This window comes from Stenella coeruleoalba, assembly GCF_951394435.1.
Source record: "Stenella coeruleoalba genome assembly, chromosome: 4".
Taxonomy (NCBI): domain Eukaryota; kingdom Metazoa; phylum Chordata; class Mammalia; order Artiodactyla; family Delphinidae; genus Stenella; species Stenella coeruleoalba.
In genome coordinates, this window is record NC_137149.1 from 134195337 (window position 1) to 135234153 (window position 1038817).

The window sequence follows — 1038817 nt, forward strand, 5'->3', positions numbered from 1 at the left end:
TACTTTTTCATTTTGTGCTACATTTGTCATAGAAGATGTACCCACTAGTATTCTTAGTATTTAAAGATGCTATTGCTTTTTCTTTCACTAAGATTTTATGATTTATATTTATACTTCCTCAGTCATTTATTGTGGAATATTATTTTCCGTGTCAGAAAAAAAAATTATGGATTTAATAATGAGGTTTAGTTACGGTAATGCCTAAAATATCAAACTAATATATCCGTATATTATATAATAGAAACGGAATTCTGCAGTAGAAGTTTAATTTTCTGTTGAGGACTGTCTGTAATTTTTTGTCTTTCCAACACCACTTGTTTCTGTTAATTTTTTGAACAAATAATTTTCTTTCATAATTTTTCTTCTTGAAAGGAAAAGTTACTTCTTTTTTTTTAACATCTTTATTGGAGGATAATTGCTTTACAGTGCGGTGTTTGTTTCTGCTTTATAACAAAGTGAATCAGCTATACATATATGTATATCCCCATATCTCCTCCCTCTTCTGTCACCCTACCACCCTTCCTATCCATGCCTCTAGGTGGACACAAAGCACCAAGCTGATCTCCCTGTGCTATGCGGCTGCTTCCCACTAGCTATCTGTTTTACATTTGGTAGTATATATAAGTCCATAACACTCTGTCACTTCATCCTAGCTTACCCTTGCCCCTCCCTGTGTCCTCAAGTCCATTCTCTACATCTGTGTCTTTATTCCTGTCCTGCCCCTAGGTTCTTAAGAACCGTTGTTGTTGTTTTTTTTTAGGTTCCATATATATGTGTTAGCATACGGTATTTATTTTTCTCTTTCTGACTTACTTCACTCTGTATGACAGTCTCCAGATCCATCCACCTCACTACAAATAATTCAATTCCGTTTCTTTTTATGGCTGAGTAATACTCCATTGTATATATGTGCCACATCTTCTTTATCCATTCATCTATCAGTGGATACTTAGGTTGCTTCCATGTCCTGGCTATTGTAAATACAGCTGCAATGAAGAGTGTGGTACATGACTCTTTTAAATTACGGTTTTCTCAGGATATATGCCCAGTAGTGGGATTCCTAGGTCGTATGGTAGTTCTATTTTTAGTTTTTTAAGGAGCCTCCATACTGTGCTCCATAGTGGCTGTATCAATTTACATTCCCACTGACAGTGCAGGAGGGTTCAATTTTCTCTACACCCTCTCCAGCATTTATTGTTTGTAGATTTTTTGATGATGGCCATTCTGACTGGTGTGAGATGATACCTCATTACAGTTTTGATTTGCATTTCTCTAATGATTAGTGATGTTGAGCATCCTTTCATGTGTTTGTTGGCAATCTGTATATCTTCTTTAGAGAAATGTCTATTTAGGTCTTCTGCCCATTTTTGGATTGGGCTGTTTGTTTTTTTGATATTGAGCTGCACGAGCTGCTTGTATATTTTAGAGATTAATCCTTTGTCCGTTGATTCATTTGCAAATATTTTCTCCCATTCTGAGGGTTGTCTTTTCGTCTTGTTTATGGGTTCCTTTGCTGTGCACAAGTGTTTAAGTTTCATTAGGTCCAATTTATTTATTTTTGTTTTTATTTTCGTTTCTCTAGTGGGTGGGTCAAAAAGGGTTTTGCTGTGATTTATGTCATAGAGTGTTCAGACTATGTTTTCCACTGAGAGTTTTACAGTGCCTGGCCTTACATTTAGGTCTGTAATCCATTTGGAGTTTATTTTTGTTTATGGTTTTAGGAAGTGTTCTAATTTCATTCTTTTACATATAGCTGTCCAGTATTCCCAGCACCACTTACTGAAGAGGCTATCTTTTCTCCACTATATATTCTTGCCTCCTTTGTCAAAGATGACCATATGTGTGTGGATTTAGCTCTGGGCTTTCTATCCTGTTCCATTTTTATATATTTGTTTTTCTGCCAGTACCATACAGTCTTGATTACTGTAGCTTTGTAGTATAGTCTGAAGTCAGGGAGCCTGATTCCTCCAGCTCTGTTTTTCTTTCTCAAGATTGCTTTGGCTATTCGAGGTCTTCTGTGTTTCCATACAGATTGTGAAAATTTTTGTTCCACTTTTGTAAAAAATGCCATTGGTCGTTTGATAGGGATTGCATTGAATATGTAGATTGCTTTGGGTTGTATAGTCATTTTCACAATGTTGATTCTTCCAATCCAAGAATAGAGTATATCTCTCCATCTGTTTGTATCATCTTTAATTTCTTTCATTGATATCTTATATTTTTCTGCATACAGGTCTTTTGTCTACTTAAGTAGTTTTATTCCTAGGTATTTTATTCTTTTTGTTGCAGTGGTAAATGGAAGTGTTTCCTTAATTTCTCTTTCAGATTTTTCATCATTAGTGTATAAGAATGCAAGAGATTTCTGGGTATTAATTTTTTATCCTGCTACTTCACCAAATTCATTGTTTAGCTCTAGTAGTTTTCTGGTAGCATCTTTAGGATTCTCTGTGTATAGTGTCATGTCATCTGCAAACAGTGACAGTTTTACTTTTCTTTTTTGATCTGGATTCCCTTTCTTTCTTTTTCTTCTCTGATTGCTGTGGCTAAAACCACCAAAATTATGTGGAATAATAGTGGTGAGAGTGGGCCACCTTGTCTTTTTCCTGATCTTAGTGGAAATGGTTTCACTTTTTCACCATTGAGAACGATGTTTGCTGTGGGTTTGTCATATGTGGCCTTTATTATGTTGAGATAAGTTCCCTGTATGGCTACTTTCTGTAGAATTTTTATCATAAATGGGTGTTGAATTTTGTTGAAAGCTTTTTCTGCAACTACTGAGATGATCATATCGTTTTTATCCTTCAATTTGTTTTATGGTGCATCACTTTGATTGATTTGCGTATATTGAAAAAATCCTTGCATTCCTGAGATAAACCCCACTTGATCATGGTGTATGATCCTTTTAATGTGCTGTTGGATTCTGTTTGCTAGTATTTTGTTGAGGATTTTTGCATCCATTTTCATCAGTGATATTGGTCTGTAGTTTCTTTTTGTAACATCTTTGTCTGGTTTTGGTATCAGGGTGATTTGGGCCTTATAGAGTGAGTTTGGGAGTGTTCCTCCCTCTACTATATTTTGGAAGAGTTTGAGAAGGATAGGTGTTAGCTCTTCTCTAAATGTTTGGTAGAATTCACCTGTGAAGCCATCTGGTGCTGGGCTTTTGTTTGTTGGAAGATTTTTAATCACAGTCTTAATTTCAGTGCTTGTCATTGGTCTGTTTATATTTTCTGTTTCTTCCTGGTTCAGTCTTGGAAGGGTGTGCTTTTCTAAGAATTTGTCCATTTCTTTCAGGTTGTCCAATTTATTGGCACATAGTTGCTTGTAGTAATCTCTCACGATCATTTGTATTTCTGCAGTATCAGTTGTTATTTGTCCTTTTTCATTTCTAATTCTGTTGATTTGAGTTTTCTCCCTTTTTTTCCTTGATGAATTTGGATAATGGTTTATCATTTTGTTTATCTTCTCAAAAAAACAGCTTTTAATTTTATTGATCTTTGCTATTTTTTTCCTTCATTTCTTTTTCATTGATATCTAATCTAATCTTTATGATTTCTTTCCTTCTGATAATTTTGGAGTCTTTTTTGTTATTCTTTCTTTAATTGCTTTAAGTGTAAGGTTAGGTGGTTTATTTGAGATTTTTCTTGTTTCTTGAGGTTGGATTGTATTGCTATAATCTTCCCTCTTAGAACTGCTTTTGCTCCATTCCATAGGTTTTGGCTGTCATGTTTTCATCATCATTTGTTTCTAGGTATTTTTTGATATCCTCTTTGATTTCTTCAGTGATCACTTGTGTATTTAGTAGCATATTGTTTAGCCTCCATGTATTTGTACTTTTTACAGATTTTTTTCCTGTAATCGATATCTATTCTCATAGCATTGTGGTCAGATAAGATACTTGATATGATTTCAGTTTTCTTAAATTTACCAAGGATTGATTTGTGACCCAGGATATGATCTATCCTGGAGAATTTTCCATAAGTACTTGAGAAGAAAGTGTATTCTGTTGTTTTTGGATGGAATGTCCTATAAATGTCTATTGTTCCATCTTGTTTAATGTATCATTTAAAGCTTGTGTTTCCTTATTTATTTTCATTTTCATTGATCTGTCCATAGGTGAAAGTGGGGTGTTAAAGTGCCCTACTTTTTTTTTTGTTAATTGAAAATTCTCTAGAAGTAATCAGTAGCAGAATAACTGAGGCAGAAGAACGGGTAAGTGACCTGGAAGATAAAATCGTGGAAATAACTTCCACAGAACAGAATAAAGAATGAAAATAATTGAGGACAGTGTTGGAGACCTCTTGGAGAACATTAAAAGCACCAACATTCAAATTATAGGGGTCACATAAGAAAAAGAGAAAAAGGGACTGAAAAAATATTTGAAGAGATTATAATTGAAAACTTTCCTAATATGGGAAAGGAAATAGTCAATCAAGTCCAGGAAGTGCAGAGTCCCATACTCCATAAATCCAAGGAGAAACATGCCAAACACATATTAATCAAGCTATCAAAAATTAAATACAACAGAAAAATATTAAAAGAAGCAAGGGAAAAGGAACAAATAACATACAAGGGAATCCTGACAAGGTTAACAGCTGATCTTTCAGCAGAAACTCTGCAAGCCAGAAGGGAGTGGAAGGACATATTTAAAGTGATGAAAGGGAAAAACTTACTACCAAGATTACTCTACCCATCAAGGATCTCATTCAGTTTCAACCGAGAAATTAAAACATTTACAGACAAGCGAAAACTAAGAGAATTAAGCACCAGCAAACCAGCTTTACAACAAATGCTAAAGGAACTTCTGTAGGCAGGAAACACAAGAGAAGGAAAAGACCTACAATAACAAATCCAAAACAATTAAGAAAATGGTAATAGGAACATAACATATCGATAACTACCTTAAATGTAAATGGATTAAATGCTCCAACCAAAAGACATGGACTAGCTGAATGGATACAAAAACAAGATCTGTATATATGCTGTCTACAAGAGACCCACTTCAGACCTAGGGACACATACAGACTGAAAGTGATTAGTTTTTGTAAAAAGTATAAATTCTCTGTCTAGATTACATTGTTTTGAATATGGATGTCTATTTGTTCCAGAATCATTTGTTGAAAGGAGTGTCCTCTCTCCACTGAATTACCTTTGCTACTTTGCCAAAGATCATTAGGTTGTATTTGCGTGGGAGCATTTTTGGGCTATTTTTTGTGTTCCGTTGATCTATTTATTCTTTCACCGATACCACATTGTCTTGATAACTAGCATTATAGTTAGTTTTAAAGTCTGGTAGTGTTAGTACTCCAACTTTGTTCTTCTTCAGTATTGTCTAGGTTATTATAGGTCTTTTTGCTTTTCCATATAAACCTTAGGATCAGTTTTTCTATATCCACAAAATAGATTTCCAGGATTTTGATTGGGAATGCGTTGAATCTATAGCCCTTTTTGGAAGAATTGACATCTTAATAATATTGTCTTACTATCAATTAACTTGGAATATTTCTTCATTTATTTATATCAGCTTTAATTTCTTTCATCAGAATTTTGTAGTTTTCCTTGTATAGCTCTTGTATATATTTGTTAGAATTATACCTAAGTATTTCATTTTTCTGAGTGCTAATGCAAATAGCATTGTGTTTTTAATTTCTAATTCCAGTAGTTCATTCCTTGGGTATAGGTAAGCAACTGACTTTTGTATATAAATTTTGTATCTTGTAGCCTTGCTATTAGTTGATTCTTTGGGATTTTCTACATAGATGTTTTATGTTCCAAAAAAGGCCATTTTGTTTCTTCTTTTTCAATCAGTATACCTTTACTTAGTTTTCTTTTTTTTTATTGCATTAACTAGCACTTCCAGTACACTATTGAATAAGAATGGTGAGCAGGAACATCCATCTCTTGTTCCTGATCACAAGAAAGAAGCATATAGTTTCCCACCATTAAGTACAATGTTAGCTATAGGGGATTTTGTAAATGTTTATGAAGTTCGGCAATTTCTTGTTTATTCCTAGTCTGCTGTGAGTTTTTATCATGAATAGGTGTTGCATTTTCTCAAATGCTTTTTCTGCATCTGTTAATGTGATCATATGATTTTTCTTCTGGTCAAATCTCCTTATAAACATGTTAAAAGCAGACATCCTTGCAATCACATTAGTGGTATTTACCAGACGGGGTCCTTACCTGTGAAATGCTTTTATAGCAGTATGTACCTGGTCTGTCAAGTCTGCTAATTCTAAATAAGTCTGAAATTTATTGATTTATAAGTCACAACTCTGGAAAATGTCACTTAATCTGTGTAATTATGGGAGTATAGAATAGGGCTCTTTAATGATAGAATAGCTTCCTTTTGTATGCGTGCATCATTTTGAAACCGCTCGTGTTTGTCTGGGCCAGGACCCATCACATGACAAGGAAAGGGAACTGACAGAAATATGCTGATGATAGGGCTGTTTGCCATGCCTTGAGTTACAAAGTTCTTTGTCTCTGACCCAGGAATCTTATTGTTCTTGCCAGCCTCATGAAATAGTAACTGGCTAACTAATTAGTTTGTAAGTGAGTAAAATAAAATCCCAACCCAATACATTTCTACTGGCTACAGTTGGCTGGAGCTACTTAGCAGCTGCCGCTTTCAGTGAATCATATTTTCTCCAGTTTTCATGGTCCCCACTACTGTGGCTGTCAGTTGCCTCTTTTTATAACTGAGTTTTTATTTGCTTATTGTAAAATTAAGAGGCATAGTAGAATAGTGATTAGCACTGAAAACTCAAACTATGATCCCCCTATTCAAATTTAAATTTCACTAAGTAAACCTGTATGCCTTTAGGCAAGCTATTTAAATTTTCTGTGTCTCTGTTTCCCCATCTGATAATGATGATGTAGAAAATAATAATACTTTCTTTGTGTTTATTGTGAAGATTCACTGACTTAGTTACTAACTAAATTCTGCTAACTTAGTTCACTGAGTTAATATGCTTAAAGTACTTAGAATTGTGCTGACCAGCTAGTAAATGTTAGTTATTACTATTAAAAACCATGTCCCTATTAAAAGTGAGAAAGTAAAGGAGGAAAATTTAGTTCAAAAATTGAGAATATTATTTGTGAATTTTTCTGTGTGTTTATGCAAAGTGTATTTGTATTGGAGTATTAATTTAGTAATATTTAGTAATTATAGCAAGCTGGAAACGTTACGTGGTTATCTTTATGATATAATTTTTGTAATTATTTTTAGGTTTTATGGCAGTTTGCATTAGAAATTTAAATTTCGGCAGAAACTTAAAGTAACAGAAAGTTAGGTATAATCTCAACAATGATAGAGGAGCATCTTATAGAACATTCTAAGCTTTCACAGCATAAAAGAGTACCTACAAATATTATCAGAACATCAATAGTTAAATGATAGTAGGAATAGTACCAATTCTCAATTTATTCAACTCAGATTTTAAAAACAGAAAAGCTAAATATGATTTGATGTTTCTTCATGAATAAAAGATGCTCAAGATATTTTCCATCTGTCAGTTTATGATGATGATGATAAATATAGATTAATCATTCAGTTTTTGAGGTTGTAATCTTGACTGTCTTGGCCACATTCTTTTATAAAATGATGTATTTTTTGAAGTTACAGCTCTTTTGAATGCCTGGTAGAGAGCTTACTATGACCTATATATGACTATAATTTGTGAAATGTGGTAAAATGAACTTTCTGCATTTAACAATAACCAGTAGGAGAAAATCAGTAAAGTAGACAAATATCTACATTATAAAGATATTGGGAATTTGATCCTGAATGTTTACTGTAATATTGTTATGAACAAGTGTTTTATTATTAGTGGTCATTTAGAAAAATAGCATTTTACTCAAATGGTTCTTAATTCAGTTGTTGCTAAATTTAAGTTAGAACATTGATGTTATCAGTACAACCAACACTGTCTACAAATGCTAAATTGGTAATGGTGCTGCAGGTCACTCTGATTCTATTATATCACAGAAGATATTAAACAGGGGTGTAAACAGAACAAATACATTAAACAATATTAGAGTAACTGTCACACCTAGAAATCTCTTTTAATTAATTTTCATATAAGGCTGTTTCAACACATAGGTTGAGGTTTTTGTTTTGTTTTGTTTTTAACATCTTTATTGGGGTATAATTCCTTTACAATGGTATGTTAGTTTCTGCTTTATAACAAAGTGAATCAGTTATACATATACATATGTTCCCATATCTCTTCCCTCTTGCGTCTCCCTCCCTCCCACCCTCCCTATCCCACCCCTCCAGGCGGTCACAAACCACCGAGCTGATATCCCTGTGCTATGCGGCTGCTTCCCACTAGCTATCTACCTTACGTTTGGTAGTGTATATATGTCCATACCTCTCTCTCACTTTGTTACAGCTCACCCTTCCCCCTCCCCATATCCTCAAGTCCATTCTCTAGTAGGTCTGTGTCTTTATTCCTGTCTTACCCCTAGGTTCTTCATGACATTTTTTTTTCTTAAATTCCATATATATGTGTTAGCATACGGTATTTGTCTTTCTCTTTCTGACTTACTTCACTCAGTATGACAGACTTTAGGTCTATCCACCTCATTACAAATAGCTCAATTTCGTTTCTTTTTATGGCTGAGTCATAGGTTGAGTTTTTAATATGAAGATGATAACTAGTAAAGATCTGGCTTCTGATTTTGATTTGATTTTTTTTTTTTAAGTCATGCCTTTTGTAAATTGCTGAATTGCTCAGTCAGTTCCAATTCACTAGAAACTTAGTTAAGAGATGTGTGCTATCATATTCCATAAAAATAGTGACTTTAAAAATTAAATCATAAACTTAGAATACCAGTTAATGAATATCTTAACCTAGTGATATCAGTCACACTTAAAGTTTAAGAAAACAAAATTTACTATATTCTGGGCACCTAAAATGGTATAAAATCAAGCTTCACTGATCCCTACCATAACATCTAATTTCTCCTATAAATGTTATGTTTTTGCACTGGCTAGAACATGTCCTGAAACATTTTAATAAATTTCCTTTTCCTGTTTCTATGTAGAATATAAAATGAGCCTATTCACATCAGAGGTCAGAACCCCTGCTCAATTCAACATTCTCCACATTATCTAAATCTTATATTTTCTAGTTAAAAATGATCATTTTCTTAGACCTTTTACTTTTTACTTCCATCTACACTAATGGGCTTCTCTTTGGGTTTACATTTGTTCAGGAAATACAGTTGTAATAGTTACTGTGTTACTGCATATGAGAGGCAAATAGAAAGTAACCAGTTTGAATTGAAATGCAGATACCAATGTCTTAACAATGGGTAATGCAATATATGCTTGAGGAAAATCACAAATCATAGATTTTTAGAATTTCTTAAAATAACTGAAACTTTTTGTGGTTTCAATTCAGTTTAAATTCATTAAAGGCACATTTCTATATAGTTGTGATTATAGTTACTATCTATGTATTAGCCAAGTGCAAGATGATCTTGGAGGTGGGGAAAACTATATATATATTGAGTTTTGTTATTATTGAGGCCCTTATAGGTAGCATAGTCTAATCATTAAGAGTTAACCTTTTTTGATAAGACAGACATAGGCGCTCCACTAGCTTTTCCACTCTCTCCCACTTCACTCGTATCCAGAGAATTTGAGAAGTGAGCCCCAGAGTCCTCATATTTTAAAATGGGGCTGTTAATAGAATCTATTTGATAGGACATTTTAAGTGTTACAAAAAATGTGGGTATGCTGGCTGGTCCATAGTAAGTGCTGATTACATTATTTATATTGTACTTGGGTTTTAATTTTTTATCATTAATAAGCACCATTGTAAAAATAAGAAATTTTTATATGTATAATCTAATCTATTAGTAAATACTTAATTTGAATTCTATTGTATTTGCATATAAGTTATCTCAAAATGTGTGTTGATTTTATTCCTCTTAAGTGGATCTTTCTTTAGTTTCTTTTCTATGTGTTAGCAGAGAAATTGTTACTGAAAATTTGGTCCGTGTCCTCGATGCTGAATGAGAATAACAAGGGCAAGGGTTTGAGAATAAAGGAAAGAGAAATTTTATTGATTTGTCAGAAAATGAGGAGGGTAGCTGACTAACATCTTAAGCACTACCATCCTGCCTTCTAAGAGAAAGCAGGGATATTTAAAGAAAAGTTTTGGGGTTTCAGTGTGACCATTGTCACATATAGTTGATTGTTTTGTTGAGGGTAGTTCTTTCCATGACATTATCTCTGACTGTTTCGGTCCTCTGGTTTTCTCAGCCCTCTGGTCCCAGTTAGAATGTTCCTTCTTTTGATAATTCTTGCTTTGTGACTTCATGGCCTTGGGTTTCTGTGGTTAAGACAAGAGGAACAAGCAGAAACAGTGAGAATGCCTGCGCACATTAATCAGTAACAAAGAATTTAAGTTTCAGTCCCCAGCAACGGAGGGAGAAGATGGAAAAACAAAATCATTCATCAAACAGTTTTAGTTTTGGGGTTTTAGTTTTAGTTTTAATTTAGTGTACAGTTATTAATTAGTTCTATATGTTCATTGCTGGTGTATTTTCATAGTGGTTCCAATTAGAAAACTGAAAAAAAATTCACTCTAAGTATTATTTCTAAATTATGTGCTAAATATGTAGGATTAAAATGAACTTTGGATATTTTTATTGAGGCATACACTTCCTACAATATCTAGCACTTCCATTTAAGATTTTTTTCTCCCAGCATATTCACACATAAATCATAACATCTACAAAAATTTTTTTTTAAGGTATATAGTTTTTTCCCTAAGAGCATTATCTAATGGTGTATATATTGATTTTTCATGATTCTTTAAGATATTATTTTTTATGTACAATTTTAATGAGAACTAAAACAACCTCCTAATCTTAGAAATGCCTCTGTTGATTAAGAGTAGGTTCAGCTGCCTATAAAAGAAAACTCAAAATAGATACAGAAATTTCTTCCTCTCTCATGTAAAAGAGATAGGCAGTCTAGGGCTCTTACAGAGGACCCATGAAGTCACCAGGAACATGGGCTTCAACCAGCTTAGCATTTAGCAATCCTGGTCATGTGGTCCTTACCCCCCCAGTTCAAGAGGGCTATTCCAGACATCACATACATTTCCATGTACCCGATCGCAGGGGTGAGGGTGGAGAGGAAAGGGTATCCCCTTTTCTTCTGAAGGATATACCCCAAAATTTGCTATAGAAAGTTGCTTTTGTAATCAGATAACAATTCTCTTTATTAAGCCAGTGCTTATAGATACATGGCTATATTCAGCTATGAGGGGCCCAGCTAAAAATTAGGATCTTAAAACCAATTAGCGGTCTCCACCACACTATCTTTTGAAGAATATAGCTATGCCCTCAAAAGTGTTAAAAAAAAAACACAACTATTAAATCTTGCTTTGTAAACTGTAGACAATTGGTCAGGCTATATTACAACTTAGTCATCATTTTTTTCATGATTAAATTGTTATAATAGCTATGATTGGTTCTGCATCATCCGCTAAGAAGATGTTATTAAAAGTTATTAAAAAACAGTAAATGCCATGTCATACTGCTCAACTTTTCAATACATCAAACCATTTTAGAGTTCCTTTAAAGCATTTTTACTGGGTATGTAACAATCTTCGCTTGCAAAGAGCCTTTGATGGTTTATGAACTGACAGTAACTATCCATTAGGAGTATTGCTTTAGGGCAATATTCATATTTATTAAAATGCTTCAGTAATTGACTTTCAAGAAAAAAATTTTTACCTCATACTTTTAATTTTGAAAAAAGAAATCATGGAAAACTACCAATCTAAATTTGTTAAAGATTGAAATCAAAATAGCTGTCTAATTCAGAAAGTTGTTCATATGAGTAATTCTCTTTATTCAGAGTAGCACTGCTTATTCTTGTCTTCTGATGAAACTACTTAGATATGAGAAAATTTTTAAATGCAGGTTTTTGTCTGTTCTGGTTATAAGGGAAACAAGTCATTTGCCTTAGGATGTAAGAATCTTGTGGCAGTACAGCTAATGATTTAACTTTGATTAATTTAGCAAGGCATAGAATTTTAAAATTTGTCGAAACCTTTGAGAATTCATCCTCCAATCCCATCATTTTATGTTGAGGCACTATGGTCTGGAAAGTTTAAGTGACTTGGCAAGGTCACATTAATGAGTTAGTGGCAATGCTGAAACCAGGACTAAAGTTTTACTGCCTTTTAATCTAGTGCATTATATCTCCCATTCCCTCCCTTTACCCTCCTTCCTTCCTCTGCTCCCTATATTATATTAGAATTAAAATATTTGTGTATCATACCAGGTTCATATGTGAAAAGGAAATCAGGTCATAGTGGTTAGTTAGTGGCAGTACTGAGGGTAAAACTAAAGATTTCTTTGCTCTAATCTAATGTACCCTGTTTCCACTAATGTATTATCATCACTATTATTTCGAGAATTTTGTTTTATGTAACATTTGAATTTCAGTGTTTAGATAAAAATTATTGGAAATGTATTGTTAATAAATGTTTCACATATGAGAATGAATAAATAACTGCTTTGGTTAATCTCTTTAAAACTGGCAATAATGACATCAATAGTAATACAGTGCTTTGCTGTTTAAGGCAGACTGTGTTAAAAAGGACAGAATTGACCATTTGAAGTTAGGGAAAGTTGAGTGTTCACTCATTCTACAGCTCAGGACCTGTTTAAAGGATTGATTGCAGAGTATTCAGTACCATCCCTTTCATTATGTTATTCTGTTTTGATTGTGAAAAACTCAGTCTGGGGTCCAGAAAATTATATGTGAAATAAACACAGCCAAGTAAACTATGACTATTGCTTTAGCAGTTTGAGCTATTTTGACCAATTTGCTGCTATATTTTTTCAGCTTCCCCAAATAATCAACTAGAGTCTTACTTTCCTATGTTCTGAATTTTACGAATTGCACTTTTACTTTTCAATATCCTTATAATAATACAGTTCCTAAATTTATGCTTCTGCCCTTTCCTTTCTTCTCTTTCTCCTCTGCTCGTTTTTCATTATCATCAATTTGTAAAAAAAATTCATGAACCTTTGTTACATGAATGACCTATTACTATCTACAAATGGGGATATGAAAAAGTAAGGCACTCTTGCCCTCAGAGAACTTCCAGTCTGGTGAGAGAGACAGAACCCGTCCTAGAAAAGACTGGTTAACATTTAAAAACTGGTATGAATGATAAGCATTAGAGAAGATCAGAGAAGGGCGAGATCACTAGTGAGTGTTTAAGTCTATTGATAGAAACTTCAGAGATAAATACCTATTAGAGACTAGACTTGAAGGATTTAATCAGAGTATATTATAATATGCATAAATTGTGGTAAACCCTTTGGGTCAGTGTTAGATATCCTGAAGGACACTTTGAGTACATTTGTGATCAACTACTTGACATTCTTAATTTATGATGAACTAAATCACCCTTTCAAGCAAATTTAAATTTAAAACACAAAATGAGAAAGTTCATTCAGATGATATAAACTGATTACAAAAATATACACTTAAAATATGTGTTTATATATATTACAAAATACCAGAAATGTTTTATACTCTATAGTAAAGAGATAGAATGTGATAGAAGAATCCCGTCTGTTTCTGCACTTTAATTCTTTTCATACTTAGTAATGGGACCCTGCCAACATGGAAAGTAAAACAATATAAAGCTTCATATTCTTTAATTTAATCCTGGTAGAAAATATAGCTGAAGCCAGAGGCTGCAAGCATCAGCTGACAGTTTAATGAAGACTCTTGAAAGAATGGGAGAGTCTAGGTACTTTAAGACAAGCCCTGAGCAAGTCATTACATCTGTTTAGACAGAAAAAAAAAAAAAAAAAAGATTAGTGAATATTTATGTATCAGTTACCAAAATATTTAAGTTAAATATATGTTTATTTTTATCTAATTATCATAAATTTGAATTTTTCTTTAAATCTGTTGGCTACAAAGGCCAAAGATCTTTCCTGTAATATTGAATCATTTATTTTTAAAGTCCCAAGGGCTGTTGACTTGTGACTGTGAAGTTATTAAATATTCATTATAGAAGACTACATGTTAAAATGTTTGTGTGAAATACCTGCCTCTTCATTTAAAATTGTAAATTCATTTGTTCACTGGAAGCTGATTTTACCTACCATACTTGTAATATCAACTATGAAAGAGCTGCTATCTTTTCCTATAACTTTCCTATATAAGTGGCTTCAGTTTGCTTGTTAGATAGAATGCATCAGGGGTTTTTTTCCCCTACAGGCTTGCTTACAATAAACCTAGTGACTCTAATTCACTCATTTCTGAAAAGCATCACATGTACAAGTTTTTTTCAGACATTAAGATGTATTGTACACAGTACAGATTTTGGCTTGGGTTCAGGTTCAGAAACTGCTGCAAATACAGAGGTAACTGGGAAAGTTAAGAAAGATGTTGATTTCCTGGATTTAAACACTGTTATAGAGAACCCAGTAACAAGATGCGTCTCTCACCCCCACCAGTGGATTTTAACATGAATTTTATAGTCTTCTAGTGTCTTACACACACCATTATCACATAACTTCCTATAACTAGAAAAGGTAACTCTTCTTGCTCCAGGCAGTTCAAATGCATACTGACCTCTTTCAGATAAACCCAGCTATGTTCTCCTGAGATCCACCCCTAAAATTCCTTTCCTTTGACTCTGTATATCTTGAAAGTGTCTTACAGTGCCTGGTATGTAGCTATAGCAGCAACAGCAGCAGCAGAAGGAGTAACAATGATGATAGTAGTAGTAGTAGTAGTAGTAGTAGTAGTAGTGGCATTACCCAACTCAGGTCTGGGTGCTTGCTGCCCAAAAATCAATACTTGACAGGCAAGTGCTAGTAGGAATGGAAAAGTTGCTTTAATCAGAAGGCCAGCAATCTGGGCAGAAGGTGGCTTCTTGTCCCAAAACCAGCTCTAAAGATTTTTCTCTGCCATGAAAGTTTTTCAAGGGCTAAAGGGGAAATAATTAATCCCTGAGGTAGGGAATCCGATTCCTCGTGATGTCCCATTGCGTGCAGATTTGTGGACTCCCTGTGATCCTTCTTTAGATGCTATCTTGTTCACACAGTCTGTTCACGAGATTACTGAAAGGGAAGCTGGGGAAAAGATCTAGTCGTCCGTTAAATACTTATCCTTCATTTCTATTTCTTTGATCTATGCAAAGAATCAACAGGTTAGGCAAGGTACTGTGTGATCAAAAGATTTGAAAGATGTTCTTGGGCCAAGACAAAAGGGGTCTCCTGCTGAGGGTGGTTTTCTGCAAAGAGCTGTTTTACAGTAGTAGTACCAGCAGTGGCAATAGCTGCTGGATAGAGTTTATCTTTTTTAATATTATAAAAAGATCTCTCACATTTTTTTTGTTTAAAAACATTCTTGCTTTCATGTTGGGGTGTGCTGGTAACATGCAGTTCAAAATAAAATTGTAATTGATAAATATCTCCAAGGCTTGTGTATCTAAGTTTATAAGTATGTAGAATGTATACTTACCATCCATTGCTGTCTTTGTATGATCCACACAAGAAATTCAGTCCCATTACTTTTTGGTTACACTTCCTATCTGAATATGATGTGAACTAGAGGAGCAAATTAAGTGAGCTGTTATAAAATACTTGCCTTTCTAGTGCAATCCTTCGATCCTTTTTTTGTCTCAATTGAGCCCATTTTCAGAGAGGCTGAATATAAGAACTCGGGGTATGTTATCTATTGTTTGGTCTTATTACAGTCATTAACCACAGTCAAGGTGCCTTTCAGGAAGAAAGGATGATAGATAGATCGCATTCTCAGGATCACATTCCCTGTCATGGAGAACAAAAATCAGGGAGGTGGGAGGTAGCAGAAGACAGAGTGCAGTGGGATACAGGTGCACCTTTTCCAGAGAAGAGCAAGATGAATGTTCTCATTGTCACTGCAGCCTGCATTTCATTAGTCATTAGTGTGACAGGTCTGTAATTGATGACATGATGTGGGACCTGTTGTGAGGCTTCTGTCCCCTCCTTTGAAACTACTCCTGTGTCCCTTAAATAGTGTATGGTTATTTAATGTGTCAGTGCATCTGCCTTCATATCTCAGTCAAAGCTATCTTGGTAATGACAGAAAATCACACCACTTGTAACAAGGGAAGATGATATTAAAGTTTCATTGCTGTATTGACTGCAGTTCTCAGCAGTAGTTTCTTACGTAATAATAGGCAAGCTCAAGAACAAATTTATCAGAATAAGAGAAAAGAGCATAATGTGAGCTCTCCATCTGCTGCAGAAGAATGCTTTGTAGTCTACAGCTCATTGTTTTACTTATATTCTTTCTCTAGTTGCACTATTTAGATTGAGTTTCAAAGTTCTGTTTCAAGAAATACTACATTATATAGATCAGTGTGGTGCTCGAAGGACAATGGTGCTTCAAGGACAGAAGACAGTGCTGCCTGAAAAACTTGCAGCATTACATTTTTTTTTTTTACACCCCCTACCAGACTCTTAATCGCCCTCACCACCGTGTTGCCATGGTTACGAAATTCCTGAGCCCACCTGGGCGAGGAGACCTGTCCCAAATAAGGAAAGGCATCTGCCCTGTCCCATTCCCACCCTATAGAAGGAAGGTACATGTGCCTCAACCAATCAGTAAACGAAATTTTTACCTCAGACCATTCCTTTGTTTTCTGGCTATAAAAACTGACCAATAGCACATGTTCTGGCTCGACTCTCCCAGACTACTAGGAAGCCTGCCCGCTGTTCTGGCAGCGACCCTTCCCTCTAAGAAACTCTATCTTTGCATTCTGCCTGTGTCTGGAAATTCTTTTCCAACCCGCCTTTGGACCACAACAATCATCTGAACAATTATTTAAATACTTGAGCAAAATAACTGAATGAGCAAATCATGACTGAACACTTTGATTCCTTTTTAATAATTGTTTGAAAATTATTGAATCTTTCAGGAACTGCTGGAAAATTTGTTTTACTTTAATTCTATATTTAGGCTTATTTTATAATTACTTATCCATTAATTAATATTGTCCATATGGGAATTTTTTGAGAAAATTACTCTAAGAAACCACAGGGGTGAAACGTATGTAACATTATAATAAAAACATGTTAAATTTTTTAAAATTAATTCTTAAGATCAGAACTTTATTACTCATCAAAAATGTTGTCAACAATTTAATGAAGTTTGTTTTCTTGGATAGGGTTTGTTTTTTTTTTAATGTTATAAAGGATATCTATTTCCCTTTAAGTTTTTAGTAATATAGTGGTAATAAAAAGTATACTTTTTTATAGCAGTTATCTATAATGAGAAGGCTTCCACAAGTTGGGAATAAATTGAATTTTTGTATATTAAATTTGGCTACTCACATGTAGAGTTGCTTTACTGTAACTATTTTAATATGTATAACCTTATTAGCATTATAATGACAAGCTTCCAAAGGAAAAATTACAATGACAATTAAATAGAGCATCCATGATAATACAAGTCAAAACTACATTCTATCAGTATATTTCTGATTTCCTTGCTGTTCTTCAAACTATACTCCCATATCTGATTTTACAAGATTATGTCTTTAATTGAAGCATTATTAGTCACCTCCTTCAGACCTATACCTAACTTTGAATGTACTATACATGAGACCATAACGTATGTATCCTGGTGACCTTTAAGTGTTCATGAACCAGTGTACATGAGAATATATATATTTTTGTTGACTAGTTAGGTCAGAGTTTGTGAAGTATTTTCTTAACTAAAAATCCATTAGATAGCCATCAAAATGCCTGGAAAGATCCTTAAAATACATTTATCTACTCTCTTCTTTATTTACTAAATACACATTTTCTTCCTCTTGTTTCTGAAACAATACTTCCTCCTTGTTTTCTTTCACCTCTTTGATCATGCTTTCTGTCTTCCATGATGTTTCCTTCTTTGCCTGCTGCTTTAATGTCAGTCTACAGATGTTTGCCAGAGTTCTGTCTTATCCTATTTTCTTCTCAGATATCATAACTTTATTCTCATTTTTATACCACTTAATCTAACTTTTTATAATCCCCCTTTTCTTATGAGGATTGGGTATATGTTCCTAGTCTTCTACTGAGATCTGCTCCTGAAATACCTGCTGATAATGCAAACTGTTCTCAGAGTCAGTTATTGTCTTTTACCTGGATTATTTTAACAGGTTTCTAATTCTGTTACCGACCTCTCCATCTGATAGTCACAATTATCTTCCTAAGGCATAGATCTGCTCATTTCATCCTCCTATTAAATAATTTTTCTGTCTCTCCATTTCCAGTATAGTAAAGTCCAAATTCCTTAGCACAGCCATCAGAATGTTTCACAGTCTGGCCACCGTCTCTCTCTAGCATCTTTTCCTGACAATTTCATATGGAGGACTGCGGCCTATTCCCAGAATATGGCATATAAATACTCTGTGTATTTCTTCCTTTACCTTGATTAGGACTGCTGCCTTGAATGCCTTACCCACTTTTTCCTCCTGATACCCTTTTCCTTATTCTTAATTTTTTACATAAATTGACTCATACTACATGTAGACTTTTGAAGCTGGATCTTTTGACTTAATATTTTGAGATATGTCCATGTCAAAATATGTAGATTTTGTTTATTACTTATAGTTGTTGATAATATTCTGTTATATGAATAATTAACTGTTTTTCATTCTTTTAGTGAGGACAAATAGGTTGTGTTTATTTTTTTCCGCTTTGCATAAAAATGCTACAGAGAACAATCTTGCCATGGTGTCTTTGAACATATGTGCACAATTCATTAAGTAATTAATGAATTAGTTTCAAATGGCTAGTCTGGGGACCTATGGAGAGTAATGAGAGGATGGTGAAACATAGACACCTGTCATCATTTTCCAAATTTTCTTTACTTGAAATGTCCTTGTATAAAGTATGATAGCGTCAAAATGCCCATGTTATGCTTTGTTTGCCATGTAGTTATATGATGCAAGTAAATGTGAGGAATGGAAAGTTTGAAAAAAATCTATTAATCTAAGTTTTTCTGTGCCATTGCAAAGTGTGATACCATTTTACCTAATAAGGCTCTCTCATTAACATGCCTTAAATGCAAGTGCAAATACAAAATTTTGAAAGTTAATCTATATTGCATTGCTTTCTTTGTCTTAAATTTTGGAAACAGATTAGTGCTTGAGGAGTCATTTATTCCTAATAAACCTATTGTGTTTTATACTAAATTCTTACTGTATACTTGCTTGCTAATTGCATTAGGTCATACAGTTTCAAATGCCACAAAACACAAAAGAGTAAGCAACTGCATCTATACTTAAAATATTGTCCCATTTACCTTTCTATTTATATTTTTGTAGCCTTAAAAATGTTTCTTGAAATATTTTAATAATTGAAATACTTCCATATAAATTGAAGCACTATTGCATATTATAGTGGTCCTTTCATTTTACTTTGTGTAAGAATTGCCTGGGGAGTGTGGTAAAGTATGTACTTCTGGTTTCTACTATGGAAGATTCTGTCTCAGGTGTATATTTTGAATATTAACTTCATGTCCTTACCACACACAACTACCACCACCTCATTTTGCTCTGGAACCTGACTTCTTCAGAAACATCGGTTGAGGCAAAAGATGGGGTGCTGGTGGTCATGGTGATGGCTGTGGCGATGGTGGCAGTGATGTCAGAGGTGGTTGTGGTGGTGGTGATGGGATGGAGCTGGCATAATTCAGGCCTTTGGAATCACATTGTCTTGAATTTGAATCCCAGGTGTAATACTTACTATCTTTAATATCTTGGTCAGATTAGTTAACCTGTCTAATCCTCAGGTTCCTCATGTATAAAACGATGATAATGATTTCCCTAATTCATAATGTTTAGCACAATACCTGGCCTGTAGTAAACACATAATAAATGCCAACTATTATATATGCCTGAAGTGGCTTTTTCTTTTCTGATTTTGTAAACAAACTTTTGTGGGTAGATTTTCTATGGAAGAACAGAAATATATTTAAAACTCTAGATCCTTGAGTTGCATAAATCAAAGCCAAAGAGTATTCAGGTATCCCATTTTCCTCATTTCTGTAAATATTACTTAGTGATACTTTAACATCAGAAAACTTAAAAGGCACTTCTGAAGGAAGTATTATCTAAGTATCTATTTTTGTCCTGAATGGGAATCAATAAAAGGGTTTCATGTTAACAGTCCATGTTCTGGAGACTAAATTTCACTGTTTTGTTTTGTTTTTTTTTTTTTGCCACTCTATGAATATCTCATTCTCTCAAAGGAGATACTGAAGTAAAAAACTAGGAAGCTTCTCATCAGAAACACGTGCATGCATACTCTTGAGAACTCCAGAGTACCTCGCAGGGGGAATACTGTATGTTTTCACTTATATGTGGAGTCTAAAAAATAAAACAATTGAAAAAATACAATAAAACGTAAACAGACTCACAGATTCAGAGAACAGACTGTTGGTTGTCAGAGGGAAGAGGAAAAGGGGCAAAATGGGTGAGGGGGATTAAGTGGTACAGCCACTATGTATAAAATAGATAAGATACAAGGATCTTATCCTTGTACAACACAGGGAATATATTATATAATAGCTTTATATAAAAAATGACCATGTGAAGAGTTAGTAAACTATTATAGGTTCACTTTCCCGAGGATTTGCACATTAGTTCTTCTAGTATTTTAAAATCTAAATTCCATTCCACTAAAAACAAAGTAGCAATTCACAATTTGAAAGTTACAACATTTTTGAACTTATAAAAATATTTTACTTGTAACTTTATCAGGGATTCTTAATCAGTGATCTATGAATTTTTAAAAGTCCATGAAATTAAATGTGAAATATTATATGTTTGAATTTGTATTTAGCTTTCATCAGGCTTTAAAACCCAAACCTATGAGCTCAAAATTGTTAAATGACATTAATCAGTAAAAGTATGTTCCCCAGAGTAGATATTTTGTAAAATTAAAATGAAGAAAATCTATCATGTTCAATATTATTATTTTGTCAGTTTGTTCTTATTATTCCTTGTCCTATAAGTCGATTTTCATTCACTTTCAATGTTGTGATAATTTAAAATCTGTTTTTTTCTATTATTCTTCATTATTTAATTTACTTTCTCCTCTGATATATTGATTTCTCAGTTTATATTTAAAACTTGGAATGTGGGATAGCTATTTCTTTAATCTTGGTGAATTATTTCCTTCATTTTTTTTTTTTTTTTTTGACAAGAGAGTAGGATTTATCGGTGGGCATGAGTAAGGAGGGGACAGCGCCAAGGCTCTCGCGAGTGCAGGGCCCGCCATGTTTCCAGGGACCATGACTAGGGATGTGTTTGATCCCACAGCCATCTGGGATGAGCCACTTTCCTGCCACCATGTTTTCAAATCTATGGGCATTAAACTTAGTAAATCCCCACTTCTTGGAGATGTGGATCTTCTGGTGACCAGGGAACTTGAACTTGGCCCTGCAGAGGGCCTCAATCACATGCTCCTTGTTCTGCAGCTTGGTACAGATGGACATTATGACTTGACCAATGTGGACCCTGGCCACTTGGCTCTGGGGCTTTCTAAAGGCACTGCACATACTTGTCTGGAGCCTAGACTGGGGACAGCATGCCAGTCTTTAATGTCCACTGGAAAGGGCAGTCTCCAAGGTCCCTTAGGGCAACCCATACAGGCAACAGGCTGCATACACTACCGAGGAGGCTGCTGTTTGCATCCATTGCGCACCGGGCCCTCATGGGGAAAAGAGCACAGTCGGCTTAATTGACTGCAAATCCATCATTTTTAAAATGGTTATTTTCTAATAAAACTGGGGTGTGGAAGTCTGGAAACCAAGTGTTAAGACCTACTTGCTAAGGAATGCTCAACAGTTAGAGAAGTCCTTAGAGCAGGGCTGTGGAGAACACTGCTCTTCAAAGCGTGATGTGAGGATCCACACTGGTAGGTGAACTCTTTATTACAAGTCCATGACTAGATGGGGACGAAATTGAGAGCAATTATTTAGAAACTTTAATAGCAATTTGACATTACTTTGAAATCCAAGGGCATGATTATTTTTCTTTTAATTCACTTTACGGTTATTATGTAAGAATTCTGGTATGCAGCATGAACTGTAAATTTTAAAACATGGCTCTTCAACCACAGAAAATTTGAGAAACAGTGGTATAGACTTCTTGGCTCAAGCTCACAGCTTCATTTGTCCTATTACAGTAATTAACAGAATACTAGAAGAGAAATCGTACTTTTCTTCCAGAATTTTAAGTTTTCAACTTTATGAAACTGGGAATGATGTTTTATATTTTCCCACATATAAGAGGTATTTTGAATTAGTGCAGTGCTTTGCTGGGCAAATTTAGGATACTGCTAAAATACAAGTATTTTGATGGGGAAAAGATTTATTCTCTTTTCTTATTACATACATACATATATATATATATATATATAAGCATTAACTGCTATGAAGCATTTTATGAGAAGTAGAGAGACTTGTGACATGGAAGAGGTAGTTGGTGCTCTGAGAATGAATGGGAACATGAGAGAAGGAAAGGAGAGCTGAGAGTTCAGTCTTAGCATGCAAGTCTTATCAGGTCCATTAGAATATAGATGGGGGAAATTAGAAGGTCAGCTGGGAAACTTAGGAATTTAATAGAATTATTAAAGCGTTATTTAAATATTATTTATTAATTATAACTAAGGTATTAATTAAATATCATTACATTAATATGTATTAATGGAATGCTGAGAAGTAATTTCTAACATGATGGGATAGTGATCGAAGTAATCAATTTAGGTCCCTAGGTGAGAATGTAGTAGAAATTACAAGAGGCACTATGGCCAATCAAGATAGAGAATATACAAAGATGACAGAAAAATGGGGTTGAGAATGCTTCAGGAGAAATAATAATTTCCTGAGAAGGAGTAGACTTAACCAGCACATCTGGAAGTAGAGGCTACTATTTTCATGATTATAGTAGTGCTTTAGATGTTATAGAAATGAAGAATTCTACACATTCTTTCACACTTCCTTCAGTTTGTAGGTGGCATCTATATACTCTTTCAAATTTAAGTGGGCTTCCAAATTGTTTATGGCCAACAGAATATAGCAGAAACAACAGTGCATGAGTTCAGAGGTCAAGTCCTCAAAGGTGATGTAGCTTTTACTTTATTCTCTGGAATATTTGTGTTTGGAGTCCAAAGATTCCATATAAGAAGTCTGACTACCTTGAAGTCAACATTTTGGGAGGAAGCAAAGCCACGTGGAGGGGTCACATATAGGAACTCCAGTCAGCAGTCCTAGTCTTTGAGTTATTTCCTCCCAGGCACCACATATGTGAGTGAAGTAGGCTTTGGCTGATTCCAGCCCCCAGCTGACAAATGAGCCCCAGTTTCAAATTTTCCTACTTGAGATACAATAGGGACAAATCACCTCCTGCCTGTGCTTTAGATCCATAGAACCCAGGGCTTATTATTATTAAATGTCTTTAAGTCACTAAGTTTTGGGTTAATTTGTTATGTAGTATTAGAAACTGGAACAGATGTTAATTTACATTGTGTCTAATTTTTGAGCTAAAGTTATAGGAAGTTTTAGAGACACTACTTGTTTTATATATATATATATATATATATATATATATATATATATGCGTGCACGTGTGTGTATATAAAACGTATAATTTAAAACTATTAGCTAATGGGTACTATGGAATAAATTTGTATGGTTGTTTAGAGAGCATTTTAGTATAATTCTTTTACATGAGCACTTAAGGCCTTAGAGTTTGGTTTTATTTATGTATTTTTAGTTTAAGATTCATTCACAGCTCATATTTATCTTGAGAAATATCTTAGATGGATAAGACTGTCTTAGAATGACAAGAAACCCATACCTTCTATTTCAAATCCTTAAAAATTTCCTGCTTCAAGTCCTGCACATCTTGAATCTTCTTCTCTATACTTTTTAATAGACTTTATTTTTTGCAGCGCTCGTAGGGTCACAGCAAAATTTGAGCAGAAAGTTTAGGTATTTTCCATAGAGTTCTTGCCCCAACACATGCACAGCCTCCCCTATTATCAATATCTGCCCAGCAGGGTGGTACATTTTTTGTAAATGATGTGCTTACATTGACATCACTATCACCCAGAGTCCATAATCTATAATAGAGTTTACTCTTGGTGTTGTACACCTATATGGGTTTGGACAAATTTATAATCACATATACCCATCATTATAGTATTATACAGAGTACTTTCACTGTCCTAAAAATCCTCTGTGCTCTGCCTATTCATCCTTCCCTCTCCTAACTCCTGTCCAACACTGATCTTTTCACTGTCTCTAGAATTTTGCCTTTTCCAGAATGTCAGATAGTTGGAATCCTACAGTAGTATGTAGCCTTTTCAGATTCCCTCTACTTTTATTTTTTGCAACTTCTCATTCATAGTTGTCGACCTAAATATGAAGTCCTTTCCTCAAAAAAGTCTTCCTAAATCCACAGTCTATATCATACTCTATGTTAATTTTTCACATTGCAGTTTTAATTCTTCCTTTGCAGTACTTATCATAGTTTATGTGATTAGCATCTGTCCCCATTAAAATGTGAAATATTTCATCACTGGTATCATTCTTGTAGCTAGCACAGGGCCCAGCATATTTAGGTACTCAGCAAATATTTGTAGGATTTTTGAAATAAATTAATGAAACCAGTTTTCCTATACCAAAATACATTAAGCATATGAACATAAACTGACAAAGCTGATTCCACAAGCTATAACATAAATTCAAATTCCGATTTCATTGGTTTACCACACCTTATACTTGCATAGGTGCTCCAACAATACATATTTTGTCTTATATTTTTAATCTAGTACAGTTTATTGTATTTTATTTTGAAACTACCTAAAAATTGTTATGTACAAATTTGATTTTTCTGTGTCAAATAATGTACTTATTTATGGGGCATATTTTGGAATCTCCTTCAAATGTTTCTTTTTGTTTTGTTTTTTTGTTTTTTGCGGTACGCGGGCCTCTCACTGTTGTGGCCTCCCCCATTGCGGAGCACAGGCTCCGGACACGCAGGCTCAGCGGCCATGGCTCACGGGCCCAGCCACTCCGTGGCATGTGGGATCTTCCCAGACCGGGGCACAAACCCATGTCCCCTGCATCGGCAGGCGGACTCTCAACCACTGCACCACCAGGGAAGCACCTCCTTCAAATGTTTTAATAGCCACCTTTCACTTATCTCCTGCTGAAATCTGTTTGCTGACAGTTACTAAAATTAGAAGTATATAGTTATTGGATCTCATAGCTGGTAGAGATGAGTGCAACTAGTCCAAACATTCAGTTTACAGAGGAATCATCTCAGAATCCATGACTTGTCTAGGGTTACAGAGCTACTCAGAGGCGAAACCTCCTTGAATTCAAGCTTTCTTAGTTCAGTACTCTGGGCCACTGCTTCCACAACTCTTTCTTGGTATATCAGACCTAGAAAAAGTAGTGGCGGATTGGGAAAAGTAATGTCTGCAGCGTAGCCTAGAATTGAGAGCTTCCTTTTTTTCCTTTCTTATTCATGGTATTTTGTTCCCCGTTAATATAACTTCTTTTCACTAAAAGTACATATTGTGAATAGCATTCCTCTTTTAGGTATTAAAATTGCAAGAAGTACAGAGAACTTAGACTTTACTCCTTTCATCTTTATTTTAAAGAACATTTGATAGCAGATACCCTGTGTCTTCTAATTCAGTGTTCCCAAATTTATTAAAATTCTGGCTTTTTCTTTTCCTGGCATACAAAATCTCAGCCTCAGACAGTAGAAGGTATTATTTCGATATAATTCACTCTAGAGAATGATATGATGGATAAAGATTGTGGAAGACACACCATGTCACAATGGCCTTAGTACCACTAATCCTAACAACAGCCATGCCACTCAGGAACTGGGATCCTCATTTTACTGATGAGGAAACTGGCTCAGAAGGGTTAAATAACTTGCCCAAATTTGCTGCTCATAAGCAGCAAAGCCAGGTATATCTAGCCTAAAGCCTACATTTGTTTGTTTTGTTTTGCTTTCACTACAGTAAACTCCCTATATTATTATTAATTGTTTTCCTAAACTGTCAAGAATGACAGCCAAGGAATTATTGCTGTATTTATGCTAGTTATGAATAGATTACATCTAGGATTTTTTTGTCATTTTAACAGTAGATTGGGATTTAAGTCATTTTTGGCTTCATAGAAAAAATTCATGAAATCAGTTTCAGAAAATAATCTTTCCATTCAAATGTGCATTTTGTTATTTTAAGTAGCTTGGCCAGGTGTGCTTTGTGGTTTTTACCTGGAACATGAATCCCTAGTCCAAACAAATCTCACTTGTCGGAATATAGCTAATGAATTTAATAAGTACATTGGTTAATCTATGAAATAGTTGTAATTCAAAAAATTATCATCCTGGCTTCTTCCATTTACTAACTTCGTGATTTAGGGCAATTTATTTAACCTTTTTGAACCTCCATTTCCTCACCTATAAAGTTGGGATGATGGCAGTAAACCCCTTATAAAGTTTTTCTGGGGATCACGTGAGAAAATGGATATAAAATACTTGGCACCATGCCTGAGACCCAGAAAGTGCTCAATAAATCTTTTAAGCAGATCTTAACTTGTCCTGTCTGTGGATTGAACAATTATAGTGATATGCCCTGATCTGGGAATGTTGCCATTTTTTAGTAGATGTATTTCATGAAAGAATATGAATAAAGGACACCCTTTTTCATCCATGCTGGGAGGTGTTTAAGAAGTCCCTAATACCCTGTGTCACATTCCTCTTTAGTTCCAATAGGATTGTTACAGGCAGTATTCTAGTTCTGGTGATTGTATGTGATGAAGTACATAAAAGCCCTTGTCAAGGGGGGTGAGGAGGTGGAATTTTAGTAGGTTAATTGCTCAATAGCTACTAGGAAAACTCTAATTTAACAGATCCATCAATATAATATGAAGCCTCATCTATAAATGCTCTGTTCCCTTAGGAGGATCATGTCCAAATTACTGGTCAAATGTTGAAAGAAACTATATTACAATGAATTGTTGTTGGGATATTATAGATGTGTTCTATCTCAAGTTAACAGAACATGCACTAGTGTGCCATAGCTTTACTCTTCCAATTCTTTTAAATGTGTGTCCACTAGGTCAGTTAAGCCTGGGCAACATTTCCTCCCTGTTTACTATTTATCATGTAATATGAAGGGGGTCATGTCCAGTACTGTAGGTAAACTGCTCAGAAGCCAAAAATAATCATTATTATATCACTGAACTGGCTTTGATACTTATAGGATATTTGCAGTGGGCCAAAACACTTTTCTTTTTCTCTCCTTATTGTGTAAATAAAGCTTTAGCTGAACTAGCTACCTCAAAAGTAAAAAGGTAATGCATTCTGAGGCTTTCCAACAAGCTTCATGAGCCGACATGAAATCTGAGAGTATATAAGAACAGAGTGCCATGTAAGAGACATCCTAAAAAGCTAAGTTTACTTCTTTTTATGAAGTAGATCCCTCTCCAGTTCTGTAGAGATCTAAAGTCAACTTTTGTAAATGAAATAAGAAGACCCTTGGATTAAACTATAATTCTGTCTTCAAATGAAGACAGAATTTTTCTGCTGGGTTTTTCTGCTGTATTACTCCTCCCCCAAGGTACATAGAACGTCTAGTCAAATGAGTAGAGGGAGAGTGTGTGGATATTAGGGACAGAAAACTCTAGGATTCATATTATTTACATGTTGTTTCTGAAGCATATGTATTTATTTGAGAATGTTTGTGTATATTTCCTTAATACATCCACTGGCTACAACAGTCTCTGCTATTTTAAAGTTTAAATCTAGTAAGTACATATTTATATACATATTTATGTGTATGCAATAATAACTGGTCTAGTGATTTTTTTAAAGAAAATTTAATTTCTTAGAAAAAGCAATTCTCTACATAGTCTACTGGTCAAGTAATCCTTGCAATACAAAGTGTCCCATTAATGTTCGTATTTTCTTAGTTAAGCCTAGTACTCTGTCCCCAGTAGCATCTTCCTCCTCATCCAGGAAATACAAGTACTGCTGAGATGCCCTTTACTATTTCATATTCTATGAAAAGGCTAGACTTTCTTCCAGTAAAACAGCTGGTACAATTACTCTACAACTTACTCTGCCATGAAGGAGGTTCAGGGGGTCTATTCCCTGGTACTTGTCCTTCCTCCTATGCCTCATTTCCCTGCAGTTTACCGGACCATGCTGTTTTTCACTAACATATGACATAATATTTTCTGTATATTGGCACAAGCATGGTTGATTCTGCTTGATCTTGCTTCTCTCAGTAGTTTTCAATTCAACTTAATATATTTGGAGATAGTGTTGTAAAGTTATTAATGAGTCATATACTTGAAGACAATGGGTGAAGTTTATTGTACCTTAAAAACAAAATTCCAAAATTAAATATTGCAGGCATATAACATATTTAGTGTTGACCCAACCATCAGAGCACATTATAGAGATATCTTCTGTTATTATTTCAAAATACTGACATCCTAATGATTGGAAACCTTATCCATAAAATGTGATACAATCTGGACGTTTTTAGAATAATCCATCATCATGAAGCTATCCATCTTGGAAAGAAAAAAAAATAAACAGATCATGTATGTTCTTGCTGTAGAATCTCATTTTGTGCAAGTCACATCTTTTGAAGAAGCAGTTTTGACCACATTTCTCCCACAATATGGAGCAGTTTACATGGTGCCTCCTTGCTCTGCTGTGCAAATACAAACCGAAAAGTAATAGATGTTCATAGGCATGTTCATAGTTGGGTTTTTGTTTTAGTTAGTTTGCTTTTGAATTTGTTCCTTTAAATAACAATACCCTTACAAGTGACCTAGTTGACAAATTTTAGGTACAATTCAGCTTTCATGGAATACCATGAAAATAAGTGACTGTAAACTGGATTAGCTGAAGTTCACATCAAAAATGTGGTGAAGCTGAATATTTTAACAATTAATTCTTCTAACCCATGAACATAGGATGTCTTTCCATTTATCTGTTTTTCTTAATTACCTTCATCCATGTTTTGTACTTTTCAGTGTATAAGTATTTCACCTCTTTGGTTAAGTTTATTCCTAAGTGTTTGTATTCATTATTGTGAATGGGATTGTTTTCTCAGTTTCCTTTCCAGATAGTTTGTTGTTAGCATATAGAAATGCCACTGATTTTTGTATGTTGATTTGTATCCTGCAACTTTACTGAGTTCTTTCATTAGTTCTAACAGCTTTTTGTTATTTCTTTAGGCTTTTCTATATCATGTCATCTGCAAACAGAGATAATTCTTCTTTCTTTCTGATTTGGATGCTTTTATTTCTCTTTCTTGGCTAAATGCTCTAGTTAGGACTTCCAGTACTATGTTGAAAAGAGTGCTGAGAGTGAGTGTCCTTGCCTTGTAGCAAATCTTCATGAAAAGCTTTCAGTTTTTCCTCACTGAGTATGATATTAACTGTGGAATTTTCTTATGTGGCCTTTATTGTTTTGAGGAAGTTTCTTGTATACCTACATTGTTGAGAGTTTTTATCGTAAGTGGATGTTGAATTATCAAAGTCTTTTTCTACATTATTGAGATGATCATGTGGTTTTTATCTTTCATTCTGTTAATGTGGTATATTGAATCATCCTCGCATCCCAGGGGTAAATAATCCCACCTGGTCATTGTCTATAATCCTTTTAATGTGCTGTTGAATTCAGTTTACTTGTATTTTGTTGACTATTTTTGCATCTGTGTTCATCAGGAATATTGGCCAGTAGTTTTAGTTTCTTATGGTGTCTTTGACAATGAGGAAATGATAGTCTCTTTAGTAAACAGTGTTGGGAAAACTGGACAGCCACATGCTGAAGAATGAAGTTGGACTCTTATCTCTCACCATATACAAAAATCAACTAAAAATGGATTAAAGATGTAAACATAAAACTAATAGAAGAAAATACAGAGGAAATGCTTCTTAATATTGGTCTTGGCAATAAGTTTTTGGATATGACACCAAAAGCATAGGCAACAAAAATAAAAACAAACAAGTGGATCTACATCAAACTAAAAGCTTCTGCACAACAAAGGGACAATTAACAGAGTGAACAGACAACCTACAGAATGGGAAAAAAATATTTGCAAACCATGTATATGATGAGAGGTTAATATCCAAAATATGTAAACAATTCCTACAACTCAATAGCAAAAAATGAAAAAACCTGAATAAAAAATGAACAAAGACCTGAATAGATAATTCTCAAAAGAAGACATACAAATGGGCAACAGGTACATGAAAAGGTGCTCAATGTCACTAATCATTAGGAAACGCAAATCAAAACCACAATGAGCTATCACCTCACAACTGTTAGAATGGCTCTTATTTAAAAGACAAGAGAAAACAAATGCTGGTGAAGATGTGGAGAAAAGGGAGCCCTTGTACACTGTTTATGGGAATATAAATTGGTACAGCCATTGTGGAAAACAGTATGTAAATTCCTCAAAAAATTAAAAATAGAAATACAATATCCAGCAATCCAACTTCTGGGTGTATATATCCAAAAAAATGAAGTCAGTATCTCAAAGATAATGGACCCCCTTGTTCACTGCAGCAATATTCACAATAGCTAAGATATGGAAACAACCTAAACGGTCATAAAAAGATGAATGGATAAAGAAAATGTGATACACACACACAATGGAATATTATTTAGCCTTAAAGAAGAAAAAAATTCTGCCATTTGTGACAATGTGGATCAACCTGAGGGACATTATACCAAGTGAAATAAGCCTGGCACAAAAAAACAAATACTGCATGATCTCACTTATGGGTAGAATCTAAAATAGTCAAACTCAGAGAAGAAGGGAATAGAATAATAGCTGTCATGGGTTGGGAGGTAGGGGAAATGGGGAAATCTTGGTAAAGTGTACACAGTATCAGTTATGCAAGATGAATATATTCTGTAGATCTAATGTGCAGCTTGGTGGCTGTTAGTAACAGTACTGTATTTTATACTTGAAATTTGCTAGGAGGGTAAATCCTAAGCATTCTGACCACACACACACACATACACACACACACACACACAGAGAAAGTGTTAACCATGTGAGATAATGGATATGCTAATTAGTTTGTTGTGTTCATTTCACAATGTATATATATATCAGAACATCACTTTTATATCCTAAATATAAAAATTGCATTTGTCAATTATATGTCAATAAAACAGAAAAATAAAAGGCTATTGCATTTGTCCTGAGAGGAAGGATCTGACAGTTACTTTGTCTCCTCTCTTACTTAAGTACTTCCACTACTCAAATCATCTCCTTTCTTTGAAATATGTCTGTGTCCAGTGTTGACAGGCACACATACCAGAAACCTTCATGGCGTCTAGATGGAGTCACCTTTTATTTTTGAGGACACAGGGAAAAAATGTGAAATGTTCCCATGGTGTAAACAGTGTTAGTCATAGCAGTGGATTTATAATGTTATGGGTTATGCTGTGCCAGTACTGAGCACTGCATCCCATTGACCAGGGCCTTCATGCATCCTTTAACACATTTATCTCTGTGAGTTTGTTATGTGCAGGGTCTCTAAGCACAGGGCATCAGGCAGAGGCCCGTCTTCCTGGTTCTGTGAGCAGTCCTGAGGATTGTAGTATGTGGTTACTGCAACTACCACCGACATACAACTGATCTTATATTTTAAGATATACATCTACATAGCTCTTGCGATGGCCTCTAAATGAGTCATCTTAAAAATATGAAATAATGACAAATGTTACTTAATAACTAGAGAAAAATGTGCACCCTAAATTATTCTAGCTTTGCATCAACTACTTGATCTTAAAGTGTATTTCTTTTGGCTTATTCTATTAAAATATGACAAGGGATTATGAGACTATATTGACATGAAGAATAGCATAATTTCTGCTCTTATGAAAACTAGTATGCGAAACTGTAGCAACATCAGTGATGGATATGCTGTTAAAACTGAAGTAAGAAATAAAACAAATAATTCTGCCAGTTGTTTCAAGTGAATACCTAAAGTCTATTATTTGGTGCTCTAGGCATTATTAAAGTATAGTTATAGTGAGTTTTATACATTTTTGATCATGATAAACAAAAAAATGGAAATGTCTTCTTCTCTTAGGATTTTATTGCCTCCAGCATTAATCTAAGAAATTGATATTGGTCTGAGTAAGAACTAACCGAAGTGAAAAGTTATGCTTTGGTTTAATAGTACTATCAGATCCCAGAAATGGTAAAAGAACAAGTTTAATTTTAGTGGTATTTTTCCTCCAAAATACACATAAATATATACCATTAATGAGCTCGTTTAGTAAAACTAGTTTAGTCCTCATGCCATCAGTAATGCAACTCTAATGTAAAGTCTAGGTTACATAAACAATTTACAAGTTAGTATCATAATAAATACAAATATTTTGGTTGTTTTCAAGTGTTTATCTGTTTGATGTTTGGTCAATTCCCTACATTGTAAAAATTAAAGATGTAGCCTTTTAGCCACTCTAGACTTTCTATATTAGATTCAACATGTTTTCACAATAAAAATAGACTTATAATTCATTATGGTTATAAGGCACATACTATATAAAATTTAGAGTAGAAAAAATTAAAAATTACCTGTGAGTAGTGAATTAACCAGAGTTAATATTTCTCTTTATACTGTCCTAGATTTAGATTTATACTAAAAATATATATTTATCCAAAACTGAGTCATACTGGATGTGCCGTTTGGTAAACTGCATTGTTGACTTAATGATATATCATACCCAGTTTTCCATGTCAAAAGCATATATGCAGATTATCATTTTTAATGTGTGTAATATATGTGTATATTATGCAAACAGCACATTTTTTTGGTCATTATGTTTTTTCTGATTTTTACTGTTATAAACAACATCAAGATAAACTTTATTTAAATATATTTGTGATCAGTTTTTCTATTGTCTAATGATGGATTCATGGAAAAATCATCCATTCAACAAATTTTCTTGACTATCTATTATGTGTGAGCTAGTCTTCTCAAGTCTAGGTGCCAAGGAATAAGGCAGACAAAAATCCTTAACCTCATGTGGCGTATAGTTTAGTGAAGGTAACAAACTATAGAAATAAATAATGATATTTAATAAATAAATGGTGATATATACTATGGAGAAAAAGAAAGTGTGGAAGGGTGATCGAAGTGTCACAAATGGAGTTGCAATTGTAAATAGGATGGTCTGAAAGTAAAACTGTTGGGTCAATGTATATCAAACACTGTAAACATTTGGGCTTCTTATTTTCCATAAACCTTTTATCAGTATATTCCTACCAATGTATGAGAGAATATTTTTCTCACATTATAAAAAAATCAAATTTTAAAAAATATTATTTTATTATACTTTTCTAGTTTTATTAAGATATGATTGACATAGAGCACTGTATAAGTTTTAGATATATGGCATAATGAATTGACTTACATAAACAATTTTCATATGCAAAATTTGAATATTTGAATTTTGCATCACATGGTTATTAATGAAGTTTATTTTTCATGACTGTGGAACATTTGTGTATTTTTAATTTAAGCTACCAGTTCATTTTACCAGTAGAATTATTATCATTTGCTCCTTATATCAGAGACTATAGAAACTCTGCCCTTTCTCTTGAGATTAACCATTCCAGTGAGTGCCAGCCAACTTCCAGCTGCCAGTAACTGCATCTATTTTCTTTAAGAGAGTTCTCTAACAGAGCAGACCACAGTGCTAGAGAATTAACACTCTTTAGGGCAGCTTTGCACCAAAGGCCAGCAGAAGGTGGTGGTAAATACCCCCTCCCTCACCCCTGTGTTTATGTGTCTTGAGGCCTGTGTTCTACACCATTTCCTCAAGTTTCCCTGTAGGATTAAGCTATTGTCGCCCACAGTGGTAGCTGCTGTAATAATGCTCCCTTTATTAGGTGTCTTTGCTTCTCTTGTCTTGCTTTCCCCCTCTCCTGACTTTGCTTCTAGCACCTCCCACATAAATTATTCACATGTGAATTTTTAGGATCAGCTTGGGGACATTTCACACAACAAGAGTTGTTCTACTTCTTAACTGCTACAAGCTGTTAAATTATCAATAACAGAAACATTTGTCAGTTACATAGTTCACAGATATATTTTTCTAGTTTGTGTTTTTTATGGTATTTTCTCAGAGAGAAATTTTGCATTTCTGTTAGGTGACATGTATCCAATTGTTTAACACTGTAAAATGTTGAAAAACAAAGAAACAAAGCGAAAAAACTCTCAATGTTTTGTTAGTACTCAGGGTTTTTTTTCTTCTTTTTTACTTTCCATTTGAAATTTTGGTGGAAGATGAGAAAGGTGGAGATTCAACATTCCTTTTTTTTTTTCATATCGGTAAATATTTTTCCCAATACTGTTCATTGAGACATTGTGTAAATATTTTTCCCAATACTGTTCATTGAGACATTGTTATCTGAAATCAAAACTTACCTTTGGCCATGTTGTTAAATAACAAAATTAGACCAACAAATCACTTTCCTTCCTTTCCCCATTCTGTGCTGCTATGTGATTCCCTAATACCTGAGTCAAAATGGGCATTGAGGAGTGAATCTGGTACTAAACATATATATACCACATTGTGAATTTAAGTTACCATATTATCAAGGTCACCACCTTTGTTTTACATATTTAAATTTAACTCTACTGTGAAAAAGTTTTGGTTGTCTACTAAGGGCATGTGAAGCATCATTGGACAAAAAGTCCAGGGACAAAACATTACATTTGGACAAAAAGTCCTCTCAGCACCAATAAATCATGGCAAATGATGATCATTTTAGTACATCTTGGTTTAAAGAGAACCTTAGTAACATCAGTAAAATGAATTGTTGAATAGTCTACTTAGTTTATCTCATCTTTAATAATTTTCTTGGCTTTTAAGGTTTGCATGCTCTTACGAAACTTCATTTATTGTCTAGATCATTCATTAAAGTTTTAATGATAGAATAATTTCTACTGTTATATGTTATTGTTTTATACATATATGCATTATCTCTTCCTGCATATCCTTTATGGCATAGATTTAACTTTATTTCTGATTATTTCCCCACTGTACAGAGCTGAGAATGAGGTAGGGAAATTATAATTTTTGGATAAAATACATAAATTTAAAAGATTTAAAAGCATATGTTTCACCTAACAAAATATCATGCATTCTAATATATTTAACTTATGGATAACTGTGAAATGGTAGCATTTTTTTCCCTATAAGAACATGGACTATTAATTTACAGTACTTTTGTCTTTATTTTTTTAATCCTGGGTCAGAGACAAAGAAGGTTGATGCCAAAGGTTCCCTCTATACAGAAAAATATGTGCTTGGTTCTGTTTATAGTTTCATCAAATTTTGATTTTTCTCCTTACAAGTTAGAGAATAGTTATAAAATGGAATGATAAGAAAACTCTACTTCTTGGTGTTTTTTTTTTTTCTGCCATTTAATTGTAATTGTATAAGTAAAAGACAGATAAATCAGTGTGTTTGTAGGGCACAGTAGACATGCTAGCAATTTAACAGTCCCTTATATGCTTCACTTTCTTCATTACAATGTGTAAATGGAAATATTTGTTATAAACCCCATAAAACTTTTATCATAAATGATATCTCAAGGCCTTTTAGATAAAAACTCATTTGAACTTGTGCAAATTTGTGATAGTAATATTACCATCAGAGTATCCATTTATCTGTTCAAGATTGTATACTTGTTTTTATTATATGTCAGGCAATGCAATTCATATTAATAAGCATTTCCAAAAATTTCACTTGAGATATTTTTAGCATAACTATAATCATAAAGTGTGAGTCCTTTCATATGGCAAAAGTAATTTCTTGTGGATTTACTAAGAGTCAGTAAAGAAATGTCAAATGTATTTCACATTATGTAATATTCAATGTTTTTAAAAAAATGTGGAAAATACTTTTAAATAATGTGAACCCATTTTTCATTTCTTCTTTATTTACTTTTCAGATTCACACTACTTTTTTCTAGTTCATACAGACTTCATCAGTTTTCCTCTAATTATCAATCATCTTTCAGTGTTCTATCACCTATCTTCTTTGCTTTCAAGCATTACCTATAAAATAATAAAAGAGAGAATAAGGTGCTTATTTTGCTAGTTAGAAAATAAAGAACTTACAACAAAGTCTAAAATATAAGTTTATCTGACCAAAGTGTATTATCATTCCGATATTTAAATTTTCTTTTTCAAATGTTTATCTACATCATTTAGGAATGTATATTCAGTTCAGATTCTACCTTGATGATTTTAATTTTAAATGTCCCAGTTAGCCTAAAGGCATAAATTATAGCAATATATATTTTATGAAAGATTTTCCTCATGATACTGTTTGGACCTATTTTGTACCTTAGATTGATTTTCATACTAGTGATTTAACCTGTTAATACTCTGATGCTGAGCGTTTATGAAAATGCATTCTCTTTCATTGATGAGTTCTCTCCATATTTTTAGATTTAGGAATCTTTTATAAATAAGGAGATATAAACAATAAGTTCTGCTCTGTATTGGGAAACTATACTTACCCAACAGGAATCACATGTATACAAGAAAGTTATTGACATATGCAGGATTTAAAAATTTGGGATGGTTTTAAGGGTTCTGTGACATTACTTTTATTATTAGGAAGAAATAACGGGAGGGAGCATCTTGTGCTTTTCTTGTGTCTTCTACATACATACACCACACATGGTTTATTTTATAAGCCATGGTTGTCTAGTAGGAACAAATGACACTGAAATACAACTGACCTGGGATGTTAAAACCATTTTTATTTCAAATGGCTATCTTGGTTAAGTTACTATCTCATAATAAAGATCTGAATGTCTGCTCCAAATTATGTATTGAAAAGTCGCATTAAGGTTTTTCACCCCACATTGGTGGCCCATCCGTCTGCAGGCAAAGTGCTGTGACCCCCTCTGCTAATTTCAGCTCCTACTGGCTAGAGACTAATCTTCCAACTTTGATAATTTGTCCTTTTTACATACATTTTACATTAAGTAGCCTGTGATAGTTAAGACCATTTCAAATTAAAACCAGTTCAAGATCTAGAGATAGAGAAATGCTCTACAAAGCAGAGGGTTAGAATACCTGTTTTTCCCAGTGTGTTAATACGATTATGGGAACCAAATAACCTTTACCTGAAGCTTTTAACTTGGGTTCTGGGTTCACAAGTCCACAGAGTGAAATAATTATCTGACTTCTAGAGAAGTGTTACACATAATTAAGATAATAAGTGTTAATACTCAGTAGTCGTAAGAATCAGGATGCTTGGCAGATTGTTAGGGTATACATCAGAAAGTGTATTTTTCCTGTGTTTCTATTCTCTCCTCAAAGTGTTTTCTGATGATTAGTGGAGAATTTGTTAATTACATATAGATTTTAGTGAAAAAAGATGTCAAGGACTGTGTTCTGAATTATTGTTAGACAAAGAGGCCTAGGTTTTAAGTGTGCAGCAAACTTATAACCTGGGTATGTAGGATGGAAAAGAAACCAGAATTTAGCTAATTGAAGCCATGGGAGATTGACCTTAATATTAAGACTTTTCTTCCCAGTCAAGGGAAGGCTGATAGTCTAATGCAGTGTGTTGATAACAATACCAATATACAATAATAACAGGTACTACTTATTATTAATTTTTTCCAGGCACTAGGTACATACATTTTATATATGTTTCCTTACTTTCCTAAAGCATTTGTAAAGAAAACATTTTTATCTTTAATAATGAGAAAATGAGTGTTATTGTATCATAGTCTCAGAGAGCAGAAATGATTTGTTTGTGATCACAAAAGATGGTAGGAACAAAACTGGGATTTGAATTATGATGTATCTGACTTCAAAGCCTCTGCTCATTTCAGTAGTCCTCTATTTCACTGGTGTTAAGAGAGTTTTCGGCACACCTCAAGCGTAAGATCTATTTAAATAATCAGTGCTAGTAAGTGGTCCAAACTTTTTGACAATATAAGACAGGAAAAAATACTTTCTATTGGTACATTCATTCATCCAGTCACTCATTCAGTAAATACCTGTTGAGTACCTTTTGTTCACCTACCTGAAGACAGATAGATACCCTTGAGGTTCCCATATTGCAGCAGAATACTAGTCCATGCCTGAGGGATGGGAGAATATGGAGGTTCCAGTGTTAGTATGGATAGAACTGATATTTAGTCAACACACATTGGGATGGCTTTACCTGTTGTTGAACTGTGTCTATATCTGTTGATAAATAGCCTCAACCCTCTCCAGGGACCACTTTATACCTCCCTAGCACCTAAAGGATTAATGTCTGTTTTAATGAGGGCTTTTAGAATTTTGCGTCTTTTCTGAAGTTGGCAGCTATTATCTTGTGTAGTGCCATCACTGACCAAATTAACAGATCAGCCTAGGCAACAACATGGGCTCCTCGCCTGGTAATGCCCGGGGGTCTTCCCTTATTTCATGTCCATCCTTTGTCTCATGCTACAGAGACATCAGAGTAGTCATGATTTAGAGCCACACTGGCCCTAGTGAGTCTGCTCAACTGCCAGATGGCTCACTGCACTCACTGCAGCTCTTGAACTGCTCCATCCACTCCTGTTTCCCTCTGCCCAAAGCCAGGCCCACGTACCAGAAGGAAAGATGGGAAGGTGGCATCCCTAGAGGCAGTGTTAGCATCTTGGAAGACAAATGTTTACTATTCATCTCCCTCCATAAGATTGTAGCCCCACCAATGGTCCTACCTCAGCTACTGTCAAATAGTTCACGGGTAGACTGTAGCCTCCATAGGACTTTGCGAAAGCGGACAGAGATGGTGACAGCTACTAGATAGAGGGTAATTGGGACACCTCAGGCAAAGACCAGGGATTGCTGATTCTTCTAGCAGAGTGGGAATTTTTGCAAAGGGGGAAGAAGATGGAAGGAGCCTGTGAAAATAACATGGGGCTAGGAGATGCCTGGAGTGCAAATCCCTGTTTTCAAACTTCTCAGTTATATATTACCTCTATTTAATTCAGTGCATGACAGCTAGTCACAGGCATTAATGGCATCAATATTAACAATAAATCAAGGTCCAGACACCATTCCAACACATCTAAGTCTTCCTCATTCAATAGGCAAGGAAACTGAGGCATTTATAGATTATTTCAAACTTAAACAGCAGAAACAGGATTCTAAATCAGACAGCCTGGCAACATGCCCATGTTCTTAACCATGACTTTGTGCCACCTCTCACATGACCTGAAGGATTACTTTAATTCTGTTAAATATGAGATTCAGGTTTATTGTCATGTTTTAGTTATAAAAGAAAATTGAACCTATAAGGATCTCAGACATGGGCTAGAAAATACTTAAATGCATTTGCTATTAATTTAACAGAAGCTGAAGGAGAAGTTAGGACTATAAACAATGTTGATCTAAAGAAAAATTCTCTGCTTATTGAGACGTTTAATTACTATCAATTAAATGGGAGAAATTTTTAGAAAGCTTTGATGTAGTTCTCTGTGTCAAATCATGGATTGTACTGAGGCAATACTTAGTGATATGCATACCAAACAAAAGATTACACCAAGCATTTCTAAAAGTCAAGAATTGATTTTGAAATTATTAGGGTAATTTGCACCATAATTTATATCACTTATTAAGGTTTTATCATATATACATATATAATTATGCTAATTTAGAGAATAAACATGAATGTCTTTTAAACAGTATATACATATATTGATTTACAAAAAGCATCAAAGCTTTTGGAATCTGTGAATATTTAAGATGGAGAAGTTAGATGATTCTGATATGAATTGAAAGTATGGAGGCATGTGAGACTTTTCCATGGGTCCTTATGCTTCTAGTTTCCATTCTACATCTATGTTTAGTTAATTTTGATGTATAATTCAATTTTTATATAAAAGACTAATTTTTAAAGTAATAGAATATATTACATTATAAGCTTCCACCATAAAGTGAAACAAGACATACCAAAATAAAAAAAAAAGAAAAAAAGAAGCAATCCCTTTGGAATCTACTGATAACAAGAAGATAACATAAGACTTCAACACTGAGATACAAATGGTGGGTGGAGGGCTGGATTTTGTTATAATAAATATGACTCCTGCATATAGTCTTGCACTGTGTGCAAATAAAATTTGTTCCTCAGCGAAATTAGAAATTGCTACCTGTCATGGAACTTCAAGGATTCTCACAAGTCTTCAAAACCACACATTTTAATTTGTGAAAGCCAAGCAAGGGTCTACTTCAAGCAGCATAAAGTTTGTGATTGATTACACTTAGGAAGACCCACAGGATCATGGATTTTTCCAGTGAGAAGAGATCAGATCATTTAGCGCAATGCCTCATCACAAAGATGAAGCAACTGAGACCTGGAAAGAGTCTGTTTCTGGCAAGGCTTGGACTGGAATTTATGTATAGTGAAAACACTTTTTTCCAGTATCTCACATTGCCTCCTCTCTAAGCCAAATAGATGAGAAAAATATCAAATTATTGTTACATCAATAAAGTTTTAGAGGGAATCCAGAAACAATCTATGTACCTATAGCAAGTTTAGTAAAACTGTAACTAACTGAACTTATGCAGGAGTCAATGAAATTGGCCAAAAAGGATTCGAAAGTGTCCAAAAAGGATGTCTTCCACATTGCAGTTTGTAGTAGGACATACCATCTGGCACCTTTCTCAAAGCCTAGAATGAAAGCAACAAAGGGCTGCCAACTCCCTCTTGATCAAAAATAGTCTCTGACAATGTCTATTAATTATGTCATAAAACTAACTAAACAAGCCACATTCACATGCCACATGGCAGAGGTTAAAATGCAGCTAGTGAAGCCTAAGGATGCTAGAGTATTTGAAACTCTGATAGCTGCAGCTTACTTGGAAATGAATAGCAAAATAAAAAGCCTTCTTAATATTATTTTATGAACTATATCTTTAAAACCAAAGTTTCAATTCCTTCATCTTAAGAAGACTGTACATCTGAAGAGAAACCAGAGGGTTTGCCCCAGCCACTGGAGCCCAGAAAGCCTGCTGGGCTCCCAGGTGAGGTCCCCTGCCCTCTGAGACCAGGGGTGGGGGGCACACCTGGGCCCCTTCTGTTCCTTGAGCCTAAGCCCCACCCCACCACATCCCCCAGGACCTTTTCCAGCCCTGTGGGTCCTAAGCATAGGCCCTGCCCACCACCCAAACCTCGCCCTTGCTTAGGGCCCACCCTCCACAGCCAAGGCCTTCCCCCCCTCTTTTTTTCTTTTCCCTCCTCCTCTTTTTTACTACTGTGGTACTGATGTACCTTCCAGTTGTTGATTCATCTATATTTTTATTTTTATATTCTTTCTAACATATCTATTAGTTTCCTAGTCTAATTTTACTTTTTACTTTGTTATTCTCTCTTTTTATTTTTTTGCTGCCGCATGCAGCTTGCAGGGTCTTGGTTCATGAGCCTGGGTTGGACTGAAACTCCTGAGGTGGGAGCTCCAAGTCTGAACCACTGGATAAAAAGAGAACCTTAGACTCCAGGGAATATTCATCGGAGTGAGATCAAACAGAGTTCCTCATCTCAGCACCAACACCCAGCTCTACCCAATAGCATACACACTCCAGTGTTGGAAACCTCAGGCCAAGTAACCAGTAAGACAGGAACACAAACCCACTCATTAAAAAAAAAAAAAGAGATGGGAAAAAAAAATATGTCACAGATGAAGGTGCAAGGTAAAAACCTACAAGACCAAATAAATGAAGAGGAAATAGGCAATCTACCTGTAAAAGAATTCAGAGTAATGATAGTAAAGATGATCCAGAATCTCAGAATTAGAATGGAGGCACAGATTGAGAAAATACAAGAAATGTTTAAAAAAGATCTAGAAAAAGTAAAGAGGAAACAAACAGAGATGAACAACACAATAACCAAAATGAAAAATACACTAGAAAGAATCAATAACAGAATAACTGAGGCAGAAGAATGAATAAGTGAGCTGGAAGACAAAGTGGTGGAAATAACCACCGAGGAGCAGAATAAAGAAAAAAGAATGAAAAGAATTGAAGACAATCTCAGAGACCTCTGGGAAACAGAGGTAAAGCACCAACATTCAAATTATAGGGGTCCCAGAAGAAGAAAAAAAGAAAGGGTCTGAGAAAATATTTGAAGAGATTATAGTCGAAAACTTCCCTAACATGAGAAAGGAAATAGTGACCCAAGTCCAGGAAACACAGAGAGTCCCATACAGGATACAGGATAAACCCTAGGAAAAACACACCAAGGCACATATTAATCAAACTAACAAAACTTAAATTCAAAGAAAAACTATTAAAAGCAGCAAGGGAAAAACAAAAAATAAAAAGTAATGGGCATAGAGGGAACCTACCTCAACATAATAAAGGCCATATATGACAAACCCACAACAAGCATCATACTCAATGGTGAAAAACTAAAAGCATTCCACAAGGATCAGGAACAGAATAAGGATGTCCACTCTTGCCACTCTTATCCAACATAGTTTTGGAAGTCCTAGTCACAGCAATCAGAGAAGAAAAAGAAATAAAAGGAATACAAATTGGAAAAGAAGAAGTAAAACTGTCACTGCTGATAACATGATACTATACACAGGAAATACTAAAGATGCCAGAGAAAACTACTAGAACTCATCAATGAATTTGGTAAGGTTTCAGGATACAAAATTAATGCACAGAAATCTCTGGCATTCCTATACACCAACAATGAAAAATCAGAAAGAGAAATTAAGGAAACACTCTCATTTACCATTGCAACCAAAAGAATAAAACACCTATGAATAAACTTGCCTAAGGAGGTGAAAAACTTGTACTCAGAAAACTATAAAACACTGATGAAAGAAATCAAAGATGACATAAACAGATGGAGAAAAATACCGTGTTCTTGGATTGGAAGAATCAATATTGTGAAAATGACTATACTACCCAAAGCAATCTACAGATTCAATGCAATCCCTATCAAACTCCCAATGGCATTCTTCACAGAATTAGAATAAAAAATTTTACAATTCATATGGAAATGCAAATGACCCCAAATAGCCAAATCAATCTTGAGAAAGAAAAACAGAGTTGGAGGAATGAGGTTCCTTGACTTCAAACTATACCACAAAGCTACAGTAATCAAGACAGTGTGGTACTGGCACAAAACCAGAAATATATATCAATGGTACAGGATAGAATGCCCAGAGATAAACCCACGAACATATGGCCACCTAATTTATGACAAAGGAGGCAAGAACATACAATAGAGAAAAGACAGCCTCTTCAATAAGTGGTGCTGGGAAAACTGGACAGCTACATGTAAAAGAATGAAATTAGAACACTTCCTAACACTATACACAAAAATAAGCACCAAATGGATTAAAGACTTAAATGTAAGACCAGACACTATAAAACTCTTAGAGGGAAACATAGGAAAAACACTCTTTGACATAAACCACTGAAAGATCTTTTTTGACCCACCTCCTAGAGTAACAGAAAGTAAAACAAAAATAAACAAATGGGAGTTAATTAAACTTAAAAGGTTTTGCACAGCAAGTGAAACCGTAAACAAGACAAAAAGACAATCCTCAGAATGGGAGAAAATATTTGCAAATGTAACAACAGACAAAGGATTAATCTCCAAAATATACAAGCCGCTCATGAAGCTCAATATCAAAAAAACAAACAATCCATTTAAAAATGGAATGGAAGATCTAAATAGACATTTCACCAAGGAAGACATACAGATGGCCAAGAAACACATGAAAAGATGCTCAACATCACTAATTATTAGGGAAATGCAAATCAAAAGTATCAATGAGGTATCACCTCACACTGGTCAGAATGGCCATTATCAAAAATCTAGAAAGAATAAGTGCTGGAAAGGTTGTGGTGAAAAGGGAACCCTTCTGCACTGTTGGTGGGAATGTAAATTGGTACAACCACAATGGAAAACAGTATGGAGGTTCCCTAAAAAACTAAAAATAGAACTATCATATGACCCAGAAATCCCACTACTGGGCATATACCCTGAGAAAACCATAAATCAAAAGAGACATGTACTGCAATGTTCATTGCAGCACTATTTACAATAAAGAAGAATAAAGAAGATGTGACACACATATACAATGGAATATTATTTAGCCATAAAGGAAACAAAATTGAGTTATTTGTAGTGGGGTGGATGAACCTAGAATCTGTCATACACAGTGAAGTAAGTCAGAAAGAGAAAAACAAATACCGTATGCTAACACATATATATGGAATCTAAAAAAAAAAAAAAAATGGTACTGATGAACCTAGTTGCAGGGCAGGAATAAAGAGTTAGACATAGAGAATGACTTGAAGACATGGGGTGGGGTGGGAGGGCGAAGCTGGGGCAAAGTGAGAGTAGCATCGACATATATACACCACCAAATGTGAAATAGTTGGCTGGTGGGAAGCAGCAGCATAGCACAGGGAGATTGGCTTGGTGCTTTGTGATGACCTAGAGGGGTGGGATAGGGAGGGTAGGAGGGAGGCTCAAGAGGGAGGGTATATGGGGACATATGTATGCATATGGTGATTCACTTTGTTGTGCAACAGAAACTAACACAGTATTGTGGAGCAATTTTACTCCAAAAAAGATCTATTAAAAAACAAAAAAAGAAGACTGTAGTACTGAGCTCACATTGTTGTGCTGCTGGTTTCACTGTTTTTCTAGCAAGATGCTTTCAGCCCACTCTATTCAACAGCTGCCAGGTAGCAAAGGCTTTTCTTGTGAATGGGGATTTTTAAAAAAATGATAGCTATATAAAACAATAGGCCACATTCAGTTCTCCATCTGTCTTTTATGTCCCTCTGGATTGCTTAAAGAGGCAACAGTTTATTTATAACCCTCACATTATACTCTAAATAATATTTGATGAAGGCTAATTTTTAAGGTTATCAGAGAAATTACATAATTGTACCTTTAGGCTATGAGGAAAGTACACTGCAGTTGCCTGTAACTTTCTTGACCCTGCTATGCCATGCAGTTTGCTTGTACACTTTACCCAGTTTTGAACATGACATTGTGGGGAACAAAAGATGACAGCATTTCATCCCAAATCTAGTGTTGTCACTGACAAAAAGCTTTAAGACATCTAAACCTGCTCTTGAAGGGAGGGAAGCAAAGTAAATGTACCTATCTTGACCAGAGTTTCAAAATAAAGAGTCTTCAGAAGACTAGAATACAAAAAAATATATTAATGATTTATTCATTGTGCCTTTCAAGTGAGAGTATTGAACATTGCCCTCCTCCCAAGTGAGATCTGCTTAAATGAAAAATAGGTTATATTATGTGCAGGGTTTCCAGCCTCTTAAGTGTCAAATTTAACCCAGACAGTCTCACGAGTGATTAGAGCCATGTGATATTTGCTTCCCTCTGAATCTTTCAATTTGGTGTTAAAAGGTAGGACATTGCAACAATTTGTGGGTCAAATAACACACATTTCTCTGGCACAACATCCAGTTTGTCAGAGAAGATAATTCATTTGTGGAATGTTTATTTGTTTCTTTTAAGGTGCTTATTTGATTGGCTGGGGACTAGTGAAAAATAATTCTTTCGTCTAAAACAGTGACACAAGACAGATAGAATGCTTTTTTTCTTCATGAGTTCTTGTGACAATCTGTCTTTTATTTTCTTTGAAAGGGAAAGGAACTAATGTATTCTGATGCCTTATTTGTTCTAGATGCTTTAAAAATTTTTTCTAATTTTATTGTCAAAACAAATATGTGAGGCAGGTACTTCTCTCAAATAATGTATACGCATGCCATATTAAGATGAAAGATTTTACTAAAGTTGTATTTCAAAGGTTTCTGAAAAATCAGATCAAAAGTCACATCAAATAAACATCACATTCTCTTTAAATTTCATTCTCTTAAATCACAGTATAGAAGGACATGAATTTTGGTATGTCAGTTCAAGTCTAGATTTTCAGATTTTAAAATCCTTGAGATTGGAAATACTGAAAGACTTTTTAAAGATATTCATCTACAACATTTGAGGTAATTTCAATATATCTCACTTTCTGGTGATGCCATTTTGTGTGGCCCAGTCTTCAGCCTACAAGTTTTGTTAGAATAGTTAATACGGGTGAAAATAATGTGAATTTTACCAAAATTATCTTTGGGATAGAGGGAGTCATCTCAAATTCTCTTATATCAGACCCTCTTGAAACAATGTCCCATTTGGAAAAGACACATTAATCTAATACAACTTTAATCACTGCTAGATAGATACGCTTATAGAAGTCAAGTAAATGAGTCCATAAAGAAAGAGGCAAAGAAATTTCACATTAACTTAATAAATATATCTATCTGTGTGTATGGCCTCACAACTGTATGTTTAATGTTGTTGCAAAGAAGCCATTTAAAGTAACTTAACTAAACAGTTAAATGGTTAGATGTTGTGATTACATACTTACATATAAGTGCAGAATTAATGAAAAAGCAGTACTATGGTACTGTGATATACACATAAAGCACATGTAGCCTAGAATGTAATTTGCTTGATAGTATCAAAATTTGCATCAAAAATTGTTGATTATGTGGATGTAGGTGAGAATAATGTGCACCAGGAAACTCTTAGGTGACTAAATATATGGCTATACATTGAGAAGTCTCTTAATGTCTAAAATACATGTAAAGAGTTTTAACAAAACTGTTTTATGAAACATGAGAGCAGAACCAAAGAAATTCTCCATTAATAATTTAAATAGCCTGAGTAGAGAATTGAAATAATTTCAGCAATGTCTTTAAAAGCTTATGTATTCAAACCAAACAACTTTCTCTTTTAAAATTATGTCATTAAAATTTTTACTAGACTCTAAGTTCCATGAGATTGCATTCTAGTATCTCTGGTACATAACAGGCATTCAGTAAGTGTCTGTTGAACAATGAATGAAGAGTGATTTTTATCAGTTCTAATGAAAAAATGCGATTGCATGATTTGATTGATTCATTCATCAAATAATCATTACTAAACTGGTCCAAGCACTTTTCAAAGTGAATATAAATATTGCCCTTATTCTGGAAAGTTCTGCTTTTGTTCAGCCCTTTTGAATTTATTTGGCAATTATTCTCTGAGGTTTAATTTTCTCTTGTTTTGATTATTTTGTTATTTTCTAAAATATCAATTGGTATATTCCAGTGTGACCTAAGATATAAATATATACCATAAGAAGAAAGACACATACATAACATGAATTTTCTTACACTTTAATTATCGTGTGATATTTTCAAGTTCGACAGTAGAGAAATAGAGAATTAAGATTATATCTAATTCCTTGTTAATAACTGACCCCAAGTAAAATGATTTTGTTACATTGAGTAGACCACTTTAACTTTTACAGTGATTTCCATGAAAATCAGTCATATATTGCTTTGATTTTTCTAAAAAAATGTTTTAGCAATAAAATGGGCATAAAATATTTTCACTTCTTTGATTCTGAGAAATTGATATAATAATTTAACATTTCTATGCATTTTGTTATATTACTGTCTATAGATAAAAAGTATCATAAGTATATCAAAATATCAAAATAATATCAAAAGTATATTTTTGCCAAATGCTATTTTTTATAAATGCTATTAATGATTTTCCTAAACATACTTATCACATGTGATATTAAAGATATTAATATACTCCATTTTTATAAGCATTTTTGATGGTATATCCCAGATTTAAATATATGAATATCAGGAATTATTATTACATTACAGCATCGTATTCTTATTTTTATACTGAAGTGCAGTTTATTGCCCTAAAAATACTGTACAAGTAGGTACCAATTAAGTATCTGTAGATCTATTTATGTTGAGCAGTAAAAGTCGTAGGCAAGCCACTTTAATTTGTTATTATTGACAATAAAATAATTTGGAGAGAAAACAGTGTTTTGGTTTATTGTTTAGAGCACAAGTAAGTTAAACACCAAATAAAATCAAGGAGAAAGAAGAATAGGTGTTATTTTATGAACATAATCACACTTTGTTCAAAATGACTATGCCTATAACTTTCCTATGTTATATTAACTCCTACATACTGATGAAAGTGAATTATAAATAAAGATTTATAATTTAGGGAAAGATGTTTAGCAGGAATCATTTCATCTTTTAACAAACATTGCTTAGTTAGGAGAAAAATAAGAAATAAAGCATTATAGAAAACTTGAATGAATTTTCTTTGTTATTGTAGTACTATATAATATTTGTATGGGTGTTCAAAGATTTTTTCATTTTGCTCATTTGGATATAAAGGTAAAAAGTGAATTTTAGATTTAAAAAAAAAAGTCTCTTCATATAACTGCTCTGCTGTCATGGTCTATGATAAGGTGAAATGAATAATAGTAAAAGTTATAATGAACTAGAAAATTAGCTAAAATTATTTCCCCATGTCTTTCCTTTACATTATTTCCAAAACGTTCTGTTCTAGATGTAAAACAAATACTAAAATAGAACTGACAGATAATCAACACACATAAATATGCATATATATTTGTGTATGTGTGTGTGTATACAAACACTGTGTACTATGATGCATCATGATTTCTGAAAGATTGATGCATATAATTAATATCAATTATAAGTTGAGTAATTTTATTTTTCATTCTGTTCTGATAATATATGTTTATTTTGAGTCTTAAAATCTTATTAAGTTAACTTATTAGTTCTAGCAATTGCCTTGTATAATCCTTAGATTTTTATACATTGGTAGTAATGTTGTTTGCTAAAAAGGATTACTTCTTGCTTTGAATACATTATTTAATTTCTTTTTTCTTCCTTCATTGCACTATCACCTCCAGTACAATATTAAACAGAAATGGTGAGAGCTAACATCCTTGACTTTTCCCTAATTTTAGAGGGAAAGATGCCAGGATTTCACTTTATTTATGATGTTGGTTTTCATAGATATAGGTTCCACATATAGGTTACATATTCATTATAAGATTCCCTCTTTTACAAAACTGAGCTCCTTCATCCCTCATAATGCTTATTGGATTGCATGCTACTTAGTCTGATATTTACCCTTAACTTTGTTTTTAAACTATTTTTTGACTACATTTTTGCCCAACTGCTACTATTTAGTCTCCCTGTTATTTGATTTACATATGATTATCCCAAAGGATTCAGAAAAAGCATTTGACAAAATTCAACAAACTTTCATCATAAAAACTCAACAAATTAGATATAAAAGGAATATACCTTGACATAATAAAGGCCATATATGACAAGCCCACAGCTAACATCATGCTCAATGGTGAAAAATTAAATATTTTTTCTTTATGTCTCTGTTTGAAGAGAACATGCTTTTAGATAGATAGATAGATAGATGGATAACCTGAAAGACTACACAAAAAACTTAGAACTAATACATGAATTCAGTAAAGTTTCAGGATACAAAATCAACATACAAAAATCAGTTGTGTTTCTATACACTACCAATGAACTCTCTGATGCCATTTACAATAGCAGCAAAAATATATAAATAAATAAAACACTTTGGAATAAATTTAACCAAGGAGGTGACAGATCTATATGGAGAAAACTGTAAGACATTGATGATAGAAACTGAAGAAGACACAAATATTGGAAAGACATCCTGTGTTCATGTATCAGAAAAATTAATATTTGTTAGAATGCACCCAAAGTGATCTACAGTTTCAATGCAACCCCTATCAAAATTCCAGTGGCATTTTTTTTATGTAAATAGAGAAAACAATCCTAAAATCCTTCTGGAGCCACAAAAGACCCCAAATAGCCAAAGCCATCTTGAGAAAGAGGAAAATATCTGCAGATATCACACTACCTGAATTCAAAATATACTACAAATCTATAGTAATCAAAACAATGTGGTACTGGCATAAAAACAGATACATAAACCAATGAAACAGAATTTATAGCCCAGAAATAAACCCCTGCATAGGTCAACTAATCTTTGACTAGGTGGCCAAGAATACATAATAGGGAAAGGATAGTCTGTTGAATAAATGATGTTGGGAAAATTCAAAATTCACTTGCAAAAAAATGAAATTGGACTCGTTACACTACAAATAATAATGAACTCAAAATGGATTAAAGATTTAAATGTAAGACCTGAAACTGTAAAACTCCTAGAAGAAAATATAGGGGAAAATCTCCTTGACATTGGTCTTAGCAATGAATTTTTGGATGTGACACCCAAAGCACAGGCAACAATAGTAAAAAATAAATGAGTGGGACTACAGCAAACTAAAAAGTATCTGCACAGCAAAGGAAATAATCAACAAAAAGAAAAGGCAACTTATGGAATGGAAGAAATATTTGCAAACCATATATCTAATAAGGGGTTAATATGCAAAATATATGAGAAACTCCTACAATTCAACAGCAAAAAACCAAACACCCGATTTAAAAATGGGCAAAAGATCTGAGTAGACATTTTTCCAAAGAAGACATACAAATAGCCAGCAGATATATGAAAAGATGCTCAACATCACTAATCATCAGGGAAATGCAAATCAAAACCATAATGAGATATCACCTCACACCCTGTTAAAATGGCATTTATCGAAAGGCAAGAGATAACAAGTGCTGGTGAGAATGTGGAGAAAAGGAAACCCTTGTACACTGTTGGTGGGAATGTAGATTGGTGTAGCCACTGTGTAATAATAAAATAGAACTACCATATGATCCAGCAATCCCACCTTTGGGGGTATATTCAAAGGAAATGAAATCAGGATCTTGAAAAGATATCTGCGCCCCTATGTTCACTGCAGCATCATTTACAGTATCCAATATATGACAACAATCTAAATAACTGTCAACAAAAGAATGGATAAAGAAAATATGAAAATGTAAAAACACAAAATAGAATATTTTCAATAAATTCTAATAAATTTTAATAAATATTCTAATAAATAGAATATTTATTAAAATAAATCCTGCTATTTGCGACAACATGGGTGAGCCTGGAAGACATTACACAAAATAAGTCAGACACAAAATGACACACACTGTATGATCTCACTTATGTGTGGAATATAAAAAAGTCAAGTTCACAGAAAAAGAGAGCATACTGTTTTGAATACTTGAGATTTACTGAGAGTAGATTTTATGTTCTCACCACACTCACAGAGTTGAACTATGTGAGGTAATGGATGTGTTAATTAACACATTGTGGTCATCATTTCACAGTGTACGGGTGTATCCAATCATTGCATTGCACCGTTTTTTTTTTTTTTTTTTTTTGGCTTGTGGGATGTCAGTTCTCTGACCAGGAGCTGAACCCGGGCCACAGCAGTGAACGCCTGGAATCCTAACCACTAGGCCACCAGGAAACTCCCTGCACACTTTAAATATGTACAATTTTTATTTGTCAGTTATACCTCAGTAAAGCTGTGTGAGGCTGGGGCCGGGGGGATGAAAAAGAAAGTTTTAAGAGATAACCGTCATTATGTGTTGTTAGGGACCTATAGGGAATAAGCAGCATTGTTTTCCTGAGATATAAAACAGAAAGATAAATAGCTGTGTTGGAGTGTAAACAGTCTCTATATTTTAATATTGATGATTGTTCTTAAAATTATGCATTGATTTTCCATAATTAAAATTCTCAATGTGATGACCAGGTAAATCTTGAAAAGTAATAGTAGCACCAACCTTGAAGTATAAAAGGTTGAGATAATTGAATAGTTCATAACATAGGAAGACTAAGGAGGTAAATTTGCCACTTCAGATTCTAAATGAAATTTCAAAGTTGCAATTAAAAAATGTAACATTTGATCAAGAATTGAGAGATCACAGATATTACTTAATGCTGGATAGGAGTACTATTAAATCTGTACTAATTTTAAAAAAATCATCACTTCACATGACAAATCCATATGTGTACAACATGATTTGAAGGTTGTGATATATATGTATATATATTATATATATAATACAACATTATTAATAATATTTTTTTAAATATTTGGGAGAAATATCCATATCTATGTACCTGTGTGCCTATCTACCTACCTACCTGTTTAATTATATGTCTCTCCGTTCCCTTTTAAATACAATTAGAACAGTATTTGGCATATAGTAATAATCCAATAAATTGTTGTAGAATGAATAATTGATAACTCGTTCTGAGCACTGTTGCATTTCAGCACCGTATTATTGATATAGGCATTGACCCTATTTCTGCATTCCTTTTTTAGTCTTGGGCACATTGAGTACAAGCTCTATATCTCTCTGCATCTTCTTGTTGTCCTTCTTCAGCACAGTGACCAGTACAGAATTTTTTGTTGGCCTATATTAGTTATGTGATTTTATAAAAGATATTTGTTCCTACGAGTCAGTAAATGTGTAACATTCTTGTCCTTTAAAACTGAATTTTTGGTATATGCATTGCAAGGACGCAGGATCATAAAAAGTCATTTTGTTGACACATATAAGTAAGTCATAGAGTCATATTAGAGAATTAGATTTTATCATCAAATCATAAGTAAATATCAGTACTAATTCATGATTTTATTAGATTTTTTACTCTTATTATGAACATTAACTGATATTTAGTCTTTGTGTTATATTGTTAGTTCATCTTTCCAAAAATACCGCCATCATCTATCTATTTTACTTTTTCCATGTCAGTGGGAAACTCAGTAATAAAAAAAAACTATAAGCATATTAAAGTTTCTATGTAATTTTAGTAAGCCTAAAAACAAAGTGCTATTACTGCTTCTGCATTTTAAACTTAATAGTGATTTTAAGAATGGTATGAGATTTATTGTCATAAAAATGACTTAGTTTTAATTAATCTTTTTTGATGGAAGTACAAGTCAAGGTGTCAATAAGGAAAAGCAGCTTTTGTTGTTCTTAAATGGCTAGATAAAAGTAAGGACTATTTTAATGTTTATCTCCTTTAAATATAGAAAAAAATTATGTGATATATTTATTAATATATTCTGATTTGGGAATATGCTTTTACATATAATGGAAAGCATCTATTATTCAAGATAGACCTCTGATCTGTTTCTGTCTTGCATTAAAACATTTCATCTATCTTTTCTTATTCCTATTATAAATTGAGGAATAGCAAAGAAAAAAATAGTCTGCTTTTCTCATAGCCATAGCCTTGCACTGTCAGAAATGTCACAGGTTAATGGTACAGCTCAGTTCCATTTATCTTATTCTGACAACTCAACCAACCTAGCACAATCTAGCAAAAACATTCTTCCTAGACCAGGTGACATTTTCGGCCTTTGTTCCTTTAATATGGTGGCTGTGAGAGCATTTAGTGTGCAATAACTTTGTACAGAAACTTTGTGCTTTAAGTTTCTTCAGTATTCAATCAAGGACAAGAGGTTTTTAGAATTAAAAAAATGTTTATCAAATATAAATATACAGAGTACTCTTCTACTTTCAACTAACCTGAAGGTTATCTAAAAACCATAGAGATCTTTAACATTTTTATCATTCAAAAGCTGTAAAAATTTACAGAATATATTTTTAATTTCCTAAGTTTTTGATTGCATAAACTTAGTTATTTTTTAATGCTGAAAAACTAAATTTAACATCAAGATTGATATGAGGTCTCGGAAGCATTGCCCAGGTCACTTGGTAAATGAGGCTGAGTATCTTTGAGGAATATTTCTCACTGTGTTGATGGAAATTTAAACAAGTTATGACACCTGAATATTTCTAAAGCCATTTCTTTGTTCTGAATTTGATATTGAATAATATCTTGCCTTCTCTGTCTAGGAAATAATCATATTAAAAGAGTGACTGTAATACTTTCCTTCTCTATTTTTGATTGCTCAGATTTAATAAGATATATTTTCTCACTGTAATAGAAAATCAATTAAAAAAGGCAAGCAATGTTTTGGTTTTAGGAACAATATATACATAAATATATGTGTGTATATTGCTGTCATTTTTTCAGAGTAGTTCTTATATTTTTTAAAATAAATTAAGAATGTAGTCTAAAAAGTCTTTGCCTCTTGCCTGGTAATAATAAAGCCATAAACCTTCTATATTATGCATTCTTTATTTTTATATAGTCAATTTTATGAACATTTCATATTTAATTTTTCATACTGGCCATATAGTCTGTTAACTCTGGAGACACTGAATTTTTAAAATCAATTTTATAATATTACTTTTTCTTGTATTTTGTAAGATTTTTTAGGATTAATAAAACAAAAATGATTAGCCACCTTCGAGTTTGAATAAGATATCCTCTAATAGAGCACTCTTTCATAACTGTAATATTTTACAGTATACTTAATTATTTTGATATTTATGCTTTCAATCCAATAGTTTTATACAGAAAGTTAATATTTATTTTTGCTGAAGAACAACTATGTTTTATTTATATCTAATCTGAATTTCAGATTAATTTCTGATGAAATGCATGAGCAAGATGTAGTTGTAATTTAAATGTATACATAAATAATAAGAGATACTAGATAAATTCTTTCCTATAACTAACAAGGAAGAATCAGAAGAATATAACATCGGGCCAAGAGATAGAGTCAGTTTTCAACATATTTTATGGTAATTTATGTTGTTAAAAAAAATTGAGCTGCTTTTGTCTTAACTGAATTGTAGCTAACAGTACTTGAACATAATGGACATTGTATAACAGTAGCTAAATTTGCTTCAAATAGTCTCTTGAGTTTGATTGTTGTATAGTAAAACAACCACAATTATTTTATTTGAAGATTTCTAGTAACACTAAGAGGTAAGTAAGTCAATTCAAATAGATTCCTTGGCTTTTTCTACTTTTGGTGAATCTAGGCATTATTTTGTAGTTTTGCAGCAAAATTTGCATATCTACTGCATCATCATGTTGTGCTTTTGGAATTAGCCAATGATTTCTGTTATTACTTTGCATTGATAAGTTGAATTAGTTTTGTCTGGAAACTGTTCACATATTTATATGGATTATAGACCAACAGCTGGTGCTTAATATGTAGATAATTATTAATTTATTTCACCAACTCAATTAATGTCAGGGAAGATTGATTCATTGTCTGATTAACCATTTGATATTGTCTGCGGATTAATGGGCAAATCAACTTCACACAGATCTTTCCAAAGTTTGTGTGCTTTCACAAATTATATTTCACTTACAAAATATCCTTTTGTTTTGGTCATGTTAATGATTATTCCCATCTTGTTTATTTGGCTATCATAATTTAATTCCATTACTCCTGTCATATTTCGAATGTTGTTGCTACTCTCAGATCTTACAGGTGAAATTATTTTGTAGCCAAATGTATTTGTATTCTTTTCAAGACTACTGTTCCTTGTATCCCTTCCACTGTTACAGATATTCATTCAACCTATATTCACCGAACACCTACTTCAGGCAAATTAATGTGCTTATGAATTCACTGTATTGGCTTAAATCACTTTTGAATTTTTTCATTGACATTCTTGAAATGTATGTTCAATATGCACAACTAAATAAGTATTGGAACCAAGCCTATTGGTTCCTGTTATCTTTATCTTATTTTGCTTCCCAAGGATTCCACGCCGCTCCGTTGAATTTTCTATAGCATTTTTTAAATCTAGTTTTTTATCTCAACATTTACCAGTGATATGTTCAAGTAGCAAAAATGGTAAAAACAACAAAAAAATTTCTTTTTTGCATTATTAATGAGAGTCATGGATTGTATGGGCTATTTGCTCAGATTTATTACTAACACTACCTTTATAAAGTAGTTTGCTTTCTTATATAAAATTTACAGTTTAAAATAATTATTTTGCTCTCTCAATAGCACTGTTTTTGATGGCTTTTCAAGTTTATTATTATTACCATTAGGACCTTCTGACTCTAAATTTATTTTTCTAATCCCTTTGCATCCTATCCTATACATATTAAGATGGTTAGTGTACTGAATTAAAGTTTACATGTAAATGTGGGAGATCAAAGTCAGATAACATTGGACATTTAAAGATATAAATGTCTAGTCAGAGACAAAATATTTCTAGTCTTTGCTTTGGAAAGCTTGGTATGAGACTTTTCCCTTAAGAAATGATGAACAATTGGGGTTGTTGCCCATCAAAATGCAATACAATTTCTATTTTTCAGCAAAAAAAAAATTAATCTAGAGGCAATTTGACCATGAGTAAAAATATTGTAAAATGCACCGTTATTTAACAAACAAATATACTACCAGCTTAACTATGGTCCTTAAATGATTTGTTGACTGAGGGACTTCAATTATCTAGTCATGATCCTAGGGATAACAGCCAAGTTCATATATGTACACACAATAACAACTGAATTCTGATATCTGTCTAAGAGTTATTTTAAGATAAATCCATATTTCAGAGATACTAAAATGTGAAAAATAAGTTTCTTAGAAGTGATAAAATATAGTAATGCATGTGAAGTACTAAGCACAGTGCCTGACACAATCATTTAATAAAATGCTGGAGTATTATTATTGAAAAATAAAAAACATGAGTTGGATGTATATTTGATTTCCCTCACTGTAAACTTCAAATTTAGTTGGGTAATATTTGCTAAGAATGTGTGTGAAAATCTAGGCTTGTCAACAAGAACTGTGTAGTTTAAGTTATTCACTCTGGCACAGCTTTACTTTTGAGTAGCTAAAATGGGTTGGTGGAAAATAAACCCATGCATGCTATTTGTCATCCAGCTTAAAAAGTAGATTTTAAAATGTCTTATTAAACCTCATCAGGTTCAATATCTTACTGATAATCCTGCCAAAGTCAGGGGCAATATCTCGTAATACCAAGTAGTCAAAGAATAGTGTTTCTCTGGGTATACTATAGACGGTGTAGAAAATGAAATTGATGTATGTGTAAACAATTCTGTCCTTTAAACATTTTACTATGAGACATAAAAAAGGGAGGAAACCCATATTTTAAAATATTTGGCTAATTACAGAATGCCTGTCAGTATATATGTGCAAGAAAAACCTTCAAGATACTTTGTATTATGTTCTATCCTCTATCCTACATAAGAGTTTCAAAAATGCACAACTCTCCTCAGATCAATACTTTTCTTTCTAATTTAGCTAAAGTAGGTTAACGTGCTAGTTTAAATAAATGTGTTAGCATAGAAAAAATACCTTCTAATTCCATATTTTATAACAATTTTGGTATACTAGATGCCTTAGTAAAATAAATATTTTCCATGTTTTTAGAATTCCATATTGAACAGGCCTGTGCAATGAATCTCTAGGGGATAAAACTTTAACCCCTACAATATTGACATATTGTGTGCATGTGGAGATAAAGGGAGTGATCTCTCTCTCTCTCTATCTCTCTCTCTCTCTCCTTTTTCTTATAAAGACACCAGTCCTATGTTATCTATGGCCCTGCCCTTATGACTTCATTTAATCTTAACTAACTCCTAATGACTCTATCTCCAAATATAATCATATTAGGGATTAGGGCTTTAAAATATGAATTTGAGGAGGACACAATTCAGTCCATAGAACCTATATTTTATTGTCTTTATCCATCTGGAATGGACTTCTTCCCTTCTTTCCCCATAATTACTCTAATAACGATATTTTAAGTTACATCTTTTTTTTTTCTTGGCCACACCACGCTGGTATGCAGGATCCTAGTTCCCCAGCCAGGGATCGAACCCACACCCCCTGCTGTGGAAGCACAGAGTCTTAACCACTGGACCACCAGGGAAGTCCCTAAATTCCATCTTTAGTGGGAAAACAATCTTCCCTTAAATTAGCCACTATAAAAAAAAATAGCCAGTATAAGAAATTCTTGAGACTAGAAAGGCCATCTTTCAAGTCTTGCAGTGAGCCAACTAAATAGGGAAAAACTTTCTGGAAATAGAATGAGAAACTAAAATATTGGGCCCTTGTCTTTTCTCACTCATTAAGTTTTCATGGCACTCCATAATCATAGATTAGTGCCCCAAAATAATTTCTTTGAAAATTCAGCCAAACATATCACAAAGAAGGGAATTTCCTGCAACTTCTACAACTCTTCTTTCAACAACTATTTATCAAGACTTTTTTAATATGCCAACTATCATCCTAAGCATTGAGAATACGACTTTAAACTTGTCTTTACAGATCTCAAAGTTTAGTGGGTGAAATGGTGTATGAACAGAAATTACAGTAATGTGATGCAGACTCTTAAAAGTACAAGACATTTTAGGAGTACTTAGAAAAAACAAAAGAGCAGAACTGGAAGGGGCCAGGGAAGTCTTCTTGGAATGAGTGACAGTTCATACAGAAGTACTTAGCCTGGAAATTATGTATGCATGTGTGTGGGGGGGTGCATTTTGTGTACTAAGAAGTGAATCAGTATATAGGAAGGTCCTGGAGGTGAGAAAGAGCATGAGAATCATGTCAAAATCTCATCTTCTTCCTGTCAACCTTCAAGTCAAAACATGTAGTAGTCCTCTAGTGACTATCACATGTATAAATTCTTCAAAATTACAAAACCCTCTATAGTCTTAAGAACTGTGTAGAGTTTGGTATTTTATTCTATCTGCAAGCTAACAGGTTAGCTTGCCACAGTTCATAGATGCTGGCAGAAGGTATGAGACACCTGGAACAGAGACATAGACCTTTTATTACTTGATGCAATAGCAGCAGCAAGAGTATTAGCATTTGCATCATTTCCCTAAGACCCAGTTTGTTTAGGGTAGTAAGAAGGCCAGGTGATGCCTAAACATACAGTGTGCTGTGTTACATGAGAGGAATATCAAATTTAGGACATTTGAATATTTGAAAGGTGTTGTAAGCCTGCCTGAACTTTGCACAAGGAGACATTATCTTTATTACACTGAACAGTAGACAAACTTACCCTTAGCTCTGGAAGGATATACTGTCTTTCAAGGCTGTTCACTGTATAAACATATTTGAAAAGTTAGTTAAGACAAAAACAATCAGTGCTTCTGCTTATAAGAAATGCAAGGGACCCATAGAGAATTGTTTCTCAACAATTTTAAGGCTCTCTATAACTTTGTTTTTTCTGAATATGCAGTTTTACTTTCTTTTTATTCTCCAAAGAGTGTTCCATTTTGGCTCAGTTTCCCCGTCTAGAAAACCCCCAGCCTTTCTTCTGCTTAGCTATAAACTACTAAAATGGGACAGGTCCAAACAAACTCCCCTTCTCTGTATCAGGAACTCTGCAGAATCTGAGATTTTTCCATACTTGCAGGGTAACATATTAGCCTGTTACTGTATCATGACTGCTGGGAAGACATGAGACTCATGGGTCAGCGACAAAGGACTTCATTACTCACAGCAAAAGCAAAAGCAGTAGGCAGAGCTTCATGTTTGCTTTTGTTGGTTCCCGTGCTTACCATGTACCATGGAGATAGGCTTGTTGAATTTATCAGGCAAAAAAATACATAGTTAAATTTGAATTTTAATTAACTATTTTATCATTTTACATATGTACCATCAATATTTGAGACACAAATGAAAAAAGTCCATTGTTTATCCAAAATTCAGATTTAACTAGACATCCTGTATTTTGCCTGACAGCTATACATGTGGGCTATTAGAGGACCCATGATGGGTGCCTGCACATACTGTGGGCTGTTTCAGGTTAGAGGAGAGTGAACCACCACTTGGGAGATTCACTGCTTTTGTAGTGAGTGGAAATAAAGCTGTTCTTTGGGAAGAGGTGTTACTTCATCCCTCCATGATGCTCACTGGGAAAAAAAACAACAACAAAACAAGCCTGGAAAATGGAATGAATCAGGTAAAGAGCGATCAGGACTTCCATTCTTTGCCACACAGAAAGAATGTGCAGGGATCCTCAGGGCCCATGGCAGACTGTCTGCAGCATTCTGAATCCTATAACTTAAACCAGCCTTAATTGCCATCTGAAATACTGTACTTAGATATGACACTGTAACTTTTGTATCTTTAGTATTGTTTAGTTCAACCTAATTTTGTCTTTTTGATTTGCTCTGTAATGTTAGTGAGGCCAGAGAACATGTCCTACTTTTTCTTTACTTTTTCTTTCTTTTTTTTTTTTAATATTTCACAGTATATTTTATAATGTCATACATAGATGCTACTTAACAAAAACTTTTCAGATAATTAGTGCCTTTGGGATTAATAGCTTTTAGCTATTACATTTTTAGGGATAATGGTAAGCAAAGAATAAATTCTTTGGGAAAATATTTATCTGAAGCTATTTAGAAGAAGCTTTTTTTAAGCCTGGAGCAAAAATGTCTTGATCTATGTATGCTCTACAATAACTAACATATTTCCCTTTCATACTTTTCTGTTCCTAATTACCTAATATCTTCTGTGTTATCCTTTTATATATACTGGCATGTGCAAATGAGTAAGCCTTCTTGTGTTTAAGGTTGAATAGCTTTATGAAGTTTGGCAGGTTATCATAATGTTAAAGCCTCTAGATAGAATTTAAACATGGTGTCCAGGGTCTGCTTCTCTGTATTTCCTCATGAGCAAAATGAGAGGGTTTTGTATCTGAGTTCTGAGATAACCAGATGCTATAAATATCAAATACACCTGTAAACACACACACACACACACACACTTTCAGTTTTTTCCTTCTCCCATCCATTGACCACTATTTGAACAGATACAGCAGTGAGGTGTTGCTGTTCTTTATGCAAAAATGGATTTTTAGCCAGTCTTCAGTACTTACTTTTTCATCCCCAATAGAAGAGATGTGTGCACTTTTAGGGCAGGTAAGAAGGAACATCTATGACCAGGGGAAGAAATAAGAAAATGAAAACAGATGGCTCCTTAGTTAGGTCCTGTGTCAAGTAAATGTCACTTTTGAACTGATTATTGTAAATAACTTAGGAATGGATCGTTAAGCTATATGTTCTATACCTCTTGTATGCATGAAGATAGAAATTTAGACACCACTTACATCTGACACCACTCTGCTGATGGATGTGAAGTAACAACTCATAATGATAAAAGGCTTACTAGTAATGAGTACCATTGCTGCCATTCTACTTACCTAACAACGAGAATATAAAATACAAGTAAAGCAGCCACTACAGCATGAGTCCTCAAATTGATTCTAGCAAGATATTTCCTTATTTTGAAGGCAAACCACTTGATTAACAAGAAAACAGCATTTTGTTGAAAAACAGTGCATCCTGTGATCATGTGCTTGTACTCAGGTCACCCATTTGGATGATATTAACATTTTATGCCTGAGCTGTTCTCTGAATGAACTGGTACCCTGAAAGAACTCATTTAACCAAGGTTTCTCCTACCCTGAAATAATTTACGTTCTTAATGAGTTAAAAAAGCTTTGTTCCTATTTGTATTACCCTTTACTATGTATCAAAATACCCAAATGTTTAATGGCTTAAAAGAAAATTCTTTTGTCTCTCATGATTCTGTGGGTTGACTGGGTTCAGCTGGGCAGTTCTCCATTGGAGTCTCCCATTTGCTGCAATAAGATGTGAGCTGGAGCTGGCATCATCTAAAGGCTTGAGTGAGCTGGATGTCCAGGAAGGATCACTCTCATGACTGGAAGCTGATGCTGGCTTCTCACAGCATAGCAATTGAATTCCCAGAGGGAGTTTCCCAAAAAGAAGCATAAGAGACCCAGGCAGAGGGCTGCAGCCTTCTTATGACCTAGCTTTGGAAGTCCCAAATTATCCCTCTGCCACAGTCTATCTATAAGGCAAGTCACAAAAGGCAGCTGAGGTTCAAGAGCAGGGGAAATAGACTCCAACTCTTGATGGAGGAACAGCAAGGTCACATTGCAGAAGAGCAAGTTCAATGTTCTTTGGAAAATATATTCTGCTACAGTTCCCTTGGGCTACTTACTTACCTTAGTAAGCAAGTCTGGATTTTTACACTAAAGATTACTTGCTAGCAATACTAATTAGACAAAACTGAATGACAATGGAGACTTATCTAACCACCATTCTTATAAACTATGATGTAGTATCAGCATAATTTAATATAGAGTTCCACAATTTCTAGCTTGCATGTCTCCCTCTATTACCCTGGTACTCTTTCTTTTTATTTATTTATTTTTATTTTTATTTTTGGCTGCGTTGGGTCTTCGTTGCTGCATGCGGGCTTTCTGTAGTTGCGGTGAGCGGGAGCTACTCTTCTTTGCGGTGCACGGGCTTCTCATCGCGGTGGCTTCTCTTGTTGAGGAGCACGGGCTCTAGGCACACAGGCTTCAGTAGTTGTGGCTCGCAGGCTCTAGAGCTCAGGCTGAGTAGTTGTGGTGCACGGGCTTAGTTGCTCCGTGGCATGTGGGATCTTCCCAGACCAGGGCTTGAACCCGTGTCCCCTGCATTGGCAGGCAGATTCTTAACCACTGTGCCACCCTGGTACTCTTTCTTAATACTACCTTGACTATAGCCACTGCTGGTATCAAACTCACATTTCTCCTTTCCTAGGCTGACTTGCTAGTATATCACTTTCTGTAACACTTAAATGGGTTTACATGGCTGAGATAATGGAAGGGAATAGTATGTGTATCTTGTTATTACTACTGATATGGCATATACTTACTCTGGTTCTCCAGTTAGTGACAGAAAAAGAGAATGAGTGAAAAAGAGATTTTGGTGGGGGGAGTTATCTCTGCTTTACCCCTAAATAATCTCTGTCAAGCCTACTAAAGCCATATAATTTAAGTAAAACAAGAAGTTTGCAATGCAAATGAATCTTCCAGAAAAGTACCCTTGCAATTCCTGAGAAATACTAGTCCCTTTTATGTATTATAGAGATATCACTGATTCTAATTCCTAAACTTAAATTGGCCACAGGAACAAATCATTGCCAGACAGAGATCTAGGGTTTTTCAAATGAGATCAGAAGTCAGAAAATTAAATCAGAATTATAAATCAATTAATAAACATGTACTTTGTTTTTCTTATCCCTGAAATGGGGATAATGATACTTTTTCCTGCATTTTACTTATTCATTTGTGCACCTAATTAATGCCAGGTATTGGCGATACAGCTTTGAACAAAATAGACAGAAATTCTTGCCTTCGTGAGCCTTACATTCTAAAAGAAGGATTAAACTTAAGTTAATATATATATTTAAGTGTATATACATATTTAAGTTAAATATAAATATTTAAGTTGATAGTGTGTACATTTTATCTAAATAGACCTGCCCTTCGCTTTCTGTTACAATGTGAACATGAGATAATTTGTCTAGTAAGTTCTATAAACCAATATGTTAAAACAATATAGTATTAAAATTTTTTTTAATCTGAGGAAATTTGATAGAATTTATTAATTGTATTTATAATGTTTTCAAGCTTCAGACCTTTAAAGTAGTATGCCCCTTCTTTTCCTGCAAACAAGATCACTCTTATCTTTTGCTCTTTTTATAATTTAATAAGTCTTCAGAGGATGCACATTTGAATTGGCATAAGCTGGTCAGGCTTTTGCTAAGAAATAATTCTCTAAAAAGTAACTTCTGTTATTATACAAACTTAAAGTCTTTTTTTTTTTTTTTTTGAGAGAGAGAGAGAATTTAGTTGTAACACATAGTTAAGCCTAGGTTAGCAAATTCTATTCCCCAAGCTGTACTTGTATCACGACTCGTGATGTTTTTGACAAACAACAAATTAATCAGTCCTCATGCAGTCTGTGCTCAGGAATAAATGGAGTAGAAACAAATCAATAATGCCAAATAGAAAAAGACAATAGCAATAATAAAATAAAAATGATTTCCTAGTCTCCAATAGAATGTTACAAGTAATGGAAAGGGAACCTCAAAGTATGGCTCTAAAGCCTTTTTTTTTTTTTTTTTTTTTGCTAGATAGGTGGAAAATCATGTTGTTTCTAAAATTTGTTATGGATAGTTAGTATTCTAGTGCTACTTTACCTGTGAAAATAGGGCTACAAAAATCAGAACCTTAGTAAAAGAGAAAATAAAAAGTTAGGAAAGTATTAACCTCATTCCTTTCCTTGCTAAGTAAGTTACATTACTTAATATTTCTTTTTCTTTCTGACCTCACTAAAAGAATATAGGAAATAGTATTCATTTCTACCAGAAACAAAACATTGAATGGGTATTTTAATCATCGTGACTTTTTAAGGCACCTTCATATTTCTCTATGATTTTCCAAAAGCTCTCATCTTTATTTTATCCTCTGTTAAACCTTAACATAAGACGGGTTGATTTTATCTTACTATTGAAGGATATTAAATATCTTATTTTTTGCCAGCTTAATAATACAAAGAATGTTATTATATAACTCACTAGCTATTCCATTTCCTTAATACCTAGCCATAAACAATTGAGGTATCTATAAAAACATATATTTTATTTACCACATGGTGTACATGGTAAGGTTAGGGATTTTAAAGATATTATGATTAAAATAGTGAACAAGAAAGAGTAGTAAATGAGACAATTTTTTACACCCAAATAATTTACTAATATACTGTCAAATAAGGATCAGTTATGTATATATAAATACACACAACACACACACACAACACACATTCATTTCACACTAATTCACAATCCTTGATGTTTCATTTTATGTCACCATAATCATCAGCAACAAGCATTTATTAATTGCAGCTGTAAATACAGCCAGGCCAGGACCCAGATCTTGTTTTCTAAATACCATTTTTCAATAAAATAACCAGAGCTCCTTGGAAAAATGATTGATTCTAGTACTGGGGCAAAGAAAATACAACATGAGTCTAGAACATCTTATAATGCCAGAAAGTAAAAAGTAAGAAAGCGCTAAAAAAAATCAAAAGGGTAGAGGTATCCTAATTGCCAAAGCTGGAGCAGTTTGATCTATAAAATAAAATAAGTATTGGATTATAACCCAACGTATAAAATTAATATGAATGAGTCCAGACTGACACAAATTAGTGATTAAATAAATGAGGAAGAAGGGACAAATCTTTCTTAGAGAAAAATTTTAAATAATTTATGTAGGTACTTCCCACTCCGAGAGGTGAAGTGTAATCTAATCCTTTTCTCCTCCACCCCCAATGCTTATTTGTGTTGGCTGGACTTACTGACGCACTTCCGTAGAATAAAGTATAGAAAGGGAAGAAATAGTAACTTTATAGTGCAGAAATCTGGCAAATACTACCTTAACCAAGTGATCAAGTTAGTGTCCCCAGTGGTATATCATATTAATATCATGTGCTTTCTGATATGGTGTGATAAGAAGGGCATTCAGAGTTTTTATTCCCTCCTCCCATTATTTTTTGTTTCCTTGTCTATTTGGATCTATTTGCATCTATTCTTTTTTAAATTTAAATATGTTGATGTACAATATTGTTAGTTTCAGGTATACTACGTAATGATTTGACATTTGCATACATTATGAAATGATCACCACAATAAGTCTAGTAATCCTCTATCCCCATACAAAGTTATTACAGTATTATTGACCATATTCCTTATGCTGTATATTGAGTCCCCCATGACTTTTTTATGTAACTGGGGGTGTTGTACCTCTTGATCCCTTTCATCTGTTTCGCCCACCTACTCCCTTAAACCTATGTGCCTCTCTTCTTGACTAGTCCTATTTGGGAAAGATGGTGTGGCAGATTTTTATTTGCGTTAATTAAAATTTGTAATATTTTTGTTCTGCGCACACCCAGGTCATATTCCCCAGCCTCCCTTGTAGTTAGTGGTGGCCACATTTCCTGATTTCTGGCCAGTGCAGTGTGGTAGGAGGTGATGGAACGCTACTTTTGGACCAAGACCATAAAAACTTCCCCACATGGTCATCACTCCCCGTAAACTGTCTGAAGAGAGAGGTCGCCAAAGATTCAGAACTGTTTGCTTCCTTAGTACAGCTTAATTTGAGAATTATAGTGCCAATGGCCTGGGTATTTATGAAGGAATTTGTGCCTATTGACAAATTATTTTCTAGAATGGTTACATCAGTTAAATATCAGTTAAACTCTGGTCAGCAGTAAATGAATTGTTCTGTTTCACAAAATCTTCATTGTTGCTGAAAATTCTGTTTTCCTTTTTGTTTTTTCTTTGTCATTTTGAGAGGCAAAGAAAATGTGTCTTGTTTTAGTCTATCTAATTTGATAAATAATGATGCTGTTCTTAACCATTTTACTTTTTTGCGTGTGAAGTGTCTAGTCATGCATTAATGCCATTTTTCAATTGGTATCTTATGGTTATTCTTTTCTTGATTTTAAAGACCTTCAGATATATTAAGCATGCTACACCATTTCCTGTCATATATTTTGAAAATATTTGATCATGACTTGTTATTTGCATATTACATTGATTTGTAGTATGCGATGGACATAATTTCAGAGATTCACTCTTATTTTGTAAAATTCTTCAGCTCAGAGTCCTTTAAAGGTGGAAATTCTATGACAGTTTTTAAAAATTCTGTCCTGGGTTTCTAATTTTTATCTAATAATTTGATTATTTTCCCCAAAAATATTCTATTTAATTCAGGTTTTTAAATGTATTAGTATAGATTTGTAAATAGTATTATCTTATAAATGTAGAAATATTTCACCTATTTGATTTCTAAAATTTACCTCTTTTTTTTTTACTATAGTTCATATTATTCAAGAAGAATATATTTATTTGTACCACAGAGATTCATTGTCATCTTCTTTTGTACCATGATTGACATGTTATTGTTTTTGTGTTCATAATTTAATGAAAAGGTCATACTTGCCAGTCATCAAATACATTGATTCTTCTTGTTCTACTTCAGTAATACCTGGTTGCTATTAGAATCTTTCTGCCAGCTCTGAAATTAAAAGGTTCTTTGCCATTTAGTCATTAATCTAATGGACTGGCACTTTTGCTTTCACTGCCTACTCAGCTATGTCAGTGTGTAGATAAGAATTAATCTTAGGATAATTTGAAACAGTTGTGAAAACTGTAGCCCAGAGAGTATACACTCTTCTCATGGTTATTCTTGCCGTCATCTCCCTTTGCTACTAACTTCTTTCTGGGGAGTAATTTGTTAATTCCAGTCCAATTCTGTCATGGAATTTGTTGATTATTGGATTTGTAGTCCCAGCTGTAGTAATGGAGGGCAACAGAGAATGGCTTTGAGTTACTTAGAAGACTGTTCCTACTCTTTAAAACGATGACTTATTTTGCTTTATCCAGTGATGGTACCATGTCTCTAAGGTAAGAATATGCATTAAGTTTTAATGGACGTAATTTATTACCTTCTCCTAAATGATTCTGCTTAATGGCTTCATCTAACCTTTAGTTATTAGAAATCCCCTCTGGAGTCAAGCAGATGCCTGACCATTTATCCTGATTTTCATTGCTTTGGTGGCTTTGTTTTCTTTCTTAGTTTTTAATATCTTTCTGTGGAAAAATTGAAGAAGAAAAATTAGGACTTCCTAGTTTGCCAATATTTTAACTAACTCTCATCAGGAAATTATTTCGTTTCAATTGCAGGAGATTTTCTTGGTGATCTGTAAGTAATCCTATTATATATGTATATACTTATATGACATCAATAATAAATATATATGTTTTGCATGTACATTTTTAGTGATAATAAATCAAGTGGGAAAAATTATTTATGATCTTTAGTACAAATCCACTTAGGCACACAGGACAAACATTGATTATGAAATGAATTCAAGATATACATAAAGTTAATTCAAATGTAAATTCAAACATGATATAATCTGAATTATACTTCTGATCTCCTAAATTTGTAGAGGTCCCTTGATAGAAGAGAAAATTTAATTTTACTTTAGGAAAATAATGAAATTATAAGTAATTCTATTAAATTCACTTTGTCTAAGTCATCACAAACATTTGACTAGATAGCTGCCATGTAGAGAAGAAAGACCATAGGAACAGGGTATAATAATGTTCTTTCTTTCACATGCTAACTTAGTTACTTACCGATACACTTAGGATATTGATACTTATCCTAGTGGACATTTGCTGTTTTTGTCTGTCTTCTTCAACCTTTCTCGTGGTAACAGAGTCCCTTTTCCTGAATAAATGGGAAATTGATGCATGCCTAGTCAGAGAACTACTGTCCCTTGCACAGAGCTGTTGGTTCGAGGATGACCAAATGACTCAGAAGGGCCTATCAGACACTACCCTGGGAATTTCCCAAGATATTAAGGAATATTGCCTATTTTCACTGGCTAGTAGGTAAACTTTATAAAATATACATGTAACTAACATGCTTACGGAGCACATTGTATGGATTTTTGTCTTTTAGGATTTTCCTTTAAACTTTAAGCAGGGGTAACTTCCTTGCCTCTGGTTTAAAAACTCAAGCAAGCTCATGATTTTTCTGCCTACCTTTAAAAAATAGACACAGTGCTCTACTATAGACACTTTATCCTGAAAGAAGTCTCAAATAAGAAATTAAAATATCCCAGTCTCGTTTATTTTCCCCAAGCTGTGAAATTCAGTCAGCTGCAATTGTTTTTCCCTCCTTTCTCCAGCTTGAACCTGCAGTGTAAATGAGGGTATAGCTTGGTTAACATCTTTTTTCCTTTGATTTAAGCCTTCTTTTTCCTTCTCCTGCCCCCACGTTTTAGCTGTGGTTTTGGACTTCACAGGGATGGGGAATATGCAGAAGGAGAAGACATTGAATTGAACAGTTCTTGTCTGAACTGGATAATAAGCTGACTTCAAGCCCTCTGGGATGACAGATGTATAAAGCTGAACCTCATGTATACTTTTGTGGGATCCAGGAGTTCTCTCTTGGACCTCTCTATTTTCTTCATCCAGGCAGACACTTACCTATTTTGGGTGGTCCACTGATTCTCCTTCTGTAGTAACTGGGTAACCTCTAAACTTTCTGCCCGATGTCCTCTTGCCATTCTAGGTGACTCTGTTACACAGGACCCAACACAACTGCAATCTAGCGTTCTCTCTCTTCTAACACACACCCAATTTTGATAAAAGCTAGCATTTCTAGGCCCTTCAAAGTCTGGCAGTATAAGCCAATCCCATTATCCTAGGCAGGAGTCTAATTAATACAGTGAATGCATTTCAAAAATCTCTGAGTGGTTTTTTTAAAATGCCCCCTTTCTAGACCTGTTAAAAGGATGCACCCTTCTCATCCTCCACAGATGAGAAGGGTGGGATTCACAGCATAGTGACAGCTCTTTCCACTAATTTTCTTTCTCCCCTCTGTGATGCCTTCTAGTATCCTTGATTTAGATTCAGCACAAGATTTAGATTCTTGTGCTGAATCCAAGAGTTATGGGAAAAATTCTTCATCATTGCTTTTGCAAATTCTTCATATCTACATACAGTGGCAGGAAGAGCCCCCTTCCCCTATATAATGTGGGCTGCTCTCTCTCCCTCTCCCTCTCCCTCTCCCTCTCTCTCTCTCTCTCTCTCTCTCTCTCTCTCTCTCTCCCTCTCCCTCTCTCTCTCCCTCTCCCTCTCTCTCTCTCTCTCTATATATATATGGAGAGAGAGAGAGAGAGGGAGAGAGAGACAGAGACAGAGACAGAGAGACAGAGACAGAGAGAGAGAGAAAACGTATCTTTGTAAACTATGCTTCTGGAATTATAGGCATAACAGAAAGGATGAAACATCTAATAGAATGCAAGTACTTGAAACATTTTCAAAGGTGAAAGATAATAAAATATAAAGACTTTTAAAGATAAATTGTCACAATATTTATTTAATCATTCATTTGGATGCAGTATTGTATTATAAATAATACAGTAGTAAATTGTAATTTAAAAAAATAATTTTTCAAAAATTGTGATGCTAGAAATAAAATTAGTCAGTGGATGAATCAAACATGTAGTATATTTAATCAGTCTTCTTGTTGAAGTGCATCTATAAAAGAAAATAACCACAGAGTTTGTATGTATCTCTGAACTTGACCTATATGTTATGTTTTGTTGCCTTCTCCCAATAAATTATTTTTATACTGTCTCTATTTTAGGCACAGTAAAGCCCCCTGACAGAGAGTTCCACTTAGGAGATTTATAGAAAATGTGCAGCCCTATAGAGCCAGGCTCTTAAGTGCTCAGTGGTTATATTCATATTCAGTAAGCATATCAGTTAAGAAGTAAAATAAAAAAAACAAAACTTGCTCAAAAAGAAGGAGATTTAACAGTCTTCTTTTAGAGACTAGTGTCCATCTTGAAAACATTGCTACTCTTAAGAACACATACCATGGTGCAGTCACAAGTCATGCACTAAAATCACAAACTCGGAATACTATAAGGCCTCATATGATGAGAAGAACAAACATTTAAAAATAGACATCAACAACATCCTGTATTCTGGAAGGTCCCAGACCATTTCAAATAATTCTGAACAAGGTGAATAGAGCTGAGCTGCTGCTTAATAGTAATTTTCCTTTCAGTTCTTATCTAGGACAATGAAATTTCCATGGCTTTGAATTAGTTTTTCAAATGATTTTTGTGGAATGTCTTAAGATGAGATTGAGGAACTTGTGCTGGTTCCTTTCTTTCTTTCTTTCTTTCTATGTAGAATTCAGGGTTTTTTTTTCTTTTTTGGTAATAATACAAATAAAATTGAAATCCCTGATTTGCCTCTGATAAGTGTCTGAATTAGCTGATAGGTACTGAAGCTCTCTAAGTTTATAAATACAATACCTGATTACAGTGTAGGGATCATGATGATTCTATTAAATTTACATATATTGTGTTTATTTAATTTTCATATTATCAGTAATTTACTGTGAAAAAATATTTCTACACAACATGTCTGAATCGTTGCTCATTTCCAAAATATTAATTTAAGTGTTAACAATAAGTGGCAACATATTTCATTCAAACAAAAAGGTGCAGGTCTTGGAATCATGAACTGAGTCTTCGTCCAGGTCTACCTATTAATATTTTTGCAACTTTGAACAAACTAGCATAACATAAGCTCTTTAGGTCTCTGACATATACTTCTTTAAGATATATACTTCTTAAAATAATTCATGGAGGTATTTAAATTTAATGAGGTAGTGTATATAGTAAATGCATGCAAGCATATTCTAAGTTCCAATCTAAACACTTTCAGCACTACCAGATATTTGCGTATCGAAGTATTGTATGTAGATTTTTCACTGCGTTAGAAATTTTTTATGCTTTTGGAAATTCTTTATTTTGAAAAAAATTCATCTGATATAGAAGTTCACATCCCTGTGCCTCTATTAGTAGTAAAACCTAAAAAGGTAATGAAATAATACAGTTCAGAGCTGGATGATTTATATCTTTGTGTATCAAGAAAGAGAGGAAGCAAATGGGTGTAATTGTTGAACTAAGTAAACTGCAAATGAATACATCATAGTATTGAGAATACTGAAGATATAGCTCTAGAGTAGGTTATTTTCAGTTAAAACTCTAGGCAGTTAAAATGTTAATATAGGGTCTTAGGTCAACTGGAGCAGCTTTGGTTTATTTTTTGAAAAGTCGCAACATACTCTAAACATATTTTGTTTATCTTTCTTTAAGAAGAGAAGGGAAAAGAACAGGATATTTGCTGCCTGGGGTAGTTCTTAAAGAATATTATACTGATTATCTTGCCTTTGAAATGGAAAAGGGAAAGGCATATTAAATATGGTTATGCTCAGATATTTAGTATGTTTGGGTATAGAATATAATATAAATCAGAAGTAATCTTTACTTGGCAGCCAGAACTGGCTGTTAAAATATTTTAGTTCTCAAGTATTAATAAATTTGTCTCCTTTAGAATGCCAAAGGCTTATTCTTTTGAATGGGTCTTAGGCCAACTACGCATGAGCATCTACCTTTGGAAAGAACTGCTGAAGACTGGGCTTTTTTCTTGGGGTAGCAGAAGGGAAGGAGCCTCATTCAGGTGATACTTTGGCTCTCAGTTGAGTCATGCTTCAAGAGGGACATCATTCAGTACACTCATCCTCAGAGAGAATGCTCAGGCTATGCCTTAGATCTAGGGGTTGGAAACTAGGAAACTAAATTTTCATTGCTGCCATATCTTTTTTCTTCTTTGCCTTTCATATCATATTTAAATGTCTATTTAGACATATGTTCTGTAAGTCCTCAATTCAGTCCACTGTGGCTATGTTATAAAAGATTTTTATGTCATTTTCTTCTGGCCAAATTTCTCCCACAGACTCAGAGGACTTGCAAGATATGGGGCTATCCTTTCAGAATATGGATTATTACATTACCATTTAGAATGGAACTACCCTCAAGTAAAATTGAGACCAAAGATCAATATAAGAACATACTTGGATTCTCGGCTTTAGGACTGAATTTTCTCTACTATGACAAAGATTTTCCCATGTAAAGTATTCAGAAATGGCTAGTATCTTTTAAGATTAATTTAAAAAATTTTTAAATTGTGGATATATGCATAACCTAAAATTTATCATCTTAACTATTTTTGTGTACAGTTTTATAGTGTTAAATACATTCACATTGTGCAATATTAAAAACTCTTTTCATCTTTCAAAACTGAAATTCTATACCCATTAAACAACAACTCACTATTTCACCTCTCTGCAATGCCTGGCAGTCACCAATATACTTTCTGTCTCAATGAATTTGACCACTCAAGGTACCTCATATAAGTGGAATCGCACAGTTCCTGTCTTTTTGTGACTGGCATATTCACTTAACGTAGTATTCTCAAGGTTCATCCATATTGTAGCATGTGTCACAATTTCCTTCCTTTTTAAGGCTGAATAATATGCCATTGTATACGTATAACACATTTTGTTTATCCATTCATCTATCAGTGACCCTTGGGTTGCTTCCACCTTTTGGCTATTGTGAATAATGCTGTGAATATGAGTTTCTTCAAGACTCTGCTTTGGGGTGTATACCCAGTAGTAGAATTGCTGGATCATGTAGTAATTCTATTGTTGATTTTTTTAGGAACCTCCATACTGTTTTCCATAGTGATTATACCATTCTATATTCCTACCAACAGTGGTATTCCAATTTCTCCACATCTTTGTCAACACTTGTTATTTTTTGATTTTTAATAATAACCATCCTCTTGGGTGTGGGACAGTATCTCACTGTGGTTTTGATGTGCATTTCCCCAGTGATTAGTGATGTTGAACATCATTTCATGTGCTTGATGGTCTTTTGAATATCTTCTTTGGAGAAATGTCTATTCAAGTTCTTTGCCTATGTTTTAATAGGATTGTTTGTTGTTGAGTTATAGGAGTTCTTTATATATTCTGAGTGCTAATCTCTTATCAGATATGTGATTTGCAAATATTTTCTCCCATTCCATAGGTTGCTTATATTTTGAAAAATTTATTTTTTAGATCACTTTTAGGTTCACAGCAATATTGAGCAGAAGATACAAAGATTTCCCACACATCCCCTGCCCCCACCCTTGCATAGCCTCTCCCATTATCAGCATCCCTGACCAGAGCAGTACGTTTATTACCAAGGATGAGCCTCTGTTGACATATCAAGATCATAGTCATTCAAAGCCCATACTTAACCTTAGGGTTCCCCCTTGGTGTTGTATATTCTATGGGTTTGGACAAATGAATAATGGCATATTTCTATCGTTTTAATATCATACAGAGAGTATTTTCAGTGCCCTATGAATCCTTTGCTCTGCCTATTCATCCTTCCCTCTCCCATCACCCCTTGTGATTACTGATTGTCTCATAGTTTTGCATTTTGCAAAATATCACACAGTATATAGCCTTTTCAGATTGGCTTCTTTCACTTGGTAATATGAATTTGATTCCTCATGCCTTTTCATGATTTTATAGCTCATTTCTTTTTAATACTGTGTAATTTCCATTGTCTGTATACCACTGTTTTTTGTGTGTGTTTTTTGTTTTTGGGGTTTTTTTTGGTTGCGTTGGGTCTTCATTGCTGCGCATGGGCTTTCTCTAGTTGCGGCTACTCTTTGTTGCGGTGCACGGGTTTCTCATTGGGGTGGCTTCTCTTGTTGCGGAGCATGGGCTCTAGGTGCGCAGGATTTAGTAGTTGTGGTGCGCAGGCTTAGTTGTTCCACGGCATGTGGGATCTTCCTGGACCAGGGATCGAACCCATGTCCCCTGCACTGGCAGGCGGATTCTTATCCACTGCGCCACCAGGGAGTTTCCTACCACTGTTTTTTTATCCATTCATCTACTCACAGATATCTTGGTTGCTTCCAAGTTTGGGCAATTATGAAGAAAACTGCTATAAACATCTGTGTGGTTTAAAAAAAAAACAACAGGTTTTTGTGTGGACAAGTTTTCAACTCCTTTGGGTAAATATCAAGGAGTGTGATTGCTAGATCATATGGTAAGAACGTGTATTATTGGACACTTCCAAACTGTCTTTCAATGTAACTGTACCATTTTACATTCCCACCAGGAATGAATAAAAGTTCTTGTGGCTCTACATCCTTGCCAGTATTTGGTGTTGTCAGTTTTGGGCCATTCTAATGGTTGTGTAGTGGCAACTCGTTGTTTTAATTTGAACTTCCCTGATGATATGTGATGTGGAACATCTTTTCCATATCATTATTTGCTATCTGTATATCTTCTTCAGTGAGGTATCTGTTAAATATTGGGCCCATTTTTTAACTGAGTTGTTTATTTTCTTATTGTCGAGCATTATAAGTTCCTTGAGTATTTTGGAAAACAGTCCATTATCATAGGAGTCTTTTATTTCCTCCCAGTCTATGGCTTGTCTTCTATTTCTCTTGATTGATGTTGTCTTTCACAGAGCAGTTGTTTTTAATCTTAATGAAGTTCAGCTAATCAGTTCTTTCTTTCATGGATGTGTCTTTGGTGGTGTACCTAAAAAGGCTTCACCACATCAAAAGTCATCAAGGTTTTCTCCTACGTTATCTTCTAGGAGTTTTATAGTTTTGAGTTTTACTTTAGATCTGTGATCCATTTTAAATTAATTTTTGTGAAGGATATAATGTCTGTGTCTAAATTAATTTTTTTTTGCATGTGGATATCCAGTTGTTACAGCACCATTTGTTGAAGAGACTGTCTTTACTCCATAATATTGTCTTTGCTTGCCAAAGTTCCATTGACTGTATATACAGAGGTCTAATTCTGGGCTGTCTATTCTGTTCCACATAGGTTGCTTTTTCACTCTGTTGACTGTGTACTTTGATGCATCCTTTAAGATTGATTTAGGCAAACTTTTGGACTTGACAGAAAGACTAATTAGAAATATAACAAAATATAATATTGGTTATGTCTGGATGAGGCTATGTATTTCTATTTTCTTTTCTTCCTTTTTCTATGGTTTACATTTTCTAAAATGTCAAAACCACTTGCATTTTTTCACTTAACAATATATCATAAACATTTTCCCATAACATTAATAACTTATTTTAAAATAATTATATACTATATATATATGCATTCATAGAATAGACGTTACAGATTCATTCAGTCATTTCCTTATTTTGGATCTTTCAGATTGTCTCCATATGTTTGATATTAATAAAGTTAACAAAAACTTTGGCTGTTCAAAGAACATCCAGCTTACATGCTGGAGTTTAATCTTAATGGATTAACTTCTTAAAGTGGGGCTACTGAGTCAAAGTTAATGCACATTTTAGATTTCAATAGAAATGGCTATATTACTTTTCACATAAGTGGTGTGAATTACATATCCACCAAAAATGTATGAAAGTACCCATTTCCCCACAATGAGAGCAGCATTAGATACTATCAATTTAAAAATTTTATCCAGTCAAGTAAAAAGAGCAAACTTATTTTTAATTTACATTTTTCTGAAGTTTTATATCTTTTTTAATATGTCACCTATTTGTATGCCTTCTTCTACATGAGTAGGAATATGTTTGCCCATTTTTTAATTTCTTTAATTGCTTTTGACTACAAAAATTATAGAGGTCATCATATAGTAGAGATATAACATTCTTATGACTGCATTTTGACTGACACTTTTTTGTTTGTGTATGGTATCTTTGGATTCAGAAATATTTAAATTATATATATTTAAATGTAGATATCTGTTACTTCATAGTTTCTGGGTTTTCTTTCTTTAAGAGGACCTCTTTCATTCCCAAGGTATAAACATATTTTCCTAATTCTTAAATAGTGAATTGATAGTTGTTATTCCTTTGCTTTATAAGAGGATCATTTTTTTGTGTCTAGCTTGAGGTAACAATAGTTTTTCTTTGGTATATATAGGCAGTTATGCCAAGAACATTATTAAACAGTCATTTTCCCCACATGTTTTTCATATTATATGATTATTATATTTTAATTCATTTCTGGAACCTGTCTTTTGTCACTGAGTTATTTTCTATTTCTATGTCAAAGTATACTCAGTCTACTCCTCTACTTACTCAAGTTTTTTTTTTTTTTTTCCTAAGAATGTGCTATGGAGAAACAATATAATTAAAGACTTCTCTTATCCAAATTGTTAAAATGAAAGAGGGAGGGAAGGAGGAATGAGGGGAGAAAGAGAGAGAGAAAAGAGGAATATTTCAGCTTATCTTCCCTACCTTATCCCTTGGTTTTACAGATTTTGTAGTATATTCAAGTAATAAGAGGAGTGGACATATGTCATTTATTATTTTTTAATAGATCTTTATTGGAGTATAACTGCTTCACAATACTGCGCTAGCTTCTGTTGCACAAAAAAGTGAATCAGCCACATGCACACATACATCCCCATATCCCCTCCCTCTTGAGCCTCCCTTCCATCCTCCCTATCCCACCCCTCTAGGTCGTTGCAAAGCACCGAGCTGATCTCATTGTGCTATGCAGCTGCTTCCCACTGGCTATCTATTTTACATTTGGTGGTATATATATGTCCATGCTACTCTCACTTTGCCCTAGATACCCCCTCCCCCACCATGTTGTCAAGTCCATTCTCTATGTCTACGTCTTTATTCCTGCCCTGCCACTAGGTTTATCAGTACCTTTTTTTTTTTTTGATTCCATATATATGCATTAGCATACAGTATTTGTATTTCTCTTTCTGTCTTACTTCACTCTGTATGACAGACTCTAGGGCCATCAACCTCACTACAAATAACTCAATTTCGTTTCTTTTTATGGCTGAGTAATATTCCATTGTATATATGTGCCACATCTTCTTTATCCATTCATCTGTCGGTGGACATTTAGGTTGGTTCCATGTCCTGACTATTGTAAGTAGTGCTGCAATGAACACTGTGATACATGTCTCTTTTGATTTATGGTTTTCTCAGGGTATATGCCCTGGGTCATATGATAGTTCAGTTTTTAGTTTTTTAAGGAACCTCCATACTGTTCTCCATAGTAGTTGTATCAATTTACATTCCCACCAACAGTGTAGGAGGGTTCCCTTTTCACCACACCCTTTCCAGCATTTATTATTTCTAGATTTTTTGATAATGGCCATTCTAACTGGTGTGAGGTGATACCTCATTGTAGTTTTGATTTGCATTTCTCTAATAATTAGTGATGTTGAGCATCTTTTCATGTGCCTCTTGGCCATCTGTATGTCTTCTTTGGTGAAATGTGTATTTAGGTCTTCCCCCCATTTTTTAATTGGATTTTTTTTTTGGTATTGAGCTCCATGAGCTGTTTGTATATTTTGGAGATTAATCCTTCGTCTGTTGTTTCATTTGCAAATATTTTCTCTCATTCTGAGGGTTGTTTTTTCATCTTGTTTATGGTTTCCTTTAATGTGCAAAAGCTTTTAAGTTTCATTAGGTCCCATTTGTTTATTTTTGTTTTCATTTCCATTTCTCTAGGAGATAGGTCAAAAAAGATCTTGCTGTGGTTTATGTCAAAGAGTGTTTTTCCTATGTTTTCCTCTAAGAGTTTTATAGTATCTGGTCTTACCTTTAGGTCTTTAATCCATTTGGAGTTTATTTTTGTGTATGGTGTTAGGTGATGTTCTAATTTCATTCTTTCACGTGTAGATGTCCAGTTTTCCCAGCACCACTTATTGAAGAGACTGTCTTTTCTCCATTGTATGTTCTTGCCTCCTTTATCATAAAATAGGTGGCCATATGTGCATGGGTTTATCTCTGGGCTTTCTGTCCTGTACCATTGATCTATATTTCTGTTTTTCTGCCAGTACCATACTGTCTTGATTACTGTAGCTTTGTAGTATTGTTTGAAGTCGGGGAGCCTGATTCCTCCAACTCTGTTTTTCTTTCTCAACATTGCTTTGGCTATTCAGGGTATTTTGTGTTTCCATATGAATTGCAAAATTTTTTGTTCTAATTCTGTGAGGAATGCCATTGGTAATTTGTTAGGGATTGCACTGAATCTGTAGATTGCTTTGTGTAGTATAGTCATTTTCACAATATTAATTCTTCCAGTCCCAGAACATAGTATATTTCTCCATCTGTTTATGTCTTCTTTGCTTTCTTTCATCAGTGTTTTATAGCTTTCTGAGTATAAGTCTTTCACCTCCTTAGGTAGGTTTATTCCTAGGTATTGTATTGTTTTTGTTGTGATGGCAAATGGGATTGTTTCCTTAGTTTCTCTTTCTGATTTTTCATTGTTATTGTATAGGAAGGCCAGAGGTTTCTGTGCATTAATGTTGTATCCTGCTACCTTACCAAATTCATTGATTAGTTCTAGTAGTTTTCTGGTGGCATCTTTATGATTTTGTATGCATAGTATCATGTCATCTGCAAACGGTGACAGTTTTACTCCTTCTTTTCCAATTTGTGTTCCTTTTATTTCTTTTTCTTCTCTGCTTTCCATGGCTAGGATTTCCAAAACTATGCTGAATAAGAGTGGCAAGACTGGACATCCTGGTCTTGTTCCTGATCTTAGTGGAAATGCTTTCAGTATTTCACCATTGAGTATGATGTTTGCTGTGGGTTTTTCAGATGTGGCCTTTATTCTGTTGAGATAGGTTCCCTCTATGCCCATTTTCTGGAGAGTTTTTATCATAAATGGGTGTTGAATTTTGTCGAAAGCTTTTTCTACATCTATTGAGATGATCATACGGTTTTTCTCCTTCAGTTTCTTAATATGGTGTATCATATTGATTGATTTCACTATATTGAAGAATCCTTGCATCCCTGGTATAAATCCCACTTGATCATGGTGTATGATCCTTTTAATATGTTGTTGGATTCTGTTTGCTAGTATTTTGTTCAGGATTTTTGCATCTTTGTTCATCAATGATATTGGTCTATAATTTTCTTTTTTTGTGACATCTTTTTCTGGTTTTGGTATCAGGGTGATGGTGGTTTTGTAGAATGAATTTGGGAATGTTTCTCCCTCTGCAGTTTTTTGGAAGAGTTTGAGAAGGATCGGTGTTAGCTCTTCTCTCAATGTTTAGTAGAATTCACCTGTGAAGCTGTCTGGTCCTGGACTTCTGTTTGTTGGAAGATTTTTAATTATGGTTTCAATTTCCTTACTGTGATAGGTCTGTTTATATTTTCTAATTCTTCCTGGTTTAGTCTTGGAATATTGTACCTTTCCAAGAATTTGTCCATTTCTTTGTGATTGTCCATTTTATTGGCATATAGTTGTTTGTAGTAATCTCTTATAATCGTTTGTATTTCTGCAGTGTCAGTTGTGATTTCTCCTTTTTCATTTCTAATTTTACTGACTTGCATCCTTTCCCTTTTTTTCTTGATGAGTCTGGCTAAGGGTTTATAAATTTTATCTGCTCAAGGAACCAGCTTTCAGTTTTACTGATCTTCGCTATTGTTTTCTTTGTTTCTATTTCATTTATTTCTGCTCTGATCTTTATGATTTCTTTCCTTCTACTGACTTTGGGTTTTCTTTGTTTTTCTTTCTCTAGTTGCTTTAGGTGTAAGGTTAGGTTGTTTATTTGAGATTTTTCTTGTTACTTGAGGTGAGATTGAATTGCTATAAACTTCCCTGTTTGTACTGCTTTTGCTGCGTCCCATAGGTTTTTGGTCATCATGTTTTTTTGTCATTTTTTTCTATGTATTTTTTTATTTCTTCTTTGATTTCTTCAGTGATCTCTTGGTTATTCAGTAGAACACTATTTAACCTCCATGACATACAAGTGAAACCTCACAAGGTTATCAGCTGACTTTTCAGTAGAAACTCTGCAGGCCTGAAGGGAGTGGCAGGATACACTTAAAGTTAAGAAAGGGAAAAACCTACAACCAGGATTACTCTACCCAGCAAGGGTCTCATTCAGATTCGACAGAAAAATCAAAAGCTTTTCAGATAAGCAAAAGCCAAGAGAATTCAGCACCACTAAACCAGCTTTACAACAATGCTAAAGAAACTTCTCTAAGTGGGAAACACAAGGGAAGAAAAAGACCTGCAAAAACAAACTGAAAACAATTAAGAAAATGATAATAGGAACATACATAGTGATAATAACCTTGAATGTAAATTGATTAAATGCCCCAACCAAAAGACACAGACTGGCTGAATGGATACAAAAACAAGACCCATATACATGCTGTCTACAAGAGACCCACTTCAGACCTAGGGACACCTACAGACTGAAAGTGAAGGGATGGAAAAAGATATTCCATGTAAATGGAAATTAAAAGGAAGCTGGAGTAGCAATACTCATGTCAGATGAAACAGTCTTTAAAATAAAGACTGTTACAAGAGATAAGGAAGGACACTACATAATGATCAAGGGATCAATCCAAGAAGAAGATGTAACAATTATAAATGTTTGTGCACCCAACATAGGAGCACCTCGATACATAAGGCAAATGCTAACAACCGTGAAAGGGGAAATCGACAGTAACACAATAATAGTAGGGGACTTTAACACCCCACTTACAGCAATGGCCAGATCATCCAAACAGAAAATAAATAAGGAAACAAAAGTTTTAAATGACACAATAGACCAGATAGATTTAATTGGTATTTATAGAACATTCCACCAAAAGTGGCAGAATACACTTTCTTCTCAAGTGCAGATGGAACCTTCTCCAGGATAGATCACATCTTGGGTCACAAATCAAGCCTCGGAAAATTTAAGAAAATTGAAATTATATCAAGCATCTTTTCTGACCACAATGCTATGAGATTGGAAATCACTTACAGGAAAATAACTGTAAAAAACATAAATACATGTAATTCTATTTTGATATACCTCAGTGAACATGAAGCAACAGTTTTTTTGGAAATTCAAAAAACAAACAAACAAACTATATGTAACAGAAGAAATATTTGCCGTTTCAGAGTCAAAAGTTGACTCATTTTGAAAAGATGGTAAGTTTGATAGGTTATAGATAACCCAGTGTAAAATTGTAATTCCATTCTATCTAGTGGTGCTATAATAACATATCAGTCATCATTAATCGTTGGTTAGGATGAAATGAGTCACTATTCTTATTCAACCCAAGGTGGGGTTCATTGGAACTTCTAATCTGTAGCCAGTCAGTCAGAAGCATAGGTGACAACCTAGACTTGTAATTGGCCTCTGAAGTATGTGGGGGAGGCAGTCTTGTAGGACTGAATGCTTAACCTGTGCGGTCTGATGCTATTTCTAGGTAGATAGTGTCAGAATTGGGTAGAATTGTAGGATACATAGCTGGTGCCAGAAAACTGCTTGAATATGTGGAGGAAATACCCACACGTTAGAATTGGGTGCAGAGTCTTACCCCTGTTCAAAAAAAGATCCTCTTAGGAAACTAATAATAGATGGAAACTTTATTCTAATTGAATATTTACCCAAAACATAGGACAAAGATTGTGTTCAATGTTATAATCTTTTTCTTTTTTTAACATCGTTATTGGAGTATAATTGCTTTACAATTATACTAAAGCAGTTTCTGCGTTATAACAAAGTGAATCAGTACACATATACATATGTCCCCATATCTCCTCCCTCTTGCATCTCCCTCCCACCCTCCCTATCCCACCCCTCTAGGTGGACACAAAACACTGAGATGATCTCCCTGTGCTATTGGGCTGCTTCCCACTAGCTATCTGTTTTACATTTGGTAGTGTATATATGTCCATGCCACTCTCTCACTTCGTCCCAGCTTACCCTAAAAACATTTTTTTCACGTTCAAGGAAAGGACAAGGATGTCTTATGATTTCCACTCCTATTTGAGAGAATAATGGAGGCACTATCTTTTTGTTTCTTTCTTTAAGTTGGAGGAAGTATCTTGAATAATAAGAAAAGGGAAAAAATGTGGATAAAGATTGGCATGGAATGGATTCATAAAGATTGGAGGAGAATGGATGGAGTTTTAAAGAGGAAAAACTTTGACAGATAAGGCTATCAGATGCATTTTAGAATTTGAAAAATTAAATCAGTAGGCATTGGATTTGATGGAGCATGTGGGAAATATTAGTGATAGATACATAGATAATAAAATGAGAAAGTGTCAAAAACTGGCATTACTTGAAGATTATATTAACAGAAAAATAAAAGAATCTATAGATAAATAATAAGATTCATAAGAGATTTTGAGAATCTCTGTACAAAAAGTGATTGCATATCTATATACCAGCAGTGATTAGAAAATGTAAAATTATATAAAAGTTCATATGTAAATAGCAATAAAATGTGAGGTACAGAGAAATAAATCCAACAAAAGAAGTATAAATAAAACTATATGGAAAGACATTACAATTACCTAAATAAATGGAGAAATGTACCATATTCATGAACAGAAAGTTTCTAAAGTTTGAATTTTCCCAACTTGATCTGTAAATTTAGTGGCTTTATAAAAAAGATTTCTCAAGAAACTTGACAAGATTATTTAAAGTTTATTTGAAATAGTAAAGAGTATATAAAACACTCCTAAGGAAGAACATTGCAGGGGAATTCCTATACCACATAAGATTGCATGGTACAATAGTAATTAAATCAGTGTGATATTGGTATAGGGATCAACAACAATAGAGCAGAACAGATTACCTCAAAATAAACTTATATATATAAGAAAGCTTGATATATGTGAGAGGTGGCCTTGAAGATCGCTGGGGGATAGATGGACTTTTTGAGACCTGTTGCATAAAAATATTAATAATCCATATTGGAAATAAAGGAATTGGATCATTGCAACATGCCATATGCAAAATTCAATTCCGTGTAGATTAAATATTTTGAAAAGCATAATTTAAATCTTTTAGAAGAATATATAGAAACTATTTATATAAGAGTTTTAACTTTTTAAACAATTCACAAGAAGCACATAAGGAAATCTGGGAGAAAAATAACTAACAGGAGTTCCAGAAAGAGAAAACAGAACAAATTAAGGTAAGAAATTTGTCAAGGAATTAATATGAAAATTTCTCCTTGGATTTAAAGACATGATCTTAAGATGGAAAAGGGCTACCAATGTCCTGGTAAAATGAAAGGAAAAGCAAGTAAAACCAAATGCACAAAGAAACAGAGGCATCTTATTTTGAAGTTCCCAGAACTTCAAATAATTATATATATTATATGGTATATTATAATTATACCAACAAGAATCTTAAGGTCAGTTTTGGCTTCCTCTCATCCATTCCATGCCCATCCCTAATCAATTCAACTGCTAAGTGCTCTAGATTCTATTTGTGCCATATTTCTCACATTATTCCTTCCCTTCCATTCCTTTCTTTGCCATGTGGTTTAGGTCGTTATCTGCACTTTTCTAGGTTATTTCAGTAACCTCCAAATTAATCTTTTCTGCATTCTAGTCTATCAGTTATATTCTGAATCTCTCTGCATTCTAGTCTATCAGTTATATGCTAACTGTGCCCAAAATTACTTGCTGTTTTCTGTTGCTTCTTAAATTAAGTCCAGATTTCTTATCTTGGGTTTTAAGTGTTTGTGTAGAAATACTCCAAGCCTAATTTTTGCATTTTCCCACAATGCATATGCATACCTGTGGTTTAGCTGTTTTATGGGGGAGGTGTACATGTGACTATATCTTCTAGTCACTGCCTCATTATCACTTCTAGTTTTCTCTGGATGCTGTGCCATCCGTGTAGAGTGTCTCTCTGTGCACCTTCTTCTGTAGAAATCCCATCTAGCCTTCATAACCCAATCAAAGTTTTCTCCTTTATGAGTCCTTTTTTGAGCTCTCCACAAATGTGAAATAGGCATTTATCTCGTTAGAGACCCATATTTACTTGAACACTTTCAAAATATTTGCCCTTTTTTTACTTTATAACTATTTGTATGCTGGTCTTACAGTATTTGATTTTAAGCCCTTTGAAGAAAGGGCTTTATTTTACAAATGTTTATATTCTAGCACCTAGCCTGTTCCTTGCACATAGGGTGCATTTGATAAATATTTGCTGTATTAAATTAAATTCTTAACTTTGTTCAGTTAGCATATACTTTTAATATTAAAAGGAGAAAAAGGTTTGATTAAAAATTCCAAATTATGTCCACAGTAAAAGTAAACTTTTTACGTGTGAATTAATTATTTGAGCTTGATGAATTGAAACCTCATAAAATATATTGGCATGGACCTATGTATAAAAAAGACATGTGTACAATAATTTCTTAATCCTACTAAGTAATTAGCTCTAATGAAGCAAACCCTCTAAATAAACATTCTAACATTTTGTTTTGTATTTCTTAGATTTTTAAAGTGGATAAATATGTTCTCTAATTTAATAAATATCAAAAAGAACTGCTGACACTAATTTGGGTTCTCAAGTCTCAATATGGTAACTTAAAAATTTTATTATTTTTTATGTTATCATTTAAAGGTTAATTATACTTAGAATGATTACTGCTTTTCTACTGCTCTTTCTAATTATTATTTCTTCTGAAGTTTTATTCAATGTAATTTACTCATTAGAGGAATATATTTTAATATGTTTCTTTTTTATACAATTCACATTTGAATTTAATCACAAAATTTAAAACATTTTATTTAATCACAAAAAATGTTTTAAAGACACTCAGGTATTTCTCTATATTTTTCATCAAAAGAATAGTATGCTTAGGGAATTATTAAAAAGTACAGGTGTATATCACCTAGCTAAAGGCATGTTTTAAAGCTTTTCTTATTACTTGCAACAAATAATATTCTGGAAATCTCAAGGTACATCCTACAAAAAAGCAACATGGATTAGCTACCAACGTCCTGACTGATGACATTCACAGGAATAATGGGAAAGTTAGTTTATGCCTTCTGAGAGAACCATGATTTGTATATTGATACAAGAAGAGAAAACCAATTTGGTTGCAGTGAACCATGGCAGACTAGGGTACAACATGTGCTTGAAAGAAATAAAAGGTACGTTGTTCAGAATTTTATCTCCCTTATCTCTATTCCACATCATTTTTCATCTTCAAGTGTGATGATCTGTGGAAGAATCGGGTTATCCAAAAGTGTACCATTTATTTAGAACTACAATATTTTCCCAGCTGCTAAAACTTTCTAACCTTATGTTTCAAAAATTGAGCAAGTCAAGTTATGGGCTGACTCCCATAGGGATGATGTTATGTAACTTGGGTCTTCATTATTATATAAACTGATTAATGTTAGAGAACATGGAGCAGCAAAAATTCATCTTTTGCGCCCACAGTTATACCCCCTCTCTTAATGCATTCAACTATTTTTTTCTGGTCTAATTCCAAATTCCAGGGTTTGTTAGTGGAAGTTAATTTATAAAATATAAATGTTACAATCTCATTTAAATTATTTTAAAATATTTTGATAAATGGACCTGCTGTCTCTCTACTTCTAAGTTTCTTTATTGTCATATAATTATTCCTTAGTTGCGTATTTATCATTTCATCAACTAAAATCACTTTCTTCTGTCTGAACTATTTTTAATGCTGTTTCTTGAACAGCTTGCAGGTTATTCTGTGTGTTTCTGGTACTGAGATATGCAACTAAAATGAGTATTCCAGATGCAGACACAGTATTAGCTCTTGTTTTTGTCTTTGCTATTATTGTTGGACACTTTGAACTGAAGTTTATTTTATTGCATATGAGTATCCAGTTGTTCCAGCATCATGTGTTGAAAGACTGTCCTTTCTCTACTGAACTGCCTTTTCACTTTTGATAAAATCAGTTATGAATCTATTTCTGCATTCACTGTAGCTATTCTTTCCATTCCATTCTTTTGATCTATTTGACTACATGTAACCAGTGCTACACTGTTCTAATCAATGTAGCTTTATAGTAAGTTGTGAAATTAGGCATCCTTCAAATTTTTTCTTTCACAAGTTGTTTTAGCTATATCAAATCCTTTGCATCCCATGTAAATTTTAAAATCAGTTTCTCAATTGATTTTTAAAAACCTGCTTTTTTTAAAAATTGCGATTGTGTTGAATCTGTAGTTCTATTTGAGAAGAATTGCCACCTTAACAATATTGTTAATATTGTTAACAGTCTTTTAATCAGTGAACATGATATGCCTCCATACTATTTAGGTTTTTGTTCATTTCTCTCAATAATGTTTTACAACACATTTATGTCTACAGGTATTTCACATCTTCTGTCATAGGTCTCCCTGTATTTCATATTTTTGATGCTATTGTAAATGGTATTTTTAAAACTTTAATTTTTGATTGTTTATTACTCATAATTAGAAAAGCAATTGATTTTTTGTATATTGATCTTGTATCCTGCAATTCTACAAAACTCACTTATTAGTTCCAGTAGCTTTTCTTATAAATATCACCAGATTTTCTATATACATGATAATGCCTTCTGTGCATTAAGAAAGTTTTACTTCTTCCTTTCCATTATGGAGACTGTTTATTCCTTTCTCTGACCTTATTGCACTAAGTAGAACTTCCAGTAAAATGTTAAATAGAAGAGGTGAGAGCAGATTTTTTTTTTAAACCTAGAGTAAGGAGTTTGGGTTTGATTCTGAGGGTTGGGGGGAGCCAGTGGAGGGTTTTCAGCATGATCTCCTTTTTTATTTTTCTTTTAAAATATTTATTTATTTATTTGGCTGCATTAGGTCTTTGTTGCAGCATTCAGGATCTTCGTTGCGGCATGTGGGATCTTTCATTGTGGTGTGCAGGCTTCTCTCTAGTTGCGGCGCACCAGCTTAGTTGTCCTGTGGCATGTGGGATCTTAGTTCACTGACCAGGGATCGAACCCATGTCCCCTGCACTGGAAGGCGGATTCTTAACCGCTGGACCACCAGGGAAGTCCCAAGAGCAGATTTTTTTTCGTGATATTAAGAGACTGTGTTTTGGGTTTTCTCTAATCCCTCTGGCTAGAATACATCATTTTGTTTCTTCTCCCCCAACCAAATAGTCCTAAATGGCTTATGGCACTGGGGATAATTCTTTTTTGTTGTTGTTGTTAGTTTATGCTTTATAACAATTTTTTTTTTAACTGGGGATAATTCTTCCCACACTCTAAAGTTGGTTATAAGAGCCAGTGATTCTCCTAGAATGGTTCCCTATCAGTTAGTTCACATGAAAACAGCAGGAACTCTTAGTTAAGCAAAAATATTTCTTAAGCAAAAATTTTGCCCATTTTTTTGAATTGGCTTGTTTGTTTTGCTTAAGTAAAACATTCCGCAAATTTGTAAAATGAAGGCTCAATGTTTTTATTTTTATTTTTTTAAAAATATATTTATTTATTTATTTATTTTGGCTGCACCGGGTCTTAGTTGCGGCATGTGAGATCTTCATGGCAGCATGCAGGATCTTTAGTTGCGTCATGCGAACTCTTAGTTGTGGCATGCAAACTCTTAGTTGCAACATGCATGTGGGATCTAGCTCCCTGACCAGGGATCAAACCCCAGTCCCCTGCATTGGGAGCATGGAGTCTTAGCCACTGGACCACCAGGTAAGTCCCTCAATGTTGTTGTTTTTAAAAAGAGGTTCTGGCAACTTAATCTCTGTTAATACCTGCATTATGACTAGAGTAGTTCTGTACTTTACTCAGCATTGTAAAGGACCTGCCAAGTGACCAGTAGTACACAGTTACTATTCCTTCAGCTTGCTCTGAGTGACCCTAGATAGACCTCTTTCTATTGCTGTTTTTTTTGTTTTTGTTTTTGCGGTACGCGGGCCTCTCACTGTTGTGGCCTCTCCTGTTGCGGAGCACAGGCTCCGGATGCGCAGGCATGGCTCACGGGCCCAGCCGCTCCGCACATGTGGGATCTTCCCGGACCGGGGCACGAACCCGTGTCCCCTGCATCGGCAGGCGGACTCTCAACCACTGCACCACCAGGGAAGCCCTTATTGCTGTTTTAAAAGTTTTTGTAGCTAATAATACGGTAATAGGGCTGGTAGCTGGCCACTGTGAAACTGGCATTCAGGACATTGAATCTCTTCTTCTAGTGGGAGAAATTCCATGTAAGTCTGTTTGTAGCCTTGGCAAGAAACCATGACAGCCTAGATCATCAAATCTATATTTGTTTATAAGTTGGCCAATAGTGAAGACTTAAAAAGTAACATTACAGTAATAATGTAAGGGAATTTTCATCACTACTGTCAAGAATTGTATATTTATGCCAAAAATATATGCCCAGGGCTGTTTCATTGATAAGCATACTATAGTGTCTCAAAAACATCAGGAGATTGTCACATTCTTGTTATTTGTCACTTTGTGGACCTTCTTTTCTCTAAGTTTATGACAGCAGTTCACATAGCACCGTCCTCATTTATCTCCATGCTGCAGTATAAATAATACAGAGCTTGCTAGTGATCCAGGTAACCTAAAATTTATATTCATATAACTTTTAGGATTATTACTGGCATTTGTATGCATTCAGTAAATACAACAGTTAAAGGCATTTGTATACATTCAGTAAATACAACAGTTAAAGGAATTATTGTACCACCAATCAATTTATCATTCTAGAATGTATCTTTTACTCAGTTACAAATACTATGTTTTGATTTGGGCTTTTTTTCCTTGTAATATATCAAAAACATTATTTTCTGAGAAATCATAAGAAATTTAAATTTTGTTAGAGGTCAATTTAATTTTGGCCTGTTGTTTTGGAAGGACCCATCTGGAGACTGGCTAAAAAAGCCTTCAGCCTGGCTCCTCTGGGACCAAGCTGTCTCCTTAGTACCGTTGGGGTTAGTTTGCAAGTTGTTTGAATTGAGCCTTTTGTGCTATAAAATGTTTGAGCTATTTGTAAATTGTTTACATTAGAGGAAAAACCTCTGACAAATGAGATCCTGGGTTTTGAAGTGTTTTGAAGCTACCCCCCTCCCCCTTACAGGTATTTCAGCTGATTTTATGTTTAAAAAACATGGTCCTTCCTCATGTGCATTTCTAACTAAATGGACTAACCTGACCAAAGGCAATTTAGAACATCAGTGGCCATTATGGGGAACTTTTGAATTTCCCAAACTTAATTTCCTTAAAACAGAATTGGACTACAATAGCTCAAAAATTTCAGAACTGAGTGGAGTGCTTATTTTGATAGGTATTTTGAGGTTACCCAATGTTATCAGGAGTCTAAAATTGACTCTCTGCAAAATAAGATTTTAAGATTAACTGAGACAAACAAAGGATTAAAGAAAGATAAGATGGATCCAGAGGCCTCAGGCTGCTTCTTCTCTTCCTTGGTCAGACTCCACCTCTAGCACCATCTTCCTCCTTTTCTTCTGAACCACTTTATGCCTCCTCTATATCCTCAGTTTCCCCACAATAATCTCTCACCAATCTTTCCCTTTTCTCTGAAACTCTCCCCACTTCCTTGTCCTCTCAACTTGTCAGTCAGAACCCATCCATTTAAAATTAAGCTTTCTGAGGATCCAGGAGCTAAGCCCTTAATTTCTCATACTCTCTGAACTAAAGCTGAATTGCAAGCCATAGTCAAAGATTTTCCCAAAGTAATTAAAGATCCTCACAGATTTACTAAGGAATTTAGTATAGTCATTTAAACTTATCAATCTCATCTCTCAGACTTATATCAGCTAATTCATATGTCTTTTGGCAAAGACCAGGCCAAGCAGTGGATGAAAACTGCTAATTGGGAAAATCCTGAAAGGTCTCTAGAATTACAACCAGGAGACTAGCCCACTAACTTATATGATCAGGCTAGATCAATCATTAGGCAAACTTCATTGAGCAATTCCTAAGGCTTTTCAAAGCCGTTGATTAGAACAAAATTCGGGCTTGCACACAAAAATTTGATGAACCTGTTCCTGATTATTATAATCAACTCAGATTATTTTTAAAGAAAATTTTAGTCTTCCTTCAGATATTCGTTTCACTCAGGTAGCTTTTACCCCTATGTTTATTAATGGGCTGAATCAGGACCTTTCCCTTCTAGTGAAAAGAACCAGGGTGGAATGGGAAACTATGTCCACTCCAGATTTTGCTAATCTGGCACACCAGCTCTCTTGCACTGTAAAAGCAAGAGCACCAACATTCTTAATCTTCACCTCCAATGAATGAAGGTTCCAAAACGAAAACAAAACCTTTCTAGTTTCTGCTATTATTGAAAAGAGGTAGGATATTGGAAAAGAGATTGTTACAAATTTAAGCACTTTGGGTGCCTTTGGACCTCTAACCAGCCTTTCCACCTTCCTCCCAATTCTCAATGATGGGGCTGTGAGGAACTACAGGCACTCTTCCCAATCCTCCCTCTTAATCAGCTTGGTAAAACTTTTCTCCGGATTAGGGATGAATCTCTTCCAGTTCTAGTTGACACTTGAGCCAAACTTTCAGTGCTCAACCTTACTACTATAAAACAGCCACTGCCTTTTAGTATTAAAACAGCTAGAATAGTGGGGGGATCGCTAATGAACCTCAAGAGGTTCCTGTCTCTGAACCTGTTCCCTTTTGTTTAGGCCCTTTGGGAGATACTTACTCTGTTCTCTTTAGTTCATCCACCCCTACCCATTTATTATGCTGAGACTTCTTAGACAAGTATGCTAGAATTTCTTTCTCCCAAAAGGGGGAAATAATTCTAGAATTTGACAGTAGTCATCAAAGTAACACACTAGGTGAATTAAATGACCCTTTATTTGTTCGGTCTCTGATGGTACTAGAGCAGATTCTGGAAACACTGATCATTTGTTCCTATTGAATCAGCTACCATTTCCTTATGGGCAAAATCTCCAAATGATGTTAGCAAAATTCACAGCACACCTCGCATCAGCATTCAAATAGATCCCTCAAAACCTCCTTCCCCAATTAATCAATACTCTATAAGTAATGAAGTATTTCAAGGCATAAGGCCTATCATAGAAGATTACAAGGCTCAAGCTCTCATCCTCCCTTGTACTAACCTCTATAACAGTCCTATTTTATCAGTGATAAAACACAAGGGCCAAGGATAGAGATTTGTGCAGGACCTCTGAGCAATAAACCACATTGTTATCCCTCAACACCGTGTTGTTCCTAACCCTCATACGTTACTAACATCCACTCCCACAGATGCCGAAAGCTCAGCCTCTGTACACCGGTGCCGGAGACAGGGTTTTGGGTGAAGTAGAAAAGAATAGCTTCATTGCTTTGCGAGGCAAAGGGGGACACAGAGGAATCCTACCCTTGAAAACTATGTGTCCCAACCCAGAAGGATTTGATGAGGAGTTTTATAACAATGGTTGAAGGGTGGGGTTGCTGATAAGATTAAGGTGTATGCAGGGCCTTCATTCCTCTAATCTGGTCTCAGGTAATGTCTTGATGAGCTTCTCTGGTTCCTTTAATGTAGCCTTAGGTTGTCTTTCTCTGGTATGAAGAATGCCTATATCAAAGAGCTTGAGGGTGTCCCTTCAGGTGGAACCAGGACCCTGCCCCAAGGCTACACTATTGTTTCCTGGCTGCCTCTCCCTTGTCTTTGCATCCCTTCCCTTCCTTGATAGCAACAGTTAGAATCTGCCCTTTGGAACTCAGGGAAGGTCATGGAGTCAAGAAACAGGAGACAGAAAGGCTTTTGTGCCCAGAAGGTCCACAGGGTCCTGCTTGGTTTCACCACTGGAAGTAAATTCTTTACTATAATTGATTTATGCAGTGAATTCATTATTCTAATTGATGAAACCAGCCAATACCTTTTTGCCTTCACTTGGGAAGAAAAACAATTCGCCTGGACAATAATGCCTCAGGGTTTTACTGAGTCTTTCTAATTTCTCACAAATCCTTAAGGCTGATCTGGATGATATAAAGTTCCCTAGAGGTCCTACTTTGTTGCAATATGTAGATGAGTTGCTTCTTTACTTTCCTTCTCAAGTCTCACAGGAAGATAGCATCCACTTGCTAAAGATTTTAGCTTCAAAGGGAATAAGGTTGCCAAAGAAAAATTGCAGTTTTCCCAAACCCGGGTTTGATATTTAGGGCATCTGATATCAGAACAAAGGCTACACCTAGATTCAGATAGACTTCATGGTGTCCCAAGTTTCCCAAAGCTAAGTACCAACTTGCAAGGTTTTATGATTATTGCCAAAATTGGATTCCAAATTTCTTATACCATATCTCTATATGTTTTACTGAAAAATAAGAACTCCAACCTAATTTTATGGGAAAAACCAGACAACATAGCCTTTGAGGCCTTAAAGGAATGTTTGATGAACCCACCTGCCCCTGGGCATCCCAATTATCAGATTCCCTTTTCCTTTTTTGTATATGAAAAGGAAGGGAATGCCCTTGGGCTACTAACTCAAAAACAAGAGACCACCATCCACCCATAGACTATTGTAACCAGCAACTGGACACTGTGGCATGGGTCCAGTTGGTGGCTACACCTCTTTCCTTAGAGCCATTACGGCCACTGCCCTTATAGTTAAAGCCACCAAAAAAAATCATTGTGGGATGCCCTTTAACAATTTTGTACCTCATAGAGTAGAAGCTCTCCTGAATTCTCATCACATCAACATTTCTCAGACAGCTGCCTTACCTCTTATAAGTCCTTTTGTTAACTGCTCCTCACATAACTCTTACATTATAATAGCCTTAACCCAGCTACTCTTCTCCCATCGATCATCAATGAAGTCCCTCACTGCTGCTTAACACTGACAGACCACCTCCTGACTCCCCACGATGATCTACAGGAAATTCTACTGGTTAACATTAACTTTTCATAGTTCATTGATGGTTCTTATTTAAAAGGTGACAATGGCAAATATTGTGCTGGGTATGCTATTATAACTCCTTTTGATGTCACTGAGGCAGCATCTTTACTTATGGCTACTTCGGCCCAACAGGCTGAATTTTACTCTCTAACATGGGTCTGTACTTTAGCCAAGGACAAAACTGCCATTATTTATACTGACAGTAGATATGATTTCAAAGTGGTTCATGATTTTGGGATGTTGTGGGAGCAACATGGCTTCCTCACATCCAGTGGAAATAAAAATTTTAAATGACCCCTATGTGCAAGAATTATTGGATGCAGTACTTTTTTGCCTGATCTTTTGCTATTATTAAGATTCTGGGGCATTCTAAATTTGACTCTCCGGAAGCTAGGGGAAATCATCTTGCTGATATTTCAATAAAGAATGCTGTAAAGGGACCAACAGCAGCCAAACCTCTGTCATGATACTAAAGGATATTTCTCCCAAATGATAATTTAGAAAAGCTGACTAGAGAAGCCCAACAGTTGACCTCAGAAAAGGAAATCTCAGACCAATCCTTTTTGGAACCCATAAACTCTCACTCTTTGAAATAGTCACAGGACGTTCAATGTACTTAGCTTCTGCTTCTTCTGACCTACAGCTGAAACAAAAAAGGAGAGATATTCCAATACTGCAAAGGCCCAATGACTTCTATTAAAAATAACCATGCTTTGGTAAAGCAATCTTTTCATAGTGCACCCTTGGGAGACAAAGCATCACACATTACAATCTGGAGATTTTTGTCTATTGGAAAAGACACCTCCAGAACTGTTTTCAACCTCATTGGAAAGGGCCTTATCAGGTACCACTAACCATCCCTTTGGCTGCCAAACTTCAAGAAATAGACTCTTGGATTTATATGACCCACCTATAGAAAGCACCAAACTCTGACTGGAACTGGCCATCATGTGGTGATGTGAAAGTAAAGATTTCCCAGAACTGAAGCAGATGACATCTAATGAGACAGATTTCCCAAGATATCTGGACCTGTCCTGTTGGCAGTTTGTCACCAATCCTTGGATGATGACATAATGCTTCAGATGATCTCTAATGACTATGATCTTGATAATATATGGACCTTATATAAAAAGTGCCTGATTGCAAATGAAGCAACTGACAAAGGATTAATCTCCAAAATATACAAGCAGCTCATGCAGCTCAATATCAAAAAAACAAAAAACCCAATCCAAAAATGGGTAGAAGACCTAAATAGACATTTCTCCAAAGAAGGTATACAGATTGCCAACAAATACATGAAAGGATGCTCAACATTACTTATCATTAGAGAAATGCCAGTTAAAACTACAATGAGGTATCACCTCACACCAGTCAAAATGGCCATCATCAAAAAATCTACAAACAATAAATGCTGGAGAGGGTGTGGAGAAAAGGGAACCCTCTTGCACTTTGGTGGGAAAGTAAATTGATGCAGCCACTATGGAGAACAGTATGGAAGTTCCTTATAAAACTAAAAATAGAACTACCATATGACCCAGCAATCCCACTACTGCATATACCCTGAGAAAACCAGAATTCAAAAAGAGTCATGTACCACAATGTTCATTGCAGCACTATTTACCATAGCCAGGACATGGAAGCAACCTAAATGTCCATCAACAGATGAATGGGTAAAGAAGATGTGGCACATATATACAATGGAATATTACTCAGCCATAAAAAGAAACAAAATTGTGTTATTTGTAGTGAGGTGATGGACCTAGAGTCAGTCATACAGAGTGAAGTAAGTCAGAAAGAGAACAACAAATACTGTATGCTAACACATATATATATGCAATCTAAAAAAAAAAGAAAAATGATTCTGACCAACTCTGTGGCAGGACAGGAATAAAGATGCAGACATAGAGAATGGCCTTGAGGACACTGGGAGGGGGAAGGATAAGCTTGGGCAAAGAGAGAGCATAGCACTGACATATATACACTACCAAATGTAAAATAGATAGCTAGTAAGAAGCAACTGCATTGCACAGGGAGATCAGTTTGGTGCTTTGTGACCACCTAGAGGGTTTGGATAAGGAGGGTGGGAGGGAGACGCAAGAGGGAGGGTATATGCGGATATATGTATACATATAGCTGATTCTCTTTTTAATTTAGTTTCACAGCAGAAACTCAGAAACCATTGTAAAGCAATTATACCAATAAAGATGTTAAAAATGAAAAAAATCTTTTCTAAGGGGTGAGGACTTAAACTTTTTTTTAACCCCAATTATAACATTTTACTTTGAAATTTCAAGAGCCATATATTACTACCTAAAAGGAAAAATGTATTAGTTGATTTTTTAAATTCTGTTTTCCTGATTAGGATAGTTAGCAAAAATAATTAATATTTTAACTCCCATAGGCAATGTTTTGTATTTTCCGAGTGTGTATGTGTGTGTGTGTGTTTATGCTAATATGAAACTCTTGAGTATATATGATATATACGTCTCTATTAATAAGAAATCAATGTTGGACACATTCAAATATCATTTAATAGCCATAAGTAATGATTTTTACTATCAATTAATTAAAAATGCATGGAAGTTCTTTGCAGAAGTAGATAATTATTTTTCTTTGCCTAGAAGACAGATGTGGTTTAATGATTACATAGTGATTATTTATTGTAAATATTCTCTTTCTCACTTAGTCCTGAGCTCTTGGCTAAAACAGATGGGTGTTTTATTTCCTTGATTACACAGATACTGTATATTTGATGATAAATGAATAGGAAAACTTCTAAATTCTAAATCTTAACAACTTCTGTCTACCCAGGTGTTTAGTTTTTAGTTTCTAGCCAGTGAAGGCTATGGCTATGCGTTAGTTAGGAACAGAAGTACCTAAGTAGTTACTGCTTAATATAGATATGTTCAATTTTGTATTGCTATTGGAAGAAGGGCTATTTTCATTATTAGAGTTTCTGATTAAGTAAATATTTACCAGAAACTCTTTTTTGCTTTAACCTTTGTTGAAAATTGCAGAGAAATTGGCTTTCTTTGATTATAGGAAGACTGAAGATTGAGATATGGGTGCACAGATGAGGAGGATATGGCTTTTCTGATGATGTGTTTGATTCACATCCCAGACGAGTTTGAGGTTTTGCTTGTAGAAAAGGTTTTTGAGGGAGTGGGATTTAGGCTAGTCTCTTGCCTTTCAGGTTCCTATCTTACTAGACAAACTTACTAAGGCAACTTGAGCTTATTGAGAGAATAGAAACTAAGGAAATGCTTTACCAAGGTACATGGGATCTACTTCCCCTATATAGTCAGATTACATTGCTTGCTTTAAATTCCCTTTTTTTGACAAACTACTTGAGGGGTTAATCTAGTTAATCCATGGTCTTTCTTGCCAATCTGTAATTCTAATGAATTCTTGTATAATGGGCACATACCTGTCATTGTACACGTTATGCCCTTTATTTTGTTTTTGAGGACTTTTAACATCCTTCAGATCGTGATTTTGAATATTCATGATTATTATTAAGTTAATATATATAGACTATTTTTGCTGAAATAAACAAGATATTTTATTTATGTACTTTACAATTAATGTTTAGAGAAAATCTTCCCAGGTAATAGGTGTGAAAATATATAAAATAATTATTAAACAAAAATTTTTAAATACTTTGTAGACTTTTAGAGTCCATAAAGTAGTAATATATACTTTGACCCTCCAAAAGTAACAACTTTAATAGAGGATTTCACAGTCTTATTTGACCACATAATTTTTTGTTCTCAGAGATCAATAATCATGGTCCTAAACTGCAGTCACATGAAATACTATGTGGTGGGCCGAACAGTTGCCCCCTCATAAATGTCCATTTCCTAATCCCCAGAAATTGTAAGTATTTTACCTTATATGGCAACATAATTAAGGTTAAAGGCCTTGAGGTGGGGTGATTATTCTGTATTATCTGGGTGTATCCAGAATAATCATATGACTGAAAAAAGCAGAAAGCCTTTCCCACTGATGGCTTTGAAGGTGAAGGAAGGGGGCCATAAGCCAAGGGATACAGGCAGCTTCCAGAAGCTGGAAGACACAAGGAATGCTGACATGTGTCTACTGACACCTTGAATTTTGCCCAGTGAGATCTATGTTGGACTTTGGACCTATAGAACTGTGAGATAAATTGTGTTGTCAGCCTCTATATTTGTAGTAATTTGGGAAACGCTGGTTTAATTCTAACTTCTTTTATTGATAAGAAAAATGAGGCCTAGTGATGTTAAAGATGTTTGACAAGCTCAAAAAATTTACTTTTGTAAGGGAGGCAAAACTTTTCCTTTATCCTCTTAACTTCTCCAGCTAGGCCTAAGGATTAAGTTGACATATGGCAGATTAACAGGTGGCAAGCATACAAATTGTACTTAATATCTTTACATGTACATGGTAATCCTCACAGGAAAATGAAGACTCCAAAACAGTTAGGCCTAAGTGCTTATATACTATGTTGCACAAAGGGTAGTAATTGTGGAAAAGTAACTGTAATATATAGGGAAGACTAAAGAAGGGTTATTTTAACAAAACTTGTTTGTACATATTTCTCTTGGTCTTAACTCCCCATCTAAGGTGATAAGAATGTTCTTTTCCTCCTGGTTTAGGGAGGGCATCTTTACCATGGGAGTTTTATCTCTGCTTTTAGGAAGAATAGAGGCGATCAGGGTGTCCTTCTTGCGTCTGTTGTTTTCCAAGTCACTTTTGCCCAAACTAATCCTTATGCCAAAGTGGCATATTTTGGGGTGGCATATTCTGCAACCCTTCACTTGTTAGTGTTAAAACTAAAACAATTGACTTGGCTTATAATGCCATACAATTTCTACTTAAGCCGTGCTTCTGGTAGATGAAGAAAACAATGAATACGAATGGACACAGGAGATATTTAGGACACTTTTAAAGAAATTATTTATATATTTATCTAAATTTTGAGAATTAATGTTTTCAATTGCCTTTTCTCCTCGTATTAGAATATAGAAAATTTTCAATTAATTGAAAGTTCAGAACTTTTAGTTTTATCTTTAAATCTTTTTCTTTAAATTATAATATAAAAATAATTATGATTGTATTAATAAATACATGGTAAAGCCTGGTTTCTGCCATGTAGTTTTCACAACCAGCACTCTGACCTTTTCCTCCTTTCCTCTTCAGATTCCCCATATCCTTATTTAAAGCTACCTCATGTTTTATTTGACTTCAGGTATCTGATGCAATTACCAATATTGGTCTGATGATTACTTGGGTGAATTTGGGTGAGTGAATATGCTATTGAGTTCTAGAGCATCTTTAAAAAATTATATTAGCTACTGTTTTTATTTCAAAATATTTAGAATACTTTGTATTTCATCAAAATATTTTTATATAATATGTGTAGATTTGTTCCAATTATAAAAGCAATTTGCTATAGAAATTAGGAAGAATTACAGAAATATAAAGAATTCAGAAACTCACATTAAAAAGAAAATTTTTTAAATTATCCACATTCATGACTGAGATTTCACATTGTATTGATTTCACATTGTATTTAGGCTTAGCAAGTGTCTGAGGCATTTTTATTAAATCACTGTAGAGGGGAAATAACAAACTAGACTTCTGTCTTAACAGCTACAAATTACCCTGAGGATTTTTATAATGTTAAAGATCAAATACCTAACTCTAATAAGGATAAAACTTGTTAAAATCCCATTGAATTTATTTAAAATTTATTTACATATGAATTTGATTAATAGTAGTTAAAATTTATAAACAATTACTGTCTTTAACACTAACCATGTATTCTCATTTCCCACATTTATTCAAAGTGAGTTTCTCAAAGCTTTTGTATAAACATTCATATAAACTAGAAATGAATAGAAGCTTGGATTCTGTTTTATTATTTAGCCAAAATATGCAATTCAGCTTTAACTTCAGGTCTCAAACTTTGGAAGACAGAATGGGATAATAAATGCTCACCTCAAAATAATTTCTGACATCCTTGAACTTACCAGTGACTAGTAGTCATAGGATCATGCAGTTTTATAAGGCATACTATTACTAGCACAAACGAGGCATGACATTTGCCTTTATGTTAATATACAAAGATTTATTTCAAAATAGAGATAACATATAAAATTTAATTTATAATATGCTTCATATTTTGAAATTCTGTTATGACTTAAAAGATTTGGAAACTGTTTTTATATGAGGTGTTCAACCAAGATATAGTAACAGCTATTTCATGTAAGAAAAAAAATAACATTTTCAAGATATTGCTTGGGAAAAAAAAATCTTATAAAATCCAGGATAACAGTAATGACTAACAAGCAATGGTTACTAGCAGAGAAAATAGTTTGATGGAAACCACGGAAGAAGTAACAAAATGGCTGTGCCCTGGAAATGCAGGTATTTGTTACGTGATAAACCCTCTAGAAACCCTTCTGCCATTAGACTCCAGGGCCATACTGAAAATGTGTATTCAATGAAAAGTAAAATGATGACAAGTGATTGTGTAAAAAATAAAGCACATGAAAAAGGATTAGAAATAAAATATATAATTAAGGGCAACAGTCTGACGATAGCCTTGAAACTGTTTAGGAAACATTTTATTCAAGCAATGCACAGACTTCAGTTTGAGGCATTATTTCTCTTAATTTGTCTCACTATTGTGGAGCAAATGGTCAAGTCCAGGAATGGAAAAGAACATAGGTATATACATTGGTCAGTTAAAATCAAGTAGTAACTTGGGGACAACATCATACATACACTTGCAGAAGGAGCCAAAATATACTTTCTCTTCCACCAGCTTCAGTTCAGAGCTACCATTTATTAAATTTCACATATGTACAGAAACAAAACTAACTCACAGCTAGTATTAGTAAGAAATTATGGCCCCTGCACTATTATGTCAAATTTTCAATATATTATACTAATATTTTTGGTAACGAAATTATAGAAATGAAAGTATTTTAATTACATTTCAAACATATTCTGTCATCCCAGAACTTCATTTTATGTTGTTTATATGTGATTCTGGCCTCAGCTTTAAGTTCAACTTCAATGTTTTATTGAATTTTTTTAACCTCTTGCTTTGAAATATGTTTATTCTTAGACTAAAATTGCAACAATAGTACAAAGTTTTCCGAACCATTTGAGAATAGGTGCATACATTGTGCCACCATTTAGGCCTTAAAATTTTAATGTGCATTTCCAAAGAATAAGGATATTATTTATAGAACCCAGGAGAGCTATCAAGTTTAGAAAATTTAACATTGATATAATAACTTTAGTAATGCACATCTTATATTTGTCCGTTATCTCACTAATGTCCTTTATATCATTTTTGGGAGATACAGAATCCAATGCAGGATCATGTTTGGCACTTAGCTGTCATGTGTCTTTAGTTTTCTTTAAACTGGCATAGGCTTTGTCTTTCATGACGGTGATTTTTTTAAGAACTTGAGGAATTTTCCTCAATTTTGGCTTTTCTGGTGTTTCCTCATGATTAGGATCAGAATATGTATTTATGGCTGAAATGCTACATATGTCATATGTGTATTTTTCAGGGTATCACATTTAAAGGCACAGAGTGACTATTTGTCCTTTATTAGTAAGGTCATTTGGTTAAGATTTTGTCTATTTTACCTACCTTATAAATATTATATTTCTTTTTTGTAAGTAATAGGTAATTTATAGGGAGATACTTTGAGATTATGTAAATACTGTTTCTCCTCATCCTTCCTCTACCTCTGTTTAGCATTATTTGATGATTCTTGCCCAAACCAATTTTTACTAAATATAATGGTGACCATACAGGGATTTTTCTAACTCTGCCTCTCAGTCCAGATTTATCAGTTAGCTATTTATTATAAAGAAGAACCCCCCATTCACCTTTATTTGTTAACATATATACCTATATATTTATGATCAGTGTTACTAATAGATCTCTATTATATTCAGTTGATTCTAACACATTACTGCAAAAAATATTTCTGATGCTTATACAGATTTGGCCAATGCTAGCCCCTTCGAACTCTTCCTAGGACATTTTGGCGTGCCTCTCCCCATCATTTATTTTAGCACTTTGGGGGCACTTCCTTTCAGTAATAAGAAAATATTACAGAACCATCTAGTACCTTCCCAGATCAAGTCCTGGACTCACCCATTTTTCCAACGAGCCAGTTTCCTTTACTAGGTAATGAATAGTATTTAGAAAACAAGATCTGGGTACTAGGTGTTCTCATTGCTACTAGGGTGTGGTTGTTTCTTGCTCTTTCAGGAGAGAGACAGACAGACAGAGAGAGAGAGAGAGAGAGAGACATGGAGACAGAGAGGTAATTAGTTATATAAGTTCATACTTGCCTCTATTCAATCATCTGCCACAGAATTTTTCCTTGCTTTTCTTCATTCCACATTCATCACTTACTTCTTCCATTCTGAGAGGCAACATCTGCACGTTTACTCATTTGCTCAATTGTACCATGCATATAAAGAGTTTCAGAATTGCTATACTCACACCTACTAAACAAACTGACTAAAAAAATGTTCAAGATTTGTTTGTAGTTTTCTTCTTCTTTGTACTAAGTTTTCTTTGTACTGGGTTTAAACACTGTGGATTAGCTATGTTTTCCTCTTTTAGTGTGACTATGTTATTCATTTTAGAGTTAGGTTCATTTGTTTCTGTTTGCAAACAATATTTTTTGATATATAGAACATTAATATGCCTCTAAAAGTCAAAACTATGCAACAATATATATCCAGAGAATTATCACTACTCTCTAATCTTTTTCACACCATTTAGCAGCATCCACCCTTTGTAGGCAAATAATTTCATTGATTTTACTCACTCAGATTGTCATCTTCTATGAGTCCCAGTCTTGGATAAGCGTCTCTGATCTTCTTTCCTATCTGATGGGGGCTGGTTTAAAACGGGTGTTCCAGGCTACCAGATGTTATTTCTTTGCATTCATGATTTCTCATTTTGTTTAGTTTTGCTTTGTTTTTGGCCTGTGGCAGTTGACCTTTTCTCTTATAGATGGACAAAAGGGGAATTTAGAGCTATGGCTCCAGCAATATACACTCATCCAGTGCTACATTAAAGGGGGACATACTTTCCATGACTCTGGTGTCTTTGAGACCTTCCTCTCTTAAATATTCCCTTACATCTCTAAAGTGCACTTAATTCTTTCCCTCTCTCTCAAAGGGCATGGAGTCTCACTCCTCAACAAATCATATCCTTTGTCACAAAAGATTTACTTTTCTTGTCTAAACACTTTTGTACTCCAAGAAGGAAAGGAGAGATGTCTTTCTGACTATACACAAAGTTTTACAGTGTGGTTGATAAGTCAGCACATTAGACTTTGTATTTAGACCCATTTTTCTTACTAATATCTCAGCAGAGAGAGATTTTCTGTCATAATTTAGGAAGCTGAGTAACTTTCCCAAGATCTTACATTTCCAAGTGTTGGAGTTAGAATTTTAACTTGGGCTCATTTGCCTCTAAGACCAAACAATTTCCACTGTATTATACTGCTTTGCAGAATATGTTACCTAAGGGTCAGCACTGGACTCTATAGTCTGGGAGGATGTCAGATGTTAAGGCCTAGTCAATGGAAGCTGACACTGTTTAAATATTATCGTCCACTTTGTTATAAAGCAGAAACTAACACACCATTGTAAAGCAATTATACCCCAATAAAGATGTTAAAAAATAAAAAAATAAAATAAATAAATTTAAAAAAGAAGTCAGGTAGAATAGAGCTAGAAAATTATTCCTAAACTCAATCAGAAATTGTTCAGCTAAAAACTGTACCACCACTTGGGACCATGAAGTGCAAAAAGAAACATAACTCCCATGTCAACTTTTACTGTGAGGAGGGTCTGTAGCACAGGGTTCTGAGATAAGGAAGGATGTGTTGACTTCTACAAACCAAGGCAAGAAGGGCATTATGCAACTAGTATGTTGATTCAACTCTTGGAGGTATAAAAATGAAAGTTTTTTCCAATTTCTGATTTAAAAAGAGAAAAAATTATCGTCCTATCATTCAGATTTGTCTGGTGAGTAGGAAGGACTGAGAAATCCAGATCACTTGGATCAATCAAAGGTTATTGCAGAAGGAAGAGGCAAGGACATTAGAATAGGAATTGAAAATCCTTTGCATAAGGGAGGCCCTTACTATATACTTATTAAATGTTTGTTGTTGAGCAATGAAATGCTAATTAAAATATTTGCTCTTTTTATCAAAAGAGCAATAGGTACTGCAGGTGGCATAGGATACGAACAAGTAAGGTAACTCAGACTGGAGCTGAAACTGAATCCGTCAAAACTCCAGACTAGAAACAGAGCATTGCAGGTTAAATACTCTACAGTAATCAGCACAGGAAGACTAAAGTTCTGGAAGTCAAAGGTTAGGGTGGAGGTCATTGAGGTCACATTTGAGAGTAGGCAAACTCTAAAGCCAGTAGAGAAGTCCCTTGAAGCTGAATAGCTCTTGCAGATTTCAGAGGCCAAATAAAGAACAAGGATAGAAGGGCAGGGGCTCTTGAAACAGTTTCATCACTGAATAGAAACACCAAATAAACCTTATTTTACTAGGCTAGGAATGCCTGACCTCCATGCATTTTATGCTTTCTGCTACATGTGTGGGCCTATGCAATAAGTTATTGCAAGTAAATAAGTGTACAAGACTCCTCCTGAAGTAAAAATTAAAGTACTGGATTTAGATGTAAAATATATTTTTGATATTTATTATATTCTCCAACATTTAATTAAATTTTGAAGAAACAGGCTTTATTGTTTTAAACATATTATTTCATTTTATAAATTTAACTTCTAACTTTTATAAGAATTGTTATTCTTTGGTAATACTGAAATAATAGTCAGGTATTAATTTCCCTTTCTAGATTACTTTTTCTTTAACGTAGATAATTTTTTCTCTTTTCTCATTCTTATTAAGTAGATATCTTGAGAGAAAAAAATTAAGATTTGGTAAAATGACTACAGATAATGTGACACAAATTTATAGCAAAACAAAAAGATAGCCTTTAATGGAGGTCAGTTATTTCAAATTTAGATGTAATAAAGATATTTTGTATTTGTTCAGGCATTTGTGTAAACTTTAGTAACTATGTGACAAAACCACAAAGATATAAATCTTGTTAAGGAAAATTTCTTTAAAGAGTGATATTGTATCTGTTATCTATTGTTTCTTAACAGATTACTCCAACATTTAATGGCTTAGAGCAATATTTATCATCTCACAGTTTCTTTGGTTCAGGCATCTGAGTGAGGCTTGACTGGGTCCCCTGGCTCAGGGTCTTTGGCAAGGCTTCATCCGGGTATCTTGACTGGGAAAAGATCCTGCTGGTACAATTCACTTTCTCAGAGGCTGTTGGACTGAGGCCTCAGTTTCTCCTTGGCTGTTGGCTGGAGGCTGGCCTCAGTTCCTTGCCAAGTGGGTCTCTCTATAGAGCAGTGCACACAAAGGCAGCTGGCTTCCCTCCAGGGAAGTGAGCATGAAGAGCCAGAAATAACAGTATGAGCAAGATGGAAGTCACAGAATCTTGTAACGTATCTTTACTAGTGATATTCCTTTTCCACGTCCAGCCAACACTCAGGTAAAGGGAACCACAAAAGATTGTGAATACAGGTAAGTGGGGATCATTAGGGCCATTTTAGAAGGCTACCTACTGTTCTGTCACCACATTCTGGGATTTTAACTAATTATTAGGTAGAATTTACATAACCCACAAATCTGTAAGTTACATTTTCCAGATTGGCATGTTAGTTCTCAACTTCATTAATAAACCATATATATATATATATATATATATATAATATGTGTATATAATAGAACCCATACCAGGGAATGACAGTGTATATGACACTGTATGGATTTTATCATATAGCTACCTCTGGCACAGATATATGCAGCCACTCCAAAAGTAGGCTATAGGGTTCTAATGTACAGTGACAATTACTTATTGCTAAGAAAATGTAACAGAGGCTTAGTTTAGCTTAGGAAGTAGTCTCCATTCCCCTTTAATCTAGATTCCTCTTTTGTGTATGTCATTTTGCTCTTGTTTCTGTGCCTTTCTTCCCCGGTGTTGATATCTCTTATTTTAGGATCCTTATTCTCAGTTCCTGCTAATGCAATTGCTCAAAGGTCACTTTAAGTACAGTCTTTATAAATTGATTTCTACAGAGTCTTTGCTTCCTTTGCTTGAACATGTCCTGCAAAATGCTTGCCGCCTTTATTAGTTGTTAACCTCAGGAATGACTTTGTCTATTTGCTTGGCCCTGCAGCTCCTTCTCTTGCCTGAGAAATCTGTGTCTGTCCTTGTGTCTTTTCTGCCATCTCATTTCTCTTTCTGATGATGAGGTTAAGGTGATGTTTTATATTCTATTGCTTTTGGCAAGATGAGTCAGTTTTTGGGTGTCTAAGTTGAAATGTGACCCTGCCATGTTTGCAGTGCCAAGACTACAGAAGAATCTCAAGAATAATTCTCTTTACAGCATTTTATTGTCACTATTTTATGTGCCACATGACTATGATGATAAGATAGAAATGATAGCTACTCTGTTGAACTCATTTACCAAATTCTGAAAAACTTGTATTGTTTATCATAATTCCAAATATAAAATGCTTCATTTATTTTGACTCCCTCTCTCTCTGATAGCTGACTAGGGAATTTCAAATCAGAAGGCCTTCCTTACAAGTTATTCTAAATGAATAACTCAATCTAGTTTATATAATTAATTTTATACAGACATAACGCTTCTAATAAAGTATATTTTTTAAAGGGAAATTAATGTACTCTATTAACATATATGTCTTATCTCTTTGGTCCTTTTATTCAGTAACCTTTTATTCAATAGAGTATAAACATTAAAAAAGCATATACACATATTTTTTAGTACCCCTTTTAATTTTTTTATTCCTTCTGTCTTACAAAAAAATAACTATAGAGATAAGAAGAGACTCGTAATTTTGTTCCAAAAGAGGGAGAGAAATGATTATAGTGCTTTTATAGTTACTGTTGGATTCTCAAATAGAGCTAGATGTCTTATCTTTCTGTTTTAATTTAATACAGTAAAATCTTCAGGTTAGTGTTCTGGCTTATTAAAGTTTGGGTTTTTTGTTGAGGAAACTGCATAAAAATATGTAGATTGTGTGAATTCAGGTGTGTGATGTTTTTAACAGCCTACAAATCATAAAATGCAATTTTCTCCTTTTAGTGCCAATTTCATGATACTAAATGGCTTAGAAAATTGTATTAGGTAATTTTCTCTAGTGCATTTGATGCAAATTGCACTAATATTGTGAAGTGCCTTTGTTTAACATATTTTCTTATAAGTTAGATAAATTAAAATTTCTGAAGGGTGGAATTGGATCAAGATGATTATGATTAGGGAAATGGCTTATTCCTCTCTAATAACATTAAATATGGTTAATTCCATGCATTACTGATGTAAACCTAAGTAACTTCACCATTTACTCTAATGACCACTTTCTTTAGTAGATGAAGAGTGCTTTGTCCCAGAGTTCTGCAATAAAATCTCTTTATTTCTGCAAATGCATGTAGGAGATGTTACCAGTTTCCATAAAGATATTTTTATCACTCAAAGTAGCTATTTTTGAGACACCTAATCATGACTTTTCATTTTAGAGGTTTAAAAAATCATGCTGGAATCTGAAGCAACATAAGGCTCTCTCATGCCTTATAATGCTCAGGAAAAGGATGTGTGTTATGTTAAGAAATATATACGGAATGATAATGACCTTTGTGGAATGATAAATAGATGTAACTGATGAAGTGATACAGGCAGGTAAGAATGATTTACCCAGAGCGAGAGTTTGTTGTCTCCCATCTTTAATGTTAGGTTTTTATCGTAACCCCCTATTTCTAGCAGACTGTTTTTTCATGCTGCTCCCAGTCTGTCCTGTACCACCTGCTTTGGGGCTTCTACTTGTTCAGAATCTGGTATCTATTGAGTCCTTGGCATATAGTGAACATTAGATTAATAAATGTTGATTTTACAGATTAATTGATCTCTGGAGCTATCATTTCTCCTTACTCTTACGATAGCATGCATAACCATAAATAATTGTTCTGAGTTACTTTTTAGGTTTAAAAAAATAGCACTAATGTATTAATGGCAGATAGTATGTTATCTATTTCCCTTTCACCATCATTCTTTCCACAGTACTTTTACAGGGAAGAAAACCTAACAGCGTAATCAATCTTATAGGAATTTCAGCCCCGTAAGGCAAACTGAGGTTCAGGGAGATTCTATCTATTGCATCATATTACCTAGCCAATGTCTTCTATTGAGACAAAATGAGATGAAAAACAGTTTGCAACCAAGCCAATTTAAAGAAAACTGATACATCTTTAAAAATAGATGCTCTTTGAGTGCTCAAGTTGGGATAGCATACCTAGCATAATCATATAAGCATATCTTATAGTATTTTCACAGGAGTCTAAAACTCTTCCTGTTTCCATTCCTGAAATTCTAGGACACATAGGTTTACATCTGAATATTGTCCTCACCTCAAAAATTTCTGTACTCATTCCATTTTGTTGAGACATAATTAGAAATTAAGACAGAGAAAAAGTTTAGATTTAGGGATAGAAAAATGAAACTAAAGCAGTTGGAAACATAGAAGTTATTTGTAATGACATTTTAGGAGAGATAAAAAATAATGATAAGAAATTAAGTACAGACCTTAGAAATTTTAGGAAGTGGGGAGTTGAGGCTGAACTTGTGTGTGGGAACTGTCTTCTATTACAAGGTTTTCAATAACCTAAGCCTTAAAGTTGAGATAATGAGATAATGAGATAATTGAGCCAGCACTGATAAAAACGGCATATTATTGTCATTCTCATGAAGTATGGTTTACAAATGCTCTTGAACTGACTATCCCAAAGATAAAATAGGCCAGACCCAAGAGAAGGAGGCTATACCCATAGTTGATCAGAGCTGCCTGCTACTGAGCAAGAAGACTTGGGGCTGAGACAAAATGGTCCTATAGAATTGAGAGATTTAAGAGAGATGGAGGGACTTTCCAGACATATCATAGATCTTGTGTAGCAGAGTAAATTTGAAACCAATTATCTGACACCCAGTCCAACATTCTTTCAAATATACTCAGAATCCTTTATTCCAAACAACGTACGTAAATACTGAGGATTTTTAATGGAAAAGGAAACTTAGTAATGATTCTTAAATAAAAGAGGTCCTAGAACATTGACAGTTTGAATAGTTTAGAGCCTATATTCATAAAACCATATAGCCTGTATCTCAATGTCACATGAAGAAATTTAGCAATATTTGAAAATGATGAAAAAGAGATGGCTTGTCCTCACTGCATCTGCCTTAGTCCGGTGGATGTTTTCCTAAGCATGTGCGGCAGTATGTTATTCTGTAACAAAAATGAAATGGCCATGACACACCAATGATAGAAATTAGAAAAAAACAAAAACAATTTTATTTTCTGCCATGATTTGAAATGTTTCCAACAAATCCTTTCATCTAGGATTTAGTCACTTATCTCGCAGACCCTTGCTATTAACATTCATGTCATAAAGAAAGAGAAGATAAGCCATTAACTGCTTCCACAATGGAGAAAATTAGAGATGTACTTGAGAACTGTGAAAAGGAACATTGCCATCTACTTCTATAATGGAGGTAGATTATTCAGAAAAAGGATCCATGGAAAAGAGCCTTATGATTGCAAGTTATTACTCTAATGGAAGTGATTAAGAGTTAAGAGTATCAGTCTGGTTTGATTTGCTTTAAAACATAACTCATAGATAGCTTGACCTTTCTCAAGACTCAGGGTCTAGCTATTAGTAGCAGTGAATAAAATCATAGTGAAAATCATGAAAAGCAACTGCTAGCATACTTTTGAGAACTTGAAAAAGTATGTTCTCATATTTGCTCCAATATTAGTATTAGTATCTGAAAACTCAATATATTTCATTTTTCTTCTTTACGTTGGAGTTTGTCTCCAAAAGTATAGTGTTTCTCTATATTCTTTTCATGGATTTTAAAAATCTAAATTCTAAAAATATTCCAAATATTACAGACATGTTTTGTTTCCTCTAGTCTATATCTTAAGTTCATTGTATAGGATTCCTTCTAAAAAAAAACTCAGTAGCAGAAAAATCATATTTTGAAACTTTAAAACCGATCTTTCCTTTAATATAGTATCAAGTCACAGAAAGGCAGGATTAATTGGAAATCAGAATCAGAGCTGTCCAAAATGTAACAAGGCAGAGACAGAAGTGAGCACTGATTGGCTAGGAAAATTACTCACTATCCCATCAATTTCTAGACCCATCATGACTTTAATTGCTATTATATTTCTTTATCTTATAAATACTTTTTTAGTGCTTATTCTATATAAGAACTATTCTATGTGTCTCTCATATATTTGTCTACTTATCATAACAACTATATTGGTAACTGCTTTTATTACACCTATTTTACATATTTAACTAAGAACAAATGAGGTGAAGTCCTTGCCCAAATTCACCCTGATATGTTCTGAGTGATACAAATAGAATGGAATACATATCAGTCGTGATTTGAATACTGGCTATATAATACATTTCTCCTATTTATGTGGACTAAGATTAGATTCCCTTTCTTGCCAGCCCCATTACATTCTTGGCACTAGTAGGGCTCGTAGACAATCCCCAAATCTTTTCGACAAAAACTAATCTAGATATTTATTATGTTCTATTTGTATTCTTTAAAAATACATGTTTTTAGTTAGTTATCTGCATTGAATTTCACATTGTTTGTATTCTAGTTTACTTAGGTATTAAGAATCTAGATAATATGCAACATTGATTAGATTTTAAGATTTTAGTTACTCTTTAATAGTCATAATAAGAGGTACCTCAGTCTCTAACTAGTAGTGAAAGTGCCCATAAGCAAGTAACTGTGATATAAGGAACCTACCAAGCCTAGGTACCAGCTTGAATACTTCCCTGAATCTATTATCTGCATACTTGGCAACTGTCAAAGACAGCTCGAAAAAGAAATTTTCTAGTAATAATAAGTGTTATTTTGTCCAGGAACACGAGTAGGAGCTCCTCATTTTAAAATGATAATTTACATAACAATAACTAGTCACACAGCTATTAATGAGAGAGCAGAGACTGGAACTCAGGTCCCCTGTGGAGTTGTTCAGTAGAGATTAAAATTTGTTTTGTTCTAATGCAAACTGAAAAAATCAACAGCAGATGTTGATCAAAAGTGATTTAAAGTCACATTCTAAGACAAAATTATAAGTGAAAAACTCTCAGAAATGGTAGTGTTGTATTTAGTTGTGTGGACATTCTAAGCAAATTAAAAGCTCTATTACACAAAGATAGAACTTAGCACAAGTGATTCTGTTTAAAAATAGCTTCATTTACTACTTTGATTCTGTAATCATAGAACATTTGGAGTTTTATTAATCTAAAGTGAACTGACTTACCTTTTAGAAATCAAAAGGGATACATTATTCTTCTATATATTTGTTGTAATGGGTAGCATTAGCAACATAGGTAATTATAACTATTAGCGTTATAACATCCCATACATGGTGGTAAATAAATATAGAACTAGCCTAAATTCTCCTAAACTAGGCTGCTGCATAGTATAAGCCACTCCCCTCTCTTCTCTATAACCATTTCCCCCCCTTTTAATTTTTTTTGTAATTATTTCATTAGCTTTTTTGTTGTGTTTTTCATACATTTTATTTTTTAAAGCAGTTTCAGGTTCACAGCAATATTGAGCAGAAGATACAGATTTCTCATGTGCTCTCCTGCTCCCACAGATGCACAGCCTTTCGAATTACCAACATCCCACACTAGGGTGGTACATTTGATACCAAGGATGAACCTCCATTGATACATCATTATCTCCCAAAGTCTATAGTTTACATTAGAATTTGCTCTTGGTGTTATATGTTCTACATGTCTGGATAAATGTATAATGACATTTTTGGGGATAGGGGCACAATTCAACCAATGATATCTACATATATTAATAAGAAGCATGCTAGGACTTGAACCTATGTATTCACACTCCAGATCCAATGCTATGTCTTTATTTCCAGGCTTCAAAATCTATTTATCGTAAGATAAATCAGGATATTTTAAAATGACTTTCATTCACTTTAATTATAGTGAAATTATATTTGGGCCGCTCAGAGAAAACTGAACATTGCCATTCTCATTCTCATTTAGTTTTTACTACATCTAAGCATGTGCTAGTGAACTGAATTTATATAATAAATATAGTATTTTATTTAATTCTCACAACAGAAAAACCCAAACTAACTTTTTGGCCAACCCAATATGTACCTTATCCTACCTTTATAGATAGAGACGTTACTTAGCTAGGCCAACTAATATGCCAAGGCCACAAGTTGGTAAACAGAGTGATGAAATTGGTACCCTGATCTGTTCACTACATAAATCATTCATAATACCATAGCTGAACTCATTTATTGCACTTCATATGTCAGATGTCTCATTAGCTCTCAGAGTCAATTTGTCCAGAGTAACAATTCTCTTTAAAGCAACTCAATGTCTTCTAATGGTTCCTAGCTTACCTTCCCTCCATCCACACAAGCTCCCTTTCAGTTTCTTTAAACATATCATGTTCCCTCTTCCCATAGGCCCTTTTCACATCCTTATTTATCAAACTGACTCTCTTTTGTGTGCTATTTCTAATAAAAGCAGAGTTTTCTCAGAAACTGATGAGAAGTGGGGTATCATACTTGTACCTCATTCAACATTGCAGCGGTGGTTACAGTACAGCTATAATAAAATCTCTAAATCAAAGAAACAAGTTTTAAATTGAAATACTTTTTATACTCTGGAATAGTAGGGAATTTTTAATATATGATTATTTCTCAATAAAATTGTCAACACTGAAGTACAACACAATCTTAAATATTATAAATTTTAAACATTTATGAAATTATATCCAACATATCTTTCTTTTAATATAATCAGATTTTTGAAGATTTTTTTTCTCTTTAGAAACAAAAAGTGTCTTCAAATTCTATACAAACATATACACATTTTTCTTTGTAAAATTTTCACTACTATCATAGTAAGGATTCAAGGCATAAATCAATAATGTAAAATAAATTATGGACTCCAAATGAGTTAAAGACCATTAAACAATGATGAAGAGTTTATTCTTTAATCATAAGTAAATGCTTATTCTTGTTGTCTCAGTTTTAGGCATTGGGGATGTAGTGATGGACAAAACAGAATAGATAAGTGCCCAATGGAGCTGGCATTCTAGTCGAAAGACTTAAATTATCTCTCTGTAACTCTGGCAGTGTTGATGTTCCCTCCTCCCTCTTTTTTCGTCCCTGTCTGAATGACATCAACATCATGCTTTGCTAATTTTCTTTCTGTCTGCCTATTCTTTATCAGTCTTCTTTTTCTCCACATATTTCTCAGAGCTCTTTTTTACCTTCTTTTCTCCTTCCACACATTTTCCCATGGATAGTCTTTTCAGACTCACTAATAGGGGAGGAAAAAGTATTTTTCTCTCTACCCTTCTAAGTTTTCAGCTGGAATTTCTATAACAGAAGACCAGTTAACAAGAGAAAAACAAATAGAAATTTATTAACATGTGTACCTCATGTATGCATGGGAGATAACCAGGGAAGAATGAGTAACTCAAAGAGTGGCTTAATAACTGAGATATAACTTCATCAACAAATAATGATAAATTTGTGGAGAAATGGCAGGACAAAGGAAAGCAGTTTTAAGCTTCCAAGGGCCGCAAGATGTGGGAAAATATATGGGAGGAAATGAATATCTACTGTAGTAGATAAAGGCTAGTTAGTAAATTTGTCATGTAAATTCCTCTGGTGCTATCTTCAGGTTGGTGGGATCTAAAGTTGTCTCTGGTGATTGATTTTGTCCTTTTTGGTACAGAGGGGAGGAGAGACACTTTTGGAAATTTATGTCCTGCTTTTAGGTAAATAGGGAAAAGACAGGTAGCTTTTTTTTTTATCTGCTTCTTCTCAATTGCCTTCAGCTCAAAATAATCCTTATACCAAAGTGGTACATTTTGAGATGGCATATGCTGCCACCCTTCATTAGACAGCTGAATATTCATATTCAAGGAGCTCTCTGCCTTGACTCCTAATACAACGTATTGAACTGCCTACTGACATCCCACTTGACGTACTTGTAGGTGACCCCAACTTAATATATATCTGTACCTTCTCCTACCCCAAATTTGTCCTCTGCGTTGGCTTTGCTATTTGAGCAAATAGTACCAGACTTGAACCTGGGAGTTGTTTGTTGGTTTTCCCCACTGTGGACCCCGCATTTAGTCCATTAGAAACTTGTTGTTTTTACATATTAAACATTTCTCTCATTTGTCTGCTTCTACTCATTCTCGGTATCAGTACCTTCCCCATAATATCTATTCCATAGAAACTGCATAAACTCCCAGTCTTTCTCCTTATCCTCCACTCCCAGTCTGTGCTTCACAGAGCAGACAGATCACTTTCTAAAGTGAAATTTTAATTATATATTTCTATCACTCAAGAGTTTCTCATATCTTTCAGGATAAATTCAAACCCTTACCGTGGCATGCATGACCAAATCTTAGTTTATCTCCCTAGCCTCTTTTCGATTCTCATTTTTAGTTTGAATATACTGAACTTTCATTTGCAAGAATATACCATGTAATTGATTCTGTTGAACAAGCTGGCCCTGCTGCTTTTCACTTGAATATTTTTTAGTTCCCCATATTAGGAATCAGGTATTCCAGAAAACTTTACCTGATATCCTAAATTTGGATTATATGTCTCTTTTGTATGTTCGTGTATTATCATATACGCATGTACTTCCTCTGTCTTGGTATTTCTCACACTAGAGTATCATGGCCTGTGGGGTTGACTTGATGAAGTCAGGGACAGTGTCTTTCCTGTTCGTCAGTCTGTGTCCAGCATCTTGCACAGTGACTGGCACGTACTAGGTATTATTTAATGAATGAGTGGTTATAATCTCTTGATTTAGACTTTTTAATGGCATATACTTAATTTTATCTCTATTTCTTTACAAGAATTGATAAGTGAATTTTTAAAGTTGTGTTTTTCAGAAACAGTAGATGGAAATGATTAGACCTACCTTGCTTGCCAGGGTGAAATAGCAACCTTTTTTTCTTTCCATTTTCTTTTCTTTCTCTATACTGCACAGTACAGGAACAAAGAAAAAATTACCTAATTCTAACTGATCATATTATTTAATATACTGCGTATCATCTTCAGATAAACTACAAGCCATTATTTTTAAACCACACCTGCTAATATTGTTGTCATTTTATTTACCTAGATAATACAATACACTTTACAATGAATTTTTCATAGAAAGACATTGTTAAGAACCAATATACTCTTTACTTGTAATATTCATCTACCTCCTGATATAATTGGATTATATTTTTTCTATTACTAGCAAATGGTCTTTAGATATATAGGTAAACTAGAGCGCCCAATTGATTTTGCCCTTAGTATTCATTATTTTGTATACTATTACATATCCTTTTAATTTTCCCTCTCTCAACTAAATGTATCCTTTAATCTTTTATCATAGAGTACTTCATTTTCCTTATAAGTGCAATAGTCCTCATTGCTTTCTGGTTCTCTGTTTTTTTCGCATAACCTCCTAAAGATGATATGACTAAGATGACTACTAGGGTACTATAGTTAAGATAAAGAGATATTATTGATTTGTAAATTGAGGTGTTATAATATGTGTGTCCTATTTCTGGCCTCTTTTAATATGGTTTAATACCTCATTCCATTTTTATTGCCTCTGGGTAGTGAACAAATGTCTTCGTTGAATTGCACAAAGAGACACATAAATCTTATTCCTGAGAAAATTGCATTTAGTTCAGAGCTCATCGATGTGTATGAGTAATTTGAATTTATTTTTCAACTGTGCTTTGCCTTTACATATTTTAACTGGATTTTATCAACCTTTGTGCTTCTTAATTACCTTATATTGTTAGGTCTTTTGGAATTCAACCAATTTCCCTAATCTCAAGAAAATTAAAATTAGTTTTTTCTGCAAATTTTAAAACTTCACCTTCTTTTCCAGATCATTAACAAAAGTGTTGAATAGGAGACACAATTATGGATCCTAGACTAACCCTGCTAATTAACCTCTTTGCTTCCTGAGGATTTGGAATTTATTTCCACTCAATTTCTACCACTTAACTTGTTTTTAATGGCTTAAGGCCATCCCCAGGGTGGGGTAGAGGGCCCTGAGCAGATCATTTTGCAGTCTCACTGCTTAACATTTTTATTCATATGAAATCCTGTGAAAGTTAACATCAAGGACATTTTTACAAGTGTGAAGCCCCTGGGAGCTGTGTATAAAGAAGACTATTGTTTTTAGGTTAGCAAACCCATTCCCAAATCCTCTTCCAGCTTTCTTTATGAGTCAGTGCTTCTCAAAGTTTAGATTTCATAGAGGATAACCTGGGAGAGGATGTTAAAATTATGGATTCCTTTGTCTTCTCTTGAATCTGCTGAATCAGAATCTGGCATGGATTGGTTGATTCGTTTTACCCTTTTAAGAAACAACCTAGATGAATACTAGTTGCCTATGCTTTTCTTCTCAAAGTCTTGTCCAAGGATTAGAAGAATCAGCATCATCAGATTATTAGAAATGCAGAATCTCAGACCTCTTCCTAGGCACTGAATCAGAATTTAAATTCCTAACAGTATTCTTAGATGTTGTTTGCCCATTAAAATTTGAGAAGCACTCTGTAGACCATACTTGGAGAAACACGTAAGCAGTGTAAGAAAACAATCACATGTCATTTTTAGTACCAGCTCTAGATTTCATTTCCTCCTTAACCCCCTTCTCTCCTCTAGCTTTTACCTGTTTACCTAGATCTTGGCCTTGCCATATCTATGGTTTGTCTGTTTTTTTTTTACTGGGTACTAAACTATATGCTGTACGAAAATGACTCTTGCCTGATAGAACTTGCTGTCTAGAACATTATGTTTAACTTCCCATTATAATTTTTAGAAAGATGTAAGTATAGTTAGGCATTATGTCTCCTTTATCCTGGTGTGTTAAAGAAAAAACTGGTCATTACTCTTGTTAGAGATGAAAGAAGACTATTCAAGAGGGAAGAATACAGTGGGGTTTTTACAGTAGGGGAGAGAGATTGGGCTCAGTTCCAAATATAACAAGGATATGTGGAGATTTATAGCCAAGGAACTGGATAGGGGTCAGTGGATGGAAAATTACTAGAAGGAAACATCAAGGCTAGGGAGATTTTTCCTAAATCAACTCAACAGAATTCCTGCAGAAGGTAGGCTAGGGGCGTGAGATATTGAGGGTGGTGGATGAGGAATTTGATGAGGTATCCAATGTGATAATATATCTAGACTGAGAGATCTAACGAAAACTGATTCAGTAGACTTCTTGCTAAAACTGAACTAAGTGGGCCAAAGACAGAGCCCAAGTTTGAGACCTTGTCAAAAAGAAGATTCAGATGAGCTGACTCAAGTTTGGTCAAGGAAAGAGTCTTTTCAGGTGTTACATATGTGTTTTATTGTCTTCCGTATGTTGGGGAATTTAAAAAGCTATGTTAATTTCCTTTCATACTATTCTGGCTTCTTGGAAATTGCCTGGTCTTTATTTTTTTTACAAATATTTTTTAGAACAGCTGAGTTTTACCCTGTATTATAAAAGAAAAAACAACTCAGATAAAAAAGTATTATCTTTATAATTAACAATTCTTAAGTTGAGATTGTGATTCCACAATATGTAACACTTTGCCCCTGTGTAAAGCAAGCATGTGTTTTTAATCATATACTAAGCATTTTAGGTAGTAAATTTTAGGTAGTAAACTGTTCCCACTTATATTTTAAAGTTTATTGTCTATCTCAAAAGTACCAATCCAAATGAATATGTGGATCTTGACTTAAAACCAAAAGGTTAAGTGGAAGCCTATACATTTAATAGAATTATACTGATATGAAAATTGAGTTATTTGTGAAACACTTAAATATTTTTAAAAAGCGAACTTACATTTAATACATACCATAATTATGCTTGTCAATAAAATAAAAAGGATAAAGCGAAGCAGGAGAAGGTATTTGTTATTTACAAGTCACCCTGAGGATTTCTGAGAGTACAGAGTCATTCAATGGCCTTTCATACACATCAGAATGGTTCTAAACAGTAATGTGGAGGATGCAACATCGAGGGAATTGGAATTTACCTAAATAGTTTAGCACTGAAAGCCAAAAACTTAGAGAGGTATAAGTAGGTGGACGGAGAGACTCAAGCCTGAGAAATTTTTAGAAGCTATTGGGAAGGGTGGAAAGAAGGAGGCATGGAAGCTGGGAGTAAAGAGGGAATTTTTTTTTGGATAAAAGAGAAGTATCATTAGTTATCATTGAATTGTTTACTCTGTACTAGGTGATATACCTTCTCTCGTAACTTTACCAAAATAGTCATTGAAAACTATATTGCTGCCTCTTGATGCTTTGTAGAGAAGATTTGTATTCTGGAGATATGAGGAAGTGTTGAGTTCAGTTTCAAGATATGTATTTGTGTGGATATAGGCCTTCCTTAGATATTCTTCCTTCCATAAGCTTATGTGAGTTTGTGCTCATGTCAGGTTTTTAAAATATGGCTATAAAATTCAATTCTCCTTTAAAGGGTGTGCCTATTATTTTTGTATTGCTACTTTGCAAAGTATACTACTCTGTTTTTGCTATATCTATTCTTTTATTTTGTTCACTGAAAATCATCATGAAATCAGAGATTTGAAAGGGAAAATGAGGATCATCAAGTATAACATCTTGCCAAGGTCAGGAACCCCTCTCCAGACAGCTTGTACTCCACCCTTCATTTAATTTCTGATATTTCACTGAATAGCTCTAACCGCTGCAGGCTGTTTATATTTATTACACAATTCCCTTCTCACAACTTTCTTCACTTTTTCTAGTTCTCTACAACAGCTATGTGGCTGCTGTGTTTCCTTTTTGAATGTCATTTGAATATTTAAAGACAGCTCTACTATTCCCATTGTTCTTTTTAAAAATACTTAATCCATTTATGCTGACTTTCCACATGTGAATCCTTATAGTAAAGCACAGTAGTTTATAGCTATCATCTGAAAAGCTCTACTACTGAGTGGTACTGTTATCCAAAGCTGAACTGTATGCTTTTATGGATATCTCTGTAGATTCCATGAACTATGAGATCACACATTCTGAAATACTGACTTATAATGTAATTAACTGGAATTGTATCTTTATAATTTTGTATGCATAGAGCTCTGTTTTTTAACTTATTTTTTGATGAAGTATATTTGCTTAGTTAAATTTTTTAGGAAGCTATTTAATAAATACATTTAATTTTAAGTTAAACTTTCCATGACCTCTTTGCAGAGTTTCCTTTTAGATAAATCAAATTATGTTATGATTGGGAAAAAAAAGCCTTTTCAGTTTTTCTCTTTTGGATTTGCTTTTCATTGTAGTATACTAATGTGTGGACAGTAGATCTCATGTATCAAGGGTACTGCTAATTATGCAAATATTTGCGTCCTACCAGGACCTATTGATATCAGCCATCTGTGTGTTTAATAAATTTCCCAAGTGATATTTACTAAAATTTGATAACATTTAAAAGATTTTACTTATGATCTCAACAAGATTGAATCAAGAATATGAGTCATATACTCAGTTTATTGTTACAAAATAAAATTATATAAATTTTGTGTATTTGGAACCATAAAATAAATGGTGGCTTTAGAAAATAATGTATAATTTTGATTATCACCTAAATCTAAGCAGGACATTTTCTTTCATTGGAATTTTGCCACCTAATATAGTAACCTAAATAAAAACGACAAAACTGTAAGGCAAAATGAAGGCCTGTATAATTATCTGGCATTAATAAATTATACATTTATTAATAATTAAGTTTATATGATTTCTAAAAATCCTTTAAGCTTTACATTTTTTACTACATTAAAACTGTATTTTCAGAGTTGGCACAGAAGCTACCTTAGGTAAGAAAATTGACTACATAGACTTACATGCCTTTTTCTTTACACAAGTGCATTTCTAAGCTATAAGCAATTAATTAGTCCTTCTCTTTATAAAGTCAGAAAAATTGATTTATTTCCACATATTTCTCCCAAAAGGAGTTTCTTCTTTACACACTAAATTTCTTTTCCAGACAACTGTGCCCCAAGCAGTGAAGTGTAAGAAGGTCCTAGACCATTGATGTGGGGTTTTTAATTATTGTCTATTAATGAAGAGTCTTAACCTGATAACTTGTTTTCCACAGTGAACTTCGAGGAAATATACTTACATGAGAATTCAATGGGCTTCCTAGGAAAAGCAAGGAAAGGAACTTATGACTATGTATGAAACACTAGAACTCATGCCCTCAGAAGAGAAGGTGAAAAAGGACACTCTCTATTCTTTTCAGGGGTGTTATGAGTGAACACATAATTTCTATTAAGCTTGGAGACATTTAAGATATTTGGGTGCCATGATGGGAAGAGTCTTGGATTTTCAGCAGGGAGAGAGGCTGTTGGGTGTGTCTTTTGGTTTAGCCACAGGGCTATGCCCTCCCATGTTCTCCGTGTTCCTCCAAAAATGGGAAGCTATAAATTAGAATAATATTCAGTCTTCTCAACATGTCTTTCCAGACTCTACAAAATCTGGTTCCTACCTAGTTTTGAACTATTCTCTTCCTCACTTACTATGTTTCAGCCACAGTCAATTTTGGATGATTTTCTTTTAGCTGTTATTGCTTACCATAGGCTCATCCCAGAAGCTTTGCAGGCTGGTTCCTTCATGTCTTTTTTTTTTTTTTTAACTTCCACCCTTTTCTCCCCCTCCCCCAGTTATGGAGCTATAATTGACATAAAATACTGTGTAAGTATCAGGTGTACAACGTGTTGACTTGATACCTTTATATACTGCAAACTTATTACCACCAGAATATAAGCTAACACCTCCATCACACCACATAATTACCATTTCTTTTTGTGGTGAGAACATTTAAGATCTACTTTCTTAGCAACTTTCAAGTATATAATACATAATTATTAACTATAATCACCCTACTCTATATTACAGCAGTCCACAACCTCTTTGGCACCCGGGACCGGTTTCGCGGAAGACAGTTTTTCCACGGGGGTGGGGGTTCAGGCAGTAATGCGAGCGATAGGGAGCGGCAGGTGAAGCTTCGCTTGCTCTCCTGCTGCTCACCTCCTGCTGTGCGGCCCGGTTCGTAACAGGCTGCAGACAGGTACTGGTCTGCAGGCCCGGGTTGGGGACCCCTGGTATATTAGATCACTAGAACCTATTCAGCTTATAACTGGAAGACTGTACTCTTCCAATATCTCCCCATTGTTCCCACCCCACCCCACCCCACCCCAGTCCCATTCTAGTCTCTGTTTCTATGAGTTCAGCTTCTTTAGATTCCACATATAATTGTTATTGTTACCAAGTCCAGGCTCATACTGCTTGCCACACAACAGGCCAATAAATCAAGAGACAGGTTGTTGGGGCAAGGAATAGTGACTTTATTCAGAAAACCAGCAGACCAAGAAGATGGTGATCAAGTGTCCCAAAGAACCATCTTGTCCGGGTTTGGATGCGAGTTTCTTTTATAGAACAAAGACGGGGAAGTGAGAAGGTAAACTAAAAAAGGCAGTAAGTTGTTGCAAATATTTTCTGGTTCTGGCCAGACTCTGGAGGGGATGTGTTAATTTCTTCTTTCCTGGAGCTGACAAGGTGGGCCTGGTCAAGGTGTTTCCTATGAGCTAAAGAAAGGTATTTTAGCTTAATGCTCAGGTATGGGAGGCAGGGTTCCTAGAGATAGGGCATTATGTATACTTTAAGCTCTAGGAAGCATCCCTTTAGTGGTTAGCTTGTAACAAAAGCAATAGAATACAAAGGTTAAAGTAAAAGAAACAGATCCAATATGGAGTCAGATTTGTTCTTCCCTGTTACAATATCATGTTTCTCTATCTGACTTATTTCACTTAGTAGAAGGCCCTCAAGGCCCATCCATATCACAAACAGCAAGATGTCCTTCTTTCTCGTGGCTAAATAATATTCCATCATTGTTATATAAGTACAACATTATACACACACCACCCATACATATATACCAAATTTTCTTTATCCATTTATGCATTGACAGACACACTTAGGTTTTTTCCATATCTTGATATTATGAATAATGTTACAATGAACATAGAGTACAGATATCTCTTCAAGAAAATAATTGTCTTTACTTTGTATATTTACCCAAAAGTCAGATTGTTGAATCATATGGTAGTTCTATTTTTAATTTTTTTAGGAACTTCTATACTGTTTTTCATAGTGGCTGCACCAGTTTACATTCCCACCTACAGTACACAATGGTTCCCTTTACTTGCCAACGCTGTAATCTCTTGTTTATTTGATGATAGCCATTCTAACTTGTCTGAGGCAATATCTCATTTGGGTTTTGATTTGCAGTTTCCTGATGATTAGCAATATTCAGCACCTTTTCATGTACCGGTTGCCTGTTTGTATGCCTTCTTTGGAAAAATATCTATTCAGTTCCTCTACCCATTTTTTTCCAGCTTTATTTTTTTTTTTGAGGTATAGTTGACATACAGAACTATATAAATTTAACATGTACAGTATAATGACTTGACATATATATCTGTATATATATAGTGAAATGGTTATCACAGTAAGTTTAACATCCATCATCTCATATATATACCAAAAAAAGAAAAAGTTTTTTGTTTTTCTTGTGATGAGAACTCAGGATTTACTTGCTAAACAATTTTCAAATATACCATACAGCAATGTTAACTATGCTCATCATGTTTTATATTATATCCCCAGTACTTACTTATCTTATAACTGGAAGTTTGTATCTTTTGAACAACTTCATTCAATTCCCCTACCCCTGTCTGCTGCCTCTGGTAATCATAAATCTGATGTCCTTTTCTATGAATATTTTAAGATCCACATATAAATGAGATCATACAGTATATGCTTTCTCTGTATGACTTATTTTACTTAGCATAATGCCCTCAAGGTCTATCCATGGTGTCACAAATGGCAGATTGTCTCTTTTTTTTGGCTAAATAATGCTCCATTTTATATATATATATATATGTGTGTGTGTGTTTGTGTGTGTGTGTGTGTGTGTGTGTGTGTAAATATAAATACACACACACACACACACACACCACCTCTTTTTTTTCAACTCACCCATCAGTGGGCACTTAGATTGTTTCCATGTCTTGGCTGTTGTAAAAAATGCTACTATGAACATGGGGGTGCAGATATCTCTTCAACATAGTATTTTCATTTCCTTTGGATATATTTCCAGAAGTGGAATGGATAGATCATATGAGGATCCTCCATAGAGTTTCCCATAGTGGCCATGCCAATTTACACTCCACCAACAGTGCACAAGCATTCCCTTTTCTCCCCATCCTCACAGTACTTGCTGTCTCTTGTCTTTTGATGATAGCCATTCTAACAGGTACAGGGTGATATCTCATTGTGGTTTTGATTTGCATTTCCCTAATGCTTTGTGGTGTTGAGCACCTTTTCATGTACTTGTTGGCTATTTTTTTAAATTAATGAATTTATTTATTTTTGGCTGCATTGGGTCTTCGTTGCTGTGCACGGGCTTTCTCTAGTTGTGGCGAGCGGAGGCTACTCTTCGTTGCAGTGCGTGGGCTTCTCATTGCAGTGGCTTCTCTTGTTGCGGAACACGGGCTCTAGGTGTGCGGGCTTCAGTAGTTGTGGCACACAGGCTCAGTAGTTACAGCACGTGGGCTCTAGAGTGCAGGCTCAGTAGTTGTGGCGCACAGGATTAGTTGTTCTGCGGCATGTGGGATCTTCCTGGACCAGGGCTCGAACCTGTGTCCCCTGCATTGGCAGGTGGATTCTTAACCACTGAACCACCAGGGAAGTCCCCTGGCTATTTGTTTATCTTCTCTGGAAAAATATCTATTCAGCTCCTTTGCTAATTTTTAAATGGGATTAGCTTTTGTTTTTTCTCTTTTGTTATATGAGTTTTTTAATAAGATATATGATTTGCAAATATTTTCTCCCATTCTGTACATTGTCTTTTCATTTTGTTGATGGTTTCCTTTGCTGTGGAGAAGCTTTTTAGTTTGATGTAGTCCCACTTGTTTATTTTTGCTTTCCTTGCCTTTGCTTTTGGTGTCAAATTCAAAAACTCATCACCAAGACCAATGTCAAGGAGCTTACCTTCTATGTTTTCTTCTAGGAGTTTTAGGGTTTCAGGTCTTAACATTCAAATGTTCAAGTCTTTAATCCATCTTGGGTTGAATTTTGTGTATGGTGTAAGATAAGGATCTAGTTTCTGTCTTTTGCATGTGACTGTCCAGTTTTCCCAGCAACATTTATTGAAGAAACTATCCTTTCTCCATTGTGTATTCTTGGCTCCTTTGTCATACATTAATTGACCATATATGCATGGATTTATTTCTGGGCTCTCCATTGTGTTTCATTGGTCTATATGTCTTTTATGCCAATATCATACTGTTATGATTACAATAGCTTTGTAATATGGTTTGAAATCAAAAAAGGGTGATGCATCCAGCTTTGTTCTTTTTCAACATTGTTTTGGCTATTCGGGGTCTTTTGTTGTTCCATACAAAAAAAGGATCTGGATATTTATTTCTTCAGGTTAAGGAAGTTTTCTGTCATTATTTTTTTTAGTCTTCTGTCCCCTTTTCTCTCTTTCCTTTTCTTGAACCCCTATAGTGAATGTAATGATGGTGTTCCATAAATCCTGTTAAGCTATCATCAATTTTTTCATTCTTTTTTTTTTCATTCCTTTGATTGAATTAATTCCACTTCTCTGTCCTTGAGTTTGCTGATCTTCTGCTTCATCTAGTCGGCTGTTCAGTCTCTCTATGGAATTTGTAAGTTCAGTTTTTATACTCTTCAGCACTGTGATTTCTGTTTAGTACTTTTTTAATATTTTCCCTTTGTTAAAATTCTCCCTTCGTTCATGCATGTTCTTCTGACCTCAGTGAGCATCTTTATGACCATTATTTTGACTCTTCTGTGAGTCTCCATTTCATTTTGCTCTATTTCTGTAGTTTTATCTTGTTCTTTTGTTTGGAACATATTCCTCTGTTTCTTCATTTTCCTTGACACTTTGTGTTGGTTTATGTGCGTTAGGTAAAACAGCCACCTCTCCCGGTCCTGACAGAGTGGTCTCATGTAGGAGATGAACCTCATCAACTAGCCCAGCCCGTGCTCCTGATTGTCTCTCAAACCTTTATGATTGTCCAGACCTCCTTCTTTGTTCTTAGTGGCTTCCAGTAGTTTGAGGGTGTGCCAAGCTCCATCAATGTCCCAAAAGGATGGATCACAGTCTGCACCTATATGCAGGTTGATTAGAAGCTGGATCCCTGGCAACAGCTAGGAAAGTATATAGTTAAGGCACTCCTGGGGTAAACTAAAAGATGAGTATTTTTGCCATCTCACACTGTACTGGGACCAGGTGTATGACTGTGTGGCGGGGATGGGGGGGGGGGTACTCCTGAGCCCATTAAGGACTTCTTTGTTTGCTACAGTCCTGTGGGAATCCATTTAGAGTCAGATGATCTGGCAACCTGTCCCTTGGGTAGCAGGTGCTAAAGCTGGGGTGCAGAACTGTGTACAAGCTCTTTCCAAGGGAGGTGCTGGTGAATTGGAGCAGGCAGGAGAGAGAGGGTGAGGGAGGTGTCCACTGGCTTCCCTGTTCTCAGGTGAGGATCACAGCCAGCCTAGTAATATGTGCTAAATTAGAAGCCTGAATGTATACAAATAGACCCCATTCAGGTAAAGACTGGGAGATGGGCAATTTTTGCTACTCTCTCTGCACTGAGCCTTGGGATGATAGCTGCAGAGAATGCTTGCTCCTGTTAACTACTTCTTTATTTGCTATGATCTTGTGGGTCTCATGAGATCAAACCCCATTGGCTTTCCCAGGTAAATGTTTTGGGGGCCTGTCCCTCAGTTGGGAGTCTTTAAAGTTGGGCTGCTATATGTAGGGTACAAACTCTTCACTTTTCAGGAAGAAGCTGGGACTTGGGAGTTTTTCTCCTTATTTTACGGTGCTGTGCTGGGGATAAGGTTTATAATGAGAGAGCATCTCAGCCTTTCCTACCCGTTTCATTGTGGATATTTTCTAATTCTCCCAATGTGTAGGAGTTGCTCAGCTAATTTCTGGATTTCTTTAAGAGGGAATTGCTCCGTATGTAGCTATTCATTTGGTGTGTCCATGGGACGAGGGGAGTTCAGGAGCCTCCTGTCGTACCATCTTTAAAGACGGCCTTCTTTCATGTCTTTAGTGTCTCTGCTCAACTATGAATTCCTCAGAGAAACTTTTCCTTTGAATTCAATTTACGGTAGCTTCTATTGTGTCACCCTATGATACTTTATTCATGGTATTGATTACTCTCTGTAATAATTAATGTTTATTTTTTTTTAATTTTTTCTTTTGCCCTCCACTAGTACTAAGATTTATGAGAACAGGTGTATATAATATATATATGTATTATATATTATACATATATATGTATTATGTATTATTATAATTTATAATATATAGTTCAATGAGCTCACTTTCTCCATCCATCAGTTTGGATTTTGCATATAAAATATTCTATATGTTTAAATATAGAAAGATCTCTGATGAAATGTAGCTTGTTCTTAATTGTTAAATAATTTTTATATAATGTATATATTCTATATAAAGACAAGTCTTTAATTTGAAAGTCAACTTGCTGCTTCACTCAGTTTTTGACCTACTGAAGTTGAATTGTTGGAAAGGAAAAATGTGAATACAGGCCTTTATTGAAGAAGACCAAAAAAAATTACGAGTGTGAAGAATCAGTCTGTGATTCTGGAATGTTAGCGTGCTTCATCTTAGAAATCCAGTGATTAGTTGTACAAAATTTGTCCAGAATGAAACTCAGAGATGGAAACAAGATGATCCTTACTAGAAAGATCTCAGAAGATAATGCTCCAAAAGACAGAGTTGCTATAGGATGAAAGTCATGTTAGTCCTTCCATTAAAAAATAATATAATAGCTTCTTTGAATCCCATTAGAATAAGATGCTTAGGAAAAGAGCATTGCTGATCTTTTGAGTTTCAACAAAACAGTGAGACTCAAGGCATCATTAATATGAACAGAAGGCAATAATAAATTAAAGAAGATAAAACAGGGAGCTTCCTGTAAGTTGAGAAGAAGAATCATACCAATATAACACCAAATGGGTCTTGCTCATAAAAGAAACTTTGAAATTTTGACTCAAGAAAATCAGAATAGCACTACAAATATCTGTAGATTTGTTTACCCTGTGCTATAAAGTTGAGAGCACCAACCAAAAATAAACAATTGTAGTGGCAAATTTAGGGATTTGTTGAAGTGATTTTACTAGAGAAAAGATAATGGTATAATTGGCATATTAAATAGTGTAATTGGCATATTAAATCATAGTTGAACCATGCTGTGCTGTTTATCTGGAGTCTACACTGTCTACTCCTGTCATCAAAACTGTATTACTGTATTATTGTATCATTACTGCTGTACCTAATCAGCAAAGGCCTCTTCATTCAGGAAGTCTTCTCAGTCCCCTGAACCCAAGTATGATTCCTCCTTTAGAGACCAAGATGTCTTATGTAAGTTTTAATTATGTACTCAGTATTGTAATTATTGTAATCTTATGTGTCTCCCTCACTTTACTGTAAGTCTTATGCTCTCTGGATCTGTATCTCTGTTTATAATTGAATTGCCAATATCTAGTTCAGTGACTAGATGCTGAATGAATGACCATAACTTGCTGTTGGGTGATATAGGAGAATTACCTCAGCCTAGAGAAGATATACTTACTGACCAATAATTTTTTTTCCGTGATGTTAGACAATATTTTCCCAACCTCTCCAATTTTACAGTGGAATCTGGTAGAAAGACAAATAATTACATAGTAACTATATTGTTACCTAATAATACACATTTTTTCTGATAAATAATCATACCTTTGAAGATTGTCAACACTCAAACAATTTTTTTAACATCTTTATTGGAGTATAATTGCTTTACAATGGTGTGTTAGTTTCTGCTGTATAACAAAGTGAATCAGCTATACATAAACATATATCCCCACATCTCCTCACTCTTGCATCTCCCTCCCATCCTCTCTATCTCACCCTTCTAGGTGGACACAAAGCACCGAGCTGATCTCCCTGTGCTATGCGGCTGCTTCCCACTAGCTATTTTACCTTTGGTAGTGTATATATGTGCATACCACTCTCTCACTTTGTCCCAACTTACCCTTCCCCCTCCCTGTGTCCTCAAGTCCATTCTCAATGTCTGTGTCTTTATTCCTGTCCTGCCCCTAGTTTCTTCAGAACCACTTTTTTTCCCCATATATATGTGTTAGCATACGGTATTTGTTTTTCTCTTTCTGACTTACTTCGCTCTGTATGACAGACTCTAGGTCCATCCACCTCACTATAAATAACTCAAATAACTCAATTAACAGTCTGCGGTCTTCTGCCAGCATTCAGTAGGTGTTTGCTAGGAGCTGTTCTACATGTGTATGTATTTTTGATGTGTTTTAGGGGAGGAAGGTGATCTCCACATCTTACTCCTCCGCCATCTTGAAACTATCCTAATAAACAATTTTTGACTGTCCATTCACCCTTTACTATTATGAATTTGCTTATAAACGCAAATTATAACTTATATATACCCATCTTGAAGTGATTTGGGAGGTATGTATTAAAATAAGAGAACTCATAACTCGTATTTATTGACCATCTATCATGTGCTTTCTAGGCCTTTATGTATTAATTATTTTACTTAATCTTTATAACTACCCTAGGAAGTGTAGTTATGGCCTCTCTTTTCATAGGTGTTGAAAATGAGACTGTGTTTAAAACCCGTATCCAGCCAGTATGTAACAGAGGTTATATTACAATCCAAATCTACCTTTTACCAAAACTTCTGTGTACTCTTTCCACTTTTCTAAGAATAGTGAACCAAATTTTTTTCTGAAAATTTCACGTTACATATCTAAAGCCATAAAATAGTAGGAAAATGTCAAATACCATGTGCTATTTATACAGTGGATAAAAATGCTTTGCATTACATTAAACTTGTAACTTTAAAGCAGTGTGACATTTTAAATTGTTTGACTAGCTGGCTTCTTTAAGGAGCTACTCACTGTAGTGGAGGAAACTCTTCCATTCACATGTGACAAACATCTAGGTGGTACAACAGTATATGGTATTTCAAGAAATTAAAATTGTAATGTCATAGCTGAAAGGACTTATAAATGATTATTCCACACATCTGTCTTGAGTCATAAGATTGTTTAAATTATTCAGTATAGATAGTCAACAGTTGTTTTTAAACTTAAAACCCCTTCAGGCCATACCAGTATTTTATTTATTCTTCAACTGTCCAACCAAAACTTCTGGCAGTCTAATTTAAAGCTTTCCATTGTCCATCTGTAGGACAACTCACTAGAATCTGTGTGTGTGTGTGTGTGTGTGTGTGTGTGTGTGTGTGTGTGTGTGTGTTTGTTTAAATCATCTCTTTTCTCTAAGAATATTACTTAAGATTATACAAAGACTGAACATCACCTACAGGATGTTTGTCAAGTTTCTCTAATTTGTGTCATTATAAATGATTTAAGTCTCACTAGTGACCCCTAAATTAAGTATATATTAATAGCTTTTATGGTAACATATTGAATTTAAATAGCTAAATGTATATTGTACAGTGGAAAAATTAAGTCCAACAAAATTTACTATACAATTGTTTGATTTTCCACCAGATTCCATTGTAAAACTGAGAATTGGGAAATTTTTAACTACTTGAAATTATAAAAGCTTAAAAACCTATTAAAAATCTCCTAAATTATATACTATAAGAAGCCTAGTAAAGTTTATGCAAAAGTAGCAGCTTTTATTTTTATTCCTCAATAGAAGAAAAAACTTGAAAAATATATAGTACTAGCAATTCTATAAGTATGTGTTTTAATACTAATACTCTTTTCCTATTTTAGTTGTAGCATCAGATTATTAAAAAGCAGTCTAATGTATCAAACTAAACATTTGTGTGAACATTATTCAATTAATTAGATATCTGTGGTTATTAGGTTTTTACTATTTTTCCCCTCATGGATGTAGGTTTAAAAAAAATTATATCCTCTGATTATAGGAGACAGCAAAGTTCAGACTTTAGATTGAAAAGGTAACTAACTCTGGTGTTTACTAGTACTGGTAGATATTCCATTACAACAAATATTTTTAATAAAATATACTTGGACTAGATAGTTTTTGACATTTTTAATGACAAATTAAATTTGACTATGTAAAATACTTTTCTTTAAAGTTACTTTCAATTCATCCTGTTTAACTTCAGGATTCTATTCTAGCCCACTTATGCATGCATGCTAATATTAGTTCAAATTTTAAATATAATCTTTGTTGTAAATTCTTTCTGAACAAATTAGAGCATATGTGTGTTGAAGATGAACTTCTAGTTTAATTTTTCAAAACCCTTCCAAAGATAATTAAATAATGTAAAATAATGGGTCTTTGATTTTGTTGTTAATTCCAGTTTCACTGTCATGTTTATTTCATGGTGTCCAAACTGTACTTCTGAATGCTGACTTACAGATTTGTCAGTTCTGGATAATGATCCTGAGTGGTGTAACAGAGGAGCATTGGCATTATGGCATGTCCAGGAAACAAGTAAAAGACAGCTGGCATTTTTAATGTCTTTCTTTTCTTTTTAATCTATGGAAGTCACAGTATTTGGGGATTATGATTTTCATAGCATTATCATTTTGTTATATTTTTTTCTGATTTAGATTTCTAATAAATTCCACTTGATTTTCACTGTCACTATCCATGTCAATGTTCTTAGTGTATTATTATGAAAATATGTTTATCTTCTGTCATATTTGCTTATTTCTAGTTCATCTCTTATTCTCAATCTAACTTTGCAAGATTGCTCTTCTAAAATCTAGTGCTTTATACATATATCCTCCAATTTAAAGGCCTTCATTGACTCCCCACTGTCCATTTTTTCATACGTCAATCACATACCTACTTATACTAGACGCTGTGCATGTAGAACACAAGAGCTAGGCCCAAGTCCTTGTCCTGCCTTTTTATACTTAGTTCATATCTAGTGCTCCATACTCAGCTCCTTTTTCCTCTGTACAGTTATTCCACTTTAGCCAACTGTCTTTTACTTGTTCCCTGGACATGCCATAATTATTCTATTGCTTTTTATCAGAATATCCTCTCCACTTGTTTAAAAGCTTTACTTTTATTCTTTTTAAGCTCTGCATATGTATTGATTCATTTCATTTTATAGCATCTCTGTGAGTTAGGTACTACTGATATCCGAGTTTTGCAGATAAGGACACTGAGGCACAGAAAGATGAGGTAACTTGCTCAAGGTTACACAGCAAATGAGGTAGAAGTGGGAATTAAACTCTGACATTCTGACTCAAAAATCTGATCTCTCAACTAGTTTATTTTGAGATCTACCCATCCCTCCTCCTTTCTCCACTTCTTTTTCTCTTTCCTTCTCTCCACTTCTCCCTTTTTCTCTTCTCTCATTCTTTCAGGAATAATATAAATTCCTAGCTGTGTAGCGTCCTGGCTAGAGATGCAAGGCGATATTTGCTTTAATGTCATCTTCTTTTCTGAGTGATAATCTCCTTCCTGAGTTAGTACATTCCTGCCTGGGATCTTCCCTCTGTGCTGGCATTTGCAGAGGTGGCTGCATCTACATTTGATCCCACTTTTCTCTGCAACATCCTGCGTTATGACAACAAATGCTCCTCAGTGTCTGCTGGCTCTATGTTTCTTTCTTTTCTTCTTTTTTTTTTTTAATCCTTTCACAATATGGGAAATTTGGCTGCCCTTCTATACCTCGGTGGCATTATGAGAGTGTCCGTGGGCTTTTCTACACCAATCTCCTTTCATAGTTACCTCAATTCTGTTTTCTTTCGGCATGGAATTCTGGGGAACTTTCCAGACCTTGATACCTCCCAGGGAAAGCAAGGGAAGAGAGCAACTACATCCTGTATTTTAGTCCTGGTTCTAAGCCTCTCACTTCTCCAACTCTGTCACCTTTTAATTTCTTATCTCTGTACTAATAACTCTGCAGTTCTTATTATTTTTAATTCTCCTGTCTTAAGGCTAAACCACCACTTTTATTTGTTTGCTGCTTTTAGTGTTTTGAAATCAGGGATTTGATGTCTCTGTTTTTGGTTCCACTGTCCCTTAGGGCACCAAGTTTCTACAAATAGCTGGGCCATTCAGGACAAGAAAAAGGGGAGGATGAAAAGCAATTCTGTTAAAAGATTTTGATGTCATTCCCTCACATTGGCATCAGATTGGAGGTAAAAAATAAGGTTGATGAGAATGAGCTTGTAGGGAGCCAGGATGATGAAAATTTTGTTTTAACGTGATAAGATAAATAATAGGAAGGCGTTTAATATTTTTGACAAAAGTAACTAACAGGGAGGTTATATGAAGGAATTTTGTTATTTTAGCCTGTGATATGATAAAATGAAAGAGGGAGACAACAGAAGGCAGATTATTAAGTACTTTATCGTCAATGTTTTTCCTCCTATGTTTTATTTACTAGTTTATATTAATGCTTTTGTTTTTTCATGGAAGAATGGTGTCCACCTTCCCATGAAATGTGAAATAATTTTTGACAGTTCCATTTTTACTATATTATGTGCTCCTTAGTGTATATTCATTTAATTAAACTACCAATAACTCATAGGGTTTTAATATGTGATTTGTGTTATCATGTCATAACTTTTAACCTTATTTTATAAAATGAAAATGAATACTTAAGTGTACCTGCCATCATTTCTAAGTGACTGTCTCTTTTATTCATGGTTTGTTTCCTCTGACAAGGTTCTCAGCCGACAGTTCTTATCTCTGTGTTTTTATAGTTTCTTAATTATTCACTGTCATTTTAAAATGAATGCTCCAGAAATACTTGAGTATTTACATACTCTTTGTCACCTTGCTTAACTTTGCATGTCTCATAGAAGAGTCTTGATAATTATTGTAATAGAACTTGAGAGAAGTTATGTCAGCCTGCACATACCATTAGTGCATTAATGTGTCAAAATAGCAGTGAATGACACAGCTCTAGGCAGTCTTAAAAGCTGCTAATGGCAGGCCAACTCTAAGGAATTGATTTGTAAGCAATACTAAGGCTATAAAACTTTCTCCTTGATATATAGTTCAGAAAGCCTTGTTCTGTTATTCACCTTATTTTTAGTAAATGAGTAATAGCTCTTTGAATAAGAGAACAATCTATAAAGACAATATAGTTGATGTGCTTTATGTTAAAGTAGCAATAGAAAACTTCAAAGAGCAAAACTAACAAGGTAGCAGCGTGTTAAAATTAATTCAGTTGTTAACATTTAAACTGCAATTTAATCACAGGTCAAATCTCATAAGTTATTGTTTTGTGGTTAATAAAAATGGATGTGGTAAAGTGGTTTGTCAAGCTAATAGCTTTTTGACACCTAGAAGAGATTGAAGAGAAAAATATTTGAAATGTGAAACAAACTTCATAAATATAAATTTATGAGGAATAATGTAATCAATATAAATATAGTTATGTGTTGGTTTTTAAAACTGAAAAAGTATATTTTAAAACTAAGAGTATACAAAATTCCAAGCCTAATGTACTTTATGACTTAATACACTTTACGTTGCATTTTAGATTAAAATGTACTTGTATTGTTTTTCTATACATGAGTCAGAGATACTTACAACACTATATTGTTGTTTGGGCTGAGTCTGTCTCTCTTTTAGGGGGCTCCCTTAGAACAGGGGCCATCCCCATCATGCTTATCATTCTGGCTTCCAGGACTAAGCCCAATATATAGCACAAACTGGGAGCCCAGTTAGAGTTTTATATAAAAGGATGTGTGCTCCCTCAAGGGCCAAACCATATCATCTTAATATAAGGCAGTTTTTTTTATAAGTGTCACAAGAATGGCACAAAGGATAATTCAAGTAAGATGAACATATGTCTCAGATTTCCCAAAACTTGCTCCATATGGATAGTTGTTGAAAGGAAAAACAGTGTACTATAGTACATTTCACTGGAATTGACATTCAGATTTGCACATAAAACAAATGAGTTCCGTTAGAGTATTTGAAAGTTTCTGTTTAACCCTAAAATTTGTAACTCTGATTGAGATTCATGGCTAAACCATACGAAAGTGACTGCAAATAAATTGCTATTTTGAATGAATCTAGAAGTACTTTTTCAGTGGAGAATGAGCTGAGCTAAGTAACAAGCAGCATCATAGCTCATGGGTTTTATTCCATTGCAAGTGACAAGGAAGGAGGAATTTCAGGAAGACTCTAAAGAGCTTTGAAATTTCCCAGGGTGTGTTTGAGAACAGTTTTGGGAAAAAGAGATGACTTCATTTATTTTTTATTTCTTTCCTCCACTCTTCATTCCATCTTCATGCTTTTTCCTGGTTTGCATTAAGTAGTTGAAAATATAGTGACTTTTTGATACAATTTCTTTAATCAGACTGGAAATACAGTATTGCAATATCAGAACAAAATATAAGAAATATTCAACATAAAATTTTAAAGTTAGATTTCAATAAAAATATGTGCATATATATATATATAAAGTTTTCATTTATAAAGGAAATAAGAATATTTTTCTAACATATAATTACAGGCTGAATTCATAGGGAATTTTATACTCAGTATTACAGTACTTTTTTTAGAAGTGAAGAAAAACAATATGGCATAGTTCCCAAACTTTTCCATACATTAAAATTACTTTAAAATTCCTTACTTCAACTTTACAATATTTTAACTTTACAAACTGTGCATTCTTTCCTAACTTCCTGTTTCAAATTGCTCCCTCAACTTATAATTTACTACTCTGGAGACAGTGGTTGACTTTTTATGGGGTGATTATTTTCCAGTTGTTTCTTCTTTCAATTCCCTTTTCTGCTTTTCCCCTCTAAGCACCCACAAACACATGTACATGTCTTTTCTCATTTACTTGATATGTGGCCTTTACAATGAGGCCATCTTTCTGTGAAAATGAAATTTTATATCTTGTTAAAAATTCCAGAACGCTGTGTCCCAAATGGGTATACATTTCTGAATACAAGACCCTAAATCTGAAAAGCCAGAAGGGAAAATGGCTTGCTTGTAATATCCATAACTACTTATAATAATGCAAACTCATAGATTTACTAAGGTAATGATTTACAGTCGTGTAAATTCCCATAAGTAAGGTTTTCATCTCCGAAAGCATTCCATAGCACAACAAAACAGATTTGTCATTCACTTAATTATGACTGTATATCTTCATAGCACTTATTAGTCATGCCTCACACTCGCCTTAAGCAGATCATGTTCCACATTCATTTTTGGTTCTGTCCAAAGGTCTGATTATTTTGCACTTAGGTTGATTTCACTGAGACCTTGATCTTAAAGATCCATGAATGTTTTAAAAAACAATGTTACAGTGTTCCTATTCATAACATTTTATAAACTTTCAGGTAAGACGTTCCAGTTAGTGACTGTTTTCCCCAGCCTTGCTCCATCCTCAGTCATCCTAATAAAAGAGAACACATTGATTAAGATGAATATGTGTAATATACATACACACACACACATATGTATACACGTACATAATATCTCTTAAACAAGACTTTGCAGAGTAATATGTTTGGGAGAGAGAAGCTATAACTTCTCTGCAAAGAAATGCAGACTTGACTGTGTATATAATTTTTGGTAGTAATAAAGATGATAAAAAGTACAAGGTAATTGAGGGATGGGAAAAAAAATTGAGCCAACTGGCATGAAGAACTGGAACTTTAACCTCTATTTAAATATCTACAGATAGTATCTTCAAGTATATAAAAGCCTGTATTCTTGAAGCTAAGAAATTATAAGGATAAATATAAGTGATTCCGTTTTGTTTACTATTAGTTTAAGTAATACTAAATCACATACTGTATGAAAAGTATTTTTATTGCCAATAAAATGCAACTCACTTTTTTCTCCTCCATAAGAAAATAGAAGTCTCAGGAGGAATTTCTTCAATGCCTGTTTTTATAGACACTGTGGGAATCCACTTTCACAGTGAAAAGAAAATCTTTCCTTGAATTTGAGGACAGCTTTCATGTCTCCCATGGCTCTCACACTTACATCAATCTCCTCTGTCCTGTTTCTTCAGAACAGTCCCTCATACAGTCATCATCTTCCTCCTATTTCTTTAACCTTTGCAGCTGCTTACACTCCCTTCAGCATCCAGTATATTCATGACTCTAGGATATTTGGACCAAAAACAAGACCTCCTTCCATGACACATTAACTACTCTCAGTCTCCCTTTCTTCATGGCCAGGCTGTAGAGAAGGGTCCAAATGTATTGCCTTCATCTGCTTACCTTTTACGATGCTCCACTTATTGTAGTCTATCTTCTACCACACAGTGGCAAATGTTTTTGTCAGGAGCAGCAGTGAACTGTTGAATGCAGAATCCAAAGAACACGTTTTGAAGTATATAGTTTCTTACTTTAGATTTGTTTGATTGATTTTGTTTTTCCAGTATTGGCCACTGTGACCACTTCTTCTGTGTTGGTACTTTTTCTATTTTGACTTAACTTTGTGACATAGACTGGGTAGGCACTGTAGCGTAGTGTTTGATTTCATGAAACTCGTCAGAAATACCTGGATTTATTGTCCCTATTTTGCTATTTAATGTCGATTACTTTGGGCATGTTACTTAATCTCTCTAAACTCAGTTTTGTTTTCTTTGAAGTAAAGATGGTAATCATATCTACCTCATAGGGTTGTAAGGATCAATTATTTTTTAAATTATTAAAGAGCCTATTATGATGTCTGGTGCATGCTGAATCCTCAATAAGTGACAGGTATTATCAATATTTTTAAACCATGAGGACACTCTTCCCTCTCCCTTCCTTACTCTTCCCCCTCTATATCTACTCCTCTATCCTTCCTCTTTTTCTTTCCCTCTCTTCCTTTTCCTCTTTTTTCTTCCTCTGTCCTCCCATCCTCCTCCCTTCCTCTGAGTCTCTTTCTTTAGTCCTCTCAGATGCTCCAGTCACTGCCATGGCTGTTGCTACCGATAAATCCCAATCTGTTTATCCATTTCACATTTTTCTCAAGTGCTTCAGCTTCATATTGAATTTCACACTAAACAGTTCCAGCTGGGGATTTCCTTGGCACCTCAAAGGCAGCATGTTCCAAGGTCAAGTGAACCTATCGCACCACTAACCTTACATCTGCTTCATTCCTATCTTAGTTATTGATGCCAGTCACTTAGTCCTGGAAGTTCTTTAATTTCACTGTCTCCTAAATCTGTATCATCTTTTCCATGCCTGCTCTTCCTTTCCCAGTTCATAATCTTCTTATTATCCATCTAGATTACTACAGTCGTCTGCTATATGGGCTCACTATCTTTGGTCTTGCATATTGCTCATCCAATATTCAAACCATTGCCAGTTTAAACCTTGCAAAGTGCAAATCTGATTTTCTTATATGACTTTAATTTTTAAGTTGTTAATTTTTAAGTTGTTCCTCATACAATCTCAGGTTAAAAAAAAACTTCTTAACAAGGTATGCACATTAATAGCATAACTGCTTTGTTTTCTTTGTATTTTGACGATTGCTCTCTATGGCAAATGATCCTTTAATGACACGTTTTTGTCAATGTTCTATGTGCAGTTGAAAATAATTTCTCTTCTGCAGATACTGTGCGTAATGTTCTATATATGCCAATTAGGTCAAACTGATTAATCATGTAGTTCAAATTTTCAGTTGTGTTACTGGGTTTATTTGGGTTTTTTTGTCTGTTTATTCTACTAGTTATTGAGAGAGGTGCGTTAAAATCTCCTACTATGATTGTAGATATATGTATTTTTCCTTATTCCTCTGTTAAAATTTCCTTCATATACTTTGTATCTCGTTATCATTAAACAGAAACTAATGACTGTATTATTTTCTTGTTGAAGTTATTTTATCATTATGAATTATCCCTTTTTAAATATCTAGTGATTATTTTTACCTTCAAGTCTTCTTAGTCAGATATTAATATAGCCACACCTATTTCTTTTAATAAGTATTTTGTGGCATTTTTTTCCCATTCTTTTATGGTGCATTTTTCTGTGTTCTCATATTTTAAACATATTTGTTGTAAACCGCATGTGTTTTATCTTAGTTTTTAAACCTATTCTGAGCATCTCTGTCTTTTAATTGTAGTTTCAGTACTTTTAGATTTTATGCAGTTACTAATATATTTGCATTTAAACCTACCATCTTGCTATATATTTTCTATTTCTTTCATGTACTTTTGCTGTTATTACTCTCTTCCCTCTTTCTTATAAAAAACTTTAATTATATTTATATCCATTGTATTTAATTATATTACCTAATTAATTTATTTGATTGTTTCTCTGGTTCTTTTTGTGTTCATTTTTAGTGCTTATGCTCTAGATTTTAATATACATCCATGACTTATTAGTCTCCCTAAGCTAGTGCTATTTAGCACTTCCTAAATGTGCTGAAACCACACCTTATTTTAGCTTCATTTAGTGTCTTCTTACCTTTTGTACTATTGTTGTCAGACATGTTTCTTTCTATGATGTACATCCAGAAGACACAAATAATATTGTTCTTCTAAGAAGTCAGTATTTTTTCTATACATCAACAAAATCACCTTTTCTAGGGCTCTTCATTCCTTCCTTCAGTTTCATCTTTCCATCTGGGGTCATTTTTCTTTCAGCCTGAGAAAATTCCTGTGTATTTTTTTTTTTGCGGTACGTGGGCCTCTCACTGTTGTGGCCTCTCCCGTTGCGGAGCACAGGCTCCGGACGCACAGGCCCAGCGGCCATGGCTCACGGGCCCAGCCGCTCCGCGGCATGTGGGATCTTCCCGGACCGGGGCACGAACCTGTGTTCCCTGCATTGGCAGGCGGACTCTCAACCACTGCACCACCAGGGAAGCCCTCCTGTGTATTTTTTATATTGCAACCGATTATCTCAGCTGGTGACTAATTCTCTTATCTTTTCTTTGTCTGAAAATATTTTGATTGCACCCTTATCTTTAAAGGGTATTTTCACTGGGTTAAAATCTGGGTTGGAAACTTTTTTCAGTCTTTCAGAATTCAGCACATTGTCTACTGACTTCCATATTTCGATTGATAAGCTGGCTATCGGTCTTATTGTTACTCCTTTTAGAATTTATTTTAATCCTTGGATTTCATCAGCTTGACCTTGATGTGGTTACTTATGGTCTTCATGCTATTTACCCTGCTTATGGTTCCATGATCTTCTTAAATATGTGGGTTGATACCGTTGATCAGTTTTAGAAAATCTTCATCATTATCTGTTCAAAGATTGCTTTTGCCACAACTTCCCTGTCATTTCCTGTGGGTAGCCTAATTACAAGTGTGTTAGACCTTTGTATGTTGTCCCTTATGTCTCTTGCACTCTATTTTGTTCCTTCCATGCTTTTCTCCTTCTATGTTACAGTTTACAAATTTTTTTATTGACCTGTTTTTTAGCTCACTAATTCTGTCTTCTCCTTCCAATCTACTATTAACCTCATTCAGTGAACTTTAAATTTCAGATATTGTGGTTGTACAATTTTTAAATGCCTACTTGATGCTTATTTTATAGATTCCAATTCCCTAGAGAAATTTTTTATCTTTCTATGAAATTTTTCAATCTTTTCCTTAATGATTAATAACATACTGATATTTTAATATTCTTCTTTGATCACTCCAGTATCTGAATCAAGTATTCATATACTTCTGTTGTTTACTTTTTGTCCTGACTGATGGTCACGATCTCCTGCCTCTTTGCACAGCAAGTAATTTTTTATTGTATGTCAGGCCTTGTATATAAAACAACTGTAAAATCTTTTTTTTCTTTGGTACGCGGGCCTCTCGCTGTTGTGGCCTCTCCCGTTGCAGAGCGCAGGCTCCGGACGCGCAGGCTCAGCAGCCATGGCTCACGGGCTCAACTGCTCTGTGGCATGTGGGATCTTCCCAGACCGGGGCACGAACCCGTGTCCCCTGCATCGGCAGGCGGACTCTCAGCCACTGCGCCACCAGGGAAGCCCCACAACTGTAAAATCTTTAGCTCTATAATTTATTTGCCAACAGGGAGGGTTTACCCATGAGATTAATCACTTCAATCCCATCCAGGACAGAGCAGGATCAGGCTTGGGTTGTAATTTGAGTTAACACTCGGTTTACCATTGGTTCATCCCCTCTCCTTGAACATGGCCCTGATGAGCTTTTGACTGAAAGCCTGGTATATGTGATGGGACTGTCACTTCTTAGTATTTGCCTCACAAACACAGCCAGATGGAAAAGATTTCACTCTTCCCTTCAGGCCCAGCCCCATCCTTGTCCATTTACCCCTGATGTGGAAAACTGGGCACTTACCTGTGACTTCTCTGGTTTCTAAACAATCACACTGACTCCACATGACCATCGAATTGTCTACTGGTTTCTCCTTACTCCAGTAAAGTCACTTTGTGTGGTCCTACTTGGATCCTCAGACCACACCCAGAATCAGATGCCCCTAGAGAGGAAAACAGACGGTGATTATCTGTTGAGAAAAGACTCATCACTTAGGTATTTTAGTTTATCTACTCTTTACTGTTTCCTCAGCACTCTAATATTGTAAAAAATATGTGGCTTTTTCAAATTATCTGTTTTACTCATTTTACTAGTTGTTGCAGCGTGAGCATTGGTAACTGCAACTTATTAGATCCTGTGCAGAAATGGAGGTTCTCCACCCTTATCTGAAGCTGTTTGTTCTTTCCTAGGGTTCTTATAACACTGTAATGCTCTGTGCTTATCTTTGTCGTAATACTTTTCTCATTTGATAATAATGATCCTCTCTGTGTCTGTATGTATGTGTGTATGCAGGGGATAGGGAATATAGGTTGTGTTTGCTGGTTGTGTTTATCTGTCTCTGCCTCTAGACTGTAGGGTTTCTAGAGTCATTGTCCCCAGCATTGTGTCTGATGGATGGAAGGTGAATACACATGGAACAAATCAATGAGAGGCAGTTATCCTCATCCTAGGACACAGATTATTAGAAGTTTGAAATCTATTGTTGCCTGAAATATTTAAAATAGCTTGTTGTAAATGTTTCCAGTGTCCACACTATCTCCATACTGATGTATAATCTAGTGCCAAAGATGTAATTTTGACCCTGACAAGAGTTTATCAGTTTACCCTGGTTAACTATAGCACTTCCTCTTCTTTGTATCTTTCACAGGGTTCAGCAGAGTGCTCTGCTCTTAGTAGACACTTAATGTTTATATATAAAGCTATTGCTAAGGTTTCAATGTTCTTAAATTCTCAAGGCTTAATTCTAAGGACCAATTGTATAACATTATTACCTGGAGTACACTATTATGATGTCATTTGTAATTCTGTAGCACAAACTCCTGTTTTCCCTCTTCAGAGTGATGCCTTTTTTCATCTCTTTACCATGTGGCAAAAGTGGAGAAAATGACAGCAGTGTTTTATATATTTTTTGCCCTTATATTACATAATGCTAAAAGTACAGATTTTTCTTGACTTAAAATCAAATACTCTGAGTAACTTTCTAATGTTAACACCTAAATAAGGCCTTTGTTTTCAGTTTTTTTTCATATTGTAATGACACAAATCCTAACTAAGTTTTCTTTTTCACACTTTCTTTCTCATTTGGAAATTCTCTATGATTCCCTGAACAATGTGCTAATGAAACTTCACTGTTCTTTATGGTTTATTTTAAGACAAAACACTATTACAATTTCTTGTAAGATTTTTCTGAAGCTTATTAAAATTTAGTGCATCAATTCTAATTTTATAGATTGGAGGTCTAAGCTCATAAGGAGGAATAAAGTTTCATCTTAAAAACTTAAATGGAAACTTTTTCTATATTATGTAACTCTGCATCTGAGGCTTCTTAAAATTTTCTCATGAATTGAATTATTTGATGAATACTTTTTAAGCTTCATATCCCTCATGTAGTCAAATTATACTTACTTAACTTTTTTCTACTAAAACCCTTGTGTTAATTTAAATAACAACCTTTCTCACTAGTTATTTAGGAAAGAAAACAAATCATAAGGGGTTAGTGAGTGAGTGATAATGTGATAATATAAATATGTCAGAAGTCAGGTTTGAAGGACTTTCTATAAATCTTCCTACTTTCTTTTTATTCCAATATTATCTCCCTTTGAAGTAAATGATTTGTTAATAGCCTATAACATATGGTTTTAAATTTCTAAATATATAGAATATAAATGCTCGTCAAATGAAAAACTAGTTAATGAAATGGAAAACAGCAAACTATTTTGAGTAGCACAATACTGAGTTGATTTTTTGTTGATATGTTGCATTTTCATTATCATCCAATTCAAAATGTTATCTAATTTGCATTCTGATTTTCTTTGACCCATGAATTATTTGAAAATATGTTGCTTATTTTTATAGTTTCTACTTCTCTGGATTACAGGTAGTAGTGTAAGGAGAAGCAGTCAGCTAAATATGCTCTTAGTAGATAGTTATTCGAAAGAAATATATAAATATTTAAGAGAAAAAAGTCAAGTTGTTTAGAACTATAATTTTATATGCATAAATTGTTAATTGGTTCAGAAACCTTAATATTTAAGCTAATATTTTAACTTGTTTACTATCAAATATGTAATTGGTTCAACTAATCTAAAGGAAGAGGTGGGTTAATTAGGGAAGCTTAGGTGGGTTATTTCCAAGAAGTCTTTAAATGTGGCAGTACCCTAGTAAATTTACCATCACCCAGGGCCTGAGTCTCAGCTATTCTCTTTAAGAAATTTTATTTTCTAGTACACCAAAAACACGTTAAATTCATAGGCAAACTTACGTTAACCAAGCTTAGGAAAATGACATATAAAACCCAAATATCAACTTACAATAAGAACTGTAATTTCTAAAGGTACCAAATAAGGAAAGCTACCTGCAAAGCCTAATTATAATCAAGGTGCCAGTCTATAAATTCACGGTAAGAAATACAACTATCCAGGGAACCAGACACTTCAGTCTTCTAGCAAGCACATTTTCTCCCTAGGTGCCATGTGAGCAACTATTATAATTGAAAGGTAGTTTGGTGAGTATCTAATCAGAAAAAGGCAAATTAGTTATGTGATTTGAAGCTCAAGTTAAGATGCTTCTCGAGGACCATGAGAGTGTCTTATTCATTTTTTGTATCCTGATTGTGTGGAACATGTTAGAGATTTTTTTAAAAGTCTGCTGAATGAATGAACACTCTATACAGAAGAACATATATATTCCAGATGCTAGGAAATATTTTATTTGCTGCACTGAACACATTGCCTTTAAAAAATACATAATTGCCAACAATGATAACAAGGAGAAAATATCTGTAAAAATAGTAGCTAGTCAATTTAATATAAAAGCCTCCTCAAAATGAACGTGAATATCTAAGGTAGGATTTGCTTATTGCACAACTCCAGGGTCGCCTTTAGTTAGAATGCAATGTGCTACCTGGAGGTACACAACACAGTAGTACTGACCTATGGTTAGCTGATTTTTGCATTTTGAGATGAGGAACAAGAAATGCAAAGTGGATTATTCAAAATATGTGCAATTATTATAGACAAGGTGCTGAAATTACATATTCACAATAGATCATTAATCTTTAGAACAAAATCAGTGCACAGTTTCAGTGCACACTGGTTGAAACAATGCCATCAAGAACTCAGGACTTTTGCATTTGCCAGCATGTAACCAATTAAATCTGCCTTTCTCACCCTAACCCCTCTGTACCTGAGTCACTCTTTGCTTTTTTGTTGTAGTTTTCCTTTCTTTTCAACTATTATCCTTTCAGTAACCATTATGCCCAGAAATCTTATGTCAAGGACTGTCAACTTCTATTTTCATCTTCTGGGTTAGATAAGTTAAGTGTCTTGAACATTACATATTTGCTGATGCTGTTCATTGTAGGGGTGATAGTGAGCAAAGAGCACTGGAAGGTAATCATTGTGAAAATGGGAGGAATGTTGCTTGGGGAGAGGGGGCCATTTGCATATTTTGGGTTCATCCTGAGAAAATGCTTTGACCTCTGGTTGGATGAGTACTTGAGGGCAGACTTGTTTTATTAGCAGCTTGTTGGCTAAAGATCCAACTCAAATTATCTAAATGAAGAAACACCTCTGGAAAATATCACCATTTGTGACTATCCTTTTGTGTATGGGCTTCAGACCTCCATTTTTTGGCTTTGCTACTTTGAGCAAGCCTAATTCCTATGAATGTTGGCCTTGCTTTATCTTTAACATGGTGACAACAATAACTTCCTTACAGGATTGTAAAATGAAAAAACATATTATATTACAATTGCTATTGAATAGTTCCTGGGACATAACAGGTTTTTCTTTTGGCATGCAACTATTAGTTGAAAGCAAAATGATTTGTCTTTAACTAAAACCTCAAGCACATTTTTGTTTGTTTGTTTTATTTTGTATACATTTTAACAATCCCAGAGGAAATTCCATATAAGCACTTTCATTACTAATCTGCTGCATTATATTTGATTTTGACTTTTGTTTTCCTATTTTTCAAACGACAATATAGATTGATAAAAGAGAACATTCAGACTTTAAGATCCTAGAGAATAGAAAGTTTAATAAAAAATTATTTTTTTCTATTGAATATAATAACTGGTTATGTGGAACATAGCTTAAAATTTTAAAACTTTCAGAGATAATTATTTTTTCACATTATTTCACATGGGTACTCTTTCAATTTTTCTATGATGTTCTTTGTTTCCCCACTCCCCCCGCCACAAGATCTATAAAGCTTATTTAAACGCGGAAGTGTAATTTTGATATCAAACCCAGAATCTGTTGAATATAAGCTATAGACCAGTTTTAGCTGTATGTAGTAATCCTAAAGAAGTTAATATCCTTTTCCTATATAATTCAATTCTAGGATACATTTTATGGAAATAACCAGAAAATAGGAGGAAAAAAGTACACAAAAATATTCTTCAGATAATTTTGTATAATTGTAAATATTTAAATACCCAACAAATTCAGAACAATTGCACATAATATTATTTCCATTTAGCGTATTAGTTTATTCATATGTTGCTTATTGGATACTTAAAAGTATGAAAATCAAAATTATAAGCTGCATTTTAATTTTAAAAACATACATACTGAAAACATAAGGAAATAACACAAGTATATTGTGTATTTTAGAAAGCAGGGACCATGCTTAAATATCCATGAACTCATGGATACTCTTATGTGTTGTCTCACGTATGTGAATGTTTGTCATTTGCCTTTATGTCCAAAAAACAACTCGTTGGGGAATAATAATATTCACTCATACATTTTTTTCATCATCAGAAATTTGAAGACAATGTTTGACTGAATTCTGGAATTAAATGTTGTGGTGATGAAATTTGAGGCCAGCTTGAATTCATTTCTCCTTGAAGTTGACTTGTGTTTTCTGCCTGTTTGCCTAAGGAACTCTTTTTCATGGGCACAAAGTAGTTTAACCAGAGTTTGTGGCATTTCTGAATGTTCTGTTAAAGTTCTTTCTGGTATATATTGTAACATGTTTAGATTCAGTTCTTCCTTCATTTCTTCAGAGAAATGTTATTGCATTACATGTCTTCAATTTTTTTATTCCAGTTACAAGATTTCTAATAAGTAATTACCCATATATTTGATCATCTTAGTGTGTCTGCTTATCAACATCTCTCAATGAGAATCTTTTTTTTTTTTTTTTTTTTGCGATACGCAAGCCTCTCACTGGAATCTTTAATATGTTTCTATTTTCTCTTGATTTTCTATAACTGCCTCAAATATTCTCTTATGTTATTGATTTGACTTTTATTGTATTTATTCTGATTCTTACTGTTTCTAATCTGTACATTCAAGTTGAATATTTTGGCTCTCAATTAATTTCCTTAGCTGTAAAATCTTATGTTTCAACTCATTTTGTTGTCTTTCATCTTATCTCTGTGACCCACCTCATTGACTCCTAATTTCTTCCAGTCTTTGCCCTATATCTCAAATTGTTCTTAAGAATATGCTTTTAGTCCTTGGATTATGTTTCGAACTATTTGTTTTTATTTTGCATGTGATGTTTCATTCTTTTTTTTTAATTTTGTTTCTCTCCCACCTCTAACCTTTTCTTTCTTTTTTTTCCTATTATAGTATGTTTGTACAGTTTACATATGCTCTTCTTTTCATTTTTTAGAAATCTTAAAATGGGCAGCATTGTTCAGATCTTGTATTTGCTTTGGCTTCATGTGATTGAATTATACTTGGCACTTTTCTACATTTTAAAGAGTATTTTCTCTATTTTACTATATCTAAAGGCTAAATACTCTCATCTACACACTGTCTCTATTTGCATATTTGGTGGTATTTATGAACCTTTCCTGCACCTAAATCCTCCTCTCTCCACCAGGTACTAGATCAGGTCCTCCTTCACTCAAAGACATCTCTTCAGCAATTCTCCTCTCCCTCTTCATCACCAGAGTTTTTCTCTTCTAGATCATCTCAACATCAAACAGATTCTTGTATATCACATTTTTTAAGTGCTTGGTTGATCCCTCTTCCCCTCCAGTCATTGCTGCATGTTTCTGTTTCCATTTACTGTAAAATTCCTTAAAATATTTTCTGGGCTCACTTTCTCCAACTCTTTTCCTTTTATTCTTCTTTGCACCTAGTAGGTTTTCACCCTCTGCACTGCACAGAAACCACTCTTATGTCCAGCAGTAACTGCCATGTGGTTAAATCCAGTGTGGATTCTCAGTCTTCATCTTACCTATTAGCAGCATATGACATGGCACTTGATACTCCTTCCTCCTTGAAACTTGTATGCTTGACATCCAGAACAACATCCTATCTCACTGACTACCCATTTTCAATTTTCTTTTCCAGTTCCTTTTGATCTCCCTAATTTTTTTAAAGTTGGATTGCTCTTAGGCTCTGCTTTTTGATTTCCTTTTTTATCTCACAACCTTGGTGACGACTTTAAATGCTATCTTCATGGTTCATGGAGGTAAAGGTCCATTGTCCATGGAGGTCCCATGTTTTACCTCCAGTCAGGATCTCTTCTCTAAACTTCAAATGTCAAACCTCCACTTGGATGTCTAGTGGGCATTTCAAAATTTACATATCCAAAGCCAAACTTCTGGCTTGATTCATCTCTTCTGGCTTGATTCACCCTCATCCAATTGGTCAGAAAATCCTACTGGCCCTACTTTCAAAATATATACAAATTTTCACCTGTTTCTATAACCTCTGCTGCTACCACTGTCATCAACTTTTCTCTGAATTATAGATGTAACTTCCTAATGGGTCTCCTTCCTTTTATGCTTGCTCCTCTTAGCATCTATTCTCAAGACCAAGACCATATTCAGGATATGCTAATTAAAATATAAATTAGATTAAATCTCCCCTCTGTTCAAAACACTCCATGGCTTTACTTCTCATTCTACGTAAAAGCGATAATGCTTACAATGGTATAAGGCCGTATGCAATACACCTGCCTCAAGCTCCAACTCAGTTACTCTTTTATGTCATCCCCTACTAACCTCCACCCAGCTCACTCCATGTAAGTGGCACTGTTTAGCTGGCTGTCCCTCACACCTACCTTTGTACCTGCTGTTTCTGATGCCTAGGATCTCACCTTCACCTGTCCACATGGTTCACTGTCTCACTTCCTTCCAGTCTTTGCTCACTTGTCACCTTCTCACAGAGGACTTCCCTGACCACTCTATTAACAATTGGCACCATTCTCCCCCAAGAACTTCTCTATCTCTCTTCTTTAATGTTTAATCACATTTTAATAAGCTGTTGATGTATTTGTTTTGTTTTTAATAACTGTTTCTAAATATTATAATGTAAACTTCATAAAACTAGATATTTTTGCCTGATTCGTTTACTGCCATTTCTTCAGTACTTGGAACAGTGCCATATGCATAATAGATTCTCAATAAAGAGTAGTTAAATGAATGAATAAAAGAATGAACAAATGAACTGTGGAAGGGCTAGGTCTTAGCTGCAGCTCACAGTAATTCATGCTGTGTAACCTGGTTCTTTTTCTTAATGTTTATTAATTGCCATGTCAGGGCCCACTCATCCCAGCTAAAGGTGTGGAACTCCCATAGTTTTTAGATCTTTTACTTAACTCAGTATAATATGCTGGAATATGGAAATTCCTGTTGATACTTTCTTACTCTGCTACTGTTTTCCTGCATCATAGCAGTTATTTGTACTTTCTTGGATTTATCCTCATTTTCCCAGGACTGATGAATCACTCCAATCAGCTCTGCTCAAAATTAGGAAGTATAAATGAAAATTCACAGGATTTTCTTGATTCCTCGTTTCCTAAGTATGACTTTCTTGGAGAGAGATGGGGCAAGAAATGATACTTTTTTTTTTTTTTAACTGAGACCATCTGTATTCTTTTGTTGGCTACTACTTTTTTAGGTTGGGCATCTCATTCTTCCCTTTCATAGTTTAGGTCTTGCTGGTGAATTTCATTGTAAGTTTTTACTACTTTTCTTGATGTTGTTAAATACCGAAGGAGTAAGATTATTTTCAGTACTGTTTCAATTGTCTGTCTTTACAGGAAGTCTGTGTATTTTGTTTTATTTTTAAAAATGAAGCAATATTTAAAAATAAATCAGCAGTCTGTGCTATTGGCATGTTTTTGTTCCATTGTTTCTTATTTTAGTCAAAATGTGCAGTTATTTGTTGTAAGTTCCAAGACCATTATATTTTTGTTCAGCCTGCTTTTTTATTTTTCCAGCTGTAGATTTTACTGTGAGAATTTCTAAGTAACATTTTCCTAAACTATATGGTTATGCATTTTTCTTTATACATGAAAGCACTTGGTTTGTGATTTATAAGAAGTCTTTATAATTAAATAACGGCAACATTCAGCAGTATTACTTATAATCAGAACAAAACAGTCTTCTCAAATGCTAAATCAGATCTTTATGAGATTTTTCTTAATCTTAAGCTGCATAACATAAAAATTGAAGCAAATGGACCTTTTTTTAATTTTTTTTATTTTTGGCCACACCACATGGCATGCGGGATCTTAGTTCCCCAACCAGGGATTGAATCCATGTCCCCTGCAGTTGGAAGCACAGAGTCTTAACCACTGGACCGCCAGGGAAGTCCTGCAAATGGACTTTTTGTTAAAAACCTTTTAATACCTTACATGGAAATTATTCATACCTTCAAAAATACTTCACCCACTTAGGCAACATTACTCCTCATGAACACATTCTCTGCAAATTAAAAAGTCCACCACTTAAAGGTGGACAACATGGTTTGCTTCAGAAATGAAAACGAAGTCATTGTTTGAGAGTGCCTAACCCACGAAGGACCCACAAAGACTAAACTGAGTATTTCTTTGTTAAAATTCCTTTATTTAATAAACACATGCCCTAATTCTATACCCACGTTTTCAGGAAAGAGAAAAGGTCTGTAGGATTCTGATTTTTCTCCAGGGTACATTTAGTAAGCGCTGTCTGTAACTGCTTCTTCCTGTTCCCCTTCCTGCACATGGTCAGGAGAACTGTTTCCCAGGCTGTTCACCATTAAAATTTATTAAACCTCAGCATCGATAAATTACACTGGGGCAACAAGAGAAATGGAATAAATAACAGAAAACATAGGGATAATGAAAAATATAGGAATCAGAAAAATATGTACATGAATATGATAAGAATGGAAAAATTTATAGTGATAGCTTACTAATTTGTGTTTTCCTTATCAATATTTTGAAATCATGCACTTCCCTGACAGACATACTGTACATTAACTCTCTAAGAGTGTTGCAAAAAGAAGACAAAGTAATGTGCCATGGATTCTTGGAGTACTGTTTATACTGCTAAAATTTTTTAAAGTTTTAACTCAGCATGACAATCTTTTAATTTAGTTTCTAAGTAATGAGTGTAACATAATTCAAATTAATTTAGTTAGCTAACAAAGATTAGCAGAAATGTGTGTTTGTTTAAATTGAAGACTTTAGATAGAAGTATGCCTTTATTAATTAGATGACGTTTTTGCTAAATGATTACTCAAAATTTGAAAAATGATTTGGAAAACATATGGTAGGGTAGGAAAGTATTGCTTTTTCCTGTTATATTAGCACTTAACTGGAGCATTTATATCAATGTTACATATTTTGTTTATGTAACCTGATCAATAATGCTAAATAATTCACATTTATTAAATTACTAGCTAGGTACTGTAGTGAAATGATTGTAATTGGACGTGTAGTTTAAAGGCTGTGTTTATCAACAATTTTGTATAATTAGTTTCTATCTTTATTTAGGTCAAATTGGCAAGTAGTCAGAATTGTATACGCTGCCTGCATATACTGTTTTCCGTTTGGATTATCCATAATTCTTGGGAAGTAATGGAAATAAGTCAGCGGTCCTGAACCTCTTTGGCACCAGGGACCAGTTTCATGGAAGACAGTTTTTCCACGGATAGAGGTGGGGGATGGTTCAGGCGGTAATACAAGCCACGGTTCAGGTGGTGATGTGAGCGATGGTTCAGGTGGTAACGCGAGCGTGGGGAGCGATGGGGAGCAGCAGATGAAGCTTCGCTCGCTTGCCCCCGCTCACCTCCTGCTGTGCGTCCCCGTTTCTAACAGGCTGCGGACTGGTACTAGTCCACGGCCTGGGGGCTGGGGACCCCTGAAATAAGTAATACTTCAATGCTAATCATTTTTATTTTAAATAATACTTATTTTTCCTGTATAACTCATCCTAAATAATGCTTCCTTTATCCTATGTAAAACACTCACAAGCTTTTTTTAAAAAGATGGACTTAAACATGAGAAATTTAGTTTTCTTAGTATTTTAACATAAATGTTGCTTTCTTTGCTCTCATGGAGTCATGAACTTCTAGCTAAAGTATAGCAGCAGAAAAACAAACAACTTCTAAGAAAATATTTGGCAGACAAAATGAATGCCCCATGGTGAGTCTCACCTTTGAGGAAAGTCAAAGAACAACCAAAGGTACATTTGTAAAAGGTTATTAGATAAAAGAAATGATTTGCATACTGCTGGGATACACATACTGCTCTGTGGGAACTTCCTTCAGAGTTAGGATGTTTCTAAGGGAATGCATTAAACTGTATAGATATCTATACAAGCATAGAGGGCATGTGTATGACTTTTCAGCAGAAAGATCATTTTATTTTCCAAACCTAATGTTTTCTTGGTCCCTTCTAGATTATGCAATATATTTTACTGGGTAACCATGGCAGTGCAGTAATTCTCCAGTTAAAGCTTCTTTATGAAACAAAGCTTACATTTTTTTTTTCTAGCAGCAGGAAACAGTTGACTGAAAAGCAAATCACAGTCTTTTGAGACTAGATGCACACTGTGTGATTCTGAGTTCAGCATGTGTCTTGGGGGGCATGTTTAATTTTTTTTTTTTTCCTGAGACTATTCTATTTTGTCTGCCTGGAGGTACAAAAGACATTCTGTTCAACTGTTAAAACTCTATATTTGTGTAGGTAAGAACTTACAATTGTTAAAATCAAGTGAAAAATTGCAAATTATTTTTTGCTTTCCCTTTACAATATATTCTGGTTGAAACACTTTCTTCATTTTTGGGCGTATAAATTGGTTCTTTGAAGATGTTTTCATGTTTAGGGTAATAAAAGTAGAAAATGACAGAACTGAAGAAATTTGCCTTTACTAATATTAGTCATGTATAATTTATAAAACACATTTGATCTCTCTCTGATTTTTCATCATATATATGTGTGTATGTGTATATGTAAATCATTTTTGAGTATTTATTTAATGTGTCCATGCAATCTACAGAGAGCATACAAAATAGTTTTCTCCCTTTATAAGGGTGAAACTTAAGTAAAAAAGAGCCTGCAAGTATTTAGGTTCATGTGGACAATAGCTACTTGTTGATATATACAGATATATACAGATGTTAAGCTAAAGAAAGTAAATTACTTCATCTGTTTTTTCAACCAAACTCCTTAGGTAATTCAATGGAAATTTGAAATTTTGCTTACCATATGGTTCCCTTGGTTATTTTTTTGTCCAAAACACCTTTTTCTCAAACATTTAATGTATAATATTTGGCAAAGTAAGTTGCTTTACTACTGAGAGGCTGAGTTCCTTTTGAACATTGTAAATATAAAAAATTAATATAGTTTTACCTGCATTTACATAGTTTTTGAAATCTAAATTATCTTCTTGAAACTGACTGCATTTCTGTCACTCCCAAAGAATGAGATAGGATTTTGCTTCATGGAATTTAAACATGAACTACAACACTAGAAAGAAGCCCCAGAAAGCATAGCTTGTCCAATATCAGAGAATAATTAACAAAAAAAATTTTTATAGATTGTTTTAAGGATAATATTTCATTCCTGATTTTTTAATGTAATTTGAAATGTTAGCATTAGAAACTCATGTTTTGTGTTTGTGTATCAGATTTTATGCCATATTTTAGCATAGTAATAAGCATAGTGGAAAACACGGAGATAAGAAGCTAGGAAAAATAAAAATGCATAAATAAAATTTGGTGATTTTAGAAAGGAAACAGGAATAAACAACTAGAAATAATAAGAAATAAAAAGGAGAAATTAAAACAGAATAAGAAATATTCTTATGTACAAAATAAAAAGTACTCAACTAGAAACAGTATGTAGTTTGTCACAATTTCTTTGCCTTTTAAAATGTTTACCATATATCCATTATTATATATCTATGGGTATCCAACTATTCTCAGAAAGAAACACTAAAAATACGAGTGCTAAATATTTATGTTGTAGAGATTAACTGAAATACTGTCAATCATTAACTATATCAAAAACATTTATTTTGATATCTTCTTTTTTTCTCATTTATATTATCAACAATGGAAATAGTTTAATTTAGGATTTAGGATACCAGTGTAAGTATGTGGCATATATATTTTCTTAATTTTGCATCAATCTATACATTTAATTATTATGATGGAAAAATGTTAATATCACATTGCAGAAAATCTTGTGGAATGAGAGATATTGTTGTAGCTATCTTTGAAATCGTAGTTTAGCACTCTCTGCTCTCTTGGCCATAATATTTAAATCCTTCCCATGCGAAAAATTCTCACTTCTCCCCCAAAAGTCTCATCCCATCACAGCATTGGCTTGAATTCTGTCATCTCATCATCTAATCATGTCAATTTATGGATGATGCTTCTCAGGGCTGGTACCTAAGGTGTAGCTCCCTGGATGTAGCTTCTTTTAATCCAAAGACTTACAGACTAAAAAAACAATTTGCCCTTCCTTCATCCAACATATAATGGGGGAGAACAAAACAGGATGATCTCAAAAAACAAACATAAGGGGAAGAGAGAGACAGAGTCACATAAAAATCATTGGTCCATGGCAATTCTAAAATCCAGCTTGGCAAATTTTGTGGGTTTCTTGATTAGAGGGGTTCTATTCCCCGCGAATCCTTCTTTATTACTTTTAACTCTGTCCACTTCCGTTTATGTAAGAAAGGCTTTCACGTGTTTCAAAATGCCTATATCTTTCAGCCCATAAATATATAAGTTCTTTTAAAACTTTGTGGATTTCGTATGTATAAAATTACAAATTCACTCCATTTGGCAAACCCATACCTACAAATCTCTTTGAGATAATCTCTCTGCTTTGATTCAGGGTGTTATGGGACAATTTTCTTAAAACGTTTTTGCCTAGGTGAGCAATTGAGATATTCCACTAGGACTCTTAGAAGCCCATTTGCCTAGCAAAAGGGTTCTACAAGGCACCTCCTTAAATCTTTTTGGCATCTTAACAAAGGATCTTGAAGACCTTTGGTTTGATCATTACCCTTGGAGCACTATGGATTTAATCTTTGCACTGGAAACTTTTTTCACTTTGGTAGTTGCTTGTTAGAGGAGACTGCAGATGAGAACAATTTCATGTTTATTTCCAGAAAACACTGGCTCTTTTATGTTTTTCACTAAATTCTACTTGAAAATGGAACAGTTCCTCCTTTAGTGCATTTTGCTTTTCATGCAGTTTGTTATGGGCAGCTAAAATAAGACAATTGACACTCTGAACATTTTGTATGAAAATCTTCTTAGCAGGAAAAAATTAGGAATAGGAAATTTTATTATGGCCATCTTGGAAATACACCTTTAAAAATATGTTGTATAATATTATACATTAGCATAGATCTTTTGAACTTTGAGGTATCAGATATTATAACTGAATGGTGTCTCATAAGCTATCTAATATATTGTTCTATACAAGAAGGATTCTTTTCTTTTTGGGAGAATATAATTAAAATAATAAAATCTACCAAACCAAAGATTCCTCACCACAAAATATAGGAAACAAAGAAAACAGTTCTATCATTGAATAAACTTTAATGTATGACACACGTCACAGGCAATCCCTAAAGAAATTACAAAGAAAAAATAACGAACCTTTTTATAGAGCTAAGCAGATACAAGGAGACAAAGAAAGCATTCAAAATTTTCCCTTTGGCAACAGGGAAATTTTTTAATGTAATTAAAAAAATTTTTTATTTACCTCTACATTCTACATTATTCTTACCAGATGACCATCTAGGCATGCAATGAATATAAATAAAGAAAAGATTGCTATGGCATTGTAAATTGTACCACTATTGGATACTGTATTGTACTGGTCAAGGTTCTCCAGAGAACCAATAGAATTATATACATATGTACACACACACATACACACAATAATGAAGAGAGTTATTATAAGGAGTTGGCTCATGTTATACAGAGGCTGGCAAGTCCCAAGATCGGCAGTTGGCAGGCTGGAGCCCCAGGAGAGTGAATGGTATAGTTCCAATCCAAGTCCAAAGGCCTGAGAACCAAAAAGGCCTGCTGTAGGTTCCAGTCTGAATACGAAGGCAGCAGAAGACTGATGTTCCAGCTCAAAAGACAGTTAAACAGAGAGAGTGAATTCTCTTTTACATCTCTAGTTGCCATTCAGAGACCCTCTTCTATGCTCTTTACTATGTCTTCTACACCTCTGTAACTCTGACACTGAGCACAAAGCCTTTGGTGCACAGATTTTACCAAATAAATGTTTGATAATTTAAGAAATGAGTTATTGGAGCTAGGTTCTCTGATGCTGTTAGAGACTAAGGTATGAAGAAGCTGGAAATTTATTTAAGAACTTATTTAAGAGCATTCAGTTTTTACAGAGAGAAATGAAAAGACTGAGAATGTTTTTGGTTTTTTTTTCTCATGGGCAGGGGTGGAGTGGGGACAAAAACCCAAGATTGCTGATATGAAGGATTTTCTGTAGGAAGGATATATGAAGGAAGTAAGTTTAGAGTGACTTGTGAAAGATAATTTTCTGCCAAAGCTTGAGATAGTGGATTTAGGGCTCAGCCAAGATGAGGTTAACATCCCACCATAGATTTAGAATGAGTTAACAAAGACAACAATTTCAACGGTCAAAATTAGGAAAAAGAAAATACAAAAAATTTAAGTTAGTGAATCAGAAAGAGAATCCAAAATGCATTTGCCAAGCCGACTGAGGTTATATTAACTAATTTTTCTATTCTCTAAGTGGGATTTAGTTAAATATATTACTTGCCTTTTAGTGCATTTATTTGTGTGCTTTTTGCCAGTGACTAGTGTTCAGGAAATGGGATAGTTAACATCAGAAAAGAGAAAAAAAAGAGAAAACTGAGAGGTTAAAAATCAGAGCTCTTCAAAGGAGTTTTCATATAGGTACTTTGGCCACATGACTGAACTCTAGTCATTGGGATGTGGGTGGAAATGATGCCTGCCACTCCTAGGCCTGGCTCTTATACCCTGTGTTGTCCTCTGTGCTCTTTCTCTTTCTGTTCAACTGTGATTGCCAGAGCCATCTTGGAAGCCAGTTTTTGAAGATGGCTGATTTGCCATAAGTCTAAGTTCCTGAAACACTGAATACCTACCTACTCCCCTCACCTCATTCACCAGGCTAAACTGAAACATTAGTTCTTCACTCTTATCCATATAAGATACAATTTCTATTGTATCCATTTGTCTATTTGTTATAGCAGTTTAGGTCAAAACTATATTTACACATAATAGAGTGGGTAAGAGCTCAGAATTTGGGGACAGACAGAGTGTGTATAACTAAATCACTAGCTCTTTGATCTTCAGTAAAACACTTCATCTCTCTATGCCTCACCTTCCTCATATGTAAACCAGGCTGTTCTTGGGATTAAATGAGTTAATATACATAAAGTGCTTAGAACAGTGCCTAGTAGATAGGAAAAAGCCTAAAATACATTGGAATTGTTATTATTATACATTCATTACTTGATTTTTCTTCTAATTTAAGTTCTAAAGATGATCTCTTGAAAAATGTAGATTTAGTTAATTTATTTCGACTGTTTAATAGTAGTCTCTTGTGTTAAGACCTGTAACTTGGTTATTTCTTACTATGAATACTAAGTGTAAGAATATAGGTGTGAAGAACATGTAACAACTTCAGGATTATAGTTATTTCTCTAGAAATAGAAGGAAAGAAAGTAGGGATGGAATTATATGCTTTTTCTTTTTTTTTTTTTTTTTGCGGTACACGGGCCTCTCACTGTTGTGGCCTCTCCCGTTGCGGAGCACAGCTTCCGGACGTGCAGGCTCAGTGGCCATGGCTCACGGGCCCAGCCGCTTCACGGCATGTGGGATCTTCCTGGACAGGGGCGCGAACCCGTGTCCCCTGCATCGGCAGGCGGACTCTCAACCACTGCGCCACCAGGGAAGCCCGGAATAGTGCAGTTTTGAATATTCCTCAGGGTATGCAATTGCCCTGAAATACGTAGTAACCCTGTTCACTCTTCTGCTTTCTATGATTATATTTTTTTTCTTTTTTAGAAATTCATATAACTGGAATCATACCATATGTAGTCTTTTGTATCTGGTTTCTTCCACTTATTATAATAGTTTTTGGACCCATCTACATTGTTCAATGAGTTAACAGTTTGTTCTCTGTGTGTTCAGTTGTTTCATTATAAACCTATACAATATTTTGTTTATCTATTTAACAGTTGATGAGGAATTATAGTTGCTTTCAGTTTTTGACTATTATGCCTGAAGCAGTTATGAAATTTTGAGTACAATTCATTACATGAACATATGTTTTCATTTCTCTTGAGTAAATAAATAGGAGTGAGATTGGTTAGTGTATATCTAATTTCACAAAAGACTGCCCAAGAATTTTCCACAGTAGTTGAAAAAAATCATACATCCCACTAAGACTTATGAGGGTATCAACTGCTACTTGTTTTTTTTTAATAATTAATTTATTGGATTGGCAAAAAATTTCGTTCTTTTTCCATACAATGTTACGGAAAACCCAAATGAAATTTTTGGCCAACCCAATATTTGGTAGTACCAAATTCCCAGTATTGAAAGCTTATTCAAATAACTTGCATTATTCTTCTTAAAAATGCTATAGTAAAAAAATGCTAAGGAGTTTCCATCACTATCTCTTTTTAATTTTATATGGGAGTATGGTTGGTTTAAAATTATGTTAGTTTCAGGTGTACAACAAAGTGATTCAATTATACATACATGTATATTTATTCTTTTTCAGATTCTTTCCCAATATAGGTTATTACAGAATTGAGTAGATTTCCCTGTGCTATGCAGTAGGTCCATGTTGACTATCTATTTTATATATAGTAGTGTGTATATGTTCTTCCAAAACTCCTAATTTATCCCTCCCACCACCTTTCCCCTTTGGTAACCATAAGTTTGTTTATTAAGTCTGTGAGTCTGTTTCTGTTTTTTAAATAAGTTCATTGGTATCACTTTTTTTTAGATTCCACAAATGAGAGATATTGTTAGATATTTGTCTTTCTCTGTCTGACTTACTTCACTTATATGATAGTCACTATGTCCATCCATGTTGCTGGAAATGGCATTATTTCATTCTTTTATGGCTGAGTAATATTCCAACTGTATAAGTATGTGTGTGTATGTGTGTGTGTGTGTGTGTATGTGTGTATATATATATATATATATATATATATATATATATACACATACACACACACACACATACATCTTTATCTATTCATCTGAGGATGGACATTTAGCTTGCTTCCCTGTCTTGGCTATTGTAAATAGTGGGGCAGTGAACATTGGGGTGCATGTATCCTTTTCAACCATGTTTTTCTCTGGTTATATGCCCAGTAGCGTGATTGCTGGATCATATGGGAACTCTATGTTTAGTGTTTTAAAGAACCTCTATACTGTTCTCCATAGTAGCTGTACCAATTTAGTAGCTGTACCAATTTACATTCCCACCAATAGTATAGGAGGGTTCCCTTTTCTCCACACCCACTGCAGCATTTTTTGTTTGTAGACTTTTTGGTGATGGCCATTCTAACTGGTGTGAGGTAATACCTCATTGAAATTTTGATTTGCATTTCTGTAATAATTAGCGGTATTGAACATCTTTTCATATGCTTTTTGGCCATCTGTGTGTCTGCTTTAGAGAAATGTCTATTTAGGTCTCCTGCCCATTTTTTGATTGGATTGTTTTATTTTTATGATATTGAGCCATGTGAGCTGTTTGTATATTTTGGAGATTAATCCCTTGTTGGCTGCAACGTTTACAAATATTTTCTCCCATTCTGTGGGTTGTCTTTTCATTTTGTTTATGTCTTCCTTTACTGTGCAAAAGCTTTAAGTTTAATTAGGTCGCATTTGTTTATTTTTGTATTTATTTTCATTACTCTAGGAGGTGGATCGGAAAAGATCTTGCTGTGATTTATGTCAAACAGTGTTCTGCATAGGTTTTCCTCTAAGAGTTTTATAGTATCCAGTCTTACATTTAGGTCTTTATTCCATTTTTAGTGTGTTTTTGTGTATGGTGTTAGAGAATGTTCTACTTTCATTCTTTTACGGTGTTAGAGAATGTTCTACTTTCATTCTTTTACATGTGGCTGTCCAGTTTTCCAAGCACCACTTATTGAAGAGACTGTCTTTTCTCCATTGTATATTCTTGCCTCCTTTGTCATAGATTAGTTGACCATATGTGAGTGGATTTAGTTCTGGGTTTTCTAGCCTGTAACATTGATCTATATGTCTGTCTTTGTGCCAGTACCATACTGTCTTGGTTACTGTAGCTTTGTCGTATAGTCAGAAGTCAGGGAGCCTGATTCCTCGAGCTCCGTTTTTCTTTCTCAAGATTGCTTTGTCTATTTGCTATCTTCTCTGTTTCCATATAAATTTTAAGATTTTTGTTCTAGATCTGCAAAAAAATGCCATTGGTAATTTGGTAGAGATTACACTGAATCTGTAGATTGCCTTGGGTAGTATATTTTGACAATATTCATTCTTCCATTCCAAGAACATGGTATATCTTTCCATTAGTTTGTGTCATCTTCAATTTCTTTCATCAGGGTCTTATGATTTTCTGAGTACAGGCTTTTTGCCTCCTTAGGTAGATTTATTCCTAGGTATTTTATTCTTTTTGATGTGATGGTAAATTGGATTGTTTCCTTAATTTCTCTTTCTGATCATTCCTTTTTAGTGTATAGAAAAGCAATAGATTTCTATGTATTAATTTTGTATCCTGCACCTTTACTGAATTCATTGATGAGCTCCAGTAGTTCTCTGGTAGTGTCTTTAGGATTTTCTATGTATAATATCATGTCATCTGCAAACAGTGACCGTTTTACTACTTCTTTTCCAATTTGGATTCTTTTTATTTCTTCTTCTTCTCTTATTGCTTGTGGCTAGGACTTCCAAAACTATGTTGAATAAAAGAGGTGAGAGTGGACACCCTTGCCTTGTTCCTGATCTTAAAGGAAATGTTTTCAGCTTTTCACTGTTGAGTATGATGTTAGCTGTGGGTTTTTCTTATTTGGCCTTAATTATGTTGAGGTATCCCTCCATGCCCACTTTCTGGAGAGTTTTTATCATAAATGGATGTTTAATTTTGTCAAAATCTTTTTCTGCATCTATTGAGATATCATATGGTTTTTATTCTTAAGTTTGTTAATGTGGTGTATCACACTGATTGATTTGCATATATTGAACAATACTTGCATTCATTCCTGGGATAAATCCCATGTGATCATGGTGTATGACCTTTTAATGTATTGTTGTTGGATTTGGTTTGCTAGTATTTTGTTGAAGATTTTTGCATCTGTGTTCATCAATGATATTGGCCTATAATTTTCTTTGTGGTGTCTTTGTATGATTTTGGTATCAGGGTGATGGTGGCCACATAGAATGAGTTGGGGAATGTTCCTTCCTCTGCAATTTTTTGAAATAGTTTCAGAAGGATAGGTGTTAACTCTTCTCTAAATATTTGATACAATTTGCCTTTGAAGCTCTCTGGTCCTGGACTTTTGTTTGTTGGAAGTTTTAAAATCACAGTTTCAATTTCAGTACTTGTGACTGGCCTGTTCATATTTTCTGTTTCTTCCTCGTTCCATCTTGGAGATTGTACCTTTCTACAAAATGGACAAATTCTTCTAGGTAACCCATTTTATTGGCATATAGTTGTCTGTAGTAGTCTCATGATCCCTTGTATTTCTGTGGTGTCTGTTGTAACTTCACCTTTTTTATTTCTAATTTTATTGATTTGCACCCTCTCCTCTTTTTTCTTGATGAGTCTGGTTAAAGGCTTATCAATTTTGTTTATCTTTTCAAAGAATAAGCTTTTAGTTTCATTGACCTTTTCTACTGTTTTCTTCATCTCTATTTCATTTATTTCTGTTCTGAACTTTATGATTTCTCTTCTTCTACTAATTGTGGGTTTTGTTTGTTCTTTCTCTCATTGCTTTAGGTGCAAGCTTAGGTTGTTTGAGATTTTTCTTGTTTCCTGTGGTTAGATTGTATTTCTATAAATATCCATCTTAGAACTGCTTTTGCTGCATCCCATAGGTTTTGGATCATCGTGTTTTCATTTTCATTTGTCTCTAGGTATTTTTTGATTTCCTCTTTGATTGCTTCAGTGATCCATTTGTTGTTTAGTAGCATATTGTTTAGCCTCCACATGTTTGTGTTTTTTACTTTTATTTTTCTTGTAGTTGATTTCTAATCTCATAGCCTTTTGGTCAGAAAAGATGCTGGATATTATTTCAGTTTTCTTAAACTTACCAAGGCTTGGTTTATGGCCCAGCATGTGATCTACCCTGGAGAATGTTCCATGTGCACTTGAAAAGAATGTGTATTCTGCTGCTTTGGGATGGAATGCTCTACAAATATCAATTAAGTCTATCTGGTCTAATGCATCATTTAAGGCCTGTGTTTCCTTCTTGATTCTCTATCTGGGTGATCTTTCCATTGATATAAGTGGGGTGTTAAATAAAGTCCCCCACTATTATTGTGTTACTGTCAATTTCTCCTTCTATGTCTGTTAACATTTGTGTTATATACTGAGGTGTTCCTATGTTGGTTTCATATATATTTCAATTGTTATATCTTCTTCTTGGATAGATCCCTTGATCATTATGTAGTGTCCTTTGTCTCTTTTAACAGTCTTTATTTTAAAATCTATTTTGTCTGTTGTGAGTATTGCTACTCCAGCTTTCTTTTGATTTCCATTTGCATGGAGTATCTTTTTCCATCCCCTCACTTTCAGTCTGTATGTGTCCCTAGGTCTGAAGTGGGTCTCTTATAGACAGCATATATATGGGTCTTGTTTTTGTATCCATTCAGCCAGTCTATGTCTTTTGGTTGGAGCTGTCTCATTTTGTCTAACTTTCTGTGTTTGCGATCTCTTTTTGCAGGCTACAGGATTGTACTTCCTCTTGCTTCTGGTTTCTGCCCCCTGGTGGGTGAGGCTGGTCTAAGAGGCTTCTGCAGGCTTCCTGGTGGGAAGGGCTGGTTTCTGCCTACTTGTGGGTGGAGCTGGGTCTTGGCCCTCTAGTGAGAAGGACCATATCAATGGGTGCATTTAGAGGCTGTTATGGGCTCAGGAAGACTTTTGGCAGCCTGTCTGCTGATGGGTGGAGCTGTGTTCCTGCCCTGTTAGTTGTTTGGCCTGAGGCGTCCCAGTACTGGAGCTTACAGGCTCTTTGGTGGGGGCAGGTCTTTGTGTCAAAATGGCAGCCTCTGGGAGAGCTCACACCAATGACTATTCCCTGGTACCTCCACCACCGGTGTCCCTATCCCCACAGTGAACCATACCCAACCCTGTCTCCCCAGGAGACCCTCCAAGACCAGTAGGTAGGTCTGGCACAGGGCTCTATGAAGTCACTGCTTTTTCCCTGGGTCCTGGTGCACATGAGACTTTGTGTGCACCCTCCAAGAGTGGAGTTCCTGCAATCAAGCCTGCTGGCCTCCGAAGTCAAATGTTCTGGGGGATCCTCCTCCTCATGCCAGTCTCCCAGTCTGGGAAGCCTGACATGGGGCTCAGAACTCTCTCTCCTTATGGGAGAACCTCTATGATATAATTATTTTCCAGTTTCTGAGTCACTCACCCAGTGGGTATGGAACTTGATTGTATCACAGATGCTCCCCTCCCACTGTCATTTTGTGGCTTCTTCTTTGTCTTTGGAAGAAGAATATCTTTTTTGGTAGGTTCCAGTCTTTTTTGTCCATGGTTGTTCAGCAGTTAGCTGTGTTTTTCATGTTGTCATGAGAGGAGGTGAGCTCAAGTCCTTCTACTCTGCTCTCTTGTCTCCAACCTCAACTGCTACTTGTTATCATCAGCATTTGATATTGTTTAATTTTAGCCATTGTATTTGGTTTATAATTTAAATTGCACTTCCCTTGTGACTAATAATATTGAGCAACTTTCCATATGCTTATTTGTTGTTTATAATCTTCTGTGAAATGCTTATTCAAATATTTTGCCTACTGTCAAAGATAAACAAAGCCAGACACTAGTCAAAGTGGTAAGGACAGATTTTAATCAGTAATATACTATAACAATAGAGGAACGAGTCCAGTCTGAACTGAACTCAACTTCTATTTGTACAGGGGTAATTAGGTGTTCTGAAGGGACCATGAGGGAATAGGGAAGGAGGTGAGCAGGGGCTCAGTAGAGCCAGGGAAGTGAAAATTACAAAAATAAGAAGGGGGTTGGTCCATGTGAAACCCATATTGGTTTGTTAACTGGTACTTATGGAAGTTAGACTTTTACCCTCCCACAGAGGCTGGGAGACAGGGACTCTACCTTGCAGGTGTTGACTGGAACAAACAGAAAATTCTTTTGGCAGCCTAGCCCTCAAACCAGCAAACTTTTATCAGTTTTCTCAACAGGCACTTTAAGGGGGTCTATGGTCATGTTAAGGATGTGGCCTTGACCTGTTAGAAACCATGTTAGTGTTTTGTTCAAGTCTTTTTTTTTTTTTTTTTTGGCCACGCTACATGGCATGTAGGATCTCAGTTCCCCAACCAGGGATCAAACCATGCCCCATGCAGCAGAAGCCTGGAGTCTTAACTGCTGGACTGCCAGGGAAGTCCCTGTTCAATTCTTTATAGGCCAAGGCTGAGGCCTAGTAGAGAAAGGGTTCAAACAGCCTGGATAGAGTTTGGTCAAGGAGAGAAACTTTGTCACTACTTTGTTTTTTGTCTTCTCATTATTTAGCTGTAGGTATTTTTTCATATTTTGCTTACAACTCCTAATGAGATATATGTTTTTCAAATATTTTTTCCCAGGCTGTGACTTGACTTAATTTTCTTTGTAACTTATTTTGAAAAGCATATTTTTTAAAAATTGATGGATTCCAAATTATCAGCTTTTTATTGTATGTTACATAATTTTGCATGCTAAGAAATTTTTGCTTCACTTAAGGACACAAGTATTTTCTACTAGGTTTTTTATTCCAATAATTTTTGTAGCTTTATTAATTACATTTATATGTAAGAGCCATTTTGAGTTTAATTTTTGGATATGTCATGACAAAGAGAAAAAAGATTTTTTTGGCATTGAATGTAAAATAGTTGTGGCAATTGACTGTTGTGGTAAATCAACAGTTGATTTACAATATTGTGTTAGTTTCAGGTATACAGCAAAGTGATTCAGTAATACACATATATATGTGTGTGTGTATATATATATATATATATATATATACACACACACACATACACCTTTTTCTTCAATTCTTTTCCATTATAGTTTATTACAAGATATTGAATATAGTTCACTCTGCTACACAGTAAAATCTTGTTGTTTATCTATTTTATATATGGTAGCATGCATCTGTCAGTTCCATACTCCCAATTTATCCTTCCCCCCACATGCCCCTTTGGTGACCATAAGTTTGTTTTCTATGTCTGTAAGTCTGTTTCTGTTTTGTAACTAAGCTAATTTATACTATTTTTTAGATTCCACATATAAGTAGTATCATATAATAGTTGTCTTTCTCTGTCTGACTTACTTCACTTAGTATGATAATCTCTAGGTCCATCCATATTGCTGCAAATGGCATTATTTCATTCTTTTTTATGGCTGAGTAATATTCCAGTGTAGATATACACCACATTTTCTTTATCCATTTGTCTGTTGTTGGACACTTAGGTTGCTTCCATGACTTGGTTATTGTAAATAGTGCCACAGTGAACATCAGGGTACATGTATGTTTTCGAATTAGAACTTTTGTCTTTTCTGGATATATGCCCAGGAGTAGGATTGCTGGATCCTGTGGTAACTCTATTTTTGTTTTCTTAAGGAACCTCCATACTGTTCTCCATAGAGGCTGCACAAATTTACATTCCCACCAACAGGGTAGGAGGGTCCCTTTTCTCCATACCCTCTCCAGCATTCATTACTTGTAGACATTTTGATGATGGCCATTTGACTGGTGTGAGCTGATACCTCATTGTAGTTTTGATATGCATTTCTCTAATAATTAATGATGTTGAGCATCTTTTCATGTACCTCTTGGCCATCTGAATGTCTTCTTTGGAGAAATGTCTAGTTAGGTGTTCTGCCCGTTTTTTGATTGGGTTCTATGTTTTTTTGTTAGTGAGTGGTATGAGCTGTCTGTATACTTTTGGAGATTAAGCTCTTGTCGGTCGCATCATTTGCAAATATCTTCTCTCATTCCATAAGTTGTCTTTTCGTTTTGTTTATGGTTTCCTTTGCTATGCAAAAGCTTATAAGTTTGATTAGGTCCCATTTTTTTAACCTTTCATTATTTTTAATTTTTTTTTTAATTGAAGTTTAGTTGATTTACAATGTTGTGCCAATCTCTGCTGTACAGTAAAGTGACTCAGTTATACACAGAGACATTCTTTTTTTAATATTCTTTTCCATTATGGTTTATCCCAGGAGATTGGGTATAGTTCCCTGGGTCCTTGTTGTTTATCCATTCTAAATGTAATTGTTTTCATCTACCAACTCCCAAGTCCCAGTCCATCCCTCTCCCTCCTCCCATCCCCGTTGGCAACCACAAGTCTGATCTCTGTGTCTCTGAGTCTGTTTGTTTTGTAGATAGGTTCATATGCCATATTTTAGATTCCACATATGAGTGATATCATAAGGCATTTGTCTTTCTGTTTCTGACTTACTCTACTTAGTATGATAATCTCATGTTGCATCCATGTTGCTGCAAATGACATTTTATTATTTTTTTTTATTTTGCGGTACGTGGGCCTCTCACTGTTGTGGCCTCTCCCGTTGCGGAGCACAGGCTCTGGACGCACAGGCTCAGTGACCATGGCTCACGGGCCCAGCCGCTCCGTGGCATGTGGAATCTTCCCGGACCGGGGCACAAACCTGCATCCCCCGCATTGGCAGGCAGACTCTCAACCACTGCGCCACCAGGGAAGCCCCAAATGACATTATTTTATTCTGTTTTATGGCTGAGTAGTATTCCATTATATATATGTACCACATCTTCTTTATCCATTCATCTGTTGATGGACATTTAGGTTGTTTCCATGTTTTGGCTATTGTGAATAGTGCTGCTATGAACATAGGGATGCATGTATCTTTCTGAATTGTAGTTTTGTTCAGGTATATACCCAGGAGTGGGATTGCTGGATCCTATGGTAATTCTATTTTTAGTTTTCTGAAGAAGTTCCATACTGTTTTCCATAATGGCTTCACCAACTTACATTCCGACCAACAGTGAAGGAGGGTTCCCTTTTCTCCATACTCTTGCCACATTTGTTATTTGTAGACTTTTTAATGATGGCCATTCTGACAGGTGTGTGGTGGTAACTCATTATAGTTTTGATTTGCATTTCTCTAATAATTAGTGATGTTGAGCATCTTTTCACATGCCTACTGGCCATCTGTATATCTTCTTTGGAGAAATGTCTATTAAGGTCTTCTGCCCATTTTTCAGTTGGGTTGTTTGTTTTTTGTTGTAGAGTTGTATGAGCTATTTGAATATTTTGGAGATTAAGCCCTTGTTGGTAGCACCACTTGCAAGTATTTTCTCCCATTCTGTAGGTTGTCTTTTCATTTTATTTTTTTTATGATTTCCTATGCTGTGTAAAAGCTTGTAACTTTGATTAGGTCCCATTTCTTTATTTTTGTTTTTATTTCTATTGCATTGGGACACTGACCTAAGAAAACACTGGTACAATTTATGTCATAGAATATTTTGCCTATGCTTTCTTCTAGAAGTTTTATGTGTCACGTCTAATGTTTAAGTCTTTAAGCCATTTTGAGTTTATTTTTGTGTATGGTGTAAGGGTGTGTTCTAACATCATTGATTTACATGTGGCTTTCCAGGTTTCCCACACCACCTGCTGAAGAGACTGTTGTTTCTCCATTGTATGTTCTTCTTCCTTTGTCAAGGATTAATTGGTCATAGGTGTGTGAGCTTATTTCTGAGCGCTCTATTCTGTTCTATTGATCTATATGTCTGTTTTTGTGCCAATACCATGCTGTTTTTATTACTGTAGCTTTGTAGTGTTGTCTGAAATATAGAAGGGTTATGGTTCTAGCTTCTTGTCCTCAGGATTGCTTTAGCAATTCTGGGTCTTTTGTGATTCCATGCAAATTTTAGGATTATTTGTTCTAGTTCTGTGAAAATTGTCATTGGTAATCTGATAGAAATTGCATTAAATCTGTAGATTGCTTTGGGTAGTATGTCCATTTTAACTATATTAATTCTTGGTCTCCAAGACCATGGGATAGTTTTCCATTTCCTTGAATCATCATCAATTTCATTTATCAAAGTTTTTTAGTTCTCAGCATATAATTCTTTCACCTCCTTGGTTATGTTTATTCCTAAGTATTTTATTTTTTTGACGCAATTTTAAATAGAATTTTTTTTTACTTCCCCTTTCTGATATTTCGTTAGTGTAAAGAAATACAACAGATTTCTGTATGTTAATCTTGTATTCTGCTACCTTGCTGAATTTGTTTATCAGTTCTAGTAGTTTTTGTGTGGAGTCTTTTGGATTTTCTATATATAGTAGCATGTCCTCTGCATATAGTGACAATTTTACCTCTTCCCTTCAGATCTGGATACGTTTTATATCTTTTTCTTGTCTGATTGCTGTGGTGAGGACTTCCAATAGTACTTTGAATACAAGTGCTGAGAGTGGGCATCCTTGTCTTGTTCCAGATTTTCATGGGAAGGCTTCAGCTTTTCATCATTTAGTATTATGTTGGCTGTGGGTTTGCCATAAATGGCTTTTATTATTTTGAGATATGTTCCCTCTATACCCACTTTGTCAAGAGTTTTTATCATGAATCGATGTTGAATTTTATCAAAAGCTTCTTCTATATCTATTGAGATGACCATGTGGTTTTTGTCTTTTCTTTTGCTGATGTATATCACATTGATTTGCGTATGTTGAACCGGACTGTGACCCTGGAATGAATATAACTTGATCATGGTGTATGATCCTTTTCATATGTTTTGGATTTGGTAAAATTTTATTGGGGATTTTTGCATCTATATTCTCAAAGATATTGGTCTGTAATTTTCGTTTTAGGTAGTGTCTTTGTCTAGTTTTGGTATCAGGGTGATGGTGGCTTCATAGAATGACTTTGGGAGTGTTCCTACCTCTTCAGTCTTGTGGAAGAGTTTGAGAAGGACAGTTATAAGTTCTTTGTATGTTTTGTAGAATTCCCTAGTGAAGGCATCTGGTCCTGGATTTTTGTTTTGAATTACAGATTCTGTTTCACTTCTAGTAATCAGTCTGTTCAAATTATCTATTTCTTCTTGATCCAGGTTTGCTGCGCTGTATGTTTCTAGAGACGTGCCTATTTCTTCTAGGTTGTCTAATTTGTTGGCATATAACTGTTCATAGAATTGTCCTATGGGTTTTCTTCTAAATTTCTGTGGTATCAGTTGTTATTTTTCCTCTTTCATTTCGTTTATTTGGGTCCTCTCTTTTCTTCTTGGTGTTCCTGGCCAGAGGTTTGTGGATTTTGTTTATCCTTTCAAAAATCCAGCTCTTAGTCTTAATGATTTTTTTCTGTTGTTTTTTATCTCAATTTTATTTATATCCTCTCTGATCTTTATTATTTCCTTCCTTCTGCTGATTTAAGTTTTGTTTGCTCTTTTTCCTATTCTTTTGGGTGGTAGGTTTGGTTGTTTTTTGGGGATTTTTCTTGTTTTCTTTGAGGAAGGCCTGTATCGCTATGAACTTCCTTCTTAGAACTGCCCTTGCTGCATCCCATAGATTTCGTATGGTTGTTTTCATTGTCATTTGTCTCGAGGTATGCCTTTATTTCCTCTTTGAATTCATCATTGACCCACTGGTTTTTTTTAATAGCATGTTGTTTAGTCTCCATGTAATCATTTTTTCTCTTTCTGTGATTGGTTTCTAGTTTCATGCCATGGTGATCAGAAAAGATGCTTGAAATAATTTTCTATCCTATTAAATTTGTTGAGGCTTGCTTGTGTCCTAGTATGTGGCCTAGCCTGGAGAATGTTCCATGTGCACTTGAAAAGAATATGTATTCTGGCGTTTTTGGATGTTGTGTCCTGTAGATATGACTTACTATTCTAATTATTCTATTCTATTGTGTGATTCATGATCTCTTTTGCCTTATTGATTTTCTGTCTGCAATATCCGTCCATTGATGTCAGTGGGTGTTACCATCCATTGATGTCAGTGGGTGTTAAAGTCTCCTACTGTTATTGTATTCCCATCAATTTTTCTCTTTATGTCTATTAATATTTGCTTTATATATTTAGGTGCTCTTATTTTAGGTGCAGGTATGTTAACAAGTGTGATATCCTCTTCTTGTACTGGTCCCCCTTTCATAATGATTATAATGTCCCCCTTTGTCTTTCTTTATGGCCTTTGTTTTGAAGTCTATTTTGTCTGATATGAGTATTGCTATCCCTGCTTTCCTGTCATTTCCTGTTTCAAGAAATATCTTTTTCATACCCTCACTTTCAATCTATAATTATCTGTCACCCTACAGTATGTCTCCTATAGGCAGCATACTGTAGGTGCTTGTTTTATTATCCAATCTGCCACTCAGTGTCTTTCAACTGGAACATTTAATCCATTGCCATTTAGAGTAATTATTGTTAAGTATGTATTTATTGCCATTTTAAACCTTATTTTCCAGTTGATTTTGTATTTATTCTTTGTTCCTTTCTGCTTCTTTTTGTTTTTCCTTTTGTGGTTTGATGGTTTTCTTGTACATTATACTCGAGTTACTTTCTTTTTGTGAATCTATTATATGTTTTTGATTTGTGGTTACCCTGGTTTTCAAGTATTTTAACCTGTAACTATAGCTACTTGCTTTAGACTGGTAGTCATATAAGCTCAAACACATTCTAAAAGAGCTACATTTTCTTACTCTCCTCGCCCACATTTTGTGATTTTTATGGCCTACTTTACATCTTCATGTTTATCCTTTTGCTGTTCATTGTAGTTATAATTGCTTTCACAGAAATTTTTTGATTATTTTTTAATCTAGGTACTGGTTTATTTACATGAACTTCAGCCCTTTTATGTATTTATTTTTTTCCTATTGATTTCCCCTTTCCTATAGATTTTTGCTTCTTTTCTATTTAGAGAAGACCTTTGAATATTTCTTTTAGGTTAGGTTTAGAATTGCTGTATTCTTTTAGTTTTTTTCTTGTTTGAGAAATTCTCTTACTCTCCTTCTATTCTAAATGATAATATTGCTGGGTAGAGTATCCTAGGTTACAGGTTTTTCCCTTTAGGACTTTGAATATACCTTGCCACTCCCTTCTGGTCTGCAATTTTCTGTAGAGGAATCAGCTGATAGCTTCATGGGGACTCCCTTGGAACTGACTTTTTTTCTCTTGCTACCTTTAGAATCCTTTCTTTTTTTTTTTTTTTTTTTTTTTGCCATTTTAATTATGATATGTCTTGGAGTAAGTCTGTTTGGGTTCATTTCGTTTGGATTCCTTGTGATTCCTGTACCTGGATATCTTTTTCCTTCCTTAGGTTTGGGAATTTTTTAGCTATAATTTCTTCAAAAACATTTTTGATTCCCTTTTCTCTTTCTGGAGTTTCTATTATGAGTAGATTGGCACACTTTATATTATCCCATAGATCTAGATTTCTGTCTGTTGTTCTGATTGGGTGGTTTCCATTATTCTTTCAGATCACTTATTCATTCTTCTACATTATTTAGTTTGCTATTTATTGCCTTTAGCTTGGTTTTCATCCCAATTGAGTTGTCTAATTTTGATTGGCTACTCTTTATAATTTCTAATTCCTTGTTACAGTGATCTGCATTTCTATTGATAGCCTTTCTTAATTCTTTTGGCATTTTTATTACCTCCTTTTTTAACTCAGGGTCTAGTAGTCTGAAGAGGTCTATTTCCTTGTTTGTTCTGTCAGATTTCTCTTGTTCTTTCAGTTGGGAGTAATTCCTCTGCTTCTTCATTTTTCTTATATTTATGACTATGAATTTAGGAGAAACAGTTACGTACTGTGATTTTGAAGGGTTGTTTTTATGTGGGAGTATACCTGTATAGCCTGCTTGAGTCCAATATTTTTGGTGCAAGGGCTGTTTTTGCTCTGAATTCTTACCACATCTTTCCTTAGGGTGTTCTGGCACTTGATCCCTTCATAGTGGGTTGTGTTTGGTGTTGTGGTGACCAGAGCCTACACTGGATGTTGAACAAGTCCTCCTGTTTGCTCTGGTTGCCCTGTTGCAAGCAGGGTCTGTTCCCCAGTTGTTGGAGTTGAAGCCCCCTGAGGTTCTAATCTGCAGTGGGAAGTAGGCAGGACTGGAACACTCCCTCTGGGAAAGGAGCTGCTGCATGTTCTTCCCAGGAGCTGTCCTCTAGGACATGTGATTCTGTGACTCCACTTGCCACCTGGTGTGTGTACCCACAAAGATCACTGTTGCTGGCACTGCACTTGGTGGTTGCCTCTGCTTGTGGGCTCTAGTAATCAGCTTGGAGGTCCCTTAGGCATGTGTACACACTCACAAGACTGCTGGTGCATAAACCCATGTGAGCTGCACCCACTGAGCCCACAGATAATCAGCTCAGATGGCCCTTGATTAAACAATTTTTGAATGGGGTTTTGCATCTATGTTAATAAAAGTTATTGGTCTGTAGTTTCCATTTATTGTAATGTTTTTATCTGATTTTTGTATTGAGGTACTGCTGGCTTCAAAAACTGAGTTGAGAAGAGTTCCATCTCTTTCACTTTTCTGGAAGAAATTGAGTAGAATTTACATTAATTTCTCATATCATGACTGATAGAATTCATCACTGAAGCCATCTGTACCTACAGTTTTCTTTATGGGAAAGAATAAACAGATACTTAATTTCTTTCATAGATATAAGGTCCTTAGCATTGTCTGTGTCATCTTGTGTAAGTTTTAATGGTTTGTATCTTCCATGGAATTCATCTGTATTATATAAATTGTGAAATATATTAGCTATTTGTAACATTCCCTTATTACTCACTTACTAACTATAGGATTTCTATTGCTGTTCTTTTATTTTTCACATTATTTTTTCTTTATTTTATTTTTGATCAGATTGGATTGAAGTTTATCACTTTTATCTTTTCAAAGAGGCAGCTCTTAGTTTCATTGATATTTTCTATTGATTGCTTAGTCTCTATTTCATTTATTTCTGCTGTGATCTTTATGCTTTCTTTCCTTCTACTAACTTGGTTTTGTTTGTTCTTCGTTTTCTAGTTCCTTCAGGTGCAAGGTTAGACTGTTTGAGATTTTTCTTGTTTCCTGAGGTATGCCTATATTGCTGTAAACTTTCTTCTTAGTACTGAGTTTTCTGCAACCCATGAAATTTGGATCATTGTGTTTCCATTTTCATTTGTCTCCAGGTATATTTTTTAGTTTCTTCTTTGATTTCTTCAGTGACCCATTGGTTATTATTAGCATATTGTAAAGCCTCCATGTGTTTGTGTTTTTGCAGTTTTTTTTAAATTGTAATTGATTTCTAGTCTCATGCCTTTGTGGTTGGAACACATGCTCAATATTATTTCTTTTTAATTTCTTGGTTTTTTAATTTTTTAATACAATTTTTAAAGGTTACAATCCATATACAGTTATCAAAAATACTGGTTATATTCCCTGTATTGTATAATATATCCTTGTAGCCTCTCTTACACCCAGTAGTTTATATCTCCCACTCCTGTATTGCCCCTACCCCCTGCCCACTTAACCACTATAGAGTTTGTTCTCTATATACGTGAGGCTGCTTCTTTTTTGTTTTATTCACTAGTTTGTTGTATTTTTTTAGATTCCACATATAAGTGATATCATACAGTATTTTTATTTCTCTGACTGATTTCACTAACTTAGCATAATGCCCTCCAAGTCCAAACATGTTGCTGCAAAAGGCAAATTTTCACATCTTTTCCCATTAGTGGTTTATATACATATAAACCAGGAATGGAATTGCTGGCTCACATGGTAGTTCTATTTTTAGTGTTTTGGAAACCTCCCTACTGTTTTCCACAGTGGCTTCACCAATTTACATTCCCACCAACAGTGTACAAGTGTTCCTTTTTCTCTACACCCTCTCCAGCATTTGTTATTTGTGTTCTTTTTGATGATAGTCATCTGATTGGTGTGAGGTGGTATCTCACTGTGGTTTTGATTAGCATTTATCTGATGATTAGTGATGTTGAGCATCTTTTCATGTGCCTGTTGACCATCTGCATTTCCTCTTTGGAAAAATGTCTTTTAAAGCCTGTTTAGTGGTGCTGAACACTTTTAGCTTTTGCTTGTCTGTAAAACTCTTTATCTCTCCTTCATATCAGAATGATAGCCTTAGCTGGTAGATTATTTTCCTGGTAGATTATTTTCCTGGTATAAAACCCGGTAGGTTTTTTTCCTTTCATCATTTTAATTATATTGTGGCACTCCATTCTGGCCTGCAATGTTTCTGCTGAAGAAGTCAGCTATTAGTCTTATGAGAGTTCCCTTGCACATAACTAGTTGCTTTTTTCTTCCTGCTTTTAAGATTCTTTATTTTTAATTTTTGCCATTTTAATTACAATGTGTCTTGGTGTGATCCTCTTTGGGATGATCCTGTTTGGAATTTTCTTTGCTTACTGGACCTAGATGTCTGTTTCCTTTCCTGGGTTATAGCAGTTTTTAGCTATTATGACTCAAAGGTGTCCTCTGCCCCTTTCTCTTTTCTCCTTCTCAGACCCCTATAATGCAAATATTAGTATGCTTGATGTTATCTCATAGGTCTCTTAAACTATTCTCATTTTTTAAAATTCTTTATTCTTTTTTCTTTTCAACTTGGGTGTTTTCCACTGCTCTGTCTTCCAGATTGTGGATCCATTCCTTTGCATTATCTAATATCCTGTTGTTCCTTTTAGTGTATTTTTAAACTTCATTTATATGCTTCAACTGTTTGGTTCTTCTTTACATTTTCTAACTCTTTTTGAAATTCTCACTGTGCTCATCCATTCTTCCCCTGAGTTTGGTGAGCATCTTTATGGTCATTACCTCAAACACTTTATTGGGTAGATTGTTTATGTCTATGTCACTTAGTTCTTTTTCTGAGGTTATGTCTTGGTCCTTTGTTTAAACATATTCCCGTGACTCCTCATTTTGCTCAAATCTCTGTGTTTATTTCTATGTATTAGGTATGTTTCCTGATCTTGGAGAAATGGCATTATGTAGGAGATGCCCCATGGGGGGCTAGCAGCACACTCCTCTCTCTGTTCACCAGAGCTATACACTGTGGGGGTATCCCCTATGTGGGCTATATTTGCCCTTCTGTTGTTGCAAGGCCCACTACTGTGGGTACACTGACAGATGGGCCTGGCCCGTGTCCCAGTTGGCTGTGACGCTGTGTTGTGTGCAGTAGCTGTGTGCCTGCTAGAGGGCAGGGCAGGATTCCTGTGTGTTTGGCTGCAGAGCCTGAAGGGTGCATGAGGTTGCTGGTGGCCCATTCTTGGTTGGGGCTGGGCTCCCATGTGCCTGTCTGTGTGTACCTGGGGAAGCATATAGTGCCAGCCTGTTGGAGGAAAGGGCTGTGTTCCTATTTATTGGGTGGGCCAAAATGTTCATTTGGTTTTTTCCATAAGATGGCTCTAGTAGCACTTAGTTGTCTCTAACTTCATTTGAAACTATTTTGTTAGATTGTATGTGACAGCTGTCATATCAACATGCATTTAAAAAAAGACTTATCAAAATTGGTGAATTTTTGTATAGCTATTTTACTATTGAAGATGGAAGAAAAAAGCAACATTTTCAGCGTATTATGCTTTATTATTTCAATAAAGGTAAAAACATAACTGAAACATGAAAAGATTTGTGCAGTGTATGGAGAAGGTGCTGTGACTGATTGAATGTGTCAAAAAGTGGTTTGTGAAGTTTTGTGCTGGAAAGTTCTCGCTGGACAATGCTCCATGGTCGGGTAGACAAGCTGAAGATGATAGTGATCAAATCGAAATTATAACAGAACAATCAACGTTGTACCACCCAGGAGATAGCTGACATATTCAAAATGTCCAAATCAAGCATTGAAAATCATTTGTACCAGCTTGGTTATGTTCATTACTTTGATGTTTGGGTTCCACATAAGTTAAGCAAAAAAAATCTTGAACATATTTCCACATGTGATTCTGTACTGAAATGTAATAAAAAAAAAAGTTCTGTTTTTAAAACAAATTGTGATGGGCGATGAAAACTGGATGCTGTACAACAATGTGGACTGGAAGAGATCGTGGGGCAAGTGAAATGAACCACCAACAACCACACCAAAGGCCAGTCTTCATCCAAAGATGGTTATGTTGTATATATGGTGGAATTGGAAGGGAGCCCTCTATTATGAGTTCCTTCTGGAAAACCAAATGATTAATTCCAACAAGTACTGCTCCCAATTAGACCAACTGAAAGTGGCACTCAAGGAAAAGCATCCAGAAATAGTCAACAGAAAACGCATAATCTTCCATCAGGATAACGCAAGACTGCATGTTCTTTGATGACCAGCAAAAACTGTTACAGCTTGGCTGGGAAGTTCTGATTCATCCACCATATTCACCAGACATTGCACCTTTGGATTTCCATTTATTTTGGTCTTTACCAAATTCTCTTAATGGAAAAAAATTTCAATTCCCTGGAAAACTGTAAAAGGCACCTGGAACAGTTCTTTGCTCAAAAAGATGAAAAGTTTTGGGAAGATGGAATTATGAAATTGCCTGAAAAATGGCAGAAGATAGTGGAACAAAAGGGTGAATACATTGTTCAGTAAAGTTCTTGGTGAAAATGAAAAATGTGTCTTTTATTTTTTCTTAAAAAACCGAAGGCACTTTTTGGCCCACCCAATAGATGTCTGCAAGGCCCAGGAGATCCTATATTCGTTTTAATTGCAATATTCCCTAACCTTTTTGTGTTTTTTTGGTGTTTATTTATGTCTTCTGGGACTACAAAAACTTGAAGTGTAGGAGCCCAGTGTGTGACTTGGACTCCTTGCTCCTTGGAAAGAACCTCTGCAATTGTGATTATTCTCTCATTTGTGGGTCACCCGTCCAGGGGTATTGGTTTTGACTATACCCCATTCTGTACCTCTCCTACTTTATGATTCTTTATATCTTTAGTTACATAGATCTTTTCTGCTACTCTTCAGGTCTTTCTCATAGATCCTTGCTCTGTAAATACTTGTAATTTTGGTGTGCCCATGGGTAGAGGTCAGCTCAGAGTCTTCCTACTCGACCATCTTTACCACACCCATAATGGATATCTTGGTCTGTTTATATTAACCATGGATATCCAATTCTAATTGATATGATATTAGATAAATTTATATGATAAATGATATGATAAATTGATGGGATATTTTTAGGACTTCAACTGAGAAATGTTGATGCTACTCAGTTCTGTAGCTATTTCTATTATTTAATTGCAATGTAGATCTAGCACTTAATATCAGAGTACCAGAATGCCAGATTTTAAAGAACATTCACAGTCCACTAAATTATTTGTCTTTATGTAGTACCTTATATAGGTTATTTTTTAAAAAAATTTATTTTATATTGGAGTATAGTTGATTTACACTGTTGTATTAGTTTTAGGTGTACAGTAAAGTGATTCAGTTATACATATACATATTCTTTTTAAAATTATTTTCTCATTTAGGTTATTACACAATAATGAGTAGTTGCTCCCTGTGCTGTACACTAGGTCCTTTTTGATTATCTATTTTTAATATTGTAATGTGTATATGTTGATCCTATACTCCCAATTTATCCCTCCCCACTACCTTTCTCCTTTGTTAACCATAAGTTCATTCTCTAAGTCTGTGAGTCTGTTTCTATTTTGTAAACAAGTTCATTTGTATCTTTCGTTTTTAGATTCTGCCTATAACCAATATCATATGATATTAGTCTTTGTCTGACTGACTATGGTAAACTCCAGGTCCAACCATGTTGCTGCAAATGGCATTATTTCATTCTTTTCTATGGCTGAGTAATATTCCATTGTATATATGTACCACATCTTTTTATCCATTCCTCTGTAGAACATTTAGGTTGCTTCCATGTCTTGGCTCTTGTAAATAGTGGGGCAATGAACATTCATTTTAGATTTATGGTTTTCTATGCCCAGGAGTGAGATTGTTGGATCATATCCAACTGAAAAAGGTAGCTCCTTTTTTCAGTTTTTAAAGAAATTTCCATACTGTTCTCCACAGCAGCTGTACCAATTTACATTCCCACCAACAGTGTAGGAGGGTTCCCTTTTCTCCACACCCACTACAGCATTTATTGTTTGTAGATATTTTGATGGTGGCCATTCTGACTGGTGTGAGGCGATATATCACTGTAGTTTGGATTTGCATTTCTCTAATAATTAGCAGTGTTGAGCATTCATTCAGGTGCCTCTTGACAATCTGTATGTCTTCTTTGGAGAAATGTCTATATAGGTCTTCTGCCCATTTTTTGATTGGGTTGGGTTTTTTTTTTTTTTTTAATGTTGATTCACATGAGCTGTTTGTAAATTTTGGAGATTAATCCCTTGTCGGTCGCATCACTTGAAATATTTTCACCAATTCTGTGGGTTGTCTTTTCGTTTTGTTTATGATTTCTTTTGCTGTGCAAAAGCTTTTGAGTTTAATTAGGTCCCATTTGTTTATTTTTGTTTTTAGTTCCATTAGTCTAGGAGATGGATCAAAGAATATGCTGCTGCGATTTACGTCAAAGTGTGTTCTGCATGTGTTTTCCTCTTAGAGTTTTACAGTATCCAGTATTACATTTAGGTCTTTAATCCATTTTGAGTTTATTTTTGTGTATGGTGTTAAAGAATGATTTCAGTCTTTTACATGTGGCTGTCCAGTTTTCCCAGCACCATTTATTGAAGAGACTGTCTTTTCTCCATTGTCTATTCTTGCCTCCTTGGTCATAGATTAATTGACCATAGGTGCATGGGTTTAATTCTGGGCTTTCTATCCTGTTCCATTGATCTATATCTCTATTTTTGTGCCAGTACCATACTGTTTTGATCACTGTAGCTTTGTAGTATTATCTGAAGTCAGGGAACCTGATTCCTCCAGCTCCACTTTACTTTCTTAAGATTGCTTTAGCTATTTGAGGTCTTTTGTGTCTCCATACAAATTTAAAATGTTTTAGTTGTAAGGAAAACACCATTGGTAATTTGATAGTGATTGCATTGAATCTGTTGATTGCCTTGGGTAGTATAGTCATTTTGACAATATTGATTCTTACAATCCAAGAACATGGTATATCTTTCCATCAATTTCTGCCATCTTTGATTTCTTTCATCAGCATCTTATAATTTTTGGAGTACAGGTCTTTTGCCTCCATAGGTAGGTTTATACCTAGGTATTTTATTCTTTTTGATGTGATGGTAAATTGGGTTGTTTCCTTAATTTTTCTTTCTGATTATTCCTTGTTAGTGTATAGAAATACAACCGATTTCTGTGTGTTAATTTTGTATCCTGCACCTTTACTGAATTCATTGATGAGCTGTTGTTTTCTAGTAGCATCTTTAGGATTTTCTATGTATAGTATATATCATGTCATCTGCAAACAATGATAGGTTTACTTCTTCTTTCCCAATTTGGATTCCTTTTATTCCTTCTTCTTCCTTTATTGCTGGTGGCTAGGACTTCCAAAACTATGTTGAAAAAAGTGGTGAAAGTGGACACTCTTGCCTTATTCCAGATCTTAGAGGAAATGTTTACAGCTTTTTACTGTTGAGGATGATGTTAGCTGTGGGTTTTTGATATATGCCTTAATTATGTTGAGGTACGTTTCCTCCATGCTGACTTTCTGGAGAGTTTTTATCATAAATGTCTGTTGAATTTTTTCAGAAGCTTTTTCTGCATCTATTGAAATGATCACATGGTTTTTGTCACTTTTTAAATGTAGTGTATAACAGTGACTGATTTGCTGATACTGAAAAATCCTTGCATTCCAGGGATAAATCCCACTTGATCATGGTGTATGATCCTTTTAACGTATTGCTGGATTTGGTTTGCTAGTATTTTTTTGACAATTTTTGCATCTGTATTCATCAGTGATATTAGCCTATAATTTTCTTTGTACTATTTTTGTCTGCTTTTGGTATCAGGGTAGTGGTAGCTTCATAGAATGAGTTGGGAGTGTTCTTTCCTCTGCAATTTTTTGAAATAGTTTCAGTGTTAACTCTTCTCTAAATATTTGATAGAATTTGCCTGTGAAGCCACCTGGTCCTGGATTTTTGTTTATTGGGAGTTTTAAAATCACAGTTTCAATTTCAGTACTTGTGATTGGTCTGTTCGTATTTTCTATTTCTTCCCGTTTCCATCTTGGGAGATAGTATGTTTCTAAGAATTTGTCCATTTCTTCTAGGTTGTCCACTTTATTGGCATATAGTTGCTCCGACTAGTCTCTTATGGTTCTTTGTGTTTATGTGGTGTCCCTTGTAACTTCCCCTCTTTCACTTCTCATTTTATTGATTTGAGCCCTCTCCCTTTTTTTCTTTATCAGCCTGGCTAAAGGGTTATCAGTTTTGTTTATCTTTTCAAAGAAGAAGCTTTTAGTTTCATTGATTGTTGCTATTGTTTTCTTCATCTCTATTTCATTTAATTCTGTTCTGATCTTTCTGATATCTTCCCTTCTACTGCCTTTGAGTTGTGTTTGTTCTTCTTTTTCCAGTTTCTTTATGTGCATGATTAAGTTGTTTATTTGAGATTTTTCTTGTTTCCTGAGGAAAGATTGTATTACTATAGTCTTCCTTCTTAGAACTGCTTTTGCTGTGTCCCATAGGTTTTGGATCATGTGCTTTTCTTTTCAATTGTCTTTAGGTATTTTTTAATTTCCTCTTTGACTTCTTCAGTGATCCATTGGTTGTTTAGTAGCATATTGTTTAGACCCCATATGTTTGAGTTTTTTTCTTTTTTTTTTTTACAGTTATTTTTTCTTAAAGTTGATTTCTAATCCCATAGCACTGTGGTCGGAAAATATGCTTGATATGATTTCAATTTTTTTTTAATTTAATTTAAAAAATGTTTATTGGAGTATAGATGATTTACAATATTGTGTTAGTTTATACTGTACAGAAAAGTGAATCAGCTGTACGTATACATATATCCCCTCTTTTGGGGATTTCCTTCTCATTTAGGTCACCACAGAGCATTGAGTAGAGTTCCCTGTGCTATACAGTAGGTTTTCATTAGTTATCTATTTTATACATAGTATCACAGTGTATATATGTCAGTCAATCCCAATCCCCAATTCATCCCACCCATGCCTTCTGCCTTGGTATCCATACACTTGTTCTCTACTTCTGTCTCTCTATTTCTGCTTTGTTAACTAAGGTCATCTATACCAATTTTTTCAGATACCACATATATGCGTTAATATACGATATTTGTTTTTCTCTTTCTGACTTACTTCACTCTGTATGACACTCTCTAGGTCCATCCAAGTCTCTACAAATGACCCAACTTCATTCCTTTTTATGGCTGGGTAATATTCCATTGTATATAGGTACCACATCTTCTTTATCCATTCCTCTGTTAACAGACATTTAGGTTGCTTTCATGTTCTGGCTATTGTAAATAGTGCTGTAGTGAACACTGGGGTGCATGTGTCTTTTTGAATTACGGTTTTCTCTGGGTATATGCCCAGTAGTGGGATTGCTGGGGCATATTGTAGTTCTACTTGTAGTTTATTAAGGAGTCTCCATACTGTTCTTTTTTTTTTTTTTTGGTGGTACGCAGGCCTCTCACTGTTGTGGCCTCTCCCATTGTGGAGCACAGGCTTCGGATGTGCAGGGTCAGCAGCCATGGATCACGGGCCCAGCCGCTCCGTGGCACGTGGGATCTTCCTGGACCAGGGCACGAACCTGTGTCCCCTGGATCGGCAGGCGGACTCTCAACCACTGCACCACCAGGGAAGCCCTCCATACTGTTCTTCATAGTGGCTGTATCATTTACGTTCCCGCCAACAATGCATGAGGGTTCTCTTTTCTTCACACCCCCTCCAGCATTTATTGTTTGTAGATTTTGTTGTGATGGCCATTCTGACCAGTGTGAGGTGATACCTCATTGTAGTTTTGATTTGCATTCCTCTAATAATTAGTGATGTTGAGCATCTTTTAATGTCTTTGTTAGCCATCGGTATGTCTTCTTTGGAGAAATGTCTATTTCGGTCTTCTGCCCATTTTTGGATTGGGTTGTTTGGTTTTTTGATATTGAGCTGCATGAGCTGCTTGTATATTTTGGAGATTAATCCTTTGTCAGTTGCTTCATTTTCAATTATTTTCTCCCATTCTGAGGGTTGTCTTTTCATCTTGTTTATGGTTTCCTTTTCTGTGCAAAGCTTTTAAGTTCCATTAGGTCCCATTTGTTTATTTTTGTTTTTATTATCATTATTTTAGGAGGTGGGTCAAAAAATATCTTGCTGTGATTTATGTCAAAGAGTGTTCTGCCTATGTTCTCTAAGAGTTTGATAGTGTCTGGCCTTACATTTAGGTCTTTAATCCATTTTGAGTTTATATTTGTGTATGGTGTTAGGGAGTGTTCTAATTTCTTACTTTTACATGCAGCTATCTAGTTTTCCCAGTACCAATTATTGAAGAAGCTATGTTTTATCCACTGTATATTCTGGCCTCCTTTGTCATAGATTAGGTGACCATAGTTGCATGGGTTTATCTCTGGGATTTCTATCCTGTTCCATTGATCTATATTTCTCTTTTGGTACCAGTGCCATACTTTCTTGATTACTGTAGCTTTGTAGTATAGTCTGAAGTCATGGACCTGATTCCTCCAGGTCTATTTTTGTTTCTCCAGATTGATTTGGCTATTCGAGCTCTTTTGTGTTTCCATACAAATTGTTAATTTTTTTGTTCTAGTTCTGTGAAAAATGCCATTGGTAATTTCATAGGGATTGCATTGAATCTGTAGATTGCTTTGGGTGGATTGCTTTTCACTATATTGATTCTTCCAATCCAAGAACATGGTATGTCTCTCTACCTATTTGTGTCATCTTTGATTTCTTTTATCAGTATCTTATAGTTTTCTGTGTACAAGTATTGTGCCTCCTTAGGTAGGCTTATTCCAAGGTATTTTATTCTTTTTGTTGCAGTGGTAAATGGGATTGTTTCTTTAATATCTCTTTCTGATCTTTCAGTGTTAGTGTATAGAAATGCAAGTGATTTCTGTGTATTAATTGTGTATCCTGTGACTTTACTAAATTCATTGATTAGCTCTAGTAGTTTTAGGGTGGCATCTTAAGTTTTTCTATGTATCATGTCATCTGCAAACAGTGACAGTTTTACTTCTTGTTTGTCAGTTTAGATTCCCTTTATTATTTGTTCTTCTCTGATTGCTGTGGGCAGGACTTCCAAAATTATGTTGAATAATAGTGGCAAGAGTGGGCACCCTTGTCTTGTTCCTGATTTTAGAGGAAATGCTTTCAGTTTTTCACCACTGGAAATACTGTTTGCTGTCATATATGGCCTTTATTATGTTGAGGTAGGTTGCCTCTATGCCCATAAATGTGTTTTCAATTTTGTCAAAAGCTTTTTCTGCATCTATTGAGAGGATCATACGGTTTTTATCCTTCAATTTGTTAATATGGTTTATCACATTGATTGATTTGCATATATTGAAGAATCCTTGCATTCCTGGAATAAACCCCACTTGATCATGGTGTATTATCTTTTTAATGTGTTGTTGGATTTGGTTAGCTAGTATTTTGTTGAGGATTTTTGCAACTACATTCATCAGTGATATTGGCCTGTAATTTTCTTTTTTTGTTACATCTTTGCCTGGTTTTGGTATCAGGGTGCTGGTGGTCTCGTAGAATGAGTTTGGGAGTGTTCCTCACTCTGTAATTTTTTGGAAGACTTTGAGAAGGATAGGTGTTAGCTCTTCTCTAAATGTTTGATAGAATTCACCTGTGAAGCCATCTGGCCCTGGACTTTTGTTTGTTGGAAGATTTTTAATGACAGTTTTAATTTCATTACTTGTTATAGGTCTGTATTTTCTAATTCTTCCTGGTTCAGTCTTGGAAGGTGGTACTTTAAGAATTTGTCCATTTCTTCCAGGTTGTCCATTTTATTGGCATATTAGCTACTTGCACTAATTTCTTATGATCCTTTTTTATTTGTAACTTCTTTTTCATTTCTAATTTTATTGACTTCAGTCTCCTCCCTTTTATTCTTGATGAGTCTGGCTAAAGGTTTATCAATTTTGTCTTCTCAAAGAACCAGTTTTAGTTTTGTTGATCTTTGCTATTTTTTCTTTCAGTTCTATTTCATTTATTTCTTCTCTGATCTCCATGATTTATTTCCTTCTACTAACTCTGGATTTTGTTTGTTCTTCTTTCTCTAGTTGCTTTAGGTGTAAAGTTAGGTTATTTGAGATTTTTCTTTTTTCTTAAGGTAGGAATGTATTGCTATAAACTTCCCTGTCAGAACTGCTTTTGTTGCATTCCATACGTTTTGGGTCATTGTGTATTCATTGTCATTTGTTTCTAGGTATTTTTTGATTTCCTCTTTGATTTCTTCAGTGATCACTTGTTTATTTAGTAGCATATTGTTTAGCCTCCATGTGTTTGTGTTTTTTACAATTTTTTTTCCTGTAATTGATTTCTAATCTCATAGTGTTGTGTTTGGAAAAGATGCTTGATATGATTTCAATTTTCTTAAATTTAGCAAAGCTTGATTTGTGACCCAAGATGTGATCTATCCTGTAGAATGTTCCATGAGCACTTGAGAAGAAGGTGTACTCTGTTGTTTTTGGATGGACTGTCCTATAAATATCAATAAAGTCTATCTGGTCTAATGTGTCATTTAAGGCTTGTGTTTCCCTTTAATTAATTTTTTGTCTGGATGACCTCTCCCTTGGTGTATATGGAATGTTAAAGTCTCCCACTATTGTGTTACTGTCAATTTCCCCTTTTATGGCTGTTAGCATTTGCCTATGTATTGTATTGCTCCTATGTTGGGTGCATAAGTATTTACAACTGTTATATCTTCTTGGCTTGATCCCTTTATCATTATATAGTGGCCTTCCTTGTCTCTTGTGACAGTCTTTATTTTAAAGTCTATTTTGTCATATGAGTATTGCTACTCCAGCTTTCTTTTGATTTCCATTTGCATGGAATATCTTTTTCCATCCCCTCACTTTCATTCTGTATGTGTCCCTGGGTCTGAAGTGTGTCACTTGTAAATAACGTATATACGGGTCTTGTTTTTGTATCCATTCAGCCAGTCTGTTTCTTTTGGTTGGAGCATTTAATCCATTTACATTTAAGTTAATTATTGATATGTATGTTCCTATTACCATTTTCTTAATTGTTTTGGGTTTGTTTTTGTAGGTCTTTTTCTTCTCTTGTGTTTCCTGCCTAGAGAAGTTCTTCTAGCATTTCTTGTAAAGCTGGTCTGGTGGTGCTGAATTCTCATAGTTTTTAGTTGTCTCTAAAGCTTTTGATTTCTCCATCATATCTGAATGAGAGCCGTGCTGGGTAGAGTAATCTTGGTTGTAGGTTTTTCCCATTTCATCACTTTAAGTATATCCTGCTGGCCTGCAGAGTTTCTACTGAAAGATCAGCTGATAACCTTATGGGGATTCCCTTGTATGTCATTTGTTGCTTTTCCCTTGCTGCTTTTACTATTTTTTCTTTGTATTTAATTTTTGATAGTTTGATTAATATGTGTCTTGATGTGTTTTTCCTTGGGTTTATCTTGTATGGGACTCTGCACTTTCTGGCCTTGACTATTTCCTTTCCAGTATTTGACTATAACCTCTTCAAATATTTTCTCAGACCTTTTCTCTTTATCTTCTTCTGGGACCCCTGTAATTCGAATGTTGGTGCGTTTAATGTTGTCCCAGAGGTCTCTGAGACTCTCCTCAATTCTTTTCATTCCTTTTTCTTTATTCTGCTCAGCAGCAGTTATTTCCACCATTCTATATTCCAGGTCACTTATCCGTTCTTCTGCCTCAGTTATTCTGCTATTGATTCCTTCTAGCATATTTTAAATTTCAGTTATTGTGTTGTTCATCATTGTTTGTTTGCTCTTTAGTTCTTCTAGTTCCTTGTTAAACATTTCTTGTATTTTCTCCATTCTTTTTCCAAGATTTTGGATCATCTTTACTATCATTACTCTGATTTCCTTTTCAGGTAGACTGCCTATTTCATTTTCATTTGTTTGGTCTTGTGGAATTTTACCTTGCTCCTACATCTGCAACATATTTCTCTGTCAGTATTTTTAGATTTATCAAGGCTCATTTTATGGCACAGCATGTGATCAGTCCTGGAGAATGTTCCATGTGGACTTGAAAAGAATGTATATTCTGCTGCTTTCACATGAAATACTGTATAAATATCACTTAGGTCAAGTGGTATAATTTTGTCTTCTTCTTGGATTGAGCTCTTGATTTATGTAGTGTCCTTCCTTGTCTCTTGTAACAGTCTTCATTTTAAAATCTATTTTATCTCTTTTGTCTGATGTCAGTTTTGGTACTCCAGCATTTTTTTTTTAAATTTCATTTGCATGGAATATTTTTTCCATCCCTTCACTTTCATTCTGCATATGCCCCTAGATCTGAAGCAAGTCTCCTGTAGATAGCATATATACAGATGTTGTTTTTGTATCCATTCAGCCAGTCTATGTCTTTTGGTTGGAGTATTTAATCCATTTATATTTAAAGTAATTATCAATATGTACATTCTTATTGCAGTTTTGTTAATTGTTTTAGATTTGTTTTTGTAGGTCTTTTTTTTCCCCTTCCTCTTTCGTTCTCTTGTGATTGTTGACTAACTTTAATTTTGTGCTTGGATTTCTTTTGTTTGTGTGTGTGTGTGTGTGTATCCACTGCAGATTTTTGGTTTGTGGTTATGATGAGGCTTTGATATAGCAGTCTATATATAAACAAGATTGTTTTTAGTTGCTGTTGTTTTAATTTCAAATGCATTTCCAATATCCTGCATCTCTACTTTCCTTTTCTCATGATTTCTGGTTTTGATATCATATTTGTGTGCAGATGATCTCCTACCTTTACTTTATGTTTGTCATTATGGGTGAGCTTTTCCATTTGTAATTTTCTTGTTTCTAATTGTGGCATTTTTTTCTGCCTAGAAGAAGTTACTTTAGCATTTGTTGCAAAGCTGGTGTGGTGGTGCTGAATTCTTTTAACTTTTGCTTGTCTGTAAAGTTTTTGGTTTCTCTGTCAAAGGATCCTCTGTCAAGGATCTCTGAATGAGATCCTTGCTGGGTAGAGTATTCTTGGTTGTAGGTTTATCTCTTTCATCACTGCAAATATATCATGCCATTCCTTTCTTGTCTGCAGCGTTTCTGCTGAGAAATCAGTTGATAACTTTATGGCAGTTCCTATGTATGTCATCTGTTACTTTTAATAATTTGTTTGTCTTTAATTTTTGTCAATTTAATTACTATGTGACTTGGTGTGTTCCTCCTTGGGTTTATTCTGCCTGGGACTCTGTACTTCCTGGACGTGGGTGACTGTTTCCTTTCCTGTGTTAGGTTAGTTTTCAGCTATTATCTCTTCAAATATTTTCTCAGGTGCTTTCTCTCTTCTTCTCCTTCTGGGACCCATATAATGTTAATGCTGGTGCATTTAATGCTGTCCTAGAAGTCTCTTAGACTGTACTCATTTCTTTTTATTAGTTTTTCTTTATTCTGTTCTGTGGCAGTGATTTCGACCATTCTGTCTTCTAGCTCACTTATTCGTTTTTCTTCTTCATTTACTCTATTTATTCCTTCTAGTGTATTTTTCATTTATTATATTGTTCATCTGTTTGTTCTTTAGATTTTCTAGCTATTTATTAAACATTTCTTGTATCTCTCGGTCTGTGCCTCCATTTTTTTCCATGATCTTGGATTGTCTTTACTATCACTGCTCTGAATTCTTTTTCTGGTAGATTGCCTACCTGTCTGAACTTAACTTCACTTAGTGTTCTGGGGTTTTATCTTGTTCTTTAGTCTGGGAAATATTCCTCTGCCATTTCATTTTGTCTAACTTTCTGTCATTGCAGTTTGTGTTCTGCAGGCCACAGGGTTTAGTTCTTTTTGCTTCTGCTGTCTCCCCCCTGTTGGATGAGGCCATTCTAAGAGGCTTGTGCACGCTTCCCGGCAGGAGGAGCTGTGTCTTGACCCACTGGGGGGCAGGGCCTTCTAGTCCACCATGTTTTCTCCACCTCCTGAGCTTGTAGCATTCCCTGTAACACTCATATCATACCTGTTCATAATCCACAAGATGCAATATGGCTTCGACCTTGTGCCGGTTCCCTAAATAGTATTTTAATCATGGAGTGTGGGGTAGACTTTGAGAACTTCTTATGGCATTTCTATAGTACGTAACATTTTGCAATTTGTACCATTTATAGTCTGCTGTATTTTGATGATGGTAAGGGGGTCATGCTAAGTGTACTCTGATGTATATTCAGAATAATAGTTTTGTCTGATAATCATATGGTTGATAATATCTCTGAACCTACAATGCATACCATCAGGACTTTAGCAAATCAGCATTATTTTTATTCATTTTCCTTTTTGATTCTTTTTTTAAAAAAACACCTTCACTGGAGTGTAATTGCTTTACAATGGTGTGTTGGTTTCTGCTTTATAACAAAGTGAATCATTTATACATATACGTATGTCCTCATATCTCTTCCCTCTTGCATCTTCCTCCCTCGCACCCTCCCTATCCCACCACTCTAGGTGGTCACAAAGCAACGAGCTGATCGCTCTGTGCTATGCAGCTACTTCCCACTAGCTATCTATTTTATGTTTGGTAGTGTATATATGTCCATGCCACTCTCACTTTGTCCCAGCTTACCTTCCCCCACCCCATATCCTCAAGTCCATTCTCTACTAGGTCTACATCTTTACTCCTGTCTTGCCCCTAAGTTCTTCTGACCATTTACTTTTTTTTTTTTAGATTCCATATATATGTGTTAGCATACAGTATTTGTTTTTCTCTTTCTGACTTACTTCACTCTGTATGACAGTCTCTAGGTCCATCAACCTCACTACAAATAAATCAGTTCCTTACTTTTTATGGCTGAGTAATATTCCATTGTATATAGGTGCCACATCTTTTTTATCCATTCATCTGTCAATGGACACTTAGGTTGCTTCCCTATCCTGGCTATTGTAAATAGAGCTGCAATGAACATTTTGGTACATGGCTCTTTTTGAATTATGGTTTTCTCAGGGTATATGTCCAGTAGTGGGATTGCTGGGTCATATGGTAATTCTATTTTTAGTTTTTTAAGGAACCTCCATACTGTTCTCCATAGAGGCTGTGTCCAATTTACATTCCCACCAACAGTGCAAGAGAGTTCCCTTTTCTCCACACCCTCTCCATCATTTACTATTTGTAGATTTTTTGATGATGGCCATTCTGATCAGTGTGAGATGATATCTCATAGTTTTGATTTGCATTTCTCTAATGATTAATGATGTTGAGCATTCTTTCATGTCTTTGCTGGCAATCTGGATATCTTATTTAGAGAAATGTCTATTTAGGTCTTCTGCCCATTTTTGGATTCGGTTGTTTTTTTGATATTGAGCTGCATGAGTTGCTTGTATGGTTTGGAGATTAATCCTTTATCAGTTGCTTCATTTGCAAATATTTTCTCCCATTCTGAGGGTTGTCTTTTCATCTTGCTTATGGTTTCCTTTACTGTGCAAAAGCTTTTAAGTTTCATTAGGTCCCATTTATTTTTCTTTTTATTTCCATTTCTCTAGGAGGTGGGTCAAAAAGGATCTTGCTGTGATTTATGTGACAGAGTGTTCTGCCTATGTTTTCCTCTAAGAGTTTGATGGTGTCTGGCCACACAGTTAGATCTTTAATCCATTTTGAGTTTATTTTTGTGTATGGTGTTAGGGAGTGTTCTATTCTCACTCTTTTACATGTAGCTGTCCAGTTTTCCCAGCACCACTTATTGAAGAGGCTGTCTTTTCTCCACTGTATATACTTGACTCCTTTGTCAAAGACGAGGTGACCATATGTGCGTGGGTTTATCTCTGGGTTTTCTATCCTGTTGCATTGACCTATATTTCTGTTTTTGTGCCAGTACCATATTGTCTTGATTACTGTAGCTTTTTTTTTTTTCTTCTTTGCGGCACATGGGCCTCTCACTGTTGTGGCCTCTCCCATTGTGGAGCACAGGCTCCGGATGCGCAGGCTCAGCGGCCATGGCTCACAGGCCCAGCAGCTCCGCGGCATGCGGGATCCTCCTGAACCTGGGCACGAACCCACGTCCCCTGCATCAGCAGGTGGACTCTCAACCACTGCGCCACCAGGGAAGCCCAATTACTATAGCTTTGTAGTATAGTCTGAAGTCAGGGAGCCTGATTCCTCCAGCTCCATTTTTCTTTCTCAAGATTGCTTTGGCTATTCAGAGTCTTTTGTGTTTCCATACAAATTGTGAAATTTTTTCTTCTAGTTCTGTGAAAAATGCCAGTGGTAGTTTGATAGGGATTGCATTGAATCTGTAGATTGCTTTGGGTAGTATAGTCATTTTCACAATGTTGATTTTCCAATCCAAGAACATGGTATATCTCTCCATCTATTTGTATCATGTTTAATTTCTTTCAGCAGTGTCTTATAATTTTCTGCATACAGGTGTTTTGTCTCCTTAGGTAGGTTTATTCCAACATATTTTATTCTTTTTGTTGCAATTGTAAATGGGAGTGCTTTCTTAATTTCACTTTCAGACTTTTCATCATTAGTGTCTAGGAATGCAAGAGATTTCTGTGCATTAATTTTGTATACTGCTACTTTACCAAATTCATTGATTAGCTCTAGTAGTTTTCTGGCAGTATCATTAGGATTCTCTTTCTATACTATCATGTCATCTGCAAACAGTGAAAGCTTTACTTCTTCTTTTCCAATTTGGATTCCTTTTATTTCTTTTTCTTTGATTGCTGGGGCTAAAACTTCCAAAACTATGTTGAATAATAGTGGTGAGAGTGGGCAACCTTGTATTGTTTCTGATCTTACTGGAAATGGTTTCAGTTTTTCACCATTGAGGACGATGTTGGCTGAGGATTTGTCATGTATGGCCTTTATTATGTTGAGGAAAGTTCCCTCTATGCCTACTTTCTGGAGGGTTTTTATCATAAATGGGTGTTTAATTTTGTTGAAAGCTTTCTCTTCATCTATTGAGATGATCATGTGGTTTTTCTCCTCCAATTTGTTAATATGGTGTATCACATTGATTGATTTGTGTATACTGAAGAATCCTTGCATTCCTGGGATAAACCCCACTTTATCATAACGTATGATCCTTTTAATGTGCTGTTGGATTCTGTTTGCTAGTATTTTGTTGAGGATTTTTGCATCTATGTTCATCAGTGATATTGGCTTGTAGTTTGCTTTCTTTGTTACGTCTTTGTCTGGTTTTGGTGTGAGAGTGATGGTGGCCTCGTAGAATGAGTTTGGGAATGTTCCTCCCTCTGCTATATTTTGGAAGAGTTTGAGAAGGATAGGTGTTAGCTCTTCTCTAAATGTTTGATAGAATTCACCTGTGAAGCCATCTGGTCCTGGAATTTTGTTTGTTGGAAGATTTTTCATCACAGTTTCAATTTCAGTGCTTGTGATTGGTCTGTTCATATTTTCTATTTCTTCTTGGTTCAGTCTCGGAAGGTTGTGCATTTTCAAGAATTTGTCCATTTCTTCCAGGTTGTCCATTTTATTGGCATAGAGTTGCTTGTAGTAATGTCTCATGATCCTTTGTATTTCTGCAGTGTCAGTTGCTACTTCTCCTTTTTCATTTCTAATTCTATTGATTTGAGTCTTCTGCCTTTTTTTCTTGATAAGTTTGGCTAATGGATTATTCATTTTGTTTATCTTCTCAAAGAACCAGCTTTTAGGTTTATTGATCTTAGCTATCGTTTCCTTCATTTCTTTTTCACTTATTTCTGATCTGATCTTTATGATTTCTTTCCCTCTGCTAACTTTGGAGTTTTTTTGTTCTTTCTCAAATTGTTTTAGGTGTAAGGTTAGGTTGTTTATTTGAGATGTTTCTTGTTTCTTAAGGTAGGCTTGTATAGCTATAAACTTCCCTCTTTGAACTGCTTTTGCTGCATCCCATAGGTTTTGGGTCGTTGTGTTTTCAATGTCATTGTCTCTAGGTATTTACTTTTCTTTTTTTGGGGGTACACGGGCCTCTCACTGTTGTGGCCTCTCCCGTTGTGGAGCACAGGCTCCGGACGCACAGGCTCAGCAGCCATGGCTCACGGGCCCAGCCGCTCCGTGGCATGTGGGATCTTCCCGGACCGGGGCACAAACCCGTGTCCCCTGCATCGGCAGGCGGACTCTCAACCACTGCACCACCAGGGAAGCCCTCTAGGTATTTATTGATTTCCTGTTTCATTTCTTCAGTGATCTCTTGGTTATTAAGTAGTGTGTTGTTGAGCCTCCATGTGTTTATATTGCTTACAGATTTTTTCCTGTAACTGATATCTAGTCTCATAGTGTTATGGTCGGAAAAGATACTTTATAAGATTTCCATTTTCTGAAATTTAACAAGGCTTGATTTGTGACCCAAGATATGATCTGTCCTAGCGAATGTTCCATGAGCACTTGAGAAGAATGTGTACTCTGTTGTTTTTGTATGGAATGTCCTATAAATATCCATTAAGTCCATCTTTTTCATGTATCATTTAAAGCTTGTTTTTCCTTATTTATTTTCATTTTGGATGATCTGTCCATTGGTGAAAATAGGGTGTTAAATTCCCCTACTATGATTGTGTTACTGTCGATTTCTCCTTTTATGGCTCTTAGTGTTTGCCTTATGTATTGAGGTTCTCCTATGTTGGATGCATAGATATTTACAATTGTTATATCTTCTTCTTGGATTGGTCTGTTTATCATTATGTAGTGTCCTTCTTTGTGTCTTGTTATAGTCTTTGTTTTAAAGTCTATTTTTTCTGATATGAGAATTGCTACTCCAGTTCTCTTTTGATTTCCATTTGAATGGAATATCTTTTTCCATCCCCTCACTTTCAGTCTGTGTGTGTCCCTAGTTCTGAAGTGGGTCACTTGTAGATAGCATATGTACGGGTCTTGTTTTTGTATCCATTCAGCCAGTCTGTGTCTTTTGGTGGGAGCATTTAATCCATTTACATTTAAGGTAACTATCAATATGTATCTTCCTATTACCCTTTTATAATTGTTTTGGGTTTGTTATTGTAGGTCTTTTTCTTCTCTTGTGTTTCCTGCCTAGAGAAGTTCCTTTAGCATTTGTTGTAAAGCTGGTTTGGTGGGGCTGAAGTCTCTTAGCTTTTGCTTGTCTGTAAAGTTTTTAATTTCTCCATCAAATCTGAATGAGATCCTTGCTGGGTAGAGTTATCTTGGTTGTATGTTTTTCTCCATCATCTTATTAAATATGTCCTGCAACTCCCTTCTGGCTTGCAGAGTTTCTGATGAAAGATCAGCTGCTACTCTTATGGGGATTCCCTTGTGTGTTATTTGTTGTTTTTCCCTTGCTGCTTTTAATATTTTTTCTCTGTATTTAATTTTTGATAGTTGATTAATATGTGTCTTGGTGTGTTTCTCCTTGGATTTATCCTGTATGGACTTTCTGTTCTTCCTGGACTTGATTAACTATTTCCTTTCCCATATTAGGGAAGTTTTCAACTATAATCTCTTCAAATATTTTCTCAGTCCCTTTTTCTCTTCTTCTTCTGGGACCCCTAAAATTCAAATGTTGGTGCATTTAATGTTGTTCCAGAGACTGTTCTTAATTCTTTTCATTCTTTTTTCTTTATTCTGCTCTTCAGTAGTTATTTCCACTCTTTTATCTTCCAGGTCACTTATCCGTTCTTCTGCCTCAGTTATTCTGCTATTGATCCCTTCTAGAGAATTTTTAATTTCATTTATTGTGTTGTTCATCTCTGTTTGCTCTTTAGTTCTTCTAGGTCCTTTTTAAACGTTTCTTATATATTCTTCATTCTATTTCCAAGATTTTGAATCATCTTTACTATAATTATTCTGAATTCTTCTTAAGGTAGACTGCCTATTTCCTCTTCATTTGTTAGGTCTGGTGGGGTTTTGCCTTGCTCCTTCATCTGCTCTGTATTTTTCTGTCTTCTCATTTTGCTTAACTTACTGTGTTTGGGGTCTCTTTTTAGCAGCCTGCAGGTTCGTAGTTCCCGTTGTTTTTGGTGTCTGTCCCCAGTGGCTAAGGTTGGTTCAGTGGCTTGTGTAGGCTTCCTGATGGAGGGGATTAGTGCCTGTGTTCTGGTGGATGAGGCTGGATCTTGTCTTTCTGGTGGGCAGGTCCACGTCTGGTGGTGTGTTTTGGGGTGTCTGTGACCTTATGATTTTAGGCAGCCTCTGTGCTAACACATGGGGTTGTGTTCCTGTCTTGCTAGTTGTTTGGCATAGGGTGTCCAGCACTGGAGCTTGCTGCTCTTTGAGTGGAGCTGGGTCTTGGTGTTGAGATGGAGATCTGTGGGAGATTTTCACCGTTTGACATTAAGTGGAGCTGGGAAATCTCTTGTGGACCAGTGTCTTGAACTTGGCTCTCCCACCTCAGTGGCACAGCCCTGACACCTGGCTGGAGCACAAAGAGCCTGTCCTCCACATGGCTCAGAATAAAAGGGTGAGAAAAATGAAAGAAAGAAAGAAGAAGATAAAATAAAATCAAATAAAGTTATTAAAATAAAAAATAAATATTAACAAAAAAAATTTTTTTAAGTAATTAATTAAAAACAAACAAAAAAAACCCAGACAGACAGAACCCTAGGACAAATGGTAAAAGCCAAGCTATACAGACAAAATCACACAGAGAAGCATACACACACACACTAACAAAAAGAGAAAAAGGGGAAAAAAACATATATCATTGTTCTCAAAGTCCACCTCCTCAATTTGGGATGATTCGTTGTCTATTCATGTGTTCCACAGTTGCAGGGTACATCAAGTTGATTGTGGAGATTTAATCTGCTGCTCCTGAGGCTGCTGGGAGAAATTTCCCTTTGTCTTCTTTTTTTGCACAGCTCCTGGGGGTTCAGTTTTGAATTTGGAGCTGCCTCTGCAGGTAGGTTGCCTGAGGGCATCTGTTCTTCACTCAGACAGGACGGGTATAAAATAGCAGCTGAGTAGGGGTCTCTGGCTCACTCAGGCCGGGGAGAGGGAGGGGTACAGATGCAGGGCGAGCCTGCGGCCGCAGAAGCTGACATGATGTTGCACCAGCCTGAGGTGTGCCGTGCGTTCTCCCTGGGAAGTTGTCCCTGAATCACGGGACCTTGGCAGTGGCGGGCTGCACAGGCTCCCAGGAGGCAGGTGTGGATAGTGGCCTGTGCTTGTACACAGGCTTCTTGGTGGCACAGCAGAAGCCTTAGTGTCTCATGCCCGTCTCTGTGGGTTCTGTGCTGATGGCTGCGGCTCATGCCCATCTCTGGAGCTCCTTTAAGCGGCACTCTTAATACCCTCTCCTCATGCACCAGGAAACAAAGAGGCAAGAAAAAGTCTCTTGCCTCTTAGGCATGTCCAGACCTTTTCCTGGACTCCCTCCCTGCTAGCTGTGGCGCACTAGCCCCCGTCAGGCTGTGTTCACGCAGCCCACCCCAGTCCTCTTCCTGGGATCTGACCTGGGAAGCCCGAGCCTCAGCTCGCAGCCCCCGCCTGCCCCAGCAGGTGAGCAGAGAAGCCTCTTGGGCTGGTGAATGCTGGTCGGCACCGATCCTCTGTGCGGGAATCTCTCCGCTTTGCCCTCCACAACCCTGTTGCTGTGCTCTCCTCCATGGCTTCAAAGCTTCCCCCACCACCACCAGCAGTCTCTGCCCGTGAAGGGGCTTCGTAGTGTGTGGAAACCTTTCCTCCTTCACAGCTCCCTCCCAGAGGTGCAGGTCCCGTCCCTATTCTTTCATCGCTGTTTTTTCTTTTTTCTTTTACCCTACCCAGGTATGTGGGGAGTTTCTTGCCTTTTGGGAGGTCTGAGGTCTTCTGGCAGCATTCAGTAGGTGTTCTGTAGGAGTTGTTCCACATGTAGATATATTTCTGATGTGTTTGTGGGGAGGAAGGTGCTCTCCACGTCTTACTCTTCTGCCATCTTTAAGCTCCCCCTTCTTTTTGATTCTTGTTTAAACTAACCCACACAGAACACATTGTACTATATATATCGTATTAATAGTTTCAAAGTATTTGCTTTTATATTTAGTTATTTAAGAAATCTAATATTTGGTGAGTATATTTTTATGTTGTTGCAGGAATTTAAATACTTTTAATGTGATGAATAATTTTTTATTATTCATCCTCCAATTGTTTATAGTGTCTTGTCTTTCATATACCAAGTTTCCATACATTTCTGACTTGGTTTCTGGGCTCCATTTTGTGCTTACCATTAGTATCCTTGTCATTCAATCCAATAAATTAGTGAATTTAATTAGTATAGAGATCTAGTATGGTAAATTATACCTTACTCATTTTGTTGCAGTTATCTTTGTTGTTATCATATCTGTGAGTTATTAGGTAATAATAACATACTTAAATTGAATATCTTATTAGAAGAGTAAACCTAAAGTTATTAAATTTTACTAAAACTGTACAAAATAAGTACAAAAATAATGAAAACTGACATTTTTTACAAACATTAGTTTGTTAATTTGGAGGCTATGTTAAAATACTTTAGTAGGACTCAGGCCAAAGTGGGATGCAAGATAGAAACAAATCCTCTGTTGCTAATTGACAGTGAGATTATCATGAGAAAATTATAGTAGTCTTCTAGTATACATTTTCCAATTCATGTTTCATGTTCATGCCTTTTTAATCTACCTGTAGCAAAACTAAAGTAGATCACTGTAAAAAGTAAATTTTTCACCTACTCCAAAGTTCCATTTCATGATCCTAATATACTTTTTTTCAAATATTATTTCCTATTAGCTCATTTCATATTCATAAATTTTACCTTAAGGAAACCTCTTGCTACATTCACCATACTACTTGATCCAATATCCTACTGTGTTTATTTATTATGTTTACTCTTCTTTGAGTGTAACTTATTCATCTCTACATTTATAGAATCAATTTATGTTTCAATGTCCAGATTAAATGTTGACTTACCTGTCACTCCAAAGCACAGTGACCTCTTCCTTTGAATATGTGTTTATCTTTACCCCTATAACATAAAAAAATTAATTTCTATCTCATTATTATTAGTTATGTGATAGCTCCATCTCTTTTAATAGACTGTCTATTCTTATAAGAATACATTGTGTGTCTGGTTCACCTTTATTTACTCAAAGTGTCTGTTCTTATCATATAGTACATGATTTACATTCTGTTGGATTAATGTAAACTACAGATTTGTTAAAAGGATACAGAGAAAGAATAATAAATAATGACAAGGAGGAGGAGGTTTGAACACTAAAAAAGAGAAGACAAACAGAACCATAAAGAGCATTTGATGTTTCAGGATAGATTAAAATACTACAAAAATTTTGTTACAGATTTTTCTAGGAAGATAATGGTAGGTAAGTCCCTAGAACTGATGGTATCTACCCAAGCAATTATTAATTCAGAGTTGTATGTGGGAAACTGTTGTACAAAATAAGTTGTCAGTATAAATGACCCATGTGTCAGAGAACAAATATGACTCATATAAGTAAATGGAAAATAGACAATTTATATAAAAAATAATAACAAAGACAAAACAACAATGGTTAATAATTATTGAGGGCAAACACACACATGCAGACTTACAGTCACATTCAGAGATACAGCCAGTGAACAACTATGGAAGACTCTAGTTACTGTTCATAGCCCAGGAACAGGGATCTTATAAATTGTTTCCTTATGATATAGGCTTATGTGCTGCTTTAAGAAAGCAATCAGTCATAGACATCACTATGACATATACTGAAAATAAAACAAAATAAACTGGTTAACTGTCATAGTGGTATTGAGCCTTCATTTTACCTAACTTTCTAGTCAAATTTAACAGACTAGATCATGACTACTGGGGTATCATACTTTCTTTGGTTTATTCCTATCTTACTGGCTGCTTCTTTTAGATCTCCTATACTAATTCCTCTCATCAACGTGATTTCATATATTGGAGTGCCAGTGATACATTTGCTGGATCTTTTCCCTTTTCTCACTAAACTACACTACAAATCTATACCACCTATCTGCTGATATTTCCCAAATTATATCTCTAACCTGGCTCTAGTTCTCTTCCCAAAACTCCACAATATTTACCCAACTGCCTATTTGATATCTTCATTTGGAGATGTCACTTGAAATAGTGCCAGGTGACTACGAGGTGACCAATAAATATTTACCAAATCAAGAAATTAAAAGAATGATACTTACAACCAAGTAGAGTTTACTCCTGGAATGAAACAGTGGCTCAACATTAGAAAATATTTTAATGTAATTAAATGCATCAACAAATTAAAGAATAAAAGCAATGTAACTATTCTAAAATATGCTGCAAATTTTTTTTCAAAATTCAGGAAGCTTTTCCAATAAAAAAGCTGAATTAAAATAGGATTTGATACATTAATTTTAAAACTATGTAGAAAATCCTGATAGTAAGAATATTATATGTTAAAATATTAGTCTTATTCCCATTAAAACTGGGATGAAGACAGTGATACCAACCATCATTCAACTTTGTTCCAGAAGCTCTAAATAATGCAATATAAAAAAAAGAAATAAAATCAAATATTAAAAAGAGATGCAGATGACATGAATGTATGGTAAAATGAAAACAACAGTATTAAAAATATTTGGAGACTATTGCAAAGTGACTAGAACAAGTGTATATTGAAAAAAATTCTTTAAAGTTAAAATAACAAATTAAGAAATTTTTATTATACACACACACAAAGACACTATAATATCTGAAATAAAAAGCAGCATATCAGGGAATAAAACTAAAATTTTGCTGCATGATACAAACCAAAACTGCACATATATGAGAAAACATGCTACAGACCTGTATAGGAAAACTGAACATCATGAAAACATTTAAAAGATTATATAGTTAATGCAATATATTTAATTATATATTCATTGATTCAACAAATGTTTATTGAATTTAATACCCACTATGTCCCTGACACTAGGAATACAGGGATGAGCAAGATGGCTATGATTCAGCCTCCTACAGCTTACATTCAAATGGTACAAATAGACATATAAACAAAAACATTTTTTAAGGTAATTATAAATGGTACAAACAAAAATAAAGTAAGGGCATAGGCATGAGCCTGATGGTGGTGGTGGCATTGGTCTTTAAAAGATAGGTGGTCAGGGACAGTTTCTGTGAAGGGGACATTTCAGGAGAGACATCTGAACAGTGAGGGGTCATTACAGGAACAATATGAGAGAAACATCTTCTACTTAGAGGCATCAACAAGTGCAAAAGCCCTGAGGCCAGAGTGATTTTGGTATATTTGGTAAGAGCAAAACAATTAACAGTGTCTGGAGCAGAAGGGGAATGTGGTAGAAGATGAATTTGGATGTGTAGTTAAAAACAGAAAAGAATACTGTAGGACCCATACACACATACCCATGTATATTATATCTGCATTGTATTATATTTAAGCATTTCAATATATTTTTTAATACATTGTATTTAAAAGGTGAATACTCTTAGTAGGCAAAAAAAAAAGTTCTTAAAAAACAATGTACCAGAGCAGCAAAGATGGTGGAATAGAAAGACCCTGTGCTCACCTCCTCTCATGAGCAGACCAAAATCACAGCTATCTGCAGAACAACCATTGATGAAAAAGACTGGAACCTACCAGAAAAGATTTTCTACAACTAAACACATAAAGAATGAACCACAACATGGGTAGGAGGGATATACTCCCAATATAATCAAATCCCATATACCCCAGGTGGGTGAGCCACAAACTGGAGAATAAGTATATTGCATGTAATATAATTACATGAGTGAAAGTTCTGAGCCCCTCATCAGGCTCCCCAGCCTAGCAGTCAGGCACCAGGAAGAAAAACATCCAGAGCATTTGGCTTTGAAGGCCAGCAGGGCTTGACTGCAGGGGACTCACAGGACTGTAGGAAATAGAGACTTCACTCTTAAAGGGAGCACACAGAATCTCATGCACACTGGGACCCAGGGCAAAAGCAGTAATGTAATAGCAACCTGGGCCAGACCTACCTGCAGGTCTTGGAGTATCTCCTAGGGAGGTGGGAGGGGTGGCTGTGGCTCACCCTGGGGACACAGACAATAGTGTCAGACATATTTGCAAACATTTAACCATGTGAACTCTGCTGCTGGAGGCTGCCATCTTGGCCCATTAGTGCCAAGACCTGGCCCCGCCCTACAGACTCTAGACAGCAGTGCTGGAATGCCTCAGGCCAAAAGACTAACTGGGCAGGGACACACCCAACCCATCAGCAGACAGGCTGCCTAAAGACTTCCTGAGCCCACAGTGACCTCTAGACATGTCTCTAGACACAGCCCTGCCCACCAGAGGGTGAAGATCCAGCTTTACCAGTCAGTCGGCAGGCACTGGTCCTTTCTGCCAGGAAGCCTGCACTAGCCTCTAGACCAACCTCACCTATGATGGGGTAGACACCAGAAGTAAGAAAACTACAATCCCATGGCCTGCAGACAGAGTCTGCCAACAGCTGGCCAGACCCTATTCAGGGAGTAGCTGGGCCCTGGCCATGCCCACTAGCAGGTCAACAGAACCTTTGGAACACCCCAGACCCCATACCCAACTGTCAGGAACTCCCCCCTCCCAAGGATCTGAAACTAGCTCTGGGATCCCTGGGCCCTGCAGCCAGACTCGAGGAAACGGATCTGCCTGCCAGTGGTCTGGCACTAACCCCAGGATCTGGTTTCATCTGCCAGTGGGTGGGCAACAGCTCCAGAGCCTCTGAAACCCTGACTGTACCCATCAGTGAGCCAGCTCTAGTCATGGGGTTCCCTAGGGTTCTGCAACCAGCCACCTGGTGACCAGGCTAAACAGTAGTCAGCAACATACACACAAAGCAGGTCCCTGGCAACCAACCAGACTAGGGGCCAAATAAGCCTACCAGACCACCCTATGTAGTCAGTCCACCACAACAGAAGAACCCATACAGCCTTCTTAGAGGGAACCCCTAGAGCATATAGCTTGGGTGATGAGAGGGGAGTGTACTGCTGGGATGCATAGGACATCTCCTACAGAAGGCCACTTCTCCAAGGTTGAGAAATGTAAATAACCTACCACATACATAAAAATACCAATAGCAACTTAGACAAAATGAGGTGGCAGAGGAATATGTTCCAGATGAAGGAACAACATAAAACCCCTTAAGAAGAACTAAATTAAGTGGAGATAGGCAATCTATCTGATAAAGAATTCAGAGTAGTGATCATAAAGATGATCAAAGAACTTGGGAAGAGAATGGTTGCACAGAGGAAAAAGTTAGAATTTTTTTTTAACAAAGAGTTAGAAAACATAAAGAACAAGTTAACAGATGAAGAATACAATAACTAAAGTGAAAAATCAATATTGAAGGAATCAACATTAGAGTAAGTGATACTTTAGAACCTATCAGTGAGCTGGAAGACAGAGAAGTGGAAACCACTGTTCCTGAAAAGAAAAAAAAAAGAAATGAGGACAGTTTAAGAGACTTCTGGGACAACCACAAGCACACTAATATTTGCTTATAGAGGTCCCAGAAAGAGAAGAGAGAAAGAAAGGGCCTCAGAAAATATTTGAAGAGATAATAGCTGAAAAACTCCCTAACTTGGTAAAGGAAACAGTCACCCAAGTCCAGGAAGTGCAGAGAATCCCAACAGGATTAACCCAAATAGGAATATACCAAGATACATCATGATCAAAATAACAAAAATTAAAGATAAAGAGAGAATATTAAAAGCAGCAAGGGAAAAGCAACAAATAACATATGAGGGAACTTCCATAAGGCTATCCTCTGGTATTTGTCAGCAGAAACTCTGCAGGCAAGAATAGAGTGACACAATATATTTATACTGATGAAAGGGAAAAACCTACAACCAAGAATACTCTACCCAACAAGGCTCTCATTCAGATTAGACAGAGAAATCAAAAGCTTTACAGACAAGCAAAAGCTAAAAGAATTCAGCACCACCAAACCAGCTTTACAACAAATGTTAAAGGAACTTCTCTAGGTGAAAAAGAAAAGGCCACAATAAGAAATAAGAAAATTATGAAATGAAAAAGCTTACCAGTCAAGGCAAACATATAGTAAAGGTAGGGAATCATCTACACAGAAAGCTAGTAGGGAGGTTAAAAGACAAAATTATTAAAAATCATCTGTATCCACAAGGAGTTAAGGGATATACAAAACAGTTAGATGTAAAATATGACATCAAAAACAGTAATCCTGAGGGGAGGAGAGCACAAATGCAGGGTAGTTAAAACACATTTGAAATTAAGAGATCAGCAACTTAGAACAATCACATATACATAGAGAATGCTATACAAAAATGTCATAGTATCCACAAATGAAAAATCTATAATAGATACACACACAAAAAAGGAAAAGAAATCCAAACAACACTAAAAACAGTCATCAAATCACAAGAGAGTAGAACAAAGGGGGAAAAAAGACTTACAAAACTATCCAAAACAATAAACAAAATGGCAATAAGAACCTACATATCAATAATTACCTTAAGTGTATGTATATGGACTAAATGCTCCAAACAAAAGAAACAGAGGCTGAATGGATACAAAAACAAGACCCATATATATGCTGCCTACAAGCAACTCACTTCAGATCTAGACACATATACAGACATAAAGTGAGGGAACAGAAAACAAGGTATTCCATGCAAATGAAAATCAAAAGAAAGCCAGAGTAGCAAAACTTGTATCAGATAAAATAGACTTTAAAATGAAAACTGTTGCAAGGAACAAAGAAGGACACAACATAATAGTCAAGTGATCAATCCAAGAAGAAGATACAACAATTGTAAATATATATGCAACCAACAAAGGAGTACCTCAATATATAAGGCAAATATTAGCAGACATAAGAGGAGAAATCAACAGTAACACAGTAATAGTAGGGGACTTTAACACCCCACTTACATCAATGGACAGATCATCCAGACAGAAAATCAATAAGGAAACACAGGCCTTAAATAACACATTAGACCAAATGGACTTAATTGATATATATAAAGCATTCCATCTGAAAGACACAGAATACACATTCTTTTCAAGTGCACATGGAGCATTCTCCAGGATAGATTACATGCTAGGCCACAAAACAAGCCTCAGCATGCTTTAGAAGACTGAAATCATATCAAGCACCTTTTCTGACCATGATGCTATGAGACTAGAAGTTAACTACAAGGAAAAAAAAACTGAAAAAACACAAACACATGTAGGCTAAGTAATATGCTATTAAATGAACAATGGACCACTGAAGAAATCAAATAGGAACTCAAAAAATATCTAGAGACAAATGAAAATGAAAACATGATGATCCAAAACCTATGGGACACAGAAAAAAAAACAGTTCTAAGAGAGAAGTTTATAGCAATACAAGCTTACCTTGGGAAACAAGAAAAATCTCAAATAAACAACCTAACCTTTCACCTAACACATTGATAGAAAGAACAAACAAAACCCACAGTTAGTAGAAGAAATTAGAAAGATCAGAGCAGAAATAAATGAAACAGAAACTAAAAAAATAGAGATGATCAATGAAACTAAAAGCTGGTTCTTTGAAACCATAAAATTGATAAACCTTTAGCCAGACTGATCAAGAAAAAAAGGAGAGGGTCCAAATAAAATCAGAAATGAAAAAGAACTTACAACTGACACCACAGAAATACAAAGGATCATAAGACGCTACTACAAGGAACTATATGCCAATAAAATGGACAATCTGGAAGAAATGGACAAATTCTTAGAAAGGTAAAATCTCCCAAGACTGAACCAGGAAAATATAGAAAATATGAAAAAAACAATTACAAGTATTGAAATTGAATCTGTGATTTAAAAAAACTCCCAACAAACAAAAGTCCAGGACCAGATGGCTTCACAGGTGAATACTATCAAACATTTAGTGAAGAGTTAACATCTATACTCCTGAAAATATTCCAAAAATTTGCATAGGAAGGAGCACTTCCCAAGTCATTCTATGAGGCCACCATCACCCTGATACCAAAAGCAGACAAAGATACCAAAACCAAAGAATATTACAGGTCAGTATCACTGATGAACATAGATATAAAAATCCTCAACAAAATACTAGCAAACCGAATCCAACAATACATTAAAAGTATCATACATCATGATCAAGTGGGATGTATCTCAGGGATGCTAGGATTTTTAATATCTGCAAATAAATCAGTGTGATACACCACATTAACAAATTGAAGAATAAAAAATATATGTTCATCTCAATAGATTCAGAAAAATCTTTTGATAAAATTCAACATCCATTCCAGATAAAAACTCTCCAGAAAGTGGGCATAGAAGGACCATACCTCAACATAAAATAAAGGCCACATATGACAAACCCACAGCTAACATCACACTCAACAGTGAAAAGCTGAAAGCATTCCCTCTAAAATCAAGAACCAAGACAAGGTTGCCTACTCTTGCCACTTCTTTCAACATATTTTTGGAAGTCCAAGTCACAGCAATAAGAGAGGAAAGAGAAATAAAAGGAATCCAAATCGGAAAAGAAGTAGTAAAACTGTCAATTTTTCAGATGACATGGTATTATACATAGAAAATACTAAAGACACTACCAGAAAACTACTAAAGCTCATCAATGAATTGGTAAAGTTGCAGGATACTAAATTAATATACAGAAATCTCTTGCATTTCTATACACTAACTACAAAAGATGAGAAAGAGAAATTAAGGAAACAATCCCATTTACCATTGAATCAAAAAGAATAAAATACCTAGGAATAAACCTACCGAAGGAAGCAAAAGTCCTTCACTCTGAAAACTGTAAGATGCTGATGAAAGAAAGTGAACATGACACAAACAGATGGAAAGATATACTGTGTTCTTGGATTGGAAGAATCAATATTGTCAAAATTACCATACTACCCAAGGCAATCTATAGATTCAATACAATTCCTATGAACTTACCAATGGCATTGTTCACAGAACTAGAACAAAAAAAAATTTAATTTGTGTGAAAACATAAAAGACTCTGAATAGCCAAAACAATTTTGTGAAAGAACAGAGCTGAAGGAATCAGGCTCCCTGACTCTATACTACACTACAAAGCTACACTGATACAAATAGTATGGTACTGGCATAAAAACAGACACACAGATCAATGGAACAGGATAGAAAGCCCAGCAATAAACCCACACACTTATGGTCAATTAATCTATGTCAAAGGAGGCAAGAATATACAATGGGGAAAAGACAGTTTCTTTAATACATGGTGCTCGGAGAACTGGACAGCCACATGTAAAAGAATGAAATTAGAACATTCTCTAACAGCATATACAAAAATAAATTCAAAATGGATTAAAGACCTAAATGTAAGACCAGATACTATAAAACTCCTAAATGAAAACGTAGGCAGAACACTCTGCAGTCTAATATAAATCACAGCAATATTTTGCGGGAATCCATCTCCTAAAGTAATGGAAATAAAAGCAAAAATAAACAAATGGGGCCTAATTAAAGTGAAAAGCTTTTGCACAGCAAAGGAAACGATCAACAAAATGAAAAGACAATGTACAGAATGGTAGAAAACATTTGCAAACAATGCAACTGACAAGGGCTTAATTTCCAAAATATGCAAACATCTCATATAGCTCAATACCAAAAAACCAAACAACCCAATCAAAAAATGGGCAGAAAACCTAAATAGACATTTCTCCAAAGAAGACATACAGATGACCAAAAGGCCTATGAAAAGATGCTCCACATTGCTAATTATTAGAGAATGGTAAATAAAAACTGCAATGAGGTAGCACCTCATACCTGTCGAATGGCCATCATCAAAAAGTCTACAAATAGTAAATGCTGCAGAGGATGTAGAGAAAAGGGAAATCTTCTACAGTGTTGGTGGGAATAGAAATTGGTGAAGCCATTATGTAGAACAGTATGGAAGTTACTTTAAAAACTAAAAATAGAGTTACCATATGATCCAGCAATCCCACTCCTGGGCATGTATCCAGAAAAGAAGAAAACTCTAATTCGAAAAGATACATGCACCCCAGTACTCACAGCAGCACTATTTACAATAGCCAAGACATGGAAGCAAGCTAAGTGTCCATTGACAGATGAATGGATAAAGAATAAGTGGTGCATATACAATGGAATATTACTCAGCCATAAAAAAGGAATGAAATAATTCCATTTGCACCTACATGGATGGGCCTAGACATTATTATACTAAGTGAAGTGAGACAGAGGAAGACAAAACCATATGATATCACTTCTATGCGCAATCTAAAAAAATAAATGATACAAAATAACTTATTTAAAAAAGAGAAATAGACTCACTAATATAGAAAATCAACTTATGGTTACCAATGGGGGAAGGGAGAAGAGGGGTAAATTAGAAGTTTGGGATTAACAGATACACACTGCTATATATAAAACAGGTAAACAAGGGCCTCCTGTATGGCACAGGGAACTATATTCAATATCTTGTTATAACCTATAATGGAAAAGAATCTGAAAAAGAATATATTTAAATATCTGAATCACTTTGCTGTATACGTGAAACTAACACATTATAAATCAACAATACTTCAATAAAAAACCATAATATAAAAGGAAAAAATATATAAGTATGAGATTTACTGTGGAGGAAGGGCAAATGACCAATAAACATAATAAGATATTCAAATTCTTTAACAGAGAAATATGAATCAAAACAATGGGCTAGTATTTTCACAAAATATTTGGCATAAGTAAGAAACAATAAAAACATTTAGTGTTACAACATTTTTGGAAAAACAGTATTTATTTGCCCCACCAAAATCAAGATTTAGAAAATATCCTAAAAAAATATTATATATAAGGATTTATTTCTAAAGATGGTTATTCAATATTTTTGTAGGCAGCACACTCAAAACAATCCTCATGCCTATCTACAGCAATATTTGAATAAATGATAGTAGTGTATCTATATTAAGAATATGCTAAAAGAGAAAATGAATAGATTGAGAGTGAATTAATGCTGTATTAATTGACTTGTAGAGATATCCATAATACATTAAGTAAATAAGCAATTAAAGAATTGTTATATAATGCCATATATTTATATGAGATAAATCTATGTATGCATAATTTGTTTCAGCAAAGAGAAAAGTATGCATGGATCCATATGAAAAGGTTATTACCTGTTGGTTGAGGGTTAGTTGTTTATTACCTTTAAAAAATACAACTTATTCAAAGAATTCAGTAAAATAAAAAGGAACATAATGATATTAATTGAGGCTTTTCTTTGAAAGTGTACCAAACTTTCTGGTGTACCAAAGGGTGAGGTAGTAGGAAAAGTTTGTCCTACATGCAATCAATATGAAACTATATTGAAGAAAATTTTAAAACAGTAAGCAAACCCACTAAAAGTCAGTTAGATTTTTATTATCATTATGAGCTGGCAATTCTAAACAATATCAGTGATATTGCCTCTCCCTGCCAGAGGGTCCACTATCACCCCTATCACCAGCAACCACTTTTCCATGTTCCACCTTTAGTTAAGAAACTAAACTAATATAATGTTACATGGCAGTAATATCTCAATAGAAAAAGAAATGTTAGTCTGGGTAACTAATTTACTAATCTGTAGCTTCTATCGTATCTCAATTTTAGAAAACTTTTCTCTACTTAATCCTTTGCTATTAACAAAGAATGTGTGTGTGTGTGTGTGTGTGTGTGTGTGTGTGTGTATGCGCCTGTGTGTGTGTTTTTGAATGTACATATTGAATGGTTTTTGTGTATGTGTGCGTGTGTGTGTGTGTGTGTATATATATATATATGTATTTTTGTGTGTATATACATATTCTGGGGGTGGCATTTAGTAACTATTATGAACATTTTTCTTTAGTTAAATCTACTTTCGTCACAATAGAAATATATATTCACAAAAAAGGAAATATCCTCAAGAGGGTTAATAGAATCTCCAATTCTATCTCAAAAGGATAACCAATGTCAACCTCTTGGGGTGTATCATACCATAAGCAGATATTTCTTCCTTCTGATCTTTTTAGACTAAACATAAACAAATTCAACCATTTCAAAATTCAGTTACATGGTTTTCTAAATGTTCTTAAATGTGCATTATCCTGTGTTGTGCTATTTATCAAATTAGTAACTTGACTTCATATGTATTCCAAATAGCTTGAGTTTTATAAAGTACTATATGCACTCAATATAAACATAAGTATTCTCAAATATGCCATTTTGAAATTTTGTATGATGTATATTTTATGCATATCTAATTTAAGAATTCAAAGGAAGAAAGAAATCTTTTTATTTACCATTTAGATATGCTTTCCTTATAAATGTTGGTTTTGCATTATATGTGAAACTGAAGAACTAATAGTGCTTAGATAAATCAATAAACACTCAGAAAATGTTTTCTTCAAATTTGAGTGGTATTCTCTTTACAATATTAAACCTTAACAGTTATGAACCTCTTCTTGGAATACTAGTTTTCATTTTTTCCCCAACAGTGAAACACTGTCTTAAAATGGCTTTTTAAATAAGAAGCCAAATAGGATAAACAGATACAATTGCAGTTGTTATGGGGAATGGTTGGGTGGCTACCCTGACCTGCTACTCCTTTTCTCCCTAAAGCCCACATCCAAGAGAGTTCCTGAGGCACTTTCTCAAAATCTCTATGGGTCTCCTGGGCAGTATTTTAGTATTTTACTATGGATGAAATATATGCCATATGAAGGAATCACTTCAATTACTTCTATAATTCTGAAGAATATTTGAGAAACATTGAAATAATAGGAATAGCATATTATTTTAATAATATGAATATTACTGTTTTCTTTTATTGTTCCAACTGGAGACTGGTCAGGAGACACTTGTGGTCAGGAAACACTCAGATAAAGGAGACTAAAGTTTAAACTATGTGATAATCAATATATTCTACATGATACAATAGTGTATAAAATTCTATAAAGATGCACTTTGTATCATAAATCATGTATTTTAAGAATTACATTTCATAATATACACTGAAAAATACTATCTCATATATATATATATCAAATTCTCCTTTGCAAAATAATGAAATTTTTCCACCTTATAAATCACAGAATATTTAGTGAAAAACTAGCAGCACATATCAGCAAAGCAAATGTGCCTCAGATCTCAATCAGCTGTTTTAGAATCACGTAGCTCCCATTAAGAGAGTTCATCCACAATATTTCCCTAATCTCATTGCCTCCATATTTTATTTTATTGTTAATTGTCTATTTCTGAGGGAGAAGACTTGAATCCAAATCACAAAATAATTGTCTCAATTACTTTCATTTTATTTTATTTTATAAAATGAAAACATATATTTTATAAGCTGAAAGCTGCCATAATCATAGCTTATTAAATATAGTGGTTCTAATAGAATCCAGTATTATAGTAGGGTAGGTTTGACTACATGTTAATTTCTGTTTCTTTATATACTCATAGCTCCTAGAAAGGAGAATATTTTGAGCATGCCTCATTAATTGTCTGTTGGTTTGGTTACTGGTCTTTTAAATTCTGTCTGATCATTCCCTCACAATGCCCTGACCAGCACATAAAAAGTAAGCAAGGAATAACAAAACCTTTTCTGGGCACTTGCACTCCTTCTTGCCTTCCTGACTTCCTGACAAAGAGATTTCTGTCTCAATATTTTAGCTTGTGTACTTCTGTATCTGTGTCTTTATGTGGCATTTCTTCAGTCTTCCTTTTTGACTCTTTAAGCTTGGTCTTTCTATTTGGTTTTGCCTGTGTCTTTCTCTTTTCTTTTTTTGTCTTTGTAGTCATGGGTCAAAAACAACTAATTTTATCCCTCCCATACTGAGTGCTAGACTCAAATGTGCAGCTGCCTACTACCTTCATTGTCTCAGCTCTCCCTCAGACATATCAGACTCCAGATGTCCAGAACTAAACCTAATATCTTTCTGCCTGATTCTGCTCTCCCACTGTACCGTCTTTAATGGTGAGTTATAGCAACATCCTACCAATTATTTTTGACTCTTTCCTCTATATCACTGCTGTATCTAATTGGACAACCTATCCGCTGTTTCCAATGAATCCCCAACTTTGTCTTCTAGATGTTATTATAGAACAGCTTTATTCAATAATACATCATTTCAGGTTTTATTTCATTTTTATTCAAAAAGAAGACAAAAATGACCATAGTAATTCCAAATCCAAATTCAGAATGAACTCAGTTTTTACTATAACATATTAACATGTATTTAAAAAATTATAAACATTATTGGGTTATTATAGAAAACTGAGCACTCTGTGAAGCCAGTAAACAGGTGGATTTTTAATAGTACTACCTGAATATCATGATTATGTATTTTTGCCTGATTTTTAAAAAATGCTTCTTGCCATGTGGGAGTATTTCCAATCTTTGTTTTTCTGACCCATGTTTTCTAGAAAAGTGGCAGCTCATTTAATGGTCTGACTAAAATACCACAAAGTTTTGAATGTACTAAACTGGTTGTATGTGTTTTTTGTTTGAGTTCTGCTGTAGATTTTGTTTTTGAGTGGAAAGAGAAGTTAGATGGTATAGAGAAGGGAGTTTACAATTTTTTAGTTATGTGAGAAATCTGAAAGCAGCTTGACTAAATAAAATACATTTCTCAAATATCTTTTTCTTCATTTTCCAGTTCCACTGCATAGGCCAAACTACCACAAGCCTATTTGACACATGAAAGAACTTTCTCTGCCTAAGGGGAAGGAAATGGGATTCAAGTGAACCATGAGGGAGTTGATTTACTACTCTACAGTGTTTATAGGGCAGAGGAAGAAATTTAGTAGTTTAGAGATCAGGTTTTCCAGAGAAACTTTGAACTATTTTTCTTAATTTATTACCACTTTTAAGTATCTCTTTTTCTAAAAAGCTCAAAGCCTCCAGACAGAACTTTATGTATAAGCGCACATTATATATTTAGGAATTTGAGAAAGAAAATGGTGTAAAGCATGGAAGGAGAGAAGACTGATGAGGGACTCCGATTCTAGATGACATCAATGATAGCAACCTATCCAATTAAGTTCTCATTTCCAGAGAGCACAGAGGTCACTGGAGGTTTTCTTTTTTCCTGATGGTCCATCAGAAAAGAAAAGATAGTGCTAACCCTTCATTAATTAAAGCAAAACAAAACAAACTTAGTTGGACATGAATATGAATTTTAAAATCCAAAGAAATCACTTATTATTGCTTTCAAATTTTAATCCAACTGCACACACAAGTTTGTCACTATCACAGATTTTTAAAGAAATCATTAAATGAGGAAAAAAGTTCAACAGAAATATTTTATGCACTAATTTATTAGAATCATAAGCATTTATTTCTTTTAGCTTTCATTGTTTATACAAGACATTGATGATAAGCTGTTAAAGTATAACTTAATCACAGGATTTAGCTTTAAGAGGATATATAGTAAAATCATTTAAATATGCTAGTGTGTCTTTTCCCTATCACCTTACTTTCTTCTTTTAGAGGTAATATAATGCTTATACTCTACAGTCTACAGTTTTCCAGATAGATGCCTTACCAAGTAAAGAATCCATTCTTACTGTAGCGTACAGAGTTCTGTCTTTAAAAATAAATGGCAAAGCAGTTTTAATAACTCCATCAGCCACATTCTTATTTAAATCATAGGATGACTTTTATTTAGTGTCCAGTTCCTGGCAGTGTTCCTTGATCACAATCTAATTATTTTGCATTTGTCTTCTCTGAGTTTGCATTTATCTCCTGAACCCAGTCACCAAAACGGTCTAAATTTTTTAACCTATTTACCAGCTTTCACTTTTTTTCTCTCCATTTTTAGTATAATTTGTTAACAGACTAGTCTCCTTTCAGTAGGTTTTAAAAATTATTATTAATATGCTTTGTGACTCATATTGCCTAAATACTGTATGACTGTAAAATGAATTCTTGAACGTGTTATACATGTAATTTATTTTAAAGTTGAAAATTTCTTTTGCTGAATCATTATCTGGTGATTCTGTTCTACTTTTGTCATTAGTAAATTAACAGTGATACTTTTGGAATCTTTCTTTATAAATAAAAGAAGTAGACTAATTATAGTAATATATAATTAAGAATTTGCTTTTATCCAATTTAAAATATTTAGTGTTCTTTTAATCCTATACTTTTTAACATTTTAATTAAAAAAATTCTTTTTAGAGGTGCCATGAAAACCAAAAACGGGTATTTTGGAAGATTTTGAATATATTCAGGGAATCTGGCTTCTAACTTCCATCTGTAATAATGTCAAAGCACTGTCTGGTTAAAACTCCCCCATAAGATGGGGTTAAATTCAGTGGCTATGCAATTCTCATGACCTTTTTCAGATACTGGAGATAACTTAGTCATTTTCCATTTCTCAGCTATAATATTTCTTTTGAATATTGTGAACTTTTAAAAAATGTCACTAAAATGTTAACTATTTTTTTTCTTCACACATTTGTGGATTTTGACTATACGAACATGGGTGTGAAAACGTCTATTGCAAATATCTTTAACAAACTCTGTATTTCTCAACTTATAGATAATTCTGTTTCACACTTCAATGAATGATTTATGGCATTGAATAATCTATGATCTAGTCTTCTGAAAGGACATGGAAAAACATCTCCGGTTTCCTTTTTTATTAGTTTTTATTTGTTTAAAGTAACTCACTTTTTACTCTTAACATTTTTACTATGTTGTTCATATACTTTTTGGATGATTTTGTTAAACTCTAGGAGGCTGTTAATGTAACCATAAAATGGAAGAACCCCACAAAAGACAAATATCCATCAAAAAGTAAAAACTTTTGTATGAAAAATAAACACATTTAAAATCTTCAGAAAGAAATAAAAAATATTATTATTATCAAATATTACAGATAGCTAACAGATGTGGGTCATTTACTATGTGCCCACTTCTCTTCTAAGAACGACTCATTCCTCTCAGTGGAAAATGAAACCAATCACCTATTCCCACTCACAAAACTATTAAGAGGCAGTGGTTGGTTCTAAATCTAGAAAAGTATAGCTTGAGAGAACATGCCCTTAACCTCTCCACTAAGAGTTACAAAAAATATAAAATTATTTCCATTATGAGTGAAGGAATTCAGAACATGCCACCCTAAAATAAGCCACTCCAGGGGCTTCCCTGGTGGCGCAGTGGTTGAGAGTCCGCCTGCCAATGCAGGGGATGCGGGTTCCTGCCCCGGTCCAGGAGGATCCCACATGCCGTGGAGCGGCTAGGCCCGTGAGCCATGGCCACTGAGCCTGCGCGTCCAGAGCCTGTTCTCCGCAACGGGAGAGGCCACAGCAGTAAGAGGCCCACGTACCGCAAAAAAAAGAAAAAAAAAGTCACTCTGGTGTACTGACTATTCTGAGTTAAAGGCACTTGAAAAATGGCAATTACAAAATAAATAAATAAATAACACTCCAACTTTCCAAGCAGGAGGTGAAATTTCCATGTGAAAGATATCCTCCCTATATCAGAAGAAAAATAACGTTCTTATCGTTAAGGATGAGAAGCTGGGACTAAGAGAATTCTGTACAAGTAGACCTTGTTAAAATAATTCTTATCTCCCTTTAGCCTCTCCACATAGGTTAGTTACTTTTCCACAATTGCCTATCTTTTTTCAACCTAATGTAAAAGCCTGTAGATTTTGCCATTTTCTTTCTTCACTCCTTATGAAGGCTCCCGTGTCATGTAAAACTTGTATAAAATAAATTTGTATGATTCTTTCCTGTTGATCTGTCTTAAGCCCACTTAATTCTAAGGCCCAGTTTAAAAGAACTCTAGTTCTTAAAGGTAAAGGTAGAATTTAGACTCCCCTGTACTAGTAACCAAAGAAAAATGATTAAAAGAACAAGATGACATTACATATCAATCAAGTTATCAAAAACTTTTTCTTCAAAAAAGATACACAATGACAATAAAAATCTGATGAAAAAGATGACAGTATGAATCAGGCCTCTTAAAAAATTCAAAATATGACTTTCTCTGGCTAAGTAATTCTATGTCTAATCATTTATCTTAAAAGTGAAAAACTGAGAACAGTACAAATTATATATATTAAGTAAGTGTAGAAGTAAAATAGGACATAACAACACAGTGGCATATTATGCAGCCCTAAAATATGTTTTTGAAAAGTTTGAAGAGCCTAGGGGAAATCCTGATATTGTATAAATAGTGTAACCACTGCTACTTAACACAAAAACAAGCAAGTAGCAAGGGGCAACAGTAATGAATCCCATAAAGGAATACGTAGAACAATGATTAGGAAACATCTAGATATTTTAAAACTAAACTGATGTAGAAGATGAATCCCAACTTCTGTCAATTACCTTTCAGAATGGTTGTATAAACTCCTGAAAGTTTACAGGCTCTCCGACCTTGGTGCTGGATGTTGGGTGTGGCTGGGTATTGAGTAGGAGAAATCTAAGCCATAGGTCTCCCATTAATCATAGGTGTGGGTCTACTTTTTATTACCTTTTGGTATGATAATAAATAGATATAAAGAATTATTTTAAAACTCCAGCATCTTGTAAAAGCAAATACGACACTTCTTTGTAGGATTATTTTCAGTACTGAACAGATTTTTCTTTCCTAACTCCTAAAAATGAGCTAACAATGAAACATTACAAACCACTATCAGGAAGAATAAGCACATGTAAATAAAAGAATTAGCACACTCAAAAACAATATATAATAAAACAATGTGATGAGACTTTAAAAATACATATGATGAGACTATAAAATACATATGATTAAACAAAAGATTTAATAGAAACCAGAATGAAAAATCTGGGAAACAGAAACACAAAGATTTTAAAGATTTCTAAAATACTCATAGACTTCTGATTTCAGCTCTAACATATGTAGAGTATGGAAATCATCACTCTTGTCTTCACAACAAGAAAAAGCTGGAAAAAGTGAAAATCAATGACTTTTCTTAGACCCGTCTGAAAACTGAAGTTGCTGGGACAACTACTGCTCTGAAATCTGAAGAGACAGGCACATCCTGAGAGATAGAGACAGATCTACTGATCTGGAGCAGAAGCTGCTTGAGCCATAAACTGGTAGGGATACACAAGAAAAATTGAACAAACTGCTAGAGGCTGAGTGTGGACTAGTCTAAAAATGAGAAAATCATGGGGGCTGCAAGCTTAAGGGGGTCCCCTATCCAATTACTTCACCACTAGGTTCTTCTGGTGAGGACTAGAAAGGTCCCCTTATAAACCCAGCAAGGAGCATAACCACTGTGAAACAAGCCCAGAGCCTTCTCCAAAATAAAAGGTCTACTCTCCAGGGGGAAGGATTTTTCCTGATGTAATTCTGAAAGTTTATACCAGCTGAAGAAAATGGAGGCACAGAAAAAATAGGTGACTTCTTTTTTTAAAGAGTGCATATTTTAAGAGGGCTATAATTATTGGAGTGGACATAAATGTGACCTTTTTGGCCACTGATATATGCCTACATGATAATGCATTTACATTCCTTGCAAATATTCTGTGAAATAATTCAGTTGACCCACTATTTATCATTACTATTATATAGTGACACATACCAGGCACAGTGACAGGGCAAATAAGCATATAAAAAAATATGCTCAACATTATTTATCATTAGGAAATGCAAGCTAAAAGAGCCATAAGATCCTACCACAAACCTATTAAAATGCTAAAATCCAAACAACGGACAATACAAATTGCTGGTGAGGATGTGTAACTATAGGGACAGGAACAAAATTCATTCTTGGTGGGAATGCAAAATAGTACTGCTACTTTGGAAAATAATTTGACAGTTCCTTACAAAGCTATGCAGTCTTACCATACGATCCAGCAATCATGTTTCTAGGTGTTTACCCAACTGATTTGAAACTAATGCCACACAAAAACCTGGACATAAATGTTTATAGAAGCTTTATACATAATTCCAAAGACTAAGAGAAACCAAGATGTCGTTCAATAGGTGAATGGAAAAACAAACTGTGATACATCTATACAGTGAAATAAAATTTAGTGAAAAAAGGAATGAGCTATGAAGTCACACAAAGACATGACTACTAAAACTGAAAGTACAGATACTTTATGACCCAACAGTTACTCTTTTAGGTATATAACCAACAGAAGTGTGTACATATGTGCACCAAAAGTCATGCATAATGATGGATAGCAGCACTATTTATAGTAGCTAAAATCTGGAAACAATCTATAAATGGTCTTTTGAAGTAGAATGGATTAAATACATTGTTTATATAATAGAATGCAAAAGAATGGAGAATGTTATACACAACTACTTGAATCCATATCACAAGCATATTGTCGAATGAATGAAGCCAGATACAAAAGTAGATTCCCTGTGTGATTCCATTTATGTAAAATTCGAATTCAGGCAAAACTGATCTAATAATGTTCTTAGAAGTCAGGATACTTGTGACTTTTGCAGGCTCTGAAGTGGATCTGGGGAGTTGTGACTGCCTGGGGGCACATAGGAACCTTCTGGAGGACTGGTAATATTTTATTTCTTGACCTGTTTTTACACAACATGTTCACTTTTTGAAGATTCATTATATTTATTTCTACATTTTTCTCTATGTATGTTATGCTTTAGTAAACACTTACTTAAATAAATACATGGAGAATGTTTAAGAAGATTAAACAATGTCTAATAGCAGTTCCAGAAAGAGGAAATAAAGGAAATGGAGAAGAGATACACACATACTCTTAGTTGAGAATTTTCCAGAAATGAATGAAGACCTGAAGTCCTCAGAATTTTAAAACAAACAAACACACATAAAACCTCTCAGGTCTCTGTTAACAGAACAAAAGACAAAAACTACTTCTAGTAAGCTAGATAAGAAATAAAGCAAGATGCAAAATAAAATCTATAATATGTAACTTAGTAGTAAGTAGAAAACATAAAGCAGAGAAAGAGTCTATGAAATATTGGGTTTGGGAAGCAATGTGGAAATCCTAAGTGGAGCTTCTAGGGAGAGCCTTACTGAATGTAGAGAGATATAAAGTACACAAATATAGGCAGGTGGGTAGATGTGGTTGTGGGGGTTGATAGAAGAGGGTGAAGTAAGATATCCTTCTACAAATACTGTAGTTAATTCTCTGTAGTGAAATCATAATTCAGTTACCTATTACCTGATTGTGAGGGATATTCCACAGTGTTATCTAATGACCCTGTGGAATGATTTTATATGTCAATCGTTAACCTACTGTATCATTTGCATCTCCCTCTCCCTCTCTGTGCCACTTCTACCCCATACACTTAGTAAATGAAGCATAATGTTGCTTTCAGTATCATTCTCTAAATACCTGAAAGAGGAAAAGGTCAAAGGATCATACTATTTAAGAAGAATGACAGAAAGACAATAGGAAAAACACACTTCTCTTCAGTACTTGTAAGGGTGTTGGATGGTGTTCATGCAAATAGACTTGATGATTAGGAGGAGCCAACCAGCTCAATAATACAGATTTTACAAATTTCTAGCAGAAAACTCTGAGACTGTCTAACATCAAAACTGATATTGTTTAAAAGAGGCATCCTTTGAACTGCATGGTATGATACTGAGTAGCAGGCAGAGGATTTCTGATTCCAGGGAAAGAGGAATTGGAACCCGAATATTAGCTAAAGAGCAATTGAATAGTTGAAGTCCTGAAGACAGCATGTTTTGAGTTTAAATTTTGTTTCAATATTTATTTTGAAAAATTCAAACTTCAATACACCAGTTGTTAGCATTTTGTATCATTTGCACTTGCTCTGATCTGTCTTTTTATCTTTCCGTCTCTCTTACACACTCTCACACAGGTATACACATATATTTCACTTTATTATTATTACTGTGAAACTATATATTGTATAACCATTTGAATATACCAAATATCACAGTCTTTCACCTTTAAATAGTTCAGCCTGTGTCTTCTGACAATGAAGATGTTCTCTTACATGACAACAGAACGATGATGAAATTCTGGAAATTTTACATTGTTACAGTCCTTATTCTAATTTTTCTAATTGACCTAACAATATTCTATATCCAGGATCACCTAATGCCTTTAATCATCATGCTCCTTTACTTTCTTTTAATCTATAACTGTTCCTCAGTCTTTCTTATCTTTCAGGACATTGACCTTTTTGATGCTGTTTAGTAAAATTAGTTTCAATATTTGTTTATTGTCTCTTCTAAATGCATACTTCTAATCAGTAGTACAAAAGTTATCAGGTAATTGTCCTTTCATCCTTCTCTGATAGGGAACAATGTAATGCTTTTTTTTTTTTAATATCCCACAGTGACATGAAAAGACATTCATCATGCCAGGAAAAATATAATCGTTGTTATCCTACCAAACAAAAATACCCTAATGATTCATTGTGACTAAAATATCTTAGGCAATGTGCTTTATTTCACATAACAAATAGATACCATATCATTTATAATTTCAGTGAAAACTATAAACATAGCAAATTAGAATATAGTCATTTTAGCTTTTATTTCATTATGAGTTTGAGAAAGAAAACATATAGCTTTGAACATTGTATTGATTTTACTTCAATTGTAATTCAAATTTCAAAGCACTTATCATAATTTCAATGGAATGGCATATATAAATTGTTCTTTAGTTCAGATTAATCTTAAATCAGTTTTGCAAACCATAGAGCACAGAATATAAAAAGTCTAAATGGACATTAGGCAACTCTTTGCTGCAGACAGATAGTTTCAGATATTTTTGTATTCTGAAAGCTACAATCTGAACATGGTTTCAATGAAGATCAAATATACTTAAAAGCCATCTCATATTCATTCTAACTCCAGGTGGAAAACGCTTGGAATACAAAATAAATGTTTTTATCTCCATATAGCAAGGATAGCAGTCTTTTTACTTTTCCTACTTGCATATGCTTGAAGAAAAAGCAAATTGTTAAGTAGATGATGTTTTTGCATAGTTAAAAACTCATAATTATGTGCTATCATACATATAACTTCATTTTTTTGCCTAACAGTATAATAAGTGTTAAAGTTTAGTTCTTTGGATATTGTCACCTCTCATCATGTAATTTAGTCTTTTCCAAACCTAAGCTGTCTCTTCATATACTTGTTTATTGTTGTTCTGCAATTTATTTGCAGTATTAATGACTTTTAACCCTTTATTTTATGTTGCATATCATCCTCAGCTTCTAAGTTTGTATTTTCAATGATAATAAATAGATGTATTCTTGAACAATTTACTATGTCTTATTTAACTTATATTAAAGAATAAGATATGAAGTTACATTAAAAATAGCCCAAGAGGATGAATTAATGTTGTCTGGCAAGTAAGAGGTTAGGATGGGAAATGTAGGACATGGTAACATTTGAGTTTGATAAAAGTTTCCACACAAAAATGTGTCAATAGCAAACCAGTACATTTCTATTTTAATCATTATGGCTATTTAAATCATTTAATTTATAACAGGGCATGCTCACTTTGGCAGCATATATACTAAAATTTATAACAGGGCAAGTTTTTTCTCCCTAGTATTCTTTATAAAAAATTACCAATCTATTCTTTCTTGTCTATTCTTTCAGATGAATGTCAGAATTACTCCACGTTTTTAACAGACTATTTTTAGGGCAGTTTTATGTTCATGGTAAAATTGAGTGACAAATACAGAAAGTTCCCATATACTCCTTTCCCCACCCAGCCTCCCTCACTATCAACATCCCACACCACAATGGTACATTTATTACAATTGGTGAAACAACAGCAACACATCATTGTCACTTGAAGTCCATGGTTTACATTAGTGTTCATTCTTGGTGTTATACATTCTGTTTGTTTGGACAGATGTGTAATAACATGTATCCAGAGGGGAATGATCAAGATAGTGGAGTAGCAGGATGCAGCGCTCACCTCCTCCCACAAATACATCAAAAATACATCTATACCTAAAAATACATCTGTGGAACAATTCTCACGGAATACCTACTGAACACCGGAAGAAGACCTTGGACTTCTGAAAGGGCAAGAAGAATCCCCACGTAAACGGGTAGGATAAAAGAAAAAATAAAAAGAGAGAATCAGGATGGGACCTGTGCCCCTTCAAGGGAAATGTGAAAGAGGAGAGGAGCTTTGTGCCCTGCGGAGCCCCACAACCAGCAGAGAGATCAGCTAGGATGGAGGGGGAGCTTCGAAGCCTCAGAGGGTAGTGCAGCAGCCAGTTTGCAGAATGGAGAGAGACATGCACAGACAATCCCTGCCACCATCCTGCATTCCCCAGACTGAGACACGTGTCCACTGGTACAGGCAGGAGCTGGGTGCTAAAGCTCAGGCTTCAGAGATCAGGCCCAGGGAAAGGTTTGGGGTTAGCTACACAGAGACAGTTTGAAAGGGCTGAAGTGTGTTGCAGGCACAACCAAGGGTATATGTGGAGGGAGCCTGGGACTGCCATAGATGTGGGCACCAGCCGCTGCATCTGCACACCCCCTATTTAGAGGATAACAGCCAGCACATGCCGAGGAAAGAGGCAGCACGCATCCATACTAAAAACAACTCTTACACCAAAAATGTTAAACCCACACAAGCTATACAGGGACACTCTCACATAAAAATAGCCCTCCAAGACCACAATAGGTAATTGTTTCTCTTAAACTCACAGAGTAAGAGAAATATAAGTAAAATGAAGAAGCAGAGGAAACACTCCTAGTTAAAAGACCAAGAGAATTCCCCTGAAAGAAGAATGAAACAGACCTCTTCAGTCTAACAGATATTAAGTTCAAAAAGGAGAAAATGAAAATACTGAAAGAATTAAGAAAGGCTATCAACAGAAATGCATATTTCTGTAAGAAGGAACTAGAAACTATAAGGAGGAGCCAAGAAAAATTAGAAAATTCATTTGCTGAGATGAAAGCTGAGCTAAAGGCAATGAATAGCAGAATGAATAATGCAGAAGAATGAACAAGTGACTTGGAAGATAGAATAATGGAAATCACCCAATTAGAACAGCAGACAGAAAGCCCCATTTTAAAAAAAAGCACTATAAGAGGCCTATGGGATAACACAAAGCATGCCAATCTATGCATAACAGGGGTTCCAGAAGGAGAATAAAGAGAAAAGAAGATCAAAAATGTATTTGAAGAAATTATGGATAAAAACTCCCCAAGCCTAAAGAAGGAAACAGATGTCCAGGTACAGGAAGCACAGAGGGTTCCAAACAAAATGAACCCAAATACCTACATCAAGACATATCATAATTAAAATGGAAAATGTTAAAGATAAAGAGAGGATCTTAAAGGCAGCAAGAGAAAAACAAAGGGTTAATTACAATGGAACCCCCCCTAAGACTATCAGCTGATTTCTCTAAAGAAGTGCTGAAGACCAGAAGGGAGTGACAAAATATATTCAAAATCATGAAAGAGAAAAATCTGTAACCTAGAATACTCTACCCAGGAAAATTATCATTTAGAATAGGAAAGAGAAAGAATTTCTCAGACAAGCAAAAACTAAAAGAATACAGCAATACTAAACCTATCCTAAAACATTGAAAGGTCTTCTCTAAATAGGAAAGAAGTGAGAATCTTATAGGAAAGAGAAAATCACAATTGGAAAGTAAATCACTTAAATAATCCGGTATACAGATAAAATATTTTTTAATTAAAAAAATTTTGTGAAAGTGATGATAACCAGAATGAACAGCAAAAGGATAACCATGAAGATGTAAAAAAGGACATCAAAATCATAAAACGTAGGGGTAGGAGAGTAAGAAAATGAGAAGATTCTTTTTTTAAGAATGTGTGTGAGCCTATATGACTATCAGTCTAAAGCAAGTAGATATAGGTGGGGGTTACATACTTGAAAAACAGAGTAACCACAAGTGAAAAACATACAATAGATTCACAGAAACCAAAAAGAGAACACAAGCATAAAATAAAAAATCATCGAACCACAAAAAGAAAAAGAAAAAGAAAGGTACAAAGAAGAAACAAAGAATCAATTACAAAACAAGGTTTAAAATGGCAATAAATACTTACCTATCAATAATTACATTAAATATCAATGGACTAAATGCTCCAATCAAAAGATATAGAGTGGCAAGTTGGGTAAAAACAAAGCAAGAGCCTACAGTATGCTGCCTTTAAGAGACCACTTATGGCAAAGGACACACATAGATAGAAAGTAAGGGGATGGAAAAAGATATTTCATGCAAATGGAAATGACAAGAAAGAGGGGGGTTGCAGTACTCATACTGGACAAAATCAACTTTAAAACAAAGTCCATAAAGAAAGATAAAGAAGGACACAATATAATGATAAAACTATCAATACAAGAAGAGGATATTACTCTCATCAACATACATGTACCTAATATAGGAGCACCCAAATGCATTTAAAAAATACTAACAAACATAAAGGGAGAAATTGACAGGAATACAGTAATAGTAGGAGACTTTAACACCCCACTCACATCAATGGACAGATCTTCTAGATAGAAAATCAGTAAGGAAACAGACATCCCAAATAATACAATAGAACAGTTAGACTTAATATTTTTAGGACATTACATCCCAAAAAACTGAATACACATTCTTTTCAAGTGCACATGGAACATTCTCTAGGACTGACCATACACTAGGGCACAAAACAAGCCTCAACAAATTTATGAGTATAGAAATTATTTCAAGCATCTTTTCTGACCACAGTGACATGAAACTAGAAATTGACACAGAAAAAGAAATGAAAAAAATAATGATTACATGGAGACTAAACAACATGCTACTAAAAAACCAATGGGTCAATGATGAAATCCAAGAGGAAATTTTAAAATGCCTTGAGACAAATGACAATGAAAACACAACCATGCAAAATCTATGAGTTATATACAGCAAAAAGTAGTTCTTAGAGGGAAGTTCATGGCAATACAGGCCTTCCTCAGAAAAAACCAAGAAAAGTCTCAAATAAACAACCTAACCTACAACCTAAAAGAATTAGAAAAAGAAGAACAAACTAAATCAGCAGAAGGAAATAATAAAGATCAGAGAGGAAACAAATAAAATAGGGATTTAAAAAGCAATAGAAAAAATCAATAAAACCAAGAACTGGTTTTTTGAAAGGGTAAGCAAAATTGACAAGCCTCTGGCCAGGCTCACTGAGAAGAAAAGAGAGAGAACTCAAATAAAATAAGAAAGGAAAAAGGAGAAATAATAACCAATAATGCAGAAACACACACACAGAAGAATTTTATGCCAAAAAATTCAGCAATCTAGAAGAAATGGACAAGTTTCTAGAAATATACAGCCCACCAAAACTGAATCAAGAAGAAATAGATAATTTGAAAAGACCAATCACTAGAAGTGAAATAGAATCTGTTTTATATATATATATATATATATATATATATATATATATATATATATATATATATATATATAAAGAAAAAACACAAAAACCTCCCTAAAACCCTACAAACAAAAGTCTAGGACCAGAGGGCTTCACAGGTGAATTCTACTAAACAGAAGAACTCATACTGATCCTTCTCAAATTCTTCCAAAATACTGAAGAGGAGGGAACACTCACAAAGACATTGTATGATACCAAAACCAGACAAAGATACAACGAAAAAGAAAATTACAGGCTAATATCTTTGATGGTTATAGATGCAAAAATTCTCAGTAAAATATTAGTAAACTGAATCCAACAGCACATAAAAAAGGTCAAACACCACAACCAAGTTGAATTCATCCACAATTCACAAGGATGGTTCAACATACATAAATCAATGTGGTACAACATATCAACAAAAAAAAGGAGAAAACCCACATGACCATCTCAATAGATGCAGAGGAAGTATATGACAAATTTCAACATTCATTCATGATAAACAAAATCTGAACAAAGTGGGTATAGACAGAACATATCTCAACATAATAAAAGCTATTTATGACAAACCCACAGCCTATGTAATAATGGTGAAAAGCTGAAAGCCTTCCCACTAAAATATGGAACAAGATAAGGATGCCCATTCTCACCACTTCAATTCAACATAGTATTGGAAGTCCTAGCCACAGCAAGAAAAAGAAATAAAAGTTATCCAGTTTGGAAGGGGAGAGGTAAAATTGTCATTATATGCAGATTACATGATACTATATTTAGAAAACCATCCTAAAGACTCCACATAAAAACTGCTAGGACTGATAACTGAATTCAGCAGGATAGTAGGATACAAGATTAACATACAGAAATTGGTTGTATTTCTTTACACTAAAAATGAAATATCAGAAAGAGAATGTTAAAAAAAAAAACCTTTTAAAATTGTGCCAAAAAAATAAAATACTTATGAATAAGCCTGACCAAAGAGGTGAAACACTTATATGGAGAGAACTATAAACTATAAACCATTAATAAAGGAAAATGACGATGATTCAAAGAAATGGACAGATATCTCATGCTCTTGGATGGGAAGAATTAATATTGTTATAGTGGCTATACTACCCAAAGCAATCTACAGATTTAATGCAATCCCTGTCAAATCACCAAGGGCAATTTTCACAGAACTAGAGCAAATAATCTTAAAATTTATATGGAACTATAAAAAGACCCAGAAGTGTCAAAGCACTCCTGGAGAAAAAGAACAAAGCAGGAGACATAACCCTCCCAGACTTCAGACAATACAACAAAGCTACAGTCATCAAAATGGCATGGTATTGGTACAGTGGAACAGAATAGAGGGCCCAGAAGTAAATCCATACCCCTACAATCAATTACTCTTTGACAAAGGAGGCAAGAACATACAATGGGAAAGAGACAGTCACTTCACCAAGGGGTGTTGGGAAAGTTGGATAGCCACATGTAAATCAATGGAGTTAGAAAACAGCCTCATACTATACACAAAAATAAACTCAAAATGGCTTAAAGACTTAAACATTAGACATGATACCATAAAACTCCTAGAAGAGAACATAGGCAGAACATTCTCTGACATAAATCATACGAGTGTTTTCTTAGTCTCCCAAGGCAATAGAAATAAAAGTAAAAATAAACAAATGGAACCTAATCAAACTTACAAGCTTTTGTACAGCAAAAGAAACCATAAACAAAGTGAAAAGACAGCCTATGGAATGGGAGAAAATATTTGCAAATGATGTGACTGACAAGGGCTTAATTTTCAAAATATATAAACAGCTCATACAACTCAACATCAAAAAAATAAAAAGCCCATTCAAAAAATGGGCAGAATACCTAAATAGACATTTCTCCAAAGAAGACATACAGATGGCCAACAGGCACATGAAAAGATGCTCAACATCACTAATTATTGGAGAAATGCAAATCCAAACTACAATGAGCTACCACCTCAAACTGGTCAGAATGGCCATTATTAAAAAGTCTAAAAATAACAAATGCTAGACAGGGTGTGGAGAAAAGGGAACCCTGCTACACTGCTGGTGGGGATATAAGTTGGTGCAGCCACTATGGAAAAGAGTATGGAGGTTCCACACAAAACTAAAAACACAGCTGCCATATGGTCCAGCAATCCCACTCCTGAGCATATATCCCAACAAAACTATAACTCAAAAATATACATGCACCCCTATGTTCATAGCAGCACTCTTCACAATAGCCAAGATGTGGAAGCAACATAAATGTCCATCGACAGACGAATGGATAAAGAAGCTGTGGTACATATATACATGGAATATTATTCAGCCATAAAAAAGAATGAAACAAAGCCATTTGCAGCAACATGGATAGAACTCATCACACTAAGTGAAGTAAGCCAGAGAGAGAAAGACAAATACCATATGATATCACTTATATGTTGAATCTAAAGTATGATACAAATGAAACAGAAACAGACTCACAGACATAGAGAACAGACTTGTGGTTTGCAAGGTGGGGGTAGGGGAGGGATGGAGTCAGAGTTTGGGGTTAGCAGATGCAAACTATTATACATAGAATGGATAAACAGCAAGGTCCTACTGCATAGCACAGCAAAGTATATTCAACATCCTGTGATAAACCATAATGGAAAAGTATATATATATATACACATATATGTGTATATATATATATGAATCACTTTGCTATACAGCAGAAATTAACAAAACATTGTATATCAACTCTACTTCAATTTAAAAAAAACATGTATCCAGCATTCTAGTATCATACAGAATAGTTTTCCTATTCTAAAAATCCTTTGTGTTTCAACTATTCATCCTTCACATACCACTAACCCTGGGTAACCTCTCATCTTTTGACTGTTTCCATAGTTTCGCCTTTTCAGAATGTCATCGTTGGAACCATACAGTATGAAGTCTTTTGTCTTCTTTCACTTAGTAATATGCATTTAAGTTTCCTCGATAGGTTTTATGGCTTGATAACCCATTTTTTTTAGACCTGAATCAAATCACGTTGTCTGGGTGTACCACAGTGTATTTATCCATTCATCTACTGAAGCTTATCTTTGTTGCTTCCACGTTTTGACAATTATGAATAAAACTGCTATAAACATCTGTGTGGAGGTGTTTTGTAGACAAAAGTTTTTAACTCATTTGGGTAAATACAATTCACGTTGACTGTATAGTAAGAATAAGTTTAGTTTCGTAAGAAGCCACCAAACTATTCCAAAGTAGGTGTACCATATTACATTCTGATCTGCAATGAATGAGTTCTTGTTCTAAATCCTCACCAGTATTTGGTGTTGTCAGTGTTTGGGATTTTGGCCATTCTAATAGATGTGTAGTGGTATCTTGTTGGTTTAATTTGTAATTCTCTAGTGACATATGATGCTGAGCATCTTTTCATATGCTTATTTGCTATGTGTATATCTTCTTTGCTGAGATGTCTGTTTAGATCTTTTGCCCATTTTAAAATCAGATTTTTCAGTTTTAAGAGTTCTTTGTATGTTTTAGATAATGGTTCTTTATCAGATATGTCTTTTGCAAATATTTTCTCCCAGTCTGTGGTTTGCCTTTTCATTTTCTTGACAGTATTGTTGGCAGAAGTTTTCAATTTTAATGAAGGCCAATTAATCAGTTATTTCTTTTATGGGTTATGCCTTTGATGGTGTACCTAAAAAGTCATCGCCAAACACAAGTTCTTCTCATTTTTCTACTATGTTATCCTCTAGGAGCTTTATAGTTTTGCATTTTACATTTAGGTCAATTTGGATAATTTTTGTGAAGGATGTAAGGTCTGTGTTTAGATCCTTTTTGTGTGCTTATGGATGTCAAGTTGTTCCAGCGCTGTTTGTTGAAAAGACAGTCTTTGCTCTGTTGTATTGGCTTTGTTCCTCTGTCAAAGATCAGTTGACTATACTTGTGTGGATCTTTTTCTGGGCTTTTTATTCTGTTCCATTTATTTTTGTCTGTTCTTTCACCAGGACCACAATATCTTGATTACTGTGTCAAATGTAAGGTATAGTAAGTCTTGAAGTTGGATATTTTTAAAATAAAGAACAGTAGCCATTTTAGAATCATATAACTAATTTTATAAAATGACCATTCTATTTTTGCTATATTGGGACTAATTTATAAAACATTATCAGAAGTTCTTTCTAGAAAATGTAAAAGACTATCAGCATACTTATTATATAAAACAATACAATAAATATCATCTCATATTACCAGTTTGTGAAGAATCAGGATGATTTCCTAAAATAAAATCCTAGACCTGATATACATTTGTGTTTTCTTCTATTTATTCTAATGTTCCATTTAAAAAAAAAATTAAACATTTATATTTACATGAGCCCACAATGTGAAGATACTATTTATAGTCATTTACAAATCTCATTATTCCAGTACCTATGACCATTGAGTGCATCCTTTTCCTGTTGACTTGAAATGCCAATTTTACCATATGCTACAGGAATGTGTTTATTTTAAGCCTAGCAGGTTACTTTTCCACTGAATTTACCACCTGTCTTGGGGCTTGAGCCATACTGTTTTAAGTATTATAGATTTATATTATTTTATAATGTCTGGTACTATCTCCCATGCCTCTTCAAATCTTTCTCAGATGGACCTTCAATTTCAGACTCTTTCAGTTCCAGAAGCCTTTGGGGAAAGGTATAGAGAGAGAACTGGTGCAATGAACTGGTGAACTGGTGCAATGAATAGCCAATAGTTTCATTTCTTTCCTCTGCTCTAGATAAAGCCTGACATAACCTCCACTCCACTTACATATCTCCACTGCCCAAATTCAGACATGCTAGTGTCTCAGCTTTGTCTGGCTCCTATTGTCAGAAACAAAGTTGACCATGATAATGTCTAAGTTCATTTCATGTGCTGTGCCATGATTGAAACTAGGGTCCTCACAAAACTATACTGACTCCACAGGAGAGAAGACCAGATGGCAGAGTAGAAGACCTTGAGCTCACCTCCTCCCATGAGAACACCAAAATCACAACTAACTGCTGAATAACAATAAAAATGACTGGAAACTACCAAAAATGATATTCTACATCCAAAGACAAAGAAGAAATCAGAACAAGATGGTAGGAGGGGTATACTCATGATATAATCAAATCCCATAATCACTGGGTGGGCAACCCACAAACTGGAGAATAATCATGTTGCAGAAGTTCTCCCATACGAGTGAGGATTCTGAGCTCCACGTCAGGCTCTCCAGCCTGGGGGTCTGGCATCAGGAGGATAGCCCCAAGAGCATTTCGCTTTGAAGGCCAGTGGGTCCTGATCACAGCAGCTCCAGGACGGGGGAAAAAAGAGACACCACTCTTGGAGGACACACACAAGATCTCCATGTGCACTGGCACTGGGACCCAGGGCAAAAGCAGTGACTTCATAGGAGGCTGGGCCAGACCTACCTGCTGGTCTTGGAGGGTCTCATGGGGAGGTGGGGGGCAGCTGTGACCCTCTCTTGGGATATAAAAGATGGTGGTAAATATATTGGGGAGTATCATCTGAAGGCTGACATCTTCCTTGGGACATTAACACCAAGGCCTGGCCCAACCAACAGCCTTAGGTTCCAGTGCTGGGTTGCCTCAAGCCAAACAACCAGCAGGGCAGGAAAACAGTCCCACCCAGACAGAGAGGCTGCCTAAAGACTTTGGGAGGCCACAGCAACCTCTAGACATGCCCCTTCACATGGCCCTGCCCACCTTAGGGCCAAGACTCAACTCCACCCATCAGTGGCAGGGACCAGAGGCAAGAAGTATAAAGTCCCACATCCTGTGGAACTGAGTCCACAAACATAGGTCAGAACCTACCCTTGGACCAGCTGGTCCCTGGCCACTGGGTGACAAGAGGGGAGTGTACTGCTGTGACACATAGGACATCCCCTATAGAGGGCAACTTCTCCAAGGTAAAGAAACATAACTAAACCTTCCACATACATAAAAATACAAACAGAAGTTTAGACAAAATGAGATGGCAGAGGAACATGTTCCAGATGAAGAGACAGGGTAAAACCCCAGAAGAATAACTAAGTGGCATGGAGATAGGCTATCTACCCAAGAAAGAGTTCAGAGTAATGATTGTAAAGATGATCCAACAACTCAGGAAAATAATGGATGCACAGAGTGAGAAGTTACAAGAAGTTTTTAACAAAGAATTAGAAAAAATAAAGAACAACCAAACAGTTGAAGAACATAATAATTGAAATGAAAAATGCACTAGAAGGAATAAGTAGCGGAATAAGTAGCAGAATAAGTGAGGCAGAAGAACAAATAAGTGAGCTGCAAGACAGAGTGGTGGAAATCACTATGGAACAGAGTAAAGAAAAAAGAATGAAAAGAAACAAGGACAGTTTAAGAGACCTCTCAGACAATGTCAAATGCACCAACATTCACATTATAGGGGTCTCAGAAGGACAAGATAGAAAGAGCCTGAGGAAATGTTTGAAGACATAATAGCTGAAAACCTCCCTAACATGGGAAAGGAAGCAGTCACCCAAGTCCAGGAAGGAGAGAGATTAGCATACAGGATAAACCCAAGAAGGAACACACCAAGACACAGTAATCAGATTGACAAAAATTATAGACAAAGAGAGAATATTAAAAGCAATGAGCAACAAATAATACACAAAGGAACCCCCATAAGGTTATCAGCTGATTTTTCAGCAGAAGATCTGCAGTAAGAAAGTAGTTGCAGGATATATTTAAAGTGATGAAAGGGAAAAATGTACAACAGAGAATACTCTACCCAGCAAGCTCTCATTCAGATTTGATGGAGAAATCAAAAGCTTTACAGATAAGCAAAAGCTCAGAGAATTTAGAACCAGCAAATCAGCTTTACAACGAATGCTAAAGGAACTTCTCTATGCAGAAAAGGAAAGGGCACAATTAGAAACAAGAAAATTATGAATGGGAAAGCTCACCAGTCAGTAAAGGCAAACATACAGTAAAGGTAGGAAATCATCCACATGCAAATATGATATCTAAACCAATAATTGTGAGAGGAGAAGAGTACAAATGAAGGATATTTGAAATGCATTTGAAATAAAGCAGTCAGCAACTTAAAACAATCATGCATATATATATATATATATATATATATAGACTGCTATAACAAAACCTCATGGTAACCACAAACCAGAAATCTACAGTAGATATACACAAAAATAAAAAATGAAATCCAAACACAACACTAAAGAAAGTCATTAAATCATGAGAGAAGAGAACAAAAGGGAAAGTAGGGAAAAAGACCTACAAAAACAAATCCAAAACAATTAACAAAATGGATATAAGAACATACATACTGATAATTACCTTAAATGTAAACAGATTAAATACTCCAACCAAAGACATAGACTGGCTTAATGGATACAAAAACAAGACACGTATATATGCTCTCTACAAGAGACCCACTTCAGATCTAGAGACACATACAGACATAAAGTGAGGGGATGGAAAAATCAGACAAAATAGACTTTAAAATAAAGACTGTTATAAGAGATAAAGAAGGATACTACATAATAACCAAGGGATCAACCCAAGAATATATAACAATCATAAATATCTATGCACCTAACATAGGAGCACCTTGATATACAAGATAAATGTTAAGAGACATAAAAGGAGAAGTTGACAGTAACACAATAATAGTGGGGGACATTAACACCCCACTTTCACCAATGGACAGATCATCCAGACAGAAAATCAAGAAGGAAACACAGGCCTTAAATAACACATTAGACCAGATAGACTTAATTGCTATTTAATTGATGTTTAAAGAGCATTCCATCTGAAAGCAGCAGAATACACATTCTTTTCAGGTTCCCATGGAACATTCTCCAAGATAGATCACATGCTGGCCCACAAAGCAAGCCTCAGTAAATCTAAGAAAATTGAAATCATATAGAGCATCTTTTCTGATCACAATGAGATTAGAAATCAATTACAAGAAAAAACTGCAAAAAGCACAAACACGTGGAGGCTAAATAATATGCTGCTAAGCAACCAATGGATCACTGAAGAAATCAAAGAGGAAATCAAAAATACCCAGAGACCAATGAAAATGAAGACACAATGATCCAAAACCTATGGGATGGAACAAAAGCAGTCCTAAGAGGGAAGTTTATAGCAATATAAACTTACCTTCAGAAACAAGGAACATCTCATATAAACAACTTAACATTACACTTAAAGCAACTAGAGAAAGAGGAACAAACAAAACCCAAAGTTAGAAGGAAAGGAATCATAAAGATCAGAGCAGAAATAAATGAAATAGAGACTAAAAAAACAATAGAAAAAAAATCAATGAAACTAAAACCTGGTTCTTTGAAAAGATAAACAAAATTGATAAACCTTTAGCTAGACTAATCAAGAAAAAAGGGGAGAGGGTCCAAATCATTACAATTAGAAATGAAAAAGAAGTTACAAGAGACACCACAGAAATACAAAGGATCATATAAGACTACTACAAGCAACTATATGACAAATAAAATGGACAAACTAGAAGAATTTGTCCATTTCTTAGAAAGATATAATCTCCAAGATGGAACCAAGAAGAAATAGAAAATATGAACAGGCCAATCACAAGTACTGAAATTGAAACTGTGATTAAAAAACTTCCAACAAACAAAAGTCCAGGACCAGATGGTTTCACAGGTGAATTCTATCATTCTATCAAACATTTAGAGAAGAGCTAACATCTACACTTCTGAAACTATTCCAAAACATTGCAAGGGAAAGAATACTTCCAAACTCATTCTATGAGGCCACCATCACTGTGATACAAAAACCAAACAAAGATACCACAAAAAAGGAAATTACAGGCCAATATCACTGATGAACATAGATGAAAAAATCTTCAACAAAATAGTAGCAAACCAAATCCAACAATACATTCAAAGGATTATACACCATGATCAAGTGAGATTTATCCTAGGGATGCAAATATTTTTCAATATCTGCAAATCAATCATTATGATACACCACATTAACAAATTGAAGAATAAAAACCATATGAATAAAAACCATCTCAATGGATGCATAAAAAGCTTTGGATAAAATTCAACATCCATTTATGATAAAAACTCTCCAGAAAGTGGGCATAGAGGGAATTTACCTCAACATAATAAAGGCCATTTTTGACAGACACACAGCTAACATCATACTTAACAATGAAAAGCTGAAGGCATTTCCTCTGAGATCGAGAAGAAGACAAGGATATATGCTCTCGCCAGTTTTATTCAACATAGTTTTGCAAGTCCTAACCACAGCAATCAGAGAAGAAAAAGAAAGTAAAGGAATCCAAATTGGAAAAGAAGAAGTAAAACTGTCACTGTTTGTAGATGGCATGATATTATACACAGAAAATCCTAAAGATGCTACCAGAAAACTACTAGAGCTCATCAATGAATTCAGTAAAGTTGCAGGATACAAAATTAATACACAGAATCTGTTGCATTTCCATACAGTAACAACGGAAGATCAGAAAGAGAAATTAAGGAAACAATCACATTTACCATTGCATGAAAATAATAAAATACCTAGGAATATACCTACTTAAGGAGGCAAAAGACATGTACTTCAAAAACTGTAAGATGCTGATGAAAGAAATTGAAGATGACACAAATAAATGGAAAGATATACCACGTTCTTGGATTGGAAGACTCAATACTGTTAAAAATGACCATACTACCCATGATAATCTACAGATTCAGTGCAATTCCTATCAAATTACCAATGGTATTGTTCACAGATCTAGAACAAACAATTTTTAAATTTGTATGGAAACACAAAAGACCCTGAATAGGCAATAGCAAACTTAAGAAAAATAAAGATGGAGGAATCAGGCTGCCTGACTGCAGACTATACTACAAAGCTGCAGTAATCAGAACAGTTTGGTGCTGGCACAAAAACAAAAATATTGATCCATGGAACAGGATAGAAAGCCCAGAATTAAACCCATGCACATATGGTCAATTAATCTGCAGCAAAGGAGGCAAAAATATACAATGGAGAAAAGATAGTCTCTTCCATAAATGTTGCTGGGCCAACTGGGCAGATACATGTAAAAGAATGGAATTAGAACATTCTAATACCATACACAAAAATAAAATGAAAATGGATTAAAGACCTAAATATAAGACCAGATACTGTAAAACTCCTAGAGGAAAACACAGGCTGAACACTCCTTGACATTAATTGCAGCAATATCTTTTTGGATCTACCTCCTAGAGTAATGAAAATAAAAACAAAAATAAACAAATGGGACCTAATTAAACTTAAGAGCTTTTGCACAGCAGAGGAAACCATAAACAGAAAAAAAGACAACCTATATCATGGAAGAAAATATTTGCAAACGATGCAACTGACCAGGAATTAATCTCCAAAATATATACATAGCTCATATAGCTCAATATTAAAAAATCAAACAACCTAATCAAAAACTGGCAGAAGATCTAAAAAGTCATTTCTCCAAAGAAGACATATAGATGGGCAACAGGCACATGAAAGGATGCTCAACATTGTTATTTATTAGAGAAATGCAAATCAAAATTACAATGAGTTATCACCTCACAGGAATCAGAAGGACCAACATCAAAAAATCTACAAATAATAAATGCTGGAGAGGGTGTGGAGAAAAAGGAACTGTTGGTGGGAATGTACATTGGTACAGCCACTATAAAGAACAATATGAAGGTTCCTTAATAAACCAAAAATAGAGCTTCCATATGATCCTACAATCCCACTCCTGGGCATATATCTAGAAAAAAACCATAATTCGAAAAGATACATGCACCCAATGTTCATTGCAGCACTATTTACAATAGCCGAGACATGGAAGCAACCTAAATGTCCATCAACATATGAATGGATAAAGAAGATGTGGTATGTGTGTGTGTATATATACACACACATATATATATGACTATTATATATAAAATGGAATATTAGCCTTATAAAAGAATGAAATAGTGCCATTTACAGCAACATGGATAGACCTAGAGATTATCCTACTAAGCTAAGTAAGCCAGACAGAGAAAGACAAATATCATATGATATCACTTACATGTGGAATCTAAAAAAAGTGATACAAATGAACTTATTTACAAAACAGAAATAGACTCACAGATGTGAAAAACAAACTCATGGTTACCAAAGGGGAGGGGGAGGGATAAATTAGGAGTTTGGAATTAAAATAAACACACTACTCTATATAATACAGATAACCAACAAGGACCTACTGTATAGCACAGGGAGCTATATTTAATAGTTAACTATATTTAATATTTTATAATAACCTATAATGGAAGAGAATCTATAAAATATATATATATATGAATCACTTTGCTGTACATCTGAAACACATTGTAAATCAACTATATTTCAATAAAAATTCAAAAAAATTTGAATTTGAATACTGGATTCAGTAGACTCCAGTATTTTAATCTCAATGATATTACACTACTTAATTATCTCTAGATTGAGAATGACAAAATTTCAGCTTCCTGACGTGAATATTTCTACTTGGAAGTAGGTTGAGGATGGGGGATAGGAAGCCTGAATCAGCCCTCTAAATCTTCAGTCCATTCCCATCACTATTACATCTACCTGTAATTGTTTGAAAATTTCAGCAGATAGATGTTCCATCCCTGTTTTTCATTAACAGAGTTTTCCCTAATCATATGTTTCCTTGACCATATCTGTGGGAATTTGAGTAGGAGGAACACTTGATGCCAGCTATAGAGAAAAACAAACCAACAAAAAGACATCAGATGGAAAGTCGCTCATTTACATTTTATTTAATTCATAAATTTATATACATCCGGCTTTATCTCAGAATCCTTCCAACTGCTACAATAGAAACTCACTCATTTTTTCTAATACTAGTAACTCTAAATATCTTATGCTATGGATTTTATCCTCTTTCTATATTTTCTGGGACATTTTACTATCAGTTATGCCCTCTTATTCTCATCAACAGGGTACTTTCTCATCTTTAGTTTTAAATCTCCTCTGTTAAAAAAAAAAAAAAAAACTAAAATTATAAACCAGTATTTCCAGATGCTTCGTTTACCTCTGGTTATTTCTTTCTCTTTTCTATCTTTGAAGCTAAGTTCTTGAAAAAAGTTTGTCAGTAATGCTGTACTTTCCTTCTCCTCTTCTCAATTTCCTCCAGTCTGGCTTATATTCACTTTAGCTTACCTCAACTAAGTTAATTAGTGTACTCCTTTTGTTTCAAAATGAAGAATGTTTTTCAGTCCACTTATTATTAGACTTTTCAGCAGTGTTGAAATCTTGGTACACTCTCTTCTCTTGGCTTCGCTGACATACTACTCTCTGCTATTCCTCCTGCCTCTCTACCTGCTCCGTTTTTGTCTTTTATAGCCTCCTTTCCCATATATGGCCATGAATTTGGTTTCATAAATTTGACCCTGGGTCCTTCTCTTGTACTGTGATCTCTCCATAGTCTATTTGCAGACAACCTGCAAATTTTCATCTTTAACCCATTCTTCTCCTCTGAGCTTCAGACTATAGTCTTCCCTGCTTCTAGAAGATAATTGTAACCTGAAAAACCTCTTGCTGAGTAATTCTCATTGAACAAAATAAACAAAAATAAATAATTCCCATTGAAATTGGTGATACACAATTATTTCAGTAATTAGATAATATACACATGCTATTCAATGTTTTCATAATAAAAACATTAATGCAAAATATAGTAATGAATGATCTTTCTAAAAAGTAAATCAGAAAATCATCTCTCACCCTGTTTTTAATAAACCTCAATGGTCTCTAATCACGTTCATCATAAAGACTCCTTAACTTAGCTTATTTACCTCCAAAGCATCATCCCTCGTGATGCCTCTGTTTCTTTATTCCACTCCAGGCCCACTGGTCTTCTTTCAGTTACTAGAACACGCTACAGAGTCTTTGCTTATATTGATCTCTGAGGCTGGAGTACCTCCCTCAATCCCCCCATCACCATTGCCTAGCTAAGCTCTATCCTTCCTTCAGACTTCAGTTCAAACATCACTTCCTTAATGAAGCCAATGATTGCCCTTCCTTGGTCAAATCTTCCAATTTGTACCTCTTCTTAAGAGTTCTTATAACTGTTTGATTTTATGTTTATTTTATGATTATCTGATTATTGGTAGTGGATTTCACAAGGCCTGAAATTTTATCTTATTTCTTGACAATTTTATCACTAGACCCTAGTACAGTGCCTGGTATGTTGTAAGCACTTGATATCACTTGTGGGATAAATGAGAGGAAGGCAGAATAAATGGAATTTACCCAGTTTTCCTTTTTTAAACCATGAAAATTTTGGATTATGACTATATTTTTTGGAGTAATTCTATGAACATTGGTTCATTGTTCTGTTTTGTAAATAAGTTCATTTGTATCTTTTTTTTAGATTCCACATATAAGTGATATCATATATTTGTCTTTGTCTGACTTATTCCACTTAGTATTATAATCTCTAGGTCCATCCATGTTGCTGCAAATGGCATTATTTCATTCTTTTTTTATGGCTGAGTAGTATTACATTGTATATATATACCATATCTTCTTTATCCGTTCATCTGTTGATGGACACTTAGGCTGCTTCCATATCTTGGATATTGTAAATAATGTTGCTATGAACACTGGGGTGCATGCATCTTTTCAAATTAGTGTTTTCATTTTCTTTGGATATATACCCAGGAGTGGAATTGCTGGATCATACAGTAGTTCTAATTTTAGTTTTTTGAGGAAACTTCATACTGTTTTCCTTAGTGGCTGCTCCAATTTACATTCCCACCTATTTTCTAGGGTTCCCCTTTCTCCACATCCTGGCCAACATTTGTTATTTGTAGACTTTTTGATAACCATTCGGACAAGCATGAGGTGATATCTCATTGTTGTTTTGATTTGCATTTCTCTAATAATTAGCAATATTGAGCACATTTTCATGTTTCTGTTAGCCATATGTGTATCTTCTTTGGAGGAATGTTTGCTCAGATCTTCTGTCCATTTTTTGATTTTTTTTTTTTTTTTTTTGATATTGAGTTGTGTGAGCTGTTTTTATATTTGGGATATTAACCCCTTGTTGGTCACATTATTTGCAAATATTTTCTCCCATTCCATAGGTTGTCTTTTCATTTTGTTGATGGTTTCCTTTGTTGTGCAAAAGCTTTTAAGTTTCATATTTTCCCATTTCTTTTAAGGTTCATTAAGGTCCCATTTGTTCCTTTTTTCTTTTGTTTCCTTTGCCTTACGAGACAGATCCAAAAAAATATTGCTATGATATATGTCACAGTCTTCTGCCTATGTTTACTTCTAGTAGTTTTATACTATCCCATTTTACATTTAGGCCTTTAATCCATTTTGAGTTTATTTTTGTACATGGTGTTAGAGAGTGTTCTAATTTCATTCTTCTATATGTAGCTGTCCTGTTTTCCCAGCACCACTTATCGAAGAGACTGACTTTTCCCCATTGTCTATTCCTTCCTCCTTTGTCATAGATAGACCATAGTGTGTGGGTTTATTTTTTGGGCTCTCTATTCTGTTCCATTGATCTATGTGTCTCTTTTTGTGCCAGTACCATACTGTTTTGATTACTGTAGCTTTGTAGTATAGTCTGAAGTCAGGGAGTGTGATAACTCCAGCTTTGTTCTTTTTTCTCAAAATTGCTTTGGCTATTCAGTGTCTTTTGTGGTTCTATATCAATTTTTGGATTATTTTTTCTAGTTCTGTGAAAAATGTCATGGGTATTTTGATAGAGATTGCATTAAATATGTAGATTGCTTTAGGTTGTATGGATATTTTAACAATAGTAATTCTTCCAAGCCACTTACACAGGATATCTTTCTGTCTCTTTGCATCAGAAATTTATTTTTAAGGAACTTGATGCAAATATTTACTTTTTGGGAGGATACTATACAAGTAATAATAATGACAATACTTGATACTTAAATAATGGTGTTGATATGCCAGGCTTGATATGCTTTAAACATATTAATTTATTTGGTCCTCAATACAATACTACAAAATAGGTATCATTTTATCATCCTCATTTTCCAAATGTGAAAAAGCACAGAGAGTAAGTAAGTTGCTTAAGGACACAAAGAAAGCACATAGCAAGGGTGTGGTCATAGAAAGTCCATGCTTTTAATCACTAAGCTATATTGCTTCTCAAGAACAAAGACTACTTTCTATATTTAATTCAATTAATATACCAAGAAAGTTTGTGTAAGGTGGATAACGTTGTCTCTATTTGAAAAATTAGGGAACTGAGGTTCATAAAGGGGAGATAACCCTCCAAACATCACAGATATTATAAGTGTACAAGTCTAAAATTTCACTGAGATTAAGTATCCTTTTTCATGAAACTGGTTCTAAATCTGTAATTCTCATCCTATCACATGTAGACAATGAAACAATATACATCTATGAATGCAGTATTCTCAAAAAAATGTACTTATAGGCTATGCATCTCAATACCCAACTTCTTTGTATATCCTGTTACACAGTGTTCTTGGTGGGGGCATGAAAAAACAGGATATGTGTTGATAGGGCTATGTTAGGACTGATACCAGTCATGTAGGAGGCACTCAATCCATATTGATTGAATGAAATTCCATAATTTTGTCCATCAGTCATCTCCTTTTAGCAAGAGATTCAGTGGACATTCCTCACAGCAGTTGAAAATTAGGCACTGGGGTTTTGTTTGTTTGTTTTTGTTTGTTTTCTAGTTTTCAGAGTAGTTTCAAATTTTGTCTTTCTCAATATTTTCATTGGTATGTGAATGCGGAATGCAAATGAACTTTTGTTACTGCATGTTCACAGTACTAAAGATAGTTTTGGACAGATGATAAGCATTTAATCAATATTTGTTGAAAGGATAAATGGTGAGAGAAGACACATCTGGTAAACAAATATCTACTTTCATTAGAAGCAAAATTTGTTTTGAGGATAAAATTATTTGATATTAATATATGCAAAAAACTATGTGTTTCTTTTTGAAAAATGGTTAAGGTTTCACCAAAGATTTTGGTGTCTCTCAAATATATTTGGGAAAACTATTAAACATACTTTAATTAACCTCATGACTAATAACTTTTTTACAGTTTAAAGTAAATTTATATATATTAACCCTAAGAATCTAAGTGTATAAGATATTAATGAATAGTATTAGTATGTTACAGAAGTTATTTACATTAATGAATCCATTACTGATTTATATAAAATAATTTTTCAAAGTTTATGAATGATATAATTAAGATGTTATACTTTTGTTTGAATATCCATAGCTCGGTCAGTTTTTAAGACATTCTGTTCTGAAAAGAACATTTAATGTCACTCTATCAAATCTTTTCCCAATTAAAAGAGAAAATGCTTCAATTATAGAACAAAAGAACAAACAAAAACACCCGGGAAGCAAAGTAGAATCTTCTAAATGGTAAGTGTGCTTGCTTGTCCTCACTGAATCACATGGCTGCTACATTTTTACAGTCCATAATTTAACTGTCATACAGAATCTCTGGGTGACATAAACTTTTTCTGTTTTCAAAGCAGTATATTTGCATCCCTCTTCTAAAGATTGGTTATATTTATGGCCCCAAGGAGTAATTAAGGGATTATAGTAGAGGACAATCTGCATGCTTCTAGAAATGAGTACTAATCTGGTCAAGAAGAGCTATTTCATTTTTATAAAGCCTGCTTTTCATTTACCTTTGTTGCCAAGATAGAAGAGTTACCTTAATGAGGTAAAGGTGACAGACTTTCTTTTAATTAACATGTTTTTCAATACAAAGTAATTGAAAATGAAGGCAATGCTTAAGTCAGTTATTGTGAAATTACATTTCATTGATATTTAGGCTTTTTTGACCAAATTGTACAAGCAAGCAAGATTGCACTAAGATAGATAAATAGCTACTATTGAATTATGGGTTAAACACTGACTATATAATAATGACTGTGACAGTGGTTTCGACTTTGATTTGGGGGGCGGGAATGGGGCTGGATTTAAACAATTTGATGTTATTGTATTCCAGACAAAAATTCCTTTTCACTTCGGTATCCATACCACCAAGTGGCATTATATTTCAGGAACTAACTGAGATTATATTAATTGCTAGGGAACTAGACTCTAAACAGAAAATTATTTAAGTATTACAATAAAATATAAACTTTAATATCTGATATGTCATTAGACTACTTACTGGTCAGTAGATCAAATTCATATAGATGTCATCTGAGTTTATTCCTGCTTACAGTCTAGACCTCTGCTGTCCATTATGGTAGCCACTAACCACATGACTATTGAGCACCTGAAATGTGGCTATTTCAGTTTGAAATGAGCTGTAAATCTGAAATGCACACCAGATTTTGAAAACTTAATTTGACAAAAAGAGTATAAAATATCTAATTAATAATATTTTATATGTTGAAATGATGATATTTAAGATATATTGTGTTAAAATATACCATTATGCTTATTTTCATCTGTTTATTTTTACTTGTTTAATATGGTCATAGGCTCATATTATATTTCTATTGAACAGTGAGGATCTAGAACATCCATGTTTAGGAACAGTGAATTCATCAATAAATTATGCTGAAAAAGAAGGTCTACAATAATGTCTCATTTTCAATTCCATTTCACACACTATCCTTTTTTTCTTTCACGGTACGTGGGCCTCTCACTATTGTGGCCTTTCCTGTTGTGGAGCACAGGCTCCAGACACGCAGGCTCAGCGGCCATGGCTCATGGGCCCAGCCGCTCCACGGCATGTGGGATCTTCCCGGACCAGGGCACGAACCCGCGTCCCCTGCATCGGCAGCATCAGCAGGCGGACTCTCAACCACTGAGCCACCAGGGAAGCCCCACACATTATAATTTTGCTTCTGTTATATGTTTTTTTATGACAGGGAGCAATAGCCCATTAACTTTACTCATAATCATTATTAATATGCAGTATTTCCTTTAAAATACAAATATTTAAAAGCTATTTCATTTAATTTAAAACCACTGCCTTATCATTTATGGTATAATTGTCATAATTTTCAATTCTATATCTATTTTTGACCCCAAAGGGGTTATTATCATTTCTTGAGTTATATTTGTTTAGATTCACCCATGTGTTTTATCTGTTCCACTGCTCTTCATTCTGTCTTTCATTTCTATGCTTCTATTTGAGATCATTATTCTTCTATCTAATGAACTCCTTTTAATGTGTAGGTTCATGTAGATTTGCTGTTGAGGAGTCCTCTCAGTTTTTGTTTGGAAACATTTTTATTTCATTTTCATTTTTGAGGAATATTTTTCCTGGATAAAGAATTCCTGGTTCACACATATTTTCTTTAAGCATTTTAAAGATGTCACTTCATTACCTTCTGCATGTTTCTTTTATGAAATATTTTTTCTTTGAATATAATGTCTTATCTGGCTGCTTTTTCAAATGTTCTTTATGCATTTTAAAAAGTTAATTTTACTCTAATATGCCTAGGTTTTCTTTCTCTCCACCACAGTCCTCCTTGGTATTTGCTGAAGTTCTGGATTGTGTGGATTGCTGTCCTTTTATCAACTGTGGAAAATTTTCACACATTATCTATTAAAATATTGCTTTTATAACATTTTATAACATTCTCTCTCTTCTTACTTTGAAAATATAATTACAGATATTAAATCTTTTTATTGTATGTCATATATCCTGGATTTCTTTCCTATATTACAGACTCTCTTTTCTCTCTGTATTTCAGTCTGTATATTTGCAAACAATCTCTCTTCTAGATCACTAATCCTCACTTCAATAGTCTAATCTGCAGTTAAACACATCTGTTGCATTCTTAATGTCAATTATATTTTTAATTCTATAATTTCCATTTGATTATTGTTTATAAATTCCAGTTACATGGTGACATTCTCCATCTCATCAACAATTTTGTTAAGCATCTCTCTTCATTATTTTAAAGGCTATAATACATAACTCCAACTCTATAATACATAACTCCAACTCTCATTCACCTTTGGATCTGCTCATACTGTTTTCTTAGTTTCTGTCTTTTAATTCTATCATATTCTATTATGAAAAATTATAGAGATAATTTGATGTTTTGTCTCATACTATCTTCCTCCAGACAGAATATTCTTCTGCTTTCTCTCAGGTACTTTAGATATGGAGCAAACCAATTTTTTCCACTGTGGGATTTTGCTTGTTTAGGGCTGAGCTTCCCATTTTTGTGAGAATTGATCTAATTCTCATCATCCATGTTCCTAAGGTATATTTCTATGATCCTAACAGGAAGTCAGTGGCAATCACTAGAGTTCCTCCCCTAACATTTTTTCCTCCATCCTGTGAAACTGCCAGACACTCTGTGCAGATGCCCAGACCTTACCTTCCACTTCTGACTCTACTTCTTAGACTCTTGACCCAACATCAAATAAAATTTAGCAATGGCTTGAGGGGCAAAAAAACCCGACACAATGCTAGACTTTCATCAGTGTTCTCTTTTCTTTGGAACTTTTGTCCCCTCAGGTCCTGCTATCTTGGGACTGAACTCTAAGGTTTGCTTCTATAGACCCTAAGAAGGCCAGAACCTCAGCTTAGATTCCTATCTACTTCATGGCTGTCTTCTTAGCCTTAGGAACTACAACAGTCCTCCAAGGCAATGTTACACTCAAAGTTGTGCCCTCCCCATCCTTCCCACCAGGTTCCTGGCCCTTACAAGACACGGTTGTCTGTGTAGCTCTCCATTCTCTTGACTCATTTTTCTAAAGAAAAATGAGTGAGCTAACATGTTCAAGTGGCTGCTATCAGCTCCATGCATGTTTGGGTGAAGGGGGAGCAAGCTAAATAACAGAGGAGTGTTGGATGATTGAACATTGGGAAAGAATTACTAACTGAATGTCAAATAGCAAGGATAATGTCACCAAAACAAATTCTCTGGACTTCACAGGTTTAGCCTGGATCAAATAACCACATTTTGCTCAACTGTTCCTGGTCATAATGGAAATAAACATAAAATATTTTTGGCATGTATAGTCTCACATACATGAAACTTCGTGAAAAAACTGATTTCTCCTAAGATGAAACCTAGTACAGCCTTTTATGCGCTACAAGTACATTTTAAAACCAATTATATTATAAAGTATCTTCATTCCCCAAATATTCATCAATGAATAAATCAGTATATCAAATTATATTTTGAAAGTTTTATCATTTATTTAGTTGTGACTTCTGTCAGTTGATACTTCATCTTATTAAATTCACTATTATTACGATGTAACATCCAAACACTTGCAGTTATAATATGTATTTTAATATATACTTTCAAGTACCCTGAATCTCTAGAAGAGTCATTAGGACAATCCAAAAGCTAGGATTTGGGCATAATATGAACTACTTGATATCAGTGATACTTAGTCAATTTGGTTAGGGGCAAAAAGGTATTTTGTGAAATTTTTGTATATTTTTAAATTTGAGGTAATGTAACTAGAGGAGCAATCTGAGAGAATATTTTGGCTTAGGTTGAGTAGTACAATAAAGTCACCACTTACTGAAACAGGCTTTCTTTCCCCACAGATATATTCCAAAGTTATTATCTATTAATATAAAGGTAAGCTGACAGTTCTCTCACAAAGAAGTAATTCCATTTTGATGATGTCCTCCATCAGCTGCTCAAAGAAACATAATTGCTCTTCTAACCTCAAGAGATAGAAAAATCTGCTCTTGCAAGACATTTAATTATTTTTTCCTCAAAAATGTTCCTATTACAAAAACAGTATGTGTATTTGTTGCATTCTTTCTCAATGTATATTACTAGTGCTTTCATACAAAATATAATGCTGAATAAAGACACCTGATGAAAAGTCTTTTTCACTTTAGACTCTCATTCTGTGACCAGAGAATGCAATTACTTTCCAAATACCAGGCATGCTGAAACAAAGCAAATGATGTTATTATGTGTATGTGTTATCCGCTTGACTTATTTTCTTATTCTTTATTTCTCTGAAATTATAAAAGTGGAGAATAAAAATCATAAAAGGAATGTTCAGTATGTTTTACCTTTTGTGAGTTTTATGTGCAAATAAGAGAGCAAGGAAAAAGTGATTGAATTGTGGTAACACAATTTAATTCCAGTAGCCAATATATTTGGGGAAGATAGATAAATATGAAATTGCAAGACTTGGGGTTAATGTTCTACTTCTAACATGGTCTTGAAAAGGAAATCAGTTAGGGATAAGGATTTGGATCAATGGGTCTTAATTTTGGGGGGGAACATAATTATTTCCCCTTTGAAATTTTGATAAAACTTATGGAAATTTAATTAATAAAAATGGACTTATGCTATTTTTAGAATGGCATAAATTTTAGAACCTAAATTTTTTCTAAATTTTAGAACCTAAAATTTAGCATAATTTCAAAGGATTCAAGTCCTGAACTCTTTCAATATATTCTGGTTTAAGAAAACTTTATCTAAAATATCTCCACTAGGGCTTCGCTACTGGCACAGTGGTTGAGAGTCCGCCTGCTGATGCAGGGGACACGGGTTCGTGTCCCAGTCTGGGAAGATCCCACATGCCACGGAGCGGCTGGGCCCGTGAGCCATGGCCGCTGAGCCTGCGCGTCCAGAGCCTGTGCTCCGCAACAGGAGAGGCCACTACAGTGAGAGGCCCGCGTACCGCAAAAATAAATAAATAAATAAATAAATAAAAATAAAATATCTCCACTAGTGTACCTAGAATTACTCATCTAAGATTGGAACAATAAAACCCAGAATAAATGGTCAATGAATACTTGCTCTTCCATTGGATTCATGAATTAAGTTGAATTGAATTGGAAAAACAGCACAGAACTGATGGTTGATAGAAACCTTGAGCTCATGTCCTGGCTAGGAAACGCTAAGTGAATTACTTAATCACCTTGTTCTTTGTTCTATGGCTGTAAAATAAACAGTTGGTGTGATAGGTTAGTAGCTTTCAAACACAGACACTGCTTCACAATTACCAAATGAGTTGATAATACAATACAACTTCCTCATCTAACAATTCCCCAACTACTGTGGTCTGTATCCTTGCATGGAGCCCTGGAACCTGTATTGTCCTCTAGGTGTTAATGTGATGAAGTTAAACTGTAGCTACATAGTCCCCAAGGTTTCTACTAGCCATATGGTATTTTTTTCAGCAGTTACTTTTTTATGTCATGTGAACATGTAAAATATAATTCTGGTCACAGAAAATTTAGATGACCAGGAACATTTGAATTGTATTACATATGTTGCAACACGCTTGCATGTATTCTTTTATGATAAAACTTTATAGAATAATTTTTATTGTCTTTGTCTTAATTCTATTCTTCTATAATATATTACATGATATGAAAATCTGTTCATGAAAGAAAAATGAAAATTTAGAATGCAGGAGACAGTTGCCAGTCACAGCTCTTAAGACAACACAGTTCTTACATCTGTAATCTTGAATTGTTTAAAAATTTTCTAGACCAGAATTAGTTGGAAAAACATAGGTTGGAAAAGCTTCCTCCCTACCCACTAATTAATCCTTTCCAGCAATTTCATCCAGTAAGTCTCTTATTTGCTTTTAGTTAGTTTTCATCCCTTTCAACTGAACTATCACTATCACTTAAAACATTAGGTTTTCTTGAGGAAACTTATTCTTATTTGATGATTATAGAGCTCATTTCGAGGAGGCAGTTTTTTTTAGGAATATTTTTTAATCATCTTCTCTCCTTTAGTGTTACTGACCAATTTAACCTTTGCTTAATATGTTAATGTTTGAGATATTAAATGCTATTACAAAAGGGATTTCACAAGCAGGACAATCGATCATGTGGGTGCTTTCAAAATTTATACTGTTACTCTTGCACTGTCACTTTTTTCCTATGTTGCCCAGGGTTGTCATTAGCCTTGGTAACATAAACAAATTCCTGCTCTTACTCACAGCAGGGTATGTTGCCTAAAGTTCCCCATGTGGGAAGCAGCTAAATTATGCTATGACTTGAATGATCTTCCCTTGTGACTTCTAATTCTACATCCAATTTTAAAGACATTTGTTTTCTTGCTCTCTGGCATTTTAAGTAATATAGCTTATTTCTCCCAATCAGTAGCTATTTAAAAACTAAGGTTGTGCCTCAGTTTTAGCAGTTCTGGAAAATTATCTACCTCTTTACCACCAAGGTTGCTGAAAATGTATTTTATGTGCCTTAAGTTTTCCATTATTTTAAATCAGACCTCCCGAACGATTATTCCCAATAATTACTATGGTACTAAAGGAGATCTGCAGTTGGTTAAATCAACAGATGCAGAACCACAGGTTTGGAAGGCCTACGGAAAAGTTATATGCAGATTTTCCAGTGCACACGCATTGAGGGCCCTAACCCCTGCATCGTTCAAAGCACTATATATATATATATATATATATATATATTTTAAGCTGAGTTTTAGCTATAAAACACAAGATAAAAAAGGTTCTTTGATTTGTAATCTTGTGCTCATAAATACTATATATTTATTTATGTAGGTTAACTGGTATTCTTAATATTACTTATACCTAGAATTCTAATAAATGTCAAGCACTAAGAAAATCTTAGAGTCTTGTCTACAGAATTATCTCTTATATGTATTTATTGAATTTATAGTAAACTACCTCTCTAAATTTTTTACCTAATTCTTAAAAAGATATGGCGTATGTTTTCTTTATGCTCTTTTGAAAGTAAGATACTTACTATAGAAGAAAGGATACAAAGATTTTGGGGACGGTTTTTGAGCCAATGATATTCAGTTGGAGATAAAACTTTTGAGTGATGGGGATTAACATAATGAAGAATATAATTTTCTGAACAATAAGAAATCCACATAAAAGAAGGTAACATCAAATCATGAGGTACCAATTAATTTTTCACAAGGCAGTTTCTCATAAAGATGCAACAGATAATTAAAAAGCAAACTGACATCAAGAAAGAAAATTCAGGGCCCATGTCTTGGTCAGGGCCCCCTCAGGACTAAATCTCATTATACATCTGTGTCTAAAATCATATTTTGCTATATTAAGTAACAAATATTAAATAATGGCTAAGGTGTCAAGAAAGTTTCATTACACATCTTCTACTTAACATGACAGTGAAGTGCAGAGTAGGTTGAAGAAATGTGGCCATTAAAAATAATTAAAATTTTTAATTGCTAGTATTTAAAATGTTATAGCTCAGCTATCAAGGTAATTCAGATATCCAGAATGATATATATCTGTGCATTATGATTTTATCTTTATAGGAGGTAGATCTTATTGATGAATTGTCTTCAGTTTACCTTGGTGCCTATGCATATAATTTTCTTTACAATCAAAGATCTGAAGTTGGATTTAACACTATTCTTAGCAGATGATATCATAGGGGAGGCATAAATTCTTTACTGAAGATTATCTTCTCTTCCCATGGCTAAATATGTCTTAAATCTTGTAAGATGATTTGTAAAAAGACACATTATTCCAAAAATACAAATTATCTCATTTTGAATTTAATCTTGTAAACTGCTTCGAGGGTGAATAGAGATCTATGTAATCTATAGGATTATATGGAACATGACACTTAAACCCATCTTCTTAGAGAGTGGTTCTTACTTGCCTAGATTTTTGTTCTTTTTTAAACAATAGTGAAACAGGGCAATTGAATATAGCATTAATTAGAATTTTATGTAAAAATAATAATATATTGTATGCTGTTTGCTAAGGGGTCACAGAGCAAATTTTTAAGCAAAGGAAGGGTTACTGTCCCAGATCCTGTGCCTAAAGCTGTTCACTCTCAACTAAAGTCATGCAATTAATCCCCAAGGATAATTTTTCATGAATGTCAAATAAATGTAAAGTGCTGATCCTATAACAAGAAGTTAACTACCAGTTGATCTTTTGTGCAATAGATCATTGTTTTATTCAGCAATAAAAATGCTTTAAGTTTCCTTTATCAATTGAAAAGGTCTTGTTATATTATAGTCATTCTCAATGAAACTGGTGGTATAAATTCATAGAATTACATCATTCAAGGACTTTTCACAACTTCCAGCTCTCAGAGTATAAACCAAATTCTGCAATGAAGAAATGTATACAAAACTGAAGAACTCTATAACATTTTTCTTAAGTTGCAGGGAGTAGATCTAAATGTCTTTGTACCCTTGATATTTTTATAAATACAATATTACAAACTCTTAAAAAGCAAAGTCCTCAACTTGTATATCTTCGTATCAGCCAAAGTGCATAGCAAAATGTTTTGCATGTAACAGTCAGTCAATACATGTTAATTTACTGAGATCAATCTGGCATGAGCAGAATTTATGATAAAATAAGAGATACAGCCAAAGAAAGTAAGGTTTTTCTTTTTCTTTTGCTCAGGCTAAATGTTATCGAAAGTATTAGGCCACCTTCAATGTACATATCTTACTAGAACTTGTTGTAACTTACTTGTGCGTGTGAAAAAAATTTCATGTGTATATGGTTGAATTGTGTCCTCCAAAAAGATGTTGATGTCCTGATTCCCAGTACCGGTAAATGTGATCTTATTTGGAAATAGGATGTTTGCAGAACTTTATGTTAAGATCAGGGTAGACCCTAATCCAATATGACTCTGCCCTTATAACAGGGAGAATTTTCTCTCTTTGTGAATGCACATAGAGAGAACTCCATGTGAAGAAGAAATCAGGGTGATGCAGCAGAAGCTAAGGAATTCTGAAGATCGCCAGAAAACTACCAGAAGCTAGGAGAGAGGCATGGAACAGAATCTCCCTCATAGCCCACAGAAACAGCCAACCCTGCCAACACCTTGATCTCAAAGTTTCAGCTGCCAGAACTGTGAGACAATAAATTTCTATTGCTTAGGCCACCTAGTTTGTGGTGCTTTGTTCTGACTGCCCTAGCAAACTAACAGAATATGCGTGAATCACAAACGACTTAAAATTTAGATTTAAATACTTAGGTTATATAAGAATGAACTTTGTGTTTAACCTTTCTGTTACTAGTTAAAATGTGCTTTTGGAGGCAAAAACAAATGTTTGTGATGCAAAGTCAACAGAAATCTATATACAATATCAGATTTTGATTTAAGGAAATTAAAAAAAAGTCTGTGTACAAACCAGTGTTGGAAGTGGAAATAGAAAAGAGAACCATAGATGAACTAATACTGTAAAACTATTATAGAAATTTTCCTTTCCCTTTTCCAACTTTCTATTCTTTTTGCCCTTTTTCAATTTTATTAATAATCCTCATTTTGTCCACCAACAGTAAAGTGTAGGTGAATTCTATTTCCTTATGGACGGGAGGAGAAGAACAACACCACCTGTTTTTTAATTCTGGTAATATTCATTTGAAAAAAAAAGGAAAGGCATATCCTTGAGAGTATACTCACACACACTCCCTTTGACCACTATGTCTGTATTAGCTCAAACTTTCATTCTCTACTTGATATTATTTAAGTTCTTCCATTTTTTTATAATTTTCTTTCAATCCTCTATTATCTCTGAAAATATGTATATAATTCAATAATCTGGATAAATTTTTCTTTACATATTTTCTGTAATCTGTACATTTTTACAATCTGGATATGTTTTCTTTACATACTTAGAAGTTGGGCTCCTTGGAAAACAGTCTCTGGTATGCAGTTTAATGTGCAGAATGTCGTTTTTTTTTTTATTTAACATCTTTATTGGAGTATAATTGCTTTACAATGGTCTGTTAATTTCTGCTTTACAACAAAATGAATCAGTTATATATATACATATGTTCCCATATCTCTTCCCTCTTGTGTCTCCCTCCCTCCCACCCTCCCTATCGCACCCCTCCAGGCGGTCACAAAGCACCGAGCTGATCTCCCTGTGCTATGCGGCTGCTTCCCACTAGCTATCTACCTTACGTTTGGTAGTGTATATATGTCCATGCCTCTCTCTTGCTTTGTCACAGCTTACCCTTCCCCCTACCCATATCCTCAAGTCCATTCTCTAGTAGGTCTGTGTCTTTATTCCTGTTTTACCCCTAGGTTCTTCATGACATTTTTTTTTTCTTAAATTCCATATATATGTGTTAGCATACGGTATTTGTCTTTCTCTTTCTGACTTACTTCACTCTGTATGACAGACTCTAGGTCTATCCACCTCATTACAAATAGCTCAATTTCGTTTCTTTTTATGGCTGAGTAATATTCCATTGTATATATGTGCCACATCTCCTTTATCCATTCATCCAATGATGGAAACTTAGGTTGTTTCCATCTCCGGGCTATTGTAAATAGAGCTGCAATGAACATTTTGGTACATGACTCTTTTAGAATTATGGTTTTCTCAGGGTATATGCCCAGTAGTGGGATTGTTGGATCATATGGTAGTTCTATTTGTAGTTTTTTAAGGAACCTCCATACTGTTCTACACAGTGGCTGTATCAATATACATTCCCACCAACAGTGCAAGAGGGTTCCCTTTTCTCCACACCCTCTCCAGCATTTATTGTTTTTAGATTTTTTGATGATGGCCATTCTGACTGGTGTGAGATGATATCTCATTGTAGTTTTGATTTGCATTTCTCTAATGATTAGTGATGTTGAGCATTCTTTCATGTGTTAGTTGGCAGTCTGTATATTTTCTTTGGAGAAATGCCTATTTAGGTCTTCTGCCCATTTTTGTTATTAAGCTGCATAAGCAGCTTGTTTTTTTGTTTGTTTTTTTGTTATTTTTTGTTTTTGTTTTTTGTTATTAAGCTGCATGAGCTGCTTATAAATTTTGGAGATTAATCCTTTGTCAATTGCTTCCTTGGGATCAACACTTACGGAAGGGAGGGTGTGGAAGCAGGACTGAGCAGAAGGAGAAGTTGAGCTGCAATCCTAGCTCAACAGCAGCCCTAGTCAACCCAGCAGGGTGCTCTGGAGGGAGAATGGGCTTTCAGAATTGTTCTAACTTGGGCTAAAACAGCTGGCCTTTGTACTCCTGCATAGATCAGTCATTGGAGTGGGCCACCCCACGAAGAGTGTGACCTTGTGCAAGGTGGCTCTCTGCAGCTGAGTGAATCCCTTGAAGGTGCTGACAGTTCAAAGCTGTCTGTCACCAGCGCTTCCCATAGCTGAGGCAGCAAGTCCTTCACTGAAAGGATTCTGGGTACCATGTTACAGTGCCCATTACATGGGAGAATGAATATCACCACAAGTTTACCTTGTAAAAGATACTCTCCTAATACTATACAGGGCTTGATTTTTTTAAAAACTGGAAGCATTTTAATTATGAGACAAGAGATGTCATATTTAAAACTTTTGTAAATGAAGGATGCTTTAATTCATAAAGGAAAAACATCATCCACTAGTTTAGATTTTTAGCTTTAAGATAACTGATACATTCACATGTTGACCTTGCTGGAGGTAGGGTTCACCTCTATGAACACGCTGTGAAATTCTGAATGCTAAATGATTTCTAACACTAATGGATGCTGACCTGAACTTTCAAACACTATTAGATCAGCATGATAAAGCAGACTTAGAGCAAACTCTAAAGAGCAAATCCCTTTTTTGTCACTGATCACCTCTTCCTGCTACCACTCAAGGGAATTTAAGCTGGGACTTTAAAACAAAATTATTTAAAATGTCATGTCCTTGATGCCATAAAATTTATCCTTTGTACTTGCTTTAAAATATTTTCAGCCAGTTACTTCACACCTCTGCCTAGAGAGCTCGGGTTCTACGAGTACTGCAGATAGGGTTGTTATGGGTTGATAATTCTGCTGCTTAAGCTCTCTGCACGTTGCTTACTTTGTTCATTAAGCTCTTAATGTGAAATCTGATTCTTCCCCAGGTTTTTGTCCCCTGGCCATGTATCATCTAGTTCCTTCAATTTTCCTTTGTGATCAATCTCATTCCTGAGCCAACCTATTTCTGCTTCAGCTCTTTTTCTTTATTGCTAGAGAATTAAGTTCTTATTCCCACCCTTTTAATCATGGAATTATCTCTGAGCTAGATTTTTTCAGTGGCACTTAGTCTCTTCTCCCTAATCATTGTTAAGCTTTTAAATTTTTTATGAACCCTTTCTGCTCTAAATTCGCTCAATGCTTTATGACATAAGTTTTGTGTGTTTATTTTCTTTGTAGTGGCAGACTTTCTGGTGCTTTGGTTTAAACTTGTCTGCAAATACTGTGAAGTTTTTACCAATAGATAGACAGGTCCTATGTGCTATTTAAGATAAACTTGCACAAGAAATATATCTGAGTCTAAAGTGTTAAAATACATTTTTATATCTCCTGACCATTTCTTTAAAAATCGATTTTGCTTAGCTCCTAATTCTTCTTTGCTTTCTTCAGTGGTTCATAGGTCTTGGGCTGACAGGTTTATTATTTACCCACCAGACAAACAATGTTTTGTTAACAAAAATAATAGTCTTTCTGAAAGCAAGAGTACATTGCAATTGTTCTGGTCATATGCAGAAAGGTTTATTTTAAATTCACCATTATTTTGTGGAAGAGGTATATAATAATAGCCATAATATCAATTAAAATAGAAATGTGATAAGAAAACTGTCTTTTTGTTTTTAATGTAATGGTTTTACTGAAGTAACTCATTGTACCAAGTTATTCAGGCACTCTCTAGTGTGTTTTTGACTAGTAACTATAACATAGAACATAGTTTTATGAAATGAATTCATCAAAGTTGGAGGATACATGACCAATATGCAAAAATCAGTTGTATTTATATATACTAGCAATGAACAATCCCAAAAGGAAATTAAGAAAACAATTCCATTTATAATAGCATAAAAAAGAGTGAAATATTTAGGAGTAAATTTCACCGAGGTACAAGACTAGTGCATTGAAAACTATAAAACATTGCTAAAATATATTAAAGAAGACTTAAATAAATAGAAAGACATTGCATATTCATGGGTTAGAAGACATAATATTGTTAAAATGGAATTATTCCCCATTAGATTAATGCAATATCTATCAAAATCTAAATGACCATTTATTTTTAAGAAGTGGAAGAGCTGATCCTAAAATTCATACAGAATTGCAAGAGACCACAAATACCCAAACCAATCTTAGAAAAGAACAAAGAGTTGGAACACTCAGACTTCTTTAATTCCAAAACTTACTACAAAGCTACAATAATCAAAAAAGTGTGATCCTAACATAAGGGTAGACATATAGATTAATGGAATAGAATTGAGAATCTAGAAATAAACCAATACATCTATGACCAATTTATTTTGATGAAGGTACAAAAACCATTCAGTGGGAAAGAATAGTGTTTTTAATAAATGATGCTAGGACAATTGAATATCTACATGCAAAAGAATAAAATTAGATCCTTACCTCATACAGTATATAAAAATTAAGTCAAAATGGAGCAAAGAACTAAGTGCCAGAGCTAAAACTAAAAACTCTTAGAAGAAAACATAAGTAAATCTTCATGACCTTGGATTTGGCAATGGTTTCTTAGATATGATACCCAAAACACAAGAAACAAATTAAAACAAAACAGATGAATTAGACTTCATCAAAATTAAAACATTTGTGCAAAGGGCACTATGAAGAAAGTGAAAAGGCAACCCACATAATAGGAGAAAATATTTGTAAATCATATATATATAGAGAGAGTACAGTATCCAGAATATATAAAGAAACCTTACTAGCCAACAACAAAAGCCAACCCAATTAAAATTTGGGTGAAGTACTTAAACAGAGATTTGTCCAAAGAAGATACACAAATGGTCAACAAGCACATGAAAGATACTCAACATCATTTTTCATTTGAGAGATGCAAATTGAAACATAATAAGATACCACTTAATATCCAGTAAGATGACTATAATAATAAAAGTAGTCAATAACAAATATTGCACAGACATGGAGAAATTGGAACACCCATATATTGCTGGTGGGTATGTAAAATAGTACTGTGACTGTGGAAAACAGTTTGGCAGTCCTCCAGTAAGTTAAACATAGAATTACCATGTGACTTAACTATTCCATTCCTAGGTAAACACTCCAAAGAATTAAAAACAGATGTTCAAACAAAAACTTATACATGAATGTTTGTAACAGTACTATTCAGAATAGTCAAAAAGAAATAAACAACCCAGAAGTTGATCAACTGATGAATGGATAAACAAAGTGTGGTATATCTAGACAATAGAATATTACCCAGCCATAAAAAGGAATGAAGCACTGATATACGCAATAACATGGATATCCTTAGAAACATTATGCTAAGTGAAAATTTAAGCCGACACAAAAGACCATATACAGTATAATTCTGTTTATATGAAATATTCAGAATAGATAAATTGGTAGAGACAAAAAACAGATTAGTGGTCCGCCAGGGAGTGTGGGCAGGGAGGAATGGGTAATGACTCATTAATGGATATGGAGTTTCCGTTTGGGGTAATGAAAGTGCTCTGGAACAAGACAGTGATGATGGTTTCACAATATTGTGAATAGTATACTTATTTATTTGTTGCACATGTTCATTAGTATAAATGCCATTGAACTGTCTAACTTAAAGTAGTTAAAATGGTGAATTTTATGCTATATGAATTTTAACACAATAAAAAACAATTTATAAAAAAAATTCCCCACCAATGGATCGTGTATATTCTTTTGAAGTTTAATTTCTCATTAAAGGATAAACTTTCTTCCAAATATATGTAATGGGTGGAATTTTACCTTGAAATCCAGGTGAAAGAGTATCTGAGAACTTTCCCTTATTTATTAAGTGTGAGAGCATATAATGGTAATTAATTTGCTTGGTCTGTTAGAAAGTAATTTAGCTCAGTAGATACTACGACCTTACCACCAAAGAAGAAATCCTATAATTGTATTAAAGAGTGCGATTTGGATCATAAAATTAAGTCTAATTATGTGTTCATTTTATTGAATTGTAAAAACACTGAAATAAGTTTTAGTATACTGTGTCATAGATTTGTGGCAGCTGTTTCCACACGTGTCACCCCCAATTTGTAATTTCCATCTGTAAGTCTTTGTGCCAGAAGAGCTCTAGACCTGAGTGACATCAATATAAATAGATCATCACACTGATTCTTAACTCTTCTGCCTCATTGTGGTAAAAATTGATCAAACTCAGAAGGGGCATCTTTACCCAGCAGCTTGATTTCAAAGAGCAATCATGCTCTCTAAGTACTGGTAGCACAGCCATTGATTTTAGAATCAATGGGACATTAGGGCAACACTGGATCTCTGACTGGCAGCAGGAAAATGGGTTAGAACATTTCAAACTTTATAAAATAAAGGCAAAATAAACATTAAATTTCACGAAATCACATCTGCTCTGGCTGCTTGCATTTTAGGATTTAGCTTGAAGCAGACATGAAATGTCCAACATTCAACTTCACAAAATTTGAAAATCAGCCAGCCACCCCAACTTTGTATCCCATTGCCCAACATTCCAGTTGAGACTCAAATGTGGACTTACTCTTAAGAGCTCTTTATGATATCTCATTTTGAAATTTTTATCACTTTTCAAGAACTGGGATCCTAGGTTGGTAGGCTGGTAGAATCTGAGCATTCCCAGAAGACTCACAACACAAAGCCCAGCATTGTTTTACAGGTGATAATTTGACAAACGCTAAGTGTATAGCTGCAAGAGTCCGTAAAACATGCTTGTTTGAATAAATGCCAAGTCGTGGCTTGACCTCATAATAAAATGACAACGTAGAAACAGTGATTTTGTTCAAATTAATGTAAACATTTAGATGAAATTATAGTAAGTAATGGAATGTATGTTCTTTGTACTTTTTTCTAAGCTTTGTCTCTCCTGGCCCCCTTTCCATGCCTCCACTGACAGTTTTAACTGGATTCACCTGTCAAACTAGTGGCACATAGTAGAGTGTCCTTAGTTTCGTGGATGCTGTTTTGGGGAGTTGACTTTAAGTTACAGTGTGTTTCATTTTGATTTTGCAGCTTAGATTGTAACACACTGTACATAATTTGTACTTAACTTTCTTTGTACCTTTTGTTTCTTTGACAGATGGCTGCTGCCAAGAATCAGCTTGGGTGGGGAGCTAAAGTTCCAAGAAATATAAGAATTGCATGCATAGCTAATATTCCTTAGGTTTTTTCGTGCACTCTACATGATAAACAGAGACCCAAGCCACAGTTCCTGCCTTCTGGGATGGTCCTTACCAATGACGGCTTTGTCTCTTGCCCGAGTCCCAGTTCCCTAGTCTGTAAATCAGACATAATTTTTTTGTCATCCCCTTTACTTCACCAAGGGATTTTAAGGATTGAGAAACCTTGTAGCACTTGACAATATAAAATGCTATGGTGATGGTTAAAATGAAGAATGACCTTGTCCTGCCAATGAGTAATTTACTCCCAGGGAGTAAGTTAGGTATCTGGGATGTGAATTAACTCTCTCATATCCATCAAGGCACCATTTTCAGCTGAGTGCTATAGGGCATTAAAGAATACACTATTTCCATGAGAAGCCAAAGTACTTCTGCCCTTCCCACTATGTCTACATTTTTAAAGCAACTAAAAATTTACAAGGAGATATTAGGCACTTTTGGGAAATACCAAAAATTAAATCTGGAAAATCATCCCAGTCTTATACACAATTATTGAAGTAACCTCGAATGTTTATCCCTTTGATATAATAAACTAAAAACTTTTCAAGCTTTATGTTAGGTTCTCCCTCTAAGTCAGCCTCAGACTAGAAGCACGAATGTATCACAGTTGTCCTTCACAGCTCCTTTTAGCTTTATGAATTTATACAAACTTTGTTTTATCCTATTGATAAGCTGATTATCACTTTGTAGTGGTGTGTATTAAGTTTACAACTTATTTTCTAAGTTAATAATAATCAATTTCTAATAGTTTTCTAGGGCTGCTGTAACAAAGTACCACAAACTGGGTGGCTTAAACAATAAAGTGCCTCAAAGTGGGCGGCTTTGTCTCTTGGTTCTGGAGGCTAGAAAATGGAGATCAAGTTGTCAGCCAGATCAGTTCCTTCTGAGGGCTGGGAGAGAGAAATCTGTTCATTCCTCTCTCCTAGCCTCTGGTGGTTTGGTAGCAATCTTTATCCTTCATTAGCTTCTGCTGCATCACCTTGATCTCTGCCTTCATCTTCATGTGGCAGAGTCTCTGTGTGCATGACTGTGTCCAAATATCCCCTTTTCATAAAGATGCCTGTCATAGTGAATTAGGAGCCCATCTTACTCCAATATGACCTCATCTTAATTTAACTAATTACATCTGCAACAACTATTTCCAAATAAGGTCACATTCTGAGATACTAGGGGTTAGAACTTTAATATACGAATTTGGCAGCTGGGGGCACATAATTCAACCCATAACACAATTTTATTTAATCTAAGTTAAATTTGTTCAAGCAACATGAAATAATAACTCATTATAGTCTAAAATTTATATTTGAAGCCATATTCTTTTTTTTTTTTTTTAACACTCTTCATGGCTTTTAGATTTGTCACCTACTCTTCCAGCTTTTATTTTCATTGTCTATGGTGTTCCAATTGCTTTCACGCAGGTGTCTTACAGTGTTCTTTCTTACTCTTTCTAGGGTAATTTCTACATTCTTAGGGTCTGCAATTCCGTTACCATTGTTTGGATTATCACTGCATACATGTGTTACGTATCACTTGATCAGTCCAAAATTCATAAATGCTTCAAAGCCTGGCACCTAAGCTGGAATTTTTATTTGAGTCTGCCTGGTAGTAGATCTATGACCTTAGGTGAGTCATAGTCTATGACCTATGAGTGAGTTTCCTTACTGGTAAAGGGATTCATGATATTTGTAATAGGGATTCAGAGAAGACTGAACAGGATACTGAAAATAAAGTTGGTAAAGCTGTTAGCATAAAGCTTGAGATTTAACAAATGTTCAGGTAATTTACTTGTTTTCATTTTATTATTCAAAATGGCTTAGTGTTATCTACAAATTGAAGGGAAAGCAATGCAGGCCTTTCTCCAGGTCACTCAACAAAATTTATACAAGGCTGTGTCAATTTTCTTCTAGGTTAGTTTGCTGTAACAAATGACCCTCCCTCAAATCTCAAGTAGTTTATAAGAACAAATTTTTTTGTAGTTTTGTTTTTCTTGTTTCTGTTTTATCTACTTGTCACACTAGTTCTGCTCCTGCCCCACATTTCTCCCTCATTCCAGAATGCAGGCTAAAAATAGAGCCTGAAGACCCTATCTAGAACATACTATTCTTATAACAGAGGAAAGGAGTCCAAACCAAAGTACTCAATGGCTCTTAAAGCTCTGCTCACAGCTGGCATATTCTCACTTCTACTCAAATGCAGATCATTTGGGCCAGCATGGTACCATGAGGTTGGGAAGTATACTTCTTCAATAGAAAGGCAGTGCAAGTCACATAATAAAAGGTAGAAATGTAATCTAAAAAGTAAGGAGGAAGAAAATAATTTGGAACAGAATACAATCTATTACAAAGACCAATCACAGTTCTGATACCTAAAAAACACCAGTATTTGTATTTTTCTCTTCATGGATGTACCCCTTTATAGTCACCTCTGATCTTTCTGTTGTTGTTATTGTTTCTCATCTGGAAAAACATAATTCTAATCTTGAAATGACTAATATTGATCGCCCTCATAAAAGGACTTTCGAAAAACACTTAATCAGATTACTTTTATCCACATGCATGATTAATCTCTTCAAACTCCCCAAATCAACATAAGGTTTCTTTATATGCAGGTTCATATTACTTTTCCCAAAATTTATACCCAAATATTTACTGGCCTGTTAGACATCTTTTGTTTCTGCCTGCTTTAGATAATATTCCAGCCTTTTCTGGTAATAATACTCCAATTAAAAAAAAAAATTACCCTTTAACCATTTTCAAACCCCTGTCTCAGTTGGATATTCTGTGCTTTAAAGTGTGTGAAAATTAATAAAAGAAAACCTCAACTAAAATTGGAGTCAGGAAGGACTGTAGAGGGAACTCAAACATGGTACCAATCTTGGTCAACTGCAGATCCCAACTGAAAGAGACTACATTGTACTCTCAAACAGGAAGTGTAACTACTTTCCTAGCCAGCAGGGGGAAGGAAGATCTCCTTGCCCAGCAACAAGCCCGGTCAGTGGATTTGCCACAGCTCAGTCAATAAGAAGCTATCATCACCTGAGCTCTTATTTTCCTTCAATGAACTTTCATTTCTCTCTTGCTGATGACTTCCTTATCCCACTTTCTTTAAAAGCCTTCTATTTTGTATAACCCCTCAGAATATATCTCTGCTTGCCAGATGAGGTGCTGCCCGATTCATGAATCATTTAAAGCTTCTGCAAACTTAGGTCTTTAAATTTACTCAGTTGAATTTTGGTTGTTAACAAGTGTCACTTGAGTGGATATATGAATCAGGCTGAGCTAAACAGAGCCAATAGGTGTGAGCCAGACTATGGGGAAAGACCATCTATCTTTTGTATGGGGTTTATGAGGTACTACCTGGAACCATACCTGGAACTACTGGTAACTCTCTGGCCACCACGAGAGTATAGCTTCTCTGAATTATCCAGACCAGAGAAAAGAACTTGACAATTGAAGAGAAAAAGAAAATATTAGTAGTATTGTTTAAACACCTAGATAACAACCTTAACTGAAGCTTTACTCCCTGGATTTGTGAATCAATACATTTCCTTTTTTTGCTTAAAGTGGTTTGAGTTGGGTTTCTGTCATTTGCAACTAAAGTAGTCTTGACTCATATGCAATTTTCTAGAATCTTCTGAAATGTGAATGAATATATGCTTCTGAGCTCCAAGATTGCAAGGAATGAAAACTACTATAACAAATAATTTACTATAAATTATTTTCAAGTTTCAAGAGAAGGGAGTGGCATTATGATGTCAAGGGAAAGAAAAGAATTATAAATTAATGGACCTGAATTAGAAATCTTGTTCTGCTACTTACTACCATTGTGACCAGGGAGAATCATTTAAACTTCACAATATCCTTTCTTAATTTTTAAAATGGTGTAATACTAGAATTCTAAGAGAGCTATTATGGGGATCAAATAAAATAGTACTTGTGAAAAGAATTTTTTAAAGTGGGGATATATGTACACATATAGCTGATTCACTTTGCTGTACAGTAGAAACTAACACAACATTGTAAAGCAACTATACTCCAATAAAAATTAATTAAAAATAATTTTTAAAAGATTTTATAGAAATGACCATTATTCTTACCACAAGGCTGACATATAGTTCCAAGACTAGCAGCATTTGCATCACCTGGGAGCTTGTTAAAAATTCAGATTCTCAGATCCCAGCTCTACTGAATAAGAATTTTTGAGGATGGGGCTCAGGGATCCATGTTTTAAGAAACTCTCTAGGAAATCCTTGTGAGAGTTATAGCTTGAAAATCATCACCTTAAAATTATTATTCAAATAAAAGAAGCAAGTCACCAGGATATCTATACTGCTGAGGAGGATTCAGTGAACTATAAGAGGAAGCACATTTACTAAAAACTTTCTGATTTAGCCATAAAGAATTTAAAGTCACTATATAAGATAATGGTGAGATATAAGGCATTATGTTTAATAATCAAAGCAATGATATATAATAAGTGATATGAAATTTAAAAGAAAGGATAATTAAGCACTACAGTTTTCTCAGAGCAATAGATTGGAATAAATTCACCAAAGTATGGGTAGAATTGGGCTAAGTTAAGTGAGTGGAAAGAATTCCAGATAAAAGAATTAGGGTGAAAAACAAGATGGAAGGGCAAGGCCAGGAGTAATTTCAGCATGACTAGAGCATAGAATGCTTTGGGGGGGAAAAAAAGGAGAAACAAGAAAGGAACTTGGGATAAGCTAAAAATGGCTTTTGGTGATAATCAAATGTATTTGGCCTTCATCTTGTCAGCAGTGATGAATTTATAAAGAGAGAATTAAAACAGTGCACGCACATCACGCCATAGTGGTTTAAAACAATGTCTCAGTGTTGTCTGGATTTAAATCCTAAATCATTACTTACTATCTGTATAAATTTAAAATACTTTTAACTACTCTCTCTCAAATAGACAGTGGGAATATAATTTACCTACAGAGTTTAGTGCTTATTTGTAGTTACTATAATCTACTCTGCCTGGTTTAAGCATGGAGAGAGTTACTATAGAATAGCAAATGGCCTTTGGAAGCATTTGCTGAGTTTTAAAAAATGATGCCCAAAGCCAATGAAGAACTGGACCAACACGGATATACTGCTGCTCCTGCCATAATCAGGAAGCCACTGCTGTATCAAGAAGTCACCATGACATCTCTCAAGTCCAGAGTCACGACGTCTTTGCTATAGTTTGTAATAGAAAACATACACCTCCAGTTCTGCATCTCTCTAGACTTCACTCAGTTCTGATTCAAGTTTTGCATGAATGCATATGAATGATGCACTTGGTTGGAAATGAGTCTGGGGAATGTGGCATTTAGCTTTCCCACTTTCCAGCCCAGGAAGGTACACTGGGAAAAAGTTAAGATTAAATGTTGAAGGAGCCAATCCACATTATCACCTCCTAACTCTCAGGGTGACTGTGAGGATTAGATGAGCTTGTTTGTGAAGCCTTCACCAGGATGGCTTACATTTAGTAAGTGCTCAGCAAATGGTAGCTTACAAAAGATTTTAGGATAAAATATTTGAATAAAAACAGAAGCTATAGAGTCATTTATGAGATAATTGCTTCAGTTTAGAACAGAAGAAATACTGGCACAGAATGAAAATTGTAAATATGACGAATAGAATGGATATATGTGCTATTTCAAAGACATTAGGGACAGGATTTGATGATAGAATGTAACAGCTAGTTTCTAAGTTTATTGTTCAGATTGCTAGTGATTATCAGCATAAGGCTACTTTTTTTTATTTCAACATGCATATTAGAAAGGGAATCAAATAAATTTCAGATAGGAGAATTGGTTGCTTGGCCTTCTTGTGTTTTCAGATCCAAACATTGTGAGTGTAGACATCTGAAGAGTTTGTGGCAACTCAGTATTCTCCCTGAAAGAGTAAATTTCAATAAATATGTTCTGGATGGCTCTTATGCAATGTCTCAGAAATTAAACAGGTATTTACCTAGAGCCAGAAATAAAATTAATTTTTCTTTCACAAGTCAAAATATCTTCATTTAAAGGTAGAAGTCATTAATGGAGAGAAACTTAGGCCATTTTCTGCAAGACATTTATTTCTCTGAAAAATGACTACTAGAAAGACCAAAGAATGTGTTGATTCCAAATACTCAGTAGGACATCCAGCTTAACTAGTTATACACTCTTCCAGGAGATCAGTAATAGAGTTCTCAGTGTTTTTGCACAGTTGTTCTAGAAGGGGGAAACAATTATCATTGACTCAGCACCTTGTTCATGTACTTAGTATATCAATAATGGCCGGGTTGGGAAGAAGGTATTCCATGATAATGGGAATCAAAAGAAAGCTGGAGTAGCAATATTCATATCAGGCAAAACAGACATTAAAGATTTATAAGAGACAAAGGAAGACAATATATAATGATCAAGGGATCAATCCAATTAGAAGATATAACAATTGTAAATACATATGCACCCAACATAGGAGCACCGCAATATACAAGGCAAATACTAACAGCCATAAAGGGAGAAATCAACAGTAACACAATAATAGTGGGAGATTTTAACACCCCACTTTCATCAATGGACAGATCATCCAGACAGAAAATGAATAAGGAAAAACAGGCCTTAACTGACACATTACACCAGATGGACTTAATTGCTATTTATAGAGTATTCCATCCAAAACCAGAATACATTCTTCTCAAGTGCACACGGAACATTCTCCAGAACTGACCACATGCTGGGCCACAAGGATAGTCTCAGTAAACTTAAGAAAACTGAAATCATATCAAGCATCTTTTCCGATCCCAATGCTATGAGATTAGAAATGAACTACAAGAAAAAAATATATAAAAAACACAAACACGTGGAGGTTGAACAGTATGCTTCTAAACAACCAATGGATCACTGAAAAAATCAAAGAGGAAATCAAAAAGATACCTAGAGACAAATGAAAATGAAAGCACAATGATCCAAAACCTATAGGATGCAGTAAAAAGTGTTCTAAGAGGGAAGTTTATAGCAATACAATCTTACCTCAAGAAACAAGAAAAATCTCAAATAAACAACTTAACACTACTCCTAAAGCAACTAGAGAAAGAGGAACAAACAAAACCTGAAGTTAGTAGAAGGAAAGAAATCATTAAGATCAGAGCAGAAATAAATTAAATAGGGACAAAGAAAACATCAGATGCCAATGAAACTAAAAGCTGGTTCTTTGAAAAGAAAAACAAAATTGATAAACCTTTAGCCAGACTCATCAAGAAAAAAACGAGAGGACTCAAATCAATAAAATTAGAAATGAAAAAAAGTTACAACTGACACCCCAGAAATACAAAGGACCGTAAGAGACTACCACAAACAACTACATGCCAATAAAATGGACAACCTGAAAGAAATGGACAAATTCTTAGAAAGGTACAGTCTCCCAAGACTGAACCAGGAAGAAATAGAAAATATGAACAGACCAATCACAAGTACTGAAATTGAAACTGTGATTTAAAAAAACTCCCAACAAACAAAAGTTCAGGACCAGATGGCTTCTCAGGCGAATTCTATCAAACATTTAGAGAAGAGCTAACACCTATCCTTCTGAAACTGTTCCAAAAAATTGCAGAGGAAGGAAAACTCCCAAATTCATTCTATGAGGCCACCATCACCCTGATACCAAAACCAGACAAAGATACCACACAAAAAAAAAAGAAAGAAAATTACAGGCCAATATCACTGATGAACATAGACGCAAACTTCAACAAAACACTAGCAATCTGAATCCAACAATACATTAAAAGGATCATACACCATGATCAAGTGGGATTTATCCCAGGGATGCAAGGACTTTTCAATATCTGCAAATCAGTGTGATACACCACATCAACAAATTGAAGAATAAAAACCATATGCACATCTCAATAGATGCAGAAAAAGCTTCTGACAACATTTAACATTGATTTATGATAAAAAATGTCCAAAAAGTGGGCATAGAGGGAATGTACCTCAACATAATAAAGGCCACATATGACAAACCTACAGCTAACATCATACTCAAAGGTGAAAAGCTGAAAGCATTTCCTCTAAGATCAGGAACAAGACAAGGATGTCCACTCTTGCCACTTTGATTCAACACAGTTTTGGAAGTCCTAGCTATGGCACCTGAGAAGAAATAAAAGGAATCCAAATTGGAAAAGGAGAAGTTAAACTGTCACTGTTTGCAGATGGCATGATACTATACACAGAAAATCTTAAAACACACTAACAGAAAACTACTAGAGCTCAATGAATTTGGTAACCAAATTTGGAATTTGGTTGCAGGATACAAAATTAATACACAGAAATCTGTTTCATTTCTATACACTAACAATGAAAGATCAGAAAGAGAAATTCAAGAAGTGACCCATTTACCACTGCACCAAAAAGAAAAAAATACCTAGGAATAAACCTACCTAAGGAGGCAAAAGACCTGTACTCAGAAAACTATAAGACACTGATGAAAGAAATCGAAGACGACACAAAGAGATGGAAAGGTATACTATGTTCTTGAACTGGAAGAATCAATATTGTCAAAATGACTATACTACCCAAGGCAATCTACAGATTCAATGAAATCCCTATCAAATAACCAATGACAGTTTTCACAGAACTAGAACAAAAAATCTTAAAATTTGTATGGAGACACAAAGGACCCCGAATAACCAAAGCAACCTTGAGAAAGGAAAATGGAGCTGGGGGAATCAGGCTCCCAGGCTTCAGTCTATATTACAAAGCTGTAGTCATCAAATCAGTATGGTACTGGCACAAAAATAGAAATATAGATCAATGGAACAGGATAGAGAATGAAGAAATAAACCCAGGCACCTATGGTCATTAATCTGGAACAAAATAGGCAAGACTACACAATGGTGGAAAGGCAGTCTCTTCAACAAATGGTGCCGGGAAAACTGGACAGCTACATGTTAACAAAAATAGAGCATTATTTAATACCATACACAAAATAAGTTCAAAATGGATTAAAGACCTAAAGGTGAGACCAGACACTGTAAAAGTCCTAGAGGAAAATATAGGCTGAACACTCTCTGACAAAAATCTCAGCAATATCTTTTTCAATCTGTCTCCCAGAATAATGCTAGTAAAAAAATAAACAAATGGGACCTAATTAAACTGAAAAGCTTTTGCACAGCAAAGTAAACCATGAACAAAACAAAAACACAGCCCACAGATTAGGAGAAAATATTTGCAAATGATGTGACCAAAAAGGGATTAGTCTCCAAAATTTACAACCAGCTCATGAGGCTTAATATCATCAAAGCAAACAACCCAATCAAAAAATGGGCAGAAGACCTAAATAGGTCTTCCTCCAAAGAAGGAAGAAGATTCCTCCAAAGAAGATATACAGATTGCCAAGAAACACATGAAAGGATGCTCAACATCACTAATCATTAGGGAAATGCAAATCAAAACTACAATGAGGTATCACCTCAGTCAGAACGGCCATCATCAAAATGTCTATAAATAATAAATGCTGGAGAAGGTGTGGAGAAAAGGGAAACTTCCTACACTGTTGGTGGGAATGTAAATTGCTATAAGCCCTATGGAGAACAGTATGGAGGTTAAAACTATAAATAGAGCTACCATATGATCCAGCAATCCCACTCCTGGGCATGTATCTGGAGAAAAACAGTCTGAAAGGATACAGGCACCCCAATGTTCATTGCAGCACTGTTTACAATAGCCAAGACATGGAGGCAACCTAAAACTCCACTGACAGAGAAATGGATGAAGGAGATGTGGTATATATATTCAATGGAATATTAGCTATTAAAAAGAATGAAATAATGCCATTTGCAGCAACATGCATGGACCTAGAGATTGTCATACTGAATGAAGTAAGTCAGACAGAGAAATAGAAAGATTGTATGATATCCCTCATATGCAGAATCTAAAAAGAAATGATAAAAATGAACTTATTTACAAAACAGAAACAGACTCACAGACTTGGAGAACAAACTTATGGTTACCAAGTGGGAAGAATGGGGGGAAGGAAGAGTTAGGGAGTTTGGGATGGACATGTACACACTGCTATATTTTAAACGGATAACCAACAAGGACCTACTCTATAGCACAGGGAACACTGTTCAATGTCATGTGGCAGCCTGGACGGGAAGAGAGTTTGGGGGAGAATGGATACATGTATATGTATGGCTGAGTTTCTTTGCTTGTGCACCTGAAACTACTACAACATTGTTAATTGGTTATACTCCAATATAAAATAAAAAGTTAAAAACAAATTTTAAATTAAAAATTAAAAAAGTATTTTCGGGCTTCCCTGGTGGTGCAGTGGTTGAGAGTCTGCCTGCTGACGCAGGGGACATGGGTTCGTGCCCCAGTCCGGGAGGATCCCACATGCTGCGGAGCAGCTAGGCTCACGGCTAGGCTCATGGCTAGGCCGCTGAGCCTGTGCGTCTGGAGCCTGTGCTCTGCAATGGGAGAGGCCACGCAGTGAGAGGCCCACGTACCACAAAAGAAAAAAAGTATTTTCTAAAAAAAGATAAAAATCACCACCCTGAAAAAAAATAATGGCTATTTTTTTGTTTGTTTGTTTTGTTTTCCCCCCAATCTCTAGTCAGGGTCTTTGACTCCCAATCTTCAGCTGGCTTCTATTCATGGCTCTTCCCCTTCTTTCTTTTATTCATATATAAACAGTGCAGGCTGTTTAGTTTAACTGATATGGTTTACTGATCACTGATTTCTGTCTGCCTAAAACCACTGTTTAGCTAATACAAAGTGACACTTACTGCATTTGGTTACCCAGAATGATCCCTTGAAGGTTGCTGATTCCTCAGGCAGTATATTCATGACTTATTTGAGATTACTCTAACCTCTGAACTTCTGAGTATGTGGGCCAGATTAGAAGAGTGTTGCATCTTTTCTCTCAAGAACATTCACTAGACCTGAAAGACTCCACACAAAATCTACTAGAACTGATATATGAATTTAGCAAAGTAGCAGGATACAAGATTCACATACAGGAATCTGTTGGATTTGTTTACACTAACAATGAAATATCAGAAAGAGAAAGTAAAATCACTTTTAAAATCATATCAATAAAACAATAAAATACTTAGGAACCAAGGAGGATAAGACTTATATGCTAAGAACTATAAAACATTGAAAAAGGAAACAGAAGATGAGTCAAGAAATGGAAAGATATCCCATGCTGTTGGATTAGAAGAATTAATATTGTTAAAATGGCCATACTACCCAAAGCAATCTACAGATTTAATGTGATCGCTATCAAGTTACCCATGACATTTCTACCAAAACTAGAACAAGTAATCATAACAGTTATATGGAACCACAAAATACCCAGAATTGCCAAAGCAATCCTGAGGAATAGAACAAACCTGGTGGTATAAGCTTCCCAGACTTCAGACAATACTACAAACCTCAGTAATCAAAACAGCATGGTAATGGCACAAAAACAGACATATGGATCAATGGAAAATAATAAGAGCCCAGAAATAAACCCACACACCTACGGTCAATTAATCTTCAACAAAGGAAACAAGAACATACAATGGAGAAAAGTCTCGGAGAGGGACCAAGATGGCAGAGTAGAAGGACGTGCTCTCACTCTTTCTTGCGAGAACACCAGAATCACAACTAGCTGCTGGACAATCATTGACCGGAAGACACTGGAACTCACCAAAAAAGATACCCCACATCCAAAGACAAAGGAGAAGCCACAATGAGATGGTAGGAGGGGTGCAATCACAGTAAAATCAAATCCCATAACTGCTGGGTGGGTGACTCATAGACAGGAGAACACTTAGGCCACAGAAGTCCACCCACTGGAGTGAAGGTTCTGAGCCCCACGTCAGGCTTCCCAATCTGGGGGTCCAGCAACAGGAGGAGGAATTCCTAGAGAATCAGACTTTGAAGCCCAGTGGGAATTGATTGCAGGACTTGACAGGACTGGGGAAAACACAGACTCCACTCTTGGAGGGTACACACAAAGTAGTGTGCGCATCGGGACCCAGGGGAAGCAGTGACCCCAGGGGAGACTGAACCAGACATACCTGCTAGTGTTGGAGGGTCTCCTGCAGAGGCAGGGGGTGGTTGTGGCTCACCTTGGGGACAAGGACACTGGCAGAAGTTCTGGGAAGTACTCCTTGGTGTGAGCCATCCCAGAGTCTGTCATTAGCCCCACCAAAGAGCTCAGGTAGGCTCCACTGGTGGGTTGTCTCAGGCCAAACAACCAACAGGGAGGGAACCCAGCTCCACCCCTCAACAGTCAGGTGGATTAAAGTTTTACTGAGCTCTGCCAACCAGAGCAACAGTCAGCTCTACCTATCACCAGTCCCTCCCATCAGGAAACTTACACAAGCCTCTTAGATAGCCTCATCCATCAGAGGGCAGACAGCAGAAGCAAGAAGAGCTACAATCCTGCAGCCTGTGGAACAAAAACCACATTCACAGAAAGAGAGACAAGATGAAAAGGCAGAGGGCTATGTACCAGATGAAGGAACAAGATAAAACCCAAGAAAAACAACTAAATGAAGTGGAGATGGGCAACTTTCCAGAAAAAGAATTCAGAATAATGATAGTGAAGATGATCCAGGACCTCAGAAAAAGAACGGAGGCAAAGATCGAGAAGATGCAAGAAATGTTTAACAAAGACCTAGAAGAATTAAAGAACAAACAGACATGAACAATAAAATAACTGAAATGAAAACTACACTAGAAGGAATCAATAGCAGAATAACTGAGGCAGAAGAATGGATAAGAGACCTGGAAGACAGAATGGTGTAATTCACTCCTGTGGAAAAGAATAAAGAAAAAAGAATGAAAAGAAATTAAGACAGCCTAAGAGACCTCTGGGACAACATTAAATGCAACAACATTCACATTATAGGGGTCCCAGAAGGAGAAGAGAGAGAGAAAGGACCAGAGAAAATATTTGAAGAGATTATAGTCAAAAACTTCCCTAACATGGGAAAGGAAATAGCCACCCAAGTCCAGGAAGCACAGCGAGTCCCATACAGGATAAACCCAAGGAGAAACACACCAAGACACATAGTAATCAAATTGGCAAAAATTAAAGACAAAGAAAAATTATTGAAAGCAGCAAGGGAAAAATGAAAAATAACATATAAGGGAACTCCCATAAGGTTAACAGCTGATTTCTCAGCAGAAACTCTACAAGCCTGAAGGGAGTGGCATGATATACTTAAAGTGATGAAAGGGAAGAACCTATAACCCAGATTACTCTACCAGACAAGGATCTCATTCAGATTGGAAGGAGAAATCAAAAGCTTTACAGACAGGCAAAAGCTAAAAGAATGCAGCATCACCAAACCAGCTCTACAACAAATGCTAAAGGAACTTCTCTAAGTGGGAAACATAAGAGAAGAAAAAGACCTACAAAAACAAGCCCAAAACGATTAAGAAAATGGTAATAGGAACATACAACTCGATAATTACCTTAAACATGAATGGATTAAATGATCCAACCAAAAGACACAGGCTTGCTGAATAGATACAAAAATAAGATCCATATATATGCTGTCTACAAGAGACCCACTTCAGACCTAGGGACACATACACACTGAAAGTGAGGGGATGGTAAAGATATTCCATGCAAATGGAAATCAAAAGAGCTGGAGTAGCTATACTCATATCAGATAAAATGCACTTTAAAATACAAAATGTTACAAGAGACAAGGAAGACACTACATAATGATCAAGGGATCAATCCAAGAAGAAGAGATAACAATTATAAATATATATGCACCCAACATAGGAGTACCTCAATACATAAGACAACTGCTAACAGCTATAAACAAGAAAATCGACAGTAACAGAACCATAGTGGGGGACTTTAACACCTCACTTATACCAATGGACAGATCATCCAAAAAGAAAATAAATAAGGAAACAGAGCTTTAAATGACACAATAGACCAGATAGATTTAACTGATATTTATAGGACATTCCATCCAAAAACAGCACATTACACTTTCTTCTCAAGTGCGCATGGAACATTCTCCAGGTTAGATGACATCTTGGGTCACAAATCAAGCCTCAGTAAATTTAAGAAAATTGAAATCATATCAAGCATCTTTTCTGACCACAACACTATGAGATTAGAAATGAACTACAGGGAAAAACCGTAAGAAACACAAACACATGGAGACAAAACAATACGTTACTAAATAACCAAGAGAACACTGAAGAAATCAAAGAGGAAATCAAAAAATACCTAGAGACAAATGACAATGAAAACACGATGATCCAAAACCTATGGGATGCAGCAAAAGCTGTTCTAAGTGGGAAGTTTATAGCTATACAAGCCTACCTCAAGAAACAAGAAAAATCTCACATAAACAATCTAACCTTACACCTAAAGGAACTAGAGAAAGAAGAACAAACAAAACCCAAAGTTAGCAGAAGGAAAGAAATCATAAAGATCAGAGCAAAAATAAATAAAATAGAAACAAAGAAAACAATAGCAAAGATCAATAAAACTAAAAGCTGGTTCTTTGAGAAGATAAACAAAATTGATAAACCATTAGCCAGACTCATCAAGAAAAAGAGGGAGAGGACTCAAATCAATAAAAATAGAAATGAAAAAGGAGAAGTTACAACAGACACCGCAGAAATACAAAGCATGCTAACAGACTACTACAAGCAACTCTATGCCAACAAAATAGACAACGTGGAAGAAATGGACAAATTATTAAAATGGTATAAACTTCCAAGACTGAACCAAAAAGAAATAGAAAATATGAACAGACCAATTAAAAGTAATCAAACTGAAACTGTGATTAAAAATCTTCCAACAAACAAAAGTCCAGGAACAGATGGCTTCACAGGTGAATTCTATCAAACATTTAGAGAAGAGCTAACACCCTTCCTTCTCAAACTCTTCCATAAAATTGCAGAGGAAGGAACACTCCCAAACTCATTCTATCGGCCACCATCACCCTTATACCAAAACCAGACAAAGATACTACAAAAAAAGAAAATTACAGGCCAATATCACTGATGAATATAGATGCAAAAATCCTCAGCAAAATACTAGAAAACAGAATCCAACAACACATTAAATGGATCATACACCATGATCAAGTGCGATTTATCCCAGGGATGCAAGGATTCTTCAATATATGCAAATCAATCAATGTGATACACCATATTAACCAATTGAAGAATAAAAACCATATGATCATCTCAATAGATGCAGAACTAGCTTTTGACAAAATTCAACACCCATTTATGATTAAAAACTCTCCAGAAAGTATGCATAGAGGGAACCTACCTCAACATAATAAAGGCCATATATGACAAACCCACAGCCAACATCATTCTTAATGGTGAAAAACTGAAAGCATTTCCTCTAAGATCAGGAACGAGACAAGGATGTCCACTCTCACCACTTTTATTCAACATAGTTTTGGAAGTCCTAGCCACGGCAATCAGAGAATAAAAAGAAAGAATAGGAATACAAATTGGAAAAGAAGACATAAAACTGTCACTGTTTGCAGATGACATGATGCTATACATAGAGAATCCTAAAAATGCCACCAGAAAACTACTAGAGCTAATCAATGAATTTGGTAAATTTGCAGGATACAAAATTAATGCACATAGATCTCTTGCATTCTTATACACTAATGACGAAAAATCTGAAAGAGAAATTATGGAAACACTCTCATTTACCATTGCAACAAAAAGAATAAAATACCTAGGAATAAACCTACCTAGGGAGACAAAAGACTTGTATGCAGAAAACTATAAGACACTGATGAAAGACAATAAAGATGATACACACAGATGGAGAGATATACCGTGTTCTTGGATTGGAAGAATCAATATTGTGAAAATGACTATACTACACAAAGCAATCTACAGATTCAATGCAATCCGTATCAAATTACCAATGGCATTTTTTACGGAACTAGAACAAATCATCTTAAAATTTGTATGGAGGGCTTCCCTGGTGGTGCAGTGGTTGAGAGTCTGCCTGCCGATGCAGGGGACGCAGATTTGTGCCTCGGCCCAGGGAAGATCCCATATGCTGCGGAGCAGCTGGACCCGTGAGCCCTGGCCACTGAGCCTGCACATCTGGAGCCTGTGCTCCACAGCGGGAGAGGCCACAACAGTGAGATGCCCGCGTACTGCAAAAAAAAAAAAAGAAAAAGAAAAAAAAAATTTGTATGGAGACACAAAAGACCCTGAATAGCCAAAGCAGTCTTGAGGGAAAGAAACGGAGCTGGAGGAATCAGACTCCCTGACTTCAGACTATACTGCAAAGCTATAGTAATCAAGACAACATGGTACTGGCACAAAAACAGAAACATAGGTCAATGGAACAAGATAGAAAGCCCAGAGATAAACCCACACACCTATGGTCAACTAAGCTATGACAAAGGAGGCAAGGATATACAATGGAGGAAAGACAGTCTCTTCAATAAGTGGTGCTGGGAAAACTGGACAGCTACATGTAAAAGAATGAAATTAGAACACTGCCTAACACCATACACAAAAATAAACACAAAATGGATTAGAGACCTAAATGGAAGACTGGACACTATAAAACTCTTAGAGGAAAACATAGGAAGAACACTCTTTGACATAAATCACAGCAAGATCTTTTTTGATCCACCTTCTAGAGTAATGGAAATAAAATGAAAAATAAACAAATGGGACCTAATGAACCTTAAAAGCTTTTGCACAGCAAAGGAAACCATAAACAAGACGAAAAGACAACCCTCAGATGGGAGAAAATATTTGCAAACGAATAAACGGACAAAGGATTCATCTCCAAAATATATAAACAGCTCACACAGCTCAATATGAAAGAAACAAACAACCCAATCCAAAAATGGGCAGAAAACCTAAATAGACATTTCTCCAAAGAAGACATACAGAAACTACTTGCCAAGCCGCCTTGGGTTCTCACCCTGCTACGCCTTCTTCTTCCGAATACATATTAGAATAAACCATAATGGTATGATACTGACAAGATTTTAAGACTTGTTGAAGGAGACTTCCGGGAAGATGGTGGAAGAGTAAGACGCGGAGATCACCTTCCTCCCCACAGATACACCAGAAATACATCTACACGTGGAACAACTCCTACAGAGCATCTACTGAACGCTGGCAGAAGACCTCAGACCTCCCAAAAGGCAAGAAACCCCCCACGTACCTGGTTAGGGCAAATGAAAAAAATAAACAGAGACAAAAGGATAGGGACGGGTCCTGCACCAGCGGGAGGGAGCTGTGAAGGAGGAAAAGTGTCCACACACTAGGAAGCCCCTTTGCTGGCAGAGACTGCGGGTGGCAGAGTGGGAGAGCTTTGGAGCCGCGGAGGAGAGCACAGCAACAGGGGTGCAGAGGGCAAAGCGGAGAGACTCCAGCGCAGAGGATCAGGGCCGACCGGCACTCACCAGCCGAGAGGCTTGTCTGCTCACCCTCCGGGGCAGGCAGGGCTGGGAGCTGAGACTCCGGCTTCAGTTGGAGCGCCGGGAGTGGACTGAGGTTGGCACTGTGAAGACAGCCTGCAGTGCACCGCGGCTAGCCGGGAGGGAGTCCGGGTAAAAGTCTGCACCTGCCGAAGAGGCAAGAGACTTTTTCTTCCCTCTTTATTGCCTGGTGTGCGAGGAGAGGGGATTAAGAAAGCTGCTTAAAGGAGCTCCAGAGACGGGCGTGAGCCGTGGCTAAAAGTGCCGACCCCAGAGACAGACATGAGACGCTAAGGCCGCTGCTGCCACCGCCAAGAAGCCTGTGTGCGAACACAGGTCACTATCCACACCTCCCTTCCGGGGAACCTGTGCAGCCCGCCACTGCCAGGGTCCCGGGATCCAGGGACAACTCCCCCGGGAGAACGCATGGCGCGCCTCAGGCTGCTGCAACATCATGCCGGCCTCTGCCATGCAGGCCCGCCCCGCACTCCGTGCCCCTCCCTCCCCCCCCACTCCGTGCCCCTCCCTCCCCCCCCACACCCCCACCCCCGGCCTGAGTGAGCCAGAGCCTCCGAATCAGTGGCTCCTTTAACCCCGTCCTGTCTGAGCAAAGAACAGATGCCCTCCGGCGACCTACACGCACAGGCGGGGCCAAATCCAAAGCTGAGCCCCTGGGAGCTGTGAGAACAAAGAAGAGAAAGGGAAATCTCTCCCAGCAGCCTCAGAAGCAGCGGATTAAAGCTCCACAATCAACTTGACGTACCCTGCATCTGTGGAATACATGAATAGACAACGAATCATCCCAAATTAAGAAACCGTGTGGATGAAAGGCTCTTGGTGCTGCAGCCAGGAGTTAGTGCTGTGCCTCTGAGGTGGGAGAGCCAACTTCAGGACACTGGTCCACAAGAGGCCTCCCAGCTGCACATAATATCAAATGGTGAAAATCTCCCAGAGATCTCCATCTCAACGCCAGCACCCAGCTTCACTCAACGACCAGCAAGCTACAGTGCTGGACATCCTATGCCAAACAACTAGCAAGACAGGAACACAACCCCACCCATTAGCAGAGAGGCTGCCCAAAATCATAATAAGTCTACAGACACCCCAAAACACACCACCAGACGTGGACTTGCCCACCAGAAAGACAAGATCCAGCCTCATCCACCAGAACACAGGCACTAGTACCCTCCACCAGGAAGCCTACACAACCCACAGAACCAACCTTAGCCACTGGGGACAGACACTAAAAACAACAGGAACTACGAACCTTCAGCCTGCAAAAAGGAGACCCCAAACACAGTAAGATAAGCAAAATGAGAAGACAGAAAAACACACAGCAGATGAAGGAGCAAGATAAAAATGCACCAGACCTAACAAATGAAGAGGAAATAGGCAGCCTACCTGAAAAAGAATTCAGAATAATGAGAGTAAAGATGATCCAAAATCTTGGAAATAGAATAGACAAAATGCAAGAAACAGTTAACAAGGACCTAGAAGAACTAAAGATGAAACAAACAATGATGAACAACACAATAAATGAAATGAAAAATACTCTAGATGGGATCAATAGCAGAATAACTGAGGCAGAAGAACGGATACGTGACCTGGAAGTTAAAATAGTGGAAATAACTAATGCAGAGCAGAATAAAGAAAAACGAATGAAAAGAACTGAGGACAGGCTCAGAGACCTCTGGGACAACATTAAATGCACCAACATTCGAATTATAGGGGTTCCAGAAGAAGAAGAGAAAAAGAAAGGGACTGAGAAAATATTTGAAGAGATTATAGTTGAAAACTTCCCTAATATGGGAAAGGAAATAGTTAATCAAGTCCAGGAAGCACAGAGAGTCCCATACAGGATAAATCCAAGGAGAAATACGCCAAGACACATATTAATCAAACTGTCAAAAATTAAATACAAAGAAAGCATATTAAAAGCAGCAAGGGAAAAACAACAAATAACACACAAGGGAATCCCCATAAGGTTAACAGCTGATCTTTCAGCAGAAACTCTGCAAGCCAGAAGGGAGTGGCAGGACATATTGAAAGTGTTGAAGGAGAAAAACCTGCAACCAAGATTACTCTACCCAGCAAGGATCTCATTCAGATTTGATGGAGAAATTAAAACCTTTACAGACAAGCAAAAGCTGAGAGAGTTCAGCACCACCAAACCAGCTCTACAACAACTGCTAAAGGAACTTCTCTAGGCAAGAAACACAAGAGAAGGAAAAGACCTACAAAAACGAACCCAAAACAATTAAGAAAATGGGAATGGGTACATACATATCGATAATTACCTTAAATGTAAATGGACTAAATGCTCCCACTGAAAGACAAAGATTGGCTGAATGGATACAAAAACAAGACGCATATATTTGCTGTCTACAAGAGACCCACTTCAGACCTAGAGACACACAGACTGAAAGTAAGGGGATGGAAAAAGGTATTTCATGCAAATGGAAACCAAAAGAAAGCTGAAGTAGCAATTCTCATATCAGACAAAATAGACTTCAAAATAAAGACTATTAGAAGAGACAAAGAAGGACACTACATAATGATCAAGGGATCGATCCAAGAAGAAGATATAACAATTGAAAATATTTATGCACCCAACATAGGAGCACCTCAATACATAAGGCAAATACTAACAGCCATAAAAGGGGAAATCGACAGTAACACATTCATAGTAGGGGACTTTAACACCCCACTTTCACCAATGGACAGATCATCCAAAATGAAAATAAATAAGGAAACACAAGCTTTAAATGATACATTAAACAAGATGGACTTAATTGATATTTATAGCACATTCCATCCAAAAACAACAGAATACACATTTTTCTCAAGTGCTCATGGAACATTCTCCAGGATAGATCATATCTTGGGTCACAAATCAAGCCTTGGTAAATTTAAGAAAATTGAAATCGTATCAAGTATCTTTTCTGACCACAACGCTATGAGACTAGAGATCAATTACAGGAAAAGATCTGTAAAAAATACAAACACATGGAGGGTAAACAATACACTACTTAATAACGAAGTGATCACTGAAGAAATCAAAGAGGAAATCAAAAAATACTTAGAAACAAATGACAATGGAGATACGACGACTCAAAATCTATGGGATGCAGCAAAAGCAGTTCTAAGAGGGAAGTTCATAGCAATACAATCCTACCTTAAGAAACAGGAAACATCTCGAATAAACAACCTAACCTTGCACCTGAAGCAATTAGAGAAAGAAGAACAAAGAAGACATACAGATGGCCAAGAAGCACATGAAAGGCTGCTCCACTTTATTAACTATTAGAGAAATGCAAATCAAAACTTCAATGAGGTATCCCCTCACACCAGTTAGAATGGGCTTCATCAGAAAATCTACAAACAACAAATGCTGGAGAGGGTGTGGAGAAAAGGGAACCCTCTTGCACTGTTGGTGGGTATGTAAATTGATACAGCCACTATGGAGAACAGTATGGAGGTTCCTTAAAAAACTAAAAATAGAATTACCATACGATCCAGCAATCCCACTACTGGGCATATACCCAGAGAAAACCATAGTTCAAAAAGACACATGCACCCCAGTGTTCATTGCAGCTCTATTTACAATAGCCAGGTCATGGAGGCAACCTAAATGCCCATTGACAGACAAATGGATAAAGTAGAAGTGGTACATATATACAATGGAATATTACTTAGCCGTAAAAAGGAACAAAATTGAGTCATTTGTTGAGACGTGGATGGATCTAGAGACTGTCATGCAGAGTGAAGTAAGTCAGAAAGAGAAACACAAATATCATATATTAACGCACGTATGTGGAACCTAGAAAAATGCTACAGATGAATCGGTTTGCAGGGCAGAAGTTGAGACACAGATGTAGAGAACAAACGTATGGACACCAAGGGGGGGAAACCGCGGTGTGGTGGGGATGGTGGTGTGCTGAATTGGGCGATTGCGATTGACATGTATACTCTGATGTGTATAAAACTGATGACTAATAAGTACCTGCTGTATAAAAAAACAAAAAAACAACTAATACTCAACTTTCTTTGGGTTATTTGTATGGAAATATGTTAATATAAATGTTTCAGACATTACATGAAATTCCTAAAAATCTTATATGTTCTGGTATAACGTTATAAGTCATAATTCTAGTTATTACTTTAAAATGTATATCTCAGAAATAACTAAATTTCCTTGTCAATTGCATTATTATGAACTTTCATCAAATCTTTAACCATGGTTATTTTTAAGTCTTTGTTTATTTACAGACAGTTCTGGGTGAACTCTGATGCTTTTGCAAAAATGTTCCTATAAAAGGGTTTCGTCTTCAAGCAATTCATGGAAAAGTCTGTGACAAATACAGGTTTCTGGTAACTGACTATACTGCTGAACTGAATGAATAAGCATTTTCAGAACTGGAATAGAAAACTGATGAATTCATAATAGTGCTAACAAAAGATCAAGATTAAAAAGAAATTAATTACATGGGACTGAGTGAACTGATGAGGATGATTATAATTTTTCTGACTTTCTGTTTGAATAAAAAAAAAATCAGGGACAGTGGGTACCTTTGAGGGAGTTGTGTCTGGAAAAGAAACATGAGAGGAACTTTTGTGTTCCTGGCAATGTTTTGTTTCTTGATCTAGAAGTGAAATACACTGTTCATTTTTTGAATTTGAAAAAAAAATAAATAAGAAAGCTGACCTGTATTTAGCCATCACTTATAAGAGCTACTCATGCCAAATGCTTCATTCACCATTAAAAAAAAAAGAACAAAAAGCCAAGGTTGACAATATACTAACGTTTTGAGCCTCTATGTTTTTTTTTGTTTTGTTTTGTTTCGTTTTGCGGTACACGGGCCTCTCACCACTGTGGCCTCTCCCGCTGCGGAGTACAGGCTCCGGACGTGCAGGCCCAGCGGCCATGGCTCACGGGCCCAGCCCCTCCGCGGCACGTGGGATCCTCCCGGACCGGGGCACGAACCCGCGTCCCCTGCATCGGCAGGCGGACTCCCAACCACTGCGCCACCAGGGAAGCCCGAACCTCTATGTTTTTAATTGAATAATGGGTAATGTGGAAAAATATAAGGTCATTACAGGAGTAATATTATTTCAAAAGAATATAAGAATCATGAATCATGTCTACTCTCTTTTAAAAAATAATAACAAAACTTTTACATTTTGATAAGTGGACTTAGTGGAGGTAGGAAAGAAGAAGCAGTGATGTCACGAGTCTTCCTTAAGTTCTATTCAGTATTAATATATGAAAAGTGACAGAGGGATATTTTCTTTTCTTCCCTTACATACATCAATCATATAATTAACTGGCTGGTAGTTAGAAGGAAATGTATGTGTACATATTGAACTCCATCTGTGTTTAGAGTTTTTGAAGCAACTTCAAAAATGTCCAGCTATTTCTTAATAAACAATATTTTATGTTTCTTCTAGTTTAAAAAAAAAAGTCTCTTTAGCAAGTGGTGTTGGGAAAGCTGGACAGCTGCATGTACATCAGTTAAGTTAGAATACTTTCTCACACCATACACAGAAAAAACCCCTCAAAATACCTTAAAGACTTAAATATAAGACACGACACCATAGAACTCCTAGAAGAAAACATAGACAAAACGTTCTCTGACAAATCATAGCAATGTTTTCTTAGGTCAGTCTCCTAAGGCAAAAGAAATAAAAGGAAAACAAACAGATGGGACCTAATCAAGCTTATAAGCTTTTGCACAGCAAAGGAAACTATAAACAAAACATGAAGACAACCTACAGAATGGGAGAAAATATTTGCAAATGAGGTGACCAACAAGGGCTTAATTTCCAAAATATATGTACAGTTTGTACAACTGAACAAAAAAAGAAACAATCCAATCAAAAAATGGACAAAAAGGCTTAATAGACATTTCTCCAAAGAAGACTTACAGATAGCCCAGAGGCACGTGAAAAGATGTTCAACATCACTAATTATTAGAGAAATTCAAATTAAAATTACAATGAGGTATCACCTCACACTGGTCAAAATGGCCATCATCAAGATGTCTACAAATAATAAATGCTGGAGAGGGTGTGGAGAAAAGGGAACCCTCCTACACTGTTGGTGGGAATGTAAATTGGTATAGCCAGTAGGGAGAACAGTATGGAGGTTCCTTTACAAAGTAAAAATAGAGCTTACCATGGATTCCAGCAATCCCACTCCTGGGCATATATCTGGAGAAAACCGTAATTTGAAAAGATACATGCACCCCAATATTCATAGCAGCACTATTTACAATAGCTAAGACGTGGAAGCAAGCTAAGTGTCCATCAACAGATGACTGAATAAAGAAGATGTGGTATATATATATATATATATATATATATATACACACACACGCACACACATACATACAATGGAATATAACTCAGCCATAAAAATGAACGAAATAATGCCATTTGCAGCAACATGGATGGACCTAGAGATTATCATACTAAGTGAAGTAAGTCAGAGAAAGACAAATATCATATATTATCACTTATATGTGGAATCTAAAAAATGATACAAAAGACCTTATTTATAAAACAGAAACAGACTCAGACAAAGAAAACAAACTTACGCTTACTAAAGGGGAAAGGGGGCTATAAATTAGGAGCTTGGGATTAGCAGATACAAAGTACTATATATAAAATAAACAACAAGTTCCTACTGTGTTTGTAATAACCTATAATGGAAAAGAATCTGAATAAGAATATATATATATATATTCAGTTTATATATATATCTATATAAACTCAACCACTTTACTGTACACCGGAAACACAATATAGCAAACCAACGGTACTTCAATTAAAACAAAACAAAACTCGTCCAATGGCACACACATGCAGCAAGGAAAAGCAGTTCAGGTATGCAAAAAAGGCAGCTGGATTCCAGAATCAAGGGAAATATAAGTGTATGCTATCATGTGAACTAAGATTTTAATTTTTTAACGCTAATATGAAATTGATTCACTAAGCAGTTTCTTAGGAAAATTAATACTAAATGTCACAACAGATGGAATTTTAGTTTGTTGTCTTATTCTATCCTCTGCTGCTTCTGGCTTCAAAATTTCAGTTAGGAAAGTCAAAGTTAGAAAAACTGACAAAGAATAGAACCACAAGGGGGCAAATTTATCAGAAAGACAAATTCAGTGTATTTTTCAGTAAGGAAATAAAAAAGGGATACTGCTTATTTCTAAACTACTTTTTAAAGAGCAAGAGTTTTAAGGGGAAAAACCATCTCATTCTTTAAGCAAAATTTTGGTAATATATATCACGATATCTACGTGTAGCATGCATTAGTATTGCTTGCATCTGCAGAATCCAGAAACTCAGCTATCATTTCTTTGCTTTTGTTTCCCTCTTTTCATATTTAATCACCTGTAGTGAGAAATCGATAGTTTGTGGCCAATGAAATGCCCACTCCAAGACCTGCAGCAAAGTGGAGGGCATTTCCAGCACTCCTGGAAGTCGCATGGATATTTCAAGACAAAGAGACACATGAGCTACCTGCGTCTTAGAGCTTCATCCCACCAAAGTATTGTAATAAATTCAAGTGGTCACTATTACAGAGGTGTCTCTGTAACTTCCCTTTGATTTCTTGCCATTTCCAGGTTTTACAATAGCTTATGGTGGCAGCTCAGTGAGCCAAAGGCTTTGTCTGAACAAATCCTCCGCTTCTTTTTGTCTTTCTTTGGTCCAGCTTTTGACAGTGAAACCTGCCTGAAGGGCCCAGTCTGGCAAGGTAAATTCCCAATGATTTATGCAATGTCACTTTCTTGATGATTAACCTGAATAAATCATGCTGGTCTTTTCAGCAGTGACCTTTATATTCTTATCAATTTTCAGAGCAAGAAGAAATTAGCCCAGGCCTCTCATTGATCTTGTGAGGGAAACTGTACCTCATAGCAGGGGTTCTACTGATAGACAATGAACACTACAAAGTTATCAGTTTACTTTTAATAAAGTGTCTCACAATGCATTATTCTAACAACGGGTCTAAATCACTGTAACTATAACTGTTGTTTTCAAAACCTTTTAATCTAATTGGAAAATCTTCCTTCGTACTAGTAATAAACACTCACTAAACTGTCTGCACCTAATTGAGCTATAATAATTTATCGATACTCCCTACTGTTTTTCCCCTTTTTAATCAGACAGACCGCTTTATGTCTTTAACTAATGAAATCTAAGAATCCACCCAGTAGATCTGGTCAAATGTCACTAGTGAATAAATCTTCATTAACACTGGCAGGTTCCAAACCTAGTCTCCATCTTGATTTAATTATTGTCTCACAACTGTACTCTTGTCAGATTGCAAACACTTTTTCTCCATTTCTTCAAATAACATGCCTTCATCACCAGATCTACTTGTGGAGCACAGCCCTCTGACAGCACAGCCCCCTGTAGCCCTTGGAATGAAAGCAGAGCTGACTTGCTAGTCTAAGCAAGACCATGTGTCCCAGTCACAGGCACTGCTTCTGTTTCAGCTTCCTCTGCAACTTTTTCTACTTCTTACCTTTGTCAGTGTAAAAGCACACTTCTATCAGTTCGCTCAAGGTGTCCAAACCCTGGTAAATTAAAGGACACCACCCCAAATCAGAAAAGAACAAAAGATAAACTAAAATAATTTTAAGAGGAATAGAATAGTTCCCACAATAGCTACTTATCCCAGTAGGAAAGTTTTCTTGTGAAATTCACTAAGGTCAGAGCAAAAGGAGTTAGATGATACTAAGTTTGGAGCAGTGTCACAAAGCTGGCCCCTACCAATGACCAATGAAATCCTCTGGAAAGTCCTCATTAACTATATTTGCAATAAACTGACATAGCATTTATTTCCCTGAACTGTTCTTAGAAACACTGGCTAATCAGGTTTATTTTGAAAGCTTGTTTTTTTTAATTCCATCTGCTTCATTTTGAAACATGCCATTATATGATTTATATAATTCCAAAAAGTATGCCACCCACAAGTGACTTAGGTACCTTAAAATTAATAAGAGTAATAGATGCTGACAAGCGGGAGCTGGAAGCAACAATATTACCATGAGAAAGCTAGTTTAGTTGCTAGTTAACAAATGCTTAGGTAGTTTTAATCGTATGCCAGTTACTCTTCTAAGTCTTTTGCAAATTTTAACCTTTACAAAAAGGCCAAAGAGGTTACTCTTATTAAAAAAAATAATAAGATTTTCCAGCTGAGGGAACTGAGACACAGGAAGTTTATGTACTTGTTAAGAGTCACACAACCAAGGAGCGGTAGAACTGGAATTTGAATCCTGGTAGACAGGCTTTGGAGTTAATGCTTTTTCTCTACATTATGCTATCACTTTGCACAACTGAACATCTGACTTGACTAAGTTGCCGAATGTAGGGCAAAAATGGAGCGTAATGATACCTTAGGGAAGACATTCCTCTTGGTATTTAATTATAAAAAGGTATCTTTGCACTTATTCCAGAGAACTGTCGTCTCTCAGAATAATCATCCAAAAAAGGATTCCATGGCTTAATGAATTGGGGAACTTTACCCATGTGATAACTTCTTTGGAAATTCACAAAGCACGTCAGTATGCTGAAGGCTCTGGGATGTACAACGAAGACCTACGTATAAGGAGGTGTAATCTAGAATTTGTAGACCTGCTCAACAGCGGAACAATGTTTTCTGGAAGACTCACTAAAGTCTTGCAGAACTAATGACTCACCATGAATCATCTTTATGGAAAAGTCATAAAAGTCTTGTTTAATGTGGGTCCTTAGAGGGGCACTGAATAATATACTCAACATATCCTTGACACAAATCCAAAAAAACAAATACTGAATTGGTTTTTACATACTTTCATGAACTTTTTTTATTTAAATGATTAACACTGAAATACAATGTGTTAAAGATTGTCCTGAATGAAGCTAAACTACATATAACCTTCCTATGGTTATTAGCTGGAATGAAAATGGAGTATCTGTCACAATTTCCAAAACTATAACTTATTTAGCTTTCAGATTAGTTGCTTCCCAATTGAAATTTTGGAAAACACTTATTAACATAACCTTAAATCATGCATTAAATGGGGGTAAAGTGATTGTATTCCACAATACAGGAGTTTTTATGTCCATAAGAGAGGTCATTTTTTTCTCACCATTGGGTCAATTACTGATCCCCAGATCCTTGTTTTTCTGAAAAGTTTTATGTAGCCTCTTCTATTTGGGGCCTACAGTTGACTTTTCTGTTGTGCCTGCAGTGCATCTTGGCACAGCACTGGAGAAGTCCCTGTCTGTCCCATTTCTGCTAGGATATTCTTCAGTGGTTCAGAGTATGAGCTTTAGACTGGTCAGAATGTGCTTAGAAATCTATCTCCCACTTGTTAGTTCCATAACCTTGGTCAAGTTACTTTACATTGATAAGCCTTGGCTTCCTGACCTATACAACGTGAGTAATGATAAAACTTGATTCACATGGTTATTGTGATGACTGACAAAATGCTTACAATTAAATGATTAACACTGAATCTAGTGTGGTATGCCGGTATCACCCAGTAACTGGTGTCTATTCCTATCACAGCTTCAAACTTTAGTTTCCATCAGACACACTGGAGGCTTTTCAACACAGATCTGAGCTTTACCCCCAGAGTTTCTAATTCAGTGGATCTGGGACGAGCCTGAGTATCTGCATTATTAATAACTTCCCAAGTGATGCTGATGTTATTGGTTTGAGGACCACACTGAGAATCACTGCCATAGAGTACCGGACAAATGTTCTATACAAAGAGAAGCTGTCAAAGTGGTCATGTTGTATCAGGTGCATGTATCAGAGGCATTTAACAGATATGCCTATCAGAGATGTTGAAGAAAAGGGCCTTTAGGCAGAATTATTGTCTTAACCTGGAGTCTGCCAAGAATAGCATTTTTGAAGAGGTATACAAATGTCTTCAGCTGATAGGCATTGGCCTTGTATTGGCCTGGGATGGTTTCTTCTTCCAAAACAGTATTGCATTCAAGCTTGGTGCTAGGTAGCAATGTTTTGTTTCATTGTTGTTTTGTATCAAATTCCCATGCTGTCACATAATGGTGGTCTATCAGAGCCCATTTTACACTCTCCCAGATATCAATGATGCCGTTAAGACGGCTCTCCCCTAAAAGTTATCCTCTAAAAGTTATCCAATGAGAAGTAACACTCATGAGTCATTGGGGGCCCTGAGCATGCAACCTGGACTAGAATCATTGGAAAGTTCACCTTTTCACCTTAAAACAGATGGAAGCAGCTAGAGAAATGATAGACAGAAGGGGAACAGAATTCATTATACCTTCTGAGTTAATATTGACCTGGGAAAAATACAATGATTTCAAAGTTTGTTCTGATAACTGAGAAAGCCTTCTTAATTAGAAGTAATGTCAAAAAGGTGGCTATTCCCCCAAATTCCTGCTCACTTACCATCTGCTGCTGATAAGGGTTGGCAATTAAGAAATATTAAGAGTAAGTTCTAATTACCTTCCTACCTCTGTATTTTGTTCCCTTGTTGCTCTTTGACAGCCTTAATTGAAGCCCACATGTGAATCACATCTTCTGCATCATGCTGGCTCCTTCTGCCTGAATATGCAGAAATCATCACAAATCCAAAGTTGCCCTCTGGTAAGTATCTGTTGTTAGAAACACTGTTGTACATTTCAGCGTTTCTGTGGTGCCCGTCTTATTTTACCATCAGTACTCTGAGTGTGGCAGTGATAGCAGGTCCTCAATTCAATTTCCCAAGAACGGCACTTGCCATTGGCTTAACCCTCCTCTTTGGTAAGTTTGATGATGCAGTGGAAGTGGCAGCCTTCCTCACCAAGCCCTCACCAAGTGTATTGAAATCTGTGTGGTCCTATTCGTGTCACCTCTTCTTTTATAAGTCACAGAAACACATTTTAGAATCTCTATTTTTAGTAGGGAAATTTTGCTTCCCATGCTTTGGTACTGCCAGTAGAGAACAGAAAAAGAAGAGCAGTATTATGCTGGAAGTAACTTATGACTGCTGGGGCTTTGGCTGTATAGGAATCAGAGCTTGTTTACCCTCCTACTGTCAGATAAAAACTATGACATTCTGGCTCCATGCTGCCGTGGTGTTTTTTGGAAGAGAGATTCACCTCACTGCACTGACCTGGAAAAGTACAAAATAACTGTTTCATTGAGGCCATCATAAATATATCTCTACAAGTGGTGCCCAGAATTCATAGATCTCTAAATATCTGAGTTTATTAAATTTATTTATATCCAGCATCTGTTCCATTTTTTCACTAATTATTTTAGCAAACACTGAAGAGCCAGATCCTGATAATTTTCCACTTTATCACACAAATCAAAAAAGCAGCACCACACAGGCAGTTATTCTTTGTGGAGCACTTACAGGAGCAAACCCATATGCTGTTCTTGTTTGGGATAATTATAAATTTTTAAACATTTAAATGTAGTTATCTTTAAAACTGGTATTAACTCCCAAGCAATTTAACGTCAACAACCCAATACCTAGAATGTCTATCATACAAAACAGTTAATTAGGTTTATATGTGTATCCCTGCAAACAATTGCAAATGGCTTTCATGTGTTTGCATGAATAATCAAAGCAGGTTATACATGAATACATTACCTTTTTCCTTTTAGAATAGTTCACTAGGACTTGAAGTCACTGAATTTTAAAGTTAGGACTTCAAAATCATCGAGTCCAGTGACTTGCAAGCTTGAATATGCATTATAATAAGCTTTGGCGCTAAAGCATATATACTTGAGCGCCAGGTATGTACGAGTAAGAATTTGAGATGCTTACTCACTGGATGAGTAAGAATGAGAACATGGCGTGTACATTTTTAGATGTGTAACAGATCATTCTGATGGGCACTTGTATTAGTTTCCTGGAGTTGCCATAAAAAATTATCATAAACTGGGCTGCTTAACGCAACTTAAATGTATTCTATCACAGTTCAGGAGGCTGGAAGTCTAAAATCAAGGTGTCAGCAGAGCCATACTCTCTCTGAAAGCCCTGAAGAGGAAGAATCCTGCCTTGCCTCTTCCTAGCTTCTGGGGGTTGCTGGCAGTTTATCATCCTTTGGCTTGCAGGTGCATTGCTCCATTCTCTGATTCTGTTGTCACGCGGTCTTCTTCCCTTTGTGTCTGTGTCTCTATATCTCTCCTTATAAGGATACCAATCACTGGATTTAGGGCCCAACCTATCCAGAATGATCTCATCTTAACTTGATTACATCTGCAAACATCCTATTTCCAAATAAGGTAACATTCAAGGTATCCAGGGTTAGGAATTAAATATATGGTTGTAGGTAGGGAGGTGACACAATTTACTCCACTAAAGCACCCAAAGTAAAAAGTTCTGCTCTAGTGTCACTAAAATCTACTGACATCACTATGTTTAAAATAGAGGAGTTAAGCAACTTATATTAGTTTTCTGTTGCTCCATAAGAAATTACTCCAATTAAAATAATAAACCTTTATTATTTAACAGTTTCTGAGGGTCAGGAATCCAGAAGAAGTTTAGTTGGGGTGTTCTAGCTCAGGGTCTCTTATGAGGTTTTAGTCAAACTGGTGTCTGAGGTTGTAGTCATCTGATGGCTTAAATAGGGTTGGAGGATCCACTTGGAATCTCACTTAGTTCTGCAGTGTTAGTTGGCTTTAGGCCCAAGTTCCTCACCAGGCCAGCCTCCCCAGAGGGATGTTTGTGATATGACAGTTAGCATCCACCAAAGTGAGGGATATGAGATAGAAAAAGAGAAACCAAGACAGAAGCCACAGTGCCTTTGGTAACCTAATCTCAGAAGTGAGATAGCGTCTATTCTGTCATATTTAATTGGTCACACAGACAGAGGAGGGGACTTACAGTGTTTAATACCAGGAGGCATAGATCACTGAAGGCCATGTTGGAAGCCAGCTACCATAAGTGGGGAGTCAGGCATTTTGACTTCGGGACCAGAGACACAACCTTTGCCACTCAAGGTGTGATCCAAGAGTTGGCATCGCTTGGGAGCTGAGTAGAAATGATGAATCTCAGGCTTTATGTCAGATCTAGTGAATTAGAACCTATATTTTAATAAGATCTCCAGGTGATTTGTATGCACACTACATTCCGAGAAGCACTAGGTTAGAGTTACTGACTCAGACACATTGCCCTTTTGAAAGTAGTGCCTTGAGTAGTACATCTAGTCCAAAGAGACTGTCATTGCTTGAAATCTGCTATGAACTTTGCTTTGGGACAGAGCATAAGACACCCCAAGAAATCAGCATCTTCCCCTTGTGGCCACATAATAATATTTTACCCTTTGGTCACACAAAGTTTATTTAACCAGATTGATTCAAAGATGTTTAATTCATTTTAAAATACCAAAAGTCCACTTAAAGAATAAAAACCTATTCTACAGTAAAGATATTAAAAATGTATTGCATCCTCCAAAGATCTTATGATCCCAAATCATAATGCTGTTTCCAGAAACAGTGCCATGCGCTTCTAGCCTCTCAGCTTCTAAAGGGAAGATTACGATCTTGCCCTCAAATAATTGAAACCAGTGGTGAACTGAATCTAACTAGAAGTACAACAAAACTCAGACCAAAATAAAATACAGATTACATTAACTCAGGCCCCTATACCAACAGCTTCAGAGAATAAGAGGCATAACATCAGGAAGAACACTGTATACTGGTTCCCATTTCCAAGGGAAGCCTCCTCAACTACATGCAGAGGAGCAAAGATCATCACTGTGCCAAGCACCAGAAATAGGAGTCCAGACACCTCTGCCCATTGAATCTTGGTATTGGAGTTTCCAAGGAAAACAATGCATCAAGCAGTGGATGAAACAATGCTTTACTTACATAGAGAAGGGACAGAGTGAGATCAGCTTCTGTAGTGGGTGTCAGTTCCCCATGGCCTGCAGGTCTCTCTCTCAGCAGCCAATGCAGGGTAGTTCTCCTATGTGCAGCCCTCCCGTGCTGCAGTGGAAACACCCCGTGCCATCCCTGTGAAGGACAGACGTAACGGTAGGGTTGATCAAGTGCTCTATAGCACACACATTTAAGGAGAATCACAGAGAACCCACTGAACAAGAAACAGGGAAAGGTATTGCCACACAAGCTGATAAGTGTGGCATAGGCTGTGTGAGCTTTTTTAAAGTATTTTTTTAAAACTTAAAAAAAAATCGAATGAAAGATTCCTTAAGTTCTATAGTGCTTTACAGTTTTCAAAAGTTTCACACACATGATTTCATATAATTCCCATAATAATCCTTTTTAAAATCCTCTACCCCTATATTGCCCCTTCCCTCTCCCGACTGGTAACCACTAGTTTGTTCTCTATAACTGTGAGTCTGCTTTTTTGTTTTATTCACTAGTTTATTATATGTGGAATCTAAAAAATACAAGTCATCACATACAGTATTTGTCTTTCTCTGTCTGACTTATTTCACTTAGCATAATGCCCTCCAAGTCCATCCATGTTGCTGCAAATGGCAAAATTTTGTTCTTTTATGGCTGAGTAGCATGCCATTGTGCATATATACCACGTCTTCTTTATCCATTCGTCTGTTGATGGACACTTAGGTTGCTTCCAAATCTTGGCTATTGTAAATAACGCTGCTATGAAAACTGGGGTGCATGTATGTTTTCGAATTAGTGTTTGCATTTTTTTCAGACATATACCCAGGAGTGGAATTGCTGGATCATATGGTAGTTTTTTTTTTTAGTTTGAAAAATCTCCATACTGTTTCCCACAGTACATTCCCACCAACAGTATAGGAGGTTCCCTTTCTTTTGGTAAGGAAGTGCTCCAGGCCCAAGGTCCATTCTTATGAGGCTGAGTGGGAGTCAAAAGCCTGTAAACATGAGACTGCCCTTCCCAACACACAAACTTTTCTAAGTGGCAAAAAATATTTAATGTCATACTTTTTTTGTTGTTTTTTATACAGTTACTGTCACGTGATAAAACACATCATGTGTTTTTATTATAAGATAAAGTTAAAAAAATATATATATATAGTCAAAAGAGAAAAGCATCAATAAAATCAGACTCAGAGATGGCCTAGATGTTGGAATTTTCAGACAGAGACTTAAAAATAACTATGAGAAATAATGTTAAGTGTTCCAGAGGAAAGGTTAGCAACTTAAGGGAACAACGGGAGAGAGATAGAAACTATAGAAAGAACCAAAAGGGATTCCTAGGGATAAAAATATATGATATGAATCATAAAGAATTTATCTGTAAAAAAAAAAAAGAATTTATCTGATGAGCTAATGTAGTCTGGGCACAGATGGAGAAAGATTTAGTGAACTCGAATCAATGTCAATAAAACTTATCAAATCTGAAACTTATGAACATAGACACAAAAATCCATAACAGGATATAGTGCATCAAATCATATAATACATAAAAAGGATAAGCCATCATGATCAAGAAAAGTTTCTCAGAAATGCTAAGTTTGTTCAGCACTCACATTTTTACCAAGTCAATTACCATATTATGAAGAAAGTATCATAAATTAACCTCAACAGAATCAGTATGGGCATTTGATTAAAATGTAGCCCTCATTTTAATAAGAACTTGCTGCAAGTGAGAAATAAAGGGAAACTTCCTCAGCCTGATTTAGGGCATCTCTGAAAAACCTACAGCCAACGTCATGCTTAGTGATGAAATAGTCATCATTTTTCCTTTGAGACTTGGATGAATGCAAGAATGTAGGCTCTGACCACTATGCTAGAACATAATGCTGTTTTATTTTAGAACCACAGGTTCTCACCAAGTAAGCTAAGACATCTTATCCAGGGAAGTCTTGTCCTCTACCTCTTTTCTTCCACCCTAGAATTTGAAGGTAAATATACAGTAGTGATAGTCTCAGACTTTGGTGTCCCTCAAAGTCACAGGACATCACTCGCTTTATTAATTCAGAGTCTACTATGTCTCGGGCACAGTGCTAGGTGATGGGGAATTATTTATAGTTCTTTTCTTTAAAGAACATACAGAGAGGTGGAGGAAGTAAAACAACACATTGTTTTTTACAAAGCACAAATGACAGTGTGCTTCTACAGAGATAAGCACAGGCTGTCACAGGCACATCAGAGGGCATTAATCTAGCCTGGGAAGGAAAGGCCAGGGGAAGTGAGGAAAGTCTTCCAGGAGCAGGCAAATATTAATCCTAAGATTTGACTGCGATCCAGTAGTTCTTGCTATGAGGTCCCAAGTCACAAGCACCAAATCCAATGTAGCCAGAAGAATTTCCTATTGGCCCCAAGGACAGCTGGCCTTCTTTATTAGCAATAAGCCAGAGACAACACATTCATTTGTTCCCACTGGAGAGCAAGGGGTGTGTATCCAGCCTCAGCCTAGCCAAGGCTCATGTCCATTGCAATATACTGTTGGACCTTCTTTTAAACTGGGTACGGTGTGCGCCCACTTGTGCTGATCAGTCCTTCCTGGTCTTGGTCCTACTTTGCCTGGAAGCATCTGAATTATAATTTTCTGTATCCACTACTCCTAATTCACGTATATAGAGAGGACTAGATAATGGGCAGGTGCTAACACTTTTACATGTTCCCAAAGGAAAGAAAGGAGAGTGAAGATGTGTTTTGACAGAAAGAATAACAAATGCAAAGGCTTGAAGGTAAGAAAAGCACGACTCTTTCAGGGAACTGATAGTGCTTCAGAAGGAGTAGATTTTGAGTGGCTACTGTGGGAGGAGCAAAGCCATAAAAGGGCCTACATGTCACACTGAAGAGTTTACATTTTCCTTTCCCTTAGGCCAACAGAGAGCTACTGAAGGGTTTTAAGAAAGAAACTGTGTCATTACATAATTCAGGTTTAAGAAATATTACCCTGGTGACAATGTGAAAAGTGAACTTAAGGGGGCAAGATAGGAGTCATGGAAACCATTTAGGAAATTGTTACCATAGCGGACTGCGAAATGATGATGCGATAATTCAAGGTGCTGGTGCCCTGGTGGAGAGAAAAGGACAGATTCGAGAGGTTGAACAGATAGCAGTTGGCGGTTAATTGGACATGAGGAATGACATAGGGTAATTATGCTTTAGCCCTTCATCAAAGGATGTTTTTGTAACACTGTGTTACTCTATGTTTTATATCGATACTTCTTCACCAAGCATGTATTTCTCACTTGTTAAAAGCCTGAAAATGTTCATCCATTTGTAATGTTTTTTATTGTCAGTTCCTAAGATAGCAAAGATAAAATGTGTCTTTGAACAAACTCTCACATCACTTTCCAGCAAAAAACACCTTGAATACTCAGGTATAAATAAGATAAACACAAGATACAATTTTCATCTATTATGATACAGCATTACATATTTCAGTGGAAACTTGAACTAAAAGAGATCTAAGAAAAGAAGTATTTTAAATCATTTTCTGGTTAACCCTAAATCAACCAGAATTTTCTCATTTCAATATTCATAATTGAAAATCTTATTAAAATTAAACTGTTAATCCTTTGCTTTACTATCTACATCATACCAAACGTAATTTTTTGATGAGTCAAGGTTATTTTTGTACTCTTTAAGTCATTCTTATAAATATCAATTATTAATCACCCTTCAACCCACTCTATGTTCAGTAATGACTTTGCTCATTAAGCATACCAAAGGAAGAGTAAGATGAAGCTCCTTTAAGAAATAAATATCCTAGTATAAAAAATAGCATAGTTTCAAAGGGGATATTTTAGAGAAAGCTTTCAGGAACATTATGGAGTGTAGACAATCTGTGTGTGGTCATGGCAGGAGGTGGGGGGAAGGGGGTGCAGTAGTGCAAAGGCCTCAAGGAAGGGGACTGGATGGTGTGTTTAAGGACCAGAAGGGAGTGAGTATGGTTAGAATTAAGTGAGCAAAGAGAAGAGGTACAAGGATAAGCTCTGAGAGGTAGCCAACTATAGTGGTTTCGAAACCTAATTCCCAGATTCTTTGACACTTTCCTAATTGACAGGTGGAGCTTATAGGTCTCTCCCCCTTGAATGGAGGTGGGTGACTGACTGGCAATGTGGTTGAAGTTATGCTGTGCCAGTTTCTAGGTCCAGACCTTATGAAACTGGTAACTTCTGCTTACGGTTCCCTGGATTGCTTGCTCTTAGAACTGTGAGATGTGCAGGCCACGTGGAGGGGCTACATGTAGATCCCAGCTAACAGGGCACGACCACCTACAGCCAGGATTAGTTGTCAGTCTTGTAACTGGTAAAGCCTGTCAGATGATTCCAGCCCCTACCACCATGAAAGGACCTGAGAAAGAACCACCTAGCTGAGCTCAATCAACCCCAGAACCATGAGAGAGAATCATAAAATGATCACTGTGGGGTGACTCATTACACAGCAATAGGTCATCAGAACACCAAGTTCTATGTCCAGTAAGGCTTTTTAGGCCATTATAAGGCTTAGACCCTGAATGATGGGACTGCCAATTTGAAGATGGATAAGATTTGACTTCTCTTTTAAAAGGGTCACTATAAGTGCTGGTTTGGTAAAAACACTATAAAGGGTAAGGGGTAGAAGCAAGGAAATTAGGCCACTGATGTAACTGAGCTGTGAGTTCACGGTATTTCCATTTAAGGTGGTAGCAGTGAAGTGGGTAATAATGGGTCACGGGCAGGATATATCTTAAGGGAGACTGAAGATATACCCTGACTTGATTTCCTGGAAACAATGTGGGTATGGTCCATTTTTATAAGCATATTTTCCCAGGATGATCCTGATTTATAAACACTTCCCTTCAGTACAGAGAAGGGTATGTATGTATTATTTTTGCCTTGCTTCAGTCTATTTATTTACACATTTGAAGGGAATATTGGAACAGCAGGCACTCGCTGTTTCTGTACATTGTACTTCATCCTATGGAGCATATCTCACTTGTCACTGGTGGTCACTTTCACAGCTTTCTTTAAACTTCCCCAAATAAGTGCTCCCTCTTCCTTCTTTGTTTAAAGTAAGATAAATGAAAATTAGAGGAAGAGTGGACTAGATGTTATCTGGAGCCCACCTCCATGTTTTCACCTGATATCTGTCACCTAGGGAAAGATTTAATTAGATGGCTACTGTTCTCACTGTTATGCTGTGAAAATTTTTACTTCAGTGGCTTATCTTGTCTTATAAAAAGAAACATATAATTAAGCCCTATGGGAAACCATGCACTCTGTGGCAGCTTCCACGTTTGTTACACTCTTGTAAAACTACAGTATGCCAAGTCAACTATGCATAAAACAAAGTTCACTTTATGTGAATAATCTGTTCAAAAATGAAAATAATGAGTTTAGAGCAAGGGTTCAGGAGATAAAAGAAATGGCAAAAGAAACAATGCAAAGACAATACAAATAACAGAAAAAGGAAGGATTCGGGGATTCTGGTTATGAATGTGTTTAGGAAGAAGAGCTGATGAAATTATTAATTGTCATAAAAAATATAACTGAGCTCCCTGAGACCAACTGCTCACAGCTGCCCTCTAACACTGCAGTGTGAGCATGTGTCACATCAATCTGAGCCCAGTTTGTCTCATGTGGCCTGAAGGTCTGAACCATTTCACTAATAATTCACACAACTTTAAGGCACAATTTCCCAATGAAGAGAACCACCAGTCTACCAGGTAATGCTAATTTTGCTGATGAGATCTCAAAATTCAACCCAGAAGACACCAAATGCTAGCCAAACAGAAAGTACCCTTCACCCACAGCTTGGCTCTGAAAGCATTAAATGTGGAAGATGGGAAAGTGATGTTTTTACTTTGACTTTACATTTAAAGATAAGAGTGACTCTATCAGAATTTCTACAAAATTATAAGTAGAAGGAAGTAGAAGGAAAATGCAATGCCTGGTTATAACAGCTGCTGGACCATTTGCAACACCATTTCGGTGGGGGTGGGGTAAGAAACGAAGCATGAAAATATAGTAGAGGCACCATCAGAGAGTCACATGAATCTTTTGAAATTATAACCTAATTAGGCCTATGGGAAGAGAATGCCTTGCCAGATACAGGTATTCATCTATCATGTTCTGAAATATCATTTCTTCTCATTATTCTTCAAATATATTCATTGAAAATAAGCTTTGTAATACTCATGGTCAAGAAAAAAAGCCCTTGCTTCGTCTTGTTTGTAGGTTGGCTCAGCCTAGACTATGGTGGGGAAATGTAGATGCTGGTCCTTGGTTGCTTTTGATTTGCACATGTCCCAGCATCTCTGGGATCCCCTACTCACAGTAACACTGACCACCTTCTAGAACTCCTCCTCTCTTGGGTACAGCCTGCTGAGCATGGGAGTTGGTGGAGAGGTGGAGGTTGTCCTCCTTGGTCATCTAGGTCCTTCAAATAAAACCAAGACCATAACACCAAGACAGCAGGGCTAAAGGACTGTATTACTGAAGGACTAGGTTACAGTACAAGGGCAGTTATGATAGAGGAGGGCAAAAATCAGCAGCATGCACTAAATATCTTCTCCGGAGTAAGTGCTGCAAGGAAAAAGTACCATTCTGGAGTGTATCTCCCTTCTTAGACAAGCTTCCCCACCCTCAGGTTCTACAGGATAGTGGAGGTAAGAACCAGGAAGAGGCTTTGTATTTCAGGCTTCTTTGAGGCCCTGTCACTTGTGCAATAGTGTAAACTGCAATAATGTCCGTCTCTAGAGCTTTTACTTCTAAATGTTTAATGGTTACATACGTTGAATTATAATATATGCTCACATCTCCCCCCAAAATTTTCATTCATTTACTCATTCATTTTAAGTATTAAATGAGAGCCTACTCTCTGCCAAGTTAATAGTAAAAAAGTCATTTAAGCGAGAAAATCTTGGATTGTGATTAGTGCTCTTAAGATATTAAACAGGGAGATGAGTGAAAGTTGCATAAAGGGGGTGCTACTTTAGGTAGGATAATCAAGAAGGTCTCTGAGGAAATAACATTTGAGATGAGATTTTGTCTATGAGGTTAAGATAACAATTGTATCTACATTGAAGTTTTTTGTTGAGGGTTAAATGAGATAATGTATGCAAAGTGACTACTACTGCATGGCTCATAGTTAGGACTCAGTAAATATTAGCAGCCATTATCCATGTTATTTTTATCATTAATCATAACAGCCTGGCAAGATGGGCAAAGAGACTATTGATATTATTTTATAGATAAGGAAACTGTAACTCAGAGAAGTTAAATGACTTTTCTGTGGCCACACAACTTATAAACGGTAGAACCAAAACTCAAACCCCAGTCTTTTGACGATTATTCCAATGCACTTTCAATGCACACTGTCATATCACTTGGGAGCAACACCTCTATCTATCTGGCTATCTGGCCATCTCTCCCTTTCTCCATCCATATCCATTCACCTATTTAATTAGTCAGGGTTCCCCAGAGAAAAAGAACCAAATGGATAAACATAGATTTACCTCCTATCCTATGTTCTTTCTTTCTCTCTCTCTCTCTCTCTCTCTCTCTCTCTATATATATATATATATATACACACATACACACATATATATAAAATGAAAAGAACACATAGGATTAATATATAGAGATATAGATATATACCTATATCCCAGCAAGATTGGATGTTGCAGACTTGAGCCTGAAGAACATCTAGAGGGAGAAAGCCTTCCTTTTCAAGGATCCCAGTCTTTTCTCTTAACGTCTTCAATTGACTGGATGAGACCCATCCACATTAAGGAGGGTAATCTGCTTTACTCAAAGTGTACTGATTTAAATATTAATCACACCTAAAAAATATCTTCACAGCAGCATCTAGACTGATATTGCCTAAAAACTGGGCACCTTTGTCTAGTCAAGGGGAAAATTATATACGTACTTTCCTACCCATCTAGGAGTGCATACTACATTTTGTCATAGGATTTACATTGAATAAAAGGAAGCTCTTTCTTAGTTTCAGCTGTGGGCTTGGGAGGTACAGGCAGACTCAGATTCCTGGCAAGCGTTCTTCCATGGATGCTCCTTGGTAGAATGTGCTTGTTCTAAATGCTGTTATAAATCGTATTTTATTTTAGTTACATGGTTATAGTGGATGTACATCACTGTTCCGGGTATGTGGTATAACTATTTCTTTTCCTTTAGCTCAGCTGAACAAACAAAATGCTTTCACAAAATAATTTCCCACAAGCTCATTCTTCCAAAACAGTATCAAAGAGACCCCAAGAGGAGAAAAGTAGTCTTCTCTTGGTGTATATGAGGGTATTGGCTTGATTCTTGGTTATTCATTAAATTGTATAAAACAAATATTTTGCAAGTTTGATAAAGAAGCTGGTTGTCAAAATAAGGTATCTCAGTCCTACCCACTGTATCCGTAATATAATGCCTAGATATTTAAGGTAATAATCTACAATGTATATGATTTATGTACATAAATATTTGGAATTGTGAAAATGAACACAAATGAAATATTTAAAAGGCAAATGGCTAACTATATTAGAGTATGTTTTTCAGTCCTTCAAAATTTTTTTTATAAAGACATGGAAAACTGCTTATGAATTTATACAATTAAAGTAGAATTCTTTGTCTCTATTTATAATATTCCAATTATGTAAAAAAATGCATAGACCAAAAGGATATCTATGTAAAAAAATATAAAGTTATCTATAATGACTATTATCTCTAGATGGTAGTATGGATGATCTTATTTTGCTTCTTTATATTATCTTTATTAAAATTAGCTTTTATGCCATACATGTACTTTTTTTTTTTTTTGTGGTATGTGGGCCTCTCACTGCTGTGGCCTCTCCCGTTGCGGAGCACAGGCTCTGGACGCGCAGGCTCAGCGGCCATGGCTCACGGGCCCAGCCGCTCCGCGGCATGTGGGATCTTCCCAGACTGGGGCACGAACCTGTGTCCCCTGCATCGGCAGGCGGACTCTCAACCACTGTGCCACCAGGGAAGCCCACGCATACATTTTTATAATAAGTAAAAAAAATTAGCTTAAAATTTAAAATAAAAACCCCCTAAGTATCCTAGTGCCATGTGGTGAGCTTAAGTGGCATACTTGTGGCATATGATCTTTTAATGCTCAGTCTTGTATATACTAATAAAATAAGAAAAACACAGCATATGCCTAGTCCATTCTATTGGCTATCAGACTTTTATCACTTAATTTAGGAGAGAAATTCTAGGAAAAAAGTAAAACCATTTCTCAGTTTCAATTTGTACCTCTAGATCTTCACACCATGAAGTTTCTCTTAAAATTGATGAGCAGTTTGTGTGCCTGTGCTCACATTGTTTCCCTGCCTGGAAAACTCACTTCTTCTCTCTCATTCACTTTGCTCTAACTTCAAGGTCCTGAACAAGACTTGACACCTCCAAGAAGTTCTCTCAGATACCTCAAGCCCAGAGTAACCTTTCTTTCTCATATTCAGCACATGATGAATTACAATTGATGTAAACTGAACCCTTGACTTCATCTCCTCTCTTCCATTAATTGTCCTTTATTTCCATTAACCTTCCTTCAGATTTATCATCGAGTCTTTTTTTTTTCAGTAAACTTACTAAAAGCCCCAGTCTTAGAATTAGTTTTATTACAACAACAGTATACAAACTAGAACGAGCCAAAAGGAGAGATACACAGGGCAAAGTCGGGGAGAGTTCCAAATGCAAACTTTCCAGGGATGTGTCACCTTCTCAGAACCAAAGTGTGATAATACTCAAAGAGTATTGCCAACCAGGGTACTTCAGCTAAGCTGCAGTGTCCAAAGTTTTCATTTAGTCTTCATTCTGTGGGCATGACTGATTAAAAGATTTGTCTTGGGCTTCCCTGGTGGCGCAGTGGTTGGGAGTCCGCCTGCTGGTGCGGGGGACGGGGGTTCGTGCCCCGGTCCGGGAGGATCCCGCATGCCGCCGAGCGGCTGGGCCCGTGAGCCATGGCCGCTGGGCCTGCGTGTCCGGAGCCTGTGCTCCGCAATGGGAGGGGCTGCAACAGTGAGAGGCCTGCGTACCGCAAAAAAAAAAAAAAAAGATTTGGCTACGTGATTGAACTCAATCTCCATCCTCCTTACCCTTCTCAGAGGTAGGACAGATATCACCTGGGTCAAAGCCCAAACCCTCTAATTACACGATTGGTCTTTCTGGCATGGCCAGCCCCCATTTTGAGTCATTTCATTAGTATAAACTATATAGGGGCCCACCACGATTCACCTTGTTAGCATAACCTATCAAACGTGGTCCAGGGGCCCACCCTGGATAATAAAGACAGTCATCACTTGGGAAATTCGAAGGGTTAGGAGGTTATTTCCTCAGAACTGGGGTAACAGCCAGCCAAGTCCTTTATCACACAAAATAAGTACACAAATTTAACAACTTTCTTACCAAGCAGAAGAAAATTTGGCTCCTTAGATTTTCATGCATGCATTTTTAAACATAATGAGAAAAAGGTCAGTGGCCGTAGTTTATAAAGTATCTATATCTTGATTCTCTATTACATTTATTAAAATGAATAAAACACAATATCAAGCAATTAAATACTGTTCATATCCTAGATTTTCATTTGAAACAGAAGGGGAAATATTTTTTGCTGCCAAGCCATGAAAAAAAGTGAACAATACTTTTTGCTATCCGAACTGAAATCTTGAAAAATGAAAGAGTAAACGATAAGCTTAAAAGTAAGTGAATTTAAAATGGATCAAAGACCTAAATTTAAGAGCTCATACTATAAAACTCTTTGGCAAAAAAAAAAAAAAAAAGGAAAATCTTCATGACCTTGAATTTGGCAATGATTTTTCAAATATGACACCAAAATGACAGGCAACAAAAGAAAAAATATATAAATTGGACTTCATTAAAATTAAAAACTTTCGTGTATTAAAGGAGACTATAAAAGGAGTGAAAAGACAACCCACAGAATGGGAGAAAAATTTTGCAAATCATATATCTAATATAGATTTAATATTGAGACTAAAGAACACCTATATCTTACCAACAGAAGAAAACAACTCAATTATAAAATGGACAAAGGACTTGGATAGACATTTCTCCAAAGAAGATATACAAATGGTCAATAAACAAATGAAAAGATACTCATCACTAATAATTAGAGAAACACACATTAAAACCACATTAAGATAGTACCTCACACTCAGTAGGATGGCTAGTATGAAAAAACACAAAACGACAACAACAAAAACCCAGAAAATAAGCACTGGCAAGGATGTGGAAGAATTGGAATCCTTGTGCACTGTTGCTAGGAATGTAGAATGGTGCATCTGCTATGGAAAATAATATGGTGGGTCCTCAAAAAATTAAAAAGAGTTTTAATAATTAATAATCTGACAATTACACTTCTAGTTATATACCTGAAAGAATTAAAAGTAGGGACTCAAAGATATATTTGTACATTCATGTTCATAGTACCATTATTCACAAAACCCAAAAGATAGAAGCAACCCAAGTATCCATCAACAGATGACTGGATAAACAAAATGTGATACGTACATACAATGGAATGTTATTCAGCAATCAAAGGGAATGACGTTTTGATGCATGCTACAACATGGATGGACCTTGAAAACATTATGCTAACTGAAATAAGCCAGTTACAGAAGAAAAATTATTGTATGATTCCACTTATATGAGGTATATAGAATAAGGCAAATTCTTAGGGACAGAAATTGCTACCAGGAGCTGGGAGGAGGGGGCAATAGGGAGTTGTTGCTTAATGGGTAGAGAGTTTCTATTTGAGATGATGATAAATTTCTGAAAATAGATAGTAGTGATGGATACACAACATTGTGTATGTACTTTATACCACTGAATTGTACACTAAAAAATGGTTAATTTAATATGTTATCTAAATTTTATCACAATTTTAAAGAGTCAGTGAAGTAAAGAAAAAACAGAAGAATGTATCATTAGATAGCTAGATACTAAAAACAAAAAGTTATGACAGTTGATAACTAGAGAGGCTTTCAAATGGGCCTCTATACAGAGAGGAAAAGAAAGTGATGGAATCAATTCCAAACAGAGATCACAAAAATTACACAACAGAAAACTCTTTTGAGATACCATTTCTCCCAATTTAAAGATGTTTATGGCTCTATGCAGCTGTCTATTATTAAATTATAATTTAACTTACTTGAAGAATAGTGTGGTAGGCAGAATAATGGCCCTCCCAATGTGCCCACTCTCTGATCCCCAAAACCTGTGAATATGTTATGGTTACATAGCATAAGGGACTTTGCAGATATGATTAAGATTACAGTACTTGAGGTAGGGAGATCATCCTGGATTATGTGGATGTGCTCAATCCAGTCATATGAACCCTTAAAAGCAGAGAAATTTCTCTGGCTGTTGTCAGAGAGATGCAACAGAAGAGAAGGGCAGCAGATAGGTGAGGCAGAGAAATTTAAAATGTGAGAAGAGCTTGAGCCCCTTTGAAGATGGAAGGAAAGTGGTCATAAGCCAAGAAATGAACTCACCTCTAGTGTTACGGAGTCCAAGCTTATACTGCTCGCCACAAAACGGGCCAATCACTGGAGAAACAAGGTTTTGGGCCGAGGAACAGCAAGTTTATTCAGAGAGCCAGCAGATCGAGAAGATGGCAGACCAGCGCTCTCAAAAGACTATCTCCCCCGCGATGGCGTTCAGCCTTCTTTTGTACTAAAAGGGGAGGGGTTAAAGTCCTGCTTCTGGCTGCACTCCCGGAAGGGATACGTTAATTGATTCTTTTCCCCAGCCATGCACAGGTGGGCCTGGTTGAGGTGCTCCTGAGTTAACCAAAGGTATTTTAGCTTAACCTTCATTACCTGGGAGGCAAGGTTCCCAGAGATGGATCATTATGTAAAATTTAAGCTTATAGGCAACATCCATTTGGTGATTAACTTATAATAGAATACAAAGTTTCTTCCCTATTACACTTGGAGCCAACAGCCAGCAAGGAAATGGGGACCTCAGTAGCACAAAGCCATGGAATTGAATTCTGCCAGTGGGTGGATTCGAAAAGGATTTGGAAATGGATTCTCCCCAAGAGGCTCCAGAAAAAAGCAGAGCCCTGATGACACTTTTTGGTTTTGGCCTTGTGGGACCCTATGTAAAGAAACCAGCCAAACCCACTAGATTTCTGACCCGTAGAACTATGAGAAAACACATTTATGTTGTTTAAATGGCTAAGACTGTGGTGATTCTTTATGGTAGCGATAGAAACCATACAAACAATAAATCAGGAAACGCTTTGTAAATACATCTAAATTTCTTCCAAACACTATTTAGAATTTAACATCAACATCACTTTTCCCTTCAGATAATTTCCTGACATTTAATAGTCATTGAAATTAAGCAACATAACTCCAAAGTTTCTGAGAATCAGTTATTTTTCCCTGGGTATGTTTTGACTTTTATAAAGGGCACCCAAGAAAATCAAGGGGCAGCAAGAAAAATAAAAGAATAGTGTTATTTTTTTTCCTTGTGTGTTAGCAAAATCTCAACTCAAATATTACATATTTGATGTTGAATAATAATGACTCAGGAGATGATTTCTCACTTGCACAATAAAAATACTTTAACTTGAGAGAAAGCAAAACTTCTCTCCACTTGACATGAGGTAACTCTGAGCACTATGCATTTTGGGATTTTCTCTAGGCCTCAAGGTCGAGATCACTGAGGTAACTGCAGAAGTCTAGCGTCGGTATCTCAAGGATGGGTAGTGCACACAGATATGGTTCAGATGCAAGTGAATTAAAATAGAGATATTTTACTTTCTGAAATATTCCCGCCAATCCTGCTTCTCATCCTGCATTAGTTTTATATTCTCCATAAGAAATTACCATAAAAGTGGGTAACACAACACATATTTATTACCTCTTATTCTCTATAGGTCAGGCATCCTGGCACAGGACTGGTTTCTCTGCTCAAGATGAAGCAGGGCTTCAAGCAAGGTGTTGTCTGAACTGCGTTTTCATCTGGCTCAGCTGGGAATGTATCTTCTTTTAAGCACATCCAGGCAGAATTTATTTCCTTGTGGCTGTAAGCCTGAAGGCCCTGACTTTTTACTGGCTATCAGCTCTCATCTGAGGCTCCCCTCAGGTCCTAAAACACACCAGTGATTTCTTGCCAGGTGGGCTTTTTACTTCATCAAGCTAGCAAGGAGAAGCTGTGAAGCAATTTGGCTAGCAAGACTTATACAGTGGGATATAATCACAGAAGGTTCCATCCCTTTCTCATATTCTAGCGGTTACAAACAAGTCACAGGTCCCACTCACACTCAAGGGGTAGGGATCTTGAAGGGCATGAATGCCAGATAGCAGAGATCACTGGGGTCACTTCAGGGTCTGTCTGTCACACCCAGTTAAAGATTTCATGATTTTATGTTGTTTTTCTAAGCTTAGAAAATGAAAAGATAACCCGACTTGGGTTGATTTTTTTTTTTTTTTAATTCCTGTACTCATTTAGAGGCAAATATGGTAAGCATTGGTTAAAAGCATTGGTTTTGGAATATTTACATAGGCCTGGGATCAACGACCAGTTCTAATGTGCAATTTGGGGCTAGCTGCTTAATTGCTATAAACCTTGACTTGCTCTTAATAGGAAATGCAGATAAAATTACTTATCTAATAGTTATTCTGTGAGAATTAAATGACAGAATGCATATTTAGTAAATATGCATTTACAATCCAAATTATTTATTTTATATATTTTTCATTTTTATTGGAAAAAAAATCCTCCCGATCCACAGGCAAGAGTCAAAGTTAGTATCTGGGCAAAAATAATATCTGTTACACATGGTATCTGTAGCATAAACCAATCTGTCAAACAGATGCAATATACGCCATGTAAAGAGATTTTACTGAATGCACATTTCATCTTAAGTCATTCTTTAGTAATCCCCAACACCAGTTCTGGAAACTTCAGTTTCACAAATTTCTATTATAAGAAATACCAAACGTAAAGCTCACATTTTAAATAATTCCTCCTCTAAAATTGGATGGAACTGGATTGACTTATTTATTTATTTGAAGACATTACAAAATAATTGAACTCCTCAACAATTTTGTTCTTTTTGTTTCTTCAGTGATCCCCCTTTAAATAATGACTTTGCATGAAGTGTGAAACCATGGGAGTACTTAAATATACAGATCAAGTGGAGGTAGAGGAGGCCATTTTTCTAACAACCGTTTTATTGTTATGCCATGTGGGCCCCATTCAGTTTCACATAAACTGTTGGAATATAAAGGTTCATGGTATGAGTTCACTTACCAGCTGAATTTATTTTTGTCAATTAACAGCTGCATATGCTGTTGAGATCCTTTGGCTAATACTGCATAGTTCATATTACAGCATCCAATACAGATCACACCAGGCCATGGCTGTCTTGCAGAGAACAATTTTATTGTAATCATTATTGTGGTCAGGAAATATTTCCTTTTAGCTTTTTATTTTTGTACTTCACTAATCGTAGACATAAAAATAACTAGATAAGTAGGTAGGTAGATAGAAGATAGATAGATAGATAGATGGATAGGTACTTCTTGTGGGTGATTCATACTAGATCATTTTGGCAAATGAGCCATAGTAAAAGTGCTGTACTAAGAAATTTATTAAATAGAATTTCTACAAATCAGAGAAAGTATATATTAGAATTGAGGGAGAAAGTTAACTTCTGATTTGATGGGTTTGTCTACTCTTGTCTATGTTTTTACTACTTTTTACTTTATACTTTTTTGTCCTTCACCATTATTATTAAAATGAGCATGACATTCAGGAAAAGATGCAGACTTGTAGTTTAAAGACCTGGGACCATGTCTCAAAACAATAATTATTCATTTTGGCAAATCATGGAATTCTTTTTAGCCTCAGCTTCCCTTTCTGTAACATGGGATTGTTAAACTTCTGCCCTACCTACCACACACAGTTGTCACAACGATTAAAAACATATAAATAATATATTTGGTGTGTCTCGCCGTTTTTATCTATGTAAGTCTTAAGATCCTGGGTTATGGATATATAACCCTGGGACTCTGGGGCTAAGTCTGAACCAGCTGTACAAACACAAAATTTCTTTGATTTACTAGTTTTTTTTTTTTAATAAAAAATGTATATGACTTTTAAATTCTATTCCTTAATATATTACATTAACTGTAATAAAATTCTGTTTTGTAGTCACCTCTGAGTAACATTAATGCCATGCAAAGATATACTTTGGCTTTAAAAATTTCCTGCCTTGTGGCTGCTTTGTAAATACAACTGCTTTGTATATTGTAGACATTTTACACATCTGAATTATTTTTGTAGATAAAGAAGGAAAAAACTTTCTCTGTGAAATAAGCTAATAGTAATTTTTATGTCTCTAATAAAAGAATATGCTTGAATGAGATTAAGGGAGGCCAAAAACATGTAATAGAGTGAGAAATATAAATATTCTGTAATGTTTACTTCAAAGTACACTTAAAGTAGTTATTAGCAACAGACAGAAGAATATCTGAAAAATTATATATAAGAACTGTATGAAATAGGTGTCTTTTAAGAAGGTAATACTAAATGCTTCATACAGCTCATCATGAACAATAGGTCTAGACACCACCTTACATAATGTAGTGAGCCTTTTACTGATCATGGCAAAGTAATTGAAGGGGGCAATTCAGTGGCGATTTAAATAATCCAGTGTTATCAACAGCTATGAAGCTATTTCTAAGACCAATTTGACACTCAAGATGAAGAATTGGTTCAAGGTACAGCATGATTTGCTTTTGTGTGGGGGTTCATCTGATCATTCCTGGCCCATTCTGGCTATTTTACAGGCCTGTGTGGCAGAGGCTGGGACTCCACTGTTTTCCAAATGTGCACATTTATCCATATGCCTTCTTCACCCAAGAAGATCTTAGGTTAGTGAACATTTAAATGTCACCATTTGACTGATGTCCATAGAGCTCCTTTGCATTTTATAACGATTGAAGAAATCATACAAGGCCATCTGGAGTATATAGGTTGCCATGTATCCTTAAATTCCTACTCCAGACTTACCATGGCTGTATCACTGGGGCTATTCTTATAAAAACGGGTTTCCAAGGAAGCTGAGTCATTTGATATATGATACAATAAATAGAGGAGAGAGAGCATAAAGATGAAATGGAGAAAATTTACAGGGTGACCATACTCTTTCGATTTTTATGTTTCTACATTATATCATTACAGTTCCATTCAGCTGTTCATTCTTTTAAAAGTTGGTTAAACTGCTCCATTTAAGGATTTATGTACTAGATTCCTTAAAAATATGGAACATAATTATCTGTGAATTATATTCTGAATGTGGCACTTCTGCATCATTGTCACTTGAGCCTCAGAGACATAAATAGGTCATATTTATGTTTGCTTGACCTTACTGCATCTAACAATTGATTTTTATAAAACAAAGTAAAAAAATCCTCTCAAGTGTCCTTGTTGAAATATAAAACAAAGTGTAACTTCTAATATCTAATTTTCTAATTATTTGTTTCCATCTTTAGCCAATTACTGAAAAAGTTAGATCCCTCAACACTGAATATACTGTATCTTTCTCAAATCATTTCTAGCTCAAAGTCCTGCAAATGTAGATGATTCCAATAATTGTGTTTCTCTTCTTCAGCAATTTAACTCTCTATTATGTAAATTCAAAGACATTGAAAAATGTAGCCCCATGTCCAGATATTGAAGAGCCCACTCTCTCATTCATGCATCAGCTGGAAGCAGGAGCTGGGAGAGCAATTCAGCTGTGGCAAGACTGCCAGAAAGTGACCAATCCAAAGCAATTTGGTCTCTAAAGATAGGAGCCAGTTTTTCAATGAGGCTGGTTGGTAGAGAATGTGAAACAACACAAATTGGCCAATATTAATTTATTTTCACCATCTATTAATTTTTTGATGGGAGAAATAACTCAGTTACATTCCCCAGTTCTTAAACAAGCATGCTTCTTTCTTTAGTCCCTCTTTCGCCTCTACTCAGCTTTCTACCTGTGTTACCACCATCATCCCATGGGTCGTTCATTCATTAATTTAAGAAATATTTGTTGTATATCAGCTATGTGCCAAGCATCTCTGTTAGGCACTGGAGACGTGGCACTGAACAAAATAGACAAAAATATCTGCCCTTATGAAGCTTATATTGGGAGGGGAGTGTATAAGATATTAAAATAATTAAAGTGCTGTTTAGAAAAACAAAGTAGGGAGGGGGGTTAGGGAATTTCCGTGTGGGAGGCAGGGCTTGCAATGCTGGCCAGAGGAGGTCTCACTGAGAAGAGGGCACTTGAAGGGAGATCAAAAGGAAGAGTTGGGATGAGCCTTGTGGCTATTAAGAAAAGAACCCAGGCACAGCACAAATGCCCTCAAGTGAGGACGTGTTGTTTAAGAAATCACAATGAGAGTAGTGTGGTAGAGCAGAGGCAACTAGCATGAGGTGAACAGAAAGTGAAGTCAAAGAGGCCATGGGAGAGAAGCAGATCACAGGGAGCCTTGGAGGGCCTTTTGAGGACTCTGGCTTTTACACTGAGTAAGTGGGAAACCCCGTGGAGAGTTTTGAACAGTGATGAGGCATTTGACTTAGATTTTGACATGATCACTCTGGTGTCTCTTTTGAGAAGAAAATGAGGAGAAACTAAGAACAGAAATGGGGGGATCATGATTCTGGTGAGAGATGGATGGCAGCAGTGGAGGTAGAGAGAATTGGCCAGATTCTGGAACTATTTTGAAAGTACAATCAACAGGATGTGCTGACAGATCATACGTGAGTGTGAAAGAAAAAAAAAAGAGAAGATAAGGGAGACCATAAGATTTTGGCCTAAGCCTCTGGGAAAATAGAACTAAAGGCTGTAAGAGGAACAGTGGAAACTCTCAGGAGGCCAGTTTTGAACATTAGGTCTGAGGTGTTGATTAGATATCCAAGTGAAGAGAATGAAGAGCTAGTTGGATAGCTGCCTGAAATTCAAGGGTGTGATCTAGACCAGATATATAAGGTTTGGAGGCACGAACCTAAAGATGGTATTTAATCTGCTGAACTGGATGAAATCACCTAAGGAGTGAGTATAGATAGTAAAAGAAGTTCATAGATGGATTAAACTCCAAGGTTGATTTTAGTTTGTTATCTTACTGTTTCTTAAATTCTTTTTGTCTTTTAGTGTGATTCTTTTCTTGGGGTGAAAGGGTAGTATAAGCATGCTTTTTATTACAGTAACTCCCCTACATATGAATGAGTTTTGTTCCAAGACTGCATTCATAACTCCAATTTGTTCCTAAGTCCAACAAAGTTAGCCTAGGTACTCAACTAAACAATCGGCTATACAGTACTGTACTGTAATAGGTTTATGATACTTTTCACACAAATAATACATAAAAAACACAAAAAACAAAGAAAACATTTTTAATCTTACAGTACAGTACCTTGAAAAGTACAGTAGTACAGTACCACAGCTGGCATACAGGAGCATGTTCGCATCTTTGAAAGTTCACAACTTGAAGGTTTGTATGTAGGGGACTTACTGTACTTACTTTTAGGCTGGCTTACTTCTAAAATATCTTTTGGAACTTAATTGTAGCTAATATATTTTATTGATTTTTATATATATTTTTAATACCCAACATATACAAAAAGGTAGTACAATACATTTTAATAATTCCCATAGTAAAAATTCCTATAATATATATGATTATCTTGTTAATAATAGTTTTCATTATTTCAAAAAGTAACATAGGAGAGATGACTAATTCAAAGCCTGGCACTTTGTGCCCCCAGCATCTAACACACTGTCTCATATATAGAATGTGCTCAATATACATTGATTGAATGAGTAGTTATGCATGCTAATTTGGCACATGAGAAATTTGAAAAAGAAATTTTATTAATAGAATTGAAAAAATTAGTGATCTAATTATTCCTTAATAAGATTTTTAAAGTTATTTTTAATTTTAAAAGTTATACAATTATAGAAATACAGTTAATACAGAAATGCAAAAAGAAAGAAAAAATAATCTAAAGAACACTAAAAAAACACTGTTAACATTCAACTGCATTACTTTCTAATCATTTTCTATCTATACTTTAAAGTTAGTTATGATTGCTTCATATAGATGTATATTAGTTTAATCTTACCTTTCTCAGCAACATCACAACAAAATATTTTTTAGCTATTTTGTTTTAAAACTATACTAATTTAACTAAACTGTTAATCTCTTTTTAGGATATTTTTGGATATTTCCAATTTTTCATTATCAAAAAACAATGCTCAATGAATGTATTTGTACATACATTTATTTACTGAATTAAAAATCATTGACATATACACACTGCTATATTTAAAACAGATAACCAACAAGGACCTACTGTATAGCACAGGGAACTCTGCTCAATATTCTGTAATAACCTAAATGGGAAAAGAACTTGTAAAAGAATAGATACATGTATGTGTATAACTGAATCACTTTGCTGTACACCTGAAACTAATACACCATTGTTAGTCAACTATACTCCAATATAAAATGAAAATTTTAAAAAAAGAGAGAGAGACTGTGGAAGAAAAAAAGAAAAAAAATATTTTCTTAGGTGATATTCTAGACTTAGAATGTAATAAAACTTAAAAGTTATTTTTAAATGTTTTAGAACCTCAACATTAGAATATGTACATTATATCTTCGTTCAAACGGTCGCTGCCAAACAGTATAACTTCAGAGGTAGGAGATACGTTTTCTCAAGCACAAAATCATCACACTTTTGTAATATTTCTTAAGAATAAAGTCTAATATTCTGACTATACCTTCAATATATGTACCTTTAAGATATATGCTAAATATATCTATGCCTCTCTCTCTATATATATTTATACATTGATATATATATATATTTAAGGTAACACAAATATATTAAATCTTTCAAGAGAAAGTTATTAAAATATTGTATTGAATAATAAAAGGTTTGCATTTGGAAATGTCAATGTAGCATCCCCAGGACATATTGAAGTAATCACACAATTGTTCAACCATGGCCAGAAATCAGCTATGAATAAAAGAGAATTGCCTCTAAGAAGTTTAAAATTTAGAGAGGGAGAAATAGAGATAAACTGAATATTATATTAAGACCCACCAAACCTGGGGCACGGGGGTTCCGCATCTGCACAGACACACTTAGAGAAGCACTGGACAATAACTCATGTAAGTAAAAAGAACTTCATTCTTTACTCTTGTCTCCTTAACAGCCCAGGGTGACACATCTCAAACAGCCCATTCACTCAGAACTCATTTGGAATCTCTCACACCTCACACCCACCATTCTTTCCATTTCAAGTTTTCTTTTACCTAATTTCTCCCTCTACTCGCAGGTTTTATTGCATTGATAGATTTAGCCTCTGAAATCAAGTCCTTCACTCTTGCCTCCACCCTTTCCTACTATCCTGTTTATTCATTTACAAAATATCCAATAAATTGTATCATTCCCTTGGGGAAAGGGAAGGGATTAAGTTAGATAAGGAGGCAGAAACATTCCCATGATAATGAATCTAGTCCCTGCTGCGTTTCCCCCATCTATATTTTAAAATGTATGCAAAGAGATGCCTGACATTTAATTGTGCCACTAAAAAGCACAAACCCCTTTCTTCTGGAGTAAATGTAACTTCACGTGGTCACTCCTGGAAGTGCCGTCAAGCTCAGCCTATTTGTGCCAGTCAAAATCCTATTTTGAAGACTTTGACAAGGGGTGTGGGGTGGGAGGGTAAGGGGTGTTTGAGTACCAGGGTTTCAGTATTGGAGGTCGCAGAAGGGTGCCCTATTATCATAGGCCCTTCTTAGTGAAAACCAAACATATACAGCTTTTGTTGGTGTGGATTTGGGATTTGCCATATGCCAAGCCCTGAAAGCAGAACTGTTATCTAAACCAAATGGCTTCATGGGAAGCAAATGAGTGGGCAAGGCTGTCAATGGCTGTCTCTGAGAACCCGCTATTGGAATTACTTTTCTTGCTTTTCACCACCCATGGGTACCTCCTTTAACACAAGTACAACCCTATGTCCCAGATCTGAACTATCCAAGCATCCGATGTCAGTAGTTTCCTTCAACAGTGACTAGAATTCAGATAAACCATTGGTGTGACAAAACGACATAAGATAAAAATCCTGGATTCCTGTTTTTCATGCTTCTGCTACTATAAGCGTTTATCTCTTAAGACTACACACTGGTTAAATTCTAGATGCTTAGACTTTGTTCATATTAGAAAAAAAAACTACAGGAGAATTTTAAGAGTAGATTTAAGAGGATACTGAAGAGAGGCACAAGGCTGTGAAATATTTTAGAATAATCTGTGAGAAGTGCTAAAGAAATTCAATTATAAAAAAATAGAAATTGGCAGCTAAATGGTAAGCTTAGTGAGTTTTGACCGTATGAGGAGATATTAAGTGGCTTGCCATAGAATTCGATAAATATCACTTTAGAGAATAAATGAATCTCCTGTCACAGCTTTGAAAAAAAAGAAAAACTCCTTTTTGGAGGTTTGCATGAATAAAATAGCCAAATCTTCTGTGAATGATTTGATATAGTTTTCTGGGGAAGACAAAAAATAAAGATACATCCTGAAGTCCCATTTAGCCTCATGGTTTTATGAGCCTCATCTTTCTTTCTTTATTAGCATGTCTGAGTAACTTTCTAGGAGCAGATGTTGATTTGTCAAGATTTTTGTAAAGTTTCAAAATAATTTGCAAACTGATTTCCATTTGCATTTGTTATCAACTACGAGTTTTCCATATTTGTTTTTAAGGCACAATTTTCTGACAAATAGGTTGTTGAAAAGAAATGATAGTTATGTGTGGAGAGAATAACATTTGTTTATCTTTCTGTATCATTCCTCCAGGAATTTATAAGATTTTAATACATTAAATACCTCAGAACCCCACTCAACCACACATACATCAAAGAAATATTGCAAACTCTGTTAACTGAAAACCATCCAAACCATTATGAATCGATTACTCCAGCACCAAGATTTGACACTCAGTGGGTGTTCAATAAACATTTGCTGAATCTAAATAAATTGACTCAACAAACCTGAACTGAGTCTCCTGTGATTGTTCATTTCTCTTCACAATCTGCATTGTACAAAGAAATTGACAAATTTACTAAGAAAAGTCATTGTCTCTGAGTTTACAAATTCTAGCTCAGACAGTCACGATTAGGTAAGATGGCTTTTCTTGTATGTTGAAATTATACATAACGACCCTTAGAAAGGGATTCCAATATATGTAAAGTATTTCATCTAGGATTCACCGAATACTATGACAGTTTCATCCTTTTCCTGTTTTCTTTCTCTCCACTCTGTATGTGAGTAATGGAAATGCTATTATTGTAATCTTTTTCATAATATTCAAATCAGATCTAGTAGTCAAAAGTTTGTAAGTTGGAAATAAAGGCCAACATAGCAAAAGAAAAATAAATTACCATTAAATAAGCTTAGAGAAATGTCAATCACTGGATACAAATTTTATTTATTTATTTCTTGAGTTACTTTCTCTATATTAGTGAGTGGGGGAAAAAGTAATGCAATTATTTCTTTCTTTCATGACCAGGTTCTTTTAATAATTAGTATCACTCTTAGAATCAATGGATACATCCAGACATTGTTTACACTCAGGCTTTGACTCCGGGCACACAGTAGGTGTTCCATAAATATATTTTTTTAGATTTATTATTTATTTATTTATTTTTTGTCTGCGTTGGGTCTCAGTTGTGGCCTGCGGGATCTTCGCTGAGGCACGCGGGATCTCTCGTTGCAGTGTGTGGGCTCTGCATTGCAGCGCGCATAGTTGTGGCGCATCGGCTTAGTTGCCCCGTGACATGTGGGATCTTAGTTCCCTGACCACGGATTGAACCCGTGTCCCCTGCATTGGAAGGCGGATTCTTTACCACTGGACCACCAGGGAAGTCCCTCCATAAACATTTATTGGGTCAATAAATGCAAGAGTGACCTAGCATCAATTTCTATGCTTTTGAATACAGAATGAGTTAGGAAACCTTAGTAAAATTATAGAGATAAATTTCTACTCTTTGCAACCTGACCAATGTGTTTTGCAACATTTTTAAAATATGAGAAATGTTTAGATTTTTTTCATAAGGGGAAAAAAAAGAGAGGAGTTCATATTTTTAAAAAATTTCCTCCATCTTTGTAATTAGCTCACCCTAGTAAGGGCTAGGCAAATAGAACTTGAGAACTTAAGAAATAGCAGTTCAATAGGTTTAATTTGACTGCTAATGTCAGAGAATTATATCAGCCGTGTAAATAAGCATGATTATGTACCATGTCCTGCTTTACATGGCAAAGGGTGTTGTTACTGTGTTAGAATTATTTTTTGCTACTATAAAGAAAATTTTAGGAAACAACCTTGCACATATACTTTTTATTATTTTTCGATTTATTTATTATGGATTCTACAAATGGAGTTGCTCCCTGTGTTGATTCAGATTGCCGACTCTCCTTCCAATATGATCCAGTTTGAACTTCTGCATATAATGTGCTATGTTCATTTCTCAAAATCATGCCAACATAGAATAGCATCGTTTAATTCTTTGACTAAGTAATGAATGAAAAATCTCTCATTAGCTACCGATGCATTCATTAAAAAAAAAAAATTCTCACAGAACACCATGAGGTAAGAATAATGTCTTTCTTTTATAAGTAAAGACGCTGAGACTCACTGAGACTCAGAACACCATGTAAGTATCTTACCATAGGTCACAAAGCTGGAACCCATGTCCTTCTCACTTATGAGCTAGTGCTCTCAACAATGTACCATTCAACATTTCCTACTGAAAAGGAACATTTCAAAATTTCATGTCCTGGATACTGGTATTTTATAAAATCTATTCACGACTTGTATTTTTTTACTCACGATATTTTCCTTTGGACCACCATTGTTTGTTTTTAAGAAGCTTTTTAAGAAGCTCTGTTATACTACATTTTGATTTGCATTTGGATCTTATTCAACTTTGTGCAGTAACTCAGTATATTCATAAAATTACGCAAAGTTTCCATAGGTTGGAAATCAGTAGTTTATTCAAAATTAGTGACTTTCAAATAAGTAATATGCTGCTTGAGCTGACACGGTTTACCACATGAAATCTCTAAAGGATTTCTTCCAACTATGTCCTGCTTCTCAGGATATTCCAAATCATAATCCATACATTTAAAAACTTGCTTAATTTCTCTTCCACAATTTTCCTTCTGTGAATAATAGAGTTCCTTACTGGCTTCCTAAATCTTTCCACATAAACTGTATGTTATTCTTTGTTTAAAGTGCTTTCACACACACACACACACATTAGATAAGAGTAATATTTCATTTTGAAAAATTCATTTCAAGGCATTCATTTTTAGATCTAAGAAAAATGACCTTTAAACACTTTGGCATAAGACTGAAAAATAAGTAATTGATAGATATTTGGAACGAGTAAAGAGATCTGCATCATTACCAGATTAGAAGTTGGTTTGATGAAATGGTCCAAATACAGGGAAAATGAAGGCTATTAAGGGACTTAAAAGCAATTTCTAAGTAGAATTGTTTTCATTTATTGAGTACCACCTTAAATTTATTGGAAAGCTTCCTGAAGTTGTTCAGCAGGAGTTCTATAAAATGTATCTTTAACCCCATTTTCCCTTCTTTTCTCTCATCTAAAAACAGCTTGAGGATACTTGCCCAGTTGGTTGTCAGCTTGAGAGGGCCTTTTAGTAAACATGTTCTGAGTAGGAACTCCCTGGCACTATGAGAGACAGCTGGCTCTTATTAACAAACTTTGCATTACAAATAGAGGCAGGAGCATCACACATGGGGGCTTGTGCATCTATTTTCCTGCATTCCAGACAAGTGTTCTTCCCACAGAGGTCAACTCTCAGGCACTTTTATTTTAACTATAGATAAATTATAGGGAACATGTGCTTTCCTTCTGAGAGCACTGCGTAGCCTAGAAGCAGTTACCCGACTGCAACCACAAATGTGAAACAATAGTCTCCCAGAGTAGAAGTAAACACAGAATCAAATATTCTTGGGAAAGAAAGAATAAATAGCTAATAAACTTTACGAAAAGATACATAATATTACTAATAGTAAAAGAAACACAATTTTGTGGGTTTCTTGCAAAGATTATTGGCAAAGGTATGTATGGATAAAAATACACTTTGATGCACAATTTCATGTTTGTATATACCTACATAAATATATATGCAATATGCACATGATACATACACAATACTTACATGATATATGTGTGCGTATAAAACCTATTTGTAAGAATATATATACGCACATGTATAACATATCTATATGCATATAGAAAATTCATCATCAAAGTTTATATCAAAATTCATCATCAAAGTTTCTCCATTTGTACCCTTATCAATAATCTTTCAAGAAACAAAAACTGTTTTTCTTCTATTTGTTTTACTATGTACAGTTGACCTTTGAACAACACAGGTTTAAACTACATGGGTCCACTTATACGTGGATCATTTTTAATAAATACTATAGTACTGCACTATCCACTGCTGGTTGAATCCTCGGATGTGGAACCATGGATACAGAGGAACCTCGAATATGGAGGGCAGACTATAATGTTATACATGGATTCACCTGCTTGGGGTTGGTGCCCGTGAGCCTCACCATGTAATCAAGGTGCAACTGTACATGCATATATGTACACACATATGTGTATCTCCCCCCCGCCCCCCCAGTCTCCTGGAACCCAGCTAGTCTATTTATCCTACAAAATTATCCTTTGAAAATGATTGGACAAATATAAATATATATATGTATAGGATTGCTTATTGCAACATCTGTTTTAATAGTAGAAGTAGCTTACACGTTCATCCATATGGGATTAATTAAATAAACCATGGTGCATTTATACGTTGGGCTGCCAGGCAACTATAAAAGAGGATGAAGTCCTCTGTTATTCCACATCTTAGTGATGTAATCAGGGCCAATTTACTTGACCTCTTTGTACTTCATTTTTCTCAGCTGTAAATGATAATAATTGTATCTAACACACTGATTATTATGAAGATAAAATGAGTTAATTTATGTCAAATGCTGAGAAAAATACCTGGCATATAGCCATTATATATGTTGGATTTTTATTACCTATAGTACATTTTGAAATATAACTGCTTTGCATAATTATGTGAATAAATTGGATTACAGGATAATAGGTGTATATATGTATTTATAATTATATGCACATTTAATGAATGTTTTATACACACACACACACACACACACATATATATATATATATACATGTCTCCAAATTTTGTTTATGTACATAAGCAAGTCTGAATGGATATTTACTGACTATTGAACAGTGATGATCTATCTCTAGGGTGATTTAAGGTGCAACTTCATTTTCTCCTTTATACATTTCTTCAGTTTAGACATTTCTATATATGATATATTTAATAGTATCCATGCATTACTTTTATAAAATAGAACAAGGTTACTTTGATTATAAAAATAATCTGAAGAGCAAAAACAACTTCCAAATAAAGGAGAAAATTTAGTTACATATGCAAAATTGGCCCAATACTTACTAGTAATTTAACAGAAAAGAATTGTGATCAGATATTATTCTATAGATGCAGGTATTATAATCAGATGTAAAATCTTTTGATTTTTGTATACTTTTCCAATTTCCGTCAAGTCTTCTTAAGAAAGATCAAAGTAAAATATTTTTATGCACGTTAGTTTTATGCAGCTGCACTTATTGAACAATCATGGGTTTTATGTTCCATTTTTGCATAATATCTCATTCTTTACATTTGTTTGCCTTGCTTTATTGTAAGATTTTTAATACTAGAGAACTTAGTTTTTAACTATACCAACATTCTATTATTTAAATTACAACTGTGATCATGAGTTGATTACATTAATAACATTCATTCCTGACACCTAACCTTCCCTTACAAACTTTCTGTTGTTAAAATGATAACTATAGCACTGTGGACTCCTGGGGGAACTAAATGTATTTACCAGCTACTGCCCATACTATTCTGGTATCGCTATAAACTATTTTACTGGGGATGAAGAATAAAATGGCAGCAGTGGGGAGAAATTGTAAAAAAGAATATCCCAGATATTTCAGACAGAAATGAATGACATAGTTGATCAAGACTCCAAAAAGTAGGAATTAACTGTCAGTGATCATGAAACATATAAGAAGATTTCTGTTTCACATTAGAAGAAATAATCATTTCCTTGTGCTTTTAAAGCTTTTAAAGCTATAGCTCTATAGCTATATATCCACAGACTTGTTTCCTGATGGCATCTGAAAGTTTGCCAGACTGATCCAGTTCTGTATCTTGATCATGGGCCATTTAAGTGTTTTTATTTCCAAATATTTTGTGATGTTTTTGATATGTTATTGTTACTAATTTCTAGTTAACATTATCAGGGTCAGAAACACTATTCTGTATTGTTATATCAATCTTTTGAAGTTTATTGAGACTTGTTTTTTGCACCCAGCTTATTATCTTTCTTGGTGAATATTCTATGTATGCTTACCAAAAATGTGTGTATCTATAGCTGTTGGGTATAGCGTTCTACAAATATCAATTGGTGAAACTAAGTTGATACTCTTGTTCAAGTCTTCCACCATGATAACTATATTTTTGTCTACTTGTCCTTTCAACCACTGAGATAAGGTTCTTAAAATATCCAACTGTGTGTAAATTTTGTCTATTTCTTCTTTTAGTGTTTAAGTTGTACTTCATATACTTGAAAGTTTTGTTTTTATGTAGTTATAAAGTTAAACTTGCTACGTCTTCTTAATGAATTTCCTCTTTTATCATTATGTCTTTAGTTCTAGTGAAAATCACCGTCTTGTTAATATAGCCATGGCAGTTTCCTTGTGCTTAGCATTTGCATGGTGTATCTTTTCATGCTTTTATTTTCAATATCTTTATTAATACATAAACTGTGTTTCTTGGAATAGCATATAATCGAATCCATTTTTTAAAATCCAGTTTAACAATATCTTCCTTTTATGTGGAGTGATTAGCTCATTTTAATTTAGTATATTGTGGTTGAGTTTGTCTATCATCTTCATATTTATTCCTATCTATACTACTTCATTAACAATGTTAAAAAGTACAATGGTATAATTCCATGCTCTTATTGTAATATATTTTATTTCTGTATATGTTACAAACATATTGCTTTAATAAGTCAGTATTCTGCTTTAAACATTTAAAAATAAATTTGTATGTAAATAAAGTAAAAAGCTGTTTTATAATTACCCATACTTTTACTCTATCTGGTCCCCTTAATGGTTTCTGCATATCTGACTTCTCTATGGTATCAATTCCTGAAGAATATCTCTTAACATTTCACCCAGTACAGGTCTGCCAGCAATCAATTCGCTTGGCTTCTGTTTGTCTGAAAATGTCTTTCTTTTGCCCTCATATTTGAAGCATATTTTCACTCAATATGGAATTTCATTTGATGGTTCTTTTTTTTCTTTCAGCACTTTAAAGATGTTGCTCAATTGTATTTGGTTCTCATTGTTTCTGATGGGAAGTCAGCTACCAATATATCTTTATGTAATGATTCTTTTTCCTTTAGCTGTTTCTTTATATTTGGTTCTCATCAGTTTGTGTTTGATGAAACCAGTTATGGTTTTCTTTGCATTTACTATGCCTGAGGTTTGTTGAGCTTTCTCAGTCTATAGGTTGATATGGTTTATCAATTTGGAAAAAATCCCAGCAAATAATCTCTTCAAATAGTTCTTCTGGCCCACTTTCTATTTTCTCTTCTTCTGGGACCTCAATTACACATATATTGCCTTACCATGTGATATTGTTCCACAGACCTCAGGTGTTCTGCACCTTTTTTTTTCCTCTTTGGGTTACACTTTGTATAATTTCTGTTGACAGGTCTTCAAATTCATTGATTCTTCCTTCTGTTGTGTCCTGTCTTCTGTTAATCCCATAGGAAAAAAAAGATTTCTGATATTGTATTTTTCATTTTCTTCATTTTTATAGTGTCTACCTTTCTGCTAAAATCCATCATCTGTACATGCATGTTGTCTACCTTTTTCAGTAGGCATATTTTTCCCAGTTATTTAAAAGTCACTGTCTGATAGATAATTCCAGCATTGTGGCTAATTCTAGTTCTGTTTCCATTATTTCCTCTCTCCATCAAAGGTCATATACCTTATTTCTTTTTGTTTATTATTATTATTGCTTTTTATGACAGAATTTGTACATAAGCGACCAGAGAAAATAATATTTATCTCCATAAAGGTGTGCCCTTCTTATATCAGCCATTAGTGACAAGGACTAAATGAGCCTAAGATATATTTGACCTCCGTCTGAGTTTTCTTGAAGCTTTAGTTAAATTCAGTTACTCACTGATTTAAAATACTTTGAAGAACTGACTTAAAATGTTTCCCTTTAGCAAGGCTTGGGATCTGGGCACTGGCCAGAGTCTGCTAACCTCTTTTTCATTAACATCCAACTTCCAGCTTTCTGGGCCATTTGGGAGTTCTCTTTGCTCTCCAGTTCTGGTACTTGGGAGGTCTCTCTCTGTCCAGCAGCCCAGTCCATAGGCTTCTGTACTGCTGCAGTACACCTGGTGAAGTGCCGGAGTTTCCCAGAGGGATTGCTCTCTGTTCTCCTGCTCTGCCCCAGCCTTTGGCATGCTGCTGCAGTACATGGCAAAAGCCCAGAAAATTTTTAAGAATTTCTCTTATTACTCCCTCCCTAGACCCAGCTTTCAGTGTATAGCTGCTTTTCCTTTGGAAGGCCCAGGTACCTTGAGGGGTATCTCTCTCAACTTTGCTGCTCTGTCTCTGGGCTGCAGTGTACCTTATTATGTGAATACCTGGGGAAAGATTGGGCAGGTGGGTACAGGCTTACTCTGTGGCTGAGGCGCCCTATGATTCTCACCCATCATACTGATCTACATTCTGCTGTGAAAGTTCATTAAAGGTTGGTCAGATTTCTACATGTCTTGCCCTTATCTCTGGAAGATTTCTCCATTTCTCCCCTTGTTAGCAGTGAAAGCAGGTGGCCAAATGCTCATAACTTTCAGAATTTTAGTTCATTTTGGTTTCTTTGCATAGTCAATTCTCTGATTTCTCAAAACCCTTCATTTGTAGCTTACCGGATGGAGTGACACTCAGTTGTGACTTTCTAGATACTAACTCCACTTGGTGATGAAAAATTAGTAATACTAATTTGAACTCTGGTGCCCTGGGACACAATGATATTCACATCCAACCTCAGGAAACTGTAAGGAAAAAATCAAGCAAGTACATTTATTTGTTCCCAAGCGCCTCCTTTGTTCACACCTGTTCCTTTTTCATACTAGGTGTTTGCCTTTGAACATTCCAATTCATTTCTTTAGTATTCTTTTTTTGTGCTGACTTCCTCAATTGATTTGAATGTATTATTTCTTTCTTTAGGTCAGTTTTTCTTCATATTGTTTGGCCAAAAAGTTCGTTTGGGTTTTTCTGTAACGTCATACAGAAAAACATGAACTTCATGGCCAACCCATTATAAGGACATGTGACTCTTCCTGAACTTAAATCTGAGTTATTACGGTAATTCTCTTCTCTTTGAAAACCCTTCCTGTCTCTTGGAGAGGATGAGTGAAAGAGCTGAGGGAGATGAAGAGGAATAAACTTCAAAATGCAAAATAAATGAGTCACAGGGATGAAATGTTCAGTGAAGGGAATATAGCTAATAATAATGTAATATTATTAACAAATAATAAAACAAATGGCAACTAGACTAATTGTGGTGATCATTTTGTAATGTATAGAAATATCAAATCACTATGTTGTGTACCAGGAACTACCATAGTGTTATAGGTCAATTATACTTCAAAAACAAACAAACAAGCAAACATACAAACTCATAGAAAAAGAGATCAGATTTGTGGTTACCAGAGGTAAGAGGTAGGTGGAGGGGGAACTGGATGAAGGCAGTCAAAAGGCACAAACTTCCAGTTATAAGATAAATAAGTACTAGGGATGTAACGTTCAATATAATAAATATAATTAACACAGTTGTATGTTACATATGAAAGTTGTTATGAGAGTAGATTCTGAGTTCTTTTCACAAAGAAAAAATATTTTTTTTCTTTTATTTTTTTTTGGTGGTACGCAGGCCTCTCACTGCTGTGGCCTCTCCCGTTGCGGAGCACAGGCTCCGGACGCACAGGCTCAGCGGCCATGGCTCACGGGCCTAGCCGCTCCGCGGCATGTGGGATCTTCCTGGACCGGGGCACGAACCCGTATCCCCTGCATCGGCAGGAGGACTCTCAACCACTGCGCCACCAGGGAAGCCCGTTTTCTTTTATTTTTTAACTATATGCGATGATGGATGTTCACTAAACGTATTATGGCAATCATGTTATGCTGTACATAAAACAAATCATTATGCTGTGCACCTTAAACTTATACAGTGCTGTATAACAATTACATCTCAATAAAACTGGAAGAAGAAATAAAAATAAATCCCTTTGCATCTTTTGGCAACTTCATGCAGTTAGATACTCAACACTATTTCTACCGAGAATTTTTGTAAATTATGTTTCAAATGATGCATGGCCCCATGGATCTAACACATAATATATTGCTATGATTAATCAACACATATTTTATCAATTTGCTTTACTTGATTGCGCTACTTTGAATCTATTACTGAGCATAACAAGAAAAGCTGATCTGCTCTAGGGAGTTTCTATGTATCTTATTGTTATATTTTTATATTTCTCTAAATGTCATAAACATATAGTTGAGCACTGATTATTTGATGATATATAGATTACGACATTTTTATTTTCAGTGTTATTGAGGTGATTAAATATTTGATGCAACACTACAAGCAGAGACACTCATTTCAATCATTATATATAGTTGAAGTATGGAATTGTCAGGATGAATATGAGATGATGAAATCATCTTTTCATTAAAGTTAAAATATAGCTATGCTGGAGAGTTCACCCCACCCTATGGAAAGTCTAGATTATAAAATATAGTAGTGGGATTTAGAGATTAAACTGCATGTAGTCAGTAGTGCTGCCCAAACATGTAATGTACTTATAGACATTTTGGAATTTAAAAAAAATGGATTTTGATTAGGACAAAAATACCATATAATTTCATTCAATAAAACATTACTTAGCTAATTCTTAATCTAATTAAATACCGAAATTTCAAGACTCAGTGCTCCCATATAGCACATTATTTTCCATTTGCAAGAAGCAAATCATCCAGAAATAGTTAAGATTTGAAAAATATGTGATAAAAATGTGAAATTTGTTTGAACTCCATGTCTGAGCCTCACTGATTATTATTCAAACGAGTGATTGAATGTGTGTGTGTTTTAATCACATAAGAGTTCTGAGTTAATCAGAAAATGGATGTCTAGTATAACACCTTTTAATTCTTCAGTTTTCAGGAGGGGAGAAAAATCCCATCCCACTATGTCACACAGAATATTTTGAGATGAACAGGTCCTTCATGAAGAGTAGAATGAGAGTTGTGAAAGACTATTATCTGGGGAAATGTCCTAGCAAGGAAAATAGAAGTTGTAGGAACATCTGGGTTGGATTTTTGGCATAAGCAACCAAATGTACTCAGGAGGAGCAAACCTTCCCAAAGAAAACACGACTGAAGCTGTCTGCTTTTATTAATGCACCTCACTGGTGAATCTCCAGTGGTGATGGATCACCCTCATTTAAGGAATGATGTGCTGGAAAAATGCATTATTTTCAAGAGTAATAGAGTGGATTAATGCAAGTGTGTACTGGAAAAAAAATCAAAACTCTCATGATATATGCTGATTTTGGGGTGTTCCCCATTTTGCATGGCTGTTTAAGCAAGCACTCTAAATGGAAATGCACTTGACATTTTTGCAACTGGATGTGATCAAACAACATTAGAATTTAGCTGATTTCTCAGAAAAATGATTAAACCAATTTCTTTCTCATTTCCACTTCTTGCATGGAAACAAGGAATAAAAGACATTTAATAAAATAGATGCCCTAAATGAAAGGCTGCCTGGGAACAATAGAAGGGGGTTGATATCTTTTTTCTTCTTTCCTCCCTTCCTTCATCTGTCACAGTAGGTCTGAGCTGCATACATCATCAGAGGGGAATTTTGATTACCTGTTTCCAGGCCTTGGTAAAGCCATTCATGATAAATATTCCATAAGGTACCTTGAGACTGAGTTATGCTTTCCATTAATGTTTATGTCACAAGGACTTGTTAATACAGAAACATTCTTAAGCATTCTATAATAAATGATTTTGGCCTCGCAGTGCCTGGTAGCGGACAACTGAGCATTAAATTCTGCCAGGGCGGTAAGAGATAACACAATAAGATGACTATGCCTGCTGCACAAGATCATCAGGTACAAGTACATATTCTATTACCTGGTACAAGTTAGGGTAGCATATAAAAGAGGGTGATGACAGCAAACAGAATCGTTAGGTGTGTTTGTAGCTTTTTACCTACGGGAGCATTCTTGTTCTATTGAAAATAAAATGGATCAATTACTACTTTAGTTACTAGTGCTGCATAATAAATTATCACAAAGTTAGCAGCTTAAAATAACACATATTTATTTCCTAATGGTTTCTGTAGTCAGGAATCAGGGCATGGATTTGCTGAGGCCTCTGTTTTAGGGTCTCTCGAAGCTGCAGTCAAGGTGTCCCCCAGGAATGGGGTTTCACCTGAGGCTGGACTGAGGAAGGATCTACTTCTAAGTTCACATAGTTGTTGACAAGATTCAATTCTTTGTCAGCTGTTGGCTGGAGGTTTCCCTCAGCTCCTTGCTATGTAGGCCTTTTCACAAGGCAGTATGTTTCATCAAAGCCAGCAAGAGACAAAGCCAGTAGTGAGAGTCTGCTAGAAGATGGAAACTATAGCCCTATGTAATATAATAATGATAGTGACATCCATCACTTTTGCCATATTCTGTTGGCTAAAGGCATGTTACAGGTGCTATCCACATTCATAAGGGAGATGATTATACAAAGGTGTGAATACCAGGAGGCAGGGATCAATGGGGGCCATCTTAAAATCTTCCCATCCCAATTACTAAGCCCTAAACTATTTCTCTACTTTTGAATCCAGTTATGTCTAAATAACTTTGTATTCCTGCAAAATTCTGTACAAATATTTCTGTGGTGGAGAATTTGTAGTCTTGAGAAATCCTAAGTGTGTATTACTAAATCTGTCTAGAAATTAGAGAAAATATATATTTTAAAATTCTTTCCCATTCCTTGCCAGCTATACAACCTAGGTTAATTTCATAACCTGCTGTGCCTCAGTTTTGTACGTGCGAAATAGGGAAACTGGTTATCTTGTCTACCTCACAGACATAGTCTTATAATTAAATGACATAAACCAAAAGAGTCATTTGAAAAAATAAGTTGCTTATAACAACTTATTTGATATATGCAAAGGTAACCTAAATTTCCCCAAGTTTCACTAGTCTGAGATCCCAAATATAATAATGGCTTGAATGTTTTGATCCCACATCTCGCAATTTCACCACACCTCCTCCTGAATTTTCTCTGAGTTTTTCTATGAGCCTCCAAGGAATGTCTCTCACGTTCTCATAAACACTTTCAATGAGCTGCCAAATGCCATCCACAATCTCTTACCTTTTCTCCTGCCGTGGCCTCCCTGTGTGAGGTCCTGGGATCCCGCCGGGTCCATTGCCTTCTCTAGGGACACTGCCCTGGAGCTTTGGAGGTGGCAGACCTGTGAGTTGGGGGTTTAACTAGGGCCAGCGTAGTACACGCTCCCCCTCCCCCTCAAGTGTAGAGTCAGTTGAAAAACAGATACAGGAGCTTGATAAATACAGACTAAAATGTCAGCTTCATCATCAGTGGAGGTGGGTTAGAAACACAGCTTGGGTGTGTGACTGTGCACAGACTTCCTAATAGCTGTTGCCTGAGTTCTGATCTTAGAAAACTCCTTTCAGCAATGCAGGGTATGCAGGCTGTTTACACAGATAAGCTGCAATGGAAAACCACAGTCTCATACCCACTGCCCCCTGAGAGCAGGGGCAGAGAGTGAGGCCCAGGGCCTGGGCCACTAAGCAATGAAGGAACATGGACCAGTGGAACAATGGGCACAAGAGCCTCTTCATCTCACCAGTCGAATCAGTCAATCCTTTTTCTGTGGAGGGAGGAACTAAGAGAAGGAGAGAGAAGCTGGAGGGAGAAACTCACATAAACATGGGGAAACGGAATAGCATATCCCCTAGCATTGTGTAGTGTTCTTAGGCAAAGCTGGGGACTAACTGGTCTCTCATCTTGAAACGTTGCTCTAGGATAGAGGGTATAAAGAAGGTACTACTTTTGTCCTGGTGAAGAGTCTGAGAAAATAGGCCAGCCAGAGCATAGCTCTGCTACCTATATGTAATCGAGAGGAAACACCACTGTTATATTATGATGTTTACTCCCTGTGAAATGGACTAGAGCATTGGCTGGAATTTGACAAAAATAAACCAAACGGCATCACAATACAACAGCAGCAACTCCCTGCTAACACAGGTCTATTTCTGTTTATTCGTTTTGCAAGGTTACATACCTTGGCTAGTTGAAAGCCAGTGGTCACAGTTAACTGAAAACCTAAAAATACTAATACATGACATGGTGCTGTTTACTGAGACTAATTTTCTGCTTTTATTATCTAAGTCATAAATGGCTTAATGTGCCTCCCAAGAAGCTTTGAAAAATCACAAGAGGCTAAAGAAGAACAAGTACAAAAGAAAAAGGAGGTGGTTTGTAAACTATTTCCACAATGCCAGGTCTGATTCAGACCATGGAAATGAAATGATAGGTGAACCTGGTTTTTAAACAATATTAAAGAGTAAATCAATTTCTCTCTGCCCCTATTAACTGTACACTGAATGCAAAACTGTTTTAAACCTGTCTGAGGTAGTAACACATAAAATCAGTCCAGGGAATTCTTATGTCCCATGCTGGTCTGTCTGTGCCTAACTGAGTTCTTAGCAAAGCACAAGTTTTGGTTTTCATTTATGAGATACTCCACTTAGCTACATATCCATGGGGGCCATCTTTAATGACTGACTGTCTTTGCTCTTGCCCTCCAAAGAAAAGGGATTTGTTAGTGTCTCTCAGCCTGAGTCATTTCCCTGGAAATTTTTAGTCTCATAAAATTAGGCTTCTCTTCAAGTTTCCAAATTTGCCCAAGAATACCAGCAGCCTAGGCTCAAGCCAGGACTTCTCCTGTACTCCCATTCTCTTCCCCACTTCTTTTCAATAATAACTTGGAGGGGCTTCCCTGGTGGCACAGTGGTTGAGAGTCCGCCTGCCGATGCAGGGGACGCGGGTTCGTGCCCCGGTCTGGGAAGACCCCACATGCAGTGGAGCGGCTGGGCCCGTGAGCCATGGCCGCTGAGCCTGTGCGTCCGGAGCCTGTGCTCCGCAACGGGAGAGGCCACAGCAGTGAGAGGCCCGCGTACCGCAAAAATAATAATAATAATAACTTGGAAATGTGATGGTGGATACGAAACTGAAATTAGGATTTAGGAATAAAATGTGCCCACTGAGCATTCTTTCTGTGTTTGTGGTTGAGGGAGAAGTAAGATTCTGTCGTTTGGATTAGATCATTTCATATCTACATGTAAACAGGCTGGGATTTTACCAGATGCTACGAATTTGTCATAATTTGGCTATTTTCTTCTTGTGGTGCCCAGCCCCATATTTTGTTAAGTGGTCACACAATCACAAGGGCTGCACTAAGCTGAAGACAAATCTGAGAGAACCTCTTTTCTTGAGCAGGGTGAGCTTCCATTTGAGATTTAAAATGCACTGTATTGCAGGTGTTGACCCAACCCTTGCTAATGCAGAGGAAAGTGCACTCCCATGACAGGAAAGGGAGCTAAAAACGTTTCCTGCTGTGCTTACAGCTCTGTCATCACTGTCAATTACTCTTTGTAGATAGTTTTACTGGCTGCTTTGCTTCACAACTCTTCCACTAAGCAGTCCTTATCTCAAAAACAGCTCAGTCATCCACCATCACCAATCATGAGTCCTGTTGTGTCACAACTAGATGGCTGAATAAAATACCTCACTTTTAATATAGAACCAAAACAAGACAATAAAGACGGTGTTTTGATCTTTCTTTAAAACTAATAGCGCTGATTCTAACCAGCCTCTACAATAGATGTTGCAGCAGCTACGGGTATTTATACTAAGAGTACAACTCTTTGGATTGTAGTCCTAACTTGCACCTCTTCCCCAAATGCTGGGAGCAGTTATGACTAGAGGAAGCTCATACGCAAAGCGAATAAAATGTTTTTGCTTGGGTTTCAGAGTTTTCACTTATTTCTTGTTATCTAAAATCATACCTTCAAAACACTGACATGGGCCAGGATAACATAAGGGACTGGATGAAGGATCATTTTTATAAAGTCACTCATGCTGTGTCTTCTTTGATTGGATAAATGTAAATTGAACATTTAAAGGAAATTGCTAAGAAAGGTAGAAGTGTATTACCAATAATGCCAAAAAGTTTTACTTGTAAAAACAAAACGAAACAAAAAACCTCCCATTCTTTTCATTTTTAATCCAGATGACAAATGAAAATGACAAATGAAAGAATTATATATATGTGTGTTATACACTCTCTTTTTGCAGAAAATTATTTTCTGGAAGGAATTCATATGAAGACTGCAATCATCAGGGTTTTAGAATTTGTGATGACAGCCAGGATATCCATGTTTACCCTCAGTAATTCTTATGTTAACTTTTATCACTGCTTTGCTATTTCAATGATAGTACACAAAAACTTGATGGATATGCTGGATAATACAATCAGAGCATAACTCTTATTAGTCATAGACTCTATAAAGTTATTTGTTCAAAATAGAGATAATATTTTAATTGAAATAGGTTCATAAATCTTTGGCCACTGTGAATCTTATAACTGATCATAGCTTCTTTGTTGCCATTAGAAATCTAAAAGTCCGTATCTAGCGTGTGAAAAAGTCCTTATAATATATGTTTTTAGACTCACCTTAACATGACTTTATTGTGTATGTGTGTGTTTGTGTTTGCTGCACTTTACAGTGTGTAGACGTATACTCACACACTCATATACATAGGTTCGCACATGCACGTGCATTTTGAATGTTTTGTATACAAGAAATGAATTTTGAGTTTGAACGGAACAATAATTAATGAATTAATTAAATTAATGAACAAATGAAAGACTGTGAGGCATACCAACAATTCTACTCAAATCATCTTTCCGTTTGGATGAAGTCTTTGTGCTATTGTCATTGTCTGAAATCTCCTGATAGATGGTGCTGGTGGTTTATTTTAGCATGCTAAAAATGGGTCAGATATTTCTTTGTTATTTTTTTTTTCTCCCAAATCTCATGCGTTTTGTTTTCTTTAATAGATTCCTTCAAAAAGGTGGGATCTTGCCCTTGGTTTCTAACGAAGCCTTTTGTTAAGTTCAAGCCCAGTAATCACAAACAATGTAAAAGCTAATGGTTGAATGAGAGACATAGGTTGCTCTTCTAAGGATTTCAGTTACACTTCAGTTTTTATATTCAGCAAATGAGAATGCCTTTAAAACCTCTCATCTGTACATAAAAGTGAGTAAAAATAGAAAAGAAGAGAAGTGAAAAGAAGCTACAATTACAGAATTTACGATAGGAATATAGAGAGCAAGATAGCATTGGTCCATTTAAGAAAGAGAAATGCATTTTTAATATTTTTATAGAAAAATCCCTTCAGGTTGATTTGCATTGCCTATATTTAGCACAGATAATTGAAAAGAATGTTTGATGGTAGTGGTATCAAAATCAGTCTGTGAGGAGGAGAGGTAATGATTGGATTGCGCTGGCACCGTCACCCTCCCCACTCCCCCAAGCTGTGGACCACCGTGTCTGAAGCCTCCTCCCCCTCCTGCCCAGAAGTGCTGGCAGCTCTCTCCAGGTATTCTGTCACTCTCCCTGACCTCGTAGACCCGGCTCACTGTGGACATCCTGGGTGCTCCTGGGTATCCTCAGTTTTTAATCACACACAGTGCTATATTGTGTTTTGATTCCAGAGTCCTGATTAAAATTCCTTAACTGGCAGGAGTAGATTTTTTTTTAACTGCAAAGGTAGTTAGAAAATAACTCAGCAAAGAGGATTTTGGCTAATTTAAGCTGTTTATCATTCTTTCCCATAAAAAGCAAAGAGAAATAAAGAGGGAGAGGGGCAAGGACAAAACTTGGAGATGAAATCTATCTATCCTTAAACACTCCACTGGATGTGGTAGCCACCCAGTTACAAAGTGAGGACACAGAAAGATTATTCTTTTTAGCCTTAGTGTGCTCAGCACAGAGAGAATCCTATTATCTCTACTATTCCGTTGAGAACCTGTACTCACCTTTCCCTTATCTGGTTGAAGAATATGCTACTGTGGCATAATAATTTTTGTGAGTTGAAGGCATTAGAGTTCCTGAAATCCCTTATTTGCCTAAAAGTAGAGCCTCCCAAAAGAACTCAACTGTTAAAAATTCCCTCCAGGGAGCCACAAGGGACAGTTGATTCTTATCACCTGAGACAAACAATAAGTCAGCAGCACACCTAAAAGACACTGTCAAAAAGCTATCATAACTCCTGTCTGTTCTCCGAAGGACTCATTTGTCTTACCGAAAACTCATTTGTTTTCCCATAAGTGCCTTTCTCTATGCCCCACCTCCCCTTCTAAGAATTTACTTGTTTTCCCATGTGTTCTTCTCCCCATTCCCTTCACCTATATGTTCTAAATTCTAACCACCACTTTGAGTCACATTTTTTGGTGAACTCTCTTATGTACATAGGTGGTTAAAATCTGTCATTTTTCTTGCGAATCTGTCTTCTGTCAATTTAATTTGCAGGCCTCCCCAAACTCAACATAAGAGGGTAGAAGAAAAGTTTTTCCTTGAAGACAGGGTTTTATGCTTATGCTTAACAATTTTAGCAAAATTCTCTCTGCCTTTTGTTAAGGGTGGCTTCCAGACATCAATGTATTATAGAATTTCATTTGTATGTATTTAAAAAGATAAAGTTATAACATGTATACTCATATGTATACATAAATTTATTCCATATAGTTTTCACATATGGCCATTTATGTAAAACTATTATTTCTGAGATCCCCTTAAAACAAAAGGAATCATGAGAAAACGTTGTCTTTAGAAAAAACTGAACTCTGGTAAATGAGGAGTTTTCCCAAATCCTCTCTTACTACAGAATCCAGTGATTTAAAAGATTACATTTTGTATAATGCATAGAAAAACTTTAAATTCAAGTTTATATTACCAAAGAATTTTTGATTTTTCCCTTTCCATTTTGTTTTTTTTTTTTAATAGCTTGATGCTGAAGAGAAAGATAGAAACTTGGCCCTGTTTTTTATTCCTTTCTTATCATGTTTGTTTTAGACCCTGGGTGGCTAATTTATGGATAGGGATAAAAAACACAACATCCAAGCAACATCTAGCAAAGAGCATATGGATACAGATATATAAAAATCTGGACTTGAAAACAAGATAGATACTGAACTGTCTGAAGTATTCTTCATTCGGCAATAAAATGCTCTTAGGAGTCTTTTTTCTTTTTAGCAAAATGTCTAATCATATCACTCCCCTGTATAAATAGTCTGCATGATATTGCCAAGGCATTTTACATGGTATTCAAGCGTAATTATTTATCTTCGTCTATTCCTTTATAGCTCCATCATAGTACCTATCACACTCTATTATGGTTATTTGTTTACTTTTCTGTATTCACGACTAAATTAATATTCCATAAAGCAGGAACATTTAATGTCTCTATCTCCAAAAACTAACACAAATTATATCTGTATGCCAGCACCTAACTCTTATGTTTAGTGCACAGCAGGTGCTCAATATATGTGTGTTGAATAAACTCATATTTGGAATGCCTCCTCTGATCTTTCTGCCTGCTTAGCTCCTTTTTTTTTTGCGGTACACGGGCCTCTCACTGTTGTGGCCTCTCCCGTTGCGGAGCACAGGCTCCGGACACGCAGGCTCAGTGGCCATGGCTCACGGGCCCAGCCGCTCCGCGCCATGTGGGATCTTCGTGGACCGGGGCACGAACGCGTGTCCCCTGCATCGGCAGGCGGACTCTCAACCACTGCGCCACCAGGGAAGCCCTGCCTGCTTAGCTCTTATACTCCAATTAATATTAAATCCAGAAAATCTTCTTTGTAATGGCTAGCCTGGTCTCACAGGCTGAATTAATCACACACTAATCTATGCCCCCAGGGCACTCTGGTCATAGCACTAGTATCACATCGAAATATAGTATTTTAAGTGTTTGTTTCTATATGTCCTTTCAGGTAAGAACTAGATCTAATTCATTTTTATAGCTCAGAATCTAGCATTGTGTCTATTAAAAAAGAACTGCTGAATAAATGTGTGTGAAATGAATAGAGGAGCAGCCTCAATTGTGGGAAATATACAAGGTTTTATTTCCTGGGTGGAATTGTATCCCCCAAAATAATATGTTGATATCCTGAATCCCAGTACCTCAAAATGTGACCTTATTTGGAAATAGGATTGTTGCAGATGTAACTAGTTAAAGAGAGATCATGCTGGAGTAGGGTGGGCCCTTAATACAATATGACTGGTGTCCTTATAAGAAGAGGAAAAACAGACACAGGGAAGATGGCCATGAAGACAGGGCTAAAGATTGGAGTTATGCTGCTATAACCTGAGGAACACCTGGGGTTACCAGAGGCTGGAAGAGACAAGGAAGATTCTCCTCTAGTGGTTTTGGAGGAAGCATGATACTGTCAACATCTTGATTTCAGACTCTTAGTGTCCAGAACTGAGACAGAATAAATTTATGTTGATTTAAGCCACCCAGTTTGTGGTGCTTTGTTAGGGAAATGCTAGGTAACCAAAACACCTAGTATGTTTAAACTGTCTTATTTATGTTACTTGGGGTTATCTTTAAAATGGAATTGGTGTAGGCAAGAAAATAAAAGCATATGTGATACCTAAGGATTGCCTCTGCTCTGTAAGGTGTTAATGGTCTCCCAACATGGCATCCACCTGAAATGTGAGCTCTTCGAAGTGAACAAACAAATGAATTAACATATACTTATAAGTTACTGGGTAACAGTAATGTATGGAAAGTGATACCCTTTGTTTCCAAATGTCCCAAATTGGGAGCAAACTGTCTTTAGAATCATAAAAAAGTGATAATAAATTTTTACTTAGAATCTATAATGAGAGGAGGACACAAAATGAAAGATAGTAGATTCACCTATTCATTATCCCCTGTTTTGGGGATACAGCAGTGGGCAATAAAATGAAGGTTGCTTCTCCTGGAGATTATATTTTATTGGGGTAGAGCAGAAAAAACAAAATATAGGATACATGGGATGATGCTATGAAAAAAAAAGAAGTAGGATAAGAAGATGAGGAATATTGAAGGGAGGTTACTTTTTCAGTTGGGGTTGTCAGACGAAGTGTTTTTCATCAGATAGCATTTGGGTGGAATGGGGGAATGAGCCATATATATGGATCTATATAGATATATACGTATATATATACATCAGATATGTGTATGTGTATGTGTGTATATGGATCTATATAGATATATATGTATATATATACATCAGATATGTGTATGTGTGTTTATGGATCTATATAGATATATATGTGTATATATATACATCAGATATGTGTATGTGTATGCGTGTATATGGATCTATATAGATATATATGTGTGTGTATATATATATACACACACATCAGATATGTGTATGTGTGTGTATATATATGTGTGTGTGTGTGTGTGTGTGTGTGTATATATATATATATATATATATATATATATATATATATACACACACACAGACACACACACACACAGACAGAGAGCGAGAGGGCAAAGGAAACATGTCCTAAGATAGAAGAGTATTGTTGGAATAGCAAAGGAGCCACTATTGCCTGTGAAGGGGAGAAACATGTGACAGGAGATAGAGAGGTAAATGAAGACCAGCTCATGTAGGCTATGAAGGCCATTTGAGAATTTTTCCTTCTCCTCTGAGTGAGTCTGCTTATGGGTTAGTTGTAAGCAAAGGAATAATATGATCTAACATAGGATTTCAAGTGTCCCTCTCGTGGCTGTGTAGAGGAATTCAGCATGGGGTGAACAATGGCAGAAGTTGACAGACTAGTTAGATGGAGACTGCAGGAATCTATTGGAAATGTCATGGTGACTTGAACTAGTATGAGAAGTGGTTGGAGTTGTTACGTTCTGAAAATGGAATCTGAGATTTGCAGATGGGGTATATGAGTAGACCTGAAATGAGTTTTGTCAGACAAGTAAACATCATGGTGAAGAGGGGAGTAGTGAAGGTGGGAGTGGAAGGGACAGCACTCCACACCTATCAGAAGGCATGGAGGCGTAAGGAAAGAGTACATGCCTGAGGAACTGGAAAGCCCTTGGAGGAAGAGGAGAAGAAAAGCAAATGACAAGGGTGATTTCAAAGCTCAAGTGGACCTAGCTTATATAGGATCTGCTGCTGTGTTCTGGAGGTTGGAGTTTATCCTGAATGTGGAAAGGAGTCCTTGAAGGTTTTCTGAGAAGGACTGAGGCAGTTTTATATTTACAGTGTAGAATGCTAATGCTGACGGTAGATTGGAAAATGGATGGAGAGAGGGCAAGGATTGAGGGTGGAGACCAGGCTGGAGATTTTGCAGTATCTCATTTAAGAGATGATGGTGGCAATAGCACTATAAATAAGGAGAAATAGACAGACAAAAGACATTTATGAATAAAATGGCTAGACTTAATCATTAGTTGAATACAGGAGGTGAGGGAGAGGGAGACAGCAAGGGTAACTCCAAATTTTCTGACTTGGGTAACTGGGTTGTGATGGGCCATGACCAGCCTTGTCCACAGATACCTTCTAAAAGGACATAAACAGAAAACTCCTAGGGTCTGAGAGCAGAGGCACGGATCAATGAAGATTGCGCACAGTGCAGGCACATCAAGAATGCCAAGGCCTGAAGGCAGAGCCTTGTATGACAATTTGCTTCAAAGTGCTGATGTAGCAACAGGTAAAGAGCCAGTATGCCCAAAGTTCTGTATTTCCTCTGACCTGGCGGGCATCTCTTTCTCTGTGATTGGTCAAGAATACCAAATCTTGGAGCTTCCCTGGCGATCCAGTGGTTAAGACTCCATGTTTCCACTGCAGGGGGCATGGGTTAGATCCCTGGTCAGGGAACTAAGATCCCACATGCTGTGTGGTGTGGCCAAAAAAAAAGAATACCAGATTTTGAGCACTCCTTCTCATGAAAACAAGGAATGAATTGGGAGCCATGCCTATCACTTGTATCCTTTGCACTTCCTACTGTGGCTTCATGAATAAACCATAGAGAAGGGCAAGCCAAGCCAAGTCATCACCATCTCTAAGCTTTCAGCCATTACCAGACTAGCTCATGGGTGGACGATGGTGCCATGAATTAGGTTTGTGAATAATAAAGATGAAATATATTTGGGGGAGGTGGGGGAGGGTAGGAAAGACAAGAAATCCAAGAAGAGATTTCCTGGGTCTGTAATTCAAGTTTAAAACCTGTGTCTAGAGACCCCAGATGAGGTCTGGCTTCAACCATAGATTATGGATGCCATTAGGGAACTTAGAAGATCCCAGAATGAGGTCAAAATAAGGAGACAAAAGAGTCAGGGATTGATTTTAGGAAATGTCAGAATGCAGGTTATTAATATAGGAAGAACATCATTCTGGAAGAGGAGACCAAGAAGGAACTTCCAGCAAGCTAGTAGAACAAGGAGAAAGTGGATCTCAGAACCCAAGGGAGAAGGGATATTTATAGGTTGCAGAGAGACCTACTGAGGTACAGAATTAAAACTCCCCACTGGATTTAGCAACTAGGAGGTCATAGATGATGTTAGGTGTAATCACTGTGATAGTGAGGTACAGAAATCAGATTTCACTGGGCAAATCAAATGGCAGGTGAAGCACTGGAGACAGCGCGGGTTTAGCACTCTTTCTGATGTGCAGGCTTTTAGGTGAAGGAGAGATCAGATGATGGCTGGAGGAGAATGTGAAATCAAAGAAGATTTATTATGTTAAACTGAAGCATATTAAAATTTTTAAGAGTTTACTTGAGCAAAAATCAATTTGAATATGGCAGCATCCAATCTAGTGGATAGAAAGGAGCTCTGAGAAGCTGTACAAAATGAAAGACTTTTATAGGCAGAAGGGAGCAGGAACAAGGAAGTTATACTAGTCAAAAAAGCAGACTGGTTACTGCAAGGTTACTTTCCTTTAGGGGATGGCAGGTAATCAGACAGATTACCTAACTAGTGCTGATCAGGTGATTCCTGATGGACTGGTTTAAGATTTCGTTTCTGGGAGAGCCAAAACGGTAATTAAGTCTCAGTTTGGGTGACCTTGGGCTCAGCATAAGTGGCTCAGTTTTGGGCCCTGTTTTCTTCTTTTTTAACAATTTTATGTGGCACAGCCGTAGAACACTTGCATGTTGAGAAGAGAAGCAAGTCTTAAGCAAGTTTTTAGAGGCATCATTTGAACCACAGCTAGAATAAGCTACCGAGTGAGGCATTGGAGAAAGCAGATGGTTCCATTACTCTAAGGTTTAGATTTTACCTAGTGAGTTTGCTGGAAGAATATTTGCACTGGGTGTTAAAGTCATTGTTGGGAGATTTAATGGTTTAAGTAAATCAAGTCTAGGCTACTAGGAGTTGAAAGCAGGAGGGGACTAACTCATTAAGACTATCCCTTCATCCTCACAAAAGCTGGGAGGTTAAAGTGAGAAAATGGTAATGTGGCACACAGTGAGTATTCCATCAGTGCTGGCTCTCTTTTGAATAATCTGAAAAAAATATATATAAGAATGTGAGACCCCCAAAATGTGTCAAAATTAGAGAGCTCATTATTAGCTCTAAGAAAACTTGTCTCCAGTAGGACACTGCAGAAACTGGGCAGAAAAGTCTTAACAAAGGCAAATCCCTGATTCAGAGTCTCTTTGTGTGCCTTAATAAAGGAAGGGGCTTGAGGAAATCCATGGCACAATGGCACCTGATTCAGACAGCTTATCAAGAGTCCAAGAAATGCTGCACTTCTGAGTTCTTGTCGAATAGATTCTATAAATGCTAGACTCTTAGGAGACAAAGAAGTGCTAGAAATATATCTAGTGATCTCTGAGACAAATGCAGCAGACCAGCTCTGTGTCTGGTCTCACCCTTATTCCTATTTCAAGGCAAATTCTTCTAAATATTGGCCCATTCACACTCAACAAAGAATTCCTATGATCACGTGTGTATTTTAAAATATGCTTTAAATTTTTTCACTTTACTTTTTATACTTTCTTTTTTTTTTTCCTTTGCACTTTCCGCAATGCTTTGAAGAATGAGCCTTTGTTGAAAGAATCTAGATTTCAAATAATCCCTCTCTATCCTCCTTCAGTTCAGTATTACTTTCCTCTCTTAGGCTGTCCTCTCCCAGCCTTCTAGATGACTGACCTTGCAGGCAGAGAACCTTGCCCTTTGTACCTTTCAGGCCATCATTAGTCATTTCAAAAATTTTACAGAGTAATGATAAAGAAAACTGTTATTTGAAGGACTTGGGCTGTGCATTATTTTTTTTGGCCTTGACAAATACCCATTGGTAAAATGAAGACTTCAAAGGGCCTTCCTTAGGGCCTAAGAAAGGAACAGTGGGAAAGTTAATTACCTGGAGCCAAAAATCCTATTTTCCCTTTAACAGCCCAGGGCTGCACTTTACAAGCAATCAAATGGAGTGATGTCTGGCCAACAGTCAGCCTTTCTTGAAATGCTGAGTGCAATTAGATGCTCTCCTGTCTGTCATTAAAGACAAATTGTTTATAAATGGTTAACATTTGAGTACTACGCTATGTTTTCAACCTTTATCACAATTATATTTCCAATATTGACTGAAATATTCTAAACTGAGAAATGGGAGCCTATTGCAAGGTTAATTGCTTGATAATAAATTACTGTTGATCTTAACAACACTCGCACTGTTTATTTATTTTGCCTTCATTTTCTTCAGGGGTTTTGACATTTGCATTTCAAATATATTCAGAAGAAGTCTTCTGTGAAAAGAATCATCCATCCCCTGATAGTGGCTAATTTTCTTCCTAATTGGGACTGTGAACCATTCAAAGAAAACAAACTCTCAACCCTGTCCAAAACCCACTGGCTCAAAAGAAACCCAGATGTCATTAGGGTTGTCAATGCTCCCTGATGAGAGAGAAGGGTGAATAAAGTATTTTTGACTTGTAGAGGATGTTTCAAGATTGTGATATTATATGCTTCTCCCATGCTTGATAGCAATTTACTTCATTATATTGTATTTTAACTATTCAATGCACTATTCTAATCTGTTTATTCAACTGCACTATTCTTATTCAATCACTAGTCACCCTACATAAAACTAGGAAGTTCATACAAAAGGACACAAGGGTCAGGCTCCTGAAATTGTGGTGATCCCAATCTAGACTCTTCCACATCTTTCAAACGATAAGGTTTCAAACTGGCACTTGGGTCTACTTCATCAGTACTATTTCAGCACTTTCATCTTAAGAACTGAATCTAAGAGGGTTGAGGAGAAGTTTTTTGTTCAGAATTCTGAACAAAATAATACGGATATCTTCCTAGTTATAAAATTCAGAGCATGGTGTTTCTAAGTGGTAATTATCATCATTAAAACTGAATGTTTCAAGGTGTAGATATCAAGTCTATTCTAGGGACATCAGTAGAACCCAAATGCTCATTTCTCCATTGCCTGTCCAATAAAACCTCTATTTAATAATAAATGATAAACTATGAAAGAGTAACTTAGCCATTAGTTATTTAGAAGTTACTATATGCTAAGGGAGTGTGCTAACTCCTTTTATGTATTTTATATTTAATTTTCATAATTACCCTAAGAAATAGATTTTATCCTTTCCCTTTTATAAATGAATAAACTGAGTTTTGGAGACATTATTTTCCCACAACTAGTAAATGGCAGAGCTAAAAATCTGAGGAATATTTGTCTGTTTCCAAAGCCATATTCTTTCAAGTAGACAATTACCTAATAATCTGAACATTATATGCTATTATTACCCACTTTTTCAAAAACAGCATTATAAATACTATATAAATAATGAAGGCTCTTGACAAACTAAGTACAGGAAATTAAGTAAAAATCTTTGTTAACAAGTTGAATCTTAACTGCATTATCTATATTTAATGTGTGTGTCCTGAACTTAGTAAAAGTCTAGAGTAGGATCTGCAAACCACAAACCCCTAGCCAATGACTCTTTTTGTAAAGAAAGATTGATTGGAACATGGCCATCCCCATTCATTTACATACTATCTATGACTGCTTTCATTATAAAACTATGAAGGGTCCTAGAATATACCATTGTGGCATAAGGATTATTTTGAGCTAAAGACAGTTGAGAATCAATAGATGAAGGCTTTTTCTGAACTCCATTTATCTGCTTAAAAACAGAGTCTTCCAAAAGAATTCAACTGTCATAAAACCCCTCCCTGGAGTTTCACAACCAGGGAAGATTAACTCCTATCACTGGAAAGAAGTCAGCAATGGGGATAAGAAATAAACAGAAATTGTCACAAAACTATCATATCTCCCATCTGTTCTGCTAAGGGCCCACATATCTTTCCTAAAAGTCATTTGTTTTCCCACAAGTGCCCTTTCTCCTCAACCTCTTCCCCTATTGATATGGTATATAAACCTCAAATTCTAACTGCCTCTTTGAGACACGTTTTGTTTTGTTTTGTTTTGTTTTTGTGAGCTCTCCTGTGAACATATGAGTAAACTTTATCTTTTCTCTTGCTAATTTGTCTTTTGTCAGTTTAATCCACAGGGCCCCAAGTAATAAACCTAAGAGGGTTGAAGAGAAGTTTTTCCTCCCTGATGACTGCTTTGTCAAGAAGTTGCAACAGAGACCCTATGGCCTGTAAGTGTAGAATGTTTGCTATCTGGCATTTAATAGAAAGTTTGCTGAACCTGGTGAGGCTGAATGAATATTCAGAAATAGAACAGAGAACTTCACTACATTTAAGCCAACTTCATAGTGAATCTGAAGTTTATAAGAAAAGGTACAGCCATATTATCTACTTGCAAATAATCATGTAGATAATGAAGGAAATATATAAGCTTCTTTGCTGCCATGTTGCTTATGTGGTCACCAGCAATGAGAACCTAGGAAACTTTCTTGTCCTAAAGGTTACTGTATAACTGTAAAAATTTTATCAAACGACTCTAGTTTAAATTCCAGTGAGATATACAGTGTGTGGTATGTACGTAACACAATAACATTCAAATAAAAATAATCTGGAAAATCATTGTTTAATTTTTACTTTAAAATTTTTACAGAGTTTGATTACCTAATAATATAGCTATGCATGCTTCTTCTTCTGTTAATTTTTTTTAACGTCTTTCTTGGAGTTTAATTGCTTTACAATGGTGTGTTAGTTTTTGCTTTATAACAATGTGGATCAGCTACACATATACATATATCCCCACAACTCCTCCCTCTTGTGTCTCCTTCCCACCCTCCCTATCCCACCCCTCTAGGTGGTCACAAAGCACAGAGTTGATCTCTCTGTGCTATGTGGCTGCTTCCCACTAGCTATTTAACATTTGGTAGTGTATATATGTCAGTGCCACTCTCTCATTTTGTCTCAGCTTACCCTTCCCCCTCCCCGTGTCCTCAAGTCCATTCTCTACATCTGCATCTTTATTCCTGTCCTGGCCCTAGGTTCTTCATGACCATTTTTTTTTTCTTAGATTCCATATATATGTGTTAGCATACGGTATTTGTTTTTCTCTTTCTGACTTACTGCACTCTGTATGACAGACTCTAGGTCCATCCACCTCACTACAAATAACTCGGTTTCATTTCTTTATATGGCAGAGTAACATTGCATTGTATATATGTGCCACATCTTTATCCGTTCATCTGTCAATGGACATTTAGGTTGCTTCTGTGTCCTGGCTATTGTAAATACAGCTGCAATGAACATTGTGGTACATGGCTGTTTTTGAATTATGGTTTTCTTAGGGTATATGTCCAGTAGTGGGATTGCTGGGTCATATGGTAGTTCTATTCTTAGTTTTTTAAGGAACCTCCACACTGTTCTACATAGTGGCTGTATCAGTTTACATTCCCACCAACAGTGCGAGAGGGTTCCCTTTTCTCCACACCCTCTCCAGCATTTATTGTTTGTAGACTTTTTCATGATGGCCACTGTGACTGGTGTGAGGTGATACCTAATTGTAGTTTTTTTTTTTTGAGTGTCCCCCATTGTTTTCTTTCTTCTCACTGTAGTTTTGGTTTGCATTTCTCTAATGATTAGTGATATTGAGCACCCTTTCATGTATTTGTTGGAAATCTGTATATCTTCTTTGGAGAAATGTCTATTTAGGTCTTCTGCTCATTTTTGGATTGGGGTGTTTTTTTTTGACATTGAGCTGCTTGTATATTTTGGAGATTAATCCCTTGTCGGTTGCTTAATTTGCAAATATTTTCTCTCATTCTGAGGGTTGTCTTTTTACCTTGTTTATGGTTCCCTTTGCTGTGCAAAAGCTTTTAAGTTTCATTAGGTCCAATTTGTTTATTTTTGTTTTTATTTCCATTTCTCTAGGAGGTGGGTCAAAAAGGATCTTGCTGTGATTTATGTCATAGAGTGTTCTGCCTAGGTTTTCCTCTAAGAGTTTTAGAGTGTCTGGCCTTACATTTAGGTCTTTAATCCATTTTGAGTTTATTTTTGTGCATGGTGTTAGGGAGCATTCTAATTTCATTCTTTTACATGTAGCCGTCCAGTTTTCCCAGCATCACTTATTGAAGAGGCTGTCTTTTCTCCAATATATATTCTTGCCTCCTTTATCAAAGATAAGGTGACCATATATGCATGGGTTTATCTCTGGGCTTTCTATCCTGTTCCATTGATCTATATTTCTGTTTTTGTGCCAGTACCATACTGTCTTGATTACTGTAGCTTTGTAGTATAGTCTGAAGTCAGGGAGCCTGATAACTCCAGCTCTGTTTTTCTTTCTCAAGATGGCTTTAGCTATTCGGGGTCTTTTGTGTTTTCACAAAAATTGTGAAATTTTTTGTTCTAGTTCTGTGAAAAATGCCATTGGTAGTTTGATAGGTATTGCACTGAATCTGTAGATTGCTTTGGGTAGTAGAGTCATTTTCACAATGCTGATTTTTCCAATCCAATAACATGGTATATCTCTCCATCTGTTTGTATCATCTTTAATTTCTTTCATCTGTGTCTTATAGTTTTCTGCATACAGGTCTTTTGTCTCCTTAGGTAGGTTTATTCCTAGGTATTTTATTCTTCTTGTTGAAGTGGTAAATGGGACTGTTTCCTTAATTTCTCTTTCAGATTTTTCATCATTAGTGTACAGGAATGCAAGAGATTTCTGTGCATTAATTTTGTATCCTGCTGCTTTACCAAATTCATTCATTAGCTCTAGTAGTTTTCTGGTAGCATCTTTGGGATTCTCTATGTATAGTATCAAGTCATCTGCAAATAGAATTCGCCTGTGAAGCCATCTGGTCCTGGGCTTTTGTCCGTTGGAAGATTTTTAATCACAGTTTCAATTTCAGTGCTTGTGATTGATCTGTTCATATTTTCTAATTCTTCCTGGTTCAGTGTTGGAAGCTTGTGCTTTTCTAAGAATTTGTCCATTTCTTCCAGATTGTCAATTTTATTGGCATATAGTTGCTTGTAGTAATCTCTCATGATTCTTTGTATTTCTGCAGTGTCAGTTGTTACTTCTACTTTTGCATTTCTAATTCTATTGATTTGAGTCTTCTCCCTTTTTTTCTTGATGAGTCTGGCTAATGGTTTATCAATTTTGTTTATCTTCTCAAAGAAACAGCTTTCAGTTTTATTGATCTTTGCTATCATTCCCTTCATTTCTTTTTCACTAATTTCTGATCTGATCTTTATGATTTCTTTCCTTCTGCTTACGTTGGGGTTCTTTCGTTCTTCTTCCTCTAATTGCCTTAGGTGTAATGTTAAGTTGTTTATGTGAGATGTTTCTTGTTTCTTGAGGTAGGATTTTATTGCTATAAACTTCCCTCTTAGAACTGCTTTTGCTGCATCCCAAAGGTTGTGGGTCATGGTGTTTTCACTGTTATTTGTTTCCAGGAATTTTTTGACTTCCTCTTTTATTTATTCAGTGATGTCTTGGTCATTAAGTAGCGTATTGTTTAGCCTCCATGTGTTTGTATTTTTTACTGATTTTTTCCTGTAATTGATATCTAGTCTGAAAGCATTGTGGTCAGAAAAGATACTTGATACTATTTCAATTTTCTTAAATTTACCAAGGCTTGATTTGTGACCCAAGGTATGATATATCCTGGGAAATGTTCCGTGATCACTTGAGAAGAAAGTGTATTCTGTTGTTTTTGGATAGAATGTCCTATAAATATCAATTAAGTCCATCTTGGTTAATGTATCATTTAAAGCTTGTGTTTCCTTATTTATTTTCATTTTGGATGATCTGTCCATTGGTGAAAGTGCAGTGTTAAAATCTCTTACTATGATTGTTTTACTGTCGATTTCCCCTTTTATGGCTGTTAGTGTTTACCTTATGTATTGAGGTGCTCCTATGTTGGGTGCATAAATATTTACAATTGTTATATCTTCTTCTTGGATTGATCCCTTGATCACTATGTAGTGTCCTTCTTTGTCTCTTGTCATAATCTTTATTTTAAAGTCTATTTTGTCTGAGATGAGAATTGCTACTCCAGCTTTCTTTTGATTTCCATTTGCATGGAATATCTTTTTCCATCCCCTCACTTTCAGTGTGTATGTGTCCCTAGGTCTGAAGTGGGTCTCTTGTAGATAGCATATATATGGGTCTTGTTTTTGTATCCATTCAACCAGTCTGTTTCTTTTGGTTGGAGCATTAATCCCTTTACATTTAAGGTAATTATCAATATGTATGTTCCTATTACCATTTTCTTAATTGTTTTGGGTTTGTTATCGTAGGTGTTTTCCTTCACTTGTGTTTCCTGCTTAGAGAAGTTTCTTTAGCATTTGTTGTCAAGCTGCTTTGGTGGTGCTGAATTATCTTAGCTTATGCTTGTCTGTAAATGTTTTAATTTCTCCATCAAATCTGAATGAGGTCCTTGCTGGGTAGAGTAATCTTGGTTGTAGGTTTTTCCCTTTCATGACTTTAAATATGTCTTGCCACTCCTTTCTGGCTTGCAGAGTTTCTGATGAAAGATCAGCTGTTAGCCCTATGGGGATTCCCTTGTATGTTATTTTTCCCTTGCTGCTTTTAATATTTTTTCTTTGTATTAATTTTTGATAGTTTGATTAATATGTGTATTGGTGTGTTTCTCCTTGGATTTATCCCATATGGGACTCTCTGTGCTTCCTGGACTTGATTGACTATTTCCATTCCCATATTAGGGAAATGTTCAACTATAATCTCTTCAAATATTTTCTCAGTCCCTTTCTTTTTCTCTTCTTCTTTTGGGACCCCTATAAATCGAATGTTGGTGCATTTAATGTTGTCCCAGAGGACTCTGAGACTGTCCTCAATTCTTTTCATTCTTTTTTCTTTATTCTGCTCTGCAGTAGTTATTTCCACTATTTTAACTTCCAGGTCACTTATCCATTCTTATGCCTCAGTTATTCTTCTATTAATTCCTTCTAGAGAATTTTTAATTTCATTTATTGTGTTGTTCATCATTTTTTGCTCTTTAGTTCTTCTAGGTCTTGTTAAATGTTTCTTGTATTTTCTCCATTCTATTTCCAAGATTTTGGATCATCTTTACTGTCATTACTCTGAATTCTTTTTCAGGTAAACTGCCTATTTCCTCTTCATTTGTTTGGTTTGGTGGGTTTTTATATTGCTCCTTCATCTTCTGTGTGTTTCTCTGTCTTCTCATTTTGCTTAACTTACTGTGTTTGGGATATCCTTTTTGCAGGTTGCAGGTTCATAGTTCCCATTGTTTTTGGTGTCCGCCCCCAGTGGCTAAGGTTGGTTCAGTGGGTTCTGTAGGCTTCCTGGTGGACGGGAGTAGTGCCTGTCTTCTGGTGGTTGAGGCTGGATCTTGTCTTTCTGGAGGGCAGGACTGTGTCTGGTGGTGTGTTTTAGGGTGTCTGTGACCTTATTATGATTTTAGGCATCCTCTCTGCTAATGGGTGGGGTTGTTCCTGTCTTGCTAGTTGTTTGGCATAAGGTGTTCAGCATTGTAGCTTGCTGGTTGTTGACTGGAGCTGGGTCTTAGCGTTGAGATGGGGATCTCTAGGAGAGTTTTCACCATTTGATATTACGTGGAGCTGGGATGTCTCTGGTTGACCAATGTCCTGATCTTGGCTCTCCCACCTCAGAGGTACAGGCCTGACACCTGGCCGGAGCACCAAGACCCTTTTGGTAAGTCTGAGGTCTTCTGCCATCATTAAGTGAGTGTTCTGTATGAGTTGTTCCACATGTAGATGTATTTTTGATGTATTTTTGGGTTGGAAGGTGATCTTCATGTCTTACTCCTCTGCCATCTTGAAGGTCTCCCTCTTCTGTTAATTTTCTGTTCAAATTTTACTGATCTCCTCATAAATATTTATAAACATTATATATACATGAGTATTTGCTTTTAATACTACATGAATAAAAGTAGTGAGAGTGGGCATCTTTGTTTTGTTCCCAATCTTTTTTTTTTTTTTTTTTTTTTTTTTTTTTTAGCGGTACGCGGGCCTCTCACTGTTGCGGCCTCTCCCGTTGCGGAGCACAGGCTCCGGACGCGCAGGCCCAGCGGCCATGGCCCACGGGCCCAGCCGCTCCGCGGCACGTGGGATCCTCCCGGACCGGGGCACGAACCCACGTCCCCTGCACCGGCAGGCAGACTCTCAACCACTGCGCCACCAGGGAAGCCCCTGTTCCCAATCTTTGAGAAAATGCTTTCAGCTATTCACAATTGAGTATGAGGTTGGCTGTAGGTTTGTCACATATGGTCTTTATTATTTTGAGGTATGTTCCCTCTATTCCCACTTTGTTGAGAGTTTTTATTATAAATGAATGTTGAATTTTGTCAAAAGCTGTTTCTGCATCTTTTGAGAAGATCATATGATTTTTATTCTTCAGTTTGTTAATGCAGTGTATCACATGGATTGATTTGCAGATGTTGAAACTTCCTTGCTTCCCTGGTATAAATCCAAGTTGATCATGGCATGTTATCCTTTTAATGCCTTCGTGAATACAGTTTGCTAATATTTTGCTTAGGATTATGGCATCTATGTTTATCAATTTTATTGGCCTGTAACTTTCTTTTTTTGTGCTGTCTTTGTCTGGTTTTGGTATCAGGGTGATGCCGGCCTCAGAGAATGAGTTTGTAAGCATTCCTTCCTCTTCAATTCTTTGGAATAGTTTGAGAAAGATAGGTGTTAACTCTTCTTTAAATATTTGGTACTATTCACCTCTGAAGCCATCTGGTCTTGTACTTTTGTTTGTTGGGAGTTTTTTTTCTTTTAATTGCTGATTCAATTTCATTACTGGTAATCAGTCTATTCATATTTTCTAATTCTTCCTGATTCAGTCTTGAGTGATTGTAAATTTCTAGGAATTTATCCATTTCTTGAATGTTGTCCATTTTATTGACATACAATTGTTTGTGGTACTCTCTAATGATCCTTTGTATTTTTGTGGTGTATGTTGTAACCTCTTCTTTTTCATTTCTGATTTTATTGACTTGGGCCATCTCTCTTTTGTTCTTGATGAGGCTGGGTAAAAGTCTATTAATTTTTTTATCTTTTGAAACAACCAGCTCTTAGTTTCATTGGTCTTTTCTATTGTTGTTTAGTCTTTATTTCATTTATTTCCCCTCCGATCTTTATTATTTCTTTTCTTCCACTAACTTTGGGTTTTGTTTGTTGTTCTTTTTCTGTCTCCTTCAGGTGTAAAGGTTAGATTATTTGAAAATTTTCTTGTTTCCTAAGGTAGGCTTGTATTGCTATAAACTTTACTCTTAGAACTGCTTTTGCTGCATCCCATATGTTTTGGATTATTGTGTTTCCATTTTCATTTACCTCCATGTTTTTTTGTGGGTTTTTTTTGCGGTACGTGGGCCTCTCACTGTCGTGGCCTCTCCCGTTGTGGAGCACAGGCTCCGGACGTGCAGGCTCAGCGGCCATGGCTCACGGGCCTAGCCGCTCCGTGGCACGTGGGATCTTCCTGGACTGGGGCACAAACCCATGTCCCCTGCATCGGCAGGTGGACTCTTAACCACTGTGCCACCAGGGAAGCCGTACCTCCATGTTTTAAAATTTCTTCTTTGATTTCTTCAGTGACCCATGAGTTGTTTAGTAACATATTGTTTAGCCTACACCTATGTGTGTTTTCCTTCTCCCAATCTCATTTAGGTTCCTTCTTTGTCTTTAGTTGTGGAAAACCTTTTTTTGGTAATCTTCAGGTTGTTCTCATAGATAGTTCCTCTGTAAATAGATGTAATTTTTGTGTGTCCAATGGAGGAGATGAGTTCAGGGTCTTTCTACACTGCCATCTTGGCCACTTCTTGTTCATTGATTTTATTTTTCCAAAAATGTATTAAGTAATTTGGAATTTAATTTAGATAAATAGGTAAGCATTAAATCATATCAGAGACCCCAATTTTCCAAACCTTCCTGTTAGCATAACAATGGTCACTAAAAGTTGCCAAATCTAGGAATACTCAAGGTGTCGCCTGCCCATTCTTAGACATGTTTCATTTTTGGTGTACTTTTTAACACTTTTAATTGGACACTTCTAATGCAAACAACAAAATTGCAGGTGATGTGCATTACTTTAGTGTTTTCGCTTTCAAGAAAGTGAATTTACAGCAGGAAGCTTATATAAAACTGGTAATAAAAATATGTACTTTTTCACCACCCACAGCCTAATAATCACAACTAGTACCTGATATTTATTAGTGGGAACCAAGAGCTTAATTTTAGAAATAAGAATTAGAAATACTCATATGTGAGAATATTAATTTTTTTTCTGGTATATACCAAGCATGCTGATGTATAAGTGCCCAGTAAATGTGTGTTGAATGAATGGAAAATTGATAATATTTTCCATAGAGTCGATCAAATCCTTGATATTTAAGGTGAACTGCAGGTTTATCCTCTCTACTCCTTCCTACCAGTCCTGGCCGAATCCTCTTGATCTTTATTCTCCCTTCTAAGACAATACATAATAAGTATAACCCCTCTTCTATATGTAGTCTTTCATATAGTTTATGACAGTTTTAATTTCCTATGGAAGATACTCCTGATTTTTTAATATGTAAACTCTATGTGAATAGTATTGAATTTATTAAGGGTGACAGCCAAAATGTCTGATACAGAGTAGATACTGAATAGTTTGGAGGATAAATTTTAGATACATACATTGTTTCCAATATACTATATCCTATATTTTTAATATTTTATATACTATATTTTAAATCTTAAATACTAAATTTAAGTATTAAATACTAAATTAAATACTAAATTTTAAATTTATATTTTAAATCTCTCTGTAAGTAATATTTTTTCCTGTATGTTCACATTCCTCTTCAAGCGTAGTACACAGAATTTAAGGAATTGTTATTTTGATGAATGTACTTCAGTCAATGCAGACTAGGATCATATTAGCCCTTCAACAAACATTATATTTTTAGATTAATTATACCTCCCTATTCACAAGTTAGCTACTGAATATCTAGCATATGCACAAACAGAACGTTAAAAAGATATAAAACTGTGTTATTCTGCCATATTTATACATCTGGATCTTTAAGCCAAGTGCACATTTGAGTGCCTTTAAATTTCTTGAATTTTCTGAGAAAAATAAAAGAAGATTAAAAAAAAAAAAGGTGGGTGATGTTTTGGCTGGTGATAGACACCAAACATTAAAATGCCAGAAGAAATATTTATTTTTGTTCACATCCCCTATTTGACCTGTGTCCTCTAACATTTATGCTTTTTGGTTTCCAAGGGTTGTTGAGTGTTTTAATCATAAAGATAATTAAGTAATGTCATTTACCTTTTATTGCACCTGGGATCTGATAGAAATTGCAAATACATACATATATATACACACACACACACATATATATATATATATATATATATATATATATATACACACACACACACACACACACACACACATAAGGCTTTAAAAAATATATCCCAATGCTTTCTCCCAAAAAGCAGGGTTTAAAAGTGCTTGAAAATTGAAACAAAATGCTCCTTTGGCACATTTGTGTTGGACAAATATTCTACTTTTTAACTATTGGGGCTCCATGTCCAGTCCTGGGGCATCTGTTGTGTTGATATTTTCAATATTTTCTATATTTTCAAACTGGCTTCAGATTATGCAAGACTTTTCCTTGTGTAGACTGCAGAATACTGGGATAAAACCCATGGATGAGCACACATGAAGGAACATGGTAAAAGACTAATCAATCACTCTTATTTGCATCGTTCTACTTCCCAAGTACATTGTAAAGACTAAGAAAAAGTGATAATTAAAGAAACCTAATAATAGGAGGCATTTAAATTATTTTTGCATTTAGTTTTATTTTCCTTTTTTTGCAGCTTTAGAGTAGATAGCTAGATAATTAACAGAGGAGAGTATAAGGATCGTAAGAGGAGATGGTAAATTAAATGGATGGTTCTGAATTCAAAGAATTTTCCTAAAATGGTAGATTCTAATGAATGAAAGTAGTTTTCTGAGTTTACAGCACAATAAAATTAACATTCAAAGTTTCCTATATTGTCCTATAAATAGCTACAATTATCTCAGATTTATAATCAGATTGATCACATCATTTCTTCTTGAAACCAGAACATTTTAAGAGTGAATGGGTGAGCTATGGGTAATTATGCCTGGGCAATAGGCATAAACACAGATTGTTCCAGCCAAACAATGTATATACGGTCATGCCCACACAATGTTCTGTAACTAAGAGATTATCACTGATTTCTATCAAGTTTTGAGTTTTTGTTTGTTTGCTTTCTTTGATTCCTTCTCTTTTGTTCTTGCCTTTCCTCTTTCTTGCAGTGTTTTTCCTCAGATTTTCACATAGCTGACAACTTCTTATTCAAATTTTAGCTGTAATATCTCATTTTTAGAGAGCCCTTTTCTAGAGCACCCTATGAAATGCCACCCACTCCACAGCCCACCCACTGCCACCCATCCCACTGCCCATTCACATTAATATATCATTTTATTGTTTTCTTCTCTTCATAATTATAATCATGATCTGAAATTATCTCATTTATTTATCAATACTTGCTAATTGTCTGTCTCTCCCACCAAAATGTAAGCTCCATGAGAAAGGGACTTTCTGTGTTGTATACTGCCAAATCTTTAGACCTTTGAAGAATCTCTGGCTCAATAAAAATGTGTTGAGTTCCTGAACAAATAACTAACCAACCACCATTACCAGCTTATATTGGTGTTTAGAGCTGGAACTAGAAACAATGGGAAATAACTTGAATTTAATGTGTAGATTACTTGAAACTTCTATGATTTCATGGCTTTGGAAAATGCAGATTTTGTTCTATGTTAATTATATTTAAGAAGTTTGGGTCATTTGAACAAAAGAAATGGATTATGGTTTAGGGTATAACATCCTTTATCTCAGATTCTTAGTTCACTTTATGGCAGATGTACATAAACACAGATATACCATATGAAGGATTCCAAAGATTAATGCCTTCCACATGAAGTTGTTTTTTTTTTTTTTTTTTTTTTTTATACAACGAATGAAAATCATTCTGCCTTGTTAGGGAGGTATAGAAATAGCCAAGTACACTATGTACCAAGGGGGAGATTTAACTCTATGTAAATCTCAGGATGTTTCTAAGTCAGTTTTATCGATATGCAATTACAACCTTGAAACTCATCTATCATTAGCTGTAGTGGGAGATAACCTGAAATTCTAGCTGGCAGATTCCCCATCTCTCTTCTTGAACACAGCACATAAATAATCCTACAGAAGTGTCCCTGTTATCTCAATATTAATTGCAACAAAATTCCTTGACCAGCACATTATATGCCACTGAAAGAAAAGGGAAAAAACCTCTCAGATGGGTTGAATTTTCTGGAGATTTTGCCTCTTTTTCAAATTAAAAAAATCTATTAGGAAGAATAAACTCATAAAATTCTACTTACACTTGAATGAGGAAATGGTTGTTCTTCAACTGAAACATTTTTTAATGGGTTGTAGGATTCTTCAAACAGCTACAAGAGAAAAATTATTAGAAATAAGATTAATTTTTCATGTGATATAACTATTCAGCTTGGTCTAAATGTAGTAACAGAACTAGAATTCTGCATAGACAGTGTGGGCAACATTCAACATTTGAAGGACATTGAAAGAGCAACCTATCTAAAAATCTCTTACGCTCTATTGTCCTTACTTCCCTCCATTTTTTTGTCCTAAAAGTATTACCTTAAAATTTTATCCACAAGATGTCTTTGATAAAAGATTGTTCATTCTCTTCACACTTGTCTCCTAAGCTTTTCTTTTCCATGCTTACTATCTTTTTCCGTTATTAATAAAAGTATTTTAAGTGCAAACCTTTAGTGAATTCCTGGTGACATCTTTACAAACAGTATTTTAAAGATTATTTCTAAATCTTAGTTAAATGTTATTAAGCCTTTAGGGAAAGTGGCAAGTATAGTCAGTGATACCAAGTTAGAATCTTTTTTAAGTATGAGGAAATTTCCAGTCACAAAGAGTTGACTGAAAAAAAAATGCTTCTGATTCCTGACTAGAAGATCTAGCATGGCTGCTAGCTTATCCCTTAAACCTAAAACCAGAAATAGAAAGAAGAATGACACTGATGGATTCAATAACCTGACAAATGGTAAGAAAATCCTGGGGAGAGAGAAGACATTTGGGATCACATCTGTAATGGGGACCCTGGGAGTTGAGGTCAGAGGAGAATTAGATGTTTTAAAGTGGGCAAAAGCTTTATAGTTGTGTCTTTCTCTCTCCCCTACTTAAGCATGGGGGGATAATTGCCTGTATTTGCACTATTCTGGGACAGAAAAACCAGTGACGTCACAGTGAAGCCAACCAGAGGTGACAGGGTAACATCAGTACAGAAAGAGGTCCAGCTGAGGTGGAGAGCACATAGTATCTAGAGCTAATGGGGGTAGCTCCTGAGAATTTTCCTCTCACCACTCTTTGTCTAAGTGATTTTACCTGAAAGAAACAGTTCAGGGCAAAGAACAAAGCCAAGGATCAAACAAGATATACCAGGAAAATATCAATTCAAAGAAAAGCTGTGATACTGATTTTAAACTTAGTTAAAATATAATATACAGGTTTGGAGATCCTGGCTAAAATATAAATGCACTAAAAAAATATTTCTTATTTTCAGATGACATGATTATCTACAAAGAAAGCCCAACAGAATCAAGAAGTTATTAAAGTGAAAAAGAGAGCTTGCTGAATATAAAAAAATCTTGCAAATATCATTAGCATTTTTCTGACCTAGTAGTAAGAAACTAGAAACTATAACTGAGAACACAGAAACTGTCCCATGTAAGCTTCATAACTTAGAAATTTGGTCTCTTGTTCTTGCTATGGTTATTAAGAGAGAGCTAATATGTTATTTAATAAAAATTTATTGATAAACAAATACAGCAAAGCACTATCCCTGGTGATTAGCACAGAAAATTGTCAGAAAGACAAAATATCAGCTTTGCTTCAAGGGAACAGCCTAGTGAAATGGAGGATGATCTCTACCAATGAAGGTAAGTTTGTATGTTTATATCTACTACAATAATAAAGTACATTTTTCTTAACACTATTGCTTTTGAAACTAAATTTTCGACTGAAGATGCACAAAACAGTATTAAATGTATTTGCCTCTTGAGAATACTAGTAACTGTTTTTTAAAAATAGGTACCCAATTATCTGACATAAATTAAGCATTCATTGTAATCTTACAACTAGTAGTGCACACAGGTCTTTTAGACAGGAATATGAAATAGAAAATATAGTTCCTGAGTATAAGGCCCTTACAAGCTAGTTGAGGAAATAAAACATAGGCACAGGAAACAACATGATAGCAATTACAAAACAACTATCAACCTGTGTAGTAAAACCTCTGTAATGAGAACTAACTAGAAATAAGCTAATTTAAACTAGTTAAATATGTACTTACTTCTTCCAGGTATATAAAATAGCTCACACTAGGCTAAATAATGCTCCATAAATTAGTATGTGCTAAATAATTTTGCATAAATAATTTCTGTGGTGGAAATACCTCCACTGTGGACAATTTCAAGCTACCAATAAGAACTCCTTAATATTTACAGAATTACCTTAATACTCATGAACCAGTATGAGCTGGCTCCAGCACACCACAGTCTATATTTTAAAAGCATATTCTCTTTCATTATCTCTGAGAGTTACTACTTCCCTTCCCACTCTGACTGTTGGAGAGAGATGTGGAGATGTTTTCTTTATAGTCAATTTGTTTCAAAATGTCTTATTTCTCACATGTTTTGTTAGAAAAATATCTACAAATGTCATCTGAAATATTTGAATCTTTAGTCTATGAAACCATACACTTAACCACTGTGTGGTTTAAAACAAACTTTGTGGCAAGATATATGTATAGGTATTATATTTGTTAATGATATGTTCTTTGCATTTCATTGAGACTATTTGCTTCAGAGAGTATCCTCATCTGAGAGAAGACTTTATCTTTTCAGTATCCTCCAGCCAAATTAATTTTTCTCAATTTTTTTCATGTTACTGTTTCCTAAAAACTTAGCACTTACTTGTAAAACATCTTGGACTTGGTTTATCTGAGATGCTGCAATGTGGATTATTTGTGATAGGAATATTAGAGAGTTAAGCTGGATACTGTTCTTTGACAGTTTTTCTGTTGATGTTTTTTCATCAGATGTTGGAAAAGCTGCTGTACCCTGGAGCCCTTTGGCATAATAATGTTAGTGCCACAAGCCGGTAGCAGTAGGTTTTGAGCTTGGGGAGTCTTGGAAGCAGGGGTAAATATAGACAGCTAGTCTGAAATTCCAGCTGTCTGTCCCTTTTGTACATGAAGAGGTAAGGATGACGTCCAGATTATTTTATTTTCCAGGAAAGACTGTGGGGGAATATACGCTTAAATTGCAAAGGCAGTTTCACATCAAATCGTTTATTAAAGTCATTACCATTTAGCCTCCATAAATCCCCACAGGTCACTTAGATGGAGAAAATAAGGATATGACATGCAGTAATATAATGTGGGCGGGGGTAAGGTGAGGATTTAGTCAGAGAAAAAGGAGGAAGGAAAATGTTTTGAAAATGTATTGAAAATGCATTTATATCGAAAAGACTCATTTAAACTATATGGTTTCGATAAGGAAAGGAAAAATAACTCATTTATATCCAGGGCCATGAATAAGTGCATGTAACATATATTGAAATCTCACTTAATGACTGACATAATAACTGATTCAAGTAAATTGAATCAGTTCCCTGGAGGAAGTTTCTTCATCTGATACATCATAGTATAAAATAAGAAAAGTAATGAGGTAAAGGTATGATCTTACTACGTATGGCTTTTAGAGTATATGTAAAGATGTTTGACATTCTTATACCTTTAAAAGCATGAATTGACAGAAATGAAATAGGTAATGATGAGATGGTGCTTTCAACTGAAATTGAACAATGATTTATTGATAATGTAAATATGAAAATTATTCTGTAGGTACTATGGTGACCACAGTTATGAATAAACTGCATGCACTTAACCATTAAGAGCATATAATTTAGCAGAGGAAATAAAAATCATATATAATTAGATTTAAAATGCAGCAGGCCATAATAAGATCTTTATACAGTGGTGCAAATAGGCCATAAGAATTTAGGGAAGAAAGAACTTTTAGTTCTGAGTGGAGGGTACCTGGGAAAATTTTGGTAAATATATAGCTTTGAAGCAGAATATTAAAAGGCACCTAGAAGTTATACAGGAGATATCTGAGGAGTAGGGGCATTCAAAATGCAAACCTTTGCTTTTTAATTGTTACTGTATTACTCAAAATTTATTGATTGTTCTATTATATGTCAGACCTTGTGTCTGATGCTGGGAGGAAGGATGAATAAGGTGTGGTCTCTGCCCTCAGAGAAATAATAGTGATGGTTCATGTTATGAAAGCAATTTATCTTTTTTTCCTTTTTCCTCCTGTAGTATAAATACATTGATACAAACTTTTTAAAAATTGTGTTTAACCAGTCAGTTAGGGTTATAAGTGGAGAAGATGATACAGAGAGAAAAGAAGTTGAAAAGTAATAAATCAGAGCAGGAAGCATATAAATATGATAAAACGTGTAAAAGCCAACCTAATTCTTGAACTTTAGCATCAGCGTTGTTTAGCACCTAGCCTAGTTGATATATTTTTTAACATCTCTCTGTTCTCTGTGACAAAAATTGTTTTGAGTAATAATTAAGTAGTATTTAATAATAATTATGTTTATTTGTTCTTTATTAATAAAACTTAATAATTTAAGAGAATTACTTTCAATTTTAAAGCTATTAAAATTTATTAAAATATTTCATGTGTGAGCTAAAATGGCACTTAACCAATTGTAGTATTTCCTATAGCTGCTATAGCTAATTGCCACAAACTTAGTGACTTAACACAAATTTATTGTCTTACATTTCTGGAGGTCAGAAGTACTAAATGGGTTTCATGGGACTAAAATCAAACTGTTGGCAGAGCTATGTTCCTTCTGCAGGCTCTGGGGGAGACTTTCTTTATCTTTTCTTGTTTCTAGAGGTTGCCCCTCTTCTTTCTTCAAATCCAGCTATCACATCACTCCAACCTCTTGGACCCTTGTGATTACACTGAGCCCACTCCATCTCAAGATCCTTAATTCAATCACATGTGCAAAGTCCTTTTGGTTGAGTAAGGTAACATTCACAGATTCAGGGATTCTGACGTGGACATCTTAGGGAAGCGGTCATTATTTTGCCTATCATACAAATCAAAAATATTGTGTCTTACAGTTTGCCCTTTCTTTCACTGTTTTATATTTTAAACACAAATAAAAACTCCAAATGCTCACATTGAAACTGAGCAAGACCCTGCGGGGCCTTCCCAAGACCGCCCCCCTGCCCCGCAACCGTGTCCTCTTCCTCTTGTTGGTTGAAAAGTGTTAGCCTCCTAGGCCTTCCTAGAGTTCCAAAGAGCAAATTTAATCAGAGAAATGCAGAAATGAAAGAAAACAGTCGAGCAAGACAAAATAATAATAGTTTAAAAATAAACTACTCCTTTAGTTCCTTCTTAAGGAGTATATCCTTGAGTTATTCCCTTGAGGTTTTTTTGCAGCTACTAAAGCCCCCACCAGGTGGAAGAAATTAACTGCTGACCACCAGCATGTAGACACCAGACTGGTTGGAACCAGAAGGTTGAAGATGTTGACTCCCAAAATGCCACCCTGTTACCTCACCATCAACCAATCAGAGAATTGTGCACAAGCTGAGCACACACCCTGTGACCCTCTCCCTCACATTGTCTTTAAAAATCCTTCCCTGAAAGCCAATAAACACTGTACTTTCCTTCGCCACAAACCTGTGTCAGTAGACTGGCTTTACTGTGCGTTGGGTGAGTGGACCCAAGTTTGTTTCATGAGCATCATGCATGGATTGACAGAACTGAAGGAACTCAAGTACTGGGTATTTTGTCTTTATTTTTACAATCACTGTGCTCAATTCATTTATTTCTATCTAACAAGCTAAACACAAAAATATGTTTATTTCTAATCTATTAAATAGGGTTTTTCATAGGCATTAGATAAATGAACTGCACCCAAAGTGAAAAATTTTGAATTGCTATGAAATTTTCTTGAAATAAACTTGCATAGTTGAGACTATATGTATCAGGGCCAGTTGTATAACTAGATTTTGCCTGAAATAACTTTAATGAAAGAAACAATATTTATTAAAGGATAAGCAATGAAAATGTGCTAATGTTAAACTTCCTTGTACATTAGTGAAACTCAAGAGTAACTGTAGCACTTGTTTAAAAGTTAGACCATCAAAAGATCCTTTTCATGGAGAGGTAATTTACCACCAGTATTGTTTAGGATCATGATAAGAAAAAGAAGATCAACAGACATCCTTTCACCATCTCTACATAGGAGGGGACTGTTCCTGCGGCTCCACCTTTGGTTTGCCATTGAATCAGTTACATTCTTTCCAGATGCATTTTTAAAAATTTCTGTTTATCAAAGTCTAATCTGGCTATTTCAGGTACAGTAAGTGCTGCTATAATGAGACATCTGTGTGCCTAAAAATCACTATACAAATTCTCAACATTGGGACTTTGTTAAATTAACAATTGCTACGTAAAGGCCTGGGTACCTGAGGTGAGCTGTGGTTCAACAAAAGACCTCAAGAGAACTGAAAAAGAGAAGTTTATTACTCACAGATCTTGGGGGAGGTAAAGGCATTCCTCAGAGACTACATGGAGAGATTAAGGCAGGGTGTAGGCAGAGAGAGTGGCAGGGCATGGGGCACATGCCTTCACTAGGGTCCGTGGGCAGAGGGCTTTTCCAGGGCTAAAACCAAATTGGCTTTGAGGAGGTCTTATATAAGTAGTGCACAAGGAGAGGGCCCTGGGAGGTGGGAGAGACTGCTTATCATGAGGGCAGCTGCCGAGAGTCATATCAGGAACTTACATTTACTTGTGACTCTGCAGGCTATCTAGGGTGTGTAATCGAGGGTGTGCCTAGTGTCAGTTCAAGGTACCTGTAGGCTGTTTGCCACGTAAAACAGCTGCTGGATGCCAAGGCAGTAATATAGTTAATAGTTTAGCTAAACTCTTAACACAAAAAAAAGTCAAGATCACAGGACTTATGGGAACAATGGGGTTAGAGTTACAACACTCAAAAACTTCAGTGACACATTAAAAAAAGATAGGAATCTAATAAAAATGTTAGCATAGTTTTACACATTTTAAATTGTTAAGAAATAGATAAATAATTCAATATGACACTTTATCTTGACAGAGACCTGAAGTTTACATGGAAGGGGGTTTTGGAAGGGTTGTAGCCTGAGAGTTATTGTGAAATAGTAAAGGCAGGGTTACCTGAAATCAGTCCAAAAGTTGTGACGGCAGCTGTGGATAGGTGTGGTTCATAACACACTGGATGAACTGAGATAACTAGTGGATATCTGAGGTGTGTGCCTGTATGTATTATGTATATTCATATACGTCTTGGTTCAGCAGGGTCAGTTTTTTGCCATCACGTAGCTTTTCTCACTGATGAAATTATACATAAGCAAGTGTGAAATTGGCATGATGCTCAAAATGTTCCTTAATAGATAAATTAATAAATCAACTGGGACAAATTTGTGTTTTCTAAGCAAGCATAATAGCAGGGCCCACCATAATGTCACTTCAACTCTGAGTGGCAACATGGCGACATACAAAAGCATGTTTTCCAACTTGCAGATCAGAGAACATGCCTAGTACGGAGAGACCAGAAGGTTTCATGTCAAGTACACAGCACCTGTGACAAATACTGCCCCCATTTTTCCAGGCAATACCAACATATCCCAGCACTTTTCCCTCTTGAGTCTTAACTCTACCTCAGAATCTTTCTGAAGACAAATTTCAGGAGAACCACTGCTAATCGGCTGGAGTTGGCATCAAGAGATGGAAAACCGCTTTGCCATTATCAAGGGTGGAAAAAAGCATGGGTTATGAAGTCTTTTAGACTCGGGTTCAAATCTTGGTTTTTGGCTCTTACTTATAAGTTGTGAGTCTTGAAGAATTACCTAGACTCTCTTGGCCTCTGTTCTCTGAACTATAAAACTGAGCTAACAATGCCTACTACAAATAGCTGTTGTGAGAATGAAATAAGGCCATATAGACAAAGTACCTAATGCAGTGTCTGCATCAGTCTGCCCTCAGTAGTTTTCTTAACTTCCCCTTGGGCAAACAAAGAAGCAGAGAAATATCTCGATTGCGGGTAGAGGATAAGATGGAGGTATATCATGAAACTCACAAACCAAAATAATCACCTTACTTTTAAGTGTGCACGCTTTCTGTGCCCTCTGCATGAAGACACATTTGAATGAAATGTTACCAAACCACAGATACATGGCACATTTATCCTGGGTAAAATACAGATCCTCTGAAATATTGCTTATCACTTCTCGTCATCTGTCCTAGTCACCAGGCAATGCTTTACAGAACTGAACTTTGAACAAAATGTTTTGGTTGCTTCTCGTGGTAGGCAGGCGTATGGGGGATGGATTTCAAAACTAAATGCAAAGATAAAGGTGCCAGTGGAGAATGCTTGGCTCTCCTCTCTCTAAAAATGTTGATGATGACTTATGATATGACCTCAGGCACACTTGACTGAAGGAAAAAAGCTCCAATTCATAATCATTTCTTAATGATATCACAAAAAATTAAGCACAAAAAGCATGGAAATTCTTGCTTATATTATTCAAAAAATAAGGAAATAGTTGGGCATTAAAATAATTTTAAAAGATGTTGTTGAAAAGCAATCAGTGTATTTCTCTTAGTTGGTAAAATAGAGACCCTCTTGCACTGTTGGTGGGAATGTAAATTGATACAGCCACTATGGAGAACAGTATGGAGGTTCCTTAAGAAACTAAAAATAAACTACCATATGACCCAGCAATCCCACTACTGGGCATATACCCTAAGAAAACCATGATTCAAAAAGAGTCATGTACCACAATGTTCATTGCAGCACTATTTACAATAGCCAGGACATGGAAGCAACCTAAGTGTCCAGCGACAGATGAATGGATAAAGTAGATGTGGCACATATATACAATGGAATATTACTCAGCCATAAAAAGAAATTAAATTGAGTTATTTGCAGTGAGGTGAGTGGACGTAGAGTCTGTCATACAGAGTGAAGTAAGTCAGAAAGAGAAAAACAAATACTGTATGCTAACACATATATATGGAATCTAAAAATAATAATAATAATTCTGAAGAACCTAGGGGCAGGACAGGAATAAAGACACAGACGTAGAGAATGGACTTGAGGACACGGGAGGGGGGAAGGGTAAGCCGGGACGAAGTGAGAGAGTGGTATGGGCATATATACACTATCAAATGTAAAATAGATAGCTAGTGGGAAGTAGAGGGGTGGGATAGGGAGGGTGGGAGGGAGATGCAAGAGGGAGGAGATATGGGGATATATGTATATGTATAGCTGATTTGCTTTGTTATAAAACAGAAACTAACACACCATGGTAAAGCAATTATACTCCAATAAAGATGTGAAAAAAAACATACTGTTTGCAATCTGCCAAAAATGTGGATACTATTTCTTGAGGAGGTAAATTGCCCAGCTATAATATTTGCTATCAAAGGCACTACATTATAAAGCTTTAGTCCTCATTTCAGAGGCAGAGACCTGTTTCTTTGGTATTGTAATCTTTAGACAAGAAGATTCATGCCCATAAACATGGACAACAATAAAGCTACCCAGGACAGATGAGACTTGGACACTGGCAGAGCACATTGTCGTTTCTGCCATGGTTGTGCCAATTACACGGTCCCTACTGGAAGCTGCTCATTGGCTGAGACATCATTTCAATTCAGAAGAATTGAGTACCAGTGAGGTTTTGTGTTCTGGTATAAAAATGGAAGTGCTGAGCTAAAGTTAAATAAAAGTCAGAGCTCCAGGAAAGTAGAAGAGGAAATTATTTCTGCTCCAAGCTAATGCTAAGGATGCACAACAGATTCATGCCAAAATTAACCTGCGTTTAGACTGAATACGGTGTCAGATATGTTTTCTTTGAGTAAGAATCCTGATGAGGAATTTTATATGTTATTAGTATTTCTATTATTTTACTGTGAAAGTGATGATTTTCCACTATTCTAGCCAACTGTATTTCAGGAGGTAAAGGGAATATAGTATCACTGTTTCTTCAGCCTGACAAAAAGATGTGGATGGTGTGTCTGATACCATAGAGAAGATGCATTCTGATCTGTTAAACCAATAGTTATTTCACAATGTGGACTAGAACCACATGCCCTTCTCTGTTTGAACACTTAAAGGACTGGGATTCACCTGGAAGCTGGGGTGTTTTTGAAATAAACCTTCAGAAGTACACTGTCTGAATATCCCAATCATTGCCCAACATTCTCTATTTTCATTGTCAGTGGCAACAGGTCTGATGGAAAGCAGTAGATAGCCTTGTGGTGTATCAAGGTGGTACCAGTGTCCAATGAAATTGACTTCCTGCTGGAAGATGTCACTTAATATGGCATTATCTAGCCTGCCCACCTAAACCCAGTTGACTTGCCATCTGCTCCACAGTGAAACTGGCACAGTGTCCAAGAGGAAACATCCTGCCATCCTATATAATGGCCTTTGGGATGGAAAGCCAATTGACCATGGTAAGTTAAGTTGATTAATTGTTGATGTTAAAATTAAGATTGCAAGCCAAAAAAAGAAAAAAATTGTAAGAGTCTAGTTCATCCTGGTTTTTTTTTTTCAGTCTGAATTTTTATGCTGAAAATGATTCAGGTTGTTTGCTAAGGTGCTATATTTTTAGAATTCATATTTACAGTAAAATATCTATATCTATAGATATTTGAGACTAATAAATAAGGCTTGTGAAATTATTAATTATGTACCACCAGATTTTGAGATAGAATGCTAATTTTGTAGTTTTCTACAAACTACAATCAGACTCAAGACACGGACACATGCGTACATCTTTGTGCTTGTACTTAGCATACTATGTTATCCGAACATCCTAAGATATTGTCCTGATAGGCAATTTTTCCTCTGCTAAGAGAAAATGACCTCAAAGTTACATTATATGACCATTAACTCACATCAGTGTACTCCCCTCAAAATAGTTCCCTTTGAAAGGGATTACCTTGCCTGATCTAGCATAGCACCAAGAACACAGAATGAGCTTAGTGATTATCATTTTTATTTGATATTACATAAAATTTATCTTCATGAACTTCTAAGGTTGTAATTCAATGACATTTGGATTCTGCAGCCACCAGAGCTGTAGTTTTTCTCAGTGTGTGTTCTTTACCCGTGATGCGCTGTTGCATCAAAGTCTATGTCTCTCATAGTTTATCAGTAGTTTGCGGTTTTTCCCATCTTACAGCTTAAGCCTTTCCCCAGTTTATAGTTTAAGTCTATGCCCATTTTATAGTTCATATATATGTAAGATCAGTTTTTAATTTGCCTATATTATGTTTAAAATTAGTCATATTGGTTTCTTTATGAATTTGTTTTCACATTTTTTGGGGTTTCCTCATGAATTCATATTTCATCTAAATGATTGTTGAACTCATGTTCAGGGTAGGAGACAGCTCTACTCCGCAAGGGCAGCAGAGAGACTAAATAAATAAATCTAGATGGCCCTTGGTCTCACATGGGCAGATACACCAATCAACCCCACGGTGAGAAAGCTATAATGATGAGATATGTTATGGACTTGTTGGCTTCAACTCCATCAGTCGTGGAAAACACTGAGAGCAATTAGATTTGACACTGATACACCCTCATACTCAAAACTCTGGGGGAAGGAATTTCCCCCTGCCACAGTCAACTGCTTTCCAAACGGGATCTTTAACTGTTTGTATAAAATGTCTGGCTCCTTAAAGAGTGAAAGTATCCAAATTAAACCTAAGCAAGGGGCTCTGATAAATCTGAATTGAAGATTTCTTCTAGGCAAGAAGGCAGATGGCATTTGGAAAAGGATTGTAAGATGATCCTTGAAAATCCTTTGGACTTTCTCTTTCCAAATATGCATGAAGACATTTATAAAACTTAAGGGAGGGCAAACCATGGGAAATTTGATAAATTTATAAATATTAATAAATGTACAATTGTTTTGTATTTCTTTTCATTACAGAAGGTTCTGAAAATACATATTTGGAGTATTTACATATGTGTAATATAGATATATTGTGGAATGAAGATCAAACAAAGCAGGAAAACATCTTTGGTAATTGCTGAAGTTATGCACAGTATTTAGGTTTAAGCATTGCTGTGAAGATAATGTAAAATATTTGACATACTGTATATATTTTGGTAATTCTGGCCCAAACATTTAAGGAACAACTATTCCAAAAAGCAAATTAAAAAAAAAAATCCTAAGAATTACTCTGTTTTATTGTTTGCTTAAGATTCCTTACCTGGGCTTCCCTGGTGATGCAGTGGTTAAGAATCTGCCTGCCAATGCAGGGCACACGGGCTGGAGCCCTGCTCCAGGAAGATCCCACATGCCACAGAGCAACTAAGCCTGTGCACTACAACTACTGAGCCTATACTCTAGAGCCCATGAGCCACAACTACTGAGCCTCTCTGCTACAACTACTGAAGCCCACATGCCTAGAGCCTGTGCTCCACAACAAAAGAAGCCACCAAAACGAGAAGCACGCACACCACAACGAAGAGTAGCCCTCGCTCACCACAATTAGAGAAAGCCTGCGCGTAGCAACGAAGACCCAACGCAGCCAAAAATAAAAAAAATAATTAAATAAATTTTTTAAAAAGAATGAAATTAAAAAAAAAAAGATTCCTTACCTAAGATAAATCGTATTGTATAAATGGTTGAAAGATGATTCTAATTGTTTTTTAAATATGCTTTTTCTTTATTAGCCTTTTTAAAAAAAACTGCTTTGTCATTTCTATTGGTCAAAGTCTATGAATACGTGAATTTTTCCCTAAATGGTCCTATGTTATTAAATAAAATTCGATTCAAAGGTATTTGTTAACTTGTTTTGAACAGGCTTGGGACAAAGCATATAAAAGCATATAACGATGGAAATCGTTAAGACCGCCTGATCTCTGCTTCACAGCAAAACTGACATATGTGAAATTGGACTCTAGCTTATCATCTAAAAAAAAAACAAACCCTAAATCAATTCAAGTTATTGCACCTTCAAGATAATTTTAGGAAAAAGATATTAAGACAAGAAGCCTTACTCTTAGCCAGCATATTTCTCTTCTCAGGGTAGAACCCCTGAGAGCAGGTATATGGTCTCTTTCACATGCTCATCACAGCAGTCAATACAAAGAAGACTTCTCGTTTGTGCCCCAGGCACCGACACCTACCTTCCCTATCTCCACCTGTCTTTTTTATTTGTTGGCTTCAGTTTGGTTAGATATTTTATTAAATGGCAGTAATATAAGCAAGATAGGAGTTTGTTACTTTCTTATACAAAAGAAGCCTTCTTTGATTCTAACTTTCTTCTCCTAGGATAATGTCATCAAGTAATGACATCATGTCACTACATTTGAATTTCAGGCCTAAAGAGGGGGACAACTAAAGGTGAAAAGGGAGTCTCTTCCAGAAAAATTCAGAGAATAGTTCACTGAGAATAAATTTTGTCTAAAGATATGTTGTATACTATATTAACTCCTTTCACTAGAATATTTATGAAAATGTTCATTGATTTGTAGTAAGGTGATTTTCTAGAACTTGGCAGGATCTGTTTATTCTTTTCCTTGTCTAGATTTACTAAAATTATGTGGAGACTATGGATATATATAGTTGTAGTTTTCTGTATATAATTATGCTTTTGTGACATAAGATAAAAATCAGTTAATTCCAAAATGACATCAGTCTTTCCTAAGTTTTTTTTCATTCCTCATGCAATAGTAAGTTGAGAGAATCCCTTCATGTAAGAAGAATCCCTTCATGTAAGAGAATCTCTTCATGTAAGAAGAGACAATGTGGGCACGGGCTCACTACCCCAGTGATGTGATTGGACTGAGAAAGTAAGCACCACTTCTCAGTGATACCTGGAAAAGTAAATTCCTTTGAATTAGGTGCCCTCACAAATAAAAGCATTTCCTCTTTATTTTTCTTTCCTGCTTAATTCTGAAGCTTGATACAGAGACAGAGTCAGAATATGTCTATTTGTAACTTCAAAGACTAGGGAGGATTAGACGCTCTGAGAGCATATCCAAATCTAGGGGTTTGCTGTGACATAGTTTCCTTGAGAAATCTGTTGAGAATCTAAACTTACATGAAGAAACTCCAGAGGAGGGGGTCAAAGCTAATATTTGTTTCTTTCTTCCTACATCAGTTATAAAATCCATGATATGCTGATCTAGCTAGAATCTCAGTTGTCTTTGACCACAGTACTCCTTCATTTGATCCAAATACACAAGTGGAAAAGATGGCAACTATTTATATCAACAATCAAATTTCTCAGTGAAAGAATTTAGAGCTATTACATTGCACAAATAATTAATCTAACCACCCACACAAGCAACCATGCAAATTTTGTAAAAAGAACTATTTTTATGCACATCTATCAACCCAATTACACGCTCAGGAATCAGTATCATTAAAGGATGTCCTTATGTGTACAGTACACTAGAATACTGAGGTCCATTGCTTAGACTTCTGGTGTCCTATGCACGCCTCACTCCTGAGATTTTAATGTGCAGCTGCACAGTGAATACACTGTACATAATTTACCACTTGCCCATTGTATTAATTTTGTAAAGTCAGAAAATCTGTCCTTTGTGGATAGAGACAAGTGGACACAAGCTTATAATCTTTGCAGAAGCATTAGTTTTATCATATGCAGCTGTGAAAGAAGGCTGGGTGCATTTAATTAGGTTATTTGCCTCACGATGAACCAAGTGGATGCTCATTCCAACATTCCGCTTTATTGTTTTTGTAGATCTGTATGGATGTCTGGGCTGAATTAAATGTGAGGCAGACAGAGCAAATCTGTATACTTTAAAATGTAAATTTTTATTGCTTATCCAGAACGAGTCTGTTAATCTAGGAAGACATGAAGTTTATATTTATCATTTAGACTGGAGTAAAATTTATGTGCATTCCCTTAATATATGAATTATGAAAAGTCAAAATGTGTATAAGGGATTCATTACTGTGCTTGATTAGAGGTATTTTACCATGTTTTGCTTGCTTTTGTGTTTCTTTTTTTTTTCTTTTAACATTCTAATGTGTGCCAATAAACACTCTGTGGAGTGTTACTAGACAAAATTTGGATGAAATTAGGGGGTAAAATTACATGAAAATAAAGTGGAAAGAGTTTTCAGGCAGAAGAACTTTAAGTATAAAGGCCCTGATTGGGTACAGGTGTGTTGGGTCTTAGACTTAGCTAGAAAAGAAAGAGATGAAGAGTGGTTAAGAGAGGAAATCAAGGAGATAATCTGGGATCCGAGCATGTAAAACCTTTTAAGGACATGGTTAGGACTTTGAAATTTATTCTAAATGTGTAGCAAGTCCATTGGCGAATTTTGAGCAAAGAAGTGATGTGATAAGCTTTATGTTTTTGTTTTTTTTTGCTGTACACGGGCTTCTCACTGTTGTGGCCTCTCCCATTGTGGAGCACAGGCTCCGGACGCGCAGGGTCAGCGGCCATGGCTCACGGGCCCAGCCGCTCCGCGGCAAGTGGGATCTTCCCGGACCAGGGCATGAACCCGCGTCCCCTGCATCGGCAGGCAGACTCTCAACCACTGCGCCACCAGGGAAGCCCCAAGCTTTATGTTTTAAAAGGATATGTCTGGTTGCTGTGCGGAGCAGGAATTCACTATTCATAGGAGCTGTCTATGAATATTACTTTTTCTTTCTTTAACATAATGATATAATTAATTGCACTGATATATTTCCTGATATTAAACTATCTGTGCATTCCTGAGGTAAACTACACTTTATGTAGGGTGTCACATGCAGTTGACTTTAAGTTATTATTTTCTCTGAGATATTTACCTTAATGAATGAGGTTTCTTTTCTAAGCTTTATCAGGAAGTTAGGAGAAACGGAAGCAGGTACTGTTAAATCAAAACACAATTTAAACTGGGTATCTTAGTGATATATTTGAAACATACCTAAGAAAGTAATCAGAAAAGAGCTGGCAAATGTAAAATTATATTTGGATTAGCAAAGTAGATTTTAAAATGAATAGGTTGGGATCAGTATTATTCACCCTTTGCTGTTAGATAGGAAGTGAGAAGTCAATCTAGCATCTGAAACAATACAGTGGTTTGATAAAACAGCATTTTACTGATTTTTGTGCTTTCATTCCTTAGTGGAACAAAGGAGTGAATGAATAAGTGAATGGATGGATGGATGAATAAATCACCAATATTTTCATAGTACTTTTCAGAATACAAAGCTCCTTTCCCCAACATCACTCATAATAGTTTTTGCAATAAAAACTCTAAGAAGTGAGCTATTCCAAGGTTTTAGGAGAAGCAATATATTAAAGTGGTTAAGAACACCCAGAATGCTGGCATTCAAGTCCTGTCTGTGCCTCCTATCACATGTGTAGTATCTGGTAAACAACTTCTTTGCCTCCAGTTACCTCATCTGTAAGATGGAAATAATATTTTATGGTTTTATTGTGAACATTAAATGACTAAGGCATTTAGAACAATACCTGCAGAATAGTATGTGTTTAATAAATATTTGCTTAAAAAGATAGTGAAGGTAGTATTAATTGTATGGAATAGAACTGGCCACAAACAGAAGTTGTTTCAAAGTAGCACTCTTTCCATTAATAAGGCTAATAAAAATACAATCACGAAGGGCATGCTAAATAATGTGATCTATCAGCTCAGTATTCTCATAAAAGAGAGAGAATGAATATTCAGTGTTTTGCACATTAACTGGCACATAAGTGTCATGGTTATTATAAGTTCATTTAGCCAAGTTAAGGACCTAATTATTGTAAGGTTAAAGCATTTATATAAATATAGCATGTTGTTATGAAGACAGTAGCAAGCTATATACTGGCCAGAGATTTGCTGTTTGTCTCTACTGGCTATAGACAGCTCTTTTCAAAGCACAGCTTGTTATATCGTCCTAAATGCCATTCAACCCAATTTTCCTCTAGGTGTCCATGTGGACAATGGTATTTTGCAATGTTACTCATCTATTAGGAAACAATGTCATTTTCAGAGATTAGAGATGACTATGTTATCTGGCCAGGGCTGTTTGTCACTCCCCTACACTCATTGGTAAGCACGGCAACAGAAGATTCTGCATACAGTGCCACCTGCGTGTTCAAAAGCTTTTACTCCCATTTACTCTGAGTTTGCTCAGTTTGGAAGCATGACCAAAACTCTAAAAGTCATTCACCAGCTGGGTGGGAGGAGAGATAAAAACAGGGCCAGAAAAATTCTTCCCAGACCACCTGAAGAGGTATTTCTAAACATATCACCAGACCTGAAAACGTTCTATCTGAAATGAATGTATGTACTGCCTAACATGAATGAATGTATAATACTGACAATTTTTTTCATAGTGAAATTAAATTAAATACATGAATGTGAATAGTCCTGTTTATGCTATCATCTCAAATATTTGGCAGTGATAATTAAGAACCTGGCATTTGGCAAGTTTTTCTTATAATAGTCATAGTGTCTTTATGTGTCTGTGGTCAAATAATAGATGGCCATTTCAGCTGAACATGTAGCAGTCTCCAGGAGTTGGCTTCTCTCTCTTTTTGGGTAAGCATTTCAAGTTGAATCTTTTTTTTTCTTGGTGTTGAGGTATTCTGTCTTTTATGGTAAGTGCTTTACAACGTAATCTTGGAGAAAACACATTAGCCTTATTACTATATAACCCTATTAATAGTGAATGAATGCATTTTATTTAAATTAATAAAATGGAAGCTCAAATAGAGAAAGATTGAAGGATTGGGATTTTGGGGGGAAATATAGAAGCTAGCATTTCTTGTAATTCATATCCTCATGAAATACTTCAGTAATATCTTCCCATTACCCTTCTCTGTGGAATTATAATTTATCCGATAAACCCTTCTGCAAATATAAAGTCTGCCTCAACTACTTAGTGAGTTTGTTTTTAAAATTAGTTACTCCTCATGCACTTTTTTTTTTTTTTTTTTTTTTTTTTTTTTTTGCGGTACGCGGGCCTCTCACTGTTGTGGCCTCTCCCGTTGTGGAGCACAGGCTCCGGACGCACAGGCTCAGCAGCCATGGCTCACGGGACCAGCCGCTCCGCGGCATGTGGGATCTTCCCAGACCGGGGCACGAACCCGTGTCCCCTGCATCGGCAGGCAGACTCTCAACCACTGCGCCACCAGGGAAGCCCCGTCATGCACTTTTAAATGTCTTTTGTTAAAACAGTTTTTTGTTGTTGTTTTTCCTATTTATTTATTTAGGTAGGTAGTTAGTTTTGGCTGCGTTGGGTCTTCGTTGCTGTGCGTGGGCTTTCTCTAGTTGCGGCGAGCGGGGGCGACTCTTCGTTGCGGTGTAAAACAGTTTTAATCATGAGGAAACTGGGTGAACTCATAACTAAAATTCTTGAGAGAATAATCTTAAATGTCTGGGATCATATTTCCCAAGCAGTCTTTCTGCCTCAGAAAATGATTTATTAACCAGAGTTCAGCTGCTTTTTGCTTTTGTTGTTGATGACAAAAGGCATGTTAAAGCATGTTAAATTGGCTTAACGTAGTGGACAGAAATGTTGGTTTACCATAGGAGAATTCGCTGCCAATGCATATTTCTTCTTTGTGTTACATATAAGGAATAGTTAATCTGACCTCAAAGAAAAGAAACATATGCCTCCCTAGATAAGGTTCTAGAGATGAATGAGTCTGTCTGCTATATAGCATTTGTTGGTCAGAGAGAAGGGAGAAAAAAGGAGGGTGGAAAATAAGCAGAAAATGAGACTCACCAAAGGCCTGATTCTAAAGGGAAAAAGTGAAATAAAACAGAAATGACACATAAAATGGAAGGAAAGTGGGGTGAATAGATGTGGAATAAAAAATAAGCACAGGTATATTGGCAGTATACTGCTGAGTCTCTCTGGGGTCACATTTGTTATTTGTCCCTTAGCAAATGATTCTGGAATGTTAAACAGTCAATGTGCCTGTTTCTAATAAATTAGGCTGTCAAAAATAAATAAATAAACTCAATTTGGGGACTGTGGTCCATCAATTATATAATTCTAACAGGCACAACTATTATCCAAATTCTATTTTGGGCAATGTCTCTATGTACTCAACGAATTAAGACTGCAGTCTTAATTGGCCCAGTTTGGTGTGGTTCAGGTAGCTGGAAGCTGAAAGAGGTGGTCTCACCTAATTCATTTCACTGGGACAATTCAGGATGGCTGTATTCAAGTTCCACAACTGCTTTGCCATCTATTACACTGTCCCATTTTATGCCTGCTTGTCTTACTCATTACCCTTTCCTTACTCTCTTTTCCACTCTACTCCATTTTCTAAGTTGGTTATACTTTATTTTGTTAAGAATACTTATGCCAGGCAACTCCTCCTTGATCTTCCGACATTACTCGATTTACTGAACACTACTTTATTCTTAAAATTGATCCTTCTATTTTCAAGATGCTTCACTTACCTGGTTCTCCTTCTACCTTTCTGATCACTTCTTGTTTCCTTTCTTTCTCTCTCTCTCAAAATGTTTATAAACAAATAATAGTCAGTGAGAAAAGTGCTCTTTTGTCAAATAAATTTGGAAAATACTACAAATAACACCCTCTTCTTGGTAACGTACCAAAGCATATTAGATTCTTTTACACGTCCTAGGAATAAAGAATCTTGTTTGTGTTTAACTCAACATCTAGCACTATTTCAAACACTCTTTTTGGTTTCTTGTTTACTGCTATATTTTAAAGGATCATGTATCTGCAAATAACTGCATATAATGGGCCTCAGTTGCTATGTCAAGCATTAATCCAACATTTCCACTTACCTGTTGAATATCTTGGTCTGAATATTATGCCAGAACTTTGAAACGATATTAAAAGACATGTCATTTTTCCCCTTAATAAAAATATTTACCAGTTGGCTTCAGTGAGCCAGGCACTGCTGGGTGCTAAGGATAGAATGATAAACAGGATGTAGTTTCTGTGATGGAGATAAGTAAACATAAAGTGGGGTGGGGTTTGGGAGAGATGAGTACAAGAAGGGCGACAGATCTAAACAGAGATCAAATTGTGAAAAGCGTGGAATGCCATGCTATGGAGTTTGAAGTTTTCCTTGACAACAAAAGGCAGCCCTTGAAGGATTTTAAGGCCAGCGATGATCAGATTTTTTTAAAGACCAGTATGACTCCAGGATGAGGTATACATTAAAGCAAGGCATAGATTCTTCATGGAGTCTATGAAATCAGTTTTCTTAAGACAGTAAGACAATTACGAAATTAATCAGAATCTGCCTCATGTTATTCTTGGGTGTGAGCACTTTTCTATTTTCTAAATGTGAGGTCCTTAAGGACAATAGTATCTTGTTTATCCTTGTATACTTGCCCATCCTTAGCATATTTCTTTGTACAGACTAGTTGCTTTCTTAATGATTGCTTGGTGAGTAAATAAATATGAACTTGTTACTGTTTAAAACATTTTGTAGAGCACATTTCCTCAATGGACTGATAAGCCAAAAAAAAAAAACAACAAATGAAAGCAGTTAATGAGAACCAAGAGAAATAGGGAATTAGCGATGGGTGAAATACAATCATAAAGAAAGAAAATAAAATTTAATGATAGAAATTGCCTATTTAGGAGACATATGAGTTCAGAGGCCTGGTAATTTAGTACAAAGACTTTCACTTCTAAGTCACAGAACTTCAGTCTTCCCATCACCATTAAAAAAAATAAGTAAATTGTTGGGTAAGCAGCCACTGCTCAACCTGCCACCCCTCTCTCTGGGATTGCCCAATCAGTGCCCTGCACCTGGAACATTCCCTTATACGGAAGACAGGTGCCGAAGTGTCAGTTGACTCCAGATTTTTCTTTCTTATTAGCAGGAAACTTTCCCATGTTCTGGGTACACAGTGTATTTCCTTGTATTGCTTACATGTGTGTCATATGGACAGGTCCACCAGTAAATCTGCCCTCCCCAACCCAAGGTAAAGGGGTCTTCGCCCACAGCATGAGAGAGGTGCTGAAGCCACTGCCTTGTGTTGGCTATCAGAAGGGACCTGGTGGCCATGGATGACAGCACACACTATAGACACTGATCTCGCTGCACCTCTTCTCCTTTCTGTGAGTAAGGCTTCTTCCAACCAGCATATTATGTGTTGAGTCCTCTTTAGCAACTCTGCACCCAGAGGAGATGCAGTGGGCCGAGGGCTGTGGGCTCCTACTTCTGGAGGTTGGCATTGTTATGATCTCTGCCATCTTTCATACAGTGGAAATCCTCACTTGGCATTGGCAGCTGGTTCTGCCTGCCCAACATAAACCCATAGTTTGTCAGGACTAAAACATGGAGTAAAGTCAAGGGGCAGACAGTTTCAATTTGGTCACTATTTGGTAACCACACCTGAAGTAAAGCTCAGTCCAGGGTGCAGAAAATGAGTAAAAGGAAGCCTTAAAATGCTGATGGTTCCCTCTCATGCCTGTCAAGAGTATGAAGTTGAAGGAGTGTTTTGCATATCCATTGGTTATTATGTTTTTGAATGATAAGCTTTAAGCTAAGAGTCTAGAACTACTATCTGGTTTCAGTGAACTTGGAGGAACTCTTCTACATTCTCAGCAAATGTTAAAAAAATATAATGTGGTATCAATAGTTTCTTGAATATTTATTATGTGCCAGGATCTATGCTATCTCATACAAATCATCTCTACCTACCCATTATTATCCCCACTGTAGAGACAGGAAAATTGAGGATCATGGGGATTCAATAACAGCTAATAACTGGCAAAATATAGCTAACTTCAAAGTTTATGATCTTCACCTCTATATTTCATGCTTCATCACTTCATTGAAAGAAGAGACAGTAATTAGCTTTCTCATGAGCTCAGCAGTGCCTAGGAATTCTTTTGGCCTCAGTTTGGATTAAAACTGCTAAAAAGCCATTTATTTTAACTGCGTTTATTAAAAATTCTGCCATGCTAGTCAAAATATTAATAAAAATGGAAACTATAAGCCACCATTAAAAATACTTTTCCCTTGGTTAGATGTTCACCTGTATCAAATATGTTGTCTTCCTGACACCAGGAAAAATGGCTCAGATTTGCCCAGCAAAAGCTTGGGTGCCCCGAAAATTCGTATTCTAGTAGCAGAGATTCACACATTTTGATGTGATCATACAAAAATGTAGGAATATTTCTATTAGCCGTATCACCAAAATAAAAATCAAAGTGTGAAAAGCTCCAATGATTGATGATAATAGCAAGTAGCCAATATTGTTCCCTATGTTTGATGAGTATCCCAGGCAAAGCCAGAGTTAATGTTTTATTCTTCCTAATAGATATTTAAAAATTTTTTTCTGTTTTTAGCTTTTGAAATTGTTTTGGCTTTTGAGTTGTCTTGGCTTCTGGGTGGATGAAGCTGCTACTAAACTTGGTTTTGTGTACTATGCTTAAAAGGAAACAAACAGACCATTTTAAAGTGTCAGCAGAGATATATGTAAAGACAGAAGTGAATTACTCCTGCAAAGAGTAGAGGAGTCCAGCAGCCTGAAATAGACTCATTAAAATTAGCTTCATCTAGTATCATAACCAGGGCCTTAGGAAAATCTATAATATCTACTCTGTGGGCAAGAAATAGCTATGTCATATTTTAAAGGGAATCATTGATTTTGTATTTTTCTCAACCTTGAAACAAATAATAAAGTGCAGAAAGGAAAAAAAGAAGCTGTTCTGATTATTTTCCCTGAGACAACGGGTAGAAAGGCTTGGACCTAATAGGAAGGTTATTTTGGAAAAGCTATGACTGTATCAATTTCAAAGTAATATGAATAGATGCTCAACCTTGAGCAGCTTGAACAAAACACTGCAGAGCTTGTGGATGCCCAGAGAGCATATACAGAAGACTCACTGAACAAGGCCTTTCAATACAGGTAGCTCATACATTTTCTCTTTTTTGCCGAAGCTGAAGCCTGAAGTAGAATAGAGATAGACAATTCTCACCTTGGTGATAGTTACTGACAGCAAAAATGATATTAGGAATAGAGCTCATTCTGTAAACTATCAGAAACCAAGCCTTTTACTCTTAACTTGGAAACATTGATATAGGCAGAGGTTATGTTGAATTAATAAGTAGAGCAAGGACTAAATCTTTTTTTAACACAATCCTGGTTAGAATGTCCTTTTGTAGAGGTGTTCTAGGGGAATTTGCTTCCACAGGCCATAAAATTTTCCACCTTTGTCCCATTCAATGAAGTTTTATGTTCCTTTTAATGAGGTGCTGAGAATTTTTGTTTCCATGATTAGAGAAATGGCTTATATATCTATGGAAGCACAACTGAATATTGGCTAAAATTCATATTTACCTCAAGTTGATCCATTTTACTTTATGATTGATGGGGGTGAGGTAAGAGAAAAGATATCTTGGAGTTCAGATGTTGAATGGAAAAAGATAATAAAAAAATAGGAATAAGCATGTGGAGAAAAAGTTCAGCTACTTAACTTTGGGGCAATATGTACTATTATAATACTTTCAGAGGCATTTCATACAGGGCGTCTTGCTTTTGTGCTGAACTCAGGACTGCTGGAACAGAGAAGCTGCTGGAACAGCTGAAGTTCGAATTGATTTCCCCTAATGTTCAAGGAGGTAAGACTTTCTACTTAGAATGGAGATGTATTTTAATAATGTCAAGATAGTAGGAATAAATTCATTCAGCTTAATCCCTAGGCAGAGTTTTTCTCATGGCAACATTACCAGGTAAGCCCTAAAAGAAGGGAGCCGATACTAACAGCCCTGTGGAAACACCCTGCCACCATTCCTCTACACAAAATACAAGTTACTCCATAAGCCACTGAGAAAGATCACCATTTTCCTTGTAATACTCAAACAGCAATCAGTGCAAAAACAATATCTGTACTCTGTTTTAAGAAACTTACCAAGATCAGATGACTCCAATGCTGTTTGAGTTTTATTAAGAATATGCCAGTCTTAGTGAAAATGTGAAAAAATAAAGATTGTCATAATAAAACCAATTATTGTGGTGACAAAAAAAAGCCAGTCTAATAGTTTCTTTTTTGTTTCAATATTAAGAGAGAAAAGTAACTTTTAATTTTTATTTTAAAAGGAATCAGAAGAAGATATATATGTTGGATTGTTCCAGAATCTTGTTACACTCAAAAGTGAACATGGATCTGGTTCTAAATCATTTTCTTGGCTTAGATTTAGAAAACGTTCCCTGTAATTCAGGTAAATTGGTCCTCAAAAAACAAACAAATAAACAAACAAAAACCAAGTTTTTAACCTCCAAGTTGCCCTTAGCTGAAGCTTGTTGCTCCATAGGCTTCCCAGCTGGTGCATCTGGCTCCAGGACAGGGCGTGTCAGGTTCTATCTATCATAATGCTCCACTTGACCTCATGGTTAAGAGACGAGTGCAGATGATGAAAGGAGATGGTGTCACTCATAATGTGAGGTCTCAGTTGGGGAAAGTCTCAGAAACCCTCCAACACATTATTAAAAGGAAATAAATTGGAAAGGAAAAGCTCAGCTTGCTGGGCAAATTGAATTTTATTTGGTTCAAAATTTTATCTCAGAAAAAGTTAAGAACACATGGGAGTAAACAAAGATTACAAAGTTGGGTTTGGAGATTTTTTTTTAGTTCGGAGATAGATATCAGAATTCTCCCACTTACTCAGCTCAGGCTTCACCTCACTTGCTAAAAATTCTTTGATTTATCTGACCATTATTTTAAAAATAAGTTAGAAAAGCCTATGTGGGTTTTCAAATTGATGATACAATCTAAGATATTACTTAAATCTACACAGTACTTATTGCCTTTCGGAAATAAATGCTTTTTGTTTTATGCTATTTTGTAATTGGTGCCCAAGGACACCAAAACATCTCTCTGTGTTTATGTGACATTCTTTCACATGGAGGAAAACTGAGACTGGTCTTGGTTAAAAAGCAGATTCAGAGAGAAAGAAAAGAGAGATCTAAAGAGTAAAAAGTTAGGAATAAAACTACAGAATATTAGAGTTGGAAGCTTTCTTAGAAATCATCTAATTCCTAAAATATACAGAATTAAGAAAATTATTTCCACACGATGTTCCAAAAATAAAGTTCCATTGTTAAAGAAACATGAGCAGTAATGTATACTAAACCATCATCTGTAGATGCTCATTGTATATTAGTGTATTAAAGACCTGAGAATTTAAAATTTTTTTTCAAAAACTGTTTAACACGTTTCTTCATCATTTCCTCAAGTAATGTAGTGTGATGGTGATGACTCAAACAGATTTGGCTCAGAATCCTAACTTTACTATTCATTAACTGTGCGTACCTGGTTAAGTCATTTAGCATCGCTAAGCCTGAATTTACTTATCTAGTAAATGTGGGATAATATTATTTACCACCTAAGGTTGGAGTGGGGATGAAACAAGAAAATGATAGTAAAGATCCTAGCTTTGCGGCACCTCACACATAGTTTATGTCCTCTTCATATGGTAGCTTAATTAACAAGATAGGCTTTGATAAAAATGACACAGGAAAACATAGTTGTTATGGGAATTAAAGCAATGCATAATTTTGAAAAGGAAATTGTAATAAATTGTTAGTGAAAGTAAATGACATGCAATACATAGAGTTACTAGTAAGATGTGAAATCTTTGGACTCCTAATAATTGTCCTATTTCATGATAGTTTAGTCATCTTTCATGGATTATGGATTAGGTGATTACATAGAGTAATGATAAAGGTACACAATTTGGTACTGTATCATCTAGATTCAGATTCTAACCTGCCAATTCCTAGTTCAATAATGTTAGCAAGTCGCTTGACATTTTGAGCCAGTTTTCCTATTTGTAAACCATGAATTAAAATATTATTCCTCTTTCTAAGAGTTGTTGAAGATAATTAAGCTATAGAAATTTACCATTTGTTGAGAGTTTACCATATCCTAGGCCACAGTTCCTAGGTAAAAAGGTAGTAAATGTTTTGCATACAGTAAGTGAGCGACTGTTCATGAAGATGCTGTACAAACTACAATGCTATTAGTAAATATTAGTTAATAGTAACAGTTAATGCTGCTTGGCACCCCATGGTTTCTGAGTAATTAACTAAATATCTGTATGACTTCAACGTCTAGTAATTACATGGAGGAAGAAAAGAAGATATACTCAGTCCCCAAGTAATTTTGACCTTTTAAAGAACGTTTAAAATCTGTTCTAATATCAAATTTCAAACAATGCAAGAATCCAGGTTCAATTTGCCCTGTGCTATCTGGGATCTTAGTTTTCTTAGCTCAGACTTTCAAGGTGCCTGTCCCTAATCAACTGTGGATGTGTTAGGGTTACATAAAACTTTCGTGGATGGACCCAGTAGAAATGAGAGTATGTATTATTATTCTGATTTTTCATAAGAGGAAACTGAGGTTCAGACAGGCCAACCAACAGAAAGTTAGAGAGTCAGGACATGTACCTAACTTTTAAATTTCAAAGTCTAGGCCACCTTCTATTGTGTCCAAGATATGAAAAAGAAAGATAATTTAACATGATTTCTAGAGCTCAAGCTCTATCAGATTAGCTTTATTAAAGGATTGATTTACTTTAAAAAATGATCCCTGGGCTTATATTATGTATTAAAAATACAAATTTATTCTGGGAAGTTTTATATCAGTTAATTATTTTTATATTCACAAGTGGTTACCAAAGATGCTTGAGGAATATTCAGTCTGTACAGTTTTAAGGATAAGAATTATAATCTCCCATATTCCCTCTATGGAGATAGAAAGTAAACTGGGTAATCTATGTTCAGCTCTGGTACTATGTTTGTTTTTTGATCATTTTTGCTTTTCCTTCTCTAAATTTTATACATATGCTCTCTAAAACAAAGGACAAGTATTGAATAGTTAGATATATAATTTCCCAACCAATATCTATCATTTAGGATTAAAAAAATCCCTTTTGGGTGAAAATCTTTTGGGAAATGACTTATCATATAATCTGTACAGAACTTTCATCAGTAAACACATATTTCAATGAGTATTTGTCAAACATCTTTGCAGTCAAGATGTTGTGCAAGGTAGTAATGGCCTTCCTGTGTTGAAGGAAGTTAAGAATCTGGTGAGTGAGGTGGACAAAGTCAGAGAATATTTAACTGATAAGGAACGTACTGGGCCAGCACATGGACTAGGTCCTTTGCTCTGCCTGGATGTGCATGCTAAGCTTCTCCTAGTGCTCTGTTCATTCATTCTTCCAAGGCACACTCACTGTGAGTCAGTCAGATATCAGGAATTTCATCAATCTCTTGTGATACTACCATAAAAAAATTAACATAGATCTATAAAACTTGTTCTCAAGAAATATGAATTTAATTGACCATTAGTGACTATACTATTGCACTATAGATTGACACGATATAGGAAGTAGAACAAGCTATTGGGATATATGGAATGAAAACTGCCCAGACATGGGAACTCAAGGAAGTTTTTCTCAAAGTGGCATCTGAACTTATAATTGAAGTCAGAGAAAGAGTAGCCAGAGAAAAGTGGGGGAAGTGAAGGAAATATTCCAGCCTAGAGAAAAGTACATAGGAAGAACAGCCTCAGCTTCATACACTAGAACAAATAGAATTGAACCAGTTGAGTAAAAATTTTGAGAAAGGGAAAACCATATGTGAAGTTATAGAGGAATTAAATCCACGATGTATATGAGGAAGCACTAGTATTTGGGTATACTTCTATAAAATTCTGCAGTAAATTCAGACTATACTACAAAGCTACAGTTATCAAGACAGTATGGTACTGGCACAAAAATAGAAATATAGATCAATGGAACAGGAGAGAAAACCCAGAGACAAACCCATGCATATATGGTCACCTTATCTTTGATAAAGGAGGCAAGAATATACAATGGAGAAAAGACAGCCTCTTCAATAAGTGGTGCTGGGAAAACTGGACAGCTACAAGTAAAAGAATGAAATTAGAACACTCCCTAACACCATACACAAAAATAAACTCAAAATGTATTAAAGACCTAAATGTAAGGCCAGACACTATAAAACTCTTAGAGGAAAACATAGGCAGAACACTCCATGACATAAACCACAGCAAGATCCTTTTTGACCCACCTCCTAGAGAAATGGAAATAAAAACAAAAATAAACACATGGGACCGAATGAAACTTAAAAGCTTTTTCACAGCAAAGGAAACCATTAACAAGAGGAAAAGACAGCCCTCAGAATGGGAGAAAATATTTGCAAACGAAGCAACTGACAAAGGATTAATCTCCAAAATATACAAGCAGCTCATGCAGCTCAATATCAAAAAAACAAACAACCCAATCCAAAAATGGGCAGAAGACCTAAATAGACATTTCTCCAAAGAAGATATACAGATTGCCAACAAACACATGAAAGGATGCTCAACATCACTAATCATTAGAGAAATGCAAATCAAAACTACAATGAGGTATCACCTCACACCAGTCAGAATGGCCATCACCAAAAAATCTACAAACAACAAATGGTGGAGAGAGTGTGGAGAAAAGGGAACCCTCTTGCACTATTGGTGGGAATGTAAATTGATACAGCCACTATGGAGAACAGTATGGAGGTTCCTTAAAAAACTAAAAATAGAACTACCATATGACCCAGAAATCCCACTCCTGGGCATATACCCTGAGAAAACCATAATTCCAAAAGAGTCATGTACCACAATGTTCATTGCAGCACTATTTACAATAGCTGGGACATGGAAGCAACCTACGTCTCTATCAACAGATGAATGGATAAAGAAGATGTGGCACATATATACAATGGAATATTACTCAGCCATAAAAAGAAACGAAACTGAGTTATTTGTAGTTAGGTGGATGGACCTAGAGCCTGTCATACAGAGTGAAGTAAGTCAGAAAGAGAAAACCAAATACCGTATGCTAACACATATATATGGAATCCAAAAAAAGAAAAAAAAATAGTTCTGATGAACCTAGGGGCAGGACAGAAATAAAGATGCAGATGTAGAGAATGGACTTGAGGAGACAGGGAGGGGGAAGGGTAAGCTGAGACGAAGTGAGAGAGTAGCATTGACAATATATACACTACCAAATGTAAAACAGATAGCTGGTGGGAAGCAGCTACATAGCATGGGGCAATCAGTTCCGGTGCTTTGTAACCACCTAGAGGGGTGAGATAGGGAGGGTGGGAGGGAGACGCAAGAGGGTGGAGATATGGGGATATATGTGTACGTGTAGCTGATTCTCTTTGTTATACAGCAGAAACTAATACAATATTATAAAGCAATTATACTCTAATAAAGATGTTAAAAAAAAATTCTGCAGTCAAGTAGATGGAACATGAGCCCTGAGGAGGAAAGGAGGGTCAAGATTAAAATGGATCTTGATGTTATTAGGTAATAGGAAACCACTGACAGGCATCATACTAAATCATTGCTTAGACTGACTACCTCAGATTTACAGGTAATAAAATGGAAGTCCAGAGAGGTTCTATGATTTGCCCAAGGGCACACAGCTAGTTAGAAAAAGAATTGGAAATATAATGTTAGTCTATAGAGACCTGCTACACATGCCTCACCTTCAGGCGTTTAAATTATTTGGGAAGCTTAAAACAATGACAAATTGATTGTCTATCAAGTAACTGGTAGAAGTGGCTCCTTCTCTCAGGAAGACTCCTAAAATATGTTCTTCCCAGCGTAAATCCTGGGATGATGGCTAGATAAACATAAAGGAAGGCAATGCTTGCTTGATTTGCAATATTTTTCTTTTTCATCACTCCCTTTACACCTCACTTATTTTTGATTATTCATTGTCTCTCACCCTGAATATGAGTTTCAGAAGGTCATTGTCATCTTGTCACAGACTGAGAGCTGTCTCCCCTGAGTTCCCCAGCACCTGCAGCACAGAGTTCACACTGATTCAGATTAGCTCTGGGTCAGCAGCGCTGTAAGGAGATGGTTTTAACCCCTTGTAGACCTGATTTCTTTCTTGGAGTGAGGCTGAGGAAAACACATTCGCAGAACTCCTCTTTCCCTGATCTTTCCTGCTCACTTCCTGCCCTCTCTCCAGAGCAGGCCGAATTTTCTCCCTCAGCCTGCAAGCTTCTGTTTTCTGCCTGGCTGCGCTCACCGCCTTCCTATGACACCTTAGGGAATTGCCCTCTTATTACCACAATTACAATCTGTACACATTTCATTAAACTAATATCGCTTTGCACAGGCTTTCTCCACAGAACTGCACAGCTGGAGGCCCATTTCTTTTCCTCAGCTTAAACACTTTGACAGGTTAAGAAAGCTATTATGTCTGAATAACAGGTGTTGCAAAACAATGTGCATTTGATGCTTAAATGAGAGAGCTTCTTTATTGACTGGCTTTATTGCAGCTAAGGCTCTCCTTTTTCACAATGACTGGATTTTTATTGTTTTTACTGCTTTTTAAAGTGTATTCTCTTGTTTCAGAATAGGTCTGAAGTGACTGTGTGTGGTTATTTGTTATTCTGCTGTCCTCTCTTTTATATTATTATTATTAGTGCTTCTTGCTTTACTTTTCAGGTGAAGAATAGTTGCAGAAATAAAAGCGTTTTATTGGGTCTCTCTTTCTCTCTACTAGAAGAACACCCACTTCATGAACAGCTCCCAGAGGACCTCCAATGGGATCCTTCTCTATTATTTTCCCTCCATTTATATTGCCTTACTCACTTCTCTCACCTACCTTCCAGTTACCCAATGAATTGGCTCCCAAATGAGAAACAATAAAATACAACTGGAGGGAGAGTTTACTGTTATGCTCCCTTATCTGAATATCACTCACATTTTTTGTTTAGGACCTGGCTGCATAGAACATACACACTGGTATATAATTTTTGGTATTTATCCTTTATCTCCTGACATTTTGTTTATTTTTCCTTACATTCATCAATGTTAAGCAAATCTTTATTCCTTTTCTCTTTTTTCTCACACAACACCATGCTCAGCAGGATATAGTCTGTTTTATTATTTCAATAAGATGACTTTTGCTGATGAGACAATCAAGTGTTAAAATACCATTTTTCAAAGGCAAGTGCTCAGTGAGAGAGAACACATGATTATGAAAGCATAGAAGTGGATGGAAATAAAAGATGGCTTTGAAATATTTACATGGGTATCCTTACAGTATCTAGTGTAGTTCTCTTCATATTGTAGGCACTCAGAAATGCTTATTAACTCAAAGATAGGCTATAACATACTTTTTGAAATAAAAATTTGGGTTTCATGTTTAGTTACATTTTTATGGTAGTAAGAAGCCGGAAGAAAAAAAAATGAAGGCAAGAAAAAGCTCATTATTTCCTTGAGCTGAATATTTTCAATTCTCCTAGTGTATTCAAAAGTTGTAATCATCCTAATTATCACCTATTTGTTTCCATGAAGGCAAATGAAGTCATATCTGTGATTAGGTGAGACACGTATTTTACTCAACGTATGTATAACGACTACTAGAGTTGGGGCAGCGCCTAGTTCCCTAGTATCTTCAGTATCTAGGGCATTTTTGAGAACAAAGTAAGGGCCCAATAAGGGATTGCTGAATGAATTAACCTTAGTCCCTTCAGAGGTGAATTATTCACCTGGATTTCAGATGGTTCCAAGACCTCTTGAAATTCTAAGTACAATTTTGTTTATATGCACAGGAGTGGGGCAGTAAGAATTCTTGGTTTTCATCTGATTGTCGAAGGAATCTGTGACTCCAAAATTTATGAGCATCTCCTTAAAAAGAAGTCCTCTGAATGATAATAATAATAATAATTTTGTAAATGCAGGAATTATTTATTGAACCTGTAGCTTAAGCATATTTTTCTACCATAAAGTTACGCCTAGGAAATTTAGGAAACTAGGTAAGCTTTACTTGATCTGATAAAAATATACTCTTAAATTGTTTAATTGTCTCTTCCCAGAGCCAGAGACCAACTGTGATCATCAACCTACAATTGTAACACAAATTGATATTTTTAATAATAACACCCAAACTTGTACTTTCTGTAAGTGCTTTACAATTTAAAAAAGGCTTTTTCATTTAAAGGACAACAGAAATCCATCCCACTAGAGTACTGATTCACCAATATTCCTGGGAACAGGTGAGGCCAGTTCTACTTTCAGGGATTTCCAAGTATAGTGTGTCTAAATCTCTGTGATGCCTAATTATTATTTTTTTAAAGTAGTAACTCTACATTTATGAGGCAGTTCTCCTAAGAATTTCAATGAACTTCATGAAGTTTCTACAAACTTTGTAGAACAAGACTGTGATTCTCCTCACTTAACAGGTAAGGAAACTAAAATGCAGATATAGTTCAATGATTATTCTCATAGCTATTTGGACCATGACTGGATATGCGAATCAAAATATTAACCCTGGATTTTTCATTGGTTTCCTGCTTCTAAACTAATACATACAGAAAAAATTAAATATTTATAGTTTTAGGAATACCTTTGCAAACAAAAAAAATCTCCTAATACATATTTTTCTTTCTGATTTAAAACTGAGAAAATAATTTTACCTTAGGAAATTGGTTTTAAATTGAAGGAAAACATTTTATATCTTTGAGCTAACAGATTTAAATAAAATGTTATGAATACCTATCAATATATTAAAATCTAGTAAAATAGTATATGATGGAATAGTTTATGGAAATCCATTATAACAGCTTCTTAGAATTATCTGCTCTCTTAAGATAATTCCACACATGTGGGTGATACAAGAATTTTCAGGAAAAAGTTTTGTTTGAAAGATGAATGAAAGATGACTATCAGATTGAGAAGATTCTGCTTTTGATTTTTTCTTTAAGTCTCAACTATGTTAATTAAGTTATTTAGCATGACATGGATTCCCTGTATCTGAATTTTACTTTGGGCCATTTTGAAACTTTGCATCTTTAGGTATTTTTGTGAAAGAATATGAAAAAAGTTAAATTCAGTTTTGCCTCTTATACATTCTTCCCTTTTGAATATTATTACAAGGTATGACGCTGTTTGAACAGATTCTCTGATTCAGCCTATTGAAAATAATAGAGAGAGAAACCAAGATGGCGGAGCAGAAGGACGTGCTCTCACTCCCTCTTGCGAGAACACAAGAATCACAACTAGCTGCTGGACAACCATCGATAGGAAGACACTGGAACTCACCAAAAAAGATACCCCACATCCAAAGACAAAGGAGAAGCCACAATGAGACGGTAGGAGAGGCACAATCACAGTAAAATCAAATCCCATAACTGCTGGGTGGGTGACTCACAGACGGGAGAACACTTAGACTACAGAAGTCCACCCACTGGAGTGAAGGTTCTGAGCCCCACGTCAGGCTTCCCAACCTGGGGGTCCGGCAACAGGAGGAGGAATTCCTAGAGAATCAGACTTTGAAGCCCAGTGGGAATTGATTGCAGGACTTCAACAGGACTGGGGGAAACAAAGACTCCACTCTTAGAGGGCACACACAAAGTAGTGTGCACATTGGGACTCAGGGGAAGGATTAGTGACCCCAGGGGAGACTGAACCAGACATACCTGCTAGTGTTGGAGGGTCTCCTGCAGAGGCAGGGGGTGGCTGTGGCTCACCCTAGGGACAAGGACGACACTGGCAGCAGAAGTTCTGGGAAGTACTCCTTGGTGTGAGCCCTCCCAGAGTCTGTCATTAGCCCCACCAAAGAGCTCAGGTAGGCTCCAGTGCTGAGTTGCCTCAGGCCAAACAACCAACAGGGAGGGAACCCAGCCCCACCCATCAACAGTCAGGCGGATTAAAGTTTTACTGAGCTCTGCCAACCAGAGCAACAGTCAGCTCTACCCACCACCAGTCCCTCCCATCAGGAAACTTACACAAGCCTCTTAGATAGCCTCATCCACCAGAGGGCAGACAGCAGAAGCAAGAAGAGCTACAATCCTGTAGCCTGTGGAACAAAAACCACATTCACAGAAAGAGAGACAAGATGAAAAGGCAGAGGGCTATGTACCAGATGAAGGAACAAGATAAAACCCAAGAAAAACAACTAAATGAAGTGGAGATAGGCAACCTTCCAGAAAAAGAATTCAGAATAATGATAGTGAAGAAGATCCAGGACCTCGGAAGAAGAATGGAGGCAAAGATCGAGAAGATGCAAGAAATGTTTAACAAAGACCTAGAAGAATTAAAGAACAAACAAACAGACATGAACAATATAATAACTGAAATGAAAACTACACTAGAAGGAATCAATAGCAGAATAACTGAGGCAGAAGAATGGATAAGAGACCTGGAAGACAGAATGGTGGAATTCACTCCTGTGGAACAGAATAAAGAAAAAAGAATGAAAAGAGATGAAGAGAGCCTAAAAGACCTCTGGGACAACATTAAATGCAACAACATTCACATTATAGGGGTCCCAGAAGGAGAAGAGAGAGAGAAAGGACCAGAGAAAATATTTGAAGAGATTATAGTTGAAAACTTCCCTAACATGGAGAAGGAAATAGCCACCCAAGTCCAGGAAGCGTAGTGAGTCCCATACAGGATAAACCCAAGGAGAAATGCGCCGAGACACATAGTAATCAAATTGGCAAAAAATAAAGACAAAGAAAAAGTATTGAAAGCAGCAAGGGAAAAACGTCAAATAACATATAAGGGAACTCCCATAAGGTTAACAGCTGATTTCTCAGCAGAAACTCTACAAGCCTGAAGGGAGTGGCATGACATACGGAAAGTGATGAAAGGGAAGAACCTACAACCAAGATTACTCTAGCTGACAAGGATCTCATTCAGATTCGAAGGAGAAATCAAAAGCTTTACAGACAAGCAAAAGCTAAGAGATTTCAGCACCACCCAACCAACTCTACAACAAATGCTAAAGGAACTTCTCTAAGTGGGAAACACAAGAGAAGAAAAGGACCTACAAAAACAAACCCAAAACAATTAAGAAAATGGTCATAGGAACATACATATTGATAATTACCTTAAATGTGAATGGATTAAATGCTCCAACCAAAAGACAAAGGCTTGATGAATGGATACAAAAACAAGATTCTTATATATGCTGCCTACAAGAGACCCACTTCAGACGTAGGGACACATACAGACTGAAAGTGAGGGGATGGAAAAAGATATTCCATGCAAATGGAAATCAAAAGAAAGCTGGAGTAGCTATACTCATATCAGATAAAATAGACTTTAAAATAAAGAATGATACAAGAGACAAGGAAGAACACTACATAATGATCAAGGGATCAATCCAAGAAGAAGATATAACAATTATAAATATATATGCACCCAACATAGGAGCACCTCAACACATAAGGCAACTCCTAACAGCTATAAAAGAGGAAATCGACAGTAACACAATAATAGTGGGGGACTTTAACACCTCACTTACACCAATGGACATATCATCTAAAATGAAAATAAATAAGGAAACAGAAGCTTTAAATGACATAACGGACCAGACAGATTTAATTGATATTTATAGGACATTTCATCCAAAAACAGCACATTACACTTTCTTCTTAAGTGTGCACAGAACATTCTCCAGGATAGATCACATCTTGGGTCACAAATCAAGCCTCAGTAAATTTAAGAAAATTGAAATCATATCAAGCATCTTTTCTGACCACAACACTATGAGATTAGAAATGAATTACAGGGAAAAAAACGTAGAAAACACAAATACATGGAGAGTAAACAATATGTTACTAAATAACCAAGAGATCACTGAAGAAATCAAAGAGGAAATAAAAAAATACCTAGAGACAAGTGACAATGAAAACACAATGGTCCAAAACCTATGGGATGCAGCAAAAGCAGTTCTAACAGGGAAGTTTATAGCTATACAAGCCTACCTCAAGAAACAAGAAAAATCTCAAATAAACAATCTAACCTTACACCTAAAGGAACTAGAGAAAGAAGAACAAACAAAACCCAAAGTTAGCAGAAGGAAAGAAATCATAAAGATCACAGCAGAAATAAATGAAATAGAAACAAAAAAACAATAGCAAAGATCAATAAAACTAAAAGCTGGTTCTTTGAGAAGATAAACAAAATTGATAAACCATTAGCCAGACTCATCAAGCAAAAGAGGGAGAGGACTCAAATCAATAAAATTAGAAATGAGGGCTTCCCTGGTGGTGCAGTTGTTGAGAGTCCGCCTGCCGATGCAGGGGACACGGGTTCGTGCCCAGGTCCGGGAAGATCCCACATGCCGTGGAGCAGCTGGGCCCGTGAGCCATGGCCGCTGAGCCTGTGCTTCCGGAGCCTGTGCTCTGCAACGGGAGAGGCCACAACAGTGAGAGGCCTGTATACCACAAAAAAACAAAAAACAAAAAACAAAACAACAACAACAAATTAGAAATAAAAAAGGAGAAGTTACAACAGACACCACAGAAATACAAAGCATCCTAAGAGACTACTACAAGCAACTCTATGCCAATAAAATGGACAATCTGGAAGAAAAGGACAAATTCTTAGAAAGGTATAACCTTACAAGACTGAACCAGGAAGAAATAGAAAATATGAACAGACTAATCACAAGTAATTAAATTGAAACTGTGATTAAAAATCTTCCAACCAGGCTTCCCTAGTGGCACAGTGGTTGAGAGTCCCCCTGGCAATGCAGGGGACACGGGTTTGTGCCCCGGTCCGGGAAGATCCCACATGCTGCGGAGCAGCTGGGCCCATGAGCCATGGCCGCTGAGCCTGCGCATCCGGAGCCTGTGCTCCGCAACGGGAGAGACCACAACAGTGAGAGGCCCACGTACCGTAAAAAAAAAAATCTTGCAACCAACAAAAGTCCAGGACCAGATGGCTTCACAGGTGAATTCTATCAAACATTCAGAGAAGAGCTAACACCCATCCTTCTCAAACTCTTCCAAAAAATTGCAGAGGAAGGAACACTCCTAAACTCATTCTATGAGGCCACCATCACCCTGATACCAAAACCAGACAAAGATACTACAAAAAAAGAAAATTACAGACCAATATCACTGATGAATATAGATATAAAAATCCTCAACAAAATACTCACAAACAGATTCCAACAACATAGAGGATCATACACCACAATCAAGTGGGATTTATCCTAGTGATGCAAGGATTCTTCAGTATATGCAAATCAATCAAAGTGATACACCATATTAACAAATTGAAGAATAAAAATCATATGATCATCTCAATAGATGCAGAAAAAGTTTCTGACAAAATTCAACACCGATTTATGATAAAAACTTTCCAGAAAGTGGGCATAGAGGGAACCTACCTCTACATAATAAAGGCCATATATGACAAAACCAGAGCAAACATCATTCTCAATGGTGAAAAACTGAAAGCATTTCCTGTAAGATCAGGAACAAGACAAGGATGTCCACTCTCACCATTATTATTCAACATAGTTTTGGAAGTCCTAGCCATGGCAATCAGAGAAGAAAAAGGAATAAAAGGAATACAAATTGGAAAACAAGAAGTAAAACTGTTACTGTTTTCAGATGACATGATACTATACATAGAGAATCCTAAAAATGCCACCAGAAAACTACTAGAGCTAATCAATGAATTTGGTAAAGTTGCAGGATACAAAATTAATGCACAGAAAACTCTTGCATTCTTATACACTTATGATGAAAAATCTGAAAGAGAAATTAAGGAAGCACTCCCATTTACCATTGCAACCAAAGGAATAAAATACCTAGGAATAAACCTACCTAGGGAGACAAATGACCTGTATGCAGAAAACTATAAGACACTGATGAAAAAATTAAAGATGATAACAACAGATGGAGAGATATACCATGTTCTTGGAGTGGAAGAATCAACACTGTGAAAATTACTATACTACCCAAAGCAATCTACAGATTCAATGCAATCCCTATCAAATTACCAATGGCAATTTTTACAGAACTAGAAGAAAAAATCTTAAAATTAGTATGGAGACACAAAAGACCCTGAACAGCCAAAGCAGTCTTAAGGGAAAAAAATGGAGCTGGTGGAATCAGACCCCCTCACTTCAGACTATTCTACAAAGCTATATTAATCAAGACAATATGGTACTGGCACAAAAAGAGAAACACAGATCAATGGAACAAGATAGAAAGCCCAGAGATAAACCCATGCACCTATGGTCAACTAATCTATGACAAAGGAGGCAAGGATATACAATGGAGAAAAGACAGCCTCTTCAATAAGTGGTGCTGGGAAAACTGGACAGCTACATGTAAAGAATAAAACTAGAACACTCCCTAACACCATACACAAAAATAAACTCAAAATGGATTTGTGACCTAAATTTAAGACCGGACACTATAAAACTCTTAGAGGAAAATATAGGAAGTACGCTCTTTGACATAAATCACAGCAAGATCTTTTTTGATCCACCTCCTAGAGTAATGGAAATAAAAACAAAAATAAACAAATCGGACCTAATGAAACTTAAAAGCTTTTACACAGCAAAGGAAATCATAAACAAAATGAAAATTCAACCCACAGAATGGGAGAAAATATTTGCAAATGAATCAATGGACACAGGATTAACCTCCAAAATATATAAACAGTTCATGCAGCTCAATATTAAAGAAACAAACAACCCAATCCAAAAATGGGCAGAAGACCTAAATAGACATTTCTCCAAAGAAGACATACAGAGGGCCAAAAAGCACATGAAAATCTGCTCAACATCACTAATTATTAGAGAAATGCAAAATCAAAACTGCAATGAGGTATCAACTCACACCATTTAGAATGGGCATCATCAAAAAATCTACAAACAACAAATGCTCGAGAGGGTGTGGAGAAAAGGGAACCCTCTTGCACTGTTGGTGGGAATGTAAATTGATACAGCCACTATGGAGAACAATATGGAGGTTCCTTAAAAAACTAAAAATAGAATTACCATATGATCCAACAATCCCACTACTGGGCATATACCCAGAGAAAACCATAATTCAAAAAGACATATGTACCCCAATGTTCATTGCAGCCCTATTTACAATAGCCAGGTCATGGAGGCAACCTATATACCCATCGGCAGACAAGTGGATAAAGAAGATGTGGTACATATATACAATGGAATATTACTCACCCATAAAAAGGAACGAAATTGAGTCATTTGTTGAGACACGGATGGATCTAGAGACTGTCATACAGAGTGAAGTAAGTCAGAAAGAGAAAAACAAACATCGTATATTAACGCATGTATGTGGAACCTAGAAAAATGGTACAGATGAACCGGTTTGCAGCGCAGAAGCTGAGACATAGATGTAGAGAACAAACGTATGGACACCAAGGGGGGAAAACCCCAGGGGGCGTGGGGATGGTGGTGTGCTGAATTGGGCGATTGGGATTGACATATATACACTGATGTGTATAAAACTGATGACTAATAAGAACGTGCTGTATAAAGAAATAAATAAAATAAAATTCAAAAATAAAAAAAAACTAAACTTTCTTTGGGTTATTTGTATGGAAATATGTTAATATAAATGTTTCAGACATTACACGAAATTCCTAAAAATCTTATATGTTCTGGTATAATATTATAAGTCATAATTCTAGTTATTACTTTAAAATGTATGTCTCAGAAATACCTAAATTTTCTTGTCAATTGCATTATTATGAACTTTCATCAAATCTTTAACCGTGGTCATTTTTAAGTCTTTGGTCATTTACAGACAGTTCTGGGTGAACTCTGATGTTTTTGCAAAAATGTTGCTATAAAAGGGTAAAAAAAAAAAAAAGGAAAAGAAAAGAATAGAATCAGTTGCCCATAACAACTCTGTCAATTAGATTGTATCTGTGCTGTCTTTCTCTTGTCCTAGAAATTCATCTTCTTGACAGCATTTGTGTTACTGAAAGTAACGGAGCCTGGTAATGCTGGCCATCACCTTTACTTCATTTGCATTTTTGTCCAACATTTTATCCCCAAGCTCCCTTCTCTCTCCTAAAGCCCCCATCACTCCACTGCATCCCATCAGGTGCTCTCTCAGCCACATAGAGGCAGTCTGCTGTGCGAAAACAAACTGTGTACCAACCACAGTTTCCCATGTGTCTGGGGCTTCTCACGCTTGTTCCTTAAGCCACAGCAGCTGGGATGACCCAGATACTAGAACTGTTTTCCTCTCTCTGGGTTTCCCCATTTCCAGGAATGACCATTGTTGCATTACCTTTAGGATTTGAAAACACAGCATGATCCCTGTGGGTGTTACAATTTTCCTCTGCTGGAAAAATTAGGGCACAAAACGAAACTTAAAGCCCCAAAGAGCAAGAGGGTGAATGTAGCAAAGCAGAAAGTATTAGCACGGTATTCCATTGTGCCAGCAAATATTCCCTCCTGTGTGTGTGAAAACAGTAAGAGAATTACACACTCACCTGCCTGGTTATGGGCAACACGCACCAAGAATGAATGCAGTTTTCAAATACAATAGGGAAATGAGAATTTATTCAGTCTGGGGATTAAATCTAAGCAAAAAAGAAAATGTCATAAAGAAAAAACATGTATGATTAATTTAATGAGATTTATTTTCTTCCCAGCAAACGCTAAATAACTTATAAATAACAGTCCCTGGTCATAGAAGGAAAATAAATAAATTTCTAATTTTTCTTTTGGCTCATGCTGTAAAAGGACCTTAGCTATTAGTCAATATCCCTAAAAGATTTTATCTAAACCCATGGTTCTTAAACTTGGGCATGTATTACAATCACCTGGGGACTTGGTAAAAGTACAGAGGCTCAGGTGCTATTTTGCTTCAATATGTTGGCCTCTGTACTCCGGTAGCCTTCCAAACAATTCTGCTACACACCCAAGTTTGAGAACCATTGATCCAAACCATGAGGGGGAAGAACCAAAATACTTCAATACTGTACATTTATTTATTTTAAATTTTTGGTATTATTTTAAGTTATAAATTTTAAGAGTAACTTTGGAGCCATCTTAGACTCTTTTCATATCACACATCCAATCCATCAACATATTTTGTTGGCTCTTTCTTTAAAATAGAGCCCAAAGCTCATCCCTATTCATCATCTTCACCACCATCATCCTACTCAAAGTCAATATGATCCTCACCTAGGCTATAACAACTGGACACGTTCCTTGAATCCTAGTCTACCCCGATCCCAGTCATACAGCAGCCTGAGGGATCCTGCTGACACTTAAATAAGACCATGTTACTCTCCTTCTAAGAATCTTCCACAACTTGCAATGTAATTCAGAGTAAAATCCTATGAGTTCTGGACCCATTACCTCTCTTTCCTCTTCCCCTCACTCACTTCTCTCAACCACATTGCTTTCCATGCTGTCCTTTGCGCATGCCACTCTTGCTTCTGTCTTGGAACTCTTGTCCTGACCTTTTGCTTTGTTTGGATCACTCTCTTCCATAGTAACTACCTCAATCACTAACCTGCTTCATTCAAACCTCTACTCAGCAGGCTTCTTGCTCACCCTTGGTAGAACAGAACCTGACCCTACTGATTTAATTTTCTTGTGTGTGTGTGTGTGTGTGTGTGTGTGTATTTTAAACTGTTGTTGATACCTGAAATGTTATATATTTATCTGTTTACCCTTAATAGAACATGGGCTTCATGAAGCTGAGGTTTTGTCCTTTTTGTTCTGAGGGGTGGTGTATTATTAGCATTCAACAGGGTTCTGATAAATGAATGAATATATAATTTCTTCCAGGAATACCCCAAATCACCAACTGGATAATATTCTTGAGATTTATGTTTAGTTTATGAGTGTCATTTTACATATGAGAAAACTAAGGCACAGACCCACCTATTTATTTGAGGGCATTTGTTTAACTAGATAGAACTATATTTCTCCCAAACCCCTGGACCTGTGTCTGGAATTCAGACATCTCATGACTTCCAAAACAAAATCTTATTACATATCATCTCCTCTGGACTTCACGCTTTACATTTAAAAATGACTTTTTTTGAAGTAATATTACATATGGTAACAAAACTTTTTTTGGTAATCATCCTGTGGACACACAGAAAATGCATCCAATTGCTTAAAAGAAAACTGATGAATGTGATACTTAGACTAAGTTTTAGTTTGTTCAGTGTTCAAATCAATATCTCATTTCAGGCAACGTTTGTGTATTTCCTTGTATCATTTTTCCGCACACCCTCCATCCCAGCCTCTCCATTGAGATTATGTTCACGGTGGGTGACTGTACAGTCTTTTATCATCCTAATATACCCAGGTTTTTCCATATTTAATGTCTCATTCCTACAAAGTCTTTATTTTGTAATCATAAAACAATTTAATTCCACATAAGAAGGCTTTGTTTATTTGGTAATATTCAATGTAATCCCTAGGTAAAATCCTTAGATATTTATGATAGTAAATATAAGCAGCAAGAGAAAAATATTAAACAAATGTCAGTGAAGTGGCTATTAAATTTAAGAGTGAGTTAAAAAGCAATTAATTAATGGCAATTAGCTAAGTGGATGAGTTGATTTTCTTTCCTCTAAAAGAGGTTTTCCCCATAATGACTATCTTTGCTTTACAAGAGCTGTTCATAACCCTACTGTCATCCTACTGAGCACATTTAGAATGATGAAAACTGGAGTGTGAGCCTGGAGCTGAGGCTATGCCATGAGTACTGCATGTGAGGACCAGGGAGATGGCTTAGAAACTGCATCACTAAGCTAAGCATTTGGAATGAGAACTCTAGAACAGAGTACCCACCTTCCACTAAGGAAAGTCAAAATTGGTTCCAATAAGCCTCATGTCCCTACTTTCTTCTTCCAGAAGTCCACAAAGTCCAAGTGCACACAGAATCCAAAGAGAAGCTACAGATATATTCTCACAATTGATGAGAGGTCAGCAAGTTTCCTCAGTGTAAGAGTAATATATGAAAGTACATTCCAACAACAGTTATAAAATGAAATTTATGTTAAGTCACCTATAACAGCAACAAAACTGTAAAGCACTTAAGAAAAAAACCTAGTAGAAAACATGCATTGAAGGATAATAGTTTATTACTTTATGACCTAATACTAGTTTTCATAAATTTTCTGTGCTTAGAGTATATTTATCAAATCATTACTTATGGAAAATAGATACATACATTATATGTCCTTTGGTGGAAGCTTGCTTAATTGTGCTGCTGCCATCTTTTGAAATCTTACTATTTTTTATGTCATTTTCCAATATAATTTTTAAAAAATAATTGTGATTATTTTGAAGCATAAGGACACTGCAATGGATACTATGGAGAAAACATAAATGTCAATAAAGTGCCACTACCATTAGGATCACAACCTAAAATGAATTAAAATATGGGTGCCATTACCTATGGATGCTGTCACTTGGAGGAAGGCAAGCAAGGCAAAAAGGCATGAACAAACAAAAAACTTTTTCAGGTGAATTCTACTAAAGCTTCAACATAATTGTATGCTAACATTTTCCCCATTTACTAAGAAAAATGTGCCTTTGAAACTAAGTAAGAACTTATTCCCTCACTGAACTTTAAACGGGTAAGCATTTTGTAGAGTATCTCACAATCTGACCCAAGTTGTTTACTGGTCTGGGGTTTTTAACAGCCAGAGAAAACTCCATGAAAAGCAATTATAAAATAGCCCTTGTTTGTTTCCCATTCCAACTGCAATTTTTCAACTTCTTCCACCTATCAATGAAGAAAAGTACTGCTTCTGATAATAGGTAATTACTTTAGATAATAAGTTTTAGGCGGTTTAACAAGTTTTATAGTTCAAAAATTGATTTACCTTTTAAAAGAGAATTCAGTAAAGATGGCAATGAATCTTTTGGTTATCTAAGATTCTTATGTTAAAGTAAGATAAGTAGGCAAGGTAGTTAAGTTCAATTAATTATTTGTCAAATTGATACGATTCCTTTTTTTGTTTGTTTTCACCATGTATTTCTAGGTTAGGGGTATGGCACGTTGCATTTTGAACAAGAAGGCACAGCACATTTTCCAGTCCTGTACGCTCTTCTAGAACCTAGCCACTTCATCAATCAAGAGATACAGTCTCTTTGCCCTCTACTTAAAATTAGGCTGGTCTTTGTGACAGCCTTAACAAGTAGAATGCAGTAGAAGTGATGATGCATAACTTTCAAGGACACGTCATAAAAGGTAAGGTAGCTTCTACCTGGCCCAACCCCTGCCCCGGCTCTCTCTCTCAAATGCTCACCCTTAGAATCCAGCCGCTGTGCTGTGAAGAATTTCAGGTCACATGTAGTGGCCACAAGTAAGTGTTCTGACCAGTATCCCAGCTAAGGTCTCAAATGAATGACATTAGCTTCCAGAAATGTGAGTGACCAAGCCTTTAAATGAATACAGTTTCCAGCCTTGGGGCCACCTCACATGATGCTGAGTACAGCAGAGATAAGCTATCCCTGGTGAGCCCTGCTCAAATTGCAGATTCAAGAGCAAAATAAATGTTTTAAGATGCTAAGATCTAAGGTGGTTTGTTGCACATTAGGTAACTAGAAAGAGGAGAAATAAGAATTCAACATCAAGAACCAAAACTACAAATTCTTCACTATTTTGTACATATTATAAGAATCTATATGTTGACTTCATGTAAGTCTGTTAACTTTTGTTTTCCATATTTTGGGATGATGCTATTAGATGCATGCATGTTTTGAATTAATATATATTATCTATACAGTGAACTAATTCATATTAGATGTGTACATATTTATATTTATAATATATATGGCAAATTAATATTTTGTATGTTGAAAGCATTGTATTTCCTAATAAAGTTTTTATCTTAGAGTATCATTTATTTGATAAATGTACATATAAATATGTTCATATAGCCATATCAACTGCCTTCTGGACGGTATATGCCTAGTGTACTTTATCCATTCTCTTTTCTTCAAATTTTCTTTGTCATTATGCTATAAGTGTGTCTCTTATTTTTAAAAGCATATAGCTGGATGGTTTTAAAAATGTCAATTTTTGAATTTCAACTGGTAAATTTAATTCACATATATTTATTGTGATTATCAACATATTTATATTTGTTATTCAATTTTATTTTGTACTTTCTTTTTACCCAGCTATTGACATGCTTTTTATTCCCCTTCTACCTTGCAAGCAGGGATTTTTTTCCCTTTCATTTATTGACTTTTTTTCTCCTTTGGATTGCATATTATACATTCTCTTTCTAGTTTTTTAGTGCATACTCACATTTTCAGTTTGCATATATAACAAAGATGAATCCACATCTCAACCCTCCTCCTGAACAATTTTAGGAACTTAGAATGCTTTAACCCTGCTTTTCTTCCCTTGACATCTTTCATGCCATTATTTTTCTGTATTTTAATTCTATGTTGTTATTCTAATTCTATAGACTAATCACTGATTTGTCATTGTTTTTATGTCATAAGTATTTACCACATTCTAGCAAAAATTTTCCTCATTATTCTTTGCTGTATCTCAGTACAGCTTTTGTGGTTCAATTTCCATTTTCCTAAGTTTTTGAACACCCTTTAGTGAATGTGATGATAGCAAATACTGTTTGATAATTAGAAAATATCTTTACTTTGCCTTCATTCTTGAGTATATACATAATTTATGTATTATGATTTACATCTCTTTTTATGATAGTACCATACTACTTTGATGGCTATAGCTTTGTAGTATAGTATGAAGACAGGGAGCCTGATTCCTCCAGCTCTGTTTTTCTTTCTCAAGATTGCTTTGGCTATTCGGGGTCTTTTGTGTCTCCATACAAATTTTTTTTTTTCCTGCGGTATGCAGGCCTCTCACTATTGTGGCCTCTCCCGTTGTGGAGCACAGGCTCCGGACGCGCAGGCTCAGCGGCCATGGCTCACGGGCCCAACCACTCCACGGCGTGTGGGATCTTCCTGGACTGGGGCACGAACCTGTGTCCCCTGCATTGGCAGGTGGACTCTCAACCACTGCGCCACCAGGGAAGCCCTCCATACAAATTTTAAGACTTTTTGTTCAAGTTCTGTGAAAAAGGCCAGTGGTAATTTGATAGAAATTGCATTGAATCTGTAGATTGCTTTGTGTAGTATAGTCATTTTCACAATATTGATTCTTCCAGTCCAAGAACATGGTATATCTCTCCATCTGTTTGTGTTGTCTTTGATTTCTTTCATCAGTATCTTATAGTTTTCTCAGTAGGCAGGTCTTTTGCTTCATTAGGTATGTTTATTCCTGGGTATTTTATTCTTTTTGATGTGATGGTAAATGAGATTTTTTTTTAAAAAATATTATTTATTTATTTAATTTATTTATTTTTGGCTGCATCAGGTCTTAGTTGTGGCACACAGGATCTTCATTGAGGCATGTGGGATCTTTCATTGCAGTGTGCGGGCTCTTTGTTGTGGTTCACGGGCTTCTCTCTAGTTGTGATGTGCATGTTTTCTCTTCTCTAGTTGTGGCACACAGGCTCCAGGGCACGTGGGTTTTGTAGTTTGCGGCATGCGGGCTCTAGTTGAGGCCTGTGAACTCAGTAGTTGTGGCATGCAGGCTTGGTTGTCCAACGGCATGTGGGATCTAAGTTCCCTGACCAGGGATCGATCCCACGTACCCTGCATTGCAAGGTGGATTCTTTACCACTGGACCACCAGGGAACTCCCAGGATTGTTTCTTGAATTTCTCTTTCTGATCTTTTGTTCTTAGTGTATAGAAATGCAACAGAGTTCTGTGTATTAATTTTGTATCCTGCAACTTTACCGAATACTTTGATGAGCTCTAGTAGTTTTCTGGTGGCATCTTTAGGATTTTTTTATATATAGTATCATGCCATCTGCAAACAGTGACAGTTTTACTTCTTCTTTTCCAATTTGGATTCCTTTTTTTTTGTATGTATCTTCACTGGAGTATAATTGTTTTACAATGTTGTCTTAGTTTCTGCTGTACAACAAAGTGAATCAGCTATATGTACTGCTATATATACATATATCTCTATATCCCCTCCCTCTTGAGCCTCCCTCCCACTCTCACTATCCCACACCTCTAGGTTGTCACAAAGCGTTTCTTTTTCTCCTCGGATTGCTGTGGCTAGGGCTTCCAAAACTATGCTGAATAAAAGTGGTGAGAGTGAACATCCTTGTATTGTTTCTGATTTTAGTGAAAATGCTTTCAACTTTTCACTGTTGAGTATTATGTTAAGTGTAGGTTTCTCATATATGGTCTTTGTTATGTTAAGGTATGTTCAATCTAGGCCCACTTTCTGGAGAGTTTTTATCATAAATGTGTGTTGAATTTTATCAAAAGTTTTTTCAGCATCCATTTAGATGATCATATGGTTTGTTTTTTTTTTCTTTTGCGGTACACGGGCCTCTCACTGTTGTGACCTCTCCCGTTGCAGAGCACAGGCTCCAGATGCGCAGGCTCAGCGGCCATGGCTCACGGGCCCAGCTGCTCCATGGCATGTGGGATCTTCCTGGATCGGGGCACGAACCCGTGTCCCCTGCATCGGCAGGCAGAGTCTCAACCACTGCGGCACCAGGGAAGCCCAGATCATATGTTTTTTATTCTTCATTTTGTTGATGTGGTGTATCACACCAATTGATATGAAGACACTGAAAAATCCCTGCATCCCTGGGATAAATCCCACTTGATCATGGCGTATGATCCTTTTAAGGTACGGTTGGATTTGGATTGCTAATATTTTGTTGAAGATGTTTGTGTCTATGTTCATCAATGATATAGGCCTGTAATTTTCTTTGTTTGTGGCATCTTTGTCTGATTTTGGTATCAGGGTGATGGTGGTCTCAGAGAATGAGTTTGGGAGTTTTCCTTCCTCTACAATTTTTTGGAATACTTTCAGAAGGATAGGTGTTAACTCTTCTCTAAATGTTTGATAGAATTCGCCTGTGAAGCCATCTGGTCATGGGCTTTTGTTTATTGGAAGTTTTAAAATCAGTTTCAACTTCAGTGCTTGTGATCTGTCTGTTCATATTTTCTATTTCTTCCTGGTTCAGTCTTTGGAGCACATACTTATCTAAGAATTTGTCCATTTCTTCCAGGTTGTCCAGTTTTTTGGCATGTAGTTGCTTGTAGTAGTCTCTTATGGTCCTTTGTATTTCTGTGGTATCCCTTGTAACTTCTCCTTTTTTATTTCTAATTTAATTGATTTGAGCCCTCTCCTTTTTTTTTCTTGATGAGTCTGGCTAAAGGTTTATCAATTTTGTTTATCTTTTCAAAGAACCAGCTTTTACTCTCATTGATCTGTTCTGTTGTTTTCTTCTATTCTATTTAATTTATTTCTGCTCTGATCTTTATGATTTCTTTCCTTCTGCTAACTTTAGGTTTTGTTCTTCTTTCTCTAGTTGCTTTAGGTGTAAGGTTCTGTTTCTTATTTGGGATTTTTCTTGTCTCCTGAGGTAAGGTTGTATTGCTATAAACTTCCCCCTGAGAATGGCTTTTGCCCTATCCCATAGGTTTTGGATCCTCGTGCTTTCATTTTCACTAGTCTTTAGGTATTTTTTTGATTTCCTCTTTGATTTCTTCAGTGATCCACTGGTTGTTTAGTAGCATACTGTTTAGCCTCCAGGTGTTTGTATTTTTTGCAGTTTTTTTCTTGTAGTTTATTTCTAATCTCATAGCATTCTGGTTGGAAAAGATGCTTGATATGATTTCAATTTTCTTAAATTTACCAAGGTTTCCTTTGTGGCCCAACATGTAGTCAGTCTGGAGAATGTTCCAAGTGCACTTGAGAAGAATGTGTATTCTGCTACTTTCAGACAGAATGTCCTATAAATATCAATTAAGTCTATCTGGCCTAATGTGCCATTTAAGGCCTGTGTTTCCTTATTGATCTTCTGTCTGGATGATCTGTCCATTGATGAAAGTGGGGTGTTAGAGTCCCTCACTGTTATTTTGTTACTGTTGATTTCTCCTTTTATGTCTGTTAGTTTTGCTTTATATATTGGCATGCTCCTCTGTTGGGTGCATATATATTTACAATTGTTATATCTTCTTCTTGGATTGATCCCTTGATCATTATGTAGTATCCTTCTTTGTCTCTTGTAACAATCTTTATTTTAAAGTCTATATGAGTGTTTGTCTGATATGTGTGTTTCCACTCCAGCTTTCTTTTGATTTCTATTTGCATAGAATATCTTTTTCCATCCCCTCACTTTCAGTCTGTATGTGTCTCTAGGTCTGAAGCGGGTCTCTTGTAGCCAGCATACATACAGGTCTTGTTTTTGTATCCATTCAGCCAGTCTATGTCTTTTGGTTGGAGCATTTAATCCATTTACATTTAAGGTAATTATCAATATGTATGTTCCTACTGCCATTTTCTTAATTGTTTGGATCTGTTCTTGTAGGTCTTTTTTCTTCCCTTCCTCTTTTGTTCTCTTCTCTTCTGATTTGATTATGTACTTTAGTGTTGTGTATGGATTCCTTTTTCTTCTTTGTATGCTTATCTATTGTAGATTTTCTGTTTGAAGTTACCATGACGTTTTGATATAGCAGTCTATATATAAGAAAGATTCCTTTAGGCTGCTGGTCTTTTAATTTCAAATGTGTTTTCAATATCCTGCATTTGTGCTCTCCTCTTCTCACAATTGCTGGTTTTGATACAATATTTGTGTGCAGATGATTTCCTACATTTATTTTATATTTGCATTTACCAGTGAGCTTTTCCATTCATGTTTTTCTTGTTTCAAGCAGCGGCCTTCTCTTTTCTTTTTTTGGAAGATGTGTTTTAATTAATTTATTTTTAATTAATTATTATTATTTTTTGGCCATGCCGCACAGCATGTAAGATCTTAGTTCCCTGACCAGGGATTAAACCCATGCCCCCTGCAGTGGAAGTACGGAGTCTTAACCACTGGACTACCAGGGTTTTTCTTTTCTGCTTAGAGAAGTTCCTTCAGCATTTGTTACAAAGCTGATCTGGTGGTGCTGAATTCTTTTAGCTTTTGTTTGTCTGTAAAGCTTCTGATTTCTCTGTTGGATCTGAATGAGAGCCTTGTTGGGTAGATTATTCTTGGTTGTAGGTTCTACCCTTTCATTACTTTAAATATATTGTGCCACTCTCTTCTGGCCTGCAGAGTTTCTGCTGAAAAATCAGCCAATAACCTTATGGGAGTTCCCTTGTATGTTATTTGTTGACTTTCCCTTGTTGCTTTTAATATTTTTTCTTTGTCTTTAATTTTTGTCAATTTGATTACTGTGTATCTTGGCGTGTTCCTTCGTGCATTTATCCTGCCTGGGACTCTCTGCTCTTTTTGGACTTGGGTGACTGTTTCCTTTCCCATGTCAGGTTAGTTTTCAGCTATTATCTCTTCAAATATTTTCTCAGGTGCTTTCTCTCTCTCTTCGCCTTCTGGGCCCCCTATAATGTGAATGTTGGTATGTTTAATGTTGTCTCAGAGTTCTTTTGACTGTCTTCATTTCTCCTCATTTTTTTTTCTTTATTCTGCTCTGTGGCAGTGATTTCCACCATTCTGTTTTCCAGCTCACTTATCCGTTCTTCTGCCTCAGTTACTCTGCTATTGATTCCTTCTAGTGTAGTTTTCATTTTAGTTATTGTATCGTTCATATCTGTTCATTTGTTCTTTACTTCTTTTAGGTTTTTACTTTGATGTTGATGGCTAGTGACTTATCAGGGTGGTGATTTCTGAAGACTGGAGTGGTGGTGGCAATTTCTTAAAATTAGACAACAATGACTTTTGCCTCATTGACTGATTCTTTATTTCATGAAAAATTTCTCTGTAGTATGCAGTAGAGCATCTTTCAAAATTGGAGTCAATCCTCCACTCAAACCCTGCCAGTGCTTTATCAACTTAGTTTATGTAATATTCAAAATCCTTTGTTGTCATTTCAACAAGTTTCATGACCTCTTCACCAGGAGTATATTCTTAAGAAACCACTTTCTTTGCTAATCCATAAGAGACAAATCCTTATCGGTTAAAGTTTTATCATAGAGTGTAGCAATTCAGTCACACCTTCAGACTCCACTTCTAATTCTAGTTCTCATGCTATTTCCACCACACCTGCAGTTCCTTCCTCCACTGAACTCCTGCTTTCTTCAGAGTCATCCCCAAATGTTGAAATCAACATCTTCCAAACTCTTGTTAATGTTGGTATTTTGACTTCCTCCCATGAATAATGAATGTTCTTTTTTTAAAAATGTATTTATTTTATTTATTTATGTTTGGCTGTGTTGGGTCTTTGCCGCTGCATGTGGGCTTTCTCTAGTTGTGGCGAGCAGAGACCACTCTTCACTGCGGTGTGCAGGCTTCTCATTCTGGTGGCTTCTCTTGTTGCGGAGCATGGGCTTTAGGCATGTGGGCTCAGTAATTGTGGCTCACAGGCTCTAGAGCACAGGCTCAGTAATTGTGGCGCAAGGGCTCAGTTGCCCCGTGGCATGTGGGATCTTCCCAGACCAGGGCTCGAACTCGTGTCCCCGGCATTGGCAGGCAGATTCTCAACCACTGCACCACCAGGGAAGTCCCCATTAATGTTCTTAATGACATCTAGAATGATGAATTCTTTCCAGAAGGTTTTCAATTCACTTTGCCCAGATTCATCAGAGGAATCACTATCTTTGGCAGCTATACTCTTATGAAATGTATTTCTTAAATAATAAGTCTTGAAAGTCAGAATGACTCCTTGATTCATGGGCTACAGAATGGATCTTGTGTTAGCAGGCAAGAAAACAACATTAATTTCATTGTACATCTCCGTCAGAGCTCTTGGATGACCAAGTTCATTGTCAATGAGTAGTAATGTTTTGAAAGGAACCTTTTTTTTTTCTGAGCAGTAGGTCTCAACAGTGGGCTTAAAATATTCAGTAAACCGTGTTGTAAACAGACATGCTGTCATCCAGGCTTTGTTGTTCCATTTATAGAGCAAAGGAAGAATCATTTAGCATAATTCTTAAGGGAAATTCTTAGGATTTTCAGCATGGTTAATGAACACTGGCTTCAACTGAAAGTCACCAGCTGCATTAACAAGAGAGGCAGCCTGTTCTTTGAAGCTTTAAAGTCAGGCGTTGACTTCTCCTTTCTAGCTATGAAAGTCCTAGTAAGTGGCATCTTCTTCTAATAAAAGGCTGTTTTGTCTACATTCAAAATCTGTTTCTCATATAACCACCTTTATTATTTTAGCTAGATCTGGGTAACTTGCTGCAGCTTCTACAACAGCACTTGATGTAATGGAGATGGCTTCTTTCCCTAAACCTCATGAGCCAACCTTTTTTAACTTCAAGCTTTTCTTCTGCAGCTTCCTCACCTCTCTCAGCCTTCATAGATTGAAGAGAGTCAGGGCCTTGCTCTGGATTATGCTTTGCTTTAAGGGAATGCTGTGGCTGGTTTGATCTTCTATCCAGACCACTAGAACTTTCTCTATATCAGCAATAAGACTGATTTGCTTTCTTATCATTTGTGTGTTCACTGGGGTAGCACTTTTAATTTCTTTCCTTCAAGAATTTTCCTTTGCATTCACAGCTTGGCTAATTGGTGTAAGAGGCCTAGCTTTTGGCCTATCTTGGTTTCAACATGCCTTCCTCACAAAGCTTAATGATTTCTAACTTTTCATTTAAAGTGAGAGACGTGTGACTCTTCCTTTCACTTGAACACTTAAAAGCCATTGTAGGGTCATAAGCTGGCCTAATTTCAATATCGTTGTGTCTCAGGGAATAGGAAGGCCTGAGGAGAGGGAAAAAGATGGAGCAATGGCTAGTGTGTGGAGCAGTAAGAACACCCACCACATTTATCAATTAAATTTGCTGTCTTATATGGGCACAGTTTGTGGTGCCTCAAAACAATTATAATAGTGACATCAATGATCACTGGTCACTGATCCTAAGAAACTAATAATAATGAAAATGTTTGAAATTTTGCAAGAATTACCAAAATGTGACACAGAGATACGAAGTGAGCAAATGATGTTGGAAAAATGGCGCTGATAGACTTGCTCAACACAGGGTTGCATTACCCGCAAAGCACAATGAAGTGAAGTGCAATAAAGTGAGGAGTGCCTGTAATATCTTTATGTTGGCCATTTCTAACATTTGTGTCACTTTCCATTAGCACATAATAGAGCAGTGTTGTACAAACTTATCTGGTCACGTGAATTAGCTAAGGATCTTATTAAAAATACTAATTCCAGGCTCCTCTCCTGGAAAGTCTGTTTGTCAGACACTGTAAGTACCCCATCCATATCCACTCTTGGTCTCACTGTTCTGGCATATGTCTCTTGCTTCCCACTATGAGCACTTGCAACTCTCCTTCTGGGTACTCTTTCTTGTCTATGCAGAGCAAGAAGTAATGAAGCTTCATGTTCCTGGGGATAGACCTCAGTCAATGACTAATGGGAGCCAGAGCTTCCTTACCCTTTGGATGGAACAACTATTTATAATTATTTACATGGTCCCACAGTTCTCCAGCATTGAGCCTCAGCTCAACAGTAACATGCTCAGCAATGAGCAACTTGTTGGCTTCCTCTCCTTCCCTGTTTCATTTCCCTACACCCATAACTGCTTCCTGGGACTCCCCCCACAAATATGATATTTCTACTCAAATACTTTTCTCAGTTTTCTTTTTTGGGGGTCACCCAATTTAAGAGCATCTGATAGGTTTGGAATGGGACTAGGAATCTGCATTCTGTTATGCATTATAACAAGCATTCCATTATGATTCTTGTGATAAGTTAGGAGCAGTATCCTACTGCCAGATAACAATCTATTTTTTTAATAACCTGCAGCATTTTTCTCCTTGAAACTTCTGTGTTGTGAACAACTCAACTATGAACTATCCTCCTATAGAAATATTTTATTTGTTCTCTTCCTGTATAGCTTTCTAAAAGATTTTTATATCTTTGAACTCCAATAAATTTTCACTTTGGTTATTGCAACCTCTTTGCTATTTTTGCTTATTTTCATGGTAATCTACATAATTATGAGTTCATCATACATTAAAAATTTTTTTTCTATGTAAACTCTTGCCTTTTTATAACCTGTAATACAATGCTAAGGAGTCAGCATTGATGGAGTTGTGTTCTTACAATTTCATCAAATTCTACATTCTTTTGTGCGATAGTTCAGATTTAGTTACACTGAATGAATTTTGTGATTATACAAAGTGAATAGTGGTAGGAAGAGAAAGGGGCTTTTATTCAAAATGAGCCTATAAAGTATTCATTTCTTTTCTAGACCTCCTCAGTAGTGAACACTATGATTCACTTCCCAAATACATCTATAAGACTGAAAGACATATTTTCCCAGCTACTAGGAGTGGGTTACCTCATCTGTAAACGCTCTCCAGAGATTGCCCTCAGATGGAGAGAGCTGCCTCAATCCAGGCCATATTCCTTTCTCAGAGGCCAACTACACTCAATGACCGATTGATATGTATTAAAGGTCTGGCCTCCTTGCCACAAGCAGGTTAAATCTAAAAGGTTATTCCAGCTTCAGAGCTTCCCAAGGGGTCAGCTGAGTCTAATGTGGATTATATAACAACATAACTTCTCCCTTGCTCAATCCTGCTTCTTTCCTTTCTTTGTACTAGGAGTTGATCCCAAGGACACTCCCTAACACATTTTCTGCATGCTAATCTCCATGTCAGAATCTGCTTTCAGAAGAACCCAACCTACAGCATTTGGTTCCATGAGTGGTATTAATAATGATATAAGAAAGCAGATGCTAAGATGGGATTCTGAAGCCCATCATTCTTCAGCTCACTGGCACTGAGGACTCCATCACTGGTGGTAAGTAGAGTGTGCATAGCTGCTGGCTTAGGGTAGCAGATGCAATCCTCAAAATGTTCATTGGTGGTGAATTGCAACAATATGACTGGAAGAGATTCCATTAATGGGGACAGTATATCAGGTGTTTGAGAACAATGGTGAAATAGTAACTATAAGGATAAGGAAATTGGATGTGTGTTGCTAAGTACAATTGATGGTTTAGAGGAGGATAATGAAAAAGGCTGAGAGGACTAACTGGGGATTAAAACTGAGTGTAAAAGTCAGGAGTCCTCCTGCTAGAATATAAAGAGAGTCTCACTGGGACTTCCCTGGTAGTCCAGTCATTAAGACTCTGCACTCCCAATGTAGGGGGCATGGGTTCGACCCCTGGTAGGGGAACTAAGATCCCACATGCTGCACGGCGTGGCAAAAAAAAAAAAGGCTCTCACTTTTTAAAGCTTGAAGACAGAAAAATCTGCAGACCAGGACTTAATCATAAATATGACAGAGCTCCTAAGAAAGTTATGTACAAAACCTAGTTAAGTCGGCCACCCAAAAGTCAGGGCCCAGAGTTATGGAATGGGACATCTGTGTTGAGGCGCTCAATAACTCAGGAATCTCTAAATATTCCTGAACTCTCAGCTTGGCAAAATGGTCCATGTCTCCTTATTAAGGACTGGTGTATCCCTTGGCTTGATGAAAATGCAGAGGCCTCTACCTGTAAGACAATATGACACATATATCCGCAATCCTTCTGAATCTCCCCTACCCCCATTTCTGGACACTAAGACAATAATTAGGGATAAATTCCAACATAACCTGGCTCAGGAAGTGCTGTGCCTGCCAATGGAGAGAAAGAAATATACTCCCAAGGAGCTGTAGAACGTAGGCAATATACACCAGTAGGAACTAGGAGATACTCATGGAACTGGATTCTGAGGGTGATATATCAAATGGAGGGAAAGAACATAAAGTTGGATAAGTTACAGTATGGGTCTGCTGTCATGGGATATAGGATTCAGCACCCAAATAAAGATCTTAGCAACACACTTCTTAGAATGGTTCTCAGAAGCTGAAAATAATCAAGCAACAACACAAAGTGAGGTAGAAATGCCAAAACTGTCATAGCAGACAGAGAAGAAAGGATGCTAGAATAACTATGCTAGGTAAGGTCTGATGTACCACCAGTGATTATGTTCCTTAGGAGCACCCAGAGTGTTCATTATTTACCAAAACAATAAGGGATAGGTTGGTGATAAGGGAATCAGCGTCACTAAGAAGTTCACTTATGCCTCTTCTCTGTTAAACCAAGGAAGGTGGTAAGATATGCCATTACAGAACTGCATTCTCTGACATCAGTGGGGATGATAGGACTCCCAAGCGATAAAGGCCAGGTGGGGAGGCTTAACTGACATAATCTAGGCGGATACAATTATTGTAATTTGTGGCAAGGTCACAGTGTGGAAGGGAGGATATGGGGTGGCTTGACACACAGAGAGTTTTGGAGATGGTAAATAGAACATGGCTTTCTTCGGGGAAAGACATATGGTAGCCAATAAGGGTATCTAAATAATTCAACCATTTAAATAACAAAAACCAGTCAAGAATGATGGTCAGGAGGTTAGGACAGTTGTCCCAATAAAATTTCATGATGCCTTGCCCAATTTTAAGAACAGGAACCCATTGCCTGGTCCTATGACATTCCACACTATCCAGAAGCTTCTAGCCTGACACAATGATGGGTTAGTCTGTGGAAAGCACAACTACAGCACCAGACAGTATTTTGTAAACATGGGGCACCATCATCCTAGATTCAGTGTACTCTGAAGGTGCTGTTTCTCCAATAGCTAGAATATATGGATCCAGGAACCAAAGGCTGGAGGCAAGAGTGACTGTGTTTCACATCACTTCTGTCACTCACTTGGGAAATTTGAGTTTCTTGTTCTAGTAACACTGGGCTTTGTGGGTTTAAGGATTCTAATTTCCAAAGCAGGGATGCCTACACCTGGACACATACCAAAAGTTCCACTGAACTATATAAGTTTTGACTTTTCCTGAGGACTTTGGGCTCCTCAGACAAGAGGACAAGAGGAGAACTCACCATCCTGGCAAGGATAACTGACCCGGATGTTACTCAGGAGGGACAGGGAGGAAAGTGTTTGGCACCAGGTGATTCACTTTAGTACCTGTTGCTACTTCCTTGCTCAGCTTTGACAGTAAATTGACTAGTGCAGAAACCACAGCCTAAAAAGGGCAAGCTCAGATCCCATAAGGATGAGTGTCACAGTCACATCATTCAGTAAGCCACCTAGACGAGGAGTGTCAGCCGAGGATAGAAAAATCTAGAAAGTAGTATAGATGGGAGACCTGAGCATAATTTGCGGTCCTGAAACCAGCTGTACCAGTGGGGCAGAGTTTGTCCCACTAACCTTCCTCTTCTAAGTTTTCCTAAGGAAAATAGGTACACCAGAGTTCTAGAAGATTTGCTCCAAGAATTTATACAAAGAACTGTATCTGAGAGGCACAAAGAGTGAAATGGCAGTGGATGTTGCATTATTTCCCATGTCTCCTTTCGGAACTCAAAGACTGAATCTCCCAGCTGCCAGCTGATCCCCCTGGCAGTCAGGGTCCTCTGGAAATTGCCCTCAGCTGGAGAGATCTGGTTTGTCCAAAATCACCCTCCTTCCTGGGAAAGTCTGCATTCAATTGACAGGTCAACATGAGACTATAAAGCCTCAGTCCCCTTTGATACAACTCTGAAGGGTCATCTTAGCTTCAGAGCTTCCCCTTGGGTAGCTGAGGCCTTTGTTGAGACAGCCTCCAAACCGAGATCCTCACTTTGCTTAGTCCTGCCACAGGTATTGATCCTGAGAACACCCCTGGTGCACGCTCCATCTCAGAGTCTCCTTCCTGGGGAAATCAACACCTTCAAATGCTGTTTGCTCTTCGACTAATCACGTCCCTCAAGTAGGATCAATGGGTTTTCTGTTTCAGAAAAATGTGCTGTACTAATCTCTTAATTCAAAACCTCTGCTTAGGATGTCTGGCTTCAATGCTTGCCTTTTCTCCAGTGCTTTTACAGAGCACAAAGTCTCAGTCCACACTGACATTCCCCTGCCCTTCATCTGCAAGACTATTCATGCTCCTCATTCCAACTAAGTCATATAGTTTATATTTCCCTGTAAATGTAATCTACACCTTTAACTCTCTGCCTCTTACCCTATAACTCACTACATTCAAGTTCTACCTCCCTCTCTAAACCTTCTCTGCCACCCCATCTTCAGTATCAGTTACTGAATTAACTGTGGCAGAAAGAAGCCTCAGCTATCGTGTTTACTCCACAAATACTGGCATTTAAATGAGTGTTTGAATGAATAAATGATAAACTTATTAAGTCAAGTTCCCCCAGACCTAGAATCTTCTTACTGAACCATGATCAATGGATCCTTGAATAAATCCACACACTTACATGAACCCACCTTACCCCTCTACCAATGCTCCATTGTCTCCACGTCTTGTCTGTGGCCACCTAGGTAAAAGATCTGGTGTACTGCTAAGGAGAATGGTAAAGTGGAAGAAAATCAAGGCTCACTGAGCCTCTGGGTTATAGCGTTTCCTATCTTCCTGTGATTCTTGGGCCCACTGTTCTCCATGCTACTCTATGTGCTAATCAAGGATGGTGGCCCTGTTCTAAACCTCAACCAATACCTAAGGGTCCTGGTACTTCATTAATTCCTGGCAATCCTCTTACCCTAGATCTAAATCCTGCTTAGTTTACCTCAGCCTCTTGTCAAAGAGTCCTTCTTTGCATGTACAAATTGCCTGACATAGAACTAAACACCACCCTGCCCCATTTCAGAACTGATTTATCACCTTATCTCCTTTTATTGCTATATCCCAGAATGCAGATTGGGATGCTTGGTATGTAACAGTGACTAAGCTTATGGTCACTAGACACAGGGCTTCAAATGCAGACTTGCTCTCTTGTGCTCCTCTTGGGTAAATGTGTAGGGCAGGGGAAACTTCTGCAGCAAACATTGCTTCCTCAGTTCCATTCTGGATGCCACTGCATTGATTTCTAATGAGTCTTGGCCTTCCCTAATATATTAGTTAGCGAGGGCTCCCATAACAAAATACCACAGAATGGGTGGCTTAAACGACAGAAATTTATTTTCTCATTGTTCTGGAGGCTAGAAGTCTGAGGTTAGGTGTTGGCAGGTTTGGTTTCTTCTGAGGCCTCTCTTCTTGGCTTACAGTTGGCTGCCTTATTGCTGTATCCTCAGATAGTCTTTCCTCTGTGCACAGCATCCCTGGTATCACTTTTTGTATCCTAATTTCCTCTTCCTATAAGGACATCAGTCAGATTGGATTAGGGCCTACCCTAAGAGCTTCATTTTAACATAATTGCCTCTTTAAAGGCCCTATCTCCACATACGGTCCCATTCTAAGGTAACTGGGTGTTAGGGCTTCAACATAAACATTTGGGGAGGGGGCACAGTTCTACCCTTAACAGTGGCATGTACTCTGCTCTGTGCTGCTGATGTCTTAGCAGTGCTCACATTTGAGCCATCCCATTTATTAACTAATCTCTTCCTCAGCAGCTCATCACTATTGAAAAAACAAACTAAATAGCTCCCTCAAATATTTTGTGATCATTGCTGCTATTAATACAGTTTAGTATTAATAGTAATAAATTTACTGGCTTCCACTTTGATTTGTTAAGTAACAATTCAAAAATAAGAAACTCTCACCTGCCCCCATCCCCAGATCCTAAGTACTTCTGTACATTCCAAGGGAAAATATTATATTTTGTTTAATTGGATAAATATACATTTCAAAGACAATAAATTCTTAACTGTTTAAATTTGTGGCTTTGACCTCTGTTAGTAGTTTTTCTACCTCTAACTATCTGCCCTCATTCTCAATATACTCTCTGGGAAATTATGCTTTTCTGTGTGAGTGAATAAAAATTTTATTGTTTACATAGTCTAAATACGTATAAGAGATTTATTATAACATAATGGGAATTTGAGAGACCAGGGAGATCTTGAAGATTTGGAAATATTGGTCTAAGATGTCATATATTTATACATTCCTTCATAAGTTTATCAAATCCCTGCCTGAATTTCATTCCTATAGCACTGTGATACACAGACATAGGCAAGGTTATAAGAATACAGAGCCACAATAATGTTATAAAGATTATCTCTTTGTTACAATGCTAAGGAAAGTACCAGGATTTGTGCTGTTTTATTACTGCTCAGATACTGACTACTCCTGATGGCAAATTTCAGATGATAGATTTGTCAGGAAATTAAAATGCCCAGCAGTGGATATTGAAGGGCTGTCTAAAGGATCCCATTATTGACAACAGAGAAAAGAAAACTTGCAATGATATATAATTTTAATTGGACTCTGTCATGACAGGCTGACCACTTGCCAACAGTTATCCTGAGAAAAAATAACATGAAGGGGTGTAAAATTTGCTATATGTCTTCCCAGGTTGGTTGGAACAGCTGTGACAGTTTTTAATTCATTTAAAATGCCTCTTGTCTTGGGCTTTCATTTTTAAAACTTCTTTGACAAAGAAGTAATGGAGGGGGGGGGGCAGCCAGACAGTGTGAAATTGTCTAATGAGGAAACTTTACACTAGATATTACATGGGCAATAGAAACAGTCCTTAGACTATGTACTATAAAAAATATATGTTTCTTTATTTCACATTTTAATATGTGTCAAATGGAGGAAATACTTTCAAACCTCCCCCCCTCCCCCAAACTTGTTGTTTCAGGAGTGAAAACCGAGGATGGAATGCAGTTACATTATATACTGGATTTACCATGATAATATCAACTTTGCTGGGTCCTTGAAAGCTCTTAACCCTGATGAATCTAATTATTTGTTTCTCTGGTAGTTCTTAGAAAACAGAGGTGGTATAATCTGGGCCTACAAGGCCCCCAGCCTTCAGGTCCATTTTGTTTGGCCCTCAAAATGTTGGCCCTTGGAGCACTTAAAAAACTAGCCAACTATTTTCAGATAGGCCCATTTTCCTTGAAAAATGGAAGCTGGAAGGTCTGATGCTACTGCTTCCTCATTCCTGCATGGTAAAATATCACCTGTGAGTTTATTACTCATAAAATTGAAGGGAAAATGAGTTTTGCTTTTCTTTTCCAACTAGAATCTCCATTTCTAACTCTAAAAACTACGGCTGATGATCAAATTTTAAGTTTTAATTTAGTTCATTTTCCTAGACATGTTATGGGTGAAAGGAAATAAAGTGTTTTCTACGTTTTGCCTTGAGATCCTCAAAAAGACGTTCTGTCTAAGATCATGCAACAATTCACTAAGGTAAGCTTGAAATGATTATAATTATGGGTTTGATCACTACATTTTATGCATTTCTCTCTTCATTTCAACATCTATTATTGAACACCTGTACTGAGGTCAAAATGGTACCATGGGCTTTGAGAGATGCAAAACTGATATGCAACAGTATTTTCAAATAAGGGTATTAAAGTCTATTTGGAAAAATAACAAATGTACAAATGAAATAGTACTAAAATGACATGAAACCATGCATATTTAGAAATGAATGAAGGTTGTACAGATAATGTTGTAACTTCAGAGAAGGGAGATATCAATCTAAACCAGAGTGAACAATAAAGACTCCAAGGAAGAGGTGACTCATAAATCGCATGTGTTAGACCTACAGTCTCAGAAAACAAGACAGAATATTTAAAATAGCAGAGGTGTAAAGGCTTCAAGGCAGAGATGATTTTAAAAATATCTACAGGGACTTCCCTGGTGGTGCAGTGCTTAAGAATCGACCTGCCAATGCAGGGGACACCGGTTCGATCCCCGGTTCAGGAAGATCCCACATGCCGCAGAGCAACTAAGCCGGTGCACCACAACTACTGAGCCTGTGATCTAGAGCCTGAAAGCCACAAATAATGAGCCCACATGCCATAACTACTGAAGCCCGTGTGCTTACAGCCTATGCTCTGCAACAAGTGAAGCCACTACAATGAGAAGCCCGTGCACCGCAGCAAAGAGTAGCCCCCGCTTGCCGCAACTAGAGAAAGCCTGAGCACAGCAACGAAGACCCAACACAGCCAAAAATAAATTAATTAATTAATTTTTAAAAATCTACAAAGAGGCTTGTTTGATATGAATACTTTGGGGTAGTGATGAGAGAAAAGGATGAATACACAAGACATTAAAAAGTCATGATAGAATGCAGTAGTTATTTGAAGCAAAGAAAAAAGTGTTACTTCCACCATCACTTTCATTTCATTTTTATAGTTGTTTTCAAATTTAGCATAACTCACTAGTGTTAATAGCCAATGTGTCATTGGAAAATCCATAATAAAGTAAAGAAGTCAGGTAAAACCCTAAAACCTGTCGTAAGCAGGTGACCTTAGGCAGCAGAGTGTAGAAGGTGCACTAATGCTCCATTCTTCATCTCTGACATCTAGACCCAGGAGTGATGAAGCAAACCCTCTTCTCACAAACCACTGAGGTTAGGTCACAAAAATAAAGGTGAATACATACATGCCACTAACTGCACAAACACCCATTCATAGGTAAAAAGACATATCCTTGCCATTAAGGATTTCACAATTGTGAAGAAGAGACAAACACAGACATACGTGTTAAAGGTCTCTGTATGTGAAAAAGAAATGTGCTATTTACAGTAATAGAACTGTGTACAAGACATGATAATACACTCTTTTAGGAACGTTTATAAAATACTTCAATGGAAAAGGTGATTCCTCATTAGGATTTAAACAGAAAAATAAAATTTTGCAAGATACACTGAGACTTGAAAGGGTATTCCAGGCAAGAGACATGACATGGGCAAAGGCAGGAAGGCATACACACCTACAATGTTAGGGTAACCATGGTTTTTTTTGATATTATTGGAGGCTGAGAAGTAGAAGAGGGGCAAATAATTAAGGAGTCACAGCTTTGTTCTATTGGCCATGGAGAGCCACTGAAGTGTTGAAGCTAAGGAAGAAACATGATAAGATTATTCTGCTTGCAGTGAAGAAAACATTAAATATAGTCTAGTCTAAAGGCAGGAAACTCAGCTGGCCATCGCAAGAATCCAAGTACAAGATAATGAGGGCTTGGACCAAGGCACAATAGTGAGTATAGGGAGGAAAGCTCGGAGAGTTTCTAGGAAATAAGATTTATTTAGTAATGATAATAATGATCATAACAATACCTAATGTTTATTGAAACTTATTATATACCATGCTCTTTGCAGAATGCTTTTATTTTCACGTTAAACCTTTGAAGTAGGTATGTTTAATTCCCCCAAAACTTGTTTACCTCTTACGTGTCCCAGCTCAGTAACTAGAACCACCTTTCACCCAATAGCTTGATTCAAATGCCATCATTTTTGATTAATCTTTCCCTTCCACCCTTCCTCCAATTCATCAGTAAAGAACAGTCATTCCTCACAACCTCCACGGCCATAGCCCTTGTCCAATCTGCAGTCATCTCCCTCCAGTATTAACTGAAACTGCTTCCTAACTGGTTTCCCTGTTCTTGTCTGTTTCCCTACATCCTAGTCATCCTACAATTGTTGGAGTGACATTCCTCAGGCCTCAGAAACACCAAATGATTCTCATCGTACTTAGACCTAAGTCAGAAGTCCTGCTGAAGACCACCAAGGCCCTACCTGAGCAATCACTGGTCACTTCTCTGACCTAATGTCTGCCAGTTTCCTCCTCCTCTCTCATTCTGCCCAACATATACCTCTTTGTTGTTTCGTGAACACACACAGGCATGTTCTGCTTCAGGGCTTTTGTACTTGTTCTTCTCTCTGCCTGGAATTGTCTTCACAGAATTCCCTCCCATGGAAAGATCTCTGTTCAAACGTCATCTCCTAAAAGATGCCTTTTGTGACCATTCTATCTAAAATAGCATCGTTTTCTTTTCTCTGCCATCACTCTCTAGCCTCCAACCAACTCTGTTCTTCTTCATTTGTAACTGGGTATTGCTACCCGATGAATATATCTACTATTTGTTAACTGACTGTCTTCTCTGGTAATCTAAGTAGAGATTATATTTGGCTTGTTCCCTGTTATATCCCTAGGACCTACGGGCAGTCTCCTGCATTCTGTTGGTATATAATACTTCCTGAATAAACGTAAAAATGAATGAATGAATGGATTAATACTCTTTTTATAGATGAAGAAACTGTGGCATAGAGAAATAAGTAAATTTCCCAAGCTCCTACAGCTATTAGATGTCAAGAGCCAGGTATTAAGAGTAAGCAATATCACTAAGAACATGCATGTTTACGTGCCTTGTGACTTAGTGGAAACTGATTCACAAAAGAAGGTGTTAGAGAAAGACTAGTAAATTCCCTCTCCTTCCCCAATTTACATATTTTAGTTAAAATTTTAGGCTAGATGTTATTTCATAGGAAGGGCATATTCAATACAGCAAAAATAAAAGCAGATTGAAGATGGAGTCAGTCATTGTGGTGTGCTAGAAAAATGATGACTTGGAGTCAAAAATAATGCTTTCTATTAACTTCCACCACATAGTCATATAGGTGGGCTTCATTCCTCCTATATATAAAATGGCTAAAGATAATTCCTACCTCAGATATTGTGAAGATCAAATGAGATAATACATGTGAAATATTTTGCAAAATATTATAGCAATATTGGTTTTCTTTACCACTATAATAGGGCATGATCTGGACTAGAGTGTATGCAATGATTGTGGGTTAGAGCATATCGTTTCTTCTCTTTCTAATGTGCTATATATTCTGTTGTGGCCTAGGTGTGTTATCTGGCTAAACACCACTTGCCTAGATGGTTTTGGCTCTTGCAGACTCGGCGGTCTCCTGGGAAACCATGTACATACTGGGGAAATTTGGCTCAATCCGTGCTAACTGGCTGATGGAACTGACCTTCTGTCTTACAGAGCATAATTGCAGCCCTTGTATCGAGAGTTGCTAACAGTGAGATCTGCAAAGAAGTTCGGAGACAAATTAACCCTTTCCGCTTTTTTTCCTATTAAATCCATTACAAATTGTTGTGACTGGTTAGTTTAAACAAGCTGAAAATGAGCCTCTTATGTGTATAAAAAACATGTAAAGCAAAGTAGTGTCCCTAGAATTGTTCAATATTTATTCAAATCAGAGGTGTTGGAAGGACTTGTTTCATGAGAAGTAAAGGGAAAAGTTTAAAAGGTTAGCCCTGGCAATTACAGGGAGCGTGTTTTCTGTCTCTTCTCATAGAAACACATGCATCTTATCCTCAATGGCTGCCAGCCTTCTTGTCAGACCAATTACTTTAAAACAATTGTTTCATTTGGAATAGATGCCACAGCCCAAGTGATTGTCCCTTGTCAGTGACACATTCAATTAAAACAGCTCTGAATAGGAGTTCTGGGGGGTCTACTGTGACTTGTCCAATCTTATCAGTCAACAAAGAACAACCTTGGAGAATTCAGTGCCTACTGGTTCCACTGTCAGTTGGTTCAAACATGTTGCACCTTCCCAGGGTTCCTCAGAGTCTTTCATCCCTGTGCCTTTTACAGCCAATGACAGGCGCCATCTCAGCAGTGTCTGGGTCCACAATGCCAAGAAAGCTTATGGCAGTAAATAAGATGGCAGCTGTGGCAGCCTTGACAGCTGGCTGGAGCTCAGGGTGGCAGGCTGAACCATACTGTGAGCAGTTGGGGCAGCAGTGAAGTATGACCAGCATTACTGGTTGGCAGATGTCAGTTTCCACACCACTAGTTACTACATGATATGACGGACACACTTGCCTTATTATATAGGCAGGCAGAACTTTAAACAAACTCTGTGCACCTAGTACGCTGTTTACCTTCCTTTGAGTTCAGGAAAATGTAAACATTCTCATCAAGATGAAAATTCCTTGCCTTTATAGTACACGTACAATTGAAGAAAAATTTTATGAAGTAGCAACAGCAGAGCGTTGACTGTTCCATATGAGAGCCGGAATCAATGAAAGTAAAACTGATTTCAAAGAAAGGTTTGTTGTGTTGGCTGCCATTTTAGAAGCACTGTGAGTTCACATGTATCTTAGGACTCCTGTGTATAGAAATTGTACATGTCCCCCATACCTTTTGCATATTCTCCCATACTCTCTTTTCTTAGGCAAACTTACCATACCTCTGCATCTTAATTATCTTTCTTATTTTTGAAGAAGACTTGGTTATAAAACAGCCTATTATCAGAGGAGATGTGTGATATAAAATATATATTATCAAAACAGGTAAAATGAAAAGAAGCTGTTGTATTAAATCATGTGTACCACTGTGAGTTCATAGATAGGGCAAAATGGATTTCTGTGGCCATGTCAATTCTGTGCAGAATACAGATTTGCTACTTTGTCATAGGGTCAACCAAGGTGGGTGAGCAGGCTCCAGGTCTGGAAATCTGTCATGGATCTGAAGCTGAAAGCTGTCAGACTAGATCTTGTTTCAGAGCTGAACCTTGTCACAGAGAAAAGTCAACAAAATGACTCAGGCAAAAACGTGCCACTGCTCTCACATCCCGACCCCGTGAGAGATTGAGCGTGGTTCACCTAAAACCAATTCTCCTAATATCCAATCTGCCCAAATACCCATTAGCCTAATGATCACATTCCTAATAAAAATCTGTCATAGATGTAGCATTTCATATATAATAAGATGCCACTCTTAAGCATTTTTAGCATATAGTGGGCTTTTAAAATCTACTTTATAACACTTTAAACATTTAGTCTTAATTGGGTGAAATGCCTTGAAAATCCTCAAAGGTCGGCAAAATAGTCACTATGAAAGTTTATACAAATGCCTCCAAGCCACTACTATTTTAGTACACATGAAAAGTTGTATATTTGGTAAGTGAACATTTTAGATGAATGTGTCATTAGGTAAATAGATCATTATGCCAATTGATTTTAAGAAAATTAGTTTTAGGCAATTTGATATTCTCCCCCTTCCCATTCTGAAATTCCAGGATTTTTGATGTGCACAGCAAAGCCACTGCCAAGACAAGGTTTGCTTGGCTCTACTCCCAAATAAGATCAAGATTTCTAATATAAAGTTATGATAAAAGTACAAAAATAATTGAGTATTTGCTACGAGCCAGGTATACGCCGATGTACTCTACATCCATTTATTCAGTAAACACTTATTGAGTATCTACTGTATGCCAGGCACTGTTCTGAACTATCTCATGTAATCCTCACACTGACCTTGTGGTTTATCCCCAGATGTGTCTGGGGATGGGGCTGGAACTGAAGTATAGAGAAGCTAAGTGATTGATTAATTAAGTGGCGAAGGTGGGTTTTGAACCCAGGCAGTCTGGGTCAGTGCTTTACTGCCTCAGCAGATAGGCCCCGCTGAGAAGTCATTAACTACAGCTCTAGGTGATTTTTCAAGCTGAGCAGGTTGTGGGGATGTAGGTGATATCCCCTGTATGGTTAAAAACAATGTTAGGGTTATGGCTTCTCAGCGATAGCATTACTGGAAGATCAAAAATCTGCTTGAGGGTGGTTCCTTTCTCTGAATGTATCTAATAATCTCCAGATCCTAAACAGATGGAAGAGAGCACCTATCAAAATGAGCATATAATGAGCAAGAAACTCCAGATGAATCCTATTAAAACAACACCAGTATGACATGCTAATAATGTTCATATTCCTTCTCCATGCTGTCCAGTTGTTTATGGAGACCCAAACTCTGTTTCCTCACCTTCCTGCCTTAATACTCCTGTGATGGATGGGAGCTGAATGTTTGAAGGATGTCACTCCAAGAAGGACTTTTTTGCTGGCATTCTGTGCAAGGTGCCATAAGTAGGAGCTGGTGATGGGGATCATGTATATGTTTTCATGCTGTTGACCAGGTGAGTGACCTGGACCATCAGAAATATACTACACTAATGCAGTATCCAATATTTGGTGCTAAACATCAGAAACTTTCTGGACAATGGAAATTGTTAACTATTGGCAGTATTTTCAGTGTCCTTAGTTAAATAAAACTTCCATTATGAGATAATTATAATGAATCCTAATGCATAGTTCTCAAGTAAATTTGTTAGTAAACAAACATATATATGTGTGTGTGTATATATATATATAACTAATTGGAAATTTAGGAAACAATAACAAAAAAGAAAAAAGAAAAGAAGAACACTTCAGATTGGAGTTATTTAAAACCTAAAATTAGTATTGCTTGATTTAAGCTTTAATTTGCAAGACAAAGATAAAGATAAGAAAAAAATTTTGGTATGGCTAAAGAAATATTTGCAAAAGGTAAAATGTACCTGCAATGCAACTGACCCACTGGGGACACTTTTCACAGAAGTAAAATGTCTTCCTGAGCTCAGCTGGTGATCAGTTTATGCCCTGAAGCATGATTATAATGTTAACCTTGAAAGGTCCTAATGAAATGAGTTTGGTGGTCGCAGCCTATATATTTTTGTAGGCACCAGTTCACGCCTTGGAACGTATCTTGATGGACTGTCTGCAGAATAGCACAGCATGTATTTGAGATTACAGTGTGACCCACAGTCTCCACACTATAACTCCTATTTTTTCCCACATGATTCACCTCTCAAAATTCAGCCCAGAAGGGAGAAATGACTACTTAGTGACAGTCTGTACATTATTGATGGGGCAATAGGGTGGTAAAGAGATAACCCTAGGTGTCTTGTTTGCCAGTTGATTAACCAGAGTGAGTGCGTTCCCTAGGGAAAACATGTCTTGCAGAAAACCAGTTATCCATTCAGTCCCTCACTAATGACAATACTGCAAAATTTGAGACACTCCTCTTTCCTCAAAAGCTTGGTGGACTATGACTCTTTAAATCAGACTGCAAATTAAGACATAAAATTAAAATTGAGACGCATGCATACCATTTGGGTCAATGAAGTACTATTAAGAACTTAGGCTGAGGTAAATGCCTGAATTATATTATTTGTATTTCACTGTAAAGATGACAGGTCTCCTGGGTAATCTTTCTACGTTTTAAGGCAAGAAATCTTTATATGTCTGGAAGGGATATGAGATTGCTATACCTAATACATTTGATTCAAATAAAATATTTAGAATAAAGTAATCACATTATAGGTTAAAGCTTTAGTATTTTAAGGGCTGTCTAGTGAAGTTCTAATGTGATGGTGCCACTCTTTCTTAAAACAGGGGCGATCAAGTTGCAGCTGTCCAATCTTCTGTATTAACTTTGGAACCAGTTTGGTAATGTCAGCAGTTTATTCTCAGTATCCCGGAGGAAAAGACATTTAACTTCTCTTGAATCCACTGCTTCATGGCATAAACCAGCTCAGGATGCCCTTCTGTTATATTACACAGAACTAGAATGTTGGACAGAATTCAGTAGCAAAGCTTTTTCACAACCAAAAACTTTGCATGTCTCACTCCTTTAAACATGAGTGTCAGGCTGATAAATAGCTTGCATTCTTTATATTTAACTTCTCTGAATGGAATTCAAGATTTTTTTCTCTGAGGCCATCAGAAATTTATGAACCATTTTTCTTTTCTATAGTCTTCAGAGAGGAATCTACTTGTATAAAGAAGACTCCAAGGCATTTGTCATTTTACAGAGTGAGACCATTAGCAGGTATTGAATACGAACCTAAGATTTTAGGAGTTCTGAGGAACTGTGGAATCAGAGTACATGTAGTTAAAGAATAGAGACTAAGCACAAACATTTTATTCTCCCTCACTGAATATCTTTTCTTTTGTATCTTACAGAAAACTCAAATTATAAAATTATTCAGATGTTAGCAATTTCTTTGAAAATTTCTGTTCGTTATCATGTTTTAGTAGTGCTATCTCCACACATCACTGCTCTTTTCTTATTACTCTTAACATACTTAAGGAATGTTGGGTTCAAAATCCCCTGTGACTTCAGCATTTCTCCTCCTGGCTAATGCAAGAAATTCAGATAAGAATAAAATAAAAGAAGGAGATGAATTATTTAGCCTGCAGAAGAGAAGACTAAATGGGTTTGAGGATCATGAAGGAAATTTAATAATAGTTTTCATGTACAGAACAGATATTATACAGAGATTGATGGCTAGCTATTCTCTACATTTTCTGAGATCATAATAAGAAGAAATAAAATAGGAGAGACTAAGGCAGCAATGAGGAAACATTTCCTGATGTTGAAGTTTGTTGATTATGAATATGTTCAATTTGTCATTCAATATTTATTAAGTTTCTACTATATGAGGTCATAGTTGCCTGGGATGGAATTGTTTACTTAGGGGTCTTCTTAGAATATGTTTACATTTTGTTTGAAATGATTTATCTGGTCTTGTTTAGAGATAGAGAAACAGATCATTGGCTTTATGATTTTTGTAACTTACCTCAAAGACTCACAACAGAAAAAATAAGATGCTGATACAAATTTTCACACAAACATAACATAGATTTTCCCAACATCCATCTTAAGAAACATAGAAAAGAGCAATTAAATATAAGCTCCCATCAATGTAATCACTGAAGCTCCAATACCTTTAAACCTCTTTTTTAATCAGGGTCAAATTATGGCTGATTAATCTCTGAGTTCCATTAATGTTCTCTTGGATAGCTGACCATATGAAGTCTCACTGCTTTGGTGGCTTTAGCTACCATTTTAGGGGCTCGCCCTAAATAAAATGATGACCATTGACTTGGGCTAAGATACTTATCCCTCTGGTTTGCTACAAATGCCACACTAACCTGCTGGTTACTCAACTCCAGTTTCTCCTTGATGGATATCACTCTTCTCTCCATGTAATAAGACGTTTATTCCTCTGACCCCAAATCTACATTATCACTAAAGTTAAGGAAGGTCTCTTCCTCATTAGAAAAATCATGACTTATTAAGCTCCTAAGTGGTGAGGATGTGCTCTTTCAGTTAGGACAGTTTCTACTTTTTGCTGAGTTTGAGGAAAATACATGAGATGCAATATTTTATGTGGACATAAAACTGAATATCCTAACTGACAATTCAGAAGTATGTAAAACTGACCTCAATCAATTAAAACACTTATTTTGAATGAATTCCTGCCTCCCAAGGTATCCCTCCTTGTGTTTGCTGTATTCTTGGTTGTCTCCATTGCTAAAAGGAATCTCAAGTTATGGATCCTGGGGCTGTAAGTTACAAAACCATCCTACCATTTTCCAACTACAAATTAACCCATCTTGTAAATACAGCACCTGCTCACCAGTTTTTCAGCTGTGCTTTTTCATAGTTTTCTCTCTCCCATTTCATTTAGATAGGTGGAAGTAGTGAATTTTAAAAGAACCCATTAGGGTTACAAAGACATACATCTTAGTACTCATAAAACATTTGCTTTGGGAATTCCCTGGCGGTCCAATGGTTAGGACTTTGTGCTTTCACTGCCGAAGGCGCAGGTTTGGTCCCTGGGAGGGGAACTAACATCCCCCAAGCCACACAGCGCAGCCAAAACAAAACATTTGCTTTTGCATATGATCCCCGTAAATAACTTGCAGCCATGGTATAGTAAAATAGCAGACACCTAGGCCAGGTCAGGGAGAAAAAGGAGTCAAAAATGTGTGTGTGTTTTTCAAAGTGACCCCAATTCATAAATGTGATTCTACTCTTATTGGAGGAATAAATAAAGGTTTATTAAGCCAGAGCTAAAATTAAACATTTTCAAAATCTGAAGAGTTACTGAACAGTATTTTTGTCTATTGTAGCCTGACAGTATATAGGAAACTGACAAACAACTTCAGAGAAAAACCAGAGGAAATGCTTTCCTCAGGACTCTGAGGTATAAAGAAGCTATGCAACTTCCCCAAGGCACAGCCTGAGTGGCAGAGAGGAGAGTCGTATTTACATAAGTCTGTAAGTCCAAAACCCATACTTTTTCCTCCATACAACTCAACTTTTACAGTGAATTTTAAATGATCTCACTATGTCTTGTAATACTTCAGTTCAAAATTGTAAATGTGTTAATGGCTTCAGTTGATCACTTGCCTCTCCCCGAAGCCCTGTGTTTTTCACTTGGTTTCTAGGACACAACTTCTCTGGGTTTTCCTCTTGCCTTAGGAGTAATTCTGTTTTCCAAACTTGTTGTTCTTGGAAGGCCACAGGCCTTAGTGCTTCCACCTATTCATATTAAACACTTACTTCTTCGGAGATCTCATGAAATCTTGTGGCTTTAAATATGATCTATGTGCCAATGGCACCAAATTTATATCCATGTTTTAGAACTTTACCTTGAACTCCAGACATACATTCAATTGTCTACTCAATAGCTCCCTTTGGATGTCTAACAGATATCTCATATTCAACATGCCCCACACTGAACTCCTAACTCTGCCTTCCTGCCACAAACCTGCTCTACTTTAGTCTTTGTCATATTAATGGCATCTCTGCCCTACAGTTGTTTAGACTCAGGTCCTTAGAATCCTCTTTTACGTTTTGCTTTCTCTATACCTCACATCTAATTTATGAGAAAGTTGGTGTGGCTCTACCTTCAAATATTTCCAGAGCTAGACCACCCCTAAACATTTCTACTGCTCCTACAGTTATTTCCACAGCACCATCATCTCTGGCCTGGATTACTACTGTAATCTCCTAACATTCTTCCTTCTTCCACTCTTGCTTCCTACAGTCTACTCCCAGCAGAACAGCACAGATGATTCTGTTTTATCATGGATCATGGAACAGTTCTACTCCACTCTCCAAATTTTCTCAACATTTCTTAGAGTTAAAGCTATAATCCTTACAGAGTCCTTCAAGGATCTACCAGATTTGACCCTCTGTTACCTTGCTGACAGTACTGCCTGTTGCCTGCTCCCTTCCTCTTCTCCAGTCACCTGTGCCAGAATTCTTATCTATTCTTCACATACTCCAGGTAGCACCTGACTCAAAGTCTTTGTAGTGGCTCTTGTTTCTTTCTCCAGATATCTGCATGGCTCACTCCTTGATTTCCTTCACCTCTTTCCTTGTATGTCAGTTGAGGAGGACTTTGACTACTCCTTCCCTTCCAATCTTCCTTACCCTGCACTATTTTATCCCATGCCATTTATCACTTTCTAGAGTACTATGTAATTTAATAATTATGCTCATTTTTTACATTTTCTCTCTACTCACTAAAACGTAAGCCCCCACAAAGCATGTTTTTCTAGTGCTTTGTTGTTGGATAAATTCCCATAGCATGGAATGATATCTGATGCAGTTGGCAGTCAGTTAATATTTTGAGAAAGAAAAAAAAGAAAGAAATGAATGAATAAATGAAAACAGAAAGAAAAAGGAAAGAGAAACAGGAAGGAAAGAAGGTAACTAAGAAGAAAAAGGGTTTATTACTATCATTATGGAATCTACATACTATCTCTTACTTAAGGTGATAGCTCATTCTCTGATTAAACTATGGAAATTTAAAACTTTGGAATAATCATTTATAATAATTATAGTGAGAGTATTTGGGGTGGTATTTTTAAACTATTGGATGTTAATTTAAGAATATAGGTGTTTACCAATGCCAAAAGATGCCTAAGGAAACATGAGGACTAAATGTAATGCATACTGAATGGGATTCTGGACACCTCACCACACCCTATACATCTGAAACTGATTTGATCAACTGAATGTTGTAACTTTTCTATATTCAACAATTTCCCTTAAAAGTAATATTTCTCCTATCTAGCTTACTTACTATCTCTTCATTCCAAGCCATCATTCTGCTTTAAAATTCCATCATTTATTTTTGTCATCTTCTGTTATTCTCCCATTATATCAGTAATACCACAGACTAATATACTCTCACTGCCCAACAAAGTTTCTGGTACATGATATACAACAATATTTGTTGTGTGAATAAATAAGAAATATATAGGTAATAGTCATTCTCAGATTATTATGTGAGAATCATGTATTATCCCTATCAAATTCTTCTAAGATTTGTTGAAAAGTTGATAAAATGCTCTGGCATCAAAAGTATAAACACTGATTTATCCTCTTTGATTTTTATCAATATAATTTATGACAGTGGCTATCAGAACACTAAAATGTGTTATGCATGACGGTTGTCACTTTTTCCTTATTGTGTCTATGACTGATTTCTTAAAATAAGAAACAACAAACACTGTATGTGTATATACTTTTTCTCTTTCTCTTCTAAAAATGTCATCTAGCTATTTTCTCATTATTTTCTACGGATATAGTTTGTTTGTTTTATTAATTTTTGTGTTAAAATGAAATTTAAAGGTGAATTTTGGGGTCTGGCCAATAGTTTAGAATCCAATCATTAATAAAAGCAGCAGGATCTGATAGTGTTTTGAGGAGATATTCTATCTGAAATTCTTTCACTGGATGAGGATTTTAAAGCAACCCCTTCAAACCAAAATGTCTATGCTCTATTTTGAGAACTTGGAACTAACCACACCCATTTTTAGGCTGTATTCTTAGACCATATTCAGCTCTCGCTCTTCCTCCTGCTCTTTGCTAATTTCTGTATATTATTTCTGCACATTCATACCTCTTCTTAAAGGTAGGGAAAATATTTCTTCTCCTACCCAATAACTAGAATAGTATTTTGTATGAAACAGATGTTGAATTAATTTGATTAAATATATTACAATTTGTGAAATGAATAGAATTAACATTATACTATTTCTACTAAAATTCATAATGCTTCAGCATGCTGCCAAATGGCCACGTCTATTCTTCATTGATTTCCTGTCAATCATTAAACACATATTTTATTGTTCCATTTTACTTCATTGTTCAGAATTACCCATTTCAGCCATAATTTATTACTTGTTCTATGCTATTTAGGTCTGCTTGCTGGTTCTAAATGACCATGATATCATTTTACAGATATAATTCATACTAGATAGAAAGCTTAATACAGCTTCACAACATTTGATCACTTCATAATGTCATGTTTTTGGATTAATGGTATATTGTATCCTTTTTCACTAAGTTAAAATGAGGGTCTAATAAAAATTATAGTGTCTAGAAAGTATAATTTTAGCATTTAAAATAACTGAGAGAATATATCTAGAAGTCACATTTTCCCTTAATTGATCACTGTGGGAAACTTCTGATGGTGCTGTTGTTGAATGGAGGTCACTGTCAAGGAGCATGATGTAATATATCACAGGACTCATGGGCAGATATTAGTTGAAACTGGCTTTTCCAGAGCCTTCCTGTCTTCCATGTCTTCCATTTCTAAGAGATGTGTAAGTATGTAACTTTCAATTTCATAAGAACTTTATTCACTTGTAATTAGATCATTTGACAGAACCCACTGTCTTGAATCACATTTTTTCCTATTTTGGGCTATTGAGAGTTTAGCTAAGCTACTTCATGGTATTGCTGCCTTGACGTCCATTTTGTTTGGCCAAGTGACCTGCAGGGCTCTTAAACCAACACTAGCCCCTCATGTAAATGCATGCCTTAGATAAGAGCTCAGAGTCACAAGCAAATGTTAAGTTCCTGATATGACTCTTCCAACTGCCCTTGTGATCAACAGTCACCCAGCCTCCCAGGGGCTTTCCCTTGTGCTTAGGTAAGACCCCCATGCAACTTACCAAAGCTGTACTCTTTTGGTTTGAATTGACCAGTCTGGCTTTAGCCTTGGAACCCCAAAGCACTCTGTCCAAGGACCCTAGTAAAGGCATGTACCCCAGATGCTATGGCTCTGTCTGTACTCTGCCTTGACCTCCCCATGTAGCCCCTTGAGGCACGCCACGCTTCCCCCAGGACCTGTGAGTAATAAACCTCTATTTCAATTTCTCTTTTGGTCTGTCGTTAAACTGTGATTCACCATCTGGCATCCTATGCTCCACTTAACAAATGTTAATTTAACAAAATCAGAACATGGGAACATTCATTTCCTAAAATACAATATAAATATCAAATTGAGTGAATTCAGCCAGATATTTTCTTCTTATGGACAGAAGCTCAATAGATATTAAGCCCCTAAAAGGAGAACTGTAACTCTAGTGAGAAGAAATATATTGGGTAAAAAGATTACGGAAAACAATATGAAAACACTTAAGCAAGTACAGAATGATATGGGAAAAATTTGGCATGGATTGATAAAAAGAAAGGTGAATGTCAGACTTAACAAACCAATTAACTTTCATCAGGCAGGAGAGTCAATGAGTTCTTGACAGGGGTAAAGTAATAGACATAATTTGTTTACAGACTAAAAAACCTCTTTGACATGCTACCACATCATAGACAAGAACATGAAATTAGCAAGTTATTTATGGAGACATAATACATTGAATGAAAAAAAGTGCACAATGGTGAAGAACACTGACAGGCATTCCAGATTACATAGAAGGAAGACCTAAATGGAAAGAGGGGGCTGCAGCTGTGCCCACACACCATATCTGCTCAGAGAGACAACTGCTAAAGGGAACAAAATTGAAAGTTGGGAGGAAGCTAGCATTGTCAGAGTATTGATTAAAACCAATTAGGATCAAATTGGGTCTGTTATTAGAAATTTATTCCCTTGATATTTTAATGGCTTTGAATTCCTTAGAAAATATGAGTTTTTCATCAGCAATAGCTGTATCTTTCGTGCCAAAATGGATTTCACACACTAATGGATGATTAGAATATTCTGTTCAAAGGACATATACAAAAAAGGGGAGGGCAGATCTTAACTGCCTTCCTTCAATCCTTCCTTCAGTCATATATTTAGATATACTTTCTCCTCTTTCTTCTTCACTTCGTGTTTTCCCATACCTATAAGCCCAGACTAGCACAGCATTATGTCTTACATATTTTGTATACTCCAAAGACATCCCATTTTTCATATTTTCACATCAGTACTGGGTCAGATTCCAACATTTTTATACCTCAAATATTTTAATAATTTTCCAAGGTAAGACAAATTCTTAAGTATCTAACTCCAAAATTGGTTCCTTTTCATATAATTCCAAACTGGGTTACTGACATAATTCCCCAGAAGGTTAATTTTGACCCCTCCTTTTCCTTCCCCTATCCAGGGGCTTCCTTAGTATGTCTATACTTTTTCTTCATTATCCTCAAACTGATTTTATTCAAGCCTCTAATACTGCTAACCTATATTATTGCAATCAGTACTAACAGCATCCACTTATATGTTTACTCTTCAAAACTTGCACCATGCTAATGGTTTTATACAAATTATTTTTCATAATTTATAATGCTACGTCAAGAAAGGTGTTACTGTGTCAGTTTACAAGTAAGGGGAAGGAGATTTAGAAAGGCTAACAAACGCTGCAGGCCACGCAATTGGAAGAGAAGGATCCAGGATTCAACTGATACTCTAGTGACACGTTTCTCTGATAGTTCCTGTAATTGTTTCCTATCTGATGTCCTTGCTTTACTTATTAGACCCTTTATATTGGGTTGGCCAAAAAGTTCGTTCGGGTTTCCACACGCTATTAGGGAAAACCTCAAACGAACTTTTTGGCCAACCCAATATTACTACAAAAAACATTTTTTAAAAGATTATTTGAGGGGCTTCCCTGGTGGTGCAGTGGTTGAGAATCTTCCTGCTAATGCAGGGGGCACAGGTTCGAGCCCTGGTCTGGGAAGATCCCACATGCCGCAGAGCGACTGGGCCCGTGAGCCACAACTACTGAGCCTGCGCGTGTGGAGCCTGTGCTCCGCAACGGGAGAGGCCGCGATAGTGAGAGGCCCGCGCATCGCGATGAAGAGCGCCCCCCCCCCCCACCGCTTGCCACAATTAGAGAAAGCCCTCCCACAGAAACGAAGACCCAACACAGCAAAAATAAAAAAGTCTCCATTCTTTATTTAAAAAAAAAAAGATTATTTGACTTTGAATTTAAATCCCTTCAGTGCAGTCCACTCTTATCCATATTGCCTTCTGGTTAAAGTCTAAACTCCTTAGCATGTCATATCAAATTCTCCCTGACCTGGTCTCTTAGACCCCACCTCCTTTCATTCCCCACCTAACAGCTCCAGTCGTATTAAACTACTAATTTCCTTTCTGGCAAGTTTTTGTCCTGACCTTCATGTTGTTACAGCTCCCTTAGAATCTCCTCCCTCATTATCCACTGGAGGATGTGTCATAATTTCATCTTCTCTGTCATATTCCATTGTCTGTGGTTAAGCCTCTTTCAGGAGAATGCTATCATTTATTTCTGTTACTGCAATGCCTAACACAGTGACTTTCACATAGGAAATGCTCAATAAGAGACTGCTGAATTAATGTACAGACATATCCCAATGATTTCCCTCTGTCTTATTATATGAATTTTGAATAATTTAACTTTTGTTTATACCCTGAATTTTTAAAATGTTTTGATTATGTGTGTTCATGTTTAATTTCTGTCTTTGTGTATACAAATTTTTGCGGTCTGAATTTTTCACTTAATCTCATTTATTTAAAAATAGATATTTAGATATGGACACATATTTTTCAAAATTATGTTGGGGCAGATGCCTGTTACCTCTATTTGGTATGCTTGACTATTTCTTTGTTGTTGAGAATTAAGACAATAACAGTGTTACGCATTATGGTTAACATAGCAATGAACATTAGGGTGGAAATATATTTTTAAAAATTATTCTGGTAAACATCTTTCTTAGGGTACATACCCAGAAATAGGGTTAGTTGATCAAAGCATGAACTTTTACATGGCTTCAGAGAAGGGGTCAATAAACTCCAGCCTGTGGGTCAAGTGTGGCCCATTGCCTCTTTTTGTGAATAAAGTTTTATTGTAACACAGCCACACTCATTCATTTAGATATCACCTATGCCCTCTGTCATATTTCAAGGGCAGAGTTGAGTAGTTCAGCCCATAAAGCTGAAAATATTTACTATCTGGTTCTTTACAGAAGAAGTGGCTAAACCCTGTCTAGAGGCATATTACACAACTTATTTCTGAGAGGCAGTTTCACTACTAACAAAGTAAGCATTGACTGATTTCACCATACCTTCATCTGTGATGAGAATTATGATTATAGTAAAACATTTATGAATTGCCTTTTCTCCATGATAGTCTCACTCTTTGTACTGAGAGGAAGATTGAGAGATCTAGACTTTGTACCAAGGGGCCTGGCAGCTTAAAAAACTGCCCTGAAGCTTGGCTATATATGCTTCCAAAGAAAGTCTATTCCTATGGGAGTCACTATATTAGCACTTCAGTGACTGCCAGGTGCTTCCTCTCTCTAGCTAATGAGTTCTATGGAGCCCTCATCCTCATCTAGTTTGCAATGCCAACAACTATCAGACTTTGTAATATTGTCTACTTTACCATACTGAACTGTTGCAGATGTTTTGCATTCCAAGAGTACCATTTAATATAGACAAAAATGCTGTAAAGCAAAATTTAGGTTATTGCATAAAGGTCTGCTGACTTGCCTCAGCATGGCATTATGCTGAGATTGCAAGCCAGGTGCAAAGGGGCTATCACATTTCATCATTTCTGTGTTGCAAAATCAGGTAACATGGGTATATTATAGGTCAGATTATCTTCTTGTAATACAATGTGACCCAGTTTGCCAAATAAAAATGGAATGAACAGCAGCTTGTTGCAACACCTGAAATATCTTCTGAATCATTATCTCTTTAATGAAAAGCAACACTGGACAATTTCAACGCAAATTGTGGTTTAGCATCTCATTAACTGAATAATGGCTTTTACACATGATGCATTTCTAAGCACCTGAACTGTTACAAAAATGTTACACCAAATTGAATCAAGAGTCCATTCTTCTATCCATCCTAGATGATAAGTAAGATCTTTCTGTCTTTCATTATTTCACAATAATTTGTTTTTTCTTTCTTTTTTTTTAAATGTGGACCATTTTTAGTCTTTATTGAATTTGTTACAATATTGCTTCTGTTTTATGTTTTGGTTTTTTGGCCACAAGGCATGTGGGATCTTAGCTCCCCGACTAGGGATAGAACTCGCACCCCCTGCATTGGAAGGTGAAGTCTTAACCACTGGACCACCAGGGAAGTTCCCCTTGTTTTTGATCTTCCACAGATACGAAGTAGAACAGAGTAAGATTTCCAAGCAGCCTATTTGCAATATTTCTATGTGTTTAAAAATTTTTTCCACTGTGGATTATGTGGCTATTTGATTTTGATTTGCCATTTGACTGGCATAGTTTTTTCTTAGGAGACTCGGGGGATCTAAAAATAAAAGAGGAGTTGACTTCATGTATGAAAGGCTCCCCAGAACATAAATTACTTCTGGGCATCTTCTAGTGCCAGTAAAACGAATCTCGCAACTTTTTAATTGAAGCCTACTGAGACCAGTATGCCTATTTTTGAGTTCATTTAAAACATCCCCCTCCAGAAGTGATATTTTCCTTTCAGTAATCAAGCAATTACTAGGCTGATTTCACTTCTTTCACACAAACTTTGCCTTGTGTTCTTCAGTCTGGTTCTTTCACCCTGATAAGCCCTGGCTACTGAGGCTGGAATAGCTGTTCCATACCAGGTCTGAATATCTGCAGGCATTTTCCTCCTATTTCACACTGAGTTAGCAATCAATCCCATCTGTTCTTTATCATTAGGATTTCACAATGTGCTCTAAGCCATTCTTCAAGTAAGGTCTTAGACTTTCGAGGCAGCTTTCCAGATAGATAGATACATACATTCATACACGTACACCTACATATACACACAGTTTTTTATATCCTATAATTCTCACACAGACTTTAGGTAATATGGATATATAGGCATCTGGAAATAATTATTTGTGAAAAAAAACCTCACTTGTATATGCTCATTGCTTTATCATTCTCCATGAAGTAGTATCAGATGACTAATTGTTTGATATACCATGTTTATTATGCTCTTAGTAAAAGACAAGTTGTTTTTCAAAACACTCATGCATCAAGGCGAGGTAATCAATCAGGTGTTAACATTCCTTGAGTTTTGCTTCAAGCAATTCTTCATTGACTTATACAGTATTCTCATATTTGATGCGTTGTCAAAGTCAAGAATAGTCAGTACCAAATCCCTCACAGGCCATTTTGTTGGGGTATTAATGTTAAAATATAGCAGTATATAAATTGGCTAGTGTACGACATGTGTTTCAAATAAAGACAAAAAAACACTACCCAAGAAAGCCCTACAAAATATTGTCTTACTACTTTATAAAAGAAAATAAATGAACTTCATTTAATATTTACTTTAAAATATGAGCAAAGTTGAGCTGTTATGAATCCTTAAGGGTGCTGCTTCATTGTGTATGGTGTGAAGGCCTTTTAATCCAAAACTTTGCTTCACACAATGAAATCTGACTACTTGCACAGGCTAGTACATTTCAAGTAAATACAATTATTTAATCTTTAATGTATCTCAAATGTTATCTAATATTTGATCCTTCATCCATCTCCTAAGTCTCTAAAACTAAATAAGTCTTGATCAAAATACTAGATCTCTTTCCTTAAGAGATTTGATAATACTTTTGTAGAAAATATCATTGCTTATTTTCATTTTTCAGTACTTTAGTAAAACTATAAAAGCTACTCATACCATTTATTAGAGCATAACAAGATGTCCTAAGTTTCTAAAAATAATTTCAAAGAGCTGCATAAGCTCCTTGAAACCATGAACGATGAAGTATGGAAAATCCAAAAAGTATCTACTTTATGCAAATTATATTTTCTTATACTTATTAAGATACTCCTAGAATAAGCACCGACTTTAATATATCACATTTGAAATGCAATTTTCCTGCAAAGCATAGGAATTTACCAACTAAACTTTCCCTACTACTTGTTACAGGGGACTTGCAAATATGTCTCAGTAAAGAGAACAAATTTATTAATAAAAGCTCTTGAAATAAGATCTATAACTTTTTAAAAGTATGCCTTTTGCTTTAGAATTATTAAAGCATAATTACTGGAACCCTTTAAAGTCAATTTACCTAAATAAGAGCATTATAAAAGCATGAACAGGGATGATTGTAAAATTATAGGCTCCACTGTTGACCGAGCTCCAGGAGGCAAAACATTTTATGTATATTTTCTTTGATATACCATATCCATGTCTGTTATATAATTTCTCTGGCATGTTTAATTGATCTTTTAGAAAGTTTATAATACTGAACTTGGGAAAAATGTGATTTGAAAGTACAGTGGCATCTGTTACACAAATACCTACTAGGGGCAATTAACGCTTCGAATTTTCCCAAAATTCCTTTAGGGAGGATGGAATAGGTCAGAGAAAATTGAAGGGAATAATAGAAGGAGCATAGCAGAAGGTTATAGGCTTTGTTTAGACATCTGGATATAGAAGAAAAACAGCCTGAGTTGACATTCTCCTGTTTTTTTCCAAGTTCTAGTGGAGAGGAAGCCAACATATTGTAAATTATTTTTCTTCCTAGCTTGTAACATTGAAAAACTCTTACCTCCTAGTTTTGATTCAAGCTAGTCATCCAGCCTCCAAATTTTGGATGAGATGTGACTCATCCCAATTCTTTTTAAGATCCAGTTAGTCACCAAATTCTATGAATTATTCCTTTAAGATATCACTTGTCCAAGTTCTTTTCACTTTACTTTCATTGTCAACATCCTAATCCACAGTTTCATCACCTAACACAGAGATGAATCAAAGAGCTTTGTATGTGTTCTAACTTCAGTCTCCTCCATCTGCTCCATCCTACATACAACTGACAGATGAACCTTGATTAAATCCTTTTTCTAAAAATTTGTGTCATTATCTACTCATCCTTCACAATGAATTTCAACAAATGTCTCTCTATATATCCAAACAACCCTATATCATATGATTTCTCAAAAATAACTTTAGCTTAACTTATAAAAGCCTCTACATCTCAGGGTTTAAATATCTACTGGGAGTTGTTTGGATTTGGCCTATTAATTGAGCTTTAAAGAGATATAATACCATTACTGAAAAATAATTTTTCTATTTGTTCTAAGATTTTTTCAAGTTCATCTTTTCTTGATATAGTGGCTGCATTAATTGTTCCTACAACCATTATCTAGCTTTTGATTTAGAACTAATCACCTATTAGTTATCTATTTCTCACTTAATATTTCTCAATATATAGGTATATTTTAATTTATAGTAAAAGGAATCAAATTTGAAATGTTAAGTGGTTACAAATAGATCTAGATATAATGGGATATTTTTGTTTCCCAATTATCCAAATGTTAAACTTTTCTTTTTTTAATAGGTGATTTCACAATATAAGACAGGATTAAGTAGCTATTCCCTGGGCCCAGAAATAGAGGAAATCAGGATGTTTAATTGAATTCATTCGAGTTCAAATCTTTCTAGCTAAACAAATCCCAATATTCTTCCTTTGGAATTTTAGGAAAGAAAATTCAATTAATTAAGTTCAAAATATTGTTATGAATAACCAGTGTTATTTTTTGTTGAAAATTAACCTAAGCATATCAAAATAGATTTCTGTTACAGGTTTGATTGTGTCTTCCAAAAAGATACATTGAAGTCCCATCTCCCAGTACCTGTGAATATGACCTTATTTGGAAATAGGGTCTTTGCAGATGTAATCAAGTTAAAGTCACATTGAATTAAAGTGACTAATCCAATGACTAGTGTCCTGATAAGAAGAGGGACATTTGGACACAGAGTAGGCAGAAATACTGGGAAGAACTCCATGTGACAATGGAGGCAGAGATTAGAGTGATGCACTTAGAAGTCAAGGAATGCCAAGGATTGCCAGAAACCACCAGAAGCTTGGAGAGAGGCATGGAAGAAAATCCTCCTCAGAGCCCTCCAGAAGGAACCAACCTTGCTGACACCTTGATTTCGGATTTGTAGCCTCCAAAACTGTAACAAAATAAATTTGTTTTTTTGAGCCACCCAGTTTGTGATAACTTTGCCACAATAGCTCTAGGAAAGGAAAAATTAATTGTGTATAGCTAAACTACAAATATACCTATCTATCTATGCATTCATCTATCTCTCATCATCAGTGATCAAGCTATTCAAATTCTATCCATCCATCCATCTGTCCATCTGTCCATCTGTCCATCCACCCATCCTAACAAAGAGAACAAATTTTGAAGTCAGTCAAAGCCAAGTTGCAAGATTCTCAGCAAGTTCTTAGTTTTTCAAAGCCTCAATTTTCTCATCTGAAACATGAATAGGTTTTAGGATTAAATAAAGCTTAGAACAGTACCAGAAACATTAGTAAGGAGTCAATAATTATACATACACACATAAATACATACACAAACACATACATATACACACATATTGTCTGCTTATAACCATGTTCTCTTTATTCCTTAGCAATATCTGCCTAGCTCGCTATGTATTTTTCTATATGTCCATATATACATACAAATGCATAAGTGGTTTTGTAGCAGAAACTACTGGTTGTCCTCCAGTATCCACACTTTCCTCCTTCCTTCAGAGCTTCACTTGAGTACATAAAAATCTGGAATAAAAACTGTATTTTCCACCTGCCCAAACTCACAAATTGTGACCATAAAATTCTATTCTAGCTATTAGAATATATGTTAAATTGTTGCAACAACTCTCAGTGAGAATGCTTAAGAGGAGACAGTGTACCTTTCTTTGTCAGATCAGGTCCTACTTGCTGGCATCCTATCAATGTGATTAGCTGGAGTTCAAGTAGTCATTTTGACTATCAGGTGGAAACTGCATGTTCAGAATGGTACAGTGAAAGATAGAGGAAAGATTAATTATAGTTTCTGTCATGGCCAACTAATTCTAACAGATGTCCATGTACTAATAACTTGAGAATATTTAAATCTCAGTATAAAATTTCTCATATGAACAATGAAATATATAAATGGGTTGACTACAGGAGCTCCTATATGTGTCTATATCTCGTTATCTCCACCATTACTACCCTAATCCATGATTTTACCGTCTCTTTCCTAACCCATTGCAGTTGTCCCCAAGTGGTCTCCCTGCCTTCACTTTTGTGCAACACCATGGTCTATTATCTTCATAGTAACTTGTTTTCTTTTTTAAATAATGGGTCAAGTTATATATTTCTCCTTCTTAAGACTCTCCAGTGGCTTCTACTGCAACATACATCAAACTCCTTAAAATTTATGATAAATTCCTTTTCGGTCTGACCTGGTTTTATCCTTTCATTTCATGCAACATGTTCCTTATAGCCAACATGCACACACTCCAGATTTATTTCTGTTTATCAAATATTTAAGGCTCATGTCATGTTACTTTCCTAAAGAGGACTCCTTATCCAAAATTATATCGCCCTCACATAGACACACCTAATCACACTCTACCAGCAATCTCTGTGTCAATACTATGTTTTATATTTTGTATACTGTCTACTTAATACCATGTAAAATTACCTTGTGTATGTGTGTTTGTACACATATGTGTATATACTTACTTTTTATCAGCCCTAACTGGAGTACAAGCTTTATGAGAACAGAAGCTTATCTATCTTATTTATCTTCTTATCAAAGTTCCTGGAACATATCTGGTATATAATAGATGCTCAATAAATATTTGATGAATTAACAAATGAATGAACTCAAAATTAAGACTTACAGAAAATACTTAAAAGAGCTTCACATGGTTATCCTGAACAAAGGAAGATTCAGGGAGAATATTTGAGTAGCTGTCATGAAAATAATCTAAAGATATTTCAAATGGAAAAATAATTTTTTTGGTATACCCTTAAAATTAGGATACCTATTTTGATTTAAGAGAGATAAAACTATTCTAAAAATCAAATCTGTGGAAAGATAAAATGAGTTGTTTGGGGAGTTTTTTAAATAAAATCTAAATAATCACAGGGAGGGTTTCTATAGAAAGCACTGAGCCTTAGTATAGATAAAGATAATGTAGCTGCATTATATATATGCCATCCTCTTATACTGAAGAGCTGCTTCCTTTTTAGTTATCATAACCCAATGTGGTGTTATCTTAAAAGATTACGAAAGTAATCTAATTAAGTTTATTTTATTTTCCTCATCAAGTCTATGAGTTACTCAAAGTACTGGAAATACCATATTTTAGATCTGTCTCAATGGTATACCAACATTTAAATAGGTTACAAAAAATCCAGTTTCCTCCCCCCAATTTTTTAATAATCTATTCCCATTTTTTTGTCCCCTCTCAACCTATCACCATGATCACTGAATCATTTTTCTGAGGAATGTGGAAGGAATATTATTAGGAGAGGCAGTATGAATCATCCTGGCACTGGGACCGTTACCCTTTTATCCAAGAAGATCCTTTTCATTTCTTGTTATGATGTCTTATCATCTTCATGACCATACACACTGGGGAATATAGGCTCTACTGTGCATTTTGGTCCTTTGTTCTTAATTATAAGCAGTATTAATTGCCCAGTAATCAAATGGCAAGCCTAGCATAGACTCTGCATAATATATGATCTAAGGGAAAGGTGAAAAGCACGAATGACAGTGGATATGAAGACTGTTCCTGAATAGCCTGGTCTGAAGGTAGAAGTAAGGAACTTCAGCCTGGGTTATTCTAAGAGTGCTGAGCAGAGAATGAAAAGGAACAGAAATACTGACTAGACTCTTAGTTACACTGAAATTATCTAAAATAGCCAGAGTAGTTACTCAGAATGCAGGCCCTGAGATCAACGCTGACAGAGTCTGATTCCCTGTTTTACCACTTACCCAGCTGCAAGGCTTTGGACGAGTCACTTAACTTCTCTCATTTGTTTCACTGTAGAAATGAAGATAATGATGGCATGCACATGATAGCATTTGGGGAGGAAAAAGTAAGTTAATTCATGCAAAGCACTTATCAAAGTGCTCGATGCATCAAAAAAGGCCCACAAATGTTAACACTCTAATTCCTATTTTATACTTTATATGCTTAATAGCCTCTGCTTTCCTAAGTCTTCTACCTTTACCCTCCTCTGAATGGCTGTTTTTTAATCAATTGAGAATAGAGACAAAATTATAGAACTTAACATCAAAATATTAGGATAGAGGAATGGAGAAGAAGCGAGAATAAAGGCTGGGGACTAAGGAAACATGTCTTGTGACTACAAAACAATGAGGTTCACAATTTTCTTCCATAATAAATTCTGAAGGCAGATTCTTAAGAGGAGTTTCATTCCAAAAATGCTCAGAGCAAAGACAGTGAATTTGAATAAATTTTGTCCCCCCAAGGGATTCCTTTGAAGTAGCACTCTTGTTCTGATTATGTATCCTGTAAAACTTACTAAAAATAAAAACCACTTGGCATTTTACAGACAATCTATTTTATAACAATTTGTAAGTAAAAGAAATGTGTATATATGCACGTTCACACATACACACACATGTTCTTGCCTAGTAATTGCAGAAATCCATACCATAAGGCAGAGTTCAGAAAGAAACACCTTTGATGTTACAGATCACGATCAAATTACAGTCAGCTTTTGAGGCTGGCCATGGTCAAATAACAGCTTTGATACTTCGGGTCAGTTGAACAAACATTTGTTATCTACTCTCTGCAGGCACTGCAGGAGAGTCCCTCTATGATCTAGTGAGTACATCAGACACGTCAACAGCTGGAACAATACCGCTGACAGTTTCCTCTGACAGAAATGGCAAATGTGTGCAAGAAAGTACAGAGGAGGGTGACAAAAATCATGTGATTAAAAAAGGATTTGAAGTTTCCTTCAGGAAGTGTAACTTGAGTTACACCTTGCAGAATGGACAAAACTCTGGTAGCTGGAAAAAGTGAGGAAACAGGCTCTGAAATGGAGGGTTTAAAAGGCATATTTCCCTTGAAGTCTTAGTCACTTGACAACCTTAATTCTTTATCTCTGATGCCTTCTGGTGCTAATCCCAGATTTCCTGTCACCCTGTTATAGGAAATCTACCCAATCACTGACTTCACCACACCCACATGTTTGTTCACGAGCATGTTTTTTGAAATGATTGAACTGACCAATGAATAAGTGGTTAGAGGCCATTTGAGGAAGAAGACTTTAAGTTCTAAAGAAACTCTGAACCTTAAATGAAAAAAAAATATGTATAAAAGATACTGGGAAGAGCGCTCCAAGATCAGGGGAGAGAGAGATCTGTGCATTATCTCACATTTTCTGCATCACCACCAAATTTATTTTAGTAATTCACTTCAGAGCCTGGATGCGGCATCATCAATGACTGTACCATGAAGCCAAGCAAAAGGGGCTGTTCAGCAGTTCCCTGACACTCTGCCAGTGCAGACCTAAACTTAGAACCAACTCTGCTCCACACACATGCTCTTCCTATTATGCCATGGTTCATTCTAATTAAAAGGAATAAATCCCCTGCTTGAAATGGCAGGCAATTTTGTTTCCTTTTGTTTTAGGTAAACCATACAGAGCAAAACTCATGTGGACTGGGGCCATAAACATGAAGCCTGGAGATAATAAGACCACTATTTTCCTTTAGGAATGACTAGAAAAATCAATGAAAGGGTTTGGTAAGAAGGGAAGACTAAAAGCTCAACCAATCAGGAAACGGTTTGTCATTTGGATGAGTCTAATGAGAAAAGAAATGCAGTGGATGCTGTGACATTATGCAACAAAATAGTGAATGATTAAGAAGTGACAAATGCAGGAGAAAAAAAGGTACAAAAGATAATTTGACAAACTCTTCCCAAAAAGTAACAAAAAAATTTTTTTTCTCTGACTTAGTGGAACAACTTGACATAAGGAGAGTTACCCTATTTTCAAAGAATTTTGAGTGGAACAACTTGACATAAGGAGAGTTATCCTATTTTCAAAGAATTTTGTGTGAAGTAAGTTAAATTTTTATATAATTTTAATAATTAAGAATTGCAAACATATGTAAAGAATTTGGACTTTTAATGATGTAAACTCTGAAAATTGTGCTACATTTATTCAGAGTGCATTAAAAGTAGAAGAAAAGCTGATAATTATATTTTCAAGTATAAATATATATTTTATTTATTAAAATGGAAAATTAATAAAATACATTTTACATTGAATATAATTAGAAAATTTTAGATCATACATTTTACAGAATTAATATGTATTATCTGACCTCTAATTCAGAGTATTTTAAAACTCTCTTTCCTCTTACTTCTTTTAAACAGAAAATTACGTGTAATATTTTTTATTGACAGATCATAACAGTGGAGTATCATGGAAGGATGTTGGCCTTAGGATAGCTGGTCATGGATTCAAATCCTAAGCACTATTATTTTCTAACTATGTAGCCTTGGGCTAATGTCTTAAGTTCTCTGAGTTTCCTAAGACTCAGTTTCCTTACATTCAAACTACAAAGCCTGCCACAAAACACACATCCACAATATTAATTTTCTCCTAGCATTCCATTACATAGCCTCAACAAGAAGTTAAAAATCTGACCTCATCTGAGATCCAGTTAATAAGAGTGAGACAAATCAGAGAGTTTCCTATGACTTCAAGTACAAAATTTATTGCACCCTAGGGGGATTTAAACGATGGAGAACACCAGATGTGAGTGGAGTTTGCCTGGCACAAATAAAATAATTTCCTTTTCCTTGAGGATGTTAACATTTAGAAAATGTTAATGATAAAACAAGTGTTACATGCTTAGTCATGTGCTGCAAATGACTAATCTGGAGTAATCTTTAAATAGGGAATGGTTTAAATAGGAAATTCATATTTTGGGTTCCTATTTGTAACATGTAAGCTTCATGTAACATGTACACTTCAGTAAAACTTCATGTGTCTTGAAATATCTTTATGTGAATACGTTGACTGAAAATGGATCATCTGACAAAGACATATGAAGGTCGATATCTAGAAAAAATAGTAAGATTGGCTTAATTTCTATAAATAATGTATGCAAGATAATAGAAATATGACTCATTGATTTGTTAATAATATTTTTGTTTTTAAAAATACAAACATGTTGCCTGGCTCTAGAGGCAATGTGCATATGCACAGTGTGGGGAATATTTTCTGACTCTGCCTGGGGAACTTCCTCAAAATATAGGCTCCAAAAGTTGGTTGTTTGTTTGTTTTTTGCTATGGATACTTAATTTAATGACACTTTTAGAAAAAGTTATTTTACCACATAAATGGCCAGTTTGAGTTAAGGCTTAGAACTAATTATGAATATTCTCAACATCTTTAAAATAACAAAAAGGACAAATAGGATTAGGAATGAAAAATGGGTAAAGAGTGAGGGATAAGGGTAAAGCTCAATGATAGGGACTAGTACATTGAAAAAGCTTCCGGGATAGAATTGACTGAATGACCTGGGGCCCAGGTCAGCTGACTCCTGATCTAATCATTTCCCATATAATCAAAGTTTATAGTCTAGGCAGAGAACTTTGCCTGTATGTATGCATGTGTGTATTTTAGATAGGAAAATCTCTCCCCCACCCTTTGGGGCAAATTTTTATCAGTATTAGTTATTCCTCTGGGTTGTAATAGAATGAGCCATTTGAACTGTGTTGGAAAGTTATTCCTTAAACAGAAGTGGACCCAGACTGTTACTCTGTTCTCAGTGTTTAATCCTGCAGTTTTTGGCTCTCCTCTGGAGTCGTGCTGTGGTCAGCTCACCGGCCACACGGGTCACTTCTCCACTTCCCAGGGGAAACAGAGTGTTACAGTTACAGTGAAAACAAAATGAGCCTCTGAGGCAGACAGCCCTGAGCTATATCCTGGGCCTCTCAAGGTGAGCAGATTACTCAAACTCAATGAGACCCACTATCTTCGCCTGTCAAATGAGGAGATAATAGGACCTGTGTGAATTAAATGAACAACATCCACCAGATATTTAACAGGATTCTGATACATAAAGCACTCACTAGACCCTTTTCCCTTCCACATTCTCCCATGCTGTTAAAAGTATGCCTTTTGTTGTGTTTTTGGAGAAAGTTACTCTAGCTTGATAAAATATTGCCTAAAATAATGGTAAACTGGCTCTGATTACATGACTGAGACACTTTCCTATGGGTTTATATTTGTCTATTATGGCTGCCTACTACTAGGTTTTTGGCTGTATTCCAAATAATAGAGAGTTTTAAAAAAAATATAAGTGAGCTGTTACCACAGTATTACAAAATCTTAACATTCAATGTTCTTTGAGTTCTGTGTTAAGAGAGTGCATGTGTTAAATTGAATACCTGAGTTTTCCTATTCACATATGACATAAGAGAACCAGTGACAAAGTGAAATATACCAGTTAAGTTATTCATCATACAGACTATTAGATTTACCAAATTATTTATTGTATCGAGTATTTAAAAGCATATATCTAAACCACATTTTAATTTAGCCAGACTGGTTTCATGTATATTTACTATACATGTTTCAGATGGTACCATTTTAACATGTCTAATTTATTTTTTAAAGATTATGAAAATAATTTCGAAGTATACTATTGTTACTGAGTTCTGTGTTTTTAATAAATCTAAGAAATTCTCAAAAATAGAATTCCCATAGAAATGAATTTTAAGTTTCTGAAGAATGAGAGCTCATTTTGGGGGCTTAATTATAAACTGGTACTTTTAATTATAACCTGGCACTTTATAAGTATAATCAGATACCTGATAATAGGGACACGTATGCACTCAACAATAATAAAAAAGCTTAAATTCTGTCTATTCAGATATGGATGTCTTCCCACCCACTCTTTATGTTTGTTGTAGGGCAATAAACTCTTACTTTTCTCCTACAGGCAAAGATAAAATTACCTTCTTTTAACATACATTTTATTTACATTTAATCTTTTTCCATTATGATTTTGGTTATTCTGTTTAATAATAGAAAAAAAACTCTATAAAGTAATTTCTCATTTCGTAGCAATAGATGAGAGAGAAAACTGGAAAAATAAATATTGATGAGTACATTTCAAATTGAAATTTCTATTAAGTCTTTTTTTTTAACATCTTTATTGAAGTATAATTGCTTTACAATGGTGTGTTAGTTTCTGCTTTATACCAAAGTGAATCAGTTATACATATACATATGTCCCCATATCTCTTCCCTCTTGAGTATCCCCCCTTCCCACCCTCCCTATTCCACCCCTCTAGGTGGTCACAAAGCACCAAGCTGATCTCCCTCTGCTATGCGGCTGCTTCCCACTAGCTATCTATTTTACGTTTGGTAGTGTATATATGTCCATGCCACTCTCTCACTTTGTCCCAGGTTAACCTTCCCCCTCCCTGTGTCCTCAAGTCCATTCTCTAGTAGGTCTTTGTCTTTATTCCCGTCTTGCCCCTAGGTTCTTCACGACCTTTTTTTTTTTTAGGTTCCATATATATGTGTTAGCATATGGTATTTGTTTTTCTCTTTCTGACTTACTTCACTCTGTATGACAGACTCTAGGTCCATCCACCTCACTACAAATAACTCAATTTCATTTCATTTTAAGGCTGAGTAATATTCCATTGTATATATGTGCCACATCTTCTTTATCCATTCATCTGTTGATGGACATTTAGGTTGCTTTCATGTCCTGGCTATTGTAAATAGAGCTGCAATGAACACTGTGGTACATGACTCTTTTTGAATTATGGTTTTGATGTATGCCCAGTAGTGGGATTGCTGGGTCATATGGTAGTTCTACTGTTAGTTTTTTAAGGAACCTCCATACTGTTCTCCATAGTGGCTGTATCAATTTACATTCCCACCAACAGTGCAAGAGGGTTCCCTTTTCTCCATACCCTCTCCAGCATTTATTGTTTGCAGATTTTTTGATGATGGCCATTCTGACCGGTGTGAGATGATATCTCATTGTAGTTTTGATTTCCAGTTCTCTAATGATAAATGATGTTGATGTTGGGCATCCTTTCATGTGTTTGTTGGCAATCTGTATATCTTCTTTGGAGAAATGTCTATCTAGGTTTTCTGCCTATTTTTGGATTGGGTTGTTTGTTTTTTTGATATTGAGCTGCAATGAGCTGCTTCTAAATTTTGGAGATTAATTCTTTGTCAGTTGCTTCATTTGCAAATATTTACTCCCATTCTGAGGGTTGTCTTTTCGTCTTGTTTATGGTTTCCTTTGCTGTGCAAAAGCTTCTTAAATTTCATTAGGTCCCATTTGTTTAATTTTGTTTTTATTTCCATTTCTCTAGGAGGTGGGTCAAAAAGGATCTTGCTGTGATTTATGTCATAGAGTGTTCTGCCTAAGTTTTCCTCTAAGAGTTTGATAGTGTCTGGCCGTACATTTAGGTCTTTAATCCATTTTGAGCTTATTTTTGTGTATGGTGTTAGGGAGCATTTTAATTTCATTCTTTTACATGTAGCTGTCCAGTTTTCCCAACACCACTTACTGAAGAGGCTGTCTTTTCTCCACTGTATATTCTTGCCTCTTTTATCAAAGATAAGGCGACCATACGTTCATGGGTTTATCTCTGGGCTTTCTATCCTGTTCCATTGATCTATCTTTCTGTTTTTGTGCCAGTACCATACTGTCTTGATTACCATAGCTTTGTAGTATAATCTGAAGTCAGGGAGCCTGATAACTCCAGCTCCATTTTTCTTTCTCAAGATTGCTTTGGCTATTCGGGGGTCTTTTGTGTTTCCATACAAATTGTGAAGCTTTTTGTTCTAGTTTTGTGAAAAATGCCATTGGTAGTTTGACAGGGATTGCATTGAATCTGTAGATTGCTTTGGGTAGTAGAGTCATTTTCACAATGTTGATTCTTCCAATCCGAGAACATGGTATATCTCTCCATCTATTTGTATCATCTTTAATTTCTTTCAACAGTGTCTTTTAATTTTCTGCATACAGGTATTTTGTCTCCTTAGGTAGGTTTATTCCTAGGCATTTTATTCTTTTTGTTGCAATGGTAAATGGGAGTGTTTTCTTAATTTCACTTTCAGATTTTTCATCATTAGTGTATAGGAATGCAAGAGATTTCTGTGCATTAATTTTGTATCCTGCTACTACACCAAATTCACTGATTAGTTCTAGTAGTTTTCTGGTAGCATCTTTAGGATTCTCTATGTATAGTATCATGTTATCTGCAAACAGTGACAGCTTTACTTCTTCTTTTCTGATTTGGATTCCTTTTTTTTTTTTTTAGACTTTACTCAGCATAGCTTTTAATTTTTATTTATTTATTTATTTATTTTTGGCTGTGTTGGGTCTTCGTTTCTGCATGAGGGCTTTCTCTAGCTGCGGCAAGTGGGGGTCACTCAATCGCGGTGCGCAGGCCTCTCACTATTGCGGACTCTCTTGCTGCGGAGCACAGGCTCCAGATGCGCAGGCTCAGTAATTGTGGCTCATGGGCCTAGTTGCTCTGGGGCATACGGGATCTTCCCAGACCAGGGTTCGAACCCGTATCCCCTGCATTGGTAGGCAGATTCCCAACCACTGCGCCACCAGGAAAGCCCGGATTCCTTTCATTTCTTTTTCTTCTCTGATTGCTGTGTAAAACTTCCAAAACTATGTTGAATAATAGTGGTGAGCGTGGGCAACCTTGACTTGTTCCTGATCTAAGTGGAAATGGTTTCAGTTTTTCACCACTGAGGACAATGTTGGCTGTGTGTTTGTCATATATGGCCTTTATTATGTTGAGGAAAGTTCCCTCTATGCCTACTTTCTGCAGGGTTTTTATCATAAATGGGTGTTGAATTTTATCAAAACCTTTCTCTGCATCTATTGAGATGATCATATGGTTTTTCTCCTTCAATTTGTTAATATGGGTTATCACGTTGATTGTTTTGTGTATATTGAAGAATCCTTGCAGTCCTGGGATAAACCCCACTTGATAATGGTGTATGATCCTTTTAACGTGCTGTTGGATTCTGTTTGCTAGTATTTTGTTGAGGATTTTTGCATCTATATTCATCAGTGATATTGGCCTTTAGATTCCTTTCTTTGTGACATCTATGAGTGGTTTTGGTATCAGGGTGATGGTGGCCTCATAGAATGATTTTGGCAGTGTTCCTCCTTCTGCTATATTTTGGAAGAGTTTGAGAAGGATAGGTTTTAGTTCTCCTCTAAATGTTTGATACAGCTCGCCTGTGAAGCCATCTGGTCCTCAGCTTTTGTTTGTTGGAAGATTTTTAATCACAGTTTCAATTTCAGTGCTAGTGATTGGTCTGTTCATATTTTCTATTTGTTCCTGGTTCAGTACCATATGGTTTTGCATTTCTAAGAATCTGTCCATTTCTTCCAGGTTGTCCATTTTATTGGCATATAGTTGCTTGTAGTAATCTCTCATGACCCTTTGTATTTCTGCAGTGTCAGTTGTTACTTTTCCTTTTTCATTTCTAATTCTATTGACTTGAGTCTTCTCCCTTTTTTTTTTCTTGATGTGTCTAGCTAATGGTTTATCAATTTTGTTTATCTTCTCAAAGAAACAGGTTTTAGTTTTATTGATCTTTGCTATCATTTCCTTCATTTACTTTTTATTTATTTCTGATCTGATCTTTATGATTTCTTTCCTTCTGCTAACTTTGGGGTTTTTTGTTCTTATTTCTCTAATTGCTTTAGGTGTAAGTTTAGGTAGTTTATTTGAGATGTTTCTTGTTTCTTAAAGTAGGATTGTATTGCTATAAACTTCCCTCTTAGAACTGCTTTTGCTGCATCCCATAGGTTTTGGGTTGTCGCGTTTTCACTGTCATTTTTTTCTAGGTATTTTTTGATTTCCTCTTTTATTTCTTCAGTGATGTCTTGGTTATTAAGTAGTGTATTGTTTAGCCTCCATGTGTCTTTATTTTTTACAGATTTTTTCCTGTATTTGATATTTAGTCTCATAGCATTGTGGTCAGAAAAGATACTTGATATGATTTTAATTTTCTTAAATTTACAAAGGCTTGATGTGTGACACAACGTATGATCTATCCTGGAGAATGTTCCATGAGCACTTGAGAAGAATGTGTATTCTGTTGTTTTTGGATAGAATGTCCTATAAATATCAATTAAGTCCATCTTGTTTAATGTATCATTTAAAGCTTATGTTTCCTTATTTATTTTCATTTTTGATGATCAGTCCATTGGTGAAAGTGGTGTGTTAAAGTCCCCTACTATGATTGTGTTACTGTCGATTTACCTTTTTATGGCTGTTAGTATTTTCCTCATGTACTGAGGTGCTCCTATTTGGGGTGCATAAATATTTACAATTGTTATATCTTCTTCTTGGATTGATGACTTGATCATTATGTAGTGTCCTTCTTTGTCTCTTGTAATAGTCTTTGTTTTAAAGTCTATTTTGTCTGATATGAAAATTGCTACTCCAGCTTTCTTTTGATTTCCATTTGCATGGAATATGTTTTTCCATCCCCTCACTATCAGTCTGTGTCCCTAGGTCTGAAGTGGGTCTCTTGTACACAGCATATATATAGGTCTTATTTTTGTATCCATTCAGCCAGTCTATGTCTTTTGGTTGGAGCATTTCATCCATTTATATTTAAGGTAATTTTTGATATGTATGTTCCTATTACCATTTTCTTAATTGTTTTGGGTTTGTTATTGTAGGTCTTTTCCTTCTCTTGTGTTTCCAGCCTAGAGAAGTTCCTTTAGCATTTGTTGTAGAGCTGGTTTGGTGGTGCTGAATTCTCTTAGCTTTTGCTTGTTTGTAAAGCTTTTGATTTCTCCATCAAATCTGAATGAGATCCTTGCTGGGAAGAGTATCTTGGTTGTAGGTTTTTCTCCTTCATCACTTTAAATATGTCCTGCCACTACCTTCTGGCTTGCAGAGTTTCTGCTGAAAGTTCAGCTGTTAACCTTATGGGGATTCCCTTGTACGTTATTTGTTGTTTTTCCCTTGCTGCTTTTAATATTTTTTTCTTTGTATTTAATTTTTGATAGTTTGATTAATATGTGTCTTGGCATGTTTCTCCTTGGAATTATCCTGTATGGGACTCTCTGTGCTTCCTAGACTTGATTAACTCTTTCCTTTCCCATTTTAGGGAAGTTTTCAACTATAATCTCTTCAAATATTTTCTCAGTCCCTTTCTTTTTCTCTTCTTCTTCTGGGACCCCTATAATTCGAATGTTGGTGCATTTAATGTTGTCCCAGAGGTCTCTGAGACTCTCCTTAATTCTTTTCATTCTTTTTTCTTTATTCTGCTCTGCAGTAGTTATTTCCACTCTTTTATCTTCCAGGTCACTTCTCCGTTCTTCTGCCTCAGTTATTCTGTTATTGATTCCTTCTAGAGAATTTTAAATTTCATTTATTGTGTTGTTCATCACTGCTTGTTTGCTCTTTAGTTCTTCTAGGTCCTTGTTAAACGTTTCTTGTATTTTCTCCATTTTATTTCCAAGTTTTTGGATCATCTTTACTATCATTATTCTGAATTCTTCTTCAGGTGGACTGCCTATTTCCTCTTCATTTGTTAGGTCTGGTGGGTTTTTGCCTTGCTCCTTCATCTGCTGTGTGTTTCTCTGTCTTCTCATTTTGCTTAACTTACTGTGTTTGGGGTTTCTCCTTAGCAGCCTGCAGGTTCGTCATTCCTGTTGTTTTTGGTGTCTGTCCCCAGTGGCTAAGGTTGGTCAGTGGGTTGTGTAGGCTTCCTGGTGGAGGGGAGTAGTGCCTGTGTTCTGGTGGATGAGGCTGGTTCTTGTCTTTCTGGTGGGCAGGTCCACATACGGTGGTGTGTTTTGGGGTGTCTGTGGCCTTATTATGATTTTAGGCAGCCTCTCTGCTAATGGATGCGGTTGTGTTCCTGTCTTGCTAGTTGTTTGGCATAGGGTGTCCAGCACTGTAGCTTGCTGGTCATTGAGTGGAGTTGGGTCTTGGCGTTGAGAAGGAGATCTCTGGGAGATTTTTGCCATTTGATATGTGCAGTTGGGAAGTCTGTTGTGGACCAGTGTCCTGAACTTGGCACTCCCACCTCAGAGGAACAGCCCTGACGCCTGGCTGGTGCACCAAGAGCCTGTCATCCACATGGCTCAGAATAAAAGGGAGAAACAAAAAGAAAGAAAGAAAGAAGAAGATAAAATAAACTAAACAAAAGTAAAATAAAATAATTAAAATAAAAAACAATGATTAAAAAAAAACTTTTAAGTCATAAAAAACAAAAGAAAGAAAGAAAAGAGCAACCAAACCAAAAAGCAAATCCACCAATGATAGCAAGTGCTAAATACTATACTAAAAACAAAACATAAAAAAACGGATAGAACCTTAGGACAAATGGTAAAAGCAAAGCTATACAGACAAAATCACACAAGAAGCATACACATACAAACTCACAAAAAGAGAAAAAGGGGAAAAAATATATATATATCTTTGCTCCCAAAGTCCACCTCCTCAATTTGGGATGATTCGTTGTCTATTCTGGTATTCCACAGATGCAGGGTATTTCAAGCTGATTGTGGAGATTTAATCCGCTGCTCCTGAGGCTGCGGTGAGAAATTTCCCTTTCTCTTCTTTGTTTGCACAGCTCCTGGGGTTCAGCTTTGGATTTGGACCCGCGTCTGCCTGTAGGTCTCCTGAGGGCATCTGTTCTTTTCTCAGACAGGACGGGGTTAAAGTAGCAGTTGATTAGGAGGCTCTGGCTCACTCAAGCCAGGGGGAGGGAGGGGTACAGGATGAGCTGCGAGCCTGCGGTGGCAGAGGCCCGCATGACATTGCACCAGCCTGAGGTGTGCCATGTGTTCTCCCAGGGAAGTTGTCCCTGGATCACGGGACCCTGGCAGTGGCGGTCTGCACAGGCTCCCGGGAGGGGAGGTGTGGAGAGTGACCTGTGCTTGCACACAGGCTTCTTGGTGGCGGCAGCAGCAGCCTTAGCATCTCATGCCTGTCTCTTTGGTCCGTGCTGATAGCAGCGGCTCGCACCCGTCTCTGGAGCTCCTTTAAGCAGCACTCTTAATCCCCTCTCCTTGCACACCAGGAAACAAAGAGGCAAGAAAATGTCTGTTGCCTCTTCGGCAGCTCCAGATCTTTTCCCAGACTCCCTCCCAGCTAGCTGTGGTGCACTAGCCCCCTTCAGGCTGTTTTCATGCAGTCAACCCCAGTCCTCTACCTGGGATGTGACCTCTGAAGCCTGAGCCTCAGCTCCCAGCCCCCTACCATCCCGGCAGGTGAACAGACAAGCCTCTTGGGCTGGTGAGTGCTGGTCAGCATCAATCCTGTGTGCAGGAATCTCTCTGCTTTGCCCTCTGCACCCCTGTTGCTGCACTCTCCTCCATGGCTCCAAAGTTTCCCCCCTCCGCCACCCGCAGTCTCCGCCTGCAAAGGGGCTTCCTAGTGTGTGGATACCTTTCCTCCTTCACAGCTCCCTCCCACTGGTGCAGTTCCCATCCCTATCCTTTTGTCTCTGTTTATTCTTTTTTCTTTTGCCCTACCCAGGTATGTGGGGAGTTTCTTGCCTTTTGGGAAGTCTGAGGTCTTCTGCCAGCATTCAGTAGGTGTTCTGTAGGAGTTGTTCCACATGTAGATGTATTTCTGATGTATTTGTGGGGAAGAAGGTGATCTCCACGTCTTACTCTTCTGGCATCTTGAAGCTCCTCCTCTATTAAGTCTTATAGATCTGAGACCAAGGCTATTAATGAGATTATCTTCATAACTTGGGTGATAGTATTTTCCCAAAATAGCCACAACAATATCTCCCATTCCACATTCTCTTCTACAATATGACTTTAACCTTTCTTCCATTAAGAGGTAAGGTCTACATTCCCTCTCCTTGAATCTGGATATGATTATGTCTATGGCAGAAGTATGACTTCTGAGTTTATGTCATAAATAGTGATACAACTTCTGACTGATTTTCTTGAATATTTGTTCTTGAGAACCTATTACCATGCTGTGAGGAAACACAAGCAGCTAATGGAGAGATCTATATGGAGAAGAACCAAGACCTTCTGGACTACAGGCCTAGCTGAGCTCCATGACGACAGGCATCATTAACTTGCCAGCTATATAGATCAACCATCTTAAAAGTGGATTCTCCAGCTTCTAGTTAAGCCACCCCTCTTGATGGTTACAGAGAGCAATGATGAACCATCCTTCTGAAATTTGCCATAATTTCAGATTCATGAAATGATTGCTCCTATTTTAAGCCACCAAATTTTGAGCAGTTTATTACATAGAATAGATAACTAATAGAGCCAATCTCCTAAAAAATGACACCCAATTATTCAACTAAGTCTGTATGAGTTAGGAGTGATCATTGTCCACTTTCCCAGGTATGGGTCAAATAATTTGGCTTTATCACCTTTAATAAGAGGCAGAGTATGTGTGTGCATGTGTGTGTGTGTGTGTGTGTGTGTGTGTGTGTGTGTATACATACATATACATATATATGACATACCATTCAAATATGTCAATGTAGAAAGATATGTTTTCCTTCACATAAATATCTAATAAAGTCCCATTATCTTCTTGAATAATAGTTTTACTTAAAGCCCTCAAGCTGAACTCAGTATTATATAAGAAGTGTCAAAAACAGGGGCTTTTCTTTGTTTTTTGCACCTCAGTTTGAGAAGTACAGACTTCAGAATTGGCCATCCTCAAGAAAATGTCTCCTGAGAACCATTTTCTGTAACTGTGGCTCAACAGCAGTAAATATAAAGGTAACTTTATAAAGTAAAATATAGATCACCATTAAAATAGCCTGGGTCTTCTCTCACCAAAGTAACTTTATACATTAAGTGACAGAACAAATATAATCACTGCCTGATAGAATAAGTTACCCTAACTTAACATAACAGTACTTTCCAAAATTAAGTGGGTTTAACAAATGTAGAAACACAAACTATCCTAAATATTATTATTCATTGTCCTATCTTCCTCAGACAGCTGAAAGACAGAATTGATCAGATAAATCCACAAAATCCTATGTGAATATTTTATGGGAGGTTTTAAATTGCACTCAGAAAAAAAAAAATGAAGGAGATTAAAATAGAATCTATGTACATACAATTTTGGGGATCAAATGCAGGCTGAAAGAGTGATGTTCCAGTTCTAATGTAAATAAACATAGACAATATTTTATAACAAAAAAGTTGTAGTTTACAAGGCCAGTTAATGCTAGATGAGAATCATAATCTAGAAGGAGATTTATTTTTTTTAAATATATAATTTCTTTGAATTACTTGGAAATTAAAGGATTTGTTTAATAAATAAGAGATTAAAGATGAGATTTATGTCAATTACATGAAAGTGAATTGGCAGAATTAAAATAATTTAGGATGAAAATAATGATACTTTAGCTTTAAAATGATTTTAAAAGTACTAAGGAGCTAAACTGATATATAGAAAGAGAATTCATAGAAATGGTGAACAAATTTATGGAAAAGCCTGTACCCTGGATGCAGAAAAAAAATAGAAAAGAAGTGAAAAAAGATTTTATATATATATATATATATATACACACATATATATATACACACACAATGAGCTGAGTAACTGAGTTAGATACACTGATTAAGAAAAAGCTGAATGGCCTATTACCAAATGCACAACAACATGAACAGGTAAAATCACAAACACAGATCACAAATAATCAGTAAATGTTTCAAACTCATATAAGATCAAATGTAAGTTACAAAAATCATAAAATTGCACATTCATATTCCAGAATGTCAGTAATTAAGACATTAGTAATACCAAGGTAGATGTGATTGTGAGACATGCAGGGACTCTCATACAATGCTGATAGGAAGGCAATCTGGTATATTTCTGATAACAAGTACCAAAATGTACTTTGTCAGAGGTTTCTGTAAGTGTGCTCAACAAACCCTGCTTCACCTTTGTTCATGGGCACATAACTGGATGAGATTTCCTGTTAGATGTTAGATCTGCTGTTAAATGGTCATGCAACTAAGATTTGGCCAATGGAAAGAGGTTAGAAGTGACATCAATTTTAAATCCTGAAGACTAAAATATATCACATGTAATCTTTTATGTACTCTCTATTTCATGTCTACCAGTTGAATTATGATAATGTAGCAAAGGACTGAAGGCCCTAAGGAATGGAGGAATTATAAGTTAACAAGGTATCTGAGTGGCTGATTCACTGCATGAAAGAGAGTCACTCAGGACAGCTGGTCAACAAAGAATCCATATGTTGCATGGTTGCATGATGAAAATGAACATTTGTGTTAATCCACCAAAATTTGGAGGTTGTTTATAACAAACACAGACATAGATAAATCATTATCTTAAAGTATGATGCTGCCACAGCAGAAACCTAATGAAGCATTGGCTTAATTGATCAGGTGGCCGGCAGCAAGAAAATTGATATCAGAGGCTGAGAAAGTGGAAACCCAGGTTGTATTGTGATGGTATATCTGGCAAAATTCTTGCCTGGGATAACTTGGAAGGCAGACCACATGCCTTACTGATCTTGTACCTCCAGAGAAAAAAATCAGAGTGTTTGTGTGTTTTGGTTATTGGTTGCTTTTGGCAAGTTATAAGAAAGTGAAAAACTCAAGAAAGTCTTGTCTGATTTGTTACTAGATATGGACAGGAGTTTTGAAAGTACAAAGATTTGGAGCAATAAAAGTTTGTAAAACCTTATATATTCTAGACCTAAACAGTGAAAGATAAGATTGAAAAAAGCTTTCAAAAGATATTGCAAAGCTTCTAAGCTTAAAAGAGACCATCATTTCTGTGTTAAATGTATGGACTTCCCACCTATTGTTTTAAGTTGGCCAAAATAATTGCCATTATGTTGATAAAGCAGCATGGGTTTGAGGAAGCAAAACATTAGCCTTGAGAATTTCTGCCTAAAAGATAACCTTGGTTGTGGTTAGCAGCACCTGGAACTCACTGGAGGCAAAGAGAGATCTACTAATTTTCTGAGAGAATATTATTGCCAAAGGAACTATGAGCCTGAACTTAAAAGCCACCAGCCATTCAAATGATAAAATAATATTCAGAACACAATTTTTACCAGGAGGAACAGGCTATGAAACAAGGGAAGACCTAATAAGGGCATATTCCTCATTGCTCACCTCAGACCACTTCAGATATGAATATGGAAGATAATAATTTATCAGTGGGTAGAACTGTTAGACAAGGGAGTTCCACACAAAGAGCAAACCATAGTCTCATCAAGGAATATCCCTTACCCTATGATAAGGAGTTTTTATATAGCCTGCCACTGAGATTTCTAGATGTCTGCATACCAATAACTGCTATGTATCTCCCACTCTGCACTTTTCAAATACGATTTTCTGTTGTGGTCATCCTGTCCCAACTGTGCTACTGTATATTGGGTGTAGGGGGAGATAAAGCTCTATTTCAAGAGCATCAGATCAGAGTAGATATACATGGACCTAATAAAGATCACTACACTCATATTACATCAATATCCTGGACTTCAAGTTGTATGAAGACCAGATAGGACTTCAGCATGTATCTCTTTAGGAAAGGGGTAAGTTGGAAAAAGTACAAAATGATATTTGGGGATCAGATGGATACACTGTGTCAGAGGCTGCTATGGGTTCACCAAAAGCTACATTCCGTTTCTTCTGGGGAACACAGTTAGACCACATTTTTTATTTAGGTATGTCCCTGTGACTGAGTTACGGCCAGTGGAATGTGGACACAAGTGATGTGTGATACCTTGAAGCCTAACTCCTAAAAACCTTCAAATGATCCCCATACTTCTTTGCAGAGAATTCACCAGAGGAGCTTACCTACCTAGGGAATGCAGAGTGATGAGAGAGGAGGAGCCACAGGCTCTAAGACACCACTTGGAGATCTGCTTTACTCATGACAGACTGGTGCATGACCAAGAAAAAATTTTATGGCTGAAGCCACTGACTTTTGAGGTTGTTTGTTACAGTAGTTAGTACATTCTGACTAACATACTGAGTCAGTAACTCTATTGCATTGAATTTTTTCCCCTAAGCTGTTGTCAGGTAAAAAGAAAAAATAAATGAATAAATAAATAAATAAATATATATATATATATAAAGTTATGCTTATAACAATAATACTTAGAAAAATAACATCTATTAAATTATAGTTCTCTATATAACTGAATATTTTGTATTATTTAAAATGATACATGTATCAAGGTTGAAATAGATTTAAGCTATATTGTTTATGAAAAAACTTTTATAATGAAATTACGAGTGCATTTTCACTTTCCTCTTCATTGCTTTTACTACTGTCTGACTGATTTACCTTTACCATGTACTTACAATCAGAAGTTTTAAAAAGGTATTTTCTTTTTTTTACATTTTTATTTTATCTTGGAGTATAGTTGATTAACAATGTTGTGTAAAAAGGTATTTTTTAATAAACTTAAATTAAAAGACAACCTAACAAATGAGAGAAGATATTTGCAAATCATGTATCTTTAAGGAGTTAATATCCAAAATATGCAAAGAACTCATAAAACTCAACAGCAAAATATTCAAACAAACCAACTGGAAAATGGGCAGAGGACCTGAATAGACATTTTTCAAAAGAAGATGTACAGGTGATCAACAGGTACATGAAAAGATGTTCAACAAATGCAAATCAAAACTACAATGAGATATCACCTCACAACTGTTAGAATGGCTATTATTAAAAAGACCACAAATAACAAATGTTGGCTAGGATGTGGTGAAAGGGCAACACTTACATCCTACTGGTGGGAATATAAATTGGTGCAACCACTATGGAGAACAGTATGGAAGTTACTCAGAATATTAAGAACAGCATTACCATATTATCCAGCTTTTCCACTTCTGGGTATTTATCCAAAGAACAGGAAAACACTAATTCAAAAAGATATATGTACCCCAATGTTCACAGTAGCATTATTTACTTACAATAGCCAAGATATGGAAACAACCTAAGTGTCCATCAACAGATGAATGGATAAGGAACAGTGTGTGTGTGTATATATATATACACACACATACTACTACTCAGCCATAAAAAAGATGAAATCTTGCAATTTGTCACAACATGGATATACCTTAAGGGTAATATGCTAAGTGAAATAAGTCAGACTGAAAAAGACAAATACCATAAGATTTTACTCATATATTGAATATAAAAAACAAACAGAAATAAATGAACAAACCAAACAAAAACAAACATGTAGATACAGAGAACAGAATGTTGGTTACCAGAGGGAATGGAGAGGGGAGGGCAAAATGAGTAAAGGAGTTCAACTGTATTGTGAAAACTAAATTTTTGGTGGTGAGCATGTGTAGTGTATATAAAAGTAGAAAGATAACATCGTACACATGAAAACTAAACTTATATGTTATAAAAAAGTTATCTCAATAATAAAAAAGGATGACAAGATAAAAATGAAAAAATAAAATAAAAGTGAATTTTATCTGCCAGGCATATGAGATTTAATTTGCACATTGAATCTAACACAGATTGTGCCTTTCCCAAATCAGTTTTAGTGAGTCTGAATTTTTCTGGAAGATAGAAGAGCTCTTCCAATCATCTGAGCCTGCTTCTCTTTAAATAGGTAAAGATAACTTGGGGGGAAATTAATGTCATCACTGTCCTGCTATATTGGAGTAAGATTATTTTAGAACGATAAAGTCAAGCCTTAATGAACTCCTTGAAGAATTTTTGAAGGCCCTCAAACTAGCCATTAATGGAATTAGTTGTTTTAAAACCTATGTCTGAGACTTCCCTGCTGGTCCAGTGGGTAAGACTCTGTGCTCCCAACGCAGGGAATACGAGTTTGATCCCTGGTCGGGGAACTAGATCCCACATACATGCCACAACTGAGAGTTCACATGTCACAACTAAGAAGTCCGCATGCCACAACTAAAAAAAAAAAAAAAAGATCCCGCATGCCACAACAAAGATCACGAGTGCTGCAACTGAGATCTGGCACAGCCTAAATAAATAAATAAATATTTTAAAACAAAAACAAAATCACATATGTCCATCCAACTTACCCAACCTTAGTTTCTTTAGTAAACCACTATGTTCTAATCATTAGTCTATATCTATGCCCATAATCTGCAGTCCTTAGATTTGAGTCAGACTCATAATTTACTTCTCCATCTCAGTCCTGCCATTCTACTGAATAAATTTTATATTTATATAGATGGTGTTTTAATTTCCTACTGGTGCCGTAATGAATTACCACAATTTGGGTGGCTTAGAACAACAGAAATTTATTCTCTCATAGTTCTGGAGGATAGAAGTCAAAAGTCAAGGTGTTGGGAGGGCCATACTCTATCAGAAATTTGGGGGGAAGAATCCTTCCTAGCTCACCTCTTCTAGCTCCTGTTGGCTGCCAGCAGTCCTTGGCACTCTCTGACTTGTAGATGCATCACTCCAATCTCTGTTCCTTCTTCATGCAGAAGATGTTTGTCTGTGTCTCTATATCTGAATTTCCCTCTTATTATAAGGAAATCAATCATGTTAGATTTAAGGCCCATCCTATTCCAGCACAGCCTCATCTTAACTTTGTATCTGCAAGGACCTTATTTCCAAATAAGGTCACATTCATAAGCTCCAGATGGAAATGAATTTTGGGGAGACATTATTCAAACCAGATGGTGCATCCCAAAACTCTGTTTTTTAAATTTTCTCATTTTCAACAAGATTATACAGTCACACTCTCTTTCCGTCATATGTTAGTACTTGTTATAACCTGAAGCCCCTTCACTTCTGAAATATTAAATTCAAACTTTCCATTCTCTGACCGATTTTTTTTCCTTTTTATTTGCTTTTCCCTGTCCCTTCAATATCTACACTTCAGTTCATCCCTCTAATTCTCCTGATGCATCAATCCCTTCTTGTCTTTGTTCAAATTAATATTCTGTCCCAGATTTGGTGGTCTATATATTGGAAATATTTTTACTATCTCTCTGCCTTATTCCTATCTTTTTGTCAAACACATCTAGCAAAACTCCAAACCCTGGATGAATAGAGTATCTATCTTTGTTTGTACCTGTGCCCAGGACCATCAGCCTATGTGCAAAATTATTCATATAATCAATTAGACTGTTATCACCATGAATTTGGTATAAAAATATGAAGTGAGATTTCAACATTCCTCAGTAATTATACAGGGTATCTATTTAGGTCACTTTCTCATTCTCCTAAATTGCAGGTTTCAGGCTTTCTGTGACTATTTCTATCAGTAGTTGACACTGACTAGAGCTTCCTCTTAGAAATGCCCTTGGCTTTCACAGCTCTTTTCTTCTCTAGCCTCTCTTTCTTAGTCCTCTTTGCAGGACCTCTTTTCATTTTTGCTTCCTCTTAATATTGATATATTGGTGAAACAAGGTTCTGTTTAAACCTATTTTTATCTCATTCTATATACATACTAACAAGGCAATATTATTCATTTCCATGGTTTTGATTATAATTTATATATTGAAGATATATTCATTTAAAATATCCAATTATTTCTTTCTTCTAGGCATCAGGTCTACATATCAAATTGCTTACTAGATAACTTCACTTGAATGTTTTATTGGTCAGCTCAGATTGCCATAGCAAAATACCATAGGCTGAGTGGCTTAAACAACAGAAATATATTTCTCACAGTTCTGGAGACTGGAGAGTCCAAGATCAGGGTGCCAGCATGGTTAGGTTCTAGTGAGGACTCTCTGGCTTGCAGCTGGTTGCCTACTTGCTTTGTCCTCACACGGTGGGGACAAAGACAGAGAATGAATTCTCTGGTGTCTCCTAAAAGAGCACTAAAAATCCCAACATGAGGGTCCCACCCTCATGACCTAATCTAAGTCTAATTACTTCAACGAAGTCTCACCTCCAAATATCAACACTTTGGGGATTAAGGACACATTTTAGTCCATAGTAGGTGTATACAGGTATATCAGCTACAATGTGTTGCATGATTATCCCCTTGTCTTTAACACCAAACCTATCTATTCCCTGATATACTTAATTATACTGACATCCATCCTTCTGCCAAATCATAAAACTTAACACATTTGACCTTTCCTCCTCTTTCAAACACCAAGTTTTTTCATCTATCCATTTTAAAAATGCTGAATACCAATAGGATACCAGGCACTGTGCTAGGAACTGGGTTAACCACAGAGAGAAAGAATAGATGTAATTCCATCCCTAATGGAGCTAAAATTCTGGTGTTGGACACAAATCACAAGCGTTAGTTCCATAATCATGCAAGTATATAAAATGTTACAAGTGTGATGAGTGGTATGAATGTTAGGGACATTGCACTAAAATAACACAATTTAACTTAGGGATATCAGAAAAGATAGCCTGAGTAAGTGAAGATTGGGTTGAGATGCGAAACAAGAGTAAGAATTTTACCATGCAAAAAAGAAAGAAGAGGAACAGGTCTGTTATCTTCCTTAGATTTATTCCTAGGTATTTCATTCTTTTTGATGCAACTGTCAATGGGATTAATTTCTTAATTACTCTTTCTGATAGCTCATTATTAGTGTATATAAACACAACAGATTTCTGTACATGAATTTCATATCCTGCAACTTTATTATGTTGAGATATGTCCCTCTTTACCCATCTTCTTGAGAATCTTTATCATAAATCAATATTAAATTTTGTCAGTAGTTTGTTCTATATCTGTTGAGATTATCTATCATATCATCTTAATGCTTCAATTTGTTAATGTGGTACATCACATTGGTTGATTTGTGGATACTGAACCACCATTGCATCCCTGGGATAAATCCCACTTGACCATGAGCAATGATCCTTTTAATGTATTGTTGAATTTAGTTTGCTAGTATTTTTTGAGGATTTTTACATCTAGGTTTTTCAGTAGTATTGACCTGTAATTTTCTTCTTTTGTGATGTTCTTGTCTGGTTTTGGTATCAGGATAATGCTGGTCTTGTTGAATGAGTTTGGAAGCATTCCTTTCTCTTCAATTTCTTTGGAATAATTTGAGAACTATAGGCATTAACTATCATCTAATGCTTGATAGAATTAACCTGTGAGGCCATCTGGTCCTGGACTTTTGTTTGTTGGGAGTTTTCCTTTTTAAAATCACAGATTCAATTTCATTACTAGTAATTGGTGTGCTCATATTTTGTATTTCTTCCTGATTCAGTCTTGTGAGATTTTACCACTGGGAATTTATTCATTTCTTCTAGGTTGTCCATCTTATTGGTGTGTAATTGTTCATAATAACCTCTTATGATCTTTTGTATTTCTGTGGTGTCAGTTGTAATTTCTCCTTTAGCATTTTTTACTTTATTAATTTAGGCCCTCTCTTTTTTTCTTGATGAGTCTGCCTAAAGGTTTATTAATTTTGTTTATCCTTTCAAAGGACCAGCTGTTAGTATCACTGATCTCTTCCATTGTTTTTAAAATCTCTACTTCATTTATTTCCACTTTGATCTTTTTTGTTTCTTTCCCTCTAACTTGCTTGTTTTTTATTTCTTTTAGGTGTAAGGTTAGGTTGTTTATTTGAGATTTTTTCTTGTTTCCTAATATAGGCTTGTATCACTATAAACTTCCCTCTTTGAACTGCATTTTCTATATCCCAGTTTTGGGTCATTGTGTTTCCATTTTCATTTGTTTTCAGTTAGTTTTTGATTTCCTTTTTGATTTCTTTCTTTCTATGTTTAGTAGCATACATGTAGCCTCCACATGTTTGTGCTTTTTGCAGTTTTTTCTCTTGTAGTTTTTTCTAGTCTTATAGTGTTGTGGTTGGAAAAGATGTTTGATATCATCTCAATCTTTTTAAATTTATTAAGTCTTGTTTTGTGACCTAGAATGTGATCTATCCTGGAGAATGTCCAATTTGAATTTGAAAAGAATGTGTATTCTGCCTTTGGATGGAATGTTCTATGTATATCTATTAAGTTCACCTGGTCCAATGTGTCATTTAAGACCAGTGTTTCCTCATTCATTTTCTGTCTAGATGATCTGTCCATTGATTTAAATAGGTTGTTAGAGTCTCCTACTATTATTGTATTACTGTCAATTTTCCTTTTATGTTTGTTAACTTTTGGTTTATGTATTTATGTATGTTGAGTGCATATATATTTAAAATTGTTATACATTCTTATTGGATTGCTCCCTTTATCATCATGTAATGTCATTCTTTGTCTTTTGTTATAGTCTTTGTTTTAACATCTATTTTGTCTGATATAAGTATTGCTATCCCAGCTTTCTTCATTTCCATTTGCATGAAATACATTTTTTTCATCCTTTCACTTTCAGTCTGTGTGTGTCTTTAGATCTGAAATGAGTCTTTTGTAGGCAGCATATATATTGGTCTTGTTTTATTATCCATTCAGCTAATGTATGTCTTGTAACTGAAGCATTTAGTCCATTTCCATTTAAAGTAATTTTGATAGATATAAGCTTGTTGCCATTTTGTTCATTGTTTTCTGGTTATTTTTGTAGGCCTTTTTTTTTTTCCTGTCTTCTTCTTTTGTTCTTTCTCCTTGTGATTTGTTTACTGTCTTTGGTGTTACGTTTGTGTGTGTGGATCTATTGCAGAATTTTGTTTTGTGGTTACCATGAGGTTTATATCTATCTATTTATCAATCAACCTATCTATCATTATATTAAGTTGATGATCTCTTTAAGTTTTAAAGCATTCTAACAATCTTTACACTTTTACTCCCACTTTAATGTTTTTTAAGTCATATTTTACATCTTTTTTGTTCTGTGTATTCTTTACTTATTGTGGATACAGACTATTTTACTACTTTTGTCTTTTCTATTAGCTTTATAAGTGGTTGATCAACTACATTTACTGCATGTTTGCCTTTGCCAGTGAAATTTTCTTGTCATAATTTTCATATTTCTAGCTGTAGCCTTCTCTCTCCTTTTAGAGAAGTCCCTTTAACATTTCTTATTAAACTGGTTTAGTGGTGCGGAACTCTTTTAGCTCTCACTTGTCTGTAAAACTCTACCTCTTGTTCAAGTCTGAATGATAACCTGTCAGTAAGAGAATTCTTGGTTGTGTTTTTTCCTTTTATCACTTTGAATATTTCATGCCTCTCCCTTCTGGCCTGCAAAGTTTCTGCTGAAAAGTCAGCTTATAATCTTATGGGAATTCCCTTGTATGTAACCAGCTTTCTCTTGCTCTTTTTAAGATTCTTTATTTTTAACTTTTACCTTTTAATTATAATGTGTATTGTTGTGGACCTCTTTGGGTTCATCTTGTTTAGGACTCTTGTGCTTCCTGGACCTAGATGTCTATTTCCTTCCCCAAGTTGGGAAACTTTTCAGCTATTATTTTTTCAAATAAATTCTCTGCTTCTTTCTCTCTCTATTCTCCTTCTGAGACCCTTAGAATGTGAATGTCATTATGAGAACTGCCCTCAGTTTTTAAATTCTTTTTTTCTGTTCAGCTTGGTTCATTTCCACTACTCTGTCTTCCAGATCACTGATCTGTTCCTCTGCATCATCTAATCTACTGTTGATTCCTTCTAGTATTTCTGTTATTGTAGTCTTCACTGTTTGGTTCCCTTTTATATTTTCTGACTCTATTGAAATTCTCACTGTGTTCATCCATTTTTCTCCCAAGTTCTTTGAGCATCTTTATGATTATTACCATGAACTCTGTAGGGGAAACTGCTTATTTCCATTTTGTTTATTTCTTTTTCTGAGGTTATGTCTTGTTACTTCTTTGTAACATGTTCCTCTGTCTCCTTATTTTCTGCCAATTCTCTATGTTTATTTCTATATGTTATGTAGGTTAGTTATGTATCCTGATCTTGGATAAAAGGGCCTATGTAAGATACATCTTATGGGGCCTAGCAATGCATTCCCCTTTGGTCACCAGAGCTATATGCTCTAGGGTAGGGGTGCCCACTGCATGGGTTCTTCTGGTGTGGCAGGGCTGAATACTGTCGGCATGATGGTAGGTGGGGCTGGCCCCCAGCCTGTTTTTTTTTTTTTTTTTTGAGGCCATGCCTTATGCAGTGGCTCTCAGGTCTGCTGGAGGGTGGAATAGGCTTCTTGTGTGATTGGTTACATGGCCCAGAGGGGCATGGGGCTGCTGCCAGCTTACTGTTGGGTGGGCTGGGTCCCTACATTTTTGTTTGGCAAGGAAGATCCTACATTTATTTCAATTTTAGTATTTGCTTAGTTTTTGGCTGCATTGGGTCTTTGTTGCTGCATGCGGGCCTTCTCTAGTTGTGGTGAGCGGGGGCTACTCTTTGTTGTGGTGCGCGAACTTCTCATTGCAGTGGCTTCTCTTGTTGTGGTGCATGGGCTCTAGGCACATGGGCTTCAGTAGTTGCAGCATGTGGGCTCAATAGTTGTGGCTCACAGGCTCTATAGTGCAGGCTTAGTAGTTGTGGCACATGGGTTAGTTGCCCCGTGGCATATGGGATCTTCCTGGACCAGGGATCAAACCTGTGTCCCCTGCCTTGGCAGCCATATTCTTAACTACTGCACCACGAGGGAAGTCCCTAGTATTTGCTTTTTAAAGTGTTTATTTTTTAATTTATCTATGTCTTCTGGGACTATAAACACATTGTATGTAGGATCCATATTTTGGTTATTATCTCTCTAGAACCTGGCATGGTAGTCCCTCAGTAAACAATTGTTTAAGCATAAATTGCATGATTAAATAAATGGATGAATACTATTTAATTTGTATAGTGGGGAATTTGAATCTAATCTGTGTGCCCTAGTGCATAATACTGTCAGTGCTACTCCAAAAGAGTTCCTTAATAAGAGAAAAATCTCATAATATATTTTTAAATTTTCCTTTCCTTTTATAGCCTGGATTATGTCAATTTATTGACTAGTATCCCAGAGAATATTCTGGTTTTTTCAGCAGATTGTATGTATATACTGCTTCTTTTATGTAAAAAATATTTACAGTTTTCATAATAGCTAGCATCTAGTGAACAGGTATTATACATACTCTAGGCAATATTCCAAGTAATTTGCATGTATTAATGTAATTATCACATTATATCACAAAGCTATATAGAAGATATTACTAGTATTATTTTTTGTATGAGGAAAATGAGACACTGAGAGATTATGTAACTTATGCTAAGTCACACATCTAATAAGGGCAAGAGTCGGGATTTGAATCCAGGCATGTTATCTGCAGAGTCTGTGCTCTTATTCCCTATACCATATTACCTCTCAATCTCAAATACAACATAGAAGAACTAGAAGACTTATTTTTTTAATCATGTTAGGCTCAGGAGGGAACTCAGAAACCCACAGTGTATTAGATAAAATCAGTGCATGTTTTCCCCCAAATTATACTTGGTAGTTTCACTCTGTAATTACACATGCTCCATATATTTCCATAGCTTCTAGAATATAGTCTGAGTACAAGAACCAAAAGGAACTTTGTTCAGGACCAGAATAAATTAGTAGAACTCATATGAAAATGAAAATAAGGAAAATGGGAAAAAAATTAAAAGGGCCTTTGGGACACATACAAATTCCTTTATACTCCAGGCATCAGTAAATGCAGTATGAGGAGCTATGTGACTCTAACTTCTATTAGAGATAGTACTTAATAGATACACATTGATAACTCTTGATAGAGTAATTAACTTTTGCTGTATAAATCAAGGCCCACGTTTCAAAGCTATTTTTCAGTCTATACAAAAGAGACAGAAGGATTGATTGAGTGATATCATTTTTCTTTGGTATGTAATTATTACCTGTTCATAATTATGGATGTCAGTTACATGCAGATATTATATAATAGTAATAGGTTTGGCAGTGAGAAGCAGTAACTAGCATTAACTGTTATTCCAATTACTTAGTTGTTCTGCAAATACTAAGATAATGAAAGAGTTCTTTTTTTCTACTCCTAATTAATTAATTCATACATTTATTTAACAGATATTTTCTGGGTACCTTGGTATATACTAGGAATTCTTTTCAGTGATGGGTATCCAGTGGTACACAAGACAGACATAAATATGCTCATGGAGCTTTCAATCTAGTAGAAAATATAGATAATACAAAATAATTAAGGAAATATATATAGTAAGCTAGATAGAGAGGAGTTTTATGGAAAAAAATAAAGCAAAGAAGGAGGATAGAAAAAGCTAGTGGGAGGGGTAGCAATTTTTAAACAGGTATTCAGAGAAGGAATATGGGTAAAGACTTAAAGGAGAAAGCCAGCAACATAAGTATATGGGAAATGAACTTTCTAGGCAAAGCAAAGAGAAAATTGTATTTTTGCTGTATTAGTGCAACAAGGTGCTCATATGCCTGAATTTGAAAAGGCAAGGGAAAGAGCAACAGGCGATTTAAGAAGTAATGGATATCTAGGTCTAAGTCATTTTAGCCTGAGTGACATAGTATATCATTGCAAGGTTTTGAGTAGCAGAATGAGATTGCCAGATAAATTTAAACAGGATCACCCTGGTTGTTATGTTGGAAAGTAGGCAAGGGAGAGACAGGGAGATTAGTTAGGAAGTTAGAACATTAACACAAGCAAGAAATGATAGTGTTTGATCTTGGGTTGCTGAGAAATGTTCAGATTCTGGAAATATTTTGATGGTAAAGCCAATGAGATTGAATGTGGACTGTGAAAGCAAAATCAAATCAAGAATGACTCAAGTTTTTTGGACTCTACGATTGGAATCAGCATTTGCTATTAACTGAGATGGAGAAGAATGGATGGTGAGGTTTTCTGTGTGCCTGTGGAGATCAGGAGTTTGATTTTGGATGTGTTAAGTCTGAGACAACTAGTAGGCATTCAAGTGGAAACATCAAGTAGGTAGTTGTGCTTAAATGTATAAATTTCAGAGAGGACATATGGCCTTGTAATATAAATTGGGAGTCATCATCATATAGATGTTATTTAACAACATGAAACAGGAGGGAAACATCAGGGAGTGGAGATATAAGCCTGTACTGTCTAATATGATAGCCACAGCCAAATGTGTCTATTGGGCACCTGAAATACAGCTATCTTCAATTGAGAGTGCTGTTAAGTGTGAAAAATACACCAGATTTCAAAGACTGAGTATGCCAAAAAGAATGTAAGATCGTTTACTAACATTTATATATTCTTAAATATTAAAGTAATATCTAGAGCCATTCAAGTAAATATATTACTAAGATTAATTTCACCTGTTTCTTTTGCAGCTCATATTTGTAGCACATATTTCTATTGAGCATTATAGATATATAGGAAATGACGTCCAAAGTTTGAGCTCTGAGAAATTCCTAGATTAATATATTTGGAAGATGAGAGGGAAGCAAAACGTAGATTGGGATGGGGCAGCTAATGATGTGAGACAGATACTGGGAGATGGCTGAATCCAGAAATTCAAATGAAGAAAATATCTCACGGAGGAAGGAGCAGGCATGGAGTTTGATCTACCACATCCAATTTTTAACTGACTGTGATACTTCAAATAAAACTAGGGTTGAGAATTGAGTATTGGATTAGCACCATAAAGGTCATTGGTTTTTGAGCAAGTCATTTCTGTGAAGATTTAGGGTGAACATCTTATTGAAATGTTTTACAAGAGAAAATTAGAGGAAACAGACTGGAGGAAATTAATATAGAAAGCTCTTTTGACGTGTATCATGGTAAAAGGGAGGCAATCAATGAAATGGTAGTTGGAGGGGACAGTATAATGTGGTTGAGAGCCATCTTTTAAGGAAGAGAAATATAGCACCATGTTTTTATGATGACATGAATGATTCAGTATTGAGGAAGTAAATGTTCATATCAGAGAACTCTTCAGTGATTTCCTGATTAGTCTATAGGAGTTAGAATCTAGAGCAAAATGCAGGTGAATATGACTTGCTCACAGAATACTTAAACTCTAAAGGAGGTTGTGACAAAGTGTATCTGCATGGAGAAGATTTGTTACTCAAGAATAAACACAGGTGGGGGTGAGAGTTCTCCCTTTAAAATGTGATGGGATGAGATATGGAAAGGAGGTAGTTAAGTAGTCCAAAAATATTCAGAGTTTTTATGTGAAAATATGCCTTAAATTCAGAAACAATAAAAAATTTATTATTGGGGAATTACAAACTAGTGTGCTCCACAATATTGTTTATTTCATTTGAACAAGTGGTGAATTCTCAGGGAGAGAAGGATTAAAAAAAATAACAGAGTTTCATTTCATCAGCGATACTTTGGCTTTACTTTCATGAACTCACTTTGAAGGTTTTGTTTTCACTACTTATTGGAGTTACATTAAGAAATTAATAACGAACATATTTTGACATTAAAACCAGCATAGGAAGTATGGTTGCTTGAAGATGAAGGAAAAATAGCTGCTTTGTAAAATAAAAATGTTAAATTTTTGTATAAAGAAATAGAGTCCAAGTTTTGCTTCTTCAATGCCCACTAAATAATTAAGACTGCAAAGCACCCTATATTTCTTAATATTTGCTTTTAAGAGAAGGTTAAGTATAATACATATTTTCTACTACTTAATTACTTTAAATTAAACATTTATTATTGAATACTATGTGACAAATGCTGTTATGCAAAAGTGGATGAAGACATCTTCCCTGTCTTTAAGAATCATATACATAAGCAGAACAGTCACTCCTATAGACAAATAATATAATAACAATAATATTGCGCATCTATTATTATTGGGGTAAAGATCTCACAATAACCATGCAACATATGTATCAAATTTAATCAATAAGAAAATATATTGTAACTTGTCTAAATGCATTCTGTTAATAGTATGGTAGAAGTAGAATTTGAACTAATTTAGTTCCAAAACTTCTTTCCTTTAATCCACACTCCCTTTGACAAGCAAATAAAATAGAAATGGTGTGTATTAATGATCTATTGTTGAGTAATAAATTACCTCAAAAACTAGTGGCTTAAAGCAATATTTATTATCTCAAAGATTCTATGGGTCAGGAATCTGGAAATGGCTTTGTTGAGTCCTCTAACGCTGGTCCCTCACATGCAATCAAGCATCAGCTGGAAACACAGTCATCTCAAGGCTCTACTGGAGGTGAAACCACCTCCAGACTCACTCATGTGGTCATTAGCAGGATTCAGTCCTCTCCTGTTTTTGGACAGAGGGAATTGAGGTGTTGGCCAGAGGGTTGCCTTAGTTCTTTGCCACCTGAGCCTCTCCATGGAGTATCTCACAACATGGCCGCTTTCTTCATTAGAGTGAGCAAGTGAGAGAGCAAGAGAGATCTAACAAGATGGAAGCTAGAGTCTTTTTGTAACCTAAACTTGGGTGTGACATTTCATCCCTATGCCTATGTACTATTCATTAGAAGTAATTCAGGTCACATTCAAAGGAAGGGATTACATACAGGCATACATACTAGAACTCAGGCATCATTGGGAGCTACTTTACAAACAGTCTACCATATGGTGTATAAAAAATACAATAGTAGCTCAGAGGAGGAGTTGTTAAATCTTTTGTAGTGGTGATAAGAGTTAAAAAGAAGCAATATGTGCCTGAAATGCATGTTGAAGATCTTATAGTAGTTAGGAAGTCATTTTTCTATAGCTTTGTTTGTTTGTTTGTTTGTTAACATAGAGGAAGTGTGTTTAAAATAAAGGGTTAAGGGAAAGGCATACCTAGAAGCTTAACAATATGGGAAAATGTGTTAAGTTATAAAACTATGGAGACAAGTGGGAAATGAAATTGTAAAACAGCAGACCTTAAATTTGGGGGAGGCCATAAACCAATTTAAACAGTTGATGAAAGACAATTATAGTGTTCTCAGAAGAAAATTGAGCATAAATATAACATTTGTTGCTTTTCTGAAATTATCTGTAGATCCAAGTTAAAAACAAACAAATACTTCCAAGGTTAATTAGGCCCAGGGAAAATTTTGAAGGACATCCTTACTAAAAAATTGCAATTTTACCCTGCAAGGCAATGGTCAGGTTCTGAAGAAATTGTAAGGAGAATGAGGTGATGACATTCACTAACAATGGGTGCAGCGTCACTAACTGATTAGCGGGAGAAAAGCCATGTTATGAAGCTACTGTAGTAACCTAGGTAACAAAGATCTGACTGGAGCAGTGATGTTTCCGTAGAGAGAATGACAAATCTCTAGGAGATACAATCACCTGGACTTGTTGACTAATTTAAAACTTGAGTGATACAGAAAGGAGAATGACTTTAGATTTCTGGTTTTAGAAGCTGGGTGATGTGAAGAGAAAATCATAATGGAGTAGGTATTGTTAAGAATGCTCTGTAAAATGGAGCTGGGAGGTGACTGAGGAAGTGTGACTTAAGTATGTCTCAGCCCAGATGGAATTTAAACCTTTGACCACTTATTGTCTTAACCAGGCATACAAACCATCTGCCAGAAACTTAAGATACTTATTGGACACTTACCCTAAAATAACTCGTGACAGCCTATTCCTTAAGGACAAATATTTACTTTCCTGCATCACAGTCAGCCACAATTCTTGCTAAACAACTTTAACAATTGTGTGGCTTTTATCTTTATAATCCCCTGACTCTTTCTCTTCCCCAGAACACTCTTTCGGTTTTACCCAAATCTGTGTCTCTGGAATTGCAATTCCTAAGAATCCAAATAAAGTTCTTTGCAGCCTTGACACTGGTTATTGTTCAACAATGATAACATTTAGAGAGATACAAACGTCCTTATTTCCTTCCTGCGTAGGGAAAAACCCAGTTCTTCGTTACTATGTTTTTCTTCTCTGTGAGTCTCTTTACTATTCACAAAAACACTTCACTTTTGACACCTCTGGTCACCAACTGTGTGGGGGGTTTTCCTCACAACCTGAAGCAAGTTTCCACGACACAAGCTGGGTGTCCTACAATTTAACTAAATTTTAACACTATCTACCTGGCGATAGTGACAGATCCCACAGGTTAAGGCTCAGTCCCACAAGACTGCTCCCACCCTCAAGCTCAGCTTATCACCTATACTTCTGACAAACCAGCTATAGATTGGAGGTTCCAATGACCTCCTCCTCAGGTTTGATTAACTTGCTAGAGTGGCTCACAGAACTCAGGAAAACACTTATGTTAACCAGTATATTAAAGGATAAGATAAATAATTCAGATAAACAGTGAGATGAAGAGATGTATAGGGTAAAGTCTGGGAGGGTTCTGGGTGCAGGAGCTTCTCTGTCCCTGTGGAGTTGTGGTGTGTCACCCTCTTGTATGTTCACCAACCTGGAAGCTCTCTTAACACATACTTTTAAGATTTTATGGAGGCTTCCTCATGTAGGCATGATCAACCATTAATTCTATTTCCAGCCCTTGTGCCCTCTCAGGAGAATGTGGAGTGGGGAGCTTCTAATCATGGCTTGGTCTTTCTGGTGACCAGCTCTCATCCAGGAGCCCATCCAGAGTTGCCTCATTAGAACAAAAGATACTCCTATCACCTAGGAAATTACAAGGGTTTCAGGAGACCTGTGTCAGGAACTGGGGGCAGAGGCTAATATATATATATATTTTTTTTTTTTCTATTATCTCACAATACATATTAACAAATATACTAATTTTTCTTAAAAAGAAAAGAATAAATGTAATATTGATGAAACAGATATACTTGTATTGGCTATTTCTAACATTATTTAAATACCATATCTGCCTATAATAGAAATAAAATTCATGGCCTACAATGGCACCGGGAGAAAATCAAAGTAGAGAGGGACCGTCTACAACAGAAATGAGATAGAAAATGCTGAGAATGCCCAGTGGTTCTCTTAAAATATTGTAGACTAAATTAACTAATGGAATTGCACTTCTTAATTTAATTAATGAGGTTTGCAGCCAGAAAATGCTTCTCTCTATATTATTAGTCTGACATTCATTTGACTTATGTAGGCCAAAGAATATTTCAAATCACCTTAGGCTCAGGGTTGTCAATCTTATTTTGCTCGTTTCTTCTTGTTCCTTATAGAACAAGATAGAAGCATTATAGAAGCATTTCACAGTGACAAAATGCCGTATGAATTCTTATACTCTTTCATTTGAGCTTTGGCCTTATGATGACTTCAATTTAATTCACTAAGCATGTTAGGGCCATTTGGCTGAACCATCAACACTAAAGCACATGTTTACTGGGTTCTTGCGTTAGGAATATAGGAATGAATAGAACATATTTACAAGCTATAGTCATTCTCTTCAAGAATTATAAACCTAGTAGAAGTACTGAGAGTATATAAATAATTATGAAGAGGGCTTCCCTGGTGGCGCAGTGGTTGAGAGTCCGCCTGCCGATGCAGGGGACACGGGTTCGTGCCCCGGCCGGGATGATCCCACATGCCACGGAGCGGCTGGGCCCGTGAGCCATGGCCACTGAGCCTGTGCGTCTGGAGCCTGTGCTCCGCAACGGGAGAGGCCACAACAGTGAGAGGCCCGCATACCGCCAAAAAAAAAATAATAATACTTATGGAGAAAATAAAATTTATAAACACAACACTATTAATATAAATAAAGTACTGTGAAAATCCAGAGAAAGGATAGATCATACATATCATTAAGAATCCAGAAATATCTCATTTAGTAGGTGGCATCTGAGACAATCTATGAACAATCAGTAAGATTTTTGAGCAGTAGAAACAAAGCAGAAGAAATAGGAGAAATTATAAGACTTAGGAAAATATTGCTGTTTAGTAAAGTTTTCCCAAGGAAAATGAAAGATGAGCTTAGAAAGATATAGTTAAAGTAAAATTAGTTTATGCTTGCTGCTCAAAATAAAATACTTATTAATCTCTGTTGCAGGACCTGGCTGGCTGTTTACCAAACTTGTTTCTTCTTCCTCCCTTGCATAGAGCTAACCTATATTTACTAGCATACCTTGCAGTTAGGTGTGGCCAAGTGACTGAATTTTGACAATGATATAAAGTGTGATACTTCGAGAGGTGACCCATAGAAGATTGAATGTGATCCTCCATGTTCTTTCCCCTCCAGAACAAATTTGGAATACTCACATTACCTGATTTGAAGACTTGGATTAGTCAGAGTTTTTACATAAGGCACCAGGAACATGATATATAAAAGAAAAATTGCTAAATTAGACTTCATCAAAATTAAAAACTTTTGTTCTGTGAAAGAACTGTTGAGAGAATGAAGAGATCAACCACAGAGCTAGAGAAAATACTGATAAAGCACATTTCTGACAAAGGATTTGTACCTAGAATGCATAAAATTTCCTAAAAGTCAAACAATGAAAGAAAACCCAATATGAAAAATGAGAAAAGGATCTAACAGACACTGCACCAAAGAAGATATTTTGATGATGCGAAAGCATAGGAAAAGATACTCAACAAAATTAATTATTAGAGAAATGTAACTTAAGGCCACATGAGATACAGGCATATATTTATTAACTGCTAAAATGAAAAACAAACAAAAAACACTTACGATACCAAGTGCTGGTGAGGACGTGGAGCAACTGGAACTCTCACATTTTGCTGGTAGGAATGTAAAATGATATTGTACAACTGCTTCGGAAAACAGTTTCGCAGCTTCTTGTAAAGTTAAATATACACTTGACATATGATCCAATGATCCTCCTTCTAGGTGTTTGGCCTAGAGAAATGAAAATGTATAATTATACAAAAATCTGTTTCTGAATGGATATCAGCCTATGTTAATCACCAAAAACTGAAATCAAACATTTGTATTTCAATTGTTGAATAAACTTTGATACATCAATACAATGGAATTTTACTTGGCAATAAAAGGAATAAAATATTGATTCATGCAATAATATGGATAGATCTCAAATGCATTTTGCTAAGTGACAGAAGTTAAACACTCAAAAATACACTGAGCAATAAGAGTAATTCTACTATTATAATAACTTTTTTTTTTTAAATATAGTTCCTATATAAACATTGTTATTCTAACAAGTTAATTTACGGATTTGTTTAATTGGGGTGAAACAAATATTCTATTCAGTTTCTTTTTTTTTTTTTAATTTTATTTATTTATTTATTTATTATTTTTGGCTGTGTTGGGTCTTCATGTCTGTGCGTGGGCTTTCTCTAGTTGCGGGGAGCAGGGGCCACTCTTCATCGCGGTACGCGGGCCTCTCACTGTCGCAGCCTCTCTTGTTGTGGAGCACAAGCTCCAGACGCGCAGGCTCAGTAGCTGTGGCTCACGGGCCCAGTTGCTCCGCGGCATGTGGGATCTTCCCAGACCAGGGCTCGAACCCGTGTTCCCTGCATTGGCAGGCAGATTCTCAACCACTGCGCCACCAGGGAAGCCCTATAATAACTTTTTTTAAAAAATAGTATTTTCAAGTTCATGAACCACTATATTCTTCTACTGTACATCATACAAAATAACATTGGAAAATTGTTTACCAAAAGAACATTTCTATACGTTTTTCTTTTTACTACTCAAAGTATTTCAAATAACTGTCACAACAATGGTAAAAGGTAAGTTAGAAAATTAGATAATAATTGGATAGCAGGGTAGTTTATATGTATTTGGTGAGGGAATTAACCTTTTATTTGTGGACCAACCACAAAATTGCAAGTCTGGAATGTTGTATTCTTGGTATTAATAGCAATACTCTTACTTGTCTTCATATATTATTGCAGCTGCATACTTACACAGTTCATTGAACATTGAGCTGATTACATTTTTGGAACATATCAAACTTTAATATTCAAATGCTACTCTTGTGACAGTCTAAATACTAACTAAAAAAGAAGTAACAAGATCTAAAAGAATAGACAAACTTTGTTAGTAAAATGTTCTCTGGCATACATTTGTCTTTCTTTTCCTAAAATGAATATATATGCATTTAAAATCTATTTCTCAGAAAATAATTTGTATTAATTTCATGCATAATTCAACAAGGTCAATCCTGACATTTTAAAAACTTTTACAGTAAGTGCTAAAAAAAAGTTTTCAAGAAATAATGTTACCAGATATAGGAAAAACAGTCATTTACTCTTAGAAATTCTTCATGTTCCACATTTTCCCCAAGCATGAGATATAAACAAATGAACCAACAATCATGTATTTTGCAATTTCTAGATTTGCTATTCTCATTCATATATGCTAACACATAGAATTCTTTCACTCTCTAGAAATACTAACATAGAAAATATGAAAAAAATCTTTTTTCAACTTATAGCTTTTCTGTACTATTTATCTGATTTAATAGAAAAGAGAGAGAGAGCGCACGCGAGAGAGAAAAGAATGACTGAAGAGATTTGGGGAAGGAGGAAGGAAAAAGAAAAAGCTAAACTTAAAACTTTAACATTCAACTCTAAACTGAGTTTTGATTTCACCTACTAACATCTTTATTGAACCTAAAATGCCCATCACAAATATGAATGTCTTTTGTTCCCAACAATTTACAGCACTTTATGGCCTATTTCATTGCATCATAAATGTCATAATGACCAAATGTTCCATGAAATGTCATAAAATGACATGAATTACAGTTATCATCTAGGTCTATGTCTGGAAAACTGAGTTTCTGGTTCATGCTCAGGTAACATTGTGCTTTTTGTGTTTGAAATTTCTGTGTACTGTGGCACTGAGTTAATTAATTTTATTTTATCATCGAAATGTACTATGGTTCTCTCTCAAAAAGTAATTCATTAGTCAGGAGAGTACACACATAACTGAATTAAGTATTTCTCAATTATATGCTGTTATTTCTTTAAATATCAGCTATTTAAAGATTCTTAAAATCTTATCTTAACAAAGCTCTCTGCCGTGATAATGCTTTACAACTAAAGTTTCATTTTCAATATTGGGACATTTGCTGCTCTGGGACTTATTAACGTGTATGAGATTTTATCATACTGTTCAAATTCAGTAATGAATGCTATGTTCTTTGGCCACCCCATTCTCCCATTATCATGTGCATGCCAGAATGTAATTTGATAGTTTCCTAAATGTAAGGAAACGGGAAAGTTCATAATGATGCTATTCACACAACTGTGCTACCTATACTTGTATTGCTAAACCTATTTTTGACAAGTTGGTTTTACCACGTAGCTTTGATCCAGCTGGAAATTTAGCTTGCTAGCTAAAAAGCAGTTTTTGAAATGTTAATTTTCAGTTTATATCAATATTTTACTTCTCCTTTTTCTTAATCCAAATAGAAAAATGATGCAACTCTTAGACTGGATTTTAATGTACCTATTTATTCAACAGGTATTTACTGAGCCCCTTCTGAATCTGGGTACTGTGGCTGAGAGGAAGAAATAAACATGGCAATTGCTGTTTCTGCCTTCTTGACACTTATCCAGGAGTTCAGAAAACAAATATGTAATTGTATGTTCAGTTCTAAGTGTCTGATTTTGGTAAGCTAAGGCATTTTCTACAGAATACCATTACTCCAGATCCGTAGAGGAATAAAAATTGAAACGCTTAAATCAGCATTTTCAATTCTGAAAGCTATTCCTTTTCCTTTCACTTCTTAGGGAATTTTCCCTGCACTTTACCACTGAATGAATTACAGGCAAACTAATGCAATCCCTCCTTTGTAGGGGTGCATCTTTGTGGACAACCAATGTAATTGTAAGAGTGAACACTTTGCTACTCTTGATTTTCCAATCTCACTCAGTATATTCCTGCTGGTAAAAGAAAGTAGTGAGTAATAGAATATCCTGAGTAGTAATGTACATCCTGGGCCTCTGCATCTAAATCTCTCTCCTACTCTTACCTTCCTCAACAAAACATTTGTCTCTTAGTTCTTTCAACACCTAATTAGATATTCACAACTTGGTTTATTGCCAGTCCCTACCCTGACATGTAATAGTCATTCAATAAATTAACTGACACAACCCTGGAAATAAGCTATAGAGAGTTTAAAAAATATTTGCAGAAACATGGTTCATTCCATTTGGCATGATACTTTTACCTACAAGGATTGTGTTTTACTGAAACAATTACTTCTGTGCAGAAAGAAGCTAAAATGATGCTTTAACATTTTTGTTAGGGTTAGACAAAAGAGCCATAAAATAATGGATTTTGTCATATTGGAGACTTATGTGATTGGACAATGATTTTTAAGACAAATATGCGTGCATACCTTATTATAATGCCCCAAGAGAAAATCCTAAAGCCCAACTCAGCAACAATATAGTCAGAGGTTATATAAGGCAATTTATATATTCCAAGGGAGGAAATTACTACTACGCTTGGGGCACTTTATAATGTGGAAAAATACAGTGAGAAAGACTGTCAACCTAATGTTTCAATAGTACTAAGTATATATGTGAATAATTCCCTTGACTTCAATCTTTCTAAAATGGCTCTTAATCAACAAAGAAAAGATGGGGAGGAAAATGTCTGTTTAAAGGTTTTGTAAAGTTCTGAAACTTCCATCTGTGTCTGTTTGCGTAAAAATCTGCCTGTCATTCTAAAATAATTTCTTTTTCAAGGATTTTTTTTAAGTTTAGCATCTCATGAAAAATTCCTACATTTAGAAAAACTATACAGACTTAAACTTTGAACTACCTTTGGTTTTCTAATTAGTAATTCCAATTGCAAGAACTTCTGACTCAGGAAAAAAAATCTGTAGGAAAATTTAAGTGCTTGGAGGAAAGGTGCTGGATAATGACAAATGAGATATTTGGCCTTGCGTGACAAAGCCAGTGAGGAACATTTACATTATAGGGAGAGTAATATATTACTTTAAGTTTGCACAGTCAATCGTGTTTCCTATGTGGTTTGTTAGGTTCCAACATATCTTTTAAACTTTCCATTTAATTTGGTCTCTTAATCTCATTGTTTTTACATTGTTATATTTTTGATAATATTTAAAAAGAAAGTTTAAATATATTTAGAGAATGTTTTACTTCATGAGTGACATTATGCCAGGCATATTAAAGGACATAAAGATAAAAGAGACATAGTCTATTCCATGAAAAAGCTTAAGCAGTCTATAAGGAAGAAAAGCTCAGTACATTTAATAGAGAGAAGACAAATGCATAGTAGAATATAGTAGGGAGATGTTTCGAATATTACTTTTCTCATGTTTTTATTTTTAAGGGTACACTGAAAATCTCAATTGCTAATAATAGAAGCAAAATAAAAACACTGAGGATTAATTTCCAAAACACGAGTAACAAAAGTACGTGCATTCATTATAGTCCCACTCTTTTTCAGTTCCTTTGTTTTTGAAAGAGCAGAACATAGGTAGAAATTTTCAGGCCTTTGAAAAATTTTACACCTTTCATATGTGCAATATTTGGTTGTCTTTTCTACCTTAATGTTTCCTCTTAAAGTCTATCATTTCTTAAAAGACAAAATTAACATTTTAATGTTTACTATATGGCTGTAATGTTCAAGACTTGAATATTCTGTGATATTCAAGACTTGTGAGAATGAATGAAAGTCAAATTGAAGAGTTCAGTAAACCACAGAATTTGAACATTGAACAGAATATTGCTGTTAATACGGTACATTATAACCTCTTTTTGTTAAATCTTTGGCATGAAATACTGTTAAGTTCCCTAAGTCCTCATTATTTTCAGAAGGCTAATATTTTTGTTGCATTGTTATGATGACTGAACTTGAGTTGACATGGGTTGACTGCCTGTAGGGTATTGTGGGCTAACTTGCTGTTGAATAGACAAGGCTTCCCTTCTCTCTAAATTACACAGGAGAATTATTTTGCAGAATAGGAATAATAAAACATGTAAATTAGCTGAAATAGAAACAAAAAAATTCCACAGGAGTTGAAGGAATGGCATTCAGCTAACAATACTGTTATAAGAGAAATCTTTTCTGTATGTTGATTTTATCTTAAAGTGGAGGGATCATTTATTGTTTGGGAGAAAATTTACACAGAGTTTGGAGAAGTGTTTAAAGAAAACTTTTCCTTTCATTATTTGTGCTTGGTCAGATCCAAAGAATTCTCCAACTGCATTACTTTGTTAATCCACTGAACATAAGTTCACAGAATATCTGCTATGTGGCAAAGTCTACACTAAGTATTAAATGTACAGAGGTGCAGGACCTGGTCTCTAAGCTGAGGGAAGTTACAGGTTGGGGGAAACACAGTTAAAAATCAATTAAGTGCAACATGAAAACTGTAAATTTCACCAGCCCTTCAAGGAAGATATAATTCTTATTTAAAATTTTCCAAATCTTCCAACTAATTTTATAAATTGAGGAAAACACTGTCACCAAAGCAACACAAATAATGCAAAAAAAAGTAGAACATTTTCACATATGAGTAAAGATTCAAAATAAAGTATTAGTAAATAAAACCTAACACTGTATCAAGGGGAAAACACCTCATAAAGCAGTCTTATGACTTCAAAGATTAATTGATGTCAGGAAATCTCTAATGTAATTTACTACAACAACAAGATTAAAAAGGAGATAAAATAATATAATTATATTGATAGATATCCAATATCATGTTTTGCATTTTAGTACCCATTACTGAAACATAACTTTGCTTTTTTTTCTGAGCAACTTTCAGAAAACTATTGCAAAGTCCTATCTTCAAATACATTCATGCCTACTCTTACATCTCCTCTTTCAGTATTGTACTAAATATTTTCCTAAAGTTAAATGAACATGGTTGATAAATTAACATCTCACAAAGTTGGTGTTATTTAAATCTCTTTGCTTAATAATCCATTATATATCCTTAATCTCTCGATCTTTGGATTTATCTTAAGCTCCTTTATGTTTATTTATAATTGGATTGTATTATTTACCCATAATTCTCAAAATTCCCCAGATTCTCAAATTAAAAATTCTGCATTCCAAAAGACTAAAAAATTAATTGCTTGATATTTGGAATGTAGTTTTCTGTAGAAAACTCTGTCTAGACTAGCATACAAGACCTATTAATACTAGGGAATAAACTTAATGAAGAAAAATTTTAAAAAACGAACCTACATTCTATGTAAGTGAAATACAGAAGTAATATTAAAAAATAGTGAAATAAAATATTTTGTGATACAAATAATAAACATAAAAATAAAATATGTAATGAAAAATTTCAATTTTCCTTGAATTCTTGTCCTTGAAGGAAGTAAGGTGAGGTTCTAGACCCTCCATATACATTAAAAATCAATAGAACTTGTTTTGGGTTTTTTTGTTCTTTTTTTTTTTTTTTTTTTTTGGCCCATGTATAATTTCACTTTAAAGTGAAAATTTTAATTATTGAAAAATATTTAATTATTTTAAAGAAATTTATTAATTGTGATTCCAGTCTTTTATTGGCTTACAATTTATTTTTTAAAACATAAGCAAATAACTGAATTTATATAACTGAGCAAAAGTTGGAGGACGGAAAACAAAGAGTATACCTGAATGAGATCATTTTATACAATATAAAATGAGGATGACTTTAATAGAGAATATTTGTAGCATCTCTTTGAGAGAGAGAAAGGAACAATACATCAGTCAGTTCTCCTGTCAACTGCTAGTCCGCATTGGTATAGGTCATCTCGGTTATTATCCAAAGCAGGCATGAATAATCTTGGGGTGAATATGGAGAATGTACAAATGGTCGAAACCACAGAACATTAACCATACAGATATTTGTAGCACAATGTTGATAACTGCATAACTAAGTGGACTAATATCATCTCTAACAACTTTGCTGGAGTTAAAATGTATGGATTAGCATGCTGCCGTTAAAGTTGATTTATATGTTAACCAGCCTTAGGCTAACTTGCCAGAAAACAGTAAATTTCAATAGTAATTTGTTATTTTTGTTTAAAAGCTAATTTAAATATAATGTGTTTCTTCTCTCCTTTTAATTGAGTTGTATAAGATTACCCTCATTTAAAAAAACAAAAAACAAAAACCTAGAGACCAAACTTCTATAACCTGTTCAACATACTATTTTTGAGTACCTATTATTAGTATTCAACAAAACACACCTAGTTTTAGTTATCTTGGAATGACATTAAATGAACAAAGATAAATCCACAGTTGAAATCTGTGAAAAATGCAATGAAGGAAAAGAATAGGATGCAATGATATACAGTAACAGGAAGAACGACTTTCAGGGGAGGTGGTTATAGACAGTCTTGCTCAAAATGGCATTTAAGCTGCAGTCTGAAGGGTGACTAGAAGTTATGCATCTGGAGAAAAAGAGGATGTGCATTTCAGGCAGGATGAATAGCTCATTAAATAATAACAATAACAATTTAGATGAAGGAAGAGCTTGTGAAAAATTTCCAGGTGGGCTGGAGGGTTTTTGAGCAATGGGGGCAGTGATATTGAGGCAGCCTGGGACCTAGGATCTGGGACCCTTCACTGCAGTGCTTGCACCTGGACAAACATCTCCTCAAGCAACAGAATACAAAGAAACTACAAGGGACTAAAAATAACTGCTGGCCTAAGTAGTTGGACAAATTATGAACAATAAGATACAAAAAGGCCAAACCCAAACTGCCTCTTCTGAGGCGCCAGGAGCAAAAGCAGGGTAGGACGCATGATCTCTGCACACAACACCACATAATGGTGGGCAGCCCACCTAAGCCACCCTCTGGCCCAACCCACCGATCTGCTCCCACCCTCACCTCCTCTAGGGAAGCAGCTTGCCAGCTAGGGCCCCCCACTCCCCACCGCAGGGGCAAGCAGCAAGGGCAATTGTTACTTGTTCTCGCTCCCTTGTGCTACAACAAGAGTCCCAGTTAAGCCTTGGCTGAATTCCTCCTCTGGCCTCTTATCAGTTTTTATTAACTAAAGAGTCCACGAACCCAGTTTGGTAACAATATGAGTTGAGGATGGAGTTAAATCGTGGACTTTTTACATTATTCTGAATATAATGAGGAGGTTACGGCTGTGATGACATTACAGCCGTGGCAGCATTTAGTTTTTCTTTTGGAGGATCAAATACCTAGATCATAAATTGGGTATAAGGTGGTCAATAAGTACAGAAAGTGGAGGAGGAAAAGCACAGGAGCTTAAAGGTAAGGTAACTCACATGCCAGGAAACTGCAAGTACAGAATCTGTTATTGTAATAACAGAAACCACCAAAGGGAGTTTATGGATACATGTAACAGGAAAGGTAGAGGCCTGTCTAGCTTCAGACACATTGTATCCATATGCTCAAACAATGACTGCAGAAGAAGCTGTTTCATCATCTCCCAGCTCTGTTTTTGTGTGTGATTTAATTTTTCATATGAAGTGACACATTGCCAACAGCACCTCCAAGGTCATATTCTACCAGCCAAGTGACTCCAATGAGGTAGTGCCTCTTTCTCAATAATTCCCATAATAAAGCCTCCTTTAAATCCAGGTCACCTACTCATCCTTGAACCACTCACTCACTAGGAAATGATCTAGGAAATGGAATACCCTCCTTGTCCAGGCCTGACTCACATGCCCAACCTTCAATGGGTAAGGGGTTAGGCTTTTCTGAGTCACATTGGCTCAACATGACTGAGGGTGCAGAAGTTGTTCACTAAGGGAAAATCAGGATGATGTTATTGGAAGAAGTAGAAATGTATGTAGGTGGGAGACAGATAGGCAAGTGGGGGATTACGGAGGGAATCAGGATACTGAGAATCAGAGAAGGACCAGAAGAAATTAATGGCTGGGAGATGGATTCCAATGAGATTTGCAAAAACAAGTCCAAAAATAGGATAAAAGTAAAAATACATATATACACTACTATACATAAAATAGATAACCAACAAGGGCCTACAATATAGTACAGGGAATTATACTATTTTGTAATAACCTATAAAGGGAAAAGAATCTGAAATATATATATATGAACGAATCATTTTGCTGTACACCTGAAACTAACACAACATTGTAAATCAACTATACTTCAATGAAAAAAAAGATAGGATAAAAGGACATATTCATAATCTCCACCCGAGTTCTACTGAATCTGAACCAGATCTTCTAGGGTTGTGTCCTATTGATGTGCATTTTAAAATAAGAATACCAGGATTCTTTAGCACTCTATAAAGTTTGAGAATCACTGGATTAAAATTATAACCATGGGAAGGCCTGAGTCTCTCAATAATTCAATGTGAAGAGTTTCTCTGAGTTGTGAATTTGTATGATTTTCTTTTGTCACTTGTTATCTGAAGCAAGAAAATAACCTGACCACAAAATGGACACCTACCACATAATACTGATTTCTTTTTAATGTTGGTACTTCCATTAACACATTTGTATGTAGAGAAAAATTGGCCCAAATCGATTTAAGACCAGCAAGACCTCTTGGTGATTTTGCTTCAACCTCCAAACACTCAGATTTTCTCCACATAGAAACTCACAGCAGATTAATTGAGTTCTTGAGAACAGGTGTGAAAACTTGAAAATGAATACCCATGAGTGTCTTTGAACATGAATAAATTGCAAGCTTTTGCTTCAACTCTGATTTCTTACCCTGCTTAGACTGGAGTTAGTGTTTAGCACTCCCTCAGTGTCAACTGTGTTGCAAATCCTGGACTAAGTTTTATTGCAAAAACAGCTCATCTTTGATTATTGTGAAGTCTGTTAAGATTCAGCCACCAGGTGTCAGTAAGACTCGCAAAACAATAGGGTTCTGCAGAGTCCAGTGATTTTCTTCATTCACGCTCCAGGAGCAAATTAATACAGCCTTTGGTTATATCTTTTTTGTTGTTGTTGTTCCGAAAGAAATGCAATCCATTGACAGACCCATTGAACACAGAGAGAATTTAAACCTTCACCCCGCCCCCCACGACAAGGCCTTGTTTCACCACACTTTCATAGTACGGGCTGATTTTTAATTTCCAAGAACTGAGTAGTTGGATAAACTGGTAGTTTATCCAACCTAGAAGGAAAAAGATGCATCTGAAGCAAGTGACAAGGAGGCAAGGTATCTTGCCAATTACATGTAATCTATTACGAAATGTCAATTAATAAAAAAATAAGTAGAAAAGTTGAGCATTCTCAGACTATTTATAATGCCAAAAACATACACTGGGACAATTTTGAAACTTAAATAAAATGGGGTCTTTTTTTTACTAAATATCCAAAGTTTTGTGTTAGTGTTCTCACTTATTATTATTGTTGTTGTCTTCATCATTATTGTTTTTTACTCTGCTATTGTTGCTTATAAGTCATACATAGATCCACTTGACCCTCATAAAAAGCCACCTTAATACCTCAGGTCTTTTTTCCTATTTCATATAAACCTTGAATTAAAACTTGAAATTAAATGTGTCACAGCATATCTGTGATATCGTTATAAAATGTATTCTGTTCCCTATAGTTCTGTGTAGAAAAAAGATTTTGCAAAATGTACTCTCAGCTTCTTGAGGATTATTCTAATAGTTATTGTGTTCTGGTACACTGTTTGGTTTAATTCCTATTTCACTTTAAGTTTCCTCAGAGGTAGATATTTCAAGTGCTTGGTGTTGCCAGCCTATCTAGTTAAAGTCTGACCAAGGTCACAAAGTCTGTTGACTCATATGGCAACTCCTGTGTAGAACACAAAATTCTACATCATCTTTGAATGGAATCCAATAGAGCAAGATCCCAGCTGTCCTAGTATCTGTTGAAAACATAAGACTGACCTAGTTTAAATTGGTTCTCAGCATTATTTTGGAGAGCATTTAGGTTTTCAAGACTGCAAGAATAATACATGTATATTTTAGAAAATTTGAAAAATCAAGAAAACACCAAGATGAAAAAGAGAGAGCAACTGGTAATATTTTGACTCTCAAGATTTTGTATTATCTTGTCTCAGTGTTTACAATATTTAAAAAGAAGCAGCAATAGGAACAGCTAGTTTTGTAAAGAAATTACTTATTTGTGACTAATCCAAAAGACTGTATAGAGCTTCTCTTCCCAGGATAATAAATGGTAAGCTACAGTGGCCAGATTGTATTGTTCCTATGTCTCAGCAAGGCGAAGTCCCTGACAGCTATTGCCAAACTAACATCTTTTTCCTCCTTCAAATATAACACGTTTCTAGAAATTGAAGTAGGAAAAAATTATTGTAAGGGAGGCGTGGCGCAGGGAGAAGGGTTAAAACAGCTTTGAATGCTCTATAAACTGGGTCCAGTATTATAAAGGGGTGACTTACTTCCCTGTAGCCACAAAAAAGTTTGGGTTTTGGGGAGGGATGAGTGATTGCAATATTGGTGAGTGAACACAAGTATACTGTGTTTTTTCCTTGCGTGCACTTGCTGTTTTGCCTCAAGTCTTCGTTAGAACTTTGGTTAGGGGACATTCTATTGATATTTGCCAGATTAAAAAAAAATAGTTCTAGTGCTGTTAAAACTTTTCACATCACATTTTATTTTGTGTTGTGTTTCGGCGGGAGTGTGAGGGGGTGGTCAGTCAGGTACCCCTAAATTTCTGCCACTTAACTCAGAAGCCCCTCATCACCAGCACTATGATATCCTCATTCTGAGTCATTAGTGAGCACTTTTCCATTTAGGGCTTTTCAGATGAAACTAGTCAGATTAATTTCTAGTGCCTATCACAGTCCCCAGGACAGAGTAGATAATGAAAAAATATGAAAAGAGTCAGTAAACTAATTTTTTAAGATATAGCAACCTGTTGTCAGGTATTAATGAACAAAACAAACCATATTTTTCATTTGTCATGTTTCATCGGTTTAGTTGGGGCATCTGGTAGAAATAATGCAAGGCAGACACTGTTAATATATATGACTGGCAGGGTACACATGCACATGTGAATGATAAATATTGGACAGAATTGTAACAAGAAAATATTGAACATTTAGATTATATACAACATAAATAGTTTCATTTTTGACAATAAATAATAAAAGAACTAGTGGAGTTCAATATTTGGTGTGAGTGGGTAAGTAGAACTCCAGTTAACAAAAAGTGATATTGTCAAGAAGGAAACCATACTTTGATAGTGTGTAAGAGAGAAACAGGATCACAAATTGAACTTTGGTTGTACTCAAACTGTGAAGTTGGAACATGACCTGGGAATATCACTAGATTTATCACTTTTGATGCTTTTCAGATTGCTTAGGTGGCCAGGATGCCCTTTTAAACTCTCCATCTGACTGACTGTCTGCATCCTTTCCTACAGAGCACAGGCTTTGCTACAGTGATCCCTGCATTTATCATGTTCAGATGTGTCTATTTCAATGTGCTTTTCTGAAACTAGGGGAGAAAACCATGTGGAGATTGCAGCTGGTACCAAATGCCGTACCTCACCTCATTGTATAAGACAATCTCCAAAAGAACATTACTCATACTCCCATGTACACAGAGAAAACATCCCTCAGGGAAGATTATCTAGCTCACTGCATGAGTGTCTCATTGAAGATCCTCCCAAAGTGAATATGTAACTTCCTAAAAGCCCCACAAATATCCTTAAATATTACACATAGCATACAGGGCACTTTCAAGAGGACATTTTGTTATTAAAAATACCTATATTTGAAATACTATTTAAGAAAGAATTCATTTTCATATTAATAGTTTCCTTGTCTATAGGCATGTGTCCTTTCTATCCTAATGCGTTTTGGTTCTAACATGCATTTGTGACTTTGGCTTCATAGAATATAATTGTGACTTATTCTTTTTTTCCTTCATTCAATAAATATTTACTGAGCACCTCCACCTTTAAATAAGTCTACTATACTCCATAGGAGATACAAAAATGTTTAACACACAAAAAAATAAATAGACCCTCAGGGGCTTACAGAGTAGGATAGAAAACAAGAAAATCACGCAGATCTTTTTATAATATAAAATATAAAGCAGTAAGTTCCCTGTGAAATGTGTACATCAGACATTCTCAGTCAGCCAGAGAGGGTGGTGAAACTTTCCAAAGATTTTCTTATAAAATCACACACTGAATTCTTTAAAATATGATGAATTTGAAATCAAGTCAAGAGTTAATTGAAGTTGAGTACCAGTAAATCTAACAGTTTCAGGCAGTGAGGCATATACGTTTATATTTAATTGGCAAAAGTCACCCGATTGAGAAATCTGTCAATCACAATGTATGAACGGCTAACTCAATCACCTGAGTGACTGATACAGCCATCAATGAAGAGTACTGTTATTAAATACCTGGAAAAAGAATCAACTATAAATAAATTAGTTGGCTGGGAATGGAGTTTCAAATTTATGTAACATGTAGGAACCTCTGTTTTATGTTTGCTTATTTTCTATAACTCAATTAAATTTCTGCCAATATGGCAGAAAAAAAATTTAATATATAACCAACCACTTCTCTTTTTCTAAGGCAGTGCTAAATTTTGGGAAATCTTACATAGGACAAGGCATTGGAGAGACTCTCTGGATCCTCAGCATCCTCTTCCTGGCTGAGTGAGATCCATTGTTTTATCTGGACCCATTCACCAGTACATATACGTTGCCTTGTAGGCATCTCTATTCCTCTGTTTCTTCTTCCTCTATTTCCTGTACTTCCATGCCACATTCATAGGTACAAGAATCATGCTACTATATCCATGCAAAGCTAAGGCACAGAAATCCCTGGAAGGCTGTCTGAGGGCTTGTCTTTTTCCTCCACTTTCATGGTGCTGCTTGGGAAGTAAAACTCAGAATGTTTGTCTGGGAGGGAACCATCTATTTCAGTATCTTGTCTTCATCGTGTCTCACCTCTCACTTTCCTTTTTTCCAAAGAAAAATTTTCTATTTGAGTGAGTGTGAAGATTCCCCTCTTCAATCCACCCCTCTTAAATATTTATTGTATACATAGTATTTCTCCATTTACTGAGGGAACCAGTCTCTTGGAAGACAATAGGCAGGACAATTCTCTTTTCTGCCTTCTTTCATCTCTCCCATGAAGTATTGAGTAGGAAAAGGTCTAGCAACTTGACATGGGGGAATAAAGCAAAGTAAAAGGGGTAATATCCAAGAAAAAAATCACAATGAATAATATGTCAAATATGGTTATTCCTACATTTATGTATATTATAATCACCTCATGATTTTTTGATCAAATAAAAATCAAATATATAATAAAACTGTAAAAATGGAATAACATATCAGACATGTATTCATTATTTCAACATTAATCCTTGAATGAACATTTAAGGCAGTGTCTCTAGTGGCTCAGAATGCAAAAACTAATAAATTCTCTCCCTTTTTTTTAGATGCTTATGACCTATTGGGGATGACAACACATGAATAAGAGCACAAAAGTATTACAGATTATGAAAATACAAGAAAGTAGACTGTGGATGAAGGTCTAGGTGTCATCAATTCTATTTAGGTGGGGAAGGATTAGGCAAGTCTTCATAGAGGTGAAAAATCTTGAGTTGAGTGTTGAAAGATGGCCAGATGTTCTCTAGCTGGTCAGAGCTGTGAAGGTCTTCCAGGAAGAGCAAGCAGGAATAGAAGAGAATATAAGGCATGGCATAAGCAAGTAGGATGTAGACTAGAGTGAGGGAGTCTGACGAAAAAGAAAATATGAGCAGTTTGACAAAGCAATGACACAGGGTGGGTTACGTTAGGGGAAAAATAGCTGAAGATGTAGAATTCTGAAGGACCCCATATGTCATTCTACAGAGCTCTGTATGTCATTTTGAAAGACTGAGAATTTAGTCAAAAGGTGTTGAGGAACATTGCATGGTTTTGGGGGGGGGGTTAATAAGATTGAACTTGATCTTAGGGATATCATGTTGGTTTCAACTGTGGAGGACAAATGTGAGGCAAGCACAGATAGAAGTAGGGAGACAACTTTGGAGAACAGTTCAGAAATGTTGGCAAGCCATATTTAAAAGCAGATGGATGAATGGATAAAGAAGATGTGGTACATATATATATAATGGAATATTACTCAGCCATAAAAAGGAAAAAAAGTGGGTCATTTGTAGAGATGTGGTTAGACCTAAAGACTGTCATACAGAGTGAAGTAAGTCAGAAAGAGAAAAACAAATATCTCACATTAACCCACGTATGTGGAATCTAGAAAAATGGTACAGATGAACCAGTTTGCAAGGCAGAAATAGAGACACAGATGTACAGAATGAATGTATGGACACCAAGAGGGGGGAAGCGGGGGTGGGATGAATTGGGAGATTGGGATTGACATATATACACTAATATGTATAAAATAGATAACTAATGAGAACCTGCTGTATAGCACAGGAAACTCCACTTCGCTGTACAGTAGGAACTAACATAACATTGTAAAACAACTATACCCCAAATTAAAAAAAAAAAAAGCAATCTGTAGTAGTGATGGGGAAGCAGTAGCTTCAGAGTGTTGTAAGGAGTTTGAATTAATAAGACTTTGAGTGCCCGTAATGTCTAAATGTGAAGTAAAACCCTAGAATGACTCTAGATTTTTGACATGGGTCTCTGGTGTGTGGTGGTATATTTCACAAAGATAAAAAATAAAAAAGGAGCAGGTCTATTTGGGGAGAAAAGTAATCCAGTATATAAATGAAATGTAGAATAATTAGGCTGATTGGATCTTTTTAATGCTGACTTTTTTTCTTATCATTATATAAATGAAGGCTTTGAAATGCTGAGTTTAAGGCACATAATACCATACTGACACATATACTTTTCTCAGTGATCTGCTGTAGGTAATTTCAGTACTTCATTTCAAAGTTCTAGCTGCCACCTGGAGCTTATATATCTAAGCAGACCTCAACATCTAGAATCATAATTCTCCTCTTTACTTGTAGCATATTACACTAATGAATATTTTGTGTCATTTGGAGGGCAAGATTTCGGATTGATCATACTTCGTCTTCTTTTAAAGATTTATGAGCTTTATAAAAGGCTTTATTTCAGCTGGGAATTGTCCTGTATCATGTTCTGGACTATGTTCTGCATCTAGTCTCCCATTAATATTAAACCAAAGTCAACAACAACAACAACAATGAAACCTTGTGAGAGAAGGCAGTATAATTCTGAGGATGCAATTATGTTTATGCATTTAAGAGCATGCTCCCCTTTATGACATTTTTAAATTAACAGAATTTCATCTCAAGTCACCAACTAAACAGATGGTATTGACCAGTGGGAATCTTTTTAGTAAATGGAATAATTTTTAAAATTGTGCACATGCAAATTTGGCCATGGCATTTATGAAAGATATTCTGACACTAGACCTGTTAAAGGATGGAGTAGGAGATAGTAGCATGTGAAGTTAGTGTCAGGTTGCTTTAGCTGTCACTTTAATGTTAGGGCCAATTTTGTCTTCAGTTAAAGAAAAAAAGTACTGATTTTTGGTTTTTCTCTCTCTCACCTTACCATTCTCTCCTGTTTTTCATTTCTGATGCTTGTCAGTTTCCAGACATGCCTAGTATAAAATAAATCAATCAACTGACTCTTTCAATTATTTTTCTCATTCAATAAGCATTCACTGAGATAGTGAGTAAATGTGGGAAAACAAATATAAACTGGTTTATAAGCTATAAGGACTCTGATATGAGTAACGGCTTCATACTGGCCTTTGCTACTTGACTACTAGAATAATGGATTTTCTTATGCTACTTTTTTTTATCTCCCTAAGCAGAACAATGCAATTAGACCAGTAGTAATGTATTCCCACTTTTCATGAGTACGTGCTGTGGCGTGAGTCAGTGTAAAATAGATCATTCCTTCCAGTGGTCAGTCATGGGAGATGTGGCCCAGTGAGGAATAGGAGATGACAAAGCCAGGTAAGGAAACTGTACTTAATCAAGGGGTGGTATCACACCATTGTGGGTCCCTATGATTTCAGAAAGGCAGCCCATTCTTGTTGGCTTCTTTTCTGGGGAGGAATAGGTCATCATTCTAGAAAGGACATCTAGCTCCAGAGAGAAGACCCAGTCTGTGGGAGTATTACAGCTTGAACCAGAGAAAGGAGATAAGTAGGGAAATGCTTACTGGTGCCAGTAGGCTCCTATTATAGTGGCACTGTAGCCAATACATATGTCCTGTTACATTTGTATTAGTTCTCTATTTCTGTATTGCAAACTACTATAAGCTTAGCGGCTAAAAACTCACATATTTATTATCTCACAGTTTCTGCATTTGGGGAATCCAGACACAGCTAGTGGATACTCTGTTTCAGAGCTTCTCGAAAGGCTGAACTCAAGGTGCTGACCAAGACAAGGGATTCATCTGAAACTCAAATAGGAAAGGATCCACTTTCAAGCTCAAATGTTGGTTGGCAAGATTCGGTTCTTTTTGATTATCAGGCCGAGTCTTCAGGCCTTTGCTGATGTTGGCCAGGGGCCATTCTCAGTTCCTTGCCATGTGGGCCTTTTCAATGGCTGGCTTACTTCATCTAAACCAGCAAGGGAGAGAGTCAATGAAGTCTCCTAGCAAGACAGAAATTACAATCTTAGCAGGGACTTCCCACTCTTTACCTTTTCCTATTGTTTGGAAATGAGTAATAGGTCCTCTTTCATACTCAAGATGAAGGGTGTGAATGCCAAGAGGCAGCAACAATATGGGTATTGCAAACATACAGCAGAGTAGAAGAACACATGACTAAGACCATAAACACTGGAGCCAGACAACCTGCGTTCAAATCTCAACTCTGCTACTTACCAAGCTGTGTACTTGACATTGGGTTAGTTACTTAACTTCTTTGTATCTAATTTCTCTACCTATAAAATAGAAAAAACAGTCACGCTCACCTCGTACAACTGTTGTGAGGATTAAATGGGTTCAGAGGTTTAAGCAGTAGGAAAGTCTCACTAAATGCTTGTTATTATATTTTGTGAATAATATGGCAAAAACAGATGTGTTTATCACTAGACCTTGGGTCACCCACTCAAGGGCATGTCTGAGTTTGCACAGAGACATGAATATCAAGAATCACTGCTTCACAGAAAGAGCAGACTTACAGATCTGCATCTAGAAAGCAGTCCTGGGCCCTGGCTCTCGTCATGGAGAACAGGGTCTGGAGGGACTTACATCCATCCTGAGAGCCCTTAAGCCAAAATGAGGATGCATATGGGGCTGAGTCATACGTACTCTATTTCGCCTCTTAGGTAAAGCGATGAGTCCTCATATTTTGTTTCCCTCCTGAGAAATGAAAATTCTCATCTTTCTGTGGCACCAAGAGGAACAAGAATCTTGTAGTGTCCTCATCTCCCACTTCAATACTTCTATGACCTATAAGTCACTGCATAAACCTGCTCTATCCACTCTCCAACATTATGTCAATACTTATCCCATCATTCACTGGCCCCAGCAACTGACCTCTTCTCTGTTTCCTGAGGAAACCAGGGCCCTTTTTGCCTCAGCACCTTACATATGTTCTTTCTTCGGACTGAATACTTTCCCCACATCTCTTCACACTATCATTCTTTGGTCTCAATGTCAATGTCCTCCTCAGGGAGGATGCTGCTGAGAGAGGTCTCAACCCTCTCACAAAGCTGTCTAGCACATTACTCTCTCTTCCATAATTTCTTTACTTTCTCCCCTTATTAGAATCTAAGCTCCATGATTGCCAAACTCTTCTATCTGGTTTTCTGCAGTATTGGTAACACCTAGCATAGACTCTGGTAATAAATATTTGTTGAATAAATGAATGCTATAAATGCAAAGATATGATTGCTGAACTCTACTACATCTTTACAAAAGAGAAGAAAAGCTATTTTAGCCATTTGAAACCCTCAAGATTTTTAAATAAAATACACTCCAAAAAATAGTCACATAAAGGTAGAGTTATTTTTTTCTGTAACAATGATCCAAAGATATATCTTGTTCTTCATATGGAAAACATTTTAATAAGTGATAAGCTAATTGAACTAATGCTTCTAGTCAGAGGGTTAGAAATAAAGATTTATCAATTCATATAACCAGTTCATATATTAATCAGAAGGCAGAATTTAACAATTAGCTATTAATCATGTGCTGTTTTTGGACTAACTAGTTGTTTGATCTGATTATTTTCAGCTTGAATATCTATTGGAGTACTACATTCTGCATGCCCAGCATTAGACTGCCAATAAAAATCATATTTCCAACATCATGGGAAAATTCTCACAATATACGGTACTGCTAAACGCAAGAAATAGTACACAAATTCTGTATACTCTGTGAACTCAATTTTTTTTAGAAAGAAAGATTCTTTAGAAACATAACCAATTATTAAAGTATTTATTTCTAGGGAGTGTTTGGATTATGAGTGATTTTAATTTTATGGAATCTGCTTTTATGTTTTTCCACAATATTTCTACTTGAAATTATTTTAAATAAGGGAATTTTCTAATGCAACTGCAAAAATTTTCTGTGTGTGTGGACATCTTAATAGTTGAAAATCAGTGAATAGTTGAAACCAATCTGGATTTAAGTATTAAAATCTTTTTAAAATGAAAGAGGGATATGAATCAGCTGCATTCATTAAACCTCCAGGACAGGGACAAATGGACGAACAATGGTTAAGTAAAGTTTGGACAATAATCTCAAGGAAGTGTTTTAAGCAGTGGGTGGTGCCTGTGTAAAAAAACACCCTGCCAAGAGAAGCAGTAAAGGAGTTCCCTGGTGCCACTTCATGAGAACAGAAAGAACACTTAACAGGAGAGACCCCTGAGGACTATTATTATATTAATGGCTAAACTCACTACTGAAGTCAGGTGGGAAGTTGGCCAGGACTCTGCTAAGTCTCAGGTGCTTGATGTAGCTCTCTTTAGACAACGACACATTTTTCTGGAGCATGTGTAGGACAAGGTCACAGAATTTGGTGGGTAACTGCTTTTTTTGTTGTTAGATTTGTCCATTCCAGAGACCTAGTCCCCCACATTGGTTCAAAATTACTTCTGAGCCTTCATATTTGCTAATTAATTTTCAAACATGTAGCACAAAGGAAGGAAAAAGTCCTTCTTTTTTATAGCTCATTCATTTGTACATTTTTTCCTCTGCCCTGTCCCTGCTCTATTAACACAAAGACTCCTATTTTATATAGCTGTAAAAACTAGCAGGCTTCGCTCTTAATCAGAGCTGTCTAGTTTCATTGCCTGAGGGCCTAGATCATTAGTAATAAATGTCATTAGTTGATGTTTCCAACATCCAGAGACTGTCAGATGATCTCCTCATTTAATCTCCCCATGATTAGAAACAGGCCCAAGCTTTTGATATTTAGTAATTTTATTTTCTTGTTGTGGGAAAAGTAAAAGGCTACCTCTTGGAAACAAAAGCAAAACTAATAGCCACTTCACAGTAGACTTGAAGGAATAACAGACTATATACAAAGACACTCAAAGCGGAAACAAGGGAGAAACTGCAAGGAATTGGTATCTGCTGCGCCCCAGGTTTCTTCAAGGAGCTGAATTAAATTGAGCCATGGGCAGCCCCAACTTGCCTGCCCTCGTTACATCTTAGAGCACTGTCTGATTTCCAGCATTCTAATTGAAAAGACCCTTTGTAGTAAAAAGCTCTGTTTGAGTCACTTTGAAATCATGAGCCTCGGGTTTTCTTTCTGGCAAATGTTTCTTAGAGATCACTAAGCTTATTAAACAGTTCTGTGTTTAGAAGCTTCTGATGTTGGAACAGGCATAATCCAGACACCTTGGTACAAAAAATAGCACTCAATTCCCCATGGACTCTTTGGAAAGAGGCTGTGTGCTGCTCTCACTTCCTTGACCTGTATCTTTGGAACCTCAATGCCATGTACACAGAAGTACCTGGTAAACATCTGCAGTGGCAGATCATAATCATACAATTATTATTAGTCACAGAACAGACTGTTGTTCTGTTCTTTGGCGTTCTTCATCTTATTTCCTCCATGGACCCAAAGGAAGAATGGGAAGTTATAGAGCATCAGAAAAATTTTAAAGATGGAAAAGTAGTTCTATTTGAGTGAAATTTAAATAATCTTTATGGAGATGAAGTATTTATGAAGTCTGGACACCTAACAAAATTGTTCACAATTCATTTTTGAATGCTGAAAAACAAGATTAATGAATGTAACTATACGTTTGTTTCTCTATTCTTTCAATACTTTACTCAGCATTATGTTATACAATGAGTATTGTCATATAATAATTGTCCTAAGAAAGAGATTTTTTTAAGTCTTTGCGTTCATAGTTATTTTTCAGTACATAAAAATTTCCTGTTTTATTTTTTAATGTTCCTTGAGACAGGAAATACATGAGCCAGTTAAAAAGAAAATGGCAAACTTACAGGATTTGAAGCTCAAACTGATAAAAAGCATAATCAGTTTCATCATAGGTGACAACCTTTGATCAAATATTGGTTATTTAACTCAGCTGAATTAGCTGCTCCTGGAAATCGGCTTCTACTCTACATAGTTGGCATATCTTTGAGCATTCAGGGCCTCACTAACACAAAACTGAGGCTGAGAATTCTACAGTCACCTGCTTATTGATACATATCATCTTTTTTTTTTTTTTTTTTCTTTGCGGTACGCGGGCCTCTCACTGTTGTGGCCTCTCCCGTTGCAGAGCACAGGCTCCGGACGCGCAGGCTCAGCGGCCATGGCTCACGGGCCCAGCCGCTCCGCAGCACGTGGGATCCTCCCGGACCGGGACACGAACCCGTGTCCCCTGCATCGGCAGGTGGACTCTCAACCACTGTGCCACCAGGGAAGCCCCCATATCATCTTTTAATGAAGAGGATTTGTGGAAAAATAAAGAGAAAATAACACATTGAGCTTCTGTGTGGTAGGCACTTTCCAGTTTTACCTCTTTTAATCCAAACAAGAATGTACCCTGCGGGGTACCCATCATTATTTCCATTTTACAAGTAAAGACACTGAGACTAGAGAAGCTATGACTTCCCCAGGGTCATAAATCTGGACAGAATGGGAGACAGATTTCAAACCCACATATGACTGACTCTAAAAACTCAGGCTCTTTCTTGTATTCCATGCTGGTGAACATAGGTTGAAAAGATAAATTTACTGCATTTCTTATTGCCCCCATTCAGAAATTTACATTGCCTGTTTACTTTTCCAACTATATACTCTGTTCTTAATTCTAGTAATTAAATATATATTTATTTTTCTTCAATACAAATTTTTTCTAATTCAATTCCTTTCTCTCTTTTTCTTCTTCCCTTGAACTATTTCTGTCTTTTTCCTTCTCATCTTCTTCCTTTACAAAAGCAGTTCCATAAAGGAGGAAAGAAAAAAGAATTCTGAGTGGTCACAGTGAAGAAAGAAATTACTATCTGGGGCACTCAGGAAATAATGCTGGGAGATCAACCAACAGGATGGAACTTGTGTCCAGACCAATGACCATTCATAGATGTGGTCATTCATTCAACTCACGTATTGAGTTCCTAGTATATACCTTCCATTGTGCTGGCACAGGCCTTAACACCAAGTAACACAGTGTTTAATGGGACAAGACTTAAGCATGAAGAAGGTAATGACAAAGAAAGTGATATGGGAAAGGTGCTGTGGAGAGACATTGGTGAGGGCTCTAATCAAACTGGGTGACAAGGTGGTGGAAAAAAACACAAGCTTCATAAAGAATTGAAGCTTAAAATGAATCCTGGAGTCCTGAATGAAATATCTGAGCCCGGGGTCCACTATGTAAGGAAGAAGATTTATCTGTGGTTCTAGCCTAAAATGTTGACAGCAGCTAGACTGTGATTCGTGAAGATCATGGCCTAGAGAAGAAAATGTGCTTTAAGCCTAACAGAGCCATGGTTGGGTTTTGTATTCTTCACCAGAAGGGCAGGCTTGGAGTAAAAAGGCTGAAACACGTTTCACTCTGCTAACGGCCCCTAATCAGTAAAAGGCCATGCTTTTAAGTTGTGAATTATGCTTTAGTATTCACAGACAGAACAGAACAGCTCTATTCTTCTGCATTGGCCTAGGTTATATTGACTCGTCACTTTTTTTGGATATCTTGCTAGTTAACTGAACTATGTAATGGTTAAGTATGACTCCTCTGTCTGACAAAGTTTGGAAAACTATGAAATAGATAGATACCTTTATCAAAGAGATACCACTGTAAGCAAATTATTCAATACACATTTAAAATTAGAAATTTTTCTCTAAGTAGAACCTCTAGCTATAGACGTTCTATTATTTATGGCATTATGTTTAAAATTTGATGAACAGCAACAACAAAATTAAAAACAAAGTAGTAAATCTAATGTATTTTTATCATATGTCTGAGAATCACTGAAAAGAAAGGTCTGGAAAACAATCATTTAAAAAATACATTGTGTCAGGCTTCCCTGGAGGTGCAGTGGTTAAGAATCTGCCTGCCAAATGCAGGGGACACAGGTTCGAGCCCTGGTCTGGGAAGATCCCACATGCTGTGGAGCAACTAAGCCCGTGCACCACAACTACTGATTCTGTGCTCTAAAGCCCATAAGCCACAACTACTGAGCCCACATGCCACAACTACTGAAGCCTGAGCACCTAGAGCTTGTGCTCTGCAACTAGAGAAGCCACCGCAATGAGAAGACCGTGCACCACAATGAAGAGTAGCCCCCACTCACCGCAACTAGAGAAAGCCCACGTGCAACAATGAAGACCCAATGCAGCCAAAAATAAATAAATATATTAAAAAAAATACATTGTGTCACTGTTATTCTTTATGAATTACTGTTTTATGGGTCTACTAAAAAACTGAAGACAGAACCAACCTTAGTGTAGGCTTTGTTCTTAAAGATAATTTGGGAAATAAGACATGACCTAACTTAATACCTACAGTCAATAACAATTGGCTACTGTGTTTATGCAAATAAATAAATAAATAGTAAGTATTAATGCCCAAATTCCCTCTCTAATGCTGGTGAAGAGAGAAAATGTACATTCTATAAGCAGAACAATATTCTTGCAAGCATTCTGTAGCATTTTCCTGTTTTTTTTTCTCCTTCCCCTTCTTTCCTCCCCCTCCCCCTTCTTCAATTTCAAACTGGGTATCTGCCTGCTGGATATATGTTGGTAGGGATTCAAGAAAGTCTTGGTTTACTCTATTTGACCTCTCATCCTTCCTACCCAATTGAAATTTTTATAGCCCACAAATCCTGCATACAGAATTACTTATTTAAAATAAATATACAATGGAAAAGTTGGCATTTTCACTTATGAATCCGACAAAGTTAAAATTTGCCCCAAAATAACCTTGTATAGATGAGATAGGCTGAGCAAACTAACCAATGACTGTTGATTCTGGTTCAGTTCCACAGATGCCTCACCTTTAAAGTCTTGTTTGGCTGAGCTGAGTGCTTGTCTGAGGGGAGCAAATCCTCAGCAGGAGGAGGCCAATACTGAAAGAAGTCCTTGACGGTCTTTGAAGCAATCAGGAGTACTAGTGCAAGAAAGAGTGAAAAAATAAAGAAACCCCTCTGAAAATGTTTAGTTTGTATGAGGTGCTAAATTGGTAGTAAATTTGGGCAAGAAAAGTGACCCAAGCAATTCTATTAGAAGTTATCAAAACGAATGTGTCTGCTTAGAATTTTATGTCTAACAGGCAAAAGATAGTTTGGGAAGGCATGCACTAGTCAATAGGTTACTTTTTAATTATGAAGTCTTTGTTTATCAGTACTTACATCTGAGCTGCTTTTGAACTCTCATGTAGATTTAGAGAAATAAAAAGAAAAATATAAAATCTGGAACTAATTTCTACTCCAGGGGGCACCATTTATAGAGAACAGAATGGGGATGATGCTTCTGGAATTGTATAACATGGTAGCCTTCTTGAACATTTACAGATTTTCTTGAATATTTACAGTAACTTTTGGCTATATGCATATCAATATCCAGTATGGAAATTTTAGAAAAAAAGATAACTTTAAAACATCTGATTTAATTACTAGACAATCAGGATGCTGATTATATGGAACTGATAACCAGATTTCTGGTTATCTGGAACGACTTAAAATGACCAAGAATTCATATGAGTTTTTCTATAGCTTTAGAACCAATTTTGATATAATTTGACATCCATTATGGATGAAAACTCTTATTAAAGTAGAAATAGGTGTAAAGTTCCATATAGATACATATATATATATATACAAAATATATGATCATATATATATACATATGAATAATATGTATTTCACAGTTAACATGTTAAAACCCAGGCTCCTGATCATTTCACAAAAATCTTGGTTTATTTACAATCTTCTCTATGTATGTTAAGGCAACTCCATCCTTTCAGTTTTTCAGACCAAAAAACTCGGAGTCCTACTTGACACCCAGAAAATCCTGTTAGTTCTTTCAAATAAGTTCAGAATGTGACTACTTCTATTGCTACAAGTTTGGTAGTAAGAATGAGATAGACCTATTATTAATATCAGGAAAAGATCAATATGATATATTAAGTGGAATAATCAAGTTGCAATAATTTTTATTTTATGCTGCCACTTGTGTTCCATAATTTCTCACTATATATAGTAATTTAGTATGCTTATATATGAATTTGTTTTACTTGTTTAGATAATAAGTAAGAAAGAAGGTCTTTGGAAGACTGATGGAGTATCTGGTTGGGATGATGAGCTGCTTGGGGAAAAAGTGTGGGGGAGTTCCTTTAATTGTGTAATTTCTGGTACCTTCTCAATTTTATAGCAAGTGAATATATTACTAGCTATAAAATTGAAATTTTAGAAAACTATAATTATTCAAGAAAACATTTCATTTATTTTTCTCTCAGAGTTTACTTAACTATATGGTACTTTGGAAGACAAATATCTTAAGATATAGTTCCATTCTTCACAATGAAATAGGTGAAAAATCAATTTATCATTATATAGTATAGATAAAATTATGCTTTGGTCATTTTGTATCACTATCTTATGTAGAGAATGTAGTTAGAAAGTGGAGATAAATTACTTAGGCCATTATAAGGCCTCTTATCTAGTGAAATTTAGATACAATTAAGAAAATGGAATGTACATTTTGTGTTTAAAAGTAAAACAGTCACAAAATCCATGAATTTAATAATAGGGCAAACGAGCTTTCAGAGAAAATGATAGAAATCATGTCTCTGAAGATAGCTGTAACCAAAATGGACAAAGTACACAAAATATCCATAAGGGAATAATCTTGATATCAGCAGAGAAAATACATGACTTCAGAGAATGGTTTCTTTCTTCTTCCTCAGTGATAAAATACTATGATTATGAACAGTAATTAACTCTAAAACAACATGGAAGTTGGATGGAAAGAACTCTACCTAAAATGTTGAATTATTAAAGTGAATGAAAGAGGAAGCACGCACTGGGGATATAAAGCGTGCTACTCTAGCAGAGCTATTAACTATTGCATTAGAGCCTCTAAACATATGCTCTTTTTACCTCTATTGACTTCAGTCAAACTGGATCTTTCCACTAAAGGAGGCAAATGAGCTTAATGTTTCAGCTGGTTGATGCCAATGGCAAAGAGACCTTTAAATGCACTTTGAGAAAGATGTATGATCAAGGAGACATATGCTTTTCTCCATTAGTGTAACAAGTCAAAATATCATTTAATTTATTTCTGAAAGTGTTTTTTACTGTAACAGATATAGCTCATCATTTAACTTCATTCACTAAACATTATACACTAGCATTTTATTATAGTTTTAGGAAAATAAAGGGGAGGCATTTCAGGGGTGATTCACTGACATTCCTGAAAATAGTATCATTGCTTCAGAATCCTTAAAATGTTAAGTATGTTTGAATGTAGTACAAGTGGATACTGAAATTTAGGTTTTCTGTTGCTGTTTTAACCATATGTTGTACAGATAAATGCTTACAAAATCCACATAAAGCATTTTGAAATTTCAGAGAAGAGAAAGAAAGTATAATTGATGCTACCATTGAATGCCAAAGGAAGGCAATGAAAATGGAGTAAAATACCAGTATAAATACTAATATTATACTACTAAGTACTCTATGACTATCTGAGCTATATATAAATTAGGGCCATTTTTGCATGCCACAGATCATCTGCATGAGGTAATTCAAGTATCTAGATGTTTTAATTTCTAATCTCTAGATTTTTGGTTTCATACAGAAGAAAAAAATTATTGTAAGTTCAATATTTCAGTTGTCTTTTTTATATTTTAATGACATAGATACTATGGTATCTTTTTGGTCAGAAACAAGATGTTTGGGGACATAGAGAAGATAACTGACATACTTTAGATTGAAATGGGGGGACTGAGTAGTTATACTATGAATCTGGAAGATAAAATGTGCATTTATATACAGTATTACAGAAATGCATAAACATGGTACAGGTAGCATAAACAATTATCAGGCAGCAATGAAGTATTTTTGCAGTGCAGTTTACTGTAGGAATAAGAGAGTCTGGAGTTAGATCAGAAAATCATATTTATATCATTTTCTTACTTTGAAAATTGAACAAGTCATTAAAAATCTCTAAACCTCTATTTACATATTAGGGAATTAGGAATACTATTAGGAATAAGAATTCTTACATCACGGGGGTATTATGGATATTAAATTCAGTAATGGGTAGCACTTGGCATAAAATAAATGCTCAATAAATTACTGCCATTATTCTGTGCAAATTTTGCTATGTTAAGCATTTCTTGTAAATGTAATTGTTAATGTATTTTGTTTCTTTTGACAGTTAGTGAGCTAACTATAACTATTAATCAGGTGTTAGCCTGGTAATGTATAAGTATGGTATAGGCTTGCCTTCAAAAGAGTGAATGGTTATTAAGCTGTGTAAAGAAACAGATCTGGCTCTGACTTGACAATAAGTTTGTCTCTCTCTTTTCTATCATGCTTTTTGCAGGACTTTGAAGTTCCACCTTGTAGATTCACCCCATCACCACCTGAAGCCTGTTAGGTATTCCCTCAGGGAGGTGTTGCACAAAAGTGTCACTGTGAATTCTATATCTTCACTTTCCATCTTTAAGGAAGTAACTTTTTCTGTAGCTTAACTTCGTTACTCTAAAATAAGTGTAATAATAGCACCAAACTCAAAGTTTATTTGAGGACTAAATGAATTGATGCATGTGAAAATAACTTAGAAAAGTCCATCATGTAAAAATCTGTTTGTACATGTTAGCCATCATTCTTAGTGACTGCTAAGCATTTGACTCTTCTCAATTATTGAAAAGTGAATCTGGGAATCTAAAAGAATCATGTTCCTTCCTGAAACCTATGCTCAAGTTCTTATGAAGTGATACTTGTATGATTTAGGAATGAATTCGATTCTTGTTAATAAACTTAAGCACAAGTTATTTAAAAACTTGTTAGTAACATTATTATCTAAACTTGTCTATGGCTGTACACTCTGACTAGGCTTAGAGTTTTACAAACTTGTTTTCCACCAATTGATTGATCTTATTTTGCCCTCACTACTCTCCAACTATAAAATAGATGGTGAGGTGAATTATAATTTTTTTTAAATAAACAATATATAGACACACTGTTGCCTATTTTATGTATAGCAAAAGTTGACTGGTAAGATATAACAATCAAGATATGAAGCTAATATATAACAGGTATAATACCTTATATCTTAAATAAAAGGTATTTAGTTTACTTTTATTTTGAACTGGTGTAAGCAAGTCATTTTTAGCTATTTATAATTGCATCACATACGAGTAACTACTTTCTTAATTGGAGAACTGGAATAATTATCCATTTAATCACAGATTAATATATGGTACATTTTAAACTACTTTTGGTTACTTAATAATTACTTTTTTCTCTACACACCACTGCATATTTGATAATTGTATAATATTGTCTTTACTTTGCTAGTATATAAATAGTCCTAAAATTCTAGAGCAATTAAAACAAGGTTTCCTCTCCATCTTGTATGAATATGTTAAGTATGTATTTTTATAATTAAAGTAGAATTAGTTAAGAAAGGCAAACTGTTTACATGGAAAAATATGCTATATTAAAAAATACATAGTTTTTTTTTTCTTTTTTTTTTTTGCGGTACGCGGGCCTCTCATTGCTGTGGCCTCTCCCATTGCGGAGCACAATCTCTGGACACGCAGGCTCATAGGCCATGGCTCATGGGCCCAGCCGCTCCGCGGCATGTGGGATCTTCCCGGACCGGGGCACGAACCCGTGTCCCCTGCATCGGCAGGCAGACTCTCAACCACTGCGCCACCAGGGAAGCCCAAAAAATGCATAGTTTTTAAAAGACTTGAAAACCCAAATGAAACAAAGTGCTTCAATGTATTTAGTCCAAAGTTTGATATAAATTCTTCTAAGTGCGTTAGAAGAAATTATATGACAAACAAAACTTACTTGACATTTTGGTGAAACAATTAGGACACTAGCTTGTTTTTCCTTGGGTAAGCCATAACTGACCATATAGGACTAAAAAAAATGGGGATGGGCTCATTTAATTATGCTTTCAGAATCTTGGCCCTGTATTTAATTATTATTTTTATTATCCTTCCTGCTCTTTGCCTCTCACTAAAACAAACTCCATTTCAGAATGCAGAAATCTATTGTAATAGAGCAACTGAAAGTAAGTTTGTTGATCTAGGCTTGCATTAACAGAACATATAACTAACTGGATATCATTTTGAAACAAATATAATACTAACTTCTGGTTATTTCTGTGTTATAAAATTACTGATGATTCTTATTTTACTTTTTTTCTTTTATTGCTTAGTTTCACATTCTACAATGAATAAAATATATATTTCTTGTACAACATGGTAATTTTTCAAACCAAATGATATAAATATATGTTTGTGTTATACCTACATATTTCAACTTGTATGATGTATTCTAATTACGGTTAAATTGAGATTTCATATATGAGGGAGATTTTAATTAATTAAATTCTATTTTCTCTGTGTAATAATGTCTTCAATTCTCACCAGTATGTGATAACTTTTTTAAGAATTATTATTTAGAATGGACACTGGCAAACAATCATGGTACTAAAATAAAATTTTTGGTTTCAAAAAGGAAATGCTCTTCTGTGTTACTAAATGTTTCCCTTTTCATAAAAAATGTTAAAAAATATTGAAAATCAGGGCTTCCCTTGTGGCGCAGTGGTTGGGAGTCCGCCTGCCGATGCAGGGGACACGGGTTCGTGCCCCGGTCTGGGAAGATCCCACATGCTGCGGAGCGGCTGGGCCTGTGAGCCAAGGCTGCTGGGCTTGTGCGTGCGGAGCCTCTGCTCCGCAACGGGAGAGGCCACAATGGTGAAAGACCCGCATACCACACACACACAAAATAATAATATTGAAAATCAAATTATTATTTTAATTAAGGTTTTATAAGGTTGTCCACTATAGATGTAATTTTTAATAAGATTACCACATATTAGCCATCTACCCCATTTAAATATAAATCCAAAAGTCACTCAATGATCATCCACATTGTACATTACTCTGTACTCTTTAGGTGTGCTATATGGGAAAACTTAAGTATTTGAAAAATATAGCTTACTAGGAAGGAACTTCAAGTCTTCAGAGACTGGCTATGAGAAGTAGCTCCTAGATTCATCTTACTACTGCAAATTGTGTCTTACATTAAGATATATCTATCTTGTTACTTTTTAGGTCTCCTCCTCTCAGTCTGGAGGGTACAGGACCCTGGAGAAAGATTTAGATGAAGAGGATCCTGAGGCCCAAAGGACTTGGAGTCTCCTAAGATCACAAAACAACCAATTAAGTCAGTAACGAAAAGATCATATCTTGCTTTAATAGTTTCTTATATTCATACCTGAAAGGACTCCCTCACCAATGGGTCTGCCTATGGTGCATTCAAGCTGCCCCAAATTAAAAAAATCTGTAATTTGCTGCAAACATCTTTCGGATAAGAGGCACTAGGAGCTAACTTTGGTTCAGTCTCAGAACATTTATTTTGTTTCTACCTCTGTTGCTACTGTACCTCTTCCATTAAGCCTTAATGCATCTTACCCCAAATTCTGTCTCATTTTCATAATTGTAACTTAGCTTCAAGTAGGAGAATTTGATGATCCATCCATATGAGCAATGTTCTGAGCCAGTGATCTTGCCTGGTTCCCTGTCTCTGGGCATGTAACCATATTCCTTGATAAGCCTCCTCCTCAATCAGTTCCAGGCACCAGACTTAAATCCTAGCTCCTGGTACAGCTGTGGTTACAACTGGGTAATAAAAGCAGATACTTTCATACAATAGTAACAGCATTATATATATTTTTAAAGCAAACAAAAAAAAAATCTAATTTTGAAAAAAAGGTTTATTGGAATGATTTCTAATTATGTGTGGTTATTGCATTCTCCCATCCTATCAAATTGATGAAACAAAATTCATATTTTATGGCAAGACAAGAAAAATTTAAACATAAAACTTTGCTTTGCCCATCTGGGCCTCCTCCCTCCCCTTTAGTGTGTTTTATGCATGTGCATTAACCAGACCTCCTTAGGAGATAACATTCCTTCTTACTCTTATAAGAGGTCACAATGACCCATGACCCCTACTTGCTTTGTAAGTGCAGATCTGGATTGTGTAAACTATCAATACATCATTTGATATATAACCTTTTGTCTCAAAAACTTATACAACTGTGCTTTGATCTCTAATGGGCAGAACAGTCCTCGGAGCGTTCTGGAAGACTGTCTCCTCGGTTTTAACCCTCAGGTTGGCTCAAATGAAATTTTCAATTTCTTTTTTTGATCAATCGACTATTGATTAATTTTTTTCATCAATATTACACTGTAATATTATTTTCTCAAATGTTTGTGCACTACCTCGTAAACATGGTTTAATAAACCTTCATAAAGTAAACAAAATAATTCCTCAGGACCATAGAACCCTGTCTAGTGTGCATGTAATTAGCCAGTGTATTTCCTAAATCCTATTACTTTCTAAGTGAGAATTCATTATCATTTATAATCTCTCTCTCTCTCAAAAGAAGAAACAGTGGTATTTCAGGAAAATACACTTATCTTAAAGATTCTCAAGTTACCCTTAGCTATTTTTATACAGACCAACATATAGCTCACATTCTAACTTTTATTAAGAGGAAATGATTTTCTTTCCTTTTCATTCTCACATAATTTACTTTGAGTGAGAGAGTTATCTTCAGCACATCTGGTTACAAGACAGAAGAATGAGATGTTTATAACAAAATAATGTTGCATAATGAAGTACTTCAGGTAGACGAAAAGTGAATCTCCAAAGAGATTAGAGCTGTAATTTGTATTTGGTTCTGAAGATGAACACCTGTAACAGTCATTTTTCCCTATGGTAGCTATCTTTATAAAATTAACAGTGATTTAGATTTAGATTTGAGGGTTAATCCATATTCCTTTCGAGTGCTAAGGCAATTTCAAATAAGTAAAAATGCTTTTTCTCTAGGTCAAAAACAAGTACTGTGAGGGTGTAAGACTGCTTTTATAAATGAAATGCAAGTGTTTGAAAAGTGACATCCATTTCTTTGGCTAACAAATTTTTCTTTGAACATGTAAATGCCTATAAAGAAAGGAGACAAGCGGTGACTGTTTGTCATTAACACCTTATTGTGTCTTTGTTCAATCAAATGATTTCTTCTGAACATCTAACGAAGATGACATGGAAGAATACTTGCAAAATTTTGTTATTTTTCATAAAAATACTTTTCTTTGCGTTGACTCTAAATATACAAATATATACTTATTCCCTCCCTACATTGAAACATATTTGACCTTTGATTACTATGAGAGATAAATACTTAGGCTACGCCTAAATAGTTACTAGGTAAATAAAAATCAGAATTGTACCTGTTGAATTTGATAAATTAAAATAATTCAATAGAAACAATTCATTACAAAGCTTGCATTTGACCACACAACCCAATACACGATCATTGACAAGCAGTATAGCATGGTAGTTAGAAGCACTGGCTCTACAGCCCATCTGCCTGTACTTAAATTGGCTCCATGACCCAATGCGTTTGCTTAACTTCTCTGAATCTCAGTTTCCCTATTTCTAAAAGAGGGATTGATATTTAATAGGGCTATGATTGGAATTCAATGCATCAGTACAGGCAAAGTTCTCAGAAGGATGTCCAGCTCATAATTTAGCGGTTATCATTATTACCATTGCAGAAACAGCATACAGGAGAAATGTAGTGAGAAGCTATATTTTTATGGTAACTAAATTAATTTGCAAGTTAGGACAATTGAAACTTAACCTTTAAGGTGCCACAAGGTATTTAAAGTATCCAAGTGTTATGGGTTGAATGTTTGTGTCCCCCCAAGTTCGTATATTAAAATTCTAACTCCCATTGTATTAGCAGATGGGGCCTTTAGGAGGTGGCTATTTGTCAGAGCCTTCAGGAATGGGATCAGTTACCTTATGAAAGAAACCCCAGAGAGCTCTCTGGCCCCTCCCACCAAGTGAAGACACAGCAAGAAGATGTCTGTCTAAGAACCAGGAAGCTGGCCCTCACTAGACACTGAATCTGCTGGAGGCTTGATCCTGAACTTCCCAACCTCCAGAATTGTGAGAAATAAATTTCTGTTTTTTTAAAGGCTGCCAAGACTATGGTATTTTGTTATAGCAGCCTAACAGACTAAGACCTGTTATAATTTGACTATGACCTAAGACTGAATACAAATATATGCTTTTTGCTTTACAAAACATTTTATAAACAATATCTGTTTTAATTTTGTTAACTGCTATTTTTTATAATAATACATTTTTTACTAAAAGAAACAGGCCTATAAGCAATTAATTATGTAATACAGAATGAAATGACTGTAATACTAGGCAAATAAGCAAAGTGATCACATCATCTTGGAATTTATAATAGACATAGAAATGAATGTATACTCAGATAAACAATTTAGACTTTAGGACAACAGATCTCAAAAACTTCAAGAAAGAATAAGCTGGATATTCTTAAAGGAGATGGCTCAGGAGAAATGTGATGTGATATAAAAAGTAAATTCTTATAACACAATTTTAAATAATTCCAAAGATGAAGAAATATGGCAATATTTTTCAAATTACAGTCAACTTACTGTTTTCATTAAAATGATGTAGACTGTTTCATAAAAATTTGGATTCTAGAACCACACTCAAGTCTGGCTGAGTAATTATCTGGAGCTGAAGTCTAAGCTGATATTTTTTTTAACAGCTTACTAGGTGATATTCATGCATGCTAAACTTTGAAGTAGGGAAAATGTGAAGTACTTTAAGTAATACAGGATGAACTGGTGAGAGGCCAAAAGAAGAATCACTTCTCCCAGCCTTTCCAAACAAATGATCTTCAAAGTCAAAGGATAAACTAAACTTGGTTGAGAAAATATTTGAATATCATAAGTGAGTTATTAAATATTAACTGCTTAATTAAATACAGTCATCCCTCCATATCCTCGGGGGATTGGTTCCAGCACTCCCACAAATAACAAAATCTTCAGATGCTCAAGTTTCTTAGTAGGGTCAGCCCTTGGTTTTCCATTCGATTTCCTCAATGTCCACTGATTCAGTACCTGTGGATTCTGCATACAGAAATTTGAAGTTGAATCTGTGGATATGAAGGGCCTATTTTAAGTTTAAATTTCTTGTCCAGATAAGTTATACTCAAGAAACAAGAAGCAATTTGAAGTTTTAATTCCAGACCTACTATTGGTGATAACTGAAGAATTATGGATCATTTCAAAAACAGTAGAAGAAAGTTGTCTACACTTTTTCTCTTTTTCTTTCTTTTTCTCCCTCTCTTCCTCCCTCTCTCCCTCTCTTTTTCTTCTTTCCCTAGCCTCTTTCATTCTTTCTTTCTCTCTCTTTCCTTCGTTTCTCTTCCTTTCTTTCTATTTTGTGGGGAAGCCAGATCTCTAAAAACATAGACAAGTGATCTTGGTAACAACCTCAACAAAATTAAACAAAATCATGTCAGGTTTAGGAAAGAAAGTATTGATAGTTATGACCCTGTCTCTATTTACCAAGAATAAAAAAGATCCTTTTATTTTGCCTGATTTTTCTCAGGCTTTGACAAAATTATTTAACTGGCATAGTGAGGACCACAGACAACTGTATTTCATCAAGGCTGCTTAAAATGTTTCTCGGTATGTTTTTGTGAGAACTGTCTTAATTGAATTTTAAATAAGAATGATCCAGTATTTTAACTGACTATAACTCATACTTAGACAGTAGTGAACTATGGCTGCAAACAAAGATAAACTACTCTAGCCTGTTTTGGTAGAAGTACAGTATCAAGCAAGACAGGTAAAAGTTCTTGGCCATATCTTGATTTCTATGTTTGTTATAGGGGGGGCACTTTAATAGGAACATGGCAAAATCACACAAAACAAAACCAAAAGACACCTAGCGTAAGGTCAGAAAAAAAATTGGAAAGAGCTGGTTAATGGTCTAAGAGCTCTGTCACATGAGGGAAAGCAGAAGGAGCTGCGACATTTAGCTTGAAAGGAATAGAAATTGGAAAAGTAGGTTTACGGGTTTCTATGTGTATAGACTGATCATATGGAAGAATTAGACTGATTCTGTGTCATTCTATAAGATGAAGTTAAGGCGGTGGGTAGAAATACATGCAGAGTGTTCAATTCAAACTAAAGACAGATTGTTCTTAAGACATAACAGCTTTCTAAAAGCACATAAAAAAAAATTCTTAAGTTCTGAAGTTTATGCAAAACTAGACGATCTGTCAAAAGTGATACAGAGGTAATTTTTTATTGGGTGTAAATTGGGCTTATTGTCCGCCTTTAAATTTTAAATTTTCATGATGGTCTCTGTCTAGTTTATCCTGAAGATAGGTGGGACTTGAATCCCAAGTGATATCATCTTAGTCTAAGTTGGTACAATCTTCATGATTTGGGACTTTGTGATAACTCAAAATTAATAGTGAAACAAGTCTTTAAAAATGTAAGTGGGGCTTCCCTAGTGGCGCAGTGGTTGGGAGTCTGCCTGCCGATGCAGGGGACGCGGGTTCATGCCCCGGTCTGGGAAGATCCCACATGCCGCAGAGCGGCTGGGCCCATGAGCCATGGCCGCTGAGCCTGTGCATCCGGAGCCTGTGCTCTGCAACAGGAGAGGCCACAACAGTGAGAGGCCCGCATACCGCAAAAAAAAAAAAAAAAAAAAAAAAAAAAAAGTGTAAGTGAGTGAAATTGACTTTTCCTTTCGTGATGTTAGGGTTATGAAATATTAGAAAGGGAATAAGTTTTCTCTCATTAATAATGGATAAAAACACACTTTTCTCTCATGGGACTGATAAGTGTTGAAAATGCCAGCTTAAAAAGAACAGTGTTGTATATTTCATTTAAGTTTTTTTCCCCTAAATTTAAAACTATCATCTATTTTATTAAATGTAAGAATGCATATAGCTTTGGTATTGCATGTCATGTCAAGCTGTGTTGTGGAAATTGTGCCAGGGTGAAAATATTTTAAATAATTTTTTGAGATATACCAGCTTTTTTAGGTGTAAAATGCTTTGAGATCATGATCTACGTCAAAATGGTTAAAAATAAATAAAGAAAAAACTAAAAAGCTCCTATAATGCAATGAACTGAGTAGCCTAGTACTTATTAAACAAACGTTTCAGTTATACAATATATGCAAAGGGAATAGTTGCTAAACTCAAAAACAACAACAAAACATTTGCTAGTAGCTCAGGGTTCTTATATTAGTGGTTAGTTCACTAACATCATACTCTAATCACTGCACAGAACTGAGCAATTACCTGCATGGTCAATTCAGGTAATCAATTACCTGGTTATTTTAGATTAATCTACAGATAACACTTTAGTTTTTCGATGACTTTGGGTTTCACCAAGGAAGTTATTATTTTATGGTTTTTCATTTGAGGATTCAACATTTGTTCTATATCTGTTACGTTAATTGAATTGAAATAAATATAAAATCAATAACATCACTCTTCCTTATTTAATGAAGAATCATATAAGGATAAAATACCAGAAGAGATGTCACATTTGTTTATAAAAATCACTGAACTCGAAAGTAACGATTTTCTCCATGATTCGTAATATTATTTTCAGATTTTTAATGTTATGCTATCAATCGCTTCAGAATCTGAATCATTAGAATTTCCTCAAAAAGGTTTTAGCTTTCTGCCTTTATCAACTTGAAAACAAAGAAGTTTTCAAAGTTTACAAAATTCCTCTTTTAAATTCTTTCAATATAATGTTGAAAAATAAATTTGACTCAATCTTTTTTTGCTGTTTGTTTTTTTTAAAGCTACACATCATTGAGCCTATATTTGACATTGTAGAGAACCATGCGGCGCATGAACATGCATAGTTATGAAATAATATTCAGAGGCTATACACAATCAAAATATGAAGCCATTGAGAAATAATGAAATAGAATACCTGGTCAATTGTAGGCCACTATGGCAGACACTGCAAGTTACTACTCGATATCCTTTCTCTCCTTCCTCTATTTCTTTCTCAGGAAGAGATACCTCCCCAACACCATCCCCCATTTTATTCCAGTGGCTCTGTGGCTCAGCTAAAAGATTGTATTTACAGCCTCCTTCTCTACTCATTGAAGCCACTTGCGTTAAGTTATGGCTGATGAGATACAGATGCAAGCTATTGGTGGGGCTCCTGAAAAGGTTTTTTAAATGGAACTTAATTAGCTGGGAGAAACCCTTTGCCCTTTCCTTCCCCTTGTTCTTCTTCCTGCTGAAACATGTATTGATACATGGAATTTGGAGTTCTGGTATCATTTTCTTCCTTTGTGGATAGGGATGGAAGGATGTGAGCAGAAAAACAGAAGCCTGAGTTGTTTAATGATACTATGCAGTCACCTCATCAATTTGGGCATGCCTACTGATGTACTTATTCTTTTGTGAGAAGACAAATGGTAGTTCATTTTAGCTTCTGGAGTCTGGCGTTAGTTACGAGTAACCAAACACAACTCCTAACTGACAGAGACACTCAGTGACATAACATGTGGTTGGATGCAACTTCCATGTCTGTAGCAGTGGCAAAATGATTTGATTTATTTTGCATGAGACTACAATGCAGAAAATCTTTGGGGGAGGGTGTGAGAGTAACAGAATCATTTTGGGTGTGATCTAATAGATATATCAACATAAAATATATGTTGATATAGATATCAACATAGAAATATATATTTTAAAATTTGTGATCTAATGACTATTTTTCCTCAAGTAAAATACCCACCAGGGTTCAAATTAAAAGCAACTGGGTCAGGGATAGGTTTCTAGAGCATTTATGAACAGGTTCTTAAATATTTCTGCCAAGAAAATTATGGGAAGGAGAGACTGCCTACTGTCACACATATGACCCTGGATTATTACATAGAAACACAGACCTAGCATTGGAAAACCACCCATTGTACTTCTCAAAACAGTGTCCAACAGATGCTAATGTCCCTAATGGATTCTCTGTTGCTTTGGGCACGAGAATTGATTAGACTTGGATAGTAATAGAAAATATTCTAACAAAACAAGTGAAGTCATTGGAGAATAACTTTGTCTAATTCAATATTTGACAAAGCAAAAACACTTCGTTGATGCTCAGTTAAAGATAAAATGCTAATAATTTACTAATTTCCACTACTATACTCAAACTCGCCCCTCTTCATCTTTCCTTCAGACAAGAGAAAGAAAATCTACATAAATAAAACAGATTTTAAAAAATCTACAAAGTCACATGGGTCCCCTTTCATCAGTAATTCTCAAACTTGTAATTTTGACCTTAGATGTGTATTTGAGCCTTCCCCTTTATTCTTTCCCCAGCTTCTGGGTGTTTAGCCCATAAAAGAAATAAAGCTGGAACAGGTCAAATCTGATGTGAGTTGCATTTGATGACAGAGATACCAGGAAATTGTGAGTCGTTCACCAGGGTGAACATTGAGCCTTTTCTGTACTGCAGGGGCTCTAAGATGGGTGCTTTCTCCTGGGTGCCAAGAGGGCTGTTAGGACTGTATGCAGAAGCTGGAAAATGTGAGAGGTAAAGAGAAGCAGGCCATTCTTTTAACTCCTGAGAGACCATAAATAACCATCTGTCAGTAATATCATACAACTTAAGAGTTGAAATATCATTAATTCTATGTTTTTTTTAAAAAATGGCAGCTTAATTTGTCAAAGGAAATCATATCACAGAATTCCAGTATCTAAACCTGACAACAGCCAATAAAAATGGAGCTCCTCTGGTTAAAATTTGAAGAGAATAAAAAGCCCCACCCTACTCAATCTCCTCCACATCTCCCCAGGCAGACCTTTCGGTTCTCCCAGAAAGCTCTGGGTTCCACGTGGTCCTTGGAATTGACAGGACATGGTTGGAAGCTTCTTGCCTACTTCACCTCCTTCCATCTCCTTCTATCATTTTACAACTTGGGTGCTAAATGAGGAAATTGAGAGCAGAGAGTTCCAGTAATTTCCCCATGGTTACTGTTAGACAGAGAGTAAATCTGACTACTGTCTTTGGTTTGTTTGTTTTTTCATTGTACAACACTGTCTGGAAACAAAGGGAATGATACTTAACATCATTTCAAACTCCTTTTCAAATCATTTCCCATCTGAATATGTTAAACTGCAAAGAGAATGGCATTTGTCCCATACTTTTGGATTACTTCATAAACTGAAGAAAATTAACCACAATTAATCATTGAGAGAGTGATTCAGGGACACAATCTTAGATTGCATGAAAATTCAAAGCAACCACAGACAGTTCAACCAAAGAGAATATTATTTATTCATCATCAATAGTGTGCCCAGGATTCTAGAAGATATTAAAGGAGCATAAAACATGGTACTTGACCTTAAGGAACTGACTATTTTGTTAGGCAGACAATGTGTGTGTGCGTGTGTATGTGTGTGTGTGTGCATGCGTGTATTTAGAAGATAAGTATCAATTGAACTGTGTAGGATTTAATAAAAACTTCATTGTAGTTTATGAAAGAGAATACAATCAGGTTCTCCTACTTATCAATTTAGAAAAAGAGAGAGACAGAGAGAAAGAGAGAGACAGAGAGCTTCAGGAATTTAGTTTTTGGTCTTTGAAGCGATCAGTGTGTTGATGGATCTACTGCTGTTCGAAGTTTCCTGGCCTGTCAAATTCATGGAAAGCAGAAGTCAAGAATTTTGCAGAGTAAAATGGGCAGCATGTGATAAAACAGATTTTGTATGAAAAGAGAAACAGAAATAGAGAAGGCAGAAATGGAACCACAAGCTTGGAATGTTCTAACTACTATATTTCCTAAAGTTAGACTCTATAAAATTGCCTTCAAAATTTTAGATTCATGAGTCATTCTTTAAGTTTGGGTGAAGGGTTTAAGTTGTATTCAATCAAACTTTTCCTGAATAATTCGGAATAAATGGATACAAATTACCTAGTAGAGTGTATAGCACATGAAAGAAAAATATGATATATATCATTATTATGTTGAAATATTATAATTTCTAGTGCCCAAGATTCCACATGGTTAAAGTTATAGAAACAATAAATGCAAAGCTGCTGGACTTTTCAATACCTTGTGTAAAGGGAACACTGAGTGGAATTTGGGAGCTGGGACCTTTAGTCCCTTTTTTTTTTTTTTTTTTTTTTTTACCAAGTGTCCCATTGCCAAGTGTTGGTAAGACTAAGTAAGGAAGCCTCAATTTTCTTTTCTGATGACAAGGGAGAAGATGAGTGATTTCAAAGATGTCTTCTATCTTTAACCTTACGTAAATCTTGGGTTGAATCAAAGGTCTGGTATAATCTGCAAGTACTTTTGTTATTTGTCCTGTGAAATCATCCATGCATAAATTTATATGACTTCAAAATAAGAACATTTTTCTTTATTGAGCTTTTTTTATGTTAGCTTTCCAGCCTTGTGCTGTATGTGTAAACCTCATTTTGGAGACTTCCAAATAATTATCACTGATTAAGAGACAGGGGGATTTTAGTTTCTAAATCATAACATGTGGTAAGTGTATGCTTGTTTTCCTTGACATTAACAAGATCTTAATTCCATCTGAAAAGCTGATTTAACACAGGTTTAATCTTGTATATGTGTTATTATTGAGAATGGATCTGCCTTTATATTTGGTAGAAAATATGATTGTGTCCTGATGAGAGTGACATTTAAAATTAGTTTCCCAGACTTAGTGTGCCCATTGAAACCTCACAGATGGAAGAGGAGAAAAATGTCAAAGAAGCTCATATACTTGGATTTGTTTCTGCTGCCTACGCTTTTCTCCTGACACCTGCTTCTTGGCATTGCCTCCAGTGCCTCAAAAGGAAAACATGTTGCAAAATGATATATTAGAGCATTGTATAATATTTTGATACATTTTTTAAAGGGAACAACTTTCTCTTCTCTCATATTGCTGACCTCTACACTCCTGTATTCATCTTCCTCCCTGCTCTTGATTCCTCAGGACACTGTAGTGTTTCCCTGGGGGACAAAAGCAAAAAGAAACTCTTGGTGCTTTAACAGGTTTAGATATTGCAGAGAATTCCCATTTCTCACAATGCCCCTTACAATAGCAGTTCAAGGACTCACTGTTGCAAAGACTGAGGTATGTATATTAAGCAAAAACAACAAGGAAAAACAAGAAGTCGATGTCTCTTCTATATGTCACAATGTTTTTAAAATTGCCCATCACCTGGTAATCATGTCTTCCTCTCTAAGGCAAAACTTCAGAGGTTCATCTTTTAGTATAAGCCTATGACAACTGACCTGTATGGTATTAGTGGTTGGAATTGGTACAGCCTGTAAAATCACATAATGTAAGGGAAAAATCTGACCCTGAAATAAAAGGATATTTTATTTGCTAGACAACTTTTGTTTGGAAGAAACAAATTCAAAATGAAACAAATTGATTTAATCTGGCAAAATTCTGGTTCATCTTGTATTCATGTATTACTCAGTGATGGTTTCATGCTTCCCTTCTTATTCCCCATTGTGATGGTTAATTTTAGGTGTCAACTTGACTGGGCTAAGGGATGCCCAGATAGCTGATAAGAATTATTTCTGGGTGTGTCTGTGAAGATGTTTCTGGAAGAGATTCTCATTCAAATAAGTACACTGAGTAAAGAAGATCCACCCTCACCAAAGTCCAATCCCTTGAGGGCTCAAATGGAACAAAAAGGTGGAGGAAGCGTAAATTCTCTCTCTCTCTCTCTCTCTCTCTCTCTCTTCTTGAGCTGACATCTTCTCCTGCCCTCTCTCTCAGACCTTCAGACTCGAACTTGTATCAGCGCCTTTTCCCCCAACACCTCCCATCTGTATTTCTCAGGCCTTCAGATTTCAGCTGAATTATACCACTGGCTTCCCTGGTTCTCCAGCTCACAGACAACAGATAGTTGAATTTCTCAGCCTCCATAACTACAGGAGCCATTCCTATGATAAATCTCCTTTTACATATATCCATATATATCCTATTGGTTCTGTTTCTCTGGAGAACCCTGACTGATAACGTCCATCATTCTGCTCTTTTCTGAGTGTTAGATATAAAATCCCCATATATTTATCTATTTTCAGTGACACTGCTCTCAAAAAAACTTTGTTAGATTTCTGTGAGATATTAATCTCATCCAAACTTCAGTAAAAAATACAACACTAAAACTCCTAGGATACCTTATCTTTCTCTTCAATAAAATTTTATTAATGTTCTAGGTCCAGTTTAGTAAAAACAAAGGTGCTCTTTCCAGAAGTTCAATTTTCCAGCATCCTAACAATTGTGATTTAACCAGGTAGCCTGAAACTGTTGATTTTAATATAAGTTTCTGAACTAAATGCCTTGGGTAACAAAAATCAGAGGAATAATATTGTTGTGACATGGTCCCTTAACAAAGCAGTAGTACTCAACATGAGAAGACTCCAGTCTGGCCATAGAAACTGAAGAAAAATTGTCATTGTTACAGTTCTGAAACAAGAGGAGACAAAGGGTTGAAAGTTAAATGAGGTTTTTCCTCTAGAACTGAAAAGCAAGTCAATCCAAATGACAAATTGAATGGATTTTCTTACAAACTTGTGGGTTCCCCATCACTGTAAGTATTCAGACAAGAGATGGACACAAATCTGGGGGAATCCCACAATAGGTAGGAATTGTACCAGGTGAACTGTAAAGCCCCTTCTAATGCTGAGATTCCATTGTTCTAAGAACCATACGGTGAGGGCATTAAAAACAGGCCGGGGAAAAAGAGACACCGAATCCCCCAGTTATCCTCCAAATTTCTCTCTACTTGCTGGTTCCCTGGAAAGGCAACCTCTCTTTATAACAGAGATGCTAAATTTAACTGGTATGCCTAACCTCATCTATAATCTCCTAGCCTATTTCCCAAGTTTTTTTCTATACTATTACAGGCATCATTTAAAAATCATTAATAATTGTGTCCATTAACTACGTTTTCAAATGTTCTGAGACATAGTCTCAGAGATGAGGCATGTGAAGTGGCTGGAGCCTGGAATGGAGAAGAATATGAATTGCACTTAGTTCGTGGCAGAAGGGAAGAGCATAGGAGACTATTCCCCAATTCACTTGATTTTTACCTGATAATTTACAAGGTATGTAAATTAGGAGACAACCACAGAAGGTACATTTAATGACATCTTAATGCATCATGGAGTTTACGACACGGCATGAATAGCTTGTGCACTCAACCATTGGAAGCAGATGTTGCAATAATTCTACTTAATACTTAGAAGCAAAGTAAAGCATATTTTTTTGTACAAATGTTTATGAAACATTAATAAGAATAATATGCACCATTCAATGCTGAACATATAATCTGAAATCCTTTCCTATAAATATTTATAAAGGAGACATTTTGGTTTTCAATGTAAGCTGATTTTAAGCCCAGATTCTGAGATGCTGCATGTTTTTTTTTTTTCCTCTGGGTGTATATTTAACTAGAGTAAGACTAAGTGACTCATAGGGCAGCAGCACTTTTTACTGTACCTACTTAGTGAGAGCCTAAAGAGATTGCTTTGAATTAATTCATGAAATATACTCTCTACTACAATAGCTCAGCTAGTGGCTTGGAAATGGAACTTTTACTGTTGTATTAGTTAGTAACTACTTACTGTGTTGCAAAGAATTAATGAGCTTCATTAAGTTCAAGGAAGTACACAGTTTCTAAATTATGTGGTAATATTTGATATGTATAATATAAATAATTTTAAAAATGCCTTTTCCATCAATGCCTCAAATGTTGGCTTGGTTATTCACAATGACCAATTAGAGGTATTAAAGGAGATAGGGTATATTTGAGAGAAAAATCTACATTACAATATTATAGTAAATTTGATTTACTGTTCAAAATGCTGTAGTTCTTTACTGCTAACTACGGTTGCAAGGCTCTTAGACACGTTATTTTCTTTTTGACAGTATCTTTTCTATTTGCAGTTGTATTATGTTTCTTCTAGTGACTTTTACTAGCCAATGTCAGGTTTTGTTTTGTTTCTCCCCCTCCCCTTAATAGGGGAACTATTTTAGAGAAATAGAATATCTGTTATTTCCTTCTAGTTAAAACAATCCTAACTGCTAATTGCTCTTCAACACTGCAGTACTGTCCGTCCTTAGCTGCCCAAGTTTAGTTGAAAATGTCAAGATTATGAAGTGAATCATTTTCATAACTTTTTTTGTGTAAGTATATAAATATGGAGTACGTTTAACATGCCAAATTTAGCATTCTCAAGCAATACAGTGAAATTATTGAAAAGCATCAGGTGAAACGTGAGCCTTGGGAAAAGTGAAAAGGACTTTATGGTGTAAAGAATATCCCACAGCAACAAAGCAGAAAAAGAACAGCTTGAAGGTGGTTAGGAGCTATGCATAGGAGTGATTTTTAAAGTAATGCTGAATTTGTCTCATCAACTTCATTTAAATCTGCCTAATCCTTTTGAACACAATATGATCGGTAATTTAAACCAGTCTTGAGACATTTGATCACAGCATGATGACATCAGCACTCTCTAATCCACTGGCTCGTGTCTTATCATTTAAAGAAGATGTTAGGATTTGTAACATCTTCTCTGACCTTTGTGTTTGTCTTGGATCTCCAAATGCTGATATGCACACTGGATGTACAAATCCAAAGAAATCAAGTATTATAAAACTATGCTGCATCTTAGGATATTTAAAAAGCTATTTTTGACTCACCCTTGTCCTACTGACTACCGAAATTGAGACACTGTAAAAAAGATTTGGTGAAAATTTTCTATCACCATGTATCTACTGTGTTATGAATTTCTTCAACTTATTGAAAGTTTTTAACAAATTTTATATCAATTGCGTCTAGAATACCTTTGTGAAGTAAATTTTAACACTAAAGTAAATGTTTGTAAGAATATAGTACTAAAAATAATCTCGTCATGGGTACTTAAGCAGGTATTTGTTCTAATTGGAATAAATTAAAGTGAATTTACATTAGAAAATAACAATGGTTATTTTAAAGCACCAATTGATACTGTAAAATAAAGGCTTCACAAATGTTTAAGCTTTATCCATTTCACATACCTTGTCTTGCAGTGGGAAAAGAAAATGGTAAATAATGAATATATTCCGCAGCCCATTGCAAAGTAGCTAGAGACAGAGATTATGATTTAAATAAGCTTTAGAGTAAGGCTAGGATAGCAGTATTCCTGAGCCCAACTGTGGTCCAGGTTTACCTAATGAAGTTGTAAATGTCTTTCTTTTAAGGTTACACTGTTAATTCCCTCATTAGACTCCATGTTCACAACATTACCAGGAAGCTGGGTCTGGTTTACTGCCAGGCTCAAACCCTGTGCCAGCCCCTGCTTATTCACACATGGGACTCCAGTAGTCACTAAAGTACTATTCTTCCTTTCTCTACTACCTACATCACCATTTGTGACCTGAGGTGAGAGAACTTCTTGCCCTCTAGCTATTATCCCCAACCTTTCCTGAGAATGTCCTCTCTCTGCTGTTACTACTTGGATACTGGAAGAGACCAGGATGGCAACAGTAGAAGTAGGAGGGAAACATGCAATTTTACATATTCTATTGCATTTAATGTTATTGTACCATAACCCTATTTGGGGAGATCAGAGAAAAGGCTTAGGGTGGTTAAATACTTTGCCCCAAATCACACAATTGTGAAGTGATATAGCTGGTGTTTCTGGACCAGTTTCTGATTTCAAAACCCCCTTTTCCCCTATTGATCACAGTGCTGGCAGCAAGAATGACCAGAGACTATGTGATCTTACATGCAAATGGACCTCTGATATTTTCCCAAGGCCATTATCTACCATGACTTCGGGTTCCATCTAAGATGGCTCAAAGATTATCAGGGCATTATAGCACTTAATTTACTAATAGATTATGAAATAAGCCTGACATCTTCAATTAGTCTTGGAAGTGAACTATTTAATAAAAACTCTAAATCTTTTTCAAAGGTAGTTTTAAATGGTTATTTTTGAAGTATGAATCCCAACAATCAGAGTTCTGTAGGCAAAAGTTCTTAACCAATTACTTCTCTGAGAGTTTATTTTCTCTGAAAACTTACCTTTATTCTTGACATTAGGCATGTGAATAGAAGTTTGAAAGACAGAATAAGCCGGAGGAAATAAAGGAATAAATGATTCTAGGAAAAGGCTTGAGGAAATGTCAAACTCAGGTTATAGATTGTTGGGACTGTAATTCATGTAACTTATTTTCCTGGATATGCCCTTTGACATACTTTCATAAATATTTTCTTTGTCTCTCCAAATGAAGTTCAAACTCCTGAAGCTTGGAAGGCAGATAAAGTGCTTTATTAACATTATATCCCCAGTGCCTCACATTTAGTTGCTGCTTAATAAATATTTACTGAATAAATGAATATAAATAAAAGAGTAAACTTTAAATCTCATATATTGTATGTTACACATTTTTTGCTTGACTATGAACTGTCAGTTGTCTTCGAATCATGAGTATAAGGAACAATAATAAAATCTATGCAGCAAAGATATATTAATCAGAACAAAATCCTTTAAAATATGTGGGTCAGCTGGCATGTATATGTGCAAGAATAATGTGAGTTACAAATATGTACGTATGCTTATTGTTAGTAGTCTTTCCTCCTGCATAGTGGGTTTTCAAATGTACATTTTTTTGTAACTCATTTGATTGAACAACATTCACATTATGCTTTTACTATCAGCTATAATGTACAGGTATTCTAGAACTAACTCTGTACTTTAAGAACTTGAGAAGAAAGCTCCCAGATGCTATTTCATCATAATAATGGCTGATAAAGCTGACAAAGTTGGTAAGAAGGTGCCAGAAACCCTGGGCTTTGGTATTGCTGATGGTGACAGAAGAAGTAAGGTCATTACCCTGGAGCAGAGGTTGGAAGCCTCAGGGGCTGAGATGCTTAAATTTTATTATTTACTTGTATCACAGTTAAACAACTTAAATTATTGAAATTCTAACCACTAACTACTGTTTTATATTGAAACAACACCTTTAAAATTTTCCATAAACAGTATTTATTTAAAATGCATTATACTTTTAAAATCAACCAGCCTAGGGACTTCTGATTCTGGACCAAAATAGAGTAAATTCACTTCTCCTTATTGCTCCTGATAAGTACAGTTAAAAACTTCGGAGATTATACTATAAAAAGCATAAGAAAACTCTGGAAGGTGGAGAGAAGAAGGCAGAACAACTAGGGATCGTGGGGGGTCAAGGAACGACTCAGCATATATATATATATATATATATATATATATATATATATATATATATACAGGGCAGATTGCATCTGGACATGGACCCCGAGAGAGAGAACGTATCAAGAGACTTGGGCATACCTGAATTCTGCTTTCTGGAATGCCAAGTTCTCGGGCCAGTTGTTTTCTGGTTGTTATCCCAGGGTAGCGGTTCTGTTGAAAGAGTGCTTGCAGGACATCCTTCTGACTCAGCTTCAGAACAAGCCTCCTTCTTTGTGATCCTCTTGAGAGTGGGCCTGTGGAAGAGAAAAGGGGGCGAAGTCTCAGGGGGGAATCCATGGAGGTGCAAAACAATGGTGCCAGCCCAGCGGTTATCCTTGTGCCATGTGGAAAGCCTCTAAGTCAGGGGACAACTCTGCATTTGGAACTGACTTCGGTATACCGAAAGCCATGCTGAATGGGACCCTGGTGGTCCTGGGCACCCTACCCTCATGGTGCAGTGTAGGCCTCATGGGGAACCTAGTTTTCCACTCCCACGCCAGGCTGCGCACCCCCTTCCCTTCTGACACAGTGTCAGAGGAGGCCTGATTAAACAGAAGATTTAAATAAGACACAGAGTCTAACAATATAATACCCAAAATGTCCAGGACACAATCAAAACTCACTTGTCACACTGAGAACCGTGATAATATCAGCTTGAATGAAAAAAGGCCATCAAAGATGCTAACACTGAGATAACACAAATGCTGGAGTTATCTGACAAAGATTTTAAAGCAGCCATCAGAAAAATGCTTCAAAGAAAAATTATGAGCTTGTTGTAAACACATTAAAAAATAAAAAGTACAAGCAAAGAAATGTAAAATATAAACAGTAAACAAATGGAAACTTTAGAACAAGAAATAAGATGAAAAAAAGGAAACCCTCAGGGAATGCGCTCAATAACATAATGTAAAGGGCAGAGGAAGAATCAGTGAACTTGAAGATAGATCAATACAAATTTCTTAGTATGAACAAGAGAGAAAGAATGGGCTGAAGAACAAAATAAACAACCTCTAAGATTATGTAGGACTATAAGAAAAGATCTGACGTTCATGTTACTGGTTTCCCAGAAAGAGAGTAGAAAAAGAGTATGGCTGAAAAATTATACATAAACCTAAAAGAAGTCATGTCAAAACAACTCATTATTAAATTTCTGAAAACATTATTTCTGAAAACAACTCATTATTAAATTTCTGAAAGACAGAAAAAATCTTCAAAGAAGCACAAGAGAAATAATACCTTATGCATAGTAGAAAAAACATTTAGAATGCTCTAGACTTTTATATTCAATTAAATATCCTTCAGGAATGATGGGGAAATCAAAATATTCCCAAGAGCACCAAAACTATGAGAATTTGTCACCAGCACATCTGCCCTAAAAGAATGGCTAAAAGGAGTTCTTGAATCAGAGTGGGTACAATTTAAAAAATAAAAATAAAAACAGCAAATCTTGGAACATGAAGAAAGAAAGAAAAATTGAAAAAAAAAAAAAGGGCAAATACCATACACTTTCCTTCTGCTGATGGGTTTCTAAATTGTGTTTGTTGGTTGAAGCAAAAATTATGCTGCTTTTTGGTGTGGTTTTCTATGTAAAGGAAATATTTAAGACAGTACTATTATACACTGAAAAGGGTAAAGGGATTTAAAGAAAAGTAAGGTTTCTTTCTGGTGATGAAACTGTTCTGTATCTTGATTTTGGTGGTTGTTATACAAATGTACACATGTGACAAAATGGCATAAAACTATATGCATACATTATACCAATCTTAATTTCCTGATTTTGATATTGTACTATAGTTATGTAAAATGTTACTGTTAGGGAAAAGGGTGAAGGGTACATGAGATGTCTCTATACTATTTTTGTAATATCCTGTAACTCTAAAGTTATTACCAAAAGAAACTTAAAAAAGAAAGACAGGGTATGCATGTATTTTGATACATATATTTATTATATATCTATATTTGTCTTTGAAAAATAAATACATTGCATATACTATACACAAAGACCTGTTCAGGACTGGTCACTCACTCTGGCTAACATCCAAACTTGGTCCTGATCCAGTACTGGATCTTTAAAGATCAAAGCCTGGATATATGATACAGGATATATTTAGCATCATCAAACCTGATCTTTTAAAACATAAGGTGTCAGGATGAAATGCAATGATCAAGTAAAATTTCAAAATGAATGTAATAATTTCCAAGCCAGTATTTAATCAACCAAACTATCACTGTCACTTCATACAAAGTATTAACTCAGTTACATTACTATTTTATACATAGTATCAATCTGTTACAGAAATATCTATTATAAGAATTCTTCCTAATAGTTTTTTAATACCTACAATATGCCATGTACATTAAATATACCATCTTATTAAACTTCACAACCGTCCTCCAATGTGGATATTATTTTGTCTGTCTTTTATTCAGAGATAAAGATAAAGCTTAAAATATTTAAATAACATATTCAGAATTATCTATCTAGTTAGTGGCCAAAGGCAATATTTACATTTATATCAGGCAGCCTACAATGAGGAAAATAGAAACCATACTAGGTATTTCAAACAGAAAAGAATTTAACACAGTAAATTCATTATGCATGTTTTTGAAAATGGAAAAAGCAAAAATTGGAATGTGTATTAACTCAGAAATTAGAAATTGTGAGAAGTAGCTATCACCTGAAGCGGGGAGGAACACAAGGGAAGAAGTGTTAGTACCAGACCTTGGAGCACAGAGGAAAGGACCCTACCTTTGGTATGTTCCAGAAGCAATGCCAGAATAAGAAAAAAAAAGCTAGAGTGAGAGTGAACGTGAGAGAGTGTGAAAGCAAGAGGAAGGAGCGGGAGACAGAGAGCGACAGAGACACAGAGAGAGGACTATGCTTGTTTCTCATCTCCCAGCAGTGCCCCCTATCGATCATACCCAGAGAGAAGCCAACTGGAAAAATACTCCAGGAAACAGTTTGCAGACCTTCAGTGTAGATGGGGTGCGGGGATAAAAAGAAGGGTTGAGACAGTAACAAAAAATTGGTATAGACTGATGTTTTTTTAGAGTTATATTTATACTGGAATATGCTGCCTTCAAACCAGGAACTATGCACAAATATCTAAAATTTGAAATCTAAAGCCCAAATCTGTTCACTCCATTTTCTAAGAGTTTTAAAACTATGTAATATATAATTTAGTCTTTTTTCTTACTTTTCCACCAACCTTCCAGAGATGCAAAGGTATGCAATTTCTCTTTTATATTTTAACAGTTGTGTAAAAATCTTTAACATTAAGAAATAATTCTAAACTTTGACATGATCCAAGACAAAAAATGCTGACCTGCTTTACTTTCTTTTCATAGATCCCTGGTTAGCATTTAAGGTGATAATAAGGCCAAGGTCTCAGGTATATTTCCTTAATGGGCCAGTTAGCACCACTTATCTCATGCCCACAGATGATTTTTACTAAAGTTTGTTAGATGCGTTAACAGATGCTGTTGTTTACCTGAAACACCCTGGGGGTTGATGGGTCATTGCAAAACTCACTTGGTAGTATTGGTAGAAGCTGTTGGGCATGCAGATTAGTAAACATTTAAACATCAAGGAAGTACACTTCTCTGCAGTGTATTGGCATTCAAAGAGAAAGAAATAATTCTAGTTATCTTCTGAGGGAGAAAACGTCTTTTTAAAAAGCTGACTCTCAGAGATGTCAATGAGGTTGACCCAATGGACTCTTGTCCCCTTCTTTCTATTTATGCTGTTGTCTTCGGGGCCAACATTGATTGAATAAAAGTAAAATAGGTTTTTATTTGCTGGATTTCTTCTGTAAAAAGTCAGTGTTGTCAGGATATAGTTTGGATTTTGAGATAATTCTGTATGAAATGAGTAAGGTGTAATAGAGAAGAACATGTTAGATTTTATACCTGGGAAGTGCACTTTAATTGTTTATATAAATCACTAAGAAGCAGAAATTAAATGGATAAAAATGCATTTGCATCTTCAATGGCATAAAGGAGAGAAAGATGAGAAGTTCATTTTAGTACCATAACACTAGAAGTCTTATTAATAATGCTAGATGTATGATATGTAATAAATGAAGGTAATTTGATAGAAGAAAAAGCTTTTCTCTGACTTTTGCTTTTATTTTTTATTTCTTTTTTCCCTGCTAATTTTTTAATGAGGTGTAATTAACATGTAACTTTTGTTTCAGATGTACAACAATATTCAATATTTACAATGATTCAATATTTGCATATAGTGTGGAAGGACCGCCACAGTAAGTCTAGTTAACATCCATCACTATACATAGAATTTTTTCTTGAGGTGAGCACTTTTAAGATCTACTCTTTTAAAAACTTTCAAATATACAATACATCATTATTAACATAATTGCCGTGCTGTACATTACATCTCCATGACTTATTTATTTTATAACTAGAAGGCTGTTCCTTTTGACTCCCTTCACCCATTTCCATACTGCCCATACCTCACCTCTGGAAACCACCAATCTGTACTCTGTATTTATGAGCTCTTTTTTTTTTTTTTATGATTCCACATATAACTGAGAACATATGGTATTTGTCTTTCCTTGTCTGACTTATTTCACTTAGCATAATGTCCTCAAGGTCCAAACATTTTGTCACATTGGGCAAGATTTCATCCCTTTTTATGGTTGAATAATAAATAATAGTCAATTACACATATATACCACACTTTCTTAATCCATTCATTCATTGATGGACAGTTAGGTTGTTTCCATTCTGATTTCTGCTTTTAAAACTATGTTGCTCAAGCTGGTCATGGTGGCAACATGTAATGGGGGATTTAATTCTAATTATGTCTTTCTAGACTGCCTTTGATCTTGTAAATATGATTAATTAAGAGAACTTGAGCAACATCTGACCAGCAACTTGGAGTAGGTGAGTGGTTTCCAAACAGACAGTATCAATCAGTGTAATGCCTTAGTAGATCTGGAACATCACTTTTGAAAATGAAATTGAATAAAATAGGATAGAATAAGATAGGATAGGATAGGATAGAACAGAATAGGTTAGGATAGGATGGAATGGAATAGAATAATATAGACTCAGAATAGATTAGGAGGTGAAGAATATTTGGTGAAATGCTTACTTTGGTTGTGTATATATCTGTGTGTGTGTGTGTGTGTGTGTGCACGTGTGTGTGTATGTGTGTGTGTTCTGGGACATGATATGAAATGTGCTGCTCACTATAAGTTGTGGACAAAAATATTTGAAGTTGGAAAATACAGTGAAAGAGATCTAACTGAAACAATTCTGTACTTCCTTGTTGCTTCTATTAGTCAAACCACTCTGGCTAATTGTCTTCCTCTGTTAGATTAAGGTAAAAGGGGAATGAACTTGATGCCTTAAAATGCTAATTCTTCATAAAAACATCAATTTTGACTTGGCCAATTCATTCTGTCCTCATTTTACTATAGATAAAAGTAAGAATTTGAAACTGTTTCAAAACACAATATTTTCCATCACCTCGTAGGATTACTGCCACTCCAAATCACATAGATTATCTCATAGGTCTGAAATTCTTTTACGTGGTGGTTAGTTTTTAGATTGTCTTTATATCTGATTGTACAGTGTATTCATTACTGGCTATTTAGGATGTGGTAGGGATGGCAGGGGCAGTTGTGACTCTAGAAAGCAGAAGACTGAATAATACTGACATAGTTTGTGAGCTGTCAGGTTTGGCCAACTTCATTGTGGTAAGCAGACTTGAAAATGGTCCCCAAATACTTCCCACTTCCTAGTGTTCATAGCCTTATTAATCCTGTCTCCTTTAGTAATTGATTCTCACTAATAGAATACAGCAACATTGAGGGATGCTACATTATATTACAAAAGATTATGACTTCTCTATTACTGGCAGATTCTCAGTATTGCCTTCTCAGCTTGCACAATTTGATGAAGAAAGCTGCCATATGGGAGAGGTCCACATGGAATGGCCTCCAGCCAACAGCCAGCAGGGAACTGAGGCCCTTGTCTCTCCAGGAACCATTCTACAGGAACTAAATGCTGCCAAAAACTAAATGCTCAGAAGCAGATCCTTCTCCAGTTGAACTTTCAGATGATACCACCCTTCTCTTGCCAGCAACTTGACTATGGCCTTTTGAGAGATTCTTAAGGAGAGGACCCATTTATGCCATATCTAAATTCTTGACCCATAGAAATTGTTAATTTTAGAGTTAATTTGATATACACAGCCATGAGAACTAATGCATTAACATATACTCTGATTCTCAAACATGGGTCATTTGGCACTGACTGGAAATACTTTCGGTTTTCACGACTTTACGGGTACTACTGGAATCTAGGAGGTAGAGGCTGAAGATGTTGCTAAACATTCTATAATGCACAGGACAGCCTCCTAACAGCAAAGGATTTTCTGACCCAAAATGTCAATAGTGCTGAAGTTGAAAAACCTTGGTCTAAAGAAGGTTACAGTACCTTTAGACAGTAGATTTTAGATCTCATTTTCCACAAACTATCTATAATATCTACTACCCAAAGGGAAATTACTTTTAAGTACATTCTGAGAATCTTGTTGTAAAATCAATGCAATTTCATTCATTTTTGAAAGATCACAGCATCTTTTTCTTTCGGAATGTCCCAGAAATCAAAGTATGAAACCTGTCTCCATTAAAATACTTTAAGTTTATTAACCCTAGAGCTATGTCCATTCTGAAATATATAGGCAAGCTAGAAGCTGATAATAAAGCATCTAAAAGAGGTAGAGAAATTTTACATCATATTAATCTCATTATGGTAATACCTGAGCAGCCAAATTTATCTTTCTCTATATTTGGTAAGTTTGCTCTCCCTCAGGCTAAGGCTCATTATGCCCAGTTATATCTTACACTGAAATGGTTGACATACAATGAAAGGAGATCCTAAAATCCTGGTGGGTGTGCCTGTAACTTTTCACACTCTAAAGTGCTTCATGAATAAATCAGTGAAGTTGTCACAGAGAGAAAGCATACATTTTTCCACAAATGGAACTGTAAGCAACCTGTGCACATTGTGAATAGCCAGTAAGTTTCATTTATGACCTGTCCTGTCAGAGAAACAGCATAATTTGTATTGCTGTTGACATATTGACAAACAATTGACATATTTCCAGTACATAAAAACAACCTGAATGTTGAGGAAATACATACTGATATTACTGTGTTTCTGCCTTATTCAGAGCAATAATATAATTACCTTTTTTCTTTTTAAGGAAACAAGAGACAACCAATAGTCCATTGAAGAAATAGCTCCTCACACTAAGTTCAAGAATTGTCTTACTAAAATTTGTCTTAAGTACATTGTACTATATAGCCATGCTCCATCACTATCAAGTAAGCTACATAACCCTTTAGTTTAACTGCATATATAGCACTTCACTTTTGCCAGCATAGATCGGTTAATACTGGTTAAGGATACATCTGCCAGGGTCTGTTACCCTTCAAGCATATTCCTGTCCTAAATTTATTACCTAGGCTAAAGACAGCTGAAAGGCTTATCCAAGCCCACATTGTGGTTTTGCTTTGACCATGATCGTGAGAAATTGTGATTGATCAGCACAGACTTGAAAAGAGGTTAAAATGCACAACATGCAAAGTGAAAGATATTGGCTCAGTATCACCCCTTCTGTTCACTATTCAAAAACTCCAGTGGTTCCTTATCCTCTACAAAAAGTTTAGTCTCTGTCTGGCATTTAATGATTTCCCTGCAACTACTTCAAAAAAAATTTGTTTCTTAGTACTTCCCATCTTGAAGTCTTTACTTCAATCAAATCCAGTCAGACTCTTTTCTCCTTCTTATGTCTGTGTCACAGATTATGGGGTTCCCGCCATCTGAACTAACCTTTTCTCTTCCTGCACAAATTGTAACCATCCTCAAAATTGTAGTTAATGTCTTACTCCTTCAAATATGTCTTCTTAGATCTACAGCAAGAAGATAGTTCTTTCCCTCCTCTAAAATTATAAAATGAAGTTTATCTGTATGTTCAGTTCCTATTTTGCATTTAATTGCATGTCTGAATTACCTTTGCATTTCTCCAATGCACAAGGTCTGCTGTATTAAATACACATGTAATCACCTGACCTAGATCCTAATGAAATGCAAAGCGCTTACTTAAATTTGCAAATTCAAATTTTTATTGCCCAATCATTAAATCTGTATTTCTTGTTTGACTAGTTTGACATATCTATTCCTGAACGTATCATTCATTTTACAGAAAAAGAATACAAAACTGACAGAGAACAGTATTTACATGGTAATTAACTAATTAATAGGGATCTGTAGAAAGCCTCTCAATATCTTGTATCAGTCTTTAGTCTGGCACTATCAAATAAACATACTGATCTTCCTTATTTCTTTCCTTGGTAATGAAAGATGATCTAATTCATCTCAAAGATATGTTTAAAGTCTAAACTGTTGACTTGCACTGGAACGAAGCTTTCTTTTCTAGCACAGGAAAGGCAATGTGGTTAGTGTGCAATTGCTATAGTGGCAAAAATACAATTGAATTTAATTAAGCAGGTTTAATGACTAAAATGTTAACACAGTTCTAGTTTATAATATCCAGCCTTAATGTGTGTTTTGTCTGATGAATTCATAGTGCCTCCCAACATTCATTTGGCTTGACTCTCCTGCCTGTCACAGAAGGAAGCTGAATGGCTCAGAGAGAAAAATAAACAATTCTCCTTCTTGTATACCCTGTTTATTTATGGCATATTTGAGTTATAATAAAAGAGAACAGTTAGGCAAACTAGCACCTATCCTGAAGAGTAAGACACGAAGAAGCTAAAAGTGAAAATAAAAGGAAAAGAATATAAACACAGATCAGATAATTATACTTCCTCATTAACTCTCACTGCAATCTTGTAAATGAAACTATTCTTCCATGTTTAGAAGACTGAATGTACTCCATTGCCAGAATTTACCTGCTAATAAAATAAAATTTTAATTCTATTGTCTTGCCATCATATCCTAATGGGACCAGGCAACTAATACTTGCTAAAGGCATCAAAGTTATCTTCTAAGAATAAGTACAAAGTCATGAAACTTTATAACTGAAATGCCAAGGATTTTGTGTGTACTTGTTTTGTGAATTTGTCTTTTACTATGAGTTTAAATACGTGATTCTCTAAAGGTAATTTTACCATAAGTTTCCTCTTGTCTTCAGGAGAAAAATTTAATAGGGATGATAAAAAATAATTTATTTTTTTTTCCTTTTGGAGAATAAGAACTTTTGAAAAACATAGTCCTTTGCTGAATGAGTAGCTCCCATTTAAATAAAATACATTCCAGTACTATTTTCTTTTTGAAGTAGTAAATGCATACGATGTTTTAAAAAGGGTGATTTGGTTCCTGGGAAGCAGTTAGATGATAATGATGTCGGGAAAGAAGCCTGGAAGAAAGGAGTCCAGACAAAGTATTAAAGAGGGAACATGGCACAGTGCAGCACTTTCCAAACAGTGGTTCTCCTACCACCTGCAGTACAGTAAACAGGAATGCTTAATAAATATTTAAATTCCTGGCCCACTCAAAACACACTGGGTCAAAATATTTCAGTGCTGGACAAAAGCATCTGGATAGACATCTTTGGTGATTCTGAAGCACATTAAAAATTTAGAACTATTGCCAATGAGAGCACATTTTAAATTTTTTATGAGTATAACTGTTTTAAAAAGCATCAGGACACTCATCTTTAGTACTTTCTCCATCTCTTCTTACCTTTTAAATTTAGCATTTCTATTTCATGTTTCTCTGCAGACTGTCTGCTATTCATACAGTCTACCAGGTGGAAGATGATCACATCATAAAGCCTGTATCTTTACCTCCTCGTTCAAGAAGGCAGCCAAGTCTGAGACTATACTATATTCATTTGGCCTCAATTCCAAATTTCTAGAGAAGGGATTCTCACTGGCTCAGCTTGAACTAAGTGTCCACCTTCTGCCCAAAAAGCTATGGCCAAACAAGACAGGACCATGATATAAAACATGGTAACAGAGTCCCTACCCCAACTACCTATGAATTCAATTACAAGAATATACTGTTTGACAAATACAGGACACTTAAAATAGAGAGTAATTAGGAGTGAGGGAGAGAAATTCCCGAAGATAAACAAATCATTGTACTCTGGGCAGATAACTTAAAACCTGTCAGCCAAAGGTAGCAAAATAGTGGTAAAGAATCTAAGTGCCCAACACGATGGCTTGGTTGAAGGATAATAGAGTAAAAACCCATTCTTAGGAGAATGTAAATAGTAGAGTAAATAGTAGAGTAAAATAGTAGAGTAAAAACCCATTCTTAGGAGAATGTAAAGAAAGAAGGAAAACAGTCCAAGAATATTTTTATGCTAAAAATACATACAGATTTTTAAATGCCTTAATATGACCCTATTTAAAAATAAACACAAAACCAGGAAAGACATAAGGAGATATATTAAAGTTGCATAGTGAATGTCACTGGATTTCTTCTTTTTTCTTTAAATATTTCTGATTTTACAAATTTCTACAGATTAGTATTAAATTGGCAGAAAATAGAAAAGAAGGAGTAACAGTTCTTGTGCAGCTTGCTGCTTATCTACTTTTAAGTCCGACAGCAACCAAAGAGGCTCCCTTCTCTCAGTGTTTTTGGAGCCACAGTCACTGACCTGCTTGCTGAACACACCTCTTCTTGAAGCCAACCAGAGACAGAGAACACAACTTGCACTTTTTGCAAAGCATAGACTAACCATTAAGACTGTTATAGAATAGATATTCCTCAGGATTCCATCCTTAAGATGTGGTGAACCCACGCATGGCTTCTTCCTCAATCCACATGGTATTTGGGTTGACATCAATATGAAAATTACCTGTACCCAACTGAGCACACCCAAAAATGTCAACTAGATTATAGTGATCATTTACATTTTTTGGCCATTTGTCATCTGCATATACTTTTTATTTGGAGGAAATTTCAACATAGGTAGGAGGTATTATCCCAACTCCCACTACAAAAGTAAAATGAAATGCATATTTTCTCTCCCACTCCAGAAACTGCTATAAAGTGGACCTGGGGTCTTAGTGTAGACAATTAAGTATTCCTATGCAGAATTTTGACTTCTGTGATCGTTATACAAAGATGCAGGACAATCAGGAATTTTCTGCTGCTGAATTGGCTGGTTCTAGATTTGAGTGGTATTTGGAGAGTGTCTGATGGGGACAACATAAAACTGTGTCACCCACACTATTGTGGCCACTGCCTCCCTTCTCTTGATCTACCTGGTTAACTAGTCTTTCTGAGGATTTCATAAGATATTTTTGATGGTTAATTTTACATGACAACTTCACAGGTCATGGAGTGCCCAGATTAAACATTATTTCTGAGGGCATCTGTTGTTTCTAGATGAGACTGTATTTGAACAGGTGAACTCAGCAAAATAGATTGCCCTCCCCGTTGTTGGTGGCATCATCCAATCCACTGAGGGCCTGAATAGAACAAAAGGCAGAGGAATTTTTCCTGCCTCATTAAAATGGTTTTAATTTAAAAAATCCTAAAATGAATACATATGAAAAATAAAGACAGAAAGGGAATAGAAGGAAGGGAGGGAAGGAGGGATAGAGAGGAAGGAAAGGAATAATATTTGGAGACTGAATGCCCTGAGATTAAGCTGAAACATTACTATGTGCTGTGTAATTTTAGGCAAATTACTTGAGTTCTCTGAGCCTTAGCTGTCCTCACTTAAGAAAACAAAAGATTTAATATTTTTTAATCTGTTGGAAGAATTATAAGAGATAATTTATGTAAAATAGATAATAAAAATGAAAGCCTTGTACATGGTAAGGACTTAATAGATATTAGTTATTTCTCCTTTCCCCAACATCATCTCTGAATGGGTCCGATCTTTCCAGTTATGTCTCTCTGTCAGATGTAGAGGGAAGGATGGACTCTAAAACTAGTTCAAGAACGTGTTAACTTGACTCACAGAGACATCTGGGTAACTGAAGTTTATTTTAGCTCTGTAACAATAAAGCCAGGAAGATACCGGCCCAAGCTGTGTAAACTCAGGGAGATTAAGAGTGAAGATGAGAAGTTTGTTCAGCAATATCTGCTCTGTGCACTATTCCTTAACAATCATATTGTGCACGGCTTTGTAGATTTGATGCACCTGGCCCAGGTATTGAGCTCTCCAGCATCAATCTAGGCAAGACTGCATCCTGAACTGTTTTAGCTATTTTGGGCCTAAAGAGGGCAGTTGAGTTTCCAAGTTCTGATATTTATCCTTTCAACCTTATTATCCACAAATGTTGGTCTACAGTTCAGCCCTCCTTGGGTAGACTAAAATTCTTTTTACCTTCATATGTCTTTGTAGAATGTTAATGAACTGTACAATATATCCCATTCAGTGTTGGAAGGAACATTGTTTTCATTACTGTCTTGTCTCTTTTGCCCTTCCTAGTAATGCTCAAGAATATAGGATATTGTGGAATATAGGAGGATATTGTGATGGTAATAAAATGAGGCCAGTAGTTCTAATCTTTTTTCTATCAGATGTCCCAGAATCTCTAAACATATCACTTTTCCCTTGGAGACACATTAGTTCAGAGAAGTGATGTAACCTACAGAGATGTTGAGATGTTAGTCAGACTTTGGAATTAGAAGACCCTACTGTTTTACACTGGACTTAACCCTGGAAGAAAAAGCCATAGCAGTTGTGGTAGCCATTTGGCTAACTAAGAGGAGTTTGTGATTAAGCCAAAATAGGGGAAAGGAGAGTCAACAAACGACAACAGATCTGGTCTAAACACCCATTAACCCTTCGTATCAAGCTACAATTCACCAGATCTTTTCCTGGACTTTTTAGTTGTGTAAGACAATAAATTACCCTTTTTCCTTTAGACAGTTTTAATGGGATTTTTTTTATAACTTTGAAATGAAAATGGATGCATCTTTTTTTTCTTTATGGAATTCGGCAGCCAAAGGAGTTACCTGGTAGCTGCAGGTCAGAAAGAGCGCTTGATGAGGCTTATGAATTCTTCCCAGTAGTGCTGAGTGATGTCCTAATTAATACCCACATTCTCATTTAGGATTTCAATGTATTCTCTCTTAGCTCATTCTATCCCTCGATTCTTCTGTAGGGCTCTACCTTGTTTTCTATAACCCCCAGTCCCTAGGGAGTTGAAAGTGGAAGTCTGTTGACTATAGACAGATATTTTGTTTCCTAATCAACAGTCTATATGGGATTTCTTAGTGTTGTGCTCTGTTTAACATACTGAATTTTTGGTTATCTCTAAGTGCCTGAAGCTTTCCTGAGCTTCCATCATTCTGAGACTATTGTTCTTTGGAGCATGTGCTGATTATTTCCCAACTGACTGGCCTGAGGAAATTCTGGGCATCGCCGGATTGTAAGACTGAAGGGTATGAATACAGGAACAAACAGATCTTCAACTGAAAAAGGTAGGATCTGAGAGCAAGCTATGGAGGAGGGCAAAACCGGTACCCTGAAATATACCTATAAAGAAACCAAGGGTTAAATAATCATAGAAAGAGTTGACTCTATTATAAAAGGAAGAGCCACAAAACAAAAACTGGTCAAAGGTAATGGAACATCTATAGGGACAAAAGGATTCATGCAAATTTAAATATAAGTATTAGACAAAATTATTAAAAGTAAAAGAAGCAAACTCCCTCGTTGCTACTTTTGATAATTCTTTTTCAGCTTTATCCATGTGTGGAAATTTGATCGGCTTCACACAGACTTCCCAACCTCTGAAGAAGGATGTTTTTCTATATTCCAATCAGAATATGATTTTTCCACCAGACATATGGTATATTTCTTCAAGCTGCTCTGTCCACATTTGGAGATCCTACCCCAGGTACTGACTTGTATACTTTAGTTTCAGGGAACATGGAGAGTAAACTTTGCTTGCCATTTTCTGAGTCTAGAGCTAAGTCTTCTTCCAGCAGTTTTCCAACACCCAACTGGTTGTTCAACAACTCAATTCAATTCAGTTCTGACACTAACTACCCTGAGTTTGCCCAGATCCCATAGGTTAAGAACTCAGCTCTACAAGACTGCCCCAATCAGATTGGGGGAACCAAAATAAATGGGGTCCTTGGGTAATCCACACATCTGCCTGGTTGGTTACAAATTCGGGTCTTCCCTCAACCTCCCCCTCAGGTTTGATAATTCACTAGAACAACCCACAGAACTCAGAGAAGCATTATGCTTATGATTATAGTTCCATTGTAAAGCATACAACTCAGGAACAGCCAAATAGAAGAGATGAATAGGATAAAGTACGCAGGGGTGAGGGTGTAGGGTGGGATGACACGGAGCTCGCATGCCCTCTCTAGGAGCATCACTTTCTCAGAACCTCAATGTGTTCACCAGCCCAGAAGCCCCTCAAAACCCTGTCATTCAGAGTTTTTAATCAAGGTTCCATTACATAGGCATGATTGATTAGATCATAGACCCCTGACGACTAAGCTCAATCTCCAGCCCCATTCCCAGAAGGCTGAGGGATCAGGCTGAAAGTTCTACCCTCTAATCATGTGGTTGGTTCCAGATCTCATCCTGAAGCTATCTAGAGGCTTACTATGAGTCAACTAAATAGTCAGGCAGGATACAAAGCGGCTCCTTATGAATAACAAAAGACACCCATCACTCAGGAAATTCCAAGGGTTTTAGGAACTCTATGCCAGGAACCACGAACAAAGCCAAATATATTTTGTAGTATAGGACAGAAGTTCTCCCTGAAATTCCAGAGGTTACATGTAGACCTGAGGCAGGAGATAGATGGGCTCCAGGCTAGGCATTTACAACTGGCCTCCTGTTCACACCTCCTGGGGTGAGAAGAAGATGGGCTCCAGGCTGGACATTCATTACCAGCCCCCTGTTTACATTTCCTGAGGCAAGAGACAAATGGGCTCCGGACTACATATTTATGACCGGACTTCTGTCTGTATTTCGAGATCTGAGCATCAGGGTAAGAAACAATAACAGAAATAGGGTAGATGACCAGACACTGGACACTTTTATGGCAGGGACAGACGGGCTCAACCCTGTTAAAAGATCAAGGGGTCATACACTTCCCATCCTTGGGGCAAGGGAAACATGGCACACGTGCAGAAAGGCTCCTTGGGGGTCAAAAAAGAGGGGGCACCACTCCATAATATGTGATGCTAAGGCCATCCCATAGGCCTCTGGGCTGAAATCCATCTTGGAAAAATGTTGGGCACGCACGTTGTGGGGGTCCTAGGGCAGGGTAGATGTGGAGAAAGAAACCAGGTAATTGGCCAGAGGTAAACACAGACCTGGAGGAACTGCCCTACAGAAATCACTTAACCACCTCTTTATTGCACTCTTCCTCATTAGGGAGGATGCCCACACCCTTTCTCTCCAGGTGTGCATCTCCGCCTTGCTTCTGTCTTAACTAAACAAACTGTTTCTCTGTGTGCTCTCCCACTTGGTGCTGTGCTATGTCTCTCGCACTTGTTGTTGTGCTATGTGTGTGCATCTCTGACTTACTTCTGTCTTAACTAAACAAACTGTTTCGCTGTGTGCTCTCCCACTTGGTGTTGTGCTATGTCTCTAATAATAAACTTTGTACCTGTTTTTACACTTTTGCCTCCGTGAGAAATGCATTTTTCACTGGGGGCAAGAGCCAGGAGGTGTGGTGGCTAGGAGTCCTGGTTTTCATCTAGGCTACCCAGGTTTGATTCCTGAGCAGGGAATTAAGATCTCACTTCATGCCACCACTCACTGCTGCCTCTCCGAGATCAGACCAATCAGAACATCCATATCACCCTCATAAACCCTTGTTCTCTATTCTTGGGTCTTCATTATTTTCTGAACAGATAAAAACAGTGTCTGAAAATATTTAAAATTGCATTAGCTGATTAGTAATTTTCATTGAAAAAAGTTTATTCATATATATTTTACAAAATTGAAATGTAAGTCTTCATGATCTTTAAAGCAATTCTCTCTCTCTCTCTTTTTTTTTTTTCTAACTAACCATTATGCTCTGAAAGGGTATAAATGAAGCTAAAGGTTGTACCAGTTATTTCATCTAGGCTGCAGTTATTCATGATTTTCCTGTTTGTATAGTATTTGCCTGTATGGTTTTACTTGTTCAATTTGCATTTTCATAGTTACTACTATATTGCATATCTTCAATTCTAAAAGCTGATTGTAGTATTCAACATATGTTAGATGATAATAAATAACCACAAAGCTCTTAATAGACTTAATAGAACCAAATGTTGCTCTTACTGTTGCTTCATATCTAAAAGACCAGCAGGGTACTCTTCTCACCATAGTCACCAGGACCAAAGGCCTTCAGGTTTCATCCTGACACCTGTTTCTTAGATTAGCATGGCAGAGGCAAAAGAACCTGCCAGTCCATGCACTGTCTCTAAAAGGTCTGCCCAGAATGGATGTGTCGCATTTGCTCACATATTATTGACTAAACCCCCATGAATCTCGCTCGACCTAATTGCAGGTACCATGATCCTATCAGCTTTTGGGAGGAAATCTAAACAATCATTTTCCTGGAGAGATTTTGACTAATTGAAAGGATTGCTTTTCCTATGTGTTGCCATAAACCATTCAGAGGTTTTAATAATGAGTTTAATGGCCACGCCTTTGATATGATGCTTGCCAAGAGTCTGAATTTTAATTGGCCTTTTTAATGCACAGCATTTCTCCATTTTATTTTTTTATACTTTGGAGTTGAAAGCAGTTCTGCTTCTAAACCAACAAGTCCCTGAATTTGTGGACTATCTCTATGTCTTTTAAATCTGTTTTCTTGAACTCAACTTTTTCCTCTGATACCTTGCCAAATACAGTCAATAACAACAACTTCAAACCATTACTATTCTATTTTCTACTATTAGACCACTTCTAGTACTAAAAATTCATGTGGTGTATAAGCTGCCTTCCAAGCAGAGGTGGAAATGTTACCAAGAGCTTCGACCCTACATAACATGGACCATCCTTTCAGGTTCCTGTATCAGTTATCTCCCTACTTGTTACCTAGCCCTTATATTAATCCCACATGTTTTAGCTCTGTTGTCACAGAAGCATCCAGTACCAATTTTTGTATATATTAGGACAGGATATTTTCATTTGCTCCTCTAGATCTATAGTCTACACTTCACTACTTTGTGCCTTGCGTCGGGAGGGAGAGCAGAGCTGGTGGGAGGGGGGAGTGGGGGTGTGGGCAGGGGGTGCAGCTTGACGTTATTATCTGTATCAGTGGATTCTTTTGTCTTCCAGCTTCCAAGAGTGTTCAGCAACAGAAATCAATGGTAGGAGATTGGAGGGTAGAAGGAGAGTAGGTTGCTTACTCTCCTGGATTCTTCCCTTTCAGGTCACTACAGGTTGGCCGAATTCTTCTAATGAAGGCTACAGTTATTGTTAGGCCCTTTCCACACAACTATACTATCCATCTTCTAGTAATTAACTCTCCTTTTTCTTGCTCTTTCAGGTCTAGTGGTCATAACATCTATCCAATGTCATAAGGCCTAGGATACTACACCAGTCCTGGTTAGTTTACCTACCCTCCGATGATGACAACACAGTAAATACTCCCTTCGTTTAAATCTCCTCCATCACCTAGTTTGAAGGGGCTTCCTTTTAGGACTCTGATTGATTAGGTTATGTTTCGGTAGTACAACAGTCCTGACTGTTTCCAGCTTGACATAATAAAAGTTCATTTCTTACCTAGGCTACCTATCCCACATGTGCAAGCAGGGAGCTCTGTTCACTCTAGTTACTCAGCATTATAAGCTTCAGCTTGGCTTATGCTTCTGTAACCAGCGGAGCCATAGAAAGAGTATACGTTACTCCTGTAGGGGCCCTTCTACATCTGCCTGGTTGTGACACCTGCCACTTTTGCTTACATTTCTAACCTCAGAGGTTTAAAATTTACCACCCTAACATGCAACCAAACAGGGGAAATCTGGAAGAATTTAATGTGTACTTTACAAATGGTTCAAAAGTGGGTTTTGAAGCACAAAGTTATGATGAAATTAAAGCAAACATTAAAACTCATTTTAACTTCATACACGTACATAGCAAGAATGGCGACAGTGCCCATACAGACTATAAGGACTATCTGTTTGTCCTCAAGCAAATAAATCTGTTATTGTAATGATGCTGCACAATTAAGCCAAAAAGGAAAGTGTAAGATCACAGACAAGTAAATAACTGAAAATTGAATAGTATTCAGGCCAGTTTATGAGCCTTCCAGATCTCTCAGCTCCACTCCTACCCTGGGCCTGGGAGTTGGTTGTTTTCCCTGCTTCCCACACAGAGTTGCCCCAGCGATGGCTTTCACTCTTCCCATGGACTCAAAGCCAAGATCTATTCACCACTGTCTTTGCCTCATCTTCAGCATTTTAAATTATCCTACCATCCCAAGAGTGAGAGTGGAGCTTCAGCAAGAATTCTATTGTACCCTCATGGTATGAGATGAAGCTGCTTTGGCTCTTCAGTGTGACACAAATGGACTTTTGGAAGGGCCAGGTTCCCCAGCGGCTACTCAAAGGGGCCAATTAGTAAAATGCAGAAGAGTGGGAGAGTAAACATCATATGAAATGATCTTTGACCAAAGAAAGACGAACAGTGGGAAAAGTGCATTGAAAGATTGCTTTCCCTTCCTCTCCTAACAGTTTTGAGATGGTGGTATCATATAGTCTCTCTGCAGATATTCCACAAAACTAAGTAGCTGATTGCATTTCCTGGGAAGCTGGGACAGTTTAAGTAATAGGCAACTTAAAACTTGCTTGCCCTTCTTCACCGCCTCACTTCCCTTTACACTCACTCTTGTTTCCCTGTGATTGTACTGCCTCTCTCGATACAGTGTTTACACGTAAGGTTTGCCTTAGGAAATATTTGCTAAAGAATCTCAGCTTAGAAAACTAGTACCAAGGATGGTCATAAAAAGAACTTCAGGAGGAAATTTGGTGTTGAATTTCCCAACTGTCTGAAAGCAATAAAGACTCAATCATTGGGGGTGATAAATAAGGTGATAAAAACCCCTGGAATGAAATAATAGTACCAGTATTAAACATTTTAGCAGTAATAACAGAATTTAGGTATATTTGGGTTTGTTTTTTTTTTTTTTGCTCATCATTTTAATTTCAGTTTTTCCTTGACATTTATCACACTTTACCCCGTAAGAGTTTTTTTTTTCCTCTGCCACTTATATTTTCATGTACATCTATGAAATCCCCGCTCAGATTATTGTTGTTGTTTTTAAATAAGATATATACTAAGAAAATTGAAATATTGGGATATTTATAGAAACTCCATTTAATCACATTCCCAGAGAGAATGTCAATTGTTAACAGACTCATTCCAAAGAAAATTTACCAAAGTTTATTTTAAATTAGTCACTGTCCTTATGCTGGTTTTGCAGTTGCCATTTGAATTTTCTCACCAAATCTGGCTGTTTTACTTCATCTGGACAGACAGGTAAGCATATTGATCTAGGTTTTGGTAATAGAATACTTCTCATGCCCAACTCTGAATCAGGTCAAACTCACTTAGGAATCAAAGAAAAAAGGAAGAATGTTCTAGGTAGCAACTGAAGTTAGCATAAACTCTGACTTAAAATGGCTCAAATATGTAGGTGTTATTTGTATCACATAAATCTGAAGCTAGGCAATTGCTGGTGCTGATTTACCTACCCAAGCCGTTTACGCCTCCCTGTCGTGTCATTCTTATATGTTGGCTTGGGTCCACACATTTATTAGTTTTCTAGGGCTGCCATAACAAAGGACCACAGACTGGGTGGTTTAAAACAGAAATTTATTTTCTCATAGTTCTGGATGTTAGAAATCTGAGGTCAAGTTGGCGGCAGAGATAGTTTCATTCTGAGGCCTCTCTCCTTGGCTTATAGATGGTCCTCTTTTCCGTGTGTCTGTGTGGTCTTCCCTCTGTGCATGTGTGTGTGTCCCAAGCTCCTTTTCTTATAAAGACTCCAGTCATAGTGGATTGGGGCCCATCCCAATGACTTTAACTACCTCTGTAAAAATTCTGTCTCCAGGGCTTCACTGGTGGCGCAGTGGTTGAGAGTCCGACTGCCGATGCAGGGGACACGGGTTCGAGCCCTGCTCTGGGAAGATCCCACATGCTGCGGAGCAACTGGGCCCATGAGCCACAATTACTGAGCCTGTGCATCCGGAGACTGTGCTCCGCAATGGGAGGCCGCGATAGTGAGAGGCCCGCGCACTGCGATGAAGAGTGGCCCCCGTTTGCCGCAACTGGAGAAAGCCCTCGCACAGAAATGAAGACCCAACACAGCAAAAATAAATAAATAAATAATAATTAAAAATGAATATCTGGTTAAAAAAAAAATTCTGTCTCCAGATATAGTCATTCTTATGTACTGGAGGTTAGGGGCAACATATGAATTTTGGTGAGGGGCACTATTTCAGCTCACACCACTGTGGTTATCACTTTGTGGTCTTAAGATGAATGCCATGCATCTCATAGTTACTATAAAAACAGAAAAAAAAAATAGAGAGAGAGAGAGAGAAAGTAATGGGACCTGTTACCTTTATCCCCTTTTTAGAAGAAAAACAAAAGCTTCCCATACCACCATCCTTTCCTCATGTAGTTGATTCATGTACAGCTCAATAGCCAGAACTGTGTTACATGGTCACTCCTAGCTGCAAGAATGGCTGGAAAAGTGGGAGGGCTTTTAAATAGTTACATGAAATATAACTATAGGTCTACAGTATCTACAGTAAAGGAGACAAGGAAAAGGATGATTAACAATGGATTTGGGACCCCTCAATCTACAGAATCTGTTTCAGAGAATTTCATAGAATGTTTAACAAATGTATATTTAATGACCTACTACTAATGACAGACGCTATGCCAAACACTCAAGATATATGAGTGGACAAAACACATACCATAAACACAGAATTCATAGTATGGTGTGGAAGACAGAAGATTAATATAGGCAATTACAGTGCTGCATGGCAATTGAAACGATGGAGCAGCACAGCGTACTACAGAAACTCATAGGAAAGGCAACAAACCTGGTCACAGATCACAAAAGGCTCCACAAAAAATGTGGTATCTATGCTTTTCTCATCATTAACATGCAAGTAGAGATATTGGTAGAGATATTTTAAGCAGTAAGTAAATGAATGTGCCAGAAATAACAAGCACAGGGCTTGGCACAAAATAATTACAACGTCTGTGTGCATTTATTGATAATTGTGGGGTTTTTTTCTTTGTTTTTTCTGGGGGGGGATTTATTTGTTTACTATATCACAATAGCAAACACTTTTGTACTTCTTAAAATACATTAGACTCTACTTGAAGGGTTCCGTTTTACTCAGTTATTCCTCACAATAATTAAAGGAGGTGGTAATTATTACTGACCTCATTCTATAGATGAAGAAATTGAGACATTAAAAAATTAAGTAATTTGTGTAAAGCCATGTAACTACTAAAAGACAAGGCTGGGATTTGAGTCTAGCCAGTCCAGCTCCAAAGAGCACTCTCTTACCTACCCTGTCATCAAAGCTCTCCTCATTATACTCTGCCTCTGATACTTATTTCAAGTGGCATTAAGAATGTACTCATTTTAAAACTATAATTCACCCTGATGTCTGAGTTTCTATCTCTGGTAATATATCTACCTGGTAGGATAGGTGGTTTCTATCTACCTGCTACTGCACTACATTTTTTAAAAAAATATATATATTTCCAGGTAAGATCATGGAGTAATCATTTTCTACTCAAATGGCAAAAATAGGGGAAGCTTTAAATTCCATCAGTACATAAAATGTCTTAGTTTACCTAAGGCTAGTCATTTTCTCCACTCATGTTTTTTCCTCCTGTGAGATATGCTATAAACCAAATATTGTTAATTTGGCATTCAGACAAATTGGATGATTTTAGAAACTGTTTTTGGTTCTTTCCAGGCAATGAAAAATAGAAGTTTTGTTTTTATGCAGCAACCATCTCTTCTTTTGTTTTGTCTTTTTGTTAATATTTTTAGCGTTTTATGTTCATATTTTGTTTCATTGCTATCCAAGTTTAACATAGTTTCTATTCAGTTGTTTGTTTCAGGATATAATTAAAGGAAATATATTCACTAACTATAATATAGCTTTTATTTTAATTTTTCAATGACACACATTTTGAAGTTAGTAAAGCCTCAGTTTTGCTTTACTTTCTTCTGGCTGGGAAAAGAGCCTGCCAAGGTGTCAACTGAACAATGGGATTTGAAGAGTACATTGGAAAAAAAAATAAAAGAGAATTGGTCCTCACTTTTCATTTCAAGCATCAACTACTAAATGTCTATGTACTACTGGCAATTTTTCATAATCAAGTCCTATGCTTTGAGAAGTCAGCAGATCCACAATCCTGAAAATGCTGGTTATTTTTATGCAAATATGTATTGTGTATAAACAATTGTAACTCAGGAACCTGGACTTTTTTTGTAGACAAAGCCAGTGTTAGCAAGTTTTTAACTATAGGTTTTAGAGTTTGCTGCCACTTGCTACTCATTTTTCCACGGTGATCTCTTGTCTGTATTTTCTAAAACCATATTTATTTTTTATTTCCAGTCGATACAGGAAAGCTTTCATGTCTCACTCACCTTTTATGCTTTTTTGAGTTTTATGGAATGAATACATTTTAAAAAATTGTGTCAAGAATTATCAAGGTCCTTGATAATTTCCAAGGATGTGCTCTCTTGTTTTGTTGTGATGCTACTATTTCCATGTTACCTTGATGCAGCAGCATGGAATTCTTATGCTGCCTATGATAAAGTATGATTTCTATTAAAATTGCGATTGATTCTGTATAATAACTACATTTTGAAATAGACCTTTTCAGTTTTCTCTTGGCAATGCCTATTTCTATTTGTGTCTATATGGACTCAGCACTTAAAGCCAGCTGAGTTTTATTACATTTTAATTTCCCCAACACTTTGATGGCATAAATTAGCTAACCTCTGGCCTGTTAGAGCCTTGTGGTTAAGATCTGACAAACAAAAATTTTACTGTGTTTATGATGGTTAAACAATTCTAGCTCTGTTCATTTCTGGCTTGGGGGTCTCAACCTTGGGGGTCTCATGGTCACTCTAAGTCTCAACTTTCTCATCTCTAAAATGGTAATGGCTCTCCCTGGCATGACTCTTTCTCTGAATGGCTCTGAGGATCAAATGACATAAGATACGACTTGGCGTCTCAACATGGAGAACAAGGATTCCAAGGAGGAAAAGTGGTAATCAGGAGGTGCAGAATTCTTAGAATAAAGATGGTACATCATCCAACAAAAAAGGATTTCACTGAAAATTTGGAGGGAGAAAAATGAAATAATTTTATAAATAAAACCAATACCAGTATTATGGTATGGAATTCAAAACTTACATGAATGTTTAAGATAAAACATTCAAAACTAATAGTGAGAAATTGTCTCTCGTGGCACTAAAATTCCATTTTGTCATTCTGTTTGTCTCAACCTATCCTCCTATCAAGCTTGCATGTTCACTTTTCTCTGCCTTAAGGGGACTTGAGAGAGCATATAAATGTGCTTAAATGCATAAAATGGCATTCAAATATGACATATTACTATCACCTTTGGTCTTTCTGAAATTGTGTGCAATATCTTGAAAACCTTTCCGCATTTCTGCTGTTTACAACTTAATTCAAGTTGCCATCTTCACTCTGTGGATCACTGCAACTACCTTGAAGCTGATCTACTGTATCCAGTCTGGTTTCTCCCAAGTTAACCTCCAACACTGAAGTAAAGTAGTGTTTCTGAAACTCTAATCCAATCATGGCACCTTCTTCCTTAAAACCCAGCCATGACTTTCCATTTTTCTTGGGAAAAATACAAAAGTTTTCAACATGTCTTCTTGAGCCTTCCACGGCTGATTCCCCAGCACTCTTCCTAGCTCACACTGTTCCTACTGTTCTCATTTTTCAACCACTAGAATTGTTCAAGCTCTGTCTTGCCACAGGGACTTTGCATATACTGTTCTCTTGCTGTTATGGTCTTTCTTCCTCTCTTCATCTATGACTCCTCCTCTTGCTTGAGATCTTTCATGAAAAAGCAAACTTCCTATAAGAAGCTTTCCCTGTCCACTACAGTTAGGTAAACTCCCATTATAAGGCTCTGTAGCACCTTATGTGTCTCCTTTGTGGCACTTACTACAGTTGCAACCAAACATTATTTGTGCAAGTATTTTATTAAAATTACTCTTTATTACTTCTCTGTTTAAACTCCATTAGTCTACTTTGTTTCATAGTAGCACATAATAAATCCTCCATATATATTTGATGAATGAATTAATGAGTGGATAAAACTATACTTTACATAACAATTTTCATCGTTGTCATTTTCCTGAATATTTTATAAATACCTGCAAAGTAGAGTTATAAAATTCTTCTAAGACAGTAATATTACCTTACTGCATGTCTCATTTATATAAAATTTTATTACTGACATAGTGTTGGATATACAGTAGAATTAAAGTGAATTTTTATTAAAGTGGATTGAATGATGCAATTTATAGGGAAATGAAGATCAGCTATATATTTGATTTTAATTTGTTTATTGATTTTCTCTGATTGAGATAGAACTATATGTATTCTACTAAGAAACACTATATTACATTATGATCTAATCTCTATAAACTATCATGGAGAAAGGAAGTATGATCCCAGATAGAATGTATTAATGATGAGTGAAAATGATTAGCATTTAATGTAGAAAATGATTAATAATAGTAGGTGGGTAATTACCTTTGTTAGAAATTAGATATAGACATTTGAAAGCTGGATTGCCAAAGTGATGATTTAATTACTTATGTATTAAGCATCTATCATAGGCAAGAAACAGTGATAGGCATTGTGAAGATAATCAATTTAAATTAGAGGGTATCTCTATCCTCAAGGAGGTTAGGCTCCCATTAGAGAAAGAAAGAAACAAACAAACAAAAAACATAAAATAGAGCCAGACTGCTGTAATAAACGCTATAGTACAGTGTCAGTGTTACGGGCTGAATTGTGTACCTCCCCACCCTCCATCCCCAATTCATATGTTGAGGTCCTAACCCTTGATACCTCAGAATGTGACTGTTTTGGGAGATAGAGCCTTTAAACAGGTAAATAAGGTAAGAAGAGGTCATATGGATGGGTTAGTACCCAATATGACAGGGTTTAGTACTGGATTAGTATCCGGTATGACAGGTGTCTTTGTAAGAAGAGGAATTTTAGACACAGATACACACAAAATGAAGAGCATGTAAAAACACAGGAAGAAAATAACCATCCACAAAGCCAGGAAGGAAATCCTCAGAAGAAAAGCAATCTGCCAATACCATGATTTTGGACTTCTAGCTTCTAGAACTGTGAAGAAATAAATTTCTGTTGTTTAAGCCACCTAGTCTGTGGTATTTTTTAATGGTATCTCTACTTAACTAAAACATACAGTTATAATCAAAATGTTTTAGGAACACAGAGAAGAAGAAAACAGTTTTTCTGGAGGTTTATAAACCTATAGTGAAAATAGTATCTCTGCTTATTTATTGAAGTTTGTATAAAACTTTCAAAAGCAAGATCACATTCTTCTCTGTTTCTACAAATCACTCAGTAAACTTCTCAACTTCAAGTCTTGTAATACAATTCCAGTTCTGGTCACCCATACCTTAAACCTTGACACCTAGAGTACTCTGTATTAGTTTCCTATGGCTGCCATAATAAATTACCACAAACTTAGTGGCTTAAAGCAACATTATTTTTTTATAGTTTTAAGTGTCAGAGGACTAAAATTGAGGTGTTGGCTGAGCTTGTTCCTTCTGAAGCCTCCTGAGAATTTATTTCTTCTCTTTCCCAGTTTCTAGAGGCTGCCTCCATTGCTTGGCTCATGGCCTCTCCCTCATGTCACTCTAACCAATTGCTTCCTTTGGCACATCTCCTACTGCTAACTTGGACCTTTATCTTCCTCTTATAAGAACCCTTGTGGTTACATTCATTCACTTGGATAATATAAGATAATCTTCCCATCTCAAGATTCTTAACTGATCATATTAGGAAAGTCCCTTTTGCCTTGTTACATAGCCACAGGTTCTGGGTGTCATGATGTGGACATTTTGGGGGGCCACTATTCTGCCTAACATATCCTACAAAACAGATCTCTCATATTTCAGTACCCTGCTTTTTAAACTCGGCCTTTTATCCTCCATTTTCTCATTTCTATTAAACCTGCTCATTGAACTCTAAGCAACATCCAATATTGAATCTTTCACTTTCTTCGTTGGTGTCGCTTTTCCTTTATTCTATGTTTACTGTAATTTGATCATCCTTATTACTCTCTCCTCAGATCCTTCAATTCCCTTACTTTACTGTCACACTATTGCCCAGGCCCAGACACACCCCCAGGCTGATCAGTCACCCATGCTGTCTTCTCCCATACACTGGTACTCCTGCAGAGTGGAGGACTGACCACACAACAAGGGTCTCCAATCTAAGTCAGTCTGCAGTGTTAATTTTACTTATCCCTTTCCAGTTTTAATGTCTATTAAAAGAAAACAAAATAAAAACAAGAAGAAAACTTTTACCCTTCACTTTAAGCATTCCTAATCCTCACCATTTCTCAGTAGATGATCTAACTTCCTATTTCCATAAAATAATTGAGCCCATCAGCACAAAATATCTCAGTATCTTGCTCTCCCACCCACAGAATCCTAGAAAGGTGTCTGATCAATCTCCATTCTCCTTAGAAAATGACGGAAGGAATATAGATTTGATTGTGTCATACTGCTGCTTAAAAATATTTATTGGTTCCCAGTTACCTACAAAGTAACTTCTAGCTTCTTACTTTAGCAAGGAAAAATGTTCCAAATCATCCAAATAACTTACCATTTTGCATCTTCATCTTATACTCTACCTATATTGCACTTCTTGTTTTTATCTAAATATGCAACAGTATATCTAAATATACTCTACATTATTATACATATTATAATATATTATACATATTTGATCAACTTTTTCTCCACCTGTAATGTTCTTACAGTATGCTTTAAACTAGCAAACTTCGCCTTCTCCTTAACAATCTAAATCATATTTTTCCTGGGAAACCTTCCTTAACTCTTCTTGGAGAAGTTAGTAGATAGTCTCCTTAACTTTTAACTTAATTACTACTTAATACTACTACAACTGCTGCTACTACTACAGTTAATATTATCCAGACTATTACAAATAATGTAATGATTAGCTACCATTTACTGAGTTAACCAATGCAGATAATATTTCTTTTGAATCCCCCAACCACCCCTGAATTTAAGGACAATTATTATCTCTTTTATTGTTGAAGGTACAGAGGCTTAAGGTAGTTAAGTGGTTTGCCCAAGGTCACACAGATCCAGGATTTACATTCAGGTCTGTCTGATCCAAAACTTTTACTAAATGCTATATTCTGTTGCCTCCCTTGCAAATTTATCACATTTAACTGCAAGGCCACATATGCTATATTATATAGACTACATACCCTATAGAGGATTAGCAATTCTGTGGAGCTACTTGTGTAATATTGGTAAATCAAATTCTTTTTATTACTGCCTTAATGCCAAACTAACATAATACTGGCAAAGAATATAAAAAGCAATTATTATTACTTAAAATATGTGCTTTCTTGTGTAAATTGAGGTGTTTAAAAATTCACCAAGGATGTGTAATCTACAATCTCACTTATATCTTTCAAATTCCTAGTGAGCAGAAAAATGCTTCTCTAAATGTTTATAATGTATACTTTGCATAAATTATATAAATGTTATTAGAAATACTTAAGATTATAAACAGTTGACTGACTTTATTCTGGTAAAAGGAATCTGGGACAATTATAGTACTCAAAGTTAGAATTATTTTTTCCCATTTATTATTTTTATTATTTTTAACTTCTCATTAAACACCTGCCATGTAATACACAATGCATAGGAGGCTTTCTGTGTACAGAAAATAATTCTAAACAGTGCACAGAATATCAGATTAAAAGATGTTAAATCTCTTGTCTATGATATCTTAGTCTGACTGATGCTAACCCTGCGGGCTGCATTACGGTACATTTACCTTTATAAAAAAAGTCATCACCTTGCAAATTATCTTTTCATTTACAACCATAGAAGGGACAACAGGAGAGGGACAGCCAGCTTTTGAAGGCTCCCCAGCGGATGCAGTCTACCAATTACATCCTAGCCCACAGCATCGCAGAACAGCAGACAATGGGATGCAGAGCACTTCGTCTCTGCCAACAGATACCACCACTCAGAAAATCCTGGTGCAATTGACTTTTTATGGATAACATTTCCCGAAAGAGCTGGAGTTTGAAATTTCCTAAAGCCAAGCCCACTCTGTATCTATTTCAATATATGACAGTCTCAACTGAGTGTCTAGCCAATAAAGTCTAAACAAACCGGCTTTATATTTGAAGCCATATATCAGATGTATAGCTAACTATGCTCATCTCATCCTGAAAATGAATGAATTAAAATACATTACCACAGGGTTGGCTAGCTAAACAAATACTATGAAGTTTGAAACCGTTACTGCCTTATTCATGCCTGTAATTAAATTTTAAGTGTTTAGACACCAAAAATCTTGAATGGTCTCCTAATGATCCCTGGAAGCCAGGTCTTTTAAACTGAATGTGCTGACGTACATGACTGGCCCCAAATCTTACCCACAGGTCTTCATGGTTTACTTTGAAGGTGAAACTGATAATTATTTGTCCTGATTCCTGAAAGATCCTTCTTTCATGTTCTGCACTGAATGTAATGTGGTTCATTTTCATTAGGTGAAAGCATTGAGCTTCAGGCAGAATGTTCTACTGAGATGCGGCAGAAAATGCATGCAGCACACACATTTAGAGCACACATTGAGAGAACACACTTAGTATGAATAGCCTTTCCTATAAATCAAAAGATTAGAAACTCCAAAAAGCTACATTAATTTTTTACCTTTAGAAAACTGCACTGTTTTGAAGCCATTCATACGTGTAACCAAAAGAAATGTGAAGTTACGCATCGGTAATAGTGTTACTTCTTTCATAAATTCAGACAAATTATCTGAGTTAATTCCCAAGAGCTTTCTATTTACTTTTAAATTATTTCCTTGCTATTTTCCCCAGATTGTGAGGCGTGAATGCATAGATGTTTGTAGTCATACAATCCACCCTTTTGGCAGCTGCCTGGATTATTCTGAGGACTTTATAAGAGCATTTAGAAAAGCATGAAAAATCCTGATTGCTAAGCATAAAAAGGAGAGTATGCATAATATGGGAAAAGGTTATGAATTTTTATTACCCACTTCTCCGAGCTCCATTTTTCAAACATATATGGAGTCAGCATGGCTCTGTAGAAAGAATACTAGACCAGAAGAAGCAGGGCTAGATATTCCACTCCCAGCTTTTACAAAAACCAGCTTTATGCTCTTACACAGGCATTTAATACCTTAGAGTTTGAGCTAATGATCTTTCATATTCAGTTCAGATTTAAGATTTTGTTATTCCATTTTGCAGTTTTTTCATAACATACCATCTGCCTACCTATCCACCTACCTACCTATCTTATATCCCACTTTCAGGAAGAACTTATTAAATAGAATTTACTTTATTTTTACTTAGCAGTACCAATTTCCAAAATCTATTGAAGTGCTGGGTAATTTGGAAATGTGTGGTTAAAAAAAAGAACTCTTGGCTGTTGGCAAAAATGTTTCCAAAATTGTAATACACTGCATGATGAGAAAATGTGCCAGATTCAGCGAGTTATTTAAAAAAAACAAGTTGGTGATTACTGGGTAGAACAACTGTTTATAAATGTAATGAGCTTATCATGGAGTAAAGAGAAAGGATTTACACAGTATAGACACAGGGGTCAGAGACTGAAGAGATTAATTTAAGAAATGATAGCACATTAAGAAAAAATTATATATTTTTAGAGTTTATGGGTTTATCTGCTTGAAAAGTAAATCTCTTATTATTCTTTCTCTTGTGTTTCTCTGAAGACTTACTGTGTTGTGACCTTTATACATTGATAGGATAAGAATAGAAGAATATTTTATTTTTTCATCTGTAGTATTTACTACTACATTTAAACATTCTAATTCTCATGTCTCTACCTATCAAATTTATTTAAGAAAGACTCTAACAGAAAAAAAATAATGATAAAATAATTAAAGAAACAGGATACATGTACAACAGAAGTAAGGAGATTATTTGTAGCAATTTTTCTTCAGTTTCCCCACTTGCTTATGTTTTTGAGATCAGCATTCAAATAATTATCTTTGGATCTCCACATGCTCTTTTCGATATGTTAGAAAAGTGGAATGAAGGGCTGAGGAAAACAGCCAGTGGGGAAAATGCTAAGTCTTTAAATATGAACAGAAAGGGAAATACTCATAGCACTGCTAATTGCTTGCACTCTGCAGTGGGAAACTGTCAAGACAGTCATGTTATGAATCCCAAGCTAAAGCAGCTGCTGCTCTTGTGCACAGAATATTTTGTGTGCTCTTTATGTAGGAACACTCCCCTTGTGGTCCTTCGGGAGATTTTGCTTTTATATGGATGCATTCATAGTTTTCACTCCCAGATTGAAATTATTCTTCAATAAAATATGGCTATGAGAGGTCATCGCTCAGGAAAGGAAATCCTAAGATGAAGTCATATTTAAAGAAATAAAAGAAAAATGAATTTACTAAAATTACTATTAATTGAAAAACACTTACTTAGTGTCAACCATGAGGCAGACCCTATGTTAGGCTCTGGAGATATGTCATATTCAATATAAGAGTGAATATAATTTTTGGACATTAAACCACAGAATTGGAAGGGACTTTATAGATACAGCATTATAGTGGTTCTTTTTCTTTGGGGTTCTTCTATGTTAGTGGTACTAATAAAAATAGCTACATGCCAGAACCTTCACATGTTATCTCTTAAGGCATGTGTTAAAAACTACATTTTTAGATAAGGAAGTTAAGAATTCATAGTGCTAAACAATTTGCCTAAGGTCACACTGTGGCTGACAGATTCTCAGGTGGCTTTTCATGATCAGTGCCTCTTGGTGTTCACACCCTTGTATAATCTCTTCCCCTTAACAGTGAGCAGAGCCTGTGATTTTATCTAATAGAATATGGCAGACATGGTGAGATGTCACTTTGGTGCTAATGTTGCATTATGTGGATCTTGCTAGTGGATTTCTGCTAGAGACTCACCTTGCTGCCTTGCTGAAGTAAGCATCCATGTTGGAGAAGCACAGGTGTCAAGGAGCTTTTGGTGGCCTCTAGGAACTGGAGGAGGCCTTTAAAACTAATCTCTTGGCTGTCAGCAGAAAACTGAACTTCTCAGTCCTACCACCGCAAGGAAATGATTTCTGTCAACAAACTGAGGGAGCTTGGAAGTGGATCGTTCCCCATTTGAGCTTCTAGATGAGAACCCAGCTCTGGTCAACACCTTGATTCTAGCCTTGTGAAACCATAAGTAGAGGACCCAGATTAGAAGTTCCCAGCTCCTGACCCACAGAATCTGTGAAGTAATAAATGTGTATTTCTTTTAAGGTGGTAAGTTATAGTTATTTGTTACACAGCAATATATAACTAATACATAGTATTTGAGACAGAGGCCAAATTCAAATCCAGGTCTGCCTGACACTTAAACCAATTCTTTTTCCATAACATCAGTGTCTACAAGTTTGGGTCCCAGGATCCCCTCTATAATTAGTACCTGGAAGTCTTATTAAAAATATTGTTTTGAGGGTCTCACAGCTGACCTACTGAAACAGAATCTCTGGAATAACGGCTGAGTATTTGTATTTTTCACAAACTCCTGAAGTGATGCTTATAGACATTAATGTTGAGAATGTTTCACTATACCTGGTTGCTTTTATAAGCTGCAGTTGTTATTTTAATTATTTATAATGGCTATAGATCAGAACATCCTTTTATCCTCTAAGAAAGGTTTTTTTTTTTGAAGGTTGATAATTCCAAGATTTTTATTGCAATACAACAAGATTATCAACTAATAGTAGGGATAGAATTGTGTCTTTACAACTTAGTTTGCATATTTTCAGTTGTATTATCATCCAAAAATAAAAACAATAGGCACTTGTTTTATGGCTCAAAATAAAATGAAAAAAAAAAACATGGGATATGTCAGACCCTTCATAGATTAAGAATGAAGTGTCTGACAGATAAGAACTACATCTATAATGTTAATCTCCATTGTATGTACCCCGCAGCTGTCACAGTGTTGGATACACAGAGGGTGCTCAATTAATATTTTTCAATGATTGACTAAAGTATAAAGCAGGCAAATTCATCAGTCCTTAGCTTTTCAAGTCTTGATCCTTTAACACAGAACTTCTTAACCTGAATTACAGGTATGTCAATATAAAGACATTCTCAGTGCTGTTTGGCATCCAAGTTTGTTACTGTTAGACATAAGTAGCATTGTTCATTTACCTTATTGTGCCTCTTACTTCTTACTATGTGTGCCATGACTTTATTTAAAGTTGGAAGTTCTGCATTAGGGTTTATATGACATAAATGGTACAAAAACCAACTTTCAGTAAAAGTGTCTTTTAATTTATGAAAAACAGATCTCACTGCTTTAATTTTGCATGTCTGTTTGACTCCTGAATGCGACAGGCAGGTTTCCGAGAAACATCATCAGAAATGCCTTTGCATAACCAAGTAGACAAAATCATCCCACTTCCTGTGATCTGCTGTGAACCAAGTGTGAGTTTAAATATTAAGGAATTCAGGTACTAAGACTATAATATCATAATGCTGCAATCTGTAAAAGAACTCTTATTTCTTATCTTATAAAAGACCAAAATTAGCTCAAAAGAGTGAAGAGTCTTATCCAGGCTGAGAACCTGTTTTTTAAATTATCTTCCAATGTTATTTCTTTATTACTGATTTCAAGTTTTAAGCAGTACAAGCCTCAGTGACTTTTGGAAATAAAAGAAAAACGTCTCAAGATTGAGCTAGGCACTAGGAAACAAAGAAAAACAAGTTCCCTAGTACTGAGAATTTCCCAAGATAGCAGGGGAGATACATACATAGACCAATAGACAACTATAGGCAAAGAGGCCTTTAGCACTTCAAATAGTTCCTCTTTGACATGGTTTGGGTGAATGTGAAATGTAACTCCTATGTTTCTGTATGTTTATCACATATGTTGGGTCTCTTTCTGTCTCTCCCTCTTTTGTGTTCTGTTTCTCTAAGTACACACACAAACACACTACCTCTGTCAGAGTGGGAAAATTACTACCCTTTATTTTTGGGCACACAGGAAGACTGCACTTCCTCCTTCCTCCTGAAAGTAGACAAGACCAAGTGACTTGTTTTAGGCAATAAAGGAAGAGCAGATATAGCATATCTTTCACAGGTAGAAGCATTTAATTGCTCGAACTCATATCTCCAGCAACAATGATCATAGCACAAACTGATGTGAAAATGCTAAGTCAAACCAGCCTGGAATGCTGAGCCAACACAAAGAGAAAAGTTGACTTGAAGGTTTACTCAGATGCAGAAAGTACTGAATACAACCAAGAAATACTTTTTTGGTATAGCTGCACTAATCCTTTGGGATTATTTGTTACTAGGATACAACCTAGTCCATTCTGATTAAAACATATCCTGCTGATAGGTATTAATCCTTAGACAGAGTTGAATCTCAACTTAGAAGGACATAGTGAAACTGCCCTATAATTTTTTAATGCTAATTCATCTCCAAATGAGAAAGGAATGGCTTTTATCTAGTAGAGTCCTGTTATTTTTTTTCTTTGATTCTATTCCCTCCTGGCGGCACCCTCCACACACTCTCATTTTATGTCTCCTTAGGTGCATCTAGAATAAGATAATTGACCAATTTTTCCCAGCTTTGTTGAGATATAATGGACACACAACATTGTAAATTTAATGTGTTTATGACGTGTTGATTTGATATATTTATGAATTGCAAAATGATTACTACCGTAGTATTATCTACCACCTCTATTCCATTACACAACTACCATTTTTTCTTATGGTAAGAATATCTGAGATCTACTTTCTTAGCAACATTCAAGAATACGATGAAGTATTATCATCTATAATCACAGTGCTGTACATTAGATCCCCAAACTTGTTAATCTTGTAACTGGTAATTTGTACCATTTGAGCAATAGCTCCCTATTTCCCCCTAACCCTTAATCTGATAATTGGATGTTTGAATTTTAAATGGCTCTTTAGCTATAAAAACCCACCCTATGCTTTGAAGTTATTCCTTGTTTGTAAGAGATTTATTTAGATCCTAGTAAAATACTAGGGTCCTGAATTTGCATTTTATGATGATATGGGGGAATGATGGTTCATTTTTTTCCAATCACATATATAAATTTGACAGAATTAGACAAATAATGTCTGTAAGCTAAAAGGTACAAAGTTTTAATATAGCATAAAGGAGGGAACCATTAATTCTGTCTCAATGGGGTAGTGGAAATTTTAAAGAGGTGCCACTTAAATATGGCATTTAAAGCAAAGGGAGAAAGGGAAGTAAATAGGTAAAAATTATAAATATATATTTATAAATACAAATATTTAAAATACAGAAAATATATTTGTATATATAATTATATATCATATATAATTGCATGTAGGTAATACCAAATATATACCATATACATATATGTATATGGTATATACATATACCAAATATACCAAATACATATACCAAATATATACCATATACATAAATGTACATCCACTCACATGTATCTATATACCTATATATTTATCTGTATACACAAACACACACACACACCTTGGAGCATGGAGAACACACAGCAACAGCAGTTAGAAGCAACAGGCCGCTTGTACACTTAACAATTAGGATAGACTTTTAAAGGTAATACTGAGTAAAAAAAATAGTGTGATTTATACTACAGGACTTGGAGAATACAGGGAAGACCAAGAGGAGCTTCCCATTTTCAGGAGAACAAGAGTAAAAAGGAACTGGGTTTGTTGGACAGCCTTGTTGCAAACAGATTCACCAAAGGCTGGAATGCAGAAAGCTGAACCAAGAAGTATAGTTGGCAACCAGACTCTTACCTGACTAAAGTATAAAGCAGGCAAACTCATCAGTCCTTATGAAAACATAAGGAAGATACATGATTTGTGTGTGTGTGTGTGTGTGTGTGTGTGCGCGTGCGTGCGCGTGTGTGTAAAGAAAATAATTAAATCATTAGATTCTTGGGCAGTTGAAGAAAAACTGTGAACAGTAAGGGGTAAAAGAAGATTTTTCTTAGAGATAAAATCTCTGAAATATGAGAAAAACTTGGAGGACAATTGGAAAAAAGAAATAAAATTAGATTGAACACTGATATTTCTTTTGACCTGTATAAAATTTTGCATTAATAATATGAAGACCATCTAATTATATTATGATTTCATATTTTAAAGTTTAAATTGGAAATATTTCCTAACCTCATTGGAGATGTGTGCCAGGAGCTTAGAAGCTTCAAATTATCTATTGAAATATTAAACAGAGTATAATAGGTCAATAAAGAATACTATTTCAGTATAGCATAACATTTTAAGAGCACTAGAACACAAAAACTAATTTTGATTCTTTTCCTGAAAAAAAGATACTGCTTTTACTGTATTTTTTAAACCTTTTTATTGGCTTCTGGAAAGAATTCATTTCAAATTTATATTTTGTGAATGCTACAAACAATGCCTTTCTTCAAGGAAAGAGAAAGGAAAGTGGAAATAGAAAAATATGTATTATGTCTACACCAGATCTAGAAAAATCCCGAATAGTAACAAACAGCTACAAATAGTAACTAGCAAATAATAACAAAATTACTATTTGCTTTGAAAATTTGAAAATAATACAATATTTCATGAGATTTTATTAATAATATAAATTATGTCTAAATCTCACAAAAGATAAAAATGTATTTGAATCTGTTTATGTTGTAGAGGACTGGGAAAAAAAGGAATTATTATGTTAAGAAAAATATTCTACCCATTCTTTTCAATTTCACTTCCACACAAAAATATGTAGGATTTACTAACTTACAAATTTCAAGGTATATATTACCTGCATAATCATAATAAAATAATAAACAATATTTATTGAGCTCAAGCGCTTACTACATTCCAGGCACTGTTCTAAGCAGTGGGCACATACTATGTCATTTAATTTTTGGCACAACATGTGCGATACTTACTATTAGGGAGAAACTGAGTCACAGAGAATTGAAGGCTCTTGTCCAAGGTCACAGAGAGTTAATGACCTAACTGAATTTCAAACATATAGTCTGGCTTCAGAATTTGTATTCTTAACCACCTGGTGTCTTTATTGCTCAGAGTGGCAGTCATGGCTCTTGTAATCTGGTAGGAGGGAACCTCTCTAGAATCGTCACATATTACTCTGCTGTATCTACTCAACTTCACAGCCAATCTGCTCCTCGAATCTATATCATGTATTACCATTTTTGTGGTTGTTTATGTTGTTCTTCCTTACTTAATGCTTGTCTTTTTTTAATAGCCAGGTCAAAAGTCAATTTCTCTGATTTTTCTCCCCAGGTCCTACCAACCACAATGGATTCCTCTTTCCCTCCTTCTTGCCCCTATAATCATGTATCACTTAGCTTAGCTTAAATCATTCATAGATCTCTTCCCACATATTGCTTTCTACTTTGCCTTGTGGTTTTAAATTTGCAGTTTAAAATAATATAATATTTCATTTATTTTATTAATAATATAAATTATGTCTCAATCTCACAAAAGATATAAATGCATTTGAGTCTGTTATGTTGTATAGGACTGGTAAAAAAAAAGAAATTATTACGTTAAGAAAAATATTCTACCTGCTGTTTTCAACTTCACTTCCACATCTTTACATCCCTAAACAATCTTACAATGTCTGAAGACAAGGCCTGTTTGTTTTTAATCATAATATCTAGTCTTATCTTTGAAAGCATATCTTTTGATCGAATATGTTAATAAATGAATAAATAAGTGATTTAAATATAAAAAGAGATGAAAAGCTATGAAGTCAATCAATCTTGGAGAAGTAATTGAAGTGTTCACTGTTGGTCAGTACGTACATTATCAGTTTTTTCAGGCTACTGGGAATATTTTATAAATAAATTTCAAGGACAGTTAAGAACTCATTCACTCATGAAGTGAATGATGTACTTTTTACATTGTAAGAATCTGAGTCAAAGACATGTAAAAATAAGATATAATGTCCTAATCCTTCATAAAAATTTATGAAAATGTAAAATGTATAACTAACAAAGTATGTTAGTACTAATATTTCTCCTAAATATATTTTGGACTGCCTGACCATAGAAGCTATGTGTTTCTCTCTAATCATAATATTTCATAGTGCACATCTATAGAAGGTAATTAATATATTCTGGCTGAGTGAAAAAAAAAGACATAAATGAGTAAAAAAGTTAATGAATGATGAGAGAACTTCAAACTTTAAGAAATAACCAGAGCATATAAATTTGTTTAAACTCTGACCCTAGGAAAAAATACTTTTTGGTTAGCGAGTAAGGAAAGTATATGGTCATTAATGAAAAGATTTTAGGCTCTTGCTGCTGATCCAAATTGTTATAGTTAATGGAAGTTGAGATAACATCTACGCCAAGAACAACATACTAGCTAGACATGTAAACATATCAACTGGGACTTGAAGTCAGGTTACCAGATTGTGGTAAAAAACGTAGCATTATGAACTGGCAATGACAAAGCAAGTAGGAATTTCTTTGGAATTAGGAATATACTTCTAGTTTTTTCACATATTGGAGCACATGATATTTTCTGTGCTTTCTATTTTATCCCTTTTCACATGCAGAAGTATCATATTGTAGTTTTAATGAGCACTTTCCTAATGACTAAAGATATTGAGCAGCTTTTCGTATGATTATTTTCCATTTTATGCCTTTTTTGTGAAATACTAGCTTAAGTTGTTTGTTAAGAGACACAATTATCTCCCTTTTTATTAAGTTGTAAGATATCTTCAGACAATTTTGGTACGTGTGCCTTTTTTCCTGAGATATATATATATATATATATGCATAATATATATGACAAATAACTTCATTTCTTTAGTTTGTTCTTCACACTTTAATCTATCCTTGATGAACAACTACTTAAACCCATTATTATTTAATTTATCATTTTTAAGAGGAAGTGTTTTTATGCCCTGTGTAAGAAAGTTTTGCTAACTCTAATGTCATGAGTTTTTCCTATGCTTTTTTCCCTAAAATCCTTATTATTTCTACCATTGACATTTAGATTTGCAATCCATCTGGAATTGATTTTTAGGAGAGGTGTGAGATTTTTAGGAAAGGTTTAAGATTCGGGGGTAGATGCACTAAATATATTTTTTTCCTTATGAATATCCAATTGATCCAGCATCATTTACTGAAAAGATCATCCTTTCTACATTGCATTTCTGATTAACATCTGTCAAAAATCAGGATGCTGTGTGCGGATCTGTTTCTGTACTCTGTACATAACTCTAATACACAGCTAGTTACATTGTAAGTTGGTACCACTTTGGTGGAAAGCTATTTATAAATACCTGCTAAGTTTGAACACAATGCATATACCATATGATTTAGCAATTCTATTTCTAAGTATACATTCAAAAATAAATGTGTGCATATGTTCACCAAAAGACATGTAACTGAATGTTCAGAAAAAGATTATTTGTAATAACTAAACAGTGAAAACTACCATAATGTTCATGAATGCTGTAATGAATAATTATAATATATCATACAGTGAAATATACAGAATGATGAAAATGAATCATCTACAACTATGCACAATAACATGGATGAATTTCAAAAACACAAAGTTGAGGGGGAAAAGCAAGTAAAAAAGCAGGGAGCAGGGTAGCAGGTAGTGGTAATCCTTATACAGAGATTTGACTACAGATAAAACTAATCTATAATACTAGAAGTAGGAAATTACTAACCATTGGGTGTAGTAGTGACTGAAAATAGGGGTTCTTCCAGCCTGCTGGTAAGGCTCTATTTCTTGAACTGAATGCTAGTGACATTGGTATATTCAGTTTGTGAATGTTCATCAGCCTGTATGCTTATGTGCATTGTTAAATGGATGTTACATTTTAATAAATAAATTTTAAAAAGGAAGAACATATTTAAATGATTTACAGTTAAGGAATAAATTATAATAAAACTTAGGAGATATTTAGAACAAAACCAAAACTTGTGGAATGCAGTTAGTGCTCTGCTTGGAGGGAATTCTGTAAGAGTTTTAAATGTTGATGTTAGGAAAAAAACCTAAAAATTGTTTAAGGAAGCAGAAAATTTAATATGTGAGAATAGAGCAACAGAATAAATGTAAAGAAAGTAGAAAGAAGAAAATATAGACCAGATGCCACTAAAACATAAAACATGCATGCAATAGAATGAATTAAAGAATACAGTAGTTGTGGGTTTTTTAATGAATAAAACTGATAAATTTGCAAGAGTGATTAAGAGAAAAAGTAGGTACAAATAAAAGTATAACTTTTGGAATGAAAAATATTACATAAACACTGAAGATGTTAAAAGATAATGAAAGAATACCATGAGAAATTTAATGACAAATTTGATGTTAGGTTAAGTAAACAAAGGTATACAAAAACAGTTTTTGCAAAATAAGATTCAATTCAAGCAAAAACCAATTTTTCAGAAACAAAGATATGCTTTAGCTTGAGATTAGAAGGTACAGAGGAAAGTAATGAGAAGTAAGGTTAAAAAAAGGAATTAATTGAAATTGTCTTAGATGAATAGCTGCACAAATTGGCATCTTCTAACCCAATGCATACTCCTTTACCCCATCCTCATGCACTTGGCTTTTAACCCTAGGTAAAACCCAACTAAGCAATCATACAGTAGAAAAACAGTAAAATCAACAATAAATAAGAAATAGAAAAAACTATGTGGAGAAGATTTAGGGTTCTGGCATTCCAGAGCAAAATCGTATCCATTCATGTTTCTCAGACCACTCATTTCTTAAGCAAAGTCTATTAATCGTCAAGCTGAGCCAACTGATACAGAATTACCAGTCAACATTTCTATTTATGAGACAGACTTGGCTGAAAACAGACAAGTAGGAGTGAGGGAAATTTACATATGTAGGAGTGAAGGAAAATCACAATAGCTACCTGAAAAAAATCAACCTGTAATAATCAAAACCTTGAAATATAAAGACCACAACAGATAAACATTAGAACTGACTCTGGAGGAAAGAGGTATATATCAAGAAACCACAAGATTATTTAAAACAATATCACCAACACCACCAATAATAATAACAACCAATCCCTCTAATTATTAAGCCTCCCTTCTTAAAAAGCGGTACTTTTATTCATGTACTTAATTTAGGGCACAAGCCTTACAGTCATCCCTACCCACTTTTTCTCTCATACTTCCCATCTGACTTACCAGTAAATCTTATCAATTCTACTCTACATCAAAAATATAATCCAGGGCTTCCCTGGTGGCGCAGTGGTTGAGAGTCCGCCTGCCAATGCAGGGGACATGAGTTCGTGCTCTGGTCCAGTAAGATCCCACATGCCGCAGAGCGGCTGGGCCCGTGAGCCATGGCCGCTGAGTCTACGCATCCGGAGCCTGTGCTCCACAACGGGAGAGGCCACAACAGTGAGAGGTCCGCGTACCGCAAAAAAAAATTATATATATATAATCCAAGCCCAATTTTTTTCTCATAAACTGCAGAATGACCACCTTATTCAAGACACCACCATCTCACCAATGGACTATATAAGTTTCCCTTGAGTTTGTCTCTTCCTTCTTTGCCCCACTGACCTTTCACCTCACTCATCATATACCTTTTCCCCTTATAAATGTAACTGTGATCACGCATGTCTCCTTTAAAGCTCTCCACTGATTACTCATATAGTAGAATAAAATCTAAACTTCATGCCATGGTCTGTAACATCCTGTATATCTTCACAGTGGCTACTTTAAAAATTTTTACACCCCCCCCCAAACATTCTTTACTCCTTCACTCAACTCCAACCAGACCAATCTCTTTTCTTGTTCTCAAAAATGCAAAATATGCCTTACAAATTTAGAATCAATCTGAAACAAAAATAAAACATACATATTTAAATAAGTTACAAAAGAGAATGTAAAAGCTACAACAATCCTCCTAATGTAAAATTAAAGGTTTAGTTGACAGAGATCAATGACTATACATAGATGCAAAATATCCATTCTATTTAGATAGATATTATCATTCCTAACAAATAATATAATTTTTATGGGAGGAAACCACTGTATTAAAATAGGAAAATATTTTTACATAAAATTATATAGATTGTCTATATATTATGTTTTCCATACATACTGTATTATACTTTGGTATTTAAAAATTTTTAATACAAATTGAATGCAATTTTAAAAGACTGAAAAACATGTACAATGTTACCTGTGGTTATCTCTGAAGGAGGACATAAACATAATGATTTTATGTGCAGTTTTTCTTCAGCCATACTTCCTAAATCTCTCAGTCTAGTGTTAAGTTACTGACAATAATAGAGTATACTTTCAGAATAGTTATATTGCTGTGAAAAAGTTTTTAAAAATCATACAATTACCTATATACATACACACACACACACAAACACATACCCCAAAATTTATACACATAAAATCCTTCTCCAAACTTAGATATCAAGACAACATTACCCAGCAGGATTTCAGAATTGCTATGGACCAGGGACTATAATGCACCTCTCATTTTTTCCCTCCTTGGGTGTCGCTGGGTCTTACAGTTGATCTGTCTCTGTTCCTCCTTCATAAAGGTGAGACAATTTGTCTTTATATACAAAGTGTATTGTAAGACTTACATCAAAATCTGATGTAGATCATGAGATCCTGTACTTTGAGCCTAATATTGTAAGTGGATCAGAATTTTGAGCCTCTTGAAATAGAATGTATGTAAACAACTGTGGTCAGGAAGTGGACTCTGGAATATCATTTACAAAAATAGTTATAATTAATCTTTTCTCTATAACCATACCCTACCTGGAATATAACACTGCAAATCATACATTAAGCAGTAGAATTTCTTTCTTACTCCTTGAATCTGTGCTGTCCTTTTAATTTGTGGTGACCAATACAGTACAACAGAAATCATATTGTGTGAATTCTAAGCCTTGTTTATTTCTGCTTTCTCTCTCATGGAATCCTGAGACTGCTATGTGAATAAGATCTGCTAATATGCTGGATGATGAGTGTCATGTGGTCTATTTTATCCTCTTTCCACCACTGACAGCTAACCTTCAGACTTGTGAGTGAGGCAACCAAACACCAGCCAGCCCCTAGCTAACCTGACAATAAACCTCACATATATAACAATTCAAGAAACCCAGATCAGCAGAACAGCCCAGCTGACCTGTAGTCTTATAAGTTATAATAAACGGTTGTTTTTAAATTCACTCAATCTAGGAAATGTGTGTTACACAACAATAGTTAACTAAGGCTTAAGGGTAACTGCAATTGAAAAATCATAACAGTGGACAGTCTAAAAATTTGGAATAAGAAAAAAGCTATGTAGATGCATGCTACCACTAAAATTAGAAGCAAAATACTATGGAGAATAGTAATAAACAACAGTTGGATTCACTAGTCAAATAGTGAGTGATGCCTAGCAAATATGATTCAGGATTGTATAGCTTCTCAGTTGTATTATTTTCTTATGGAAAATAATTTCAAAATCTATAGCAGAAAAAATTAATTATTTATATATATTATAAACAATGTGTGAATGAAGCTATGAAAAATAATTAAGCAATGCTTTTGTTTGACCCTCCATACTTCTCATATCCTTCTCCCCTCACACTAATGGTCTTGGCATAACAGTAATATAAGTGATGGCTGCACTTAAAATAATATCTATTTTCCATAATACATTCTCTATAATCTCATTCAAATAATCAAATGATCTCAAATTATTCAAGATAAGAATTTTATGATTAGACAAAAAAAACTGAATCATACTAGTTTATGCAGTGTGAAATAGAAGCTTGAAACATCTTGAATACAACATTGCTACCTAAGTAGGTATAAACCAGGTCAGCAAATGAACTAGTTTTACCGACTGATTAGAAATATATTAGGAGCAAAGGAAAAAAAAGGCATGTTCTACAGAAATTCAAATAAACCACATATAAATGAAGAAAAAATAGAGCAGAAGAGCCAAGAAATGTTTTCTATTCACAATTCTAAAATGCATAAATAGGTCTCTTGGCACCACCATCATCAAATTATCAATAGTGAGTTAAAGGTTATACAAACAGAAAAGATAGCATTTTGAAAAGTATCAACAAAATGGGGAAATGCTAGATTTGCATCATAAAGGACACACACCTTGCTGGGCCTTAAGCAGTACAGAAGAAATGCACTTACATGAAAAATTGAAAGACATTCTGTCAATGTGGGCAAAGTGATGTGGAAAATTGGAATAATTATCTGGATAATTCAGGCCAAAAATGGTAATGAGGTAAAAGAGTTCTTTACAATCTGATTTATCTAAGTCAGCTGTCTACATTTATTAAATTAACTGGACACTTATTCAACTCTCCTTTTTTCTGAGATTGAATAGACTTTGGTATTGATTCCTTGTCTGTAGGATGAAGCAGAAGAACCTTGGTGCATTACTGACATTTCCACATTGGTTACAGATAACGCTCATTTTTAATCTCACAATGCACTTAATTATAGTTTAAGACATTACTGAATTATACTTAAATATTTATAACATCCTTTTAAAAAAATTGTTAAATATCAATTTCCAATTTAGTCTTTTATTAAAGTAATGTCCTAGGCACAAAGCAAGTTGAGCTTCACTTAATGGCTACTAACCACTGGATAGTTTCATAAGTCTTATAAATGCTTGACAAAATCATATAACATAGTGTTCTGTGTGTTTCAAGTGACAATTTGACTCTAGCATGTTGATTCAATTCATTAAAATAGTATCAATTCAATGATTAAGTTTATCTTTCTACCAAATCCAAATACTGATTTTTTTTTCTTTTGACATTGGTTATTTAGGAGTAAATGGAATATAATAGCATGCAATCCCTCCAGATATGTGTAAGAAAAGAAAGACAGAAAACTATAATAGTATTCCAGGAGACCTTTAAGATGGCAGAAGAGTAAGATGTAGAGATCATCTTCCTCTCCATAAATATACCAGATATACATCTATATGTGCAACAACACCTACAGAACACCTATTCAATGCTGGCAGAAGACCTCCAACCTCCCCAAAGGCAAGAAACTCCCCATGTACCTGGGTAGGGCAAAAGAACAAAGAAAAAACAGAGACAAAAGAATAGGGGTGGGACCTGCACCTCTGGGAGGGAGCTGTGAAGGAGGCAAGGTTTCCACATACTAGGAAGCCCCTTCACTGGCGGAGATAGGGGGTGGCTGGGGGGAAGCTTCGGAGCCACGGAGGAGAGTGCAGCAACAGGGGTGCAGAGGGCAAAGCGGAGAGATTCCTGCACAGAGGATTGGCAAAAAGCAGTACTCACCAGCCCGAGAGGCTTGTCTGCTCACCCGCTGGGGTGGCTGTGGGCTGGGAGCTGAGGCTCTGGCTTCGGAGGTCAGATCCCAGGGAGAGGACTGGGGTTCGGTGCATGAACACAGACTGAAGGGGGCTAGTGCGCCACAGCTAGACGGAAGGGAGTCCGGGAAAAAGTCTGGACCTGCCCAAAAAGCAAGAAACCATTGTTTTGGGGTGCGCAAGGAGAGGGGATTCAGAGCACTGCCTAAACAAGTTCCAGAGAAGGGCACGAGCTGTGGCTACCAGCACGGACCCCGGAGACGGCAATGAAATGCTAAGCTTGCTACTGCAGCCACCAAGAAGCCTGTGTGCAAGCACAAGTCACTATCCACACCTCCCCTCCCAGGAGCCTGTGCAGCATGCCACTGCCAGGGTCCCGTGATCCAGGGACAACTTCCCCAGGAGAACACACAGCATGCCTCAGGCGGGTGTAATGTCACAATGGCCTCTGCTGCCGCAGGCTCTCCCCACATTCTGTACCCCTCCCTCCCCCTGGCCTGAGTGAGCCAGAGCCCCCAATCAGCTGCTCCTTTAACCCCATCCTGTCTGAGTGAAGAACAGATGCCCTCAGGCGACCTACACGTAGAGGCAGGGCCAATCCAAAGCTGAACTTCAGGAGCAGTGTGAACAAAGAAGAGAAAGGGAAATCTCTCCCAGCAGCCTCAGGAGCAGGGGAATAAATCTCCACAATCAACTTGATGTACTCTGCATCTGTGGAATACCAGAAGAAACAACGAATGATCCCAAAATTGAGGCAGTGGACTTTGGGAGCAATGATATATATATATATATTTCCTTTTTCTCTTTTTTTGAGTGTGGATGTGTATGTTTCTTTGTGTGATTTTGTCTGTATAGCTTTGCTTTAACATTTGTCCTAGGGATCTATCTGTCAGTTGTTGTTGTTGCTTTTTTTTTAGTATAGTTTTTGGCGCTTGTTATCATAGGTGGATTTGTTTTTGATTCGGTTGCTCTCTTCTTTCTTTCTTGTTTTTCTTTTTCTCTTTTTTATTACTTTTTAATTTTTTTCATTTTTAATAATTTTTTAATCACTTTGCTTTATTTTACTTCTTCCTTTCTTTCTTTCTCTTTCTTTCTCCCTCCCTCCCTCTCTCTCTCTCTCTCTCTCTCTCTCTCTCTCTCTTTCTCTCTTTCTCTCTTTCTTTCTTTCTCCCTTTTCTTCTGAGCCATGTGGCTGACAGGGCCTTGGAGCTCTGGCCAGGTGTCAGGCTTGTGCCTCTGAGGTGGGAGAGCCAAATTCAGGGCATTGGTCCACCAGAGACCTCTCAGCTCCACATAATATCAAACACTGAAAGCTCTCCCAGAGATCTCCATCTCAACGCTAAGACCCAACTCCACTCAACAACAAGTGAGCTACCGTACAGGACACCCTATGCCAAACAACTAGCAAGACAAGAATATAACCCCACCCATTAGCAGAGAGGCTGCCTAAAATCATAATAAGTTCACAGACACACCAAAACACACGACCGGACATGGTCCTGCCAACCAGAAAGACAAGAACCAGCCTCATCCACCAGAACACAGGCTCAAGTCCCCTCTACCAGGAAGCCTACCAACCCACTGAACCAACCTTAGCTACTGGGGGAAGACACTAAAAAAAACAGGAACTACGAACCTGTAGCCTGTGGAAAGGAGACCCCAAACACAGTAAGTTAAGTAAAATGAGAAGACAGAGAAACACACAACACACGAAGGAGCAAGGTAAAACCCCACAAGAACAAACAAATGAAGAGGAAATAGGCAGTCTACCTGAAAAAGAATTAAGAGTAATTATAGTAAAGATGATGCAAAATCTTGGGAAAAGAATGGAGAAAATATAAGAAACATTCAACAAGGACCTAGAAGAACTAAAGAGCAAACAAACAATGATGAACAACACAATAAATGAAATTAAAAATTCTCTACAAGGAATCAATAGCAGAATAACTGAGGCAGAAGAATGGATAAGTGAACTGGAAAATAAAATAGTGGAAATAACTACTGCAGAGTAGAATAAAGAAAAAATAATGAAGAGAATTGAGGACAGTCTCAGAAACCTGTGGGACAACAGTAAACACACCAACAATTCAAATTATAGGGGTCCCAGAAGAAGAGAAATAAAAGGGACTGAGAAAATATTTGAAGAGATTATAGTTTAAAACTTCCCTAATATGGGAAAGGAAATAGTTAATCAAGTACAGGAAACACAGAGAGTCCCATACAGGATAAATCCAAGGAGAAACACGCCAAGACACATATTAATCAAACTATCAAAAATTAAATACAAAGAAGAAGTATTAAAAGCAACAAGGGAAAAACAACAATTAACATACAAGGGATTCCCCATAATGTTAACAGCTGATCTTTCAGCAGAAACTCTGCAAGCCAGAAGGGAGAGGCAGGACATATTTAAAGTGATGAAAGGGGAAAACCTAAAACCAAGATTACTCTACTCAGCAAGTATCTCATTCAGATTCAACACAGAAATTAAAACCTATACAGATAAGCAAAAGCTAAGAGAATTCAGCACCATCAAACCAGCTTCACAACAAATGCTAAAGGAACTTCTCTAGGCAGGAAACACAAGAGAAGGAAAAGACCTACAATAACAAAACCAAAACAATGAAGATAACGGTAATAGGAACATACATATTGATAACTACCTTAAATGTAAATGGATTAAATGCTCCAACCAAAAGACATAGACTCGCTGAATGGATACAAAAACAAGACCCGTATATATGCTGCCTACTAGAGACCCACTTCAGACCTAGGGACACATACAGACTGAAAGTGAGGGGATGGGAAAAGATATTCCATGCAAATGGAAATGAAAACTGGAGTAGCAATTCTCATATAAGACAAGAAAAGACTTTAAAATAAAGGCTATTACATGACACAAAGAAAGACGCTACCTAATGATCAAGGGATCAATCCAAGGAGAAGATATAACAATCGTAAATATTTATGCACCTAACACAGGATCACCTCAATACATAAGGCAAATGCTAATAGCCATTAAAGGGGAAATCGACAGGAACACAATCATAGTAGGGGACTTTAACACCCCACTTTTACCAATGGGCAGATCATTCAAAATGAAAATAAATAAAGAAACACAAGCTTTAAATGATAAATTAAGCAAGATGGATTTCATTGATATATATAGGACATTCCACCCCAAACCAACAGGATACACTTTTTCTCAAGTGCTCATGGAACATTCTCCAGGATAGATCATCTTGGGTCACAAATCAAGCCTTGGCAAATGCAAGAAAATTGAAATCGTATGAAGTGTCTTTTGCAAACACAATGTTACAAGACTAGATATCAATTACAGGAAAAAAATCTGTAAAATATACAAACACATGGAGGCTAAACATTACACTACTTAATAACCAAGAGATCACAGAATAAATCAAAGAGGAAATCAAAAAATACCTAGAAACAAATGACAATGAAAACACAACTACCCAAAACCTATGGGATGCAGCAAAAGCAGTTCTAAGAGGGAAGTTTACAGCCATGCAATCCTCCCTCAAGAAACAATAAACATCTCAAATAAACAACCTAATCTTACACCTAAACCAATTAGAGAGAGAAAAACAAAAAGAACCCAAAGTTAGCAGAAGGAAAGAAGTCATGAAGATCACAACAGAAGTAAATGAAAAAATGAAGGAAACAATAGCAAATATCAATAAAACTATAAGCTGATTCTTTGAAAAGAAAAGCAAAATTGATAACCCTTATCCAGACTCATCAAGAAAGAAAACAAGAGGACTCAAATCAATAAAATTAGAAATGAAAAAGAAGTTACACCTGAGACCTCAGAAATACAAAGGACCATAAGAGACTACTACAAGCAACTACATGCCAATATAATGGACAACCTGGAAGAAATGGACAAATTCTTAGAAAAGCACAACCTTCCGAGACTGAATCAGGAAGAAATAGAAAATATACACAGACCAACCACAAGCACTGAATTTGAGACTGTGATTAAAAATCTTTCAACAATCAAAAGCCAAAGACCAGATGGCTTCACAGGTGAATTCTATCAAACATTTAGACAATAGCTAACACCCATCCTTCTCAAATTCTTCCAAAATATAGCAGAGGGAGGAACCCTCCCAAACTCATTCTATACCAAAACCAGACTAAGATGTCACAAAGAAAGAAAACTAAAGGCCAGTTTCACTGATGAACATAGATGCAATAATCCTCAACAAAATACTAGCAAACAGAATCCAACAGCACATTAAAAGGATCATACACCGTGATCAAGTGGGGTTTATCCCCGGAATGCAAGGATTCTTCAATATATGCAAATCAATCAATGTGATACACCATATTAACAAATTGAAGGAGAAAAATCATATGATCATCTCAATAGATGCAGAAAAAGCTTTTGACAAAATTCAACACCCATTTATGATAAAAACCCTCCAGAAAGTAGGCATAGAGGGAACTTACCTAAACATATTAAAGGCCAGATATGACAAACCCACAGTCAACATCGTTCTCAATGGAGAAAAACTGAAACCACTTCCAGTAAGATCAGGAACAAGACAAGGTTGCCCACTCTCACCACTATTAGTCAACACAGTTTTGGAAGTTTTAGCCACAGCAATCACAGAAGAGAAAGAAATAAAAGGAATCCAAACCAGAAGAGAAGAAGTAAAGCTGTCACTGTTTGCAGATGACATGATACTATACATCGAGAATCTTAAAGATGCTACCAGAAAGCTATTAGAGCTATTAGCTATTAGCTATTAGAGCTAATCAATGAATTTGGTAAAGTAGCAGAATATAAAATTGATGCACAGAAATATCTTGCATTCCTGTACACTAGTGATGAAAAATCTGAAAGAGAAATTAAGGAAACACTTCCATTTACCACTGCAACAAAAAGAATTAAATATCTAGGAATAAACCTACCTAAGGAGACAAAAGACCTGTATGCAGAAAACTATAAGACACTGATGAACGAAATTAAAGATGATACAAACAGATGGAGAGATATACCATGTTCTTGGATTGGAAGAATCAACATTGCAAAAATGACTATACCACCCAAAGCAATCTACAGACTGAATGCAATCCCTATCAAACTACCACTGGCATTTTTCACAGAGCTAGAACAAAAAATTTCACAATTTGTATGGAAACACAAAAGATCACGAATAGCCAAAACAATCTTGAGAAAGAAAAATGGAGCTGGAGGAATCAGACTCCCTGAATTCAGACTATACTACAAAGCTACAGTAATCAAGACAGTATGGTACTGGCACAAAAACAGAAAGATAGATCAATGGAACAGGATAGAAAGCCCACAGATAAACCCATGGTCACCTTATGTTTGATAAAGGAGGCAAGAATATACAATGGAGAAAAGACACCACTTCAATATGTGGTGCTGGGAAAACTGGACAGCTACATGTAATAGAATGAAATTAGAACACTCCCTAACACCACACACAAAAATAAACTCCAAATGGATTAAAGACCTAAACGTAAGGCCAGACACTATCAAACTCTTAGAGGAAAACATAGGCAGAACACTCTATGACATAAATCACAGCAAGATCCTTTTTGACCCACCTCCTAGAGAAATGGAAATAAAAACAAAAATAAACAAATGGGAGCTAATGAAAGTTAAAAGCTTTTGCATGGCAAAGGAAATCATAAACAAGACGAAAAGACAACCCTCAGAATGGGAGAAAATATTTGCAAATTAAGCAACTGACAAAGGATTAATCTGTAAAATTTAGAAGCAGCTCATTGCAGCTCAATATCAAAAAAACAAACAACCCAATCAAAAAATGGGCAGAAGGCCTAAATAGACATTTCTCCAAAGAAGATATACAGATTGCCAACAAACACATGAAAGGATGCTCAACATCACTAATCATTAGAGAAATGCAAATCAAACCACAATGAGGTATCACCTCACACCAGTCAGAATGGCCATCATCAAAAAATCTACAAACAATAAATGCCAGAGAGGGTGTGGAGGAAAGGGAACCCTCTTGCACTGTTGGTGGGAATGTTAATTGATAGAGCCACTATAGAGGATTAAGGTTACAGTATTAAGTATTAACTTTTATTTTATTAAGTATTAACTTTTATTAAGTATTAAGTATTAACCTACAGTATTAAGGTTCCTTAAAAAACTAAAAATAGAATTACCATATGACCCAGCAATCCCACTACTGGGCATATGCCCTGAGAAAACCATAACTCAAAAAGAGTCATGTACCACAATGTTCACTGCAGCTCTATTTACAATAGCCAGGACATGGAAACAACCTAAGTGTCCATCGACAGATGAATGGATAAAGAAGATGTGGCACATATATGCAATGGAATACTATTCAGCCATACAAAGAAATGAAATTGAGTTATTTGTAGTGAGGTGGATGGACCTAGAGTCTGTCATACAGAGTGAAGTAAGTCAGAAAGAGAAAAACAAATACTGTATGCTTACACATATATATGGAATCTAAAATAAATAAATACTTCTGAGGAACCTAGGGGCAGGACAGGAATTAAGACACAAACCTAGAGAATGTACTTGAGGACAGGGGTAGGGGGATGGGTAAGCTGGGATGAAGTGAGAGAGTGGCATGGATTTACATATACTACCAAATGTAAAATAGATAGCTAGTGGGAAGCAGCCGCATAGCACAGGGAGATCAGCTGGGTGCTTCGTGACCACCTAGAGAGGTAGGATAGGGAGTGTGCAAGGGAGATGCAAGAGGGAAGTGATATGGGGATATATGTATATGTATAGCTGATTCACTTTGTTATAAAGCAGAAACTAACACACCATTGTAAAAACAATTATACTCCAGTAAAGACGTAAAAAAAAATACAACTTAAAAAAAACTATAATAGTATTCCAAAGAAATCACTTAATATGTTTCAATTTCAAGCATTTTATCACAAGTAACCATGAGGCATATATTTTAGTTTAAACATTTGCACACTGAAACTGGAAAATAGAAGTTACATCTTAAACACAAGTTACAAAGACCCTTGGACTTGGAAAGTTCAGCCAGTCTGCAAAACGTTCCTAGAAGCCTGTTCAGACAATTAAGAAAGTATTATAAATACTTCTGAAAGCTTTATGCTTTGACAGATATTGCAAAAGAAATGTATTCTTAAAGATATCACCTCTAAAAATCTTTCATCTAAGGTTTGCCCCATATAACTGACTATTAGAAGATGCATAAATTTGAAAAATATATTCACTGCTTGTGAAGAGGAACGAGCCCACAGAGCAGTATTTTGCATCTATGGCCATACTGATATTTTGGGCCAGATAATTCTTTGTTTTGGGGGGGCCCTCTTATGCATTGTAGGATATTTAGTAGTAGCATGCCTTGTTTCTCCTTACTAAATGCTAGTATCACCTTTACCCCCAGTTATAACAACTAAAAATGTCTCCAGATATTGACTAATGTCCCGTAGGGGGCAAAATTACCCGTGGTTGAAAATCACTGCCATAGAGTGTACACCTAGTGTTCTCAGTGCCAGTATACCTGCACAACGAACTCAAGCTCATTCCCAAACACGTAAGAGCATGTTGCCCTCAGAGACTAAAGCTTTTCAGCTTTGTCCCAGCTACAGTGTACATCTAGAGACTGAAAAGGAAAAAGTGGTTAATGGTGACTTTGCTACGAAGAAACTATCAATAACTTGAACACCCTACAGGCAAAGCATAGCCGATTAGCCCTTTAATTGTCTTAAGTCCTCAAGAGACTTCCCAAAGAAAACAAATGAAACCAACCCTGGACATGTGGATTTATAGACACTGTGTGAAAGTACCTTTCCTGCTGGGAGATCTCTGGCCAAATTGGGAATGCTACAGGCACTAAGCCTGTGCAAATAGAATGCCTTCCTGCCCATGCTTAGATTTTCCCCCTCAAGATCAAAAGCCTGAGCTCTGGAATTCTTGAAAAGAAATCACCAGAGACCTGTGCTAAATCGGAATAGAGTCATTAGGGATGCCTGATCTCCTTGAGTTTCTGTTATCCCTTGACAGGGTTGTTGCTTTTTCCAATAATAAAAGTCTGTAAAAAATCTGAACTGTTTAAATGTTGCAGTGATAACTGACCTGAAAGTCACCATTTTCTTCCCTATAACCAGTGAAATAAATGGTTTTGTTTGAAAATATCTGGCAGTGAAGCAAGACATTTTTTTTTTTTTTTTAGATTTTGGTAACCTATGCTTTTTCTCTCAGAATACTGGCTGAAAATGCCTATTCGTATAAAAACTATCTTTGTTATTTAGGTTGATCATATCAAACAATATCAATAAAGATATTTTTCCCCTTCTGAATAATTAGATAAATACAAAATGATTTTTAAAGTGTCTGACATAGGAAAAAAACAAAACACCTGAACAAGGTTTCTCAACCTCAGCACTACTGGCATTTTGGACCAGATACAGTGTAATAGCTGTGAGGGAGGCTGTCCGGTGCATTGTAGGATGTTTACCAGTATCCCTGGCCTCTACCCAGTAGATGCCAGTAGCACTACCACCCCCAGCCCCAGCCACACACACAAACACAACACACACACTTTCAGATTATAATCAATGAACATGGCTCCAGAGATTGCCAGATGTCCCCTATGGGGGCAAATTTGCCCAAGTTGAAAACCACTGATGTAGAAAAGTCCTGCTTTGAAAAGGCACAGGTGTCATTTGGCATTTACAACTCCTTTGTCGTAAATAACCTTATTAGGCCACAAAGATTTTCTCCTATTTTTTTTCTAAATGTGTTAAATTTTTACATATGGAGCTATGATCCATTTTGAATTAATATTTATATAAGGTGTGAGGTTGGTATCCATTCTTTTGCATTTAGATGTCCAATTTTTCCATTTGTTGAAAGACTACCTTTTCTCCACTTAATTATCTTTACACGGGTGTCAAAAATCAATGGTTCATATTTGTGTGGATCTGTTACTGGCCTGTCTTTTCTATTCCACGGATCTATATGTCTATCTCTCTGCCAATAACACATTACCAATAGCAGTATATAGTAGGTTTAAAAATTGGGCAGTGGGAATCCTGTTGTATTCTTTTTCAAAATGGTTTTGACTATCTTATTTTGCCTTTTCATTCAATTTTAAAGTTAGCTTGCATATATCCAAAAATAAGTATATATGTATATATACATATAATATATATTATATATAATTTATCATTGTAAATGATTTCTATATAGCAGGTAATAAGTACTATATAAATTCTATATGAGTTTATATATTCACATATATATATATTTGCAATAGCTCAAAAACAACATGCTTAGAGATAAATCCAAGAGAATATGTATAGGATCTTTATGGGGAAAACTACAAACGCTAATGAAAACAATCAAAGAAGATATAAATAAAAGATATGCCATGTACATGGATTAGATGATTCAATATAGTAAAGATGTCAATTATTCCCAAATTGAACTGTAACACAATTCCATTCAAAACCAAAGCAGGATTTTTTTTCTTTTCCATATATATATATATATATATATATATATATATATATATATATACTATTCTAAAACTGAATGAAAAGGCAAAATGTTCAGAATAATTTTAAAAAGAATAGCTGAAGCAATTGAACTATCCACTTTTAAGACTTACTATAATAATATCACAATAGCTCCAAATATATTTTTACTACTAGTTATTTAGAAATATCTAAATACTGCTTTGTCTGAGTGCTGCAAATTTTGATATTTTGGATTTTCAATTTTGTTCACTTAAAAATAATTTTTAATTTCCATTAAAACATTCTCTTTGATCCATATATTTTGTTTTTTTTTATTTAATAAACTTTTTTTGGCAGCAGTTTTAGGTTGATAGAAAAAATTGAGTGAAAAATTTAGAGTTTTCACATACACTTTCAATCTCCACTATTATTAATATCTTACATTAGTGTATTGCTTTCATTGTAATTTGAGTCAATATTTATCATTATTCATATATAATACATAACCAAAGTGCACAGTTTAGTTTTAACTAAAGTCCATAGTTTATATAAGGTTTACTTTTTGTGATTTATATTCTATGGGTTTTGACAAGTGCATAATGACATTAATCCACCATTACAGAATAACTGCCCTAAAAATCCCCTTTGCTCTGTGTGTTCATCCTTCCCTGACTCCCCCCAAATCCCTGGCAACCACTGATCTTTTTATGTTCTCCATAGTTTTGCCTTTTCCATAATGTCATATAGCTGGAATCATATAGTATATAGCCTTTTAAGTTTGGTTTCTTCCACTGAGTAATATACATTTATGGTCCTTCCATGTCTTTTTGTGGCTTAATGATTCATTTATTTTTATCACTGAATAATATTCCTTTGTATGGATGCACCACAGTTTATCTGTTCACTCAACTGAAGGACATTTTGGTTGCTTTCAATTTTAGCAATTATGAATAAAGCTGCTATACACATTCATATGGAAGTTTTTGTGTGGATATTAAGTTTTCACCTCATTTGTGTACATGCCAAGGAATGTGACTGCTGAATCATAAGAGTATGTTTAGTTCTGATAGAGCAGCCAAACTGTGCTCCAAAGTGGCTGTACCATTTCACATTCCCACCAGCAATAAATCAGAGTTCCTGCTGCTCCACAACCTTGCCAGAATTTGGTGGTGCCAGTGTTCTGGATTTTCACTATACTAATAGATATGCAGTGGTTCTCTTATTGTTGTTTTAATTTGAAATTCCCAAATGACATATAATGTTGAATATTCAATCAAAATGCTTATTTGCTATCTGTATACCTTTTTTTTTTTTTTTTTTTTTGCGGTACGCGGGTCTCTCACTGCCGCGGCCTCTTCCACTGCGGAGCACAGGCTCCGGACGCACAGGCTCAGCGGCCATGGCTCACGGACCCAGCCGCTCCGCGGCATGTGGGATGTGCGATGTGGGATCTTCCCGGACCGGGGCACGAACCCATGTCCCCTGCATCGGCAGGCGGACTCCCAACCACTGAGGCACCAGGGAAGCCCTGTATATCTTTTTTGATGATATATCTGTTCAGATCTTTTACCCACACTTTTTATTTCTCTTACTGTTAAGTTTTAAGGGTTCTTTGTATATTTTGGATACAAGTTCTTCACCAGATATGTGTTTTGCAAACATTTTCTTCCAGTCTAGGGCTTGTCATTAAATTCTTAAGTGTTTTTTCCAGAACAGAAGTTTATAATTTTAAAGAAATCCAAAGTCTTTGTCCAATAATTTCAACATCTATGTCATCTCAGTGTCAGTAACTGTCCCCATTCAAGTTGAGATTTTTCTCAATTCTACATATGCTGAGTAATTTTGGATTTTGTACTACACTTTTGATACTATAAGATTCTGGGGTTTATTTAACATCTATAGAGAATGTTGCTATTTTTGTATTGTAAGCAGTCAACAAACAATACATATATAAAAAAAAGAGATTTTTATAAACAATTGATCCAGCTGGGTTCAGGCCGCCAAGTTCCAACCAGTATTTGTGAGTTGTGATACTAATTTAGTTTTCAAATTATTGTAGTGCTAGTCTAATCTGTCCCACACATGCACCACCAAGTCTGAAACTTGAGTGATGTTCTATCTTGCAGTTAGTTTTCAAATGCTATGTATGCTGTTTAGAGGCAGATGCATGCATGTTCAGGTCAGAGGAGAGTTTATAAACAACTTTAAAGGGTCAGTCTTCTGAGTGCAACCCCCTGCACCATTGCCCAGGCATATTCCAATCCTCTGGGTCCTTCTTATCCTTGGGCCAAAAGTTGAGCTCAATTTGCCCCAATATGCTGCATACTTCCTACAACAGCACACATATTTGCAACTAAGGTGTGGGAAGATAAAAAGGAAAAAAAAGGTCAATGGGCATTTTCCCCATTCTCTAAGGACCCCAGCTCCATGGACAGTGAGGAAGACTTCCTTTCTAGAGAGTTATGCACTTGCTCATATTGTAGCTCACTTGTTACTGCTTCCACAAGATCATTTAGGTTTCAGGATACAAAACAATAGAAAAAAAAGAAAAAGAGAAAAAAAAACTGGTGACTTTCCTTACTTTCTCTGAGCATGAGAACATCTTTTTCTTGCTCTTCAAGCTGGACAAGTGGAGTTTTCCTGGAGCTCTCTCTCTCTGCATTGATTATCTCTTCCAAATTTCAGGCTGCATTGAATTCAGGCTAGGGGACACGAGGGAAAAATAATAGCAGACTCACTGATGGTCAATAGTGTTTTGAATACTGGTATTCTTCTTCAAGCCTCCTATCATTATTTACTTTTCAGAGTCTATAAATAGCTGTCCCATGCATTTTTTTTTAGGTTCCATAGCTGCTTTCAGTGGGGTAGAGAGGGTGGATTATGTTCACTGAATCCTGGAAGTGGAATCTTTAGTCTTATTTTAAAATGTATATTGTTGCCTTAGTGGATATTTTAAAAAATCATGGATTTTTATAACAGTTGAATGAACTTTCTACATCCCTTATCTTTAATATATGTATTTTACTTTGTATAGGGAAATTGTATTTTAGAGAAAAAATAATAGAGAATGGCACAGTCTCTTTTAGTAAAAGACAAATGATTTTACAAATCTATGCACATCTTTATGAAATAAAGTTTAGATATTTAGAGGACCCCTCTGTGTATAATGAGGTGGGATCAACTATGACATCTGCCAAAATTATAGCCATATTGACTATTTTTCTGAGAAAACTGAAAAATTTGTAGGTGTACTAATGCTCAAGTTCTGGGGTAGGCATGTTCACATATTATCACTCATTCAATTTAATGTAATCCTACAGCAAATTTTTAATCTACTTACTATTTACATTTATAAACAAGGAAAACAAGGATTCAAAGAGGAAATTTCTCAAGAAATTTCTCTTGAGTTATACGGTCTGAAAATAGCATAGCCTGGGTTTTTTATAGAGCTTTCTGATTTAAAGACTCCAAAGCATGTGATATAGCAAATATTATTTGATTATTTGAAAGTTCAGATGTGGAGGAAAGTCATGAAAATATAAATTAGAAAAGACTAAGAAGAAAATAAACAGAAATTTTGAATTAGATTTTAACATTAAAAAAATTAATAGATAATAATTACTTAGTAATACTTCAGTGTCTGTCAAGAGTCATTTTGTATTTTCTAAATATTTCTCTGGAAGGCAGTTAAGGTTTTACAACGTTAGGATTTTAACCCATTACTCACAAGATTTAAAAATAATAATTATAGAAATAACCAATGTTCAGAAGTTTTTAACTCAAAAATATAACTAAAAATGTACTTTAAATAAATGTTGAAATTATAAACACTCATTACTTAGTATAGATAGATAAAGAGACAGGTCATAGGCTGAAAGAAAGATGTGTGTACAGAGAGATAAATTATTAGATAACCCAGCCTACTCTATTCAAATATATTTATTCAAATAGTACTTAAATTGAGATGATTACTGCTAAAATAAATATTAAAAAAGAAAAAGTGGGACTTCCCTGGTAATCCAGTGGCTAAGACTCTGCACTCTCAATGCAGGGGGCCCGGGTTCGACCCCTGGTCAGGGAACTAGATCCCACATGCTACAACAAAGAGTTTGCAGGCTGCAACTAAAGATCCTGTGTGCTGCAACTAAGACCTGGGGAGCCAAAAAAAATATTAAAAAAACAAAAACAAAAAATGAAAACAAAATAAACAAAAAAAAATTGAGGTGATTACTGCAGGGGAGTAAAAACAATCTTTTTCCTCTACCCTTTCTGGGTTCTGATTGAGGCTTTGTAAAGTAATAAATGACAGATTAATAAGAGAAAAACAAAAGTTTATTAACCTGTACATCACACTAAATAAAGAAGCACTAAGTAATGAGTAATTCAAAGGAGTGGTTACAGTTTGAGTTTATATAACAGTTTAACAAAGAAAAAGAAAAAGGAAATGCACTTCGAGCTTCTTTTTATAAAAATTTTTATTGTGGTAAAAGTCACATAATATACAACATACTATTTAACCATATTTAACTGTACAGTTCAGTGGCATTAAGTACATTCACATTGTTGTGCAACTCTCACCATCATCCATCACCTGAATTTTTCACCTTCCCAAACTGAAACTCTGACCCTTTAAACACTAACTCCCCATTCCTCGTCCCCACCCCATTCCCCTCCACGCCCCTTGGCATCTACCACTGTACTTTTTGACTCTATAAATTTGACTATTCTCGGTACCTCGTATAAGTGGAATCAAACAGTATTTGTCTGCACCTGATGCATACTGGAATGCATTTTTAAGGTTAACTTAATATATGTCCTAAAAACAGATCACACCTTCTTATTTTTCCTCCTGTGCTATACAGTAGGCACTCACCAGCCATCTACTTCATACATAGTAATGTACGTACATCAATCCCGATCCATACCACCACACCACTTGGTGTCCATATGTTTGTTCTCTATGTCTGTGTCTCCATTTCTGCTTTGCAAATAGGCTCATCTGTACTGGTTTTCTAAATTCCACATATATGTGTTAATACACGATATTTGTTTTGCTCTTTTTGACTTACTTCACTCTGTATGACAGACTCTAGGTCCATCCACATCTCTGAAAATGGCACAGTTTCATTCCTTTTTATGGCTGAGGATTATTCCACTGTATATATGCACCACATCATCTTTATCTGTGCTTCTGTTGATGCACATTTAGGTTGTTTCCATGTCCTGGCTATTGTAAATAGTGGTGCAATGAACATTGGAATGCACGTACCATTTGGAGTTATGGTTTTCTCTGGGTATATGCGCAGGAGTGGGATTGCTGGGTCATATGGTAGTTCTATTTTTAGTTTTTTGAGGAACCTCCATACAGTTCTCCATAGCAGCTGTACCAATTTACATTCCCACCAACAGTGCAAGAGGGTTCCCTTTTCTCCACACCCTCTCCAGGATTTATTGATTTCTCCACACCCTCTCCAGGATTTATTGTAGATTTTTTGATGATGGACATTCTGACTGGAGTGAGGCGGTATCTCATTGTAGTTTGATTTGCATTTCTCTAATGATTAGTGATGTTGAGCATCCTTTCATGTGTTTGTTGGCAATCTGTATATCTTCTTTGGAGAAATATCTATTTAGATCTTCTGTCCATTTTTGGATTGGGCTGCTTGTTTTTTTGATATTGAGCTGTGTGAGCTGCTTGTATATTTTGGAGATGAATCCTTTGTCAGTTGCTTCATTTGCAAATATTTTCTCCCATTCTGAGGGTTGTCTTTTCATCTTGTTTATGGTTTCCTTTGCTGTGCAAAAGTTTTTAACTTTCATTAGGTCCCATTTGTTTATTTTTGTTTTTATTTCCATTTCTCTAGGAGGTGGGTCAAAAAGGATCTTGCTGTGATTTATGTCATAGAGTGTTCTGCCTATGTTTTCCTCTAAGAGTTTGATAGTGTCTGGCCTTACATTTAGGTCTTTAATCCATTTGGAGTTTATTTTTGTGTGTGGTGTTAGGGAGTGTTCTAATTTCATTCTATTACATGTAGCTGTCCAGTTTTCCTACCACCACATATTGAAGTGGTGTCTTTTCTCCATTGTATATTCTTGCCTCCTTTGTCATAGATTAAGTGATCACAGGTGTGTGGGTGTATCTCTGGGATCTCTCTCCTATTCCATTGATCTATATTTCTGTTTTTGTGCCAGTACCATACTTTCTTGATTACTGTAGCTTTGTAGTATAGTCTGAAGTCAGGGAGCCTGATTTCTCCAGCTCCGTTTTTCTTTCACAAGATTGCTTTGCGTATTTGAGGTCTTTTGTGTTTCCATACGAATTGTAAGTTTTTTTGTTCTAATTCTATGAAAAATGCCATTGGTAGTTTGATAGGTATTGCACTGAATCTGTAGATTGCTTTGGGTAGTATAGTCATTTTCACAATATTGATTCTTCCAATCCAAGAACATGGTATGTCTCTCCAACTGTTTGTGTAGTCTTTTGATTTCTTTCATCAGTATCTTATAGTTTTCTGAGTACAGGTCTTTTGCCTCCTTCGGTAAGTTAATTCCTAGGTAATTTACTCTTTTTGTTGCAATGGTAAATGGGATTGTTTCCTTAATTTCTCTTTCTGATCTTTCCTTGATAGGAATCAAGAGATTTCTGTGCATTAATTTTGTATCCTGTAACTTACCAGATTCACTGATTAGCACCAGTAGTTTTCTAGTAGCATCTTTAGGATTTTCTATGTATAGTATCATGTCTTCTGCAAACAATGACAGTTGTACTTCTTCTTTTCCAATTTGGATTTCTTTTATTTCTTTTCTGCTGTGATTGCCATGGCTAGGAATTCCAAAATTATGCTGAATAATAGTGGCAACAGTAAACATCATTGTCTTATCCCTGATCTTAGAGCAAATGCTTTCAGTTTTCCACCACTGAGAATAATACTTGCTGTGGGTTTGTTGTCTATGGCCTTTGGTATGTTGAGGTAGATTCCCTCTATGCCCACTTTCTGGAGAGTTTTTATCATAAATGGGTGTTCAATTTTGCCAGAAGCTTTTCCTGCATCTATTGAGATGATCATATGGTTTTTATTCTTCAATTTGTTAATATGGTGTATCACATTGTTTGATTCATGTATATTGAAGGATTCTTCCATCCTTCGGATAAATCCCACTTGATCATGGTGTATGATCCTTTTAATAGGTTGTTGGATTCTGTTTGCTAGTATTTTGTTGAGAATTTTTGCATCTATGTTCATTAGTGATATTGGTGTGTAATGTTCTTTTCTTGTAATATTTTTGTTTGGTTTTGCTATCAGGGTGATGGTGGCCTCATAGAATGAGCTTCAGAGTGTTCCTTCGTCTGCAATTTTTTGGAAGCATTTAAGAAAGACAGGTGTTAGCTCTTCTCTAAATGTTTGATAGAATTCACCTGTGAATCTATTTGGCCCTGGACTTTTGTTTGTTGGAAAATTTTAAATTACAATTTCATTACTTGTGATTGGTCTGTTCATATTTTCTGTTTCTTCCTGGTTCAGTGTTGGAAGGTTGTACCTTTTTAAGAGTTTGTCCATTTCCTCCAGGTTGTCCATTTTATTGGCATATAGTTGCTTGTAGTAGTCTTTTATGATCTTTTATATTTCTTCAGTGTCAATTGTAATTTCTCCTTTTTCATTTCTAATTTTATCGATTTGAATGCTCTCCCTTTTCTTCTTGACGAGTCTGGCTAATGGTTTATCAATTTTGGTTATCTTCTCAAAGAACCACCTTTTAGTTTTAATGATCTTTGCTATTGTTTCCTTCCTTTCTTTTTCATTTATTTCTGATCTGATCTTTATGGTTTCTTTCCTTCTGTTAACTTTGCAGTTTGTTTGTTCTTCTTTCTCTAATTGCTTTAGGTGTAACATTAGGCTGTTTATTTGAGATGTTTCTTGTTTCTTGAGATAGGATTGTATGGCTATAAACTTCCCTCTTTAGAACTGCTTTTGCTGCATCCCATAGGTATTTGGTCATTGTGTTTTTGTTGTCATTTGTTTCTATGTATTTTTTAAATTTCCTCTTTGAGTTCTTCAGTGATCTCTTGGTTATTTGGTAGTGTATTTTTTAGCCTCCATGTGTTCCTCTTTTTTTAGTTTTTTTCCTGTAATTGATTTCTAATCTCATGGAGTGGTCAGAGAAGATGCTTAATACAATTTCAATTTTCTTAAATTTACCAAGGCTTGATTTGTGACCCAAGATGTGATCTATCCTGAAGAATGTTCCATGTGCACTTGAGAAGGAAGTGTATTCTGCTGCTTTCAGATGGAATGTCCAATGAATATCAATTAAGTCTATCTGGTCTAATCTGTCATTTAAAGCTTGTGTTTCCTTATTAATTTTCTGTGTGGATGATCTGTCCATTGGTGTACGTGGGTGTTAAAGTCCCCCACTATTACTGTGTTACTGTCGATTTCTCCTTTTATGGCTGTTAGCATTTGTCTTATGTACTGAGGTGCTCCTATGTTGGGTGCTTAAATATTTACAATTGTTATAGCTTCTTCTGGCATTCATCCCTTGATCATTATGTAGTGTCCTTCCGTGTCTCTTGTAACAGTCTTTATTTTAAAGTCTATTTTGTCTGATATGAGAATTACTACTCCAGCTTTCTTTTGATTTACATTTGCATGGAATATCTTTTTCCATCTCCTCACTTTCAGTCTGTATGTGTGCCTAGGTCTGAAGTTGGTCTCTTGTAGACAGCATATATGGAGGTCTTTTTTTTGGTACCCATTTAGCCAATCTGTGTCTTTAGGTTGGAGCATTTAATCTATTTACACTTAAGGTGATTATTGACATGTATGTTCCTGTTACCATTTTCTTAATTGTTTTGGGCTTGTTTTTGTAGGTCTTTTTCTTCTCTTGCATTCCTGTGTAGAGAGGTTCCTTTAGCATTTGTTGTAAAGCTGGTTTGGTGGTGCTGAATTCTCTTACCTTTTGCTTGTCTGTAAAGTTTTTTATTTCTCCATCAAATCTGAATGAGATCCTTGCTGGGTAGAGTAATCTTGATTGTAGGTTTTTCCCTTTCCTCACTGTAAATATATCCTGCCACTCTCTTCTGGCATGCAGCCTTTCTTCTGGAAAATCAGCTGATAACCTTTTGGGGATTCCCTTGTATGTTATTTATTGCTTTTCCCTTGCTGCTTTTAATATTTTTTCTTTGAATTTAATTTTTGTTAGTTTGATTAATATGTGTCTTGGCACGTTTCTCCTTGGGTTTATCCTGTATGGGACTCTGCACTTCTTGGACTTGGGTGGCTATTTCCTTTCCCATGTTAGGGTAGTTTTTTATTATAATCTCTTCAAATATGTTCTCAGACCCTTTCTCTTTCTGTTCTTCTGGGACCCCTATAATTCGAATGTTGGTGCATTTAATGTTGTCCCAGAAGTCACTAAGACTGTCCTCATTTCTTTTCCTTTTTTTTTTTTTTTTTCTTCTTTCTGCTCTTGGCAGTTATTTCCACCATTCTATCTTCCAGCTCACTTATTCGTTCTTCTGTCTCAGTTATTCTGCTATTGATTCCTTCTAGTGTATTTTTCATTTCAGTTTTTGTGTTGTTCATCTCTGTTTGCTTGTTCCTTAGTTATTCTATGTCATTGTTAAGCATTTCTTGTATTTTCTCGATCCATGCCTCCATTCTATTTCTAACATTTTGAATATCTTTACTGTCATTACTCCGAATTCTTTTTCAGGTAGGTTGCCTGTTTTGTCTTCATTTATTTGGTCTTATAGGCTTTTACCTTGCTCCTTCATCTGTACCATATTTCTCTGTCATCTCATTTTTGTTCATGGGTGGGGCTGTGTTCCTGTCTTGCTGGTTGTTTGGCCTAAGGTGTCCAGCACTGGAGTTTGCAGGCCATTGGGTGGAGCTAGGTCTTGGTGCCGATCTCCAGGAGAGCTCACATTGGTTAATATTCCCTGGGGCCTGGTTAATATTCCCTGGGGCTGATGTTCTCTGTTTGTCCAGTGGCTTGGACTTGGCACTCCTACCACAAGGGCTCAGGCCTGACCCCTGGCCTGTGATGAGACACAAACTTCACATTCTCCTACTCTGCAATCTTTACTCCACCCCCCTGAACTTTGAGTCTCTAGGTACAGTAAACTATGGCTGAATGCTATGGAAAAGATGGGAATATCATAGCTAGAGGAATGGGTGGGAACAGTGTTTTTATGAGAGAGATAAATCTTTTGGTTGAGAAACTCTAAATAAAATGTGTCTTTGAGAAGGTCATATATAAATGAGAAGAAGAAAACAGCTAAGGTTTGGAAGTGTAGGGGACCAGATTTTGCCACCCAAAATTATGTCTCTGGCATATCAATTATTTTAAGCTGGTTATTTTCTAAGAAACAGCAGATATGGGAAAAATTCTGAAAACCAAGGAGTTATCTTTTTGTAAGAAACATTTACATTTGTAAGGGAAATCTTCATTTGTAAGGATGTCTTCCTCACTGTACCAAGATGAGGTGGATGACCAAATATCTAGAAATCTTATCAATGGAGAAGGCAACGACTTAAATTTGCATCACAATCTTATACTCATTTACTGTGGTTTTCCTGGTAGCCTCCCATAACTAACTCCACCTTCAACATCCTCTTGTCTTTAGCTGAGGATCGTATTTAAGGTGAGGGCTTTGGCCATTTTGCCAGTTACTCCGTTTTCCTGGGCCTTTCCCATGTTATTAAACATTTATTAAACATTTAATGTTATTAATGTTATTAATATACATGTATACATGTTATTAAACATTTGATTTTCTCTTGTCAATCTGTTTCATGTTGATTTAATTTTTAGACCAGCTAGAAGAACCCAGAAGAGTAAAGGAAAATTTCTTCTTCTCCAACAAAAGAAAGGAGAGAAAAGAGTTAGTGTTATAGGCCAAAGGTAGGAAGATGTTTCACTTTCTAAAAATGAAAGTATCATCATAGATGACGGAGAGAACAGTAGGAAGTGGGGTCAGAGAGATGGGCCTGGATCAGATCAACAAGGGGCATAGGAAACATGATGAAGTGTTTTGACTTTGTTCTGAGATGCTCTTTTTCATTTATGTGTCTACACAGATGCACATGTTCACATGCATCTCAATCACTATTGTCCTACCCCACCCACTTCTTTTCTCAGGTATTCACTATACCTCCCCAATTATTTTGGCAGTCAGCATCTCTCCTCAGAAGAGGTAAAAAATAGAGCAGTAATTTAGAATTCAGACTTTGGAATCAGATACACCTGGATTCAAACTTTGTCTCTGACCTTGTTGGCAGCAAGATAATCTGGGCTTTGGTCAAGGACCTTAACTCTTTAAGACAAGACTTTTCATGTATAATATGAGAAAAGCAATATTAAATTTGTAGAACTTTTGCCAGACACAAACATGATAATATTACACACTACTTAAAAATAATGTGTAAAATAAATGGTATCTATCATCTATTACTATATCTATTATTATTACTAATAATATATTTTGGTATATGGTATGGTATATATGGTATATGGTATATATTTTTATTACTGTAAAATGGCTTTCCCTTCATTACATCTTCCAAGGCTGTTTTCTATGATGTAGTCTCCAATTGAAATTAATCTCCTCTATAATCTGCTTCCAATTTTTATCTTTATTTAAAATGACTAAATTATTTTATATAATATGAAACCGAGCAGGACCCTGTGGAGTCCTCCAGGTACAAATACTTTCTGCATCCCCCATTTCTTTTCTGTAGAAAATAGCCTTAATTCAGCCTCCTAAGACCTTCCTGAATTCCAAAGGACAGATTCAAAAGTTGCTAATCAGGGAAGGGAAAGAATGCAAAAACAAAAGAGGAGCAAGTCAAGAAACAATAGTGCAGCCGTAAAGCAGGGTCCTGGTTCCTTCTCAAGGAATATACATAACGCTATATCTCTGAGTTCTTCTGCAGGAACTAAGGCCCCTACTCAGGTGGAGGATGGTAACTTCAGGCTGAGCACAAAAGTCCTGGAGAACTGCCCTGTTACCTCACCACCAACCAATCAGAAGAAAGTCTGTACACAGTGGAAGATAAGGAAGACTCTGACCTCCTCCCCAAATAATTAACTGCAATTAACTTCCCTTTTCTCCCTTTAAAAACATTCAGGGTCAAGCAGAATCTTGAGACTTGGTTCTTAGACATGAATCAGCCTTCTTCCCAGGTTGCTGGCCTCTTGAATAAAGCAAACTTTCCTTTCTGAACAACTTATCTCTTAAGTATTGGCTTTCGAGCAGTAAGCAGCCGAACCCAGTTTGGTAACAAACAGTTATTTGTCTTACTGTAACTTAAGCTACTTAATGATGACCACATATCACATCATCATTAGAATCTCCATAATGACTCCACCAAATATGCAGCAGGTACTTTTAGCAAATAAATAAATAGTTTATTTAACTATTTGTTTAATAATATAGTTATTATTATTTTTATTTTATCTATTGAAAGTTGTTTCTTATCACAGAAAAATAATAGATGAAAATATGGCCTGTGTTTAATAACAAAGTTGCCATTTGTTTAGCTGTCCTTTTCTTAATCAACGAATTCAGTATAAGATCCCTTTAAGCAGTGAGCTCATCACGACATATATACTTTTGTTGTGATCACAAAAATCTCATTTATACATCACCTTTGAGTGGTCAGAAACACTTATTTGGTATGCCAACCTACAGGTATGTAGATGAAATGAGGGGTGTTGAGGCAAGTCTCAATGATATAATGATATACTTATGAAAAGATATTTTTTTCTAGAAATGCCTCTGTGTGTGCGTGGAAACCTTTGGAAACATTAGAATGCAAATGTCAACATACCTCAAAGGAGATAAAGTAAATAATGAATTGTTTAGGTACTTAAGAAAGAAGCCAACATGGCAAATCTTTCTGAGACGATGATAAAATCCATGTGATTACTTTATTTGTATTTATTTAAGCTATTTTAAATGTCACAAATCTCTTTGAGGGCATTATTTCAAAAGGCTACAGAAACAATCCTCTCTTTAAAAGTGAAGATCCCTTTTGTCAAGAGAAGATTCTGTGATAAGTCTTTATACCACTAAGTACCCAGACAAATTGTTTAAGTTCTAGAAAATTAGTAATTGTATTAAGCCTAAGCTTACAAAATAAACAGCTACATTTTATGTAATCCATAGTTCAAAGAAACATAAATTTGCAATTGATAATTGCATGTCTTTATATTCCATGCAGGTAAATTTCTACTAGAGATTAAAGAGAGTACAGCCTTGATGAAGAGACACAAATGATGGAAGAAGTGGTAAGTTAATAGCTTCTTATACAAAGGAAGAGTTTCCAGTTAACATCAATCTTAGTTGCCAAAACACAACTGTAAACCTAAAATGAACTGTGTAGATTATGGACTGTATCGTCACTCATGCTTAGTCTTTCTTACTTTTCAAAGTTTACCACTGTTAAATATCAGCCTTTAACAACTGATTTCTGAAGGATAAATTTACTTGTACACTGAATGCAGAATTCCTCTGTCTTTCTGGAACTCTATATCCATGTTTTCTGTCAATTCATCCACTCTGCAGACTTTAGCATGTTTATTATTATCTTGTGTTAATGGAAGGGGACATTTTAAACTGGCTTTCTACATGGAAATCTTGCTTAAAGTACAGTCACCTAGTTTGCCTTATCATGACATTTCTTGATGTGCAGGAATGTCAAATATGAACTTGAGAGTAGCATCACTTTTGGTCAAACCATATCCAGTATATTTTGAGCTACAAAAGCAATTTGTCTCAATTTAAGTAAAATTAGATGGGATTTGGGTAACTGTGGCTGAGTAAGGCAATCTTAGGGGATCTGGGATTAGATGACTATTGTAGAGAAAAGGATTAAATTTTAGGTGCTGAGAGAAAAGCCACACACAGAGGTATGGCACCAAAAGACTATGTTTCAGACCAGCAGTGAGTGCCAGTGCACTGAGTTAGTCAAAAGTAACAGTAGGTAAGTGGAGCATCCAAAGGCAAAGACCTAGAGGAAGAGAGACAGCTGGACTTCAGGAAATGTGCTGGGGGAAAATATGCCCCAGCCAAAGGGATGGCTTCATTATTTCACTGCTTATATGCTACTGAATATCTGTTATGTGCCAGATCCTATGCTAGTGACACAAAATAAGAGTTTTGAACAAGGTAGGGAAGGGAAGGGAAAGCATTTACAGCAATCCAAGCAAAATCCAAGTTAAAATTTCAATAAATCATTCTGCCACATTAGGTATCTTTTGTGCAAATTTCATCCCTTCTTTATAGGGTACACTGTTGGCTTTTTGTTTTTCTGTGGAATCTGGAGAAAATATTATTTTTATTAAATTACCTTAGAGATATATTAAAGAACATTTGAGCATTCCACCTTAAATTTTCAAAGTCCAGCTCCTTTAAGGTTTACATATCTTTAGAAAATTTCTCCTCTCTTAAAAATTCAAAGAGTCATGTATGACAATGTTCATTGCAGCACTATTTACAATAGCCAGGACATGGAAGCAACCTAAGTGTCCACTGACAGATGAATGGATAAAGAAGATGTGACACATATATACAATGGAATATTACTCAGCTATAAAAATAAATGAAATTGAGTTATTTGTAGTGAGGTGGATGGACCTAGAGTCTGTCATACAGAATGAAGTAAGTCAGAAAGAGAAAAACAAATACCATATGCTAACACATATATATGGAATCTAAAAAAAAAAAAACAAAACAAAACTGGTTCTGAAGAACCTAGGGGCAGGACAGGAATAAAGACACAGACACAGACATAGAGAATGGACTTGAGGACACGGGGAGGGGGAAGGGTCACGGGACGAAGTGAGAGAGTGGCATTTACATATATACACTACCAAATGTAAAATAGATAGCTATTGGGAAGCAGCCGCATAGCACAGGGAGATCAGCTGGGTGCTTGGTGACGACCTAGAGGGGTGGGATAGGAGGGTGGGAGGGAGATGCAAGAGGGAGGTGATATGGGGATATATGTATATGTATAGCAGATTCACTTTGTTATATCGCAGAAACTAACACAACAATGTAAAGCAATTATACTCCAATAAAGATGTTTTAAAAATATATATATGCTCAGTTCTTATGCACTAAAAGCACTAGCAAGTTTAAAGAATTAATGCATGGATGCAGCAAAGTTTTATCTTCACCTAAATTAGTTAGCTATGTAGACATTTTAAATAAAAGGAACGTAGAGACTTGATATTTTTAAGTATAACGGAAGGAGCAGCTGCCACCATCATAGGAAATTCATTTAAATGCAATCTCTGAGGGAGTTAGATTTTCATACGGAAGATTTTCCTCGTGTGTATAGAAGTCTTTAAAGATCAGTCGTCTTTCATGAAAGTTCTTTATAGAAGTCTTTAAAGATCAGTCGTCTTTCATGAAAGTTCTTATCCTTTAGTTTATTTGCTTATGCTGCCCTTTCCACCAGTTGCCAAGCTCATGGAAGATGGTATTTCTGAGGTGAATAATTTGCCTCTTTCTCTTTGGGTTCCTGACTAGAGGTTTGTAAAAGTTCAATGGATTTTTTGTTCACCTGTAATATCCTCTTCAATTTCTTCAAGTTTATAATAAGATAATATTAATGCAAATTATGATGCAAATAATAATGCAAATCCATTCTATGTAATTTATTTGTTACAAAGTTCTGAACAAACACGCCTAAGTAATTTGAAAATTAATTTACAGCAACTGGAAGGTGGTCACATACTACTCACAGGCAATTTTAGTTTGGCCTGCATGATTTTTTTTAATATATTTTAAATACTCAGAAGATTTCACATGAATAAAATCTGAAATTTTAAACTATTATTTTACTATTGAAATCTGAGATTTGGAAAGAGTGAGCTGCAGCAGAGAAGCTCCATTCAGACAGAACACTCCCACTGTCTGGTTCAGAGAATGATGGGCTTTGCTACTGTGAACATTTGAATTTGCAACACTGATTTACCTAGTTGAGTTCTGGTAACGAGATTTCAATTTCCAAACTACTTTTAATAGCAGACCAATGCCTTTTTTTAAAACAATGAAAGCAACAACAAGAACGAGTTGTCACCTCTTCTGAAGTGAGGTTTGGGTGTCTGTAAACCCACCTTTTGATCTCTTCATAACAATCCTCACTAAACCTCTGAGCTATCCGTCATGGTACCCTTAAGGCAAATGTTCATACTGAGTTGTATGCAAAATATTATTCTTAAAACATCCTATTAGGTTGCACATCTATAGTGACTTCCATGACACTGAGCAGAGCTATTTTCATTCTTTCTCATTTTACCTGGTTTTGTAGTTGGACACTTGCAATTTTGAGTTTTGTGTAAAATATTGTGTAAAATATTGAGCTAAGATATATGTCTAACAAGAAAGAGGATACTTTCTCACTTACTGACTTGTTGGGTAATTTATTTCCTACTGAGACAGGAAGGAAGGGGGCAGTGCACAATTGTTAAAAGAATGAGGAGGTGGGCACAGCCATTGAGAAAAATAGGATATGACAAAAACCAGGTGGAACCAGCTAAAACCAACATGACTTTGAGCAATGTCTGGTCATTGACCTTTTAGCTCATTATACCTTCACGAGAATACTAAAAAATCACTCCCCCTAGCGCCATGACAGTTCCAGGGCTGACCATAAAAGGCCAAGAAGTGGGCAGTGGCCCAACTCCTAGAAATCCCCACTCTTTCTCCTGGAACAGCAAGAATATTCCTCCCACTCACTAGCATATGAAATTACCCAGCCCATAAAAACTAACAACCCCATACCCCGGGCCACTCTTGCCTTCTGAGACAGACCATATTCTGTGTATGGAATGTATACCTTCCTAAATAAACTCGCTTTCACTCTACTTCCTCCCACTCTTCTTTCCTGTGCCAAGCCAAGCACCCTCACTTGGTGGTCCATCCCAGGGACTTGCATGTGTCCCAGGACATGATATTTCCTTCTGCACCACTACCATCCAAAACAGATTCTGCTCTTCCAGCTCAATGGAAACATGGTTCCATAATTCAAGAAAGCAGCTTGGTGTAGTACAAGACAAACTCATTCTGTCCAAAGTCACTATAATCAGTTTACATTGAAAATGTGGACAAGTGAAAAATGGAAGACAACTGAGTCTTTAATATCTTATATTTTACATAATTCACATTCATAGTAATTTAAATTATATATCAGTGTAACAGTATCATAACCTGCAAATATATAACTTTTGTATTTTTTCTCCTTTTTTGGCTTTTAAAATTTTCTTCACTTACTTTTAATTGATATAATCTAGGAGAACTTTGTTTTCTATGTTTGTATCCTGAGACTTTTAGAGAGAAAGGGTTATGAAGAATCTAATAATCACATAGGTAAAACACATAAAAAAAATGCAGTTACCAGGTTTTGGTCTTTTCATAACCTTGCAATATCTAAAATCCCCTTTTCTCCCTGCCTTTGGCCAAGAGAGCAGACGGATAATTACACTCCTCAAAAGATAAATTAAAGAATTTGGACCAACTGGGTTACTGAAATATAGTGCTAATGGAGGGTTGTGGAGAAATGGCCAAATAAGAGTCTCGAATGACCTTCTTTTTTTTTTTTTTTTTTTTTTAACATCTTTATTGGGGTGTAATTACTTTACAATGGTGTGTTAGTTTCTGCTTTATAACAAAGTGAATCAGTTATACATATACATATGTTCCCATATCTCTTCCCTCTTGCGTCTCCCTCCCTCCCACCCTCCCTATCCCACCCCTCCAGGCTGTCACAAAGCACCGAGCCAATATCCCTGTGCCATGCGGCTGCTTCCCACTAGCTATCTACCTTACTACGTTTGTTAGTGTGTATATGTCCATGACTCTCTCTCGCCCCGTCACAGCTCACCCTTCCCCCTCCCCATAACCTCAAGTCCGTTCTCTAGGAGGTCTGCGTCTTTATTCCTGCCTTACCCCTAGGTTCTTCATGACATTTTTTTTTTCTTAAATTCCATATATATGTGTTAGCATACTGTATTTGTCTTTTTCTTTCTGACTTACTTCACTGTGTATGACAGACTCTAGGTCTATCCACCTCATTACAAATAGCTCAATTTCGTTTCTTTTTATGGCTGAGTAATATTCCATTGTATATATGTGCCACATCTTCTTTATCCATTCATCCGATGATGGGCACTTAGGTTGTTTCCATCTCCGGGCTATTGTAAATAGAGCTGCGATGAACATTTTGGTACATGACTCTTTTTGAATTTCGGTTTTCTCAGGGTATATGCCCAGTAGTGGGATTGCTGGGTCATATGGTAGTTCTATTTGTAGTTTTTTAAGGAACCTCCATACTGTTCTCCATAGTGGCTGAACCAATTCACATTCCCACCAGCAGTGCAAGAGGGTTCCCTTTTCTCCACACCCTCTCCAGCATTTATTGTTTCTAGATTTATTGATGATGGCCATTCTGACTGGTGTGAGATGATATCTCATTGTAGTTTTGATTTGCATTTCTCTAATGATTAATGATGTTGAGCATTCTTTCATGTGTTTGTTGGCAGTCTGTATATCTTCCTTGGAGAAATGTCTATTTAGGTCTTCTGCCCATTTTTGGATTGGGTTGTTTGTTTTTTTGTTGTTGAGCTGCATGAGCTGCTTGTAAATTTTGGAGATCAATCCTTTGTCAGTTGCTTCATTTGCAAATATTTTCTCCCATTCTGAGGGTTGTCTTTTGGTCTTGTTTATGGTTTCCTTTGCTGTGCAAAAGCTTTGAAGTTTCATTAGGTCCCATTTGTTTATTTTTGTTTTTATTTCCATTACTCTAGGGGGTGGGTCAGAAAGAATCTTGCTGTGATTTATGTCATAGAGTGTTCTGCCTATGTTTTCCTCTAATAGTTTGATAGTTTCTGGCCTTATATTTAGGTCCTTAATCCATTTTGAGCTTATTTTTGTGTATGGTGTTAGGGAGTGTTCTAATTTCATTCTTTTACATGTACCTGTCCAGTTTTCCCAGCACCATTTATTGAAGAGGCTGTCCTTTTTCCACTGTACATTCCTGCCACCTTTATCAAAGATAAGGTGTCCATATGTGCATGGGTTTATCTCTGGGCTTTCTATCCTGTTCCATTGATCTATCTTTCTGTTTTTGTGCCAGTACCATACTGTCTTGATAACTGTAGCTTTGTAGTATAGTCTGAAGTCAGGGAGCCTGATTCCTCCAGTTCCTTTTTTTGTTCTCAAGATTGCTTTGGCTATTCGGGGTCTTTTGTGTTTCCATACAAATTGCGAAATTTTTTGTTCTAGTTCTGTGAAAAATGCCAGTGGTAGTTTGATAGGGATGGCATTGAATCTATAGATTGCTTTGGGTAGTAGAGTCATTTTCACAATGTTGATTCTTCCAATCCAAGAACATGGTATATGTCTCCATCTATTTGTATCATCTTTAATTTCTTTCATCAGTGTCTTATAGTTTTCTGCATACAGGTCTTTTGTCTCCTTAGGTAGGTTTATTCCTAGATATTTTATTCTTTTTGTTGCAATGGTAAATGGGAGTGTTTTCTTGATTTCACTTTCAGATTTTTCATCATTAGTATATAGGAATGCCAGAGATTTCTGTGCATTAATTTTGTATCCTGCTACTTTACCAAATTCATTGATTAGCTCTAGTAGTTTTCTGGTAGCATCTTTAGGATTCTCTATGTATAGGATCATGTCATCTGCAAACAGTGACAGCTTTACTTCTTCTTTTCCGATTTGTATTCCTTTTATTTCCTTCTCTTCTCTGATTGCTGTGGCTAAAACTTCCAAAACTATGTTGAATAAGAGTGGTGAGAGTGGGCACCCTTGTCTTGTTCCTGATCTTAGTGGAAATGCTTTCAGTTTTTCACCATTGAGGATGATGTTTGCTGTGGGCTTGTCGTATATGGCCTTTATTATGTTGAGGAAAGTTCCCTCTATGCCTACTTTCTGCAGGGTTTTTATCATAAATGGGTGTTGAATTTTGTCAAAAGCTTTCTCTGCATCTATTGAGATGATCATATGGTTTTTCTCCTTCAGTTTGTTAATATGGTTTATCACATTGATAGATTTGCGTATATTGAAGAATCCTTGCATTCCTGGAACAAACCCCACCTGATCATGGTGTATGATCCTTTTAATGTGCTGTTGGATTCTGTTTGCTAGTATTTTGTTGAGGATTTTTGCATCTATGTTCATCAGTGATATTGGTCTGTAGTTTTCTTTCTTTGTGACATCCTTGCCTGGTTTTGGTATCAAGCTGATGGTGGCCTCGTAGAATGAGTTTGGGAGTGTTCCTCCCTCTGCTATATTTTGGAAGAGTTTGAGAAGGATAGGTGTTAGCTCTTCTCTAAATGTTTGATAGAATTCGCCTGTGAAGCCATCTGGTCCTGGGCTTTTCTTTGTTGGAAGATTTTTAATCACAGTTTCAATTTCAGTGCTTGTGATTGGTCTGTTCATATTCGAATGACCTTCTTTTCCTCCTGGTGACAGTGCTTTCCAGATTAAAAGCTGTTTTCTTTTATTGAAATAGAATAGTGCCAAACATTGAACATGCTTTGTAAGACATACATCAAGAGAGAAAATATTTCACCACAATGACATGACCTGACATTTTAAAGCAGATAACAAATGACATCTTGCCCATGGCACCAAGTTATTATTCCCTCTCTTGTACCTTGGTGCAAAAGCAGGATGCACATTCCTTTTAATCATGGGATTGTGTTAAATAAATTTTTACCAGCAGAGACTATAAAATGCCCCTCATCATTTCCGAATATCCTGACCTCTTGACTGTCCCCACTGTAGCATATAAAGACAAAGGCTATGCTAAGTTTTTCATCATTTTATTCCATTTCAGATCCAATTATGTGGGGGTCTTCCATCACTTACAGGGGTGTATATGCTATAACATGAAGTGCCACACATTAATCAGACTCTTTTTATCCAGCAGACACCAGTGCTAAATCACATTACTCCAAAAAAAAAGGAACATGAAATAGATGCAAACGTACAAGGAGGGGGCCCTCTTTTGTGCAGCTACAATAGGAGGTGACTTGTGTGGGTGGCCTTCCCATCAAGTCCCAGAGAGTCTCAAAGTGCATTTGTTTTTCATGTTTTCTACCACGTTCTTCCCCAAAAGGACCCTTTTCTCCCACTTGCTTTAATGTTCCTCTGCCAGTTTATATCATAGAATCTACCACTTTAAACACTGCCCTGGGCAATGACTTTCTAGTTGAACTGTTGTAAGTAATCGGCCTGTAAGCTGAAAAATGACCAGCTTGACACTTGTTCAGCCCTCTCAGCAATGAAAATTCTCCCTTTAATCTCAGCAGTCTCTTTACAAGCACATAGGACAAATACCTTAGATGCCGAATATTTCTGACAAATGACATTGAAATTGTGGATCTGAGAGAAGCAGAAAAGTTTATATTACTAAATAATCTTAACTCTATCTTGGAATTAACATTTTCTCTATAATATTTTAAAATTTTATTTAGGTTGTATTTTCAGACACCATCATGAAGATGCGTTGCTTATGATTTCAAAGACATACATAAAAAGTACAGTATAACAGTTAAATAAATTTCACTGAAAAAATTAACGAAAAAAACAAGTATTCTTTTCTTTAACCAATATGGGGTAAGGATTATAAAACAGACATAGTTTTAAATACCACTTCGACAGCTTTCTCATGACATATGTTTGGGCAAGTTACATCACTTTTTGAAGTCTCGATTGGTTCCTTTAAGAAACAGGAATAATATTATCACTTAACTTCACAGAATTGAGTCAGATTAAGTGAGCTAATATCTGTAAAGCCTCAGGAACAGTGGTTGACAATGCTAGCCACTCAATATATATTTGTCTTTGTTATTATCATCACAAAATTCTAAGACATGCCTAGAATAAAACAAAGAAAAAGTATAATTGTTGGTTTGATTTCTTCCAAGGACTAATTGGAAGGAATAATCTCAATTGCTTTAGATTCAAACTGTGGATTTAGAAGTTTTATTGAAGAAACTAACATAATTTTCCATAAGAAAGTCTTAATAGATAGCCTAAGAAACAAATTAAAATCAAAGTTTTTGAAAATTTAACTGCAAATTAGTGAGGGTATTAAGATAATTTCACCAAATCAATGAAAGACAAAATCCCTCCACTTACAAGAAAATATTAGTAAGATTTTAGGACTCTGCATTTTTAGGAGTATTGGATTAATCTTCTAACTTTTACCGAAAAATAAATAAGAAATGCATACCTCACATCAATTTAGGCTCTAGGAGCAATTAGATCTGATGGTTTCATTCATTCCAGATTTATATAATGATCTAAAATCATTTTAATTTTTTGATTTTCAATTAAAATATTTTGTACAATGAACAGATTTTGGGAGAGAAAATACAAAGTAATACATACAAAGTAAGCAAATACTGCAGTGACTTATGTGATAACAGTCATTTTCTAAATCACCTTGATATATACATTATAGTCTAAAAGAAATGAAGGAGATAAGTTTCACATTATTCTTTTGTGAATATAACATATACTCTTATCCTTTACTATTAGTTTTTAGAATAAAGGAGAAAACCATTAAACCAAATAACTAGGTGGTTGTGAGCTAAAAAAATTTCTTACCTTAAACTATGTAATTCAGAGTCAAGTGGTCGTGCATTAGTTAAGCTTTTTAAAACTTTCATGCTAACTTTTTCTTAGGCTTACTATTGATATACTGGAGTTTCAGGTTTTGTTTTTTTTTTCTTTTTTTTTTTTGTGGGCTCTTAGTTGCCTGACCAGAGATGGAACCCATGCCCCCTGCAGTAGAAGCACGGAGTCCTAACCACTGGGCAGCCAGGGAATTCCCTATACTGGGGATTTTAAGTGTATTCTAAGTTACACATGGCCACTCAGTGCATTTTGGACTCAACTGATTCTTTCACTAGAAACGTTTACATGAGTTCATATGTATATGAATTATTTCAGAGTATTTTTGTTTTTATCAACTGTTAGTTTGGGATGGTTGGCATCACTTACCAGGGTAAATAAGAGTTCACAGATAATGAAGCAAGATAGACAAATGCTTAAGGAGTAAAGGATATCATTGAATTTAAATTGAGGTACAGTTTTTGCATTACATCACCTTGTACTTCATTCACCCTGAATATAGAAGAAAGGGAACCAAATTCTTCATTTCTTCCCTACAATAAGTTTTATCATCCTTTATCTGTTTCAGTGATGTGATCACTTTTTCTTATTAGTGGACTTTGTAACTCAGATTCCGTTTTTTGATTTATTCTTATTCTTTGTTTACCTAATGTAGTTCTGTTCCCCTTCTTTCCTTTTTTTTCTTTCTCTTTTTTCCCATTCCCACTGAAACAAGACAAGTTCAGTTCCACAAAGCCTCACATGCAGATTATCACGGTAACCTCTTAGCATGCTTAGCTGATCTGCTTGGTTTTTATTTCAGTTTAATATGACTTATTCTGATTCTCTCAGTTTTACTTTTTTTTTTTTTATCATCAACAGCTTTCTATTAATTACAAGTTTCTGTTTTAGACTGTGGTGGTATAAGAAATGTAAGTTTCAGGCCTACCTCATGCTGTCCAGATTTAGACCATATTTAATAAAAAGATAAATAATAGTATATGAGAGTAACTGGTTAATGACAAATGAATATTACAAATTTTCACAGTAGCTGCTTCAGTGAGAGGAGAGTGAGATGAGGTGGTGCTAAAATAAATCTAGGAACTTTGATAATTAGAGTGGTGTTGGTAGTCCATTCTGGGGAAGATGGTGAGAAAAGGGCATGAGCAAAATATGGGAGGAAATAAATATACACTGTGCAGTGGGAACACAGTGAGCTGACTTGACAAGCTGGCACCAGGAATTCAGAATGACTGACTGGCAGCAGAGCAGGTACATCCTTGGCTACCAAAGTAAGGAGACATGGACTTCACTGTGTAGGCAATTGAAATATTTTTGTTAGGAAAGTTACATACACAGAGCCTTGGTTTTGGTTGAATTTAAGGGAGGCGAGACTGAGGGGGGGAATACAAATGAGGAAAAAGAAGTAGCATTTATTTAGTACCTTCTGTAGTTTCATTCATGTTACTGAGGTAGGGAATGGTGGTACAAATATATATATTCCTGAAAAATATTTGTGTGTTGGAAAATTGTATGTTAAAAGTAACATGGCTTAAAGGAAAAATAGGATTGTGCAGACCACTAAAAGCCTATATAACTTTGAAACCACAGCACTAACAAAAGCAGTAACAATCTTAATAAAAACAGCACAGCTATATCTCCCCTGACATTTGCATCCAGTAACAAAGTCAGTTGCTCCTTTGCAGACTTTTAACCCTTGCACTCATAACTCTGAAGTCTTTGGGAACATTCACCTATAACAGATCAGGTACAACAAAATTGAAAAATCTTATCCAGGGTATTTAACACATGAGAAAATGTCTTCATAGTTACTTCATCTGTACTTTCAAATTCCCTAGGTTAATTAATATTGCGGAAAGTGTAACAGTCTTTGAAGCAACTAACTCCATGCCACTCTTAGATTTTCAACCTTTTTCCTTAAGGTTTTGTGTATTACTAACATATTCTCTACGATTGTGAGAAAGTTTGCCCTTGATCTCTTCAAAGTATTGAGAAAGTTATGAATGAACAAACATTATATTAACTTCTGCATTATACTGATATCATTCCCCTACTTTAGCAATCATAAATGAGCTAATTTTCATTAAATACATATTGTAGCAGAACAGATTGAAATATGTTTTAAGGTAGAAGCTACAGAGGATATCAAGAGATCACAGAGAGGAGATACTTGATTTAACTTGAGGTCTCTGGGAAGGGGTGCTGGAACAGCTGACATCTTAATTGGGCCTTAAGGAATAAGTAATAGTTGCCCAGGTAAAGATGCCACATTCCTCTTGATGGAAAGGAAATTGAAGCAGAGAGAGGTTGTAAAAATTGCCTAAGATTGCAGAGCGAGTAAGTTATTGAAGTTAGTATTTGAACATATGAATACAGTTCTAAGTGTACTATCTTTGCAAGTATGTTATATTAACTTTTTTTATGCTTACTATTTAGAATATATTTCCTTAGACTGGGTGAGAAATGTTGAGAGACTGAATAATATCATTGATGCTAGGAATGGAGAAAACACTATGAATTGGAGAATCATTTTGTAAGTTAGTTATATAAGATTCAGTCACTGATTAAATGTAGGGGTGACAAGTGGGAGAACAACCTTCTGACAAGGGCAAATCACTCTCGCAATGACAATATCACTAACTGAAATTTGGGATGAAAGAGGAGAAATGAGTTTTGAGGAGAGATGCTAAGTTTAAGTTCTCTTTTGTACACGTTGAAGTTGATGAGCCTGTGAAAGAGTTAAATGAAGAGGCTTAGCTGAGTAACTGAGTCAAGAATTGTATATGTAGGACTGGAGCTCAGAGAAGAGCTCAGGACTAAAAGCATACATTTATAATTGGTAATTATTTGCATACAAATGATTGTTCAAAGTGTGAAAATACATGAGATTTCACTCCAGAGAAGCACACCTAAGCATCAAGCAGAGGAGAAAACTCACAAGAAAGACTATAAAGGGAAAGTTCTGGAAGTAGGAAACAGTAGGGTCATGGAAGACCAAGGTAAAGAAAATTCAAGAAGTCATGAGGGGTAAATGCAAATTTACTGAAGAGGCCTATTTTAAAACAGTCAGGTGACTGACAGCCTAGATACGATCTAATTTAGAGGATGGGCAAGTCTGTTTCCAATAGGCTAAGACATAAAGAATTGAGGAAGTGTAATTTTGCCTGGAAGGTTAAAGGAGGATTAGGATGGTAGCTTAAGTTTAGATCTTAGACCAGGGAGGGACATGTCAGGATGAGAAGTTTCAAATGTGTTTAAAGATTAAGGCAAAGAGTAAGTAGACATGGATATTTAGGATGTAGGAGAAAAGGGGGCATTAGTAATGGAACAAATTCCTGAATGGGATAATATGGGAAGTGGGTGATCAAAAGAAGAGGTGAAGGGTTGACCCTGAACAAAGGCGAGGACAACTCAGTTCCTAAAACTGGGAGCAAAGGAATAAGAGTGGGGGCATAGTTAGATCCACTTATTGGTATGAAGATAGAAAGATGAGATAAATAAACCTGACAGCCTCAGTTGTGTATGTAAGGTTGAAGACAAAAATGACACCTGAGATTAAATGGAATGAAAACAGGTAAAATGGTTTATGGAGAATGGTGAAGGTTCAGAAATGTTCTGAAAGTAAAAGGAGAAGAAGAAGCTGATTAAGAAAATAATGGATTATTATTGGAAGCCCAGCTACTCTTTGTGACTTTGAATTCACAGAATTGTATGATTTTCTTCAGTAATTCTCAGGAGTCTGAGGTGGAAGAAAGGAGCAATCGTGGGAATAATTGAGATAACAGATTTTCCTAAGTGGGTACTAGACTTGTGCTAAGTCTTCAGATAAATTATGTCAGGTTATCCTCACATCAAATCTGTAAGGCAGCTATTTTTAATCTCCATTTTACAGATGAGGAAACTGTAAATTTTAAGTGACTTGCTGAAGGTCACACAAGGTAGTCCAACCTAGGTTCATCTGAACACCAAAATCTACGTTCTTTGTTCCACAGCTAGTCATGGAAATGGAGGATCCACAAGTTAATCTAGACTGGGGAAATGACAGACAGTGGGAATGCAGTAGAAAGACTTGGGTAGGAGGTTAACAACAAGGAAGTTTTTGACTCATTTTTTATGGTAAGAGAGAAAGAAAAGCAAATAATGTATATATATTTTGCAGGGGCTTGAGAGAATGGTGGTAACCTGGCAATGGAATCTGGCTTAAGGAGAAGTTGATAATTTCAGTTTTAATATGTTGTGTTTGAGGCTATAATGAGAAATATGACTAGAAACAACCAAGTAGCAATTTGGGGTTTGGAACATGAGTTTGAAAGAGATATGGCTGAGGATAAAGATTGGATATCATTTTACTTGAGAGATGACTGAGAGAATGAATGAAATCTCCATTGGAGGAAATAACAGAGGGGAAAGAGAAAAGCCTGAATAGAATATACATTCAAAGTTGAATGACATACATTCAAATTATGGAAGTAAAAATACAGGAAAAAATACCCAAACTAATAGGAGGAGAATAATGAGAGGGTTGTCCTATATAGACCAAAAGAAGTTTGGTGTTTAGGAACTGCTCCTTGGAGCCTAAGAATAGAAATGGGAATGAGCACTTTGATATATCCATATTGCATTATACAATTATTGACTTCAGAATGAAAATTTCTAAAAGAGAGGTAGGAAGAGAACCTACATTACAGACTTATGTATACACTCATGTATAAGTATTATCTATTGACTTAACAGACTCATACTATGGTCACGGTTTGCAAAAACGTAACTTTCAAATATCACCCTTTGTAATTTCCTTACACTGAGGTACCAACCTGCTTGATGACAAATTAACCTAGGGTCTTTATAGGTCTCCCTTTGTCAGCACAAGTATTTAACATTCATTTTTGGTTTAGCCCAGTCTCACTTTAGTTCACTGTTCTCAAAGCCCTCTTGTTGTTGTTGCTCATCCTGCTTACGTTTCTGAACTCCAGGGGACCTAACTGCTACCAGCAGACTAGCTGGAGAGGAGTGATCCTGCCTCACTCTCACTCGCGGGCCACGCTGCTCTTCTTCTCCTGATGCAGAAGGCCCCAGTATAGTTCTCAGTGTTGATGCCTCTGGCCTTTGTTCTACCAGGTCCTTTTGCAGTAACCCTAGCTCCAACACGGTCCCCTGATGCCCAGCCTCTGAACCTCTAGCCATGTCTTCCTGGGCCCAGCTGCTGGAGAACTGACTATTCAACGATGCCTTTCTGAGGGCTGCAAGTACTCAAGTGTCAGTGGTTACTCTTGTTGCTCTGTAAGCCCCTCTTCATCACTTCTGTGAAGCTACTGACTACCCGTGCTCTAGCCAGGACAGGAGAGATGCTAGTCCATGCAAGCTAAGAATGTGGGCAGAGACCTGGCACCTACAATGCCTCTTAGTATAGTTTCTTTTCTTTTCTCTTCTGCCTGTCTTAACTGAGAATTCTTTATGTGGTAACTGGAAGAAAAACATTCTTTATGTTCATTTCACATTCTCATTTTTTTTTCTTTATATCCAATGAATCCTTTCACAATTAGAAGCTACAAACGAGGGTTTTTTTTGCTTGTGTTTATTTTTGCTTTTTTTGTTCCAGTCTATTTTTGACAGCTGTTCCTGGGGCAAAAGCTGGCTCATTGTCTCTCAGTCAATGAGTCAAGTAGGGAGACTCACATGAGAAAATGGAAAATATATGCTGTTTATTATCTCAGATTATTAATCTTCCTTATTTATCACATCTTTTCCAGAAAAGAATTTATGGCAGCTTTCATATATTTAGATAAATTGAAGTAAAAAAATAAATGGCAACGGGGGAGAAGGAAAGCAAAAGAAGGAAACATGAGATGAATTCAAGAGTGCCATAAAGGCACCTAAACTTGCTTGAGGCAGGCCACACATCTGACTCTTGAGTTTTGACATTAGAGGAAACATGTTGCCCAGTGCCAATAAAAAAGAAGCTCACCTGTTGCCTAGAAGAAGCACAATTATTCCTGGCACTGAGTCCAGAGAAAAACTTCTCCTTTGAGTCCTCATAAAAAGTGCACTGTGACACAGTGAACAGTATCCTCAAGAAATTGTTGTAGTAACTACATCAAAGTGTTTTATGGGACTTTTTGTTACAGAATCCTGCAGTGCAGGCCTGGGCATGATGCCAAGGTGAAAGCACAATTGACTAGAAGTATTTCTGTGGGGGGACAACGTTTGGCTGTCTAGGTGTGCATTTCTCTGTTCATCAGGCTTAACCCATGGGTTGATTTTAATGGTTCCTCTATGTGGTTCAATTACACTTCAGAAAATTTTCCAGATACCATTCTCTTAACTAAAGTTTTGATGGGTACTGAGTGGCAGTAATTTGTAGTTGGATTCCCTAACAAGAGCTTGGAGTGCAACTGCTTTGTGTTATTAATGAAGAGCAGAGCTGCACACTTCATTGTTCTGTGGTCTGGGAGTAGACCAGCATTTCTAAGGAAGGAGAAGGGGACCTAGAAGGAGCTGGGATAACAGCTACCCCATTTCTACTCAGCAAACGTCTGTTGGGAAGACATTTCCTCAGAAGGCAGTTTGGAGTCTATTTCAACTCATAGATAAAAAGGCCCCTTGTATCTAGCCACTATAATTTCAGCCTGAGGAAAAAAAAAGTGTACTCTGTGTATTTAAATACTCAGAGCAATTATGAAACACAGCTCAGCCTCTATAGACCATTTAACCTTGAGCTTTGTCATTTCCAGGCATGTCCTGCAAAATAAATGGATGGCAAATCATATATAGATGTAAATAGATGAGTCAAAATGAGTCTAAAATTATGTCAAATAAATGTTGCTTTGTATCTAACAAAAATAATGAGGTTGTTTTTAATGGGGTAGGTTAGCACCTCTATTTTGGCAGTAATTAAGTAGTGGACCAACTTGGAATTTTAGAATCATAAAAGTAAAATTCATTCATAACCATTAATTTTAAAGTATATTTTTTAAATAAAATTCTTAAAAAAATGGAATTCAATATGTTGAGACATTTTATTTCTTTAGCATGGCAATATAGTTAACTTTGCAGAATCAGCTATGGTAAAGAATGGTTGGTCCCCAACAGTATATAGGTTTTTAAAAATTCATGTTTGGATTGTAAACTTCACCAAAACAGAACACTTTCTTTTTTTTTTTCAGAACACTTTCTTTTTGACTGTTTTATCTCTAGCCCGCAGAACAGTGCTCAGCACATAGCAGATGTTAACAGCTGCAATAGCTGATGTTATTACGTTGAACATTATGCTCTGGTAAGACAAAAAAAAATAAAAATCATAAAGAGATGTTATAGTTTTTGTGTATTATGCATTTAAAAGTACATGGTATATGTTTGTATTAAAATCATATCAGTTTTTAATTAGTGACTTTTGATTCCTTCTTTAATTAAAAAAGTGGCTATCAAATTTTAATCAATGGTCTATCACAGTATCCATGGAGACATGATATAACTAATATATTTTTACAAGACACTTTTGCTTGCTTCTTTGAAATCAGACCTCTAAAATGTGATCTGAACAAAATATATGGCCCAATTATGATCCAACCTAAAAACTGAAAAATATAGGAAAGTTTATTGTATCATATTAGAAAGATTAATGTGATGAGACAAAAACTCCCAAAATTTTAGAGACAGTGGTTCTGCATTTGCAGGTCATTATGGTAATTAAAATAAGGTAAATGCCAGTTGTTTCTTATGCTCTTAGATTATCTATTCACGTTACTGTGATGCTTTTATGAAGTTGATTAAGTGCTGAGTATTAGATTAACTGTCTTAGCAGGCTCAAAGCCCAAAATCAGAACCCTGAATTTAAGTTTGAATTAATCCAGCTTGCCATTTACTTGCTTTTTGATAATAGTCCACCTAAAATGGCATAAGTAGTAGAGATTTTTATCTCTGAATGATATTCCTGCCAGCACCACCAACTGTTGAATGTTAAATACGAGATCTGGCAGGTGCAGAGATTTTTAGTCACCTACGAAAAGCAGTATGTAGACACCCAAGCCAAACAGCTTTTACACTAACAAAATCAATATCCAAACCACCTGCCAATGGAACAAACATGTCAGTCATCTTTCCATTTGACTGGCGGTGTTTCTAGAAAGGGATAATTTTAAACATTATTTCTGATCCAAAAAAAAAAAAAAAAACAGCCCATAGAGTTTTAGAGTTTTATTTACCTGACAACTGAGCTGATTCTAGGAAAAATTATGAGGTTAAAAAACGTCTTCAGATTCTTCCCATTGCTCTTTCATTGCCTGCTTCCCGGTTACCAGTTTACACCCTGCACGCTCATCCTAGAACCGTTACTAACTCTTGCCTGCTGCTGTACAGTGACTAGGACAAGTTAATGCTTGCATCTGATTTATTTCCTCTTAGCCAAACTATGTTTTTTAGGACTCTGCTTATAGGTGATTATATGTAGTAATTAAATCAGGTAAACCGATTCTTGAGATTAAACTACCTAGTTAAGTTATAATTCCTAGGTTAAAAATGACATCTGTATAAAATATGCTTCCTCACTTCCCTAAAAATCTTTAAAGAGTAAGTATAAATTCTTAAAATGCTTGTATCTCTCTAGTCTGCTTAGGAAATGTTTGAGAAATGGTTAGCTTATTCAGTGCCCCTGAAATTAGAGGTTTTAAGCAGCAATGTAATCTCTACTCATTTCTCTGGCTAACTCTGCTTGGAAAATTCTGCTGACAAATGACTCTGCTATGGTTTGGCAGTGGTAGCAGAAGGTCAGAGTCTCTGAGGTTTGCCAGACTCTCTGAAATTTCAAAAGGACCTAATTCCTCACTCAACAGACAAATTCTTATTCATTCATTCAGTGAGATGCTAGACTGAATTTAACAATAACAACAAAAATTCAGCAGCCAAGTCTGTATGTTTAAATTAGGGGCTACTTGAATCAGAAAGAAAACAAAATAGATATTGACAGTATCATTTTATATTTTATTTTCTACTACCATGTACTCTGATAACAATTTATTTCTACTTTTAAAAGGAGAGGAATTAGGTATAGAGAATTCTGTAATATTTATCTTGTCTTTCTTTCAGGATAGAGTATCCAATTATATCTTTTGCATAATGCAAAATCTTCACCATTATAGAGAACACATTTTAAATTTATGGCTCAGAGGGATTTCAATCATCTCTGACATTCAGCACTCAAGGGGTTTCAGATATTTATTCAGAGAAGTATAACAGAAAGTACACAACAGATTGCAATTTAAATGCTGTACTTTTTGCAACATATATTTGCAGTAAAAGCTTGTAGAATATGTGAAAGTAAGAATGTATTATGAGTACTGCACATTTTGACTACACATTTTGGTACGAGAATTCTTACATTCTTCCATTTAACAGACATTTTCTCAGTACAACTCTATGCATAGAAGGACACACATCTGATGTTATGATCTTATAGTCATGTGCATTGTTTTTTGTCCACTTCTGGGTATGTGCACCTCTATGCGGAGATCTTTTCTCTGTGCAGTAGAGGGCAAATAAAAATATTGTAATATCGCATTTATTTTTTGGCATATAACCAAAGAGTTATGCAGAGGATAGACTGAAGTCATTGCAATAATCCATGAGGCCTGAAGAAGAGGCTCCAGCTAAGAAGAGAAAGAATGGGAGAGGAATGCAGAATTAGCATTTTCTAGGGAGGTAAAGAAAAGAATGGAAATCCATGAGAAAGAATGAGATACATTAAGAAATAAATGGGATTGAGGAAAGGCATGCAACATTAAATTAGAAGAATTTTTGCAAAACCTATATTTAAGGATTTTTTTTTAAAGTAGCCATTAGGAAAAAATTATATCAAGGACAATTAATCAAAAGCTGAAGAGTTTCAGGATGTTGAGGGTGAGTACAGCCTTGGTTAGCATGAACGCTGAAAGTAAGTTGGTCTTGCTACCAAACGTCATAGATAAATAGAAGCCCTATGGTATCTGTGTGCACACAAAACCAAGAGAACAGTAAAAGCAAGAGGATAAAAGAGCATCCATGAAAAGAATTTAGTGGTTGACCATACAAACCAATGCTTTAGACATATCAAAGAGTTTGGAAATAGTCCAGTTGGATTTGGAAATTAGGATATCTTGTGATGTATGTGAGGGTAATTTTATTAGAATAGTGGAGATGGAAGTCAAACTGCAATTGACTTACGTGATAGGGAACTGGGGAAATTGGGAAAGCAAGTGTGGGCAATATCTTTTAAATAACTTGGTCACTAAGAGAAGGAGGGAGGCAGAGTCTCAACTTGAAGGATATGAAAGTTCAGAAATTTCTCATTTAAAAAAATAATTATGGAAGGAAGAAAACTGAATACATTTCTATAATGAAAGGCAAGAGAGAGGTGCAGGTAGAATATCTGGAAAAGGCCAGAGAACGTTGAGGTGGCAATTCAAGATGGGGCGAAGTGTGCAGGTGAAAGTGTGAATCTTAGGAGTTGGAAACGTGGGGGCTATTAGGTATAGATGAGAACTGGAGAAGGAGGTGGCAGGGCACTTTCCCTACCGATGGCATCTATTTTATTTATGAAGTAAAACGATATTCTGATGGCAAGACAAGTAGAAATCCTTTAGGGAACTTGAGGAGGGAGAATATCAGAACTGGGATGCCAGATAGTTTGAATGCAGTAAGCACATGCTTAAGGATAAATACTCCTGTCACTAAGGAATCTCTGAGAATGGTGGCTATTTTTAATATTGCTCTCACTAGTGCTTATCACCACACTCTTTATAAGTCCCACAAATATTTATTGAGATCAGCCTATGTGCCTGGAACTATATTAAGGTCTGGCGGGTTTTACAAGACAAGGAGAAGAGGTGGCTCTTTAAGGAGCTTGTGCTCCTGTCAGGTAGCAGTAGGCCAAAGAAAATAATTCATTTCAGTCCATTCTCTTCTTGTATTGAACAATATTTCATTGTCATGTTATTCCATTTGCTGTTCATATGTGACTGCTTCATGGTTTCCTTCCACTTCCCTGGGCAGGTTACCTGTACTTTGTGAATGGAGATCCATAATGATAGCATTTTGTTCTTTCTTCTTATGCTTTCAAATAGGCTACTTGTTTATTAGTGCTGCCTGCTGTGAGCAGCTCTGTCCCAATTTAGCATCATCAGTAATGACTCTATTAAGGTGATTGTCCCTGTGCAAGATCAGTAACCAGGATACTAACCACAAAGCTCATTCCACTAACTCATGAAAACAATATTCATTTATTTTTAGCTTATCCAGTAATCTTCAAACTGCTTTTTCAGGTATACATCACCAAAACATTTCCTATATCTGTAATTTTTTCAAACTTCATTATTTTTTCACTCCAGTAATTTAGAATGTATGCCTCCCTCAAATTTTATGAAATTAAACTGCAATCATTTAACCTTTGCCATTATGCTGATTTATTTCTTCATTTATTTATGACACACGAATACTTAATAAATAATGGGAATAGAGTTAGCTATTTAAAAATAAAGAGCACTTATAGAATAAAAAGTTACCTGACAGAAAGTTTTAAAAATATCATTTTTGTCTATGTATTCACTCCACATTTACTAAAAATCATGGTGGAAATTACTGGTTCCACTTCTATCCCTGCAAACCATCCATTCCTTTTCTTTTCACTAGGAAGCAGTCATTTAGTTCCAGTGGGTTGATCCCACCACTGACAGCAGAAAAGGAGCTCTGCCATTCAGCATAAATCACACATCCCCACCTCAGTGACTGTTCAGGGCATTTGAACTAAGTTGGTCCAAGCAGAATTAAATGCATGGCAGTTATTTTCTGATTGGGGGAATCTTTTTTCCCCCTGATGGTATGGTACTCTGGTGTGACACATGGCCCTACTGCAGCTGAGTGGAAGGGGACTGAAGCAGGGAGCTGATCCACAGAAGAGCAGCGATCAACCCTCCATCACAGTGAGCCAAGCCTGCCCTTTCTCTGGTCATTTCAAGTATGTAAGCCAATAAAACTCCCTTACAGTTTGCACAACATCATCTTCCTAATTATTAGAAAACGCTGTTATAAAAAGCAGTGTGGTAGAAACTCTTTGAAGCTAGACACACTGATAAGTTATCCCAGCTCAAGGAGATACTGACATCTAAATGTCTCTGAACCTCAGCTCTTCTTGGGTAATAGGGATAATCGTACTACATTGCAGTTATCATAAGAATTAAAATAATATATGTAGAATAGCTACCATACAATGCATTTATTGCCACAAGGTAGTATTAGGAATACTAGATCAAATAAGAGTGTTTTGGACACAATCACCTCAGTAAAATACTCTTTAGGTTGATTTTTTTGAAGTCTCAACTCACTTAACTAAGACACAAATATCTGCAGATAAGCAGGAGACATACTGATTGTGTACCCATCAGTAATGGAACTAGTTTTATGATCTTCATATTGGGGAATTTTTGTGCCCACTGAGTGAAAGCTTTCTTCCTATCTCTCATCAAAATGCATTTTACCAGTTTCTCTGAATAGGTATCTGTATCAATATCCTCTTTGCACTACAGGTTTTCTGCAAAAGAAATGAAGAATTCTCCAGCCTAAATATTTTTCTTGACATACTAATTCCTAACTATTCCTGGTTACCAGGTGCTGGATCTGATCCTCTAAATTCTTATCTAGAGCGGTGGTTCTTCTTCAGAATGGCTAGATAGTCTGTGACTACCCTACTGCCTCACCTTTGTGAATCCCTGGAAATGTCTGGAGACTTCTTCAGAGTCTATGCATCTTCTCTACCATAAGACTCTGGGCACTGGCCCGGGGTTAACTAGAATTTGATATTCTCCTTTGCACATTGCAATAGAACCTGAAGACCACTTCCCCATCCCTTCCTCAGGAGCTATCCTCACAGCAAAGTTGGATTTTCAGGGCTTAGCAATATTCTTCTTTGCATTTTCTTTCTCTTAGACATGCTATTGAGATAGCTTGATGGGCTTCATGGTTCAGTCCTCTTACATTCAGAAAAAAATGTTTTCAGAAATATTTAGAGTCAAACAATTGGAATATATTCCAATATTGTTTTTTTTTTTTTTACTTTCAAAAATTTTCGCTAACATGACTGGGCCTTAATTATGTGCTGGTAATTAGTCTAAGAATTTTATATACACTTTCTCATTCCAAAGAAGGCATTCTTTGAAGACCTGTGTTTTCATTCCTCCTAGAATTGCAATATTTGGGAAGGTTAAACTCCCTTAGTATAGAATCTGACTAAATTTAAAAGTAGACAATATTAATAAGAAAAAGCATAGGAATTTCTTGTATTTTTTTCCTATGATTTAGGTGTTCAAAATCAGAAGAAGAACAAAAAGTAGTAACCTAAATCTAAGAGATATAATATCTTTGCACTGTGACAAACTTGGTAAAAGATAAGCAGAAAAACTGAAAGGAAAAAAAACACCCACAGTTTTAAATAGAGTAGTCTATAAATTTCTCATACTGATTATATTTCACGTTAACTTAGAAACATATGAAATTACCTTATGTCCTATAAAATGAATTTATGAAAGTAAGCAGAATTTTTTTTTCCTTTTGGGTTATGTCATAGAGTATTCTTCTTTTGTTCAGTAACCAGCAAATTCCAACTGTAAGTCCAAGTTTTCATACCATTTTTAATCTTCATTCTCCTTGAATGACTAAAGGAAGCTGTTTCTGTAGTAAGTCACTTTGAATCTGATAATGCAATTAGATTTATGAGTTAGGGTTTCTCCTTCCAGTTACTCTAGGAATTCAACTGAAAATGTCTTCTGTGTGAATAATTCTTCTTTTTTAGGTCTTGAATTTGGGCAATACTTAGGAACTTAGGCAAATAGAATCCAATGAGAATTGCCTGTGAAATTATGTAAGCTTTATAATGTTTTGAGCTAAGAAAATCAAGAAAATTCCATTTCCTGACCTATGTATTCATGGGATGTTCTGAAGATTAATGTGTCTCTTTCAGAGCACTAAGGTACATTTAGAGCACTAAAGAAGTCATTTACTAAATGGTGCCCCTGGGACTTGAAAGAGTTAATGTACCTCTCAAAGGTGAGCAATGAACTGTCAAATGTGTGCAAGGATCAGTACCAAAGCTTATAAAGAATTGAAAGAATGTTAGTTAAAAGCAGCTGTTAGTCCATAGTTTTATTATTCATTACTATACTCTTTAGTCAGTATATTTGCTAGTATTCAGTGGGTACCTTACAAACAATGCAGACAAATGAGAATCTTCTTACTTTTAAAAGTGAAAACATGAGGTGCTATAAACATTGACCAAGAAAAAATACTGTAAATGTGTAAATGTTATCCAAATAGCTTAAATTTCAAGAATGAGACAAATTATGGAAAACTAGACCTTCACTCCCAAAGTGTTTTTTTTACAAGTTACATCAGAATAGTATTAAATCCTTTGCATATTTTCTTCTGAAAAAAAAGTATTATTTGAAGATAATTCTGAGAAAATTTACAATATGTAATGCTAAATGATAAAGTAAGGTATAAGACTGCATATAGAATATAATAACTATTTTATTAAACATACTATATGAGATATGAAAGCCCAGAGGAAATACAACAAAGCATTAAAATCTTTTACTCTATGTGATGCGATTACAAGTTATGGTTTTATTTTCTTATAATTTTTGTTTTTCTCTAAATTTTTTTGCAATGAACATTTTTCTTGAGACAGTTAAATGTTGAGAGAATGTGAAAAGAGGTTAGTGACAACTTTATCATGTTAAAGAATGTTGCTACTTTGCTTTCTTTCATCTGAAGCAAGAAATTTGAGCATCACTCTATGCAGGATCCTCGCCCAAAGCGAAAATTGCACTCTTCTCAGTGATTCTTATGGAGAAGTCAATTCTTCTTCACAGGCTAGTCCAAGTTTCTCAGTATGGAAGTTGAACATAAAGAAGAGAGAAAACTCCATACCTTGAATGATGGTAGATCCTAGAATTCTCTCCTCACCTTTCTTCTCAAGTTCTTACTCTTTCTGGGTGATAAATCTACATTCCTGGCTTCAAATGTCAATCTACATACTAAAAACTCTCAAGTACTTATCTTTAGAATATCACACTCTCCAATTTTCCCTATTTACATACACAGACACCTGTAAATATGGTTTACTTAGTACTCAATACAAGATGAAAACAACCTCAACTAAACTCAGAAGCTTCCCTAAAGCATTTCTTCTTTCTGTTTCCTTTCCCAGAGAATGACGTTAACATCCTCCCAATTTCCCAAACCAGAAAAAATGAAGCCACGCTTGACTCCCTATATTCCCATTCACTCATTTGTTCTACAAATATTTTACCTCCTATGTATTTCTCACATCTTTTTTATTTCTCTTGAACTCACTCTTACAACCCCTACCTGGGTCCTCAATTTGTCTTACATGAATTAATGCAATAACCTCTGATATTTTCTCCCTACATTTGGCCTCCTCTTTCCATATTTGTCATCTACATTAAAGCTGGAATCACATGAAGTCATAATTCAGGCCCATGTTTATCTCTGATTCCTGAGTTCTTTCCACTGTAATATTTGCTTCCTATGATAAAGAATTTGGGGAAAGCTTCAACCATCTGCTTAGGGGGGAAAAAGACAGCCTTCCAGTTAAAGTTGGGGGGTTGAACTCATGTATCACCTTTCACTCCTTCCTCAAACCCCACAAAAATGATATAATAGAAAGATTGGTTTTTATCTTTCAGTCATAAATTCAAAAGGCTAAATAGAATTTCCAATATACATCTGGAAGTTGGAAAATGATAACTGATTAAATAGAACCAAGAATGTTGAATCTCATGGCAGCAAGATTCTGAGAAGCGAAACACATGCAGAATCCCCCAAAGGGAAAGGTTAAACAGCACCAGGTGCTTCTGGAAGTAACTGTCAAGATGGGACTATAATCTAGTGAATTTGGGGAAGTCTATTTAAGAAACAGTTAAAAGATCTTTTCATTGACACTCTCCCCTCCAGGAAGCAACTGTCCCTCAGGAAACACTGGATGGTTATATTAGTTTGTCCAACAACAGAAGGATGCACTTTATGGTGTGGGTCCTCCACACAAAGCAATATATTGGGCTCTCAAAAAAATAACATATTTTGAAGTGCAAAAGGAAGTTACTTCCCCTCACCATGCACTGCATTTAAAAACAAAGAATGAGAAACAACGAACAATAATATAATGTGACAAATCCTGTTATATACCTAAATGCAACCAATCTGGGTTAAATGCAACCAATCTGTATGGTGGGGGCCGTAGGGAGAGTTTTCTTAAGACTTGGAGGGTATCTATTTTTGTAGAATTTTTAATAAAGGACACTAAGCAAGCAATAATATTCTAATTATAACTTGACCTGCATAAATAATGTTTGCACTTATAATAAAAATGCTGCTAGACAGCAGGAATGAATAAATCACCCACCAACACTTGTGCCTTAGGTGTCAGGCACATAGCAAACTCTGGAGAAGGGATATTGTAATGAATTAGTCACTCAGATTTTATTCAATTCCAATGACCACAGTTTAGCCCAAACAACAAAATTGCTCTATCAAAAAAAAGATGTAAGGAGCTCCAGAAAGTATTCTAATGGCTCAGTACAAATTCATGTTGACAATTAGAAACAGTACACATATACAGTTTCCTGCTGCATCTGAAGCAGGAGAGAATATATCTGAGAATTAGATACATTCTCACTGTGTCTGGAATTATTTTACTTATTTCCAATTATTTCTACTTCGTTACCAGTTGACAGATATTTTTATGACACTTTTATCACTTTCTTCCAAATAGATTGTTAGCTCTTGAACGGGAAAGCCAGGAGTCATTTATTCTTGTGCCCTCTGAACCTAGCAGAATGCTTGAACATATGATGGATACTCAATAAATGATGAATGTCTTATTTGACGCTAATTCTAATACCAAAAATTATTGATTCTTCTTTGTGACAAAGGGTCTTTCTGGTCAATTGGATGAACAGCTCAGTTCCTGTATTACGAGTCCTGTGTCAGGATCCCTTCCAGATATCCTAGTTCCCTTGGTCTAAGATTCCTATCCTCTGGGAAACTAGAACAGAGTTTGGAATGCTACCCCTGAAAATTACTATGGAAATTTTACCGTGACACTTAATATACTAGTATGCTCCTTTATTTACATGAGAATACTACATCTATTTATTTATTTCCTGTGTTCACTTGAGAATGTTGCTGAGGTACTGGCATTAGTTGAATGATCTCTATATTGCTAGTTACTTTTAGATACTATATTTGTTTTGTTATGACAAAACACATGGAGTGGCTTAAACATTAGAAATATACTGTCTCACAGTTCTGGAGGCTAGAAGTTCAAAATCAGGGTGTTCAGGGTCAGTTCTTTCTGAGGGCTGTTAAGGGAAGGATTTCTCCTAACTTCAGGTGGTTTGCTGGCAATCTTCATATATCTTGGTGTGTAGATATATCACCCCAATCTCTGCCTCTATCTTCATTGGTATTCTCCCTGTGTCTTCACATTGTCTTTCCTTGTGCATGTCTCTGTGTCCAAATATCCCCTTTTTATAAGATCAGTCACACTGAACTAGGGCACAATCTAATGACTTCATTTTAACTTGATTACTTCTGTAAAGATCCTGTCTCTATATAAGGTCACATTCTGATGTACTGGGTATTAGGATTTCAACATATGAATTTCGAGGGGACACAATTCAACCCATAACAGTATTCACTGTCTAAAGAAATTATGCTGAAAGTCTCTTGTATGGGAGCATACCAGGCAAAGTTGAGAATGGGATTATCATTCTGAAAATTTGGGAATAAAGTAAGTGCTATACATATACTGTGTCTGTGACGCTTTACTTGTTCATCTCTGCCAGACTCCAGAATTGTGTGGGTACAGATAGAATTAGGTCTTCTTAGCATTAATTTAGAAGTGCTTTCTCTAGAAAATGAGATTAGTTTAAGAGAAAGTATACTAACATCAGGGATTCTAGCAAGGGAATGGCCCAAAGAATCACCCTACTCTGGAACCCACAGTTTATTAGCACCACCCAGTATCACACAGATAGAACTTTCTAATCAGCATTTGGCTGCCCAAGTCAAATAGGAACAGATAGCCACAGGTCACCAAACTTTGGGAATTCCTATAACATCAAAGACAGAAGCTAGAACAAACAGAAACACCAAACAAAAAATAAAACCTTGGAAGAAAGAGTGAATATAGGGAAAATGAAACTTCAAAAAAATTGTTAGTGGCAAGGGTGAGGGAGCTACAAAAGAGCAGCAGGAGGGAATCTGCGAGGATGATGTAACTGTTCTGTATTATGACTGTGGTAGTGGTTGTATGACTTTATGCATTTGTCAAAATGCATACAACTGTACATCATAAAGAAGAAAGTTTATTGTCTATACAAGTTTAAAAAAATCACTTGGATGTGGAAGTGGAATCCAAAATAGAATATAAACTGTAACAAATGAATCTAACTGTATTACATATGAATGATATAACCATACTGAAGAAGTTGAATTGTGTCCTCTAAAAAAGATATGTTGAAGTCCTAACCTCCAGTGCCTGTAAATGTGATCTTATTTGGAAATGGGGTCTTTACAGACCCAATCAAGTAAAAATGAGATCATCGGGGTGGAGCCTAATCCAATGATTGGTGGCCTCATAAAAAAAGGAAATTTGGACATAGAGAAAGACATACACAGAGGGAAGACAATTTGAAGACACACAGGGAGAAGAGGGCCGTATTGACCAGAGTGATGCATCTACCAGCCAAAGAATAGCAAGAACTGCTGGCAAACACTATAAGCTAGAAGAGGCAAGCAAGGATTACCCCTCTAAAGCCATCAGAGAGAATATGGCCCCTTAGTTACCTTGATTTCAGACTTATAGACCCCCAAACTGTGAGACAATAAATTTCTGTTGTTTTAAGTTAACCAGTTTTGGTACTTAGTTATGGCAACCTTAGGAAACTAATGCAGTAAATTACTTTGGAAAACAGCACTTTTATTAGATTCTATACAGCTAACAACACAAAGAACAGTGTACAAATACTGCACTCCAGTTAACAGATTTGTTTGTCACAGGAGTATAGTTTAGAATTTTAGAACTACTTTACATATACAGTAGGGCTGAACAAATAAATAAATGTATTGTAGATAATGCAAAGTGAGAGTGATTTCCTGTTTTGGACAAAAACTTTACAGATATGGAAAGGAAAAGGCTAGACGGATTCTGTGGTGTTGGATTAGAATTGCAGCTATTGATATAAATTAATGATTTTAAATGTTGACCAAAAAAAACTAACCAACAGCCAATCTAAGAAATAAATAAAAATTTTTACTCAAGCCAAATTGAGAATTATAACTCAGAAGACAGACTCTCAGAGAGCTCTAAGAATTGTTCTGAGCAGGTAAGTAGGGAGGTCAATATATATGTGATTTTGGTGGAGGGGATACATGCAACCAAGCACACATCTCAGTAGAAAGTTGCTGCTACTCATAAGGAAGAGACATCTTAGTTAATGGTTTTAGTGCTTTTCCAAGTATGGGAAGATGTAGGAATCCAGGGTCATAAAAAAATTTCTCCTGAAAATACCTAACTATCTGAAGGCCTGCTCTGCCAGTTTTCCCAGAGCACAAAGTGCCTCAACCTGATCTTCACTCTGAATTCCTTTTTAGGTTAGCAACTGCAGTGGCTAACGATTTAATTATTTTAGATCTGGATGGTGGCAACATTCTTTATTTTACAATCTCTTTCCTTTTGGTCTTAATTTCAACCAAGCTTTGGGAGGTATCTTTTCACCAGTTTGTCCCATGGCCCTAGGAATGCTCATTCCCAACTCAGGAAAGGATTTAATTCATAAGTCACTCAATGGGCTTTTACTGGACTAGGCCCTGTTAATAGTAATCAGAAAGCTTCTGGACTGCCTGTCTTACTACTCTGTCATGGGAAATGGTTCCCTCTTGTCACTTCCTGTATCTAGAGTTACACTATCAGAATCATTGCCCTTATAGGACTATATATTTGGTCAATCTTTTCAAGTTTCCTAAACATCATTATTTTTACCTGAGTTTCAGTCACACATTTGGTAATGCAAGAAACAATAATCTTGTAAAATAGGCAGAATACAAGTAACACAGCTAGTAACATTAATAAAGTATTAAGTAAGTTTTTTTTTAACATCTTTATTGGAGTATAATTGCTTTACAATGGTGTGTTAGTTTCTGCTTTATAACAAAGTGAATCAGTTATACATATACATATATCCCCATATCTCTTCCCTCTTGCATCTCCCTCCCTCCCACCCTCCCTATCCCACCCCTCTAAGTAGTCACAAAACACTGAGCTGATCTCCCTGTGCTATGCAGCTGCTTCCCAATAGCTATCTATTTTACATTTGGTAGTGCATATATGTCCATGCCACTCTCTCACTTTGGTCCAGCTTACCCTTCTCCCTCCCCATGTCCTCAAGTCCATTCTGTAATAGGTCTGCATCTTTATTCCCATCTTGCCCCTAGATTTTTCATGACCATTTTTTTTTTTTAGACTCCATATATATGTGTTAGCATACGGTATTTGTTTTTCTCTTTCTGACTTACTTCACTCTGTATGACAGACTCTAGGTCCATCCACCTCACTACAAATAACTCAACTTTGTTTCTTTTTATGGCTCAGTAATATTCCATTGTATATATGTGCCACATCTTCTTTATCCATTCATTTGTTGATGGGCACTTGGGTCATTTCCATGTCCTGGTTATTGTAAATAGTGCTGCAATGAACATTATGGTACATGACTCTTCTTGAATTATGGTTTTCTCAGGGTATATGCCCAGTAGTGGGATTGCTGGGTCGTATGGTAGTTCTATTTTTAGTTTTTTAAGGAACCTCCATACTGTTCTCCATAGTGGCTGTATCAATTTACACTCCCACCAACAGTGCAAAAGGGTTCCCTTTTCTCCACACCCTTCCCAGCAATTATTGTTTGTAGATTTTATGATGGCCGTTCTGACCAGTGTGAGATGATATCTAATCGTAGTTTTGATTTGCATTTCTCTAATGATTAATGATGTTCAGCACTCTTTCATGTGTTTGTTGTCAATCTGTATATCTTCTTTGGAGAAATGTCTATTTAGGTCTTCTGCCCATTTTTTGATTGGGTTGTTTGTTTTTTTGATATTGAACTGCATGAGCTGCTTGTAAATTTTACAGATTAATCCTTTGTCAGTTGCTTAATTTGCAAATATTTTCTCCCATTCTGAGGGTTGTCTTTTTGTCTTGTTTATGGTTTCCTTTGCTGTGCAAAAGCTTTGAAGTTTCATTATCTCCCATTTGTTCATCTTTGTTTTTATTTCTATATCTCTAGGAAGTGGGTCAAAAAGGATCTTGCTGTGATTTATGTCATAGAGTGTTCTGCCTATGTTTTCCTCTAAGAGTTTGATAGTGTCTGGCCTTACATTTAGGTCTTTAATCCATTTTGAGTTTATTTTTGTGTATGGTGTTAGGGAGTGTTCTAATTTCATTCTTTTACATGTAGCTGTCCAGTTTTTCCAGCACCACTTATTGAAGAGGCTGTCCTTTCTCCATTGTATATTCTAGCCTCCTTTATCAAAGATAAGGTGACCATATGTGTGTGGCTTTATTTCTGGGCTTTCTATCTGTTCCATTGAGCTATATTTCTGTTTTTGTGCCAGTACCATACTGCCTTGATTACTGTAACTTTGTAGTATAGTCTGAAGTTAGGGAGCCTGATTCCTCCAGCTCCCTTTTTCTTTCTCAAGATTGCTTTGGCTATTCGGGGTCTTCTGTGTTTCCATACAAATTGTGAAATTTTTTGTTCTAGTTCTGTGAAAAATGCCAGTGGTAGTCTGACAGTGATTGCACTGAATCTGTAGTTGCTTTGGGTAGTAGAGTCATTTTCACAATGTTGATTCTTCCAATCCAAGAACATGGTATATCTCTCCATCTATCTGTATCATCTTTAATTTCTTTCATCAGTGTCTTATATTTTTCTGCATACAGGTCTTTTGTCTCCTTACGTAGGTTTATTCCTAGGTATTTTATCCTTTTTGTTGCAATGGTAAATGGAGTGTTTTCTTAATTTCACTTTCAGATTTTTCATCATTAGTGTATAGGAATGCAAGAGATTTCTGAGCATTAATTTTGTTTCCTGCTACTTTACCAAATTCACTGATTAGCTCTAGTAGTTTTCTGGTAGCATCTTTAGGATGCTCTGTGTATGGTATCATGTCATCTGCAAACAGTGACAGCTTTACTTCTTCTTTTCTGATTTGGATTCCTTTTATTTCTTTTTCTTCTCTGATTGCTGTGGCTAAAACTTCCAAAACTATGTTGAATAATAGTGGTGAGAGTGGGCAACGTTGTCTTTTTCCTGATCTTAGTGTAAGTGGTTTCAGTTTTTCACCATTGAGGATGATGTTGGCTCTGGGTTTGTCATATATGGCCTTTATTATGTTGAGGTAAGTTCCCTCTATGCCTACTTTCTGGAAGGTTTTTATCATAAGTGGGTGTTGAATTTTGCCAAAAGCTTTCTCTGCATCTATTGAGATGATCATATGTTTTTTCTCCTTCAATTTGTTAATATGGTGTATCACATTGATTATTTTGCGTATACTGAAGAATCCTTGCATTCCTACAAGGAAGTTTTCTTTGTTTTTTTTTTTTTTTTTTACAAGGAAGTATTTTAACTAAGAATTTCCATTAGGTGTGGCCCAGTATCTCCCCAGGTCATCTGACCAGTCTGTTCTGTACCAATCCCAACTTTAAGGGAAATGATATATTGGCATTATTACATATAAAGTTTACCAAAGATGTCTGCACGTACAAGTGGTAAGTCATTGTGATCCTTTGTAGGATTGTAAAAGGTATGTTATCTTCTAAGGAGTTACATGGCTAATGCCAGAAAGAGAAAAAAATTGATCTTTATAGCTGAGCAGGTATTTCTTCTATTGGAGAAGTCTGGTTAACACATAATGGAGATGCACAGTGCACATTAGAGGGGAAGGAGGAGGCCAAAGGGCAGATCCAGGGATATAGATACATGTGCGTTTGTGTGTGTGTGTGTGTGTGTGTGTGTGTGTGTGTGTGTGTATACCTGTGTAAGCATAACTTTATATGTATACATATATTTTCAAGGTCGGTCCACTGAGAGGTCCTACAAGCAATGGTAGACTTAAGGCCAAGATTTAGTTTCTAAATAACATTATTCAGTAAGTGTAACTAGAGCTCCTTGGAAAAGTTGTTGATTTCAGGGCTGGGATGGTGTAAACACATGATGAGCCTGGAACATCTTGTTGTGCTCTTTGTATACATTATGCACTTTTTAGAGTAAGAAAGTGCTCAAAAATAGGTGAATGCATGTTAAAAGTCACTAAAACCAATATGACGCAATGGCCAAGGACCAAAGCTATAACAATCAGAGCAAGAAAATAAATCATAATAGTATTGGATTAAACTGAAAGAATAAAATAAGTATCCATGAGTCTGTACTTATATAAATAAATAATTAAATAAATAAGAAATGGAAGAGAAGACACAACTCTTCCTTGTAAAACAATTCCAATTATTAGATGAAGATGGTATGAGAAAAATAAAAATCACAATTATACATAAAGAAAATAATTAGTGATATCTACCCTTGGCAATGGAAACTAAAATTAAGATCCAAATGTTTGAGATGAAACAGGATATTGCAGTCTCAAGCAATCTCCCCTAAAATATTTATTGACTACAAAGCTTTAAAAAAAGAAAAGAAAAAAGTACTTTTACAGTGGATAAAACAGGCAGATACCACTTACCCAGGTAACCAAGGTAAGTATCATCAGTAATAAGACAGATCAATATCAGGTATCTTTGAGATGATATACTGAGAAGGACACATTACCTTGATAATGTCCTCCAGAACCCACAACCTCAATCTACTCAAGGGAAACCATCACATAAACCCATATCAAGTGGTATGTTACAAAACAATTGATCAATGACTCTTTAAAAGTAAGGTCATAAAAGAAAAGGAAGGACTGAGGAACTGTCACAAACTTGAGGAGACTAAGGAGACATGATGATTACGTGTTGTGCGGAATTCTATAAGAGATAAAGGATATTAGAGAAAAAAAAATCTGGTAAAATCCGAATGAAGTCTGTGGTTTAATTTATAGTATTTTATTAATGTCAATTTCTTAGTTTTGATCATTGTGCAATGGTTATGAAAGATGTTAGCCTTAGGGGAAAATGAATGTAGGTATATGAGAACACTCTACTATTTCTGCAACTTCTTTGTAAGTCTATGAAAGAAAAAAATTAAAAATGCTAATTATAACCTCAGAGATATGAAAATACATTGAGCTATGAACAAGATAACAATACTATAAAAATAGTATTTATGGAACAAAAAGATATTCCTTGAAAATTAAAATGATGAGAGTGGAAAAATTCAATAAAACAGTGGGTAGATACAGTTGATGACATCTCTCAGATGGTAGAAAATTAAAGAAAAAAATAGGAGAGAAAGATAAGAACATTAGAAGAGAACTTTAAAAGATCTAGCATCCAAGAGAAAAGAATAAGAATTATCAAATCAATGACAAAATGATTTGAGGAAATGCCTTAATTAAAAGATGTAGAGAATACTTTTATTTGTCTATATCAGTATGGCATAACTGGTATTTATTGAATTATCCAGTGCTACTGCATTAGATGAAAATGGATATAAAAAAGACATTCCTGTGAAATTTCAGAACATTGGAGGCAAAGAAAAGGTTTTCAGAGAGAGAAAAAATGTCTTAGTAAAAAGGTTAAAGTTATAAGAACATTTTATTCTTCTGGACTTTTAAGCAGAAGCACTGGAAACTAAAAAATAATAGAAAATTTTTAGTCAAAAATAACTTTCAAATTAGAATATAACCAAGCTAAACTATTATTCAAATGTGAAAGCAAAATATAGACATTTTTATACAGGCAATGTCTCAAAAATTTACCTCTAATACACTTGTTTTAGAAAGTCATGGGAGGATTACTTCATCAAACCAAGGGAGTAAACACAGAAATCATGGATTTTGATGCAAAGGAAAAACCTTAGGATGATAAGGGGTATTCCTGTCCTGCCCCCCAAAAAAGAGGCTCTGAAAGAGATTTTCAAGATGAAAGCTCATAGAATACTGTACTGAAAGTGTTTAGTACATTAAAGAGAAAATTATACAACTGAAAAAGAATAGGAGGATAAATTAGTGATAAGTATATAGAAAACCAAGCAGAAAAATGGAAGTAATCATTAACTCCAAGGAAAACAAAAATTGTGCAGTAAAGGAAGAGTTATTCATAGATTACTCCATATATGGCTCAGCTATGAATAGCATTGTTCATATAAAGTTGAATATAGAATTGACAAAAAATTTCTGTGTTTATACTGGGATAATGTGGAAATTAGAAGCATGAATATGTAATGTAGAGGTAGCTGTATGACAGAAAGCTAAATATTAATACTCCTATCATGGGAGTCCAATGACAATTCTTACAGTGTTAAAAGATAGAAATAACAATGAATTGCAAGGTATTTAGAAGTGTAGGAGAAAATCCCTAAAGAATAAATTCAAAATGTTGAAATCAGTAACCTTTAAAGTATAATAAGAAAACACAAATGTAGAGTTTTTGGAATCTTTAAACAATGTTTATAAATAAAATTCATAAATATTGAAAACAATATAAAAAAAGAAGTAACTAGTTGATTCCTAAATTAAAAAAAAAACACATTCCAAAGTTACTAAAATTGTTTTGCCTAGTATTAAGAGAACATTTACTATGTGCTAGGTACTGTTTTAAGTACTTCATATTTATTAACTCAATCCTCTTAATGGTTATTCTCATTTAATAAGGAAGACACCATGTTCAAAGAAACAATGCCCCCAAAGTCACACATAATGATATGGCAGCAACGGAGTCTGCACCCAGTCAGTTAGTCTTCAGAGCATGCATTCTTAACAGAAATACACCAAAATCTCACGCATGAAAAGATCTATTAGCAGAATACTGCAGTCATGTGGACAGATCCCTGGAGGTGGTGCAAGAACACCTAGCTCTATATTTTGACTCTATCATTTAATAACTATGAAGCTTTTTACAAGGCAAGTAACTTCTATGAACTTTAGATTTCTTGTCTGTACTGAGAATAACTTCTGAGTGCTGATACTAAAATAAAATAAAGTGATGTGAAGTCAAGCATAGGGAACAAACTGATATAAAGCCTACATGGGGAATGGCACATAGTAGACATTCAATAAATTCATTCAATAAATGTTAACCTATTTGAATTTATAGGTTACTGAAATGGATGTGAAGTTCAATGTTATGTTGGTGCACCCGTAACTTTTAATTCTAGCTATTGCTCCTTAAGAGTGTCCATACACATCTTATTATGATTGAAAGTAGACGGTCTAAATTTCCTTATACATATATTATTTTTCCCAGAATCAATTTAGGATAACTATTAATTAAGCCACCATGATATCTTCAACATTTTTTTTCAAATGCTCCTTTTCCAAAAATAGCTTGTTGTTTGAAATTAATTCATGCATCTGACTTAATTGCACTTGTTAAAATTATTCTCTCGGGTTGTTCTGCATGAATAATAAGTTCAGTCAATACTTTTACATTCCAGAGATGAAATGTTGACAACTTTAAAATGAATATGCTTCCAAATAATCAGACTCTACAAAACTTTACTGTAGAAGAGCAGCTTTTAAGTTTTCCAACTAAGACATTTTTGTTGTCTCTGAGAATTTCCCAAGAGTCCAGAGAAATATTTGTGCCTCAGGATATTAATAGCAGCTATGAGAAAAAGGTGTTCTGTGATGATAAAATATTTGGAAAATGCTAAGTTAAACTAGCAAAAGATAGGTTTCTTTTCTGTGAGACTTTTCAGAATCTCTAATGTGGTAGCTTATGCTTCAATCTCTAACAGGAAACAAAATGTACACTGTTACTCCAAACTACATTGACTACAGCATCCTTTTTGCTTGGTTTTGTTTGTTTGTTGTTTTTTTCTGAAGCTGACCTATTTCCTATTCGATAAAGTTGACATTTCTCTCTAGAAGTCAAATGAGTAAGGGGTTTTCCCCCAATTATTCTTTATAGTTTATTTTTCTCCTGTATTTTACAACAATAAAAAGAAAAAAATCAATAAATTCAGAAACCAATGTGTAAATGAGTCAACATGTAGTTATACTTAAAATTCAATTATTATGTAAGAGCAACTTTCACCAGGAAACTTATTCCTACTTTTAAAATTACAAACATAGAAAACAAACTTCTGGTTACCAAAAGGGAAAGGTGGAGGGAGGGATAAATTAGGAGCTTGGGATTAACAGATACACACTATTAAATATAAAATAGATAAACAACAAGTACTTACTGTATACCACAGGGAACTATACTATATTCAATATCTTGTAATAACCTATAATGGAAAAGAATATGAAACTGAATCACTTTGCTGTACACCTGAAACTAACACAACATTGTAAATCAACTATACCTTAATTAAAAAAAACTACAAATATAAACAAAGTATTGAATAATGGTTCAAACTGTATGCACTAAAGTTTGGGTTTGAATCAGATCTGGGCACATAGTTTCCAAGAATTAGTTTTGTAGGCATTGTAAAATAGAGAGATGAATCTAGCATATTTTCTCATTTGGGTTGAGGAAGTATTTTGTGTTTTTTCCTAAGGATATTTCCTTCACAGAGAATGAAGTAAACAATAATATATAATTAATGTCTAGAAAAGCAAATTTGTATACATGAATTTTATCTCATATATTAAATAAAAAGTGAAATATGAGAAACTTGATTAAGGAATTTCGTTGTATGTCTTCTTTGGAGAAATATCTATTTAGATTTCTGCTCATTTTTTGATTGAGTTATATGTTTTGTTTTGTTTTTTTGATATTGAGCTGCATGAGAAGTTTATATATTTTGGAGATAAATCCCTTGTTGGTTGCTTCATTTCCAAATATTTTCTCCCAATAATGTCTAGCCCTACATTTAGATCTTTAATCCATTTTGAGTTTATTTTTGTGTATGCTGTTAGGCAGTACACAAATTTCATTTTTTTATATATAGCTGTCCAGTTTTCCCAGCACCACTTATTGAAGAGACTGTCTTTTCTCCATGGTATGTTCTTGCCTCCTTTATCATAGATTAGGTGACCATAGGTGCATGGGTTTATCTCTGGGCTTTCTATCCTGTTCCATTGATCTATAAGTCTTTCTCTGTGCCAGTACCATGCTGTTTTGATGACTGTAGCTTTGTAGTATATTTTAAAGTCAGGGAGCCTGATTCCTCCAGCTCCGTTTTTCACATGGAAATATGCTCAACATCACTAATTATTAGAGAAATGCAAATCAAAATTACAATGAGGTATCACCTCACACCAACCAGAATGGCCATCCTCAGAAAATCTACAAACAACAAATGCTGGAGAGGGTGTGGAAAAAAGGGAACCCTCCTAAACTGTTGGTGGGAATGTAAATTGATACAGCCACTATGGAGAACAGTATGGAGGTTCCTTGAAGAACTAAAAATAGAACTACTAGGTGATACAGCAATCCCACTCCTGGGCATATACTCAGAGAAAACAATAATTCAAAAAGATACATGCACGACAATGTTCACTGCAGCACTATTTACAATAGCCAGGACATGGAAGCAACCTAAATGTCCATCAACAGAGGAATGGATAAAGAAGATATGGTACATATATACAGTGGAATATTACTCAGTCATAAAAAAGAATGAAAATAATGCCATTTGCAGCAACACAGATGGACCTAGAGATTGTCATATTGAGTGAAATATGTAAGACACAGAAAGACAAATATATGATATCGCTTAATTGTGGAATCTAAAAAATGGTACCAATGAATTTACCTACAAAATGGAAATAGAGTTACAGATGTAGAAAACACACTTATGTAAGGGGGGAGGAACAAATTGGGAGATTGGGATTGACATATACATACAACTATACATAAAATAGATAACTAATAAGAATCTGCTGTATAGCACAGGGAGCTCTATTCAATATTCTGTAATGGCATACATAGGAAAAGAATCTTAAAAAAAAAGAGTAGACATGTGTATATCTATATCCCAACAGCCAGCAAGCTTCAGTGCTGGATGGCCCATGCCAATCAACTAGCAAGACAGGAACACATCCCACCCATTAGCAGAGAGGCTGCCTAAAATCATACAAAGTTCACAGACACCCCAAACACACCACTGGATATGGTCCTGCCCACCAGAAAGACAAGATCCATCTCTACCCACCAGAAAACAGGTATCGGTCCCCTCCAACAGAAAGCCTATACAACCCACTGAACCAACCTCATCCCCTGGGGGCAGACATCAAAACAACAGAAATTACAAACCTGCAGCCTACAAAAAGGAGACATCAAACACTGTAAGTTAAACAAAATGAGGGGACAGAGAAATATGCAGTAGATGAAGGGGCAAGGTAAAAAACCCACCAGACCAAATAAATGAGGAGGAAATATGCAGTCTACCTGAAAAATAATTCAGAGAAATGCTAGTAAAGAGGATCCAAAATCTTGGAAATAGAATGGAGAAAATACAAGAAATGTTTAAAAAGGACCTAGAAGAACTAAAGAGCAAACAAACAATGATGAACAACACAATAAATGAAATTAAAAATTCTCTAGAAGGAATCAATAGCAGAATAACTGAGTCAGAAGAACGGATAAGTGACCTGGAAGATAAAATAGTGGAAATAACTACTGCAGAGCAGAATAAAGAAAAAAGAATGAAAAGAATTGAGGACAGTCTCAGAGACTGCTGAGACAACATTAAATGCACCAACATTCAAATTATAGGGGTCCCAGAAGAAGAGAGAAAGAAAGGTCTGAGAAAGTATTGAAGAGATTATAATTGAAAACTTCCCTAACAAGGGAAAGGAAATAGTCAATCAAGTCCAGGAAGTGCAGAGAGTCACATACAGGATAAATCCAAGGAGAAACACGCCAAGACACATATTAATCACACTAACAGAAATTAAATACAAAGAAAAAATGTTAAAAGCAGCAATGGAAAAGCAACAAATAACATAAAAGGGAATCACCATAAGGTTAACAGCTGATCTTTCAGCAGAAACTCTGCAAGCCAGAAGGGAGTGGCAGGACATATTTAAAGTGATGAAAGGGAAAAACCTACAACCAAGATTACTCTACCCAGCAAGGATCTCATTCAGATTTGATGGAGAAATTAAAACCTCTACAGACAAGCAAAAGTTAAGAGAATTCAGCACCACCAAAGCAGCTTTACAACAAATTCTGAAGGAACTTCTCTAGGCAGGAAACACAAGAGAAGGAAAAGAACTGCAATAAAAAATCCAAAACAATTAAGAAAATGGTAAGAGGAATATATATATTGATAATTACCTTAAATATAATGGATTAAATGCTCCAAGCAAAAGATATAGACTGGCTGGCTGGATACAAAAATGAGACCTGAATGTATGTTGCCTAAAAGACACCCACTTCAGACCTAGGGACACATACACACTGAAAGTGAGGGAATGGAAAAAGATATTCCATGCAAATGGAAATCAAAAGGAAGCGGGATTAGCAATTCTCATATCAGTCAAAATAACTTTAAAATAAAGACTATTACGAGAGACAAAGAAGGACACTACATAATGATCAAGGGATTAATCCCAGAAGAAGATAAAACAATTGTAAATATTTATGCACCCAACATAGGAGCACCTCAATACATAAGGCAAATGCTAACAACTATAATAGGGGAAATCGACAGGAACACAATCATAGTAGGGGACTTTAACACTCCACTTTCACCAATGGACAGATCATCCAAAACGAAAATAAATAAGGAAACACAAGCTTTCAATGATACATTAAACAAGATGGACTTAATTTATATGTATAGGACATTCCATCCAAAAACAAGAGAATACACTTTCTTCTTAAATGCTCATGGAACATTCTCCAGGATAGATCATATCTTGGGTCACAAATCAAGCCTTGGTAATTTTAAGAATATTGAAATCATGTCAAGTATATTTTCCGACCACAACACTATGAGACTAGATATCAATTACAGGGGGAAAAAATGGCAAAAAATACAAACTTATGGAGGCTAAACAATACGCTACTAAATAACCAAGAGATCACTGAAGAAATTAAAGAGGAACTCAAAAAATACCTAGAAACAAATGACAATGAAAACAACCACCCAAAACTTATGGGATGCAGCAAAGCAAGTCTAACAGGGAAGTTTATAGCAATATAATCCTACCTGAAGAAACAAGAAACATCTTAAATAAGCAACTTAACCTTACACCTAAAGCAATAAGAGAATGAAAAAAAAAAAACACAAAGTTAGCAGAAGGAAAGAAATCATAAAGATCAGATCAGAAATAAATGAAAAAGAAAAGAAGGAAACATTAGCAAAGATCAAAAAACTAAAAGCTGGTTCTTTGAGAACATAAACAAAATTGATAAACCACTACCCCCACTCATCAAAAAAAAAAGGGAGAAGACTCAAGTCAACAGAATTAGAAATGAAAAAGAAGTAACAATGGAACTGCAGAAATACAAAGGATCATGAGAGATTACTACAAGCAACTGTATGCCAATAAAATGGACAACCTGGAAGAAATGGACAAATTCTTAGAAAAGCACAACCTTCTGAGATTGAACTAAGAAGAAACAGAAAATATAAACAGACAAACAATAAGCACTGAAATTGAAACTGTGATTAAAAACCTTCCAACGAAAGCCCAGGACCAGATGGATTCACAGGCAACTTCTATCAAACACTTAGAAAAGAGCTAACACCTATCCTTCTCAAACTCTTCCAAAATATAGCAGAGGGAGGAACACTCCCAAACTCATTCTATGAGGCCACCATCACCATGATACCAAAACCAGACAAAATTGGCATAAAAAAAGAAAACTACAGGCCAATATCACTGATGAACGTAGCTGTAAAAATCCTCAACAAAATATTAGCAAACATAATCCAACAGCACATTAAAAGGATCATACACTATGATCAAGTGGGGTTTACCCCAGGGATGCAAGGATTCTTCAATTTATGCAAATCAATCAATGTGATTAAACATATTAACAAATTGAAATATAAAAACCATATGATCATCTCAGTAGATACAGAAAAAGCTTTTGACAGAATTCAACACCCATTTATGATAGAAACTCTCCAGAATGTGGGCATAAAGGGAACCTGTCTCAACATAGAAAAGACCATATATGACAAACCCACAGCCAACTTCGTTCTCAATGGTGAAAAACTGAAACCATTTCCACTAAGGTCAGGAACAAGACAAGGTTGCCCACTCTCACCACTATTATTCAACATTCTTTTGGAACTTTTAGCCGCAGCAATCAGAGAAGAAAAAGAAATAAAAGGAATCTAAATAAAAAAAGAAGTAAAACTGTCACTGTTTGCAGATGACATGACACTAAACATAGAGATTCCTAAAGATGCTACCAGAAAACTACTAGACGTAATGAATGAATTTGGTAAAGTAGCAGTATACAAAATTAATGCACAGAAATTTCTTGAATTCCTATACACTAATGACGCAAAATCTGAAAAAGAAATTAAGGAAACACTCCCATTTACCATTGCAACAAAAGTATAAAATACCTAGGGATAAACCCACCTAAGGAGACAAAACACCTGTAGACAGAAAACTATAAGACACTGATGAAAGAAATTAAAGATGATACAAATAGATGGAGAGATATACCATGTTCTTGGATTGGAAGAATCAACATTGTGAAAATGACTATATTACCCAAAGCAATCTACAGATTCAATGCAATCCCTATCCAACTACCAATGGCATTTTTCACAGAACTAAAACAAAAAATTTCACAATTTGTATGGAAACACAAAAGACCTCAAATAGCCAAAGCAATCTTGAGAAAGAAATATGGAGCTGGAGGAATCAGGCTCCTGGACTTCAGACTATACTACGAAGCTACGGTAATCAACACAGTACGGTACTGGCACAAAAACAGAAGTATAGATCAATGGAGCAGGATAGAAAGCCCAGAGATAAATCCACGCACATATGGTCACCTTATCTATTATCTTATCTACCTTATCTAGAATATACTATTGAGAAAGGACAGCCTCTTCAATAAGTGGTGCTGTGAAAACTGGAAAGCTACATATAAAAGAGTGAAATTAGAACACTCCCTAACACCACACACAAAAATAAACTCAAAATGGATTAAAGACCTATGTGTAATGCCAGACACTATCAAACTCTTAGAGGAAAACATAGGCAGAACACTCTATGACATAAATCACAGCAAGATCCTTTTTGACCCACCTCCTAGAGATATAGAAATAAAAACAAAAATAAATAAATGGGATCGAATGAAACTTAGAAGCTTTTGCACAGCAAAGGAAACCATAAACAAGATTAAAAGACAACCCTCAGAATGGGAGAAAATATTTGCAAATGAAGCAACTGACAAAGGATTCATCTCCAAAATATACAAGCAGCTCAATATCAAAAAAACAAACAACCCAATCCAAAAATGGGCAGAAGACCTACATAGACATTTCTCCAAAGAAGATACACAGATTGCCAACAAACATATAAAAGGATGCTCAACATCACTAATCATTAGAGAAATGCAAATCAAAACTACAATGTGTTATCAGCTCACACCAGTCAGAATGGCCATCCTCAAAAAATCTACAAACAATAAATGCCAGAGAGGGTGTGGAGAAAAGGGAACCCTCTTGCACTGTTGGTGGGAATGTAAATTGATACAGCCACTATGGAGAATAATATGGAGGTTCCTTAAAAAACTAAAAATAGAACTACCATACAACCCAGCAATCCCACTACTGGGCATATACCCTGAGAAAACCGTAATTCAGAAAGGGTCATGTACCACAACATTCATTGCAGCTCTCTTTACAATAGCCAGGGCATGGAGGCAACCTAAGTGTCCATCGACAGATGAATGGATAAAGAAGATGTGGCACATATATACAATAGAATATTCCTCAGCCATAAATAGAAATGAAATTGAGTTATTCGTAGTGAGGTGGATGGACCTAGAGACTGTCAAACAGAGTCAAGTAAGTCAGAAAGAGAATAACAAATACCGTATGATAACACTATATATGGGACATAAAAGAAAATGGTCCTGATGAACTTAGGCGCAGGACAGGAATAAAAACGCAGATGTAGAGAATGGACTTGAGGATGTGGCGGGGAGGGGCAAGGGTAAGCTGGGACGAAGTGCCAGAGTAGAATTGACATATATACACTACCAAATGTAAAAGTTAGCTAGTGGGAAGCAGCTTCATAGCACAGGGAGATCAACTCGGTGCTTTGTGACCACCTAGAATGATGGGATAGGGAGGGTGGGAGGGAGATGCAAGAGGATGGGGATATGAGGATATATGTATACATATAGCTGATTTACTTTGTTATACAGCAGAAACTAACACAATATTGTAAAGCAACTATACTCCAATAAAGGTGTTAAAAAAATGCTATCCATGCATCTCATTTCTTCACAATTAAATTTTAAATAAAAGCAAAATGTCACTAATGCATGTCTAATTTTACAATGCAAGCAGATGTTGTTGTTAAAACATCTTCCACTGTTAGCCTCTGGCTCCAGTGACTGCCATCCAAAGAACAGGAAGGAAGAAACAATTTGGAGAGCAAGATAAATTGTTTGCTGGGGGCACAGAACATGATAAGTAGTTGGAAGTCATTAAATTATAAGTGCCTATAAGTGTGACTCATAATCTATCTATTAAATATATTTCAACTACAGATCACTTTTTATGAACATCATTTCTCATGATGTCATGAAAATACTTCAAATTTTAATAAATTAAAGAAAATGTGATAAACTTAACTGATATAATTTAACCTGAATTTGTAGTTTTATTTAATTTAAAGAATTTATTGGAATTTTTTTCCATTTAACTAGAAAGAATTTGCAGGTTTGTAAATGTAAAATAAAGAAGAACAGCCTTGGGATTTCTTTTAATTTTGCATGTGTGGGAAGAGAGAAGACTTTAAAATGTCCCCCACCTTTGGGAACACATACACAGAAAATTTTCAGTCCTAAATGACTAGATATTACTCAGGATTGATAATTTATTGAATTAAAAATTATATTCAAATATGCATATAAATAGTAAGAACTGATTCATATGTATCTGTGGTCCATTGCAAAAGGTGGCCACAGATCATTCTTACATCTGTACACATATTTCTTTGCAGTGTGACCACTAGTACTTTTTTCATCAAGTGGTAGAGTCTATTTCCACTCTGCTTGAATTTGAGCTGGCCCTGAAGATTATTCCTTGACCAAGAGAATGTGGTAGAATTGATGCTGTGCAACTTCTAGGTCCAGACTTCAAGAGTACTTGTAGATTCTGCTCTAACTTTCTTAGAACTTACTGTAACCTTGTAAAGAAGCTTGAGATAAGCACCTTGAGGGTGAGATACTGCTGGAAAGAGAGACTCTACCAACAATGCACCAGATGCCCAAAATGTGTAGGGCTACTTTGAACCATCTGTCCTTACTGGAGTCACCAGTAGACTGCAGATGAATGCATGACTCAGGTGAGACTAGCAGAAGAACTACCAGCTGAACCCAATCCAATGCCCAACTCACAGAATCATGGACAAATAAAAGAGTTGTTGTTTTAAGCCACTACATTTTGGGATGGTTCATTTTGTAAAATTAGATTACTGAGACAACAGCATTTTACCAAAGGTTTAATATATGGAATATCTTACAACACTTAAAGGGATGATATTATCCACACTGCTTTTTACATAATTTATAAACTGTATATTTATAATGTTCTAATTTAGAACCCATTAAAGATATTGCATCAGCTAATATATTTATTGGATATCATTTTAAAATCATTTTCTGAAAGATTCTCATCACTAACTTTTTTTCTGGTTTCCTTATTCACAGCAAAGCTTTCTTCAGTTTAATTTCTTTCTGGTTAAGTATATTGTCCTGAACTCTATTTAATGAATTTCATTATGTTGTTGCAGAATGTGTTTCTAGGGTCATTTGGGACACTTCTGTCTTCTTTGGATGTGCTGTTCACGCTCCTTAGTTCAGTGTCATTGGTATTCTGTCATCAAGCTCGTTGTTTAACATGTGAAATCTCACTGAGTATAGGATTAACTACAGAGGAATAGTTCTTGGTTCTCTCCATTCAGAAGACACAGCTGCACTCCTGACAAGAGCCCTTGCTTGCCCCTGCCTTGTCTCTATCAATAATAATTTGTTCCGGTGGAGCACAGTGCCACACGTGATACAAAGGTCTTGTCCTATATTCATTATGCCTGGGGTGAATAGAGCCCCACATAAATATGCATATTTAGCAGAGACATCTTACCTAATCCCTTTTAGTATTCCTCAAATTATCTTGGATAGACCCTTGATCTAAAACATGGATATCCTTTACTCTAATAAAAGTTCCACCTCCTAGAAAACCCACCACTAAGCCAGGTCTAAGACTCCATGAATCACAACCTTTGGTTAGGGATGCTGACCAGAATCATATCCAACCATGTAAGACTTTGGAATTAGTGATTTATATTGCAATTTTGCCCTGTCCAGACAAAATTTGTTCTTTGTTCTTCCTTTGCAGCATGACTACACCAGCTAAAACAAATAAACTTCTTCTTGGGAAGAAGCTTCTTGATTTATTCTGAAGGATTATATGTTCATTAGGATCCCAGGAAGAAACAGGTTGTACCCTCAAAGGGATAATTGAAGGGAATTTAATAAAAGGATGCTTTTCAGAGGTGGAGATAAGATAAAGCCATTACTATCCCTGAAGTGGCGAGTGTAGGCTGTGGCCTTACAGAATTGGATCAGGGCCACAGTCATAGAAAGTGAGCCACTGCCAAAACAATAGTCCTTCACAAAGAGGAATGGATTTAAATAATATCCTAGATACTATTTCCTTCAGACTTCTCATCTTCAGTTGATTCCTTCCATTTGCCAAATCCAAGAGAAACCAGAGGGCTCTACAACTTTGGACTCTTGGGGCAAAGAGCAGGGCAGGAAATGATAGAATGGATATGGGAAAACACAGAATAACCATCACAGCTCGGGTAGAATGGCTACAATGTTCTAGATTGAATTCAGGCTTTTTTTCTCCTACTCTTAGCAGATCAGGTGCCCTTATGTACTGCTATAGAACAAGATGTCCTCTCTGTATGCCAAATATGAAGTGTTAGCAGGGAATTTAACTTTACTGTATATACACAATAAACATATCAACATAATACCCTTGCTAGACTTGCCTTTCCTTATCTAGAGAAAATGTGGGGAATAAACCTGGGCTCTGAATATCAGAAAAATTTGTTTTAAATACTGAATTTGCCACTGCTTAGCTGTAAATCCTTGAGTAATAAACTTAGTTTTTTGCTCCTTTTTTCTTTACCTATAAAATGGAAATATCATACCTACTGTATAGAATTACCGTAAAGATTAAACAAAAAGATGGTTGTAAAAACTTTATAACATGCTCAGAATTTAGTAAGCTCTGAATAAATTTAAGGTATTGTTTTCAGCTAAAAGTTGTTAGAGTTGGTAACCTTGATTATTACTACTTTTTTCCTATTTACTGACTGAGAATGTTCCTGAATGTGTGGGTCTCTGGACTCCTGCATCTACTAATAACTTTCTTCCAAAAACTGTGAATTCATCTTTTAAAATAAATAAATAATTGATAATAAAATTAAGAGCAATTAAACAAATGAAATTCATTTTAATCTATTATTAAGTTAATAATATTATAATTATCTATTGATGATAAAATGAATACAAGGCACATTAATCTGCTACTCGATGGAAGTTTATGACTTGAGTCTTAGGTCAATATGGATTAGATTCTTCACTCATGAGAGTTACTCAGCATGTAGTTAAAATTCTTATTGCCAAGTCCATAAGCTGAGGTGGCTGGAGCAATGAACATCTTAGTGAGAAGATATTTATAGCAGCTGGAGACATATTAGTGATATTACCAAGAAATTGATCAAAGCACTTACTGCACTGAGGGTTTTTACATTTGAAATTTTAATAAAATGAATTCACATTTGTATGGACAGCATTTTTATAATCACAACTTCAATCAGATATTGTTTTTTTCCTCTCTCTCTTGAAGATTTTGAGATGAATATAATTTTCAAAACTTTTCCTATCACATTCACATGCTCTGTTTCATGATAAGCTCTCATAGCTGTTACTTTGAGAAGAATAAATGGTACAAGATAAAACCCTTTAGATGGGTCCAGGATTAGAACAAAAAAAGTGATGGTCCAAAATGTTATACGTCAAAAAAAATCACTAGAGTGTTAAGTGATGATTTATAAACACAGCCAAACTTCCAACCTCTAAGAAAATCTGGGAAACATTTATCAAAACCAATAAATAATAATTTCTTCAGGGTACTTTTCAAATGGTATCTCATTACTAGTTTTATTTTGATCTATTTTTTAAAACTTCAATTCCTCATGAAAACAAGTTGTATAGCTTATGGTATTGCTCTAGCAAAATCATTTCCATAAATAAAGCAAGATGCAATGGAAAGGAACATATATAAAGATTAATGCAGCAGGCTTTTAGGCTTATGGTGACTAACTATAATTCCTGAGCCTGAAGTTACTGGAAAGAAAATCTCTCTTATGGAAACAGGCGACAAATCCCGAACTATCTGGTCAGCACAAGCAATTTACTTTCCCTTGACTTAAAGAAGTGTGGTTTTATAGCCATTTTCCCTGTGTTTATTGATTTCATATGCAGTATTGTACAGTGACATAATGCACCTGGGCTTCACACACAGAGAGAGAAAGGATAACTAACATTTGTCCCATTTGTCAACCCAAAGTAATCAATGGGACCTGGTCTCCACTTAGATGTGCAAAGCAACAAGGCAAATTCTCTTCAATTAAAGTGACTCAGGAGCAAGAAAGGTAAGAATATTGCAGAAAAGAAGGAGCAAAAATAAGAAAAAAAATCCTAATGTTAAATGCTTGTCAGAAAATAAAATCATGTGTAAGTTTTTTGGCATCCTTCATCAAGTGTCACTTTAGCAGCATTGTAAATGCTAGTCATTTGTGTGCCCTATGCACCAAGAAAAAGTGTGGGTTACTTAAGGTTATTAATATGTGTGCTCAAGGAATATGGATGTACTTTAATACAACATAATTAGGTAAATTTGCTGCAATATCAAAGTTCTATTACACTTTATAAACTAAAATACAAAGTTTTTAATATTATTTAATGTTTCATTTTCCTATATCAGTATACCCATTCATGTCAGAAAAAAATAATGAAATATTCAGTAGAAATGATAGCACTCAGAGGCAAACCTAGTCAAAATTCTAAAGTTGGTGAAATTGTTCTTTCTTCCTTCTAACTTTTCCCTGCCTGTGCTTTTCTTCCATAACTCCAACCACTGTGCCCAGTATCCACTGCTTTCATGTTATTTCATTGCTGCTCTCTTATTATGGACTGAATGTTTGTGTTGTACCAAAATTCATATGTTGAAACCCTAACCCCCACAGTATGATGGCATTAGGTAATGGAGCCTTTTAGAGGTGATTAGGTATGAGGGAGGAACCCCTATGCATGAGATCAGTGCCCTTATAAAAGAGACCCCAGACAGTTATCTATGAACAAGGAAGGTGAACTTCACCAGACTCTAAATCCGATGGTACCTTGATCTTGAACTTCTCAGCCCCAGAGCTAAGAAAAAATAAATGTCTTGTTTAAGCTACCCAGTCTATAGTATTTTTGTTTATAGCAGCCCAAACATAACCTCTAGATCACACAAGGTAATATAGCAAAGATTTTGCTCTGTGTTGTAAACTATTTGCTCTACCCTACTTATTCTCAGAGAACTTGCCTCTCAATGTAGCTACTGTGAGTACGCAGGGGACACCTTGACCACATTGCTCCAGCTAGTTTTGGTTGGAGACTCTTTCACAGCAAGTCCTCTAGCTCTTCTTAAACATCTTAAAGGAAATTTTAATGAAACAACCCATAAAAAACACATCCCAGGTCAAGCAAATAACAATGACACAAGTAAATTTCTTACCTCTGAAGAAAGTTCTGTGTCATTCAGGTGCAGTTCCAGCAAATCATAAATTATTCTCATTCATTCATTCAGCAAATACTTATCAAGCAAATATTATATGTTGCTTTTGATGTGGTGAAGCAACAAACTAGACAGACCCACTCCTTGAATTTGTCAAGTTTAAATTCTAGAATAACAAATTCTGACAGCTCACTAATCCTTTTGTCAGTACAGAAATGTTTGTATCCAATATTATAAACTTAGAACCTGGGGAAGCCAGCAATCTAAAGAAATATCTATGCAGATTTGGGAGATCCTGAGGGCAGAGGGGTTTTCTCCTTTTTTTTTTTTTTTTTTTTGGACTACGGAAGAAAAATACATCATAGGACCTTCTCACACAAATATAAGCAGTAAATTCAGTGGTACATCTTATTGGAAAGATGGAGGGCCTGAGTTTCTCAAGTTCTCTTTGGAATATACACAGCTCAGAAGATGTCTCAGAGTGTATTAAGGGTGTTAGTGGATAATCTGACTGGGTATCTTGACTAAGGAGTTTGCGAGAAAGAGGCAAAGTGAACTGAAGCTGAGGGCTGTGGCAGACAGCCTCAGTCAGACACACACGGAGATCACAGATGGATCCCCCTGGTCCATAGCCCAGAGGGATCAAGCCCAGGACCTGGTCAGTCTGCCCTACTGACAGGGACAAGAATCAGGCTCTGAGATATGCACCCTGGAGATTATACCAGCAAACCTTTTTTAGAATGGTGACAGGAAGAGCAGTGGGGCTTCAGTTGTCACCAGTCTGGTTTTTCAGCACAGACCAGTCACACTTAAGTAGACACCAGTGAAGATGAGAACCTGCCTGGATTGAAGGGCTTCCAGAGACCTACCCTGCTCCTTCCCATCACATATGGTATCATACACATATCCTATATACCCAGATACCATCCTAGAGAGAAACAGTAAGAACATGGAGGTAGGGGGAGACTGGGAAAACTCTAAAAGCAATACAGTTCATTCAAAAAAGAATGATCCAACTAAAGATACTGTCTAAATTATAGGATAAACAGCATATATTATATTAAGTTTAGTTTTGTATTGCTCATATGCACTAGCATAGTGTGTGAGTTTGTGTGTGTGTGTGTGTGTGAGAGTTGTGAGGAAGATCAGATAATTTAATAGAAAAATTAAGAAGCTGTATAACATAACTCAGTGTAGTGAAAAGAAATTTGCAAGCCTGTATGTTATCTTCAACTCAAAAGAAAAGAAATATATTTGTGAAATATGGATCATTGCTTTTTATCAAAATTATGTGTAGGGTTTTATTTCAAGTACATTTTTTTAAAGTACCATTATTGGTTCATTAAAATAAAATTGAAGTCTAAATCATATTAGCAGCTACATCACATAGTAATTAAAACTTCCAGTCAAAACCATTTCAATGTATGCCTGTTTAGACACTGTTATTATTATTACATAGTGTCTCTAATGCATACAGAGATTGCTTATGATTCCAGATTATAGGTGATATTTATGCAAGGATAAAACTCTAAAATATTATTTGAAATTTTCCTTTTTGGTGTCCACTGGCCCTACATGCAGCTCAGCTAGCTGGGCTACGTCTAATGGCCAGTCTCAGGTAATGGATGCCAAAGCAGAATCTGAGGCCAAGGAGAACAGTTCTTGGTGTTTTTATTTTCCAAATATAAGCTTTGAAGTTAAAGTTTTAAATTTGCAAGAGCCGTATTAGGTGAGGCCCAAATGTCTAAGCCCTAAAATCTCTAGTGATGAAGATGATATCACAAGAATAGAGTGGGAAGAAGAGTAGCAGTGCCAGTCTCCCCCTTCCCTCAAGCCCACAGGAAATAAAAATCCCAAGAACCAAGGGAAGAAACTGAGGGAACACCGTAACAGGGGACAGAGCTATGTGGGCTTCTGCTGGAGAGAGAAGAGGAACGACCCTGTGGATGTGACTGAGTCTGCAGTGAGTGACTGTCTGTGCTCCACCCAGGTCACAACCACTCATTGCAGGCTGCCAGGGAGCCATGTGGGAGACAAGCCAGTGTCCCAGACCATCCCAGGAGCATCTATACCACATCAACAGTGCTGAGGAAGCATAGTAGCAGTTCTTTTCAATATTGTTCAAAGAAGACTTCCCTTTTGCAGCAGTCAGAACATCTCTCATTGTTCACACGGTAGCACTGACATCTTCCTGGGCCCTGAAACTTTGCTCAACCCTATCTGAACTACCCTTCCAGAACAAACGAACTACCCTTACAGACTACACAATGTCTTATGATCCACTTAAGTTCCAAAGTAGGGAATGGAGGCCTGGACACCTGTACTTATGTGGATGTGCTGGTTTAAATCACTTCAACCTTCCCTGAGCCTGGATCCGTGTGTCTTTACAAAATGAACTGCCTTTGAAAATAGAGCTGACAATGGTATTTAGTGAGCAACAAACATCATGCCTCTCATATACATAGGAAAGAAGAAAGTGTTAAAGAGAGTTTTCTCTTTAGGGAGAAGTAGTTACCCATCAAAACTTTAAGTCGATAGAGATAATGACACCAGGAAAATTAGAGCTTGTAACCCTCTTTTATAGCTACTGCTGAGTGCTCTCTCAATTTGTAAGAATATGATCCATCTAGGTAGTTGTCTCCTTTGTAGTGCTCTCCCTTGCTTTAGGGTTTTCCGTATGCATTATAACTGACATGGTGAGAGCCCCTCTCATATCCCTCAGCCCACCTCTGGAGTCAGATTCTGTTCTGGCAGACAGATTTTATTCATACCTATAGCTTTCTGCTCCTTCTCCTGGGGCCAATCTTTGGCCCTGGGACTGTGTTTAGCACGGAGCTATGCCACCACGAGTGCCTCTCAACCAATGAGCAGCAGTGGGTATATAGCTTAATGCTTTCCTCCCTTGGTTGCAATAATTCTACAGAATCTCTTAAAGGGTCCAGAGCAGGACTGAGCTCCAGTTCCCCACAGCAGTAATCCACTCATTAGTAAAACTTTAATGGCTGTCCTCCTTTTGGTTTCTCACTTGTTCTCTCCTTCACTGTCCGAATATTTGGTTTAGTATCTGCTTTTGAGGGTCCCAAACTAAGAAATGCACATTGTGGAGTCAGTGTACTTATGTATCACAGCCCCTGATAACTTCAATTGTAAGAAATGTGATGTGTTGATATAAATTATCCTTAAAACAAAAAATCATTTTTATAGCTCCATCTTTATAGATTTGATTTATTACGAGAAAAAGTCTTTCTTTTAACTTTGTAAGGAAATTACAATGAATGTCAGCTAAAGGAATTCTTAAAAAAATGAAATCTCAAAGACAGGTTAAGTGCAAACTGTTTGCCTGAGTATTCCATTCTTTCGTGTTTATACTCATTTTAGGTTCAGGTTTATCTCTAAGCTGGGTGCCTATCATTTTCTATAAATAGCCATTAAAATTGTCTTCTGAATCCCTTTACAGCACTCCAAAGATATGAAGTTCTCATCAGAGTAAAGCACAAGGGAATGTAAGTTTGATTTTGTTGAGTTGAGAGATCTGTCCTTGGGAAATGTTTGTTATGTTTAATTATGTACCCCTGTGTCTTCATGAAGCACTCTGTTAAAGCAATATTGATCTACTTCCCTTTCTGTCTGGGCATTCTATTTCACAGATCACTGTGGACATGTCAGGCATTCCGAGAAATTTAAGTATAGAGAAAAATATATAGGATAAAAAGAAAAAAAAAGAGCACTAGTTCCTGTTCTTACATTTTTGCATTAGTTTGTTGATAAAATACGAAGAAGCAAGGGTATTTGTTTTTACCTCATACCTTCTAGAGGTCTTAGAGGCTGTGAGTGAAATGAAAAAAATAATAAAATGAAAGCAGTGAGTGCATTTTTGGATCAATTTACATAGCTCTACACCTGGGACCAGCTTGCCCTGGTTATGATGGACAGGTGTCTGTTGGTGCCTTCTTGTTTTCATCTTGCTTATGGATCTGAGAAGGCACTTGTCATTCCAGCCACATCTCATGTCATATATAGACTATAACAGAGAATAAAAGAACAAATACTGAAAGAGGAGGGCAGCTGGCATAATTCAAGGTGAATCTCACACCTGGGGATAGTCTGTCTTTATAAGAAGGCAGTGTAAACAATAGGTATAATTTGTGTCAGGACACATTCCTGAGAGCTTTCAAATTGTCTGACTGTAAAAATGGGAATGCTGCTAATAAAAATGATTAAGGGGAAAAAAACCGAGGGCAACTGGCTAGCTAAGACGTTTAGTAATGGAATATGACACTGTTTGCATCTAGGTCACTAGCTCCAATTCAGTCAAAATCAGAAGCAGCTGAAAGCTGTGATCATGTAATGTGTGCTTGGTGGCCTATGTGAAATAGTGTGATGGTCTTAGTTCAGGGAAGATGTGTCCCCTGCACCCATAAATATATTGAGTATCAATTATAGCCTTTCAACAGTTTTAATTGTTTTGCAGTTACTCTAAAGAGACCAAATATTGCTTAGGACTGACTAGATTCTATTCTGATCTTTCTTACTGGTATCTCATTGTTGCCAAAAGGGGCCCCTCAAAATGTGAGTACAGTCAGCCCTCCTTATCTGCAGATGCAGAACCCACAGATATAGAGAGCCATCTATACTACGCCAGTTTATATACGGGATTTGGGCATCCATGGAGTTTGGTTTCCACAGGATGCGGGGGTGGGGGGTGGAAGTTCTGGAACTAATCCTCTGAAGATACCAAGAGATGATCAAAACAATTTTTTCCCCCAGAGACTTTGGGGACTGATTGGTGACTTTAGTTTTTTCCCATATGGCAACTACTAGCTTAGAATTTTTATTTTAAAGAAAATAAAACAAAAATAAAACAAAAGGCATTGTGTTATTTTGAGGTGGAATTTGAAGGAATTTGCATTGATTTAAGGGTGATATTTTCTTTTCCTTTTTTTTTAAGCTTCTTTAAAAAGCATAGCTTGGGTTTCTGGATAATTTTAGAAATGTGATAAAAAATAACTTTCTAAAAAAGCCATCTAGTTCCCACTATGCTTAGCTCAACATTTAATTTCTCCAGAGAAGTATCAATTTTGAAAGGTACAGACTTGTAGCCACACAAATGGGCAGTAATACTACAAGAAGTCAGGTACCTTCTATGTAATACATACATAAAATAGCAATGTAGTGTTTACTTTACCAAACCCTAGAGCAGAAGCCATTTTCAAAAAGTAAATAGTTATTTACTCCAGTCCAAGGGGAGGGGATTAAACTTGAACAACAGTAAACAACTATGAAGGTAATTATTTTTCAGTTATGAATGAAAGTCTTCCAGATAGTTATCAATCCTAAATATACTCTCTATATGTTATACTCCAGATGAGATTTGCATTTTGAAGGTTTTGGAAGCTTATGTCATTGTGAAGTATTAAATAGGAATAATAATAGATAAAATGAAGTCTGTGTCACTGAGGAAACGTTGAATGGTCTTTGGTGTCTGTGGAGCTTGTACTCTTGGCTCCATCATTTACTACTAGTGTGCTCTTAAGCAAGAGTATTTCCTCTAGCCTCAATCTTCAATCCTTAATTTGTAATCCAAAACCTACAAAACTGGCCATAACAGTATAAAAATTATTTGGTTCCTGTGGCTATATAGAGATTATAGACATATTAATATTAGTTTGCTTCCATTTAAAGTTTGAATTTAAATAAATAGCATTTCATATATATTAAATTAGATAAAAATATAAAATATTACATATATATATATATATATATAGCAAATTCTCTCCAGTATGAAAAACCTGAACTCAAGATACTTATCTCCTTCGACCATTCTAGATAGTATATAGAAATTTACAGTTTGGCATGAATAAGATAAACACTGCCTAAGCAAAAAATAAACAAACAAAACAAAAAATAAAGTAACAAAGAAAAGAGCCGGATAGGATGGGACCCTGCCTGCTACCATGATTATTAACAGTTGATTCATATTCAATGCATAAATATACATTATTTATAATTTTTTCTATGTATTATGGTGTGTGTGTGTGTGTGTGTGTGTGTGTGTGTGTGTGTGTAAGATAAGTATAAATAAACTGATTCTACTTCATGAGTTCAATCTTCTCATCTAATTTGTTGGTAGCTGAAGGGCCCAATTAAATATTCTCCCCTTCCAGGGTACTGCAAACAAAGGGAGAGAAACAAGGTGCCAAATGAGAATTTCAATATTGGTATTATTCTTGATGGGCCAATCACTGCCAGTAGTGCTATACTGTAGAAGGCGGTTGCAACCTAAAGCCAAAATGGGACACTTTTCCTTCCTCCTCCTCAAATCTCCGTTTGGTACAGCTGGGACTACAAAGTAGTTTAAAAGTACATGCATTTGGACTTCCCTGGTGGTGCAGTGGTTAAGAATCCACCTGCCAAAGCAGAGGACATGGGTTTGAGCCCTGGTCTGGGAAGATCCCACGTGACGCAGAGCAACTAAGCCCATGTGCCACAATTACTGAGCCTGCGCTCTAGAGTTCGCAAGCCACAACTACTGAAGCTCGTATGCCATAACTACTGAAGCCTGCAAGCCTAGAGCCCATGCTCCGCAAGAAGAGAAGCCACTGCAATGAGAAGCCCACGCACTGCAACGAAGAGTAGCCCCCACTTGCCACAACTAGAGAAAGCCCGCGTGCAGCAATGAAGACCCAATGCAGCCAAATTAATTAATTAATTAATTAAAAATAAATAAAGTACATGCATCAACAAGCTTTGTGGAGGATCAGTGCACTTTACAAAACAGGTCACCTGATAAGAAGCCATTGAGCTCAAGAGAGAAAGATGGAGTTCCTGACCTAGGTACAGTTTCTGCTTTCATTATCTACTAGGTATGGGCTGTGTGGAAATCACTTAACATCTCTGTGCCTCAATTTCCTTCTCTATAAAATGGAGATGACTAAAGACATATTTTACAGGGCTGTTTGGAAAATTAAATGAGTTAATGTAGATAAAAACTTTAGAACAGGTGTCATTTTTCTTACCTACAGGTGAGAAGTGGGATGGGGATGGGTGCCTGTTTTGAGGCCTTAGACACTAGTATAGTACTTGGACTAACACATATCAATAATCTTAGCTACAATGTTGAAGAGTAAGGAGTGGAGAGAGAAGCTACACATGTTCACTTCCTTATTGCTCTTTCCTGGAGTAAAGCAGAGCCCATGTCCTCTATTGAAAGAGGAGGAATGAGAGACAATGCTGCCCTCTAAATTCAAATAATCATTTCATCAGCTTTTTGAAGTCCCAAGGTAAAAGCATCTCTTCAGGCACTGTGAAATACAGCACCTGAAATGTGCTTTTGTCACACTCATCTCTCTGCCCTTGGAAGAATAGGGAAGTGTACACTTCAGAGAATGGAGTCTAAAAAGGAACCGCTCCTATCTGGCTGTTCCATTCTTTGTGAAAAATTCAAAAAAGCACCTCCATAAGACCTTCCAGATTAAGAATTTAATTTACCTCCCAGAATAATGAAGGTTGTTGTTTTTGTTTTTCAAAATAATAAAATCCATGGACTTAGTAAGGGATCCTGATGAAGTACTATATAACTATGCAGTATTATTTTAAAATGTGTACTTTTAGAAATCACAGAAGATTAAATGGGTTGAATTTACAAATATTTGAATCATTTCTCTAAGGCTTATGGGGAAAATTAAATTCAAACAGGTTTCTTATAGGCAAAGGCTGAATCCTTCTGGTAGTGAAAGTTAACAGCAGTGACTGAGTTTTCAAATTCTTTTAAATGTATTGTCTTATTTGATCATTCCAACAGCTTTGGGAATTAGGACACTGTTCCTAGTCACACAGCTAGAAAGTGGAAAAGGCAGGAATCAAACCACAGGGCTCCACATCTCTTGCTGCTTCACCATGCTGCCATTAAGCAGTTACGATTTTACTTTCCATTTTATTGGGCATTGGGTTAGATGTTTTACCCTGTAAATATCTCTCAGAAATTACAGTGCAAACTAAGAGAGGACGATTCAATTCAACACATACATATGGTATATCTATTATGCTATTTGACAATAAACTCTCTTTTTATAGTTCTCAGGTACACAAAATGAGATCAGCTTACACTATATATTTGCCCCTGTGAAGAACTGTTTGTTTAGCATTTCATCTACTGCTGTTCCTATAGCAGGGATCTAAGGCTAAATGTCTTCTAAATGGAAAACTGAATGTACAAGGCTCTTTACTAAAACAGACAAACTAGTGAGCCAAGTAATAGATCTCCTTAACACAGTTGCAGGTTATTCCCACAATATCTAAGCCCCTCTGAGTTTAGAAAGATATGTGACCATTTTTAAGTTAGTCCTATTTTGTACACAGATTTGAGAGATTGAATAGTAAGTAGGTTCAAATCTTGAAAGCCTTTTGCACAGATCATATACTGACTGGCATGATGTTGAAAGATGCCCTAGTGGAAAATTCATGGCTTACTGCATTCCCCTAAACTCCCCAAAGTTAGAAACATGAATTAGCTTATCTTCTTGAGAACTATTTGTGAATAAGTGTTCAACATTCATTGGTAAAGTAGAAAAATCTTGATAAATATTTTAATTTTAGGATCTTAAGTATTTTACAGTTGATCAAATACTTACAATTACAAAAATGTTTATCATAAAAATAGATATTACAGAAGTAGGTATTTCCATATGTCTTCCTTTCCAAGATATTTATTGCTCATTAATCTTGCATCATTATCTCTTACACCTTTGTTAGAAGGTTAGTAGCCTTCTAACAAATCAACCTCTTCCACTTTTGTCCCTCTCCAGTCTATTTTTGCTTTCTACTGCCATCTTTAAATATATATATATGCTCTTTTCTTTTCTTTTTTGTATAAATACTTCAGTGATTGAGCAACACAGTGAGAATAAAACCCCAACTCCTTACTATGGTTATAAGGCTTTCCATGATCTGGTTCTAGCCTGGAATGACCATCTTATTACACACCTCTCTCCTTTTTTTTCACATTAAGCGATAGACATAGTTTTTAGCTTGGCAAACCTACCAAAGCTTCTCCCACCTCGGGGCCTTTGTACAGGTTTTTCCCTCAGCCATTTTAACATAGCTGGTTCATTAACACTCTTTAGATTTCATCTCTATTGGGTAGTCTTTCCTGAGCTAGAGTAGATGGACATCCCCACGACCACCAGCCCTAATTACAGAAAGAACAAAGTAATGTTTTTTTCAACTTTGTTTTGTGCCTTAGCTTCTATAATAATTTATCCTGGTCACACTCCCCACACCCTACTTTTCTTTTTTTTTTTTTTTTTGGCTGCAATGTTCAGCTTGTGGGATCTTAGTTCCCCGACCAGGGATTGAACCCATGCCCGCTGCAGTGAAAGCAGGGAGTCAACCACTGGACCACCAAGAAAGTCCCCCAACACCCTAATTTAAAAAAATATTTTAACAGATTCTAATGAAATATTTGAACTCACTTATTAGCGAAAATATACAGAAAAAATACATTCAAAGATTTGAAAAACTTTTAAACTTTTAAAGTATAAAATACATATACACAAATTAAAAGCATACAAATTGATGAACTTTCACAAATTGAACACACCCTTATAACCAGTAACCAGAACAAGAAATAGATCATCACAACTAGCCCCAGAAGTCCCACCTAGTCCCTTCCCAATGTTCACTAACACCCAAGAGTGCACAATAGCCCCATATAACACTATAGATTAACTTTGCCTGATTTTGAAGTTTTTATAAATAGAAATATGTATTCTTTTTTGTCTGTCTTCTTTTCCTCAACTTTATGTTTGTAAGATTCATCCATGTCTTTGCTTGGGGTTATAGTTTGTTCATTTTTATTCTGTATTGTATTCCACTGTGTGACCTTTATTTTATTATTTATGGAGTGTGGTTTTCAGCTTTTTCTACTACAGATAGCATTTCTATGAATATTTTCCTACATATCTTCCTGTGTGTGGGGAAAATATATATATACATATATACTATTGGGTTATAGGGTATGCATATGCTTAGTTTTGTTGATACTGCCAAACATTTTCCCAAAGTGATTGTATCAACTTATCTTTCCATTAGCAGTGTGTAAGTGTTCTCATTGCTATACATACTTGTGTAAACTTCTTTTCTTTTCTTCTTCATTATAGCCTTTCCAGTGGCTGTCTAGTTGTATAACACTGTTACTTTGGTTTGTTAGTTTTCTTAGTTACTAATGAAATTAAACACCCTTTCAGATGTACTTTTTTGTTTCAAACTCTTATCTATTCTTTTTGAATGGTTTTCCTGTCTTTTCCTAAATTTTTTAAAATTTCTTTATATATTCTAAACAAAAGTTACCTGAATCTGTATATTGCTTTGGGTAGTATGGACTTTTTAACAATATTGAGTCTTCCAGTCCATAAGCATGGAAAATCTTTCCATTTATTCGTCTCTTCTTCAATTTATTTCATCAATGTCTTATAGTTTTAAGTGTACAGGTCTTTTAACTTCCTTGCTTAAATTTATTCCTAGGTACTTATTTTTTTTGATGTAATTGTAAATGGAAATGACAAGAAATAACAATTGTTGGCAATTGTGGATAAAAGGGACACTTCTGTACTGCTGGTGGGAATGTAAATTGATGCAGCCACTGTGGAAAACAATATAGAGGCTCTTCAAAAAATTAAAAATAGAACTACCTATACACTACCAAACGTGAAATAGATAGCTAGTGGGAAGCAGCCGCATAGCACAGGGAGATCAGCTTAGTGCTTTGTGACCACCTAGAGGGGTGGGATAGGGAGGATGGGAGGGAGGGAGACGCAAGAGGGAAGAGATATGGGAACATATGTATATAACTGATTCACTTTGTTATAAAGCAGAAACTAACACACCATTGTAAAGCAATTATACTCCAATAAAGATGTTAAAAAAATAAAAAAAAATAAACCATGTTCATGGTAAAGGAATATGAATAAACTTAGTGTTGAAAAGGAAAAAAAAAAAAAATAGAACTACCATATGATCCAGCAAATCCACTTCTGAGTACTTATCCAAAGAAAAAGAAAACACTAATTCAGAAAGAAATAGGTACCCCCATGTTCACTATAGCATTATTTACAATTAGTTAAGATATGGAAACAACTTAAGTGTCCATTGATGGATGAATAAAGAAGATGTGATATATATATATATATATATATATATATATATATATATCTCCAATGATGGACATTTAAGTTGTTTATATATATTTTAATATGTTTACACACACACATACACACGCACACACACAATGGAATACTATTCAGCGCTAAAGAAAATGAAATCTTGCCATTTGTGACAACATGGATGGACCTTGAGGGCATTATGCTAAGTGAAATAAGTGAGACAGAGAAAGATAAGTACTGTATGATCTCACTTATACATGGAATCTAAAAGGAAAAAACAAAAAGACAAAACAAAGCTCACAGAAATAGAAAACACATTGGTGGTTACCATAGGCAGGGGTGTGCAGTGCACAAAATGGGTGAAGGGGGTCAAAAGGTAAAAACTTGCAGTTATAAAATAAACAAGTCATGGGGGTATAATGTACAGCAGAGTGACTATAGTTATTAATACAGAACTGTATATTTGAAAGTAAATCTTAAAAATGCAATACTAGGAAAAAAATAAATTTCTGTAACTATGTATGGTGACAGATGTTTACTAGAATTACTGTGGTGATCATTTCACAATGTATACGAATATTGAATAATTATGTTGTATAATTGAAGCTAAAATAATGTTATATGTTAATTATACCTCAATAAAAAAATTCTTAAAAAAAAGTTACTTGCAGGACTTGTAGGATATTATATTGCATTTTCTCCCTCTCTGTGGCTTCCATTTTTCACAGCCTTATTCAAGAGATGTCTTTTGAACAGAAGTTCTAATCTTATCATTGTCCTATTTACCATCTTTCCTATGTTTAGCACTGTTTATTATATGTGATCTTTGAATACTCTATATTCATGAGGATGCTTTTCTATGCACTCTTTGGAAAGTAGTATTGATTTCCCTTTTACATTTAGATCTGCAATCCATCTGGAATTTACTTTTGCATAGTGTGAGGTACAGGCCAGGATTTATTTTATCCATATAGGTATCTAACTGACCCAGCACCATTTACTGAAAACTTAACTCCTGGCCCACTATGCTGACCACATTGTTTGCTACCTTGTCAGAAATCAAGTGACAATCCATCTATGGATTCAATTCTGAACTCTCTTTTCATTTCTATTTTTCTGTTTGTCTTTGTGCCAATAATATTCTGTCTTAATTACTGTAAGTTTACAATACAACTTGATATCTGATAGTTTAAGTTTTTCAGCTTTATTTACCAGCTTTGTTCTTAGCCCTTTTCAGTTCCATATAAATTCCATATAAATTTTACTATCAGTTTGTCAATTTCCAAAAGGAAAAAAAAAAAAACAGGGGGATGAGCTACTGGGGCTTTAATGAATCATGTTAAATCTATTAGATCAGTCGGTGATATTGACATCTATATAATATTGAGTCTTCTATATTGCACAGACATTTTTACTCATAGTTTGACTGTTTTTCTTCCAGTTATACTGAGATATAACTGACATACAGCACTGTATAAGCTTAAGGTGTACAGCATAATTATTTGACTTACATACATCATGAAATGACTATCACCGTAAGTTTAGTGAAATCCATCATCTCATATACATACAAAATTTAAAAAACAGAAAAAAATTTTTCCTTGTGTTGAGAACTCTTAGGATTAACCCTCTTAACAACTTTCATATATAACATTCAGCAGTTGTTTATCATGTTGTATATATTTATCATGTTGTATATATTACATCCCTAGTATTTGTTTATCTTATAACTGGAAGTTTGTTCTTTTAACTGTTTTCATCCAATTCCTGCTCCTCCCACCCCACACCTCTTGTAACCCCAGATCTGATCTCTTTTTCTGAGTGGTTTTTTTTTTGTGTGTGTGTGAAATATACTTGACCTACAACACTATGTTAATTCCTGGTATGCAACGTAATGATTTGATATCTATACATTTCAAAATGATCACCACAATACGTCTAGTTACTATCTGTCACAATAAAAAGATATTACAAAATCATCACCTATATTTTTCACACTGTGCATTTTATCCTCATGACTCAATTCTTTTGCAACTGGAAGCGTGTACCTTTTAATCTCCCTCACCTACTTCTTTCCTGCCCCCACTGCCTCCCCTCTGGCAGCCACCTGTTTGTTCTCTCTCTATATAAATCTGTTTCTCTTTTGTTATGTTTGTTCATTTGTTTTGTTTTCTAGATACCATATATAAGTGAAATCATTTGCCTTTCTCTGACATTTCATTTAGCATAATACCTGTAGGTCCATTCATGTTGTCAGAAATGGCAAGATTCCATTCTTTTTTATGGCTGAGCAATACTCCATTGTATCTATAAACCACATCTTTATCCATTCCTCTATCAGTGGACGTTTAGGTTGTTTCCACATCCTTGCATTGTAAATAATGCTGTAATGAACATAGTGGTGCATATATCTTTTCTAATTAGTGCTTTGTTTTCTTCAGAAAAAATACCCAGAAGTAGAACTGCTGGATGTGCTGGATCATATGGTGGTTCTATTTTTAATTTTTCTGAGAAACTTCCATACTGTTTTCCACAGTGCCTATACCAATTTACATGCCTACTAACAGTGAATGTAGATCCCCTTTTCTCCACATCCTCACCAACACCTGTTGTGTGTTGTCTTTTTGATAATAGCCATTCTGACAGGTGTGAGGTGATATCTTACTGGGTTTTGATTTGCAGTGCCCTGATGATTAGTCATGTTGAGCATCTTTGCATGTGCCTGTTGGCCATCTGTAAGTCTTTTTTGGAAAAACGTCTATTCCCATCCTCTGCCCATTTTTTAATCAGGTTTTTTTTTTTTTTTGATGTTGAGTTGTATGAGATCTTTGTAAACTTTGGCTATTAATCCCTTACTGGATATATTATTTGCAAATATATTCTCCCATTAAGTAGGTGGCCTTTTCATTTTGTTGATAGTTTCCTCCACCATTCAGAGTTTTTAGTTTGATGTAGTCCCACTTGTTTATTTTTGCTTTTGTTGCTTTTGGTGTCAGTTTCAAAAAAGAATCATCACCAAGACCTACGTCAAGGAGTTTACCACCTATGCTTTCTTCTAAGAGTTTTATGGTTTCAGGTCTTATGTTCAAGTGTCTAACCCATTATGAGTTAATTTTTGTGTAAGTTGTAAGACAGTGTTCCAGTTGCATTTCTTTGTGTGTGCATTCCAATTTTCTCAACACCATTTATTAAAGAGACCATCTTTTCCCCATTGTATATTCTTGCCTCCTTTGTCACAAATTAATCCACCATATATATATGTGGGTTTATTTCTGAGCCCTCTATTCTGTTCTATTGATCTATACATCTGTTTTTATGCCAGTATCATCCTGTTTTAATTACTACATCATTGTAGTATAGTTTAAAATCAGGGAGCATGATGCTTCTCGCTTTGTTCCTCTTTCATAAGATATCTTTGGAAATTAATGGTCTTTAGTGGTTCTACACTAATTTTGGGATTGTTTGTTGTATTTCTATGAAAAATGCCACTATAACTGGATAAAGGTTACACTGAATCTGTATTTTGCTTCGGGTAGTAAGAACATTTTAACAATATTAATGCTTCCAATCCATAAGCTTGAAATTTCTTTCCATTTATCTGTCTTCAAGATTTTTCATTAATGTCTTGTAGTTTTCAATATCCATGTCTTTCATCTCCTTCATTAAATTTATTCCTAGGTATTTTATTCTTTTTGATGTGTTTATAAATGGGATTGTGTTCTTAAACTCTCTTTCTTATAGTTCATTATTAGTGTATAGAAATGCAAGTGATTTTTGCATAATGATTCTGTACCCTACAACCTTACTTGATTCATTTATTAGTTCTAATGGTTTTTACTGAGTCTCTAGGGTATTATGCCTATAATATCATGTCATCTTCAAATAGTGACAGTTTTACTTCTTCCCTTGCAATTTGGATGAACTTTATTTCTTTTTCTTGCCTAATTGCGCTGGTTAGGACTTCTAATACTATATTGAATAAAAGGGCAAGGGTAAGCAACCTTGTCTTGTTCTTGATCTTAGAGCAAAAGCTTTCAGTTTTTCACTGTTGAGTACAATTTTAGCTGTGAGCTTGTCATATATGGCCTTTATTATGTGGAGGTGCATTCCCTCTATACCTGCTTTGTTGAGAGATTTTATCATAAATTGATGTTTAATTTTGTCCAATACCTTTTCCTGCATCTATTAAGGTGATTATGCGATTTTTTTTTCCTTTGTTTTGTTGCTGTGGTGTTTCGCCTTGACTGACTTGTGGATGATAAAACATCCTTACATCTCTGGAATAAATCCTGCTTGATCATGGTGTATTTTTTTAATGTATTATTGAATTTGTTTTCTGTTGAGGATTTTTGCATCTATGTTCATCAGGGATATTGGCCTGAAATGTTCTCTTCTTGTGGCATCCTTCTCTGGTTTTAGTATCAGAGTACTGCTGGCCTTGTAAAATGAGTTTGGAAGATTTCCCTTCTCTTCTATGTTCTGTGAGAAATTGAGAAGGATTAGCATTAATTCTTTTTTAAATTTTTGGTAGAATTCACCGGTGAAACTACCTGTTCCCAGACTTTTGCTTGTTGGGAGGTTTTTGATTACTGATTTAATATCCTTAATAGTAATTGTTCAGTAAAAGTTCAGATTTTTCTATTTCATCCTGATTTCATCTTAGTAGGTTATATTTTTCTAAGAATTTATCTATTTCTTCTAGGTTGTCCAACTTGTTGGCATATAATTGTTCATAGTAGGTTGTTACAATCCTTTGTATTCCTATGGTATCAGTCGTCATTGCTCCATCATTTCTGATTTTATTTATTTGAGCCTTCTCTTTTCTTTTGGTGAGTCTAGCTAAATCTTCATCAATTGTATTTTTTGAAAGTGATAAAGTTGATAGGAGCATTGTTTATTATAATATTTGGTCTCAGTCCTGGGTTCTGGAAACAGGAGCTTCTAAAACAATTATAATCTCCAGAATAGGTGAGGAGAGTCATTTTGTATGCTAATGAAATGACTGGTGCTTAGAGGACCATAGATAACTTCATGATGGGGACTGGTCTTCAGAAAGACCAGAATATGATTAGAGGATTGGAATTTTCAAAGCCAACCATTCACTTCCTCTAGGTAGGGGAAAGGGGCTGGACACTGACTTTATCAGCAATGTCCAATGATTTAATCAATCATGTGTACATAATAAAACCTTAATAAAACCCCCTAAACTATTTGTTTGGAGAGCTTCCAGACTGATAAACACATCCACATGCTAGGAGGGTGGTGCACCTCAAACTCCACAGGGTCAGAGCTCCCCCGCTTCAGACTCTTCTGGACCTCACCCTATGTGGCTCTTCATTTGTATCCTTTATAATATCTGTTATAATAAACCAGTAAATATAAGTAAAGTGTTTCCCTCAGTTCTGTAGATCATTATGGAAAATTATCGAACTTGAGGAGGGGCCTGTGGGAACCCTCCAATTAATAGCTGGTTAACTAGATGTATAGATACCAACCTGGAACTTGTAACTGGCATCAAGTAGGGAGGCAGGCTTGTGGGACTAAGCTCTTTACGTGTGGGATCTGTGCTATCTCCAGGTAGTTAGTTAGAATTGAATTGAATTGTAGGACACCTAGCTGGTATCCAGAGAGTCAGAGAACTGATGGTTACTGTGGAAAAAAGACACATTTGTTCTCAGAAGTGCTGGGAGTAGAAACAGTTCATAGACCCTGAGATTGTATAGCTAAATTCAATAATGAGTAAAAAAATCTCCAAAGACAGGTGGCTTTGTTAAATTCAGATGGTTAATCTCCAGCCTATTAATCTCCTACATGCTGAGGCAACCATGGAAATAAAAATGTGTAACAGAGTTGTATTTGATATTAAATGTGAGAATTGTTATTAAGGCCATGTTGAGAGAATGTTTCTTAATACATTATATTTTAAGTTCAGAAAGGCCTCATATATCCTTGCACAGGCTTACTGAGCATTGCCATTTCAGCAGAACCAGTACTCCCCTCCTATCCTCTACCCTCACAGATAATATTAGAGGAGAGCTAAGAGGAAGAATGAGTATGGACAACGCAGTTTCATGAAGGGAAAGAAGGGACAACTCACAGGAACTGCTCACAAACTTGATATTTAATAACGTAATAGTGCAAGTCAGTATTATCCACCTACTCCACTTAAATTTCTAATCCCAAGAAAAATGTAGGTTAGAATATAAATGTACCTATCAGCTCCAGGTCTAGAGGGCCTCCACTGTTTGAGTTCAAGAGCCTGAGCATCAAAGAAATGTCTTCTGAGGGCTTTAGCTATAAGTCAACCTTAGGTTAGCGGAAAATGTGGCTAAATCTTTTAAAGGACCATTAGTATCTAGAGGAGTGGTTTGGGAGGAAGCCCTCCATCAGTGGGGTCTATTGTAATCACCATCATCATGCACCATTTCCAACAGCCATATGGTAGGCATGGTGATATGTCACCCAGTTCTTTCTTCAAGGAAGAACTTATTGCCATAGCTGCTGGGCATTGCTGTTTGTAAACAGCCTTCAGCTGTCAGCCCCTTGACGGATTGTTGCAAGTACGAATGCCAAAGATCTCCAAAGATCAGGGCTGCATTCCAATGACTCTTCAAGGCAGGGTGGTAAAGGCACAATTCAGGGCAATTCTAATTCTGGCCCATTTTAGGTCCAGAGATTTCTATAGCGTATGCAATAGCTGTTCCTAAGCCTAAATTGTAGCTCAACTTCCTTTTCTGCCAAGTTATGTTTTCTTTTCAAGAGCATTTCTGGATAAACATCCTGTAAGCTAAACTCGTCTAATTCTACTTTCCAGAAACCCAACCCAATCCTTCAGGTTGGAGACAAGATGGTGATAGAAGAACTTGAGCTCACCTCCTCTGTAGGAAACACCAAAATCGCAACTAACTGCTGAACAACCATCAACAAAAAAGACTGGAACCTGCCAAAAAAGATATTCTACATCCAAAGACAAAGAAGAAGACACAATGAGATGGTAGGGGGGACACATTCACAATATAATCAAATCTTATATCTGCCGGGTGGGTGACCCACAAACTGAAAAATAATTGTATCGCAGAGGTTCTCTCACAGGAGTGAGAGTTCTGAGGCCCATATCAGGCTCCACAGTCTAGGGGTTTTGGCACTGGGAGGAAGACGTTTGGCTTTGAAGGCCAGTGGGGCTTGATTGTAGGAACTCCATAGGACTGGGGGAAACAGAAACTCCACCCTTGGAGGGTGCACATAAGGTCTTATGCACACCAGGATCCAGGGAAAAAGCTGTGACTTCATAGAAGCCTGGGCCAGACCTACCTGCTAGCCTTGGAGGATCTCCTGGGGAGGCAGGGGTGGCTGTGGCTCACTGTGGGGACAAGAACACTGGTGGTGGAGGTACCAGGGAGTACTCATCTTTGTGAGCTCTCCTGGAGGTTGACATATTGGCACCAAGACCTGGCCCCACCCAAGAGCCCTATCAAATTGCCAATGGCATTTTTTGCAGATCTAGAACAAAAGAATCTTAATATTTGTATGGAGACACAAAAGACCATGAATAGCCAAAGCAATCTTGAGAAAGAAAAATAAAGCTGGAGGAATTCGACTTCCTGACTTCAGGCAATAATACAAAGCTACAGTAATCTAAACAGTATGGTACTGCACAAAGAAAGACTTATAGATCAATGGAACAGGAAAGAAAGCCCAGAAATAAACGCATGCATCTATGCTCATTTAATCTATGACAAAGAAAGCAAGAACATACAATGGAGAAAAGACAGTCTCTTCAATAAATTGTGTTGGAAAAACTGGACAGCTACAGGTAAAAGAATTAAATTAGAACATTCTCTAACACCACCCACAAAAATAAATTCAAAATGGATTAAAAACCTAAATGTAAGAATGGATACTATAAAACTCTTAGAGGAAAACATAGGCAGAACACTCTTTGACAAAAATCTCAGCAATATCTTTTTGGATCCACCTCCTACAGTAATGAAAATAAAAACAAAAATAAACAAATGGGACCTAATTAAACTTAAAAGCTTTTGCACAGCAAAGGAAACCATAAGCAAAATGAAAAGACAACCCACAGAATAGGAGAAAATATTTGCAAACAATGCGACTGACAAGGAATGAATCTCCAAACTATACAAACAGCTCATTCAGTTCAATATTAAAAAAACCAAACAACCCAATCAATTAATGGGCAGAATATCTAAACAGACATTTCTCCAAAGAAGACATACAGATGGCCAAAAAGATCATGAAAAGATGCTCAACGTTGCTAATTATTAAATTAAAACTACAATGAGGTATCACCTTACACCAGTCAGAATGGCCATCATCAAAATGTCTATAAATAATAAATGCTGGAGAAGGTGTGGAGAAAAGGGAGCCTTCCTACACTGTTGGTGGGAATGTAAGTTGCTATAAGCACAATGGAGAACAGTCTGGAGGTTTCTTAAAAAACTATAGAGCTACCATATGATCCAGAAATCCCACTCCAGGGCATATATCCAGAGAAAACCATAATTTGAAAACATACATGCACCACAATGTTCATTGAAGCACTATTTATAATAGCCAACACATGGTAGCAACCTAAATGTCCACCAACAGATGAATGGATAAAGAAGATGTGGTACATATATACAATGGAATATTACTCAGCCATAAAAAAGAATGAAATAATGCCATTTGCAGCAACATGGATGGACCTAGAGATTATCATACTAAGTGAAGTAAGTCAGACAGAGACAGACAAATATCCTATGATATCACTTATATGTGGAATCTTTAAAAATGATACAAATGAACTTATTTACAAAAGAGAAACAAGCTCACAGACATAGAAAATGAACTTATGGTTACCAAAAGGGCAAGGTGGGTGGGAGGGATAAATTAGGAGTTTGGGATTGACATGTACACACTACCATATATAAAATAGATAACCAACAAGGACCTACGATATAGTACAGGGAACTCTACTCAATATTCTGTAACAACCTAAGTGGGAAAAGAATCTGAAAAAGAATAGATACATGTATATGTATAACTGAATCATTTTGCTGTCCACCTGAAACTAATACAACATTGTAAATCAACTATACTCCAATATAAAATAAAATTTCAAAAAAAGGAAACCCAACCCAAATGACAAGCAGTTACAGCTAACTGGAGAAATGACAACAACCTCTCCCTGGGCAGTTTATTAAGTATGAAATGTCCCTCTTTATCTTTTTCTAAGGTAGATGCTATGCTATTTGCTGGGGAAAGGGAGGGAGAAACTGTGGCATAACATCTTGTGGGTGGGGTAGGAGGGTTACTATCTGAGAGAGAAAATTTATAATGACTAAGGCTGAGATGTAGCAATGAGATGTTTTTCAAATAAGAAATAATTATTGAAAAGTCATGGTTTCAGACTGATATACCATTGAAAAACCTGATCTCATAGAAGAAAGTGGAGATTTGGGTAGATCATGGAGAGACATTGCTATAGCATTTTAAAAGCCCTTTCTTCCTTATTTATAAACAAATGAATTGAAACTCTTCTCTAAACTAATTGTGTGTGTGTATTTCCATGTGTGTTTTGTATGTGGTTGGTATGACTCCAACTGCTAGAAAAACATGTCATGAAATCAGAAATGTCATATTGCAAATAATGATGACATATATCCAATGTATATCCACTATCAAAATATATCTACTTGTTTATTTCAATGAGCTTCATAATAATAGTATATTTATTCACTTTACTGCCAGATATTATGCACATTCGATTTTAAAAATTCATTACAAGTCGATAGGTGTCTTTTTCTAGGAATACCCTGGAATCTGCCATTATAAAATGTCCAGTACCATTGAACACAAATTTAAAAGGAATTTTGAATCTCAAAATTTAAATAAGTTAAACACTGATAAACTATAAACTATAATTTTACTGTGAGAGAACTTTGAATTCCCTTTAACAGATTTTTCTCAGAGTCTTTTTGTCTTTCTTAAAATTGTTGAGTATGTTACTATTTTATAGCAGTCCTACATGCAAAAGTAAATTTGTAGATTCAGATAATGAAGAAGCATAAAGTCAAGTAATAAATAAAATATTTATTTATTTATGGCCACCAAATTGATGGTGGCCATACAAACACATTATTCTGAGAACTAATCTTTCTGAAAAACTTTAAAAATCCATAAAAAAAGGAAAATTATGTTAAGGCTGAGAAAAATGTGACTGCTAAATAAAAATATATAAATGAATAAAGAAAATAATTGAATAACAGGTGAATTAATCAGTAAGAGCCTCAAATCATCAAAAATATGAGAATTGTGATATACGTATGTGTATACACCCAAAGTCTATGATTTATATGATTTACATATAAATTTCCCAGATATATTTGATTGCAGGATTTTAAATTGAGCAAAAATTCACCAGCAGAAGCAATATCTTGGACTTAACTATTTGTCTCTTCTAATAAGATCCAATAAATGCAACTATTTGTCTCTTCCAATAGGATACAATAAATACATAGTTTAGAATACCCAAGTAGTTATTTAATTAACTTTGAGAAACACACAAAGACCAAATAAATACAGGAAATATGTGATTAGTACTGAGGAGAAACAACTTGGAATAAGGCAGATGCTGGCATATGGCAGAATTGGAGAGCTACATATTTCATACCCAGAGGGATCCAAACAGGGAATATGACTACTTCTGGGATATGGATAAAAATAAAAATGGAGCCATTGGACTAAATCCTCAGAGTAAGATAAATACTCCAGAAGATACAGATGTCAATTTGGACAGTAATGGTGATTAGTGTGATTTGGTAATTGAAGAGACAGCAAAGGCAGAATCTCAAATCTTCTACATTTAGGTCCTGTGACATGTTGTTATTTGACTCAATTAACTTAAATTACTGAGATATAACTAATACGTCTTATTGTGAGGCATGACTCATCCAAGCACATGCTAGCTAGTAAGGAAATTCAGAGTTTTGTTAACTGTAAATTAAGAGTTAACGGGAATTTGTAAACAATATTTGATCCCAGGAACACAGCTTTCTATTTTCTTGAGGAAGACTAGTGGCTTAAAATGGCATCCTGCCTCACTGGTTAAACAACAGAATGAGAAGACAGGGACTGTATATTCTATTGAATAATGATTCATCTCACATTAGGTGAAGCAATTAAATTTGGTTTACTTGGGTATAAAATGGAACAAATAATACCTAATTACCTTGTGGGAATATTGTAATGAGAAACTCATGATGCATACTTATAAATAACCTCAAAAATATAAAGTTCTAGATAACTAAGTGGTAGTATTTTCAAATTCACCAGTCATATGCAAAATATATTGCTGGTTTTATGCTATATTATTAAGCTAGTACCATAGAGTAGTATGGGAATGCATAAAAGTTGTCTTTATTTTCTAGATAAAATGATTATGAAGCAAAATAAAATTTATTCAAAGCATTTTAAACTTACAAAATTTAAGAAAGAATGGCATTGGTCCATAGATAGAAAAATTGACCAATAGAACAGAAAAGATTGCAGAAAAAGACCCATACATATACCGTCACTGAATATGTCAAAATAATTACTGAAATGCAGTGAGGGAAGAATGGTCTTTTTAAGAAATGATGCTGAATAATTAGATATAATATAGAAAAAAATCTGACTGTACTACACCTAGAACTATACACTAAATAAAATCAGGTGCAATTGGATTATGGACCTAACTGTGAAATGTAAATCAGTTAAGCTTCTTAAGGAAAACATGAAGAATATTTTTTGAGTTGGGGAGGATTCAGAGATTTTTTACATAGGACAAAGTAAATATTAAAGAAAAGACTGATAATTTGGACTTTATTAAAGCTAAGAACTTCCATTTGTCAAAAGATTCTATTCAGAGAATAAAAAGTAAGCCACAGAATTGATGAAAATATCTGTAAGTCATATTTGACAAAAGGTTCACATCCAGAAAATCTGTATTTTCTTTGTAGAACTTCTAAAATCAATGAAAAAAAGAAAGGAAACAATAGAAAAATGGGCAAAGTAATTATGCTGCACTTGACAAAAATGGTTATCTAAAGGACTACAAAACGTGTAAAAAGGTCCTTAACCTCTTTGGTCATCAGGTAAATGTAAACTAGAACTACAGTGGGATAATTTCCACTGGGAAGGCTACAACTGAAAAGACTACTGTTATGCTCTGGATTGTTTCCTCCAAAATTCATATGTCGAAGTTCTAACCTCCGGTACCCCAGGATGTGACTGTATTTGGAGACAGGGTCTTTAAAGAGGTAGTTAAATTAAAATGAGGTGATTACGTTAAGCCCTACTGCAATATGACTGGAGTCTTTATAAGAAGAGGAGATTTGTACACAGACACAGAGACAGTGGAGAGACCACATGAGGTCACAGAGAGAAGATGGCCACCTACAAGCCCAGGAGAAGAAACCAACCCTGTGGACATCTTGATTTCATACTTCCAGACTCCAGATCTGTGAGAAAATAAATTTCTGTTGTGTGAGCCACCCAATCTGTGGTATTTTGTTATGGTAGACCTAGGAGACTAATATAATGAAAATACCAACTGTTGGCAAGGTTGTGGGAAAAAACTGTATCCTCTTACATAGCTGCAGTATGCACCCCAAACTTGCTGTCACTTCAGGGCCTTTGCACAACAGCATGACTTGCTTCCTCACTTATAACAGGTCTTTGGGCAGATATTATTGATACTTTCTTGTGAGATCTTTCCTGACCTCCCTATCTAGTACCTTATCACTCTTCCACAGTCTTTATTTTCTTTTTCTTGCTTCATTCTGAGTAATTATTTATCACCATATTTATTAGATATTTATTGTATATCCCTCACACAACTAACATATAAGCCCTTGAAAGGCATAGATTTTATCTGCTCTTTTTTTCCTTTTTTGTATTCTCTTCACTTGGAATACTGCCTGATATGTAGTTGGCAGTCAGTAAATACTTGCTTGAAGGGGATAAACAAATCAGTTTTCTCCTAATTTTAATTATTAGGCCTCAATATTACCTTGTCATCTGTAACTTCTAGTAAATGGATAATTGTCAAATGAGAATCATTTGTGGGTTACCTTAAATTATGAATAGAGATGTGAAGAAGAACCTAGGACACCAAGCATTTATTAACATTAATCAAATGGCTTGATTTAACATGCCTTATTTTAACAAGTCACAATGAACTCCACAATGGTTTGGTAGAAAATCAACATATCGGAGGGAAAAAAAATGCCATTGTTTATTTCTTCTCGAAGAAGTTGTCTCCTATTATGTAAGTACAGATTGCATAACTATATGTCTTTCTCAAAAACTAAAATTGTTTAAGCAATGTAACTGGAGATCAATTAATCAGATTAAATTTTAATGTAGTAAATGGGACACATGAAATGCTGGAACAAAGTGGTTTTTAGTGTTGGCCTCACTTTTGTCATGAACAATTTTGTTATTGTGGTTGGTCTTTCAGAATGTAGATTGTAACTTCACCAGAAATGCTGTCTATTTTCATGCTTCTATGTCAATATTTTGTGAATCACAATGTATTGAAATGTCAGAAGACCAAGAGTGTAAGAATAAGTAGCTAGTATTAGATGTTTATGGCTCTATTCCAGACCTTGATCTTTATGTGAATATGATGACCTCTGTATTGTTCCTAAGAATATCTCAGTGACTACCTCAGTGCCTGTCACAGTGCTCAATAAATGTTTCTAAATGGATTCTGTTTGCTTGCTTTTATTTGGCACTCACATAGCACATCCACATTTCAAATATCCTTAGCTATCCATTTGACTCTATTGACTACTTAAATCTCTAACTAAAATAAATTTCATTTGAAGTGTGTCCTTTGAATGCTCTTCTGGTCAAAGTATGGAGCTTTAAATAATAGGGTTCTAAAATTTTATTTTCATTAAAATCAATATCTTTTCTGCTAAAATATAATTCTCAATAAAATGAGAGAAAAATGTGTCATTTTCTATTCATCATTTCTACCTCTTATACAGGAGAAAACATAATTGTCAAAGACCTACTACTGACACTGGAGAATATTATGAGGGAAAAAGTGAGGTAAGACTGCCTGAAAATTATCTTGTTTACATTTACATGTAAAAAAAACTCACTTGCAAATACTAAAGCTGTGCACTGGACTTCCCTGGTGGCACAGTGGTTAAGAATTCCCCTGCCAATGCAGGGGACACACGTTTGATCCCTGGTCTGGGAATATACGACATGCTGCGGAGCAACTAAGCCCATGAGTCAAAACTACTGAGCCTGCACTCTAGAGCTCATGAGCCACAACTACTGAGCCCGTGTGCCACAACTACTGAAGACCACGTGCCTAAAACCTGTGCTCCGCAGCAAGAGAAGCTGCCTCATAAGAAGCCCGCGCACTGCAATGAAGAGTAGCCCCCACTTGCTGCAACTAGAAAAAGCCTGTGCGCAGCAATGGAGATGCAACACAGCCAAAAATAAATAAACAGACACATGGTGGGGTGTCACTCAAGGACCTTGCTTCAGATGTTTGAGCTCCCCCATCCATTAAACCATTGAGACTCTTTCGCTGACTTGTGCTCTTTCTTTGGTCTTGAAGCTGGGCAAGTGCAGGCCTCGTAGGCCACCGGGGTGCAGCCCAACAACCATCAAAAAAATAAAGCCGCGTGGCTGACAGGGTCTTGCTGCTCTAGTCAAGTGTCAGACCTGAACCTCTGAGGTGGGAGAGCCGAGTTCAGGACATGGGTCCACCAGAAACCTCCCCACGTAGGATCAAACAGTGAAAGCTCTCCTAGAGATCTCCATCTCAATGCTAAGACCCAGTTTCACTCAACGACAAGCAAGCTAGTGCTGGACACCCTATGACAAACAACTAGCAAGACAGGAACACAACACCGCTCATTAGCAGAGAGGCTGCCTAAAATCATAATAAGTTCACAGACACCTCAAAAACACCACTGGACACAGTCCTGCCCACCAGAAAGACAAGAGCCAGCCTCATCCACCAGAACACAGGCACCAGTCCCCTCCACCAGGAAGCCTACACAACTCACTGAACCAACCATACCCACTCAGGGCAGACACCAAAAACAAGGGGAAATAAGAAGCTGCAGCCGGCACAAAGGAGACCACAAACACAGTGAGTTAAGCAAAATGATAAGAGAGAAATACTCAGCAGATGAAGGAGCAAGGTAAAAACCCACAAGACCAAAGAAATGAAGAGGAAACAGGCAGTCTACCTGAAGAAGAATTCAGAGTAATGATAGTAAAGAGGATCCAAAATCTTGGAAATAGAATGGAGAAAATACAAGAAATGTTTAACAAGGACCTAGAAGAACTAAAGAGCAAACAAACAATGATGAACAACACAATAAATGAAATTAAAAATTCTCTAGAAGGAATCAATAGCAGAATAACTGAGTCAGAAGAACGGATAAGTGACCTGGAAGATAAAATAGTGGAAATAACTACTGCAGAGCAGAATAAAGAAAAAAGAATGAAAAGAATTGAGGACAGTCTCAGAGACTGCTGAGACAACATTAAATGCACCAACATTCGAATTATAGGGGTCCCAGAAGAAGAGAGAAAGAAAGGTCTGAGAAAGTATTGAAGAGATTATAATTGAAAACTTCCCTAACAAGGGAAAGGAAATAGTCAATCAAGTCCAGGAAGTGCAGAGAGTCACATACAGGATAAATCCAAGGAGAAACACGCCAAGACACATATTAATCACACTAACAGAAATTAAATACAAAGAAAAAATGTTAAAAGCAGCAATGGAAAAGCAACAAATAACATAAAAGGGAATCACCATAAGGTTAACAGCTGATCTTTCAGCAGAAACTCTGCAAGCCAGAAGGGAGTGGCAGGACATATTTAAAGTGATGAAAGGGAAAAACCTACAACCAAGATTACTCTACCCAGCAAGGATCTCATTGAGATTTGATAAAGAAATTAAAACCTTTACAAACAAGCACAAGCTAAGAAAATTCAGCACCACAAAAGCAGCTATACAACAAAAGCTAAAGGAACTTCTCTAGGCAGGAAACACAAGAGAAGGAAAAGAACTGCAAGAACAAACCCAAAACAATTAAGAAACTGGTAATAGGAGCATACCTATCAATAACTACCTTAAATGTAAAAGGATTAAATGCTCCAACCAAAAGACATAGACTGGCTGAATAGATACAAAAACAAGACCCATATATATGCTGTCTACAAGAGACCCACTTCAGACCTAGGGACACATACAGACTGAAAACGAGGGGATGGAAAAAGATATTCCATGCCAGTGGAAATCAAAAGAAAGCTGGAGTAGCAATCTTCATATCAGACAAAATAGACTTTAAAATAAAGATTATTATAAGAGACAAAAAAGGACACTACATAAAGATCAAGGGATCAAACCAAGAAGATGATATAACAATTGTAAATACTTATGCACCCAACACAGGAGCACCTCAGTACATAAGGCAAATGCTAACAGCCATAAAAGGGGAAAATGACAGAAACAAAATCATAGTAGGGGACTTTAACACCCACTTTCACCAATGGACAGATCATCCAAAATGAAAATAAATAAGGAAACACAGGCTTTAAATAATACATTAAACAAGATGGACTGCATTGATATTTATAGGACATTTCATCCAAAAACAATAGAATACACTTTCTTCTTAAGTGCTCATGGAACATTCTCCAGGATAAATCTTATCTTGGGTCACAAATCAAGCCTTGGTAAATATAAGAAAATTGAAATCGTATCAAGTTTCTTTTCCAAACACAACGCTATGAGACTAGATATCAATTACAGGAAAGAAATCTGCAAAAAATACTAACAGATGGAGGTTAAAAAGTACACTACTAAATAACCAAGAGATCACTGAAGAAAGTAAAGAAGAAATCAAAAATACTTAGAAACAAGTGAAAATGAAAACAAAAAGATCTGAAACCTATGGGATGCAACAAAAGCAGTTTTAAGAAGGAAGTTTATAGCAATACAATCCTACCTCTAGAAACAAGAAACATTTCAACTAAACAACCTAACCTTACACCTAAAGAAATTAAAGAAGAAAAAAACCCCTACAGTTAGCAGAAGGAAAGAAATCATAAAGATCAGATAAGAAAATAAATGAAAAAGAAATGGAGGAAACATTAGCAAAGATCAATAAAACTAAAAGACGGTTCTTTGAGAAGATAAACAAAATTGAAAAACTATTAGCCAGACTCATCAAGAAAAAAGGGAGAAGACTTAAATCAACAGAATTAGAAATGAAAAGGAGAAGTAACAACTGACACTGGGGAAATACAAAGCATCATGAGAGATTACTACAAGCAACTTATGCCAATAAAATGGACAACCTGGAAACAATGGACAAATTTTTAGAAAAGCACAACCTTCTGAGACTGAACCAGGAAGAAATAGAAAATATAAACAGACCAATCACAAGCACTGAAATAGAAACTGTGATTAAAAATCTTCCAACAAACAGAAGCCCAGGCCCAGATGGCTTCACAGGAGAATTCTATCAAACATTTAGAGAAGAGCTAACACCTGTCTTTCTCATACTTTTCCAAAGTATAGCAGAGGGAGGAACACTCGCAAACACATTCCATGAGGCTACCATCATCCTGATACCAAAATCAGACAAAGATGGCACAAAAAAGAAAACTGCAGGCTAATATCACTAATGAACATAGATGCAAAAATCCTCAACAAAATACTAGCAAGCAGAATCCAACAGCACCTTAAAAGGATCATACACCATGACCAAGTGGAGTTTATACCAGGGATGCAAGAATTCTTCAATATATGCAAATCAATCAATGTGACAAACGATATTAACAAATTGAAGGATAAAAACCATATGATCATCTCAATAGATGCAGAAAAATCTTGCAACAAAATTCAACACCCATTTACGATAAAAACTCTCCAGAAAGTAGGCATAGAGGGAACTTACGTCAACATAATAAAGGCCATATATGATAAACCTACAGCCAACATCATTCTCAATGGTGAAAAACTGAAACTATTTCTACTAAGATCAGGAACAAGACAAGGTTGCCCACTCTCACCACTATTAGTCAACAGAGTTTTGGAAGTTTTAGCTACAGCAATCAGAGAAGAAAAAGAAATAAAAGGAATCCAAATCAGAAAAGAAGTAGCAAAAATGTCACTGTTTGCAGATGACATGATACTACAAATACAGAATCCTAAAGATACTACGAGAAAACTACTAGAGCTAATCAATGAATTTGGTAAAGTAGCAGGATACAAAATTAATGCACAGATATCTCTTGCATTCATATAAATTAATGATGAAAAATTTGAAAGAGAAATTAAGGAAACACTCCCATTTACCACTGCAACAAAAAGAATAAAATACCTAGGAATAAACCTACCTAAGGACACAAAAGACCTGTATGCAGAAAAATATAAGACACTGATGAAAGAAATTAAAGATGATACCAACAGATGGAGAGATATATCATGTTCTTGGATTGGAAGAATCAACATTGTGAAAATGACTATACTACCCAAAGCAATCTACAGATTCAATGCAATCCCTATCAAACTACCACTGGCATTTTTCACAGAACTAGAACAAAAAATTTCACAATTTGTATGGAAACACAAAAGACCCCGAATAGCCAAAGCAATCTTGAGAAAGATAAAGGGAGCTGGAGGAATCAGGCTCCCTGACCAGACTACAAAGCTACAGTAATCAAGGCAGTATGGTCCTGGCACAAAAACAGAAATATAGATCAATGGAACAGGATAGCAAGCCCAGAGATAAACCCATGCACATATGGTCACCTTATCTTTAATAAAGGAGACAAGAATATACAATGGAGAAAAGACATCCTCTTCAATAGGTGGTGCTAGGAAAACTGGACAGCTACATGTAAAAGAATGCAATTAGAACACTCGCTAACACCATACACAAAAATAAATTCAAAATGGATTAAAGACCTAAATGTAAGGCCAGACACTATCAAACTGTTAGAGGAAAACATAGGCAGAACACTCTATGACATAAATCACAGCAAGATCCTTTTTGTCCCACCTCCTAGAGAAAGGGAAACAGAAACAAAAATAAATAAATGGGAGCTAATGAAACTTAAAAGCTTTTGCACAGCAAAGGAAACCATAAACAAGATAAAAAGACAACCCTCAGAAGGGGCAAAAATATTTGTAAACAGAGCAACTGACAAAGGATTCATTTCCACTTTAAAAGCAGCTCATACAGCTCAATATCAAAAAAACAAACAGCCCAATCCAAAAATGGGCAGAAGACCTAAATAGATATTTCTCCAAAGAAGATATACAGATCGCCAACAAACACATGAAAGGATGCTCAACCTCACTAATCATTAGAGAAATGCAAATCAAAACCACAATGAGGTATCACCTCACACCAGTCAGAATGGCCATCAACAAAAAAATCTACAACAATAAATGCTGGAGAGGGTGTGGAGGAAAGGGAACCCTCTTGCACTGTTGGTGGGAATATACATAGATACAGCCATTATGGAGAACTGCATGGAGGTGCCTTAAAAAACTAAAAATAGAACTACCATATGACCCAGCAATCCCACTATGGGGCATACATCCTAAGAAAACCATAATTCAAAAAGAGTCATGTATTGCAGCTTTATTTACAATAGCCATGACATGGAAGCAACCTAATTCCCCATCGACAGATGAATGGATAAAGAAGATGTGGCACATATATACAATGGAATATTACTCAGCCATATAAAGAAATGAAATTGAAATATTTGTAGTGAGGTGATTGGACATAGAGACTGTCATACATAGTGAAGTAAGTCAGAAAGAGAAAAACAAATACTGCATGCTAACACATATATATGGAATCTAAAAAAAAAAATGGTTCTGAAGAACCTAGGGGCAGGGCAGGAATAAATACATATACGTAGAGAATGGACTTGAGGACATGATGGGAGGGGGAAGGGTTAACTGGGATGAAGGGAGAGAGTGGCATGGACATATATACACTAACAAATGTAAAGTAGATAGCTAGTGGGAAGCAGCCACATAGCACAGGGAGTTCAGCTCGGTGCTTTGTATCCACCTAAATGGGTGGGATATGGAGTGTGGGAGGGAGATGCAAGAGTGAGGAAATATGGGGATATATGTATATGTATAGCTGATTCACTTTGTTGTACAGCAGAAACTAACCCACCACTGTAAAGCAACTATACTCCTATAAAGATGTTAATAAATAAATAAAAATTAATTTAAAAAAATAAAGCTGTGGCACTGAGAAAAGATGCAGTTTTTTTTTTTTTTTTTTTTTTTTGCGTTACGCGGGCCTCTCACTGTTGTGGCCTCTCCCGTTGCGGAGCACAGGCTCCGGACGCGCAGGCTCAGCGGCCATGGCTCACGGGCCCAGCCGCTCCGCGGCATGTGGGATCTTCCCAGACCGGGGCACAAACCCGTGTCCCCTGCATCGGCAGGCGGACTCTCAACCACTGCGCCACCAGGGAAGCCCAAAAGATGCAGTTTTCATTCACCGATAATGAAAAGATATTTGCAAGGTCAAAACTCTCAGTGATTTGTCCAACAGAATTCCTCCTATGTTCTTTTGGGAAAATTGATCCAGACTGATACACAGGCTAAAGAAATAGATAATTTCAGTATGGTTTAACTACCCTGAGGTATGCCAACTAAAAAGTGGCACTTGCCATCTGTTTCTACATGGATTAGGTTGCTAGTCGCTGCAGCTGCTGACCTTCAACACACCCTGAGAGGAGTTCAGGCTGGAGGTCAGGAAGCAAGGCACTCTGTGTTCTGGGAAAAACTGGCAGCACAGGTCTTCAGATAGTTAGTTAGATATTATCAGGAGAAGATTTTATGAGCCTAATTTTTGCATCTCCTCATATCTAGAAAAACACTAAAATCTTAATGGTGACATCTGCTCCTCGTGCCTAGCAGCAAGTCTCTGCCAAAATGTAGATTTGACTGCATGTACCCCCTCCCGCTTCACTAAAATCATATATAATATTGACCTTCTACCCTACCTCTGGTACAGTTTCTCAGAGCTATCTGAAATGCTATCTCTCGGGCTATAGTCCTCATTTTGCCCCAGATAAAACTTAACTTACAATTCTCATGTTGTGCATTTTTTTGACTTGACAGGTAGATGTATAAACAATATGAAATAGTCTTCTCCTTTAAGAAAATCATTTCAACACAAGAAGAAACAAAGAACCCAAGAAAGGGCTCCAGTGGATTTATACACTCCTTTTGCCCTTTTTAGTTAATTAAGTGACCTCAATACAATGGAGGGCATCCATTTTTAAATCTCGGGATTTCTGAACAGTAGATTATATCTGAAAATCAAAACAGAAATGGCCAGCTCTGCTATCAAAGGGAAGGCAAATTCATGGATGGATTAATTTAGCTTTTTGTTTCATCTATTTCTTTCATTAACTTTTTGTTTTTATACTACTTATTGCTTAATTTTTCAGTTTTAACGAGAAAGATATTGAGAGAGATGACATGTTAAACTCTTGGTTGAAATTAAGTTCTTTGATTGTCTCTTTTATGTTTTCTCTCCCAGCTGACTATTAGACTATAAAATCAATTATTTTAGAATTAAAGACATCTGTTATAATTATATATGAAAAGAAGGGATTTTTAAAAATTAAAAGGTTTTTGTTGTTTTCTCATAAAGTAGAAAAGCAGGTATCCTGCAAGCCACATCTAACAGATGGGTCCATAAACCTGATTTTTAAAGATGCCTGTGTTGCTGAGTCTCAAAGCTGCTAAGAGCATCTCCCAGCTGTGGGATGTTCTAGGTAGTGCCGAGGAAAGAACCTGACTCCTGGTCTACAGAGATGTGGCGCTTGCATGAAGAAAGTTTGCAGAAGTCTAAGGAGATTAAAGAGGAAGATGAGATTGAAGGACCTGAATAGAGACATAAAGCATGGAAAGTTTTGGCATACGACAAAGTGGTGCAAAGTGGTTCAGTAAATTATCCACAAACCCAACCTTCTTTATGTGCTTGCTTATAGCCTTCACATATATTTTTTAAAGAACTGAGGCAATGAGAATGGGTGTTCTATTATTATTACATAAGAGGCATTGTCATATTTAACTTTATGTTGCGCTCAGTGTTTTGTAAATAAGCACTCAGTCAACATTTGTTTAGTTTAATTTAGTTATAGATAGAATCTCCCAGTAGCCACAGATCAAAACAGATAAATGATTTTCCTTTCTTTTTTACTTTAGGATAACATTGACATTTTGTAGGGAGGTGGATTTACTTAAATAGTATTTATTTAACCACTCAAATATAATAATAATAATAAACCTTATTTACTATTATTACTAAGTGTAATTTTTTAAAGTGTCAAATTTTTCTTAATTTTGTTATTTAACTAATTTTGTTATTAGGTTAATTTTGATTGATAGTGATATAATACTATTCATATATTAAGGCAGTTTTAGTTCTAGATAAAATTTTATGAGTCTTAAAAAGATAATGATTTTGATAGCATTATTTGTTTACTCAGAAACAGAAAAGTGTGCTCTATATTAATCTGGGTTATCTAAGAAAAAAGAAATATTATATGCTAATTTCAATGTCTCCAGCTATTTTTGAAAAAAGATAATTTTATAGTACTGTATCATAAAAGTGAATATTAATATATAAATATTTAGCATAATTTTTCTTCTGGGGACCTTAAATCATATTATTTATGCATCATATCATTTTTGAAGATTTTTTAAAATGTTGTATTGTTTAGGGTGATAACAAAAGTTATTACTATACATGAAACATAAAACACTGCTCTTTCACAAACACCTAAATGTTGTTGGCATGAATCAGTTTTAACTCATATTTCCTCTTTTACTATAACCTAGCCCAATGAACAAAATATTATCAGGTGGCTATCACATAATTAGACAATTTTATTATAATACAGTAATATCAAGAACTTCATATAAAAGCAAACATAATGCAAAAATTAAAATACCCTGTTAAAAGAATTTTTTGCAAGGCTGTCTCTCACTTATGACAGAATTATTTGCCAGAGGCTTAAGTAATATACATATATTGACTATTCTTGAGAAACCTATTACATTTCATTATTCAGAAAAGTGAGCATTGACTGGGAAGAATGTTGCATTTGGATTACATTTTGTCCTTGGGTCACGATTTTCCCCACCCCCATCTACAGGAATGTTAACTACTTAACGCACATCATCCTTTTGTTCCTAATAAGTAAAATGCTCTGGATTGAGTTTTAAGTTGATTGATGTCAGCAGAATGTAAAGATATATAAATATGTAATGTTTTCGGACATAAAAAACTTGACCTTCATTTGTTTTTTCTGTCTTTTGTCTACTTTATTAGAAGAAGTCAATTAACACGTGATGTCCTGCCCCCACCTTCCCCTCAGGATTGAGGGCAGAATATCCCCCTCCTGTCTGGGAAGTAGTAAACAGACAGTTTTGTTTCTAACAAAAAGACCTCCCTAACCAGGGAGAAAGAGAGAGAGAGATGGACAGAGAGACTGTTTTTAGTGTGTTTTGTTCTGTTTCTTTTCTTTTTTAAAATAAACGGCTAATCTGAAAGTGGAAGGAAAAGAAGATGGGATCCAAAAGATCAGGAACCATTGAGCTAAGGAGCAGACCTAGCACAGGGGGGTTGCCCTGGAGGTTATGTTTCAGTGTCTCAGAGAGGCAGTGCTAGCGTTCAGGAGTGTGGGAACTTCATGTTGCCACATAGTATGTACTCACCAGTTGACTGTTCTCACACCAACAGTAGTAGGAGGGATATTAGATCCACATTACCAGACTTGCTTCTTGCTGCTTTATTTTTCTGTGAAAATGATTCCCAGCAATGCATCTCAAGGTTTCCATAAGACCAAAGCATACACCCCCATTCCAAGTATTCATTTCTGCATAAAGTGGCTGTTGTTTGAGCCATGTGTGTAAAGTGGAATCCACTTGTGCTACCATGACTGTAATTAATTACATACAGATAAAGTGTCTGACCAAATAGCAGCTATAGTTTCATCTGAATATAACTGCAACCAACTGGGTGGTGGACAACTGAGCTCCATTTCTGGCTCTCTACCTGGCTTTCTATGCACCCCAGTCTTGGATCTGATCTGACCACATGATCCATATTGCTAAGAAGAAGATGATAGCGAAATACTTGGGTCTTCAAAGACAGTTATGGCAAGCTAAGAATTGATCATAATGATATCTCTCTTGTTCTGACACTTCTGCTTCTCTCTTCCCAATTTAAGAGTCCTTGTAAACACATTGGGCCCATCTGGATAATCTAGAACAAACTCCTTATTTTAAGGTTAGCTGATTAGTAACCTTAATTTTATCTGTAACTTTAATTCCTCTTTGCCATGTAATACATTCACAGGGATTAGGGATCAGGATGTTGACATTTTGGAAGACATTTCAAATTCATAGGAGAAGTCATTTGTATGGTACACAGATTGAACTCTAGTCATGCAAAATTCCTGGTAGCTTGAGATAGTAAGACTAATTCTAGACCCAACCATGCTATTGTGGATGTGATTTCTAACAACTGTTACACATGGTGGCTCTAGGATTGGATGAGGTTTGAACTTCAGGGAGACAGTCTACTGGTTTATAGCTGGAGAGAGTGGAGCAGTCAGAGAATAAGACTTTTTCATTATTAAATAAAATACATCCCAGCTACCAATTTCATTTCTGTTATCTTTTTCACTATTTTTTCTTTTGAAGACTTTTCAGGATTAAAATAGCCCTCTCTTATTTCTAAGACTTAAATTATTCTTGCACAAAGCCATTCAAAACACTGAATAACTGGACTTTATTTAAGAGTTCTAACTGTTAAGTCTTAAAAGTGATTCTTGCTGTGGAATGCCCTGAAACAATGAACCACTGAGTTTAAAAGATTTAGTCAGGCCTGCTGTGTGCTGATGAAACCGAGCAGGACCCTCTGGGGTTCCTGGGCACAGAAGCCTTTCTGTCCCCCATTTTTTTGTTTGCAGGGAATAGACCCAGCTTCCATGACCTTCCCTGAGTTCCAAAGGGCAGATTTGAACAGTTGCTAATCAAGGTAGTAGCAGCCAAGAATCCACCTGAGGCTACATTAAAAGAACCAGAGAAGCTCACCAAGAAGATAACCTCAGACTAGATTAGAGGAGTGCAGACCCTGCATATACCCTAATCTGATCAGTAACCCCACCCTTGAACCATTGCTATAAAATTCCTCATCATAATCCTCCCAGGTTGGGTCACATAGTTTTTGAGGTTAGGAGGCCACTGTGTCCCCCTCTGCCTGGCAAAGCAATAAATCTATCCTTTTCTACTTCACAAAAAACTCTCGTCTCTGAGATTTAATTTGGTGCCAGTGCACAGAGGCCAAGCTTTCAGCATCACTGATATATCTGCTCTATTCCATCATCAGTTACAGAACCAAAAAAAAAAAAAAAAAAAAAAAAAAGGATACTGTTAACCTCCTTCTAAACTTCTCAACTGTGAAAAAGATAATGATAATTGAAGCACAGAATTTATCCTGTTTTCTGGAACATCTGAGTGTGTTTTAGTTTCTTTGCTGTGAGGCTGTGGGGACAATTTTTACCAGGATTTTTTCCCCAGGCTGTTCACACACACACACACACACACACACACACACACACACACACACACACCTTTCTTCATACATACTTTCTTTAATACATCAGGCTATAATAATGAAAGTAGATATTCATTACATTTGGTTAATATTCTTCTATTCTTTTAAGATAGCCACAGTTTAGTTTTTCTCAAGGAAAACAACAGAAAGTGACTTCCAAAAATTAATTATTTATTACGTGAACTGTTAATGATATATTCCATATTTTGTAAAGGCTTAAATATGGCAAAGAAGAAATATTTACTTTGTGGGTGTTTAGACAATAGTTTAAAGTTTTTTCTACATATAAATATTGCTGTCAAGACTATTCCTTATACTTCACACCCCACAATCTGCCTTTTCTTACATACATGGCATCTCTTTCTTTCCATCTTCATCAACAGCTCTATTGTTTCACTTGAAATTAACACTCACTTAGGCAAAAGATTTTTAAGTGACTCAAAATGCCCTGGGTTCATCTACACTGAAATCTACATTGTTTTCTACCTGTCAGAAAACAGATCAGTACTGGGACAGAGGGCTTCAACTGTGCAATAAAGGGCAAAATGATTTTGGCATGTAAGTCCTAGTTCAGGCTGCACCCAGGACAGAAGCCTGATGTGTCAATGAGAACGGCACCCTTTCTATAACCACCTACAAGTAGTTTGGTGAGCCTCGCAATATGGTTCTTAAATCACCCTCTGGTCACTTAAAATGATATCTGAGTTAAAAGAACATGTATGAACCTATAATATTCCTCAACTAACCAGCATCCCTTGTGATTGGCAGCTCAGCTGGTTGTGGCTGAACAGAGGCACATAATTGTTTTCATATTGGTTTGCCTTTCTCTTTGGGCTTATTCCATTTCTTTTAGAGGTAAGGCTCAGAATCCAAATGATCTTGATTACTATGTGATTTAAAACTGAGGCAGTTAGAAGTCTGCCTGCCAATGCAGGGGACACGGGTTCGTGCCCCAGTCTGGGAAAATCCCACATGCCGCGGAGCAGCTGGGACCGTGGCCCGTGAGACATGGCCGCTGAGCCTGTGCGTCCGGAGCCTGTGCTCTGCAACGGGAGATGCCACAGCAGTGAGAGGGCCGCGTACCGCAAAAAAAAAAAAAAAAATTGAGGCAGTTAGAGGATAAAAGAGACTCAGAGTTGAACCAGAGCAGTGATCCTTCATAAAATGTTGTCCTCTCTCAGAAAATGATTTTTAATATTTCGGGGGTAGGGAGAGAATTTTTGTCACGATAATCAGTAGATGATTCTTCTGGCAGTTTTGTGGACAAGGGTCAGGAATGTTAGGGAATCTACAATGCACAGAGCAGCAAATCATGTATTTTCCTATTTTATAAAAATTATTGTAATCATCATAATAACTTAGCAAGGTAGGAATTATTAACTCCATCTACAGATTGAGAAAGAGAGGCCCAAGGAGGGAGGATAAATGACCCTTCCAAAATTCAAACCGAGGTTACTTTGGTCTCCCATCTAATCTAGAACTTCTACTGTGTCACACTGTGTTAGTTTTCAGGCACGGATTCTTATTCTTTCTAAAATCACCTTTTCATCTTCATATAGTTTATGTAAGATCTTTTGTGTTCATTTTCATCAGTATAGATGACTATCACTGCCATACTATCCTCCCATCTTTTTGTAACTAATTGTGCCACATACAAATATATCTTTTCTTTTTATACTGGTATTATAAGTCCATAAATAATTGATGCCAAAAAAACCCCTCTGCTATAAAACAGAAGCTAAGTTAACAAATTCTAGTTTTCCAAATGTAGTACTAATGATTCACCAAATAATAGATATGGAATTGATAAAATTTTCACATGAATTTCTGCCTTCATTTCCTGGAGAACTAAAATTTTATCATTTAGTCTCCTAAATCTTTAGAGAGTGATCATCTGAGCAGAAATATTTTATAACATTTCAAAAATATGTAATCTTACATCAAGGTGGCTAGTAGGAAGCTGTTGCATAGCACAGGGAGATCAGCTCGGTGCTTTGTGACCACCTAGAGGGGTGGGATAGGGAGGGTGGGAGGAGACGCAAGAGGGAGGGGATATGGGGATATATGTATACATATAGCTGATTCACTTTGTTGTACAGCAGAAACTAACACAATATTGTAAAGCAATTATACTCCAATAAAGATGTAAAAAAAATCTGACATCAAGACCATTTTATATCAACAATAGATGCACACCTCCTTTCAACATTTCTATGCTAAAATATAACAATTTCCACCTTTCCTCTCATAATTCAAAATTCTGGATACTTACCAAAATATGATATAGTTCTGGTAAACATCAAATTTTTCCACATTATAAAATTCAGGTTTCTCTAATACATTGATAGATACGATTTTAAATTATTCAATTTTCTTCTTTTTCTGAAAATGATCTGGTATCAGAACTTAACATTTCATAGCATTTTTTAGGCTGATGTAGTTTGACACAACCACTGAATCACATTAGTACTTTTGTTATGTAGGGGACATACTGTACACAGGGAAATAAGAGAAACTGAGTAAGTGTCCACAGATGCAGCCCTCTTTAGCCTTTATCCTCAGTTGCCTTTCCTTCCTCCCTCCCTTTCTCTCATTTATTCTCTGTCCCTCCCTCCCTCCCTTCCTATCTTCCTTCCTTCCTTCCTTCCCTTCTTCCCTCCCTGCCTTCTCTTTTTTTATTGCTATTTGATTAGCAGTTATTAAGATGGATGTTAAATGATGATAGCACTCTGAAATTCATGCTCAGGAAAGAGAAACATTTTTATATCTACCTGTGCACAAGAAAATTTCCAGTTGATTTTTTTCTTTGGTTCTTCTTCTCCAATCTTATGACAATTTTATTGCTCTATCTGTGACAAGCCAGTGTCATTTCCACTGGCAGCACTGTAAGTGGCATTTATTCTTGCTCATGAATGTTCAGCAGTGTCCTTCATGCCTAGAACATTTTATCTTCTCCTAAATTTTCTTTGTGTATTTAAGAATTCCCAAATCTATACCACCTGCATCTGATACCATTTGATAATTTGTTTCTGAATTTACTTACTTGTATTTTGTTCTATCTTATGCAGTTTGAGAGTTGAAATAATGTTTCTCTTATTTCTGATATGAACATGAACCATAAAACCTAAATTCTGGCTGGTGGGGAATGCCAAAGAACAATAGGTCTGTGCTTAATAATTCCATCCCCATACTGAGATTCACTCATCCTTGGTTTTAATTCTACCTTTGTGATTGACTCTTATTAAGACCTTAAACAATCCAAAACAAAACAAAACTTTGTTAAAAGCTCATCTGCTCCTTTTAAATGTAGAAATAATAAATACTCAACAAGGAATGTAATTCATTGCAGTTTACAGTAATATACAGTCTTTCATGCATTGCATGAGTTTTCAAACATGACTAGATTTCTTCTCACAGAGCCCTATTTAATTTCTTAGGGTGAAACACTGAAAGTTCCATTTAAATATCTTCAATAAGACTAGAGAGCACATTCCTAGTGTAGGTAAGAATATATTTTCTTCCTTCTCACACATGTTGCTGTGATGCACCTATAAGCAAAGCCAAGTTCCTTTTATGAGAAAATGTGGAGAAGGAGAACAGACAGGAGAAGAGGGGTCTAATAACCTACTTGTTCCTCATTCTTCCCTCCCATTGCCTAACATATGAAAAATGGTACCCAGCATTTACCAATTGATTACAATGTACATCATGTACATCGTATACATGTATCAAAGTATGTACTTTGCAGTATATATCATGGTAAGCCTTTTTATATACACTAACCATTTATTCTTCACAAAAAATCTAAGATGCTAGTATTTTATCTGAACTTTATGATTAATGACCTAGGTATAAGAGGTCTCACAGATTGCTTGCCCAAGGTCTACTAGATTGTAAATATCGGACTTTAAATAGAAACTCAGGATGATTTGATCCCCAAACCTGTGTTTTAAATAGGCTATACTGCTTCAACTTCATAAACCCACATCTGCATATTTAGTGCTTAGCTATTGTCTTCCAAGTACTAGGAAATATCATCTCCAGAGCCAAGTAGAATTAGGGAATCCCTAAATGAAATATTCAATGACTCACATTAGGCCACTCTTTCCGCTAGTCATAGGTCTAATTCCAGGATTATTTTCTTGTTTCTTGTAACCCAGAACTCAAAAATCATGCATATAATTTTCATAATCTGAATTTGGAGCTAGTTTCTAGAACAAAGCCCTTTTTCTGGCACTTTCCAGAACTCAGATATACTGCAGTTTCATTCCAACCTTTAGTTCCCAGGTCTGGTCTTTCTGTACAGCGCCACATCCTTCTGATTCCAGTAAACCATCTTTCTGGATCACTGCCTAATCCTGGCTCTCTGACTCCCATGAGTCCTCTTGCTTGCCGAGATTTCTTCTTCTATGTATACTTGGGTCCTCTTAGACTTCACTTCAACAACCAAAAGGATCTTTCAAATCTTTGAATGCCTAGCCCTTCTGATTGGTTCTCTTTCTAATACTTGCTTAAGTTTCACAAAGATTTCTTCTATTATATTCCAAGAAGTAGGAGGTATTGAGGATATAATAGGAAGAAATAAGACAACAAATAGCTATTCCCTTGTGGAAATAATAGTCTAGTGAGGGAGCAAAACAGAAACAAAGACTATAAGAAAGTAACCTTATTAGAAGTTAAAACAAGTGCTATTAAAGGAACAAATGGGTGCTCTGATAGGGGAAAGTGTGGGTTAGGTGAGTACTGATTTAATGGTGTAGTTAGGAAAGGACTTTCTGGGGAAGTAGAGTTTAAACTGGAGCACGCAAATGTATATGACGTGTAAGTAGTGAAGGGAAGAATATTGCAAAGAGAAGAATCTGTATGCACAAGGATATGTGGGTAGAAAAGAACTCAGCATGTTCAAGGAACTGAAAGGAAATTGGTTTGGTGGGTGATAAGTCGAATTAGATGAGGTTAGAAAGGTAGATGGAAACCATGGTTTTAAGAAAAGGCATACTATATTTGTTTTAAGCAGGATATTGATAAAAGCTGCTTTCCATTTTAAGAAGGCTTTTCTAGCTGCTTCATTAAAAATTGATTTAAAATGACAAATGCAGTCATGAAGAGACCATTAGAAAGCTGTTCCAGTTTTGTAGACAATGAAAGTTGGTGGCTTGGGCTTGGGTGGCAACACTGAAGATGGAGCTAAGTGAAGTACCCCATATATGTCTGTGTGATAAAAATTTACAAGTTTCAGCTAGGGTGAGGTAGTAAGAGAAAGGGTAATAAATGCCAAGATTTCTTACCTGAGTAGCCAGGTGTGTAGAAATGTCCAGAAATGTCTTTTAATTAAATGGGAAGAACTAAGGGAATTAGGATGGACTTGGGAAGTAAAATCAATAGTTTGGATTTAGACATGCTCAGCTTGAGATGTCTGTGAAATGTCCAAGTGGAAATGTCAATAATCAATTTCATATATGAGTCTGTAGTTCAGAGGAGATGTCTAAGCTGCAGATGGAAATTAGAGAAATCTGGCATATTTCATAGGGATGAATGACAATTTAGGAAGAGAGTGTAGAAAGGAAAGGAAATAAAACTTAGGACAGACTTCTGACTAATTCCAACATTCAAGGTAGAGGAGAAACTAGTAACAAAGATTCAGAACTGGCCAGAGAAGTAAAATAAAATCCAAGAGAGTGTCTCTGAAGCCAGACATGAGTAGAAGGATGAGATCAATAGCACTGAACACTTCTAAGAGGTGAGTAAAATGATAATGTTGTTAATTTCCAACTCTGACAGCTTCATTATGCCAATATTCTTTGCATCAGTACTTAATTTTGAAAAATCTCAAAATAAGTAAATAATCCTAACAGTGCCCAGATATCAGAAGAAATCTTTCTGGTGCAGAAGGAGTAACTGAGTTAAATAAGTAATTATCAAGCACAGCCATTTACCCTGGGAAGGGCTCCTAAAATTTGAAAGCAATACATTTTCAAATTCTTTTGTTGAGATGCTTCCTACATTGTTTTCATTAATAATTAACTACTAATCAAAGTAGGGTCATGTTACAAATATTTGTTTTGTCTTAAAATAATGTTTCTACTATATCAATTATTACAACCTATCTAGATCTCGTAGTTATATTGAATTTTGGCATATTGATGATTATCCTTTAACTGTAGATATGGTCCTTTTTGACTCCTTGTTTTTTCTTTTATGTTTCACAACCAATCAGGAATAATTATGCAAAAGATTCGAGATTGTCATATTATCTTAGTTTTTACTTGGATTTGCAGCTTGCTTGTTTATTGGGCTAGAATTTCTCCCAACTGCAAGATCTACTTCTCATTTTGGTGATATTTACCATTAAATCTGTTAGTTGATACTGTGTATGATATTTAAGTAGGAAGAGATCCATAGATATCAGATAATCACATGAAATCGACATGATCTTGAAAGCCATATTAAAATGTAAAAGGATAAAAAGCTCTTTCGAGTAATATCTTTCTTTTCAAGTTATGCTCTACAAAATAAATAAAACTTTGGTGAATAAGGGTTGAAGAATATTCTCATCTACAGTACAAGTTAGACTTTAAAGTGTACACTACCAGTTCTATTCATGTATTCAGTGTTCTTCCCATCCATGAAGCCCACAAAGGTGGGTGCCATATCTGTTACTCTCAACAATGGCACCATGCCTGTTACACAGGAATCTCTCAGTAGATATTTGGTAATGAGTGAGTTTAAAATGGTTAAACGCAAGAGTTGGCCCCCAAATTCCAATTACAACTTAACTTTATACTACTTACATTTGAGCCCTATGAAACTAGTTGTATTATGCCATACTTGGAATAGAGGAATTCTTCCCAGTAATAAGCACATGTATTTATACACAAAAAGAAAGAGAGACAGAGAGAGAGGAAGGAAGGAAGGAAGGAAGGGAGGGAGGGAGGGAGGGAGGGAGGGAGAGAAGGAGGAAGGAAAAGAAAAAAATTCTCAGAACTTACTTCTCTTCCTCTATTTGCCCAGATGATCAGTGATTGGGGTTCAAAAAATTTTTTCCTACACACTCAATGGCTAACACTAAACTCCAGCAAGATTGGAAAGAAACTGGATCACTTACACATTACTGGTGGGAATGTAAAATAGTACAGCCACTCTGGAAAATAGTTCGACTGTTTCTTATAAAACTAGTCATGCAAGTACTATACGATGCAGCAATTTCACTCTTGAGCATTTACACCAGAAAAAATAGATACTTATGTTCACACAAAGACCTGTACAAAAATAGTCACAGCAGCTGTATTCATAATAGCCAAAATCTATAAATGACCAGATGTTCTTCAACAGGCAAATGTTTAAACAATGTTATATCCACACCACGGAATACTACTCAGCAATAAAAAGGAATGAACTATTAAAAAACTCAACAACTTGGATGACTTGTCAGGGAATTATGCTCTGTGGAGAAAGACAATCTAAAAGGTAATATACTGTGCAATTTAAATATTTAATTTAAAATGCAAAATAAATGTGATCTTCTCTCACTATCTTTATACACTGGGTAGGGCATTTAAAAACCAAGACATAATTCTGAATTTTAAAAATCTAATCAAGCTTTATAAGACTCTCACAACATTGTTCTTATTTTTCTCATTTTGATTAGCCAAACACTAATCCATGTACACGTCTTTAGATAGTGCTGATTTGGAATAATACATTACCTAGAAATTCCAAAAATCAACAATTTTCCCAACTGTAAAACACTGAGTATATAGGTACCAAAATGATCATAATCTTAGCTGTATCTATTCAATATGTACAGGGACTGCTCCCAAAATCTATTCTCTCTCCCACTTTCTCCACCACCCCTCACTCCCACCTTCTTCTTTTGTACCTTATTTTCCATAGAGTTTGGGACTGGGCAGAAGATCTCCTGCTCAGTTATGTGTCATATAGCTAAGTTCTGAATATCCATTGGGATAGCAATTATAAATAATATATATAGTATATATTATTATATATAATAATAGTAATAACAACAACAACAGAAAATAACAAGTGCTGTTAAGGATGTGGACATTTGGAACCCTGAGCATTGTTGGCAAGAATGTGAAATGGTGAAGCCACTGTGGATAATAACAATACGGTGGTCCCTCAAAATATTAAACATAGAATTATCATATGATCCAACAATTCTATTTCTGGGTCCATTCCCCAAAGAATTGAAAGCAGGGACTCAACTAGGTATTTCCACACCCATGTTCACAGAATTATTCTCAAGAGCCAAAAGGTAAAAGTAATCCAAATATTTTTGGCCAATGAAAGAAAAATTAAATGTGTTACATATATATATATATATATATATACATATAATATTGACTATTATTCAGCCTTAAAAAAGGAAGGAAATTCTGATAAATGGTACAAAATGGATGAAACTTGAGGACATTACTCTAAGTGAAATAAGCTAATTGCAAAAGGGCAAATATTGTATGATTCTGCTTATATGAAGTCTTATAATAGTCAAATTCATAGAGATAGAAGGTAGAATGGTGGTTGCCAGGGGCTGGGGAGAGGGAGGAATATGGAGTTATTATTTAATGGGTATGGAGTTTCAGTTAGAGAAGATAAGAAAGTTCTGGAGATCGATGGTTGCAATGGTTTCACAACAATGTGAATGTACTTCATGGCACAGAACTGTACATTTTAAAGTGACTAAAATGGTAATTTTTACATAAATTTAATCACAATTTAAAAAATAAATAATATTTCCTTTATCTGAATTGAATTGAGTGATGTGAGACACTAAAGGCTGAAAGACACAAATAAGGACTGAGGAAAACAAAGACAAGAGGATGGAAGAGAATGAGAATGTGGGTTTTCTGTATTTATGGGAACAACACAGATGTTGTTTCCAATTTTGTTTTTAATCTTTTATTAGGTTTGAAAGAATAATAAATACTGAATAGTTTTCAGAGTAAATCTGGCAGAAAAAGTAAAATAATTGTGTGTGAAACCTTCTGAATAATCGTGCAATTGCTATAAACTGGCATAAGGAGAACCCACATGAAATAGATGTCCTTAAGTAAATATAAAAGGTATTTGCTATCTTTCAGTCATTCGTACTATCTCATTAGGTACTACTGAGACCTGAAGAATAATGGCCCCTCATTTTCAGTAATTTTGTAATCACCATGTAGAATATTACTCAAGTTTCAATTTCATCATCTGTGTCAACAAATTTAGGGTAGACTATGCCACAAAGCAACTGAAACTTACATGTAATATTTCTTCCAAATTTGAACATATAACAGATGTTGTCAGAAAAACAGGATAAACTATTCTAACATGTTTGTTATACTTTGTTTTCCCCTGGTCCTTATATCTGAAAATTTGGGCATCTCTAATGACTTTTAACACTTCATTTTTGCTTTTATTTTTGTTTGAGGATGCAAGGAAATAGAATTGATGTGAAGAGAAATCTTATTGGGTAAGATTTCAACTGTTTTGATATTCAACTTTAGAAAAAAATCAATTTTTTCCTTTGGAGATAACCTCCTAAAACTTTTAGAAAATTATTTATTTTTTTAATTGAAGTACAGTTGATTTACAATGTTGTGCAGATCTCTTCTGTACAGCAAAAGACATATATACATTATTTTTTAATATCTTTTTCTATTATGGTTTATCCCAGGAGATTGGATATAGTTCTCTGGGCTATACAGTAGGACCTTGTTGTTTATCCATTCTAAATGTAATAGTTTGCATCTACCAACCCCAAACTCCCAGTCCATCCCTCTTCCTCCCCTGATCCCCTTTGGCAACCACAAGTCTGATCTCAATGTCTGTGAGTCTGTTTCTGTTTTGTAGATAGGTTCATTTGTGCCATATTTTAGATTCCACATGTGACTTCATATGGTATTTGTCTTTCTCTTTTTGACTTACTTCACTTAGTATGATAATCTTTAGGTCCACCCATATTGCTGCAGATGGCATTATTTTGTTCTTTTTTATGGCTGAGTAGTATTCCATTGTGTGTGTGTGTGTGTGTGTGTGTGTGTGTGTGTGTGTGTGTGTGTGTGTACACACACTGCATCTTTATCCATTCATCTTTCAATGGACATTTAGGTTGTTTCCATGTTTTGGCTATTGTGAATGGTGCTGCTACGAACATAGGGGGTGCCTGTATCTTTCTGAATTATAGTTTGTCCTGGTATATGCCCAGGAGTGGAACTGCTGGATCATATGTTAGTTCTATTTTTAGTTTTCTGAGGAACCTCCATACTGTTTTCCATAGTGGCCGCACAAACTTACATTCCCACCAACAGTGTAGGAGGGTTCCCTTTTCTCTACACCCTCTCCAGCATTTGTTATTTGCAGACTTCTTAATGATGGCCATTCTTTCTGGTGTGAAGTGATACTTCATTGTAGTTTTGATTTGCATTTCTCTAATAACTAGTGACATTGAGCATCTTTTCATGTGCCTACTGGCCATCTGTATGTCTTCTTTGGAGAAATGTTTATTATGGTCTTCTGCCCAGTTTTTGACTGGGTTGTCTTTTATTTGTTGTTGAGTTTGAGCTGTTTGTATATTTTGGAGATTCAGCTCTTGTTGGTTGCATCATTTGCAAATATTTTCTCCCATTCTGTAGGTTGTCTTTTTTTTTTTTTTTTTGTGGTTTCCTTTGCTATGCAAAGGCTTGTGAATTTGATTAGGTCCCATTTGCTTATTTTTGTTTTTATTTCTATTGCCTTGGGAGACTGACCTAAGAAAACATTGGTACAATTTATGTCAGAGAATGTTTTGTCTATGCTCTCTTCTATGATTATTATGGTGTCATGTCTTATGTTTAAATTTCTAAGCCATTTTGAGTTTATTTTTGTGCATGGTCTGAGGGTGTGTTCTAACTTCATTGATTTACATGTAGCTGTACAACTTTCCCAGCACTACTTGCTGAAGAGACTTTTCCATTTTATATTCTTGCCTACTTTGTCTAAGACTAATTGACCGTAGGTGTGTGGGTTTATTTCTGGGCTCTTTATTCTGTACAATTGATCTGTATGTCTGTTTTTGTACCAATACCACACCCTCTTGATTACTGTAGCTTTGTAGTAGCGTCTGAAGTCTGGGAGAGTTATGCCTCCTGTTTTGTTTTCCTCAGGATTGCTTTGGCAATTCTGGGTCTTTAAGTTTCCATATAACTTTTTGGATAGAAAATTGTTTAAAACAGTTATCTTTTACTACGAAGGAAATTTTAAAAGTAAAATTAAATTTTTCTATTTATCTCCTCCTTTTTATTTTATTTATTTATTTTTTGTGGTACGCGGGCCTCTCACTGTTGTGGCCTCTCCCAGTGCGGAGCACAGGCTCCGGATGCGCAGGCTCAACGGCCATGGCTCACGGGCCCAGCAGCTCCGTGGCATGTGGGATCTTCCCGGACCAGGGCACGAACCCGTGTCCCTTGCATCGGTAGGCGGACTCTCAACCACTGCGCCACCAGGGAAGCCCTATTTCTTCCTTTTTAAATCTCAGAAAACACATGTTGAAAAAGGAAATTTTATTGAAAACAAAAGTACTTTTCAATTAAACTGAGATATTTGCCAAGTATGAATCACCTACTTTATTTAATATTAAAGGTTCGGAACAATAATCTAATCATCTTCAGAATATTTAACTCTTATTTTCTTAGTTTGGCCCCGTGTCACAGTAAGTGTCCTGATATTAGAGTATTACATATTTTGCTCTTTAAAAGACTGTTTTAAAGGAAAATTCAAATATTTATGAAAGGTTACAGACAATAAATAGCAAATGTAAGCTCAATTTAGAACATTCATTCTTTTCCTGCACAGAGTAATAGACTTAAATCATTTCACATATGGAAATTCACATTTGACGGCCAGTGAGCTGTGAACTTTCCCCATGTATCAAAATTACTGCAACACCTGGAGCAAATTTCTCTGTGATGACGCACTGCAGTTGCACCCTAAAGTGTTCAATAGCTTTCAGAATCTCTCGTTCTTACCCAAATGTGATTTCCACTGATGTAGTAATGCACTGTATTTCAGCAGTTTTTTCAAACTTTGATTTAATATCAACTGATTTAATTTTAAATGTTACTCATAGAAAGTAACATCTATCCAACTGCATTTATAAATGGATATTTCTTCTGATTCTCTGTTTTTATCTGGAGTACTTTTATCTAGAGTATTGAATGTATTGATTATAAAAACATATTTAGATTTGGTTTATACATATTGTAATAGAAGAGATCTTTAGGCATTTTCATTTTTACCCTAGAGCATCCTGAAACAAAAATAGAGACATGGAAAAAGTCATAAAACTTTGAAATGATGCATCGTATTTCTATTTGTTAATTAAAACATACATGCACTAAAATGCACACAACGCATAATATGTGCTGCCAGGTACTTTTCTAAGCATTTCACATACCTTAACTTTGTTTGTTGATCCTCAAAATAATCCTATGAGGTAGGTATTATTATTATTCCCATATTAGAGAAGAAGAAACTGAAATAACTTGCTCACAACAATTAAGTAGCAAAGCAAAGATCTGAGCTCAGGAGTCTAGTCTAGATTTGGTATTGCTAACTGTAAATTTGGACATATTTTAACAAATGTCTTCTAGCTTGGAATACTTAAGCCTTAGCCACAAGCTCCTGACTAAAATTTCTCTGCTTTAAAGGTACATCAAAGCAAAGGGACTCCTTTGCTGGGCTCACGAAGATGCACATAATCAGGCTGGCAGGAGGGAGGGTAGCTTCCCCAGATGCTGGAATATTTAAAAAATAAGTGATGCCACAGGAGCTACATTATGATGGGTCTCTCCCTTTGGCTACTGATTAGAATTTGTGTATCTGTCCTTTGAGTGGTAGTAGAGAGGACTGCGCTACTGTGGCAATATACATTTCTAACAGAGGAAATGCATTCAAAGGGACGCTACACAGCTGTACTCCCCAAATACATTTCATGGAACAGTAGTTGAGTAGGATCGATCTTTTTCATTTAATATATTTGAATCCCTTAAATGTGTCCAGCTAATTATTGTTACTTAAGAAGAAAATTCAGATAAAAATAAGTGAGATGGTCTGTCTTATTTTATAAACACAAATATATAAGAAATACTGTATCTATTTAGAAATCAAAATAAACTCAATTTTGAGTTACCCATCTTGCTAGTTTGGCAGGAAATTCAACATTAGTCATTATCAGAGTCTCTCTACTTCTTGCCTACAATTTCAGATTGCACAAGAACACAAGAGGTTTATAATGCTCCAGCAAAAGATGTGGGGACTATCGCTCATGATCACAGCAACTGCAGACATCCTCATTGTCTCAGACCATGTGATCCCCTATGGCAGGCTACACTGTGGCTTTTGTGCGCAGCTTGAGCCACAGGACTTTTTTTCTAAAGTTTAAGGCCCTGGGACCTAGGGTCCTACCATGCAGCCATTACTCTCTGGGTTTTGTTTTTTGCTTTTTTTTTTTTACTCTCTGGGTTTTGTCACCTGTCATGGGCGATGTCGTAAAATGAGAATGCATCTGTGTTATACCCAGGACCTGTTGATTTCAGGACTGGTTCCCAGGCTGGGGAAATTTCTCATTTATGACTCTGTTCAAAACTCTCTCTTTCTCCTTTAGGTCATTATCAACCTTTCTTAAATAATCTTAGGCTTTCACAAAGAGAGAAAGAAGAGAAGTTGATCACTTCAATAATCATCTGCTTTGGGCCAAGACAAAAGAAATCAGGAAGAGTCTGGCTCCTTGCTTGAATAAGGAGAAGAGGACATTGCAGAAAATTTTAAATGAGATACAACCTCAGTAAATTTATTCTGTCACCAAAATTAAACACATTTCTTTCCTGTAGTACTTCCCAGAATATTTAATTTCTATGTATTACTAAACAAAAGATTTATTATGTAGTATTTTCCAAACATCTTTGTCCACGAAAACTTTGTAGGTTTTTCTCTTCTCTGAAGAGCATCTTTCAAGAACTAGTTTGGAAAATGTTTCTCTTGGAGAATGTCTGGACCTCTAAGATTCTCCACATTTGGGTTTCCTAAACGTCACAGTTTCACACTGCTTCTATTCCCAGAGAGCACAAGAGAAGACAGCTTGTTTTATAATGGCTCAGAAGACTTACCTCTATATTTTTTATATTTAAAAAGGAGATGGAAATGTTCTAAAGAAACTTAATGTGTGCTCTTTTTGAAGTTCCTTCACAGGTAATTAATAACAATTTTTTTTTAAACCTGCTTTTTACGGAGGAGGGCTCTGTGTCTTTTCAGGATAAACAAAGCAACAGGTGAGGGGGGTTGTGTTATTTAATGATTCTGCCATTAATTCTGCCATTAAAGAATGATAAAATTGAGCACAGGCAAGCTTCCTTCGTTTGAATCACTGGATTTATTGAAAGTTAAGCAACAGGGAATACAGAAACATTTCTCTTTTCCTATAGTTCAAGGAAAATAAAGCTCAGAAAGAAAGAACACAGAAGAAACTTGTCAGTATGTAGCAAACAAAAGTCATCTGTGCATTCTTTGGATTAAGACTTGGTGATGTATTGAAATGTTGGATAATTCATTGCCTAAATGCTGTCTCCAGTGCTTTGTAATTTGAATTCAGAAGTGCGATTTTATTTCCTTGTTGGTGGCAATATTATTTCATATAAAGAAGAGTTATATGAAGTGCTTATAGTATGACTTTGGTCAATTAGTAAATTTTTGTCAGTTACTTTTAAGAAAAGGAAAGAAAAGAGAAAAAATATCACTTGCCTAGTGAACTTTTAGTCACTGCATAACTATCTATTGGGTACAAAAAGGACCTTTACTAGCCCATGGAATATAATATTGGTCAGACAGATAAGATCTTGCCTTCATGTATCTCACAGCCTTATTTAAGGCAGATCGACTTTATAAAACATGGAATAAATGGTTCTAGAGTATAAAATGTTATGAAAATAAAAAGTATAAGGTAGGTGAAAATGGGCTCTGGAAGAAAGCTAAACCAAGATTTAGCATGAAAAGGGGAAGCCAAGGACAGGCAGAACATCATACTAATGTTGGAGGAAAAAGCCAAACCTTATGTGTATGTCACAGATATACAGAGCACCCTCGTTTCCATTTCTATTCAATTTGTTCTGGCAAAAGATTAGGTAAATGTAAAAGCTACTCGTCTTATATATTTTGTATTTTTATCCTGTTCCATGAAATGTCTACCATGCATGCTTATTTTCTCCTCGTCAATAAATTAATGAAGGAAAGGATATTTACATCTCTTCCCTTATCCCAGTGCTTTTGTAATGTACATCTTCCTAAATGTCTAAATGTCAAATGTACTGACAGATATTACCACCATAAAACAACAGCAACAATAACAACAAAAACCCAAGTAAAAGCAAGCAAACATAGGTAACTTAAAAATGCTCTAAGGTTTTACAGACTTGCAAAAACTTTTTCTTGTGTAATTTTTTTTTCATTTTTTCACAAAATATATAACTCAAATCTTTGTAGACTTCTCTTTATGAGATTGGGACTCACTTGACTTTTTCACCTCACCTTTGGAACCTCTTTCCCCTTCTCCTTCTCAGAATTTATTTAAGATGGTACACTTTGGGTCTCTAGACTTAAATGTACAATCAGCATTACTATGTGTCTCAACTTAGCTTCCCAACTCAGCGGCACATGTACAGATTTGCTCCTTCTCCCATTGTCCCCAAGAAGCAGTGTGAAGTCCTTCTTGAGGGCTGTCTCATGCTTCCTCAGGTGACTAACATTAGGGGCATCTTGGTGTCACCACCTTATAGTGGAAGTCCCGAGAGTCCCAAGGGTGTTTAGAAAATCATCCAGAGGATCTGAGATGCTTTGCTGCTAGCAGTGTATTGGAGAGAAATAATGTCTCTATCAGTCCCATCCCATCAATATGGAGTCACTGAATTTATTTGTCATATAACAACAGTCCACAGTATTACTGATGTCAGAATAACAGGAAAGAACTGTTGTACTGGATTGAATTAACTGGGAAACTTTCCTCATTACCACTGGTAAATCACTCTTCTTAAACTGGCTCTTGTTTATGTCAGAACTTGGTACCTGAGGTGCTAGTGAATGAAAATGCTCAAATCATTAACCTGACATTGAAATAATATGAGTTGTGCTGATACTACTGACTATAGGAACTGACTCACCCAACTAGGAGTCTCAACATATTTTCTTGAATTTCCTCAGATAATAACCTCATAAGATACAGCAAGGTTAACACATCCTCCCTTAACAATTTTCTAATCTTTAGGAAAATATGAAATATAGGGCAGACAGTCTTAACACCAACTTATATTAGTGAATATAATGAGCCTAAAACAATATTAATTAGTTTACTGGCACAGCAAGCTGACTAACCTTTAAATTAAAGAGTTTCTAATCCAAGCAAGTAATATTTGAAGATATGTAGGTATCTTAAATATACTTAGGCTTCCTGACCCTGTGTCTGTCTATTGTCTTTCCTACTGTTCTATGCTTATCTATTGTCCTCATGAAGACATTTATCTTCAGAGGGCCAGCAGTGAATTCCTGGGTTGACGGTCTGTTGTTTCTTGTTTCTGGATGGACATCATCTGTTTTTAATCTGTGGCTCACCTTAATTCCATAAGACAAAAAGATAGATGCGTTTTTGTTGTTTTGTTTTTCTGTTTTCTTTTCTTACTGCCGTTTCCTCTCTTCATTCCTGGAAATCTCTGCTCCATCTACCAGTTAACATATCATTTCCAGTCTCTCCTGGTGGTTATTTTACCCAACCAATCCACTGAGTCCTTTCATTTGGTAGATCCTCTAAGAATCAATGACCATGATGGCTTCTACTTTAAAGTTTGGTTTATTTGTTTGTACTGTTTCAGTTATGCAGTTTCTCTTCTTGGTACAGCTTATTCTTGATGACTCTTAATGAGATGATGTTCAGTGACAGGACATTTTCTGTTGGACACCTACACTAATGGTAAAGTTTCTTGGTTTAATAAACCTATTTGCCAGTCCTTGTGGGAAAGCAATAGAAAATTAGTTACATTTGTGAATATTTTGGAATTGTTGTTTCTCATTATTTACTAAATAATAAAGAATCCTTGGTTTATGATTGTAGCAATATTCAACATGTTGCCATGGAAACAAATTATTTGTTGTTTTGAAATTTTACATTTAGATTTGAACTGTAGAAAATATAAAGCTAAAAACAGAAATTAGATGGTTAAGAATTATTGGTAATAAATATTAGTTAAGTTTATCAGGAATGAAAAGTTACATAGTATTTTCTGTAATGATATTTTAGCAAGATTTTTAAACTTTTAATTTATGCACAAGTATTTATATTCTATATTTGAATAAATTTTTTGGGTTTAAGAAAATATGTAATTAGAAGATTTTAATTATTTCTCAAAAATATTTGAAAAAATGACTATTGATAATTAAGTTAAACACCTGTCATTTGTAGACAGTGGAAATGACTGTTTGCCACTGTTATGATATTAAAATTTATGTAAACTTATATACATGAAAAATAAGCCAAGTTTAAGACAGCAAAATGCTATCACATTTCACTCTCTTTTCTGTTGTATTCTGCACTGTTTAGTTTTCAAGGCAGCAGAACATTTCAATACTACCTGCAAATATCCTTTATATCAGTAAAAATGTATTACATTCTTGGAACTGAATTTTCTATTCTTCTCTCAGATGAACTCCCACGCTTTGAGAGAGAATTTGGCTTGTGTAAAATGAGGGAAATTTACAATAATCATAGCGATGGGCATGGATTTCCTTATAGAGCAAATTAAAACTCTTACTTTTCCATACCATAGTCATAATCATTAAAATCTCTTTTTTTGACTGTTGTATAATATATTGAAATGCCAAAAAGATAAAACCCCATATATACCTGTGATGTAAAATGCTTACTACCCTAAAGAAAATAATGAAAAAGTATGTCTTTCTTACTTTAGAGTTTATGACAATTGTAGTGTTACTCTGATAATTTTCATAGTAAAACTTCTTCCATTAGGTAGTGGTCTTTGTACTGTTTAATTTAATAAAACAGTGGCTTTCAAGTGTTTTTGCTCACGGACCACCTAAAAGAGTTTTCAAAAATGATATACTCCTTCACAGGCTTTCAGGTTATCTAAAATTTTACATTTAAATAATTTCCAGGATAAATTTTCCAGAGTGTTATACATTATATCTGTGCTTTAAATGTATTGTCATCAAAGACTTTGAGGTACAAATTTAACACGTTCAATTTATGGAAAATATCTTGCAATTTGCAGCCTTTGTTATACAAAGCAGCCAAATGGGAACTATTCTGTCTGAAAATGGGTGCCTTTATTCTGTTTTAACATTTAATAATTGCAAATATATTTATTACAATTTACAGATTAGCTAACAGTTATATACATAAATATAAGTTTAGCTATAAAGTCCCAACAAACTGCTTACATTTAAATCATTGGATCTGTAAAAGCCAATTTAGACGTCTTCTAGTCCCCTAACTTCACCTTCCTTAAATCGTAAAAAAATAAAATCTGACAGTTTTGATTTCAAGTTAACAATGACTAGATGATGTTATCACATTTGAACACTCAGAAAAGGAAATTTTACTTGTCTGTACAAAGCCTTTCATATACTACATTGGTACTTAAAGCACAATCGCAAGATTTTTAGGTGTGTAAAATGTTCAATTAAAACTTCCAAGGATTTTCTTTTTAAGATGAAGGTTTAACTTTATTCTAACAACTAGAATCAGAATGAAACTGGTAAGAATTCTGTTTTTTCCCTTGTCCAACTTTAAAATGGTCCCTTTTCTCCTTATCACCATCTGATCACTTCTTTTAAAGGAGGGTAGTAAATGGGAGAATTCTTCACCAAGCTTTTAGGTTATTTGGTAGTGAGGTTGGAATTTCAAGGGAACAATTCTCCAAAATCCAGTAAATGTAAAGATATCCCATTATTTTCATATATGCAGAGGTGCAAGATTTCAGAAACACAAAACACAACTTAAGCCTCTGAAATAAAATAGTATACTTCAGTCTGGTTTTAAAAGAATGCCTATACATTTTCAAAGTTTTCTTTTCAAGGCAAGTGACACCTTTCCAACTGACACAGCTAGTGCTTGAAACTTAGCCTATTTCCATGGTGTTATACTAGACTCTATAAATGCATTCCCTACGATTACTTTTAGTTGTTGTACTATCAGTGTGTTTATGTATGAATATATATATATATATATATATATATATATATCCATATATATCCATATTAACACTAGAGGCAGTTCTTAGAGCAAACTAAATAGAAATAAAATAGTGACTAGGTAGATTATAAACTGAGGTAGTAACCCTGCAAGCACTTCGATGAAAAATGTGTCCCTACTCTGAAACATGTTCAAAATTAAGAGGTCATCTATTCTATTCATGTTTTCCATTACCTGTGATAGGAGGCACATGAAGTAAAAATAGACCAGTTAACATTAGGAGTCAGTTAACATTCCCCCACCTAACAAATGCACACTATGTAGAGCCAGCTAAATAAAACAAACACAATCAGTCATTGCAAAAACTTCAATTCAATAGTAAATTTTGGTCAAGGTAAATCTGGAAAATCCCATTCTTCTTAGTCTTTTTTCTTTCTTTTTCCTTTTTTTGCGTGTAGTTTGCTTAGGAAAATAAATATTGTCACCTTTGTTTATTAAAGGTATTGGCTTTTCAAGTGGGGAAAAAAAAAGTAAACTTTGGGCTGAATATATTAAGACTTTCTATTTGTTAAATCTATAGTTCTTTCCTGAAATTATAGGCCTTGCCATTACTTCTCTCACTATTAAAAAAGGATAACACAATAAACTTGGATATTGGCTGAAGTCTATATTTTACATTTCAAACTGGAAAATTAAGAACTGCCCATTTCCAAGTTTACAGTGCCACCCTGACAGGTTTTAAAAGTGATGGTGCTGAGGCATGATATTAGTAAAACTGGTTTTCTTTGAGAGCATATACAACAAAACCAAATTGCTCTGACAGGTCTCCTATCTTCCTAGGAAAATTCTAAGCTTTTAAATTTCAAAGCAACTATGATGCAATTATTACTTTCCGAAGTCTTTTACAACAATTGCTACCTGTTGAAGACACAAAGAACCACTCAAGTGGGAACTACAATAACATATACAGACCCTTCTCCAAAAAAGAGTTTGCACAGAAATTAAGTATATCAGATGTTAAAATTTGGCAGAAATATGCAGCTTTCCAAAAGTAGCAGAAAGTACTGCACATATAGATTTTGTGGCAGTCCTTGGAAATATTCTAGGTAGAGCTTAACCTAGAAATAAAAACCCACCACACATTTTCAACCAGTCATTTTTAGAAAGAAAAAAAAAAACAAAAAACAAAAAACAATGACACAAGATAATGTACTTTAAGTTGGTAGTATATACAAGATTATTTTCTTAGCCTTGAAGTAGAAGGGCCAAATTACTGAAATAAAAACATATAGAGAGAACATAACAGCCCATTAATTTCAGAATGTTCAGGGGGAAAAAGAGCCCAAAGTGTTTAGACAACTACACATAATTTAAATTAGAATGGAAAATGGGCTTTGAACCCTACAAATATTGTTTCCTAAGAAAATAAGTTTCCAAAGTGCAAAATTACACCTTAAGAGGTCCGCTTTACAATTCAGCAAGCAAACATTCAAAAACAGTTTCAACTAAACAAAAAAGGGAGGATTAGAAATCACACCATCTCATCCTTCATTTTCAGTGGGTGCCTTTATTTTAAAATCTGGATTCATGTGTCAGTGTGACTGAGAAAACATGTGTTTTCTGAGAAGTCATGTGTTAGCATGACTGAGAGAACAAAATTTTCTCTAGAATGCTAACTTTAAGATAGATAGGGAGATCGTTTATGTATATAAATAAACTGTTGTTCTAAGTTTGTGGCGTATATGAAATTTGGTGCTCACTCTTTCCAATTTTTTAGAAGCTCTATTTGCTGTGCTCTCACAGAACTCATCTCGGTGGCACTGTATTCTTTTTTTTTTCTACATCTTTATTGGAGTATAATTGCTTTACAATGTGTTAGTTTCTGCTATATAACAAAATGAATCAGCTGTATGTATACATATATCCCCATATCCCCTCCCTCTTGCACCTCCCTGCCACCCTCCCTATCCCACCCCTCTAAGTGGTCACAAAGCACCGAGTTGATCTCCCTGTGCTATGCAGCTGCTTCCCACTAGCTACCTATTTTACTTTTGGTAGTGTATATATGTCAATGCTACGCTCTCACTTCGTCCCAGATTACCCTTCCCCCTCCCCCCATGTCCTCAAGTCTATTCTCTATGTCTGTGTCTTTATTCCTGTCCTGTCCCTAGGTTCATCAGAACCATTATTTTTAGATTCCACGCATATGGGTTAGCATACGGTATTTGTTTTTCTCTTTCTGACTTACTTCACTCTGTATGACAGACTCTAGGTCCATCTAACTCACTATAAATAACTCAATTTTGTTTCTTTTTATGGCTAATATTACATTGTATATATGTGCCACATCTTCTTTATCCATTCATCTGTTGATGGACTCTTAGGTGGCTTCCATGTCCTGGCTATTGTAAATAGAGCTGCAATGATATATGACTCTTTTTGAATTATGGTTTTCTCAGGGTGTATGCCCAGGAGTGGGATTACTGGGTCATACGGTAGTTCTATTTGTAGTTTTTTAAGGAACCTCCATACTGTTCTCCATAGTGCCTATATCAATTTACATTCCCACCAACAGTGCAAGAGGGTTTCCTTTCCTCCACAACCTCTCCGGCATTTATTGTTTGTAGATTTTTTGATGATGGCCATTCTGACTGGTGTGAGGTGATACCTCATTGGGGTATCATTGTGGTTTTGATATGCATTTCTCTAATGATTAGTGAGGTTGAGCATCCTTTCATGTGTTTGCTGGCAATCTGTGTATCTTCTTTGGAGAAATGTCTATTTAGGTCTTCTGCCCATTTTTGGATTGGGTTGTTTGTTTTTTTGATATTGAGCTGCATGAACTGCTTGTATATTTTGGAAATTAATCCTTTTTCAGTTGCTTCATTTGCAAATATTTTCTCCCATTCTGAAGGTTGTCTTTTCATCTTGTTTATGGTTTCCTTTGCTGTGTAAAAGCTTTTAGTTTCATTAGGTCCCATTTGTTTATTTTTATTTTTATTTCCATTACTCTGGGAGATGGGTCAAAAAGGATCTTGCTGTGATTTGTCATGGAGTGTTCTGCCTATGTTTTCCTCTTAGAGTTTTATAGTGTCTGGCCTTTCATTTAGGTCTTTAATCCATTTTGAGGTTTTTTTTGGTTTTTTTTTTTTTTTTTTTTTTTTTTGCTGTACATGGGCCTCTCACTGTTGTGGCCTCTCCCTTTGCGTAGCACAGGCTCCAGACGCACAGGCTCAGTGGCCATGGCTCATGGGCCCAGCCGCTCTGCGGCATGTGGGGTCTTCCCGGACCGGGGCATGAATCCGTGTCCCCTGCATCGGCAGGTGGACTCTCAACAACTCTGCCACCAGGGAAGATCCATTTTGAGTTTGTTTTTGTGTATGGTGTTAGGGAGTGTTCTAATTTCATTCTTTTACATGTAGCTGTCCAGTTTTCTCAGCACCACTTATTGAAGAGGCTGTCTTTTCTCCATTGTATATTCTTGGCATCTTATCTTTGACCATATATGCATGGGTTTAACTCTGGGCTTTCTATCCTGTTCCATTGATCTATATTTCTGTCTTTGTCTCAGTACCATACTGTCTTGAATACTGTAGCTTTGTAGTATAGTCTGAAGTCAGGGAGCCTGATTCCTCCAGCTCCATTTTTCTTTCTTAAGATTGCTTTGGCTATTTGGGGTCTTTTGTGTTTCCATACAAATTGTAAAATTTTTTTCTAGTTCTGTGAAAAATGGGTGGCCCTGTATTCTTAAAACACTACTTGTTTTGTTCCCTAGATCTCGTTGGGAAGAACTTTCTGCCTGCATTGTAGAAAATAAATGAGAGTGAAGATGAGACTGGAATGAGCAAAACAGTCAGATGGTTGCTGCAGTGATGATACAGGTGAAAGATGTGATGCTCTGGACTTGAATAGAGAAGTAAAGATTGAGAGAAATGAACATATCTAGAGATATACATAAAGGATGAGCAACAGAATATATTGATTGCTTGGATGAGTCAGTTTTAACACCCAGGGCCCTGGCTTGGGAAACCAAATTGTTGATGGTGCCATTTACCAAATCAGGAAGCAAGTGATGCATGTGGCCCAGTCAGCAGGAAGAGATGATGAGTTCAGTTTGGGAAATAGTCTTGAGGTCCTCTCTGACATCCAAGTGGAGATCAAAGTGGATTTTTAATCATACAGGTCTGAGCCTCAAATATATCTCAGAGGAGAGGGGTGAATATTTACTGTCCTTCAGTCAAGCAGTTTCAGAAATCTGCTATTCATAATCTTTTCTTGATTAATTATAAAGATGGTGGCTGGTTCTCAAGACATACTTTCTATGATTTCTCCTCTACCTGCTATTCCACATATTAAACATCACTGTCTATTATACATCAAAGTAAAATTATTTCATTTAGTCTCTCATCCTTCTTTAATAAATATTTTGGCAAAAATATACTAGGAAATTATACAACCATGCAGATATCATTCAATGAATTTGAATTTCCACATCCTAAATACATCTACATAACCACCACCCAGAGCAAGAAATAGAATACAACCAACAGTGCAAAAGTCCTATCATGTTCCCTGTCAATCACTTCCTTATCAACAAAAGTAGCCACTATCTTGACTGCTAACTTTATAAATGTGCCTGTTTCCTTGTTGCTGTTTTTGTCTTTATTTTCTTTTAACTTGATATTGCAGGGCCTTGCTTGGAACCTCAAAGTAGATATGAATATTATTTTCACCTAAAGAGATTTGAAATTCAACAGATGCAGAAAGAAGCCTTCTTGGAGCTTCCCTTATCTGACTAAAAGCAACAACTTCTGAGAAATGAAGCTACCATAAATCCCCTCTCTTGGGAAATTTCATTGCAATGAAGAAGACGGAATGGCACTCACACCTGCATAAACAAATAGCACAAACTTTCTTATCTCCCATTAGTTGGCCTAGAAACTCATTTGTCTTTCCTAAAGAAATCTATTTCTTCTTCCCATAGAAGACTTTTCTGCCCTCCTCCCTTTCCTCTACTAAGTTAGGTATATAAACCTCTCTCTTCAACTATTCAGCAAACTAGCTACTTCTTTTGTTAGCTCCTGTATGCATATGAATAAATATTTCCTCTGTTGATCTGTATTTTGTCAGTTTAATTCCCAGGCCCCTGAGAACTGAACCTAAGAGGAAAAGTTTTTCTTCCCTAACAATACCAATGGAAATACATATTATGTTCTTTTTTGTGTCTGAAAATTTTGCTCAAAATTATATTTGTATGATTATTTTCATTGCTTAATAACATTTCCTTGTATGAAATTACAATTTAGTCACTCTAGTATTGAACCAATTTTGGGTTGCTTCACTTATTCATTAATGTATCAATAAGTATGACATACATTTACTGAGTATCAATTTAACATTAGATACTGTACTAATTAAAGATAAAAATATTGATAGGACACAATTTATGCCCTCAAGGGACTTACAGTCCAATAGCAGTAATAAAAGATGAACAATGCAACCAACTGCAATATGGCTGGACTTGATAATTTAGCTTTCTTATACTATGGTTGAGTGAAATGATAGTTGAGATGAATAAATCCTATAATATGTTCAACAATGAAGATATAGTTATTTGCATTTTTTGCAGTAATAATATAATTTTAATGTATACTTGGTGTAGAACAGTATCTTAAAACAAAACAATGTTCTTACTAAATAAAGAAACTAAATAAAAAATGAAGACATATAACTGAAATTGGCTGTGGTGCTCATTATTTTTTAAATTCATCTTAACAAATTGCAGTGTTTTCCCAGTTGACATAGAAGGTACAGCTGTAACAATACACAAACATACTTGTATATATTTCAAAACTTAAAATAATGTTAGGTATTTTAGCACTGATGTTCACCCTCAGAAGTGTCCTGGTTTTGATGATATAAATGATATGAACACATTAGGCAAGGACAATAAGCAATAGCAAACAAACCAAAATACTGAAAAGTGAAATTTGTGGTTTTCACGATGTTCCACTAAACAGTTACGTACCATTATTTTATGGTATTTACTTCTAGTCATTCTCAACTTGTTTCAGATTTCAATGGGTGACTTTGGGGTGAAAGATGCCATCTCCTATAATGTCTAATACATCCAACTACCCCACACACTGAAACAACAATTTTAAATGGGAAACATTAAATCAGCTTCCCCTTTGGCACAAAGCTTGAGCCTTTGCTCCTCTACTAGTCCTCATGAATGTATCAGCCTCTCAGAATGAAAGATTGCTCTACTTTACGGTAGACATATATTTTACAACAAGGAATTCCTGACCTGTTATTTTACAAACTAGAAAATCAGTAATGCAGTTATGAAGATAAACTCTGGTCAATATATCAAAGATCTGAAGAAAATGAGGGTGACAGTATTAAGATTTGGGCCACAGCCAAGAGAAGAACTGTAACAAACTCCATTTCCATTACATCTTAGTTGTTTTGTGCACATATGAAGTATCTCTTAAACTAAAACCTGTAAGCAAAAGAATATTGAGTAAAATTCAGACAAAATTTATTTTCCAGATGGGAATGACCTAGACCAGTGATATTTGTGAACATTTGCAAGGCTAAAGCAATTTGAAAATTTGTTTACACAATTGTTTTGTGAGTTGAAGTTGATATACAAAGTTACTTAATGGTTTTTCACTTGAAGATTGAAGTAGGGAACACAGAGAGACAGTAGAGAGGTAATGAAGATGAATGAAAGAATATAGGTAATAAAGGGAGGTGTGTATAACTTATAAGCAGCTAAAATATTTGCCATGGTGTTGAAAACCTCTACTGAAATTCAAGTTGATTTCAATGACTCCTACCCTGTATATGAATCTGTTTTGTGCTGAGAGCTCCTGGCCTCACTATGCAAACCCTTAGCGTATTTCCACCCACTGGGCATTTTATTGACCACAGCAAAGAACAGTTACACTGTCTCTGAATAACGAGAATATCAGCTTGACACAGTTAGACAGATTTTTAAAAGCACCTATTTAAAAGAAAGAAGCAGCTTGAAGAAAGAGTTAGAATGTAATGCAAATAAATACTTAAATTCTAAGTCCCCCAGTTTTCCTGTGCATGGGCAGTTAGTTCTAGTATACTTGGAAATTTCTGTGTTGGTAGGTAATTTAGCAAAATACCGAAGAATACTGTATTTTATTATGGAAGGATTATAGCTTTTCCCCTTCAGTGATTAAACAGTAAATTGTGGCTCTGAGTGATCATAAATTCAAATGTATTAACAGTTTTAAATCTCTTATAGGTTACTTAGAGGAACCCATTCTTGTGTGTGTGTATGTGTGTAAAGTAAATGATAATATAGAGACTGACCAGAATGTAAATAATGCAGAGACTGACCAGGTTTTAAATAGCTTTTATAATATGAAAATGACAGGAATTTTGAGAGAAGAATTTAATTAAGATCCTTTTTAGAGGCACATAAGATTGTGAATAGTTCACTCACAATTATGCATGAGGTTACATTTCCTTCTCCTGGCATTGTGGGGTCACCTAGACACTCTCATCCAGCATACCACCAGGTATCCAGGAGGAAGGGATGAAACTTTGCAAAATGCATCCAGTAGACAGAGTATCAGATAGAAAAAGGGAATCAAATTGACATCAGGGTTCCGTGCAGATGAAATCTGGGCTCAATCTCAGATACGTTAGTATCTTACACTTGAAATGGATGTTAAGAATTAATCTAGTTTTGTCAATTAAAGTCTGATCTTCAGGTAAGCTGTTGTATTACCAATGTGCACATCAATGGTATCTATTTTATTCTCTCCTAAAAAACACCATTAAAGTAAAGGAAGCTCATCATTAAAAAGTAAAGCTAGATATTAACTTGTGATAAAGCAAAGATATCCAACAAATTCCTTGTACTTGTTATAGTACTAAACACTGAAAATCCTAAGCAAAATACTACTGATGGAGAATGTTATGGAAAACATTAAATGACAGCTATATATATGTCTTTTCTTAGTCAAGTTTGTTGACAACTCTCTTGATTTTTTTCTCCTTCCATATCCTTTCAAATAATTTCTATTTTGCTCTGTCTCTATTACTTGATTGAAACAGCTCTTGTCCAAGTTACCACTGACAACTTATGTTACAAAATTTAAGGAATGCATTTTTATTCTTGTTGATCATTTCTCTGTCTTTACACATGCTCTTATCCTGGCTTCTGTGATTAGCACTATCTTATATATTCTGTAAATCTGCTCTGTCCCTATAGTGTACTCAAATATTTCAATGGTATTAAATATAAGTTACTTGCTTACGTTTCCCAAATTTACATTTTAAAATCAAACTTACCTCAGCAGTAAGCTCATATATTCAAATATTTCTTGCCATAGACTACTGAGGTTTCATTCTATAATCTCAAATATAATAGGCCCTTAGAGGGATTTTAACTCTGTTCTTAACTTTAGTTTTTTCTCTCTGACACTTTTATCTCCCCTGGGTTTCTCCAAACCAGCAAATGGCACCACCATAATTAATAAAACTTCTCAAGCCATGAACCTGAAACTCATCCTGATTCCTCTATTCTTTACCCTCCATATCTAATCAAACAGTGCCGATTATAGCCCACCAATATATTTTAAGTCCACCCACTTTATCTCCAACTTGACTGCCATCATGGTAAACCAAATCATTATCAATTCTTACCTAATAAAATTACTTTCTAACTGATCTCAGCATGTCTATTTTTAGATTCCTAAACTAATTGTGTGCAAAGCAGACAGCAGGATTAAAACAAAATGAAACAAAACAAAAACTTGAATTAGACCTTGCTTAAAACCTTCTGATGGCATCTTACTGCAGTTAGAAGGAAATAGAAATATCTAGACAGGTCCTATATAATCCTTTCTGATATGAGGCTGCCAACCTCTCCACCTTCCTTCATAACTCTATACCTTTCACTCTCTACACTTCTGCCCCATTGTTTTTCTCAGTTTTTCAAACATACCAAGTTCTCTCTCTGCTCAGGGTCTGTGCACATTTCAGTTTTTGTCTGTTTTGCTTACTGTGCTTTTGTTCCTGCTCTTAACATGTTTGCCAATTAATTAATTTTTGCTACTTCATTAAAATTGAATGAAAAAAGGCATTTTTTTCAGAGAATTACTGACCTATTTAAATGACCCTGAAACTACCAACCTATTTTAAATGATATTGGGCAGATATCTCAAGATGAGAAACAAATTTCTCTTGACTCTGGGCTGAAAACTTTTATGAATATCATTACCTTGAAAAATAGAGATGAATATAACAAACAAAAGGACATCGTGATTCTGTGTTCCTATTCAGTATAAAGATAAATATACACAAAAGAAAAACCGCAAAAGTCACAGTTAACTTTTTGAAAAGGTTGCTGTCTATAAAACTGCTTAACATTGATGTATTTTCTTAGGAGAGCAATAAGAAAGGGAAGCAAGCAAGTGGGCTTTAATAAACCGTTATACTCATTTGCTATCTTCTTTTTCCTTACCTCTCCTCTAACAATATGTCTCTTAAATTGGGGACAAAACATAGATAGTAATTTAAATTTCGAAGAAAAAATAGAGCTATTTTAAAATAGTAGTTACAAAAAGTGACGGCCTGCCAGCTGCACTGATGACCTCTTAGCCCGCAGATTGACTCACACTCAGTCCACCTGCAATGTTGCTCTAACTGGTCTGCTGTGTGCAAGGAGCCCCTTTTCAGTGTGTGTTTAGTCAGTCACATCTCAACTAGTTTCCATGATGTAGTTCAAGTCCTACCTTTCTAATACGCCTCTTACAGAACATTTGAGCCTGTATGTGGACTTATTCTGACATATGCTGCTCTATCTACCAGTATGACCACTTGATCACCTCTTTTATCTTTTTATAAAATAATTTATGGGGGGATTCCTCTTCCTGGTGACATTCTAATTTCACTGAGGGCAATAATAATGTGCTTTCTGTTTATTTAATATATTTTCTAGTGCTATCTTGTCCTAAGCATTTGTTTTATAATAAAGAATATGATTCACTCAGCAAATAGTTACTGAGTTCTGCCATGAGACTATAATATACTATAGTGCACTGGGAATACAGTGTTAACATATATTAAGTATTTCATATATGTCAAGTATTGTTCTTTGTGTTTTACATTTGAAAACTCAATTTTCACTATCAAGTTCTGACATAGACACTATTATTACCCCCATCCACAATTTATAAAGAAACTGAGACACAGTCACATGAAATAACTTGTTCAAGATCACAGAGGTTGTAAATAATAAGGTCAAGATTTGAATCCATGGAAGCTCACTACAGGTATATGTAATTAACTGCTTAGCTCACTGTACGTACAAGCTTGTGAAGAACACAACAATTGAATGAGCAATTATAAGGCGACATAAATACTGTAACAGGGTATAGACAGAGTATAGAGGAACACAAAGGAAAAGATTTAGTGTAGACCTGTGGGCTTAAGGTCTATATAGTCTGTACATATATATTATATGTAGTGTGTATGGAGAGAGAGAAGCTGTGTGTGTGTGTGTGTGTGTGTGTGTGTGTGTGTGTGTGTATACCTTATATTGAACATATGCATCACACACACACACACACACACACACACATACACACCACACTACATTAGTCCTTAGGCGGTTTTGGTCTTCAATTTGTTTCTATCTTTTGCATACTATCAGTTTTGCATTAAAGCCATTTAAAAGTGGGTTTACAAAAAAAATTACTGCCCCATCATCAGCAAAATCTTATTGTCTACATTTTCCTACTGAATTCCTGGGAAAAATAATAGGTTTAAATTAGTTTACAGTATAAAACATAAATATTCTCCTAAAATTATATAAACTAATTTCTTCTAAAATGGAGAAAACCATTCGCTTACAGAGTCATATACAAATATATTGTCTGCATTCAAATGTTTGTTTTTTGAATTAATAACCCTATCTAGAATATTTACTAGGAAAAATATCTGAAAGTTTTACAAGTCATATTAATCTTTTAGCAATGGAATTTCAAAATCTTTACAAATGTTTTACCAAAGTAGAACTCTTCATATGTAACAATTGCACTTAACTTTTCAAGTTTGAAAGTTCCTACAGTGCTCCAAAGAGTTTGGCATATTGTCATCTGTGAGAAGACCCAAAATCTCACTCAACTTCTCTCAGCATTCTTTGAACCCAAGGAATAAATTACTCCATCAAGAAGTGATTTTCATTGTCCATTCATTGCTTATGTATTAAGGGCTGATAATATAAAAGTAAGTCTGCCATCAGGGGAGCCAGAGACTAGTGGAGAAAGAGATTCCTTGTTTTTGTTTTAATCCTTTTCAGATGACACATCAGTACAGCCTAAGTCTGAACCTCAATGTCTTCCCAAATGTGCCAGGGAGGAAAAGCCTGATGTAAAGAGAAAATGTGATGTGAAAGATGAGCCACAGATGCACTGATAACATAATGCTCTGAGCAGGGCTGCTGCATTGCACAATTCCAGGAGGCAGTCAAATTATCGTCTATGTGTTAATAAATAACGCTCTCTGGAGTTGTGCAGTTTACAGCCTGCTTAACCACACCTGGCAGCCCTGACTAGGGCTTCTCTTAATGCTCCAAGTAACAGTTCCATTGAATTCATTTTAGAGACATGAACATCAAACAAACAAGGCTACTCCTCAGCTTCAGAAGCAGCTTTTCAAGAAAATGGAGAGAAAGCAAATCATTATAAAATTCAACATTTACATTGCAGACCATCAATGATTAATTTAAGAGACTTTTTTTTTTTTTTAAAGTAACCACGCCTACTGGGGGACATGGAGCCAAACTTCTATGAATGATTTCATCTTGCTCCCCAACAAAGCTTTTCATTACGGGTACTTTATAAAGTGCATGATATTAATGAGCCATTTGCTCAGCAGGCTGCTTCCCAGCGCTCCTTCTTTTAGTTCCCTTGACTCTGTGGCAGGACCTGGCAGAATTCAATGATCAGAATTCAATGATCTTTTGCCAACATGAAGGAGACAGATATGAGCATAAGGAAAAAAAAAAATACATTGCTCTGCAAAACACTGCTTCATTTCTCAAACACAGAGGGAGGGCAGAGAGGAATAAATTGCATTGGGCTGCTTCTCAGTTTTAAAATAAAGGTTTACGAAGCAGTTTCATTTTTTTTGTGCAATTCATCATTACTTTAATATTATTTGGATAGGAAACTGATTTAACTCAATTATCCTTAACTGAATTCAGGGCATTTTAGTCACGCAAACAGGAAAGGAAGAGTGGAGTAGCATGAGAGTTATTAGGGTTGAGACAGAGAAGAAATGTTCCACCCACCCAGCTGCCCACCAGACCATTACTTTTCCCATCTGTAATTACATTCTCTCCACAATTTTATTCTCTTCACAGAGACACATAATCTGACTTTGGAAGTTATCTTTCTAAAGCCATAACATGCTGGAAAGCCTCACAATTTCACAAGTTTTATGGAAAATTCTGGACCTTTCTTCCCCACTGTTTCCTCTTAACTATGATTTCGAAACCTAATTTAGGAACCTAAAAGTTTGGGTTTGGAAGTATTTTTCCGTATCATCCTCCTTACATTGCACAAGTATGAGTTTGTTACAGGAAAATCTGGCTACAAAAAACATGGAAGGACTCGAACCTGGGAAGGCAAGACTATTGCAGGGGCCAAATTTGATATCAATTAACATTACTTGGTAAAATAAAGCTCAGCGTCTGCCTTGTGCAGTTCCTGGCAGCCATCCCCACTACTGTCAATTTCCCTCTTCTGAATCTTCCCATCCTACACATGTCAAGCAATACTTATAATCAAGGCATATCTCAGCTAACCTTCTCCAAGGTATAAGAGCCACATCTCCTGGTTTCATACTGTGGAATTATCCTAGGTAATTTATTTATTTATCACATTGGCTAATAAAGCCTCAAATATGTGAAGGACTTATCCAGGTATCACCATAGAATTCTGTGAGGATGGGCGTAACTCAGAAGGAGCATTCATGTAGAATCTCAGACATATTTTTTAAATACATGGGCTATTAAATAAGGTGAGAGAAAAAAATATATGTCAAGTACTTTTCCTTTCACCAAACTAATTCAGTTTGTGCCACTGACAACAATGATGATGGCTTTTCTCAGAAAAGCCTTCTCAGTTTGAGATTGTCTCAATATTATAAGCATAGTTTTCAGAAATGGACTGCATAAACAACCCTGCACAGAGTTAGAAGCAGAGAGAAAGCAAATGGACTGTGGTTCCATGGAAGGCTCCTCCAAGCAAGCTCTGGTGCTCAGATGTTCCCAGGAAGGGAATACGTGTGCAGAGACTGCTGAGTTGCCTTTCCCTGGTGTTAGCACTCAGAGCCATTGAACATGGACTAATATTCTCCATTATGCAATATCACATTGTTTTACTCTAACCTGTTTTGATCAGAGACAGGCTAGAGTCTGTGGACCTTTTTTTCTACCAGATCTCTGCACTAGGCATGGGTGTAGGTCATAAGAGGAAAATGCCTTGTATGTGAACAGTGGCACTTAGTCTACAAAGGGCTTATTACACATGATCATTTGCCCTAATCCTCCAACAAATGTTTTAAGGAAGGATTATTAACTCCATTTTTAAAATGAGGAAACTGAGGCCTGAAGAGGTGAAAAGGTTGGCTCAGAACCATACAACAAATAATGTCAGAGTGGAGGCTCAAATACAAGGATTATATTCCTAAATCCAGTGTTTGTTTAACTTATTGCATATCTCTATAGTTACCTGAAACTTAAAATAATTCTATATCATTGTAAAATCTTTCTAAAAGTTTCCTAGTGACCTAAAAGAAAAGAGAGAATAGATGATACACCAAAAACTATGTTTCCATGTTTTTCTGAGGAGCTCTTTTTTTTATTTGATAGGAACATAGAGAAACTACAGAAGAGTCATAGAACAGAGGACAATTCCCTGGAATCAAAGAATACAATTAGGCTAATTTGTTTTTAGTGCACCAAAATATATCTTATGAACAAAGTAGCTGCTGAGCTAAAGCTGTATTCATGGTAGTGATACACACAGGCATACACAAATTGTGATGCAGATAACCAAGTCTTTGTGGTCACTGGAGTATGTGGGGCAGTGAAGGTGAAGCTCATTGACAAGTGTGGTTTGGTTTCTTCCCAGATTTCTCTACTTTCTGAGTTTCTTATTTTTGACTCTATAGGTAATTTTTAAATTATCTAACTACAGTTCTGAGATGTCTATTAATTATTATTTTGCCTTAAAATAGTCTTAAAAAGATATATTGGATATCTTGTGTTTTTAAATGGTCATACACAAAAGAGTCTCCTTCCTTATAAAATATTATTTCTTTGCATAAAAAAGGTATTTATTTTAATTAATTGATTTTACTCTACTCACATTTTAAATTCCAATGCTCCAATTCTCGTCAACTGTCAACTAGGTCAATGACACCTAGATCTGCATCTTCAGTGCTCACTTCCTCTCTGTCCAGTTCTTTCTCATACTTCCTGGTCACTGATTTACCTCTGAAACATTTCTCAAGACTGTTCATATTGGCCTGCTTTCCTAAAACCCTTCAACATTTAGTACTTGAATAGCAACAATCTCCTACTTGGTTTTCCATTTCCACCTCTCTTTCTTCCATTATAAAGACAGAACCTATCTTTTGTCAAAATTTAATAAACAAAAACCTCAGTTAAGTAGAGTCAGGGGACCAGAAAGGGGAGCTCTCATGCTCTACCACTTTGTGGAGCCCAATAGGGAGACAAAAGACTTCCTCTTCTTGACTGGCAAGAACTCAGCCAATGAGAGACTATCACAGCTCAGCCAGTGAAAAGTCCTGGACTCTTTGTTTACTATAGTTCTCACAACTTCCTTTTCCACTCTATAAAAGAGTTCTCCTCATTTTTGCTGGGGGATTGCAAATGCCTTGCTGTGGTTGCAGACCTAAAATTGCAGCTCTTTGCTGATCCTGAATAAACCCATTTTTGCTGGAGAAATAATTGGCAGTCTATTTGGTTTATGTAAACACTTTCTAAAATGTAAATATAAGTATGACAATCTTTTATTGAAATGTATAATACCTGAATAAAGAAGGAATTTAAAATATAAAAATATTTATGGGACGGTATTAAAAAAAGAGTAAAAATGCTGTATGCAGTGTTAGACTTAACTAGGTTAGTATAACGCAAGCATGTAGGTAGCAACACACAAACTTCTCAGGCATTATGTATTATTGTGGAGGATGCAAAAATATATTTTAATGATATCTTTTCTGTTTATTTTTGTATAACTTTAAAATTAAATAATAAAAATGTATATTCAATAGCTGTGTTGCCTAGCATATTTAGTCTAACTGTATCAAAACAACACAGAAAATTCTTTCAAAGCTGAACTCAATTTAATTTTCCGCAGACACAAATTAAAAAAATAATCGTATCCAGGCATACAATGCTATTCAATCTTTTAAAAATATGCCTTGTTAATTCCTCTTCCTATACTTGGCACATAAATCCCATTTTTCAATGCTTGTCTTTTATTTCTGTCCTAGATCCTACCCAAATTTTCCAGGCGGTGAGGTTCTTCATCATCTGTGTTTCTAATGCTTTGTTCAGCCATAAAAAAGAAGGAAATCCTGCCTTTTGCCGTAACATGGATGGGCCTTGAGGGCATTATGTTAAGGCAGCCAGAGAAAGACAAATGCTGTATGATTTCACGGATATGTGGAATCTTAAAAAAACAAACTCACAGATACAGAGAACAGATTGGTGTTGTCAGAGGCCAGGGTGAGGGTGGGGGAAATGGGTGAAAGTGGTGAAAAGGTACAAACTTCCAGTTATAAGATAAATCAGCCCTGGGAATGTAATGTACAGCATGGTGACTGTAGTTAACAATAGTGCGTTGTATATTTGAAAGTTGCTAAGAAAGTAAATCTTGAAAGTTCTCATCACAAGAAAAAAAATTTAACTATGTGAGGTAATGGATGTGGACTAAACTTACTGTGGTAAACATTTCACAATATATACATATATCAAAGTACACTTTGGACTAATACAATGTTAAATGTCAATTATTACCTCAGTAAGACAGGGAAAAAAAGTTCTTGACATATTGGGCCCATCACTGGACCTCCTTGAAATGAAGAACCTTAACTTTTCATTTTTGAATCTCTCATTTAACCTATAAACTCCTCTAGGGTACCTCCTTGTCCTCCGAGTCACCTCTCATCCCTCTTACCCCTATCCTCAGTTTATAGCATGGCACCTGGATTGCAGCCGAAGCTGGAGCTTTCTGCTGAAATGATGTATTCCCTCAGACTTATAATGGTTATAAGTTGAAACAGAAGCAACATCATTAAAAAAAATAAAACAGAACCCATGTGAAGCTGTGACCCGTAGTCTGGTCTAATGTGTAGAAGAGCTAACCTTGGAGAATCTTTTCATTTCCTATTATGTGAAATAGTTACTAGGTCTTATAAAGGTATCAGAGAACAACAGTGAAGACACATGAAAGCCAAGAATCCAATGAATAATCCCTAGCCATGTCTAGCTATAATAAAGAATATGGGTTTCCTTGGTGAAGGACTATTCTGGGTCTTTTGCAGATTTCTAAAGTGCTCAGTATAGTGTCTGCCTCTCCGTATGTGTTCCATGAATATTATGCATTATTATAATTATATTATTGGGTCCCTGTGGTACATCAACTGCTTCCTCTGACCATATGATACTATTTCTTGAATCACTGCTCTGAGTTACCCAATTGCAAACACAGATAACCTCAGCTCAAATTTTTATACAAACCATCATCCTATAACAGAAACTCACCTTACCTATTTTGCCTCACTTTAAAGTTAATAGAAAATGTCACCTCTTGAAAGATAATTCTTGAGCTCATGTCCAACTTTATTTAATATCTTCATCTGGATCTATACTATTATTATTAGTCTCCTTAAAGTTTACATGTTGTGATAAGCAAACCACTAGGTAAAGTTACAAAATTTGATAACTATACTCTCTTGATTGTAATATCTTTTCTTTAAAAAGCAGAAACATAACTTGTTGACTGTAAAGAAGATTCAGTAAAAGTTAAAAACAACTCAGAATACATTAAGTAACATAATGAAGCATATTTTCAAAATATGAGAGAACTAGGTCTGGTTTGGAAATCAGTTATAAATGCATTATTTTTTTAAAAATTACTTAATAATAAACTCAGAGGTCTAATCATTGGCAAGTCCTTAACTAGCATGGATTTTTCTTTTTATGAAAAATTAATGAAATAAGGAATGATTTGGTTAGCTTGGGGTCCACCTAGTTTTCCAAACAATATGGTCTTGAATCTTAAATGTTTGGATTATGTTCTAAGCAAGAAAATCAGGTTTCCAACTCTTGACTGGGGGTGTGGAGACATCTTACACATTTTCTATATAAAACTTCATGAAGAAAGCATTAAATGACAGTAAATTAACTATGCTAATGCATATGAAATTGGATGCAAAGGTTATGTTAATTGAAAGGTCCAGGAAGGGCTTACTAAAAGCCTTGCTTTTAACTTGGTCACAAGTACATTAATTTTAATTATTTTTACTGTTAGATTATTAACTCAATGTACATTTGAAATATTGGTTAATTTCCTTCAGTGTTAAATCATAGACTGTCCTCTGCCTCTCATCATGTATACAAAGAACACGTGAATATGAATGCAGAGCATGAGAATGAAGATGGCACAAGGGAAGAAAACAGGGAACTAGGAGCTACTAATCATCATAATAACAGACTTAGGTTAAGTACATTGAGGCCTTATTTTATAAATCATTTTTCATTTGGCAGCAATTGACTTGTTTAACGAAAGGACAATTTTTACAGCATCTTAGTCTTTGAGTTTTCTCAGCTAGAAAATATTGTACCCATAAGTCACATTCCTTGGAGGCTCCAAGACCAAATCACAAGAACTCAGTTTAATGATAGGCTTTCCTTTTGTGTGCTAGGTCAGTGGTCCCCAACATTTTTGGCACCAGGGACCCGTTTTGTGGAAGACAATTTTTCCACGGACAGGGGCTGGGGGCGATGGTCTAGGCGGTAATGCGAGCGATGGGGAAGCGGCAGACGGAAGCTTAGCTCTCTCACCGGCCGCGCACCTCCGGCTGTGCGGCCCGGTTCCTGACAGGCCGTGGACCAGTACCAGCCCACGGCCCAGGGTTGGGGATCCACGTGCTAGGTGACTCTGTCTTAAGTAGAACTTTACAACTGTATCTTAGTACCTCCATTTATAAGGGAAGGAAAATGCACTCTGTCACCTACTTGAAGTACACAGAATCAATAAAGCACATTTAAATCTCTATAAACTTAGGTAGTAGTATGATTTTAGAACACTTCCCTTCACACACAATCTCTCAGTAAGTGATAAGTTATTGCCATTCTGATACACACACTCACTTATATAGTCACACTCTTCTCGTCTCCCTGGTCTGTCCTTACTTTTCCTTTCCAAGCACTGTGTTAACATCACTTAGTTTCACATAGGTAAAGTCAGCACTGAACCCATACTTTCTTCATTCTCATGTGCTATGTTACTTCAGCAGCATCATCACTATCGTATATCGAGTACCATTACATAAACGCATTTTCTAATGACAGAATAAAATAGGTTTGAGGGGAAATCCACTTTTCTCCCACAAGTGCAGAAGCATGATTAACAGCTCCTCATAGAACAGTGTTTAATCATGATGAGTCACAGAAAATCTTCTTAAAAATGAGCCCATTAAAAAAAAAATGTAACATGGTAGACCTCCCTTTTCTATGACCAAATACTAGTGACACCATGTCCTTCCTCTCCCTCACCATGTCCTTCCTCTTCCTCACCTTCCTCTTCCTCACTTCCTATTCCTTCTTGAGAGGCACATGCAACACACCTTTCAGCTAACAAGTTCTATGTACCCATATATTCCAGTACACTTTTTCTGCTTCCTACTTGTTCCTATAAGATGGAGGAACACTTCTCATTTTAATCATGTTGCTCTCCACAGTTTATAAGAGCTATCTGACACTGGCTTTAAAAGTCAGAAATAAAGTGCATGCTTTGCTGTCTTAACAAAGTTCATTCCTTTAGGCAGAACAGCAAAAGGACTACAGGGCAGTTTATTCCAATCTCTTTACCAGATACCTCCCACACTTTAATAGATACCCAGCTGTTCACAAGCAAAGGCTGTTCTTCAGATGTATAACCACACTCCTAAGGGATTCTTCTCCACCAGCTATTCAAAGAGTACACTGTGGGATATAAAGATATTTTAATTGGATCCATTGACTGCCCCATGTTTTTAAACATTCCTGGTTTTTAAGAAAATTATTGTAATTACCAGTTTGGTTCTTTCTTCCCTTTCTAAATTCTTGCTATATTCTACCTTGCATTCTTCTCGTGGAGCCTCACAAGCAGCTAGATCTTCCTAAATGTACCTATTCCAACAAACTGAGAGGAAGGGGACCTAACGTAAATCTGTACAAGGACACAAAGTGTGTTGGGAGGATGGTAAAAAGACCACTTAAAAGAAAACCAAACACTTCATCAGTGACTGCATTTTAAAAGTGTCAAGGTCATACAAAGACAAGAAAAGGCTGAGGAACTGTTACAGATTAGAAGAGACTAAGGAGAAATCATAACAACATGATTCTGGAACAAAAAAGGCCATCAGTGGGAAAAATGAAGAAAGTCAGATCAGTTCAATACATTAATAGTTAATACTATTGTACCGATGTTAATTTGCTGTTCTTACCACTGTTCTGTGGTTATGTAAGATGTTAACATTAGGGGAAGTGAATGAGGTGAGGAATATAAGGAAATTATTCAGACTTTTTTTTGGGGGGGGGAACTTTTCTATATTTCTAATATCAGTTCAAATTTAATTAATAAATAAATAAATAAAATGAAAAAAATGTAAAGCCCATGCACAAACCAAGGTCATGTTCCAGAAGTTTTGGTTGAAGCCTAACTTTCAGGGAAAACGGAGAACCTAGACAGGAAAATGATTAGACAAATATATGGAAAATCAAACTTCACTTTTTAGCAGAGCCACCTAAGTGAATCATCTAACAAGTTCTGGAGAAACAGCAGATTAAAGGGCCAGGCCTAGAAGGCAGAGTGCAGGGAAACATGTTTCCTCACTGTTTTCTTCAACATTCCCAGCAATAGAGGAAAGAAAGCAAGCCTGAGTAAGCAGCAAGCCATGTGCTGCGACTCTGGGAAGGCTTCTCCTCCCTCCACTCCCATTTACTTTGTGCTTCTTAAAAGGAAAAAAGTTTACTTGGTTACTGTGACGGAACGTCTTTCATTAGGAGGATCTGAAACACCTACCAATATTAACGTTTATGGAGATAAAAAGTATTCCTCTTTTAGAATCCCAGATATGATACCAAGGTGAAAAAAAAAATCCAGTAATTCACACGAATTGTCTTGTGCAATTACACCCTAAACTGAATACATAGATTTTGAATAGCCTCGATTAGCAGTGATAAAATATGAGTATCTAGCCTTAGAAAAATTTTAGTTGTTAATAGCATATTGCATTTGCTTAGCATAGTAGATATCCAAAGTGTTTCAAAATACATTATGCCATCATGACATCTTTATAAAATATCAATATATCTAAATTTTCATATGAAAAAAGTGAAACTTCACAAGGTTTATGAACTGCATAACCTACATATGGCAGTAACTGACATTTGGCTTGAGTGCAGAGGAACTCCACAGGCATGGTAAAAAAATAGCCTGTGTTCCTGGGAGGGAGGAAGTTGATATGCAGCTCGGAGCTGGCTGTCATGCAGGACTGCAGGCCTGATGCGATCTGCCAATTATTCAGCAGGAAATCGAAGTTTCATCAAAGAAAATTTTGTCAACCAAACACTGATTGTCTTGTTTCTACTCCAACTCAGTTGGAGTCAGAATGGCATTTCTTTTTTTTTCCCCCCAATAAATTTATTTATTTATTTATTTTTAGCTATATTGGGTCTTTGTTTCTGTGCGAGGGCTTTCTCTAGTTGTGGTGAGCGGGGGGCCACTCTTCATTGTGGGGCGTGGGCCTCTCACTATCGCAGCCTCTCTTGTTGTGGAGCGCAGGCTGCAGATGCGCAGGCTCAGCAGTTGTGGCTCATGGGCCCAGTTGCTCCGTGGCATGTGGGATCTTCCCAGACCAGGGCTCGAACCCGTGTCCCCTTCATTGGCAGGCAGATTCTCAACCACTGCACCACCACGGAAGCCCCAGAATGGCATTTCTGAAATATATATATTTCTAAGTATAACAGTACATTAATTTCCTCAACAACTATCACTTGAAGACTAAAAAGTGGGATACATTTGTGGCTATTTTACTATATCTATTGTGAAATATATAACATTTTACATCATGTAAATATTATGTGATATTTCTTAATATTTAAGGATTCAAAAACTTAGTTTTTTAAAAAATAAAGTGCCAGGGGACCTTCAAGATGGTGGAGGAGTAAAACGTGGAGATCACCTTCCTCCCCACAGATACATCAGAAATACATCTACATGTGGAACAGCTCCTACAGAACACCTACTGAATGCTGGAAGAAGACCTGACTTCCCAAAAGGCAAGAAACTCCCCACATACCTGGGTAGGGTAAAAGAAAAAAGAAAAAACAGAGACAAAAGAATACGGATGGGAACTGCACCAGTGGGAGGGAGCTGTGAAGGAGGAAAGGTTTCCACACAGCAGAAGCCCCTTCGTGGGTAGAGACTGTGGGTGGCGGAGCGGGGAAGCTTTGGAGCCATGGAGGACAGCGCAGCACCAGGCGGCAGAGGGCAAAGCGGAGAGATTCCCACACAGAGGATCAGGGCCGACAAGCACTCACCAGCCCGAGAGGCTTGTCTGCTCACCCGCCGGGGCGGGTGGGGGCTGGGAGCGGAGGCTCGGGCTTTGGTTGGATCCCAGGGAGAGGACTGGGGTTGGCTGCGTGAACACAGTCTGAAGGGGCTAGTGTGCCACAGCCACCCGGGAGGGAGTCCGGGAAAAGGTCTGGAGCTGCGGAAGAGGCAAGAGACCATTGTTTCAGGGTGCGCGAGGAGAGGGGATTCAGAGCGCCACCTAAAAGAGTTCCAGAGACGGGCATGAGCCATGGTGATGAGCATGGACCCCAAAGATGGGCCTGAGACACTAAGGCTGCTGCTGCCGCCACCAAGAAGCATGTGAGCCAGCAGAGACCACTATCCACAACCCCCAGGAGCCTTTGCAGCACACCACTGCCAGGGTCCTGTGATCCAGTGAAAACTTCCCTGGGAGAACACACGGTACACCTCAAGCTGCTGCAAAGTCATGCCGGCCTCTGCCACCACAGGCTCGCCCCCCATTCCGCACCCCTCCCTCCCCTCGGCCTGAGTGAGCCAGAGCCCCTGAATCAGCCGCTGCTTTAACCTCATCCTGTCTGGGTGGGAACAGACACCCTCAGGTGACCTAAACACAGAGGCGGGTCCAAATCGAAAGCTGGACCCCAGGAGCTGTGTGAACAAAGAAGAGAAAGAAGATCTCTCCCAGCAGCCTCAGGAGCAGCAGATTACATCTCCACAGTCAACTTGATGTACGCTGCATCTGTGGAATACCTGAATAGACAACGAATCGTCCCAAATTGAGGCAGTGGACTTTGGGAGCCCATAGAAGTGGAATTTGCTGTCTGCAACTGATTTCTTTCTGTTTTATGTTTACTTCAGTATAGTTTTTACTGCTTGTTACCATTGGTGGATTGTTTATTGGTTTGGTTGCTCTCTTTTATTTTAAATTATTATTTTAATTTTAATAATTATTTTTGTTTCTCTTTTTCTCCCTTTTCTTCTGAGCAATGTGGCTGACAGGGTCTGGTGCTCAGGCCTGGTGTCAGGCCTAAGCCTCTGAGGTGGGAGAGCCATGAGAGACCTCCAGGCCCCATGTAATATTAATCAGTGAGAGCTCTCCAAGAGATCTCCATCTCAATGCTAAGACCCAGCTCCACCCAATGGCTAGCAAGCTCCCGTGCTGGATGGCCCATGCCAATCAACTAGCAAGACAGGGACACACCCCCACCCATTAGCAGAGAGGCTGCCTAAAATCAAACTAAGTTCACAGACACCCCAAACACACCACTGGACGTGGCCCTGCCAACCAAAGACAAGATACAGCCCCACGCACCAAAACACAGGCAGCAGTCTCCTACACCAGGAAGCCTACACAAACCACTGAACCAACCAGACCCACTGGGGGCAGACACCAAAAACAACGGGAACTACAAACCTGCAGCCTGCCAAAAGGAGACCCGAAACACAGTAAGTTAAACAAAATGTGAAGACAGAGAATTATGCAGCAGATGAAGGGGCAAGGTAGAAACCCACCAGACCAAACAAATGAAGAGGAAATAGGCAGTCTACCTGAAAAAGAATTCAGAGTAATGATAGTAAACATGATCTAAAGTCCTGGAAACAGAATGGAGGAAATACAAGAAATGTTTAACAAGGACCTAGAAGAACTAAAGAGCAAACAAACAATGATGAACAACACAGTAAATGAAATTAAAAATTCTCTAGAAGGAATCAATAGCAGAATAATGGAGCCAGAAGAACGGAGAAGTGACCTGGCAGATAAAATAGTGAAAATAACTACTGCAGAGCAGAATAAAGAAAAAAGAATGAAAAGAATTGAGGACAGTCACAGAGATCTCTGGGACAACATTAAATGCACCAACATTCGAATTATACAGGTCCCAGAAGAAAAAGACAAAAAAAAAAAAAAAAAGGGACTGAGAATATATTTGAAGAGATTATAATTAAAAACTTCCCTAACAAGGGAAAGGAAATAGTCAGTCAAGTCCAGGAACTGAAGAGTCCCATACAGGATAAATCCAAGGAGAAACATGCCAAGACACATATTAATCAAACTATCAAAAATTAAACACGAAGAAAAAATGTTAAAAGCAGCAACAGAAAAGCAACAAATTATATACAAGGGAATCCCCATAAGGTTAACAGCTGATCTTTCAGCAGAAACTCTGCAAGCCAGAAGGGAGTGGCAGGACATATTTAAAGTGATGAAAGGGAAAAACGTACAGCCAAGATCACTCTACCCAGCAAGGATCTCATTCAGACTTGATAGAGAAATTAAAACCTTTATAGACAAGCAAAAGTTAAGAGAACTCAGCACCACCAAAGCAGCTTTACAACAAATTCTAAAGGAACTTCTCTAGGCAGGAAACACAAGAGAAGGAAAAGAACTGCAATAAAAAACCCCAAACAATTAAGAAACTGGTAAGAGGAACATACATACTGATAATTACCTTAAAGGTAAATGGATTAAATGCTCCAACCAAAGATATAGACTGGCTGAATGGATACAAAAACAAGACCTGTGTGTATGCTGTCTACAAGAGACCTACTTCATACCTAGGGACACATACAGACTGAAAGTGAGGGGATGGAAAAAGATATTCCATTCCGGTGGAAATCAAACAAAAGCTGGTGTAGCAATTTTCATATCAGACAAAATAGACTTTAAAATTAAGCATATTACAAGAGACAAAGAAGGACACTACATAATGATCAAGGGATCAATCCAAGAAAAAGACGTAACAATTGTAAATATATATGCACCCAACATAGCAGCACCTCAATACATAAGGCAAATGCTAACAGCCATAAAAGGGGAAACTGACAGTAACACAATCATAGTAGGGGACTTTAACACCCCAGTTTCACCCATGGGCAGATTATCCTAAATGAAACTAAATAAGGAAACACAAGCTTTAAATGACACATTAAAGAAGATGAACTTAATTGATATTTATAGGACATTCCATCCAAAAACAACAGAATACACTTTCTCTCAAGTGCCCATGGAACATTCTCCAGGATAGATCATAACTTGGGGCACAAATCAAGCCTTGGTAAATTTGAGCAAACTGAAATCTTATCAAGTATCTTATCCAACGACAATACTATGAGACTAGATATCAGTTACAGGAAAAAAACTGTAAAAAATACAAACACATGGAGGTTAAACAATACGCTACTAAATAACCAAGACATCTCTGAGGAAATCAAATTACCTAGAAGGAAATGACAATGAAAACATGACCAGCCAATACCTATGGGATGCAGCAAAGGCAGTTCTAAGAGGGAAGTTTAGAGCAATACAATCCTACCTCAAGAAACAAGAAAAATCTCAAATAAACAACCTAACCTTACACCTAAAGCAATTAGAGAAAGAAGAACAAAAATACCCCACAGTTAGAAGAAGGAAAGAAGTCATAAATATCAGATCAGTAATAAATGAAAAAGACACGAAGGAAACAATAACAAAGACCAATAAAACTAAAAGCTGGTTCTTTGAGAAGATAAACAAAATTGATAAACCATTAGCCAGACTCATCAAGAAAAAAGGGAGAAGACTCAGATCAACAGAATTGGAAACGAAAAGGAGAAGCATCAACTGACACTACAGAAATACAGAGGATCATCAGAGATTACTACAGAAACTGTATGCCAATGAAATAGACAACCTGGAAGAAATGGACAAATTCTTAGAAAAGCACAATCTTCTGAGACTGAACCAGGAAGAAATAGAAAATATAATCAAACCAATAACAACCACTGAAATTGAAACTGTGGTTAAAAATCCTCCAACAAACAAAAGCCCAGGACCAGATGGCTTCACAGGTAAATTCTATCAAACATTTAGAGAAGAGCTAACACCTATCTTTCACAAACTCTTCCAAAATATAGCAGAGGGAGGAACACTCCCAAACTCATTCTACAAGGCCCCCATCACCCTGATACCAAAACCAGACCAAGATGCCACAAAAAGAGAAAACTACAGGCCAATATCACTGATGAACATACATGCAAAAATCCTCAACAAAATACTAGCAAACAGAATCCAACAGCACATTAAAAGGATTATACACGATGATCAAGTGGGGTTTATCCCAGAGATGCAAGGATTCTTCAATATATGCAAATCAATCGATGTGATACACCATATTAACAAATTGAAGGATAAAAACCATATGATAATCTCAATAGATACAGAAAAAGCATTTGACAAAATTCAGCACCCATTTATGATAAAAACTCTCCAGAAAGTAGGCACAGAGGGAATCTACCGCAACATAATAAAGGCCATATATGACAAACCCACAGCCAACATCATTCTCGATCATTCTCAACTCACTGCTATTATTCAACATAGTTTTGGAAGTTTTAGCCACAGGAATCAGAGAAGAAAAAGAAATAAAAGGAATCCAATCTGGAAAAGAAGAAGTAAAACTATCACTGTTTGCAGATGACATGATACTTACTGTACACAGAAAATCCTAAAGATGCTACCAGAAAACTACTAGAGCTAATCAATGAATTTGGTAAAGTAGAAGGATACAAAACTAAAGCACGAATCTCTTGCATTCCTATACACTAATGATGATAAATCTGAAACAGAAATTAAGGAAACACTCCCATTTACCACTGCAACAAAAAGAATAAAATACCTAGGAATAAACCTACCTAAGGAGACAAAAGACCTGTATGCAGAAAACTATGAGAAACTGATAAAAGTAATTAAAGACGATACAAACAGATGGAGAGACATACCATGTTCTTGTACTGGAAGAATCAACATTGTGAAAATGAATATACCACCCAAAGCAATCTACAAATTCAATGCAATCCCTACCAAACTACCAATGGCATTTTTCACAGAACTAGAACAAGAAATTTCACAGTTTGTATGGAAACACAAAACACCCCGAATAGCCAAAGCAATCTTAAGAAGAAAAATGGAGCTGGAGGAATCAGGCTCCCTGACTTCTTACTATACTACAAATCTACAGTAATCAAGACAGTATGGTACTGGCACAAAAACAGAAATATAGATCAATGGAACAGGATAGAAAGCCCAGAGAAAATTCCACACACATATGGTGACATTATTTTTGATAAAGGAGGCAAGAATATACAATGGAGAAAAGACAGCCTCTTCAATAAGTGGTGCTGGGAAAGCTGGACAGCTACATGTAACAGAATGAAATTAGAACACTCCCTAACACTGTATACAAAAATAGTCAAAATGGATTAAAGTTCTAAATGTACGGCCTGACACTATCAAACTCTTAGAGGAAAACATAGGCAGAACACTCTATGACATAAATCACAGCAAGATCCTTTTTGACCCACTTCCCAGAGTAATGGAAATAAAAACAAAAGTAAACAAAAATAAACAAAATATACAAAAATAAACAAATGGAAATAAAAATAAACAAACTTAAAAGCTTTTTCACAGCAAAGGAAACCATAAACAAGACGAAAAGACAACCCTCAGAATGGGAGAAAATATGTGTAAACGAAGCAACTGACAAAGGATTAATCTCCAAAATATACAAGCAGCTCATGCAACTCAATATCAAAATAAACAAACCAATCTAAAACTGGGCAGACCTAAATAGACATTTCTCCAAAGAAGATATACAGATTTCCAACAATCACATGAAAGGATGCTCAACATCACTAATCATTAGAGAAATGCAAATCAAAACCACAATGAGGTATCACCTCACACCAGTCAGAATGGCCATGATCAAAAAATCTATAATTAATCAATGCCGGAGTGGGTGTAGAAAAAAGGGAACGCTCTTGCACTGTTGGTGGGAATGTAAATTGATACAGACACTATGGAGAACAATATGGTGGTTCCATAAGAAAGTAAAAATACAACTACCATATGACCTAGCAATCCCACTCTTGGGCATATACCTGAGGAAACCATAATTCAAAAAGAGTCATGTACCACAATATTCATTGCAGCATTATTTACAATAGCCAGGACATGGAAGCAACCTAAGTGTCCATCAACAGATGAGTTGATAAAGATGTGGCACATGTATACAATGGAATATTACTCAGACATAAAAAAATGAAATTGAGTTATATTTAGTTAGGTGGATGAACCTAGTGTCTGTCAGACAGAATGAAGTAAGTCAGAAAGAGAAAAACAAACACCATATGCTAACATATATATATGGAATCTAAAAAAAAAAAGGTTCTGATGAACTTAGGGGCAGGACAGGAATAAAGATGCAGACGTATAGAATGGACTTTAGGACACAGGAAGGGGGAAGTGTAAGCTTGGATGAAGTGAGAGAGTAGCATTGACATATATACACTACCAAATGTAAAATAGGTAGTGGGAAGCTGCTGCATAGCACAGGGAGATCAGCTCAGTGCTTTGTGTCCACCTAGAGGGGTGGGATAGGGAGGGTGGGAGGGAGATGCAAGAGGGAGGGGATATGGGGATATATGTATACATATAGCTGATTCACTTCGTTATACAGCAGAAACTAACACAACGTTGTAAAGTAATTATACTCCAATAAAGATATTAAAAAATAAATATACAATTTTTTAAAAAAAAATAAGGTGTCATGCAGGCCAAACTCAGGTAAAACAAATTACCTGAGTTGCACTTTTTATAAAAATTCTTGAGAATTTTTAAAGAGGAAGGAAGAAGGAAAAAAAAAAACGAACTCGAATAATTTCTCTCTCAACTATGTTACTGGTTACCAGGATCAAGAAAGAAAACGCATGTGGAAGGGATGGTATTTTATAAAATCTGTACAAAGATAAGGAATTATCATTACATTTGTACTTTATTTTACTTTATGAAAAAATTACGTTTGTCCCAGAACTTTTATCCTATCACAGTATATGACCCCATGTGAGTAAAAGAGTATACACAGGATCCAAACACAGGGCTGAGTTTGCTTATATGGATTTGTGCCTTCTTGCTTACAGAAGCAAATATGAAGAAATGAAAATAGTAGTAGTAGTAATATTAAAACATAACGTTCCGTGTAGGAAATGAGTATAATGAGACAGCTAAAACTTAGCTTTCAAATCAGAACTGATAAAAAATTTAATGCATATAATATGTATCAACATGAATTTCAAAAATAACCATTGTCAAATGTCAGAATAGAAAAAATGAGATTAATAGTTTGCTCCACCAACTAGTCAATTAGCTATGAGATAAAATTAATAACCCAATATAATTCATATCACTTTCCAAATACATGGAAATACCAGAAAAATAACAGAGAAAGTTAAGCAAATATGTATGTGTCACTGCATTTCTTTAAAAGGCAAGGGTAGTAAATAGGGACTGATTTTGTAGAGATAAACTTGGATAAATGGCCCTAGGGCCAAACCATAGTCCCTCACAGCTCATAGGATCTCTCATGATGAACTTCCCCTGCCTTCACCCCTTCCAAGAAAGGAGGATGTGAAGCAGGTTTTAAACCCCACTTGTTATGGAACTTTCCACTCAGGCTTTAGGGCCAGACTGACTAGATTCTGAGCTCTGCCATTTACTGTGAGACTGAGCAAGTTATTTAATTTTCTTATTCTCAGGTTCTTGATATGTAAACTTTTGGCATTAAAAGTACTTACCTGTTAGGTAAGGAATATCTAAAATTGACTCCAATTTATTAACAAAGAATATTTTTAGATTTTGTGCTCTCAAGGAACATAGCTATTTTTCAAATAGAAAAGGAGATTCTACTCTGCATTGTCTGCTGCTGTATGTTAATTTGACATAAAAGGAACATTCTGTGTGGGTTTTGATAGTATTCAAGAGAGATTTATTATTCTCTTGACTTTATTTAGTTTTAGAAAGAGCCAATTTCATGTATATGTATAAATTATATGCTAAAATTTAAATATTAATAAATTATATATGTAACTCTCAGTGTCCCAGTGTGGTTTTTTCCCACAATGTAATTGCCATTATTCAAAAATATTCTCTGTGAACAAACTGGAGTATATTTTAGATACTAATAGCAATACTTATTAGCAATTACTTGAGAATCTCACCGTGTGACAGGCATTGGGCTAAACATATTACACACAACATTGTGCTGGTGAAAGAACAAAGGTAGAAAGTTTGGAGTAGGTATCCTGAGTTCAAATCTTGACTCTGCTACTTCCTAGCTGAGTGAATAAGGGAAAATTATGTAACCTCTCTGTGTCTCAGTTTGCACAACTGTAATATGGATCCCATGAATAGAGTTGTTATAAGGATTAACTCAGTTAATTAGAGCTTTCAGATCAGTGTCTGGCAAATAGGAAGCACAGAATTAACAATTATTATTATTAAATATTTTAATTGAGACTTTTGTTTTGTTTTCAGAATCACTGTAGTAGGCCTAGCAGCAAAATTTGCATTGAGAAGACCTGAATTTCAATTCCAGATCCAATTTCTAATATCTGTTGTGACCTTGGTTGAGTCATATGAAGTCACTGACCTTTAATTTACTTACCTGTAAAATCTGAATAACAACATTTGACTAATGGCCTACTATTATTGTCAAATAGAACAATGTAAGAAAAATTCCTCATAAGGTATAAAACCATAATGAAAATATAAGTATCTTCTTACCTAAACATAGAAAAATGAGTATTTATTGTTTTGCCTTTTCTTTCATGACATCTCCCTCAGTCCACCCTAACCCTGCTCAATGGAGGGTTTCAAAACTACAAACCCCAAATCACAATGGTTTCTATATGTGTTTGAAGATACAATGTCCCTAACAAGAAATATTTAAAGCAGCTGCTTTCTTTCTTTCTTTTTTTTTAAAGCAGCTGCTTTCTTAAAGAACAAACTATAATTTGGAACATGTTCTTCCATGTGCAAAAATCAAATAATGGTATGCATTTCCCAATTCACAGGAGGAAAAAAATGATAGCATTTTCTCAAGATTGAGACATTCTTTCATTTATTTTTTTCTTGTCTTTCCTTCTTGCTATTCTTTATCTGTTAGGGAAACTGGAAGTGACAGAATGAATTGTTGAGTATCAAACACACATTAATTAAAAGCCTTAGCCTCAGCCATCCTTTTTCTTTGGCAGCAAGTTTTCTGATTGATACATGTACTTGTGGTTTTGCTCTTATATTGTGTTGATAAAATGTCATTTTTCCCTGCTATTTAATGGTTATGACACTGGGTGGAAATGTTTCAGTGTAAAACATTCTCCAAGGAAAATCACATATGGTGTTTCCCACACTAGGCAGAAGAATTTTTCAGTAATTAGGTAGGATTTTACCAATCCAAGTAGAGATTTCTGAAAATAACTGGAGATATTCTTTCCTTGGGATGGAAAATTTTTAAATGATGAAAGTGAATTATATAGTTAACTAAAACTTAATTTTTTCCAACAGCTCTGGAAACCATACATTGGTCTGATTTTTTAAAAGCTTAATCACTAAATTACTAGTGGGAATCAGTATGTGACTTATCAGATATGACTAATAAAATTTTTCTCTTATTTTTCCAGTAGAGAAGAAAAAATTCTGACAAGTCAGAATTTATCTGAAAGTCTTTCCAGTGGAGACCTGTGATTGGATGGTGTTTTGGAATTACACTTGGTTATGTAATTCTTCTAAATCTTTTCTCACTGTGTACTCCTGGAAGTCGAAAAATGTGTTCTTTGGATGCTCTGGGCTGATAAAGCATGAAATTTCTTTGAAGTCTGCTGTTTCATTTTTTAAATTCACGTGAACTTTGCATTGTCTTCCTTAATATAGGTGAATCTCTTTTAAAAGGAAAATATCTTTTTAAAGATAAAAATAATAAAATTAATAGTAATGTATACCAGGAAGATGTTTATCATGATTGAAGAAAGTATTTCAAACTTTAATGTCCATACAAATCTCCTAGTAACCTTGTTAAGATGTAGATTCAAACCCAGTAGTCTTGGTGAGGGCCTAAGACTCTCCATTTCTGAAGGCCCTGATGTGAGGAGATGCTGCTAGTCCCCAGACCATATCCTGAGTAGCAAAGTTTTAAAGGACAACTGAAAACAAATCCAGATGAGTCTCATGTAGACTCATTACAGTGGTGTTAATTCTGAAGTCATGTTGAAATATACAGGTAATGCATAGGAGTATTGATTTCTGAATTATAAACAAAACATAAAAATTTCTCACTTCAATTAAATTCTAGCTACTTCAATAATTTCAATTACTCAAAAGCTAATTGGTATCACTCAGTTTACACATATTCTTTAGATTCTAATTTAGTGTTATGTTGAACTGAACAGATTCCTTTATGCCCTTTCTAAGTAATGCAACTCATTCCTCCAATGAAACCAGTTCTGCCACTCTCACCCTAGCAAGGGTCTAAGGATCAGAGTCAGAACCATAGGTTGATAAAGCCCCAGAAACAGTAAATGATGGGTCCGGAATTTCAATCCAGTTTGACTGCAAAACCTTGCCATATACCTGTACAAGACAATGTTTATTTCCTGCGTTGTAAACACTAAAACCCTAAGTTTGTAAAGGCATTAAAAATGGAAGAAGTTAATATATTGAATATAATTATTTTCTTGAACTTATAGCAGTTGATAGAATACATCTTTATAAGGTACTGAAAATATGTTGAACTGAATACATTTTTTAGGTATGTTCTAAAATAAAGCAGCAGAATTCCATAACATCTGACGCAGATAACGGATAATATCCAGTCTCAAAAGTTTGACTTGATGTTAACCTAATACAAAATAATAGCATAATCACGTTATGAGAAAAGTGAGGATCTGAATTCACACTGAAATCGCTTGTTAAGTCATTCTAGAAGAATTCTACCATTTTGAATAGTTTCAAATACACTTGTATTTTCCTGCTCTGGGCAATAGATGTTTATATGTCTTTATCAGAGATTATCTTTTTCATAGTACCTTTAAAATCAGTAATTTGAGAGAAGCGGTACTGAGTGTCGAAAAATGCTACTATTTGTGAGTATTAGTAAAATACCAAAGTGTGAGAAAATCATCTAACACAGCTATACTTTTCTCGAAATCTAAAATAGCTTCTGAGAGCTTAGCTTGTGCAATTAGATCAGTGACAGCTGAGGAAGAAAGAAGTTCAAAAGAGTGGCTCAATCAAACCACTAAACCAGGCAAATGGAAAATTGCATTTTGTTGCTTTGAGTTAGGTAGGCTATTACCCTAATATGTATGCATATATTTATTTTCCATGTTTATTAATTTGGAGTTCTTCACTTTTCTTTTACCCTTTCTATAGACCCATATTTAAACAAGTTGATGTTTTGGTTTTGTTTCTTTAATCTCTAGATGGCATTTCTCACAGTACGAGGTTTTCCACATCTCATGTTAATATCATTTAGTATTTAAGAAGAGTACCTATTTGCGAACCCCAGTTTATTGGTCATGCTCCAAAGTAAACATTCTGTAGAGCCCTCTGGAAGCACTGAAATTAAACTAGAAAACACTAACTCAAATGAATACAGGGCTGATGTGCATTCAGTCAGATAGCAATGTGCAACAAATGATCCCATTTTGATTTTTTGTGTGTCTTCATGCACGAGGGTGTGCTGTAGACCATGGTATTTAACCTGGACTCCACAGGCCCATGAACTGATTTCAGGGATCCATAAACTAGCTGATATTGGGTGGAAAATTTGTATATATATGTGCATGTGTATATTTCTGGAAAGAGGAGATGCTGCTTTCAGGAGCTTCTCAAAAGGGTTTAAAGCCACCAGAAAGATTAAGAATCACTGTCATAAACCAAGAGATATGTGATCTGACATTTAGATGTGGGATTTAGCAGGTTAACGGAGAACACAAATAATGCAAGCTAAGGTCAGATATGGAAGAATGTGGCAAACATCACCAGCAGTCCTAAAAATCTTCAGCTGGGCAGAAACTACTAGCATTGGCTGAACTACTACTACAAGTCAGGCACTGTGTCACATGCTTTTCATATCTCATTATATCTTAACTACACTTCTGTGAGATGATACTCCTTCACTCCATTTCACAATTGAGAAATTTGAAGGTCAGAATAATTAAATGTTTAGCCATTAGACCTCAACATTTATTGACACCATTATTTGTGCCAGCCACTACTTCATGCATTATTTCATTTAATCCTCACAACAACCCTATGAGGAAAGTATTATCCTTATTTAATAGATGAGTAAATTGAAATTTAGAAATTTATGTAGCTTGCTGAAAACTACACAATTAGGGAAGGGCAGAACCAAGATAAACTCAAATAACATATGAAACAAATTCTATGCCCATAATTACTATTTTAAACCAGGTAGAACTCAAAATTCATATTTTTCTTACCAGGGCACAACTCCTAAGAAAGCAACAATGTTAATTCACATTTATAGTCTACCAAAACGATTTTATATCTTTTTTTTTTTTTTTTTTTTTTTTTTGCGTTACGCGGGCCTCTCACTGCCGTGGCCTCTCCCGCCGCGGAGCACAGGCTCCGGACGCACAGGCCCACGGGCCCAGCCGCCCCACAGCACACGGGATCCTCCCGGACTGGGGCATGAACCCACGTCCCCTGCATCGGCAGGCGGACTCTCAACCACTGCGCCACCAGGGAAGCCCCGATTTTATATCTTAAAGGGGATTAGCAGTAGGAGAGAATAATTTTTTTAGAAAACCTGTAAGAATTAGGTCAAACTCTTTAGATGAGAGTTGAGTTCAAGAGATTCTTCTTTGCTTAGAGCTTTAGGGTTGAAGAGAAGTACCTTAGTACAGTCTAGTCCAACCACCCTTTGATGCTGAGTTTCCTCTGTCTCCAAGTCAGTATCCAGCTCTTGCTTAAAATTCTCATTGGGTATGAAACTCATTTTCTCTTGGTTAGCCCGTCATAACATTTTAAATTTTCACAATGGTAAAAATTATAAAGGGAACAAATTATTTCCTGACCCGGAATATAATTCAACTAGGTTGGGCAACCCAAGCCTAAACTCATAGAGAGCATGTAAATGTTCTTTTCCTTTATTCGTTCCCCTTGAGCATCCATCCTCTTTGGTTTAGTATGTCCTCTTTTGTTTCAAGATTATTTTTATTGGCCAAAAAAGCATAGGTGCAAAATGTCAAAGATCTCTATTTTTGGTCACTGATGGCCAGCAGCAAGCTTATCCCTTCTTTGATTTTTAAAATCCAAATTTTAAAACCCAAATTTATCTGAGAGCTGCTTGTGCAGTCAGATGGCTCTCTCTGGGAAACTAACCTTTCTCTTAATCATCAGAATGATTTGTGGTTGCAGAGTTAAAATTGCATTCGTGATAACATTTTCATCTTTTAGAAGCCTCATGACACATTCTGATTCGTAATTCTTATGTTTATTTTGTTGACAGAAAACTCAGAAAAGAAACATTTCCCTTCCTTGTAACTGCCCTATTTTTTTCTCTAATGTTTTCCTGTGTGACAACTGTCAGGGTCACTCTCAGATAGGTGGTATACTGGCAAATAACAAGTGATTAGATCAGACTAAGAGAAGATGTTGTCACTGAATTACGAAGAAACAAAATACAAATTGCTAATAAGAAGATTGTATTACCTTCCCCAGTGTGAAAAGAATCTAGAAATAATGAAAAATGTCTTCCAACTTTTAATCTATGTCTTCAAGTTTTGATCATGGTTGATCATGAATCTGATAATCTAGTGATGATATCTTTAGCTTTGTGCCTACTAATTTTTATGCATTTAAACATTGAGTAATCTGATTTTCTCCTTTTTTCCCATGTTTGCAGCTCAAGCTTCTAGAAAAGTCATGGTAGAAGCCTTTTGTACCCTGTGGTTCTGCCTAAGCTATCGGAAGTTTCTTTAACAGGAAAGGGCTTTTTAAGCCATATTTAATAAAGAAAAAAAAAACCCAACTCACTAGAATTCTCAACCATCATCTTCTTTCATGTGTCACAACAATGTAAGCTTTAGAGAAAAATGTAGCTTTTTGTCTAAATAAAAATAATTACTATAGTACAGTAATCTGGCTCCCTCTACTTACTTTCTTCCATACAACTGAAAGAGCTTTCATGAATATTATCCCGTCCTGAAGATATGGAGGTACCAGTTTTATGGTCACCATTTTTTCTCTTGAAACATTCCTACGACATTCCTGTTCTCACTGGTTCTAAACTAACTCTTATCTCCCATAACCAAAAATGATATATTTTGCTTTTATCTATTTTCCTTCTCATATTTGTTGTTACTCAATATCATCTTCTGCCTTTACGATAGTCTTCAAACCTGTGTCATCATCACCATTTGTTAACATCCTTCCACAGAAACTAATCTCTTCTGAAGAATGAGCTTTCATCTTTCTACATTCTCTGTTTTGCCCATTAACTATTTCAAGAGGTATAATATAGCAAAAGTCACTAAATGGCATAAAACAACTTGCTTGCAATAAATAGATTATATTAAAACCAATAATAAGATATTATTCTATATACTTCTTAAGTTTAAAACGTAATTTAAGTTTGTTTTTCCATACCCCATACCTTTAGGGGTATGGAAAATACAAAATCAACTGTCCTTTGGCCTTGGTCCACTCCCTTGTGACAGCTTAACCCTACCCTTAAATATTTTAAACATGCATGTAATATCTGGAAAAGAGTAATTTTCTATCCACCTTCCTGCCTCCACAGAATATATCCAAGGTGTGCAGGCTTCACTTCATAAGTAAATTCTGGGGCATGTTGTCACCTAAATCAGAAAAAGGAAGTTCTCTTCTTAGTCTGGATACTTATAACTTTTCTAAATCTCATTAGAATGTATTCTGTTTGAGAACAGGTAAAGAAGGGGTGGAAGATGACAAAATAAGCCCCAAAAAGGAAGACACTAAAGCAAGCAATCTGGTGCCATTAATGCGACAGCTGTCAGAAACATAGCTTGTAATAACAGGAACAGCACTTCTTTCAAAGCCTAAACTTAAAGCTTCAACAGTAAGCAGGAAAATATTTACATTGAGATGTAAATTACAGCCAGTGACACTGTTCATTTATCTAAGATGGGTTTATTTTGGTGTTCAGAAATATAAGTTGAAACCCTGTGTTTTCTTTTAGAGACTGCATAGAAAGTAAAACTTAAACTTGTCCCTGATATACCAGGAAAATGCAAAGGCCACTTCACTGCCTAAATGTGAGTATTAATATAGTGCAAAGGTAATCCTGTTTAAGAGGAAATCTACATTAGTAAGATTATTTCCAAGTTCTCTTGTAAAGGCCATTGCTTTTGAGGCAACGGAAAGTCTATAAAACAGTAAAGCCTTCCATACAGAAATATGCAGACACTTCTCTCTTATCCCTGAATATTAGGTAAACAGCTTCACAACTCTGTGTACCCTAGAGACAAATGGTGTATTTTATAGAACTAAAAGACTGAAAGAGAATTTAAAATGCTATTTAATTTGAATTTCTCCTGGTACAAATAGATTATGGGTTTATTTTTTCCATACAAATTCCTAGAAAAGATGATTCTTTAATACCTGTGGTACTATATTAAAGCAATCACAACCTTTATCATAAGGAAGCTTGGGAGACCAACTCTAACCCTACCTCCTTCCATTTAGTACACTGACTAAAACATTCCTTAGTGGAAACTCAAAACAATGATCAATCACCATACAGTGCACATCTGTATTTGCCCCTTCAATAATGCTCTGCATAATTTTATGATAGCACCAATCACATTGGAAAAAAGTTACACCTGTCTCTCTCACCTGCTGGATTGGTCACTCTTTGATGGCAGTGTATCTTCCCAGTGTCTATCTTAGTAACTGGAACACAGTATGCATTCAATAAAGGTTGAGTTATGTTATGTTTGTTACATTCAGTTATATACACTATTTTTAATCTAAATATTTTCAAGCACTTCAGCTATTAACAAGAATTATTTCTCAAACTCTTTCTAGAATTCATCAACATACTTTATCAACAGCATCCCAATAAATGCTTTGTAGTTATGATAATAATACAAAATATAATTTATGAGTTGCTTTGTTATTATTTTCAAGACCCATCAAGGTGTCATGTTATACATTGTTTATAGTACAATCTTTGTGACTGATATATAGTCTATATTTGAGATAATTTGGGGGGAAAGTAAGAGCTGCCTGGTACAAACGACACTATTTGTTGTGATTCCACCTTAACATCTCGCTATAATCCCCAGGTATGTTGGAATAAAAATGATCAGGGCAACTTTAACAATAAATAGAAGGCGAATATCAGTCACAATAATAGTTAAAGAAGATAGAGATAATGTCAAAGCTATTTCGAGAAGTTGTCTTCTCATTGCTTTAGAGATCGTGACAATTCTCCCTCAGGTTCCAGCTGATCAGACCGCCTCCATCACCTTCCCCACTTTGGCACCCTGAGTGGCTTGGGCAAATCTCGCACAAGGCTTGCTGCAGCAAGGGTATTCCCAAACCACCAAGCTCTCTGTAATATAGCTCCACTATGATCAAGATTATTAGTTCATTCATTCAACTAATATTTTTGAAGCCTTTGTCATTCATCAGACATTTTTCTGAACACTAAACAATTATTAAAAAGAAAAATTCTCTACTATGGAGCTTATATCTAGTACAGGCAGACAATAAATATATGTGAATAAATATACAGTATATTAGATTGTGCTAAGTATTATGGGGAAAAATAAAAAGGCTGAGGCGATCATACAAATCATTGTACAAAATGAGAGATTTTTGAACATTAAAGAAGGAGTATTTATAATAACAAAGTAGTCATAAACCAGAACTGTCTCATGTAACCAGAGCATGTAGTCACTGTAGGTGAGGGAGATGAGAAATGTGTTGGGGTACAAGAAAATGCCTTAATTCCTAGGACCTAGAGACCTGAAAATTAGGTAGCTAGCTTACAGGTATTGAGTAGTAGGAACTGTTTAGAGTACATTACCCATAGTAACTCATTTCAACATTATCATAACATTATGAGATAGGTGCTACTATTATTTCTGTTTGATGGTTCAGGAAACATATGCATAGAGATTTGAGAGCAAATTTTTCCTAGGAACACTTTTTTCATTACCTCCTTGTTCTACTGCCTCCTCTGGATCCTTTTTCCCATTAGCCTGAAGTGCCCATGACCACATTTTCCCTTTCAAGGAGGCTTCTGCATGTGATTCAATAAGATACCATGCTTACCAAATACGGTAAGTTAAAATAAAGACACTGAATTCTCATCATAATTACGGTGCTTGTGAAGCTGGGGATATAATTCTTTTCATGGGTCCTCTTTGGTAATTAAACTCTTTAGACAGAGCCTCTGGTGTTTAGCCAGAAAACTATGTTTACTTTCTCCCTATATCCCTCTGTACTGAGATTTGATGAATTGCCTTCATATCATATGCATAGTTTTATTTCACTTTTACATATATTAAGAAAAGAGGAAATATAGTCAGTTGTTAGACAAGCCTAGTTATAAAATCAAATCTGTACCTTTTCTCTAGAGGTATCTGTAAGCAGAAATGTAACTTAAAATATTTCCTCTAAGTATTAATCATTTTAGGAAGTTATTCCTCTAATTAAATGGTAAGAAATAAACATATGTTGCCCACATATGAGTCAGTGGATATCTGCATTTTTACTATAATTAAATCAATAAAACACAAGGAAGCCAATAATGAGATATTGGATTATTTATATTATACCAAAATAATAAATATTCTGAAAATATCCAGAGTTGCAAGAATATTATCACATGAACACAGGCATATTTTTTGGTAGCAGTATAACTTGTTATACCCCTTCTAGAAAGCAATTTGTCAGTACTTTTCAAAAAAAAAAAAAGGTAGAATTCATAATCTCAGCACCTAGACACAGAAAAATTACCTTAAGAAAAATAAACAAATGATGTATAATTCTATTGGCATAAATAAACAAAAATTGGAAACAATCTAAATATTCCAAAAAAAGGAGATTAATTAATTCATTGAGTTCTATCAACTCTATAGAATATTTTACAAAAATTAAAAATCTCCTTTTGGAAAGTTGTATGCCATCAAAGTAAGGCAATCTGATATAGAAATATTAAACTAAAAAGAATAAAATATAAAGTTTCATTTGTTATATAAATATCTTTGTGTAAACCATGGATATTAGTGGAAACTGAAAGAAAACATGCAAAATTAAAATAAAGTAGATGTATTAAAATTATGAGATTGTAATTTTTAATGAGTTTTATTATTATTAAAGATTGCAAAATAAATAGAATTTAAAAAAATCACCGAGCACAAGTCTTATTCACATTTTAGAATCATTCGAGAGGCGATTTATGGTCCTTATATTTTTAGAAGCCGTGTAAATTAAATGGTACTCTTTTTATGATACATGGATTGGTTTAAAGCCTTATCTATCAGTTAAGCATTTTAAACTTACACAGAATGAATTGGAGAAAGGGAACACAATTGAGTAGAAAGATTGTTAGAGAGCTTTGATGAAATCTGATAACAAGAGTAGACTCTGATAAAGTGTTTTAACAGAGACATTTTTAAAGTAAAAGTCTATGATTTGACATCCAGTCCACCTGTGTATTTTGAGGGATGTCTGGAGAATTTGCTGGTGCCCTGCAGAGAGACAGATCCATGATACTGAGAAAAATAAATGTCTCTGATAGTTCTTTGTGGATAAAATTTGAATGTTATTTATGCCCCACAGCTCAGTTTTAAATTAATCACTCTGAAGCTATGACAGTCTTTATATATAACTCTTCAAGTTGAAGCTATGTAAATAAATAAATACATATTTAAATTTTAATTTAAATATATATATGTTCAAAACCACTAGCTCTCTGCAAAAGAAGTATTTTTAAAAAAGGGACTTCCCTGGTGGTCCAGTGGTTAAGAGTTTGTGCTCCCAATGCAGGGGGCCCGGGTTTGATCCCTGGTCAGGGAACTAGATCTCACATGCCACAACTAAGAGCCCACATGCCATGACTAAGACCGGGCACAGCCAAATAAATAAATTAAATAAATAAATAAATAAATATTTCAAAAAGGAAAACAAGCAAGATTAGAGGATTGAAATAAACAAGTTAAGAAAGTTTAAATGTCTTATCCTTGCAGAGAGACTGTACATTTGTCATTCAATATTTAGAAAAACAGCTCCTTGACTTTGACATTTGAAAAACATTGTATGCATATGTTCATTTAAAAATGCTGCCTTATCAATGTTGTCTAGGAAATCGAGAAAGTACTTTTTGTCACTGTCCCTTCTGGAAGATGAATGAAAGCAGATGTTGAACCAAGAAAGGAAAGGTTACTGCAAGATACGTGTATGTGGGCGCTTTTGAAAAGAAATAATATTGGATATATTTACGCGTAGGCATTGAGTATTAATTGGCTCAAAGTGTCTGCTAAATTTAAACAAATGTTATACTAAGCCTTGTGATATAGCCTTTAAGGTCTCTTATTTTCCAAGTACTACTAAACTTTGTCAGCTTCAGCAAGGCAAGTAATGCAAAGCCTCAGCAAGATGAATAATAATTAAACACCCCTCTGCTCCAAACAGTCTTTGAGTAGGTCTTACGAGACAGGAGACAGAAAGGATAAGCACTGGTCTGAAGCTGGTCTTAGAGCCAAGAGGGGGATGCTCTAAGGCGATTTACTCATCCAGATAATCTTTTATGGTGAGTTTGTTTTTGACAACTCCCTCTTTAAATTGAGAAATCTACCCATACTATTAGATCAAGTAACTCAGCCATGGTCAAGCTCTGGTTTAAAAATATTATCAATACCACATCTATGATATCCATTGTCAATCCCTTAACCAATCCTCTCTATGGCCAGACCCCAAGGTTGAAGAATGAAGGATTGGGGGAAGAGGGCATAATACTAATTCCATTTCTATGTTTTCATTCTTTGTATGCAGGCTTTCTTTCAATTAAGACAACATTAAAATATCTCCCACCCTCAAATCACAAAAACAATAATCACTTGTTTGGTGCTTCCACCACAATAATGATCAGCACAAGAGTAACCATGGGAATGAACTCTATAGAAACCAATTAGAATGCCATTGTATGCTGTGGGATGTATGTGTATGAGGAAATGTTTTAAAAGTGCATCACTGTATTACAAGACGTTCTTTATAAAATTAACAGTAATGTTTATGGATAATTTAAGCTAAACATCTAGTTAGCAAGCAAAACAAAAAGTTCAAGGTAAATCAATACTTTTGATGTAATAGGAGTAAGAACATTCCAGTGCATTTAGCCTAAGTACATAAGCTTTACTAACAAGAACATTTGTTTAGTCTTTTCTATTAGGTTTTATCACTACATTGATTGTGAAAATATAATAAAACCTGTTGAGACTTTATAACCAAATAAAATGTGCTGATAAATGAATCACCTAACACATAATGCATAATACACGATGGCAACCACTTTTTAAAGACCTAGGCAAATACATTTAATCAATAGACAGCTGTTTCCTAAACACTGTGTTAGGCACAACTGGCATCATAAAATATGCAAATGTATTCAGTACAATCTGTAATACTGAGTTCATGTTACAGAAATATCTCTAACACTCCAAGGAATAGAAGTGATATGTGATGTAGAGATAATAAATGATAGAGGAGTTCATGATATTTGAGTAGTAAAAACATGTTTAATGACAAAGAGTGTAATTGAGTTAGGCCTTCCTTAATACAGGATGAGAATCTGGAATGGTAAAAAGGAGAAAAGAAAGGCATTAGGGGATACAATGTGCAAAGTCTGCAGACACTTGACAGACTGAGAGGAAATTATTACAGCTAAAACAAAAACTAGTGATTAACCTTAGAATATGTAAAGAACCCAGGTGAATGAAAGAGACAGGAAGCCTAACATGGATGTTAACAGGCACCAAAGGGGAAACCCAAAGTATAAGAAGGTATGCTCAATCTCATTATGAAGACAGGAATGAAATTAAAACACAGTGACCATCCCTTTTGCAAACATTATTTAAGCAACATGGTCGGACTTAGAGATAATCATACTAAGTGAAGTAAGTCAGACAAAGACAAATATCATATGATATCATTTATATGTGGAATCTAAAAAAAATGATACAAATGAACTTATTTACAAAACAGAAACAGACTCACGGACATAGAAAACAAACTTATTATAGTTACCAAAGGGTAAAGGTGGGGGGTATAAATTAGGAGTTTGGGATAAATATATACACACCACTGTATATAAAATAGATAATAAACAAGGACCTACTGTATAGCACAACTATACTCAATATTCTGCTCAATATTCTGTAATATTGGGAAAGAATCTGAAAAATAATGGATATATGTATATGTATAACTGAATCACTTTGCTGTACACCTGAAACTAACACAACATGTAAATCAATTATACTCCAATATAAGATAAAAATTTAAAAAAAAATCAAGCATGATACAGCAGTTTGCAACTCAGATTTAAAAGATGAATGTTTTCTCAGTAGGCAAGAATCCTCAGTGGTAACATTTAATGTGCATGTGGAAAGGGCTAGAATGGCACAGATTTGCCTCCTCCAAATTTTCTTACCACTGTGTCAGTCTGGTTTCATCCACATTCCCTGGAAGAAGTTGGGCAATTTCTCTTCTCCTCGGCTTTGGCCTTTTGCTCTCATTATCTTCCAACCCACAGCCATTGCCTCCTAAACACTGCACGCTCTGAACCCAGTCCACTTTTTCCCCCCTTTTCTCAGGTCTATATTTCAGAAAAAAAAAGAAAAAAAAAAACCACACACAAATTTCAAGGCTCTCAACCAGGCCTATAATCCTGCTGATTTAAGCCATGTATTATAAAGTCCTTGTTAAAAAAATCAAGATAGGGCTTCCCTGGTGGCACAGTGGTTGAGAGTCCGCCTGCCAACGCAGGGGACATGGGTTCGTGCCTTGGTCCGGGAAGATCCCACATGCCGCGGAGCGGCTGGGCCCGTGAGCCATGGCTGTTGAGCCTGCACGTCCGGAGCCGGAGCCTGTGCTCCGCAACGGGAGAGGCCGCAACAGTGAGAGGCCCACATACCGCAAAACAAAAACAAAAACAAAAAATTCAAGATAATGTTAACCCAATTTTATTCCTTTTGCATAGAATTATAACTGTATGCCAAGAAAACACAGAGGCTATTTAGCTTTCCTGTTTTGGGGACCCAGGTATTAAGAGTTGAGTACTCCCCAGTTGATTGTCCCTTTCATCTCTAGTCTCTGCAAATCACCCTCTTTTATTTTTCTTTCATCTCAGAATCCTTCTTATTTACCCTCTCCTACTGTAGGTATCTATTCCTTCTGTTTGCTGTATATCTCTGGATATGTATGGAAGCACTATCAGTGGTCCCCAGTATTCATCCCAGTCTCTGACACTGTTTGCCAAGATTGTTTCCTTTAAAATCAAAGGAACTGAGATATTAGTGTCAAAGCATTTTTAATCTAACTGCCTCAGAATCTATATGCTACCTGAGCATACTGTGCTACCTACTGCACATTCTTCCTCCAGCTCCTACCCTACTCAAATCCATCCCCAGAGCATTTTCTAGGCCGTCTCTTTCCCTTTTAAGGCCCACCCTTGGCTCTTGGCCTAAAATTTCACCTTCTGCCTACCCAGCATAATTCCCCCATTCTTAAGACACTGGCCCAATGCATCATTCTGATTCTGTGGTACAAGTCTGCCCTTTGATTCCTCCCTTGAAACATGTAGCATTTGGGGAGTTGTAAAAATATTGGTTTGATGGTTTGATGAAGGACATTAATGGGGAAACAAACATAGAGGAGACTCCAGAGTATAATGTTTTACTTTGTGTGAGAACTGAAGTTGAATCTCCTTTCCTTTTCTTCAGCTGATATGAACTAGGAATTGTTCTTATCACATGAACCACCAAAACTCCCAACACCGTTTGAACAGCTTCTCACCAGGTCACTGTGAAAAGGGAGTGACACTGTATGAACTCAAACTCACAAAAAGGCATTTTGATCATTGACTTTCATGTGAGTTGCTTACAATTTTACACCTACTTACTACGCTATAGAATAATGATTATGTAGACTAATGTTTCCTTAACATTTTATGTCTTTTATTTGATTAGTACAGGAAACTCTATTCATGTGTGTCCTGTGTTCACAGTTTATTAAATGTGCAACACGGTTATCTGCCCATAGAGCTTGATCTCCCCTGGTGTACACATAGGAAATTTTCAAATGTATAGTCTTTTTTTTTTATTTCCTTTTTTGCCTCATGTTGGAGTATAGAGATGGAACCACGAGACAGAGTTACCAGAAATTTCATATAAGTATAATGCAGTAAAAACCAACTTAAAATAACCTTTTTTAAAAAATGAATACTTTGGATATTGTAATAAATGAATTGTATCTTTCTGTATCCCAGCTCCAGACTTTCTGTCCTGTAGCATGAGTACAAGTGCCCTCATTCTGGGTTACACAGTTCAGTTAAATTGAGCATGTGTTAAATGGCAGCATACATTTATAATGGTGACAACAAATAGAAGCATGTCCTTCTAAAAAACATGAAGGAACCTAGGCTTGAGAACTTTATAACACTTTATTCATTCCCTTTAACGAAACTAAAAGAACTCTATTTTATAGATAAGAACATTTCATGTACTTGATGAAATGCTGATTTCATGTAATTGATTTATGATAATACATCCAAATTCAGGACTCAATATCCCATCTTTATTTTTCATTAGTACGACTCCAAACATTGCCCAATATAAACCATTTGAAGAAAGTGACTGAAATTGAGATTAATTTGCATTTTTAAATTAACAATTAAAAAAACCAGAGATTGTACTTGAATCCTCATCTTGTAAGAACCTAGTTCTTGCTTAACCTTTGAATTTCTTTAATGGACTTCAACAACATGAACCTATAACCCTCTGCTCATGCTAACTGTTCTAGATTCCCTTTATTTCTCAGTTATAGTGTCATTCTGCTTTTCTAGCTTGTTGATGTCCTTAGTCTCTCCACAGTAGTTGTAATATTTTTTCCTAATAGTTCCAGATCTCCTGTGACCTTTCACCTTATTTATGCAATCTCATTTGACTTATGTGAGAATTTATTCTCAATAACCCCTGCAGTTTGAGATGTTTCCCCTATTTTTGGCTTGGCTAGTTGTAGCAATGAAAGGAGAAAGTATTTAATTTATTGCAATCCTAAGACATCTTTTCTTCCTTAACCATTGTCACATACATCATAATGATGCAAATTTTATCTGTTGCAAGAATATGAGAACAGTTTGCAAATGATGAAGACAGCATTTGAAATTTTTAAAAATAAGTACAAAAATATATACACAAGTGCATTTTGTTAGGTTTGTCATTCCTAAATAACAATATGAAAACAGACTGAATTATCCAAGATTAAGAAATATTATCCCAAGAAGGTAAAGAAACAACAAAAGCAGACTCTCCTGAGAGAATTTAGAAGCTCAGCATTAATACAGAAAAACAAGGAAGTCTGATGGCTGTGATGGTTAATTTTATGTGCCCACTTGGCTAGACCATGGTGACCAGTTGTTTGGTCAAACACTAATCTAGATTTTTCTGTAAAGGCATTTTTTAAGATGTGAATAATATCTATAATCAGTTGATTTTAGGTAAAGCAGATTATCCTCCATAATGTGGGTGAGCCTCATCTAATAAATGAAGCACTTAAGTGAAAAAAACTGAGGTTTCCTGAAGAAGAAGGAATCTTGCTTCCGAATGCCAAAATAAAAATTCTTCCTGAGTTTCCATCCTTTGGACTCAAGACTGTAACATCAACTATTTCCTGAATCACCAACCAGCCAGCTTGCCCTAAGGATTTTCAACTTGCCACCTACCAGCCCTAACAATGGCACGAGACAATTCTTTCAAATCAATCCCTTTCTCTGTTTCTCTCTCTGCCTCTCCCTTTCTCCATCCCATTTCTTCTTGGTTCTCTTTAGAACTCTGACTAATACAATGGCCACTAAAGAATCTTCCAAATTTTATCATAAAGAAACCAAACAGGACTTACCCAGATCATAATTAGTCATAGTCAAGATATAAGATGTTTTCTCTCCATTGTGATCAAATCATTTTCTTAACAGAGGTCTCAAATATAACTATCATTTGCAGAGTGTCATTAACACAAATAGTTATTTTATCCTGAAAGTTGATATATTAATAGAAAAGAAATCTTGTGATGTTTGCTCAACCTATGGTCTATTTTATTTTTCTGAAAATTTCCCTCCCATCCCATAGTGTTAGACCACTTCCAGTCATGTTGGCACTATGTGAAACCTACCTCTGGTCATTGCTGATTGGCCCAGAGATGGGCACCCAATACAGGCTGAATTCACCATGTCTTTCTCTCTTAGGGATCTGCAGGTTGGTTTCAAAGTCAATAGCCTCTGTAAGTCTTCTTGGAAATGGAGAGAAAGCTGGCTTCAGAGAAAAAGGAGACAAGAATAAATCAAAATGTAATAAAAAGCAAGACTCACAAAGATGGGAGAAACTAAAATCCTAAAAATTAGTAATTTTAATTGCAATTAATGATTACATTTAGTAAAAACAGAATCAATAATAACCAGATTCAGTTCCTGAGGTGGTTTGGATACATGTCTTTCTTCAGATTCCATGAAACATCTCAGAAAGCTTATTCTGAAGTCCTTCCTCTTTTTTTTTTTTTTTTTTTTTTTTTGCGGTACACGGGCCTCTCACTGTTCTGGCCTCTCCTGTTGCAGAGCACAGGCTCTGGATGCGCAGGCTCAGCGGCCATGGCTCACAGGCCCAGCCGCTCCATGACATGTGGGATCTTCCTGGACCGGGGCACGAACCCGTGTCCTCTGCATCGGGAGATGGACTCTCAACCGCTGCGCCACCAGGGAAGCCTAGTCCTTCCTCTTTTTAATTCTCCTCCTACTTCTTTGTTTCCTTCTTCTTTGAGCAAACTTGAGTGGCTTAATCACAAGAGTTTTGATTAAGATAGACAACCAGTTTCCTTTTGATAAAATTAACTATGATTTTATCATTTGCTCCCTTATACTTCAACTTTTAAGCATTTTGAAAAGATAAAATCAATACCTTTGCTTTTAATTCACTGTCACCTCATTGAAACACATTATTTTGATTCATTTAAAGAGTTAAAGGTAAGAGGAGCTTCAAGATGGCAGAAGAGTAATAAGTGGAGATCACCTTCCTCCCCACAAATACATCAGAAATACATCTATATGTGGAACAACTCATACAGAACACCTACTGAATGTTGGCAGAAGAACTCAGACCTCCCAAAAGGCAAGAAACTCCCCACGTACCTGGGTAGGGCAAAAGAAAAAACAGAGACAAAACAATAGGGACAGGACCTGCACCAGTGGGAGGGAGCTGTGAAGGAGGAAACGTGTCCACACACTAGGAAGCCCCTTCGCGGGCAGCGACTGCGGGTGGCGGAGGGAGGAAGCTTCGGAGCTGCGGAGGAGAGCGCAGCCACAGACAGGGGTGTAGAGGGCAAAGCGGAGAGATTCCCACACAGAGGATTGGTGTCAACCAGCACTCACCAGCCCGAGAGGTTTGTCTGCTCACCCGCTGTGGCAGGTGGGGGCTTGGAGCTGAGGCACAGGCTTCGGAGGTCGGATCCCAGGGAGAGGACTGGGGTTGGCTGTGTGAACACAGCCTGAAGGGGCTAGTGCACCACGGCTAGCTGGGAGGGAGTCCAGAAAAAGGTCTGGACCTACCGAAGAGGCAAGAGACATTTTCTTCCCTCTTTGTTTCCTAGTGCGCGAGGAGAGGGGATTAAGAGTGCCACCTAAATGAACTCCAGAGATGGGCACAAGCAGCGGCTATCAGCGCAGACCCCCAGAGACGGGCATGAGACGCTAAGGCTGCTGCTGCTGCCACCAAGAAGCCTGTGTGCGAGCACAGGTCACTCTCCACACCTGCCCTCCTGGGAGCCTGTGCAGCCCGCCACTGCCAGGGTCCCATGATCCAGGGACAACTTCCCCGGGAGAACGCACAGCGCGCCTCAGGCTGGTGCAACATCATGCTGGCCTCTGCCGCCGCAGGCTCACCCCGCATCTGTACCCCTCCCTCCTCCCGGCCTAACTGAGCCAGAGCCCTCGAATCAGCTGCTCCTTTAACTCTGTCCTGTCTTAGCGGGAAGAGATGCCCTCAGGTGACCTACACGCAGAGGCGGGGCCAAATCCAAAGCTGAACCCCAGGAGCTGTGCAAACAAAGAAGAGAAAGGGAGATCTCTCTCAGCAGCATTAGGAGCAGAAGATTAAATCTCCACAATCAATTTGATGTACCTGCATCTGGGGAATACCTGAATAGACAACGAATCATCCCAAATTGAGGAGGTGGATTTTGGGAGCAACGATATATATATTTTTTTCCTTTTTCTCTTTTTGTGAGTGTGTATGTGTATGCCTCTGTGTGTGATTATGTCTGTATAGCTTTGCATTTACTATTTGTCCTGCGGTTCTGTGTCCCCGCTGTTTTTTTTTTCTTTTTTAGTATAGTTGTTACAGCTTGTTACCATTGGTGGATTTGTTTTTTGGTATGGCTGCTGTCTTCTTCCTTTCTTTTTTGTATTACTTTTTCATTTAAAAAATTTTTAATAATTATTTTTATTTTAATTATTTTATTTTATTTTTTCTTTCTTTCTTTCTCTCTTTCTTTTTTCTCCCTTTTATTCTGAGTCATGTGGATGACAGGGTCTTGGTGCTCTAGCCGGGCGTCAGGCCTGTACCTCTGAGGTGGGAGAGCTGAGTTCAGGACATTGGTCCATGAGAGACCTCCCAGCTCCACATAATATCAAATGGCGAAAACCCCCAAGAGATCTCCATCTCAACGCCAAGACCCAGCTCCACTCAATGGGCAGCAAGCTACAGTGCTGGACACCCTATGCCAAACAACTATCAAGACAGGAACACAATCCCACCCATTAGCAGAGAGACTGCTTAAAATCATAATAAGGTCATAGACACCGCAAACCCCACCACCGGATGTGGACCTGCCCACCAGAAAGACAAGATCCAGCCTCATCCACCAGAACACAGGCATTAGTCCCCTCCTCCAGGAAGCCCACACAGCCCACGGAACCAACCTTAGTCACTGGGGGCAGACACCAAAAATAATGGGCACTATGAACCTGCAGGCTGCGAAATGGAGACCACAAACACAGTAAGTTAAGCAAAATGAGAAGACAGAGAAACGTACAGCAGATGAAGGACCAAGGTAAAAGCTCACCAGACCAAACAAATGAAGAGGAAATAGGCAGTCTACCAGAAAAAGAATTCAGAAAAATGATAGTAAAGATGATCCAAAATCTGGGAAATAGAATGGAGAAAATATAAGAAACGTTTAACAAGAACCTGGAAAAACTAAAGAGCAAACAAACAATGATGAACAACACAATAAATGAATTAAATATTCTCTACAAGGAAACAATAGCAGAATAACAGAGGCAGAAGAACAGAAAAGCAACCTGGAAGATAAAATAGTGGAAATAACTACTGCAGAGCAAATAAAGGAAAAAGAATGAAAAGAATTGAGGACAGTCTCAGAAATCTCAGGGACAACAGTAAACACACCAACATTCAAATTATGGGGGTCCCAGAAGAAGAAGAGAAAAAGAAAGGGACTGAGAAAATATTTGAAGAGATTATAGTTGAAAAGTTCCTTAATACGGGAAAGGAAATAGTTAAGTCCAGGAAGCGCAAAGAGTCCCATACAGGATAAATCCAATGAGAAACATGCAAAGACATATATTAATCAAACTATCAAAAATTAAAGACAGAGAAAAAAATATTAAAAGCAGCAAGGGAAAAACAACAAATAACATACAAGGGAATCCCCATAAGGTTAACAGCTGATCTTTCAGCAGAAACTCTGCAAGCCAGAAGAGAGAGGCAGGACATACTTAAATGATGAAAGGGAAAACCTAAAACCAAGATCACTCTAACCAGGAAGAATCTCATTCAGATTCAATGCAGAAATTAAAATCTTCACAAACAAGCAAAAGCTAAGAGAATTCAGCACCATCAAACCAGCTTTACAACAAATGCTAAAGGAACTTCTCTAGGCAGGAAACACAAGAGAAGGAGAAGACCTACAGGAACAAACCCAAAACAATTAAGAAAATGGTAATAGGAGCATACATATCAATAATTACCTTAAATGCAAATGGATTAAATGCTCCAACCAAAAGACATAGACTGGCTGAATGGATACAAAAACAAGACCCATATATATGCTGTCTACAAGAGACCCACTTCAGACCTAGGGACACATAAAGACTGAAAGTGAGGGGATGGAAAAAGATATTCCATGCAAATGGAAATCAAAAGAAAGCTGGAGTAGCAATTCTCATATTAGACAAAATAGACTTTAAAACAAAGACTATTACGAGACAAAGAAAGACACGGCATAATGATCAAGGGATCAATCCAAGAAGAAAATAGAACAATTGTAAATATTTATGCACCCAACATAGAAGCACCTCAATACATAAGGCAAATGCTAACAGCCATAGAAGGAGAAATCGACAGTAACACAATCATAGTAGGGGACTTTAACACCCCACTTTCACCAATGCACAGATCATCCAAAATGAAAATAAACAAGGAAACACAAGCTTTAAATGATACATTAAACAAGATGGAATTAATTGATATTTATAGGACATTTCATCCAAAAACAACAGATTACACTTTCTTCTCAAGTGCTCATGGAACATACTCCAGGATAGATCATATCTTGGGTCACAAATCAAGCCTTGCTAAATTTAAGAAAATTGAAATTGTATCAAGTATCTTTTCCAACATCGACGCTATGAGACAAGATGTCAATTACTGGAAAAATCTGTAAAAAATAAAAGCACATGCAGGCTAAACGATACACTACTTAATAACCAAGAGATCTCTGAAGAAACCAAAGAGGAAATCAAAAATTGCTAGAAACAAATGACAATGAAAACATGACGACCCAAAACCTATGAGTTGCAGCAAAAGCAGTTCTAAGAGGGAAGTTTATAGCAATATAATCCTACCTTCAGAAACAAGAAACATCTCAAATAAAAAACCTAACCTTACACCTAAAGCAATTAGAGAAAGAAGACAAAAAACCCCAAAGTTAACAGACGGAAAGAAATCATAAAGATCAGATCAATAATAAAAGAAATGAAGGAAACATTAGCAAAGATCAATAAAACTGAAAGCTGGTTCCTTGAGAAGATAAACAAAACTGATAAACCATTAGCCAGACTCATCAAGAAAAATGGGAGAAGACTCAAATCAATAGAAATAGAAATGAAAAAGGAGAGGTAACAACAGACACTGCAGAAATACAAAAGATCATGAGAGATTACTACAAGCAACTCTATGCCAATAAAATGGACAACCTGGAAGAAATGGACATATTCTTAGAAAAGCACAACCTTCTGAGACTGAACCAGGAAGAAACAGAAAATATAAACAGACCAATCAAAAGGACTGAAATTGAAACTGTGATTAAAAATCTTCCAACGAGGGCTTCCCTGGTGGCGCAGTGGTTGAGACTCCGCCTGCCGATGCAGGGGATGCGGGTTCGTGCCCCGATCTGGGAAGATCCCACATGCCGCGGAGCGGCTGGGCCCGTGAGACATGGCTACTGAGTTGTGCGTCCGGAGTCTGTGCTCCACAATGGGAGAGGCCACAACAGTGGGAGGCCCGCGTACTGCAAAAAAAAAAAATCTTCCAACGAACAAAAGTCTAGGACAAGATGGCTTCACAGGTAAATTCTATCAAACATTTAGAGAAGAGGTAATACCTGTCCTTCTCAAACTCTACCAAAATATAGCAGAGGGAGGAACACTCCCAAACTCATTCTACAAGGCCCCCATCACCCTGATACCAAAACAAGAGAAAGATGTCACAAAAAATGAAAACTACAGGCCAACATCACTGATGAACATAGATGCAAAAATCCTCAACAAAATACTAGCAAACAGAACCCAACAGCACATTAAAAGGATCATACACCATGATCCACTGGAGTTTATCCCAGGGATGCAAGGATTCTTCAATATACCCAAATCAATCAATGTGATACACCATATTAAGAAACTGAAGAATAATAATCATACGATCATCTCAATAGATGCAGAAAATGCTTTTGACAAAATTCAACACCCATTTATGATAAAACCTTCCAGAAAGTAGGCACAGAGGGAACTTACCTCAACATAATAAAGGCCATATATGACAAACCCAAAACAAACATCATCCTTAATGGTGAAAAACTGAAACCTTTCCACTAATATCAGGAACAAGACAAGGTTGCCCACTCTCACCACTATTATTCAACATAGTTTGGAAGTTTTAGCCAGAGCACTCAGAGAAGAAAAAGAAACAAAAGGAATCCAAATCTGAAAAGAAGAATTAAAACTGTCACTCTTTGCAGATGACATGGTACTATACATAGAGAATCCTACAGATGCTACCAGAAAACTACTAGAGTTAATCAATGAATTTGGTAATGTAGCAGGATACAAAATTAATGTACAGAAATCTCTTGCATTCCTATACACTAATGATGAAAAACATGAAAGAGAATTTAAGGAAACACTCCCATTTACCACTGTAACAAAAAGAATAAAATACCTAGGAATAAACCTACCTAAGGACAAAAAAGACCCGCATGCAGAAAAATATAAGACACTGATGAAAGAAATTAAAGATGATACAAATAGATGGAGAGATATACCATGTTCTTGGGTTGGAAGAATCAACATTGTGAAAATGAATATACTACCCAAAGCAATCTACAGATTCAATGCAATCCCTATCAAACTACCACTGGCATTTTTCACAGAACTAGAACAAAAAATTTCACAATTTGTATGGAAACACAGAAGACCCCGAATATCCAAAGGAATCCTGAGGAAGAGAAATGGAGCTGGCGGAATCAGGCTCCCTGACTTCAGACTATACTACAAAGCTACAGTAATCAAGACAGTATAGTAATGGCACAAAAACAGAAATATAGATCAATGGAGCAGGATAGAAAGCCCAGAGATAAACCCATGGTCACTTTATTTTTGATAAAAGAGGCAAGAATATACAATGGAGAAAAGACAGCCTCTTCAATAAGTGGTGCTGGCAAAACTGGACAGCTACATGTAAAAGAATGAAATTAGAACACTCTCTAAGACCAAACACAAAAATAAACTCAAAATGGATTCGAGACCTAAATGTAAGGCCTGACAGTATCAAACTCTTAGAGGAAAACATAGGCAGAACACTCTATGACATAAATCACAGTAAGATCCTTTTTGACCCACCTCCTAGAGCAATGGAAATAAAAACAAAAATAAACAAATGGGACCTAATGAAACTTAAAAGTTTTTGCACAGCAAGGGAAACCATAAACGAGACGAAAAAGCAACCCACAGAATGGGAAAAAATATTTGCATTTGAACCAAGTGACAAAGGATTAATCTCCAAAATTTACATGCAGCTCATGCAGCTCAATATCAAAAAAAACAAACAACCCAATCCAAAAACGGGCTCAAGACCTAAATAGACATTTCTCTAAAGATATACAGATTGCCAACATACACATGAAAGAATGTTCAACATCAGTAATCATTAGAGAAATCCAAATCAAAACTACAATGAGATATCACCTCACACCCGTCAGAATGGCCATAATCAGAAAATCTACAAACAATAAATGCTGGAGAGGGTGTGGAGAAAAGGGAACCCTCTTGCACTGTTGGTGGGAATGTAAATTGATATAGCCACTATGGAGAATAGTATGGAGGTTCTTTAAAAACATAAAAATAGAACTACCATACGACCCAGCAATCCCACTACTGGGCATATACCCTGAGAAAACCGTAATTCAAAAAGGGTCATGTACCACAACGTTCATTGAAGCTCTATTTACAATAGCCAGGACATGGAAGCAACCTAAGTGTCCATCAACAGACGAATGGATAAAGAAGAAGTGGCACGTATAGACAATGGAATATTACTCAGCCATAGAAAGAAATGAAATTGAGTTATTTGTAGTGAGGTCGATGGACCTAGAATCTGTCATACAGAGTGAAGTCAGTCAGAAAAGAGAAAAACAAATACCGTATGCTAACACATATATATGGAATTGAAAAAAAAAAAAAAGGTCATGAAATACCTAGGGGCAGGATGGGAATAAAGATGCAGGTCTACTAGAGAATGGACTTGAGGGCACAGGGAGGGGGAAGGGTAAGCTGGGACAAAGTGAGAGAGTGGCATATACATATATACACTACCAAATACAAAACTGATAGCTAGTGGGAAGCAGCTGCGTAGCACAGGGAGATCAGCTCAGTGCTTTGTGACCACCTAGAGGGGTGGGATAGGGAGGGTGGGAGGGAGGGACATGCAAGAGGGAAGAGACATGGGGATATATGTGTATGTAGAGCTGATTCACTTTGTTATAAAGCAGAAACTAACACACCATTTTAAGGCAATTATACTCCAATAAAGATGTTAAAAAAAAAAAAAAACTCATCATTTTTCCTAACAGCATTGACAGTATTATCTAACACAAAAAACTCAGATGACATCAAAATGTGGGTTTTGATTTTTATTGATTGTTTCACTTAAAAGCTGAAGAATAAAGGGTTTAGAAATCAAGTGGTGAAAAGTCTGGAATTGATTATATTGTGAAATAGCTGCAAATAGTCCAAAACACACCAACTAGAAAAATGATTCAAAGTAATTAGTATATAAAATTTATCAAAGAAAGAAAGTTATTAGAACTTATATTTGATAGCATTTGAGGTAGGAGTTCCAGTAGGGTATATCCATAAACTCTTTTTATCCAATCTTCTGGACCTCATCCAATCTCATCCAATGTTATCCAATCCAAAAAGAACCTTTACAATGGGCAATGCAAGAGTGCAGTAGGGGCAGACTGAGCAAATATAGAGTTCTGGCATGGCAATTTTGGAGATCCATAAGTTTGTGAGATAGAAAGTCAATACCCTTAGCAATTATCCAGCTTATCCATTGCTTTGGTTTAATCAAGAAACTGTATATATAGTCCATCTGACAGTGACCTGGGCTTCCTCAAAATAGAGGTTTGGATTAGGAATACTGTAATCTCTTCCATCATGATACATGATTTTCTTTTATGACAAGAGTTCACCAGAAAAAGCAAAATCTTGACTCTTCCCCAGAAAATATGTTCCACCTCAGGAGAGGCAGTAAAAAAGTATGTAAAGCATGCTACATAAGAGATAATGTTTAAGAAGTGCAAAAATAGTAACTATCCATTTTACTATTCTAGAGAGGAAGTGATATAATGACATTAATGTACACAAAAATTTAGGGATAAATACTTTAAGTAATGAATTTGTCATTTCAGATTTGTGTGACAAAATTTTCAATGAGCCAATCAGATCTGAATGTTTCTAAATAATAATTACACTGACGTCAGACATACTTAGCTGATTAGTATATCAAAATCTCTTTAAAATAATTAATAAATGACTCACCATTTCATAGGCTGAATCAGTGAAGTGGAAAAACAGGTGTATTTACCAAAAAAAGTGTCTTCTAAAGGTGTTCCCAAATGGATGACCTTTGCTTCTTGCTTATTTTAAAAATCTTTGTACTTATAAGGTGTATATCATATAAATTTAAATGAAGATGTCCATGTAGCACAATTCTACTGAATAACAAGGTTTCCTTTATTGATATGGCTCTGATTATGTTTCTTTGTACTAAGGCAACTACAGCATCAAATATTTCCTATGCAACTCACAGGAGCATTGCATTATTTGAGCCTAATGTAAATATCCTTATAAATCCTAAGTGAAGGAAGTCAGTCTCAAAATCTTTGTATAATTACAGTGCTCTGTGGTTGAATGAAGAGCAATGTTGAGTACAATACGGCATCTACTATGCAGATTTGTTCTATGCACCTGCCCGCATCCTCATGGGCCCACAGCTTAGTTGTCTCAGGGAAGTCTTCAATTTAAAAGGAAAAGAACTTAGATGGTAGTTCACATAATACTATCTGTGGGATACAAGGGCAGCAGAACAAATAGGCATGGCATAGGAGAAATGAGTTCTCTTCAACGCAGTGCTATGGCATTGGCCATGCCTTAGGCAACTCTATATCATAGGTGGTACTAGTGACAACAGTTATGGTGGCATCAGGGCCTGATGACTTGTCTTAAGTGTAGCTGGTAGCAGTTAGGATTGCAGTACCTCTATTTTTGCTATAGCAGTTTCTTTTCAATGAGTTTTCTTCGAAGCCTAGCACAGTTTTGGAGCTTTCAGAGTGATGCACTGTAGCAGCTCCCACCACTCTGACAACAATAAGATCCAACACTGACTACGAGACCAGCAAGAGAAGGCAACTCCACAGCCAGCCTCAGTGGCAGGAGTAAAGGTTCCTCCATGAAACTTGTGGAAAACAGGGCTTTTTGAATAAACTTCAATCCTTAATTAGTGCACATCTTTTCATCTGTCACAGACTACACATCACTTCCTCAGAGAAGCCGTCTCCAGCTCCCCACATATGCTTCTGTGGTGCTCTGTTAATACTCTTTTTTTTTTTTTTGCGGTACGCGGGCCTCTCACTGTTGTGGCCTCTCCCGTTGCGGAGCACAGGCTCCGGACGCGCAGGCTCAGCGGCCGTGGCTCACGGGCCTAGCCGCTCCGCGGCATGTGGGATTCTCCCGGACCGGGGCACGAACCCGTGTCCCCCGCATCGGCAGGCGGACTCTCAACCACTGCGCCACCAGGAAAGCCCAATACTCTTTCAATGAACACTTTTACTTGCTCAGTGCCTACCTCCTCTCCTAGTTTCTAATTGTCAGGAGAACATTTACCTAGCTTCTCTTGTTCCCTGCTCTATCCCCAGAGGCTGGCATATAACAGGGGCTCGAAACCCATTTGTTGAATTAATAAAAAGGATATCCTGGCTGGGTTAATCCCCATGTCGCTAGAGGTCTTCGTATATGATGAGCAAATAAAGCCACCTTGAATATAATAGGATATTTTGTGGTACATGAATAGGGGCTGAACTCTATGTCTTAATTAGCCAGGAGCATAGGAAGCCCCTGGGAAAGAAGTAAAACTATGCCTTCAATCAGGGATCATACACATATGCATTTGTCTAGTGGTCTGATAGATAGATGCCAACAACGGTATTGGGAGAGGGCATGGTGGAACTGGAACAAGTTAAATGGTCAGGAGACCTAACTTATCCATGAGATAAGATCACCTTTAACCCAAATGTTCTCTGGGCCCTTATGTGTGTGGGCCTTACATAATGTCAGTTATACAAATTGCTCCCCAGATCTGTTGAAAAGAGCTCTTCTTCATGCCAAGAGAAAAGACCACAATCATATCTATTTGTAAAACTTTCTAGAAGTGTTCATGCAAATGGGTATGAGGAGGACATTCTCATATATAATTAGAGCTGCTCTTTTATCTTCTTTGGCTAAAGCTCTTCCAGTCACTGATGCTATTTTGCCCTGAACCTCATAATATATGTCAGATTCTATGCTAGTCCCTCAGAAGTCAATTGTGAAGAAAACAAAGCAAAACAAAACACAATTTCTGCCAATGAACATGGTCTAGTAGAGTAGACAGACATGAAAATGGGCCATTACAAGCCCAGTTTGTAAGTACTGTGATCCGACTAAACACAGAGGACTCTGGGAGCAGAAAAAGGTCACCCAAAGTATTATCAGAGAAGGATTCTCAGAGTAAGTGGCAACTAGGTTGAGACCTAGAGAATGAATAGTAGGAGGTTACAAGGTCTATGCTGAGGGCAAAGCCTGTGCAAAGGTTTGCACAGCATAGTGTATTAAAGAAATACCAATTGGCAGGTACAAATTACTGTGTATAAAAGAGATAAACAACAAGGTCCCACTGTACAGCCCAGGGATCTACATTCAATATCCTATAATAAACCATAATGGAAAAGAATACGATAAAGAATATATATGTACATACCTGAATCACTTTGCTGTACACCAGAAACTAACACAACATTGTAAATAAACAACACTTCAATGGAAATTTTTTTTCAAAAAAAGAAATACTAATTGTTCAGTAGAGTTAATTGATCAGAAGGTCAGAAGTGGCAAAAAGGTATAGGAGAGGACCGGGAATAAACAAAGCCAGATCATGAGGGCATTAGAAGCTATGGCAGTACCTTTAAAAATGGTAAATTTCATGTTACATATATTTTACCACACACACACAAATTTCAGCTTTCCTTTCCAACCAATATAATGAAATAAAGAGAGAAACAAGTTTGGAAGCTCTTGCAAAGTTCTAATAATACCTATAGCAAATGAGAATGGTTTGAATACAAAGACAGAGGATATGGCAAACTTGAAAGGGTCTCAACAGCTGTTAAGGACTGGTTGATTGATCTGAATGAGGGGATAAGACAAAGGGAAGATTCTTGCTTGCACATTTGTGTGAATAAGAGATTTCTGGCTCTGAGAAGGAGAATACACTGGGCCTGAAAAAGGTTAGCCCATGGCTGGTACGAGTGTGGTACAAGCCTGCCCCATTACATGGGTACAAGGAAGTTACTGACAGAAACCTTTCATGGTGCTGAGGGGGAAGCCCCCTACATTTCACAGTACTTCCAGGGACAGTGCCACTGTTTTTGTCTACTGCAAGTTTTAAGAGACAGATCTTCAGGAGCTCTTTATACAACTACCCCCAGCCTGCCTTTGCAGCATTAATTTTGTTTCCGCAATCTGGTTAAGAAACCAAGGCCCCTTACCTGAGCACACCGCTTCCCCTGACACTCTCTGAAGTGGCTACTTTCTGGTATTTTTTTCCACATCATGGATATTAGTGCACCTGGAGATGGTTTTCCCTTTTTTGTTTCATAGAAACATAGAAGCAATGGGAAGAGAACTTATAAACTCTACCAAAGCCATACTTCCCTATCTACCTGCATCTGAAACCGCAGACTCTGACTTTTCTCCTGTCACTGGAGATGAACCATTTCTTCCCTGGGTTCTAATACCTCTCACTTGTTTGTACCTTCTCCATCTTCATGTTCTCAGCAAATAATGTCTCTGTTTATCTATGATCTGAGGAGAATGCCTTGTAATCCTTGATTCTTGCTTTTTCTTACCCTATGAATCCAACCCAAATATGATCCCTGGGAGCTCTATCACCAAAATATATCCTCAAACCACCCACTTCTTTGGCACTTCCTCTGTCACTACTCTAACCCAAGCCGCCATCAGCCACTGCAGAGACCCCACTGTGATAGCTTGCTCCCAGGTCTTCCTCATACTGATCATGACCCCTTAGGTTAATTTTTCATACAGCAGCAGAAGTTAGCTTTTAAAATATACATTTGAGCACATTAGCTCACTTCTCAAAACCCTCCAATGACTTGCCCTTATAGTCAAATAAAACCCTAACCTCCTTCTATAGCCTGCAAAGCCCTACAAGATCTGGTCTCTGTCTTTTCCTGCATCAACCATATACAACCCTCTGATCCATGAATTCACATCAGAAACATAGGACATTTTTCTCTGCCTCAAACTCTCATTTCTGCCTCAAGGTCTTTCTTATCCCTCTGCCTAAAATATTCTGTCTGAAGACCTTAAAATGACTCATTTCTCCAGTTCACCAAGGACTTTGCTTAAATGTTAACATATCATTTAGAGTTCAATCAGAGAAGCAGTAGGAATATGTATGTGTGTGTGTGTGTATATATATATATATATATATATATATATATATATATATATATATAAAAGAGATACAGAAAGAGAACTTCTCTCTATATATATAGAGAAAGGAAGTATCTATCTCTGTCTCTCTATATGGAGAGAGAAAAGGGCTTATGCAATTGTGGAGGAAAGGGCTTATGCAATTGTGGAGGATGGCTTAGCTAGTCCACAGTGTGTAGGGCTGGCCATCACGAAGGGAAGACCATGAGTAGACTGACTGTATCTCCACAGGCATGAAACTGTTGTCCACAGGCAGAATTGCTCCTATCTCCCAGGAAAGCCTCAAATCTGATTTTAGAACTTCCATCTGATTAAGTCAGGCCATTCAACATAGTAACTCTTATGTAAAGACAACAGATACGAAACTTTAGTTACATCTGCACAATTCTTCATAGGATGATCTAGATTACTGTTTGACTGAATAGCTAACTGGGGTCTATAGCTTAGCAAAGTTGACATATCAAAAAGCCATCACAGTCACCTATTCAGAGAGGCCTTCCATAATCATAGTGGCCATATCAGGACCCTGTCAATCTCCTTACTCTCTGTGTCCATAATCTGCTTTGTTTTTCATAGCATATATCCCAAGCTGACATTAATTTTTTATTTATTCATTTTATGATTTCTCTAATAGCTCCAAGAAATCATGGACTTTGTTTCATTTACTACTTTATTGTCATTTTAAATTTTTTTAAATGAATGAATGCATTGGCCAATGAAATGATCACTATTAATGTAACTCAGAGAGGGAGGGTGATCTTCAGTGTGTGATATAATTCTCTACTCAGAGATATGTTCACAGTGACTGGCAATGAGTGTGGTTAGATCTTTCATTAGGGACTTGTTGGCAGAAAAGTTTGAAGGTGTTGTTATCTACAACCCAAAGTAAGAAAGCAAGGACTGGTCATGATCTATTTAATTTTAGTCTAAAATGTTTTAAAGATATTTGATTTCTAATGCATGATTATTTCACTCTGATCAGGACTTCTGACATCTGTTAACATTTTTTCTCTACAACTTAAATCTTAACTTCTCTTCTGACCATAAAAGAGCAGCATTTAGAGGTACAGAAATTAACAATGTAGTTTCCAGATATAAGAAAGAGAAAAAAAGAAAAAAGAAAGAAATGAAGGAAAGAAGGAGGGAGGAGGGAGGGAAGGAAAGAGGGAAGAAGGGAGGGGCCAAAACTAATCCATGGTCAATTTCAATTTTTTTTGTTGATAAATTTTCCCTTTTGTTTCAATGTTCAGAATACAGTAAACCAAAGTGCTGTTTATAGTCTTTGTGTTTTTGTTTCATATAAGTATCTTTAAAATACAAACAACACTGTTGTCAATAAATTTTACTTCATCCAGTTTCCCATTACGATGAATGGCCTGTGCAGCCTGAAAAGAGTGAAAACGGTGATAATTCAACTGATTTGCATCATATACTGAAATTCTATTATGTGATAGGCATTAAGTAGGTGGTATGAAGGATGCCAAAAATGACCTCTGCTTTTCTGTACCTCATATTTATAATATGTATAAATCTTTCTTTCATTTTTCTCTGAATTTACAAAGCACAAATTCCCTTTGCCATACTTACATTTGTTTTGAATTAACTTCAGCTAAATGAATAAATAAATAAATACATAAATGAATAAATAAATAAATGTCACAAACCCATTTAAAACATTTATCTTTGCACAGGGGACCTATACACACTATTATTGATATGAGAGATTAGGACATATAAAAATCAAAACCCAAAGCAAAACAAGCAAGCAAACAAATTCTGAGTTCCTCAGAAGGAAGAAGCTGTGGGTACACTGAAAATAAATACTGCATTAACCAATTCTCTAGTTGGATGAATGGATGAATTATTCCCAGGGAGCAATAAGTTGGGTCATTGCAAAGGACTAGTCTCTCAGGCCACTAAAGGCACATTTAGAAAATGAAGCTGTTGTATATAAACTGTACCAGACAGGTTAGAAATCAAAATGCCTCCCTATCTTACTCACAAGGAGAATCTGGCAGATTGAGAATTGTTCCAGAAGAAAGCATTATTAGGCAACAAATAGCTTCTTGAATTATACCCAGTGTAGGAAATTAGAGATGTTAAGAAAAACTCCTTATATAAAGATCCTTAGCAGAGCAAAAGGTAGGGTTCCAGAATAAATGATTCTCAGTGGATTAACGTCTTACATCAAATTCCTACTAAAAGAGAATTTCAAAGCTTGCATGAGTGACTGCTCAAAGGCTCCTAATTGTTACTTTCTGGATGGGAGGTTCTCAGTGTTTTGTACTTGCTGCACACTTTCAAATACAGGCCTTTCCCTCATGAGCCAAGTTTTCATAATGCAAATTTGGTATGACTTGATCAATTAACTTTGGAGAATAATTAACTCTATAATTTCTATCATATAGAATAGGCTAATAAAACGTGCTATTCTATAGTTCATAGGAAAAGATTGTTACAAAGAAAATAGATGCAATCAAACAATGGGTCTCTCAATGAGATTTACATTAACAATTAAAAATAAAATTATCACTGAAACTTCCTGTGAATCATTGGATAGCCCACACATGAAAGTGGCATTTGGCATTTCTCTATCATTAAGAATCAGCAAAAAAAAAAAAAAATCAGCATTATTTACAGCACCCAAGACATGGAAACAACCAAAGTGTCCACTGATGGATAAATGTATAAAGAAGTTGTGGTATATATACATACAACGGAATATTATTCAGCCATAAAAAATGAGGAAATCCTACTGCTTGCAACAACATGGATGGACCTTGAAGGCATTATGCTAAGTGAAACAAGTCTGAGAGAGAAAGACAAAGATTGTATGATTTCACCTATATGAGAAATCTAAAACAAAGGAACAAACAAACAAAGTCATAGAAAAAGAGATCAGACCTGTGGTTATCAGAGGCAGAGGGTGGGGGAAAGGAATTGGAGGAAGGTGGTCAAAAGGTGGAAACTTCCAGTTATAAGTAAGTGCTCGGGATAAAATGTACAACATGATGACCAGAGCTAACACTGCTGTATGATATATAGGAAAGTTGTTAAAAGAGTAAATCCTAACAGTTCTCAGCCCAAGGGAAAATTTTTTCCTCTTTTCTTTCTTTTCTTTTTATTGTTCATATGAGAAGACAGATGTTAGCTGAACCTATTGTGGTAATCATTTCACAATATATATAAATCAAACCATCATGCTGTATGTCTTAAACTTACACAGAGATGTATATCAATTATTTCTCAATAAAACTGAAAAAACTGTAAACTGTAACATATTTGCCAAAGTAAAAAAAAATATTTTCAGTATATTTCTACTTATGTCACCATACCCTACTTCCCTCTTCTTTTTATGTAAGTTGCCATATAATTTATATACAATAAAATAAACCAATCTCAAATGTACAGTTCAATGATTTTGCCTTTTAGAATTTGCATAAATGGAACACTACAATATAAAAAAGAAATGGGGACAATTTTAAGCCCTCTTTCATTTTATGGAGATACATCAGGATAATCACAGATTAATATATAAAATATTTATAGAAATATCAACATAAAATGTACATTGATTTGTTATAGAGACCGTCCCTGATCATCTGAATTATAATTGCTGATATTTATTGAGAACTTATTAACTTTCCTGCTTAAAGAAATTGACATATTTACATATTAATTTTTTCATCCTTAGATGACTCTATGAAGCAAATACTATGTTATTACTATTTTACAGATGAGAAAATGATATACAAGGAAATGAGGCAATTTGCACAATATCAGAAAGCTTAGAAGTGGGGGAACCAGAGCCTAAGCAGACTTTAGAAGATAGGTTCTTAATCACTACATAATATTGCTTTTATAAACTCACTTAATTTCTCCTCATTGTATTCATAGAACCTTTCTCTTACCATTCATAGCATTCATCACAACTTATAAATATACATCTAATTGTTCTCTTATTGATTTAATATGTCTTTCCCTGCGGTCTCTAACTCCCAGTAGACTGGGCCATGTCTGTAAATGCAGTTTTTGGCACTGAGAGAAACCATCATAAAGATATACTGACTATGTGAATGAATGAACAAAGGGATGGATGAATAAATGAATGAAAAATCATTTAAAATTGTTTTGCCTGATATTATCACCATTTTTTCAATAGAAACAATTGCATGCAAAACTTTGTTTTGATATCAAGTTAACCTAGGAAACTCTGGTCACTTGACAGTTACTTTAGGGGAGGCATTAAAGGCAATTTCATGGTACCCATCAATGGCTCACTAAACCTAATCAACCTCAGCTCTGTTTCACTGTCTAAATAGAACTGACTGCCTCTTTTATAATCACAAGGCAAAGTTCTCATATGCTCTATTAAATATACACTCCTATATGGCTGTTCAATTTGCACTACCCATACCTCTTACTCCTGACAGGTAATCCCCTGAATTACATTCACAATGATCCAGTATCTCAGTCCATATGAGAAACACTGTCATAATAATATCTGCCTCATTATGGAAAAGTATGTTTTATAACTCATAAAAGTTATGAAGGGAAATTAGTGGTGATGTTTAAAAAGAGTAAAAAGTTGGTGGAAACGTAAGAAAGTAAAAACTAGAAATAATGTGAGAAAAAGGCAACACCTTGGAGGTATCAAAGGAAAATATTCCCTATGATCTGCTTAAGCTAGTCAGTGACAGTCTTCTCATTATTACCAATTCCCCAAACCTCACTTGCATGATTTTTTTTAAAATTTGAGGGTACCCTTTGTCCCTTATTAGACTGCGAGCACTTCAATGTTAATGGAAGGAACTACCTTCTGTATATGTACAGAGACTTAAATGTTGGGTGAGTGGTCAGGTCTCATGGAAAAAGCATACGATATGTACTTTGGGGCCTATACATGTGAGAAAGTAGAACGAAGAGTGTGGAATGCCTGAGCAGCAACTAGGAAGAGAGAGTTTGCTGTGGGTGTTACAGTTGTGGTGAAGGGGCTGTGTGGGTGAGAGAAAGAGGAAGGTATTCTAGGCACTTTTGAGAGTGAAAAAGATTTAAGGAGATGATGGCAGGCCCAAAATAAATTTTAGAAACATTTTGTATGATTCATTTTCATCCAATTGTTAAGAAAACCTTTGATAATATCTAAATTATTCTCTGAGGTCTCTGAGTTCATGCTATTCTTTCTTCACCTATGACTGAGGAATTTGGGCCATGAAGGAGGTGGAGAGCTCTGTGTGACCTACACACAGTTCCATTCCTTGATACTTTAGAGAGAGCAGTTTTTTTAAAAATTGCTTTTTGACTCAACACATAACTTAAAAATAAAGAGGAGTAAGAATTTAGGCCTGAACATAAAATAATAAAGTCTACTTTTTCTTAGGAAATACAGAGACATTCACATGAGATGACTTGCTTGTGATTTGATTTAGACTATTTCACAAAAGAACTGCATTGCATTCCAGACTCTAATGCTTAGCAGATAGATGATCAATAAATGTATAAAATGAAAGATGATCAATAAAAAAATATACGAGTTCATTCAAAACACAAAAGACTTACAAGGCCAGAAAAATAAGAACTTTTTATCAGCACCAGTTAATAGAAAAACAGAATTTTAAAAGTTGAGGCAGGGCTTCCCTGGTGGTGCAGTGGTTGAGGGTCCGCCTGCCGATGCAGGGGACACAGGTTCGTGCCCTGGTCCGGGAAGATCCCACATGCCGCAGAGCGGCCAGGCCCGTGAGCCATGGCCGCTGAGCCTGCGCGCCAGAGCCTGTGCTCCGCAACGGGAGAGGCCACAACAGTGAGGGGCCCGCGTACCGCAAAAAAAAAAAAAAAAAAAAAAAAAAAGTTGAGGCAAAGTGAGACCATTGTTGGGATAAAATTCAAATCTACATCATCCAGATCACCCATACCTATAAAAGCAACTTGCCCTTCCCCTCTCGCCATGATGCAGTAGCTGATGCAATAAAATTGAAAATTTTACATATATATTTTTTTTCTGTGTTGCATTCTAGTATGAATTTATACAGCCTCATAGATTGGTCTCTTGTCTCTTTCATTCTGGGGAGAAGGAGGAGAGTTTACCAGGGCACAATAATCATAATAAAGATGTGGCTGAGTCCCCAAGAACTCAATCTGAGACCAGATGTGCCCCTTAAAGCCTTGCAACCTGTTGCAAATTTCCAACATTTGTAGAAGGTTTGTCAAAGGGAAGTTGATATGTACTGCTACCAATTTTCTCCACCTTCTTGCAAGTCAACAAGGCCTGTCTCAGCTGAAAAATGACCAGAACCTGTTTATTAGTCAATATATTGAATTACTGCTTTCTCATTTTTTAGAAATTGCTTTGAATCATTTAATTATTCTATAGATCAAAGTATAGCAACCTATGACCCATGGACTGAATAACATTTACCTAAACTTTAAAAATGTGTTTATAAAACCATTTAGATAGCAAACACCTCAAAAGCAGAGACTCTAAATTTGTTTATGTCTAACAATAATACAGTACTATGACTGTTAAGGGATTCCACAATGATATGTATGTGTGTGTATCCCCAAATTTGAATTAAATTATTTTCCTAGGTAAGGAACTTAGCTTTCAGAGCACAGAAATACAGCGCATTCTGTCATCTGTTAGATTCAGGCATGACCATTACTGTGTAGTTATTTTGAAAGCTCAGGGACAAAGGGACCCTGAAATCTAGCATCATTAAGACTAATCTTTTATTTTTCTCTCATATTTCCTTTTTTTCAAATTCCATGTATATCATTCATTCATTTACTCAACATACATTCTTAAGGCCCTATAAGTATCAAATATTGCGCTAAAATTTTATCCCTTTCTCATGGCAAGCACAAGTGTGATGAAGAGAAACATGTAAATGCATGATACAACAGAGACTGCTATAGATAGTATTTAAATCAAAGAGGATAGTAAAATGATGAGCACTGGCTCAAGGAATAGAGGTAATATTTGAGTCATGTTTTGAGACTAAGTAGGAATTTTCCAAAGAGGCAGAGAAGGGCAATACCATAGAGGAAAAAGAATACATGATTTTTCAGAGGCAACAAAATAGCACGGAATTCTTAAGGACATGGGTTGCTTCTAACTCATCAATAGACAGCAAGCAAAGTAGTGTTACTTTCTCTACTTCACAATTACTTTTTAAATTCTTAGAATTGGGGGCCAAAGTCTGACTACTTGAAATTATAAGGCAATATTTCCATACATAGAGAATAATCTAGTGGTACAGACAGAAAACATATGAAAATTTTAGTAATATGAAATAGCATTTGAAATTACATGTTGTGAGATGTTTAAAGGAGAGAGAGAGGGAGAGAAGGGCGGAGAGAGAGAGAGATGGAGGGAGAGAAAACGCAGTATTATAGCTAGGGTAGGACTTTGAGGATGGGTAGGGTTTAGGCAAGTGATAAAGAGTGGAAGTATGATGTCAGTGAAGGATGTCCAAGCAGGGCAACAGTGCTGCAGAGCTCTACAGCATAAAAGTCTAACTGAAATTCTGCTGCAGGGAGAACCATTTGCATAGACTAAAATGTGAAAACGTCATTCCCATTTACCTCCTGGATTTGTTCAACTCAGCAGCACCAGATAACCCACCCTGGATGTCGTCTGAAAGCCCAGCCACAGAATTTGCAATTTAGAGCATCAAAACTTGTTTAAGGCCTAAGGAGCCAATTTCTTCTCTGAGTTGGGATCAGGCCACCTTAACACTGAATCTCAAGAGAGTCCTAAAGGTCACTAGCTTTCTGTGCCTTGCTTTTGCTGACCCAGCACTTAGAATTTTCATTTCCATTTTGAAACCAATAAATCAGCATATCTTGCCAGAGGAGTTTTAACCTCTTAAGATGCAATCAAATTGCTCAGTCAAGATGACTGACTCCTGAAATTGATCTGCACATTGCTAAGAATGAAAGAGAACTTTCATGTTTCTAAGGAATATATATCTCTGATTTATAGGATAATGTTAGCTGGATCCTGAAGGATTGAGTAATGCTGTTATAATTAGAAAGATGTGATATTATCTATACCAAATAGAACAGAAAGTTGCCCGTCAGTGATATTTACCAATTGTACATAGATAACCACTGTAATCAGTGTGTTTGCTGATACATTGTTTTCTAATTATCTCCATTTCAACTTGAATGTTTACTGTCTTTGATCACTGTTAAGAATGATAAAAAAACACAAAATATATCTTTAATTTCTGAAGTACCTCCCTTGGTGCTTTAAATAACATACCAAAGGTTTGAAAGTTGTTTTCGGTTTTGTTTGTTGTTTTTGGGTTTTTTGGCCACCTAATTTTAATTTTTTACCCTGATTTTTTTCTAGTTTGACTCAACAAATTATCAATAACTAATTTTCACCAAAATCAGGTCTTTCAATGAAACAATTTTATTTTGAATATGTTAAGTTTCTCATTCAATATATGTTTCAAAGCAATAGCTTTATCGATGTGTTCCTTCTCAGTTTTTTTCATCCCAATTTTGTCTTATTTCTTTAGTCAGGGCTGGCCCAGCCTCACAAGAGAATCTTAAAAAGATCATTTGTCTCCCGGCTTAAACATTGGGAGGGAGTTGAGAAATGACCACCTCTCTTGCGACCCTACTTTCCCCATTACTGAAGCAATAGCCATCTAATTAATTTAATCAGCTATCACAAAGATTAGCAAGGTAACGTGTCCCAAGTGTCCCGTGTTAGTTAGAGAAAGGTATTATGTATACAGAAGAAACAGCATGATGTTATCTGTGCATTATTCCCTCAGCCCTTAAACTGGCTGACTGGTTTTCAGCTTCAGCGCTCAGGATCAAGTGAGCATAATGTACATTTAGGAAGAACACATGAATTGCCAACCAACAACCAAAGATCACTAAGTAATATTTGAAACATATGAACATGAAAAATCAGTCTGCTATTGGGAATCTCATAAAAGTATTTTTTTTCTTATAGACTTTAGCACTAATTTCTCCCCTCTTCAATTGCTGAAATGTCATGTAAAAAGTAATCTGTGCATGCTTTACTAAACTAACAAGGCAGGTGGCGTTGTTTCTGTCTTCCTGGGGAAAGGCATGCAAACCTGTCCCATTGTAAGTGAGGTAATCAGGTAAGTATAATGGAACAATCTTTTCCTATAAAGGTTTGTATTGTTATGAATATAAAATAATAATAGTGTGTTTGTTAATGTTGTTATCACCAACTCATTTTCTGTTTGAAGTCAATGACTGCTAAAATATAAATGGGAAAAGGGGATAGAAAAATGAAAGGAATCATTAAAAGAGGGTTTTAGTAATACAGCTGCAATGAATTAAATTGTAGTTTAATTTTATTTCAAAGTTTTCCTCAGAACATTTAAGGGAGAATTGTAGGCATACTGGAGAGGAAAGGCCAATCCGTGCCAGGCATTTTGAATGAAAGTATTCTAAGCTTTTCTACTTCTGTTATTTTTCCATCTGCTTTCTGTAGCCCACAGAGGAAGGAAAGGAAGGAGTAGACACCATATTCATCCCTATGGCCTAGATCTTGGTTGCAAAAGCGTCAAAAGCATGCTGTCCCTTCGAGCTTGCTGTGTAATTATGATATGGGCTTTTCTATGGAAAGACACATGGAAAAGTCTGACGACTAGTCTTCTAGTATCACTTTGCACAGAAGTTGTTTTCATCTCATTAGAAGCTACAAACAAATTCCTTCTTGGTCTCTCAAGAATCACAGAACTTGAAGCTGATATTAGGGGAAACTACTCTTGTTCACATTTATGAACTTCTGAAAGTGAAGAGTCTGTATACAGAAAGAGAAATACCAGCAATGGGCAGGGTACCAGCCCTGACAAGTTCCCACAAGTCAATTGTTAAATTCTGGCATTTAATGAGTCAGTTTTTAAGCCATCGGTAGCTTCAAATTGGGCTTGACAGGAGTATTTATACCGTGGAAGCTGATAAACACTACACATCAGTTCCCCAGTTTACCAGCATCCCAGGATGCTGAAAGAAGAGGCAGCTAGAATAATAGTGACTACCATCTGGACCTTATGTTCTTTAGTAAAGACACTTGAGTATAAGAGGATTAGTGTGGAAGGCTCTGTTAGTCTTGAGATGATCATCATAGCAGCTTTCAGAAAGACAATGGATACCAGGATGATACAGCAGAAGATAATGCAAGAAACAAATGTCTAGAAGTTGTTCAAAAATGGTCACTAATCACCCATGACAGATATCAATCCCTAGATAGGAAACTTTGCTCTAAATACCACCATGCTTGATTGTTCTAATTAAATGTTGTACAAAATTGCATTCAATTTAACCAAATTTCCTCTCCACCTCCACCCACCCCCAAACAATTCTCTTAGTGGTGTCCTAAAGCTCAAATTTCAAAAAAAAAATCCTTTTAGGTTTTGTTAAATCAAAATACAACCTGAACTTTCTGGAGGTCACTGCCTCAGGCTTTTGCAGACAGTAGCCTAGATGGGTAACTGAGCAAATTTAGTTTTTTATTTATGCTCATGAGTGGACAGTTGCAAGATAAATAACCAATACAAATTTGAAATTATAGTTAACACTTATACATTGCTTACTATGTACTACATGTATGAAATACTACATCCTCATATGATGTAACTACTGCCATTTTACAAATGAAAAACAAAAACAAACAAAAGATGAAAACCTAGGTCACAGGGAATTGAATTACCTTGCCTACTATTTCACAAAAGCAAGTTTGGAGCATGGTTTTGGATCTAGAAGGTCTGGCTCCAGAAGTGAAGAGCTTAACCATTATACCAATGCTCTTCATGGAACCATGATGTTTGTGGCATTCAGAAGCACCACTGACTGAGAACATTCCAATTCAGTTGCCTCTTTTACTAGAAGGCAATGTGCATTATATTTTCTCTTTCCTTTTTTTTTAAAAATAAATTTATTTATTTTTGGCTGCGTTGGGTCTTCGTTGCTGTGCGTGGGCTTTCTCTAGTTGCGGCGAGCAGGGGCTACTCTTGTGGTGGACAACAGGTTCTAGGCACGCAGGCTTCAGTAGTTGTGGCACGTGGGCTCAGTAGTTGAGGCTCGTTGGCTCTAGAGCACAGGCTCAGTAGTTGTGGTGCACGGGCTTAGTTGTTCTGAGGCATGTGGGATGTTCCTGGACCAGGGATCGAACCCATGTCCCCTGCATTGGCAGGCAGATTCTTAAGCACTGCACCACCAGGGAAGTCCCTCTTTCCTTTTTATAAAGAATGTTAGTTTATATGTCACAATTTTGACATATTTATCACTTGCTATGATTACTATAGTCATTTGTATAAATGTGAATTTATCTACTTCAGTTGGGTTTAATAAACAATTAAGAACTTACTAGAAGCTACACACTCTACTGAGAACTAGGAAGAATAGAAAAGCAGGATAAACAGTAACATGATCTCTGAACCAGACATTGTTACAATAGAACTTGAGGAGCAATGCTTACACACTTGGCACACTGAAGACTAGAACAAGATAATACACAATAAAGTGCTTCCTCTAGGAAAATTTGTGTAAGAGACAGTATTAAATCTAGGTACAATCCATAAATATTTTTATAGACAAAAACATAAGGTGAAATAATTAGACATTAGCAAAATAAATGAGAAATAAACTGTCACTTTGCTATATAAAGATGAATAAAATAAATGATATAAACAAAGGATTTTCTAAGAAAAGTTGATACTGAGGAAAAAAGAAAAAACTGAGATTAGATAATGTATAAAGGAAACATTGCACAGGATCCTGAAAAAATGAAAAAGAAAAGTGTATAATGCAAGAATAAAGCAGAGCTGTAAATTAATACAAAGCTGAAGGGAGAAATTTAAATTAGAAATTCAAGGGGTGCCAGTATTTCTTTCTGTAGGTTGAGGTAACTGGATTAACAGCACTGACAACTCTCAAAGCCTGTAAGTATGGTTTATAGTCATTGAAAAATAGTATTTTAAATTAATATTAATTTAAAAAATATATTTTAACATTAGATGTCCTTTGATGATTGTGTTGACTGAATTTAACTTCTATTTGAATTAAAATAACAAAATTATTGAATTTAATGGGTTATAAGATCAGTTTCTTCCTTAGTGTCCATGTTAATGGAATGACTGAGGAGCTACTAGGCATTTGAAAGATGAAGAGAGAAATAAGGACCATGGTGTCATCTGAGGAAGACATTAACTCAGAAAAAAAGTAATGGAATTGACATGTAGTAAAATATTTCCCAATAAATAAAGAAATTGGTTCAGCATTCTTGCAAGGCCTGGAGGTATACATGGGAGGATAAGGTCAGAATAGCATGTGTGGGAACAGAAATTCTAGAGGAATCAAGCAACTTTCATGATAGAATTGGATGATTTTTGACCTCATAGGGCATTTATTGGCAAATTGATCACAAAAAGTAATGGTGAAATCCTGAAGCCTATCATCAAATTGAATTTTATTTATTTTTAGTCATAAGTGTATATATAGTGGTTAGGCTAATGGCGTAAGTATTAGAGTAAGCAATCCTTGCTATTGCAACAGATAAATCCTGAAATTTCAGAGGCTTAACAAATAAAGATTTAGGTCTCATATGTGCAAAGTCTAACATGGGTCAGTCAATGCTCCTCCATCTTTCAGTTACATCATCTGTAGTACTTGGCCACCAGGATCACCACAAGAGGGAAGGTGTGACCTGGAGTTATGCAGAATTTTTTAAAAGTTCAAGCCAAGAAATAGCACACATTGTAACTGTCCATATTGCATTGGTCCAAACAATGACACAACCTAAGAGCAAGGAAGTATAGTTTTCCTGTGTGTCCAGGATGAGAATATATTAAAGAGGCAAATAGCACTTTTTCTGCCAATATAAATTATTAGCATATAAGAAACAATAAATATATTTATGCTTGGAGAACATTCTGCTTTTTACTACTCATGACGGGGAGAGAAAACTGAGCAATGGGATAAACTAGAACAACGAATCACCAGTGTCTTCACTATGAAACTGAAAGACCTGTGAGCAAAGCAGTGTCTGACCAATGCATGATGAGCCAGTCTTCAGAGAGAGAGGAGGGTGCTAACTAGTCAAATAAAAAGTGTAGCTTATCAAATATCAATCATCAGTAAGAATTTATATACAGGCTCTCTCTATATACATACTGTCTGGAAATCCTTTAGTCTCTGTGTCCCTGTACCATTCTAGATACACAGTTGGGCCTCTCAAGATTTTCCAAGAAGTCATCCAATGTAGAATTAGCTGATAATTTCATGGAGAAAGGTACATCACAAGGAATAACTTGATATGCTCGTTGGGATGCTTCAAAATTTGTGCAGATGCTCCAATCTGCACTCAGTTTTGCTAACTACTGCTTACTTCTTGAACCTACTTTTCCTAATAATACATCTTCATTATACACAGAAATTTACCTTTGGAGAAATGGACTCATAAATTTGAATACTCAGGATCATAATTTTTCCCAGGGAAAAAAAATAAAAGCTTGGTGAAATTATGAAGTCCTTCACATCTCACTCTTTAGAAGGAAGAGGAATAGTAAGTAAATGTGTAAATATATTTTTCTGTTTTACTGAAAGGCAAGGGGGGAGGGAGGGAAGGAGAGGGGGAGGAAGAGGACTGGCTGTCTCAGAAGATCAGACATCTCTATCCCCTGCAATAACTGGATCAAGGATGGACACATACAAACAGGCCAATTAGAGTTATGCCTGAAATTTTTATGAAACTGTCAAGAAAGACATAATCTTTCCTGATTTGCCAAGTTGTGATAATATAAGATGGTACATAGAGAGGACCCTTGTTCCATGATATGTAGAAAATCTGAGAATAAATTTAATAAAAGTAGACAAAATAGCCAACAGATGGAAAAACAGAGAGGGAAAGAGTGGAGAGAGAGAGAGAGAGAGAGAGAGAGAGAGACATGAGTCCTACATCCTTCCAGGACTGAAGCCATTTCTCAACTTTCCAGTTACTGAGCTAGTAAGTTTGTACACTATGCTACTTCCACAATTCACATAAAGGGTTGTTTGTATATATAGTATAATAGATGTATATCTATTTAAGAATAAAATTGTTTAAATTTACTAGAGAAATATGTACATAAGTAGAAATAAAGGATGAATATCAATAACTACAGAATTTTATAAAGAAATATTTTAAGGTTTCTGTGTTAGTGCTTAAAATGCTTTACATTTATACAGTCCTTTGTACTTACAAAGTTTTCCAAAAAATTAGCTAATTTAACATTAACATAACCGTACAACAGTTATTATAATCCCACTCCAGAAGAAGTAAAATTGTGGCTCAGAAAAGGAAAATGATTTGCTCAAGTTCATGTAATAAGAACCTGAATAAGAATTCAAACTAATACCCTCATTCCTGCTATCTGATTATAAAATGTTCAGCTTAGAGCCAAGAACTGCAAAGTCTAAATTAAATGTAATAACATATGGTCAAAAAGGTAACTTCCTCAAAAAATAATAATAGAAAAAAATAATTATAGAGGCAAATTTATTTTAGTCAGTCATCTTGGTTTGAGTTTACCGGAAAGCAGAGCCTGAGACAAAGACTTGATGCAGATATTTTATTTGGGAGGTGATCCTAGGGAGCTAGAGTGAAGGAGTGGGGAGAAAGAGAATAAGAAGAGAAAGACAATAAAGGAGGAAGTATTGAGCTTGTCATCACTATGAGCAACTAAAGCTCAATCCCACTTAGGAACCTCTAATAAATCTTATTGCACATACACAAAGCTTTTGTGGGAAGGATTGGAAGCTGGGGCTTTTATCTACCAACACTGGATTTCTACCATTTAAAGCCCACACCTCTCCCCTGCATGAGTTCTTCCACGAGCTCCTTGATGCCACACCTGCAAATGGGCCATGAGTACTTGTCTCTGTTGCTTACAGAAAGACCTAATGGAGAGTTGGGAAGAGGTCAGCATTTCAATGACGAGTCCCTCACAGCTGCAGTGAGTCAGAGGTGGGATATGGGTATCTGGCACAGGGTACCAATAGTGTCTGCTACAGACATACGCCAAATAGATTGGCATTAAAGTCAATGTGTTACCATTAGTCCAAGATTTGATATGGACTTGGTAACTACAGAGAGAAAGAATAATGGAAAAGTCTATATCAGCTCTCATAGAAAATAGGTAACATTTTTTTCTCCTTATCAATTAAAGTTCAGCACACATCTCTCTAAAACAATTTGTAGTTCCAGAGAGATTCCATTTCTGACTTGAGTGATAAATAGAATTATTCATAAGCAAAGAATGAAAATGAGTTAGAAGAAGACCAAATTATTATATACGGATATAATTAGGTCTCATCTCTATCTTTAATGAGAAGTTCTAACAGATTTCACCACTACAAATGAGTCATAACTCATGGACTAAATTACCCTTAACACATACATCAGGAAGGCAACTACTTTTGGGCAGTAGACAAAGATAAACATAAAAATGTCTGAAGAGAAATACAAGGACTTACATCTTTATGGTGTTACAAATTAAAGATAAATTTTGTAGTGCTAAATTTAAAATCTGTACAGAAATCAAGTTTGTATAGTTTCAAAAGAAATTTGAATTGTAGAAACTTAAGTCCTTCTATTTAAAATATCCTGTTTGTTTATAGCCTTAAAAGTCTTCATAAGCATCAATACTTCCAAAATATTTTTAATATTTGCAAAGAAGTCAGGACTAAACGAACAGAAAATGGAGATTTCTATTGGGTAAGGCATGTATTAGTAATGAAACTGATGTGATATCAACTATGCCAGCCACTCAAGTCCCTCACTAAATTATGCTTCTATTGACTTCAGGAGTTAATACTCAAGATCACATAAAAAGAACCAGAGAGTTGTTTAGGCATATCTCTCAGGATAATTTAGCTTGAGATAAATTAATCCAAGCAACTTTAAATATCAGACAAAAACTATTAAGTAGAGCTAGCATTTTAAAATCCTACAAACTTTTTAATTAAAATACTTGAAATGAGATTGATTATATGAATCTTTCCTATATGAATCTTTCCTACTAAAGTACAAAAGCTTCACACAGAAATTATAATCCTAGAAATAAGAAGATTAAGGGAATTTCCCATATATTCAGGTATATCTGTATAGGTATTATTCATAAATATTTTTAAAATTTATACCAACCTTATTGAGGTATAATTTATATTCAATAAAATATACCCATTTTGAATGCACAGTTTGACAAGTTTTGACAAATGTATTCCAGTAACTACCACCACAATCAAGATAGGGAACATTTCCATCGCCTCAAAAAAGTTCCCTTATATCCTTAAGCAGTCAGCCTCCACCACCACACACCAGTGCTGGCCCCAGACAACCACTGTTTTTTGTTTTTTTGTTTTTGTCACTGTACATTATTGTTGCCTGGTGAATTGCATATAAATGGAATCATATGTATTATAATATTTTTTGGCTTGCTGAAATAAGGTCCTAAACATAGAATAAAAAAAATAGCTGAGAATTATTGTCCCCCTCATTGAAGAATGAGCTAGAAAATGGAATCTTTCCTTGGGAATGACCCATCAGGGAGCTCTTAGGGTTTACAGGTGTCAATAGTGATAGCTGGTTGCTTGCTCCAAATTTTCACTTGGTCGTTCTCTCCTCCACTTGGGGAGACTCTGGGAAAATTTTTGCTTCTAAGTTAGAGTTTCTACTTCTTTTTAAAGTCTCCTGTTCTAAAATCTGCCAAAATCTAGACACTACTCTTTCTGGGATAGACAGTACTGATTCATCTATTCAAAATGAACAAAACACTTCAGCACAACAAGCAAATCTGAGTAAAGGCTATCCTATAACTATTTATTCCCTGTCAAAAGTAAACATCCTGCAGTGATTTCATTTCTCTTCCTGAAGAGGGGAAACTTCAGTTTTGTCAGGGGATCCTATGGTCTGAGCAATAGTTGCTTGATGATGATAATCAGAGAGGAGGCAAAAGGGACTGAATGAAGGTACAACAAGTGGGAAAGGAATAATCTAAGCCTTTCATATTTTGCTGGGGAAGTGGGTTTGGGCCTCCATCTACATCCCAATCCATAGGGTTATGTCCAGGCAAATTCTCATTTTGTATGATTTGTGACTATTTTCTCCTTAGTATTGTGGGGAGGAATACATATTAAAAAAGGGCAAGCCATCTGGGTTTCTATACAAATGAATTTTAAATATGGAATCTGCATATGTTATTTATTCTCTCTCAATGAAAACATGTAAATGTCTTAGGGGAAAGGCTGCAGTTAATTTTAAAATATCTTACTTAAGAGTGATGTTTACAATATTCATATACTTTATTCTCATAAAAAAATCTTTATATGATTAGGATCATGGAATTTCAAGATACATTTGGAGAGGGGCCCTGAGTTTTCCAATAATGATCTATATAATTATGTAAAGTCAATACTTTGTCTTAATACTTGAGGACTTCAAAACTTTCCTTTTCCCAGATTTTAGTTTTTGGTAAGCCTGTGGTATTCCCCCAATTGCTCTTCATATCATAAATTAAACATCAAATTCTTAAGAGAATCTGATGAATTCAGCCACTGTAATTTAGTTTGACAATCTATGTCCTTATCTTTCTTGACCTTGCCTTTCCTCCTGAAAGCACTTGCTATTTCCCCTACTTTACCTCCTCACTTTATCTCCTCTTTTCAAAGCAGCACTCAGGTGATTGCTGAAGTCCAATGAGCGCATAGTTAGCCACAGGAAAATGTGTAGAAGAGAACAAAAAAAAAAAATGAAATCATTGGCATGTATTAAGAATAAGGGAGCTTATTTATGGAGATGGAGAAGACATAATGATGAAGATCAGAGAAAACTGATACTGGGAAGAGTCATGTAGGTAAGCGAAAAAGATCATTAGAGAAGTGGTGGCAGTTAAGATTTGTGGGATAGATGACACCAGATCTTGGATGTCCATCACTGCCAGGCTGAATATTTACATATAACTTTATAGATAATGGATTATAATTGAATCTTTTGAGCAAGAAAGGAGTGTGAAAAATACAAAGCGTTGTTTTAGAGAAATTAATCTGGAAGATACTTGTAGCATGGATTTTATATGTGTAGACTTTGTTAAATGGCTATAATGCACCCTAAAATGCTTGAGTTGAGTGACGTGTGTGTGTATAAGTTAACTTTAATCTATACTTTAAGGGCAGTTGGTTAATTTAAATGATCCTAATCAGGATTTACCTACTCCAGAGATTATTGGTTGGTTGGCTGGAGTTCAAATCCCAGAACTGACTACAATTTCTTCCATTACCTTTGGCTCCCTCTGCTCTTGTGAGTTTGTTAGCTAATACAAAAGATGTAAGAAATAATTTTTCATTGGTGATACATGTTACTCAAAGTATCTTGATTTGCCCAGCAGATTATACATTTCAGAGTAGTACCACAGACCCAATACTTTTAGTTCAACCTTTGGTTCAGACATTCAATGGAGGATTCTGTTAGTGTATTCCAACCAGGACAGCTGGATTCTACTGCTAGAAGATTGTCACATATGCCTTGAGCTAAGTTTTCATGTAATAGTCTCACCAGTATGCCTAAATGATAATAAGCTGTACTCCACTGAACTTACAAGAAAAGGTTAGATGACTGTTTTTGTCACTGTTTCTTAATAAATGTTTCCATAAGTAGTGGTATTTCAAAACTCACATTTATCATATTTACTATCAGGCAGTAGCAGTGTAAAAAAAAAAAGCATATTTGGAACTATCTCACCTAATAATTTAATTGGAGACTACTTATAAAAAATGAAAACCAAAAACCTAATAATTGTGAATGGCTAAATTGGCTTGGGCCAGCATGCAACAAACATAAGATATAAGACCTATTTTGAAAATAGTATCCATGTGAGGGAATGATGGACTCAGTTGTATGTGGGAATAGAAATATTTGGGAACGGCTGAGCTCAAAGTCTCTTTGAAAGCATTAAACAAAAGAAATTTAACCTCAGATTTAATTAAACTTTCCAACTTAAAACATAAATTAATTCAAGAGTATCAAATTAAGAGCACTATTATAAAATGTAAAACTTATGTGTCAAATTTTATTTAGTCATTTTGATTAAAATAATAAGAATGAGTAAGAAAGTGGAACTGGAATAATACAAAAAGAATTAGAAAAAATAATTATATTATGGGGAAAAAAAGGCCAAATTCCAAAGATTGCAAACGGTTTATCTAGAGGTATATTACAGGTCCTGTGGAAGAGTTTCTAGCATTGTGTGGGATGATGGAACTGCACTGTGTTATGAAAACACAGCTACACATCCTGTTCTATATAAAACGCTATGCTAGGGTGACAGATTGTACATAGGTGCAATGTGTACTCAGTTTGTTCTTATAAAGGACAGTTTTATGTTTTGCCATTTCTAGCATAGTTTAGTCCATTCTGAAAATTACTCTCTATCATCCCTAAGGAATGGCAAGAGAATTTTGGATTGAAATATTTTCTTTTTTAAAAAAGGCAATTGAACATTCAGGGGGAAAAAAGAAGGTAAATTTCATGTATCTCACTCTATATCCTCCTTACTTAATGAGGCTTCTCCCCCAAATTTGACTGGCTCTATGGTAAGCAGAATAAAAACTACTTATATGACATGACTCCAAAAGTATGAAAAACCCCTTCAGTGCCCAAAGGATTTCTAAAGTACTTAAAAATATTATTGTGTTTGATATGAAGAAATTAGCTGAAGTTACAGTTACACATGTAAAATTTCACCTGGTGCCTAGTAGGTATCAATGAATCATGTTAAATTTAAACGCACATACTGGAGTGAAAAGTAGAATAAAGATTATTAGCTCCTGGACTTCCCTGGTGGTGCAGTGGTTAAGAATCTGCCTGCCAATGCAAGGAACACGGGTGCGAGTCCAGGTCAGGGAAGATCCTACATGCCTCAGAGCAACTAAGCCCATGCGCCACAACTACTGAGCCTGTTCTCTAGAGCCCACAAGCCACAACTACCGAAGCCTGCGTGCCTAGAGCCTGTGCTCTGCAACAAGAGAAGCCACCTCAATGAGAAGTCTGCGCACTGCAACAAAGAGTAGCCCCTGCTCGCCGCAACTAGAGAAAGCCTGCATGCAGCAATGAGGACTAAACACAGTCAAAAATAAATAAATAAATAAATAAATTTATTAAAAGATTATTAGTTCCTTTTTACAAATCAACAGAGATTAGTTTATTGCATTAGCATTAGCTTCTTCTTAGAAGAACTATGTCCTTTTTTTCAAGAAAGTAAGAGCAGGTTAGAGTGTGTCTGAACCTTGGACAATTATCTAGGGATGCCAGGCCAGGCAGTGGGGGAGTCTGGAAACTGCCAAAAAGTGAATGGGCAAGACCAAAAGATGAATAATTTAATATTATTTAGTTCAAATTATTGTAATATTAGAATATATTGCAAAATAAAAAATGCTTTATTTCCTAATTCTAATTATAGAAAGAAATAAAATAAAATATATTAATGGCAGACTACTTGCTTAAATCTTTGTAATTATTTTTGAAATATTCTAATTCTAGTTAGTAATTGAAAGTTAATATAAATTTGAAACAGGAGGGAAGGGGACAGGGCACAACCTTTAAAAGAATAACAAAGCCCTTGAAGATACAACATAAACTGGTTAGAATCAACTAGGTCCAAGATGGCAGAAGATTCGACTTCCAGTAGACCTTGAGCCTCATTATACTCTCATTATAATTAGCATGTAATTAGCAATGTAATTAGCATTGTAATTAGCGTTAGCATGGTAAACGGCATACCTGCAGGCGCCATGACAGTTCCAAGGCCGACCATAAAAGGCCGAAAAATGGGTGGTGGCCCAATTCTTGGAAATCCCTGTCCCTTCTCCAAGACAGTTGGAATAATCCTCCCACTCTTAGCCTAGGAAATTACCCAGCATATAAAAACTAACCACCCCATATATCAGGGCCTCTCACCTTCTGAGATGGCCCATGCACACTCTGTCTGTGGCATATGTTTCTCCCATGGCTTCTCTCACTTTCCAAGACAACCCCATGCCCTGGGGCCACTCTTGCCTTTTGAGACAGACTGCGTTCTGTCTATGGAATGTGTATCTCTCTAAACAAATCCACTTCTTACCTATCACGTTGTTTCTCACTGAATTCTTTCTGTGATGAGACACAAAGAACCTGAGCTTCAGTAAGTACTGACACCAGGTGAGCAATTTTAAGTAAAAGACAGTGTATTCAAGTCCCAGTCAGAGTTTTGGCTGAGTTAGAGTCTCAGCCTGTGGGTTCAAGTCCCAATCTGGGTGTAGGCTGGGTTCAAGTACCCGCTGAGTTGTGCAGTTTTAAAGATACCTAAGTAAATCAATGAAACAGAATAGGGTCCTAAAATATATGAACAATTGATTTTTGATAAAGGTGCAAAAGCAATTTAGTAGAGAAATAACAGATTTTTTCAACAACAACTGGTGCTGAAAATTAGCCATTAAAAAAAAAAAGTACTTCAAATCATACCTTGCACTAAAAGAAGTTCATTAACTTAATATAAAATCTAAAACTTAAGAAGCAAACAAATCTTTGATTAGGAAAAGCTTTCTTAAATATAGCTATAAAAGTATGATTCATAAAATTATTGATATGTTGTACTTCATAAACATAAGAATTCTGCTCTGTGAAAGAAACTGAAGAATGAAAAAATAAGCCATAAATTAGGAAAACAATATCTGCAAAGCATATATCAGATAAAAGATTTGTGTCCAGAATATATAAAGAACTCTCATAACTCAAAAATAAGTAAACAAACAACTTAATTTAAAATGCACAAAAGATTTGAATAGAAGTAAAAGAAGTGGCAAATTAGCCCATGAATAGATGTTTAACATCAGTAATCATTAGGAAAATGAAAATTAAAGCTACAAACAGATAGCATTACATACCTATTATAATGCTTATAATACAAAAGACTGACAATACAATGTAATGTCAAGGAATGTGGGGAAACCAGAACTCACTGCTGGTGGAAATAGTACAACTACTTTGGAAAACAGTTTGACAGTGTCTTAAAATGATAAACATACACCTGTCATATGACCGAGCCATTCCATCCTTAGATGTTTTCCAAAGAAATGAAACATTTCCATAAAAATGTCCATAGCAGTTTTATAAAAGTATCCCCAAATTGGAAACAACCCAAATATCCATCAGCAGGTAAATCCATAAACAAGTTCTAGTATATCCCTTCAACGGAAATCTATTCAGCAATAAAAATTTCGGGACCATTGATACAAGCAACACCATGAATGAATTTCAAAATAACTATGCTGAGTGAAAGAAGTCAGGCAAAGAAACAGTACCTACTATATTTTTTTAAAAAAATTCTAGAAAATATAAGCTAATCTATACATAGAAAAAGCAGATCCATGACTTTCTGGGGATGAGAGATAGTTGGGGAAGGCTGGGAGAGGGGAATCACAGAGCAGCATGAGGAAATTTTGGGAGGTGATGAATGTATTCATCATTTTGCTTCTTTATACACACACACACACACACAAACACACAGGAATATTTTATAGTTTAAACATGTGAAGTTTACTGTATATCAATTACACCTCAGTAAAACTCTTGTGCAAAACATATTTCCAGTTTCTGTGAGATGCTTATATAAACCTGTACAATTTCCTATGAAAGCATCCTGATGCATAGCTCATGTTCCCTTTAAATTTATCACAGAAAAGGGTGAATTAAGAATAAAATTATATGGCAGAAAGTCAAAGGATGTAGTTAAAAATGACAATTTTATGCTCTTGAAGGGAACCACAAACACTAAACAACAGAACAATAGTTCCTAGACTATTACTGAATTCAAAATCACGGGAAATAATATAAGAGAAAAACATTAAATCTGACTGTAAATTGATCCATGAATTGAAAAGTAGATTCAGGAAACGTAAATTTCTTAAAATGTTGCTTTTCTCAGCCTTTGGAGTGAAGATTGCCAAACTACAAACTGAAAAGACCATATTTTCTACTGCGAGGAAAACTTAAACATTGTCATTTAGAAGTAACTGAGGAAGTGGTTGGAAAGATACTAAATGCTTGAACCTATTTAGAGGGTTCTCTATAAATAGCAAATGCCCACAGGTCCTAAAGAGAACTATAAGCATAAGGTGAACTGCCTTGTAAATGTGCTAGTAGTGAAGGAAACTTCCTAAACAATTAGTCATTTTTTCTGCAATGAAACAAGGATTTTTCCTAAGGAAACTAATGGTGGACAGTCTGGAATTGCTACAAATAAAAGATCTAGATTAATTTATAAAGCATCTGCAAGTTCTTGAGACAAAGCCTGGAAGACTGGGGTCTTACTCACTGTTTGTTTCTGTTGTTTTGTTTTTTAACCAGTGCTAAACACAGGCATACTGGTGGTACTCAACAAATGTTGGCTAAAGCATGTTTTTTGTTTTGTTTTTTTTTACATGGGAGAATCTCATTTTTAGTGCATTGAGATTTTATACTAGGCAATATTGGTTTAATAAAAAAAAAAGCAACTCTCTTCTCTGGTAGCATATTTCTACTCTTTCATAAGTGAGATTAATAAAGTGAGTACAGGACTACACAAGAGAAACCAGATACAACAGAGGCTTCACCAAGACAACCAGAATAGAGAGGTTTATTAGGACAGAGGCCAACAAGCTATGGAGTTGAAACATGACAGAAATGCAATAGAATCATAGAGAAGGCAAATAACTTCCAAATCAGTAAATCAATCTGATGCAAAGATTCGAAGGCCCTTCATAATTCCAAGGTGTTACACTACTCAGAAGAGTAATAATGCAGAGTAAGGAAACAATGCAATGGTCAAAACTAATAAGCTGAGGGTATGGGTTCTCAGTAATAAATGGCAGTGAAATTGTTAAAGGGCAAGGAATAGCAAAGAAAAGCACGGGGATGAGAGATCTGTTGAAAGATTACCAAGGATACAAGGAAACTGAGAACATTGTCACTTGAAGGGTTTGGGAAGTTTGATAAGTGGAGTGAAGGATATTTAATCTGGGCAGCCACTTCTCAGGAATATTGAGGGTGGGGCACACATGCACATCAGAAGAGGGTTAGAGTAGATTTGGACTTTAAAGTAAAGGAGCTTTATTTTTACCTTTGGACCATATGTAAAAATGAATTGCCTAGAAGCGTAAATAAAGGAAACATGTAAGTAGCCAGAAGTTGGGAGACCAGAATCCTGATCACATCAACACCACTTTCACTACCCGATGCCAAATGCACCCATAAAATGTCTCTTCATCACACCTTATATTAGCTTCCTAGGGCTGTCATAACAAATTACCATGAACTAGGTGACTTCAAACAAGAGAAATTTATTTTCTCATAGTTTTGGAGTTCAGCAGTACAAAATTAAGGTGTTATCAGGACCACACTCTCTCCACAGGCTCTAGGGGAGAATCTGTTTCTTGTCTTACCCAGCTTCTGGTGACCGTAGGCCAATCCTTGGCTTGTGGCCATGTCACTCCAATCACTGCCTCCATGGTCACATTCCTCCTCCTTTTCTGGGTCTTCTCTGTGTGTCTGCTTTATTAAGGATACATGTGACTGCAATTAAGGCCCACCAGGATTATCCAGGATAAACTCCTCCTCTCAAGATCCTTACTTAATCATACATTTGCAATACTAAGTAATATTCATTCTTTTGCCACATTATGTTATATTCATAATAAATTCTGGGAATAAGACATATTTTGAGGGGACTACTATTCAACCTACTAGTACATATCATCTCTCTGGGAAAAGAGTCATATATATATATATATATATATATATATATATATATATATATATATATATAAAATAAAGGGAGTATAGTTACAATTGAAAATAATAATAAAATGCACAATACTATTTATTGTAAACCCTATTTTAATCGATTCTCAAGGAATGCTTTCACTGATTTTTGCTGAACTCATGTATCCACAGCCAAACTATGATTTCAGTTAGCAAGCACTGTTGACTGACATTTTAGTTTATATTTATAAGTTATGTGAGGATGAAATAATGAGGACAAATATGCTCACTCATTCACCAATGCAGTGAGCATATTCTTCCTGAATTTACTGATAGTTTTTTTTTTAATACTGAAATGGTATTTCCTCAAATATTTTTATGCTAGTCACAAAGTAACAGCTACAGGTGGCACATAATTTGAAATTTAATCTGCAATATTAACATTTTCTCCATCACTTTCTTAGGTCCATACAATCAGCAAAACAATAATCAAGTTCTGATTTGTAGCATTTGCTGATTTCCCTGGTGTAAATATTTCCAACATGACTGAGTTCAGGCTACTAATATGAAATCATTAAATGCAGAGCTGGGAAGAGATAGTCAATAGCACATAATTATATAGTATTTCCTCCATTTAGATACCTAGAGTAAATAACCTCAAGAGCATACATAACAGTAAAATATACTAAAATAATTAAGAAGTGATAAACTTTGATATTTGTTTTGGGTTCAACACAGTTTTTGAATTTTAAGTTTATATAATTTAATTTTCAATAATGGTTATGTTTAAAAACTGTCTTTTACTATTCCTGAAAATTTAAGTTGGCTCTCACAGTTATTATAAGCTGGTTCCAGCATGCTACTATATAACATGACAATGAAGAATCAGAAGAAACATTTTCAAATCTTTACATCAGTTACACTAAACATTAATGATAGGCTAGCAGGTTTAGCCAGAGCAAATGCATCTTAAGCTGACTCCAAAGAAAAACACCAAGTTTTATGTTAAAGGTCTCAATAATTCAGTTATAATAAGCAGAACAAGAAGCCGACTTTCTTGCTCTACATTTCTAAACATTTCAGCTATACCTACTGATGAGTCTCCAGGTGAATTTCATAAGAGGGAGCTTACCGATGAGTTCTCATTATACCTAATTCCATATTCACCAACAAATTTACAGTTTTGTTGTTCTGTTGTGTGACATTAGGCAAGTCATTTCCTTTCCCCTGGAGATTTCTTCATCTACAAAATGTGGATATCCTACCTCACAGGGGTGTAGTAAAGTATGACAAATTAAAAAATATTATATATCCAAAATGCAATTGCCCAATTTAAAACAGTAATTAAGAAAATTAGTAGGAAACTATGACAATTCCTTTGGAACCAAGCCATTAATTTTTAAATAAGGAAAGGAGAAACATAAAGGAGTAACCTCATCATGATCTTTTATAACCTCTCTTTTGGGAGAAAGGAATCAGGCAACACTTATTCTCTCACAGAGAAAAATAGAGAGAGGCATGTGATCCCCAGCCTATTTCTATTATGCTAGCATCTGCAATCATTAGGTTCAAGTGACATTTTAAAAAATTATTTTCTGCAAAAGAGTCCCAAGGAAGCAATAATTATCATTTAATGGGATTCACAGTGGCACAATAATATCACTGCTCTTCCCCACCTGAGTTCTGAACCAGTTGAGAAAGGCAGATGGGCACCAAAATACCATCTTTATTACTCATAATGGAAAATGTGGCTCTTATTGGATGGTAAGTGGGCTTATAATGAACACAACAGTAAAACTGACTTACCCACCATGACAAAGGCAAAATGGGATCACTGCATACTTCTGTCCTAGAACAAGGCTCTTGAAAACTTATAGCATGACAGATATGCACAGGATACATGCTTCCCAAGACAGGGAGAGACAAAGGGTCAGCCCTTCACACTTGGCTTCTCCTTCTAAATTCACCCATCAGGTAAATCCTGCCTCTTCACTGGGAGATAAAAGAGTGATGAGGCAGAAAAAGTCCTAGAATGTTATGCTAAAGGAGCTCCCTCTATAAGGAAGGAAACCTCAGGAGTAGAGAAAGCTCATCCTTTTCAACTCTTTTCCACCACCATTCAAAACTACTGGTGTAAGAAAAAAGAGAGAGTTAGGAGTTGTCCATAACTCCTGAGGTACGCACACCCCAGCAAAGAATTTGGGATCAAGAAAAAGGATAGTTCCCTTTAGTTCACCTCTAATGATGACTGACTCAGTACTAGGTGCTCAGAGAAGTCAAGCAACTTAAGTAAGGTCACACAGCCAGCAATGGTGTATGATTAGACTATGTGCTCTTTCAATGCAGAGATTATATCTTAATAACTATATATAATAACTATAGTTTAATAACAGCCTGGAACATTATAAATATTTGTGGAAGGAAGTAAGAAAGGAAGGAAGCAAGGAAAGAGGAAGGAAATAATTGAGAGAAATAAATTTAAACCCAGGTCTGAATAGATCCTGTCACCACTCTGTGTTGCCTGAGTATGGGTGTTATTACTGGGCCTTGTGACTCCTAACATTTTATCACACATTTAGGAAGAAGGCACTCTTGAATGATCATATTCTTATTCTTAAGAACAGTAAGTCTCTCTAAGGGAAATATGCTCAGTGTTCCAACCAACTCAGATATTGTTCTGGCTGCATGCTGAGATGATATATAATCTCACGGGTCCTCAAACCAGATGAGAAAAACAAAATGAATTGCATCTAATACATAATGGTGTTTATAATCATACTTAACATCAGCATGTTATGCCATAAATAATAGTGTAACTACAAGCTTGCATTAGTGTATTTTAGGCATCCTCTCTCAACACAGTATACAAAGCTAGGGCTGTCATTCTTTTGCTGTTAAAGATTGTTCTTATAACACTGACAAGCAATGATATATGGGATTAATCCCTTTAACTCATTTACTCAAGAGATTATTCTCTACCATGTCCATGGCTGAATAAGCAAACAATAAATATCATTGAAAAATCATAGGCAATCCATTGGTCAAAAAATTCAGGTAAGAAAAGAAGTCAGTCATAGAGCTCAAGTAGTTTTTCTGCTCTTCACATACTTTGGGACTGAGGGATACTATTACTTACAGAGAAAAACAAAACCCTCAGTATGTATGATGAGCTATTTAAAAACTAAAGTGAAATTTCAAAGTGTTTTATATTAGAGAAACATATCAATACACCTTTTAAACTTATATATTTGGTAATTGTGAATCTCTCCTTTTTTGAAGATTCTCACATAAATGTGCTATCAGACCTGCATTTTAGAGTCTACTCTGTTGATGACTAGCAGGACCACCTTAGACATATGATGGCTCTCCTTTGGGTCTCAGTTACAGTATTTTGTTCATAAGGATGGCAGTAACTGGCTACATGAAGACAGAGGCCTAGATCAAGCAACCTCTTTATATCTTTTATAGCCTTAAATATCATGATCTATGATTATATGTAAAAAGTTGCAATTTCAGACAACTGGGGTCTGAGGTAGTTAAGTGGCAAAACTGCTGTTCTCATCCAGCTGCCCTTCTGCACCCATGGCAGCTTCAGGAGCGGTGCCATCGTCCTCAGACTTAAAGAGTGTCAGCTGTGTCAACCTCCACTGCAGTAACATGAAGGTTTGTGCCTAAGTGAAGCTTTATCCCCCACTCCAGTCACGCCAGCCTCCTTTAGTACGGGAGCACTCCACAATCAGGCCTGCAATTCAGTTCTGCATACACAACTCTTATTCAAGTCCTATTCAGGCTATAAATTCCACCTCCCCAGTATGTTTCCTATTGCCACTGAAACACAAACTTAGTGGCTTAAAACGCCACAAATTTATTATCTACAGTTCCTTAGGTAAGAAGCTCTGCATGGGTCTCTGCACTAAAAGATATAACAGGGCTGTGTTCCTCTATGGAGGTTCTAGACAAGATCTGTTTCCTTGCTAAGAGGCTGCCCACATTCCTTGGCTCACGCCTTCTCCACCATCTCCAAAACTGGCCACTGACTCTTCTTCCATAGTCATACTAACCTCTAGCCATAGCCAGGAAAGTGTTTCCATTTTAAAGATGCATGGGATTAGATCGGGTCCACCTGGATAACTGAGGATATTCTCCCTTTCTCAAGGTTTCAAGATCCCTGTTCTTAATCGCACCTTCGAGATCCCTTTGGCCATTGTATTAGGGTTCTCCAGAGAAACAGAACCATTGGGGTGTGTGTGTGTGTGTGTGTGTGTGTGGGGTGAGGTGGGGTGGGTAGAGAGAGAGATGGATTCTTTTTCAGGAATTAGAGGAGTTGGGTTACAGGATCGTGGGGGCTGGCAAGACTGAAAGCTGCGGAGAGGCCAGCAGTCTGGGAACCAGGGGAAGAACTGATGTTGTTTCTCAAACCTGAAGGCAGTCTGAAGACAGAATTCCTTCTTCCTTAGGGGAAAACCTTCAGTCTTTTTTTAAGACCTTCAAATGAATAGATGAGGCCTACCGACTCATGAAAGTTAATCTACTTTACTCAAAATCTATTTAAATGTTAATCTCATCTAAAAAATACCGACACAGCAACATTTAGAGTGACCAAATACCTGGGTACCCTGGCCTAGCTAAACTGACACATAAAATTAACCATCACAGCCATGTAAGGGGACGTATTCATAGGTTCCAGGGATTAAAGCAGAGACATCTTTGCAGGGATGGAGTATTATTCTGCCTGTCATCTCCTCTATGAAACTTCCCATAACCATTCCAGCCCTCATTTATTAAACTGTGCCTGGCACTACTGGAGTCTATGTTCCCAATTATTTAACAAGTCATTAATTACTGCCTTTTTCAAATCAGAATGTTTTAAAAGTGGTGTGGTAATTATCATCTTTTGTAAGAAGACTTTCTGCTTTATCTGTCCTGTGTCTTCTCATTATTTCCCTTTCATGTTCACAGTGCTAAGTACATAATAATCAGCATATTTCTTAGATACTTCTTTAAAAGTAAATAACATATTTTGTTTTTGAAGACACTTTATATTATATTATCTTTTTTTTTTTAACTCAAATTGAGTACCAGAAAAATAAAATGAACATCTAAGGTGACATGGAGTAAGACACAGCATTTAGGACCTTATAGGCCCCATCAATACTTTCTGTTACCTCAAGTTAAATGTTTATAAATAATAATCTTACAATCATAAGGCAAGGCCATTGTACATGGGTATAAATTTCCCATGATTTTTTATTTAATTAATTAAATTTTGGCTGCGTTGGGTCTTCGTTTCTGCACGTGGGCTTTCTCTATTTGTGGGGGCTACTCTTTGTTGCAGTGCATGGGCTTCTCACTGCAGAGGCTTCTCTTGTTGCGGAGCACAGGCTCTAGGCATGCGGGCTTCAGTAGTTGTGGCACACGGGCTCAGTAGTTGTGGCACACGGGCTTAGTTGCTCCGTGGCATGTGGGATCTTCCCGGACCAGGGCTTGAACCCATGTCCCCTGAATTGGCAGGCAGATTCTCAACCACTGTGCCACCAGGGAAATCTTATTTCTCATGATTTACCAGTATGAACATATACCATTTTCATAACCAGTTTTATATACCATTCTGAAAAAAATGTTTTTAACAAAAGAATATAAAGAATATTCTAAATACCCAGGAATACTATGATTCAGTATTATGGTTATTATTCCTTTAAATTCTTATTGTTATGTACTATGATTTTTAACATGGCTTAAGTTCAAACTAATTTGCAGAAATGAAGTCTTGCTGAAGTCTTCCCTATTCCCTGCCAGTGTTTTAATGCTACCCAGTAAAAAAAAAGAAAAACTTACTATCAATGTCCACAAAGAATACTTTATCCCTGTACAGTTCAGTCACTAAAGTCTGACTGGTATTAAGAATTTTCTAGGTCAATATTTAAACAACATTGAGGTTAATCAGTGATCCTTCAAGAATTTATAGCTGGTATAAAACAGGTAAAAGCAGCAAAAAATACCACAAAAAACCCAAAACAAAGCCAAAACCAACACACACACACACACACACACACTCTCTCTCTCTCTCTCTCTCTCTCTCTCTCTCTCTCTCTCATACACACACAGCTTCTGATTGCCTACAGTGAAAATATGATAGAATATATTTTCTAAGTGATCATCTGTAAAACAGGGATTCTTAAGATGATCTCATTTGACTTAAGGATATAGAGCCCCCCATTCAATTAAAAAGTGGTAAAGTCTTCATACAAGCACAGTCTGAATTTAAAATTCTGTAATATATTTAAGTAAATAAGATTCACATTTGCTATACAAACATTATTTACTTCTCCCAAATTCTTATATTGAAGTCTTAACCCGCAATGTGATTGTATCTGGAGATAAGGTCTTTAGGAAGTAATTAAGGTAAAATGAGGCCATAAGGGCAAGGCCATAATCTGACAGAATTGTAGATTTATAAGAGGAAGAGAGAGATTTCTCTCTCTTTCTCTGCCATGTGAAAACACAGCAAGAAGATAGCCATCTTCAAGCCAAAAAGAGAGCTCTCATCGGAAACCAAATCTTGCTGGAAACTTGATTTTGGATTTCCAGTCTCCAGAACTGTGAAAAAAATTTTTTTTCTTTTTTTTAAGTCACCCAGTCTATGATATATTGTTATGGCATCCTGAGCCAACTAATACAACTTTTAATTTATGAAATGGCTTCAATGGAAATCTAATACAACTAACCACAACAATTTAGTATATGTAACTCTCTCCAGCAAGAATAAAGAAATTTCCAATCAGTAAAACAATAGGTCTTGTTGAAGCACAAATAAAAAAATAAATCTACATGCAGAAAAACCCAAAAAAAACAAAAAATCCAAAAAGCTAGACACTCACCCTAAACTGTTCACAAAAATTAACTCAAAATGGGTCAGAGACCTAAATGCAAAATGCAAAAACTGCAAAACTATAAAACTTCTAGGAAACAATAATGGTGAAAATCTAGGTGACCTTTAGTTTGGCAATGACTTCTTAGAAAACAACTGCAAAAGCATGATCTGTGAAAGGAAATTTTGATAAGCTGGATTTCATTATCATTAAAAACTTCTGATCTGCAAAATGTAGTATTAAAGTATGAAACAACAAGGCACAGACTGCAAGAAAAATATTTGCAAAACTCATATCTCATGGACTATATCCAAATATACAAAAAACCTTAAAAATCAACAATAAGGAAACAAATAACCCAAATAAAGTGTGGGTAAAATATCTAAACAGACACCTCACCAAAGAAAATATACAGATAACAAGCATATGAAAAGATGTTAAACATTATTTATCATTAGAACATTTCAAATTAAAATGAGACATCACTATGTACCTATTAGAATGGCTAAAAAAAAAAAAACTGACAACATCAAATGCTGATGAGGATGTAGAGCAAAAGAAACTCTTATTCACTGCTAGTGGGCATGAAAAATGGTACAGCCACTTTGGAGGACAGTTTGGCAGTTTCTTACAGAGCTAAAAGCAGTATTACCATGTGAGCCAGCAAGCACATTCCTTCATATTTATGTCAAGGAATATATGAGTTGAAAACTTATGTCCACACAAAAACCTGCAAACAAATATTTATAGGAACTTTATTGATATTTATCGAAACTTGGAAGCAACCAAGATATCCTTCAATAAGTAAATGGATAAACAAACTGTGGTATATCCATGCAATGGAATATTATTCAGTGCTAAAAGACAAAAGGAGCTCTCAAGCCATCAAGCCACAAAAAAGAAACAGAGGAACCTTAAATGTATGTGTGTGTATGTGTGTGTGTATATATATATATATGTACATGAAAGAAGCCAGCATGAAAAGGCTGCATACTGTATGCTTCCAACTATATGACATTCTAGAAAAGACAAAACTATAGAGACATTTGAAAGAACAGATGTTGCAAGTGGTTTGAGAGTGACGAATAGGTAGAGCACAGGGTTTTTTTAGGGCAGTGAAACTATTGAGTATGATGCTGTAATGGTATGTGATGGTGTAATGGTGGATACATGGCATTATGTGCTTGTCAAAACCAAAAAGAACAGAACAACACAAAGAGTGAAACCTAATGTAAACCATGGGCTTTAATTAATAATAATGTATTGATATTCATTCATCAACTGTAACAAGTATACCACATCTATGCAAGATGTAAATAATAAACGTGGGAGAGGGAATATATAGGAACTCCCTTTATTTTCTGTTCAATTGTGTGCAAGCCTAAAATTGCTCTAATAAATAAAATATATTAATTTTTAATAAATAGGCAAAATCAAGATATAATCTATAGCAAATAAAAAGTTTTAACCTTGTAATAAAACCACTAAACATAGCAGTCAGATATTTATTTTATATCCATTATACACATATGCATATATTACTAGAAAATACAATTCTATGACATATCAGCTCATAACCCTAAAGGAACAAGAACAATGGGGTAGAGAAGAAATAAACACAACTATAGTTATATGAGTGAAGTCTCTAAAAAACATATATATTTATACTCCAAAATGCTTTTACAGCATGAAAATTGATTATATTTTAACTAAGAGCAACATAAAAGTAGAATGAGTAGAATTTATATTTAGATTCTTAACAGAAGAAAGAATCCATAACTTGAGTGATGAACAGCACCGGAGTATGTTCAATGAAAGGTTTTCAGATATTCAAATTGTTCTCTACAGAGGCTATGGGATGCTCTCTGGTGTCTGTCTTGCGGGATCCTCACACTGGGAAGAAGTAGTCTTTGTTCTTTACAATGGTGGGTCAGAAGGAGAAAAGTTTTGCATGAAGTAACTGCAAATTTATAAATGTCATGTACCATCTCAGAAGGGAGATGGGACAAGTACTGTTTGAATGTTGAAAATTTTGTGACTTCTACTTGCTCATTATCTTTATTTATACTAATGACAATTTTTGAGCTCTTTAATTGATTTATTCATTGATTCATTCATTCAGAAAATAGCACAGGAGTTTCTACCATCCATTCTAGACACTGGCAGTAGAGCAATGATCAAAGTGCACCAGATCCTTGGTCTCAACAGATGGGAATAAATCCTTAGTTTTTTCAATGAAATCCTGTGTATATATGTGTCACTCAGGAATGATCACTCCACTGTTTTCTGGTATCTGCTGATGGAAGTGAAATAACTCCTTTCGGTCTAACTGTTGTTTCTTGAAAGTAATGTTTATTTTCTCTGGTGGCTTCATTATTTTTATCTCCCAGGTTCTGTAGTTTCATTGTAACATGTATAAATGTGGATTTGTTTTTATTTATCCTTTGTATGCTTTGTATATTCCTCCAATCTGGGAAACTTTATGTCATTGCCTCTTGAAATACTGATGTACCTCCACCCTCCCTCTTACTTTTCAAATGTTCTATGAGAACTATTTGGGGCTTCTCATTCTACACACTGTATTTCAACTGCTCTTCCATTTTTTTCCATTTCTTTGCCTTTGCATGCTATATTTGTCAGATATTTCCTCCAATTCACTTATTCTCCCTCTCTTGGTATCTACTCTGTTTGATTCATCCATTGTTAGATATTTATTTCTAGAAATTCATTTCATTTTCAGAGTATGTGTTTCATTTTTTAATAAATTTGTTCAATTTCCCTATTTCCTTAAACAGTAAGCAATGAAAAATGTAAAAAAAATATGGGAGAAGAGTTTGTTATATTTAAGGAACAAAAGAGCGGTCAGTGTGAGAGGGAAAGAGTGGTATAAAATGATGTCATAAAAGGTAGGCAATAAATAACCAGATTTTGCTGGGTCATCTAGGCCATTTTAAGGAGTTTAGATTTCATTCTGATGGTGAAAACAGTGTTTTAAACTGGAACATAATATGATTTTATTTGTTTAGAAACACGTCTTCTATGAAAATAGGAGAGGACTGAAGGGAAAAGTGACGAACAGTATTTCAGAGGTTTAGAAAAGAGATTATAGTGGTTTGGATTTGATCATTATAATGAGAATATAGTGCAGTTTGAAGTGATCCTTAATGTATGTTGGCCAATGCTCAACAGCTTTATGCACATTATTATTTTTAATCTTCACAACAGTTTTTAAGTTTTTACTAGTCCAGTTTTGTAGATGTGCAGAGGCTTAGTCATACTAGATAACTTACTAAATTCACAGAGATGCCACATAGTGTAAATAGGTTTTGACTAAAGTCTCTCAGTCTAGTCATTTTCCTAAGAGAGAGACATAATGAACAAATAGACAAGGTATATTCAGATTATGACATGTGCTGTGAAGAAAATACAACAGGATAATTGATAGAGACCAGTTGTTGGGGTGGTGATCACCCAGCAAACTTTGAATTTGAGAAAAGGCATGAGGCATGAGGAAATCCGGTGGGAGAAGGATTTTTGTGAAGATTAAAAAACTCTCAGCATAACACTCAATATTATGAGTTCTTAGCTCCAACTAAGAGTCACTCTTTTGATGTGTTTACTTCTCTCCACATCTGTAGTGAGCAACACCTTAGTACCTGCTATCAATTTCATATTTTATCCCTGTGTCTATTAATGACATACCCCTTAAAAAGAAAAGGACCCCCCCCCTTCCTTGACTTTGGGAGCAGTCTGAGGGGGTTGATTGCAAAAAGAGTAAGGGGACTGATAAAGGAGACCCAAATTCCAATATACATCTATGCATGGTGAAGAATTTCTGGAAAGATAATATCAGACAGCTACTGAGAATAAACGACAGGTGCTTGCCTTATGGAAGGAAAGCAGAGAAAACAGACAAGGTCTGAGAATAAGGCCTTAGCTTCTAACAATATTTCTTGATGAATAAGTGGCCCTTGCAAAATTCACTTCTATCCTAAAAGTGTATCAGTATTTTAGAAGTTGTCCATCTGTGTCTTTATGTTCACTGGACAAATCAATATGCTTTTAAGCAAAATAATTACTATGCTTAAATTACATAATTTTAAGTTTTCTCTTGGCAGTCTTTGCTTTGGGAATTCAACAGCATTAGAAAAAGGCAGAGTTAGTAATAAAAAGTATGACCTGATGTATATCTCAATGTATTTTAAATTTTAGAAAAGTTACATAATTATGCAAGTAATACATGAACATACAGACACAGGTATACATGCGCACATGCGCACACACACACACGTACACAAACACTCAGTATGTTTCTGCCTGGCAATCTTTTATTTACTGATACCAAACTGTGTATTTCTTAGCCTAGTCTGGAAATCCTAAAGAAGCTTAAAAATCACTACTTGACCTGATAGATGACAGAACTGAGAAACAGAGTTCACAGGCTTGACTGCTGTAGCTGCAATCATTTTCACTTAGTGACAAAGCACAAGTCTATATCTGAGAATATTTGATTCACTGTCCACCAGCTATAAAACCAAAGACAATGTTCTCTCTCATCAATAGCTCTGCAGAAAGAAAACTGTCTGGATAAGGGGAATGGCAGCATTGCCATGAACTAAAGCCCTGGCACTCTGTCCAGAACTCTATGTGCTTTTAAAAAACTGCACTTATTCTTTTCCATATGTGAGATGAGGAATAGTAAGAAATCCAGCCATGCAGTATCAATAGCTCATATTCCAGAGTCAGAATACCCTGTGTTTCAAATCCCCTGTGTGCTTCTTGTTAGTCAGACATGCTTGGGCAAGTGATAGAATCACACAAAGTCTCAGCTTCCTCCTCAGCAAATGGCTTGAATAATTGAACCACTCTCTCCACACAAGAGATGCTGTGAGGATTAAATGAGGATAACGTGAATGCTCCATAATTGTGTGATCAACAGAAATAATTTTCAAAGCACTTTCTTCATATACGACATAGAATAAGTAATTAAATTATCATTCTGTAATGAGAGACTTACTGCTAATTGATATGGGTACCAGGCCCTTGACTAAAACTATTTATTGAATCATACCCAATATATGTGACTACTTTAGTGGTATTTGATTGTCTTTCAATCCAGGACCTCATAAACAGTCAGTTATAACTGAAGCTACATAGTGGAAGAAACTACACACTGTTCACTAGACAAGTATTAACTCAAACATAAATATATATTTAACAAGCTACAAGTAGTATTTAATTTTGTCAATTACATTGATTTTCTATTTCCCCTTTCTTGAGTTAACAGGACATTTTAGCCAGAAGTCTCAGAGTATCTCTTTCTTCTGGTTTCACGTATATCCCCATCTTTCATTGTTGAATCCTGTAATGTCCCGAATAACTCTCCTGTGTGTTCAATGCAGTATTAGAGCTTTTAATACCAATTTTTGGGATTCTTTGGTCTCTCCTTCCTCAATAACTGCTCTGTGTAGTGCTGGAATTTAAAAAGATTTTTCTATCCTTCATCATTTTCTCTTTAAAATACTGACTACAGATGCTTATCCCTTATTACACAGGATACAACCCAGGAAATGACTAGTCCCATTATTTGCAAGGTACTGCAGTTCTGTACAATATCTCTTGATCAGAATTCAAGATTCTATAATCTTGACGCTGTGTCATCATGAGAATGGAAGGGAATTTTATTACTGGTTGCTTTTAGCCAAGAGCAAAACTGTTTTCAGGGTCAAAGAACATCGAGGTAGTTAATGTGCTACCTGGAAAGTAAAATTATCCTTACTCATCAGATGTAAAGAAATTATTGGTTTACATAATCCTTACAGTGTAGCACTTAATGTGCATGAATGTTTTTCCTAAGTGTCTCTAAGAGTTTAAACTTTAAATTGTTTATTACTCACTTTCACTTTTTCTTTAGGTTACACTTTCACATATATCACAAGCACTGGATCACCATAAATACCCTGTGCAGTGAGCTGGGCAAGCATCTCCCTACACGGACACAAAGGCTTGAGAGACGCCCTGAAAATGACAATCATGGTGACTGAGGAGCCAAGATGAGGACAGAACTGTGGTCCACATCCAGTACATGTTTCACATACCACAATGCCTTCATCATGTGTAATTTTTACTGAACACCAGTCAGCTCAGTACTCGCTGTTTTTAATCTTCAAAATCACCAAAGGAAGAAACTAGTTCTATACTTCTATGTTTCTTCTTTTCTGTCATTAACCCAAGATCTAAATGACATTTAAAGCATTTGGGCAGACAATGGTGGAGTAGGAGGATGTGGAACTCACCTCTCCCCACAAATATATCAGAAAATACATGTGGAACAATTCTCACTGAAAACTAACTGAAGACTGGCAGACAGACTCCTGTACAACCAAGGCTGTAAGAAAGATACACGCAGCACCAGGTAGCAAGGGAAGAAAAGTGATCAGGTAGGGACATGTGCTCTGGGAGGTGACTCAGAAGAACAGGGAGATTATGTGGGTGGAGACTCTCCCCAGAGAGTGAGTGGTTCAAGCCACACTTTGGGTGCTCCAGTCCTGGAATCCAACAAAAGGAAGATAAGTCCCCTTGGCTGGTCAGAGGGCCAGTGGGACTAGCAGGAGGACTGTGGGAAGGCTGGACTCCGCTCTTGAGAAGTATGCAAATGCTTGCTTGAACCAGAAGCAGGAGAGAGGGAGTGGAAAGGGAGGACTGAAACTGTGCGGTTGACTGGTTTCCCACAACCACTCTGATAGCATCCCAGTCTGAGCCAAAGCAAACCACAATGGAGCAAGGGATGCCATGACTGAGGAAACAGCATAGCTGCGAGACACTGTGGTGGCTCAAATCCTAAGCATCATATCAACAGGGAGGTGGCAACTACTACTGGCAATTACACAGGCAGCATATCAGAGGCAGACCATATTTCTGACAGTGGCCAGACTACCACACGTGGTACCCTGACCTTAACCAAATACCCATACCAGCCTCTCTTGCTCTAACACTGTCCCCTTCTGGGGTCGAGGGTGCTGGTATTGGGAGGGGAAAGAGCACACTCTTAAAAGGAACTGAGCAGGCTCAGACCCAACCCTCAGGCTTCTGCTCTAGTACTTGGGACCTGACCCTGCCCCACACCTGGCTCCAGCCCTAGCCCCTCCTTCTCCAGCACCACCTCCTACCAAGGTGATAGCTGCCAGCACATCCTGAGGAAAGATCTGACTTGTGTTCATATCAAATCCAGTTCTCCCACCAAAGCCACTGGGCACACAGACTATATAGGGATGCTCCTATGTAAGAACACCACTTCAAGACCGCCATAGGTAACTGTTTGACCTAATTTAATAAAGACAGAGAAAGATGAGCAAAATTAGAAGACAGATGAATTTGTCTCAATTGAAAGAGCAAAAGAAAGCCTCTGAAAAAACAACTACTGAAACAGAAATAAACAATTGGTTAGATAAAGAATTCAAAGCATTAGTAATATGAATGCTAACTGAATTAGGGGAAAGAATAGATGAATACCATGAGAATTTTTAAAAGAAACTAGAAAATATAAAAAAGAATCAGTGATAACTGAAGAATATACTAACTGAAATAATAAAAAAAGAAACCACACATATTAGAAGGAATGAATAGCAGACTAAATGATATAGAAGAATGCATAACTAATCTGAAAGATAGAATAATGGAAATCCCCCAATCAGAACAGTAAAAAGAAAGACAAATTTAAAACAAATGAAAACAGTTTACGATATCTTTGGGATAACACCAAGCATACCAACATTTGCATTATAGGAGTCTCAGAAGGAGAAGAGAAAAAGAAAGGGGTCGAGGGCTTCCCTGGTGGCACAGCGGTTGAGAGTCTGCCTGCCGATGCAGGGGACACGGGTTCGTGCCCCGGTCCGGGAAGATCCCACATGCCGCGGAGCAGCTAGGCCCGTGAGCCATGGTCGCTGAGCCTGCGCGTCAGGAGCCTGTGCTCCGCAACAGGAGAGGCCACAACAGTGAGAGGCCCGCGTATCGCAAAAAAAAAAAAAAAAAAAGAAAGGGGTCGAAAATGTATTTGATGAAATTATGGCTGAAAACTTCCCAAGCTTGAAGAAGGAAACAGATATCCAAGTACAGGATGCACAGAGGGTCCTAAACCAGATGAACCCAAATAGACCCACACCAAGACATATCATAATGAAAATGGCAAAAGTTAAACATAAAGAGAGAATTGTAAAGGCAGCATGAGAAAAACAAAGACTCATATACAACAGAACCTCCATAAGGCTATCAGCTGATTTTTATGCAGAAACTTTGCAGGCCAGAAGGGAGTGACAAAATATATTCATTTGTAAATATTTTCTCCCAGTGTGTAGGTTGTCTTTTTGTTTTATTTATGGTTTCCTTTGCTATGGAAAAGCTTTTGAGTTTAAGTAGGTCCCACTTGTTTATTTTTGTTTTTATTTCCATTACTCTAGGAGATAGATCCAAAAAAATATTGCTGTGACTTATGTCAAAGAGTGTTCCTCCTACATTTTCGTCTAGGAGTTTTAGAGTTTACGGTCTTATATTTAGGTCTTTAATTCATTTTGAGTTTATTTTTGTATATGGTGTTAGAGAATGTTCTAATTTCATTTTTTTACATGTAGCTGTCCAGTTTTTCCAGCACCACTTATTGAAGAGACTGTCTTTTCTCCATTGTGTATCTTTTGCCTCCTTTGTCACAGATTAATTGTGACCATAAGTGTGGGGGGTTATTTCTGGGCTTTCTATCCTGTTCCATTGATCTACATGTCTGTTTTTGTGCCAGCACCATACTAGTTTGATTACTGTAGCTTTGTAGTATAATCTGAAGTCAGGGGACGTGATTCCTCCAGCTCCATTCTTCTTTCTCAAGATTGTTTTGGCTATTCGAGGTCTTTTGTGTTTCCATAAAAATTTAAAATATTTTGTTCTTGTTCTATGAAAAATGTCATTGGTAATTTGATAGGGATTGCACTGAATCTGTGGATTGCTTTGGGTAGTATGGTCATTTTAATATTGATTCTTCCAGTCGAAGAACACAGTATATCTTCCCACCTGTTTGTGTTGTCTTCAATTTCTTTCATCATTCAGCAAATATTAAACATTATGACAGTTAATAACATGATTTAGGAAATGTGAGGCACAGAGAAATGAGAAAGCTTTCCCAATGTCACAAAATGAGTACTGCTCAAGCTGGAAAAAAGAATCCTCATGTCATCACACTATTTTTGTTCACTTAAATTAGGTCAGCAACCAAATGTCCTTATTTCTAGAAACTTTTAAGTAGAATGTATTATTGGTATCACAAAGAATTAAAAAAACAAGGGATAAATGGCAGACATGTTCTACAGAGATATTTGCTGTACTGGTGGTAAACCAACGGTGAAAAAATGACATTTTATCTTTTACTATCATAATTTAAAAGATAAACTGAAGAAAATATACATATTTCTAACATCTAACCATGAACTCTCATTTAACATCTCACTTAACTCATCTACAAAATAAAAGTATTAGACTAATAAATATTTACCAGTTTAGTCGTGTTTTTATTCTATGATTTAGAAGGAAAACAAATTCTAGGACAATAAGGCAATATTATGAATTTTATAGGAGCCCTGGGACTCAAAAGTATTTTGTCAGGATTGTGAAATATCAGTTGAATTAAGGAGAGCCACTGATTCACATATATGGGAAGAAAATAAAATCATTGCTGTTAATTTTAATATTTGATCAGTTGATGAATCCTTTTAACCTTGAATACTGTGTGCCAGGAAGTTAGAAACTGGGAAATTATGACTCAACTATTTTACCTTTATAAAAAGCTAATCATAATTTTCTACCTTCACATATATGCCCTACTTAGGTTTGTTAACCAGAAGATGTCTCTCACAGAAAGAGAGCTGAGACTCTATCACAGGAGAGGGGCATTTTGGGTTCTCCCCTGTAGCAAAACAAGTAGAGAATTTCTTCTCATTTCTTGGGTCCAAAGGATTTAGTATTATTTTCTGAGAAGGAAAATAGGAGAAACGGCACTACTACAAGCTTAATATCATGTCAGTCTCCAAGGGCATTAAAGTCTTTTTCCCTAAATTCTCATAAGATTCTTAGAACTAATATACCATATCTTAGATTAAATTTAATCACTTGACCGTAGAAAAAAATTTCCCATGACATTCCTTTAAATGGGAAAATTATATTTCTATATTTTTATATAAATTACATTCTTAAGTTGTATAATTGTTATAATTATATAACATAGAATGAAATTCAGGCCTAAAACACATCACAGAGGAACCTTAACCAGCACAAGAAATCTATTTAACCACATTTCTGCAATTCTTAATCTTGGGATTGAAACAGCCCCAGTAGGAAGGCTACTGCCTGCAAATGCTTGACTTAACATCATGCCAATGGATAGATAAGAGCTTACAATGCTGGCTTTAAAGTGTGTGGGTGGGGACAGCGGAACTGCTTATGATGTAAATACTACAAAAAATGTTTGACGTGATTTTGACAGTGGCACCTTGGTCGGACATGATGGAAAACAGAGCAGCAGTTGTTTCCACTGTGTGTGGATATCTAAAAGCAGAGTTCTACTCTTTTAAAAAAAATCGAATCTAAATGTTTCCTGTTTCATGTATGATTAATGGTGGCTCAAATCCATCCTCACTCAGGAATGAGACCAGAGGAATGAAGGAATCATTGAGTATTCAAGACTCATATTTTTTAAGCATGTATTAAGGATGATTAATTTAGACATCTGAACCAGTCATCTTACTATATTTATAAGATTTCAGGGAACTCTACCAACTTAAAATGTTATTTCTATAACTGCTATTAATATGTTGAAAATAAATTTAAATATATGTATAATTAAGTCCTGACTATAATCTCAAAAGGCATATCACACAATGAATAATCATATATTTTTAATAAATAATACATTCAATATATAATATAATATAGTAATATTTCAGTATACAATGAAAATTAACTCCAAGCACACTGCTTTTTTGTTGCCTTCTTGTTGTTTAATAAACGTTTTCTCATTTACATGTAGTACCTGTTTGCAAATTGCACTGCTTTATCTAAGAAAGTGATGTAAAACATTACGATGCATTCATTTATTTATTTTGAATTTTATTTTATTTTTTAATAAACCAGGTTCTTATTAGTTATCTATTTTATATATATTAGTGTTTATATGTCAATCCCAACCTCCCAATTCATCCCACCACCACCCCCATCCCTGCTTTCCCCCCTTGGTGTCCATACATTTGTTCTCTACATCTGTGTTTCTATTTCTGCCTTGCAAACCAGTTCATCTGTACCATTTTTCTAGATTCCACATATATGCGTTAATATATACTTGTTTTTCTCTTTCTGACTTACTTCACTCTGTATGACAGACTCTAGGTCCATCCACGTCTCTAGAGATGATCCAATTACGTTCCATTTATGGCTGAGTAATATTCCATTGTATATATGTACCACATCTTCTTTACCCATTCATCTGTTGATGGGCATTTAGGTTGCTTCCATGACCTGGGTATTGTAAATAGTGCTGCAATGAACATTGGGGTGCATGTGTCTTTTTGAATTATGGTTTTCTCTGGGTATATGCCAAGTACTGGTATTACTGGGTCATATGGTAATTCTATTTTTAGTTTTTTAAGGAAACTCCATACTGTTCTCCATAGTGGCTGTATCAATTCACATACCCACCAACAGTGAAAGAGGGTTCCCTTTTCTCCACACCCTCTCCAGAATTTGTTGTTTGTACATTTTCTGATGATGTCCACTCTAACTGGTGTGAGGTAACACCTCACTGTAGTTTTAATTTACATTTCTCTAATAATTAGTGATGTTGAGCAGCTTTTCATGTGCCTCTTGGCCATCTGTATGTCTTCTTTGGAGAAATGACTATTTAGGTCCTCTGCCCTTTTTTTTTTTTTTTTTTTTTTTGCAGTATGCAGGCCTCTCACTGTTGTGGCCTCTCCCGTTGCGGAGCACAGGCTCTGGACGTGCAAGCTCAGCAGCCATGGCTCATAGGCCCAGCCGCTCCGCGGCATGTGGGATCTTCCCGGACCGGGACATGAACCCGTGTCCCCTACATTGGCAGGCAGACTCTCAACCACTGCGCCACCAGCCCATTTTTTGACTGGGTTGTTTGTATTTTTAATATTGAGCTGCATATGCTATGTATATATTTTGGAGATTGATCCTTTGGCAGTTGATTCATTTGCAAATATTTTCTCCCACTCTGAGGGTTGTCTTTTCATCTTGTTTACGGTTTCCTTTGCTGTACAGAAGCTTTTAAGTTTCATTAGGTCCCATTTGTTTATTTTTGTTTTTATTCTCATTACCCTAGGAGGTGGGTCAAAAAATATCTTGCTGTGATTTATGTCATAGAGTGTTCTGCCTATATCTTCCTCTAAGAGTTTGACAGTGTCTGGCCTTACATTTAGGTCTTTAATCCATTTTGAGTTTATTTTTGTGTATGGTGTTAGGGAGTGTTCTAATTTCATTCTTTTACATGTAGCTGTCCAGTTTTTCCAGCACCACTTTGAAGAGATTGTACGCTCCCTCTTTGCCCACTTTCTGGAGAGTTTTTATCATAAATGGGTGCTGAATTTTGTCGAAAGCTTTTTCTGCCTCTATTGAGATGATCATATGGTTTTTCTCCTTCAGTTTGTTAACATGGTGCATCACACTGATTGATTTACGTATATTGAAGAATCCTTGCATCCCTGGGATAAATCCCACTTGATCATGGTGTATGATCCTTTTAATGTGTTGTTGGATTCTGTTTACTAGTATTTTGTTGAGGATTTTGTATCTATATTCATCTGTGATATTTGTCTGTAATTTTCTTTCTTTGTAGTATCTTTATATCGTTTTCGTATCAGGGTGATGGTCACCTCATAGAATGGCCATATAAGCACAGAGAAGCAGAGGAGATGATGAATAGAAATACACATATTAGTGGGAGACACACAAAGTGTCTTCCAAAGAGTTTGCCATTGGAAAACTCATTCCTTAAGAAATAGTAGCAGAACTATCAATGTGAATAGTGTACAATTTATTTTATACATTGTGTTCCTCTGATTATGGTATCATCAGTTCCTAGTATAACTGAAAACATATTTTCTAGATACTTAATAAGAAAAAAAAGTTCTATAGCCAATCCCCAACAAAAGTGTTAGTTACTATTCTTTATCAAAATTTATCCAACCTAAAAATGAGATTAAATTTGTGTTAAAAAATGAAAAATTAAAGAAAATAGTCTTTTTTTTTTTTTCTCAAAGAAAAGGAAACACATTTTATTTTATTTTATTTTTGGCTGCACTGGGCAGCACGTGAGATCTTAGTTCCCTGACACGGGATCAAACCCGTGGCCCCTGCAGTGGAAGTGAGGAGTCTTAATCACTGGACCACCAGGGAAGTCCCTGGGATCACATCTTCATCAGCTGCTCCTCCATTTTCATTATATGAAATTTTATGTATCTGTCTTTGGAGAAAAGCATCAGTGTCAAATCTAGCAAGGAAATATCTGCCCTCAGGACATGAGTCTGAACAAGTACTTGAAAATGTGACAACAGAATTTTCTGATCACATTTTAACAAAGGATTTACTTGCTGATCACTAAGAAGTAAAATTCAGAAAATAGTCCCCCTCCTCTACTGCAAGAATAAATCTATAATAAAACATTTTCAGTCATCCTCTCCCCTCTTCCCAAGGTGTGCCCTTTCACGTGCACTTCACTGTAGAGCCAACTGACATCCAGAAGTACTCTGAAAGGCACCTGGCACTGTTGTGTTACTCATGCCTCTGGTACACCTCCCTGGCAGGCAAGTGGAACCTTTTCTGTAGCTTCCCACTTTCAACAGAAATTTATTGAAAATTTTTCTTGATAGCAAAATACTTAAAGATTCCTTCCCCCTGCTCATTCTTCAGTTATCTACTGGAAAATTACAGAATTGAAAAGGTTTTGCCCCCAGTTGTGATCAAAACATGGAATATTGAAGAACATCTGGGTTACTCTAAGTTCTTAGGTTACATACGTAGATATGTACAGAGGAAGTTGAACCCCAAGTTCTATTCCTTCCCAAAATGGGTAACAGAAGAAAGGATTTGATTAGCACAGCTGAAGAAAACTGATACTCATTCTATGATAGAGCAAAGCAGGCTTTTTCCACCATAAACTGGTACCACCTTGTTGGTCATAAACCCTGCAGAGATCCAACAAGATGAGCCTCAAATTTCAAAGAGGGTCAGCAGAGAATGCTAAGATATATGAACAGAAAAGAATGCTGCTAAAGGCACAGAGCAAAGAATCCCAAGGAATTTTTAGTGCCATTTTCATTTAATAAGCCAGTAGTATAGCAACCTAAAGACCTTGGCTGTGATCACACCAGGATGTTTTTATGGTACTGCTGCAGGAAAACATGATGGGCAGCTGGCATCCTCTGGCTCACGGTGCTCAGTGAGCAGCTCCTGCACCAACTCTGTGGAGAGCCTATGGCTGGGGGGTGTAGTGGAGGTATTTCTTGCCAGATGGGAGCTCTTTGGTGAAGACTCCTTTAGGGAAAAGTTTTTTGGCTTCCTCTTCAGGGACGGTTGGAAGGACCATCAGGCTGTCTCCATTCTTCCAATAAACTGGGGTGGCAACCCTCTTTTCTGCAGTAAGCTGGAGAGAGATAATTACTCGGAGAATCTCATCAAAGTTCCTGCCAGTGGTAGCTGGGTAGAGGATGGACAGTTTTGGCTTCTTATCAGGACCGAAAATAAATACCACATGAGCTGTTACAGGCATGCCCTTTTCGTCCTTCTCTGCTGGGTAAAGCATGCCCGACTGGATGGCAAGGTCCTGATTCTTATCATCAATGATGGGAAAAGGTAACTTTTCTGTGGGCTCATCACCATTGTAAGCATTGATATCCTTGCTCCAGGCAAGATGGTCAACACTGTCTACTGAAAGGGCAATCATCTTAACGTTCCTCTTGGCAAATTCTGGTGCCAGCTTGCTGCTCTGCCAAGCTCCGTGGTACACACTGGAGTAAAGTCCCGAGGGTGGGAGAAGAGAATGCTCCATGAGTCTCCCAGATAGTCATGGAAACGGATGCAGCCGATGGTAGTATTGGCCTCGAAGTTGGGAGCCTCGTCCCCAAGAAGGAGCCCTCTGGGCATGGTGGCAGCGGTGACACGGAAGGAGGACTCCATTTTCTTATATAAAATGATTATTTTGATGTAGTGCTACCAAAGTCTTAAATCCTTATGCTATTTTAATACGTTAATCCTTCATAGACTTTTACAATTGAATCCTAAAATACAGTAAACACACACATGTAACTGGTGTGTTGAACAAACATGACTAAAGAAATATAGTCAACACTTTATGAACTCTCATTGTCCTTTCAACATTTATTCATAGAAAAGTTCTCTTGTTGTCAACTTAAAAGAAAAGTTATATGATCACTTTATTCCACGAAACCCTTTGGAATTATTTCATCAGAAATGTCCAGTACAATAGCTTAAATCTTCATGATTCATTGAAAAGTAAAGTTTCTGGGCACTTCTCCCCACAAGGCCCAATCACCCCACCGTTCACCACCAGTATTGCTGAGTAGCAAGTAGGCTGCTTCTTTTTTTATGAAGGGGTATGATTGGCTTTTTCTCTTTATTCTGTTCATAATCCTACTTCATGATTTTAGTCTTTCTTGGGTTAGATTTTGGGGAAAATGGAATACAGAAAATTCTTGTTAACTGGTACTCTGATAAGATAATCTTTATACTCTTTGAGCTTGGCACAGGTTGAAAATTAATCCTGGTCTCCAAGTTGCTTTCCTGGAAACCTCTGAGAATGATTACTGGGACTCTCTGGACAATGCCTGAGTGGACAACCCTATTTGTCCTATATCTGTCCTGCCCCAGCTGCCCCCTCATCCCCCTCACCATCCTACTCCCCATTCCTGAACCCCTAGCTTTCTAGTTACCCACTCTTACACAGTTTCTTGGGCAGGATTCAAGAGGGCTCCATTCTTGCAATTGTTTTTATGTGGCTGATTTTTTTTGTTTGTTTGGTTTTTTGGCTTTTGTTGTTGTTGTTTTTAATGGACAATTCTTACGGTCCTTTCTTCTTCTGAAAAAAAGCAGGCCACCATTCTGCTGCTAACATCACTCTGGGTTTCTTAACCTGTGTCAGGCACATTTTCTAAGTCTCCAGTGTGGGCATACTCTCTGGGTGGTCCCTTTGGGGTCACTGTAAATGGCTGAGGCTTACAGTAAGTCCCTCCACTTAACTGGGCATTCTGTATTTTATCTGGTTACTTTATTCACCCTTCCCTTGTGGCTGAGTAGGATATAACAGCACTTCTCTCCAACATATCCTTTCCAAATCTCATTCCAACTTCCCTCTTAACCCGGGCTATATCCCTAAGAGGTAAAGGCAGGGAATTTAGTTCTTGGATTTTTTTTTTTTTTTTTTTTTTTTCGGTACGCGGGCCTCTCACTGCTGTAGCCTCTCCCGTTGCGGAGCACAGGCTCTGGACGCACAGGCTCAGCGGCCATGGCTCATGGGCCCAGCCGCTCCGCGGCATGTGGGATCTTCCCGGACCGGGGCATGAACCCGTGTCCCCTGTATCGGCAGGCGGACTCTCAACCACTGCGCCACCAGGGAAGCCCGGATATTTCTTTTGATTAATGCATTTTGGTATATCCCACAACTCATTAAGTATCAAAAATCTATCTTATCTCAGTGTCTCAGTTGGAACTTTAAATTTAGCTTCCTGGTTTAATAAATGTGATATATTGTACCTTTATGGGATAATTTTAAATCCTCTAAAACTTCATAAATTTTAAAGCACACTGTGTAGCCATTTACTATTATAACAGTCTTTGATTATAATAATTTTATACTTTTATTTTATTAATACGTTTATATATATTATACTTATGTGCATTTATATATTAAATTTATATAGCTTATAATTTATATAGTAATTATAATGTTTTAATCTAATGCCTCAATTCTTCCAGGAACTGCAATAGCCCCATTCTTTCTGGAATTGCCCCTTTCCTTGTTACAGCCAAGATCTTCTATGACTGTTCCTTAGTCCTTTTGACTGCCCCAGGATGGGTCTGTGACCAAAGTCAAGTGAACCTGAGTCACAGTTACAGTCACAGTCACAGTCAAGCCAATCATTGTCCATTGGTAATTTATAGCAAATCTGAGAAAAATCAGTTAAACTAAACTTCACCATATAAAATTCAGAAGCTGTAATTAATCATATGTTTCTAGAGATAACAGGATTTTAATAACAGATATGGAAGCATCTGAGACTCTGTTCCATTTATTTCTGTGGTCTAGGTGCCACTCTTGACCTTCTCACACATGGGATGTTTGATTTTTCTTTGTTTATTAGACTGACAAGTGACATTTTTTGTCTAATCTAGTTGGAGTTACAATCAATAGATACAATCAATCAATTGTATCTTACCTTACAATCAATAGATTGCTTAAATGTTGCAATTCAATTCATTATTTTAATATTGTGTCCAACAAAATACTACCAAGGCTTTTACAAAATGTCATAAGTTAGGGAAGATGATAGGTTTAAAATAGCTAAACTAAAATAACTGGTCCTATTTTAGGAATATAGTTAGAAGAGAGAGAAATAAAAGAGCACCGCAATAGACACAGCTAATACTTGAATACACCCCACACAAATATTCAATCCACAGAATATTTATAAAGCCATTATTAAAATGGGTGGTAATACCTGAGTAGAACTGTAATTAAGATAAGAAAATAAAAACTAAGAGTATAAGTTCTAAAAATTCTTAAACAAATCATCAAATATTCTTAGCAAAACTTTTTTTAAATATATATTTTACATAAGGAATTAAAATTAGAATGAAAATCCCTTTATATATGAACATTGAGCAATGGCATTGTTTGATACTTTGTGTGTGTGTGTCCCTAAACCACACTTCTCACAATGACAGGCAAATAATTGAAAACGTACAATTACCTACTTTATCTTCATTTTAGCATTACATCCAGTCTTGGCTCTAAGAAATATTTTAGGCAAATGGTTTGGTAGTCTATTCTTTGCCTCTCTCAGAGCTTTTCCCCTCATTTCATTAATGTCCCTCCAATAGCTTCCTAGTTCTCTTTTGCTGTCTTATTTTCTGTGGCACAGATACTTAATCGGTTACTTCTGCACCAGTCTTGACCCTAAGTCTACAGCCACCCTTCTGCATTATCACTCACAATAGTCAGCACATCATGACATAATCAGGTGTGAATCAAGTAAATCACCTTTACAGACATTCAACTACAGTGTCTTCTTTTGCAGGCAACACACTGATGATATAAAATTTTGCCTATTTCACAATTTTTATTTCCATTTTTATATTATTTTATTCATATTTTCTAAACAGAGGAAAAACTGTTTCCTCTTTCAGATCTACCATTTTGCAATAAAGTTCACATAATTTTATGAAAGGACCTTAACGTATAGAATTAACATATAATTATACTTTACTTAATATTTATCAAGTTTGTTATATATCTTCCTTCATTCTGGAGGTCACATAATCATAAAAGAAATAGAAAATAGGATGTGAGATGGTATTAAAACATATATATTGTAAACACGGTAGAAAGCTGCAAATATTCCAATTGAAGAAAGAAGTGTAAAATACCTGTATTCTGAAGAAACCAACATGCAGCTGTATTAGAATGATATTTTTCTGTGGTGTTCATACTCATATTAAAAATCAAGAAAAATGTAACGGTAAAAATATGGAGCCCTCTAAAAAGAACTTTGCCTCTGAAAGAACAATAGAGGGGAAGGAGGTGATGGGTAATGACATATTCAAAAGAAAAGAAGGAATACAAAGCAAAATAGCTAGTGAAACACAAGGAGGGAATCAAGATTCTCCAGTGGGGGTAAACTTAACGTCAATCTGCTTGACATATGAAAGTCACACAATTGGGGATGGGAGATATTACAGTTAACAAAGTACTTTTAATTATTATTGCAGTATGGATATAGAAAATAATAGCTGTCACACAAAGGGACTTTGAAAGGGCCCGACTTTAACATAAATGAGCTGAGGTGAGGGGAGGAGGTCTCCTTGAGAGAGCAAGCATTAGGAACTCATGCTTTAGTTAAGTAATTAACGTAGCAGCGGTCTTCACACTGACCATTTCATAGCAAGAAATGAAGCAGGTAGCAGGGGTGGGTGGTTATGGTACATGGCATTTAATTTCTCCCACTATACTTGAAAAGAGAAGAATTCAAGATTATTTGTAAATTAAGCTAATTAATTTTACTTAAAGGAAAAAAGAAAAAAAAATGAAAGAGAAAAAAGTTGCCTATCTGCGTAGTCTGTATTTTGAAAAACAATTTCCAATTTTGTTTCTCTTATTTATTTAGCTATCAGATACATAGTGTTCTAATTTCTACTTTTAGTTTAAAAATTATTACAGAATTGATATATTATATATCAGTGGTATGGTAAAGTGAGTACATGTTTACCTTTCTAATATTTTGCCTTTGAGGAGCCACTCCTTCTGGATCTATGTTTGGACCGGGGTCCTGCCGTCATAGTGACTTTCCCTGCATTTACCTCACCCCCACCTCATTACCTGGCTCCAGCAAGTGGTGATCCTCTGATCCACAATGACCAGTGCGTGGGACCACCTTATACAGTTTGTTGTGCCTGAGAATGTCTGGCCAGGGCAATGAGTGCGGTCTGAAATCTAGTCATGCTTCTCTCCCCAAGCTGTGTACCTTGGCATGGGGTGTGTATGTCTGAAGAAAGGTCACCTTTCTCTCATCCTCATAAAGGCTCCATCTGCTTGCCAAGCTGTTCACCTGCAGGGCTGCCTCTACCTAGTAGGGAAATCATTTGCTCATTTGTACAAAGGCTATGGAGCCATATGGGCTAGCAGAGACCCTGCCAATGAGAGAAATTCCATACTCTTTACCTCAGTGACTGTTTTGTGGATGGACCCAAACTCAAATCTGGTGAATCAGAATTCTCCCCTGAACTTTTATTTTACTATTAGCTTGAAATATTGTATTTAATGGCTTGGGTTGCTAAACTGAAAGGATGGTTGCAGCCATATTCCTCACTATTTGCAGAGTCTGTTTGCAGCATTAAGCAAACACAAGGAAGAAAAGAGCACTAACAGATGGAAAAAAAGAGAACAAGCTCTTGTTTGAACCCCTGGTTCCAGCCCTCACAGAAATCTCTACCAGCATTTTCCAGCTACAGAAGCCAATGGATCCTTCTTTAATTACCTTGGTGCAAGTTGAGTTTCTGTCATGTTCAAATGAAAGAGTTCTTATATACACTGATGGTATACTGATTAGTTCCGTTGTTTCAGTTCACTAGAAAGGATATTGTGCATAAGGAACGCTACTAATCTCCCCCTAAGAACAGTACTCCAGTTACTATGTAACAACAAGCATCTGTTGCCTTTCACCTTGAACCTGTATGTAAATGCTGCCGTTTTCAGAGTAAGTGACTAATTACAGTGGGATGAAGTTAGGAAAGGACCTCTGAAGATAGATGGGTGCTTTTGCCTAATCCCAAAGCAATGAAGCTGGATTGGCAAAAGAATGCAATGGAACATTCCCCCATTTGAGTAAATAGCATGAGCAAAGGCACAAAGAAGCAAGTTAGAGACATATGTTATGACTCTTTTAAGTTTCAAATGAATGAATTTATTTGCTCACTACTGAAAGTCATCATGGATAGTCCGGAAGCAGGATTGTTTTGATTCCTATTTAGATATGATCGTCAGGAATCTCTTTATCTCTCTCCTCTTGGAGAGGGAACAGCTCCTCCTCTGTTATTCTAGCACAAATCTTAGAAGTAATTATGACTGAGCAGTTACGCTGCTTAGGTCATAGGTCCAACCTTCACTGGATCTGATTGGCCAAGGTAATATGAGGCTCTGGTCAGTATTGCCTGTAGCTGAGTGTGGAGGCAGCACCATCTGACCAAACTCATTGATAAGTGTTTGCCCAAGGTAGGAGTGGGAGCCATTACTAGAAAAAGGAAAATAGATGCTGGATAGGTAAACATCCAAGGTCCAAAGAAGAGAATAAGCTGGCTGGCTAGGTGATAAGGAACAAATTTATTAGCCAGCATGAAAAATGAGATTGGATAAATAAGGGGACCAAGTTCAAGAAATATTGGAGTGTTTTAAATTTGAGGTATTTGAATATCAGTATTGCACATAAAAATGGAGTTTACACACAGTAATCTGTTTAGCACTAGAGAAATAGCTGGGAAAAGGTACGCCTCTTTTGAATAGGGAGCTCATGTAATTTATATTCCAAGCTGTGACACTTTCAAGAGTAAAAGCGGGGTAGTCTTAATGATTATACTGGAATAAGAGGCATAAATTGGGACTTTACCCCAGAAAACTAGGGCAAATGGCTGCTCTTTTTCTCAGGAAAGTGGTCAGAAAGAGTAGCTTATACACACATTTCGTGTGTAGTGCCTTTTGACGCTGTAATCAGCCAGAATCAATTCCAAGCATCTGTGACTAACCTTTAGGCAGTCACCTATAGCTAAACCTTAAGAGGAGCCAGGTGATTGACAGGAAAATCTGTGCCAGAATGGACACTTAATCAGATGGTAATCTACAAAACCAGTTGGATCCTCTCCCTTGAGAAATGTTAGATGCAAGATACACAGAGCAAGACTAGCTGGAATGAAACAGAATTTAAAAGAAACTCACAGATAATGTAGTGTATTAGCTGGTGTGGGCTAAAGTTCTATAAAAGATAGAACCAAATATTCGTGTCTCAACCAAGAGGAGTTTTATCTTACTCCCATGACAGTCCAAAGTGAGTGTTCCTAGTCAGTGGGAAACTCTCTTCACACAGGGATCCTGAGAGTAGGACTTTTTCCACTTTATGGCTTTGTTGTCCCCAAATCACAGATTAGGATTAACATTTGTACCATCAGGAGGGATAGATAAGACACTGGAGGAACCAAAAAGTTTTTCTTAAAAGTCTTGGCCAGGAATAGTTCACACATTTCTACTCACTTTCCATTGATGAGAAGTAGTCACAGGAGACAGCTACAATTAGAAGCAAGGAAAGGAATAGGGGCCTTTCCTGGAGAAAGGTAGTATGGCTGGGACACCTGTTTACCAAGTAAGGGACTTTAGAAGACTACCAGTGGTCTTTGTCCCAGGCTGTAAGCAAAACCCTCAGCAAAAACCCCGAGGGGTAGAGAGATGGACAGTTGTGAGTGGGTTAGAAATGGACATTTGCATAAGAAGCAGAGACAGAGAGATGCTGACTGAGCCTTCTCAGACCAGCCTCCATAAATTGGTGTTAAAGGATTTTTTCCTGACTTGCTCTTTTTGTTTACAACAGTCACTATGTGCTTACATGCGTTAATCTGGGGAAAATTATCTAAGAAGTCTGTGACCTGATCAAGCTTAAGACCCACCTCTCTTTAACTCCCTAAGCAACACTGTCCACTTGTATGGCTTCAATGACACTTTACACGGTGATGATTCCCTCGTTTATTTCTCCAGGACAGACTTCTCTCGTGAGCTCCAGCGTGGCATACCTAGTAGTACTGCACAGCTCCACTGTTTCTCATAAACAAATAACAACATTCTGGCACTGAATTTATCACTCACCCTCCTCCAGCCTGCACCTCTTGTACTTTGCATCTCAGTGAGTAGCACTACCGTTCATCTGGATGTTCGGATGGGAAAACTGGGAATCACTCCTGGATCCTCTTTCTTTCTCACAGCTCATAGAATTGATCAGGACAGGAGTTCACCTCCTTCTAAGGCTGGAATCCACCTACACATCGCCGCCTACTGCAGGTTTCATAACCCAGGTCATCTCTTCTTGCCCAGATTTTCACAGGAGGAAAACGCCACCAGTTTTGCCCTTCTATTTATTCTTTACACATCAGCCAGAGTGATCACTTTGTTGTAGATATACAACTAAGTCACAAGTCCTGCTTAAAATATTTTTTGGCCATCACTTCTAGAATAACTCTTATTTACCATGCATGGCCTGTAAGGCCCTTTTATTAGTCAGGCTCTAACCAGGAAAACAGAATCCACAGAAGTTAATTCGAAAAAGGATAGTGCATACAAAAAACAATTACAAAGGAGTTGAGAGAAACAAAAGAAACACAGGTGATGCTGAGACAAGCAGAAATTGGCAGCAGCAGGAAGCCACTATCACTCTAGGGTGGCATGAACAAAAAGAATAAGTAATGTTATTAGAGTTCAGAGTGAGGAATTCCTAAAAGAAGATGGAACTTCTGCAGGAACTTGTCTGACAGAAGCTGAGACCATGGATGAGGAGGGTCTGGTGAAAGCTAGAATCATGAAGAAGATGCAGTCTCTTTAGAGAAAGAGAGGGAAAACCATCCTGGCTTCTCTTCTGCTCTGTACACTTGTGTCCTCAATCACTGAATTTACCTGGAAGACAACTGGCAAGGGAGCCTGCGTGATGTACTTTTCAAAACACAAGAAGGTTAGGAAATGAATGTGCACAACTTCATATTCTGGCCCTGCTTATCTTTCTAGCTCAGCCACCACTGCTCCCTCCCTTGCATACTCTGCACTTCATCTCAGGAAACTCATTTCAGTTCCCTGCCATACTCTCTTCTCTCTGTGTTTGTACATCCCATCACCCCAATTCAGAAAGGCCAGAAAAGAGGTCACCCTTTTGCCTTCTCCCAATTGCCTGAATATCCCCAACCATGCTTTGGGTCTCAGCTTAAGTATCACTCTTCTGGAAAGTTTATTTTGGTCCCCAAATCTGAACTAAAATACCCTCAACATATGAGCTCTTAATAGCTGATAAATTCCCATTACAGCATTTATTAAAAACATTAAAACATGATATAAAAGTCGATTATGGTTTACAATTTACCTGTCTATATCCTGAGTCAGCCTACAAATTCTGTGAGAGTAGGGGCCCCATATCTGCTAGTCACCACAGCACACAGAAGGTGCTCAGTAAGTATCCATTAACTGAATGTGTGGATCAACAGATGAAGGTGGTGAGTCAGAAAAGAGCAGTGGTTGACAGGGAGTGGCGCCAGTCCCTGATCTGGAATTTCAGTGAGGACCACACTGCTTTGAAAGACAAAGGACACTGCTCAAAATTTCCGTGATTTCTGAATGTGTGATTGCTACTTGGGCTTTAGGCTACCTTATTTCACTTCTACCCTTACAATTACTTCCTCACTCCTTGACTCAGGTAACACACATCTTACTGTATTAAACAGCTGAAGGAGAAAGACACAAGAAACCAGAAGCCCAGCTAAAGGGCTACTGTGGAAATTTATGTATGAGTTTATAGGAGAAATAAATTAAATATGAGGCAAGAAAATAGTGAGGATATTAAACATGAAAACACTTTAATTTGGAAATAATTCTGGAGGAGTAATCACAGAAGGCCACGCTTACCTGAGGAAATACTAGGAAAATTTATTCCAATCTAGTTTAGATGCTTCCCTTTTAACTCATTTGTGAAAAAACAACAAAAAGATTAGCTAAAGAAAAGCTAATACTACCACATTCTGGAAAAAAAGTACATAGTTCACTAATAGTTATTTTAAATACAACATATACACCAAATTACAAACAAGAAACAATATGGTTCTGGCTTTAGTCATTATTTCCTCAGTCACAAGTAAGTCAGGTGGTGTTTCTGTCCTCATCTCTATCCCTCTTATTTCCACACACTGATTCTGCTGCTGGAAGCTGAGACAACACTCTTAGGAAGAGCTATTATCACTCTCTGTTGGAATGATCACCTTTTATTATGATAGTCCATTTGTCTGCAGGTTTTTCTCCATTTTAGTTCATGGATAATTTCTTCCTTATCCATATAGATTTGTTCTTACCTGTTCTATTTCTATACCTAATTTCTATTACATAAATGTATTATGATGAAATTCTTCAGGGTTTCTAGTGTGACTGACTTAATATGTGAATGTGCCATGCTTGTAATCTTCTCTTCTGTGTTGGGGGGGATTTCAATTACTCCTATCTGTGAGCAGAACATCTTCTAGAGTAGTCCATGATATACAATGCCCTTTTCCAATGGCTTCTTGTCTCTATACTATAGTTATTAACCTGAGCAGCTAGAGATAAAATCTCTTGCTCTGTAATAAAACTCTGCCTCACTAAGTCTTTGCTTACTGTATATTGGTTCCATATATTCTCAATATTAAATAAAGAAGCAAAGGAAGATTGAAGTAGGATATGTTTATAAAAGATTACAGAGTTCAGTCATAGGTATGATATAGGGTTTTCTATGTTCTCGAACAAACACTACTTGAACAAATTTGTCATTAAATCTGACCTTGTGAAAAGGGATATTCAAAATCAATAACATATATGCCTTAAAATATAAACTTAATGATTTTTTGAATTCAAATATAAGATCAGTAATTATACTACTTGTAAAATACCTCAATAGTTTGAAACTGGCTTTATGAAAAATAAAAAAGTTCTTCAAACAAGAGAAAGTAACCTTGAACTAAAGGTAGAAGTCATATTGCATGATTTCCCAGGAAAAATTCTTATATCTCAGATATCTTGTCACCCAATTGCCCACACGACTGTCCACAAAGCAATTGTGTAGCCAAGAAAACAAATAAAAACATAACCACAGAGTTCGCAGCTGGAGTTCACAGTCAGCCAGGAGTTCTACTGAGGAAGCTGATTTTATGATGCTCTCTGAATGATATAAAATACATTTCCCAAACACAGGCATAGCAAAGTCACCTGAAATTCTAGCTAGATAGAACACACAGGCAATTTTTATCTAATGGAGATAAATATACTTACCTCATAGGGTTGTTGTGAGGATTAAATAAGATAAAGTACATTCAATACCTGTTATGGGTTGACTTGTGTTCCCCCCTAATTCATGTTGGAGTCCTAACCTCCAGTACCTCAGAATGTGATCTTATTTGGTACTAGGGTTGTTGCAGATGTAATTAAGATGAGGTCACACTGGAGTAGGGTGGACCACCACTCCAGTATGACTGATGTCCTTATAGAAAGGCAGATGAAGGCAAAAAGTGCCTTCAGTCTTCTACAAGCCAAGGAAGACCAAAGATTGACAGCTAATTATCAGAGGTAGGCAATAAGCATGGAACAGATTCTCCATCACCGTTCTCAGAAGGAACCAACACAGCAATACCTCGATGGTGGACTTCTAGCCTCCAGAAATGTGAGACAATGTATTACTGTTGTTTAGGCCTCCCACTCTGTAGTATTTTGTTATGGTAGCCCTAATAAGCTAGTACGGTATCTAAGAATGACTGGCACATAGTGGAGGTTCAACTGATGCCAGTGCATCAGTGACAGACTCGCGTGAACACATTCACGTAAGTAAAGGGATGTAGTAGTATATATTCTTGTGTAAAGGAATGTAGTAGTATATTAAGTGTTGCATCAAAATTTTCATAGCAATTTTGAGGGCTAGGATTCAAAATCTCTAATTTCCTGGAGGAGAAAGGAGAGCTAAACAGGAACCTGAGACCAAGGGAAATGAAATATTTGACAAGACTGTAGCAAAGCACTCATAATATAGGGATTCAGCTGTTCACTCAATTGACAGAATGAGCTTTGGACACAAGGAAGAATGAAAAATTTGTGTACTGGAATTAGGGTCACGTTAGTCTTTCATCATTTCTAGAGTGTCCGTCACATGTTCAAGCATTTTGCTAGATACAGAGGGCACAAGAATAAACGACTCCTGGCTTTCATGTTCAAAAGCTAACAGCCTACTTGGGAGGAAGTCATAAAAATGTCATAAAAAATACCATTGGGATATAAAGTAGAAATGACTGGTAATAAGTAAAATAATTCTAGATAATAAGGATTCAGATGTGGCAGGAAACCGTATGTGTCTAATGTTACCAACTGTCAATATGAAGTTGTGCTGAGCCATTACAACACTTTACGGAGCTCCTTGCATCTTTTTTAGATAGAGCAACTTTGTTGTTTGGGCCAAACTGTCATCATTGGAATTGAATGAAGTCTGAGTGAGTAATTCATTACAATATCTGTTCTCCAGAGTTTGCTATGTACCTGACATCGAAGGCACAAGTGCTTTTGGTGGGTGATTTCTTTGTTTCTGCTGTCCAGCAGCATCTTTATTATAAGTGCAAACATTATTTATGCAGGTCTAGTTAGAATATTTTCAATGACCTTTCTTAAATATTCTACAAAGGTAGATACTACAAAAAACTTCCTTCCGTGGCACCCACCACAGAGATTAGTTGCATTTAATTCATAGCTATATAACAGAATTTGTCATAATATATTATGGTCAGTCATTTCTAGTTCTTTGTTTTTAAACACTGTGTACAATAAGGGGAAACAATTTACTTTTGGACTTCTAAATGTGTTATTTCTTTAACAGCCCAATATATTGCTTTGTGTGCAGGACCCACACCATGAAGTGCATCCTCCTGTTGTTGGGGAATAATACAAGAATAGGACAAAATCAAGGCAACAGAGGGTAGTATCAGGAGCATACAGTGTGATTCTTTTTGCACAGGGCCTGCCCTTGGTAGGATGTGGGCATGCATGTTGACATAGCATAAAGGAGCAGTCTAGCAGCCTACACAGTTCAGAGGTTCTACATACAGGTGGAGGTATGGTGATGGGCTTGGCAACAGGTCTTGAGGCTGGAGGCTCTGGAGGCTCAGGGACAGTACTTGGTTCTGGGCCATGTGATGAAAGTCTGAGATATGCTGCAGGTGGTGACAAAATGACTCCAGCTCTTGGGACTGGCAGAGGTGAAAAGACATGCACAATTACACAGACCAAGAAACAGGAGCAAAGAGTCATACCTCACAGGATCAGGACAAAAAAAGTACAGAATACAGTTCAGATCCTCCCTAAAATAAAAGGATCTAGATGAGAGGGGTGGCAACAAGCTGGGGACAATAAGCAACAAAGCAACATGACTGCAATGGTGATGGTGACGATAATATACAGACTTCCTGAGCCAAAAGAGTCTAATATTCCTCCTGCCCTCCTTCCAGGGACTAAAAATGGCCTCAGCCAAATGGATGCCAGCAAAAACATCTGGTGAAAAGAGGTGTGAGGTTGCCAAAATCAAGGCAGTTTATGAAAAAAAAATGTACATATTTAGAAAGATGAGTAACATATAGTTTGCAAATTGAGTTTTAATGATGGAATTTTGAAAAGCTTCTGAAAAGTTTTTGATTCATGTTTAGCCAAATTAGTATAATCATGATTCATGTATGTAAGAGTGTTACCACCCCCTTTAAATATAGCTAACATATCTCATTTACATTTTATAGGGGAAAAAAAGATAATGGTGCAGGGTAGCAGATGTCATGCTACTGTCTCAAGAAACTCATTTCCTTTTCAGGCTAAATTCAACTACTAAAACTTTATAGTCAAGCATTAAAATGCCTGGGGAAACAAAGGTACTGGGCAAAGATCCTAGCAGATACTTCTGGAAGCATGAGAGGGCAGGTGATCTTGAGTCTAGAATAAAATGAAATCATGAGTATTAGATTTAGAACTAACTTTGAGTCATTAGGAAAACCAAAGAATCTCTATGTATTTGAAATAATAAGCAAATGTTTGATTAAAAGAGAAGATGTGAATAACTTTAATTGATTTTTAAAAACTGACTCAACGTTAGTTTATTTTAGGGCAGTGTTTCTCAAAGTGTGTTTATGGAACCAATGGCACCAATATCTCCTAAGAAATCTGTTAGATATGCAAACACTCAGGGCCTACTTCAGACCTGCTGGATCAGAAACTCTTAGTGTGGGCCTAGCCATCTGTGTTTTAACAAGCCCTACAGGTATAAAATTGCCACATTTAGCAAATAAATGTACAGTATACACAGTTGAATGGAATTTCAGATTAAAAAATGAATGATTTTTACTATGCCCCATGCGATATTTGGGACATATTTATACTAAAAAAAATACGCTGTTTATCTGAAATTCAAATTTAACTGGGCATGTTTCATTTTAGTTTACAACCTTATCCAGGCGACTCTGATACAAGTTAAACAATGAGAATTTTAGGGTAAAAATAACAGCAATGTTAAAAAAAAAATAGTATTTCCTATGCCTATAGAGCAGATAATGCTGAAAGCATTAATGTCTGGTGCAGGCATCTGTCTGCATCTGTCTGGTAGAATGTTGAATTCGGTTTTAAAATATTTTTGTTTGGCCAAATGTATTTATTTGTTCTTTGTGTTTGGATGTTTGGATTAATTGCCATATTTAAAATGTTGTGAAATTTCACATAAAATCATGATCTGGATCACATACCAGTGTGGCAACAATTGAGACTTTTAACAAGTGGGTCCAGTGTTCCACAGTCCACACCACTCCCAATTGTGTCTCTACCATAAATCTAGACATTGCCTGTCATTTATATCTGCTATTGCACAATTTTAATTATCCCAGGTTGGGAATATATTACTTGCCTCTGTCCTCATAGTCATGTAAGTTTGCATCCGCTTTTCATTAAAGGTTTCCCCCTACATGTGGACTTTTTGGAATATGAAACATCTCAAAAGGAAGGTCTCACATGGGAAATGGGTATCATGTCTTTGGCTACATCCCCCAGAAAACAAGTTAGTAGAATTAGAAATCAGGGTTGTAATAGAGTTTAGCCTAAAACAACCAAGCTTGACTTACACAAGGACCAATTTAGAGGAAAAAAATATCGGGTTGCTTTTGTTTGTTTCATTTAAATTAAAAATATTGTTATTGATTTTCCAGGTAAAAATGCATATTCTAAATTTGATTATATGTTTTAGTAGTGAAAAGAATATCAATATAAAAACAGTGATTTCTAAGGACTAAAATGTTAACACTGCACAGTATTTAAGAAGCAAAACACAAAGGGTGATTTTCAATCTTTCACACTAAAACTTAATTTTGGGTGATATCTTGCATTTAGGGCATGTACATGCACCCTAAAGATTGTGACTTACTAATCATTTCTCTATACCAGCTTGAACTAACATGTGGGCATGTGGGCATGTAGAATCAGTAGCTCACGCTTTCTTGAAATTTGGTTCCTGGCGCACTCCAAGAACTGCTGTAGACACACTGTTTATGCATTGCTCCATTTATTTTAAGTAACTGGATAAGTACTGAAGAAAATTCACCTAGTTTGTACTTAATCCAACTTTATGCGTTGAAGATCTGAATTCTGCAAAGTCGCTTTTGATTCAAACTTTTGTAGCAATGTCCCTTTTACTATCTCAACAGCTTTCCCAGAATAAATCTTTCCCCTTACAAGCTAGGCTTGGAGAACATGTGCCAGGCTTTTGTGACATATGGGCCTGTCTACAGTAATTAATTCCTAGTTTGTCTGACCTAATTGCTCCATGTTGGCAACTCTTGCTACTTATTAAAGGCAACATTGTTAAATATAAACACAATATTGCCAAAATAATGATTATTTTTTCAAAGCTGCACACGTTTCATAATTCCTCTACTGTATCAATTATTAAATTCTCTTTGTTCACTAAATATTTCCTAGCCTCTGATCTCAAATGCATTGCATGTTCCAATTTAATTTATCTTTTTAATTATATTGATGATTAGTTCTGTTCTAAATCTACTGTGGAACCAGAAATTAGATTCAATTTTCTTTTCCCACGCTTCTATATATCTATATATCTATTTATATCTACTTATATATTTATATATCTATATCTATATATCTATGTATCTATCTATATCTCCTATTTTATTCTCACCAGTCAGGAAAGTAGAAAACCCAAGTGCTTTCTATTTTTATGTAAAGTAGATTAGTGTTCCTCTCTGTTTGGTTGATGAGGAAGGGCATTTTGTCCACCTTGAACTCCCTCATTTCAAATTGGTATATGCATCTCAGATCCATCTGGACATTTTTCTCTATTCACTTGTATCTCCATTTAATCCAAACTCCAGAGCAGTGGCTTATAGTAAAATTTGGTTTGAGGCAGAGTAAACAATTCAGGCATTTACAAAGCTTGATAGTTGCTGCTTTGTCACAATTTACAACAGAGAAAAATCCCTGAGGGAATGAATTTTACCTATCACTCAGTAGATTTGTGAGACATTTTTACAGCAATTCCCTAGGTCTCATGTAGTATGTTATAGTATGCCCTTATTCTACATGCCTAATTCTAATGCTGTCCCTTATGCATTAAAATATGCCTTATATATAAACAGTAAAATAGTTATAAACTCACACTGTTCTCACTTCTGAATTCTAATATATTACGCTTTTGAAAAATCATATGGAATTTGTATAGCCTTCACAAAAATTTTCATCTAAAGCAATCAGTTACACTAGACAGGACCTCTCAATTTACGAAAAAAATCAGTCAGGGTATACAAAGGTATAGGTGCAGTAGTGGGAAGATAAAATAGAGCAATATCTCCTTCTCTCTATCTCCCCCCTCCCCAGCATCATAAAACTGGAAGAGAAAAATATTTTTGAAACATTTTCACTTGAATTTGAATATTCTATAAATCTTGATGCCATGTGAATTTCTCACCCATTAAAAGCAATGGGTTCTGATCCTTCAGAGAAGAGACAGATACGTGCTAGAACAAGGAGTTATATCTCAGCTCTCGCTGTCAGATTTGATTTTGTAGCAAGACAGGAGGCTTGAAAAACAGGCCTTGTTAAGGGATGGAGGATGGAGATTCTAAATTCCTTTAGCCTGGACAATTTAGATCATATCAATAATTTTGTTTTCTTAAGTATAGGAAAATGGAAATAAAAACAAAAATAAACAAATGGGACCTACCTTACCCTGTCATCCCAAACCTGTGGAGACCGGTAGAGGGGCCTTTAGAAATGTCCAGTGAGCTCTGGCAAAACCCAGCCTTTCAGGCCATCTTTGGGTGTGTGTGTTCGGGCGGGGGAGGGAAATGGACGGTGTGCTCCTAGTAGAAACCTTGCAATAAGGCCACCGGGTGACTGTGCACAGTGGGGGCTGAGAGAAGCGATGCAAGCAGTGAGACAGTTACTGGGAGAGGAGGTATTTTTTAAAAGCTAAATGTCGGGCTTCTCTCGTGGCCCAGTGGTTGTGAGTCCGCCTGCCGATGCAGGGGACACGGGTTCGTGCCCTGGTCCGGGAAGATCCCACATGCCGCGGAGCGGCTAGGCCCGTGAGCAACAGCCGCTGAGCCTGTGCGTCCGGAGCCTGTGCTCCGCAACGGGAGAGGCCACAACAGTGAGAGGCCCGCGTACCGCAAAAAAAAAAAAAAAAAAAAAAAAAAAGCTAAATGTCAAGGTCATGAGGCTTACCTTAAATTCTAGGACTTCAGAAGATCATCTCAAAGGCCGCCCAGCACAAGCTTCAGAGGACCATGCACAGTGAAGTAAGTGCAGTTCAAATTAAGAAGAAAGGCCAAGATTCAGCTCTTCTGTCCATTCACTCCCCCTTGTGATGAGGACAGGTTTCAAAACATCCCACTTAGCCTTTGGGCACACCAGAAGCCAGTTGAACCTGCTAAGCTAAATTGGATACACTTGATGGTGAAGGGCACGGTGGGCCTCAGTCCTGGCTGGTGGCTGCGTGGAGGTGGGTGACGGAAGCGGCGTCACCAAACGTTGTCTGCCCTTGCTCCGGCCTGCCGTCACTGCCCCAGAGTCAGAGCTCCACAGTGACCGTGGGAGACAGCTCTCACTTGGACTGGGAGTCCAGGGGGCACTGGCCTCGCTGGGCTCAGGCTGAGCGATCCCATCATCCTCTGCGGGATGGCAGCTGACAAGGGCGACAGAGCTGGGGCTGAAATGTCCCCAGAGAACTCGGATACTCGAGTGACAGGCATGACTGGCTGGTGAGGTTCAGCAGGCGAGGTTTGGAGGGAGTTCGGTGGCTGGAAGCTTTGGGCGGCCTCAGAGGTGCTGTCGTCAGGCCCTGCCTTTGGCTGGTGCCCATTCTTGAGGACGCACGAGTCTGAGGAGTCTGAGGTCCTTCTTATCGCCTCACTGTCTTCTGCCATGACCACACTCAGGCCGCAGCCCATGAGCAAGAAGATGGCGTGGCTGGCGAAGTATGCAATTCCCAAGCAGGGCGCGCGGTCCCGGACCCCGGGGCCTGGGTGTTTGCCTGGCTGTGGTGGGCGTGCCTGACGCAGGGTGGGCCAGGTCACCAAGCCCAGCGCCTCCACACTGGGTGTCAAACGCCGGAGCTGCTCCTGCAGCCTCCAGCTGTCACGCAGCAGCTCGGCCACAGCGCTTGCGCGTTGACTTCTGACCCTGCGCAGCGCGGCCGCACGGGCACGTCCTTGTGCTGCGCGCGCCCGGCGTCCCGAGCTTGCCTCTTCAGCTTCCGGAAGTTCCATGACCAGCAGGGAACGCTGGTGGGAGAGCGGCCTACCATGGAGAGAATCTACAGAGACCTATGTATGTAAGTATATTTATATGTTTCTATATTTACATTTATTATAGATATTATATATAACTTTTTTTTTTTTTTTTTTTTTTTGCGGTACTTGGGCCTCTCACTGCTTGTGGCCTCTCCCCTTGCGGAGCACGGGCTCCGGACGCGCAGGCTCAGCGGCCATGGCTCACGGGCCCAGCCGCTCCGCGGCATGTGGGATCTTCCCGGACCGGGGCACGAACCCGTGTCCCTTGCATCGGCAGGCGGACTCTCAACCACTGCGCCACCAGGGAAGCCCTATAACATATTTTATATATAGCCCTTTGTTGAGCCGCGGCGGGAGTGTGGCCCAACAAAGGGCCGTATATATAATATATATATTTTATATATATATTTATATTATATATCAAATATATTCAATATATATTAATATAATATGTTTTATATCATATGAAATATTATGTATAATATAAATCTATATATAAATATATTCTTTTATAAAATCTAGTGTCATCTCATGCTCCCTGATGCCCCTGTGGAACTTTCTGAAGCATTGATAGCCTGCTGGTAGGGCTACAACCTGGTACAACCATTTTGCAAAACAGTTTGTAGTAGTTACTAAAGTTGACGATTTGTGTGTCTGTGTCCCAGTAATTTAATATCTGGTGATTTAGCCTACAGACCCGCGTGCCTGGGTGTACGAAATTATAATTCAGAGTTTCTAGCAGTGACGTTTATAATAGCACAAAATAAGAAAAGACATTGCCCACCCAACGTTAAAATTAAGTTTGATATGTTCAAATAATGGAAAATACTACAATTTACTTAAAAGTTATATTTGATATGTTCACACAGTGGGATACAATCCAGTAAAAAGAAAAGAAAAAATAATAGAGGTATGTGTGACAATGTGGATGGACTTTGCAATAGTATTATGGGCAAGAAGCAAAACCCAAGTGTTTACTTATGATTTGTGTAAATTTTAAAGACAGGAAAAGCTAAGCTATAAATTATATTGTTTAGGAGTGTATATTTTGGTGTTATATCTGTACGGGAAAACAATAAATGAACTGCCACAGTGGTCCTGGTAGTGGTCACCTCTGGGAGTTGGAGGAGGAGGAGGTTTGTAGGGGTGCATAGAGGCTTCCAGGATGTTAGAAATGTTCTAATTTTGACCTGGGTGGTGGTTACATTGCTGTTTGCTTTATAATCATTCTTCACACGATTTGTTTATGTTTTACGCATGTTTCTATAAATTTTTATTGGTTAAAATTAAAACAATTTTAAAGCTGGGGAGTTTTTCAGACGCCACATAATTATCAAAGTATTATTGTAGCAGAGGACTCACAGTGGGCTGACTGCTGGGGCTGGCACCCATGGTCCTCACAGCCTGACCTGAGGACATTTCCCTGGACCAGGGAGGACTAAATGAGGCCAGATCAACCAGGAAGGACTGTCAGGCCTTGTCAAGACCAGGGAAAGAAAGACCATGAGTTGTACCAGCCACAGTCCTCCAGATGCCAGCCAAATCTACACTTGACAGGAGTTCAGCACCCATACCAGCCACCCCTTGGCAAAATGCAAAGATTATTTAGAGGACAGCATATTTGTGCATGGTTACCAGCTCCCTTTGTTACCATATTACCCTGCAAAACACTTGGACACTACCTTGGGGAAGAGCAGGGTAGAACTCTGAGCATTTTTATCTAAAGAGGCTAAGCATTTACCTAAAAGGACTGTTTAAATGATTACAGCCACAGTGCTTACCCAGCTAGACTAAAATTTATGTGCTTTTTTTTTTCTACTACGCTGAAAAGTGTGAACTGTAAAGAAATTCTTATCAGTAACACACAAAATAAACTACATTTTCTTTGGACATCTAAATGCAGTAAATCTTTGAGTAAATCTTTGACCTAGCAATAAATATATGTGTATTTCTAAAGGAGAGTGGGGAGGAAAGAGACAATCTGCATTGTTGTAAGTATTTCATTGGAACAACATTGGGATCCAATTTACTCAATAATTAATTGCTCTTGCAGATGATTCTCTCACCAACTTTGATTATCAAGGTTGTACAGCTCTTAAATTTGGTGTGGCAAAGTTTCCTATGTGTGCTTTGTTTCTTGAGCTATGGCCTCCATGCAGAACTATACTTGATTTTAGTTAAACCTTGTATAAAGAACATCAAAATATGAATATGGACATTAACAGTTAACTGAAGTATTGATATTCCTTAATAACATGGTTAAAATTGTGAAATTAAATAATGAAGCAACTAAAGATGCTTATGAGTCTTTGAGAAAAAATAAGACTGCTTTAATGATTTTGAAATCCCTTATATGACATTCTTTTTGTTATTCTGTTTGACTCAATAATATACTAATATTATAAAAAGTTATAAATAAAATTATGAATTACAATAGAAGCTTTCTATAACACATATGCTGATATACAGTGTAGCTGTAACACAATGAGATTAACTGTGTGCATGGCTCATTCCAGAGCTCCTCTGAAACAAGAATCCCATTTAATACAGTGGGTTTTTTTAAACATTTTTATTGGAGTGTAATTGCTTTACAATGGTGTGTTAGTTTCTGCTGTATAACGTAGTGAATGAGCTATACATATACGTATATCCCCATTTCTCCTCCCTCTTGTGTCTCCCTCACACCCTCCCTATCCCACCCCTCTAGTTGGATGCAAAGCACCGAGCTGATCTCCCTGTGCTATCTATTTTATATTTGGTAGTGTGTATATGTCCATGCCACTCTCTCAATTCGTCCCAGTTTACCTTGCCCCCTCTTTGTGTCCTCAAGTCCATTCTCTATGTTTGCGTCTTTATTCCTGTCCTTCCCCTAGCTTCTTCAGAACCATATATTTGTTTTTTTAGATTCCATATATATGTGTTAGCATACTGTATTTGTTTTTCTATTTCTGACTTAACTGCACTGTGTATGACAGCCTCTAGGTCGATCCACCGCACTACAAATAACTCAATTTCATTTCGTTTTATGGCCGAGTAATATTCCATTGTATATATGTGCCACATCTTCTTTATCCATTCATCTGTCGATGGACTCTTAAGTTGCTTCCATGTCCTGGTTACTGTAAATAGAGCTGCAGTGAACATTGTGGTACATGACTCTTTTTGAATTCTGGTTTTCTCAGGGTATATGCCCAGTAGTGGGATTGCTGGGTTGTATGGTAGTTCTATTTTTAGATTTTTAAGGAACCTCCGTACTGTTCTCCATAGTGGCTGTATCAATTTACATTCCAAAAACAGTGCAAGTGGGTTCCCTTTTCTCCACACCCTCTCTGGCATTTATTGTTTGTAGATTTTTTGATGATGGCCATTCTGACTGGTGTGAGATGATACCTCATTGTGGTTTTGATTTGTGTTTCTCATCCTTTCCAACACTTATCTTTTTGATAATAGCAATCCTGAAAGGTGTGAGGTGGTATCTCATTGTGGTTTTTATTTGCATTTCCCTGATGATTAATGATATTGAACATCTTTTCATGTGCCTGTTAGTCATCTGTATGTCTTCTTTGGAAAAATGCCTATTCAGGTCCTCTGCCCATTTTTAAATTGGGTTGGTTGTTTTTTGCTGTTGAATTGTATAAATTCTTTGTATATTTTAGATATTAATCCCTTATCAGCTATATTGTTTACAAATATCTTTTGTCATTCAGTAGAATGCCTTTTTCTTTTGTTGATAGTTTTCTTTACTATGAAAAAGCTTTTTAGTTTTATGTAGCCCTGTTTGTTTAATTTTTTATTTTGTTTTCCTTCCTTGAGGAGACATAGGCAAAATGATATTGCTAAGACTGAAGTTAAAGAGCATACTGCCTATGTTTTCCTGTAGGAGTTTCATGGTTTCAGGTCTTACCTTTAAGTCTTTAATACATTTTGAGTATTTTTTGTATATAATGTGAGAAAGTAGTTCAGTTTGATTCTTTTGCATGTTTTTATCCAGTTTTTCTAACACCATTTGAAGAGACTTTCTTTTCCCCCTTTGTATATACTTGCCTCCTTTGTCACAGATCAACTGACTCTGAATGTGTGGGTTTCTTTCTGGGCTCACCATTCTGTTCCATTGATCTGTGTATCTGTTTTTTGCCAGTATCATAATGTTTTGATTACTAATAGCTTTGTTGTACAGTTTGAAATAAGGCAATATGATACCTGCAGCTTTTTCTTCTTTCTCAAGATTGTTTTGGCTACTTGGGATAGTTTGTTTCCATACAAATTTTAGAATTCTTCTAGTTCAGTGAAAAATGCCATTTATAGTTTGATAGGGATTGCACTGAAACCGTAGATTGCCTTGGGTAGTATGATCATTTCAACAATGTTAGTTTTTTCACTCCATGAGCACAGTATATTTTTCCATTTGTATTTTCTTCAGTTCCTTTCATCAGTGTTTTATAGTTTTCAGAGTATAGATCTTTTACCTCCTTAGATTTATTCCTAGGTATTTTAGTCTTTTTGATGTAATTGTAAATGGGCTTGTTTTCTTAATTTCTCTTTCTGATAGTTCTTTGTTGGTATATAGAAACACAACAAATTTCTATGTATTAATTTTGTATCCTGAAACTTTACTGAATTCCTTTATCTAATTCTAATCAGTTCTAATCGTTTTTGGTGGTGTCTGTTGAATCTGATGTCTGATTCCTCTCACAGGCAATTTCTGTGGCCTACTTTTTTCCTGTATCTGAATCATGTGTGGCATGTCTCATATATTTTTTTGTTAAATACTAGCCATTTTACATTATATATTGTAGCAACTCTGGGTGATGATTTTCCTCCCTACTCTCTGGGGATGTTTTGGTGGTTGTTTGTATCCTTATTTGTTTTGTGACTTGACAAGGCTACTTGGTAAAGTCTATTTCCCTTGCACCATCAAGCCTTTGGCATCAGTCCTCTGAGGACATAGCTTTGGGCATGTGGCCCATGCCTCGGATAACAGTGGTTTTACCAGGGCTCTCTTTGATTGTCTTTCTCTGATCTCTCTGAAAGCCATCTACTTCCTTTGGTATTACACGCTGCTCATTAGGCTTTATTAATTACTGGCTGATTTCTCTATTATTTTCAGCATCACCCTAGAGCATAAATTGCTCAGCAGTCTGGTCCAATTAATTTGGACAGTGTTAACTTTTAAGACAACCTTTAAGATTTTTTGCTGTCCCTGGGAGGGCTCTTTTCAACTGTTTCTATCCATGATTCTTTCTGGAAAATTAGGTGGCCAATGGTTTAGCATGTTACTCTTAATTAAGGAAAGTTATTATTTTTGAGAGCACCCTTCAGCTTGATCTCTAGTTCAAATGAGGAACCTAAGTCACTCCTTTAGATAGTTTCAGAGCTCTCTTCCTTATGGACTGCCTCTTCCCCTGGGAAATCTCTGAGCCACTACTCTGGGTTCTGCGTGAGGCAGTAACCTCTGGTTTTCTTGACTTGCCTCTTCCAGAATGGAGCTCTGCTCTAAGAAGGAGCTGGGCTTAGCACCATAGGGGCTTCAGTATTCTCAGCTTGCTGAGGGTAGAGCCTCTGTCCTATGAATAGGAACTGAGTGGAAAAGGAGCCCCTCAATTATTAGCTGGCCCTCACCAGGAATTAGCCATTTCAACTTGCAGTTGAAGTGGATGAGAAATACTGATGGCTTGTACCTTCTGGTGAAATATGGTAAAACTTGATTGGGTAAAACTTGAAATATGGTAAAACTTGAAATATGGTAAAACGTTATTGGGAGCTGAGGGAAGGCTTATACCTTCTGGTGAAATTTGGTAAAACTTGATTGGGAGCTGAGGGAAAAGGGAACCCCATCCTTTAGCCACACCTACCTGTAGTGGAGCTTTCATCAAACTGAGTTTGGTGGGTGGAGAGAAGCAGTGAATTATGACTCAAATGCCACAGTCTCTCATTGTTCTTACTGAGAAAAGTAAAAACTCACTTTATTCTTTTTTTTTTAATATTTTTATTTATTTATTTATTTAGGCTGTGCCAGGTCTTAGTCGCGGCATGTGGGATCTTTGTTGCGGCATGCGAGGATATAATTCCTCGACCAGGGATCAAACCTAGGCCCCCTGCGTTGGGACCAGTGCCGAGTCTTACCCACCAGTCCAGTTTTATATGGTTTTATAGTTTTCATTAGCTTTGCTTATTTCACTGAGGAGTGGGTCTGCAGGGCTCTTCACCTTATTATCTTGAAAATGGAGCCCCTATAATCTCATTCTTTAAAATTTTATTTTCTTTTTTTTTATTACAAGGAAATATGAGGTGAATGTGAGGTATACAGATATGTTCAGTTTGTCATCTTGATCTAATCCCTTTCATCTCTTTTTAAACATTCCTTTCTTCTTTCCAGGTCTCCTTTCTTGCCCAGGTATGAGAAATTGACTTGTACAGTCCTATTACTAGCACTTGAGAGAACCTGGTCCAGAAGCTCTCTTAGTAAACTTGATTTCAAATTCAGCCTTCTCTACTAACTAGTTGTTTGACTTTAACATCATATGGGCTCTTTGAATTTCTGTTCCTTCGCCTGTAATAAAAAAGGAAAGAACACCTACCATGTGTTGTTGTCATTAGAGATAATGTAACATGTTTATCTAAATATCACTTTTAAAGAATCCAGATTATCTCATCTTAATTATGGGAAATATAAGAAAGAATGTGGCAAAATTATTTTAGCTTCATTATCTAATAAGCTTCAAACTACTTTTGAATTTAAAAAAAATCATCTTGGGCTTCCCTGGTGGCTCAGTGGTTGAGAGTCCGCCTACCGATGCGTGCCCCGGTCTGGGAAAGATCCCACATGCCGCGGAGCGGCTGGGCCCGTGAGACATGGCCGTTGAGCCTGCGCGTCCGGAGCCTGTGCTCTGCAACGGGAGAGGCCACAACAGTGAGAGGCCCACGTACCGGAAAAAAAAAAAAAAAAAAAAAAAAGTCATCTACACCCAGAGCAATTACTGCTTCATTAAAAATGTTTCAAAAGAATGCAATCAAACCTATTTTTTTATTTTTGATTAATCTCTACAGTGCCTTGAATTCTCATGTAAGAAGCATTTAAGGGCTCATGACTGGGAAAAATAATTTTGTTTTTCATATGAACACTCACAGATATTTTGGTGCTGTTTTGTATATAGGTTTAGACAAAGCAGAATGACTTTAAAATTCTAGCACCGGAGGGTTTCATTTCAGAAACCATTACTGTTTAATCCCACAGTGACTGATTCCTGTATCTGGAGTGCTTGATTTAATTTAAAGGTCTATAACTTCAGCGATTTCCATACTGTTAAGAAATGCCATATTATTGTATTTAAATTTTACTAATTATTACCCCATCTGTTTGAAATTGGTAAAAATTTATACATGGATTGAGTGAAAATTTACCTTTCCTATTTTTTTTTTGAAGTGAGTTTTCTAAACGTTTCTCAAAGCGTTGAGAACCCTGCAAAAGTAGGTAGTCAATTGCTGTATTTAATAAATTGCTGTATTTAATAAACATGCTCCTAGATGAGGGAAGCATTTGATAAGCAGGGATTTGCTGTACATTTAGACAAGTGACAAATAAATAACACATTTCTAAAAATTTAGAGTATGGGAAAGGCCTTCAGGACCTTGCTTAGCAATACCTTCTTACATCAATTGGTGTCTGAGGGCTTGAAGTTGCCCCATTATTTAGACATTTATGTGGTTTTTAAATGGTGCATCAATAAATCTTTGCAGACTTTTTGAGGGCTCTTAGTGATGGAAATTGGTGGTTTTGAAGTGGGAGGTGTTGTCTGTAAAAAATTCCAGGAATTTATCCTGCTTCAATTGTTGAGCTTTTATTGATTTTTACATATGGATTTCTATATAATGCTTCATTCATTCAAACAAAGGGTCCTGTGGTGGTTAATTATATGTCCATTTGATTAGACCTCAGTAACCAGATATTTGGTTAAACACCAGTCTGGATATTGCTGTGAAGTATTTTTAAGATGAGATTAACAGTAGAATCAGTAGCTTCCTCTCAATAATGTGGGTGAGCCTTATCCAATCAATCCAGGGCCTTAAAAGAAAACAGACTGAGTAGAGTTCCTTGTGCTATACAGTAGGTCCTTACATGGGAAAAGAATCTTGAAGAGTAGATATATGTATGTATATGTATAACTGATTCACTTTGCTCTATAGCAGGAAGTAACACAACATTGTAAATCAACTAAATTAAATTTAAAAATTTAATTCAGACTGAGGACTCTGAGGAAGAGTTTTGCCTCCTGACTAGCGGATTTTAGATTTGCTGGCCTTCACAATCACATGAACCAATTCCTTAAAATAAATTCCTCTTGACTTGGTTCAATCCCCTCTTTTTCCAAGAAAGTCTTATTAAAACACTGATTGCTAAGTTTCACTTCCTCCCTGTTAGGATTTCTGGCTCACTATATTCATGGTAGTACCCCCAAATTTGCCTTTAATTTCTAACAAGTTTCCAGGTGATGCCGACCCTGCTAGTTTAGAGACCACACTTGAGAACAGCTCCTCTAGATCACAGTGTAAAATGTTGGAAAGTGATGAAGGAGCTGCAATATACTAGAAATTTTTAAAAAATCATTAAATAAATTATTTGATATGATCCCTTTCTTGGCCTCTTGACTGGGATCTACTGAAATTTTACTCCATATTCCTGGGCCTCAGATTTCTTATTAATAAAATAAGGACTTTGGAGCAAATGATATTTGATGTTCCTCCTAGTTATAATTTATGGGATTTTATAAATACTGCTACTCCTTGTGAGAATTAAAGAAAAACTCTTAAGAAAATAAATTCTGGAATTGTCTGCCTGTAACAGTGAGGAATGATTTGGCAGCAGGTAACTGTGAACTTTGCAAGTAACTGTGATTTGAGTAAATTGTTTTCTCACATGAAAAATGTCTGAAAGTAGATGACTCATTATTGTTTCCATGATTACAGGTTGGGTTCTCTGGAACAGAGTCTGAGATGCAGTTTGGGTTATAAAATGCTTAGTAGGGATCAACACCTATGAGGAGAAGTGGGAGCAAGCAGGATTGGACAGATAAAAACTGAAATGCATACCCGATAAAACCTCAGCCATTCTGGCAGGGAGCTCTAGAGTGAACATTGCCTAGCAGAGGGCCTTGTGTTGGCCTGAAAGAGTCGGGTCTGTCTCAGGGTATAAGCTCTATGTCACTCTGTCACTGGAAGAGTGTGACCTCGGCCTAGTAGCTCTCAGCAGCTGAGTTAGACCCTGAAGAGCTGATGTTTGGATGCTGTCTGCTGATCCCACTCTCCACACCTAGCAGCCATTTCTTCCTTAAAGGGAGTTGTGTGTGGTACATCTTTTGTCTACCACACATATCAAGACAAGTCCTCTCTGGCTGTCCTTACCTTTCTCTCATGTTCAGAAAATGGCTCCTGCAGTTGCAAATATTACATGCTACTCAAAGCATCAAGGGAGGGGAGAAGCAGTGATGTCCATCTCTTTTATCAGGAAATAAAAAGCTTCCTAGAAACCATTGAGCAGATTTTGCTTATGCTTCACTTACCAAAAAGTTATCACATGACTAGATCTGTAGAGGTTGGAAAGGTGACTAGTTAGTGTCTTTATTGTCTACAGTGGAGAAATAAAAGGGAAAGATGGTTGGGATGGATGTGGGATTCCTTGAAGGTCTTTGTCACTCATTTTACTAATCACCTAAAATATCTCCTAGTTACTCTTCTCGGTACTATGTGTTAAATCCCACAAAGATGTGCAGAATCAGTACGGTTATTCCCTATTCCCAGGTAAAAGCCCGAAAACTAAATTCTTGCTTTTTCTTATGCTTTTTGTTTACATTTTCCTCAGTCATTGTCATGGAATCCAGAATTAACAGTCTTAGACTTTAAAGAATTTACTGGAGCAGCAGAAAAGAATGTTTTCTGGCAATGTATATAGAGAGCAGTTTTACTAAGAACATGTACATGCTCCAATTGGGGAAAAATAGCATTTACTAAACTTAGTATTTTTATTTTTATTTTTCCTTTACAGTCCAAATAAGTTTTCTTTTCTTTCCTGAGAAAATGTGGGCAGGCAATTCACAAATGTGTCATGAACTGAAGGATACAGGGGCTGTAATTTGCATCAAAGCCAAATCAACGGGACTCCTGTCATCTCCTTTTCAAAGCAATATTATCCCAAGGGATGTGCTATTTCACTGTAAACCAAGGAATTCATGCTCAAACATGCAGTTGCCAGCTCACAATTTAACATAAAAAGTCTTAAGGAGAAAGCAAGAAAGTAGGTGGGAAAGAAGCCCTACCATTCTCAGGAATCTCTCCTGTTCTTAAGTATCAGGCATTGTGCTAAAAAATAAATGAAGATGAGTAATGACTTAGTGAATTACAATAATGCATATTGTCTACAGGTGGATAAATCATAACTAAAAGTAAGGACCATGCTTTCACAGTTGCTGAACTGGATAGGAAGAAGGAAGAACCTAATTATCTTATTTCTATAGCTTGTCTGATTGAAATTTAGCTATATTCAAACTCACTTTCCTGTAAATTTATTTCTGGGGTCAATGATTTTGACGTAGGATTTGATTTTTTTTTTCAAAAATATTTAAAAATTATATAGAACAGAATAATGTCAGAGTTGTAATATCAAAGTTATTGTAATAACTATGTTTTAACAGCAGTGTATAACTTCTCAAAATAATTTAGATAACTCCTTTTCATGGGTGCTTTTAGGAATTGTTAGAAAAATAAATACTTTGATGTATTGGAGAAGAATATACTGTTTTCATAGTGAAATTGTAAAATCTCTCTGCAACTTTAACAACCAGAATAGCCCAGTCAATGAGCACCTTTAAATGAACTGCCTTTCAGGAGATAAAATAAGCAGTGGTTTTTTAAAAAACTTGTTTTTTTAAATAAAAACAGTAAAGGGCTCTAAAAATAATGAAACAATCAACTGCAAAAGCTAATTCAATTGAGTCCCAACAAGGTATGACACATTTTACACACATTATCTCATGTATAAAAGAAATATATAAAGGAATCGTAAAAAGTAAGTTGTTTGTGAATAACTTTCCATACAATATTATTTATCCTTTTAAGCCATTCCTTAACTATTTTATTTTTCAATAAAAATTCCACAGAAGCAATTTAATCACTTATAGAAAGATTTCAAACATATAGTCTCTTGAATGAACTGCATTTCAGGAGACAAAATAAGCAGTGGTTTAAAAAACTTGTTATTTTAAATAAAAACAGTAGAGGGCTCTAAAAATGATGAAACAATCAGCTGCAAAAGCTAATTCAGCTGAGTCCCAACTAGGTATGACACATTTTACACACATTATCTCATGTATAAAAGAAATATGGAAGCTATGAATAAAGGAATCATAAAAAGCAAATTATTTATGAATAACTTTCCACACAATATTATTTATCCTTTTAAGCCATTCCTTAACTATTTTATTTTTTTATTACTTTTCAATAAAAATTCCAAAGAGGCAATTTAATCACTTACAGAAAGATTTCAAACATACGTTATTTCTTTAGGGAATAGTATTCTCTATCTTGTTTCAATATTGATTTATGCGTTAATTTTTTTCTGCCATGGAACATCAGTGGATATATTTTTCAAGGGGCTATATTTCTAAATTATATTAAAATAGAATTTGTCTACTTTCTTAATTAAAGTTCCAGGAGATATTTTTCACAGGAATATATATATAATTTTTAAACTCCTTCTTAATGCTACTAAAAATTATTGCATTATTTTCCTAATGAACTACTATCACCAAGGCTCCATGTTAATAGAACTGTATTAATTCTGACTTAGAATTTTGTACACATATTTCACTCGGGTAATTTTGTAAATAGAGGATAAATTTACTCAATATGGAAAATATATATTGAATGTTATTTTTAAGCTGCAGTTATAAATTTGGTAATTAATAAGATGGAATCAATTGATTATATTTAATGTTTAGCAACATCCCTCTCCCCTACTATAGATGATTAGGGAACAACAAGATGGCTGAACATCTGAATTGCTTATTTTATCTTTCTTCAGAGTTCCCAAAGGTATATATTAAAACACAGAAATGACAATTTTAGAACCATAAACACATACAGAACCCAAGATAAGTCCTTGTGGAAGGAATTAATGGCAGTGTAACCAGAGTTGTAATGTTAAATATTTCTGCAGTATGAGAGGCAGCATAATGTTATGATGAGGAACAGAGACTCAGAACAAGACTGCCTGAGACAAAGCTGGGCTCCACTCACCATCTGCATGCCTGTAGGCAAGTTGGTGCCTCTCTATCAATGTGGAACATTACCATAATATACTTACTATTAATATACTACTGACTTAAAGCATTAATGTAACTTCCCAAGGGGCCTATTTTATTAATAAGAGCCCAGTTTTAACCCAAGGAAAATTGAGTTCAAATAATAAAGGATGGTTAACTATTTCAAAGTGTGCAAATAATTTTTAATTTTATGATATTAATATGAGTCTGGAGTAATTCACGTATTTGAATCTCTTATTTCTATTCTTCAAAATTCATCTCTTCTGTCTCTTCTCTCTTTTAGCTGTAGTTTGACACAGAGACAGGACAAATAGAAAATGCATACTCCTAGAACATTTCCTAGAAACAGTGTAAGTCCTGTGAACATCATACAATAACTTTTTAAATTGGAAGATTAAGAAAAATATCTCAACTACAAAAACTAAAGGCTAGTCCTATTCTGTTTTTATTTCCTAGGGTAAAAATCAGAAATATTAGGATTATATACAAAATATATATAAAATGAAAAACCAAATGCATCCTTTCTCTCATTTTCCTCTACCCTTTTTTTTATTTCTCTTACACATAATACCTCTATTAAACTAAAAAGATGTTTTGTCAGTTTTTATTTTCATCAAACACTCTCAGTTAGCATGTGACACAACAAAAAGCATTGTCAGATGATATTAAAGACAGGCAACATTCTAAATGGACACAAATTGAACGATTTAATTATCTGCCACCAGTATTATCAGTGTACCTCTGTTGCGCTTCTCCATTTTATAGGAAACAGCTGCCTAGCCAGTTATTCCTACCTATTTGTGGAAACTGAAGACCTAGTTTCATTAACAGCATAGTTACTGGACAACAGAAATAGATCCTTTTTCTAGTTTATGAGGTAAACCCTAAAAAAACTTATTCAATTAATCATGGAGGGATTTAAGTAAAATCAGTGTATTTTAGAAAATGATTTAATGTTAAAGGGTATAGAGCAGGGACTCAGGTTAGTTTTAACTAAGTGTACTTATCTATTTGCCTTCTCTTATAGAAATAAGAGAAACAAAGATAAATAGATGTATTAGCTGTAAAAATCTGTGGCTCAAGGAAGTAAGTTGATTGTGCTAGGGAAATGAAACAGTTTTTACATTGAGTAAGAACTGCACTTATATGTGTGGGTGTATACATACACACATGTATAAAATCACAGCACTATATAATTACAACTTCACTGTGGGAGTTAGCTGTAAGAACTATGGGGTCTTTGAAACCCTGAGATCGGCATTGAGATAAATAATATTCTGAAGAAGAAACAATTAGAAAATACTGTTTGATCTTACACTGTAGAAGAACTACGGTGTTGGGTGGGAGAAACTATACCTGATTTTAAAGTTTTTACATCGATTGACATATGTATATCCTCAAGGCTCCCACACACAGTTATTTTATAAATCTCTTTTGGTCTTAAAATTTCTGTTCTGAGAGATAAGTGAGCATGAGGGAGGAAGAGAGAAACTTCAAATACCTTAGTTCTACTGTCACCTTTAGTAACCTTTCTATTTTGTTACTCAAAGCCTTTTGCATTTAGCAAGAGGTCACTTACAGAGGTAGAAAAACACTTATTTTCTCTGAGACTCAATTAATTGTTTTGCTCAGTGATGAGGTTTGATTAGATCTTCTCTTAGTCCCTTTTATCTCTAAACTTTATGATTAAAACGCAGAATAGAAAATTACCACAAATTCAGAATGTCTTAGAGACACACTGCAGATATCAATACTAAAACTTAACCTGGAGAGAATAAAAAGGGAGAGAAAGACTGAAATCTGTATGCATGGAAGTCTTGGGGGTGTGAATGAAAAAGTCATTGCTGTTGAATTCTCCTTTTCTTATATTCAAACTAGCAAGACATAAGTATATTTCAAGGGATTTCAAGACTGACTGGAACTTAAATAATATCCATATGGACTCATTCATGTTATGAGTGAGAAAACTATAACTGAGGGAGGAAAAATGGATTAAAACATGGTCTTATCACTAACCTTTTCATTAATTCATTTTTCATTCATTTAAATAAACGTTTACTAAACACTTTTGCATGGAACACTATGTTAAGCACTAGAGAACAATACAAATACATTATTGTCCCTGCCCTCAAGAGTATTTTATGTTCTTGGAAGAAAAAAAGCAAATTTCCCACAGCAAATGACTCATAATTAAAGAGAAAGTTGTTCATAATTAAAACTGTTCTTTGATTTTTAAAAAATCCATTAACATGAGAGATCATTGTAAGCACACCAATTTTAGAAAGCATAAAAGTAGTTTAAAATGTTCCAACAAAGAACAGTCCAGCCCCACATGGCTTCCATAGTGAATTCTCCCTAACATTTAAGGAAATAAATACCAATTTTATACAAACTCTTTCAGAAAATAGAAGAGGAGGAAATTAATTTCCAATTCATTTCATGAGGTCACTATCAGTCTAATGCCAAAACTAGACAAATACATTTGAAGAAATAAATGCTATAGACCAATATTTTTTTATGAATTTGCACACAAAAATCCTCAACAAAATATTAGCAAAATCAAATCCAGTAACATTATAAAAGGCAGTACATCGTAACCAAGTTGGACTTACCTCAATAATGTAAGATTGGTTTAACATTCAAAATTCAATCAGTGTAATTTGCCATATTCACAATATAAAGAAGAAAAGAATATGATCATTTCAATAGATGCAGAAGTATATTTGACGAAATTCAGCACCAAGTCATTTTTAAAACTTTTAGCCACATACAAAAAGAGAAATTCCACAGACTTCTAAGGGCCATTTGTAGGAAACCTACAGCTAACCTCATATTTAAGTGTGAATATTTGATATTTTCTCCCTAGGATTAGGAATAAAGCAAGGATGTCTGCCCTCCCTGTTACCATTCAACCTTAATATTGCAGGTCCTAGCTATTGCTGTAATGAAATTAATAGCATAAAAGGCATAATGATTGACAAGAAATATGTAAAAAATATTTATATTTCCATAAGACGTTATTGTTTACATAGGAAATCCTCAAGGACTCTACAAAACAACTACTGAAAATAATAGGTTAGTTTTGCAAAGTGGCAGGGTACAAGGTTAATATATAAAACTTTTGTATTTTTGCATTTTTATATAACAAAGGAAAACAATTGGAAAATTAAAGAATATTCCATTTATAATAGTGCCAAAATGTAAAAGAACTAGTAATTAATTTAACAAAAGATAAGCAAGGCTATATACACTGAAAACTATAGCATATTGTTGATAAAAAGTAAAGAAGACCTAAATAGAGATATTTACTATGTTCATGGATTGGAAGAGTTAACATTGTTAACATGTTAATTTTCTTTAAATTGACCTATAGAATTAATCCAATCTCGATCAAAATCTTAGAGCCTTTTTTGGTAGAAATTAATAAGTTGATTTGAAAATTTATGTGAAAATGCAAACAATTCAGAAGAACCAAAGTAATTTTTAAAAAGAACAAAGAAGACATACATTACATGAGTTTAAGACTTGCTATGAAGTTACAGTAATCAAGACAGCATGGTCCTGGTGAAAGAATAGATCTATCAAATGGTTAATAGAACAGAACAGTGAATCCAGAAAAAAACCTGTACATACATGCTCAATTGATATTTGCCGAAGGTACCAAAGCAATTCAGTGGGTGAAAGAAAATCTGTAACAGTGTTGGAACAACTGGATATCCCTGCAGAAAAAGTAAACATCAAACCTGAACATACACAATACACAAAAGTTAACTTGAAATGCCTCATAATTGTAGTGGTAAAAATATAAAACAGCAGGAAAAATATTTGAAAATTTGGGTTAACCATTGTTTTCTTAGAACATAAAAGGCATAAACCACAAAGGAAAAAAATGAAAAATTTGACTTCATGAAAATTGACATATAGCTCTTCGAAAGACACCTTAAGAAAACAAAAAGGCAAGCCATATGAATGTGAGGATAGATATACACAGCAGCAAGTAATTGGAAAGTGATTCACCATAGTGCCCAAAACAATATAATTTGAATAAATATATGGTATGAGGAATAATTTATAATTCAATAATAACAAGCCAATGATAATGGACATAAAGATTTGAACAGAGTTTACGAAGGAAAATATTTGGCCAATAGGCTCATGAGAAGATACTTAGCATAAGGTCGTAAAGGTCATTTATGTAAATCATAAAGAGTTATCGGCGGTGGAGGAGGCGGCGGGTGCCGCGGGAGCTGGGCAAGTGGCTGCAGCGCGGGCAGGCGGGTCGGGGCACGCGATGCAGCCGCCGCCGCCGCCTCTTCGCCGGCCGGGCTGAGCCGCCGCTGGAACCGCGAACCGAGCAGCTGCCGGGCGCGACAGCAGCGCGGGAGAATGGGCTGCGGCGGGACCTGGGCGGATGCCATTGAGCCCCGCTACTAGGAGAGCTGGGCTCGCGGGACGGAGTCCACATGGCTCACCTACACCGACTTGGACGCGCCGCCCGGGGCAGCGGCCCTGAGGCGGGCGGCCTGCACGCAGGTGTGCTGGAAGCTGGCGTGCCCAGATCGACAGCCCCAAGTGGAATATCCAACCCAGAGAAGATGAGCTGTGGGACCTAGTGCCCAAATTCCCAGGGCCTCAGCTTAGGCCCCCTGACCCAGAAACAGAATGGCCTCCAGACCACAGAGGCTAAAAGAGCGGACGTCTGCAAAAGAAGTCACTGTTAATGTCGCAGACGGCATCCAACAAGTGGTCAGAAGTCGAAGAATCACAAAGAACTGTGGCAACTAGCAGAGTGTTCAACCAGTTGAAGGGCAGAGGGACTTCTTTGGTGCCCTTCACATCCTGGACCCCATTGCAGAACCTTGAAGACGTGGGTGGCCCTTACTGTGTGGGAATGCTGCCAAGTGCCTTGGGAGACTGTCTTAGCCTGTTGGGACGTTCTCAGCCTTCTATTTATCACTTGAATGTATTGGCACAATACTCCCACAAGGTAATAGACTGCAAATGTATGTTCAGTTCGCTTCTTGCAACTCCTGCAGTGTGGTCTGATGGAAAAGTGGCGAGCAAAAGCCATGGGCCAGTTTAGGAAACGGAAGAGTAGAAGGGGTAGGTTCCGGGCTGAAAGAGTCACAGTCGGTTCTGAGCTCTCCTGGCCATGCTCCTGCACACTGTTTCAGGCAGGCTTATTCCTTCATTCTTCCTTTTTGATATACCACCATCACAAAGCTTACCGTGTTCACTTAAAAGTTGACTTTCACCCAACTCTAAACCCACATGTATGAGGAATCAAGAAACAGGAAAACTCTGTTATTCTTGTTTCCTTAGCTCAGGATGAGACAGATTCAGATCCAATTTTACAGAGACTAACCCCACCAACACCCATGATGTGTCCCAGGGAGGCCTCTGTGATACAGTCACACCCATTTCTCTCTCATCTGCCTTCAGCATCCCCCCAGGCCGGGGTCCACGTCAGCCTCTGAACCATAATATCACGGTAGTGGTCACCTCGGAGCCATCAGGGCTCAGCAGACATTGCATTTTTCCAGCTTTCCACTTCCCTTTGCTTGTGTTCTTGAGTGTTTTCTCTCTCCAATAAGGCCATTTGCAGTTGTTAATCAAAGACCAGGCTCACAAGAGGGAGAAAATCTGGAACATGTTGGATTCCCTTTGGCCTCTCTGCACAGCCCAGGACTGTGTCATTTTGTATCTGCAAAGGAATTGCTTTAAAAAGTCAGTAACTAGTTGGTTTGAGTTCACATGGACATTAGATCCACATGCACTGTGTTAGAAATCAGTAGCTGAGGCAGTAAAAAAAAAAAAAAAAAAAAAATCGGTAGGAATAAAATTTTCTAGCATTTCTTTAGACATGTTAAGGAGGATGTATTTTCCTCCAAAGTAATGTAGCATGATCTTTAAATGACTGTTAACATGCCTGGGATTGGGAAAGGAAGGACTAAAGTTGTACTGAATGATACCAGTAAACTCCATGTTTAGCAGAAAAAACAAAACAACAACAACAACAAAAGTTATCACTATCCATTCATTAAAGTGGCTAAAATAAGTAATGACAGTACCAAGTGCTGGAATGGGTGTGAAGCAACTGAAAATCTCATATACCACTTTTCAAAACGTAGAAGTGGAATAACCTCTTCATAAAACTTTAGGACAGTTTCTTAAAATATTAAATGTGTATCTGCCTTATGAAGCACTATCGCATTCCTAAGAATTTTTCCAAGAGAAGTAAAAAGATATTTCTACATAGATTTGTATATGAATATTGATATCAGCTTTATTCACAATAAACAAAAATCCTACAAACAACTGCTATATTAACATAGCATAACAGAGAGGGAAAGGGGCCTACTTTTCTTTCTTTCCTTTTCTTTTCCTTCTTTTCTTCTCTTCTCTTCTCTTTTCTTTTTCTTTTCTTTCACCATTAGATGGCTGAGCAACCCTTATAAGTGTTTGAGAATATTTACCAGCTATATCTTGGATGGAATCATAGTGTGGCAGGGGCAGGTGGTGATTTTGCTGGCTCAGAGCAGCAGAGTGACCACCTCAGAAGTGGAAAACATCTGGAACTAGGGTGAAATAGTGTCACATAGTGGCCTGGATGGCATGCTGCAATAAGGGCCTTTGAGAAGTTGACTGGAGGAGACAAACGTGAGCTGAGGTGAGAGAAGCAAAGAGCAGAAGCAGGTCCAAGTTGGATTTCATGTAGCAGATGGCATGTGCAGTACACCTTAAAAGAGGATTGAAATCCTCCTTATCAGGTTAATGGGGAATAAGATTAGTACATTAACAGTAATACCAATTTTTTACTCTAGTAGAGACATTTGGGGAAATTTAAGTCAATTAAAAATACAACAGGATTCCTATCAGCAGTCACAAAAATTTGGGTGCCAGACATGGCTATAAGCATCTTGTCTCACAGTGCATGACTTTAAAGTTGGGATGCCTGAAGTAGGGTTCAAGCCCTTCTTTCCTCAGGAAGAAGTTCTGGATTCTAAGTTCCCTCATGACTGTGGGCCATTGCACTGGGGGTGGGTTTTATGGCGAGATTGTGTCCCAGCCTCTCTTGCCTGCTTCAATGTGGTTTTCTTCTCATTTGCCTGATGTGTAGTTGTCACTTAGCCAGTATTTAGGTTTTTTTCAGAGGAAATTGTTCCATATTGTAGCTGTAGACTCAATGTGTCCATGGGAGGAGGTGAGTTAAGGATCTTTGTATATCACCATCTTGAACTGGAAACTTTTTCACAACTTCTACATCCCCACCTCTACATCATCTGGCTTTGGTGGCCAGTGGGGCTTATGTTTGCTCATGGGTCTGTCCCACAGGACAGTGACCAACAGGGAAGGAGTCCTTAAACAGCTACCACCACTGGGGCACATCAAGAGTTAACAGATCCGGGAGTTCAGTCTTTCTGTGAAGGAGGCCTATTAGCTAATCACTATGATTGCAGCCTGAGGGGCAGGCTTCTACTTAAACATGTATCTAAGGGCTAAGTGTAATTCTTTCCAGAGACTTAGGAGGGGGGCACTATCTTTGCACTCATCCTCTGTCATGCTCCAGAGCACCAGTGTTTCCTGAAGGCAGCTTTACATGCATCTGACACCTAGTTTGTAGGTCTAGCACCCTGTTTTATGTAGCTGCCACTCAGGGGATGCCTCGTGATCACCTGGCTCTGGTGACCAGAGGGACTTGTATTCTTGGATCCCATAGGACTGTGGCAATCAGAGAAACAGTTACTGCAGGCTTCCACCCCAGGGCAGTGCACAGACATTGGACAGAGGCACTCCCCCAAGTCCTTTTGTGAAGGAGGCCTCTTTGCTTTGGCTTGAGGAGCAGGCTTCAGATTTAGCATACATGTAGTGGCCTATACAGCTGCTCTAATAGGAACATAAACTGGACACCATCTCCTTCTGTCTTGCTCCAGCTCACCGATATCTCCCAGAAAAGAACTTATACACTCATTTGGAGCCCCAATTTTTGTGACAGCTGCCAAGGGATCACCTCCAGATCACCTATTTGGTGGCCAGTAGGGCTTACACTTGTGGTCTTACAGCACTGTATATATTCACATACTTTTAAAAGCTGCTGCCTAAGGGTCTTGTTTCTAGTCAGCCTGACCCTAGGTGTTGATATTCTCTCTTTTGGGACACTTACAGTTCTTGGTACATCATCAACTACTGGGAGCTACTAAAAATATAATAGGCCACTTGGACAAGCACAGAGGTTTGAGAGGTGACAGAGACCTGAGGTAGGATTAAACAACAAGGTTCATTTCCAACATGAGGTCACTCCCTCCACTGGGGGAGGTGGTTGCTTCAGCTGTTGTATAGAAACTAACACATAGAGTCAAGCAAAATGAAAGAACAGAGGAATATGTTCCAAATGAAAAATATGATGAAACATCAGAAGAAAACATTAATGAAACGGAGATAAGTAACTTACCTGCTAAAGTGTTCAAAATAATGGTCATAAAGATGCTTACTGAACTGGGGAGAAGAATGGATGAACACAGTGAGAACTGCAATAAAGAGATGGGCAATATGCTGCAGGACACAGTAACAGAGCTGGAAAATACACCAGAGGGGTTCAGCAGCAGATTAGAAGAAGCAGAGAAAAGGATCAGTCAAATCAGAGACAAAGCAGCGGAACTCACCCAATCAGAGTAGCAAAAAGAAAAAAAGAATGAAAAAAAGTGAAGGTGGTCTGTGGGACTTATGGGAGAACATCAACCAGACTAACATTCACATTATAGAGCTCCCAAAAGGAGAAGAAAGGGACAGAAATCTTATTTGAATAAATAATGGCTGAAAACTTCCCTAACCTGGGGAAGGACACAGACATCTACCTCCAAGAATCCCAGAGAGTTCCAAAGAAGATGAACCCAAAGTGACTCACACCAAGATATGCTATAATTAAAACATCAAAAGTTAATGACAAGGAGAGAATATTAAAAGCAGCAAGGGAAATCAGCTTGTTGCATACAAGGACAACCCCTTAAGACTGTAAGCAGATTTTTCAGCACAAATTTTGTGGGCCAGAAGGGAGTGGCACAGTATATCCAAAGGGCTGAAAGAAAACAAAATTCCAACTACGAATACTATACCTGGCAAAATTATCATTGAGAATTGAAGGTGGGAGAAAGAGTTTTTCAGACAAGCAAGAGCTAAAGAAAAGTTCATCTCCATTAAAATTTCCTTAAAAGAGATGTTAATGGGACTTCTTTAAGTTGAAAGGAAAGACACTAATTAGTGACAAGAACACATATGAAAGAGTAAATCTCACTAGAAATGTAAATATCAAGAAAAAGTAGTGGATTAATTACTTGTAAAGCTAGTATGAAGGTTAATAAACAAAAGAAGCAAAAAAGAACTATGATTACAATAATTATTTAAGGGATACACAAGATACAGATACTTAAAATGTGACATTAAAAACATAAAATGTGAGGGCAGGAGTAAAAATGTTGAACTTTAGAATGGGATTCAAATTAATTTATCAACTTAAAATAGACTGTTGTAAGTTGTTACATGTAAGTGTCATGGGAACCATGAAGCAAAAACCTATGGTAAATACACAAACAATAAAAAGAAAGAACTGTAAGCATACCACTGAAGAAAGCCATCAAACCACAAAGGAGGAGAGAAAGAAAACGAAAGGAGCAAGAGGAACTACAAAAACAGCCAGAAAACAATTTAAAAAATGGCAATAAACATATACCTATCAATAATTACTTGAAATGTAAATAGACTAAATTTGCCAATCAAAAGACAGAGTGGCTGAAAAAAGAAAAAAACCCAAGACTTATCTGTATGCTGCCTTTAAGAGACTCACTTTGGATGTAAAGACATGCAAGACTGAAAGTGAAGGGATGGAAAAAGATACTCCATGCAAATGCAAATCAAAAGAAAGCTGGAATAGCTATACTTAACATCAGACAAAATAGACTTTAAAACAAAGACTGTAATAAGAGACAAAGAAGGGCACTACATAATGATAAACGGTCAGTCTAACAAGAAAGTATGATATCTGTAAATATTTATGTACCTAATTAGGGGCACCTAAATATATAAAGCAAATATCAACAGACCTAAAGGGAGAGATAGCAATACAATAATAGGGAACTTTAATACACTCATATCAATGGATGGATCATTTAGACAGAAACTCTATAAGCAAACATAGACCTTAAATAACACATTAGAACAGATGGACTTAGATATTTACAGAACATTAAATCCAAAAGCAACAGAATACACATTTTTCTCAACTGCATATGGAACATTTTCTAAGATAGATAACATGGTAGGCCACAAAACAATTCATAATAAATTCAACTGGGTTGAAATCATTAAAAATAAAGCATCTTTTCCAACCACAGTGGTATGAAACTAGAAATTAATTTCACAATACTGGAAAATTTATAAATATATGGTGATTAAACAAAATGCTACTGAACAACCAGTGGGTCAAAGAAGAAATCAAAACAGAAATCAAAAAAATACCTTGAGACAAATGAACATGAAAATGTAAAGTATCAAAATTCATGGGGCAAAAGCAGTTCTAAGATGGAAGTTAATAGTGATAAACTCCTACCTCAAGAAACGAGAAAAGTCCCAAATCAAATAACCTAACTGCACCTCAGTGGACTAGAAAAAGAAGAACAAATGAGCCCAAAGTTAGTAGAAGGAAGGAAATAACAAAGATTAAAACAGAAATAAATGAAAAGAGACTAAAAAGATAATAGAAAAGATAATGAAACTAAGGGCTGATTCAGGGTTATAATAGCTCTATGTCAAGATTCTCAAATGTTTGTTGCAGAGTTTTGTTTTGTTGTGCTTTTTTTTTTCTGCAGTGTGCATTAGTCAGACTTTCCCAGAGAAACACAACCAATAGGTGGTTTTATATATATAAGTATATATATATTTTATATATATATATATATATGTATGTAATATATACACATACATTTAGATATGAAGAGATTTATTATAAGGTACTGGTACACACAACTGTGGAGGCTGAGAAGTACCAAGATCTGTCATCTGGGCTGGAGACCAAGGATAGCTTGTGGTGAAGTTTGTAGGCCTGTGTAATGGAATTCAGGAATCAGGGTACTGGTTCTCAAACATTTCCTTTGTACGTTCTGTCTAAGGAGATGTGGATTTAAATTTTCTTATACCCCCATCCCTTTTTTTTGGTTTCTTGATTTTTCTACAATTTAATTTTTATGATTTTTTATGTAAAATTTAGATTCTGAAACAGATTCCTCATGTCAAAAATAGGTATTCTAAAATGGTGCAGTATTCTAAATATTGCAGTTTAGTGTCATAAGAAACACAACACGTGGACAGTATGACTTTCTGAATTACTCATTCTTGCTCAGCTACCAGATAGGTGATTTGGATAACATATTAGCTAAAATTATCTCTTTATAATATGAGGTGATGACATGAGATGATATCCAAGATCCCTTCCAGCTCTAACATGTTTACTTCTATAAAAATAGTAATATTATTTTTATCACAAGCAGTGAGTACTATGTTGGAAAGAAAGAACAGTTATAAAGAAGAGCAATGCTATTGAAAAATATAGACAGTGAAAATATTTTCTCTTACCACCACTAACAGGATTAAGTTGTAGCAAGAACAAAGAGCTTATAGTTAATATAACTTAGTTAATGTCCTAATTATACCTCTTGTTTTAACCATTTGTAAATTGATATTTCTCGGTAATTTCTCCAATTTCTATTATGACTTCAATACCCTCAAAAGTCTCTCCATCCTAATTAATTCTGTGCATTCCCTGGGCATGTTTTGGATGTGAACAGAAATTATCAGTCAACTATCTATCCTCAGTACTCTGGCCTCCTCTAGTATCAGCTGCTCCTCCCTTAAATGCTCATCTTTGAGGCCATTGTAGTGGATTCTGTCTCTCCCACTAAGCTATTTACTGTCAGGCATCACCGTTATTGCCTCCCTCTGGGTATCACCATTGTTACTGTCAGTATCCACTTTTGTTTGTGCTTTTTAAAGACCTTTCTTTGATAAAGTCAATGTGTGAAACTTATAGAAGCTGGCAGTTTTCCTCTCTCTGCTTGAGTGTTGTTTTTATCCTCAGGGGTACCAAAAGCCTTAGTGCTTATACTGCAGTATCTTAGAAAAACTTTTGTGAAATATTTGGCTTTTATTGGTAACTACTGTCATGTACGCCCACTATAAATACACATACCATTTCTCCTTGTCCTTTGTTAAGAATCATAAGAATGGGTGAAATGAGAAAGTAAACACAAATTAGTTATTGTGGTTGATCATGGGGAAAGAGAAACAAGAACAGTCATAGGCACATGAAGAACAAGAATTCATGAGTGTGTAGTGTGCGTGTATTATGGCGCTTAAGAGGTATATTGTGCTGTAATGTGCTGTACATATAAGAGATGTCATCTAAGAACTAAATCAAGAGGGAGTTGTCTCAGAGCAATGTGGTCTGTATTCATCTGAGGGAGATGACTAGGGGACATACAGATTATTTAATGTATTCATTATTCAGTACACAATTTTGATCAATTGGATGGAAGGTAAAAATATCATATAGAGTTATATATGATATAAAGCTATATATAGCTATATAGAGTGAAGGGGAGCAGAATACGCCACCCCCAAATATGCCACTTTGGCATATTAATTATTTAGAATTAAAGTTACTTAAGAAACAGCCAGTTCAAGGACACTCTGACCCTCCTTTGTCACCCTAAAAGCAATAAATAAATCTCCCATGAAAGGTACCCTTCTTGTACCAGGAGGGTACAAGGTATCCTTACCACCAGAATTAGGGAATTCAGGGCTGAGAAGCCTGTATAAACAGACCTTGTTAGTTCTTCACTAATTTTCTATCCCAAGCCCCAACCCCTTTGTCTTACTAATTCTTCACAAATTTATTTCTTTGTCTGAAAGGTATAAAAGCTGCCCGCTTTGGTCATGTCTTTGTATGTCATATTTTTATGAACTCCCGTATGTATAAAATAAAATTTGTTTTTCTCCTTTTAATCTACCTGATGTCAATTTAATTATTAGGCCAGCCAAAAAACATAGAAGAGAAGAAGGAAAAATTTTTCTCCCCTACAAGAGCTTTATAGCTACTACTTTTATTTATTTATTTATTTATTTATTTATTTTAACATCTTTATTGGAGTATAATTGTTTTACAATGGTGTGTTAGTTTCTGCTTTACAACAAAATGAATCAGTTATATATATACATATGTTCCCATATCTCTTCCCTCTTGCGTCTCCCTCCCTCCCACCCTCCCTATCCCACCCCTCCAGGCGGTCACAAAGCACCGAGCTGATCTCCCTGTGCTATGCGGCTGCTTCCCACTAGCTATCTACCTTACGTTTGTTAGTATATATATGTCCATGCCTCTCTCTCGCTTTGTCACAGCTTACCCTTCCCCCCCCATATCCTCAAGTGCATTCTCTAGTAGGTCTGTGTCTTTATTCCTGTCTTACCCCTAGGTTCTTCATGACATTTTTTTTTCTTAAATTCCATATATATGTGTTAGCATACGGTATTTGTCTCTCTCTTTCTGACTTACTTCACTCTGTATGACAGACTCTAGGTCTATCCACCTCATTACAAATAGTATAGCTACTACTTTTAACATCAGGAGAAGGTGAAAAATATTGGAGTTGTTGATGTTTGGGTTTTTACTTATGTCAATTAATTTAATTAATTTAAATATGTAATTAATAGCTTGTGCCTGTGTCCTTCAGTGTAATCTTGGACCAGTGCCTGAGGGTTTTGAAGGAACCACACATCCCCCATGAGGGAGTGAACCTAAAGATAATTTGAGTTACAAACACTATGCTAAACTCTTATTGTCTTCTGCCTATGATGATTAAAGTTTTATTACTAGGTCAGATGTGTCTTCTTTACTCTCTTTTCTTGGTAGAAATGCATTCCCAAGAGGCTTTTAAGTTCCTCATGCAAATATTTGTTTAAAAGCATAAATAATCATCAAGATCCATTTCGTTATGAGCTTTCATCATCTTAGTTCAATTGGGAGACAGTGAATTACAGAGTTTGCAATATCAAAATAAGTTTGAGTCCTGCTTCTACTTAGAAAGCTGCAAGAGGAGGATGTTGCTCCCACATCAGGAACAAAGCCATATAAATTATAAAATTATAACTTTTTTTTTACCCATTAGAGATTTTGTAAGGCTGAAGTTGTAAGGCAAGCAGATGAACTGAATTCCACAAGGTAACAAGCAGAGGAGGAGATATAGGGTATACTGAATGTTACACATAGGGCAGATTGTGGGAGGAAGAAGTGTTAGACGTGAACGCAGGTGCAAAGTAAATCTGTGCATGCAGGCATGCAGGTGGTAATTGGCTGATGCTGGGGGACAGGACTGAATAATGCCTATGTATTGGAATTTCTCTTCTGCAAAGCAAAAGCTGACTTATCCTTGGGGGAAAAGGAGAAAAGTCTTTCACACCATGGCCCCAGAACAGCATCCACTACCACTGGAAAAAGGATAAAAGCAGAAGCCCTCTAGCACTGATGGAAAAGCTAGAGCCACCCCCACCTCCCCAGTACTTCTGACCCAAGAAAATCTTGGCAGCTGCTTGGGAAGAGAAGGCCTTTCCCCATCCATCTTGCACTGATACTAGAGAAAGGGCAGGAAACCCACTAATATTGAGGATCCTTCATTGGTTCCAAGCAGAGAATCCCTGCTGCTGGTGTAGCATTACAAAATAGGAAAACATCGTCAACTAATTCATTATTAAGCAATAAATCAATCAGTAGAACCATACCAGAGACTGAGGGTCCATAAATTGGAACCATCAGACAGGCGTTTTGAAGTAATTACAGTTGATATATTGACGGATATATAGTAGAAAAAGTTAAAACATGAGCGAAAAGAGTAAGAATTGAATGAGAGAAATGAAAAAGATTTTAAAAATGAGTCACAGAAATGCTTGAAATTAGAACCAACTAATGAAATAAGAAAAAGGAAAGCACTGTATCAGAGATTATGTAGTCCATATCCTCTGAAGATAAAACATCAAGATGGCATTAGTCATGGAAGAAGTGTATCAATAGAAATCCTTATGAGAGAAAATGGAGAGTGAGTAAAGGGATGGTGGCAGAGCTGTCAGACCACAAAGGAAGTGTGATTCTATATGAAGGAGTGGGGAGAGGATGGAAGGAATGTTGGGTGGAAGTTTCTTTCACACATGGGTTATAAAGAAACTTCAAGCGTGCATAGATGACTTATATAAGAATGTTTAAAATGCTTTTAGTTTTTGTAACAAAGAAGTACAAGCAACCAAGCCATCCCTTGCTACGAAAACTGAGAAATTAAATGTAGTATGAGCATATAATGGAAGACTTAGCACAATGAGTAGCACACATGCACACATGTATTTCACAAAACACTATATATTTTCAAGGATACATTTACAACTAAATAAGCATATTGATTGGCAATGAAATGGATTGAAAAACTATGCATTCAGTATTCTAGAGATAGGAATGAAAGAAGAGAGGAATATGACTGGAAAAGGATGAGGACAAAGAAAAATAAAATACAATTAAAATAAATTAAAGAGGGGCTTTGGACATAATGATGCTTATATTATGCCATGAACCTAATTTTATATATATGTGATGTTCTTAAAAAAAGAAAGAAAGAAAAGAAAGGAAAAGAGATCTATATCTTCTTCCTTCAGAGTTAAACAGCATTTCCTGACTTCTTTCTGTGAAGATGAGGGTATTGGTATGTGTACTCTTCCCTCTGCCTTCAACTTCAATAATCTGCACCTTTAATTTTATATTTTAAACATTGTTTATATTAATATTCTCTTCAGCATCTATATTTTAGCCTTCCATATTTTGTCTACAAGTTGATTCTAAAAAATAACAACTACTGAGGAGCTTTTTAATCATTTTGACTATGTAAATAGTATGCATTGCAAAGCCAAGTAATATCCTGGATTGCATCTTCTACTCTAATTGTTGAATGTTAACAATTACCAGACCACTAAAATGGGAGTGTTCCTCGGATCCACGTCAAATAGTTTAACTTTTCTTATTTAGCGTCAACCACACAATATCTGGAGCCATTTTTATTTCCACCATATGTGGACAATACTGTTTTTTGGAGGGAAGTGATTTCTAATTTTTTAATTTGTTGAGACTAAAGACATATGCTCTTTACTAATCCATTAATATCATCCATTTCTCAGTTAGTTTATCTATTATGTGGAATGTAGTCCAGTATTCTTGATGACATTCTTCTTTTTTTAATATCTTTATTGGAGTATAATTGCTTTACAATGTTGTTGTTAGTTTCTGCTGTATAACAAAGTGAATCAGCTATACATATAAATATATCCCCATATCTCCTCCTTCTTTTGTCTCCCTCCCACCCTCCCTATCCCACCCCTCTAGGTGGTCACAAAGCACCGAGCTGATCTCCCTGTGCTATGCAGCTGCTTTCCACTAGCTATCTGTTTTACATTTGGTAGGGTATATATGTCAATGCTACTCTCTTACTTTGTCCCAACTTACCCTTCCCTCTCCCCCTGTGTCCTCAAGTCCATTCTCTACATCTGTGTCTTTATTCCTGTCCTGCCCCTAGGTTCATCAGAACCATTTTTTTTTTAGATTCCATGTATATGGATTAGCATATGGTATTTGCTTTTCTGACTTCACTCATTATGACAGACTCTAGGTTCATCCACCTCATTACAAATAATTCAATTTTGTTACTTTTTATGGCTGAGTAGTAGTCCATTGTATATATGTGCCATATCTTTTTTATCCATTCATCTGTCAATGGACATTTAGGTTGCTTCTATGTCCGGGCTGTCGTAAATAGTGCTGCAGTAAACACTGTGGTACGTGTATCTTTTTGAATTATAGTTTTCCCTACAGTATATGCCCAGTAGTGGGATTGCTGGGTCATATGCTAGTTCTTTTTTTAGTTTTTTCAGGAACCTCCATAACGTTCTCCATAGTGGTTGTATCAATTTACATTCCTACCAACAGTGCAGGAGGGTTCCCTTTTCTCCACATCCTCTCCAGCATTTATTGTTTGTGGATATTTTTGATGATGGCCGTTCTGACTGGTGTGAGGAGATAACTCATTGTGGTTTTGATTTACAGTTCTCTAATGGTTAGTGATGTTGAGCATCCTTTCATATGTTTGTTGGCAATCTATATATCTTCTTTGGAGAAATGTCTATTTAAGTCTTCTGCCCATTTTTGGATTGGGTTGTTTGAGCTGCATGAGCTGCTTGTATATTTTGGAGATGAATCCTTTGTCAGTTGCTTCATTTGCAAATATTTTCTCCCATTCTGAGGGTTGTCTTTTTATCTTGTTTATGGTTTCCTTTGCTGTGCAAAAGCTTTTAAGTTTCATTAGGTCCCATTTGTTTTTTTTTTTTGTTTTTATTTCCCTTTCTCTAGGAGGTGGGTCAAAAAGGATCTTGCTGTGATTTATGTCATAGAGTGTTCCGCCTATGTTTTCCTCTAAGAGTTTTATAGTGTCTGGCCTTACATTTAGGCCTTTAATCCATTTTGAGTTTACTTTTGTGTGTGGTGTTAGGGAGTGTTCTAATTTCATTCTTTTACATGTAGCTGTACAGTTTTCCCAGCACCACTTATTGAAGAGGCTGTCTTTTCTCCATTGTATAGTTTTGTCTCCTTTGTCAAAGATAAGATGACCATATGTGCATGGGTTTATCTCTGGGCTTTCTATCACATTACATTGATCTATATTTCTGTTTTTGTTCCAGTACCATACTGTCTTGATTACTATAGCTTTGTGGTATAGTCTGAAGTCTGGGAGCCTGCTTCCGTCCAGCTCTGTTTTTCTTCCTCAAGATTGCCTTGACTATTTGGGGTCTTTTCATGTTTCCATACAAATTGTAAATTTTTTTGTTCTAGTTATGTGAAGAATGCCATTGGTAGTTTGATAGGGATTGCATTGAATCAGTAGATTGCTTGCGGTAGTATAGTCATTTTCACAATGTTGATTCTTCGAATCCAAAAACATGGTATATCTCTCCATCTGTTTGTATCATCTTTGATTTCTTTCATCAGTGTCTTATAGTTTTCTGAGTACAGGTCTTTTGCCTCCTTAGGTTTATCCCTAGGTACTTTAATTCTTTTTGTTGCATTAGTAAATGGGAGTGTTCCCTTAATTTATCTTTCTGATTTTTTGTTGTTAGTATATAGGAAGACAACATCCTTCTTAATGCTGATTTTTTTCAACTTCACATGGAGAAAAGTTTTAAAAGTAGAAAAAACATGGAAAATACTAGGAAAAAAACAAAAATAGGCCCTAAATATAGAGATTAAACCCATATGAATTTATTTGTGAATTTGCATTTATTAATTAAATCTGGTTAGGAAACAAGTTATTCTGATACTGTGAAATTGTTTATTTTATAATTAATGATAAGAAAAATGACAACATGTATTGTACATTTACTATCTGATATGCTATATGCTAAAAGTTTTACATACCTTATCTCATTTTTCACAACATTTCTAGTTTGGCGTTTAATTATCATTCCTATTGAATAGGTAAAATGAGACTTAGAGAATTCATATGCTTTTTACACAAGGGCACACGGCTTGAGAGGTAAAATGATTCTGGTTGTCATGGACTGAAGAAATGAAGATGTGGGGGATATTGTTGTTAATGTAAACTTTTTATCAGTTAGGATTATAGGTGACTGTATACAATAGTTTGCTAGTGCTGCCATAACAAAATACTACAGATTGGGTGGCTTAAACTACAGAAATTTATTTTTTCACGGTTCTGGAGACTACTAGTCCAAGATCAAGATGTGAACAAGTTTAGTTTTTTCTGAGGCTTCTCCCCTTGACTTGTGGTTGCCTGCCTTCTTTCTGTGTCCTCACATGGTCTGTCTTGTCTGTGTCCTAATTTCTTTATAAGAACTCCAGTCACATTGGATTAGGGCCCACCCATATGACATCATTTTAACTGATCTCCTTAAAGGCCTCCTCTACTTCCAAATATAATTATGATTCTGAGGTGCTGAAGTTAGGACTTCAGAATTTGCGGGGAGCACAACTCAGCCCATGATACTATATATTCTTAATATATTTAGGGGCAGCTAGAGTATAGCAAATGGATTAAGAAAATGGATTCTAAATCTAGTCTGCTTGGGCTTAAACCATGTTCTGTGAGATTTCTCTGATCTATGCTGGATTTCTTCATTTGTAAAATGGGAATAAAAATACAATCTTATATCAAAGGTCTATATAAAAGATTTTCCTCAATACATGCATTTAGAATATAGCCTGGTGTGTCATAAGTAGTGAATAAAATTTAGCTTAAAAAATTCACAAAAAGTGTATAATTTCTAAATAGGTTATATAAACATGGCACAGAGTTTGCCAGTATGTATTGAGCAGATGATAAAGTGGGAAATTCATACCAAAAATATTCATGATTAGACCCCAGATATTGCCAGAATTCAAATTCATATGTTTTCAGAAATGTACAAATTCCATGAGATTAATTTTAAATTAAACAATAAATATGTAATTTATAACAATAATAAATGTGTTAAAAAATAACAATAAAAGATAATAGCAAGATCTACCTTGACAAGTTAATTTATAACAAGGGTTCACGATAATTATGGGGTTTGCACAGTACTATTTTTGAAGATAAAGGGTAAAACGCTGTTAGCTTAGTTTTAACCACCAAATATCCAATCCATTTTTTAAACTTTTGTAAAACAAAGATATTATTACCCAGAAGAATTATTTTATTAGTTTATTTATTAATTTGATATTGTAATGCTGACAAATGAAAAAAATTAATTTCCTGAATTCAGGTAATCAATTCAGCTTTTTAAAAAACATTTCTATTTCATACTGAAAAAGGGCCATATTTAAACTTAAGATAAATAGAATTCACTAGTAAAAAGATGGAGAAAATAAAAGTACATAGAGTATTTTATGTTTCAGGGAGGAGTCTCAGATCACTAGCTTTATATCTAGACTTTTCTTTTATCCACTTAAAGTGTTTTAATCCACTTGAGTAGCTCTCAGACAAGGTAGAATCTGTAGTGTTTTACTTCGTGTGTGTGTGTGTGTGTGTGTGTGTGTGTGTGTGTGTGTGTATGTGTGTGTATCTGAATTTTTTGACTGACTCTATTGGAATTTGTATTTTTTTTGTGAGGGGCAGTTTTTACTTGGATTTCTATTTGTTTGCAGTTAGACTGTGTTAAAGAAAAATAATTGTGCTTTATGAAGTACTTCTCAGCATTGAGTGCATATTGCTTATCCTAAGAACCTATGGATTATAAAAGAGAAGAGAAAAGTAGAAAACTAACATTTCTGGACTTATGTGCAAAGTTTTTAAGAAATATATTTCTTTAATAGAGAAGTTAAACACCTTGTCCATGGTTACATAACTAATAATTGTCAGAATTTGAATGATCACTTCACTACAAGTCCCATAAAGATTTGGTGAGTATATTCATGACAATCTGTCTTTATTGTTTTGTTAATATTTTTACTTTCATAGTTTGAATAATTTTTTAATTGTATATATCTAATGACACTATAGGGAGGAATTTTTTTTTTATCTTTATAGCTTCTATGGGTCTATGAAATAAACTGACAACAGACAAAGTAACAGGAAAAAAGGTATACAAATTTATAAATTAAAAAAAAATTCAATCTATTTAAACTGAAAAAGAAAACAAAAGCATTTTATCCCCCATTTCTCTGACATCACAACCCCTCCCACCTCAGGTAATCAACAATTTGTTCTCTGTATCTATGAGCTTTTTTTTTTTGCGGTACGTGGGCCTCTCACTGTTGTGGCCTCTCCCGTTGCGGAGCACAGGCTCCGGACGCGCAGGCTCAGCGGCCATGACTCACAGGCCCAGCCACTCTGCAGCACGTGGGTTGCTCCTGGACCGGGGCACGAACCCGTGTCCCCTGCATCGGCAGGCGGACTCTCAACCAGTGCGCCACCAGGGAAGCCCCTTTTTTTTTTTTAATTTTTTTTATTTTTAGATTTTACATATAAGAAAAATTTTACAGTATTTTTCTTTCTCAGTTTGACTTATTTCACTTAGCATAAAGCCCTTGAGGTCTATACATGTTGTTGCAAATGGCAAGATTTCATTATTTTTTATGACTCAGTAATATTCCATTATGGAGTGTGTGTGTGTGTGTGTGTGTGTGTGTGTGTGTGTATGTATATGTCACAGTTTCTTTATTCATTCATCAATGGACAGGTTATTTACATATCTTGGCTATTGTAAATAATATTTTAATGAATATGGGGATGCATATATCTTTTTGAGTTAGTGTTTTCATTTTTGTTGGATAAATACCCAGAAGTGGAGTTGCTAGATCATATGGTAGTTCTACTTTTATTTTTTGGAGGAACTTCCATATTGTTTTTCATTGCTGCACCAGTTTACTTTCCCACATACAGTACATAGGGTTCCTTTTTTTCCACATCCTCTCTAGTAACTGTTATTTCTTGTCTTTTAGATAAGTAGTCATCCTAACAGGTATGAATAATATCTCATTGTGGTTTTGATTTGCATTTCTTTGATGATTAATGGTATAGAGGAACTTTTTCTGTACCTGCTGGCCATCTGTATGTATACTTTGGAAAAATGTCTATTCAGATCTTCTGCCCATTTTTAATGGATTCTTTTGCTGTTGAGTTATATGAGTTCTTTATATATCTTGGATAATGCCCCTTTATTAGATATGTTATTTGAAAAAACTTTTCTCCATTCAGTAGGTTGGAGTTTCATTTAGTTGGTGATTTTCTTTGTTGTGCAGAAGCTTTTTGATGTCATCCTCTTTTTAAATTTTTGTCTTTGGTGCTTTTGCTTTTGTTATCAGATTTAAAGAAAAAATTCATTACCAAGATCTCTGTCAAGGAGCTTATCACCTATGTTTCCTTCTAGGAATTTTACGGTTTCATGTCTTACATTCAAGTCTTAAATCCATTTTGAATTAGTTTTTGTGTGTGGTTTAAGATCATTGTCCAGTTTCATTCTTTTGTTTGTGGCTGTGCAGTTATCCCAATGCCATTTATTGAAGAGACTGTTCTTTCCCCATTGTATATTCTTGGTTCCTTTGTCATAAATTAATTAACCATATATGCATGGGTTTATTTGAGCTTTCTATTCTGTTCAGTTGATCTATGTGTCTATTTTTATGCCAATACTATCTTTTTAAAATTATTCTATCATTGTAATATAGCTTAAAATCAGGTTGCATGATGACTCTAGCTTTGTCATTCTTTCTCAAAATTGCTTTTACTATTTGGGGTCTCATATATGTGGTTACACACAAATTTTAGGATTGTTCTATTTTTATGAAAAGCAACATTGGATTTTTGATAGGGATTGCATTTAATCCATAGATTGCTTTGGGTAGTATGGACATTTTAACAATATTCTTCCAATCTGTGAGCATGGAATGTCTTTCCATTTACTTCTGTTTTGTTCAATTTCTTTCCTTAATGTCATAGTTTTCAATATACTGATCTGTCACCTCCTTGGTTAAACTTATTCCTAGGTTTTCATTATTTGTAATGCAATTTTGAATGGGATTGTTTACTTAATTTCTCTTAGTTTATTATTAATGTGTAGGAACACAACATATTTTTGAGTATTGTTTTTGGATCCTGCAACATTATTGAATTGGTTTGTTAGTTCTAACAGTTTTTTTGCTGGAGTCTTTAGGGTTTTCCATATATAATATCAGTCATCTGGAAATAGTGAATTTTACTTGTTCCTTTCCTCTTTAGGTGGTTTTTATTTCTTTCTCTTGCCTAGTTGCTTTGACTAAGACTTCTAATACTATGTTGGATAAAAGTAGTGAGAGTGGGCATCCTTGTCTTATTCCTGATATTAGAGGAAAAGCTTTCAGCTTTTCACAGTTGAGTATGATTTTTAGTTGTGGGGTTATCATATATGATCTTTATTATGTTGATGTGTGTTCCTTCCGTATCTGATTTGTTGAGAGTTTTTATCATAACTGGATGTTGAATTTTGTTGAATACCTTTCGTGGTCTATTGTGATGGTCATATGATTTTTATTCTTCATTTTGTTAATGTTGTGTATCACACTGACTGATTTGTGGATGTTAAAACTTCCTTGCATCTCTGGAATAAATCCCACTTGATCATGGTATATGATCCTTTAAATATATTGTTGAATTTGGTTTGCTAACATTTTGTTGAGAATTTTTGCATTTATGTTCATCAGGGGTACTGGCCTGTAATTTTCTTTTCTTGTGGCATTCTTGTCTGGCTTTGTTATCATGCTAATATGGGCCTTATAAAATGATTTTGGAAGAGTTCCCTCCTCTTCTTTTTTGGGAAGAGTTTGAGAAAGATTGTTATTAATTTGTCTTTAAATGTTTGGCAGAATGCACCAGTATAGCTATCTGATCCTGTACTTTTGTTTCTTGGTAGGTTTTTGGCTACTGATTCTATGACCTTACTTGGAATTGGTCTGTTCAGATTTTCTATTTCATTATGATTCCCCACTGTCCACCAGAGACAGGTGATCTGGAGGTGACTCTGGGGGTCAGTCACAAAAATTGGAGCTCCTGATGAGTGTGTAAGTTCTTTTCTGGATGATACCAGCAACATGGAACAAGGCAGAGAGAGAGCAGCAAGATGGTGTCCACAGCTTATTTTCCTTGCGAGCAGCTCCATAAGCCACTAAATATGTGTGAAACGTGAAACCTGTCCCTAAGGCTGAAGCTCCAGGACAAGCAAAAAGCCTTCTTCACAGAAAGACTGGGTGGGGCTGTGGGTAGGTGCCTCAATCTGCTTTATGTGTGGAGCCCCTGGGGTTGGAAGCCTGTGAAGAACCTTTTCTCTGATTGCCACAATTCTGTGGGATCCAGGAATACAAGCCCTCAGTCATCAAAGCCAGGAGATCAAGGGCCGTCCCCTGAAAGGCAGCTGCATGAACCAGGGCTTCAGACATAAAAAAGATACCAGAAGCATGTAAAACTCTCCTACAGGAGTCACTGGTACTCTGGAGCACTGTGGAGGTTGAGCACAAAGATAGTGCCCACCCTCCCAAGATGTCTGGAAAGGATTACAGTCAGTCCTTAGATGCATGTTTAATTAGAAGCCTGTCCCTCAGTCCACAGTCATGATGATTGGCTAGCTAATATGCCACCTCACAGAAAGACTGAGCTTCTAGCTCTGTTGCCTCTTGCCGTGCCCTGAGGATGGTGGCTATTTAAAAACTTTCTCTCAGTTGGTTACAGTCCCATGGACTTAAGCCTCACTGGCCATAAGAACCAGGTGATACAGAGGTGTCCCCTTGAAGCAGTCACAAAAATGGAGGCCCCCAAGAGGGATATGAGGTCCTTTCTGGGTAACATTAATTATTATAGGTTATTGTAGTCCCAGGGAACCAGGAATGCAAACTCCCCTGGCCTCCAGTGCCAGGCAATCAAGAGGTGCTCCCTAGGTGGGAGCCGTAAAATTTGGGTCACCAGATGCATATAAAAGCTCCCTTGCAGGAGTTATGAGTGCTCTGAACCATGGCAAAGATGGTGCCCACCAATTTCTGTCCCTGGGTAGTGTTCCAGCAGGCTCTTAAATGTGTGTTAAATTAGATGCCTGCCCTTCAGTCCAGTGCTTTAATATAAGCAGGTGAATCTCCTTCACTTTAAGCCTGGGCACAATTGGCTGCCTCTGAGGTGGGCCCTGAAATGGGTGAGTCCACATGTGCAAGTCCTTTCAGAGCATTTTCTCAGATTGCTTCAGACTTATGGGTCTTGGGACACATGCCGTGTTGGTTTATAAAGTTAGATATTTTGAGGGCTCATCTCTCAAGTGTGTGTTCTAAAAGTTGGGATGACCAATGTGGGCTTTGAACCCTTTGCTCCTCAGAGAGAAGCTCCAGGTTATGAATTCCCTCCAGTTGTGGGTCACTGTGCCAGGGATGGGGTTTATGGTGAGATTGTGGTCCTGTCTCTCCTACCTGCATCAGTGTGGTTTTCATCTTGTTTGCTTGATATGTAGTTGTCATTCAACCAGGCTTTAGTTTTTATAAAGAGAAAGTTGATCCATATGTAGCTGTAGACTCAGTGTGTCCATGGGAGGAGATGAGCTCAGGATCATCCTGTGTCACTACCCGAGCTGGAACCCCCCAATTTATTAATTTTAAAAATTATGTGCTTGAGGGTATATAGGGGAAAAAAAGTGGATACTCCAAAACTGGTGCTATTTGGGAGCTTATATATCACCTAAATAGGGGAAAAGGAAGAGGGGATGTAGGCAACTTAGGGTTGAGGGAATGATTTTTAGGAAAGATGAATGGGCCTTTAGAAGAATGGATGGGAGGTATGATAGTTTGTGACATAGTTGTCTGAGTGTGATGTGAACTTCTAGTGTCCTCTCCTGTGATAAGAGGCAACCTTCCATGTTGATGAAACTCCCAAGGAGGATGTCTATGATACTTGAGTTCATTTTGGAGGCTCTGTCTTTAGGCAGTTAGGAGGAGTCAGAGAAAGTCTCTTTCTGCTGTTTTCCCAAGTGTCTTCAAGCTCAAAATAATCAATATACCAAAGTCTCATACTTGTGGTAACTTTTCCTGAATTCTCTCAAAACAAATAAACAAATAGAAGCACCTTTTTTTTTTTTTTTGGCCATGCCACACAGCTTGCGGGAATGTTCCCTCACCAGGGATTGAACATAGACCAGGGCAGTGAAGGCCCAGAATCCTAACCACAAGGCCACCAGGGAGCTCCAGAAGGACCGTTTTCTTATCTAGCATATATGTAGAATGGAATGTTCTGATAATCCACACGAATTTTGGGAGAGGTTCAACTTTTATGTGTGTGTACACAAATACACTTAATAGTGTTTCCAAAGAATTGAAATGTACTGCTGATATAAATACAATTTAATGTAGAATTTTGTTTAGATTTTTAAATATTTTTTAAAGTGTAGCTGTTTATTTGAAAACAATTTCAAACTAACAGAAAAAGTTGCAAGAATTTTTTTTTAACATCTTTATTGGAGCATAATTGCTTTACAATGGTGTTACTTTCTGCTTTATAACAAAGTGAATCAGTTATACATATACATATGTTCCCATATCTCTTGCCTCTTGAATCTCCCTCCCTCCCACCCTCCCTATCCCACCCGTCTAGGTGGTCACAAACCACAGAGCTGATCCCCCTGTGCTATGCGGCTGCTTCCCACTAGCTATCTGTTTTACGTTTGGTAGGGTATATATGTCCATGCCATTCTCTCACTTTGTCACAGCTTACCTTCCCCCCCATATCCTCAAGTCCATGCTCCAGTAGGTCAGTGTCTTTATTCCCATCTTACTCCTAGGTTCTTCATGAACTTTTCTTTTTTCTTAGATTCCATATATATGTGTTAGCATACCATATTTGTTTTTCTTACTTTCTTACTCTCTGTATGACAGACTCTACGTCCATCCACCTCACTACAAATAACTCAATTGCGTTTCTTTTTATGGCCGAGTAATATTCCATTGTAAATATGTGCCACACCTTCTTTATCCAGTCATCTGTTGATGGACACTTAGGTTGCTTCCATGCCCTGGCTATTGTAAATAGAGCTGCAGTGAACAATTTGGTACATGACTCTTTTTGAATTATGGGTTTCGCAGGGTATATGCCCAGTAGTGGGATTGCTGGGTTGTATGGTAGTTCTATTTTTAGTTTTTTAAGGAAGATCCATACTGTTCTCCATAGTGGCTGTATCAATTTACATTCCCACCAACAGTGCAAGAGGGTTCCCTTTTCTCCACACCCTCTCCAGCATTTATTTTTTCTAGATTTTTGATGATGGCCATTCTGACCAGTGTGAGATGATATCTCTTCGTACTTTTGATTTGGATTTCTCTAATGATTAATGATGTTGAGCATTCTTTTATGTGTTTGCTGGCAATCTATATATTTTCTTTGGAGAAATGTCTAGAACTTCTGCCCATTTTTGGATTGGGTTGTTTGTTTTTTTGTTATTGAGCTGCATGAGCTGCTTGTAAATTTCAGAGATTAATCCTTTGTCAGTTGCTTCATTTGCAAATATTTTCTCCCATTCTGAAGGTTGTCTTTTGGTCTTGTTTATGGTTTCCTTTGCTGTGCAAAAGCTTTGAAGTTTCGTTAGGTCCCACTTCTTTATTTCTGTTTTTATTTCCATTTTTCTAGGAGGTGGGTCAAAAAGGATCTTGCTGTGATTTATGTCATAGAGTGTTCTGCCTATGTTTTCCTCTAAGAGTTTGATAGTGTCTGGCCTTACATTTAGGTCTTTAATCCATTTTGAGTTTATTCTTCTGTTTGGTGTAAGGGAGTGTTCTAATTTCATACTTTTACATGTACCTGTCCAGTTTTCCCAGCCAGCACCACATATTGAAGAGGCTGTGTTTTCTCCACTGTATATTCTTGCCTCCTTTATCAAAGATAAGGTGGCCATATATGCGTGGGTTTATTTCTGGGTTTTCTGTCCTGTTCCATTGATCTATATTTCTGTTTTTGTGCCAGTGCCATACTGTCTTCATTACTGTAGCTTTGTAGTATAGTCTGAAGGCAGAGAGCCTGTTTCCTCTAGCTCCTTTTTTCTTTCTCAAGATTGCTTTGGCTATTCGGAGTCTTTTGTGTTTCTATATAAATTGTGAAACTATTTGTTCTAGTTCTGTGAAAAATGCCAGTGGTTGTTTGATAGGGAGTGCATTGAATCTGTAGATTGCTTTGGGTAGTAGAGTCATTTTCACAATGTTGATTCTTCTAATCCAAGAATATGGAATATCTCCCCATCTGTATCATCTTTAATTTCGTTCAGCAGTGTCTTATAATTTTCTGCATACAGGTGTTTTGTCTCCTTAGGTAGGTTTATTCCTAGATATTTTATTCTTTTTGTTGCTATGATAAATGGGAGTGTTTCCTTAATGTCACTTTCAGATTTTTCATCATTAGCGTATTGGAATGCAAGAGATTTATGTGCATTAATTTTGTATACTGCTACTTTACCAAGTTCATTGCTTAGCTCTGTTAGTGTTCTGGTAGCATCTTTAGGGTTCTCTATGTATAGTATCATGTCATCGGCAAACAGTGACAGTTTTACTTCTTCTTTTCCGATTTGGATTCCTTTTATTTCTTTTTTTTCTCTGATTGCTGTGGCTAAAACTTCCAAAACTATGTTGAATAAGAGTGGTGAGAGTGGGCAACCTTGTCTTCTTCCTGATCTTAGTGGAAATGGTTTCAGTTTTTCACCATTGCGGATGATGTTGGCTGTGGGTTTGTCATATATGGCCTTTAGTATGTTGAGGAAAGTTCCCTCTATGCCTACTTTTTGCAGGGTTTTTATCATAAATGGGTGTTGAATTTTGTCAAAAGTTTTCTCTGCATCTATTGAGATGATCATATGGTTTTTCTCCTTAAATTTGTTAATATGGTGTATCACGTTGATTGACTTGCATATATTGAAGAATCCTTGCATTCCTGGAGTAAACCACTTGATCATGGTGTATGATCCTTTTAATGTGCTGTTGGATTCTGTTTGCTAGTATTTTGTTGAGGATTTTTACATCTGTGTTCATCAGTGATATTGGCCTGTAGTTTTCTTTCTTTGTGCCATCTATGTCTGTTTTTGGTATCAGGGTGATGGTGGCCTCGCAGAATGAGGTTAGAGGTGTTCCACCCTCTGCTATATTTTGGAAGAGTTGGAGAGGATAGGTGTTAACTCTTCTCTAAATGTTTGATAGAATTTGCCTGTGAAGCCATCTGGTCCTGGGCTTTTGTGTGTTGGAAGATTTTTAATCACAGTTTCAATTTCAGTGCTTGTGATTTTTCTGTTCATATTTTCTATTTATTCCTGGTTCAGTCTTGGCAGGTTGTGCATTTGTAAGAATTTGTCCATTTCTTCCAGGTTGTCCATTTTATTGGCATAGAGTTGCTTGTAGTAATCTCTCATGATCCTTTGTATTTCTGCAGTGTTGGTTGTTACTTCTCCTTTTTCATTTCTAATTCTATTGATCTGAGTCTTCTCCCTGTTTTTCTTGATGAGTCTGGCTAATGCTTTATCAATTTTGTTTATCTTCTCAAAGAACCAGCTTTTAATTTTATTGACCTTTGCTATTGTTTCCTTCCTTTCTTTTTCATTTATTTCTGATCTGATCTTTATGATTTCTTTCCTTCTGCTAACTTTGGGGGTTTCTTTGTTCTTCTTTCTCTAATTGCTTTAAGTGCAAGGTTAGGTTGTTTATTTGAGATGTTTCCTGTTTCTTAAGGTAGGATTGTATTGCTATAAACTTCCGTCTTAGAACTGCTTTTGCTGCATCCCATAGGTTTTGGGACGTTGTGTCTCCGCTGTGATTTGTTTCTAGGTATTTTTTGATTTCCTCTTTAATTTCTTCAGTGATCACTTCGTTATTAAGTAGTGTATTGTTTAGCCTCCATGTGTTTGTATTTTTTACAGATCTTTTCCTGTAATTGATATCTAGTCTCATAGCGTTGGGGTCGGAAAAGATACTTGATATGATTTCTATTTTCTTAAATTTACCAAGGCTTGATTTGTGACCCAAGATATGATCTATCCTGGAGAATGTTCCATGAGCACTTGAGAAAAATGTGTATTCTGTTGTTTTTGGATGGAATGTCCTATAAATATCAATTAAGTCCATCTTGTTTAATGTATCATTTAAAGCTTGTGTTTCCTTATTTATTTTCATTTTGGTTGATATGTCCACTGGTGAAAGTGGGGTGTTAAAGTACCCTACTATGATTGTGTTACTGCCCCTTTCCCCTTTTATGGCTGTTAGTATTTGCCTTATGTATTGAGGTGCTTCTATGTTCGTTGCATAAATATTTACAATTGTTATATCTTCTTCTTGGATCGATCCCTTGATCATTATGTAGTGTCCTTCTTTGTCTCTTTTAATAGTCTTTATTTTAAAGTCTATTTTGTCTGATATGAGAATTGCTACTCCAGCTTTCTTGTGATTTCCATTTGCATGGAATATCTTTTTCCATCCCCTTACTTTCAGTCTGTATGTGTCCCTAGGTCTGAAATGGGTCTCTTGTAGACAGCATATATATGGGTCTTGTTTTTGTATACATTCAGCCAGTCTGTGTCTTTTGGTGGGAGCATTTAATCCATTTACATTTAAGGTAATTGTCGATATGTATGTTACTATTACCATTTTCTTAATTGTTTTGGGTTTGTTATTGTAGGTCTTTTCCTTCTCTTGTGTTTCCTGCCTAGAGAAGTTCCTTTAGCACTTGTTGTAAAGCAGGTTTGGTGGTGCTGAACTCTCTCAGCTTTTGCTTGTCTGTAAAGGTTTTAATTTCTCCATCAAATCTGAATGAGCTCCTTGCTGGGTAGAGTAATCTTGATTGTAGGTTTTTCTCCTTCATCACTTTCAGTATGTCCTGCCACTCCCTTCTGGCTTGCAGAGTTTCTGCTGAAAGATCAGCTGTTAACCTTATGGGGATTCCCTTGTATGTTATTTTTTGTTTTTCCCTTGCTGCTTTTTATATATTTTCTTTGTATTTAATTTTTGATAGTTTGATTAAGATGTGTCTTGGCTTGTTTCTCCTTGGATTTATCCTGTATGGGACTCTCTGTGCTTCCTGGACTTGATTAACTATTTCCTTTCCCATATTAGGGAAGTTTTCAACTTTAATCTCTTCAAATATTTTCTCAGTCCCTTTCTTTTTGTCGTCTTCTTCTGGGACCCCTATAATTCGAATGTTCGTGCGTTTAATGTTGTCCCAGAGGTCTCTGAGACTGTCCTCAGTTCTTTTCATTCTTTTTTCTTTATTCTGCTCTGCAGTAGTTATTTCCACTATTTTATCTTCCAGGTCACTTATCCGTTCCTCTGCCTTAGTTATTCTGCTATTGATCCCTTCTAGAGTATTTTTAATTTCATTTGTTGTGTTGTTCATCATTGCTTGTTTCCTCTTTAATTCTTCTAGGTCCTAGTTAAATTTTTCTTGTATTTTTCTATTCTTTTTCCAAGATTTTGGATCATCTTTTCTATCATTACTCTGAATTCTTTTTCAGGTAGACTGCCTATTTCCTCTTCATTTGTTAGGCCTGGTGGGTTTTTACCTTGCTTCTTCATCTGCTCTGTGTTTTTCTGTCTTCTCATTTTGCTTATCTTACTGTATTTGGGGTCTTCTTTTCACAGGCTGCAGGTTCGTAGTTCCTGTTGATTTTGGTGTCTGTCCGCAGTGGCTAAGGTTGGTTCAGTGGCTTGTGTAGGCTTCCAGGTGCAGGGGAGTAATGCCTGTGTTCTGGTGGATGAGGCTGGATCTTGTCTTTCTGATGGGCAGGTCCACGTCTGGTGGTGTGTTTTGGGGTGTCTGTGGCCTTATTATGATTTTAAGCAGCCTCTTTGCTAATGGATGGGGCAGTGTTCTTGTCTTGCTAGTTGTTTGGCATAGGGTGTCCAGCACTGTAGCTTGCTGGTCGTTGAGTGAAGCTGGGTCTTGGTGTTGAGACGGAGGTCTCTGGGAGATTTTTGCCGTTTGATATTACGGGGGCTGGGAGGTCTCTTGTGGATCAGTGTCCTGAAGTTGGCTGTCCCACCTCAGAGGCACAGCACTGACTCCTCGCTGGAGCACCAAAAGCCTGTCATCCACATGGCTTAGAATAAAAGGGAGAAAAAATAAGAAAGAAAGAAAGGAAAGGAAGGAAGGAAGGAAGAAAAAAAAAACGAAAGGAAGAAAGGAAAGAAAGAGGATAAAATAAAATAAAGATAAAATGTAATAATTAAAATAAAAAATAATTATTAAAAATAAAATTTTTTTAAGTAAAAAGAAAAAAAAAATGGACGGACAGAATCCTAGGACAAATGGTGAAAGCAAAGATATACAGGCAAAATCTCGCACAGAAGCATACGCATATACACTCACAAAAAGAGGAAAAGGGGAAAAAAATAATATATCTTGCTCCCAAAGTTCACCTTCTGAATTTGGGATAATTCGTTGTCTATTCAGGCATTCCACAGATGCAGGGTACATCATGTTGATTGTGGAGCTTTAGTGAAAGGCGGAGCTTTAATCCGCTGCTTCTGAGGCTGGTGGGAGAAATTTCCCTTTTTCTTCTTTGCTCGCACAGCTTCCCAGGTTCAGCTTTGGATTTGGCCTCGTCTCTGCGTGTAGGTCGCCTGAGGGCATCTGTTCTTCGCTCAGACAGGCCGGGGTTAAAGGAGCCACTGATTCGGGGGCTCTGGCTCACTCAGGAAAGCAGGGAGGAACGGGTACGGATGTGGGGCGAGCCTGCACGGCAGAGGCTGCATGACGTTGCACCAGCGTGAGGCGTGCGTGGGTTCTCCCGGGGAAGATGTCCCTGGATCACGGGACCCTGGCAGTGGCGGGCTGCGCAGGCTCCTGGGAGGGGCGGTGTGGATAATGACCTGTGCTCACACATAGGCTTCTTGGTGGCGGCAGCAGCGGCCTTAGAGTCTCATGCCCATCTCTGGGGTCCGTGCTGATAGCTGCAGCTCGCACCCGTCTCTGGAGCTCCTTTAAGCAGCACTCTTAATCCCCTCTCCTCGCGCACCAGGAAACAAAGAGGGAAGAAAAAGTCTCTTGCCTCTTCGGCAGGTCGAGACGTTTCCCCGGACTCCCTCCCGGCTAGCCATGGTGCACTAGCCCCCTTCAGTCTGTTTTCACGCGGCCAACCCCAGTCCTCTCCTTGCGATCCGACCGAAGCCTAAGCCTCAGCTCCCAGCCCCACCCGCCCCGGCGGGGGAGCAGACAAGCCTCTCGGGCTGGTGAGTACTGGTCGGCACCAAACCTCTGTGCGGGAATCTCTCAGCTTTGCCCTCCGCACCCCTGTGGGTGCGCTCTCCTCTGTGTCTCTGAAGCTTACCCCCCCCCCACCACCACCACCCACAGCCTCCATCTGCGAAAGGCCTTCCTGGTGTGTGGAAACCTTTCCTCCTCCACGGTTCCCTCCCACTGGTGCAGGTCACGTCCCTATTCTTTTGTCTCTGTTTTTTCTTTTTTTTTTGCCCTACCCAGGTACATGGGGAGTTTCTTGCCTTTTGGGAGGTCTGAGGTCTTCTGCCAGCGTTCAGTGGGTGTTCTGTAGGAGTTGTTCCACATGTAGATGTATTTCTGATGTATTTGTGGGGAGGAAGGTGATCTCCACGTCTTACTCTTCCTCCATCTTCCTCTGCTTCTCCTGCAAGAATTTTTAAAAGAAACCCCTTGTATTCTTTCCCTATTTTCATCAATTAGCTAAATTTGCTAAAATGGCTTTTGTAGTCTCTGTATATACATATTATTACTTTTTTTTTCTGAACTATTTGAGAATAAGTTCATATATTATGCACCTCTTTCTTTACTTTTTAATTTTTTATTTCTATAAAGTGATTTTTACGTTTTTCTATTATCTTTGACTATAACTCCGTATGAATGATATAGTGCTATTATCATTAGATTTACTGATCAAGTCATTATTTATTCAAAAAATATTTGTACCCAATATGTGGCTACAGTGGTGAACACATTTGGTTACGTCCCTGTTTTCGTCAGTTTTACAAAGGAAAAAAAAGTAATTACAATAAAAGTTTTGAGAGTAGTGGTAATAAAAATAAAATGGATGTGAATGCACAAAGCAAGAACATCTAATATATTTTCCTGTATCTGAGAAATCTGGAGAACAGTATATTTAAGCAAGGGCTGAAAAATTAAGCCCTAGGAGAAGCAGGGAAGGGGGTCTTCACTCAGGGAACTGACTGTGTAGAGCTTCAGAGGTGAGACAATATGCTCAAGTCCAAGAATATTCATATCCGTGGGCTTTTGTATAGTTCTTTTAGCTGGATAATGTAAAATATGGTTATTACTTAGAAATATTTCCTTTTGCACATAAAGAAATCAAGGAAAAACTCTTTCACTAGTGATCTCAAGTAACAGAAGCGAGAGTGCTTATATGCTTTTGTTTATGAATGGCAAAGTAGAGAAAGATGGACTTCTCTAGAAAGTAGAACAGTTCCTCTGATGTAATTTAATCAGATAGTAGAGGAACTTTAGATAGCAGGCATTTCCAGGACAGCTTGGAAAAATGACTATTGCAGTGAGTCAGTTTAAGGGCTTTTTCCAGATGAGGAGATGTCTCCTTGATACACATGAGTCAGTGTTCCAGAAGAGCACTCTGACCTGAAGAAGAGAGGTGAGTGCCTACCAGCAGAGCAGGAAACAATGTCCCCATCCACTGAGCCACCATTATGGAAGGCAGCCAAGGAGAAAAGTTATCAGCCAAATGAACTGACCAAAGGCACTACCTTTATACAACCAGGCCCAGCCAGAGAGACCTCAGGATAACCTCAGGTCAATCTTTTTATGGTATGATTTGAGACTGTGGAATCATATAAAATTGCTCATCATCAAGACATGCCTATTGCAAATTGTGTGTCTTAGCTTTCTGTGAGGGGGCTGGAGACAGGCATATGATAGTCTCACTCCAAGTCTTCCCAGGCAAAACTAAGCTTGGTATTTTATGTGTAGACACCACTCTTTGTGAGAGAGATTATCAAGAGTTTGGAAGAGTTTGAATGCTTATATTGAAGTATAAGATGTGTGAAATTCAGGCATACTTCTGAAAATTCAAGCATGCTGAAAATTATACATGAATACTCATGCCTTTAGTGAAAGCAAAACAGCATAAAGAAAATCTCTGATGAATCTTAGAGTTATAAGTGCTCTCCAATTATATATATAGTTATATATGTATACATACGTACTGATTATTTCTGTTAGGGTCTTTAATACAGTATTATAATTATTGACTGTTTTCCTATCTCTTGAGTTTAAAGGTGGGCCCCATGTATTATTTTTCTGTGTTTTTTGCATTGCCCAGTATAGCAAGGAACACTAACTAATATGAAGATGAATAAATCCATTCAGTTTTACCAAAGTCATATATTGATTGGTATTGATTTAACTAATCATTGGAATTACTACATACAACAATCATGACAAAATTAGCATCTAGATAGGAGATATTAGATTTTATAATATTCCCCAGTATTTAAAGTAAGATATTTGTATTTTAGTTATAACTGTTTCAATAAACTAAATTTATAATTAAAAACAAAAATTAGGTTAAGGATCTAATCCCTCTTGCCTCTATCTGTATTTAGAGTTAAAGGAACATTTTGAGAAAACTTTCAGGAATGCAATGAATTTAGATTTAGTTTTTAGAAATAGCATTTACTAATGGCTAAATGAATTTCTTACTGAAGAACTACTGGAACTTTCCTGACTTCTGGTCTGCCTCACAACTTGAAAGTGCTAGAAAAGCAGCAGAGCTTCCCAAATGATGCGTCATATTTCAATTAACCATTTGGAATTCTCCTGTCAGTCAGCTAATGAAATTTTACTTCCCAATTGTGATGAGAATAAAGAAATAGCAGTATGTTTTACTGAACTGGGTCATTCAATACCCTGACCTGAAACAAAGATGAAATTTTCAGCAAACCCCGACTCATTATCTCTGCAAGCTGAGGTCTAAAGGGCAAGATTATTAGTGGTGACTTCCAAAACAACTTAATGTATGTTTCATGGAAATGGTAAAAAAAATTCTTTTTAGTGAAGGAAATACCACATCATTTACTTGTAGGGGCTCAGTCACGAAAAGGCCAGAATGATAATATAGAGCAAATGATTATTTTAGCCTGATGGTTTTCCAGAAGTTGATTAGCATTGCTAGGAATTCATTGTATTAAAGTATTATTTTATTATGTATAGATGAAAAGTTTTTAAACTTGAACTTTTCCTCATTTTATTCTGTGCAAGCAAGGGTCACAAAGGTAACTAGGGGAAAGAACTCTGTAAAGCTGAATTACTAGGAGATGCTAGTAATAAATTACTAGGAGATTCTTGGAAACAAGAACATTTACTGTTTTCATTTTGAAGCTTATCTCCCAAGAAAGCTCCGTAAATTAATGAGTAGTACATTAGAGTAGCAAGTTGAGTCACATGCAAAGGTTTCAGACCTTTACTCAAAAGGAATCTGCTGTTCAAACTCTCTATGTGAATGTTTGAGCAAAAGTCAAAGGTGATATCCCTCAAAATTATCTATTTGATGTTTCTGGTGTAAGCTTTATAGTAAGGACGTTTTAACATACATGGATATAAGTAAATGGCAAATTCAAGATTACTTGTAAGGACATCATCCAAAGCACCACTTTAATTACCGTTCTTTAACAGGCACTAGTTGGATATAACATTCATTTTGGAGCACAGGCATCTGTCTGATTTCATCCCTCCCCAAGCTTGTCTGTATTTAAAACTCATTAGTAATGAAACTAATTTCTTTCATCTTTCTGGGCACTGACAATGAAAAATTAGCAAGCAAATTGAAGTGAATATAAATATTAGATACCGAAATATATTGCTGTTTATCATGGTGCGGGGACTGGGCATTGTGTTGATCTGGGTACATTCTACACCTTCTGAGAGAGCCATTTGTTTCTTTCAAAATGATAAGTCAAAGATCTCAACCATAAGCTATTAACTTGTACAGGGTCTAGCTCTCTATACAAAAATGTTGCATTTTCTTTGCCTACATTAATCTTTCTTGCAAAGGGAAGGAAGGAAGGAAGGAGGGAAGGGAGGGAGGGAACGAGAGAAGAAAGGAAGGAAGAAACTGAAGAAACTCACAAACTGTTAGAGTCATAGATACTAAGATTATTTTCTCACTTTTTTTTCTTTTTCTCCTTAGTAGCTTGCAAAGAGACAAGTTTTCATCTGCTGTAGGACTTTTGAGATGAAAACAAAGTGTAGGCAAGTTAATATTTTAAAATAATATCAACATATAATAGTGTACTCTTTTTATTTGTTTCATTCAGACCTCTAAGCACTATTTGCCTATTCACAAGCCTCCACTGACTCTTCATGATTAGCAAATTAAGTACAAAGTCCTCAGACTTGGCATTTGAGGTCCTCCATAGTGTGAATCCCACCTACCTCTCTGTAATTATCTCCCACTGGTCACTTACATTCCAGCCTACACGAAGTACCTAAGTCTTTCTCAGAAACTATCCTGCTTGTCTCCACTTCTGTTCCTCTGCTTACCTTATTCTTTATTATAAATTTGCCCTTACAGTATCATAACTTCAGTTTTTCCCTCTTCAGTAAATCTTACTTATTTCTCCCAAGCTCCATTAGGGTGGGATTTTTTGTTTGCTTTGCCTTGAGCCATATCTGGTGCATAGCAGGAGCTCAATCAATAATTGTTAAATGAATGAATTGCTCATTTATCTTGTAGTCAGTGCCTCCTAACTTTGCACATAGTTTGTCCTGTAGGGAGCTTCAGCCCACGTCCTGAGCTGAGGTGTCAGCTCAGCCGTTTCATGAGGAACTCTGGTCTGAAGGGATGGGGGCAAGGCCTCTGCACAGGTCTGCTATGAGCAAGGGAAACAGACTAAGCAGCACAAAGGGAAAAAAGGTGGATGGGCTAGGCCTGAAGTGAGATTGCCAGATTTATGTCCTTTCCAGATGAAATGTGGATCCTCTAGCAACAGTAGAAATGGAAGATTACCCTTAATCTGCCCTCAACTTTTCCTTGACTGATCTGGGAGTATGGAACACTTCAAAACTGAAAAAGAATTCCTAGATTTTACTGACATAATGCCAGGTGGTGGGTACTATTCCTCAGCTTCATTTTAAAAGGTGTGAAGAGAGAGGACCTTCAAGATGGCGGAGGGGTAAGACGTGGAAATCAACTTCCTCCCCCCAAATACATCAAAAATACATCTACATGTGGAACAACTCCTACTGAACACTGGCAGAAGACCTTAGACTTCCTAAAAGCCATGTGGCTGACAGAGTCTTGGTGCTCTGGCCGGCTGACAGGCCTGAGCCTCTGAGGTGAGAGAGACAAGTTGGTGAGATTGGACCACCAGAGACTTCCCAGCCCCATGTAATGTTAATCGGTGAGAGCTCTCCCAGAGTTCTCCATTTCAACACTAGGACCCAGCTCCACTCAACGACCAGAAAGCTCCAGTTCTGGACACCCCATGCCAAACAACTAGTAAGACAGGAACACAACCCCACCCATTAGCAGAGAGGCTACCTAAAATCATAATTAAGTTCACAGACACCCCAAAACACACCACCGGACATGGTCCTGCCCACCAGAAAGATAAGATCCAGCTGCATCCACCAGAACACAGGCACCAGTTCCCTCCACAAGGAAACCTACACAACCCACTGGACCAACCTTACCCACTGGGCGCAGACACCAAAAACAATGGGAAATATGAACGTGCAGCCTGCAAAAAGGAGACTCCAAACACAGTTAGTTAAGCAAAATGAGAAGACACAGAATTATGCAGCAGATGAAAGAGCAAGGTAAAAACCCACCAGACCAAACAAATGAAGAGGAAGTAGGCAGTCTACCTGAAAAAGAATTCAGAGTAATGATAGTAAAGATGATACAAAATCTTGGAAATAGAATGGAGAAAATAAAAGAAATGTTTAATAAGGACCTAGAAGAACTAAAGAGCAAACAAACAATGATGGACAACACAATAAATCAAATTAAAAATTCTCTAGAAGGAATCAATAGAAGAATAACTGAGGCAGAAGAACAGATAAGTGACCTGGAAGATAAAATACTGGAAATAACTACTTCAGAGCAGAATTAAGAAAAAAAGAATGAAAAGCATTGAGGAGAGTCTCAGAGATCTCTGGGACAAAATTAAATGCACCAACATTCGAATTATAGGGGTTCCAGAAGAAGAAGAGAAAAAGAAAGGGAATGAGAAAAAAATTGAAGAGATTATAGTTGAAAACCTACATAATATGGGAAAGGAAGTAGTCAATCAAGTCCAGGAAGCGCAGAGAGTCCCATACAGGATAAATCCAATGAGAAACATGCCAAGACACATATTAAACAAACTATCAAAAATTAAACACAAAGAAAAAATATTAAAGGCAGCAAGGGAAACACAGCAAATAATATACAAGGGAATCTTCATAAAGTTAACAGCTGATCTTTAAGCAGAAACTCTGCAAGCCAGAAGGGAGTCGCAGGACATATTTAAAGTGATGAAGGAGAAAAACCTACAATCAAGATTACTCTACCCAGCAAGGAGCTCATTCAGATTTGATGGAGAAATTAAAACCTTTACAGACAAGCAAAAGCTGAGAGAGTTCAGCACCACCAAACCTGCTTTACAACAAACGCTAAAGGAACTTCTCTAGGCAGGAAACACAAGAGAAAGAAAAGACCTACAATAACAAACCCAAAACAATTAAGAAAATGGTAATAGGAACATACACATCAATAGTTAACTTAAATGTAAATGGATTAAATGCTCCAAACAAAAGACATAGACTGGCTGCATGGATTCAAAATCAAGACCCATATATATGCTGTCTACAAGAGGCCCACTTCAGACCTAGGGACACATACAGACAGAAAGTCAGGAGATTGAAAAAGATATTCTATGCCAATGGAAATCGAAAGCTGGAGTAGCAATTGTCACATCAGAAAAAATAGACTTTAAAATAAAGACTATTACAAGAGACAAAAAAGGACACTACACAATGATAAGGGGATCAATCCAAGAAGAAGATACAACAATTGTAAATATTTATGCACCCAACTTAGGAGCATCTCAGTACATAAGGCAAACGGTAACAGATATAAATGGGGAAATCGTCAGTAACACAATCACAGTAGGGGACTTTAACACCCCACTTTCACCAGTGGACATATCAACCAAAATGAAAATAAATAAGGAAACACAAGCTTTAAATGATACATTAAATAAGATGCACTTAATTGATAGTTATAGGACGTTCCATCCAAAAACAACAGAATCCACGTTCTTCTCAAGTGCTCATGGAACATTCTCCACGATAGATCATATCTTGGGTCACAAATCAAGCCTTGGTAAATTTAAGAAAATTGAAATCTTATCAAGTAACTCTTCTGACCACAACGCTATGAGACTAGATATCAATTACAGGAAAAAGTTGGTAGAAAATAAATACACATGGAGGCTAAACAATACACTACTAAATAACCAAGAGATCACTGAAGAAATCAAACAGGAAATCAAAAAAATATCAAGAAAAAAATGACAATGAAAACACGATGGCCCAAAACCTATGGGATGCAGGAAAAGCAGTTCTAAGAGGGAAGTGTATAGCAATACAATCCTACCTCAGGAAACAAGAAAAATCTCAAATGAACAACCTAACCTTTCACCTAAAGAAATTAGAGAAAGAAGAACCAAAAAACCCCAAAGTTATGAGAAGGAAGGTAATCATAAAGATCTGATCAGAAATAAATGAAAAAGTAATGAATGAGACAGTAGCAAAGATCAATAAAACTAAAAGCTGGTTCTTTTAGAAGATGAATGAAATTGAGAGTCCAGTAGCCAGACTCATCAAGAAAAAAAAGGGAGAAGACTCAAATCAATAGAATTAGAAATGAAAAAGGAGAAGTAATAACTGACACTGTAGAAATATAAAGGATCACCAGAGACTGCTACAAACAACTATATGCCAATAAAATGGACAACCTGGAAGAAATGGACAAATTCTTAAAAAAGCATGACTGAGCCAGGAAGAAATAGATAATATAAACAGACCAATCACAAGCACTGGAATTGAGACTGTGATCAAAAATCTTCCAGCACACAAAAGCCGAGGACCACATGGCTTCACAAGCGAAATCTGTCAGACATTTAGAGAAGAGCTAACATTTATCCTTCTCAAACTCTTCCAAAATATAGCAGAGGGAGGAATACTACCAAACTCATTTTACGAGGCCACCATCACCCTGATACCAAAACCAGGCAAAGATATCACAAAGAAAGAAAACTACTGACCAGTATCACTTATGATCATAGATGCAAAAATTCTCAACAAAATACTAGCAAACAGAATCCAACAGCACATTAAAAGAATCGTACACCATGATCAAGTGGGGTTTATCCCAGGGATCCTTCAATATACGCAAATCAATCCATGTGATACACCATATCAACAAATTGAATGATAAAAACCATATTATAATCTCAATAGATGGAGAAAAAGCTTTCAACAAAATTCAACACCGATTTATGATAAAAACTCTCCAGAAAGTAGGCATAGAGGGAACTTACCTCAACATAATAAAGACCATATATGACAAACCCACAGCCAACATCATTCTCAATGGTGAAAAATTGAAAGCATTTCCACTAAGATCAGGAACCAGACAAGGTTGCCCACTCTCACCACTGTTATTCAACATACTTCTGGAAGTTTTAGCCACAGCAATCAGAGAAGAAAAATTAATAGAGGAATCCAAATCGGAAAAGAAGTAAAACTGTCACTGTTTGCAGATGACATGATACTATACATAGAGAATCCTAAAGATGCTACCAGAACACTAACAGAGCTAATCAATGAATTTGGTAAAGTAGCAGTATACAAAATTAATGCACATAAATCTCTCCATTCCTACACAATAATGATGAAAAATCTGAAAGAGAAATTAAGGAAACACTCCTATTTACCGTTGCAATAAAAAGAATAAAATACCCAGGGTTAAACCTACCAAAGGAGGCAAAAGAATTGTACTCAGAAAATTATAATACACTGATGAAAGAAATTAAAAATGATACAAACACATGGAGAGATATACCATGTTCTTGGATTGGAAGAATCAAAATTGTGAAAATGACTATAGTATCCAAAGCAATCTACAGATTCAATGCAATCCCTATCAAACTACCAATGGCATTTTTCAGAACTATAACAAAAAAATTCACCATTTGTATGGAAATACAAAAGACAACGAATAGCCAAAGCAATCTTGAGAAAGAAAAATGGAGCTGGAGGAATCAGGCTACCTGACTTCAGACTATACTACAAAGCTATAATAATCAAGACAGTATGGTGCTGGCAGAAAAACAGAATGATAGATCAATGGAGCAGGATAGAAAGCCCAGATATAAACCCATACACATATGGTTCCCTTATCTTTGATAAAGGAGGCATGAACATACAATGGAGAAAAGACAGCCTTTTCTATAAGTGATGCTGGGAATACTGGACAGCTACATGTAAAAGAATGAAATTAAACACTTTCTAACACCATACACAAAAATAAACTCAAAATGGATTAAAGACCTAAATGTAAGGTCAGACACTATAAAACTCTTAGAGGAAAACCTAGGCAGAACACTCTATGACATGAATCACAGCAAGATCCTTTTTGACCCACCTCCTAAGAAATGGAAATAAAAAGAAAAATAAACAAATGGGACCTAATGAAACTTTAAAGATTTTGCACAGCAAAGGAAACCAGAAGACAAAATGTGGGAGAAAATATTTTGGAAGAAAATATTTGCAAACGAAGCAACTGACAAAGGATTCATCTCCAAAATATACAAGCAGCTCATGCAGCTCAATATCAAAAAAACAAACAGCCCAATCCAAAAATGGTCCTAAATAGACATTTCTTCAAAGAAGATATACAGATTGCCAACAAACACATGAAAGGATGCCCAACATCACTAATCATCAGAGAAATACAAATCAAAAGTACAATGAGGTATCACCTCACACCAGTCAGAATGGCCACCATCAGAAAATCTATAAACAACAAATGCTGGACAGGGTGTGGAGAAAACGGAGCCCTCCTTCACTGTTGGTGGGAATGTAAATTGATATACCCACTATGGAGAACAGTATGTAGGTTCCTTAAAACACTAAAAATAGAACTACTATATGACCCAGCAATCCCACTACTGGGCATATACCCTGAGAAAACCATAATTCAAAAAGAGTCATGTAGTACAATATTCATTGCAACTCTATTTACAATAGCCAGGACATGGAATCAACCTAAGTGTCCATCGACAAATGAATGGATAAAGAAGATGTAGCAAATACGTACAATGGAATATTAACCATAAAAAGAAATGAAATTGTAATTTTTAGTGAGGTGGATGGACCTAGAGTCTGTCATACAAAGTGAAGTAAGTCAGAAAGAAGAAAACAAATACAGTATACTAACACATATATATGGAATGTAAAAAAAAAAAAAAATGGTTCTGAAGAACCTAGGGGCAGGACAGGAATAAAGACGCAGATGTAGAGAGTGGACTTAAGGGTACAGGGAAGGGGAAAGATAAGCTGGGATGAAGTGAGAGAGTGGTGTTGATATATATACACTACCAAATATAAAATAGGTAGTGGGAAGAAGCCGCATAGCACAGGGAGATCAGCTCGGTGCTTTGTGACCTCCTAGAGGGGTGCGATAGGGAGTGTGGGAGGGAGACGCAAGAGGGAGGGCATATGGGGATATAAGTATACGTATAGCTGATTCACTTTGTTATATAGCAGAAGCTAACACAACAAAGTAAAGCAATTATACCCCAATAAAATGTTAAAAAATAAAATAAATATAAAGAAATGAAATACAGTCTGTTTTTAATACCTGCGGGTTTTGCTTGTGCAGGTAGGGTGGGCTGACTGTACTATGCCATTTTATATAAGAGACTTGAGCATAGGCAGATTTTGGTATCTGCAGAGGTTCCTGGAACCAATCCCCCACAAATACTGAGGTAAGACATTAGATAATTATTCCCGTCATGGAGTAAAATAGAACAAGGAAGAAATATAAGGGAAAGTGTGTATGGAGAACTGTTGTTGTTTTTTTGTGTGTGTGTTTTTTTTGCGGTACACGGGCCTCTCACTCTTGTGACCTCTCCCATTGCGGAGCGCAGGCTCCGGACGCGCAGGCTCAGCGACGATGGCTCACGGGCCCAGCCACTCTGCAGCATGTGGGATCTTCCCGGACGGGGACACAAACCCACGTCCCCTGCATCGGCAGGCAGACTCTCAACCACTGCGCCACCAGCGAAGCCCAAGAACTGTTGTTTTAAGAGACTTATCAAGAAAGGCTTCACTGAGAAAGTGGCATTTGATTAAACCTGTTGGGAAAAATACATGTGTGTATATATATATAAGGTGTATAATGTGTGTTTTTATATATGTATAAATATACATATACATATGAGGTTTATATATATTCATACATATACATATGAGGTTTATATATATATATTCTGTTTAATTAAATAGACGAAAAAGGCTAAAAATTCCAAGGCAATACCCAGATTAGTATAGGACATCTGGTTAATTTGCAGATAACAGTGTTTAAATATAACTGCTTCTGTCAATCAACATTAATTCAAACTGAAAAATACCCCAAATATTCAAATAATTGTTAGTAATGGAAAATTTTAGTTACTTAAAATGAGAGCTAACAGCCTATTTTCTTTAATTTCTGGACGATTACTAATACATTCTTTGGTGATCAGCTCTGGTCATAAAACTGAGTGTGATTGATCATTATAAAGTGTGAACTAATGATGATTAATTGTACTGACTAAGCACAACTGCTAAACCCAGCAACTCTTCAACTTGTCATTGCTGAAAAAAATTTACCCTAAATGCAATAAGAAGCTGATGCAACTTACTTGTTTTAAACATAACATTTTTCTGGGTTTTAATTACACTAAGTATATGTAGGGCGCGGTCAGCTGGCTGCTACGCGGCGGGAAGCTGAAATAAGCTGAATCATCCTTCCTGTGGCCACTGCGCTTGCGCTAAGTATACTAATGAGGTTTTAAAGTAGCGACCTATCCGATGCTGGCTCACAAATCGCACCATCGGCGAAAGCCAATCACAGAGCGACACATGTTCTTAATCCCTATATAAGCAGACTGCTATAGGATTGCGGGGTCTTCCTTCCATCTTTCTTCAACCAAGCTGTGCTCCAATAAAGTGTGATACGAGAAGAATCTTGCGTGTGGCGGCTCGTTATTCTGCTGGTCGGAAACGGCCCGCCGCAAGTATACTTGTATACATCCCTAAATAACTTACTAATAATGACTGGTATTTAATATGACTTTTAAAATAAATATGTCCTAAAGGCCAAAAGCATCATGATTTGGTTAATAGTGAATAATGTATCTTATAAGAAAAGAACCATCATAGCATAAGAAGTTACTTTTTCAGGGTTTTTTTTCCTATACCTAATATTTTGTACAATAGTGTCATTCGTTTTGTTCTGTCAATTAACTTGCAGAAACATAAGCACGACTTTAACGCACATAAAGAAAAATTCAAGTGCTTTTGATAGTGTGATCTTTTAAATGAAAACATCATCACTGCTGGAGGAGAAAGGTCTATGAACAAACAGAATTATGGCAGAGTTTCTCAACTTCAGCAGTATTGTCATTTTGGGATGGATGACTTTTCCTTATGGAAGACTGTCATAGGCATTGTTAAGGACATCATTCCTCTCCACCACCCACTAAGATGCCAGTAGCATCCCCTCACCCACCAACCTGGTCGTGATAACCAAGTATCTTTCCAGACCTGGCACAATGTCCCCTGGGGGACAAATCACCCCTGGTTAAGAATCATTGGTACTGAAAATGCCTTCTTATATTAATAGTTGTATTAATAATAGTAAATAGGTTAGCAGATTTATTTACTGAGCACAAATTATATACCATGTGTTTTGATAAGTGGTAAAATATATACCATCTCATTCATTTATTTCATCTGTCATATGAGGAAGCACTCTAGTGATGGTCATTTCAGAGATGTGGGAACAGAGCTCCAAGAGATTGACTTGCATGTCCAAAGCCCTGTAGCCTGATGATGCCAAAACGTTTAACATGATGGTAGTTTTCTCATTATGGCAGTCACTCCTCTGATTACAGTCAATTGCCAGCTTAACTTTTTTATTAAAAAATTAACTTGTAACACAATTGCAAAATAAATTTTCTCATTGATGTAATGCATGTATATGCTAACGAGTTGCTTATGTGAATCATCAAATAGCAGTTAACAGGAATGAATATGAATTATACTAGAAACCAAATCAAATCAAAACAAACAAAAACCTTATCACCATGTAAAATTTTCCAACTCTAGAGCAGGAAGGGGGCTGATTTCAACAAGGTATCACTACAACAGGTTGACAGATGAAAATGGAAACAAATAGAGCAGAAAAAAGATCCTAGTGTATATAAAATAGTTTAATTCATACTAAAACCCAGCAATATAGATCAAGAAGAAAAGAATGGGTTGATCATTAATTCTGTTTAATTAATTGACTATTAGTGTTCTACTGAAGCATGACGAATTACCACAAATTGAGCAGCTTAAAACAACATGCTTACTGTCTCAGTTTCCATGGGTCAAGGATAGGTTACAATCCAGGTGTTAACCAGGACAGCATTCTCATCAGAGGCTGGACTGGAGAAAGATTCACTTCCAGATGCTTTCAGGTTGTTGAAAGCATAAGTCTCCTTACAGTTATAGAACTGAGGTTCTCACTTCCTTGATGGCCTTTGACTTGGGACTGCTTTCAGCTCCTATAAGTTGCTTGCATTTTCTGGACACAGGGCCCTCTCATAAGATGGCAGTTTATTTTTTCAAAACCAGTAAGAGAGAGACGTCTTCCTGACAGGCTTGCATACAAATGTATGCTTGCATACTTTTACAGAGAACTACATGCTTCTGTACAAAAATATATTCATATACATATATATGTGTGTATGTGTGTTTTTATACAGGGATAAATAGATATAGATGGAGATGCAGATATAAATATACATATATGTATATATTTACATACATATGTATATATATACACACACACATATGTATGTAAATGTAATCATGGGAGTGACATCTCAGCACCTTTGCCATGTTTTATTAATAACAAGCAAATCACAGATCCAGTCCACATTCCAGATTAGGAGATTATACAGAATAAAAACATAGGGGGTATCCTAAATTTTGTCCAACACAACTATTCTGAAAAGCATTAGTTCAGAACAACCTATGACAGATACACAACTTTTATCTTGTTGGTTTTAAAATTTCAAATGAAAAAGCAAACAAACAAAAACACCAAAAACATAACCATGAAATTAGAAGAAAATGTTCATTTTAAAGAAAAAAATATTTTACCTCTTTGTAGAATAGAATTTCCTAAGTATAACATTAACATCTGTTTCAGTATAAACTTCTTCTTCACTGGAAAAAAGACATTTGGCAACTCTGGCAAGTGACAATGTGACATTTCCAGGTCTCTTTGCATGAGAGAGAAGAATCCTTAGAAGGATGTTTTGCAAAAACTTCTCTCCAGTCCTCCTTCCACTAACAGCCTGCAGGACAGTCACAAATATGTCTTCAAATCTAATGTTTCCTCTCAAAGGAAATCCTGGTAATTAAATTGCTACCATACATTATTACTCAATTTGTTAAAATTTTTACTTATTAATACAACTCCTTTAGACTTAGCTTAACTAGATTTTTGTCACTCTTTGACTATTAAAAAAGAAAGATACAGAAAATATTGGTTAAGATTGTCATATTTATTCACTTTCAGATCTCTTTTTATTTTAAGGAAATTTGTTAACTTTACCAAAAATTCCATGTTTGTTCACTTGTTTTGTATTTTCAATTCCACATATAATTGAAATCATGCAGTATGTGTCTTTCTCTGTCTGACTTATTTCACTTAGCATAATACCATTTATGTCCATTTATGTTGTCACAAATGGTCAGGTTTCATTCTTTTTTCTAGCTGAGTAATATTCCTATATGTGTATATATATTCTATATACGTATATAGAGAATTATATATATTTATATATATATGTATAAAATGTCACATCTTCTTTATCCATTCATCTAGTGATGGGCATTTAGGTTGATTCCATATCTTGGCTTATGTAAATAATGTTGCACACTGGGGTATATATATCTTTCCTAATTAGTGTTTTTATTTTCTTCAGATAAATACCCATGAGTGAAATTGCTGGATCATATGATAGTTCTATTATTAATTTTTTGAGAAATTTTCATACTGTTTTCCATAGTGGCAGCACCACTTTTCATCCCTACCAAAAATGCACAAGGGTTCCCTTTTCTCCACATCCTCGCCAACGCTTGTGATTTGTCTCTCTGATAATAGCCATTCTGACAGGTATGAGGTTATATCTCATTGTAGTTTTGATTTGCATTTCTCTGATGATTAGTGATGTTGAGCATCTTTTCATGTGCCTATTGTCCATGTGTATGTTTTCCTTGGGAAAATGTCTATTCAGATCCTCCGCTCATTTTCTAATCAAGTTGTTTGGGTTTTTTGATGTTGACTTGTAAGAGTTCTCTGTATATTTTGGATATTAACCCCTTATCAGATATATTGTTTGCAAATATCTTCTGCTTAGTAGGTGGGGTTTTCATTTTGTTGGTAGCTTCCTTTGCTGTGTGAAAGCTTTTTAGTTTGATGTTGTCCCATTTGTTTATTTTTGCTTTTGTTTCCCTTGCCTGAGGAGATGTCTCCAAAAAAATCAGCTTAAAGTTAATGATAACTGCTTTGACCAAACACTAGTATTCCATAGCGTACCAAGCGAAATAGAAATGCAGCAATATTGAAAGACTATTTCTGTCTTTTCTCTAAGCCAGTGGCACCTATATCAATTCAGTTAATTATTTTTTATCTTGGGTAAGTAAGAATCTCTGTGTTTTAGAGTGTATGTTAAGTGAGGCTGTGTTGCTTTCCTAGGGGTGCCATAACAAATTAACTGCAAACTTGGTCAGCTAAAACAGTAGAAATTTATTCTCTCCCAGTTCTAGAGGCTACATAACTGAAATAAGAATGTAGGCAGGGTTGGTACCTTCTGAAGGATCTGAGGTGTAATACAGTCCATGCCTCCCTGCTTGCTTCTGGTGGCTGCAGGCAGTCCTTGGCATATAGATGTTTATCACTCCAGTCTCTGCTTCTGTCTTCATGTGGCCTTACCCTCTCTCTCTCTGTGTGTCTCAAATATCCCTCTCCTTTCTCTTATAAGGATACCAGTCACTGGATTAAGCCCCCCGCTAAATCCAAGAAGATATTAACTCAAGATTCTTAACTTAATTACATCTGCACATATCCTATTTCCAAATAAGGTCACATTCACAGGTACAAGGGGTTAGGACTTGGGCATTTCTCTTGGGAGGGACACTACCAACCCATTATAGGGGCAACAATGAACAGTTGCTGTGTGTAAATAAAAGCAAATTCTAAATATAAAAAGCTATACAATATAAATTTTGGCATATAAAAATCAAATGTCTTTATGGTTTTAGCATTAACTACTATTACTTGATCATTTAGTCTCAATTCTCATACGGTGTCACCAACAAAATTTTATGGAGGCAAATCAGGAACCAGAAGACCAGGGGATACATGCTAATATTTTATATGCAACTAACAAGAAAATAGAATGAAATTATGCATATTAGAATTAGAAACGTAAACATCAAGATTCTTAGAGATATGAATGACACATAACATTACCTTTTGAATTTGGCCACTCTTCCATTTCAGTGAAAACATGTAAAAATTTGATGGGTAATATTGGTCACTGACAAAGAAGAACATATAAAATGAATCTCCTTCTTCAGATGATATTTACATTTCTTCCCCTCAAAGTTAACCGTATTATTACTAAGCGCTTTATAGCAAATTAAATTTCTTATGGGTTCAAAAAGTAATTTCAGTGGCTAGGTTCTTAGTTTTCAAAGGTATTCTAGTTAAACATGCAAAGATTGACTCAGTTCCTCTCCTTCAAGGACAACTGATTTCATATATTATATAGTCTTAATTTTTAAGTCTTATTGTCAGAAAAAAAGCACACAGTGGATCTGGCAGCAGCATTTTTTAAATTGCTGAGGGAAATTCTATTTAAGTAGAAAACAATAATAAATGCATTACTTCCTATAAAAATAGTCTTTCAGACACACACTTAGGCTTATAGGAATGTCTGTATTTGAAAGTTAGCATAAACATGTTCAAATATATATATGTGCACATGCACAACTTTTGATACTGAGGATATACATCTCCATTCATTTCAAGGTTTGTTGCAACCAGCAAGCTAGCAGCTCAGGAAGCACTGCATTAAAGTGACCGCCATCAATACTTTCATATAAAAATGTGATGGTAATATTAAACCAGGATATCTGTAGTTACCTGAAAAGTGGATCTCTTTATAAACAGCTTACTATCTTCTTGACAAATCAGCAGACTAAGCCAGGTTATGAATAATGATAACTATATATATTATATTGAATTCTTTACTAGATTAAGTGATTAGAGCAAAGGTTATGCTACTTAGAACCAATCCAGTTGGTTTAAGAAGTAGTGAGTTATTCCTCAGTATAAAAGCATATTTCATTTTGGTATTATTTGAACTCCTTTGATTTTCTGAGACTTTTTATAATAAGAAAAATTCATTTAGTTGTTTGGAAAATATTTATTAAGTGCTAACTGCATTATGTGCACTGAGTAGGAGGCAGCCTCTAAGATAACCTAAGACCTCACTTCCTAGTGTTTACACCTTCATGTAATCCCTTTCACTCCAGTGTGGGCTGAGTCTAGTGACCCACTACTGATGAATAGAGTAGGGCAAAAGGAATGCTGATGTCACTTCTGAGATTAGGTTACAAAAGGACTGTGACTTCTGTCTTGTTCACTTTCTCTTGCCTTCACACTTGCTTGCTCAGATGGAAGCCACCTGCCATGTGTAAGCTACCTTGCGGAAAGACTAAAATAGCAAAGAATTGATTGAGACTTCCAGCCAACAACCAGTGAGGAACTGACCTCCTCAGTCCACCAGCTTGTGAGGACCTGGTTCCTGCCAACAACAGGTGAGTGAGCTCGAGAGCAGATCTTTCCTCTGATGAACCTTAAGGTAACTGTAACCCCAGCCAATACCTTGATTGCCTCATTGTAAGAGACTCTGAATGGGAGGACCCAGCTAAGGGGATGCACAGGAACTGTGAGATAATAAATGTGTGTTGTTTTAAGATGCTGAGTTTTTGGATAATCTGTTATGCAGCAATAGATATTTAACACACTGTTTATACTAGTGAGAAAATCAGAAATAATATGTGTAAGGAATACAGGAAGACAGTAAATTCAATATGTCAATTTAGTACTATTTAAAGTTGGGGTGGATGAGAGTATTTTGATGTAGGAGTGTGTGTTTATGTGTGTGCACATATCTGTGCTTTTTACATTTGATGTAAAATATATGACTATTTTCCTGAAACAGGTCATATTTGCCTCATAATTTTATAGGCATAGGAAGTGGTAACATTCAGAGTTAACTCTTGTTAAATCCATTTAAAAAGGACATGACCTTCATTTTGGCGTAATTTCTGGAATACCTTGAGACCATTTCCATTTAATTTTTTTTGAATACCACCATGATTGAACTAGTTCTTAATGTCCTTAACTAAATTTATGCTTCCAGGTGGAACTGCTTTTGTTAATGTATAAAACAAATTATTAGAAAAGTCATCAAAATAAAAATTAGTTGGTGTCTTGAAAATTGTCCCCAAAATGCGAAACTATATTAGGAAATAATCCTTACTTTGCCAACTGGGTAGATTAATTGCATAGGAATATATATACTTAAGCTTACTGGAAAACTGAGCAGTTCAAAATTATTTAATAACCAACATTTAAATAATTTTAACGATTTAATACTAATTAAAAAAATGTGACCCTTGCTATGTAGATATTTTTCTGTATGTGAAGAAAGGACATAATTGGAATTGATTAACACTTCATATGGCTTGAGTATAATTACACTATCTATCCCAAAATAATCCCCTTGATTGATACTAATTTAAAGAGTTAACAACCAGTTTTACATGTAATATTTAAATAAAGCAGTACAGCACTATGATGACTGTTGATGGAATACAGTCTTCCTGGTAAGTTCTCATTTGTACTTAACACTGTCTCTTTAAATGATATATTGCTATTTCTTGCTGTTGCTATCAGTAGCTTTCATGTTGTGTGGGAGGGGAGAGGACATTTAATTTTCCTTTATAAACAATCAATAAAAGAGGGGCTAGGTAGACTATTTAGAATTTTCATGTTTTCAAGCACTGCTTCTCAAGTGTTAATATGTATAAAAATCACATGGGGAACTTATTAAAATGAAATTTTCATTCAGCAATTTTGGGATTGGGTCTGTGATTCTGCATTTTTAGTGAGTTCCCAGTTACTGTGGATGCTGCTGTGGGTAAGCAATTTTTTAAAGAATAAGAACATACTCTACCTTCTCTTTTGGGGTTTACTGGTATACATATGTGTATATTAGACTATGGCTAGTAAGTGTACATACTCATAATGAAACTCTATATTCTCCCCAAATAGTATCAAGATACTATTTATGCTTCTTATTTTCTGTTGTAGAATCCTTTCTGTTTTTTTTTTTTTAATTCCATTGGCTAGTGAAAATTCTTCCCTTTGAATCCTAAACCCCATTTAGATGTTTTTCATTTTTGTTTCCCCTTAGATTTGGACACAGGCTATATCTGGATTTGGATCTAAGATAAAGAGTCAGTGGTGATTGTCAATCACACTGGATATTGTATTTTACATTTAGGAAACAAGAATGTGTTTGGAATCTGAGAATAACATAATTAGACTTCTCTGTTCTTCAAAAAGTTGTCTGTCCATCTCTATCCCAAGACTTCCATGGCAACTATAAACTCTGTGTGTAGTAATTTCAGCTGGGAATTGATGTTGATTTAAGAATCTAAAGCCTTAGGCTATGATTATAAAATTTAGATGCTCATCTGAAGATTGAATTTGAAGATTGAGGCTTGCCACCTCTAATCCTGGCAATGCTTATTTCCTAATGCTGGCATGCCCAACTGCTAGTAGGGCGTGCTTGGAAAATATCTGAAATCTAACACTGCCATTGAGACCAAGTTTTGTTCACTATAAACCAGAATCTGAATACATGCAATGAAACCATATGGCAATACTCAGTTAGTTACAAGGAGTTTACACAGAGGATCCAGAAATATTTTTTATTATAATATTATATAAGAATTATAAGAATTATAATATAATATTATAATATTTTTTATTATTTTTAGATAATAAAATAAGAACATAAATGAAATCTGATACAGACCACAGAAATCCATATATTCACATACTAGTTTACAACTAGTATTGAATTGGGGAAGTATTATTCACAAAGTAAAATTTTTGGTTCTTGAGTAAGAACTTCTCAAAAAGAATTTTGTGGCGCCGCCTTCTTCAAATATAGTCTCAGGATCTGGGCTTATTCAAGTTGGAAAAACTCTCCAACTCTCCAGGTACTTATATCGGGTTGGCCAAAAAGTTCACTCGGGTTTTTCCATAGGATGTGAGGAAAAACTCAAACGAACTTTTTGGTCAGTATGTTGCCTAAACTTTCTTAGTTCTTGAAATAGTTAGACTTTCTCTTCAGTGAGATTACACCATTATGCTCCTTTCAGACTCCACAGTAAAGACAAGTAACTTTACCTATACCATTCCTGTAACAATTTAACTTTTTTCTGATTGACTTACTCACACTAAGGTGAAGGCAAAGGGGTACAGACCAGGCCTTAACAAAGTTTTAAAAAATGTAAAAAAAAAAAATTAGTTTGCAGACAAGCCAGAAACGATAGAGGGGTGGAATTGAATCATGGATGTCATTTGCTGAACCTTGATGTAGACAATGCATTGAGCGGATCAGTATTTGAATGATCGATGACTAAGTTGAAAATAGTGCTGGATTTCAAAGGTTAGATTGAAATGTAGAGTTATGGGAGAGGTGTTGTGCATAGTAGGAATAAATATAGCTGGAAATACAGGGAAAATAAATTAGACAAAGAGATTTGTGTTTGGTAAGGGAGAACATTGAGTCATGATTTTGAATGTTATTTAGAAACCTTTTCGGTTTGTTTTGATGAACGATAAGCGCCTGATGGGAACACTGCAGTAGGAAATTAATCTAATGGTGATGTGCAGGATGAGATGGTTTTACTGAAGGCTGGAAACTCTGTTAAAAGACTAGTACAGTTATCCAAGTGTGAGAAATTGATCTAGAAAAGTGGTAATAAAAATAAAGAGATAATAATGAGGTTACCAGTATCAAAATAATTGGAGTCTGACCTAATGAGATATCTTAAGTTAAAGAGGGGGAAAAAGAAATTCAGACATATTTCTGAGGGTCTGAATTTGTATAACAAGAAAAATGATGGTACCATTGTTTCTGACAGTGAAATTGGAGAGATGAGCAGTTTGAAAGGAAAGATTGTGATTTTAGTTAGACATAATTTTCTTAATGAAACTAGGACTTCTAAATGAAAATGCCCAGCTGCCAGTTAATTGTAATAAAGCCAATATTTATCAAGCGGAAAGGAAAAGAAAAACTTTTGAAAGAAACTGGAGTAATTAAAACTACAGAAGTACTAATACATGATAGTATCTCTGAGCCAGGGGAGGTGTGAGGGAGGCAGAGGTGGTCAATTGTGGCAGATTTATATCTTACAAAGCTACGTTTTGGGCCCCAGGCTTACAATTCCATTTTGAAGGTGCAAATAGCCATATTCTCACCCTTTGGGAATGTTCAATTTCTATTCAAACATAAGTGCTTGCTATGTGAGAGACTGCATGTCACTGTTTGCTAGTGTGAGGCAAAGTCGCAACAGAGGTTAACAAAAGATTTTTCCAGTAGGTGTATTTTCCTGCTAGATGAAATATAAGCTTCATAAACTGAGCATTATAATCCCAAGAAGGATTTTGCTTCAGGCTCATCTCTTCTCCCATGGGCTGTGGAGGTGTGTGTATGAGCCAATTTGCACCCCTTCACAGCACTTTCATTCATCTAAAATTACAATACAATCCTTATGTGATTTTTATGCACCCAGAGGAATTAAGCTCATCATTACTATTATGACAGTAGAGCTCTCATAAGAAGTTGCTATGTTGGAAGTTTTCCCAAATGATTCATTTGGGTTTTCATCCCTACCTCCAAGTATATAATTACCCATTTCCATTTTTAAGATACTTAACATGTATTGTAACTGGTGTTTTAAAATATTTATTTAAGGGAATTTTAGTAAGACTCACATGGTTTATAGAAAACAAACTATATTTTGGCCAACATATTTTCTGTGTTCGCAAAATGTATACATGAAGGCAGGAGTTTAGAATTACATTGTTAGCTCAAATGAAGATATGTTAAGAGCTTTTTTTCCCTAACGCAAGCTAAATGTCTGTTGAACACGTCCTCCAATCAGAATGTATCTATCTTTCACATATTTCATCTTAAACACAGCTCATTGAAGTACCTATATTTAATCCTCCAGAACAGTCAAAACACAGGAACTTCAATGCATTTGGGAGTTATTTGTACACAAATTAGACATCCTTTTTGATTATTTAAATTGCTTTGTTTTTAGAGAAATAAAAATTAAAATTTCAGAGGTCTTTTATTAAAATCTCATTCAAACTTTTATAAGATAAAAACGCCAAGTAAAACAGATAATAAATTGTTTTCATTTGATAGCTGATTACCTCAATTATCCTTGTCAGCTGGGAATGAATTATTCATGTAGCTATGCTTAGAAATAGTGGTGAACAATGGAGGGCTGTGCCCTATGTTTCCCCACCCAGAGGAAGGGGTAACATAAAAATATAGTAGACCATAAAGCATATGTACATGAAATGAATTATATGTATATGTATATGTGTGTGTGTGTGTATACACTAATGAATACTGAAGAATAAGCTAATGCTTTTTCTTCCCCGAAACACTGAAACAATAACATTTTTCTTCTGTAAATTAAAACAAAGAAAAACTACAAGCTCCATTTTATGGAACTAATCACTATTAGCTTGTGACCTTATACCTCATCCTCACTGTACCCAATTGCTATCTATGAGAAGTGCTATCTTTGGAAAAGAAACAGTTTCTGAGGAGATAGTATGTTAATAAGAAGTCCTATTATTAATAACATAATTATCTATATATACTATTACCCTATACATTATATCACTTGCTCAATAAAGGGGCAAAATGGAAATTATTCCAATTTTATTGTTCAAGGCCAGAACAGAAACCTATGCTTTTGTAAATAAGCATATCACTAGAGGGAAGGTGATTAAACAGTGATGTGTCCTGACCCCTGCAAATGAGGAACCCAAGTATAGTTGAGTCTAAGCAGAAAGAATCTTTCCCTACTGCCTGGCACCTCTATAGATATGATAGAGCAGAAATGTTCAGAGCAGGAAAACACTGCTCACTATGGAGAGAGTTCAGACACACCCATCTGGCTCAAAGAAACAATGTGGAAGTATGGTCTAGTCTTCCTTGGAGTGAAAATGAGAAGACCAAGAATTCAGTGGTAAGGTGTCCAGAGTTTAGCTAAGCTACTCTGTGGTATTGCTGCATTGGTGGCATCCATTCTGTTTGGCCAAGCAGGCTGTGGAGGCCTTAAACTGATACTAGCCCCTGATGCAAATGCATGCTCTAGACAGCAGCCTCCAGAGTCACAAGTAAGTGCAGGTTCCTGGTATGACTTCCCCAAGGGCCCTTGTGATAAAGTCTCCCCTGCCTCCCAGGGCCTTTAACCTTGTGTGCTGCTTAGATAAGACCCTCAGGGTCTATGATTAACGTGGCCTTAGCCTGGGAACCGAAATGCATTTCACTCACAGCTCCTGGTAAGGGCGTGTGCCCCAGTTCCTACCTTTTCCTTTGCCTGCACCCTGCCGTGACCTGTGAGTAATAAACTTTTCTATTTCAGTTCCCTTGTGGTCTTTTGTTGAACCTAGCTCACTATCTCGTAGATACCCTGGGTTGGGGGGTTTACTTAACAAATGTTAATTTAACAAAGTCACAAAACAAGGAGATATCCTATAGCAAATTTTGCTCTATTTCCTTACTAAGGATATTGCCTAAGTAAGAAAAAAAAAAAACCTTTACCCTTTACAGCCTTTATTGTTCATTGCACATAAATATAAACACCAGTAACTATATCATTCTCATTATTGAATATAGGTTCTGTTATTTCAAGAGATCTCTTTGTTTCCTTCACACAGTCTTGAGTTAAATAAGTCTGGGATATAATATTGTATTGTATTTAGATTGCTGGAATGACTGGATCAATATTTATCACGTTTAAGAATGTATTCATTTTTGGCTTCATACTATTGGTATATAAATAAAATAGAGTATGGACAAAAGCACACCAAAATAACAGCAATTATTCTTGTTGAGTGAGGTTAAAATAATTTATTATTTTCTTTGTATGCTTTTGCGTAGTTTTCAACTGTTTGATTACTAATAGAGGTAAGATAGCTAAGAACTAAGCTCTGGCTTAAGCTGCCAAAATTTGATTTCCAACTCTGCCATTTAGTAACTGTGTGTTGAAGCTAATCTCTTTATATTAAGATTCCTCATTGATATGGATGGGTTATTTGTGAAGCTAAGATTTAAATATACATAGACATGAAAAGTTTAATAGTATTACTATTAATTCATTATTAATTAATTATTTTGTAATGAAGGAAAAAAGAGGGATTTCTGATTTGTTTAAGTGTTAGAAATCCTGAGAAGTAATAAATAAATTGCACTAGTGGGTCTTTTTAAGCTTAAGGTATACAACACATTAATTTGTTGCACTTACATAATGCAAAATGATTACCACCGTAGCATTAACTAACACCTTCGTCACATCATATAAGATCAACTCTCTTAGCAAATTTAAAGTGTATAATACAGTATTATAGTCACCATACTGAACCTTAGGTCCCCAGAACTTAGTCATCTTATAACTGGAAGTTTGTACTCTTTGACCAGTGTATATTGATTTACCCTGCCCTCTAGCCCCTGGTAACCACCATGCTACTCTCTGTTTCTGTGAGTTTGGCTTTAGTATTTTTTAACTGGACTTATTTCACCAACTGATTTCAAGATTTATTATAAAGCTGCAATAATCAAAACAGTGTAGCACTGGCTCAAAGATAGAAAAATAAATGAATGGAGTAGAAAATCCAGAATTAGTCTCACATATATTTGGAAAACTGTTTTGACAAAGCTTAAAAGGCTTTTGGAGTTAACTTCCTGGAGTTGACTTTAAGTTTCAGCCTACTTAGCTCATAAATAGGAATGGAAGCCTACTTTTACTAAATTGTTTTATTTTAATCAAATACATACATATTAGTGCTACTTTCTGATAATGAATACCTGTGATAGAGTATTATAGACAATCTATAATATTTATAAATAGAAAACTACAAATCATGCACTTTTAAATTCAGATGACTAGGTAAAAAAAAAAAAAAAAGAAAACCTACATAGAAAAAAACAATGTTAGGAAATAAAAGTATAGTGAAATGGAAAGAGGATTACTTTACTAGCAATGTGACCATGAAGTTATTTAATCTTGCTGTAAAGTTTGGATATAAAAGACTAACCACACAGAGGTGATATCAGAATAAACAGTATCAATAAACAGATCTTTTATCTGCTTGATGGGTTAGAAGATATAGTTTAGCAATGCCAGAGCAGCTGGAAAATAAAGCATGGGAAAATACCAAAAAGATGGAGAAGCTCAAAATGTTCAGAAAAGCTGTCTTCAAATCTTTGACTGACACACAGAATTGTGTAAGTGTTGGGAAGGCTCTAAGAAACCAAGTGGAAGACACGATGGAATGTTGAAAAACCCTGAGCAGAAATTGCAACTGCTGCCCATCTCATGGGAAACATAGTATCAGTATTAAGTTTGAATCCTGCCAAAGTGGAGGTACATGGAAATACCTTGGGCTTTCCATTGAAAAACCAGAAGAGACATCAGGCATAAAAAGTACAGCCCTGAATTAAGGGATTCACTCCAAGAACAAGGGAAAATCTAAAACAGGTTGACTTTAATAAAGCACAAAACCAAGTTCTCAGTTTTACAAGGCAGTAAGCCAGCAATTTGAGTTCTAACCAAAAAATAATACTCCTCAGAGGAAGAAAATAGAAGCCAGAGTGTCTACAATGTATTATCCATAATTACAGTATATCCTTGTACACTTGAAGAAACAGGAAAAGCTACCTCATGATATTGGAATTAGCATAAGTGGAATTTAAAGCAACTATCAAAGAATTAAAACTGGGGTGTTTTTTGACCCCCAAAGTGGACATTTAGCAATGTATGGTGGCATTTTATTGTGACGACTGGTGGGTGTGTTTCTGGCTGGCATTCAATGAGTAGAAGCCAAGGATCCTGCTAAACATCCTATGATGCACAGAACAGCATCCCCAAACAAATTATGTGGTTCAAAATGGTAATGCTGCTTAGAAAATCTGACTTAGAGACAAATAATGACACAGTGAAAAAACATCTGGGAATTCTCAGTAGAAAATATATGAACTATAAAAAAAAGTTTAAAAAATAGCCGATATCTCTGTTATTAAGGAAATGAAATTTAAAACCACAACAAGATACCATTTTTTTGGCTGTGCCCTGCAGTATGTGGGATCCTAGTTCCCTGACCAGGGATGATCCCATGCCCCCTGCATTGGGAGCACAGAGGCTTAACCACTGGACCACCAGGGAAGTTCCAACAAGGTACCATTTTAAACTGACTATAATGGCTATAATTTTTAAAAGGCCAAAAAGTGTAAGTGTTGAGGTTGAGGAAGAACTGTAACTCTCATGTACTGGGGGATTAGACTGCAGAATTGTATAGTCTTTTTGGAAAACAGTTTGTTTCTTCAAAAGTAAACCCTGAACTCACCATATGATACAGAAATATGATTCCTATGAATCTACACACAGTGAAATGTACATATAGACACACACACACACACACACACACACACACACACACACAAAGATTTTTACATTTAGTTCCATAGCAGCATTATTCATAAGAAGCAAAAATTTGGAACAGCCCAAGTGTCCATCACCAGTGAATGAAAAAAATATTAAAAATAAACAAAATATTATATGTTGCAATATGGGTAAACTTCATAAAATTGTCTTTAGTGAATGAAACCAGATGCAAAGGACTGTATACGGTATGATGCCATTTTTAACAGTGGTCCCCAACCTTTTTGGCACCAGGGGCCGGTTTTGTGGAAGGCAATTTTTCCATGGATTGGGGGTTGGATGATGGTTTCAGATTCAAGAGCATTACATTTATTGTGCACTTTATTTCTATTATTATTACATTGTAATATATAATGAAATAATACAACTCACCATAATGCAGAATCAGTGGGAGCCCTGCGCTTGTTTTCACTTGGAACTCACTGATAGGGTTTTGATATGAGTCTGCAAGCAGTTTATTTATTATGGTCTCTGTGCAGTCAAACCTCTCTGCTAATGGCAATCTGTATTTGCAGCCACTCCCCAGCGCTAGCCTCATCTCTTCAGCTCTACCTCAGATCATCAGGCATCAGATTCTCATAAGGAGTGCACAACCTAGATCCCTCACATGTGCAGTTCACAGTAGGGTTCACGCTTCTATGAGAATCCAAAGCCGCTGCTGATCTGACAGGAGGCTTAGCTCAGGCAGTAATGCGAGCGATGGGGAGCTGCTGAAAATACAGATGAAACTTCGCTCACTTGCCCACCGCTCACCTCCTGCTATGCGGCCTGGTTGCTAACAGGCCACAGACCGGTACCGGTCCACGGCCTGAGGGTTGGGGTCCCCTGATTTATAAGATATGTATTTAAAACAGAAATCTTTAAAGACAGAAAGCAGATGTGTTGCTGCCTGGGTTTGGAGGTAGGAATGGGGAATCAACTACAAAAAAGAATCATTCTGAAATGATGGAAATTTTCTAAAACTAGCTTCCCAATTTTATAAATTTGTTTTAAAGCATTGAATTATATACTTAAAACTGGTGAATTTTATGCTATATGATTATACTTTAATACAACTGTTATAAAAAATAACAAATAAAATTACAAGTAGAAAATTACAATATCTGAAATGAAAAATTCACCAGATGAGTTTAACAGCAAGTTGGACATGGCAGAAAAAAAAGAGTCAGGTAAATTGCCGTCAGATCAATAGATGTAATCTAATCTGAAGAATAAAGAAAAAATTCTTCAAAGCCTTAGGGGACTAATGGAACTGCATCAAGCAGTCTGACATGTGTAAATGAAATCCTTGTTGGAGAGAGACTGGGCTAAAGTATATATTTGAATATATAATAGCTGAAAATCCTCTAATCTTGTGAAATAAATACACTTAAACATTGAAGAAACTCAGGCAACCCCAAATAGAATAAATACAAACAAAACCACATCTAGGCACATCATGGTCAGACTGCTGAAAACTAAAGTTATGGAGGAAACTTGAAAGTAGCAGAGGAAAAAAAAAGACATAAGGTAAACAGCAATATGTAAGACTACTCATTTGATCAATGGACAAAAAAGGAATGACATCTCAAAAGTACTAAAAGAAAAAATCGACACAGAATTCTATGGTGAAAATTTCTTCTAAAACGAAGACAGAAATTTTCAACTAAATGCTATATAAAGAAATTCATTACCACCAAACCTATCCTAAAAGAAATGCTAAAGAAAGTTATTCAGGATGAAGAAAATGATATCAGATGGAAACTTGGATCTAAACAAAGGAGGGAAGAACCCTAGAAATGGTATATTTGGGGTTAAATATAAAATATTATTTTTCTCAGTTTTACTTAAAGATAAACCATTTAAGGCAAAACTAATACCTATGTTTTGTGGAGTTAATAACATGTAGCTGCAAATAAATGAAAAAGTAGCAAAAAAGTCAGAAAGATAGGAATAGATTATACATGGGATGGTATTATATTAGTTCAAGCCAGACAGTGGTAAGTTAAGGATGCATATTATTATAATCACTAGAATAAGCACTATAAAAGTAATATAAAATAAACACCTAAAAACAAAATAGAGGAGATAAAAAAATGACAAAAACTACTTGGTTAAGTAAAAGAGAGATAGGAAAAGAGATACAAATAAAAAGAGAATAGATCTAACAAAAAACAAACAGCAGTATGGTATAGATTAAACCCAACCATGACAATAATTATATAAATAGTAAATGGACTAAATACTTTGATTTTTAAGGCAGCGATTGTCAGACTGGGATAAAAAGGAAGATTTAGCTAAATAGTCTTTATAAGAGAAAAATATTAATTAAACATAAAGATAGAGACAGCTTGAAGGCAAACCATTACTCATCAAAAAGCTAGTATGGCTCTATTAATATCAGACAGACTGTGTTTGTATTTTCAGGACTATATTCAGAAAAAGAGAAATTTCATAATAATAATGAAATAAGTTAATCAATTATATATGCTTATTCACCTACTAACAATTCAAAATTTTTAAAGCCAAAATTGATAAATAGTTGTTTTAACACTCCTCTCTCAGTAATTTATAAAATTAGCACACAAAAATCTATAAGGACTTAGAAGATTTAAATAGCCAAGTGCATGTGTTTAATATAACAAACCTAATGACTTAAAGTTTCTGTAAATTTCAAGTGTCAAAATAGTACAGAATGTATTCTCTGACAAAATCAGAATTGAAATGGAAAACAATAGCAAAAATACATGTAAGGTACATACTATCTTAAGCATGCAATCACAATTATCATCCCAAGAGTGATTTTTGAGGAAATGACTGGTAAAATTAAAGTTTATATGAAGATGCAAATGATTTAAAATAGCCAAACCAACTTTAAAAAGGCATAAAAGATGGATGATTTCTACTGCTCAAATTTTTAAAGTACTGTAAAGGGACAGAAATTAATAAGGATATATAAATAGATTAATATATTAATCTATTTAATATATTAACTGAACATGAAGTCCAGATGTCTGTAAGCTCACATAACATGTGGAAATTGATTTTTTAACAAAAGTAAATAAAGCAATTCAAAGAGAAAGCAAAGTCTTTTCAACTAACGGTGTAGGAACAAATGAATATTAAAATCAAGAAAAATGAATCTTCCATATTTTGAAACATATATAAAAATTATTCAAAGGTGTATCACAGTCCTAAATATAAAAGATAAAGTTTTAAGGATTACAGAAGAAAACGAACGTGTCATCACAGCTCTGGGGTAGACAAAATTTTCCTCAGATACAAAAGCACTAGCAATATGTTAAAAATTTAATAAATTAGGTTTCATTAAAATTTGAAAACTTCTCTCATTAATAGACACTATTAAGTAATTGAAAAAGCAAGACAGAGACTGGGAAGAATATTTGTAAAATTTTCTGGCAAAGGACTTGTATTCAGATAATCTAAATATTATTCTTCAATTTATAGTTGAAAACACGAACTACCCAATTAAAAGACTTGAACAAACACTTTACAAAAGAAAATAAGCATGTGGAAGGAGCTCAACATAGTGCTTCATCAAGGAAATGCAAATTAAAACAATCAGAGAGATATCACTACACTCTCTCTAGAATGACTAAATTTTTTAAATGATTAATGTTTTGAGAGAGTGGAGCAACTGAGAACTCTCATGCTATACATTGCTGGTGGAAGCATAACGTGGAAAAATATTTGATACTCTTTTATACAGTAAATTAAACACGCACCTGCCCTATAACCTTCAACATTCACTTCTTGGTGTATAATGAAAATAAATGAATGTGTACCTATTCCCCCACCAATACTTATGTGAAGAAGTGTTTAGCATCTTTACTTGTATTAGCTCCAAACTGGGAGAGTTGAGGAGATGGTGGGGAAACAAGTTATCTATCCACAGAAAAATGGGTATACAAATTTTGGTACATTCATACAGTGGTATAAACTAAGCAAGAAAAAACGATTACTAATAAGTGCAACAACATGGAGTCATCTTGTAGCTATCATAGTATATGAAAATGTCAAGAAAAAAGTAAGATATGCCCTATGATTTCATGCATATAAAGTTCTAGAAGAGGCAGAAATAATCTATGGTGATAGGGATCAAAACAGTTCCTCTGTGGGAAGAGATTGACTCAGAAGGATGGCGAGAACACTCTGTGGGGTGGAGAAACCTTCTGTTTTGAGTGTTGTATACACAGTTGTATAGATTTGTCAAAGTCCATGAAGTGAACAGTTCAGATCTCTGCATTTTGCTGAGTGTACATTAAAACTGAATTAAAAAGTATTTAAGGGCTTCCCTGGTGGCGCAGTCATTGAGAGTCCACCTGCCGATGCAGGGGACACGGGTTGGTGTCCCAGTCTGGGAAGATCCCACATGCTGCGGAGCAGCTAGGCCCGTGAGCCATGACCGCTGAGCCTGCGCGTCCGGAGCCTGTGCTCCGCAACGGGAGAGGCCACAACAGTGAGAGGCCCGCGTACCGCAAAAAAAAAAAAAAAAAAAAAAAAAAGTATTTAAAAATTCTGATTGATGCATTGGATATATTACTTATCAGTATTTCTGGAACAAAAACACAATTTTGTCTGTGTAGCTCAAGTAGTTTAGTCTCTTGAGAACTAATCCACAATGATTATATTTTCAAAAGATTCAGTTGTAACCAGAACCACAAAATACTGATTTGTCATGAGCAATATAGCTGCGATGTTCGTGGTGACTACCCAGGACATCCATTCTCCGTAGGAAAGTCTTCCTTGAGCAGCCCAATTCCAAAAAGGAGTTAGTTCAGTGGGCACAGAATCAGTTCAAGGATAATTGGTTTTATTATTGAAATGGCTGGTATCATCAAGCTGGGATAGCCTGAGACACCTATCTCCCTTTTGGGCCATGTGAACCTTTACCCAGCCTAGACAGATGTGAAGTCACGTGGTCAGAGTCCAGCCTTTTGAATGCCTTTTCTCTGGAATCCTTTAAAACATTGTCTTTCCGTTAACACAGTTTTTCTCTGAGGAACAGTGAAATCAATGACAATTAAGTTTTATTCAAACTCATCTACTCATCCTGCTCTCCTGGGACTTCCACTAGCTATTTTGCCTAAACTTTGATATTTCTATATGTAGTTACTGATTTAGTTACAGTCACTCAGAAATCTGTGTGTGTGTATTTTAATATTTTAACTCTTGGACAATAAATTCTTAGGGGGTCCCTCATTACAAAACTTTTTATGTTTGTGATGAAACAGGACATGTGATACGGTTGATTGAACAAAACATTATATTGCAATGATTTGTTCATAAACACATCATAATATTTAAAGGTTATTTTTGTACCACAGTAGTGTTCTACAGGCACTCAGAGTTGTATCTCTGAACTTTATCTCTCACCCCCTCTTTGATCCTTACTCTATCCCTCACTCATTCATAAGATTTTCCCCATTTTAATCCTATCTATGATTTTGAAATTTCATATTTGGTCTGGCTAATTTCTGAGTCTCAGCTCATCCTAAACATCTAGATGTAGTGATAGGGTAATATTCAGACAAGGTGAGAACATATACTTTTCATATTACTTGGCAATAAAAATGGCTAAAAGCTTAGTTTTCTTAATTTACCTCATCAAAAATATCACTAATCAGAATGATCATATAAAACAGTTAAGTAAAATGAATTCTAGTGAAAATAAGTATTAGAAGAGTTTTTTTCTGAATGTTATATAATCATTCATCATAGATTCCAATTTGGGGTGAGGATGCATTGATGGATTAACTGAATAATTTATTAAGTATCATGTTTTGTAGGTAAAGGTGATCTGATTGTAAAATCTTTTCACTCCTTGATTACCAAGGTAGACTCACCAGTGTGTATACTCTTCTTTCTTTACTCTTCCACTTATATACCACCTCAAGCTGTGATTTGAAGCAAATGGAATGACTATCTAAAGTCATATATTTTTAATATGGGATTGATATTACAGACTGAATTTTGGTGATTGTTAATAATTCAGCTTCTTTCATTGGTATTAGAAAAATTCATAAATATACCAGGGTCTTGTTGCTAGCATATAATATTTTCTGTAAGGAATATATTCTGAATTTTCATTTCCTCAAATTTTCTATTTTCCTTGTATGTTAGATATTATATATTATATTTGATTATTTTTAAGATTGAATAATATTTGACTGTTATTTTAATGTGATAAACTTGTCCCTATAGTTAGAAAATAAATGTATCCTTTACAGAGGAAATTAAAGAGAGGTCAATTCTGTGACAGAGCAAAGGATTGCTTATATGAGATTTGTTGTGTCTCTGAATTCCTGAAGGAGCATGGCAGCTAATTTGTAACAAATAACAGTGAAGGCAAGAAAGAGGCTGTGGCTTGACATACCATGGAACAAGCCCCAGTGTCCAGATGCTGGTAAGTGAGGAGGTCCAGGCTGGAAGACACTCTCAACTGAGAGAGGTAATTTCTGGTCATGATCCAGGCAAATGGCAAAAAGTACAGCAAAGAGGAATAAAGCAAAGTAGTGATTTGTCCCAACACATAGGAGGAGAATTATCGTAGTTTAGCAGAAGGCTGATTCTCAGAAATCTGGCCATACATTTGTGTGGATGTATGTAGGAATCAGAGCAAGGATAGTTTGTGGACCCAGATGGGGATGGTATCCAGATTCTAAGGACAGATCCATATCAGAGTCAGGACCTTTTCATTACTCAAAGATTAAGAAACCACCCAGGCTGCTTACACAGGGACTTGAGAAGGACTATTGGGATGTGAATGAGAGGATCAGAGTAGAGGAAGGATGGAGGGTATGCTCTGTGGTTCAGCATGCAGTTCCAGAGTTTCCTGTTCAGCACTGAGGTACACTTCCCCAGTCAGCCTAAGGAGAGGCATATTGTAGCTGCTCAGAGAACATAGTTTGAATAAAAGTGGTTGAGCTATTAAAAGGACATCCGGTGGAAGTCTCTAGCAGCACTAGGTTTTCTAGGGTTGGATGGGAGATGAGACCATAAACAAGGCAGAACTGACTGAAATGTTTAATCAACGTAGCATATTTTATTTTATCCAATATTGAATTAGTGTAAATATTACAAATTTTTCCATTTTTACCAGTACAAGTAGAAAATGAAGTGAGAAGACACATACTTAAGTAAACATCAACATGTACACATATAACTAATTAAATTCTAATCAGTGGGCTTATTTTCTTTATTCCACAATTATGTGGAAGGACATTCTGGCAACCTATATTACATTTTTCCTAGGAATATTCATTTGTTCTCACATTGTGAAGAAAAGAGTTCTTTTCAGGTTTTTGAGCCAGCAGTAAAATAAATTAAAAACTTTGACACCTTCAAAATTGAGACAGACTTTGTGATCAAAAATATATATAATTCTCCATATCCGTGGTTAAATATTATCACCAAAAATTCTCTTAAGTACACAATTTTACTGATTATTTCTAATTTAATGAAATTACTATTTCTAAAACCAAAGGAAAAATAAATTATTTGATTATATAATTATTCAATGGATTTATCCTTAACCAAAGGAAAAAATATAGTCATATAAAGATGAGCTGAAATTATATAGCATATTTGTGTATTTCCTTCTAAAAATTAATAGCTTCATATGGCTACATTTATATACCCAATAGAGACTACTCTGTGAAGATATTATTTAACTTTTATATTTATGTTTAGACTGCAGTCTCAAATAATTCCATAATAATTTGCCTAATTAAGTCTTTAGAAACAAAGCCCAAACATCATATTAGGAACATAAAGAAGTCTATATATAAATAATAAATTTGTGCTTTTGATGTCAGGTCTTATGTTTAAAGTGTTTTACTGAACTGATAAAAAGACATGTTTATAAATTAAAACAAAAGTTATATATGCCTCCCACTATACTGCTGTTCTTGTTGAATAAAATATATGTAAATGTAGCATGGTTTGAGTGAAAAATAAATACATAAAATTTCTGCTTTTGACTATGGCAGATCAGGTTGTATCAGACTAACTCTTCTGCTGAGAAAAACTAGAAAAGTAAATAAAATATTTTAAAAAATCAATTTAAAAACATCAGAAAACCATCAAGTCAGTCAGAATTTTAGAGGTCAATATCTTAGAGAGATAAGAAACAAAAAGAAGTGACCCTGATATTGGAAGTTGCTGTTGCTTTGGAGTTATTTGCTTATTTACAAGTTATAGCCAGATCTTAAACTTCAGCCGTTTCTGCCCTGATTATATCATGATGATCTGTCCTTAGTCTAAGCAGCAGAGGAAATGCTGAGAAGTTGAGAAAAGCATTTAGTAGTCTCATGGGGACATGGGGAGGGTGGTGAGTGCTGGAACACATTTAGGATTTTAGTTGGGGTCTCTGAAGAAATTTGCTCAAAGAGAATGGCCAGACAGAATGTAGAATTGCTCTCGTGAAGACAGAAACCTAGCCTCAAAAGAGTTAACTCCTGGTAAGATTAAAGCTATCTTCCCATAGTGTAACTTCTTGTTAGGGACAAAAGAAGAAAATAATAACACTTTGTATACTCACAAATAACCTGGACACATTTTCATACAGAATGCCTGGAATTAAAAAAACAAAAAAACAGGAACACCAGGATACCAAAAAAGAAAAGAAAAGAAAAGAAAAGAAAACTTGTTGAAAACTAAGTGAAAAACCATACAATAGAAACAGACCTACAGGACAAATCAAAAACCAAATAGTGGAGGTATGAGCCATATTTTATATTTCAAATAACTGAAGTTTATATCCAAATATCTATCTATATATATCTATCTACGGAGATTTTCAGTAGGAAATTAGAATTTAAAGAAAATAGTTCAAAAATAACTCTAACATTAGAGAAACATACTACCTAGAATTAAGAACTTGATAAATTGATTTAATAGTACATTACACATAGCCCAAATAAGGACTTATGATCTGGAAGTTAAATCAGTGAAAATTAGCAAACTGAAGCACAGAGAGATTAAAAAGTTTGGAAAATATAGAAAAAGGAGTAAGACACATTTGGGGCATGGTAAAAAAAATTAATATTTATATATTAGAGTAACAAAGGGAGAAGTGAAAGGCACTGCAGCATGAACACTATTTGAAGAAAAACAGTAAAAATATTTCCAAAGATAATATAAGCTACCAAGCAACAAATAGCACTATAGACTTCAAGTTGGTGTTATAATGAATTTGTTGAACTTTTTGGCAGTATCTACTAAACATAAACATATGAGTACCCCATAAGTAAGTAATTTCATTTCTAAGTACAGTAACAAGAGAAATGTCTATGTTTGTGCACCAGAAGACATGTTCAAAAATGTTTGTAGCAACATTATTTGAAATGACCCCAAACTGGAAGCAACAAAATTGTTTACAAGAATATAGTGGATGAATAAACTGTGTAATATTCTTACAATGGATATAGAAATGAAAGGGAGCAAATGACAGCCACCTGCAACAACATAGTCTGATATCACAATCATTTTAGAGTCAGACATAAAAGGAAACATACTGTAAAAGTCCATTTGAATAATGCTCAGAAACAATCTAATCTGCAGAAAAGTGATTACCTCTAAAGAGGAGGGATGCTATTGGGACACGGCTTGAGGGAAGCTTCTGAAATGTGGATAGTGTCCTGTTTCTTGTTTTGGATTTTGTTTTTGGATGTGTCCACTTCATAAAAATTAATAGACCTGTGAACTCGTTAGTTTGTACTTTTTAATGTAACTTATAACTTAATATGATTTTTTAAATAGAAATAAGTATGTTTGAAGATAGATTATGAAATATGATGGACTTAGCAAAAACAAAAGTTTGAAGGACAATTTAGCACATTTTCACATTTATGGAGGTAGTTATAGAATGTTTTTGCTCAAAAGGGTAGGAAATATATTTACCTCAAGGAAATCACTTAATGTTAACCAAAAGAACTCCTAAAGTCAATTTTAGCTGGAATTTGTTTCACTTATATCATATTCTTCAATTAAAAAAACTAGTAGTTCCAAAGCACTTGCAGAAGTTTGGTTATAGACTGATCAGCCAGAAAAATCTCCCTTTTCCTAGTTAATCAGGTAAATGATTTATATTGCAAAGTCCTTGTCACATTTTGCCAACTTATGTGATATGCATTCCTGCCCTGTTGCACAATTTAACTAGGTGCCATTCACTTTATATTCTATGTGAAAGGTGCCTTCAGTAGGTACACAAACATGGTGGTGATGTTAAATCAAAATTATTGGTCTGACTGTATAACATTGTAAGTTGCCACATGGAAAGCAGAGCCTAATGCAATTTTATGGCAGTTGATTGACTTTGTCCAATAATACTAAAGCAATGAAATCTAATTGTCCGTGTACATTAGTCACACCATCTTCCACTACAGTGAACATAGACTATGCCTATGTTTAAAAATAAATTATCCAAGTAAAAATAACTTCAACCTTTCCTTAAGTTATTCACTGAAAAAAATGTATAATATATAAAGTTAATTGTGATCACAGAAAATTATTTGCAGATACATGACATGTATCTTAATTTTTACACTCATATGCGTATATTTACATCATTATATATTTATGCTTATTACAGCATCAGTATGTGGGCAAAGTCCTAGATCTATATTTCAAGTATATAATCTAAGTTATGAGTTAGAGGAGACAGTCTCTTCAAATAATAGTCATTTTTTTGTGTTGGTACTTGTTGAGCATATGACCATCTTTATTTGGCCATCTCCTAGGTGAATATCAAAGAGATATATGATGGTTAATGATCAGAGCCATACCATGCTAGAATGGTCAGCTAATATAAATAATTCATATAATCTGTAATTCTTATTTTCTTCACCTTTCAACATCGGCTCCCTTTGCTATTTAGGATAAGCAGAGAAGGTTTGGTGATATGTCTTTGGATTTTTGTATTTAGATGTTTTCTTAGCACTGTGAAGTGTTTTCCTATTATGTCTAGTTTTGCCATTGCCTGTTGTACAACTGGCATTCTGTTCCCTAAAGTGAACTTTCTTGAGAATCTGTAAAAAGATTATCTAAGGAATTAGAGTTCTTCATCAAAAGGTTTCCGCATGAGGACACATTCAATTTCTTAACTGTTCTGATAAGATATCTTTCTTTTCTCAAGTCCAAACTGCATAATGCTGTTGTAATAATTGCCATCACATTTATAGAGTGCAGATATTACTCTATTCCTTTAGCAGTACATTTTTCCAAATTTGAGACATTTGGGATTAAGTCAGTCCCTGGGCTTTTAGGAGGATGATCAATGTTACCCTCCATTCCCAAGTACTGTGTCTAGGGGAGAGAGAGTACACTGTGTCTCTTGGCCCGTGTCAGGCTTCTAAGTCAGGTCTCTTTCACAAGATTCCTGTTTAATGTCTCACAGTAAGCCATTTGCAGTTCAGAAACTAGTGTATAGCAGCTGTGTCCCCCACATTGTCTCACTTGTTGTGCTCCCTGGCATTGTGTATAATAGAAAGACTCAAAAAAAAAGATTCTTTGAGAAATTGAGTTTTGACTAAAATCAGGTTTTTAAAACATTCTTGGGAAAGTCAAGGGTCATAACTAAAAGGTAACAAGCCCTGATTCTTAGTTCAGCATATCCACACAAGGAAGCAATAAAGTGGAAAGAAATAGACTTTATTCTGACTGTAATATGTTTTTCTAAATGTAAGCAAGTCAAAGAAATATTTCCTTCCTCAAATGGGTTTCAATAACTCTGTCATTGTCCTATTAGCAATGTCCAATGTCCAACAGGGGTAAGGGGTTTGTGTGTGTATGTGGGGGGATGTGTGTGTGTGTGTTTCAAAAGATGCAATAATTAAATAGGTAGTTCTGTAGCTCAGACTAGCAGGAGTCTTGACCTACGACAGAGATGGAGAGGTGGAATGCTTCTGGTGTGACTTTAGCAATTTGCCTGGCAGTGCTGGGCCAGCCCAGAGTGGTAGGGAATCAGCAGCAACTATTTTCTTGTCATTCGGGTAAGATTTCTTGAAGGAAAAATAAGGTTTTACAGAGCTATCTATCCTCCAATATGTGTCAGAGACCATCCTATATATAATAGATGCTGAATAATATTTATGGAATGAATAATAAATGAGAACATACTTTTGTTCCATGCCTAGTGTTTTCTGTTTTCAAAAGAAGCAATATCCAACATTTAAAAGAGAAATTTCCCTCACCAAAACATTTCTTCGAACTGTATCAAAATAATGAAAAATTTAAAAAACCACATCTGTATAAGTGGTAACAGAACACAAAGTGATAGTTTAGAATGCAGTGAAATTACTGTATAAAATTACTATTCAAATCATAAAGTTGTACAGGATTAAGTTACAAACTGAATTGGAGAGAAGAAAATGTCAGCCCAGAAAGAAAATATCATGGGCATTTTAAACTAACATTCAGAAACATGTGATGCTCTGTCTGTTCTGTGAGATAAATTTACTGACCCTTGTTTCATTCAACGAATATTTCTTTTAGTTATAAAACTGGCATTTTTTTTTGTTTTCTGTGTTTGTCTGGATTGATTATTTGTTTGCAAGTAAACCTCTGCGTCCATCATCATCACAGAGATTGCTTCATTATTCAGAAAATTTTCAGGCATTTTGTGAAACATTTTAAGAAGAGAAAATCATATGGCTTAAAAACACATTCTATTTATATGGTACTTATATGACATATATGTTATTTATATTTATATGATATATATATGTATGACATATATGTAATAAAAGTCATTTGCAAGTTAAGTGATCAAAACATTCTCATTCTTTATATCTCTACCTCTCAAAAACATTTCACAAAAACTTCTTCAGACATGAATGCAACTTAACACTTTTCTTTCTTTAATTCACTATCAATAGTTAGCTTCGAACTTCTAAGGAAAAAGGAGGATTCTGTAGCCTGCAAGTTCCCAATTATATGCACTAATGGAATGGATAAGAGAGCATCTTCTGAGACCCTTATTTGCTAAAAAGAGAATATTATTTAAGTCACCCAAGGCAGTAACATTGAATCGGTATTTCAGAAAATATTATTAATATAAGAATTAACATGAAATTTTGAACTGATTAATTACCTTTGGGTAAAATTAATTGAAATAAAGGAAACACAGCAGACATTATGCCCCCCAAATTCACCCTTTTAGAGTTTTCCTAAATTCATTTTAATAGTATGAATTTGCCTAAATGATAAACTCATTTGCCCAAATCAACATACTTACTTTCAACTCTTCAGTAGAATTTATAAATTCATTGGAGATTTGTACCTAGACCTATAACTATTTCACTTTAGTATTTTTTTCCTTTTATGGTAATAAATTATAAAAGAGCAGTTTTCATAGCGCATATAAAGGACAAAAGCCAATTACTGAATATGAGTTGTAACTAAAAGTACAGGTTATTCAGAATTAAAATGGTTTGTGGTTTATATGAAAGCAAAAATGGTAATGATGCATTATGCTCCTACAGTTCTGTTCCATCACACTCATACATAGACCCAGTGCCATGAGTTCTAGCCAAAGATGCAAAGGGTATATAATGGAAGGCAACAGCACACTAAAATGTTAGTATAAGAAGAAATGGGAGTAAAACGAGTTGCATTTTAGATAACATTAGATATAAAATATGATCTTAAACTAATTGAAATCTGTATTTGTACCAAACACATGATTGGTGAGAAGAGATTGGATCTATGTTAGAGTTACTTGAAAAAGAAAAAAAATTCTCTTGTACCCACAGATTTCAGCCATTCCCTTTTTTTCCTTTTATCAAAACTCAGTTACTAGTGAGAAACACTCACTTCAGGATTCAGCTGATTCATATTGTCCCCACACTTTGGTCCAGACAGAAATAGGTCATTTTGAGTACTTCCTAGAATAGCAGACTGATGGAAAATAAACTGCCCCTGAGAAATCATTAGGACAGAAATTTAGGACAGATAGATTTAAGTATCTCACCAAGAAGCTGTAATACTTGAAGAGCTCTAAATTCTTCAAGGGTCTAAAGGATAATTTTAAGTTTCAGGGCACTTCAAAGCTAACACATGCTTTTGACATTTCTTGGTCCCCCAAATGGGATTTGGTTCAGATCTGCATCTAGGACAAGATAATCCAATGCAGTGAGCTCAACTTTTGACTCCAGTTGAGACTCCAGCTGACTCCTTGTCCAAACTTGAGAAATGGAGACTCTGGGGAGACTGAAAGGAGATAAATGACACGCAGCACAACAGCTTCTTATCTTCCTTCCTGACAGTGATTTTGGTACATTGGAATCACTGGAGCCATAAAAACACTTGTAGCTAGGGACATATAATTCTGGGAGATATCAGCTATTTATATTAGATTCTACCTAACCTATTCTACCTATACCTTAGAGTTACTTTATTCTCCATGCAGAGCTCTACAAAAGATTTGGTTCTAGGTTAATGTTACTAATAACCATTTACCACTTCCTGTGAACTAGGCGCTGCTCTAAGTCTTATATCATTGATTATTTAATTATCACAAAAATAGAATGTAGTCTAATTTTTCCCACTTTTCAGATCTGAAAGTTAGGCGAAGAGAACATAGGTAAGGTAACCAGAGAAACTGATTAACTGGCCCAACGTGGATCCATGCTACACTTATCTTCTAACAAGTAGAAGACTGTTGATTTGAGCCCAAATGATCAAGCACCAAAGTCCATGTCATCAACTACAGTACTGCTTCTCAAATTTGACTACTGTTGTACATGATAACTCTGGAGACAGAGTTGGTTTTGAAACGTAAAAATTTGATTTTAGCCTATTTGACATTGGACTCTTCTGAGACACCTCACTTTGAAGAATACTGTCTTTAAACTCTCACATGTTGTATGCTTTTACATATAACATGTATTTTTCTAGTCTAGTCAAATATTTTGACTATTTGTCTGGATTGTTACTTACTTTTTCCTTTACTGGTTGTTTTCTAGAGACTGGGTAAATCTGTAATCATGTTTCAAGAGGTGTAGGGGTGCTGATATAAACTTTATTTTAGCGTAATTTGAGCTTTTATATACTCTGCTGTTATATACCTCGAATAGCATATTTTATTGAGGACTGAGATATATATCATTCATACAGCTTTTACAAATTCTATTATACTATCTCATTTAAATCTTACAGTGATTCTATAAGTTTGATCAAAATTGTACAGATTAGAAAAATGTATACCAGAAAATTAAGATAGTTCACCCAAGTTCACACACAGTCACTAACAAGAGCATAGTCAATATATAAACAAAGACCTGTAGGAAATGATGGAGTAAACTAAGCAGAAATTTGAAGGATGAGCTTTCCAAACAGAAGGATCAGGAAAGCAAAGATGAGAGCATGTTGGGCCTGATCTAGGAGCAGAAGAAGTCTAAAGTGACAGTTTTGTAGTAAGCAAAGAAAAAAGTAAGGAATAATGAATGAAAAGTAAGTAAGGTTTTCAGTAGTAGAAAACCTTATCTTGTAGCCCATTGGAAGAAAACATGGTTTTACATTTGAGCAACATGGGATGCCATTGACAATTTGGAGTAAAAGAGTGTCATGACCTTCCCTGAGTTGTAAAAGGATCAGTCTGGCTGTTTTTTTAGCACATTGCTGATATATCAAGTGTGGAGAGTTAAAGAACCAGAGGAGTCAGATGAATCCAAGGTTTTATGCTTCAGTAATGATAAAATGGATTTTCCATTTGTTGAGTTTAGGAAACCTCAGGAGGATATTTGGGGCAAGATCAGGAGTTTTGTTCCGAGTATAAATTTGGGATGTTTATCATTCATCAAAATTAAGGTAAAAAGTTAGACATAAAAGTTGGGAGTACAAGATAGATATGCAGGATGAAAAGTTTCAATTTCTGAGTCATAGGCATTTAGATGGTATTTAAAACTCTTGAGGCTGAATGAGACCTTCAAGGTGATCAGTGTAGACAGATAGGAAAGATACAAGTACTGAGCAGCAGGACATTTAAATGATTAGAAATCAGGGAAATGCAGATAAACCAACACAATCAGAATAAGCCAGAGGAAAGAGTCAGTGATCTAGGATGAAAATCAGGAGAGAATGATGATCTGGAGCCCAGGGAGCAAATATTCAAGGAAAATGGTCTGAGAAACGATGACACATGTCACTACTAGGTCAACTAAGATGAGCAAGGAGAATTGACCATTGGTTTTTAGCAACAGGGAACAACTTAATAACATAGGAACATTTTGGAAAAGTGGAGGCAATTTCTGATTAGTGTGGATTTTTGAGAGAGAAGAAGAAGAAGAGATAAATTAAAGATCAATATAGACCTTTGAATCTTAACTGAGATTTGCTCTTGGTTTTCAGACTCCAGTCTATTATTATGACTGGATCTTCTGTTTTATGGGTACAATTTTGAACTCTGATGTATAGATATTGCATACCAGTATATAAATAAATATTGATAGAGGTTTTCTAAATATTCTAAATATAGAGGCTTTCTAAATATTTTATTTATTTGGATGATAGCAAGTAGAACAATAGTGGTTGTGATATTACAAGTTTATGTCCTAGAAATAACTAGCATTATAAATGAGAAGCTATCTCAAACTTTTTAAATATTGGGAATCAGACCATTCAGAGACAAATTATTGAACCGAGATTTTTATATTATTAGGATTAAAAGGAATGACATTCTCCCTTAGCCTTTTACTTAATTTTCTTTTGTTCAAATACTTGTGCATCAAAAACTTCCATTGCTTATGTTGGTTAGATTATATCTTTTAGTTTTTGAGTTAAATTACCCACATTCACTTATTACACACTAAGCAAAGTAGCAGTTTGTCCTCAGATATCTCAGAGACAGTTTCAAGGAACCTCTGACCTAACTTATATAGGAAATGATATTCACGCATGTCACAGTCTCCAAAACTATGAATGTCATCTTTATTTAAGAAAACTAAAGAATAAATATTTAAAATAGGAGCATACTTTTATATGAAAAAATCACTGTGCTTTATTTTATCTGTTTATAGATGAATCATGTGTGGATAAATTGTGGATTACATTTATCTTTTGAAACTTACTACTTAAAGATGTAAGAAAAATCAGTGTGACATTTGAATACACTTTGAAGTACTTTCAAAATTCAACACTTTACAACATTTATCTTTCTTTTGCATCAACTGCTTTTTAAATTGTATTTCTCTAGCAACAGCATTTTTGTTTTAAACCAATTTTCCTTTCCTCTTATTTTATTCCCCCCCCCCATTGTATTTTTCTCTCTTTCTTCACAAGGACCAAAATATTTTCTGTCAAAGGTAACAACACCGTTCTGATAAATCCTTGCTGTTTGAAAAGAATGATAATGACTTTGATCACTGTATTTGTATAATTAAGGTGCAGGCTTTTGCTTTAAAAAGAGTTCACCTCTTGCATTGAATCTGGGAGGACATGAAGCATTTACCGAGATGAGTACTCTGTTGGAAGGTCCCTGGTCTCCTTTGGTGTTGCATCTATCTATGTCCCCAGACTGCTCCTCCAGTGTTCCAATGACAATGATTAGTGGGACCCCCCAACGAGTTGCAGATGGAATGAGGCACAGCGATAAGGCAAGCTGCCTCTCAGATCAGCAGAGAGAAAGGCCTTCTTCACAGGAAGCCCAAGAGGAAGCCATTTAAACAAGTGTGCAGAAAATATTGGGGTAATTACCAAGCACCAGGAGGGGGTCTCAGCATTGAGAATGGATTCAAAAATTCATTCAGCAGATTAATTGATGTTTTCCCTGCAGCTTGTCTTTGGAAATAATTCCCATGGAAATTCACAACTGAGACTGGGGAACTATATTATAAAAAGATATTTTCATTAGAGCATATATATTTACTAATGTTTGAACCACATTTATTTCTGCCAGAGAAGCTCTGACGCTTTTGATCACTCAGCCTTGCAGTTTTGCTCTCTAAAATAAGACTCTTGCAACTACAAAAGCCAGAAAACCTCTATGCGTGAGGATGTATTATAAGAAGCTTCTTAAAGTACTCTGATTATTAGAAATAGCTAGGCAAGCTTTTTGTGACTATTTTTTCCTAACATAACAGACTTGATTGCCATTCTGATGTCCGATTCATCTAGAAGAAAATTTGTTGTGTGTATTTGAGCAGGAAGTGCCCTAAAGGAGGAGGACTGGCCTCCCCAGTCCCACAAGGCTGCTATAGTGGAACATCAGTAATATGACAGATTTGTTTCTGGGGAGAAGCAAATCAACCTTTGCCTCCTTCTTTCCTAACCAGCTGGCAAATAAAGGACCTTGACAGCAAAAATACAGAGATAGCCACTTCTCAAATGTACCGGTTTAGAAAAGATGTCAAAAAGCAAAAATATATGTGTGTGGGCTGTGCCCATATGTATATGGCACAGTGTCTATGGAACCCAGAGTTAGTCTTAAAAAGGGCACACCTTTCTTTTGGAAATATTGTTCTATCATTTTGAAAAATTGAAAGGAAATTCTGTTAAAATGATGTCGCTGTATTATCATTGGCATCTCTGGGAACACCTGTTTATTATGTCCAGTTTAATTGGAAATTGACTTGGAATAAATTAATCTGAGTATCCTCATTGCAGTTGTCTGCTTATGCATGTAATGATTCTAGGGTCACTTGGGAATTTGAGACTGTGGATATCAATTTGTCTGAAAATAGGTGGTTCACCTTTCCCATGAGGAATGCATATGCTGTTCCCTTCACCTTGAATGCACTTCCTCTCTTAGTGCACCTAGCATGCTACACACATGCAACTAGAGCTGTATTATAACTTCCATGGGCCCCTGCCACTATAGAAAAAATTTTAAACTTATGGTTCACAATCACATTTGTATAAAGATGAGTATATTGATTTTACATGTTAATACATTTTCTTCTATCTAAAAACTTACTGTTTTCTGACTTAAAGGAAATGAAAATATTTTCTTGTCCCCAAATGCACTGTGTGTCCTAAGCATTATACCTTTTGTGCCTGATAGATTGGTAGGTCCTGCATGCATCAAGTCCAAGGTAAAATATTAACAGTTTTGTGTAAGTTCCTATAGCAGACCTGTTGAAGGCCTCACAACAACTATTTACTTCCTTTCCTGGCTTATAGATCCTGGATTTTGTTTAGGGTTCAGGCAGTAAAGGCACAAGGAGCAGACTACCCCACCCCCACCCCTAGGACAAAGGAATAGGCCATGACTGGCCCACTGCCATCTTGGAAATTCTCCCTTTTTTCAGTGAGGGGTCAGCCATAAAAAGGTTTGGGCCCTCTGTTGATCATAAGGGCAGACATGGTTGAGCAGACTAATGGAAGGAACCTGAGTACTTGATAACATTGTTGAACCACCTGAGATTCTTTTTAAGTTACGTGATAGACATTCTTGGTGTTTTTGCCTTGTTTTAGTTCAATATTCTGTTATTGGTAGCTTAACCAATATATTTTCTTTGCACTTCCTAGAGATGTAGGCATGTTTCTTTTTTAACCTTAGGTGTACGTTGCACATTCTATCATCATAGTTTCACCTTACTGACTAATTAATGTTTAACATAACAATGTCTCCACTAGATGGTAAACTCTGCCCAGTTCCTTGGATAATCTTGCTCAAAAAATATAGAATTATTTGTTTAATTAGGAAAATGGAGATTACTAAGCTGTATTTTTCTGAATATGCTTTTTCCCCCTTAATTAAAAGTCAAGATGGTAGTGTTTTGATACCTTTACCATTCTTAAATTGTTAGCAAGTTCTGGGTTGTAATTTGCCTGAGCCAAAAAAACATTAACTTATTTAATTTCATATTCATCCACTTCTCATATATTTAGAGCTCTGTTTGTTATACCCTTTCCATGACTAAAGACCAGTAGCCCAGTTACAAAAGGTGTAAAGAATTAAGATTGGTAGTGATGTATTCTCTGTGCCATCACTTTTATCCTTTACTATATACTCAGTACCCAGTACCTGACTAAATGCCTGGCATATACTAGAAATTTGAAAATAATTTTGGTTGACTTAATTTTAAACCTCATATTATCATGTATTCTCAACAATAGCTCTGTTCAGTCTTTGTTACCCCAGTTTCAAATGACCAGTCTCCATACCTTTTTCTTTTTTCCCTAGCCTCAAGCTTTAACCTTTGACAAGGTCTTAATAGAGCAGTACTACTCTGAAATTTTAAAGCAATGTGCCCATATTTCCCTCTTATGCATTTTTGATAGGTTTTGTTCTATTAGTCTCTGTCAAGATTGGCTTGCCTCTGCTAATGCCACTTACGAGCATCAAGTGGTTTTGAAAAGGGCCTGTATTTCTTGTCATTATAGAAAGGGCTAAATGAAGTTAAGAGCTATAGGTTGGCATGTGAGGGGTGACAAATAAGATAAGGGCGTCACATTACTCTCACACCGTTTTGTCCATTTCCCTAAGGAAAACATGGCATACACCATAGAAACTTAGGGTCACACTGGGGTATACCAATCTATAGGACATATGCCAAAACACTCTGGATTTACGAAACTTTCTAATCCTCAAATGCTATTGGATTTGTACCAGACCGCTTCAACTGAATGCATTCTCCAGGACAGATTCTTCTTTATTCATGTCTGTACTTCCCATTCAGCCTCCAGAAGTTCCTTGTTTCCCAGCTCTTGTTGACTGGGTACTTGAACCTCAATTCTTCCCCTCACAATCTCCCTCTCTCTTCCTCTCTGTTCTCCCCTCTGTTGCCAGACATGACTCTTCCTGGTGATAGTCTTTGAGGACTGACCTATCTAAAAAATACAATTCAAATTTAGGTGGCTTGGCCCAGAAAATCCTCTTTTATCTCACTTACTGTCAATATGCTACAGTATCAAATAGATGAGCTTGATTTCCAAGCCTTGGGGAGATTAGCTGCATTAAAAGTTATGGCTTCTGCATAGCACAGGGAGATCAGCTCGGTGCTTTGTGACCACCTAGAGGGGTGGGATAGGGAGGGTGGGAGGGAGACAAAAGAGGGAGGAGATATGGGGATATATTTATATGTATAGCTGATTCACTTTGTTATACAGCAGAAACTAACAACAACATTGTAAAGCAATTATACTCCAATAAAGATGTTAAAAAAAAAAAAAGGAGCTGGGACCCAGTGGTCATGAAAATGTCTTGTCCACCTTGGATTATCTGTATTTACCTACATTTACATGGGGGAGAATTAATTTCTACCCATTTTGTTTAATTTATTATTACCTTGATGTTTCTGCCATTTTCTGTGAAACCTAATTTTAACTGATATGGTTTCTGAACTTAAAAGGAGACCAACTGGTTCAAAATCTCTTGGTTTTAAGGTTCAGGCGGCTTGCCAGTCTTTTAAATTTCCTAAAATGCTTTCATTGCCTGAAAACTGGGAAAATAGAGGGACATTAAAAAATTAGAATTGCAAAAAATTAATTAATTAATTTTAAAAAATAAAAATTATTGCTTCTATAGGAAGAAGTCTGGTACCAAAGTGTAATAGCTGTTCAAACTAAGTATTAAGGTCAATAGATAGCCTCCCTGCAGATTCTGGGAACAGGTTGGGGGGATAGGGTAAATATAGTTATATCCATGTCTGGGTTGGGGTTTTAACTTAAGTGTGTAGCTCAAAGTCTATTTACATAATTAATCACTGAAAAAATTAATTACAGCTAACATTTGTGCACTACTGAATAAGGGAAACCTGCTAATTTACAGTTCTTAAACAGTGTGCTGTTTATGACTCTGCTCAGTAATCAACTAACTGCTGACGATCCAAAGTGGACAATCATGACTTGCTTCGAAACACCAGTGAAATTTTAGCATAATGGTGACACCAATGTTCAATGTATCCTTTTGTTTCACTTTTACATTTTAAAAATTAACTTGAAAAATAAGATTTAACGGAGTTCAATAACATTCTGACTCATCCAATTCCCTTTGTTGTTTTTTTCCTGTCAGAATATCAATATCTAAGAAAACATTAACAGAAATGAATATTGGCAGGTACTAATTTGTTTAATGCATGGAGTAAACACAGACACATACAGTGGAATAAAACAACAAAGAACAAAGGCATAAGTACAGTGAATGAAATTCCCAAAGACTACTATAAATGTTTAAGTTACTAGGAATAAAACATTTTTGGAGAAAGAGTCTTTAAGTAAAGATGTAAAAATGTCTCAAAATATTTGGAAGAGACGAAAGAAAAACATGCGTCTATTAAAAAGTCAGAAAATATTGTAGATTTGATACATGTATATTGGAAGTGAAAAAATAAGTGAGAAAGTACTGCTAGATTTATTGATTAGTCTATAAAGATGTCAGTAATTCAAGATAATACAGTATTAATAACAACAAAAAATAGGTCTCAAAATAGTTCCAAAAATACTTAAGGGGAGGCTGAATTTAAGCTAACTGTCCACTCGGCAGATCAATCTTTGGGCAAAATGCTCTTAAGGAATGTGGGTTTGGGTCATTGTTTTTTAAGAATTGATTAGACAAATATGAATTGGACTTTCTGAATATACTAATAGTAAATACTTATAGGATACTTGTATTTCATAACCTTTGCTTCCACATATGTAAGGATTTGGGACATCTGACTGGGGAAAGCAAATTGGGCAGGACAAATGACAGTGGGCTGGCCAGTTTTTCCTGTTACCCTCAGGGGTTATCTTTCCTGTGCCTGATTCAATTTTTCAGCAATTTGGTTTAAACCTTAAGTTTCCCCAGTTATGGCACCTATAACCTCTGTTTTCCTTTTATTCATTTAAATATCCCAAAGGTATGAATTCATAAGCAGCCAGTTTGGTTTTCATACACTTCCTTCTTTTTTCTCCTTTTGCAGCATTTTAAATTATAAGTATTTACTTGTGTAGTGCTTCTATTGTCCTTCTTTATCCATTTACCCTTTGAGAAGCTCTGGCTTTGGAGGCTATTTCTTTGAAGGCTTTCGTATGATTTAATATAATATAGGGTGCCACGTATTTTTCTAGAAGGGAACATTAAAATTTCCAATTATGCTTCAGTTTTTTTATGTCCAGATTTAGAATTAGAAGAACTATTCTCTTCACCATTTTCTTAACTTAGAAAATCAATAAATAGTCTAGTCATGAATTTACCAGTGTTCTGAGTAATTTGTGTAAATCTCCACATACCAATCTCAGACCAAAAAATAAAAAAAAAGAAAGAAAACATTTTTAGTGTTAAATTCTAAAATCAGCGGGTGATGGGTGAGAGAATACTTGCTTAAAATGTACAGAGACAATGATGGGCAGTGCTCTGGTTCAAGATCTAAAATTCTTAGAATTTTGTTGTACTTACTTATCTCCATCCTGAGGAGAGGTATAAGTTAGGCAATTTCAGTCTGATGCCATTAAATATTGAATTATCTAATTCTTCCTTTCTCACCAAGCAACAGACCTATTGATTATAATTTGATTTCCCGTAATCATGGGAAAAATTAATTGACTTGAGGATATAGTCATCTGGTCGTATTCTGCATATTTATCATTTAAAGTAGCAAATTGAATTTTGTTCCTTTATAAATACTGTACATCTTTTCCTTTTTGTTCACTTAAGCAGCCATGGAGAGAGAGATGGATATAATCTTGGGAAGCTGCCAATGGCAGTTTCTAAGCCTGCAAAACTGAAGCACAAAGTTTGGACCAAAATAAATTAAAGCAGTGCCATACTATTAAATATCTTGGAATAGATCCATGTGGTTTTGTATGAAAATCCTCCATCGTTGTGCATCATAAGCTTTTTCTATTTGCGACCTATATGAGTGGTGGTTGTTTTATTTAACATTAAAATGTCTGGGTCAAAATTACTTCTTGCCACTGCATAAATTTGTGATTTTAGGAAAGCCTACCCTGTTACTATATTAATGGTCCATAGTACATTCCTTCTGTTTTTCTCTCTGTTCTTCTTAAATACCTCCTGCCTTGTTTCAGGCTTTTCGTGGCTCTATGGACTTCCCAGGTATATAGAGCTATCTACCACCCCTTTCAACACTCATAAGCATATTCAGCTAAGCCTTGCTGATATCTGTGTGTATTGCAACTAATTAGGAAAATCAGTTTGTTTGTTGCCAGTTTTAGTTTATTTGTTCTTCAATGTCCACTATCGCTTAGTCTGTTTATTTTCAGCTTATGATCTCATTTCGTACTTATAATACATCTGATCTGAACTATTTTAGTTTCCCACCAAATTTATTGGGGAAATGTTATTATCCCTCTGCATAGAGGGCCATTCCATTCCCAAAGCAGAAGCAGGAATGAGGTAATATTTCCAGGCATTCTATGTATTTTTCTCACATCCCACCTCAAGAGAGAAAAAATGGCATTCATTGACTCCCATTGTTGAGTCAATGTGTTAAAGAACAGTACTCATACATAGGCCAACTGCTTGATGCCCTCTCCCTCTCTCTAACTTTCTCTTCACAGCTGCTGCTTCTGCAATTTAAAGGTTAAATATAATTCACAGGGTGGACTGGTAGACCACCCATTTTAAACCTTATCCTAGGCTGCTTTTTCATTCCAGCTTTAACACCAATAAAAATCGTATATTATTTATATCCTCATTTAATTCCTATATCTCTTTCTCAGTTGGTTCAAAACATGAAAGAAAGAAGTGTAAATATTAAGTAGTAATTCTCAAAACAGCCAACATTTCAAAAATACATTCTAATTGTATTATCTCACTATCACAATCTTTATATTAAAATGTACACTTATAAAAAGTATAATAAGAAATGTGTACATGATGAATTAACTTTATTAACAGGAAACAACTTATTAAGTCATTGGTCAATTTTCAAGTTCACTGATTAGACTGTTTTTATTTGTAAAAAAAATAAATAGATGATATGTAGCCCATAAAACACCCTACCTCATTTCTGTTGCCAAGTTCTCCAAAGGTGAAAACGGATATATATCTTTTTTTTTTTTTTTTTTCTGGCAAGAATCCATTCCAGTACTAAATAGCTTAGAGGTGTAGATTTTCTTGAGGTTTGTGGGTCTAGGCTTATTTCCTTGTAACCTTGGTTTTGCCTTAATATACTGACACCTGGGAATTGCCTCAAAGAAGCGGTGGCTGAGTCCTAATTAGAAATGTTAGGTATAGTGGAAAGAACCTAACTTCTGGTTCTTTTCGAGTTATATACCCTCACAATGTAATGCTCCCTATAATTCATACTAGATTTGATATATTTAAACTTATGTGATTCTCCATTTCGTCAATATTAAAATGATTGCAAGGATAATGTTAGACTGACTATCTGTCTATGTAACTATGTACCTATCTATCTATCATCACCTAACACAATGCATGGGTGCATTGTAGACACACTCAATAAATAATAGACTTTAATTTTTTTCATTATTACTGTTACTTTGAGTTGATGGCGTGGTTAACAAATAAGTCAAAATCCATGCTTCTGTCCAGAAAAAAGCTCAACAGAAGCCATTAATTCAGCTGGAAATAGCCCTTTGACATTAAATAATAAATTTATGCTATTGATTCCATTTAGAATGAGCCAGAAGTTCCCTATATCTTAGAGCAAATCACTGGATTGTCTATTATTTATTATACAGAAATCCTTGAAAAGCTGTGTTTACCTTTTGCAAGGTGAAAGGTACTTGTCCTTTAAAAATTACAGTGCCAGGGGCTTCCCTGGTGGCGCAGTGGTTGAGAATCTGCCTGCTGATGCAGGGGACACGGGTTCATGCCCCAGTCCGGGAAGATCCCACATGCCGTGGAGCAGCTAGGCCCGTGAACCATGGCCACTGACCCTGCGCGTCCGGAGCCTGTGCTCCGCAACGGGAGAGGCCACAACAGTGAGAGACGCGCGTAACACAAAAAAAAAAAAAAAAAAGGGCATGGAAAAATGAGAGAGTACCAAAATTCATGAAAATGAAGATAACTTTTATTAAATAATTATCCAGAAAAAAAGAAACAACATTTCGATATTCATTTTTTTATATTACCAGAAAAATCTTTCAACAGCACTCATTATTTGATGATCCTACTGTCACTTCAAATAAAAGCCTATGATCATTGGAATGAATAAATACAAACAGGTTATTGAAATAGATGGCTCTTCAAAGTTCACATGTGTCAGCATACCAGAAGTTTTGACCAAGCAAAACAGACTCTCAGAACTCCTTTTTTAAGCATCTTACTTTTTTAAACTGAGTACTTTTTTTTGTATCAGCAGGAAAAAAAAAGTCTCTATGTAATATCATGTGATGTATTCAATTGATCTGTGTCTGAAACATCTTGTAAGGATTTAGAAGTGACTTCTATGGAACTGAGATGTCCCTTACTAAAGGCTTCATTTATTAAGCTACCTTTCTGTCCCTAGATGCAAACACAAATGTATTTGTTTATTTAAGCTCTAAAATATTTGTGGGTAGTGTCAGCAAAAGTATGCTTCAGTTTGCTATTCTTCGTATACTTTAAAATATATTAAATTATAAAATGTCCAGTGCCCTTTTAATAATAATGATATGAATATTTATTTCCATTTACAAAGATCCACTAACAGTCAAGTCCAGGAAAAGTTACTTGTATAACATGTATATAAGATATAGTTTGCCTAAAATTGCATTATAGTGTGTGTTTTTTTTTTTTAATACTTTCTTTTAGGTGCAATTTGGGTTGAAACATCTAGTACTACTCTTTGATCTGACGTAATAAATTTCTAAAATATACTATTTAGGGTACTGTCAAAAAAGATTGAATCAGATTCCTAAATGATCACAGGGAGATTTGATTAAGAGGTTTAAGTTCACTTTAAAGGAGACCTTTAAAAATTAATAAAGCTCAATGACATTAGTTATATCTTTCTTATATTTTACAAAAAATAATATACACATGCTCTTTGTTGTCTACAACATAAAAGTATGTCTCCATCATCAACTAATGGTTTGTTGAATTCTCTTAAGTTCCACCATAATAGAGCAAGTATTTGAATTGTGTCTAGAAATTAAACCAATCTCTAATATTTAATAGTTCCCCAAACTGAGAAGCATGGAACAAGTCCTATAATATTTCAGTGAATGTCTGTCTATTTATAACTTGTAAATGTGTGAGCCAGACTAAAAAAAATGTGTGCAGAAAAATAAAGTGTTTGTCATAATCTCAAATCCTGATCTGAAGCAGGTGTCATTTTTCTATTCCTTGTTAGTTCATTTTCCAGGATTTCTTTTGAGGATCCATCATAGAATTCTAAGTGTTGTGTCCACTGGGATTTACACCACTTGTTCAATCTATTTATACCAAGTTAATTAAGTGATAATCCCAAAGTATCAGAGGGCATATGAAATAATAAATGTCTGATTCTCTCACAGACATGCCGAGACCACATGATGAGGAGTCACAGGATGGAAGACTGTTTCATTGCCTAATATCACGTTCTCTTCTATAGGGAATATTGCTATTAAAATGCTGTTCTCATATTTCCTGAGGTTTTATACATTTCATTGGATAATATTCTTGTGACAATTGATGTGATGCTTTTGAAAGAGAGTCAAGCCAAAGGCTTTCATACATGAAATTTTACAATTTAAGTTATGGATTACTCCTATTTTGCAAACTTGGTCAAATCCATTGCTGAAATAAATCAAAATATAACATAATTTTTATATATGTTAAATGATTTCCATGAACAAAGAAAAATCTGTAAGATGCCTTTATTTCCAATTCCACATTGATCCTGTACGTGCATACAAACACAAATACACGCAGAGAAACAGATATTATCCATTTGCTAACTATTTAATATACCTGATTGCCTGTTTAAATGTTTATTAATCTCATTCATTTTGTTGAATAAGCAAGAAGGAAGTAAAATTCATTGTTCTTATATTAGCACTAAAGACAGTTTTAAGAGATAAATATCTGAATATCCTTATGTCCTAGAAATCCCATGAGTGATTTACAGCTATAGATATAAAGCTATTTCCAACAATTAAAAATTAAAAGACTGGTCAATATAGAAAGCTTACTGTTACATTGAGAGTCAGGTAGTCTCCTGATAAGATAAAGAATTAGGAGAGAGTGGCAGGACATATTTAAGGTGATTAAAGGGAAAAATGTACAACCAAGATTACTCTACCCAGCAAGGATCTCATTCAGATTCAACAGAGAAATTAAAACCTTTACAGACAAGCAGAAGCTAAGAGAATTCAGCACCACCAAACGAGCATTTACAACAAATGCCAAAGGAACGTCTGGAGGCAGGAAACACAAGAGAAGGAAAAAACCTACAATAACAAACCCAAAACAATTAAGAAAATGGTAATAGGAACATACATATCAATAGTTAACTTAAATATAAATGGATTAAATGCTCCAACCAAAAGACATAGACTGGCTGAATGGATACAAAAACAAGACCCGTATATATGCTGTCTACAAGAGACCAACTTCAGACCTAGGGACACATACAGACTGAAAGTGAAGGGATGGAAAAAGATATTCCATGCAAATGGAATTCAAAAGAAAGGTGGAGTAGCAGTTCTCATATCAGACAAAATAGACTTTAAAATTAAGACTATTACAAAAGACAAAGAAGGACACTCATAGTGATCAAGGGACCAATCCAGGAAGAAGATATAACAATTGTAAATATTTATGCACCCAACATAGGAGCACTTCAGTACCTAAGACAAATGATAAGAGCTGTAAAACGGGAAATTGACATTAACACAATAATAGTAGGGGACTTTAACACCCCATAACACCCCACTTTCACCAATGGACAGGTCATCCAAAAGGAAAATAAATTTGGAAACACAACCTTTAAATGATAAGCTTTAAACAAGATGGGCTTAATATTTATAGGACATTCCATCCAAAAACAACAGAATACACATTATTCTCAAGTGCTCATGGAACATTCTCCAGGATAGATCATATCTTGGGTCACAAATCAAGTCTTGGTAAATTTAAGAAAATTGGAAAAGTATCATGTATCTTTTCCAAGAACAACGCTACTAGACTAGATATCAGTTACAGGAAAAAATTCTGTAAAAAATACAAACACATGGAGGTAAACAATACACTACTTAATAACCAAGAGATCACTGAAGAAATCAAAGAGGAAATTAAAAAATACCTAGAAACAACTGACAATGAAAACACAATGACCCAAAATCTATGGGATGCAGCAAAAGCATTTCTAGGAGGGAGGTTTATAGCAATACAATCCTACCTCAAGAAACAAGATACATCTCAAATAAACAACCTAACGTTACACCTAAAGCAATTAGAGAAAGAAGAACAAAAAAAACCCAAATTTAGCAGAAGGAAAGAAGTCATAAAGATCAGAGAAGAAATAAATGAAAAAGACATGAAGGAACCGATAGCAAAGATCAATAAACTAAAAGCTGGTTCTTTGAGAAGAAAAAATTGACAAACCATTAGCAAGATTCATCAAGAAAAATAGGAGAAGACTGAAATAAATAGAATTAGAAATGAAAAAGGAGAAGTAACAACTGACACTGCAGAAATAGGAAGGATCATGAGAGATTACTACAAGCAGCTATATGCCAATAAAATGGACAACCTGGAAGAAATGGACAAATTCTCAGAAAAACATAACCTTCTGAGACTGAACCAGGAAGAAATAGAAAATATAAACAGACCAATCACAAGCACTTGAAATTGAGACTGTGATTAGAAATCTTCCAACAAACAAAAGCCCAGGACCAGATGGCCTCACAGGCGAATTCTATCAAACATTTAGGGAAGAGACAACATCTATCCTTTTCAAACTCTTCCAAAATATAGCAGAGGGAGGAAGACTCCCAAACTCGTTCTGCGAGGCCACCATCACCCTGATACCAAAACCAGACAAAGATGTCGTAAAGAAAGAAAACTACAGGCCAATATCACTGATGAACACAGATGCAAAAATCCTCAGCAAAATACTAGCAAACAGAATCCAACAGCACATTAAAAGGATCATACACCATGATCAAGTGAGGTTTATCCCAGGAATGCAAGGATTTCTCAGTATATGCAAGTCAATCAATGTGATAAACCGTGTTAACAAATTGAAGAAGAAAAACCATATGATCATCTCAATGGATGCAGAAAAGGCTTTTGACAAAATTCAACACCCATTTATGATAAAAACCCTGCAAAAAGTAGGCATAGAGGGAACTTACCTCAACATAATAAAGGCCGTATATGACAGACCCACAGCCAACATCGTTCTCAATGGTGAAAAACTGAAACCATTTCCTGTAAGATCAGGAAGAAGACAAGGTTGTCCACTCTCACCACTCTTATTCAACATAGTTTTGGAAGTTTTAGCCACAGCAATCATAGAAGAAAAAGAAATAAAAGGAATCCAAATCAGAAAAGAAGAAGTAAAGCTGTCACTGTTTGCAGATGACATGATACTATACATAGAGAATACTAAAGATGCTACCAGCAAACTACTTGAGCTAATCAATGAATTTGGTAAAGTAGCAGGATACAAAATTAATGCACAGATACACTAATGATGAAAAATCAGAAAGAGAAATTAAGGAAACACTGCCATTTACCACTGCAACAAAAAGAATAAAATACCTAGGAATAAACCTACCTAAGGGACAAAAGACCTGTATGCAGAAAACTATAAGACAGATCAATGGAACAGGATAGAAAGCCCAGAGATAAACCCACGCACATATGGTCACCTTATCTTTGACAAAGAAGGCAAGAATGTACAATGGAGAAAAGACAGCCTCCTCAATAAGTGGTGCTGGGAAAACTGAACAGCTACATGTAAAAGAATAAAATTAGAACACTCCATAACACCATATGTAAAAATAATTCAAAGTGCATTAAAGACCTAAATGTAGGCCACACACTATAAAACTCTTAGAGGAAAACATAGGCAGAACACTCGATCATAGCAAGATCATTTTTGACCTACCCCCTAGAGAAATGGAAATAAAGCCAAAAATAAACAAACGGGACCTAATGAAACTTAAAAGCTTTTTCACAGCAAAGGAAACCATAAACAAGATGAAGACAGTCCTCAGAATGAGAGAAAATATTTGCAAACGAAGGAACTGACAAAGGATTAATCTCCAAAATTTACAAGCTGCTCATGCAGCTCTATATCAAAAAAACAAACAATCCAATCCAAAACTGGGCAGAAAACCTAAATAGACATTTCTCCAAAGAAGATATACAGATTGCCAACAATCACATGAAAGGATGCTCAACATCACTAATCATTAGAGAAATGCAAATCAAATCAACAATGAGGTTATCACCTCACACCAGTCAGAATGGCCATCATCAAAAAAATCTACAAACAATAAATGTTGGAGAGGGTGTGGAGAAAAGGGAACCCTCTTGCACTGTTGATGGGAATGTAAATTGATACAGCCACTGTGGAGAACAGTATGTAAGTTCCTTAAAAAACTAAAAATAGATCTGCCATACGACCCAACAATCCTACTGCTGGGCATATACCCTGAGAAAGCTATAATTCAAAAAGAGTCATGTACCACAACGTTCATTGCACTTCTATTTACAATAGGACATGGAAGCAACCTAAGTGTACATCGACAGATGAATGGATAAAGAAGATGTGGTACATATATACAATGGAATATTACTCAGCCATAAAACGAAATGAAATTGAGTTATTTGTGTTCAGGTGGATGGACCTAGAGACTGTCATGCAGAGTGAAGTAAATCAGAAAGAGAAAATAAATACCATATGCTAACACATATATATGGATTCTAAAAAAAAAAAAAAAAAAAAAAAGGTTCTGAAGAACCTAGGGACAGGACAGGAATAAAGTCGCAGAGGTAAAGAATGGACTCGAGGACATGGGGAGGGGGAAGGGTAAGCTGGGACAAAGTGAGACAGTGGCATGGACATATATACACTACCAAATGTAAAATAGATAGCTAGTGGGAAGCAGCTGCATAGCACAGGGAGATCAGCTTGGTGTTTTGTGACCACTTAGAGGGATGGGATAGGGAGGCTGGGAGGGAGACGCAAGAGGGAGGAGATATGGGGCTATATATATATATATATATATATATATATATATATATACCTTATTCACCTTGTTACAAAGCAGAAACTAACACACCATTGTAAAGCAATTATACTCCAATAAAGATGTTAAAAAAAGATAAAGGATTAGGATACAGACTATTTAAAAGTAACTTACAGTAATCCTTTAAAGATGTAGGACTTCCTTCACACCAATTTAAAGTGTGATAATAAAAAACAAAGGAGCTTAAATGATACAAGTTTATAAATGTGTGAAATCAGGAAAATTGGGAATGATTCAAGTTCTGGTTCTCTTGCGATTAATTAGTTTCAAAAATATGAAACATTTTACCACGTTCGTCGTAAATTTTTCCCTCTATTAAATGTCGCAGGGTTGAATTGGATTAGCTCTGAGATATTTTTGTCCTAAAATTACATCACTTGAAGTATGAAATTCTGAAAAAAACTTCAATATCTTGATTATGATTATTTGAGTAAAGTATGCTTTTAAAAAAAGAGCTATTAAAATGGTGCTCTGTGCAAAAAACCAGTAAAAATCACTCAGTCAGACTATGGTTACTGGATAATTTGGCTCTAGATGAGTAATTTCTTGTCACCATTTTGATTCATATAAACTGTCCAGAAATCTATGAAGCAACATCACATAATAAGAATTTTAGGAATGGTTTGCAAGCACAATGCGTTAACACTGTGTCCCTGATGTTATTTTTAGTTTTAGAGTGTAACTTCAGTAAAGCAAAGGCATTTTTTTTTTACCATTGATAGCATAATACTACATTAAAATATTAACAACTAAATACTTTTACGTTGATTATAAAATAATAATTAAATATATTTCCTTGCATTAGGCAATATCAGAGATTTTCTGAATTACAGATTTGAATGTCACATCAATAAATATATTTGTTGCATGATGAATTAAAATTTGATGCCCAAAAGAATGTTTGCGATGTAAGCAATTGATATAGAAATGTATTGAGTATAGATGCATACTAACTTCTTTTCTCTTGTGTCTTTGGGAATCTCCCCATCAGAATATAAGCTCCATGACAGCAGAGTTTCTGTTTTTATTTTTTCTGTTCCCTTCTTGCTGTATTCCATATATATAAAGTATATTCACCAGTGCTTGCTACATAGTAGACCCCTAATTAATATTTAATGAATAAATTATTCTCCTTAAGAGTACTGCTGTTAGTTTTTCCACGCTTAACTCTTTTAGAAGATGCAGTTAGAGAAAATGAAATGAACAGAAGAAATATTCTCAGAAACAAAAATCATAAAAATGAAAATGATTCCATGATTCAAAGAGTATCATAGCCTTGGATATTGTATGTAATGTATGTATCCAAAGATCATAAAAACAATTTTTGTTGGCATTTTAATTAAGATAACTTATTTGATTCATTAATTATAATGATAGAAAGAATGAAGTTCATTATCTTACTATTATATAATGGTCTCATACACCATATGAAATTTTGATTTCATCTTCACATTTCTGAACCAGGGTGGAGCCTGGATATGTGCCTACACTTTAGCAAGAGGAAACAGATCATTAATAACACTGTGTAACAACTAGTAAATAAAGAAACACAGTTAGGATTGGGGCCTTGTGAATTTCATGTTGGCATTATTTACATATTAAATAAACAACATGACTGTAGAGTTGCAAACAATTTTTTTGATACACTAATGAAATCTCTCCTCCCTTTCCCCAACAGAAACTAATAGCTGCAGCACTGGGTTTGACATTTTCTTAATGGTGACATAAATGTTAAACCAAAACAATGAATGAATTTCTGGCTTTTGGATTTCCAAATAAATTCTTGAAACCTGTGGCCAAAACTGTACCATGACATGAAATGGTTTGTGTTCCAAGAACTGTCTAAAAAAGACTAACTCATTTAGAAAAAGAGGAGTCAGAAGAAAAGCAGGGTAATCAGGTGCTGGTGTCTGTATTTGATTATGTCACATGTAAGTATCTTTATAAGTAAATAGAAATAACATTGTAAAATAATTTTTACAATAATAACATTGCGGTATGACCACACTTGCATTTTCAAAAAGAAATGAATAGCACTTACCTTGGTCATACCAGGATGTAGAAGTGGAAGGAATACACCTCCTACTCTTGCGATAAAAAAGAGCTGTGGGTTGAAATTTGTAAAGAAATGAAAGCTTAGAAAGCTTGAAACTTTTTCAAGGTAGTCCGAACTTCACTTGGAGAGTAATTTAAAATTAATTATCTTAATACTCTACTGCTATGGTTATAACCAGTTATTTTTATTCCTGCCCTTTCCCCTGTCCCCTGCACTATTGAAATCCGTATCTACATGACACCATAATAAAGAACCAACAGCTCCTTTAAAGTTATTTTCTATTAACTACAACACCTGGATCAATTTGAAGTTAATTGTTTTTCCGATCTTTCTTTTGTTTATAGAGTGGTCTTTCCTATTTCTTCACATCTAATATTTTTTCTTTAATTTTATGCTGCACACAGTGGATTACATTGTGGAGTATTTGGATCATTTCATACCCCATTAAAGGGCATATTGCATTTTGTTTTGCCAGGTATTTGAATCGCTGGTTTATACTTTAGTCCTGTCAGGTTTGACCTTATTCTGTGTTAAAGAGATTGTGTTTCCATTTTGTGATCAGTATCAGGGCATGCCACTTACCACAGGTGTGGTCCTTACTTCGAGGCCAGGGCATTTTCTGGAGTCTTGACTGAATGTTCAGTGTGTCCATGGGGGTCGTTCCACTCTGATCGGGGTAGGGGGGGACTCAAATGTCTATCTCAAGTGAACCACTTAGCCGTCACTCAGGGACCGGTGATGATTCCCTACACAGCCATATGGAGCACCCTTTCTGACAGCTCTCTAGTCTTACATACCCAGAGCTGTACGTTTTGGCTGTTCTAGAAGACAAATCCGATGTCTTCTGATACCTTCCTCCTCAGCTCAGGAATACCACTGCTCATTTGTCCCTATTTTGCGGCACAGAAATGCCTGCACACTGAAATTGGGGCCATCATAGCACAATCTTCTGGCTCACCTCCTGTGTTTCCCTTCTCTCCACAATCACAGTTCTCCTCTGCCTATTGTCCCATACCTGAAATGTTTTGCCTCATATCTATTTATCATGTTTTATAATAGTTTTCGTGAAGAGACTAAATCTGGTACCATTTATTCTGTCGTGACTGAAAGCGGAGGTCCCACCATAGTGACTTGTAACAAACACAGATTAGGTCATACCTCTTTTCTGATTAAATATTTCATTGAATACCCATTGTACTTAGATTAAATCCATATTCTTTATCAAGACCTGTTAGGTTCTGCATCGTTTATCTGCTGACTCCTTTCTAATATCTAATGAAAATCTTCCTGCTCCAGACACACTGATTTCTTTCAGACCTTGACTAAGTCACTGTTTCAACACATTCACAAAGGATGTTCCATCTTCATGAGATATCTTCTTCTACTCTTGATCTACTAACTTCAAGTTTGAGTTAAAATTCTGTTCCTCTTAAGAAACTACTCTGACCACTTATATAACCTATATTTCTTTCCCTCATAACATTGTATTTCTTTTCCTTTATAGCCCTTACTGCTATGTTGTCCAAATATTTATGTGAGGGTTTTTCAGTAGATAATATACACTCAGTATTTTAAGTAAGGGTTCTCTAGAGATAAAGGACCAATAGGAGGTACAAGCATGTGCATGTGTGTGTGTATTATAAGGAATTGGTTCACATGATTATGGAGGATGAGAACTCCTAAGATCTTCAGTCAGCAAGCTGGAAATCCAGGAGAATTGATGGTATAGTTTTAGCCAGAATGGCTTAAAGCCAGGAGAGCCTTTGGTATAAGTTCCAGTTTGAGGCCAAGTCTAATGCAGAAGAAGACTGATGCCCCAGCTCAAAGACAATCAGTCAGAGAGAGCAAATTTTCCCTTACTCCACCTTTTTGTTCGGATCGGGACTTCTTTGGTGGATTGGATGGGACCCACTCACATTAGTGAGAGCACTTTGCTTGATTCAGTCTACTGGTTCAGTGTTAATCTTATCCAGAAATATCCTCAAATACACACTCAGAATAATATTTACCAAATATCTCGGTATCCTGTGGCCCAGTCAAGTTGACACATAAAAATAACCATCACACTCAGTAAATATTTGTTGGATGAATGAGAGAAGTTGAGATCTAAAGGATGCAGGGAATTAGTATAAAAAGTGGTAAAGAGCATTCTGGACAGATTAAAACTCTACATGCAGTGGCATGGGCATATAGAAGAGGTTGACATACTAAGGCAATGAGGGAAGTCAAGGTGCTTGGAGCTGTGTAAGTCAGATGCAGAGTGTTAGGTGATGAATTTTGAGAGGCTGCAAAGAGGCCAATTATGTAGGACTTCATGGGTTCTTGTTGTTCAAAGTATGGTTCTCAAACCATCACCACTGGTATCCCTTGGGATCTTTTTAAAATGTATAGCCTCAAGTCTCACCCTAAACCCACTTAATCAAAATCTGTATTTTAATAAGATCTCAATATGAGACATCCCAGATGTGTAATTTTGATAGGACATGGTGATGAATTACATATTGGTGATGATGTTTCAAGGATAATGTCCAGATTTTATGCCCTGATGAAAAGGGTTAATAAAGGGCCATGTACTCAGATGGAGAGCCCTATAGGAAGGGCAAATTTGGTACATCTGTCTATGTGTAGTGAAGAATTCAGGCTTCCAGTTTTACATTGTTATGTCTTAATTGACTATGAAATATCCAAATAGTGATGTCCAGCGTGCAGGATATAAAGGTCTAGAACTCAAGAAAGATAACTGGGTTGCATTAAGGGGGAAGTAAACTAGGAACATGTAACTAAGTTAGAAGAATATTAGACAGTTTGAGAAAATGTTAATGAGAATCTAAACAGTGATTTAGAAGTAAGAATTTTAAAAATAAAAAATTTAAGAGATTAAACTATTGAAAAGATAAAACTAATTCAACATAGGGAAAAGGGCAGAGAGAGTGATCAACGATGACTACAAAATTCCCGCCCTGTATAATTAGAATAAGGAGGTACTAACAGAAATAGAAAATGCAGGAAGATTTTTAGGTGCATACACAATATACTCTGGAAATAATCAGTTTGAAGCAACAAAAGGATATTCATTTGAAAAGACGATGCATATATATGTATATATGTACACAAATATGCATGTGTTGTGTGTCTGTGTGTGACCATGTGTGTGTAAAAGTGGATCTCAGGGTGCTAAGTCTGGAGTTAAATATTTGGAAGCTATATGGATTAAGAAAATAGTTGAGACGTGGATCTTGAGTTCCACTTTTCACTGGCTCTGTTGAGCCAGTGTATTCCATTTGTACTCAATGGAATGAGTTCGCTAAAGTCAACACACCAACCCGAAGTGCTGGCTGGTCATTGCTTAACTGGCATTCTGCCCAGCGACCACATTGAGTAAACAAACCAAAAGTAAAGTCTGGCATCCACGAAAAGGAGTGAGCTAAGATATCAGTCTGAGTGGTTGAGGATTCCATTTTTGTTTCGTTTTCCTAATAGAAAAATCTCTACATTTTTGAAGGAGAAAAGAGTATCCGATACACTGAGTTAAACTTAAATTGCAAGAGAAAGAGGAATAAACATTAATGCAGCCTGACCCTAGATCTGGTGATTGCCACATCCGAGTGGTTAGTACTGGGGAAAAGAAAGAATAATATTCATTCAGACAGTCTTAGTACAGTCACTTAATATATTGACATGCATTCTCTGGGATTGGAAATTTGCTTCTGCTTCAAGTCCTCAGAGAATAGTCCCCACAATACAAACCTATATCCCAGCTGCCTCTTCCATCCACCAACTTTCTGGAACCCAGCAGTCTACTTGCAGGTTAAAGCTTAGATCAGTAACAGGTTATCTATATCCTGACTCTCTGGGTTACATCTGTCCGTTCTGATTAGTAGGTTCTCATAGGAAATAGGCTGATTGGCCCCAGCTCTGCAGGCAGCCAGTGCTAGGAGCCATGGGAGGGGACACCTAATATGAATAATACCACTTTATGCAACTGGGAGGTACTGATAAACTATAGAACACCCAACTGTTGGCTATCAACATTATGAAATATACTAATAAAATGAGATCCAATATTAGGTCACACCCTAAATATATATTAGCTCATTTGAGTGCTATAATTACTCAACTATAATGAGAACTATAATTTTACAAATGGGGAACTGTGATATATTGAGATTAGAAAACCACAATGACAGAGTTTCAGTTTGAACCCTAGCAGCAAGGAAGAGTCTCCACTTGTAGTTGTTCCTGTGCCTCTATTCTCATCTGGAGGAAAAGTTTCAACATATTTATATATGCTTTCAAATAAATGAGTTTGTGTATAGTAAATAATAAAATGAATGAATATATTAAATGTTAGGCATAATACAGGAGTATTAGAAAAGTGAATTTAATTATTGCTAATTCACCGGAAGCTGAGGCATGATTCAGTACCATGAAGAGTTATCATTGGTGATGGTCTTAAAGGAGAAGAGTTTGGACAAAGCTACACTTAATCATTAATCTGTGAAAAAGAAACAATGAAGATACTTATTTTAAATGGTCATAGTTTTGATTCTAAAGATATGAAGTCATCTGAAAAGAGAAGAAACCATTCCAAGAGGAAATGAAAAGTTTTGAATACTAGTGGTGAAGTGAATGGTATGGAAACATTCCAATCCGTTATCGTGTACCAGCCACCTTCAATTATGAAGGGATTCTGATAAAGAAAACATGAGTGCTTCCTCTTCTTAAATACCTTAAACAGGGATTTTGTTACAGGGAGTATTATATGCACAATTCTTGTTTTCAGGAATATGTTTCCAAACATATATGATAGAACAAAAGCTTGGAAATAAACCAGAATGACACTTAGTAAAAACAGACATTTAATCCAATAATTGCTCCTCCAAAAGCTTTGTTAAACCCAACGCGCTAATGTTGTTTATGACTTTTATACTCGAGTATTCAGTTATTTTTTTCAACAAAAAGCCCCTTACACATTAAACCACTTATCCATTTACACAGCCAAAATGCACCTCTAAAAATACATCATAAGGTTTCATATGTTCATTTTAAGGAAGAAAATGTTGTAGGTTGGATTAAGTAGGATATGAATGAGCAAGCAGAATAAACCAGTAAAATTTAATTAAGCAATTTAGCACACCAGAAAAGCAGCAACACATAATAGTGGGATGTACACGACAGGGGGGTGGTTCAGTGCAATTCCAATCTTTTAGGAACCTGGGAAGGGGCACTGAGTGCAGCAAACAGACATGCTTTTTCTACACATAGTAAGTTGAAACAAAAGTAGTGATTGAAGCAGCCTTTATGCGTGGAGGTTCTGTCTACTGTATATGTTTGCCTTGTGCAGGTGTGGCAAATTACAACAAAGAAATGATTGTAAGACTTATACTCTTATATTTTCTATAACCAGACAGGAAAATGGAGGAAAGAATTCATTTATTAACAGTCTGATTTTCAAAATGATATGCCTGCCATATACAACCACTAACTGATCCCCCTGAGATAATAAGAACAATTAGGAGCTCAGAGGTGAAAATTATGACACATTTGCCTTGAAAGAGCTGAATGGATGAACAGCATCCTTTGCTTCATTTCAGGAATCTGATTTGTATTTTCTTATCTCAGGATTATTATGATACCATATTCCTTTTAAATCAAACCTGATTGTCAAGGTGCCTGTAACCTTGTTTGTTCTAAATCTATTTCCTACTAGCTTCCAAAATTTCCCTGAATTTAGTGCAGCTGAAGTTATTTTAAACGTTAAAACATTTACATTAAAAAAAACCACAATCAACTTATTGAATATTTAACCAGGGACTTTATCTCACAGACTCTTCTAAACTAAAATGACATATTTGTTAAAAACTACAAAATTGTATCTTATTGATAAACATGCTTAGACTACTTTTTAAAAATTCCTTAATTCTTATTTTTTAACTCAATTTATCTAACATATAAGTACATATTATACATAATAAATTATGTGATATATAATTATATTATATAAATATAATATATATTATATATATAATATATATAATATATATTATACTATTATATTATATATTATTATTTATAATTCAGTTTATGTTTCTTTGTCACATGTATTTTATAAATTGCTTTAAATATTTGTGGAATAGCACAAGAATAAGAAAGTAAGTTAATGAAGGTTGTAGTATTTCAAAATGTAGCAATTAACATCAAATTTAATTTTATTTCCTGACAGAGTGGAAAGAACACCATAGACAATTCTTCTCCAGTTATCTTACAGGTCTTCACATAATCATAAGCACATCATAAATATTATTCAGCTTATAATATGGATCATCATCCCTTTTTATTAAATATAGCACATTTTATTCTAACTTATCATTTTAATCACTTTATTTTAAATATTGTGTATTTATATTTTATTTAAAAATAATTTCACACATACAGAAAAGTTGCCAGAATAGTACAAAGAACTCACAAATTCCCAAATTTTCATTCACTCAGACCCTCCAGTTGTTAGCATTTTGCCATTTTTGTTTCATTACCCTCTCTCTCTTACTTGGAAGCGTGATGTAAACACAATCCCGTCATCCCTAAATACTCTTGTTTGCTTTTTGATAAAGCAAGGACACTTTATTACATAACCGCCAAACATCCACAATGCAACCATTCAAACTAAAAAATTGTGCACTATCATCCAGTTTTTACATCACCACTAAATTGTGCCAACTGTTCCAATAAGTGTATTTTTCCTTTCTGGTCCAGGATCCTGGATAGCACAGATTTCTTGTCTCTTTAGTCCCCTTCAGAGTGCTACAGTTCCTCAGTCTTTCTTTGTCCTTCATGGATTTTAGAATATCCTTTTTATATTTCATATCTTACAGCCTTTTGATAAGTGATATGTGCAGAGATACTCCTAAGAAAATCCTGTTATCTTTTTTTCCAAATGCAATACCTGTTTGTCATCAAATCTCCACCCACCAGAAGTCCATCCATTCGTGACTTCTGCTTGAATCAAACACCAAAATGAGAGTTGCCAAATGGTGATTTTTTTTTTCTCTCAGTCATTTCTTCTATATTCATTATTTGGCATTTTACTCTGAGAAAGAGCTTTCTCTTCCTCCCCTATTTATTTATATATTCTTTTATTTTTATCAGTCTGGAGTCTTAGATTTCCATTTTATTTATTGGATGTTAACTCACTATTTTCAGTATTTAAAGCTAAAATTGTCCCAATTTTGGCCAGCGAAAATCCCCTTGAAAGACTGGCTCCTGTATCCTTGTGTTACGTCCTCATTTTTCTTTGAATACTTCTTTACTTTCTGGCCCAATATAAGATGTTCCAGGCTCATCTTGTACTTTTTCTACCTCAGCCCTAATACCAACTATTTCTAAGGGGCCCAAAGAAACTAGGGCCCCTTATCTATATACCAAGATCTGCGTGCCTAGTGTGCTCATTTTCCTGTAGTGTGACTGTTTCTGTGTTTTAGCAGACAGACCAGGGAAATTTATGCCCGTGTGTGTGTGTGTGTGTGTGTGTGTGTGTCTGTGTGTGTGTGTGTGTGTGTGTGAGAGAGAGAGAGAGAGAGAGAGAGAGAGAGACATATATACATACATATGTTTGTATCCATTTCCATCTTTCTATTTATTTTATTAAAATAACGTAAGTTCACAGCTATATGTTCTAGTCCCCATATAACATCCCAGGTTCTTTCTGTCCTTGTCCTTTTTCTACCTTTGTAAAGTTTTTTCTAAAAATGAGAAACCTGGTCCCATTATCCTCAGTATGTTTACTATTTGTTCATTCCTCCCGTATGTAATGTCTCCCCCAAAATGCCAGCTGCCTCCTCATCCTAGTCCCAGTGTGACCTCCTCAACTGTACTCTCTCCTTGGACCCAAAAAAAGGGGGAAAGGAAGAGGACTAGTTCTGCTCTCTTTTTAGAGGAAAACTCAAGCAGGCTGTTCTTCTACTATTTTGTGTTTCTTATTTTTCTATACCAAGGAATTGTTCATTCATTCGTTTGGGAGATACTTGAACACTTGTCCTCTACAAGGTACTATTGTAAGCCCAGGGATTAAGCAGTAAAAAATAATATCTGGTTGCATGAAATGTACATTCTAGAAAACAAGAATGTAGCTCTTGAATTTTTTCTTAGTTATGAAAGTGGATTTCCTGGGAAAAAAATTAAAGCTTTTGATCAATATAAATAAGCTAAGATTTCCTTTGGCAATTATACTTGAGTCCTTGTCCCGTCTCATGTTGTGTCCCTCCTCTGAGGTAATTACTTTCATCAGTTTGGTGTGTCAGGTTTGAGATATTTTACAGTGTGTTTACACACACACACACACACACACACACACACACACACACTCTGCCAAAGTATGATGCTATCCTGCAACTTGCCATGTGTATTTTTCTTACTTTTACAAAAATATCATAGTCCATGTATAATTTTGAAGCATGCAGTCTTTATATTGTCACTTTTTACATATTAATAAATGGAGATTCCCCTCATTTTTTTAAACTGTGACACAATATCCCATAGTATGTATAATGTTAAAATATATTATTATGTTTATTTGTCATACATATTTTTTTCTGTGAATGACTGTCTTATAATTTTGCCATGTAGATAATAAAACTGATGGTGTAATATTTAAATAATTTCCCTTTTTCTGTTATGAAAAGCTTTCTTACTCCAAAAACACTATTTATGCTTCCAGTATATTCCCAGATTTTAAAATATTTAGATATTTAATTCATCGGAAATTTATTTTTATGAAGCACATGATGTAAGAGTTTTATTATGTATTTCTCCAAATAATTAATAAAACCAAGTTATAAAATAATGTCTTTTCTCTAATAACTTGAAATATTTTTGTCAGTTACTAATTTTTTTGTGTGCATTTATGTCAGTGACTTTATAAATTTTCTAATATTCTAATTATATATTCTTTGTCTTCAATTAAATAACACTATTTTATTTACTTTAGTTTTATAAGATGTTGTAATTAAGTCATAGATCATCTACTGTATTTTTTGTTTAATCAAAACTCTTGGTTATTTTTACAAATTATGGTTCCATTTGTATTTTAAAAGCCCCATGTCAAATTATACAAAATATTGTTCATTATTTTGGGAAACCACTGAGTATATAGGTTAATTGAAGTGGGACTGACAATTTTATAGTATTGATTCTTCTCATTCATGAACATCATTATATTTTATGGTCTTCAATAATATTTTCTGGTTATCAGTTTTTACTTTTCATAGAAATTTTTTATACTTCTTGTTTTTATTTTTGAGTATTTTCAATACTTTAAGTATATAATGACATTTTTCTATTATATTTTCTGACTCTTGACTAATAGTTTAAATGAAGACATTATTTTCTATGTGAGAACTTATATCCAACACTTATTAGACTCTTTCTTTTAGTTGTTGTTTTAGTCATTATTTTAGGATTTATAGGTAAATTAGATTTTCTGCAATAATGAGTTTTACATATTATTTACAAACGTTTTTATCTCATTTCTTTGTCTTATTGTATTGGTTAAAACCTCCACTATAATGTAAAAGAGAAATGGTGGCAGTAGTCATTTCTTGATTTTGTACTGTAATGGAACCGATTTTTGGTTTCACTGTTGTGTCATATTTACTATTATCTTCTTGACTAAGTTAAGGAAGTTTTCTACAATTTTTAATTTGTTTTTGGGGCCATCAATTAAAATAATCATGTGGATTTCCTTCTTTGTACTGCCTATGTAATGAGTTTTTTTTTTTTAACATCTTTATTGGAGTATAATTGCTTTACAATGATGTGTTAGTTTCTGCTTTATAACAAAGTGAATCAGCTTTACATATACGTATATCCCCATCTCTCCTTCCTCTTGTGTCTCCCTCCCACCCTTCCTATCTCACCCCTCTAGGTGGTCACAAAGCACTGAGCTGATCTCCCTGTGTTATGCGGCTGCTTCCCACTAGCCATCCACTTTACATTTGGTAGTGTATATATGTCCATGCCACTCTCTCACGTTGTCCCAACCTACCCTTCCCCCTCTCCGTGTCCTTAAGTCCACGCTCTAGTAGGTCTGCGTCTTTATTCCCATCCTGCCCCTAGGCTCCTCATGACCATCTTTTTTTTTTTTTTAGAATCCATACATATGTGTTAGCATACGGTATTTGTTTTTCTCTTTCTGACTTACGTCACTCTGTATGACAGACTCTAGGTCCATCCACCTCACCACAAATAACTCAATTTTGTTTCTGTTTATGGCTGAGTAATATTCCATTGTGTATATGTGCCACATCTTCTTTATCCATTCATCTGTTGATGGACACTTACGTTGCTTCCATGTCCTGGCTATTATAAATAAAACTGCAATGAACATTGTGGTACATGACATGGAAACACAAAAGACCCCAAATAGCCAAAGCAATCTTGAGAAAGAAAAACGGAGCTGGAGAAATCAGGCTCCCTGCCTTCAGACTGTACTACAAAGCTACAGTATTTAAGACAGTATGGTACTGGCACAAAAACAGAAATATAGATCAATGGAACAGGATAGAAAGCCCAGAGATAAACCCACGCACATATGGTCACCTTATCTTTGATAAAGGAGGCAAGAATATACAATGGAGAAAAGACAGCCTCTTCAATAAGTGGTGCTGGGAAAACTGGACAGCTACATGTAAAAGAATGAAATTAGAACACTCCCTAACACCATACACAAAAATAAACTCGAAGTGGATTAAAGACCTAAACTTAAGGCCAGACACTATCAAACTCTTAGAGGAAAACATAGGCAGAACACTGTGTGACATAAATCACAGCAAGATCATTTTTGACCCACCTCCCAGAGAAATGGAAATAAAAACAAAAATAAACAAATGGGACCTAATGAAACTTAAAAGCTTTTGCACAGCAAAGGAAACCATAAACAAGAAGAGAAGACAACCTTCAGAATGGGAGAAAATATTTTCAAATGAAGCAACTGACAAAGGATTAATCTCCAAAATATACAAGCAGAACATGCAGCTCAATATCAAGAAAACAAACAACCCAATCCAAAAATGGGCAGAAGACCTAAACAGACATTTCTCCAAAGAAGATATGCGGATCACCAACAAACACATGACAGAGTGCTCAACATCATTAACCATTAGAGAAATGGAAATCAAAACTACAATGAGATATCATCTCACACTGGTCAGAATGGCCATCATCAAAAACTCTACAAACAATAAATGCTGGAGAGGGTGTGGAGAAAAGGGAACCCTCTTGCACTGTTGCTGGGAATGTAAATTGATACAGCCACTATGGAGAACGGTATGGAGGTTCCTTAGAAAACTACAAATAGAACTACCATATGACCCAGCAATCCCACTACTGGACATATATGTTGAGAAAACCATAATTCAAAAAGAGTTATGTAATGACTTTTGATGACAGATTCTCTAATGCTGCACCATTCTTGCATTACTGGAATAATTCATTCATTTTCAAGGCTTTTTATTTTCACTTTACTGTAACATAGAGGAAAAGGAAGTATTATCACCCTGTCCTTTTTGTTCCTTTGTTCTGATTATGTAAACAGCTGGTTATCTAAAACTTTGACAATTGTCTTTTTAATATATTCTTTTTTTTTTTTTTTTTTTTTTTTTTTGGCGGTACGCGGGCCTCTCACTGTTGTGGCCTCTCCCCTTGTGGAGCACAGGCTCTGGACGCGCAGGTTCAGCGGCCATGGCTCACGGGCCCAGCCGCTCCGTGGCATGTGAGATCTTCCCGGACTGGGGCATGAACCTCAACCACTGGCAGGTGGACTCTCAACCACTGCACCACCAGGGAAGCCTTATGTTCTCTTTTTTGCATAGTTTTTATCCCTAAGTTTCTTTTCTAGTGGAGAGTAATAAACAATACATGTTTCTTTTGTTTTTTCAGAAAACACTGCTGTTCAGCTAGAGGCTATAACTCCTTATAGTCTCCTTATTTGTCTGTTGCTTGCAAGGTATTCACATTAAGTGATACGAATTTCTAAAACAAAATTACACAGTATATGTATAGGTTGTCTGAATGAACGTTTCAATCATTTATTAATTGGTGCTTTGCGCCCACCTTTGATTTCATTGTTTCCTATCCAAAGAACCAGTTAATCTCTTCTTAAGATTACATACAACTGATATTGTCTAACCATAAGGAATTAAAACTATAAGTAATAGTCATGACTCTTTGTATTGCAAGAATCTGAATCTCAACTACTAGTTACTGAAGCAATAAAGTAAATGTGTTGACATAAATTACTGGTTGACTCTACCTCCAGATATAGGTAGATTCAGGGGTATTGTTAATATCATCAGAATTTTTTAAAAAAAAGCTTATTTCTGCTTACACCTATTTGGCTTTATTTTTAGTAAATTCAATTCATTTAGTTGCAAAAGTCTCACCAGGAGCACATGCTCACAGTCTACAAGTTTAACAACTTGAATAGCAAACAATAATTATTTTCCAACAATGCCTGAGGTCTCTGGAGTCCTGACTTGGGTTACTTGTCCTTGTCTGAAATAATCATTGAGGTTGGAGGACTGGATTACCTCACTGGCTATGTGTGGCAAATATGCCCATTCTGCTGGTTGGAGGAGGAAGGAAGGGGAAGATGTTGTTCGTCCCACGCAAAGTACTTGCATAGTACTCCCCCAGGCAAGAAAGGGTTCCCTTTTTAGAAGAAGTGGGAAAGAAAAGACTAGACTGACAGAATGCATATTTAGCTAACATTACTTAATGTTTATATCTCAGTAGTTGACATATACAATTTATATATATTAACTTATTAAATCTTCTTAACATCTCTATAAGGAACATATTCTTTTTATTTTGGAATAATTTCACATTTTTTACATTTACATTTTGCATTTATAGAAAAATCACAAAGATGGTACATAGAGTTCCAGTACACCTCTCATCCAGTTTAACATCTTAATATTCCTAAGGTGCATTTATTGAAACTAAGAAACTTCCATAGGTACATTACTATTAACTAAACTCTAGCATTCATTAAAGTGCATTCTCTGTGATGTATGACTTGTATTATATGGTTTATGATGTGTGTGATCTATAGATTTTGACACATGCATAGAGTCATGTATCTGATATTCTAGTACCATGCAGAAGAGTTCCTTCACCCTAAAATTTCCCCTGCCCATTCTCTTGTAGTCAACTGATCTTCCCTCCTCTAATCCCTAGCAACTGCTAACATATTTTCTGTCCTTATAATTTTTGCCTTTTCACAATATTATATTAATGGAATCATGTCTTATGTAGATCTAGGGGTCTGTCTTCTTTCAGTTAGTGAAATGCATTTAATATTTATCCATGTCATTGTATGCATCAATAGCTCATTCTTTTTATCCCAAAATACTGTTCCATTACATGGCTCTTCCATGATTTATCAATGCTCCAAGTGAAGAACATATTGATTTCTTTGGCTATTAGGGATAAACATGCTTTCAACATTCTCATACAGATTTTCTGTGAATATAAGTTTTCAGATTTCTTGGATAAAGACCTAATAGTGTGATTGCTAGGTTGTATGGTAAGTCTTTAACTTATAAATATCTGCCTAACTCTTTTCTAAGGTTGCTATACCCCATAATCCCATCATCAGTGAATGAAAGTTCTGTTGTTCCTCATCTTCACCAGCATTTGCTATTATCAGCTCTCCCCCCTCCCCCCATTTTGACCATTCAAATAAATAAGTAGTATCTCATGTCATTGTGGTTTTATTTTACAGTTCTCAATGACAAATGATTTTGAACATATTTCATGTTTTTATTTGCCATATGTATATCTTCTTGCCGTTATTATTATTAATTCCATTTTACAGACAATAAAACTGAGAATCAGAGCAGTTAATTACTCGCTCTAATGTAGTTGGTAGCAGTAGATTTCCACTACTCTACTTTTAAGTAGCGTATCTACAGAACATTAAACCAGTTACAGAAATAGCATCAAACTCTAGGGTAGATATTATCGTATTATATCCCCTTTCTCTCTGACCTCCAACTCTTAAGAAACACCATGCAAAATTATAAATTAAAAAATCACTCCAGAAAATCAGAAATAAATAAGATATAAAAATCTGTGAGATTAAATATAAATATTGAAGAACTCTTAGCAACAACATCGAAGGATTGAGTTAACCTAGGAAGCTACTGCAGTAGCCATTTTCAATTAAGTTCTATACCTTCACTGACTTTTGAGAAAACTATTAAAATGATGATGTATAGAATGCTAAATGTTGTGCTTTAGTAGCACTATATTTATTCCTGGGCATTTCCTGACTTGATATTTGCAGTCTCAATACTTTGCTTTCTTTTCTGTTTCTTTTGTCTGGTCATTTATGTGAGATGTGGGTGAGGTGCAATGTCACATGATGCCAGTAGTTGACTCCAGAATGATATGTGATGATACCCCACTTTTAAAGCTTATTTGTGTGAAATGAGGGGCATCTACACAACCATAGAATCACATAGGCTATTTTCAACTTTACATAACTTAAACAAGGGCTCAGATTGGATTGATTATCTTCCACTTATTTTAGTCTTTTCATGTATTGAAATTGTGGCCATCTATGCCTTTTATGTTGACTAGCATTAAAAATAAGTTCAGTCCTCACTGAAGCTTTATACTATTTTTTGCATTGTAATTTTAAACTAAAAGACAGGGTATTTCCCTAACATGTTATAAACTAGAATCACTATGTTTTGAAAGCTAGACTTGTGCAAAACTCTGTTTCTCTGGATCTTATACTATTTTGCAAGAAAAAAATATGTGACTACTCTGTGTAACCATGCTTTTTAAAACAGCTTTAATGCTTGGTCATAAATGTTAAAACTTATTAAACTTTGTTTAAACCTGAACTTTACTGATTCAAGATGTACTAAATTAGGTGTTTTTAATACATGCATTTCATAAGTAATAAAGAACCATTTAAATATTTTATGATACATTCAAAATTTATTTGAGCAAATATTTACTAATTCTTTAAATTGCAAACTGATTTTTCTTAAATTAAGTGTATATATTTTGGTTTCTTTACTGAGGCAGAGATATAATTAATAAATATTATTTAATAAAGATTATGAATACAATGAATTTATCATAGTGTTATCCTCATTTTATGAAAAAAATCAACTATTTTATAGGAAAAGCATGTCATAACAGTTTCAAATGTGGACAGAATAATTATATTATTTTTAGTGTTTTTCTCCCTTACAGTTATGCTACATTATTAGTTTTGGCTTATTTGCTTTGATCAATGGGCTATAAGAGTGAGTAAATGCAAATGAGGGTCTCTGATATACAATGCCTTAAAAATTATACTATATATCACAATAACCTTGCATCAGTTTTCTATAAAATTTCTAACTTTTTTAATCAACACGTAGAAACCTATATTTTAGAACAGCAGCTGTCAAGTGGTTTGTTTTAAAATATAGTTTTATTTCCATGTCATATCACAGTCTATTACAGTACATCAAATACTGAAATGATATGAGCAGATTGATTTCTAAAAACATTTATTTGCAAACCACTGTTCTTTTTTATGGTATATTATATACTGTAAAGTGTGGTCAGTGATTTCTTATTTTGATCATTTGTATATACTCTCTCATGGTTTGGGAAGAGAATTAACATTATTGCTACATTAGATTATTTTTCTTTTTGTCTATGGTTTCTCCTAATAATATGTGTATTCTCATAAATAACACATGACAAAATAAAACTCAATAGATACTGAGTTAGTACCTAAATTAATCTGCTAAAATCTACCAGGAGATAATAAATTGTATGTTTTGTGAAATATAGTTTAAAAGGTTGGAGTGAATCCTGTTTGCTTTCATGTAACTCAAGTGGAGGATACAAAATAATTCAGGATTTGGGAGAAAGATAATGTTAAATATTTGGTAATGAGATCCAGGCAAACAAGAATCAAATTTCATTAAGTGCATTTTTAATCTGAATAAAAGTAAACAAATATCTGGGTCTTGATATATTATTTTACTTTACAAAAGACTGAGATAATTGTTTCCTTCCCTCCACTGAGCAAGAACAACAACTTAAATGTGTGACACAAAGGAAAATTTTAAAAATAGCAGAATCAGAAAATTAGACTGAGAGGTGTAAATATAGGGCACAAAGCACAGACTTCCTAAAGAACTAGGTGACACTAGTGTCTGGAGTCTTTGGGGAAACATAAGATAGCTGGTATATGGTAAACACATCATTTCTGCCAATAAAAGTGTTATTTGCATAGACCTCTTGCCTGAGTGCATGTGTGTATGTAGAGGGAACAGATGGTCATGGGAGATAGAAAGGTAGGACATACTTTTAGCTTGTTCACACTGCGTGTCACATTCAAGTGCAAATTTGAGAGTCAGGTGGAACTTTGAGAGTCACAAAGGTGTATGTATACCTGCATCAATCATTTTTTACTAACCAAATTACTAACCAAATTACTAACCACAAAATCTTCAGCCTTTTAATGCAGATAATATTTACCACAAAAAATAATTATGAGAATTAAATGGAACAGTAATTATAAAATACCTAGAACACTGGGAAACACATAGTAGGTATTCAGTAATTTTTTATCTCTTTTTTCCTTATTCTTCCCTGCTTTTGTTCTCCTTTGATTGAAGGTGGTGGCCAAAAAGTCAAAATATTAGATTAAGATTTGTAATGGGGTAATCTATAATTTAATTTACTTAAATAATAATAACTACAGATTACTGCTCAGCATGGTAGAACATTATTTTACAAAGTGGAAAACCAGGCCATAGAAATTAAATGACTTTTCATAGATTACAGCTACATTATGTCATAACTAGATTAAAATCCAATTTTCAACATTATTTATTCTTCACACTTTGCCATCAGATTTGTTAGATTAAGTTACTCATATACCAGCTAATATCTGAAACATTATTATTCAAATATTCTCAATATCAATGTGATTAATGAACTGGTTCTTCTAAAGTAGAATCACATTTTTATTTATGTGGGAGCCAGGAAGAGAAAGTACTCTACAATATTTCAAAGTTATTTTTCAGCTTTATTTGATATATTTTAGTTGTAAGAATCCATTAAGATCCATTACAATTATATTGGAAATTATGTAATCTGATAGGCAGATCAGGCTTCATATCCATACTGTAATAGTATAGTAATGATCAGGATTGATAGAATTAAGCCTCTCCTGTATTTTTATTGTGGAATTCTCATTTTTGTTCAAAATCTGTTAAAAAAAAAAAACCATGAAAGTGATTATTTTTGCTTGTTTTCTAACATGTCATTTTTGTCAGCAAGATATGTTTGAAGCAAAACATATTCAACGGAGGGAGAGAATAGGAAGAAGGAGAAGGAAAAAAATAAAGAAACAAGCAAAGAAAAAAGGAATGTCAGCTGAATTCTGAAGAGTCACAGACCTAGTAGATAGGCCCTAGTTGTCTTGAAAAATTGTGACTTAATTTATCCAGTCATCAGTCACTGCAACTTCTAGCATTTTCTGTAGCTTATGAGGGCTCACAGAGTTGGACTTTCCTAAAATTTCTCTCAGTGCCTCTTAGCCATTGGTGTAATGGGGGTGAAAGTGCTTTGTGGACACTATGTGCTCCATGAAAATATAATGCATGGATAAACTAATAGGTAAGCAAATGCAAAAAAATGCATATAACCTTAAGGTTGTATGTCTCAGATGTGACCAAATAATCCCCATCTTAGATAAGAATTAATCAATTAATTTTACATAGTTCCTATTACATAGGTTGACATAAACAGGGTTTATTTGTAGGAAAATAGAGAGTATTTCCTAATATAAATGAACACCCGACAAAATAGTATATGTTAGAAATATAGAAAGTGCTTATCAATACAGACTTCCTAGCAGTTATTATAAGCACCTAGAAATATTCTGCAGGTTGCATATATTTGTCAATTTACCTGAAGTATTCTTGTTTTTCTTTTAACCCTTCCAATTCTAAACTACATTATTATTTGGGAAGTATATAGATAGAAGCAGAACAAAATATGCAATTTTTAACTATCTTAACAGTTTTAATCAATGTTAAGAGACTTATTTTCTTAAAATGAACCATGTAATACTACCACTAATAAGCCAGTCTTTCCAGAATTTTGAAAGCTGGAGGAACTTTTTTCTGAACAAAGACTCTGATCTTGCTGATCTTGATTTTGTTTTTAAGAGTAAAGCAAACCTTTTAAGGGAACTTTGTTTTAAGAGTAAAATTAGATTGCTAGTGTAAGCTCTTTTGGAATGTTGATGGAAAACCCACAATAAAAGATTAGTGATACAACAACATTTGACTTCTTTTCCAACTCTTATACAAGACCTATTAGTGAAGTCTGTTACCGGCAGGGAACAGAACAGAACAAGACAGGAGAAAAGCATCACATGGATAAGCCACTTCTCTATCAACTCTGGTAACATCTTTGCTTTTCACTGAGTTTTTCATTTAGCTAAACAACTCGGAATATTTAGCAGGTGTGTGTGTGTGTGTGTGTGTGTGTGCATTTTTTTCATGTGTGCATGTATGTAGCCTCTTCCTACTAGACTAACAGTCTTTGAAAAATTGTGACACTGAGTCAGAAATTAAGAATATCAAGAGCATCAATATATTAAAAAGATATAATTAAATTTTTCAGTGTTCTTATCAAGTAATTATCTACTCAAGTTGTCCCTATCCACCAACATTAAGTATTTTCCATTTCTTATACAGAAAGAGACTATTTTGTTGGAATCCGTTAGTTCTAAATTAAAAGTGAAAATGGATTTTTCTAATTTACTTTAAGTGCATATTTTATATTGGATGCTGAGTTTGTACTATGCCTTTTGGAAAAAAAAACCTCAGTGATAATCAAATCCTACTACACCATTTTACAAATGAAGGAATTTACTAATAGAAAAATGAAATGACCATTTTCAGTTGCACATAGATATTGGAAGATTCAATTCTAGAATTCTAGGCTAAACTCTCTTTTAAATAAAGGACTCCTACCTCTATAGTCAGGTACATGTTATCAGAAAGGTCTTTAGTGGAATGAAAGACCACATTTTGGCATTAATATATTTTCTTCAGTTTAGTTAATATGATGTCAAATTAATATTTTCAGAGTAATAATTGAAGCAAATAAAAGCTAAATAAATCGCTGTATAGTTGGTTGATTTGACTCAATAATGGGGATAATGTTATAAGCCTTCAGGTGCTTGAGTGTCTTTTAAAGGTATCATGTTATATGACCAAAGAAGGAATCAGTGAATATACTTAGATCAGCCTCCTAATGAAGAAGTTTTAAATTCAGTACCATTGAATCTACCAGGCTTGAAAAGAAAATCAGAGGCAACTGAGGAAGATATTGAAGTTAGAAGTTTAGCAGAAAAAAATGGGTAATTTCAGAATTTTTGGATTAGGCCTCTAGAAACCAAATTTAGCTTAAATTACAATTCTTTACTTCTTTGATATTCAGCAGCAACAAAAGCCACCTGACAATCATTTGGATCCCTTCTGCTGTTTAAAGTGTTCAAGGGAAAGAAACATGACATTGTGTCTTATTGTTTCATTTCAGTGAGCTTACTTTAGGGTCCTAAAAATAGGAGATAACATGACAAGAATTACCAATAGCTTTTAAATATTATTTGTCTATTTACAGCCTGTTTTTTTTCTCATGAAATTTCTCTTTTTTATATCTTAAACTGATTGCTAATTGTTTAAATGAATACAGCTCTACTAAGAAAAACATTTAAAACATGAAATTTCCTATTAAACAAACAAATATTATAAGAGGAATAAAGCATAATAGCCATTACTCAGTGTTTCTGAAATACACTTATAAATTTATGTATAGCTGATATTAGATAGTCTACAGCAAGATTTCAGTGTTCCTTTGGATGTCATTCTCTCATAGTAAGTCATAATTTTCCAATTATTACAGTTATATATATGAAAAAAGCATTGTTTTGGATTGATGACAGAGAGAAAGTCTAGAAGCATATAGAATAATAAAAGTCATTTGATTTTAAAAACTAGAAATCACTCAAACTAGATGATCTTTACATATATAGATTTGGCCATGAATAATGTCATGGGCCAATAGTTAAACAAATGAGAACAAGACCAAAAACTAAAAGAGAAAAACTTCAAATCTACAGAATATGCATTTAAACTCCTAGTGTAACCAAGAAACATAAATAGTTAATAAAATGTAAACCTCTAGAGTGCGTGAGTATGAGTGTGTGTTTAAGTAACCATCTTTAGAACACACACAAAACTCAGCAGTCTCCAAGTAAATGCATGCCAATAGGGTCTTCTTATTAGATGGACAATATGTGAATTACTACTCCAAATGCTTTCATGGCAAAAAGAGAAGGCACTTGCTTCCTAGTTGTATGATTCATGAATTCCTACGAAGAGTAATGCTTGAAGTTGCAAAGTAATAGTTTAAATTCAGTGTATTGGAAAACTGAATTGACAGAGAATGTACTTAAACTGTAACTGTCTTTTATAGAAATTGGTAAAATAAATTAGTCTCTACATGAAATATATAGATAGGAAAATAAATATTTGCTAATCCATTATATTCTATCTAATATAAAAAGCCCAACTTAAATAATGTTTATTACAATTACACTGAAAATCAGTTTATTAACACTAGATAGTATAGTCAATGGATTTGCAGCCCTTTCCATATCTTGAAGGACATTATTAGAGTATTATTGTGGAATTTATAGTAACTCTTTTTATAATAAGGAGGTTAGACCTTATTTTCTAATATTGTGAATTTCAGAAAATATCATTAATTCATAGGATTTTACTAGATTCTTTGTGTGTTTTATTTTATATATATAATATATATATATGACAATATGATGTACAGTGATTTTCAGTGTGTTTTTGGCAGAAGATTAAAATTTGCAAAGTATTACTGTGTTACCACAAAATATAATCTGTAGTCAAATAAGTTAAGAAAATGCAGGATTAATCACTTCAAATGAGTTATTTCACTGCAGGACCTCAAAGAGCATTTTAAAATAACCAATTTTATTTAAAATATTCAAAATTAGGATATGCTTTAAAAACTTTTCCAAGTTTGTTTGACCAATATACAATTTTTAGGTGACGTCTTATAGGATTAGTATTCTACAGAAGTCTCTTCAGGAAAACATGTTTCTTTAGAAAAAAAATTGGGGCTAGCAGTATGTAACACTTTCAGATTTCAATATCTAGCATTAACTACCTTTGGGACCTAATTTACTCAATTAACTCTTTTTCTTTTTTAAACTTCAAACCACTTTCATATATTACATTCGGGAACAAAAGGAGAAGATCATGTATGAATAAGATTTAAGAAGAATATACCAAACAAACATACATTGCCTTTTAAAACATAATAAAGCAACACATTACTCTTTATCCTATGGCTTTTTTGGCATCTCAACATTCTAGACTTCAGCTGCACGTTAGAATCTGGAAACTTAAAAACAATCAATGTCCAGAACCATTCCTAAATCAATTAAATGAAGATCTGTGGGTTGAGGCCAGACTTTGATGTTTTTAAAAGCTCTCAAGATGATTCTAATTGAGAAATACTGCTGTAGACTACATCTGAATGGAAAGAAATCAACCCTCTGAGTTTAATCCGACTTGTCCTAAAGTAATATATTGTATCAGATAGTGAAACAAGTCCCTTCTCTGATAACCCTTGTTATTTGACTCAACTTCACATCCCATGCTAGTCACTGGGATTCACCTGGCAAAGGTTCATCTTGACCTGGAACAGGATATGGGAATAGGAGGCGAAGAACAGAGGTGATGGGCAGCAAGCTGAAGGTTGATGGCATTGATTCAAGTTGGTTTGAGGGATGGGAGGAGGAGGCAGAAACTTAGCTGAGTGTCTCTCAGTCATGTAGAGGGTATGGAGGATGCTTCACTGTTATCCAAGGAGTACTTCAAAACCTTCATGCCTGGCCAATCCCTTCTCCTCACCCACACATCCTGATGCAACTGCCCTGGAAATTTTGTTTTACTCTCAACTCTGCATTGAGAAGCACTAGCCTGGAAATTTATTTCAATTTCAGGATCTATGGTGAGTATCATACATATTGGTTAAAATGTATTTAACTGTGAAAATGCAAATACTGTAAGAAAGGATAACACTGCTTTAATTGTTTATTTTTTACCTTGGTATAAAAAAATTAGGATATGAAAGAAAGATTTTAGAAATGTTGAAGGTCAGACAAGGAATGAAAATGAATGCTGAATGGACATGGGAAGTGAAGGAAAAACTAGAATGTGTCTGAGAAGCTTGATATATTAGAGGCAATTTTTACCTATTTGATAACATACCATCAACCTGAGCATTATAAGAAATGTTAATGGTGGGCAGATATAAAAAAGCCATAGAGAAAATAAAAGGTATACAAAAGAGTTAAGGGCCTGAAAAGATATAACCTCTACTAATTTCATAAATCCTTTATCATTATTAAGACTCAAGGTCTGATTATATACAAGATCATATGTTCTTGTTCAGAAGAGTATAGCCAATGGAATTTGACAACACGTAGCTGAATTGTTTTGGAAACAGTAATAAAGAGATCATTTTAACAGCATGGCTTCCCTCCTTCTCAAAACTAAACAAACAGCCACTATTAATCAAGTTTACACTTTCCCAAGTTCCTAGTAGTCTGGTTCAGTGTGAGTTAAATGAATTTGTTCTCTTAACAGCTTTTTTCTTCAAATGATTTTGTTGCTCAAAATTACCTAGTCTAGAAACCCTTGCTCTTACAGCAAGCCCTCAATAGCGTAGCAGACATGAATCAACAGCTTATACTGAATTTCGAGAAATACTGACTAACCCTACTGCAGCAAGACAAGATTTGCTTCTAACTAGCAATTAAATTGCTGTGTAGGCTAAAATCCATATTTCAAAATTATCACCATAATATTAGCTTATTTGATTCCTAGACCTTCAAAATGTACTTACTATTCAAACATACTGTTATTAAAAGATAAATTTCACAAAACTAAATCCAGGCTTTCTCATCTCTAGCTTCTACTTGTCAAGTAATGGCAGCCTGAAAAGATTTACTTATTGCACTGAGAAAGCAGAGGTTGAGTTCTGGTTAACAAATAAAACAGAGACTTACTGACTCTAGTCAGTGCTGTGATTCTTACCTCAGTCTACCTCAAACAGAAGTTTTGTGCTTTGAGGCATTGATGGAAGAGTTCAGGAAGGAGCACCTAAATGCTATGGACTGAGATGCATTAAAGAGTATCAGAAAATCATAGAAATAGCAGCCAACTAGTAGTCCTTAAAGCTTGACCCATGATACCCACTCTAAAACTAGTGACTGATTTTCTTGTATATCGTCAGCATTTCTCCAGACCTTCCCAGTGGTGTTGAGATGCCAAAAAAATTACATCTGCAGTTCCTTTACAAACAGTGATATATGTGTCAATTAGGTTAAAACTAATATTGAGGGTAGTGTTCCAGAAGTAGAACATCACAAAGGGTGCTCTGTTTAATAAAACTAAAGTGCAGTGATGGTTGGATGTATGGGCTGAAATCTGTCAGATGATGTTTCCTCCACATGGAACAAGAAAATCTCAAAATTATAAAAATCTTGAAATATTGGTTACCCAAACTTAATTCGATGTGCTCTATACCAGTGGTCACCAACCTTTTTGGCACCAGGGACCGGTTTTGTGGAAGACAATTTTTCCACGGACCAGGGGGTGGAGGATGGTTTTGGGATGATTCAAGCACATTACATTTATTGTGCACTTTATTATTACTACATTGTAGTATATAATGAAATAATTATTCAACTCATAATGATGCAGAATCAGTGGGAGCCCTGAGCTTGTTTTCCTGCAACTAGATGGTCCCATCTGGTGGTGACAGGAGACAGTGACACCTGAAGTGTGTTGCTTATGTCCATCTACTCCGTAATCTCGTTTCCGTTGCCATCACTGCAGAAAACCCTGCTTCACAAAGATAGGATGTTGGAAATGGAAGCAGGCTTTTCAGTGCTTTTGTGGCAATCTCAGGATATTCCACCTTGACTTTAATCCAGAATGTATGGAGATTTGAAGCTGTTTCAAACATACTTTTAAGGCCACCATCACTCGCGATCTCAAGCAGTTGATCCTCTTCCAGCACGGACAAAGTTGATTCACCTGGCTTATTCACAAATGGGTCGCGGATCCATTCCTTCCCAGTTTGGGGGTCTTTTGTGGTTGAGAAGTAATGCTCAAACTGTTTTGAAAGCTGAGATAAGAGATCATGCACGAGCTGGGAGAAAGAAGGCCCTGGCTCAGTCTCTTTCAAAATCTCTGCTAATGTTTGAAACATGTCAACAATCCCAATGTTCATTCATCGCCCCCATAATTCCAGTTTGGCTTTGAAGGCAGCCACTTTATCTGCCGACTTGAACACAGTTGTCATTCTCCCCTGAAGTGACAGATTGAATTCGTTGAGCAGGGTGGACATGTCACACAGGTAAGCATGTTTTGTGACCCATTCTGCATCACTGAAATGTGCTGTCAGTGGTGACTTTTTCTAAAAGAAATCTCTGGAGCAGCTCTCATAACGCAGAAACTCTGGCCAGTGATCTGCCTTTAGAAGCAATCTCACTTCTGTGTATGAGGGAAGACATGTGTGCTCTGCGTCCATCTCCTCATGGAGCTGTGGGAACAGACGTAAGTTAGGGCGTGTACTTTAATGTAGTTGATAATTTTAATCACATCCTGCAAAACATCGTTAAGTTCAGATGACATCTTTCAGCTAGCCAGCATTTCTCTATGGATGACACAGTGCATAGACTCACATTCAGAAGCAGCCTTTTTGACCCAAGTAGTGAAATCAGAAAGCTGTCCAGTCATGGCAGCCACTCCATCCTTTCATAGACCGACACAAAATAACCAATTCAGTTTTCCTGATATGTAATAATTCAAAGACTTGAATAGTTCTGCAACTGTGGTGTTAGTTGGCAACAAAAGTACACATAACATATCCTCATGAAAAATATATCACACAGAAACAAGCATTGTTGCCTTGTTGTCAGCATCAGTAGACTCGTCAACCTGGATTGCGTACTACGGTGACTCATTAATCCTCTCTAACAATTGTGCCTCAATATCTTCTGCTACTTCATCAACTCGTGTAGTTATGGTGCTAGCCGAAAGAGGAACAGGTGCCACCTTTTGAACTGCAGCGTCTCCTAAAAGTTCACGACAAATGTCCTTAGCAGCAGGCAGGATCAACTCTTCACCAAAAGTAAAGGTCTTCCTGGCTTTAGCAATGCAGTTAGTCACTAAGAATGTTGCTCTCAGTGCAGACACATTTGATGAAGTGGTGGTATTCAATAATTGCTTTTGTTCTTCGTGTTCACATATTTTTCTTTTGAAAAACTCCAAAGGCTTGTCTTTTAATGTAGGGTGCTTGGTCTCCATGTGGCGAAACAGTTTTGAAGGTTACATGACTTCGTTGGGTAGCCAGTCATCACATATTATACAAAGCATGGTTGGAGAATGGGAATCACTTGTTGCAATGAACCCATAATTTATGTAGGACTCTTAGTATGTTCTTTTAAATGCAGCTTTCTTTTTGTTGTCAGTCTTAGAGCCTTCTGCTGTCTCATCATTGGGTCTTTCCCCCTTTTCAAAGAAGCTCTCCAGCTACATTTGTTTTTTACTCATTTTGGCTAGAGTTAGCTTGTGGGCTTATGAAAACTGTGACTGAGACAAGTGCACAGTGCAGGAAAGAGGCGTGGATGGAAGTGGTAAATACAATAATGGGTGGGCCATGCGCGGACTAAAATAAGTGTCGGATTTTGACTTAAAGCCTGCCACCAGAAGCAGCTGTACAATTGAAGTACGTCAACTCACGTGCCCCTATAAAGCCTGCCACCAGATGCAGCTTAATTGTCACTTGCCACTCACTGATAGTTTTTTTTTTTTTTTTTTTTTTTTGCGGTTCGCGGGCCTCTCACTGTTGTGGCCTCTCCCATTGCGGAGCACAGGCTCCGGACGCGCAGGCTCAGCGGCCATGGCCCACGGGCCCAGCCGCTCCGCGGCATGTGGAATCTTCCCAGACCGGGGCACGAACCCGTGTCCCCGGCATCGGCAGGCGGACTCCCAACCACTGCACCACCAGGGAAGCCCTCGCTGATAGTTTTAATATGAGTCTGCAAGCAGTTGATTGATTACGGTCTCTGTGCAGTGAAACCTCTCTGCTAATGATAATCTGTATTTGCAGCCGCTCCCCAGCACTAGCGTCAATGCCTCAGCTCCACCTCAGATCATCAGGCATTAGATTCTCATAAGGAGCGTGCAACCTAGATCCCTCACATGCGCAGTTCACAGCAAGGTTCACGCTCTCATGAGAATCTAATGCTGCTGATCTGACAGGAGGCGGAGCTCAGGTGGTATGTGAGCGATGGGGAGTATATACAAATAAAGCTTCACTCGCTTGCCCACCTCTCACCTCTTGCTGTGCAGCCTGAGCCTGGTTCCTAACAGGCCACGGACTGGTACTGGTCCATGGTCTGGGGATTGGGGACCCCTGCTCTACACTTTAGAACCCAACTTTTTTAAAAAAATTAACTTTCCTTCTGAAGAGACTGGAAACCGAGGCAATCATTCTTTGTACTAAAAACAGTACACTAAGTATTTAACTATTTCCAGTTTCCCTCTAACAATGAAGAGGGATATCTAGAATTCATTGACTTTCCAAAGGGAAGTGAATGAAAATTATTGAAACTCAAAAATAAATGCATGAGGATAAAAAGAAAATCAGAATGGTGAAAATAATGTATTTGTTGGGGGGGAGGGGGAGGGGGAGGGAGAGGGAGAGAGAATCCTGGACAAAGAAAGATATAAAGGAAGGCATTCACAGATGTGACAGTATTAGGGGAAACAATGAAATTTCTGGCTCAGGCATTTATGGAATATGCGTAGGAAATGTGAATCCCACTGCTTTCTGACCTTTGTTGTTTTAATGCAAAATCATTTTTTAATTGTAATTTTGTTTCTCTGTACATGTTTTTCTCTGGCTATACTGAAGATTTTCTTTGTCTTTATTTTTCAGCAATTTAACTTTGATATATCTAGGCTTAGATATATTTGTGTTTATATTACATGGAGTTTGTTGGGCTTCTTGGATCTGTAAATTGATACTTATGACATTAAATGTGAGAAATTTTGAATGCTTATTTCTCCAAATATTATTACTACACCTTTATCTTATTTCTATCTATCTGGCAGTCACATTACCTCCATGTTGGCTTGTTTGATATTTGCTTACAGGTTTCCAAGCTTCTGCTTATTTTTCTTAAATCTTTGTTTCTCCTTGTCCTTAAGATTGAATAATTTCCTTTGATCAAGTTTGTTGATTTGTTTTTCTGTCATCTCAAATATGCAAATGAGCCCATCTAGTACATTTTCCATTTCATTTATTATATTTTTCAATCCTGGAATTTCCATTTGGTTCTTTTTTCATATATTGCGATGTATTTACTCAGATTTACTATTTGCTGAGTCATTGTCATCATACTTTAATTCTTTAAAAATCATTTCCTTTGGTTCTTTGAACATAGTTATAAGAGCTGCTTTGAGGTCTTATTCTGCTAAATCCAAATCTGCCCCCTCTTATAGAAAGTGTCTTTTTCCTGAGTATGAGTCACACTTTTCTATTTGTTTATATGTCTTGTGAGGTTTTGTTGAAAGTAGCCATTTTAGCAACTCATTTTAGCAACTTATAGTTGCAACTCTGTATTCTGACTCTTTCCCTCTATGCCTTTTTATTGCTCTTGTTTATTTTATTTGTTTAGAAACTTCTCAGTACTAAAAATGTCAAAAGCAAGAGGAGTAAACATAAATAGGCACTTATAAGCCATATTTGGGATAATTTAAACATCTCTTAAAATAAATAATACAATGACAATAGTATATTATAACATTAAAATAAAGACATTGATGAGTCTATGGAAGATACTAAAAAAGAGGGAGGGGAGGGCACTCTTCTTTAATATCAGGCCTTAGCAAAAAAGTACTAAATGATACTAAATATATTATAGAATTAAAATATTGCTATTTTGCAACTACCAATTTAATAAATAATTTAGGAGAAGATCATCAATGAATGAGAAAAACCATTACTGAGTTAAAACAGCCATCAGATATCATTACACACTTGTTAGAATAGCTTGAAAAAATGACAGTATCAATTACTGTCAAGGATGTGGAGCAATAGGAAATCTCATTGTTTGCTCGTGGGAATGAAAAATGGTATAGCTACTTTTGGTTACAATTTGGCAGTTTCTTATAAAACTAACATAGTGTTACCATAGGATCCAGCAATTGCACTTGTATTTATCCAACTGATTTGAAAACTTATGTTTACCAAAATTCTATGTGCAAATATTTACAACAGTTATCCCCCAAAATTGAATAGCCAAGATGTCCTTCAAAAGACAAATGGATAAAAAACCCTGTCATACCTTCATGCAATGGAACACAATTCATTGGTAAAGAGAAATGAATGCAACAACTTGCATGAATATTAAATGCACATTGCTAAATGAAAGAAGCCTGTATGTTAAGGTTATATATTATATCATTCCATTTATATGACATTTTGGGAAAGGCAAAAATATAAAGATGGAAAACATCAGTGGTTGTCAGGGATTTTGTGAGAAATAAATAGAAACACAGGGAATTTAATTTCACAGATGTGAAACTTTTTAGGATGATACTGTAATGGTATACATATTACAACGTGGATTTGTCAAACCTGTAGAATTTTACAGCCAAAGAGTGAAACTTAATGTATACATTTAAATTAGGAGGTCAAGTGATCCCAAGATGAAATGCAAATTGTGATAAAATAATCTATTGCATTACAAATGTATGACATCACTGAAGGAGGTGGGGAGAAAACATGTTGACCCAAGTGACTTTTAACAAGTGGAGACTTAAGACTAAAGAAAAAAGGAATGGTACATAAGCACTGTACTGTAGTTAGTGAAATTGTTTCTCACAGGTCTATGAGATAACAAATCTGAAACCACTGTACGTGTATACTGGGACTGAGCAAACACATAAATGAATTATGGATGTTGGAAGCCAGGTTTCTCACTGTTGGAGTTACAAACAAGCAAGAGAGCAAAGCTAGAATAAACCATTTAATGCTGGATTAAGTTGGAGACATCAGTATGAACTCATGTTTGGTTTAATATTGACACAAAGGGATGTAGATATATAAATAATTATAAATATGTGTTTATATACCATATTTATCTATATAATATATAATCTATATAATTAGCAAACTATTCATAGTTTATTATAATAATATGTTTATACATAGATAGATTTCTAAGCTCTGTATTCTCAAAAAGCCTAGAAGCAATGACACCCCAGCAGCAATGAACATGTCCAGAACCCAGATCTTGGTTTCTAGTAGAAGGAATGAGGGCTCCTTGGGAAATGGATGCTTATAAGTCTGGGACAGGAAATATACAAGATAAGCCTGCAGCATCTTGTACCAGAAAGTAACAGAATATGTTAGAGAAGCACAACTGAACTACCTTTTGTTGACCAAAGCTGGAACAATTTGAACAAGAAAATAAATAATGTAGAAATGAACTATAATGTAAAGTAAAAATAAATATCTGTAAGTCCATACTTATACAAATAAATGATTGAATGAATAAATATATAAAATGGGGAGAATAGACAAATCTTCACACAGATTAAAAATAATTTATGAAGATACTCCTTGTTTCAGGAGGTGGAACATAGAACATCATCGCTTAAGTGTGGGCTACCCATAGTGATTTCCTACAAAAGAGTAGAGTATGGAAAGAAAGAAAAGGAGCAACTTCACAGTGGTGAAGCCTGACAAACACTACTCTAGCCGTGTGATCAAGGTTAATATCCAAAGTCGTTAAGTCATGTTGATAGCATTCACCCCTGATATGATGTGATGCACTTTACCTCTGTGGCTTTTCTTTCCACAAACTCATAATTCTAGTCTAATCATAAGGAAAACATCAGCCAAACCCAAACCAAAAACATTCTATAAAATACCTGATTAGCCCTCTTCAAAACTGTCAACTGTCTTGTCATACAAGAAAAGTATGAGAAACTGTCATCGTCTAAAGAAGTCTTAAGGAGACATGGTGACTAAATGTAATGTGATATCCTGGATGGGTTTCTGGATCAGAAAAATAACATTAGATAAAAATCAAATAATCCAACTAAAGTATGGACTCTTGTAATAATACATCAATGCTGTCTCATTAGTTGTGACATATATGTCATCCAATGTAAGATGTTAAAAACAGGGCAGTCTACTTATGGTAAATATAAGAACGCTCTGTACCATCTTTATATATTTCTGTAAATCTAGAACTATTCTAGAATAAAAATTTTATTAAAAAGAAAACATTGGATAAAGTTTAGCAGGAAAAAGGAAGTTTGCACAGTTCAAAGAATAGCTACACAAATTGTTTTTCATTAATGGGAAAGGCACCTTTATGATGGAGAAATCTAGAGGATAACACTTTAATCAAGTGATCAAATTTTTCACTGCCAAATATTGAACAGTTATACACCATATGCCTCCTGATATGATGCACAGAAAATACAACATCACTATTCCTGACAAAAATGTTTAACCTGGTCTCATTATGAGGATACCATTAGACAAATCCACATTATGTAATGTTCTACAAAATAACTAAAATTTATTGGATAGCTAAAAGCATTCTTAGCTGGAGGGTTTCAGTATTCAGTTTTTTACCTAACACAATCTGTTACCATGGCATCAGGGATGCAAATCTAAGGATGATTTAGAAGGATCACTTGAACCTAGTGGGAGAATAGAATACATGTTATGGTCAATTAATGTGTTGCTGCATAAGAAGAAAGAAAAAATACAAATTTAACTAGGAATTTGGATCAAACAAGTTAGAGATGAGCAGGCATAGTGTCAGTGACAGAAAGATTTAAAGTTTGAAGTTTACCTAATGCTGAAGCTTTGTGTTAATTCTAAATTCTACTTCATGATCTTGGGTATAAGAAATATTCAACTATTTTTCTTTGCTTTTATCAGTCACTATACCCACAGAGAAAGTAATCATGTAAACAATTTTGGAGCATAAGATTTCTTTTAAAATGGAAGAGATTATTCATGTTTTTAAAAATATAAATGACAGAATCATCTTAAATGTAGGAAATGGTTTTGTATCCATTTAAGAGGTAGATCGGTTATGACATCCTGGTTGACAAAAAATTTAAACACTGCTCTGTTACATTATCTTGTCTGGTTATGCAGAGAAATTTGCAGCTTTTGACTGAACCACTTTCATTACTGGATCATTAATTTCAGTTTCATTGGTTACATTTTATAAAGTTAAGTAAAAAGACAAAGTTGTAATAAAGTTCTGTAAAGGGACAAAGGTGTAAAGACACCTTCCCACCACTGTGCTTTTTCTTATTTGTTTTTTAGTATTTCAGTAAATCTCTGTGAAAACCCATATTTATTTCACACATGCTGTAGGTAATCCAATCCTGGTAACAGAGGTTGCATTCTTATCATCAAGCCCTGCACTTGTCTTGCTGCACTTGAAGCCAGTTTTCTTCTTTCCTCCAGCTCTGTGATCTCTTTCCTAGCACCTCAGCACTACAAATTTCTGACAGAACCTCCCTAGAATGGGTTGACTGGGTTATTTGCCTTTGCCCCAAGCTTTGCAGGCCCCCTGTAGCTGGCTATAAGAGGCAGTTGAGAAAGGAGAGAAGTGCAGTTCGCCAGCTAGTACTGAGGAGAGACATAACACGGACACCTTGAGACTCATATTCAATTAACCTTCCCTGCCTCCCAGCATTTTCATGGCCAAACTGCTAGCATCCACAAAAGTTATAGTCAATTTAACAAATATTTACAGAGCTCCTACTGTGTGGGTGGCACTCTGCTAGAGCAAGGAGGATAGGAGAAAAGGGAAGGAGGTGACTGATGAAGAACAGGGGGGAGAGCTTTGGAATTAAATAAAATGGGTTCAATTATTTTTAACTTTTCCCTCATTGACCTGTGGCCTTAAGTAAGTTAACTTCTGCAGTTATTTTTTTCCCCATTTGGATAGACCTAAAGAGAATTGTAAAAAGGTAAAATTAACTATGCAGCCATTTTTAAATTTTGGATAAGGCATTAACAAAAGTTAAAATTAAGCAAAATAGAGTGAATAAATGTAACATTTTAAATTACGTGCCTGCTACCTTGTAAGTGACTGAGAATAAAAATTGAATAAAACTAGTTCTGGGAAGCAAACCAGAGTTCGGAAATACAGGTAAAACTTTCTGAGAGGAGGCATTCAGATAGGCTGCGCTAGGTGGAGATCAAAAGTCCAGGTTATCTGGTGGAACTGAATTATGCATTTGTAGACAGGTTAGCTAGAGAGTGCCTTGATAGCATGCCAGAACAGATAATTGCATTCATTCCTGGAACTGCAGTCTAAGTGGGGTAGTCGAAAATTTAATAGCAAATTATAAAAGAATACAGGATGAAACAAGTGTTAAAACGAGATACAAACCACAGAGCCAGAAACCTAGAATAATTTATTCCAGCTAAATTGAGTGGAGATGACAGGAAAAGTTACATAGGAGAGGTAGCATCGCATTGGCTCTGGGGATAATAGTGGTGGGTATCAGAGGCAGAGAATGGGAAAGAACTTGATCGAAGTCAACTATGTGAGAGCACAGGAAGTTTTACAGAAATACAGAAGTATTACAGAAATTATGAATACACCAGAGGGTTGTGATATATGAGTGCAATCGGTGATGAGTTTATATTTACAGAGGGCAGGGAAAGCTGCATAGCTAACTTAGGGAGAAAGTTTATATAAGGAAGAAAATGAGGCCTGAGGTCTTAACCCTGGAGTATGCCAATATTTGGAGTTTGGAAAGAGGACGTAGATCTAGCAATAGATAATGAAAGAAGACATCTATGTAAAAGTTCTCATCACAAGAAGAAAATTGTAACCATAGATGGTGATGGATGTAACTAGACTTATGGTGATCATTTTGCCATATATACAACTATCGAATCGTTATGTTGTACACCTGAAACTAATATAATGTATGTTGATTATATCCCGATTAAAAAAAAGAAGACATCTATGGGGTAGGAAATAAATCAGGAGTGTATGGAAACTAAAAAGGCAAGAAGAAAGTAATTCAAGAATGGGAATTAATCATTTGAATCAAATGCTGCTAAGGTTTGAGTAAAAAGGAGACAGGTAGCTGATAGTGGACTTAGCATGATGGATGCCTTTGGTGATTAGGAATGATTGGTTTAATGGGTTTGTGGGGATGAAAACCTCCACTAGTTTCTAGAGAGAACAGACTTGAGAAATTGAAGACAGGCAGTATTGACAGCTTTTCTAAGGAATTTTGTCATAAAGTTGTGTTATATCTTTTTATCCTAAAGGCTAGCAGAGAAATGTGGCTGTGAATGGAGGGAAGGAGATCCAGTCAAAGCTTCAGAACAGGAAGCTTCAGGGATGAGAATCAGGAAGGAAACCTCCTTCCCTATCCTATGGATAGTGTGGAGTTTTATTGGGCATAATAAAACCAGCACCTAGAAAGAAGCATGGAAGACAGCTATGCAGACTTCTGACTATGGTTAGTCCAATCATATGCCAGTATCTTTCTAATAAATCCTTCTTTAGCCTAAGTTAATTAAAGTGGGATTTTTGTAACCTAAAGAGGCCTGGCTGATTGAGTAGTAAAATATAATCACCTAAACTTTGAAAATATTAAGTGTGAGGTGTCAAAAACATCAGCAGATTTTGGAGATTCAGACCTGGAATTCATGAATGAGCTCAGAACTGTAATTTCCTAGTTTGGAATAGAGAGGACAATCAAATTATTAGGCAAGACGGAGATTGCTTGTGTGTCCAGGCATGGTAGGAGTATTTTTAAATGTGTATATAAATCAATATCGTAGAATACATACATGTGAAGAACAGATGACTAAAGCCCACAGAAGGCAATTTCAAGAAAGGTAATCAGAGACATGAAAGAGAAAAAGAATGTAGCGTCATAAAATGTAAGGGGCGCTTAAGCATTTTAGGGAGGCATATGTCGTCGTGTGTCAGGTTTTTTCAAAGACAGTAATTATGATAAAACTACTGGACTTGATAGTGAGGAACTTTGAGAAAGCAATTTTAGTTTAAGTAGTAAAAGAGGGAATCAGATTATCAGGTTAAGTTAATATGTGCATTGACAGAAAGGAGACAACAAGGGAGAAGTAATTTAAGTAAAAGGAAGGAGAAAAATGGTAACTATAGAGGGAAGACTGAGAATGAAAGTGAAGGATCTTTAACAGTAGTGATGCTTGAGCATATTTGTTGATGAAAATAGAGGAGCAGGGGAGAGGGAGAGACTGAAAAGCAAACAATGGATGCAGCAAGGATGAGAATGCCAACAGGGGAGGAAGAGTTAGCATTAGGAAGAAGGCGGATCAAGTCTTTGTTGAAAGTAAAATGACAGAAGTAATAAATGCAGAGATATGTTAGGTGAAAAAGTGGGGAATTGCTCTGTTTTGAAGGTGATAACTGAGAGTAAAGGGGCCAGATCTAGAAAAATAATAAGGCTGTAGGTCAGCCAGAGTAGCAAATAAGGTAGATAATTATCGATAAATGAATAAACAACGCTGCTTCTTCCCTTCCTCCACTACTTCCCTTCCCTAGAAGTCTATCCTTGATTTACAACTAGTTTTAAGTCTATTAAACACCCAGGGACTGTGCCATCAAAGGATAGGATTAGGAGAGCAAATACTGGAGTTTGCTTTGGTATCCAAGAGGATGACTTTAGATTCTGTACCACAAAGAAAACCTTGATTTCCCAACACAAGAATTAACCTTTCCAGAATGTTATCTTGGTATACAAGCAAGAGCAAAGGACTATTAATTAGCTGATGAAAGTCTTTCTGTAGGAGATGATTGATTTTAGAGGAAATTGGTAGCTTCTACAGGGCAGCCAACTTTGTGCTGCCCTACCCTTGTGATAAGTAAGGAGTTCCCATAAGAACCATCATCCTCCTTTACAACGGAGACTCTTGATACCGTGATACCGGAAATACATCCTTCAGAGGATTATAAACGAATATGCGCATATAGAAAAATACCATCCATTTACAAGTTATGGATCACCTTCAAGTTTACTGCTGGTTCTTTATGTGAACTCTGCATCAACAGAAAAACACATTTGCTCTGTAGCCTATGACTCTGATACACTGAGACATTGTAATTGCTCCGCATTCCTGAGTAATCATTTTCTGATGGGTTTATTGCCACCTCTGCCTTATCAGGGCATGGCACTGTTACGGACCCTGGTGATAAATTACGCTTTAGAGAGGGATAAGACAGTGCCACTTTAACAAGTGCAATAAAGCACTTTTTATATTGGGAGAGTTCAGTGCATTTTCCATTTATCATACACCCTCAGTGATTTTACACAGATTTTACACTGTTGATTAGCTCATTAGTGGGGTTAATTGGATACATTAACTGGCAGAATTACAGCTTGACTATGAACCAGAGGCTGCAGCATTATAAATGACAGACAAACCACAGACATGCATGGTCAGCCTGAAGGAAGTTCTTCTCTTTGATTAACTTTCATTGGATTTTAATTTTCCCCCTCCCCACTCCTGTAATTGACTCCACATGAATATTTACTATGGATTGGATAAGTGAATAGATGGCATCAATACATATTTTGAATATTTCCTCTCCTTCAACCATAAGTTTTCCTGAAAAATAATAAGAAAAAGAGCAGTTTAGGAAAGTGATGAAACTAGTCTGTAAGAAATCAAGAAATGAATGTCTAGAAATTCAAGAAATTTCTCCTCTTTCAAAAGCCATGTTTTTACTGAATCCTTGATAATACGTAGTGTGAATTGTTTCCTCATGGGCTGCATGTCAGTATCCCAAGGAAGCATTTAACAATACAGATTTCTGGACTATACCCTAAACCTACTAAATAAAGACTTCTAGGAGTAGGCCCAGGAATCTTTATAATTAACAAATTCCCCAGCTGATTCTTACACAATGAGCTTTACATGGTGGTTAAAATAGCATGTTAGTTTGCATTGAACATCAAGCAATGTGTAGTATTCACTTAATTAAATGACTTTAAATGGATGTGATACTATTTGGAGAAAGGCCAAGGTCTTTTCAGAAGCAAGAGAAAACTTTTTCTGTAGTTCAAATTCTCTACCAGACTCAGGCTTTAAGTTTGCTGAAGTCTTTCTGAGTCTCTTCTCCCATATTTTCTTTAACTTTTTACTTCTACGAGTTGTAATTGTCTTTATGAAAAGAAAGTTTTAGTGTTATTTCTTTCCTAAGAAATTGTATTTGTCCCGGTGGAAAATATAAGTATAGAAACTATGTGTAACTTACTTACGTTTTTGATTTGTTTATGTTTTATATAAAATACTGGTTGGCAGTGGAAAGAGCATAAGATTAGGAATGTGGACCTGGGCTCCAGTGTCAGCTCTGTCACTCCCCTTTGTAGGCACCTTGAGAAAGTTTCAAATTCTCTGGGCCTCAATGTACAATTCTTAAATTGGAAGTAAGTCATACCTCATGTACAAGGCTAGTGATGAAGATTAAGTGAAATTTTGAGTCTATGTGCATTTCTGAGAATGGTAGGAGTTGGAAAGGATCATCTCCAGAGGAGCGGGAGAGAAGGAGTGTGGCACATCAGGCAGCTAATTCACAAAGCAACGGATCTAAAAAAGGAAAAGTATTTCACGTGGACAGCATGTGCAAACTGTGTGGAGATCAAGGAAGTTGGGATTAAAAGAAACCCGATGATAATTTCAGGTAATTCACCCCTACCTGCCACTTTTCAGGCAGAAAGGAGCAAGCATGCATATAAACTGTTATCCGTGAAGCAAACACTGAATGAGGAGAAGGCAGAAGATAAAGGAATTATTTGTAGTTGTAGGAAAGAAAAACACAGGAATAGAACGGGGAGGAAGAAATAAGAAAAACAAAAAGCTTTGTCTGTGAGTTCTAGGAGAAAAGAAAGCCAGGAAGGCCAGGGAGAGAGAGAAAAATCTCCCCGTATGATATTGCAGGAAGGGAGTGGAAGGCCTGTTATTAGGAAAATCTACATAAAAATGCATGGGAACGATTACCAACAAGTTACTGTGTAGTTGGGGCTTTGATAAATGGATGATTTAACTGAACTGAACCCAAAGGCTGCATTTACAGAGATTCTGTTTTGGAATTCAGTGCTTGATTTGCATTCCATAGTGAAACTTTTACTCTGAAAAATGTTTTAAGAGGATAAATATTGCTACTGAAATTCCACTAGGAAAGGTAAAGTCAGTGCTCTCAGTGGTTTTCCGTAGGTGTGAAGTAAAACTTTTAAGACATACTGTATCGTGACTTTTGTTAACAAGATACTGTGATGTGTTTAGGCAGCCTTGAATCCAGAGATAGCAAATCAAAACTCCAAACTCAGTGACTCATATGTTTAAGAAACTTTAGGAGTCTGGCATATCATTATGTTTCAGAAAAATTATTATTTGTACTATTTTGGAGGGGGACCCTCAGGCACGGATTTTACCTTCTTGGGTTATGTAATATTTTGTTTTAACTACCTTAATGAGCTTTTTGTTAATAGCAGCCCCAAAATATGACAGTGCTGTCTCTTAAAACTCAAGAACTAAAAAGTTTCCAAATACATTCATTTAAAAAATATTTTCTGGGCTTCCCTGGTGGCGCAGTGGTTGGGAGTCCGCCTGCCGATGCAGGGGACACGGCTTCGTGCCCCGGTCCGGGGGGATCCCACGTGCCGCGGAGCGGCTGGGCCCGTGAGCCATGGCCGCTGAGCCTGCACGTCCGGAGCCTGTGCTCCGCGGCGGGGGAGGCCACAACAGTGAGAGGCCCGCGTACAGCAAAAAAATATATATATATATTTTTTCTGTGCTATCCAAATAAAATGTAACACATTAAATAAAGTTCTTCCAATTCAACCAGGTATCTTTCTTTTCTCAACTTGTGTAACATGCTGTGTGTGCCCCTTATGAGGTACTTATCTTATTTTACCTTCTGTCATGGTTATTTGCACATGAACTTTATATTCCTTCCTAGATAATCTGTTATTTCTTGAGGACAGAGATGATGTTTAATAAAATGCAGAATAGCCACACAGTGAATCATTGTAATTCTCATAATACACATAAAGATCTCTTGAGCACAAAGGGGGTACCAAGCAGAACACAGAATGAGACAGACATTGATTGCAGTTTCCTTCAGAGTTCATATATTGAACTTAACAATTCTCACAGCTTGGAACAAAAGTTATGAATATACGTTAATATTGGATTAACTATTTTTATATCTTAGTGGAGTCTAAAATGACTGGAAATAAAGGTCAATAAAATATATATTTTGAAAGGTATTGAAATAGGGAAATAAAATATTTTGTGCAGTATATTGTAGATTATTCTTGGTCATGCTGAGAAATGAAAATATCTTGAAGGAAAATAGACTAGACACAAATTGAACAATGTATTGAAATGAAATCACAAAGTGAAACAAAATATATGTTTAAATATGCATAGTGTAAGAGGGCATATTGCTTTAATATTGTTCTAGAAAGCAATTGAGAACCAATGAAGAGGACTAAAGAGCAGAAAAATGTTGGAAATACATTTAGAATATGGACAAAGTATCTCACCTTTTTATTTCTCTAGTCACAAATCTGAAAAACCTTAGTATTCCCTGTTTTCCACAGTGGAGCTCAGACTTTACAACCTCCTGATTTCAACTAATGTACCTGAGCCAATCATGTAGGGCAGAAAGAGCACTGGGAGAAGAAACTCCACAAGCAAGGGGGTGCTGGAAATCTTCCTGTTACTTTTACCTGCCATAGGGCCTGGGTGGGCACTTTGGACACAAATCACAGTTTTATTTATCTACTGTATAGTAGACTACTACTATGTGTCACATCTACTACATAGTGTGACTTCCTTCTATTCTTGTTCAATGCACTTATTACCCATCAACTTGAATCTCAGGCTGCTCAGCTGGAGTCCTGACACTGCTAAAAGCTATCACTAGTTCTCTCTTTCTAAGTCCAGAATCTATTCCGTACTCATTTCTTGCGGTTGGCTCTGAAGTTTCTCCAAACAGGATAAGTCAGTGAGTACCATGATGAGTATCTGCCTGACCTAATCTTGTCAGATCTTGAGACTGTGGCTTCAGTTGGCCTACATTGAAATGAATGACAATGTATAGTCTGTCATTATACCTGTTTAAATACTTATAATTTGGAGGACAGTAAGTCAGTGACAAATTAGCTAAAATATTGAACATATCTTTTTGAAACTCAATGTGTTCATTCACAAAGCATTCATTCCATTTGTTCATTTTATTGAGAAAATATCCTGCAAATTATTATAATAGTAATATATAGAAATACAGCAGTTATCATTGCTTGTTAATATCCATAAAAGTATAAAAATGGATACATACTTGCAAAGGATGATGCAGAAATCAAGCTGGTACACTACAATCTGGAATCTGAATCTTGGTTCTCCAGAGCTAACTTACCTTTTTGACAACTTCATTACCTAGCATAAGCCCTTACCCATACTAGGCACTATATAAATACTTGTTGCAAGAGTAAGTGTGTCTGCCCAAGACAGAAGGTTTTAGCAAACAGAAATAAAGCACAGCAGTTCTATATAATAATTGAACAGTTACAGCTGAATCAGAATCCAAAATGCAGTATTAATTTCAAAAACACAATATGCTGACAGTGGAATATATGAGGATTCCCTTTGCCTAGTGTATTAGTAAGGGTTCTTCAGAGAAACAGAATCAATAGGCTATAAAGAAACATTTATTGTGAGGTATTGGCTCATGTGACTATAGAGGCTTAGAAGTCCCACAATCCTCTGTCTGGAAGCTGGAGATCCAGGAAAGCCAGTGGCGTAATTTAGTTTAAGTCCAGAGACCTAAGAACCAGGGTAGACATTGATGTAAATCTCAGATCAAGGGCAGGAGATGATGAGATGAGATGTCCCAGTTCAAGTAGAGGCAGAAAAAAGGGACAAATTTTTCTTTTCTTGGTCTTTTTGTTCTATTCAGGCATTCAGCAGATTGAATGATGCCCACCCACATTGGGGAGAGCTACCTACTTTACTGAGTTCACAGATTCAAATGCATATCTCACCTGGAAACACCCTCACAAACACGTCCAGAAATAATGATTAACCAGATATCTAGGCATCCCCTGATCCAGTCAAGTTGGTATACAAAAATAACTCTTGGGCTTCCCTGGTTGCGCAGTGGCTGAGAGTCCGTCTGCCGATGCAGGGGACACGGGTTCGTGCCCCGGTCTGGGAAGATCCCACATGCCGCAGAGTGGCTGGGCCCGTGAGCCATGGCCGCTGAGCCTGCGCGTCCGGAGCCTGTGCTCCACAGCGGGAGAGGCCACAGCAGTGAGAGGCCCGCGTACCGCAAAAAAAAATAAATAAATAACTCTTATACCTGGTTTAATTAATTTAATTAGAGTATAGTGACTGAGTAATTTAGTTATAGTTTAGTTACAGTATAGTATAAAGTGTAGTTAGAATATATTTAGTAAGAGTATAGGTGTGTATGTGTATGTGTTTTCACTACGTGATATATATCTTTAAACTCAGAACAGAAATTGATTCCATGTTGCTTTCCAACTCTGATTTGTTGGAAATACATACCCGGAGGATTGCATTGAAAAAGATTATGATCCTAAGTTTGGACTTAATAGAAAAGTTTCAAGCTCAAGTTTCATACCTGGCATGGTCTGGAGCTGGGGGAAAATCAGTCTATTCTGATTTCTACACTTGATTGAAACTGCATGTTAACAATCTTTAGTAAAATATTAGATATTGTGATTTTATAATAAATCCCTACTCTTAAGTCACTTTGAGCTATAAATATAGCTTGGAGCAGCGGTCCCCAACCTTTTTGGCACCAGGGACCGGTTTCGTGGAAAACAATTTTTCCACGGACCGGGGGTGAGGGTTGGGGGGTATGGTTTTGGGATGATTCAAGCACATTACATTTATTGTGCACTTTCTTTCTATTATTATTACATTGTAATATATAATGAAATAATTATTCAACTCACCATAATGCTGACAGGAGGCGGAACTCAGGCGATAATGTGAGTGATGAGGAGTGGCTGTAAATACAGATGAAGCTTCACTGGCTGGCCCAACGCTCATCTCCTGCTGTGCCGCCTGGTTCCTAACAGGGGCTTGGGGACCCCTGATATAAAGGATCTTTAATGTCAAAAGCATGTATGATGCTGCCTGTGTACAAGGCTCAAGTTGGGAATACAGAGTGAATAAGAAACTGTCTCTGCTCTCAAGGATTTATAATTAATAGATGCTCTTAGCCACAAATAGTGCCATCCTGAAAAGTGTAGAGAGCTTAATACAAACACTGTTCATGAAAGCTGGCATTTGACAGTATTATCTACATATGTATAAGTCAGTATATATATATCTACTTGCAGTCTTCTGAGACACAGGAATTAGAACATCCAGTATAGCTAGATAATAATTTAGGCAGTCTTGGGACCAAACAGCCATTTTATGTATTTCCACACCAGTGTTTTCTTCTAGAATTGTGAATGCCTCTCTGTCTTTTATTGCTGGTTCTTTGTTGCCCCAGATCATAGTGCTTCTTGAAAGCTGTTAGTGAATGAATAATTTTATTTCCAATCCCAGGCTAACATCTGTAGGAAAACAACTCAAGCAGATACATTCACTTATGCAAGCAAATACTCCTTTCTTTTTATCTGCAGAAAGTCACTTGAGGCATGATTATGCAGCACCTGCTAAGATGTTGGCTGTTTCTTTCCCTGTTAGGAAGATGTGGTTCTGATGACCCTAACTGTGTTGGAAAGAATAAGGGCAGTGATTAGGTGGTTATTGTCTCTCATTGGAAGGCAGATTTCTGGTTGAGACTTCTTATTTTCAGTATAGCTGGTTTATATAAATGAGAAGAATGCCACACTCACAAATCCTTGAAATAAAATGGCACATCCTCAGCATTTCATTCTGAATCTTATCTTCCTCACAGTAGATTCATCTCTACAAAATGTCCAGTCAATCCTTCCAACCCTTCCACTATCATTCTAATTTAATTAAATACCTTTTCAATGAAATTATCATATTTTGCTGTGTTAATTAATCTTTTATTGTCTTGCCTTATAATGAAAAATATTTGTTTATGAAAAATGTAACTGAGTACTGAATATTTTAAGCTTTTCCATGTTATCTCTTTTACTACCTATATGTGCTTTAACCATTTAGCCTCTGAATTACTTAAATCCCATCATCTGCCTTAGTTGAGGCTGCTGATCCCACCTTCATGGGTCTCTCTATGATCTCATTTTATATCCAATTGCTGTCTTCTTTGAATTCTTCTCTAGATAGGTTAACCTTCTCACTTTGATCACATGTACATAATTTGGTCTCTTTCCCATATGGAGTCTTCTCTGGGTTGAATATTTTGCACTTAGCCCTAGAGTTTCATTATCTACCCTTCTTTACCATACTCTGTGCATCAGTATTTGATGTGGCTAGACTGCCTGTCCTTATCCCTTACAGTTACATTTGTTCCATAGAAAATTCCAAGGGAGATTGGTGGGTATGAAGACAAAACTACCATTGCATTTAAATCTCTGGCTCTCTCTGTTAACCTGTGGTTACCAATGGCTGGTTCCTGTACTGCAGGCCACAGCTCCAGTTGGACCTCACCTTCTGTAGCTCTAAGTCTTGTCATGTGCAGAGAAGCATCAGTCACCAGCTGTTGCCAATTCGTAGGATTCTTCACCTTCTTTTTTGGTCTCCCATAAATGTGTCCACACAACTGTAAAACATCCTTTATTAAACTCTTTTTCAGTCATCTTATATGAGTATGCCATATATGTTTCCTGTGGGAATTCTGCTAGATACACTGTCTGCCCAACCCTAACCAACATGAGTAAAGACTGAGTAAAGAACAAATGAAAAAGTGGGTAAATCTCAGTAAAGAAATAGAAGATATAAAGAAGACACAAATGAAGATTTGAGGACTGAAAAGTATAATAACCACTAGTAAAATTGGGTAAAGAATACACAGGATCTCTCTGTATTATTTTCACAACTGCCTGAGAATCAACAATTATTTCAAAATAAAAAGTTTAATTTAAAATATCTATTTTAGAACAAAAAAGAGTTTACCTTGAAAGTATCAATATTTAGATGAAAAAAAGTCTCCAAACACCCATATAATAATTTTTCTTTTTAACCTTTTAAAACAGCTTTATAAGAGTATCGTGGATATACAAAAACCTGCACATATTTAATATATATATAATTTGATGAGTTTAGACATATACATACACCCATGAAACTATCAACACGATCAGGGTAATAAACATATCTGTCACCTCCCAAAGTTCCCTCAAGCTCCTTTGTTTTTGTTGCTGTGTGTGTATGTGTTTTACATCATGCCTTTAATCACTAAATCACAGTATTGACACTATATTCAAAAATCCCTAATATTTTCTATATCTACAGTATAACTCTTGATATCTTTACAGTTTGTTCCTTTGGAAAATGAACCTTCTCATAAAAAAAAATAAATGACTGCTTTTATCTTTTAATTATTAAGTAATTAGTAGCAAAGCTTTGTATATTAGGAATACTGATGGGTAGCCATGGACCAGACTAGGTAGGGGCTTATAGGACCTGGAATGGATTTTGAATTTTATTATGACTGTGTGTCAGATTAAGCTTGAGAATAAGGTAAAGTTTGGGTGAGAATTAGCCTTTTATCTTTGTTTATGCTCTCCCTTGCCAAATAATATTTTTTCAGATTATACAATTTATTCTGTGAAAATCTTCATTCCTAATTTGAACTTACCTAAATTATTTAAATAAGTTTGTTTTCTCCACCTCCTGATTATATAAATATTCTCATATGTTCTAATATAGTATTCTAAATTTATATTTAGACCTTTAATTCATTTAAAATTAATTTTGTTGTATGTTATAAATTGAAAAACTTATATCTGTTTTATTCTAAATAAAATATTAGGCATGCTAGCACCATTTTTGGAACACTCTTGTCCCCCACTTGGGACATATTATTTTTATTTTTATATTATTATTTCCACATAACTACTTTGATCAATTTCTTCATTTTCTATTATTTCCATTGACTTTTATTGTACAACTATCATGCTATTCTGATTGGTAGCTAAAGGACAGGTATCTTTTCATTATTCTTTTAAAATGTTTGTTTAGCAATTTCATGCTTATTCTCCCATATCCACTTTAGAATCATTTGCTGTAAAAAAGTCCTTTGTAATTCCGGTTGTCATTAAATTAAATGCAAACATTTATGTGGCTAGATAGCTATTGTATAATGTTATGCTTTTCCTTCAGTGCATCTATTCATTTATTCAGGCATCTGCAAACAAAAGTGTATTTTTCTATCATTTGTGTGTGTGTGTATGTGTGTGTGCACTTGTGAAATTTTTAAAATAACATTTTGGTGATAGGATCATGCCAGCATTATAAAATAAGCTGAGGAGTTTTTCATGTCATTCTGTTATGAAATTTACTAAAATATGAAGGGTTTGTCTGTCTTTTGAATATATGCTAAAATTCACAAGTAAAACTACCTGGGACTGGTGTCTTTTGCAATCATGTACCTTTGAAAATCTTTCCTTCTAAAGCTATGGAATGTTGAATCTTTTATCTCTTTTTAGGCCAGTTATTATAATATGTATTTTGCTGGAAAATCATGAAAGATGTCATGCATTAGAATACAACTGTCACTTGTAATAATTTAAATCCCTTTTGAGTCCATATTTCTCAATCCTGAGGTTGTACATATTAGTACTTTTTTCTTTCCTTTTCTTAATGATACTTGGTCTTTTTAAGGAAAGAGAAGGTGACTCTATTTAGAGTTTTATATTAATTTATTTTTTACTTTAATCTAAGCTTTTATCATTATTCATACCAACTCAATTTTTAATTTATTTTGCTCTTTTTCTATTATCATAAACAATATAGCACATATATTTTCTTTTATTTCTGAAAAGGAAAGCATTTAAACAAATACAATTCACTTCTTACAAGATATGTTATTCCTTAAAAATCTCTTTTTAATTTAGAGATTATTTCCATTTTAAATTTCCATTTATTTAATGTTAAGCTATTTTTGTTCACTTCTATATTTATTACATTAAAGTCTTAGGACATGGCCTCTAAAATCACTGTTTTTAACATTCACTGATGCTGTTTTTGTTATCCATTTACAAGATTTTTTTAAGGGTTCCATAGATAAAAGAAAGAAGAACGTGTTTTTCTGTTTGTTGGTTCAGACATCCTTTTTCCTTTGGGTTTATGTTCGAGTTTTCAGATTACTTGTTTCTACTCCTGAAGTGATGGTGATTTTAAAGATGGGGAAGCAACTACATGGGAAGAGACAACAGAGTCTAAATCAGATGCTCTGTAAAGTGATGTGCTATCCTTGTCACTCATTGTAGTCCTGCAGCTATTCTGCGATTTGGATTATATAATGTGATTTTAGCTACCTTCCCTTCTGTTTGAATTGATGTTTCTTTTTATTGCTGTTAGCTAACATGTTATTCAAATTCAAAACATTAGTATATTTCTGTCTTTTCTATTTCAGATCAAACCTTATTAACAAACCCGATTCCTACTCATTTTGTTGTTCGTTCCCTTAGGGTATACCCAGCAGCCTTCATGCTGTTAGAAAGGGGCAGGGAGCATAATTAATTTACCAAGAGCTGACACGTTAAAGGTATAATGTTAAAAATATCTATTAATCAAAACTTATAAAACACATTAACATTTTTAAATAGAAATGTCCCAAAGGCCACTTAGAGGAGGATGAATATGGGCTTTCTTTCCAAATGCCTCATATCGTTCTTTTAAATATTTTCCACTTTGATATTTTGACAGGGGACAACCATACCATTATATGTCTGCTTTATAAAAGCCACTTAAAACAACTAATGTGAGAAAAATCAATCTGAACTTACAATTCCTTTTAAGTACTATTATAGTAAAATGTCTGTCTTCATATAACACACGTGCCCATGTTTAAGATGCTTGAAGAAATGTACTACATCCATAAAAGACAATGTAGATGTAAAAGCATTGATTTTTCAAAATATAAAGAGTAGGAAGTGCATTATTGAGTGGATATAATTTCTAAAATTTACTTGGGTGAAAATTCAAGAATAAGAGTGTATTTCTGGGATACAGTTTTATGTAATTTCATTTACACAAAAAAGGAATGGTTATCAAGCAGCAGTCCTCCCCAATATCAAGCACACCAAGACATCACACACACAAACCCACATATAGTTGAACATATACACATGTAAAATTGCACATACAGGACTTCACCTGCACATACACTCACACACACATACACACGTATAAACTCAGACATCTCTAACTTTCAGGGCTTTGTTAACAGTTTTTTCCAGACTGAAGTATGCATAAGAAGAATTTGGGGATGCTTTAAAAAACATTTCTAGGTCACCAGAGACTTACACAAACAGACTTCTAAGAATAAAGACTGAGAATCTGCCAACCCTTGCTGTAATAATAACAGTGGAAATATCCCTTATTTTATCCTATTATTCCTAACATTTAGCAAAATTTTAATCAGCTTTCCCCCTAAGATTCCACACTTCTTAATGAAGAATAAGCACAAAAAACATATCTTGATTAGTTCAAGTCTGGACACTTTAAATCACTAGCTATGAAACTTGGCTCAAGTCCCCATTTTTCTGAACTTCATTTTTCTCACCTCCAAAATGGGAATAATGAACTTCCTTCTCTTTCTTATAAGCCTGATCAAGTGGAATGAGCTAAAATTATGAACAGCATTTTTAACTGTAAAACATTATACAACACTGTTATCTTTTGAAAAAGCATATTAATATATTTTGACAATTTTCTGCTTTACCACCAATAATCAAAAAGTTGTACATTCTGCCTCTCGGTTCAAAGAGCCAGAAAATACATATATACTTTTGTTGTTTATATATATATATATATATATATATATATATATATATATATATATATATATAGTTGTTATATTTTGTTGTTGTTATTGATTGGCAGTTTTTATTTTTTAGCTCAAGACTTCAAAATTGAAATCAAATAGGAGTTAATTTTTTTTTATAGGCTAATTAATTTTGCTCTAATCAGTCATTATATTTAAATACATTTCAAAATAATTCCTTTTTTTCTATTTGAAATTGATAATGTTCCCTTGCCTTCATTAAAGTACATTTCAAAACACAAAATGGGGTATTTGCCTGCAGTTTCCTATTGTAACAATCCAATTTCTTTTTTTTTCTAGTTTGAGAAATAGATTTTTTTTTATGGAGGATGCATTGCTCTCAAAGAAAAGGTAATTTACATTATTTTTGACACCATATACTTTGAAAGCCACTTCTCATCCCAATGTGCCAATATAATAGGGAAAAATAAGTTATTTTCTTTATTTTATAGAAGAGCACACTAAATTCCAGGGAGGTAAGTGACTTGTCCAAAGGCACATAGCAGGGAGTAGAATATAGAGATTTATAATTCATAAACAAGTATTTTATAAAATCTTATTTTCTCTTAACTCTTAAAGGTAATATTAAATTTATATTTATCCACAAACTGTGTAGATAAATATACAGTTTCTTTCTACAGGAAACTTTCCTAAAAAGATCTCTACCATACAAAGGGAGCATGCTTTTATGGGAAATTCACTGGACTGGTAGTTAGAATGCAGAAGCCCAAATCCTTCATTGGCTAATAGTGAGCTGTAGAGTTTGGACCAATTAGACCTATTATCCTTGGGATGATTTAGAGCTAAATTTCTATCTGTATCAATAGCTGTATTTATATCTCCATTTATGGATGAATTTTTAGATTAAGGATTGGACAAGGAAAATATCTCTTTGATTAAACTACTATTATTCTTTGATGACTGCTATGGTCTGAATGTTTGTGTTCCTCCAAACTTCATATGTTGAAATCCTAACCATCAAGAGAATGGTATTAGTCAATAGTGCCTGTGGATAGTGATTAGGTCATGAGGGAGCCCTCATGATTGGCTGTAATATTCATATAAAAGATGCCCCAGAGGGCTTCCCTGGTGGCGCAGTGGTTGAGAGTCCGCCTGCCGATGCAGGGAACATGGGTTTGTTCCCCGGTCCGGGAAGATCCCACATGCCGTGGAGCGGCTGGACCCGTGAGCCATGGCCGCTGAGCCTGCGTGTCCAGAGCCTGTGCTCCGTAATGGGAGAGGCCACAACAGTGAGAGGCCCACGTACCAAAAAAAAAGAAAAAAAAAAAAAAGCCCCAGAGACTTAGCTCATCCATTCCACCATGTGAGGTTACAGCCAGAAGGTGCAGTCTATGGACTGGGAAAAGGGCTCTGCCCTGACACCAAGTCTATTGGCTGCTGATCTTGGACTTCTCAGGCTCCAGAGCTGTAAGCTCTGTAAATTTAAGAAAGCTGTAAGCTGTAAGCTTACAATGTAAGCTGTAAGCTGTAAATTTAAGAAATAAATTTCTGTTATATCTAAACTACCCAGTCTATGATGTTTTGTTACAGCAGCCCAGTGGACTAAAATAATGACTTAACCACAATTGTCATTATTCTGCTTTAAGAAAAATTGGTACTTTTTATTTCAGGTGTTCTTGGTCCTAAAAAATTATGAATTTGCTTCTTGTCTTTGTTTTCATAGTGATTGCCCTTGTCTTCTGATAATTCCTAAAAATGTCATTGCTGATAACCTTAGTTAATAATAACTATGGTAGATTACACAATAAGTTTTAGCTTCTCACATCTTGAGGTGACGCTCTTTTATTTACCCCTTGAATCTAAGCAGACCTTGTGACATCCTTGAAGCAATGGAAGTGACAATGAGCAACTTTCTAGGTACATGTCATGAAGTCTTTCTTGCTATCACATGAATAAGCTCAGACTAACCTGATGGAAAATGAGAGAACATAGTGAAGTTGTTAACCCCCCTGCACTCTTTGTTGCTACAGCCACCAACTACCCAATCAACAGGGGCAGAGTTGCTCTGCTGAACTGCAGTTCATTGCAAACACTGTATGAGCCCGGCTAGACCAGCAGAGGAACTGTACAGATGAGCCCAGTCTAAAGTGATGATATACAAAAATTTGAGTTAAGTAACTAATAGTTTTAAGACATTAAGTTTTGGAAGTTTTTTATGTAATAATAATGATAGTAAATTTAAAAATTAAAAAACCAACAAAAGAAAAAAGAAAACCTAACTATGCATATTCACAAGTGACCAGCTAATGCTAAAATTTATATTGAAAAGAAAAGGTACTAGAACAGATAAAACAATCGTGAGAAAGACAAAGTTTAAGGACTCACATTACTCTATCTCAAGACTTACTGTGAAAACACAGTAACCAAAACAGTATGGCATGGGCAAAATAATAGATATATAGATCAACTGGACATAATTGAGAGATTCAAATATAGTTAATTAATTTTTTACAAAGGTGCAAAGGAAATTCAATGCAGAAATGTCAATTTGGGGAAATGGCTGATTCTAGGGCTGGAACATAAAAAGTACAAAATGAGCCTGGTCATCTTATAAGAAAGTAAGAAAATGCTCAAAAAATTGAATAAGGGCATGTCAAATGGACAGCAGAGCCAACCTGAAGGAGTTGCCAATAACCAAAGCTGGAACAATTGAGCAATAAAATAAATAATTTAGTACTGGTCATAACCCAAAGTATAAAATAAACATTCCTGACTCCATATAAATAAATAACTGATAAAATAAATAAGTGGGAAGGAATACACAAATCTACTATACAGAAGAATTCCAAATAATTTATGTAAATACTCCTCCTTTTAGGAAGTGGAGTCTATAATGGTTTTCTTCCTTGAGTATGGACAGCACTTGATGTTTCACAGATTGGAATATGGAAAGGGAGAAAAAAGTAACTTTGTAGTGAAGAACCTGGCAAACAATACCTTAACCAAAATATCTAGTTAAATTACGAGAAATAAAATTCAACTTAATAACATATACCCCTCTTATTATCTGATGAGAAGGGCAGTCACCCCTGTGGTATTCTTTTCCTAAACCCACCTTCCTAGTGTAACTGTCAGAAAAATATTTAAAAAGTCAAGGGACAGTCTACAAAACTGTCAGGGTCATGAAAAATACGGAAATATTAAGAAAATGTCCCAGACCAGGAGAGACTATGAGATATGATGGTTACGGTAGTTTTTTGGATAGGATCTTGGCACAGAAAAATGACATTACTAGAACATTGATAGTAATGTGCAAATGTTTTCTTAGATGTTACAAATGAACCATGGCAATGAAAGATGTTAACAAAAGGAGAAACATAGTGAAAAGTATACTACAACTCTGTTTACAGTCTTTGCAACTTTTCTGTGAATATAAAGTTATTCTAAAATAAAAACGTCATTTTGAAAATCTGACCAATGTAATACCTAACTTTGAGTGATTGCTTTCCACTTTCCAGGTACTGTCCTAAGCTTTACATGTATCAATTCATTTCTTCTTCACAATGCTATGAAGTGGGTACATTTTATAGAAATACTGAGGCCCAGGGAGGATACATAACTTGCCTAATGTTGTAAACTAATAAGCATGCCAAACAGATCCAACATTCTTTAATTCTAATAGCAAAATAAAATATTATTAACTAGTCTTTTAGTTAAGTTAAAGAAAAATTAGTTCCTTAAAGTCCATTTCTGTTTTTTAATGCAAAATCTTTAAGCAGAGTATTAGAAAAAAGAAAAGATATGAAAATGGTTTCCAAAGCATCAACCTCCAATCCCAAATACAGCTAACTTTGCAGCTATTGAGCTCTATTTTTTTCTGTATATAGAAGATTAGTTAAAACATGATTAGAATCATATTTTGACTATTGTATATGCAGTACTTTTCCATTTTTTATATTTTTTAAATTTAATTTTTATTTTATATTGGAGTATAGTTGCTTTACGATATTATATTAGTTTTAGGTGTACAGCAAAGTGATTCGGTTATACATATACATAAATCCATTCTTTTTCAGATTCTTTTCCCATATACGTTGTTACAGAATATTGAATAGAGTTCCCTGTCCTATAATGCAGGTCCTTGTTGATTATGTATTTTATATACAGTAGTGTGTATATGTTAATCCCAAATACCTAATTTATCCTTCACCTCACCTTTCCTCTTTGGTAACCATAAGTTTGTTTTTGAAGTCTGTGAGTCTGTTTCTGTTGTGTAAATAAGTTCATTTGTATCATTTTTTTTTTTTGGATTCTACATATAAGTGATATCATATGGTACTTGTCTTTGTCTGACTTACTTCACTAGACAATGACAATTTCTAGGTTCATCCATGTTGCTGTAAATGGCATTATTTCATTCTTTTTAATGTCAGAATAATATTTCATTGTATATATGTGCCACATCTTGTTTATCCATTCCTCTGTCGATGGACATTTAGGTTGCTTCCATGTCTCGGCTATTGTAAATAGTGCTGCAGTGAACATTGGGGTGCATGTATCTTCTTCAGTTATGGTTTTCTCTGGATATGTGCCCAGGAGTGGGATTGCTGGATTGGATGGTAGTTCTGTTTTTAGTTTTTAGGAACCTCCATACTGTTCTTCATAGTGGTTGTATCAATTTACAGTCCCACCAGCAGTGTACAAGTGTTCCCTTTTCTCCACATCCTCTCCAGCATCTACTGTTTGTAGACATTTTGATGATGGTGTCAGATACCTCACTGTAGTTTTGATTTGCATTTCTCTATTCATTAGCAATATTGAGCATCTCTTCAAGATGGCTTTTTGGCCATCTGTATGTCTTCTTTGGAGAAATGTCTGTTTAGATCTTCTGCCCATATTTTGATTGGGTTGTTTGTTTTTATGGTATTGAGCTGAATGAGCTGTTTCTATAGTTTGTTGATTAATCCCTTGCCAGTCGCAATATTTGCAGATATTTTCTCCAATTCTGTGGGTTGTCTTTTCATTTTGTTTATGGTTTCCTTTGTTGTGCAAAAGCTTTCAAGTTTAATTAGGTCCCACTTGCTTATTTTTGTTTTTATTTTCATTACTCTAGGAGTTAGATCTAAAACGATATTGCTGTGATTTATGTCTAAGAGTGTTCTGCCTATGTTTTCCTCTAGGAGTTTTATAGTATCTGGTCTCATCATTTAGGTCTTTAATCCATTTTGAGTTTATTTTTGTGTATGGTGTTAGAGAATGTTCTAATTTCATTCTTTTACATGTAGCTGTCCAGTTTTCCCAGCATCACTTATTGAAGAGACTGTCTTTTCTCCATTGTATGTTCTTACTTTATTTGTCATAGATTAAATGAGCATAGGTGTGTGGGTTTATTTCTGAGCTTTCTATCCTGTTCCACTGATCTATATTTCTGTTTTTGTGCCAGTACCATACTGTTTTGATGATGTAGCTATGTATTATAGTCTGAAGTCATGGAGCCTGATTCCTCCAGCTCTGTTTTTCTTTCTCAGGATTGCTTTGGCTATTCAGGGTCTTTTGTGTTTCCATACATATTTTAAGATTTTTTTGTGCTAGTTCTATGAAAAATGCCATTGGTAATTTGATAGGGATTGCATTGAATTTGTAGATAACCTTGGGTAGTATAGTCATTTTGACAATATTGAGTCTTCCAATCCAAGAACATGGTATATCTTTCCATCTCTTTGTGTCATCTTTGATTTCTTTCATCAGTGTCTTGTAGTTTTCAGAGTACAGGTCTTTTCCTCCTTAGGTTGGTTTATTCCTAGGTATTTTATTTTTTTTGGTGTGATGGTAAATTAATTTCTCTTTCTGATATTTTGTTTTTAGTTTGTAGAAATGCAGATTTCTGTGTATTAATTTTGTATCCTGCAACTTTACCAAGTTCATTGATAAGCTCTAATTGTTTTCTGGTAGCATCTTTAATATTTTCCATGTATAGTATCATGTCATCTGCAAACAGTGACATAATTACTTTTTCTTTTCCAATTTGTATTCCTTTTATTTCTTTTTCTTCTCCGATTGCCATGGTTAGGATTTCTAAAACTTTGTTGAATAAAAGTGTTGAGAGTGAACATCCTTGTCTTCTTCCTGATCTTAGAGGAAATGCTTTCAGCTTTTCACCACTGAGTATGATGTTAGCTGTGGGTTTGTCATATATGGCCTTTATTATGTTGAGGTAAGTTCCCTCTATACCCACTTTCTGGAGAGTTTTATCATAAATGGGTGTTGAATTTTTTCAAAAGCTTTTTCTGCATCTATTATGATGATCTTATGGTTTTTATTCTTCAATTTATTAATGTGGTGTATCACACTGATTGATTTGCAGATATTGAAAAATCCTTGCATCCCTGGGATAAATCCCACTTGATCAGGTGTATGATCCTTAATATTAATTAAGCATTCTTCCATAGTCTACCTTCAGTGAAACAATTTACCTTTAGTACTTTAACTTTCAACACTTCAGTAATTAACTTTCTGTTCTTTTGGAAATAGAGGATGGAGGTAGCAGAGTAGAATTTCTATTAAATATTGTTCCTCCTTTGCCAGCCATTGGATTAAACACAGGTCTCAATGGGATGGCCCGTACTTCACTGGGTGAATGGCTAAACTGTGGTACAACCATGCCATGGAATACTACTCAGCATGAAAATGGAAGAAAGAGTTGATACATACAACATCTTGGATGAATCTCAAAGAGATTATGCTGAGGGAAAATAAATAAATAAACAAGCTAATCCCAAAAGTTTATCTATTAAGTGCTTCATTTACCTAAAATTTTTGAATTGAGAAAACTTTAGAAATGGAGCCCAGATTAGTTTTTTCCTGGGGTTAGAGATTAGGGTGAAGTGTGCAGATGTGATTATAAAAGGCAACAGGAGACCCTTGTGATGATGGAACGGTTCTATATTTTGGCTGTGGCAGTATATACATAAATCTAAATGTGTGATAAAATGGCATAGAATTAAATACACACACACACACAAGTACAAGCAATACTTGAGGAATATGAATAAGATTGGTAGATCATACACATGTCAATGTCCTGGTTGTGATATTGTCCTATATTTTTTCCAGATGTTACTGTTGGGGAAATAGAGTAAAAAGTATGCAGGATATTGTTCAATTTGTTAGAACTGCATGTAAATCTAAAATTATCTCAAAATAAAAAAGGTAATTTATAAAAAGAATCCCCCCCAAGAAATTTAAAAAGATGGCCTCTTTAATTTTAACTTCGAGATGAGGAGGAAGTAGTAAGTTTGGTGTTGAAAACCTACGCACTGTGCCACAGACTGGGAAGGAAGGAAGCAAGCAGTTAATCCAGCCAGAGTGTTCAATGTGAGTTATCTGTGTGAGAAGATTGTTCAGCTACCTCCTAGCCAGCATAAATTAGGTAAGTAGTGTGGGAAGAGACTTTTCACAAAGAAGGAATAGTATGAATGGAACTACGTAGATAAGAAGCAACATGATAACAAATTATGAGGGGCAGTATGTGATAAGGGGAGTAGTAGAGACGGAGATGGGAAGGTAGGTAGCAGTCAGGCCATCGAGTATCTTTTTTTTTTTATACTCAAGAGATTGACATTTTTATATACATGCTGAGGAGCCAATGTCATGGTTAGGTGTGAGACCTAGACGTTCATTCTGTCTCTACGGAGCCGGGAAGTGAATTGGATCTGAGGGCACTAGATTTAGAAACATTCATATCTCTTAGACAGACATAATCTCTTTTAATGTGACAGAGGTAGGTGGTGATAATGAGGAAGGAGAAGAGAGGAGAGATTAAAAAAACTATGTGTGTATATATATATATATATATATATATATATATATATATATATATATATATATATAGGTTTTAAAGACATTGATCATTTGTAGAGAGTTAAATAATGTGAGGGACCTAGGATGGGTTTTTCCTTAAGTGACTGAGTGTGTGATGGGCTTTTGTTAGAGGTAAAGAACCCAGGAGGACCAGCAGGTCTGAGGGGAAGGAAAGTGGGTTCCCTGTTAGCCTTCTGAGCTTGAGGTGACTATGACAGCACTTGGTGATTGTAAATCCCCACTACATTTGCCCACTACTTTATGTATGTCCAGATGTTCCCTAAATTTCTATCATAAGTTCTATAATATTTTACCTCACTTCTTTTGGTTTAAACTACTAAATTGAAAGCCCTCAAAACAAGGACTATTTTTTTCTTTTTTATCCTAAGAATCTAGTTCATTGTCTGATATATAATAAGTGTAATAGGAGGTATAAACAGACTGTTTCTGTCTCAGAATATTTGTGAGGCCTTAAAGGCCAAGAACAATACAGTTATTTCCACTTCTCCCACATTCTAAAAGTTCTAAATACTTTGGTAAGACATGTTAAGAGATAGTAATAAGATGTTACCAGCAGTAACCACCTCTCCCTTTTCTTACTGTTATTGTTGTAGAGGGGGTTGGGGTATTGTACAGAACAAGGAGTGATAATCTGGGGGGAATGAATCGTTGGAGTGCTGTGGCATTTGCTCTCCCTACCTTTTGGAGGAAAAGAATAAAGTGTGTCTCTGTCACCTTAAGTCAGGTGAGTGGGCCTTCAAGGAAATAATTTGGAGAGCCTGATATGCATCTTCTGAAGAATGAGGGATATTGGAGTCTGGGATCTTACTGTTCTGTCATAAGTCAGAAGGTAAAAACACTGATTACTTATGTCTGAAACATCAAAACAAAGCAAGAGGAGGACTGTGATGGCAGAAGCTGCATTTTCCTGTAGGCAGGGCAAATGTATTTAGGACCTGATGAGAATTCTCTAGGTGGTTGGCCTAGGGCCACTTTAAAAGCAGCAGTCCTAAAATGGATAAGGGGTTTCTATCAGAAGGGTGAGTACCATGCAGACCAAGGCCTGGGGGGGATGGTAAAAAAAGGGAGTGGATGCACTAGCAGCAGCAACAGGGTGATCAGGGAACTTATTAGAAATCAGATTCTCAGACCTCACTGGACCGACTGAAGGAGAAACTCTCAGGATTAGACACAGCAACCTGTCCAACAAACTGTACAGTTGATTCATGCTGAGTCGTGTGGAAGTCTGATAACCATTGCATTAGAGAATGAAGAGGTGAGTGTCACACTGTGCCAGTGTGGTCCATGGCAGTCCTGAGCTGTAGAAGAAACAGAGTTCCCAAGCAGATCAATTGGACTTTTGGATCGGAGATTATTTTTAAATAACTGAAACTGAGGCTTTCTCTTGTACCACAAAGGACTAAAGAATTGATGGACCATGCTTGAAAGAAGAAGAAAGAATGAGATTGGAGAGTGTGTTTGATAAGGAAAGGGGAAAAATAGAGTTGTTTTCTGATTGTTCCCTATAGAGCTCAGTTCATTCAATAAACTTGTCAGGAATGTATCAAATAAATGTGTCCATAAATTTGAGTAAATGTACAAGTCTGAAGCTCAAATGAAAAGGCGGAAGAAGAGATAACAATTTTGCTATATACTGCATATGGATGCTAGTTAAAACAATGAGAAATGTGGAGAATTATAGAAAGGTTAGGAAACCAAAGACAGGAGTCTGAAAACCCCAGTATTTAAATAGGAGCTGGAGAAAGAAGTTCTCATGAGGCAGATGGAAAAAAAGAATTGTTAGAGATGTCAAAGAAAAGCCAAGAGAAAGTAGCAAAATGTATGGCAAAGCAGGATAGTCAATTAAGAAAAAAAGAACAAGAAAGAAAATTGACTCACTTTAATTTTGTGTAGAGATTCAATAGTATTGGATGTGAAAATGTGGAGTAATTTTTTCCAAGAAGCTTAGAAAGCAGCAGAGGTGAGAGAAGCCAGTAGCTGGGGTTTGGAGGTGAAAAATGAAGGAAAACATTTAATTCACATGAGACAGAATGTGTGGATGTGTATATGTTTTAGGGTAAGAGCCTTTAGACATAGAGATGCTCAGAATTTAGGAACAGGTTGTAGTGAAACAACATGATCCAGAAAGAGTAGAGGAAGGAAGTGAAAAAGGGCATTGGTTAAATAGCTGGTTGTTTAAACAAAATTTCACAATGATTCACTCACAATAAAAATTGAATGACTACTAATTATCAAAGTAGAGTACTTAGACAGTAAATGGTTGTAGAAATCCTTTAGCTGTCTCATAAATTTCAGACACTGATGGGACAGCTTGTTCAGTACAGGGGATTCCCTTCTTTATCAAGATGACACAATGCTGGTCTGACCCACATAAAGTAGGAGAAAGAAGAATAACAATTTTTAAAAAAATCAAACACATTCACATATATATTTTTATTACCTAAGAGTTAAAGTAGCTTGAGCAATGACTAAGTTTAGAATATGGCTATGGGGATGGATGTCTCCGGTGTAGCAAGTAGGATGGTTATTTGGAATATTGGGTCAAGGAACTGGAAATGCAGTGTGTTGGGTGGAATTTTTTATATGGACATAATCCTTCAGGATGATAGTAAGGATTTGAATGGAGTAAGGCCAGAAAAGCTAGTAACAAGGTTATCAGTGGAAGAGAGGAAAATGGCAAGAATGAGTAATGAAAGCATGAGGAAAAATAGCTGGTTACATAGCCAACTGGCATGGGCCTCCAAAAGCACTGGACTGGTTTTTACAAGAGAAATCATCAATAATAGCTTGGAAAAGCCACTGAGGAACCAAGACTACACCAGTCTCAGCTGATACCCATACAGCAGTGTAAGAGAATGGTAACTTCCTCTTAAATGTTCTGCAGGGAAATCTGTTTCCACAAGGCCACAAGTTTAAAGGGAGAGGATGAGATTGTAGTGGAATAGATGTTTTCAGAATTCACAATGGAAATATTTAGGAGCAAGAATAAGAGGAAAGAAAGCATTGTAAGAGTGTATTGGTAAAACAAGACAGAGTAACTTATGGAAAAAGCTTACATCTTGGGTGCTGGTCAAGGGTTTCAAGGATGTCGAAGAATGGTAGATAGTAAACTTTGTATAATGGGCAACATTTATTAAGATGTATGCAAAGAGAATACAATATAGAGTTGGTTGTAAAGAAAACCATAAATGTTATTATATTGAAGTTGTGAAACCCTCTCTGCTATGTCATCAGTTAAAGAACAGATTCTAGAAGTGTTTGGAGTTTTATATGCCTGTAATAAGTTTATGAAGCCACTAAACTTATCTAGAGACATGGTTATAATACTATAATCAGATATATATATATATCGGACAGATATTCTTATGTGGAAACCTTTCTCATATTTTATAGTCATTAATCACTACTATCCTTACATATAAAGTACTTTTATTCACTATTTCAGAGGTCATACTTTTAGCTAAGAGAATAGACATTCTAATTCTATTATCATTAAAATTTTACCTATGTCATGCTTTTTCTCTAGGGCAACAGTAAAAATGTGAATATTTAATTAATGTTAGGATTTTGCTATATGATTATCAATTTTATATTCATAAAAATCATTTTATATATTATAATATATTGAATTTCTGACTTCCCAGAAATAATTTCAATAAAGAGTATTTTAAAATGGGGCAGTTCCAAGCATATTTGCTCTTTAAAATGCGGATTAAAAACAATTTTAATGCATTTCCTTATATAGTTGGCTTTAGTATATTTTAATTTTTGTAATTAAAATAAGGAATTTGCCAGGGTAGGTAGGAAGGACTGAATGCTCACCACATGCAAACAATTCACAGTTCTTCCCAAGACATTCTCCTTGTATCACCATGGTAACAGCCAGGTAGGTTGGCTGTTGGGGTAACATCACTGATGGCAGGTCCTTTTCTATACAGTCCAGTAAACGATTGTCAAGAACTTGTTTTATGCATTCACTTCTATGCCAGGTTAAGCCAGGGGCTGTGATTTTTACAGAACTAGGGTGCATTTATAGATACATATTTTGGGGATGAGATGGTTAACTCCGTCACCTCAGCTCATTCTAAACCTCAGGAACTTCAGACTTCTAGGTAAATTGGTTTTGTGTATCCAGGAACAGATGGGAAAATTGGACTGTGCTCTATCATGATAGAACTGATAATGGGGATTTTGATTAAATTTCTTCAAATTCTATTCCAAAAAACTTCTTACCATCATACCATTTAAATTATATTGAATGGACGTAGATGTTTTAACTGATTCTTAGGTAAACAAAGGGGATTAAGTTAATTATCAACATGAATTTCTTCCATTGTAGGCATTAGATACCGAATACATGGATGTCCTTTCAATGACCTTAATGCCTTGTCATTATGAAGGGACAGATGAAACTGGATGGCTGTGCCTTCCCTGACACACAATGTTAAATTTTGAGTTTGTTCAATATTTAAGTACAGCTGAATATCTATTATTTATAACTCAATTAATTAACAATTTCCTTACTCATTGCCACATTATAATAAAATATTTACTTTATGTATTTAGAAATATGCAGTTATATTTATATTCATGATAAAATATCCAAGCTGCTTTTCTAAGAACCCTGATAAATTCTGTTTAGACTTAATTTAGAGCAAGAAAAAGGTCAATACTGCAACTGATACAAAGAGTTAAAAAAACATAAAAACAGGCCTTAAAGAGGCAGGAACCATGCAACTCTAGAAATTACATTTTTTTTTTTTTGGCGGTACTTGGGCCTCTCACTGTTGTGGCCTCTCCCATTGCAGAGCGCAGGCTCCGGACACGCAAGCTCAGCAGCCATGGCTCACGGGCCCAGCCGCTCCATGGCATGTGGGATCTTCCTGGACCGGGGCACGAACCCGTGTCCCCTGCATTGGCAGGCGGACTCTCAACCACTGCACCACCAGGGAAGCCCCTACAGTCATTTTTAAAAAATCATTCATATTTTCTTTAGAGGACTACATTGTTTTAATCATGACTAAAGCTGTTTCATTCCAGAAACATCTCTGCTCTAAAGTCCTGAGAAAGGAATTGGCCCAGCCTGAGTCACATGATCATCCTCTGCATAGGAGCCCGAATTCTGCAGTGATTGGTAGCTTTACCAGAATCACATTGAGCAGGAGAAGCTATTTCAAGAAAATTGAGCTTGTACTACTAATAATCAAAACAATTTATTTTTATTATTTATTTTGCGTACTTTTCTTGATACACCTCTCTCTTTCTTTCCTTCCCCCCCTCTCACACACACATGCACACACACACCTTTTTCCCTATATGTATTTACTTCCAAATATGTCACTGTTTACAAAACTGACCCTCTTAAAATTGCAAACCAATTCACTGATTTGTCAGAGAGACAATCTTTAAAAAATGTCTAGCTGAAGCCTACAAAGGCCAGTGTCACAAGGCTTCTTTTCTCCAAATCCAATATCATTAAGGAATATTATGGACTTATGGAGGACTCAATGTTAAAACAAAAATATTTCCCAAAATTATGCATAGCAGAAGTGAAGAGGAAAGACTGAGCTTCCTGTCCAATCTCCAGAGTCTGAAGCCTTCTAAGATCCTAATTTTCTATTCCATTAGTCACAACTCATGAATTAGTGTAGATCTTGACCCCAGGTCATCACTCTTTTTAAGCAAAGTAGAAAAAAAAATGTAATGATTGACATTTTTGCCTAATCAGAGAACTTTCCTTTTGTCCTTAGGGATTTCCTATTAATGAGGCTGTAATATTCCAGTTGATGTCTCGTTGCTGTAGTCTGCATATTTTCAGAACCGTTTGTAGTTTGGGCAAGAGATTTTTCATTGCTTAGTTAATTGATCTGAGGCACGCCTCTGATTTCAGTGGTTGGTGGTGTGGAAGTGGTATGTATGTACGGCACTTCAGAAATAGTAGCTTGTTAATGCAGTGTTCCTTCTGAGACTGCCCAGGCCTCCCTTAGATGAGCCAGGTTTCTCTGATGCCACAGAGTGGCTACACATTCCCAATTTCACAGCCAGATGAGTAAGGGAAGGCTGGGTCCATGTTACCATCTTAGATTGCATGTTCACGTGCTGGACCAAGGGTAGGTGTGCTGTCACCCTCAAAGCAAAATCTGTTCCTCAAACCATATGCAAATCCTCTGGATGAAATTCTTTAACTTTTATGATTCCACTTGACTGATTCCAGGTTTCCTTTATTTGAATTTGTTACCTTTGAATTTATGTTACCTTGTAAATTATGCGAGGGGTATGGTATGAGGAGAAGGGTTAATTCTTTTCTATAGGGGAAGCACATTCTCTTCAATATGATAAGACACAATAATAAAGGATAATTCTCGAGGGATTTGGGAAGTTGGGATTCTTCAAGGCTTTTAGTCCTCTGAAACCGTATGATCAGCCTTAACTTTTCATCTAGCAGCCAGATGTCAATAAAATCCAGCAATTTCCACAATTAATCTCTTCATACTATCTTCAACAACAGATACAAGCAGCAAGCTATTCTTTCATTATTGTTACATAAAGGTTCTAAAAGCTAAACATTTCAAATTTTAGTTTTTCTTTTTTTTAAAATTTTAATATTCAGTGCTTTGAAAGCAACCTGTATTTCTTTGGTTAAAAAAAAAAAACATTTCTCATCTCCTTTGTATTGAACTATCTTAGCAGTTGCTTAGTCTCCCAAACTTTACCAAAAGCTTACTCTAAAGCCACATGGAGTAGGCTGATTAATGCATTTGGCACTGAGAGACATGGACTAATTCTAGCTCAATCAGAATATAAATGGAGATTTCAATTTCATATGCCCAATCTGAGTTTGATAACTAATTCAAAATACCCCACGTTTCATGAGGATCTTTTCTGTATAGCTCCTCTCTGGTATCAATTTTTGTATCACTTAGGCTATTCAGTTATCATAAATAAACTCCAACTTCAAACTTAAACAATAAAAAGGAATAAAGGAGAGTAAAGGAGGATTTATTTTAAGAATTGTGTAGTTCAGAAAATCAAAATCATCAATAGAATAAGTTCTCAAGAACAACAGAAATCAGGGCAGCTTGAGATCTCAGCAGAAGGCACTTTGGGGGACATCTCTTCAGGATGATGCAGTAACAATTCAGTTCTAACCACTTCATCCCCATGTGTATCTGGAAGAAAATCTGAATTGGGTCATGACCTTATGTAGGAGGCAGAGGTCTGATTAACAGGCTCATTAGATCCATTGGTAGTAGAAGTCTGATCCTAAAGTAATATTTGTGGGGAAGATAACAAAGTTGTGGGGTTTTTGTTTTTATTTTTCTATGGTTTTTCCAAAAATTTTACTTCTCTTTCTTCTTTGGAGATGTTTTACATGATTGGAAATTATTTTCAAATTAATTATGATCTCCATTATATCTCCAAACTGAAGTCTCAAGGTTGCCCAAATGATAATAATGCTTATCATTTATGCAATGTTTAAATACAAAGCTCCTTATGGTTAGAATTATTTTAATCTATTAGAAGCATAATTATGTTAGCTGAAGTCTCCCTACTTTGCTGTACTACTGTGCCACTTTCAATAGGCGTAACTGTGATGACAAGAAATGGACCTTGAGAAGTTCCCCCATGTACTTCAAGCCCCATATGTCCCCAAAAGAACTAATTATTTTTCTTCTCAAAGGTATTTACCCAACTGAATTTTCTAGCCTTTTTAGTTAAACTTAACTCTGTTCATTCATATCTCCAAGCCAAAACCCTTATAATTATTAACTCTTTTCTCTTGAACTCTTCTCCTCCAATTAGACACTAAATCCATTTACATATATCAGGAATATCTCTCAAATTTGGCCATTTCTTTTGATCTATGCTTATTACCCTTTTCAATACAGGTCTTTAATGTCTTTCAACTGCAGCAGCCTGGTAAATGCTCTTGTCAACACCATTTTATCCAGTTTATATATATATGTTATATATAGTCTCACTGTCACCAGATTTATCTTCATAAAAATGTCTTAATCACATTTTGCTAACTAAAATTTTTCTGTTGGTTCATTATTGCCTGCAATATAAAATTGAATACTGTCATATGGTGTAGAAGGCAGCCAAACTGGCACACAATTTGGACTCAGTTTACCTCTTTCATTTTATATCAGATATAATCATCCCTATCTTCTCCAAAAGCTTTTGCTTCAGCAAAACTGAGATTATCATTTTATCAAGATGGCAACTAAGATTTATACTTTGGTTCCATGACCTTACACAGAGGTGTTTCTTCTGCTAAGTGATTCTCTTCCTGAATATTCATTCTTTTCCTGCATGCTCTTGTTCATTATTCAAAACACAAAACAAATGTCAATTCCTGACTATCTCTGCTTACTGTGAGAGTTTACGTGCACGCTAAGAACATTGCAATCTGTGGAATAAATAATCCACAAAAATTAATATGAATTTATTACTATCATTATCATAATTATTATTATGTTACATTGTAATTGCTTGTTACATGGCTATCTTCCTGAGCAACTTCTGAGCTTCTCAGAAGCAAAAGACATATCTAATTCACCTTGGGTGTGCCCAGTGCCTAGCATTGAGCATGGCTTTTTATTTGGTATTCATTAAGTTTTATTGAACTAATAAATCAATGATTGAATCTTCTAAAACTGAAACATGACATTTATCAACCACAAAAATTTCTGAGTTGTGAAGTCTAAAACAATATATTTTTTTCCTCAGAAGACCTTAGGAGTTACTTAGTCATTGTCTAGACTTATTTTACATGTTTTAAGAAAATCTAAACCTTTTTCACCCAATGTAAAGTTGACCTTGGTTCACCCTCAGAAAATTAACAGTAAGAGATCTATTTTAAAACAGCATGCTTGTTTTGAAATCTTGTCTTTACTCATTAAGATAAAGGCATGCATTAACTATTTTTGTAAAGAGTATCTTCAGCTGATCAAGTATACTTTGATGTATCCTTAAACATTCATCTTACCAGAATGAAAAGAAACTTCTAATCAAAGAGGTTCTCACTAAAGCTTGGCCTAGTAGGAGGTAGAATGTGTACTGAGTGAAGAAATAGGTCTCCCAGGCAACTTGCACTTTGAGACCTATCCAGATATGTCAGAAATGAAAACCTTCAAATGATTTCAGAATGTTCTATTTCTTTGTCAAAAAATGTTTTTTCAAGTAGCAATTTTAAGAAATATTAACTTGATAACTGAGAAGTATAATGGAGACGAATGGGTAGTAAGTTCTTGATCTCTTTCATTTTTCTTGAATATAAAGATTGTAGGGGCCAAAGAAAGTGAAGAAAAACACATGTGTGGTCCTTGAAAAGTTATATTTCTGTTCTTTGTGTGAATGCAGCATTGTAAATGCTCAGGGTAAGACACACTTTAGTACTAAATATTAGTTGTTTCAGGGACCCCAGTACTATATGAGGTATCTTTGTGGTACAGGGCGGAGACTCCATGCATTGACTCATGCAGCAGATATTGCCAGACATTATTCTAGATTCTGGTGGTACAGTGGTACAAACAAAGCCTTTGCCCTCGAGGAGCTCACCATCTACTGGAGGGAGAAATACAGGAAAATATAAACAAGTGGACTATAATATAATGACAGGTAAATAGATGGAGAGTACATATTTTAGGGTGGTTAGGGAATGACTCTCTGAGTAGGTGTCACTTCATCCAGGCAGGAATGTACTTACAAGTGTGAAAATCATGCGAAAGGGAAGGAAAGAACACTTGCAAATGATCTGGAGTGGGAAAAAGCTTAGTGTATTCCATTAACAGCAAGAAGGCAAGTGAAAACAAAGCCCAGGGTTGTAGAAGATGAAATCAAGAAGCTGGACAGAGGCAAGATCCTTTAAGACATTGTAGGTTTAGGTAGGATGTTTGCATTCATTTCATATTGGATGGGAAGCCAGTGAACAGCTTGAGAAGCAAAGCAATACAATATTTGCATTCTTAAAATATGATTCCAGCCATTGAGTTTTGGGGTCAAGAATGGAAGTAAAGAGACTAGTTGGCAGGCTCTCATTGACCTCAAGGGGATAGGTAGCTCGGGGCATGAGCTTAATGCTGAATATGGTCAGAGTTGGGATATATGTTGAAGGTAGGGCTGATAGAACAAGTTGATAGGGTGGGTATTGTATTACTGTACTCAGGATGCCAAAACAACAGACTAACTGGCTCAAACAACAGAATTTTTTTTTTTTTTTCTCACATTTCTGGAGGCTAGAAGTCTGAGATCAACGTTGGTTACTTATGAGGGCTGTGAGAGAAGGTTCTATACAGGGCTTTGTCTTTGGATTGTAGATGGCAGTTTTCTGCCTGTACCTTCTCTTCACCATTTTTCTGTATCTGTCTGTGTCCCAATTTCCTCTTCTTATAAGAATATCAGTTATATTGGATTTAGGCCCACTCTAATGATGTCATTTTTCTTAATAAACTCTGTAAAGATCCTAACACCAAATATGGTCATATTCTGGGTTACTGGGGGTTAGGACTTCAACATATGAATATTTTTAGGGGGTAAGACACAAGTCAGTCCATAGCAGACAAAGAGCCATTTTGAAAGAGATGAGTTGGGATAATTTCTAAGCATTGGCCTGAGTAACTGGTAAATTTATATTACTGAAGGGTAAGAATATGATTGGTCAAGTGTGAGGGTGATCATAGGAGGGAAAACAAGATTTATGTTCTGTACAACTATATTGGAAATGTCCATTAGATAGTTGGGTATATGAGCCTGATACTCAGAAAAAAGATTAGGGCTGGAGGTACACATTTGAAATGCTTCAGATAGACATTTGGAATGCACTGGGACAGAGATGGTGTTTAAAGTCAAGGGATGAGATGAGAACACCTAGAAAGTAAATGTGGAAACTGAAGACTTCTGAGGACTCAATCAAGGGACACTATAAAAATCTAAAGGCAGAAAAAAAAGAGCAATCAGAAAAGGATATTTAAAAGGAACAGTCACTGGTTCAGAAAGAAGACCAGTAGGATATGTTTCCCTAAGAGTCAGGGGAAGAGAGTGATTCACGGGGGAGATGGTCAACTGTGTACAATGCATTTGTGAGAGAAAGGTGAGAACTGAGAAATTAACCACTGGGTGTGGCAAGATGAAGGTGACCATGGAATAATTCTTTCAGAAAATTTGTGAGGAACAAGCACAGAATGGGTTGAGAACAGAATAGAAGATGAGGACAAGGAATCATCAAGTACAGTATATTTTGTGGACTTTGCTATAAAGATGAGCAGTTAGGCAAGGTGGAATCAAGGGAGGGTTGTGTTTTGTTGCTTTGGTTTCATTTTAAATTGAGAAATATTGTGAGATGTGTCTATGAACTAAAGAGAAACAATTCAGTAGCATGGGAAAATTTGATGATACAGATGAGAGAGAATCATTTCAACAGCAAAATCCTTGCAAGGCAAATGGAACAAAGTTTGTTGCACAATATATTGTGATAGGAGGGAAGGCAGATTTTATGGAAACATGTATGAGTGGGTTATTAGATTTGTTGGTGGGAAGATGAAGTAATTCTAATCTGATGACTTCTAGTTTGGTTGTTCCTTTACAATGAAACTGCAAAATCTTTTCACAAGTATACTTTATAAAATATTTGCTTTAAAGCTTTATAATGTATGGAAAAATGTATTCCTATTGTAGATTTTATATCATGATGCCAGTGGGTTTTATTCCTTGTTTTTAAAATTATGTGAAGATATTTTGTTGGGTGGTATAAAGGCTGAAGATTCAAATAATGAGTTGTAAAATAAAATTTGAAATAAAAATGTAGCAGAATGTGATTTTTTAAATCCCAAATGAATGTTAAAATGTTTTAGCTATTTAAAGATTTAATATATTAAATAAAAAATAAGAATTAATAAATTTAAAATATGAGACTAAAATCATTTCTCTTTCAGTTTTCATATTTCCCTTTCTTTCCTTTTCTCCCTACGTTTCCTCATTATTCTACTTACATGCCTTTCTTCGTTCTATCAGTCTCCTTTGAATCTACAGATTACTCATGTAGAGGTAATTCCAAAGATAAATACTAAGGAGTTCTCATAATTGCTTAGTCTGATCTGCTGTCAGATGTCCAGATTATTTTTCAGACTTTAAATAAGTTTTGAAAAGTGAAAATCTAATTATCTATTTTGACATGGGAAATAGAGAGGCAAGACAGGAGACATTTCTTAGCTTCTCCTTTAAGAGATACCTTGTTTCTCTTAAATTGTCTGGATTATTAACCTAAAGCTAAAGGTGGGTCATATCAATGCATATGTTAGAAGTCAGAATAGTGGTTACCATTGAGGGGTAGAGGTGGATTGTGACTGGAGGGGGCATGAAGAGATTCTGGGGTGCTGGTAATGTTCTGTTTCTCATCTAGGTCACTTTGTCTGGTTCATGCTCCATTGTGGTCCAGTAGACTCCTCGAGGGCAATCAGGCTGCACCATTCTTCCCTCTCTTTGTGCTTCCCTCCATTACATATACTCAAAGCAGTTCTGCTAAGTGCAAACTGTGTCTCATGCTTGACTTGGTATTTATTGTAGCCCCTTCTCTAAATTTAGAGATGATCTTGAAAGGAAGAGCAGAGGGTTAAGATATTTTAAGATACAGGTATTGATTGCTTAATACTCCCCTCTGATGCTGACACATTACCTGTGAAAGAAATACATCATGAAGATGTTTTCCCTTAGAGTGAGAGTCTTCCCATATCTTTCATCAGTCCTTCAGGCAAACAGATACATGATGGGTACCTAGGGTGGAGAGACTTGAGGCTTACAAGTGATTCTTTTTAACCCTACAGCTCTTTTAAGTCTGTTGTTTTTGTTATTTGATGTAAGGTCACAGGATTACCTTCTACCCTTTAAGGCAAGATAATATTCCTCAATGTCTTGTGATTTCTATCAATTAAAGATTACACATATGAATTCTGGGAAACGCCACATAACTTAAACATTTTATTAACTACCTATTTTTATGATCTTTTCTTCCTTCAGTAGCAGTTTATAGATTTGTAAACTATAGAAATAAAGTTTGTGATATATAGCTTTATCTAAGGCAATATAAAGGTTAGAGGTATAAAACAGGAATCACTTCATTTACTGTGATGATGGGTATATAAGATATGGAAAACATTCTATTTGAGGATAATCCATTTCTATCAATTCAGTCAAATTAGTTTGGAACATATTGCTTGGTGGAAAGGAAACCAGCTACTGTTTTCTAATTTTTAAAAATATGTGCTGCATTTCAGAAACTTATGGTGACTTTGCAAAGTACAAATGACAAATTTCAAACTTAAAATGGTATCTTGTAGGATAATGCTAAATTTTACCTGAAGGTTTATCTTTTGTCATGGCAGTGATGACATTGCACCATTTTTTATGTTTCTATATTAAGATGATAAAACATGGAAAAATATTGGTTCCACAGAGAATTGCAGTAATTGCTCTGACCCTGAAGGGTGACACAGGACCACCAGGAGAGACACAGAGTAATGATAGTGCCTCTAAGCAGAAGTTACCCTTTTCATGAAAATGCTACAATTTCCTTCTGTGCCTTTTACTATAATCATTGATGGCAATGGCTTAATCTCATTTTTATAGTTCTAAATAATGTAAATCACCACAAACCACACTTAACATGGAGAATGGGAAGTACAATTAGTCACTGATTTATTGCTTCAGTGAATGTGCAAGTGAGCATAATAACCTTGCCATATTTATAAGAGATAAGAATAATGTCACAGAGTTACTGGAATTGGGAACTAAAAGGTGAAACAAAAACCTTGACTCTACCTGGAGATTTCTTACTTTATTCCACATGATCTGTATTTCCATGGTCTGCTTGAGGATTATCTAGAGACTGAATTTGTGTATATTTCTTGACAGAAAATTACCAAATGTTTCTAAATTTTGCTACCCAAAGGAACACACACAATTAGCAGATTAATTGTTTTATTTATTGGTGTACATTTTTCTCCCAAGACTATTTTCTCCTGCATAGAAGATGTGCTTCATGCTTTTAAAGAATCCAATTTACCAGCCTAATCTATCAGACCATCACTTTATGCAATTTAACTATGTCATATTATTTTAATCCAGAATATAGACTTAAGAACAAAAGGGATATTTTTACCCTGAATTTTTCTTCAAGCTCAGCTGGTTTTAATATTCTGTTTTCTTCTTCTCAGATATGGATCCATCTGCACCCCTTGTACACATTTGTACACTCTATAGTTTACTCATCATCTGTCCAGAATATAGAACAACCCCAATTTTAAGCAGAAGGGATTTAGGCAACTCTAACATAACACTCTGGAACTCAACATTAAGACACCCTTCCTGCTTCTCTAATTCAGACATATTTATCTCTGTTCTAAAAACTCAATTTTATTTTTTTCCTTAGAGACAGTTTGCCTCATTAGTTAGGATCGCAGTTACTCCAAGACCCTAATTCTTTATTTGTCTTGCCAGATTTTGCCCCAGACTTCCCTCCACCAATCTCCCCTTCACCCCCAAAAGAGCATTGCTTACCAAAATATATTCTTGGAGGAACTGATTTCTCAGGCTGATTCAGCACAAACAGATGTTTCTATGATCAGGTACATTTCATAAATTCTACATGCTGTATGAATGGTTTTCCATTCATACAGGTGGAATGTTAAAGGAGCTTTGGTTAAACTATATATATAGCACTGTCTCCACCATACCAACACAAAAAAACCCTCATTTTTCCTAAATAGTATCTATCCACGATTTTAACTAGGACCTTAATCACGTAGGACCAGTCTTCCTGAATGCCAAAAAGCACAGTGTAGACTTCAGATGCTACCTAGATACTTTTTAATGCCTCATTTTCCCCCATGGCCTTATGACAAATGTTTAATATCACCTCTGTAGTTATAAAAAGAATAAATTAGGTCTGAAGAGCCAGGTGTGAGGCCTCTGCCCCCGGCACTAAGGCAGTGAGTGAAACTAGAAGGCACAAAGGGAAAAAAAGGGAGAATTCCTTGTAAAATATGAAGAAGGAAAACTTCTTGATCCAACAGACTGGAAAACTAACGCAAGGAACACACTGAAGAAGACTTGAAGCCGTGTGGCTGACAGGGTCTTGGTACTCTGGCGGATGTCAAGGCTGAGGTTCTGAGTGGGAGAGCCGAGTTCAGGACATTGGTCCACCAGAGAACTCCTGGCCCCCCATGAAATCAATCAGCGAGAGCTCTCCCAAAGATCTCCGTCTCAACGCTAAGAACCAGCTACACTCAACAACCAGCAAGTTCCAGTGCTGGACACCCCATGCCAAACATTAGCAAGACAGGAACACAACACCACCCATTAGCAGAGACGATACCCAAAATCATAATAAGGTCACAGACACCCCAAAACACACCACCAGACATGGTCCTGCCCACCAGAAAGACAAAATCCAGCCTCATCCACCAGATAACAGGAGCCAGTCCCTTCCAACAGGAAGCATACACAACCCACTGAACCAAACTCACCCACTGAGGGAAGACACCAAAAACAATGGGAACTATGAACCTGCAGCCTGTGAAAAGGAGACCCCAAACACAGTAAGTTAAGCAAAATGAGAAGACAGAGAAATATGCAGCAGATGAAGGAACAAGGTAAAAACCCACCAGACCAAACAAATGAAGAGGAAATAGGCAGTCTACCTGAAAAAGAATTCAGAGTAATGATAGTAAATATAATCCAAAATCTTGGAAATAGAATGGGGAAAATACAAGAAACGTTTAACAAGGACCTAGAAGAACTAAAGAGCAAACAAACAATGATGAACCACAAAATAAATGAAATTAAAAATTCTCAAGAAGGAATCAATAGAAGAATAACTGAGGCAGAAGAATGCATAAGTGACCTGGAAGATAAAATAGCAGAAATAACTACCACAGAGGAGAATAAAGAAGAAAGAAGGAAAAGAATTGAGGACAGTCTCAGAGAACTCTGGGACAACATTAAATACACCAACATTCGAATTATAAGGGTCCCAGAAGAAGAAGAGAAAAAGGGACTGAGAAAATATTTGAAGAGATTAGAGTTGAAAACCGCTCTAATATGGGAAAGGACGTAGTCAACAAGTCCAGGAAGAGCAGAGAGTCCCATACAGGGTAAATCCAAGGAGAAACACACCAAGACACATATTAATCAAACTATCAAAAATTAAATACAAAGAAGAAATGTTAAAAGCAGAAAGGGAAGAGCAACAAATAACCTACAAGGGAATCCCCATAAGATTAACAGCTGATCTTTCAGCAGAAACTCTGCAAGCCAGAAGGCAGTGGCAGGACATATTTACAGTGATTAAAGGGAAAAAGCTACAATCAAGATTACACAGCAAGGATTCTCATTCAGTTTCGACAGAGAATTTAAAACCTTTACAGACAAGCAAAAGCTAAGAGAATTCAGCACCACCAAACCAGCTTTACAACAAATGCTAAAGGAACTTCTCTAGGCAAGAAACACAAGAGAAGGAAAAGACCTACAGTAACAAATCCAAAACAATTAAGAAAATGGTGATAGGAACATACATATCGATAACTACCTTAAATGTAAATAGATTAAATGCTCCTAACAAAAGACATAGACTGGCTGAATGGATACAAAAACAACACCTGTATATATGCTGTTTACAAGAGACCCACTTCAGACCTAGGGACACATACAGACTGAAAGTAATGGGATGGAAAAAGATATTCCATGCAAATGGAAATCAAAAGAAAGGTGGAGTAGCAATTCTCACATCAGACAAAATAGACTTTAAAATAAAGACTATTACAAGAGACAAAGAAGGACACTACATAATGATCAAGGGATCAATCCAAGAAGAATATATAACAATTGTAAATATTTATGCACCCAACATACAAGCACCTCAATGCATAAGGCAAATGCTAACAACCATAAAAGGGGAAATTGACAGTAACACAATTATAGTAGGGGACTTTAACACCCCACTTTCACCAATGGACAGATCATCCAAAATGAAATTAAATAAGGAAACACAAGCTTTAAATGATACATTAAACAAGAGGGACTTAATTGATACTTATAGGAAATTCCATCCAAAAACAACAAAATACACTTTCTTCTCAGTGCTTACGGAACATTCTCCAGGATAGATCATATCTTGGGTCACAAATCAAGCCTTGGTACATTTAAGAAAATTGAAATCATATCAAGTATCTTTTACACTCACAACACTATAGGACTAGATAACAATAACAGGAAAAAAACTGTAAAAAGTACAAACACTGGAGGCTAAAAAATATGTTACTAAATAACCAAGAGATCACTGAAGAAGTCAAAAGAGGAAATCAAAAAATACCTAGAAACAAATGACAATGAAAACACAATGGCACAAAACCTATGGGATGCAGCAAAAGCAGTTCTGAGAGGGAAGTTTATAGCAATACAATCCTACATCAAGAAACAAGAAAAATCTCAAATAAACAATCTAACCTTACACCTAAAGGAACTAACTAGAGAAGGAAGAACAAGCAAAACCCAAAGTTAGTGCAAGGAAAGAAATCATAAAGATCAGAGTTGAAATAAATGAAATAGAAACAAAGAAAATCATAGCAAAGAGCAGTAAAACTAAAAGCTGACTCTTTGAGAAGATAAACAATATTGATAAACTCTTAGCCAGACTCATCAAGAAAAAAATGGTGAACACTCAAATAAACAGAATTAGAAATGATAAAGGAGAAGTAACAACTGACACTGCAGAACTACAAAGGATCATGAGAGATTGCGACAAGCAACTATATGCCAGTAAAATGGACAACCTAGAAGAAATGGAAAAATTCTTAGAAAAGCACAAACTTCTGAGACCAGGAAGAAATAGAAAATATAAACAGACCAATCACAAGCACTGAAATTGAAACTGTGATTAAAAATCTTCCAACAAACAAAAGCCTAGGACCAGATGGATTCACAGACAAATTCTATCAAACATGTAGAGAAGAGCTAACACCTATCCTTCTCAAACTCTTCCAAAATATAGCAGACAGAACCCACCCAAATTCATTCTATGAGGCCACCGTCAGCCTGATACCAAAACCAGACAAAGATGTTACAAAAAAAGAAAACCACAGGCCAATATCACTGACGAACATAGATGCAAAAATCCTCAACAAAATACAAGTAAACACAATCCAGCTGCACATTAAAAGGATCATACACCATGATCAAGTCGGGTTTATCAGGGGAATGCAAGGCTTCTTAATATACACAAATCAATCAACGTGATACACCATATTAACAAATTGAAGGAGAAAAACTAAAAGATAATCTCAACAGATACAGAAAAAGCTTTTGACAAATTTCAATACCCGTTTATGTTAACACTCCAGAAAGTAGGCATAGAGGGAACTTACCTCAACATAATAAACGCCATCTATGACAAACCCACAGCCAACATTGTTCTCAATGGTGAAAAACTAAACCATTTCTACTAAGATTAGGAACAAGACAAGGTTGCCCACTCTCACCACTATGATTCAGCATAGTTTTGGAAGTTTTAACCATAGCAATAGAGAAGAAAAAGAAATAAAAGGAATCCAAATCAGAAAAGAAGAAGTAAAGCTGTCACTGTTTACCTATGACATGGTACTACACATAGAGAATCCTAAAGACTCTACCAGGAAACTACTAGAGCTAATCAATGAATCTGGTAAAGTAGCAGCATACATAATTAATACACAGAAATCTCTTGCATTCCTATACACAAATGATGAAAAATATGAAAGAGAAATTAAGGAAACCTTCCTATTTACCACTGCAACAAAAAGAATAAAATTCCTAGGAATAAACCTACCAAAGGAGACAAAAGGCCTGTATGCAGAAAACTATAAGACACTGATGAAAGAAATTAAAGATGATACAAGAGATGGAGAGATAGAGCATGTTCTTGGTTAGGAAGAATCAACATTGTGAAAATGACTATACTACCCCAAGCAATCTACAGATTCAGTGCAATCCCTACCAAACTACCAATGGCATTTTTCACAGTACTAGAAAAAAAAAATTCAAAAATTTTATGGAAACACAAAAGACCCCGAATAACCAAAGCAATCTTGAGAAAGAAACACGGAGCTGGAGGAATCAGGCTCCCTGACTTCAGACTATACTACAAAGTTGCAGTAATCAAGACAGTATGGTACTGGCACAAAAACAGAAATATAGATCAATGGAACAGGATAGAAAGCCCACAGAAAAACCCATGCACATATGGTCACTTTATCTTTGATAAGGGAAGCAAGAATATACAATGGAGAAAAGACAGCCTCTTCAATAAGTGGTGCTGGCAAAACTGGACAGCTACATGTAAAAGGATGAAATTAGAACACTCTCTAACACCATACACAAAAATAAACTCCAGATGGATTAAAGACCTAAATGTAAGGCCAGACACATCAAACTCTAAGGGGAAAATGTAGACAGAACCCTCTTTGACATAAATCACAGCAAAATCCTTTTTGATCTGCCTCCTAGAGAAATGGAAAAGAAAACAAAAACAAACAAATGGGACCTAATGAAACTTAAAAGCTTTTGCACAGCAAAGGAAAGCATAAACAAGACCAAAAGACAACCCTCAGAATGGGAGAAAATAGTTGCAAACGAAGCAACTGACAAAGGATTAATCTCTAAAATTTACAAGCAGCTCATGCAGTTCAATATCAAAAAAAAAAAAACCAAGCAAAAAAACAGCGCAATCCAAAAATGGGCAGAAGACCTAAATAGACATTTCTCCAAAGAAGATATACAGATTGCCAACAAACACATGAAAGGATGCTCAACATCACTAATCATTAGAGAAATGTCAATCGAAACTGCAATTATGTATCGCCTCACACTGGTCAGAATGGCCATCATCAAAAAATCTACAAACAGTAAATGCTGGAGAGGGTGTGGAGAAAAGGGAACCCTCTTTCAGTTTTTGGGAATGTAAATTGACACAGCCACTGTGGAGAACAGTATGTAAGTTCCTTAAAAAACTAAAAATAGAACTACCTTACAACCCAGCAATCCCACTACTGGGCATGTAACCTGAGAAAACCATAATTCAAAAAGAGTCATGTAACACAATGTTCATTGCAGCACTATTTACAATAGCCAGGACATGGAAGTAACCTAAGTGTCCATTGACAGATGAATGGATAAAGAAGATGTGGCACATATATACAATGGAATAGTACTCAGCCATAAAAAGAAATGAAATTGAGTTATTTGTAGTGAGGTGTATGGACTTAGAGTATCTCATACAGAGTGGAGTAAGTCAGAAAGAGAAAAACAAATACCATATGCTAATACATATATATGGAATAAAAAAAAAGGTTCTGAAGACCCTAGGAGCAGGACAGGAGCAAAGGCACAGACGTAGAGAATGGACTTGAGGACATGGCAAGGGGGTAGTGTAAGCTGGGACTAAGTGAGAGAGTGACATGGCCTTATATACACTACCAAATGTAAAATAGATAGCTAGTGGGAAGCAGACAAATAACACTGCTCAAGGGAGATCAGCTTGGTGCTTTGTGACAACCTAGAAGGGTGGGATAAGGAGGGTGGGAGGGAGACGCAGAGGGAGGGGCTATGGGGATATATGTATATGTATAGCTGATTCACTTTGTTATACAGTAGCAACTAGCAACAATGTAAAGCAATTATAGTCTAATAAAGATATTCATAAATAATTAATGACAGATTAATAGCGAGACTCTTGAAACAATTCATATTTATTCATCCCAAACTGCCCAGCCTGGTGGTGATTTGTTGATCTGTATGCTAAGTAAATACAACATGCTTTTCATTTTCAGTGGGTTAAGGATTTGGAGTCAGACAAGATTTGAATACCAGGTACCAGCTGTAATTAACCTATCTGGTCCACGGTTTTCTTTTTCATGAAATGAAAAAAATTTGAGTTTATTGAGGATTAAATGGATCAATGGGTGTAACTTTCCACTCTGGTGCCTGACACTCCGTATGTGGGTTAGTTCCCTTTTCTTCATCACTGAAGACTTCCCTGATGTTGACTTCCTGATTGCTGGTATGATCTTCTAAATAACATTTGTTTCTGGATTCCTTATGGCTGTTCTCTACTTGCCTGTTTGAAAAACACTGTGTCCATGTTGGAGCTCTCTGAGGCAAAATCTATGTGGAATTGTATTACTATCATTACTATCTATGATGTATCTCTTCCATATCATGTTTTATATGTGTAGCTAGACTTCTTCCTGGCACCTGTTGCAGTGTCTGTGTCCTGTGTGTGACCCACCCCTGGGACAAATTCCACAGTCTGACCCTACCAGCCTGCTCTATTCTGTTATGGCTAGCATGCCATCCATTTTCCTGCTCCAGGATTAGACAGAAAATATTTACACAACTCCTTATATCTGTAAGAAAATGACTCTTTACGTATTCAGTGGTTTTGGATTTGCTACATGGGAAACAAAGAAACAAACATAAACCTATTTATCATTTCATAAATTCTCCAAAGCATGTGCATGTATAGAAAGCCTAATACTTCCCAGTACTGCTGATGAGTTTTGAAAAACTTCTTAATAATTTTATAAGTGGTAGAGATGGTAAAACCATTTGTGGAAATATATATCCTAATAATGTAAGCTTTGTTTTCCAAGACAGTTTAATTAGCAGATCATGTTGGTCTAATTGAAAAGAAGCATAACAAACAAACAATAAATAGCCCTATTTGAAAATAATTCCTACTCCAGTTAGTTGGGCTTCCTGGGGGAAAAAATAAAAACAATCCATAAAAAAATTGAACATACAAAACAAAGAACACTGTTTTGCCAATTATTAAAGATAACTCAGTGTATGTCAATTTGTTGTTAATATATAAGCTTTTCTAAAGACTTTCTTCTGTAGGGAATTTTCATTTGAAGGTTTTTGGTGCCTGTATTAAAATCTGTAGTACTCACCTTTTCCTGCATAAGGACTAGAAGCTTACTCATATGGGGCATGCAGAAAATATTAGCAGTATTTTAATGGTGTTAAAGTATTTATCTGCCAGGGATATAGAATATTTCCTCTCAATCATCCTTCTTTCCCTGAGGGGTCCCTAAGGGAGCCCTGTGCATAGCTGAATGGGAATTAAAGTATATTTTATGATTATTTGGGTCAACCCAAATCAGAAATGCAGGGCTCGTTGGCATAAGCTAAACTGGATTGCATGGCTTCAACTTGAACTCTGGTACAGTTTTATACTTCTTCCTTGATTCTAAATCTTGCTACTAACAAGCTAAACCTGTCTGTGTGGAAAGAGAAAATATGGCCTGTCCTCAGAGTCATGCATTGACTAATCTAGCATTGATTAAAGAAAAGAGAAGACAGCCTGCCTCGTTGTGCTCCACCGAGGCAGTATGGAACCCAGGAGAGAGGAGGAAGCTGAACTTCTGCCTTGAGGCATGGGCAGTATACCTTCTGGTGAAATGTGGCACCGGGAGGTGGTCCTGGATTCCGATGAGATAAAATAACAAGCAGAGTCAGACTGAGAAAGAGTGGACATGATGCCTCCTACCTATGGTGATGGAAAAGAGAGGGGACTTTAATCACTTTACATAGCCTCCTTTAAGTATCTTGTACTCTTTCCATAGAACACTGGATAGAGGCCCACTGGCGGGAGGCCCCCTGCTGTGTGTTTGCATCCCAGTCATTGCAAAAGTAGGCTTTATGCTATGAACTTCACCTAACAGGGCCCACAGATGTATTCACATTGTGGGGTTGTTCTGGAAGATGGTTATGCATTAAAGCCACTTAACTACATCAGCCACTTTAATCTTATGTGTATATTACAATTACTTGGGCACTGTTTGCCAATGCAACATTTTATGCCAAATATTGTGTCATTCTGGAAAATAATCCTTGTACTGGAGTAAGATGTTATGTTTTTTGTGTGTGTTTTGTATACAAAGAAGAAATTACTTCATGTATCAACAACCTAGCATTAAGTTACTTAAGGATTCCAGTAATATCCTATGTAGCCCTAGGTTGAAACATTACTGATCATTGCCTAGGGAAATTACTAATTTTATGTTAATATATGCCTTACCTAATTTATACTATAGTTCAGTCATAATTGCAAACTATTTTTGAATTGCGGTTTTGCTTCTAACCAAATGTTTTTAATATTTTTCCTCTAAAAAGTTATTTTATTTAAAATAATAAAGAATATCATATATACTGAAATGAACGACAATAAGAAAATAGACACACATGTATCCACCATTAAAATTAAATAAATGTTAATATCTTTGCTTCTAAAAATCTAATTAAAAGGAGAGCTAAAATGATACAGATGTAAATAAGCTCCCTTGCCGTTTCTCTCAACTTTTCATTTCCCAGAGATAAAGGAGATGCCCAAGGTTGACATATTCCATTTATATTTATATATTAGAACTTATACTATTTATTTATTTATCATTATAATATTAACATTTTAAAATGTATATTTTGCAACATTATATAGTTTCTTACTGTGTGTATTCTCACTCATTTGACCTTATAAATTATAAAATCTTTATAGTGATATATATATATTCACTTAATTGCACTATTTTATAATTTTACATTATATTAGAGTTATTTTCAGTTTCCTATTTAAAATGAGACAGCCATAATTAGCATTCATTTTGTCTCTTTATTCACAGGAAGATACAGAAAAGTTTATTTCCTGGGTCAAAGGATATGTGCATAATCAACTTTTCTTGATATTGCCAAATTAATTTCAAAATTGTAGCAATTTAACTCTCATTAGCAAAGTGCTATCAGACCTTGATTTTGGTCAATATGATATCTATGAAATGACATATAAATGTTCTAATTTGTATTCCCCCATTTCTGGTAGGAATAAATCTGTTCATATTTTTTGCCATTTTTCCAATGCTTCATCTTTCCTTTCTTATTGATTTGTAGGAGTTCTTTAATTTCTACTTTCTTTGTCCTATTAGCCTTGCTTAAGAAATATTTCCCTACACTGATGTAATAAAGATATTCCCATTTCTATTTGAGGGTGTGTGTTTAGAAAATAATTACAACTACTTACGCACAAATATATTTTGCTAGTTGGCTTAAATCTAATGAAGCAGCATATCACAAGTTGATCTTATAGTTTTCTAAGAGTTTATTTTTCTTTTTGATGCATAATGGATTTGTGTATTTTAAATAATGGGTAAAATCCTATGAATCCTATGATTTTCTTATGCTTTATTTTAAAACATTTTCTTTTTTTCACATTCATGTCTTTAATTCATTTGAAATTTATTTTTGCGTACCATGTGGCAGAGGTATCTTAATTATTTTTCATTTTATGAGTAGTTCACCCATTCTTCCCTAACTGATTTGCATTGCTCTCTCTATCACATATAATGTCCCCGTGTGTCTACAGTGGTCTGTTTTTGAGACTTCTTTGTTCATTTTTCTGTGTTTCCAACTCTATGCCAATGCCACATTTTCTTAATTATTGTAGATTTTTATAAATTTTGCTGGCTGTTTCCATCACCAAAGGTAAACAGATCGTCCTGGTTGTCATCTGATCTGGGTAAGACCGCCTTTGTCAGCCTCCAACCCTCCACTGTAGAAGTCAACCTCAGTGCAATCAGTCTCCATCCAGCCATACAACTTCTGTTAGCAGGAGCCCTGGAAATATTCCCATGCAATGCAGCCCACTCTGTCTTATACATCTACCATGATCTACCTCAGGACCATCATGACTAGTTTCTTTATGCTTTTTATTACTATTTTTATACCAGCATACAAATGCAAAACTTTTAGGTCATCTTTCTTCACCATATGACTTTGAGTATATCTCTTTTCTGAATACATCTATCCCCATTCCCAAGTCCTAAACTAGAGAGAGACTCAAAGATGGAAGTCATTCAAGAATTCTGGATATTTTTCAGCCAACATTTCTTCAAATATTACCACTCTCCAACTCCCAATGGTATCGGCTTTTGGAATTCCTATAGGAGTTTCTGTTTTTAAGTTTCTGCCTTTATTCACTATGTTTCTTAATTTCTCCATCATAATTTTGAATTCTTTACATCTGTGCATTTCAGGTAATTGCCTCAGTTTTATCTTGAAATTTATTTTCCTAATAATTTAACTAATTTATTGTGCATATCTTATTTCAATGATGATATTCTTTTCTTCTAAGAGTTTTGGTAGTTTGTTAAAAATATCTAGCATGTTTTTCATATTTTATTATTTTATCTTATAAGGATATCAATTCATTATTATATGTCTTTAATGTTTTTAGTATACTTCCTTTGTATTATTTAAATGCTTTTTATTATGCAAATGTCTGAGGATTACTATCCCTCTTGATTCTCACTCTAGGTGTTGGTTTCCCTCATTAATTTCCTTTGTGAAGCTCTTCTTCAGTGGGATTTATCAATAGTTATCCTGTGACCTGAGCAATTTGTGTTTGACTTTACCAGGCACTTCAGGGCTATCAGTAGTGCAGGACCAACTTTTATGGTCTTTGGAACTAGTTTGGAAGTTTTGGAACTACTGGTCACTTCACACAAAAACTTTGTAAGGTACAGGGCAAGGTTATGAATTCTCACTGACTTTATTTTTTCCACTTGGATCCTATGAGAGACAGACAAGTTTCCTTTTTCACTTATTTGTCCCATTGGACAGATTATCTGTTCTCAGATTATACATTTAGTAGTTTAACAGCTCTTTAAATGTCTCCATTTTATGTCTAGGCTTCTCAGATCAACTCCCTGCATTTCACAGGTTAAGGTCTTACCTCCTGCCCCCATGTGACAAAACTAATGGACTAATGTGGGAACCACCTGTACTTCGCCAACCCCCTCCCCATTGTTTTGCCAAAGGTTGCATATGAGCCCTTGTGCTTTTATTTTCAATTCCTTCTGTATTTCCTGCACCTGGTGATTTATTTAGTTTTTTAAAAATTCCAATCTCAGCTTTCAATATGTGAATGTGTTGTGAATAGTTTTCTTAAATGTTAGTGTTTGGAATGTCTGCAGTTTACCTAGTCAGCTGCATTTTTGGAATGTGAAGTCAAATAACTTGTTTACTTAACTAGTTTTCTTGAAGATTATTAACATGTCAAAGGAACACTTAATCTATGAACAAAAGAAGTAAAGGTTAGAAACACAAACCCTTATTTTGGCAATTTAAACAATGTAACAATGATGTAGTCTCAGCTTCTTAAAATATACAGAAGCCTTTAGGCAAGTTTAATTATGGAAAAAATATCAATAGGCAGCATATGATATTACGAAGAAAATCTTATATATAGAATTCTCTTAACCAACAGAGTCAATATTTAAACAACAAGATTATGAAACATTTAGCTGTTTTTTATTTTGAGAAACAAAAAGAGAAAAAAAAATTAAGTGTATTGTGTTAATAATTTTGGTTAAATTACTTAATCTCCCTATGCCTTATTATTCCCAACTTTAAATGAAAATGAGAATTACATGTATTTCGTAAGTATACTGTGAGGATTAAATAAATTGAACACAATTAGAACAGTCCCTAACAGCACAAAATAAATGCTTACTATTGCTCTTGTTATTATTATCTGTTTTGGTTATGTAGAGTTGAATAAGAAACAGTCCTAAACTTATGTGATGGTTCATGTTTCAAGATGACTGGATCACAGGGCACCCTGTTATTTGGCTAAACATTATTTCTGTATGTGTCTGTAAGAGTGTTTCTGGATAAAATTAGTATTTCAATGAATGGACTCAGTAGAGCAATTTGCCCTGCCCAGTGTGGGTGGGCGTCATCTAATTAGCTGAGGGCCTGAAAAGAACAAAAATTTGAAGGAAGAAAGAATTCAGCCCTTCCTGCCTGATTGCTTAAAAGCTTTTCTTGCCCTCTGTGCTTCTGGTTCTCAGGCCTTAGGACCTGAACTGATTCTCAAGGTAAATAATTCCTAAAGGACATTGCAAATATGACTTGTTTCAGCTCTTCTACATCTGAGGCCTCGCTTGGGAAGACTCAGCATCTGGGATGGACTCAAAAGACTAGAGTCTAGAATTATCTGAGGGTTTCTTCAGTCACATGGCTGGCATCTGTGATCGGATGACTTAAAGCCTGGTATAGATGAATCTGCCAATGAGAGCACCTGCATATGACCTTTTTGTGTGGCTCACAGTGTGGTGGCTGGGTTCTGCCAGGAAGCATTCCCTTGAGACCAAATGTTCTGAGATACCAAGGTGGAAGCTTCAAAGCTTCCTTTGACAAAGCCTTGAAAATCATATAGCATTATTTCTATTGCACTCTATTGGTCACTCTTCCACCCAGATTCATAGCAATAGTAGTAGCAGGAGTAGTTGCAGCAGCAATAATAAATAATCCTACTGCAAGAGACTAAAAAATGCCATACCTCCAAGGATATCAGGCCCAAATCCCTGGAACCTATAAAAGGTACTTTATTTGGAAAAAGGTTCTTTTCAGATGTGATTAAATTAAGATCTTGAGATGGGGAGATTATCCTGGAGTATCCAGGTTGACCCTAAATATATCACATGTATCCTTATAAGAGAGAGGCAGAGGGAGATTTGACTCACAGAGGAGAAGGTGACATGAATATGGAGCAGAGAGAAATTTGAAAATGCTGGTCTTGAAGACTGGAGTAATACAGCCAAAAATCAAGTAATGCTGGCACCCACCAGCAACCAGAAGACACAAGGAACAGATTCTCCCCTAGAGCCTCCAAATGGTGTGAGGCCCTGCTGACACCTTATTTTGGCCTAGTGATGCTGATTTAGAAATTCTGGCCTCTAGAATTATAAAATAATGAATTTCTGTTCTTTTAAGACACCAAGGTTTTGGTAAGGTGTTACCATCCTCAGGAAATTAATAGAGCACCAGTAATAACCACTAGTCTACTTCAACCTTACTCAACTTTCAGTAGAAAATTCAAGTCCAGAAGAATTAAAGAGAATCATTCAGGGTCACACAGTTAACTAACTAGGATTAAAACCATAGGGTAGTCCAAGTCTTAGATCTTTGGAGTTCTAGTCCAATCTTTACATTATGTTCATTGTACTGTATTATTAGCTGTGATTTAATGTAAAACTGTACTGAAAAGATAAAAGAGTTCTTTCCACCAAACAATTAAAAATTGGGCTATTATTTCTGTTTGAAAAGGAAGTTATTCTTTCACCTTTAAAAAAAACCCCTGAGATTCAAATGTGTAGTGAAAAAATGTATAAATTGAGAAGGCACTGGTAATTCCAACGTAAGGAATTTAACAGAGTTTTGAGTTCACGGAACTTGCAGTTTTAGTAGAGTGATGGACAATTAGCCTTTACATGATACTGTGATTTTGTGATTTGCTATGATAGTAGAACAGTGGGGGTTACTATTGGAGCCACTAACCCTACCCCATAGGTCAGGCCTGATGGGACCCAGGTATATGTTAGTGTGTGTGTGTGTGTGTGTGTGTGTGTGTGTGTGTGTGTGTGTGTGTGTGTAGGGAGAGGGTGCATGCATAAAAGAGAGAAAGAGTGTAATGTATAGCATGGTGACTATGTTTTTTTTTTTTTTAATTTTTCTTAAATTTTGGGCTGCGTTGGGTCTTTGTTGCTGCGCGCAGGCTTTCTCTAGTTGCGGTGAGCAGGGGATACTCTTTGTTTCAGTGTGCGGGCTTCTCATTGCAGTGGCTTCTCCTGTTGCAGAGCACAGGCTTGAGGCACTCAGGCTTCAGTAGTTGCAGCACGCAGGCTCTAGAGCACAGCCTCAATAGTTGTGGTGCACCAGCTTAGTTGCTCCTTGGCATGTGGGATCTTCCCAGACCAGGGATTGAACCCGTGTCCCTTGCATTGACAGGCAGATTCTTAACCACTGCGCCACCAGGGAAGTCCAAGCATGATGACTATAGTTAATGACACTGTATTGCATATTTGAAATTTTCGAAGACAGTAGATCTTAAAAGTTCTCGTCCCAAGAAAAAAAAAAAAAGAAAAAATTGTAGCTATGTAGATTACATTTGTTTACTAGGCTTATTGTGATGATCAGTTCACAGTGTATACAAATATCAAAGCATATGTTGTACACTTGAAACTAATATAATGTTGTATATCAATTTGACCTCAATAGAGAGAGAGAGAGAGAGAGAATCTTAACCAATTTTAGAAGTTCAAGGAAGATTTCTCAAAGTAGTGACTGCTAAGCTAACACTGGGAAGATTAGGCAGAGCAATAAGGCGATGATGAGAGCAGCATGTTTGTAGAGCTTATCATTTTTTTTCTTTTGTGCTGTTTATTTTTTTTGAATTTTATTTATTTTTTGTATAGCAGGTTCTTATTAGTTATCTATTTTATACACATCAGTGTATACATTTCAATCCCAATCTCCCAATTTATCCCACCACCACTCTCCCCCACTCTCCCCCCTTGGCATCCATACATTTGTGTAGAACTTATCTTTAAGCAGCAAGAGTGTGAATTGTATAGCAGACTATCAATATTAAGTCAGAGTTGGGTTGGTTGTATTGACAGAAAGGAAGACAGCAGGGGTTTCCTTTTGGTGAGCCAAGCAAGGGTTGCATGCCAGAAGTAGCCTGACTACAGGAGTAAGAAATGCTCAGATCCTTTTAGGTACAGGCAGCAGAGAAACTATGAAATGAAGAACAGCAAACCTAATTCAGCTCTTCAATTAGGTAGCAACTGCAAAGGAAAGAATATTCTTTAGAGATTCGAAATTACTGTGCTTATATGACTTGTTTTCCAAACATAGTCCTATACACAAATGGAAATTATAGTTACTTGTATCATCTTTAAATATCACTTTTTCCACAAAAATGCTGAATTTATAGAACACACTAAAGAATACACTATGCGGTAAAAAGGGATCATCCAACTTTTATTGGTGTGTCTGAAACCGGGTCTTCAGCAAACATTGCAGTGTGCCTTCTCCCCATTCCACTAACACTCATCTCATTTCACTGAGCCAAAGGTATTCAGTAAATAACCATCACTTTTTTTCTGTATTCTTGGTGATTCTACTTTCTATTTTTAGTGAAAATAGAGCTGGAAAGGAATGGTAAATTATATATGAAGTTAAATGAGATGACTAAGCAAGTGCATATACCATTGCTTAAGAGTGTAACCAATGAGCATCCAGTTTTATAATCTTTGAGTTTCTTTTGCAACAAATGTTTATGTTTGAGTCCACTGCTTTTTGTGCTCATTTTCAAAAGGATGTGTCTCCTTATTCATTCCTTACTCAGTGTGTCACTTTGGAGTATGCCACCATTGCAACACAGTTTATTTTTAAAAGTAGCATCCTGTTTTAAGCTTTTAAATTTTTATCACAATATATTATGAAATACCTCTCTTTCAATTTTTAAAATTTGAGATTGCTGCAAAAATGTAAAATCTGCCCCTCAGGTAAATTTGTGACCATCTGCCTGGAAGTCATAATTGAAGGGCCAGTTATGGATGAAGTGGCCTCATGAGAGAATATATCCTGAGTTAAAAATAGAATATATAACAGCTTTAAGGGATTCCTAAAATGAATGACTCAACAGAAGAGGGGAAGCATAAACGTGTCTGAAAGGACTAGTTATAGAGATGGCAGGAAAGCAGGACAGTGTCACATCACGGCTTCAAAAAAAGGAGACTGTTTCAATAGCAAAGGAGCATTCAAATGTGGATGGCTGATGGGGGAATCAAACAAGTGGGGTGTGGAAGAAGTTACCAGTTTCCAAACATGGCCATAGAGATGAGGGACCAATAGCAAGAAGATCAAATAAAATATTCTAAAAACTTTAAAACCACTTTAAGTCAAAAAAAATGATGAATATGACCATGGAACATTGTCAGAAAGTGCACACAGCAGTATACTATAGAATGTACAAAAATCTCTAACACATATTTAACCACTTTTTCAAAGAGTTTGGTTGTTTGAAAAGAGAGATAGAGAACTGTAATTGAGGGTGCTGGTGGGGTCCAAGAGACTGGGTGTGTTTAAAGGCTGATGGAAAGACTCAAGGGAGAGGAAGAGTTTGCAAAACAAGAGTAGAGGAATAGTTGGTGGAATAAGGTCCTGAAAAGGAATGAAGGTAGTTCCACAGCACCCACAGAAATTGGCTTCAGGCACCTTGAGCTGCTCCTCCCAGCAGCAGCAGGGGAGGAGAAAAGGTAATTTTAGTAGTTCTGAAGGGAGCCTCTATGATAAGATTTCTTTTTTTTTTTTTTTTTTGATAACTTAAGATACAAAGTCATTTGAAGGACCTAAAGGAACTTGAAGATTATTAGTTAACAGTTGACCCAATCTACCTCTTTTATAATTATAGCTAAGCATCCTCAGCTTCTTGGAAGCAGGGCTGGCTAGAGCAGGTGTTTGGTTTTGTTCCAAGATGTGTTTTTTTGCCCAGGTAAGTGTTATAAAAAAGATGAAGCATTAAAGTAACTTGGGACAATGACAAGAATGTTCTTAAAATAATGCTCCTAGGAATCTAATCCAGATGTGTTTAGAATTGAATAATATGTCTATTTCCTGAGAATTCAGCTGAAATAATGGGGTCAGTCACTGAAAGGTGAATGAAACCATAGGGTCTCCGTAAAGGTGAATGAAACCATAGGGTCATCATTGAATAAGAGAGTTGAAAGGAAGGAGGTTGTAATCAGAGATTGTGATTCTTGAGATGGTGATACAGGTTCAGCAATTTTGAGTGATAACAGCATTCAAGATGAGGCTGTAAGTGTGTGTTGTTGCACAGGTACTGATGATGAGGAAGGGATTAATGACAATAATAGCTTATATTTATTGATGGCTTATTATAAACCAGGTACTGGTTTATCTGCTGTTTTTATCTACTGTTGTTTTCTCCCAACAATTCTAAAATGAGTTACTGTACCAACCCTATCTTACAGATGAGAAAGTTAAGACACTAACAATTTAGTAACTTGCCTTGGGATCAAAGTTATCTGCTTCAGTAAATAGGTGGACAGGCAGCTTACACAGTCCACAATTTTGCCCCTGACCTATATTGCTTCTTTTTTTTTTTTTTTTTTTTTTGGTACGTGGGCCTCTCACTGTTGTGGCCTCTCCCGTTGCGGAGCGGAGGCGCAGGCTCAGCGGCCATGGCTCACGGGCCCAGCTGCTCTGCGGCATGTGGGATCTTCCTGGACCGGGGCACAAACCCGTGTCCCCTGCATCGGCAGGCAGACTCTCAACCACTGCGCCACCAGGGAAGCCCTATATTGCTTCTTTAAAATGCCTGGTATAAGGTGAGTATTCTATGTGGATGCTAAAGTCATCCAAGATATTGGTGTTTGTGGTAGAAGACCATAGTCAAAGTGCTAGACTTTTCAGTGAATGAGGGTAAGTGGCTCAAATTCAGGTGACAGTCTGCAGTGAGAGAAGAGAGCTGCTGAGTTTCATGGAGTGAGCTGCAGTTAGTCAAGTTTGATGAAAGTAATGATATGGAAAGTCTGGAAGAGACTATGTGGCTCTAAGAGGGGCACATCCTTAACCCCTGGCCTAATGAGGATGAGGGTAAGAATATATACATATCAAATATTTGAGATAGTTCAAGAAAAGAAAAAAGAACATTTTCAAGGAAGACCTACGTATCAGTTAAAACAGAAAGGTAGAACAAATACAAATGTGGTTGAAGATACAGAGGATGTGTTGGTTAAGAAGAAAGAGATCCAGATGCCTCTGTGGAAGAGTTTGAAAAGTAAGTGAAGAAAAGGGTTTGGGTAAATGCAGAAAGCATAATGCATTATGAGAGGATAGTGTGCAAGAAGATTTAAGGGCTAGAATTGGTTATACTTTGTGCAGTGACCAATGAAAACAGACCGAAACATTCCCTTTGAAGAGGGTGAGCACTGGGTTTAAAAGCAGAAGGGCTTGGCTTACATTGATGGGCTGAATGCAGTCTAAGAAATTGTAAACCTCAGACTATTGATTGGTAGACACTATATGGAGAGCTTTGCTGGTAAAGATTGTAAGGTCACATCCTAACTCAGCTGGAAGGAGCAGTGTGACTGAATAGATGGCTCTACCATGGACACAGAAAGAGACAGTGGAGAACATGTAGTTGTCCTTGCTGACCCAGATTCATAATTTATCTGGAAATCACACTTTCCATAGAAGTAGCCATTGTTGTGATAAAATATTTAACAAAGACACTACTCAATCACATGCTTTTCTAGAGAAGTGTCTCTTTATAAATTATTTCTCCAAGATACTGGGTTTAAAATAATGTATAAAAATCTAGGTCAGATCAGGGAATAGGTAGCACATTCAAAACATTAGGTGAAGAATATTGAAAGAAAGGACTATTGATAGAAGCGATAAGAGGCTTAATGGAACCAAGAAGAGACATTAAATCACCCAAAAGCTTATAAAAGCAGGAAGTATTAGCTATCCTAGGCTTGAATGGTCAAGGCAAAGATGAGTGTTACCAGCACCCAGAGAATTGGACTGTGCAACTCTAGCTGTGCCAACAGAAAGAACAATGGAATGACTGATAAAACAAAGTCCCAAAAGAAAGAAACCTGAGGCAATGTGCACCCTGACCTTTCTCTACCATGATACTCCAACCTCCTGTTAGTGCCCTTCTTTGGAAGCTAAAAAGCATGAGGCCCTGAAAATGACATTCATCAATGTTAGTCTCCTGGAGCAAAATCGTAAGGCAGAGAATGATCTGGAAAAGCTAACTGTAAAATTCTCCCCAGAAAGATGATGTCATCATGCTCTGGGCTGCCACTTATGGTTGTGCCCGTTGTGCACTGCACAACCTCAGTAGGCACCATTCCCATAGGCAATAGTATTGAATAGCATTTATGTAGCTCTTCATTCAGAATTGCAGCCATGGCTATGCTTTATGAATCTTTGAATGCATAACCAGATTGCGGTTTGTCTTTTCCTCATAAGAGTTAAATTCAAATTGAAGGAGGTATAGGAGAGGAAAAATAAATTTCCCTCTACCTTTCTGAGTTCTTAGCTGAAACCCCTGTAACAAAAGATAGATTAATGAGAAAAACAAGTTTATTAACATACATTCCTCATTTATACTTGGGAGGTAACCAGGGGAAAATGAGTAACTCTCTGTAGTGGATTACATTTAGACTTACATACCATCTTAATAGGGAAAGGGGAGGGAGGATGTAGGCCTCCTAGGGGAGAGTAAATGATTTTTAAGAAGGATGAATGGGCCCCTAGAAGAAAAGATAAGAGATATGATAGTTTGTGACAGTTTGTCGGGTTGTGGTGTTGACTTCTAGCTTCCTGTCCTGTGATTAGAGTCTGTATTCCCTGGTTGATGAAACTCCTAGGAAGGGGATTTATGGCAATTGAATTCCTTTTGGAGGATTTGTCCTTAGACAGATAAGGGAAGTTCAGAAAAAGCCTCTCCCTGCATCTGCTGATTTCAAGTGCCTACAGTTCAAAATAATCAATATAACCAAAGCAGCATATTTTAGGGTGGCATGTCCTGAAATCCTACAGTCATATTTTGGGGTGACACTCTGTTATACTTCTGAGGATTCTAGGATATCATAATATGGAGTAATAACATCTGTCACAGATTGAGATTTAATGGACAATTTATGTTCGTTAAGTGTGACATAGCTATTGTACAGGATAACCTCATAGAAGTGCCTATTTCTTTCTTACTGTTTGTTTGTATATTAGTAACACATGATTTCATGTAAACTCCAACTCGAACTCTTATCACATCAACAGATATTTTATTTTCTAGTACTGACATATGAAACAGACCAAAAAGTCTCAATGCAGTTGTAGCTTTGAGAAGTTTAATTCAAGAAAGACTTTAGAGAGTGTCGAAAAACATAGATGATGTTTGTAAAGTGCATTGATATCTTCATCACTGTTACTTTATTAGTCTCTTCCAAATGAATTTCAAGTACTTCTTATAGAATCATTATTATAAATAATGTGACACCTTCTTTATCTTTAGTAACTCCATCAGAAGAAGTTTGGGAGAAATGTGGAACTAATGAAGAGATAAAGTGGTGTCCTTGGCTATTCAATCAAGTTTAGAAACATAATTTGAATATATATAAATTTAAGAAAAATTTTAGAATTAATTTTAATGTTCATAAACATTGATAGTATTTAGTTTTTATGGATAACCAGATTCAGATAATATCCTTCTGCTTGCTTAAATTCTAGTATAGAAACCTTAATATTTACAAAGTAACATAAAGTAGCCTCTGAGTAGGGAGAAATCAGAAATACTGTAAAATGGACCAAGGATGAATTTATCTAGTCTTCCATATCATTCAACAATATCACCTTGCTTAAAGAATTGTCAGAACTGCTAAGAACAAATTACATTTTATCACATATTCACTTTGTTGTCCACAGAAAGAAAGCTTGTTAGAGAATGTAGCAAGTTTCATTATCAAAATGTATGGCAAAAAGACACTGACAGGGAAGTGTTAATCTCAGAAAGGAAAAACTAATATGCACAGTATGGGGCATCTTTACCAGAGCTTTTTGTTCACCCAGCTCCATTGCACATTATGTAAATATGTGCTAAACCACTTAAATACTGTTTGAACTACATAATGCAGTATTTTAAAACATTACCTAATAGGAAAATTGTTCAATATCATTTTTTATTAATCGTCATATTATAGAGTATGATTTGACATAATGTCTTCAAATGAAGGATATCTGTGACACAAATTCATAGAAACAATAAATATAGAAAAGTGAGGGAAAAAATTAATGTATTCATGTTTCCTCTCTATTTCCTTAGCAAGAATTTCAGTTCAAAGACTCACGCTTTTTGCTCAAACTTCTGAAATAATGCATTCCTGTTATACTGTCATCCCAAATTCCACCATATGTCAGTTATGCCTCAAAGTTCAATTAAAGTGACAAGTATGACACACATCAATAGTTCTGGAGTAAAAGTGAAAAGTGCGGGCACTTCTAAATGAAATTTAATTATGATCTTATGGCAGAAATTATTCTAGACAGAAGGGAAATGCAATAGCAAGCAACGCTTCATATTTTGGAATTTTCATCCCCAGAGACAGTTAACCCACAAAGGCTATAGCAACGTTTGATTAAGTCTGCATGTTGTTCTTGACCTCATTAACGGAGTCAGCTGATGGATTTCCAGATCAATTTGTATGCAAATGTAACAGAAGTAGGAATGCAGTTTCACAAATAATCTGCCCACTTTCTCTAAGTACTCTTTTTCTCTCTTCCCATCTTCATTTAGGCACTTAGTGATACTTATTGGTGCCCTTATTAAAGTGTTTTGATAACTGATTGTATATGTTAAATGGGAAAAAGGAAGATGTAATTCTAGAAGTTCATTTCAAATAAGACTCTGTGGGATTTAAATGCAGTCTAACATTTTCTGAAGGCTTACAGCTGTGATTTACTTTACTCCTAAATTACTCTAATGCATTCGAATATACTGGGAAATGGCTAGTCGACAAGAACAAAACACAGCACAGTTAACACCCATCCATTCTGAGCTGAAGGGGACATCTCACCACAAAATGGGATAAATGTAGACATTTAGTGTTGTACTGAAAAAATTATAATTATATATTGTAAGACCTATATCTATTTTTAGGATAATGGATGTGGGATCAACTGATTTCTCAATAAACATTATTTATATGATTCACACTTGTTTGATTTCAGGTGTTTTCATTAAATTCAGTCAATGAATAATATCTTGTGAAGTATCTATTTATGTGATATCATATTTTTGCCAGGCATTATTAGAAATGTTTGGGGAAAGTTAGTTTTAATTTATTTGTTATTATACTAAGATTGCACAAATGTGAACTAGATAGGTAAGATAGATGATAAATAAACTTAATAAGGGGAAAATTAAGAGGCTTAAAGGAGGAAAAATCTGTAAGATTCATGATTGGATGTGTGGAAACGTGAAAGGGAAGGCTAGCGTCAGTCCTAACTGAAGAACTCCTCTAGGACATCAAAAGAGTGACGAATCACAGAGTAGGGTAGGCACATTAAATAGATGGCTTGATGAAATGAACAAGGCTTTATGAAAAGACGAAAACTTGTATTTCAGGTTTCATCTCAGTCAGACAGACTGAGAGTATGTGATTTTCCTCTTTTTCCCAAGGTCTTATGAAAAATTCTGGTCAAAAACAATGAAAACAATGAGGGCAATAGAATAGAGATGTTATTACCATAGTCTTGAAATGCTAAATCCTCACTTGTCATGGCAAAAGTCAATAGATAACATCCACAGTTAATGAATTAATATGCAATGTCATAAGCATATAATCTGGAGTTTTGAAAGTAAGCAACTGAATAACAGTTACAGACAATTGTTAAAAAAAGTTGTGAATGTGGAAACAGCAGCAGTGGGGCAATGAGACTGTTGCTTTCCTTTATAAATCCTTGTTTACCACTGGGTTTATAAGCCGTGTGTGTGCGTGTGTGCGTGTGTTACTTTGATAAAGCATAAAACTACTAAGGGGAAAAATAATACTTGCACTATTGCTTTGAGGATTCTGTACATTTCTAAATATTCTGTTTACTTTAAGATGATTATTGATCAGATATTTAAACTTCACTCACTGCTTTATAATTAAATAGTCAATATTGCTCTCTCTTATAATATCAGTTGTTTAAACAATTTTATAAAGTTTTTGAAAAGTTAAATTATGTTTTGTTATTTTTATTTAAATTACATATTAAGGATTGATTTGTACTGCTGATAAACCTTGTGGCTCAGATGCTTTCGATTGTTTGCAAATGTGGAGTACTTTTATATATAGCAGAATATAATACACTTTCATATAACCCAGAATATGGTATATAATATACCACAGAATATTATATATACCAAAGATGTACATGGCATATACATGCATACATATATGATATATAGAATATACCACAGAATATGGTATATAGTATACTTCTATATACTGTGCAGAATTGATGCTTTTCAGCATTGGCTAGAGTTTAAATTAGCCTAAAGATTTACAAAACCTCCATATTTTGGCATCATTATTCAGTATCAGATCATCAAAAACCTTTTCAATACCTTCTGAAAAATGAGGGAATGTGTTGCTCAGTCTTCTTCAGGTGTACTGAAGAATAAGTGTTCTTATTTAAATCCACTTTATATTAACCTGTCAATGCCTGTAGATTCACAGAAAACCTCCACCAGGCATGAGATTGAAAAGTAATGCATGCCATTACAAGAGCTCAGTGGCCACACACCGCTTTAGAAGACAAGTTGCCTTTGTTAAAATGCTCTGATTTTTTATTAACAGCTTCATTGAGATATATTTGATTCATTTTAAGTGTAAGATTCAGTGATTTTTATTACATTAACAGGATTGTGCTAACATCACCAAAATCTGTTTTTAAGCATTTCTATCATTCCAAAAAGGAAACCTTGTACCCATTTACAGTGATCCCTATTCCTGCCCCTAGCCCTACATCATGAGAGACCTACTTTCTGTCTTTATGGGTTTTATGATCAATTCTTCATGAATAATTTGTGACTGGAACTATGCTTTCAGTTAAATACAAGTTTGGATTCTGTTGTTCAAAGTGTTGTAATTACATAATTTTTAATGTCAATTTTGCTTTGTACCCTTTTAAAAGGCAAAGTATGTAATTCACGAATACTTTGAAAAGTCAAAATTAAATTGTTTGACTTTGGGCTCTTTCCTTACCCATATCCATTTAATACACCTCTGATCAGAACTGGCTGCATAACTGGCTAATCATCATTATAATTGTATGAATTAATCAGATAAAATGTATAAATTGATAGCACAGTCTAGAAAATACTGGCTCCTTGTCAGATTTTCCTCACCTCATAAACTCGATTCAGGATTAGATTTTTAACTGTTTACAACTGAGTAAAAGTAGGTTTATTCTGAACACAAATCCAGTGATTTGCATGTGTTCATTGGACTACAGGTATATTGATAAGTTTTCCCTGAACTGAAGAGTTAACCTAATTGTGACTACATTTTTATAAACAGTGATGTAAATTTCCAGTGAAGTATAAACAAGTTCTCCAAATTATTAGCAACAATTGTTATTTTAGAATTTATTCAAATCCTATGAGAATAGTATGGATTAAGATCAAACGCAGTTTGGTGAATGTAAAACAATTTAGAAATATTTCTTTTGAAAATTATGCCTAGGTTGGATGATGGGTTTGGCAGAATGAGTCCATTAGCCTGGTGTCTTTCACCCCACAGCAGGAATAGAAGGAAAGGTTTGTCATTCTTAAAGCTGAAATCTTGTCAGCATCTCTGTAGATTTATGTGACAATTTTCCAATTCCTCATGATTATCTGTCCTGTTGCTCTCCATTACTGCTTTCTCAAGGTTGTTTTGTGTATACTGCTCATGTCATGCTCAGTTGAGGTATAATTGACTGGAAGACCATCTACACTTACAGCGCATTCATACACAAATGAATGGATGCTGGAAAAGTTGTACATGCATTAAGCAGAGCATTAGTTTTGATGTTATTCATTTATCTATCAAATATACTTAGACATATGAGTTCTCTGAAAGCTTGTTTACTGAGAAATGGCACTTTGCTTTTCGATAGGGGAAATGAAAGATATTGCTACTGTCAATGAATTTAAAGGCTTTTATGCAAAAGTCTGAAAAATGAGAACTCACGTCATTCTTCCCTTGTCTGTTCTGTGAGGGTTTAAAGTGAAGTCTCTCAGCAGGCTGTTTGAAAATGTTATGAGCAGAGAGAAAACACATACATGAAAACACACATATTTATTTTGAGTTGCCTTACTTTATCTTTAAAGAGAAGTGTACAGAAATTTAAGTCACTAGTGACTTCCATATTTCTAATTGCAGGTAGTTTCCCGTTGAAAAATAATGCAACACAATAAGCAGATGATTTAAAATGTCATTTTTCATTAATTAGTAAAAATGGACTATATTTCATGTCCTTCGGCGTAAGAAGGAAGCTAGGAAGGGCAAGTCAGTTGAAACAACGGTCAGGAGTATGATCAATTTTCTGAAGGAGAAGTACAGAATATTATATAAAAAGATAGTGGGGACACTAATACTTGTCGAGAAGTCTTGGAAGCTCTTTGGGGAAGTGGCAGATAAGTCTAACTTTGAAAGTTGTACAAGAGTTAGAACCAAAAAGAGAAAAAAAGAATGTTCAGACATTAGAAATAGCAGGTGTGAACACTTCAAGATAGATAAAAGTAAAGCACTTCTGAAGAAAAAGTCCAGTATCACTGGAGCACAAAGAACAAGAAAATGTAGGCTGGGCTAGATCATGTAGAGCCTTGCAGACTTCATTAATGGTTTTAGACTTTATTTTAAGGAAACAAGAGTTAACCACTAAAGGATATTAAATAGAATAGTGAAAAAAATTGGATGTGAATTCTTTAAAAGGACAATTTGGCTGTCATTTGGAATTGAAATTGGAGTAAGAGAGATGAGCTTATGGCTATTGTAATGGTCCAGACTAAGGAGAGCTGGTTAGCACCCATTGGTTGGAAGGGGGATATAGAGAAGTGGGGAATTGAACACTTGTGGGATATTCAGGGGAGGAGTATAGAAACCACAGGAATTATGTTAGATGCTTCCATATGAATTCTCATTGAAATCCCAAATTATTTTAAGATGCATGTCATCATATCATTTTTAGATCTGTAAAAATGGAAGCTTAGAGTAAAATGGAAGCCCAAACTATTAGATGTGATAGACCTTTTACTAAAAGGTCTGAATTAAAAATCAACCATATGCCAATCAACTTTTTTTGATATAACCTTTAAATTAAACATATAACATTTTAATAAACAATTTTTTAGCATCCTTGTCACTAAAGCTCACTAATTCTTAGTATTGACACCATTTGGAAACCCTCATTGTTTCCTAATTTCTTTTCAAAGTGTCAGTGACATTTTGAAATTTTATATGACACAAATATTCTTTTATCTCATTTATACTTAGTCTATGATCATACTTTGTTCATAATATTTCTCCTTTATTTTTCTTTTCTTTTTAACTTTCCAACCTAGAATAGAATATGTAGAATTTATATGTTAGCACTCTCTAGATATTTTGACATACTTTATTTTAAAAGGTGCTTCACTCTTTTCTCTCACACAAATGAAACTATAGTTTTATCTCAGTTTATTTTTTTCTGCATTACTGAAACAAATTCAAATGAATTTTAAACTTAAAAACATAGGTATATTAAAGATAGTTCTTGAAAAGATAAATTATATTCCCACAGATAATTATTAATACAGTCACAATTCCCCTTCTTTTTTGTCTGTTATTTGGTAAGTTATACATCTACCCCAAGGCAGCTCTTGAGTTGCAATACAGTAAATTCTCAGTTGACTAACCATCTGGTTACAAAACTTTAAGGAAATCACTCTGAGTTTCCAAGGAGTTGTTCAAAGGTGAAAAGTCCTTAGTGTGAGAGATTGAATATACAAAATCTATGAGAGTAGAACCCTTACTTCCACCTTACTTTTCTCAGGCCCTTTCTCTTTCTCTTTGTCTTCTGGGACCCCTATAATTTGAATGTTAGTGTGTTTAATGCTCTTCCAGAAGTATCTGAGATTGTCCTCATTTCCTTCCATTCTTTTTTCTTTTTTTATTCTATTCTTTGGCAGTGATTTCCACCCCTCTGTCTTCCACCCCACTTATTCATTCTTCTGCCTCAGTTATTCTGCTATTGATTCCTTCTAGTGTATTTTTCATTCAATTATTGTGTTGTTCATCTCTGTTTGTTTTATATATCTTCCATCTCTTTTAAAACTTTCTTGTATCTTCTGAGTCTATACCTCCATTCTTTTTTCCAAGATGTTGGATCATCTTAACTATCGTTACTGTGAATTCTTTTTCAGGTAGATTGCCTGTCTCCTCTTCATTTAATTGTTCTTGCAGGTTTTTATCTTGCTCCTTCGTCTGCAACATATTTCTCTGTCATCTCATTCTGTCTAACTTACTGTGTTCGTGGTCTCCATTCCACAGGCTGCAGGATCATTGTTCCTCTTGCTTCTGGTGTCTGTCCCTTTTTGGTTGAGGTTGGTCCAGGGGCTTGTGCAGGTTTCCTGGTGGGAGGGACTGGTGTCTACCCTCTGGTGGGTGGAGCTAGGTCTTGTCCCTCTGGTAGGCAGGGCGGTGTCAAGGAGTGTGTTTTTGGGTGTCTGTGAGCTTAGTACGACTTCAAGCAGGCTGTCTGCTGATGGGTGGGGCTGTGTTCCTGTCTTGCTTGTTGTAGCCTGAGGTGTTCCAGCACTGGAGCCTGCATACTGTTTGGTGGGGCTAGGTCTTGGTGCTGAAATGGGGCCTCTGGGAGAGCTTACACCAAATAATATTCCCTGGGGCCTACCCTACCAGTGTTCTTGTCCCCATAGTGAGCTATAGCCAACCCTCCAAAAGTGGAGTCTGTTTCCCCCAGCCCCACGTAGCTCCTGCACTCAAATCCCCCTGGTCTTCAAGGCTAAGTGCTCTGGGGGTTCTTCCTCCCAATGTCAGACCCTCAGACTCTCTTGGAGGGCTATTTTTATCTGGGAATATCCCTGTGTGTTTAATTTTTTTTTTTTTTTGGGTGCAAGGACAGTTTTAATATGGATGATTGCCACCTCTTTCCTCAGTGTATGCTGGCCGTTATCCCCTTGATAGGGGGTTAACTGGTGTTTTGGTGACCAGAGCCTGCCCTGGGTATTGAGCGGGGCCTCCCCTTTGTTCTTTGGTTGTCACAGCCCTGTCAGGGGTGGGGTCTGCTGCCTAGTTGTTGGAACAGAGGCCCCCAGATCTGTTTCTGAGCTGTGTTTCTGATCTGAGGTGTGAGGTAGGTAGGATTGGAGCACTCCCAGTGGGCGAGAAGCTACTGAGTATTCCTCCTCTGGAGCTGTCCATGTGTCTGTGTGCACTGTTGTGTTACCTCTCCCTCGCTGTGTGGGCTCATGAAGTACACTGTTGTTGGCACTGTTCTCGGTCCAACCTTAACCATAGGTATGCCAGCAATTGGCCCTAGTGACTCTCAGGCATTGTTTTCCGTAGGCCACCAACACAGACCCACTGAAGTCAGGTCCCAGGACTGTGGTCGTCGTGCACGTGGACCTGCTGTGGGGGCTATGGAGGCAGCTCAGACTCTGGCCTGGCCCATCCCCCATGTGTACGTGCCCACAAAGCCCACAGCTGCTAAAGCCAGACCCATCTCAGTGACAGAAGCACTTGTTATCCATTCAGATATTCTGCAGGCACTGAATTTACAAAGCCATCAATGGAAGTGTAAATCAGTGGTTTGTGCAGGAGAGATTTCAGCTCTTCTTCCTTAGTCACATGGCCCCTGGGACTCAGCTGTGGTTTCAGTCCCACCTCTGCTTGTGGGCCACCCACTGACATCTGCTCCTGAGGCTTGCAGAGCACACGAGCCCACCCATGTGGGAAGGGGCTGGAGGGCAGTTGGGGTGCACAAGCCCACCCAGGTGGAAGGGGGCCAAGGCGGTGATCAGGACGAGTGGGCCACCCAGGCAGGAGGGTACCGGTGTGATGATCGGGATGCGCCAGCCCGTCAGGCGGGAAGGGGCAGAGGTGGAGATCTGGGCAAGCAGGCCACCTAGGCAGGGTGGGGCAGAGAGGTAGCAGCCAGAGGCACGCAAGCCCGCTCAGTGGGGAGCCCTCTCTAGTGCCTAGGGAGGCGGGGGTTGTTTCATGAGGAGAGCCCTGCCTTTTGCGCGTCACTCAGCGATGGCAATTCTCTTCAGTGGTGTTCTGGGCTTCCTCCACAAGCATTCCTCGTTGCAGAGCTCCTCCCTTCCATCCCCTCAGGCTGTCTCCTCACAGCCAACAGCAGTCCCCTCCCTGGTCTGCTCTCCAAACCCCACATTCCAGCACCCAGCCCCTGTGCGCACCAGCGGACACAAGTGTCATGCTGGGGTGCGCCGGTCTGTGGCATGGACCATCAGTGTAGATCTCACACTGTCCTGCCTGCCGCTGGTTGCTGTGCTCTCCTCTGAGCCCCTGAAGCTCTCCTTGTGTCCCAGCTGATCTCCCTGCCTATGAGGGGGCTTCCGCAGATGCGGGAAGCTCTCCTCTCCTTTAGCTCCCCCACCCCCAGGGGCTCAGGTCCCGTCCCACTTCCTCTCCTCTTCCTTTTCCCTTTTTCTTTCTTTCATCCTACCCAGTTACGTGAGGGATCTTTCTTGTCCTTTTAGGTGTCTGATGTCCTCTGTTAGTGTTCAGCATGTGCTCTGTGAGAATTGTTCCATTTGTAGATTTTTTTTTTTTTTTTTTTTTTTTTGGTGGTACGTGGGCCTCTCACCGTCGTGGCCTCTCCCGTTGCGGAGCACAGGCTCCGGACGCGCAGGCTCAGCGGCCATGGCTCACGGACCCAGCCGCTCCGCGGCATGTGGGATCCTCCCGGACCGGGGCACGAACCCATGTCCCCTGCATCGGCAGGCGGACTCCCAACCACTGCGCCACCAGGAAAGGCCCTGTAGATGTGTTCTTGATGTGTTTATGGGGAGAGGAACTCCATGTCCTCTTAGTCCTCCGCCATCTTGACTCCCCTCCAGAATTTTTTAAAATGTTAAAAATTATTTAAAAGATTAAATGAACAGACTGGATAATAGACTACATGGGACAAAAGATTAAGTAGGTAATCTGAATATTAAGAAATCTTTCAGAAGGCAGGTAAACAATGGTAAATATGACAAATAATTAAAATACTTGGAGGCAAGAGGATCTCTCTCTTAAGGAATATAGTTAACTTTTTAGTTTTCTGGGTTTTTTCCAGCTTTATTGAGATAGAATTGACATGACACTGTGAATATTTAAGGTATACAAAGTGATGATTTGATACACATATATAGTGAAATGAGTACCAAATAAGGTCAGTTAACACATCCTTCACCTCACATAATTACCATTTGCTGTTGTCATGTTGAGAACATTGAAGCTCTACGCTCATAGCAACTTTCAAGTATACAATATAGTATTTTTTACTTTAGTCACCATGATGTACTTTAGATCCCTCCACCTTATTCATCTTATAACTGCAAGTTTATATCCTTTGACCAACATGTCCCCATTTTCCCACCCATCAGCCTCTGGCAACCACCATTCTATTCTACTCTGTTTCTATAATTAGATGTTTTTAGATTCCACATCTAAATCATACCATGCAGCATTTGTCTTTTCCTGTTTCACTTATTTCACTTGGCATATGCCCTCAAGGTCCATCCATGTTGTCTTGTTGCAAATGGCAGGATTTCCTTCTTTTTTTTTAATCACTGAGCAATATGTGTGTGTGTGTGTGTGTGTGTGTGTGTGTGTGTGTGTGTGTGTGTGTGTGTGTGTACTATACACATATATTCACATTTTCTTTATCCATTCATCTGTCTATGGACTTTTAGGTTCTTTCTATGTCTTAGCTATTGTGAATAATACTACAGTGAGCATGAGAATGCAGATATCTCTTTGATATCCTGTTTTCATTCCCTTTGGATAAATACCCACAAGTGGGATTGCTGGATCATATGATAGTCTTGATTTTTTGAGGAAACTTCATACTGTTTTCCATAGCAGCTGTACCAATTTACCAATTTACACTCTCACCAGCAGTACACAAGTGTTCCCTTTTCTCCACAGCCTCAGCAGAATTTGTTATCTCTTGTCTTTTTGATAATAGCCATTACAACAGGTATGTGGTATATCTCACTGTTATTTTGATTTGCATTTCACTGATGCTTAGTGATTTGTCTGTTCATATATAATAAAGCCATTGTAGCATGCCACCTTTCTTATCCTTTTTATTTAGTTATCAATATATTACGTAGGCAGCTCTGGCATTTTTATTTAATGAAAACTGACCCTTTTTCCAAGCATTCAGATCATCCCTTGTGAGAGTATTAAGTTATTTGCTATCAGAGAGTACCCAATATAGACAAAAACTCTCTCTTACCCAGCTTTATGTTCTACCCACCTGCTGCCACCCTCATGATCCCTTCCGGGCCTACTTCCCATGTCCTGCTGGCACATATTAGCCAGAGCTTGCAGCTCCTTCAATATATAAAACCTCTTCATCCTGATTAGGTCCACTAATTTCTGGTTGAGTTATACTGAGATTTTACCCTAATTATGAGTCTTTTGGTTTTGTTTTTGTTTTTTACTCATTGCCTTCTAACTAACTTTTTTTTATTTTTATTTAATTTTTATTGGAGTATAGTTGTTTTACAATCTTGTGCTAGTTTACACCGTACAGCAAAGCCAATCAGCTATATGTATACATATATCCTCTCTTTTTTGGATTTCCTTCTCATTTAGGTCACCACAGAGCACTGAGTAGAGTTCCTGGTGCTATACAGTAGGTTCTCATTAGTTATCTATTTTATACATAGTATCAATAGTGTATATATGTCAATCCCAGTCTCCCAGTTCATCCCACCCGCCCCCCTCCCCCTTCCCCCCTTGGTGTCCCTACCTTTGTTCTCTATGTCTGTGTTTCTATTTCTGCTTTGTAAATAACATCATCTATACCAATTTTTTTCAGATTCCACCTATATGTGTTAATGTACGATATTTGTTTGTCTCCTTCTGACTTAACTTCACTCTGTATGACAGTCTCTAGGTCCATCCATGTCTCTACAAATGCAGTGTTTGATCTTCGTAATAAATGGAATATAAAAAAGCTGAACTCACAGAAATAGAGAATAGAATATTGGATGCCAGGGGTTGAAGGATGGGGAAATGGGGAGATGTTAGTCAAAAGGTACAAACTTCCAGTTATTCAATGAATAAGTTCTGGGGATCTAATATACAGCATAGTGGCTGTAATTAACAATGCTGTATTGTATATTTAAAAGTTACTAAGAGAGTAGATTTTAAATGTTCTCGCAGCAACACACACACAAAATGATAACTTCGTGAGGTAATGGATGTGTTAGCCATCCTTACTACATTTTGCAATATATATGTGTATCAAACCATCCAGTTACACATCTTGAACTTACACAATTTTTATATCAATTATATCTCAGTAGAACTAGACAAAAATAGTCTGTTGGCCAAGAGGGCAGTTGAGGGCACATCTTGAAGAGGGCATGCATTGTTTTGTACATTCTTGCCTTACTGGAAATTCTTGCATTGTTTTAAGCAAGCAGCTAGAAAAGCGGATCTGTCTGCTAAGAAAAAGGATTTGACCTTGAGAGAGGGTTAAGCAGAACCTCAAGATTCTCAAATGCACCGACGCAGGTACCCACTTTAAAATCTCTGGGTTTTATTATTACTTCTACACCAGGCCCTGGCCTGGCATAGAAGACTTGCTGAGGCTGAGCATTCAGGCTTTTCTGAAGTTCTGCACTGCTATAGTTGTATCCTGGTCTTGAACTTTAATGGTTCTGCCCTAGGACTTCAATGACAGTCTCTTTAAATGGTATCAATAAGGCCTTTTAACTCTACCTTGCTTTAAGTTATTGATTAAGAAATGTGAGCCTGTCATTTTTTTTCTCTTCAAAATATCAGTGGTGCTTAAGAACAAGCATTCAATTCTACATTTCTCACATTTTCTTTTTCTATTACACCTTTCAAATGCTGGAGACATTGTACCAGCTAGTGTACCCCATTCCACCTATATGCCACCTCGGTTCACTATAGCTATAGTATGACAGGGTCCATCAGTCCTTTACCTGCCATAGTGATGGGACACTCAAGGTCATACAGTCAATAAATGACCCAGCTCCAGATGTCATTCTTAGAACTTTTTTTCTGAGGACCACTCCTGAATCTAGAACCAAGCCCACTCTTTGGTGGGATTTCCTCGACGAAGTGACTGAAATGGGGATTCTTACCAGCCCTCTTGGCACAGTGGGCAGTGCGTCAGCCTCATAATATGAAATGGGGATTCTTGTACTGTTATTTATTGGGGGAGTACCCTTAGGATAAGGGGAGTGAAGGAGTTGAGATAGCCAGGGGAAAATGCTAAAGAATAATGAAAACTTAGATGGAAACTAGCTTTATTCTGAAGCATAATGTTACTCACACATGTGACAGTGGATCTAGGATTCAGTCTTTGGCTAGGATCTGTTGGGTAGAAAGGAAGAAGCATAGACTCCCATGTAAGGGGACCAAGGAGAATTCTCCAGAGAAGTAGGTTGCTCTGAGTTTTTTTTTTAATTTTATTTATTTATTTTAATATCTTTATTGGAGTATAATTTCTTTACAAGGGTGTGTTAGTTTCTGCTGTATAACAAAGTGAATCAGCTATACCTACACATATATCTCCATATCCCCTCCCTGTTGCGTCTTTATGTGCTAATACATCGAGTAGCTGGGGGATTAGGACACCAGCCTCCAAAGGAAGATTAGACGGGACACCAAAGGTATCCACTATGCCTTCCTAATGCTTATTTCCTAAATTATCATGACATGGAAAGGACGTGAGACTAGCAGATGAGCCCATGTCCTACCTAGCAGTTATTTAGTTCAGTATAGCAGACACATGCTATACTGAGTATCTATATTATACAATTATATTTCCTTGTACAATTTTATGTGAGGTGATGTGCACAGGCTTGAGACTCGAAGAATTACCAGTGAATGATTACAGTCATTCTAGTCGATGACACATTTATCATATGTGACAAATTTACTTCAGGGAGTACACCAAAATTATGGCAGCCCAAAATTAAAATACTAATGATTTCCAATGAGTGTTTTTTACTATCACTATTCAAATAGTTCATAACATAAATATTTTAGATTACATTGTAGTCCAACATCTGCAGATCATCTGAACCTTTTTTGCCAAGTTATAGGTAACCAAAAATAACATCTTTACAAAGCTCTATAATAGAGAGATGTAAAGGTAGGAAAATCAACCCCAGCACTGTTGAAACTCAATATTTGGTACCTTCATGTAGCAGGCCTCATTATATTCCATTTTGTTTGCTCATTTCTTCATAATACACAGGTATATGTTGCCCCTCCTTTTATGTCATGGACCTCTCTAAAACAGAAAATATTTGAGTAGCATTTGTGGTTAGAAACTACACTCTTCATTCATTTCTCCCATTAGTCATATGGAGTTGGCCAAAGAGTTCGTTCGGATTTTTCATAAGACGTTACGAAAAACCCAAATGAATTTTTTGCCCCACACAATAGATAGATCCAAGTCCCTTATGCTCTGTCACTTTATCATTTCTTCTCTTCCATCCTCCATGAGAACCATACCAAGGCCAGTGTATATAATGGTTAATGTGCCCTAAATTCATAGACTTGGATACTTGCTCTTCTATACCCCTGTATCGGAAATGGTCCAAGAACTGGGCCACACCCTCTAGAGCACATCAAACATCAAAAGCCAATATTTTATTTCCCCCTCCCAAATGAACATCACTGGGCAAATTTCCTATTCCCCAAGGAACATCTGAATGACATATTGCTGACCAAGCAGCCTTTCCACAGGCCAGAACCTAAAACATTTACAGATTAGAAAGTAAATAAGCATATAGTAACTGCTAATTCTTTCCTCATGAATAGTTACTTCTGTTTTCACTATTTAATGAAGTTATGGACTATGGCCTCCATGTGAAAGCACAGTAATTAGGAATCAATTAGACTTTATATTGAAACACTGGTTACTCTACTGCTGTGGGATAATTGGGAAATAACTATATTGTCATTTTTATGTACTTTGGCTACATTGAATCGTAACATTTCAGTGATGACGTGCTGGCAAATTACACATACATTTGTTCATATTAGGTCATGAAACGTGAACACAGTGTGAAAAAACTGCTCTTTTAGAATGAACTCCAAAGATAATGTATAAATTCAAGCAGCTATGCAAAAACAGCCAAGGCTTCTCAATTAATTTCCATTCCCAGTGCAATTAGTGCTACTTGATAGAATGTGGTGCAATATTAGAAAATGGATCTAAATGCCTTGCTGGTTTGTGTGTGTGGGTGTGTGTGTGTGTGTTTTAACTTGACTGTTGAAAGGAATTGAAAAACTCAGATTAAAGATTTTTTTAGGGCTTCCCTGGTGGCGCAGTGGTTGAGAGTCCGCCTGCCGATGCAGGAGACACGGGTTCGTGCCCCGGTCCGGGAAGATCCCACATGCCGCGGAGTGGCTGGGCGCATGAGCCATGGCCACTGAGCCTGCGTGTTCGGAGCCTGTGCTCCGCAACGGGAGAGGCCACAACAGTGAGAGGCCCGTGTACCGCAAGAAAAAAAAAAAAATTTTACAGAATAAAAAATGATTTATTTAAAAATTCAAATATTTTGAGAGTAACATTAAAATAAATAAATAGAAGCACTAATAAGTTGGCATCCAGTGTCCTGAAGAGGTTTTCAATTGGAACTTTTTAGAGAGGTGTGATTTTTTTGCTCATTATGTGGCTAGGTAACAAAACCTTGTGATATTGGAGAAATACTTTGTTTTGCTTGCTTGTGTGTATTGCTAGCATTGATATTGCTAATCCAGTCTCACAGGGACAAGTAGTGGTGACAAATCTTGAGCCAAGAACTTAAAGATTCTAATATGAATGTCATCAGAATTTCTACACTAAAGATAAATATATTGCTGTTTACCTTCTAAAAACAAAGCAAAGGAACTCTCAAGAACTTTACTTAGGCGACATCTGTATTAACAGGACATTGATGGCCCATAGTTTAGATGTCCTGTCTCAACTTTTGGTTAATGAGCTGAATTCAGAATGCTGATGTATAGTTTTTGCCATCGTCTTCCTGCTTTTCATTTCTTTTCCTTACATTTTTTAATTTAAAAAATATCTGCTATTTAAAAAAATTAGAGATTTCACTCTCACATCACACATAAGTAGTTTGAAAATGTAGGAGCAAAAATTTACTTGTAGTATAGGTACAGGAAAGCTCAGTTAAATGGTTTTTTACATCTGCCAAGTGTTAAGACTATATCTGTTGATGGTAACTATCCTGGTGTGAAGCATCCTCAATCTGAAAAACAAGGATAGTCTTTCCTGGCTTCCAATTATACTTTTACATGGCCACAATTGAAAAATGTAAGCCTCTCAGAATACCTGGATCTCAAATGTTTCATGAAAGTATTGTTCAGTTATAAATGGATCCCTTTCTATGCTTTGAAATGTGTGTACTTTCCTCCAGTGGGTAGGTGGGTAAGAGCAAGAGTTGCAGTCCTTAAAATAAATTGAAAGCATTCTTCCAGAGCTGCATTCGACTAATACCATCCATATTATCTTCAGTCAAACCACCCCACCAAATGAGGCGGTAGAGACACCTTATAAACATCAAACTAGTCTACAAGCCTGATACACTTGATCACTGATTACCCAGTTACTTAAGAGGCGGAATCTGAGCACAAAACAAAAGTAATTAAGTACAGGAGATTTGTTGTTTAATTATAAGCAAACTAAGTAAAACAGAGGTATTACTGTGAAAGGAAAAATATAACAGAAATTGTCTCAAATGTGACTCTTTAAAGCATTACTTAGTAGTCAAGTGACTTGCATCATTTAACAATAGAAAATTAAGAAAATGGGCAAAAATGTGTTTTTCACTTCCTGAGGTGCAATTTGGTTCTCTTTTTTTTAAAATTTGTGTAATTGTGAAATTAAATTTAACAAGTGGTGAAGGAAGTAAAATTATTTTAAATGCCTTTTGATACTAAATTTTTGACAAAGAGTAAATAAACACTCTTTTATCTACTTGCACTCTTTTCTGATGAGCCTAGTATCAGTAAAAATAGGTCACCTTGGAGATATAGGATAATAGCAACATTAGCTTCACATATCCTCTGAAAAAGAAGAAAATAGAATGTAGTAATATGCATGATCATGCAAATCTAAAAGCTCCTAGATTTCCATTTTTTCAGTTGTTTCTCAAAGTTAAATTTAAAATATAGGGAGACTTTTCTCCCTGAATTACTCTTTATTTCTATCTGATTAGAGTTTCTATTAAACACATGCTCAGTAGCAACTGAAATATTAAATGGAAACACACATCTGTTTCTATTTGAGTATTTTCAACCTGAAACTGGCAGTTTTCTAAGACTTAATCCAAACTGTTAACCAGTATGTGTTTTCTGATGAGATTTCGGCAAAGCAGTGTCACATGTAAGGAGGGAAAATTACTGCTACAAGTGAGATGTTGCTCAGCCAGAACTGAAGAATTCTCAGGAATGTATTACTCCCATCTTACTGTACAAACACCCATAATAATCTTTGTTCTCAGATCAACACGTCTCCATTTCTGGTATTGATTTTAGGTGATTTTGCAATGGTAGATAGTGTGCTGGGTTTTGAATAAATAATTAGTATCTACGTAATGCTTTAGAGTAGAGGAGAATGATAGGAAATGATTGTCACTAGGACACATATGCCAGCGGAATGATCAGAATGCTTTTATTGATGATCCGGAGAGTAATTCTAGCTCCTAGTAGAGCATGGTGAGTGAGGATACCAGCTATCAGATTGTTCACTTCTGTAATTGAGTAATGACACTATTTATGTATAATTAAGAGGAACACGAAACTTTTGACCTCTGGCTGTCATTAATTTTTTTTTAAATATATAATTTTTTTTTGTATATAATTTTTTTATGTATAATTAAGAGGAACATGAAATTATGTATAATTAAGAGGAACAACCAACTTTTGACCTATGGCTGTCATTAATTTTTTTTTTTTTTTAATATTTATTTATTTATTTATTTATTTTTGGCTGTGTTGGGTCTTCGTTTGTGTGCGAGGGCTTTCTCTAGTTGCGGCAAGCGGGGGCCACTCTTCATCGCAGTGCACGGGCCTCTCACTATCGCGGCCTCTCTTGTTGCGGAGCACAGGCTCCAGACGCGCAGGCTCAGTAGTTGTGGCTCACGGGCCTAGTTGCTCCGCGGCATGTGGGATCTTCTGTCATTAATTTTTGATATGCTAGACATTTCACCTGGAGCCTCATACACATTCTTTGCAGTAACCCTTAGATTATGATTGTGATGAACTCTCTTTTTCTTTTTTTAGCTGTATTTTCTTTAGTAAAATGCTGCCTAATTTTCACTGTGACTGATATCAGTATATTCCCATAGAATGTACATGATCGACCTTGAAGAAAAATTATAGAATCAGGCAAAAGTATTATTGAAAAATTGATATTACATAACAAAGACAAGATATCATTATTGGCATAGTAAGAATTGCCAACACAAAGAAAAGTATAAAAACTTCACCTAAAGTTTAATAAAAAAAGACTGGCGTGTGGAAGGAGATTTTTGCAATATAAGGGTAAAGTGCTTTGCTTACTTTATTATATTTTAAACATATAAAGTTATGAAAATTAAGACATGGAACTGATGCAGAAACAGATTGGTGGAAATAAATAGGAAGACTTCCATATAATAATGTCTGTCAGAGCAGTAATGGGGCAAGAGATTATTAATATTGAATTGTTTAAAAAATGTTTTTATATTTGGAAAAATAATTTAGGTCTCAATTTTACATATTACAGTAAAATAAATTCTGCATATACTAAAGATTTATAAAACAGTACTATTCCTAGAATAAAATACAGATCAGTACCTATATAATAGTGTGCTGTGTAATGACTTTCTGTGTTTGAGCCCATGGACATTAAAAGAAAGGAAAACATTAATACCTTTTATAAAATAAAAATAAAGTTCTTTATGGAAAAATACCTATGTATATGTGTTTAAAATATGCGTTTATAGGTGAAGAGATTTTTTTTGGCTTTAGTGTTTTGCAATATATCAAGAAGTAAATGATTTTGTGTATAGAGTTTATGAAATATTATTCCTAATATCTTTTCAGATGTGTGGCTAGTATGGTGGAAATACAGTTTCAAAAAGAAAAAGAATGACACATTGACTGCTAAAGAAAAGCTTTTTCATATTTTTTAAATGGATGATAATAGATACCTAGTGTTCACCTCTTATGCACCCAGTTGCTGAGGGAAGGATCTCTGCCCTCAATAGTGTGAAATGACCAAACACACAGCACCCAACATGGGATAGTGAAATTGGCAGCACTGTTTAAAGAATCTTCCTTTCTTCTTCACTTGGGGTTCTCAGTGGCTCCAGGCCAAAGAGCCGGTGGGACCCATGGCTGTTGGTGGGACCACCCATGGCAGACAGCATGGTCTGTGGCTGTCTGTGAGACCACCCGAGACTGACAACGGGACCCATGGTTCTCAGTGGGACCTGTGATGTTTGGCGTGGCCTGTGGCTGTTGGTGGCACCTGCGGTGGCAGTGGGGCTTGAGGTCATCGGTGAGGCGCGTGGCGGTCGGCGTGGCCTGAGGCCCGTGGGCAGACCCTCGCCAGCTCTCCAGTCTGTCCCCTCCAGTCTGCCGTCCTCGCTTGCTCCTGCCCAGAACACTCGCTCCAGAGATCTCTCAACTCTGCTTTCAGAAGTGCCCTTCCTGACTGCTCTGTTCTCCCCAGGACGGTGGCAGTATTGAAGCTTGTGACAAGTGCCTTCGCACAGACTCTCCCCTCGCAACTGTCAACATTTGCCGTGGGCACCAGGCCGCTGCCCACCTGCCGGCCCCGGCCGCACCTCCTCGTGAAAGTGCTTTTTTTGTAAATATGTACATATTAAATGAATCACTCTGTATATTTGATTTAATAACTTAAATGTTTTGTCCTCCCTTGGGAAAAGAAAAAACAAAACAATTTTTTAGTAACATGTACTTACTCCCTGGGAGAGGGGGACATTGCTTGCCATGCAGGGCCACACAGGCCTTGCGTTCGGAAGCATATTGAACAGCTAGGACCTATGGGAGGCAGCCTTTGAAGTAACAAGAAGATGAGGTACCCCTTAGTCTGGCTGAGAAGTGAAACACATTGGGATCGAGTGCAGTTGTTCCAGCTGATAGGGAAACTAGCCAGATGCAAAAGCCATTTAACACCCTTTTATCTTCTTGCTGTAAATTTTTTTTTAGCAAAATTGGGTCGAATTTTCCAATTGGGTCAAATTTTGGACCTCTGTTTTATTTTTATTTATATTTATTTATTTATTTTTAAATTGAGGTATAGTTGCTTTACAACAAAGTGAATCAGCTGTATGTATACATATATCCCCTTGTTCTTGGGCCTCTCTCCTCCCCCCACCCCCCTATCCCACCCATCTAGGTCACAACAGAGCACCGAGCTGAGCTGCCTGTGCTATGAAGCAGGTTCCCACTAGCTATCTATTTTAGACATGGTAGTGTATATATGTCAATCCCAATCTCCCAGTTCACCCCACCCTCCCTTCCCCCCTCTGTGTCCACATGTCCATTCTCTATGTCTGCGTCTCTATTCCTGCCCTGCAGATAGGTTCATCTGTGCCATTTTTCTAGATTCCACATATATGCATTAATATACGATATTTGTTTTTCTTTCTTCACTCTGTATGACAGACTCTAGGTCCATCCACGTCTCTACGAGTGACCCAATTTCATTCCTTTTCATGACTGAGTAATATTCCATTGTATATATGAACCACATCTTCTTTATCCTTTCATCTGTCGGTGGGAATTTAGGTTTCTTCCATGTCCTGGCTATTGTAAAGTGCTGCAATGAATATTGGGGTGCATGTGTCTTTTTGAATTATGGTTTTCTCATGTTATATGCCCAGTAGTGGGATTCCTAGGTCATATGGTAGTTCTATTTTAGTTTTTTAAGGAACCTCCATACTGTTCTCCACAGTGGCTGTATCAATTTACATTCCCACCAGCAGTGTAAGAGGGTTCCCTTTTCTCCACACCCTCTCCAGCATTTATTGTTTGTAGATTTTTTTTTTGATGATGACTTTTCTGACCAGTGTGAGGTGATACCTCATTGTAGTTTTGATTTGCATTTATCTAATAATTAGTGATGTTGAGCATCTTTTTATGTGCCTCTTGGCCATTTGGGTCTTCTTTGGAGAAATGTCTTTTTGGTCTTCTGCCCAATTTTTGATTGGATTGTTTGTTTTTTTGATACTGAACTGCATGAGCTGTTTTGTATATTTTGGAGATTAATCCCTTGTCAGTTGCTTCATTTGCAAATATTTTCTCCCATTCTGAGGGTTGTCTTTTCATCTCATTTGTGGTTTTCTTTGCTGTGCAAAACCTTTTAAGTTTAATTAGCTCCTATTTGTTTATTTTTGTTTTTATTTACATTATTTGTTGTGTCTAGATTTTTTTCTTTATTTCCCCCCTTCCTTTTTTGCCACTGGATATATTTGGTGTGAGGGGTTCTTTTTATACTGTTCATATTTATCAATTCCTTTCTTCCCTTCTCCAGAAAGCCTCAGATCAGTATCATTAGGGACGGGGGCCTCCCCAGTGCCAGTGGTTGTATGGTTTAAGGAAACTGGCTTAAGGAATGTTTGAATTAACCCCTTCACTATACCACAGATGTTTTCCTCTATAAGTCTGAGGATCGTTTTTTTTTTTGTTAACAGAGGCATAAGTAGGGGGGAGGTGCAGTAGAAGACCCCTGGGACCATAACTCAGAGCTTAGTAGATCAAAACCATCCTTTGCTACAGCCTGTGCAGGTTTGAGTTTCTGGCTGCATAGTTGTAGTTCTGGGCTGATAGGGAAACTAGTCAGATGAGGAACCTTTCCTGCTGCATGGGGACATATGTGGTGAGAGCAGGGAAACTGAGGAGCCAGTGAAACTTAAAGATGTCAGGGCAGTACATGAAGTTTTAGAACATAGAGTACCCCTAAGTCATGTAATGTTTGTATATGTTTTTTTTAAGTTATGTAATGGTTTAAAAAAGCAACCACAGAAATTACATTTTTTTTGCAATTATATGGTTACAATAAAAATTTTACAGCAATTTGTAAATATTTGAGTGTGTATACAGTTTTTAAAAAACCTTTTTTGGAGGTACTTGAGTAAAACTATTTGAAAGTCACTGCTCCTCTTTCATAGTCTGCCTTTGCTTTCACTTTGCTCACTATAGGAACATTAGAGAGTTCTTTTACATATATCACACTTACCTTTAAATACATTTGTATCTTGCTTAAAATCTTAGGAAATGTGTATTACTTCTCAGTGCCTAGTATTGAGCTTAAAAATTTTTCTTTTACATCTTTATTGTAGTATAATTGCTTTACAATGGTGTGTTAGTTTCTGCTTTATAACAAAGTGAATCATACATATACATATACATATACATATGTTCCCATATCTCTTCCCTCTTGCATCTCCCTCCCTCCCACCCTCCCTATCCCACCCCTCCAGGCGGTCACAAAGCATGAAGCTGATCTCCCTGCGCTATGCGACTGCTTCCCACTAGCTATCTACCTTAAGTTTGGTAGTGTATATATGTCCATGCCTCTCTCTTGCTTTGTCACAGCTTACCCTTCCCCCTCCCCATATCCTCAAGTCCATTCTCTAGTAGGTCTCTGTCTTTATTCCTGTCTTACCCCTAGGTTCTTCATGACATTTTTTCCCCTTAAATTCCATATATGTGTGTTAGTATATGGTATTTCTTCTTCTCTTTCTGACTTACTTCACTCTGTGTGACAGACTCTAGGTCTATGCACCTCATTACAAATAGCTCAATTTTGTTTCTTTTTATGGCTGAGTAATATTTCATTGTATACATGTGCCACATCTTCTTTATCCATTCATCCGATGATGGGCACTTAGGTTGTTTCCATCTCCGGGCTATTGTAAATAGAGCTGCAATGAACATTTTGGTACATGACTCTTTTTGAATTATGGTTTTCTCAGGGTATATGCCCAGTAGTGGGATTGCTAGGTCATATGGTAGTTCTATTTGTAGTTTTTTAAGGAACCTTCATACTGTTCTCCACAGTGGCTGTATCAATTTACATTCCCACCAGCAGTGTAAGAGGGTTCCCTTTTCTCCACACCCTCTCCAGCATTTATTGTTTCTAGATTTTTTGATGATGGCCATTCTGACTGGTGTGAGATGATATCTCATTGTAGTTTTGATTTGCATTTCTCTAATGATTAATGATGTTGAGCATTCTTTCATGTGTTTGTTGGCAGTCTGTATATCTTCTTTGGAGAAATGTCTATTTAGGTCTTCTGCCCATTTTTGGATTGGGTTGTTTGTTTTTTTTGTTATTGAGTTGCATGAGCTGCTTATAAATTTTAGAGATTAATCCTTTGTCAGTTGCTTCATTTGCAAATATTTTCTCCCATTCTGAGCGTTGTCTTTTGGTCTTGTTTATGGTTTCCTTTGCGGTGCAAAAGCTTTTAAGTTTCATTAGGTCCCAATTGTTTATTTTTGTTTTTACTTCCATTTCTCTAGGAGGTGGGTCAAAAAGGATCTTGCTGTGATTTATGTCATAGAGTATTCTGCCTATGTTTTCCTCTTAAGAGTTTGATAGTTTCTGGCCTTACATTTAGGTCTTTAATCCATTTTGAGCTTAATTTTGTGTATGGTGTTAGGGAGTGATCTAATCTCATACTTTTACATGTACCTGTCCAGTTTTCCCAGCACCACTTATTGAAGAGGCTGTCCTTTCTCCACTGTACATTCCTGCCTCCTTTATCAAAGATAAGGTGACCATATGTGTGTGGGATTACCTCTGGGCTTTCTATCCTGTTCCATTGATCTATCCTGTTTTTGTGCCAGTACCATACTGTCTTGATTACTGTAGCTTTGTAGTATAGTCTGAAGTCAGGGAGCCTGATTCCTCCAGCTCCGTTTTTCGTTCTCAAGATTGCTTTGGCTATTCGGGGTCCTTTGTGTTTCCATAAAAATTGTGAAAGTTTTTGTTCTAGTTCTGTGAAAATGCCAGTGGTAGTTTTATAGGCATTGCATTGAATCTACAAATTGCTTTGGGTAGTAGAGTCATTTTCACAGTGTTGATTCTTCCCATCCAAGAACGTGGTATATCTCTTCATCTATTTATATCATCTTTAATTTCTTTCATCAGTGTCTTATAATTTTCTGCATACAGGTCTTTTGTCTTCTTAGGTAGGTTTATTCCTAGATATTTTATTCTTTTTGTTGCAGTGGTAAATGGGAGTGTTTTCTTGATTTCACTTTCAGATTTTTCATCATTAGTGTATAGGAATGCAAGAGATTTCTGTGCAGTAATTTTGTATCCTGCTACTTTACCAAATTCATTGATTAGCTCTAGTAGTTTTCTGGTAGCATCTTTAGGATTCTCTATGTAAAGTATCATGTCATCTGCAAACAGTGACAGCTTTACTTCCTCTTTTCTGATTTGCATTCCTTTTATTTCCTTTTCTTCTCTGATTGCTGTGGCAAAAACTTCCAAAACTGTGTTGAATAAGAGTGGTGAGAGTTGGCAACCTTGTTCTTGTTCCTGATCTTAGTGGAAATGCTTTCAGTTTTTCACCATTGAGGACGATGTTGGCTGTGGGTTTGTCATATATGGCCTTTATTATGTTGAGGAAAGTTCCCTCTATGCCTACTTTCTGCAGGGTTTTTATCATAAATGGGTGTTGAATTTTGTCAAAAGCTTTCTCTGCATCTATGGAGATGATCATATGGTTTTTCTCCTTCAATTTGTTAATATGATGTATCACGTTGATTGATTTGCGCATATTGAAGAATCCTTGCATTCCTGGAAAAAACCCCACTTGATCATGGTGTATGATCCATTTAATGTGCTGTTGGATTCTGTTTGCTAGTATTTTGTTGAGGATTTTTGCATCTATGTTCATCAGTGATATTGGCCTGTAGTTTTCTTTCTTTGTGACATCCTTGTCTGGTTTTGGTATCAGGGTGATGGTGGCCTCGTAGAATGAGTTTGGGAATGTTCCTCCCTCTGCTATATTTTGGAGGAGTTTGAGAAGGATAGGTGTTAGCTCTTCTCTAAATGTTTGATAGAATTCGCCTGTGAAGCCATCTGGTCCTGGGCTTTTCTTTGTTGGAAGATTTTTAATCACAGTTTCAATTTCAGTGCTTGTGATTGGTCTGTTCATATTTTCTATTTCTTCCTGATTCAGTCTTGGCAGGTTGTGTATTTCTAAGCATTTGTCCATTTCTTCCAGGTTGTCCATTTTATTGGCATAGAGTCGCTTGTAGTAATCTCTCATGATCCTTTGTATTTCTGCAGTGTCAGTTGTTACTTCTCCTTTTTCATTTCTAATTCTATTGATTTGAGTCTTCTCCCTTTTTTTCTTGTTGAGTCTGGCTAATGGTTTATCTATTTTATTTATCTTCTCAAAGAACCAGCTTTTAGTTTTATTGATCTTTGCTATTGTTTTCTTCATTTGTTTTTCATTTATTTCTTCTCTGATCTTTATGACTTCTTTCCTTCTGCTAACTTTGGGGTTTTTTTTTTCTTCTTTCTCTAATTGCTTTAGGTGCAAGGTTAGGTTGTTTATTAGAGATGTTTCCTGTTTTGTAAGGTAGGATTGTATTCCTATAAACTTCCCTTTTAGAACTGCTTTTGCTGCATCCCATAGATTTTGGGTCATCGTGTCTTCAGTGTCATTTGTTTCTAGGTATTTTTTGATTTCTTCTTTGATTTCTTCAGTGATCACTTCGTTATTAAGTAGTGTATTGTTTAGCCTCCATGTGTTTGTATTTTTTAGAGATCTTTTCGTGTAATTGATATCTAGTCTCATAGCATTGTGGTTGGAAAAGATACTTGATACAATTTCAATTTTCTTAAATTTACCAAGGCTTGATTTGTGACCCAAGATATAATCTATCCTGGAGAATGTTCCATGAGCACTTGAGAAAAATATGTATTCTGTTGTTTTTGGATGGAATGTCCTATAAATATCTATTAAGTCTATCTTGTTTAATGTATCATTTAAAGCTTGTGTCTCCTTATTTATTTTCATTTTGGATGATCTCTCCATTGGTGAAAGTGGAGTGTTAAAGTCCCCTACTATGAATGTGTTACTGTTGATTTCCCCTTTTATGGCTGTTAGTATTTGCCTTATGTATTGAGGTGCTCCTTTGTTGGGTGCATAAATATTTACAATTGTTACATCTTCTTCTTGGATCTATCCCTTGATCATTATGTAGTATCCTTCTTTGTCTCTTTTATAGTCTTTATTTTGAGGTCTAGTTTGTCTGATATGAGAATTGCTACTCCAGCTTTCTTTTGGTTTCCATTTGCATGAAATATCTTTTTCCATCCCCTCACTTTCAGTCTGTATGTGTCTCTAGGTCTGACGTGGGTCTCTTGCAGACAGCAAATATATGGGTGTTGTTTTTGTATACATTCAGCCAACCTGTGTCTTTTGGTGGGAGCATTTAGTCCATTTACATTTAAGGTAATTATCAATATGTATGTTCCTATGCCCATTTTCTTAATTGTTTTGGGTTCATTATTGTAGGTCTTTTCCTTCTCTTGTGTTTCTTGCCTAGAGAAGTTCCTTTAGCAGTTGTTGTAAAGCTGGTTTGGTGGTGCTGAACTCTCTCAGCTTTTGCTTGTCTGTAAAGGTTTTAATTTCTCCATCAAATCTGAATGAGATCCTTGCTGGGTAGAGTAATCTTGGTTGCAGGTTTTTCTCCTTCATCACTTTACATATGTCCTGCCAGTCCCTTCTGGCTTGCAGAGTTTCTGCTGAAAGGTCAGCTGTTAACCTTATGGGGATTCCCTTGTGTGTTATTTGTTGTTTTTCCCTTGTTGCTTTTAGTATGTTTTCTTTGTATTTAATTTTTGACAGTTTGATTAATATGTCTTGGTGTACTCCTTGGATTTTTCCTGTATGGGACTCTCTGTGCTTCCTGGACTTGATTAATTATTTCCTTTCCCATATTAGGGAAGTTTTCAACTATAATCTCTTCAAATATTTTCTCAGTCCCTTTCTTTTTCTCTTCTTCTTCTGGAACCCCTATAATTCAAATGTTGGTGCATTTAATGTTGTCCCATGGGTCTCTGAGACTGTCCTCAGTTCTTTTCATTCTTTTTTCTTTATTCTGCTCTGTAGTAGTTATTCCCACTATTTTATCTTCCAGGTCACTTATCTGTTCTTCTGCCTCAGTTATTCTGCTATTGATCCCATCTAGAGTATTTTTACTTTCGTTTATTGTGTTGTTCATCGTTGTTTCTTTCATCTTTATTTCTTTTAGGTCCTTGTTAAATGTTTCTTCCATTTTGTCTAATCTATTTCCAAGATTTTGGATCATCTTTATTATCATTATTCTGAAATCTTTTTCAGGTAGACTGCCTATTTCCTCTTCATTTGTTAGGTCTGGTGGGTTTTTATCTTGCTCCTTCATCTGCTGTGTGTTTTTCTGTCTTCTCATTTTGCTTATCTTACTGTGTTTGGGGTCTCCTTTTCGTAGGCTGCAGG

At 35.9% G+C, this 1038817-nt stretch overlaps 1 protein-coding gene and 2 pseudogenes across 5 annotated transcripts; 1 reads left to right on the forward strand and 2 right to left on the reverse strand.

The window, feature by feature from the left end:
* Positions 1–134485: 134485 nt before the first annotated feature.
* Positions 134486–774886, reverse strand: LOC307185974 (uncharacterized protein). Of its 3 annotated transcripts, XM_079920601.1 has the most exons (10): positions 774634–774886; positions 736704–736843; positions 620659–620703; positions 516487–516641; positions 493024–493136; positions 468415–468582; positions 348071–348139; positions 286749–286892; positions 139406–139544; positions 134486–134545 (listed from the first exon to the last, which is right to left on the reverse strand). In XM_079920601.1, the coding sequence occupies exons 1-9, from the start codon at positions 774697–774699 to the stop codon at positions 139518–139520; spliced, it is 927 nt and encodes a 308-aa protein (XP_079776727.1). In that variant the 5' UTR covers positions 774700–774886; the 3' UTR covers positions 134486–134545; positions 139406–139517. The 3 variants fall into 3 exon arrangements, with proteins under 3 accessions (XP_079776727.1, XP_079776725.1, XP_079776726.1); XM_079920599.1 differs by lacking the exons at positions 134486–134545; positions 139406–139544 and adding an exon at positions 232907–233083 and having other exon boundaries at positions 285763–286892; XM_079920600.1 differs by lacking the exons at positions 134486–134545; positions 139406–139544 and having other exon boundaries at positions 285576–286892.
* A 21219-nt stretch (positions 774887–796105) lies between these two features.
* On the reverse strand, positions 796106–797126 carry LOC307186018 (peroxiredoxin-6-like; annotated as a pseudogene). The gene has a single exon. The product of its transcript is annotated as a peroxiredoxin-6-like (transcript).
* Positions 797127–831941: 34815 nt separating this feature from the next.
* On the forward strand, positions 831942–832340 carry LOC307186019 (brain and acute leukemia cytoplasmic protein-like; annotated as a pseudogene). Its single transcript has one exon. The product of its transcript is annotated as a brain and acute leukemia cytoplasmic protein-like (transcript).
* Positions 832341–1038817: the final 206477 nt, after the last annotated feature.

Bases quoted from the DNA above. Each gene is read 5' to 3' on its own strand.
- LOC307185974 (XM_079920599.1), bottom strand. From the start codon at position 774,699: ATGGAGGCAGTGATTGGAGTGACATGGCCACAAGCCAAGGATTGGCCT. The intron at 620,704-736,703 runs GTAGGTTTCACA...TTTCCATTATAG, and splicing joins CCAATCAGCAATGACCAGAG to GTTATTACAAGATATTGAAT. The intron at 493,137-516,486 runs GTATGCCCAAGT...TTCTTGCACTAG, and splicing joins TTCCAGAAAGCAGAATTCAG to TACTCCTGATTGCTTCAAAG.